The sequence below is a fragment of the Lissotriton helveticus genome, chromosome 8 (assembly GCF_964261635.1).
Source record: "Lissotriton helveticus chromosome 8, aLisHel1.1, whole genome shotgun sequence".
Classification (NCBI taxonomy): Eukaryota; Metazoa; Chordata; class Amphibia; order Caudata; family Salamandridae; genus Lissotriton; species Lissotriton helveticus.
The window spans coordinates 1,339,328,679-1,340,482,111 of record NC_136069.1 but is presented as its reverse complement, the minus strand read 5'-3'; the positions used below and the strand labels follow the sequence as shown (position 1 = coordinate 1,340,482,111).

The 1,153,433-nt window shown below is 44.4% G+C and overlaps 3 protein-coding genes and 1 long non-coding RNA gene across 7 annotated transcripts; 3 read left to right on the top strand and 1 right to left on the bottom strand.

Moving 5' to 3' along the window:
• Window positions 1–8,722: 8,722 nt before the first annotated feature.
• On the top strand, window positions 8,723–253,572 carry LOC144771967 (uncharacterized). 2 transcript variants are annotated; one of them, XR_013599567.1, is made up of 4 exons: window positions 8,723–8,837; window positions 118,486–118,534; window positions 246,395–246,511; window positions 253,407–253,572. It is a non-coding gene; the product is annotated as an uncharacterized LOC144771967 (long non-coding RNA). The 2 variants fall into 2 exon arrangements; XR_013599568.1 differs by lacking the exons at window positions 8,723–8,837; window positions 118,486–118,534 and adding an exon at window positions 162,564–162,637.
• Window positions 253,573–330,407: 76,835 nt separating this feature from the next.
• Window positions 330,408–398,458, top strand: ATP1B1 (ATPase Na+/K+ transporting subunit beta 1). Its single transcript, XM_078658325.1, has 6 exons — window positions 330,408–331,533; window positions 339,779–339,907; window positions 356,975–357,130; window positions 362,616–362,800; window positions 367,954–368,043; window positions 397,159–398,458. The coding sequence occupies exons 1-6, from the start codon at window positions 331,434–331,436 to the stop codon at window positions 397,420–397,422; spliced, it is 924 nt and encodes a 307-aa protein (XP_078514451.1). The 5' UTR covers window positions 330,408–331,433; the 3' UTR covers window positions 397,423–398,458.
• On the bottom strand, window positions 398,268–1,032,648 carry NME7 (NME/NM23 family member 7). 2 transcript variants are annotated; one of them, XM_078658324.1, is made up of 12 exons: window positions 1,032,496–1,032,648; window positions 851,005–851,112; window positions 838,764–838,930; window positions 747,644–747,754; window positions 724,772–724,822; window positions 710,711–710,918; window positions 703,076–703,181; window positions 615,597–615,661; window positions 551,055–551,123; window positions 530,211–530,312; window positions 454,150–454,257; window positions 398,268–398,563 (listed from the first exon to the last, which is right to left on the bottom strand). In XM_078658324.1, the coding sequence occupies exons 1-12, from the start codon at window positions 1,032,496–1,032,498 to the stop codon at window positions 398,531–398,533; spliced, it is 1,131 nt and encodes a 376-aa protein (XP_078514450.1). In that variant the 5' UTR covers window positions 1,032,499–1,032,648; the 3' UTR covers window positions 398,268–398,530. The 2 variants fall into 2 exon arrangements, with proteins under 2 accessions (XP_078514450.1, XP_078514449.1); XM_078658323.1 differs by lacking the exon at window positions 1,032,496–1,032,648 and adding an exon at window positions 927,710–927,958.
• A 984-nt stretch (window positions 1,032,649–1,033,632) lies between these two features.
• BLZF1 (basic leucine zipper nuclear factor 1) lies at window positions 1,033,633–1,113,750 on the top strand. Of its 2 annotated transcripts, none has more exons than XM_078658322.1 (7): window positions 1,033,633–1,033,772; window positions 1,080,922–1,081,002; window positions 1,082,074–1,082,510; window positions 1,085,479–1,085,678; window positions 1,087,228–1,087,356; window positions 1,102,980–1,103,199; window positions 1,113,393–1,113,750. In XM_078658322.1, the coding sequence occupies exons 2-7, from the start codon at window positions 1,080,975–1,080,977 to the stop codon at window positions 1,113,576–1,113,578; spliced, it is 1,200 nt and encodes a 399-aa protein (XP_078514448.1). In that variant the 5' UTR covers window positions 1,033,633–1,033,772; window positions 1,080,922–1,080,974; the 3' UTR covers window positions 1,113,579–1,113,750. The 2 variants fall into 2 exon arrangements, with proteins under 2 accessions (XP_078514448.1, XP_078514447.1); XM_078658321.1 differs by having other exon boundaries at window positions 1,033,646–1,033,805.
• Window positions 1,113,751–1,153,433: the final 39,683 nt, after the last annotated feature.

The window sequence follows — 1,153,433 nt, the reverse complement described above, 5'->3', positions numbered from 1 at the left end:
AACAATCAACCAAGGAAATTGGCTTAGCGAGGTCAGTTTCAGATAAAGGGGTCAGTTCCTTACAATGCACCTTAGAGTCAAAAAAAGGCTTAGTTAATAAGTGCATGAACAACGAAGCCCATGCAACTTTGTTTGTTTGGTTACCTCCACAGGCCTACGTGATGGCAACACAAAATGGAGGCACGGACAAAATGGAACACATATTCGGGACAAAGTTTCTGAATACGTAATGAACTCGCTAGTTAACATGAAGAATTCACTCCATATTAGCCGTACTTACTAGATACAGTACAACATCACCAAAATCGTCACGGAACCATAACCTCACAGGACAAGATAGAATTTACAGAACCTCAACTTCTTTGACACTACTTAAGCAGAGTGCCGAGGTATAAAAAATTTTGTATAACTTTTACCTGTGGACCTCTGGTTCTAAAGGAAAGCTGACATCCATGGTAGTGGGATGTCATTTTTACCTTGAGGGGCACCATTCTTGTGAAAACACTATGAGATCTGTTGAAATTACTTTTCTGTAATACATTTGGGAGTAGAGAATTGGATAGTGCGACGATCTATACCACCACTACCTGTGCTGTTCTTTGTGATCCTCAGGGTTCTGAGTGACATCATAGACAACTTAAGCCTCACTCTCATTGTCTATTTAAAGTATCTTGGAACCCCTCAGTGAAAAGCATCCCCCAGATTCACTATAATCTCTTTATAATTCTGCCTTTAGTTTGTGCAAAAACAAATAATACATAGCTGTAGTTGTATAATGTTCTTTCACTGTGTACTGATCATGCATCACTTGATAATGAAAACTCTAAAATAATACAAATTTGGTGGAAATAAAAACCAAGAGGTATATTTACAAGAACTGGCACATCATAGTTTTGCCGCAGTGGTGCCCCAAAAACATTACTGCCGCAGAACACACAGAAAACAACATATGAGCGTCGTATTTACAATACAGCTCTCCATGGCGTTAGGAATAAGCCAGCGTCATAAAAACTGATGCTGTTGTGTGCACTGTGTCGTTAAGAAACTTGACGCTAATGTTGCAAAAGTGACATTCAGCCGTTTTGTGTGTAGAAAATTGACACAAGTTGTCCTAGCAGCACATTTGTGCTCCTAGCGGCAACATTTTTATTTAAAAAAACCCTACTTGAAAAAAAAAACACTTTCCTGAAAGCAGCAATGGAGCAGCCAGGAGTGAGTAGAGCCAAGGAAAACAACCCCAGCTACCCCAGTACCAGCAAGGATAGCAAGCCAGAGTCCCAGGGGAAGAGGAAGTGCAATTTAGCTTCAAAATGTTGTTGGGTGAGAAAAAGGCCACATGGCAGACCATTGAGAACAAGGTGAACAGCGCCAAAGTAAAAAGGACAGTGAGTGACTGTAAAATGCACTGGCATGATTGCAACTGCAGGACAAAGGAGAAACTGGCAACCAATCTCAAGGAAGCATTGCAGACATTGCATTGCATTGGTAGACTAGCTCCTCAGGAGCACCTGGATCCCTTGGAAGAGCAGGTGTCAGCCGTCATCTCCGAGCAGTCAGTGGTAGGAGTTTCGGAACAGGACAGTACTGACTATGACGAACTACAACAGCAACAGAGTAAGTTGCAACAAGGGGCAATGTGCGTAACTAGGTCATGTTGTGCAATGCAGGCAGCTATGCCCCAGCACTCTGTGTCACTGTATGTATGCCAAAGGGTAAGATGCTGGCTCATCTATGGTTAAACATAACATAAATGGATGGCTCATGGGCATTTTGGCAATATTGTGCTGTAGGGCAGCGCGAAAGCCTTCTAGCTGTGCTGCCTTACGTCAAATGAAGAGGGCAGAAATGCACCTATCTACACGATAAGGAGGATTCTTGACCTTTCTGCCAGTGCTGGTGCATAAACAGCAGCCAACTGCAAAAGCAGGCACCCTTGCACCATGGTGCAATGGTACCTGGTTTGGTGCTAGCCAGCCTATTGTGCACCAGCACAGAGGAAAGCACAGGGACGCGTTGTATTGTTGTAAACACACTCATCCCTGCACTTACTTAATGACACAGCTTGGCGCAGAAACATGGTTTGCAGTTCTGCGCCGCACCATATGTTTAGGAAATATGCCTCTCTGTCTCACCTATGCCCATGCACATTAACTTAGCCTGCACATTCATAGCATGGAATGGGTTTCTGAAAGGAGAAACAACATACCTGAGGCGTGTGGAATATGTGGGCCATGGAAAGTATCTAGACATAGGGACATTTCAAGAGCCCTATCCATAGTAGCCTAGATTATATTGCGCCGCTACGTCCTGTCATGCAGGGTCAGAGCACACAGATTTCAGCTGCCATGGTAGGGGCCACCTGAACTCTTCTCATCTACTAAATCTGACTGGGCGTGCAGGTGAATGTAAATGATGGATGCCAGAGGACCATGTGGAATATTTACAATGAAATGGCGCAGCGTGTTGGCGCAAACAGTTCTAGTGCACAGAGCTGCGTCACTACAAAAATGCAGGGATGCTCCATGTTTATAGGAATAGGTGCAAGGTTGCCTGTGTTGCAGGGATGGTTGTTTATGTGCAAGAAGGGACGCTTTACTGCAAATAAACAATAATCTCTGCAATGCAGGCAACCTTGCATCATGATGCAAGGGTGTCTGCATTGGCAAAGGGCTGTTCTTTTTACACCGGGGCAGGGGTGGGCACATGGGGTGGCATGTATTTCTGTAAATACGGTGCATCCCTACCTGAGCATAAACAATCAATAATGGTGTTTTGCTCCTTGTAAGTGTGCTGCATTTCCCATGACACTTAGAAAGAGCACAAACCAGGGAGAAAAAAAAGTATTTCTCCTCGTAGACTCACACTAAAGCCTCCTTCTGAAAGGCGTCAGTCTTTGGCACAGCCACAGATTTACGATTACTTGTAAATCTGGGCAGTGCCAAACAGCAATGGGTGTTGCGTGAGAACACCTACAGCAACAAACTTTGCATGCCCCTTTGGTTCAGAAAACTGTGTCAAAGGGGAGAATATTTGCAAGGTGATGTTAAGCCCTGCTAAGTGGCTTAGTGCCGCCTTATACACATGAAGCAAGGCAATGCACATACGGAGTGTTGAAAAAAGTGATGCTCTGGAGGCGCAATGCCCTTGCAAATATGCTCCCTTGTGTGTCAAAACAAATGATGGTGTGTGGCCCTGGTGGGTTCCTGCTAGTGCAGTGCATAGTAGGTGCTTGCTGTGCTTGTCAAACTGTCACTCTGTCTGACTGGGGAGACTTTGCGTTGCAAGGAGATGAGAAGGGACATGCGTATTGCAAGGTACTCTACAAAATACACATGCACTGCTGCGTATGACTAGGTCACACTTGTGTAGCAGCTGGTTAGGGATGAGAGACAACAGCCCATTGTGGTACTACATTTTACCTGTTATATGGACCTGGGTGAATAAGTGGTGTGTGCCAGGGTGGAATCTGGTCCAAAATTGTCTCACTGTGTCACATGTACGACACTGTTAAGGAGGAGTCAATGGAAATATAGTGTATTTCTAATTTATAGAGTGTCACACTGTAAACAAATTAAAGTAGTTGTCTGACTCAGAAGTGTGTGTTTGTGACTACCTCCTAGTGGTCTGTCCAGATGTGTATGGAAACCACTACCAACACTTTCTTATTTTTTAGGGTTACTTTGTTTTTCTATGTAGAGTTTATGTCTATATATAGAATGTGATGATATGTCATTTTTGTATTTCATTGATTAGGTGTTATTGGCTACGAGTAGATATATTCATTGTGAACTACAAACATAGTGAAGGTAAATTAAAAGTACCTTCATGTAAAATTGCGCAGTATTTATTCCTTCATACCGCTTGTTGTTTTTCCCATTAAGTCTGATGCCCAGGTGTAGAAGGGTTATTTGGGTATACCCCTGTTGTTTTTGAACATGTACAAGTCAGAGCAGCGAACTATCAAGGGATTGGGAGAACTACTTAGTCAACATACATGACAGGAGTCCAGGAGGGTCAGAGGCGGAGGTGAATGGGCTGAGTTGCCTGGGTAGGTACAGGTCACCACTTCTATTACCTGGCCCATATCACTCCATAGCAGCCTGCCAAGTCAGTCCATTGGATATAGTCGAGCATAATGTAGGTGTCATAGTATGATCTGGGTCCAACCACTGTGTGGCAGTAAGTCGGCTGTGGTCATGATGAAATGAGTTGAACGTCAGGGTCGTAATCTTACTAATATGACAGGGTCGCTCCACTCAGAGTAGGCACACAGTGGTAGTGAGAACAATGCTGAGATGCAGTCATCTTAAAGGGAAATACAGTGCAATTTGCAATCCATACCCTTGTGTGACAGGTGTCCTACACATTAAATGGGAACAGAAAGTGAAGTGTATTGAACCTTGATTGGCAACTGGATTACACATGTCAACATCTAAGAGAGATCAGCAATAGCATTTCTCCATCTCATTGCAGAGGATGGACCCTCACCTCCTGGTTAGCATGCTGTCCCAGACATTAGTGATGATGGGGATGACAACCTGCAAACCATCAACCAGGACACCCTCCAAGAATTCCTGGATTCCATCTGGACACCATCTCCGGACGCTGGGAGGGTCAACAGGGTTGTGGGGTCTTCACATCCCCTGCCTACCAACCAACAGGCACCACCTGCCACCCCACCCAGTTCCTTGGACTTCTAGGACCCACAGATTACTTTCCAACATATTGCAGTAGGAGTCCAGCAGGAGATGGTAGAGCAGGTGCGGGCGGGAATGGAGACCCTAGAGGGAGTCCTTGGGTGCCTCAGTCCCAATAGGGACAACACTGCGGCCATCAGAGGCACCTGCACTCCGCTCCGTGGCCTCCAGCAGCCCCTGGCTGACATTGCTGGTGTCATGAGGCAGAGGCATGAACAAATGTTCTGCCAAAGAGGCACCAGCAAGGTGGCCAACCATCTGGGGTCAATAGGAAACATCTTGGAGTCCATGGAGTGGAAGCAGGACTACAAATTTGCTACCATGGCTGCCTACCACCGCAACGCTGCTGGTGTTTTGCAAAACCAGCAGATCCTCCCTGCTGCTTTGCTACTTCATGTGTTGGCACAGATGAATGCTGCTGCTGGCACGGGATCCACATCTTCTGCCCCTGATGTGTGAGTACCACGCTCGGCTGCTGCACCTACAACACCCCCCTCACTGGAGACACTACGTACATCAGCGGAGGAAGATATGGACGGCACTTCAGCTACCACTGTCCTCAATTTGCTTTCCCCCTGTTTATTTTAACAATTTGTGAACTGTTAATGTGACCTTCCCTCCCTAATGGCATTGTGGTCATCCTCCTCACTGAAGCATTCCTCTCCTCCACATGTCCCATGACATGTTACCCATATGAACTCAATCTGGACATCCACTGGCTCAAAACATCTTTTGTAGTTGGTGTCCTATTAACTGTACCTGTGAGCTGTGCCATGATTTGTGCATGATAATAAATGCACTTAGTACTACCTGTGTGTTGTCTGTTTGTTGGAGTCTGGACGATGCTGACTATTGTGAATTCTGAGAGGTGTAGATACCAAATACCTATCAAAGGGGCATGTGCTTTTGGAATCAGGGACACTGATAGACAGTGAGAGAGAAACAAATTTGGTGAACTCTATGTGTGTTTTGACTCTCAAGTGGTTACTCAAGGTTAAGCATGAAGTGCAGCAAGTGTTGTGCAGTGAATGTTAATAGTGAATGAAGTCGCACCACAAGTGCCGGGTCTACCCATGGATACTAGCAAGCAAACAGCATTCGGATGACAAGTAAACACTGCAAGTGTGAGTGTGTAGAGGGCATCAGTGTTTGAGTGTAAAAACCTTCAATTTGGGTGAATGTTTTGACCACCACATTCCTCCGAAGCATGTCGCAAGACATACCCACACAGAGAAATCGTATTTGAATACATGTGTTGCACTGTGTACCATTTCCATCATGATTGCTAAGTGCACTGCTCAACAATGTCTGAAATAGATAATGTAAAGCCATGGCCAACCTGACATACCAATGTCCATAGGTAAAGCATCTACTCATACATCTTGCCAAACACTGCTAGCAAAGACAAATGCAAGTACATAACATTACCTGAGCACACATGCTAACTCCCATACAGTAAATCATGATGTAGACCTGTATGTAGCAAACAATGGCATTTAATGGCAACAGAAACTTTTACATTTCTAAAATTATCTAACCTAAACTAACTAACTAATCCAACCTCATCTACACTACTTTATCCCACATACTATCTAAAACTACCTTAACTTAACCTCGCTTACTCTACACATTTAGCACAATATAATAAACATCAATCCCCTACCACCCTTAAGGCACGTCTTCACACAAGGACCACAGAAACTACACCTAAACACCAACTAACTACACATAGAAACCTAAACAATCATATTTTTTTTCTTTTTTGAAGAAAAAAAATCATTACACATATAAAGCCCAACAAGCCCCCACCCCAAAAATACAAAGTACCCCTACCCACCAAAATTGTTCCCACCTCTCCAAAAGCCCTAAAACCACTACCCCTTCACTATAACTACACCACCTAACCTAAACTAAGCTATAAAACCATTAAAACCAACATTACACCTATGTATAGGGGGGAGGGCAGAAAGGCTTCCTGTGGCTAATGTGGCTAGGGTTTTGCCACTGCCTGCTTCAGTTCATGGAGCAGTGTGATTGCCTGGTCCATCTTGTGCTTAAGCACTGCCACCCTCAATTGTAGGTCTGACAGTTCCTTCTTTATTCCGACCTCAAATGAGCTAGCCTCGTCTGTCGGCTGATGTATAGGGACAGGTGATTGTGATGGTATGCTGCCAGAGGTGCTGGGTGCCGGTGCCTTGTTTTCAGACCATGGAGGACCTGGCCTGGGAGGTTAAACACAGATCTATGACTGGTAGTGATTGGTTGATTGGTTCAGCATTCTGTCTACCATTTGTTCTTTTTGCTGAGAATTGTGTGCAGGCATTTGCGGAATCTGAAAATGTGAAGGGACAGGCATTTTTCTCTGGGCGAAACGGCAACCCTACCTCTACTACCGTAAGTTCTGTGCTGCCTTTTTCCTCTAAAATGTGCCGCGCTCTGTGGAGGGCGCTCTCTCAGGAGCCCCCACACACTCTTAAAAGGTGCCTGACAGGGTCGGACTAAAAAGAAACAAAAAGGTATTTTGTTTCTTTTCAGTGATGGGCATTTGCGGTGTCAGCTCAGAGCCGCAGAGACAAGCTACACAAACATGCTCAGGGGTCCCCATCACGTAGAGAACATTGGGGCCCATCTGCACCATGGAGCATGCGGGGTGTCCGTTACGCCCTTGTGCTGTAAGTAAGCAGGAACTGCAGTAGAAGTGGGATGGCTGGACAATGGGAATTTTGTTAGGATTGGATGAAACATAATCACCAAACACTAGCTAGCGCACATGACAAAATCGGCATCATACCACCATCAATGGAGAAGTGTGGCTCACCTATTAGAGCGGCAGACCCTGAGGCAGAGGTCTGGCCCGGGACCAGGGTTCAATCCCCAACGCGGCAGGGTCTTGGGCTCAATGTCCACGGACTCGATAATTCTCGCCTAGGTGCCTACTCTAATCATGGGTCCTACTCTGCAACTCTGGGCAATAGCTTGCTTAATCTCCACAACGGCCTCGAAAGCGCTAGGATGCCTGGCTTCACCTTGGGGGTGCCCAGTTAGGGGGCATCTCACAGGGAAAGCCAGGAAGGGTTCCACAGCGGTATACAGCGCCAAGATGCCTTTCAGGTGATAGTGCGCTTTACAAGTATACACATTACATTACATTACATCAGAACACAACTGGGTTTTGAAAGAGACTTCAGGAACCAGTAAAGGAATTCTGCCTCTTAACTGCTCTCTAATATAATCTCTGTCTGCTGTGAGGCCTGGATCTGCTTTGTATGAGAGGCTAGTGAAGTGCTCTAAAGGGTCAGTAATCTCACCTCCTGTTACCCTCGGGGGACAGAATGTCAAGAACCACTCACTGGAAATCCAAGTTTTTCCCATTGATTGTTTTCATTTAAGTCATGGTGCACAAGAATGAGCAGTAAATATTTAGACATGTGACCACCTTAATGAATGTACATGCAAGACACTTCAAACTCCTCCAGTGGTATCATCAAACTTTGCTCACCTCTCGTTTTTACGTCACTGAGATTCGTTATTGGATTTATTCCTTAAATCTCTATTCAACTCGTAGAGATGGTGTAATATATAAATACAACACAGGAATTCGTACGGCCTCTTTATTTTCATGTGATCTTGTGATGCCACAACACAACTGTGCCTCCATCCTTGCTAAGCTTCCTTCCACTGTCTCTCTGGAATGTCCAGGCACTCACATCCTACCCTAGCTCATCCCATTACATTCTATAGGAGGTAGGAGACACAGCAGATAAGACAGTCTTGTTTTCAGATTAGTCTTCGTTCTTATCTTTTATGGAGGCCTTTTTATGATCCAATTCCTTCATCTATTGAATCTTTACGTCTATGCTTGTAACTCTCATTGGCATCTTGTACTAAGTAAACTCCAGGCAGGATCAAGTGGTAATTCCATTTATTGAAGTCTACATGTTAAGTCCACGATGAGCAGCAACCAGCTGACTTGGATCCTATTGTTCTATTTTAACTTGTGTTCTTGTTTCTTTTGTTTTCTTTCGGGGTATGGGGGAGTAGATCAGGAAGGACTGAACGTGCACCACAGAAGGGGCACACCACCTAGGAATACTAGGACTGCAGCAGAGATAGCCCCTAGAACTTTGAGAAACCAGGCAGGTAAGATTTGACCAAGCGGCTCTCTCCCAAGGAATCTTGAAGCCACTCAAATGTCTTTGAGACTGCCTGCAGTATTTAAACTCCTGTGCCCAAGATGGCCACCAAATCATATGTTGGACCTGAGAACTTGCGAGAATTCGGGTTCAACATTCTTCATAAGAAAAACTATCTGCCAGGTAGGATTACCTGCTGGAAAGTGCATGGAGGCCTTTACATAAAAATATTCTTGGGGCCTGATTCATGTTATTGAGCGGAATGGGGCAGATATCTGGAAGGGCAAGACCCTGTCATTGTAGTATTACTGGATGAACTGGGAAACATCCTTTACAACGAAACTTTTACAACGCATAGCGCTTGGGAGCGCTCTAGGATAGGGAATAGGTTAATTTACTATCCAATAACCTTCCCTAGTGTCCACGGGGACTGGAGTTGGAATAGTAAATTAAACTATTCACTATCCAGCGCCCAAAAGCATTATGCGTTGTAATGGTATGCGTTGTAAAACTTGCGATGTAAAGGTAGGCGTTGTAAAAGTATGCGCTGTAACGTCATACATCCGGATGAACTACATGAGAGGTTTAGGGGAAGTTTGCAAGGGGTCATGCAGTACATGACATACAGGAGTGAAGGACTGCAAGATACAATTAATGCAAGCTGCCCAATTTATGACACAGAAAAGGTTGATAAATGGTTATCTACAGAAGAACAAGTGACTTGTTGGGAATAGACATTAGTATGCCAGGATCCCTAGTAGGAGAGAGTGGTTGAGCCAGACATCCACTGAACTATGGCTTGGATCTTAGGAGCCTCGCTCAGCTATTTTAGTGAAACAAACCACTAATGTTTTCCCAACCCCCACTCATCACAGTGGACCTGAAATCATTCGTATGACCTGGTCAATTACACCTCTGACTTGTATTGGCACTTTTTGCATTCTTGTGTTGCTTTTTGGAATAAAACTTCAGTTTCCATAAATCAATGTGGACTATTTTTGATTTTAGTATTGCTTCGGTTAAGCTTTAATATTTAAAAGCATATCACAGGTTTTCTCACAGAAACATTTAGACTTAGAAAGAAATTATATTATAAGTTGGTTGGGGAAATTAACCTTCATTACTACTGAAAGGCAGGATATTTGCCTCAATGCCTGCAGGGAACACATTTCACAGTGGTGGTCTCTAAATTGAGTGCCATTTGGCATTCACCTCTGAACTTGCATTGTGATGTGGAGTTGGGGAATAAACATCCAGTTCCACAATGTTTAACTTTGAGTCCTAGTATGGCAGTCATGCTGGAATCCATGAATGATACAAGGAGCTTAAAGGTGGCAAAGGGGCACTGTGGCCTAATTGTCCAGCCGAAACCGGAATCAAACTACACCTAGCTGAAGAGGCCCAATCAGCCTGAAATCAATCTTGTGTTGTTTGCGTTCAGGTTCAGAGAGGACCTGAATTGGCAGTTCGGGCTGGGCCGTTCCTATTGGAGCATGACTGATTTACATCTAAACTGAAGTGGCATATTATGCAAAAGAAAGATGGATTAAAATGCCACCCCAAGCGATTACCAGTGGCTAGACTTAATGCAAGCATTCCTCCCATCACCTTTTGTGTGTTTGATGTAACACCCTACGTGGTCAGGGCACTGCCCAGATATTGGTCTATTGCACACTGTGCCACTGGAACTGGGACCAAGCTACCCCCAATTGAAGATGCCCAATCAGGCCGAAAGTGGTCTTGGGTTGCTTGTGTCCCAGTACAGAGAGTATACTACTTAATTTGTGAAATATTAAGTGCAGAGCCCCAAATCTTGCTGTTTAGTGTCACTGGTGCAGCAGAAGGTTCTGGTCCTGAACATCAAGACTACGTAGACTTGAGTCCCCCTCAAGCATTTTTAATCCATCACCAGACACTTCCTACTCCTCAAATTCACTCTGGCTCATTCTGTTCTGTTCCTGCATTCTCCCTTAATCACGGTTTTTCTGCCTTTCCCTTCCTCCATCTTTCTGCCTTTTGTGTTATTCTCTTTCATTTTCCGGGTCAAAGTCTGATGAGGAAAAATAAGTGGCAGTGCCCAAAACTCAGTGCCTGTCGACCCAACCTGCAACCACTAGCTTAAATTGAGCATTAGGAGAAGACCTGGCTTGACAGTTCAGGTTGGACTAGTCCTATTGGAGCACGGCCAGGGCTGTTTTGCATATGGTTGGGACTAATCTGATATGACATGGTGGGCAAAAGCACAGTGGGTTGGAATGCTCACCCGAGTGATTGGCAGTGGTTAGACTTATTGCAAGCATGCCTCCTGATAGAGATCGCAGGTCACCCGACCAATAATTTTACCATATATGTATCGGGCCCATAAACTTCAATTCACCATATACATTAATCAGGCGACCTTACAAATCTCCACCAGCAACCCTGATTCCTTCCTATTTAGTTCTAGTGTACCCGACTTACCATCCACCGTTACGGGTACCTATGACCACAATGGATCAGGGAGCTAGCTGTGAAAGAAGGCAGGCAAAATACAAAATCCAACTTCATATAACTTTGATATTCATAAAATGACCACGGACAACTGGAAAGTTTAAGAGATTTATCTAGATTTCAGATTCAGTAAGCATCAAGTTTACAGTTAAAAGGCAATCAATAATCAAGATAACGAAAATTATATAACCATATAGAACAAGTGTTAGGGCAACCATTTATAAATTTAATATGATATGAGAACAGGGAATATGCTAAGCAGATTTCAAGAGTGGAATTCAGGAATGGACATTTATAACTGGGCAAACTTATGCATGTACTAGACTTATACTATGGGAACGTACTTCACGAATATGATTCTAAATTTAGGAAATCCTATACATCTATAGGAAGGGTAAAGAAAGTGGAACACACTATAACTCTAGCACATTTACTTTAGATCAGTTCAAGAACCACATCTATAATTCAAACTGTACGGAGATTGGTACTAAAAGGAAGGGTAACATAGGAACATGCTATGAAATATTAGCAGAATCGTATTGAGCTTTTCATTCAGTAGCTTTGCGAAAGCATGGAAAATAAACAAAATGCAAAGGTATGTCTTTATTAAAGCAAAGACAGAAAAATAGAAGGTGCAGTATAGAGTTCTCAGCAATATTTACCTAGAATGGTGTGAAAACCAACCCTGGCCACGGATCAGTCAAGGACAGGAAATACCCCACGGAAGGACAGTCATCAATGGGACAGCAGGTGCAGAATGGACACCCCAGGACAGGACAGGAAAACCAGATTAGGATCAGGACAGGACCACCAAGGCACGACCAGCACCCGCAGTTTGGAAGCAACGCCTGCGCTCCACCCTCTCTGCAGCTATCAGTCAGAACCCCGATTGGGTTAGCGAACTCCCCAGCAAAGTGCTCCGCCAGCACTTAAGGTTTAGTAAAACCTTTGAGTCTATGGTCAAATTCGGACAGAGTGCTCCGCAGCGCTCTGTAAATTCAGTCACCTATTGAGTGCGTTGGGTCAGTGACAGGTCAGCTATTCAGACAAGTCGGACAATTTCTCTAGCTACACCTAGGCTAGTTATACTGTTTTGGGGTCAGTGTACCACCCCCCAATGTTGCAAAGGGTCAGAATCCACAATTTCGATTGGTCCCAAGGTAGGCTAGGTTAACCCACCAATCAGAACAGACTACTGTAAGCCTACATTTACATTCTAGGGATCCGCCTAGCAAGTTTGGGGTTCCCACGAAAAGTTTCACTGAATACAATAGAGAAATACAATTGTTACAATTGAAGAACAAATTCTGCTCCATCCTCCTGGGTCAGAGGTGACTTTCGCAGGAGCATCTTGACTGTGGCTGCCAGCTGGCTGAGTTCCACTGCTCAAGGCTAACTACTCCCTGGCTGCGTGTTCATGCGCAGAAGGGACCTTCAAGATGGTTCTCGTTTCACTCCGACCCCCCCAATTATCGCGGTACATGAAAAGTAAGCGACAACAAATTAAAACATAGAAATAAACGAATGTACCATATGCCATGAGAAATTACTTTACATTTCTTACTTATAAGAATATACTATGCAATTACGGGTTCGCACAACACACAATAACACAAGAGCATCTACACAAGCTTCACCACGTTTTAATCCATAAGCAGCCATCTTAAGGCTATTACGCATGCGCACATTCTCCCACCAAAACTGCAATTACGTCACGTCACGTGGGTGTGACTGACACATGCACAGTAGAAAATACATCAAGCAGCGGCCATATTATGGACAAGGGTTACGAAGTTAGTAAAACACATAAGCAAGCATCACTAAGATACATGTATATAAAAAAATAAGGAAATTAGTAAGACGTACAATTGGATTACAGAGTTATGAGTGATTCGAGGTTCATGACGCAAGCAAGTCGCGATATGCGAAATCTTGCTTCATCAATCCCCTCTTTGATGATATTTACTATCATCACAAACTACGGGAACCAGATGCCAACTTTCTTTCACACCTTATTCATTTCTATTTCTTCCAGCATTCTATTCAATTTCTCTTTCACATCTTTGTTAGGGTGAAAATTTTTCACCCTTTTGTAAATCTGATTATTCAGATCCTCTAATTCAAGCTCATCCACGCTTCGTTTCACACCTTTCTTATTTACAGTGTATCTTTTGGTGTGCTTACGACATTTACAACAGACAAATATGAGGAATAGGATGAAACCTATTATGGCAATTGGCATCAGTACCTTTAACAGCAACCCTCTACCTAATTGGGCAAACCAATGACCTACAGCAGAGAGACCATCAGTGAGTCTTTTCCAGGCACTGTCAACCTCCAGTGGTTTAAGTTATTTTTCCAAATTGGTAATGTTCCTCACATACCTTTGAATGCCTACACTTTTGTCAGGTATGTAAGTGCAACAATGTTGCGTTTTCAACATTCTGCAGACTCCGCCCGCTTTTGCTAATAAGGTGTCAAGCGCAAGTCTGTTCTGTAAAACCATTGATCTGATCGCAACCATTTCGGTATTGACCATCAGGAAACCCCCAGCAGTGTCGGTAGATAACCGATCTACTACTGTAGACAATTTGCAAAGTTTGTTCGAGTTCAGAACCACTCCCACTGCAGGTATTATTGCGCTAAAAATATCTCCTACAATCTCTCCAGCAGTTTCTCTTCTATTGCGCACTAATGGGTTAGTTTCTTCATTGCTTCCAGTGATTTTTCCCACATGGTATATCTTTGGGAAGACAATACCAAAGTAGCAGCTCCCGTACCAATGGTCGGGCAATTTGAAGTAAGAACGCCGCGTATGCCGAGATCTGGATGACCGACACCCTATCACAGGTTCGGCAATTTGTTTGGTATATATCCGGTACTACGCTGAGGAATTTGGGCAGGGACTATCTTCTGTGGAACCCTGAGGTTCGAAAAACAGTTAAAAGGCTGGCCCAAATTTAAAACCTGGTTTCTTAACCTCACGCTGCGAGATACAAGTTTTCTTCTGGAATTACAGGCAGATTCACGCCATCTTTCACTCTCGAGAGCGTACATCTGACCCGCACAGATCATTATTCGGATCCACACGACACTCGGCATCTACCTTTTTCTGAGGTTTTGAACTTATCAAAATTTCTGCCCTGACGAAGTTCCAAAAACCAAGAAAGGAACGAAACGCGTTTGCTGTGCCTATGATGTCAAAAAGAATTTTGGAATAAAGAAGAATTTATACAACTTTGAGAGTGCACCTTCTGCTTTGTTTCTATATTTCTTCTGTTTACGCATCCCAAGGCAGCGGATGTTGGAAGAGTTTGCACCACCATGTATTAGGAACCATACGAATCGTTGTGCATGACCTGGTTAGCTGCTTTGGTCCTTCTGTTTAACAATTTGAAGTAAGCCTTGTTCCCACAAATAAAATAAATTCCAGGAAACACAGGCACTGTCCCATCTTTGAAACCCCAACCCCCAATTACCTTATAAGTATGTTCACATTCACTGGAACCGATGAAAACATTGTTATAATAACTAGTCATTTCCCTCTTAAGACAGAGTTTTCCCTTCTTTTCCAAGTCCAGGAGCATAGCAGCAGTCGCTTCACCATCTGAGGTACTTTCTATATTTTCAGCCCATTTAGGAACTTTATGGTTCTTTTCTTTGGCTTTCTTTTGAAAACTCTCCCTTCTTTTCTCTACCATGTCCAGGAATTCTTTTTCCTTTTCATGTAAAGAACAGGTCAGGTTATTTTTATGTGCATCATCTATATTAATTTTTCCTACAGTTAGAAAATAATCACCCATAGATTTACCTACGTTTCTAGTTGTTTTTACAGGATTTAGGTCTCTTCTAACAGGAAGTCTTGAAAATGTCATATCATAGTTGGAATAGGAATACTGTAAAGGTCCTTTTTTGTAAAATAAGCTAGTCAGTATACTACAGGAAATTCCATAGGTTAAGGGCAAGTGGTGATAGGTCACGCCTTCAGCTACAGAAGTAGGTAGCTTCATGCAGACATAACAGTCGTCTATTTCCATGGTCTCTACATAATGCAATAATAGGTTCGCGAAAACGTTTAAATGAGTCTTGTTCTTAATCTTATTGAAGTGTAATTCATCCTCATCTGGTGCTTCTAAAGTCAACTGTCTTCGTTTCAGGCTCAGAGGTTTGTCCAATGTGTCTACTCTTCGTGGTGCATTCTTAGTATGTGTTTCTACAGTGTCGTCAGGTAAGTTATTATTCGGGTACAAACTTGGGTTTTTACTCATCAGGGAAGGAAGGGTTACAGTTAGTCCTATCCAAAGGATCAGTACTATAGCTACACTACATAAACATACTTGGCAGCATGTTTTACAACAACTGCGTCTAGGCCTTCCATTCACGTTTGAATCAGACATTTGCTCAGAAGAAGTTTTCAACCCCTCTTTGTAACTTTACCCAGGTAGCTTACACTGGGCAACTTCAGGTGAGTTTGTCTTCTTCCTCTGCAGAAGGATCAGCAATCGGTTCTCCGTCACTTTCGTCAGTTATATCAAGATCCTCAAACTCCTCCAATATTAGATAAGTCCATTCAGGATCTTGGTATTTTTCGTTCAGTCTTTTTATGCGATTACTTCTTCTTTTGGAGCTTTCTCCAGCTTGTTCTGCTATTCGAGGACTTTTCCTCCTTTCTGCAAGTTTTTCTTCTACTGTTTTTATTCTCAGTCTCAACCTCTTGATGTACCTTGGTTCGATATGTTTCTTTTTCTTTAGTCTTTTAGCTGGCACTGTGGTTTGGCTTTCTTCTAATGGTCTTTTATTTTCGTTTGTTTGTGGCACTTCTACTCCTGTTTCTTCCCTTCCTATCTGACTAGTCCCAGGTCTTGTATCTATTTCTTCTGCCTGGTTACTAAGCTGGCCTGGTTCAGGTGAATTTTGGTTCTGGCTTTTGAATGTCTCTGTTTCTGTGTCCTGAACACGTTCCTCTAATTCTATCTGACCCTGTTCAAGCACTTCGATCCTTTGATTTTCTTCTGCTCGAACTTTTACACTAGTTCTAGTCTGTCCCTTTTCAATTTCAGGAGTTAATGGAGGTGTGTCGATCACTTGCTCTGTCCCTGTCTGACCTTCCTCTTCGTCCTCAGACTTGATGTGAATCTCAATAATCTGAGGGTCTTCGCCTGTGCCTATCTCTTCCTCTCTATCCCACTCTCTATCTTCGTAGGTTCGCTCTCTTGTTCTGATTGGGTCTTCAGTTGAGTCGATTATGGGTATCCAATCTTCTTGGCTGGTGCTCGGCTGTTCGTCATCAGCTACTTCAGGACCAACGTCTGCAGACCCCTCAGCTGGACAACCTTCAGCTCCAGGTTCTTTGTCTGGAATTACCTTTTTTGTGTGGCTGGCATGGATCCACTTGGGAACTCCTGCACACTTCACCGCTGTTGTGGTCACCAGTATTATTTGGCGCTTTTCTCCCCACCTCGGTGCAAGGCAACTTGAGCGAGTATGTTTCTTGATTCTAACCCAGTCACCAGGAACCAGTTTGTGGACTGGGGTTGTTGGGTTGGCGATGGCGTCTTCCCCAATCTGGCGAGAGATAGAACGCACTTGGTCACCTAGTTGCTTGCAGTACTCAAGTACCAAATCATCAGTAATGTTTAACAGTTTGTATCCTGGTACCCACGCTTGTCTCATCACTCTTTCCATTAGGATTTCGTGGGGGCTCAGGCCTATTTTTCAGTCTGGAATACTTCTGAGTCCCATCAGAACAAGAGGCAAGGCATTTATCCAGTTCAAGCCAGTAGAGTCACACATCTTTACTAACCTCGATTTTATAGTGCCATTTATTTGCTCTACTACTCCAGAAGCCTCTGGACGATATGCACAGTGCAGCTTTTGTGTGATCTTGAATGCTTTACAGAGCTGATCGATTACCTCATTCTGAAAATGTTTGCCTCTATCTGATTCAATAGTGACTGGAACCCTGAACCTAGGTATTAATTCTCGTAGTAACAATTTGGCTACTGTTAGGGCGTCACTTTGTCTTGGCAGGGTAGGCTTCCACCCATTTGGAAAATAGGCAGACAATGACAAGGACATATCTTTTTCCCTCACAACGAGGCATGGTGATGAAGTCAATTTGTATTCTCACAAAGGGACCCCCTAATTTCCCAATCTTGCCCAATTCAACTACTGTTCTTTTCCCAGCGTTGAATTGTTGACAGGATAAGCACCTCTGGCAGAGTGACTCTGCTACTTTCCTGAACTTTGGATTAAACCAGGTTTGTTGGAAAACCAGGACCATGGCATCCCTACCCATGTGTGAATCTCCATGTATCAATCTGGCCATTGGAGAAAGCAGATGTCTAGGCAACACAGGCATACCATTTGGGCTCACAATGACACCATCCTCATTCCTTGGTCGACAACCAAGTTTCCTCCACCTTTCTTTCTCTTTCGAAGGCACAGCATGCTGCCAATCTCTCACCTCATCCCAGGTAGGCACTTCTTCAAACATCATAAGTTGGCAGCTGTTTCCGGTTCCTCCCAGTTTAATATTTACGGACATGCGTTCCCTAGCGCACTGTCTTGCCACTTCATCAGCAAAATTATTCCCCAAAGATACAGCGTCAAGGCCCTTTTTATGGGCAGCACATTTGACCACTGCCAATTCTTTTGGTAATTGGATTGCCTCCAGTAAATCTTGTACAACCCTTCCATTTCGAATGGGAGTACCTGATGAAGTCAGAAATTCTCTTTGTAGCCATAATTGGCCGAAGTCATGCACAACCCCATAACAGTACTGACTTTCAGTATACACTGTTATTCTTTGATTTTTCCCAATTTTACAGGCTCGTATCAATGCAATTAATTCGGCTACTTGTGCAGACTTTACTCCAAATAAACAGGATGCTTCTTTAATGCTGTTTAAAGTGACTACAGCATAAGCAGCACTTAGGCCTACAAGTTCGTGTCTCATACATGAGCCATCCACAAATAACTCCAAGTCTTCCACAGACAAAGGTGTGTCTTTAATATGTGGGCGGGGTTTGGTGCTGAATTCCGTCAGGTCAATGCAGTCATGCTCGTCCTCTCCCTCGGCTTCCATGATCATGGTGTCAGGGAGCAGGGTGGCTGGGTTCAGGATATTACACCGAGTGATGACTACATTTGCAGCACCCACAAGAATCCTCTCATATTTAGTCAGCCGACTAGGGGTGAGGTACTGCGTTTTAGTTCTGGTCAGTAAAATTACAACTGCATGTGGAACATATACAGTTACAGGATGTCCCATGACAATGGATTCACTTTGTTCTAAACTCGTGCAAGTTGCAGCTACTGCTTTCAGACATCCTGGTAATCCAGCAGCCACTGGATCCAGAGTGGCAGAAAAATATGCCACCGGACGTTTAGTCAGCCCATGCTCCTGAGTTAAGACTGACAGTGCACAATTGTCTCGTGTGTCACAGAACAGTGCAAATTCTTTGGAATAGTCAGGCATCCCTAAAGCAGGGGCTGTACACAGACAGTCTCGCAACTTAGTAAAAGCTGTCAAGCTTTCATCATCCCATTCCACTGGGTCCTTTGCTCCTTTCTTTGTCATTTTTATTAAAGGTTTTGCTAGGACTGCAAATCCCACAATCCATTGCCTGCAATATCCTACAACTCCGAGGAACATTCTGACTTCCTTCTGGGTACGGGGCAACTGCATTTTTTGAATTATCCTGACTCTCTCTGAGGTGACCTTTCTAATGCCTTTTTCTATCTGGGGCCCCAGATATTTCACTGACTTTGTACAGAACTGCAATTTGTCAGGGGATACTTTATGTCCTTTTTCACCTAGGTGATTCAGTAAGGCAATGGTGTCAATCACACAATCTCTATGACTTTTAGACGCCACCAAGAGGTCGTCGATATATTGCACTAGGACAGAATTTCCAGGGAAGACTAACGATTCAAGGCACTTTTTTAGAATCTGATTAAAGATTGAGGGACTTTCGGTGTACCCTTGAGGGACCCGATTCCAAACGTACACGTGACTGTTGAAAGCAAATGAGAAAAGAAATTTACTGTCTGGATGCAATGGGATCGAAAAAAATGCGCGACACAAGTCAATCACGGTGAACCACTCAGCATCCCAGGGGATCTGATACAGGATTACTGCTGGGTTCGGGACAATAGGACAGCAAGGAACAACGATCTTGTTTACCTTTCTCAGGTCCTGCACTACCCTGTACTTGCCACTAGGTTTCTTGATTCCAATTATGGGTGAGTTACATGGGCTACTCATCACTTCTTGTATGATGTTCGCTTCTAGCAATCTTTTTATTTCAATGGCAACTCCTGCTCTTACTTCTGCACTCATTTTGTAAGGTTTGGTGTTGGGATAAACTGCATTTTCTGTCATAGCTATTTTGATTGGGTCTACATTGGCCATTAGACCTACATCTTTTCCAGTAAAGTCCCATACTTCTGGTTTCACTGTCTTTTGGAGTTCTTCAGGTAAGTCTTGTATAGTCATTTGTTTAATTTCTGAGTCTGGTCTGATTAACATTAATTTGTATATGCCATCTTCGTCAGGGGTTTGAATTTCGACGCCCTTTGGTGTGCAAAAGATGGTACAGTTCATTTTGCACAACAAATCACGTCCCAGTAAGTTTACTGGACTGGTATCACAAACTACAAATCTATGCATTTCTTTGAAGTTACCTATTCTTATCTCCATGGGCTCAGTAACTGGGGTACTAATCAATTGATTAGACACACCCACTACTTGGATTGCTTCTCCCGAGAGGGGTAGGTTTGGAATGTCTGCTGTTCTCACAGTAGAACGGGTAGCACCAGTGTCCAATAGAAAGGTGACATCATTTCCATCAACCTTTCCTTCAATGTATGGCCCTGACTGGTCTACCGGCAAGGAGGCGCCAAGCACGCACTCCTCGTCCTCCCCTCTCAGGCCCCGTCAGAGTTGATCGTCACAGAAAAAAGTGTCATTCAACAGATACTGTGAAGTTGCTGCATTTCTATTCTCATTTCCACCCCAGATTTCAATGTCATCTCCCTGCGGTTCTTTTCCCTTGTAATTCGGTTTTGGCGCACGGGGCAATTGACTTGCTTTTACCTGATGCTGGGTCTTTCTTGATTTCTCATTCTGCGTCTGTGGAGTTAAATCAGGGGTTTGGGCATTATCATTCTGTAAATATGGACACTCGTCTCTCCAGTGCCCGATTTCTCCGCACTGGTGGCAGGGAAATTTCTTTTTAGCTTCTTCTCTGCTCATTTTCACCTTGGGCTTCCCTCCACCCCCAGAGCCTTGATTTTGGGTATTTTTATTTATCTTATTCAATTGCTTTTCTTGTTGTTCTGCTAGCTTCACTTGTGCCCACATGACCTTCTCCTTGAGTGCCTTTTTCTTATCTGCCATCTCGTCCTCACAGTACTTTGCGTACCGTAGGACCTCATCCATTTTCTTGGACTGCCAACATATTTTATTATCTTTGATCCACTGACAAATTTCGGGTCTTAAACCGTTTACAAACCTGTAAATGAAGTGGGTCATATCCTTCATCTCGATGTTATCTATACCACTGTACGTTTTAAACACTTGTAACAGTCTCTCATAAAAGGAGTGCACAGTTTCGTACCTTTCCTGCGCAGTTCTATCTATCTTGGTCCAATCAGTTTCTTTTGCAGGCACTTTTTGCTTCAAGTGTAACATTACCTGTTCTTATTTTTTCATCACCTCATTAGAAGGAGCTCCTGTTATAGAGTCCCTTGGGTATTCCTCACTAGGCCAACCAATGGCAACCTTGCATTCGGTCCATAAATCCACAGGAACAACTATGTCGAAAAACCCATCCAGGTCTTTCCATAGGCATTTTTGCACCTTTACAAACCTTTCCACTTGCCTGTACCAATCTACTGTTTTTTCTCGCAATTTTGGGAAATCATTGGTAAAGGACACAATATCCTGTCTGGACCAGGGAACGTGTACATATTTTCCACCTGGCACTTCACGCATAGGGTATAACTGCTCTGGTTTGTCAGCTTCTTTTAGAACGAATTCAGGAGTCGCCTGTTTGGATCTAGCCTCATCCTTTTTCTTGGTCCATCTGGCTTTCCATCTTTCTACGTCTCCCCATTTCTGCAACACTGTCAACATTTCTTTGACCTGTGCCTTTTTTCCTGACACATTCAGATTTTCCAAATCTTTGTCCGAAAACTCGGCCCTATAGGGTTTTTGCAAGGGTTTTGATTTCGAGATATCTATTCCCATACTAGCCGCCGTGTCTGTTAGTTTCTCATGAAGCACTCGGGCATTTCGGGTAAGACTTTTAACTATAAACAGCAGCTCTTCTTCAGAATAGGTATTTAATCTATCTAAACCTACGTTTCCTGCCATCAGTTCTTCTATTTCTACTCTCAGTTTGTAGATATCTAAAGGTTTCGTCTGAGGAGTTTGTTTTTCTAATTCTAGACTCCATCTTTCAATTTCTTCAGGAGTCACTAACGTAACGCTCTTAGTACCCGAAGTCGATTCCATTTGAATCTCCCTCGTATTGAAAGGATTATGCCTTTTCTGTAATCTTTTCCCTGTATCCCTAATGGGCAGATCCATTAGCGAGACCTAAGACTCGCATTCACTTGTCTGGTCATCCACGATTAAAGGTTCTGGTCTCGGCTGTGCTATAACTGGGGTAATAACTGGAGTTTTTGGACTTCCTTGTCGGTCCCCATACAACGCAACTACAGGTCCAATAGTTACCGGAATGGTCAATGCTTCAGGACTTGTATTTAACTGGGAAATTTTCTGAATTATTTCAGTTCTCTGTTGGGCTAGAGCTTCTCGCTCTCTTTCCTGTAGTAGTCTATCCAGGCTTATTTCAGGCACTATTTGCGGAGTCAATGTAGGGGCAGTTGGGTGCGTTATACTAGGTCCTTCACCATAATTAGGTCTCGGGAACAAGCTTCCTGTGCTTACGGATTTTGTATCTTCCGTATATGGAGGTCTCGAAAATGGATTTCCTGCATTTGAGGGTCTTGCCTCACCTTCATAAGACGGTCTGGGACTGAAATCTCTCTCACCTGAGTATCTTGACTCCCCACTAAATGGTAGTCTTGAACAAGTATCTCTAGCGCCTATGCATCCTAGGCCTTCAGGGTAAACAGGCTTTTGGCTACTATCTCTTGAGTTTACAACTCTATTCCCTTCCGAACATGGAGGTTGTTGGGAAGTATTCCCTTCACTAGAGGGTCTATTTCTTTCATTATAAGGAGGCGGACTTCTCATAAACAGGTCATCTATCAATTCGTCATCCGACTCCCCAATGGGTACCCAATGTTTGCACTTCTCTGCTTTCTTTCCTCCCTCCGGAGGACCACCCACTGGCATCATTGGGAACAGTCCCTCTACCATCATATTCTGTCTCCACTGTTTCATCCTTTTGTCTCGAGTCTCTTGTTTCAATTTTGGATAAAATTTTGTTAAACCTTTATCCATACGGGGTTTGTCTCTCTCAAAAGCCTCAATTTCCCAAAATTCTAATGCTTCATACTGCGTTAGTCTAGGTCTGGGATGTAAATCATTCTTTCGAGTTCTCAAGTTAAACAAAATCCTGCCATTAAATGTACCCTCTAACGGAAAAGCCAAAATTCCGTCATCCTTGGTGTATTCCACCCAATTTTCCAACCATACACAGGTATGGTACCCTTTGTCAAACATCATGAAAGATGCGGGAGTATTTGGCGGCGGAATGACAACACCTTCTCTGGTTCTAATAGGTTTGTCTTTCTTGAAAAAATTCTTTACCTTTGTTTACAAGGGATAATTTTCTCTTGTTTCCATACATAATGTCGTTTTTAACACCTTTCCACTGGTCGTTCTCAAATGCCATATACCGAGGATCGGGTCTGGTATGCGGTCTATACGAATGCCACATACGATTCCTACGAGTGACTTTTGTTTACAAAATTACTTCCAATCCAAGTGCGTCTTTTATTTTCGTGCAACCAATGAAGTACACGGTTTCAAATAATCTCGACCAATGGGTGCGCGGCCTTTTTCGCGAGACAGTTCTCACGCTTCGGCACTCACCCCTCCTTTACAATTCCAGCTCCGCTACACACCCGCTGCGTCTACCAATCCCAGCGAGGCACGGAGTGATGTCAGAGTAGCTTCGCAACTGACTCCCTCCTTTTCAAGGTAACAGAAACTTTCTTTCTTTCTAAAGTGCTAGTGCTTGGTTATTTAACAACGAATATACATTCGCCACTGTACTCAAGTGTCTAGACAGTAAAGATTTGTTTCACTGCAAGTAAACTACTTCCATTTACCTTTCATACACTACGGATAGATCTCTTCCGCCTACCCTTCACGCAAGCCTTAGGGAACCTGCTACTTCTTTGACTCATCCACTTCTTTTCGGGATATATACCGAGCCTAAAGTTTCACCAGCGAACCCCTGTGCTATCACCCAAGCTCCGACGAGCTTGCTACTTCTTCCGGTGTGACCCTTATATCACAATAGAAGTTTTGCTAGGGACCTCGTTGCTATCATTTATTCAAACAAACAGAAAACCCTAGTTAGTGCTTCCAGTTCTGCCTAACCTGCACTAACTTTCCTGGAGTAAGTGACCTCGAAGCAAGTGGATTCTATTCACCACTCACTATTCAATTCCCCGGGGATTCCAGACAAACATTTAACATTTACTAAGGAGTGGGTTAATACATATATCAGTATATCAATAAGGAAAAAAAAAATGTAAAACATTTCATAATTTTCAAAGCAAAGCATTTCACGTGAGTGATCAGTTCACCTAAAACTTTTACTCTTTAGCAGCAATAATTCTTTCGCCTAGTATCAATGATTTCTAGCCACATCCAACTTATCTAGCTTAACTAGTCCTACCTAACTTTAACTAGTCCCTAACCATAGCTCTGCTACCAGAAAATTACTGATAGAGATCGCAGGTCACCCGACCAATAATTTTACCATATATGTATCGGGCACATAAACTTCAATTCACCATATACATTAATCAGGCGACATTACAAATCTCCACCAGCAACCCTGATTCCTTCCTATTTAGTTCTAGTGTACCCGACTTACCATCCACCGTTACGGGTACCTATGACCACAATGGATCAGGGAGCTAGCTGTGAAAGAAGGCAGGCAAAATACAAAATCCAACTTCATATAACTTTGATATTCATAAAATGACCACGGACAACTGGAAAGTTTAAGAGATTTATCTAGATTTCAGATTCAGTAAGCATCAAGTTTACAGTTAAAAGGCAATCAATAATCAAGATAACGAAAATTATATAACCATATAGAACAAGTGTTAGGGCAACCATTTATAAATTTAATATGATATGAGAACAGGGAATATGCTAAGCAGATTTCAAGAGTGGAATTCAGGAATGGACATTTATAACTCGGCAAACTTATGCATGTACTAGACTTATACTATGGGAACGTACTTCACGAATATGATTCTAAATTTAGGAAATCCTATACATCTATAGGAAGGGTAAAGAAAGTGGAACACACTATAACTCTAGCGCATTTACTTTAGGTCAGTTCAAGAACCACATCTATAATTCAAACTGTACGGAGATTGGTACTAAAAGGAAGGGTAACATAGGAACATGCTATGAAATATTAGCAGAATCGTATTGAGCTTTTCATTCAGTAGCTTTGCGAAAGCATGGAAAATAAACAAAATGCAAAGGTATGTCTTTATTAAAGCAAAGACAGAAAAATAGAAGGTGCAGTATAGAGTTCTCAGCAATATTTACCTAGAATGGTGTGAAAACCAACCCTGGCCACGGATCAGTCAAGGACAGGAAATACCCCACGGAAGGACAGTCATCAATGGGACAGCAGGTGCAGAATGGACACCCCAGGACAGGACAGGAAAACCAGATTAGGATCAGGACAGGACCACCAAGGCACGACCAGCACCCGCAGTTTGGAAGCAACGCCTGCGCTCCACCCTCTCTGCAGCTATCAGTCAGAACCCCGATTGGGTTAGCGAACTCCCCAGCAAAGTGCTCTGCCAGCACTTAAGGTTTAGTAAAACCTTTGAGTCTATGGTCAAATTCGGACAGAGTGCTCCGCAGCGCTCTGTAAATTCAGTCACCTATTGAGTGCGTTGGGTCAGTGACAGTTCAGCTATTCAGACAAGTCGGACAATTTCTCTAGCTACACCTAGGCTAGTTATATTGTTTTGGGGTCAGTGTACCACCCCCCAATGTTGCAAAGGGTCAGAATCCACAATTTCGATTGGTCCCAAGGTAGGCTAGGTTAACACACCAATCAGAACAGACTACTGTAAGCCTACATTTACATTCTAGGGATCCGCCTAGCAAGTTTGGGGTTCCCACGAAAAGTTTCACTGAATACAATAGAGAAATACAATTGTTACAATTGAAGAACAAATTCTGCTCCATCCTCCTGGGTCAGAGGTGACTTTCGCAGGAGCATCTTGACTGTGGCTGCCAGCTGGCTGAGTTCCACTGCTCAAGGCTAACTACTCCCTGGCTGCGTGTTCATGCGCAGAAGGGACCTTCAAGATGGTTCTCGTTTCACTCCGACCCCCCCAATTATCGCGGTACATGAAAAGTAAGCGACAACAAATTAAAACATAGAAATAAACGAATGTACCATATGCCATGAGAAATTACTTTACATTTCTTACTTATAAGAATATACTATGCAATTACGGGTTAGCACAACACACAATAACACGAGAGCATCTACACAAGCTTCACCACGTTTTAATCCATAAGCAGCCATCTTAAGGCTATTACGCATGCGCACATTCTCCCACCAAAACTGCAATTACGTCACGTCACGTGGGTGTGACTGACGCATGCGCAGTAGAAAATACATCAAGCAGCGGCCATATTATGGACAAGGGTTACGAAGTTAGTAAAACACATAAGCAAGCATCACTAAGATACATGTGAATAAAAAAATAAGGAAATTAGTAAGACGTACAATTGGATTACAGAGTTATGAGTGATTCGAGGTTCATGACGCAAGCAAGTCGCGATATGCGAAATCTTGCTTCATCACCTCCCATCACCTTTTGTGAGTTTGTTGGTTCACGGAGCATACATTCAAAATGGCACATGTATACATGAGATTTCTGGCCAGATGGACGATGGCTTCTAGCGGTCGCAAATGGAAAATCAGGCCGTTTGCGACAGCTAAATCGCCTTTTCACATGTACCAACCCTATTTTGAGCGTCAGTAAACTATTACCGACTTGCAAAATAGGGTTTGTGAGTCACTATTAGGAAGGGGCATGCCAAAGGCATCCCTTCCTTATAGTTAGTCGCAGGGGGGTGTAGTGGTAGCCCATTCGCAAATGAGAAGGGGTCCCCAAGGAACTCCTTACCCTAGTTGACTGGTAGCAAAAATGTTTATTACAAGCAGGAAGAGGTCCCACGGACCACTGCTTGCCCTTAAATAATGAAACGAAAACTTGACTTTTATTTCTTTCAACACATCTTGTTTTCCTTTAAGGAAAACGGGCTGCATTTAAAAAGAAAAAAATTGCTTTATTTAAAAAGCAAACACAGACATGGTGGTCTTCTGTCCCTGTGATATTGCCCATGCCCAATGGGTCGCAAAATGTGACCAACCTCATGAATATTGATGAGGCAGGTCAATTACGATCCCACTGCCCAAGATGGCCCCTGCTCCCGCTCCCCGAGTAGTCCCTTTTCTATTGTGGTTTCTGTGGACTCCTCTCAACTCAGTCCTTCCTCACTCTTCACTACGTCACATGAGCACGCGGACCAATCAGAATACGTGCCCCGCCCTTATCAGTCACTTCCTGGTTCCCTTAGAATAGCTCCTGACTATGCAGACTCCGCCATTGAGCTGCTGCTGACTACAATACACTGGTAAGCGAGGAAGCCCCCTCCTGTGCTTGTTATTCGGCCCAATCGCCAGAGGACCCTTTCCTGATTTTTTCCCCCACTTTTGCTTTCATTTAGGCCATTGTGCTGGTTCCAATTCCCCCAAGTCCGAGCCGGAGTGCTACTCAGTTTTATCTGGTGAGTCCGCTTAACATCGCCGCCACTTTCACGTCACGCATGCTTTAGGAACTAAGCTAACCCCCTTATCCATTCTTAGCCCTGTGCACCCGCCAGTTTGCCAACTATCTGGCAAAAAAAAAACAACTAGAGCTCCCCTGGAGTCATTTTTTTTTTTAAACGGCGATTCGCATCATTTGGCTCCAACCTTCCAACACCTCCCGTTAAGCCTCCACGCATTCCAGGTCCCTCGCGCGGCTCACGGTTAACGTTGAAACATCATGGCACTTTAAGGTTAAGCAACATACAGTTAAATTGTGCCACTGTTATGCTCTCACTTCTTTTAGCTTGTGAATGTGACCGCTACATCTATTCATAGAACTGTGACTGTGCAGATTGATTGCCTTGTTTGTCTGTTGTCACTTTTACGACCGGTAGCACGTCAATGAAAGCTAACTTGCCAATTGCTGACATTGTCATGGTTCGCTCCGCCGACAGGTCACGCGGACTGAATTTTGAATAATTGTTCTACCGCCTTGTATACTGCTACTAAGATATGTATATGTAAATGCTATTACTATCTCCTAAAGATGTGTTTTGGGAATTCCTACCTGCAAGTCCAACTCTTCTACCTATTCACACGGCTTCGGCCCCACGTATGTGCACATCATCAGTCTACTACCCTTAGCATTAATTCAATGCACACTCCCTGTTATCACCTTGTGAGACTAACTCTCCCTCACGACTAGTCTCTCCAATGCATCACCCCCCCAACACTGCACAAACTATTATTCAACGTCCAAATAGGCCAACACAGTAGGTCCGGTTAACCATCTTGACTACTATAATTCCTCCTCTGGTTCAGACACTAATTAATTGGTCCTTTGAACCAATTCACACCAGGTATCTCTACAATACTATGCCTTAACCGTCCTTGCTCACTAACACCCCTTCTTACCACTGGTATCGCCAAGAGCCACCTATGTCCTCCGCCATAGGTCAATGCTGCGTTGTCACCTCTTAAATTCAGACTGTTTTGTACGTCTCCTGATCTTCTTATTTTTGTATTTTCCTCCCCATTTCCTTCCCAGGCATATGAGGCTTCCAATTATTAGGCATAGTATCTATGTCCTGATGATGATCCGCGTATTCTAAATGCTGGACCTAAATGCCGTCGACACTTTGAAACATCTTACACATTCGAAACCTTGTGAATTCTTAACTGTAAAGGTGCATAATGAGATTTGTTTGCTTTTGTCATTGCTTATTTCCCCAGTACAACAAACCGAAAAGCTTTGCCTAAGCACCCCGTTTGTCCTTTTTCTCCCCCTGTTTTGTATTACTTTGTATTACCTTCTATGTGTTAAGTAGGGCACAGGCTTGTGTCCCACTGTTTGTATTGTTTTTTGAAATTACTCTCCATTTTATTTAAGTAAATATCCGACCTCTGTCCGGATGGACATGTCCATTTAATATAGTAATGACTGAGTCTATATTTATTGCTTTAATAATCTTCCCTCCTCCAAGGTCCCTGTTCGACTTCTTTGGGTTCCCGTGTTGCCTTAAAATATATTATTTAAAAAGCAAACACAGACATGGTGGTCTGCTGTCCCCAGCAGGCCACCATTCCTGTGATATTGCCCATACCCAATGGGTCGCAAATTGTGACCAGCCTCATGAATATTGATGAGGCAGGTCAATTACGATCCCACTGTTAATCGCTGTCTGAGACACATTAGTACATTTCATTTGGAGAGTCTCTAATTGAGACTCGCAAAATGAACTGGTCGTACATCTGGCCCCTATAGTTTATTGTTATCCTTCTTACATTAACAAGTCGCATGCAGTCGCAGCTCACGTCCCTAACCGGCCTGGAGTTCTAATCCTGGCAAGGCGAATCCAGCAATCACAACTTCAAAGCATGGAAAACTGAGTACACTTAAAGGGGTTAAAAGCTACAAATGTTATTAACTGCACTTAGAAAAGGAAAAAATATGGTACAGGGCGTACTATTTTTAACAAGTTATTCTCAGAGGGTGAATCCAGGCTTATTTATTTATATAAAGTCTGGATTCACACTCTCAGAATAACGTGTGTAAATAAAATAAGTTGCATATATGTTTGAAGCAATAGTCAAAAGCTGATAAAAAAACTAAGAATGACCCAGCCAGTCCAGCAGCTTTATTTTATGAGTATAATGTAACTGTTATGTGTGACTTTTCATCTAAAAATAGAACGCCTACGGATAGTATAACCTAGCCTTCTATTAATAGTAGTTTCCAAGAACAGAGCTTTGAAAGTTTTAACTAGTGTACAAATAAATTCAAAGTTTCCTTGCCTGAGCACATTGTCATTCACAGAAATAACACACAGGCACACAAAGGCTGGCATCACTGTGCCCTTTGTCCTTGGTCCCAGTGGAGTGTATCGAGTACCAGGAATACTACGTTCATTCTTCAATAGTGCTTTTCAGACTTCTGACACACATAGACCAGCAGGGTCTGCATTGCAAGGAGTCATCGCCTGAGAAAAGATGGGTTTCAGGTATCCTGTGCTCAACCTCTTTCATTAAAGAATCGCGTCCCCCAGTTATTTAGGTTTCTGGCTCTTTCTGTTCGTTAGTGTGGCCTCCTCGACACCGGAGGGTATCTGCTACTTAGAGGGTAAGGTAACATGTAATTTTCTGTAAGTTGAGTTCAGTCCTCCTCGTAGCAATGCACCACTTTTTTTGTAAAACTCGCATTGTCTGAGAGTTTCCATGCGTGCACTCCCTTCACTTAGAGCAGCAGAGTTCCTAGGCAGTGTATTCATTTAGTTTGGGTTTAGTTTATGTGACATATAGTCAGTACATGCAGGCTGCATCATTTTCTATTTCCATATATTAACCGCGTCCTTGGGTGTCACCAGCTTCATTATGCTGTGCAAAAAAGAGTTTACAAAATGATGACTCAATATTGTAGTAATAAAAAAGCTAATGTCCCGAAAATCAATTTTTTGTTTTTGCTTCTTTTTGGTGGCACTTCGATTCTATATGCCCATGGATGGTTTCATCACACTGCCCTTTTCAGAGATGTGTGATGACACTGTTGCAGCTGCGATCTTATACACCTGGTGCCTTGATAAAATATCTTTAAGCGCAAACTATGTGCTGAGTAAACTATGCATCTGTAAATTCAAAGGCAAAGACATGCTCAAACTTACAGTCCTAATAATCCTGGGCCCAGGGCTAGAGGTACTGACCCTGAAACTGAGAAACCTGGTTTGAATACTGACCTCGATTCAACATTCAGTGATTCGGGGACCCTCTGTGGATCCTTAGATGCTCGCCAACTACAAACTGATGTACCTGCTACTATTTTCGGCCAAGGTCTTAAAGAAAATCCTCAATAGACACCTCACCGAATATATCAACGACCACCAGCTTCTTGACATCACTCAGTCTGGTTTCAGACCCGACCATAGCAATGAAACTGATCTGATCGCCACCACAGATGACATTTGTATGACTCTGGACGGAGGAGACATAGCGGCCCTCATCACACACATCTGAATCCACGGACACGTACTCTGATGGATCTGTTCTTTGCTGACTGAAATGACTGAGTCAGCCTGGCACCATACATCATACAGCTCAGTTGCCTGTGACCTCATCTGCGAAGTTCCGCAAGGATCCTCCCTTAACCCTACCCTCTTCAACGCATACATGACCCCTCCATCCAGCATCATCTGCTCTCATAAGGGATTGAGAGTGCGCACAGGGTGCTGGTAGCTCATCCCCTCCGGGTCCCATCTCCCGAGGAAATAATTGCTCGCATTTTCCATTATAAAGACAGAGATGGCACCCTGAAAGCAGCCAAGAAGGCTGTCACCATGCACTAGGAAAATCACAATATTGCCATATATCCGGACTATACTACCAAGGAGCAGACCCAGACTAATTTGTACTTGGAGGTTAAGCAAAAACTCAAAGCCAAGAACTTGCAATACATGCTGCTGTACCTGGCCAGGTTGTTTCTGATCGCTGAGGGGAAAACTCACTTCTTTGATCAGCCTAAGGAGCTTTGGTTCTAGCTTGAACTCTGGGACAAGGTGCCTGTGCGACGGTTGGAGGGAGAAAGGGGCCTGGTGGATCTCTGAAGGTTGGGGAGACACAGTAGCTCACTGCATGGATGATCGGGCGCTGTTGGAGTCAGTACACGGAGGACCACTCCTTTTCTGGTGCAGGACTATGACACGAGGAGTGTCATCTTCGAAGGAGAGTCTTAGTCTCTCGAGTGAGAGGAGGGGGGACTGCACAGCTGCCCTAAAAGAGACTGGCCTGATCGCTGAGGAGCCTGGCGAGATTGAGCCCTAACTTGGTATGGCCAAGTGGGCCTCTCTTTACAACTTGGAATCTTGATGGGATCCTGGCCGGTGGCCCTTTGTTTGCTGAGGCGAGTTGTGGGGGCCTTCATGTCTGTATTTTGCTTCTGACGCTTTGGAGACTGTGAATCTGGTGCCCTAGTGAGAATCCAGTGGTTCCCTGGTGGTGGATCAGGAGGGACACCCTTATCTGATGGGGTGCTGGGTCTGCCTCATTGAGTGGATATCATCCTGTTGATTCGACTGGTGAAGAGGACGATTCCACTGGGCTATGGCCCGCAGTGGCAGGGGCCCGCAGTCGTACCCTAGATATTTCCTGGCCTCGGTAGGACATGGAGAGATACTTGCTCCTGCTACAGGATGAATTAACCGTAATTAAAATAATGGAAGTGGAGGCTGTTGTAGTGTTGGGGAAACTGAATATTCTAATTAGGGAACTGTGCTAAGTTGTTGGATTAGCCATGCTTACATGGGCAGACACTGATTTTTTTGTTTACTCTTTGTCTCCCTGGGGTGGGGAATGGAAGGGAATGTTTTTGATATTTTTAAAGTTCATTGTTTCTCCTCTGCTTCTTTGCTGTCTGTTGTTGTTCGCGTGGGTTGCTCTTTTGCCTTCACCCCCCACAGTAATTGTGGGGAGACTAGTGTTGGTGGCACATTAGTAATGCCTGGGACACCTAGACCCCAGATGAGCATACCGGTATGGTGAATAGCTACAACTTTGTCACTTGGAATGTCCTGGGCCTCAGTGGGTGTATGACGAGGCATAGAGCACTTACTTTCCTTAAGCGCAACAGGGTTAAAATGGTATGCTTGCAGACGGCTCATTTCATAGAGGTGGAGGCCCAATAACGTATGAAAAAATGCATGGGTCAGTTGCACTTAGCCACATACTCTGGATACTCAACAACATTTTGGTGTGGGTAGCCATGGGGAACCCTTTTAGACAGCTTTTCTCCGAGGTGGATATCGAAGGACGATATGCATTGGTGGTTGGTGCTCTGGATGGGAGGGAGCTTTGCATACTGAACACTTACACACCAAATTCTGATGATGCCAGTTACTACTATAGAGCAATATGGTGTGGCTGGACCTTTTGCGCAAACCTAGTAGATATTGCCACAGTGACTGCACGTTTGTCCAATTCCGTGGTGCTTCAAGGGAGAGAGCGGCCACCTGCGCTCTCACAATGGCTGAGAAAACCCAGTCTTTACAATATATAGACAGTCCAGAGCAACCAAAGCCAATAGCAATCATATGAAGCATATAGATTCAAATCTTTTTGGTTTCAGGTTGATTTATTCTTTTAATCTATATTCTTCAGTAGACCCCTTTAGCCAACACGTGTTTCGTCAGGTAGATGTGTGAACATCACTTACTTCATCAGGGCTCATTCAATGTATCGTCACAAATATTTCTAAGGGGTAGTGCCTCAGTACCCAAATCTTGTCTCTAGTACGACTGCTCTTAAGCTGATGTATTAACCTGCATGTAGAAGAGTACTCCTTGGACTGGACATGCCTATTATACTGAAGGGAGAGGGTTACCTAGGGGCAGCAGAACGCTACATTGTTCGACAGACCGCCCAAATATGGGAACGTTTGTGAAGAGGGTTGTTATGCGTCCACCCTTTGCCAGGGACTTAAACTTTTGGGACATTCAGCCCTTTCCTCAGATTAGTAGTGGCATGATGATTGCCAGATGGAAAGAGGTTGGATGTCAACTACTTGGTGACTTATACCCTGGGGACACGTTTGTCACTTTTCCGGAGGCGCAGGGCAGTTTTGGGGTTGGCCTTGGGGAGTTTCTGCAATATGCTAAATTAGCCAGAATGGCGAGGGAGGTGTGGATGGATCTTCCGAATACCCCTCCCACGATGCACATTCTTGAAAGTCTCTGGTTGACTGGCACAGGTGCCACCTAATAACACTGACATATAGGGTCCTGAAGTCCGACTACCCTAAACCTGGTTATAAGGTTAGACATGCCTGGAATTCTCACCTGAACGCCCCACTGACAGATGGGGACTGGGCAAGGACATGCAAGCTGGTATCGAAGGTATCAGGGAATGCACGTTTTAAGTTAATACACTTAAATTTTCTCCATTGCACGTATCCAAAGCACATTGGCAAAAACATACCCAATCAGATCGTGGGATTGCCCTCAGTGTGGGGTGAATGGAGCAACGTTTCTGCACATGGCTTGGCCCTGTCCGGACATCTTGGAATATTGGTAGAGGTTGGGGGTGGTGGTGCGGGAAGCAGCAGAGATCCTGTTGCGTAGCATCCTCGTCAACTGTTGCTGGGATCCAATGGGGGGAAAAAGTCAATCCCAATTCCTACAGTTGGCCCTGCTGTTAGCAAAGTGGCGGATTGTCATTGGATGAATGGGCACGCGCCTCTCCAGCACTGAACTGTGGGTACGGAATATGGTGGAATAGTCTCTGGCAGAGGAAAAACATAAAAAACTAACTAGGGGAGGCGAGAAGGTGCATGATTACCTGACAACCAGAGGTAACATCATACAGCACCTCACTGAGGGGCAGTACTGAAGGAAATGTGCAGCGGGGCTGGGGTGTAGGGAAGGCGCTTATATAAACTCTGAACCTTGTATTGGGCAAGTTAACTACCTCGGTGTTGATGGACATGAAAATGAATAAGAATTGCAGTTGTTCATATACTATGTAGACTAGAATGGGAAGGGAGGGTGGAGGGAAGGAATGGGGCGGTTAGATGAACAGATTTTTGTGGTTTACTGTAATGTTTATATAATATGGAATGAACGAAAAACTAACAAAAGACCATAAGAGACTTAATATTGACTGTTTCGGAATACTCATAAATAAAGTAAAAAAAATTACTTTGTTATGCATGGAACAAGGTGTCCATATTGAAATGGAGAAGGAACCCACACACTGGGCCAGGCGCACTGCAGAGGAAGAATTTTTTCAAACAGTGTTTCTAAAAAACTCAAATTTTCTAACGTAACCAGAGTAATATTCATATCACATTCACTGAAGAGGAGTAATCTGCCTATGTGATTTGATTCACAGCAATGCAATCAGGGAAATCTTTTTTGGTAGCCCTAGCTGGGGCAAAGCTGACAGTGTATTTTTTAAAAGAAATATTTTTTGTTGGTCCGCAATTTTCATTTCAGCATGTACAACAAGGTGGTCACTGTTAATAGCATTACATCTTTGGTTGCACATTTACATTCATGTAACATTATTAGCATTGCATTTTTTGTGGTTTTAAACTGGATCCCGAAACAACTCTTAAACCCCCCCACCCATAGTTCCCCTAGCACTTATACATAGCAATCATATTTTCCTAGTTGCACCGAATCAATTTGAGTCTTTGCAGCAATGTCCGTCACTCCTCACATTTCCGACATTCCTATTACAGTTCTAATGCCCATTTAGGTTTCGTTCACAGCACCTTAGCGCGTGGTTGCCTGCTGCTATTCTCACTGCTGATGTACCTGTACCCAGACAATGATCTGTTGGTAAGCGGCTAGTGTGCCATACTGAGAGCCCCCGCTCCGACAGAGGGAGGGGGGGGTTGATTAGGGGGGGAGAAGGGGGGGGGAGCAGGAGGGGGGGAGGGGGAGGGAGGGGGGGGAGGGGGGAAAGTGGGGGATGCAAATGGGTGAGGTCCTGTCTTTACAACTTTAACGACAACACATTTTAGGTTAATAACATTTGTTTACACCAGTTCAGTTACATCACATGTTTCTAAGGCTATAATCATGGCGTTCCAGTCCATTGAGATGTGCATTTTGCGAAGGCCCCTACGCTCTTCTCTCTGCAATTCTATTCCTTCTGCCTTCCCCCATCGCAGCATTTCCCTATGCCAGTCACCAGGGTCGGGCGGTCTGGCCGATTTCCACCTCATCGTTATTGTGCGTTTAGCTAATAGTATGGCCAGATCTGTGAAACGTGTGGTGGTGCTTTTTTTTTTACTGCGGGTTCCAGGCCTAGTACACTATACAGTAGGGGGGGTGGGGGCTTCCGGGTGCTATCACCGCTAGAACCTTGTGTATTGTCTCCCAGTAGTGGCCTAATCTTGGGCATTCCCATATCATGTGCAATAGGCCAGCATCCGCAATCAGGCATCGGGGGCATGCATTTGACACCTCCGGAAACATTGCGTGCAGCTGATGTGGAGTGAGATAAGCTCTATGCACTATCATTAATTGGATACATTTAAATTTAGGGCTTCTAGACACCTTGGCGGGAACTTCAACACCTTCTCCCATTCCTTGTCGCAGAGCGCCCTCCCGATATCCTGCTCCCAGCGCTCTCGGGTGGATTGTAGAGAGACCGTCCTGCCAGCTCGTATACCATGTGTGAGCCATCGCGTTAAGTGACTGCCGTTACCCATTAAATATTGCATAGTGAGTAGGGGGTTTGTGTGTGGCTCATCGCCGTTCCATGCCCAGGTCCTAGTTATATATCGAGACACTTGTGTATGCAGCAAAAACAGCGTTGCAGGGGTCTGATGCGTTCGTGCAAAATCTGTGTGTGTCATGATAGTTCCATCCACCAAGAAGTCCCCTATTTGGAAGACCCCATTGTCGTGCCACGCCCGGAGTCTGTGCTCTGATAGCATGCCCGTCCCAAGGGGAAGTCCCAGTAGGGGTATGGTGGGTGCATAGGAGATCAACGCATTTGTGTATTAGACTGCTTTTTTCCAGCATTTGATTGCTAGGCGCAGCAGGTGTGGCGACAATCTGGGTACTTTAACATTTGGCAGTAATAAGCGGTGTATGAGGCCGCTGTCCTTGTCGGCTGTAGTCATATCTACCTCGTGTAGGTTACGACCCGTCAGCCAGTAGGCCAGCCATTGAAGTTGGCAAGCATAGCTATATGCTGTCATGTCTGGGACCCCCATACCTCCCTGCGTGGTAGGCAATTGTAGTTTGGCGAGGCTTACTCTCCGCATACCTGAACCCCATATCAATTCAGTCAGTAAGGTATTCAGTAGCTTAAACGTGTTCGCCGGCACGAGGAGTGGAAGGTTTGTGAAAAAGTACACATTGCGAGGGAGGACCACCATTTTCGTAATTGTCACTCTTCCAGCCACTGACAATGGTCGGGTGTTCCAAAACTGTATTTGTGTTTTGAGGGTACCGAGTGCTTTTCCCAGATTACTGTCTAATAGGTCCTGCTCGGTGCGATATATTTGTATTCCCAAATATTTAAATGTCGTAGGTGCTATCTGAAATCTGTGCGGATGAAAGTTTATCTGCTCGATTCCCGGAGTGGCGGCAAAATGGTAACCGTACGATTTAGTGTCATTTATGGCAAGGCCCGATAGTCCCCGGAAGGTGTCAAATATTTCGGGTATTGGATCCAGACAGCCCAACATATCACCGATATATAATATTATATCGTCTGCATACGCCGATAACCATATGCAGTATCGAATTTCTTAGTATCCCCTTAGGTTCAGCCAACACACGGAGCTTATCAGCCTTGCCTTGTGCCCCTGGTTATCCGAAACCGGCCGGATATACATTTATTAGTGCGGACACGCGCCGTTGGGTTCATATACAATAGATTCACCCACGCTATATATTCCGAATCTAGCTAGGGCTGCAAACATGTAATTCCATCTCAGGGAGTCGAATGCCTGCTTTAAGTCCAGGGAGATGCATCCCTCCCTTCCATTCCCCGCTGCCTCGTGCAGCATTATCTGGCTCAGTCTTCTGAGATTAAGCGCCGTACTCCGATCAGGCACGAAGCCACACTGGTCCACATGGATTAGCTGAGGGATGTATTGGGTTAGTCTAGCCGCTAAGATCTTGCTTAGCACTTTATAGTCCATGTTCAGTAATGATAGCGGCCTGTAGTTCACGAGGACCAGACCATCTCTGCCAGGCTTTAAAAGGGAGACTACCAGTGCCTGCAGGGTCGTGGGCGGTAATGCATTGGACTTCAGTGATTCTTGATACAGGAGGTGTAAGTGCGGGGTCAGTAAGTCAATAAAAGTCACATAGAACTCGGCTGGTAGGCCATCCGTCCCGGGGTTTTGTTTCGTGGTAGCGCTTTAATGGCTTGTCTAATCTCTGCAATCGTTATAGGATGCGCCTGGTCGTTGGGCTGTGCGCCCGTGAGCTGCGTGATAGGTAAGCCCTCTATGAAGGACTCAAATTGCGCGTCCGGGGGGTGTGGTCCATACAGTTGCGTGTAATAGTCTTTAAAGGTAGTATTAATATCTAGTTGTGTCTGTATTGTCGCCCCAGTCTGATCATTGACCTCCACTATAGGAGTGCACATAGGTACATTATGTATCAGTCGCGCTAGCAGTGGTCCCGACCTATCAGCTTGTGTGTGTTGTCTCGTCGTGTATTCCCTATAATCAACTACCCTTAATTCCTCCAGCAGTTCTGCATGCTGTATATGTGCTTCTTGTAGCTGTGTGAGTTGGTTATTCGTGCCCGCTGCCTCACTCTCTAGTGGTGCTAACCTGTCCCCTACCTCCTTAAGCTTCTCAAGCACAGTCTGTCTTACACCCACTTTTGTGCTCATTGCTACTCCGCGTATGGTCCCCTTAAAGGCGTCCCATTCCATTTTCCTAGAGCTAGCTGTATTTGCATTGTCATGAAAGTACTTAGTGATGGCGTCCGCCAGAGTGGACCAAAAGACCTGATCCTCTAGCATCCCCAGCGATAGTCGCCAGGTCGGTATCGGGGTTGGGATCCTTCCACATTGCAATGTCAGTTCAACCGGGTTGTGGTCAGAAGGCGTCTTCCTCATGTGTTCAGTGGAGTCTACGGATCCCAGTAATGTGTTGGAGCAGTAAAAACGGTCAATCCTGGTGTGCAACTTATGTGGTGGGGAATAAAATGTGTACTCCCTGTGGGTCGCATGTTTGAGTCTCCATGCGTCTGACATGTCCCAGCTCCCTGCCCAGTGCTCCAGCGCTTCTGCCTGCTTTCTGCTATCAGCTGAGCGTAGCGGAGGGTGTGACCTATCTAGATCTAGATCCAAGACCGCATTGCAGTCCCCTCCTATTATCCAATCGTGGTCCGACCAATCCGACAGCACTCCGCTCAATCAGGCACATGCATCAAGCGTTTAGCAAGTCGGTAAAATTGCGAATCGCAAAAATATGGCATTTGCGATCGCAATTTGAAGTGTAGAAATGCATGAACCTTAATTTTGCGAAAATTTGTAAATTTTCGCAAAATTAAGGAATCGCAAACAAATTCTGCGAAAACCATTGCGATTTCCCGTTAGCGATTCGCAAGCAAAGAATCGCAACTAAGGAATCGCAATCCAAATGCATGAAAAATCGCTATTAGCGATTTACTGAAAAATCGCTATTAGCGATTTACTGAAAAATCGCTAAATTGCAATCGCAATTTAAGAAGGGACACAACCAGGTGGTAAAAATGAGTGCAAATCAGAAACAGCTGAAGACCAACAGAAACATATATAAACACACCCACAATGAGGTCCCAGTTTCCAAAATGGCTGCTCTGTACCTGATGGCGAGGAGGATGAGGCTGCAAGCTGCTCAACAGAGAGGGAGGCAAATTAATGAGCGCATCTTCAGAATCCGCATAACTTTGCTTGGTCAGGAGGATGATGAAATATATGATAAGTATAGGCTGAATGGCCAAATGATACATGATTTAATCCATGAATTGGACCCTATCCTGCAACGACAGACTCATAGGACCAATGCAATCCCAACGCATGTTCAGGTATTATGTTGCCTACATCTACTGCCGTCAGGCACTTTTCAGGGAGTCATAGCAGTAGCAGGAGGTGTGTCTCAAAGTGCAATGTCACGAATATTGGCAGATTTCCTTGATGCTATGATGGTACGGATACACAACCACATATGTTTTCCTACCACAGCCCATGAAATAGCTAGGACCAAGCAGGAGTTTTATCAAATTGCTGGCTTCCCCCAAGTACTGGGTTGTATTGATTGCACCCATGTGGCGATATGTCCCCCTGCAGCTCATGAATATATGTATCGCAATAGGAAAAGTTATCATTCCCTGAATATTCAGGGGGTGTGTAACGCAAAGAACATTATAACGGACATTGTGTCCCAATTCCCTGGCAGTGCACATGATTCGTATATCTTCAGGCAAAGTGGCATTCAGACCCGTCTAGCAAGGGGAGAGTTTGGAGAGGGACATTTGCTAGGTCAAGTCAAGTACAAAGATCTTTATTCGGAATAAAAACATCCATAAAAGTGCGACAAATTCAATCAAAACAATACAGAACAGTAATATATCAGCTGGCTAAAAGACAAAAGGCCAGTCAGTCAATTTCACATCAACATACAAAGTATCCCTCCTTATTAAAAGCAACAACCTTTACACAATTTAAAAAGTGATTTCTAAAAACATAGTTAAAAAGGATAAATGTTATCAGCGTCATTAATAGGTCCACATAACTAATGTGCAAAATGCAAAAATGTACAAAATAAAATTACAAAGTGTATAAAGAGCACATGCGCGGATGTTATACATCAATGTGTAAAGTGGCTCGTGAACGGACGGCAGCTTTGAGGAAGCAACTCACTCTGAATATTACTTCATCCGATCCCAGTGATAAAAAAGACCTCAATGCAATTCTATAACTAGACAAATTATGTTTTCTACAATAGGGCATTAAATAATGAGCGGAGAGATTTTTATAAAAACCACAGAAAAACAAAAAGTGCATAAGGCTCTGTTTCATATTAGGGTTACATGGGCAAAACAAGTTTTCTAAATGCTTGTTGTAGCCCAGAGGGAAGTTTAGTAAATTTACTATACTCCCATCTCGAAAGCGAAACAATAACCTCCTATTCCATCTGCCAAAGTGTAAACATAAATACCTATGTGGGGGACCTGGATTTTTAGTGTGAGGTTCAAAATAACCCTTGTATTTCATGATAGTGCACTTTGACAGGTTCTTCCTCTCACGCTCGTCTCTATACAGCTGATATAGTGCCCTATGAATAATGGTTTTATGAGTGCGATTTATTAAACTGGGTGATGTAAACAAAAAACCATGTCCTACGCTATCAAGGCAATCTTTTACAGCTTTTAGCCATGGTATACAATGTGCCCTATCACACTTTAAACAGTCCAAGATTATGTCACGGGTGAGGGTGGCTGCCGGGTTAATCCATATCTTTAGCCAGAAGAGTGCTGGTCTAGATTTTACAAAGTCTTCTATATATGAGATGTTTAGTTCACTGTGACATATATAGTGAGGGGAACAGATAACCCCACCCAGCACCTTCCGGCAGAACCTATTTTCTTCGATTTGGATATGGGTGCAATTTGTATAACCCCAAACCTCGGCGCCATAGGTACCAGTTGGGATGCATTGGGTTTGGTAAATCTTTACTAGTGGTGTAATCACATCAACATAGTTGGGTTGTTTCAAAGAAGTGACACAATTTATGGCTTTACCCAACTTATTCCTAGCGTAAGATACATGTGGTTGCCACGAACCAGTATTCGAAAATAGCAGCCCCAGATAGGGAAAAGTGCAAGTACTTTTCAGAACATTTGACCCTGATTTAATCTCAGAAATTTTATATTTTTTAGGGCCACAACTCATGATTAAAGATTTTTTTAAATTAGTGGTCAGACCAAGGTCTGCCATAAAGTGAACAAAGCCTGAAATTAAAGAGCGAAGTGCCTTTGGTGTGCGGCCCATTAGGACCGCATCGTCAGCGTAAAGGAGAGTTGGTATGGGGACTCCATTTACATGGGGGACATCATGTGTGGAAGTACTCAACCTGCAGCTCAGATTATTTATATAAAGAATAAAAAGGAGGGGGGCCAGCACACACCCCTGTCTGACCCCCCTACCAATCCTGATGTCGTCAGAGACTTCGCCAAATTGGTTAATACGCACTCGTGCTCTTAAATCACTGTGCAAAAAAGCTAAAAAGTGGACCAAATAATCATCTAAACCATAATTAAGAAGGGTGGACCAGAGACGGGAACGGTTAACAAAATCAAATGCAGAACTTAAGTCCATAAAACCAAAATATAGAGGGGATTTTTTAGCAATGTTATATTTTGCCATAATCAGACTCAAGTTCAGGCATTGTTCCACCGTGCCAACATTGCTACGGAAACCAAGCTGGCTGGGGTGTAGAATCTTACTCTCATCCGCCCAGGTTCTGATCCTTTTAAAGATGACCCTCCCCAAAACTTTCAAAGTGTTATCGATTAACGAGATGGGGCGGTAGCACCCGGGATCCAACCTATCTCCCTTTTTAAAAATGGGGACTATTGTACTGCAAGACCATGTTTCTGGAATTTGTTCATTCGTTAGATTATTAAAAACGTTACATAGCAATGGGGCCCAAAAGTCAAGCTCACATTTTAACTGGTCAATTGAGAGCCCATCGGGGCCAGGCGCTTTATTTCCGGCGCTTTCAGATATGGCATCCTCAACCTCAGACACAGAGATGTTAAGGGGGCTTAAAGGGAGGGAGGTTAAAGAGGGGTTATCTGGTGTGGCATAAATTTTAGCAAAATGTTCAACCCACGTAGGACCAGTAATGTTACAGTTAATTGCTGTTAAATTTGAACCTAAAGATCTTCGCTTCTTTACCTCACTCCAAAACCCAGTAGTGTCTTTTAATTCGGCCGAGCGTGCCAAAGAACCCCAGTGGGTCTTAACCAGTTCATTTGTTCTGAACCGTAGGGTAGATTTATATTCTGCTCTGAGTAACCTTATTTGGGAAATATCCCTAGGTTCTGCTTTTAGGGCGGCTCTCAACTGCCTGTTTGCCTTGGAACAAGCAGCATCAAACCATCTGGGTGTTTCCTCAGATTTCCTTAAAACTGGTTTGGAGATCTCACTTTTTATTACAGAGCAGAGTTCAGTAAATGATGTAATTATATTACCCCCATGAACATCAGTAGTAAGACAGTTTTCAATCAGAGCTGGGTGTTTTTTAATGACGTTTGCCAGGATTCCCCTATTATCCACGCCCCTCCAAATTACCCTCAGTTTATCTGTTGAAACCTCCAAGTTTCTTGCACCTATTTCGTTTTGTGTACGCTTACCCCTCGGAAGTAATAGGTGAATTACGATAGGGTAATGGTCGCTATATACTTTGCAGACAACTTCCGCCTTCATTAGAACATTTGCAACAGGAGGTGAAACAAATACATAATCGATTGTAGTACCACTCCCATGACCAATGAAGGTTGGAAAGGGGGCAACGCTACTTTCCCTGCCAGCGTGCTCCATGCAATTTACAAGATCTCTAGTTGCAAGGAGATTTGACAGTTCTGTTCCTCTCCTACATGGGGGATTTCTAGCATGTATATGGGCATTGAAATCCCCTCCTAAACAGATGCCGTCAAATTCCCCATATTTCTCTCCATCCATAATTCTGTCGATAAAATCGAATAAAACAATAAAATTACAATTAGGTTGGGACAAAAAGTCGTTATTGTAAAAATTTATCAGACATAGCCTTGTCTTTTGAGTATATGATAATGCCATGAAGCTTGGTGAGTCGGTTTGGAGTGTGTCGACTTTAACTTCTGCAGCTATTTTGACCCAGGTAGATAAGCCCCCACTAGGGCGGCCTAAAGGGGGGGCCAAAACAATCCTATTATGACAGCTGTACCCCTCAAGTAACAAATCATCGGTGCACCAGGTTCTTTGGAACATTAGTACGTCGTGGCAATTAACCCAATCCTTCCAGGATGTAATCTCCATTTTAGCCTTCAGGCCAGCAATGTTCCAGCTAAGGATTGACACATTTTTATCTGGCTTCGAGCAAAGGCCCTGGTCAATTCCTGGGGAGGGTGTGATTGTAAAAAGCCCCTGTTGTTCACATAATGTTTCAAGTAAAGAAGTTTTAGATGTTAACAATGGTGCCTCAGATGATGTTCCCACTGTGTGATCAAGAACTGGACTCACAGGGACAGGTTCTACAATAGATGGGGACAGTCAATCCAGTGTTCCCTGGTCATAGAGTATTGAGAACCTGTTATGTAGAGGGAATACAGGTGGTGGATGCATCATTTTGTGTGGGGGACGGTAAAAGTAATTTAACGATAGAGGAGTCACCACAGTGGGTGGGCCATGTTGAGCAGAATTTTTGTTCAACAGAAATTTCGCAGTGCCCGGCTTCCTAAAGTTAACTACAATGCAGTCCCCATTAATATTTTTAAACAGAGGACCTACCCAAGTTACTCGGAGTGGGGATATAATTTCTTTAGAAATATCATAACCCAACCCCTTGTACTTAGCTAGCCAGTCGATACATTTATTATGCAATTGGACCCACGATTCTCCTTGCCCTCCCCTAAGGGGTGGAATGCCAGCCAGAACCAAGACGTAGGGACACGCCTCAGGTGGTAAATGTAAGGCAGGGCCTTGATGTTTAAAAGGCCTGGTGTCTTCGTCAGGAGTCTTATTGTAACGTTGGCGTTGGCTGGAATTTATGGACGTCTTCTGCGTTGTAGTGCTTATAGGAGGGTTACTGTTTGGATTAGTTTTTAGGGCACTAGTGACAACAATGGGAGGCAAAGGAGATTTATTCAAGGAAACAGAGGGATTACTTTCCCTTACGCTTGTAGTCGCCACAGATTTTATAGTCGTGGGTAAGTTAGTGGCAACCTTAGGTTCCTCTGCCCTATTTGTAATATGATCGCCGCTAGTTAACGCACGAGTGGTGGATTCCAAGTCTTTTAGCAGGCGTTCACCTCTTAGTTTATCCAAACAAACTGAACCTTTACTCTTGGCATCAACATTTTTGATTAAATTTTCCAGTCTATCAAGTCTTTTAAAAATATTATTAAATTGTTTGATCATTTGACCTTCAAGTTGCTTACATTTTGTATCCGCGATAGTCTCAATTAGATTCCCCTCTGATTTTGGGTTGTAGCCATTTACATTGAGGAGTTCGGTTTGAGTGGAAATAGACACTGAATTAGAACCATCATTGTCTATAACTACAACGTCATCCAGGTGGGGTTGGTCCTGCACGGATACAATGTATTGCTTTTGCTTCTGTTTCTTACCCCTGCTCCACATACTTTGTGATGTCGGTTGATTGGCACTCCTAGGGGGCTGCTTCCTTTTGTTGAATGTCAATTTCGCTGGGCCCCTTTTACGCTTAGCTCCTGTGTTCTTAGTAATCTCAGTGACCTCAATAGTTGATGGTAATGAGGTAGGGTCAGGAGCTACAACTGGGGCAGTATACACAATAGTATTTTCATCTTCATGGACAATGGGCACACTGGCAGCAGAATGGGATGGTTTAACCACGATGACTTCAGGGGTTATGTGCATGTTACAACTTAGATTACCAGTTGCACTTATTGCGCTTGATCTTGATCTGTTAATAGTACTTGAACCCATAGAAAACCTCCTCTCGGTTTCGACAATTTCATTGAATGCAGTATCTATCAATGTCTCGAAAGATGTAATCAGAGATACAGAGGTTTCAGCGCCCTGAGTGGCGAAAACTGTGATGTTACTAATGGCGTTACAATCACCCATTTTAATAACTTGCTGGAATGCTCACCTCTCACAGGGGATGTTAGAGGGGAGGCCCGCCCGACCACTGCTGACCTCAGAGGGCCTCAGAGGGCCCACCCTTTGCCCAGGCTTCGCCACGGGCTCTCCCGCGGGCGCGACTCGCGGGGCGAGAGGGGTGTCAGCCTTTTACTCGCGCCTCCAGGCGCTTGTGTGGCATCACGGGCGCGCTGCTGCCCCAGCGCCTGCTGGGTAGTGAAGTCCGGTCCGGGCTGCCTCCCGGTAAGAGCTCCGCTAATCCGCCGTTGCCCTCACGGCTCCACTGGTGTCTGTGGCAAAGCAGGTACGAGCGTCTGGTGTTCCCCACTATGCTCGCGGGGGTCAGCCTTTTACTCGCGCCTCCGGGCGCTTGTGTGGCATCACGGGCGCGCTGCTGCCCCAGCGCCTGCTGGGTAGTGAAGTCCGGTCCGGGCTGCCTCCCGGTAAGAGCTCCGCTAATCCGCCGTTGCCCTCACGGCTCCACTGGTGTCTGTGGCAAAGCAGGTACGAGCGTCTGGTGTTCCCCACTATGCTCGCGGGGGTCAGCCTTTTACTCGCGCCTCCGGGCGCTTGTGTGGCGTCACGGGCGCGCTGCTGCCCCAGCGCCTGCTGGGTAGTGAAGTCCGGTCCGGGCTGCCTCCCGGTAAGAGCTCCGCTAATCCGCCGTTGCCCTCACGGCTCCACTGGTGTCTGTGGCAAAGCAGGTACGAGCGTCTGGTGTTCCCCACTATGCTCGCGGGGGTCAGCCTTTTACTCGTGCCTCCGGGCGCTTGTGTGGCGTCACGGGCGCGCTGCTGCCCCAGCGCCTGCTGGGTAGTGAAGTCCGGTCCGGGCTGCCTCCCGGTAAGAGCTCCGCTAATCCGCCGTTGCCCTCACGGCTCCACTGGTGTCTGTGGCAAAGCAGGTACGAGCGTCTGGTGTTCCCATTTGCTAGGTAATTATGTGCAATACATCTTTCCATTCCTTGTACTGTGGTTCTGTAATTCTCAAACCTGACTGCATTTTAGTTTTGCCCTCACGTAGGCCAGTAAAGTAGGCCCAAAACAAGTGGCTTTGCCTTCTGAGTTCGTGCATATATTAATTTGGGTTTCTCTGACTCTGAATGAACTGCAGAGAGAGAGTAACCCTTTTCACCTGAAACTGACCTTTTGCAAAACCTGTTTCACTAGCTGATCGTTGTCTGAGTTTTTCAATCACTGTTCAGGACCTCGTTAACTTTTAGTTTTCCTTGCACATATCTTATCTTAAACAATATCTAAATGGTTTCTTTTCTTAAGAGTTTATTTCCTGAAACATGGGTTTTTGCCATGTGTCGTGACTGCCATCTGGTGTTACTTTTTATGTAGGCCTTAGAAGTTAGTCTGTGAGAAAAGCAGTCTGACCTATTGTGAATCATACACATTAACCAAGGATTTCTTCGTGCACTGGAGTTAATTTCAGAAGCTGGCCTTTAACCTGGAATTGACCCTGCCAAGCCAATTTCCCTGCAAGATCGTTATTTGCTTTTCCAATCACCATTCAAGACATTTGTTAACTTTTAAGTTTCTGTACGTCTCTGTTATCCTGCACATTATCTGAAACTACTTTTCTTGACTATTTCTTCATTTCATGGGTTACGCTTTCAATTAAGGGTTTGTGCGGGCCTTCCAGATTATTATTTAGATATGCCTAAATATTAACTTGTGGGTTGGGACACTGTAAAATGAGCTTTACTGTATGATGCTGTGTGATGTCATGTATTTTCTATTGGTTGAATTTTGGTGCAGGGGCGTGCATTTTAAATGTACCTTTTTGTGTATAAATAGGGATGTCTCGCCTTAGTAAAATTGAGCAGTTTCTTGAGTTGTACACCGTGTTGTGTTGCTGGGATTTCTGCTACTAGCTGCAGCTAATAAATGTGATCTCTGACGCCACCTAGAAGTATTCCGTGTCTCTGTATACCAAGGCAAGGGAACCTAGAGGACTTTTGGGCGTGTCACTGACGTCGCTGGGTACTTGAAAACCCGGTTCTTCAGTTGGCGCGGCCAACGCGAACCGACTTCAGTGGTACCGGTCCAAGCCCGAAGATTGCGAGGAGCCATGTGAGGAAATTCTGGAGGAGGGCCCCCACTTCATCGACCCCTGCATGTCGACATGGACCAAAGGACTTTTCTGCAAGGCTTCCCGCTTTCCAACAGCTGCGAAGGACTGCTGCCCTGACCGTCGCCTTGTCTTGGACCCTCCAATTGATGTTTGTAAAGCGAGACGATAGACGGTCTTCTGGTGGCGTGACAGATATTTAGTTAAGTATAAGTGGGTCGGTCCCACGACTTTGTCTGGTTCCTTGGTTTTGATTTGGTTGGTTTTTATTTGGTTGCTGCAGTACCCAAAGCCGAAGGTCTTGTATATTTACGAGTGTATCATTTTTTGATTCCCTTTGAAGTTTGAAACCAGACTAGTGAGCAAGATGCCTGGTCTTGGTAAATTTGGTAATTGGTTTGTTTGTGGTAGTAACAGGGATTCCCGATTGGAGGATTCATGTCCGATACATCCGGTTGGAACTCCGACTTATGAACTGTACTCAAAACACGGAGTGGGCCCTATTACTAATAATGAAGTATGGGTCCGCTACACTAAAAAGGGTGGTGTTTTGCAATGGCCCCCACATGGTAGTTTTGAAACAGAGATTTTAGACAATCTAGAAGTTAAGCTATTTAAGAAGATAGCCCGGCCGGCAATTCCGTGTCTCTGTATACCAAGGCAAGGGAACCTAGAGGACTTTTGGGCGTGTCACTGACGTCGCTGGGTACTTGAAAACCTGGTTCTTCAGTTGGCGCGGCCAACGCGAATCGACTTCAGTGGTACCGGTCCAAGCCCGAAGATTGCGAGGAGCCACGTGAGGAAATTCTGGGGGAGGGCCCCCACTTCATCGACCCCTGAATGTCGACGTGGACCAAAGGACTTTTCTGCAAGGCTTCCCGCTTTCCAACAGCTGCGAAGGACTGCTGCCCTGACCGTCGCCTTGTCTTGGACCCTCCAATTGATGTTTGTAAAGCGAGACGATAGACGGTCTTCTGGTGGCGTGACAGATATTTAGTTAAGTATAAGTGGGTCGCTCCCACGACTTTGTCTGGTTCCTTGGTTTTGATTTGGTTGGTTTTTATTTGGTTGCTGCAGTACCCAAAGCCGAAGGTCTTGTATATTTACGAGTGTATCATTTTTTCATTCCCTTTGAAGTTTGAAACCAGACTAGTGAGCAAGATGCCTGGTCTTGGTAAATTTGGTAATTGGTTTGTTTGTGGTAGTAACAGGGATTCCCGATTGGAGGATTCATGTCCGATACCTCCGGTTGGAACTCCGACTTATGAACTGTACTCAAAACACGGAGTGGGCCCTATTACTAATAATGAAGTATGGGTCCGCTACACTAAAAAGGGTGGTGTTTTGCAATGGCCCCCACATGGTAGTTTTGAAACAGAGATTTTAGACAATCTAGAAGTTAAGCTATTTAAGAAGATAGCCCGGCCGGCAATGTTTGACTCTTTCCGCCTTTGGCGTAAGGAAGCCAAACAGAGAGAAATTAAACAAGCAAAGAGAGATAGGAAAGATAAAAATATGTCAGTACTACAAGCTGCTAGACAGTTTAAGGAAGATGGAGAAGAGCGTGCGAGTGAAGTCTTAGATAGACAGCGTTGCATGGCCATAGATAAATGTTATCCGGCCTTGCCGTCTTCTCCTCCGAAAGTGATGGAAGACCCTGAAAAAGATCCTTTGATCTCTCATTTACTGAGATTGCCTCCTCCTTATGTGCAGGGTGCTACTGCGCCTCTATTACCCCCGGTTGTTCCACCCTTTGTTGTTCAACCTCCTGCTGTTGTTCAGCCACCCGGTGCTCCACAGATGGTTTTGCCTTCTCCTGCGCAACCCATTCTAGGGTCGCCAGACTTGCTATCAGCTTTGCCTCAAACTCCTTTGTCTTCTGCTTCTGCATCTTCGATTTCTACTGTTCTTGTCCCTACACCTTCCTTGCCTCGGAATACTTATTCTCCTGTTCTTATGTCTACTTCTTCTCCTTCCGTTCGAAAACGAATGACAGAAACTGTTTCTAATTTATTGTCACCATTGTTTGGGTCACTGAATATGACCCCTGTTTCGGAACGTAAGCAGAGTCGTAGTCAGCTTCCAAGTTCTGAAGAACGGACAGTGTTGGATTTGTTGGCTCGTAGGTGGATTTTAAATGCTCCGAGGTATAATTTGCCAGCAGTTATGGATGTTTTCTTTCAGTGGGAACCGCCTAAGCAAAGGTATGTTTTTGATGTAATGTGTACTTTTCTGCGTCAGGAATGGGAAGATAATGATTTGGGTCCAATTCCGCAGGATGTGCTCGATGTTCAGTCAGATTTTGCCAAAGGGATGATAGTGGAATCGGATGTTACAGATGCCATAGAGACAATACTTGCTTTCAGATCTAGACTTCCGCCTCAGACATTGTATGAACCTGATTCCTCTGTTAGGAGGAAAGTGAAACAGTACCCTATGAGAGAAGTTCCTCCGGTATGGAAAGAAGCAGTTCAGGCTAATGTAAATTTTGGTATTCAGGCTGCTCCGGCTCATTTTCAGCGAGTATGGGTACATGTCCCTTGGAAGAGAGCAGAGGTCTTGGCTCTTAAGCAGACCTTACCTGACCCTCGTAAGAATCCTGCTGGTTATTACAAGGAGTTGTCCCAGACAGTTGAAGCGTGTATTATGAATTTAGCTGACATCGATATGTTGATGGGTAATGTAGTCCCTCAACCCTTGTGGGCGAAGATTCGACATGAGAATCATGCTGCTGAATTAGGTGATACCTGGGCGAATATTGTTGCTGCAGATGGTAGACAGGAGGGAGGTGCTAAACCTGAACCTCTAGTTTCAGAATTACCAGGTAGAATTATTAATCTGATGAAAACGATGATGCCCGCTTTACGAGTGAATTGGGATAAGTTAGCAGCATGTAAGCAGAAGAAAGACGAGAGTGTATCTGATTTCTTCACTAGGTTTGAAGAGACGTTTATTGATCATAGTGGATAGGATATGAGTACGGAGGGTGGTCAAAGGTTGTTTGTGGATAAATTTGTCTTTAATTTGCTTCCCGAACTTTCTAATAAGTTAAAGGACTTTGAGAGTTCATGGGCTGTCTCTTCGTCGGCCCAGATATTGGCTACTGCACAATATTATGAGAATAGGGATAAAGATGAGAAGGATAAAGTGGAGAAGAAAACTAAAGAGTTAAAAACGAAGGTTCTTTTGCAGCAAGCTTATCCGCCTCGTCAGAATCAGCCTCAGTTTCAGCAACCTCCACAATTTCAGAGATTGTTACAGAAGCCTGAGCCTTATGTTCAGCGATTCTTTCCTGGCCCTAATCAGTGCGCTTATTGCAGAGAGGAAGGTCATTACAAGAATAGTTGCCCGGCTTTGTTACAGCGTGCGCATGGTGTATCTGGTCAGAGAGGTCGTGGTAGTTTTCAGCAAGCTCCTAGGGGTAGGGGACGTGGTGTGTTTCCCCAGAATGAGCGTTCCTCTTCCCTACAGAATTCTGCAAATTATTTTGACAGACAGAATGTTCCGAGTGGTCAGTCTGCCCAGTATTATGTTGAGGATTACTATGTCGAAGGTGAGAGTTCTGGTTATAATATTAACTAGGACAGCCAAGGACAAAGTGAGGGAGTAGCGCCAGTTCCAGTAGACCAGAGTGGACCTTATGTTGAAGTGGTTACATCAGGTGTGGTAGAACCTTTTCTTTTGGATACTGGTGCGATGAAGAGTTCTATTATGCACTCTAAACTTCCTGGCGCACCTTTGTCTGGCTTGACCAATGTTTCAGTAGGATTTTCAGGTGCCCCAGTTCGTAATCCGGTCTCTAGTCCTTTGTCCCTTTCGATTGGCCCTTGTGAATTGGAAGCTCCACTTATTTTAACGACTGGTTGTGGTGAGAATCTGGTTGTGGACTTGCTGAAAAGATTGTATGCGACATTACATTGTTCTCCTTCAGGAGTACAACTTACCCTCGGTAAGAAAGTGATTTCTCCAATGTATTTGTCTAAGGATTGTTTGCCACTGGAATTGCGTTCGCTTCCTGATACACTTTGGGCTACAGGTCCAAATGATGTTGGTCTTTTGCAGATTCCACCTTATGTTGTCACGCTTAAGTCAAATGCTAGGCTACCTCGTATTCCCCAATACAAGATCTCGAGTGATGGTGAGAGAGCTCTTTTAGCGATTGTTTATGATCTGGTTGAGAAGGGTGTAGTTGAGGAAACGAGAGGTAATGTTTGTAACAGTCCTGTTTTGCCTATCCTTAAACGTACTGATGCTTCTCAGCCACCTGTGTACCGGTTTGTGATCGACCTTCGAGAGGTAAATAAGATAGTCGTGCCACAGTTTCCTGTGGTACCTGATATCACTGCTTTGTTGACTTTGATTCCTGCTTCGGCAGCTTGGTTTTCTGTCATCGATTTGAAGAATGCTTTCTTCAGTATTCCTATTGCTGAGGAGAGTAGAGATATTTTTGGCTTCTCATTAGGAGGCCGAAGCTTCCGGTTTAAGAGAGCTCCCCAAGGTTATTGTGAAAGTCCCTCCATCTATAGTCAGGCGTTGAAAACTCAGCTTGACGGTTTTGTGTTACCTGTAGGTGCTACTCTTATTCAGTACGTCGGTGATTTGTTGATTACTGCTGATGATGAAAAGATTTGTAAAGAGGCTACTCTTTCTTTGTTGCGGTATTTGTCTGACCTTCATCATAAAGTGTCACCTTCAAAGTTGCAATATTGTCGCCAAGAAGTGACCTACTTAGGTCATCTCTTGTCGAAGGAGGGAAGGAGATTGACCCCAGAACGAATTCAAGCAACAGTGGATCCCCAATTTTTCACTGTTGGTGAAACCTCTGTTAGCATTGACTCTGAAAGATACTCCGCATCCTCTTCCTTGGTCTGACGAATGTCAGAAAAGTTTTTCTGAACTACGCAATGCATTGTGTTTGGCTCCTGTGTTGGGTACTCCAGACTATAGTAAGCCTTTCACGTTGTACGTGCACGAGAGAGAAGGGTGTGCGTTGTCAGTGTTGACACAACCATTTGGGGACAAGCAGCGTCCATGCGCGTATTTCTCCTCTACGTTAGACCCAGTTGCTAAGGCGTTGCCGAGTTGTTTGAGAACTACAGCTGCAGCGGCTGTTTCTATCCGACAGTCTGCTGGTTTGGTATTGGGCAACACGTTGATTGTGATGGTCCCACATGCAGTGGTACCTTATTAAACAGGACTAAGACACAGCACCTTACTAGTGCACGTCTGTCAGGTTACGAGTTGACATTGTTGGCTAGTCATGTGCACATTAAAAGATGTAATGTGCTAAATCCAGCTACGTTGTTACCGATCTCTACAGAGACGGATCCTCAAGAACAGCATGATTGTTTTCTTCGTACAGAGGAAGAAACGAAAGCTAGAGTTGACCTCAGGGATACGCCCCTTGCGAATGTTGATGGTACCCTATGGGTAGATGGTTCGTGTTTTAAGCTTCCGAATGGTGAAACCACTGCAGCGTATGCTATTACAACTTTACATACAGTTGTTGAGACAGCACGCATACCACAGAATTCTGCGCAAGCAGCAGAATTGATTGCATTGACTAGAGCGTGCGTGTTGTCAGAAGGAAAGCGAGTGAATGTTTACACCGACAGTCAGTACGCGTTTGGAGTTGCCCATAGTTTTGGGCGTTTGTGGAGAGAGCGTGGGTTCCTTACTTCGCACGGAACCAAAATACAGCATGGGCAGTTGGTGAATGAACTTTTGGAATCTCTCACTCTCCCAAAGCAGATTGCAATTATGAAGTGTAGTGCGCATAAGAAAGTTGTGGACGATGTTGGTCGAGGGAATGCGTTTGCGGATGAAGTTGCGAAGGAAACGGCGAAAGATATGATGAGCCGTATGTATGTTGCAGGCCCAGCTAATTGGGTTATGGCTGGTGGAATGTGTGAAGACACAATAGAAAGTGTGAAAAGGATTCAGGCTGAAGCGACTGAGAAAGAAGTGAGTGTTTGGAGAGAAACTACGGGTATGTTGGATTCGACAGGTTGTTGGGTTGAGTTGTCAGAACACCAGCCATGGCTGTTGCCAGATGCGTATGTGCTCCCAGTGGTTACAATGGCTCATGGAATGGCTCACATTAGTTCGAAGGGAATATGCCAGTTGTTGGCTCCAGTTTGGCAGAATGCTGGAATTCCGAAATGTGCAGAGAACGTGGTGAAACATTTTATGATTTATTTGAAGTATAATCCTGGTAAGGGAACTCCAACTCCAGCTGGTCATTTAGTCCTCTGTCGTAATCGTTTGAGGTGATACAGCTAGATTATATACATATGGAGAGATGCAACAATTTGAAGTATGTCCTTGTGGTTGTGGTTGTTTGTGCCTTTTCCAGGTGGATAGAGGCCTACCCCCTAAAGGATAATACTGCCTTGTCTACAGCCAAGGTTTTGCTGAGAGAGTACTTCCCTAGGTATGGTTTGCCGAGAATTGTATGGTCGGACAATGGGAGTGAATTTGTGGGTCAAATCATGAAGAAAGTGTGTGCTGGATTGGGAATAAATCAGAAGTTCCATGCAGCGAATCACCCCCAGTCTGCTGGACTTGTTGAATGTTACAATGGTACCTTGAAGCTGAAATTAGCTAAGGTACAAGCGAGCACTGGTCTTACATGGCCGGATGCCTTGCCGTTGGCTCTTTTGTCAACAAGGACGACTGTGCATTCTCGAGTGGGACTTAGTCCATATGAAATCATGTTTGGTCGTCCTGCAAATGTTTGGGGTGTGCCTCGTCCTAAAGAATACAGCAGTATTGAGTACCCTATGTTGGTGGATTACTTACATGACTTGACTGCTAAATTACGTGTTCTCCACCAACAGGTCTATGACAGTTTGCCGACAGCTGCTACAGATCCAGGACATTCAATCCAACCTGGTCAATACGTCCTCATCAAGAACTTCCAGCGCACCAAGAATTTGGAACCGAGATGGACTGGTCCCTACTTAGTTCTTCTGGTCACTAGAACTGCTGTTAGAGTAGCTGGCAAGAAAAACTGGGTGCATGCCACCCATACGAAAAAAGTCCCTTTGCCTTTACTGTATGATCAGTGGGTGAGGGATGGTATAGCTGATACAGATTGCGAGCGAGTCCCCACATTCGTGCCTTTTAGTGATGCTCATTTGACATGGACATGGTCAGAACGCAGGATGACAATGTGCTGCAAAAAGCTGTTCCTCCACGTTTGAGATTGGACACTACCGAACCTGAACTTTTGTTTACGGACCAAACAGTGCCGACTAAATCACGTTACAACCTCCGATCTCGGAATAAATAAAGAGACTTTGAACATTATTTTTTTTTTACCACACTGAGACCAAAAAGAGACAATTTCTTCAAGTATTTTGCATTTGACTTTTGTTTTTCTTTTTCTGAAATTGCATTATGGTTTTCTGTTAAATTTTTGATTGGTTACCATTTGCCAGTTGCAGGGTCACGTAGGAGTACCAACGGTTCAGTTGCAGTGTCCCTATGACCTGCTAACAATCACAGCTGAAGTACTCTGTCAAGATTGCGTGAGCGACATTAGAAAATGGAGATTGTATTGAAGAATGACGATAAAAAGCAAGAGATGAAAAACCGATATTATAGAATGTTGTTCTCTAATTGTGGTATTGCTTTATCTATTTTAATACTTTTATGTATTCTATTAGCTATTATATTCTGGTTTGTTTCTTCTACACAATTGACGTCAGCACCAAGTTCTCAACCTACTCTTTCTTTTTCTACTGTTTCTCCACATGAGTTTCATACGTTACCTGAACATGAACAGACACGAAGATCAGAATTTGTGAACAATTTGTTTATACAGATGTTGCATCAGCATCAGCTAGTCATAAATTCCACGAATTGTTGGGTGTGTGGTCTTATGACACTTCTACAGATAAGGGAATGCCATATTTGGTTTTGCCTTTTTCGCCTAACGGGTCAGTTTGGGCACTCCAATCAATGTTTATCTATGCGAATGAAGCCTCTCCTGTACGTTCCGTCAAAGACAATGCAAGTAATAATGCCTTGATACAGGGAATAGTTGATATGATTAGAGATATCGATGCGTATAACGCTATCCCTAGAAATGAGGTACGAGCATATGTCGGTTGGAATAAGACGACATATAGTGTTAGCTTGACGGAGAAAGAAAGGCAGCGAAGGTCTCCTCCTATTTGAATTGTACCCCACCGAGGTCATCTTTGTCTGCAAGGTAATGGTCAGAATCCGAGGGCTCCGCTTGGTCAATATTACAGCTGAGCTTCAAGCGGATCGCCTTATGACATTACAGAACCGTTTTGTTTTACATATTATACTTGCAGATAGAGGTGGGGTATGCAAATTGATTAGATCTAGTTGCTGCATTTTCATACCAGATAATGCCCCGACAGTGTACCAAGCCATCTCTAGACTACATAAGATCTCTGAGTCTATTCATGTGGACGAAGGAGACTGGTCGTTGATGGGATGGTTATGGGAGTCGTTGTCCAAATGGGGATGGAAGATTCTGACATTCCTTGGTATGGCGTTAGCTATCCTTTTCTCGTGTTGTTTATGCATCCAGTGTGGTCCCGCCATTTGTAGTCTTTGTGCTATGATCTGTGTGAGAAGACCAGCCCCGAGAGAAGTGAAGGATAATAAGATGATGTTACAGCAACACCTTGATGACCTGATGAGAATAGATATAGACCTAGATTCAGATTGACATGAGTTTAGGTTATTGCCTACGTAATGGCAAAATGAGGGTCTGTGGTTCTGTAATTCTCAAACCTGAGTGCATTTTAGTTTTGCCCTCACGTAGGCCAGGAAAGTAGGCCCAAAACAAGTGGCTTTGCCTTCTGAGTTCGTGCATATATTAATTTGGGTTTCTCTGACTCTGAATGAACTGCAGAGAGAGAGTAACCCTTTTCACCTGAAACTGACCTTTTGCAAAACCTGTTTCACTAGCTGATCGTTGTCTGAGTTTTTCAATCACTGTTCAGGACCTCGTTAACTTTTAGTTTTCCTTGCACATATCTTATCTTAAACAATATCTAAATGGTTTCTTTTCTTAAGACTTTATTTCCTGAAACATGGGTTTTTGCCATGTGTCGTGACTGCCATCTGGTGTTACTTTTTATGTAGGCCTTAGAAGTTAGTCTGTGAGCAAAGCAGTCTGACCTATTGTGAATCATACACATTAACCAAGGATTTCTTCGTGCACTGGAGTTAATTTCAGAAGCTGGCCTTTAACCTGGAATTGACCCTGCCAAGCCAATTTCCCTGCAAGATCGTTATTTGTTTTTCCAATCACCATTCAAGATATTTGTTAACTTTTAAGTTTCTGTACGTCTCTGTTATCCTGCACATTATCTGAAACTACTTTTCTTGACTATTTCTTCATTTCATGGGTTACGCTTTCAATTAAGGGTTTGTGCGGGCCTTCCAGATTATTATTTAGATATGCCTAAATATTAACTTGTGGGTTGGGACACTGTAAAATGAGCTTTACTGTATGATGCTGTGTGATGTCTTGTATTTTCTATTGGTTGAATTTTGGTGCAGGAGCGTGTATTTTAAATGTACCTTTCTGTGTATAAATAGGGATGTCTCGCCTTAGGAAAATTGAGCAGTTTCTTGAGTTGTACACCGTGTTGTGTTGCTGGGATTTCTGCTACTAGCTGCAGCTAATAAATTTGATCTCTGACGCCACCTAGAAGTGTTCCGTGTCTCTGTATACCAAGGCAAGGGAACCTAGAGGACTTTTGGGCGTGTCCCTGACGCCGCTGGGTACTTGAAAACCCGGTTCTTCAGTACAAATGTAAAACTCAAACAACCACTGTCAGCCTTTCTTCCCTCACATGTAGGTGACAGCGCATACGCCTTGCGAAATTACCTGCTGACACCATATCTAAATCCAGCCACAGCCGCACAAAGGAGATACAATGCAACACATATCTCTACAAGGAACGTGATTGAGCGCACATTTGGCCTACTCAAGAGCCGATTCAGACGCCTTCATAAGACCGGAGGCGCAATGAAATACAGTCCCGTCAAATGCTGCAAGATAGTGGCAGCATGTGCCATGCTGCACAACATAGCGACAAAGGGAGGTTTGGAACTGGAGCTGTCTGACAGTGACTCGGAGTATGGAAACCAACAAGTGCCACACCACCCTGCCCAACAAGGCACAGGCGCAGCAGAAGGCCGCAGGCGCAGATTGGAGATTACACAGAATTACTTCTGAGGTGAGTAATGAAGACACAAACACATTAAATGAAATGCAAAGTATACTTTATGTAAATGTATTGTGACCAGGGAACAGAAGCAAACAGCCAAAGTGACTAATGTCACAATACTCATTGGAATTTAAAAAATAATATAAAAAGTGAAATCAAATGTACTTGAGAGTCAGTGATTAGGTCACAGCGTGTCAATGGTTAAATCACCATTTTAAGCAAAATGCCTGGATGGGAGACTAGCGTTTTTTCCCTCGAACACCCAGACGTCTGTCTGCCGCAGCATCTTCTTGCCTTTCGTTGGTAGTGGATGGGGAAGCGCTGCGAGTAGTGCGTCTCACTGCACTTGCAACAGGCACTGTTGTACTGCTCATGCTTGAGGCACACTCACTACTGTCATCCTGTGCAGTCATGTGCACTTGACTACCGGATGCATTCATCATGTCTACTGCATTTGTCACTTGATGTAGTGCTTTGGCAACATCTCCACTCCAGTGACACATTTCCGTCTGCATAGTCACTGATCTACGCGCCAGCAGTGTCGTGGCTGTGGTCAGCCTATTGTTCGTCTATCCTTGGTGTTTGAGTTGCTGCATCAGTCGGCGGTGCTGTCTGTTGCGCGATGCATGCCCCTCCTGCATGACCTTAGTGAGTTCCTGGACACTACTGGCCAGTACTGCAATGTTGCCTGACATCTTAGCAATTTCCTTCTTCACTAACCGATTGTTCTTGCTCTGCAGGCGATGTGAACGGAGCATCTGTCCCTCCAAGCCACCCCAGACTGGATTTGTCGTCTCCACCTGCTGTGGCCTGCGTGCTCTGCGTCTTTTCCTTTGCGATGTACAATTGCCTCTCCGGATCTGTGTTGGTGTGGGTGTTGCAATGACTGTTTGCCGTACACTGACTGCAGGTGCAGCATAGCCCTCATCATCGGAAGCCATGGGACGCAGTGTTGGGACAGGTGACCTATGGGAATGAGGCACACGTGACTGGGTAGTTGGCAGAGCTGGTGTGTCCTCATGTTCTGATGCGCTGCTGTGGTGCATTTCCAGACCATCACTGTCCCCGGCCTCATGAAGTTCTGCATCTGTGAGGTTAAACAGTGCAAAACTGCATCAATGTATGCTTGTGAGGTCATGTCACAGTTCACAATTAATCACTAAACCAAAATAAGCACCAATATTGCCACAATGCTTGTATGATGGATCTAGCTTGATCGCTCGAATTACCGACTTAAACAGTAACTCTCAGGAGATCTCTTTGTCCGGAATCAATCCAACAATTTTTATTAATTATGCATCAATGGTCTCATGTAAATGAGCAATTTTTTTCTTTTTGAAAACGAACAACACAAATATCAGCTCCACATCATGTAATAAAGTACAATTATTTACAATACAAACAGACGATTTGGAACAAGCTACAACCTTTCAATCTAACACTCATACATCACAAGACATAGAAAAACATACAAATACTAGTTTACAATTATACAATAATATTTACAAATTCCTGAATTGTCGAGAAAAGCATTGGAAGCAACAAATACACAATTATTGAGCTTTTTGTTAAATCAACACGATCTTCCTAATGCTGGGTAGAGGGGTCTACGCGTTTCGATAACCCCTTATTGTGGGGAAATCTCGTCAGGACCAAATGCCTGTGGATGGAGAACAAGAATAAATCAACCAAAGGGTAGAAAAACCAGGTCTCCGACACTTCAGTGGGGGGCGGGGGGCTAGTCCTACCTTTTAAGTGCACGGGTATTCTCTTGCTTGGAGAAACTGAAAACAGAAATAGACCATCTTTTAGACTCTCATTAGGGGGAGCTATTACACTCTGCACATACTCACACTCTTACGTGAGATACTCACAAAATGCATGCCGCGTGTTCAGGCGGGATCCAAGTTAGTTCGGAAGTGGTGGAGGCAGTGATCTATGAAATTAGAGGTATTTGTGTAAGACACGGGCGTGTGTGCGCTTGCTCTAAAGACTAATGCTGGGAGGGGGGTCTCTTACTTGTTTGACAGCGTGTGCGTCGGTCAGCTTCTGTTTACCGGGACTGTCTTCTATTAATATTGTTCTGAAACAGAGGGGAATTCGAAGTCACACTTCTGCCTGGGTGGCTCGTAGTTTAAATCTAATGGCGCGCAGTGCGGATGAAACATACCTGAATGTTTGGAAAGAAGCGAATCGGGGGTTCACGCTCTTCGGTCTCTAGCAACAAATGCAAGGGCCGGTCCCATCCAGTCGATGGTGCTGGTCTCGTGTGTGTTAGATGTACCTACTTCCTGGTTCCGAGGATTGTGGGGATTGTGGTTTTTAAGTCGTTGTCATGGAGACGGGGTGCAGTTGAACCAAGCCGGCGCGCAGCCGACCTCATAGTTGACAGCAGAGGCAGCGGACCTCTTCGGGCTCTTTGAAACCTCCGCGGGAGGTATTTACAAGCAATCAGTATTTAAATCAGTATTTATCCCACGGGCCGTTAGTGGCTCAGTATCTATTCATCGCGGGGGGTTTATAAGCGATAAATCTCTGAAAGTTCATTCAGACCGCATATCGCGGTGTGGAATTTCACAATGAGCATAGCCTCATTGCGAGATAACATTTTCCCGCGATGAATAGATACTGAGCCACTAACGGCCCGTGGGACATTACGTGGTCGTAAGCGTGCCGGCCCGTCACCACTCCACCCCGTCCCCGGGACGATGTTGTTTAAATACTGATTGCTTGTAAATACCTCCCGCGGAGGTTTCAAAGAGCCCGAAGAGGTCCGCTGCCTCTGCTGTCAACTATGAGGTCGGCTGCGCGCCGGCTTGGTTCAACTGCACCCCGTCTCCATGACAACGACTTAAAAACCACAATCCCCACAATCCTCGGAACCAGGAAGTAGGTACATCTAACACACACGAGACCAGCACCATCGACTGGATGGGACCGGCCCTTGCATTTGTTGCTAGAGACCGAAGAGCGTGAACCCCCGATTCGCTTCTTTCCAAACATTCAGGTATGTTTCATCCGCACTGCGCGCCATTAGATTTAAACTACGAGCCACCCAGGCAGAAGTGTGACTTCGAATTCCCCTCTGTTTCAGAACAATATTAATAGAAGACAGTCCCGGTAAACAGAAGCTGACCGACGCACACGCTGTCAAACAAGTAAGAGACCCCCCTCCCAGCATTAGTCTTTAGAGCAAGCGCACACACGCCCGTGTCTTACACAAATACCTCTAATTTCATAGATCACTGCCTCCACCACTTCCGAACTAACTTGGATCCCGCCTGAACACGCGGCATGCATTTTGTGAGTATCTCACGTAAGAGTGTGAGTATGTGCAGAGTGTAATAGCTCCCCCTAATGAGAGTCTAAAAGATGGTCTATTTCTGTTTTCAGTTTCTCCAAGCAAGAGAATACCCGTGCACTTAAAAGGTAGGACTAGCCCCCCGCCCCCCACTGAAGTGTCGGAGACCTGGTTTTTCTACCCTTTGGTTGATTTATTCTTGTTCTCCATCCACAGGCATTTGGTCCTGACGAGATTTCCCCACAATAAGGGGTTATCGAAACGCGTAGACCCCTCTACCCAGCATTAGGAAGATCGTGTTGATTTAACAAAAAGCTCAATAATTGTGTATTTGTTGCTTCCAATGCTTTTCTCGACAATTCAGGAATTTGTAAATATTATTGTATAATTGTAAACTAGTATTTGTATGTTTTTCTATGTCTTGTGATGTATGAGTGTTAGATTGAAAGGTTGTAGCTTGTTCCAAATCGTCTGTTTGTATTGTAAATAATTGTACTTTATTACATGATGTGGAGCTGATATTTGTGTTGTTCGTTTTCAAAAAGAAAAAAATTGCTCATTTACATGAGACCATTGATGCATAATTAATAAAAATTGTTGGATTGATTCCGGACAAAGAGATCTCCTGAGAGTTACTGTTTAAGTCGGTAATTCGAGCGATCAAGCTAGATCCATCATACAAGCATTGTGGCAATATTGGTGCTTATTTTGGTTTAGTGATTATATTTGAGGCTTGTCCTTATTGCCAGTGAGCCCAGACCCTGTCTTGGTACCGACAGTTCACAATTAATACATTTCATTTTCTTTTGGACATCTGCTACACTATTTCAAACAGTTTTTGGCATATCTGTGTGTGTGTCATTGTCAGTACTTAGCCTGACTACAACTCCCATGATGCACTTCCCTCAGTAATGTAATAGTATACAGGCTTTACAGTGTGTGCTTATGCTGTGCTCTGCTGACATCCTGACTTATGTACTTGGGGCATTTAAACATGCATTTCTCTTACCTTCAGACGCGTGTGCAGCTCCAGAGGTGTCCAGCTGCGTGACTCCAACAACTGCTTCAGGCTGGATGGTTGACTCCACCAATTCCTCCATGGGAGTGTTTCCTGTGTCTGGTGGTGTGCCCCCTCCTGTCTTCTGTGCCTCCTTCATACGGTCTGCAATGCGCGCCTTGGCACGACTACGTAAATCGTACCATCTCTTTTTAAGTTCCTCTGTTCACACCAATGGCATTTACTTGGTTCTGAATCCGGATCCATACTTTTCGTTTTTCCTGCTCAGGAACCTTCAGTGAGGTTTTCCCAAACAGCTTGTCATTGCTGTGCACTACACCCTCAATTAGAGTCTCTAATTCTTTTTCAGATAATTTAAGTTTTCTCTTCCTTGAACTTTGGCTTTCCTGTGCTTGATTGTCAGCTTCCATTTTGCTGTTCTTTCCAGGTGTACACAGTCTCTCTCCCTCTCACTCTCCTCTGCTCCCAGAGCCAGCTCCCTCCTCCCCCTGAGCCTCAGTAATGAAAATGAGGCTTGGACAGCACATTTCCTGGTTGTGATGTCATCAACATGCATCAATGCGCGACCTCGCAATTTGCGAACTCGCAAATAGCGATTTCGCAATTTGCGAGTTTGCAAAAAAAGGATATTGCAATTTTTTCTGCGAATTTTACCGATTCCTTAATACATCGCTATTTTTATCATGCATTCCGTTTGGGATTCCTTATTTGCGATTCCTTAAAATGAAAGTGTGTCCTCATGTAACGTAACTGGTGCTATGTAAAGCGCTCTGATAACTGATTCGGTTCGGTTCTAGTTCGCGCTATATAAAACTCTCCAAAAAAAAAAAAAGGAATCGCAAAACCATTCAATGATGCATGTACCTGAATGTGTCAAGGAATTTCGACTGGTCAGTGTTAGGGGCGTAGATGCTACCCAGAACTACTAAGGAGCCATCTAATATTCCTCGTATGAATACATATCTAACCTCTTTATCCACTCGCTGGTCTAACAGTTTAAATGGGACTGTGTTTTTGAGCCAAATAGCAGCCCCTCGAGAAAAAGCCAAATAGGTAGTGGCATACAACTGACCTTTCCATTTTCTAAGTAACTTGGAGCCTTCTGCTCCATTTAGATGGGTTTCTTGCAGACAAGCTATAGTGACCTGTCTTCTGTTCAACTGCGCCATTATTCTATGCCGTTTGTACACTGACCCCATCCCACGCACATTCCAGGTGCAGAGCTTGTTTATATTAGGTGTCGTCATAGTGAGGAGGGCATGTAGTGCAAAACATATTCAGTACAACCAGTGCTTTAAATAATGTTAGGGGTATTCCAAGTGCTAGAACCATACTTAACTTCCCAACCAGAAAGTCCTTACTCAAAAACAGATGGGGACCAAACATCTTACATCCAACGCGGATGTTTACTAGATAAACGTAACTGCGCCTCCGCCAGGGGGGGGGTGGTTCCGGTCACACTCACCCGGCAGGTACTACTGTAAGCTTTCACCTTCACCCTATAAATGTCTAATACCCTTACCACGTGTGCCCACTGTTGCATGACATTACATACAGTTACATACGTTACCAAATGACATCTTCATCATAGTCTCTCAAAATTTGTTCGCCATTTGCGCTGTAATCCGTCGGAACAATTGTATACTAGTGTCCGAGTCCGAAACTTCTGTGCGCGTGTCAGACCGGAAGTCCGTGTCTGGCTGCTCTCGGGCATCGTGGGCAGCCAAAGCGGCTGTCGTCAACATCGCTGCCTCCGCAGTTGTCTCTACCGTGATCGGCGTCTGGTCCTGGCGGTTGCTCATCTCAGCAGTTGTGTGTTCCGCTTGGTCCGCAGGCGGATCTGGTCGATGGGGGGAGCGGTCCCTTGATGCTTCCTCCCTTGGGGCCTGCGACGGGGGCGGTGTCAGCGCTATCTCCATCCACTCCGACGCTTCCTCTGGGGTGTCAAAGAAATAAGTCTTGTGGTCATGTATTATTTTCAGTCGCACCGGGAAGAGGAGGGCGTATTTAACGTTGCGGTCTCGCAGTATGCGTTTCACTCCCATGTAGGTCGACCTTGTTTTCTGGACTGCTGGGGTGAAGTCCGGGTATAGTGAGATTGTCCTGTTTTCATATTTCACTGGTCCATTCTCCCTTGCAGCCTTAAGGATCGTGTCCCTATCCTTATAATGGAGGAGACGCGCTATCAGGGGTCGCGGTGGCGCCCCAGGCTTGCGCGGCCGCGGGGGCACTCTGTGCGCACGTTCCACACTGTATAGCGGAGTGAGGCCCGTCGGCGCCACCACCGTCTTAAGGCAGTCTTCCACTAACTGCATCGGATTCGTCCCTTTGCTGCGTTCCGGAAGGCCCAGGATACGTACATTATTACAGCGCGAGCGCCCTTCTGCATCGTCCACTCTGTCCCGTAGGCCCTTAAGTTGGCGTTCGAGCTCCTCCAGCCTTGTGGAATGTGCTGTCTGTTGTGGAATTAGATCATCCAAGGCCAGTTTGTGCTCCGTGACTTTCCCGGCCAGCTTCTTGTGGTCCGCCTTCAGTAGTGTCAGACCCGTTGACGTCGCGTCCATTCTCGTTTCCAGCGCCTCCCTTGATGCCCTGATTTCAGTTAGGATTAAGTCCAGCTTCGCCTCTTGGGAGACCATTCCTGTTGGCGGTATCACTTAGTTATTGGATGAGGCAAGAGGGTCCTTGGAACCTGTAGACTGCGTTGTGGCGCCCGCCATTTGTTCTTGTTGCTTCATTCTGCGCCCCATGGTCTGTCTCTGACACAGAGTCCTGTCTCGCCGAGCAGCTCCTCCTTTCACCGACCAGATCTTTGTCCCGCCTGCCTTACGAGCACCCCCACCGCGTTGCCGCGTGTCCAAGGATAGTTCACGTCCGGCGTAATGTATTTGTACAGGCGCAGGCGCTTCTTCGTGCCCTCGTTCTTCTCCTTTCCGCACAACGCAGGGGGTCGTCCACACCCAGTGGGTGGTCTCCCCCACAGTATAGTGCAGAAATTAGTATCCCCCGCACTCGCTCGTCTATATGCTGCCTCTGTCCGGCCTCGCTCCACCGTCTAGCGTTCTGCAGTTGCTCCTGTCAGGGGTATATGATTGGCCCATGAGGGGGGGGGTCTCTGCCTGTGGGTGGTGGGGGACTCGTTTCCAGCAGTCGGCAGGTACCGCTATGTGCCATGCACTACTGCTTTCTAGGTCAGGTTCTTGCCATCACGGCCGGGACCGTCCTCCCAGACTTCGCACCGCCATCTTGCGTCCTCTGCCCAATATGCACTGTGGCATCGGGCGTTGCCTGCCAAGATCTTCAGGGGCCGTAGAGTAAGGGCTCTCGTCCCCGAACCAGTGCCCGGTGTTCGATGGTGCAGCACCTACTGCGGCCGCTTAACGTGTTCGACCCCCCCAAGCAGGCTCACAGCCCATCGACTTCTCCGTCGGTGCGGTGCATCTAGCCCTCGCTCTCCCGGCGATGCCGGTCGCCGGATCACTCCGCCGGAGCAATCCTTCCAGGACAGGTATTGCCGTCCAATGGTACGCCCCTGCGGGGAGCTGAGGTGTCGCGTACCTCGCGCTGGTAGTTTCCGTTGTTTGCACTCTCCTCCCGGATCTCTCTGCCCAGACGCCGGTCCGTCCGCAGTCCGCCACTTGGCCCCTCCTCCTACTGCAGCTCGCGGCTTGTGTTTTCGGGCAAGGCCTCTTTACATCGGATGTCCGGTCGCGCCGTTCAGGAGCTCAGTCGGTCCACAAAATTAGTCACGTACACTCTGGACATGGTCCGCTTCAGTGGGGTGAAAGTGGGGCATCCGTGGCATTGGGCAATGTTAGGATGTAAATGTATGTAAATGTATTGCGACTTATATAGCGCACGTATCACCCGAAGGTATCAAGGCGCTTGCTTAGGGAACCCGTCCTGGTATTCCCCTGTGAGATACCCCGGCAGGGTATCCACAAGGTGAAAGCCAGGCATCCCGCCGCGAGGGGCCGTAGTGGAGATTAAGCAAGCTATTGCCCAGAGTCGCAGAGTGTGACCCCGTGAGTCGAGTAGGCACCGGAGTGAGAATTGTCAAGTCCATGGAATTTTTGAGCCCGAGACCCGCCGAGGCAGGGAATCGAACCCTGGTCCACGGCCGATCTCAGCTTCCGGGTCTGCCGCCTCTAACCACTGAGCCACGCTTCTCCTGATCAGCTTATGTAGAGGGTTGAAGACGGAGCAATCTCAGCTCACGTCCGCCATGTTCGGCCGGTCAGCTGACAGTAAAAACTCTTTCTGTTATACAAGACAAGGAAAATAAATCAGATATTCCTTCAAGTAATTGAATACAAATTAAGTTATATAACTAAACCCCTGTATCCTAATGCAAGGTTCCAAAAATAGAGTAGAAGTGCAATGCATAGTAAAACAATCAGATTAGTTTTCATTTATTGCAATAATGATTAAAGTAACCAAATTATCCTTGTGTAATTTAAGGAACATAAGGTAATCAGACAAATATCATTGTTTAATCTTGTGCAGTTTGAAGTAATCAGAGAAACCACCTTCTGTAATCTAATCCATGGTAGTGTCAGGTGAAAAAATCAAAGTTGTATCTTTTGTCCTTCATTAAAGGGTAATATAATACAAATAATAATTTTCTGTGGTGTAATGCATAGTAATGTAATTGGCGAAAGCTCTTGTGATTCTATGCAGAGTTAATTAGCAATAAAAAGCAAAATAATTAGTGTAATTTCATCTGAATGCCAGTGAAGGCCAAAGTAATCAGATCACTTATCTTCTATAATTATTGCAGATTAAATTTAACCAAGAGATCACATTATTCAATATAATGACATGGGTGAGTAGTCAGAGCAATCTCCTTCTACAGTGTACTGTATGGTAATGCTGGATAAAGCACTCAGAGAAATCTCCTTGTGACTTTGGATTATTGACTGGGGGTGAAGCAGGGCCCTTTATTCATCCTAGGTTTCCTTCATACATCCTAGTCAATATGTACCTGAAACTGCGCTCTCTCTTTCCCATGCAGTGTTTCCCCTCCCTTAGCAAATCTACTTTTTGTTCTATTTTTGCCAAAAGGAGATATGGATAGTTTATGGAATGGTTGTTAGAGTTATTAGATATTTTCAAGCTTCCTTTTGCATTTATTAACCTAAGGAACAGACAGCATTGGGATTCCTGTCTTATGATATCTTTATAAAAGGCAGAAGATGGATTTGCATTAATTTTAATTGCAGACAATCTAATAAAGTCTAGAAAGGATCCTGGTAATGCACTATTTTATATATTTCTAATGTGTGCTATCAGATCAGATCAGATGAAACTTTATTCGGCTGAAAATACAACCATAAAAGCATATAATAATAAACGTAAAATCATAAAATCGATACAAATTTATTAAAATACAGAGTAGTTTGATACATCCTTAATTAACAGTCATTAGTGAGGAATAAGATGCTTAGAATCCATTTTGATCACAGTTTAAGTAAAGTGCATAGTGCCCCGTGAGCGTACAACAGCACGAAGTAATAAGCTTACAGCCTTGCAAAGTCTGTTTGTCTGAGAGTTAAAGAAAATGGTTGTCTAATGCACAATGCCTTAAGTTTCTAACAGCCAGATTCATCAAGGGAAATTGCGCTCGCAAAGGGCCAGATTCTCAGAATCTAGCCCTTTGCGAGCGCAATTTTTGCATTTGGGATTCATCATCCCAAATGCAAAAATCGCTAATATAGAATTCGCAATTTTGCCAGGATTTGCATTTAAGGAATCTCTATTTGAGATTCCTTAAATGCAATTCATGAAACATTTAAAAATTGCGAATTCGCAATTTTGGGCCGCTATTTACCGCGAAGTCAAACCTCGTGGTAAATAGCGGAGACTTAGAAAAATGCACTTAAGTGCATTTTTCTAAGTTGTATGTTACACACACACATGTCCTTGGGACATGTGTGTGCGTAACACCAGCGTCCAATATCATTTCAGGGGTGCAACAGGGTGCCCTTTGGACACCCCTGCACCCTTGAAATCGCAAACTAAAAATGCGATTCGCTAATGGCGATTCGCACATTGATATGTGTTCCCATTCATTCCTACGGGCCTTTAGGCCCATAGGAATTAATGGGGAGTTATTCCTTATTTGCGATTAGCACTTAGCTAATCGCAAATAAGGAAGCAGTAGGAATCGCAATAAATATTGTGATTTCTACGTGAATCCCGTTTTGCGAGTCTGTAATAGCGATTCCTTAATAATCGCTATTACAGACTCGCAAAACATGCCGATGATGAATCTAGGTGCAAGTCTCATAAGAGAGACCAAGAAACATTTGGTATATAATTTATAAAAATCGCAAAAGAAAAGGAAATTAACCATTAATTGTTTTGAAGTGTTGTTGCGTGGACAGGCTCTCGTGGCTAAATTTGGCTGGTATTCTAAATGAAAACAGAGTAGGTACCTGGCGTAGCAGCTGTAAACCAGAATGAAAGAAAACGCTCCCAATTCCCTCTAGATTCCCATAAATGGATGAATGAATTAACATTCGCATTTTTAGCCAGATAGTTTACAATAGTTGTTTGCTGGGAATCGACCTTAATCCTCGTCACATGGAACTGAGCCAGCAACAATGTAGATACATACTTTTTATCAGCGGTATGGCACAAGGTTGTGACTGTAAATACAGGAGTCATTCCAACCCCATCAAATAGTTCTTTAACATATGCCAACCAGGGAATGGAAGAGCCCTTATCGCATTAAAGGCAATTAGTAATTATAGCCCTTGTTAATGATGCTTCCTTAGTCCGCCAAATAGAGAGCCACAGTAAAGTGGGTCTAGTGGAAATAAAATAATGTATAATTTAAATCCAACTCACTATGACAAATGAGGTGTGGGAATGGCCAAGATTCTCCTACAGAAGTGATTTTCCTCCAGAGACATCTTAAGGATTTAGGGGGCCACAGGACAAACATATTTTGGGGCCCTCTGTTCAGAGCAGCTTTGGATTTGTGATCCAATTTCAGCACTTTAATGCCCTCCTTGGCCAGGTCACTGAGGCAAACTTGTCCACATTCTAAATGTGTTTGCATCTAATATTTAGAGATAGTGACTTGTGTTTTCAATAGTGTAACGCAGCAGCAGCTCACTAATATTGCTGAAAATAGTCTCTCTGACACCCTCCCATTCCTCAAATGTGAGGTCCTGTTTTGATCTAAACCAAACATTTATGGATGTTGCATGAAACATAATCACAACATTTCTCGGAAAAATGTTTGTGATAGATTCTCACACATCACCCACATTAAAAATAAATGAAAGGAAAACTGTATTTAAAGCAATCTGTTTAAGAATTATTCAAGGTAACCAGGACAAGACTCTGCAGAACAGAGCTGGGTCTACCAGCCCCCCCCCTAAAAGGCTGGGGCCCTGGGGCAGAGCCCAATTTGCCCATGCATTAAAAAGTTGCGGTTTTCCTCCAGCTGTATGGGCGTACAGTCAGTAATACGCTAAACCACAGCCCCATAAGAAGCACTTGGGGCACATTGGGCAGCATAAATTTACAACAAAGGAGTGAATGGACACCCGCTACAGGGACGCAGAAGACTAAGAAGAGAGCCCCTTGACCTGGGCAATTTGCCCTACATTGTGAAATATATGGCACCCAAGAACCTGCCGAACTGAAAGTGACAATTAAATAGGAAAATGTTTTTGTACTTAGCTGGGTATCTGAGCCAACTGCGATTTTTAAAATCTGTGTTCGCTTTGGGCCACAAAACATTATAAAAGTTAGTCAATAGGTCAAGACTAGCCATGAAGTTCACAAAAGTGTGAACTAATATGCGTAGGGCCTTGGGAGTGTGGGCCATTAAGAGTGCATCATCTGCATACAACAATGCTGGAAGCGAGGTGCCACTTATCTTTGGGACATCAGAGGCGCTAGATGCCAGTTGGCTGCTCAATTTATTAATGTACAAAGTGAATATTAATGCTGCGAATATGCACCCTTGATGTACTCTGCGCCTTATCTATACTGTACCGTACTATTGCTTTAATATTTGCGTGGAAAATAAGCAGTGTATGTATGAGTGCATCATCAAGTCCCATCTCACACCAAAGTTCCAATAGCCTCTCTCGATTGACGCTGTCAAAGGTCGTGGACAAATCCATGAAACCTAGATATAATGAGTAATGCTTAGCCACTGTGTATTTACAGATCACCAAGTTCAAATTAAGGCACTACTCCACTGTACCAACACCTGTCCGAAAGCCATATTAACATGGATTCAGGATGTTATTATCATTGGCCCACTCTTGAACCCTAATATAGAGGACCCATCCAAATATCTTTGGCGGAATAAGGATCAACTAAATGGGAGAGTGGCAGTGCGGGTATGATCGATCTCCTTTTGTAAATTTGGGACTATGGTAGAACTTGCCCATGAACTTGTTATGGTAGAGTGGCTTAGGCTATTAAAAACATTAGTTACCAAAGTGGCCCATATATACATGTTAGATTTTATGAAATCATTGGGGACAACATCGGGTCCAGAGATTTGCCCCCTGCACCCTGCTGGATAGCTACGACAACTTTGTGGAGAGATACTAGTAAGATGATAAATAGGGCCTTGCCTGTTGGCGGTGTGGAATTAGGGTCAGTGACTGAATAGATTTTTGAAAAATTCTTGGCCCATGCCTTACTATCTATATGACAACAAATATTGGCAGAAGTCTCGTCCAAAGATCGCATGTTAGATACAGCTTTCCAGGAGGATTTATTATCCCTTGAGTGGGCCTTGTGTATTAAAATGTCCCACTGCTGAGTAATGCCTTAATTCATGTGATATTACTAATTTGTACTGCTTTCATAATAGAGTGACAGTGACGTTAACTTCTTAGCTAAGACTCTGTGCAACATGCGACTGGCGAAAGAGCACCATAGGCTCTGCAAGGTTGGTTTATAGAGTTTGCTGAGGGACTTTCTGATCTCATTAAACAGGGTCACAAAAGAGTCAACTATCGCCCCTTGGGCCACGGGCTCTGCTAAACACCCCATTATTATTATTATGGGTTCTTATATAGCGCTCGATTACCCGTAGGCATCTCGGCGCTTGCCTTGGGAACCCGTCCTGGCTTTTTTCCCTGTGAGATATCCGTACTGGGCATCCCCAAGGTGAAAGCCAGGCATCCCGCCGCGGGGGGGGGGGCCGTAGTGGAGATTAAGCAGCTAATACCCAGAGCAGCAGAGTGTGAACCCATGATTCGAGTAGGCACCGAAACGAGAAATATCGAGTCTGTGGATATTTGGGCTCAAGACCCTGCCGTGTCGGGAATTGAACCCTGGTCCCGGGTCTGACCTCTGCTTCAGGGTCTGCCTCCTCTAACCAGTGAGCCACACTTCTCCATTATTAGTTAAATATTTTCTGGTGCTACCTTCTTCAAAAATTGCAAGGGATCAGGCAATCTCAAGCATAATCTTGAATTACTCATGGAAGGTGGTAACCTACTAAGGCCAGCTGCTATCTTAGGAGCATTTGTAACTGGAATGTCTAAAAATATTGCAATGGGATCATGGTCTCCGAAATCCGTGTCTGTAATGGTGCCCGTATAACAAGCAATCACTTAGGTTACGAGAAATTATACTATAATCAATTACAGAGGAACAACTTCTCTCTCTGAAGGTGGGTACCCCTGTGTTATCTGTACCAGCTGTCTCCATTACATTGAAATGATCAGACATATCAAGGTATGCCTCCAACTCCTTGTCCCTTGTGTCCCTCCAACATCCCCATTAACAGTGTTAACAGTTACTTGTGATTGGGAGTTTGGCGCTAAAGTCTCCAGCTAAGCAGACATATAATTGGTGACCCTCGTTTACTTTTTGTTGCACAATAGAGGACATTTTGTCAGATACAACAGGGAACCTTTGATTGGGAACATTGTAAAAATTATTATTGTAAACATTAAAAAGATATAAATTCAAAACCCCCTTAATGGCTATCACTTGAATATTATTTGCTGTTGTTCTTAGAAACCTTGCATGAACCCGAGCAACAAATTAATCCATATAGATAAACTGCCAGAAGGGCGTCCAGAATGGGGTGGAAAATCAGGTTTCGTAAAACACAAAACACCATCAAGTTATAGGGTTAATATCCCCGGTTTCTTCTAATAACATGATGTCATAAGTACTCATAAACAACTGCCATTCAGAAAGGGAAATCTTGGCGTGAATGCCAGCAACTTTCCAATTCGAGATTGTTAATGGGTGAGAATATCCTGGCACAAAGTCAATTATAACTGCATCATTAGGGTGAGGAAATTTTGGGGTAGGGATAGAATGATTTATCTCAGCCTGGGCGATTAAATTAGATAAGACAACACATACCTGGGAGTGAGACCGAGTCAACGGTATGCGCTGATCATGCAAAGTCCATTGCAATTCCTAAGGGGTATCTGTTTCTGCATGGTAAGCCCCGCAATGGCTCACAATGGCGTTCGGGTAGCAAGAGTCGGGTTTCCAAAGAGAATGGCTTGTAAAAGTAGCCCAATGGGAGCGCAGCGATATTTGTTTTTATTTGTCCCTTACTATATTTGAGTCAAGCAGTCTCCCCACAGTGTTAGGTTACCAAACGTTAACAATAATGCAATTGCCCAGTATGTCCTTTAGTACGTTGCTAATCCAGCTTATCCGCCGAACCATCAAGATGTCATTTCCATCTTGCATCTTAAAGTTTTTGTTAGCCCCAAGCCAGTGAGTAGCCTTATTCCATGCTTGCTCCCAGGATTCAGTCTGGCAATTGTTCAGTGGCGGTACTCCCACCCAGCCGCGGCCCGTGGAGGGTGTTTTGGTGGGGCAGAGAGGTGGGGTGAGGGAGGGGCAGGGTGGGGGTGCTAAAAACCGGAGTATAGATAATTGAAGGTAAGTAAACAATTTAATTAATAAAAACGAATTTCGTAGCGCGCCCTGCATCGCAAAATGTGATGCAGGGCGCACTACGAAATTCTTTTTATTTATTAAATTGTTTACTTACCTTCAATTATCCATACTCCGGTATTTAGCACCCCCCACCCTGCCCCTCCCCCGCCCCGCCTCTCCGCCCCACCGAAACTCCCTCCACGGGCCGTGGCTGCTCCCACCATCACCAGAACATTTGGAAAGGCCTCTGGGGGGAGGTAAGAATAGTTGAACTGGGTTTAATTAATGTCCAGGTTGCTAGACTTAGGGCTGTGCTTGGGGGTGCAGGGACAGAATATCGATGCAAAAATATCAACTTGCACAAATATCGAGGCAAAAATATTGTGGGTCAGAAATATCGACAGACAAAATATCGTGGTCAAAAATGTCGATTTTAGGTAAGTAATATCGATGTTTAAAATATTGAAGTGTTTAAATTATAGCGCCAGGAGACTCCGTTAGGAGTGGCAGTTAGCGCTCTATAAATTCCCTTTTCATTTCATTAATATTGTTTGCAAAAATATAGTTGTTAAAAATATCGATTTTTTATTAATGTTATGTATTTTAGTGTATATTTTATATGTATGTGATGTATGTTTTTTGTATAAGAATTGTTTGTATTTTTATTATATGTGTTAAAATTATAGTAGTTATTAAAAAAAGAAATTATTTGAATTTTGCATTTTTAGCTCCATAGCAGGTTGTAGGTTTATAGGGGAATAGGGTGGGAAGTAATTTAATTATATAAAATTAATAGATTATTTTTAGTTGTTATTAATATTTTTTATTTGAATTTTGCGCTTTTAGTTCCATAGCGGGTTGTGGGTTTATAGGGGACTAGGGTGAGAAGTAATTTAATTATATTAAATTTATTGTATACATTTTATTTACTAATATTTGTTTAATTGAGATGTTATAGTGTTAAATGTCTAAAGTAATTTATTATGAATTAATGAATAATTTGTTGTTAATTAATTTGGCAATTAATTATGGTAATTGTGTAATTAGTTTTAAGTGTGTGTTGTGGTGTTTATAGGTGTATATGGTTTGAAGGGTGGGAAGTAATTTATTTTTAATTGATGAATTAATAATTAGTTGTTAATTATTTTTAAAAATTGATTAGTAATTAATTATGGTCATTGCCTAATTAGTTTTAGGTGTGTTGTGGATATTTTAGTGTTAAAACATGTGTATTTAATGAATGTTTATTATTTTGTATTAATAATATTGTTAACATTGATTATTTATTATGTTGATTATGGAAATACATCAAATTAAAACTTTAGAAGTGTTTTTGTATATCGGTGTCGTTTTATAGAATAGAAAATGAAATAAATACATTTATGTTTTAAATAATTTTTTGGCTTGTTAATATTTGCTCCTTTAAATAATTATTGTTTATAAATGTATGCATTAATTTATTTTGTATAATATTTGTGGTGTTTTGTTATATGTAATTTATATTATGATATGTGTTCTTTTTCAATGTTTAATATATTAAATTGTATATTTTTTATATTGTTAAATTATTTTTATGATTTTTTACAAAAGAAATTCTATTGTTTAAATGTTATTAGTACTTGTTACCCCTCTGCTATCCAATACTTTCCCTACTGTTGCACTCACTGGAGAGGGAATAGTACTTGTTACCCCTCCGCTATCCAACATTTTCCCTACTGTTGCACTCACTGGAGTTGGAATAGTAAATTGAATTACTCCACTATCCAACACTCACCCTACTTATGCACTCACTGGAGTGGGAATAGTAATTTTTACCCCTTCGCTATCCAACACTTTCCCTACTATTGCATTCTTTGGAATGGTAAAAGTAATTTTTGCCCCTTTGCTATCCAATAATTTCCCTACTGTTGCACTCACTGAAGTGGGAATATTAATTTTTACCCCTCCGCTATCCAACACTTTCCCTACTGTTGCACCCACTGGAGTTGGAATAGTAAATTTAATTATTTTGCTATCCAAAATTTTCTCTATTGTTGCATTTATTGTATTGCGAAATGTAAGTCTTCGTTTTTTTAAATAAGTCAATGTTTACTTTTATTGTAGAATTTTCTTTATTTTAAATTATTGATATATATATATTTTATTTTTATATAACTTTAAAGTTTACATTTTTTTAAAAGATAGTTAAATATATATAAATATATATATGTATAAATTATTATGTTTATGTGTTTATATTTTTATAAATTAAGTTTAACTGTTATATTTAGTTAAAATGTATATTGAATTTTGTTTAAAATAATCTTAATAATTAATATATTTAATATATGTTATTTTATTTTATATATATATTTTAAATCAGTTTTTAAACATCTATATTTTTTCCTACAATATTTTGTATTCAATATTTTTGTACTTACCTGTTTAAGTATAGGGAATCGATATTTGTGCATTCTATATTTGTTCATCGATATTTTTGTCATTGATATTTTTAACGTCGATATTATGTCAATGAACTATGCGTGGGTGCAATCAAATGACGACGGGTGCAACTTATTGACTCGACTTGCCTGACAGAAGTTAAATTACTCCATTCTGAGATAAAGGCATTTTCTGAGTAGATTCACCAGTTCCCTGCAGGAAGGACAACGGTTACAGGACCAGATGTAGATTGAGCTTGGGTTATGGGCACAATGGAGGAATCGGACAATATTAACAGCTGATTTTCAAAGGCTGACAAATGATCTGTTATTGGCTGTAATTGTCATTTCAAGAACTCAGAGAATAGAAACAATAGTTTATCCAGAGACATATCACTTGCAAATGATGTTTCAGAGTCATTTTCAGTCGATCTTTGAGTTGATTGAGGTTTTATACCAGGTGCGCGATTGGCCGTTTGTTACAATTTAACAACTGGTTCTGCCATCAGAGTGAGACTGGTAGTGTCTACAGTATCAGGACAGCTCTCTGGGTTAGCATGAATGAAAACTGCGGTGTGAACATGTACTGTTCAGCACTGAATTGGTGTTCTACCATTTGCTCTTTTAGTAGCCTCCATATGTGTGCTGCTTTGACCAACCTCAGATAAGCCAACGGCCTGTGCTGAGTCTCCCAGGCCTGCCCCTTGCGTTTTAGAACGTGTGCGCTCCGTTAGAGCTATTTCAGTGCTTACAAACCCTATGGCTCTCTCTAGTTTGTTGTTGATGCATGTAGGTTTATACAGAGTTGTGGCAGTGCCAGTAACTTTCCTCTTCCCTATAATGCTAGAATTTTGAGAAAAGAAAAAGAGAGATTCACATGCGGTATCCAGATGTTATCGGCTCCACAGTGTCCACTTAAGAAGAGTGGCACAGCCCAGCCTTGGTCGGCCAGGGATGGGTTGCAGACGGGCACCCCCCCCCCCCACTTCCCCAGCCAAAGATTATGTGGCGCTGACCCCGCTTGCATCCACAGTGTGATGTTGATTGTTGGAGGGGGGATGTCAGACAGCTCAGCAAAATAGCCTTCACAGCAACTAGAGAATGCCCTTAAGGAGACGTCCAGCACTTCAACAGACCCAGACAGTGGTGCGCTTATGTAGCGCACTGTATTCCTGGAATTGCCTGCAGGTGCAGTCAGAAGCAGTGGTTATGGGATATGTAGTCCCCTGAAGCTACAGTAGCAGCGGCTCACCCAGCTTGTCTCCACAGTGTGATAGCGTTGGAGGGGGATGTAAGACCCCTCGGCAAAATGGCAAAATAACATTCTCAGCAACTAGGAAATGCCCTTAAAGAGACGTCCAGCACTTCAACAGTGGCCCAATTGTACTAGTAACATATTCATCCTGGAATTGAATGACACAACAATGCAGGCTATGCTACAGGACAGGTGTCTCCAACCGGTCGATCACAAGCTACCAGTAGGTCTCAGACACTACTACGACACTTTCTTGTGGGAGAACGCTCACCCTGCATACATTATACTTGACACAGGGATAATGTAGCACTGAGGTTTACAAAGTGACGCATCTGCCTAGAAGTGTAACTTGGTAAATATGGCGCAACATGACGCATTATTTACGCCGCCACTGTGTCACAAAAACTGGCGCAAAGGTGGCGCAAAAGTGAAGCCCGCCTTCAGTGGAACCCAACATTGCTCCCATATATAGCAGCTAAAAAAGCTGCTCCCTGCATGTGGGAGCAATCCTTTCCTCTATTTAACTACCTGCTTGACAGTAGGCAGGAAAATAGATGAAACTCTGCTCTCAGTGGCCGGGAGCAGTTTTCCTGCTCCTGCCCGCTCAGAACGGAGTTACTGTTTGTTCTCGATGGTGGGCACCTCAAGCGATAGGGAGCTGGCCATGGGCAAGTATTGGCAATCGCATCAAGCTGTTATATGATCATAGCTCAATGATTTGGCTGTAAGCAATATCTACTAACAATAATCTAAGCAATAGATGGGTATGTTTAACAATGAGAAGTTTTTCAAGCAATTCAGATAGAAAACAATTGGAGATCTAACAAAGATTTGGTTGGATATTTAAAAAAAAAAATTAAATCCTGGAAATACATGCACATACCATATTATTTGACAATCTTGCTTGCTTCTGTAAAATCATTAAGCGATCTAGATTGCGGGGACAAGTATATCGGCCATATTTTGATTTCTACATTACGCTCTCTAAACTGTAAAGATGGAATAAAACTTCTTACTGATGTGCACAATGCCTAACTGAGGCCGCAGATAATATTCAGATGTTTTTCTAGCTGGCATAAACTTAATTAAATTTGGGTCTCATTCTCACAGATTATTGGGAGTTGAGTCAGAAGACTGGGTTGTCTATGTATTAATTATTGCCAAATTGATGATCGCAAAAAAATGGAAACTGGCCCACATATGAAAAATGGTGGAGGAAAACCACAAAAGCATATGAACGAGTTCCAAATAGCTAAATTACGAGCATCAACTGCTAAATTCCAGCGTATTTGGGGGAAAATGAGGGATCACTTAATTTAATGAGTGACATCATGATATCTATGTTGCTCTTTTTTATACTCCTAAATAAACAAATAAAAGTAAGCAGTTGAGAATGACAATAAAGTAAATTAATGTTAAGCAATGTGGGACTGGAAGACCATTGTAAGTTCACAATAGGTATTTTGCAGCCAAACAGCTGTTTGGTAGGCAAGCAAGACCTCTAAATGCATAAAATACAAATATTAAGAAAACATCAAGACAAATATAATTGGTCAAGGGGATCAAGAGTTACAATTTTTTAAAGAAAAAGAAAAAAGCATTTATAGAAAACAATGGGGACTGCAAAGGTCAATTTTAGTCTAAGAATCAGGATGACTGGGTCCTAAGCACCTTCTTTGGCTTACTGTATGTAATTGTATATGGTATTTCTATACTGCAGGCCCAGCCAAAAGACAGCGGAGTGCTGTACATGGTTTAAGGCAAGTTTAAAGTCGGCGTGTAATAGGAGTGGGAGCTGAGTTCTGTGGTTAATGCATTGCGATGTAGTGTTCTTTAAAGAGGTGAGTCTTCAACTTTTTCCTTAATTGGTGCAGATTTGGGGCGAGCCTGATGGAAACAGAAATAATGTTCCAGATCCTGGCTGCATAGATGTCTTGTTTTTCTCTTTTTTATGCTTCTTAGTCAGTAGTCTGATGGTGTCCTGGCTCCATGTGTGCCAAGAACCACCAGCGCTGGTGAGTTTGTACTCAAGATAAGAGAGGGTGTTTGTTGCTATGGTTTTGTAAATGACACAGCTAGTTTTGAAGATGGTGTGGGCTGGCAAAGATAGTCAATGATGTTTAGTCAGGGTGGGGGTGATAAGATCGTATTTCTTCAGACCTTGGTGTGGGAGGTCATGGAGTAGGGAATTATAACCATTGAGATGCGAGAGTACTGCAGCTCTGAAGTCGCTTTCTAGAAGAAGCAGTTTGACTTTCTTTAGAAGAGAGATGGTACCAGGCTGTCATTGTGGTTTTTGGCAATGTGTTCCTTGATGGAGAGGTTGTATTCAGGGTAAACTCAGGTGATTTGGCATTCGGTGAGAGTTGGAGTTTGAAACCGTCAAGGTTCATGTCATAGAGCCAGGTTTGTCCGGTATCTTGTTTGTTGCTCTTGGCAAATAATAGGAATTCTGTCTTAGCTGGGTTGAGCGTCAAGTAAGCTCTGGACACCCAGGTCAGGTTGATGTGCAATCTGTGCTTGAGATGTTGGATATCTGAAGATGAGGACACTTTCAAGTAGAGTGGTGTATCATCAGCATATTGGTTAATTGTGATTCTGTTAGTTGTGACTAGAGCACTCCATGTAATGGCTGAATATAACAGGGGACAGTATGAAACCCTACGGGACTCCACACATGATTGGGATCTTTTGTGATCTGGAGGTGCCTAACAAACTATGTGTATTGGAAATGTAGGAGAACCAGTGAAGGACGCTGTTGGTGAACCCCATTCATGGCTTGAGGGTACACATGAGGGTAGGATGGTCAACTGTGTCAAAGGGAGCTCAGAGGCCCAGCAATATCAGGAGGCACGGGTCCTCTTCATTTGTGGTCAAGAGGTCGTCATCCACGAGGTGTAAGGTGGAGGTCTCAGTGCTGCAGGGTGCTAGGAAGCCGGACTAATGGTCAGGCAGGAGATGGTTAGCATTGGTGTGATCTTGGAATTGAACATAGAATGCTTCTTTAATGCAATTGACAGAAATGGAGCACAAGTGGAATAAAACCTACATGTTCACCCTGGTCAACAGTTTTTATTTTGAGATGTATTTATGGAAGTCAAAATGCAACAGTGGTTCAAGGCAGGATGCTGTTGCAGAAATGGGCCCTAGAAAGCAATTATGTTCAATTTGGTGTCCCACCAAAGTAGTTAGTTATGCTACAGAAAGCTTCTTTAGAGGAACAAACTTTAAATTTGTTATTGCATAGGTTGCTGTGCAGCAGGAGTTACTTTGCTATCTTTTGCTGCTCTTGCATTGTATTTTAACACTTAGGGCCTGATTTCGATATCGGCGGACGAGTTGCTCTGTCACAATAGGGACGAATATCCCGTCCTCCGAAAATCTAAATCCCATATTATCCTATGGGATTTATATTTTGGCAGATAGGATATCTCTCACCATTGTGACGAAATAACCGATCCGACAATATCTAAATCAGACCCTTAGTCAATATTTTTGAAGCTTGAAATCCTTCAGTGAGGCAAAACCAGATTCTAAGAATGACTAAACCCAAAGAATGACAGATATTGTCTTACAGCAGTACTGCGGAGGTGTCAGACTTGTCACCAAAATTATCATAGCGGGGCAAACCTAAATACACAGTTTCCCAACATTCCAGAAAGCCATATTTTTCCTCCAGGTCACTTCTACAGCTAATAAAATTTTTATAAGCCAGCTTCTAGGATGCTAGGAGAAGAATACCAGTGGTAGCATGCTCATCCAGTTTCTCCTCATCAAAGGCCCTGGAAAAGTCTAGTCCTAAAGTATCAGCTGGTTCTTCTTCAAAGATTTCCTCTTGCCCTTTATTTAGTGGACAAAGAGAGGCTAGGTTGCCTGACTCTTTGAAAATCACTTTGATAACTTCGGTTTCAAGAGAAAGGAGAATGCAAAATCTCAGTCTTACATACAGTCTGTGGTGACATAAAAAAAGAGTCAAACAGCTGGCTTTGTCAATGGTAAAGCTCCCTTAATCTATGCAGGAAAAGGTATGTTTAGACCCTGCTATTGAGAAAACATTCATTTTGCGTGTTTCAGTTATGAACATTATGCAAGTAGGCCTTGCAGGCACACTGTACTGATGATGTATATATTATTAGAGTTAGGTTTACACCTTTCAAATAGGTAATACTCTGCAAGTTCAATGCTGCAGTGTGGCTTACAGTAGTACAGAGCTTGTTGGCGGATATACTGGCATGCTATAAAGTCCCCTGTGTAGCTGGTGTTAGGACATATTGTAGACTTTCTTGCCACTGGTGGAGTCATGGGTTACCACGTGCAGTGAGAGGTTTTTACTACCAGTGCCAAGAGGTCAAATTATGCCAGCATGTCAGTTACAAAAAATGCGGGAACCGTGCAAGAAATGTAGTTTTCTGCTGGGTCTGGTGTACTGAGGCATACTATTCCTCAAACAAGGAGTGATTAGCTGCTTCTGTGTCCATTGCATGTGTCCAGCACCATTATCTGTCCAGTGGGCCACAGGGCTCCCAGAGGCCTGTAAAATCGGTTACCAAGAGAATGTGGATGTCACACAAAACTGACTGACGTAAGCACACCAGATCCTAGACAAGGTAGGTGAAATCAGCATATTTCTGATAGGATAGCTCTATATCAAAAGAGATCTTTAGTTAAATAAATGAATGCCAATCGGGCACTCCGGGTGATAACATCAACTAAGTACAAAGAACTACTCCAGGACTAATCGATCAGCTCCATACATGAATGTATTGAAAAGTAAACGTAATATCAGCAAAATATTATCCAACGTCAATCTTGAAGTTGACCACCACAATCCGGATCTTTCACACTTACTGAAACATTGTCGGCCTCGTCTAGCCAACTACATTAATGAAAGCAGTATCACCACTTTCAGAACTCCACCTAAAACTTCCCCAGTAAATAGTTCATACTTCTCCAGTTCCTAGTATTGTACCTGCAGTATGGGAAAAATATTTTGACTCCTCTTCTGAAAAAAAACCATATCTGGATGCCTTTGTACCTACAAACCACCAGCTCATTTCTCAACTGATCTTGATGGAAAAAGTAGTAACAGGGCCCCTCCAGATATTAAGGAAACTAATAGTTTATCGAACACTGCTCCATGGGCACGCCTCACAATTGGGGGCAGTTATTGATCTAAGGATCTTAGCATGCAGGAGGACCATAACAAAACCACAGTTCTGGTACATTTGAATCTATTAATGGCTTATGCAACCATTGATCACAAACTACCCTGTGCAGTCTTAGTGGAAGACTCGGGCTTCCATATGTCATGTGTGCAGATGATACACATATCCTCCTAAAGGTGGCTGAGGATCAGTCTAATTCAACTCTGATTTTCAGCTCTGTCATGGGTGCAAAATAAACTTTATTGTTGTGTAAAATCAAATAAAATCTCAATGTTAATGCAACCTGTTTGCTTTTGTCCTTGTTACTCTACCAGAGAGGCCACCGTACTCCATTTTCTTACAATGGTTATTTATTTTATTTTATTTTAAAGGTTTTATATAGCACTGGCTAGACCCGGAGGTATCAGAGCGCTTTACATGAGTATTCAGACCATAATTGCACGTTACATTGTTACAAAGGTTACATAGTTATAAAGAGCCTGGCAACATAGTGACAAGTAAGGTCGAGACAAACAAAAAAGACATATACGCAAGGGAAAAAGCAGGTAAGGGGAGAGATTCAGAGGAGGAGGGTGTAAGAGCAGGGGAAGAAGACAGAGAATGGAGGAGGGAAGAGGAGGGGAGGGTGAGATACACAGCATGGAAAAATGTGCACTTCTGGGCTTTCCTGTTACAGTTACATTGTTGATGTTGTAGTTTTGATTTGCTACTATTGAATTAATTAGACTAACACACCTGAAAGCAATGATTGGTAGTTTAAAGGTCCAGAACTTTAATACGTGTCGATGATGATAAAGAATGAAATATTCACCCTATACTCTAATCTGTTTTGGTTCGAACGATTTCGGCCTGCCAGCTGGGCCCAGTGTTAGGTAACAAACCAGGGAATTAAAAGTGACTCTTTGCTGTTACTAAAGTCCCATGTAAATTTAGTACCCAATCCCTGCTTCTTACCACTGCACTGTCTTTGCTGTGTGCTCTTTTCTTCACTTTCTCATACAATATGACCAGCTGCCAATACTTGTATTTCTTCAAGGTTAGATTACTATATTGTGATATATCTCGGCATTATTAATGTTCCAGATCAAATAAACGTTAGTGCATTCAGAATAGTGCAGAGATCACATAATGCCAGCTATCTGGCAACCAGTGGCCAAGCATATTATTTGAAAAGCAATGTGTCTGGCACTCACAACTCTGTATCAAGTCAATCCTGTTTTCTCAGTAAACAGATTGTGGGAATATGTTCCAACTCACAGACTGTTCATTAGCCCCAGGGTGATGGTCTATTCCATCACCTTGAAAAACCTGCATGGGTGACAGATACATTTCATTCCAGGAAGTGTCCCTTTTGTATGGATTTCCTGCACATCCATGAATGCAGCCTGAACTACTATGATTTAGGTGTATTTTTAAGAACTGGCTATACTTATGATATGGAAGCAATGACAAAGCAAATAGGTCTGGGTTTAATGTGCTAACTCTTGCAGGATTAGTACACTTTAGCGAAACACAGAGGAGAGAGAAGACAGCAGTGGACAGAACTTGTGAAGTAGTCCCTCATACAGTTCAATGCAAGTGCTAGAGTGGAGGCAGAAGGATACACCCAAATAGCCACTAGCATTAGGTGAGAGATCACTGTGTCAAAGGGATGAGGCAAGATGTGATTGAGAAAGTCTCTGGCCAATGGCTGAAAGAGACTGACCAAAGAATGCCAATTGTTTAAAGTAGTAAACCCAGTGTTTTCTTGACAGCTCTGTTGTCAAAGTCCACACCTAGAACGAATGCACTGCAGGAACGGCAGCATCACGAAACCTCTATGTGCAATCCAAATATAAAGCAATATACTTGTGAGGTGAGGGATTGAAGAGGCAACATATTTCTCTGATTTGCACAGCCGAGCCACACTCTACACTCATGTATTTTGGGATGGCGTTTATTTGAATTGCACTTGGAGAGACCGCAGCAAAATAAAGTGACATAGTTCTGTTGATATTTCATTACTTTCTAATATTGTCCCATGAACTGGCAACACATACATTAAATATAAATAGATCAGCACAATTAGTATTTTATCATTATTCATGCTATGGTTATAAAATCTTGTGTGTTGACTTTTTGTAGAGCTTTCAACACAGTTAGGTGTATTCCCAAGGCATTTTGGAATGCATAAAGTAGTACTCTTCTAGTACTCTTCTACCTACTGCTACATACCCTTGTGAGTCCCCTAAACATCTACAATCGGAATAAAATGTGGATATTCATGAGATACAGTTAATACAAATAGAAAGCACTCCATCTTCTTTTCAGTTTTACCAGTATGGAGTTGGATGTGTAGGGGACGATTCACAAAGGCAAGAAAGAGTAAGTAAAAGAGTAATCTTCCCACACTCATAATACTTTTGTGATTTGGCCCCAATGTGCTGTTTTATTACAGTTATATTTTGATATATTGTTGTATTGCCACTAGACAAACTATTTGATGTATGATCTATGTCAGTGATTCTTAACCTGTGGTCTGCAGACCCCTAGGGGTATATGACTCGTACTCAGGGAGTCCACCACTGTCCAGAAAATTGAAAAGTATTAGTAGTGCTAGCTTTAGGGTTGTACCCCCACACTGGACCCCAGGAGCAGGAGCACTTCCCTTGATCATACGGGGCTGCAAGCACATGCTGCACAGAGGCTTTTGGGTGACCTGCAATTATCTGGCGATAGAAAATTTCAAGTTACACTGCACTGCAGTGATTAATCTACTTGCTGGAGAGGTCTGAGTTTTATCTAGTTGAAGCTTTGATTCAATTCATCACAAAGAAAGAGGGTAAATTTGCCTGCTGCAAAGCACAATGTTTAACATGCAGATCACAGATTTGTTTTTCATGTAGGTAACCCAGTGGGTTATTGATTTTGCCTTAGAGATCTTTTTATTATTTGCATTAAATACAATCCCTCTAATATGGCACAATAACCAGCACCAAACAGCTGAACTCAAACTTCAATGTAATTGTCTAGAAATGTATTGTTTTTTTTTACTCCTAAATCTTTTTTTATTCTGAGCCTGTTAAAAAGGGGGCCTTTGGGTAGTAATGTTTTTTTGTTTTAATTAAGAAAAGCAACCTCAACCACTGTGTTTCGTTTAACATTTTAACTCTGTGTTGCTCCAGGCCAAGCACTCTTAAAATTCAATTCCTACCAGTATGGATTATATGCAACTCATACACCCTGTAGCTCTCATTTCCTAAACACTGATTTACACACCTGTATGAATCATAGTCTTTGTATATGTGTGTGTGAGCGTACGTGCGAGCGTGCATGCGTGCGTGTGTGTGTGCACGTGCGTTTGTGATGTAAAGCGCTCTGGCACCTTATGTTAGAAGGAGTAGCTCTATAACATATTAAATAAGTATGAGAGAGGGCCTATGAAGAGATGAGTGGCACCGTTGGTGGTTGTTAGTGAGGAAATACATGGAAAAGAAGGTCATTGTGGCAAAGTCAACAAAGATTACTCCACCGGATGCCATCTGCACTCTAGCCGTCCCTGGATTAATAAAGTATATATACATAACAAAGCTAAATTGAAACTTCTAAAATGCTCTGTAAATGTGAAGGAATTTAAAACTGTAGGCTAAAAATGACATTGAAATCCTAAGCTTGACTTACAGAAACATCACATGTACTTCAAACGACTGTATGGATGATTAGTGGCCTCAATTAAAGCACTAGGTTGCTCTGACAAAAAAAGAGGATGCATTAATGGCAAAAAATACAAAGCGATATGGTGAACTATAGCATATAGTTTTGACTTTTTGAAATAAACCCAAATTCTAAAAAGCTCCAACCATCCCATTAAAATGATAATTTACATTTTTGTTTGTGAATTAAATAAAATATTTCATAATTTCTGTATTTGTTTGACGTATACTTCTTTTTGTAGGTCTGTACTTTTTTGAGGTTCACTTCCTAGAAATTGTGTAGGCACGGGTCCCCAGCTTCCACAAGTGATTCAGTGGGGGTCCCTGGAAGACAAAAGGTTAAGAACCACTGGTCTATTTAGAAAGAAATGAGCTTAATAAAATTAACCTCATTCAAAAAAATGCAGTAAAAGGAATACACATAAATCAAACTGTTAATTGAAGGATTACTGCAGGTTTAATTCTAATGAATGAGTGCCACTGTACAGAGTGCATACTTAATAAATGTGAATATAGAAAAACTCCTAATATTGAGTGTCAGAGTGCATTACATCACACACAAACATATATTATACAAAGGATTCATACTCAATAGTTGTGAATGTTGAAAAACGTCCTTGCTATATCACTTGTGGTGTCAGATGTTTTAATTTGTGAACCACATATATGTCTGCACGCTTCACTGAATATACTGTGACAGTCTAGAGACAATGACTGCAAAAAACCACTCATTTCACATTGAGTACAATCAAATTATTTCTAATGGCCTTTGTGCACATTGCACTTTGAATCTGCTTCAGAATACTGCATTATAGGGATAATAGCTTCATCTAGTGAGGCAGAAGTTTTCTTTCTCAGAATATACGTCGTGGGCATGCGCAATATTTGCAAGTCAGCCACACAACAAGTGCCAAAACTAGATACTGGTTTCAGCATGTGCATGAGGTGTTAGAAGAAATGCTCAATTTGAAGTAATACCACTGTGAATGTTTGAATACTTACCTCTTCCAACTAAAGACCTGGTGTTGTTCAGTGTCATGGCAAAGCTTTAAAAAATCTCATACTTGTAAATGACACTATAAAAGTTAAAGAATAAGTTAGTGGGATCATCAGTTAACAGGCATTGCCGGGGCGTGGCTAGCCGCCTAAGATGGCGGTCGTAACTCGGAAGAGATCCAGACCCTTGGGGGGGGAGTAACTCCCCCTGTACCATCATGCCCGGCCACTACCCGACCGGGGACAATGGAATCGAGGTACCGGAGTCCCCAGCATTGAGGAGTCCCTCGGATGTTCTGTGGGACCGCGAGACGCCGGAGTTCTCGACCAGGGCCTACTCACCGTTGAGCTCGGGCGGAGGCTGGGACCTGGTGGAGGCACGGGCCTGCGTGCGGAGCGGACGGCCCCGTGCACTGCTGTGCGAGGCCTGCTTTAAGCCCGGAGACATTGGGATCCCCTTGCCCCTCCACAGCACCGCCTACCGGATCTGCGCATGCCGCTGAGGGGCAGGCACGCCACAAGGTTACCCCCGCGTGGTGGCTGCAGGCGGCCGCACGGTCTGGCGGCGGTGCCGCGCCGGGGGCACCGGAAGAGTAGAAGATGGCGGTGAGCTCAGGAGGCCCATCGAGGGTCGGCGTGGTGAGTGGTAACGCTGCATTGTCCCGCACTGGCTCACACGCCTTGCCCCTGAGTCTGGCAGTTGGCCGGAGTGCGCAGCTGGGTGTGTCCTTTAGAGCTTGAGGGTTGGCCGAGCTAGGACAATATAGACGCATGCCGGGGGTGTGACAACGGACTCCTGTGGATTCTGCCTGGCGAATGCAGGGGGCTTCTCCCTCCTACAGTAGGGGGGAGAAGACGCCCAGCACTTTGCAGTGCTGACCCTCACAGAACTGTGGCGACGTTGTGAGTGTCCCCCGGGGTAGGGCCTACACTACTTACACTGAGAACATTGCGATGACTGGTAAGAAAAGAGTAAGGTCCCACTGCGCTGCGCAGCACAGTACATGTGCAGGAAAGGACGCGCCAGCTGGAATTGACCAGAGGTCTCACCTGACAACCTTTAATGCGCTACTAGCCACCACTATCAGGCCCTCAAACCAGCATTGGCCTACTCAACGCGGCTTCATACAACCTAACCCAGCGAGCAGCTACCCTGTTGGATACTGTGTGGGAAGGGTTATCCTACTGACTGTACTGTGAAAGGTGAATCCCCCCTCCCAGTTACTGGACCTCCCTTTCGGACCGCAGGGTGTCAACGACAACGCATATCCAACATCTACTGAGGTAAAGAAGGGACTTACTTCTATCACTGTCCAGAACATTGCAGACACCCCTCCTGATCATCCACTGGGACGTGCTTGCGCTGCGCTTAGCTGAGAACCCACATCATGGGCAGAGTCCGGGCGAAGACGCTGGAGGGCCAACAAGGAACTGACCCCCCCTCCAACATAACTGAACACTCTAGCCGGCCCTCCTCGCCTTGGGCAACGTCTACTGAGCCTACTGATGGACCATCCGATAAACTAGACCTCATTCTTAAGGAGATCTGAGACTCTAGAGCGGCGCTGAAGTCGCAGATGGGCATACTCACCACAGGATTGACGCTACTTAGGGCGGACCATGGTAAGCTGGCTGACACGGTCAAAGACCACGGACAATCCATCACAGACCTGACCCCCAGAGTTGCAGAAAACTCGTCGCCCTTACAACAGTTACAACAACAGATGACAACCCTCTTAGATCGGGTGGAAGATGCAGAGGGCAGGAACAGGCGTAATAATATACATGTTATTGGCCTACCAGAAAGCAGTGAAGGGGTTAAGGAGGCAGAATTTATGAAAGCATGGTTCAGAGACCATGTGGCGCCTGAGGGACTTTCTCCAAACTTCTGCATCGAACGGGCTCACAGAATTCCGACTGGACCGCCCAGACCTGGTGCACTGCCCTGCCCTCTGATAGTAAAAATCCTAAATTATAGGGAGCGCGACGTCCTACTACAGAAAGCGGGAGAAAAAGTTCTAATCCAATTCGAAAACCACTGTATATCATTGTACCCCGACTATACCATCTTGGTGCAGAGGCAGATATGTCCTATCAAGCCGTAAAGGAAGAACTCCATAAGCACAACACAAATATGCTCTTCTGTATCCTGCCCGACTGAAAGTTATTCACGATAAAAAAACTCACTTCTTTGAAAGCCCAGCCGATGCCGAGGAATGGATGGAAGTTATGTGCATTGGCTCTAGCCAGCTCAGCCACTCGGACTTTACTTCGCAGGACTCAGGCAAACTCCCTAAACGGAGTTCCCATCGATCCCAGAACTCCAACCAGAGTAAAGGCAGCACCGGTCCATTGCGCGAACAACAACGTCGCGACCAGGAGGGGGCCCTTGCGGTTGCCGGAGCATTCCGTGAAGATTCAAACAAAATCCCCACGGATTCGGAGGACACTACTCTGCATTGAGACTCTGAACACAGTGTAACTCTCTTCCCCATGATGACACCCCGGGCAGCGGATGACATAATTGAAAAACTGAACACAGACGATGAGTCTACAATGCCCCGAGAAATGCTCTGTGGTATTCGCTTCTACAGATAGCATGGACTCCATACCTCAGACACTGTCATATCTTTTTTTCGCAATGGTCCATATGAACATTAACACTCTGCTATAATCTGTTTATTAATATAGAGGGCTCAAATTGTTTGGCACAACGATGTATATTGAGCACCTCTGTAAATGCGAATTGAGTTATGTTCTTGTGAGGGCTCCGGAATTCTCTTACAAATGATTGCTTAAGACGGGAATACTGTCCCTGACAAATCTAATTATAACACCCCCCCGGGGCAGGGTTCCGTAGAGCCGCCAAGTTTCAGACCTTCCTATGACCATGACCATGATTAGGGGTTGCTGCCCCCCTACTAGTGTATGCACCGTTATCTGTTATGTACTGCTTGTGCACTTTCGTTGGGTCCAGCATAGTTCAGGCGCTGCACCAAGTTTTGTTAATGTTTAGGGGAAAAGGGACTCCTAGTCGGGTTTGGTCTACCGGCTCCACGTGCGCTGGAGTTCCACACTACACACGGGGACATGCCCAGGACTGCTAACACTCTAGGGTCTTACAACCTAATCAAATGGAACTTACGTGGGTTGGGGGCGATTCAGAAACCGCATCGTATACATGCATATCTCCTCAGGCGTAAGACTTATGTAGCGTTCCTCTGAGAATCCCATTTAACTGAGTCTGAAACACAAAAAAAGTGCCAAAAATGGAGGGGACAGATTTACTCTACTAATTATTCAGCTTTCGCTAGGGGTGCGACCATTTGGATACTCCACGGGATCCCATTTCTTGAGATGGAGCGCCGAGTAGATGACCAAGGGAGATACATCCTGCTGAAAGGCATGCTTGATGGTTCCCTGGTGGGCCTCGGCAGCGTTTATGCCCCTAACTTTGATCAGGGACGCTTCCTGCATAGACTAGAGGCAGCATTAGTGGACTAGGATGATATCCCCTGGGTACTGGGAGGGGATTGGAATGCTGTATTGGGCACTGCCCTAGACAGGTCACACCCACCCCTACGTGGCACAAGCGCTAGCAAATTGGGTGATCAGTTCATGGCATGGGCTGAGGGATGGACACTCTCTGATGCATGGCAATACCTCCACCCTACCCACAAAGAATATTCATTTTATTCTTCAGTATACAGTCTCCATACAGGAATTGATAGATTCTTCTGCTCTAGATCTATTATCACTCAGGCCTGCCAGTCCACATATCTAGCAAAAACCTTCTCTGATCATAACCCTCTAGAGCTCACACTTAACTGGGGTACTGTGCCCACCCCAGTGCCCATCTGGAAGCAACATCCACAATTGCTGGAAGACTTTCCATTTTGTGCAACTCTTTCCAACACTATCACTAACTATTTAGCCGAAAATTGGAACGCAGCCTTCTCTAATTTAATTGAATGGGACACCCTGAAAGTGGTGGTACAGGGGGCGTCAATAGGGCAGTTGGTAGGGGCCAGACAGGAGACACACCAACGTTTACAGAGCATCGAACTGTGATGTATTCTTATAGGTTCTGTATCGATCCCCCTATTCCTGACCCTGTTCTGGTTAACAAGTTAACTAGCAGCCATCCCATGATGCAGAAACCGTTATCTGATTAAGCCACACTACGGCACAGGAACGTGTTATCTGATTAGGTCATAACGCTTGCCATCTAATTAGACAAGCGATATTCCTCCAGCCCCTGATAAGGCATACGGAGTTCTCAAAACAAATCAAACCTATGACAACCTGGGAAAAACCCTGCGGCCATTGTTTTGATTTCATCGAGAACTTCAGCAAAAGAATGTGCTAACGACCAAGTCGTATGACATCCTTATTGACGTATCTATGTCCATCCTTACGTCAATCTCGGCACCTTACAGGTATAAATATTACCGGTATTGCCTTAAGCAAACACACGCGGTGGTGACGAGATCGGAGCAGCCAGACTTGCCGAAGCCCAGAGCAGAGCAGACCCCGCTGGCGCAGCCCCGCCTTCCTGACGCGCTGAGAACGAGACGCTGCTTTCTCCTGCCGAGAAATCCAGCTCCAGCGCTTCCGGGTAGCCCTCGCAGGCAGCCTGGAATATCGAGACCAGAGACGAGAGATACCATCCCTCATTCATCCTAGATTCCAGGTACAGAACTGAATAACCCCTTGCAGAGAATTCTTGAGTCAGTCACTTGGCAAAACAAACTTAACTTAAACTGCTACTTTCTATTCCCGCCCACGTATTAGGCTTAGGTCAGGTACACCGGGGTAGGCGTAGTTAGAAACACCAGTTGAGTACGATTAGTCAAATGTATATGTGTATGTATCTATTTTATCCATTTTAAACCACCTTATGGCTTAGAACCATATACATGTTTTTACAGTATTATTTTATACTTCTGCTTTTATTGTATGCACTTTACTTAACCATAAGTATTGCGATAATATCGATCCATTTCTCTTGTATGAGAAAAGAGACTGATCAATAAATAACATCTTTTATTGAACACGCCCGTCTCTTCCTTTTCTCTACAATCTGGTGAGACTAAGAATGCACGTACTGACTGAGTAAAATAAGTTGTCTTTTGTTTTCACACGACTCTAGAGATACACTCTTGATTAGGGGAGAGCAAAGTTGTCATGTTCTATGGTTGTCAGAAACTAAATCCCTTCTTGTCTATCCAGGGAGGTTCAACTCCTCCTTGGCTATTCGAGAAAGTTTCTAGTGAACTCTGAGCTAGCTGGCAAACCCAAAACTTTAAGTCTAATATCGACAATAGAAGACCTAGTTAACGTCTGGTCTAGGCCTATACTATTGAAGGTATTATTCCAATGCGTAGAGCCTATTGGGATAATAGGAACTACACTACATGGCGCCCAAACGTTTGGAAAGGCGATAAAACTAACGCAAGACATTAGAGTAACTCAGTCGTGCTTTTTCACTCAGACCCCTTTTTTCCCATAATACTCCAAAGACGTCTGGAGTGGGTGAAAGGTCATATCCGCCAAACCTCGCAGGAGGAAACTCCTATGTATGGTTCTTGGTTTAGTCAACGTTGAAGGATACACTGTTCCAAAATATTGTGCATCTAATCTTTGTTTCCCTAAGAAACCTCATCTGCAAACAAACAAAATAACCTTCCTGGCAGTAGAATGTCAGACACTGAAGAAGAAAGAGAGATAGCTAGAGTAGCAGCTGAACTCGTAGCAGCTGATAATACTATGCAAGAAGCAGACCCGGATTTAATACTCATCCCGGTCAACATAAGAAAATCTATAACTTTAAAACTTATAGAAAATGGACTGACACCTAGAGGTGGCACAGTCATATTCGTAATAGAGGCACACGAATATCGGCAGACAGAGGTATTCTATTCATGGATACACTTTCCAGCAGCAAACGCTGTAACAAAGCACTTCCACCATTACAAAACAGAGGAACCTCCTGAAGAATACACTCCTTTCGAGGAGGTGGAAGTACCACTTAAATTTCAAGAGCACCTGCTCTTGTTTAATGGCGCCCTAAAACACAACAATCACATCACCAGGCTCGGTCCATTAGGTAGACCAGGAGCAACGTGGCCGGTCCTAGCCGGATACACACCACATCCAGACATCGAAAGAATGTCTGCAGCAGATCTTCTAATACAACTAAAACAATTAATAAAAGTACATAGACAATTAATCCAATATGTAATGCGGACTTCAACAATCCAACCAGCAATTAAAATTCCACAGCTGACCCCTCATCAGGGGAACACAAATAAAATTACACCACAGAACATACAGTCCTGCCTAGGTAAAGTACCAGCTAAAAGGGAACAAATACCATTCTGGTTAGCACAAAAAATCACCCAAATAGAGGCGTTGTTTCCAGACACCACCCCTGTGGATAAACACAGGATTCTGACTATCTGTCTTCCAATGGGAATCGCACCACACGTGGAGGACTGTGACACTTGGGGTACAGTCTTTGCTTCCATCTACACAAAAACGCATGGTGTTCCATCCATCTCGGTAATACCAGATGTGCTAAAACAAATTCAAGACGAATACGGTCCAGAACCCGCTTTAACTCTTGGTATGAAATTACTGAAAGACTTCAAGCAGGTCTCGGCTATATTACTAGCCAATATAAAGGGAGAAGCAGCAAACGTGGCGATCCGCCAAAGGTTAAAAGAAACAGATATAGCAGACCAACCAGCTGAAATTGCCAGAATTATAGAAAAATCATATGAGGAACTAGGTAGAGATAGTTTAGGTGGAATACCAGTAAAACCCCAACTGATTGAAAGTCCTGAAAAAATATTTATTAAAAATCATCTAAACAGTCAAAAGAAGAACTGGGATGGAAACAAACAATCCAATCCAAAAGAAAAGAGATTCCAGTCCAGAGGAAGGTCTCCTCGGCGGAGAGAAAGATCTCCGGACCAAGGACCCAAGTCTCCCCAAAGTGAGCCCTCTGTGAAAAAATACAACCTTAGAAATAGGGATAATATAAAGAAACCAGATAGATATCAAGATTTTGATACACGTCCCTCTCAATCTTTTCAGACTTCCTCGCAGAAATCGGAAAGAAGAGGACGATCGGAACCCAGGGAAGGGCACGTCAAGTCCAAAGACAAGGAACCTGCTCATCCAAATAAGAAATTACAATTTCCAAAAAAGAAGGTAGCCAGTATTAAAGTAGTTAACAATGCCGAGAATACTGAGGACACAACTGAAAAACGGAGAATGGGCTCAGACAATGCTAGACAGCGCAGCAGAAGTGAGCATAGCTCGCAAAGTCCTTATGAATCATTGGAGACAGTGGACACGAATGAATACCTTCAAGTGGAAACTGCAGACACCAGAGTTAGCAAACCTCACAAAATATATGAAATAACTTTACGTATAGAAGGGGATAAGACTAGAAAAATAGGGGGACTATTTTGGGATAATCTCTCCAAGGGCTATGACATCCTTCTAGCTGAAAAAGACTGGCCACCAGAGTTTGTCAGGGACTGCCCTCATGGCGAAGAAATAATTATGCCTGCCTTCTCAAATCATATCCCAATTCATAAAAAATACACACTTGCCAGAAAGTGGGCAGTAGCTCAAGCTCCTGCTTTATATAAAAATCGCGTAGGATGGGATGAGGACTCTCCTCCTCACAAAATCCAGTAAAAAACACAACCTACTGCACAAAGACAGTACCCAATTAAGCAAGAAGCTAAAAAACAGGTAAAAGAAATCCTAGATCAACTAGAATACCAGGGGGTGATTGAAACTTGCACCTCACAAATGAACAACCCCTTGTTTCCTGTCTCCAAACCAGACAATTCATATCGTCTAGTTTTGGATTACAGACACCTTAACTCATGTTGCAAAACTTTTGCAGTGCAAAACTCGCATAGTGCAGCGCTAATGAATAACATAGTGCGCAAAAAATACAAAACAACATTCGACATCTCTAATGGATTCTTTTGTCAAAATATAGCACCAGAGAGCAGATATTTGTCCGCGTTCTCAATAAATGGCGCTCAAAAACAATTCTGTCGGTTACCCCAAGGGTTCAAGAACAGCCCAGGATTATTCTCAGCAAGAGTAACAGAGTTACTACAAACATATGATGACGAAGCATTATCGTATGTCGACGACATATACCTAACAGATGATGACTTGGATACTCACTTGAAGAGAGTGAACACCATAATACTTGGGTTCGCAGCAGAGGGTTACAAATTCAACTTTAAAAAATCTAGAATTGACCATCTAACAGTCCTGTTCTTAGGATATGAATTATCAAGTGAAGGCAAAAGCCTGGCTGACAATTTCCTAGAGAAATGTGCCGTACTCCAAGCACCTAGAACACTAAAAAACCTACAGTCAATTCTAGGCTTCCTAAATTTCGGAAGAACATACATTGCAAATTACGCAGAAAGGGTCAAACCCCTTTATGATCTAATAAAACCAGATTTTAAAAGAACCAATTGGACTCAAACACACACAGAAATTTTGAGATCCTTACAAACAGACATGTTAATTAAAACAAAATTAGAAACACGTGATAACACACGCAATCTTGTGATTCGAGTCATCCCAGGAAGATGCGGATTCACATACCTGACCTCTAACGAGGGAGAAAAGGTACCAATTGCATTCAAATCACACTTGTACACAGAAGCTGAAAAGAAATTCAGCATTAAAGAAAACATTGTTCATGCAGTTCAAACCGCAATAGCTAGAGAAAAAGATAAAGCCGACGGTAGACACATCACAGTCAGAACAGCAGAATCAGCCTTTGAGGCATTAACAACACCGTGTAATTTACCAACAACAGCATTGAATCCGGAATGGATACAATGGGTGAATTCAATTACAACGGACAAAGTAAAATACTACTTTGATCCAGAATTAAAAGAATTGAAAAATCTAGAATATGAAAGAACATTCCCTCTGCCAATCGACATTCTGCCCTTACGACAGTACGCTTGTGTAATCTATACAGACGGACATGCTCAACCCTCCGTTTGGGGAGAACAAGCATACAACCCCACATGTGAGATTACAAAAGAAGTGTGGCGCGGAGATAAACTAAGACCTCTATTAACAAAAACACACTCAGTAGAAACCAATTCAGAACAACAGACTGAATTAATAGCATTGAAAATGGCGCTAGATAATGCAGATCGCGAATTCCCGACACTTATAGTGTCCGATTCGTATTACTGCGTCAAATCATATAACAGCGATTTGCAGAAATGGATTCAAAACGGTTACAAAGATGACACAGGTGCAACAATAAAGCAAAAACTGCTTTGGGAACAAATAGTTCTTTTACAGAAAGAACTACCAAAGACTCACGTGACACACTCACTGAGTCATCAGCGTGATGGCGTTCACGTTGCAGGGAATTCATTGGCTAAGACAGCCACAGCGGTAGCAACTAAATCGGCTTCCGTAGCTAGAAAAAAGCGTACAATGAAATACATTGACGGTGAAACAGTGCTGGCGGTAAAAACGTCATCAAAAGGCGACTGCTCAGCGCTACCGATCAACTATCCACTCAATTATACATACATAATCGATGCAAACTCCGTCCCTTTTGCTCGAATCCCTGGAGTGGGGGATAGAGTAATTCCAAACATGGACAGGAGAACTTTGTTAATTGCAGACGCACATATGGGCGAGGGTCTCAGACACCTCAAACTAAAAGATTCTCTGGAAGAACTACAATCAGTGTACTGGTGGCCAGGCATGAGCCTGCAGCATCACATTTTTGTAAAAAAATGCCCGGACTGCAACAGAGATCGCAGTGGCGAGAGAAACGGTATACTACCGTGGCGTTTCACTCCAGAAAGGATCAGCAGTAAAAAGCAAAGCGTCCGATTAACATATACAGGCTAGTTTCCACTTATAATGTAGATCCCCAGCACTCGGCTGACGTCTGGACTGTTATACAAAGATTTGCGAGTCTAAATGGCATATACGCTAGGAGCATGCTACGTTTGACCAATGTTTTCACTTTAGCCCTCAAGCTTGTGGGGAAGCACGGCCAAATGAGCATAGCGATGCGGGATTCTTCTCACTTCCTTCCTGAGGGATACGGGATGGTGTAAAGAAAAAACCAAGGCATAAAGCTATCTATAACAGAAAGGATATTAGGTTCGGGAGCTGGGCGGGTCAAACATCTAATAAGTGTCCAACGTAGTCTAAATAACCTGCCAAGAAATTCTCTGAAGGGATTCAGTCCGTACGAATTATTGTTTGGAACTAAGATGTTAGTCTTAGATCTTGACAGTCAGACTTCAGTGGTAAAGGAAAAAAGCTTTGATATCAAATATCGTTTGGCTATTTTGCAGGACTTAAACAAAACAAGAAAAGACCTGAGCAACATAAAGTTGAAACAGCAGCCAACAACCACTGAAGAACCACCACCTGTCCCAGCAAGACCTGTCTGGATTCCAAAAGTTGTGGATCTAGTCAGAGAAAAGATCGCGGTAAAGAAGGAATTTGGGCCTTCTTACAGAAAAGCAGTTCCTGTCTTGTCTATCAACGGGACAAGATCAGTTGTACTACCGCCGCTTGCTGGTAAAAAGGAGAACCGAGTTGTATCCATCGACCTGGTAAAACCACAATCATGTGGCCGATAACAAACAGTAGGCCAAGTGGACTCCCGATAAGTAGTAGAACACGAAGATTTGCTACCAATACAGAGGTCCAAACTAAGAGGCTAATCACATTCGAAACGCCTACAGAAGAACAACAAGGACTATGCAACAATGCATTGGAACTTAAACCTCTGAAAACCCAAATAAAAAGATTTAGTAGAGACACACCAACCTACAATGAAGTAACAAACGAATATGCAAGAAACAGTAATCCTGAAGCAATTGGAACAATTGACAGAACTGCATCCGGCTACTTCATAAACTTCGATGATTCCTCTGAAGACCTAAGTGAATCAAAAACACAGCCATCAACAAAAACCTTTAAAGATAAAGCTAAAGAACTTTTGAAACAGCTGAAAGAAACATATCTGATTTCTCCATGGATTGAATTTTGGGTGGGCTTTGGTGCATTTATCCTCATACTTTGGCTCATCATGGTACTAACTTTGGGACGCTTCATTGAGGGAAAATATGCTAAAATGGACACAGCAAGTCAGAAAATCAACTTGATCCTCAAGCCACACACATCTTCACACGTCGAGAAAAGAGAACTTTCTTGAGTCAACTTCACAGCCAATCCTATACCGGGTGGGGTAGCATGGGACAATACTGACTGCGAAATTTATGGTCCGGTTGAGATCCTGAAATATCCACACCAAATTAAGATCTCGTTGAGTGACTTTGTAAAAACAAGCTCATTTGCTGATGATTGGGACTTTGAAAGTATACATAATATGATGTCTGACTTAGTGATGTCTGCTAAATTTACCAAACATGATTATTTGCAGGGTTTGACTAATTATGATAGTATGTACTGTTACAACCACTATGGTAACCATTTTCTACATAAATCTGCACAACCTAGAAATGTTTTAAATTATAATCAATGGGAACATTGTGCAACCCCTCCAAAAGGAAGCTTAAGAACCTTTTACGACAAATATTCATACTTTTCAGGGTTCAACACAAGTAATGCTGAAACATTTTATTTCAAATTGTCAAATAAGACAGGGACAAAGACCATGCTAACAAACACGAAATTGATATATTCAGACTCATTTTTTGAACAAATGAATACTTTTGGTTTTGATTATTGGGACAAAAATGTTGAAGTTAAAAGTGTTTGGGGTACAAAAGAATGGCAAGTACAAGGTATAGAATCATTGTTTAGAGCCTGCATGATCCCAGAACAAATTATATTTTTAAATGACACTGTTCAACAAACCACCTGTCTTGGCTTAGCCAAAATCAAAGACTTAAATAAACCGTCTATTCCAAAGCCAACAATGGACAGCAATAGCTCTACAGATGAAGAGATAGACGTAAACTATATATTAAACCAAAACAGAACACATCCTGATTGGAAACAGTGGTTGATCTGGCCCACAGATACTAATAACTGTCAAGACAGATTCCTGAACAAAAAACAGGGGTTCACATTGACCAGGCCAGACCCTAGATATTCCCAAAGACAACACCCAGGGATAATAACCACCTACAGTGTGGGCAAATTATGCCTTCAATGGCTACAAACTTCCACACTGACAGAAATTAAGCAACACCTAACTTTACTTACTGATGGTGCTGACTTGCGTGATTTCATTATGGGACCGCGCAAACAGCGTCAAAAACGCTTCATAGCAGCCTCTGTATATGCAGCTTACAATGAGGCCTGGAAGGTAACTCAAATTGAGACAGCAGAAAGCATACGGGAAATTGACCGTATTAATTTGGAAAAATCACTTTCTGTAGTGGACAATGGGTTAATGACTCTGTCCTCCAGAATTTTTTCTTTGGACAGCATTGTGTCTTCAGCAATCGACATAATATCGCAAGACTTACTGTTGTTACAACACGGTCAGTCTCAATTGCGTTCTATTGTACAGCTTGGCTGGACGTTACAAAATCTGCGTTCAGGCTATGTGCCTTGGCGTTTAATCAACACAACGTCACTATTCAATATCTTTAACCTTACTGATAAACAAATCAGTATGGCACAAAAGGGTGCTGATTATACAATCCTGAGCATTGAGAAACTCGAGAGATTACCAGTGACAATGTCAGGATGACCTGTCAGTGAATGGATAATACATGGGATAATTAATATTCCAATATCAACCTTCAGGTTTCAATACTGCCAAAAATATATACAGGCTGGCATGTACGAAAAATTGGGAAAAGGGTACATTAAGACAACATGGAACTTGCCCTATTCACATGCATGTGTCAGTAATAAAGGACAGAAAGTGTTTCTTAGTGGCAATAATTGTGCGATGTCACTAAGCGGTACACTTCTGTGTAATGGAATTAGTTTGCATGGAGCCTGTGAAGGGAACTCAAATAACCTTTCATGTCACCAGCTAGGCGCACCTGCAACAGAGATAGAACCATTCCTTAAAAGACTCTATAACGGGAGTTACATTCTAATTGTGGATCGCAGATGTTGTAGTCTTATGCCCGGGACTCCTTATCTCGTAACTACGACTGCGAAGGTCATGTGCTGTGGACACTCATTGTTCCCCAGCTCCTTTCCAGACAGGGAGGCAAGGGCATGGCCTAACTTGAAAATTACTTCTATTCGAATAGATACTTTAAGCAGAATGAAAACAGTGCTTCTTCAGACGCCGACCAGACTCACGTCATCAAAAGAAACGTATGATCTCCTAGTCGCAAGGACGACTGCAGAGATTCACTCATTGTTATCAACTAATTCACCCATACATTTCGCAGAAATCCTGAATGAAATCTTAAATATTTCTGATACCAGTGGAGTCTCAAAAGTATTTAAGACAGTATTTTCGATGGCATTAACACCATTCAAAGCCATACTGGGTATTTTTCCAGACTTCGTCCATTCGATTTTTGGCGGACTTCCCCTCATTTTAGGACTAATTGCAGGAATCCTATTCTTGGTCCTGATATTTCGTTATGGCAAACCATGTCACAGACAAAACACCTGCGACAAGGGAAGAAACAATCCGAGCCATTGGATACCGGGACCGGATATCAAAAATCCTGGGACTATCCCGGCTTAGAGACCTGAACATGACTTGGTTTCTTTCATTTCGACCAATGTGGCATCGATGTGTTTTACCTGTATTAAGGTGCTTGCTGTGCGGAGAAGAATGCGTGTTGGACACCTGTCTGACGCTACAATCGGATGCGCCTATGGATGCAGAAACATTGTTGGGTCCGATAAAGGCTCATGCTTTGTGCTGCCCTCAACGGCTGCCAATCCTGATGACGGCATTCGTGGAAACTTCACCACTACGATTAAGGGGTAGTGGAGTTCAAGATGAAAGCAGCATCGATCAGGTACGACCTTCTGTCAGCAATACTAATCAAAACGTCAATGGAGACAATCATGCGCACGAATGCATGGTTACACCTTTTTCCGAGTTAGTGGAACTCTCCCAGGAAGCTGTTGACAGCTTTTTCGACAGTCTAAATGATATGATGTTCTCACCAGAGCAGAAATAGAGACTTTTAAGCAAGCTAGCACACGGCGTTCCCAACACCCTGAATTTGGCCTCTAACTTAATAGCAAAATAACATGGACAATTTTCCCTCCAGTTCACGGACAGCGATTTTTTAAGCAGCCCCAAAATATTTTTACGATTTTTAGGGACACTTATCTTCTGCTTAAAGTAAGAACTATTCTTAGAGAACTAGAATTTTCTATTTTTTAGAAACTTTATAGACATTAGCTGCCCGCTGGTATGTTCATAATTATTTTTATTCTGTGATGAAATGGTCTCGAACCTTTTTCTTCTGTATTAAGAGCCATTTCATGTGTAAATTCTCATATACCAATTAGCAATAATGTATACGTGATTACTTTAGCATTATTCTACAGCTTGAGTGCATATAGTACATGTGAATATTTTTTCCGTATATTACATTATTCGAAATGCATTATATGTATTTTGGGGTGGTAAGGTATACACGATACTCTACAGTATGTTTTACTATGCCTAGATTCGTAAACATGGCCATAGTTAGCGTGGAGTGGGTGTGATGTATTCTTATAGGTTCTGTATCGATCCCCCTATTCCTGACCCTGTTCTGGTTAACAAGTTAACTAGCAGCCATCCCATGATGCAGAAACCGTTATCTGATTAAGCCACACTACGGCACAGGAACGTGTTATCTGATTAGGTCATAACGCTTGCCATCTAATTAGACAAGCGATATTCCTCCAGCCCCTGATAAGGCATACGGAGTTCTCAAAACAAATCAAACCTATGACAACCTGGGAAAAACCCTGCGGCCATTGTTTTGATTTCATCGAGAACTTCAGCAAAAGAATGTGCTAACGACCAAGTCGTATGACATCCTTATTGACGTATCTATGTCCATCCTTACATCAATCTCGGCACCTTACAGGTATAAATATTACCGGTATTGCCTTAAGCAAACACACGCGGTGGTGACGAGATCGGAGCAGCCAGACTTGCTGAAGCCCAGAGCAGAGCAGACCCCGCTGGCGCAGCCCCGCCTTCCTGACGCGCTGAGAACGAGACGCTGCTTTCTCCTGCCGAGAAATCCAGCTCCGGCGCTTCCGGGTAGCCCTCGCAGGCAGCCTGGAATATCGAGACCAGAGACGAGAGATACCATCCCTCATTCATCCTAGATTCCAGGTACAGAACTGAATAACCCCTTGCAGAGAATTCTTGAGTCAGTCACTTGGCAAAACAAACTTAACATAAACTGCTACTTTCTATTCCCGCCCACGTATTAGGCTTAGGTCAGGTACACCGGGGTAGGCATAGTTAGAAACACCAGTTGAGTACGATTAGTCAAATGTATATGTGTATGTATCTATTTTATCCATTTTAAACCACCTTATGGCTTAGAAACCATATAAATGTTTTTACAGTATTATTTTATACTTCTGCTTTTATTGTATGCACTTTACTTAACCATAAGTATTGCGATAATATCGATCCATTTCTCTTGTATGAGAAAAGAGACTGATCAATAAATAACATCTTTTATTGAACACGCCCGTCTCTTCCTTTTCTCTACAATCTGGTGAGACTAAGAATGCACGTACTGACTGAGTAAAATAAGTTGTCTTTTGTTTTCACACGACTCTAGAGATACACTCTTGATTAGGGGAGAGCAAAGTTGTCATGTTCTATGGTTGTCAGAAACTAAATCCCTTCTTGTCTATCCAGGGAGGTTCAACTCCTCCTTGCCTATTCGAGAAAGTTTCTAGTGAACTCTGAGCTAGCTGGCAAACCCAAAACTTTAAGTCTAATATCGACAATAGAAGACCTAGTTAACGTCTGGTCTAGGCCTATACTATTGAAGGTATTATTCCAATGCGCAGAGCCTATTGGGATAATAGGAACTACACTACAGAACAACGATTGGATATACTTGAGCGAGAGGCGGTGACAGACTCAGACAAACGAAAGGCATTGCAGTCTGCCCATATAGACCATGCAGAAACACTAGAGACACTGTGAACAATAGACCATAGAGCATTCCTACAACGGAAACACCGGAGGCGGACAGGTCTGGTGCACTGCTAGCCCGCATAGTTAGGGATAGACCAGATCCGCAAATCATAACTAGAATCCGTACACCTACGGGACATATAGTCCATACACAAAGAGAAATAAACACAGCCTTTTATGATCACCTTGGAGCGCTTTACGCACCACCTACTCCTGTGCAGGGCCCCTCTATAGCAGAGTTTTTACAGGATCTCCCCTTTCCGGTAATCTCTGAAGAGGTACGAAAAGACAGAGATGGCCCCATAACTCAACAAGAAATTCGAGCTGCAATTAAGGGTCTGAATCGTAACAAAGCGCCTGGAATTGATGGACTACCAGTTGAATTTTACCATACCTACTTAGAGACCATGGTATCCAACCTAGAATCAGTATATAAAGTTGCCTTTGAGACTGGTCACCTACCACATTCCACTACGCAAGCACTAGTCACATTGATACCCAAACCGGGATGTGATGGCTTAGAGCTGTCAAATTATAGACCTCTTTCCCTGCTAGCCACTGGGAATAAAATGTTAAGCAAGGCCCTTGCTAATCGTATACAGCCATAGCTTAATACACTCATACACAGTGACCAATGCGGGTTCCTACCGAACCGTAGCACATCCCTTAACACCAGACGATTACACTATGTAATGAAGGCCACTCCACATGTTTACCAGTCTGCGGGATGCATAGCACTAGACCTTAGGCAGGCCTTTTATTCCCTCTCTTGGGACTTCATGTTTGCGACTTTGCAACGTTTTGGATTTCCGGACATATATCTCAAATGCGTTCGATTAATATATACATCCCCCACAGCCAGAGCACGCACAGGCCGTTACATCTCAGATCAATATACTATTCATAGGGGTACAAGGCAGGGATGCCCACTATCCTCCCTGTTGTTTGTGCTTGCGCTGGGGCCCCTGGCTATAGCACTTAGAGGTTCGGCGCACCAGCTTGGCATCCCCATTGAAGGTGTAGATCAACTTATATCCATCTATGCAGATGATATACTCTTGTATTTACGGGATCTGAAAGCTGACAATACCCCTCTTCCTGATGTATTTGCCTTTTTTGCCTTTTTTGAACGCCTGTCGGGTCTGGCTATAAACCCGGGGAAATCTACAGCCTACTTCTCTCAGGAAACGCCATACCCAAATAACCTGCAGTTTGGCGACTACGCCCTACCGGTGGCCCCCACCACCCTTAAATATTTAGGCATTCAAATCTACAGGACGCAGGTGGATCAAATTGAAGGTAACATAGTGATAGCTATAACGGCCCTTCGTGCCAGTGTGGTCTTCTGGTCATCTCTGCCGCTATCAGTGATGGGGCGAGTCGCCATCTTGAAGATGGTGATGCTGCCTCGTCTATTATATTATTTTATAAACTTGCCGTGGTTATTCCACAGTCCATTTTTTCCACACTGAATACTATACTGGTGCACCTCATCGTCGGCACAGGCCACAGACGAATAAGCCTGCAGAAGCTCCAACTGGAGACCCGAAGTGGCGGCCTGGGAGTTCCTGATTTCAGGGCCTACTACTACGCCAGTCAGCTCCAGTGGCTATCGACTGGACTGCGGGGAGAAATCTGCAGGAGGTTGGGTTTACGCCACATAGGTTAGACAGGGGCGAGTTGCACTCATTACCATTGCCTAGAGCCAAGATTCCTACAGATAGCCCTCCCCTACTGAAGACTGCCCTACAATGCTGAGGAAGGCATTATCATACACCTCCCCAGCGACCCCTTATGCCATGAACATCCCCTCCTGGGTATCCCCACACCACAAGGCAGACTCACGAAGGCCAGGATACAGGACTGGGCAGACGCAGGAGTAGAGGACATCGGTGCATTCTTCGGGGATGGTACCATACTCGATCTTTTCTGCAGACTACGGGTGCATCACCATGCTTATACTTACTACACGCTACAGTGTCACACTATATTAGGAGTGCCTGGGCCCCACAGCGGAGTGAACACCCACAACATATAACCTGGTACACCTCTTATACTATATGGGAACTGGGGGGCACATGGTCCGTTGGCTATACACAGGACACATGCAGCAATCGCACTCACGTCCCTTAGAGCGCACTAGTCCGAGGACTCTAGTATTGAAATTAATGACAAGGCCTGGAAATATATGCCTGAACACCCCAAAAAAGTGTCGCCTAACGCGAAACTGAAATGTATCCAGACGATGGTCCTTCATAGATCATACCTTACCCCTAAGAGGATTCATCGCATGTTCCAAGACTACTCCCATTGCTGCCCCTGCTGTAAGGGAGATGAGGCGGACTTCCTTCATATGCTATGGTCCTGCCCCTGCCTTCGGAACTAATGGGTGGGAGTCCCCCACTCTCTGAACAAAGTCACACAACTCCTGGTTCCGGACGACGCTTTTAACTGCCTCATAGGCCTCCGCAGATGCTTAGGGGTGCAGAAAGTGCGGTTAAAGTTTTTAGACTTGGCCCTCATTTTAGCAGTAAGAGCCCTCACAATGAGGTGGAAGTCCCCCAGTTGTCCCGCGGTATCCACTTGGCAGGCTGAGATGCTTCAGTGGGGGAAAGCAGAGGGTGCAGCTCTTCGTAGGGAGGAAGAGAGGGCACTGAGAAAGCAGCCCATCTTGATGGACTGGGAGGCTATGCTGATTGAACTAGAATCACTTGACTTATTACCCCCACAGGATACCCCAATCCCATAGCAAACAATGTCGCCCTGCGACTTCTCATCTGTAGGTCCCGAGACCCAGACCCACGCATTATAACCCAAGGATACTACAGTCCATCGACTGTTACATCTATAGTGATCCATCTTGATTACCATGGAAGCTGAAGTAAGACTGACCAGGAGTCAGGGTTGGGCAGGCTAGGGAGGAAGGGGGACACGATTGAACAGGTTCTTCTTGTTAATTAGAAATATGAAGGCTTTATACTGTCAATTTCTGTATTGGGACTCCAACGTTTTAGTACCAACGATGTCATTGGAGATCATTGTCCTTGGTTTTTTATATATCATATAGAGTGAAATATGCAGAATCTGTATGTAACATGTATGCTGTAACTATTACAAATACAAAAGACTGCCTCTGTAGAATACTCATTGCATTGTACAAAGTGGAAAAGTCATCAATAAAGTCTGTTAAAAAAAAAATAAACAGGCATTACCAATGCCACTAGGTCTGGCTTTTAGCTAAATGTGCCTCTATAGTCACTTGTGGGTTTAGGCACTCAATAACACATCATACATGCACTCTGTTATTCATCCTTGCACTCATACTTTCATTTTTTCATTTGTCCACTGACTCACTCTTGCATTTGCCCTCCCATCTCACACTAAAATTGTTCTACCCCAAGGATTTGTCAAATAAGCTTTTGCCTACTACAGAAATGTGTGGGGTCCCATGTAATAAAATGTCTGTAGACTTTAATATAGGATCATAATAATCCAGCCCTAATAGCTTATTGGCTTTAACATAGGTTTCACATGCTAAATAAGTCAGGTCAACTGTCTTTGTTGTACATTTTCATAATACACAAATCAGACCTATAGTATAACTTTTCCCAACTAACCCATCAGGTCTATATCCTTTAATATTGGTTTGTCACCCAAAATGCAAAGCAAGCACTCTTTTTCAATGGAAGCACACACATAAATGTGAAATCTAAGCCACGCTTGTAGAACTGCTTCTGTAAGCTCCTGTCCTGGTAATCACAAAGGGGCACATGCATTATGCATTTTACTGGTTGCAAGCGTCCGGATTCGCAGAACGGGCCATAAGCGGCATTTAAAGCACATTTTGGTATGTATGAATTCCAATTTGCAGTTTGGTAACGTAACTGAATCGCAATTTGGAATTGCAAATGAATACCGTTTCTGTATTAGGAAGGGGCTTGTTTAGGGCGTCCCTTCCTAATACTGATTTGCAGCAGTATGTAAGAATGTTTTGTGACCGAAATGCAGTCGCAAAACATTCACATTTAACCACCTACTTCAAGTAGGTAGTAACCTATTCTCAAATAGATAGGGGTCCCCAAGGGACCCCTTACCATTTAGGAATGATAGTGGAAAGGTTTTTTCAGAGGAGGCAGCGGTCCCACCCGTTTTCCTGTATCGAAAAAAAATGATTGCTTTATTTAAAAGCAATCACTGATATGGTGGTCTGCTGACCCCAGCAAGCCACCATCCCTGTGATTTTAGAGATTCACAATGGGTCGCAAATTGTGACTTAGCTTATAAATATTTATGAGGTAGGTCGATTTGAGATTCATCTGAATCGCTAAATGAAACTCATGCAGTTTCATACATTAGGAATAGTAATTACCTAATTGTGATTCGCAGAAAATAGCAATTAGGTATCCGCTATTTCCACTATTGATGCATGTGGCTCATAATACTTACAAATTAAGGACATGATTTACAAACACTTTGCTTTGTGATTGTGTTACTTTTCTAATGCAAACCCAACACACAATGTTCAGGTGGGATGTACAATCCAATGCAAGTCACTAGTTGTGTTGGGATGTAACCCAAAGTACCACTAAGTTGTGCAATGTACTACCATGCGTTACTTTGTGTCAGGGAACAGTGACCTAACAAAACTTGAGGGGACCCCCTTCAAAGAACATAAAAGGAGGCCACCCTCACCGGCCCACCACCCACTTCTTTTGTTGAAGGGGCCCCCTGGAGCTCCCTCCATACAGCCTGGGGGGTGCGGGGCTTATGTTACGCCACTGTCATGGGAATGTTCCAGGGGTGGTGGCTGGGCATTCTCATACAACTGCACGTGGGTTTTGATGCAAAGCCCTATCTACAAGTAATTATAGATAGGGAGTTGTGCCAAACTCCGGCACTTCCTCAAGGCAGGCATAACAAAGAGAAATATTTTAATTTCTCCTTGTGTTTTCAGCTTCATATTTGTGCAGCATTGTGCTGTACACATACATAGTGGGAAAAGCCTTAAACGTAATTTTTGTGTTAGAAAGGGCCCCTTCCAGTAAAAAAACTATGCTGCAGACAAAGCAAAAACCATTGAGCTAGGGCGTAATTGATGCAAGGATGCCTAAAGTGTGCCAGTGCAGAGAGAGAACAGAACAGTCCCATATCATAGTAGACACTGCACTGTTCTGCTCTCTCCCATTCATGCAACGCAACACAGCAACTTTACTTCCTGCCCTGCCCTGTGTGACTTCTATATATATCTTAGCAGAAGTGTAAATAGTTGCTGATTACTTGAGTTACTAACTAGACCCTACACTGTACCAGAATTGCGACGTAATTTGATTGTATTTTTGCAGATTTGTTAATAACGCATTATTGTTGTTCTTGAAAGTAAACAGATGCGTCTGTGAGTTTCCCACTTCAGAAATGGTGTCTGATGATGTAGTTTAAAGCACAATTGTACTAAAAGAAATTACTAAAAAGACAAAGATTTAAAAGACAATTCAGAAGGGAGGAGCTTTTCATTTTGCAAGCCCATCTGTCTATAGGGGTCCTTTGGGGTGGAAGTTGGGGATAGATGCAGATTGGGGTGTCAACATTGAGAATGATTGGAAAAGGTGGAACTAAATTATGCATTTTACACCGCATATTGTCATAAGAAACTAGCAATATAGCCAATGGGTTTACTGATTATGATATGGGGAAGGTAAATGACATTCTAACCTACAATGTTTTCAAACGGTATAAACTATCTCCCTTCATCCTTACCTACTTTATATAATATGACTGCGAATCTACATGAAATGGATGTACCGGAAAGATGCACCAATCTTGCAATGTAAGCCCTTAGACAACGGAGCTAGCCCTCATGTTAGTGTATCATATAGAATCAAACAGAAGAGTTACCTCTCAGGTTACAGAGGCGGCTAAAGGTTAGACATTATCGTGTCCAGGACAAGGGCACTAGGACCCTGGGACAGCGCAAGGGCGAGGGGACACCGGACACCACATCCGGTCAAGGGGTGGAGGGGAACGGCACTCTGATGCTAGACCTCGAGGCAGGAGGTCATGATTCAAGCATGATGTAAACCAACAAATAAAAGAATACCTGTAAGATGCACATCGTGTCCTGTGTGAGTTCCTGGGTGGTAGGACACGACAACTGGCGACGAAGAGTGGGATGCGGTATCCAGCGCAAGAAGAGGTAGAGGCGAGGCATCATCAGGAGGCCAGCAGCGACGTGGAAAAGATCGTGATTTTAAACAAGGAACCCACCCTGGATCACAGTGCAGCGAAGAAGAAGAAGGAAGTGCTGAAAGAAGACGTGCAGCGACGTGGGAGCCCACCCAAGCGCTGCAGAAAGAGGACCAAGTGAAGCGGTAAGCGCCGAGGCAAAGCGCGAAGACTTGAAAGAATCGGAGCGAGCTCTCGCGAGAGTCTCGGCGGCCATCTTAGAAACAGGCGTGAGAGCCAATAGGAACAGAGAACAGATGGGAGGACATTTTAAAGCCAGGCAGAGTCCCGATTGGATGGGAAACAACGGCGGGCATTTGTAAGTCAGGCGCGGGAGCCAATAGGAAGCGAGGAACAGCGCGGCGGCCATTTTGAGGCCAGGCAAAGCGCGAGAAAGGACGAAAAGTGCAAAAGAAGTGACAACAAAGGGTGATGTAAAGTAAATTAAAGGAAAATAAGCAACAGTAGTAACTTAAAGGGACAAAAGAAGTGGGGAAAAAAAGAATACAAGAACAACAAGTGATGATAAAAGAAAAGTGCAAAAGAAGTGTCAAAAAGGGTAATTTAAAGTGAAGTTAAAGGGAAATAAGTAACAGAAGTGACATAAAAGGACAAAAAAGGAAGAAAATAAGGATGAGGACATCAGAGCAAGAGGTCGGGGATAATGCAGGCCAGCGAATGCATGCAAGTCTATAATAAAAGTCAAGTGCCAAAAAAGGCGCACCCAAAAAAGAGAAATAAAGTGAAAAGAAGAAGACAAAGAAATAAAAGAAAGAGACAAAGAAATAATACAAGTGCATACAAGGAAAAAGAAGGATAAAAAATAAAAAAATAAAAAAAAAGGGCAAAAGAGCAATAAAGCAAAGGAAGATGATGGTGCAATAAGAAAAGAGATTACGAGAGAATAACAAAAGGACAAATAGAGAAAGAGAAAGAAGGAAAGAATATATACACATATAAGAAAGAAGAACAAGAGAGTGGAAGAAGCCAGAGAAGGCCAAATAAAAGACAGAAAAGAGACACAACAAGGAAAAGAAAAGAAAAGGAAAGAAAGCAGAATAACAAAGAGAAATAAAAGGACAAAGATTGCACAAGGACAAAGAAAGAGCAAAGGAGAAGTTACAAGGCAGTAAAGAAAAGAAGAAAGAAGAAAGAGGAGTAAAATAACGAGGAAAGAAGGGACCAAAGAAAAAAGGAAAAAGAAAAGGAGAGCCTAGAAAAGGCTAAAAGAAAAGGAGAATAACAGAAGAAGAAGAAGAAAAAAAAGGACACAAAAGGAACACAAGAGAAAAGGACAAGGAGAGCCTAAAAAAGGCTAAAAGAAAAGGAGAATAACAGAAGAAGAAGAAGAAAAAAAGGACACAAAAGGGACACAAGAGAAAAGGACAAGGAGAGCCCAGAAAAGGCTAAAAGGACAAGGAGAGCCTAGAAAAGGCTAAAAGGACAAGGAGAGCCTAGAAAAGGCTAAAAGAAAAGGAGAATAACAGAAGAAGAAGAAAGAAAAAAAAGGACACAAAAGGGACACAAGAGAAAAGGACAAGGAGAGCCTAGAAAAGGCTAAAAGGACAAGGAGAGCCTAGAAAAGGCTAAAAGAAAAGGAGAATAACAGAAGAAAAAAAAATAAAAAAAGGACACAAAAGGGACACAAGAGAAAAGGACAAGGAGAGCCTAGAAAAGGCTAAAAGGACAAGGAGAATAACAGAAGAAGAAGAAGAAAAAAAGGACACAAAAGGGACACAAGAGAAGAGGACAAGGAGAGCCTAGAAAAGGCTAAAAGGACAAGGAGAGGCTAGAAAAAAAAAGGGGTAAAAAGGAGCAACACGAAAAGACATACCGCAGGAGAAAGAGCAGCAAAAAAAAAAAAGGAAAGGACAAAGACATGCAATGAGCAGAGCGGACAAGCGACACCAAGGAAATAAAGGCAAGAGGCACCTCAGGGCCCGGACTAAAGGTGTTGAATATAGATGACAAGACAACAAGTTCTCCAAAGAGTCACTGGCGGTGACGAAAGTGAAAGGATCGATGATAACGGCTACCCACGAACAACAACGAATAACAAGAAACAGATAGCATTTCAAGGACAAAGAAGGCGGAGGAAGAAGAAATGGCAGCGACAACGGCAGCCACATGGACGGTGGAAGATAGAGGATAAGGAAGCGATGGAGACACTAGATTCATGAAGAAATGTAGAATGACAAGTACTCTTTCTCTCTCTCTCTCTCTCTCTCTCTCTCTCTCTCTCTCTCTCTCTCTCTCTCTCCCTCTCTCGCTTTCTTTCTTTCTTTTAAAAAAAAGAAAATGTTTGTTTTGCAACAAGGGGGGAGATATCGTGTCCAGGACAAGGGCACTAGGACCCTGGGACAGCGCAAGGGCGAGGGGACACCGGACACCACATCCGGTCAAGGGGTGGAGGGGAACGGCACTCTGATGCTAGACCTCGAGGCAGGAGGTCATGATTTAAGCATGATGTAAACCAACAAATAAAAGAATACCTGTAAGATGCACATCGTGTCCTGTGTGAGTTCCTGGGTGGTAGGACACGACAGACATCAGGCGCCTCTGTTAGGTTGCCCCAATGTTATAGGCCGAGGCCACAGATATCACTTGCATTTAATCATAACAACAGCATCATATGCAAGGGGTGGTTAAAGGACAGGTTTGCTCATTGGCCCCCAGGTATCTAATTTTATTGTCACTGTAAAACTAATGTTGTCCTTAAACACAAGCTTAACATTTTTATCTAAATATATTCATTTGTCTCCAAACGCTGCACCACAATATCCCTCTCGACGACTTATTAATGAGGGGAAGACATATCATCTGCCATTTTTAATAAAAAAATAAGTTGGCAAAGCGTGGGAAAGACCACCAAAAGGGTGTTCAGACATCTGTCATTTGCAAATTAAATACAGTTATGAATGTTGCGCCCCTTTAAAGAGATATCGACAGACATGAGCACAAAAAGCTGGATGATGGGGGGGGGCGAAATTCTGGGAGACCTAAATGCCGGTAACAGATGTGTCACCTTCTCAGAAGCGCAAGAAATATTGGGGTTGGCGTTGGGTCAATTCTGTAGTAATAGCACAAACGGTCACAGAAATCTTGCACTCGTTCCCAGAAGCACCAGAAATTATGCAAACGTGCTGGCAATGGAACAATGGGCAATGAGTCAACAATTCACAAAACACTAAGGCAGGAAAAGCAAGCGGAATCCACAGAATCTAAGGGGGAAATGGGCGACAGGCTGCGAAGATCCCGTCACAGAACAAAAAGGAAGGAAAGCATTCTGTTGGGTTAAAGAAAAAAGTCTAGCATTGTTATATTTAAATTGGCACAATTCAATTACTTTCAAACTGCAGCTTATTCAAAATGCTGCCGCAAGGCTACTATCTGGCATTCCCAGATTTCAGTCCACCAAGCAAGCAATAAGAAACTACAACTGGTTAACGGTGAGAAATCGCATTAGATTCAAGACCTTGTGTCTCACCTTTAAAGCTCTCAAGGGTCATGGCCCAGCGTTTCTCAAACAGAAACTCTGCCACTACCATCCGAAAAGATCTCTTCGATCTGAACAAAGACTTCTACTGGTAGTGCCTCGAACCAGGACGGTTAAATGGGGCGACAGATCCTTCATCAATTCCGCAGCCAAACTTTGGAACATGCTTCCAATGGAAATAAAGTTGGCACCCTCGCTACTCCAATTCAGGAAACTGGTAAAAACTTGGTTATTTGACCAATAACTGTTCAGCTCAACATTTCCTAAGGTAGACACTTGCTTAATCAGAGATCGTTGGCTAAGTCATAGCGCCAAGACACCCACGGGTATATGCTGCGCTTTAATAAATTTTTAAAATAAAATAAAAATAAAGAATTACTTGACACTACTCAAAAAAAATAACCTCTATCATGAATCTTCACCCCCACTGCCCCAAGACGCAATGAAAGAAGGGGAGACTAACTACCCATGACCTGCGCGATAATGTGTACAAATACAAACATTCTGGCGTACAGTTGTAGCAAAGAACAAAACCTACCCAAGATGGCGCACAAATGTGCCTATCGAGGTTAATTCCATACATTCCAAAAATTAAAAGAAAGTTGGCTGCACCAGGGTCGGTATTAGTAAAACAATAAAGTAACCAAACATTGGCGATACAAAAGGCCACCGAACACTAGTAGATAGGTAATGTCATTTGCTAAAAAACATGTATTGCACACGTAATAAATGCTTGCCATTTTCATTTTGTCCGTTATAGTCATCTTCTGTTCATGTACGCCACCGTATGCCAATCATACCAAGCTGTTTATGTTGTAAGAAATTGGGTTACTGGTTGAGGGAGGTGAACCCCTACTTGAGCAGCAACCACAATCCTTGTTACTGAGCAGTCAGACTTAACTCAGAGGCAATGTGTAAAGTATTTATGCAGCACTTCATACAGTAATAAAGTGAAACACAACACAGTAAAAATCCCACATCAATTTAGAAAAACAGAGTAAAGTTTAATTAATAATTTAAGACCAAAACGATAAAAATCCAATCAGTAGAACCGGACATATTCAATTTCAAAGATTTAAGTGAAAATAGCGCCAACAAGCACAAAGTGCCAACTGTGGTTATCTGGTCACATCGGTCCAGGACAAAGTCACAAGTTCAGGTTGACCGCAAAGAAGCACAGGCCGGCTACGGGGACCCAGTTAGGCCAGCTGAACAAAATACCATAAGTCCTGATTTTGGAGGAGACGTCACGCAGTGGCCGTTCCTAATAGCTGCAAGGCTGCAATGCGAGGTCCTGCATTGTCGTCAAGGATGCCATCAAAGAGGTGCTTGCGATGCGCTGTCAAAGATGTGTTGCTCACCGGCTGGTTCTGAAGAAGCTGCGGGATTTGCAATGTGGAGTCCTGCGTAATCATCGAGGATGTCTTCGAGGAGGGGCTTGAGATGCGAAGGACTGTGTTTAGGATGCGTCACGCAGAGGTAGTTCCTGGGAGTTTACAGGCGGGGATGTGAATTCCGGCCTTGACGATGTGTCATGCATCAGTCCCGATGCGGAGTTCGGTGAGGCAATGTGCTGGCTCTGATGTGGAGTTCCTGGGAGGCAATAGATAGCAATGAGCCAGTTTTGCTGGTACCACAGTTGAGATGGCAGAGCACCTTCACACCCACTTCCAGGATCCAGGACTGGGGTTGGCACCACTTGGGAGGGTAGTACTCACAGCTGGCAGAGTCAAGGTGCTGTGTTTAAGATAGAGAAAGCCTGTTTGATCTCTGAGGCTTTTGAAATCACTCTGGTGGTCCTGGGTTCAAGAGGCAGGTCCAGTCCTTCTCACTCAGTCAGAAGGTCAGCAGAGCAGCAGAGTGGCAGTCCTTCTTGCAGCAATGCTCTACATCAATCCTTCTTCTGAGTCTTCCACAGGTCCAGATGTGTACTGAAGAGATGGGGTCAGATATATAATATTTATACCAGATGCCTACTTTGAAGTAGGGAATGTTTCTAGAGGCTTTAATCCCCCTGAGGTGTTAGGCATCCCCTTCCTCCCTGCCCTGGACCCACCTTGCTTGGAGTCATACATCAAAGACTAGTGGCAAACCCTTTGTCAGTCGACTCAGGCAGAGATATGCAAGTGTGGTAGGGGACAGCTCTTCCCCCTCCTTAAGTCAGAGTGGCCCATCCTGACAACAGCTAGACTCCCTTTGTCTCACTATCTGGGAGCAATACACAAAGACCAACTGCCAGCTACATCTTGTCATGTGACCCAGGGAGTGGCTTCAGCCACCAAATGGTTATGACAAGAAAATGCAGCCTTTCTAAAAGCGGCAATTTCAGAATTGTGACTAAAAATCCGCCTTCAGCAGTAAAGAGGGCTTTTAATTACAATTCTTTAGACACCAAACTCGAACTGTCCACCTACTCCCAATTGATGTACCATTTTATGCATTTGCCAATAAAGTCATGTTAAGCCATTTCCTCATATGCCACCCTTGCCATGATGTGTCTCTGTTGCCCTGTATTCCATTCATGTCGGTATGTGGTAATGTCCACAATGAGCCATACCATACCATTATGTGCTAATGAACCCATATGCCAGGCCAATATGTGGTTCTCCAACCACATTATATCATCCAGTCATTCCTTGGTGTGCCTTTTTCTCCTCTCATAAAAAGCCATGTCATGTCATGATGTGGCCATCCCCGAATGCAAGGAGGCCATGTTGTGCATCTCTTCCCCACATGTCATTTATGCTGGTATGTGGTATTGTACGGTATGTGACATGTTCCACATGCCAGCCAGCCAGGTCATTTACTCTTCCCCCATAAGCTATTCCAAGATGTTTCCCTACCCCACTCAATATGACAGCTAGACATGCCCTGATGTGCCTATTTTCCCCATTCCCTACCACGCCATAATGGGCGTGTGGTCACCCACTTGCCAGCCACGCCAAAGTGTGCTACGACCATATGAAGCCATGTCACAAACTGCCCATTTCACCAATAGGACGTATCCCTGTTTACCCTTGAAATGTCAGGCAATGCCACCAGGTCAGGATACCAATACCTCAATCAGACATATTCACAATCATGCATACCATCATTCACACATGCACACACACGCACAAACACACAAGCTGCTATTCTCTTACCTGCTCAGTTGGAGCAGCTCTGCTCTCATTCCCAGTGTGGGTGGGTTAGGGCAATGGGGACATGAGGCCTGCCACGTAGAATAGCGCCACAGGGCCTTCCTGTGCTCTGGAGAACGTGCACTTCTTCCTCCCGTCATAGTGCCATGGCCAGAAGCAGGCCTGGAGAAGAAACACAGAATGAAAGGTGTAAACATGATGAGGACAGAATGCACTGACTCTCCTGCACTGGTCTCGCCTACTTTGCTCATTTGATGAGGCTGACAGACAGTAGCCTCGGCCAATGACGTAAAGAAGCGAGAACAGGAGGCGGGATTTCAAGGATTCACAGATACTGCCGAAGCGCAATCTTAGGTCTGCACAAATGAATCTACTAGCGGTCCCAAGATTTAGACGAAAAAGGACAGGAGGGTTATGTTTTTCCATACAAGGACCCCAATTTTGGAATTCTATGCCCATCGCCATCAGACAGGCAGCAGACTACTTGTGTTTCAGGAAAAAGTTGAAAACATGGCTCTTCCCCCAAGCATATACTTAGACACTAACCTTTACTACTGTTGACTTTCCAACTCAGTGTCAAGAGTCATTTGGTGTACACACACTCTATAAATACTCCCTAACATAACATAACATAACATTTCTCTGTGATGAGGGCTAGTTTATAGGACCACCCTCTTTATACAGTGAAACCACCTCCCCTGCCGTTCCTCAGTACTACTAGAATGGAAAGTATAATGTATATAAGTCTGCCCTCCATTCACATATATGTACTGTGCACTTCAAGGCAGTTCTGAAGCTAATGGCTGAACCACTTTCAGGCCTGTTACTGTCAGAGAGGCAGCTGTTAAAAGTGGTGGGGGTCTACCACAGTTCAAAACGCACCTTTTCCAGAGGTATTTGGAAGGCCGGTCATTTTGATCATGTCTGTTTCATAGGACTGGATATGTGGAATGGATAGGACAGGATAATGTTGTAAGAACAATAACTACAGTCCTCAGTGTTAATGATATAGTTAACCATTACACCTACACTTATTTTGTGACCAGGTGCCCCATTGTCCAGGACACTGTTCACTCTACAGAAAATCTGAAAATAAAACAAGATGAAATGTATATAACTATCCAGGACACACATGGACACTGTTGCCACGCACTGCACAATAATGTTTCTACTTGCACATACCCTTGAGTAGAAATATACACTACCGCGTGAAGAGAGCAGAGGGACAGCTGGCTCCAATGCCATCATTCACCATAAGAATAGAATAATAGGTTGAGTATCTATCGCACCACAACAGAGAACCAAAGTAAAGCGTAGAGAACTTCAGTGCTGGAACGCCCTCGGGTAGTCATGCGCTTAAGAAATGTCGATTCATTCATTCATTCATCCTGCCTTCAGCAATAATTTAAAAGTGATCCACTATTATCGCTAATAACAGGACCAAGGAAACAAGCATTTGCAATGCATTAGGTCTCGCATTTGCGAGAGTTTAAGCTATTGGCATTGTAAATAACAATGCCTTTTATTTATCTGTTTTGAAAAACAAAACACATAAATGAAATGCGTTGTCATTTACAATGCCAATAGCTCAGCTCAAACTTTCACAAATTGTGAGACCTATTTGATGTAATCAGAAGCTGAAGCAGAAGTAAGTAAGAACGTCTTTATTCAGTAATCCGCTTTCCGTATCTGCCAGAGGCTTGCCAACATTCTAAGGCAGACTCCAGCGGAACTTTCCAAAGGAGGGAAGGGGGAAAAGGAAAGTACCAAGAGGGAGGAGCGGGGTAGGGGAAAGAGGAAGATTACAACACATCTCCCTACGGCCAGGGATAACAGGTTCCTAAACTGTTTCAATGGAAACAATTTGATTGTCCAGGAAAAGGCGCAATGGGCTACTTTTCACAGCCTCCCAATGGAGAATGGGCAACTCAGAATAATGACCCCAGCTTTGTCCTCATAGAACATAACAAATTGTCTTGATCCATGCAGTTACTGCAGTTAGGCCATTGCAGACATGACATTACATTCTTATATAAATGCACCAGGGCATCAAAGGAGGCACTACTTTCTCGGAGCCTCTCCCTGTTTTCAGGTTAAACAGGGAGGGGCTCAGGGAGGGGCTCAGAGCAGGACATGAAATATCTTACATCAAGCGCCACATTTATATTTTTGCAAATGTGTCAGGATCCATTGATGTTGTGTGGGAACACCCACAGCAACACCCATGGAAAGCCCCTTTCACCCGGAGTAATGCGTGAATGGGGACCTTATTTACAAGTCCATGAAAAGAAACACAATGGGCTTGTAAATATTCCCCATAGTAAGATGGAACATACAACATACCCGCCAAGCAACAGCTTCAGATAGTGTGCCAGTGACATATAACCTACTTGAACGGCAAAGCACCCTGAAATATTTCCCAGCTTTCGCTTTGTTAAAACAGGAATTGTATTACTGGATTTTTCAGATGAATGACTTTGCCTTTAAATGGTCATCTTTTGTCACAGACAGATCCCATGCTGTTTCTTTCTCACCTTTTCAATCTTCATTTTGCCCCCATCCCATTGTGGGATTACACAGGGTCCCGCTCTGAGCCCCTCCCTGTTTAACCTGAAAACAGGGAGAGGCTCCGAGAAAATAGCGCCTCCCTTTGATGCCCTGGTGCATTTATATAAGAATGTAATGTCATGTCTGCAATGGCCTAACTGCAGTAACCTGCCTCATTTTAATCGAACCACACTCGTTCCTACGTAACCGTCAGTCGGTAGGTTCTATTTAGACTAAACTTTAGTCCCACTCCGCGCTATACCTAGATTATTATCGGGAGATGAAATATCTTACATGAAGATTGAAAAGGTGGGAAAGAAACATCAATGGATCCTGACACATTTCCAAAAATATAAATGTGGCGCTTGATGTAAGATATTTCATCTCCCGATAATAATCTAGGTATAGCGCGGAGTGGGACTAAAGTTTAGTCTAAATAGAACCTACCGACTGACGGTTACGAAGGAACGAGTGTGGTTCGATTAAAATGAGGCAATGCACCCTCTAATTGTGAGAATGGGTTCTTAGACAAACTGCAAGGGATAGATCGTTTTTACACTATTACTGACGGTGTAAAGAATGAACAGATGACACTGGTGAAACATGTATACTAATTGTCTGTATTGTTTTAATGTTGTTTCCTTACAGAATGGGCTCCTGGTGACCTTCTAGGAGTTCTTTGAGACGGTGCAAAACCGTGAGTTTTTAACACAAAAACTTCCAAAGAATTTTTTTTTTTCAAAATCTTTTGCACATTTATATCCTCACGGTGTGGACGTGCCTTAGCGAGCACTGACCCCCGGGAATTTCACGTTATGGTCCTGATGAAAGCTGAGCCGAATATGGAATTTAACAGCAGAAACATGTTGACCTCTTTTTAGGGCACAGTGATCAAAATCACCACAGAGTCCCCCACTTGTTTTTAATGTGACCAGCTGACCTATGAATAAAGTTGTTTTGGGGGTACTGCTTGGATCTTTTAAATTAGCACTCATATCACTGAGCACACACTAACTGTTTCACAACAAACCTGCTCCGCTGCAACTGCAGGCGTTGAAGCACACGGGGGGGACATTCGGTCTCCCTTGTGGGAACCCCATGATGAAGCATGTCACTACTAGGGTGAGTGAGGGTTCTTTTTACAAATAGAGTTATTCCTCTTACCAATAGAGTTGTCTTTCTTTCCCCTTCTCCTTATGTTTTTTATGTTTTTCAATTTTCACACAGTACACTAACTGTTAGTCACTCTTTAGTTGTTGTAATATAATTGATAGGGGTAGAAGAGTGACCTCTAAATCCCTTACTCTTTTGTTGTTTGGACACATTTCCAAATTTACAATGTTTTGTAAAGCTGGGAACGCATCAGAATCCTACGCCTCCCCAGGGGTGTTGTAAGGGAGGAGCAAAGAGGAGAAATACCTAGATTTCTCCTTGTTTTTCCTTTTTGTTTGTGTGCTGCATTCTGCAGCACACATAGAAAGAGGAAAACACCTCTTCTGATTGTTTTTGTGCAGGAAGGTGTTCCTTCCTGCACAAAAACAATCATTCCTACAACACAGACACCCTTGCACCAGGGCGCAAGGGTGCCTGGTTTGGCACATGGTAGCAATTTGTGCACCAGCACAGGGGAAAAGGGCACGAATGTGCTGTATCTTATAGATATGGGCAGAAATTATAGATATGGCGCATTCCTGCCCTCGTCTTTCGCCGCACAGCAGTGCAGCAGGAAGGTTTGCTCCACTGCCTTGCATCAAAATATAATAAACAAGTCCCTATGTGTAATGGACCATTTAATATATTATTTTTTAAATGCAGCCCTACTCAGTATGATAATAGACCATTTATGGAGCTTCACATTAGAACGCACAGTGAACATCAGTGGTGCCATAGGAGGTTCAGGGTGGCCAGATCAATGCCAAAATTTGAGGCTCACCTTTGACTTTTAATTAAGTCACCTTTGACTTTAACTAATTACCCCCCTGCAGTTATCAATTGTTCTTCAACAGCTCAATCAAGCCTTTAACCATAAAACAGAAACAAATATAAACATATCCAACTGACCCTGGCACATCTAATATTACTACATTACAGTTGCATAGATAATTGTCTATACAACTGTAATTTATGTTAAATAAATATTTAAAAGAATCTGTTTGAAACAGAGAGTAAACACAAAGACTACAAAAGTAACAAAAATGCAAGAGTTCCTACACAGACTACATAAACATTAAATTCTTGGAGTCACCCTTTCACACTCAAATTTAAGTTGGAAGGTAGGCTACGCCAGATTCGTTCGCTGCAGGAGGCCACATCGCTTCTTAACTTACCAGAGGAGAGGCAGAGCGCCCCGGAGCGGGGGGCTCTGAAGGTCGGCGGGCCGTAGCAGCACGATGGAGCCGCATGGGGGGCTCCATCTCGTCTGCACCCAGACCCAGCGACAATAGCAAAGGAGCACAAAGCTGTTCTTGATACTCTGGTGGAGGGCAGATGAGGTTTGAAGGCATATGAATCAGTAAAATGGGGACATTTTGTTAATGAGCACACTTCGACCTTGCAGAGCTGGGTGCTGGGCGGGGCGAGGCGGAGGGAGGCTCCTGCTGTACATCTCATGTCTCACCATGGGGCTGATAGCCCAGGACAATGATGGACATCTTGAGTTGTTGTTATTATTAGTTAATGTTTTATTAAGGGTAACAAGGTCCTCTCCTCCTCCTTCCGGGGCGTACAGCCCATTGAGATTTGCAAGTAGTATTGATTTTTTGTTCCTGCAGGCAGGTGCATGTTTAGGTGACATTGGGTGGGTACCCACCCTGGGCTTGCCATCTCTTCTCTTGCACCTTTATTTCCACTATAATGTCATCTGACATCAAGATCTTATCCCTTACCGCTAAGGGCCTTAATAATCCGACTAAGTGGCACGCTATTTTGTCTGTTTTAGAAAATTCAGACCCTCAGATAGGCCTCCTCCAGGAGACGCATCTCCTGGCACAAGACACTCACAGATAGCAGTCCAGAGCATTCCCTTTTCAAATGTATTCCCCTCTGCTCTCTAAAACGGCAGGGGTGGCTATACTGGTCTCTGCAACGTTTAGGGAAAAGATCTGTTCTAAGCAGGCCGAGATCAGAGGCAGACTCTAGGCCTACTCCTTCACGCTGGGGCAGCATACCGTGACAGTAGCTACGGCCTATGTCCCTAACGAAGGGCAGGAGGGGTTCATCAGAGAAGTGATTCAAGAACTGTCCAGTACGCCGGCTAAATCTCTGCTCCTGGGGGGCGATTTCAATTTGGCATTTGATAATGATCTGGACAGATCTGCGCAGTGCGTAGGACAGACTGGGGCACTTTCCAGAACAGGGGCACGACTACTGGCCGTGGCCGGTCTCACCGATGTCTGGAGACTGCGTCACCCATGGTCCAGAGAATACACCTTTTATTCCCACTCCCGCAAAACTTATGCCAGGATTGATTATATATTGACAACAGACACTTTCACACAGCAGATACAAGAGGCAGTGATAGTCCCATGCCCCATATCTGACGATTCTGGGGTGCGGTCTCCATGTCCCTGAGCTGTCAATGACCTTCTCGTCATTTCTGGAGACTGTGAGAGACAATGTTGCAGCGCCCCTCGGTGATAAACCAAATCACTAAAACCATAACTGACTATCTTGATATAAATGACTCCTCTGACATCTCAGCAGCCATTCTCTGGGATGCATTGAAGGCAGTGGTTATGGGGAGTTTTTAGGGATAGCAGCAGCGGACAATCAGCTCAGGAGGGAGAAGAGGGAACAATTAACAGGAGAGGTTGTTGAATTAGAATGCATACATCAGAGGACAGGCGCCACTAGAGTATGGAAACAACTTAAAGCGGCCTACTTAGCGGCATTAGATGTCTATAGAGCTGAGTACGCTGCCCTTCGGCTTAAGCATGCCTTTTATGTTGGTGGGGATAGATGCGGAAAGCTCTTAGCCATAGCCAACAGATTGCGAGCGCAAAGGCAGGCATCCCATATTCCCCTTTTGGTAGATCAGCAGGTAGAGGAGCGTACTACAGATCAAGAAATTGCGGATACGTTTAGACAATTACGGCTCTGTACGACGCCCAGACGTTACCGGGGTAAAGCCCAGACCAGTATCTACAGGGCATATCCATGGCCAAACTGCTCCCCCGCCAAGCTGAGCAGCTTGCTACCCCTATAAGATTGGAAGAGGTTATCTCAGCCATCTCAAAATTAAAGCCCCACAAACCACTTGGTGCGGATGGATTCCCCTCTGTTTTCCATAAAACCTTTTGCCGTATTCTGGCCCCATTGCTGGTAAGGGTTTATAACTCGATTGGGCCCTCTGCCCCTATCCCGCCCTCAATACTGGAAGCGCTGATCACAGTTATCCCAAAACCAAGCAAATACAAATGCATGTGTGCATCTTTTCGCCCCATTTGCCATTTAAACGTGGATTTTAACATTTTTACGGGAATACTGGCGCAGAGACTCTCTCCTCATCTCCCCGGGTTGATTGACCCAGACCAATTCGGGTTAGTCCCGGGACGTCAGTGCTCTGACAGTACAAAACAACTCCTTCATCTTGTGGACAGGTCAAACCGTTTCCCTACTGAGCAAATGATATTCTCTGTCGACGCTAAGAAAGCCTTCAACAGGGTTCATTGGCCGTATCTTAAGGCGACGCTATCCCATTTTGGCATACCCTCCCGATTCATAGATTGGATATTTAGTAGTTATACCAACCCAACCACCTCAGTGCGCGTGAATGGGACTGTCTCAAAGCTGTTTTCCATACAACGAGGCACGCAGCAGGGGTGCCCCATGTCTCCTCTTTGATTTGCCCTCTATATAGAGCCGATGGCTCAAAGGGTCCGAGACGACCCCTGCATAACAGGGGTGCAATTTGGAGGGTTGGATCACAAACTTTGTCTTTATGCAGACAACGTGGTAGCTACACTGGAGTGGCCTAGGAAGTCTCTTCCTGCCCTGCTGGTGGAATTAGGTAGGTTTGCTTTAGTATCAGGTTTTAAGATCAATGTGCATGAGTCTCAGTGGTGATGGTGATGCTAAAAATACCTCCCTACTATTAACCCCTTTTTATCCATACCAACTAGGAGCAGGAATAAATTAATCGCTCACTAGCTTGGTATTTTTAGCATCACCATCAAAACTCCCCCAAACACTCCACTACACATTTTTTCATAAAAAGTGCTCCTACGTAGTTCCACAAGTTGCAGCACGCCCCAGACAGTAGCTTTCTGGGAAGGCCCCAATGATGAAGCATGTCACCTAGTGGCAACCCTTGGTGAGTGAGGAGACTCAAGAAGAGAATTTTCTCTTCTTAGTTTTGGGGCGTTGTTTCGCACATTTAGCGAAAGCCCTTCCCTTTGGTTAAGTCAATACTTATTGATCATACCTTTTCATTGGTTTCTACTGATGAGATTAGCATGAACAAGGAGAGTATGAATGGTCAGAGAGGATCATACATAAGGTTCAGTCAGTCACTACACAGGGGAAGTGAAAAAGCAGTACTGGCAAAGCCAAAAGGCCTTGAATGTAAGACCTAGTACCTTTGGAAATGCCTTTTGCTCTTGCTCTACAACATCTGCATTGGGATTCTGTTCAGTCTAAAAATAAAATTGCAATGGTGTGGTTGTGCATCATTTGGTATGGGCATATGGGTACCATTTTTTTATTTACTGATCCAAGAGGGATTTGTAATTGAAAAATGTGAAAATGAAAAAGTGAGAAATGACTTTTATTTCTAAAGCAGAAGAATAAGCATCAATTTGTTGCCTGCCCCTCACCCCCCCCAAAAAAAAACATTCCACCAATTAATAATTCCAGGGAGGAAAAGGGACAACAGAGGAGCATATCTGCGTAGTGGTTGGGGTGGGGCTGGTGAGGTTGAAGTAGCGCACAAGAGTGTGGACAACAAGGAGGGCAGAGGAGGCACACATGGGGGTGAAAACAACACAGGGGCAAATGGAGAAGCACATGGGTGAGAGCAACATAGAGCACAGAGAGGGGGAAGAAGCGCATGGGTGAGGGAAAGTAGCATAAAGCATGTATGAAGAAGGAAACACGAGGGAGAATGCTGGAAAATACACAAACGCTCATCAAGTGCTGAAACAGAAAGAAAAAAAAGTAGTTTCTTAAAAGTGGTCAGTGGAAGGACACAAATAAAGAGCTTATACTCCAGGGAGGGACAAACATGTGATGGACAATGCAAGTCATCAAATAAGAAGCAAGCAAGCAAGCGAGAATGACAACAAAGTCAACCAATGATAGGCAATGGATTGAAGTCCACTGCAAGCTCTTGGTAAGCAATAGGTCTTCTGCAATTAGACAGCTTGGCATTCAGGTAGGGTTGACCTTATAAGGCCACACAAAGGATGAGTGGAAAACAGCCTCAAAGTATTAAATGTGAGGCCTCAGGAGATTGAGGCCTTACAATATGATGTAACACAGGACACCACAAATAAGGTCCATCTACTTAGGGAAAACAGAAGATTTAGACTAAAATGAAAACCTTTGCCCCTATTTTCAGAAAGTTATTATTATTTTATTTGGTGCATTGTGCTAATGCTTCTTTCAGACTGCTGAAGATCCCTTCACAGGGAAAAGGGAAAGGTTGAAGAAAGACAAGTGAGAGCATCAACTACATAGAGTTTATGTAGTAGATAGCAGATTGAGGCTAAAGGAGCTGACCACTCTGAGTGAGGCCAAAGTTCTCCCTGAACCGATGTTTTTTGGGGATCTGAAAGTTATTTTAGATAGAGAGGGCGAAAGGGACAGTGTTCCAAAGAAGTGTATTCAAGTGACTAGAGTTGCACCCATCTTGAAGATTGTATTACTACTGAAATCAAGGAAAGTAGGACCCTTCTGAACATTAACATATTGGGCCATATGTAGGTAACTTGGAAATACCGATTCCTAAATACTGATATTTACCGATTCGGTATTTAGGAATAGGTATTTCATATGTAGGGAATAATTCGGTAAAAAATACAGAGTCGTTAATATTCCTTATTACCGAATTGGTAATACCGATTCGGTAATAAGGAATCACCTACCCATTCATTCCTATGGGCTTGGAGGGTCATAGGAATGAATGCGAAGAAATTCGGTATTACCGAATCGGTATTACCGATTCGGTAATCGTGGGAGGTATTTCAAGGATGCCAGGGTGTCCAAAGGATACCCTCTGGCACCCCTGAAATGTGCATGTGTGCACATGTGGCGCACATACATGCCCTAAAGCATGGGTTGGTGCCACATTGCACACTTCAAAAAGCAAAAATGTGCTTTTTGAAAGGAAATCGCTATTTACCACCAACTACTAGTTGGTGGTAAATAGCGATTCCTTAAGGCTGAGGTGCACTGTTTTCAGTGCTACCTACATTGCATTTAAGGAATCGGTATTACCGATTCCTTAAATGCAAGGCCATAAGGAATCGGTATTAAGGAATCTGTATTTACCGATTCCTTAATACCGAATGCTCCCTACATCTCAAATGCCTAAATACGGGTCGGTAACGGTGAAATTTAACGAATTTCACCCTTACCGACCAGTATTGGCCCCACCTACATATGGCCCATTGTGCTCACACGCACAGCTTGAGTTCAATCTGGAGCTAATCTATCTTGGTCTGTCTGCGGGTATTTAGTTTTTTATTTTTACAGGAAACTTGTGGATAGCAGAAATAAAGAATTGTGTGATGGGCACATCAACATGATGTCGATTATGATATTAGGAAAAGCTGATTCCTAGTGTCAATGATTTCAGGGGGCACTGTGTTTGCAAGTTTATTTTGGTTTTAAAAGCACCTGCAGTATTCCTTGCCTCCAGCAAATTACAGAAACAATAAAAATGTCAAGATAACTCCAGTGAATAATGTTCTTTCCGGAGACCACTTTTATCTAGTTGAAGTTTTGACTGACCATAAAATAGCACCGAGGGTTAATATGTCTGCTGGAAAGAACGTACTGTGCAGATCACAAAGCGCATATCACCTAAATAGGTCAGTGGGTGACTGCTTCGCTAAGAGACATCCTTTTGTTACTTGCAGTTTCTAAGTTAAATTCCTAATATACAACAGTGAATTATTAACTGTCATCAAAGAAAGGAATGCACACTACAAAGTATAGATTAGAGCATAGAATAGTGTTGCAAGAAGGGTTCATTTCGGTAGAAATCGATTCTTATTATTAAAGATTAGCCCCAACTATGGTGTTCTGTTTTAAATTCTGAGTTTGTGCTTCTCCAGATCAAGCACTCTTAACCCCTTGCGTGCTCCCGGCGGGGAGCACTACCTCCCTAGTGCTGCCGTCGGCCAAAGGCCGACGGAGCCCCGCCCACCCTTTAGAACGCCCGCACCGCGGAGGAAAAACCGCTGCGGTTAAGGCATTAAACTGTACTGGCTACCAGTATGGATGGCATGTTACTCGTACACCTTGTAGTCTTCTGTCTTGTGTAACATTTTCTATACGCTGATTTACACACATATGATGGATTGTCTATGTGTAATGTGTTTGTGATACAAAGTGCTCTGACACCCTACACTGGTATGAGTGGCGCTGTAAAACTAATAATTAAATGCTTCTGAAAGAGAGTGGTTATGGAGACTTGATGGGTGCTGTTAAAAATTGGTGGTGAGGGTTTCCGTGGTGAAGGTGGTCACCACCTCCACCATATATGGGGGGCGCCAAAAAACATTGTCGCTCCGGGTGTCACCAGTGTCAAAGCTGGCCCTGCAGCTAAACTAGATCTGTTGATTCTTGGTAGATTTAGGGTCACCAGGGGTACTAAACCAGACATGTATCAGACGTTCAATTTCAATGCAGTTTTAAGTTGCTTCTTCTTTGGTGACAGATATCAACCACATGACTGTAAAAAACAAATGGAAAACGTAGTTCCAAATGCATCACATTCTAAGCAATCGGTTCTGTGTGTTCTTCTTGTCACCCTCCAGAAAAGTGAAATGGACTAAAAAGGTAATTTGAGGATCACAGAGGAACAAAGATGAATTATCTAATACAATTCTTGATAAAAATGAAATAGGTAATTTACCCATATTTTTTTAGATCGTCGTCCTCGTTCTATGTGTGTTTATTGTGACAACACCGCAGGAATGCCGTTCTGCATAGCAATTTATAGGCTAAATTTAAATACAAATAATACTAATGGGATAGTTAGTTTAAAGAACATACATACGATAAAACAAATAAAATGTTTGTCTAATTTATAGAAGACGGCTCTTTTGTTAAAAATTGCAACAGAACAATCAAAACTAATAAAAGGGCTAAACGTTGTGTCAACGGACTAGAGCTTTGCCTCCTGGTCAGTTGGAGAATGTCATGCCAAAATCTATACATTTCGATGCTACATTTATACATTTTTTCTCAATGCCAAGAAATAGAAGCAGGAACATTTGATGAGCAGAAACTATAAATAGGCGCTAATGAACAGGAGCAAGTATCTTCTTGTGGAAGTAATGCGAGAAGACCTGTTGTAAAATGATGACTTCCCTAGTTTAGGCGGTTCTCGCTTTATTGTGCCAAATACAGAACGAGGATACACTTATGATGGTTGAGCTAAAATGTGCAATGCACCACACAGGATAGCAAAATGGCAGTGCATCTGAAATACATGCAATAATGCTAAGACTTTAGTGGAGGTTAAGCAGGTATTCGAACTGAATCACAATTTACTAACGAACAGATGACTGAGTGTCAGTTGCGCAGGGTTGGTATTAGTAAGGTGAGTCACAATCTTCAAGCTCAAAGGATATGGTGATGGCCATCTACCATCAACCAAATAGTATGGAAAACTCCACTTCTATGAACAACAAAACTAGAATATATCCTGAGGTAAATCCCACAAAAATCAATGTCCACAGTAAATCAAAATCTTGTATTCTTCATTTATTTTTCTTATTTACTGCTGTTCTTCACATACGGTCCTAGTCAACACGTGTTTCGTCTTTCGTGGTAACAACCACAGACTTCGTCAGGGCTAATTCTTTCCAAAGAGTTTAATTTAACCAGTCATCAGACTTCAAATGTATTAAAGAGGAAAATTCCAGTCATCACGTCTTTGTGTATCGCGGTAATCAGGATAAAGGTGTGTGGCCTCTCTTAGTAACTTTCCCTCAATCTTATAGTCTCCATTGGACCATTAGGTGCAGCATTTCCCGCACATTCGTGTCAGTCGGCGACACACACCTTTATCCTGATTACCGCGATACACAAAGACGTCCCTTAAAGTAATGCATACAACCACAGAGTCGATATGAAGGGCATACTATTTGTGCCAAAACAGGCACTAGTGATTTCTTGTTGCCTTTGACTGCACATTCGTTAAGGACTCGTGATGACAGCATGAGAAGGGTAGTAGAAAGATGCCTGACACTGTGGCTTGATGCAGATCTGTAGATTACCACCATTGGGCAGACATCTCAGGCAGGTTCAACGCGCTTGCACTGAAAGGAGTGAACCGCCGGTTGCCCCTGCCATGGTATGGCTGTGTTGGTAATGAACAGCACCAGATGTGAGGTACACCAATAAGGCTGCAGGGCAGACTTCTTCTGGTGGACCCGCACATACCCCAATCTCATGGTGGAGGGTGTGGAAAACTTCAGAAGGACACTCAGAACATGACAATGGAAACTGTAGGTACAGCAAATATGTTTTCTTCTGCATTGGAGGACATCATTATCCTTTAATTGCAGAACTAACATAGCAGCTCATATGGGTGTAGTTGAGGGTAACATCATAGGGTGTTGCATTACTATGTCATAGGAGTTTAGTCTGGTTCTTTGGGTCGGTGTGGCTCTGAGTGTCCATAGAGCTAGATTCAATGTCAAGCCTCTAAGTTGGGTTTCAGAACAGATCTTTGCTGTCTTATTTTTAAGTGTATTGTTGTTCCCCTCTACCTTTCCTGCTGTCTCAGTGTGACAGGCACAATGAATGTATTGATTAATCCCAAAAGATTTGCAAATCTCCTTCACCACTTGTGAACTGAAGTGTGTTCCTCGGTCACGCAAGAGGTGACTCAAGATCCTGAAACAAGGAGTAAAGTAAGTAAGCACTTAGCTAAAGTAATGGCATCTGCTCTTGCACAAGGATAATCTTCCACCCACCCTGAAAATATACAAGCAAATTAAGGGCCCATAAGAATAAATGACACATTTAGGCACCTGAATGCTGTCCATCTGAAGATTCACAAACGGCTCCCATGGAATAGAGTGAAGAGTGGGGGTGGGCTTTATCTCTTTCCCAGCCTTATAGGACTGACTGGTGACACAGGGTTGGCAATAATAGGGCATCCAAGGAAATAAAATGCTCTTACCATTGGGTTGCAGGGGTCCCTACCAACATGGACAGCTCCCTGATATAACTAGCCACGGTTGGGGAGTAGAAATGTCAGTGAGACCAAGAGCCCTGAGTTGTCTCTCCACACTTTTACAGGGCACTGCTGTTTGATCCAGTGCTGTTTCTTACTTTCGGAGGTTTGTTTCTGCACTAGAGACAAATCTTTCAGTGACAGTACGGGAAGCAATTTGATATGTACAACATACATAGGTGCATCACTAGCTTTGGCAAGGCAACCTGCTAAGCAGCTAAATCAGCAAATGCCTTTCCATCGGACACTTCGTTATGTGAGTGCTGGAGGGTGAACAGTTGGCAACTTCTACTTTTTGGGGCTACAGTAAGTTATTTTACAAATGTTGTGCACACTAGCCAGTCTTTCTTGGGCTACCAGGAGAAGTCAAATAACCCCCCAGCATCTAAAGAAGCCTAATGTCATGTGTGACTCTTAATGCATACTTTGAGCCGGCGATCATAGTGGAATCTTTTTTCAGTCGAGATATAGGTTCAAGTGAGTACAACAAGTTCAGCAACATGGGCAGATTTCACTTTGTGCAAGCTGTAGATTTTGACAATTTGATATACAATGCTCTCTGCATAATATACAACCAGCACACCTTCATTATTTCTAAGGCATACTCCATCTACAAAATATCTTAGTTCACATTTTGGTAGGGGCCAGTGATTCAATATGGGGTTTGTTTACATGCTTGTTTCTATAAGCTTCACCCTCCTCACAAGTAGCCATCAAAGAGGCCAGATTCGTTTTGGGGCAACAGAAAAGGGTAATATGAGAGGCAGACAACAGAATTTCATATAACCTGACATTTAAGAGGTGTTAGGTTTTAGTGAAAAGGAGAAGAGCAACAATACCACGGGGAACAGCAACAATCAGGTTGTAAAGCAATTCAATATTTTCAAATACCTCAACAAGAGGCTGTTTGCATTATTCAGTGTTCCATTCATCATTTGCTCTTTTTGCTTTTATTGCCTTAAGTGGAAAGGGTATGCCCAGACGTGGGTCCCTTACTCCCTGCACCACTGGATTCAGGCTAGCCTGGCTAATGAGGGGTGATACCCTGAAACCGATCCCAAGATGCTTGTTTCTGGCCGAGGGAGGACCATGCTTGGCAGTTCTAGCTCAAATGTTCCCATGAGGAGAAGGGTTAAGACAGATTTGCATATGACTTGGTCCAAACTGGGGTGGCATGGTGAGCAAAAGAATGATGGATTAAATCCAGATCTTTGTAACTGGGGGTGAATGTTTGCATTGGTCAGCATTCCATCAATCATTTGTTCTTTTTGCTTTCAGCAAGAAGAGAAGCAGCGGCTACCTATAAGAGACGTGGAAGGAGCCCTGCCATGATGGGGAGTAGAACAGAACAGTAGTACACCACACACTTTTCCTCATCTCCCTGATCTTGAACCACACCCCAAGGGAAAGCCCATTTTGTTCATGACAGCACAGTATGAACGTTTTGGCATGATCAGGGAGTCCCAAAGTGGACATCAAGACAAGGGCTTGGTTTGTTTCTGCAAATGCATGTGTGGCTTCCCTAGACCACTGCAAAGATCCAGAACTGTCCTTTCTGACATTATTGCATAACCAAGGATCCGTTGACTAGAGTACCCTGCCATACCCAAACAGACAATTACAAATGGCTTCAATCTACTCTGAGGACAAGTACCGCTCTTCAGCAAAGATTTCATGGCTGCGATAACACACCTGAGGGTGACAGATTGCAATATTTCCCTTGAAGTCCTATGCCCCTTCTTTGCCAATTCAGTGAGTAGCGAGATGAACATAAGTTTGCAGTGATATAAATTAACAGAGGACACCTATAAATCATCAACATACTGCACCAAAGGTTAGCTCCCAGGAAAGGCAAAATTATCCAGATCATTTATTAAAGCTTGTGAACCTCCGTAAATACTTGAAGAAGTTTCAAAATCTAAGATCCACCGAATTAGAACACAAGGAGAAACAGACAATCTTTGTGTATAGATATGGTGAGAAATGAGGAGAATAGATCAAACCACTGGGCACGTGCTAGGATATACGAAAGGATAGTAACAGGGTTAGGAACTACAGGGAAACTAGGCATAACCACATATCTATGAACTGTGTGCTGATCTTGCATGAATCTGTACATTTTGATCTTTCCCTCCTTCTTTATAGGAAGAATGGGAGTTTAATTAGTCAGCAATGGCGTGTTGGGGTTTAGTTGATACTGAGGAACTTGCAGCAGGTGTTTCATCTGATTAGTTTTTATTTTCACAGGGTCCTATAAAAGGATGTACCCCATAACGTGAAGGCCACCTAAGAAAGCAATTCATTTAAATCTGTATGTGTTTCCATGTTATTCTTAACAGTCCTCTCATGCAGCAAAGCCAGCATTACATTCTTTCTGTACTGTGGTTTATCGAGGTCTGGTCAACAGAACACAGTGAAATTGAGTTTACACAAAATGTCAGACCCAATAAATTGACTTGTGGGGTAGGACTTAACAGGAAAGCATGCTTACCTGTAATGGGACCAAGGGTGATGAAAATGGGTCAGAAATAGGGTTGCGAACACACTGGTTTGAAACACCAACTGCATCTATGAAGAAGCCTAAGAGAGGCAATGAAGGGAATTCAGACGTTTTCAGGGTAGAGCTGCTAGGTCTGGTATTAATAAGACAAGTAGAGAGTTAGTATTTATCACACAATAAACATAGTAATCTTTCTGATCTACATGAATCAGAAAGGAGTCAGTATAATATAATTTATCATACCATTGACATATAAACTTTTCTAATCTGAAGGAATCACCATATTGAGGGCACAGTTGGCACCTCTCGCGCTGCCCTTGTATTCACGATAAGAGTTCTGTATGATCCAGTTAAATTCAGCTGGTTCAGAGAGACCAGGCACATTTCAAATAGTATATGGGCAGTTCCTCTTCCTATGCCCCAAATGGAAGAGGAACTGCCCATATACTATCCCTCATTTGTTCCCATCTAGTGTGGTCCTCCTGTCCTCTTCCTTTCACATTCTATTGCATATACTGCAACTTCAAATCCATCGTTTTAGATTCAACATTTTCTCTCTTTCTGCCTTGTAATGATATGCAATGGTTCGCAAAGTTAACAACTCAGCTGGCTTCTTTGTTTGCCATCCAGTCCAGATTGTTATTAAATAACTGTTGGGACATATAAGTCTCCTGCGTGGTAATGGATGTGTACCCCTGCCCTGAATTGTCCAACTGTACTGTTGTCTGGATCACTAATACTGATTTTTATTGTCATAGTCAAACACGGATCATGCATGTGCACCATGACGCAGGCCTGTCTCACGAATTGCACTCTTGTTGGACCAGAACAGCGCTGAAGGAGCTACCCAGATAGCGGCAGAAGGCTACTGCCTTCACTAGTATTTAAGCAGCAAGCATACAGTGTAGTGATTAGTAGGAGTGAACAGGCCCTTGTTAATCTATGTCACTGGAGTGAGGCCAACAGGCTGACTCATCTTGAAGTTCTGCTGCTGTGTGCTTAAATAAAAACTTGGCCTACATCAGTTGGATGTGAGGTGCTGTGCTGCACAGGAGTGGTGATTCTCCACTGGATGTATGTGTACCTGGCTAGGCAACAATGCAGGGGCAGGGCAGTGCTGTACAGCATGTTCATGGTGAATACAAGTGCTGGGTGCATGTGTACCTGTGAGTGGTGCAGTACAGGAAGGATGTAGTGCTAGACAGTTAGTGCATGGGGAATGCATCTGCTGAGTGAATGTGTGCCTGTGAGTGGCGCAGGAGGAGAAATGTTGAACAGTGCGTGCATGTTACGTGTATGTGCTGAATTTATATGTGCTGGCAATACGCACAATACAAAAGGGTACAGCATGGTACAGTACTTGCATAGTGAATGTGTGTCCTGGCTGACTGTGTGCCTGAAAATTGCACACCATGAAAGGGTACATGACAAACCCACTGAAAAAGCCAGGTCTAACAGTACAGTACTGAGCAGTGCATGCAGAGTGAATGTGCGCGCTGAATGTATGAGTGTCTGTGATGCACCAATACATAGAGGTAACAGTACTGGATAGTGTGTGTGCTGTGTATATACACAGAGTGGAAGTGTGCCTCCAATCATTCATTACATAGAAGACCATGGGCTAATTCTTTTGAGGCCAAGGCTTACATGGTGAAACATGGAGTAGAGGTAGATCAATCCCCTGGGCAGATTTGTGCATTGCCGCATTCCTGTGAGTTGGGTGGAACACTTACTGGAGAGGGAAGAAAGAAACACGTTTGCCCAATTCTAAGGGTGCTCTTTGATTCAGTGAGAGATCATAAGAAAAGAGCCTGGACACATCTCAGAAAGGAGATGGAGCCAGTAGCGGCTTGTGTCAGGAAAATGTAGTGAGGCAGAGCGGGACAATAATAAAACAAGGAAACAAACAACAACAAAAAAACATATTGCCATAGACTGCTCTTCTGCTGTGCACATGCTGAGGATCCCATGCTGGTAATACCCATGAGAGCAGTGTTGCAACTGGGCGGAGCGGGCTGGTTTTGCACTCCATCGGGGACTGGCAGCCTTTACCTGCTGTTGTTCTCCACCCACCAATGCAGCTGGGGTTGGAGAAATGCCAGCATGCATGTCAGTTTTGCCATCCTAAGACAGCCAGCCAAACCGACATCCGCACTCACAGCAGTGCCTACCACTCTTCCACCATTCTTTGCATGCCCCATACCCAAGACTCGGCCTCTGATAAAAAATGAGCTGATAATAAAACTGTTACTGTCATTTTATTTTCATTTGCCTCTGCTAGCAGGGGGGTGATGCTCCCCCGTCATAATGGAGGAGCCACCGTTGGATGGAGCTGATAAGGGAATCATACTGAGTAATGCTGGGAGTCAAGAATTAACCTTTTGATGCACATATAACTGTGCTGGCATCCAGATGTGTGAACTCTAGTCAATCCAATGGCCTGTGTTTTGCCACTATTAGCTTCATAGTATCTCCTGTTGTGACAGACAGCTTTTCAAGAGGAAGAGAGAGAGGAGAAGCAGAATCCCAACATAAACGCCACAGACCTAGATGCTTTATAACATTTGGTGTATGGAAAAGGACAAGAAGAAGGGGGAGATTTGTCATCTGCAAAGCAGCCAGTTGGGTTGTGTGAGGAGGGGAAGCTCTGCAAGACTTCTGCCTTTTACCAGGATTGCTGGCCAAGGACTGCTAGTTTCCCTGCTGGTTGAGGGACATCACCCAGTGAAACTAAGAACACCTGCTCTGTCACCCCAAGTGGGACGGGTATGCTCAGACGTGAGTCCCGTGCTCTCCATGCCACTGGAATCAAGCTATCCAGGCTGATGAGGGCTGAAAGCCCGAAACCGGTCCTTGGATGCTTGTTTCCAATCCAAGGAGGACCTGGCTTGGCAATTGCGGGCTGGACTGTTCCCATGGGGCACAGGGTCAAGACTGATTTGCATATTGCTGGGTTCAAACTGGAATGGCATGGTGAGCAAAAAAACGATGGATTTAGGCCCAGATCTCTGGACTGGGGTGAATGTATGACATTGTTCTGCATTCTGTCCATCACCTGTTGTTTTTGCATTTGTCACCCCGAGTGGGACGGGTATGCTCAGACGTGAGTCCCGTGCTCTCCATGCCACTGGAATCAAGCTATCCAGGCTGATGAGGGCTGAAAGCCCGAAACCGGTCCTTGGATGCTTGTTTCCAATCCAAGGAGGACCTGGCTTGGCAATTGCGGGCTGGACTGTTCCCATGGGGCACAGGGTCAAGACTGATTTGCATATTGCTGGGTTCAAACTGGAATGGCATGGTGAGCAAAAAAACGATGGATTTAGGCCCAGATCTCTGTACTGGGGTGAATGTATGACATTGTTCTGCATTCTGTCCATCACCTGTTGTTTTTGCATTTGTCACCCCGAGTGGGACGGGTATGCTCAGACGTGAGTCCCGTGCTCTCCATGCCACTGGAATCAAGCTATCCAGGCTGATGAGGGCTGAAAGCCCGAAACTGGTCCTTGGATGCTTGTTTTCAGTCCAGGGAGGACCTGGCTTGGCAATTCGGGCTGGACTGTTCCCATGGGGCACAGGGTCAAGACTGATTTGCATATTGCTGGGTTCAAACTGGAATGGCATGGTGAGCAAAAAACGATGGATTTAGGCCCAGATCTCTGTACTGGGGTGAATGTATGACATTGTTCTGCATTCTGTCCATCACCTGTTGTTTTTGCATTTGTCACCCCGAGTGGGACGGGTATGCTCAGACGTGAGTCCCGTGCTCTCCATGCCACTGGAATCAAGCTATCCAGGCTGATGAGGGCTGAAAGCCCGAAACCGGTCCTTGGATGCTTGTTTCCAGTCCAGGGAGGACCTGGCTTGGCAATTCGGGCTGGACTGTTCCCATGGGGCACAGGGTCAAGACTGATTTGCATATTGCTGGGTTCATACTGGAATGGCATGGTGAGAAAAAAAATGATGGATTTAGGCCCAGATCTCTGTACTGGGGTGAATGTATGACATTGCTCTGCATTCTGTCCATCACCTGTTGTTTTTGCATTTGTCACCTCGAGTGGGACGGGTATGCTCAGACGTGAGTCCCATGCTCTCCATGCCACTGGAATCAAGCTATCCAGGCTGATGAGGGCTGAAAGCCCGAAACCGGTCCTTGGATGCTTGTTTCCAGTCCAGGGAGGACCTGGCTTGGCAATTCGGGCTGGACTGTTCCCATGGGGCACAGGGTCAAGACTGATTTGCATATTGCTGGGTTCAAACTGGAATGGCATGGTGAGCAAAAAAACGATGGATTTAGGCCCAGATCTCTGTACTGGGGTGAATGTATGACATTGTTCTGCATTCTGTCCATCACCTGTTGCTTTTGCATTTGTCACCCCGAGTGGGACGGGTATGCTCAGACGTGAGTCCCGTGCTCTCCATGCCACTGGAATCAAGCTATCCAGGCTGATGAGGGCTGAAAGCCTGAAACCGGTCCTTGGATGCTTGTTTCCAGTCCAGGGAGGACCTGGCTTGGCAATTCGGGCTGGACTGTTCCCATGGGGCACAGGGTCAAGACTGATTTGCATATTGCTGGGTTCAAACTGGAATGGCATGGTGAGCAAAAAAACGATGGATTTAGGCCCAGATCTCTGTACTGGGGTGAATGTATGACATTGTTCTGCATTCTGTCCATCACCTGTTGTTTTTGCACTGGAGCTTGGAGCACCAGCACCTGCCTGCTTGCCAAGACCAGTGTGCCCTGTGAGGGAGAGGAGAGCATCCGAGGGAGTGAGATCCAGGTGGCAGCCCAGCCAAGAGAACTAACAATGTGAGGTATGAGGAGACCTCTGCTGCATTGATTGAGTCATTGTCCATGTGCAGATTCCAGTGGAGGACCCCGTATGTTAGGAGAAGGCTGCTTTGAAGATATCTGTGAGCAGATTGCCTTGTAGGGGGAATAAAACTTGAGGTGCTGTGGTTGTAGCTACCCCATATACCAGGATGGACCTCCATGCTATGGGCTACTGTATGATAAGGGTCACTGCCGTGGCTGGTAGTGTTATGGCAATCCCGTATGCCAGGAGGAGCTGCCACTATCCAAGCTGTTGTGAAGATCAGGCTGTCGCCTAAAAACTGGGAGCATCGTGAGCAGTAGGTCACCACAAAGCCTCAAGGATTGTGCCTGAGTTGCCCCTGCAAAGTGTGGAGGATGCCCTGGGTGCAATGCCACATCCCTCAGACCCAGTTGGGAACATCAGAATCCAATTCACCCCACACATTCATTGGGGAGCACAGAACTTACTGTGCAGAAGGAGGACTGGAGCACCGCTGACCGCTGCAGGAGGTAGCCGCATACGCTTAGATGAGAGCCCATGTGCAGCTGACTCTCTGGTCCGGATCATTGTGAGTACCCGCTGTCAATATACTCACTGAGAAACTGCAAGCTTTCTCACTTCTGGAGCCGGTAAGACTAGTTTTGGGCCAGTACGGCTCTGAGAGACTTGCTGCTTAGGGCACTGCAGAGCTAAGACTGTTTTGAATACTTTCCTAAGAGTCGGCTCTTGAGGTAAGGCCTACTATTTTTTATTTATTTATATAACACTTATAGAGCGCACAAATACCGATCAGTGTCCTGGCGCTGAAAGTGGTAACTCCCTGAGGCTCAGACTCCCGGGCTAGAGGGTAAAAAGCCATGTTTTAAGGTTTTTCCTGAAGGCTAACAAGTTTGTATTTAGTTTGAGGGTCAAGGGGAGGGAGTTCCATGCCTTTGCTGCTCCCCCCACAAAGCTCCTGCCCCCCCAGCGTGCCTTCTTGATCCGAGTTGTTTTAATCAGTCCCATAGTGGCAGACCTCAGTTGTCTCCCAGGTCTGTACCACTGGAAATGATCCTGAAGAAACACCGGGCCCAGGCCATGCAGTACCTTGAAAACAATGTAGAGGGTTTTGAATAAAATCCTCTTCCGCATCGGGAGCCAATGCAACCTCTCCAATTCCTTAGTGACTGATGAAAACTTGGACAGGCCCCCGATCAGGCGGGCAGCTGCATTTTGTAGGACCTGAAGTTTGTTCAGCACCCCTGTTGAGCCTCTAAAAAGAGGCTATTACAGTAATCAAGGCGCGAGAGAGCGAGTGCCGTCACCACCGTCCTTCTGCTTCCCTCTGGTAGAAATGGAAGAACCTTCCTGATGGTTTTCAGAATCCAATGTATGGAAGAGGTCAGCGCCTTGACAAGGGGTTTGAAGGTCAGTTGGTTGTCTATAATGACTTCAAGATTCTTCACCTTTTGAGCTGGAGGTGGCGGAGGGCCCATATCTGTAGGCCACCATTTGGAGCTCCAAAGATTTGAGTTCGACCCGAAAATGAGCACCTCGGTCTTGGAGGAATTTAATTTTAAGCAGCTTTTTGCCATCCAGGAACTGACTGCAGACATGCAGTCCTGAAACCTAGCTGCCACCCCCAATTCTTTCCCTGGAAGCACCGAGACCACAATCTGGGTGTCATCTGCGTAGGATGTTAACTCAAACCCGAAGGAACGAATCACTGGGGCAAGGGAGGATACATAAATATTAAATAAAGTGGGGCTAAGGGAGGATCCCTGAGGGACCCCCCCGGGAAGTTCGAAAGGTCTTGATTCAAAGTCCCCCATAGCCACCACTTGTATCCGATCTTTCAGGAAGGCCTTCAGAATGTTGAGTGCTTGCCCCTGGATCCCGCAGGCCTCCAATCGGTCCACCAGCATAGCATGGTGACCCGTATCGAAGGCCGCTGACAGATCCAGTAGGATCAGCACTGCTTGGCCCCCATCGTCAAGCACCTTCCGGACCTCCTCTGTGGACTTAATCAGGGCGGTCTCGGTGCTGTGACCTTCCCTAAACCCATGTTGGGCCGGATCTAGACCCTTCGAGTTACGCAGAAAGGAACAGAGTTGGGAGTTCATAATTTTTTCGATCAGTTTTGCCGGCAGAGGCAATCTAGCAATTGGCCTATAACTGTTAGGGTCGGTGACATCCAGCGATGGTTTCTTAAGTAGTGGGCGGATGGATGCCCGCTTCCACACTATGGGAAAATCGCCCTTCTCAAACATCAAATTGAATATACTGGCTAAGTGGACTAGCAAGCATTCCTTGGATGTGACCACCAGTTAATGGAGAATAACCTCGGGAAACTTCGTTTACAACGCGGTTGTTACATCGCGATGCCATTACATCGCGGTTTTTAGAACGCAAGTCGTTACAACGACTTGCGCTGGATGGCGCTCTAGGACAAGGAATAGTATAATTTACTATCCAACACCTTCCCTACTGTATGTAGACTGGAGTTGGAATAGTAAATTATACTACTCCTAAGACCAGCGCCCTCCAACGCAAGTCGTTGTAATGACTTGCATTGTAAAACCTGCGATGCAATGGCATGCGATGTATTAGCATGCGTTGTAATGTCATACAACCATAACCTCTATACATTATGAACATCGGGTGGGACAGGACTTTTCTAGCGAAATACTAGAGCACTGACATCAAGGGGAGATGCGTTATTGTTCATGCATTTTGAAACATTACTTTGAAAGCATTGAGTTAGAAATAAAATATTTATTTTTATTATAAAAATTACATTTCACTGGATATTGATTTATTGACACTACTGTGCGCTTTTCTAGTTATGAGCCGTGTACACTGACCTGTATCCACATAATCCTCCTCCCCGAGGAAACTTTGGACTGCTCGACAATAGGTACCACTGAGAGTCAAGTGCAGAAAGGGTACTTGGCCTAGTTGCGAAGGATCCATGGTAGGTCAGGCCAGGGAACAACAGGAGTAAAAAAGTTTCAACCCACACAGTTGGTTCCAGCAACTCCTGCTTGCACCCAGGCCCTCTGAAACGGGTTCTGACATTTGGCAGCAAGCAGTTGTGGGCATATTGTTTAGGAGTCTGAATACAGAGAGGGCATTGCCCATTTCCAATTTTTGCCATAAATCCAGGTTTTGTTTTCCACACATAAAGGTGACACACATAGACAATGGAAAACACAAGGTTGGGAATTGACCTCAGCACCATGTCCATTAGATCAGATGAAGGATTTATGTAGGGACAGGTAGTAGAGAATTCCCAGGAGTAGGGACAAAGTGGTCCTTGCTAATTTCATTTTGGATGTGTTTGAGATACTGGTTGAAAGGGATGAGGCTGTAGTTTACTCTGGTGAAGGCACCATGGTAGAAACCAAGGAAGAGAGAGCTGTGGAGTCATGCTCTAGGTTCCCCATAGCACACATCTATCCCAGACAAACGCAGAGTGTGTCTCCTAATACAGTTTCCAGAGTTTCACCAGACCACCTTCAGTATCTACAATTCCTCAGGTCAGGTGTTTACACTCCCTCAAATTGCTATGGCACCACTGTCACCACTTACATGAATAAATCCCTTGGGTGGGTTGAGTCTGGCAGAGACCCTGAGCTTGCAGTTGGAACTTCAGAAAGCTAAGGCTGGGCAAGATGAGAAAGCCAGCGAGCTCGAGAGGGAGAAGCTAAGACTAGCTCATGCCAGGTCGTGGCCAAGGTTCTAAAATATCTTGTGCAGGGGTATGTGGAAGTCAGGATATTTTGAAATGGTAAGTGAGCTTTGAAATCACTATCTAAGGCAGTTGCTAGAATGGGGTGTATGCCATTGGAATGAACAGCAATCAGTTGGAGAATGCCTGTGGCAGCCCAGATGGTCTATAGGCGAATGAGATGCTGTGACTGCAAGAGATCCGAGGAGGTTCTGTTTGAGACTTAGTTTCATGGTGTATTATATGACTGGAATGAGTGGCTAAGATGGAAGGAGGCCAAGGATTTTTAGTCCCTTCACCAGTTGCTGGTGAAAGAGCAAATCAAGGAGGAGTGTTCTACCCAACTTAGGCAATACCAGTCTGATCTGACAGAATGGGATGCAACACAGCTTCCAGTGCTAGCTGATAAGCGGTTAGCTAACAAGGTTCAGAAAGAGCTAGAGAAGCACAGCTCTAAGCCAAGGAGGAAAATAACTCTTGACAGGCTGGTTCCAAACCGAAAGGCAAGGGCAGGATAATCTTCAGGGGACTTGTGGAGGGCCCAGGAAACATGGGAGTGGTAATGGTGTATTCGGAAAGTGGCATCATGAGAAGAGAAGGCGAGGAAGTCCTTCCAAGTCCAAGGTGGTGACTTGCTTTAAGTTACACAATGCGGGACATTTAAAAAGAGATTGACAACAAAAAGAACTTGATCCAGATCTGCTAAAACTAAAGCGCCAAGGTGCCTGGCAATGAGTGACACTACCCCTCGTCACTGAGGGGGGCCTCAAGGACATTTGCTGAGCTGAGGTCACGCCCATAGAAGCTGTGACATTCTCAGCCCAGCTTCTCAGGCAGCCATGAGCCTGCACATTAAGCGCATGTCTAGTTCCCAGCTGCCTGACCTGAAAATTAACAGTGTCTGCCAGGCCCACTTTTGCTCAGCCTGACAAACAATGTTCGTGAGGGGCAAAAGGTGAGGGGGCGTGGCCCCTAAGCCCCAATAGACCGGTCATGACTGAAGGTTTGTTAGCTGCTGGGGTCCTACACGGGAAGATTTCTGCAAGGCAGAGGAGGAGTGCCCTACACTTGTGGGACTTAAGAAGGAAGCCCAGGAACAAGTCAGCAAAAAAGTGGTAGGGAAACACTCTGTTGGCTGAAAGGATGGTCTACTTTATAGTGAACCAGTAAATCCTGAGCCAGGAACTAGCAAGAGGCTAGTGGTTCAATTATTGCACTTGAACATCTTGTTGTATCTGGTCCATGAAGTGCCCTTAGCACGACACCTAGGGATTAGAAAAACCCAGGAAAGTTTGGACCATCTCTTCTAGTGGCCAAGGATGAGCAGAGACACAAAGCAGTTCTGTAGACCTGTACCGCTTGCTAGTTCAGTGCTAAGACAGGAGGGGTGTGGTATTCTCAAATTTTTGGAAATTGATTTTTAATTCTCATTAAGTCGGAAGAGGTTCACGGGACAGGGGCAGGGTTGTCTCTCAAGGAAAGAATGGTGTTGAGAAAGGGTGGGGTGGGGCTTTATCATCTGCCTCACTAGAGTAAGGGGAGGTGTCTTCCCTTTCTCTGTGAATCTGGCTTCTAACTATTCAGTCTGCGGTCCTTCCTAGACTTTCTCAAGTAATGGTGAGGCTGAGTTCGCAGAGAACTCACCTGACAGCTAGGATTGGATGCTTTCTCAGTCTAGATCTTTCTACAATAGTGCAGTCTACATCTTATCTAGGTAATAGGGCACTTCTTTCTACTGTCAATTGCTCGCATCACAGGACTCTCTTGCGTATTTACTCCTTGTGCTCCATTCAGCTGCAATCCTGCTGGTTTTACTCTGTTTAAGTGCATCCAAAAGTGCAACACTACCCCATCAGAGGGCATGAGGAAAACACCAAGCAAATCCTCCTCCCTTGGGTCCTTAGTCTCCTTCACTTTATTTGTGGTTCAGTGATTTGAGAGACTAAATAAGGAGGGGGTGGAACAATATGAGCACAAGCACTAATTCTGCCCCTGAGGTAGCTTACCTGATATTCCAGTTTCTCTGTGTTTTTCAGTTTGTAGAACCTTGTCAATTGTAACCTGCATAGTCGCCACTGCTTTGTAGTTTTTTAATGCACTTGCACCACTGTCCGTGATTTTATTAACAACAAAGCGCAACTTGACTGTGCGGTATTCAGAATTGCATTTTGTTAGCTCTGCATTTCGCCGTAGCCTTACCTGCCCCCTACTCCCTGGTCCGCCGCGGGTGATCCCGTGTGTGCGGAGGGAGACTGGGGCTAAAATTCACGCTGACACCGGCGTGAACGCTATCTTGGGAGTATAGGGTTAGCGGTATAGTCGCTCACTCCACTACAGGAAAACAGCTTAAAAGCAAGGTTGGCCCGGTCGCACTGCAGTTAGTAACTGAGGTGCGCCCTGAGGGAACCTTGTCAATTGTAACCTGCATAGTCGCCACTGCTTTGTAGTTTTTTAATGCACTTGCACCACTGTCCCTGATTTTATTAACAAACAAAGCGCAACTTGACTGTGCGGTATTCAGAATTGCATTTTGTTAGCTCTGCATTTTGCCGTAGCCTCACCTGCCCCCTACTCCCTGGTCCACCGCGGGTGATCCCGTTTGTTCGGAGGGAGACTCGGGCTAAAAATCACGCTGACACCGGCGTGGACGCCAGCTTGGGAGTGTAGCGTTAGCGGTATAGTAGCTCGCTCCACTTCAGGAAAACGGCTTAAAAGCAAGGTGGGCCCTCTCGCGCTGCAGTTAGTAACTGAGGTGCACGCTGAGGGAACCTTGTCAATTGTAACCTGCATAGTTGCCACTGCTTTGTAGTTTTTTAATGCACTTGGGGCCCGATGTAGGTAATTCCGATTTACCGACTCTTAAATACCGAATCATACCGATTCGGTATTTGAGAGCCGGTAAATCGGAAGTAGGCAGATGTAGGTAATAAATTACCGATTCTGTACGATTCGGTATTTACCGAATCGGTAAATACCGAATCGCTATTTCCCATTGATTCCTATGGGCCTTGAAGCCCATAGGAATCAATGGGAAATACCGAATCGGTATTTACCGATTCGCTAAATACCGAATCCTGCAAGGGTGCAGGGGGTGTCACTTTGACACCCTGTAGCACACCAATTCCAGGCTTGTGTGTCATGTGGCACACATACATGCCCTAAGGGCATGTCTGTGTGTCACATGGCACAGGTGTACATGCACAGATGTGCATGTACACCTGAATTCGGTATTTTACCACCCAATTGTATTGGGTGATAAAATACCGAATTCTGAAGGCCTGTAGCACTGCAAACAGTGCTACCTACATCTGGGATTTACCGATTCGGTATTTTACAGAATCGGTAAATTTACCGATTCGGTAAATTTACCGATTCTGTAAAATAATGGCCCCTACATCTCAATCACCAAATACCGGTCGGTAACAGCCGAATTCAGCCGTTACCGACCGGTATTTGGTGACCTACATCGGGCCCTTGCACCACTGTCCGTGATTTTATTAACAAACAAAGCGCAACTTGACTGTGCGGTATTCAGAATTGCATTTTGTTAGCTCTGCACTTCGCCATAGCCATACCTGCCCCCTACTCCCTGGTCCGCCGCGGGTGATCCCGTTTGTGCGGAGGGAGATTCGGGCTAAAAATCACACTTACACCGGCGTGGACGTCATCTTGGGAGTGGAGAGTTAGCGGTATAGTCGCTCGCTCCACTTCAGGAAAACACTAAAAAAGCAATGTGGGCCCGGACGCGTGCAGCGTGCGCGCCGCTAGCGCACTAAAGGCGCACCAAAGGCAAGCCCGTGTGCAAGCGTCCGTGTCCGGCCGGAACCCGGGGCCAGAGACCCTGCCCCTCGCTCTAGCTAGCGGATACAGTACAGCTCGGAGGGACTACGCTGCTTAGCAGGTCCTAAAAGGGAAATATGTATACAATCCTTCCCACTTTCCTTTGACCCGCCTAAATGCTCACACTGTGGTTTCCTTCTTACTACAGACCATCAACCCCCCAACCAACCCACAGAGATACAACATTTTCTACTAAACTGTAGATCACTGCCTAGACACACAGTCGAAATCTCCATCCTCCTTGAAGAAGAGTCACCTGAGGTGCTGTTCCTCACTGAGACATGGCTTACTCCTAGTTCCGATCCTGATCTCGTCCAGGCTTTGCCCAGCGGCTATTCCATAGTGAGACTGGATCGCCCCGTAGGGAAGGGGGGGCGGGATAGCCATTATATATAAACACGATCTAACTTGCCGTTTAACGGGCAGCCCCATTCCAGACTGCAAAAATGCGGTTTACTCTATCGAGTTTTCCCCTACCCTCACATTCTCGGACATCTTATTACATGAGCCCCAGGTCCCTTAGGGGATTTTTGGAAATTATTGCCAGACCTGGCCGTGAATGTAGCCAGCTCCTCTGCTAACTTCTCCATACTAGGGGACTTCAACCTCCATTTTGACGATCACCTACAGACATCGGCAATGGAACTCTCTAAGGACTTAGCTGTCTTTCAATTTCTACAGAAAATTAGTGAACCTACTCATACAAAGGACCATCTATTAGACCCTATCTTCTCAAATCTGGATGACCTATTAGGCGGGAAACCCATACCAGTCCCGCGGTCAGACCATTTTCCTTATACCGTTTACATGGGCACCACCTCACAGATTAACCCGTAAAACCCCCCTGTACTCAAAAACTCGCCCTTGGTCCAAACTCTCAACGGAGCAATGGACCACAGTTTTGGAAGAAACCAAACCCGCCCCCACCGTGCATGTGACTATGGCCAATGACAATTTCAACAATTGGCTTAAAAAATCTTTAGATGCTCTTGTCCCGGTGAACAGTATGAAAATTAAAACAGGAAACACAGAAAAACCATGGTATTCACAGGTTTTACGGGGTCTAAAGCAGAACTGCACAAAACTGGAAAGAGCCTGGAGGAAGAGTTTCTCCTCGGACTCAAAGAAAAATTATAGAGAATGTATCCACCTCTACAAAGCCGAAATCAGAACAGCACAGGCAACCTATTACGAAAATAAAATCCTAGCCGCGCACAATTCAACTCGTGAGATCTTTAGTATTGCTATATCCCTCTCAAAGGTTCCACCTTCACCTGCCACCCTTAGTACATCAAGAGCACAATGTGACAAATTAGCAGAATTGTTTCCCACAAAGATCGAAACCATTTTTTCCTCATTTCCCCCTATTAAAAATGATCCCCCAGTCCCCCCACCTGAGAAAAATCAACCTATTCTAGATATAATCCCGGCATTGGAGATGCCAGTATTAGAAAGTCTCCTCTCCAAGGTAAAAAGTGGATCACCCAAAGATCCTGCCCCACTTTGGATACTGAGACAGGTGGCGGGCGTGGTCTCTCCTGTGATCCTTGACCTAATTAGCATCTCACTATCCTCAGGGGTCGTCCCCCCGCATGGAAGGAAGCTATGGTAAAGGCTCTTTTGAAGAAGCCCAGCCTTGATCTCTCCATTCTAGGAAATTACCGCCCCATCTCCTTACTCCCAGGGATTAGCAAAATCACAGAAAAATACGTTAACTCTATTCTGTCCTCTTTTTTGGAGACTCATAATCTTCTCCATCAGACTCAGACAGGCTTCCGTCCACTACAGGGTACAGAGACTGCCTTGCTCTCAGTAGTGGAAGAATCTAGGAAAATAGTAGATTCCGGTGGCAGCGCAGTGGTCCTGCTTCTCGACCTCAGCGCGGCGTTCGATATCGTAAATCACCAGATCCTCATCCATAGGCTTAGCAAATTAGGTATTACTGGAACTGCCCTGGCTTGGCTCCACTCCTTTCTAGATAATAGATCTTTCCAAGTCTTTGAAAATGAGGTGATGTCCAAAAGAACTCCCCTTCGCTGTGGAGTGCCTCAGGGATCATCCCTGAGCCCTACTTCATTTAATGTGTACACCTGCACCCTCGCCGAGGCAATTCTCCCCTTTGGAATACATATAGTCACCTATGCAGATGACACGCAACTGGTGATTGGGCTCAACAGATCGGAGAACTCCCCCCTCCGTCTGCGTTCATGCCTGGAAGAAATTGCGACCTGGATGAACGACTCTTTTCTCAAATTAAATGGGGAAAAGATTGAAATTATGATTCTGGGTAATCGCTCTCCGCTTGAACTGAAAGAAATATGGCCTGCCTCTTTAGGCTTAGCCCCTACCCCCAAAACCCAGTTAAAGAGCCTAGGTGTCTGGATCGGCCAAGACCTTACATTTAAAATCCAGGCACAGAAAATGGCCACTTCATGCTATGGCGTCCTGCAAATGATTCAGAAAATCCTTCCTCTCCTGCCATTTCAGGCCAAGAAAATTATGGTCCAAGCACTTGTCCTGTCCCGGCTGGACTATGCTAACGCGCTCTACCTAGGGGCCCCTGCTGCCCCCTTTACGAAATTACAAACCATCCAGAATAGTGCCGCAAGACTTCTACTGGGCACTCCGAAACATCAGTCAGTCAACCTGCTCTGAAATCTCTGCATTGGCTCCCAGTCCAAGAGAGAGTTAAGTTCAAATCCCTATGTATCGCCCATACATCTCTTTCTATAACTGGTCCACCCATTCTTCACAATATCATTCAGCCCTATGAGCCCAACAGAAGTCTTCGATCCAAAACCCTGAACCTGGCCACTGTCCCCAGGATTAGGAAGACAAGAAGTGGAGGTCGACAATTCTCGCTTAATGCTGCTAAACTGTGGAACTCCCTCCCCCATCATCTGCAAGCAGACCCTAATCATCTCTCCTTTCACAGATTCCTAAGAACACTATTGTTTCCTTAATCTGGCTCGACATCTCATTTTTGCTACTGTAAGCACTGGGATGCCTCCGGGTAGCCATGCGCTATATACATTTTATTCAATTTCAATTTGTTGGTCTCCTTATGCCATTGCAGAAAGACTAGTCATTGTTCAACCCCTGTCTTATTTCTAGAATCTTTCAACTTTTTCAGTAAATTCACTAATCTTTTAAGATCAAAGGCATCCTGTGGAAGAAAGGATTTTGTTCCTTTCTCATTAGTGCGTTCCACCCTCCATTTCAGAAATGTGCACGTACCTTTACCATACTAGTGGTACACAGCCTAGCCAGGAGTCCCTTTCGGTGGGGGTTCGCTATGTTTAGATTTTCATGCCCCATCTCTACTCTCTCATTGACAAATGGTAAGCAAGAATGGAGCTACCATCCAGTGGCGGAAAAAAGGCCTCCGCAGCCCCCGCAATGCGGGGGGGCCCAAGATGCAGGTGCTCCCCTCAGCACAGTACTCTGGCCTGAGAGCTCCTGGATTAAATCCGGAGTGGGGGCCCTTCCATGTACCTTGCGGGGGGCCCTCAACTTTATTACTATAGTGTTACTATCTTTATGCCAACAGCTCATCCCATGGAGGTGGGGTGTGAAGGGAACAGAAAGTAGGGTAAGGAGTTCCTTAGTTATTTCTCTACCTGGTCTCACGGAGTGGAAGCAAAGATATCACATATACTAACACCCAAAGATCACCTTGCATTCGGGCAGCGTTTATTTGTGTGCTAGGAGGAGGTAGAGAAGGAACTAGGGTGGCTAGATCTGAAGGCCTCTCATACACATTCATGCTGAAAGGGCCTGTGCTTCAGGTCCTGGTACCTCTGACTATCTCCCCAATCCCTGCACTGTTTCAAGACCCTACTCCCTGTAAGTCATGGATTGCATACAAACACTCTTTGCTGTAGGACTCCTCCAGTATCGACCTACCCATTCAGTTTAGTTTCCCACTGTGTCCTACACAGAATACACATTCAGTGCACTCCACACATCACAAACAATACTAGTCAATATATTCCAAGCAAAGCAAACAATAGGTAATAGACTTCACAATTTAGTTGAATGTGGTTACGCTGTCTAGCCAAATCACCAGGTCTGGCGCTAGCTCGTTCTCCACCCCATTCTCCCTGTAAAACTGTCTCACTTACTTCTAGCCCCACGGTCGTCATGTGGATCTTGGTCCATCACACAATGCACCAGGTTCAGTAAAAGAATACAGACACTCAGGCAGTGCTAAATTTGTAAAGAAAATGTGTCAGGGCTCTCGTCAGGAGGCCACTGCAGCTTCCACCACACATTACCCCTACAATGCTGCCACTTATAGTAACAACACAACTACTAACCATCACACTCCCACAAGTGTGACGATTCGGACTATTCCCGGCCCCCAGAGCTATAGGAAGGGCATGCGCTGCAGGTAATAGTCAAATGTACTGAATTAATAATTGACTTTTGTTGTGGTCATCTCTCTTTTGCCAGACAGTGCAATCTTTTGCCAGACAGTGCCATCTTATGGCAGACTGTCACAAGCGCCGGTGTTAAGTGCTGGTGCTGAGCACCGGAAACCACCAGCCCAAATTAAGCACTGCACTCAGGACTGATCATAGAAGGATAGGTCAGAAAAGTGTTACGTATGTTTAATGCAAAAAGCCAGCCAGCTTGAAGCCCTAGTCAGATGGAGCATGTCATGCTACATCCACACTTTCCGATGTTACATTTATACATTATTTCTCAATGCAAACGTATGGAAGCAGTAACATGTGATTAAAAGATACTGCAGATAGGTGCTACTGAGAAGGTGCCATGCACGTCTTATGGGAAGAATGCGAGAAGACCTTGACAGTTAGATATAATTGTTTCTATAGTAAAAGGATGAGTTCACTAATTACTATGGTGCTCGCCTCATTGTGGTAATTTCAGAGCGCGGCTACACTTACTAAAGACAGTTAAGCTTGAGCTAAAATCTATCTGCAATTTAACACAGGATAGCATAATGGCAGTGCATTTAAAATGCAGGCAAATGTGCAATGATGCTAAGTTTTGAGTGCACTTTATCAGATATCCAAAGGAAATCCCAATGTATTAACATAAACAATGAGATATGAAACTGTTGAGTTCTCGCAGCCATTTTGCTTACAGATTGAAACAACTGCATTGGAAAAGCATGGCTTCCAAAGCTGTTCACATTTACATCCTGGTGCCTTCTCCTGTCTGTGAGGCTGCGTTAGCTAACAAGCTACTTCTTTTCTGCCAATCGGCAGGTGACTCCTTCACTTTTCCTACAAGGCTGAAATTGTTGACACGGTCCTAATATTGTGCAACACTACTTTAGGATCTATTGCTGGCATAGCTATTATGTAGGATTCACAGTTTATCACCACCTAAACTATTCCAGCATTCACCTCCAGAGGGGTGGTTATGATAAGATTATTTTCAGCAAAGATATTATGCCACAAGTATTGTCCCACACCAAGGTATTTATGCTAGGATTTATTGACACACAGCCAAACTTTCATGGAGAGGCGTATTCTCTGTACATGTTAAATTGAAGAGTTTTACTGCGTCGAATCAAGCTATTAAACCCATCTTTCTGTTTCCACTTCTGCCCCACCCCCCACTCAACCCCCCTCCTCCCCACTCCTATATTGCACATTGAGAACTGTGAGTGATTATTGGTCTGAGCACCGAGAGGACAAGGGTCAGAAGATCAATTTCATTTCTCTATCCTTCTTTTTTTTCTTGTCTCCATCTTCTTTTTCCTCATTATCTTCTCTTATCAATTAATGCTTCTCCTCTCAAGCCTTCCCTTTAAGATCTTTTTCTTTGCTCTCATAATTTTCTGTTATTTCCCTCTCTTTCATCCTCTTTTCTCGCATAGCTTTTCTTGTATTCCTTATTTTTTCTCATGTTTGTGTTTTCATTTCATCCGCCCTAACTTATTCTATAACTTCTATTTGTTTTTCTCTCATTTTACACCACACGTTCCTCTTCTGTTCAATTCCATCTTCTTGAATTTATTCTTAAACTATTCTTTATCCTTTTACATCTCACCATACATTTTTGTTGACTTCTTTAATGTTTTTCTTTCACTCATACTTTTTCCTTTCTAGTTAATCCCTTTCTCTATTCTCCCGTACATTGTTGTATCCATTAGAATGCCTCTGCAGTCTCAACCCTTAACTATCTCATATATTATTCTCTCGTTATAGTAATATATTTGCCTTCATACGTTTTGCTTCGTTTGCATTACTAATTCATCATATCTTCATCTACTCTGCTCATACACCCCATCTATTCAGTTAAATTATTCTTTAATGTATACCTCCAACCTCAGTTGAAGGACAGTGATGACGCTAAGTACATCGGTGGTGTAGCTGGCGGAAGCCAGATTTAGGATTTCGAAGTCATGGATTACCACATAAGAAGTTGGATCCGTAAAGCAATAAAACTTTGTGTGTGGCGGTGGCCAGAAAGCAAACAAAATGTAAAAAACTGTAAAACACCCCTCCAGTAGACACCATACTGATATTAAAAGAGATAGCCAAAACCAATTTGCCTTGCTTGTCAATCATGAACAGACCCTCAACAAAGGTGTCTAATCATGGACAACTATGGACAATTTTGGCCGCTTGACCATGTATGTCCGTCTAACATGGATAGAGCTTTTGATTATGTGATCATGGTTTTTTGAGAGAGTAAATATACCAGGTACACAAATCTTTTGCAAAACCTAACTAAGAATGGACATGTATGGTCATGTCATATAGCTACTGTTAATCTGAATACTGTGTTAAGTTAGCGTAGGCTCATTGAATGTTTAAACGCCATTTTTTCCTTTTGCTGCTTCTGCACATGATACATAACTGTTGATTTAGCTTTCAACCTAGTAGTTTACTTGAGAATAATATGTTATTGCTCTATAATCAGCTTTGCTTAATAAATTGTGTCTGTACAGTGAGTGCTGAAGCTACAAGGATAACACAACACAGATTGTTGTGAGAACTGATCTCCGCACCTCCATAGACATAACATAAGTGCAGCTCCTGCCAAAACCTGGTTTTAGGCGCGTTTTATATTGCAATGTTTGGAGCACATTCACACACTTGATGCTGTTCGCATGCAGAGAGCTGGTGGAGACAGATGTGATCCCTTCATACTAGGATCTTGAGGTATGGGCCCGCCATGCTAAAACCCAAAGAGACCTTCTTATATATTAATATAATATACCAATTAGGGAGGGTGAGAATTATGTGTGGTTAGCACTTATGCATTTCAGCATAATAGCATGCTGTCACCGTTTGCTTTCTATGGACTAGTAACTATGCTGATAACTTTGCTTCTGATAATGTGTTTCCTTGTATTATCTAAGATACTGCGTTTGAGACAACGGCATTAGTAAATAAATATTTCAAATGTGCACGTGTCCTCATTACTCCACGTTCTGGGTTGAAATGATTGTATAACGAAAGAGTGCTCATGTGTTCCACGTAACCTGAGGTAGTGTAAGTTCATGTTCTGGTTTGTCTAAGCATTGGGAGTTTTGTTATGACCAATGAGACACTGTAGCTAGCTCGGTAAGGGTTTTTTTGGGTACTGAGGTGAGTTTTGGGTCACCCTAATTCGCCGAGGTTCCAATCCTCTGTGCACAGTTCTGTGGGAGAACAGAAACCCTGCGACATGGCGCCCTACCGTTGGTGGTCTTATATCATGACACTTGAGTAGTAAATCATTCAATCCTTAACCCCTTCACTGTCGTTTACGGAAAACGGTGGTGTCGGAAAAAACCGACCTATTTTTCACATAGGTCTTTTCAAGCTTGAATCTTTCTAAAAACGGTTTCCTTGAATTACTACCCAGTTGTGCTACAAAGTTTGCTTTGTTTTTCTGTAGTTCCGGTGTAATCATGGCACAAGCTGTGGACATCCCGCAACATAGTCGCATCGCGGTGCGTAACCATTTACAGGCTTTCCAAGTCCCAGTGGATGGCTTGGCTGTGATTTTGGTGGTGTGTGCGGATCCGGCATACCCTTTCGAACTGTTCTATTTGTGGGTAACGTTTCCGGCTATTGACGCAAATTCTGGTGTGTTCCACACTTACACCCCCTCGCCTGTACCGGCTGAATATACACCGTACAGGGCACTGGAAATACCTATTGATCATTGGCAGCATCGCGTTTGGTTTGGTGGCGCCCTGCCCCATTCTTTGTCCGCTGCGAGGTTAGGTCCATTGTCCATTCAGGCACAAATTGGCCTGCGTTGGCTGGGTTTACTCCTCATCCTCAACACGGCAATTGTACCTTAGCGGAGGTTCGTAGACTACATGTTGTTTCGTTTGCCGTGATTCGTGCATTAGTGCAATACATAGGTCGTCATCTCCCGGGTGGTCCCCCGGGGGGCCGGGCTGTTCAAACGGAACATGGCGGTTTAAAGCTTAATCCGGTTATGGTAAATTCGGTTTTTGGTAAGCGCCTCGATGACAAAGATGAGTTCCCTTTCTGGCTTGCCGAAAAATTTGACCAACTGGAGGCTGTGTTTCCGAATTCTACTCCTGCTGATAAACATCGAATGTTGACGATTACTTTGCCTAAGGATTAAACTCCTGAACTCGTTGACTGTGAAAGTTGGGGGAAAACTTTTGCGGCTGTGTATGCGAGGTGTTTCGGCACCCCATCTATGTCTGTACTGCCTACGATCGTTAAACGTGTTCAAGATGATCACGGACCGGAAGCAGCGGTAGAATTGGGTATGCGCCTGTGTGGTTCTTTTGAGATTGTTAGCGATCTCATACTCTCCAATATTAAGGGGGATGCAGTGAACTTTCAGGTGTCTAATGCTTTGGCAGCTCTACCCGATGCCGAAAAACCCCGGCAGTTGGCGAAGATTGTTGTGGCCGCATATAAAACTATTGGTCGCACAAGTAAGGGTCTGAAGTATTTTGCGGTTAAGGACAAGAAACAACCACAAGGACAATCTGCTGAGGCAGATGTCCAGCCCAAGTCCAAAAAACAAAATTGGCCTAAAAAACAGAAACAGGGGAAGCAACAGCAGCAAGCTCAGGATTCTTATCCTGCGCCACAAGTTTCTGCGCCGACAGAGAGAGTTTATGATTTGCGCGATCGCGCGATGATTAAATCACCTGATCGATTTCAGGTTTCTGACCAACGCTCTCCTCGTTCCTTTCAGGACTCATCGGCCCCAAAGACCGGTGGAGGAGGAGGCGGAAGAGGACGTGGTGGCCAACAAGGACGTGGCCAGCCCCGCCAGACAGACGGCACAGGAAAGCAGGAGGACTCAACGCCAAAAAGACCGCAGTTTGCGAAGAAGAAAGTCGCGGCTTTAACAGCGCATCGATATGCCACAGATAGTGAGAACGCGGCTTCGGAATCTGACTTGGGCTCTGACCTTGCTGGACAGCGCGGCGAAGATTACCATAGTGAGAGAGGCCCTGCGTCCACTACTGAAGGTGACAGCGACTGACGTTTATGTTGTGATAGAAACAGCTGACACGAGAGTAGCTCCCCCGATATACTTTTTGAAATTGTCCTGTTAATTGAAGGAGACATACAACGTACTATTAAAGAGGTGTTTTGGGAAAACCTTTCGTCTACGTATGACATTTTGCTTTCGGAGGCTGACTGGCCCCCACCTTTTGTGCTCGCAGCGCCGCGAGGGGAGGAGGTGATCCTCCCCAGTTTCGCGAACACTGTCTCGAAAGAGCATGCGCAACATTTTGCAGAAGAGTGGGCTCTGGCTCTCGCACCGGCTCTGTACCGCAACCAATGTGGTTGGGATAAATTGTCCCCGTGCCACGAGATTCCGTTGTGGTCTCAGCCGCAGCCTCAACCTCAATATCCCATCCGGCGAGAAGCAAAGGCATCCGTCGCAGCGATCCTTGAACAATTGGAATATCAGGGTGTAATTGAAACGTGCGTGTCTCCGATGAATAATCCTCTTTTTACTGTAACCAATCCTGACGGATCTTATTGTTTGGTTTTGGATTACCGGCATTTGAACTCACATTGCCGTAACTGTGCAGTACAGAATACTCACGGCTCTGCCTTAGTGGATAGTCTTGTGCGTAAGCGTTTTAAAACAACGCTTGACATTTCCAACGGTTTTTATGCCCACAGATTGGATAGCTTTAGCTCCCAATGGACCAGTTTTACAAGCGCTGGGGTCCAAAAACAATTCCGGCGTCTCCCAATGGGCTATAAGAATAGTCCAGGTATATTTATAGTCTCTCTTCTGGAGAGAATCGACCCAGAGGCTTGCTCTTATGTGGATGACATATATCTCACAGACGACGAAATTTGGGAGCATCTGTGCCGGGTTAACTCGATTATTTGTAACTTTGCAGATATGGGTTACAAATTTAACTTTGCAAAATCGCTAATTGCTGAGTACACAGTGTTGTTCCTCGGCTATGAGCTGAACAATGAAGGTAGAGGTTTGGCTCCTCACTTCTTGGAGAAATGCGCACAACTGCGCGCTCCAACAACACTGAAAAAATTACAGTCTTTACTGGGTTTTTTAAATTTCGGGAGGACTTACATTCCGGAATATGCCCAGCGTATCAAGCCTTTGTATGCTTTGATACAACCAACTTTTTCCAAATCATGCTGGCTGCCTGAGCACTCAGCCATTTTGCAATCTTTGCAGGCTGATCTGCTAACTTCTAAATTCTTACTGACTCGAGATAACCACACTAACCTGGTGATAAGAATCATTCCGGGGACTGTGGGTTTCACTTATCTCACTTTTAATGAAGGAGACACAGTACCTATTGCTTACAAGTCACACTTGTACACTTCAGCTGAAATGCGGTTTTCCACTGTGGAAAAGGTTTTAACAGCTGTGCAGATGGCGATTCTTAAAGAACGTGCGCTGTCACAAGGAAAACGCATGACTGTACAAACATATGCGCGACTATGTCCATCAATGTGACATTTGCCAGCAGATTAAGCCTTCGACTGCTGCGCGTCCGCCACAGACACAGTTGTACATATCGAATAAACCACTAGGTTGTGTTTATTTAGATCACTGCGGTCCTTTTTCCTCTGATACTGCGTATAAGTACATCTTAGTAGCAGTTGATTCATGCACACGCTTTGTATGGGTCTGGCCCCATCGCAGCGCTGATTCACGGACTGTCATTAGAGATTTGCGTGTCTTTGTGGGAATTTTTGCCTGTGGTACCTTCCATTCGGATCAGGGTCCGGCTTTCGCCTCTAAGGCGTACAAGGATGCCATGAGTTCGATGGGGGTCCAAGTCAAGTTTTCGTCTCCCTACAGACCTGAGGGTAATAGCGTAGTAGAGCGAATGAACCGCGACTTAAAGCAATCTTTGAGAGCCCGAGTTATAGGCACTGGCAGAAACTGGCTAGTCCACTTCAATGGCGTGCAGCGTGCTCTTAATAATCTCCCTAGAAGGTCTCTGGGTGGGCGGACCCCATACAAAATGCTCTTTGGCATCAAGATGTACGTCCCTGACCTTGACGGTCTAGACTGTGTGGTTCGCGCCACTTCCATTGACGCAGATGAACATTGCAATGTTTTACAGGATCTACAAAAGACCAGAGACAGTCTTGCAAAGGAACATTTGCCCTCCACATCGGATGTTGCGTTGCAGATCCCGGTAGTTGGCTGGCTACCCCAAGTTGGTGAACTGGTTCGAGAGAAGATCGACAACAAGAAAGAATTTGGACCTTCCTATCGAGCTACGGTCCCAGTCCTTGGCGTGAAGGGCACAAGAACAGTCATTTTACCCCCTCTTCCAGGTCGTAAGGAGAACAGGTTTATCTCCATTGACAATGTCAGGATACACAGAATGGCCGATTATTCTTAGTATGACACCAGCAGTATCCTGTCCTTCAATGGTGAGAAATTCAGTATTGGCTACTACATCAAACCCTGAGCCTGATGTGGCCATCAAATTACCTGCCCTTTCCAGTCCTTTATTAAGTACTTTGCCTGGCACAGACCATGATGATATCGATTACACTTATCCCACTGACTTATCGATGCCTGACCTGCAAGCCCGTTTGGCCACTGAATCAAGATTTTCGTTTGACTCTGTTTCCTTTGCCTCGAAGAAACCCTCACGATTTGCTGTTTATGCCACATAATTTAAAAAACATTTTTTAATTCCCCCATGGGCATACATTTGGCTGATTCTTTTTTCAGTTTACCTTTTTATGTCAATTGGTTTTGTGTTTTATTTTTTTCGACTCATCAATGGACACTATGTCGAGGAAAGAACATGCATTACACATCTCAATGGAACTTTGGCCCCACTTTCCTCGTCGCATTCTGCACACAGACTGAAAAGAGACTTGACATTTGTTAACATCACTGCCTGGCCAGTCCTTGATGGTATTGTGTGGGATGCAGTTAGATTTCAAATTCATGGCCCTACAGAAGTCGTTAATGTTCCTAATGTCCTTAGAGTAAATATGGGGGATGTAGTGAAACAAAACATACGTTCTGATGATTGGGATGTTCATGCAGTAGGAAGTTTGTTTTCTGATTTGAAATACTATGCTGCCTTTGATGCGGAAGATTTATATTTAGAATCCGCTAATTATGGTGATTTGTTTTGCTTCCAACATTTTGGCAATCACTTCTTACATAAAACATCTTCCAGGAGGAATGCTGTTAATTTTACACAGTGGGAACATTGCCTAGCCCCTAAACAGGGCAGTTCCGATACATTTCTAAAAAAGTACACTTATTTTACTAACTTTAATCAGTCAAGTCCCGAGTCTTTTTATTTTAAGATTTCAAAGAAGCCGATGTCCAAGGTTAGACTAACTGATACTAAATTGTTGTACTCGAAGTCCTTCCTTGATCAGTTAGTTATTGAAGGCTACAAGCTATGGAAGGAAACAATTGACCTTAAATCAGTTTGGGGTTCAAGAGCCTGGCAGGTACAAGGCACTGAGGCTTTGCACCGTGCATGTCTCATCCCAAACCATTTGTTGTTTTTGAATGAAACAATTTCCCAAACAACTTGCTTTGGATTGGCTACTTCTAAAAAATTAAATAACCCAACCATCCCTGATTTAGAGGAATACACTGGCTGGAGTAATTATACTCAGTTTTCCATTAGAGAATTACAGACCCTTTTACTTAATTCTTCCTTTAACATATCCAGTATGGATCCAAAAGGCTGGCTCGTGTGGCACCGTAGTGCTGATTCCTGCCAGCACCGTTTTCTGGGTTTATCAGAGGGTTTTACACAGGTTAGGCCTGATCCCCGTTTTGAAATGGCCCATACCGTCACTACTTATTCAGTGGGCAAGTTATGTCAGAATTGGCTGAAACAATATACTTTGGCTGCAGTTAAACTTCATCTATCGAAACTAAATGAGGATGTAGACTTAAATGATTTCATAAAAGGCCCCGCTAGTGGTAGATCAAAGAGATGGATATATGCTATTTACAATGAAATCTGGAAAACATCACAGGTTGAGGCAGCGACATGCCTTAGAGCAATTGATCAGGCTAATCTTGAGAAAGTGCTTGCAGTAGTTGATAATAGTATTAACATGCTTTCTTCCCGCATTTACACTTTAGATAATATTGTGTCCTCTGTTGTGGATATTGTGCAGGATGAAGTGTCTGTTTTGTACCATGGCCAAAATCAGTTACGTTCAATCATGCAATTTGCATGGACCCTACAAACGTTGAAAGCTGGCAAGGTGCCATGGACCTACATGAACGTTTCATCTCTCTTTGCCCCTTTTAATTTGACTGACAAGCAGCGATTGCTTTCCATGCGTGATGCATCATTTTCTATGTTGCACATTGAGAGGTTAGAATCCTTGCCTTTTTCGGTGGCGGAAACCACTACTGCAACGTGGCTTATCCACGGTTTGATAACGCTGCCCTTTGCTTTGTATAAATGTACTAATTGTATGCGATATGTTGCCATTGGTCGATATGAACCGTGAGGTAGTGGTTTCCTTCATGAAGTGTGGTCCCTTCCATTCACTTATAGATGTTTAAAAGATGGACAGGAGGTTTATCTGAATGGGGAAGAGTGTACAGAGACACCTGATCATTCATTAATGTGTAGACATATACAATTACACGGTTCTTGTAACCAAGACAGGCCTAATTTAGCTTGTGTTTTAAAAGGGACACCTGTTCCAGCAATCGTCCCAACTTTTACCTTATTGGAAAACGGTAGTTATTTACTTTTGAATAATGAAGATTGTTGTGGGTTAATAAAAGGGGTTCCTTATGTGGTAACTGTAACTGAGCGTGTAGTTTGCTGCAGAAATGTACTGTACCCACCCACGCATGAGAATAGGGATGTTTCCATCTGGCCGCGCATCCAAACCTTGACAGCGGAGTTCAACGGCATGAGCAGAATAAGGGCGCTATTGTCCCAAAAAGAAGTGGCCTTGAGTTCGGCTCGAGAAACCTTCGTGCTTCACATAGCTAACACCCGTACCGAGGTTCAGGCCCTTTTAAATACTGATTTACCGTTGCATTTCAGCGAGATGGTTCATTCTATCTTTAACGCGTCCTCCACAACTGGGCAGGCGCACTTTTTTAAAACAGTTAGCAGCGGTCTCGTGACTTCATTTGAAAAAATATTTGGAGTCATTCCTGCTTTCTTTCATTCCATTTTTTCGAGTTTGTTTGGTGGATTCCCGGTTTTACTGGCACTAGCGGCTGGCGTTCTGGTGATTTTTTGCTTCATTAAATATGGATGCCCTTCCTGTGCAAGAAGCCGACCAGCGCCTTCTAGCGCTGTTTCGCAACCGGATGCTTGAATACTATAGCACACTGCCGCTTGCGATTTTGAGCACGGCATATGGATTATCATTTCGATTCTCCTACTTCACCTGTGTCCAGCCTGTGTTTCACTGCCTGAGCTGTGATTTTGATTGGGCCATTGATTTGTGTCTCTGCGGACCGGTTTCTCCTGACGTCGATTTTAATCAGCTGATGGGTCCTATTACTACTCACGAGTTGGTTTGTTCTGGCGAAAGGATTACGGCCTTAGCAGCGATGCATGGACTAATGGGTCCTTGGAACGTACTCGCAGCAGCGCAGGATTTCTTGGCACTGAGCATATCTTGAGAACCCACCGAGTTGTCCTCTGATGGTAATAGAGGCTCCGGTACTGGAGGAACACGTATGTTCTTTTCCACTTTTAAATTGGATGGCTGAACTGTTTTCGGATGAAGACGGTGATTTCATGTTGGAGGCTGTTGCTGCATATTTTGCATATACGGTCATGTCCTAGAAACTTTTCCATGTTTTAAATCCGGCAATTTGACTTTCAGCTTACATAATTTTTGCGATTTTTCTTACACTTTCTTGGTTTCCCAGATCTATTGACTTGAGCAAAAATAAACGAACACTAGATTTTTTCATATTGTTTCATTATACCATATTCTTTTTCCCCAAGGTGTTTAAAGTATATTCATTGCTCATAGTTCTTGAACTCAGCTCTCATGAGATGGCCCTTATGTTATCTTATCTTGTCCGTACTCGGATCATGGGGGGGTGTCATATAGCTACTGTTAATCTGAATACTGTGTTAAGTTAGCGTAGGCTCATTGAATGTCTAAACGCCATTTTTTCCTTTTGCTGCTTCTGCACACGATACATAATTGTTGATTTAGCTTTCAACCTAGTAGTTTACTTGAGAATAATATGTTATTGCTCTATAATCAGCTTTGCTTAATAAATTGTGTCTGTACAGTGAGTGCTGAAGCTACAAGGATAATACAACACAGATTGTTGTGAGAACTGATCTCCGCACCTCCATAGACATAACATAAGTGCAGCTCCTGCCAAAACCTGGTTTTAGGCGCGTTTTATATTGCAATGTTTGGAGCACATTCACACACTTGATGCTGTTCGCATGCAGAGAGCTGGTGGAGACAGATGTGATCCCTTCATACTAGGATCTTGAGGTATGGGCCCGCCCTGCTAAAACCCAAAGAGACATTCTTATATATTAATATAATATACCAATTAGGGAGGGTGAGAATTATGTGTTGTTAGCACTTATTCATTTCAGCATAATAGCATGCTGTCACCGTTTGCTTTCTATGGACTAGTAACTATGCTGATAACTTTGCTTCTGATAATACGTTTCCTTGTATTATCTAAGATACTGCGTTTGAGACAACGGCATTAGTAAATAAATATTTCAAATGTACACGTGTCCTCATTACTCCACGTTCTGGGTTGAAATGACTGTATAATGAAAGAGTGCTCATGTGTTCCACGTAACCTGAGGTATTGTAAGTTCATGTTCTGGTTTGTCTAAGCATTGGGAGTTTTGTTATGACCAATGAGACACTGTAGCTAGCTCGGTAAGGGGTTTTTTGGGTACTGAGGTGAGTTTTGGGTCACCCTAATTCCCCGAGGTTCCAATCCTCTGTGCACAGTTCTGTGGGAGAACAGAAACCCTGTGACAGTCAACTGCACTCTTCTACCAAAACCAAAGACATAGGGTGCATGTGACCCAAATACGCATTATAATAAATGTGAATCACAGATTTACAGGGATTAGCAGCGATGTAATGTAAAGAATATTTTATGCCTTTCCTATTGTTTCTCTGAATCCACTGCAGGACATCCTTTCGGTAAAAGACAAGAATAGAACGTATGTCATATTCTTCTTTGATAAGGTTTAAGACACACAGGCACTGATGTGCCACTCCACAGATGGGATAGTGCCCACTACCAAGTAGAGGATGGCGCTCTGTGCAACAGTCTTTGTTGGTGCCCCCTCAATGACCTCAATGACCTCCTTCTCCATGCATTCCCTCACTACCACCCTCCAACAGTGCCTCTCATCTCTCCATAGCCCCTCTCTCACATGTATTTCATTTGTTTCATAGCACTACTCATGCCAGTGTAGGGTATCAGAGCACTTTACATTACGCACACATTATACAGAGACACCTAATCATGGATGTATGACATTACAACGCATGCTTTTACCACGCATGCCTTTACAACGCAGTTTTTACTACGCATGCTGTTACAGCGCATAGCGCTTAGGGGTGCTGGATAGTGAATAGTTTAATTTACTATTCCAACTCCAGTCCCCGTGGATAGTAGGGAAGGTGTTGGATAGTAAATTAAATCTATTCCCTATCCTAGAGCGCCCCCCAGCGCTATGCGTTGTAATGACATGTGTTGTAATAGTTGCGTCGTAAAGGCACTGCGTGGTAAAAGTTGCGTTGTAAAGGATGTTTCCCACTAATCATACATGCGTAGGTCAGTGTATAGGAAACCTTACACAACGCAATGAAGACTACAAGGTGCAGGAGTCACATCTCATCAATGCTGTTACACAGTATATTTTAGGAGTGCTTGGTCTGAAGAAGTACAAACTTACAATTTTTAAAACATAACACAGAGTTTGGGGGTTGGCTTTACTAACAAAAATTAATTTCCAACAAAACTAGCCCTAGGGGAAAAAACAAAGGGCCTCATTTACTATATTTTGATGACGAGCAGCACGGCAAGCCTTCCTGCTGCACTGCCATGCATCAAAATAAAAGGCAGGAATGCACCGTATCTACAAGATAAGGCGTATTCCGTTTCCATCTCCACAGCGGCGGCGCGCAAACAACAGCCACACGCCAACGCAGATACCCTTGCGTCATGGAGTAAGGGTGCCTGCGTTGCGGTGTTGATTGTTTTTGTGCAGGAATGGACTCCTTTCTGCACAAAACCAATAGATGGCATTTTCCACTTTCTATGTGTTCTGCAAAAATAAAGCCCGCATGGAATGCGGAAAAAACGAGGAAAAATAAAAAAGTATTTCTCCTCCTTGCCCCACTGCTACGCCTCCTCTGGGACCCCGGGTACCTTGTAAATCTGGGAATGTGTCAGGTTCCATGGATGTTGTGTGGGAACACCAACAGCAACGCCCCTTTCACGCAGAGTAATGTGTGAAAGGGGCCCATATTTTACAAGGTCCGAAAAGCCAGGCAGGGTGACTTCACGTGGCCTAGTAAATATGGGTTGGCACAATGTGCCGCCAGTGCATTAAAAAAAATTGACGCGCAAGAGGCTAGTAAATGAGGCCCAAAATGTTCTAATATATACCTTCCAGTTTGCATGCAGTTTTTTTTTATGACAGTTCGCCTTGCTCTCATGCTGTTTTACCCTGTTAAAAAACTATTGCTCCTGTTACATTGTATATGTCAAAATTGCCAGGGTGAGACCTCTGAAGCTGCCACAGTGACTGTTTCTGAGCACCTCGTGTACATACTACAGAACTGCTGCTGTGCCACAGTTTGAAAGTGACAGCTGCACGGTTCTTCGGCCTTTAAACCCTGGTAGGAATGATTTCTTTCCTCAGCTAGCTAGCAAACAGAAACCTGAAATGAGTGTTAAATGGGTGTTCTGGGGCCTTGCCTCGTCTCATCACACAGCCTCCATGGTGCCCTTTATGTCAGATGATCTGTTTTTAGAGTTCCTGTTTCAGTAGTCAAATGCTGCTTGCTGAGCTGAGCAAAAGTGCAAGTGCCGGGAACTTAAACACATCTAAAGGAATCAGGAATGTAGGTGAGCGGGTTCTTTGTAACTATATGCAGTGTGTGTTTGTGGAGGGAGGGTGGTTCCTCTATTGTCAAGCTAAATACTTGTGTTTCTTAGAAGACTCTGCAAGGCTCCCACGTTCAGTGCCCTCTCCTCTCCATTTTACATTCGGGTTCTTTGTATGTGTCTGCCTTGTAGAGAAGCTGCCTGCAAGATGGATTGTTACACATTCTTTGAAATATACGAAGAGTCCGCTTTAGCTGCACCACGAGGAGTGCTACCCTCTTACCTTATGGTATTGGCTATTTCCTGTATCATTCCACCTTCTAGGAAGGGATTCCATTGGAATTCATCCGTGACTATTTTTTATATTCTATATGCATTCTATACAGAAAGTAACTTTTTTGGAGCTACTTAATCCCAACAATGGTACAGTCAATACGGCAGACTTTAACGTGATAAACAACATTCTTTTTCACGTGTGACATGTAAACGTCTGTGCTTAAAAATGCCAAAGCATGTAAACACAGCATTGATAAAATGCTGTTTACATGCACTGCATGAACATTAAAGCCAACTCCTGTTGGCTTTGCCAGTCTGAAAATTGTTCCAGGACTACTGCGTATTAGAGCTACAGGAGCTCTTACAACACTGCAAGCTTGCTGTCAGTTCCATCCGATTCCCTGAGCAGCAGGATTCAGATTTTGAGTTGTAGAATCTCTTAAAGCACCTGCGGGGGCAATGTGAAGGCTTCATTCCACACGCACTGAATGGTTAAGCAGTGCGCATGTTCACTTTGGAAAATTCTGAGTTATCGTCCATTAAGTCAAACACAAGATAGATTTGTGTTCAGCACACATCCTCACATATTTCAAAGTTTTTCTCATATGCAGTAATGAAAAAATAGGAGATACGATAAAATAGAATAATTGCCTAGGATCACACAATTTGGTCAAGTGGCAAAGGCGGTATTGATCCCAGGTGTTTTGGTCTCACATTGTGTAATCAGCCACTAGACTTGATATCCCTTTCTCGCTCTTGTTTGTCAGCAAAGTTTAGTGCTTTGTCTTTCATTCTTGGTGCATGAGGTTAGAGTGTGGGTGGCAGGCAGAAGCCACAAAACAGCTCAGCTCATCTTGGGCGTGAGGGCTCAAGAGGACCTCGAGCTGAACCACAGCCTAGCATCTGGCTTGAGCGTTCAGTGGCTCATCCACCTCCATACCTTACTATGGGTATTCTGTGCTTGAAATAAGCTTAGATGCTGCTGCCAGCGTGATACCAGTTTTGTATGTGAAAATATGCTACCTTGCACTGGTGGTGGCAATCTTGTACCTGTGCTGCGTGTGAGGGGAATTTACACTGTTGCCAAATGCTGCACATGGAATGTGTGCTGCTGCAAATGCTGTCTATGTTCTGTGCATGTGAGGGAAGCTTGCATTGTTTCTGACCAGATCAGTATGTGTTCTGTGAGTCTGATTGAAGCACATATTCCTGCCTAGTGCTGTTCCTGTGTTGTGTGTGGCAATCTTGCTATGCGTATGAGTCAAGCTTGCACTAATGCTAACCTGTGCTGTTCCTTACAATTGTACCATATCTGAAATGCTGCATGTTCATTGTTTCTAAGGGCCAGATGTAGGAGCCATTTACCGACCGGTAACGGCCGATTTCGGCCGTTACCGACCGGTAAATGGGTTTTCGGTATGTAGGGGCACTTTTTTACAGAATCGGTAAATTTATCGAATCGGTAAATTTACTGATTCTGTAAAATACCGAATCTGTATTTTTACCGATTCGGGAAATCTCAGATGTAGGTGGGACTCTTCAGAGTCCCAAAGGCCCTACAAATTCGGTATTTTAACACCCAATCCAATTGGGTGTTAAAATACCGAATTCAGGTGTGCATGCACATGTGTGCATGCACACCGATGCCATGTGACACACAGACATGCCCTTAGGGCATGTCTGTGTGCCACATGGTGCACATGTCAATTTTTGGGGTGCCAGAGGGTGTCAAAGTGACACCCCCTGCTCCCTTGCTAAAATCGGTATTTACCGATTCTGAAATTACAGAATCTGTATTTCCCATTGATTCCTATGGGCTTCACAGCCCATAGGAATCAATAGGAAATACCGAATCGGTATTTACCGAATCGGTAAATACCTATTTTTAACTATTCGGTATTTCCACATCTGGAAATACCTACATCTCCCCCCTTCATATTTACCGACTCTTAAATACCGAATCGGTAAAATTCGGTATTTAAGAGTCGGTAAATATGATTTACCTACATCTGGCCCTAAGTGAGGTGCTAAATGGTGTTTCTCGGTGCCACACTTTTTTGATGTCTTTGAAGGAAACTTGCACTGGCCTTGCAGCACCACATTTGCTCCATGTCTTTGAAGGAAGCGTGCACTGGCTGGAATTGCAGTACCACACATTTGTACATGGTTTTCTGGGAAGATTGTGATGCTCTTGTCCAGTGCTATATGTCTTATGCGTGTGAGCCAAAGACCCCCTGTGCTCCTGCTCCTTGTGCTCTATCTATTTCTCTGTGTTTTAGGTCTGGCCAAAAGACTGTTTTAGCTATTTAAGAAACCTTGTGTTTTTCAAAACTCTTACACAATCTTGATTAGAGAAAATGGGATTTGGATAGGCCCACTTCAGTTATTCCTCAGAGTGTCATTCACATACGAGTTCAGCCGTTCAGAACAGCATACATATACCTGGGCAGTGGACCCGCCCTCTTCAGCCACTGGCTTTGCTGCCAATGTTTGGCTCTGCCTAGTAGATAACCATTGGTCTTTAGTATATCAGGTAGTCTTAGTAACAGTATTTTGCCTGCTTATTCTGTGCTACTCTGCATCCAAATAAGTCCAATCTGAGGAGATATTTCTTTTCATTCATGCCCCAGCAGCTTGCATGTAAATTGTACATTGTGTTTGTATTTACATAGCACTTACAACCCATAACAAGGTACTGTAGTGCTTTCTGCATCGAGTCGTACGCCACTCAGGAGCCCAAGATTAGCAATTAATAGGTTAGTACAATTCTTTGTTTTGTTTTTTTCTTGTGCATTAGTTGTGTTAGGATTATGTTATTGACTTCTTGTGTCTTTCGTAGGGTTTCGGGTAGGGATAGAATGATAGGAGTGGTTTTGAAATGGGGAAGCAGTGAGCTGTTTTGTTAAGTGATGGTCTTGTGCTTGTTAGTTGGGTGGCATGGCTAAAGGAGGGGTGAAAGACTGAGGAGAATTTTGGAGATGTAGTCAGAAGGTTTGTGATGAGTCAGAGGAAGTAGGTATGGGAGGGATGGAAGAGCTTTTATGTAAATAATGTATACATATAGTATACATATATATATATATATATGTATATATATATGTATGTATGTATATATATATATATATATATATATATATATATATATATATATATATATATATATATATATATATATATATTCCAACACAAGTTGCCCTTGTTTGTATTTAGCCACACAGCCAGGGGATAAATGTAGCGATATTTATTCTGGATAAAGCAGCAACCAAACAGCCAGAACAGTGTCCTCACTCTCCATTTCCCAACGCATTTCGCGCTTCTCAGAGCACTTCATCACGGGCTGGTTTCTTTAAAAGGCATTCACACAGTCAATTACCAGCACCTGCAAGTGACGGTTGCCTCAGTGGGCGTGGCAGCAGGAACTGCCTGATGGTCGTCGTAGTGCTGGAACAGTGTTGCTTCCGTGAGTGACTCATGAAGTGCCCAGTGAAGAAATAAAATTGTTACCCCAGTGGGTTTGAAAAACAAAAGTCCTGTGCTCAAAGGTTGCACCTTGTTGCTAAAATCCGCGCTCCTCTGGACCTTTGATGCTGCGCGCACAACAGCGGGTGCAGACGTAAGGGCCGAATACAAGCCCCGAATTTAATTTCCAACAAAAGACGCTGCATTCTGGAATCCTATATTAAAGGTTAATTACACTTGTAACGCTCCACCAATGCATATTGATGCCTTTGCCCTGCAAGTTTGAAACGCGTTGGTGGAGCGTTACAAGTGTAATTAAACTTGAATATCATATTCATATTCCAGAGTGCGTAGTCTTTTGTTGGAAAATAGATATATATATATGTATATATATTCACTGAAAAAAACATAGGTTTCAGGGGCGTTATAGTTGGACATTTCACTCGTAGAAAACCAGGGAAATTCCCCGGTATAGTTAGTTCAGCTAACTATAACTCGCGCCCCCGCAATGCACAGCTAATGACGTCACATATTACATCACTCATGACATGGTCAGTGACATCACTGATGACATCATCCACTGACTGTGTGTTTCTCTAAAGTTTAAATATGTTTAATATATATAGGGAAAGGCGTAATGAGGAATGAGTGGGTGTATAAGTGTCTCAATGGATGATTTAGTAGGTGTGTGACTGACTCTTTAAGTGAGTGATTAAACGTATCTTACTGAATGCATGGGTTCAGTGGCGTCACTAGGGGGGTGCGGGGGGTGCGGACCGCACCGGGTGACACCATGTCATGGGGTGACACCGTTACGCTGCAGCCTCACCTCACCTCTGCTCTGCTTTGCTTTATAATCATGTGCCGGTGCTTTCCGGTGCTTAGCACCGGCACTTAATTATCAGGTCCGGGACTTTGCATCTGCTGCGCACGTCCACATTAATGTTTTTTAAAATGTACCTTTAATGTACGCAGTGCAGCCACAGGCCCGCAATGAGTTTTTCACATATCCCGCCGAGTGTGAGTCAGAGTGTCACGGCGTTTAGTGTTGCGACTCACCACTTAAACCTGCAGCCCTTCCCAAGTCCAAGACAATATTGAAATTAATAATAAATATATATCTCATGGCAGCCGCGGGCCCGCGCTCCCCTTCTTAGTTCAGTCAGTGCAGTGTTGACTGACTGTTTGCCACTTGCCAGGGGGCGGGCCGCGGAACAAACACACACACACAGGTTTATTTCGGCGGGTCGTGCTGGAGGTTCTGATAGGGCAGAGGCTGTGCGCGCGGCCACGCGTGCAGATTCTTTACACTTTGCCACCAGTTGCCACGCCCCAGCATAATCACCGCAGCTCCCCACGAGTCATTGTCGATGTTGTCAGCCCACCCCGGCCCGACCCAACCGAGGACGACGTTAAGGGCAGACCTGGGCAGCCTGTGCAGGCATCAATCAACTGGCAGCCAGTAGTACTACAGTACTAACGGTGACGGTCTAGTAGCAAGCAGGCAGCACCAGGCCGCCGCGGCCTAATCAATCGAGCATAAAGCAGAGGCACAAGACAGTGCAGCCAGTGTGTGCCCCTGCCTGCCGGCCCACCACAAGTAACAGTAAGTGGATTCCTCACAGTTTTTAAAAACAAACGATTTATTTACATAAGTGTATGTGTGCATTCTCACCCTCTCCGCAGCACTTCATGATTATCTGCAGCAACGCCGCTGCACCACGTTACCTGCACATCTCCAAACTTCATACACCTCACCCCACACTTCTCTGGTAAGACAACCTACGTCTAACAAGCGCGGCGTGACCTTGTCAGGAGTTGGAAGCCCTATGTGCATACCACAAAGCAATACAAGAAACACACAGGCAGTCATGTCTGCGCACACACAGGCACAAACATACACGCACACACCGCAATGAAAACCCACACGCAAACATGCTTTCACACATGTGCATGCATGATGCACACATACGCACTCACGGTCACAGGCACATAAGCACACATACACACAGGCACTCACTAATGCACTTACTCTGCCATATTATCAAATTTGCAGGGACCATCAGCAAGACAGGGGCCCCTTTGATTGACTGCACAAAAGGGGTTTCCAGGGACTTCGCAGCCACTAGGGAACTGAATTTACACATCCATGCCAGAGAGGCCTAACTGCGCCAGGTTCGCTGGAAAGCAGGATGGCAGATAAACAAAGCACGAATGCCAGAAACCAGGGGGGGGGGACACATGTTATTAAAGGGGTCTACAAAGTGCAAAGGCCTTAGCATCTTAGTCCAGCTCAAACTGTGGTTTAGTGCAAAATGCTGGACTGCACGTTCGAGGGTGTTAAAGAAACCGTCAAGTGTACAGAAAAAACACAGTTCTCTTTATCGTGTCCTGCATCCTTATAATAAAAATTTCTATTTGTAAAGCGTGAGAATATCAGCCTTTAATGTTTCAAGGTGCTGTGGGTCACCGGAGAGATTAAGTCACATGATGCTGAGCTGCCACAGGGGATCCTGTGGTAAATAAATAAATAATACCTCTCTTTTTGACTAGACATATATCATAACAGATAGCTCAATAAATAAGAGTCAAGATTCGAGGTAGTAGGAGTTTTGCAGGTTTAATACAGCATAAGGACAGGAACAGGACAACCTGCATAGGAATAGGATGACAGGGCCCAGCAGCTGCTGGGGCTGGATCTGGGATGAGCGCGCTGACTTTTAATAACAATACATGAGCATATATACATAACGCAAACACATAGCATTACATTGCAGTAGGCGTAGCAGTGGGTGGAGCAGAAGGCGTGACGCGTAGCAGTCGCGAAAGATAAGGGCGAAAGTAGGTGTAACTGGGCGTATACATAGACATGTGATGCAAACGTAACAGAATATGTCAGAAATGGGGCGGAAACATTGGAGGGGGCTACCTAAGGAGCCGGGACCTCTAACCTGATGGTGCGCGCAAACTAGCAGTGACGTGTTACTAGGAGAAGCTGGGGGCTATGAACTCTGTGCTAGGAGCAGAGACTGAAGTCTGGAGAGTCGGGGCGACATGTACCTAAACAGTATCTAGTATCTGATGTTTAGAGAACATGTTGATATAAACTAGAAGTTAGGAGAGGAAAGGCTAACTTGATTCTAAGACTGGACCATGCATTATTCTACATGTAGTGCGTGATGAAGAATATTAAATGACCATTAAATGCAGTATTTCTCTAAGGTGGAGACGTGAAGGCTAGACAATGACGGAAACTATTGATGCGATTCAGTAGTTTAGGAATGCAGAGGAGGAGGACTGAACTGATAACTGGAATCATAACATATTCTTGGCAGACTCAGAGACTGAGCCAGGCTGGGCCGGGCACTGCGAGGTAGGAAGTAAGTGAAGGGTCGAGGATACAGGTGGGGGCTGTATCGCTCCTCAGCGAAGTTGCAGGAGACAGGAGCTGAATCTGGTGTCCAGGCCCTTTTGAGGCCTAGAAACGGGGACTTTATAATAGAATAATGTGTACACTGAGAAACGTGGCAACGTATCTTTACATAGGCCTGATATTCGTAGTATTCACGAGAACTGGAAACTGGCATATTAGAGGTGGACACAACTGTAATTGCGTCATTAATCGAACATGGGGAATGCATATGCATATTTAATCATGCACACATAACATATGATGGATGACATGTAGGGACACAGAACATGGCAAAATTTACTTTTCCACATTCCCTCCTTGTCACTACGTTTCCATCAGGAAACATCAATATTCATGATACCATCTATCATTTCATACAGTATCATTTGCTCGTCTCGAATTATCCTGGAACGGGATTTAGAACGGGGCTTGGGACTAGGAATACAAGAGGTAGCACAAATGCCGCAAATCGCAGGGCCACATTGTATGCAGAGGCAGCAGCTGAATATGATCGCTACTGCAATACCTAGAAAGGACAATATTTTCCATCCCCATGCGGAAATTATATTCCAGAACCAACCGGACCATGTCCAGGTGCCTGGATCTTGGTGTAACAGATGGGCAATTTTATGGAGTCTGGTTATAGCTGAATAAACAGACGGCGCGTTATTTGGAATGAAAATGCAGCAACTAGATCCGATGACTCTACAGGCCCCGCCCCTATCGGCCAGTATGACGTCAAGGACGAGACGATTCTGTAAAACGACAAATCTCATAGCAGATTGCTCTTCGGTTAAGTTACCTAGAGCAGAGGCAGTCTCATTGACTACTGCTTCGAGGGTTCTGGTTAACCTGCGGATTAGCTTACTATTCTGGATAGGTCCTATAAAGAAAAAGAAACCTCTGTTGAAATCTGTATACTGTTCTAGAGCAGTTTCAGTATAATCGACAATTGGGGACTCCCTTCTATGTCTAATGTGTACTAGATGTGTGTTTCTATGATAATCAGGTGGGGCTAGAAAAACAGGTGGCAGCAGGAAGGCAATGTAACAGGTTCCCTCCCAATCGAGGGGCAGACGAACATATGCGGTTTGACCACAAATAAAATAAGAATGACGTGAAGCTTTGAAGATAGATTTCCCACTGTCACTATACTTGACAATAGTAGTACAATCACTATGTCCTACGTGTATGGAACCCTTATTTCGGACACATAATTCGCCTTTGACTGGTAGTACTGAAATAACAGGTAAGTCTGGAGTGGTATCAGATTGAACATTCAGGACCATAAAATTCGACGAATAATTACCTAAATTATACACTTCATTTTCTAGATCTAAACCTGTTCGGTGGGGAAGACCTTGTTTGTCTGGAAAACATGTACTGTTAAGAAAAGACATATCTGTTGAGGATGACGTTAACGTGGACCATGCTCCACACGAACCATTATGTGAAAATGGATAAGGAAAAAGTGGCAGAACTCCCTTCGGTGTCTGGAAAGGGGGGAGTCGACCACACACCCAACAATTAGTGGCATTGCTGGTCTGGTGTGAGTAATGTAACATGCGGATGAATGAGTTATTTCGCATGGCGAGGCGGTAAGAGAGTTCATGAGGAGGCAGATCACTAAACGTGTGCTCTACTGTAGCATTAGCAGACTTATTTACATGAAGAACTGGGAAATACAAGAAAAATGCATAACTGGTGCAGGAAATCATAATGCTGAGAAATAATATGGAACATAGAAAAACGATACATCGGATTGAGTTTTGACTAACTCTCTCACTATGGGGGTCTATTTTATACATGTCAGAAACAGTCTAACCGTTTCACCTAGGGGAGGACTTAGACAATCAAACTGACTGACTTATTTTACTAGACCGGAGTTTTAGCTTGTACTCCTGTTGCGGAGTTTTCTCTAACAGGGGAGGGGTTGTAGCAATGTCTTTTGCGGGACAGTCCTTGAGAACAATATTTTGGCAATCCTTCAAATCCTGGGAAATGTTCTTTAAGACGGGTTTCAGTCCATTAAAAAGTTTAATATGAGAAAGGTGCACCCAGCCTTTGCGTCCTTCCAACTTCACGGCTGTACGGGTGGTGAGGAGGACCTGTCGGGGCTCTTTCCAACGAGGCTCCAGCGGACTTGATCTGTCAAAGTTGCGGACCATCACCATGGATCCTGGAACGATTTCATGCGGTGCCACCTCGGTATTGTCTGGAAATGCGGCGGCAACCTGCGAACGACATGAGTTGAGGGCAGACATCAAGGAAGCTAGGTAATCTGTCAGCATATTACTTGAAACATCGGTAATACTTCGGGGTCTAGGAGTACCCCACATGTTAGGGGGGCGGCCGAAAACGACCTCGTACGGGGACAGACCTGATCTGGAATGTGCGACCATGCGCATATAAAATAAAGCGACTGGCAGAGCTACTAGCCAGTCCACACCTTTTTCTTTACACACTTTTGCAATACGGATTTTCAGAGTCTGGTTATGTCTCTCTACAAGACCGGCTGCTTCAGGATGGCGTACACAATGAAACTTCCACTGGTACCCTAACAAAAGGGAAACATGCTTCATGAGTTCAGATGAGAATGGCTGGCCGTTATCAGAATATACGACTCTAGGGAGTCCATAACGGGGGAAGAACTCACGAACCAACTGCTTAGCAGTGGTCGCGGCTTTGTAATCTGGGACTGGATATGCTTCTGTCCACCTGGACAAAGCGCATACAACTACAAGGACATACTTGAAACCTCGACATCGCTCCATCTGAATATAATCCATCTGGAGGACTTCAAAAGGGTGGTCAGGGGGCTGGAATCCACCTTGTTCCACCGGGACACTTTTACCTGGATTAAACTGACAACATATCATACAGGTACGGACTTTCTGCTTGGCTGCAGCTCGTAAATGCTTGTTGAACCAAATGTTCTGGATACTGTCTAACATAGCTTTTTCTCCTAAATGTGCTGGACTATGTGCGGTATTAATAATGACTTGAACCATAGAGTCGGGGAGAAACCATGTGGCTCTACCCTTCGTTAACCATCCTTGATCTGTCTGGACCCCTCCTTGTTCGGACCATTTCTTGATTTCTTCGGGAGTAGCATGTAACTGGATATCTATGACATCTTGTGTAGGGTCCTTAACTGTCATGCATGTAGTCGGATCTGGAGTATGTGTCTGTGTCGGATTAACTTGAATGTCTGGAGTCTGTGCTGTAAGCTTGGCTGTGCGATCTGCTAGATCATTACCTTGGGAAATAATGTCAGTAACTTTCGTATGTGCTTTGCACTTCATGATAGCGATAGATGTCGGTAAATGTATGGCATCTAACAGAGCTTGAATAAGGAGACCATGCTGAATCTTGGTTCCATGAGAAGTCATGAAACCTCTCTCCTGCCAAAGCACTCCGAAGTCGTGTACAACTCCAAATGCGTAACGTGAATCTGTGTAAACATTAACTTTCAAGTTCTTGGCGTGTATGCAGGCTTGTGTCAGAGCAACTAGCTCTGCTGCTTGAGCGGACAGGGTGTCAATACGGTGTGTTTCAATAACTTCGGTGTCAGTAGTCACTGCATACGCGGCGACTAGTTCTCCTGTACTAGTTCTTAGGCATGAACCATCCACATAAAGTGTCAGGTCGGGATCTGGTAACGGAATATCTGTCAGATCTTGTCTTGGCTTTGTCGTAATGTTAACTACTTCCACACAGTCATGTGTGGCTGGATTTGAAGTAACTGATGGTAACAATGTAGCAGGATTTAAAATGTTGCAGCGTCTGATTTCTATGTGTGGCTGGAACAGTGTCAATTCATAACCTGTTAAACGTGCAATTGTCAAGTGCTGAGTTTGTGTTCGGTTTAAAAGAACTTCCACGGAATGTGGAACTTGTACTGTCAAGGTATGTCCTAAGACTATGGAATCACTTTGTCTGATAGCTAGTGCTGTGGCTGCAACTGACTTGAGGCACGCAGGCAGAGCCTGGGCTACAGGATCTAATGTGCTCGAAAAATAAGCACAAGGCTTGTATTGTCCTGCTTGATCTTGTGTGAGAACAGATAATGCTGTACCTTCACGTTCAGTGACGAAAAGTGTAAAAGGCTTACTGTAGTTCGGTGTCGCTAGAACTGGAGCTTGGCATAGGGCTTTCTTTAACTCATTGAAACTAAGTGTATGTTCAGATGTCCAAGGGAGGACAGTCGATACGGCTGCCTCCTGTGTCGTTAACTGTATCAGTGGTTTGGCTAGAAATGCATAATGAGGAATCCATTGTCTGCAGTAAGAAGTAAGGCCAATAAAAGCACGTACCTCCTTCTGGGTCTTGGGCTGAGGAAGACTCGCTATTAACTGGATACGGTCTGGTGTCAACTGCCTACCCCTCTTGGACAGTAAGTGTCCTAAGTAGACCACTTGCTGGACACAGAATTGAAGCTTCGAAGGGGACACCTTGTGCCCCATCTCGGCTAGGAAATACAAGACTGTAAGGGATGCTCGCTCGCAAGCACGTTCAGAACGGGCTGTGATCAGTAGATCATCGACATACTGGAGCAGGGCAGTGTCAGTTGGCATGTGAATGTTGTCTAGTTGTCTCTTGAGTGCTTGACTGTAAATACTAGGACTTTCTGTGAAACCTTGAGGAGCGCGTGTGAACATATAGCTCCTTCCATTTAAACAGAATCCGAAAAGGAACTGGCTGTCTGGATGAATAGGAACACTGAAAAATGCGTTCTTGAGGTCTATGACAGTGAAGAACGTGGCTTCAGAATCAATGGCCGTTAATAGGGAAGAGATGTCTGGGACAACTGGGTACTGCGGAATAATACACTTATTAAGCTCTCGTAGGTCAATCACTAATCGATATACTGGGGGTGCATTTGGATCAGTACGTTTCATGACTGGAATGATCGGAGAATTACATACATTGGAGTCAGTTTCTACAACCACTCCTTGAGCAATAAGCTCGTCAATAATTTTGGATAAGGCTGCTACAGCCTCTGGTGGCAATCTGTACTGTCTGATTCGTGGTAACACTACACCTGGCTTGAGAGTCACACGATAGGGTGTGATTTGCATGTAACCTACATCAGTTGGACCTTGCGCCCATAAGTGCTGTGGAACATTAGACAGTCTTGAATCAAAATCTCGTAATACATAGTGACCCTTAAAGTCACGTAGGAACAATCGTATTCCCTCTGGGGAACAGCATATAACTGCACCTAACTCTTTCAGTGTCTTAATGCCTAATAGGTTTTCTGGACATGACTTAGTAAGTAACAGATCAGTAGTGCGGGACAATGGACCTACTTCTAGAGTAACTGGCTTTGAAATCTCATTTACGATAGGTTTTCCTGAAAATCCAAGGGAAACATTTCTTGAGCCTGAGAGCGGAGCCCCTGGAACTTCGGCGTGACTAATTGTGGTCCTACTTGCCCCTGTATCAATCAAAAACTTTCTGTCTTTCCCTAATACTTGACTATGAACATAGGGACCTTCTTGATCTACAGGTATCTCGATGAGAGGCAAGCCTACCTCCCTCTCTAGGCTGTTTCATGAATACTGCTGGTACTCTGGATACTCAGACTGTGCATACTGGTACATCTGCGAGGTAAAATGCTGTGTTGCAGCGATAGGCTGCGGAGCTGTAACTGTCTGTGGTGCATTCTGTGGCTGAGGAATCTGTGAAACTTGTTCTTGTCTAGGCGGACGTGGTCTTTCTTTAGTCTTACCAGTAGCTATGTTGTGTTTCAGAACTGCACACTCATTTATAAAATGACCTGGCTGTTTACAATAATTGCAGTTCCCTTTAACGGGAGCTGCAGGATGACTGGCTTGATTCGGACCCCTCTTCTGACTGTCTTGAGGGACAGATTGTGCAACTAGTACTTTCATTTTCGTATCTTTCATACGTTTTCTTTCGTGTTCCTGTTCTTCTCTGATTCTGTTCTGGTGGTATTGAAGCATCTGCAACATCTGGGACGGGGTATTAGCTTGCCAGGTACTTTCGACTTTCAGAACTCGATTTTTAATTTGTGGGCTTGAATTCTCGACTAATTTAGTAACAAAAAGGTGAGGGTATGACTCACTACTTGTCTTGAGGCCACTGTTGATGCTGAAACATTTTTCAAATCTAGAATAAAAATCACTAATATCTTCGTCTTGTTTCTGTTTACAGGCTGAGATTGCATCCCAGTCTTCTTTTCTAGTTGTCAATAATCTGGGTAAAACTTGTATTAATAATTCTGGTAATTCTTTACATTTATCTCCAAGACCGGTACCTGGTACTCGTGCCTTGTCTTCAGCTTCTAGAACTGCCCAATCGATCTTTTTCTCTCCCACCTCCCATTCTTTTTCCTTGAGCTTTTCATACACCCCTGCGGGCAGCAGAACCTTTAACATTTTAATTATATCTGGATATGTGTATTCTCCCATACGGAGCATGTCTTTTAGTTCTCTATGGAACCCTGCTGGATCTTTGTCATGACAGGGAATTAATTTCTTCATCTCGAGGAGTTCCATCTTTGTAATTGGAGTGTAAACAAACACTCGTTCTAGTTCGCCACCCGTTCCTCTAACTGGGTGGACTTCTCGTAACGGATTCTGTCTTTCCATGTAAAATGGTTTACTTTCTGGGGGTGAGACATGAACAAAATGCGGGTTCAAAAACGTTCTATATTTGTGACGCTGTTCTAGAATGACACTAATTAAATCGGTACCTAGACCTTTCCATCTATACTGGAGTAACTCGTTCAGGACATCATGTAACGGACCTGGATCAGAGTGCTGACCCTCATACAAAGTAATGAGGTGCTGAATCATATACATACCCACCAGTCGTTGCTCGGCTGGGGGCATTTTCAGAAACATTTGTGCCACTATTTCGTCTGGAAAAGTGGTAGAATCAGTAATCCATCGGACTGCTGATCGGGCTAGTTCTTGTTCATGCATGGTACTTAACTCACTGTAACCGATTTGTGATTTCAAAATGTGATCGGTAGCTTGAAATACTTGTTCTAGGGAACCTTGTTCTGGTGCTGGAGAATGAAAAATAGACTTGTGTTCTAGGCGTAAATGGCGATCTGGAAATCTAGATTTTCCTACATACGCTATTCTGGCGGGATTCTCGTCCTCTACCTCTTCAGTATCAGAGTTACTTTCTTTCTCGCTTACTTGTGCTGCTTTACGCTGTTCGTGTAATTTTATTATTTCTCTACGGATTTTCTTGTACATACTTTCCATAGCACCGACGGTCTTGTGCTTACCCTCGGCTATATTATCACTCCACCTTGTCAGGGTTTTCATTTCGGCCGGATCTTTAGACGGGTAATCTTGTTCTCTTATTAGACAATTGATCAGAAACTTTAATATCATGAGCTGGATCTCGGCTTTCCTTTGAGACATGGCCTCGCTAATGCTTTCTGGATCATCCCCTGTACGGATGAAACGATATATTCTGTCTAGATCTTCTTTCATATTCGGTAAGGTGACTAGATACTCGGCCACCTTTCTTACGCGGAATGAATATAAAACCATATTATCCTCGCCTGGGACTGGATCATAGCCGCATTCGGCAAGGGATTTTCTTATTTCTGCTACAGTCTGATGTCTGGGCGTACGCTGGGACGCTTGTGCATGTAATTCGGCTGTCGTTAGACGCTTGTGTGGCGGCGGGGTTTGAGGAGTACCTCCCCCTGCGGCCCCTAAACTAGAGTCGTCTACTGAGGCTCTTCGTCCTGGCAGAGTGGGAAATGGAAATGTAGGCTGGACTTGTATGGCGGGCTGGACCGGGGGTACCGTAACAGGTACTCCGGTGTCTGGAGGAGCGGGAAGTGCCTGATTTACAGGGACTGGCGGAGCGCGAACAGGATTTGCATATTCTGGGACTGTGTCGTCCAAATAGGACGAAATAAAAATATCAGCTGCGGTCTGTTTGTGACGTAGCTTGGTCGGAACTAATGGTGGCGGGAAATTACTGGATGCCTCTGGGGTCGCTTTTGGCAAGCCCTCGGCAAAGAGAGGATACATACCCCTATCAAGGGCATGCCTCTGTCTGTCTGATTGTTCAGTTTTAACTCGTTCACCAATCTCGATTAATTCCCTTTCTTGGGCTCGTTCCAAGGATTCTCTACTTAATTCTGACTTTCTGATTTCTTTTTCGGTTCTTTTATGAGCTTCTTTACGCCATAACTCGATGGCATCTTTCTGTGATTGTCTGGCTTTCTTTTTCCATAATGCTTCTTCTACTCGCATGATGCACTCGGCATCCCATGTACCCGATACGGGCCATCTATACTTTTCTTCTAACTGTTTGGTATACTCTACCCATAAATCTAGATACAATATGGCGCTTATGCCATGCTTCTGATACATAAAATGACCTGGACTGTCCCTCGGCGGAACAGGAACTGCTTCTTCTAACAAACCCTTTCTAGTTTTTAGCTGACGTAATCTCGAAAAGAGAGACATTGTAAACTTGAATCGGAACACAATACAATACACGAGGAACAATAACAATTGGGAGAACAATTCAGGCATACCACGACATTGGAAATACATTGAACAACATCATAACATAACAGTTCGGACAAAATATTACCTGGAATACTGAGAACAGAAACACAAGAAATTCTCGAGAACGGAACAGACTAGAGTTACTGGATGCACTGCTGAAACAGTACGGAACATACCGGTCCCATAAAGGGACGCATCAAGACCCGTATCCACCTAGGTGAACACTTCGTTTGTGAGTCTGTGTACCACCAACCCACGGACCAGAGTCAATTTAGATTGACCCTGTCTAGATACTACCCCAGTAATGGTACTCACCGGGCAGCAAGAACGGAAGGCCTCGGATCGGACTGGACTGCTACGACGACGGACGACGAACTTCGGACTTCAGTTACGGGTGGGCCTCCGGATACCTCGGACCTTGGACTCTCGGCTTGGGCTCTGGTCGGGACTCGCCGCGTTCCTCCACCGTCTCGTTTGGATGCTGGACCGCCTCCTCCGTCTCCTCCGTGGGCCTGAGGGATACTTGAAGCAGAAATATCTGCATGTGCACGGTATGGTTCCGTCACGGCTGCAGAGGGTCAGGGGGTCGGCGTGGCTTCACCGACGCGTGGGGAAAGGGCAAGTCCCTATTCGGGCGCCATTATGTGGTAAATAAATAAATAATACCTCTCTTTTTGACTAGACATATATCATAACAGATAGCTCAATAAATAAGAGTCAAGATTCGAGGTAGTAGGAGTTTTGCAGGTTTAATACAGCATAAGGACAGGAACAGGACAACCTGCATAGGAATAGGATGACAGGGCCCAGCAGCTGCTGGGGCTGGATCTGGGATGAGCGCGCTGACTTTTAATAACAATACATGAGCATATATACATAACGCAAACACATAGCATTACATTGCAGTAGGCGTAGCAGTGGGTGGAGCAGAAGGCGTGACGCGTAGCAGTCGCGAAAGATAAGGGCGAAAGTAGGTGTAACTGGGCGTATACATAGACATGTGATGCAAACGTAACAGAATATGTCAGAAATGGGGCGGAAACATTGGAGGGGGCTACCTAAGGAGCCGGGACCTCTAACCTGATGGTGCGCGCAAACTATCAGTGACGTGTTACTAGGAGAAGCTGGGGGCTATGAACTCTGTGCTAGGAGCAGAGACTGAAGTCTGGAGAGTCGGGGCGACATGTACCTAAACAGTATCTAGTATCTGATGTTTAGAGAACATGTTGATATAAACTAGAAGTTAGGAGAGGAAAGGCTAACTTGATTCTAAGACTGGACCATGCATTATTCTACATGTAGTGCGTGATGAAGAATATTAAATGACCATTAAATGCAGTATTTCTCTAAGGTGGAGACGTGAAGGCTAGACAATGACGGAAACTATTGATGCGATTCAGTAGTTTAGGAATGCAGAGGAGGAGGACTGAACTGATAACTGGAATCATAACATATTCTTGGCAGACTCAGAGACTGAGCCAGGCTGGGCCGGGCACTGCGAGGTAGGAAGTAAGTGAAGGGTCGAGGATACAGGTGGGGGCTGTATCGCTCCTCAGCGAAGTTGCAGGAGACAGGAGCTGAATCTGGTGTCCAGGCCCTTTTGAGGCCTAGAAACGGGGACTTTATAATAGAATAATGTGTACACTGAGAAACGTGGCAACGTATCTTTACATAGGCCTGATATTCGTAGTATTCACGAGAACTGGAAACTGGCATATTAGAGGTGGACACAACTGTAATTGCGTCATTAATCGAACATGGGGAATGCATATGCATATTTAATCATGCACACATAACATATGATGGATGACATGTAGGGACACAGAACATGGCAAAATTTACTTTTCCACAATCCTCCTGTGAATCTCGCGCTCCTTCTTTCTGTCAATAACCAATAGTCGGTGTTCTAGAATGCAAGTTTGATGACGTTGCTTTCTGATGTCTTCTACTGCGTGACCTCTGGTTTTTAGCATGTGTTCAGCTACTTCCGCTAGTTTGTGGGGGCTGGCAGCAGTGGCACAAATTAAGCACTTGTAAGATTAGAAGTTAAGAAGTGATTGTAAACGAACTAACTTTAGTACTAGTAGCTAAACTAAGCCAGCTAACTAGGGATGCCATTGATTATTCCAATAATATGCCATAACCGACAGTGCCAAAACCAACGCTGTTTTTTTTTGGGTAGCGTGATGGAGGCAGTGCATGCCTGCCTTTCACCATGGAACATCGTAATTTCCAAATTCCATTGGATACTTGTGGTTGAGGACGGACTGATGGGTGAGCTAGAGTGGGGGAGGCAGGCTGAGAAAGTTCAAGATAAACTTTATGCGATGTTGTGGAGAAAATTAAAAGTGCATAGCATACTTTTTAACCAGCTCGCACTTGAACTGAAACTAGCTGAAGTTAGCCATAGTCACTGTGGAACCTCGGTGTGCACGTGCTGTGAAGCCCTGTACTGCCACTGTATAAAAGCTGCCACCACATTTATTGCTGTGCTGCGTGAACCTGGCAGGGGCAGCATTACCGGGAATAGCATTCCAGCACCATTTATAATTGCATCGCAATAAGGGGTGTGGTTATGAATTATGCAGCAAGTGTAGTGGCCCCGGGATCCAGGGCTGTGTAAGGCCCACTGAAGCTCAATTATATTGTCATTTTATAACCCAATCAGGGGATAGACTGCCTATTTTCCATCTTTGCATTAAGTCCTGTGGCAATCAAGTTACGCCACAGATCTCAGTTAGTTAATTTATTCTACAATGTATTACACCCTTACTTTTACATTTGTGATGCTTTGCTCTAAAGAAGTGAATTACAAAATGAAAGGGAACCAAAATCCATGGCTATTGGGGGTGTTCAGTGGGTCTGTTATAATAATAGTTTTCATCAACTGTCTTTTCAGTGATTCTGACCCCTAAGAGTCACCAGATATTTTTCATGTCTGAGCTTCATTTCAAGTATTTTGTTCACGCGTTTTGTCTTTGACTTTCCCACATAAGTTTTCAGGATAATGATTTGCATACAAACCTACATAATTTTTTCCGTAGAGGTAGGTTTATTTTGCCTAATTGCCTCAACTATAAAAAGGTTCTAACCTACAATACTGGCAGTTTTTATCAACAAAGCTTCATGGTGGATGGGAGACAGTTCATGCAGTACCTGGATATCTTTAGTGAGTTACTGCTGGCAAAAGGTAACTAGTTATAAGACTATGGAAAGAACTGCTAGAGAACTTGGTAAATGGAAACTATTTTCTCAGATGGCTGGGGATCAAAAATCAAAGAAGCAAAGATGCATTTTTTAGGTGGTATGAATTGCACATATCGACGCAGAAAAAACAATTAAACAAGGTAAAACCTGTTTAATATTAAATAGTTTGATGACTCCTTTTAATATCTCAGGATGAAGGCTAGAGGCAGGGAAGGAGCGATGCATGCCCCAGTGTGAGAGTCGGGTCCTGACTGAGTTCCAGTCTCTGCCCAACAATGCCTGCTTTCTCTGCCTTCCACAATCTAGTCCCTCTCTCTCCACAAGGGCTTGACCTCACTCTCTCCAATCCCTTCATACCTGGACATTCTTTTCTCAGCAATCATTGCTCTCCCTCTTCCTCCCAAACCTCTTGCCTACAAACCTTTTGCTCTCAGCACATTTCCTGCTTTTGCCCTGTCTCCCCTCAGCAGTACCTGCTCGACCACTCTCACTACCCCTTCCTGCTTTGTTCTCAGCATTGCCTTCTTTTATACCCTTCCTCTCCTTGGTCCCTCTCTTCTCAGCACTGCCTTCTTTCTATCTTGTCCCTTCTGATCGCTCTGAAATTTTGCTCTACGTTGTAAAAGAGGGTGTTCCACTATTCCTGGTGAGTGACCACAGCCACAGTCAAATCATGGTGCAGGGTATGTACAAGATGAAAGTTGTATGGCTGTTGTGAGAAATTAGGTTGTTGATTGAAGGGGAGGGTGTGAGTCTTTCTGAAGCAACAGTCACAATCCCGGTCAGGGTGAACCTTAGAAGTAACTAAATTAATCTGTGCTTATGCCTCTGATAGCTTGGCACAAAAACAGTCAGGATTAGCATCGAGGCAATGTGTTAAGTATTTATTCAGCATACACAAACAGTATTACAGTGAAAACACAACATAAGAATAACCCTACACCAACGTAGAACAATAGAGTAAAATGTAATACATTATTTGACACCAAAAGGACAAAAATCTAATTGTTAGAACTGGAGATGTGCAATTTTAAAGATTTATTGTGGGTATTGCACCTAAAAGCACAAAGCCCCACTTGTGGTCATCTGGTCATGCTAGAATGGGGGAAAGTCACAAGTTCAGGCTGACCGCTAAAATACAGGGACCAGGATATACCCCAGTATTCTTCTTTCCCCAAGTCTGCACATAGAGCACAGGAATATTTCATGTATTCCCTTTCAGTGCATTAGTGAATTTAGCAAATTTACACCAAAATTGTGCTTTAAATGCACTTTCTGATTTAATTTTTATTCAAAATTTACTTGGGGCGCTGGAGGGGAGGAACCTTCAATCAAAACCATGTTGAAGGAAGGCTGCTGGCTGAAATTCAACTCCGGTATTACATCTGGCTTTCAGCAGTGCCAGTTGTAGAATTTGGACGGAGCATATACAGTTGTGGGTGGAGCCAGTGGTGGAAGTAGGTGGAGCCAGGGGAAGTGGGTGTGACCTAATAAAAAAATTAGAGCACTTGCACTTAATATTTTACAAACTAAGCACTGTTTATAATGAACCCTGAGCCTAATGAATCGTTGACACTTTTATGCTCAGTAATTCTGATTCTCACTTTAAGTGATGTGCGTCCCACGTGAGTGAGTTCACACGGACATTTGATCTAATAGATTACTGCATCAGTATTGCAATCTGAGGAATGTTTTAGAGCAATTTTCTTACCTGTGTGTAAATGTAAAAATGTGTTGCCAAGTATCACGTTCCCACATTGACTGCAATCTAGCATTTTTTAATGCCAGTATAAATACGTGGCGCCAAAGAAACTTTTGTCTTCAGAATTTCTCTGGTATTCTTAGACCTTGTGTGCGCGAATAAGGGTTTGTGTGTGAAAACAGTTTTGAAATAGGCTTCTTGGTCCAAGACTTTCCATCTGCGTGAAATGATTTTTTCTAATTTGGCAGCCTGGTGAGAGAATTTCTACACGATAACGTCTCTCTTTTGCTTCTGGATCGTGATGTCGATAAAAAATATTTGCGGGCTTTGACTTTCTGAGTTGCGCAGGCCTTGGCAGAATCCAGTATTTCCCGAGGATATCCTCGTTTGATATAGCTCTTTGCATTTTGGTCACTGAAAAATACGCAACTGAAAACATTGATTGATTCGCTACATCATGTTTTGATAATATTGTACAGTCTGATTTGATTCGTCAATCATGCACTGTTTTGTTGTCGCAAAGGTTTAATTGTGAATATATTAAAAAAATGTAATTACTAATCTAATTCACAGAGTCTTTGTTGAATTTATGTTTAAGTGATTAATTATTGTGTTGAAACCTTAGGGGCTATTTGCTGTGCGCTTCGATAGAGCACAGAGTTTTCTTCATACCCATTTGAGTGACAATCTTTAGGAATCTGCCTGCACCATCTCACCCCCTGCCTGCAGGCAGGGGGTGAGATGGTGCAGGCAGGGGGTGAGATGGTGCAGGCAGGGGGTGAGATGGTGCAGGCAGAGGGAGAGATGGTGCAGGCAGAGGGAGAGATGGTGCAGGCAGAGGGAGAGATGGTGCAGGCGGAGGGGGAGATGGCGGAAGGGAGATGGTGCAGGCAGGGGGTGAGATGGTGCAGGCAGAGGGAGAGATGATCCAGGCAGAGGAAGAGATGGTGCAGGCAGAGGGGAGATGGTGTGGACAGAGGGAGAGATGGTGCAGGCAGAGGGGATATGGTGCAGGCAGAGGGAGAGAAGGTGCAGGCAGAGGTAGAGAAGGTGCAGGCGGAGGGGAGATGGTGCGGACAGAGGGAGAGATGGTGCAGGCAAAGGGAGAGATGGTGCAGGCAAAGGGAGAGATGGTGCAGGCAGAGGGAGAGATGGTGCAGGCGGAGGGAGAGATGGTGCAGGGGGAGGGGGAGATGCAGGAAGGGAGATGGTGCAGGCAGAGTGGAGATGGTGCAGGCAGAGGGAGAGATGGTGCAGGCAGAGGGAGAGATGGTGCAGGCAGAGGGAGAGATGGTGCAGGCAGAGGAAGAGATGGTGCAGGTGGAGGGGAGATGGTGCAGGCAGAAGGAGAGATGGTGCAGGCAGAGGAAGAGATGGTGCAGGCGGAGGGGAGATGGTGCAGGCAGAAGGGAGATGGTGCAGGCAGAGGGAGAGATGGTGCAGGCAGAGGAAGAGATGGTGCAGGCGGAGGGGAGATGGTGCGTACAGAGGGAGAGATGGTGCAGGCAAAGGGAGAGATGGTGCAGGCAGAGGGAGAGATGGTGCAGGCGGAGGGAGAGATGGTGCAGGCAGAGGGGAGATGGTGCAGGCAGAGGGGAGATGGTGCAGGCAGAGGAAGAGATGGTGCAGGCAGAGGAAGAGATGGTGCGGACAGAGGGAGAGATGGTGCAGGCAGAGGGGATATGGTGCAGGCAGAGGGGATATGGTGCAGGCAGAGGGGAGATGGTGCAGGCAGAGGAAGAGATGGTGCAGGCGGAGGGGAGATGGTGCGGACAGAGGGAGAGATGGTGCAGGCATAGGGGATATGGTGCAGGCAGAAGGGAGATGGTGCAGGCAGAGGGAGAGATGGTGCAGGCAGAGGAAGAGAAGGTGCAGGCGGAGGGTACATGGTGCGGACAGAGGGAGAGATGGTGCAGGCAAAGGGAGAGATGGTGCAGGCAGAGGGAGAGATGGTGCAGGCGGAGGGAGAGATGGTGCAGGCGTAGGGGGAGATGCAGGAAGGGAGATGGTGCAGGCAGAGAGGAGATGGTGAAGGCAGAGGGAGAGATGGTGCAGGCAGAGGAAGAGATGGTGCAGGCAGAGGGGATATGGTGCAGGCAGAGGGGAGATGGTGCAGGCAGAGGGTGAGATGGTCCATGCTGTAAGTCGTGAGGGGGTGACACCATGAGTTACCCGCACCGGGTGACACCAACCCTAGTGACGCCACTGCATGGGTTAGTGACTAAACTGTGTGAATGTCTGTATCCATCTATCTATTGGTGTGTAGGCGGTTGCATGTGTTTGTGAATAGCTACATGAGTGTCTATATGGGTTATTGATTGGTTGTCTGAGTATCTGTATGAGTGCCTGAGTGTTTGTGTGGGTGGGGTGTGTGTGACTCTGTGCATAGATGTTGAGTGGGTGATTTACTGGGTGCATGGTTTCAAGAGTGCATCTGTGATGGACTGTATGGGTGGGTGAGTATGTGTATGGGTGTGTTACTGAGTGAAAGTATATCTCAGTGGTACATGTGTGAGTAACTACATATGTGAAAGGCAGTATATATGTGTGTTGGAGTATATAAATGTCAATAAGTGAGAGTGTGTGATTGTGAGAGTGGCTGTATGGATGAGTGTGTGCTTGCATCAGTGATAGTATAAGAGCGTAAGAATGTGCTAGTATTTGTATGAGTAAGTGAGCTGGTGTGTGTATAACTGTATAGGTGAGTAAATGGTAGTGTGATTAACTATTTGCATGACTAGCTAGGTGTGTGAGTACCTCTATGGATGAGTGGCGGTGTGTGAGTGTCTATATAGGTGTAGGAGTGCATATGATAGTCTTATACTAAATTACCATAAATATGAGTGACTATACGGATGAGTGAGTGGATGTGTGTATAAACCTAAGAACCAGTGAGAGGGTATGTAGTTATTGGTGTTGGAGTGTCTATGGTTTTGAGAATAGCAGTCTGTAATTAGGAGTGGGTGTATCAAAGGTTATATTATGGTGTGAGAAGATGCATTAAATTATCATATGGATGATGTAATCAGTGATGTCATTTGAGATGTCATCAGTGATGTCATCAGTGGTGTCACTGACCATGTCATGAGTGATGTAATTTGTGACATCATCAGCAGTGAATTGTGGGGTGCGAGTTATAGTTAGCTGAATCTAACTATAACGGGGACATTTCTCTGGTTTTGTACGAGTGAAATGTCCAACTAACCTTAACGCCCCTGAAACCTATGGTTTTTTCAGTGAATCTCTAAGGTTTTTTAAATGCTGATTTCTAACTATAACATGCCTGAAACCTATGGTTTTTTAAGTGAATTACAAAGGTTTTTTAAATGCTCATTTCTAACTATAACATGCCTGAAACCTATGGTTTTTTAAGTGAATTGCAAAGGTTTTTTTAAATGCTAGTTTCTAACTATGCCTACAGAGGTAGGACATGTGAAGAAAGAAGAAGAAACGCACAGAAAGAAGCAAAAGAAATGCAGAAAGAAGCAACAGAAGTTCACAAAGACGAAGAAAAGTGCAGGAAGAAGCTAGACATGTGTTTAAAGAACCAACAGAGGAGCAGAAAGAGGCCTTGTTGCAAAATCATCGTGTGCCCACAGCTTTTTCAGATGGTTACTGGTGTTATCTGACTTTGACTAATCAGGCCTAGAGCCAGTGCTATGCTAAAAGACACTTAGAATACAGTGAAAACACCTACACACACTACGGAACACTATGCGTTGGGGTACCCCTGTGATTAGCATGACCTCCTCTGTAAGGCTCTAGTACATAATAGGGCAGGGGTTAAAACTACCTCTAAGTCAGAGGTGCAGAAATATGCTACTTTAAATAGTAGTAGCGTTTGCAGAGTGGTGGAGAAAGGGTGCTGGGCGTCCAACCAACGCTCAGGAATTCCGCTGCGTAGGACTTACAGGAGGTACTAGGAGGGATTCTTGGCCCCAAACTCCCTCAGGACTAAATTGGACTTCACCCCCCCGTCCCGTAGTCTGTCACAAAGCATGTTTGCAGAGTGGTAGAGAAAGGGGGCCATGGCTTCTGAAGACGTCTTAGCAATTCCACTGTGTGGGACTTACTGGAGGGTAACAAGAGGGTTAATTGACCCCCAAAGACATCCTTGGGGCCAACTTCCCAAACTATTATCTCCAGTCAGTCCCACACAGCAGCATTGGTAAGTACTGGTACCAGGCAATGCCCACTTTGCCCACCACTCTACAAACGCGCTCCCTGGCATGCTCTTGGATGGGGCTTAAAGTCCCCTTCACTGCTGGGGGTCCTTTAAGGGCCAACTAGCCTAACTTTTACCTCCAGTAAGCCCCACGCAGTGGGATTGGTGAGAGGTAGACAAAGCACTATCACCTCGGGTCTAAGAAACGCACTACAAGAGCCTTTACTAGGCAGAGAAGTGTGATCTATGTCCAAACTCTCTCACTACAATTTTTTTTACAGTGAAACCTAAAGGAAAAGAGGTGGGGGAATTTATCCCTTAAGGACTAGAACCCTCACTCACCCAAGGGTGACATGCTTCATCATATGGGTTCCTCCTTACCAGTAGGAAATCTTAGTCCTACTGGGAGCTACAACTTCATCACTGTGAGGAAGGAGCTCAGAGATGTTTTCATTGATGTATAACTATGGAGATAGGATGCTAAAATCCCATATGTGAGGCTTATGGTGTAGCGAGGGTGCAGTGCAAAAGGAGTGATGTGATGAAGAGAAATATATATACTGAATGTTAAAACTGCCTAGAGCGATGCACAAATCTGATTTTATTAACGTGCTCTCCCTGGCAAGATTAAAAAGCAGTGCAAAAAGTAGTATGGATTTACAACTACTATTAAGAAAAGGTCGACATGTTTCAGCCTTATGATCATCATTCTGTATCAGTGGCTTTCTTCAGGACAAAAAAAGAATAGAATGGTGCAATTGCTGCTGCTGGTATATATAGTGGTAGACAAGATACAAAACCAGTATTCCTGCAATGTGGTGTCAGGTAATACTTGGAATATCTGTAAAATAAATGAGAGAGAAGAGAAAACGAACACACAAATCAGTTTACGTGCTCTGCTGATGACATAATCCTTATCATAGTATTGTCAATAGCCATATATATCTACAGTGTATATTGCTTCACTTACCCTCAATAGTAGGATATTATGCCTCACCTCAACCTGGCAGGAAGCTCAGGGAAGGAGGCCCCACTCTGTGGAAAAATAAAACTGTAAGTCACACCTAATAATATTTTAGGTTGACATTACTACTAATGCTCCAGTGGCTTCAAAAACACAATGGCATGACTACCCCTATTAAGGAAAGACATTTCCTGTAGGAAAATTAAAGTCTACTGCAATGTCATGTTAATAGTACTCCTAATTGGTATAACAATTGTTTCTGTTGGCTGTGCTCAAGGATCCCATATTGATGTACAGTTCTTACTAGCTTGCAGTCAAATGTTAATATAGACAACCCTAGGTATTTCAAGACTCTAGTCCACAAAGTGAATGGAAAAGATGTAATAATGTGGGTTAAGAACCACTAGGTTGCCAGGAGAATGGAGAGCTACTATCTAGAAGCAGCTTTTCATGTGACAAACATTAGTATGTATTGGGTAATATTAGATATTGTAAATATACAAGGCCATTTAAAAGGTCAAAAGTTCCTCTCACGACACTCAAGCGAAAATAATGAAAATGAAAATAATCATCCCAAACGATAGTCTACCGCCTTACCTGTCCGACGGTACCTCGCGTCGAACGCAAGCTGCTTCGGGAGGTACCGACCGGACATGAGAGCTCGTTTAAAATAGTGTCTACTCAAACAAACAGCCCGCCTTACTGGAAAGCCCCGGGGTGACTTATGCATTGCCTGCTCGCTCGATCGTGCACCCGCATGCGCAGTGCTCCGGGCTAGTGTCATTGTCAATACTAAAACTGCGCATGCGCGGAGAATGCCAGTTCCCCGTTTAGTAAAGTGTTTAAGGATGCAAGCAAGGGATTTTGTTTATCAGAATAATCACCAGATTTCAGACTTGGATCTTATTTACCAACAATAATCTGTTCAATCAAATTGATATCTGATCCAATTTCAATCTAACTGCCAATTAGGCAGAAAAGCAATTCAAATGAAATAGTCAAAGTAAAATATGAAAAACACGGGAAATCTTATTATGCAAAAATATTTCTTTGATATATTTTTATCATAAATTTATAGGGTACATATCAACATTTCACGTTGATTACAATGCTTTCAAATGAAAAAGAAAATTCTAAAGTCTTCCTATAGTTCATCTGAAAAGAAGTCCAATCTAACAATAAAAAAAAGGAATAATAAAAACAGTAAGTGACACTTATTTTGCTTAAAGTAAAGGTCACTTATATAGTTGATAATAGATGGAGAAATGGACCCAATAGTCGACGTTTTGGTATTCAAATTTATTAATCCGTAAGACCTTCTTCAGGACAACACAATAAGCATGTGGCAGTGACCCTTCATGAATGAATCCAGTTATGACCTCTAAAATCAGTATGGTCTAGACCGACTCTCAGTAGCAGTCCTGTTTTTTTTTTATCTGGTTCTTGTTTTCTCCTAGACTGATCTGTGTGGCATAATTTCTTTTTCAGAGACCAGTCCTTGTTTTTATTTATTGTGAATTTTATCGCTCCCAATTTGTAGACATAAATTGTCGATGTGCGGTGCGGACAGGATGTCCGAACTCGCATGACTTTGAGAGACGTTCGTGTTTCCATCCGGCAGGTCTCAGCGTCTCCGCACCGCACGTCGACAATTTGTGTTTACAAATTGGGAGCGATAAAATTCGCACACCCAGCGCGAATTCGGCCAATTTAAAAAGATATGCTTTTTGGGCTCTGGGGGTCCTTGTGGGACCCCCTGAGCAGGCCTAGGTGGTCAGGGTGTTTCTACCCTGCCCCCTTTTCTTGTTTTTCATGTTTCTTTTTCTCTTTTCGTGTGACTCGGTTGTACCGAGTCACAAGATGGCTGTCTACACTTCCTGGTTTGGAGTGTTGACAGCCAATTAGAATAAAGCTCATGGTTGGGAGGGTGCGCGGATCCACTGCTCCTCTATATATCAAAACTTTTATTTTTTGATGTTCTCAGCAACTACTGAACGGATTTACACCATTTAAAAACAAGCATTGGCATAGCCAATAGGTCTCGCTTTTAGGACCTTATAAGTATTTAGTTATGCAGCACAATATTCTTGGTGCAACAACAGCAACTGTTGCATGGCTAAGGACTTATAGGGTCCCAAAGGCGAGACCTATTGGCTATGCCAATGCTTGTTTTTTATTTATTTTCCGTGTTGCTCTCCCTCCCTCCCTCCCCAACTCACGAGGCAAGACCTACAAAGCGCTAAGACCCAGCCAGTGCTGGCCATGTTGCAGCGTCCGAGAACCAACAAGATAAAACAGAGAAGATTGCTCTGGTCAGGGAAGTGGGATATTGAAGGCAGGCATTTGACCAAGAATGAAAAGAAATGGTTTTAGCCATTTTGAAACATGAGTAAGTCAGGAAGTTCCCTGGAGTGCATGCCATAGTTTCAGAGCTTGAGCTGAGAGTTCCTCTCTTTCCTTGAATTTAAATTTGAAATGTGGAAAGAGAGCGAGAAGCAGATGCCTAGATATTGGGGTACACTGGACTGCCTTTTATCCCTGAGATAGGAAGGTGCTAGCCCAAGCAGACCCTTAGGAGCGAGGCAAGCTGATTCAAACGTTATCCTCTTTGTCCCTGGCAGCCAGAGCATTTGATGGATCTTCTTTGGGAACCAATCAATGTATTGATCCCCAGAACCAACCGAGCTGTAGCATTTTGCATAAGCTGGGTGACAGTAGACCTGTGTCTTCCTGGCAATTGCATAGACCAGATGCAAGGAAAAGCATGACTGGACCACAGAGTAAATGTGGGCATCAAAACTAGTCGCTATATGTAATTGTATCATATATTATGTTTCCACTGCGTGTGTGGCCCCAAAGCACTGTCTGGTACCTGTTGGTAATTGTTCTTGTTATGCATGATTGAGAGAGATTATGTTTACCATGTCATCTGTGTGGTTGTTACAGGTGTAGGTCGGCCATGTCTCTGCTGACTTGGTGCTTCACCGAGGCATTATGTGTGATGCGGTAGAGTATAAAGTTGATAGGTTATGCATGTGGATTCTTTGCATCCTAGATAACTTAAAGATTGCAAGCTTTCTTGCATAGGAAGTGAGGTGTCTACATAAGATATGGGGTGATGGATTTAGAATAATGGGGTTCTGTAGGCATATGTATACAACCTGTACATTTGATAAACGGACCAGTGTCCACTTTGCCTACTTCAGGTCAGACTGTTCTACATTCAAGATTGCATTTCAGACATCCAAGGCAGGTGTTTAAAGGTATGACGGGTAGTTTGAAATCATTGCTGGGGTGTGAGGCCTCTAAACAGGCCATTGGAGGAGCTCACCTCAACTGGAGGTGGTGACCATAGGCCAAGGAACTCAAGGTACCCTACCCATCCCATATTCTTGCAATTCTTTTACCATTGGTGGTGGCACCGGTAGTCATTACACAGGCCCCTGTAGTCTACTTCCTGATCTCGTCTCTTTTGTGAGAGGGTCAACCTTCTGCACCTGGCCAAGGGTAGCAGGCATTTGATTGTGTGATCCATATATCATGGATAGGCTGGCACTAAGTGAGGTAAAGGCACATAAAGGCAGAACTTTGCAGCCTCTGCCTTTCCTCCATGTGCTTCCAGCCTGGACAGGACATAGTTGGTAGTTTTGGTTAGTCATAGATGCAGTTTGATGGCAGGGGCGGTTCCAAATTATGTGCCTCCCCAGAGAATGCCTCTGTTGTTATGCTACTGTAAAAATGGCAGACAGGGGAGGCTGGTTAGATAAAGCAGTCTGGATTTGCTGTGACCAGTGGTAGGAAGAAAGTGGCGAAGGCAAATTACATGAAGAGATCCAGATCCTTTGTGGCTGGTGGCAGGTGAAAGAGCCTGGTTACATAAAGGGACCCATTACTGACAGGGTTGTGCGCATAGCACCAGGCTTCACTGCGCCTTGCACTTGAAGGCCATAAACAAAAAACTTAAACAAGGTAACGGTTCACCTCACTCACCCCTCGGCCAGACCTCAGACTGAAGGCTCAGAGTTCCAGCAAGGTCGACAGGTCCGGTGCAGCCGTGGACACAGTGACGCAAATCAACAACACCTGCACTTCTGCATACCCAACTAACTGGAACATCACTTCCTGTCCAGCTTGGAAACCAAGATTTACAACATCAAACAACACGGCAATCCCCTTAATGACGTATGAGCACATTTTTTTTCCAAATGTAGACGGACCTTTAAGGGGGAAAGTGGCAGAGCGTGTTATCTCTCTCCAGAAATGCGGTTTACAATGATCGGGGAACAGACTGTGCATGGACGAGAGAGGACTGCCGCAAATGATTCACGTGGACGGCTGCTCAGGCCAGCTGACGGCAGCTCAGGTCAGTTGCTGATGATGATAGGAGAATAACCGATGCTCCTCTCTCAGTCTGCAGTACTGCAGAGATGCAATGAGAGCTCATGTCTTGGCACACTGGCAAGTTCAGACCAGGCCCGTGCCATGTGTCTTCTAAGGACGCAGTGAGCCTCAGCAAGCTCGCACTGACCACCGGACACATACAGTTGACCTCCACACACACACACTAGTAGAGCAGCAGTGTCGAAGACGACACAAATGGAGATGTCTAGTGGCATGCCTGTGTGTGGGAACTAGCAGCAGCAATTTCCTTCAGGGGCCCGGGCCGGCAAGAATTAATTACAAGCATAGGCCACGCGGCCGCAAAAGTAACGCGGCCGCACAGCCGTAAAAGCGAAAGGGATTGCGATCGCGGGGACGTACTCTGTGGTGGGGGAGAGGTGGAGCAAGGCATGCTGTAAGGGTGCTGTGAGGAAAGCCAGATGGTGACTGTGCGCGTGCTTGCGCGCTTAACCGCAAGCTTGAGGCCAGCAAAAGCGTGTGGTCGGACTTTTAAAAGCCCATTTACTAAATGTCTCGCCAGAACAGCGCATGCGCTGGCTCAGGCGAGACCTAAGAAGGACGCTTTCTGAAGCAAACACTACTTTTTTGCCAAATTTGGTGTAATTCAGTACAGCAGTTCCAGCTATAGCCGTGTCTAAAGTTTCCTGTGGGAAATTATTTTTTTGACCACTTTCTTTCTAATTTCTCAGGAACTACTGAACTGATTTACACCATTTAACAAAAAGAGTTCTTTCTGAAACAAGAGCTACCTTTTTGCCAAATTTGGTGTAATTCTGTTCAACAGTTCGGTGCCGGGTCTAAAGTTTCCTATAGAAATTAACATGGAGAAAACACATTTTGGGACCCCCCTTTTTTGTTTGCCCCCGCTTGGCGAACTACCCCAGGATCAGGATAGGAGCAGGCCACAAGTTTTGAAAATTTCGCGAAGATTCATCATCCGGCGCCAAAGTTATTGGGAAAACAAAAAACACTTTTCATATGGAAACTAGGTCCTAACTATCTACTGGTGACCGGTAGTCGATAATATATATATATATATATACATATACAATTTTCACGTTTGCTAAAAGATTCGATATTCTTAAACAACAAGAAAAATCAAAGCAGTCGAATCCACGAGAAAGCACGTACACTTCGCAAAGTGAAACAGAGTCAGACCAAAGTGAAAATGAACACAGACCAACGGGAACAAAAAAGTTCTCTTTTTTAGACGAAATGCATCTACTGTACAAAGATCAACAGAATCCAAAAACAAAAGGAAGAGGACGTGGGACAGCACGAACAAGGGGCCGAGGAAGAGGGCAAGCTGGGAACCGAGATCCAGGCGAAAAACAAGAAGAGGCAGAAAAACAAAGATATCAGCTTCGAAATAGAACAGTGATGAGAAAGTTAAAACAATTGTGAAGAACAAAGTGGATTCCAATCTAATAATCAACCTTTCCCTCTACAATTTATCTCAAATAGAACGGACCCTATTGAATAAAGGACTAACTTTCTGTCCTGATAAACATCAAGATGAAGTAGAGACCAGGATAGATATGCATAAATATATCCGTAAATTGAAAGTGAAGACGTTTTTCGCAAAATCATTGCCAAGGTCCGTGCATGGCACAATAGGGGAAGCTTCAAATCAGGCAAATATCAGAGTGGTATGATAAAGGACTACTGAGCCAAGATGAGAAAAACTTTTTAACTATATCCCACCCAGTAACACCAACAATATATTTCTTGCCAAAGATTCACAAGACTCTGTATAAACCACATGCCCATCCCATCATCTCCAGCTGCGGCTCACTCTATGAAAACATGGCCTCATATGTTGATCACTTTCTGGCACCTATCGTTCCAACCCTGAGTTCTTTCATTAAAGACACGGGGGATTTTTTAAGAATTCTAATGGAAACTGAGTGGCAACCAGAATTTTTACTAGCTACAATTGACGTTGTATCACTTTACACGTTAATTAACCATGACATAGGATTAAAAGCCATAACATACTTTCTGAAACAAAGGCCCATAGGAGAGCTACAACATACCAACATGTTACTGGACATGATTAAACTTTGCTTAACAAATAACATCTTCCTCTTCAACAAGCATATGTACTCTCAAAAATGTGGATGTGCCATGGGCGTCCCCTTCTCTCCAAACTATGCTAATCTCACCATGGGATGGTGGGACAAACAAATAGCTTGGAGAGAGGAGAACGAACAATACACGACCGATGTGGTATTATGGTTGCGATTCATCGACGACCTCTTCTTGCTATGGAAGGGTCCAAAACACAAGCTCATAGAGTACATAGCAATTCTGAACCAGAATGAAGTTGGTCTCAAATTCACTTACAACATACAAAAGAAGGAAATTGACTTTTTGGACGCCAAAGTATAAATCAGCAACACAGAAACCACAGTCTTTCGCAAGAAAACTTTGACCGACAGAGTCCTGCATGGCACCAGCTTTCATCCGCAGTCGCTCAAGCAGAGCATTCCTTATGGCGAATTTCTGCGAATTAAACGAAACTGCTCTGAGCAGGGCGAAATGGAGAAAAAGTTCGCAGAAACAAAAACCCATTTCACCAAACGTGGATATAGAAACAGCGACATTATACGGGGAGAACTAAGATCCAGATCAAAAACAAGAGCTGACACCTTAAATGAGAAGAACAAAGAAGGAGGAAAAGCAGAAGACGATGATAAACCTCGACTAATCCTAACATACTCCTTTATTTTTTTTTTTAAATATTTTTATTCAACATTTTCACAGCATTTATTCCCTCCCTCCCCCCCTTGCACAGAACAACTTAAACCATATAAGAATAAAGAAAGATAGAAAAAAAAGAAAAGAAAAAGTCAGAGAGAGAGGTATACCTATTATATACGCAGTTCATCCTGTATATCTGTACAATAAGTATTGAAACCAGATGACAGTATGTAACATGATTGAGAGACATTCAAGAAATCATAGCAATCCCAACATTTAACAAATTACAAATGCGAAGAGGCAAGAAAAAAAAACACCGGTTAAACCAATTATAGCTCTGCTCTTTCATTTCCGCATTTCCAATCTATAATTGGTTTCCAAATACGTAACCCTAATGTTCTCCCCTTTTTCCCTTTTCTAGTATATATCTCATTTTCCAAGTTATAGATAGTAGTAATCTTGCTATCCACTGCTGCATAGTGGGTGGTGCTCTATCCCGCCACGCAGAGGATATACACAATCTTAGCACCGCCATGACAACGAACAGGAGATATTCATACTGCGGTTGTATTGTACCACTCCCTACTCCTAATAGAATCACATCTGTCGTCAGTTTAACCCTGCAATTTAATGATCTAATAAAAAAGGTTTCGATAGCTCCCAGCAAGGGGGTCAGGTTAGGGCATTCTGCAAAAATATGTGCCATATCCCCATCTATACTGTCACAACGTGGACATGTGATCCCCTGTGTACCCCCCCCCCCCCACTGTGCTATTCTTGCTGGCGTATAGTACAACCTATACAGTGTTTTATAGTGTTGAGCTTGTAAAGCTGCCGAGCATAGTATCTCCTGTCCAAGCCATAGTGATTTTACAAAAAAAACCTTTGGTATCCCTATCTTATTCACCCATTTCAATTCAAATTTTTCTATGTCGTCATTTCTATTTTCTATAAGTTCCGCGTAAATCCTTTTAATCGTGCAACCATACCCCTGCTCAAAAATCTTCAGTATTGTATTATCCTCAAAGCCCGCAGTCCTCCTGTTTTGCTAACTAAAAAACTTCTCACTTGTAAATACTTGAAAAAACTCCTAGAACTGACACCAGATTCCTGTTGTATTTCTGAAAATTGCCGCACCCCCGTTGATCCTAACAGGTCTCCCACTTTTTTCACTCCCATTCGGTTCCAATCCTTAAAGGTTAGATCCGCAAAGATTTCTTGCGGTAGTGTAGGGTTATTATCTGATCAGATATACTGATTAAACCTCCCAAGACCAGCGCTTTTTTTAATAGCCTTCCAAACCCGGAATACCGCATCTAGGGCCAGATGTAGGTAAATTCCATTTACTGATTCATAAATACCGACTTATACCGAATCGGTATTCCTGAATCGGTAAATGGTATGCAGGTAAAAAATCTGTAAAAGATAACGACTCGGTATGAGTCGGAAATCCAAATCGGTAATCAAGGATTCGGAAAAATCCAATTCGGTAAATACCGAGTCCGTGATACGCATGCACCCCTGTGGGCCACATGGCCCATAGGAATGAATGGGAGTCACCGATTCGGAGAAATTCGAATCGGAAATTTCCGATTCGGTATTTACCGAATCGGTATTTACCGATTCGGGAGTTTGAAACACGCCATGTGAGCCTGCCAACCAATCAGGGACAGCCTACACACCCCACAACCAAGGCCCTGTGAATCCAACCAATGAGAGTGAAGCACCCCACCCCAGCACCTGGGAGTGGCCACACCCATGCAGGTGGAAACCAACAGAACAAACAAATCTTCTGAGGTGAGAGGAGCACAGCATCCTGAGGCAAGCAGAGTGACAGAATGGAGGTACAGGAAGGCCAAAAGGAAGGTGGTGAGCGAAAAAGGAAGACAAAGTTCAGCCAAGAGGAACTACAGGTGGCTGTGGAAGAGATAGTAGCCCACTACCCAAAAAATTTCGGGAAGCAGTCTCTGCATGTTGCAGAGACTGTGAAAAGGAACACTTGGATTGCAATTCAGGCCAAAGTCAACGCCATAGGTGTCACCCACCGGGAGATTGAGGACATCAAAAAGAGGTGGTACGACCTGCGAATTGTGACGAAGAAAAAGATTGCTGGCCAGAAAAAGGATGCTGGGCTGACTGGAGGTGGCAGGAGCAAAGCACCCAAACTGACACCGATAGAGGAGCTACTGGAAAGCACCATGGAGGCAGAATGCATCCATGGGATAGAAGACCTGGATAGCACAGCGAAAGCAACCAAAAAACAAGGTAAGAGGCATGTTCCCACACCCACCCCCACCAACCCAAACCCCTACTCCACTGTGTACACTCATCACACTGCAGAAGAGCTCATACTCACTGACAGCAATGCATCATGGTAGACGTAGTCATGTATACACAGATGCAAGGTGTGCAGACTATTTTATTAAGAGCCACACACAGATGAACAACAACATTGACCCTATGTCAATTTGTTTCTACAGGAGAGTCGTCACGCAGTTCTGTTCCACCGAGGGAGGAGAGTGCAGCACCAACTAAGAGAGGGGAGAAAGCAAAGAGGAAAAGTTGTGAGAGTGCAGTTGAATGAGGAAACGATCCCACCCAGGAGCCATCAACTCCTGTCCGAGCCACAACACCTGTCCCACTGTCCCCTCTGTTGTTTGGATCTCCTGAGCTCACAAATACACCCATACCAATGTCCAGAGGGTCCTTGCCAGGAGGGGAAAGTAGGCATGCGGAGCCCCCACATAGGATCCTGCAGACCTCTGGATCAGAAGATGAGGAAGATGTCCCCCAAAATAGTGCAACAGTGGCTGACAGGCCAAGAACACAAATTGCAGCAGGCGCTGCGCGCACCAGTGTCCTTGGCAGGAGGGCGCGTGAGGGTGGGGAGGGCAAGGAAGGGGAGAGCGTCTTCTGTGGCCTGGAGGGCACAATGGTAAAAGTACAGCGCCAGCAGGCCAAATCACTGCAAGCCATGCATAGGCAGGTGCGCTGTATGAACACCAAAATGTCCAACATGGACAAGGGCATAAGCCGCCTGGAGCAAATGGCACAAGGGATCACAGACATTTCTACATACTTGGGAGTCCTGTCGGACAAGTTAGACAGGGATCATCTCCAGCGTGCCAAGGAACAACAGTACATGCGCCAACATACTAAGGCCATGAACAGGTTTGCTAACAATACTGCACTCCTCTTCAGACGCTCAATTTCTATGCAGGAAGCATTAGTGCACTGCTGCACAGACTTAACACGGGGCATGGGTAGAGTGACCTCTGCGGTGGAGCAGATGCTGAACTCCAACACAGTCAATGCTGGTGACACGGGTGTGGAGGAGACTGAGGGGTCAACCAGCAGGAGTGGCTCTAGTACACCTGTACAGGAGGTGCGCAGGAGCGGGAGGCACAACCAAGCTGAGTCAGGCATCAGCAGGGAATTGGAAGGTCAGGCACCAAAATCCCGCAATGTAGTGCGAGGACGCAAGCACTAACCTATGCGGAAGATTGACTCAACTGCACACAGTGACAGAAACTGAGAAGGTGCAGCCAGTGACATTTACGTACATTCATGGATCCTCTTCAGTTGTTACAATGATGATGTAGTGCTGATTAAACTACACATGTCATGTAGTAAACCTGTGTATGTGTCATACTTTACCTAGAAATAGCGTTGTGTTATATCTGTCCGTCTCAATCTACCATCTAGTGCTGCTGGTCCTGTTGCCTGGGGCTCTGCACGTTCTTGGTCGTCATCTATGTTCTCATGATGGGTCATTTCCACCTCTGTGCCTTCCTTGGTAGCAAGATTATGCAAGATGGCACAGGTCACTATTATTTTGCAACACAGGATGGGGGTGTACTGTCTCGCACCTCCACTTTTGTGGAGGCACCGGAACCTGCTCTTCAGGAGTCCAAAAGTTCTCTCCACTACATTGCGGGTGGACCTGTGTGCCACATTGTATCGCCTTTCTGGTCTGTTGGTTGGGTTGAGGTACGGTGTCAGCACAAAGGAACGCAGGGCATATGCACTGTCACCTGGGAGAGAACAAGAGGTACATGAGTTACATTCACATTGCACATTTAGATGAGGTCTACCTGAGGGTGTGTACAACTTTTTTACCTAGCAGATATCCATCTCCAAAATCTCGATTCAATAGCCTGGTGTATATTCCGCTGTTCTGGAATATGTATGAGTCGTGCGTGCTGCCAGGGAATTTGGCAACTATGTCTGTGATGATGTTCCCTGCATTGTATATCACCTGCACGTTGATGGAGTGCGTCATCTTACGGTTTCTGTATATGTGTTCGGTGGCTGCAGGTGGGCATAGGGGAATGTGGGTGCCATCAATGCAGCCTATCACATGCGGGAAGTGTGCCAGTACATAGAAGTCTGTTTTAGTTTTGGCAAGTTCCGCAGGTGTGTCAGGGAACTGTATGTAATGTCCCATTCTCTGAGTCATGACATCCAGGAATTTCCTGAAAAAACGGGACAGACAGCTCTGGGATACACATCCTACTGCAGCTATCACACTCTGGTAGCTCCCAGAGGCAAGCAGGTGTATGCTACACAGCACCTGGACATGGGGAGGGATGGCGTGGGCCCTGGGTGTTGGATGATCCAGGTATGGGTGGAGGTCCCTTATTAGGTCCATGATGGTCCTGGGGTGCAGCCTGTACCTCTGGAGTATCTCAGGCTCAGTCAATTGGAACAGAGTGATCCTCTGCCTGTACACCTGCTCCTCCCTTTGCCATACCCTCTGACCTGCAGCCTGTAGCCTTCGCCTCCTCGCAATCACATAGAGTGCCGCCATTTTGGCAACAGTGTTGCATTTTGGGCCCTTTTTATAGCCTGCACCTGGTTACCACCTGCTTTTAGTCCATGGTAATTACCGACTCTTAAATACCGAATCTTGTTGAAATTGGTATTTTTTTCCTTTCCTACATCTCGATGGGCATTTTTTCCGATTTCTTATTTACCGATTCGGTAAATAAGGTGTCGGTGAATACCGATTCAGTAAATATGTTATCGGTAAATACAGATTCGGTATTTTACCGATTCATATTTTCCGATTCGGTACTTTTTTGACACCTACATCCCGTTTTCAAAATACCGGTCGGTAACGGCCGATTTTACCGATTTTGGGCCGTTACCGACCGGTATCCGCCTACCTACATCTGGCCCCTACTGTCTTAAATCTCGTTCTCTTGAAGTAGCTTGGTTCCATAAACTTCAAGAGAGCATTCTGAGCCTCTTCCCCAAAAACCAAACCATATACTGTTAATGTGCCCAAATGTATCTCCGAGTCCGTCTCTGCCCCCCCTATAGGACCTATCATTTGCTGGAGGGCTGCAGCCCAATAATATAATCTCATATCTGGAAGCGACCAACCCCCCCTATCCCTTGGTAATGACATGAATCTTAACGCTCTCCTTGTCTTACCCTGTGACCTAACAAATCGATTAATCATTGACTCTATTGAATTAAACCATATACAGTTAAAGAACAGAGGGATCGTTCTAAATAAATATAAAAACTTTGGAAATGAGTTCATTTTTATGTAATTTACCCTGCCTACTATTGACATGTGTAGGTTATATATCCTATCCAAATCTTTCTTTGCTTTATTTATTATAGGGCTTATGTTAGTTTCTACCAGACTGTCTAAATCTGAAGTAATGACCACCCCTAAGTACATCCCCTTAGTGCTCACCCGTGCGTCTGTGCAAACTGCATGCTCATAATCCTAACATACTCCAAGGAAATCTTCCAAATTCGAAAAATCTTGATGAAGTATTGGAGTGTGCTCAAGAAAGATCCTGATATTAGTTATCTAATTGGAGAGAGACCACTAATCTCTTATAGAAAAGCACCATCCCTCCAAGATACACTAGTCAACAGTCACTTTAAGAATGAGAAACCTGAAACATGGCTGGAAAAACGACAGAAGGGCTTCACAAAATGCATGGTCTGTAAAGCCTGCAAGGTGGGCAAAAATCTTAAGACCATCAAAGACCAAAAAGGAAGAACATTTTAAGTTCAAGATAAAATCACATGTGAATCTCATTTTGTGGTCTACTTGATTGAATGTTGCTGTGGAAAATGATATATCGGCTCAACAATATGTCCCCTTAAAAAGAAGAAACACATTTGAGCGATCCAGAACAATGACCACAGCTATGCCATAGCCAAACATTTACAAATTCACACTAACAAAACTTGGCAAGACATTAAATACTCAGGGCTTGTGATCATCAATGAATACGAAAGAGGAGGAAATCGTATTCAAAAACTAAGATGCCTGGAGTCTAAATTAATAATACACTTTAAGACCAGAACTCCGTGGGGACTCAACGGAGATGAACAGATGCATGTCCATTTGTAAATGTGACATACAAATCAGAAATGAACTATTGAAACACTAATAGTCACACACTGTAACTATACGAACGCTGACGAAGAAAAGAAAAGACATATCTGTCTATTTACAAATAATACCTTCTTTAGACTCTCCCTTTCTCTCACTCTTCTGTTTCTCTCTTAATGCACTATTACTATCATTTTCTTGTATTCTATGCTGCACTAAAGACCACTGTATATATGTGTATATTATAAGAATGGGCAAGTGGAACAAGAACTGAGAAGTGTAATGCAAAAATCATCGCTAGTAATTATTGGTATCCATTGTGTCCCACCACTGAGGGAGTTAGGTGTGAAACATCTCCATGTGACTGGGTTTCTTTCTGGGCACTAAGCCGAGAACCTAGAATGGACACTCAGTCTAATACAATACAGTGAGCGACTATTAATCGATACAACATGCAATACACTGGGCAATCATACCAATGAGTGTCCGGTATACCTGCTCACATTTGTTGGCGCCAAATCAAACAATTTTGGCAGCTAATAATAGCCCTACAGGGGGTAAAGTAATGACCAACTCCCAAAAAGAGGAGTGACACATGGATATGCTATGAAAAGCCGGATTTATGATGAAGTAACTACAAAGCCCATAATGCATCATTACAGGCAACAATGGTGACTCTGTATAAATAAGCAAAACAAACAATGGATTTCTGTTTACTACCGTGATCAGAAACCTTATGGTTCGAAACGCGTAGGTGGAAGAAGATAACAGGTCAAATAAACTGGAATCACGATTCCAAGAGGAGTGCGGTGTCTTTGTATAAAGAAAATTGCTGTTGCAAGATATTGCGAGGCTGTCCTGACCGAGCCATCGGCACCAGCTTTCAGACGCTCCCCCCGCAAAGGACCTTTTGCTGAAAACATATATATACATATATACATATATATTGTCCAACAAAATGCCACAGAAGCTTCGGGGGCGCACACAAAAACCACTGACACCATCCGGTTCATTTATCAGGTAACTTGTTGCTTTATTTAGGATTCCATTTCTGACCTGACGCGTTTCGAGAAGACTCTCATTTTCAAAGGTCATATCTCCCTCACAGGTGGCTCCGTATTACTTAATTACATGCATGCTTATATATTACCCCACGTGGGCTGCGCTGAGTGCACCAACGAAGCTTCTGTGGCATTTTGTTGGACAATATTTGCACGGCTGCCTGGACCGTCCAAAGGATTTGAAGGAGGCTGTGTGATTGGAACTGCTCCTTTCCGGTAAGCAGCAAAGCCACTGGAAGTGATTTAACTTGAGGCTTGTTTGGGACACACTGCGAGCAAAACAATGCCTTTTAAAAATATTATTGTTTCTCATGGACCTACTTAAGGATAATTATGGGTTCCGTGTGGGACTACTACATCCAGCATGCAATGGAGGGAAGGTGCAATCAGCGCAGCCCACGTGGGGTAAAATATAAGCATGCATGTAATTAAGTAATACGGAGCCGCCCGTGAGGGAGATATGACCTTTGAAAAAGAGAGTCTTCTTGAAACGCGTCAGGTCAGAAATGTAATCCTGAATAAAGCAGCAAGTTACCTCATAAGTAAACCGGATGGTGTCAGTGGTTTTTGTGTGCGCCCCCGAAGTGGCATTTTGTTGGACAATATATATATATATATATATTGTTGCAGCAAATGTCCCAATATGAGAGGAGCGGTCAAAAGCTGGTGCTAGCGGCGAGGTTCGGGACACCCTCGCAGAACAATGAATACAGCAAAGTTTCTTCAAAAGAAGACGCCGCACACCACCTCAATTATGTGACTTTTTCGTTTATTTCTTGTAGGTTCCCCACCTACGCGTTTCAGACAGATAAACTGTCCTTGATCACGGTTACAAACACGTGTCCATCATTTGTGTCTACCATTTATACTGACAAAATCCACTTGGCAGTTAGGATGCATTGTGGGTTCAGTAGTTCATTTTTGCATTTGTTTATCTTGCACTGCGCTTTTACCAGCTGGATCGCGGCATTAGAATGGCATTGGTGAACGTTTATTTGTTCTTGTTAGTCAATGCTATAACTGTAACGACCATAGCATTATTTATACTATTATGTATATTTATAATGCGGTTCAAACCGGCTGTTGATCAAAGCATTGAATGACATTATCGAACGTAGGCACTCAGCCTCAAACCGACATGCGAAAATCGAGGGCCTGGGCACTCAGCCATGGAATACTAAACATGGACACTTAGTCCATGATCACTCCCCCATGGTCGCGTGAACCGCATTATAAATATACATAATAGTATAAATAATGCTATGGTCGTTACAGTTATAGCATTGACTAACAAGAACAAATAAACGTTCACCAATGCCATTCTAATGCCGCGATCCAGCTGGTAAAAGCGCAGTGCAAGATAAACAAATGCAAAAATGAACTACTGAACCCACAATACATCCTAACTGCCAAATGGATTTTTTCAGTATAAATGGTAGACACAAATGATGGACACGTGTTTGTAACCGTGATCAAGGACAGTTTATCTGTCTGAAACGCGTAGGTGGGGAACCTACAAGAAATAAACGAAAAAGTCACATAATTGAGGTGGTGTGCGGCGTCTTCTTTTGAAGAAACTTTGCTGTATTCATATATATATATATATATATATATATATATATATATTTATATATATATATATATATATATCGATATATCGATATATACACATGATGCTTGGTAAAGTTTCCTTTGCTTGATTAAACACCCAAATGTACATTGAAGTGGAAATATTTACACAGGCTTTTGCCCACATTTATCATGTGGTACATTGTTTATGGTTTCAAATAACTCAAATTAACTTATATAAACATAAGTATACTCATGGGACTTATTGTACATATTAGTAGCTGGCATAATCCTGTATATATGCACCTACATGTAATACAAACATCAATTTTGGCATGGTCTGATAAACACACCTATCCTGTGGTGTAATATATAATTTACGTCTAATATAAATGTATCTGTTTATAGCAGGAGGCATAGTTCAAAGTACAATGACGTGTTCTTGAATAACGAGAGCTCTTTTCCATTGCGTGAGAAATATAATTTGTCAACCCGAGTATGTCATTGTGGTACATTTAGTCATGTGGAAAAGAGGCAGCTAATCTTCTGAAGTGGAGATGGTTGTCTGTGGATCTAATGTTTGCAGGTAGGGAATTCCATTGTTTGGCTGTTTGAACAGAGAACGATGTTACACCCATGGTTTTTCTTGTATGTAGGAATTGTGGGGTGGGGTGACATTCTTGTGAGTAGGTTCCTTCGTTTTATGTATTTGTTGATTTACCTCCTGATAAAGAGTGGTCCTTTACCATGTATTGTTGGGTGTGTTATACAAAGTAGCTTGAAGGAGGTTCTTCTCGCAACTGGTAACTAGTGTAAAGCCCTCAAGGCAGAAGAGATGTGCGCTGGTGACTTTACATGTAGGTGGAGTCTAGCTGCAGTGTTTGAATTTTTTGTAGTCTTCTCATAGTTGACAAGGTTGAGCCATGATACAGACCATTAGCATAGTCCATTTTTTTGGGACAAAAGAGATGGTAGTTTGAACCTTGTGTGGGAAGATGCATCGCAGTGTTTTCATTGTGATAAAGGTTGATTTGTCTGCCTTATCCACTTCTGGATTCATTGACAGTTTGGCGGCCATGGTAATACCAAGGTTTTTTACATTTGTAAATGTTTTTCGTGATGGTTTGAGAACGTCAGGCCAGGTGCAGAGAGGATTATTGGTTTTCCTGTCACCGCAGGCAAGCATCTTGATTTTGGAGGCATTTAATTTGAGGTGACTCCATGTCATGCATTGGTCTACGGTCCAGAGGCAATTGAAGAACTTTGATATTGTACTGTCCTTTGTGCTTTCCAGTTCAGAAGTATCTTCATGTCTTCTGTTTAGTTATAGCAGGTGATGCCAAACTCATTGATCAGATCTGGGAGTGATTTGAGATAGATGTTGAAAAGCATGGGTGAGATGATTGAGCCCTGAGGGACTCCTGCTTAAATGCTCTATGGTTAAGAAGAGAAGAGTGTGTATGTAAAATAGTCCAGGTTTGGTTTTTATAAGGGGGCGTATGTATGCCTTTTTTAGGTCTTCTGGAAAAACTCCTGCAGTTAAGGAGTTGTTGATGAGTGTTCTTACTTGGATGGTTGCTGAAGTTGATTGTAGGGTGTTTTTGAAGATTTGAGTTAGACATGGGTCAGAGGGGCAGCAGGCTGACTTGCTTGCTTTGACAAGATCCAGAAATTCAGTTGGTGATAGTTCTTTGAAGGAGTGTAGTTGCTGTGTTTTCCTTTAGCTGGAGGGTTTTGTTGGAAACGGGTTGGGGCTGTTGGTTTTATTGGTTTAGTAGGTATTTAACATATATTTGCTTTAGATATGCAATGATAAGCCATTTTGTCACAAACATCTTGGAAAATGGGACTGGAAGAATCTGTGCAATTTCGATTACGGAATTTGGTATTTTAAAGAATTCTTTGTTGGCATAATTTGCATTGTGGTCTCAATTTGAATAGTATAGTTTGTTTTGCTTTTTTGATTGTTAACTTGTATAGTCTGTTGTATTTGTGTTTGTGTAGGCATATCTTGTCTTCAGGGCTATTTGCTTGGAGCCAGTTGTGTTGAAGCTTAGCATTTTGTAATTTGATCTTTTTTAATTCTGTATTCATCTCAGTATAAGCAAATGCAGATGTCATGGAATTAATAGCAATCTTTTTAGCAGTGTCAACTGGCATTAGAAATCAACATCAATAGTATCTTTCATTACATACGTTTCCAACATCACTGGTTTTGTTTTTACCTTAATGCCTAAACCTTTACCTCCCTTATCTGTCCCTCTTCCACAAAGTGAGGCATACACAGTGAAGAGCAAAGAAAATGCCCAAGCTCTACGCTGTCACCAGTAAGCTCTAAGAGGAACTTGTAACTTTCCTTGTAACTTTAGTATTTCCAGCACACTCTTGATAGGTTGATTTTTAAGTCTACTCCCCCTCCTCATTCACCACAGTGGACGGAGAAATCACCAAAGTGTAATTCCACAACTGGCAGGCTCAAGCGCCACCTTCCCCCTTCAGTTTATCTCCTTACTTATAGATGACTCGTCCGGTGAAGCTTATCAGCACCAGACACAGGGGAAGTCACTCGGCAGTTCCTGGGAGTCCAGCGCTGGCAAGACTCCTCAGCTCATCCGCCCTTCCCGCTCACGCCAGCTCTCTCAGGAGGCGCTCGAGCAGGGAAGAGGTGTCTCTACACACGCGTCCAACCGCCGAAGGGATCCCAACGCTCTTCTTCACTCGGGGCTGGGATGCGCACACTTCTGGGCATGCGCGAAGTGTTCACACTACACCGCCTCGCTTCCAGACCCGCCTCCGCTCCCGCCTTCCTCCGCGCTGGCTCCGCTGGCAAGACGCTGCTCCTTCCGGGCCTGCTCGGTCCTAGGCCCCTCCTGCCCAAAGGGAGTGGGAACGCCTGGGGCATGCGCGGTAGCGCTTACTGACTTCAAACCTTGGGCTTAAACACAATGACGCGGCCGGTGCCCCTGGGGTCCTGCAGACGGCGATATCAGCGCCGCTCCATGGAATCCGGCACCCCTCACCTTCAGATCGCCTCTTCAGCCACAACTCGGCGCTGATCCCCCTCGCTGTCACAGGGGCAGAACAGCCCGATCTCTCCTGGCCAATGCTCCCTCAGCGCCCGCTGCTCCTCACAGTTGGCTTCACTCCACAGCAGGTGAGAGATGACACTCTGTGGGGTGATTGAGCTAGGGGACAGTCGCTGTAACCAGGGCAGGTTTTTATGGAGGACTGAATAAAAGGCTGGGGGGGCCACAAGGATTAGCCCTCCTCCGTTTGAGGGAATCACAGTAGAAGTCTTTTCACTGGGCAGAGGACTGCACCCCACAGTGCTGTAGTCTCCTTCTCCTGTCCACCTCCCTATTCTTTCAGAGATTAGACAGGCGCCCAGGGTCTCCCTTAAACAACCACAGCGGGGACAAGACAAGGATCCCAAAGGAGGAGTAGAGAAGTGGATTAATTAGGCTGCTTCCCAGTCCAGGAGATCAACCCGTTCACTAGCCTCTCCCCACCTTCCAAGATAGCCTGTCCTCCAGCTGACTCTCTCAGGTAGACAAAATGGCTGCCCCGCATTCCGCCTTATATAGGCTGACCCTCAGTGGTCCAGAATGGACCAGAAGGTTCTGGAACGCCCTATACTGGTTTATGGGCAAGTTCTGGGTTTGGCAGTTAAGGCAGTTGGTAGCCACCATTTTGTGTGGTTCCAACTTTTCCTATCAGAACAGGCCTCTGGGCCTGAGGTGAAAAACTATGAGGGGGGAAAAGAACACCTATCCCCTTGACCAACACCTATAAAAAGTTAGTGGACAAAAATTATCAAGGGTATGAGGGGCAGCAAAGGGGACAAAATAAATAATAGATTGGAAGGACTACGCAAAAAAACCAGACAGGTCTAACACGCGTCCCCCCCAGCTGAAAGTGGGGAGAACTACCCAACCCCTTGGGAGTCCTCATCACTAAGGCGGAAATACCTGGAGAGACCGTCTGCATTGGCGTGGTCCACTCCAGGCCGATGTTCCACCCGGAAGTCCATTCCCTGTAGGGAGATGGACCACCTCAACAGCTTGGGATTTTCCCCCTTCATTTGCATCAGCCAACGAAGGGGTCGGTGGTCAGTCTGAACCAGGAAGTGCGAGCCAAAGAGGTATGGCCGCAGCTTCTTCAGAGCCCACACCACCGCAAAAGCTTCCCTCTCAATTGCACTCCACTTCTGTTCCCGGGGAAGCAGTCTCCTGGATAAGAAGACTACAGGCTGATCCAGGCCCTCTTCATTTAGTTGCGATAACACTGCCCCAATGCCATGTTCTGATGCATCTGTTTGGACAATGAACTCCTTGGAGAAGTCTGGGGCCCTCAGGACCGGTGCTACACACATTGCCTGCTTCAACTTTTCAAAGGCTTGCTGACAAGCCTTCGTCCAAACTACCCGTCGAGGTTGTTTCTTGGAGGTGAGCTCCGTGAGGGGCGCTACTATAGTGCCATACCCCTTCACAAAGCGACGGTAGTAGCCTGTGAGGCCCAGGAAAGCTCGGACCTCAGTCTGTGTCTTGGGGGGTTCCCAGGCCATGATTGCCTCAATCTTTGCCTGCAGGGGCTGCACTGACCCCCTACCCACCAAGTGTCCAAGGTACACAACCGACCCTTGCCCAATCTGGCATTTACTGGCTTTGATGGTCAATCCAGCTTGTTTCAGGGCCTGGAGAACTGCTTGCAAATGTTGCAAATGGTCCTCCCAACTGATACTGAAGACAGCAATGTCATCCAAGTAAGCAGCAGAGAAACTCTCCATTCCAGAGAGGACCTGGTTCACCAGCCGCTGAAATGTGGCAGGGGCATTTTTGAGCCCAAAGGGCATCACACAAAATTGGAAGTGTCCCTCAGGCGTGGAGAAGGCTGACCTTTCCTTTGCTCCATCTGTCAAGGAGATCTGCCAGTACCCTGAAGTGAGGTCAAAGGTACTTAGGTATTGGGCAGCTCCTAGCCGGTCAATTAACTCATCCGCCCTAGGGATCGGATGAGCATCAGTCTTTGTAACTGAGTTCAGTCCTCGGTAATCCACACAGAACCTCAGTTCTGGTGTGGTGCCTGGTGGGGCGGCTTAGCACCACCGGACTGGACCAAGGGCTGTTGGAAGGTTCTATCACTCCTAGCTCTAGCATCTTGGCAACCTCTCCATGGATGCTAGCCTTCACCTTGTCTGACAGCCTGTAGGTCTTTGACTTCACTGGGGGGCTGTCTCCTGTGTCCACATCATGGGTACACAGGTGGGTTCTTCCCGGGACAAGGGAGAACAACGAAGAGTACTGCTCCAATACCTGGCGGCAATCCTCTCGTTGCTCAGGAGTTAGGGATGGGGAGAGAATCACTCCCTCCACCGACCCATCCTTCTCTTGGGATGAAAAGAGATCAGGGAGAGGCTCGCTTTCTGCTTCCTCTTCCCCATCAGTCACCATCATCAACATGACCTCGGGCCTGTGACCAGCTGTTGTTGGTGGATCTAAAGGCCCTACAATGTCGATGCCCACCCTTTCAAAGGGGGTGCTAACGACTGGAAGTGGTTCCAGGGGAGCCTTTAGCTTCACCCCTGTTTTCCCACTGGCCTGGCAGGATACACATGTCCGACAGTATGTGTTGGACGCCACTTTCATCTGAGGCCAGTAAAAGGGGAGGACAAGCCGTGCAAAGGTCTTGTCCTGGCCTAAGTGTCCTGCCAGTGGTATTGCATGAGCCAATTCCAGCAGAAAGGCTCGGTATTGCTGCGGGACCACCAAGGCCCTTGATGAGCCAGGTAGGGGTACCTTGGGTTCACTGTAGAGGAGTCCATCCTCCCAGTAAATATGGTGGTGTCCCGTAGCATCACCTGCTGCCTGGGCTTCAGCCTGACGCCTCAGTCCCTCAAGGGTAGGGCACTCCCTCTGCCCCTTACAGAATTCCTCTCTGGTAGGTCCTCCCTCCACATGCCACTCAGCAGGGATGGGTAAATCCTCTAGAGAGTCTACTTCCCCCTCCATGGACTCCTGGCCCACCACCGCAGGTGGCCGATCTGTCACATGGGGCGTGGAAGCCGAAGCAGGCTCCTCCTGTCTCCGGGTCTGTCCCTTTTTGGCAGCGGGTTGGGCCATTGTTCCAGGCTCCAACCCAGGCAAACTCCCTCTCCGGGCAGTCGCAGACCGTGTGCTTGCACAGGCCCAGTCAGGTGTACCCAGCATCGCAGAATGCGTCCGGTATTCCACCTCTCTCCAAGTGTTGTGCTCCATGTCATTCCCCAACAAACAATCGACTGGCACGGCAGGGCTTACGGCAACTCGAAGTGAACCTGCAACCCCCTCCCACTCAAAGGGAACCTCAGCCACTGGATAGTGGCCCATTCTGCCGTCAGCCATCGCGGCGGGGTGGAGTACATTGGGAACCACCTGCTCTGGAGACACCAGTTGACTCCTCACCATAGTCATACTGGCTCCTGTATCTCTCAAAGCCTCCCCTCTCTGGCCATTGATGGTGACCCATTGCCCATACTTTGTAGTATTTGGGGGCACCTGGATCTTTGGAACCATCTCCCGCTCTCCCAGGGACACTAAGGTGACACCCGCCCACTCACCCCCCTTATCTAAGGGCAACTCCTCCCCGAGCGCTACACTAGCTACTCCCGGTGACTTTCCTCCGGTGGGAGGGGGTGGTCTCTTTGGGCATCTGACATCTCCCTTATAATGTCCAACACCACCACACTCAAAACAGTGGAGAACCCTTGGCTGCTGGCTTTGGCCAGGATTAGGGTTTCTGGGCGGGTTTGCCTTAGGGGTGAAACCTGCTCCCTTTCCTTGGAAATTATTTTGGGGACCTTTGGAGAACTCCCTCTTTTTATCTCCCCCCTCCTACTTCGGGGGGGCGCCCTGTCCGGCTTTTTGAGAATCCCCTCCAGTCCCCTTTGAGGACACCCGGATACTTGTCCAAGTGTCCGCCTCCTCTGCAAGCTTCCGGGGATTGGTCAGCTTGCTGTCCACCAGGTGTTGGCGCAACTCGGGAAAACATTTCTCGAGGAGGTGTTCTTTCAAAAATAGATTGTACAGCCCCTCATAATCTTTCACCTCGCTGCCCTTGACCCAACCCTCCAAAGCTTTCTTGGCGTAGTCTAAGAAGTCTACCCAATTCTGGGTACTCAGTTTGTGACTTCCCCTGAATTTCTGTCTGTACCTTTCAGGGGTAAGTCCAAACTTCTTCACCAGTGCCACCTTCATCGTAGGGTAGTGGGTTTGCTCATCCTGCTCCAGAGCCAACAAGGTGTCCCTGCCAGCAGGGGGCATGTATTTATACAGCCCACCCCCCCAGTGAGTTTCTAAGATCCAGTGAGCCCTTAAAGAAACTTCGTAGGCGGCCAACCATTTGGCAATGTCATCACCTGTGGTGTAACTGGCGATGACAACTTTGGGTAAATAGGGTCTGGGTTCCCTGGTATTCATCTTATTTTCGCTGCCACCATTATCTGGATTAGGAGACCTTCGTATTAAGGCTTGTAGGTCTAGCTCCTTTATGGTCCGTTCATGGGCTAACCTCCTGTCCTCCCTTTCCATATCCATCCTAGCTAATTCCAACTTCATTCTCCTCTCCTCCCTCCTATCTTCCAGCTCGGCGTCAGTTAAACCCCTCTCTGAGACGCTGCTGCCCGCCCTCGAAGGTGTCCTGGGACCTGTCAGCAGATTCCCCCTTCCAGCTTGGTTCAACATTGCAATCTCAAGGACAGTGTCCCCGTCACTCTCTTCGGTATCTGGTTCTTCCACTAAATGAGCTTCCACCCATGCCCTTATGCTTGTCAGCAACTCGCCTTTCCTGGCACCTTTGTTAAAGAATACCCCTTGTTGCTGACACCATTCTTTGAGTTGGGTCACAGTATAGGATTCTAGCTCTTTAAAATTCAATTCCATCTTTAGTATGGAATAAAATAAACACTCAGGAGAGAACCAAGAAGTGTGACCTGAGGTTAACCTCCACCCACCACCAGAAATAAATTTGGAAAAAAACAAAATTCAAATTAGGAGGGCCGCAAGGAGAAAACTCCTAGTGTAGGTCAGTGTATTGCGTTGAATTACTAATGAGTAGCTGCAACCAAGTCAGAATCCCACCGCTAGGCACCAAATGTTGGAACCTGGGATGTCAGGTCACCTAGGGTAGCCTGGCCTAGGGGTAAGACATGCAATTCTAGAGGCACAAGTGTGAAGGTTGCAGACCACCCAGCAGTAAATCCACGCAATAACACTTAAAAAGGACACTACACCAGTTTGTTATGAAAATAAGTACCTGTTTATAAAAATAATATAATCTGTTCTCTTATACTTTAGAATCCACAGTTCAGTACTTTACAATCAATCAGGTGAAATAACAATCCGCTTAAGTCTTGGGAGAGAAAACTACGACTCAGTATAAGCAAATGCAGATGTCATGGAATTAATAGCAATCTTTTTAGCAGTGTCAACTGGCATTAGAAATCAACATCAATAGTATCTTTCATTACATACGTTTCCAACATCACTGGTTTTGTTTTTACCTTAATGCCTAAACCTTTACCTCCCTTATCTGTCCCTCTTCCACAAAGTGAGGCATACACAGTGAAGAGCAAAGAAAATGCCCAAGCTCTACGCTGTCACCAGTAAGCTCTAAGAGGAACTTGTAACTTTCCTTGTAACTTTAGTATTTCCAGCACACTCTTGATAGGTTGATTTTTAAGTCTACTCCCCCTCCTCATTCACCACAGTGGACGGAGAAATCACCAAAGTGTAATTCCACAACTGGCAGGCTCAAGCGCCACCTTCCCCCTTCAGTTTATCTCCTTACTTATAGATGACTCGTCCGGTGAAGCTTATCAGCACCAGACACAGGGGAAGTCACTCGGCAGTTCCTGGGAGTCCAGCGCTGGCAAGACTCCTCAGCTCATCCGCCCTTCCCGCTCACGCCAGCTCTCTCAGGAGGCGCTCGAGCAGGGAAGAGGTGTCTCTACACACGCGTCCAACCGCCGAAGGGATCCCGACGCTCTTCTTCACTCGGGGCTGGGATGCGCACACTTCTGGGCATGCGCGAAGTGTTCACACTACACCGCTCGCTTCCAGACCCGCCTCCGCTCCCGCCTTCCTCCGCGCTGGCTCCGCTGGCAAGACGCTGCTCCTTCCGGGCCTGCTCGGTCCTAGGCCCCTCCTGCCCAAAGGGAGTGGGAGCGGTAGCGCTTACTGACTTCAAACCTTGGGCTTAAACACAATGACGCGGCCGGTGCCCCCGGGGTCCTGCAGACGGCGATATCAGCGCCGCTCCATGGAATCCGGCACCCCTCACCTTCAGATCGCCTCTTCAGCCACAACTCGGCGCTGATCCCCCTCGCTGTCACAGGGGCAGAACAGCCCGATCTCTCCTGGCCAATGCTCCCTCAGCGCCCGCTGCTCCTCACAGTTGGCTTCACTCCACAGCAGGTGAGAGATGACACTCTGTGGGGTGATTGAGCTAGGGGACAGTCGCTGTAACCAGGGCAGGTTTTTATGGAGGACTGAATAAAAGGCTGGGGGGGGCCACAAGGATTAGCCCTCCTCCGTTTGAGGGAATCACAGTAGAAGTCTTTTCACTGGGCAGAGGACTGCACCCCACAGTGCTGTAGTCTCCTTCTCCTGTCCACCTCCCTATTCTTTCAGAGATTAGACAGGCGCCCAGGGTCTCCCTTAAACAACCACAGCGGGGACAAGACAAGGATCCCAAAGGAGGAGTAGAGAAGTGGATTAATTAGGCTGCTTCCCAGTCCAGGAGATCAACCCGTTCACTAGCCTCTCCCCACCTTCCAAGATAGCCTGTCCTCCAGCTGACTCTCTCAGGTAGACAAAATGGCTGCCCCGCATTCCGCCCTATATAGGCTGACCCTCAGTGGTCCAGAATGGACCAGAAGGTTCTGGAACGCCCTATACTGGTCTATGGGCAAGTTCTGGGTTTGGCAGTTAAGGCAGTTGGTAGCCACCATTTTGTGTGGTTCCAACTTTTCCTATCAGAACAGGCCTCTGGGCCTGAGGTGAAAAACTATGAGGGGGGAAAAGAACACCTATCCCCTTGACCAACACCTATAAAAAGTTAGTGGACAAAAATTATCAAGGGTATGAGGGGCAAAAAGGGGACAAAATAAATAATAGATTGGAAGGACTACGCAAAAAAACCAGACAGGTCTAACACTTCTGTTATGTTTAGATGTCTTCAGAGAAATTAGGAGCTCTCAAAAGCTCTCTGGAGTCATCCATAGGGGGTTTGTACCGAATTGATGGTGAATAGATCTGAGTAGGAGGTAAGCAGATTTTCGAGTTTCTCAAAATTCAGCTTGTTCCATTTGTGGTATGTGGTTGATGGTAGGATGGTTATGTTTGTGGTGGGTTGTGGTGCCTTGTGTTGGAAGGCGACCAGGAAGTGGTTTGACCACGTTACAGGAGTAATTCTTTGGAGTGTGACTAGTTTGGGTTGGCCTAAATGATATCTAATCTGTGTCAATGGATATGTGTGTGATTAGAAATGAGTTGTTGTAGGTGGTTTTAGTCTAGGCTAATGAGGATTGTTCTAGGGGGTGGCATATTAGGTTTCTCAAACCATTTGTTGATGTCACCAAGGATTCATAGGTTTGAGTATATACTAAGATGGTTAGAGATTGTGTTTAGCAGTGTGTCTGGGAATGTTGCATTACTACATGGGGGTCTGTAGAGAAGGAGAAAGTAACATGAAAATGTTGGTGTAGGCTTGCATCTGATAAACAGGGCATCACAACAGTGTAATGAAACATCCTCAGATTTGGTGAGATTTGTTTTTTCTTAAAATATGATGGCTAACCTGCCTGCTCTTTTGCCTATGCGATTTTGTGGAACAGATTTATACCCTGTTGGAACAGCTTTATGCAACACTGACGCAAATGCAAACCAGTGCTAATTGAGTAATGAGAGTACCAGCAGCTCTGCTGCCATTGCTACTAGACCAGGTGTCACCAACCAGTAGCTCGCGAGCTACCAGTAGCTCGCCGATACTCTGTGAGTAGCTCGAGGCACCAACATCTATTTTAATGCCTTTTTATGTACTGCATTAAAAGTAAGCAAGGCCTGTCTTTATTAGTGTCTTCATTTCAGGCATCGTGCAGTGTTTGCCCACCCTCACCTAAACCAGCTGCTCACATAGACTAAATTGAATTTGGCTGGGGCAGGGCAGAGCAGGTAAAGTGATTGCCAAAATTGGACATGAGCAGTATTGGAGTGCCCACCAGGTGCTACACCACGGCCCTTCAGCTGTCTGACACAGCACTTCAGGCCTGCATGTACAGTGTAGCAGGTGTGGCAGCCATGACACCGGTGCCTTAATTTAAAGCCCAGACATTAGGTTAGCTTTGTTGTAGCTGCAATCCACAGCTTTCAGCACCCTGGGTTGAAGAGAACAAGGCCGAGGACTGGCATAGGGTTCCAGACTCGCTTTTATGGCCTACTTGCAAGAGGTACTTTAAAACTTTAAAAAGAAATCTAGGTGAAATGCTGTTTTCTTGTTTCAATGTTGGAATGATGGGTGAAATGCAAGCCGTACTTTGTTTATTTACAACAACAAAAATAAAGTATCCCTGTGAAATACCACTTTAATTACAGCTTGCATCTTCCGGCTTTTTGTGTTCAGCACTTTTAAGGCGTGATGCAATAAGCTTTCTCTCTGGCCTTCCAAGGAAGCTGCAGCTGCTGCCCTCTGATTGACACTGCCATTGAGAGCCACCCAAAACACCCTGGTTTTGACCAGATCATGCCTTGCAAGGCTTTCAAATCCACAGCGCAATGAGGTGTTGACGGTTTTCTTTAAATATTGGCGTGAACCTTGCTTTTTATTATGTCCGTGGCATGTAAAATAATAATAATAAAACATTTTTAAAGCGCATGGCTGCACAGCTGTGTATCCCCGCGCTAACTGCAGAAAATAAACTCACAAAGAATCGAGAAGGGGATAGATGGGGAACATCATAGGGAGTCGAGAAGGGAATAGATGAAGATCATCAAAGGCTTATTGAGGGAAAAGATGGGTTTTCAGTTTGGCTCTGAAAAGAGTTTCTGAAGGTTCCATTCTTAAGTGAACAGGTAGGGCATTCCAGTGTTTCACCGCGAGGTAACGAAAAGAGCGGCCACCAATTTTCGCTCTGTGAACACGGGGGAGTTTGAATAGGGACATTCCTGAGGACCTAAGGTCTCTGGTAGGGCGGTGGATGGTCAAGAGGCCTTTTAGATAGGAGGGGCCCTTGTTGTTGGCTATCTTATGGGCATAGCAGAGGGTCTTGAATTTGATTCTCTCCCTAACGGGGAGCCAGTGCAATTTGGACAGTGCCGCCTTAGCTGATGTTCTTTTGGGAAGACCCAGTACCAAGCGGGCGGCCGCATTTTGCAGGCATTGGAGCTGGTGAAGATGTTTTTGGTTCAAACCTAAAAGGAGAACATTCCCGTAGTCCAGATGCGGTGTAATGAGTGCATGAACGATAGTTTTCCTGGCTTCAGTAGGGATGAGATCGATGATTTTTCTAAGAATTTTTAACGTGCCAATGCATTTGCCTATGATTTTATTGACATGGGATTTTCCTGATAGATCAGAGTCGATCATGATCCCTAGGTTTTTGACCTTCTCAACAGGGCGAGGGCAGTCTCCTAAAGTAGTGGGCCACCACGCTTGAGACCATAGTGAGGTTTTATTCCCTATCACTAGCACCTCTGTTTTGTCTCCATTCAACCGGAGGCAGTTGCTGTCCATCCACATGGCGACAGCAGCCATGCACTCCGAGAAGTTGGAGGCATACTTCTTGGTGTCGGGAGTGAGCTTAAACATGAGCTGGGTGTCATCGGCGTAACTGACAATACAAATACCAATACAAACAGTGGCAAATTGACACTTAGACTTGTAAACGCGACACCATTAGTGCCACACTGAGGTCTATCAAATTAAACTGCGTTCTAAAACATGGACTAATTCTTTTGTGCCACACATTCTGAAAACGTAGTGAATGTTAGGACAAAAAGCTTTCAGGATGCATGTAGTTAAATGTAAAACTGCATGGCCATTCATCTGGACGACTCAATGAACAGACCACCTCAAGGCACTTGAATGACAGAAGTTATGGTTACAGGACAAAACATGTTATGGACCTTTTAAAGATGGCAGGCAAAGTAGGCCATGCTGGAATTAAAAACTCTTCCTGTAGATCTTGGGGCGGAACCTCAGCCAATAGAAGTGTCCTACTAGGCTACTAGAGCCCTCTACATGACACAGCATTATTAGAAACAGGAACATTTTAAAAGTGGGTGCGTTTTATACTCTTTAACATGCGTGTGGAGGAGTGCTGTCCAACAGAGAAAGGAGACGTGAAATTAGAACAGTACTGTACAGGAGCCTGACAAATCATTTTCTCACAATTACTTTGCAATGTGCACCTGCAGGGTACGTAAAGTTACATTTGAATGAATATGGAAGTACTGGAATTCGCCCAGAATCTAACAATTATTGGTTACATGTAAAGCTGCGATTCAAACTATGGTTTACAATTTGCAAAATTAGATTTGAAGACACCAGGCCACTTTTCTTGGTATTGGGAAATGTATCCAAAGAAAGTGTACATGTAACTGATATATCAGCACTTGACTGTTTTCCATCACACTTGAACGAGGACACCCCACCATTTGTAAGTGTGCTTCTCCCCCACAAATTAGCGTTGCACCCAATCTAAAGAACATGAAACACGTTTTTCATATTTATCAGTATTTCGAGATTTAAAATCTAAGAAAATGCTAAAATGCACACATCATGTGAATTGAAAGTGCCTTTGAAAATTGTGTTAGCTGTGTGCATGAACAATGAATGCTTTGGACACTTCTATATGTAACAGTACAATAGAATGGGAGGTCTTTTGGCAGGATGCCTGCAATTGTACCCTGAGGCCTGTGTTTGGCCGAAGCTTCTTTACTTACATAAATAGTGTGTACCTAGGGATATCCTCTACCAGCAAGTGGCCCAGTTGCTCATTTCCTTAAAAAATGGATATGTTCTTAAAACAGGGTTCATGAGTTTCAATCCTCGAAAAATGTGATTGTGACTGGCTTTTCAGAATAAACAAGTGATTAATTCTCAGTTAGAGCCACTCGTACCAGATTTTAAGCTCATTGCACTAATAATCTGACTTGGGTCAAACCATAGCATAAGTGGAGAGTGGGGCAATAGGGATGTTAGAAGGCGGGAGAGTGTTGGAGAAAAAATGTGCTATGCATACATAGCATTTTTTGTTTTATGGCAGGTGGCAGGAGGCAAGCAATGACAATGGATAGAGTGGGGGGAGATAGCAATAACAAGGGGAGGGATGAACGTTTTTTTTTATTTTTTTTAAGTGTTAGGACATTGCCACTGCTGGCAAAGCCATAGTCTTTTTATTTGTTATGGCAAGTGGAAATGGAGTAAACACGATCAACGAATGCTTGCCCCAAGCATTACGATGGACAGCATGAGAGGGTGAGCAACAAGATGGACAGCTGGAGGAGGGCAGGAGGGACAAGCAACAAGGCAGACAGTGGGTAGGGACAAGCAACGACAGAGGGGCAAGCAACAACATGGAGAGTACAGGGAGGGGTCAGACAACAACATGGACGGCGAATGGAGGCAAGCAACAACCCTTTAGGGATAAGCAACAATATGGAGAGGGTAAGGGCACGCAAAAACACAGGTAGCGGGCGTGGGAAGCAACAACATGGACAAATGGAAGGGGCAAGCAACAACATCAACAGCGGTAGAGAGCAACCAACAACACAGAGGGGGACTAAAGTACAAGGGTAAGAGAAAGCAACACTGAAGGGGAGAAAAGCACTTATGTGAGAAGGCCTGCAAAGACACACACTCTTATGGAATACTTCAAAAAAGATACAAATGTAGTTTCAAAAGTGCAAGTAGTGTAAGGATGCAAGTAATTGGGCAATGCTACAGACGTGGGAGAATCCAATGGTAAGCAGTGGGCAGCAGTTGCTTGGCCTGTAGTAGCTCACAATGATTTTCACTGATCAGAAGTAGCTCCAACTACAGAAAAGGTTGGAGACCCCTGTACTAGACCATAACTTTCTTATGCAGTGTGCTATGCATCACTGCTGCAAGCTTCAAAACTATGCCACCATCCTGAAACCGTATTCTGCGTACTCTATTGTTTTTACTGTTTTGAAATGGCAGACCAGTGAAAAGCTTAACTTTTTAATATTTTTATTGAAACACATAGCCTCCAAATTCGGGCCACATTTCTAAACCCCTGTGCGCCACTGGAACATCACTTTTATTGACGTTCCAGCGGCACAAAGTTCAGTGTCATATCTTCAAGGCCAAGTAAGGCCATTCTGCATGGATTTTCATGGCCTTGAAGATACGGTGTGAGGCAACGCAGCGTAAGTCGCTGTAGTGCTTAACACTGCGATGGGGAGGCATGCCATGGGCGTTACGGTGAGTATTCCCACATAAAACCCATAGCATTTGACACATTCACAGATTTACAATGTTCTGTAAACCTGGGAATGCGTCAAAAGCCTATGCCTTAGGGGAGGTGCAACGAAGAGAAGTAACTTTATTTCTCCTCATTGTTTCCTCTTTCTATGTGTGCTGCATTCAGCAGCACACATAGAAGGAGGAAATCGCCTCCAGTGATTGTTTTTGTGCAGGGGTTGGTTGTCGGGGCAGGATGCTGGTCCCTGGGGGGCTGTAATCCGAGGAGTGGGCTTCCTCCATGTGCTCCCCTGCAGCAGTGAGTGAGTGGCCTTTCCTGGCCGCATGCTACTGGTGGAGCTGTTTGGTGTGTGTGTGTTTGAGCTGTTTACACTAGGCCCAAACCCAGCAGGACGAACTGGGGCGAACCAGGAGCTGGGAAGGGCAGTTTTCCTGATTACTCTACTTTCAAAGGGTCTAGGGATTTAGGCTCTAGGCCTGCTCCCCGGGGATCTGTTACCCCAAAGCCTGTTTCTAGGCTATATCTGGGCTGCTCGCTCCAAGTCTCCAGGCTCTTGACTCCTCGTGTGGTTGGCCCCTGTCTTCTCAGCTGAAAGCTGCATCGCCTCCCCCTAGTAATGGAAGCCTGCAGGTTGCAGGAGAGGGGCGCAGGCATGCTTAATTGGTGTTCTCAGGGGCTTTGGATTGTGGTGCTAATTGATTGTACCAAAGAGATTGCCAATCGAGCACCTAGTTTGGCTTGCTGGGCTTCTGTGTGCTTTTGGGGCTATAGATTAGTCCAGATGACCCTGGTCTGTACCCTTGTGGCCTTCATGGCCTTGCAGTGCCCGGTGGCTTGAACTTGGGCTTGGCTGAGCTTATCATGTACCAGCGCTGGGCCTGCAAATGGTCTAGGTGCTGATATGCTGATCTGACTGGTTTGCTAATCCTGATTTAGCTGCAGGGGGCACTTGAGGAACAAGATGGAAAAGTGTGGGAGGGAGGCACGTGCAGGAACACGGGGGGAGAGCGCCCTGACCTCAAGCCAGACCTGACTTAGTTGGGCCACTTCCATAGACCTCGGGGCTTGACCAAAGCAGTGGGGCCTAGCCCACAATGCCCTCTTCCACCACTGCTTCCCTGTTGCCCCCCTTCCTTCCTCGTTACCAGGCCCCTCTCCTCTGCCTCAGCCTCAGGTGGCAGGGTGGGGTTAAGGGTGAGTGTCCAAGAGGCTGTCAGCCCGGCTTTCTCCGCTGTGATTTGACTTGCGGCCCTTACCTTTTTAGGTTGTTCAGTGCTCCTGGCATCTCAGAGCACATCAGAGCTCAGCACTCAGGGCTCGGTGTTCCCCACCTTCACACACTAACCCTCAGGGTAGCAGGAGTGGTGGCAGTGAGACTGCCAGTAGGTACCTTCAAAGCAGCGGCTTCACTGTTCGATGTTTCACAACTGGTCCTCGCCTCCATGCCACCTCGTCTTGCAGTGCCTTGCCTTGCTCCTCCTCTTTATCCGCACTGAGAACTGCTTCGTCTCCATTGGAATAAAGTTTATTGAATCACTGACACAAGGTTGTATATAATTCCACAATCCCAAATTTGAAAACGGACAGAGAGAGAGAGAGATAGAGCACAGAGGGTGCAAAGCACAAGTACTCTATAAGAAATCTTCTGTGTAAAGTGAAGTAGTAGTAAGTGATAGTCAGTTACAAAGTGGAATCAACGCATCTTAAGTACAGTCCAAAATGTCATATTCTTCTAGACTACATTTCTCTGTGTATATGTTTTAATACATTTACAAATGTGTGAGACTTCTGCATATTGGTGCTGTCCATAAAGTCTGTGCAGTATCACAAGCTGTAAAAGAACCTTAGTAGAATTCTGCAAAAGGTCGTTACTGAGCAGCAATCTCGGTAGGTAAAACACATCACATATAAAATACTAAGCGGTGAGATACAAAAGAATAGTAAAGAGCAAAAACTACCATTTGATGCTGTCCATAGTAAGAGATAAAAGCATGCAGGTTGAATATTAAAAATGTAATTTATTGAATCTCAGAGTTGGTGCAGGAGACAACAAGGAGATCTTCAACTGATGCTATGCTGTTTGTTAAATTTTTTTCTTAATTTTAATATTCCACATCTTCTAAATTCAGACTGTATTTACTGTAAGTGGTACAGGAATGGATGTGTGGACATAGAAGGCTTCTTGTTGTTCTTATAAAGATGTTTTTCTTATCACGCAGAACAGTGTGTGTGTGTGTGTGTGTGTGTGTGTGTGTGTGTGTGTGTGTGTATGTGTGTTGTTCAGTTCTCTGTTGTCAGTCATCAAGTGTTACATTGTTACTTCAGCCTCTACTGTTAAACCATTACTGAAATTTTCTTAATCACCACACCCCATTCACAGGCATACAATCTGCCCAGGGTTGGCCCACTTTATGACAACCGATCTTGGTAAATCTCTGAGCATCCATTGCTGGAATGGATGCCCAGTGCGGGCAAGGGATGCTCAGTCGGGGTATGGGATATGGCCAAACCGCCTTTGATTTCCTATGCGCTATCAATTTATCCATACCCTCTAACCGCCCAAAGGCCAACTTGTGAGAGGTGAGCATTTTTTATTTGGCTGAAACTATTTGTATTATTAGGTGCTCACGCATTGGCCAGGCCGTCACTTCCTTTATTATTGGCTTTACTTCTGCAATGGGTTTTGTGCACAGTCCCAGTCATAGTGAATTCAACCACCAATGCCGGTTTGATCCTGACTGGATGGTTTGGGCTATTTCACGCTGTTCAGTCATCATCCAGTGGTCAAGCCGGTCATGAATGGCTGGCGAGTCACTGACCTGATGCGTCTCTTCCTAATATAGGACTGTAGGCAGTACCCCACGCACTTCCCACCACATCTGCTGTTCTTTCAAACAGCAAAAGTCAGAAAAGATTTTCTGCCCAGCTTCCAATCAAGAACACAACTATCTTACCCATCATGCAACAGTTAATCATGGTATACAACGTTTACAACGCAATTTTTACAACGCACTACCATTACAACGAAACTTTTACAACGCAACATCCATTACAACGCATACATTTACAACGCAGTCATTACAACGCATGACACTACAACGCACACCACTACAACGCATACCATTACAACGCAGTCATTACAACGCATACTATTACAACGCAAAACTTACCATCCAACACTTACCCTACTGTTGCACCCCCTGGAGTTAGAATAGTAATTTTAACCCCTACACTATCCAAAACTTTCCCTACTGTTGCACCCCCTAGAGTTAGAATAGTAATTTTAACCCCTACACTATCCAACACTTACCTTATATGCAATGTAATGTAATGCGTTGTAATGGTATGCGTTGTAAATGTAGTATGCGTTGTAGTGGAATGCGTTGTAAAGGTATTTTTTAAGAATTCGTTGTAATAGTATGCGTTGTAATGGTGTGGGTTGTAATGGATGTTGCGGTGTAAAAAATGCGTTGTAAAGGTATGCGTTGTAAAAGTGTGCGTTGTAACGTCATACATCCGTTAATCATTGGACTGTCCTCACACCTGAGATTGTCCAACATCTCTCATCTTCATAAATTCGCTGGTGTCTACCTGTCCCTTTCTCTGTAACCATTGACCTGAAAACTCACACTGTTATTGCACTCCTCTCTGACCTTTCCGTTCTCCATAATCACTATATTATAAAACAAATGTGGGGAGGGTTGCACACCACAGTTGCTTTAGTGGACTGGGCTGCAATATGGAGGTGGCAGATAATTTCAGACCCAAGACGATGTTGTCATTATGAGTGCTTCTATACCTGTTGTCTGATTATTTAGGTCAAATAAATAATGAAACAATAGTGGCACTTTTTATTTCAATACGTTAAATGCCATATCCAAAATATCAAGATTACAGCATTCAGATTGAAATGACACAGAATTCTTTGACAATTAACCATAATTTAAATAACATTTGTCACAATTTTGAATTGTTAGATACATAGGGCACCATGAAACATCTACTACTGAAAAGCCAAAGACTGCTAACCATCGTTTCGTCCAAATAAAATGTTTACATTGTTCCTCCTACGCACAACACACTATGTTCAAAATGTGTAAAGCAGTAAATGAAAATTGTGCACATGGATGTGGACAACCATACATTGTGGGAATGCCTGCTAATGCAATGTTTTTGGGACTCAGTAATAAGCTGTATGCGCATCATATGTATCCAGAATATGGCCATCCTCCATACTAATATAATAAAGAGAGAGCCCAAACCTTTGAGGCGGGTAATCTCAGGAACCACCGCACCAATCACAACACCCAATACAGTGTTGGAAAGGGCAGTTGCAGCAGAAGGACATAGGCTATGCAGACGCCCACCATATACATTTAAAAGGTAAAAGAACCGTGCCAGCAAAGTAGTCCCTTGTGGGCGTGTCTGCGTTGTGCTGTGGGCGTGTGCTGGGGGCGTGACAAACACTGGGGGCGTGTGGTACTTCCGCCCTTGATGCCATGTCTCATAACGTGTGCTAATCCCACCCTGCTCCCTTTAAATACCCCTGCACCCCATAATCATAACCCACCCTTACTCCTTAAAATATCCCAACACCCTTAAACACTAACCCATCTTAACCCTATAAATATACCCTGTACCCCAAAACCCAAACCTATCTCTAAACCCTAAAAATACCCCTGTAAATCAAAACCCAAACCTAGCCCTGAACCCTATAAATACCCCTGTACCTCAAAACCCAAACCTACCCCTGAACCCTAAAAATACCCCTGAACCCCAAAACCTAAAAACATAGCACTGAACCCTAAAAATACCACTGTACCCCAAAACCCAAACCTACCCCTGAACCCTAAAATACCCCTGTACCCCAAAACCCAAACCTAGCCCTGAACCCTTAAAATATCCCTGTACCCCAAAACTCAAACCTACCCCTGAACCCTAAAAATACCCCTGTACCCCAAAACTCAAACCTAGCCCTGAACCCTAAAAATAAAACTGTTCCCCAAAACCCAAACCCACCCCTGAACCCTAAAATACCCTTGTACCCCAAAACCCAAACCTAACCCTGAAACCTAAAAATACCCCTGTACCCCAAAACCCAAACCTAGCCCTGAACCCTTAAAATACCCCTGCACCCCAAAACCCAAACCTACCCCTGAACCCTAAAAATACCCCTATACCCCAAAACCCAAACCTAGCCCGAACCCTAAAAATACCTCTGTATGCCAAAACCCATACCTATCCCTAAACCCTAAAACTACCCCTGTACCCCATAACCCAAAACTATATATGAACCTTTAAAATACCCAAACACCCCAAAACATATACCTCAGTACCCCAAAACCAAAACATATACTCCTATACCCATACTTACCTTATCCAAACATTTTTTTTTTAAAACATGCTTTTACCATTCATGCATTTACAACGAATTTCGTTGTAAATGTATGCTTGGTAAAAGCATATCAAATGTAATGCCATGCGTTATAATGGCATTGCGGAGTCATGGTACTTTCGTAATGAAAGTATGCGGAGTGATGGTATGCGGAAAGAAAGTTGCGGAATAATGGGTGTTTACCCTCCCCGGTAAGTACATTGGTGGCACGGCGGCCCACATCTCCAGCAACATACACATATTTTTTCACCACCCATTTGAAAAATACACAGGTCTCTCTCATTGATGACCAGCACCGACATACACTTTTAGACACACCTCCCGCCACAAGTTCTAGAATTGCGAACTTTAGAGCTGGGGAGCTACGTTCAAATCTCGGCATCAGCTCAACATCCTGTGATTCCAGGCAAATCGCTTTGTCTCCCTGTGTCTACCACAAATGAATGTGTTCTTCTGTAATGTAAATTGTGCTCATGCCATGTTGTCAAGTTCGCGCTATATAATATTGCAAGGAAAAATAAAGTAGGGAAACTCGAGTTCACACACTTCTGAACGCGCACTCTTAAGTGCATCAGCAGTGCACTGTGAATTGGAGTGTTTCACAGGACTGTCACAGATAAGAAATGCTATCTAAACGAAATCCTACAAAACAATATACTACTGGCCGGCAGCAATTCATACCCGGACCACATCGGGACGGGCTGCTATTCTCTGATAAAAGGTGTCTGCTCAATATATAGGGAGAAACTGACCTGAATCGTATGGAACAGACATGAGTTACACTGGGGCTGGGAATGGCCAAAAGGAACATTGCATGCCTATGAGGGGCAGAACAAGTGCCACAATTGTCAGATTTGGAAAAAAGGTATGGACTGGTGTATGCTAGCAGAGAAGGTGGTGTACAAAGGTCGCAGATGTCCCCAGAAATGGACTAAGGTTTGGGGTCGCTCAAATGAATATTGGGGTTATATCTGTGATCAGATCACTACAAGCACTGAGGGAAGGTCAATATCTGATACAGTGGATTTTGACTTACCTATTGTTCATGCTGCGGGTAAGGGAGGTGGGATTGATTCTTAACAACAAATGCGGAACTGTTGATACTGTATCTACATATCTCAATGCATGATTAGACCTAATACGTGTTTTTTCTCCTATAATGTTATATCAAGATCCCACTACCCAAGATTTAATTTGCATTTATCCACGCAACAAATGGGAGACAAGGGAATATTGTTTGGTAATTTAAGCTGAGATGCTACAACTGTTTTACATATGTTGATGCACGACCTGACCTGTTTGGTGATACTACACTGATTTCAACAAAAATCGTTATAAAAAAAAAGACTGCTGAGCATACTACGGACCTACCAACTCAAACAAAATATTCACAGTGTGAGGAAGGGGCATGGCATTGGAGGGGGTGGTCCTCATGCCGAGAAGTACTTACAAGGCACTTTTGCTCCAGCCCCGCCCCAAACCCCCTCCTCTAAATAAAAATAAAAAACTCTTGCTGAGGCTGGTGGCGATGTAATGGGGTTTTTTCACACCTCTTAATAGATGTCTGAAGTTCAAAGCCTAGGAAAACTGTTGTAAACTTATTGTATTACTTTTCTCTTGTCTCTATGATCTTCTACCCTCTCTATGACTTTCTTGTATTCTAGAATGGTTATGTTGGCTTGTAAGTCTCAGGTTCTGCTGTGTCAGTTGAGTACTGGTCAGCAGGCGTTGAGTTCTCATACTGCTGTGCTCTGCAATAAATCTCTTATACTACAACAACTGGTCAGAGATTACTTACAACATTTTGGCAACTTGTTCCTGCTGTCCAGAGAGGGGTGATTATGTGTCTCTGGTTTCCTGGCACATATCCACGAGCAGAAGCACTTCAGCGGTAAGACTGAGCGAAGAAACGAACCCGCCAATGTCTCTCATGAATGCTGCATGAGTACGGAGACATCCGATCGAAATTCCGAGCGGAATTTGAAGTTTTTGGAGGTTTTGGCTGTCGAAAAAGGATCTCAACCGTATCCAAGTAAGTGAAAAATTGCTGCCTAGCAAAGCGCCTGAGTTCCGAGTTCCGACACCATTTTCTAGACCGGGCAAGTTATCAGTGAGCGGATGTGAGCATTACGCTAGCGTGCAGTGCCGCGTTTCAAGCCTCTCTTTCATCCCAGCGGCCATCTTGATTTTTGTTTTGCTATCACGGAAATACTCTGGCATTCACATCGCGTTGTGATCAACGGTTCAACTTATCTTTTCGACATTAGAGCTGTGAGGGATCGAGAAAGCTCTATTTTCTAGCGGATCAACTTATCAAGGTACTTTCATGTATATATGATTTTTCTTTGCCAACTTTGCAACAAATCTTATTCTGTGTCTATTATTTTTATCTAAATTTCTAAGCTTCTCAACAGTTGATCTAAATTGTTAATAGACTCAATTTTGGATCATTTTGAAAGTTAAATATGGCACAGCAAGTTGTGGTTGCCCTTCCTCCTCCATTTTTATCTGAACCAGGGAATCCCAACATCCAATGGGAAGACTGGTTTATAATGTTTGACAATTATTTGGAGGCACTTGATGGCCAAGAATTTTCGTCAAAAAGGAAGAAAGCGATCTTATTGAGTACCTTGGGCAAGGAAGGACAAAGGTTTTTAGATTCTTACCAATTGCTTTACAAGGTAATGGCCAAGCAATTCCTGACGAGTTTAAGGAAGCTGTGTCGAGGTTAGAAGTCCGATTTGCCAAGGAGGAGAACCTTGTTATGAACCGCTACAAATTTTATACCCAAAAACAGAGGCCGGATGAGTCTATAGATGATTTTGTCACACGTCTAAGGGAACTTTCCATAAAATGCAAGTTTGGGGCTATGTGTGACGAACTTATACGTGATCAGCTCATTGTTCAGTGTAGCAATCGTAAGATTCAGGAAAGACTCTGGGCGGCAAAGAATCCCACACTCAAGGTGGCGATAGATCTCGCTCAGGTCATTGAGGAATCAGAAAAGTGTATAAAAGTGATTGAAAATTCTAAAAAGAAGTGTGCGGAGCAAGAAGTCTCAGAAGTCTCAGAAAAAGCATCAGATCACGAATTGGACTACTCGGTGGATGAGTCAGTCGCAGTAGTGAAGAACAACTTCAGGCCTAATGTCAAGAAAAATTTGCCTTCCATCAAGATTTGCACAAGATGTGGTAACACCTCGCACACCTCAGAGGCAAGGTTTTGCTTTGCTGCCAATAAAGAATGCTTAAGATGTGACCGCATTGAACACTTTTCGAAAATGTGCAAAGTGAAAGGGAAACAGAAGATTGCTGTCGTTGAAGATTACAGTAGTGATGTTTTGTCTGTTAGGCACAGATTACTAGTTGTCAATGACACAGATATTGCGAGCATTGGCGACAGAAGGCATAATAGACCAAAGGCTGACTTTAGAATTGATGGACGTGATGTATCACTTATGGTGGACACTGGGTCACGTTACACAATCATTCCACAATCTACGTTTAACATGTTGTGGGGTGAAAAACCTCTTTTACAGAGTGCCATTTCTCCAAAAGGGTTTCAGGGAGAGACTATAGACATTGTGGGATATTTCGAGTCTGACATATTGTTTAAAAATAGATCCACAAATGGTAAAGTTTATGTATCTCTCGATGGTCCTCCTATTTTGGGTTGGGTACACCAATTTGATTTGTACATCATTATTAATCCTAGAGCGCCTGAGCAAGTTATGGTGTTGGAAGATGACTCTATAGAGTCTATTTTAAATGAGTTTGGCTCTGTGTTTAATGGTGACCTTGGTGAGCTCAAGGGATACTCTCATATCATCAAATTGAAAGATGGCTCTGTACCTATTCAACATAAATTGTGGAGGATTCCTTTAGCCATTAGGAGTGATGTTAAGTCTCTATTGGAGGAGATGTTGCAAAATGGGGTAATTGAGCCGGTGGAGGGGTCACATTGGGTTTCTCCGGTGGTCATTTCAGACGGCAAATTGAGATTTTGTGTGGATCTCAGGTCATTAAATAAGTGTGTAATTGCTGATACTTTCCCTCTACCCAACATTGGGGAATTGGTTTCCACTCTTGATGGTGCAAGATATTTTTCCAAGCTAGACCTCAAGAGTGCCTACCATCAGGTAAAATTACATGATAGTTGTAAACATCTCACCGCCTTTATCACCACCGAGGGTGTCTTCCAGTTTACCAGGCTACCATTTGGTCTTATTTCAGCCGCTAGTGTGTTTCAAAGAATGGTGGATGAAATGTTCAAGGGGGTGGAAAAAGTAGTCTACTTCCAAGACGATATTTTGGTGTTTGGAAGTTCTGTTTTTGAGCACAATCAGATACTCAGGAAAGTGTTGAACAGGATTTCTGATGCGGGTCTTACTCTGCGTAAAGAGAAGTGTGTTTTCCTCGTGGAACAAATTGAGTATTTGGGCCATGAGATTTCAGCTTCTGGAATTAAGCGAAAGAAGGATTTGTTATCAGCGATAAAATCGGCTCCTCATCCCACGGATAAGGACCAACTTAGGTCGTTTATGGGACTCATAGAGTATTACTCTAAGTTTGTTAAGCATTTTTCAGAAAAGACAATATGTTTGAGGTCCTTACTTAAGAAGGGGTGTAAGTTTGTGTGGGGATCTGAACAGGAGTCAGCTTTTTGTAAGATAAAAAGTGACATATGTACGGCTGGAATTTTGGCACCGTTTGACACGAGACGTGCTCCCATACTCATGGTTGATGCTAGTGCATCTGAGTTAGGTACGGTACTTCTTCAGAAGCATGAAGGGGGTGAACGTCCAATTGCTTTTGCCTCAATGACCTTGTCTGAATCTGAGGTCAATTATAGTGTGATTGAGAAAGAAGCTTTGGCCGCTGTCTGGGGCGCACACTATTTTCGGACTTATCTTTGGAGAATTTGCTTCATACTAAAGACAGATCACAAGCCCCTGATTCGTATTCTGGCTCCTGCAGGTGTGGTCCGTGGGTCTCCTAGATTAGCCAGGCTAGCAGCCAAATTGCAAGATTTTCATATTGAGATTCAGCATGTACAGGGTTGGAGGAATCTTCAAGCTGATTGTTTTTCGAGGTTACCGAGTAATGTAGATCAAGGGGATTTGAATAGAGATTTGTTGGATGAGAGTGTTGCGTGGGTCCAAGATGTCGTTTCTATTGGTGAGGCTCATTTTCACAAGAACAATGGCTTGCTGCCATGGAAAAGGATTGTGTTTTAAAGGAAGTTATATACATGATCAAACATGGTCCAAAGAGGGAGAGTTGTTTGCAAGTTCCAGTTCGCCCTTATGTTAAAGTGTTGGATGAATTATCGACTTGTGGGAAGGACATTTTGATGCGGAATGATACATTTATTCCTCCATTTGAACTTAGGAGTAAGCTTATTTCCATTGCACACGAGGGACACCTCAGACAGACCATGACTCAACAGAGGCTTAAAGCTAACTTTTGGTGGCCTGTTATAGATGCTCAGGTTTCGACATGGGTTGAGCGGTGTGTGACTTGTAAAGATGGGGAAAAAGGTAGAAGGTTGCTGTTGGGTCGAGCCTGGGGCACATTTTATCATCAAATGTACCATGGCATACTGTGTGTCTAGATTTTATTGGGCCAATGGTAGAACTCAATGTGAATCTGATAAAGCGCGCGAGGCCACCCGACCAATAGTTTTCGCCGTTTCCGGCTTCCGGGCCCATATACTTTCAAATCACCATATACATCGATCAGGTGACTTCACGAGCTCTACCAATTTGTGTGTGTGTTCCCTATTATTATTTTTCAGTGCACCCGACTTACCATCCACCGATGCGGGTACCTAATGACCACAATGAATCAGGGAGCTAGCTGTAAAGGAAAGGCAGCAAAATACAAACCCAACCAATAGCCTTCAAAATACTGTTGAAATGACCACGGACAACTGGAAGTTTTAAAATGTTTATCTAAAGTTCATTATTTTCTTGCATGAGGTACAGTAAAATAAGGCAATCAATAACCAAGATAACGTAAATTATATAGCTATAAAGAAATAATGACAGAGTAATCATTGAAGTACTGATAAAATGTAACGAGAAGATACTATGCTATTCAATAATATTTAAGCATGGACAGTTTTTATGCATGGATAACTATAGGAGGGCCTATAAAGAGTAACACGCTTCACTTAAGGTGAATGGGCCTTTGAACAATCTAGGCAATGAAGTTCTAGACCATATCAGAAAATGACAAACTGCAATGCAAAATATAATTTCTAACAAGTGAGAAGACATAGGAACAAACTTATGGAAAAATGCAATTGACTTTCAATAGTTGCGGAAAGACATGGAAAAATATATCATATGCAATGATGAACTTTATTAAAGCCAAAGTTAGAAATTCAGAAGGTGCAAGATTTAAGAGGTTCGGAGCAATATTTACCTAGAAAGGTGTGATAACCAAACCCTGGCCACGGGTCAGTTAAGGACAGGAAACCCTCAAGGAAGGATACCCCTCAAAGGACAGCAGATGCAGAATGGACACCCCGGATAGGACAGGATACCCTCAGATTAGGAATCAGGACAGGACCTCAGGACAGGACAGCAAACCCTCAGGACAGGACCGCTCAGGACAGGACCGGAACCCACAGTTCGGAAGCAACGCCTGCGCTCCACCCGTTCTGCAGCTATCGATCAAGACCCCGATTGGGTCAGCGAACTCCCAGTTAAGTGCTTCGCCAGCACTTTAAGGTTCAGTAGAACCTTAGACTATGGTCAAATTCGGACAGAGTGCTCCGCAGCTCTCTGTATCTTCAGTCACCTATTGAGTACGATGGGTCAGTGACAGGTCAGCTAAACCAGACAAGTCGGACGGTTCACTAGGTGAACCCAGGGTAGATATACAGTTTGGGGACAGTGTACCACCCCCCAATGTTGCAAAGTGTCAAAATCCCTCAATTTGGATTGGTCCTAAGGTAGGATTTGGGTAGCACACCAATCACAACATAGTAATTCAAGCCTACATTTGCATAGTAGGGTACCGCCTAACTAGATTGGGGTTCCCATGAGAAGTTGTGCAGAAATACAATGGCAATTTTAACAATGTTGCACTGCGAGAACATGTGATTGGTTCAGCCGAGTTTTCAGGTCGTTTCTCAGGAGCATCTTGCTCGTCACTGCCAACTGGCTGTGTTCCATCAGTCAAGGTCTGCTGTGCCTCGGCAAGTCGCGCAGGCGCAGAAGGGACCTCCAAGATGGTTCTCGGTACATACAGAACCCCATTCCCCGCGGTACATGAAAAGTAAGCGAAAACAAATTAATACATAATAATGTCATTATGAAAACACATCACAGGGTTTGTACTTTTAACTCATCATCAAGAAATAAACTTATGCGTTTAAATGTTAGCTACATTGATACGGGTACAAGAGCAGTGGCACGAGCAGTACCACATGATAAGCACAGCTATGAATTACGCATGCGCATAAATTTCCCTCCACTTCTGCAGACGCGTCAGGACACGTGAGTGTGGCTGACGCATGCGCAGTAACTAAAATACAAGCAGCGGCCATTTTAGGTGACTCGAGTAAATTATTTTAGTAAAACACATGTGCAAGCTTCACGATCCTTATCCAAACTAAACATAAATGTTAGTAAAACATACACTTGTTACCGTATTACACATAAACGAGGTTCTTGACTTCGGCAAGCCGCAAAATATGCGAAGCTTTGCTTCATCAATCCCCTCTTTGATGATATTTACTATCATCACAAAAATAGAACCAGATGCCAACTTTCTTTCATACTTTATATAGCTCTATCTCTTCCAGCAATCGTTCTAACTTTTCTCTCTCAGTTTTAGTAGGGTGAGAAGTCTTCACCTTTTTGTATATCTGATCATTCACTTCCTCCAACTCAATTTCATCCACACTCCGTTTCAACCCTCTTGCATTTACCTCGTGCTTCTTGGTGCGCTTGCGGCATTTACAACAGATAAAAATGAGAAATATAATAAGACCTATAATACCAATTGGCATCAGTATCTTGAACAACAAGCTTTTACCTACACTAGCAAGCCAATGACCTACATTTGAGAGACCATCTACCAGTCTCTTCCAGGCACTATCAACCTCGAGTGGTTTGAGTTCCTTTGTCAAATTAGTAATGTTTTTCACATATCTTTTGATCTGTACACTTTTATCCGGAATATAAGTGCAACAATGTTGCGCCTTCAACATCCGGCAGACTCCGCCCTCTTTCGCTAATAAGGTGTCAAGAGCAAGTCGATTCTGTAAAACCATTGATCTGATCGCAACCATTTCGGTATTGACCAGGAGAAATCCATGAGCTGTTTCAGTAGACAGCACATCTACTATAGTAGACAATTTGCAAATTCTGTGAGTGTTCAGAACCACTCCCACTCCAGGTATCAGTGCACTGAAAATACTACCCATAATTTCACCTATACTTTCTCTTTTACTACGCACTAAGCCATTAGTATCTTCATTGCTTCCAGCTTTTCCATTCACATGGTATATTTTCGGGAAAACAATGCCAAAATAGCAGCTTCCATACCAGTGATCCGGCAATTTGAAATAAGCCTTGTCCCCACAAATATAATAAATTCCAGGAAACACAGGCTCTGACCCATTTTTGAAACCCCAACCTCCAATTACCTTGTAATTATGTTCGCATTCACTGGAACCAATGAAAACATTATTATAATAGCTAGTCTTCTCGCGATGAAGACATAGCTTGCCTTTCTTTTCAAAATCCAGCAACAGAGCAGGTCCCGCCCCACCATTTGAGGTGCCTTCCATGTTCTCTGCCCATTTTGGCTTTTTCTGACTTTCGTCATTAGCCTTCTTTTGTATTTTAATTCTTCTTTTCTCTGCCATGTTCAGGAACATCTTTTCCTGTTCACGCAAAGAACAAGTCAAGTTATCTCTGTGTGCATCTGCTATGTCAATGTTACCTATGGTCAAGAAGTAGTCTCCCATATATCTTATGGTGTCGCTTTTAGTATGTACAGGATTCAAGTTCCCACGTATAGGAAGTTCCGAAAATATTACGTCATTATTAGAGTAATAGTATTGTAACGGTCCTCTTTTGTAAAATAAACTAGCTAAAATGCTACAGGAGATTCCATATGTTAATGGCAAGTGATGGTATGTCACGCCTTCAGCCACAGAAGTAGGTAGCTTCATGCAGACATAGCAATCTTCAATTTCCATAGTCTCTACATAGTGTATTAACAAGTTTGCAAAAACATTTAAGTGTGTCCTGTTCTTAATTCCATGATAATGTAGTCCTCCCTCATCTGATGCTTCTAAGTTTTGCTTTGTTTGTCTCAGTGCTCTCTCATGTCTTGCTACACTCTGTGTTGTCAACTCCTCACTGTCCGTATTTACAACTTCAGTAGGGACAATGTTAGTATCTTTACTTACAGCAAAGGGAATGAAAATTGTTAGTCCTATCCAGATGACTATCAGTACTACTATACTACATATACACACCTTGCAGCACGTCTTGAAACGACTGCAACTAGGTCTACCATTCACAGTTGAATCAGACATTTCGGCTCAGAAGAAGTTTCTCGACCCCTCTTTGTGTCTTTACACAGCTAGCTTACTTTGTGCAAATTCACGGTGGTTCGTCTTCTTCTTCAGCAGAGTACTCAGGGACGGGCTCTCCGTCGCTTACGTCAGTTATATCAAGATCTTCAAGTTCTTCCAAAACGAGTGTCCATTCAGGAGACTTGTATTTCTTGTTTTGTCTTTTTAATCGTTCACTCCTTCTTTTGGAAGAGTTTTCTTCTTGCTCTGCTATCCGTGCACTTCTCCTTGCTTCTGCACGTTTCTCTTCCACCGTCTTTATCCTTAGCCTTAATCTCTTTATGAACCTGGGCTCAAGGTTGTTTCTTTTCTTTAGTCTCTTAGTGGGTACTTGGACTTCACCTTCTTCTCTTATCTTCTTATTCTCTTTAGCTTGTTGCAATTCTGCTTCGCTTTCTTCTTCTTCTTCCCTTATCTCGCTAGTTCCAGGGCTAGCATCAAATTCTTCTGCCTGGTTACTAATCTGGCCTAGTTCAGGAATATTTTGTTTTTGGCTTTCGATTGTCTCCGTTTCTGTTTCTGTTTCCTGAACCCGTTCTTCTAACCCTATCTGATCCTGTTCAAGCACTTCGATCTCTTGATTTTCTTCTGCTCGAACTATTATTCTATTTCTAAGCTGTTCCTTATCCACATCAGGAGTTAGTGGAGGTGTATCGAACACCTGTTCTGTCCCTGTCTGACCTTCTCCTTCCTCAGTTTTGATGTGAATCTCAGGTGGCTGAGGTTCTTCGCCTGTGCCTTGCTTTTCCTGACTAGTCCACTCTCTACCTTCACTAAGTCGTTCTCTTGTTCTGATAGGATCTTCGGTCAGATCAATCATCGGTATCCATTCTTCTGGCCATATGCTTGGCAGCTCGTCATCAGCTACTCCTGGCTCAGCTTCCTGGACCTCTTCAGCAGACTGGATTCTTGGCAGTTCGTAGTCAACTACTCCTGGGCCAACGTCTGCTGTTCCTGCAGCCTGACTGGTGCTGGGCTGCTCGTTGTCAGCTACTTCTGGTCTGGCTCCTGCAGAGTCCTCTGCTGGTTGCCCTTCTTCTGCAAATTCTTTGTCTGGTAATACCTTCTGGGTGTGGCCAGCGTGGATCCACTGGGGAACACCTGCGACCTTCACTGCAGTGGTTGTTACCAGGATTACTTGGCGTTTCTTTCCCCACCTTGGTGCCAGACAGTTTGATCGAGTGTGCTTCTTTATTTTGACCCAGTCTCCTGGAACCAAGCCGTGGAGAGGAGTCGTTGGATTGAGGATGCCGTCGTCTCCAATCTGGCGAGAGATAGAACGCACTTGGTCACCCAATCTTCTGCAGTATTCAAGCACCAAATCATCAGTAATACTCAACAGTTTGCTTCCTGGCACCCATGCTTGTCTCATCACTCTTCCCATAATGATTTCATGGGGACTTAGGCCTGTCTTGCGGTCAGGAACACTTCTCAGTCCCATCAGGACCAGGGGCAGAGCCTTCACCCAGGTCATGCCAGTTGCATCAGTCAGCTTTGCTAGTCTGTTTTTGATAGTTCCATTTACTTGTTCCACTATTCCAGAAGCCTCTGGATGATATGCACAGTGTAGTTTCTGCCTTATTCCAAAGGCCTTACAGAGTTCAGCCAGTATTTCATTCTGGAAATGTCCACCCTTATCTGATTCAATAATGAATGGCACCCCGAATCTAGGTATCAGCTCTTTTAGTAAACACTTCGCTACTGTCAGTGCGTCACTTTGGGGAGTAGGGTAAGCTTCTACCCATTTTGAAAATACACAAACAATGACAAGGACATATCGTTTCCCTTCACAACGGGGCATGGTGATGAAATCAATCTGTATCCTTACAAAGGGACCCCCTGATCTCCCAATTTTGCTCAGCTCAACCATTGTCCTCTTGCCTGGGTTCATCTGTTGACATGACAGGCACCTCTGGCAGAGGGACTCTGCTACTTTCCTGAACTTCTTACTATACCAAGTCTGTTGAAATACCAGAATCATGGCATCCCTACCAATGTGTGACCCTTCGTGTATTAATCTTGCCATTGTGCCAAGCAAGTGTCGGGGTAATACAGGCATACCAGTTGGGCCCAAGATGACACCATCCACACGTCTCGGTCTACACCCATCCTCCTTCCATTTCTCTCTTTCTTGCCAAGGAGCCGACTCCTGCCATTCTCTCACTTCATCCCAAGTAGGCACTTCCTCAAACACCTGAAGTTGGCAGCTGGTTCCTGGCCCCCCTCGTTTTGGATTTACGATATACCGATCTCTGGCACACCATTGGGCCACTCGATCAGCATAATCGTTTCCCAGTGATACTTTGTCCATGCTCTTCTTATGAGCACCGCATTTTACCACTGCCAGTTCCTTGGGTAACTGGATGGCCTCTAAAAGGTCATGCACAACCTTTGCATTCCGAATGGGAGTACCTGAGGAAGTCAGGAATTCCCTCTGTAGCCACAATTGGCCAAAGTCATGCACAACTCCATAACAGTACTGACTGTCAGTATACACTGTTATGCGTATATTCTTCCCAATTTTGCAAGCTTTTATCATAGCAATCAATTCGGCTACTTGTGCAGACTTGATGTTATATAGGTAACCTGCTTCTTCGATTTTTGTTAAAGAGACTACTGCATAAGCAGCACTCAGGCCTCCTAGTTCATGTCTTAGACAGGAACCATCTACAAACAGCTCTTTATCATGCTCAGGCAATGGCGTTTCTTTTATGTCTGGGCGTGGTTTTGTGCTGAACTCTGTCAGATCAATGCAATCATGTTCATCATCATCCCCACCTTCCATTTCCAGGGAGTCGGGGAGTAAAGTGGCAGGGTTCAGAATACCGCACCTAACAATGCTTACATTTGCTGCACCCACAAGAATCCTCTCGTATTTAGTCAGCCGACTAGGGGTGAGATACTGCGTTTTAGTTCTGGTCAATAGAATTACCACTCCATGTGAAACATACACAGTCACAGGATGTCCCATGACTATGGACTCACTTTGTTCCAAACTTGCACAGGTAGCAGCTACTGCTTTCAGACAGCCTGGCAACCCAGCAGCTACTGGGTCCAAGGTGGCAGAGAAATAGGCCACAGGCCTTCTGGTCGTGCCATGTTCTTGAGTCAGGACTGACAATGCGCAATTATCGCGAGTGTCACAGAATAGGGCAAACTCTTTGGAATAATCTGGCATTCCCAGCGCAGGGGCTGTATACAGACAGTTTTTCAGTCTTGTGAAGGCCATTAGGCTTTCATCGTCCCATTCTACAATGTCTGGCATTCCTCTCGTGGTCATTTTTATCAAAGGCCTGGCTAAGACTGCAAATCCCAGAATCCACTGCCTGCAGTATCCTAGTACTCCCAGGAACATTCTGACGTCTTTTTGAGTACGGGGCAACTGCATCTTTTGAATTATTCTCACTCTTTCTGATGTGACTTTTCTGACACCCTTTTCTATCTGGTGTCCTAGATATTTCACTGATTTTGCACAGAACTGTAGTTTGTCAGGGGCCACTTTATGCCCTTTCTCACACAGATGATTTAGGAGGGCAATGGTGTCAACTACACAGTCCCTATGACTTTTAGACGCCAGTAGAAGGTCGTCTATGTACTGCACTAAGACAGAGTTCCCAGGTAAGGTCAAAGTCTCTAGACATTTCTTCAAGATCTGATTAAAGATAGAGGGGCTCTCTGTATACCCCTGAGGGACCCTGTTCCAGCAATACACGTGACCTTCGAAGGCAAATGAGAAAAGAAATTTGCTGTCGGGGTGCAGGGGTATCGAAAAGAATGCATGACATAAATCAATCACAGTGAACCACTCAGCATCCCAAGGAATCTGGTACAATATCACTGCTGGGTTCGGGACAATAGGGCAGCAAGGAACTACAATTTTGTTTACCTTTCTCAGGTCTTGCACTACCCTATACTTGCCACTAGGCTTCTTGATGCCCATAATCGGTGAGTTGCATGGGCTGCTCATCACTTCCTGTATGATGTCTCCTTCTAATAATTTTTGTATTTCCAGAGTGACACCTGCTTTCACTTCAGCATTCATTCGGTAGGGCTTAGTGTTAGGATATACTGCATTGTCCTTGATGGCTATCTGTATGGGGTCCACATCTTTCATTAATCCCACATCTTTTCCAGTGAAATCCCACACCTCTGGCTTTACCGCTTCCTGGAGTTCTTGGGGCAAATCCTGCAGGGTCAATCTTTTAATTTCTGAGTCAGGTCTAAGTAACAATAATTTATAAATGCCATCTTCATCCGAGGTCTGTATTTCAACACCTTTTGGTGTGCAAAAGATGGTACAGTTCATTTTGCACAGCAAATCACGACGCAGTAGATTCACTGGACTGGTGTCACATACGACAAACCTATGCATTTGTTTAAAATTTCCAATTGAAATCTGCATTGGTTCGGTAACAGGAGTACTAATCAATTGATTAGATACACCCACTACTGGGATGTTTTCTCCCAAGAGGGGTAGGTTTGGAACGTCCACTGTTCTTACAGTAGAACGGGTAGCACCAGTGTCCAATAGAAAGGTGACATCATTTCCGTCGACCTTTCCTTCAATGTATGGTCCAGACTGGTCTACCGGCAAGGAAGCGCCAAGTACGCACTCCTCGTCCTCCCCTCTCAGGCCCCGTCAGTCCTGATCATTACAAAGGAAGGTATCATTTAGCAGATACTGCGAAGTTGCTGTATTTCTGTTCTCACCGCTTTCCCAAACTTCTATCTCCTCACCCTCTGCTTGCCTTCCCCTGTATACCTGCTTGGGTGCTCGAGGCACCTGAACTGTTTTTACCTGGGTTTGAGTCTTTCTTGGTCTTTCTTTCTGCGTCTGTGGAGTTAAATCAGGAGTTTTTGCATTATCATCTAGTAATTGGGGACACTCGTTTCGCCAGTGTCCAATTTCGCCGCACTGATGGCAGGAAAATTTCTTCATAGCCTCTTCCCTGCTAAATTTGGGCCGGGGCTTTCCTCCACCCCCTCCCCCAGGATTTTTGTTCTCAGCATTCTTAACCATGTTACTCAATTGTTTTTCCTGCTGTTCTGCGAGCTTCACCTGAGCCCACATCACTTTTTCCTTAAGGGCCTTTTTCTTTTCTGCCATCTCGTCCTCGCAGTACTGAGCGTACCGCAGGACCTCATCCATTTTCTTAGTATGCCAACAAATTTTATTATCTTTTATCCACTGACAAATTTCAGGTCTTAAACCATTTACAAACCTGTAAATAAAGTGCGTCATGTCCTTCAAATCGATGTTATCAATACCACTGTAAGTTTTAAATACCTGTAATAACCTCTCATAGAAGGAGTGCACTGTCTCGTCCCTTTCCTGTGTTGTTCTATCTATTTTTGTCCAATCAGTTTCTTTTGCGGGCACCTTTTCTTTCAAATGCTGAATTACCTGCTCATATTTTCGCATGACATCCTTTGATGGCTCCCCTGTTTCCTTATTTCTTGGGTACTCCTCACTGGGCCAGTCTATGGCTATTTTACACTGGGTCCATAAATCTACCGGAACCACAATGTCGAAAAACCCATCCAGGTCTTTCCACAGACATTTCTGTACCTTCACGAACCTCTCCACCTGCCTGTACCAGTCTACTGGTTTCTCTCGTAATTTTGGAAAATCGTTCGTAAAGGACACAATATCCTGTCTAGACCAGGGGACATGCACATATTTCCCTCCAGGTACTTCGCGCATGGGGCATAACTGTTCAGGTTTCTCCACCTCCCTTAAAGCAAATTCAGGAGTCACTTGTCGGGAGCGAGCCTCTTCCCTCTTTTTCGCCCACCTGCTTCTCCATCTTTCCACATCTCCCCATTTCTGTAGTACTCCCAATAATTCTTTAATCTGCAGCTTTTTCCCTGCCACATTCAAGTGCTCTATATCTTTGTCTGAGAAGTCTGCTCTGTACGGTTTCTGTAAGGGCTTGGATTTTGAGATATCTACCCCCATACTAACTGCTGTTTCGGTCAGTTTTTCGTGGAGCACTCTGGTGTTCCTTGTAAAGCTTTTACATATAAACGACAATTCTTCTTCAGAGTAGGTATTTAATCGATCCAACCCCACATTTCCTGCCATTAATTCTTCTATTTCTACCCTCAGCTTGTAGAGGTCTAAAGGTTTCGTTTGCGGAGTCTGTTTCTCTAATTCACGACTCCAACTCTCAATTTCATCTGGAGTTACCAGAGAGACATTCCTAGTGCCTGTTGCGGATTCTAATTTAATCTCTTTCGCATTAAAAGGGTTATGCCTCTGCTGCATTCCCTTTCCGGTCGGTTTGTTTGGCAAGTCCAAGAACGCAACTTCAGACTCGCACTCACTGGACTGATCATCTATGATTATCGGTTCCTGTCTCGGGGGTGCCATGACTGGGGTCATAACTGGAGTAATCGGATTTCCCTGACCATTTCCGTATAACGGGACCACTGGTCCAATAGTTACTGGAATAGTCAATGCCTCAGGACTGGTATTTAACTGGGAGATTTTCTGAATTATTTCTGTCCTTTGTCTAGCTAGAGCCTCTTGCTCCTTTTCCACTAGTATCCTTCTTAAAGTCGTGTCATGTAATATCTGTGGGGTCAAAGGAGGAGTAAAACTCGGGGCAGTAGGATGCGTTTCACTTGGTCCCCCACCATAATTTGGTTTCGGAAATAAAGTTCCAGTGTTAAAGGACCTGCGTTCTTCCCCATATGGAGGTTGAACAAAAGGCAGTCCTGAATTCGATGGTTTCTCTTCGCTTTCATACAAGGGTCTGGGAAACAAAACTTTCGTACGTGAATATTTTTCTTCCTGGCTTGCGGGCACTTTGGGATATATATCCCTTGTTTCCGCCGGTTCGGGTTTCTCAGAATAGGGCAATACTTGACCACCCCCTCCCAGTCCTAGGAATCTGTCTTCTTCCTTGAGGAAGTGGCGTCGGGGAGCATCTCCTACACTGGAAGGTCGGGTTCCCTCGTTATAAGGTGGCGGACTTCTGGTACAGATGTCATCTATCAGTTCATCATCTGATTCCCCCGGGGCCCCCCAATGTTTACACTTTTCAGTACTTTTCTCACCCGCTGCAGGGTTATGACATGCCAGCATCATGGGAAACAGACCCTCAACAATCATGCTCTGCCTCCACTGTTTCATCCTTTTATCCCTGGACTCCTGTTTCAGTCTGGGGTACCACTTGGTCAAACCCTTGTCCATTCGGGGTCTTTCTCTTTCAAAAGCCTCAATCTCCCATTCCTCTAATGCCTCATACTGCGTTAGTCTCGGTCTGGGATGGAGTTCATTCATCCGAGTCCTTAAATTAAATAGGATCCTACCATTGAAAGTACCATCTAACGGAAAAGCCAATACTCCGTCATCTTTTGTGTACTTCACCCAATTCTCCAACCACACACAAGTATTGTACCCTCGGTCAAACATCATGAATGAGGCAGGAGTATTAGGTGGTGGGACAAGAACACCTTCTCTAGATTTAATCGGTTTGTCCGTTTTGAAATAATTTTTCACCTTACTTGCAAGGGACAATTTTCTCTTGGTTCCGTACATAATATCGTATCTATTAGTCTTCCACTGATCCCTTTCAAACCCTAGGTGCCTTGGATCAGGTCGAGTTCCTGTAGTCTGCGAGTGCCACATACGACTTCTACGCTAAACTTTGTTTACAAACTACCTCCAATCAGAACGCGCTTCAGAAATCCGTGCGACCAATGGGTGCGCGACTCTGAATAATCTCCGCCAATGGGTGCGCGGCCCCTTCGTGAGACAGTTCCCACGCTCTGGCTCTCACCCCTCCTTTACAATACCAGCTTCGCTACCCGCCCGCTGCTTCTACCAATCCCAGCGCGGCACAGAGTGACGTCAGAGGCGCTTCGCGACTGACTCCCTCCCTTCACAAGGTAACGGAAACTTTCTTTCTTTCAAAGTGCTCAGCGCTTGGTTATTTTACAACAAATACACATTCGCCACAGTGCTCAAGTGTCTAGACAGAGAAAGAATTGTTTTACTGCAAGTAAACTACTTCCATTTACTTTTCACTCGCTGCGGGCAGATCTCTTCCGCCTACCCTTCACTCTAGCATCGGTGAACCTGTTATTCCCCTAAACTCATCCACTTCTTTCCGGGATATATTCCGAGTTTAAGGTTTCTCAGCGGACCCCTCTGCTTTCACGCTAGCTCCGAGGAACCTGCTACTCTTCCGATGTGACCCTTACTAGGTTACGCCACTATGGGAATTTTGCCAATGAACCCCGTTACTGTCATTTATTCACACATGTATTCAGAAAACCCTAGTTAGTGCTTCCCGGTTATCCTAACCTGCACCTAACTTTCCTCGAGCCTGTGACCTCAGGACAATGGATTCTATTCACCACTTGCCCTTTCAATTCCCCGGGGAGTTCGGACAACAAGAAACAATACGGTTTACAAATGCATGGATTAGTACATATAACAATATAAGAACAAGAATAATAACAATACAAAAATTCATGAGTTTCAGCAGCGTATTCACAAGAGAATGATCAGGTCTCTTAGAACAGCCGCTCTTCTAGCAGCATCAATATACTAGCAGCTTCCGACTCAACTAGTTCAACTAATCCCTGCTTTACTCTCAACTAGTCCCTAACCATCCTCTAGCTACCAGAAAAACTGATAAAGCGCGCGAGGCCACCCGACCAATAGTTTTCGCCGTTTCCGGCTTCCGGGCCCATATACTTTCAAATCACCATATACATCGATCAGGTGACTTCACGAGCTCTACCAATTTGTGTGTGTGTTCCCTATTATTATTTTTCAGTGCACCCGACTTACCATCCACCGATGCGGGTACCTAATGACCACAATGAATCAGGGAGCTAGCTGTAAAGGAAAGGCAGCAAAATACAAACCCAACCAATAGCCTTCAAAATACTGTTGAAATGACCACGGACAACTGGAAGTTTTAAAATGTTTATCTAAAGTTCATTATTTTCTTGCATGAGGTACAGTAAAATAAGGCAATCAATAACCAAGATAACGTAAATTATATAGCTATAAAGAAATAATGACAGAGTAATCATTGAAGTACTGATAAAATGTAACGAGAAGATACTATGCTATTCAATAATATTTAAGCATGGACAGTTTTTATGCATGGATAACTATAGGAGGGCCTATAAAGAGTAACACGCTTCACTTAAGGTGAATGGGCCTTTGAACAATCTAGGCAATGAAGTTCTAGACCATATCAGAAAATGACAAACTGCAATGCAAAATATAATTTCTAACAAGTGAGAAGACATAGGAACAAACTTATGGAAAAATGCAATTGACTTTCAATAGTTGCGGAAAGACATGGAAAAATATATCATATGCAATGATGAACTTTATTAAAGCCAAAGTTAGAAATTCAGAAGGTGCAAGATTTAAGAGGTTCGGAGCAATATTTACCTAGAAAGGTGTGATAACCAAACCCTGGCCACGGGTCAGTTAAGGACAGGAAACCCTCAAGGAAGGATACCCCTCAAAGGACAGCAGATGCAGAATGGACACCCCGGATAGGACAGGATACCCTCAGATTAGGAATCAGGACAGGACCTCAGGACAGGACAGCAAACCCTCAGGACAGGACCGCTCAGGACAGGACCGGAACCCACAGTTCGGAAGCAACGCCTGCGCTCCACCCGTTCTGCAGCTATCGATCAAGACCCCGATTGGGTCAGCGAACTCCCAGTTAAGTGCTTCGCCAGCACTTTAAGGTTCAGTAGAACCTTAGACTATGGTCAAATTCGGACAGAGTGCTCCGCAGCTCTCTGTATCTTCAGTCACCTATTGAGTACGATGGGTCAGTGACAGGTCAGCTAAACCAGACAAGTCGGACGGTTCACTAGGTAAACCCAGGGTAGATATACAGTTTGGGGACAGTGTACCACCCCCCAATGTTGCAAAGTGTCAAAATCCCTCAATTTGGATTGGTCCTAAGGTAGGATTTGGGTAGCACACCAATCACAACATAGTAATTCAAGCCTACATTTGCATAGTAGGGTACCGCCTAACTAGATTGGGGTTCCCATGAGAAGTTGTGCAGAAATACAATGGCAATTTTAACAATGTTGCACTGCGAGAACATGTGATTGGTTCAGCCGAGTTTTCAGGTCGTTTCTCAGGAGCATCTTGCTCGTCACTGCCAACTGGCTGTGTTCCATCAGTCAAGGTCTGCTGTGCCTCGGCAAGTCGCGCAGGCGCAGAAGGGACCTCCAAGATGGTTCTCGGTACATACAGAACCCCATTCCCCGCGGTACATGAAAAGTAAGCGAAAACAAATTAATACATAATAATGTCATTATGAAAACACATCACAGGGTTTGTACTTTTAACTCATCATCAAGAAATAAACTTATGCGTTTAAATGTTAGCTACATTGATACGGGTACAAGAGCAGTGGCACGAGCAGTACCACATGATAAGCACAGCTATGAATTACGCATGCGCATAAATTTCCCTCCACTTCTGCAGACGCGTCAGGACACGTGAGTGTGGCTGACGCATGCGCAGTAACTAAAATACAAGCAGCGGCCATTTTAGGTGACTCGAGTAAATTATTTTAGTAAAACACATGTGCAAGCTTCACGATCCTTATCCAAACTAAACATAAATGTTAGTAAAACATACACTTGTTACCGTATTACACATAAACGAGGTTCTTGACTTCGGCAAGCCGCAAAATATGCGAAGCTTTGCTTCATCAAATCAACGTTCTGCAATTGTTTGTGTTGATGCTTACACCAAATGGGTTGTGGTTGAGTTTGTCAAGGATATCACCACAGAGGCCACAATTAAGTTTTTGAAGTCTATCTTTCAAGTGGAAGGTTTCCCCAGTGTTATTGTCACCGACAATGGGACACAATTGACCTCGCACAATATGCGGTCTTTCATGTCTCACTGTGGTGTGTCCCATCACAGGACTTCTCTGTATAATCTACAAGGCAATGGCCTTTGTGAGAGGATTAATAGATTGGTCAAGGGCACTATACAACTTGCCTTATCTGGAAAGGGGAATGTTTTGGAACTTGTGCAAGAAATGCTGTGTGCGTACTGTACCACAGTCCATGGGGGTATGACCAAGTCTCCGTTTGAACTTATGCGAGGCAGGGTTCCTGGGACAAAATTGGTTCCTTCTTGGATTAAAAATGTATTTGGTAAGACTCAGGAGATGCAGTCTACAATTGTGAGGAACTATATTTCAAAAGGGGATCTTGTAAAAGTCAAACCGGGAGGGGTTTCTAGTGGTCTAACGAAATTTAGGGGTCCTTTCCGTGTCAAGTATGTATTTCCACATTATGTTGTTCTTGCAAATGGGGAAAAATGGAATTTGAGGAGGGTTGCTTTGTACCAGAAAGATGTTCCTCTGTCTTCTCACATCATTCAAGATGATTCCATTGGTGATTTTCATGAAGACAGGGGTAGTGGTTACATGTTGACTTCTCCTCAAGAAGAATGTGTTCATTCTCTTCTCCTTCTGACAGGATTTCTGTTGGTGGTAGTGATGTCTCGGATTCTGGTTTTCCTAGTCTTCGAAGCACCATCACTGATTCTTCTTCTCCTCAAGTACCTTTCTCTCTTCCCAGCCCCAAGATTCCAAGGTACCGTAAATTACCTGTTTATTTAAATGATTACATTGGCAACTAATGTTATTTCTCTGTTTTGTAAGAAGGGAGATGTGTTGTAAACTTATTGTATTACTTTTCTCTTGTCTCTATGATCTTCTTCCCTCTCTATGACTTTCTTGTATTCTAGAATGATTATGTTGGGTTGTAAGACTCAGGTTCTGCTGTGTCAGTTGAGTACTGGTCAGCAGGCGTTGAGTTCTCATACTGCTGTGCTCTGCAATAAATCTCTTATACTACAACAACTGGTCAGAGATTACTTACAACAAAAACGAACTGAAAATCACTATTTATAGTGCTTTTCAACTATCTTGTGTCAAACTGTGGCACCGTGTGAGCTGAAAGGTCTGATTTCATTAAAAGACCAGAGGCTACCATTATTTAATAACCTTTAATTGGTACCCCAACATGCAGCACTTTAAAGAATATCCAATACATCATAAGTAAAACATTCCAACATAGAATGTCACAACATCATATAGCTCCGTGACAACTGTTGCTCTTCCTCTTTTATTCGCTGCTCCTCAAACAGCTAAGTACCGTTTCTTTTCTCTCTAAATATAACAATGCCTTAATATATTTAATTTAACTGGAAGATACTTACGAGGTAAGTTTTGAGCATGCGGTGTATTTCCCTTCCAATTTATGGTTGGATACTAATGCCTTTGAGCTTTTTTATTTTCCATCTAATATCAAATTTGAGCTTCGCTTCAGGAGCTCGCATTGACACTGCAGCAAGCCGCGTCTCACTCGATAAAACATAACCCCACCCTCCCAAAAGTGTCTGCCTAAATACTCGACCGACACCCGAAAAGCTATTAGGTTCCGGCGGGCCTCGGAGAGACACATTCTGCGCAAGACCAAACCAGTGATTACATGCCGGAGGGCCTCTAAGATGGAGCACAGCAAGCCGTGTATGGAAGTGCCCTCCCGCTGACCTCACATTCGAGGCAGCAGAAGGGAAAAGTACTCAAATAGGGACAAAACGTCCCAAATAAGCAGCATATGAAACAAAAGTAGGGCAACAGGGTTGGAACAGTTGTCCTCAAACATAGATTGTTGCTTGGCAATGGGTAGGACGAACCAGCACTCAGCAACCAGCTCGTCAGCTGCACATACATTTTAAATAATTACCGATTATGGGCTAAAGTCATAAGCTTTCTTCGAATAAATAAATAAATAAAATAAATAATAATAAGAGGTCAAAAAGGGAAAAGCATTTTGGAAAATCACATCCTTATTTACCTACTAAGGTTTTTAACAATAAGGGAGAAATATTTATATATTAATATATTTTAAGTCTGTGCTGGTACCCTAACCAGGTACGGATGTCAGAAAGTGACATACAAGACACAATGAATACACCCCTTAATCCAGATATGTTTTAAAAAATAAATTGTAAGGGAATTTAAGTCTACCATAAAGGAGGCGGTAGAGGTTGTACTTGGTAAACGACCAAGGGACAACATAACGGAAGAAGACCCCCTGGTATCTCCTCAGGATAATGCACCTCTGCCTAAAAGGCAAGATAAGGCCACAACAAATCCAAATACCTCTCATATGGGGCAAACACTGTTGGCAGCCTGACCACTGCAAGTGTTCTAGATCATTCATTGGGTAGCCAGAGTGCTACAGGTGACCAGGTTGTCCATAGCAACACAATAAGGAAGAGCAGCCTTCTTGGTGAAAAGAGAATGGGTAGCCATTGGGCACAAAAGGAACACGTAGCCTTCATGGCACAAGAGAATGCAGTCTCGTAACTGATGAGGAATACCCCTTTGACATGTATACAGGTGAACGGGCAGAAGAGGTTGGTGAATATATATTTGACCCATTGGATATTGTTTGATAATGATTTCCTGGATGACGACCTACAACAAACGTCCACCTCAAAGGCCATAAGAGACCCTTCTGGTGTTGAAATGTTTAACCCCACTCATATCACACATCCTAGAGGGTCCAAATGGTGGCCTATGGACCACATCACAACCTTTAATAAGCACTGGATCCGTAATCCACATGACAAAGAAACATGTAATCTAACGTGGGCAGAATGCCCAAGACCATTTCAAGATAACAAGGCTCGAATTACTCCAAACTTAGCTGATGACCTTCTTAGTCAAAACAGGAAGGAACCCTAGAAAGGTTCTTGAACACTGTCCTAAACAGTGTGAAGATAAAGTACTTGATATTTTAGGCCCACTTGCCAAAATATTGGAGTTGGCCGAGGAAGCTTCATATAAAGAAATACCAGTGGATGTTGAACTGCTCTGAGGATGGAGCCAATGAGCTCTATGTTTACCAGGGAATGCCAATGCTGGGTTAATCTCAGAAAGGCAAAGAGCTCTTCTGATGAGAATAAACCCCCAAATTTGGTGACCCAGCCATCAAGGATTCCTAAGGAGACACGATGCAGCAGGGTTTCGCGAAAAAGAAACTCGGCTTGAATTGAAACCCCCGTAATATTTCCTAACAGTGTGCAGTGGAAACTAATGTATGAATTAGATAAATACATGGGAAACCAATTTGCGCATGCGTGCAATGTGAACTAATGCATGATAGAAATGGACCGCATTTTGCATCTTGCAACTTGATTTAAAAATAATAATAAATAATGCTGTTTTTGTTAAGAAAAATATTAACATGGGATAGTGAAAAGGTGGGTGGTAAACAGTGAAAAGTGCATTTCATGTCATTAATACATACCTATGTTTTATTCATCATTGTGAGCTGAATGGGCCTACATTTCCTAAAACTGACATGACAGATGGGGGCTGGAGAAAAGCATGAATAACCCAACAAATAGACAGAAAAGCTGAGCGCTGCAGAAGAGTGCGAAAGGCCAAGGTTGATCAACTACGAAATAAACATTGTTTGCCTGCCAAGAGACAAGACTGGCCGTGGGACCCGAAGTCACTGTATATACTTCTTCCGCGGACACAGCAAAAAAGACTCATGAGAAAGATTACATTTGTTACATGTATCATGAATGAATAAACGAGTATATACAAGTTGAGGATCACGTAATGAGAATGATGTAAAAACAAAAAAGACTGTAGAATTATAAATGTGATCATGGTGGTATGATTGACCACCCTCCAAACCATCCAATGAGAGACTGAGTTCCCGAAAATTGTTTCAACTATTGTGGGTTGGACATGTAGGTTTTAGTGTATAACTGGGGTAACCTGGGGGTGTGGTTGGCAGCTGCTGCAGGTGAGAGAGAGAGAGAAAGAGAGAGAGCGTATTCGAGAGATAGAGGGGTGATTCATCGCAGTCCATCAGTTTGTAGCGAGGTCTAACTGATCCTGTCCCGTCTTTGTTCCCTGGCTCTATCACGGGAACCCCCCGCTACTGCCTTGGCCAAGGTGGTAGTATTTCTAAGTGATCTTTGAGCTAGTATAGTTTCATGTTTTCCTACATTTGCATAATCATTTACAAATGTATTTTTGTCTCTGAAACGTATTTCTCCATCTATCCACTCCTTCACATGCATTTCGTTCATTTTATGAGTATTCACTGTTTTCATTTTTTTGTTCTTGTTTTTCTCTTCCCTGAATTTTTCTGTTTGCCTTGTAAATTGTATGCAATGAGCATTTTTTCCCTCACATTATTTTGCGATAAACTTTATTAATCTTACTGAGAGTCTGTGATTATTTAGCTAACTAGATAGGTAGATAGTACTATTATTACCATCAACTTCTAAACTAATGGTCAATGTGGAGAAGCGTGGCTCAGTGGTTAGAGGCGGCAGACCCGGAAGCTGAGATCAGCCGTGGACCAGGGTTCGATTCCCCGCCTCGGCGGGTCTTGGGCATAAAAATTCCACAGACTCGACAATTCTCGCTCCGGTGCCTACTCGACTCACGGGGTCACACTCTGCGACTCTGGGCAATAGCTTGCTTAATCTCCACTACGGCCCCTCGCGGCGGGATGCCTGGCTTTCACCTTGTGAATACCCTGCCGGGGTATCTCACAGGGGAATACCAGGACGGGTTCCCTAAGCAAGCGCCTTGAGACCCCTGGGTGATTAGTGCGCTATATAAATCGAAACACATTTACATTTACACATTTACATCGACCAGAGGATAGAGAGTTGCCATGCAGGTTCAGTTATGTATTTAGAAATTTCAGATATGAACCTGTAGGAGAAAACAATTGATCACGTCATTAAAACTTGACCCCCAGCACATCAGGAATTTGGGTGAATGTGTATGGGCCATGTATATGTGATGTTATTGAGTATTGATCCCTGATTAGGTGTCGTGCTGGATCAGACACTAACAGCCTTTTTTTGGGAGAAAATATTATCTTTTGCCCAGGGAAGTATGTCTCTACATTCTCCGCTTTTAGCAAAGCTCAGAGCAACATGCGACGCATGTTTAACAATAGAGTTTTCGGCAGGCTCAACAGGAGGGGACTGGCTGTCAGCCATGGTCAACAAAGGTCCCATTTCTACTGAAGCAACAACCAATGGGGTTATGGAAGAGGCTACTGTGGAAGCAACAACTTCTGCCCACAAAGAGGCCGAAATCCCTGCTCACTCAACAACAAGGGCAGATACTAGGGATCTGGTGACAAAGATTGTTCTCAGATTGGTTCTTCACACACAAAGGTAGGGGAAATAGTACATTATTTCGTAGAGGCATGGTCAAACATAACAAAAGATTCATGGGTCTTACAAACCATGCAGGGGTTTAAAATAGACTTTTATAAAACGCCTTACCAACCAAAGAAACCAAGAGAACTTTTTCATAGACCAGGAGCATTCTACGCTAATAGATTCAAAGGTAACATAAATGTTGCTCAAAGGAGCAATCCACAAAATGACCAATTCAAAGGGAGGTTTTGTAAATGCAGGTTTTCTAGTGAAAAAGAAAGACAAGGGCTGGCAACCAGTCATAAATTTGAAAGATTTGCACAAATCTTTGGTTCACAGACACGGCAAGATGGAAGCAATCCACCTCACAAGAGGGAGACTGGCTTGTGAAGTTAGATCTCAAAGATGCTTACTTCACGATATCGATGGACCCACACAGTCAAAAGTTTTTATGTTACAGTTGAAAGGGTACCCTATTACAATTCTGTTGTCTTTCTTTTGGTCTTTCCTAAGCTCTCTGGTGTTCTACCAAGGTTCTACGACCAGTATGGCCTCCCTGAGAAGAAGGGGAGTAAGACTAAAAAATATACTATAGACATACTGGTAATGTTTAAACATCGAGAAGAATTACTGATACATATGAAATAGTCAATGACACTCTTAGAGGAGTTCGGCTTCATTATCAATATAGAAAAATCTATCCTAGTCCCAACGCCAAATTTGGAATTCTTGTTTTTTTAGGTAGATACCATCAAGTCTCAGTTTCTACCTCAGAAGAAGCTAGCAAAATAAAGAAAGAAGTTGCTTATGTTCTTTTGAAAGGTGTGGTGAGTTTCAAACATTTGATCGAGAGTAGTCAGATTACTGACCTCCTCAATACATGCCACCTCCCCGGGGCCCCTACACTACAGGACTGTTCAGAGACTATAGATCTTGGGTCTAAGGAAGAGTCTTTGGTATTCAGATTCAGTCCCATTATCCCAGGAGGCTCAAGAGGACCTCCAGTGGCAGCAGAGCAATCTAGACAGCTTGAATGGGAAAGCAATTTTTTTAAATAAACCAGAGTTTACCATGGAATCAGAGGCTAGCAACCTGGTCTGGGGTACAAAACTGTGAGGGATAGAGACAGGGGAAAATGGTCCAGAGAGAAACTTTCCTTACACATAGGTGTGGCGCAGCGGGCAGGGCAGCTGACTTCGGAGTGCAGGCCTCACGGTTCAATTGAAGGCAGCAGCTCAGCTCAGCACCATGTGACTCTGGGCAATAGCTCACTTGATCTCCCCAAAGGGCCCAAGCGCCTTGAGACTCATAGGAGTGAGTAGTTGCTGCTTCACTAATACCGTATTTAAATTTATTTAGAATTTAACTTAATATATGATCTATTTGTATCTTGTCCGGATAATCGCTTTCTCTCTAGATGACAAATATCATTCAAACAGGCAACTTTACTATGCTTAAATTCATTTAGAAGGGTGTCAGAAGTAAAGCCCTAGAACCTTGTAATAGGTTCTAAACTCCAGATGGGTTTCATTTTGAGATATGGAAAAGAACAAACACAATGTCAGAAAACATATTTTGCCCAACCTTTGAGGGCTGTCAAAAGTTATGTGTGATAAGTTGTATGAAAGTTTATGAACAAACGATGTTAGAATTCAGACCAGATGACGAAGAACAATTACTAATTTCATACGTTAAACCATTCAGGGCAGTAACATAAGCTACAATTTCTAGATGGGTAAGGACAGTGATGTCCGGGCAGGAATAGACTTAAGTAGATTCAGAGCCCACTCATCAAGAGTGGCAATGGCCAGTAAGGTCTTTTGGGCAGTAGGTACACTCGCAGAAATAATTAAAGCAGCAGACTGGTCAAATGCTAGCACTTTTGCTAATTTTTACCTTAGACCAGTAGAACACGTGAGCAATGTGGCACTGAAAAGGTTTAATATGCATAATGGTAGCCTCCAGTTTAATAATGAAATGGCGATTCTCCAATTACCTTGAGGAGAGAACCTTGATTTCATTAAAGACAACAGTGGCTAACATTATCCTTCGCACCATGACCTATTTTTCTATTTGAATAAGTTCTGAACATTTCTATGCTTGGATGTTTACAAATATTTATTACAGTATTATTGAACTTAAACGTTAATAGATTAACGATATTGTTTACAACTTGTAGTGTTTTAACAGTTTTCTATTTCTGTTATGACTAGATTTGCAACATGAAATTTTATTTCCATTCGGTATCACTTGGTATCCATTTTATTTCAGATAACTCTCTGCAATAAGTTCCGGACGAAAATGTATTATGACGTGGTTTTCAGTGCAGCTTGAAGAGGAACAGTCACAGTTGTCATGGAGCTATATGATGTTGCGACATTCTATGTTGGAATGTTTTACTTATGATTTATTGAATATTCCTTAAAGTTCTCCATGTTGGGGCAGCAATAAAAGGTTATTGCATAATGTTAGCCTCCGTTGTCTTTAATGAAATCAAGATTCTCTCCCAAGGTAATTGTAGAATTGCTATTCTCTGAATGCATACAACTGTAGAACTAGGAAAATTATGGACATTTTAGCATAAGTGTGTTAATCACTTCTAAACCACCATAATGTAAAAAAGCCCACCATTTGAACCGCTTAGTCTATTTTTGAATATTTTATTTATTGGATAAAATAAAAAAAGGCATATTGGATTTACAGAGTGGACTTTACTTATTAGCAGAAGGTGGGACAAGAGCACAGCTAACTGCACAGAGAGTACCTATGGAAGCAACATTGTGCAAACCAGGGAATAATAACATGGATGGATCTCTGGCAAGTACAAAGACTTTTTGAGCAAATGCCTTTCTTGAGACGGAAGCCAGCGTAGCTCGGCAAGATGATAAGAGATACATTCAGGGGCAGCTCCTCCATGTGGCCGGAGGAGCGTCGCCCCACTGTTTTCTTGCAGTATGGGAAGCAGAAAAATAAAATAGTATAAATACCATTTTATGTTTTTGCTTCTCGCACTGCGAGGAAGCAGAAGAAGGGTTTGGTTGGGTGCGGGAGCATGGGCGGGCCGGGGAGGAGTGGCTAGCCCCATGTTGTGGGTGCTGGCTGTTGGTCAGCCCCAGGGCCAACCAAACCAGTCATGCACACTTTCCCGTTTTCTCCATGTAGGCTACATTCAGCCTGCATGGAGAAAACAGCCTCCCCATAGACGTCTGTGCGTCAGTGTCCCAGCCAATCACAATGCTGCCATTGCAGCATTATGATTGGTTTAGGGGAGGGGAGGGAGGCTGCATGCGAGGACGACGCGGGACCGGACTGCCAAAGGTAAGGTTTTTTTTTAAATTAAAAATGTATTGTATTTAAAATTAACACCCCCCACCCCTTCCGTGCGACCCCCTCCCTGTGTGACCCACGCACCCCCACCCGTGAGTCATGCCGGCTGCAACTGGAAACATTTCCATCAGGATAAGTGGAGGTTTAAATATGTGAGATGTTCTGAAAACTCTGGACGAGTAATTAGGTATTTAGGCAGACCAAGATGGGTCACTGTCTGCCTGCATTCCAACAAAACGGAAATCAAATCAAGGAGTGCAAATCCAAGGTCAGCCATTGACTTTGGTGGTTGAAAATTTAGGTTGAAAAGTGATATCAGTAAAAATAATTTCAACATGGTTTTAGCAAGGAATATCCAACATCTTAATACTGAAAAATGTGGAACTAATTATCATGAGATTTCCACTCTTTATGAAGTGGGTGGTCAAGTCTCACCCACCTTCAGCGTCAGGTCAGAGTTTTTTTTCCATCAATGTTGCTGGAGTGAAAAAGAAATCTAGATGATTCTAAAGTCAAGTCATATACTTCAGTTTTGTGTTTAGTGATTGATCCCAGGTATTACAGCAAATTCCAGAAATCTAACCAGTTGAAATAGGAGGTTTCAGCGGTAGTCAGGCAGTATCTTTCTCCTGGGATTCTTTTTAGGGTGTATAAACTTCCTAAAGCAAAGGCTGTCATTAGTTGTGATTTCTCTCAAAGACCATACTTTGCCCAACAAAGAAGGGGGAGGGAACGGGACCTTAAGAACAGGAAAGCACTGTATACAACATATAGGAATCACTATGGGTATTCCATGGCAGAATGAAGTCTAGAGAAAGTTGTCAGAGTCTGGTGTCAAACACAGGAAAATACATACTAGTGTAACTGATTTAGAGAAACACAATAAATTCGACAAGCTAGTGAAAAATTATTAAGGATGGATCAAAAGTCTCCGAAACCTTGGGCTTGCTCAACTTGGAGGATAGGAAGATTGAGGCTCTTAAAGCATCACTATTCCACTAAGCCAATTGATCTGGCTTTTTGTGTCCTCTCAGGCAAAAACCTTCTTCTGGTTTTGAAAACTATGTATTTATTAATAAATGTAAGCTTGGATGTGTACTTTTAGAAATGGGCTAATGTGCTGCACTTGTGCCACTTAATTACAAATCTTTAAAGCATTCGATCAATGGAGCTTGTTGTGGTGTCCTGGACAGAAGACCCTGTGAGTTATTTTAATATGATAACAAGAGATACGCTCTACTCACATTTTCCCATATGGAAGTTGTGTCAAACTAAAAAGCACTGAAAGAGGAGACGTGAAGGATAGGGCTGGACTAGGAACTGAAACTGGCCCTGGCAAAGAGCTCTGCCGGCCCGAGGGGGGAGTTGCTAGCGTATCGGAAAGCTTTGTGCTGCTTTTGTTGCTGGGGCCCGATATACCAGCTAAGCTGCAAAACTGGCCCAAAGTAACAAAAATGCCCCCCCCCCCCGGTCTAAAACCGGCCCCCGCCCTGGCGGTCCATCAGGGAAATGCCCAGTGCCCGCTACGGTCAGTCCGGCAGGGTCTCTGGTACATGCATTGAATTAAGATAAATGCCCAATCGACAGCTTCAGCCTGGTGAGTCTTAGGATGAGAAGTTTGCTTATGACTGTGACTCAACAGGAAGGAAATTATTCTGAAGGGGGCGATGCATGAATAATGTAGGCAAGTTCAATTTATCCTATTTGGGGAGCTGTGTAACTGTATTTGTGCAGATTTGTTCTTCAAACTTGCCTCCTTATACATCAAATGCTTTATCAGTATCTTACTGGTGCTCATAGATTAAAGCTCGCTAAAGGCTGATTCGTGTAATATTGCAGGCCTTTGAGCAAAGGTTGGTGATGATCATTAAAAAAGCCAGAAGTAATTGTGCGGTCATTTGTTTACAGGAATTTTGATTTAAGCAATTGGACATACATTCTGAATATGGAGATTTTTTACCAAACCCATTAAAGACAAGGGCTGACCTAGGCGGAAGGTTCTGGCCACCTACACACATATTGAATACTAAAAACACAGGAATTAAGTTGCAGCATGCAGAAGTGTCTGTCTTAAAAATCTGGACGTCGTTCCAACAAAATGTCAGGGGACTCAAGAGTGACATCACACACTGTTTGACCCTAATTGACATCACATACATCATTTTGTCCACTCTTTCACTCAACACCCTCCTATTTTCTGCTAAGTAGCTGATGTAAGTCAAGGAGACGAAATAACAGAAAGTAAACAAGACTTGCAAAGCCCTGTTTACTTTCTTTCCCACCAGTTGCCATCATAACCTCTGAGTCACATCTAGCTAGCACAAAACTGCCACATTACTTCTTCACAAATCAGCTAAGTGGTTTTCAATTGAAACATTGTTCTTTTTCATTTGTTTAAGTCGAAACAGTTGTAGCATAAACACAACCTTGCAAAAACTGAAAAGATTCATACCTCAATTTATGAATTACACCCAAAATGCAATAAACAGGCACATTTTCAAAGTGGTAAGTGAATCCTCCAAAACGGAGACTGAAACATTGTTCCTACATGTTGAATGGCTGATGTTCTTCTGATGTAACACTCACTATTTATAATGTTCGTAGACTGGTTGTACTAGTGCTGTCACACTGTTTCTGAACGCCCTGTGCAGGCAGTGCTGTAGCATGGAATGATACTGAGTTTGTGAACTATGCAGCTTTTCTGTGAAGTGTGGATTCTGCCATAGGGGCCCCACTCGTGAAGTTGTCTAAATAAACTCCTAAATTACTGTTTCTGAACGTGTGGTGGTTGCTGCTACACATTTGCAACGAGTTGGCCAGCAGCCTAGCACAAAGGCCCAGGAGGTGGTAAATTAGTTCATGGATTCACAGTACATCATGGCCTGGGAGAGTCTGTGTTGTTGAACCCCCCTGCTGAACCTTGTAAGATGAGTCGCTCTGCTGACAGTTTTGAGAAATGCACATTTTCCATGTAACGAAGGAAAAGATAGTCTAATGAGAAAAGGACATGTCTCTTGTTGGTAAAGTTGCCTGTGCCTTCAGGTGTGTGCAGAAGGGAACCATGGGCTCTACTTGTTCAGAGCCTGAGCACATGTACTTGCATCTCAGACATGACATCGATCACACTCTGCGGTTAACAACAAGCCTTCTCACCACGCATTACTGGGAAATAAAAGTACTTGAGCAGCAACACCTGTTGGAGAGCATGTCAGGCTATATACCGTCACCAAGCCGCATCAGTGTGGAAAGCGAGTGGCTGACAAATCAGAGAAATAAACCAGGACAACAGCCAGGCGGAATATGGAGGAAAAGACAAAAGGCAATTTACACAGGTAAGTTTACTCTTACGCTTTTGAGCAACTTTACTACTTTTGGCTTACATATTGCCACCCCCTGAAAAATGGGGTGAGGACAAATTTAAGAGTTAACACAGTCAAAAAAAACGTAGGAAGATCTTCCCCACAACTGCAGAGTCTAATTTTAACGTATGGGGAAAAGAAATAGCTAACTTTTAACCAAAAAAAAAGTGAAAACATTTTATGTAAATATATATTTTTTAATATTAAATATTATTGTAAATTAATTGTATGTACTTATTTTAAATGTAGAACAAAAGAAAAAAATGCTACACCACTCTCAACTTAATTTGAATGAAATGTTTTATATATGTATATGTATATGTATATACATATATATATATGACATTAAATTCACATTATTGTTCTGAAGTTTTATTTAAAAATACATTTCCACCTAAAGTAAATGACTTATTTAAAGTAATATAATCATATTTTATTAAAATTAAATCTTACTTTAATTTCTAAATTGAAAAAAGGTTGTTCAAATATTATATACATAAATAATCAATGTTAACTATGTTTACATTTCTTTATAATTCAATTATATTTGCTTATATTTCTAACTATTTTAAATACTTTATTTTAATTTTTAAAAAAATCTAAGGTGCTTTATGTTGAGTCTGTCTCAATTATGGGAGGATGGTGCAGTTCTAGTGGCTGGCCATGTGTGGTGCTGTACTTACTTCAGCTACTGTTTTGGGTCTCTTTTTTGTTGTAGTAACTTTAGTAGTGCAGTCTGTGAACAGCAGGTGGCTTACTCGTTTGTGGGTTGGTGCCTACCACTCCCTGAACCCATCCTTAACTCACCCTTCACTCCTTCTTGCCCCACATTTCTCAACCACTCCCCGAGACCTCCCACATTTACTACTAATTAGTAAATTTACACGTGTGAGGATCTTTCTATAGAAAAGATAGAGGTGGAGGTGGAGACTTACACTCAAAGGTTTGTGTATTACATTTTGTAGTACTTTCATAGTATTAATGTAGTACTGCTAAAAGTGCTTCAAAAAGTGGTTTGTGAATGTGGCCCTACAGGTTCTTCAAAGGATAAGAAAGACTAAGTAAGGTTTAAAATTATTTTGCCAAGAGTCAAAAAAAGAATTCTTCAGCACATGTAAAATACACAAGTAATAATTTGTAACGTTTAGGGAGTATTTAGGTAGCCTTTACAGATACTGTGGAAAAACCACAACTACTCTCCAGAAGAAGGAACGGAAAGGTCAAACATTGTCAAACAAGGTGTTATCTGGAAACATGGTGAGGGTTATACCCTTCCAAGCAGATCTATTCAGTCAAAGGAGGAAAATATGAAAATTATTTCCAAGCATTAGCTGGCCAAGAGTTTAGGTCAGCAAGAAACAAAGCACTGCTATTAACAGCATTAGGTAAGTAGGGTCAACTTGTATTCAATTACCTGCCTCTAGCTCCCTAGGGAAATAATCAACCTATTGTGATGAATATGTAGAAGAAAAGAAAAGGTTAGAGGCAAGACTTGCTTAAGACATCAATGTAGCTATGACCAGACAAAAGCGTTACAATCAACCGCAGAGACTTGAAAAAGTAATCAATGAGTTTGTGGCCAAACCAACGTGAACTTTCTATGAAGTGTCAATTCAGAGCAAAGACGAATAAGCCTATCATATATGATCTAATTGCTGATCTCTGATCTGTTACTGCTCTGAATCGACAAACGTGTACAGAGTAGAAATAAAAGAATGCTGGAGAAGCTATGGGCAGCCAGGAGCCCATATTTGGAAGATGCCATTAACCAGGGCACAAGTCCTAAAAAAAGAAGTGGGGGGATTCTCCAAGTTAGTTGCGGTCACCGGAAGTGACGTCACGACAGGAAGTGACATCACGAAATTTGCCGGTCTCCGTCTGAAATGCGTGAATACATACAAAATACAAGTAGAGGTATAATACTGCAATACGTGGCAGTCACTCAAAACACAAGAACACACTATACACAGGACCCATTTCTCGGAATACACGGTTATTACAGACTCGGGCCACAGGCACTACGGGCATCTGTCGGGGTCCTTGGAAGTGACATGCTCGGCGTGTAGACAGCGCAGCTCCTTGAAGCCTTGGCGCCTCAGCTGTGCTCTGAGAAAGGCTGGCAAGGGGAGGGTGCCAGGTGGAAGGTGATATTTAGTTTGAGCCTCGTTGCATTTGAAAGGCTATCATTCGCACGCAGGTGCAGACTTGGGTTACAGCTCCATCTTTTGGGCAAGGGGGACAGCGTCCACCCAGTAAAAACCCAGTAAAATAAGTGGGGGGATGCCGTCCACCCACGGGGTACCCCGGCTCGAGCCCTGCCATTAACATATCAAAAGTAGTAAAGGAGTTAGACTCATTTATTGTCCTGAATAATGGACAAATTCGAACCGCAAGGGAGTAGCTGTGACACAGAGAGGCAGCAAATGCAAGAGGGAGTGAAGAGAAAGGGATGAGCATTGTAGTGAGTTCATGAAGATGGGCAATGTAGAGATGCAGGGAGAAAAAGCAAGAGAAGTGAAGGAATGAGTATTTACAGGAAGGCAGAGGAGATGGAATGGGTACTGTAAGATGAGGTGCTAAGCGCGAGGAGAGCACTGGACATTGAAGATGGCAGAGTGATGAGAGAATGTCACAGTAGATTTAAAAGGGCTGCTCCTGCATGGTTGAAGCATCATGTCTGTGAGTAATCGTACACATCATCATATCATTGATGTTTCCCATGCTTCAATCTCCCTATTTCCTATCTCCTGTTAGCTCTTATTAAAAGCATCAAAGCCCGTCATAGCGGGCTATACCGGCCAATAAAGGCACACCCCAGTGTTAAAGGCCCGAGTCGAAGGCAAGGGCCTTTAACAAGAAAGTGGACCTTTAATTTTAAAGGGTGATATAGCCCAGCTACATCAGGCTATAAGGCTAAAAGAAAATTATGCCACTTAAGGGCAGAATGTTCTAACAAATAAATCAAAGGCCTCTGAGAGTCCGAAGGGATTGACATTTCCTCTGGCTCCATGAGGTCTTTGTCCACAGAAAGACCTGTGAACGACAAACATTGGAATGTTGGAGCTCCTGTATTTTACCTGCCATTAGAAGTCTAGAGCACTTCATTGTCTTCAATGGAGCTCCCAACATTCCAATGTTCTAATTTAGCCTTATGGCCCGCCATAGTGGGCTATACCGGTCATTAAAGGCCCGCTTCAGCGTTAAAGGCCTGAGCCCAAGGCGAGGGCCTCTCAGGCATTTAACAAGGGAGCAGGCTGTTAAGAAGACTCATCAGACATTGTTTGACTGAAGGAAGCTTCTTTATTTAATTAGCACCAACACCCGCTCCGTGGAGACGGAGCGGACACGCCTGAACAGTCCGCCACCAGCTGTCTTCTGTCAACATTCCAGAGTTGACAGCTGGTGACCTAAGCAACACAAGTACGGTGTCCTGGGGTGGACATTTGCAATCACAACACATCTCCCTCCTCAAGGAGAAACAATAAGGGAATGGGTAGGAGAAGAGAAATGGGGAGAGAAACAAGAGGAGGGAAAGAAAAACATGGTGTGAAGGGTACGTTTTGAAAACTATTCACAAACATAATCTGACAATTTTCTGGTGGTAATAACCTCCTTCCTGTCCTACTGGTGGCATGGCCAATGGCACGTGTAGAAACAGGTGTGGGTGGTAACATTCTGCTACCTCTACCTGTGTCAGAACCATGATGCTCACTATGACTAGTGGACGCTTGGTCAAGCTCACGAGTGAGATGTTCCACTGGTTTGCATGCATGATGCTCACCGTGATCTTCCTCATCTGACCACTCAGTACATATTCTGTTGAAACTCTGTGCTAGTTCATGGGACTTGTCTCCAGGGTCATCGACTGCGTTTTTACACTGGGACATGGCTGAAAAGTGCCAAACTTTGCCATCGCTGAGCAAGGCTGAATTACAATACACCTCACGCACGGTACGTGGCTCTGTGTATCTATCACTGCCTTTGCTGACATGCCCACTTTTCTTAACTTTAACCATGTCCCCCACCTCCAACTTGACTGGTTTGCAGCCGTGTTTTAAATCATACTTTGCCTTGCAACTCGCTTGTGCTGTTTTAAGTTTATCCACAACCAGCTCCTCTGACCACACTACTCTCTTTGTTGCTTTGACCCAACCCACATTGTCCTTGCACAAGGGTGTTCTGCCCCTCATCAGTTCAAAAGGGCTGTGGCCAGTGGTATCACACGGTGTGATTAGATAGGCCCATACCGTTCTGCATGCTTCCTGTTTCCATTTCATATTGCTTCCTTTAGCTAGTTGCAAGATTCCTTTTATCACCCTGTTACACCTCTTGACTGCTCCGTTGCCTGCAGGGTGGTAAACTGATGTATTTTTATTACAAATTTTATTCCTCTGAATGTAGCTCTTAAAGATGTCAGAGGTAAACTGTGGGCTGTTATCACTTACGATAGTTTTGGGGAGTCCCTCCCGTGTAAACACCTTATCAAGAAATTTCACCACACTGACAGAAGTGGGTTGAGACAAAAATTTTATCTCAGGCCACTTAGAGAAATGGTCAATGAGGACCACTATGTACATTTGTTCTCCATTGTCCATCACGGGCCCCATGATGTCTACTCCTACTCGCTCCCAGGGCATGAATGGGCAGGATAATGGCTGTAACGGTGGTCTAAAGGTAACCTGTGTCTTATCAGAGTTCAGACATGAGTAACAGCTCCTGGCAACCCTTTCAATTTCCAGGCTTACACCAGGCCACCAATAACTGTTCTTCACCCTATTTTTTGTCTTGGCAATACCTAGATGCCCTTCGTGGCATATGTCGAGCATTCTCCTTCTTAGGGTCTTAGGAGGTACTACTTTTCCTCCCCTTAACAAAAAACCCTCTTCATGGGAAAGTTCATGTTTCACCTCCCAGAAAGGTTTCAATCTCTCCTGCAAGGTATTCTTTGGGCCCCATCCTTTTTTAACCTTGTCACAAAAAGTCACATCCTTTTCCATTTCAGGGATCCATTCCTCCTCTAACTCCTCTCTCACATTGGCTATGCTCATTTCTTCATACTCGTCATGTTTCTCACATTCGGGAAGAGGCATGCAACTTAAAAAGTCTGTGACTACATTATTTACTCCTGGTACGTACTCTACACTATAGTTATACTCAAGTAATCTCATAGATAGGTGTGCTAGTCTAGGAGACGCATTATACAATCCCTGGGTTGTAAATACCTTAGTCAAAGGTTTGTGATCACTGCGTAGAACAACTTTGCTACTCCAGACAAATTGTCTAAAGTGCTCAAGGGCCCATATATATTGCCAGTACCTTGCGCTCAATGACCGAGAATTTCTCCTCACTCTGGGTCAGGGAACGCGAGGCAAATGCTATTGTACATTCGTTACCTTTATCATCTCTCTGGTTTAGCACAGCCCCCAAGCCTCTGCAGCTCGCATCCGTCGTTATTATATTGAGTAACCTAGGGTCAAAACCTTGCAATGGAACAGTAGTACACAGATCTTTTTTTAAAGTGTCAAAGGTGTTTTGACAGTCATCATCCCATAGATATTTGTTTTTCACTTTTAACACCTGTCTTATTGGGTATGTCTTGTGGGAAAAATTCTTCACAAATTTCGCATAGAACTCAACCATCCCTAGAAACGATCGTAGTTCCTCCTTGTTTTTCGGTTCCGAAGCTCCGTTGATGGCCTCTAAGAGTTCTTTCTTGGGGCTAATACCTTCACCTGTAATTTCATGTTCCAGGCAATTGACTTTCTGGCACGCGAATCTGCACTTTTTGTACTCTGCTGTCAACCCCTTGTCTGCTAGTGTTTCGAGAACTTGAATGACCTTGTCGTCATGCTCTTGCCTGGTCTTCCCCATGACAAGAATGTCATCTTGGAACATCAACAGGTCAGGAATGTTCGCAAAGATGTTCTGCATCAGTCTCTGAAACATGGCGCCCGCCGAACGGTGTCACAAATGTGGTGAGATTCTTGCTCTCTCGGTGAAGGGGAACCTGGTGATAGGCGGATTTCAGGTCTATGGTCGAAAACCACTTCACTCCTTTGGTTCTGGATAGCATTTCGTTAATCCTTGGCAAAGGATATTGCTCTACTACAATGTTTTGATTTAGGTCGCACAAATCTATGCACAGTCTCAAACTGCCATTAGGCCGTTTTGCCATGACCAATGGAGCTACCCATTCAGCGGCTTCGACGCATTCTATTATGCCTTCCTTGAGAAGTTTGTCCAACTGCTCCTTCACTTCTCCCCTTACGGAAAACGGTATGTTGAGCACTTTGTGCACAGTAGGAATAGCGTCCTTCTTAACCAGTATTTTGTGTGCATATCCCTTGAGCACTCCAATCTTCCCATTAAAGACTCTTGGGAACTTCTCCAGAAGGGTTTGCTTTAACTCTCACTATCATCCACCACTAGAACGGGATCTGCTTTGCTGGGATCAAGCTTTATTCCCAGTTCCCCTTGGTCCATCCAGCCCAAAACAGAGGGCCCCACCGCTGACACATATAGTTTGCACATGGATTCCCTTCCTTTGAATGCGAAATTCAACTTTCTGTATCCGCACACCTCGATGGGATCTCCTGTGAATGACCTTATAGTTATGTCGGCTTTATCCAAGTGTTTACCTAATTGGGGAACAAACTTCTCCTTCCATACCTCGTTGTTAACTATTGTGAGTCAGCTACTATGTTGATTCCGACTCCTCCTATAGTCATTTCACATCTTGGTTTCTTAGTTTTTGCTTTCTTCTCAGTATCCCCGCTCGTTATTTACTCGTCGTCAATGTTCAAAATGCACAAATTTTCATCTTCGTCATCAGATGTGCTACAACTATTAGTTTATTCCACAATTGTCACTTTGTTTGCGCTCCATCTGTAACATACTTTTTGAAAGTGACCTACAATTCCGCAATTAGTACACTTCACGCCACGAGCTGGGCACTTTTTGTCATCTGCGAAGTGACTTGAACTACCACATCTGTAGCAGAGTCGTGTATCATTGTATTGTGCTCTTCCCTGTACTGGTTTATTGCTTTTGTAGGTACGGTTTTCTTTGCTTTTTTTCTTATACTCAGTCACTCTATTCACTGTGTCACCTTCTTTCTTTTCTTTGCTTTCTGCTATGACTGCTTTCGCGGACCTTCCTGTAAGTTCCGCCTTTTTCGCTATATCAATTATATTTTGTAGAGGGTACTCACCCTTAGCCCACAGATTGTCCTGAATGTTGCTGTTGGATCCTTGCATTACAACCTGGTCCCTTATGAATTTGTCGCGCAAATCACCAAAACAACAGTTTATAGCCAAATTTCTCAATGCCGACACATAATCGTCAATTGACTCCTCTTTTCCTTGTTTTCTGTGAAAAAACTTGTACCTGTCGACTCCTACACACACTATTGGCTTGTAGTACGTGTTTAAATCATCAATGGCATTCTCAAATACATCTTTTTGTCCTTCTCCTCTAGTTTTTTTGTTTATTTTCATATATACTTTAATTCCCCCAGCTCCTAGGCTATGTAACAATATTTTGTACTTTTTTTCTGCAGTGAATTCCTTATCATCCTCAAAGTTCGAAATGTAATTCATAAAATACTCCCTCCATTCTTCCCACTGTACCTCTGGTTCTCCTTTTCCTGGGAGGAATGCTTGAGGAGGCGTTAGGTTCCACAGATACCCTGAAGCCACTTTTTTGCGTTGCTTATTGTTTTGTTTCTTATGCTTAGTTTGCAATTACTATATTAATTATTCATTTTTCCAGAGGGTGAATGACAGAATGTGCAGCGTATATTTCCTTATGCTGTTATGTATGTTTATTATGTATTTTAAATCTCACAGTGCTATTTTCCAGTATATGTCACCTTTACTTATTATTTTTTTTATACACTTCCTCTGTGCACCTAGTCTGAAGTTGTACGCTGTGTGGGCTTTTATTTTTGTTGCAGGTTGATCCTTCAGCGATTGAAAAGGGTATCTGTTTTTCTTTAACAGCTGTTATTCATTAGCGTGAAGGCTTCGTCAGCTATGTTCCCTTTCTTCCGATTATAGCTGTCCTAAGATGGCCGTCTGCGCGTGACGTGAGCGCGTATTATCCAGTCATCTGTGGCAAGCGCTGTGTAACTGACGCGCGCACAGCTAACAGTTGACAGGTCTGTTCGCAGTTGATCTGGCGGCAGTTTGTCACTGACAGAAACCTTTTTTTTTTCCTTACAAAGTTTCTCGCCCACAATTATTTTCCTCATTAAATTTGCGCAGTCACAGTTTGAAAACGCTCTCTCGTTAATACGCACATGCAGATGGAGGCACTATTCAATACGCCTTCAAATTGACCTTATTATTTTTTTTTTGTATTCAGGCTGTTTACTTCGTTCACTCACCCGTAGTCCGGTGGCGATTTTCTAGAACTTAATTCCACAAGTCGCTTTCCTCACAATTTTTCAATATTTTTCCGTACTTGATGAAGTTTTTATTTAAGTCCCTTATTTTATTTTCCTCACGTGGGTCCTGGTGTTGGTGCCTCGTCGCCAACTTTGTTAAGAAGACTCCGTAGACATCGTTTGACTGAAGGAAGCTTCTTTATTTAATTAGCACCAACACCCGCTTCGTGGAAACGGAGCGGACACGCCTGAACAGTCCGCCACCAGCTGTCCTCTGTCAACATTCCAGAGTTGACAGCTGGTGACATAAGCAACACAAGTACGGTGTCCTGGGGTGGACATTTGCAATCACAACACAGGCCTTTAATGAATGGTATATCCCACTACGAAGGGCTATAAGGCTATTAGAAAATTCCGCCCCCATGGGGCAGAATGTTCTAATTAGTAAAACAAAGGTCTCAGAGCCCGAGGGGGTTGAAATTCACTCCGGCTCCGTGAGGCCTTTGTTCACAGCAACAGCTGTGAAAGGAAAACATTGGAATGTTGAAGCTCCGGCTTCCACCAGCCATTAGGAGCCTGGAGCACCCAATTGTCTCCAATGGTGAGAAAAACATACTAATGTTCTTATATTACTTTTTTTATGTATCATGTTCATTTATGTATCAGACGTTGTTGTAAGAGACGAAGACCTGGTGTATTTTTCATGGAATTATGCTGTGGTTCTCTACTATGCAGCTTTTTTGTGGAGTGGGAATTCTACTCTAGTCACTTTGAGTGGCTGGTTGACCAGAGAAGACCATGCCCGAGCTAATGTGCAAATAAATTCCTCAATGTCTGTTCCTAGTCTTGCGGTAGTAGCTGCTAAGCCATGCCTATTGCCCTGTGTATGCATATGCCCAGTGTATGCAGTGCTGTCAGTGACACACATTTGTACATTTCTTGCAGGTAGTAAGTACTACTTCTGCCGAAGCGTGTTTTCATGGAGCACTAAGTACTTTTTGGGATGGGAATGTCCCCTGTGTGATATGTGAGGGTGTAGCTCGACCCAGAGAGCCCGACTGTGCGTATCTGGCATCTTGACTTTTATTTTGGGCTTTAGTGTTACACTAATCTAGCGTGTGGGCAGAGGCCTAGGCCTGTCTTGACAATGTGAGGTCCAGGACCTGTCATGTGACCTGGAGGGGCACTCATAGGAGGCAGGGGACTACCATCCCTTCTTTTGGGTTTAGCACATAAGGCGATGGTAAAAGCATATGACCTCCCAAAAAAATATATATTAAAAAAAATAGGTCTAAATCCTTCGCCTCGTCAGGGGTAGTAAGCGCTATATAGATGCAATTACAATACAATTACAATACAATACAGTGTTTTGTGATCTCACACTGTCGACTAGCCTGCATGTCTGGGTCAGTGAGAGTGTGGCCCACTGGCCCCTCTCATGTAAAGTTACTATGTTATGTGAAATGTGAGTATGTTAAGTGTATGTGCAGGTGTGGCATGAGTGTAGCATGCATGTAGCATATGTGTAGTTGTTAGACTCTCCGTGTGTATGGTGGGCTGACATCCATTAAATCGTTTTGTAATTTTTTTAAGGGGAGGTAAAGCAGAGATGTGTGACCTGAGGCATCCTGTTGATTCTGTACATCTCACTCGGTAGGAATCCTTCTATTTAACAGTTTTCTTATAAATTGTGGTCGGAGATTACCTTCCACCACACTCTTGCTGTTCACCTCATGCAGGCAGTACTGCTTCTGCCACATTGTTTCTGCATCTTTTGTTCAAGTGGTGGTGGTGCTGTCAAACTGTTGCAAGATGTAACCAAAGTCAGAGTCTACGCCCCTAAAAAAAAACACCATATGAACAGATAAAACATTATGCATCGCACCCTGTTCTTTAAAAATGACCCTGCTAAAAAAAAAATGCATTTCAAAACTAGTACATTTTAAGAGTTCAAAACGCTACGGTGAAGAATGCGAAGGGCCACGGGGAATTCAGGAGCAAAAACTGCCCCGCGAAATACCATTAGCCCAGGACATCAGGTCAGGTATCAGGTCGGCTTTCGCTCCTTATTCTGACTTTTACACCATGCAGTTGGGAATAACAAGTGGAAATGGTCTTTGCAAACAGTTTTACTGAACCGTATTCCCCATACCATGCTTTTTTAAACTCACACAGTTTACTCAGGTTATTGCCTGGGGGAAATTGTGCATCAGATAAATGGCACTGGGTACAATTTGTGCAAAAGCACTTTTGGGAAATCGGGGGCAGACAACCTTTTTGTGCGGTTTTACACTTAGCAGGGCACTCCGAATGAGACCAAAATCTGCAAAAAAACATCTTAAACTCGAATGAATTTCTCTTTCACACGAAAAAATTCTTTCTGTCGAGGATAGACTTCTCTATGAGCAGGAACCGGGTGAAAATGAATGGAAAGAAAACCGAAATAAGGCTTCCTTTGATCAATATTTTATTGTGGCACTACCTTTTCAAGCCTCAGCTCCGTGCAACCTGCTTAACCCTGTCACGTCAGTAAACAAGCATTGGCAAGGCCAAAGGGTCTGGTGTTGACTGCCAGCCTTTTGGCTTTGCCAATGCTTGTTTTGTCTTGTCATGGTTTTTGCAATATTTAGGGAAGCTTCTAGGCACAACACAATCTAAAAATAAAAACAACAATATGTTTGGTCTCGTAAAGCACACATTGCCAAAGTAGTCCTTGGCACTAAAGGGAACTACTTTGTGTGTGGATGTGCTCTGGTGAAATGAAAGAATGCTGTCACTCACAGTGAAGTTAGCCAATGACTGAAGTGGACTGACTCAGTGCCCCATGTTATATACCATAGGGAGCAGAAATAAATGTGAAAGGCACAATAACTGACCAATGGGTGAAGAGAGCTGGCTGAAAGCCCCTATACATCAGTTTATCATGTGTATAATTTTAATAAAATCTAAAGGTCCCGGTTAACTCCCGACCTAAAAGTCTCAGCATCAAAATAGACTTGAAAATGAACATGACTTCTCACATCAGTTCAGTCCCAAGTTGTGTTTTTTCAAAAATGTTATGCCATGAATAGAAGATTCTGAACACTTTCATATCTTCCTGTATAGGCTACTGAAACCAGGGACATAGCTATTAATAGTTCAGCAAGTGTCGTGACCCCAGGGCCCAGAAGAGTGAGGGACCCACAGGACCATATTAGTACCTCTATTTGTTTTACAACCAAAGCAAGATGTGGGTGCCCAGTTTTTTTGCTTGAATTAAGGCCCAGCGCAACAAGATGAGGAGTAAGTTGTTGTTTAAAGGCCTTATAAAAAGCCCCTGTGAGGCCATCAAGGCCAGGGGCTTTGGAACCATCCAGGGCATCAATCACCTGGATGATCTCCTCTAGCATGATCGGTCCACTAAGGGATTGCCTCTGACCATCAATAAGCCAAACCATCGCTACTCCTCCAGGTACAACAGGATCTCTTATGTGTCATCGAACGCACTGGAGGCATAAAGGTGTTCATAATAACGCTGGAACTCATCCATAACATTCGTATCGCCCAATATTGGCACTCCAGAGTCCGCTTGTAATTCAGTAACGTACAAACTTTAATAGATTGTTAGCGGAAACTCATTGGCCAGAAGATAAAAGAATATCATTATTTTATAGAGGTTTTAGGGAAGACCTAAAGGACTCTCTAGCACATATAGTGAACTTACCAGAAGAATACACAGAATTTTGGGATTTGGTAGTCAAATTAGACCCTAGGTTGGGAGAACGAAAATCAGAGAAACCTAGAGGAGACATTAGACATTTACATTTCAAATCTGATAAGAGAAAAATGGAAGATAAGGGTAAAAACTCTAATGTAGAACCTATGCAAATTGGAGATGTACGAAGTCCCTTATCTTTTGATGAAAAGGAACGTAGATGTAAAGGAAACCTTTGTTTATACTGTGGCAAATCAGGGCATTTCGCCAAGGAATGTCCGATTAAACCCACAAAGAAGAAGGTACTAACGGTAGACAAAGATGCTTCAAGAAAGGAGGAAAACTAACTTTCTCGGGGAAAGCTGAGACCGTTTCCTCGAGACATGAGAATTTGAAGGTTTCCCAGTATGCAACCAATGTGATAGATCGTACCCCTGGACATTTCACAATACGGTTAACCTTTATATTAACCGATCAACAAAGACATAGTATACCTGTGCTTTTAGACTCAGGAGCTACTGGCAACTTTTTTGATTTAGAGGTTGCTAGACGGTTACAAATAACTCAAGTTCGCAAGAAAGAACCAGAGCCAGTTAGACCTGTCGATGGGTCAGCCTTGTCTTCTGGCTTGATTAGATTTCACACAGTTCCTATCACTATAGTTGCTGATAATGGGCACACTGAAAAAAAATAAACAGAAAAAATGGCATGCGCCCGCAATCGTCGCCGCAAATAACAAAAGGAAGGCATGGCTGCCATTATTCCAGCCGAAGTGTGCCACGCTGAGTACCTAAAAAACATAAGCGTTGCGGGAGAGAGTGTCCTGCCTGCAGGAGAAAGCCATTTAAGAAAATAGTGCTGCGAGGCTGTAATTAAAACATACAGAATTAAAGCACATGTAACAGGGGTTGTCCTCATGGGAAGTTACAAGAAGAAAAAAGGTGGTAATAAGGAGGGACTACTACGCCTATTGACCAATGAAAATGCACCATTACAGAGGACAGTAACAGGAGCCAATTAAAAAGATGGGTGGAGCTTCATGCCCATAACCTGAAAACAGTATGTCTAGGTGTGACCTAAAAACAGTGCATCCTATGACATTTTTGGCACACAACTCCTCCTAATTTTGGAGCTCTGCTATTTTCACCTACCCCAGCAGCACAGAACTCTAGATTGTCACGCAGAGTTCTGTTGTGTGAATGGTAGTAAATCTGGGCCTCATACATGTACAATATGATTTTCCATCAACTGGGAGCCATGCTCATTGGGCTTCTGAGCTATGCTCTCTCTTGCAAAGGCCAGGTACAAGACAATATTTTGTATCTTCTGAGCTTGTTCCATGTATTTTTGGGGAAATACATACACCGGGGCTTGATTACAAATTGCATTGACCTGGGATATTTAATTTTACTGTTATCATGTGGTAAATCCACACCAACTTCTTGCAATTACGAGTAAACCTCATGGAAGGGTGAATTACCTCTTGGGACTGATTTTTTTCAGTCACAAAACAAGGAGAATTTCCAATTCCATGGGGTTTTAATCTAAACATTTATCACCTACTCTGTGCAGGTGGTAAATGTTTATGAGGACTTGTGGTTGGGTGGGGGCCAAGGTAGGAAGTGGGTAGGGTAGAGAGTATAAGGATTTTTTTCTGACATTGTATACTTTCCGTGTCAAAGAAAATCTGGAAATTAGGCTGCCAAAGCCTCATGGGATTTTTTGGGGTTTTAGTTCGCCCACAGCCAGAAAACTTGAGTGAAGTAAAACATACCCATTCGTCATCAGTTGGAAAGTAATTCCATGCAGTAATTTTGCTACAACTGACTTCAAACCAGGGCATAAATATGTACTCCCATATCCAAAGTGAGTTAAGAATAATGCCTATCCATACTGCCTCAGATAGTAGGAAAGCAGGTCAATTGTTTTTCCTAAACGTGCAAGTTGAAACGTGATCGGTGTTAAACCTTAATGTGGTATCCTGGTAGAAACCGAGGCACCTGGCAGTCATCTTATGGTCAAAGACTATGTCACTGGTTATAAGTATAGGTGCTATTTACCATACCTGAAAAATAATGATACCACAGGGTATATTAATTATTGGGTGTGATAAATAGCACCTTTTACGATTTGTGGGAAATAACATGTGGATTTTTATGTTTATCATATGAAAATCTGCATGATATGGTAAATTCTGTATGCTTTTTCCCTGTCACATTTCGCCAGATTTGACTTCCTAAACTTTTACTTGGGTTGACATAGGCCTAGATGTATCAAGCCTTTTGCGAATCGTAAAGGCCGAAATTCGCAGAATTTCGGCCTTTGCGACTCACAAACGGTCTATTTGCATGTTTTGGCATGCATCAAAAATTCGCAAATTAAGGAAATGCAAAAATGTGCGATTCCTTAATTTGCCATAGCATTTAAGGAATCGCAATTTTGCGATCCCTTAAATGCTATGTATGTAGCATTTTTGAATTGCGAATTTTGGTTAAGAAATCGCAAATTACCACCAACTTGTAGTTGATGGTAATTTGTGAATTCTTTAAAAAAATGCACAATTTGGCATTTTTTAAGGTGGCATGTGACGCACACACATGCCCATTGGGCATGTATGTGCGCAATATGCACACACATGTAGATTTCAGGGGTGCAGCAGGGTGTCTTTGAGACAATTGCGAATCACAAATTGAGAATTATTTCACAATCATTCATATGGGCCTCCTGGCCCATAGGAATGAATGGGAAATTATTCCTTATTTGTGAATTCGCAAAATGCAAATTTGCAAATAAGGAAGACTAAGAAATCGCAAAAAAATAGCGATTTTTTACATACATTCCATTTTGCGATTTCTAAATAGCGATTCCTTAAAAATTGCTATTTAGAAATCGCAAAATTGAATGTTGATACATCTGCCCCCTTAACGTATTCGATAATTATTGGATGAGTTAAATACTTTCTAACTTGTCATTCTGACCTATTTGTAAAAAGGGGTTTACGCAAGGGTCAAAATACCCCAACCGACCTCTAACCAGGACTTAAGAGGATAAAGTTGACAGATGGTAATTTTGTAGACTTTACCACATTCGAAGAAGGATGCTTATCAGCCTAACTGTATAAGGGAAGCTAGATGTGACTTGTCCACTTCTTGCATCCTATTAGCAGGCCAGTAGTGTGTGATGCAAGTTCAGAGATTCATCAGTTTGTCCATGCGTTGACACTAGTGAGTGTACACAGGCCATGTGACGGGACTTTTTGATGTCTGTGTTGCTCTCCTATCCTGATGTAATCATTCTTTTCTGTTAAACCCACTACCTATTGCAGGAACGCTCAGGGCTTCAGGTAGAGTTTATGCTCCATATGTATAGTTTGCTGTATTTTAGAACCATCTGACAGGTCTGTTTAATCACCGAAGAATTGGTGCTTACGTGGTTTGTGCCGCTCATGGTGCACTTTACCTAGTTGGTAGGCTTATTGAAAGCGAATATGACGTTGCTAAATGTCTTCATCAGCTCACTCAGCTCAGTTGTGTTGTGTTGTGTTGTGCTGTGTTGTGTTGTGTTGTGTTATGTTAGTAGAATTTATAGGAACGCTCAATTGCACGGAGGTGTCTTGCTTGGCACTAGCTTTGACACCGTGAAGATGATTCAAGAGGGGGGAACGAAGCTCATTCTGCATTGAACAACCAGGTTTTCAGAGCCTTCCTAAACATTAGTAGATAGGGCATGAATTTCATTTGAGGGAAGAGAATTCCAAGCCTTTGTTGCACCAATTACAAAACTTCTTCCATCCCAGGAAGATCTTTTGAAGCTGGGGACCACTGCACATTTGGCTGCTGTGGACCATAGTGTTCTACCTGGGATGTAGCAGCTTAAACTACTTTTAAGAAAAACTGGACCTTGGTTGTGCAATGCTTTATAGGCGGTACAAAGAGCCTTGAAAGTAATTCTCTGTCTTATTCGCAGCAGTGCAACTTCCTGATCGATTTAGACACTGACTGATATGTTGGGATCTTCAACAATAGTTGTGCTGTGGAGTTTTGATGAATTTGCAGCCTGTATTGATGAAGATTTAGATACAGTCCATTAGTCTATTTTAGTAAGTACTAGCGAGCTGACTAACGTATTTTGGAGATCTGAAGGGATAAAAGGTAGAATCTTTTTGATGGTCCTGAAAGTATGAAATGAAGTGGATGTCACTGATTGACTTGATCAGTAAAAGTGAGTTTGTTATCAATCACTACACCTCTATTCTGGGCCTTAGTGACCGGTGAGGGCAGTACACCTAAATCCTGCAGCCACCAATTAGGGGTCCAAAAGGAAGAATAAGAGCCAAATAGCAAAACCTCTGTTTTTCCGGAGTTTAATTTCAAACAGTTCCTATTCATCCAGGTGCTCACAGCCACTATGCAGTCATGAAATCTGGATCCTGTGTCATTTTTGCCCAAGGCCAAAAAGACGATGATTTGAGTGTCGTCTGCATGAGAAGTGAGAGAGAAGGCATGTAATCTAATTACCTCTGCTAAGGGGGTGACATAGACATTGAACAGAGTAGGGCTAAGTGAAAAACCCCTGGGGGACCCCGCAAGGAAGTGAGAAGGACTGGGAAACGAACTCACCTAATGCCACTGACTGTTCTCTATCCTGAAGAAACAATCTTAGAAAGTTCCGGACTTCCCTGGTAAAGCCAATCGCGTCCAACCGATCTATCGGCAGCCCGTGGTTAACAGTATCAAAGGCTGCTGATAGATCTAAAAAGATGGGAGATGCTCTGTCGTCCTGATCAAGAGCTGTTATGCAGAGTGGGGTTAGACAGCTGTTTGTTCATTCTTTTTTGTACCATTTTGGCTAGCAGAGATAATTGCGATACGGGACGGTACCTATTCAGGTCCAAAGGGTTAAGGGAGAACTTTTTAATTAATGGAAGCAGCAGTGCTTTCTTCCAGATGGTAAGATAGATCCCTGTCCTAAACATTAGTTGAAATATTTCAATTAATTTGGAGGCAATAATATCCAGCCAGTTTAGTCACCTTGGGGAGACAAGGGTCATAAGGGGAGCCAGATTTAGCAGTGTTGATCAGAGTCATTACTACCTCCATGCCGGGAGGGGTAAATTCTCTCAAGAGTGACATGCACTGTGTGTGACATGGAAAGTAGACCAAGTCATTTGAAGAAGGAGTAAGATTGATAGAGGACGAGGGAGCAGACTCTGAGAATCTGTTGAACACCTCTTCTATTTTATGCTGAAAAAAGTCAGTTAGAATGTTATCAGAACAATGAACTTGTGTTGACCAGTTTGTTAGCTGTTTATGTTGTCAGTCTTTTTATAGTCTGGAATAATTCTTTAGCGGAATTATTTTCAGCTTCAATTGTTCGTGTAAAATAGGATTTTTTTTCTTTCTTAATCATGATCTTGCAGTCCAACAAACCTCTTTTGTATTTAGTTTTTCCTAACTCGGAATCTTTCAGCCATCTTTTTTCTTGTCTCCTTCATCTTTGTTTTTGAGTTCATAGATCATCTGAAAGCCAGGGGTCTGAGGGATTGCTCCTCCTGGATTTAGACACTCTGACTGGGGCTAATAGATTAACAGTTTCTTCCAACCAACCTGTATAATTGACTACTGATATATCTATATTCTGTGAATTTTCCAGTATTGACTCCTGTAGGATTAAAAAAAAGGCTCTGGTTGGATTTTATGCCAAGTCCGGGTGTCTGTCAGTCGATGAGACACTTTAGCCCCGAAATCTGATGAGTTGTGATCTAGGCCAAATAAAATGGTGCTGTGGTTTATCCAGGTAAGAGGAAGAATACTAATGCTGCCCAAGTGTTAACTGCTGCTCCTCAGTGGCAGTGGTGCAGCGAGCCAGGGTGTTGAGGGCCCTAAATGCAAGCAATGACAATGGGCTCCCATGAACCTCAGTTGGGTAGTTAAAGACAGCTATATTACAAAGGTGCAATGAGCATCTCACACTCATGGGCCCCAGTGAAACTTCAGATACTTTATCAATCATCAAATCATGCTTATCTGCGAGTGGTGCTAAGCAAACCTACATACCATAGCCTTCATGCATTGTAATTATACCTATAGCTTTCTGACTTGCATCATTCTGAGATGTGTGAGATAAAAGCTTTCAAGTAGCGCCCACACTATCCACTAAATCACATCTAGGCCCTGAGAAGAATTTCGGGTGTTGATTTGTCACCTGAGAACAGTGTCACCATAAAAGCACTGGATATGGAAGCCTTTCAGACTTAGACTGCCCACTGGTAGAAGGTGGGTGTTTATTCCATGCTCTCTCATTCCTCATTGAAACTCTAGCCTGGGCAGGGAGTGAGGTGGTAAATGTTATGGTGGTCAAGTGGCAAAAAATAGGATGGTACAATGAAAAGACTGCAGTACAGCAGATAAAGTTGCGGTGAAGAACAGAAGGAAGAGTTACGATCCAACAGCCTTACTTAGACTTTTGTGTCACATATCACTGACTGCCACGTATGCCAGTGCATAGTGAGCGACAGGGCGGAATAACAGTGCCACATTTCATCATCAGTTGGAGAGACATTTGGAGGTCAGGCCATGAGCAACACCTTTGGACAAAAGCACTGATTTTTTTTTGTTAAACATTTTTATTGGAGTTTCAGATACACAATTACATCAGTCGATTGATCCCCCCCCAACTGAACATACACAGTGCAACAATCCAGCGTCGCAATATACAAGCCTATCAGCGATCTTATACACAGCCATTTAGCCAACAACCCAGGAGAGGGCAGGCGGCGGTCACTACACACTTAAAAACAACCGATCCAAAAAGTCAAACTGCCCCTACCACCTCTCCCCGCCCCTCATTCCCAGTGCAACACCCTCCCCCCTCCAGGCTCTGGTTGCTCAGTATTGCTCCTGGAGCAAATTCAGCAAAACCTAAGTACTACTAGTGTAGGTACTCTCCGACACCTGAGTTCTCCCCTGTGGTTTTCAATAGGGAGACGTGAGCCATTCAGGCTTCCACAGCACCAGAACCAATATGGTCCCCCAACGTGTAATTCCAGCCTCCCTCGTCCAAGGCCTGATATCTTATCATATCGCCTCAGTGTGATGCCGCCTCCCCGCCGACACCAGTATCTTCCGAGTCAGCATTAGCACCCCTGCCTCTTATATATGTTTGGTACAACCCCCAAAAATTCTTTGGGCGGCTCATTGGAGGCAACAATTCACTGTAGAGTTCAGACTGCGTGCAGCAGTAGAGCATGTCGTGTGCCCAGCGTTTAGCTGTGGGTGATGGTCCTCTCATCCAGCAGAGGGCCACCACTCGCTTGGCCATAAGCATTCCTATATCCACTAACCTGCGAACTGCGCCTGGCAGCTTCCTAGAGTGACCTAACAGGGCCAGCGCGGGGTCTGGGACCAGCTCAATCTCAACTATCCTACTCAGTTCTGTGAAGATGCTATCCCAAAATGCTCGTATTCCCGGGCACAACCACGCCAGGTACAGGAAATCTGCCATCGGCACTCGGCATCTCTCACATTCAGCCGTCTGACGGAGGCCGTACTTATGTAGCCTCTCTGGGGTATAGAATACTCTATTGAGAAATTTGAAATGTACCAGTCTGTGCTTACCATTTAAAGATATCCGCTTGGTGTTAACACAGCAGTAGCGCCACATGTCATCGTCTATTGTAATCTGTAAATCCCTTTGCCATGTCAACCGTGCCTTCGTGAACTGGTGTTCCCTATGAGACATCGCAAGTTTGTAAAGATTGGTCAGTAGTTTGCGGGGAGTCTCAGTTTTTACTATATATGCCAGTTCAGGAACTACAGGAGGCTCAGCCAAGTCATCCCCCAGCAGTCCTAGAAGGGCTCCTCGTACTCTGTGGAACTGGAAGCGTAGTAGCAAGGAGTCGCCTCCCCCACCTTCAGCCACCTGATCCCAGGTTTTAACCTGTTCGTCCTGGAATAGATCTCCCGCAAGTGTGATATTTAGCTTGTGTAAGGCATGTATCACACCTTTATCTCCGATGGGGGATAGCCATTGGGCCCATTCCACCGGCATGTTGGGCGAATAAAGCAACACCCCTCCCTGTTACTGCAGGAGGGAGTGCCATGCATGATTTGTGGCTGTGATGGAATCCAAAATCCCAGTTCTACGGTCCGCCGGTGTAAAGATCGTCGCCGGGAGCGGAAGTGGGTCCGCAAATATTCTTTCCATACGAACATGAGGAATGCGCTTGCCCCCATGTACCGAGGTGTGGAAGTGTGACGCTTGAGCTACCCTGTAGTAAAGCTCTAGATCGGGGGCACCCAAACCTCCCATGCTGCATGGCAGCGAGAGGAGCTTCCACTGCGCTCTAGGTTGCCTACCTCCCCACGCCAGTTTAATCATGAGCTGCGTCAGTCTCTTAAAGAAAACCCTAGGCAGCACCATCAGGATGGTGGCAAATAGAAACAGTAATCTAGGGAGTACCACCATCTTCATTATCAAAATTAAATTCGACCTATCAGTGAAAGTGGGAGCCTACACCAGGCCTCCACGTCGTCTTCCAATTTGCTGAAAGCTACCCCATAGTTCTCCCTGAACAGAATCTCAGAGTCGGTGTGAATTCGGACCCCCAAGTATCTGATCAAGTCAGTAGTCCACAGCAGCGGGAACTCCATGTCAAACTCCCGGGTTACCGGGGTAAGAGGGAAGGCCAACGACTTCGTCCAATTCACTTTCAGGCCAGAGAGGGCCCGAAGTGCACCACCTCTCGAAGCATCGAAGATAAATTATTTTCTGGGTCGCGGACATACAGCAAGGTGTCGTCTGCGTACATTGAGACCACAATCCTGTACTCAGGGAAACCTATGCCCTCGCCATCGTGGTATTCTTGTAGGGCACATGCCAATACAGTAGAGAAGACAGAGGGCACCCCTGCCTGGTCCCTCTGCAGATCGGAAGGAGTCTGTGACCAGATCTCCGAGCCGTATTATGGCCCTTGGTTTGTGGTATAGGGAGCCTATCATTTGTAGGAATGGTAAACCCAGTCCCATCCGCATTAAAGGCCACTCCACAGAGTCAAAGGCCTTTTCAATGTCTAAGAACACGGCTATAGCCTTCGTGTCTTGCTTTACGTGCTGCATAGTGCCAAGTACTGTGCGGATGTTATATGTTAGGTTTCTACACGGGATGAAGCCCGCCTGTTCCGGTGCGACCAGCAACGGAGCTAGGAGCGCCAGGCGGTTCGCCAGCACCTTGGTGTAGATTTTTGTGTTGACGTTCAGCAGGGAGAGGGGCCTATACGAGCTGCATTCGTTGGATACCTTGCCCGGCTTAAGAAAAGTAACCAAAAGCGCCTCTCTCATTGATTGCGGCATACTACCTTCCACGCAGATATCATAAAACAAAGTCGACAGGTGCGGGAGCAGTTGACTTTGGAATGCGTTGTAAAAGCCCACCGTAAGCACATCAGCTCCTGGAGCGCTGCCCGACCGCATGCCCGCGAGAGCCTCAACAATTTCATCTTTCTCTATTGGAAGCATCAGGAATTCCCTATGTGTGTTGGTGAGCGTAGGTAGCTCTATATGTTCTAGATAATCGAGGATTTAATCGTCAAGATCCCCGCTCTTAGAGGAGTACAGGTCTGCATAGAAGCCGCTAAACTTCTGGCGGATGTCTGTCTCATCTGTGAGGCCCACGCCTTCCTCCGTCTTAATCTCTGTGACCTGTGGTCTGCCCTTCCTCCCTCTCAGCACCCCCACGAGGACTGAGCTGGGTCTCTCTCCCTCACCATACGCGCGAGCCATCGCATACGTTCCCATGTGTTTGACTTCCCTGTTAGCCTCCTCATGATATTCAGTCAGAAGTGACTTAATCTCCTCGTCAACTGCTGTGTCTTGGGTCCTCCGCTGACGCTCCTCTAATTGTGCTAACTGCCGCTCCAGCTCCGTCAGTCTTTGCCTGATGGACCTGAGTACCCCCGAATGCTTAGACATAGCTATGCCCCTTATGTAAACCTTAAATGCTTCCCACACTGACTGAAAGCTGTCCACTGAACCTATGTTGGTCTCAAAGAACACATCTATCGCCTCCGCTAGTTCCCCTCTGAACTGCGAATCAAGTAGCGAATATGGCGGAAACCGCCATGTAAACGGCTGAATCGTTTTCCTAGGGGTCTCTAGCACTAGCAGTAGTGGCGAATGGTTAGACAAAGTGCATGGTAGGACCCTGCAGTCTCGTATCAGTCCCAGTATAGAGGAGGACGCCAACCAGTAATCTATTCTGGTGTGAATGTCATAGTAGGCAGAGTAGTGTGTGTATCCCCCCTGCACTGCGTGTGTCAACCTCCACACATCATCTAGGTCTAGACTGGTGATCACGCTACACAGTGTTTGTGCAGCTGCCGAAGGCTTACGTGCTGGATCTGCAGATCTGTCCAGCGTCGGGTCTAGTACTAAATTAAAATCCCCACCCCACAGGAACCGGGCTGCATTATAGTCTCAAGCTATCTTTGCCAGGGACAGGAAGAATTCCAGGGAGTCATAGTTTGGGCCATAAACGTTGACTACCACTAAGTCCATCCCCATTCCCGTACATCGCGTTATAACAAAACGGCCCGCCGAGTCTGCACTCAGGAGTACCCATGTAAGTTTCGACTTGGGGTTAACCCAAGTCATCACTCCCCTGGCATGAGACGTGAAGCCTGCTGTGGTGATGTTCCCCTCTAAACCTCTACTATGTAGCATCCTGCTCGTGTGTGGCAAGTGAGTCTCCTGTAGGAGTGCAATGTCAACGTGATGTCGCTATAAGTAGCTCAGCACCGTCCTGAGCTTCCTGTAATCATTAAGACCCCTAAAGTTCCATGTGAGCGCCCTTATCATGGCCGTGGATCTAGCTAACGTTGGTTCAGCCGAACTAGCCATCGCTCTCTATTCCTGACCCAGTGTGTACATGTATACCGTGTGTAGTTGCATTCAAATGTATGTTCAAAAACCAATACAATCCCCACCCATCCCTCAACATCCGACCCAAACACCCAAACTTCGCCACCCCCTCCCACAGCAGACCACCCCCAACCTGACCTTGCAGAATCCCCCGCCACCCACCCTCCCACTGCCCCAAATCCCAAACTGTATGGCCCTCTGGGAGCCATTTGAGTGCATAGCACGCGGGGCCAAGGTTGCTTCATGACCATCTGATAGTGCGTCTGCAAAAAAACCTAAACCCACTCCTCCAAACTCTCGTTGCACCGCATCTCAAGCATCAGTAAGGCTCAAGTTATGCAAGACCGTAGGCAGATTTGATATCAATGTAAATATACCGAACTAGTTGATACCTCCCCACCAACTCCTAGCAGATCGACCAACCTGCGCTAATCAGCTGTGCGTGCCTCTAACGTGATTGTCCACAATTAACTGGCAGTGTGTGCATGTATAGCACCAATCGGCATAACATCCTGGAGGTAATAATCTAAGTCACAGAACCCCCCTACTCACACCCCACCCCAAAACACCCGGAGACCAAACCTGCCTTCAGAGTGACCCCAAGTCCGGATGACCCCGCACACTTCATCCCGTGCCCAGTCTACCTACGCGAACCATAAATGAGGGAATGTCACTCCTGTTCGTCCAACTGGCTGCTCCTCCCCACGCCGTCCGATGGCCTGTTCGCGTCCTTGTGATGTTCCCTCGTCCAGCCTTTCAACGCTTGCTGTAGGGCTTTTGGATCCGTGAATAAGTGGGAATGCCCCTGCCGGTCGGCATGCAGTTTTGCAGGGTACAACATTGTGTAGTCAAGGCCTAGGTCTCTGAGCTGTCTCTTGAATGGGGCAAAGTGCTTGCGGGCCTCCTGCACTCTGGCTGTAAAGTCCGGGTACAGCGAAATCTCTGAGCCCTCGTATTGTAGCGACTTTTTGTCTCTGGCCAGTCGTAACGCTGTGTCTCTGTCCCTATAATTAAGCAATTTGGCAATGATGGGGCGCGGCGGTGCTCCAGGGCGTGGGCGGGGGCCCAGCGAGCGGTGCGCCCGCTCCACCACAAACATTTGTGAGAATACCCCCTCCCCAAGTAGGGTGGTGAGGAGCTTTTCAACAAACATCTCCATGTTGCCCGTCTGGGTCGTTTCTGGAAGGCCTGTGATACGCAGGTTGCAGCGACGCGAGCGGGATTCCAAATCTTCCGTTTTATCTTGCAATGCCTGCATGAGTTCCCCAATTTTCTTAATGTCTGTGTGCAGCTCCGTTTGCGCTTCCTCCATCTCAGTTAGTCTTCTTTCAGACATGTTGAGCCTTTCAGCGTGTTTGTCGATCCGCTCCGCCATTCTGTCCATTCTGTAGGTGAGGGCGTCTATCTTTGAACCTAAGGACGTCATACTGTTCTGGAGGCCTTTTTCCATTGCAAGTAGCATGTTTTTAATGTCTGTTCCCACTGCAGCGTCCTCCCCAGCTTGTGTGCTAACTCTATCATCGCCCGTCGCGTCGTGGGACTTCGAGCGCCTTTGTTCAAAGGACAGCTTGCTCTGTGTCTTATCCCCTCTTTCCATGTTTCCAAGGGTGCTAGGTACTGTTGCTGCCGTGCAGCGCTGAGTGCAATTTCCTCCAGTGAATCCGGACTAGTCTGGGCCTCTCGCGCGCCAACTTTGGTGCCAAGATCCGACTCTGTGCCGCTGGGAACCTGCGTCGCCAAACACAGCAGATTCTCACCAGTCTCGGTGTTAGCACCAGGTGCCTCCGGTCGCACAGGTCCGCTCTTTGAAGTAGCCTTCTGCTCAGTCCTCGCAGCGTCGCTCTCGCACCCCACTCTTGGCCTGTGTCTCATCCTAAAATTTACTGTAGCGCAGGATATGGCACTCCATTTCAGTACAGTGCTCAGACGGTATCCAGGCTGCCACTGCAAAAAAAAAGGGGGGGGAGCACAAACACCCCTTCAGGCCTTCGTAGGGCTGCGCCGCACCACCAACTGCACCCACACAACAGTACAGACTAACAGAGTGCGCCCCAAAATGGTCTCCAATGACGGCTCCCTGGCCGAAGCAATGCTTACGCAGTCTCTGTGCTGTGGAGCTCCTTCACAGTTCAGGCCCGGCGTCAGGCTGCAACCAACACTGGTCGTGGCTTAGTCTCTCCACTCACGGGCCTCCCATGTCTCCCCACCTCTGGTGTGGTCCCTGCTCACCCTAGGGGCCTCCGTACGCAGTATTGGCTGCTCCGCCGTCTAAAACGCGGCAGGGCTCCACTGCACCACGTCCTCAGGTCTCCAGGTGCAGGCACCGGCAGCCCACGCGAAGCCCTCCTCCAGTGCCTCAGCTTTCATAGGCAGCCGTCACCTCTGCATTGTATGAGTAGAAGCGGGGGGGAGCCACCGCAAGGCCACTCACCACTTCGGTCCGGGCGAGCGGCGGCGGCGCGCACTCCCCCAAGCCTCCCGGCCAGCCGCCGAGTCCACTCCCGGTCACCTTCCGCCTTTCGGCCACACGCACTGTGATGCAGCGCAGCCTCAGGCGTCACTCGAGGTCGCGGCTGCGAGGCCTACCACGCCGCCAAACAGCCGCGGCATTTATCGGCAGACTCCGGGATGTAAATTTTGCACGCCAGGCATCCACTGCGGGCTCCGTCCTTTACTGAGAAGAGTCCACCTCGATGCAGGCACCACTTGACCAATCCAACCCAAACAGAAGCCTCTGTGGCCTCCTGCCTCTCCGATGCCCCTCAGGCCTCTCTCTGCCCTCACAAGCGTACATAAAGAAGGAAATCCCTGACAACAGAATTTCCTGACATCTCTATACATTGGGGATTGAGTCATGGCAATGTGTTGAGAGGGAGGAGAGAGTCACAAGTACTTCATGGAGGAAATGTAATCAAAGTAATGAATATTACCAGTAAGTAATCAATGCATTACCAGGTCAACATTTCCTCATCCACGTATTTACATAAGTCAGGATGTACCAATGTAATACGTTAATGACCCAGTCCACAACCAACATCTCGAAATCCCCAAGTGGCTCGAGATGTCTCCAGAAGGCACAAAGCAGCACTGGAGGGGACATTGTGGGGGGTCAAAGGTCGTATGCATGTCAATCAACAGTCCAGAGATCACCAAGCAACTCACTCTCACAAAAGCGGGACTCAAAAAGCAGTAGCGGCCCAAGAAGGCCAACTAGTCCCCAGATAGAAATCACTAAAGCCAGGCAGAGCAGGAGCATACCAACCTCACCACACCACAGGCAGGAATCCAATCCGGACTGAAAGATCATCACGAGGCACCAGACGAGATGAAAGGTGTTCACCAACCAGCCATGGGCAAATAAGGCCGTCAAGAGAAATGGCAAAAAGCCGACTGCCAAGCCAACTAAGCATAGGCACACAAGATGCACCCAACAATGCCCCGAGACAAGGTGTAGCATGAGCCGGACTAGGAAACAAAAGTAGCCCTGGCAAATTTTGCCAGACCAGCCCCCGCCACTGCATATAATATGGGTGAGCTCAGCGAGTGAGCCTGACCACTACAAGAGGTGCCTGGGGGGATCTCCCCCAAGAAATCTTTGAAAAAAGAATGCAAATTTGGTTGTTTTACAACAAAGTTTTCATTATCAAACCTATCCAATTATTGACTGAAGGGATGGAGATTGAAGACAGGGTTGCATGGCTCAATGTATGAACAGTTAAAAAGCTGGATGGTGAGGAGTGGGTGAATAAATTAACCCTTTCACCGCGGTGGAAATTCCGCCGCGGTGCGGATGATTTATAGCCTGGGCGTGGTTCGGACGGCCCCCGGCCGTCCTCCGCACACGCCCACTGTGACTTCGGACGGCCACCGGCCGTCCGACGCACGCAAGGGGTTAATTCAAGATTCGATGACAATGAAAAAAGACGTTTAGTGATGTTGAGTTAATGGTCTCAACGCACTGACCAAGGGTGGGTGACCTGGATTTCATTTGACCTTCCGCATTGAAGCAACCCCCTCTCCAAACACTTCCACCACCAATCCTTATGAAGTTTACAGTGCCTGGATGTATTTAACACTATGCACTGATTTAGCCCCTGAAAAATTACTTACTTATTCTTTTAACATGAAGATTGTGTTTTCTTTCTCTGACTGCAGAGTTAGAGTATTTTGAAAAGTGAATCATCTAACAATCTTTCTAGGGCACCGAGAGTGTGAAAAGAAAGGCTGTAGGATGTCAATTTTGGGGAGAAATACCTGTAAATAAACTGCTCAAATATTTCAAAACATCAGCTGTTAGAAAAGCACAAACAATGTCCATTTGTTTGCAATTCTGATGTAAAGAAAAAATGTATAAAATCAAAACAAATCAAAACACTTTGCTTGATAATGTACAAATAATAAATGTTTGCTGCAACCCGTGTTCCACACATTATCGTTTGTGTTCTGTATAGTTTTCCCAGTAAAACAGCATATCAGTGTGAAATATTTTGGCCATTCAAATGGAAAATGTGCTATCTGTAAATGACAATGTGATTCCATGAAGGAAGTGGCCCGTTTAGGGTCACCCAGGTCACTCACGACCACCTCTCAGCCTTCGATACCAAATGAAGAGTCGGTCAGACAGTAGAGAATACAAACCAAGTATATGTTTATTCAGATACACTTGAGCGGAGCCCCGTCTGCCCAGTCACTTATGGGTGCTGCAGAGAGGACTGACTTCAGCAAACATAGTGATACATGATGTACATTTCAGAACTAAGGAAGACACGCCCATAATGGAATTTTCCAAGCAGGTGCAGCTAACACAAAGAAGTAAAGTAGGATGGGTTTTGATTCTGAGGCCGGGTACACAGTATCTTCTACCCAAGGTTCTGTCTGTGCCTTCCGCTAGACTTGTGGGAGAAGACCTCTATCTAGTAGGAAAGGCATGCGCTAATAAGAATAGTGTATTCATTAGCAGAGCAAGGCCTAACCTTGGTGAAATTAAACTTTCCACAGCCTGCTTCTCAAGGAGACAATAAGCAAAATGGCGGCTAAACATAAAATGGTGCCACGAATGCTACTTTCATAAAACAATTGCACGAACAGAATAATAAAAACATGTTCATTTCATCAACCACACCATGCTTTAGTGATATATGTGTACTCCAAAATGCATCACTAGCTATGTGACACGTTTACCACTCTACTGCTGCCATGGCTCATTCTTATAAAAAAAACTGGAATTTTCACAGTCCTTTTGCTTTAGTGATGTAACATTGATGGCAGCACACCGACTCTGAAAATTGTTCCAGTACCCATGAGGAAGAAAGGAGGTTTATGTCTGGCATAACTGGGTCATGTGGTGCCTGAAGGGGGTTGGATTAACGTCACTTAAGGCCTGGGACATGGAATAGTTGGAGAGGCAATAGGCCTATTATGTAATTAGGCTACATGAGATGAAAGAAAGCGGTTCCACGCTGTCATACGATCGATCTGGACTTCCTCTACATGTTCTAGGTGTGCACAACACTCTCTCAGTACAGGCACGCAGACACAGTCCACCTAACTAGGTGCACATGACACGCAATGTTAGACAACTTGGGGGGCACCTGTTGGCTCTAGTTGTACCGCACCAAAAATAACAGGGCTTCTACTTGGTTTATTGACGTGGCTATCAGTTGACGGGTGGTGGGGCGCGCGCACGGGAGGGGATGGGGAGTGGGTCGCAATGAAAAAATGAAAATAAAATAAAATTAACACTTACTTTGCCGCCGGGTCCCACGTCTCTACTCTTCTCCTGCGTCCGACTCCTGGACAGGAAGCACAGCCAGGCTCCCCTGACCAATCCCAATGCTGCAATGCAGCGTTGTGATTGGTCTTATCGCTGTTACACGGTGCTCAGCCAGGGGCTGGAGGGGTGGCCATGTTTTCCATGCATGCTGCAATGCAGCCTGCATGGAGAACAGGGAAAGTACGCATGACTATTTGGGCGGCCCAAGAGGACCGGCCAAACAGTCATTGTGCACTTAGGAGGGTTCTACCACTTCTCCCCCGCTCTGCAGGCCCGCCCCCTCATGCAAAGTTGCTGCAGCAGGAGGACAAAATGAAATTATAATAACCTACGCTATTAGCATTTTATTTTGCCTTTCTTTGCTCTGCTGCAGAGTAGTGAGGCGACGCTCCTCCGCCTTAGCGGAGGAGCTGCCACTGCTGGCTATGCTGCTAGCTAAACATCAGATAACACGCAAATGGAGATCACCTCACCTCCCCAACCCCAGAGAATTGAATGTTCTCCATGAATGCATGGGCGCAAGCCAAACGCAGGGACTTACAGCGGGAGAATGCTAAAGAGCAACACAAGTATACCATACCAGCTGAGTGGGATGCCCTTCAAGGAGACTTCCAAGATGCTGCATGTGATGGAGACCAGCCCCCTGCATCAGAACCCGGGGCACCCGCTAGCTCTCCCTTGTAATTGCATGGAGTACACAACATGGCAAGTCAGGCACCACACGGTCATTTATCCACACACTGTTGAATAATGCAGGAACCTGCGATGCTATCCCTGACCTTTGCATAGGTGCAGACCAGTTCTATTTATGTTATTAAGGAGTTTTTTTTACCTCATAACGTGCCATAACGTGCCAATACATCTGCACTAATTGTGTTCATGCTGAATACCCAGTAATGTTGAGAAGTTAATCAACAGAACTAATAACATCACAAAGAGTTAAATTGTTATTGATTTATCAGTTACCATATGCTCAACGTCATTAGTGTATATTGTCTATAATGTTTGAGTGGTATGATACAATGTGTTGTACACACGAACAGGCTTAATAAAAGAGAGTTACAAAAATTAGATGAAGGAAAGCAGTCGGGCATTTCCAAAATATCAATGTGCTGTCTAAATATTGCACTAATGTATTTGTTCCTTCTTCCTTAACGCAGAAGGCGGCACTGAAAGCTGAAGTCCACTGCCTGCTGCTATGCTGTCAGGGTGAGTCACCACTGGTGAGTCTCTTTTATGCATGACTGGTCCTAGATTTCCACTAATGGAAGTGGGGAGCAGGGTGCTCTTTGTGAATTTAAATGGAATGACATCGATTTATAAAGAACACAATTACCACAGGGCTTCTAGGTGCTTAAGAAAGACAGATGAAAAAACTCCAAACAGAAGGAAAAATTGCTAGCCATAAATTGAAGAATGAGCCAAGACTTCAACGCTTTCCAAAAACTATTGTGTTCCTGCAAATCACTTATCAATCAATCAATCAATCAATTAGGGGCTTATAAAGTGCCGGCTACTCACCCAGAAAGGGTCGCAAGGAGTTGATGGATGGGGGTGGGGGGGGAGGCGCAGCTCCTGAGGGTCACTGAGTTCCATCGAAGAACCAGATCTTGAGGTCCTTCAGGAACATTGGAAGCGATGTAGTCTGTCGGAGGTGGAGAGAGAGGGAGTGCCATGCTTTGGCTGCGAGGAGGGAGAAGGAGTGTTCTCCTCCTCTGGTTTACTTGATCCAAGGTACCGTCGCGAGGGAGAGCTGGGCCGAGCGGAGAGAGCACTGGGGAGTGTGGAACCTGAGGCGGTGGTTCAGGTTGACGGGTCCGGTGTTTGGAGGGCCTTGTGTGTGAGGGTGAGAACCCTGACATAGGTGTTGGCTGATGTGGCAGTGGCGCGGTAGGTTGAAGACTAGTTTGGCGGCGGCGTTCTGTGTTTTCTGGAGTTTGCGGGTGAGGTTCTTGTTGATCCCGGTATTGAGTGCCTTTCTGTAGTCCAGTCAGCTAATGATGAGGGCGTGTGTCATGGTCTTCCCGTGTTTGGGGGGATCCAGTTGAAGGTATTTTGGAGTAGGTGAAGGGTTTGGTAGCAGGAGGAGGTGATGGTGTTGACCTGGCAGGTCATTTTGGGTTCGGAGTCCAGGATGATTCCGAGATTGCATGTGAAGTCCGTGGGGTTGGTGGGGTCCATGAGGTCGGGGGTCTACCAGGTGTCGTTCCAGGCATTCGGGTGTGGACCCATGATGAGCACCCCAGTTTTATCCGTGTTGAGTTGTAGGCAGCTGTTCTTCATCCATCTGGCGACGGCTTCCATACCGTCTTGAAAGTTGCACCTGGTGATGTTGGGTTTGTTAGATAGGGAGAGGATGAGTTGGGTGTCGTCTGCGTACGATGTGATGTTGAGTCTGAGTGCTCTGACGATGGATGCGAGAGGGGCCATGCAGAAGTTGAGCCGGGTCAGGCTGATGGAGGATCCGTGTGGGACTCCGCGGATGGTTGTAGTGGGTTCTGAGAGAAATGGAGGGAGTCTGTCTCGAGTTCTGCCGGAGAGGAAAGAGAGGATCCAGTCGAGGGCCTTGTTCCGGATTCCTGCTTCGTGGAGCCTGCGGGCCAGGGTGCGGTGAGTGACAATGTCGAAGACCGTGGATAGGTCCAGAAGGATGAGTGCCACAGCCTCTCCTCTGTCAAGTAGGGAGCGGATGTCATCTCTATCCGCGAGAAGTATGGTTTCGGTGATGTGGTTTTTTCTGAAGCCTGATTGGGAGGAGTCGAGGATATTGTTTTCTTCTATGAAGGCTGCAAGTTGGTTGTTGGCGGCTTTTTCAATGACTTTGGCCGGATAAGGAGTAGGGAGATTGGTCAGAAATTCTTGAGGTCGGTGGGGTCCGCTGAAGGTTTTTACAGGAGAGGGTTGATCTCGGCGTGTTTCCAGTCGTCAGGGAAGGAGGCGGTCTCGAAGAAGCGGTTGATGATGGCTAATGGCTCATGGGAGTGAATTCCACAATTTTGCTGTGGCCACGGAAAAAGCCCTGCCCCCATACCTGGTCTTCCTAAATTTGGAAACGACTACACGATTGTAGCTTGGAGATCGAAGATGCCTAGTTAGGATATATCTCTGGAACATCTTTGTCAGACCTCTGACCCCATATTTTGCTCCGCCCTATGAATAATGCATAAAGCATTGCAGGTAATGCTTTTTTTCATCGGTAGCCAATGCAATTTGGAGATCCCTGCTGAGACTGATTGGTATTTAGGAATTTCAAGTATCAGTCTGCTGGCCATGTATTTGGATGGCTGGTACTGTTGTGGTAGGAAAGGTGGACCTGCCCTCAGATACTATATTACTTGGGAAGAGAGGGAGCTATTAAGGAGGTATGGGTGGGAGGCTGGTACTTATGTCACAGCCACACTGCTTCCATACACCCAATGAAAGTATCAATGCTGTCAGCAAATTGCTTCTGTGCAATTGGTACTGTGTTTAGAACAGTAACACTTTAGGCATTAGAGGGCTTTACTTTTAAAATTTTAAGGCAGGAGGCGGTTAAGTGATTTTCCCAGAATGACAACATATTGAGCCGAAGCCAGAGTTTGAACCCAGTTCCTCAATTGAACCTGGTTCTTCAATTTGTAGATCAGACACTCACTCCGCTAGTCCACATCTTTCTCCTTTATGATGGGCATGGGGAAAGGTGTCAGGGCACTGTCTATATTTTGTTCAGAGGAAATTAGCCCTTTTGAGAAAAGCAGAAAGGGTGGCTAGACAGCAGGGTTTAAGTTGCTTGTGAAAAATAAGAGGCAAACGGGGCAGGGGGTCAAGAGGGCACCATGTGTTTTTTTAGGTCAAACCTGGGCAGCGCATGTGCTGCTCTGCGAGGCATGCTGTATTTGAGTATGGACTTGAAGCCCCTCCCACTCTCTGCACATATTTCTCATTGACTTGTGTCCTTGTCTTTCATAAATGCTGGCTTCTGATTAGTTAATAAGCTTGTTAGCCCCTCCTTAGTACCGCCTTGTCTTCATTTGTAACCTCCCATGAGGACTGGCCCTGTTACTTCAGTTGTTACATGGTACGTCTTATTTAGTCTGTGACTGTAAGCACTATTTTCTTTAATGAGTTTCTCCTACTGCAGGCACAACATGCTTTCCTGCAACATTCAGCGTTCAATGCGTGCCTTCACTTTCCAAGCAGTCCGGGACAATGGTGGCCGAGGTCTCGCATTTACAAGAGCTTGAGCTATTGGCATTGTAAATGACAATGCTTTTTATTTATGTGTTAATTGTGATTGTGATTGTGATTGTGAGAGTGATTTCTATAGCGCACGAATGCCCGTGGGCGTCTAGGCGGTTTTAGCTGAGGAAAGTGCATAACATTCCAGTTGTGGGAGAGTTCAGTTACGTTAGTTTGAGAAGAGCCATGTCTTTATAAGCTTTCTGAATCCGAGCAGAGTTGGGCAGCTTTTGATGTTTATTGGGAGTGAGTTCCACAGTTTCGCTGGGCCCAGGACAAAGCTTCTTCCGCCCCAGGTGACTTTTTTTAATTTTGCTGTCTGGAGGAGTTTGCTCTGTGCTGAGCGATGTGTCTTGGTGGATGGTACCAGATGAGATGTTGTTTCAGAAATGCTGGTCCATTTCCATGTAATGCTTTGTGTGCCAAACAAAGACCCTTAAAATCTATTCTTTTCTTCATGGGGAGCCAGTGGAGTTTTTTCAAGCCTTCTGATATGGACTGGAATTTAGGGATGTTCAATATTATTCTGGCGGCGGAGTTTTGTACGCGCTGAAGCTTGGCCATGTGCTGTTGGAGGCCTAAGTATAGGGCATTTCTGTAGTCCAGTCTGGCCAAGGTTAGAACCGTCACTAGTGTTTTTACTGCTTCAGGGGGAATGAAAATGCGTATTTGGGGATAGATTTTAAGATCAGAAATATCATTGATACAACTTTGTTGACCTGGTGTTGGAAGGACATTTTGTCATCAAAGATGATGCCCAAGTTCCTCACTTTTTGAACTGGGATGGGGTGAGCACCCATGCTTGGGGTCCACCAGTTCTGTGACCAGAAAGAGGTGTCTGTTCCCAGTAGGAGGACCTCTGTTTTGGTACCATTAAGCTTTAGACAGTTCGACCCCATCCATTGATTTATGTGGTACATACATTGTTTAAAGCAGTCGGCTGTGTCTTCTGGGCTGCTTGAGATTGATACCACGATTTGGGTATCATCTGCGTAAGGTATTATTGTGAAGCCATATTGCCTGATCATGTTGACTAGCGGAGTCACATAAAGGTTGAACAGGGTGGGGCTCATTGAGGAGCCCTGAGGCACCCCACATGGTAGCGTAAACTGCTCTGAACGGGAGTCGCCGACCTGAACGAATTGGTGTCTGCTGTTCAGATAGGATTTGACTAGTTTTAGAGCAGTGTTCTTGACTCCTGCCTCTTGGATCCGTTTGATTAGTATATCTTGGTTCACGGTGTCAAAAGCCGCCGACAGATCCAACAGGATCAAGGCGATCTTGGCTCCCGTGTCTAGTATTGTCCGGATTTCCTCTGCTGCCATAATCAGGGCAGTTTCTGTGCCGTGCCCTTGTCAGAAACCATTCTGGGAGGGATCGAGTAGGTCCGCCAAGGTGATCTAGGTCGTTAGTTGGGAGTTGAGAATTTTTTCCAATACCTTGGCCGGAAAAGAGATCCTTGCTATCGGTCTATAATTACTATGATCGCTGTGATCCAAATTAATAAAGGCAGAATTTACACCGTTTTCCAAGCGTCTGGACAGACGTCTGGTGTTATGAATTCTTTGTAGCGTATGCTAAGTTGTTAGCTGATTATGTCTGGTGCCATGTCGAATATAATGGGTGGGCAAGGGTCCGAGGGTGCTCCAGATTTTATGGATTTGATTATCTGCAAAATTTGTTCAATACTGGGAGGAGCAAAGGAGTCTAAGACACTGGTGGGACAAGGGATGTTTGTAGCAGGAGTGACTGCCATGCCATCATCCCAATCTGTGAGGGATTCGAAGATGGTAAGCACCTTGTCCTTAAAGTATCCTGCGAGTTGGTTGCAGAATGATACACTAGTATCCTTATTTTGTGGTTCTGGAACTTTAACAAGTTTCTTCAGTGTTGAGAATAGTTCTTTGCTGGAATTGTCTGCTTGTTGGATTTTGTCTGAGAAGTATTTACTTTTCTTATCCATTATCATCTTTTTATAAGTGCTCAGTGACTGGGAATATAATTCTTTTTCGGCTATTGTTTAGTTACTTCTCCAGCGCTGCTTGGCTCTTCTGCAGATCTGCTTCTGTTTGCGCAGGGCATCACAGAACCAGGGTTCAGACTTCTTCGTGTGCTTGCTGGTAACGCTTTTTTCTAGTGCCAGGATGTCCACTGCGGATTTCACCCAGTTGGAGAAACTACCTGTATCTAGGTTTGCATCAGGTTTTAGGTCAGGTTTGGAGGATGCTAGAGTGCATTGCAGCTGTTGGGGCTTATGTTCCTCCAGTTGCGTTTTTAAGTGTCTTATGGGGAATGTGTGAGCTGGGAATGTGATGTGTGGTAGTTATGGTGAACAAGATGGCTCTGTGATCTGACCAAGGTACTGGCATGACCTCTAATATTTTGAGGTGGGGGTTAGATGTAAATAGCCCGTCTAGAGTGTGACCAGCGTCATGTGTGGGATGCATAACTTTCTGCTCCAGCGAGGCGTTGGCCATCATCTCTATTAGTGATACTGTGTTATGGTCTTCTAAGTTTTGGATGTGATAGTTAAAATCGCTTAGTATGCAGTAGTCCTCTGAGTCAGTGCTAGATTCTATTACTGGGCTGATGATTTCTTCAAATTTACTTTTGCTTTTAATGCATGGTAGTCTATATAGTAATGTGCTGTTAAGGGTGTCGTTGGCACTTAGGGTGATTCAGAAAGAAAGCAGCTAATCCCTAAGCCTCCTCCCCTTTCGGATTGTCTGTCATTTTTTATAACAGCAAAACCTTGAGGTATAGCTAAGGCCAGGTCAAGATCTGAAGTGCTGTTTGCACAAGTTTCTGTGACGAACGCCAAATCCACTTTGTGGGCGGACAGAAGTTCAGCAAACTCAACATTATGTTTTACCAGGGAGCAGGTGTTAATGAGCAATCCTATGAATGTCTTGGGGACTGGTGTATGCCCACAGGAGACATTTACATACTTGGAGCAGGCCTTTGTTTTTGTAAAAAGAAATTTGGTGTTGCAGTGAGGGCAGGACTTGGGTTCTTTGGACGGGTCAATCTGATGGCAGGGGGGTTTTAACAGAAAATTGTTAAGTCTCTGAAGAGAGATATTAGAGTATGTCAGTCTTGTCCCTGCTTTTGAGATGTTGCGGACAGGGGTTCTGGCCCTGGGCCCGGTCCAGGCGCGGACGGACGCAGACGGGCTTGCCTTTGGCCCGCCTGCTGCTCGCGTTCGCTGCGCGTCTGCTGCTGCATCCTGCTTTTATGTAAATGCTTCAGAAAAGGGGGTGGTGATGGACAGAGCATCTGAGTTAAACAGAACACTCATACCCAGTCAAAAGATCAGGGCTTGATCCATCACCGTTTTTTAGCTCACTGCACCATCCCAGTTCAGAACCTGGCTACATGCAAATTAGTCTGTCCCTGGCCCAGTGCATCATGGGAACAGGGCAGACCAAACTACCAAGCCAATTCTTTACTGGAAAGGAAACAAGCTTCCGGGGACCGGTTTCTGGCATTGCAGCCGTCTTCGGCCCGGCTTGCTTGAATCCTAATGGTGCAGTGAGCAAGGGACTCACATCTGAGCATACCCTGCCACTCCTATAGTGGCCAAAACGATTCAGAAAAGGGGGTGGTGATGGACAGAGCATCTGAGTTAAACAGAACACTCATACCCAGTAAAAAGATCAGGGCTTGATCCATCACCGTTTTTTAGCTCACTGCACCATCCCAGTTCAGAACCTGGCTACATGCAAATTAGTCTGTCCCTGGCCCAGTGCATCATGGGAACAGGGCAGACCAAACTACCAAGCCAATTCTTTACTGGAAAGGAAACAAGCTTCCGGGGACCGGTTTCTGGCATTGCAGACGTCTTCGGCCCGGCTTGCTTGAATACTAATGGTGCAGTGAGCAAGGGACTCACATCTGAGCATACCCTGCCAATCCTATAGTGGCCAAAACGATTCAGAAAAGGGGGTGGTGATGGACAGAGCATCTGAGTTAAACCGAACACTCATACCCAGTCAAAAGATCAGGGCTTGATCCATCACCGTTTTTTAGCTCACTGCACCATCCCAGTTCAGAACCTGGCTACATGCAAATTAGTCTGTCCCTGGCCCAGTGCATCATGGGAACAGGGCAGACCAAACGACCAAGCCAATTCTTTACTGGAAAGGAAACAAGCTTCCGGGGACCGGTTTCTGGCATTGCAGCCGTCTTCGGCCCGGCTTGCTTGAATCCTAATGGTGCAGTGAGCAAGGGACTCACATCTGAGCATACCCTGCCACTCCTATAGTGGCCAAAACGATTCAGAAAAGGGGGTGGTGATGGACAGAGCATCTGAGTTAAACAGAACACTCATACCCAGTCAGAAGATCAGGGCTTGATCCATCACCGTTTTTTAGCTCACTGCACCATCCCAGTTCAGAACCTGGCTACATGCAAATTAGTCTGTCTCTGGCCCAGTGCATCATGGGAACAGGGCAGACCAAACTACCAAGCCAATTCTTTACTGGAAAGGAAAAGAGCTTCCGGGGACCGGTTTCTGGCATTGCAGCCGTCTTCGGCCCGGCTTGCTTGAATCCTAATGGTGCAGTGAGCAAGGGACTCACATCTGAGCACACCCTGCCACTCCTATAGTGGCCAAAACGATTCAGAAAGGGGGTGGTGATGGACAGAGCATCTGAGTTAAACAGAACACTCATACCCAGTCAAAAGATCAGGGCTTGATCCATCACCGTTTTTTAGCTCACTGCACCATCCCAGTTCAGAACCTGGCTACATGCAAATTAGTCTGTCCCTGGCCCAGTGCATTATGGGAACAGGGCAGACCAAACTACCAAGCCAATTCTTTACTGGAAAGGAAACAAGCTTCCGGGGACTGGTTTCTGGCATTGCAGCCCTCTTCGGCCCGGCTTGCTTGAATCCTAATGGTGCAGTGGGCAAGGGACTCACATCTGAGCATACCCTGCCACTCCTATAGTGGCCAAAACGATTCAGAAAAGGGGGTGGTGATGGACCGAGCATCTGAGTTAAACAGAACACTCATACCCAGTCAAAAGATCAGGGCTTGACCCATCACCGTTTTTAGCTCACTGCACCATCCCAGTTCAGAACCTGGCTACATGCAAATTAGTCTGTCCCTGGCCCAGTGCATCATGGGAACAGGGCAGACCAAACTACCAAGCCAATTCTTTACTGGAAAGGAAACAAGCTTCCGGGGACCGGTTTCTGGCATTGCAGCCGTCTTCGGCCCGGCTTGCTTGAATCCTAATGGTGCAGTGAGCAAGGGACTCACATCTGAGCATACCCTGCCAATCCTATAGTGGCCAAAACGATTCAGAAAAGGGGGTGGTAATGGACAGAGCATCTGAGTTAAACAGAACACTCATACCCAGTCAAAAGATCAGGGCTTGATCCATCACCGTTTTTTAGCTCACTGCACCATCCCAGTTCAGAACCTGGCTACATGCAAATTAGTCTGTCCCTGGCCCAGTGCATCATGGGAACAGGGCAGACCAAACGACCAAGCCAATTCTTTACTGGAAAGGAAACAAGCTTCCGGGGACCGGTTTCTGGCATTGCAGCCGTCTTCGGCCCGGCTTGCTTGAATCCTAATGGTGCAGTGAGCAAGGGACTCACATCTGAGCATACCCTGCCACTCCTATAGTGGCCAAAACGATTCAGAAAAGGGGGTGGTGATGGACAGAGCATCTGAGTTAAACAGAACACTCATACCCAGTCAGAAGATCAGGGCTTGATCCATCACCGTTTTTTAGCTCACTGCACCATCCCAGTTCAGAACCTGGCTACATGCAAATTAGTCTGTCCCTGGCCCAGTGCATCATGGGAACAGGGCAGACCAAACTACCAAGCCAATTCTTTACTGGAAAGGAAACAAGCTTCCGGGGACCGGTTTCTGGCATTGCAGCCGTCTTCGGCCCGGCTTGCTTGAATCCTAATGGTGCAGTGAGCAAGGGACTCACATCTGAGCACACCCTGCCACTCCTATAGTGGCCAAAACGATTCAGAAAGGGGGTGGTGATGGACAGAGCATCTGAGTTAAACAGAACACTCATACCCAGTCAAAAGATCAGGGCTTGATCCATCACCGTTTTTTAGCTCACTGCACCATCCCAGTTCAGAACCTGGCTACATGCAAATTAGTCTGTCCCTGGCCCAGTGCATTATGGGAACAGGGCAGACCAAACTACCAAGCCAATTCTTTACTGGAAAGGAAACAAGCTTCCGGGGACCGGTTTCTGGCATTGCAGCCCTCTTCGGCCCGGCTTGCTTGAATCCTAATGGTGCAGTGAGCAAGGGACTCACATCTGAGCATACCCTGCCACTCCTATAGTGGCCAAAACGATTCAGAAAAGGGGGTGGTGATGGACAGAGCATCTGAGTTAAACAGAACACTCATACCCAGTCAAAAGATCAGGGCTTGACCCATCACCGTTTTTAGCTCACTGCACCATCCCAGTTCAGAACCTGGCTACATGCAAATTAGTCTGTCCCTGGCCCAGTGCATCATGGGAACAGGGCAGACCAAACTACCAAGCCAATTCTTTACTGGAAAGGAAACAAGCTTCCGGGGACCAGTTTCTGGCATTGCAGCCGTCTTCGGCCCGGCTTGCTTGAATCCTAATGGTGCAGTGAGCAAGGGACTCACATCTGAGAAAAGGGGGTGGTGACTGGGTAGGAGTGTTCTGCTTAATTCAGATGCTCTGTCCATCACCACCCCCTTTATAAATCGTTTTGGTCACTATAGGAGTGGAAGGGTATGCTCAGACATGAGTCCCTTGCTCACTGCACTATCAGGATTCAAGCAAGCCGGGCCGAAGACGGCTGTAATGCCAGAAAACGGTCCCCGGAAGCTTGTTTCCTTTCTAGTAAAGAATTGGCTTGGTAGTTTGGTCTGCCCTGTTCCCATGATGCACTGGGCCAGGGACAGACTAATTTGCATGTAGCCAGGTTCTGAACTGGGATGGTGCAGTGAGCTAAAAAACGGTGATGGATCAAGCCCTGATCTTTTGACTGGGTAGGAGTGTTCTGCTTAATTCAGATGCTCTGTCCATCACCACCCCCTTTATGAATCGTTTTGGCCACTATAGGAGTGGAAGGGTATGCTCAGACATGAGTCCCTTGCTCACTGCACTATCAGGATTCAAGCAAGCCGGGCCGAAGACGGCTGTAATGCCAGAAACCGGTCCCCGGAAGCTTGTTTCCTTTCCAGTAAAGAATTGGCTTGGTAGTTTGGTCTGCCCTGTTCCCATGATGCACTGGGCCAGTGACAGACTAATTTGCATGTAGCCAGGTTCTGAACTGGGATGGTGCAGTGAGCTAAAAAACGGTGATGGATCAAGCCCTGATCTTTTGACTGGGTAGGAGTGTTCTGCTTAATTCAGATGCTCTGTCCATCACCACCCCCTTTATGAATCGTTTTGGCCACTATAGGAGTGGAAGGGTATGCTCAGACATGAGTCCCTTGCTCACTGCACTATCAGGATTCAAGCAAGCCGGGCCGAAGACGGCTGTAATGCCAGAAACCGGTCCCCGGAAGCTTGTTTCCTTTCCAGTAAAGAATTGGCTTGGTAGTTTGGTCTGCCCTGTTCCCATGATGCACTGGGCCAGGGACAGACTAATTTGCATGTAGCCAGGTTCTGAACTGGGATGGTGCAGTGAGCTAAAAAACGGTGATGGATCAAGCCTTGATCTTTTGACTGGGTAGGAGTGTTCTGCTTAATTCAGATGCTCTGTCCATCACCACCCCCTTTATGAATCGTTTTGGCCACTATAGGAGTGGAAGGGTATGCTCAGACATGAGTCCCTTGCTCACTGCACTATCAGGATTTAAGCAAGCCGGGCCGAAGACGGCTGTAATGCCAGAAACCGGTCCCCGGAAGCTTGTTTCCTTTCCAGTAAAGAATTGGCTTGGTAGTTTGGTCTGCCCTGTTCCCATGATGCACTGGGCCAGGGACAGACTAATTTGCATGTAGCCAGGTTCTGAACTGGGATGGTGCAGTGAGCTAAAAAACGGTGATGGATCAAGCCCTGATCTTTTGACTGGGTAGGAGTGTTCTGCTTAATTCAGATGCTCTGTCCATCACCACCCCCTTTATGAATCGTTTATGTAAATGCAGCAGGGAATTGGCGCGCAGGCGAGAGGCTGCCCCCTTTGACCCAGAAGTCAGCAGGAGTGCTTCTGGTTCAGCCAACCCTCCACAACAAACGGCACCATCCACTGTGGAACAGGGCGTAGAACCGACATGAACGACACGAATGACGTTGGTAAGTGAGTTAAGGGACTTACATCAGGTTATGGTGCAATTTTTAAAACAGGTTAAAAGGGCATGAAAGTATTGTTAAAGTGAAAAAGGGTGCTGAGAGATCTTTGCAGCGTGCCTGGCAAACCTAATTGTTGCTCAGAGCTGGTGCCGAGTTTCTATCTGTGAGAGTTAGCGTGGAAAAAAGGTGCGGCAATGACCTACCGCTAATTGTCAAAACAGATAAACAAAAGGCATTGTCATTCAGAATGCCAATAGCTTAAACTCTTGTAAATGTGAATCCTATTGCATTGCAAATCCGCGTTTCATTGGTGGCTTGTCAATGGTTGTTAGGGTGCTGGAGGAGGGTGGCAGGACAATAGGTTTAATTTTTCTTTTGAATAGTGGAAACGGGTGATAGAAGAATGGCATGGTGCCAGCTATTATTATGTGCATGTTTTACAAATTGGTACAACCTAGAGTCGTATTGGGTAGTTGAGACACAGGAATAGGATGAAGGAGTCACATTTGTGTAAATGTTTCAGCATCCTTGACTCTTTTTTTAAACTTTGGGTTCAGTGTTTACCGGTGACATCTCAAGTCTTCCTCTCACGGCCTTTTTCTGACAGACACCCTCAGTGGAAAGAATCCGGGTTGTGTATTGTGGGTCATGTGCAACGCTGTGTGTGCCGGTGCCATGTAATCTGAAGTAGGCACATACAAAAATAACTGTCCCGCCCTTCAGCAGGAGAGGTCAGCAGCGATGACACTGTGGTATCAGGCTAGCATGTTGTGTTGACATAATGATGTCACTTCTCGCCTGACATTGCTTCCAGGCATATCTTCCATTCTAATTACCCAAGCTTACTCTAAGCAAGACCTAAAAAAAAGAGGTGACATCAGATATTTCCCCTTGTGTCTGCTGGTTAGGGAAATGCAGACTCGAAGTTGAATGGTTCAGCATTTTCACTTCATGTTTTCCTACCAAAAGCAAACATTGACCAAAACTAAGGGGTGCTTGGGAAACGAATGACAGTCACAACATTGATATGCTTCAAGATAATGAATTCATTTCCTGCCATTTTCAAGGTCGGGTTACAGACAGCTTAAGCTGTTTACCTGAGTTCATGTCACAGCAAAAAAAGAGAAAAAATACTACACCAAGAGTGGCTGGAGCACAGCAGAGCATGCAGGAGCAAAGTAGAAACTGCAAGAACACATCATACACTACTGGCCTATAGCATAGACTGTAAGGCAGAAGCCAGTAGGAGCACAGCAGAGACCGCCGTGCAGCACAGACTGCTGAAACACAGCAGCGACAGTAGGGGCACACATTGTTAGAGCCTAGCAGAGACTGCTGGAGCACAGAAGGACTGCAGGAACACAGCAGAAACTGCTAGGCTACAGCATAGACATTAAGGCAGAAGCCAGATGTAGGAACACAGCAGAGACCTCCGTCCTGCACAGACTGCTGAAACACAGCAGAGACCACATGAGCAGAGCACAGACAGTAGTAGCACAAATCGTTGGAGCATAGCAGAGACTGCTGGAGCACAGAAGGACTGCAGGAGCACAGCGGAAACTGCTAGGCTACAGCATAGACTGTAAGGCAGAAGCCAGATGTAGGAGCACAGCAGAGACCGCCATGCTGCCCAGATTGCTGAAACAGCAGAGACCACATAAGCAGAGCACAGACAGTAGGAGCACAAATTGCTTGAGCATAGCAGAGACTGCTAGAGCACAGAAGGACTGCAGGAGCACAGCAGAATCTACAGGGGCAGCACAAGTTGTTGTGCACATCAGAGGCTGCAGGATCACAGTACAGACTACAGAACAGCACAGACGGCAAGAGAACAGTACAGACTGTTCGAGCACAACTGAGACTACATGAGCACAGCAGACATTGTACAAGAATGGCAAAGGCTTCAGGGCGATAGGAGAATCTTCTGGGTCACAGCAAATGCTACTAAAGAATAACAGCAGCTGCAGGAGAATACAGGACCAGAGCTAAGAATACATCAGCGCAGCACAGATGGCAGGAGCCTAGTGCAGACTCAAGGGAGCACAGAAGAAACTGCAGAACACAGCAGAGATTGCAACGTAGCATAGACTGTGCCAATAAAACCTAGACCATAGGAGCACGATGAATATCGCAGGGACTATAATAGCAATTTCAATTTATAAACTTTATTCGACGATTTAAGTCATAAAAGTGTACATAAAAATCACATTTTTGAATGAAAAAATCCATAAAAACATATTCAATAAATATTTAAAAGATATTAAACTACAATAGACTAATGCCGAATATCATTTTACATTAGATCATAAATCCTAAAAACAATCTGATAAAATCATTTGAGCCAGAGGAGTATTAAACAAAAATCTCATATCAATAGCCCCCGATATTTATGGGTGTAAACAGCTTAATAATCACAATAATAGCACAGACCTCACAAGCTCAGCACTGAGTGCATGAACACGCCAGAGACCGTTGGAGCTCAGCAAGGACTGCAAGCGTACCGCAGAGCTGCATGAGAACAGCACAGGCTGTTACAGCACTACAGAGGCTGTGGGAGAGAGTTTGAGCACATAAGTTACTCCAAGAGCTGGGCACAGACACGAGCACAGCACAGACTGCAGGAGTACAGGAAAGACTACAGGAACAAACACAGAACTGGTGGAGAATAAGAGGGGCTATAGGAGCACAGCACAGTAGAAGGCATCTGCAGTTGGATGGATACCCATGGAGTGTTGTGTGCACTGCCTACCTGGACGTCTCTGTGGCAAGCATAGTGAATAACTCGAAGCCCACAAAACAAATAGAACTCTGCAACAATGACTTGGTGTCATTAGTGAAGTCATCAATGATGTCATTTGAGATGTAATCAGTGATGTCATCAATTATGTAATTTAACATTTCATAAGTGATGTAATATGTGAGGTGTAAGAAGTGCATGGCGGGGGCACAAGTTATAGTTTTTTTCAGTAAACTATAACTGAAGAATTTCAGTGTTTTTTTAAACATTAGTTTTCATTATTTTTGTGGGTGGTATTTCAACATCTAACTAGAATGTAATTTTCACCTTTCTTTTCTTCAGTGAATTTATACAGGTTTTTTAAAACTTTATTTTCTGTTTTATTCCCATTCAAACGTGCAGATTAGTATAGAAACCATATTACATTGGCATAAGCAGGAATCTGAGCACACATGGCTTACAATCATCATATGAGTACAGTACATACAGACAGGACGACAAGAGTCATCTCACCCGCAGCAGAGTGAATATTGAATACAAAGACAATCCCTCTCCCGGTGATATCAGCCACAGGTACTCCAGCAGGTAACACAACCCACATGCGACCCCTCAGGGAAGATCACAAACTATGCAGCCAGAGAGTGTAATTGTGTTTACAAACAGTATGAGCGTAACACTGTCCAACATAAGGAGTTTCTCATTTAGAGTGCACACTCATTCTCGCTACTCTCTCCAGATAATGCCTCCTCCTCAATCCAAGCCAGGTAAGTCTGGTATTTCCCCAAAATGTTCAAAGAGCGACTAAAGATTGGGAGCAGCTCCCAGTAAGTATCTGTCTGCGTATTACAATATGTCATACCCTTGTGCCATCATCTAAATTTGGAGGAGGGTCTTGGATCCAACACATTGCCACTCAATGCTTTGCATGCATTAAGCCTATAGCAACCTTTGTTGAATAGTGCCACACAATCCTTTATCATATCCTAGTAACACCAAAAGCGGCTCTGGCTCCAACTGTTCGCCGACTATCGCACCTAGTTCTCCAAACACTGCTCACCAAAAGCTTTGCATGCCAGGGCAATACAACTCCAAATGTACAAATCAAACTTCTGCTTCAGTGAATATCGGTCAACTGGCACTGTCACGTAGCTGGCACCTATGAAGTTTGGCTGGAGTATAGTAGACCGTGTTAACGTATTTAAATTGCAGAAGTCTATGCCTACTGTTCAAGGAAACGGTCTTCACAACTGAGCAGCAGTATTTCCGTTGATCATCACTGATTGCCATCGCTAGGTCCCTCTGTCATTCCAGTCAGACCGTAGACAACACTGGTCCTCGTGCTTCCTCCGCACATGCATATAGTTTAGATACTATATGAAGTGGGGCAGTCGTGCGAAATAGTAAATACAAAGCTGGCATCTCCAGCTGCTCCAGGACCTCCTAACCCAAGAGACCCCACTTTGAATATCATGCTCTGTGATAGTAAAAGCGTATGGAGGCTGATGACCCATTGTTGCATTGCTGAACCTCGGCCCAAATACACATCTTGCCATCTACAAAAAAATCCCCCATAGTACAGATGCCCAAGTCTTTCAGAGCCATTGCGGCTCTGTGATCCTGAGCAAGCGGGAACCAAAGGCACCAGTCTAGTGGCACCAAGTATGAATATAACAATCTCCCCACTTGCGTCTCCAGGAGTCGAAGTCAGGCACAGAGAGTCGCGTCCGACTAGTCCAAGATGCCATAACGTCACACCAGTCATCTAAAAACGGTCTGGGATAGCGTGTACAGGGTCACAGTGCTTTGTTCTAACCGCACATGAAGTAAGTTACACGGACCGTGAACCTAATAGAGCATGTATTGCAACTGCACAGTCCAATAATACAGTTCCAAGTCTGTGGCGTTGAGCATCCCCATAACTCAAGGTTAATGCTTTCCACCCTTCTCGCGGCTGTTTGCCCGCCCATGCTAGACAGACCATTAAGGCCCAGAATTCATCAAACACAGATCGAGTCAGAAGAAGCGGAATATTCGAGGAGAATAGAAACTGAGGTAGGACTACCATTTTCGTGATGGCTACGCGCCCTGTAAACAACTTTTCAGAAAGGTGCTGCACTGCACTGCTCTGCCATAAATGTCCAGCATGGTCACCTCTGGGCCCATGTGGACCTGTTTTCCTAATTAAAGCACTGAGTCAGTTGACCACTGCAAAGGGTAACCCAAAGGGATTGGTTTTGTGGACGTGGTGAGTGGAAATATAATATATTTTCCCCAATTCACACGGAGCCCAGCATAGCCCCTGAACAATGTCACCTCCCATAGCACCGGTGTTAGATTACTCTCGGGGTCACGTATATAAAGCAAGGTATCATCAGAGTAGGCTGATATAATCAAGTTATGACAAGGAAACATCAGTCCCCTATGTGAGAGATATTCTCGGAGTGCACAAGCCAGAGGCTCAGCAACTAAAGCATACAGTAGAGGAGAAAGGGGGCAACACTGTCTGGTGCCCCTAGTAATATGCATGGGAGAGGTGTCTAAGCCATAAACCCTAATCCGAGCCTTTGCTTCTGATTACAGTACCCTGACCTATTGGAGGAACACATCACCAACACGACGCAGAACCGCATGTATGAACCCCCACTCCACCAAATCAAACACGTTTTCTGTGTCAAGAAGTATCACTGCAGCCCTTGTATCGAGGGTCCAAAGATTGTATCGTTCCGAGGGGCGTCCTGAGATTGAATGACAAGCTCCACCCTGGGACGAAGCTGGCCTGTTCAGGAACCACCACTAGTGGTAGCAAAAGTGCCAAACGATTAGCCAAGATCTTCACTTCGATTTTAGTGTCCAGGGTCATTAGTGGCAATGGACAACATGAATAGCATTGATCTGCTGGTTTGACAGTTTTCAGAAGGACCAGCAGCAACGTTTCTCACATGGTGGGGGGCATGCAGCCATCTTTAGCCATTTCCTCACACAACGTGACCACGGGTGGTATAAGCCAATCCTGGTAAGTTTTATAGAAGGGCACAGTGAGCCCATCTGTGCCCGGCGCCTTCCCCAATGGCATGTCTTTAAGTGCAGCACATATTTCCCCTGGGTGCAACGGGCCATAAGGCACTCCCTGTGCTCAATTATGAGCCATTGCCATCCGTATATGCGTAAGATAGTCTGTGACAGCGTCTTTGTCAAACATGAACTGTGACTTGTATATGTCGGTATAGTAGCTACGGAAACACTCCGGAGTGTTTCAGGCACGGTGAGCAACTGCCTATGTTCATCCTGCACCGCTAAAATTATTGTGCATCATGTGCCACCATGAGATCATGGCGACATCCCTGAATGTAGGGCACTCCTTTAGGTTCTCAGAAAATGAGACTCCAGAAGAGAGTTCGAACAGAATTTTAATCATTCATTATTCGATTTCTTAAAAGTTCATCAGTTAAGTTTTTCACAATGAAAGTGTCCAAAGAAAATTGTTTCCATGCTCCAATGCATTTCGGGCTATGGCAAGCCCTTCATCGGGGAGCCTCTGCAATTAAATCAGACATAGCAGTCGGTATCATGTACTAAAAACCTAAATAACAATAGTGCACTGATTTAAATGAAATCTGAGTGAGAGTGAAAAAATAAATAACAGTGAGAATTACGTGCGCATCGAGTGCTCCACAAAGAGCCTTTAAATCAGATCAAACCGTGTGCGTGAGCGAGGGTCAAAATCATTAAAGTGCGAAAACATACGTTGCAAGCACAATGTGCCATTGAAAACCAGACTCATGAGAGTGCCTGACGACATGCGGTGTGAAAAACCTTAAGGGACGCCTAATGGTATCCGCTGTTACAAAATACGTGAGCGAATATTACAGTGCCTAACGGAGTATGGATATCAACATAGCGTGAACAGACATGCTTACGAAATACAGGTGTGTTTAGTAAAGCGCGTGTGGGGCGGATAACGATGTGGCGGAAGAAAGGCTATGGGTACTCACGGTAAATCCAGATCATTGTGCGTGAACAACACGCTGGTGTCGGTAGCCCAGAGAGTGCAGTGAGATTAGTAAACAGAAAAATCAAAAACGGACTAACAGGCGGTCAGCCAAAAATTCAACAAAAACGTGGTGGCCATTTTAAAGTGGTTCCCAGAAGATAAACGGTGTGGGTGAATTAACTAAACAATAGTTAAAGATGATAATTCACAGTAGTCGCATGTAACGGAACAGTGTTATTTAAATAACGATGATTACACAAAGCATGCAAATTCCAAACGATCATTGAGACCAGCCGGTCTCATGGTTTGCATACAATAGATCCAGGCCATTTCTCTTTGAAGTAAGTGCTTGCTGTTAACCATTCCTTCCCTTTTTCGCACTTGTTCCAAAATTAGAAATTTTAGCTGAGAGACATTATGTCTGTGTTCATTAAAGTGTACAGCCACATTGGATTTGGTGTTCCGAAGTCTAATGTTCGATTAATGCTCATTGATTCGAGTTTTTATCTTTCTCTCAGTCTTCCCAATGTAGCATTTCCCACAGGGACATTTAATTAAATACACAACATTTGTTGAGTCGCATGTAGCGTCTACAGTCAGTTTAATAGGATTGCCTCTCATTGGGTGGTTAACTGTAGTTCCAGGAATTATATTATTGCAGTTTCCACAATTTTTACAAGGTCTAGTTCCTTTAGGAAGTGTTTTCTCTTGGTGTTTGCTAGTCAGGAGTTCCTTAAGGTTGGCACTACGAGTGTATGCGAAGAGAGGTGGTTCCTTAAAAGTCATACCAAAATCTGGTTCAACACTCATGATGGGCCAATGTCTCAAAATTATCCGTTTGTATGTGGAACTCATATTAGAAAATTTAGACACAAGTACCATTCTGTTGCTGATCTTAGGAGGAACCTTCACAAACAATGATTCTCTTGGAGTGTCAATGGCTTTCTTTTTAGCACTTTCAATAAGTGTGGGGGGATACCCCCTAGCTAGAAATCTCTCACCCATTTCATGTAGTCTAACCTGTGTTTGTTCTGGGTTGGAGGTAATCCGTCTGATTCTCAACATTTGTGATGCAGGCAGGTGTGTTTTCAATGAACCTTGGTGATGGCTTGAGAAATGCAATGTATTATTGCGATCAGTTTTTTTACGAAAAAGATCAGTTTCGAAACCATTCTTAGTGATGGTGACTTTAACATCCAAAAACGTGATGGATTGGTTGTCAATCTCCCAAGTAAATTGTATACGTTCGTTAGCTTGATTCAAGCGGGTGAGGGCCTGGGATAAAGATTCTTTTGTATCTTTCCATGCGATGAAAACATCGTCAATGTACCGTGCGTATATTATGGCATTGTTGGTCCAAATAGGGTTGTCGTAGATGTGGGTCTGCTCAAAGTACTTCATGTAAATATTGGCGTAGGTGGGCGCCGCGCAATTACCCATCGAGGTTCCAGACAGCTGTAGGAACCAGTCGTCATCAAGTTGAAAGTAACTCTGATATAGAGTAAACATGGTGAGTTCCATGAGGAAATGTTGCATGTCTGGTGCGAAGTTGCTTTCCAAAATTGATTTCTCCATAGCTTCAATGCCCCCAGCATGGGGGATTGAAGTGTATAAAGAGCGGACATCCGCAGTGCATAGTAAGATCTGTTCATCTCCCATGAGGTTCAATTCTGACAGTTTTCTCAAGAAGTCGGCAGTGTCCTGAATATAACTTTGCATGTTCCTGACGCTCGGTTGCAAATATCGGTCAATGAATTTTCCGACTGGTTCATGGAGTGAACCTTTGGTAGAGACGATAGGCCTGAAAGGAGGGTCCTCCAGGCTCTTGTGTATCTTAGGTATAAGATAAATAGTTGGACTCTTAGGAAATGGTGCAAGTAGGTATTTCTTTGTTCTATCATCTATAGTGCCGTTTTCGTAGGCTTTTTGTACAATGTTGGTCAAGATCTCCTTAAATTGCGTTGTGGGGTTCCCTGGTAACTTCATATAGGTTTGTTCATCTTGTATATGCTCTAACATTTTGCGATGGTATAAGGATGAATTCATTATCACCAAGGCGCCGCCCTTGTCAGCCTTTATGCATTTGATTTCTTTGTTTGTTGAAAGTCTTCTCAAGGTATCCTGATCTTTTCGAGTGATGTTTTTTTGATTCTTCTTCTTGAAGTTTAATTTCAGGATGTCTTGGTTCACCAAACTCTCAAAAAGATCAATACTCTTATGGCTTGTAGGCGCCTCAAAAGTACTAGAAGATCTGAGGCCCATGAGTAAGTCTTGTTTGACCGGAAGTGGTGGTAAAACATGATCAAAGTAATGGCGTAGCTTGAGTTTTCGGGTAAACTTATACGTATTGACTTGAAGTTCAAGAGGGTTGGTTCTGTACGTTGGTACAAAAGATGTGCCTTTAGATAATAGATCCATTTCGTGTTTGCTCAGAGTAACATCAGAAATGTTAATAATCAAGTGTTCTGCTTCACTTGATTATTAACATTTCTGATGTTACTCTGAGCAAACACGAAATGGATCTATTATCTAAAGGCACATCTTTTGTACCAACGTACAGAACCATCCCTCTTGAACTTCAAGTCAATACGTATAAGTTTACCCGAAAACTCAAGCTATGCCATTACTTTGATCATGTTTTACCACCACTTCCGGTCAAACAAGACTTACTCATGGGCCTCAGATCTTCTAGTACTTTTGAGGCGCCTACAAGCCATAAGAGTATTGATCTTTTTGAGAGTTTGGTGAACCAAGACATCCTGAAATTAAACTTCAAGAAGAAGAATCAAAAAAACATCACTCGAAAAGATCAGGATACCTTGAGAAGACTTTCAACAAACAAAGAAATCAAATGCATAAAGGCTGACAAGGGCGGCGCCTTGGTGATAATGAATTCATCCTTATACCATCGCAAAATGTTAGAGCATATACAAGATGAACAAACCTATATGAAGTTACCAGGGAACCCCACAACGCAATTTAAGGAGATCTTGACCAACATTGTACAAAAAGCCTACGAAAACGGCACTATAGATGATAGAACAAAGAAATACCTACTTGCACCATTTCCTAAGAGTCCAACTATTTATCTTATACCTAAGATACACAAGAGCCTGGAGGACCCTCCTTTCAGGCCTATCGTCTCTACCAAAGGTTCACTCCATGAACCAGTCGGAAAATTCATTGACCGATATTTGCAACCGAGCGTCAGGAACATGCAAAGTTATATTCAGGACACTGCCGACTTCTTGAGAAAACTGTCAGAATTGAACCTCATGGGAGATGAACAGATCTTACTATGCACTGCGGATGTCCGCTCTTTATACACTTCAATCCCCCATGCTGGGGGCATTGAAGCTATGGAGAAATCAATTTTGGAAAGCAACTTCGCACCAGACATGCAACATTTCCTCATGGAACTCACCATGTTTACTCTATATCAGAGTTACTTTCAACTTGATGACGACTGGTTCCTACAGCTGTCTGGAACCTCGATGGGTAATTGCGCGGCGCCCACCTACGCCAATATTTACATGAAGTACTTTGAGCAGACCCACATCTACGACAACCCTATTTGGACCAACAATGCCATAATATACGCACGGTACATTGACGATGTTTTCATCGCATGGAAAGATACAAAAGAATCTTTATCCCAGGCCCTCACCAGCTTGAATCAAGCTAACGAACGTATACAATTTACTTGGGAGATTGACAACCAATCCATCACGTTTTTGGATGTTAAAGTCACCATCACTAAGAATGGTTTCGAAACTGATCTTTTTCGTAAAAAAACTGATCGCAATAATACATTGCATTTCTCAAGCCATCACCAAGGTTCATTGAAAACACACCTGCCTGCATCACAAATGTTGAGAATCAGACGGATTACCTCCAACCCAGAACAAACACAGGTTAGACTACATGAAATGGGTGAGAGATTTCTAGCTAGGGGGTATCCCCCCACACTTATTGAAAGTGCTAAAAAGAAAGCCATTGACACTCCAAGAGAATCATTGTTTGTGAAGGTTCCTCTTAAGATCAGCAACAGAATGGTACTTGTGTCTAAATGTTCTAATATGAGTTCCACATACAAACGGATCATTTTGAGACATTGGCCCATCATGAGTGTTGAACCAGATTTTGGTATGACTTTTAAGGAACCACCTCTCTTCGCATACACTCGTAGTGCCAACCTTAAGGAACTCCTGACTAGCAAACACCAAGAGAAAACACTTCCTAAAGGAACTAGACCTTGTAAAAATTGTGGAAACTGCAATAATATAATTCCTGGAACTACAGTTAACCACCCAATGAGAGGCAATCCTATTAAACTGACTGTAGACGCTACATGCGACTCAACAAATGTTGTGTATTTAATTAAATGTCCCTGTGGGAAATGCTACATTGGGAAGACTGAGAGAAAGATAAAAACTCGAATCAATGAGCATAAATCGAACATTAGACTTCGGAACACCAAATCCAATGTGGCTGTACACTTTAATGAACACAGAAATAATGTCTCTCAGCTAAAATTTCTAATTTTGGAACAAGTGCGAAAAAGGGAAGGAATGGATAACAGCAAGCACTTACTTCAAAGAGAAATGGCCTGGATCTATCGTATGCAAACCATGAGACCGGCTGGTCTCAATGATCGTTTGGAATTTGCATGCTTTGTGTAATCATCGTTATTTAAATAACACTGTTCCGTTACATGCGACTACTGTGAATTATCATCTTTAACTATTGTTTAGTTAATTCACCCACACCGTTTATCTTCTGGGAACCACTTTAAAATGGCCACCACGTTTTTGTTGAATTTTTGGCTGACCGCCTGTTAGTCCGTTTTTGATTTTTCTGTTTACTAATCTCACTGCACTCTCTGGGCTACCGACACCAGCGTGTTGTTCACGCACAATGATCTGGATTTACCGTGAGTACCCATAGCCTTTCTTCCGCCACATCGTTATCCGCCCCACACGCGCTTTACTAAACACACCTGTATTTCGTAAGCATGTCTGTTCACGCTATGTTGATATCCATACTCCGTTAGGCACTGTAATATTCGCTCACGTATTTTGTAACAGCGGATACCATTAGGCGTCCCTTAAGGTTTTTCACACCGCATGTCGTCAGGCACTCTCATGAGTCTGGTTTTCAATGGCACATTTTGCTTGCAACGTATGTTTTCGCACTTTAATGATTTTGACCCTCGCTCACGCACACGGTTTGATCTGATTTAAAGGCTCTTTGTGGAGCACTCGATGCGCACGTAATTCTCACTGTTATTTATTTTTTCACTCTCACTCAGATTTCATTTAAATCAGTGCACTATTGTTATTTAGGTTTTTAGTACATGATACCGACTGCTATGTCTGATTTAATTGCAGAGGCTCCCCGATGAAGGGCTTGCCATAGCCCGAAATGCATTGGAGCATGGAAACAATTTTCTTTGGACACTTTCATTGAGAAAAACTTAACTGATGAACTTTTAAGAAATCGAATAATGAATGATTAAAATTCTTTTCGAACTCTCTTCTGGAGTCTCATTTTCTGAGAACCTAAAGGAGTGCCCTACATTCAGGGATGTCGCCATGATCTCATGGTGGCACATGATGCACTATTAAGAGACGTGTTAAGGACGGACACGTTACCTGTCAGGAGCACCCAATCTTTTAAGGAACTTTCCATAAAAAACCTTGTGTAAATCTTAAAAGAAGCTGTGCGCTCCCTACTTTTGTACTTTGAACCGCTAAAATTATATCATCCTCACTCCGGGACCCAGCAATGCTGCCAAAGTCCCCCAGAGTGCTCTCCTTCATCATACCCATCAGCCATTTTAGTTCTGATGGTGCCTAGGACAGAATGGTCTGCCACCACTCTATGTTGTCACTCTATATCTGCTATGTTGGCCTCTAGGCGTTGCAGGCGCCTTCGTTTGGATCTAAGCACTCCAGCATACTTAGGTAACATGACATCCCGTATGCATGCCTTGAAGGCCGCTCAAACCGTAGAGAATTTATCCACTGAATCAAAATTCATGGTGTAGTATTTATCTTTGGCCTGACTTAGCTCCTCCCGAAATGCAGTGCCCAGGCACCAAATTCAGGGGAAACTCCCATGAGAATATAGGTGGGTGTGGTTTATGTAGCTCAAGGTCCAGCAGAACTGGGGAGTGATCGGAATATGTGTGCGGCAGGTGTACTCAGCCAGGTACATGCAGAATCAGCAGATGTGAGACCAACCAATAGCCACTACGAGTATGTATATCATGCACAGATGAGTAATGCGTGTACCCCAAGCCTGTGGGGAAGCTATGTAACCAGACATCCATTAAGCCCTCACGAGCTGCTATCTCAGTAATTGCTTGCACTGCCCCAAAGGCCAACCGGGCGGGCCCTGTGAGCTGTCCCTGTCAGGATCAAAACCAGAATTAAAATCGCCTCCCCATATCTGTGGTAAATTTCCCCACTGTAATAGCCTAGCACTGAGTGTGCGATACAATTTAGGGTCGCCATGATTGGACCAGTAGACACCAACTAACAGGACCACCAGGTCATCATTACGACATCAAGCCACCACATATCTGTCACCTGATCCTCACAAACTTCCTGGAGCTTAACCCCCGAGGCTCTGCAAGCCCATATTAGCATGCCCCTGGCATGCAATGTGAAGCCAGCCACGCAGCAAATACCCTGCATCCTGCACTGTCAAAACACCATTCCCAGGCGCTAAGTGTGTCTCCTGTAAAATTGCGACATCGACTGTATGCCTCTGCAAATAATCCACTGCATTGTGCAGCTTCCTACAATCATTGAGCCCCTGGACATTCCATGTGGCCAGACTCACCAGGGAGGTATCTGAAGGGCTTGTCGAAACAGCCTGCATGTCAACTGCCACTAGCTTTCAGCATCACATCTCATCCCAGTCATATCTTACTCAGAAAACCTAGCCACTGCCAACCCACATAGAATCAGCTGTAAGTAAAAAATCCCCCCTCCCACAATTTACAATCCAGCAACAAACACAGTGAATCAGTACCCTCCCAATACCCACCTATAGCGACCCCCAACACTCTTAGAATAGAACTGAGAGGTGCACACATGGTGATAGATATTGCCCAGCCTGTATCCGGGACTCTAGTAGCCACCAGGAACCAAGTGCAAAGCATGGCATGCACCTATCACAAAATATCAAATATTCCATCTGGAGTGGTGAACCAGTTGCAACATATAGGATATTGAATTGCCAAATACTACCTCGCTGAGTCAATGAAGAGTCCAAATCAGGCGCACCATACGCAATGGATGCCTGCACCCCTTATCATATATCTATCTGGCGCATCTTCGAATGGTGCAAAACAAGATCAGAGGCAATCACCACTTATGTTCAAGCCAAACAGAGAGGCAGAAACAATTCCCAGTAGAGTTCCCAAAAGACACCCATGATCAGATGACTCCCCACAGGTCCGACAGGCACAGCTACACCCCAGAAGGGGATACCACCCCCTACACAGCGAGGACCTGCATTACTCCTCCTCAACCTGCTCATCGTCTGCCTGTGCGTTGCCCTGTGCAGAATTGGATGTATGTTGTCCATTGGCCTCTGTCACTTGAGAAACTATAGCAGTTCTTTGGGGTTGGTGAATATCATCCCTTTAGCATCAATCATCACCCGCAGTCTCTCTAGGTAAAGTATATTGTACTCCAACTGGAGTTTCCGCAGTTGACGCTGGGTCTTCCCGCCTTCTGCACCTGCTGAGTAAAATCTGGATAGAGCAACAGTTCAGAGCCCTCATGGCACAGGACCTTCAATTCACAGGCCGTCCGGAGCACCGCGTCATGATCCCTATAGTTAAAAAGTCGCACAATAATAGGGCATGGCTGGGCCCCCAGGATTGGACTCAAAGCAAGCGATCAATGGTCACGTTCCACCACAAACATTGAAGAGAAAGTCTCTCTCCCCAAGAGATCAGCCAACAATTGCCCACATAGTGTTCCATGTTGTCAATGTGGGTGGATTCCGCTACACCTGCAATGAGGAGATTGTTCCTTTGTGAGTGAGTTTCAAGATCTTCTGTCTTCGTTTGTAGTGCAAGGAGCAACTTGTCCATCTTCTTTTAAGATGTTGACAGTGTGGCTTGCTCTTCTTCTGCCTCCGAGACACAGCGTTCCATCATGTCAAGGCACTCTGCATGCTTATTAAGCCGTTCCAACATACGGTCCATTCAAAAGGTCAGGGCATCTATTTTCCCATCAGTTTTCATGAGGCTGTGTTGCATAGACGTGAGATTCTGTTTCATATCAAAATTAGTCTCAGCACCAGTCTCATCAGCCACAGGATCAGGCGCCGTCGCACCATTGTCCCTGCCTTTAGGGACCTTCTGCATGCCGAATTGCAGCCTGGGCTGATGCTTGAATGCCTTCCCCATGTCCATGTGTAACTGTTGCAGCACCCAAAACCAATTTTGTCGATGCCTCAGTCCCTCAGTAGCTCATTCTGCACACTTCTTTGCAGGGGCAAGGCGTATTGTGACACAATCGAGTCCACTAACTCCAATTGACCCCAACCCTCATGATTGGAGGGGGGTGAATATAGAAATACCAGATAGCCCTGCCACCGTTCTAGCCACCAAGTCAGGGCCCAGGACTGTCTCAGCTATGTAGATGCTCAGCGTCACCACCAGTGGGTGTATGGTTACCAGGAGAGACAGTGGTAGCACCCACCCGGGAGGTGAGCAGCCATGCAAAGGCCAGCTGATGGTGGGATCAACATACACTCATAGGCCACCGATCAACCACCTGTGAGCGTGTAGAAGTGAGATTCCTATCAGTCGCACAGGTGCAGGGACACCTTTTAGTCTACGGGTTCACAAAATAGGGATCAACACTGGAGTGGAAAGAAAATACAAGTTTATTTCACTCATGAGAGACGTCCCATCACTCAGACACAGCAAGTGCCAGAAGGAGGAAACTAACAAGTACAAGTTCATTCATGGCATTTATACTTTTTGGTGCCTTGTGAAACACATTGAAACCACTTCGTCATTGTTACACAATGCTTACACAACCCCTTACACAACCCCTTTCTGACATTTTTACATAATGCGTACATGCTGAACTGTTCAATCCTGATAAACTCCTACCCACGTCATCTTGATAGGCAAGGGAGGTTACAGGCGTTGGTGGGCTAACAGATTAGACGTCTGTACACTTTGGCCCTTCAGCTGGGCAGGACTCCTTACTGTGGCAAGCGAGTATTATCAGTACAACCAGCTTTCCAGTGAACATGTAACTTCTGACTTTATGAAAGTCCCCACAGAAACACACAAATGGGGGCTGGTAGACAAAATGGAAGAGGAGTAGAGACTAACTTAACAGAATACATTTTTTACTATTCAGCACTCCCTCCTTTTAGACACTACTAAACACATGTTGTCTAATTAAATCATATAAAATATATATTCCAGATACATAAAACTTCATGAGTACAGAAAGCATAAAAGAGAACAAATTAACATACTTAGTGATATAATCAACATGACTACCATATTCCTCCACTTCTAAATCGGATACTTTTGACCGTGGGTTACCATTGTCATCTGGATAACATGCTATATTTAGCTATTTATTAAAACCGCCTGTATCAAAGGTAAAAATCTTTCTAACATGTGCTGCCCGTAAACCTTCAAACCAAGCTGTGCAAGAGCCATTGTGGGAGAATGGGAGTGGTATGAGAAGCGCTCCCCCTTTTTCCTAGTGTGCAGGCAACAATCCACAAACCCAACAATCAAATATATTAGCAATACTATGCGTACAACATTTGAATGTTCAGGTGTAGGTGTTGGGCATACAAGTGTATGCATAGGAAATTTCACATGTAGCAACCAAGCTATTACACAAATACTCATAACACTTGATAAACTTGCTGCCAAATAAATTAATGTCCATTTATGTTTAGTCTCTCTCGGCGTAGGGTGTAGAATATCTGGGTGTTCTTCCTCCAAAAATCAACAATGTCTTTAACTGTATTGTCTCTTAAAAACGCTGCACAAAAATATTCATTTTCAAACATGTCCATAGTTTATGTCCAATGCATATATAAGTCAATGGGGAGTTTCAGAAAGAAAGCAAACATTTGAAACAATCAAACAGCATTTTCACCTCAATCAAAGTCCAAGCTAAAAAAACAAATTGTTGAAGACTTGCAGTTCAATAAAACCATAGTAATGAATTGTTTGTAAATATAGCAAGTATTCAAGAAAGATTGTCCACAAGTTCATCCCCTACAGTCTGAAGGATTGTTAAATAGATTGTTTTTTTTTTTCAAGAAATATTTTTGGGCCCACTGGTGGAAAGTTCAGATTCCATTTCCAACCTTGGGCAGAGGAAAGTAAGGTACACAAGGATATTATCAGCAGTTTTCTGCACCACACATATTTTTATTCAAAGATTCTTTTCTCTTCAGCTCTTGAAATTTCTCAGTTGTTTATTTCAGCATTACTTGACTCTTTGTTATCAGCTTGCCATCAGGGAGGCTCATACAGTTTAAACGTTGCATTACAACGTTCATTAAATGTGTCATTCTGTATTTTTTTCCATGCAATTTGACCACTCAGGTGCTGAGAAACTCTGACAGACCACTATCAATCTTTTGCAAGTTTTCAATCCAAGCTTTTCACTTTGATTTTCACTTTGATCAGTTTCAAACGTTTCAGCTATAGGTGAAAATGATTTTTCAATGGACCACTGCAGACATTTTGGATACCCTTTTAGCCAGCTTTTTTCTTCCTCCACTAGTAGGCCCACAGCACTATTTTTTCTGCACCGGACTCATTCACGTCTTTGGCACCGCTTTCATCTGAGTCAGTTTTCACTGTTTGTTTTTCCAGTGCAGTTTGCTTTAGTGCCGCTTCAGACTATGTGTGTTCCGTTACAGCTTGACTGACCCTCTTGTTGTTGGCTTTTGACCACTGCTGGCATCTTTTCTTGAAGAGGAGCTGTTTTATCAGGGGGACACAGGACCATAGTGTGTGAGAGGCATACACCCAATTTGGAAGGCCGCCACATTTCACAACAGTCTTTGTCAGGATCATTTAGAACAGGCCTTTCCATTTCACAGCATCTCTCAGATCAAAGTTTTGGCACCAACCATTATGCAGATCTTGTGTAGCCCCTGCAATCTGGTGAGAAACAACATGCTCCACATGCTCCACATCAGCCAGACCGTCACAGCAATGGCTAGTCTTTTCATCAGTGTTGTTTACAAGTGCATTTGCATGTACATTTTCAATCCACTTCAGTGATGCTGAAACACAGTATTTTGCAATGTGTAACTCTGTGCTGTCTTTCTGTTGCTTTACTGTGCTTGAAACTTCAGGCAGATAGCTACAATCCAATATTTGTCCAACCTGTGGTTCTGCACACATCATCTTTGAGACCTCATTATGATCTTATTTCAGAGAAAACTGGCAATCTATACCTGGGCATCAGTTTTTGCCAGAATACATTTGCTACTATACAGTTGTCATTTTTCTCATATTCTGTTCTGATACAACCTTGATGTTCTGCTTATAAAATATTTTCTGGTACCTCTTTTAGTTCTTTACAAGTGCCAGTATTAAATAAACAGTATCCTTTTCAAATGTACCTGTAAACATTCCATTGAATGTATATGCTAACAGGACACAATATTGTACAACTAAATTAGCATTTTTCTCTCCTATGAGTAAATGACTCCCATTTGAGCAGTTATACTGCATGTTATGGTAAGGGGAATCAATTTCTAATTCTCGGATGATGTAACTACTGAAAGCCATGAAGCAGTGACAACATAATATATAGGGAGCACCGTGTGTGCTGCTCCTAATCTGTCATTGTCACCTTTCAAACCAGGGCAATCTACAAAATGGACATTGTTGGCTCAATCAGACGTTAATCCTTAAAATCTAACCTTGGCTTTACGCATACATTCATGACACCTAGACATTCAGATTCAGTTTCATCACAAACAATTCCATTTGTTGGCTGTAAGCTCAATACATTTGAATTACGACATTTCTTGTGACTGACATTTACCATAACTACTAAATTAAGGCAGCTGGGCATTTCTGTGACATTGGGGTCAAGGGTAATTGGGAAATACGTCACACACCTTTGAACACATTCATGTTTCTGAATAGGCACTGAGAAAGGGCAGCCCTACCTCTCACTGCAACTTGGTGTATTTTCTTTTAAATAAACTTGCACTCCTACTGCCGGGGCGCTACACTTTTTCTCTTTCAACTCTAGGAATGCTTTTGTGCAATTGTTGTCCAATGGAAGCTGAACAAAAACATCCTTGTGTGTCAGCCTGAGTAAAGGCTTTGCCACTAGGGAAAGGTTTGGTAACCACTCACTGCAGGAGTCAACCATTTCCAAAAAACATCCTGACTTCTTTCTGAATTTGAGGTGGATTCGTCTGGTGAATTATCTCCACTCTCTCTTGTTACACCTTTCTAGCACCTTTTCTAATTATGTGTCCCAGATATTCATCTTCTTTTTGACAGTATTCCTGACTATTCTCCTGCAATAGCACTGTGACATGAACATGACAAAAATCAATAACACTAAGCCACTAACACTAAGACTTCAGCACATGGAATGTGAAAAAATATATTGGCTGGATTCAGTACCATAGCACAACCTAGAAAAGTTATACTTCTACTCTCCTGCATTATTCGGTTCTTTTCATTTCGTTTCTGTGAACCTGTGATCAGAAAGTTACATAAATTTCCAATCAATTCCATCAAAAATCCTTTACTCAGTTTATCTTTAATTATTAGTAACATTTCTGCGACTGATGTTGTTCTTGAACACGTCATCTAGTTCTAATTTGAATAAGACATGTTCTGCATGTTTTATTAATCTGACATCTTTTTCTGTGAACTCCCCTACTTCTGTGTTTAGTATTTCTTTCAAATCATAATGTAATTTTTCAACTGTCATTTCTGCTATAACTGTCTCTTGTTGGGCCATTTTAAAATGTACATCCTCATCAGAAATCTGATAATTAACATCATCTACTACGTTCTGGTGTGCACTACACTTAACAATAGCCACTCACTTTGTTAGTGTTTTTAACTAACTCTCCATGCTGTCTCCACAATTGTATGCAGTGTGGTAATAGCATAAGCTGCAGTCGTGGTGCCATTGGGTAGCTTAAAACAAGATCCATCTACATACAATTCACCCTGAGCATCAGGCAGGGGCATGTCAGTCAGGCCCACTTGACCCTTTGTTTATTCTTCAGTGGTAAAAATACAGTCATGTATATCACTAGGCTGTTCAGAGGGCAATGGCAACAAAGTAGCTGGATTCAAGGTCAGGCAGCGTTTAAGTGTAATGTGTGGTGCTAACAAAGTGAGTTTGTACCCGGTAAGACGAGCACTCATCAAAGTTGTGTCTTAGTTTGATTCAATAATACATTAACTGAATGGGGGGAAAAAACGTCAATTTATGATCCAGTACAAGTCTTGCTGATTGTCTGATTGAAATGGCAGTTGCTGCCACGGCCTTCAGGCAACCAGGGATTGCCCTGGCCATATATACTTTTTGCATTTAAAGTCTAACCCTTCTTTTATCATTTTCTACACTCTCTTCTTGTGCTTTTAATTGTAATTCTTTCATTTTCTGTACAATAGTCTGTTCTCCAAATTTCTTCCTATCCTTTTCTTCTTTAATCTGTTTCTGTTTAATTTGTTTTCCCCATAACCCTACGGCATCAAACATACTCTGCCTACTTTTTCTCTTCAAGAGCCGTTCTTCTACATATTGCAGTTTATTTAAATTAAAGGTACCATTTAAGTGGCCACTGTAAACTGGCATCTGCCGTCGTATATTTGTTCCACAATGTGCTAAACAGTATGGAAGAAATATAATATTTAATGTACATTTCATAATTCAGAGTGCCTTCTAGAGGCGCTGGCCGTCTTTCTTCTAGAATACTATTTGTGTTGCAACAACAACATAATGCACGAAGTGTGCTCAAAACAGGCATGTTTACCAAATACTTCTTAACAATAGCGTTAAGAGACTCATACCAAAACCAAAGCTGAGAAGAATTCTCACATTACCTGTCAAAGACATTTGCAAATGACTTTTTACTGACAAAAGACCCAAAAAGACAACCAATTCGATCCTACCTGTTTGCAGTACTCCAACTCCCACCTGCTGATCCTCTGATCAATAGATGACCTCCAAAATGCCAACTAAAGAGCCCCAGTTGAGACACACAGCCGCCACAAAGGTCAGGTCGATAAGCTGAAAACCACCTTGGCCGCAAGAGCAAGTCTCAGTCTGCGGGGCTCCCCTTAGTGTTTCTGTCCTGGCGAAATGACCTCCTTCTGGTCCAGCTGTGTCCTTCAATGGGGCCCCACGTTGCTGGCGCCAACTGTAGAAGTGAGATTCCTATCAGTCGCACTGGTGCAGGGACACACTTCAGTCTACGGGTTCGAAAATGAGGATCAACACTGGAGTGGAAACAAAATACAAGTTTATTTCACTCATGACACAGCAAGTGCCAGAGGGAGGGAACTAACTAGTACAAGTTCAAACATGGCATTTATACTTTTTGGTGCCATGTGAAACACAATGAAACCACTTCGTCATTGTTACACAATGCTTACACAACTCCTTTTGGCATTTTTACATAATGTGTATATGCTGAACTGTTGAAGCCTGATAAACAACTACCCATGTCATCTGTGTAGATAGGCAAGGGAGGTTACAGGCATTGGAGGACTAACAGATTAGACATCTGTACACTTTGGTCCTTCAGCGGGGCAGGACCGCTTACTGTGGCATACAGGTATTATCAGTACAACCAGCTTTCCAGTGAACATGTAACTTCTGACTTTAAGAAATTCCTCGCAGAAACACATAAATGGGGGCTGGTAGACAAAATGGAAGAGGAGTAGAGGCTAACTTATCAGAATACATTTTTTACCATTCAACAAGCGCGCTGCTCAGTGGCAATGAAGGGGACTAGTATTGGCATGTACAGCCCTCAGCAGCCAGGGGTAGCTCCTACACATGGCGGAGGAGCGTCGCCCCACTGGCTCTGAGCAGCAAGTGAAAAATAAACAGATATACCATAATCGTTTTATTTTTCATTTTCCGGCTCTGTGCCAACCTGTGCAGCCCTGGACATGGGAGGGGGATGGAGGAGTGATATGTGCACTTCTAAGTGTGCATGTGTGTTTGGCCGGCTGTTTCAGGCTGGCCAAACACACAAGCAGTCTTAGGTTTCTCCAACACTACTGTATTGAACACTCGGACTGGAGAAAAAGCACAGACTCGCTCAGGCCAATCCTTGTGCTGCTCTCATGGAATGAGAGCAGGGCGGGGTTTGCACATGGAGTCTGATGCTGCCCCAGTGCCTGTTTGGACCAGGAAGCAGCACAGTAGACCACCGAGGCGCGAGGAGCGATGCGGCCGGCAGTTTCAGGTAAGGTTTTTTTATATTAATTATTACCACTCCTGCGCGCCCCCCTGCTGCGATACCCTCCACCCGCTTTACCATCTCTTCATTGCATTGGTCGCGACTGTCAGCAGCATCCCTGGGGGTAAAGAAGTGCACTCAGTTACAGGTACCTGCAGGGGGTAGTGGAACACACCTAGATAGGCTGTCCCCAACACACAGTCACTGCGAGCCAGTGCCCCTGCAGGCAAAGCAATCCACACTGAGCAGCGTAATATCCAGGCAGGTAGCCAACACCCTGCACAACTCCCTATGTGTTGGCAGCAAGCTGAGAAGGACCGGGCTGCTTCAGAGTAATGTGCGGGGAGCCTCCTCACTCCCTCGGGACTCTCCGTGCAAGAGCCCCCTCTGCATTCACTTCAGCTGAAGGTCTGCTCTGTGTCAGCAGGCCAGCCGCTCACCTCCACAACTCCGGCTCTCCATGAGGAAATTTCCACAGTGAATCTAGGAGGCAACAAAGCCCGCAAGCCAAGGCTCCGCCGGCTGCCGCAGTCTATTTCGCCGCTGTCCAGCAATCCCCACTGCACAGGGTGCCACCTCCGGCTGCCAGCGAAGCCTGGCTCCAGACTGCTCACCGTCTCTGCAGCAGCACCGCCCCAATCTATCGCTGAGTCTGCAACAAGGTAGGTCACAGCACCGCCCTGTTGTTCTCCAAAAGTTAAAAAGTCCTTTTCCAGACGCAAATATCATTGTTATCAGTGAGATCAAGAATTAAAGGTGGTTGCAGAGTGATAAATTAGTTTTAGGTGACAGGATCATTATGGATAGACTATCAGCCGGAGGAGCGCTTCGATTAGGCGGCCATTTTCAAGCTCGGGAAGCAACGCCCCCAATTTATACCGTTTTTAAAGTAAGCTAAGCTTTTACTATGATACCAAGCTATAATGTCACTTTAACCTTTGTTTTTATCAGATAGATAGATAGATAGATAGATAGATAGATAGATTTGTCTATCAAAATGTTACTAATTTTAAAATAGGGAGCTTTTAGGCGACTGAGAAAATGGGTAGGCTGAGTAAAAAGGTATTGAAAGGGGATGCTGTAATGCTGATGTCTCTCTCAATAACTATTTTTAGCCCTTTTAATAATTACTAAAACCCATACCTACCTTCACATTTGTAATCCACTGATTTCATACCTGCATTAACAGCTTAATGTTAACCCTGGCGCCCGAAGTAGCGCTACGCGAAGCTACGCAAAGTGCACTTTGCACTACGCGTGCTACGCGTAGTACTATGCGAACTGCGTAGTACCCTGTCCGCGATGATTGTACAGTGCCGGATGCCTGTCCACACTGTGCAATCATTGAAAACAGCTTCTTGCACAGTGCGAAATGTCTTTCACTGCCGCTCGAGTAGATTTTTACTCGAGCGACAGCTTTCTCAACGCGGACTGGTAGTTTCTCATCACGAGCGGTCGCGAGCATACGCGACCACTCGCAATGAGAAACCTGACCTCCCCGCGTTGAGAAGCTCGCCGGGAGGTTTACTTTCCACGCTCGTGATCGGCAGCTTGATGTTGCTGATCGCGAACGAGGAAATAGTCTCGCCGGGATGTCATTTTGCTTTCTCGCGGTCACCAACTTGATGTTGAGGACCGCGAGCAAACAAAAAATGACTGCTGCACTACGCTCCGCTATGCGCGTATGCACTGTGATACGTGCAATTTGCGTAGACGAAGTAGCGCAAACTTCGCAAACTACGCTATAGTGCTTTGCCCAGTGTTACTTAATGTGCATTACTTCAGCCTGCTCCTCAGAAAAGGCTTTAAATTCAACAGCTCCTATTCTAACAAACTGGTGCTCATGAATGCCTCACTTTGTCTTAAATACAAAATGTTAGCACTCTAGTTGTTCATTAGAGAAGTTTGTAGTGACACTGTAGTTGGTTACTAGGGCAATAAATGTCAGACTGCTGCTGGTGTTGGAAGCACGAAGTCCTCTCTGCCTGTCAAAATGTGTTATTGAGTTGGATGAGGAAGATATTTGAGAACTCATGAAAAATGTGTCCTTATTTTAGCTTTCTACAGCACTAACCATAACTTCTATGGCAAAAAAGAGACCCCTCATTGTTTTCATTTACTGCAGTACTATCTGTGGGAAATTCCTTTCAGTTTTACATCTTTGATTCCATCAAGATGATATCTAGGCGTGCTACACTTTTGTCATAAATACAGAATGATGGCACTATAGTTGTTCATTAAAACTGTATGGTGACACTGACAGACCGCTGCTGTAGTTAGAAGTACATGTTTCTCTCAGCACACCAGACTTTTTTTCTATGAAGGTGGGGATAGAACCTGTGTAGTTATAATAGATACAATTATGCCCTACTTTAAATTGAAAACACACGTTTTTGCTAATACCTGTGGAGCTGTTTGACAAGTGTCCACAAAACTTTATTGGGCTCTATAATCATGCCCTTAACTTTAAAGACAAAAACACTGATAGTTTTCTGAACAATGAATGTAAAACACATTAAGGTAATTCAATTCAGCAATTCCGTTCCTGTTTATATTTCACAAAGTTTACTTCCTCTTCCATCCCCTAAGAGCAGTGGTGTTGTAAACCTCCCACTTTAGCAGCTACAGCGGGGTGGAGTTCTTGATGTGCGTCTTCTGTCTGCAACGCAGGAGACAAAAGCTCATAATTAATGAGAAGTTGAGTGAATGGATGGATGAATGTATGGATCGAACAATGTCTGGAGCAATGGAGGGATGACTGAAAGGGAGGGTGGATGGATGAATGAAAGGTTGGATGGATGAGTGACAGAATGAATGTAAGGATGAATGAGTGTAAGGGTGGGCGAATTGATGGAAGGATGAAAGGATGGATGGATGGATGGATGGACAATATTCAGGCTAGATCACGACAGTTTATATTAAGTGCTGGATTTGGAACTTCTTATCCCTAGACTTCCAAGGCCATGCACTGACCCTTATGAGCGCGTCCTGGTCATAACATAGCATAACAGGTGTATTTAAAAAGCGCACGTTCACCCCAGCAACGGGGCATCTTGGCGCTGAAATAACAGATTTATATTGTTACCCAACTCAATGGTACTCATTTTATTGACCTCAAATGGATGAAAGGCTGAGTGGACCCGCCGGGATTTGAACCTGTGACCATGAGGTCAAACACAGGCCCCTGCAGTGGATGCATTAGTCCACTGAGCCACCATCCACTGAGCCACCAGACCCGGCTGGTGGCTCATTAAGGGAGAGGGGACAACATAGCCCACGTTTCGTGGGACAAAAACTTGAATCACCTGTCCCACGATATCCTGCATACAGTCATGGGTGAGTGGTGAACGCATTTATGGCATGGAACTACATTTCCCAGAAAGCCCTGGATTTCACAGCAACAAACATTTGTGTGACCCTGGGAGAACAAAACCAATACCAAGTGTGACTATCACAGACCTCAATTCCCAGGTATACACAGGGTGGTGAGATGATGCCCGTACGCACGACTCCAGAGGATAAGCTTTCATATTGGCTTGTAATCTCTGGAACCACACTTCCGATATTGCATGGGGCGGCACAATGACGTGTATCTGCGTGCCCAAGGGAACAACTCGAATGTACACAAGAGCCCGTCAATATGCAGGGTTCGGGGGCACGACCAGGTATTCAGACAGGCGAGAACTCTTGACAAATATTTGACTACAGAGTCCACCTACCGCTGTGACCCTGTGGAGCCATAAATACACATGGGCAGCATAGATCTAGATACTTATCCACCTTGCATGAGAATGTCTACACACAATTTACACTTCACAAACAGTACATTGTTTTTCTAAAAAAAACAAGTGTTCCCACTGCTTCGTCTGGTGAAATAAGGGGTGTTCACCAATCAATGTAACATTTTGCATGCACACTGTATCTGCCAGGTAATGTACAACGTGTAACTATACACAAGTGGGTGCATTGATAATGAGAATGATAGCTAGTGTATTTTTTCTATATCTCGTGCTAGGTTAAAATTGGGTAGTTTCCTTTGAATGGTTTGTAGTTATGTGCATGTTTTTCTGTTTGTGAGAATGTCACAATTTAACAACATATGTTAGTACTGATAAATCCTCAAACACAGAGAATGAGAGGAAACACACATGTTAACACAAGATATATAGCAACAAACCCACCGTCGAAAACATTTCCAAAATTATGGGTAAAAGTTTTTAAAGTGTTTGTTTCTATTTCTTCTTTTTTCGGTCTTGAGATTATTACAAACATACGTAACCAATGCTTTACGCCCTAAACAAGAGCTTTGTCAGGGCTTCCAAAATCAGGTCCCAGTAGTAAGGCTGTAAATACGTAGCAAGAATCCTACCAAAGTTCCAAGTCCTTTGCTACCCACTGTGTATTTCCACCCTGTGTTTTGAAAGGTTTGCCATGATGTACAGGCCATGCAGGTCTCGGATAGTGCATTCAGATAATAATATTCAAGAGGCAATAATCCCAGCGCATTGTGCACTGTCTTGGTGAAATACTGTTCACCAGCACCACTATTGGTTCAAATGGGTCACCAGGGTCTTCACTTGCCCCAGAACTGGCAGCATCTTACTGAGAATGGCATGCAGAGGGAGTCCAATGGTAAACATTCAGCATCTCCTTAGGTTTTGTGACTGGAGATGCTTTGAACTTTAAAATCAAACTTTGCCTCATAGCAGGACGTAGATGAGTTGGGTGTCGTCTGCGTACGACACAATGTTGAGTCTGAAGGTTCTGATGATGGGGACGAACGGAGCCATGTAGACATTTAAGAGCATCGGGCTGAGGGAGGAAAGGGGGGAGTCTGACCGGCTGCTTTCTGCTGGAGAGGAAGGAGCGGATCCAGTGGAGGACCTTGTCCTGGATCCCCGCGTCGTGGAGTCTGCGTATTAGGGTGCAGTGAGAGACTGTGTCGAATGCCACTGAGAGGTTGAGGAGGATGAGGGCTACTGTTTCTCCTTTGTCCAGTAGGGTGCGGATGTCATCTGTAGCGGCGAGGAGGACGTTGTCCGTACTATGTTTTTTTCTGGAGCCGGATTGGGAGGAGTTGAGGATGTTGTGCTCTTGGATGAATGTGGCGAATTGGCTGTTGATGGCTTTCTCAATTACTTTTGCTGGGAACGGGAGCAGGGAGATGGGTCTGTAGTATTTGAGGTCGGTGGGGTCTTCCAAGGGTATCTTCAGGAGGGGGTTGGCCTTGGCGTGTTTCAAGTCGTTGGATGCCAGGGAGCGGTTGATGGTGTGGGCGGCTCTGTTGAAGATGTGGTGGGCGTAATTTAACAAAAGAGGGAGGTACCCTAATATTGAAAGGTACAGGGTAAGTTCAATCCAAAAGTTAAAAAGTGTCCCAACTAGGAGGCACAAATTTACCCGGGCTATATCACAGAACTTGTTGATAATAGCCTATTGACAACAGAAAATATTATATTATAAGGTACGTCAGCACAACACACTTAACAAAATGCAAAAGCAAAAGAAGTATTAAAAAGTAGTTCCATACAATTATTACAATCAAATGTTTAAAACATTTAATACATAAAAAGCATTTCATAATGACATTCTTAGAAAACAAGGTCGACGCAGCTTTTCGGTGAGTAAGCAGATGTTCACCTTCTTCAGGACAGTTTTCTAAATAATGGAAACAGTTTGTTATTTATGCATTCTTGTGTTGCTGACGAACCAATATAATCACTATTTACAATTAAAACCCTAAAATATTATTTGACATTCAATTGAACAAAGAACATAGTGCTATCTATACATTTGCACAACTTCCTACTTGATCTCATATTTCTTGTTATTATCACACGATTATTTAAACATTTTATAAAAACTGAGTGTGATACAATTATCATAATATTTCAACTATATTTCATTTCATCACACAAGCACTGTTGAAGATTTTATGCTCCCATACCTCTAATCTAAAGCAAGGCTGTGTTTCCTCCTTATCGAGATTAAGCCAATAAAATGAAGGCACGGGTTCTTGGTGATATCCCAAAAGTTAAAACCTATATCACATCAAAAAATACAGTGATAGAGAATTTTACTTAACACTACCTCAAACAATCAAATTCATTCAACTAAAAAAACAATGGATTTGCTTACATACCACTGAGTCAATCCCCAGAAACATATAAGATTTGGTGGAGCCACCGTCTAGTTTGGATAAAACCATGAGCTGTTTGGGAAGAAATACACAAAAAGTTGTTGAATGTATAAATAACAAACTGTTTCCAATATTTAGAAAACTGTCCAGAAGAAGGTGAACATCTGCTTACTCACCGAAACACCACATCGACCTTGTTTTCTAAGAATGTCATTATGAAATGCTTTTTATGTATTAAGTGTTTTTAAACCGTTGATTGTAATAAATGTATGGAACTACTTTTTAATACTTCCTTTGCTTTTGCATTTTGTTAAGTGTGTTGTGCTGACGTACCTTATAATATAATATTTTCTGTTGTCAATAGGCTATTATCAACGAGTTCTGTGATATAGCCCGGGTAAATTTGTGCCTCCTAGTTGGGACACTTTTTGACTTTTGGAAGATGTGGTGGGGGCAGGGTTCCGTGGGGGCCCCTGGAGTTGATTGACTTCATCGTCTTCAGTGTATCTTCGGTGGAGAGGGCTGCCCAGTTGTAGATCGCTGGCTTCAGGGTGTCGGGTGGTTGGGGAGGGTTCAATGTGTTGGTTGTCTTCGTCGAAGTTGTCATACTCACTTTTTTTTTTAATTATTACCCCTCCTCGCTCCCCCCTACTGCGCTCCCACGCTCCCCACCACCCGCTCTACCACCTCTTCATTGTGTCGTGGCCACTGAAAATGCATTGCTTACAGATGAATGGGTGCATTGAGTGTTTAGGAGCAGGAGCATAATGGACACTCCGAAAAAAACCCTGGTATGGGGGGCCCCACACTGTTCACCTCAATAGAGGCCTCTTTGTGCTGGCCAACTGCAAACAAATAAAACACCTATAGCACCAATGCAGTTAGGGGATGGGTAATGGAGGCCTCCTCATGATACCTTGCAGGTGGGCCCTGAGGTATTGTTACACCACTGTTTGAGATAGGTGAAGTGAAGGAGATGCGAGGAAATGCATAAAAGGGAGAGTAAAGAATGACATGATCAGGGCAAGCAGTTCTAAATTATCCTCTGCATTTAGGTAAGAATAGGGTCAGAGTCTGCGTCATCAGTTATATCAAGAATGTTACAAACACCCTCACGTGAAGGTGGCAACTACAGAGAGACCTATTTTATCCCCATGCTGGATGGGGGGGCACAGTGCATCTGACAGAAAGTGAAGTTTAAATGTGGCAGACAGACATTTTGTGAAGAAAACAAGAATATAAAGTCACAGCGGGCACCTAAAGGTAGGGATGAAGACGGATGGGAAAATGAAGGCAACCAGCCAAAACAATTAACAATCGTTAACATTTTTTTTTATAAGTGCGACAATTGCTACTTTTTAATTTTCCTTGTCACTAGATGGTTATGTGCATCTTCTATCAGAGCTACAGCTACTTATTTTACCTTCTCCGGGAATGTGACTTTCAAAGAGATCTGCGAGGCTGCTATGTGGACATTCTGACATGCATTAAGCTGTTCCTGGACATTTTCTGCTGCTGATGGGCATGGTACCCTCAGGTTCCGAGAAGAGACCAAGGGGGTGAATCGTGCTGATGCTGTGCATTGCCTCAGAACTCTTCCATCTGCCAATCGAAGCCTTGTCATCATCATGTTAAATACCACTCGACAGCCAGTTTGGAATGTTGGATCAAATTTACCAGACTGTGAGCCAATGTAAACTCCCCATCAGGCGGCTCTGCGAGTGTGCATGCCACGAAGTGGCACTATGAGCGTGGTGTCCGAATCCACTGCAGACTTCTACTACACATTACCGAAAAGGATAACGATGTATTTACGTGTTTCATGAATCAATACTGAGCCATGCCAAGAGAGCGATTGTGGAGTTTAATATCGCATTTAAATTAAAATACATCGAGAGAGAGCGTGTGTTTGTGTGAGAGAGACAGACAGAGAGACTAGACTGTCTGTCTGTCTGTCTTGGGAGGAAATTATGAAATTTAAGGGCATTGCCACAGATAGAGCAACTGAGACATAACATCTCGGCGTGTGTTTGTTTGTCCTTGAGACTCCTGTCGGTGTGTCTGGAGAGACCCAGGCTCGGTGTGGCGACGGTGCCGGCGGCTGCAGTCAGGCAGCACTGGCTGGACTGGGCTGAATCCAGTTCCCCCTCTATGGCCCTGAGATGGTGCCCTGGAGCCGGGAGAGCTGGTGCCATGGCAGGAAATATAATTAAAAAATCTCTGGCCGGGGGCGGGGCGCCAGAGCTCTTGCATTTACAGCTTTACGTTTCCCCCCCTGGGAGGAACTTGTCCCATGTCGTTGCCGCGGGAGAAAATGCCTCACGGGTTCCTGAAGGACAAACAGGAAAAGGGCACCGAGGCAGCCGTCGAAGGGCGCCTCAACTTCCCTGCCTCTACCTCATCACGGCACTTCGCCATTTTATAAAACCTGGCGCCCGTGCTCGCCTCCTCCCGTTTCACCTTTTTATGCTATGAACAAGAAAAGTTGATTGGGCTGAGTGGGTGGCACTGCTGGCCCTCCCTGGGTCTTTCACAATCGTCGTGGGGGGAGTTATTATCGTCAGCCGCTGTATTTCTATAACAAACCCTGGCTCTGGCGTCGCTGCTGCAGCCGGCCCCTCCCGGAGCGCGGTGGGTTGATTTCACATGTTCTCACCTTGACGTTGGCTGTATTGCGATATTTTGCCACCCTCGCCCCACTTTCACTCCCTATGATTCCTATGTCCCGCCCATGCCCGAGGAACCAAATGGTGCCCGCAGACGCCGGTCAGGTGCGGCGGGAACACGATGTCCTCGCGGCAAGCCTCCTCTGCGCCACCTGCCCCGCCCGCATGACGCGTGCACATCACCCAAGCGAGAGGGGGGAAGATGCGTAGTGTACGCATCCCACCACCCCCTCCTAGGGTACCCGCCTTCGGAAAGGAAGGCAGTAACGCCGGGGAGGCGGGGGCCGTGACCTTTTTACCTTCAACGCATGAGGAGGCAAAAGAAACAGTAGGATGCAGCTGGGAAGTGAAAGGAGTGGGAGGCGAGGGATCCCGGTATTGATGACAGGGGGGGGGGAGGAGTTGCAGGCAGACGCAGTCACCTTGGACGTGCTCAGACTTTACCACCTGCAGTCGCACCTGCTGCCACTGAGGACCAAACAGCTGATTGCTCATGCGTGCAGCAAAAAATCCAGCAAAACGTCTAGGTGGCACGAACTAGCGAAACGACACAATGATGCACGTTATAAAAAACGCCACACGGAGCCGTGACGGTGACAGGAGCACACACAGGGCGTTCTCAACAGGAAAGCCGTGGGGGTTGCGCGCTGTATCCGCCCATAACGCAACCTCTCCCCAGTCAGGCTCCAGTGAATGTGTAATTTGTAACCAGAGGGCAGGAGAAGGGACTGTACACTCTCTCCGGACAGTGTTTGTGTCCACTTTGGCGGCAGTGTGTGCTGTCATGCTTGACAGGGAGGGCCGCGGTATCTTTCCACTGCACGTGACAGGTTGTGTGTGCCTGTTTCTCTGACAGGGGTTGCAGAGAGAGGAAAGGAGGGAAGGCAGCAGCAGTGTGCGCGCGGTGTGTGTGGAGCTGCAGAGGCCAGGGGAGGCGGGAGCAGCAGCTACCGCAGACTTGAGTCACCAGCAGCAGCGGCGGCCGCCTTTGCCTCTACCGGCATCTGCGGCCCGCCCCCCGGCGCCGCCCCCCAGCCCCGCTCATTGGAGCAGCGGCTGCCGGTGGGCGCGGCCCGGCGCCGGCACGGCGAGGATAAAGGCTGAAGGGGGTCGGCTGCGGGGATCTCGCCGGTTCCTACTTCGCCCTCTCTCTGCGGCTGCTGTGCCAGTCAGCGCCCCCTGTGTGCCCCCTACATCCCCACGAGAGCCGGCCTGACCCCCCCTCCCCCACATAGTACAGTGAAATAAAAAAAAAAAAAGGGGGGGCGTTACAAGAGAGGAGGGCCGGATATATCGCGCGCGTAGGCACAGCAGCATCAGCAGGGAACCCGGGACCCGCCGCACAAGGACACCAACATGGCCAAGGGGAAGGCAAAGGAGGGCGATGGCGACTGGAAGAAATTCGTCTGGAATTCGGAAAAAAAGGAGTTTCTGGGCAGGACCGGGGGCAGCTGGTGTAAGTATCTGCTACGCTTTGGGTCCGAGTGGAAAGTGGTGAAACGTCCGGAAGTGTTTTTTTTTGTTGTTGATGTTTGTTATATAAATATAATCAAAAAGCGGTGGCAGTGCTTGAAAGAAAGGGGCGGATGGACGGCTGCCAGGCTCCGCGGATGCCGGGTGTCGCGGAGGCTGCTGGCGCGCCGCAGTCCTGCTGCTTGGCCTCTGGAATTGTTTTTTTTTCTCTCTCAGAGCAGTAGTTTGTGCCCGGCTGGAGGACTGCCGGCCGCAGTGAAGGTCACGGCGAAGGACACGGATACAGTAGCCTCCGATCCACGCACACCCTCTGCGCTCCATCGGCCCCCCCTGGCCCCGTTTCCACTGCCCGGGTCTCTGGAGCCTGGCTCACACATTAAGAATTCCCGGGCTCGCAGCCTCCATCCGCAGTGGCCTTCTGGATTTCATCAGAGAGCTGTTTTCCTAACCAGGGATGAATGTATTTCCGAAAATAATGGGTTAAAATAATGCATCGGAGCCCAAGGTTAGTCAAGGTGACAGCAGGCCCTCAAGGGTACGGAAGGCCTCGGGGCAGCGCGCTGCGGCAGCCACCACGGCGGCCTCCTGGAGGTGAACCCACACATTGTAGGCACCTTTTCTGGGGATGACAGGGGCTTGCAATGCAGATCATCGGATGCAGTGGCGCTGGGAGTGCTCAGTTCCTTCAAGGGCCGTAGCCTAGCAACTGACTGTAACTTGAGCGAGGACTCCCTGTGCCGCGGAGCAGGCCTTTCATGCAAATCCGGGCCTCCTCCACCGCACCTGCAACCCGCACCAAGCCGCCAATGACAGTTCAGAGGCACCTGACACCGAGTGGCTGAGAGATGTCAGAATGTTGCTTCGGACAGCACCACTGCCCAAAGGCATAGGATGCTGAAACCATCATTGTGGCTTCGGGCATTATCTAGCTCCTTGACGCGCACTCCCCGTGATTGCAGATACAATCTAGGGGTGTTATTTAAAACCCCAGGGCACCTTCTGTACAAACCATCCATGTGAGGATGGCATACTGAACCATCCTTTCCTCCATCTGCATAATGAGTTATTGGAACCGCTGGTTGCCCTTGTGTGGAAAGCCTAGCCTTGTAGGCCGCAAAACCCGGTTCACCCTGTGATGGGGTCTGAGGGCGGAACCAGGCCTCTCAGTTTTAAGTCACAACAAACTAAGGGACATTGGAAATAAAGGTAGGGGGTCACAGGTATTGAGCGACGACAGGAAAACCGGGTCACTTCGATGAGAAGTGGGGCGGACGTCGAACTAGGCCTATATGTACAGCAATTTCCCCTCTGCCAATAGTCTAGGCTGCGACGGCTACTAGAAGACTATTATGTTGTGAATGACTTTGGATAGCGCATACACTGAATACCTATCTGCTTCTAAGCTCGGCTGCCACCCTCTCTCCATATTGTCCCCAACAGACAAGAATATGCCAGCTTTGATATTGAAATCCAGGCTGTGGTGTTCACTCAAGGTTTAATTTGATGTATGGGCGTTGTACAGTGCATGTTGTATGGCGCTTCCTTGCATACATCGGTTTTCTTGGCTGATTGAAGTGTCTGTAATTATCATTGAATGAATGTGAGCGGTGCCCCCAAATTTGTGTGATGGGTGTCAGGGGCCATCTTCCAGAATTGGGAAAGATTTGTATTACTTTCCAATGACTTGTTTGTTATTGTCCCCTGGCGGAGTGGGAACGTGCCCACCCTATCTGACCAGTTCCCCATCAAAAGGTCACCCTTAAGTGTTCTATGCCAGGGCGTTTGATGCAAACACACACCACACTGTACTCACAGATTTAACCTTTGCTGTGTACAGCCGAATCGGGGGAAATGGTTCTGGGTGTAGTATGTTGATTTATTGCGGCAGTGTCATGAAAGTTATCCGCTGAAACAAAAAAAATGTGTTGATGGGCATTGCATTTGTATTTTATGTGTTGCTTAACTCTATGGGTACAAAAGACACACAGATGATGGACAGAATGCAGAGCAAATCAAACCCCCCCCAACAGAGCTGGGTTAAATCCATTGTCATGCTCACTGCGCCACCCCAGTTTGGACCCATCCACATGCAAATCAGTCTTGACCCTTTGCCTCATGGGAACAGTCCAGCCTGAAGTGCCAGGCCAGGTCCTGCTTGGACCGTAAACAGGCACCTAGGACTGCTTTTGGGGTTTCACCCCTCATCAGCCAGGCTAGCTTGAATATAGTGACGCAGTGAGCCCGGACCCACGTCTGGCCATGCCTGGCGCACTTAGAGCGAGAAAGCAAAAGACACGCAGAAAATGAATGTTTGATTAATTAAGCATTCCATCCATCATCTGTTCTTTTTGTAATTGTATGGATAGGCAGAGCTTTTTGAGGGGGGGTAATTTGGTCATGTCGGTCTAGAAACCAGAATAATTCAGTTTTTAAATGTTTTAGCAATGTGTTGAATTTAAGAAGATGCAAAGCTCTCTCACCGGACATAGCTCCCTCTTCGCACCCACTGCTTGTAAAACATGGAATACATTCCTTATCAGGAGACTATGCCCCCAGTTATGACTATCTGCAGAATTTTATGACTGAGAAATTGCCTGATGTGGGAATGTTCAACCACGCAGCCAGCAGCCTGTCACTGCGCCCTGAGAGGCCTGGAGGAGGCGGCCTATTGTACCAAAGGGCACTTTGCTTCAAAGTGCTGCTGTTGTGAAAGTTAACTGCCCCATTTTACTTACTCGGATTTTCTGATATGCCCCAGCCTTGAGCATGAAAACATATCGGACCTTATCTGTCTCGTGTCACAGTACAAGTGTAGTAATTCAGGGAACCCCCGCAGCTGATGCCCACGTGACCCAGAGTCTAAGTCCGCATACATAAGGTACAGCTGCAGTTGTAAAGGAGACAGTGCAAGCTAGCACGGCTGTGTGTGCACCCGTACTCTTCAAAAGGAAGCGTGTACTTTTGTTCATACCAGATCTAATGTCTCAGAAATCCTCTTAATGCCCAACGACTCTCCCTCTCTAAACACAGGGCAGCTCGCACCGCACGAAGGAGGACGTGACCTTGGGTGAACTAAGGTCACGGAATTGCAAGGCAGATCTTCGAGCCTTTTGCACACGCAGACAGACATGCAGGGATTTATTCTGTGCATTGTGATAGAAAGCCCTCTTTATGTCCACTTTCTACCTTCCCCCGACCCTTTCATATAGCACCTCTTACCCCCACATCCTCTCACCCCCCCCCCCCATATCATTAACCCCTTGAGCACATTCCTTAATCAGGAAAATTCCACCAGACAGTAATTTTTTGAGTAATGGCCGTTGCATTCTATATATTTTTTTACCCTTAAATGATTACTATGCGATCTCATGATTATGTGAACGCTGCATATATTAATTACCAGAGGATTTGTTTAGTTCCAGGCTTTGAACAGATTAAACGCAGTGGTTTTTAGCCTGTGATCCAGGTAACCCTGGTTGTCCACGATGATTACCCGGGGAGTTTGCGACTGCTTATAAAATGAAATAGCAGATTAATCAAGTGTAGATATACAAAAAAGCTAAATTTAAAGGCGGAAATTCTAAAACATTCTTTAAGGGGGAATTTGAAATTGGAGGCCAGAAATTAAATTAGAATCTTCATCTTGATTCATGGGAGCAGTGCAAAAGCATCAAATTGATTATAACGTGGACGAGTGATGCCCTAAATTGAATTTAGAAAAGCTCCAACCTTCCAATTAAAATTAATAGTCAGTTTTTTTTATATATTTGTGAATTAAAGTTTCAGCATTTATATATTTGTTTGGATGTTTTTTTTTTTGTATTTTGTTTTGTGTATTTTGCGGTTCATACTTTCGAAAGTGCTTAGGCCGGTTCCATTAATGACTCGGTGGGGGTCCTCGGTTTCCAATTATGATTCTGTGGGAAGCCCTGGGTTCTAGCAATGATTAAGCGGGGCTCAAACGAAGTCAAAAGTTAAAGAAACTCTGGAAAGATGAATGAACTCCAGGGGATACTCGAAGCTCCACTCCCATCTCCCAAACCCGTTTATACTGGGTCAAATGTTTTGTGCAAACACTTGCCACATTGGATCAAAGCAATGACGACAGTCTTCCAACCGAGCCCTCTACACAACTTCACATGCTGCCCACGTGTGTGCGGGCATCAGTGACCCACATAGGAGCAGTAAAGCGCTATATACATGCTGCTATACAATGCACATTGTTTGCAATTGGCCTCCTCACTCATGACTTGGTATCCCTCCGAGGTCAGCAATCATGTGAGGTTCTCTCGGAGGCTGTGGCACACAGCGTTTCCTGCTGCGTGTGTGTGCGCTGAGGCCTGGTGCCACCCAAGCCCATGGCCTCCCCGCTTCCTGCTGCTGCTCCTGTTCTGAGGCCGGGTGCCACCCAACCCTGTGCCCTCCCCCCGCCAGTTCTGCGGTTGTCTCCGTACGTATGCGCACGTGTACTTCTCTGCTGACTGCCCCTCGTTACACACTCCGCGGCTGGAGTTCGGGCCGGGCTCGGAGCGGCGGAAGGCCGCAGATCACTGGCACCCTTTTGTGTGGCTGATTGCGACACCTCCTTCGCATCTCACGAGCTGGCTGTGGAAAAGTATTTTTCCAGCTCACGCTGACGTCACTGCCACTTGCTCGGTTACAAACATTAACCCCGTGAGTGCCGCCGCTAACCGCCGGCTTGTGTTTTTTTTCTTTCTTTTTTTCTATTGAAAGGTGACCCGTTGACACCCGGCGTCGACTGCAGCACTTTGTTAAATATTCATGCCGAAGCCGGCGAAGTATGAACGCGGAGGCGCACGACGAATCCGGATTACAGATGCGTTGTGTGCTGAATTTATTGGCGTTATTTCAGTTACCCAGTCTGAAGAGACGGGTAGGAAATTGTAATCTTTCTTTGGCGCGCGCCACAACCTGCCTTCGGTGGCACCTGTTGGTCAGCCCTTCTGCAAGTAATACGCCTCGTGCCCTGAAGCCCAGTTCAAAGCTTGTTATGGAAACACGAGTTCAGCCATTGTTGGCTTCTGCTGCACAGGGCGGGGCAATTGTAACAGAACGTTACCTCACGTAAATAAATACTTGGTCCTGCTTATTGGGCGGACATAGAGTCGGACTGTCCTATAGGGCAAACGGACAGATCAGGTTCTGGGCTGTTTTTGGGCCTGTCTTATGGTCTGGTGGTTTCCCTGATATTATCACACACATTGCCTGCAGCAAACACAAATGCACGAGTCTCCTATACCTTTCAGAACTACCATGATTTGCAAATGTGGGCAACCGTTTCAGCTAATGGGGGCCACTTTTAATTTGGTCCCCAGGCCTATTTTCTGGCCCAGTCAAACCTTGGGCGTAACACGGTAAACCTGAGCAGGTTTAAAAACCTGTAGGGACATACGATCTCAATATATAAACATAGATATAGACATGTTAAAATGGGTTCTGCTTAGAGGGACAAGTGTCCTAGTAGAGGCCTAGCAGAAAGGTGATGTACATGCCATACTGCGTTTTGGCAAATAGCCTATTAAATAGAACCTCGCCTGTTGAATAGAACCAGTCCCTATGAGACATTATCTGTATCTTTTGTTCCAAACGTATACTAAATGTGTCGGAAGCAATTCCTTAGGTGGAGTTTTCAGGTTTCTCCATCTCATGGAGCAGGCTTCGGTTGTTGAGAAGTTAGCTCATGGCTCTTTTTTTTCAGTGCTGCCTGAAAGCCGTGCTTTTCTGAAGAATGTTGGACCCCTGGCAGTGCCAGTGTATCGTGGGATACAACTGTTATATCTGCAACCTGAGATGGCAGAGTTGATAGCTGCCATGGAGAAGAGCACACTGGTGTGGATGTTGCAACTAAACATTTGGCGGTTGCCTTCTGGTGCATCAGGTGTAGACACTGTAGTGGGCATTTGAAAATATTTTATATCTCACATTTTTGCAGGTTTTTATTTGTACGTTTCAAACAAACCTAATGTGATGTCTGGATTCATGGAGTTGTAGTCCATTCTCTTCTTTACAGTTCTTGGATTTAGTCATTTGAAAAATGCTTCCAGTATTTTTCACACCAGAAGTTTTCAGGACGAGTGCCAATAAGTGTTTTTGTTCATCAGATTTGCTCAAGGTCACAGCCAGGGACGGTGTCCTAGCAGGAATTTGCAATGGCTCCATGTATGATCAGTCATTCTGCCTCGTCCTGAGTTGGACTTTATATGTGATATGTGGACTTGTCACTCCTAAAAGCTTTTGCTTGTTTTTGCTTTTCAAGGTGACTCAAAGGACAAGTTTGCAGAATGGCTTCCGCTCAGTAGCCGAGTCCTTAAGCGTGCATGCATGCCTTTCTGTGCCCGTGTATAAGAAAGGAGAACATGCACAGTCTGCTGGAGACAGTGCAGACCTTGTACAATTGCACTGGGTACTCTTTACTTCCTGTAAATAATTACCAAGCCATGACCTGTGATTCTGACTGCATACATTGTGGGGCAGGACAGCAGCGTGATGAAGTGGAAAGCGATTACATGGAGAATGAAAGAAAATATATGAACACAGGCTGGGTTTTGATTACAGATTTGCAAGAAAACGGATTAGATTAATAGTAAGATGGCTTCCAAAGCTAGTCGACTGGCTGGAAACCATTGTGATCCGGCATAAGAAGGCAGTGGCTGGTACACTAGCTTCTCAGTAAGTGGGACCTTGCACAGCAAAGTTTGTGTGCAGACGTGATGGAACAAGTGTAAAAATTACAAGGTAGCAGATGCGTGGAAAGTGGATTCTAGCTCAGAAGCAGTGGCTTGTAGCAAGCAGGTGAGAGAGGATCAATAAGCGATGTCTGTGTCTGGAGACAGTACCATGAAAATACATAATCAAGAGGTGACCGGTGTACAGGCCAGGACGAGTCACTGAATATTGTGCTCTAGTGAGATACTCGCAGTATGATGTTAAGACGGAGACAGAAGTTGGGGGATAAGATTGTGCAGTTTGTATCCTGTCTCTACGTGAAATTATCTAGGCGTGCTAATAATCCTTAAATAAAATTTATTTTTGTGACTTTGATTGCCCCTGGCACAAGTTTCCACCCAGCTACCAACAGTGAAAGTTGTATCTAACTTCCTGCTTTCACTGAGTTACCTCCTACACTTTGCCAAACACCACACCTTTACCCCTCTCTGCCCTTGTACCTAATGCCATTTTTAGGCTATGCAGAGTAGTGCCACTTTTTGTTTGTTCAGCGCTATTTAAAAAAAAAATAAGCACAATTCATAAAGTTACTCAAGTAGGCATTTATGGGATCCGTAGTAACTCACAGGAAATAGTCAGCTACATTTACTCTTCATTTTTAATGAACTCCAATCTCATCTGTTATTGCAGTTTTTTTACCCATGGCTAATGGCAACATACTACACCACAGCAGATCGTTGGCACTTTTGCACTGCAATCAATATTATATGAAAGCCGTCCCTCCGTATGTAGCCTGTCAAGTGGCCCATCATCTCCACGTAACACCGCTCAGCAACCGTTTGAGAGAGGCTGCCCTTGCTGCCAGCGAGCACGGCTGCCATTTTTAAGAAGTCGATGATGTGTCTGTGTAATGCACACATATTTGCCCGTTTCAAGCAGCTGTTTCCTGTTAGATGTAAATCCTCTGTTCCTTCAGTATGGTGAAGGTGATGAGACCCACCATCTCTTCTTGGAGATGGAGACTTGCACGTGTGTAAAGGTGGTCAGAATTCAGACGAGAAATTGGCGTGTGCTTGTACCGTCTGCTGGTGCAAGGGGGCCATATCTGCGTAAAGAAGCCTCATACCAGAGCTGGTCGAATCTCTGAAATGGAATATATCAAAATCATCTTACTAATCAGGTCATGGGGCGAAGGTAAATTAGCATTTTTTTTAAACGTGAAACCTTGTTGTTAGAAATCTGACTGTACTTATTCACCAAACACAGAATTGTAACACTATAAAGGGGATAGAAAGAAATGGTTAAAAAAAAACATAAAACTGTGGCTTTTATTGTCTTTTTGAGCTCTGGAAAATCCATTCGCTACCTTTCATGCCTCCCACCCCCTTGCGAAATGTTAGCAACCAAACCTACGCATACTGTCAAAAGTGAATCGTTTACCACTTTCTAATTCCAATCAGTAGGGCACTTTGTGACGTGTAAGGGTGCCATGGGCCTTTTTTGTTAATTGTCTTTTTCTCTTTTTTTTTTTCTATCCACAGTTAAGATCTTTCTATTCTACATCATCTTCTATGGGTGCTTGGCGGGCATCTTTATTGGGACCATTCAAGTGATGCTGCTAACCATCAGTAAATTTGAGCCCAAGTATCAGGACCGCGTAGCTCCACCAGGTACTTTTGCTATACATTTAATGTAAATGTAATTTGATAGTTGATTTGGTTATGTAACATAATGAGAATATGGGTTTCTCTGGGTTCCAATAACTTACCCCCAGAGACTGGTTTGAATGTGAGTAGAAGTGCTAGAGTTGTTTCTAGGGTGGGCAAAATCAAAATGGCACCCACATCCTCACCATGATTCTTATGCATGTCTTTTAGGTTCTGATCTGTCCTTTTTTTTTTTTTTTTTTTGGGGTAGAGTAGAGCCCTATTTCACTGTGGTTCTGCTGATTTTCCAGATATGTCTTAGGCTCCTATATGCAAAGTCATTCTTATGTACAATCTGTGAGGCGGTAAACTTTTATCTTAGTATCAGTTTTACGTAGTGCACAGTAATAAGAAATGTTCTAATGTGCATTTATTGGAATAATATTGTAGTGTTAGGCCACATTTATTTTCACTTGCATGGCATATATACACAATATACATTAAAATAGTAACAGGTGATTAGAGATTTTTACTCCCATTCCCAAAGAAAACCGGATTAATGATTAAATACAACCAAAATGAATAAATATATGCTTAATGTATATCATACTGTAGGGTACAGATTACTATACAACTATGGTATTTGTGGGTGTGTGTATGTGTATATATATCTTTACGTTATCCTCTGCTCTGTATCCACTTTTCCCATCTTTGCTTTATTTTCTCTTACATCCCCTTTTCTATCTTTCCTCCCTTCTGTCTATTTTATACTCCTTTCTTGCCTTTTACACCATTCTCTTACCACCTCTTTACCCTCTTTTAGCGCTTACTCTCATTTATCCCCATTCCTCCTCTATAACTCCTTCAATCTGTACTCCTTTTTTTTCCGCATAGCATTCCCATTCACCTCAGATTTACTTCTTTTCCCATTAACCCCACTTTCTTTCAATGTTTACTCCTTTGCTCAGCTTTGATTTTCCCCTCTCAAAATCCTCCCTGTTGACTCTTCCTTTCAGGCCCATCTGGACTCCTTTTCCTTCACATAGCCCCATCTCCTTACCACCTTTCCTCATTTCGCTCCAGTCTACACCTCTCATGTCGTCTCCACCTCGTTGTTTCTCCCTCCCCCTCCCTTTTACTTCTCACACCACATTTACTTTATCTCTGCAGCTCTTACAGATTCTCATCGCTTTGAAAAATGAAACGTTGGCTCTGTATGAATAACCTAAAATCAGCAGAAAGAGTCAATTTTTATGGGTTCTTTTTGCAGTGTATGACCACTGTTGTAGTTCCTTGGTTAAAGTGGCAAAAATGATTGATACAGTTCAAATATGGTCCACAGGCAGCATCAGTATTAGCAATAATCCAGGGAAGAGGCTGGTATAATGTGTACTGAGGCACTACCTGTAGTTGCAAAGGACCAAAGTGATGGTTGTTCTATCCAGGATGACTTGAGGTCAACTTGCCTCTTCATTGATTTGTAGGTGAATGTGGCGGGGGCGATTTGATCAGTGAGGGTGCCCTAACGGCACTGCCCATGTCTCTGAAAACACTGTCCGAGTGGGGTGCTGCCATCAATATTACATCAATGAAGTCATTGAGATTGTGAAAATGCCAGGAGTCACACAAATACCAAATGTAGCAATAGAGCCACGCCCGTTCAGCAGGAGAGTGGTAAAGGTGTGGTTTATAGCCAATGGCACATTTACGAGCACACTGTCGCTAATGTATCACTAAAGCACGGTGTGGTAGAGCAGTCATTTACAAACTGCACATCGGAATGGTCACTAAATTGGCAAAAACGTAGTTTTACTGGTAAAACTGTATAGTACACAAAAAATAAATAATGGGATTTTAGTTTAAGCGCATATATTAGCGCATCACCAAGTGTCTTGGTTTGTTTCGATCCTATTAAAATCTTTGTTTCTATCACACTTCAGAAATACAGGAAAAGTGTGCTACATTTTGAAATATTTGTACCGGGTATTTACATTTTGTATATTAGAAACAAATTGACACCCTGCAGTGTCCGTTCGCACGACGGCCTTTTTTACCCCAGAATATTGTGGCATAGTTCACTCTGCAAAACTTTTGTTTGCAGTCAGAACCCTGGCGTGCAAGTTAAAAGAAGTAATTTGTCTGCAGACAGAGCCTGAGATGTCACCTCTGTCCTTGAAAGCACTGCAACTGTCAAGACCCCCCCACCCCCCAAATTTAAAGGCATATTTATTGCGCATCCACCTTCTGAATTCCAGCATTTTAACATTTATTTTGGGGTGCTGCAGCACCCCCATTTCCAGCGGCTAGGTGCCTTTGGGGACTTTTCAGACAAACTTGAACTCTTTAATTCTGATAACGTCGCATGCCCTCCGCAAGGACAGCGTGAAAACTTTGCAATGTTTGGAGAATGTCCTTCTGCGCGCCACTTTTAAATATTCTGTCTCCTACTTCGCCTGGGGCTCAACTGCCATGCAGCTCAAACACGCCATGGTTGTTATGACAACTGTCTTTGCTTGCAGCCCCGTAAAACAAGCTGACAGCCATGTTTTCCTTTACGATAGCAGTGTTGCTTCATTGTATAATATTCGAGCTAGTGAACTACACTTAATGGTTTTTCTCCTTTTGTGAAGTCCCTTAAATTCTCGGAAGAAAACGGCAAAAATATTTTTTTATCTGGATCCTGATGGACTTAGTCCCAATACACAGAACAAGTACGACAGGCCTTCTTTTTGTAGGTGGGGCGCTGGAGATACCACGTGGCCCCGTTTACATAAATGGTTGCTGCCCAGCATATAGCATCATACTGTACAAGGAACACATTACACGATAATGCTTATATGTTCGCTTGGATGGATGTTTGAACCTACGACTTAACATATCCTGCGTCCTAAGGAATGCCTAAATAAAAAACCAAAAAAAAACGTTTTTTAAATTCCAATCCACCCCTTCCGCCCCCCACCCCAAAATAAGACTTCAGAGTGCTACTGCTGGTATTATGCTCAGCCGACAGCATCACTGGTCTCTCGGGTGGATGTATGACATTACAACGCATGCTTTTACATCGCATGCCTTTACAACGTGGTTTTTACAACGCAAACCTTAACAACGCATAGCGCTTTGGGGTGCTGGATAGTGAATAGTTTAATTTACTATTCCAACTCCAGTCCCCGTGGACACTAGGGAAGGTGTTGGATAGTAAATTAAACTTATTCCCTATCCTAGAGCGCCCCCCAGCGCAATGCGTTGTAATGGTTTGCGTTGTAAATGTTGCGTCGTAAAGGCACTGCGTGGTAAAAGTTGCGTTGTAAAGGATGTTTCCCCTCGGGTTTACTTCTATCCCTAACAGTGCATCTGTTTTTCTTTCTGCACCACAGTGGCAAACACTTCGGGACAGATTTGTCAACATTGGATGCAACGCAGCAAGAAATCTTGCTGCGTCCAGTTGAGAGGGCAGGAATTCACCATAATTACTAGCATATGGCTCTTTCCTGGTCTTGCTTTGCTCTGGCGCACTTGTAGTCGCCAACGCAGGAACCCATGCGCCATGGTGCAAGAGTGCCTTCATTACAGAAAAGATAGTTTTTCTACAGGAAGGGATACCTTCCTGCACAAGAACCCTCCTCAGGCCTTTTCTTCTCTGCACACGTAGAAAGAAGAAATAACAAGGAGAAATAAACATTTTGAAGTATTCCCAGGTTTACTAGTCATGGAAAATCTTAAAATGCGCCAAAAACCATGGGTGGATGCATGATAATACCCATGCTTCAACAATGGAATACCTTCCCAACGCTGAGTAACACACGGCGCTGCCTTGCATTACTCCTGCTTTACTCTACCAAGCCGAGCACCGCAAGTTGGCTGTGCATTGGTAAATCTGACCTAAGGGCTTGCATTGCCTCGTGTGACGTAAGGGCAACGCAAGCCATTTAAAAATCTGGCCCTTGGTCTAATGGGTAATGATACTTTGAAGCCCCACATTAACCACCCCTTTCATAACACTCTCACATGTTCGTTCTCAGTCAACCCTGGTCCCTCCCATCCTGTGGGAGACCACATGGCATCTTCCTTCATGCCTGGGCGCATGTTATCCGCCTCTCACCCGCGGCTAGGGTTCAGTAGCGCTGGCGTACCAGGTTGGATGTGGACCAGCTTCAACAATTGTTTTTTTTCACTCCACACTTTTTGTCTCTGACTGACTCTATTAAAGGTGTCCATTTAAGCAGTGCTTAATTTGTGCAGGTTGTGTACATTGACACTCATTAATGACTCATTACAGGTGGATGAGTACATTAGATTACCAAAATATTTGCAAATAAGAATTAGTCGATTGTGTGGGGGGTGGAATGGAGCAGTCAGCCAAGGTTCATCACCTTAAAATCAGACCCCTTCGGTTGCTGGGCCTTGCATTGTTGATGGGGTGTATGACCACGCATATATGGAGATCCTGTTTCCAAGTATGAAGATGAAACCTGTTTATGGAAGGGCTATTCTGCTAGCAGTAGGGACATACTTTCCTAAAGGTGGATGCACAGTTCCTACAGTAGATGGTAGTCATGCCTGCTTTTCAGTCCCAGATATTGGGCTGTAATAAGTCCCGGAGATGCGCAGCTCTTCAAAAGGATTCAGGTCATTAATTGGTAAACATTCAGAGGCACTTGTGTAATGTTGAACTGCAGGCTGCATTAAATATTAGCATAGGCTTGTCTATACTGGTTGTGCCGGGGTCAGATGGGTTCCCAGGTAAAAGTGCCAGACTTGGGGAGAGCGTCATAGGCCTACAGGGCAAAGCTGCCTGGCAGAAGCTGGATTGTTCAGTCACTCCCAGAGTTGATTGAGTGGAAAATGGGGGTAGATGCCCAGGGCTAAGGTGTAAACGGCGTTCTGCTGGTCTTGTTGGCCTTTTGCCCCAGTTTGGCATCTGCCTTAAAAGCGCTGCAAATCCATCTCTGCCTGCCAAGGTGAGGTGAAGCAAAATGTGTGGAGGGCATCATTACCTGACATGGCCAGTGTAGGAGAACGCTGATATCCCATAGTCACACATGCACGGAATTAAGTGCATACATAAATAATGACCAGTTTTGAATGCAGAAACTCACGTTGCAGGTTTATTAGTTATGGTAATGAGTCAGCTTATGGTAGATCTTAAGGAAGACGGCACCAAGAAGACCTAATCTTGCTGGCTGCCTTGATTATCCACTAAGCTCTAGGAAAACAGCATATGTTGCTAACCTTTGGAGTTCACCATACATAGTTCGAAAAAAATGAACCCACACACAGGGTGGAGTGTTACCATGAAGTCCCAAGTTGCTCAGGCTTACAACTGCCCGTGGGAATAATGGGGTCCTGTCACTTTCATCCCGGGGCCCTGTTGTAAGGATTGCTAGGGATCAGTACTTAATTTGTGCCGGTGTTTGGAGGTGCTCGGCACGGACACTTATTTCTGACAGTTCACCACATGGTGGTGCTGTCTGTCTATATTTCAGAAGAGCGCATCAGCATGTCTTTTTAAAACTTCAATATACATCATGTGGCAGCAGTGGCGTTGGACCGTGGCACTTACGCTCAATTCCAAATTAAGCACTGGCTTAGGTATTGCCCCACAACCCCTGCTGGGCTCTTTCTTGTGGTTGCATTTTTCAGCAAAGTCCTTTGGATCACCCTGTAATGCCACCTGCAGAACACTAAACATCACATTTGAGTTCTATCAAGAACATATCGATAAGGGGTCTGTGGTAGGATGGGTTCCACAGTATAAACTAGCCAAAAAAGAGGCAATGGATGGCCCATGTTTAGGGCCCTGCCTGCCCCAAAAGTGATGCAACACGAGAGGAGGGTGACTAGACTAGCCTGCATCCTCACCTGGATATCTGAATTTGCTGCACCAGAAAAAGATGTGTGGACCGGCATAGGGCCTAAGTTATTGTCCACCAAATTGTTGCAACGCGAGCAGCCACATTATCCATGGTGGCTTGAGTGGTTTCTTAACAATAGTCCGAGCAGAGCTAACCCGCTTCCTTTTTATGGCGCTGTACATTACTCTTCAGGTAAATTATCCTAATTTATGTGACATTGATGCACATCCCTGAACGTGTTTCCCATACATGCTTTCTTTTTCAAGCAGAGGGGAATAGAGTAGACTGAGTCATGCTCAGTAAAAGGCAGCCAGGAAAGAGAAAGCTTAAATTATTAAAACCCATACTGCTAATGGCGCGCGCGGTATTGTCCTGCTAGGCCGCAGTAGCTGCGGTTTCCACAGATCCAGGGAGTACAGCGGCTTGAGGTTCTACAGACGATAAATGTGCATCTCTTTAGCGGGTGCTGCAGGAGAGTGTTGTCGGTGCATCTTCGTTTCTGTGTGCATACGTGTGTTGGTAAATATGTGCTACTACCAGATATTTTTAATATGGGAAAAAGTGACGTACCGGCGGTGCAAGGTCTTGTAAATAAGCCCCCTAGTTTGTTTGTTTTAAAGCGAAAATAATAATCCATCCGATCAGCCTGACAAGAAAATCACTATACCTCAAAATGCAGCAGAGAGGAAATGGCGGCGATAAAAGAACAATGCAAAGGACGAGCATGGGAGCTGCTGCTCTTAGCTTCTTATGACAGTGGCTATGGTTGACAGCTACAGGCTTCACGTTGTTTGTATGATCTCTTGGGAGGACGTTGATTTCTTTTCCACAATATCAATAAGTGTAACCATATTGGACATTCTCATTAGATATGAAGCATTTTGTCCTTGGTGAAGCTGCTTTGTTTTTCTTTTTATTCTTCCAAGTTCTTTCCCGCGTGTGGGAAGCTTTAGACAAACAAGCACAGGCAAAGCTAATGGGTCTGGGCTTGTCAAACTGGTGTAATTGCCGTTTTTACAGCACACATGCCGCACAAAGTGAAAAGAAAACATGCCACCTGCCAAACGTGGTGGCCTTACACTTGCAATACAAATCATAAATAAAACCAATATTTTAATAGGACAGTTCAAGTGCTTCCTAGCAGGCAGGTGTACTACAAAAAAAAAACATTGAATCCCTTTTGAGGTTTACTGCCCTTAGCAGGAAAATCTAATTCTTATTTGCACACAAAAAAGTACTACTAATTTTGAATTGGTGTAACCCGAAGACTTTTTTTAAACATACAAGGATGTCTTAAATAATGGGAACAATAATTGTCAAACTACAGTAATCTCTAACTGTACCCGGCACTGAAGAGCACTTCTTTTTAGATAGTAGTGACACTTGCGATCAGGAAAATGGCATCACTCAGTGCAAGAGAACCAATGGCTGAAATGGACTGACCCATTGACAGTTGATGAAGATGATTCACCCAAAGCTCCACAATGCATTCCTAGTCTCAGGTTTTCTTTTTGTCTGCAACTCCTTTTATAGGACCTAGCAATAACCGTTAATTCCTTTATAATAAATAGTGCAATTTAGATCTGTGGATCAGGAAAAGGAAAGTAAAACGAACTGATCATTAAGACCTTTTTTGGTACCACTGGCGCCTTTTCCCATGTGCGCAGCACTCTGGCCCCTTTAGTGCGCCCAAGGTGTGACATTTGCACAACATGAACTTGATTGCAAAGCAGTGGAGCCCTGTAGAGTTAGAAGGGTGCAAAGGAAGATGGGTACTCCGGATTCAGAGTACACATATTTGGCAGAGACGCGTGTAATGGCGCTGGCATACTGGAACAAGAGGGCCTCTGCGAACAGCAGGACTCGTGCATTGGGAACACCTTTACAGAGAGTTCAGGTCTGTTGTTGCATGGGCGTTTCTGTTATGTCCAGTTACTTTATTTGACCTGCCGAGGAGCAGCTCTCCCAATGGAAGATGGAGCTACAATTAAGGCCTCCTTGTGGTCGCATATTAAATAAAACTTGTGCGAGGGGTAAAATGATGCCATTACCTGGAGGTTATTTCTTGCTAAATGTTAAAGCAAGTCATAGACTGCCGGAACCTTGAAGACCATATCGTAACGAGGCCTTTATTTGTGGTTATGGCAAATAGTGTGCCTCCTAATTCATAGAGACTGATGGATTCATTCCAATTTCTGGTAATTGTGGATTTATTATGGTACTTTCCCCGTCATCCTGTGGTACCTAAGGATATATTTGTGAACTCCGAGCTGCTGTGGCTATAAGAATGTTTCAGATTGTGGACATTTTGAATCATCCAAAGTGGTGAGGAAAAACATAGATCTTTTTTAACGGAGGTCCCTTTTGGGCACTTGGATATAAAACTTCAGCATTTTGTGATTTTCTTTGGAAACCAAAACATTCAATTATCTGCCCCAGAGCCTGAATAAGGGAAGCTCTTTTTGCTGTAGCATCCACTCCCTGGCATTTTCAACACCATAGAGTGGGACTAGCCTCTGCAGGTGTCCTTCGCGACTCTGCCACATGAATACCACTATATATGAGATCTGGTAGCTTAGTGTGCATTTGCTTTGCTTGTTCCTGATGCAACACCATGTCGGGCCTTCATTAGAAGGAACTTGTTCTGAAGACCTGCGGGGTCTGTCGGCAGTCTTGAGTTGTAGAAAGTCTTTGGGTTGGTTTGGCATTTGCTGTGAATGCAAGTGCCTGCCTCCTGGAGCCTAAAAGGGAGTCCTCTGTTGCCACTGTTGTTTAAAGCCAGTCAACTGGAGGAGGAAGGAGGGTCACCTTCCTGAAAGAAACCTACGATTTAAGGCAGATGGCCTGGAGGGGGCGGGGGGTGTAGACCGCAGCCTTTTGGTAGCAACTGTCCTGTGACTAAAATGGAGGACTGCAGAGGTTCTTGAAAAGGTCTTCACTTGGGATTAGCAGTGTGGGCTGGGCAGGTGCAACAAGCCTAAGACAGGGCAGAGTCTTTAAAAGTACTCACAAGTCAGTTTGCTACGGGCTGGATGTGGCTGCCACCTTTTGGATGCATGCCGTTGCTCACCTGTGAGATGAGTAGAACCTTCCGAGTGTTACAGGCAGCCATTACAAACTTAATTCTGAACCAAAGGACAAGCTAAAGGTTTCAGTAGACAATAACGTTCTCACTTTGTTTAGAAGCTGGATGGTGCCATCAGAAACCTGTTCATTTTATATGGCCTGATAAGTTACTTTTCCAGGCTGGGATAAGCATGAACTCTTCTGCTTTAAATATGAGCAGCTATGGCTGTCCAGCATTGTACAAAGATAAAATACCAAGTCAGCCCTGCCAGGATTCAAAAGTGGGCACATACAGTCTGTGAGCCCACAAGTTCTCTCTGCTTTCCTTTTCTCGCACAAGTGTGGAAGTAAAACCTTTGCATGTCTATTTTGCTCAGTTTGTTGTTGGTTGATTGGGTCAGGCAGCTGCAGGAATTGTATCTTTATTTGTTTGCTGTGATTTAGTTTAAGAACTCTTCAAGTTGGAGCAAGAACTGCCCATTTCACTCTTTAGGTACCAGGAGCTATACTGATTAGACTGACCCCACATCCCCCATTCCTCTAGCTTGCTTGGCTTTGTTTGTTTTTACAGCAGGACGGTAATCTTTTGTTTCAGATACCCGGGAGCATCTGTTGAAGTTTGTAGTGCGGGATTAATGTCTTGCTTCTTTGAATAAAGGATTGACCCTAGGTTGACCGTCTGTTACCCTCGCATTTTCAGAGGTTATTACTTAAATCTTTGCTCTTCTCTGCAGATCCTGATGTACTGTAGGATAAAGTCTTACTAAACTAGGGGCCATATTTATCAGACTTTCACTCGGCACAATACACCTTTCTGCATGAGAGAGGGAGAACCGTAATGACCCATATCTATCAAGATATGGTGCATTACTGTCCTCTGCTCTGGTGCACAATCAGCAGCCTACCGCCAATACAGGCACCCATGCGCCATGATGCAAGGGTGCCTGTATTGTTGGCAGGATCGTTTTTGTGCAGGAAGGGATAACTTCCTGCACATAACAATCATCAGAGGCATTTTTCTCTTCTATGTGTGCGGAAGAATAAATATATTTATCCTTGTTGCGTCTCACATCGGGAGAACTTGGCATTATGACGCATTCCCAGGTCTATCAGTTATGGTAAATATTTGAAAGCGTCAAAATCCATGGGTGAATGTGTGGGAACACTTGCGTTCCACCCAGGATTTGCGCTGCTTTGCGGCACTCCAGATTTATCAGGCCATGCAAGGTAGCCACAACCATGAGTGACTTGATAAATCCGGCTTGGGTTTTGTGTCGCATAGCCATGATAAATCTGACCCTAGATGTTATGGCCCGCTTCCTGCCTCTGCACCCACTTGGTTGTTTAGGTCCTCTGATCTGTATATGAGTCTTGTGGCGTTAGTGCATAAAGTGTGTTTGGATGCAGTCTGTCCTCCGTTGGCAAGTTACCATAGGGGTTTTGTAGGCTCTATCTCCTGTTTACTCTTCACCACTTGTGAGCCAGCTTTAGAAAGGGCATGGAATCATTAAAAGGCATGTTCTCCAACTCTTATTCTGTATCCTGAACCTTAGTGTTTGGAACATTTTCTCGGAACCTATGTCCATTACTACTAGGTTGGTATTTTTCACTAATGCTCTAATGGCTTGAATCGAAGCCAGTGGTTCTTCATTGATATTAGCCGTGGCCCCAGTAGCTGCCTTGACTTGCATGGACTCCATCAAACTAGTCATAATGGCCCATGAAGACTGACATGCATTCTGATTGTTAAGCAAACACAGTAAAGTCTCCATCTTCCATATGGGGGTCAACTTTCAGTTGTCTGGAGGGGCTAAGGTCAAGAATGCCAGACAGTCTTGGGTCTAGAATGCCAGATATTCTCTTCACCATTGCAGCCTTTCACTGTAGCACCACCTGATGAAGATCTGCATGAGAGATATCTCTTGTGTTTCGTTGACTAGCTGGTGAGAGGATGTCTATTGAGTGGAAGCTATTTTGCCACAGCGATCAGTCTGGGTGGTGCTAGACTTTACACTGGTAGGTTCCTCTGCAGGATGGCTGAAGGCCACATGAAAATTGAAAACTGATCTTCAGAGGAGGTGAGAATGAAGTATTCTTGACTGGGTAAAATGATTCTACAAATCACTAATGTTGGCTATTTTAGGAAAGGGCTGCCGGTTACTTGGTGTGGTGTAATAGCAGATACAGAATTGCTTTGGAAATGGAGAAGATGACACCCAAGTTAGGTGTTACTATAGCAGAGATTAGTCCCATGACTTGGAGCACTCCTTTAACACCAAAAGGGCCAAGCACTTCTATTGAGCATTGTATGGATTAGTCGCGAGTGTTCTCAGTTGTAAATGTGTCTACTTGAGCTCCAACGATGTCACACAAGAATTTGTGCACTAGTGAAGCACTCTTAAAAAAACAAAGCACCTTCAATTTAAAGTTACCAAGATGCAACTGGCTTTTGTTTAAGTTTAGAGGTTGAAGTCCACTGAGAGGCTAACCCTGTTTTCTTGCAATTCAGTTAGTACAGACCACCACTTCTGCTAATTTACCATTTGGGGAAAAAACAGAAGGGCCCTTCCTGCTACCCCTGATTTACATGCCCCCTTGCGCAAATCCAGTACCCAAAAACGACATCTGAGGTTTTCATTTAGATAACTGATGCTAGGTTGTGATTGTGTGTTTCTGATGACCAATTTCTAGTATGATTCAAGGTCATACATCAAAGTACTTGCACCCATAACTCCTTGAAAGACAGACCGTCAACTGCTTTAATGTGTAAAAATTACTTTAAAAAATATGTAGCCAGTTTGAAATGTAACTCTCAAAATCTTTAGTTGAGAAGCTGACCGGGGAGGGAAGTGGAAAGGAAAATAAAGGTAAGTCAACCTCCTAGGAGAAGTGCATGGTCTCAGATATGTTACAGGCTTGAGTTCTTAGGGCCTTATTTAGAGTTTGGCGAGGGGGATACTCTGCCAAAACGCAGTAGATATCCCTTTTGCTGTATTGCAAATATCAAAGCCTGTAATATACTTGTAATATAGTGGACGAGAGATCAGTCATGTTTGTGATAGAGGATCCCATCCGTCAAACTCCAATTAAGGCCCTTTGTATCTAGAGATGATCTTGTGATGATACAAAAGGAAGTTAGACCTGTGGCATCACTGTCTAATATTTCGGTAGTGGGTTCAACATAGTAGTTTAAATTGTTTTATTCATTAAGGGCCAGATTTACTAACATTTTGTGTCATGGTAGCACCATTTTTGTGGCACATCCATGAAGCAAAAGGCTAGCCAAAATTTACAAAGCTATGAAAGGGGCGGTTTGTGCTGCTTAGTGTGACTTAGTAAAAAGAAAAGTACGTCAATGCAGTTGCTTGCAATGTGTTGCGTTACGTTTCATTCTGCGAGGCGTTTCAGGCGTAGAACATGGTAGTTCCCCTGCACCCACTCATTGATTTCATGCAGATCCATGAGTGGATTTACAGACCTTTGTAAATCTGGGATCCCAGATTTACAAAGGTCTTCCAGAGGATGGTGTAACAAGGAGAACTTTTTTTCTTCTCTATTTCCTCTTTCTGTGTGTTGCAAACCGCAGCACACATATAAAGAGGGAAAATGCGTCATAATTGTTTGGGCAGGAAGGTATACCTTCCTGCCCAAAAACCATTCTTGTAACGCAGGTACCCTTGTACCGTGGTGCAAGGATGCCTGCGTTGGCACTAGGCTGCCTGAAGTGTGCCAGCACTATGAGCGAGAGCAGAAGTGTGCTGCATCTTAGTAGATATGATGCATTCGCGTTCGCTCACTTTCACACACTGCAGCATGTTGCCTTGCTATACTGTGTTGCGTGAAAGGTTAGTAAATCTAGCCCTGTGTCGAAAAACTTAAAAAGGTACACTGAATGGGCTTGAAATCTTGTTAGAGCCATATTTACACCATGAAAGGTGGGTATAAGCTTCTACTGTAAAATTGTGGCGGCAAAATTGCAGGTGGTAACTAATAGACCAAGAACGGTATGTGTTCCTCTTCTGTGCGCCTCATGCAAATCTAATAGAAATTCGATTGCCTTTCTAGTGTAAATTGTCAAATGCACTCCAAACATATTATTTGGAAGTTTTCAATATAATTGGAGGGACCTGTATGTAATTGATGTGGGTAGTTTGCTCCAATTTCTTAACACAGAAGTGACTGTATTTCATTGCTTGATAAATGAGCAAAGTTGTATTTCGTTCAGATATGTAATAACTGTTATTACTTTGTGAATCTTGCATTCTTCTCTATACGTGCTCACAGAACAATGCCCCATTGTGCATTCTTTTGCTGGTTAAGTACCAGTTAACTTGCTCAATAACTGCTCCAGTGGACCACATTTGTGCCAACTTTGCATGGCAGTATCCCTTAATGGCAGCTTTTTTTTTTTCCTTCGAGGACTAAGGGCAGATTTCATGTTGCCAATGTTACGTTTTTTTATTTTCTTGTATAATTAGGTGCTAGTAACCTGTTTAAAACAAAAGAATAATTTCATATGCAAATAGAAATTTCCGAATTAGTGAGGGAATACTGTTAATTTTATAGGACATGGTCTTTGCAAACGGTTTTTTGTTTTGATTGGTAGTTATAATTTTTCAATAAACAATCATGATTTTGTAAATGTAAAACTCTTGGTAGGATTTTAGTTTTATTCTCGAAGCCAAAAAAACAGTTACTTACCTTTGCTAATGTTCTTGATCGAATGAGAATCCAGCATATTCCTCTCCTATACAGTTTCCAAGACCGTAAACTGAACCCAGAAACCTTTAGCCAGAACTTTTTAGCCCGCCTCCATCACTGACTTCACGTGGGGGCTCCTCTGCATTGACAACCGTGCCTTGCGCTTCACCTGAAATTGGTATGTCAACTGCCATATAGGGGACATATGTGATGTCTGCTCAGTCCATTTTGTATGCTCCCACCTGACTCAAACGTGCCAAAACAACCAAGAAGGATGAGAGGGCGTACTGAATCTGAATCCGAAAGCACGCTTCCCAAGTAACTTATTTTGATAGTGGATTTGAAGCCTTGCGGATTACTTACTTGACTACTCCTAAACCAATACCCAAAAGCAGGAGTAATGATTGAGGATATTCTTCCCCTTCGGAAAAGAAAAGATTGCAACGCTGCTCTAGCAAACTGAGATAAGAACCACCATGAACACACAATCCTGCTTTGAAACTGAGTAGAGAGCACACCAATTTCCATCTTTAAAAGTAGACTGCGTAGGAACACCTAACCATGTCGAACACCTCACGGAATGAGACCTGAACTATTCACTTTGAAAATTCCTAACCAACTCATAAGACTAGTTCACGGTGAGATTCAACAGCAAGTATCTGTTGCCAAATTATACAACCCGCCTTCACTCTCTGAATTCTTTGGAGGAATATAAACATTTGGAGTCCTTCAAGAATCTAACCTATAGAGCCTCTTTCTCTTTGGAAGGATGAGGCACCGGCTAGGACGCTGGCACTGCTCGCTACCGGCTTGTTGGTAGGAAAAAGGCTTTACTTAAAGAACTATTTTACACCTTTTGAAAAACATACTGAAGAGAAGCAGAGAAAGATTTAATCTTACTCACACTTTTAGGAAACGAGATAGCTACTAGAAATCCACCAAATTTCAGAAGGCAAGAATGCATGGTTTCAAAAGGAGAACCCATTAGAAATCATAACCGCAAATTCAAATCCCAAGAGAAAGGGTCTTTGGAGTTAAAGTATTTAGCAAATCTACCCGTAATTTGAAGGAAGAGAACTGCTCAGGCAAAAACAAACCAGCCAAGATAACAGTTGAATAAATCTCAATATTACCAATTTTAAGTTCTTTTTCCAGGAGGTAAATGGCTAGTTACTAAATCTGTGCGGTCTGAGTATTCAATGGCTCAATAGAATGCTCAGAATACCAAGCTGCAAAAAAAAGTAACATTGGCTAGAACAGAGTGCCCTTGTCAAAGAACTATGAGAAGCTAAAAAACACCCATTACTTTCCAGAGGAAAATATTAAATAGATGGGGAATAATCTCTACGGGTCCAAGCTGAAACATTAAAAACCTTAAGATGTGGCTAAAACAAACTATCTGCCCTGTCTTCCCTTAGAGGTCAAGAGAGAACGCAACTGAGGAGGACAACCAGATTAAAAAAAAAAGACTAGCCCAAACTGGAATGTGAGCCTTGTGTAGAATGTTTTGAATCCTCCAACACCAGGGTCTTCCGGCTACAGTAAATGTTACTGTAACGGGAGGACCCAATTCAGAATGTCACCTCCGAATTCACTCAGTTGATACTGCTTTGATCAAAATAGATGGCATAGTTTGTCATTGGTTGCAAAGAGATCTATTTCCAAAAATCTTAATTATTGGAATATCTTGCAAAACCCTTCCAGAAGATGCCATTTGCCCTCATTGACTGACTATAGCCTGCTCCGAAGGGTTGTGGCCTTGTCAGTTATTTGTATAGGAGCTGCTGACAGACCTATTTCACGGACTACGGTCCATTGCCAGATCTATAGAGTTTCCAAGCATAGACCAAGAACATACCATCCCCTCTCCTTGCTCGGATATCACATGAAATTAATGTTACCCATCAGTACCTGCACATGAATGCTCTGTAGCTGGGGAAGGCAAACCTTTAATGTCAATCTGGTCTCCCTCAACCCCAACATATTGCTATGAATCTCTCATTTATCCCCTGTGAAGCCTTTCCCTTTCAAAGGGGATCCACACTCTTCCACCACAGCAACTGTCTTAACCACCTGAGTCAAGGCCAGACTTGTCCTTAAAGTCCCTGTGGAGATGTGGAGCTGTTTCCATTGATGATGCAAATCCCACTGAAGGCAACCTATTCTCAGGCCTCCCTGAGGCAAAGGTATGACACATGAAACCAAGAGGCTTAAAATGCATAAAGCCTCTCGTGCCAGCTGATCGGGACATTTCCCAAAAATCAATAATGTATCCCGAAGCTGAACACCCTTCTCTTAGGCTGCATAAGATTAATGGACTGAATCTGGGTCAAGGATTGCTTTCCATTTACAGAGAGGCCCACCTTTCACAAGAGCGGTTCTAACCAGCACATTTTCTGCCACCAAGGCTGGAAAAGTCACTGATGAACTGGTCATCCAGATATGGATGAACTTAACTGAAATCCTTCTGAGATAGGCCAGCACCACAGCCATTACCAGTGTGAAGAAATGGAGCAAATCAGAGGCCTAAAGGTAACTCTGACCTAAGTAGATATTTGTCGCACTGGCTCCGCCTTTGACGAGGAAGCCAGAGCCGTCTTGAACATTGCCTGAGAGAACAGTTTCAGTACCAACTTCAGACTGTCCGAATCGAAGACTAGGAAGTCGAGGCCAAAAAGTTATGGAATGCATCTTTTGGCATGAGTTGCATAATTCAGGATTTTGTCCATTTCCTGTATTTCAGATGCAAGACACTTGAGAATCCATAATTGACATGCTGTTTACAAGTCTAGCACAAAATAATTGGCATAATGGGATTGGGGGAGAGCCCTGCTGTCCAAAACATAAATCATTTTAAAAGGGACGAAAAATCATTAGAGTAATCGGCAGCTCCAGATGCGGCTTCTCTTGGAGGCATGTTAAAAAGGAACGGATGTCGCCTGTGTACATGGCGTTTTATATGGCGCTTGACACTTCATCCCTTCTGAAGCAGGAGACTGTTTTTGATGCGAGCGGTGCCCCATCACACCAGTGATGGAGAACCGCATAAAAAAAATGCTGGAACCAGTCTGGTTGGTGGGTCGCGTAAGGGATAGAGTTTATATACATTCAAAAGTCAATTTTAAAAGCAAACATACAAACACTTTTCCATTCAAGTAACTTTTGGGTATGTAAAATGCTTGCTACCCACTCAGTAGTAGAAGGGCTTTCAAATCATGAGACGTGATTTGGGGAGAGAAATTGTCCTTTCTAGGTTTTACTTTGCACCTGTATTTTAAGTCCTGCATTATCAGGGGTAGCGGAGTTGGGTGGGTTTGAGTGAACCTTTAACTGTTAGTGGGTACTTGTCACTACTTAACGTTTTAAGTGATTACTTGATAATGCGCAAACTGTACCTTATTGAAAGTACACCTATGTCAAAACATGCTATTTTTCATTAATAGATGTATTTTCTTCCCATGCTATATACTAGGACTGACGCAGGTACCCAAAGCAATAAAGACAGAAATTTCATATGATTTGAACGAGGCGGGTAGCTACGATGTCTTCGTTAACAGTATATCAAAATTCTTGAAGTTATACAATGAGACCGAACAAACTGATCCAATGGTGTACGAGGATTGCTCTAGTAAGTTGGTGTCATCTTCATGTTTTTGTGATGTGATCCCTTCATGAGAGATTGTGTATGATAGTTTACAAGATACCATCAAAGGGTGGGTGAAATTGTCTTTTTGACTCTAAAACTGTGCTTTTAGAGCCCAATGTTTGCGGGTATCTGTTGTGAATTTGTATTTTTTAAGTCTTACAGTGTACTCGCAGGAGACTGGTTGGAGCAAAAAGTCTTGGCATGGTATTTTCTGAGCGAATAGGCTGCTGTCGTATGCAAAAAGTATAATTTCACAAGTGTAATTAACATTTCTTACCGTCCTGTTACCAACCACTCTTAACAGCGATGCTTCCGTGAGCAGTCTGGATCTCATCCTCACTTGTTTCTCACGGGTAGAAAATATAGAGATGGCTCTAAAATATAAGATTGCAACCCATGTCAAAATGTTAGGTTACAAAAATGTACCTTCTCCATATAGTGGAAAGTCCGAGTATATTAAATGTTCAGATTGGAGAAAATAATGACTTAAAAAGCTCCTCCTTTAACGTGATCCATGTACGACAGGCAGCCTCTTTGTAATGTTATATTTTATGTAGATAAATGATATTGGGTCGATACTATTTGTCAACACTTTCATGAAAAGGTTATTCAGGGGGCGTTTTCTTGAGGTAGGCAAGACTTGTTTATTTTAGTGAGTCCCACTTTTTTTTTTTTAAGTATAGTAAGTGAAGGCAGAATGCCGTGTTCACAATGTACACATTGCACATCTGGGACAAGTATCACTGAGTTTCTCACAGGCTGTATGCAAGCTGCTATCTTGCAACAGCAGGCCTGTGCCTTGTGATATTCTGGGAGCCTTTTTCTTGGGAGTTCATGACTTCCATCTCCTTATCTGTCCCTCTTTTGGTCACAGACCATGAGGTGTGAGAGAAGGGTGTGCATGTTTAATAGGAAGGATGGTGAGCTGCTGAGTGCACTGGGTGGGGGTTGGGTGGAAGTGAGGTGAGGTGGGGGGGGGGTAGGGGGGGATAAGCAGAGGGCGCAGCCAAGGCACTCTTTTCACATCTCACCATGTACAGTGAAAAAATAAAATACCACAAAAATAAAATACCGCAAACCTGGGAAAACAGCGACCTGAAAAGAGGAGGAACAGGCAACACCAAACCTCCTACGAACAAACGGGGCACACAAACTAAAGGCCACAAAGTAGACATACTAATCAATAAGATGGCAAACCTAAAAGAAAAAAACTTAAAAGCCTTTGTGAGTCTGTCACGTCTGCAACAGATCTACAAGGAAACCTTAAAATACTGCGCTCCATAGAACTGACTGTAAAATATTGGGACTAGAGCTATTTGCCACTGTGCTAACCGATCCAAAGCCGGAGACCCATTTCAGATGTGAAGAAGGGATGAGTGTTATTGGAAGCTGATGATTCTGGTTAGCCCAGTAAATACACTACTTATTATAATAATGATAATCTTCTCAATATATCCATAAAAATTATGTTAAATAACTTCTTTGCAGTATGTACCACAAACTGAACGGTCTCCAAGCACTAGGTTACGGGTGGTGAATGTATAATTGCGTATCAGTAAAGTAGATCCGACAATTCCTGCTTGGCGAGCAGTTTGTACAGAGTAGCTTGGTTTAAAAAACAATTGAAAGCAATAAGATTATGCTACAAAAACTGGGGTCTGAACAAAAATCTATTCCTCCAAAGGAAACTGAGACAGATGAGCAAACGCTGGTCAACAGAGTAACGAGTTCTAAATAGAAAATAAGATGGTGGTCTTTCCATGAAGACTGGTGAATCAAAGCCACAGAATTTGTAATGCGTTGCGTAAACTGCGACAAGATTTAATCTAGTCAGTTAAGGCTACATATTCGGGATGCTCTAGAAATAGGATAGTCTTACACATGCTTGTTTCCTCACTTCAATATAGATTTAAACTGGACAGTGACTATTGAAAGAATGATAATCCTGTTTCCTGTACTGATTTGTACAAAAATCAGTACAAATCAGTACAAATCAGTACAAAAATTATTCAAACTCCTTTTCTGCATTGTGGACCACCTCTTTCTGGATAACATAGGAACAAGGGGAAAGGTTGATAGCTTCCAGTTGATGCTTAAGCAGCAGCTCATCCGTCCTCTATGCTCATCCATTCAACGGCAATCTAATTATGGTTTGGATACCAGCATTGATCACAGTTTGGACACAGGTGATTTTCTCCTTAGTTAAATACCATTGCAAAGGCTATTGTTGTGTATCTAATAAAGGGTGTTTATTCCCTGCAGAAAGATACAGTTGCAGTGTTATTCTGTTTATCGAAAAAGGTTTGGTGTTATTGTATTGGTCTCTTTAATATTAACCTGATCAGATGAGAGGGGTATGTATACCTTACACTAAACTCCCAACTAAGGAATTTGTGGTTGGATAGCAATTGAGCCTTCATTGGCTGAAGTCAGCTTTTTGAACAGTTTGTTCAAAATCACAGAAGTTTGTCCTTGGGTTTAGGTATTTAAGTAGTTTCAAATTGTGGCCTTTACAAAGCGTATGTTTTTTTTTTTAAGTGATCATGATTGTTGTGGTAGAGTAAACTACCAGTAGGTCAACTTTTTTTTTTTTTTTACCAGTTGTATTGTTAAGTTGGCTCTTTGAATTCCTCCTAGTGAGCCTTCCAGAAAAGAATGGTATTTCTACGTTTATTCCAGAGGAGAATCTGCATGGAGAATCTACTTAGCAAAATTGTACTCTAAATCTTCTAAAAAAATCATGGGTACTCTACCTGTAGCTTTTGGCTTTTTTCCATCCAGATGGAAATTTAACCTGCATGATTGTGTGAACCTGAAAAGATGGAAAATTTGTCAGTGAACAAGAGGCTTAACAAGAGAATTCTTAATATGAAAACCATGCCAAACTGCCTGGATTCTTTAAGATGCCTTATTTCGATCTCTTTGGTAAAGCAAAATGTTACTTACCCTGTAAGCATTTGTTTGTGGCATGTAATGCTGTAGATTCACATGTTGTGCATACTCCTGCCATCTAGTATTGGGCTTGAACATGTGCATTTGTTCAAAGCATTCTTTTTTGAATCACGAGGTATAGTGACTCCACCTATTTCTGGTAATGTGCATGGGTATCAGTTCCATTGTTAGGTTGTTTTGCCACAGCAGCTAAACGAAGTCTGATAGAGGTATGGGCAAGACCCGACTTCTACAGATTAAGAAAGTAACATATTATCCTGCACTGAGGCTGTGAGCGGGTCAATGTGTTTAGGGAGACAATAGTATACAAACCATTTCCACCTGCCTTTTAACAAATCGGGTGGGTATGTGTAGAGAGGGAGGTCTCAAATTTCTGGTGTCCCATAGACTCAACGCTCCATCTACCCTTTTGTCTGTTTGTCCGCTTTCTCGTCCGACCAGCAGACCATACTGCAAAGACCCAAACCCGAAAGTCTGGTGAGGCTAATAAGGCGTAATCATAGGACCTCTGGAAAAAACCTAGCTACTTTCATTTTAAAGTGTCACACCATTCCAAGAAGGGAAGCCAAAAATCCACATTTATCGAACTCTTCCTATCTATGGTGGCTATGCTTTTTATCGAGACCAACAAATCGTGTAAGCTAGGAGAAAGTGGGGACACCCAAAGCTTGCAGATTTCCCTACGTGCCAGCAATATAATGTAGAAAGTTAACTTTGCTTGACCTTTAGGCCTTATCTCAGGCTCCAGCTGACCAAAAATAACAAGCAAAACGTTTACCTTTACTTGCAGCATAAGCATTTGAGACAGTGCCTTAATTACATCGCTTCAGTAGGTTTGTAAGTTTGTACATTCTAAACATGTGGACGTCATCTGCTTTCATGTTACCACACTTTGGACAGGGAACTTCACTTCTTCTCCCAAACTATGACAACTTCAAGGGTGACCAATATGCCCTATGAATGGAAAAGAGATGATTTCTCCTCAGATGCGCAGGTTTAACAGATTTAAAGAGCATATCCATAGATACTTGCCAGTATTTTTGCAGCGATGGTTCCGTCAAGTATTTTCCCCACAACTCCACTGGCAACGTAAAATCACCGTCCTCTCTTTCCACCAGTAGCCAGTATATGGTCGATAATTCCTTCTTTTGACTAGGTTGCTGCTTCAACTTAAACTCTAGATCATTTTGTACACCTATCGGTGTTGACGGGTCAGAACTCCAACTTTGCATTTGTGCATATTTGAACCTAGATAACCGAAAGTTTTTAAGCTGGCTACAACTCTCCCAAGATATTAGCTCCCCATCTCTAATTACGTGGTCCCATTGATTAAGTCCCCCTTCTTTTAGAGGCTTGGCAAGAATATCTTTTGTCCGCTCAGGGGAGCCGGGGCTATCCCAGATGGGGGCTAAAGAACTGTAATAGGGAATTTTCAACCCAGATGGGGGCTAAAGAACTGTAATAGGGAATTTTCAAGGTTTTCCTCACTTTGTACCAAGTCTCTGCTAGCCCCCTCAAAATCTTCAACCTGACTTTTAAAAAAAAATGTTTGGGTCAGCATATTTGAAGATGAACCCTTCCTGACCTCCCGGCTCCAGATTCGCAACTGTGGACCACAGGCCTCCTACCATAGGAGATTGGAGAGTTGAAGAGACACTTTCTATTTTTTAGCAGAAATGCCCATGAGTAGAAAAGTAGGTCTGGCAAGGCCAATCCTCCTTTCACTATCCTCCTACGCAATTTCTTCCAAGCTATTCTTGGCCCTTTACATGCCCATATAAACGAACCCAAGTTTCCTTGAAGCTTTTTAATCCGTTCTGTATTAAACGGCAGGGGAATTGCATTGAAGAGGAAGGTCAGCCTTGGAAGGATTACCATTTTGATCAAGTTATTTCTTCTGAAAATTGATAATTGAAGATGAGACCAGGAATTCAAAAGCCTTGTAATCTCCTTACGGACTACGTTAAAGTTAAGTTTTGTTATTTTACTAATGTCATGCGATATCCTAACTCCAAGATATCTGACCTCTTCCTTTCCAGATTCCCCTTCGATGTTCCAGGACATTACTTCAGACTTTTCTTCATTCACTTCATAGCCTGATGCCCTCCCAAAGTCTGTTGTTAGGGTCTGTTGTCAGTTGTTGTTTTTGATTAATGTCTCTTAATTTGTAAAGCTTGATGCTAAAGTTCTGATGTAAAATTTTATTAGGATGTACCCAATAAATACTGACCAGTTTTTGTGGAAAATGTTTTACATTTTGGCTTCTTAGTAACACTAGTTATTAAACAACAACCCAGGATAGCATTATGATTATAATTTTATGCCCTACAAAAAATGGTGCAAATTACACATTAGGCAGGAAGAACTAACACCCCCTGATATCATAATGTGTACCTCCCATAGGCGTACAAGTGCTTAGATGGAAATCCAGGCCAAAGCAAATAACCACAGATGTGTTGCTGTATTGGGAGAATAGCCATAGATGGTCTAACTATATTGTACTTGCTCTTTGCAGCTGAACCAAGGACTTACACGGACCGACAAGAACTGAATGACGATAATGGAAAAAAGAAAGCCTGCACCTTCAAGCGTAAATGGTTGGGGAACTGCTCAGGCCTAGATGACCCCACATACGGCTACAAGGATGGCAACCCATGCGTCATTATTAAGCTCAACAGAGTTTTGGGATTTAAGCCTAAGGTATATTGTTCTCCTTTAGTCTTTACCTGTAATCAATGTTAAATTGTTCTTAAAACCAAGTATGACATATTCCACCCTTGTACAAGTCATGTAGGCCATGCACTAGTGACCATTACAGCGGGCACTGTCATTAGGGAAGTGTCTGCCACCTGGGTTAGGGGGACATTAACAAAGAGAAGGGTACTGACCTACATGGTAATGCCCAGTGTAAGAATTAATAAAATTAGAAGAAGCTCTTGAATCTCAAGGCTATTCCAGACCTCTATCCCCGCTAATTATAGTACATTTCTCCTTTCTCTCTCCCTACTGAATAATGCTGCCTGCACTATTGCCAATGCTGATAGTGGCTGGCACAGCTTCTGCTATGCAAACACAGGGAGATGATGGACGGAGTGCGGAAACTTTTCAGACACTGCTATAACTGTCATTCGCGTAGGGCCGGATTTATCAAAGGATCGCGTTGCCAATGCAATCCTTTAAGTCTGATTTACCAAGCCACACAAAGCCACCTTGCTTGGTAAATCTGGAGTAACACAAGGCAGCACAACTCGCTGCCTTTTGGTGTTATGCACTGGGAAGGCATGACCTGGGCAGAGCCTGGGTATTCCTATGCATCCACCCATGTATTTCGGCGCATTTCCTGATTAACCAAAAAAATAAACCAGGGAATGCATCAAAATTGTATGCCTCCCTGGTAGAGGCGCAACGAGGAGGAATAACTTTTTCTCACCGTTTTTTCCTAACTTAGAAAGAGTAAAGCACAAATAAGAGGTGTTTTTGTGCAGGAAGGTGTCCCTTCCTTCAGAAAAACAAGCCTGCGTGCAACAAAGGCAGCCTTATACTATGGTTCAAGGGTGCCTGCGTTGGCGCTAGGCAGCATACAGTGCGCCAGCGCAGAGAGAGAGCAGGAATGCACCATATATTAGTAAATATGGTGCATTCCTGCCCTTTCCATTTGATGCAAGGCAGCAAGTTGTCAAATATTTACAAATGTGGCCCAAGAGCGTTGCATATCGAAGATACAGGTGACAGGTTGGCACAAAAACAAGTACTTTATTAAGGAACAAGTTTCAAGTAAGGAAACCACGCCAGGAGCTACAATATAACCAGCTCAGGCAGGAATAGAACAATCTCGCAAATGACATCACCCATTCTTCGTGACGCAACATTCCACACCAGGCTAGAACAGAACACAGGATACCATAAGTGGCTACAGCCAGAACAAGGGTAAATGGAGCAAACAGGCTCACCATTGAACTTGAGCTGTTATGTGCGTAAAGCTCCCTTCAGCCCACTGTGCTTACCACCCCCTTCCTCTTGGGCTTCTGTTATTGAATAGCAGCTGCAGGGGGGACACTCTGTGCATGACTCATGCTGCAGCTGCCATTCAGTGAGAACAGGAATTGAAGGCGGGAGAGTGCATTTGAGGAGAATGTTGAGGCTCCCCTCAGGCTGCATTGCTTTGGAATGCAGCCAGGTATTTCTAAGCATTTTGGTGGTGTGGAGAGACTGCAATTTGCATGAGTAAGCTCAAGTAATATCTCTTTAACCCGTTGGCTGCGTCGAACGTTCCGCTCCAGTGCTGAACGTTCGAAAAACGGATGGGGCAGCGTCTGCCAACGGACGTGCGCAGCACTAGCAAGGTAGTGCACGCGACGACCGTTGGCGGACGGCAGCAGCCAACGGGTTAAAGCTCGCCCAAAACATGAATTTGCGTTATGACTTAAAGCACAACACCTTATTGGGCATAAAGCAATACATCCCTCCCTCTCATTATATAGTGGCATCCTTAGGGAAGCTTGAGCACCATACAAAGAAAATATAGATGAAATGAATAGAGTACAATTGAATAATCAAATGCACCTTATAACAGTTTATGGAAAGGCTATAAATAGTACATGGGGGTTTTTGGTGTCGACCTTAAATCTGGTATAAGTCCCAGATTTTGGTTCCCAATCTGAAATATTTATTAACTGCATACTATAAAATACTTGTGGCTTGTAGATCGGTGGTGGCTCTGAAGAAGGCGTAGCAGACCTACATAGCTTTACTCTGCCAGACTAGTAGATACTGCTACTGAATGTGTGATGCTGTCATGGAATCTTGTTCATCGCCATTCTGGGTCACGAGAAAGTGCATTACCATGTATAATGATCAGAGTAGCTGTTTACTGCACCCAGCTAGAGATTTTTTTCTCCATCCCGGTTATTTACCGCCTGTAAATCCACTAGATTTTGAAACTGCAAAATGTACTCAATCAAATGTATTGGAGTAGGTCCTGTTTTAGAGCTCTTACTACTTGAAGTAGGGCTGGGCCTGTAGAGCAATCCAATATTAAAATCCATTTGTATAAGAATGACGAATAAATGTGCAAAACCATCTGTAAATCTCTCAGGGTTATTTAATGTACAGAAATCGAGGCAAGTACCTCCACTGCCATCAATTCCCTTATCCTCCTGAAACTGCTGGTTAGCAGCCACGTTGCTGTCAAAAAGCAGGAAGCATAATTCTTCATTTACATTTGGGAAGAGGGTTTGCACAAAAATTAGGGCCAGATGTAGGTGGCAAATACCGGTCGGAAACGGCCGAATTTGGCATCTTGAGATGTAGGGGGCCAGATTTTACAGATTTTGTATATTTACCAAATCGGTAAATTTACAGAATCTGTAAAATACCGAATCGGTATTTTTACCGATTCGGTACCTTCCAGATGTAGGTGGGACTCTTCTGAGTCCCAAAGGCCCTACAAATTCGGTATTTTAACACACAATCCAATTGGGTGTTAAAATACCGAAATCAGGTGTGCATGCACATGTGTGCATGCACACCTAGCCATGTGACAGACAGACATGCCCTTAGGGCATGTCTGTGTGCCACATGGCGCACATGCCTATTTTTGGGGTGCCAGAGTGTGTCAAAGTGACACCCGCCTGCACCCTTGCCAAATTCGGTATTTACCGATTCTGTAATTATAGAATCGGTATTGCTCATTGATTCCTATGGGCTTCAAGGCCCATAGGAATCAATGGGCAATACCGATTCGGTATTTACAGATTCGGTAAATACCGAATCGTAACGATTCGGTATTTACAGAATCTGTAATACCTACATCTCCCCCCTTCATATTTACCGACTCTTAAATACCGAATCGGTAAAATTCGGTATTTAAGAGTCGGTAAATATGAATTACCTACATCTGGCCCCTAATCACTGTCCTGACAGCTACAAATTTAAGTGACTGTTTTCCAATGTTGGGAAAGGAAATCGCTTGGGTGAGTTCTGTGCTGATGCATGGGAGGGTCAGGGATATAAAACATGACCTGAGTGAAGTGTTTTGGTAAAAAATCGACACAAAGGTCTTTTTGCCTTCCTCCTAGTTGGGGATGTGGAGCTTTCTTTGCCTGTGGTGATGTGATGAAAAAATAAAATCCTGATACTGGAAGCATTGGAGATTGAAGCTTGAAGTTAATGAGAAGAAATCTTAAGGCAAAATTGTTGGTAATGCGAGCATGGAAATCTTCTAAAATTTCCAGAAATTATGTCACCATAAAACGTACTTAGGGAACCTGGAAGTTCTGCGCTTTTCTCAGCTGATGAATCTTTGCCACCATTTTAGAATTGAGCTTTACACAACAATGACATTAATAATTGCATTTGACGTTCAGTTATTAAAGAGAGGGATGGTGATGTTTTAAAAATGTATTTTCTCATTTTAGTAGATTTGTCAGTATTAGTTTTTTTTTTAATTCAAATTCGTGGCAAATCGATTACAGAAATGTTCAGAAATAATATTGGTTAGATCAAGCATAGAGAAATAAACAGCGCGTTCAATTCAGAGTATAGTCCCGATTCTAGACTGAAGAACCATAAAGAGTTTCTTCTGGAAAAGAGCAAATCAATTTTGGAGCAAAGTCAAATAATGAAGAGTAAGAACGAACTCCCCATAAACGATAGTTCTGGAGACTCAGCCTAGTTCTCCGCACAATTGCAGTAGCAACCGTCTATGCAGGCGAGAAGGAGAAAATCACAGTTGTAGCTATCATCCGTAAAAAACTGAATATCTCCCAAAGCTTAAGGAAAACAAAGAAATCATGTAAGCAGTTGCTTAAGGCAAGTCAGGCTAGCACTGCAATGTGCCATGGGACGTAGCAGGGTAGGGTTGCATGCAATGAGAGCCTCTCTAGCTAGTAACGCGTACTATATAGAAAGCAGCTAAACATGTTGCAAAAACAGGTGAATGTGTCATCTTCTTCCAGTGGTGTGGGATCTTTGAATGATCCATCGTCTTGATCCTTGATTCCTATGGTAAACGTTCATGTCAGCATAAAGTCAGTTACAAATGGCTACAATGTATTACAAGAAGTTACATCTACGAAGTTTCTCATGAGAACCTTTTACAAGCCTACTCGGTTAGCTGCCTGGTGTACCATTGTATCACAATGAGCTACTCTATGAAATGAAACATTCAAATTCTGATACGTCCTGGTTAGATCACAAAATGTAAGCTGCAGCACGCATTGTCTTTTCATGAATACACTTGTTCGTTATGTATGTGGCAAATAAAACAATCTAAATACAGTGAAGTCATGGTGTGAGGAAAGAAGGAATACATTTTTCAGGAAACTGGACTTTTCACAAAAATTCAAGCCTTAAGAGTTCGATTATATTGTTAAATCACTATTTTATGAAAAGCCTTTATTTTCTTAATGTGATAGAATAAATGACTAGTGCAGCCTAGTAAGTGGAGATGGATGGAAATGAAAGCTTTCTGCAGAAAATAAACATGTTTAAGTCTGCACGTTAAACAGAGGCACTCTGTGCAAGGTAGCCAAAAGTGTGCCGTTACTAGGAAACAACAGGAATGTGCTGTATAATGTTAAATATGGCGCACTCCTGCCCTTTCACACAGCACAGCGGCTTGCTGCATTGCGCAGCGTGCAAGATTGGAAAATCTGCCCCCTTGTCTTGTATGGGTGACACCGAGGAACTTGACTCAGTCAAATTTACATTTTGTTGAATATTTATTGCGTCCAATGTGGCTGTTGAAACAATATGATGAACTTTTAGAGTACAGATGGATTATGGAGAATAGTTGTGAATTTAGTGTGCTAAATGTGCTTTTCGTGTAGTAACAATGTAAATTGTTCTTTCAGCCTCCTACTAATGGCAGTAGCGAAGCTGTTCCATCAGAAGTATGGGCAAGACACAATCAGAACATCATTCCTGTTCACTGTGCTTCAAAGGTAAGCCCCACAACAAGACTTCGGGTTAGGAGCTGCTCTGCAGAATCAGACTGGAAGGACGCGTAGGTCACTGCTTAGTCCAAACATTGCATGTAGGCTAGACTGTTCAAATGACTTTTGTTAAAGTTGTGCTAATTGAGTAATCTAGATTTCAAGTCTTGGGTAGGATGGAAGAGAGGTCCATGATAAAGGTGCCTTTATTTCGCAGTCTTGGTTCTCGCTTCTTCCTCTAGCTAGATTCATTGCAGCATTTTAAGCTGTCCGGACTCCATGCATGAGACTGGGACAACCCAGCATGATTTGTATTACAGTTGCCCAATCGGAAGCCAATCATTGCTCCCACTATGATTTTATTTTGTTTGCCTGTAAGGAGTCTGCATTAACCAGTTTGCTCTTAAAAGGGCAGATTTCTGCCAGATCCACACCATAAGGTCTTTCCTCCTGACTCCAACATTGTGTGGAAGCAAAACTGCTGAACAGATTGGATTTGTGTTTTTAAATATATTTCTATTGGGTTTTCAAGATGATTCATAAATTCATAGTTTCCTCATTTTAACCTGTATACATAGTGTATCATCAGTACAATGTGTCGGTATTCTATACTAATAACCAGAAGCATAAGAAATATTCAGAGTGTGGCGAGGCTTCGATCTAACTGAACATTTTAGGTAAGTCCGAATGGTTAGCTAGGTGCTCAAGGTGATTGAAATGACAACCCTTCTAATGTCCTTTCAATTACCATAGTTAACCAGTAAATCAATAAATAAACAAGAATTGTTCCCTGATGGCAACTTGGGAAGAGTCAAGTCTTATGCTTCAACACATGGGTTGTCGTCTCTAGTCCTGGGATAACATTAATCCTTCGTGTATGCATAATGAGATACCACAGATGGTACAAGTACTTGATTAGAGGGATCTAGCCACGTTAGAGTGGGATACACAGTGGAGGAGCTCCAGTTGTTCATAAGTCCACTGGTCATCAGATGTGAATAATACTGAGTAGGTTGGATCTTAGCTGTGGTTCTCCTCATGGCAAGTGGACCAGAGTTTTCCTAGCATTAAGCTAGAAATAGTTGTATAGGATATATTTTCAATTGCTATCATACATGGTCCCAGACTTGCCTTTCGGCTACCCCACCATCCATATCTTGGTAAATATAGATATATGCATAGGTATGTTAACCCCTTCGATGCTGGCCCGTTTCCGCCGCTGTGCGGTAAACAAACGAACAGGGCGGGGCCGTGACGAACCCCAGCCGTCATCCGCACACGAGCACCATGGAGCGTGACAGCTGGGGTTCGTCACCAGCATGCAAGGGGTTAAGAAATTTAGTCTAATCTGTGGTGTCCACATCTTTTTTTAAAGGGCGAGGTTTGCGGGACTCCATGTCCTTTTCTCAGTCGTAGAGCTCACTTCTACAATGCATATTGCTTGTTTTTTCCTAAGAAAAAAATCTTAATAATCAGAAGTAAAAAAACATGCAGATCATTTGATATATGCGGAAAAAGAATGGTGTTTGCGTCGCTGATTAGGGATCCATGAAAAGCAAAAGGCAGGCCTTCTACACCTAATTCTAAAAGCTATAAATAGGAAGTAACTGCAAGCCCTGAACCTCCCTTGACCTATGGGCCGAAACTAGGCACACCGCACTACTCATCACTTTTTTCTTTTTGTTCCGACTTTCTACAGCAGCCTGCTTCCTTATCAGTGTCCCACTCACTGCAACATTCAACTGCACTGTACTGCAGCTACTGCTCTTTGCACCTCTCTGCAGCATACAACACTATGCAGCAGCCTCCCTTACAAACTCTATCTACCCTCCTATGAGAAACAGAGCATATGAAGAAAACACCCCTATATCACGTACCTGCCTCCTCATACTCCTGTTATTATAGAACATCATGCAGGCTTTAGGGTCCCTACGCTTTAGGTTTCCTTGGCGGTACTGAAAGTTGGTAAGTCCAGGTACGCCTGTGGTAAATGATGGTACCCCCACAGATAATATCCAGTAATCATGGACTGTCATGGATCCCAGAAAAAAGGCATTGCACATTCTCACTGTACTTTTACTCAAGTGTGCCCTTAAAATTCAAGGGCATGGGAAAATCTGGACTATGGCTAATGGAAACCAATGTGCAGGTCCTAAAATTAATAAACACTTGTTTGCGTGCTGCAAGATAACACTTCCTTTGGCAACCCTGTACCGGAATCCTTGAGCTGTGTAACACTGATTTGGTTGCTTGGACTTGTCAGAACCTCTTTCAGAAGGCCACGGTGCATGCAGGGGTTAATGGGCCCAACCGTAGGGGTTGAGGTCTTTTACTCCTGATGTCCTGGGGCCCGACCTACAATGGATCATGAACAACTGGGCCAAGTACCCCTTCTACACTTGACTCTGAGTGGTAGTTATGATTGAGTAGTCCAAGGCCCCCTCAGGGGAGTGAATACAGGTTAGTGAACACAACTCCTAACTCTGAGTGTGCAACAGTGTCAAATTAATGTCCAGTCAAATACTTATCTTTTATATTAAAGTATTTTATTTCTAACTACACATTCAAAAGTAGAATTACGACATACATGAACAATAACACATTCCTCTTGAGGCTGGGCCTTTAATGTTCTGCTGACAAATCCCTTGCCCACCCGCTCTTCGCAGTGTGGTAGGAGTTGTTCTCCTTTCACTGATGGCTGCATTCAAGGAATGATTAGTAATAGGCAAGAGTCTACTCCAACTCTTAGCAAAGTAGTCAAAAGTATCTTGGCACTGCAGTGTCCTTAGCAGCTAGTCAGGGCCATGCACACCGCTTCGAACCTGGTAGAAGAGTCAACTGCATGGGGGAGGGCCTGCAACACTCTTAGGAGATCCCCCTCTTTCCACTAATGGTATCCTCCTCCGGTCACAGGGGAGTCTAGCACATTTCTTGATGTTCAGTGGTGACCCACGGGTCACGCAATTCAGAGTTCTTGGGTGACGGCCTGATGCTCAGCAATCCTTGATCATGGCAACTCCTCCTGGTAAACGGGGTTTGCCGTCACATACCTTCACCCGGGCGAATATGCATCGTCACTTTTGGTAGAAGGATTACATTTTTAAGGCACTTTCCATTTTTGCTGATTTTATACTGCAGCTTGGCCCCTGTGCCGCCGTTCGTTGTGACTCTGCACATTTGCATACAAACCCGTCTTGGTTCCAGAATCACCAACAGGACCCCACATGATTCATTTCCTGTTTGAATCAGACTCCCAGTGGACCACACTTTGAATACATCCCCATTCTCAATTAATCCTTGTCCTGGTAGGTTTCCTTCTACATATCTTAATGGTACTTCCATTTATCCAACACACCATTCTAAATCCCCCATTTTAATTGTACAGGCTGACCCTTTGTACATTTCGTCCTGAGGAAGACCCCCAGTGACTACCAACAATCAGCACATCTTTGGAGTCGAAAAGGTCGACTTGCTAGCCCAAATCCTGACCCTATTCTCTTTGCTCCACGTCAAAAAGGAGATTTAACTTCCCAGAGGATCAGACATTCACCTAGGGATGGATGCCATTTGATTGACCCTTTTAACCAGCAATATTGCACTGTATATATTTTGTTCACTACCAGCACTTTGTTGCACTTTGTCACTTCAGCACTTGCACTGCTTTTTGTTTTAGTGACAGCACCCTTAATGTCATGTACACAATGTTAAGAGTATAAAAAGTGATTCTTTCTCTTTATTACAAAAAACCTTTTGATTCATGATTGGTGTCTGTGTTTTTTCTCCCCCCAAATAAATTCATTTGCATTAATTGTTGTCCCACAACTGTTTATTTACCATTGCTTTGTAGTCAACAATGGCAATGCAATTGTATACCCGACAGAACCGACATTTCGTCTCATTCTCACCACACAGTAGTCCATACCATGGTGGCGCCTTCTGGCAAATGGTGTCACTCTTAGACTTCGCACAGGCCTCACCTTTCTTACCCAGCAATACTTTCACAGCGGCGCCTCCTGGCCTACAGGCGTCGGAACAGGCGCTGTGCAGGATTTACTCGCCTTTTACGGCACTCCAGTCATGGCTATCTTTATGGTGGCACTCTCCTGCCACATGGGGGGTCACCGACTAGAAACTGCACACAAGCAGCGACCGATAGGTGCAGCAGCCATTCCTCACACTTCGCTCAGGGAGTCCACTCTACAGAATTCCCCACTTGACCATGCTCCCTCCTTTCAATGCTTTCCTCTTCCTCACAGGGCACACTGGTCTTGGCAAGCAGGCAGGCGCTGGTGTTCCAGGGCAGATGGTCTTCGACCCTAGGGTGATATGCCCCCACCCAACAGGCATTTGTCCTCAGCCCTGATCAGACATACGTCTTGCAGAGCATCTCCTCACATAGCCTGACTGGCTGTTCGAAGATGCCTAATTTTAAGGGTCTCAACCTCCCCTTCTTCTAGTCCATTTCCAGACGCCAAATGAGATTTAAGATCTGGGAGTTTAAAGTTTTATGTTGGAGTTCTACTCTTCATGTCTTCACCATGCAGACCTAGGCTTCCCAAAATGGAACTGAGTGTCTTCCATATAATGTACCATTACAGGCACACTGGCACTCAGTGTATGCACACATGCTAACCAGTGGTTTTACTTCCATATATTGTCCTACCCTAGGCACACATACATTCAGCACACACATTCACTCTGCGCACACTGCTCAGTACTGTAGCCTTTCTGTATTATGCCATTGTGTGCTACTTGCTAACACATACTCTCTAACAACATGCAAACCATGCATGCATCACACACTTCACCCTTCACGTATTGTACCTTTTGTAAGCAAATCTACACCCAGCACATATTTTTGCTGTGCACACGCTGCATCTCTCATGTACAGTATTCTCTGGTATACATACACACACACTCGCCATGCATGCACTTCACATCATTGTTCTTTTCCTGTATTGCACCCTTCCCAGGCATACACACATTCAGCACAGTCACAACTCCTGTGCGGCAATGCACATTGCATCTAACTGATGTAGGCCAATGGGGTGATTTAAGCACAAAGCAGTGGAACTTAAAAAAGGTGACTGAGCCTAATGCCTCCCTCCAGTGACGGACAGTCAGTACACAGTATGCCACCACCACGCTTGTGCTGCTTAACTCCTGGTGAAGGCAGTATCCTTCCACCACTATCAGGATAGTGTTTTGGGCGCCCCTTCTGGTCCAACAAGACTGCAATCCGTGAAACCGGCCAATGTCCTGGTCCAGACACATGATCTGTGTTTACCTATGGCGACAACAATAGGCACTAGGGATCTAGACAACAGTACATTTGGGCACTCAGGGCAGGGGTACAAGTCCATAACCAGGCAGAGTACTTTTCCGTCCCTAAGACTTCCAGTACACTGATACCTGTAGGGGAGTGGAGATGTCACTACACAGGGGGCATTCCGGTAAGCACCTGCACAGGCACACAATAACTGACTACACACTCGTTTGGTTGCACAGTCGGACCGGAAGCCACGAGCAACCTCCGTCCATTTATTTATAGCCTTCTGGCCACGCCTGGCCAGAAGGTGATACATTTTGTGTGAGTGTTTCCGGGTCTCGGCCGAGACCCGCGAAACACTAGAGCGTTACATCCCTTCCCACCTTGGTATTTGTTTTTCTTCTTTTGTTGAAATTGGCTGATTTTGCTTGTTACAATGTATATGGCCCAGTGCTGTAAATCACTAGGACTCTAGTACGCACAACACAATTATTGTATTTCTCCTTTATATCATTATGTTTATTTCAACAGTATCTCAATACCGCAAATATATTACATTTGCAAAATATTCATCATAAATGTAATTTGTGAAATCAATGAAGGGTTCATAACAATAGCATTCAATAGTAACAAATGCAACAATTTTCAAAACACAGGTTTACAGAAGAAAGAAAAAAACAATGAAAGAAAAAACCCAATGCATTTCGGGGCTATTGCCCCTTCGTCGGGGGTCTGAAAAAAGAAGAGAAAGATACAAACAAGGAGAATATTACTCATTTGTTCCTTGTAGTGTTTAACATTTGAACCTTCGAGGTTTTTTTAAACTGATGCTTACCTAAATAATAAGAACTAGCGCGAAGCCTGTGTGTGAATCTGTATAACTTTTTGGACAATTATCTGAAAAACCAAAGTGTAGACGATCGTATGAATTTTATCTCATGGGTACCTATCGTATAGTATGATTCTAAGGGAATAAAGAATTATGTTACCTGTCGGGCAATCAATAACGCATCTACGAAGGAAAAAAATGCAAATTTAGAAACACATGTAACCTGAAAAAATGGCTCATGCGTTATAGAAACTGAGAATCCAAGGCTCACCTGCATAATGTGCAAGTCTCGCATACGTGACGGAAACCTAAACCAAACAAATAACTGCCATCAATACACAGTTGTGTGCATTATGTTAAACGTTAAAGTTTTAAAACGGTAAACGATGTCCATTACCTGCGAGTCTAGGTATTTGGGATTCAATCTCGCTGCTGTTTCCGTTCACGATACTGATGGAACAGAAAGATTAAGGCTGTTATCGTTTCATTGCGCACTCCAATATATCACAGAATGCTGTCTACGAAATCTTTTAGTCAGCTTACCGTTCGACATCTTAGTGTTGTCCTTTAGAGAAGTTACCCGTCGCCTAACTCACCGACCGGAAACTCAAGTAAATACATGAGTCCTTCATTTATTTTTAACTCTCATGTTTCTCGAGAGTGAACATAGACAACAGACTAGTAGCGAACTACACCGCTTATCGGCTTTCCTATTTACAATAGGAAGCTATATATGTCTTCAACGGGATATTTAACCCATATAACGCTATTCAAAACGATAGAAAAATGCGAAAAAAAGTATGAAAGAACTGGTCGAAAAGAACGGACTTTCCTAAATAATATGTGTGACAAATTATAAAAAATAGGGGATTTTTTACTCTATGCCTAAATTCATTAGTTGTGACTCCTCCATAATGTCCAAAACAGTCTACAAACTATCCTATTTATTTACAATCTATGTATCTATGCTTCCAAGTGAAAAGTGTCAGTCCCTGCACTTAACAGCATCGTGATGCCATTGAATATTTGTGATAGGTTCATGCGAATTCCATGGTCTAAACAGACCATATCCTGTGGTTTTATCCCTGCCTATTTACAATCTATAGATATATTCTACATGGGTAGCATACAATATGACAAACAGTGCCTAGTTCTTTACATCTCATTACTTTAGAGTATATTCAGTTGAAACGCAATGCCTTTATGGACAATCCCATATTATTCAGTGTGTGTTTTACTATGCATGGAGATACCTGCTTACTTGGGCTTTAAAGAAAACATGCCATTTCCATCTTATCATTTAATCCTAGAGGAAACATTGTCTGTAATTTACGGATCCAGAAAGCTTCTCTTTGCAAAAGTATCTTAGCATTGTCCATTCCTAGTTTCTGGGGTACTAGTTTGATAATTTGAAAACGGAGTTGAGCTATATTGTGGTTCTTCTCAAGCCAATGGTGTGCCAACGGTGACGTTAAGTTTTTATTGCGTATGCGACTCTTGTGTTCAGAAAGTCTTAGTTTCATCTTTCTATCGGTTTTACCGATATATAGCAGCCCACACGGGCATTTAATCGAGTAAACTACATGTTCTGAGTCACAATTTGTAGAGTGTCTAAGCGTTATTCTTTCTCCAGTCCGAGGATGCAGTAAAATGTTTCCCGGAATTACATTATTGCAGTTTTTACAGTTAAATCACCTCGAAGTTCCTTTATGGACCAATTTTTGTTGCAATGAAGTTGGTTTATTGAGGAGTTCCTTAAGATTTTGGGCCCTTTTGTATGCGAATAATGGTCGTTCATCAAACAATGTGCCAAAATCTTTTTCTGCCAGTAGAATCTCCCATCTCCTTAAGATTGTCCTTTTTATGTCCCTTGATGCAGTCGAATATTTAGACACAAAGACCATTCTGGTGCTTGAAGTCTTAGGTTTCTTTTTTAGGAGTTCTGCTCTCGGTGTTGCTTTGATTTTTTCTAGGTGTGCTTAACTGTTGATATTGTGTAGTTCAGATTTTGGACGTTTCCAGATGATGAAGATGTCATCTATATAACGCTTGTAGTAAATTAAACCTTAGAACAGACAAACCGAATGAGTTAAAGATATTGTTACTGCAACTACTGGAATTTTGTCTTTTCAATAGTTATTTTGTGTGGCAAGACAAGTATTACAATCAACTAACAGGCACAGCAATGGGTTTTCCAGGGGCATGTATATATGCCAACATCTATATGGCAAAGTTCGAGTTGGATTACATCCTAGAAGATACGACTTGGCAGCAAGGTTTAATTTACTACAAGCGTTATATAGATGACATCTTCATCATCTGGAAACGTCCAAAATCTGAACTACTTAACAATATCAACAGTTTGAATCTAGTGGACCCAAGGATCCAATTCACCTATAATGTAAGCAATACAGCATTACCATTCTTGGATGTTCTTGTAGAAATTAAGGATGATTCTATTCAGACAAAACTATACAAAAAGGAAACGGACAAAAACACGGCGTTACTGTATAGTAGTTTTCACCCAGCGAACTTGATAAACAACTTGCCAGTATCACAGTTCATGAGGATCAAACGAATATCTTCAAACATAGAACAATGTGACAAGAGTCTAGAAGATCAAAAACAGAGCTATCTCGATAGAGGTTACCCGAAAAAACTACTCGAAGCACACCTAGAAAAAATCAAAGCAACACCGAGAGCAGAACTCCTAAAAAAGAAACCTAAGACTTCAAGCACCAGAATGGTCTTTGTGTCTAAATATTCGACTGCATCAAGGGACATAAAAAGGACAATCTTAAGGAGATGGGAGATTCTACTGGCAGAAAAAGATTTTGGCACATTGTTTGATGAACGACCATTATTCGCATACAAAAGGGCCCAAAATCTTAATGAACTCCTCAATAAACCAACTTCATTGCAACAAGAATTGGTCCATAAAGGAACTTCGAGGTGCTTTAACTGTAAAAACTGCAATAATGTAATTCCGGGAAACATTTTACTGCATCCTCGGACTGGAGAAAGAATAATGCTTAGACACTCTACAAATTGTGACTCAGAACATGTAGTTTACTCGATTAAATGCCCGTGTGGGCTGCTATATATCGGTAAAACCGATAGAAAGATGAAACTAAGACTTTCTGAACACAAGAGTCGCATACGCAATAAAAACTTAACGTCACCGTTGGCACACCATTGGCTTGAGAAGAACCACAATATAGCTCAACTCCGTTTTCAAATTATCGAACTAGTACCCCAGAAACTAGGAATGGACAATGCTAAGATACTTTTGCAAAGAGAAGCTTTCTGGATCCGTAAATTACAGACAATGGTTCCTCTAGGATTAAATGATAAGATGGAAATGGCATGTTTTCTTTAAAGCCCAAGTAAGCAGGTATCTCCATGCATAGTAAAACACACACTGAATAATATGGGATTGTCCATAAAGGCATTGCGTTTCAACTGAATATACTCTAAAGTAATGAGATGTAAAGAACTAGGCACTGTTTGTCATATTGTATGCTACCCATGTAGAATATATCTATAGATTGTAAATAGGCAGGGATAAAACCACAGGATATGGTCTGTTTAGACCATGGAATTCGCATGAACCTATCACAAATATTCAATGGCATCATGATGCTGTTAAGTGCAGGGACTGACACTTTTCACTTGGAAGCATAGATACATAGATTGTAAATAAATAGGATAGTTTGTAGACTGTTTTGGACATTATGGAGGAGTCACAACTAATGAATTTAGGCATAGAGTAAAAAATCCCCTATTTTTTATAATTTGTCACACATATTATTTAGGAAAGTCCGTTCTTTTCGACCAGTTCTTTCATACTTTTTTTCGCATTTATCTATCGTTTTGAATAGCGTTATATGGGTTAAATATCCCGTTGTCAACGTTGAAGACATATATAGCTTCCTATTGTAAATAGGAAAGCCGATAAGCGGTGTAGTTCGCTACTAGTCTGTTGTCTATGTTCACTCTCGAGAAACATGAGAGTTAAAAATAAATGAAGGACTCATGTATTTACTTGAGTTTCCGGTCGGTGAGTTAGGCGACTGGTAACTTCTCTAAAGGACAACACTAAGATGTCGAACGGTAAGCTGACTAAAAGATTTCGTAGACAGCATTCTGTGATATATTGGAGTGCGCAATGAAACGATAACAGCCTTAATCTTTCTGTTCCATCAGTATAGTGAACGGAAACAGCAGCGAGATTGAATCCCAAATACCTAGACTCGCAGGTAATGGACATCGTTTACCGTTTTAAAACTTTAACGTTTAACATAATGCACACAACTGTGTATTGATGGCAGTTATTTGTTTGGTTTAGGTTTCCGTCACGTATGCGAGACTTGCACATTATGCAGGTGAGCCTTGGATTCTCAGTTTCTATAACGCATATGAGCCATTTTTTCAGGTTACATGTGTTTCTAAATTTGCATTTTTTTCATTCGTAGATGCGTTATTGATTGCCCGACAGGTAACATAATTCTTTATTCCCTTAGAATCATACTATACGATAGGTACCCATGAGATAAAATTCATACGATCGTCTACACTTTGGTTTTTCAGATAATTGTCCAAAAAGTTATACAGATTCACACACAGGCTTCGCGCTAGTTCTTATTATTTAGGTAAGCATCAGTTTAAAAAACCTCGAAGGTTCAAATGTTAAACACTACAAGGAACAAATGAGTAATATTCTCCTTGTTTGTATCTTTCTCTTCTTTTTTCAGACCCCCGACGAAGGGGCAATAGCCCCGAAATGCATTGGGTTTTTTCTTTCATTGTTTTTTTCTTTCTTCTGTAAACCTGTGTTTTGAAAATTGTTGCATTTGTTACTATTGAATGCTATTGTTATGAACCCTTCATTGATTTCACAAATGACATTTATGATGAATATTTTGCAAATGTAATATATTTGCGGTATTGAGATACTGTTGAAATAAACATAATGATATAAAGGAGAAATACAATAATTGTGTTGTGCGTACTAGAGTCCTAGTGATTTACAGCACTGGGCCATATACATTGTTACTATATCAGTGGGCAGGCACTAATCTGGTACAGCACACTTACCGCTAGAAGCGTTTTAAATAATAGAAATTCGAGTGCAGCACCCTTCCTCATTCATTGATTTTGCTTGTTGACTTAACTGAACAATCTCCTGCTTGGTCTAGGGTTTGGTCAGAGGTTGTGAAAGCTTCGCCCTCTTGGGGGCACAGGATCACAGTCTCTCCTAACTGACATGGGAGAAGTGGTAATACGCTCACCATTCTCAGGCTGGTCTTCAATACTGCCAGATTGATCGACAGATACAGAGAGGGGCTCATCCCATGTCGTTGGTTCTTCAGGTGTGGAAGGAATCCGCTTGAACCATGATATGTTCCTGGTGATTTCCTCCCCACCTTTTTGTGCTGTGATGGCAGTCCCTTGTGTTGTCTTGACTGTCCAGGGCTCAACCTCATAGGGAGTGCGAAATTTTCCCCCTGGCCTGCGTGTTCGTACCAGCACGGTGTCTCCGGGGACTAGTCTCTTGTCCTTTGCTCTCCTCTTCTTACTTGCTCGTTCATTTGTCTTTCTCCGTCTCTCTTGAGTTGTGGCGGGTGTGTATGGTTCAGGCTTCCAGTTCTCTGCTGTAGGTAGTAAATCATGTCGGGGCCCTGCAAACATCAGTGACCACGGGGATCTCTGGGTGGTACTGTGAGGAGTGCTTCTGTACTCCCTCAAACAGTTGTAGTGCGGTCTCTGGATCAGCCCCTTCTACCATTGCTATCCTCAGGGTTTTATTAACAGTTCTCATAAATCTTTCCGCTTCCCCATTTGCTTGAGGCCATTGAGGGGTGATTCGACGATGTTTTATCCCAAGTTTTTGCATGAATTCCTTAAACTCGTTTCCTTGAAACTGTGGGCCATTGTCCGTCTTGACCACCTGGGGGATACCAAACATCGCAAACACTTTGCTGAGGATCGGCTGGACATTTACGAAGCTGGTGGAGGGAGCCACCTCAACTACCAGGTATTTAGTGTAACTGTCTTACTAACAATACGGTTATCCGTCCATCAGGAAAACTCCCAAAGTCCAGACTAATCCATGTCCAGGGTGCTGGAGACTGTTCTTCCGTGATGATGGGTGGAGGGGTATCCGGCAGACTGGTCAATTGGCACGCTCGACAGTTCTTCACGACATGGTCCACTTTCTCATCCATGTCAGGAAACCATACCTTTTCCCTCATTCTGGCCTTCATCCTTCTTGTGCCTTGGTGGCCTTCATGAGCTAAGCTGGTGGCTTGATCTTGGAGTGTATTCGGAATCACTATGCGTGACCCCCAGAGGATGAGACCATTGTTTGCCCTACTAAGTTCATTGTGCACCCTCCAGAATTGAGACAGGCGAGTTCTATCTGCCTCACTCCAGTCACTTACATTGCGTAGGAAATTTTCCCAAGATCCAGTGTCCATCGCTGTCCTTACTCTTGTCACAACCACATCATTGTCGTACTGGGCTACGATATCTTCTGCTGATATTGCTCGCGGACATGACAGTTGGGACACCATATCTACAAATTCTTCGGTCAGTAACTCCTGGTCTTGAGTCTCACCCGTTTCCACTAGTGGGTGCCGAGACAGAAAGTCCGCTGGATTCTTCGCTCCAGGTGGCGGGTGGGGAGCTGTACCTTTTGAACAAAGGTATCAATGGCTGATGGTCCGTGACCATTCTGATTGGCTGTCCAGTGATGTAGAGATGGAAATGATTACAGGCCCACTTCACGGCCAACGCTTCTCTCTCAATCTGCGAGTACCTTGCCTCTGTCGCTGTGAGGGCCTTGCTTGCAAATGCCAGGGGAACCCACACACCAGGCTCCGATTCTTGTGTCAACAGCGCTCCCAGACCTACAGGACTGGCATCCACCAATATTTCTGTCTGCCTCGCGGTATCAAAATAGGCCATCGTGGTGCTGTCTAACAACGCTGCCTTTACCTTGTTAAACGCCTCGGCTTCTGGTTGAGACCATCTCCAGGGAGTTTCCTTTTTTGTTAGATTCTGCAAAGGCTCGGCTATGGTGGCAAGTTGCGGAATGAATCGGGCACAGTATTGCGCCATGCCCATGAAACTCCTCACCTCTGACGCGGTGGTAGGGGCTGGCGCGCCCTTGATGGCATTTGACTTCCGAGGGTCTACCTTGACTCCTGAGTCGAAGACATATCCGAAAAATTCTATGGATTGTTTGAAGAACTGACATTTGTCCTTGTGTAGTGTGACTCCAAACTCAGCTAGTCGTCGTAGCGTAGCTTTTAGTCTCTTATGATGTTCTTCACTGGTCTTGGCGTGGATGAGTATGTCATCACTGACGTTCAGTACCCCACTCAGTCCAGACAGGATCTCTTTGATAGCATTCTGAAAGATCTCAGCGGCAGACGTTATGCTGAAGTTTAGTCTCTTATATCTCCTTAGACCCAAGTGCGTCGAACGTCGTGATATAGAGGCTCTCTTCCGCTAGCTTCAACTGATGGTATCCGGCGTTTAAGTCTAATTTGGAGAACCATTGCGCTCCGTTGAGGTCCGTTAGTATGTCATCCACCGTGGGCGTGAGATGCCGCTCTCTCTTGATCGCTTTATTGGGCATCCTCATGTCGATACATATTCGAATCTTGCCAGGTTGCCAGGGTTTCTCTGCGATTACCATCGGCGATACCCATGGTGTAGGTCCCGTTACTTTTTCTATCACTCCCTGTTCTTCCAGCACCATCAATTCCTTTTCCACTGCTGACCTCAGATGGAACAGAATTCTCCTGTGTCTCAACGCTGTTGGTTGTATTGCCTTGTCAATGTGGAGTTTGACCGGCGGCCTCTTGATGGTTCCTAGACCTTGAAATAAAGTGGGGAACAATTTAAGGATTTCTTCCGTGTGTAGCGCTTTGGCAGCGTTAGCGAAAGCAATCAGCTTAAGATCCTCAGCTGTGTGGCTGCCGACCAACAAGTCCGCCTCCCTGTCTATTACATGAAACGTGGTGGTTAGTTCCTGGTCTTCGGCTTTTACTTGTACAATAATTTTCCATCGCAGAGGTAGCGGCGTCTTGCTGCCATACGTGAGAATCCGAGCTTTCGACGGTACAATTTTCGGTCTTGGTCGCAGCGCTTTGTAGTGTTGAATGCCCATCACATTGATCGTGGCTCCAGTATCTATGACTCCTGTGACTGTCGATCCATCAATCTGGATCTGGCACTTTGGCTGTGGCCTTCGCCTCCTTTTGAGTTCACTCACAAAGGATACGTAGTAACATTCTTCTTTGTCTTCCGTCGACGAGTCATCCAGTCTTTGTGGGTAGCGGGATGGCGTTCTGTTCCCGCTCAACGGGTGTGTGTCCTGTACTTCTTCCAGGGCAAGTTGTCTAACTGCTTTGGACGGTGCTTTCTTCCTTGCAGTTCCTTGTCCTCTGAAGCTTCCTCTTCCACCACCCCTGCAGACGCTGGCAAAGTGGTTGAAACCTGCGCATTTGTCACACGTCTTGCAACGTGTAGGGCAGCCATCTTGGTTGTGTTCTTCATACCCGCATGAGCCACATTGCGCACGTCGCTGTGTTCTTGTCGGCCATCTTCCTCTTACTCCTCGATTTCCGCTCCGCACGGCATCCACGCTTTCAGTTTTCACGGTCACTTCAGTGCTTGTTGAAGGGTTCATGGCAGCTTCCATCGCCGTGGCTCGTGCATCCGCAATTCATGAGACCTGGCTAACATTAAGATCTCGTCTAGCGTTATGCGAGGTTGTCTTAGTATCAGTGTTCTTAGGTGTTTGCTCTTACATCCTTGAATCAACTGAGCTGTGACCTCTTTCGTTTGATCATCGTCCGGACACGTGCTTATAAGTTCTCTTAGCCGTGCATGATAAGCATCCATCGTTTCCCCCTCCCTTTGTCTGGACTGTCTGAACTTGAATCTTTCATAATGGGGGTTCAATTGTGCGTCAAAATGTGCATTTAGCGCCTGAACAGCAGCATTGTAGTCCGTGGCTGCGCCGGTATTCGGTAGGTGCGAGAACAATTTGTAGAGTTAATCACCCCCGAAATGCAGTAGCAAGGATCTTTTTACCTCATTGTCTTTTTCCCTTGTCGCTGTGAAGTAGTTATTTAGCCTACTCAGCCATACTGTCCATCTCGGTGCCGCTGTGCTTGGATCAATTAGCGCACTGAATGGTGGTATCGGGTTAATTTGGGAGTGTGGTGATGGTTGAGCTACTAGAGCCACAGCCTGCAATCCTGCCTGCCCTGCTCCTGGCGCCGGGGCTGCTACTTGTTGAGCCCCACCTGCCGCTGCGCCATCCTGAGCCACCGACATCCTTGCTGCTGTCTGAGATATACTCTATGTATCTTGTGTTCAACTGGTTTGCGATGCGCCGCTACTTTTGGTTGTGCTACACCCTTTATGGAGGCCTTAAGCGTGTGACTACTCATCTGTACTTATTATCACTGTCCCACAAATGTTCAGCTTCCCATGTGTTACAGAATGAGGCTATATGCTTTGTTTCTCTATACTTCTTCCTCTTTCTTTATCTTCTTTTATTCTTTTTTTTCTTTCTTGCATGTACCAGTGCTTTATTAGTATGCCCACTAGACGTCCACCTGCTGGTGTCGACATTCAAACCACTCGCAGGAAATTCCTTTCAACATGCAACGAACACGCTGCTTGATCGGTGCTTCTTCGTGCGACTCCTTGCGCTGGGGCAGGCCTCGCGATCACTGCGCATGGACGCAGAACTCCAACCGCCGGCCGGGCCCAACTCGCAGAAGACTACCGCGTTCACGCCGCACGGTGCCACCGCTCTCCGGCCTCCCTGCAGATCTCCACACGTCGTTTGCTGCCAGCAATGCACAACAGTACCTAGTACTCTCGCCGACCGACCTTCCGCCTCCATGGCTCCCACGCTGAGCCGGACCACCACCGTCACTGCAGCCAGGGAGACCGCAAACTACCGCCAGGGTCACTACGATCGTCGGATCGTTTTCACCGCCCTCAGTCGCCAGTGTAGGGGAGTGGAGATGTCCCTACACAGGGGGCATTCCGGTAAGCACCTGCACAGGCACACAAACACTGACTACACACTCGTTTGGTTGCACAGTCGGACCGGAAGCCACGAGCAACCTCCGTCCATTTATTTATAGCCTTCTGGCCACGCCTGGCCAGAAGGTGATACATTTTGTGTGAGTGTTTCCGGGTCTCGGCCGAGACCCGCGAAACACTAGAGCGTTACAATACCCATTTTTAATTCCTGGGAGATCCCCTCTTTGCCAACCAGAAGCACCCAAGTTGTCACTGTGGTACAGGGTGTAGGGTGATGGAGCCAAGATTACTAGAGAACCTGCTGAGAAACACAGAGGGAGGTCTGTAGTGGGAAATTTGGTAGCAGGCAGGCTTTGACACGTTATGCAATTCCTTGTCGGTCATTTGAGTCACTCATTGACATTTTTACCTACTAGGCTTTCAGAGTTTCCATTGACCTTCAGGATCTGGAGATGGAAGAGTAGAAGGTTGAAAGTTCCTGATTGTGCTTTCTGCATTGCCACCTTGCATCCTTTGTGGTATTCTTCATCTGATTGTGTTTGTGTACTCCGGTGGCTTAAATCTTAAAGTTCACTCGAAAATTGGCTCATTGGTGGGACACATCTCTACGGAATTGTGGGTGCACTCAAAATGTACTCCAACAGACCTGCAAGGAGGTTAACCCTCCTCACCAAGCCATGTGAGACTTTTCCAACAGAGGACCTGATCTGGGTGGGAGGCGGTTCATTTTTAGGGAGGAGGTTACTTGGTCTCTATAAAATCTGTTTAGTCACTCTTCAATGGAGTTCTTCACTTCCCCTTGATCCATGACTCCTTCTCAAATTCATGTACTCCGCAGCGGCCCGTGGTGGGAGTGCTGCTGGGCGCTGGCGGGGGAGGGGCAGGGTGGGGGGTAGTAAAGTATGGATTACGGCGATTAGAGGTAAGTAAACATATAAATAAATTAAACTAATTTTGTTGCGCGTGCTGCATCGCATTTGGCGATGCAACCAAATTAGTTTTAATTATTTATGTTTACTTACCTCTAATCTGCCATAATCTGTAGTTTACTACCCCCACCCTGCCCTCCCCACGTCAGCGGCCAGCAGCACTCCCACCACGGGCCACTACTGTATGTACTCATCCACACCAATTCACCAATCACTTATAAAATAATGAGACCTATTGGCTTTGCCATTGTTTACATTTGTTGATATAACAAAAGTTTTATTCATCAGTGGCTGTTCCCATGAGAAATGTACTACGTAACCTTAAAGTTGTATTCCTCAATGACTGCGTTTGTTCCTTTGAGAAATCTACTACCTAACTTTAGCCAGGGTTCACAAGGTTGTCTCTGGTTATGTGCTTACAGAGACTGCGACATTAGTGGCTTAAATGCCGAATTAGATAAAATGCTTCTTAAATTTGCTTAGACTGACTGCCTGCCTCTCAGATATACAAAGGCCATGTGCAAATAGTGGTCCCTTGAAGGATGTGGCTTCATTGCAGGCGCCTCGGCTGCACTATTGACCCAAGTCAAAGCATAAACAATTTAGCTGGAAAACCATTTGAAATCAACTGGATACTAACCGCACTCATGACATGTTTAAGTAGTTTCATGGTATGTCGAAGTCTGATATTCCCCAGGAGTTGGCCTATTTTTCCCCCCAAAAGTGTGCCAGGGCCAGCATTTTGAAAGCTTATGCCAAGAATGACCTACAATGTATGAGTTTTGGAATTGATGCCAACATACACCCCCGTGTCACAAACAGCCTCCCAAGCCTAACATACACAATCACTCAGTTCTCTCTTGCACTCCTTATCTCAGTCATACATTCAGTCCCGTTCACACAACGCACTGAGCAACAGTGGAAATTATTGCTTACTACTAGGTCCCTCTGCATTGGGATCTCTCTCCCAATGCATCAGCGAGGCAGGAATCCCATGCTGTAACGGGGAGCCAGACAAAGAAGCCGGGCAGAATAAACCAGACCAAGACCTACCTCGAGCCCTCTCCCAGTTTATGATCGGGCTAGCGGGACAGCTCAGTGCAAAGCTGGCACAGGGTTTTAGATCCCGCCCTTACTGCTGTGTGGATCCTGAATGGGCACATGGATGCATCGATAAGTACCTCGACAACTCCGTTGCATCTGATATGATGGCTACCCGAGGCATGAGCAGCATATCTGCTAAATAATATTGTGCCTGCGAGCTGGGGTGTAACTGAAGTATGCCCTCGCAGATGCCAATCCAACCATCCACCTACAGATTGCCTTGATTTTAAACCTCACTAGATGGATTGTGCTTCAGCCCCTTCAGGGCCCTGTCTTGTGTCATTAGCTGTGGAGCCTGGAGAGACTGAGAGGACATTTCTGCACACTGCAAATCTCCGTAAAGATGCTATCACTGAATATATGATTCCGCACCTATCTTCTGAAGCACCTCGCACATGCCTTTGCAAAGGTGTCTGTGAGAGTCTTGCCTATTTTTTTTTGTACAGAAAGATTTCTCTTCCAGTACAAAATACCATGCTTCAAGTTACTTTTAAACATTTCCTACTTGCAAGATGGCGGACGCATCAGCGTCCGAGTGAGCAGCAGTGTAGCGGTCTCGGCACTCTCCGCTCCTTAGATTGAATGCGGACACGTACAGATCCCGCTGCGGATTTTTTCTATCCACCAAGACTCTTTGCGGATTAGCGGATTAGCAGGTCCTGGTAATTGTCCTCTGTGGTTCCCGATGTGCGGTGTTGGTGCTGGCGGTGATGCGACTCGACCTGTGGAGCTGCTTCCAGCGTAACCTACGGTTGGTGTGGCGTAGGTCTCCGGCGGCTGTTGGAGGGATCGCCGAGCGGAGCTGGTTTTGGGAACGGAGAGGGCGGAACAGAGGCCAGCCTTCTCTCCCCTCGAAAACCTGCAGCCTCACTTTTGCTGACGGGCAGCAGCGGCATCAGGGGAGGAGAGAACTGAGGAGCGCTCGAGCGAGGATGGCGCCCAAACCACCAAAGCCAAAAAGGCGTGCAGCAACAGCGGCAACACAAGACTCAGCGCTAAACGGAAGCGCTGCTCTAGCCCTAACGGCAAGTAAGTCTAAAAAAACTATTGCCAAAACAACAGTTGATTCAGATACTGTTTCGAACCCTCCATTGAAAGCTATAGAACCCATTCATGAGATTGCACCATTGGTGCATTCTGGGATATGTAGTGCAGGGGCTGGTGCTGTACCGAAAATTCCCACGATGTTTTCAAAAAAGACCCCTAACACATCTAAAGATAAAGATAAGGATGACAAAGCTGGGAAAAGTGACGATCTACCCCCCGCACATCAGCAAATACAAGTCAATGATGCCGTTCCCACTAATGCTAATGCGCAATTGGGGGGGGGGGGGGGTCCAACAGCGAATTTACAAATTCTGGCACTGTTCGGATTACCGCAGCGGGAGAACCCAGCTTTTTGAATATTCAGCTACAGGGAGAGCTCGAAAGTACCCCTTTGGTGACACAGCAAAACATAATAACCCATAACCCCCCTGCTCTGGCTGAACAATCATACATACAACCAAATGGGGTGACTCCGGAGAAGAGTCTACAAGAGGTTTTGGAGCCTTCCAATCTTTTGGAGGATGTGGATTCTATTGACTCTGCAGGTCAATTTTACTCAATGTCAGACTTATCCACAGCTCTAGAAACTGGAAGCTTGGATGAAGGGGTGGAGAAGGAGTGCGAGTGGACGGACGATGAGAGCAATAAGAGCCTGAATACCTCGATACATGACTCTGAGAGTGATATAGATAAATCTCCTGAAAGACCGGATTGGGAATCTGATGAGAACACTGTACTTGCCATGCAGGGTGCTAGCACTGTATATTCATCTACTCCTCCAGTAAACGGCACTGAGGGATCACCAATTCCTGAAATCACGCTAAATACCCTATATCAAGTGATGTTACAACATCGGGAAGAAACAAGAGCGGAGAATCTACGTACTCAGGGTGCGGTACGTCGACTACAGAATAACTTACGCCGAGTGGGAAAAACCTGTAATGAGGTCTCTGCTAGAGTGGGTGAGGCAGAAGTCCGGATATCAGCAATTGAGGACTCTATGACTCAGCAAAAAACACAGATATCATCATTAGAGGGATTAAGAGAGGAGATCAACTGGAAGCTGGTGGATCTTGAAAATCGTTCACGGAGGAATAACCTACGAATTCTAGGCATTCCTGAAGGGAGTGAGGGGGCGAACATCAGACAATTTGTTATTGAGCTTTTTTCAGAAGCCTTTCCAGAACTCATCCAGTGGAAGTGGGAGATGGAACTTCAAAGAGCTCACAGATTTCCCTTTCAAAAAATAACAAAAATCAATCAAATACTAAGCCCAGAGCAATATTGATCTGTCTGAATAATTTTTTGTCTAGGGAGGCTTTATACGATCTAGCTAGACCAGATAAGAAACGTAGGGGGAAGGGCCTGGACTTCTTTGTCCGCCCAGATTACTGTCACGCTACAGTACAACAGAGATGGCAATTTCGCCAACTGATTCCTGCTTTCCAGGCGAAGGGTGCCCAGGCTTTTCTTCTCAATCCCTCTAAGCTGAAAGTAATATTCAAAGAAAGATCATACTTTCTCACCACAGAGGGAGCTGCGAAAGATCTGTTAAGCTCTTTTTGAGGTCTGGTTTATTTCTTTTTTTTTTTCCCTTTTTTTTTCTCTCTTCTCTTTAGGATGACTTTGCGGGGGGATTCTAGTAGTTGTACTAATGGATGAGTCTTCCGATAATAGACTTTGATAATACTGATGGTATTGACTGTGATTTCTCATATTGGACCGACTTTCTTTTGTTCTTTCATCATTTTTTTCTCACTCATTGTCAATGGTTTAAAGACATATACATATACAATAATTGGTCATCTTATAGGAGAGGGAGTCCCGAGACACAAGTTGCTTCTCACATCATCGATTTGGGGGACCTCACAGTCCCTTTGCCCGATTGTGGGGAGGGTTGGGGTGTTGGGAGGGGGGTGGAGCGGGTGGAGGGGTTGAAGGGAGGGGGATTGCGGGGGGCAAGCATAGTCCGGAAAAGATTTTGAATTGTGGTATTACTGAGAATAATTTGCTTCACGATATGATTTATCAATTGAATATGAAGACTAATATTAAATGGAGGATGAACACAATCAGGAATGGCTCAATCTGTGAACTTGGAGTCACACAAGGGGTGTGGGACAGAAACAATATAGATGGGTTGTCCTGCCAGCCTTATATTCTAGATTAACATCATGCTGAGAACTTAGAATTTGTTCATGGAATATATGTGGCCTCAATAACAGAAGGAAAAGGCTGCTATGTGCTCAAATGATACAGAGTATGCGTATAGATGTATTGTGTTTGCAAGAGACACATCTCCCCTGGACTGATAGACACCTTTTTAAAGATCTTGGCATGCATCTATTAGGATGTACTCGCCAAGGTACTACAACTAAAGGGGTGGCAATACTTATAAGCAGAGGGCTTGGTCATCTTAAGCGTATTAAGGCTGATCAACTTGGTAGATGGTTGATTCTAGAGATTAACATTGACAATAAAGCCTGGACAATCTGCTCAATCTATGCTTCCAACTCAGATGACCCAGATATTCTGAATTTTTTGAGTTTAGAATTAGTTCAATGGCCACCTTCTATAATATTGTGTGGGGACCTTAATATCCATTTAGGAGGGGGGTTGGATATTCGTAGTAACTCATCATACTCTGGCCTTAGGAAAAAGACTTATAAGGCACTAAGAGGCTTAGTTTTAGAATTTGGGCTCTCCGATGTTGGATATGTTACAAATCCCGCCATACCTGGATTTACTTTTTTCTCAGCGCCTCATCAAAAGTTGGTGCGGCTGGATTCTTTTTTTATAACCACTCCACTCATTAATCACACTTTGTATGAAATTTTTCCTCGTATAATTTCGGACCATAACCCAATATTAATAGAGGTGAAAATAGAGGCTGGCACTGCTGCGAAGTCTATATCTTGGTCTTTTGATCGGAAACTATTGGCCGACCCAACTTATATTTAATACATGGGGAAATGGATAAGTGAGTTCTTTGAATTCAATAGAGGAAGTGCATCCTCCCAAATAGTATGGGATACTGTTAAGGCAGGGGTGCGCGGAGAGACATTAGCTTATACGATTAAAAAGCAGAAAGGTATACGGAATAAAATGGAGTCTTAATATAGAGCAGTACAGGAGTGGGAGGAGAAGCTGGCCTTGGCTATTTCTTTAGCTCAAAATACAGAACCTATCAAGACTACTCTTGCTATTCATAAAGCAAGGCTCCTTGAAATATTTGCAACAAAACTGGCAGAACAGGCGGCAATTTTCAGAACCCAGATTTATGAAATGGGAGAGAACTCTGGCAGGATTCTGGCAAAAAAGACCAGGCAAAGAATGGCGTCAAATGGTATTGAAGCCATTCAGGATGAGGCAGGACTAATATATACTAAAGCTGAGGCGATTCTGGAAGTCTTTCGACAATTCTATTCTAAGCTATATGAGCAGGAAGCCCTGGATTATTCTAGTGAATCTTTTTTGAACTTCATCACCTGCGATAATGTCTCTAAATTATCCACTGAGCAGTCTCAGATTTTAGATTCCAATATTACTTGGGAGGAAATAGAGACCGCCCTATTATCTCTCCCAATTGGTAAAGCAATGGGACCTGACTGTATCCCGCGGGAGTTTTTTAGGATGTTCAGAAATCTTTTAAAACCTGATTTATTGACTACTTTTCTGGAAGCCCAGAAAGGGCAGGCCCCACCTTCTTGGGGGCAATCAACAATAATGGCATTTATCAAAAAGGATAAACCCCCCCTTAATCCGGCATCTTACCGCCCGATCTCACTTATCAATGCTGATAGTAAAGTGTTTTCAAAAATTTTAGCGTCACGCATCTCTTCAGTAATCTCTAGCATAGTATCAAGATGGCAACACGGGTTTATTCCCAAACGTGACACTGCCGACCATGTTCGGAGAATTATCGCGTTGCTGGATTGGGCGGAGGGCACGAATACAACTATCGGGGTCACCCTGTTGGATGCCGAGAAGGCATTCGACAGGGTGGCCTGGCACTATCTGTGGGATGTACTGTATTTTAAAGGATTCGGTCCCGTTATGAGATTGGCCTTAAAAGCCTTGTATAAAACACCTACCTCGTGTATTAAAATAGGGGCGGATAAATCCACCTTATTTTCTATCCATTGAGGTACAAGACAAGGCTGTCCGGTATCCCCGCTCCTCTTTGCTATTTATATAGACATCTTCCTTAATGAATTGAATTATACGGAGGACATTATACCAGTAGTGGTGGCAGGTACCCCCCTATAGGGCACTGGCATACGCGGATGACGTGGTGGTTACCACCTCGGACATTGTAAAAGCCATCCCAAAGATAGAAGAATTGGCCAAACAGTTTGGAGCCTTTTCGGGCTACAAATTAAACATGTCTAAAACACACATTTTAGTAGTTGGTCAGAATCATCCCGTTCTTTCTAATATAGTCCCTGTTGCAACCTATCTAGGAGTGAAGATCACATCTCCAGTGTCACTGATCCCAGAACTAAATTTCAATCCTATTCTGGAAAAGGCTAATTCTATGTTGGAGAGAATTGACCACTTGCATTTGTCTTTGCACGGGAGGAATAATGTACTGAAAATGTCAATTCTCCCGAAATTTCTTTACCTTTTCAGGACCATTCCCCTTGAGTTTCCCCTAACTTTTTTTAAACAAGTGGAAAGGATGTCAGGGAAATTTTTGTGGGGATATAAAAACCATCGGAGAGCTCATCGAAAAATGATACTTCCAAAAGTTAGGGGGGGTTGGGGCATTCCACACTTTTTTTCCCTACTATTTGGCTTCAGTATTGCAATTCATAACCCCCTTAATAATTGGCGAACGGGCGCCGATCCTGGATGCGTATTCCCTGTCAATTTATGAATTCGCTCTAGGGGTAGAAGCTCGGGGGTGTCTTTTAAAACATGTTGAGCCAAGCTACCATAAAAAAACAAAATTTAAGATCCTGAAATCAGCATTCCGGGCTTGGAAGTCAATTAGGCGAATTGCTAGTATTCCAAAAATCACGAGATATACCCCCCTTATGTCTCAATCCATTTTCCCATCTGTTTTTAGAGACACAATCATGGATAGTTGGCGTCACCGGGGTATTAGTTACCTGGGTGATGTATGGCTAAATAGCCATATTGTATCTTTTTCAGAGCTCCAAAGAAAGTTAAATCTCTCTAATACTGATTACTTTAAATACCTTCAGGTGCACAGTTTTCTTAATACCCTAACGCCTCAGGAATCTGCTGGGTTACAGCGGATCCCTATGATGGATTCCTTTTTTAATCAAAGAAAAATTGGCTTTTTTTTTACAATTTATTGCTTTCTTTTCTTCCAGATGATTTAGCCTACATGCAATTAAGATGGGGCGAGAAGCTGGGCTCTAATGCTAATAAGATCGAGGAGTCTATATATCTGGCTAATTCTATTCTCTTTTCTGGTAGAAGTCGGGCGCAACACTACATGGCGTTGTATGATCTATATTATACACCAGACAAAATTTCTAAATGGGGAGTCTCAGTCGGTACATCATGTAGTAGATGCGGGCTGCATGCGGCAGATGCTGTCCACATGTTTTTTTTTATGTCCACAACTATCTGCATTTATAGCGGATATTCAAACTTTTTTAGCTCTGATACTTGGTATGCCAGTAGAATTAACACCGGAGCTTGTACTAATTGGAGTCTCCCCTGTTGTAGTACCTGTGGAGAAAAGAAATCGGATTTTTAAGTTCATGGGAATTCTGCGCTCATGTGTTACCCAAGACTGGATTAGCCCAGATCCGCCATCCTTTCACATGTGGAGGGCTCGCCTCTTGGCTATGTATTATGTTGAACATGCCATATATAGAACGAAAGGCAAGAAAAAAAGGATAAGTGGTATGAAAATGTGGGCGCCAGTCGAAAGGTGGATTGAGGGGGAATTGGGGTAATTGATGTTTTGTCTTTTTCGGTTATCCTCTATACGCTATTGTTTGGTTTTATTCTCCTGAGGCCAATGTATGCTTGCAATACTTATTTTTCAAATACATGATATGCAATGTATTACGTTTTTCTATTTATTCTCTGCTGAAAGCCTGTATAAAATCTGACTTGCTGGCAATAAATAAAAAATTCAATAAAAAAAAAAAACATTTCCTACTTTGTATGTGTGCTCTAATGTACACATGCAAAGCTGGACAGTGTTTGAAGAAAACAAAACTCTTCTCCTTTGTGTCGGATTCAAGGAAGTGTCATTTTTTGGTGCTAAGCTATATGTGCAAATGTTAGCAGTCGATATGGCTTTGCATCAATAACCCTGGGTAGCAGAATGGGAACTCCCAACACCCACACAACAGTACACCTCTACATCGAGGAAAGGCAACATACGGGCAAAATGCACCCACACACCCCATATATTCTCTCCATGGAGAAATCCTTTTTCCTGTGGCGAAATCACTTCCTCTACACCCCTTAGGAGTTTTTGGGTGTCTAGCTGCCTTTCCCACCTGAGAAGTAAGTTACTCCAGCCCTTTACTGGGGTAAATCTCCAGCCATTCCTAGGGTGGGAAAGGGTTGGAGAGGAGTTTATGGATGCCACCAAACTCAAGTTTTTGTGGGTGGTAGTTCACAAGCTTTCAAGGCAGACCGTGATTTGATCCTCCCACTCCCAACTTCCTGTGTGGTTTACTCCTGCCAAATTCTACACAGTTGTGGCATACAGTTCCAAAATGGCAAGAAAACTTACATCTGCCAGGTATTCTATTGTGGATACCTGATATAAGTAAATGAAGCCACTTTTGGCAATATTGGGAGGTTTAGGGAGCAGGCTTAGCACCTATGACTTGCCTAAATTCTAAGCCAGTCTCACTATCTTGGAGTTTCTAATAGATGGTAGAAGAGCAGTATGTTGAGAAGACCGACAAAGCTGGTGATGGATTTCTTAGGGGCCTCATACACAAGCCCTTTTGTGATCTCAAACCATGCAATTTATAAAATCACAGGGGTTGCAATAGTAAAAGTGCTCTTTTTTAAATGTACAAAAGCCCTTTTAGGAGTTGGTAAATTCTTCTGACTCGTAAAAGGGCTTTTGCCACCCTGTCCGAATCGCCAATTTGAGGGGGGCGTGAAAGAAGTTCCCCCCCTGTTTGAGTCAGAGAGAAATTTATCATTCGTTTGTGATGGCAATGGCAGTCGCAAACAATTGATCAGAAACCAATACCTCAAAAAGATTGGTATCTAATTAGCAAAGGGGTTGGGGGAGCTCTTTGGACCCATTTCTCTTTTTGATTCATGAAAAAAACTTTCAGGGAGAGTTGGCAGCCGACCACGGGACCACTGCCAACTCAGTGAAACGTTAAAAAATATATATATTATTTAAGCAGTTCCGTTTCCTTTACAGAAAACGGACTGCATTTAAATGAAATAAAAAAATCTTTATTTAAATGCAAACACAGACATAGTGGTCTGCTGACCCTTACAGAGCACCATCCCTGCAATTGCGGCCAATCGCAGTGGTTCCTGCCTAATGTATATTAATTAGGTAGGTCATTCTGCGACCTGCTTTTCAGAACCGACTGATTTGTACATAGATCAGTGTGCAAATTTCTGTTCCAGTAGCAAAAAGTCATTGCACGATTTTGTGACCACTTTTTGCGAATGGAATAATAGTGCATGAGGCCCTGTATATCGATCTTTACTAGGGTAACGATGCAGTAGTGCTTTGAACGATTATACTGCAGTGGTGTTCTATAGAGAGAACATTCCTCAGTGACATTTCCAACTAGCAATCCTGTATTTTTCAGTCAGTGTGAAAGAAGCACTTTGGAACTTTAGTGGATTCTTGTGGTTGCAATCTCAGGTGTGCAGGCATTGGCTGCTAGGAAATGACTTCTATAGGCCATTTTCCGACTCTAATAACTATACGAAAAGGCCCTGTGTATCGCATGTCTCCCAGCGCGCCACATTTACCCCGCTACACACACACTGGGACATATTTACAAGGGAATTTCACCACCGGAGCGTCACTTCTTACGATGCTCTGTTCGCGCAATGCCCTTCTCCATGTTTACAAGGTGGCACTAACACACTTTGTATGGCCTAACACCGCCTTGTAAATATCGTACCCATTGATGCAGTTTTCTGCCTCAAAGGGGCGTGCAAGGGGTGTTGCTGTGGGCGAACCCACGCAACACCATTTGCCTTTTGACACTGACCCAGATTTAAAAGCTATGGTAAATCTGACGCATCGGCAAAAACGAACACCATTGAAAGGGTGGCGTTCGAATGCGCAGTAAGGAGAAATACTTTTATTTCTCCACGTTGTTTGCTCCTTTTATGTGAGCTGAATCCTACAGCACACACAGAAGGAGCAAATCCCAATTAAGGATTGTTTATGTGCAGGAAGGTGTGCCTTCCTGCACATAAACAATCATCCCTGCAACACAGGCACCATGGCGCAAGTGTGTCTGCGTTGGTGCTAGGCAGTTTTTATACTGGCGGCGCTAGTCGAAAAACAGGGGGTGCGTCATTCTGTGAAATTGTGCATCCCTGTGTTTTTATAAATGACGCGCGCTGCTAAATTGCTTGCAGTGCTGTCATTTCTTTGTAAATATGCCTGATGGGTTTGAAATCTGCAAACTATTTGCCAATCCTGCTTGAAAGAATGTGTGGTGTTTGACACTGTAGGCCAAGTTATTAAAGGAATACTTTTAGGAAAATAAATCCTCGCATAAATAGCCATCCTTGTCTTGCTTGAAGAAGTGACCACTAAAACTCCTGCAAAGCATGATTTGAAAACAGTGTAAGTACTTTTTTGTTAAATTCATGCCCGAACAGAACTCCACACGACCAACTAAAAATACAAAACATTGCTACCTTGCAGTGGATCAATTTCCCACTTCTTTTGGGTAGCCCTGTAGTGGAAAGGACAGGGCCATTAGGAGTCTAATGAAAGTGAAATAACACTTTGGAACGAGTTTTGGTTAAGCGTTAGATCCAATTCGAGTTTGTTTTGGCAGGTGTAGAATGCTGGACGTTTTTGTCCATTGAACTGTAAAAAGTTGAGAAAATTGAGGCGAGGGGCTGAGCTGTGAGTGCGTGTTTATTTGTTGCATGTGGATTACCTTAAACGTCCAAGAATGTAATTTAATGTTCTGGAACAGTGGGATGAAAGATGGTACCACTGGAGAGCCTTTGCATATAGAAATACGAGGAGGGTAATGGGTCAAATGCTTGTGTGCTATACAAATCTTCTTGATGGTCATATCCATGCCAGATTTTCAGGCTGTCCATGTGGTATACAATAACAGACCATTAATTTAAAAGGAATCCTTAACCTTGCCAGTGGTTATCTTTAAAACCTGGCCTTAGCACAATTGTATCAGTTTGCCAGTGCGTGTCTAAAGCATTGTAAATTGTGTGAGGCATGCAAGAGGGAGGTGGCGCTTCTAATATTTAGGTATATCATTATGAGAGTGGTCCATGACTAATGAGCTAATAACCTACTAAACCAGCGCCAGTGCCTCTTCTGATGCCTGCGTGTGTGGCAGCATATGTAACCAAGAACAGACCGACAAAGTTCAATGCTCTTACCTGGGATCAATTATTACTTCTCTCCTGAAATGCAAATTCAATATTATGTGTTCCTTTTGTCCCATCATATCATAACTCCCTAAAGAGACATATGGTCCTCATGTAGTCTATTAAGCAATATAATTTGGCTGCAAAAACCACAGAATTTTACTATGTGTATTAAGTTGTGAATTCAAATACTTATTTAAATGCGGCACCCTTTTGAGTTGCCTACAAGTTTATGACCGTGAGTTGACAACTATTAAACGTACTTGACGGAATATTAACAATTGTGTGTTTTTTTCTTTAATCAGAGACCTGAAGATGCTGATAAAATTGGAATTGTGGAATACTTTGGTATGGGGAACTACATCGGATTCCCTCTGCAGTACTACCCATACTATGGAGTGCTTCTACAGCCCAAATATCTTCAACCCCTTTTGGCCGTGCAGTTTACTAATATCACCCGCAACACTGAAGTACGCATTGAATGCAAAGCGTATGGCGACAACATTCGCTACGACGACAAGGACCGCTTTATGGGACGTTTTGATGTGAAATTCGATATAAAGAGCTGATCAGAAGCACAACCCACCTAAAATAAACTACTAGTCTTGAACAAACTGTCATACGTATGGGACCTACACTTAATCTATATGCTTTACACTAGCTTCCTGCATTTACTAGATTAGAATGTAAATTTAAAGTGTAGCAATAGCAACAAATATTTATTCTATTGTAAATTAAAGAGAACTAAATTACTTGAGCCTTGGGACACGCCCAGTTCTACTGTAAATTATGATTCCATGACTGACTTGTAGTAAGCAGTGTTGCCGGCCCCCCAAGTATTGCTGCCTTGTGTATTTTTATGTTTTAGTGTACAGTACCATAGGTGCTTACTCCGGTCATTTTTTTCAAGCCATGTTTTATTGTATCTGTTTTCTACTTAGTTCAAGGATTGCAGTCTAAGGTGTAAATACTCAGTAATGGGAATAAAACTGGCAAGGTACCTTTATTTTTTTTTGTTTTGTTGCTCTTTTAAAGTTTATAGCCCACTAATTGATATTTTAACACTCCACACAGCCCCTTTTCCCGTGTTGTTCGTTTCCTTTCCGGAGGGGGGGCTTTATATTTTACTTTTAGATTCACTAAAATGCAAGTGGTGACGGGTTGCGCTTTTTGCATCACATTTCTGCTCCTAGTCCTTCTGTATGTTCCGAAGTTGTTTGAGGTCTAAGTCAGAATGTCAGTGATAGGGCTAATCGCTTTCCTTTATATATTTTGTTCCTGGAGGCATCACACTCTGGTGCTGTGTCTTTATGAATGTTTTAAACATTTTCATGGTGGAAGAATTTTATATTTATGCAGTTGTACAATTTTTATTTTTTTCTGCAAGAAAGTGTAATGTATGAAAAAACCAAAGTCACTTGTTAAAAATAAATCTTTATTTTGAACTTTACAAAAGCAATGCAGTACCCCATAGGATGGCGTTAAATGTTGTCTAGTGTGCAAACTCAATGTTCAAACATCTGTAATATTTGCCAGGAGTACCGTGCTCTTTCTTGTTTCCAGTCAGGTTAAGACATTGGACAATAAATGAATGAACACAGTTAAGGCCTTTCGTTTGTCTGTTATTCTCCCGACTGAGAAGGAAATGGCAACATACTTCAGTTAAGTCTTAGGTTTTTAATTGTCAAGGATCTTGAAAAAGTACTGGACCTGCAAAAGAAGAAAATGTATATATATTTTTAGAATGGTAGTTCATCTTTCATGGAGGTTAAATTGAAAAATGGCACAACATGGGCATTAAGCAATACACCTGTTTATCTCATTTCGGAGATCCGGAACTCCTTAAAAAAAATTAAGAAATATTCTAAAATAAACCAGTCTAATGTAGGTTCAGGAGGGCCACACCAAGACCAAGTCTTCAAATATTCTCTTTGAGATCCAATAAATTCAATTGGAAATAATTTAAAAAGTCACCATAACAATCTGGCATGGAATCTGCCTTCTGGTCCTGCATTGGACAACCCTGCTTTAAACTATGAAAGGGTAAATATCCATTTTTAATTGAGAAGATTTTTATAATACAAAGAAGCTTAAAATCCTTGTATAAAATCACATCTCTAATTGAGTTGTGACGTCTATTGTCACCTGTAATGTAATTATATGCCTGCTCGACCATAATAAGTATTTACAGTTTAGTTGTGACATTAACATCCCTACCGCCGAAGTCTGAAGCCACGAAGAAAGGCAGAACACATAATATAATTACAGCCCCAGCTTTAATGAAAATAAAAACTGTATTTCCTTCTGATCTGTTTTTCTAAAATGAACAGTAGGCAGCAGAAATGAGATACTTATGGCAACATGTCTATTTTTGCATGCTACAAGTAATTACAGGAAATGCAGAATATATTTAATATGCCTTTACACATTGAACTACAGCTTTTAAAAAGAAAACTGGCATTAAACTGAATTTTACACGTGTTGGAAATGGCTCTTTCTGCAAGGTCACCCCCAAACGTATTGCCTTCCTCCTTCCCTTTTTGCTGAATTTGTTTTGTTGGCTTTAGGACTCTGGGCACATTACCACTGCTAACCAGTGCTAAAGTTCATGTGTTCTACACTTTAAACATGGTAACATTGGCTTATCCCCAATTGGCATATTTAATTTCCTTATAAGTCCCTAGCAAAGTGGAGTAAATGTGCCCAGGGCCTGTAAATCAATGCTACTAGTGGGCCTGTATTACTAGTCGTCACCCACTTAAGTAGCCCTTTAAACAAGTATCAGGCCTGCTACTGCAGAGCCTGTGTGTGCAGTTTAAACTGCAGTGTCGACCTGGCAAGTTAACTCACTTGTCCGTCTCAAACCTTCCTTGTTATTACATATGTCACCCCTAAAATAGTCCCTGTACATCCCATGGGCAGGGTGCAGTGTATTTAAAAAGTAGGGCATGCACTTTTAATGTTTTACATGTCCTGCTAGTGAAATACTCTTACATTAGATGTTCACTGCTGTAAGGCCTATCTCTTTCATAGGATACGTTTGGGATTGCCTTGTTACATTTTATACGTGTAATTTACAATTCGGAATAGATGGGACCCCCAAATTTGGTGTCCCTGGAATCACGATTTTAAAACTCAACGTATGGTGGAGTTGGATTTTAAATTGCAATTCTGAAAAGGACACTTTTAAAAACATTGTTGTCAACAAAAACAATGGTTCCCTTGGGGAAGCTTTAGCCTGTGCTTCCTAGGCAAAGAGGTGTTGTCATGAGTTTGATTTGAATTAGACCATCAGTTTATTGGATACCCATGTATCCAGTACGGCACAATCCTGTGACGAATGTAAACATATACAAAGTATTTGGCACAATTATTCAAATACTTCACATCACAATGTGAAACACAAGAACGTGGGTGCTCTTGGTGATATACGGTGAACATGGAATGTGCTGTGAGATAAAGCATATACTGTTGACTTATAATTGCAGTTTCAAACCCTGATGTAGCCCTGAATTCGGAGCCCACCAAATGGCACTTAGTATTGTAAAGTCAACTTCAATAAGGTGTATACTTGCATTGTCCTGATGAAGACTCAGTTTAAGTTGTACATTTGGGAGCGAAACGTCAACGAGTTTTTCGGTTGACTTTGTAATCAAAAGTACTATTAGTTGGGTCCTGAATACAGGACTGCATCAATTTTTGAAACGGTGCAACTTAGGACATTCTACCAGGAAGCAGGACTGGGGTGCTGCTGCTGGCGGGACTGCCTCTCTGCTGGACTGCTTTGTTGTGCTGGCCTGCTGCCCTCTTGCATGGGAGTGAGAAGTTGATCGGCATCTCTACATCCCAGAACTGAAGTATCTCCAAGGGCTTGTCGGCTTGCCTCCTGTTCTGAAGTCTCAGGGACATCAAAGATTTCTCTTAAGCCCACAAACAGCACCTGGACTTTGCTTGCTGCAAGTCTTGCTCTGCTAAGTGGTGACAACCCAGTCCTGGGCCCTTGGAAGGGAGTATGAAGTGCTGCATCTGCCAGAACCCACCCATCGACACAGATGTGTCAATCGGTACTGACTCATTGTGGGAACCAGATTGATGTATCACACTTTGGAACCAACCCTTCACCTTCAGAACTGCAACTACGGAACCAACGCATCACTGTCACTGTGTAGAAAAGATTGACGCATCACCTGTACAGCATGGAGAAGCCCAACACACATCGCATTTGGGAAACGTCGCACCCCAGATCTGGCTTATCGCTTGTGGAACCGATGCATCACCGGCGTTGCATGGGGAAACCCAAGCCCATCACCCCAACTGTGTGGGGTTCGCCAATGCATTGCTCAGCAGCACCCTACATTTCGGTGCGACCAGGATTAAAGTACTTTTGCTCAGCAGGCCCAGCGTGGGGTACTGTATCCAGCCTCCGCTCCCATCATGGCTGGCTTGAGATCTTGACTTTGTTCCGGTCAAGCGTGATCAATTAACTCTTTAAGCACGTGCTGCTTCTAAGAGCAATTTTTGCATATGATCTTTAAAATGTATTTCTTGACTTCTACTGATTGGACTTTTGTCGTTTTGGTCTTGTTTTATTTATAGAATTATTCTCTAGTTCTCTAAACTTGTGTGGAGTCTTTTTGTGGTGTTTTCGCTGTTACTGTTTGTGTTGCACAAATACTTCACACATTGCCTCTGAAGTTAAGCTTGACTGGTCTGTGCCTAGCTACCAGAGGGTGAGCACAGGATAATTTAGGGTGTTTTGTGACTTTCCCTGACTAGGATTGTGGTTCCTGCTTGGACAGGGTGCATACCTCTGTCAACCCGAAACCCACTTCCTAACAATTTGTTTTTTGCAGTAAGTTACTAACTGCTTTTTAGCATGGTTAATTTTGCACTACAGATTTTACTTTTAGTATTCATGTCTCAACAATATTTCCTTCATATGTATGAGAGAGACCCCATGGAGTTAAGCAGATTGTGGGATAAGTGATCGAGTAAGCATGTATTATAAGGGATAAAATACCCTCCAACATGTTTTAAAAGGATAGCATTCCATGACCTTATATAGGAACAAAGCCTTGGGCCTCACTCCTCTAAATGGTCACAAAACTCCTCATTGACTTGCAATATCATTCTACTGTACACCAGAGGATACTATATCCTACATATCCGAGTGGTGAGGAAGACCTTTCTGGTGGAAACAGAGCTATTCCATAGCAACTGAAACAAAAAATGAGGCTAGTATACTGTACATACCCATAAAGCGCTACCTCAGTAAGATGGAAGAAAAGACTGCAAGCTTTTTTTTTTTTAATATAAAGATATTTTGTGCAGTGCAACATATTAATACTGCTGTAATCTACTGTGGAAAGCTTTATGTGAAAATGGCCAATTTACTCATATTGATAAGCTATAGTAATGCCAAGTAATAACCGAATAATCAAGGCACTGATCACCCACATCCCAACATACTTTATGTGGATTAGAGCAAATTCAAGGTGATTAAGGGATGCAGATCCCCATGCTACCCTGCAGTCCTACCATTTCTTTGATCAAAGACACTGCAAGCCACTGAAACATCCAGTCACTTTGTTCCTACATGACATATCAATCAAGGCTGTTCTGTATTGCCAAAGCCACAAAGTTGCAACACTTGCCCCTTTCCCGGAAGGAAGAGAGGCTCTAAGAAGCAACAAGGCATTGCCATTGAAGCGCGGGACTGAAAATACAATCTTCTGTAACTTTTTTCAGTCTCTCACCTTCCGGTAACTACATGTAAATTAAAATACAGCTTAAAGGAAAATTAATGTTAATCAGTGGCAAATACACTATATTACATTATGAAATCGCTATTAGTTAATGCACCACACCAAATCCTGGTTTGTGCAGTGGAGAATAGTGACTTGTGTATGTTTAGTGCTACAAGGTCCCAGTCTGAACGAAAGCACTGTGAACATGCAAGTCAATAATTTAAACTTTCATTACACACAGTATAAGATAGGCTGCTACGGAATTCACAAAAAGGTTTAAGATAAAGTGTTTCCAAAGTATAGATTTTTTCCAGGCAGTATATGTTGTTTTTTTTTAACAACTGTCTTTTAAAAGCACACATCAGAGCTTAACTTGTAGCTCCCTTACAATACCCCTAAAAAAGAATAAATGTGCGTCATCCGTAAGCTTCCAAGTGATTCCATCAGTTAAAGCCAATACCGGCTTTCAGGCATCCTTTACATTTACACTTCTGTCAAGTAGTCTGGCACCCTGTCAAGAAGGCTTGTTTAGCTCTCTGCCCCTCCCTCGGTTTCACAGTTGAAGCTCCCTGAATGACACTTCAGCTGAAGATTTTCAACTCCAGATGGTTGACTTTTGACAAAAAGTAGGGGAACTGTTTTCTTAAAATTAAAAAAGTAAGGGCACATCTTGCCCTTCAGATTCCCTCACCCCCTACCCTCCTGTTTCGACCTCCACATATGAGGCTTTGTAGTGACTCGGAAAGGATACCAGAGTGCAGTTCTGAAAGAGAAGCAACTGGGACAAGGGTGCAAGTGCACTCAACAAGAGGAGTAACAACAAGCATTTGCAATGCAATCGGTCTCTCCTTTGGGACCTTATAAGTGTTTAGCCATGCAGCAGATTATCCTTGGTCATGTGCCGGTAGGGATTGAAGAGCTAAACAATTACTACACACCGGGTCATGTAGTGTGACTCAGGAATGTTTGCCCCTGCGGTGCGCAGGTATGGTGAACATAACCCAAAGTTATAAGGGGTCTAGGGGGGCCAAAGGCATGCATTAGAACCAAAGTCTGTGGTTAAGTGGCCTATGGCATGCAGACCGATTCACTAGAATCTGTGACTGTAAGGGGTCATAGTCATTGAAAGCCAGCTGCATAGTCATCACCTGAGCAAAGGACTACATGCAGGGCCATTGGAATTATGTGATTCTGTGGTGGTGGTATTTTGTGCATAGTCACAGATTTTGCGCATTTGCTACATAATATATCAGCTGTTGTGTAATCTGCTAATTTGAACAAAAATGACTTTTATGCTAGCTGAAACAGATTAAAATTACGACCAGGTTAAAATGGCAATAAAATACCACATGGAGGCAATAAAGCCATTGCAGAATTTTGGGTGCAAACGGCACGCCATAGGCGTCAATGCGTAAGGGAGAGCGCAGTGGGTTAACAAACCCAGTGCGGATTTGAGTGTGAACTCTGTAGGCCTCTCTTACAAATAGGAATGTTTGTATCCTGTATGAAAGATTCTATTCTAGTTCACATTCAAGGGAATAATAAACTTGTTGCACAGGTTTGGTTTAAAGAGATTGTTCACACAAGTTCTAATACAAGTGAGGTACATCAGTGGGTTAAAAGACTTTACTGCAGAGAATCACTGTTAGACCCAGCTTGTCCAGCGGGTTTATCCCCAGACTTTTTGGCCTTCTGTTTGGATCTTGTTTTTGTTGGGTTTTTGACCCTGGGCACTTTACCACTGCTGATCAGTGCTAAAGTGCATATGCTCTCCCTGTAAATTGTGTTTATGGATTGGTGATCCCATGATTGCATATTTAATGTACTGGTAAGTCCCTAGTACAGTGCACTGTGTCTGCCCAGGGCCTGGAACTCAAATGCTGCTAGTGGGCATGCAGCACTGATTGTGCCTCCCACATGAGCAGCCTGTATAGGTAACTCAGACGTGCCACTGCAGTGTCTGTGCAGTTTGGTGCTGCCATTTCGACCTGGAAAGTGCACCCACTTGCCAGGTACAAAACTTCCCTTTTCTTATATGTGAGTCACCCCTAAGGTTGGCCCAGGGTACCTTTGTGGGCAAGGTGCAGTGTATGTGAAAGGTAGGACATGCCCTGATGTGTGTGTCATGTCCTGATAGTAAAATACTGCCAATTTCATTTTTCACTATTGAAAGGCTATAAGTCCCATAGGATAGAATAGGAGTTTGTTTACATCTTATAAATTTAAATTCGCATTGGAATAAGATTGAAAGTTGGAATTTTGTGCCTGAACTCAGAATATAAGAATGCATATTTTAGTAAAGATGATTTTTATATTGTGTTTGAAAATACCAACTTTTAGAAAGTGGGTATTTTCTTGCTTGGCCATCCTCTGTGCCTCTGCTGGTTTGTGTATTGACTGTGGCTTTGGAGTGACAGGGGCTGTGGATAAGCATTCTCTCTGACAGCCACAGGGGCTGATGTGTGTCCTGCCTTTCCTGAATGAGTCAGGGCTGGGCTGAATAGACTTGGGCTGCATTCAGTGGAGGATTTCTCGCTAGCACCTGAATAGGCATGGTCTGAATTTAGAGTGGTGGGAGGAGATTTCCCTTGCACTTGTATAGGCCCTCTCTGCCTTACAGAATGCTGTCTCCGCCGCCTGCCGGGCAGCTGCACCACAGAGTACAGAACTGATTTTGGCTGGGCAAAGAGCTTCTATGCCACCAAAGAACAAAGGGCTTTGTACTATAAAGAGTGGGCCCAGACCCCTGAAATTCAGACTTCTGCTAATCTAAGGAACCTGCCAGGAAGAAGAACCGGGAAAGCTGGAGGAGTGCTGCCCCTGAACTGTGTGCTGTGGTTCCTTCTGCCTTGGGCAGGGAAAGTACTAGACTGTGCTTTCATCATCCAGCTGTTAGTTTTCTCCAAGGGCTTGAAGTAGGGCTTGCCTCCTGTTGGAAGACTAAGGGATAGAAAAGACTTCACAGATCATTTTTGGACTTCAAGAGGAACCTCTGCATGGAGAAGAGCTGGAGAAACCTGTGGAGGAGTACTGGCCCTTTGCTGTGTGCCGTCTGGGGTTGGCCTGCAGTGGCTGTTTCTGCCAAGGAGAGGAACTGTGTGCATCTGTATCTCCAAAGGTTTGAAGTGGAGCTTGCCCCCTGTTCAAGAGGTCTCAGGAACAGCAAAGACCTCACCATCCTTCTGGGCACCGTCTCTGGTCAGCAGAGTCTGTCGCAGACTCCGTGTCCTGAAGGCACCGCCTTGCTTCGCAACACAAACCTGGTCTCACCGACTCAGTCAACGAGCCGCTGCTTGCACTGCGTTCTGTGGGCACCACACTCCCCACTGCTTTGCTGCACAGGCGTCACCGACTTCATCGCTGCCTGACTCCAACATCAACCGGCTCTGTCGCTGCACCATGACCTGCTAGCACCGCATCAAGCACCGTCTCACCCTGCAACGCAAGCCTTGGTCTCACCGACTCCGTCAATGAGCCGCTGCCTGTACTGAACCTTGAGGACCCTGCACACTGCAACGCTTCAATCACAGATCGCAACCGCAATGGTTGCCCTGACCGACTCTCATCGGCGCATTGGCCACAACAAGAAAGGTACTGTCTCCGAATCTGTTGACGCTTTAGCTGACCTGTACCCACGAGGTTGGCTGGAATTGTTAGACTGTCATGTTCAGTATCGCGGTAGCCCAGAACGGAGCTACAGAGTCAGAGGAACTGTGTTTTCACATAATTCCTGCAATTTAACGGTTATTTTGCACAGTAACTATTTTTACAGTATTGTATGTTGGATTTTTATATCGTTTTTGGACCTGTTGGTTTAGATAAAGTTTTTGCTTATTTTTCTAAACTGGTGTGGTGTCTATTTGTAATGTTTTCACTGTGTTACTGTATGCATACACAAATGCTTTACGCACTGCCTCTGAGATGAGCCTGTCTGCTTGTGCCAAGCTACCAAGGGGACAACCAGGGGTTATTTTAGAAGTGCATCCCCCTTACCAGGAAGAAGGGTCCCTACTTGGACAAAGGTACCTACCTCTTCCCAACTAGAGACCCCCATTTCCAACACTAGCGCGATAGCTTGGATCCAGTAGGCAAAGCAATGCCAGCGTGAGCTCCAACACATCAGCATAGCAATAATTTAAAAAGTATTTTTTTAAAGATTTAATGTTTTAAAAAAGTGAAGTTTCGAAAAGTAAATTAAAAAAAAAACCTTGCCTTGTGTCTATCACTAAAGGGCAGCAATGTCGGCTATATCATATATTGCCCAATAACCCACCTGCACCCAGGGAGTTCTGTATCAATTACTGTAATCTGTCACTAGCTTAACTTCTTGCTATCTCAAAGCAATTCGTTGTTGAACTAGTTTAATAGCGCTATTGGAAGCTTGTTGTTTTGAGTTGTTAAACGGTAAGATATCCCTCCTGTTAAAAATGAATTTGATCAAGGTCTATCAAAGGTACGTTGAATAATGCCCCCCTCTCTGAATGGAAGTGTCCGTATTCAGCTTTTTAGATACAAAGAGGTACGTGCATGGTTTTATACCCTGCTTTCCATTCCAATTATTGAGATTACAGTAGACGCATTAACATTCTTACACAAGTTAGTAACTGCACATATGTATGGTCATTCAGTCAGCAGGGCATCCCGTACACAAACTGATCACAGGCAACTGGTGCAGGACAGATCTCCTGACATGAATGGGGACGTAAATGACTTGATGGTTCCCCCGGAGACTTTAACATGATGCACCTGGTTTGTTGCTGTGCAGGCTCGGCTGTTCCCTGTAGGTTTGACCTTGCATTTGTTTTGGGTTAAATCTCAAGTCAATTCCCCAAGTCAGTTTGCGAGCTGCAGAAAGGGATACTTTCGGGAGGCACTTGGAACTGACAGACAAGATAATGAACTATTAGCATGCTGAGATTGGAGCTATGTAAATATCGAGTCATTGACTTGATGCAATGTATAGTATAGATTTAAACACCGCCTTTGTGTTTTTTTTACCGATATGGTTTGACAAGTTTACGCACCCATACAGCACTGTGTTTATGTTGGGGTGTCAATTTCTTGACCTGTTATCTTACGTCCTAAATATTTTTCTTACATCTTTGTTGTTGTGCGCTAATGTTTAATTTCTCATTAGACAGCCTGTACCTCTTCCTTTGTGTGTTTTAATGCACTAATCGAGGCGCTCTAGGCAGGGCTTTTTAGGTGTTGCTTGATCTTATGTGCTCAATAATGCAAGCATTTGAATGCAATGGCGGCACTTGTGCTTTCGCTGTAAACATCTTAAGCTAAAGCGTGGGTGCCCCGATTGCTTTATAAGCAAAGAAGTACAAAAATACTTTTTTTCTATTTCTCTACTTTTGAAAAATCGAGGCACCCTGCTTTAGATGTTTACAGCCAAAGCATGAGTGCCGCGATTATAACAAAACTAAATAAAGAGGAAAAAAATGGCAGCCACACGTCTTCCCCCCCACCCCCCATCTCTTTATTTACTTTGGTTGAAATTGCTGCACTCGCCCTTTAACTGTAAATATCTTACGCTAAAGCGGAGTGACATGCTTGTTTCAAAAGTAAAGAAATAGAAAAAAGTTATTCTATTTCTTTACCTTTAAAGCAATCGCAGCACCAGCGCTTTAGCTTAACCCCTTCTCTACAGGGGTAATTTCCCCCCATTGGTGCGGGGGTGAGCGCGGCGCTGACGGGGAGACCAGCTCGTCATGAGTCACTATGGAGCTGTGCTCATGACGAGCTGGTCTCGTCACGACCCCGCCCACTGATTAATTAGCCCGCACAGGCGGGGAATTATTCGCGTGTGGGCGGAGCGCAGCTGTTCTGACAAGACCAGCTCCACCGTGACTGATGACGAGCTAGTCTCGTCATGAGCACAGAAGAGGTTAAGATGTTTACAGCTAAAGCGCAAGTGCAGAGATTTTAACCAAAGTAAATAAAGATTTAAAAAATATTTGCAATGCAATAGGTCTTGCATCTAAATTTGAGACCTACAGCATTGGAAAGAAGGGGCCACTATTGTCCCAGCTGCTTCAAAAGATGCATTGCTCGCTGAATGTAAGCAAAGCACGTAGTGCCTGCAGTAAAAGAAACTCAAAGAAAATGGTGCTTACAGACTTAAGAACATGTGCCATGTAACAACCGAAGTAAAAGAGCCAGTTTCCATGAGAGGTTATAGATGAAAACAAGGTGGTACTAAGAAGGGACTAACAAGCCTATTTCCAAATCAGAAGCCAGCATTTATGAAGGACAATGACCAATATGGGTGGGGCTTCTATTCTATACTCCAGTACAAGTCTCACAGAGCAGCACATGCGCGCTGACTCTAGGCTCGACCTAAAAATGGAGGAACTTGAACTGAGACCGCAATAAGGCATTTCAGATAATTTTTTGGCAATCCATGGGTGGGAGTTCATGCGATCTTAGAAAAAATACATCTCCAGATCGTCAGATACTTCTGGAGAAAGGCTGACAAAGCATTGTTTTTTAGAAGATCAGTATTTCAAGAAGGAGCAAGGAGGGTGTCAGAACTCTGTAGCGAATGAACACCACCAGAGATTGTGAGCTTTTGTGGCAGGTTTTTAAGGTGTCCCACACTCGAGAAGAGCATACCATACAGCCGGCTCGAAAATACTCCTGGCTGTAATGGGAGTCACTGTACTCTGGTGCGAGAGGATCTGATATTTTCAGAATATTCCTGGCACTAGACTAGCAGCAATGGGTAATGCCACTTTCAGTGGCACAGTGTGAAATTTATAATGCTGCTTTCAGGGGCACAGTGTGAAATAGAGAATTCTCAGATAGTAGAGTTCCCTCAGTCATGACAAGAGGACTGAGTATGAACTACCAAACTGCAGCCAGATTCTGCCAAGCAGTCTTTAATCATAACCGAATCACAAGAATGAGCTGGTGGGGGGCCCATTTCTATAGAGATTTTTTGTTGTTGTGGGGGTAATAAGGTGGAGTCAAGAAAAGACCGCTTTCGAGTCTCGAATTTTGAGCGAGTCCGGCCAAGACAGAACCAGTAGGGAAAGTAAGAGGATGGATACTGGAAGAGCAGTAGCACTGCTTGTAGAGGTTTAATATTATTATCGATATTTGTTAAGCGCAACGAATCACCCTCGAAAGGGTCTCTGTTTTTACATTTGAGGAGGTGAACAGCCATCCAGGCGTGTATAACATCCAGAATATGAACCATAAGTGAGACGTTTGATGGAGAACACTTCCCGGTAGAGCAGAGTATCATCAGCATACACCCGGTAAGAGATGTTCAAATGATTAAGAAGGGAGCCAATGTAATAGGCCAGGGGCTGAAGTGATCACTGGTCGTGCCTTGTTTACAAGAAAAGTCTTATATATGGTATCCTATATTTTGTTAACCGGATAAGATTATTTAAGTAGAAAGAAAACAAAACTAGCTCAGAACTGTACAATCCAGTACCATGTATTCAATGATGATGCTGATCAAACCAGCCCTGCTCCATTCCTCCTCGCTCACCACTCCTGCCAGCTCTAATTTTCCGGGGAAGCTGGAGAAAGTGACCGAAGCACGATCAGCACCCCCTGCACTAAAAACCTGCTCTAAAAGGGTTCAATCCACTGGGGAATGCCCTTTGGGAAAACGGGCAGCCCAGGCCTGTGATCAACAGTCCAATCAGAGCTGATTGATGTGGAAGGATGAAAAGGCAGACATCACTATTATCACAGATGCCCAAATATTCACCTTTTAGTTGTAGCATGGTAGTTGCATTGATGCACAGCAGTTGAAAACCCTGCGTACACATTCAGTTGTGTTTACTTCTAGTGTAATCTGAATAGCAGAGCATGCGGAATAACCTGCAATGACATTGTCGTAACTTATATACAGGCCTTGAGAAAGGCTTTTACATGGAGACCAGATTATGACAGTGTATAATTCCTTTAGGAAAATCCTGCTTTTTGTAGTCCTCGCATCAAATTCCAGATAGGGAAATCTGATGGTTCAACCTCTGTAATGGATGTGACCTGGTAAAAAGTCCCATCAAGGTCTGTTCTGTTTAAAAAGATTGCTGTATCTATGTTCAAAACACCATAACTGTTACTGTGATGATGCAAATGGCTGTGTACATGCCTTAAACAGTTGCCTGTAGCACAGATGTGGGGAGAAGGAGAAGGTTTGCAGGAAGTATTTATATTGCCTAATTCTAATATGTGCGGTTTGATTTTACTTCACGTTTTTACTCCCATGCTCCTGCAGTTGCACATTTTACTGCTGGACAAAATGTAATAAAAACTACAATATATACCAGTTGATTGGAAAGTACTCTCAGAACAAGGTTGAAATGAAATTCCTTATTTCTTTATAAAATTGATGGAATACATTTGTTCTGAAATTGCAAACTGTTGCTTCAACAGAATGCCACAGGCACAATAATGGCCAAAATGGAAGTTAAGAAAATCCTGCAGGCTGTCTGAGGGACATCCAACAGATTCTTGAAGCATCTTCCCCATTCAGAAGAGCCCCCCCCCCCCCGAAGCCCAGCAGAACCAGGGTTGATCAAGTGTTAGTTCAGGGGAGAAGATTTATTTTCTTGTCCAGTGAACTGAACTGGGAGGACCAGTAGTGGAGTCGCAAGGCAGGAGACTGCGCCACACAACTGAGAAAGGGATTCATGATTTTGGGTGCTGAAGCTTTGAGAGAGTTATGTTACCACAAAGCAAGTACTAAGGAAAGTAAGTTTATCACTTAGCTGAAAAACTGCCAAAATGAAGCCTGAGGATTTTATTATGATTGGAGAGGCAACGCCAACAACGAAAGACCGATTTACCCTTGGAAATACCATACCTGGCTGCTCCAGTGAGGGAACCAGAACAAAAGAGGAGAGAAGACGTCATAGTCTATTGCACTGAAAAAATCCTTCCTGTTATTACCTCCAGCTATTTAACTTCTACTCCAGCACTTTGCTCCACAGCTTGTGGTTTCGATCTCCTGAAGACCAGACTGGCTAAAGGGGACGGAGAAGACGACGAGACTCTGCAGTACTACCCCCTTGTGACCAGAGGGGAAAGGAGGCCCTGAGAAAGAGGAAGATGTAACCCAACTGGAAAAAATCTAGTTTAATAGAACTTGGAATTTCTTCAGGACCGGGAAGCAGAGTTGTGGGAACCAGTATGCAACTGGGAAAAGAGGACTGGAGTCTCAGAAGGCAGTCATGAAGATATAAGGAGTTTTCTTCAAGGTAGCAGCACTACCAAAACTTGCAGGAAAACTTTCACATCATAAGGGACCAGGCCATCTACTGTGCATGAAGGCCTAGGCCTGCCCATCAACATAAATGAGGTCTTGTTAACTGGAGGGACGCATCAAGCATGCATGCACTCGTTAGGCTCACGGTGGACTCTGGCATGGCTTTAGCATGTAGAGAGGTGGTGGCAGCCATGTTTTGTGAATCAGGAGTTGTGACCAGAATCTTTTTTATCTGTGTCGCTAGAGTGAACTCCTACTGGCCCATTCGTGTAAAGTAGCACCTCTAGGCTTTAATATCTCAAGCGTGTGTTACCCATGTACACCCAAGTGGCCTGTATGTTGCACACAGCATGTGTAGGAGTAAACCACAGTAATGGTGCCCTGCACGTTCCATTTTTGAAGCCCATAGTCTGTTTCTGTGCATAGGATGGTGGTATTGTTCCCCAGACAGTAGAAGTGTATTGATGGCATTCTTGACGGTGAAGAGAGGCGATCTACACTCTGAACTGGGGAAAGAATTGAATGGGCTTCTATAGACGTATCAATGCGGTCCAGTTGCTGAGAAGAGCTGCTGATTAGCCTTTCTGTATCACTGCCATTTGATTGATAGTGGGGGTGAAAAATGGGGCTGCGGCTCTTGTTGTTCAGGATGAGATGTGTCTTTAATGTTAGGTGAGTCTCGTTTCTTTCCTGATCACTGTAAGTTTGGCTGTTGATAAGCGAGGCGCAGAAGGCTCAACTCTTTGTGTGCCTGTTGTGGATACATTTGGGTGGAGACTACTCAGCTGTGAGGTGCATTAATATGCAAAGGCTGTGTCTGTAGAACAAAGCGATACAAAAGGGGATGATGGACGGAGCGTTTGAGCAAATCAAACACTCACCCCCAGTCAACTGATCTGGGTTTAATCCATCACTATTCTTTAGCCCACTCAGCCACCCCATTCCTGACCTGGCTATATGCAAATCAGTCTGACCCTGTGCCTCATGGGAACAGTCCAGCCCGAACTGCCAAGCCATGTCTTCCATGGACCGGAAACAAGCATCCTGGGACCGGTTTCGGATTCATAATCCTCATCAGCCAGGCTATCTTGAATCCAGTGGCCAAGTGAGCAAGGGACTCACGTCTGAGCATACCCTGCCACACTTAAGGCGAACAAAGTGATTCAAAAGGGGATGATGGACGGAGCGTTTGAGCAAATCAAACACTCACCCACAGTCAACTGATCTGGGTTTAATCCATCACCATTCTTTAGCCCACTCAGCCACCCCATTTCAGACCTGGCTATATGCAAATCAGTCTGACCCTGTGCCTCATGGGAACAGTCCAGCCCGAACTGCCAAGCCATGTCTTCCATGGACCAGAAACAAGCATCCTGGGACCGGTTTCGGATTCATAATCCTCATCAGCCAGGCTATCTTGAATCCAGTGGCCAAGTGACTAACGTCTGAGCATACCCTGCCACACTTAGGGCGAACAAAGCGATACAAAAGGGGATGTACCACTTTGTTCACCATAAGTTGGCAGGGTATGCTCAGACGTGAGTCCCTTGCTCACTTTGCCACTGGATTCAAGCAAGCCGGGCTGAAGACGGCTGAAATGCCAGAAACCGGTCCTCGGAAGCTTGTTTCCGGTCCAGGGAAGGCATGGCTTGGCAGTTCGGGCTGGACTGTTCCCATGAGGCACAGGGTCAGACTGATTTGCATATGGCCATGTCTGAACTGGGGTGGCAGAGTGGGCTAAAGAACGGTGATGGATTAAACCCAGATCTGTTGACTGGGTGTGAGTGTTTGATTGGTTCAGATGCTCCGTCCATCATCACCCCCTTTTGTACCACTTTGTTGGCCATAAGTTGGCAGGGTATGCTCAGACGTGAGTCCCTTGCTCACTTTGCCACTGGATTCAAGCAAGCCGGGCTGAAGACGGCTGAAATGCCAGAAACTGGTCCTCGGAAGCTTGTTTACGGTCCAGGGAAGGCATGGCTTGGCAGTTAGGGCTGGACTGTTCCCATGAGGCACAGGGTCAGACTGATTTGCATATGGCCATGTCTGAACTGGGGTGGCAGAGTGGGCTAAAGAACTGTGATGGATTAAACCCAGATCTGTTGACTGGGTGTGAGTGTTTGATTGGTTCAGATGCTCCGTCCATCACCACCCCCTTTTGTACCACTTTGTTCGCCATAAGTTGGCAGGGTATGCTCAGACGTGAGTCCCTTGCTCACTTTGCCACTGGATTCAAGCAAGCTGGGCTGAAGACGGCTGAAATGCCAGAAACCGGTCCTCGGAAGCTTGTTTCCGGTCCAGGGAAGGCATGTCTTGGCAGTTCGGGCTGGACTGTTCCCATGAGGCACAGGGTCAGACTGATTTGAATATGGCCATGTCTGAACTGGGGTGGCAGAGTGTGCTAAAGAACGGTGATGGATTAAACCCAGATCTGTTGACTGGGTGTGAGTGTTTGATTGGTTCAGATGCTCCGTCCATCACCACCCCCTTTTGTACCACTGTGTCTGTAGAACAGCCTCGAGAGAACACATGAAAGAGAACCAAACCAGTTCTGAAAATACAAATAGAGCATCCATATCCCTTGTTTGCTTAACCTGTATAGAAGTGTGAGCCACTGTAACACTGGTAGTTCCACAGTTCTCTACGGAGGACAACTGTGCAACCAGAGGTGATGTCTGCCTGATAGCCAGCATCCCAGGGATAAGGAAACATCACCAGTAGTCTGGCCTTGGTGGAAAGAAGTGGAGTCTCTTGCTTGAAGCCAACTTGCTGTTGAGAGAGGGAAGGAGCCTGCCAACCCTGCAGAGCTGTGATTGACTTGAACCAGCAGAGCCGTTTGAACCCTATTTCTGCGTGGGTGTGTGGACTGGGGAGAGTGAACTGTGGGCCCTAGTGCTTATGAGCAGTAGTCTCTCTGTGAAATTAATTCCAAGGGAGATGGGGCAAGGGGCCTTTGCCACTGCCTCTGGGAAAGTTGTGTCCAAGGACAAGCTTAAGAAGTTTGAGTCTGGGGGTAGTGCACCACAGAGAAGTTTGTGCCAGAGGTTGAGTGTATCACTGAGATGTTTCTGCTGAGCCGGAATGTGCACTGAGAAGTTTGGGCCTGAGTTGAGTGAGTCACTGAAACACGTGTGCTGAGGTGGAGTGTGCTGCCATCTAGAAGTTGTGCCTAGGCACACCATACTGCCACCGGCTCCCACTGTCATACTGCTACCTCCCTCTCCCAAACTGCAGGTGGAGTCTGCGGCCAGCACGTCTCCTTACAGAAGTTAGAGTGAAGCATAAATTTGTTCTGTAGGTCATCAGCACCTGCTGGAAAATGGACTCTGAAACTGGCGCTGTGGTGAGAGCTTAATTTGTAAAAGAATGAGCGCCAGTGCTCAAAGCTCTGTTCAGTGCTATTAAGCATTGCTGCACAGAGTCCCAAGGCTACATAGTCTTGAATCCACCACATGCCTCTTTAATCCACTGACAGACACTTCCCTGCATCTCACTTGTGCAGGTTCATGCTTTCTCCGTGTGTGACCTTGGACCATATCAGCAACCACCAACTCAAATTAAGCACTGGGTGAGACTGTACAATAGCAGAGACTTACTTGAGAACTAAGCACTAGACCTGAACTATGGGGTGATCCAGACCTGAGCCTTCATACTTGCCAAGGAACATTCACTTACCGAGACCAACCAAAGGTGGGGGAGCACCAGAGATAGGGGCCAGGTGGGGCAAAATGCAAGGCACTGTTGTGCCATCTTTACAATGCATGCAGTAACTATGAAGGAATGTAATTATTGCCTCAAGATTGCACATGCTCCATTACTCATTGTTATACCCGGTATGTTTGCTCTTGAAACCAATAAATAAAATTAAACAATATATACTACTTCGCTGAACACAAACATGGGTTTAAATGACCCAGAACACTATTTTTGACAGCAAGACATAGCCAGAACCCCATCCTGGACATCAATGTAGGGGCACTCTGACCCAGAAAGCTATTTCTGACAGCACTAGCCAGAACCCCAGCATGGACGTTAATTAGGGGTAACCAGGGGGTATCAACTGCTATGCCTGGACTCTTCTTGGATATTCTAGGCAATGACCTAGTATCCCTGGTCTCAGAGTCCATGAAGCAGGAACAGAAGTTAGACATGACTGTCACGTCCATGTTTTAATTGTTGTTATTATAGTCTTTGCCTGTATAGCAGCCTCTGAGAAGCAAATAGAAGGCAGTTTAGGGTATGAACGTGGGACAAGTGGTCTATAGTGTGACAAGGGAGTGGCAAGGGGTGCATGATTATACTTGCCATTTTGGTGAATTGGCATACATAATTTCCACACTTATCAAGTGGATTAAGAACACTAAACCTGGCAACTAGCTCTTTCTCTTACGTAGCTCTACCATAAGTTTTTTTGTAAACCATTTGGGGGTAGATGTTGAGGAGTCTTTTAACGGGCTGGACTGGGGAACCAAAAGCAGTCCCGTCAAAAATGCTCAAACCGTCCCTGCTTCCTTCGTCTTCGTCTCACACAATCTCTCTTTCTCTCCTTTTCACTCCTCCCTCTCTGATCACTTGCTTTCTACCTCTCTTTCTCTCTCTCTCTCAAGTGAAGCCTCCCCGTGCCTGCTGCAATTAATCTTGGAGAGCTGTGGAAAGTGACAGGCACCAGGAGTGGACCTGTGCTGTCTAAAACGGCCTTCCTGGGTTCCAGCCCACTGGGGAAATGCCCAGTCGCATCAAAGGCCTGTCCGGCCCTGCTCTTTATTTATGTATGACTGAGATTTATATTGTACTTCAGATGGAGAACCTCTTAAAACACAGATCAAGTGTCACTCTTGATATATGAAAAAAAATCTGCATTTGGGCCAAAGGGCACACTGTCATTTTAGAAATAAAAAAACGAGGGTTTGGCCGGTTTGCACTCTTACCTGGGCTGTTTGTAAATATACTTTTGTAGCCTATCTCACCTCTGCTCCTTTCACAAACATAGTAGACGGGAAAGGGAATTATGGGTGTGAAAGGCACGTGAAAACTTCACCAACAAATATTCACTACTCTATTTTAATTACAGTTCAGAAACACGGTCAACATTTCCGAAGCTGTTAATCTAAAAGTGCATTACAGCAAATAACAAAAGGCCAGGTATGAATGCCGGAAATTCACCATGACAACAGGCCGGAAATAGCGGACAGGCTCCATGCAACTGGGCGCCCACGGATCGCTGCGGCCGCTGTTCGGATTACTTGCCAATCGTTCTTGTCATTAATATTGATAACGCTTAGTTTATAGAGTGTCTTTAGGCAATGAGTCGAGCGGACAATTTCTTTATACAATTTTAACTTGCTTAGAATTGATCCCCGTTTTTTAAGCTCGCAGGACGCGCGCATGGACAGCCTGTGATGCCGTATGAATGGAACATGAAGCAGTCCTTGCAGACTTTAAAACCAACGCAAGAAGCATCGATCGACTGCTAATTCGTATGCACATGTTAAAACAAGATGCGTTTTATTGGTAAACAGGTCTTTGAACTGGTGGCCCATATGATTTGAAGCTCTCAGTAAAATGGGCTCTCAAGTGTCCCCTTCTTGAGTGTGTAATGTCTAAGAATTACAGTAGTGTTTCTGAAAATCTGACCAAAATTAAATCATAAATTCTGTTTCATTAATAAAAACTGTGAATAACATTGTATTCTACTTGTCTAGCAAGATATTTTATTGCCTAGCGGAATAATACAGGAATCAATCTAATCGTTTGGCAATAGTTTGAGATGCAGGGACAGGGTTAGCTCAGTCTAGTATCCAACCCCAACCGAGGGGGCAGCGATGGATAAACTGTCACCAGTGTCATATTACGGATTATGGGGGGCACAGACAAGAAACATTTTGGGGGCCCCTGTTTGGTAACACTTTTAATGTAATGATCTATTTTTTGCTAATTCGATGACATGCTGGCTACCAATATTGAATTATAGCTTAAAGGTTAAGATAAAAATACAAATTAGTGAGCTAGAGCGATAGTTCCCTTTCCCAGGGGCCCCTTGGAAGGTGGAGGCTCTGGGACATTGCGCACTTTGCCCTTGCCTTAGCGCCTCTCTGGAGGTTACGCTTAAACTGCAGGCTTGGCTTCTTTAATGTTCAATCATTTTTCACCATTTATGAAGCCGTGCTGCAAAGTTATTCTATATGCATGTTAAATTTGGTGCAAACACCTTTAAGTTGTTTCCCTTTTATTGTGTTCTATGGATAAGCCTATGTTAAAAAATTGATTAAAGACAGAAGGAAATTGTTTTTTTTGTTAACCATGAAAGCCTTGAGCAATGTTTATCATATCGCACTTGTGCATACAAATACGTTTTCTAGGGGATTATTTGTTGGACAAATCTCTCAAGTTGTAGGCAGATCATGATTTTCAAATGCCTTCAAATTTCAATGTACCTTTAATTAAACTGTTGCAATTACATCAACATACCAGGCCTATATGATGGCATGAGTACCTTTTCTTGTAAGTGTTCTCACCTAATAAGTACATTAATGTTTAAAACTTTAAATATAAATATCCCACTATTCTGGGTGAGCACAGGGGTTTCATACATAATATATGAATGTTAAGTAGCATTCTACAAGGCAGAGTACATTGTGGACCCATTGAGAGATCTCCAAGAGCATACAGTGCAAGGCTGCCCAAACTACAGGCTTTTTGCCTGTCTTTTTCTTCGAGGAACATCTAGTGTTGCCAGGCAAGGAAGGGTCCAGGCCCTGAGGGGCACCTCCTAATGATCAGGACTTCGGCCAGCAAAGGCCACAAGGCAGTATTAGATTCAGCTGTTCAGGTGGGCAGATGCCGGGAGGCTTGTTCTACCCCTGTAGCTCACACAGGTCCGCCAACTGACTCTTGGATCATTCTGGGTAGCCTGGGATCAAGGCAAGCAGGCCCAATCTTCCTCCTTCAGACAAAGGCAATCGTTTAAGCAGCAGGGCAGGCCTTCGTCTGAATTTATTATTATTATAATCATCATTTATAGAGCGCAACAGCTACCTCAAACAGAGGTGTCCCGGTGCTTTATTAGGCAAGCAGGAGAGAGGGACTACCAAGATTCTAGCTTTGGCGAAACAGCCAAGTCTTTAATGAATCTGATCCTGATGAATCTTCCATAGGTCTAGAAATGTTCTGATGGGTGGTCCTGAAGGTCCAATATGTGTGCCTGGTGCCAGCCTTTGTGCGGGGGACTCCCTGTCCTACCCCAAAACTGGTTCTAGAAAGGTCTTCCCCTGGTCCTGGCTCCAAACTGTCAGGGGTGACAAAAAGGCAGCGCAGGCCTGATGCCCAATTTCCTGTGAACTCCTTTCTTGCTCGCTCACCTCAGCTCTCCCTGCCAGCCCACCAACCCTCTGCTTCTCACTTATGCTTCTACTGTCGGCCGGCCCTGCAGCGTACCATCACCTGGCTGAAGGGGGGAACACCGCTGCTGGATGGGTCGGGCTGCTTGGTTAGACATCTCAATGACGCCAGGACTGTTTGCTGACCTGCTGCATCAGGATCAGTCGTTGGGTGTGTGGCCACATGTTTGGCTCGCCCCGTCCTCCTTAAAGGTAGCCTAAGGAGGCTATGCCAGCACAGGCAAAATGTGAAGGGGGGCAACAAGAGGTACGAATGACTTCAGGGCCGTTGGCTATTATACGCCCCCCTCCCCCACCGCGTCCTACCTCCACGGGGAGCCTGGGGGCCGTAGATGTGCATCCACGAGATCCAGCGAGGGAACAGCTAGGTACCGAGAGGGTGCAGAGCGTTGCGGGCGGTGTGCCATTGTCGCTCCCACCCCCCTCCTGAGTTCTATGGGGCGTGGTTCACTTCTTGTACAAACTTCTAGGTTCCTCGTAACAGAGGTAATTCCCCAGACTTATTAGTTTGTTTCTTTTAATGCCCTTTTTTTATACATAGTGCTATTTTTAACTTTCACCGCCTTTGGCAGGGTGGGCCTTAGCGCGCCCACACCTGTTAAGGTGACACTCACAAACTGGTCCTGAAGAAAGCCCTGTAAAGTCACACATACCACGGGCAGAAACATGTTGACCTCTCTTTAATAGGGAAACACAAGTATATTCTATTTGGTTAGTTCTCCCTACACATAGTTAATTTTTAATATGTCAGGTTGACCAGCCAATAAATGATTTTTTGGTACAACCCTGGACATTTTTAAATTGACTTAACTTTTTTCACACTTTACCCTCACAAGAACCTGCTCCGCAGTCTCCTGGCGTCGCAGCACACCGGGGAGGTATTCGATCTCTCCCGGTGGACCCGATGATGAAGCATGTCACCACTAGGGTGAGTGAGGGTTTCTTGAAAAAATCTTGTATTTTTTCGTGAAATTGGTCTGTGTATCTGACCACTTACAACTGGCCTCGAATCTTACATGCTACAACGCTTCTCTGAGGGACACTCTTCTTTTGTTTATCTGGCCGTAGATGTGCGGCAGGGTCTTTTTTTTTATCTCAGCCAAACGCATGGAGCCCAGTGAAGCCTAGTGAGCCCAGTGAAGACCTGTGTGCCCTAAGTCAACAGTGTTGTTGCCCTCCCTTTTTTCCCCTGGTCTCCATCAGCATCCTAAATCAGTAGTTCATTGGGAGAAGTTGATTTTCCCTTCTTCCTGGCTGTATAGTCTAAGAAGTAGTATTAAGTGGTTTTTTGTTTGTATGTGCGGAGGAGGGGGCGGTGGCGACAGCGGCAACCTGGGGGCATGCTTATGGAGGATATGTCACTTTTATTCTCTCTGTTTGGAGCTCTCTTTTGATCTTGATGTTGCCAGCAATGGATACTTCCTCTTACGTCTCTCCTCCCATGCTTCCCCATTAGAGAGTCATCCTGGTGTTTCAAAAGGAAGAATCCAAGGGAGGGCCTGCAAAAGGGGAAGACATGAGGGAAAAAGGCAACCTTTGAGCCTGACTTAAGCTCCCAATCAACTGGGAAAGCACCACCTCCTCAAGTCAATAAGGAACTTTGCCTTCAAACACTTTAATACAGGCTCCCTTCCTTCATCAGATCGCGGGTGGGAAATACCCAGTGAGTTAGCCAGTGCTTCCTGTTCAGCGACAGAGGCAGCGTGTTCAGCAACAGGTTGAGCCCAATTAGTCAATCCTTCAGAAGCCCAATTGAAGCCCAGGAGCGAGAACCCACGCAGAGGTCCAAGACTGTCTTCTTCACCTCGCCTTGATATCTCCTTATCCTCTTTTTTATCGGAATGACTTGAGTCCCCGCGGCTAGATCATAGCAAAGGCTTCCTGAATCAAAATACCTTACCATTTCAGAAGGCCTCCTTGACCGGGGAGCTAACCTCTACCATTGGATCCCTGGGAGGGTCCATAAATATCCAGCTGACCCCTTCTTCATCCTTATTGGACTTAATGGTGCTTATGGAAAATACTTTGCACTGTATTTTAGAATCCTTTGTGTCTGTGAGATCAAATCATCTGGACAAATTAAAGCTTCTGAAAGACATATGGTGTGAACACTGTAATTCTAATAGTAAGGTATTAAATGTATGTGAAGCTATAGGTTCCAAAGTCCCTGTCCCGGAGTCGCAGTGGGATAAAAGTCCTAGAACAACAGGAAAATGTGAGGCCCAATCAGCCCTGGAAGGTTCAGTTTAACTCTCTAAACGCCCAATGATTGTGAGGAAAAGACAACACTTTTTTGGCCCCCTCAAATTCTCCTCAAGTTTTCACCTTTCCGAGAGGGCTTAATCCCGGAGTAGATTTGCAGGATCTCTCAATCCAATTGTTGGCAAAAGGAAAACTCTGAATATGAAGGCATGGTCGTGTCAAGATGTATCCTGTATAGACCAGTATTTAAGGCCTCCCATGCCGCCTAGCGGCACTTTAGCACACTTGTAATGAGGTTATAACAAAAACTCAGGTTAAAACTTGACCAGTTATCATTTCCCCACCCTCAAGTGTTTGCTCCATGTCAAGTAAAAAGACTTCAACATTAGTTAGCGCTAAGGTGTCCAAGCCCGCCAGCTCCAATAAGTCTTGTAAAGAATCCTTCATCAGTTCCGAATCCCCAACTAAGTTCGATTTGGAGTCCTCAGAACTACTGCTAGATATTACCCACCGGGGGGAAAAAAAACAAAGAAATTACGGCCCTTGAATCGTAAAAAAATTCTTCATATATTTCATCAAATCCCTTCACTTTCTAGAATATCCATGAAGGATTGTGGTTTCCAGCCTTGGGAGCAAGGAAGTGATGTGTCAAGAGTTTCTTTTAGTTACCCCTGCAGTTAGTACTCAAGGCGGTAAAGGATTTGGCCAAGGAAGGCTACAAGTCTCCAGCCCTCCCCTATAAGGACGCCACCCAACATGCTTGCACCCCAGTCTGAGTTTATCCATTCTCATTTTTAAGTGTTCATGATGGGTTATCTGCCAGCCAATGTGAGCAACTTACACCTTATTCCTATGACGGGCCGCTCTCAAGGCCTGGAAGATCATGGCAAGATAATCAGCCGCCCAAAAGGTTGAAGATGGAGTTAGTAAATGACAGACCAACTGAGCAGACTGAAGCTGCTGTATGGGGGTAGGGTAACAGATTCACTCCCCTGCTGCAACTCTTGGATGTTGGTGGTGAGGATGCCTGGCTCAATTTCGCACAGAGCGAAGGTTCCTCTCTAATCCTGAGAGTCCTGAGTTGGAATATCCGCAGGTTTCAGCGCCTCAGGAATAGTTATGAACTGGAAGGAAGATTGAAACCCTACCATTTGGTGTTCCTTCATGAGTCTTGGTTGAGAGATGAAAAGACCACAGAAGGCTTCATAGTACTGAATAGTAAAGGCCAGAGTCGAGGGAAGGGGAGAGCATCTGCAGGAGTTCTAACCTTACTATCTACGAGGGTGATTAAGAAATCATTGCATGTTATAAATGTGTCCAGGGGTTTACAGCTTTCAGTGGTTGAAATCGGTCTGAGTAATATTATTTGTAGGGGCTTTCTTCTTATAAATGTATATATTCATAAAGAAAAGTACCGGAGAATAAAAGGCTGGTTGGAATCCTTCCAGCAACCCTTTCAGAATTTGGGCGTAAAATTTCCGGAAGCAATCATAATAATGGGCCAGGACATCAATGCCCGTCTTTTTCCTGCCCAGGTGGGCTTACAGTTGGAGGATGCCCTGGATTTTTACAACATCCCTCCAGCTCAATTCCCCCCTGGTGCTATTAAAAAGGAGGCCAATGCTTTGAGTCAATGGTTGGTGAATAATGGATTGATCTCTTTAAATGGCCGTTTTAATAGTGATTAGCCTGCAGCTGAAACGTTCCAGCAGGGCCTGTCAACAGGCCTGATTGATTACAAGTTCACCGCTGTTTGGCACTTTGGTCTTTCTATAGATTTTGAAGTGGCCAAATACAAGGGTAGCCACTATTGGGCTACCTCAGCTGTTCTTAGTCTCTGTGAGCCGGTGGCTGTAGAGAGGGTATTGCCCTTGAAATTATCTTATCTGCAGAGGCTCTCAACTTAATTAGACGCTATTTATCTCTAATGTCTAGCTGCATTCCAATTAAAAGAAAATATCAAGGCTATCTTCGGCTGTTCGAAGAACAGAATTGTGTGGTTCTGTGAAATTGTTCTCAATATGCTGGGCTGCATTCTTATACATGTAAGGGAGTGGGGATCACAAGCTGACCTTCACACAAAGGGGAAAGGCTGTTTTGATTTAGCCTGTCAAGAATTGAAAGATTTGGTGAGACAAGCCTCCAAGAGAGCTAGGAGATACCCAGATACTGTAGTATCCCATGAGCTTGTTTAGCTTAAGTCCCAATATAAGTGGCTGGTTAAGGAGAAAAAGGCATCCTTTTATCATAGTAAGTGGGATGAGATGCAGGAAATTATTCTCTCTGGGGATAAACTAAAGTTCTGGGCAGAGGTCAACGAGTCCAGTAGCCAAACTAATGGGACTCTAGTATCATAAAGACATTTGGGCAATCTATCTGGCAGATTCATATGGCGGCCCTTCTGTTTCATCTAGACCCCAGGGAACTCTTGTTAAAAAGCTCCCCCTCACGTGGTTCTCAATAAAGGAGGTAAGAGCAGTTACTGACAGAATAAAGCTTTCAAGAGCCGCCGGCCCCAACAACATTCCAGCGGTAACAATTAAAGCCACCAGCTATTGGTGGGCAACGGTATTCTCCATCTTGCTTAGCTGGATTGCTTCAATTGGCCTCCATCGTGGAAAGGGTCTGTAGTAACACATATCTTAAAAAAAAAGGGAATGATTCAGATCCTACATATTATAGGTAAATAAGCCTTTTGGATATTTTCATTAAGATATTCTCCAAAACACCCTATGGAGAAAACCTGCCGCCTGGGAGCTCCCTTCGAACCTCCTTAGTGCATTACAATCCTTACACTCCATAAATTGGGCTCAGGTGGAGCCAGATGAATTGGGCTGGCTATCCCAGGGAATCCCCATTAAGAACTGCCTTCAGCAGCGGTCTGTTTTAGCACCCCTGCTTTTTAGTTCATTTTAGCCGACCTCCCTTCTTTTATATCCCAAACAAAGTCTTTCTCCCCTAAAATCAGGAAACAGCATATTGCTTGTCTGCTTTATACAGATGACCTGGTATTGTTAGATTGTACCCCAACTGGTCTGCAGAGGAATTGATATGCCCTCTAATCATATAGTAAGCAAAACCAACTTTATATTAATCTAGAGAAGACCAAGCATTGGTCTTTGGTAAAAGAATAAAAATGTTCAGCTGGTATTTAAACTCCCCGAAGGTGGAGTCAGTTGACCATTATAAATATTTAGGTTTGTCATTTAGAAGAAACTTAAAATGGGACACACACTTGCATTGTATTAAGCAGAAGTCATTGCTGCAGGCCAGCTGTTTATCATTTTTAATTGGAAATATGGAGAGTTGTCTCACATTCATTTATTGAGGGCCTATGAAGGGAAGATACCTCTCCTGGGTTTGTAAGGTCGAGAGGTATTTTCCCTATATTCCTCCTTGGCACCATGGTCCTAGGCATAAGTAGGGAGTTCAATCTCACTTTCCTAGAATTTGTTGGTATTTGCCCGTCCTTTAAAATTCTTTAATAAACTCTTGGAGGACGATGAAGTGATAAAGGTCTCCAAACTTTGTTAGTAAAAGATTCAAGGCAGTGAAAGAAGGTGGGCAAGGGAAGTAAGAAATAGATTAAGTTGTATCAGGAACCTCCATTCTGAATGTGGTACAATTACGTCCTGGTCCTCTTTTCCAGGTAAACAAGTATTGAAAGAGTCTGCAGCAAAGGTGCCCGGGACTCTCGACCTGGCATACCTGAGTCAGAAACCTTCGGTCAGTTTTTGCCATTTCCACGCTAGGCCAAGATTTTGTTTTTCCCTACCTGATGCATGTACCTGATCCCGGCCTGCAGAATGAAATTTTAAGGACAAGAGTGGGATGTAATCCAATCCATTCATCCATTCATCCCACTCTTGTTGGGCCAGGGTCCAGGATAAAAAGACACAGCTCTTACAACCGTGAAAATTGACTTCAGTAATTAGTCATTGTCAACCCATGTAAAACTTAAACTCACATGTCCTGTTTCTTGAATACCACACATCCTGCCCTATGAGTGGTAAGAGCCTACCTTAGTGGTACTTTATAGCTTTTAAAAAGGTTTATTTTACTTGGTCGAAATGGCAGTTACAAACTGCCCTATAGAGGCAGGTTTTAGAGGGTTACTGTAGTGGGTGACACAATGAGTACTGCAGGCCCACTAGTAGATTTTAATTTACAGGCCCTAAGTAGGGTAGTGCCATTTACTAGGGATTTACAATTAAATGATATATGCCAATTATGTGCAAGCCTATAGTAGCATATTTTAGGGAGAGAGCACTAGCACTTTAGCTATGGTTAGCAGGGCTAAAAAGTCCTAATGATAAAAAAAGAACTAATTCAGCAAAGTAAGGGAGCGAAGGCAAAGCGTATGGGGGAATACCGCACCAAGGATGTCAGGTCTAACTGGCACCATCTAACTGGCATTAATAGTATCAATGATAGTTAAAGTTTCATGGATGGATGGCTGTCAGCTTAACAGAAGTCAAAGAAACATGTAAACATGCGCAGACTTCATGTTGGAAAGCAGCATAGCTGTAAAGTATTATTACTGTTTGAATATGTATTTAAGAGATGGCACTGTGCCAACCTTAAATCAAACTATGATATAGGTCTTTGGCTAGAATACAAGATGCCATTTAATAGTATGACATTATGATGGAATCCGCTATGTAAAAAACATTCTAATTCTATATGAATGCATGTTTGAATAACTCATAAAAAAACAACAGCTTCTTGCTAAAAAGTGTGGGTAAAAATGAAAAGAACCTTCACAACCAAACTTCATTTCCAAAAGTCAATAGATGACAGAACAGTACTCCAGGCACCTGAGGAACTGAGACATTATTTCAAACTAATTGCAACATGAGCAGCACGAACACGAGGGAGTATTATTTGCCTTTGGTGATAAGTGTAACGCGTCACACACAAATCTCTAGTACCGTGTCCCCAACTTGCATTGGTCACCACAAACAGATGTTATGAGTACATAGGAGTGGAGTTTCTCTTTGATACAAAACATGAAGTGAATGCAGACATTGTGTGTAGTCTGTTACACCAGCTGCGTGTAAGGCCACCTGGCGGCAAACATTGGCGACCATGTTTTTACGCGCGTCACCACATTCAGAAATAGGTCGGTCCAGCTGGTGAGATTTTGTGCTGAATTCTTTCAGCAGCTGAGTTGATACTATGTTATCTCATTGTACAGGCTGCCAGCAGGGCTAAGTGTGGAGCGTTGAGCTTTTCAGACACACCCTGTCAAGACTCTAGGACACTGCCAGGCAACAATATTGTTTCTGCCTATGGCTACCACCAATTCGATTTATTTCCTCAAAAGTGATCAGTGTGCCACGTTCAATGCCATAACCATAGCGCCATTACTATTTCTATTTATTGTCTCCTGAAGTAGATATTTGAGTTCGCTTCTTATCTGGGTTTACAGCAAACAGAGAATGCCAAACTGAGTCACATTCTGTACCACTGTTACCATATACAAAGTACACATGACAATCCTACACCATACTTATACTTGCAGATTGGCTGATCCCATAGTAAGAGATCTGCATTAATGTGTTTGGAACTCCATCTGCATGAGCAAGGTTTACAGCAGTCTAAATCAGTGGTTCTTAACCCGGGGTCTTATGGACAACTAGGAGTACATGACATCTACCCAATGGGCCAGCAACTTTTTAAAAGATTAAATGATATTAGTGGAATAATAATGTACATACACTCAAAAAATAAATGTTAATTTGAAAATGTAAAAACATTTTTATAAATGTGAAGGAATTTGAAATTGGAAGTAGTAGTATGGACATCTGTTGACCTCAATTAAACACTAGTACACACCAACAAAAAGAGAGCATATATTAGGAGCAAAAAGACAAAGCAATATGCTAGAGCCTAACATATGGCTTTGTCTTTAAGAAATAAATCCAAATTTTGAAATGCTCCAACTGGCTCAATAAAATTTACATTTTGAATGTTGTATATTTTTGTCTGTATATTAAACAGAATATATAATAATTTATGTACGCATTAAATGTATACTTGCTTCTGTAGTTTTGTGTATTGTATTGAGGTTCAAGTCGTAGAAATTGCTTAGGTGGGGGTCCCCAGTGCCCAGTAGTCATTCAGTGGGGGCCCCCAAAAGTAAAATGGGTAAGAACTGCTGCTTTGTGTTCGTTGGTAAAGGGGTAGTACTCAGCTTTATAAACCCAGGAAAAATTGCATCAGAACGGGGGTCCTATCGGTAATTTGTTTATTACCCCCAGATTATAAAATATTGCCTCACATAAAACTGACCAATTGCTGCATTTAAATCATAGAAATTCCTTAGGCGGGGATGCGAGTGCCCAGCAGTCAATCATTGGAGATCCCCAAAAGTCAAATAGTTAAGAACAGCTGCTCGGTGTTCTTTGGTAAAGGAGTAGTACTCATCTTTTTCATCAGAACTGGATTCTGGATTCACAATTACTTTATTAACCAGAGATTATAAAATTCTTACTCACATAATAACTAATCAGTTGCTGCATTTAGCTCCATTTTTAATTCACAAGGATCAAAATAGGTTCTTATCTGGTAGACAATGTTCGTCTAATATGTGGTACCAAGTAGAAGCCTCTTAGTTTTTCAATGCAAGCAAGATCTCAGCAGCAGTTAATCTGCTGGATGCAAAGAGGGCGCTTGACCTGGTCTGTTTGGAATTTTTGTTCACTATTCTATTAAAATTCACATTTTGGGCCTAACTACGATGCCGGTCGGACCGGCTTTTGCAGTCCTGTCGAAGGTGGTCTGATCATTATTGTCTCATCGGAAGTAGTCGGTCCAACCGCCGGATTACGATGCATGCATGGTGTACTTTGACCAACCACTAAATGACCACCGACTCCGGCAGCCTTTCTACGACGGCAGAGATGGTGGTTGAAGAATAACAGCATCCATAGGGCAGTACAGGGCTCTTTAACCTCCGTCTGGATTACGATGTGGGTTTCCGATGATCTGACTGTGGTGGTCCGACCGTCTACTTCGAGTCGTCAGAAACAATAGATTTGTGGTGCATACTCACCCAACTCAAACTTCTCCCAAACAGTCTCCGGCGTGGATCCCTTTTTCCAGGTCTCCTCTACGCCGTGGCAGTTGAACCCCAAAGGCTACAACCCTGTGGGTGGATCACCATACCCCAGCAATGGGGGTACATGGTGCACAAGGCATATTCCCACATATGTCATGCATGTGTGCATATCACAAGATTCCTGTGAATTTGCACGCACTTGCAGTGACATATTTGGAGGTAAGTCCACCGCCGTAGATGAGACCACCATGGTAGGAGCGGTTGCATCGTAATAAGGCAAGGGGAACTTTCTTGGCCTCGGTGGTTGGAATCGGATCACGGTCACATTAGTCGGACAGTAGGTCTGACCGGTATCGTAGTCAGGCCCTTTGTCCCAGCATGTGGCGACTGGTACCCTAAATATTTGGTGGGGCAACTAACCAAACACTGACCAAAGGCATTTGCCAGATTTAGAATACCAGATTGTGCTGCACTGATAGTACAGCGCTGTGACAGAGATGCTAGGGTTTGTCACTTGTAGTGCTATATTTTGAATGTAATACTGTCAGTCTTACTGCAGCAGAACAGTGCAGAGTTGGCTTTAGATTAGGGAAAGCTTTCAGGCCTCAAAAATCAGTCTGTGGGTTATTTGAACAGCAGAATTGCCTTTCTGATCCCTAGAGTGCCAGTGATTAAATTCGACATGGGCTGTTTGGCGGTATGTGTGACGTCACAGTAGCTATATTACATTATAAGCAGACTGTTAAAATAACGAAAGATCCATAGTCCATAGGTATAGTTAAGGATTATTACTTTATTCTTCAGTTCAGATCCATAGTATAAAGATGTATTGTAGAGACCCCACCAGGAGCAGTTAACCACTGCTCAGCCCTTCATACCAACTGACTCCTTCTTACAATTGAACCCTCTCAACATTCCAATGACATCATGTGGGCCAAGCAGTAGAGCAGGGGCAAACACAGACAGTTGTGATGTCATGGGAACCCGGACGTTGACTCTAGAACAACTAAGTGCACAAAGTTGTTTTCAAATCTATTATATCTTTAATCTATAAATGTGTGATACGAATATAGGCCAAATACAAAATCTGCGTTCCTATATATATCTACGTACATATCGTGTAACGTGCATAAAGGTAGAGTATGATTTGTTGCTGAGTATTGTCAAACTATAGGAAAATGTGTTCAAGCTCAGTTCAGTCATTCGGAATAAACAACCTGTGTTCGTAAAAGTGGGTGTTTTGACACAGAAATGCCAATGCCAGTGAAACAGCCATTTACTATGACCACAGCGTTTATATTTTGTCTGCGCAATCATGACGGTGACCACTGAAGAAAAGCAGCAGGATATGGAGTGGCGATTGAGTGATCACTGAAAACGTAGTTCTCAAGAAAGAAGATTGCTTATTTAAAAGACCAACACCTACTGGCGGCAAACGTTTAGCTCCTTTACATGACCACAAGATATTTGTATGTTTTTACGCGTGCAAGTCTTCTGAAGTATTTTCTCAAAGATGGATAACGCACTTTAGTATGCTGCTTACTAACCGATACTACCCACAGATGTTCTGGTTGGCTATTCTACATGACACGAATACCCCGAAGATATGGCAAACAAATTAAATAAGGAAATTATTTAATTTACGATGCCGTATTGATGTTGTGTTCTAAATGAAGACCTATACAACCCAGGTCCCTCTAACCATTATGGTGGGGGTGGGTTGTTGGTGGGTGGGTGTTTAATGGGCTAGTGGGGATTCAAGGTACAAGCAAAATTCTGGGTAAACAGATTTTTGCTGGGGTCTACCAAATATTCTACGCTCTGTTTGGGCTATCTTGTAGCTTTAACAAACCAAAATTACTTTTTGGGGATACATAATGTATGTACAATGCATTATTTTTGGAAGTTATTTTCTCGTGTTTTTTTTAGCACTTGAATGATGTTGTGGAAATGTGACTTTTTTCTAGGGTACTAGAAGTTTCATTCAAAAAGTTCAAACAGTAAGCTTTGAAAAGAGGTTAAATAAAACTCATCTGCTGTCATTAGTATAAAATGTTGTTGGGCTTCCTCATGTACCGTATGGTATCACTTGTGCGCTTTTGGAGAGATATACAAGAAATACACAAAGGAGTATTTTAAATATTTATTGAACCATTTGATTCTTGTAAAAAATATATGCGCCACAATGATCAATAGACAGAAGCAGATAAAAGTGATTAGTAACATAAGGACAGTGACGAGAAAGAATAATTCCAACATTGTGCTAAAAAAGTGTATATATGCTGGTATATAAGTACTGAGTACTATGCGTTCCCGAACCTAGTTGTCTCGGGTGTGTGCGCATCTGCTAAGAATCCTCTAATGGATGATCTAACTCACCTTTACCTGAAGGCAAAGTATGTAGTTCCCCATCTTGGTCACAGGTTGGACAACCCTCCTCGTAGAGGGATAAACAGGAACCAGCTGAGCCGAAACGGTAACACGGTGATGAACTCGCAAGTGACTGCTGAATGCTCCTTTAATTTGAGCAAGGAGGTATGTATTTATAACAATGGCATCCATGTTTCTGTGTCGATGCTGCAGCTGAGCTGATATTGTTTATTGTCACTTTGATAGCAATGTTACCTCTTGGACAAAATAACAAATAACATTTGCGTCAAGGCCTTGTACGAAATGTTCAAGGTGTCGTGATAGTGTATTTATGAAGTGGTTTTGTAAGCAATGTTGTCTCGGAGAATGTGTGTTAAAAGTCACCATGAGAAACGTGTACATGTTAAAATGGCAGCGTTTCTTTCCGGTCCTGACTGAGCAACTTGACACCATGACCAGATGGGAAAAATGCATACACAATTTCAGTGCCAAAACTGGGAGGTATTTTCCTCAAAGAACGTAGGCTGCCCTTCTCCGCCACCAGGTATATTTGAAGAGAAAACTGTGAAACAACCTCCGAAGAACGAACAGTCATGTTGTTTGCGTCAAGAATTTCTGATATCTTTTCCTGAAGTATTTCATGAAAACTACCAGCAATGGATCTCAATAAAAACCACACCTTACTGAATAAAGTATTCAGGTGTGTCCCCAGTAATCCCGAGCTGCTGTCATCAGTCAAAGCTTTACTGTAAACCATACATTATGTTTACATACAAGGCGGGTGATGTGCTCTTCAATGTGGACTTAAGTGTTGCAAATACGCATTAATTTAACTTGCATTTGCTTTACTTAGAGGTGGGAGGCACTGACCAGCATGAGGTCAGCGCCAAAGCTGTTAGGTATGGCTCGTTAGAAACAGTGTTTATATCGAACCACGACTGAGAGTTCTGATGTTGACCGCGAGGCTGAAGGCACTGCTTTTCAGTGGGAAAGAAATAAAAATGTACTTACCCAGTCTGCTGGCTCACTTCCTCCTCTGGTTGTCCTTGTGCTTCAGTCATTTGGTGCTGGTGGTCTCTGCAGCAATCCAGACCCTGCTCTCATGCTGCTGATAATGTTAAGCAGCATGAGAGCAGCTCCAAGATTGGCTGGAGCAGGCTACCTTGACGCTCCTGTAGGCAATAGGGCTCTGTGCCTGCTCTGCGCATGTCAGGCTGGCGGTCTCAAGACAGGCGGCCAAAATGACAGGCACACTCTAAATTGATGGAGTGACCATCACTCCCCTGCTGCCAGTCAGCAGCAGTGGCTTCATCCCCAAACACAGCTGCAGGGGGAAAGGGAAAAATAAAATTAATAAATTAATTTTATTACCATTTTATTTTTCACCTTTGCGGCGCTGGCATCAGGGGTGCATATACTCCTCCACCCTAATGGAGGGCCCGCTGCTGGTCCCATCTTATTAGGCAGCTTTCCTCCCTGTATAAGATCTCTACTACTCAGATCATAGTTAATAATAGATTTACTGGCTTAGTAAGCTCAAAGAGAGGTAGGGCTTCCTAATGTCACCAGTTCTCTTGCCGCTCTTCATCGAACCCCTGGTGATATTTATGGTTTCTCATAATAGTATACAAATAATTGTTTAAGATTTCGTAGGTATAAAATGATGTGGTGATAATGTAGACCTATATTTATATATTGGGAATCTGATCATTTCCTAAACTCTTTAGAAGAAGTTAAAAGTTACTTAAAATAAGAAGGTCATTGCATGATTAAATCAAACATGGAAGTTTTGCTATTCAACGCCACAAAGGATGTATTACCAATCACTTTAAGAGCACAATATAACAGAAATCGGAAACAATATTTAGGAGTCAGGTTTTCGGATGATCCCAGTGCATTTTATGATTTGAATTATAAACCATTATTTGCAAAAGTGTATAATCTATTTCTGCATGCGGAACGCTTGCCATTTTCATCAATTGGCCATTCCTCCTTCAGTTAATGGTCCATTCTCTTATTTGTGTTCTTCTTTTTACCTTTTCTCTGTTTTCTGACCAAAGCTTTGTTGCTGAATGATTTTGTATAATTTCTGAATTTATCTGATCCATTAACAACCAATAAATTAAAAATGTAAAACTATTAAAAGTAAGTAGCTGCTTAGCTCTAACAGATCTGCATGGATATTGTTTAGCTGCATTTTTTATCCAAATTCGACAGTGGGTAACTTGTAGTCCGATCTAAGTAGTCCCACCAATCATAATTCCTTTTTTCTCATAATGATTTAAGACTCATATTCCTGGTTTACATAGTTTCGTTAAATAGGTCAAAGTTCGATACAAAAATCTTACGAAATATAATAAAAAATTGTAACATAGAGAATAACACATTTACAATTCCCTCTGCTCATTATGAAACAACGCAGGTAACACTGCAGGATGTATTGGAGGTAATCAATACAATTTGAGCTCATTGGTGGGAAGAAAAAGTTGTCATTAATATTGGTGATTTAATTGCTGGGGATCGTATAAAAAATTGGATGCATTAGAATTTTCTGCCAAATATCAGTTGGTTCCATTTTTCATATATGCAACTAATAAAACTTTTGAGGTAATATAACCAAATAAAAGATTTATCGGCAGACCAAGCGAGATTAGCGATTGAGTATGACAAACGAAGTAAAAGAAGTACTCTTACTTGCTCTGTGGTTAAAGGTCCCAATGTTCACCAGATGATCTTTTTTAATAGATGGATTTTATATTATATACCTGTATAGTGTAACAAAATCTGTCCACACATTCTAAGACATTATCTTAGATGCCCCAAAAAGCAAGACAGCAGTTGGCAACATATGTTTTGAGACTGCCCATCTCTATTACCCTTTTTTTCAGAGGTTTTCACATTTGTGAGCATGGCTTAGGTCTTGGACTAACTCCAACCCCTAAAATCATAATTGTTGGCATTCTTGATTCTAGAAGTTCAAAGTAAATATTTGTATTTGCTATTATGTTGAGTGGTCATTCAAATATTACCTCTCAATAGAAATCACCTAGGGCACCTGCATTTCAAGATTGGTATGCAAAAATGATAAATGTTCCCCAGCAAGATTATTGGTATCATCGGAGTTTGGACATGCTGGATACACTTTATAAAGTATGGACTCGTTTTTTAAAATGCATTTCTTGATTGTGACACTTTTTACATTAGTTTTGTTTCTTAAACCTTTTCTTCCTTCCAGAATGTGATTCGTAAATGTATTGATTGTCTAGTGCTCTTTACTGTAAAGCTGTAAGTCTGAATAAAATAAAATATTTCAGAAAATGCTATAACTTCACATCTTAAATATTACTGACCGCATAATTTTAAATGCAAAAATGTCTCCATGTGCGGAGATAAACACTGTGACAATCGGGTGCAAAAAACGATTTGCACTTGAAGACACATCAACATTACCTGCCGTGTGCAATGAGGACCTATCGCATCTGTCCTGTACTGGATGTATACAAAGCAGCATTGGAAAGCCAGAGATATATGTACAGATGTTCCTTAGGATCCTCTAGTACATTGCCTCGGGGAAAAAGTGGTGCATATGTAGCTACTGTGCAAATATCTCTGATAGGAGCACATTTGAAGAATACCTGTGGTGGTACCTTAGCTCTGCTAGAATGCACACACGCATTTCATTGAAGAGATTTGCTTTGCTGAGCATAATAATAGGAGATGTATACGGTGGTAATCTACAAATCTAGCAGACAGGTGTTAAGGCATAGGCTAACAGGGCAATTGCCCAGAGTCCACACCTTCCAATGGGTCCTTGGTAAAGTGACAGTAAAAGACTCTCTCTCACTTCTGTGTTTTTCTCAATCTCAACCTTCCTCTCTCTTTGCCTCCATCTACCTCAGATTTAGTCCCTCCCATCTATCCCTGCTTCACCATTTTCTACTTTTATATTTACCTCTTTCTCTACCACACCTACCTCTCATCTATAACGTCTCTCTCCCCATCTTCCAACTACCATTTACCTCTCTATAGTCTTCTGTCTACCTCTCTCTAACTTATGCATACCTCCCTCTGTCTACCTTGCCTCTCTCTGTCTGTATCTCTCAGTCTCCTTCACCTTTCAGTACCTCATATCTCTGGCTTATTGTATCTCATCTGTCTACCTCCTCAATCACTAAATCCTTGCCCTTCTCTCTAACTCATGCTTCTCCTTTAACTACCTCTATGATATCTTTCTATCACCTTCTTCCTCTCTCTGCCCCTACCTCTAACTCACCCCTCAGTATACCACACCCCTCTTCCTCACTCTACATTCCAATGTTCCTATGTTTAGCTCTCTCTACCTCACTCTGAAATCATAATTATCACTCTAACTATTGCTCTCTACCTACCTCACTGTAATTTTATTTCTGGTTACCTCACATTTTCTCTCTTTTGATTATGTATTTCCCTACATCGTCCGTGTCTCTATTTGATTTTATTTTGGTGTTTATTGAGCGCGGACTTGACCGGTTAGGGTATCAGAGCGCTTTACATAGTCAAAGAGTCATACAATAGACATGATATCACAAGAATATACTGTACATTATGGAGGAGGGTGCTGCATAAAAGCGATGAGAGCATACACGGATAGTCAATATTACAGTCGCTGAGGACCCCCCGGTTTCTTGGTGGGGCGAGGTCGAATGAGGAAGGCAATAGTCTCTGAGGTGGTTGTGGGATGGGGTTTAGCCAAGGAATTTACCCAAGAGGAAGGATTTAGCCTCCTTTTTGAAGCGTGCCAGAGAGGGGATTCTTCTAATGGCGGGTGGGAAGGAGTTCCATATTCTTGGTGCAGCCCCAGTGAACGCCCGATTATAGGTTTTTGGTTTCCGAAAGCATGCAGGCTGGTAGTAGGAGGGAACTGGCCGATCGTGAGTTTCTGCTTCCTCCAGATATCACCAGTTTCTGTGCAAGATACACAGGGGAGTACGAGTGTAGGGCCTTGTGCGTGATGCATGCCAGCTTGAGGTGAATTCAGGCCTCGAGATTAAGCCAGTTCTACGCTTTCAGGTGAGGAGTGATGTGATCAAATTTCCTTGTGCCGGTAAGTAGTCTGGCTGCTGCATTGAGACAGGCTTTTAAGGGTGCTAAGGAGATCTTGGGTAAACCTGAGAGGGTGGAACATCCATATTCCAGCCTAGAAATAACTAGTGCTTGGACTGCAAGTTTTAAGTCGGGAGCGTCAAGAAAGAGTTTCAGTTTCCATAGGTAGCTCAGGTGGAATCTGGCAGATTTGGCCATTGAGTTAATGTGGTCTTGCATGTTTAGGTTGTAATCAAGGTAATTCCCAGAGATTTGGCCGAGTCCACAATGGCCGGGGGGCAGTTTAAGGCTGTGATGGCTTTAATCCATGACTGAATCTCCGAGTTGCTTTTAGGCGGGGAAATTAGGAGGAACTCAGTTTTCTTTGCATTGAGTTTGAGTTGGTTGGAGGAGAGCCATTGGACGGTCAGCTTCAGGGCCTCATTCAGGGAGAGAATCTCCTCAAGAGATGAGATTTTTATGTAAATCTGAGTGTCGTCGGCGTACATATGGTAGGAGATATTTGCGGTGTGAAGGACTTCAGCAAAGGGTTCTAGATAGAGGTTGAAAAGGGTGGGGGACAACGTTGATCCTTGAGGGACTCCCACCGTGACCAAGGAGGGAGCGGACAGGTTACCGTTGATTAGGAATCTCTGAGAGCGGTTTTGGAGGAAGGAACTAAACCAGTCAAGGACAGGGCCATCTAATCCCATCCTAAATTTGAGGCTTTCAAGAAGCATCCCGTAGTTGACCGTGACGAAGGCCGAGGATAGATCTAGGAGGATTAGGAGACAGGTTTTGTCTTGGTTAAGGGCTTGAAGGGCATCATCGACGATGTGGAGCATGGTGGTTTCAGTGCTGTGTCCAGGTCGGAAACCAAATTGGCAGTCATCAAGTAGGTGGAAGTTGTTGATGTGGTGACTTAGCTGCAGTTGCACACTCTTCTCCAGCACTTTAGCCAAGAGAGGATTGTTGGAAATGGGTCTGAAATTATCTGGGGAGGCTGGATCCAGCGACGGCTTTTTCAGAATGGGAAGGACTTGGCCTGCTTTCAGAGAGTCAGGGATTGATCCCTGCCGTAGAGAGGCGTTGATTATCGCAGTCCAGCTAGGAATAATGGATTGGGCGGCGGTCGCAAGACAGTTTGAGGGGAGCGGGTCGTTGAAATGGTTGTTAGGGTTTAAGGTGGAAAGGATTTTGGCGACAGAGTCTTCGTAGTAGAAAGAGAAATCGGTCCAGTGTGCTTGATTCTTAGGTAAGGACTGTAGAGGCAGTGGGGGAGGAGGCGGAAAGTCAGGGGACGGTTAAGAGAGTGAGGCAGAACTGAGTTTGTTACCTAAGGTTTTGATTTTGTTTGCGAAAAACGAGGAGAATTCCTCGGATGAGATGAGAGACTTGGGGTTTTCTTTCGATGTTTTGGCCAATTTGTTCGATTGGTGTTTGACCAGCTCAAAGAGTTTGCCTGATCTGTTCTGGGCATTTCCTAGTTCCGCTCTGAAGAACTCTTTTTTTGAGTTGAGGATGTTCTTGTATGTATTTCTGGCATGGCGGAGAAGTTTTAGATGAGCGGCTGAGGGGTGCTGTCTCCAGATTCTTTCGGCTTGTCCGAGGGATCTCCTCTCATTGTTGAGAGAACCAGTGAACCATGGGTTTCTATCTTTGACTTGAGATCTTTTTAGTTTAAGAGGGGCTAGGTCATCCAGAATGTTCGACATAGTTGCATAGTAGTGATCATTGAGGTCACTGACCGATGTGATATGTGGGGGGGTCCAATTTGCAGCGGACCTCAAGTTCCTTGCGGTCCAGGTTCTTAGTGTCTCTGACCCAGCGTTTAGGAAGAAGCGGCTGTGGTGTCCTTATCTTGTGGGTGCCAGGTAGAAGGAAGGCGATGGCATGGTGGTCAGACCTGTCACAGGGGTCTATAGAGATAAGCTTGACGGTTGCCTCCTTAGAGATGATCCAGTCAAGTGTGGCCCCTCTCGAATGAGTTGGAAGTGAACAAGCTTGGGTCAGGGCTTGATCGGTCAGGAGGTCTTTAATGGCGTTCACATGAGGATCTTTGAGATCGTTCCAGTGCAGGTTGAAATCTCCGAGGAAAATGTCTTTGGTGTTGGAGGAACTCTTTGCTGTGAGAATTTCCATGAGGTGGTCAGTGAAGGGGTCGTTCATGCATGGGGGATGGTAAAAGATGTGCAGGTTGCGCAGTTGGGTGGTTTTACAGCAGATTGAGAGTTGCTAGGTATTCGCAGGAATCGGTAGTATCCGCCAGAAGCTCTGTGACAAGGAGGTTAGAGCGATAGATGCAGGCGATGCCACCACCTTTCTTGTTATGTTGTCTGTCTAGCCTAGCAATGATGTAGTTGGGGGGGACTAAGAGGTCTAGGCATGGGGATGAGGAATCATTAGGCCATGATTCTGTTAGAATAGCTAAGTCTGAGTTATTGTTCAGAATGAGAGCAGCAACATCGGCGGCATGCTTTACTGCTGATCGGCAGTTAATTAAGAGACCAGTCAAGGAGGGGAGGGAGGTGGTGTCGGGGCAGACAGGTGTACAAGCGCTAGATTGCTTCTGATCACCCTTCTGTTACGGAGGGGAGCTGATCTGCAGGGGTTGATAGCAACCGTGCGGATGGGATGTTCAGCACTCACGTCTGATAGACAAGGAGTGACTGGGGCTGCTTTATGGTCCTGGAGAATGTAAAGGATTTCCTTATCAGTGAGGTCTAGTGGATTTGTTGCGACGGGGGATGGGTTGTAGGAGAGGGCGAGAGCAAAAGGTTTCCTCCTCTGATAGGTAGCTAGGGTGCTTACGAGGGCAAAAACGCCTCAAGGATGTCGGTAGTGGGTGTTTGGGGCGCTCTGGGATAGGAGGGGAAGTGGAATTCAGCTGAGGCTTGAGGCTAACGAAGGAGAGTTCGGCGAGGTGAGGGAGGTTCGTTAGATCCAGGATGGAGAAGTGGATCCTCTGAATTATTGTGGTGGCTTGAGGTTCTGTGATTTTGCGTGCTTTTAAAGTGCACGACTTTCTTTTCTAAACATGGGTTTTTGCCATGCGTCGTGACTGCCATCTGGTGTTGCCTTTTACGTAGGACTCAGAAGTTAGTCTGCGAGCAAAGCAGTCTGACCTTTTGTGGGTCATGTGTACATTAACTAAGGTTTCCTTCGTGCACTGGAGTTAATTTCAGAAGCTGGCCTTTCACCTGGAATTGACCCTGCCAAGCCAATTTCCCTGCAAGATCGTTATCCACTTTCCCAATCACCATTCAAGACATTTGTTAACTTTTAAGTTTCTTTATGTTTCTGTTATCTTGCACATTATCTGAAACTACTTTTCTTTACTGTTTCTTCATTTCATGGGTTACGCTTTCATTTAAGGGTTTGTCCGGGCCTTACAGATTATTATTTAGATATGCCTAAATATTAACTTGTGGGTTGGGACACTGTAAAATTAGCTTTACTATATGATGCTGTGTGATGTCATGTATTTTCTATTGGTTGAATTTTGGTGCAGGGGCGTGCATTTTAAATGTACCTTTTTGTGTATAAATAGGGATGTCTCGCCTTAGTAAAATTGAGCAGTTTCTTGAGTTGTACATCGTGTTGTATTACTGGGATTTCTGCTACTAGCTGCAGCTAATAAATTTGATCTCTGACGCCACCTGGAAGTATTCCGTGTCTCTGTATAAAAAGGCAAGGGAACCCAGAGGACTTTGGGCGTGTCCCTGGCGCCGCTGGGTACTTGAAATCCCAGTTCTTCAGTTGGCGCGGCCAACGTGGGACGACTTCAGTGGTACCGGTCCAAGCTCGAAGATTGCGAGGAGCCACGTGAGGAAACTCTGGAGGAGGGCCCCCACTTCATCGACCCCTGCATGTCGACGTGGACCGAAGGTCTTTTCTGCGAGGCTTCCCGCTTTCCAACAGCTACGAAGGACTGCTGCCGTGACTGTAGCCTTGTCTTGGACCCTCCAATTGATGTTTGTAAAGCGAGACGATAGACGGTCTTCTGGTGGCGTGACAGATATTTGGTTAAGTATAAGTGGGTCGCTCCCACGACTTTGTCTGGTTCCTTGGTTTTGATTTGGTTGCTGCAGTACCCAAAGCCGAAGGGCTTGTATATTTACGAGTGTATCATTTATTGATTCCCTTTGAAGTTTGAAACCAGACTAGTGAGCAAGATGCCTGGTATTGGTAAATTTGGTAATTGGTTTGTTTGTGGTAGTAACAGGGATTCCCGATTGGAGGATTCATGTCCGATACCTCCGGTTGGAACTCCGACGTATGAGCTCTTTTCTAAACACGGGGTGGGTCCCATTACTTATAATGAAGTATGGGTCCACTACACTAAAAAGGATGGTGTTTTGCAATGGCCCCCACATTGTAGTTTTGAAACAGAGATTTTAGACAATTTAGAAGTTAAGCTATTTAAGAAGAAAGCCCGTCCGGCAATGTTTGACTCTTTCCGCCTTTGGCGTAAGGAAGCCAAACAGAGAGAAATTAAACAAGCAAAGAGAGATAGGAAAGATAAGAATATGTCAGTACTACAAGCTGCTAGACAGTTTAAGGAAGATGGAGAAGAGCGTGCGAGTGAAGTTTTAGATAGACAGCGTTGCATGGCCATAGATAAATGTTATCCGGCCTTGCCGTCTTCTCCTCCGAAAGTGATGGAAGACCCTGAAAAAGATCCTTTGATCTCTCATTTACTGAGATTGCCTCCTCCCTATGTGCAGGGTGCTACTGCGCCTCTATTACCCCAGGTTGTTCCACCCTTTGTTGTTCAACCTCCTGCTGTTGTTCAGCCACCAGGTGCTCCACAGATGGTTTTGCCTCCTCCTGCGCAACCCATTCTAGGGTCGCCAGCTTTGCTACCAGCTTTGCCTCAAACTCCTTTGCCTTCTGCTTCTGCATCTTTGATTTCTACTGTTCTTGTCCCTTGAACCTTCTTTGCCTCAAAATACTTATTCTCCTGTTCTTATGTCTGCTTCTTCTCCTTCTGTTCGAAAACGAATGACAGAAACGGTTTCTAATTTGTTGTCACCATTGTTTGGGTCACTGAATATGACCCCTGTTTCGGAACGTAAAGAGAGTCGTAGTCAGCTTCCTAGTTCTGAAGAACGGACAGTGTTGGATTTGTTGGCTCGTAAATGGATTATCAATGCCTCAAGGTATAGTTTGCCAGCGGCTATGGATGTTTTCTTTCAGTGGGAGCCGCCTAAGCAAAGGTATGTTTTTAATGTGATGTGTATGTTTTTGCATCATGAATGGGAAGATAATGATTTGGGTTTGATCCCGCAGGAACGACTTGATGTTCAGTCGGATTTTGCTAAAGGGATGATAGTAGAATCTGATATTACAGATGCCGTAGAGACGATACTGGCTTTTAGATCTAGCCTTCCGCTTCAGACATTGTACGAACCTGATTCTTCTGTTAGAAGAAAAGCGCGATAGTATCCAATGAGAGAAGTTCCCCCAATTTGGAAGGAAGGGGACCCAAACGCTAATCCAGTTATTCTGCCGCATTTTCAACGAATATGGGTACATGTTCCTTGGAAGAGAGCAGAGGTCTTGGCTCTTAAGCAGACCTTACCTGACCCTCGTAAGAATCCTGCTGGTTATTACAAGGAGTTGTCCCAGACAGTTGAAGCGTGTATTATGAATTTAGCTGACATCGATATGTTGATGGGTAATGTAGTCCCTCAATCTTTGTGGGCGAAGATTCGTCATGAGAATCATGCTGCTGAATTAGGTGATACCTGGGCGAATATTGTTGCCGCAGATGGTAGACAGGAGGGAGGTGTTAAACCTGAACCTCTAGTTTCAGAATTACCAGGTAGAATTAATAATCTGATGAAAACGATGATGCCTGCTTTACGAGTAAATTGGGATAAGTTAGCAGCATGTAAACAGAAGAGAGACGAGAGTGTATCTGATTTCTTCACTAGGTTTGAAGAGACGTTTATTGATCATAGTGGTCAGGATATGAGTACAGAAGGTGGTCAAAGGTTGTTTGTGGATACATTTGTCTTTAATTTGCTTCCCGAATTTTCTAATAAGTTAAAGGACTCTGAGAGTTCATGGGCTGTCTCTTCGTCGGCCCAGATATTGGCTACTGCACAATATTACGAGAATAGGGATAAAGATGAGAAGGATAAAGTGGAGAAGAAAACTAAAGAGTTAAAGACGAAAGTTCTTTTGCAGCAAGCTTATCCGCCTCGTCAGAATCAGCCTCAGTTTCAGCAGCCTCCACAATTTCAGAGATTGTTACAGAAGCCTGAGCCCTATGCTCCGCGATTCTTTCCTGGCCCTAATCAGTGTGCTTATTGCAGAGAGGAAGGTCATTACAAGAATAGTTGCCCGGCTTTGTTACAGCGTGCGAATGGTGTATCTGGTCAGAGAGGTCATGGTAGTTTTCAGCAAGCTCCTAGGGGTAGGGGACGTGGTGTGATCCCTCAGAATGAGTGTTCCTCTTTCCTACAGAATTCTGCAAATTATTTTGACAGACAGAATGTTCCGAGTGGTCAGTCTTCCCAGTATTATGTTGAGGATTACTATGTCGAAGGTGAGAGTTCTGGTTATAATGATAACTAGGACCGCCAAGGACAAAGAGAGGGAGTAGTGTCAGTTCCAGTAGACCAGAGTGGACCTTATGTTGAAGTGATTACATCAGGTGTGGTAGAACCTTTTCTTTTGGATACTGGTGAAATGAAGAGTTCTATTATGCACTCTAAACTTCCTGGCGCACCTTTGTCTGGCTTGACCAATGTTTCAGTAGGATTTTCAGGCGCCCCAGTTCGTAATCCGGTTTCTAGCCCTTTGTCCTTTTCCATTGGCCCTTGTGAATTGGAAGCTCCACTTATTTTAACGACTGGTTGTGGTGAGAATCTGTTGGGTTTGGACTTGCTGAAAAGATTGTATGCGACATTGCATTGTTCTCCTTCAGGAGTACAACTTACCCTTGGTAAGAAAGTGATTTCCCCAATGTATTTGTCTAAGGATTGTTTGCCACTGGAATTGCGTTCGCTTCCTGATACACTTTGGGCTACAGGTCCAAATGATGTTGGTCTTTTGCTGATTCCTCCGTATGTTGTTACTCTTAAGTCGAATGCTAGGCTGCCTCGTATTCCCCAATACAAGATCTCGAGTGATGGCGAGAGAGTTCTTTTGGCGATCATTTATGATTTGGTTGAGAAGGGTGTAGTTGAAGAAACGAGAGGTAATGTGTGTAACAGTCCTGTTTTGCCTATCCTTAAACGTACTGATGCTTCTCAGCCACCTGTGTAACGGTTTGTGATCGACCTTCGAGAGGTAAATAAGATAGTCGTGCCACAGTTTCCTGTGGTACCTGATATCACTGCTTTGTTGACTTTGATTCCTGCTTCGGCAGCTTGGTTTTCTGTCATCGATTTGAAGAATGCTTTCTTCAGTATTCCTATTGCTGAGGAGAGTAGGCATATTTTTGGCTTCTCATTAGGAGGCCGAAGCTTCCGGTTTAAGAGAGCTCCCCAAGGTTATTGTGAAAGTCCCTCCATCTATAGTCAGGCGTTGAAAACTCAGCTTGACGGTTTTGTGTTACCTGTTGGTGCTACTCTTATTCAGTACGTTGATGATTTGTTGGTTACTGCTGATGATGAAAAGATTTGTAAAGAGGCTACTCTTTCTTTGTTGCGGTATTTGTCTGACCTTCATCATAAAGTGTCACCTTCAAAGTTGCAATATTGTCGTCAAGAAGTGACCTACTTAGGTCATCTCTTGTCGAAGGAGGTTGACCCCAGAACGAATTCAAGCGATTGCGCAAATGAATGTACCATCCACACAGAGAGAAGTGCGTGCCTTTTTAGGTATTACATCATATTGTAGACAGTGGATCCCCAATTTTTCCTTGCTAGCGAAACCTCTGTTGGCATTGACTCTGAAAGATACTCCGCATCCTCTTCCTTGGTCTGACGAATGTCAGAAAAGTTTTTCTGAACTACGCGATGCATTGTGTTCGGCTCCTGTGCTGGGTACTCCAGACTATAATAAGCCTTTCACGTTGTTCGTGCACGAGAGAGAAGGTTGTGCGTTGTCAGTGTTGACACAACCATTTGGGGACAAGCAGCGTCCATGCGCGTATTTTTCAGCAACGTTAGACCCAGTTGCTAAGGCGCTGCCGAGTTGTCTGAGAGCTACAGCTGCAGCGGCTGTTTCTATTCGACAGTCTGCTGGTTTGGTATTGGATAATACGTTGATTGTGATGGTCCCACATGCAGTGGATACCTTATTGAACAGGACTAAGACACAGCACCTTACTAGTGCACGTCTGTCAGGTTACGAGTTGACATTGATTGCTAGCCATGTTCACATTAGAAGATGTAATGTGTTAAATCCAGCTACATTATTGCCGATCTTTACAGAGACGGATGTGCAAGAACAGCATGATTGTTTTCTTCGTACAGAGGAAGAAACGAAAGCTAGAGTCGATCTAAGGGATACTCCCCTTACAGATGTTGATGGTACCCTATGGGTAGATGGTTCGTGTTTTAAGCTTCCGAATGGTGAAACGACTGCAGCGTATGCTATTACAACTTTACATACAGTTGTTGAGACAGCACGCATACCACAGAATTCTGCCCAAGCAGCAGAGTTGATTGCACTGACGAGAGCGTGTGTGTTGTCAGAAGGAAAGTGAGTGAATGTTTACACCGATAGCCAGTATGCGTTTGGTGTTGCCCATAGTTTTGGGCGTTTATGGAGAGAGCGTGGGTTCCTTACTTCGCATGGGACAAAAATACAGCATGGGCAGTTGGTGAATGAACTTTTGGAATCTCTCACTCTCCCAAAGCAGATTGCAATTATGAAGTGTAGTGCGCAAAAGAAAGTTGTGGACGATGTTGGTCGAGGGAATGCGTTTGCAGATGAAGTTGCGAAGGAAACGGCGAAAGACATGATGATCCGTATGTATGTTGCAGGCCCAGCTAATTGGGTTATGGCTGGTGGAATGTGTGAAGACACAATAGAAAGTGTGAAAATGATTCAGGCTGAAGCGAATGAGAAAGAAGTGAGTGTTTGGAGAGAGACTACGGGTATGTTGGATTCGACAGGTTGTTGGGTTGAGTTGTCAGAACACCAGCGATGGCTGTTGCCAGATGCGTATGTGCTCCCAGTGGTTACAATGGCTCATGGAATGGCTCACATAAGTTCGAAGGGAATATGCAAGTTGTTGGCTCCAGTTTGGCAGAATGCTGGAATTCCGAAATGTGCAGAGAACGTGGTGAAACATTGTATGATTTGTCTGAAGTATAATCCTGGTAAGGGAACTCCAACTCCAGCTGGTCATTTTGCTCCTCCAACGTATCCGTTAGAAGTGATACAGTTAGACTACATTCACATGGAGAGATGCAATAATTTGAAGTATGTCCTTGTGGTTGTTTGTGCCTTTTCCAGATGGATAGAGGGCTACCCCCTAAAGGATAATACTGCCTTGTCTACAGCCAAATTTTGGTCAAAGAGTACTTCCCTAGGTATGGTTTGCCGAGAATTGTATGGTCGGACAATGGGAGTGAATTTGTGGGTCAAATCATGAAGAAAGTGTGTGCTGGATTGGGAATAAATTAAAAGTTCCATGCAGCGAATCACCCCCAGTCTGCTGGACTTGTTGAATGTTACAATGGTACCTTGAAGCTGAAATTAGCTACGGTACAAGCAAGCACTGGTCTTACATGGCCGGATGCCTTGCCGTTGGCTCTTTTGTCAACAAAGACGACTGTGCATTCTCGAGTGGGACTTAGTCCGTATGAAATTGTGTTTGGTCGTCCTGCGAATGTTTGGGGGTGTGCCTCGTCCTAAAGAATACAGCAGTATTGAGTACCCTATGTTGGTGGATTACTTACATGACTTGACTGCTAAATTACGTGTTCTCCACCAACAGGTCTATGACAGTCTACCGACAGCAACTGCGGATCCAGGACACACAATTCAACCCGGCGATTATATTCTCACGAAGAATTTTCAATGAACAAAGAATTTGGAGCCGAGGAGGACTGGACCGCATTTAGTTTTGTTAGTGACTCGAACTGCTGTTAGAGTAGCTGGCAAGAAGAACTGGGTGCATGCCACCCACTGTAAAAAAGTTCCATTGCCCTTACCAAATGACAAGTGGGTGAGGGGAGGTATAGCCGATTCTGAACGTGAAAAAACTCTTAGATTTGTTCCATTTAGTGATGCTCATTTGACATGGACACGGTCAGAACGCGAGGATGATGATGTTCTGCAAGCTGCTGTGCCTCCTCATCTAAAGATTGACACCACCAATCCGGAACTTTTATTTAAGGATCCAACTGTACCTAATAAAGAACGCTACGATCTAAGACCGCGAAAGACTGTACATATGGACAAATAAAGTTGAAACTGGAATTTTTTAGATAGTGAATTTACACTTTGGCAGATCAAGAAACTTTTTTTTGCTTTTTCCTTTTTCGAATCACCATCCGGACTCAGCTGCAGGGTCACGGTAGGAAGTTCTTTAGGGGTGAGCCACGTATTGACACAAGGTCTGTGGTTCAAGGTCGTTAGTGCGATCTTGGCGCACACTTAAGTGAAGAAGGAAAATTTCCGAGAGCAGCACGTTAGAGGATGGAGTTTCTTGAGACTGAAAAATGTGTTAGGAAAGTGGAGTCTAAAAACTGAATATGTATATTGGTTCGTAGAAAATGTTTTTTAATAATGTGTTTCCTTATGCTTGTGAATATTACGTTAGCTTGTGTGGGTTGGATTTTTTATGTCACACAATTGCCACTTGCATCTACCTCCCAACCTACTCTTTCTTTTTCTACTGTTTCTCCACATGAGTTTCATACGTTACCTGAACATGAACAGACACGAAGATCAGAATTTGTGAATAATTTGTTTATACAGATGTTGCATCAGCATCAGCTAGTTATAAATACCAAGAATTGTTGGGTGTGTGGTCTTATGCCACATACTACAGATAAGGGAATGCCATATTTGGTTTTGCCTTTTTCACCTAATGGGTCAGTTTGGGCACTCCAATCGATGTTTATCTATGTGAACGAAGCCTCTCCAGTGCGTTTTGTTAACGATAACGTGAGCAAGAATGCTTTGATACGGGGAATAGTCGATATGATTAGAGATATCGATGCGTATAACGCTATCCCTAGAGATGAGGTACGAGCATATGTCGGTTAGAATAAGACGACATATAGTGTTAGCTTGACGGAGAAAGAAAGGCAACGAAGGTCTCCCCCTATTTGGATTGTACCCCACCGAGGTCATCTTTGTTTGCAAGGTAATGGTCAGAATCCGAGAGCTCAGCTTGGTAAGAGTGTGTGTGTTCACACATACGTTTATACGTCCCAGAAATCTCCTCCGTTCGTGCCAGCTAAAGGCACGTATTTTGTTTGTCACGATAGAGCATACACATGGTTGCCATCTGATTTTTCCGGCACATGTTACATGGCATTTTTGCTTCCCCCTACATACAGTGCTGTTTCCGATTAACATAAGACAAGATATGGTAGAGGTGTAATCGATGCGAAAGATACTGTCGCACAGGAAGCTGGAGACTTCTTTAAGGTTTTCCTACCCTTTTGGGGTCCTATGGCTAATAGTAGGAATATTCGTCAGCTTACGAGAGTGGTTGAGGCCACTATTAATGAGACTGCAGGTGCCCTTAGCAATATTACAGCTGAGCTTCAAGCGGATCGCCTTATGACATTACAGAACCGTTTTGTTTTAGATATTATACTTGCAGATAGAGGTGGGGTATGCAAATTGATTAGATCTAGCTGCTGCGTTTTCATACCAGATAATGCCCCGACAGTGTACCAAGCCATCTCTAGACTACATAAGATCTCTGAGTCTATTCATGTGGACGAAGGAGACTGGTTGTTGATGGGATGGTTATGGGAATTGCTGTCCAAATGGGGATGGAATATTCTGATGTTCCTTGGTGTGGCGTTAGCTATCCTTTTCTCGTGTTGTTTATGCATCCAATGTGGTCCCGCCATTTGTAGTCTTTGTGCTACGATCTGTGTGAGAAGACCAGTCCCGAGAGAAGTGAAGGATAATAAGATGATGTTACAGCAACACCTTGATGACCTGATGAGAATAGATATAGACCTAGATTCAGATTGACATGAGTTTAGGCTATTGCCTACGTAATGGCAAAAGGAGGGTCTGAGGTTCTGTGATTTTGCGTGCTTTTAAAGTGCACGACTTTCTTTTCTAAACATGGGTTTTTGCCATGCGTCGTGACTGCCATCTGGTGTTGCCTTTTACGTAGGCCTCAGAAGCAGTCTGACCTTTTGTGGGTCATGTGTACATTAACTAAGGTTTCCTTCGTGCACTGGAGTTAATTTCAGAAGCTGGCCTTTCACCTGGAATTGACCCTGCCAAGTCAATTTCCCTGCAAGATCGTTATCCACTTTCCCAATCACCATTCAAGACATTTGCTAACTTTTAAGTTTCTTTACGTTTCTGTTATCTTGCACATTATCTGAAACTACTTTTCTTTACTGTTTCTTCATTAGATGGGTTACGCTTTCAATTAAGGGTTTGTCCGGGCCTTACAGATTATTATTTAGATATGCCTAAATATTAACTTGTGGGTTGGGACACTGTAAAATGAGGTTTACTATATGATGCTGTGTGATGTCATGTATTTTCTATTGGTTGAATTTTGGTGCAGGGGCGTGCATTTTAAATGTACCTTTTTGTGTATAAATAGGGATGTCTCGCCTTAGTAAAATTGAGCAGTTTCTTGAGTTGTACATCGTGTTGCATTACTGGGATTTCTGCTACTAGCTGCAGCTAACAAATTTGATCTCTGACGCCACCTAGAAGTATTCCGTGTCTCTGTATACCAAGGCAAGGGAACCCAGAGGACTTTGGGCGTGTCCCTGGCGCCGCTGGGTACTTGAAATCCCAGTTCTTCAGTCTCTGGAGTGTAGAGTATTGATATTCGTGTAAGGGGGGGGTGCGGTAGAGATGCTTGGAGGGTTAGGATTGACTGTGTTAGGGGTCATAGAGGGGGTGGATTGAGTGTTAGCGGGGCTAGTTTGACCAGCATCAACAAAAGTCGTAGGAGGCGTACTGGTCTTAGGGTCCGAGTGGGGAGCATGAAGGGAGGAGACCAAGGGCCTCGGGTCAATTGCGTTGAGGGGGCTGGTAGGAGGGCTGAGGGGGTTAGGGTGTGCTGTGTTGGAAACCGTGGAGTCAGAGTGGGGAGCATGAAGGGAGGAGATCAAGGGTCTCTGGTCGATTGCGTTGAGGAGGCTGGTAGGAGGACTGAGGGGATTAGGGTGTGTTGTGTTGGAAACCGTGGAGACCGTGTGGGAAGATAGAGGGGAGGAGACCCGAGGTCTCGGTGTGGTAGTGTAAGCAAGGCCGGTAGATGGGCTGGGGGGGTAGGAGGAACTGTGTTGGGGGATCTTAGCAAGGTGGCTTTTGGGAAGTTAGTCATGATGGGCAGGAGGGTCAGAGGATCGTCAGGACGGGTGTTGGTCGCCTTCCCCGTGTCAAGGCCGGTAGATGAGCTGGGGGGGTTAGGAGGAACTGTGTTGGAGCCTCTTAGAGAGGTGGATTGTGGGAGGGTAGTCAGGTTGGGCACGAGGGTCAGAGGATCGTCAGGACGGGTGATGGTCGCCTTCCCGTTGTCATGCACATGGTTTCGGAGGATGGTAAAGAGATCTGCAAATTTATTGAGGTTTTTAGTTGAGGCTTGGGTCAATACAATACCGTTTTTGTAGAGGGTGATGGTGAGGTCAGCTTGCAGGGTGGCCGAGGGCGCTATTGTGATCTTAGTGCCGTAAGGAATGTTCTTTGTGGAGCGTACATTGAGGAGGAGTGAAAAAATATTGCGCCAAGAGGGGATTCTTCGGGAGTAGAAAACGAGGTTGTTGATGACTGTGCCGTTGTCCACACAGAAACGCAGGTCAGAGATCAGTGACTCTGGATGGTTTTTTTCAGGGTGAGGTGTTTGAAGGCTTTTGTAGCTGTTTTGGAGAGTTTAGGGGGATAAACCAGGGTGTATGAATTTGCCACAGAGGCAGTCAGACCAGGACCAACCATGTTGGCAAGGGTTGGGCACATTCGGGGAGACCTGGATAACAAATTGGCTGGGTTGTAGGTGAGGAGGTCCCAAGAAGCAACAGGTTTTTTGTAGATTGTTACAGCCGGTTAGTTCGGGTAGGCCGTTTGAAAAAAGGCCATATAGGAGATATTCGCCATCAGCAATGAGGAAATGATGTAAAGAAAGCAGGCCATGAGAGTGATATATAGGAAGAACACACTCCAAGATGGCCGTGACACTCCCCACTCTTTCATTTCCATGCTCAGCAGTACACAGCAAACCCATTTCTGTTTCCATGTCTGGCAGTACCTGGTGCTTATGGTTGCCAAACCACCACCAAAACAACCCCAAAGTCCAACAAAATGGGTGCCCGCTATGCAATCAGGTGAAACAAGATGCAGGGATAGTCTTGGGGCTGGGAGGAGAGCCTCCGGTTGCAGCCTGCGGGTCTCAAAAGAGGTGAAAAGTCAGGGAGAGTGGAGGTCGGGACGACAGTTGGACCTCTTCACGAGAGGGCGCAGCCACTGTTACTGCGGGCTGCTGCCGCCGTGATTGCCAGGCGATAGGAGTGTCACCAGAAGCCGGGAAAGTCTGAGGGAAGGAAGGGGGGCCTCCGGATGCAGCCTGGGGTATTACAAAGCGGGGAAAATTTCAGGTGGAGTGGAGGTCGTGGACGAGCGTCAGACCTCTGGAAGGACCTCTCTACGAGGTGGCACAGCTACTGCTGCAGCAGTCAGGCTGTCCCATGTAGCGTGCACACCCTTACCATGTTAGAGTCTGGGTAGAGGGAGGAGAGCCTCCGAGTGCAGCCTGCGGAGTTGCAGTGGTCGAGTCACGGATCCCTCTCCTCTGTCCTGGGCGCGATGTCGGCGAGTCCCGGATCCCTCTCCTGTGTCCCGGGCCGTGGGCGGCTCCCACCGCGATGGTTCATCCCAGTGCGGGCATCCGCCTCGGCGAGTCGGGCCCCACAAGGAGAGTCGGTCCGACGATCGATCCAGCTGCAGCGCCCACACAGGAAGCAGGGCCCCGCTGGACCTCGGGTCCGATAGCGCAGCTCGGGGAAGGCATCTCCGGGGTTGGATCTGTGGTCTGGGACTCACTGCAGGAAGCCCGCGATCCCCGTGGAAGCCCAGAGCAGTAGAGCGGCGTCTGTCTCCTCTGTCGTGTGGATCTGGCTACTTCAGAAAGCAGGTAAGGAGAAGTCGCTGAAATTTTCTTTGGTTTGTTGGGCTCGATGGGCTGGGTTTACCTGGGATTTACGCTGATGGCGATCCCTTAACCACGGATTAACCATGTTCTTCTCCTGTATTCTATCTTCACTGATTTCTCTTACCAAGCAGAGCCAGAGTGCTCTGCCTAACCAAGAAGAATATGCATTGAAAGAGGAAGGGAGGGACAATACAGGGAAATGAACTAGGGATTCCCGATGGAAGGGAGGATTTAACAGTCCAGTGCTGTGATTTCCCCGTATGTAGAGACCGATATATTTTTATGAATAATCGGGTCGATTATGACCGTTGCTCACTACCACCTCAGTATACTTTGTTATAATATAGTGCTGTGCAGGCCTGTGTAACACAAATTAGTTATAAAGTAGGGCTTGGCAATGTCCTTTCTGTTTCTGACTTTATCTTGCTTAATGGCAGGGCTTTCCTATTGGCTTTGGCATGATCTTCTGCCTTCTTGCATACTAACTTTGCTCTTTTGCGGGAATAGAGGCCTATGCTTGAGCGACTCCATTTTCTTAGCTGTCGCCATTTTCTGAGCCTCTCTGGGTGAGAGGCTATGTTTTACTTTCTACTTGTTGTTCACCCTTCTTCAACCAGAGAGGACCGGTTCTTGTCGGAGGAATGTGCTCACTCTATGCCGAAGTCATAACAGACGCCTGGCCAGCCGTTGCTGTGTCCTTGGCACGGAGTGGTACGGAATCTGATGGGAAAAGGAGGCGAGGCTTGCTAGAAGCTTCGACTAACGCTCCCATTTTGTACTAAAGGAGGTGTCTGAGCTCTGATCTCTGGTAGTCTGGTAGACTGGTATCCTGGCAGTTTGGTGATACATCACGTTGCAGACGTGCAGCTGTGATCGTGGAGCAGAGTCCTGATTAGACCGGAGAGACGGGCCCTCTCTAGAAGCAAGATGTGTAGAAACTTGGTGAGGTGTTCCACTAATTCTTATATTCTGACTGTCTTTGCCTAACTATCCCTTTTATTTTCAGGCTCTATACATTTATATACATATAAGTTTTATATGTGTCTTACTGATTGCATTTAGCAATTGCTTAGGTGTTATTGTGAAGAAGGCCGATAGTGACATATTAGTTATTTCTTTCTTTTGTCATTCTATCATTGTGTAATAAAGAAACCCCAGAGCATATAATAATTTGTTTGTGTTCCTTGGGATGGGAGGTTGGGACCTTTCTGATCCAAGTGCTGTCGCATCGGATGGATGGTAGGTTTCCCTTCCTGCAGGTAATAGTAGAAGGAGAGTTATTCCGCTCCCATCTAGGGAAGTATAAATTCTAATTATTTTACACGAGTTATTGTTAGGAACTTGCGCTGCGAATTCCGAATCCGCTCGTATGGGAGGTGTGCGTTGTGAGTTGCGAATCCTCTCGGAGGTGGAGAGGTGTGCGTTGTGATTGCTGCTATTCCGAATCCTCTTGTATGGGGAGGTATGCGTTGTGATTTCCGAATCCCCTCGAAGGTGGAGACGTGTGCGTTGTGATTTCCTAATTCTCTCGGAGGTGGAGAGGTGTGCGTTGTGATTTCCGAATCCTCTCGGAGGTGGAGAGGTGTGCGTTGTGATTATTTGCGTGCTCCTCGGCAATGGCCTTATAGCTTTAGTCTGTTGTTGGTGTTTATTCCTTTCTTAGGTAAGTATTGTGAAGTGTGGTGTCTTTATGGGTCCTGAGAAAGGATGTGGTAAGTAATGCCCTGGTGATTAGCAGAATTATCAGGACGTTACACCGTATCCATGTTGCAGCGAGCGTGCCAGTTGTGAAAGTCGATTACGGATATCTGGTAATGAAAGCAACAGTTTCAATCACTGGGTGTATATATTTAATTTAAATATATTGTCCAATAGTCCCCTAAATATCCATTACGTCACCCTTACACTGGGAGGCACAGACTGGTTAGACATTGAATTCCATGGTAAACATTCTTGCTGCAAGACCCATAAAAAACATATATTTCAGTCAGGGGCGTCTCGTGTCAGGGAAAGAGGAAGGGAGGGGACAACGGAGGCAAATAAAAATAAAATAAAGAAGAACTTCCCTGCCGCCCTCCAGGATCACACACTTCTGCTACTGTCCTCTACACTGCAAGCAGGCACAGCTCCCAGACTGCCCTGCGGCCAATCGTGAACCTGCTCTCATACATGAGAGCAGCTTCAGGATCGGCCTGAATGCCGATGATCCGCGCTGCCAGACAGGCTGGGAGCCTGTGCCTGAGCTCTCTAAACTGGCAATGCAGCTGGGGTTGGAGAGAGCTTCACTGTGCATGTGGGGTTGGCCAGTCTGTGATGGCCGGCCAAACCCACATGCACGGTGAAGGCAGTGCTCAACCCCTACCCCCTCCAGCCTGTCATCACCTTGGCCCTGCCACCAAGACTCGGTACAAGAAAATTAAAACAGGTTTTAAACCGGTTTTATTATCATTTTAACAAAATGAATTGATGTCAACAGTCAGAGGTGGTGCTTATATGCAGCTCTGCTCCATCTCTTCCTACATGGAACAAGGCCAATGCAGAGCCACACTGCACCACCTAGTGGCGTGTGGGAGCTCTGCTGTGAAAACGTATGTATCCAGTCTGGGAAATATTCTAAAGGTGAGGACTCTGTGGTTAGACATGTTTATTAGAATTTACAAAGTATGCATCGAATGTAAAATTATAAGTAAGAGAGTGCAGCAAATACAGCAATGAAAATCTACGGCAGACCCAGAAAGCTCTTCAACAGCCGCATACATATGTGTGAAAAACCTCTTTAAAATAATTACATCTGTGCAGATGGTATAAAGGAGCAATTGTAAAATTTGAAATAGGTATTTATGGCTAGGCTCAGATTCACACCTTAACAAAATGTTCACGAACATCTCAGAAAAAATATATGTCTTCAAATAACTGTAATGAATTCTAACAAAAATATTTTCTTTACCTCCAAAAGCCCATCTTCAGGTAGATCTGTACAGTGAACAGCATTTCGAACTTTGCTTTTTCCGTAGCGAGCACGCAGGGTTTTAGGCCGCAGGTGGCGAGCTATTTCCTATAAAATAAATGTATACATATATATAGTAAATTCTTTTATGGGATTGACAAAACTCCTATGCAGTTCACATATTTTTCTATAGAAAAGTGTTCCATGTTTGTTTGAACTGTATTACACTTACAATGTTGGCTCCAGTAGCATAGTGAGCATGGGACCCATGTCTGGACATGCACCTGCCTCTTAGGGCAGAACATCAAACACACAAAAGGGGATGGGAGGAATGCTTGCAGTATATCTAACCACTGGTAATTGTTCAGGGTAGCATCCCAACCCATCATTCTTTTGCTCACCATAGTACTTCTGTGGTCACCCAACCATATGCAAATCAGCCTTGACTGTGCTCCTCTTAGAAACAGTCCAACCCAAACTGCCAGGCCAGGTCCTCACTGAACCAGAAAACAAGCAACCTAGGAACGGTTTTGTTTGATGTACCGCCCTAACTGGCAAGGGTAGGCCCAGATGCGAGTCCTGTGCTCACTGCACCACTTGAATCAAGCTATACCTGGCTGATGAGCCCTTATCAGGATGAAACAGGTGCTTGGTTGCTGGTTGTTAGGTAGTCGAAAACACTTTCAATCGCACACATTAACTACCACACTTAGGAACCGAAATGTTCCCGCACAGAGATTTCCCAGGTAGAAGAGCACATTCCCCAATTTTACATGGCAAGAAACCTGTCTGGTAAAAATCACATGAGGCTTGGGCGGCAAGCGCCCTGGGCTCTGGCCACGCCTGAAAACCCTGCTGCAGCATGAAGGAGCTGATAACCCCGCCTCTTGCCCGCCCACAGAATCTTCTGCCGCCGACTCTGTTCCAGATCCTCGCCCTCTACAGATTCCTGCCCTCATTTACCACCCGATTTGAGCCGGTTGTAAATGAGAACGTTAATCTCCACAAAAATGCAAAATCCGTGGAGAATCTGACCCTGGAAAAAATAGTCTTGGGAATTAACTCGGAATAGAGGATTTAGGTACAGGGAGAGTGCCTGAAAACTGAATTTCCTCACCCACTGTATCCTCGCTCCTGAATACACCTATCTCGTAATTAGGCTCTTTGACAGTGAGAATAAGAAAAACACTACCACCTCTGTATGAAATAATATTGTTAACATACACTGTTTCAATTAAGAGTTTTTAAAAAGTCATGAAGTAGTTCCAAGGAGCGAGTACTCAAACAACACGATTTTGACAGTAAACTAGCTATGTCCCTTTTATGTAAAAAAAAAATCTAAAACAAAGTATTGTGTTTGGAAAGATAAATACATTCACTCACTGAGTTAGAAAAACCCTTCAACTGTCCCCTAACGTGGGCCGATTTCTCAAAATATGCCTTGGACCTGTTGCTTTGTGTTTTCGTTGAAATCTGAATGGCGTGGTACCTTTCAATGAACTTTAAGAGTCCCCATCCCTCCCTATTCCTGTCTCACGCTTACCAGACACTTATGTGTCATCTGTATGAGAATATCTGTGGATCTCTAGGTCATCAGTGCCCAGTGGCACGAATCTCACTCGCCAAGGCTCCAACTTGAGCAGGCTCCATATATAATCCACATTTGTAAAGCGCGAACAATCACCCGTAAGGGTCTCTAGGCGCTGGGGGCCGTCGGGAAGATTAAGCAAGCTATTGCCCAGAGTCACATGGTGCTGGGCTAATCTGGCGCCAGCACCGGGGATCGAACCGTGATCCCCAGATTCCGGAGTCAGTCGCCCTGGCCGCGGCGCCACACCTCTTCCCACAGTCAATATTCTGTCGAGGGTTTGAAGGAATAGTGCTTGGTGAAATATAATGTGACACATACAGTGATAATGAAAAGCCTACGAAAATGCATAAACCCTTTAATTTGGCTAGATTTAATTGGGACTACACGCTATGCCACTTTCATCGGTGTCTTAGAAAGATTTCTCATAGGGTTCCACTGGGACAGTCAGATATGCAGCCCAATAAGTCCCAAACTAGCAACCTAGCAAAACACATGCATTCCAAATTCACTTGCCTTTCGCACAAATGCCTCTCCCCTATTTGCATACTCAGTGTGTTTCTAGTTAAAGCCTCTAGTTTCCCACAGTACTGTGGAGTTGTGCAAGCCAAATTCCAAGAGGTAAATTATTAACATTAGTTGGCAGAGAGAAGCTGTAAGCAAGTCAGGAGGTAACACTTTGTCAGCACCTCTGTGTCAACAGCATTCACACATAGGCAATGATTCATTCATGCACTGTCAACTCTAGGTACAGTTTTTGCTAGTGACACTTCATCAGATAGCAAACACGCTCAGGTTGCACACTGCCAGGAGTCCCACGCAGAAATCCATGACCGTTAGTTCAAGGATTAGAGGCTATGGCAAACAGTACAGCTATTTTACACTTCTGAATTTCAAAGACTTTCTTGTATTCTGCAGGACGACAAATCTAACACTGAAATTGTGAACATACATTGACCAGGTCCAATTGGCCCTGTAAAGACACACTGGGCAGAGTTTAAACATTTAGGCCCTACATGTTTAAACTCTGCCCAGTGTGGCCCTTATTAAACTCAACCGGTGGAGTGTGGAGTGGTGTGGCTCACTGGTTAGAGGCGGCAGACCCGGGAGCAGAGGACGACCTGGGACCAGGGTTCAATTCCCGACGCGGCAGGGTCTTGGACCAGGGTCAACGGACTCGATAATTCTCACCTCGGTGCCTACTCTAACTAGGGATCACACTCGGCAACTCTGGGCATTTGCTTGCCTCATCTCCACAACGGCCCCCCACATACGCCGGGGATGCCTGGCTTCACCTTGGAGATACCCAGTAGGGACCATCTCACAGGGAAAGCCAGGACGGGTTCCCCAGCGGTCTACAGCGCAGAGATACTCCTTCGGGAGTCGATTCTAGCGCTTTAGAAACCCACAATCAATCACAATCAAACCGGAAGAAGATCCCCACACATTCCAACACCTCCGGTTAATAACAGTCTCGTGGGTTGAGAATCTACGGGAGGCCTCTGATGACAACATAGCAAGTATTTAATACTGCCAAGTAAAATACACTTACACATAGTGGATCAACAACAGCTACTGAAGAGATAATACTATGGAATGTAAGACTTTCTATAAATACATTATAAGGAATGCCTGCTTTTCATTTTAACTTAGGAACCATTAAACATGGAAATAAGTCATAGTTACAAAACAATAAACATGTCTTTTAGTGCATTAGTAATTCAACAATGTGTCAACGCCTCCACATTACCATTTGAAAGAACCTTTCAGCTCACTACTTTAAAGTTTTATATTGCAGCCAAATAATTCATCCAGATGCCACATTCCACGGGGGCACAGAGTAGCACTCCAAAATCAGTACTAGTTAGTCTACGTTCTGGCTCTTGAACTGATTGTGGTTATTCAGGCTCAGACTGGGGCAAAGAATAGACCAGGACAACAAACCAAAAGTTACCACCCCATTTGAAAACAGAACATTAAAGAAGTGTCACACATTTGGGGAGCCCCCACTGTGGCTTCTCTAGTAGGCCTCCAATGTTTCTGACATACCCGCCATTGGTAACTTAGGGAAGGTATTTATAGAGCAGGTACCATGGGCCAGTTGTTTCTTTTTCAAATTACAATTGCACCCTCTGCCGTGGTGCACCAGGTAGGACATGATGCCGCTCCTCCATCCCATTGGGCGCAGAGCGACCCTCTTGTGAGTTGTCCCATAGGACCGTGCAAGCTTCAGAGATGTCAGAGATGTTTGTGATGTCAAAAGACATGCCATAAATAATGCTGTTTGCCATGTCATTAGTGATGTAATATGTGAGGTCATAAGCGGTGCATGACAGTGACACAAGTTATAGGTAGCTAAGTGAGCTATAACTGGTGAATTTCAGTGATTGTTTGGTTTTTAAACACAAGCTATTGTGTTATTTCAACACCTTACTATTACGTCACTTTAAACCTTTGTTTTTTTCAGTGAATTTCTAAGGTTGTCTTAAAGTAAGCCAAAATCTTATTAACATACCCAACTAGAATGTTACTTTAACCTTTGTTCTTTCTAATGTCTAGCAATTGTCTTTTACACATGTGTAATTCGAAGGACCTGCTCTCATCAACATCTTGGAAAACAAGTGCTTTTTCTTAAAAAAGTGTTGCAAAAATTGCTTTTTAACACAATTAGTACTAATTGTTAAGAAGAAAGCGTATAAGTAGACCGTGTTTTAGTGAAAAGCCATAGAGTATGATATTATGTTGAGGGGACAATCTGAAGGACAGATGCACCATATGGCTATCGAAAAAGGACTACTCACAAAAAAGGGATGGCCGCACGCTTTTGGACAGCCGGGGCATTTGGAGATACCGGGTTCATTTCCTCACAACAGCAAACAGTAATGCAGGGCGTTTTGTGGGTCTCACAAACAGCATTGTAACTAATACTTTTGCATATTCGTGGAGTGGTTTCTGGGTATGCCCCTTCCTCATGACTGGGTGGTTTCTTGTCCTTTTCAATTGCCTTTTCATGATTTATGATTTCCTCTCTAGTCTTCTGTTTGACATATCTCTGGAATATTTAGATTCTTGCTTACATCCTCTCTCCCACTCTTTCTCCCACTGATAGTGAGGACTGCTGCGACTCAGGCCTATCTCTCCCCTACATACTCGCCAGCTGCTGCCCACACATATTAATGATCGGGGAATTGTGCTGGCATTGGCAAAGCTAATAGCAGTGGGCAGTAATCTCAGAATGGTACTTTCTGTGAGTTCAGGATGGCAGCAAACAAGCACTGGCAAAGCTAAACTGATTGGCTTTACCAATAATTGTTATTGGTGTTAATGCACGTTGCATACGCTCTTAAGATTTTCAATGGAAATACATGATTGCCCAACAATCTATTTTGCTTCTAGCCTTTAAAAGTAGAGAGGGCAGTTTTATATAACGTGAATGCATCATGCATATGGGTATTAGATGGATTTACATACAAGAAGTAGGGTAGGAAGTAACTGTCCGATTACTCAATGCATACGAAGGGAATGGATTAAAGCAGAGACAGCTCAACATTTTCTTTTGAGTTAGGCTGTTCTAGTATTCTAAAGTGCCAATTATCCTACTTCAATATAATACCTAGCCCATTCCTGATCTGTTGAAATGCCACTGGGAACTACATTGTTCCATTATAACTGAACATAACCTTTGCTTAGTCTGTTTGTCTGTCTCCACTTTCTTTACTCACACAAGATGAATGCGTAAATGGGAAATTGTGGCTTAAGGTTGCAAGCCAGGACCGAATTGTGCTTAATGGCAGAAACTGCAAAAGTAAGCACGCTTTGGGTGTGGTATTCTGCTTCGTTACAAAACCTAATTATGAAACCAGTCTGCAGAAAAAAAACACTGTCCATTTCCTGAAAGAAGAAGACAAAAAAATCCATCTTACTGCATGCTGTGTACATTCGGGGGCAGCAGTCCTTTCAAATTTCCCTTTTTCCCTATTACCAAAATGAAAGGATAGAAACACTTGTGTGTATATTAGTTCACAAAGATAAAACACATTTTCAGAGATCAAAACTCACCATTCCGGTAAGAACCTAGGTCATCTACTGCTGTCCATATATAGTCAAGATGAGAAGTAGAATCCTGCATATTCCGTACGGAAGTAAAGCACCAAAAAGTCCCAAATACATCATTATGCTTGAGGCTCAAAACAAACTATATACTGCCACTTGCTATAATGTAGCATTTGCTACACAGAATTCAAGAACAGTTTACTAGCCACTTAAAAGGATTTACATTACTTGTTCTTACATAAATAGGAAGTGCCCTAATTTCACTGCCAGAGATGAGGCTACTGTCGATAGTAGTGTAGGATGAGTGCAGGCCCAGGGGTTTGGACACAGCAGGTGATTGATATGATTTCATTACGTCTTCTTGTCCAAATTCAAGATAGCATTAACTATGGCTGGGTGAGCTTAAAAGGAGGTGTTTATGGTAGACCACGCTCATTCAAATATAGGTTTATGACGCTGTTGGTGAGATCTGATACAACATCTTTCAATGGTTCTAGCAATCAGAATGAAGCAACTTTTGGAAGGTGAACATTATGCTTCTTAGAATATGCAAAGTCTGACAGCCGGCCAGTCAGCATTAAACACCTGAAGTGTGATCAAGCTAAATTCAGTCATTCGCTATGCAAGAGGGCCAGTGTCTGAAATGGGCTGACATACTGTCCCATGCTGTGATTAATGGAAGCAAAATACAAACCACAGTGGACCAGACCAACGGATGAAGACGGCTGACCAAGTGCTGTTCTTTGTCCATATGTTTTTTTAAAAATTTATTACCTTTTTTAATACAGGAGATTGGCGAGATATCTAAAGCAGTCTCTATCGAGGTCTGACCTAACAATTTGGAACAGTACACTTCTAGAGACAACAATTTTAAGCCAGGTATTCTGCTTAAGCCTTGTGACAATAGGCAGTTCATCTTGGTGGACTCCACAATGCCCTCGTCCTTTATGCGGCTCGTGCACCACAAGTGGTTAGCCATGCTCTCCGAGGTGGCGCAGAGGAAATTGGTAGCTTTATAAGGCTTTTAAAGCAATCAATAAATAAAACCAAAGGAACATGGTACATGAGGCATGTAGGTATGTGGTTGGGGCTCCTAAAGATGGGGACTGGCCCTCCTTCCTTGCAGGATCAGCTCTGCGGGAGAAGCTGTGTACCTTCTTAAGATATTTTTTTAAATGATTCACCACACCAAAGACTCACAGAAAATCTTTACTCACTTTGTTACTGAGTTCCTCTGAGTCTAAATCATGCTTTTTTTAATCCTACCACAATCATGCTCTACGTTGCTTTAGGACATTCTGTGGATTTCTATACACAAGTGACATTTCTCACCAGTAAACATTTCAAAAACAGGGAAGCTACGTTTAGTTCAGCCACCCTTTTTATCTGACTGGAGGCAATGGGGTTTAAGCTTCCACTGGCAGTGTGCTTGCACTTATGACAGCTTAATGAGTCATCCGTACTACACCCATAACAAGCTAAAGAACCAACTTAGTGCACTTAACATTCAACAGTTTAATTAAATTAACTCTTGTAGTCTTCAACTGTCTTTTCTGAAGCAGCCGATGCACGTCAGGAACAGATTTTGATGTTGAGTGATTTTATAATGTATGCAATAGATGCAAGCCACAGTTATACACAGTGGCAGAACGTAAAACGATGGCACCTCTCTACAGAATGTGATGAGAGGCTCCTGAGTCTCCCATATCTCAAGGATATTCATTGGTCTTGGGCTCAATGACGCCCCCTTATGGTTTGGGGGTGTAGTGTCTTGAGTATAAAGATGACAGACACTTCATGTATATTTCAGGAGCTTTATTCTGACACTCCTACCTCGTCCCTGTCCCTACTCTAACTAACCTCTTTCCTGCTCATGCTCCTCCTCTTCCTCCAACTCCGTCACTCCTCCCATCCCAACTACTAGATTGTTCACATTATCACATCTCCCCCTTTGTTAACAAAATAACGAAACTGACTTGGTTATAGTTCTTCAATCAGTCTTTTGGGCTTGTGGATGTCTCTTCGAGGTCGGAGACTCACTCCGGTATCTGCAGACGCAGCTTCCATCTGATGATCAGGTCTCTGGACTGTGCCCATCTGACTGGGTCCTCCTGCATCTCGTTGGTCCGTGGCTCCGTCAAGGACCTGTTTCATGGCTGGGGTGCATTTTTGAAAATGGGAAACATTCCGGGTGATCCGTCTGTTCTCAGACTCTGCAGTAATCATGGTACCCTTCTGCTGAGTGATAACTAAAGGTTCATCTTTGAATCTACAGTCCGTTTTCTTTGACTGTTCTTGTTTAACCACCACACAATCTCCTGTATGCAGAGATGGAGATTTTGCTTTTCGTCAAGTGTCTGCATATGATTTCATTTTGCTCTTGCCGGCTTGATCAGCCAATGCCAGTTCTCGATGTGCACGTGCCGGAGACACCGATCGTAGAGCTCCTTCCCATGTCGGGATCCGCGTTCTGATGGGTCGCCCCAGCATGAGTGTGGCCGGACACTTTCCTGTAGTGGCATGTGGTGTTGTTCTGTACGCTCTCAGGACCTCATTGAGAGCCATTTGTAAGTCTCTTTTTGCTAAAGTGGCTTGTTGAAATGTCTTCTTTAAGGTAGCCATGAACCGTTCAATGGTGCCATTGGTTTGGGACCACAAAGGCGTGACCTTGCGATGTCGAAAGTTGAGGTGTTTTGCGTATTCACTAAACTCATGTCCGTTAAAGGGGGGACCATTGTCTGTTTTGAGTTCTTTGGGGACACCTCAGGCGGCAAACACTTCATCTAGTACAGCAATCGTGCTGGAAGCATTGGTAGAGGACACAAACTGGGCTATTGGGAATCTCGAGTATTCGTCCATAATAGCCAACACGTATTTACCTGACTGGAGTGGTCCATAAAAGTCCATGGCAAGTTCTTGCCACACCCCACTGGGTATTTTGGTCATTTGAAGAGGAGCTGGGGGATCCCCTTGCTTCACCAGTTGAAACTGGGGACAGTTCTTTGAGGTGAGCTCCACCATTTGGTCAAGTAGTGGGAACCATACTCGCTCCCGGAGAGCTCTTTTTGTTGCAACAACTCCACGATGACCCTCGTGGGCTAGGTTAATCACACGTTGACGTAGCTGCCTCGGGATGACAATCTGATGATCTCTCAGTAGGAGCCCCTCTGAGGTGGCAGATAACTCTTCACTGATATGCCTGAATGCTTGCATTTCCTGACGGATTTGAGGATCACTCTTTTCCTCCTCACTGTCATGTCTCCAGCGATGTGTGCGCAGTCGGTGCGCTACTTTCTGAAGAATGTTGTCTTGCGCAGTGGCTTCCTGTATCGCTTCCAAGGGGACTGCCGGTGGCCGGGCTAAGCCCACTACAAAGTGTATGTATTCTTCTGCTATTGAAGGAGGTGAGGCCTGGGATGCTTGAGAGTGTCAGGACATGTAATCCGCAGGATTCTCTGCTTTTCCTGGCTTATGTATTATTGTGTAGGTGTATTCCTGCAGGCGTAAACCCCACCTTTCAATGCGAGGTGGCATCTTGGCTTTGGGATTACCAAAGATGGTGACAAGCGGCTGGTGGTCCGTAATCATGGTGAAATGTTTGCCATAGATGAACACATGAAAATGCTCACAGGCCCATACGACCGCGAGACTCTCTTTCTCTGGCTGAGAATAAGCCTTCTCAGTGTCTGATAGGCTGCGGCTGGCATAAGCCACGATGTGTCGTCGATCAGTATCATTATCGTACTGAGCTAGGATTGCACCCAACCCCACTGGACTGGCATCCACCGTTATCTCCGTCTTCCTCTTGGGGTTAAAGTAGGCTAGATTGTCTGCTGATTCCACCGCCTGTTTAATTTCTTGGAACGCCCGCTCATACTGAGGGCTCCACACAAACGGTTGTCCTTGCTTGGTGAGGGCACGGAGTGGGTGGCTAATGGTGGCGTAGTCCTTTATATATCTGGCGCAATAGCTCGCCAGGCCCAGAAACGATCGGATGTCACTCACATCTTGAGGGCTCTTGGTGGTATTGAGCGCTGTCACTTTCTCAGGGTCGGGCTTCATCCAAGCCCCCGAGAACACATGTCCGAAGAACTTAAGAGTGGATTGATGGAACTCACACTTGTCCTTATTGAGAGTTAGATTAGCTTCTAGGAGAGCATGGCATACTCGATCCAAAGCTTTGTCATGTTACTGTGTGTTCGACCCATACACCAGAATATCATCACTATAGTTCAGTGAATTTGGTATGTGTCTGATGGTCTGACGGATGACCTCTTGGAATATTTCCGCCGCAGAGGAGATACCAAAACTCAGCCGTTTGTATCGAAACAAACCCAGATGAGTGGCAAATGTCGTTATGTACCTTGATTTTTCGTGTAATTCCAGCTGATGGTATCCCTTATTTAGATCAAGTTTGGAAAATACCCTGGCTCCATTCAATGCTGATATCATATCACTCAGGTGAGGCCCTGGGTGACGCTCTGTTTCTATGGCTGTATTGGGAAGCCTCATGTCCACACATAAGCGCACCTTCTCAGGGGTGCCCTTCTTTGGAACAATGACAACTGGTGACACCCATGGTGTGGGACCATCCATTTTCTCAATAATGTCGGCCTGTAACAGTTCCTGGATTTCATCCTCTACTGCTTGCTGAAGATGAAAAGGCACTCGCGTGGGGTGTTGAGCCACTGGGCGCACTTGATCATTGATGTGCAGGCGAATCAGACATTTGTTCATTTTTCCGAGCCCAGTGAATAACTTGGGGAACTTACGGACAATGTCCGGATTATCACTGACTCGGTATAAGATCTCAACCAGTCGGAGGCGCTCCGCTGTAGGCAGACTGAGGAGACAATCAGCCTTCGGGCCCTCGATGACGTGAATATACGCCGACACTGAAGTAGATTCATGTTTAAGTGTTGTTGCGAATTTGCCCAGGCATGGAAGTGGTTTTTTCGCCATCCAGGTGAACACCCTGACATGTGCTGGACTCAGGAGGGGTGGTGGCCTCATTTTGTTATATTCGGTCACAGGCATGTAATTCAATGACGCCCCACTGTCTAACACAAACTTGGTTGCATGTGTCCCCACTTTGATGTCTAATGGAGGATATTTCTTTAGCTGGTCCGGGTCGGCCACCATGCAGATATATTCATCCGTGTATACTGACTCCTGAGATGTCGATCTCGATTCTCTCGACGATGACCGTCTCGGCGACCTTCTTGTCCATTGGGATTTGCAATACTCCCTGCTGGAATGTGACGAACCAGAGGATGATATTGCTCTGTCCTGTACGGATTTTGCATGATGTCGCTTGTTATCTGGGCGAAACGACTTTGTTGTCTCACTCCTTCTTTCTTTGCTATATACTCCGCACATCACCTCAAAGTGGTTTTTCCGTCCACATTTTCGGCATTGTTGACCCATTGCTGGACACACATCTGTATGTGGGAAGACATACCCACATCGATAGCATTTCCGTGAGCGCTCTGGCTTTCTGGCATGATCTGATTTCTTGTCTCTCCTACCAGATTCATAGCGTCGGCGACCTTTGTGTTGATGACGGGATGCTGGTCGGGACCTTCTCTGTCGCTCGTTTGATCTTATGCGAGTGCTGTTGTTTTGCATCCAATATGCTTGCTCTCTTCTCTCACTACGCCCTGTCTCCATGCTCTTGGCATGCTCCTCCGCTTGGTCATGCACCCTAGTCATTTCCTCTATTTCGTCGAGAATATGACTTTTCCTTAGCAGCCGCCTTCGGAGTGTCTCTGAGTGACAGCCCTCGATGACTCTTAGTCGGATGGCATCCTCCGTCGAGAACGCGTCAAAGTTGCAATACTGAGATAGATAGTCGGTGTAGTCTGGATATGAATGTGCTCATCATTTCTTCCTTGTCTTGACGGGCTTGATGGAATACATATCTCTCATAGTCCACATTTCTTTTGTGCACAAACTTTCTGTTTAATGCATCTCGCACCTTGTCATAGGTTCCATTATCATCTGTCGGCAACTCTTTGATCACTTTGCAAACCTCTTTACCGACCAGATTGCGTAGTGCAATTAGCTTGTCTCTGTCTCCCGTGACTTTTGATCCTCCAAGATAGTCCTCGAAATACTCCAGCCACTCCTGCCATCTGGGGCCCATGCTTCCGCCAGCCACCAGGGTCAGTGATTCCGGGGGGCACAGATGTGAAACTCCAGGCGTGACAGGGGCAGCCGCCGCTGCACCGCCACCATTCCGGTGCGGTGAGTTCGACATTACTGGACTGATGTATCAATGTCACTTTTTGCACTTGCTAGTGCTTGTTTGCTTGCTGTTTGCCGTCGTCAGTGCTTGCTTGCAGTGACCAATGCTTGTTTTGCAGTTACCAATGTTTGTTTTGCAATTTCCAATGCTTGTTTTGCTTAATGTCTTATACTGCCTGACTTTAAAATGGCCGCTTGTAATCCACACATAGAGGTTGTCCTGATGGTTGCCTGATTCTAAGATGGCCGCCGTTCTTGAGTTCTCGGTTCACACAAGACTTCACTTTCATTCATTCCTTCGAGGCATATTCATTCTCCAGGACTCACCGGCAGCCGGTCCCAGAAATAGCAGGGTCTCTTCAGTGTCTCTTACGCTCCCGAGCTGCCACAGCGTCCAGGTAAGATCGGAGTGGGCTCCCGACTTTCTCTCTTCAGTTGCGATCAACTTCGGCGGCCGAGTGCCAAGTACCACGCATCCGGGGTGAGCTCCCGATTTTTGGCACGAAGCAGCGCTCGTCTTGAGTTGGCTCCGGTGCTCAACGGCGTTCGTCAGGCAGGGCTCCATGCGATTGACCGATCGCGGAGCTGAGGCAAATACCGCTGGCCTCAGTCTTTAGGCGGTGATCTCTTTGGGGGCACACATGTCGCGACTGCGACCAAGTTTCTCGTGCTGCCTGGGTCAGGGACGTTTTCTTGTGCATGCAGGGATGGCAGGTCACTTCATCCCACCCTCGTCGCCAGCTGTAGTGTCTTGAGGATAAAGACGACAGACACTTCATGTATATTTCAGGAGCTTTATTCTAACACTCCTACCTCGTCCCTGTCCCTACTCTAACTAACCTCTTTCCTGCTCATGCTCCTCCTCTTCCTCCAACCCCGTAACTCCTCCCATCCCAACTAATTGACTGTTCACATTATCACAGGGGGGCTGTGCCGCAGGGGCTAATGGGGCCTGGGTTACGCCCCTGGTTTTAATCCAGGCTCCACCCGGTCCTCAGGCGTCCAAAGGAGTGCTCTATCCACTTCTATCCTCGAGTGAGTCGATGGGTGATATATCCACTTTGGTTAAGGTATTGTTAGTGTGGTAATAATCAACAGTTTACCATAGAAACAGGGCAGGCCGGATAAGGGAGTGTAAAAGAAAGACTAGAACTAAATTTATTAAAATATTGCTTGCATCAGCTGTTAAGAAACTGCATTTGCAATGCACTCCTATGTTGTACCAAGGTGTGCTGGTCTTCTCTTATGCTAGTGCTTATGACTCGTTTTCACCTTGGTAGTCATAGGCAAAGAAAGTTAGATTCCTGTTAACTCAGCAAAGAAGCTTCTGCTGTGTATCTTAGTTTCAAGATCGTTCAACTGTTTCTCATAAGAACAAGGGGCACCTGCTTCAGCTCCTTTTATCAGTACTTTCACTTTCTGTCATGTGACTCAGACTCATTGACTATGTGAAACAAACTGTATGAAAGTAAACGCGAGTTTGAGATGTGTTAGCATCACATGCTCGATAACATCGCGAGGGCGAATTAACGAAGGTTTGTTTTGCAATGACTAGCTTCCTTGCTTTTTAAATTTGTTTTTATTATTTTATTAACATTTCAAATAACACAAACACATTCCAGATGGTTTCGTTAGGTTATAAGTGTGCAAACATTGTTACGGTGTAGGAACGGGTCATTGAGTCAAGCATTAACACTCGGTAACAATGCAATGCACAGTGTATGTCAAAGGAAACAACCCTACTGGGATTAAATAGTAACTCCCTTCCCTTCCCCTATTAATGCCCATGGATCCCTACCCTATTAGTTAAAAGATTATAGCGCGCCAGTTGGGCACGGGGGCTTAGGTGAGAGTGATACGCCGTCAGTGCACCTCCCGCCCTGTGGTGGTGTGAACAAAAATTGCTGCTACTTGCTTCCCTCATCAGTTATATCTTGTGGTGCTTGAAAGCCAATGGAGGTTTCCATGTCTTGTTCGCTAAGACAGTCCACTAAATGGTCCCAAACTAGAGTTCTGTTCATTGATTCCCTACCCTTCCGCATTGCGCTCTCCTATCCTGCCCACTGGATCAGTTCTCCCCTCCATTTCTCATTTCTGGGGGCCCTAGTGGCTTTCCAGTGCATGGTGATCTCCCGCTTAGCTAAGACCAGAGCCAAATCTATAAACCTTATGGTAGTCTTGAATCTTGCAGGCCTGGGGAATCCCCCCAAGAGGCATGTCTGGGGTGCACAGGGAATTTATTAACGCATGTCACTATTTCCCTCCAGAAATCCTCCAGTAGGAGACAGGACCACACCATATGGAGCATCTTCACTCCTTGGTCTCCGCATTGAGGGCAGGCTGTGTCAGCAATATGGAAGAAGAAAGTAATTTGACCAGGGATAGATACCCCTGTAGAGATAATAAAAAGTTAATCAGCTTAAATCTGTAATTTCAATATTCCATGTAGGTGCATGCAAGTAGCTTGGCCCAATCTGCTTCTGCAATTTGAAGTGCTAAGTCTTCCCATTTTTCTCAAAGCCCCACTAAGGGTGTTACAATGTCATTACGTAGTGCTTGGTAGAGACACGTCACTGCCCTAAAGCGGCCTGACATGGCACACTGCACCTGGCAAACCCCGTGTTGCAGGGGCTCCTCCGTAAAAGTCCCCGATCTGGTACACCTTGTGGGCGGACCATTCGGCCAGAGCCCTCAATGCTGCACCCTGGGTAATATATTCCAGACTTTATGTTCCCAAACATGTTCCAGTCTTCTAGGAGGGTGAGATTGCGATTTTTATTTAACAAGAGGGACTGATTTGGTGGGTGTGATGGAACCGAGAGGAAGGTAAGGAAATAGTGATGATGTACAGCAATCACACAAGGATGGTCAAGCAAGGGGACCTGAAGTAGGCTTTAGGGCTGGGTTTAGCTGAGAGGTGGTCAATAATTAAATCCTGGAAAAGAGGCAGCCAGTACATTATTAAAGATTCATTAGTAATCTCTTCAATCCCGGAGAGTCAGCTAATAAGAATTCAAAGCACGGGGATGAATAACGGCATGTAGCTCTCCATGCTTTTACACCTATGGGCCTCGAAGAATACCTTATTGCAATCTTTGTGGCCAGTTGAAGATCAACCAGATTGATCTAGCGTCAACAGAAGAGGCCACGGCCAATCATCCCACCCACAATGAATGGTTCTGCACATCAAATAGAGGTTGCCAAGGGTAGTAGCTGCTCCTTCTATAGTGCCCATTGGTCCAGTTGGCATTTCCATTTCTACCCTGCTCTCAGGGACATCACAGGAGTGGCAGGATCCGAAAGCTTCCTTTTTGTAGTTTCCACTCCTTGCCCTCCCATTACCCTTCAGCAGGGGCAGGGTGCAACTGAGGCACTAACTGTGGGAAAAGGAAGAGGTTAACCCTGTAATGTCTTCGAGACTCACAAGGTCTGTAATGTCACTTGTGCTACCATGGCTATATGGTGAACTGAACTCCACGTTGGAGGTAAAAAAGTGTGACACGTTCAAACTAGGCAATAGGGATGAATGATTTCATAAATCCATGAAGCGCAGGACGACATAAAGGCTAAATGGAAATGTATATTCTGGGATCTTAAATGTGAAGTTGCTTATATGCACATTGATTGTGCCCATTGCTGCTGCTGCTTTCCTCCTAATTACATTTTGACTCATATATAAAGGCACATTGTTTGGACGTCGCTTGGGTCGATATGAATAAAAAGCGATCAATGGAAAATTAGTATGCGCTATATCCACCTAGCCACAATATAGCGCCTCATAACAAATTCCAAGTCACCAAACCGCTAAAAGATGGGTCCTCGATGGGACCGAGATTTCACCTGCCATGCCTGCCGCAACCCGAGCATACGCACCCGAGTAAATATTAAGCACCTACGTGTTTCTAAACAACTGTTACCCACTGGAGGGAAGCGGAGCTCTGGTTTGGCGCAGCAAACCTTTTCTATTCCTGTAAACTGTAAAGCCCTCGCACCCCACGCTAGCACGTCAAGTTACTGTGCCGGAGCGCTTGCTGAGTAATAGACACTGCTCAAAATTCTGATCATGTTCCTTTGCAGCAAGGGGAAAAAAATACCCAAGTACAGCATAACCTCCAAAAGACTGGAGTGGTAACAGTGTAGCGTGTAAGCAGGGACCCACAGATATACAGTTATTACGATGACTCACTCTGTACAAGCCGTGATTTAATTCCAATTTAGACACAGTGTGGCTGATGCAAACCCCCCCCTTGTCTGCTGCCACAATGGGAAGGTCGGAGATGCATGAAAGGGAGGGCTCGGGGCAGAGGTCATTCCTGGCACGTGAGGCTTGAGTGGCGTCAGAAGGAGCAGTCTGAGGGGACTCTGGGAGCACGACAAACAATGCGTCGAAATCCGACTCGGCAAATCAAGAAATGTCACCTCATTAAAGAAAAATGATTGAATTATTAATCACTCGAGTCTATTGTGTAAGTAATCCCAACAAACCTTCCTTTCCGGTTAATTAATTACTTCCATGGCTTTCACATCAGAACAGATCCATATTAACCCATTCAGGAAGGAAAGATACAAACACGTGAACCATGTGTGGAAGCTTCAAATTCAAAAGTACATATTTAATGATCAACGTAAAATGTGCACTTATACTATATTATAAGTAGTATACTATATTATAAGTAGAGGTCATCCAATTATGCAGGTCATACATTGTCAGGATACCTGTTCAGATTATACCAGGCAAGCGCCTCTGCATGCGGGTGAAAGCACTATAGCGTTTAAAATGTTTGAACATAGGAAGCGTCCATTTCGCAGAACGTGACTATTTCAACTAAGTCCCTGTACTACATCCCACAATTATGAAACTTCTAACCTAAATCCTCAACAAGCACTGGCAAAGCCAATCGATCTGGCCATAGCAAGCTGGTGCAATAATTATGTTTTTTTTTTATTACAAGCATATATCACGAATCAAACTGAAGAAAACATGCTGCCGACTAAACGTAGTTGCCATATGCCTGCTATAAAAACGTTAAATTAATAACAACAAACCATCACATGTAATTTTAAGAGCACATTACAGGTGCTTCATAGGAGACAAATGTACCTTTTTGGTTTTAATGTACATCACTGGAAAAGATGATTGGCATTGGCGCAAAGAAAATATATAGTTGGCTTTGAATTACAGTAACTTGAAAACATAGAATGATTTAAAAGTTAGAATGATTGTACAAATTTAGGAAAGCTAAAGAGTGGAAAGAAAAAACATTGGCAAAGTAAAATATTGGCCCACTAGTCCTGGAAATGAAGCGTGCTTTTTTTTAAAAGTACATGAGCACATGTGATCGAGCAAAATACTGTTACACTGCAATAGAGCTAATGGCTTAAGGAGGCTGCGTCACTGCCCAATGCGATATGTTTTGGTGAATGGAAGAAAAAAATATGAATGGCAAAGGAACAGACCAATGGATGAGGAAGGCCGGCCCGAGTCGCTATATCAACATATATTTCCATTTATAGGATTTATAAAGTGCATGGCTATCCACTCAGGGTTTACCTGCGCTTCATTGTATGAGGCTGGCTAAACATCTAAAGTCAAACTCAACCAGCATTGGCATAGCCGGTAGGTCTCGCCTTTGAGACCTTATAAGTGTTTAGCCATGCGCCACATTATCCTAGGTGTTGACCCACTAAGGATTGAAGGGCTATACAAATGTTATGTTGCAAAGTATTTAAAAAGTCAGAAAAATGTGGTGAAATAGTGCATTTTTTCAGCTCACATTTCCAAAACTAGGATGCAACAGAAAAAACCTTCTGGAAACCCTGGTGGAAAGAAAATGGCAAACAAGTACTTGGGTGCGGCTGTGTGTGTGTCCGTAAAGCTGTCTCAGACCGGGCTGCCACACACGACAGGGTGGAGGGGGGCGGGTGGGGGGGCTGGAGCCCTTTGAGCCCAATGGGCATTGCGCGACTGGTGAGAGTGGTGGCTGGAGAGGAACTGGCATGACAAGGAGAGGGGACGAAGTTCCGGTGAATATTGGGGAAGATGGAAGGACTGCTGCTGTGCTCGAAGAAAGGTGGTTCTGAGCTAATTGTGTATCAATTCCTTTCCACTCTGCTTTGCCAGTGACTGTGGGTACCAGGAGGTGCCGAGAAAACTGCAGTCAGCTAAGCATACATGATTAAAATCATAAATCAAAATAAATATAAATCCTTTTTGCTTGCTATTTGAATACAAGATAGAACCTACATGAACCAACGATTTTAGGTTGACCACTGGGTTTGTTTACCATTGTCTCTGGCAGACCGCATAGCAATAACAAAGATGGTCCTCCTTCCTAAGTTTTTATACTTATTCTGCAACATCCCGATCCAGCTGACAAAGCATTTCTTCAAAACAGTCCAAACTCAGCTGCTAAGATTGGTTTGGGGAACCAAACAACCGAGAATCAGCTGGCGCACGCTGACACCTACATATGAGAGGGGGAGGGGGGGTTAATGGCACGGACTTCTATGTGTACTATTTATGTGGGCAAGCTCAGTATGAGTATTATTGGTTTAAGCCCCATTACTATATCCCACATGTGGCAGTGGAGGAAGGGGACGCTCATCCTATTCCTTTACGTAGTGTCCTCACACATGTTAATAGACAGACGCCCAGGGCGAAATTAACACAATAGATGTTACGATATCAGCATGGCAAGCAATTGGACGGCGTGCGTATAAACTCCCTCTCTATGCACCAGCATTGCCCATAGCTGGACACGTTGCTTTATCGGTGGCTCAAGACTATGGTTCGGTCACTGTACTTAGGGAGGCAGGTCTTGCACTGATGAGTGATCTATTCCCTGAAGGAAAGTATATTACGGTTGATGATTTAGGTTACATATGGAAACCCACACTTTTGTTTCAGTACACCTGCTATAGATTGAGACGGGCGGTAAAGGACCAATATATTGATTTCCCTGATGAGCCGGCGACACTGCAGGCATTGCAATTGGTGATCACAGCTCCAACAAGGCAGAAGCTGATCACTAAACTCTATAAAGCAGTTCAGGGGGACACAACCCCTGATATGGACAAGAGTATGGCACGCTGAAATACTATAATAGACCCCCCTATCACTGAGAAAGAGTGGGAGCAGATTTGCTTGCTAATAGGGTGCTTGGCGTCAAATAGTAATTTACGAATCATCCATTTGAAATTTCTGCACCAAGTATATGACACTCCCCAAAAATTGCATAGGATGGGCCTTAGAGAGTTGGACCGCTGTAAAAGGTGTGTCAGGGATGGGGCTGACTTTCTTCATCTAGCATGGCAGTGTAGGCAGGTACTCTGCTACTGGGAGAAGGTTATGGCTTTTATACACACAATGACGGAGCTGGAGTTGCAGTGCACGCCACTAGTGTGCCTCTTAGGATACGTCTCCCAAATAAAAGGTGTAATGGGTAGGTTTGTAAGAGTGGCCTTACTATTGGCAAAGAGGCGGATCTTGTTCACATGGGATAGCCTATTGAGTCCTAATGCTGATGGGTGGATTAAAGACATGGTGTACTGTCGAGAACAGCAGGAGCTCTATGCCTAGGAACTGCCTAGTTCTTCCAAACCCAAAGATATCTGGGTCCCCTGCGAGAATACCTGTTGGCCCGCAGCGAAGTTGACTCTGAATAAGTATTACCTGAAGTGGAGTCTTCCAAGGGACTGAATTACCCAGACAACATATTCCTATTGTATTGTTGTGGTGAGAGTGAAGAGAGACATGTACAGGCCTGTTGGACATTGATCTAGAGAACGTACCTACATTTAACTGCTATTTACCATGAGTTTTGGTTATGTTATGTTATATTTGAATGAGCGTTCTTGCATTGTATTCCAGTGGGATATATACGACGTATGACTATGAAACACTCAATAAATTAAAAAAAAGTATACATGAACCAACGAATGTGGAGAATGTTGATTGTCTTCTAAAAATGTTTCAAAACACCAGCTGCCCAGGCTGAACAGAAAATAGCGTTTTCATTAAAACGCGGTATAGCAGGACTGTAACAACTGGACAGAGCCTCTGAAAACCTACATAGGTTCACAGCAAAGAAATGCCTTTATTGCCAAGTCAGTCATTAATCCTGTTAACGTCTGCTGTGATATTTGATTTCCGGGAAGGCCAACTCAGCCTTTCATCCTTCCAAGGTAAATAAACTGGGTACCATTAAATTGGGTAAAAGTAACTTTTATTCTTTGCAGCGCTTTGAAGCAAGAGGTGTGTGGAAACAAAAGCTTCGTAAATACAATGTTAAATTATAAAAATTACTATAATGATCAGAGTTTGCTAGACTTTAGTCAACATTTTCTTCAGAGTGAATAAAAAATGTTGCCTGTCTCGGAATATTGAGACCTGGACTTTGGCAGATCAACTCGCAAGATATGCCTTTGAGTCATAGTTCTGACTCTTTGTCACACTGTTTCAAAACTCCAAACAATGTATTCTTTTAAACTGCTCCTACTTTCCTCTTTTGTCATTGTCTGGGACTCGCGTTTGTTTGCCTGAGTGCATTATAAAAGCTGCTCATTCTCTCACCCGTTAGGGGTTGGGAGCCTGTGATCTCTCACAGGCCACTGGGGGAATCAGGGCTTTTGTTATAGCTGCCATCTAACCCGAAGACATGAGCGTGCAGCCAGTTGTTGCGGTTTCCAACCAGTAATGCTTCACACGTTGGCGCCTGTAGGCTTTTTTATGAGAAGTAAAGTGAAACAATAAGTCCCAGAATGCTTAGTGCTGGTAGCAGAACACAGAGGACTGGATGATAGTCAGTTTTATGAAGGAGATGATTTCGCTGCTATGTTTTGCTGGCAGTTTACTGTCCCTGCGGGATAGTAAGATTGTCACGCCCATTGGTCAGCCACATGCTGGCACACCGGACCGTGTCTAACCTCTACTTACGTTTGAGTTGAAAACACAGCGCAGGCATCATGAGTCACCCTTGATTCTCCCAGTTCTAAAATGTTCCTGCCCCTTTCTTTTGCCCTGCCGAGCTGTCGGAAGCACTCGCCGGTCTATTAATTTTACCATGTATCTGTGCACTCCAGCCCTGACTGATCAAGCGAAACAACTTTCAATGCAATACTGACTAGAAACAATTGGTCCCACAGGACTGAAGAGGTGTATAGTCTTCAGTTGCCACTTGAAAATCTAATGGTGAGAATCGCCTCTGAACCCCCCACCCACTCTGGTGGAAGGGTGATGCATACCCCGCCCCCACAGTTTCTACGCCCACCACGAGCAGGGAGTGTTTACCTGGGCACTCCTCGTAGAAGCGCGACGGAGAGCTGCAGGTCACGAGTGAGGTGCATTAATTGAGCCCGGTCCTTGGTTCCAGGCAATGGCACAGCCCTAGGAACTGCAGACAGTGGTGGGATAATTCAGGAGAGAGCAGGCGGGGCGGTTCCGCTGGGGAGGCGGCGCTGTTCGAACTGAGGTGCTGCAGCAGAGTTCTATGGCTCCTGCTACAATGAAGAAGAAAGGCGCTGCGAGTCAGTTTTCTGTGCCTACAAATGTGTAATTATTTATTGAAAAAAGTATTAATAATAAAAAACAACTGGCAGGGCTGCTCCCTGTCAGGAGTGAGGTGCTTTTGCTGAGCAGTATGTCCAGTCTCTTGTGCCGAGATACCGTACCGGAAGAGATGGCGCTCATTATAATTGACAAGCACGCGCGCCAAAAGTGGGAGGGTTGAGGGGAGTGCGGACAGCACACAAAGCGTTTCCCTTGCGGGAGCGAGCCAGGGGCACCATGTGTTTGTAAGTTAATTACAAACATATGGTGTCAAGCTCGCTCCCGCAAGGGAATCGCCAAACGTGCACACGTTGCCATTGAAGGCAATGGAACGCGTGCACGTTTTTGAGACAAAAAACGAAGCCATAGCTTAAGGTCTTCTTCCTATTCAGCGCATGCGATCTGCATGGCGAGATCTAAAAAGGACCATCCGTAGGAGTTCGTGAACAGCCAACTTTAACGCTGTTTTTTGAGGAAAATAAATATACTTTTTGTTGAAGCAAATCAACCTGTATTAGCTTGGACGAGTATATGTTTTGAAAAAAATGTGCAGTAAAATAAGGTCTCAAAAAATTATCACAAAATGCACACAAAAAGCTCACAAAAAAGAAAGAGGTATGATGTGATTTGAATACTTGTGGTCATACAGCAAGGTGCTTACTATTTAATAAACAGGGATGTGTAATGTTGTGGTTCTTAAGAAGCAACTGGCCCCCAGTAATTCATGTTTGAGCTCTGATGTTGTGGTCCTACATTTATGTTCATTATAGCTGTTCCTGGACAGCACTATCACTGGCACCAATAAAATTGTGACAAGTTTACCACGCATGCTATGCAAGGGGCAAGCAGGCAGCACAGTCTACACTGATCCAACTGAACTGCAGATGAGCAGCAGTATTGTGTTGGTGCTTTTCATCTTGTGCGGCCAAACACCATGCAGCTGCTTCTGCATCGTAACACAGTTTTCGTTAGAAAAAGAACGTGTGCATGAGACTCTTAGATGGAATAAATGTGTTGGTTTTTAGTACATGGTGTGCATGACGAGTTCTTTGAAAGAGATACACCTTGAATCATTTGTGGTCTTGCATGCAGCGATTTGGACATTCAAAAGGGAGGGCAAAGAGTAGCTGTACATGACAGTAATCTGATTGTTGGACCTGGCCCTTTCTACGGGGTCGCCACAGATTTTTGCCTTCCTTCGCTGAACCCGTTTTTGTTGGGTTTTAGAACTCTGTGCACTTGTTCCCTGCTAATCACTGGTTAAACAGGGTAAAATTGGACTAAACCTGGTCGGTATTTTAAATTTACTTACAAGTCCCTAGTAAATGGTACTATAGGTACCCAGGTCCTGTAAATAAAACCCTACTAGTGCGCTGCAGCACTCATTGTGCCACCAGTGGCGTAGCTGGGAGGGGGCAGCCCCCCGCTCTTCACTGCGGCAAACAGAGAAAATGCTCACCAGCACGTCCCTCCCCCACCGGAGAAAATGCGTGCCCCTGCTCTAGATGTAGACTGCTATTTAAACCTGGCAAAATCAACCCTTTGCCAGGCCTAAACCTTCTTTTTTAATACCTATAATTCAAAATAATCCTCTTTACTGGTATAGCCAGATTTTAACTTTCTATTTTGAAAACGCCACTTCTTGAAAGTTGACATTTTTCTGGGTAAACCAAAAGTGCCTTTCTGCCAGTCTCTAGAGACAGATGACTGTGAATGGTTCTTCTGTAGTGTGCTGTGTATTCTTTTCGGACATTGGGGACAAAAGGGCCTTGGGGTGGGGAGTTTTTCTCCTGAACAAGATGTCCTGGGGGCGGTATGCACTCTTTCTGACGTTCAAAGGATACCCTCACAGCCTTGCCCACACCCTTCTTGCTTTCTCAGGCCTGCCTGCCCTGCTGTTCCCAAATGGTGCTCATACCTAAGTTTGCCTGTCCTGTGTTACTCTAGACAGGTTGGAGCCAAACCAAGTAAAGGGGAAAGTTGGACAAAGGGGGCATCCACTCAGGATAAAAGTGGTACCGTCCGAATCTCTCTTCTGAACGAACACTCCTGGACCTGTGGAAGATTCAGAAGACTTCCCTGCTGTCTGAAGAAAGAAGACTGAACCTGCTTGCCACTCACCCAGGATCCCAAGAATTGACTCCAAGGGTTAGTGGCTGACCTCCTGTTTGAGCTACAGGGACACCACAAGCTCCCAGAAGTCTCTACTGCTTCCAAGCTGGCCAGTCCCAACTGGACCTGACCTGGTTCCCCTCTGCTGGCCTCTGTGGGAGTGAGTCCCGACCCACCAAGGGCTGCCCTCAAGGCCCTTGACCCTTGGCAGGAGTCAGAGTGTACTCCTCCCTGTGCAACTAGAGGTTTCACTGGAACCAGCACAGCACAGAAAGATGCAGGACCTTGCACCACAGCACCTTGCTGCTCCTGATAGGCAGTTTCACTGAAACCGATGCAGCATGGCGCAGAGAGGTGCAGGACCACGCATTGTAGCACCTTGCAGACCGACGGCTTTTTTCACTAGCAACTTTAAAAACTCAAAAATCCAGTTCTACCGATTGGCTTTTTTACTATTTGGTGTCATTTTATTAAATAAAATATCCTCTATTTTCTAAATTGGTTTGGGAATTTTCCTGTGGTGTGTTTTCATTTCAATACTGTTTGAGTGCGGCATATATACTTTGTTCATTGCCTCTAAATTAAGCTTGACTGCTTTTGTGCCAAGCTATCACAGGATTAAGCATTGTGGTTCATCCTGACAAGGAGATAAGAGGGGGTGCCGTTTGTGATAGCTTTGTAAATAATGCAGCTGGTTTTGAAGATGGTGTGGGTCAGCAAAGGGAGCCAATGATGTCCTATCAGGATGGGGCATTACCTTCTAGCTCACCTAACCTGCGGTGATCCCGGTATACACAGGTGGTGGAGGCATTACCTTCTAGGAGCTCACCTAACCTAAGATGATTAAAGTCAAGGAAAATATTTGCTCTTCTCATGGCAGTTTATAGAACTCAATCAGGGATCACAGAGCAAGCAGATGTTACTGGCCCCTAACCATGGTGTTTTCTATGGTCTTGTATCCGTTTTGTCCTGGGGCATAACTTAATATGATCCTACAAACTGAATGCCAAGTATATCTCTTCAGCACCTGACCCTCAGTGGTAAAGAGGCAAGCAGTCCAAGGCTTCCCGCAGAGGAAATTTAGAGGCAGGGACTCCGAACTCAACAGGTATGCAACAGATACCATAATTACTAAAGAGTTTAATACAACCCAAAACGCAACAGTAGAGGTAAACATTTCAAATGTTTAATATTCTACACAGAACTAAACACGTTTAATGTAAGCACAGTTGCAGGCTCACTAATTAATGCATAAGCAGCTTCCCTGGTTCTGTGACCTGGTGGCCAGTCCTTACAAATGTCCTAGTACTGAACCTTTAAATGTTATGGTTTTATAATGGCCCTCGTTAGTTCAATGCATGATGCACTTGTGAAAGTTCAACAGGTTACAGGCATTACCAGGATACTTACACTTGGATGCAACAAGCGCATTTCTGGAGTTCTTGAGACAGACATGGTGAGGCCCTATCGTCTTCATATTCTCTCAGTTTAGCAGCATGCTGGTCTGCAGCTCACGGGGCACCTTTGATTTGCCTAGAAGCACGCTGCTGGTGTGCAGGTGGGCTATTTGGAGACCATGCTGAGTTTGACACATTAGCACTTAGCGGTGATCTCCTGGGGTGGGGGCAGATCCTGAGTGGTTTTGGTGTTTCAGATCATGTTTACTCATAAATGTAAGTGTCCCATGTCACAGTCACTCATAGCTCTAAACATACACGTGGATTGTCACAGCAGCAGCCGCATCTCTTGGAAAATGAACCGGTGGCTTGAGTTTAAGTCAGAGAAGCCGGAAGACCCACTCCTAACTTGGATCGGCACTGGTTACACCATCCATGGCTGTCTCCAATTATTTCTGAGGCTGCTCTAACACTCCTGGGCATAGCTGCTGAGCTTTACCTTCTCTGCAAATGTCTCATGTAGGGGCCAAGTCCTCCTAATCTTCTCTTAGCAAGCCAACAGCCACAATGTCAAAGGTAGACCCACACATCCTCCCAGCAATATTGCAGGCTTAGGCGAGATCCCTTTGGCTCTGGGAGACTGGTTGTACAAGACACCAGCCCTGGATCTTAGCACTTCTTTGAGGACTCTGCGGCGTATGCCCTCCATTGCTCAATGAAGAAACTGGAACCAAGTGAGAAGGTTTGGGTCCCACTTTAATAATAATTTTCCAGACAGGGGTAACTCCTCTTCTTTGTGTATTTCAATGTTGTTGAGCAAACACAGTCTTTGTCTTTGGTGTGGCTCTTCTCAGCAAGCAGTGACAAGGGGTGGCTCCAACTGGAGCACCTACAACCGCAGCTCAATCAAGTGTGAAGTTCTGCACCTATCTACAGGCCTTTTGGTCTTCCCCCATTTGGCGTCCCAACTGGGGGAAAACAAAGGGGCAGGCCCTGCCCGAAAGACTCCTTTATAACTGAATAGAATCTGCTGTCTCACTCCCCAAAACCCGGCCCACCATCAGCGCTGATGACAGTGCTCAAAAAGAGATAATCTGAAGGCCCTTCATCAAATTCTGCTGCATTTGTAAAGTAGCTATGTCTCCCATCATCCTACACTTCAATATCTGGGCTGTATGCTTTAACTTCGGAATGCCAGCAATACATTTCCTTGTCTGGCGAGGCTAAGCCACAACCTCCACCCAGTGTTATGTTATTTCCAGGGGCCAACCAAAATGGATTTTATTGGTTTGGCCAAGACTAGCATTTAACATGGAACTCTGTTAACTACACCTTATAAACACACAGTACATGCACACATTCAGACTGCATGTCAGTGGAGAGTCTGGGTTTTATATTAAAGTGGAACTATACACAAGTGGCGCCAGCAGGCACCACACTCTCCCTAAAAAGGAAAAAGGAATGTTAATGACTGCTTAACATATATGTTCCAGGAGACAGACCGAAATCTTGCGTCATGTCAACAGTACGATTGGTGCACCTCTCCAGACCAGAGAGCCAGGCGCTGGGCCCTAACCACTTACAGGACTGCCTACGTCACAGCATTACTGCACGGTGGTCGTGCACACTAGGCCAAAAGAGAAATGTCACGATCCAGGCATCACGCAGTTGTGTTACTCATGGCAGGGGTTGCATGTCTTTGTTACCATGCTGAGGAGGGCTGGACATGCCAATCTCAACACAGGTCTTTTAAGAGTCCCGAATAGTAAGGCACGGTCTTATTTTTCCTGACAAGGTATGTTTCTAAAGGACGAGGAACGCAGAGCAGGCAGGAAAACTAAAGTACTCACTTAACTTAGCCACATCGATGCTGATGACGGAACCGCTCCGTCATCAGCCGCGGTTCCGCCATGGCCCGCCCGACGCGCCTGCGCGGCGCTGATTTCGTGCCTGCGTGGCGCGTTCTATTGAGCGGGCGGGGGCATGACGGAACCGCTCCGTCATCAGCACAGCTCAACCGAGGCTGGTGACGGAGCGGTTCCGTCACCAGCGTGTGAGCGCCGCGCGGCCCCCCCGCCCCCATAGCGCTGCGGCGGAATAGCCGCCGCAGCGAAGGTGTTAAAGAAACAGCGTTAAAAGCAAACGGTCAGGGCAGCATATACAGCGGCGTAACCAGTGTGTCGTTGGCCCTGGTGCAAGGAAGGAAAGTGGCCCTCTGGCTGTTGTTTGAATTGTGAAATGCAGCAATAATCAGGATTTGGTGACACCTCAAGCCACAGTGCCCAGTGCCACTGCAGCTGCTGCACCAATAGAAGCTACGCCCCTGACCTTACATCTTCACCGTGAGCAATCTATGTTTTATAACACTGATTGTAAAGCCCCGTATAACATTTGCATCGTTTTTTTGTTATGGAGGATTGAACACATTTTAAAAGGAATATAAAAACGGTAGAAGATGTGTGGTTAACGGACAAACTGCGCTTTGTTCAGGGCCTACTGCAATATTTTCCAGAAAGAAGTAAATACATGAGGGTTAACTGGAAAAAAATATATACAGATGACGGCTGTTTATCAACTTGAAACCGCATCACGTTCCCCATAAAGTACACAGACTGCTGGATGTTTTTGTGAAAAATGATACTCCTCTCCAAAATAGAGAACATGCTACCTGAAACACAGCAATATTCTAATTTAGCATGAATAAATCTATATAATAACAAACGCCCCTGCCTTGAAAAACGCTTCCTTGTCATAAGCAATCATTTTAAAACATTGCACCATATCAAACTTTGACTCACACACAACTGTTTACACATATTTTTAGAGCCTTTGCTTTGTTGACTGTGACGTCAACAACTAAGCGTGCAACGCTAGTCAGTCTTACTCATCCGCCCAAGTTTGGTTGAGGTGTGTGTAAAAGGGTGAGTGGAGCACCTGTGATAGCAGTCCTAAGCCTCCGGGTCCTCAGTGAGAAAAACATTGCAAAACAGTTTAAATTCTTCAAAGAAGATTGCGAGCATGTTCAGTTCAGAGCAGTAAACCTTGTTTGAGTTTGAGTGCCTGCAACACATTTTCCATGTCGTTTTTATCTCTCATCCACCACACCGAAATAAACCAACCATGAAACCTAAAACTACTCATCACAGTATTCGTCTCTAAAGCGTGATTTTCAGCTGCGTTGTGGTTCACAAACAGTGGAGAGAATATGTGGCTTTTAATGATCGACTTTGGGGCAGAATTGCCTCTTTCTCCATTCTCCCTCCATCCACCATGAATGCTGGAATGACTAATATGATCTTCGGCATACACATCTCAAAGTCTAAAAACTCCACTTTCCTGGCAAGCCATGGATTAAGCAATCAAATGAGAGTGATAAGAAAGCCACCCAATGGTAAGCAATGGGCGGGCTCTAAGCCCACTGTAAGTATTTGTATGGCCCAAAAGGGACGTTCGTCTACAAATAGTCGAAAGCAGTCTGATACGTGAGAACTCATGTGGAAATGGAGTAACATATTGTTGGGCAAGAGGAAATATAATGTAGACATCATTTATATACTTGTATAATATTAAATATTTCTTATGAAATGTTCTTTTTACTGTCTTGCACTTACTGTTATAGGTTGTGGCTTTGTAGAGCTATAAAGGATAGACACCACTATTATATTATCAACATAGCTTAGGAAGAATGGGAGGCAGACAATACTATGGTTTAGACCTGGGTGCCTCCGAATGCAGATACATTTCTAAAGAAGAAGCAACTGACAGAGTTATCTTGGCGCTATTTACCTGCTATGAGATATATTCCATTATTATGCAATCAATGTATGAAACACAGCTTGTATAAAGAGTTCAAGATCGATTATCAAAGCTGTATTTAAAAGGCTACTCTCAGGGGCGTAACACAGGCCCCTGCAGCCCACGCAGTGCGGGGGGGGCCCAAGCTCCAAGGGGCCCCCTCCGTACTGCACTCTGTCCAGAGGGCTCATGATTGAGCCCGGAGGGGGGCCCCTCTATGTACCGTGCAGGGAGGCCCCCTCAGTTTTCATTACGCCAGTGGCTACTCTCTCACATCAGGTACTACCTATACAGATAAAAATAAAGGGTGCGAGCACACTGCCTTACATCCAGGCACTCAGTTCACCCCAATGCATCATGGTAAATGCAGTGCACGATAACACTTACTTCAGTCACAATCTTTAGTTTTACACCCTTGTTGGTGTAGTCAGTGCTGTGTATTTCTAGACACGTGTTTAAGGATAGCTGCCCTTCTTCAGTAGAGAGCAACGCATTATTTTGGGGTTGCTGAAAATGCTGCCAAAAGTCTTCTCATGCCTTGTACCACTCACTGGAAGCAGGGGCATCAACCAGAACTCATCGACTCATTAGCTCAAGGGAGCCTTTTCAAACAAAAAGAGGATGGGAGCACACTGCCTCACATCCCGGCACTCAGTTTGCCCCAATGCATCATGGTAAATGAAGTGCATGATAACACTTACTTCAGTAACAGTCTTTAGTTTTTCAACCTTACTGGTGCAGCCAACTGAAGTGAAGTAGTAAAAGCTCACCGAGTCCCTGCCCTCTAAACCTTCCTTTCCAGATCTAACCTTCTTCTCCCCTCTAGTACTGACTGGTAAGATTGAGAACAGTTTGTTCTAACTGGAGTTCACATTTGTGCAGGAACTTGTACTTCTGATGCTATTCAAAGGAGTGCAGATGACCGTTGCCCTTCATCCATTCTTCGCCAGTGCTATACTCTGATTAAATCTCTTTAGTAGTCATACACAGCGTTCTTTACAATAGCACAGCTTTTTGTACTTGTTTATCTGCACGGGTCACTGGGCTAACATAAGTGAGCAGCCTTATGTAAGGTGTATGTGAAAGATCAAAGCCAAGGTAGGGGGAGCAAAGTACTTTGCCAATGCGGTCTACTACTACTGCCTGTTTGTCAAACTCAGGCCAGCACGGGGCACACACACCCCTCCCCAAAACAAAGCAGCGGGGCCGTGAAAACACCAGATACAGGCGGCAGCCCTGCAGCCGCATTCGAATTAAAGAAACTACGCCACAGACTCTCCTGGACTTATTTACTATTTCTTTTGTCCTGGCCGCCATTTTGCTGCTGCTCTCGGCCGCTTTTCTCTGGACTCTGATCCACCATAGTGTCCATTCCCTCGTCCTTTAACCCTTTTCCCTCGTTTCCCCCTTGACGATCCTCAAAAGTTTCTTCCCTTTTCTGATTTGCCTTTTCTCCAAACCCTTGTATCCCTCCCAAACTCCCTTGGTGCTGTGACTGCATCCCCCCTCCGACCCCACTTAATGAAACTCTGCTTTTCTGGTTTTTTTTGTGTGTGTTTTTATTTGGGTCTTGACCTGAGACAATATACTATGTGTACATATGTATATAGAGATAACTCTAATCACTAGTATATGCAGTAGACCTTTGTACTCTCTACCATTCCTATGTGACTCTTAGAGCATATCCATTCGTATCCCTTCCTTATGGATATAGAGATAACTCTAATCACTAGTATATGCAGTAGACCTTTGTACTCTCTACCATTCCTAGGGACTCTTAGAATATATCCATTCGTATCCCTTCCTTATGTATATAGAGATAACTCTAATCACTAGTATATGCAGTAGACCTTTGTACTCTCTACCATTCCTATGTGACTCTTAGAGTATATCCATTCGTATCCCTTCCTTATGTATATAGAGATAACTCTAATCACTAGTATATGCAGTAGACCTTTGTACTCTCTACCATTCCTATGTGACTCTTAGAGTATTTCCATTTGTATCACCTCCTTGAGTGACTCTACTATTTGTACATATGCAATTTTTTTTTCTGTTTGTATCTCTTCCTTGTGTGACTTTACATCTTGTACATTTGCAATTGTTCTGTTTGTATCCTTTATGTAACGCATGTAATCCTAAGTCCTTATGTTTTGCAACTGGTTCTTATGTAAAGCGATCTGACCCCTTCGGGTAAGGTTTGCGCTATATAAAATCGCATTAAATAAAAATAAATAGTATGCACAAGAGCACAGACCATTCTTGCCACACTTTCAATGTCACATGCAAGGGTGCACACTGGCACAATATTAGTTGAACTTTAAGAGGCATACATTAAAGTTAAAGAGGTATACATTAAACTTTATGGGGCATAAGGCAAGTCTAACCTGAGGCATGGGAAGTCACCTCCATTTGTACCTGGCAGCCAGGCCAGAATCTGCTGCCACTACCAGTAACAGCTGGAAAGAATACCTAAATACAGAGGGCATGACTAGGGGTGGGAGAAAACCCGTCTTGCCTCCAGGATGACCAATAAACTGGCAAAGGCCATGTTAGCTGTCATAAACTAACTAGTGGTGTTGGAAGCAGGATTAAAAGCAAGGGATGTAGAGATCACTAGGCAGGCCGCTATCAAGCTGCACCTTACATGTCTGCAACTGCGAGCACATTCCTTCGCAGCTGCCTCCGCCACCTCTGTCAGTGCCCCCAGAGCCAGTCTCAGTGAGTCAGTTGCATTCATTCCACCGTAGCAGGTCATCCAGGAGTGATTGGATGACCGACCCTGTCTCATACACATCATGCAGTACATCATGGTCTTGGAGACGTGGTCTTAAATCAAAGAAAATTAGGATTTTTGAGCTCATTGGCAGTAGAAAGGTGGGTCATAATTACACAGTTCCACTGCATCCACTGTAGGTTTCTTTTAAAGTGAAGTCTCCAAAGCAACAAAGACAGTTGATTTTCTCTTTTTAAGATGTAACTCTAAGTGTAGGAATGGGATAACGAAACAATTAATAGCAGTTATTCTTGAAAGATAAACTAGAAGGCAAAAATAGTCTTTAAAAGAGTGGAAGAATGGTCAGACTCAGTGGGCACTACTCATCTGTTGGCCAGACTGGACCTCATTGTTTAAATTGATCTTCCCTGCAGCCAAGAATGGTTCTCCGCTGGAATCATGCAGCTGTTCCCTTACATTGCAATATGAGCCAGAAGCCAGTCTTGGGAGGAAGGGGTGAGTCCAGGAGGAACCATAGATATGATAACTTAAAGGCATGAAATGAGCTAGCAGTGAATGGCTGCCATCAAACGAAAGCAGATCCCTGTGATCATGGGGAAGAGTGTGTGGCGCCAAGGGAGATTTTTCAATTAACCAAAGGGCCGACAGCGTCACATAATTGGGCCACCAGGTGACCAAGCCATCCATTACAACTGAGGCCTCACGAGTGTCCAGGTAAGCAACGGCTCCTCCATGATGGCGGAGAAGCGCCACCCCCTGCCAGCAGCTGCAAACACGAAAAGTAAAATGACAATAAACAATTTTATTATAAAAAAAATTCTCCACGAGCCAAGTCTTAGGGACGGAAGGAAGAGGAGTGGGCACTGTTGCAAGTGCACATGCCAGTTTGGCTGTCTGTCTTAGGACAGCCAAACCGACATGCCCACTGAGATATATTCAACCCGAACTGCGTTGCCAGGTGGAGAGAACAGCAGGCACTGGTTCCCAGTCCCCATGGAAGCACAAAGCCAGCCCACTAAGGCCAATTTTGGTGCTTCTCTCATGCTGGTAATAGTATTACCAGCATAAGAGCAGAGACACCAGGCAATCACCGCGCCGCGAGGGCAACGGCACCAGCTCCCTACCGCCAGCGCCGTGAGGGAAACGGCAGGACCCGCCGCCAGGTAGTTCAACCAGGCGAACTACACTCCCCAGAAGCCCCGGGGGAGGCGTCCAATCCTGACGCTCTGCACGCGCCCGGAGGCGCTTTAAGAACTTGGAGCGGCGAACGCTCTTGGGGGCAAGCAGAGACACCAGGCAATCACCGCGCCGCGAGGGCAACGGCACCAGCTCCCTACCGCCAGCGCCGTGAGGGAAACGGCAGGACCCGCCGCCAGGTAGTTCAACCAGGCGAACTACACTCCCCAGAAGCCCCGGGGGAGGCGTCCAATCCTGACGCTCTGCACGCGCCCGGAGGCGCTTTAAGAACTTGGAGCGGCGAACGCTCTTGGGGGCAAGCAGAGACACCAGGCAATCACCGCGCCGCGAGGGCAACGGCACCAGCTCCCTACCGCCAGCGCCGTGAGGGAAACGGCAGGACCCGCCGCCAGGTAGTTCAACCAGGCGAACTACACTCCCCAGAAGCCCCGGGGGAGGCGTCCAATCCTGACGCTCTGCACGCGCCCGGAGGCGCTTTAAGAACTTGGAGCGGCGAACGCTCTTGGGGGCAAGCAGAGACACCAGGCAATCACCGCGCCGCGAGGGCAACGGCACCAGCTCCCTACCGCCAGCGCCGTGAGGGAAACGGCAGGACCCGCCGCCAGGTAGATCAACCAGGCAAACTACACTCCCCAGAAGCCCCGGGGGAGGCGTCCAATCCTGACGCTCTGCACGCGCCCGGAGGCGCTTTAAGAACTTGGAACGCCTCACGCATCGCGGGACGCGCGCGGGCAGCGCCGGGAGAAGCCCGGGACAAGGGCGGGCCCTCTGTGGCCCTCAGAGGCCTGAGGAGTCTGGTCTGGGCCAGAAACGCTGCTCGGACTGGGTAGGCCCCTTTTGTATGTCGATGCTTAGTAGCAACTGAGACATTCTAAATATTGTGCCTATATTTTGTATGGTTCTGTTTTTGCTCTGTTTATCTCTTTTTATAGTGTGTTTTATCCTTTCCAAGCTCAATGTCAAAGGCTAAAGTAGGCACTATGCCTCTGGGACAGATTGCCATCGAGAACTACATGGTAAAAAAGGTCGCCCAGATAAACTGCGATCGACGTGCCTCACTAGGGAAAGGAGATACCACAGTATGTACACAGGATGATCCTCTGGTTGTTGAACAAGATACAGAGGATACTAATAGGGCTAGTTTGTCCAACTCGGAAATGCCCTCTCTGAGGTCTCCCGACCCGCTATCAGCTAGCCCATCAACATGTATGCTGACACTAACACCAATCTCTGTAAATGTTGAGGCAATGGTACACACAGGAGAGAGGGAGCAACCCGATATAAATAGTGAAGTGAGTGAGGGGGTACCCACTAAGAAGAGGCCAGTAAGGCAGTGTAGAAAGACGGCATTACGTCAAGGGGGACAACCAACTAGCAACTCAGCGGTAGCAATCCCTAGCCACACTACCGATAACATCTGGGCTGCAGCTAACAATCCCTTTGTGTTTACGGGAGCTGATTCAGGCCCCCCCAAGCAGAATGCCAGTAATAATATTACTATTGAGCAGTTCACTGCCTTAATCTCTATTATGGAGACTAGCCTGGGAACGAAGATAGAGGAAGCTCTTAAACCACTTGTGGATAAAATTGATTCCCTTGTAAAAGAAGTAGACAGGCTTGGGGGGCTTGTCTCCTCGCAGCAAAAGGCCGCTGGAGATACTAGTACTATACTAAAAGAAATAAGGTCCACCCAAGCTGAACAGGGGAAAAAAGTGCCAGCAGCAGTTAATTCGGCAGGAGCACAGAGTGCTTCAGGGAATAGACCCCAGCGCCCACTACCTGTCAGTTCCCCCCAATCTAAAGCAGGATCCCTGCAGCCATGTGTTGGCTCACTTCCAACTACAGGTAACAAAATAGACCCTAGACCTGACAGAAGAAATCGTTATCTAAATCTTCCCCCGGATTGTGCGCCTTTTGTGGTGGTCTTAACAAATGTCCCTGCAGTTGGCACCCATCCGGCATCTCCACATGGCGAGTCATATGACTCGCTAAAAAACAAGACAGTCTCATGGCTAAATAAGAACTGCGGTTTCCCCGTTGGGTACTCAGATCAGATAACGCTAGTTAGAAGGGTAAACTGGGTGGGGCCCTCTAATAAAGTGGGTAATGGGGATTGTATTGTGGCTAATTTTAGACACCCCCAACATGTGGCAACTGTACTCCTGAGAGCTGCATCGCTGGCTTACAACGAGGGTAGTATCTGTGTTCGCCCACTGGGTTATTTTTATGCTCACCTTTGCACGGCGTCCCCGCAACTGAGTAGGCCAACACCTCGGTTTGATACTCTGACTCCGAACATTGGGAGTAATGGGATGCAATTTACATACAATGTAGTTAATTCTGGCGGGCAAGGCTTTCCAACTAACCCAGGGAACAGACTTGATCTTGGTGGGCAACGCCAGACGGGCTATAACGTCAACACACATAACAGATACGAACTCTTGCCCGGTCTTGACATGTGTGACTGACATAAAGTACCTGTGGGTAAGGATGGATTAAATGTAGCTGATCTAATATGCATTACTGACTCTACCAACCCACAGGAGCCCAATAAATGTGCGAACATTGTGTCTTGGAATGTTGCGGGTCTAGCAACCAAAATGGCAGATGAAAAATGGGTTACTTTTATTAAACAATTTAAGGTTATTTGCCTCCAAGAGACTTGGGATGTGGAGTGTGAAATGTTCTTAGAAGGTTATAAAGCGTTCTCTGTGCCAGCAACTCCATCTAATAGAGGAAGACCAAAGGGAGGTTTGGTGATTTTTGTCTCTGTTTTGATTACCTCGAGTATCCTCACCACTAATGTACAACGTTCATGTGCCCAGGGTATTGTTATGTCTGCCAAAAGTAATAGTGTTGGATTGGTCAATTTTTACAATGCTACTAATACCACCCTAGCATCTAATGATCTAACTGTACTAGATGAATATATTAATGTCTCCATGAGGAAACACAGCCTTAATTTAATGGTCATGGGAGATTTCAATGTGCACCTCTGTGGCGATCCCCTTAGGAAGTGTATACGGGATTTAAACTGCGATAGAGCAGATGGGCTACATTTTGTACATACAGCAGAGGGGGAATTTTGCAATTCCATGATGAATGATTTAGTCTTAACAATGGGCATGGAAATTAGAGATCCCTGTAAAAGCTTTGACACTCCGACTTTTAAAGGGCATGGCAGAGGCACCTTTATTGACCACATGCTATTTTCTGAAGCTTTGTTGCCTTTCCTAGAATCCTTTGATATTAACAAAAGTGAGTTCAGTGATCACAACCCCCTTGTGGTTTGTCTCAGGGGTTTTGGCCTCTCAGATGTCATGCCCTCACGTCTTGAAGGCAATCTGACAACGACCGATGGGAGGCGGCGCTTGAAGTGGTCAACTATTACCCCTGACCTTCTGTATAAAAATATAGAGGAATCCTGTGCAGATGAAATTGTTAATTGTACAGGGTTAGATCCGGAGGGGGTGCTTAATGCCTTTCAAGCTTTGGCGGGGAAAGTGTCAGGGTTACTTACGAAACCTTCAAAGGGAAATGTAGAGAAATGCGGGCCAAGGTGGTTTAACCAAGAGTGCTCGAAAGCTGCCCGTAACCTGAAGGTGGCATTGGCAGATGTACCGCGGAATCAGGAGAAAATCCGCCTCTGCCGCAGAGTATATAAGTCTTCCCTTAAAACACATAAGGACACTCTGCGTGTGGAGGCCTGGAATGAGCTTTTGGACCCCGAGACCCTAAATAGTAGCACGAAATTCTGGCAGTTAGTAAAAAAACCATTCCTGTCAGAATATCCGGGGGATGGGCTGGAGTGCTGTATAATGAAAGAGGATTGGTTTCGTCACTTTGAATCACTGTACTTTTCAGCCGATCTTGGAAATGGTGTGAGCTATCCTAGTGAATCTAAAGGAGTACTCAGGTTTGAGTGCGGCGAAGTGCTTGAAGCCATAGAAGGTTTAACATCAAATAAAGCCCCCGGCCCAGATGGCATCCCCCCTGATCTATTTAAGTCCAGACCACATTTCTGGGCTCCTATCTTGCAGGCGGTTTTTAACGCTGCCACAGTGGTAGGATGTCCAGTGACCTGGGGGGTGTCAACCATTGTCCCGGTTTTCAAAAAGGGAGATAGGGGTAGCCCACTGTGCTACCGTCCAATCTCCTTAATTGATTCAAAGATTAAAGTTATCGGGAGAGTTCTGTTGAGGAGAATCACTAGTTGGGCAACCGCAAATAATGTCATGTCCATATCTCAATATGGATTTTGCGAGGGCAGATCCACGATAACTCAGTGTCTTAATTTGTTCCTCATACTCAGCAAATACACGGTAGCACAGAAGGGTACGATCCACCTCGCCTTCATGGACCTGTCGTCAGCCTTCGACTGTGTCAACAGGGGGAGGCTGTGGCAGCACATGAGGGCGAGGGGAGTCGACATTGGGATTGTCGACTTCCTAGTGGATATGCACCATCAAACTAGTGCCAATGTAAGATATTCATCCAATGGGGACACCACTGATAAGTTTATGATAAATAAAGGAGTACGTCAGGGATGTATTCTTGCCCCTTTTCTTTTTAATTTTTATATTAACGATTTGGATGCAGCTCTACAATCTATACAGGTGGATTGCCCCAGAGTAGGTAGAAGGGGCATCCCCGTGCTGTTATACGCGGATGACGCGGTTTTAATTTCGCGCACAGAGAAGGGGCTCCAGGCACTTTTAACTGCTTTTAATGTTTTTATGTCTGAAAGGGACCTAATGGTCAATAATTCTAAGTCCTATATAATGCAGGTTGGCCAACGCCCAAGAAAGAACTTTGTATTTAAGCTTGATGATAGTCCCATTCCGGTCACAGAGACTTTTTCCTATCTGGGTGTGCTATTTGACTCGAAGTTAAGTTGGGCCCCTCACCTGGTGAAGAAGAAGAATGATATGTTGAGGGTTAATGGAACCATCCTTAATCTTGCGAAAAAGATAGGAAAGAAACCAATATCAGCAATGATTAAGTTATATAATGCTAAGTCTGTAGCCACGGCGGTGTACGGCAGTGAACTGTGGGGCTATGTGTCTAACACTCAATTACAGGTTATCGAAAACACCTTCTTTAAACGGTTACTATGTGTCCCTGCGAGTACCCCGAACCTTGTGGTGCACGAGGAGTTAGGGACACCGTTTTTATGCGATAACCTAGCACTGAAGCCACTGACCTGCTGGGTCTCACTGTGGCTTAACAAGGAGATACCACTCACTCACCAGATTGTACGGGATGTAACATCTCAGGATAGCTGTATGCGCATCCCCTGGCTCAAATACTTGAAATCTTGCTTTGAAATGCTGGGGTGCCCTAAACTGTTTTCCCATCCGAGTGGCATTGTGAAGGGGGACATAACAGCGGTAAAAAGAGCCTATCTCAAGTTTAAAATGGCGGACAGAGAAAGTGTGGAAGTGCTGAAACCAAGTGTTAGAAAGTTTATTATGCTAAAGTCGTGTGGTGGAATGGAGCCCTACTTGGCTTGTGCCTTCAGCTCACATGAAAAGTTTCTGCTGACTAGGTTCAGATTTAACACTTTTCAGCAGCTCTTAATAAGACCCAAATCAGACATTTTTAGTAAACATGTAGCTCCCTGTGGCTGCGACGGGAAGTCTCCCCAGGATTTGCTACATTTTATATTTTTATGTAGGTTTTATGATTATCCCAGACGCTACTTTCTTGTTGATTTGCTGAGATTATTGGATTTTAAACAAATCAGACCTGCCCTCATCTACTTGCAGCTTTTGCACCAGGACTGTGTACTCCATATTTTGTCGTTTTTAAAACTTGCACTGAGAATAAGAACTTGCTTAGACCTATGATCTTTTTTAAGCGATATTGTACTATGTCAGGACCAGCAGGCCATCTTCTGCTAACTAAACAATCATGATGATTTTAATGATATTTGTGTATAATGTTTTTTAATAATGTATTGATGTGCAATTTGATAAAGTAATCAATGTATGTACTTTTTATGGTTTGAAATATTAACCGAAATAAAGTCTTATTTGATTTGATTTGAAGAGCAGTATCTGGATTGGCCATAGGGGACTCTGGGAGCCTGTGCACTATCAGCAGAATATTTGCATTGTCCCCCTTCTGTGCTGCCTCAACACTTTTGTCTGATAGCAGCCGCTACTGGTGATGGTCCTGGCTTTCTGGAACCATTGAAGTGCAAGAGGACTTGTGGAAATCGCAGGAATTACTGTTAGCATGAGCTGACGCCATTTTGTTCACGGCATCCATTTGCATTAGCCATGTGATTCTGCCGTCCTCACTGTTGCCTGCCTTCCTATTCTGCTTGAGTCATCAACTATAGTTAACTCCTTCAGTACTGAGCCAGAGCACTGCACATGCTCAGAAAGGCCTGTAGCTGCTAGAATGCACCTGTTTTAGAATGTAACTGTCAGGCTGTTTCAAATGACTAGGCTGTCCTATGTCCCCTCCCAAGTTGCTGAGTAAGAGGTTTTTGACTGCCCATGTTAGTCAATAGTTATTCTTGTACATGCTTGTACCCCCTCTTTGAGTCTCAATGCTGATTCAGCAACAAACAGGGTATATAAACCCCCTGGTTCCTGTATTCCTTGTACTATCTCATACAGTGCCGAAGGCTGCTGTATCGATGTAGTCCCACTCATGAGTGATTAATAAACATTTTTTTTTATATTTCAGCCTCTGTGCCAAATTCTGTCTTGTTAGTTTGAGGACCAGTGGACTGATAAGGGTGAACCCCTGCAGCCGTGAGCCCCTAAAAAGGCTTATTTTTCCATAGACTTAATTTCACAACCCTTTTAGTAATGCACTTTGATACAGGCTTCTGATTCACAACACTCATTACTTTTATTCTCTAAATTTGTTCATCTTATCTTAAAAATACAGGGGCCGATATTGAGGGTGGCGGGCTCCCCACCCATCCATGAGGGTGCTGAAGACATTACTTCACCCACCCTGGGGGACTACCGCCTACTACATTTACAGATAACAGACAGCCTAGCAGTGATATCTAGGCCTTCAGAGGTACCACCATGACAGTGGTTTCTCCGAGGGTTCTAGTTGACGCATGCAGTCTGTTAAGTGCCCATTTATCAAACTCCCAAGGAAAGAGTTTGTTTCTGAAAAAAAAAAAAACTAATGTACCCCCACACCTTGGGTGCTTCCTTGTGGGGGTAATTTTTTTTTTTCTGGCCGACCCCCAGGTTTTTCCTGGCACAGACGGACAGAAAAACAAATACATCAGACACTCCTCTCTTTATAGGCGGGCGGCCTAATGTCCTTGTTCCGATGGCCATTACTCTGTCAGGTCCTCACAATAAGTATTCAGATGGCGAAGATAGCGGGGGCACCACTGTCTTGAGGAGACAAAGGGTTTAGCAGCGGTATACTTTGTTGTGTTTGCATTTGAGTACCCTGTCGACTAAACTCTAAATCGGTCCCATGGGTTTGGATCCTCAAAAATCAAAGTGCCCTTGCTGCAATCCACCTAGCATGCATGCAAACTATTGAAGCAGACAACAGATTAGAATCTTATGAGATGAACATGAATGGGTGATGCGTTCAGAGATCTTACAAGATTCATTTCGGCATTGAGATGCAGTGTCTATATATTTACTGGCCAGAGGCGGAAGCCGGGGGTTAGGCTGCCTGTAAACTTTTAAAATTATTATACATTCTGTTGCGCCTCATTACTATTTGTGTTCGTAAAATTTTTAATAAGTAACCTAGCTGCCCCTTGTTGGAATTGAACCCTGCTCCCCACGCAGAGCGACTAAGGCTCTGACGCGGTCTGAGACAGGGCCGGCAGACATTTTGGGGGGGAATTGAGGTGAGCAGACTAGTTGTTGGGCTACCTCCTGCCCTCAGTACTTAAGGCGCGTTGTGACACGCCGACACAGACTAGTGTGTCGTGTTTATCTCCCCTGAGGCGGAAGCCGGGGGTTAGGCTGCCTGTAAACGTTTACAATTATTATACAGTCTGTTGCGCCTCATTACTATTTGTGTTCGTAAAATTTTTAATAAGTAACCTAGCTGCCCCTTGTTGGAATTGAACCCTGCTCCCAGCGCAGAGCGACTAATGCTCTGACGCAGTCTGAGATAGGGCCGGCAGACATTTTGTGGGGAATTGAGGTGAGCGGACTAGTTGTTGGGCTACCTTCTGTTCCCCTCCTCCCTATAAATGGAGGCTGATCTCCGACCGCGAAGCGGGCGCGCCGGCGGCGCGCCAAAGGTAAGCCCGTCTGGGCCCGTCCGGGCCAGACCGGGCCTAGGGGCTAGTCCCCTAACATCTTTGGGACCGGAGAGACCTATAATAAGGTACGACAGGGATCAACTCCTGCAAGTAAGAGAGGAGAAAAGTCCCTCCTGTATTCTGCTATCCACTCAACAAAATGACCACAAGTCATGCACTGGGTGCGACTTTGATTTTATCTCTGATATCGGAGCCTCTGACGTAGGTTTTTACTCACTGGCACTACTTAATTGTAGATCACTACATAAGCATGCGCTGGAAATTTCCATGCTCTTGGAGGAACGAGACCTAGAGTTTCTCTTCCTTACTGAGACATGGACCAATGATAGCTCGGACCCGGATATAGTACGAGCCCTGCCTCCAAATTATGCAATTGTGAGACAGGACCGTATAGATGGGCGGGGGGGGAGGGATTGCCATAGTTTATAAAAATTCAGTGGATTGTAGGTGCGAGAAGGTTGCCATAGAAGGATCGGAAAGTATGTCATGTTCTATTACACTGTCCCCAACGTGTACATGCACCGGGCTCCTTGTCTATAGGCCCCCTGGGGCACTTGGGCAATTCTGTGAAGAGTTCGCGAGCTGGGCTATTAATCTCTCTTGCAATGCCTCCAACTTTGCTATGCTTGGAGACTTTAACATACATCTAGATAAAGTTGATACCCCGGCATGCCAAAGTTTGATGTCAGCACTAGAGGTGATCCAATTTAAACAAATTATTCAACGCCCCACATACAAAGTGGGACACACTCTGGATCATTGTTACACCAACATGAGTACGTTGAAGTTTGAAAACTCTACGATGATTCCTTGGTCGGATCATGCCCTCCTGTCAATCAATCAATCATAGCATTTATATAGCGCACTACTCACCCAGAGGGTCTCAAGGCCTTCTCTCTTACTCACCACGAGCAACCAGTCCATGCCAACCTCTCTAAAAAAATAAGTAGAGTTTGGTCTAAATTGCCTAGGGACAAATGGATAGCTGACCTTAGGAAAACTAAGCCCGAGCCCAACAATTATCCCATAGAAGCGAATGTTCGCTTCAATCAGTGGCCGGAGGTATCTTTAGAGCGGGCCCTACCTAAAATCGAACTTTCTCATCGTAAGGGGGCGAATAAAAAAGCCTGGTACACCCCAGAGCTGAGATCCCTTAAACAGATATGTAAGCATAAGGAGAGAAGGTGGAGGAAAGACTACTGTGAAGATAGTAAAAACATCTATTGGTCAGCTTTACGCAATTATAAACGGGCTATTAAAAGTACCCAGTCCAATTATTACCAGTGGAAAATTTCTTCTGCTGCCAGCTCCTACAGGGAAATCTTTAAAATTTTTAAGTCTCTAGTCACACCCCCTACCCCTACCGATAATACAGCTCTAGCTTATCCGCACTGTAGGGAGTTGGCAAACTTTTTCGCTGCAAAGGTAGCAAATATTTACGCATCATTCCAGGTGACTCCTGTAGGTCCTCTCCCCCCCCCCCGCCCAAGACCTGCTCTTGCTCAAGGAATTTTCTCCTCTAGACTGTGTAAAGGTCCAAGTGCTTCTGGTGAACTTGAAATCAGGTTCACCAATTGATGTAGCTCCACCAACCGTCCTTAATCTGGTCTCGGACACAGTGGCTCCGGTGATACAGGATGTGGTCAATACCTCCTTGGCAGCTGGAGTAGTTCCACCTGCGTGGAAACAGGCAAGAGTAAGGGCGTTATTAAAAAAACCCAACCTTAATCCTGATGATTGGGCTAACTATCGCCCTATCTCCTTGCTGCCTACTATCAGTAAGATTGCCGAAAAACACGTTAACTCCCTTTTATCCTCCTTCATCGAAACTAACCATCTATTACATCCCACCCAGACTGGGTTTAGGTGCAAACAGGGCACTGAAACTGCCCTTATTGCAGTAGTGGAGGAAACAAGAAAGATCGTGGATGAAGGGCGGCCATACTACTATTAGACCTCAGTGTGGCCTTTGATACCGTTAACCATACTATTCTTACTCAAAGACTGAGTAATGCAGGTATCACTGGGACCGCACTGAGGCGGCTTCAATCCTTCCTGTCCAATCGGACCTTCTCAGTGTTTGAGGCTGATGCTGTATCTCATTCTCCACCAATGCATCTACAATGCGGTGTGCCCCAGGGTTCATCCCTCAGCCCTACTTTATTTAATATCTATATGAGACCATTGGCTGAGGTGGTGTTACCCTGGGGAGTGCAATTGGTGACCTATGCTGATGATACTCAGCTTATCATCACTCTGTCTGGGCAGGAGTCGTCTCAGAACAACTTATCTTCCTGTCTCAGCAGAGTCCATGAGTGGATGAATGAGTCCTTCTTGAAGCTAAATGGAGCTAAAACAGAGGTCATGATGCTGGGACATAATGCACCTACCTCTGTGGATGAGTGGTGGCCGGACTCCTTGGGCCAACCCCCGCTCCCCAAAGATCAAATTAACAGTTTGGGAGTCTGGCTGGACCCAGCTCTTAACTTTCAGGTTCAAGCTCGGAAGGTAGCAGGGACTGGATATGCCCTGATGAGATCACTTAGAAAAATTATAGGGCTACTCCCATTTGAGGCTAGGAGGATTTTAGTACAGGCATTGATCTTATCATGCCTGGACTACTCCAACGCAGTCTATCTAGGGGCCCCTAAGGGGACACTTAAGATCTTACAGACCATCCAGAACTGCGCAGCCCGAATGTTATTGGACATCCCACGAAGAACCTCAGCCAAATCAGCGCTGAGGCAACTTCACTGGTTACCCGTACAACAAAGGATTGAATTCAAGGCGATGACTATTGTACATAAAGCCCTGTCTAACTCTGGACCGGACCTCCTTCTACCCCTGTTCCGCCCCTATCAAACATGTAGGTCCCTAAGATCCAGTAATAAGAATCTACTGGCAATCCCAAGGATTAGGAGAATCCGTATGGGTGGTAGGCGCTTTGCTTTGCAGGCTGCAAAACTTTGGAACAATCTTCCTGATGCTATCCGCTTGGAGGAGAACCACCTCAGGTTCAGAAAAATATTGAAAACCTTTCTGTTCTGCTAATACATCTGAGATGAATGGACCACTTAAGCGCTGGGATGACTCCGGGTAACCATGCGCTATACAAATGCGTAATCATTTCATTTCACATAAGCATTCTAAAATGTAGGAGCTCTTTGCCTCAGTTCTCAGAACACAACTCTCTAGGCAATGCTTTTCCGATTCCCAAAAGCTCAGAACTGCTCAAGCCAACATTATTTTAAAGGGTTGCTCCTCCTAGTGGCAATGTATAGACCCTCAAGGCCTTTTAGGAACAAGACTCCGACAAAACCTTCCGTCCAGGAAGAATTTAAACTCACAAATGTGATGTCACTAAGCCTGCTGGTCTGCCTTCTGACGTGCTTCAACACTGACACTCAGGCATTCCACATGTAGACATGGAGGACCTACAAGAGGCAAATAGATATTACATGAGGAAGAAATTCTTCATATTGCGATGATCAAATAGTTACTGGTCTCTTTCATCTCCAGATGAAGTTAGGCACTCGCTACAGTGTTCTAGATCAGGTCTGCAATAATCTTCATCACAAGCATATCTATCACTCCAACAAGCAGCTTGTGAGCTACTGGTAGCTCTCCTGTGTACATCCCAGCCTACTAAATTCGATTTTTTTTACTTAGTTGCAATAATATATGTATATGAAAATTGAAAGTGTGCATTTAAAATGAAAATGTGTCTCTTTTCAGAACTTATAAGCTGATATTTGGAGAAAAATAGTTGAATTTCAAAATATATTCACAGCTGATATTTGAGTGATACATCATGCAGCACTGGTGTTAGAAATGGGGTTTCAGGTTGGTTAGGGTATGCACCTAAGCCAGGCAGAACCCACCACTCTAGTCAGGGCAAGTAAGTTGCACTCCAAAGATAACTTGTGCTTACCCTCTGGTAGCTTGGCGCAGAGTAGGCAGGCTTATCATCAGAGGCAATGTGTAAAGCGTTTGTGCAACACACTTACACAGCAACACAATAAATACACCACAAAAGAGACTCCACACAGGATTATATTAAAATATAGTATATTGTACATAACATAGACCAAAACGGCATGAGTCATAGATACTTTGCATACTATGCAAATCCTGAGATAGTACTCATTATTCTGACAATGCAAGAATCAAAATGACATACATCATAACATCAGTGCATATAATGCCAGTTTTGTTAGATGGAAACACATAAATCCCCAAATATCACCTAAGCACATCAGTAACAGTTAGGAAATATATATTTAGGAACACCTGCCCTCCTATTAGCAGGGTTATGGTAATCACTATGGCCTAGCTGCAATGAGTGCATTAGGAAGCAGCCGCACTGTAGAGAAGAGCAGCGAGACTGCAATTGGTCGGTCGCAAACAGGTTTTGAAAGGGCACCTACTCGCGAGCGCGCAGTGCAGCATGGGAAGACCAAGGGCTGCCCACACCCTGGGGGGAATCTGTTGACAATCAGAGAGCCGTGACCCGCTCCTGGAGCCGTGCCACCATGAGCCCAGCAGTGGAGCAAGTAGGGCGGCGTCTGCCCCACGGGTGGCTGGCGGCGTCTCTTCCACTGCTGCTCCAGGGAAAACAATGCTGGTGACTCTCTCCTGCTGGTATGAGGCACTGTGCTCGCTTCACTCTGGACGGTGCGGGGCTGAGGTGAAGCACTGTACTTCACAATGGCCCAAAATAAAGTGCTCAACACACGCTGAACTCCTGGGCACAAGGGAGTGCTCCCCACATGCTGACTGAGAAGGAGAACGTTCACCACATGCTGTCCCTTTGGGAATTTAAAAAATGGTAGGACTCAGATTCCCGTGGCCAGTTCTAGGCTGTTTCATGGAATCCCTAAAGTCCCAAAAAAATAGGGAGGTGACAAGCCCAACAGCCCCTGAAGAGCACTGGGGGGCCCAAAGAGCAGGTAGGCAGGAAAGCACAATCAGGCCAGGTGCAATGTGGCAGTCCCTCCTGCAGCCCGGCAGGCCAACAAAGCAAAGCAGATAGTCCCAGTGGCAGTTTCTCCTGGCAGCACAGCAGTCTTCTGGCAATGTGCAGCATGTCAAACCAGCAGCGCTTGGTTACAAATCTCACACAGTGTCTAAATCATGGGGTCAGAACCCCAGTAATTATACTCAAAATTGTCTTTGATCCATGGGGGACTTCAAAGGAACCCTTAGAAGTGCTCAACAATCCTTTTCAACCCAGCCCTGGCTCCAGGCATCAATATTGGGTAAATCAGCCCTTTGTGTGAGGGCAAGACACAACCTACACAAATGTAAAATGGGAATTACCTCGCCCTCTCCCAGCCCAGGAAGACTATCAGTATGCAGATGAATGCAGAATGATCCCCTGCCACACACAGCCCTTCATATGTGGTAGCTGTCTGGAAATTAGGAACCAAGTGTAGCTGTCACCCTAGCTCAGACGTGTATTGGTGGCAGGCAGCGAACCACAAAGAGTAATAAGCACAGAGAAATGCCCACTTTCTAAAAAGTGTCATTTCTAAAATAGTAATGTAAAATCCAACTACACCAGTAAGAAGGATTTCTCACCACTATTCTAAAGATACCAAAAATGGCAATGCCACTCCTTTCTGATCAGGAATTACCACTTAAAACTATACAAGGGAATTCCCAATGCTAGCATATGACAGGAGTAGGCCTCACAGTAGTGAGAAACAAAATAGGCTGTTTGTCACTACCAGGACATGCAACACTAAACCGCACATGCCCTACCTTTTACATACACAGCACCCTGCCCATAGGGCAACCTAAGGCATACTTTAGGGGTGACCTATGTGTAATAAAAAGGGGATTTATGGTTTGGCAAGTAGTTTTAAAGGCCAATCCAAAGTAGCAGGAACTGTGCACACAGACCCTGCGGTGGCAGGCCTGAGACAGGTTTGAAAGGCTTTGTCGTCTTTGGGTGGCACAAACAGTGCTGCAGGCCCACTAGTATCATTTAATTTACAAGCCCTGGGTATATGGTATACCACTTCACAAGGGACTTACAAGCAGTGGCGGCTCACCAACGGAGTGCTTCGGGACGGCGGGGAGGGGCAGTGTGGGGGGTAGTGGACTCAGACTTACGGCGGAATGGAGTTAAGTAAGTAAATAAAACAATTTACATTGCGTGCGCTGCATCGCGAAATCGGCGATGCAGCGCGCGCAATGTAAATTGTTTTATTTATTTATTTACTTAACTCCGTTCCGCGTAAGTCGGAGTCCACTATCCTCCAATCCTGCCTCTCCCCCGCCCTACCAACCCACAGCGCTCCCTCAGCAAGCCACCACTGCTTACAAGTATATTAAATAAGCCAAATAGGTGTAAACCAATCCTACCAAGTTTTAGAGGAGAGAACACTAGCACTTTAACACTGATTATCAGTGGTAAAGTGCCCAGAGTACTAAAGCCAACAAATAGGATGTCAGAAAAATAAGTGAAGGAAGGCAAACAGTTTGAGGATAACCCTGGAAAAAGGGCCAGGTACAACAATTGGGAAAATGTATTACAAATACTAATTAACCTGGTGCTATGGGCACTGCAGCTAAGGCTGTTATGTATTACCCATGTAGCCGCATTTTACATTGACAAAGCATTTTTGCATTACTACTACCAACTCTGCCTGATGGACTGAGGGGATCATGGCTAGTAATCTTGCTTATGATCACTATATAATCCTGTACGGTAGTGTCACTATTCAAACTGTAATAATACTAGTAGCTCTGGATGATTTTCATTGAACATAAGTAGCTCTTATTACAGAAAAGGTTTGATTCTACTGTCTTAGACCCATCAGGGAAATCACTTAGCAAGGGTCTATCTTTGCCATTCTATTGACTAGATATGTTCTGTAGGGCCCAAATAAGGTACCAATGGTTAGAAAAGATGCTGCAATTTGGGGTCCAAGTTGAATGCGAACTCTGCAAAACTCTTAATACACCGCACATGGAATGGAGCATTACGTGGGCCAAATTCGCAAATATATGTGGAAACCTTTGCCTACAATTTGCATAGATTTACATATTTTTGGGAATTCACAGAGATGCCTTGACACCTATAGGAGTTGCATATTTTAGGGCATGGTCCCAGCCCCCTATAGTTACTCCAGCGCATTGACTCCACAGTAGTAGGTATTGAGCAAATATGCACTTGCCCACAAAACTTTTTTTCTCCCTTCGGAAAATGTTTTCCGTTTGGAAACTGAATGACCCAAGGCTGTTCTTCCCCTACCCCTTATTCTTACTGCCCAAAGGACATCTTAAATTAGCCCATACAGCCATACGGGGACCAATTTATATATTCACAAGGCTGGAACCGCTTCCTTCCCCCACACAAAGTCATTTTTCACCAGGCTGACCCCATGTACGATTATTCTCTCTGGGACAAAAAATGACAGCACAATAACTCTGATGAATAATTTCTTCTCTAATGGTTTTTCGAGCTGAAATATTGTTTTCGCGGCGTCTGAGAAGTCCCTCATGGCGCCATTTTTTTGGTGAAGAGGCTCCTTAAAAAATAGTATGATTGACGATGTCCCCTATACTAAAATATGTACGTGAAAATCTCTTGCTTGCACTTTAAGCTACATTGCTATCATGAACCCATTACATATGAGAGCGTTCTGTAATTTAAATATGCAGTTCTATCTCACTTCGCTTCCTGCACGCGCAATATCTTTTTGTTTATGTACAAATACTCAAGCAAATGGCCCATAACAGCTGTTATTGCTACCAAACTTCGTTAGTCATGTTATTCTGCATGAACGATTTGCATGTTGAAGGGACCGGACAGGATTCGAACCTGTGCGACCTTCACGTCCAAACAGATTTAAACTGTGAGTGAATTAGGCCCAGATGCATCAAACAAAAATCCGCGCGCAAAGGGGCAGATTCTCAGAATCTGCCCCTTTGCGACCGGTATTTTTGCATTTGGGATGCATCATCCTAAATGCAAAAATCGCAAATTGCTAATTCGCTAAATTGCGATTACTTGCATTTAAGAAATCTCAAATTTAGATTCCTTAAATGCAATGCATTAAAGTTTAAAAAATAGCAATTTCGCTAATAGGGCACGCAAATTACCATAAAGTACAACTTCATGGTAATTTGCCAAAACTTTGAAAAATGCACTAAAGTGCATTTTTCAAAGTTTCATGTTGCGCACACACATGCCCTGTGTGTGCGCAACATATGTGCACAGATCAATTTCAGGGGTGCAACAGGGTGTCCTTTGGACACCCCTGCACCCTTGAAATCGCAATCTCAATTTGCGAATCGCTATTTGCGATTCGTAAATTGAGATTGTCTTCACATTCATTCCTATGGGCCTCTAAGCCCATAGGAATGAATAGGGAGGTATTCCTTAATTGCGACTTGCAATTTGCGAGTGGCAATTAAGGAATTTTAAGAAATCTCAATTTTTTTAGCAATTTCTTGATGCATTGCATTGCATTTTGCGATTCCTTATTTGCGATTCCTTATTTTTCGCAAATAAGGAATCGCAAAATGTATGCTTGATGCATCTGGGGGTTAGTCTAATGAGTTATCCTACCTCTTTCCTATATCCTCGGAACAATGAAGCTATACCAAGAGCAGTTTCTATCACATTGATACAGTTTAACTCATGATCAGAGGCGCAACTAGAGCCAAATTTCGGGAGGGTGGCTAAGAATTTTTTTTGGGGGGGGGGGCTGAATCTTTGAGCAACATGCAGAGAGGAGCTGCAGGTGCTCTTAAAAGGGGTGAAACAACAGCAAGGTCTCATTAACATTCAAACGGTCTTTAAAAGACCTGTGAAGTGCTCGGGTGCGGCTGTGTGTGTGCCCGGGAAGTGTCTCATCCCGGGCTGCCACACACGACAGGGGGGGGGGCTGAAGCCCTTTCATTCCAATGGGTGTTGCGCGCCTGCTCATGATGGGTGTATGCACTCCATCCCTAGAAACGGTCCTTCAAAAGTAGCCTTTTTGTTCACACAACTCCCGACTCCTGGAGAGTGAGTCATAACTCAACAACAAGGGACAGAAGGAGAAACTACCCTGTCTGTAAGCAAACACTGAAAATATATTGCGTTAAATTTTTCCAACTAAATTCAAAATTTGATTCTCATTCCGCTAGCTATCAAATTTCCGTGCAAACACTTCAATCTCACTCTACATAGGGGGTACTGCTAGCACAGGTACTTAAAATGAAAAACTATAGAATGCACTAGAATATATGCTTTGTTTAATCGAATGAGTTGTAACTTCCTAGTTATTCAAATGCTATTATCCATTCAAATGTGAGGGCGTTTCAGATGACTTTTGGGTTTCTCCATCTTACCACCCCGATGAAAAATGCAATACGGTTCCCTATCATATTTTCACTTTAAGGATATCGGCTGTTTGAGTAAATGATTCCAATTAGATCGACATATGTAAATTTATCTCATGTGGATATGCTGAAAATACAACATGATCCTGGCTCTCCTGGAGAAACGCTGGTTACCCACTTTTTATAAATCTCTGGCATTTCATGTCTTCATTTCATTAGATTTATATAGGGCTTTTAACAGTACAGAATAAGCAATTACAATGCATCATCATTCTTTTCATTACCGATGATGAAAAAAGGGAAATGGAGGAAAGGAGATGTTCCTTTAGGAGGATACACAGTAAGTTAAAATGTTAGGGACAAGGATTCCAAAAATATGAGTGCGAGCGGGAAAGGAAGAACAAGTGCATATTTAGAGTCCTGCATACCAGAATATCTAAAAAAAAAATGGCAGATGTCTCATCCTTTGTATTAAGAGTGCCCTTGATATCAATGCATTCTTAATACATGGATAGGACAGGTTGAGAAGAACAGAAAGCAACAATATCCATGACACTACAGTGTAAATCCATTTAGAGATAAAGTTTAGCATTTCAGAAACAACTGAGGAAAAGAAGGCTAATAAGTGGGAATTTATAGCATAAAGTAGAAGGGAATGCCATAAATTATAAGCAATGGAAAGGGCAGAGGAAGAAGTGGGAAACAACCACTGGCAAAACCAATAGGCCTGAGGCTTGCACTCGAGGGCTGACAAAAGCAGCCCAAAGCATTTAAAAACGGATTGGTCTGTGCATAAATTGATTGGATGACATTACATATTTAATGTGTGGCGACAGAGAGTACCTTTTAGATGTAAATAAGTCTGTCTTGCATTCCAGTGGAGGCGGAATCATACACCCAAGCAATTAATAGAAAGAAGGTGAGCCTAAAATACTCCTGTGGGCTTATCTTTGATATAATCGGGACTATCTTAAGCCACTGGATACCAGGGCTCCTGAGTCGAAGAAGACAATAGCTGAAGGAGGCTGAACCAAAGCCTCTTACAGTATGTAGAAAATACAGTGTGACACATGACTGGCACAATCTTCATTGAATGACACACCTAAAACAAGAGCAAACCTTGTTGGACCGCATAAGGGAAGAGGATAAGATGTTTGTGTAGCTCAGCACACAGACTAAGAACATCCTCAAAGATATGAGGGGGGCCAAGAGAGTCCAGATCCAGAAAACCCAAAGAGGATAAAGCAGAACTAAGAGAAAATAAAAGACGACTTTAGATGGGAGTGCATCAACGATGCAGTCATATGATGTGATTAGCCTCTTGTTGACAGAGGTTCATACTTCACAATTGAGGAGAGCGAGGAAAAAGATGGATCTAGAGAAAGAGAAACTGAGGCGTTAGGAATGTTGGTGAGGAACTAAAATGAAAGGGTAAGGAGGACGAGAAGGTGAAGAAAGAGACCCCGTACAAAGAAGAGCAATGTTTATTGATACTGATGGCATTCTACTAACCCCAATCACACTAAAAAGCTTCACACTCTGAGACACTTGACCTCTATACCTGAAGCAGGCCTTATGAAAAGCTTGCTGCATCATGCAGGACAGTTATGCAAGCAGATCTATGCTGTGTGGTCCAGCTCAGCAGAGAGAACCTGCTTCACTGCTAACCATGCTCTTAACTCTCATCAACAACCCCAACCAGGAGTCTGCTGCTGCAGTTATGAGCCCAGAAAATCCCAAATGTGGGGGCAAAAAAGTCTGAAGATTGAGAGCACCATAAAGCACAGAGGAGATGGTGTGGCTCCAAAACACTGACTGAAAATACAGAACTACAGCAACACACCCAAGGTATTAAGCTGCCTTACCCACTTAATGATTCTCACTTTCACCCTGAGTACCACCTTTATTTGCCTATTAGTAAACACAATTTTTATTTGCATAAAACTAGTCTGGCAAAGAGGTCTTTGCTGCGAAAAGCTCAGAAGCAAAGAGGTGCAGCTTCACTGATATTGATCACAGGCATCACAAGAGACAAGCACTGTTTACATCAGTAGGAAGCTATAACCATGTCCGTACACCGATCTGCCAAAGTATAACATTCAATGGCCAGCCAACAAGACTGTCAGCCACTGTTTTATGGATAGTCAATGCAGCACAACAGAGATGGAAAAAAGTATATATAAAACTCTACCTTTAAGCATTCGTTTATCTTTGTTTGAATTTGAATGATGAAAAGGAGAGCACATTTGTGGATAGTAAATCAAATTGCTTACTCAATAACTACGGAATGGAAAAAATGATCATGACCTGAACAAAGGCCATAGTTAAACATTTACAGAGCATCTGCATATCATTTCCCTTTGCCCTGACTGGTGATGTTTTAACAATGGCATTCCACCTGTCTTGGGAATACATTAAACAGGCTGCACAGTGCATCGTGAAGGAATCCGTCCCCTTTAGTGATCTCCCTAAAATAGAAATCGAAAAACTGCTTCACGACCAAAAACAATTTCCATTTTGTTCACATCAGACTTTGGATTGTCGTTCTAAATCATTCAGAGGTCAAATTATAATGAGAACCGGAGTTAAGTCACTAAACAGCTCGTTTGGTTCCTAGTACATGCAAATGAATCAGTCTTCTACAGAGGCAAAAAGAGCTAATCTTACTTAAGCTCCGACAGCCACAGTATTGATTTCACTGTGGGTCTATCTAAAAAAAGTGTTGTAGAAACAGCGCTTCTTTAAATGTGTAAGCAGTACTGAAATGCCTGTAAGCTCCTGCTGTAAAAACCATAAGGTCAGTTTCAGTTAAGGATGATTGCAGTATTAGGTGTCTGAATCTTGACCAGAGTCAGGAGGTCTGACTCCATCGGTAGCACTGAAGAGCATCAGTCCTGCCAAGTGTCACGCCTCACGTGTGACACTTACGCATTTCAGTGTGGTGATCCGCATCACCGCACTGAAATGCATTGTCACGCATATATATATCCCCTACAGAAATGTTAAGCAGGAGCGCTACTAGTAACCATGCACCACTGAGCTGTACAGAAACTAACGCTGGAGGGAGGCGTGGCAGTGCGCCCTGCACTCTCACTCTGCTCCCGGGGTCGTCTCGGAGTCTGCAGCTATGGCTGCTAAGTGCTAAAATGTAACATTTAAAAACTAGGATTCACCTCCGGCAGTAGCAGGGCTAATTTGCTACATTCCTAACTTCCGTCACTCAGAGTCAGGAGGTCAGGACGAGTTTTGTAGCACTCGAGTCATGCTGCCGCCAGTGCCCGGAGTTGTTTAGGCAGACTCGCAACGTGGTTAATTCGGCAGGCTCGCACCAAGGTTAATTTAAATTAATACAAAATGTGTGCTCTAGCACCGGAGGGAGCCGACTCGATGCACCAGGGCGCTGGCGGGTGAGTGAACAGCCCTGGGCAGGTCTTGGGCTGGACTCAGTTGTTCGGCACATAAGGCGGCTGGCGCACCAGTCTCTCCACGCAGCTGCTGAACATCAGAAGGCGGAGCGAGTCGTTGAAGCCACAGCAAAGGCAAAGTGAGTGCACTCTCATTATAATATGCTTCGCGCTTGCCGCACCCTGTCTTCCTCCTTTAAGGGATCTGGGCGGTTTTGCTGATGATGATCCCGGTCTTCCTCCTTCACCCTTATCGATCCCCCGGTCCACCTTGACTTCGTGCTTTGAGTCTTGTGCCTAGCAGTCTACTCCTGGGCCGATGTACAATGTCTTAGGCTAAAAGCACAGTCTCGTTCAACTTGCCATCCCAAGGGCCCTTGTTAAGCCACGTGCAGGAGACATTGTACATCTGCCCAGGAGTGGACACTTCGTCCCTGGGCTGCTGCGTCACTCCTTCCCCCGCTCTCACCTCCAGGCCCTGCTGTGAGAACCTTCCCAGCAACGAGCCCGGGGGATGGCCTCAATTGAATCCACCGTGGCCCTTCTCTGGATTTTGAATAGGGGCGGTGGATCGTTCTCTCTACACGCCAGGGATGTGGCCCGCATTGGAACCCTAAGATCCCCCCCCGCCTCTGGCCAGACCCTGCTGCAGAGAGTAACAAGGGCCCGAGATGCGCTGCTATGAGTGTGGCCCCTGACCTATGAGCTTGGCGCTCCGGTGAATCGGGGCTCCGTTTCTTCCTTGAACCCTCAGCATGTCCGGTCGCCCCGCGGAAGACGCTCCTGATTCTGAGAAACGGAGATTCACTCCACACATTGACCACGGCTCGACGTGATTTAAGAGGCTTGCGTGAATGAGGAAGGGCTTTGCTGCGTAGAGACCAAGGGCCAGATGTAGGTAGCCAAATACCGGTCGGTAACGGCCGAATTCGGCCGTTACCGACCGGTATTTGGCTACCGAGATGTAGGGGCAGGTAAACTGGGCAAATCGGTAATTTTACCGATTCTGTAAATATACCGGTCGGTAAATTTACCGACCGGTATTTTTACAGAATCGGTAAAATTGATATGTAGGTGGGACTCTTCTGAGTCCCACAAGGCCTAAGAAATCGGTATTTTACCATCAAATTCAATTTGATGGTGAAATACCGATTCAGGTGTGCATGCACATGTGTGCATGCACACCTGTGCCATATGACAGGCAGACCTGCCCTTAGGGCAGGTATGCCTGCCATATGGCCCCCGAACCTTTTTTGGGGGTGCTAGAGGGTGTCAAAGTGACACCCCCTGCACCCTTGCCAAAAATCGGTATTTACCGATCGGTAAATACCGACCGGTAATGCCCCATTCATTCCTATGGGCTTCAAAGCCCATAGGAATGAATGGAGCATTACCGGTCGGTATTTACCGAATCGGTAAATACCGATTCTTAACGATTCGGTAAATGGAACATCTGGATGTTCCTACATACCCCCACTTCTTATTTACCGATTCTTAATTACCGAATCGGTAAAATTCGGTAATTAAGAATCGGTAAATAAGTTTTACCTACATCTGGCCCCAAGTGTGTGTTTCTGTCCCCTCCTTTACGTTTGCGGTTTATTTCTCAAAACCACCGGGGGGGTTTTAAAACATGTCTGACAGTCCTAAGTTGTTTGCTATGTTGAATGAGAAATTACTGTGCCGGCCTCAGCCTGTGAGGATAATGCAAAATGGTGTTTGACAGCCTGTCTTCTGCTGGTCAGCTTAGAATGTGTGACACCTAGACAGCTCAGAGGCCTCTGTGTGTAACATGTTCATGTTGGGCCCTCGCATATCCTTCCTGTTGGGCCGTGTCCACGTGGACCGAGACCATTTCTGGTGCTTTGCAGCAGTTTTAGAATCTTCTTGGAGTGTTTCTTGTTGCTCAAATGGGTGTAAATGCAGATATTTATATGTTTCCCTCATCTACATTACTTGATTTTGCTCGAAAGAAAGTGTCACTCATAGTAGTTGAAATGTCACTCACAATTGCGCTGAAATTATTTAAATGTCACACATAGCAATCTGAAACCTTGGCATCTATGGAGCATGGCTGAACTGGCCAGCTGGGCAAATGCACACTCACCGCACATGGGGGCTGAATTTATCATTATTGCCTGGGCTGTTTTAAGTTCCCAGTCTGGCACTTCTGAAGAGTGGCGGAGTGATACCCCGTACCTCCTCAGCGCCATCTTTGAAAAAATAAAAATAACACAGTAGGTCAGATTAACAAAGGTGTCTAAGATTACGAGAATCAGTACTACCGGAACACTACCTCACATATTCATAGTTGTCTTTGTGAGTCATCCTCAGTGACAGGAATCCTAAAGAAATCAGAAGTTCCTCATCAGTTTCTGGAAGGAAGGAAAATGTATAATTTAGCCATCATAGTGACTCTTGTACTTCTGGTCACAGAACCACACTCACGCCCAGACTCCTTCCGGCAGTCAGGAATTACCTCTGACTTAGGGCGCGATAGTATACTTGGTCTTGCTGCCCTCACAAGCGCAGTGAAACAGCACGCATCACAACATCCAACAAAACATTGGAATTTTGAATAAACCTAGAGGGTGCTTTGCCAGGGAGTCTCGTTTTGACAAGAATAACAAACTTTAAACTTAATCACCCCAAAGACATGTGCCCTCGCTCCTTGACAGCAGCAGGATGGTAACGAAGTCCAACAAGTAAGCATTGCCAAGCTCCTGCAAGAATAATAAAGTAGAGGCAACATTTCACCTGCAGTTTTGGATTCAATGAGGGTTTATAAGCCACAACGAAGTACATCCTCAATGCAGATCGTGAGGAAAGCCGCTAGTGGGGCAACGAGCATGTATGCTACAAAGACCCCGAGAGATACTACTAGTACGAAGAGAACTCTACAGTGAACATTTGTATTTGGCAAATATAGTGAAAGCTACAGTGTACACTGCTATTGGGAAATCAGAGGGAGCTATCCGAACATAAATGATTGACAAGAACCGTTGCTATAGTGACCAGTGAAGCTATAGAGAACAAAGATCATTGGCCATCATGATGAAAACAACGGTGGAAGCTCAGTGTGTGCAAGTACCTTTAAGAAGAAACAAGAGTGTCCAAAGCAATTTGACTACATTTGGGACATCCGGAGTGAAAATACACTGGCCAGTGTGAATCAGGTTGTATGTGAGTATTACTGTAGGATCTTGAATTATAGGCATTCTCTGATTTACCAGGATAGAGACATTGGATGCATGGTGAGCCATGACATAACTTAAAACCAAGAAGAGAGCGAAATCCTTCACTGCTGGTCAGTGGAGAAAACCGGAATAACCGCCAAGAGTTTCCTCAACTAGGTGCCCAGCAAGCCTCAAAATAAGACACAGATAAAAGGAAGGCATCTCCTGAGTGGGAAGTGAGTGCACACTATGAAAGATTAAGTACCACATCATCCACTGAATTGCAGGTGTAGGAGTTGGGTGTTGAGGTGCATGTTCCTCCCCCTTGGACTCTTTATATTTTCCATCCCCCAGCCTGTACCAAGTCCTGTGCTGCATACTTCCTAGATGGAGTTGTGTGTGGTCAAATGAATGGCCCATAGGAAGTCTGAGCTAATTAACTTGGAACCATCATGTCCTGCAGACAGACCTTGTGGTGGCCTGAAGGGCCATGAAACCATGCAGGCATACTCCCTTGACCTCCCAGGTTTTCCTTAATTTCCGCATCTCAATCCACTTTCAAGTCCATAAACACAACATATGCTCTTGCTAAGTACTGAAAAATCAGAACGAAACCATATAGTTCTGAACTGGAAGAAGAAAGCACATGGGATTCTGGTCTGAAATTACCTTCTCCACTCAACTCAGGCTGTGTGCAATAAAATATGTAATGGTTCAGGTTCAAAAACAAGTTTATTTAGACAATTGTCCATAAAACATTCTAAAAAGTACACAATAATTAAAACCTTTAAATGAACCCCCCTCCTCACCGCCCCATCCCCATTACATTTCATTTTTTTAAATTCTGTTTAACAGATCGTAAGAACCGAGCCATCCAACTGCCATATCTAAATATCGCATCTCAGACAGTAAGTAACTCCACTGCTTTATTCCTATGAAGAGCATCATATTTAAAAAACAAAGGTCTTAAAAACTTGATTCGATTTACAAAATAAAAAGCTCAGTTCATAAGAATATGTGTAATATTTGGCTTTCAGAGGGCAGGGACAAAAAACACTATTATTTTGCACCCCTGTCTTATATGGGTGGGATGAATAGATTGGATTACATCCCACCCGAACCCTTAGGATTTCTTTTCTCAAACCTGGATCTGGAAACTGTGATAAATAAAGGAAAACACAATCCTGGCATAGTGAGGCTAACGAGAAGCTAATAGATGATTTCTTCTTTAAATATAATAAATCACATTGTTGAGACACCATAGCAGCAGATTCTCTCAATACGCGTTTGCCTGGAAAAGTGAGCCAGGATGTGACTGTACCACTATTTAAACGGAGATTCTTCAATATGTAATGGATATTTCAAAACTCCCCCTGAATGATTGGAGATGTCGAATAAGAGCAAGGAGTTCAAGCTTGTAAATCACTGAAGAGGAAGAGTTGGAAAGACAGCTTCACTCGGTAGTCTGTCCACACCAAGTAGAAGCAAGCCTGCCCCATGGACAGTGAGGAAACCTGCCAAAGAGCACAGAAGGGACCAGACCCATTTAAGATGTCTTTTACTCAAGAACCTCTCCTTAAAGGATCAAACAGAATTGAGAAATCCAGAGGGAAAAAGACAGACAGTCTAATTCAAGAAGATAGTATACTGGCATCCAAGGCGGAATAGCTTGAATAATCTGAGCTGCCATGGTTTCCTTCCTGGTACTGAGGAAGATGATTCTACAGCTCTTGGTGTTTGTGTTTTCACTGTCAATTGTACTCTAGTCTAGAGATTCTAAAGCTGAATAGGGAGGATTCCCCTCACTCCCTATCTATGTGCAGATCCCATATACATTTGCAGATGTTTTGGCTGAAGGAGCAACTGTGATGGGGAGGCTATGGGGGAAAAAAGCTGAACCACAATCTTGATGTGAGGTCCCACAGATCCCAAATAATATGACCCATAAAAGTGAGCTGAATTTTAAGAGGAATATTTGGATCATCTTTGGCAGCTTGGCTGAAGCACCAAGGCCTTCTTCAGAGAACTTGCTTATGGTGTGTTCATACAACTTGTAAGATAACATTACCATTAAGGTTCAAATAGGAAGCATATCACAAAATAAAAAAGAGAACATTTAGATTGAGGGAGTAGACGCTATAAACAAAACAAAATATGCCCTATAGGAAACCACTCCAAAAGGCAGCTCAATTGGTTCTGATGGAAACGGTGACAAAATAAGAGAAAATTACAGAAAGTATGTTCCATGAGGCTGACTTGGTTTGGAGCACATCTAGTGACCGGCTCACAAGAGAAAGTTATTTATCAAATACAAAATGGTGGATGAAATCTGATATCAACACTCCACTTTTCAGCCTTTTAACTATAAGCTAATTGTGTTTCGATGGCATTTTCCAAACAAAGTTACAAATCAAATGTTACTTCACATTATAAATAGCAGCAGATAGGTCCTGCTGCAGAAAGGGACAGCCAGTAAAAATATGCAATTTAGAATCACCCCACCCCCGCACTTTAGCACTTTAGAGGTATGGCGATTTGAAAATAAAGACCACTAGCCTGTAAGCAGAAAACTTGCGGCGACTGCTGTCTGGAAGACTACAGCCATTTCAGTGGTTAAAATGAACATGTCACTTAACTTTGGTCATACTCTTTATGTTGGATACTCTATCTAACCACAGCTTCCTTACCATAGAATACACCCAAGCCACCAGACTGGATCCGGATAGTTTCACTAGCAATGCTCCTGCATGCCACTATACCAACACGCAAGTGAAGGAGCAAAGAGGCATAGAAGCGCTACCCCTGCATGCTGTCAGTTTCTTGCTTGCCTTTTTCTCAGATGTAGAGTGTGAACAATGAAAAGTAGCAGTGTGCAGATTTCAAACTTGGATCTTTTTTAGAGGAATCTGTGGTTAAATAGAGCGTCCGTCAGAAAAAGCATTACCGAAGGTAAGTAAAATGCTCTTCTGCTGGATACACCTAACTGCAGACTCCTCTGCATAGAATGGACACCAAAGCCGTACCTCCCCAGCTGGAGGGTGTGTGGAGCGGACTCAGCCCGGAATGTTTTGCAGGACCATGTGGACAAAATGTCCTTCCAACCAGACGTGGCTGCCAAAGCAGGAGTGCTTCGTAAACATAGGTAGTGATGCCCACTTCGCAGCCTGGTAAATGTTATGGACAGGCACTTCACCAGCCAATGCCACAGTAGCGGCTTTCGCACTAGTGGGATGTGTTCTTAGACCTACCAGAGCCTGCTTCTTGACCTGTGCATAGCAGAGCTTAATGCTCCTCTTTCAAGGGGTGATAGGAGGTCAAATAACACCAGTAGAGTGATGGATTGCACAATGTGGTAGGGAGTCATGAAGTTCAGAAAGAAGTCTGCCTGAATACTCAGCACCAACTTGCCTGGAAAAAATGTGGCGTAGGGTGGTTGCACTGAAAGTGTCTAAGGTTCAGTTACGCGATGTGGTGACGTAATCGCATTGGGGAAAGCAGTCTTTAACGCCTTCGCTGCGGCGGCTATTCCGCCGAAGCGTTAAGGGTCGGGGGGCCGCGCCGCACTCACACGCTGGTGACGGAACGGCTCCGTCACCAGCCTCGGGTGAGCTGTGCTGATGACGGAGCGGTTCCGTCATGGCCCCGCCCACTCAATAGAACGCGCCGCACAGGCGCGAAATCAGCGCCGCGCAGGCGCGTCGGTGGGCCATGACGGAACCGCTCTGTCATCAGCACAGCGTCACCGCGGCTGATGACGGAGCCGTTCGGTCATCAGCATCGAAGAGGTTAATGTCAGGAAAAGCAACAAATAACATTGCGTCAGTTCAAATGGCATACATGAGAAAAATCAAGAACAATTAAAGTCCCACTGTGGCATTACAAATGGTTTGGGAGAGAAAATGTGTGTCAAACATTGAATAAATCTAATCACAACAGGTCATTAAAACAAGGATGGTTGATCGAGCAAAACGTTGACAGGCAGAATGGGCTGACTAGCAACCTTTATTAGTGTTCACTGTAAGGCCAGCAAATTTGATGTAGGGGTCAGCGGTGTGGACACCACACCAGGTCCCAAATCTGTCACAGCACCTGGCATAAATGGATTTCATGGAAGGGTGTATGGCGGGAAGGATGACATCCACCACTTTAGGACGCAAATCAAACGCATTCAATTCCCGATGCCCAATCTCCACGCATGTAGGTGTAGATTGGATTGATTCAGGTAGAGGATCCCTTCCTGCTGCTACGATAGGAGGTCATCATAAAGTGGCAGCCTAATTGGAGGACAGATGTTCATGACCAGAGTGGCCAGATACTATATATTCGTGGTCCAATCCGGAGTCATTAGATGACTTGGGTCTGGTCGTTCCTGATCTTTTTGAGAACTTGGGACAAGAGAGGCAGGGGGGAGTAGGAGTACAGCAGTCTGTAGTTCATTCCATCCAGAATGCATCCACTAACAAGTGTTCTTGTCGAAAGTCCAACACACAAAATGATCAACACTGCGCGCTCTCTCGACAGAGATGAAAAGATCTAGGCAAGGTTCTTCCCACTTGTAGAAGATGCTGTGAGCCACCTCGGGTTTATTCACCACTTGTGATCTGCCTGATGCTGTCTCCTTAGTTAGTCTGCTCTGACATTCGCATGGTTCACAATCAAAGAAAATACTCTGGTGCTTCAACTACCTACAGAGATGCCAAGCCTTCTGACCCAGGACCCCATGCCATCCTGTTTGTTGCAGTATATCATGGCAGTAAAGATGGCCATAAGAATCTGCACCAACCCTTGAAGAACTGCAGGAAGGCCTTCAGAGCCGCAACTCCAGCAGATTGACATAGTGTTCAGCCCTCTGCCAGACTCCAGAGTCCCCTTATCTTCTTCTCCGCCAGATGACATGCTTATCCCAGTAAGGACATGTCCATCACCACCATCAGCTTTGGGTGGGGAAGGGATAGGTGCTGCCGCTGGACCAATGGGCTTTCAAGCAGCCGCCATTGCAAATCTTGAGCCATCTCCTCTGAGATAAGGATGGCACGGGTCAGACTGCCTTGATGCTGGGCCCCCTCGAACTTCAAATTCCATTGCAATGCAGGCAAGTGATCCCTGGCATAGCTGATAAGGGGAATGCAGGAGGCTAAGAGGCTAAGAAGCCTCAGAGGTGCTCTCACAGTGATTCCAGCCTAAAACATTGGGCTCATAGCCTTAATGTCCTAGGCGCACTGTGGTGGAGGAAAAGCTCTTAATACACCTGTGTCCTAGATTGCCCCAGTGAATATAAGTTTAAGGAGTAGGGTGGCACTTCGGCTCATTGATAATGAACCCCAAAGATGTCAAGAAGTCTGTTGTTGCCCCGGTTGGCTCATGGCTGAATGTGGTTTGCATGCCTTCATCAGCCAATCCTCGAGGTACAGGCATACTATTATCCCCAACCTCCAAAGATGGGCAGGTACCATGGCCATCCCTTTCGTGAACACTCAAGAAATTCTGGTGAGGCCAAAGTAGAGCTCAGCAAACTGAAAATGTTCTTGGCATGTCTGTTTAACTCCAGGACGGGGATCCGAATATAGGTATCCTGCACGTCCAAGGAAACCATCCATTGCCCAGGTCTAGAGCAGACAGCATCTGGACCAGAGTGAGCAATTTGATTTGTCTTTCCACAGGAAGGCAGTTAGAGGTAAACGTCAGGAATAGGCCTGAGGCACTGTCCTTCATCATAAGGAGGAAAAAGCGAGAGTAACAACCCCCTCCTCTTTCATAATACGGCACCTTCTCAATGGTACCCTTGGAAACCAACAGCCACACCTCCCTGTAGCATTATGGACAGGTGCTCATCTGAAATTCATTATAGTGTCGGAGGACTAGTGGGTGTGGTGGAGAGGAAAGGCAGGGCATAGCCATTTTGAACAATCTATAAGACCCATCTGTCTGATGCAATGGATCGCCATATGCTCCTTCAAGTCCAAACTAAAGTTGTTTGATGCCAGTTGTAGCAGAGGGAGGGGAATTTGAGGACTGATGCCCCTGCTGGCCCGCACGCTGACTGCTAGAGCCACGCCCATGGTTTTGAAAGGACTACAGTGTCGACTGCATCACTGGTTGGGAAGAAGTCTCTGTCTATAAGGCAGACCTCTGGAATAGCCTCCAAAATTCCTGAATGGATGATGTGGAAACGGTTTAGCAGGGGTCAACTGCCCCTAGGAGTGCAGCTTATCTCTGCTAGAGTTTTGCAATGCAGAGACCGCCTTCTTCCCAAAAAGACAGGATCCATCAAAATGCATATCCATGAGGGACACCTGTACATTGATCGCATCCATGCCTGGCATCAAAGAACAGCATGGAAACTGACTTGCCTCCCCAGGCAATCTGTACTATCCAGATCTGCAGGGATAACTCATTTGGCAACGTACTGTCCATCGTAAATTGCTTGTGCAAAAGAGGCCTTAAAGTCTGGGACTGCCAAATAGACCTCACTGGCCATGTCCTAAAGGGCAGGTGTGCACCAGCTCAGTATACAAACTACATTTACAGTTCACAGCGCTAGACTGTGAGTAGAAAACATGAGCTTGCCAAAAGCATCAATCCTCTTGGATTCCCTATCTGGGGGACTGGTCGGAAATGAGTTTGCAATCACCTTCCTTTGCTGAGGCCTGTACAATAAGACCTCCACGGTGGCATGCTTGGTGGATAGGTGGCGTCTGACCATCTGCCTATTCACAGACGGACAAGAAAAGGCTTCAATTAAGTAGCCATTGAAGTTTCAATGAGGGAATCATTACAAGGAAGTAAAGGTTCAGAAGTCACTAGCCCAGGCAACAGCAAAACATCTGTTAGAACATTTGTTTCAGGCTCCGTGGAGGTTAGCAGCAATTCTAGTGCCTAAGCTGCCCTTCAGACCATTTCTTTAAATGATGCACTCTCATTTCTACGGGGGGCCCCAGTCAAGCACCGTCTCAGATGAGGTGTTAAACCCACTGGCATTCTGTAAATCAATGTACACAGTATCATCAGTCTAATGAGGGGGTAAAAACCCATCTCCATCACTCACATCACAATCAACATCTTGGAGTGTCCCTTGTATGGCAAAGGATCAAAGTCAGAACCAAAAAGCTGTTGCTGGGAGGTGTGGCATGGTGAGGTACCAGGTTAAAGTCAGGGTGCATGATGTTCGGTTGCGTGATATTGGTCGGGCTCGAACCGAAGTTAGTTCAGGATCCAAATTGATATCGGCACAGAAACATCTTCCGGTGCGGCTGGCACTACTATTAGCGTAAGTGTAGCAGGTACCAGATCTTGGGGCCAGAGTAGAAATCTATACTGGCATCAGTATGGGCCAAAGGGACAGACAATACCAAGGGTGGGCCTGCCAGCACTAACATGACTGGAAGTACCTGTGGTTCAATGCGAAAGCCCATTAAAAATTTGCAAGGTTGAATGTGGCCCAGGAAATTCTGGGTGCATTGAGGTCAGCTGGGCAACAGGCTCAGTGACCAGAAACTTCGATAGTGTGTGACTTACCACTTGACGCCCTAGCACCTTCTCTTCGGAGACAAAGTGGAGGCATGAGGTTGAGTACTGCTTTGATTTCATATGCTTGCATTTGGACTTTGACTTATCAGACGACTTGAAGCACAAAAGTGAGTGGTGGTGGGATCGGTCTCTGGACCAAGTCTGAGCCTGCAACATCAAGCGTGAGCTGAACCTATGTGAAGGCTGCAACTCATTATTTTCAGCGACATAGAGCTACACCTCCAGATCTCCGATCACTTTTAGGTGCATGAGGGTGCACTTACTGCATGACTTAGAGTTGTGTTTGGAGCCCAAACACCAAAGACATACTTCGTATAGAGTTGTGACCAACATCTGCTTCCTGCAATCGAGTCATGGCTTGAAACCTGTGGTTACTGGAAGAGATATTGTTCCCTAACATACTGTTAGAAATCATTGGAAAATGGGAAAAAACATAAGGGACCGGAGCTCCGGATCTGTGTCAGAAGGCACGGAAAAAAAAGAATTGACATCAACTCTGAGGTGATATGAAGTAGAGCAAAGCTGCAGGACATCACCTAGAAGCACACGGGAGCACTGCAATGGAAATGTTTTCTGTATCCAGTCCGATGTCTGAGGTGAGGAATCTGCAGTTAGAAGCCTCCGTCAGAAAACCTTTTTGTTTGGATCCATCACCTCCCTGGTTAATCTTACCCTCAGATCCACATATCCACATATTTGTAAACTGTCTTCCCAGTTTGGCTGTACGGCGGTTTTATCACATCTTTCTGACAATTCAGCTTTCTTCATAATTGCAATACCTTTTAAAAGTGAGTCTCCACTAAAGCTTTTCTTGCACGTCATGATTTTTCTTGTGCATCAACAATTGATCTCTTATGAGCTTATCATGCAACATGACAAACTTGCAACTCATCACTTCTTTTTGTTAAAGTAGGTATATTGTTCCTCTATTGCCTCATTTCTAGCTTGCTTTCTTTGGAAGAAATTATAACGTGAGATCACGGTGCACACTGATAGTGAGAAATGCTCATTTGGGCCTGAAATAGCTTTAACAAACACCTCAGAGTCACCTTCTCATGAGCTCCTTTTTGCATTTGAATATACATCCCTAGTTCTTCTGGTACAAGTCAATATTTTCTTTTCAGATGATACCATGAAATAATGTTTTTGGTTTGCATAAAAGCAGTACCAGAGATATTTGTGCCCCCTGTTCAGAACAACTCTTAATGTATCACTTATTTTCAGCTAATTCAAACCTTGTCTATGCCTTACAGTGTGTCTGCAAAAATGGTGATGCACACTGGGCAGGAATTTAAAGTGCCATACATCGCACTTATTTGCCAAAGCACAAGGTGTTAGTCATGAGGTTCTCCACAGGTTCCAAGCGGTCTTCCAAGTAGGTGTTGATGGTGTGCAGATATATTTCACTTACTTATTAATTGCACCCTCACTCACAAGTTTTGGACTAAAGTGTGGTCTCAAAATTAACTCTATTTTCTCTTCTGACCATCCATTTTCTCTCACTCATATTTTCTTAGGTAGTGTCTCTCCTATCTGGGCAGATTGTGACTTTAACACTAGAATAATAGACTTGTTATTAGCAGTGGCCTTCCAACAAATAACTACTAATTGGAAAGACTTCACCAAGTTATCGTACCAGGCGTGGTGGTATGCCCTTTGCTACAACCATCGTCTAGATACGACCTTTGTTTATCCACTTCATTTAGCACCAAAACGAAGAGACCTTTGGGACCCAGTTATATTATTCATTGATGCAAGTGCTGGACGCTCTCTCTCTCTCAATCTCCGCTTCAGCAAGAAGTACCTAAACCCCCATGACTTCCCTCAAGTTGATACTTTTAACTTTATCTATTGTATGTCATTCTCCATTTTTTATCTGCTTAATTCCTCATTTTCTACTACAGGTTTTTTATGGCATATTGTTATGCTTTTCTTCTTATTGTTTTTTATGCTTGCCAGTTTTCATTGCTGTACCATATGTTACCTCTTATTAGCAATGTAACCATCTCTTACATATTGTTATCTTACTGATATCAATAAACTTATTTTGAACTTAAAAAAAAAAAGTAGGTGTTGATGAGTCAAACAGTGCACTGTGCTTCCTAGCAACCACTGCACAGAGCCATTCTCAGGTGTTGACATTCTAGTGTGTGAATATCAGTGTGGCTGGGCCATGTTTCACCAAAGTGCTCTTGAATAGTGTGTCTTGAGGAGCCATAGCACAGCATTCTCATGCAGGGCAGCACATGCAGCTGAGAAACAGACACTGCAGTGACAGCGTGATCCAGGTCACTGAAAGGTTTATGTCGGACCACGTCCAGACCTGCTAACTTGAAAACATTTTTTATTATGTGAGAGGAGGATGCCGGTTTGGTGAGAGTGCAGAGACTCAAGCCTGTGAAAGTATGACAAGATGTGGAGGGCCTTTGGAGAAGGGAAGTGGAACACTGGTCAAGAGTCACATGCAGGCCACCTTGAAACAAAATCGAAAACAAATGCTAGACCAGATGTGGAGGGCCTTTGGAGAAGGGGTGTGGCTCTGTGCTGGCAGTGGACAAGAGTCTCATGTAGCCAACCTTCAAAATAATAGTAAACACATGCTGCAGATGTGCTGGGGAGGTTGCAAAGCCCAAGTGGGCTTCTACTATGTGGCGCCTCCTCATACCAGCTGGAATCCCACTCAGTATGGGTTTCCAGCTCACTTTGTCTCCTACCATGTGATATCGGATCCCCACCAGGTGACCATGTGAAGGAACCGGATATCCTGGGACACACAGTGAGACCATGTGAGCTGGCAGGACTGCAAGTTTGTGAGGAACATCTGAGCAATGTCTCCTACCTCAGCAGATTATATAGCGCAGATCCTTCATTAGTGAATCCTTTTCCTCATCAATTATGACTTTCTCGCATTGGCAGGAACCAGTTAACCTTCTGCATGAAATCTCTGCGTAGGTTGGTTGGGGCTGTTCAGGTCACCATCATTACCAATTTGTACTGAACACTCCACACACAATTATTATCCTAGACAGCCTGGGGTAAACGGCCCCTCCTCTGCCACTGACCTCCCCTCTAACTATGCTCAACTGTACAGTCAAATAAACACATTCTAAATTGAACAAAACACACTCAATCAGAAGATAAGAAATGATGCCTTCTAATGGAATGGACTGAGGGAATAGTGAAGATGGAAGTATGAAAAAGATAAACATACTATAGGACTCCCATGGAATAATTACAGGCAATACTTAACACTCTATGTCGGAATACTAATTTATTTAATGTTAAGTATTGGTGTTTAGCTCAGGCATCCATATTGTGCTGTCTACTGTTTGCTACAGGAAATTCTGTCACAGTCAAAAAATCGATGGCGCTAATTCAGCTAAGAGCATCCTGTAAGGTTGGGAGTGGATATGTGTTTATAATCGTCATGTCATTGTATAGGACTTTGTTCAAAGCAGTCTGGGAACATATCTATTTTAAAAGCGAAGAGGGTGCATACTACTCTCAAGACCTTTGGGGGCTGATGTCATTAGCTGAACCTGACTTAACTTTTGTCAGTAAATTGACTAGGTCTTCTTGCAATATATTGGGGAAGCAGGTGATCGTGTTACTATTCATTTCGCCTGATGGGAAGTTGTTGTGTGAGGAGCAGGGGGAATGCTATTTTTAATAGCTTCAATCTTATTTTCAAAGAAGTCATTGAGAAAATCACACACATTTTGAGTAGGTATAACCGAAAGCGTGACTATCTGGGTTGGAGAGTCTGTAACAATCTTAAATATCGCTTTAGGTTGGGGGTGACCCATCTTGCCAGGGACCTCATTGCTTCGTTTCTGGCCAACCGCACGCAGGCGGTGAAACTGGGCACATTCTACTCGCCCACCTTCACCCTTCCGTGCGGGGTGCCCCAGGGCTCCTCGCTAAGCCCCACATTATTTAATATATATGTGGCGGATTTGGCGAGGGTCATAAAAGCACGCGGGCTGCGCTTAACCACCTATGCGGATGACACCCAATTGGTGTTGGCAGTACATAAGGATGGACCAGCCGTTACTGCAAGATTCCAGGAGGGAATGCCGGCCATTAGCTCATGGATGTCTAGTAAGTGCTTGAAATTAAATACGGACAAGACCGAGGTGATGACCTTTGGCAACCTTTCACCGGAATGGTCTTCCATCTGGTGGCCCAGTGAAATGGGTTCACCTCCCACTCCGGTTGCCAAGTTGAGAAACCTCGGTGTCATGTTCGATGACAAGCTGTTATTTAAGCACCATGTGAATGCAGTGGTCGCATCCTCCTTCTATATGCTGAGGAAGATCAAGAAGCTGTTGCCATATCTCCCTCCAGCTGCAGGAAAAACATTGATCACCACCCTCGTTTTTTCTAAGATGGATTATGGCAATGCTCTCTTCCTCAGCACGCAAGAACAGGTTTTAACCAAACTGCAATCAGTTCAAAATGCTGCAGCCAGAATCCTGCTCGGCATCCCCAGTCACCGCCCCACCTCCTCGGCCATACGTTACCTGCATTGGCTAAGAATCAAGAGTCGGATAAAGTTTAAAGCACTCTGTATCGCCTACAAGGCCATCCATGACTCAGGACCCAGGTTCCTTAAGGATGCTTTTCGGATCTACGCTCCTAAAAGATCACTTCGCTCATCCTGCACCTACCTCCTCTCTGTCCCACGTACCAGAACCACTACCTGGGGAGACAGACGTTTATTAGTAGCAACCCCCAGGCTGTGGAATTCTCTCCCTTTGTCCATCAAAACCAGTCCCACTCTCATCATCTTCCGTAAACTTCTGAAAACCTGGTTATTTAATCAATGATCCATCTGGCTGCTCTCTGTCCCAGGAAGTCCGATATGCGCCGAGACACCCCAGGGTAGTTGTGCGCAATAAAAATCCCCAAAACATAAACATAAACATATTGGAAGCGTTCATAATTTTACCTGTAAAAAGCTCACTTTAGTTTGCATTAAGAGAGTTTTGTAAGCTTTGAGTTGTTGAATATATCTTATTTTAAGGTCTAGCAAGTACTTGGACTGCCATTTTTTTTCTGCTCGTCGAAGATTTAGTTTGGCTACTTTCAGATCATCTGAAAACCATTTGTTGGCCTCGTGGCCTCTTGACGATCTGGTTCTATGGAATGGCGCATGGTCTTTGCTGACCTCCCTCAGCCAGCTTGTGATATCATGCTGATTAGCCTCGATGTCCTCCTTAGGTACAGGTAGAGACTTTCTTAATTCTTCACAGAAGGCCGCAAGGTTAGCCCAAGCCCAGAGGGAACTGTGCCTGGCCGTCGAGGTGTGTACATTTGCATACTATCTTGAAGTCTACAAAGGAGTAGGTCTTTGCCCAGACAAATGCCCTTGACAAGTTAATGGCATATGGGCATGGCAGAATAAAAATGTTAATAGTAAAGACCAGTAAACCTGCTTAGAAGAGGGATGTAAGTTGATTACTTTATGATGGGATTAAAAATAAGCAGAACTTGTCCACACACACACATAACACCATGGGCTCCGGGCCTAGGAGGCCAACGTAAGGTCATCCTGCAAGAAGACATCCCAACCAGAAGCATTTAGGTCCAGACACCAAATGAAAAAGATGAAACCTGATAGTTCTACCTCAATTCCATAAGGTTCACATACAAGCAGTCCCATCTGATGGCAAGAACCTTGAAGACATGGCTCCAGAGCATCCAGTCACACCAATCCCTAACACAGAGAGAATTCCAGCCCTCGAGTCTGGCGAAGTAGTCTGCCAAAACATGTATACAATGCTTCAGACAAAAGAGTCATAACTCTTTGGCTAGGAGAACAAGAGTTCAGAAGGGGGTCTGGCTAGAGGGTTCACATAGTGACCCACTGACAAATTACCCATGCGTAGCAGGATACAGAAATTCACAGGAAAGTAAAACTACCGGAGGGCCATAGGCTCATGCAAGGAAGATAGAAAGGTGACTTGTAACTTAAAAAAGGATGCAGATAAAAGAGAAAGAATTAAGATTTAAAGGGGACTATAGAATAATGAGGGAAAAAAGAGCAGAAGAGTGAAAGGTTAAAAAGGTTAAAGATGTGAGGTGGAAAGGCAACATACAAGAAACACAGGCAAAGAGACAGAGAGAAGGCAGAATGAGAAGTAAAAAGGACTAAAAGGAAAATTGTTCGCATAGAAATAAAACAGTTGCTCAAAATAAAAACTGGGGGACTCAGAAAACAGAGTTAAATGACAGAATAAAAAACCTTGTTTAGAAACATAGGGGAAGATGAGAGATAGCGTGAGAAAAAAAGATAAAAAAGTGCTGAGATTAGGAGCACCCGCCACTGTATTCGAAGAGTGCAGCAGGCTCTCTCTGGGCACTACACCTGGGCGAAGGGCTGGTTCTCCTCCTGATTGACTTCCAAAGGCCTTCGACACAGTCTCTTGGTCCATCCTTGTGGCCATACTTAAGCGAGGGGGCTTTGGATCGATCTTTTGCAGACTGTTGAAGCTGTTGTACAGCACCTCCTCTGCACAGGTCCGCGTAAATGGGATGCTCTCCCAGTCCGTTCCGATTCGTAGTGGATTGTGTCAGGGCTGCCCCTTCTCCCCGCTTCTCTTTGATCTCGCCATAGAGACTTGGCACAACTGATGAGATGAGATGTACGGATTCAGGGCTGGCGGTGGGAAGGTGGCACTTTTAGACCGCATTGCTTTATATGCGGACAATGTCCTGCTTTTTCTCAGTGACCCACAAATGATGGGTCCTAGGCGCCTTGAGATCCTGCGATTATATGCTGAGGCATTGTGTTTGCGGGTGCATGGTGGCATATCTATTCAGGTATCGGTAACTGGTGATGCGGCAGGGAGACACAGGTACCCAAACATTCCTACCAACCGGAACTACTTTATGTACCTAGGGATCCACATCTCCTTCCTTCTGGAACTGGCCAGGTCTCTCAATTTTCATTCTCTTACGCTGACGTTGGTATGTGCCCTGCGTAAATCGAGACGCCTACCTCTTAACCCGATGGGACCCATTGCTCTGTTTAAAATGATGTGTCTGCCCCAGTATCTCTATGTCTTAACGAATTACCCATGCGTGGTTCTGCTCCCTTACTTCGAAATTTAACCTCCTTCATTTGGGCAGGTGGACGACAGTGTGACCTTCATGTCAGCCCGCAAATCTCCGTTTGATGGAGGCCTCCATGCTCCTGACCTTTATGGGTATTATCTTGCTGCTCACCTAGTCCCTGTGAACGAATGATTTACCGGGGAATGGGATGATCCTGCCTACCGTCTTGAACTACATCGTATAGGTTTCTAGGGGCTTTTTGATCTCCTCTATGGCACCCCTCTGCGGTCTCGTCCTGTACTCGAGTGAAGGTGCTCTGCTGGAGGGCAGCCCTACGCCTCACTTGCTGGACGCGCTGCCTCACAGACATGACACTACTGTGGCGGGGCACCTGGCTGGACCAGATGGCTGGCCTAGTGGGTTTTCATCACATCGGGAACACATTGATATTACCTACCTGGGCAATGTTTGCAGAGGGGGGCTCATAATGTCCTTTCAAGAACTACAGGACCAATACAGCCTATCACGCGCACAATTCTTTCGCTAGCTACAACTGCGCCATGCTCAACTGACCCACCACCTGGTGGACATGTAGTTCCCTGAATACAGCCCCCTTGAAGCAAAACCCATGCCAGGCCACCTGGGCAAAGGTGCAATTTCTATGATCTAGTGTTCCCTAATGATCAATGCGTCTGATCTCTTCACGTCTCCGTTGTAAATGGGAGGGCTGGGTGTGCGATCTGGAGGAGGACGACGACTGGAGGGAAGCCTGTCTAGCTACAAGGGAACTAGCTAGTGATTGCGGATGATCAAAGTTAACTACCTACATGCAACATATCTGCCCCAACAGCAACTTCAGCTGATGGGCTGGGAGAGACAAGTTGTATATGCACGCTGATTCGCCCTAGGTGTCGATTTCTTTCATATGGCATGGTCCTGCCCGCTCCAGACTCCTTTCTGGAGTGGAGTGAGCCGGGAGATTTCAGAGGTCTGGGCCACCACATTGACTTCGGCCCTTGGGGGGCACTACTGGGTTTGTTAAAGGGAATTGGCGATTCCCGCGCAGAGAGAACATTTATTGGGGTGGCGTCCTTAGTAACCAAGAGTGATATTACTCGGTGCTGGAGGTGTCCTGCGGCCCCCTCCCTTGAGATGTGGCGGAAAGGCGTCATCCGGTGTTTGCGTCAAGAACAACCAATTTATGAGGCCTGTGGCTGCCTTCGAAAACATGACGAAATAGGGGGGATGGTTGGTGTACTTATCATGGACTGCCTAGGTAGATATATATTTAGGCTGGGAAACTGTCAGTGTTCGACGATCTGATCCAAATATGTGACTTAACTTCATAGTAACTATATGTGGATGATGCTATGCACTACTGAATTTAATAAAATTTGGTTATAAAAAAAGTGATTAGATGGACCTCAGTAAGAGGTACAAAAGGAAGGTGGCAGCAGGAAGAGGATAGCGTGAAATGGAAGAAAGAGAGTTCACAGAGGAAAGTAAAAGGGATGAAACGAAGGCAGCATGAGACTTTTAGATTTAAAGGTATAGCAACAAGAACGGAAGACAAACTAGAGAAAAGGTTATTAACAAACAGAAAGGTAAAAATGGGAAAAAGAATAGGCTAAAACCAAGGAGGTCTACAAAAAGGGACAAAGACATTTGGGAAGTGAGAAATACAAAACTGCCCCAAAAAAATGAGTGGCCAAAGGATATGTAATAATAAAGGCTAAGGATTAGGGGAATTAAGCAACAAAGTGGACATTGATAACAAGTTCAAGACAAAGACAACAAAGGGGTGCAAAAAATAGGCAAGGAAATTGAGCGAGACAGGCAACAAGGAGGACAAAAAAACATGGTGAAGAGAGAAGGACCGCAAGGTCGAAAGAAGGAGGCAGATAGGCAACAGGATGGCAAATGGAGCAACACATTGGAAGAAGAGGTGAGCAACAAGGTGGTGAGAGAAACAACATAATCGAGATAGAACATGGGAGTCAAAGTGTAATGGAAATACAAAATGGTATAGAGACAAGTACTACAAAGTATAGAGAGGACAGCACATTGGTGAAGCGGCAACAAGATGGGAAAGAGAAGACAAGGATAGTGAGTCAATAACGTGGCTTACGAGTTGGCACCAAACTGGTTGGAGACAGATGCATCAAGGTGGAGAATGAAGTCAGTAAGGTGGAGTGGGCAGCAACAAGGTAGAGAAAGCAGCAATAAGGTGGAATGGGCAGCAACAAGGTAGAGAGAGTAGCAACAAGGAGGAGAGAGCAGAAACAAGGAGGAGAGAGCAGCAACAAGGTGAGAGAGCAGAAACACAGTGGACAGAACAGCAATAAGGTGGAGAGAACAGCAACAAGGTGGAGAGAGCAGAAACAAGGAGGAGAGAGCAGCAACAAGGTGAGAGAGCAGAAACACAGTGGAGAGAACAGCAACAAGGTGGAGAGAGCAGAAACAAGGAGGAGAGAGCAGAAACAAGGAGGAGAGAGCAGGAACAAGGTGATGGAGCAGAAACACATTGGAGAGAATAGCAACAAGGTGAGAGAGCAGAAACACAGTGGAGAGAACAGCAACAAGATGGAGAGAACAGCAACAAGGAGGAGAGAGCAGAAACACAGTGGAGAGAACAGCAACAAGATGGAGAGAACAGCAACAAGGTGGAGAGAGGAGCAACTAGGTGGAGAGAAGAGAAACAAGGAGGAGAGAGCAGCAACAAGGTGAGAGAGCAGAAACACAGTGGAGAGAACAGCAACAAGGTGGAGGGAGCAGAAACAAGGAGTGAGAGAGCAGCAACAAGGTGAGAGAGCAGAAACACAGTGGAGAGAACAGCAACTAGGTGGAGAGAGAAGAAACAAGGCAAAGAGAGCAGCAACAAGGTTAGGGAGCAGAAACAGTGGCGAGAACAGCAACAAGGTGGAGAGAATAGCAACAAGTTGGAGAGGGCAAAAATATGGGGGAGGGAGGAGAAACACGGTGGAGAGAGCAGAAACAAGGTGGAGAGAGCAGAGCCACGGTGGAGAGAGCAGAGCCACGGTGGAGAGCAGCAACAAGGTGGAGAGAGCAGCAACAAGGTGGAGAGAGCAGCAACAAGGTGGAGAGAGCAGCACAAGGTGGAGAGAGCAGCACAAGGTGGAGAGAGAAGCAACAAGGTGAAGAGAGCAGAAACAAGGTGGCGTGGGCAGCAACAAGGTGGGGAGAGCAGGAACAAGGTGGGAAGAGCAGCAACAAGGTGGAGAGAGCAGCAACAAGGTGGAGAGAGCAGAAACAAGGTGGAGAGAGCAGAAACAAGATGGAGGGAGAAGCACAAGGTGGAGAGAGCAGCAACAAGGTGGAAAGAGCAGCAACAAGGTGGAGAGAGCAGCAACAAGGTGGAGATAGCAGAAACAAGTTGGAGAGAGAAAAACAAGATGGAGAGAGAAGCACAAGGTGGAGAGAGAAGCACAAGGTGGAGAGAGAAGCACAAGGTGGAGAGAGCAGAAACAAGGTGGAGAGAGCAGCAACAAGGTGGAGAGAGCAGCAACAAGGTGGAGAGAGCAGCAACAAGGTGGAGAGAGCAGAAACAGGGCGGCGTGGGCAGCAACAAGGTAGAGACAGCAGAAACAAGGCGGAGAGAGCAGAAACAAGGTGGAGAGAGCAGAAACAAGGTGGAGAGAGCAGAAACAAGGTGGAGGGAGCAGAAACAAGGTGGAGGGAGCAGCAACAAGGTGGAGGGAGCAGCAACAAGGTAGAGGGAGCAGCAACAAGAGGATTAATGCATCTAGGGAAAAAAGATAAGAGAAAGAATAACAAATGTGTGAGAGAAAGCGGCAAAAAAGGGGAAGGGTGGGAACACGAGGGAGAGAGAGTGGCAACAAGAGGGAGAGAAAGGGGGCAAAAAGAATGGAGGGATATAATAAAGGAGACAGTGGAAATGGGAGGACGCACTTACAATAGAGGCGAAAGGCAGGAACACTCAAGGAGAAATTACCACTTAGTGCAGACACGATAAAATTATGTACTTGCTCAGCACATTTTCAGTTGTAAAAATATTCATTATTCGGTTTCAATTAAACCATTAATTTGTTCTCACCTAAAAAGCCAACTTGCTCCTTACTTTCAAAAGTAGGGCGTGAAATATTCCATTTATACATCTCACCAGGAAACACTTTTAAAGAGTACGTCAACACGCTTAATTTAAGAGCATAAAAACACAACAGAACAAAAGTACAATGACGTTAAACATCACTCTAACCTCAAAGATTTGCAAGACGTTTGAAATAATAACCTGACAGAAATCATTTTACACAAATATATGAGCCAGAGCAATACGAGCCAACAGCAAACAATACAAATACGTGGGTGTAATTCTCAAGTACACACTAATGCACAATATCTTGAGGGGGTACACATAAAATGTCTTCAAGGCCTCTGCGGGAGGGTGGATTCACATCTGTAGGGCACTGCATCCAGGACAAAACAGATGGGTTATTTTAAGCCCGAGCAGGCACATTACCGTTTGAAAGAAAACAACTTTTTGTGCCAATGTTCTGCAGTCTCAAGTGCGCTTCCGGTGTTTGCCGGAAGACACCGATTTGAAAAGCCTGATGTTTTCATCTACTTAGCTTACCGGATCAGAAGGCCCGCAGAATTCCCGGAAACATTTGGGGGCGTCGGCACTTCGAATCTCCATCACAACACAAAGACCAGCACAAAGCTCCACCAGAGTCTCCTGCGTGAGGGAAATACAGGGAGGAGAAAATCCAGTAAGTTCGTCATCCATCCTCTGCATACAGTCAAACAGTGCACAGGTCTCTACTGTTGATATTAGAAAATCCTTAAGGAATTGGACCAACTTGTATACAATGGTGTGCTTAGGGTACCCATTATTAACACCAAGTTAAAAGGCACTGAGGTGCACATGCATCAAAATAGACAATAGCGATTCTTTAATTGCGACTTTTAAAGAATCGCTATTGCTTATGCATGTAGGAATCGCAAAAGAAATTGTGATTCCTACACATTCCTTAATTGCGACTCGTAAATTGCGAGTCGCAATTGAGGAATTGATTACCATTTATTCCTATGGGCCTAGGCCCATAGATATGAATGGGAATTGCATGCGCAATTTGCAAGTACCCAATAGGTACTCGCATATTGCGCATGCAATTTCAAGGGTGCAAGGGTGGCAAAAGGACACCCTGTTGCACCCCTGAATTTACAGTTCATCCACATGTTGTGCACACACATGCCCCAAGGGCATGTGTGTGTGTAACATGGGACTTTGAAAAATGCATTTTTCAAAGAAATTGCAAATTTCCTTCGATTTTAGATTGACGGTAATTTGCAATTTATATTTGCGAAATCACAAATTATTTTTGTTTAATGCATTACATTTAAGGATTCGCAATTTGCGATTCCTTAAATGCAATCGCAATTTAAGTAATCACAAATTTTGCGATTCCTTAAATTGCGTTTTTTGCATTTGGGATGACGCATCCCAAATGCAAAAATACTGGTTGCAGAGGGGCAGATACTGCCAATCTGCCCGTTTGCGACCAGTTTTTCTGTTGATGCATGTGGCCCTTCATTCGTTGTAGCCCCCTTGATGAAACACTCAAATCAGAATGCGCTTGCTACCTAGTGCTCACAGCCTTCACTTAAGGGATGAACATCCTTTACAACGAATCTTTTACAACGTGGTACTGTTACCACGCAACTATTACAACGTAAGTCGTTACAACGACTTGCGCTGGGGGGCGCTCCAGGATAGTAAATAATTTAATTTACTATCCAACTCCTTCCCTACTATCCACGGGGACTGGAGTTGGAATAGTAAATTAAAAAATTTACTATCCAGCGCCCCCCAACGCAAGTCGTTGTAACGACTTGCGTTGTAAAAGTTGCGTGGTAACGGTACGCGTTGTAAAAGTACGCGTTGTACCGTCATACATTCACTTTAGGCACAGTGTCAGGGACATGAAGCAGACAGGGATACTTGCAGTGTTTGTTGTTTAGGATGGCCTAGATAATTGGAAGCCAAACAGTGCACAGGTCTCTACTGTTGATATTAGAAAATCCTTAAGGAATTGGACCAACTTGTATACAATGGTGTGCTTAGGGTACCCATTATTAACGCTAAGTTAAAAGTCACTGCGGTGTGATTTGACTGAGCTGAAAATTCCTCTGATATATATGCTAATGTCTGTATTGCCACATTTCTCATTGTCTTAATAAAAACAGTTAAAAAAAAAAAGGCAGGATCTTGAGTCGGACCATAACATCCATTAATTGCCCATGCTGTTCTTATTCACCTTCATGCCTAGCTTAGGCCATAAATGCAAGGCAGGCAATTAACAGTGCCAAGCGTGTTTTTTGCTAAGATCCAAACATTAGATATTGGTCTTTTTCTCCCAGTTCTAAGGTTATAGAGTTTCAGTTACTTGGCCATACAAACGAGAAGCTCATACTTTTTGACGATGATTTGTCCACAGATTTTAGGGATACGAGGAAGCAAACAGCGTCTTCCATGAAAACCCTAAGATAAGGAGACAGGTTTCTTCAATGTTAATGACCATCCAGGTGAAGGCGTGTAGACTAGGGCCTCTCTTTGCTGGGTTCGTGGATGCCCAAAGCACTCAACAAGGAGGCGGGGAGCTAAGTACCTCCCCCCCACCCCCCCACCACCAGGAGAGATTGGCAAATAATGTCAGTAGCCACAGACCTATCAAAGATGAGGCTCAAAATATGCTTCTGCATGCCACTTTTTTCAGTGTACGTGTCCAAAGCCACAGTGTGAAAAGTGATTACCTTACGTTAAAAAGTGTGGTGACATAGCACAAATTCACAAATGTGCTACTGTGTAGAAACATTACTCACTGGAGATGCTAAGTGCTGATCCTCTGCACACAGTTCTCAATTCTCAAAAGTGTGCCTGCAGAATGAGCACTAGGCTGGCAGCGTAAGTGGTACCCAACCTAGTATATTGAATGGTCCCCGAGTACTTAAGCAGTGAAGATGCTGCCTTGCATACAGGACTCCTTTTGGTTATGTGAGGGGTCTGCTCCAACACCTCTGTGAATGAGGGATGGGATTGGCTGTGAGCCCGCCACACCCCGAGCAGCCACACTATGCAAATATTGCGCTCAATCACAGTTTGTGTGTGCAGAATTAATTCTGTGCGGATACATGTATTTTGGGGATTGTGGTCATGCACGAAATGGATCTTATTGAACCGGTCAGGACTCAAATTGAAAAAAAAGCTTTGCAAATATGGCTCTTTGACTGCTTTGAGTCACTTAAACTTGATACACTGCTTTGTTCTAGCCTAACTGCCCTTCCTATACAAACTGCATAAAAGTGGCACATCAAGAAGGAATTACAGGCATTTCCCATAAATGTCATGTTTAGGAAGGTTGTGTTAATAGTATCCATTTTCTTATTTAATGCTTCGTTTTAGTCTGGATTCTTTCTAAAAAAAAAAGTAAAGTATACTAGTAATACTAAAACATAGCACGGCAAGTCAAGTACAGGTTTTCCTCGTATATGCATCCAGCTTGACTCTTGCAACTATTTAAGTGTATGTAGAATTAATGGCAGGTTAAACCCACAAGACTAGCTGATTATGGGCACTGGCCAAACGAGTTTCATTAGAATCCTATGTGCAAGCTGATTTTTCAGTTTTGCCCCCACACTCCATGTACTATGCTTTAATGAAATAGTTAACCTTAAGTACTTCTTTATGAGAGACACTCCTGGGTTTGGTCATGTTGCTGTACTCTGACATGCACCGTGTTGAACACAAGCCATTTTAGGGTTCTCAAGTACAATGGGAGTTTCACAATGTGGCCATATTTAACCGGGTCAGAGGGGTGAGCAGTGGACTTCTGTAGGAGCAAAACTACTGTAGCTTCGAAGAACTCGGGTAAGAAGACACTGAGAAGAAAGAGAGGATGAAGAGGAAGATGAGAAAATATAGAACCCTGGGAGAAAGGGAGAAAGTTGTGTTTGTCAGTTTGAGATTGAAAGGATCAGATCGAAACAAGATGGATGGCTTACTGGAGAAAGGGCATTCATATGGAGGGCGATATTATGAGAGTCGCGAAGCGTGTGAGCGGGCGTAGCATCATGCCCACTTCACGTAACTTCGCGTAGCCCCACTACGCATACTACGCCCAGGGTTAGTAGGAATGCTGCTGATATGAGTGATCTGTGGGAGGGAGCAAGGTGTAAGAGGATGGGGAGAGAGAGAGAGAGAGAGAGAGAGAAAGAGGCCACAGTATTCACGTAAGGTCTGACTGAGCTTCCACAGACAAAACAATTTAGCACCGAAAAATAAAAGACAGATTCCTGCCAGAAGCTTACCCATGACAAAAGCAGCTACGTCTGACTTACAGAAGAGACACAAAAGCAGCAACACCAAAATAATGCTAATGTAAGGGAAAAAACACAATCCAATTACTATGCCAATTTATTTATTTAAAATAAAAATGAAGCACACCAGTTGTAGAGATCAGGAGATAAAAAGCAAATTGAGATGTTTTTAAATCTGTCATTGAAAGTGAAAAACTGAGCGGTTTATTGGTCTGGTTGTGCTTCTCAAAAAGGTCAGTGGGGGCAGCACTGCATTGGATTTTGGCACTGAAACAAAGCAATGCTAAGAATGTGGATGTGTAAATTATTGTCTAAACTTGCAAAATTTGTAGCAAAGGTTCTACATTTGTATCATGGTGGTGCATTAGTTCTCAAACTCCGGGGCATGTTCCTTGGGCACTTATCTACAGTTTGAAGCGAGAAAAAAACATTTTTCTAATTCCAGAAAGGGCCACTGCCATTTGCCCAGTCTCCCATGTTCTTCCTGGTTTTATCCCAGGTAGACGCACCTCTCTGACTTTTAAACCTTTCACACTCCCTCTAGTTAGAGAAGAAGAAACCCCACAGTAGGTACTCTTCTTCTGGATGGCGCTGCACCCCTTTCTCTTGACAAGTCAACAACAGTGCAGCTACTCTAGCCCTCAGCGTAGTTTTTCAGAGTCGGACATTGAAGGGGAGGCAGAAGTCTCTTTCAGGGCCAGCCATAGTGCTGGTGGCACCCAGTATGGTCATCTTTTTGGCGGCGCCTCCTCAATGACTTCCCCACGGATTCCCTCACTACCACTCTCCAACAGTGCTTCTCATCTCCCCATAGCTCCTCTCTCTCAAGAATGTCATCGTTTTATAGCGCTACTCCTATCAGTGTAGGGTGTCAGAGAACTTTACATCACACACATTATTCAGAGACACTAAATCATACTAGGCAGGTCTGGTGGCTCAGTGGACTAATGCGTCCATTGCAGGGGCCTGTGTTCGACCTCATTGTCACAGGTTAAAATCCCGGCTAGTCCACTCAGCCTTTCATCCATTTGAGGTCGATAAAATGAGTACCATTGAGTTGGGTAACAATGAACATCTGTTACTCAGCACCAAGAGACCTCTGGGTGAACATGCGCTTTACAAATACACATGTTATGTTATGTGTGTGAATCTGTCAATACGCAATGTTGCATACGACAATGCACATTACAAGGCATAGGAATCACATATACTAGAAGGCAGTATATTTTAAAAGTGTTTGGCCCAGAGAAGCACAAACTCAGGATATAAAACGTACCACCGAGGTTGAGATTGACTTTTCTAATACGAATGTATTTCTACCCATACTAAGCATTTTAGCAACATTCGAAAAATGAAAGACTGGCGACAAAACATAACGATCTAAACTATACCATGCACATTGCATGCAGCTCTTTGATGACAGATCACATATTAGGATTGTAATTTATGAACTGCAAGTAACAAAAGGATCTCTGTGAAAAAAGCAGAAGCCCAATGAGCTATCCACATAAAATACAGGTCTGTGAGCTGCATGGTACATGTTCTTGGCAGAAGGCATATTAACCCTCAGCGCTACTTTATGATGAGTCAAAACTGACACTAGACAAAATTCTGTTCTCTCTCCAGCAGGAGCATTAATAATCAGAGTTATCTTGACTTTTATATTGTTGCCTCAAAAACTGCTGGACAGAAAGGAACTCTGCAGCAGGTGCTTTTAAACCCATTACTTATTTGTACACACAACACCCCCTACAGGCAGTGCCAGGTGGGCTGCACCGGTCATACTGCTCTAAAGCCAGCCCTGGTTACTCTTTCCAGTAATTTTTCCACTGGCACTCTTCTTGTTATCCTCTCCCATCCAAGTAGCACTCTGAAATGTGAGAGATAGGAACACTGTTTTATAAGGGTGATCCACTAATGACTGTGAGAGTTCTCTAAATGCGATACTAAAGGGGATGATGAATGGAGCGTTTGAGCCAATCAAACACTCACCCCAGTCAACTGATCTGGCTTTAATCCATCATCCTTCTTTAGCTCACTCCACCACCCCAGTTCAGACATGGCCATATGCAAATCAGTCTGACCCTGTGCCTCATGGGAACAGTCCAGCCCTAACTGCCAAGCCATGTATTCCCTGGACCGGAAACACGCATCCTGGGACCGGTTTCTGGCTAATCAGCCATCATCAGCCAGGCTAGCTTGAATCCAGTGGCAAAGTGAGCAAGGGACCCACGTCTGGGCATACCCTGCCAACTTAGGGCGAACAAAGCGTTCTTTAAAATAACAAGAGTTAATCTCCTGCACATCTCTGCCTGCCCTTCTCAACTATTAAAGTGCCATGGTATAACATTCTTTCTCTTTCCAAGATGGCGCAAGGCAATTTCTTTGCCTAAATTTCTTTGCCTCTGCATCTAAGCTCTACCAAAACCCAACCCTTTGTAGTCCTTTTATGATCAAAATGAAATGCACACCTTGCAGGCACCCCACCCATGGAGGCAGGCTCCTGGTTGTCTGTGGGAACAAATATTTGCTAATGTATTAACTAAGGTAGCCACGTTGACAGTTGGTTACTAAACAGAAGGCACGTTTCTTTGTATATGGCCTGTGAAAAAGGACACACGCTCCCTGTCAGGAGGCACACAGACTAGACGGCAGGAACAAGCTTGTCCGCCCTTTGTCTTCGCAGCCAATGAGCAGCGAAAACAGCTTTGACAGATGGCTCTGAAACAGGAAGGGACCGAAGTCTTTTGCCACAGAAGAGTCGCATATTTGACGCATGTTCACCTTCCCTAGACTGGAAAGAGGTGTGAGAGAAACGAATTCTGGGGCCCTGTTGGAAACCCAGCCAGGCAGCTGGGGGCCCCTAGGTTCAAATTGGTCATTTAATGGATAGAGAGGCGACCTTCCTTTCCAAACATTCTTGTAACACAAAAGAAACATCCACATTGCCAAATGATTTCGTCTGCTTATTAGTTATATGACGCAAGAATCGAAAGAAAAAGAATACTCTTGGTAATCACGTGTATGAAAAACAAACACAAGAGGGGCTTATGGTTAATAATCCGTCTCTTGAAAAACGACTATTTTAACTGGACACACAGAGAATTACTTTTCAGGAAATTCAGATTTGTGTCTTTATGTATGTTCTTGGTAGATTTTTAGTGAGAAGAATTATATTCACTTTGAGTTTGTAGTAATAGTAAAATGGCGGATACTGAAGCAAATGAGGTTATTGGCTGCCCTGTTATTTTTTCATGCATTTGTTTAATTGCTAAACTAGTCACTAACACACGGAGTAGAGGGTCCTGAGGATATCATTTCGAAATTAACTCAGTTTAGGACAATTGATTCATACCATATTATGGCGCGGAAAGAACATAAGAAATATAATATTTCCTATTCAGAGAAAATGTCCAGGGAATCGGTCACTGAACATTTTCCCTCAGTGTAAAAATGGTGTTTGCAAGACAGGGGATGAGAGCAACCCACAAAAACACCCCCAACACACATACTGCTTCCCAGTTATCCTTTGTTTCGGTTCTGCAATGCATTGGAGGCCTATGCTAGAAAGGATTGTGAAGCACTGCCGACCTTCCTCTATGCTGCTGTTCCGAATCCTGACGTTGCCCTCCGTGGAAGCCCTCAGCCAAGTCAAGGTGATCCCTAATGGAGCCTTAAGGCTGTAGTGTCCTCACCACAAGACCAGAGGCAGTTACTAAAGAATCGACCTTGATGACTGTTGGTTTCATCAACATCCACTGAGTCTTCAAACTCATCAGAGATGGAGGTCAGGGTCCTGGAGCCACTGACTGCTATGAAGAGAAAGGATCAGATGAGCTGGTGGTGACCACTCCCTGCAACATTCATTTGTATTAATTGAATCAGTTGCTGCCGTGGCCTTTCCAAGTGTAGTGGACATTATTCTAACCGCCAAATGACAAGTCACCATGAGTAACAAAAGGAGTGGCTGGTCCCAAACCTGCTCATCCCATGTGATGTTCATATGTAACAGAATCCAATGTAAAATATGTAAAACTAAAAGAAATGTTGAAACAGAATAAACTTATTTAACAGTTCCACTACAAGGAACTTAAAAACAAATAAATGATAGAAAAACAGTCAGAAACTTCAGACCTAAGCTTATGACGACGAACTGTGTAATTTTAGTCGTTCGTGGAATTGACAAATAATTCCAGGAGTACTCCTGGTTGCAGATTTTCAGACGTAAAGACACGCGGATAACAAAATACACATGCAGATATGTACATTAATACATTTCTGCATACTCATGAAGCGCCAATGCATAATATTTTTTTTGCTACCTTTCTCTTTCCCAACATATGTATTTACTTCTGCATCTGACAGGAGTGGGAAACTGCCTGGCATGACACTGGTTCCTATCAATGCATTTTGCTGTTTTCTACAGGGCTGTGTCGGAAGGGCATGACAGGGTATCCTCTCTGCCTATATATAAATCAGACCCATAGTATGCTCAACAATAAGCCACTAGAAAGAAGGAGGTAGAAAATCAGAATCTGTTGGGTATATATATATATATATATATATATATATATATATATATATATATATATATATATATATATATATGTACACACACACACACACACACACACAGAGTTTAACATTAATGCATTTCATCTACTCTTGGAGTGTTATGATTATGTGTGTCCTACCTAAATAGTAGTAGTCTTTTTCCATACTGAGCACTTTTAAGGTGTTTATTGATGGTACAGTGTTCAAATCGTCATGCGCTCTCTTGTAACTCAGCATGTGGCATCACATTCTGCCTATAGATTTAATGAGTATGTGTTTGTGGTTTCTGTATATAGGTGCAATGTCACCAAGTGGTGACAATATGATGTCAAGGGCACCCAAGAGATAAGGGAAGTGGGCAGCAGCCTGGAAATCTGTCCTAACATTTTGCTGACTAGGGCCTGTTTGACAAACTTCTACTATCAGGGTGTGATGCTAGGATGGCCTCCTTCACACAAGGTAGGAATGAAGCAAGTATGCTCTGTAACCCCTCAGCCACTTCTGCACGCGTGCTCTGAAAGGAGCCTGCTGTCAGAAGATGCGCAACCGCAAGTTGTCATTGTAATAACAATTGAATAATGTACCTTTCTCTGTAACAATTGTTAAAATTGCATGGGCATTTTTCAGCCAGACATTCTTATCAATTTCAAATTAAAACGGTAGCAGTATCACAAGTAATTTAACATGAGCTAGAATATCTTCCGAACTGCCCGTAGCGGGCTCAGGGAGGATGCTATTTGATCAAGGAGCCACCATCGAATGTCACTTCCTAGCATACAACTTTGTTTGATCTCCTCAGGTTTCACAAACAGTGTCACCTTCACCTGTAGATACTTTCCTGCACAGCTTTCTATTTAGGGGAGGGCGGGAAGTGGTGGCTGCCATGGTCTTAGAATACAGTGTTAATTTCGCTGGTGCTTTCATTTAGTGCTATTTTAAAACACAATTTGTTCTGGAACTCTTCAGCACCTTCACGTCCTTTTATTAGTTATAGATTGGTGTTATTTAGCAACGGTTCAGTGCTTAATCTGAGCCAGTGGTTTCCGGAGCTCGGCACCAGCACATAATTGTCAACACCAGCGCTTGTGACAGTCTGCCACAAGGTGGCGCTATCTTGCTAATTAAAAGATGACCACGATAATAGTGAATTATTAATTCAATATACATCAACAATTATTATTATCTACTGCCCAAGCTATTCTTATAGCTTTGAGGGCCTGAAATAGTCCGAATTGCAACACTTTTAGGAGTGTGATGGTTAGTAGTCTTGTTGTCACTGTCATTGGCAGCATAGCAGGGGCAATGTGTGGTGCAAGCTGCAGTGGCCTCCTGGCGAAAGGCCTGGCACTTATGTTTTTTTTTACAAATTAAGCACTGCGATGTATGTTTGTGCTGCTGTCGTCTTGAAAAACCAAACTCTACGTGCGTTAATGTGCTTTTAGTGCTACTTAACGGAGAATGTTTTGAGCTTTGGTGGTGTAAAACTTTGGCCCAGAAGACAGGGCGACTCTGTTTGAGCAGAGGAGCATCACCCCACAGGCCAGAGCTGAAAAATAAAATGGTAATAAAGTTTATTTATTACTATTTTATTTTTCAGCAACCGCCCGTCCTGAACTGAGTGACAGGATGGGGTGTGGCCAGTGCTGCCGCGTGGAGCAGGGAACGGTGCGCTTTGAAATGCGCATGTCTCTTTAGCCAGCCGTCATGGGATGGCCAGCCAGACATGCCATGCATTTTAAACTTTTCTGACCTAGCTGTCTTAGACAGCTGAGTTAGAGAAAGCGCACACCTCCAGTGGTCTTAGGAGCGGTGAGAGAGCACACTCTATCCAATCCTGGCACTGCTCATGCTGTGAGAGCAGCACCAGGTTTGGTTATTGCAGATTCCTTGTCCCGTGTTGGAGCCTGCCTGGAATAGAGACGACCGGTGGGGGACGTCGCGTCGTGAGGTAAGTGTTTTATTTATTTTGTGTCCCTCTTTCACCTCCTTCCACCTCCCTCCACCGACCACACCACCCTCGGTACATGGCAACTGCCACTGAAAGAAGAGCTTAGCCACTCAAAAGTTGGTTGATGCTGCACTACGTGAGTGACTGCTTAGTGATTATGGGTCAGAGAGTAAATTTAGGAATGAGAAAGTACATACAATGTAATCCTGCAAAACCTCAGAATTAGGTTGTTAGACCTGGCACTGTTGGCATGGGTCTCCCTTCCATTTTTTTGCTGTTGCCTCAGGTGTTGTTTCTGGTTATAGATGCTTTGGGCACTGCGCCACTGCTATTCAGCGCAACGGTGCAAGTGCTCACTATGGTAAATTGATGTATGGATTAGTGATTCCATGATTGGTTGGTTTGGTTTACTTGTCAGACCCTAGTACAGTGCACTGAGTGTGCCATGGGCTTGTAAACTAAATACTACTGGTGGGTTTACAGCACTGGCTGTGCGACCCATAGATGCAGCCTGTAAAAGTATGTCTCAGGTCTGCCAATGTAGAGTCTGTGTGCAGTAGTCTGGTACTGCCATGTTGACTGGGCAAGTGCACCCACTTGCCAGTCCCTAAACCTTCCCTTTTCTGCATATTAGTCACATCTATGGTAGGCCCAAGGGAAGGTGCATTGTAGGTAAAAGGTAGGACATCCCCTGATGTATGTGGCATGTCCTAATTGTGAATTACAGCTATTTTCGTTTTTCACTATTTCAAGGCTACCTGTTCCCCATAGGCCAGAATGGGCAGTTTGATTATAACATCTTATAATCCTAACTGACTCGGGGAACTAGGTAGAAATTCTGGTTTAGTATGCCTGAACTCAGAATGATAAAATACATCTTGTAGTGAAGTTTATTTTAACATTCTGTGTTTGAACATACCACTTTTAGAAAGTAGGTATTTTCTTGCCTAACTATCCAAACCTGCCTCTGCTAGGTTGTGTATTCCTTGTCTGGAGTTTGAGTGACAGGGACTAGGGGATTCAAGGAGACAGGGCAAGTCAGCACAGGGCTGAATAGAGAGATCTGCATGTAGATGGGTGGGAGGAGTTGCATATGGGACCTGAATAGGGCTGTGCCTTCCCTCCACAATGCTGTCTCCACCTCCTGTGGTACGTCTGATGTCCCTAGCCTACACGGTGAAAGGAAAGAAGGAGTCTTGTCAACAAAGTGCTCCAGAACTGGTTTGGACTAGGCAAAGGCCTCTCTGTTTTCAAAGAACAAAGGGAAAATGAGTAAAAAAGAGGGGACCCAAACCCCAGAACTTTAGATCACTTTGGGATCAAGAAGAACCTTTGCTGAGGAGAGGAACCAGACGAACTGAGGAGGAGAATATCCCTAAGCTGTTTGCTGTTTGGGGGATTGGCCTGCAGTGGTTGCCTGACTGCCAAAGAAAGGAGAAAGGACTTTGTGCTACTTTCATGAACTTGTAAAGGATCTCCAAGGGCTTGAGATTGAGCTTGCCTCCTGCTGAAGTCTCAGGGACAACAGACTTCACCAACCACCTCCCCAAGAGTTCTTTGGAAGTGCCTGCTGTTGTGTTGGGCCTTCAGAGGGACTGCATGTCACAAGGAGCTGGAAGCGCGACTCCAGAAGAAGAAGCGTGTCGCCGCCGCAGCCGCTGTTGTCTCATCACTGGAGAAGGGTGTCGCCGCTGTCGCTTCGCCTCACAGAAGCGCCTCGCATCGCCGGAGAAGAGTGTCGCCGTCGCATCATCGGAGAAGCGTGTCACCGCCGCAGCCACTGTTGTCGCATCACTGAAGAAGGGTGTCGCCGCTGTCGCATCACATCGCTGAAGCATCTTGCATCACCGGAGAAGAGTGTCGCCGTCGCATCAGACACCGTTGCATCACCGGAGAAATGTGTCGCAGGGCCTGTCGTGGCTCAGAAGAATCGTTGAGTCGCCGCACGGCCATCGGGCATGCACGCATCGTTGTCGCATCAAGAAGACAACGCCATTTTGTTTCATTGCACTGGATCTTCATCGCATCACGGCGCTGCTAGTCGCATCACCACGGAAGCGCAGTAAGAAACCAACGCATCACCTCCCCACGCCGAGAAAAACCGACGCATCCCCTACGCAGCAGCAGGGACCCGACATCACCGTTCTTGCGTGTAAGGAACCGACGCATCACCTTCCTTGCAACACTTTCATTGTATAGCGTTACGGATCCAAAGGTACATTGAACTTAAAGTGTTGCATTTTACATCTAAGGAGAACAAAACTAATTCTACCATTTTTTAAGTACAGTATTGTGGAATTTTGTCGTTTGTGATCTTGTGTTAAGTCTATATAAAAATACTTCTATTTATACTACAACTTGTGTGGTGTCCATCTGTAGTGTTGTCACTGGGTTACTGTATGTATTCACACATGCTTTACACACTGCCTCTGAGATATGCCTGACTGCTCGTGCCAAGCTACCAAGGGGGTGAGCAGGGGTTATTTTTGGAGTGTACCCACTTACCCCGACTAGATGCAAGGGTCCCTATTTGGTCAAAGGTACCTACATCTGCCAACTAGAGACCCGCTCATCTAACAGACGTAATTTAAATAAGATTCATAAATGCAAGTGCACATCACGTTTGCTTCATTAATGAATTGCAGTAACAACTAATAAACATGTTATTTGCGAACAAATGACCCGGGCAACAGAAAGCAAAGTAAAGCCCACGATATCACCTTGCAACAAAGAGCAGGTGGTACATTGGCAGCTCTGCCAAAGCCACATTAGATCGAGAAAAGTTTCACACCTTTAAAAAGCCAGAGGGACTGGTTAATTTCTAACAAATTATAGCATTTAATTCCCTGATCACAGGACTCCTGTGGAGTTGCAGGGGAGCGTTACAAAGTCCCTGCATCAGGGCCATTAGGAAACTCTAAGCTATCAAGACAATTACCGTTTTAAATAGAAATAGATAAAAATGCCAAGCCCTAATTACAAATATCCACGCCGGTTTAACAATTGTTCCACTGAAAGGCACAATAATCAATTATGCATGAAAGTACGAAAAAAATATAGCACTGAGTAAAACGAAAATAAACAGCATATGGATTCAATTTCCAAAAGTCATTATTGTTTTTGAAAAATCAGTTTTAGGAAAGTTTAGTTAAAAAAAATATATGATTGGTGTAGGAATCTTATTCTTCTTTGTTGTTGCCCGCATCGATAAAACTAGGGTAACACTGTTTCTATAAGCTAGTCACTGCTATAGAGGAGTTTAAAATACAGGCCTTCAATATAACTGCAGAGGTAATTCGGGTGTGGTAATATCACCAGGGATTTACTGATACTCTAAAAAGCAGTAATTCTTGGATGTGGAGTTACAGGGAATACTAGTTAGGCCCCATTTGGAATGGGGAATAACATGTGCAAAACAGTTCTACCTCATCAATTTCCGCATATGATTCTGGAATCCCAGGCCTGATTCCAGGTACATATTTCACCAGGTTTGATCTGGAAGCTTTCTCCTTGTTATTAATAGTGACAATAGTGTATGTAGTATTACCGCATGTTCTTCACTCAGTAATCTTCAGTTTAAGTCATTTGCTTCAAAATACCTCTGGTATGGATGTCCGTCGTCCGAGGCATGGTGTTTGTCGGGGGGGGGGGCGGGGGGGATTTTTCTTATCGCTGTGTGTTGTTTTAGCTAGGGAATCCACTAGGGTTTTTAGATGGATCATTCTTGCATGAATATCCATCTGTGATTAAATCTACGGATATGTGTGAGCTAGGACTATGGTGGCATTGGCAAAAGCATCGGAATGTCTAGGTAAAATGTTCTGATGAGTGTGGCGCAACCATAGTGTCGCACAAGCGACCGTACTACCTCCTTCTTTAGATTTTTCCACCAGAAATTCTGCTGGTTAAAGTTCTGCGTTTTCTTGAGTCAAAAATGATGTCTGTCTTTCCACCAAGGATTGAGGAGATAGTGTTGCAGACCTGATGTAGGACTACATAATATTTTGATCCAAATGTATTGTTCTTGTAATGATATTTTACGTCCTTATTAAGGAACTATTTACAAAGTTTGGGTTTACAGAAAAAAACAGATTATGCCATGAATATAACCATTTATGTATGGCATATGAACTGTCAACCTTATTCTTTGGTGGGATAAACTGAAAAGGTTATTTCTAATAGGGTGTGGGAAAGGTAGTCTGCCAATTCCCACAGCATTAAACATATCTTTAACTTTGGAATGCAGCTCTGTTATCTTTTTTTGGGAGTAAAGATAATTTTGTCATATAAACCGTATTATACCAAGTAGGTAGCTTGGGCTTACCATTGTCAATGGCCTGTACATCATAGCATGAGAAACAGTTCTGAGCTTGAAATATAAGAATACGATTTTTCCCAATCAATAAATGAAGTATTGCTAGCCATGGCACACCTTATTTCAAAATCGATTTTATGTTCAGATACAAGCCCAGAGGTTAGGATACAAATAACTACTGACTTTATCAGTTCTGTTTCTTGTTTTAAAAAGGGAAACTTTGTTGATCATAAAAACCCTGATGCCCATGAACTTCTCTGTGTCCTCACAGGGTATCTGCCTGCCACGGAAAGAGGTGGCGTTAAAAATCATCATACCAAAAGTGAAGGATGTTCCGGGTATCGATGGAGAACAGAATCTCTGCAGTTTGGCTTAATAATTCTCACCGACTCTTCCATATCAAGAGGTTCCTCTGTTTCCTGCCTCAGCCATTGATTTCTTCTCTGGACAGTGTAAAACGGTGTCATCCTTACCAAAAGTAATAGCTAAAATGATTATTCCTATACCTCTCTCTTTTAATCGGGCTGAGAGGCCTCTCAGACCTCCAACGGCATTGGCTCAGGTCTTGGAGGTATGAGGGACTGTACTCTCACCGGATGAAAGGTCATAGGGCATAGGTCCTCTCCCCCTTCTCCTTTCACCTTACCTTTGTTCTAACCTGATGGCGAGATTGGCCATTTAATCCATGGTTTCTGATGGATGCACAGTTTGCATTCTGATATTTGTAATACCTTTTTTTAATCCTTTGGAAAACTACAATGACTTGGCATGCACCTGAGCATCTGTCAGCTTAAACATCCTCTGACAAATTCAGCAGTACTTTCAATGTCTTCCATCTACGACTACCATTCTGTAGTTCTTACTACACTCAAGTCACCGTCATGCTATGCACCAAAGGACTTAAATCACAAATGTGGTCCTCCTTGCGCAGATGAAGGGAATCCTGCATCCAGAAATGCTTCAATGCCTACAGGCACTTGGTTCTCTCATCTCTGCAGTATCACTTAAAAATGGGGATTGAGAGAATATCATAGATAGAGCCTGTCCAGTACCTTATCCCTTTAAAAGTAATTACTAAAAACAAAAGACAGGCTGGCTCTGCTTTGTGAAGAGTACGTCTCCCAATGTTCCAGAAGAGGAGGCCTGTTTTAGAGTGAATAGAATGGTCAGTTGCCCCACATGTACACAGAAACAAATATTTTTGGGAAAAGTCCGTAACCCTTCATCAAAATTATTTGGCATGCACCTTCACTGAGGTACCCCTTTGTCAGCACCTTATTAGCATAGGCTCACCCGGAGCTCTTTTTTTTCTGTTCTTTTCTGTATCAGAGTCTTTTATGAGCTATAAAAGATCTAATAAAGTGAACTGTAAACTGGTTTTGGGGCAAGTATTAGTGTGACAGATTTTTTTGGGGACTATACACACCCATATAAGATCAAAGTCTAACAAGGGAGCAGGAAATATTTACTATTAGGATACCCTCCTCAATACCCTAACTTCGTCAACATGTTTCAGACCTTTCCATAGCGTAACTTTATATTTAGGGGCTTTCGTCACGCCTAAAGGACCCCTGTACATTTATTTCTTCCCTAGGTTCAAGACACGAAGGGCCAGATGTAGGTAATCCCAGATTACCGATTCCTAAATACCGAATCATACCGATTCGGTATTTAAGAACTGGAAATCGGGATGTAGGTATTTTTACCGAATCGGGAATATTCGGTAATTATCGAAATGGTATTTACCGATTTGGTAATTGCCATTGATTCCTATAGGCCTTGAGGCCCATAGGAACCTATGGCAATTACCGAATCGGTAAATACCGATTCGGTAAAATTACTGAATTAACAAGGGGGACAGGGTGTCACTTTGACGCCCTGTTGCACCCCTGATTCAGGCTTGTGTGCCATGTGGCACACGTACATGCCCTGAGGGCATGTATGTGTGCCACATGGCACAGGTGTACATGCACAGATGTGCATGTACACAGGAATTCGTTATTTACCATGCAATAGTATTACATGGTAAATAACGAATTCTTAGGGGCCTGTGGCACTGTTTCCAGTGCCACCTACATATAGATTTACCAATTCGGTAAATTTACCGAATCGGTATTTAACAGAATCGGTAAATTTACCAAATCGGTAAATTTACCGATTCTGTAAAATATAGGCCCCATACATCTCAATCACCAAATACCGGTCGGTAACGGCCGAAATCGGCCGTTACCGACCGGTATTTGGTGACCTACATCTGGCCCCAAGTGAAGAAAACAAGGTCAAATAACCGAACTGTACGCCTGGCCTCGTTTGGCCATAAGCTGATTTCCTACAGGAACAAAAAGAGTAACAAACACATGTTACCCTATATAAAATCAAAAGTGGTATCTCTTGAGATGAGAAATGTTCATCTGAAATTCTAAATGATGATGTTCAAGAAGAAATGGCCGCCAAGCTCTAAAAGGGGGCTTACCAAACACAAGCAAAGACTAAAAATGGTTGTCCGACTTTCAATCAAAACGTGGTGCAGATGATATTTTAGAGCACATTTTTTATTAGAATACAGGATGAAATAATGCTGTTTAACAAACAGATCATGTGGCCTCTGTCAATAAATAGCTACTTGACTCTTAAAAAGAAAGTGTACCACAAATACAAAAAATAAGAGTCATAGATGAACATGAGTACTAACAAGTACGATACAAAACGATAGGTTTACCAATATGAGATGTTTTGAAGATAAACAGTAAATTTAGATAACATTACCAAAATTCATTTAAAGATTGATAGTTCTGACATTATTAATAATAGTCTCCTCCTGCTCATCCCCGGATATAGAACCTACAATGTATATCACGTGGTAGGTGTGGTCTTTAACACCCCTGTCACCAGCAGGGTTTGTTTACAGAGAAAGATTATAGCAGTACCTCACACTTTATGCCACGGTTTGCTATTGATAACATTCAATTTCATTAACTGAGGTGTGCTTTTTTCTGTTTTTATTCTCGGAGGAAATTGTGTTATGATCAAAGGAGGCCAGGCTTACAGAAAGGATATTTAACCTTGCTTTTCCCCATAGGTGACTAAAACCTAAGAAATACATCTGTGTAGAAGAAGGGTCCACTAGTCCTGATGAAAGCTGCTACATGTTTGGTTCCACAATAGTAATGGCTGAAACAGGTTGATGGAGTTACAGTAGTGAGGGGGTATCCAATAGTACCATTTTTCATGTTCCATTTTTAGAATTTAATATTAAACGTGACAGATTAGTCACAAAAGAAGCAATCACATGAATACCTTCCCAAATACACATTCAACAGTTCCCTTTTGCAGACCTTTCACAGCTCATAAAAAAGTTCCCATATGGATTACTATTTTCTCTGCCTCTTGATTTTGGCCAATTTACATACTTCCTTGACTTAATATCAACTCGTAAATCCAACTAACATAAATTATGCAACACCATCAATCCTCACCTCTTCAATTCCTACCACAAACCATCTAATCTTACTGCTAGAAATTTTGCTTGTTATTTCTCATCAGAAATACCATTGTTAGGAACACACTCAGTACACCCCTTAAGGCCCCATATCCAACCTCTTGCACCTCGCACACCAACACCTCCCATTCAAGTCAACATGATTTTTTTTCCAGACCTCACCTGTGCAAGACATTCCTATACTTTAATCAGCTAAACTGTTGTGTGCCCAAGTCAACCCTTTCACCTTCCAACTGACTAAACATGCAGTTCACTCATTCAGTGCTTGGTTAGGTCTCTCCACTATTCCTTAGTCTCTAGCTTTTAAAAGAAATGTATTAAATACTTGGTCTTTATGACTTTTTAAAAAAATACAACTGAAATGAGTCATCCTCATCTAACTAACACTGCGTCTCTCAACTTTTTTTCGGGAAAACTCTAGAACCTTTAGTATTGAATAGGCTCCCTCAAATCATCTCTACCAATTCAACCTAACTCTCCCACTATAATCTGGATTCTGCTAACTTCACTCCACTGTCCACTGAGATGTCTTTCATACATGCTTCAAACTTCCTCAGCTCTACTCATCATAATAATCTCTCCTCCATTCTCACCATTCTTAATTTTCCTCCAGCCTTTGACTCTATGACCTAATCTACAATGCTAGGTTATTATGATCTATGTGAATGACTGGCAAGACTAAAAAATGGTTCTGCTTATAACTCTATAACTGTTCCTGTTCCATCACGTGGGCATTCCCACCCATTGGCATGCCCCAAAGATTAGTCCTGAAACTTCTCCATTTACATTACTACACGTAGCAACATCCTCTTTTCCTGTTTTGTTCCTCGTTACTCTTACCATATATATGGTGATGTCACTCCTTTCCACCAGTCATCCAATCAGGAATTTCTAATAGTATTTAATTTGGTGATCTGCTCCGGAATGACTATGCAGAACCCCTCCAAAAACTAAGATATCTCCATCTCTGTTTCATCCACCCCAGGGACCCTTGGTTTTCTTTTCCCCTTTCTCCCATATTCTTTATCTTATTCCCTTACACCAAAGACCCAGGAGTACTATTTCACACCTGGAGCGATTCATCTCATCCACCGCCAGAGTCTTGATATTAACTTGTCAACATTCGAGAGCCTTCCTGAGGCCAAGCCCTTGATTAATTCTTTAGTGATGGGTAAAACTGATAACTGCAGCTGCTTTGTGGTTTAACCTCCAATATGCATTTGTCTCCATAAAAAGTGATCTCTTTGCCACCAGAATAACAGCACAATCTGCCAATTCAGTCATTTACATGGCCAGTTAAGTTGTGTCCCCCCAAACGTACAGGACCAAAACAATTTCTCACTCTTGGTTTTAAAAAGATTCCCAACATTTCTCCGAGCTACCTACATAAATAAATGCCACACTCCTCTACAGCTTTAGCATCAACAAACATTGTGTCTGCTAACTGTAAAGTGTTCCATTCATTACATAGTTTTCAAGTTACTTTAGCTAGTGATTGTGAAATCTCTACCCAACCTAGCTCAAAGTGGTCAACTCCCTTACTGACACTACCTCGCGCTCAAAAGGTCTGTTACTTAACCACCACTCGCATTCCTCCATCAATCCTTACCATGGCTAAACTAACCACCTTTACCCTACCTGTCATGCTCCCCTACCCACCAACATGTAAATGTGGGATATTTGTTGAGTTGTCCATGTCTGCATTCTCATTATTGAACCCCATGAATCATCTATTCTTCTATGTGTAAAGAAGAACCCTGTATTTGACCTTCTGCAACGACTTAATATGTACACCAGTTCTGGTCAAAGACTATTCAATTTCAATAAATAAATGTGGATTTCAGGATCCAATTCTACTTTCAGGATCTGCTATGGATCCTATTTTACGCCCAAGATTCTGGCTCCCTTTTGTTTCCACATATTTTGTTATATGTCAAAAGACACGAAGCACAGCACTTATTAGATTAGTTTGGAGACTGGTGATAAATATGTGAAGTACCGCCACTAGGGTTGTTTCGATGTTTTTTTAGAGTTCACACATCCAGTCTGAAACAGCAGATAGGCAAGAAACTTTCTGCTGCACTCAATAATTCCATCACAAATTAAGGATGCAAATTTTACGCAGGATTTGCAAATCTGGAACTGTCAATCGAACTCTCAAAAGACCATTATCATGAAAATATTTTGGAATAGCTAAAAGAAATTAAAAACGTAAAAACAATTAGTCTGCTTGATGATTTTGGTGGATGTTTGTTGCACAGCTTTTATGTTATCTCTTGCGAATCTCCAGTGAAGCATTGGGTGGTACATCTCTTTAACAAATCTCAAACACCTCATCCTATGGGGACATTATTTCCTAATTTGTCTTTTCCTATCACCTCAATGCAGACAATACCTTCACTATCACCTCAATGCAGACAATCTTCTTTTCCTTTTCTACCTTTACAACACTTCTCACGCAACCTGAACTGTCCTACTGAAATTTAACGCGGATGGTTTTGCAATCGTTGACGCGCTACTCATCTAGCCCTCTCTCGCTCTTCGCCAATGCAAGTCTCTCCCAACCCAGAGCACAGCCATTCGTACCATCTGCCTAGAACCTTGGTGTCCCAGTATAAAAAGACGTTTGTCCTGTTTTCCTCAATAGTTCATCTTGTACCACATTTATACTGGTTCACTTCTCAGTTTATTGACCACTTCTTATGTACTGACATTGTAGCTCTCTAAAACATTTGTGTTTGAAGCGTTCTGGTGGCAGTTACATACTTAAATAAATGACACTTACAGGATATTCGGCAACAACTCCTTTGTACACTTCATAAAACTCTTCAGCGTTTGCAGTCTCCATCTTAAACTGAAAAAACAACACAATAAATGGAATCAAGGAAGGCAGAAGCCATTATATTTTTAATTAGCTAGGAAATGGGCTTTTATCCCATCAATGTTATGTACGCTACAAGTAGGACAGTGTTTTTTCAATATCCTTGTAACAATACAGTGATAACATTTTGCTATACGCCAAGTGCTGCGCTATTACCACTTTACCATTGGGATTGTTCATTTACAATAGTAAACAAATGAAAATACGAGAGGAATAAGTAATTTTAAAAGCATTGGGATTATTCCTTCTGGACGAAGAAAAAACAGTAAGTTGCTCACTTCATGTAGTGGGGTCTATACTCAATGATAAAACTGCTCCATTAACATATGCAAACACTGTCACACACAGTAACAACAAAGTGCACTTAATCTATAGTTTTGGTGAGGACCACAATACATTCTTAACCCTTCAATGCATGTCAGACCCTGTCTCCAATGCCATACGGCCTCACTGCCATGCCCCCTACAACAAGAAGTTAGTATGATTAGACCAGAACTGAACAGCAGCCATTTTTCTGTTCCAAGGGGAATCATGGTGAAAAGAAGGATGCCAATACTCAAGCGCCATATTCCCAAAGAATGTCAGAACTTTGCTTTCATACGGTTACTCCTAAATTTGGACAAACGTCCACCTTTCTTGGAATTCATAGGGAATTCCAGGAATACTAACTAGAAACTCTGTTTGGAAGTACTTCTGCAAAACTGCATCAATCATAAACCTTGGCACATCCTAAATGTAATAAATGAATACATTTGAGTATTCTAACTTTTTTCACGAGCATTTTCCCCCCTAGATCCACCATTTTTGGTGGCAATCCCTGACGCTTCCCACCTTGAAAACTGATTTATTCCCGCCCTTGACAGAAGTAGATCTCAGACAGATTTTCCAAGATTGGAAGCTGCCTACAAAGGTTTTAGGATTACCAACAAGCTTGCACATTTGTAGGTGTTCACCAACCTCTGCTGTGCCACCATCCTCGAACACGCACAAACCCATCCCTTACAGGAAAGGTACTCGCATGCAAAACCGGATCATACTAATGTAAAATTACGGGTGTTTAAATAGATTTAAATGTGCATAAATAGATTTACGAGCAAACATTCATGATTTATGACTAAGTGGAATTTGCACTAGTAAATGCAAAGCTACCCCTCTCATAGAGATGCACAGATAGTTTGATAGATGCTGCCTGGGGCAAACATGTTATAGTGTGAGATACTTGTTCTTTTTCTTCTGTTCAGCCCAACTAATTCCATGCAGAAAGAATAAAAAACAAGAAAACCAGGTAAGAGCAGTGACATCGCTATGAGTAAGTCACAAGTAGAGCAGATATAAAAAAAACATTTGTTTTTAAAAGAGTCTGGCGTAGCTCCTGCAACAAAACACAGTGTAACCACCAAAGACCTGCTGAAGATACCTCCACACACTACTGTCAAATGAAAAGAAATACAAGTGCATCTTGACATCAGCCGTAGTATTAGTACTCTCCCTCTTGTTACATATGCTCTTCTACTATGCACCTTACTCCACTGGCCACAATTTGTCTGCGTAGACAAGGAGGTAGAGCCTTTTCTTATCCCGCGACCAGAACGTGGGATCATCTGCCACACGTCATCAGGAAAATACAGCATGGCCACCTCTTGAGAAAAAAATGAAGTCCTGGTCGTTCCAAAGCTGAATTCATTCTTCCGGGTCTGAGTCATTGCATCAGAATGCCAATTGGCAGTTGTGCACTCTACAAATTGTATTCATTCGTTCGCGAAGGCCAGATCAAAGATTGATATAAAATTGCATCACTGCAGTCTCTAGTTGGCACATAGTGATACCAAGCGAAATAGGACTATAACGTGCCTAGCTAGCCACTTTACAAGGCAACTTTCTCAACCAACACTTGACCTATTACACTATGCAAAGCGGAAGCTATTTTCGGGTATAACCAGCCCTGAACATTAAACCCTCAAAATGGGAAAGTGAAATGGCAGCACCCAAGAGACCCTACGGCAGGTGCTAGAACGTTATAAGGGAAAATAACGTATAAAGTAACCACAATCACTGGTAGCGCTTGTACCTGGCGCTTTCTTGGGATATTGTTTCCTGCTGCTTGCTGAGGCTCGCCGTCCTTGGCTGGGGGCTGGAAATTGACTGCTGCACCGGGCGCTGTTGTGGAGAAGGGCTTGGGTGTGAGGCACAGCGGGGCTGCGAGCGTGTGCAGGGACTCCATTGTCCAGGAGTCCCTGCGTGACCCTGCCAGACCTTCCGGTCCACTCGCCCCGTTGGCCCGCCCACCGCCCACTGGAGGGTATTTTATCTCCTCTTCTTGATTGCTCCCTGGGACGCCACAATCACTGGTAGCGCTTGTACCTGGCGCTTTCTTGGGATATTGTTTCCTGCTGCTTGCTGAGGCTCGCCGCACCAGCTCCGCGGGTGCCGCTTCGCCGTCCTTGGCTGGGGGCTGGACATTGACTGCTGCACCGGGCGCTGTTGTGGAGAAGGGCTTGGGTGTGAGGCACAGCGGGGCTGCGAGCGTGTGCAGGGACTCCATTGTCCAGGAGTCCCTGCGTGACCCTGCCAGACCTTCCGGTCCGCTCTCCCCGTTGGCCCGCCCACCGCCCACTGGAGGGTATTTTATCTCCTCTTCTTGATTGCTCCCTGGGACGCCACAATCACTGGTAGCGCTTGTACCTGGCGCTTTCTTGGGATATTGTTTCCTGCTGCTTGCTGAGGCTCGCCGTCCTTGGCTGGGGGCTGGACATTGACTGCTGCACCGGGCGCTGTTGTGGAGAAGGGCTTGGGTGTGAGGCACAGCGGGGCTGCGAGCGTGTGCAGGGACTCCATTGTCCAGGAGTCCCTGCGTGACCCTGCCAGACCTTCCGGTCCGCTCTCCCCGTTGGCCCGCCCACCGCCCACTGGAGGGTATTTTATCTCCTCTTCTTGATTGCTCCCTGGGACGCCACAATCACTGGTAGCGCTTGTACCTGGCGCTTTCTTGGGATATTGTTTCCTGCTGCTTGCTGAGGCTCGCCGCACCCGCTCCGCGGGTGCCGCTTCGCCGTCCTTGGCTGGGGGCTGGACATTGACTGCTGCACCGGGCGCTGTTGTGGAGAAGGGCTTGGGTGTGAGGCACAGCGGGGCTGCGAGCGTGTGCAGGGACTCCATTGTCCAGGAGTCCCTGCGTGACCCTGCCAGACCTTCCGGTCCGCTCTCCCCGTTGGCCCGCCCACCGCCCATCACAGTTTCTACATCTAGGAACTGGACTCCCGCAGCGCGGGACGCAGCTCGGGGCGAAGACCGGGCAAAGAGCGGGCCGTTTGAGGCCGTTCGAGGACTGAGTGGACTGGACTGGGCCATCCCTCTAGGTCCTAACCCTTGGACTCTCTTGTGGCCATTCACCATGTCATCCCGTGAGTACAAAGAGAGGGCTGCTAAATCCAAATTGAAAAATGGTACCCTAGACGATTTTATTACCAGGACTCATTCAGCCATAGACACAGAGATTCTTAAAATGCAACGTCGAGTTTCCACTGAACTGGATGCTGCAAGGAGGCTCTCACGGGAGTTAGCTGCAGCTAAAAGATCCTCACTAGGTTCCTTAGCCTTCGCAAAGACCCCTGATCGTTTAACTGGCCCGCCTCCTACCCTGATTGAAACAATGGCAGATACTCACCAGCACCTACTATATCCATACTGAAGGAGGATTCACCATTACTATCCTCTAATTCTTTAAAAACGTCTATGGTTGGGTCAATAGGGGAAATGGAGGAGCATAATAGAGGTTCCCCGGTGATGGCGCTAAAAACAAAATCTATAGAGCAGATTGGGGGAACTTCTGACTTTAAACAGCAAGGGCCATATACTAAAAGGAAGCGTAATAACCTAACATCATACGCTAGGAAAAAAGTCAAGATTGCGAAGTCTCAGCTATCTACCAAGCTACCATCTCCGCTCCCAGTGATTAACATACAGCCTTCTGATTTGAAATCAGAAGTTGATGTAGATTCGTTGACGATAACTCACGATAACAATAATCTCGTAATAGAGAATGAAACTAGTGAGACACCATTCTGTGTCATAAATGGGAAAGATGTTGAATTTCTGTCTGTGGTATGGGATACTCTTAAAAAGCTTTTACACCCCTTTGAAGAAAGATTATCACAGATAGGATCCCAGCTATCGAATATGGAAAAAAGCTTTTCAAATTTAGGGAAAAAACCATCCCATAATGAAGATAAGGATCTCATGGCCAGTCTTGAGAAGCTTACAAAAAGCCAGCTGAATCCCTTGATGGAAAAAACTCAAATTATAAATCTAAAATTAGATCAATTGGAGTTTTTAACATCTAAGAACACCGCTTTATTGGAGAGTTTGGTAGAAAATAACAAACAACCCGTTACTACTGGTGGTCGCACTAATAGTAATAATACCAGTTTAGGGGAAAAGGGCCCTAAGAACAACCAGATACATCCACAGCAATCTAAATCTGCAATACCCACAGATCCTAACGGTATCATCCCTTGTATAGTACCAGCACCTTTAATCAAAATCAAGCAGGTGACTACAGCGGGCCCTAAGTCTAGCAACTCTTTTGCGGTGACTACACCGGTTAACACAGCTGCCCCGACCCTGCCTAACACCGAAGGGAAAGAAAATCCAGCGAGTAAACTTCTGGTCCCTAGCAAAACCCCCTTACAAGGCAAACAGATTTATGTAAATATACCCCCGGATTCTGACCCGTATACAGCAATCCTGACAGGTGTTCCATTAATTCCAGAGAATAAATACGAGAAAAATGAGGACCTTTTAAATAAAACAAAATTCTGGCTAAATACCAATAGGCCTCTAACTGAGGACACTGTTACAAAAATCCTAAGTGTGCGGAGGGTCCCCTGGGTTGGGCCTAGTAAAAAAGATCTGGAGGGTGATTGCATCCTGATTAACTTCAGAGACAACTGGGTTAAGGATATCATTTGCAGTAAGGCGAGGTTTGGTAGGGTGGGTGACATTCAGTGTGTGGGTCTTGAATACTTTTATCCCAACCTCTATCAGACTACCCCACACCAAAACCCCTATCATCGAGGTTATAGCACAAATGGTAAACATCACATGGATTGGGCACACAACCTGAACATGAATCAAGGCTCGCAAAACTTTCGTACCCCTTGGCATGAGACAGTCCGCTTCATGGGGCCACCAAGTATGGGCAACTTCACACAAGTCCCTTACAACCCACGAAGACCAAGGTTCCAGGGTGCAGATTATCTTGGCTGGTTCCCAAATAACAACAATAATATCCCACTGAGGAATCGCTTTGACCCTTTAATGGGTATTGATGGGGTAGACTGACTACCATCCGGGAATGAAGGCATTGCACCTACCACCCTGAATATGGGAAAGAATAAAGACTTAGGGACATGCACCAATGATGATTTAGTGCTGGTGACTCTTGAATGCGATAATGTGAATACTGGACCACCGCAGCCAGGGACTGCAGTTACGCCTGTGGGAAACATCTCCATGGGTTATGAGAGGAATAGGTCATTACTGCCTGAACAAAACATCTCCACTACAAGAGATGCCTTGGGAAGCGACCATGGAATACAAGGGCCATCATTATCATTATTATCCTTATTATCTTGGAACATTTCCGGATTAACAAGCAGATTGGAAGATGAGGCATGGTTAGACTTTGTGGAACCTCATGGAATCCTGTGCTTACAGGAGACGTGGTCTAGGACCACTTGCGACATCGAGGGTTTTCAATCATTTGCTGTTTCGGCTGTTCCATCTACATCGGGGAGGGCAAAAGGTGGAATAATGACAGCATTATCAACAAAATTACAGGAGATTAAAACCTCGAAACTGGTGGAGACAAACTGGTACCAAGTGCTGTTATTAGAACATCTCTTCCCAGAACCAGTGCTATTAATCAATTGGTATTATAACATCTTCAATGGACATGACACCTCGATAATCCAAAGTTTGGAGGATGCATTGGGTAAAGCACGCAGCAGGCACCCTTCATCGTCTCTCATTTGGGTTGGCGATTTTAACTGTACGCTGTGCAGTTTTGGAGGATCGAATGTGTGTGGACTAGAGGATCCGAATGCCCAGCCTCTGACCCACTTTAGACATACACCCCAGGGGGATGCCTTGAATAATATTATTATCATGAATGATCTGCGTGTAGTAGACCCCTGGTCTGCCTCAGATACCCTCCATATACCAACTTTTCAGGGTACGAGGGGGGAGATGAGTACAATTGATTTTGTTCTGGTATCCAGCACCTTTTTCAAGTATGTTGATAAGTTGGAGGTGGTGGCGAATCCTGCGAGTGATCATAACCCTTTAATGCTGTTATTGTGGGTGCCAACAAAAGAATTACCGAGGGTTTGGGAACAGCCAATCAAGTATAATAAGAATCAGGGTGTCACATTGAAATGGGGGAAGGTAAACGTGACAAGACTGGAGGAAGATATTGTTGTAAACTGTGAAACGGAAATGGAATCATGTCTAGCCCCAGGATCTAACCCCCATCAGGTTATTGAAAGCTTTGAGAAGTTGTGTGGCCATGTAGCGAAGCACTTAAGAAAACCCAAGGGGAAGGGAGGCCAAAAGGCCTTTAGATGGTTTGACTCTGTGTGTTCTGCTACACACCGATCGTTAAAACTAGCTCTGTGTCAAAAACCAAGAAACAAAGAGCTTGTAAGGACTAGTAGAAAGGCTTATAGGAATGCTATTACAAAAAGAAAGCAGGACTTAAAAGTCAGTGCCTGGGATGATCTTGAAAAGGCTGCAGAACTAAAAGATAGTAGGCTCTTTTGGGAGGTCATAAATCGTCCCCTCTTTAAGAGCAACAATAAAGAATCTATAGTTATGCAGGTTACCGCTGATCAATGGGTTCAACATTTTACTAAGATTTTTAACCCCAATTCCATCTCAATAATGGCAAGTACTGAAGGGTCAGGGGATCTGGTGGCACTTCCCTCGGCTTTGACCCTCAGCTCTTCATTTACACTGATTGAGATTGAGGAAGCCCTAGGGAAAGGAGCATCGCTAAAAGCCCCAGGCCCAGATACTGTCCCCCTGGATCTTTTTAAGTCCAATGTCAGTCTGTGGGCACCCATTTTATTGAATGTTTTCAAGGCTGTTGTGGTTGGGCGTATCCCTGGCACATGGAAGGAGGCAACTTTAGTGCCGATTTTTAAAAAGGGTAATAGGTCTGATCCACGTTGCTACCGCCCGATCTCCTTAATAGATGCCTCATGTAAAATTCTGGGTAGGGTAATCTTGGCGAGATTAGAAAGCTGGGCAGATTCTATAGGTCTCATAGTTGACTCTCAGTATGGTTTTAGACGTGGAAAGGGGACAAACGAGCAGTGCCTTAATTTGGCACTAATTTTAGGCAAGTACATGAAGGCAAAAAATTCCCCCATACATCTTGCGTTCATGGACTTGACGAGTGCTTTTGACACTGTTTGCAGGCATAAGTTGTGGCGGATGATGGATGATATGGGCTTTGAGGAACCTTTAGTCACATTGCTACGCAGGTTACATGCAGTAACAACTGTGTCCATTAGATTTGGTTCCGGAGGGGAATTAACGAAACCAATACCTTCAACTGAAGGCGTGCGTCAAGGATGCATCCTGGCGCCTGTTCTCTTCTTGGTTTACACACATGGATTAGAACAGTACCTACTAAACCAGGGTTGTGACTTCCCAAAAATCAATGGTAAAAGCATTCCCATGCTTTCTTATGCAGACGATACTGTCCTAATGACATTGACAGGAAATAGCATGCAAGTGTGTCTAGATGCTTTTAATACATTCATGCTTGATCTTGACTTAAAGGTGAACTTTGAGAAATCTTTTGTAATGTCTTGTGGCCCAAAAGGGTAAACTATTAGGAAGTTTGTGGTAAACAATCGCATAATTGGAAAAGTAGGAAACTTTAATTACCTTGGTAACTTGTTTGATAGCAAACTAAGTTGGACGCCGGTCATGAAGGTTCGAGCCCAGAACATGACAAGGGCGATAGAGGGTATTTTTCGCTTCTGTAGCAAACTGGGGCAAAAGCATATTATGCACCTCAGAACCCTTTACACTTCTAAATGTTTATCAGTAGCCACTTATGGGGCAGGGGTGTGGGGGACCGAAATGCCATCGGTGATACAGGTGGTGGAAAATAACGTTATAAAAAGGGTCCTATCAGTTCCTAAAAGCTCCTCAAATACCTTCTGCCACAAAGAAATTGGTGTGGTCAGTGTTTCTGATACAATTCGCTTGTCCCCCCTACTGTTATGGGGTAAAATTTGGCAATCTGAAGACCTGCAACTTACTAAAGACATTATTACTGATTGCATGGCTTTAGAAAACTCAAAATAGATTCCCTGGTTGTCTTATGTTTGTAATATGTTGAATAAGATTGGACTTGGCTCCTATTTTGACAATCCGGAAAAAATCGAGGGAAATTATAAGGTGGACATAAAAGCTAAGTATTGGAAATCACTGAACCCACCGTCCATAGTTAATGTTACTGACAATGCTATTGCCTATGCCTGTAAACCCCAACCTCAGTTTTATCTAACATTTACCCTTAATGTGCAATGGCGATTCCTACTAACAAGGTTTAGGCTGGAGATTCTGCATTTTTTGCTTGCATTCCCGAAACAAGGGGGTTGGTGTGAGAGGCTGCCCCCTTGTCCTTGTAATAACAGGGATAGACAAAGCACCCTACATCTGGTCCTTTTTTGCTCCTTATATAAAGAGCCAAGACTCCGGTTTATTAAACCAATCTTGAAGGGGAGGCAACCTTGCACTTATGAGGAAGGGTACGAATATCTGTCATCATTATCCTCTGTAGAAATCTGCTGTTCCATGTTAAATTTTATCAGAATTTCACAAAAGATTAGGAAGACCTATGGGTAGTACTACATGTATAGAACTTTTCTGGTGAAAATCATGTCTTGTATATTCTTTTATGGTCATTATTATGTCTTTTAAATTTTTGGAAAAATTGTGCATTTTAAATTAGAACTTTCAACCCTATGAGGTATGATGAATAGTATGTTCAATACTTTTATGATTCATTTTATGTATCGAATAAAGTTTTGTGAATCGAATCGAGTAAAAGGTGGAGTTTAGAGACAGCCACCACCCACACCAAGGAAGCAGTGCCTTCAGTCAGGTACACATGACGGTAGATAATGCCCGAACTAAATGGGAACACCCTTCAAGACAGTCGTGCGACAGCCAAATGATTTGTAATGAGAAAAGGTCGGTGTTGTTGGCATAGCTGGAGAAAGGGCAGACATGAGTTTAGGGTTGGGTAAGAACAAGACTATAGCAGGTCCCCGCAAGTACCCCACAGGAGAAACAGTCTTTATAAATGATGCTGAAGTGTTAGTGTCAGTTACTGAACTAAACGGCAAAACTGAGATGAAGGCTTCCACTAGGATATTGACCACAGTGGAAATATCTGATTCATAAGGTGCTGAAGTTGATCCAAGATGCTTTTGTTGCATCTGTAATGTCACACACACATGCATGAAGCACCTGGAATGAGGACATGGACTTCCTTGACATGTCTGTCAACTATGGTAGGTGTTAATATCAGTTCCACTTGAAAATGCTAGTCAAGGTTGGACTGTAATGAAGAAAAACTGACCAAGAGCTCTTCAATTCAGTCATACCTATTTTATTGGTATTGTTGTGAGCAGTGGATTAACATTGGTACCACTCTAGTGGAACTACCTTGCTCAAGTGTACCCGAGGGTGCTTACAAATGTAATATTGGCTTCATTCGGTAGGTAATCGTGCACAGTGTTTTACATAGTGGCCCCCTTTTGGCCCTCAGGAAGGCAAAATATGGTGTTTTGTTGGGTTTTTCAATTGCCATCAAGCCCTTCCCACAACATATAGAATGATTCATCACAGGGCCAGCATTTTGTCAGAATAGACATCCACTATGAGTTGTGATTGTAAAGGGTGGTTCTTCAAGAGCATTTATCAGTGTGGGGGCTTTAACAGCTTCTCAAGAAACCCCTGTCAATTGGTCACACCCCATAGGTGTCCCAAATGTAAATAATACTGATGAAGACTATTTTAATCTCACCTACTGTATCCTAGCTAAAATTGTGTGAGGACAGGAAAATGGCAACGATATGGTATCTTCTATTCGAAAAAATTAACCCCTTGGCTGCGGCTAGGGGGGAGGGGGGCCGCGCGGCAGCGCCATGCTCATGACGGAACCACTCCGTCACGAGCCTCGGGCGCGCTGTGCTTGTGACGGAGTGGTTCCGTCACGGCCCGCCCGCTCAATAGAATGCTCAGCGCAGGCGCGAAATCGCTGCAGAGCAGGTGTGGCCGTGACGGAACCACTCCGTCATTAGCACAGCCTGTCCGTGGCTGGCGACGGAGTGGTTCCGTCACCAGCACCCAAAGGGTTAAAAACATCCATTGTTATACCCTTCTTGTGAATACACTCTAGAAAGGGCACAATTTTTGAGGGTCCCTAGGTAGTATGGTGTTAGAGAAAGCAATGTGACTAATTGACTTGCATATTGTAGAGAGCATGTATTGCTGTCTTTCAATTTCCCTCTCACTCCCCCAAAATATTCAGCCATATTATAGCAGGTAAGTTATATAAAACCCTACCAGGTTTAGTTTGTGGCAAGTGAATGGGGATTTTTTGATACCTGGAGGACCTTCAATCCCAAGGTCAGCGCCTATATCTATTATTTAGGCATGTATGAGTTGTTGGTTCGCTTAGATACATTCTTATGTACAGCCGAAATGCACTAGAGGACACAGAGGGTTGAGTACCTGGCAAAACAATACTCCAACCGTAATCAGCTGCTATTGTCTCTTGACTGGACTATGGCCAGACCTTGCTTCCCAAACTGGAAGCTCAATATTGCGGCACGGAATGACCCAGTTTTAAACTAAAATTTGGGTGACACGAGCCGCAACTCCTTTTGGGAGAACACAGGCAGGGTTTCCCCCCCATTAGCGGAGTGGGAAGCATTAAAACTGGTAAGGCACGGTCATTGCATCTCAGCTGTAGTGGGGAACCACACCCAGCTTCCGGCCAAGATTAAAAAAAATAGGAACAACAAATGATGAGGAGGCAATTACCCCCTGTGGGCACACCAGCGCCCTCGGAGAGATTATCAGAAGAAAGAGAAAAACTCTTCAATCTAGTGGAGCGACTCCAGACTTACGATTTTCAAGCCTACATCACCGAAGCGCACATAGAACGTGATAAGACTGGGATATTACTGGCAAGGCTTGACAATCCTGATAGACGGGGTTCCCAGATCCTCCAAAAGCATAATGCAGAATGCAACCATGTCTACATGCAGGCCGAGATTAAATCTGCTTTTTTGACCTACTATGTCAAACACTCTATGGGTGTGCTGATTTGGCCCATACCCAGGCCCTCCATGAATATGCTATCAAAAAACGGGAGGGGGTAGAGGTTAAAGTTAGGTTCACCCTCCTTACTGAATGCAGTTCCAAAACATCCGGAATACCGGAATTAGAAACTTAACCATAGGAAGAACAGGGATTCCACTGAACATGTGTGAAAAAACCCTCTTTCCATAAAGAAAAATTATTTTTTAGAGTCCCCTCACCCACCAGGGTTACCCCTAGGTGGCATGTTTCATCACTGGGGTCCTCTCAATCCGCTGCGGATTGAGGCATGCTGTGACTTGCGAACTACATAGGAGCACTTAGTTTTTAGAAAATATGTGTGGTGCAGTGAGTGGGAAAAATAGGTTAAAAATACCTAGCTAGTGAGCTAATATTTTATTCCTGCTCCTAGTCGGTATGTTTTACAATCAGGGGTTACTACTAGGGAAAGACTTAACTGTAATGAGTATGGTGTTCCTAGTACTGGGTCAACATGCTTCACAAGATGGATATCGTTGACATTAACCAAACTACGACTTCCAATTTATGGCAGCAAGTTAGTGGTCCCGGATCTAAAATTGTACACTTGAAATCGGCAGCTTACTAGAGGCACTGCTGAGGTGGACTACCTGCTGGGGTACGATTAATCCCAGCCCATGTTGCTTTGCTGGCTTAATTACTTGACCGGGACATGCTAAGGGCGCTCGTCGATGGAGACTGGAACAATATCCTAAAGCATACGCCCCATACTTTTTGCAATGGCCAGTTTTGACTCATCCAAGTCTACTACCTCCACAGGGCATATCTAACACCCAAGCAAATCAATCTCATGTTCGCAAAGGCAACATGCCCACGATGGCAAGAAAAGTGGGTGGACTTTTATCATATGGTATGGGGATGCACAGCTCTTGCCCTTTACTGGGACACGGCGATGCGCCTTATAAGTACTGATACAAGGTGAAATATTGTTAAGTTGCTGGAGGCTTGCCTCCCGGGATTGCTTTATGAACCTATGATCACCTCGAGATTCAATGATTTTGTGTCGCACAGCACTAGATATCTCTGTTCTGGAAATCCCCAAGGGTCCCACACTCCAAGGGTGAAGATAACAATTATCCATATGGAATACAAGGGATGGTGTGAAAAAAGCCGAGGCACAGAAAGGGCTGCAGAACTCTGACCATGCGCAGAAAATGGGACCTGATCCTCCAGGACTGTCCCTTCATGTACGATAGTAGTGAGTACTCCAACTCTCGGACGACGATTCCACTGTGGAAGAATAAAACAATGTACCTCGGCCGTAACTATCTGGCACTCAGCCTGGCCCAAAACTGACTTCACACTTCCGTATTATAGGCTCCATTTAATGCCTGACACCCTGTACCACTCCCATCAGACAATATGTGCATCACTTACATCTAAGACATCACCCCAGAGTTAGTTTATACACATCCCCCTACTCCTAATGGCAAGCAATTTCTACCCCAAACATTGCCCTATGTCGAATTTATGTATCTGGGATACTGTTCAATATTGCGGTCTTCACATATGCAAATGTTGTAGTCAATTTTCCTTGCAAAAGCTTGTTTTTTCCCCGCATGTAAACCTGTTGTGGTTGACAATGTACTGATCTATTTAGAAGGCTGCAATCCCACTTTTCTTGTATAAGGTTTGCAGGTAATATTTTCCCCATTGCCATAACCCTAATAAAAATGTAAATGTATTTAAATAAAAAAAGGTCTGGTTTCTTGTAGGACCTCTGTGAACTTGCGAAGATTGTGATTAATAAATGTTCATGATAATATTAGGGATGGGAAACTGTAAACGAGAAGACTTGTCGCCAAAAGGGCATTGGTTACCTTGACTGGGATTATATGCTAATGGTGATAAAGAGAATAGGTACAGAACAATCCTTAGAGCCTCCTCTACTCAACAGATTTCAAGTGGCTGCAGTGAAAATAAATGCAATCTTTATGGTTACACTGAAGCCGCAACTTGCATGATAATAAGCAATCTACTTCTAAGCAAATGATATTCTATATTTATACCAGGAGTCCTCAAGAGGTGATGTCTTAAATTCTGGAAGTAGCAGGTACCTTTAAGATTTGTTGAGGCCCATTGATAATGGTAATAAATCAAACCTGTGTTAGGTATACATTTTCATGTGGCTTGCAATAGCAGGGTTCCTGCTGAAGGAATCCACATGACAACTGTCAGACTCAGTGTGGGAGGCCAACAGGCAGATTGGGGCTATTGGGGCAAGACTGTAGTGGTTCCTCACTTCACTCTCAGAATGAGGAACAAGAGCTCAAAACCTAACAGCCAACCAAAAAACACAATAACTAATTGTCCAGCTTATATTAGTAAAAGGAAAGTATGTTATACTTATAGTAAAATGAAGTAATACACAATTGAAACACGAATAAGAGTAACGTATATAATCCTCATGTAAAGAACAGGCAAAGGTGTTCATTAGATACAGGTGCAGTTCTCTCTGGATGGCCCCACTGCCTAATGGGCTGATCAGTGAACAGTTCATGCCACTATGAGTTCACATCGACAAAATCTACGGCAGATTTACCCGTATGCCCTCAGTCTTGCAGACTCTTCTTGGCTAGAGCCATTTTACTTGTTCAAAGAAGGGGCAGTTCTTGTGGTGCTGGTAGGTACATTTTGGTACATTTTGTGAGCCCGCTCCTGCAGATTGCTGGGCAAGGATCAGCACAGCATGCCTGTACAGCAGGCACATGTCTTCAGCAGTTGCAGCTTCTTAGGCCAGATGGACTTCCAACAGTTTTTCATTTTCAGCAGTTGTGTCCTTCCAGGCCAGAGGAGGGCTTTTGTATAGGCAGCAAGAAGGGTGCCTCTTGAGTGGCATCTCTAACTTAGGGCAGCAGCACCACTAGTCGTTTGGCCCACACAATTTTGCTCTTAAGTTGAAGGTCTTGGTGCAGTTCCACAGTGGAACTGCTCAGAGAGACCAGGAGGCATGGCGTGACACGGGCCAACTCCTAACTTTGCTCCCACTGACAGTCAGTTTCTTCTGGGTATTTCTAAGTGGAGAAGCGTGGCTCAGTGGTTAGAGGCGGCAGATCCGGAAGCTGAGATCGGCCGTGGACCAGGGTTCGATTCCCCGCCTTGGCGGGTCTCGGGCTCACAAATTCCACGGTCTTGATAATCTCGTTCCGGCGCCTACTCGACTCACGGGGTCACACTCTGCGACTCTGGGCAATAGCGTGCTTAATCTCCACTACGGCCCCTCGCGGCAGGATGCCTGGCTTTCACCTTGTGGACACCCTGCCGGGGTATCTCACAGGGGAATACCAGGACGGGTTCCCTAAGAAAGCGCTTAGATACCGTGTCGATGATTTGCGCTATATAAATACATGTACATTTACATGTACATTTACATTTACATTTACATTTAATGCCAGTAGTCCACTCTGCTTCTCCTTCTGGACAGTCTCTCCACTGCAGGGACAGGGATTATCTCCAGCAGGAAGGCAAGCAGACAAGTGGGTACTATATGACCCTCAGCTTCTACAGAAAGAAGTGTACACCTCAAGTGATACCCCCTCACTCCTGGTAGAATGGCTTTGATGAAGATAGCAGATCTTGCTGATCTTTGAGTACTCCCTTCCTTGGGCATTAAGAACCTGCAACTGAACGAAGTGGGAAGGCTTGGATTCCACTTTAATTTTCCAGACAGGATATGTGGATCTACTGCCTGTGATTTCAGAACCAGTTTGGGATGGTTCTCATTCAAATGTCATTTTCCTGGTGTAGATCAGACACAGCCTTTGTGCAAGGTGATAGCTTTCACAGCACGAAGCAGTGATGCTGTCCCCATGCAGGAGTATCCAAAACAAGGGCACAATGAAACGTGAGACCTCTGCACCTGACTTTCATAAACCTTACTTAACCCCTTTGCTGCGGCGGCAATTCCGCCGCAGCGCTAGGGGGGAGGGGTGACCGCTCGGCGCTCGCATGCTCGTGACGGAACCGCTCCGTCACGAGCCTCCGGTGAGCTGTGCTTGTGACGGAGCGGTTCCGTCACGGCCCCGCCCGCTCAATAGAAGGCGCCGCGCAGGCACATAATCAGCGCCACGCAGGCGCGGCAGCCGGGCCGTGACGGAACCGCTCCGCCACCAGCACAGCCCATCCGAGGCTCGTGACGGAGTGGTTCCGTCACGAGCATGTATGAGGCTAAGTAGTAATCAGGTACAGACAAAAGGGCAGCCCCACCTAGAAACCTCCTCACCTTTAACAACAGAAACTGCTGGCTCACCTTTGAACCCTACTGCTTCCCAAATAGCAGTGCTCAGGAAGAGCTAATGAGAAGTCCTTTGCTACAAGGACTCCAGAACACAGAACAGGTTCATGATGTCGGGCCAATAAAAAAGTCAAGATACCAGTTTCACATGCGACAGGTTACTCAGTGCACAGCCGCATACTATGCGGGGGACATCCCTGTCTCAACAACCATTGAAATATGTGTGAGCGCACATCAGATGCATCTGCAGAAAATATTTTAGCACAATGTAATGGTGCATTAGCAAACCTTTTGCATGCGGGTGCTGTCCTGGCTAAAGTAGTTATAATTACTGATTGGGCAAACAGCGTTCTTAAGTGATAACGTAGGTGTTATGTTATATTGATTTGTATAGTGCACCAATCAACTGAGAGGGTATCAAGGCGCTTGGGCAGGTGTGTAGGTGTAAGGTCTCCAACTTTTATATGTTTGAAAATGGGCCAATGTGTGCGTATACACCAGGATATGATTATAAGAATTTGGACCCGATGTTGCAACTTGTATTTTGGAATAGGAGGACGCCCAGAGTGAATACACTGTATAGCCCTGTTGGAGATGGGGGGATTCAGGGCACTGGACTTTACAATGTACTATTCAGCATCATATGTTAAATATTTTGTTAATTTCCTTAGTCAGATCTTGTAGGGGAAAGAGCGATTAGGAATGCACATTCCAGCCTTGTACCTATCCCTAACTAGACCACGTATGACATTCAATGGAGAAGGAAAATATGTCAACTGCAATGATATTAGAGACATAGATTCAGCCAATGCGGAATAAAGTATTGACATTTTTTGTTTCCCAAAACTACATTTAAATTGAAAATGTTACATTTGCTTTCGCTCTTATAGGAATGATTACATCTCGATCTGTACAGCTACAAAAAAGTAACTCTCTACAGCAGTAGAAAATTAACTTTCTCGCTGCTTCTTTTAAAACATTAGAAATTGATAGGAATTTTCTTTTAGATGTGGCCTAATGGTGTGGACTGCTTTGTGATGGGATGGGATAAAACTATAAGTAAACAAGTCATAATTTGCTTATGTCAATTAGAAGGCTTATGTTAGGCTATGTGGAAAATAGTTATATGCATTTTCCATTGCTTTTAAACTTAATACACAGACAAGCATTTCAGGTTATCACTGTACAGGAACAACTTACAGATGCTAAAAATAAAACACAGCATGTCGGGGAGCCTAAAATTCAACTGCCATTTTATGCAAAATAGCAAGCAGCAAAGCAAATGACCAAAGACAATGGTGATTTCAACTGACCAGTGCTCTCGCTAGAAAATGGTCAGTTGGAGCATAGACCTAAAATGAACCCCTTCGCTGCGGGGGGAGGGGAGCGCGCACAGCGCCCGCACGCTCATGACGAGCTGAGCTCGTCATGAGGCATGGCGCTCCTGTGCTCATGACGAGTTCAGCTCGTCACAGGTGCATTACCTGCCGTGGAACGCTCGCACAGCAGGGGAATTATCCCCACATGAGAGCGTTCCACGGCTCATGACGAACTGAGCTCGTCATGAGCACCGGAGCGCCGTGGCTCATGATGAGCTCAGCTCGTCATGAGCATGGGAGGGGTTAATATAAAATTAGACCAGTATATTAATGCTTTTTCGCAGTACAAGTCAATGGAGCTGAAACACGTGAGAGAAACTTGTTATTCTCTGTGAAAACGTATCTAATGAGCAAGTGGGTGGATCAAGTGCCGGCTGGTATTTGAAGGAGGTGAGGGGGTGGGTCGCAGGGGCGGGGGAAGGGTATTAAATTTAAAAAAATCACACTTACCTGTCTGCCGCTGCTGTTCGCCTCCTCTCTGTCCACTTCCCCCCTTCCAGGGCAGAAAGCAGCAAGCACCCGGCTCCCAGCCTCCCGGTTGCCAATCACAACGTTGCAATGCAGCGTTGTAATTGGTCTAAGCGCCATGGATGTAGGATTTTAGAACTATGGTTATCTTTTCATAGCATTTAGGTGACACTTTTACCCCGTATTTTACTTTTTATAATTTGGTGTCAATTACTAATGACATATTGAATTGATTACTTGAGGAAAGTGCATGGGTTCCACCATGAGCATGAAGAACATGGAAGAACATGGAATACCCTATCTGTGATTGGGCTCCATAAGTCACGGTGAAGTGTATTTTCTGCATTGTATACACCTTATATTCGTATGGTGCCACAATAGTTTGTTTCTCTCATCTTAGCCTTGAAAAAGTCAAGAGACAGTGTGCTGACCAGGCGACGAAACACGTGTTGGCTGAGTATTCATCAGAACGAAAAAAGAAATAAAGCAAAGAGAAACTAAAGAAGATTGATTGATTGTTTACTTGGGTTTTTACATACATGTGGACTATAATTCCAGCATGTGCTGGGGACCGTGTTTTTCTTATTGTTCTGTTGGCCTAGGCCACACCATAGGGAGAAAGGTGGCTTTCCTACCTTGCAGCACCGCTAACGATACTGGGACAGGGCTTATCAGCTTGTGGGATATTCCCAGGGGCGCCAATTACCTATAGAAATATGGAAACTCTCAACGAAACATATTATCTGATCACACAACGCTTTAACAATGTAGCTTCAGAAACCAACATGTACCATGTACGGAGGTGAGAATTTGTTTGTGGGGGCACTGTTAAAAGGTTGATGGGAACAAATTAGCAAAATAGATATTCACACCTCTTCTTCAAGAGAGTACATGATAGACCGCATACGTTTGAAGTTAGGAGAAAGGTTATGTTCTGTGACACAAGTCTATGAACAGAAAGGTGGTCACAAAACTGTGATGACTATAAGCAGGAAAGGTACAGTTGCAAGTGTGTGCTAAAGGAAGACGATACCAGTATGAAGTTCTTGAGTGTTGGGAGAAGGTGTGCACTGGGGCTCAAGGAGCAGAGGAGTTGCATGCATGGGCATACTCCAAGAAGACTTGCATGTTGACAGTAAGCAGAGAGGGGTCTACATAGAAATCAGGTGCTGAACATAAAGGTAAACATGTATTCCAACAGAAAATGGCGACTGCAGGTTTTCTTTTTGGACATAGTTTATGCCACCTAGTGGTTGAAAATTAAAAAGTATAAGAAGAACCAAGGGCATTCCACTGTGTCTGTATAATGAAGAAACAGTATTCTAATAATACTTTTCCTTTTTAGGCTGTATGTGAATCAATATAATGCGTAGTATTGTGCAACATAGAATTACCCTTCTGCTAAGCTGGTCCTGTTCGAAAGGTGATCCCTGATCATTTTCCCATTTGCTGAAGATCATATGCTGAAAACTAAGGCCTGGTGGGGACCATTTGGACTGCAGAAGGAACCTTTTCTAGTCAGAAACAATTCAGGGGTCTAATTGACTGCAGGTGCAAGTGAATTTGATCCTTCAATGAAGGCATGAAACGTTCACGGCCGCTTCCTTGCAAGATGTAGGTATTCTCTCTCATTATGTATGCTGCTTAAGGCCAGGTTACAACTGGGTGTGGTTTACAAAAGGGAAGAAAGGCCTGTATAGTTCTTTCTAGCGTACATTCCATTAATTCACAAAGCGTCAGAATGGAAGCCTGTGTCAGCAGAACCTTGAACTTTCAATAATGGAAATTGAGTCTCTACAACAGAATTTTCGCAGTTAGAAATGTGTACCGGGAATGGAAAAGACTGTATTTCCAATGGGTATATAAGAAAAATAGTGGATCATAGCCCAAAAAATGGGGGTGCCACTGGAGTTTCAAAAGTGTGATATTAGGAGGAAAAAGACACATTTAAATGTAAACACCTAGCAATGACAACCACAAGGAGTGGGACACACATGTATTCAACTACTTCTAAAATCCCATCTAGTACTAACTTCTATTTGTAGTCTTGCCTAAATCCCGCTTTTTATACATACAATACATGGGAGTTAGCAAGGTTTCTGTTAAAACTGTCAGAAGACCCCATTGCGCGCATTTTACAGAGCAGGACTATGGCCATGAATTGCAATGCACAGATGAATCTGTAGAAGAACACATTACTAAAAATAAACAACATCTTCTTAGAGAAAAATCACACCAACAAACATCTGACCAACCTGCTACCCACAGGCGATACCCTTTTCCCTCATATCAATCAAGTACAAGTGAAAGATATATATAGATATATAAATTATATATATATATATATATATATATATATATATATATATATATATATATATATGAGGTATGTAAAGCTCCAAATGTCCACAAGCGCTGCAATTCACCGCACAGACGAACAGGAACCAGCGAGACCCAAATTCAGGTGCAAAGTTATTTTATTATTTTCAAACCCAGCACCAGTCTGCCACGACGCGTTTCGGCTAAAGATAGCCTTGTTCACATGACAACGTCACGAGGGCTGGCCACCCATTTATAGTGCATAATCGCCATCACATGTCATAGAAATGGAAAAGTTACTATAATATCATGAAGTAACTTACACATACTTGAAATTACAGCTTGAATGCTGTTAAATTGCACAATGATTCACACATTAAAACGATGTCAAAAATCTTCTGTACATTTGTCTGTAAAATACAAACTAAAACCCTGATTCAATAAACCACAGTAAAGTCTAAAATTTCAAAATTTCATAAATTTCATATGTAAACATTAAAATATAAATATTTACACTTAAAACCATGTCCTAATGATGAAACTGACTCCTGGGTTTATATACAATTAACCACACTGACAATTAAGTCAATGTATAGGGTATACAGTACAGTTGAATAATGTGCAAAATTGCAAGATTTGTGCAAAATATTTCTATATGTACAGACGGCCAAAAAAGTGCTACCATATAAAGTGCAAAATTGTGAATGAATTCATTAAATGTGAATAAAATTAGTTACATTACAGTTGAAAAGGCGTCCAGGGTGCATGATAAAATTAAATGTTCGCTACAGCTACAGATAGGCAATACAACACAAGGTTACATCTCTCAGTGGACAACAAGTATTAAAGATAGGTGTGGCAGTCCTATATATATATATACACAAAAAAAGAAGCAGAGAACTCTGGGTAGTGCCCTTTTTACAGTGGGCAATTAGGCCACAAGATCTAGGGGAGAACTTCTCTGACAGCGATTTATACTAACCCTACTGCTAGAATTTTGGTAAATGGGAACCTCACGGATCAGATAGAGATTAAACGTGGGACTCATCAGGGATGTGCCCTGTGCCCCCGACTTTTTAATATATATATATTGAACCTTTGGCAAAAAAATATAAGAGCTAACCCAAACATAAGACCATTTAAGCACAGATGCTGGGAAAAGAAGGTGGGTCTTTCCGCAGATGACCTGATGATTTATACTAGCGATATGGAGAAATCCCTCCCGGAGATTTTTAAAACCCTACAAGAATTCGGGAAGGTATCAGGTTATTTAGTCAACCAGCAGAAGACTGAAATAATGGAGTGGAATACCCACTGCTCCAGCCCTCTAGTGAAACAAGAGATTACATATTTGGGGATCCAGGTGGTACAGAATCTTAATGATCTGGCTCAGATAGATTTTGCAAAGGTAAAAAAGAAACTACTACTCTAGTGATGTTCTGCAAAACACTCTCCCGCAACTTTTTCTAGGAAGATCAAACTAATTGAAAATGCCCATACTACCTAAATTTACTTTTATCTTCAATACAATTACATTGGAGTTTAATGTGGACTCCATTAAAAAATTGCAAGGAACATTGAGTAGCTTTATTTGGGCAGATAATGGGATAAGGATTGCTTGGAAGAAGCAGCGCCTGAGGAAGATCTATGGGGGAATTGCTAGTCCTGAACTCCTAACATACTGTTGCGCTTTCCAGTTTAAGACTTTTAGATTGCTTATTTGGAAAAATGCTTTCTATACCCAACTCTTTTAGGCCTTAATAATGGAAGAGAGGGATAAGACACATTATTCCTACATACATTTGTCCATCCTAAATATTTTTAAAAGGTGAGAATAAAGATCCTAAGGGTTGCATGCAACATATGGTATCAGATTAGACAGACTTTGGCAATACCTTATTACTGCGATTCAGCTCCGATCTGAGATTCCCAGGGGACACCTATATATCTTTTAGACAAATTGGCAGTTCCGTTAAAGCAAGCAGGGATAGACAAATGGGGTCAATTGCTGCAAGAAAACAAAGTAGCCTTCTGGGACTCACTAGTAAGATTAACAGAAGGACACCTTTCTAAATTTAAATATTACCAGCATTTAAGCTGGGCAAACGATTTGACGAATATAGGTGAAGGCAGTAACGACTTTGAGATGAATTATCAATTAAGATCTCCTCAAAGAAGGAGGTTGCAAAATGACACTGGATGCTGATTGAGACCGAGGAGGAACCCTATTCTATGCTGGGAGAGATCTGGAAGAGGGACCTGCCAAGGCAAGTATCAATGACTACCTTTTTGTCTACTGTAAAGTCTGCATCCTTCACAAAAAAATCATCTCTTCACAGTGCACAAGGCGTACTGGACTCCAAAGGAGCTATCTAAGCTGGGGAGACAAGAGAGGAAGAAATGCCCTAAATGTGGGGAAGAAAGAGCGGATGATGTCCACATGTTTTGGTAGTGCCCTCTGATAGAGTCCTTCTGGCACGTTGTGGGTAAGGTGGTCAGAGAGATTATAAACAAAGGCATTAAGGTACGCCTAGCGATGGTAATATTTGGGATGGAAGAGGGGAAAATTTAGATTTTTCACAGCCTGCTGGGCAGAAAATCTGGATTTTATTAAGGACACGGAGGCTAATATTATGCAAATTCTCCTTTATTACCACAGCTCAGCAGCAATAATAGAATAGAACTTTGTGAACATTCTGAAGAGATGACTACTCCATCTCAGACCAAGTATCTTCCTTCTTGTTAGGCTGCGAAGAAAGATGTTCAACAGGAAAGGAACAGCATTCCAACGAATAAATTTCCAACTTGTAATCCAGAGAGAAGTAGATTCTTATTCTGAAAGAAGAAGAATACATTCCAAATAACATTGATCAAATAAAGGGTGGGTTATACATGAGAATAGAGGCGGGATAATATTAGCCTCCGTGTCCTTAATAAAATCCAGATTTTCTGCCCAGCAGGCTGTGAAAAATCTAAATTTTATGGCATGACACGGAGGCCATATTATGCAAGTTCAAAGTGCATTAAGAACATTATCAATCACATTAGAGATTGGTCTAAAATAACAAGATCTAAACATACTATCGTTAGACCAGTCTGCCGCCTTCAGTATTTCTTGTAAACCACCACCAAGGAAATAGGCTTTGGAAGCAGAAGCGCCTCTAAGGGAATGAGCTCCAAAAATTGAGGTATTGATGCCACTTTCATACATAACTTCTTTCACCCACCTAGCTAGAGTTGGTGAGGAAACTCCTTTATGGGGGGATCTAAAGGAAATTAATAATTGAGTTTCATTACATCTAAGATTAGCAGTCCTCCTTTCATACTCTTTCAGGCATTTAACCACGCAAAGTCTTTCATTCTGAGGAAAGAAGGGATAGAAGATAGAGGAGGATATGGTTTTAGTTCTTCTTTTAAGATAAAAGCAAACACCCTCTGGTTGAAATGATCTGCTAGAAATATCTAGGGCTTTGACGTCTGAGGTTCTTCTGAAGGATACCAGACATAATAAAACAGTAAGTTTGAGAGAGATTCGTTTCAGAGAAAGGGAAGAGTTTTCTCCCCAAGAAGATAAGGTTCTGAGTACCAGAGTAACGTCCCAAAGGGCGGTATATTTAGCAGTTGGAGGATTGATGACTCTCATGCTCCTCATAATTTTCCTAGTGAGTAAGTTCTGTCCGACGGATAGACCATCAATAAGGGAGTGGCCTGCAGAAATTGCTGATCTATAGACATTAACGGTTCTATAAGAAAGTCCTGAAGTAAATAGTTCCGATAGGTAGTTAATGACATGAACTAGATCAATTGAAACGGGATCGTAATTTCGTTGAAGACACCAGCGAACCCATTTGTTCCAAGCCAGTCTATATGCCTTCCTTGTTCCTTGAGCCCATGACTCAGAGATGAGTCTGAAAGCATTAGGCGAAAGCCCAGGGATTTGCCATTGTCTCCTGAAATCCTCCATGCCATCAGGGTTAGAAGACCCTGATCCACAAGGGGGTGGATGTCTCCCTCTGGGCCCAAGAGGATTTCTCTGAACGTGGGTAAGAGAATTGGAAAGTCTATGCTCATTTCCAGGATGACTGGAAACCAGGCTTGGGACCTCCAGAGAGGAGTTATCACGGTTATAACCTCGGTGTAGCGTCGAGCATGAAGAAGAAGTCGAGGAAGCAAGGCAAACGGCGGGAAGGCATAAGGTTTCAGACCTCTCCAGTCTTGTAAAAAGGCATCTACTTTCCGAGCTAGAGGGTCCGGCCTCCAACTGAAGAATTCCTTCAGTTGTGTGTTCAGGCGATCTGCAAAAAGGTCTGTCCTGAAAGGACCCCACATTGAGTGAATAGTCAGAAAAATTTGTCTGTCTAACCTCCAGTTGCTTGAGTCCCTGAAATTCCTGGAGTACCAATCTGCTACACCATTGCTCAAACCCGGAATATGTTCCGCTACTACCGAAATGTCTTTGTTCAAGCAATATTCCCAAAAACTCTTCGCAAGGTCCGTCAGGCCCTTGGAGTGTGGACCTCCTAATTTGTTGATGTAGCGGACTGCTGAAACATTGTCCATTCGTAGAGTCACACAGCATTTCGCTGTTTTGGGTGTAAAGCAACGCATTGCAAATGAACCTGCTAGTAATTCTAAGCAGTTGATATGCAATCTCTTCTCCTGAGTGGTCCAACGACCACCTGTTGAGTACTTCCCACATCTCGCTCCCCAACCTTGTAAACTCGCATCTGATTCTATTATCAGATCCGGTTGTTCCCCGAAAATGGCTCTGCCATTCCACGCTTCCGCATTCCTCAACCACCAGAGGAGTTCTGTTTTCGACTCTTGATCTAGAGAGATCATATGGGAGTACGAGTGGTTTGATCTTAGAGCACTCGCTTTTAGTCTTTGAAGTGCTCGATAGTGGAGTGGTCCTGGGAAAATAGCTTGGATCGTTGAAGACAAGAGTCCCACTATTCTTGCTAGCACTCTCAGAGGAAAGGTTTTCTTCAAAAGAGCTTTCCTCAATTCTTTCCTTACCTTCCTGACTTTTTCGGATGGTAATTTTAGTTCCGCTTTGATAGTATCTACCGTAAAGCCTAGGAATTGGGTTTCTTGACTGGGTATTGTACAGGATTTTTTTAAATTTATGATGAAACCCAGATGTTCCAAGATTCGGATTGCAAGGTTTGTGTGAAGAGAGGCAGTCTCTTTCGATTGGGCCATTATTAAGATGTCGTCTAGGTATATGATCAGTCTTACCCCTCTTTCCCTGAGCCAAGCGGTCACAGGTCGTAGAACCTTGGTAAAGCACCAAGGGGCAGACGATAGTCCGAAGGGGAGACTGCAAAATTGGTAGAGTTTTCCTAACCAAGTGAACTGGAGGAATTTCTGATGGGGTTCCCAAATGGGAATTGTGAGGTAAGCGTCCTTTAAGTCCAACCTGGTGAGCCAGTCCCCTTTCCTTAAGATGTCTCTTAGGAGGTGAATCCCCTCCATTTTGAAATGTTGGTAAACTACCCAACGATTTAAATCTTTTAAGTTTATTACAGGCCTCTGTTCTTTGTTTTTCTTCTCTACTAGAAAAACATTGCTGATAAATCCTTTTATTCTGGTCTCGATTATAGCACCTTTCTCTAAGAGTGCGTGTACTTCCTTGGAGACCAGGTCTCTGTCTTTGGGAGGGAAAGTGATCTCGTGAGGGCAACGTGTTTGGAAGGGGATCCCCAGAAAATCTATTTTGTAACCCTTTACTGTTTGTAAGACCCAGTTGTCTTGAGTTATTAAGTTCCAGTTCCCAGCAAACTGGCGTAATCTCCCTCCCACCTTTGGAGGGGTATCTAAATGGTCTTTGAAGGTTCCTACCTGAAGAAAAGGAACGTTGTCTTCTCTCGCCTCTGAAGGTGCGGCCTCGATTTCTTTGCCTTTGTGGGAAGAATTGGGAGTTGTAGCTGTTATGAAATCTTCCTCCGCGGGTGTTGAAGGGTCTTGTAGGTTGAGCTCCGCGGCCGGGAAAACGACCCCGTGTTCTCCCGGCCCTGGTAAAAACTCTATCGTTGAATACCTTTTTTATTTCCTTTTGTGATTTCTGAATGGAGCTAAAAGCGCTGACATATTTTGCCATTTCTTTGATGAAGTCTTCTCCAAACAGGAGACCTTGAGAATCAGCACCTCCGTCTTTTTTAGCCAGTTCAATGAGTTTAGGGTCTATTTTAAGCAAGACTCCCTTTCTCCTCTCCGTGGAGATGGCGGTATTAGCGTTGCCTACAAGGCATATAGCTCTTTGCACCCATTCTCTGAGCTCCTTGATGTCAATTTGATTATTGCCTACGTAGGCCGATTCCGTCATTTCAAATATTTTAGACAAAGGACCTACAACGTTAAGTAGACGGTCCTGGCATGACTTCAGTCCTTTATCAATGCCCTTCCTTGGGTCCCTGTTGTTCTTGGCTATAAATGCCACCACTTTGGGGTCCAGCTCAGGTGTCATAGCAATTTTATTTGGCAGGGACGGGCGTGGGCACTCGGATCTCAATCTGGATCTTACTTCTTGGGGAATCTCCCTTCTAAGCCAGTAAGACAGGTAATCGACTATGTGCTGTGAGGGGGTCCACTCTGGGGACAGGGGATGCTTTATAAGAAGGGGATCGAACATTTCTTCCCCAAAGGGATCAAGGAGCATACTGTTGGGTGCTGAGGCCTTAGACGCCTCTTCACGGCTTCCAGTTCCCCTGGTGTGGTCGTCTTCCACATCAGTATTGAATCCTGATGAACAGGATAGTTCTATTTCCTCCTCGCAGCTTTCATCGCTGCTATTAATATTGATTGGAAGCTCTGGGCCTCTATTTTGCCCATCTGGGGTGCCCGAGGCACCAGTCTTGTCAGCGCCCCTAGGGCCTGAAGTAATAGAGCTTCTGGGCTTCTTCGCCCCTTTATTAGGTTTAGGCACAGGAATAGCTCTTTTTCCTACCTTTTTTGGACCCCCATTGACCTTACTAGTAGAGGGAGTGGAGGAAAGGCTAGTAATTAAATCTAACTTTTTGTTAATGGCATCGTCAATTGATCCTAAGGCTTTCTCTACAGCCTTATTGACGAGCTCCTCTAGGTTAAGGTCAGTCGATGGGGGTGTGGATATGGTAATTCCCCTTTTTTTTTTTTTTTTGGGTAAATAAACTTCAAACTGTTGTTAATATTATTAGTAAATCGGAAAAGTTACCGATTATAAACGTGAGAAAAGGTGAGGGGAAACGCATGAGAGGGTGAGGAGATCCTTCGCGAAGTCCGTTGAGAAGCGTTGTTAAGGGACACAAAATGGTTGCCACGCATGTTACTACGCGAACGTGGTCTCTGCTAATGGGCATTCCTCTAACGCGCGTGCGCGTCATTGCCCCGTGTTTGTTTACATCGCAAACAAACACGGTGTCCGAAAATTGACTAAACGTTCCCAATGTGGAACCAAGGTGTGGGGCTAGGGCTTAGGAGCATGCGGGCAGACTTGATGTTAGACTAGAAGGTAGGCGTGCGTGCGAGCATCAAATTGCGTGTGTGGGCGAGGTATATTTAAAAAGGCACCGCGTAACGGGAGCTTGTCGGATTAATGGACAAGTTGTCAAAGTGTCAGAATACTAATTCCTCAGCATATCATTGGAATAATGAGGACGAGGACGACGCTCATTCAGTCGTCCTCGTCTGTAGAGAAATATAGAACGATAGGTAGATAAAAATAGAGATGACAAGCCCCTAGTGCAAAGCGAGTAAAGTCTACAATACGTGTATACGTGTAGAAAGACACAGAGTGACTTCCTGGATGACAGTATTATAAAGATATATATAAATAAGTATAAGATCTAGTTACTGCTGACACAACATAAAAATTAAATTATTATAAGTGTTTTAAGCATTATATAAACATTTTAACAAAGCAGCAAGACACCAAGTGTCATAAATAAGCTTATTCTAAGGTTAAGTTACTAAGCTTGAAGCGCAGAGTACTTATCTTTCTGAGCAGCAGCAACAAAGAAGGAAGATACTTGGTCTGAGATGGAGTAGTCATCTCTTCAGAATGTTCACAAAGTTCTATTCTATTATTGCTGCTGAGCTGTGGTAATAAAGGAGAATTTGCATAATATGGCCTCCGTGTCATGCCATAAAATTAAGCTATCAATGAATCAAAAATCTTTATTGTTCATATTAATGTTGTTGGCAAGGAAGGAGATCTGTATAAAATGGGTATTGCCTTCTACCTCAACAAAATTGGAGTGGATATTATCAATTCGGAGAGTAAATTCCCTGCATCGTGAGAGTTCCTCAGAGAAAAAGGCTACGTTTTGGGAGTTGTGGGAGAATTGGGAAATGATAAGAACATAGAAGGGAGAGTAAAAGCGCTAAATGAGAAATCAGTCCTATGATTAAAATATCAATAGCCTAATCGGGGGACGAAAAATTCCCTCCCTGGAAGATTAGCTAAGTGGCTATAAGACTGATTTAGAGTGTAACATCGAAGACACTTGGGATCCACCCTTTTTAAAAGGGGAAAAGGGCCTGGAGTTGCCTGCAGAATCTGCCTAACCGAGTCTTTATATGCCTATTGATGTTATATGAGGACTAAAAACAAAAAAGAAATAACTACACTTATACCGAAGCGGCTGGCAGGGAATAAGGGTGGAGGGGTGGGGGAGGAAAGGTGGGGTAGCGGAAGGGGGGATATATATAAAAAAAAAACACCACTTACCTTTTCCGCCGGCCATCTTTCCTAGCTTCCTCGGAGTCCAGGAAGTCCAGTTTGGCTCCCCTAAGCCAATCACAATGCTGCAATGCAACGTTGTGATCAGTCTGAGTGCCATGGATGGGCTCAGATGGAGACTGGGGGTCTGGGCGTATTCCCCACCAGGCTGTGTAATGTAGCCAGATGGGGACCATGCTAAGTAAGCATGACTGTTTGGCTGGTCCCTGACTGCCGGCAAAGCAGTCATGTGCACAAACCACTACTCCCCATGTGCCTTCAGCCCCACCCCCTCCCTAACCCAGCCCCAAACCTATGAAAAATAAAGTGATAACAACAGCAGTATTATTATTTTATTTTTCAAGCTTAAAGAGCAGTGCAGCGACGCTACTCCGCCTTAGCGGAGGAGCCACCCCTGCACTTATATGATAATTAAAAAAGAAAGAGAAAAATATATGAGAAACATTTGAGCTCTGAAGAAGTTACTAAACATCATAAAACATGTCAGCTGTTTCTGTGATAGGAGTAATGTTGAAAACTAGAATAAAAAGACATTTTTAATCAAAATTAAAGGTGCCTCTAAAATTTTGTGACTTTCCTTTATGAAATCATCAACTGCCTATACTTATACTATGACTACAGATTCTGATGTACTTGTTGTACTTCACTACCTGGGAACTGGCTTCCTTCAGAAGACCGGTGGCACCACAGCAGGCATCTCACAGACTAGAAGCCTCCACCAGTTGTTGTGCTGCATCATCAGCCATCTACAGAGGTTAAGAATAATAACACAGATTGTTGATGGGAACGGGGCGGCTCCTCCACTAAGGAAGAGGAGCGTCGACCCACAGGAAAAATAAAATGATAATAACATCATGTTATTATCATTTTATTTTTCATTACTCCTCTAGCGGCGAGGCGAGCTGGACTGCCAACAGAGCCGGGGGCAGGGGGTGGGGGCGTGGGGGGAAGTGGTGGGCATTCTCTTAAGTGCCCATGATGGTTTGGCATGTTCTCCACCGGGCTGTGTTACACACCCAGTGAAGGCTAGTGACATTTGAAAGTTGTGAGGCGAAAAACAATCCTCATACTTCACTGTGGCCAGCGAGGCATAGTGAGCGAACCCAAACCACCTACATGGGTTCAAGGGGGTTCAACCCCGTGACAATTGTGAAAAATAGTGGGCAAATGGTGTATTTTCAAGCAAATTTGAGAAAGAGGTGACAACCAAGAGACAATGCCCATGATGGCGTGGGGCTCAGATGTATGATGCCAGGTCTGATACCCTGCTCGCTCTGCCTCTTGCGCGTTAAAATGTGTTTGCGTGAATTAATTCAGCAGCTCTGTGCGGACTGCATTCACTGTGGCATTAAATCTAGTGTGTGTAGGTGACATAACATATAACATAGAATGATAGAACAGACATAACATGGCATAGCAAAGCTATGACTCACATACCAAAATACAGCATGACATGATATTTCATAGACTAAATAGTATGACATGGGATGACATACCATGGAGGGGTAAAATGTAACATGTGATAGCATGGCATGACATAATATATCATTGCATGACACAACATAACATGACATAGTATGACAGCCTGGGAAGCAAGACATGACAAATGGTTCCATTGCTGTTTAGCTAGATGTGTGCCATGCATAGCATGACATGACGTTGTATAGGGTAGAATAATTGGATATAATTTAAGATAGCATATAATGGCAAAAGAGTGCACAGCTTGACATAACACAGCATATCACTTGCATGACATGGAATAACCTGGGATGACATGACCTTGCACAGTATGCTATGAAATAGCAGTGTGATCATGGCTTAGGAAAGCTTGGCATGACATACAATAGCATTAGACCATACGGCGTAGCAAAGCATGACATTACGTAACAGCATGAAATGGTTTTATGAATAAGATGCTATATGTGTATCCTGTAAAAATTGTCGTAAATGGTGGATGAAAGATTTCAGAGTAGAACAGACATATTAGTGAATCCATGTGTTTTTTATTTTTATAATTCGGGTAAGGCTTAAGGGCTGTTTTTTGTTTAGATGCCAGCATAGCAGATTATACCATTCATTTACATAAACAAGCCGCCTGACGTCATATTGTAATGAGTCAGGCTGGTGTTAATCAGCGTGGTGGATTGGCCTTTTGACAGGCTGACTGCAACGCAGATAATCTACAGCAAACCCTATCATTAAAGGGGGGTAAGGAATTAGCACAAACCGTGCGATCCTGGGCAAATCCCATCATGTTAAGCGCTCCAAGCTCCTCATTTTTCTGAACCAAAGCGCCTAAACGAGGCATAAAGTTTGTGGTGTGAGCAATATGAATAAATTGCATTTCTATTACAATTGAGACATCCCAGCCATGGAGGGGGGGGGGGGGTCACAGGGAGCCCAGTGTTCAAACTCGGGGGCACATGAGGCGGCCCAGACTGTAAACAGTTGAAAGGGCGAGATTTTGATCGATACCTCATCACTATTGATCCAAACCTCGATCTGGTCGACTGAACCTTGTTGCCTGTCTTGGAGGAAGAAAGTGCCCCTCTCTGCAAGTTAGTTCACCCAATAAAGGACTCTGCTCCCAAAGATCACAAACAACTTCTAGCTTTCAAAAGTTTATTGTAAGGATATGATAAGCTGCAAATACAGGCATCTCAGAATGAGATTCACGAGATACACAGGTCCAATTACATACATGTGCTCTCGGAAAGCCCTCAGACGAGCAACGGAAATCACTAACACAAGTTCTAAGAATAATAAAGCTATCAGCATTGACGCATATCTCTCCTTCATTTAAGTTGGAGGAAAACGCACAGGTTAGGCTGTCCCTACCCTGCTCTAGATGGTATCCCTACTTAACCAAGTCCCAACCTAACAAAGGTGTCAGCAGTGAATGACCCCCAAGGGAAGTCACTCACCCTAAGTCTCTTGGTGAAAACCTATAGTTCTCCAGTCATGACCCCTCTCTGCCTACCCATCCGCTCTCTAAAGGGTCCTCAGGTATCTGCTCTAACTCCACCCAGGGGTGCTGTCCCTAATACAAAACAGTCAACAACATTTGAGACGCCCCTTGCGAGACGCCCCTCACGTGGTGTAGCTTCTGGCTTTTTCCATGATGCTTTGTATTGGGCCTCATACGTTAGAGTTGACCTTGCTTCTCAGACTCTTCTCCGGCCCGCTGATACCCCTTAAACATTCCGGAACCCTCCTCCATGTCTGGGCCGTCTACTGAACAGACCTCTATTCATTCATTTATAATTGGATCCCCCCTTTTCCTTTGCAGACAGATATCTGCAGCCAAGAACCCAACTCTCATAGACTTCCAAAAAAGGCTTGCAACATTTCTCAGCCCAGACATGTACGTGCAAATCGATGTTAAAACATTTCAGGCCTACAATATTTCTCATCATGATTATAGCATTCAACTTCTTCATTAATTAAAGCATGTTAATACTCTTATTCTATTATTCAGTAAACATCTCTATAAATCATGGCCCATTTAATGCAATGACCAAAACATTAATACAATCTGTGTCGTGAAAAGAAACACCTTCCCTTTTAGCTCTGGCCCTGAGGCCTACCACATTCTGCGTTTAACCACATACCATCTTACATTTTAACAGCTACACGACATGGATTCAGAAATAATCACATCTACTAAAATCATATAGTGTCACACATTTCTGTATTAATTCCACTTCTACTTAAATCTCTACATTAGCTATACATTCAGAATATAATTACAGATACTATTAGCACTCATGGCATTTCTCCTCATGATTTGTGCTTACTACAGGTAAGTGTGATGTACTCATACATTTAGGTCAGTTTGCGCTCTCTCAGTTCCCCCCTTTGATGACCTCTCGGGGTCATCACTAACATTTAAACTGCAGTTATTGCTGGCATGATTTGTCTCTGCGCTTCCAGAGCCCTCAGGCTCCTGTACTGATTATCTTGTATGGCAGCCAATCTCTGCAGCTGTTCTCTTTGGGCCCTTTCTGACCTTCTTGCTCTGTACCATTTGAATACCCTCACCAATCCCCACAATATAATCCCACAGATCAATATTATGATGATAGGTTTTAGTATATACCACACAAAGCTTTTGCCTAAGGTGGAAATCCACCCTCCAACTTCACTCATTCCGTGGCCCACCTTTTCCCAGACATTTTCTCTACTCAAGTCTTCGATCTCCTTGTGAATATTAGTTATGTTCCTAATAACTTTCTCAAGGGGCTTCGAATTGTCTGGAATGTAAGTACAACATTCCTGGACCTTCAAAGCCTTACAGACTCCGCCCTCTTTTGCTAGTAGGACATCTAACGCAAGACGGTTCTGAAGAACCATAGCCCTTATCGATTGCATCTCTCCTTCTACCAGCATTAAGGACTGAGCAGTGCTGGCAGACAACCTGTCGACAACTGTTGCCAGTCGTCTAATTTTAACATCATTAAGGATTACTCCCAAAAGAGGGAACATAGCTCCAAAGACATCTCCAACCATTTCTGCATCTCCTATATCTCTCCTTCCCCTCGATGATGTCTTGCCCTCAATGATCACTAAGTCTTGTGCATGATATATTTTGGGGAAGACAATTGCTAAGTAACATGATCCATACCAGTTGTCAGGTAGTCTCACGTAGGCATTTCTTCCACATACAAAATACACATTTGGAATCACTTGCATTCCCTTCAGGAAATCCTTAGTATAGTACTCTATATTGAAAGCATGTTCACAGTCGACTTCTCCCACGTATACATTTTCATAATACGTTTTGGCTCGGTGAAGACATAGCTTTCCTCTCTGCGTCTTATCTAAAGCTATTGGACCACTACTACCCTTTCTCTTGTGTGCCTTCTCTTCCTCGGTCCAATCTGTTTTCCATTGTCCTGATTTTTTCAAAATCTTTTGTCTCCTGTAACGATCATCCACCTGCCCTATGAACTTCTTCTCGACTTCTGACACCTTGCATGTCAGGTTATTTCTACGGGCATGTGAAGTATCTAAGGTAATCCAAGGAATGAAGAACTTGGCCAATCTGTCTTCACTCTTCCAGTAGTCCCATTTGTTCATCTGCTTATAATTTGGGACTTCTGGCAACACTGAATCATAATTGGAGAAATAGTATTCGAAACTATCTCTCTCATAAAATATACTAAGCAATAAGCTACATGTAATGCCATATGTCAGCGGGAGGTGATGGTATCTAATGCCTTCATCTACAGACGCCGGCAACTGCATGCAGACGTAACAATCCTTAACCTCCATGGCATCCACGTATTCATATAAAAGTTTAGCATAAGCATTTGACCTAAAGTCTCCTTGGGACTCATCTACGTGTAACCTGCGGGCTTCTGCAGCTAATAACGCTTTCTCTTGAGTGTTTTCCCTTTTCTCACCAGCAACAGTAGGTGTAAGCGTTTCTACAGAATTCACATCAGTTACCTTTGCCTCTTCCTCATGTCCCTGTACATAAGAAATTGTTACCACTAAAGCTATTAATATTATCACTCCTACTATTAGTGTACCTATTATACATTTAGCTCTGCGGTTCTGGGTGCCGGCCTCCATTTCGTCAGACAATATGGCTCTCTCTTATCTTAGCAAAAAGTTCTTTTCCTCTCGTTCCTTTACAGTCTCCTTTTAATCCTTTTGTCTTTAGAATCCACACAACTGGAAGCTGACAACCTTCTTCGCAAAAGTCCTTTAACAGTTCAATAAAGACAACCCTAGCCCTTCTCCATCAACTCAAGGGAAGTTCCCTAAAATTCTCTGCTTCCTGGGCGCTAGGTAATCTTCTTTTTTCTGTTCACTTTATTTACAAAGTCCTTTAACAGTCTACTATCAAGCCTGTGCCTGCAGCTTCGATAGCAAAGTTCAGTATTTCCAAACGAAGATTGTGCTCTTCATGTGCTGTTATCGTTGTACCAAAGTCGGGGAATTGCAATTCTGAGAGAAACATGTGTTTTAACTTGCTGAGGCGGGGAGGTCTGGGGAGCATGAATGTTAGTGACCCTTCTTGTTCGACTCCGGGTACCAACAGTCGTATTTCCATGGTGACAATGGGCTCAGAACTGGACACCACCACCGCTCGGATCCTCCCTGTCTCCGGTTTCACAGACATTTGTCGCCAGATATGTCCACTCAGGTGTGGAGTATCTTCTGTTAGGCACACGCACTCTTCTTGACCTTCTTCGGTCGGGTGCTTCAGCGCCCTGAGCACCTTCTTCCGGGTCTGAGTCTTCTGATATCGGAGGAAGGGTTACCTCTGGAGTTGACCTCAGGCTAGAGCTCCTTCTTTGCGGCCAATCAGCTTCTCCATGTGCCCTTCTACTCCTTCTCCTTCTTGTCTGTTCTCGCTCTCTGTCAGACCTGTCAGTGTCTGACTCGTACTCCCAGCTACTTTCTCCTTCTGTAGCGTCGTCTGTTTCGCTGTTATACTGACCGTCCTCAGCTTGGTCAGACTCGTTCCCTGCTTCCGCTGGCACCTCTACAGCTTGGCTAGCCCCCTCTATGGCTTCTCGGTCCTCTTCTGGACGTCTATCCGAGAGAGGAGCTGTTTCTTCCCGAGGTGCTGGAACCCTTCGCGTATGTGACGCGTGGATCCAATTGGGCAGGCCTCCCACCTTCACAGCTGTGTTCGTGATCAGGATGATCTGGAAGGGCCCACGCCAACGAATATCCAAGCAGCTTCTTCTCACATGTTTTTTCACCAGGACCCAGTCCCCAGGGTACAGGTCATGGCACGGGCCCTGGCACGATGGAACCTCGGCAGCCTGCACCTGAAGGGACACAGAACGAATGGCGTCAGACAGCCCCTTACAATAGTCCAGGATCATATCATCTGTGATATTTAACAGTGCAGTAGTTGGGACAGATGGCAGCCTCATTGCTCTCCCCATTAACACCTCATGTGGTGATAACCCCGTTCTTCTGTCTGGGGTACTACGAAGGCTCATGAGAACCAATGGCAGGGCGTCAGGCCAACTCAGGGTCGTTGAGGAACAAACTTTGGCTATTCTGGCCTTGATCGTGCCATTGATCTGCTCCACAATTCCTGAGGCTTCTGGTCGGTAACTGCAATGCAACTTCTGATCGATATTCAGAGCTGCACAAATCATTTTCACAAGCTCGCTGTTAAAATGTGTTCCCCTATCTGATTCCAAAAAGGCCGGCACCCCGAAGCGCGGAATGAGTTCCCTAAGCAGTAACTTGGCCACTGTGAGGGTGTCGCACCTACGTGTAGGGTATGCCTCAACCCATCTGGAGAACACACAAACAACCACCAGGACATAGCGGAGGCGGTTGCACCTTGGCATTTCAATGAAATCTATCTGCATTCGATTGAATGGACCTCCAGACCTTCCTATGTGACTCAGTGCAACTGGTGTTCTTTTTCCTACGTTCAGCTGCTGGCAGGTCACACAACGCTGGCACACTGCTTCTGCTGCTATTCTAAACTTAGGATTGTACCAAGTTTGTCTAAACACTCTCAGCATAGCATCTCTCCCTAAGTGTACGGGACCATGTATGAGTCTAGCCATTGGACTCACCATCTCATTGGGCAACACTGCTCTGCCGTCTGCTGAGACCCAAAAATGGGACTCACCCATTACACATCCTGCCTTTTCCCATGTTTCTTTTTCAATATCAGGAGCATTTTCTTGCATGTTTGACAGTTCATCCCAAGTATCAACAGTTTCCAGTATCATGGCTAATTCAGACCTTACATTTATTCCACCCACTTCCACCTCTGTGAAAGAGTACCCTTGTTCCGCGCAATACCGCGCAACTTCATCAGCATATCTATTGCCTTTCGAAACGAAGTCCTCATTTCTGGTATGTGCGGTGCACTTTACAACTGCGATACCTGCTGGGCATTGCAACGCCTCTAACAACAGGCGCACAAACTCTCCATTGCGAATGGGAGAGCCTGAAGAGGTCATGAAGCCTCTTTGAGACCATAACTGCCCGTAATCATGAACTACCCCATAACCATATTGGCTGTCGGTGTATATGGTGACTCGAATTTGATTGCTGGCCAAGCACGCACGTGTCAAGGCAACAATCTCGGCTACCTGAGCGGAGTGTACTCCTTCCAGGCACCCAGCTTCCACAACTCCAGCAATTGTACAAACAGCATAAGCTGCTCTCAACTGCCCAACTTCGTCTCTTACACATGAGCCATCGACAAAGAAAATTTCGTCTGGGTCGGTCAGTGGCTCATCTACGATGTCGGGTCTGGGTTTGGTGCATAGTTCAGTCACATCGAGGCAGTCATGGTCTGTACATTCATCATCATCCTCGATATCATTTGGGAGTGGCATCAAGGTAGCAGGGTTCAAAACAGAGCATCTCTTGAGGGTCACATTCTCTGCAGCAAGAATAACTTGCTCATATCGCGTGAGCCTGCTGTTGGTCAGATGCTGTGTTTTGGTCCTGGTCATCAACAGTTCAACAGAATGGGGCACGCACACCTCTAACGGGTGCCCCATGACGATATTTTCACATCTCTCAATGCTGACACCCGTTGCAGCAACGGATTTGAGACATCCGGGCAACGCTGCGGCTACTGGGTCTAAAGTAGCCGAGAAATAAGCAACTGGTCTACGGGCATTCCCATGGATTTGGACTAACACAGACAACGCGCAACCTTCTCTCTCACAACAGTAAAGAAAAAATGGTTTATTGTAATCAGGCATTCCCAATGCCGGAGCACGACACAGGTCCTCTCGCAGCTGTAGGAATGCCATCAAACAGTCTTTGTCCCATGGTACCGGATCGCTCACCTCCTTGTGCGTCAGTTTTTGCAAGGGCTTTGCTTTCAGTGAAAAGTTCACGATCCACTGTCGGCAATAACCCACCATCCCTAGGAACATCCTGACCTCTCTCTGTGTCTTAGGCGCATTCATTTTCATGATCGCCTCTATCCTGTCTGGTGACACCTTTCGTTTGCCTTTCTCTATTCTGTGTCCCAAGTACTGCACTTCTGTCAGGCAGTACTGCAATTTTCCCGGGGACACCTTGTGCCCATTGGCAGCTAGGTGATTTAACAAAGCAATGGAGTCCTCCCTGCAAGCTTCTTCTGTTTCTGACGCCACGAGGAGGTCGTCTATGTACTGGACCAGAACTGACTTCTGGGGCAGCACTAGACTTTCAAGATTTTTCTTCAAAAGCTGGTTAAAGATCGATGGGCTCTCTGTATACCCCTGAGGGATACGACACCATGTTAGGACGCGATTTTCCAGCTTAAATGCGAAAAGAAAATGGCTTTCTTCGTCCAGAGGGATCGAAAAGAAAGCCTGACAAAGATCGATCACAGTGAACCACTCAGCTTGGAATGGAATCTGAAACAGTATCACTGATGGATTCGGTACCACTGGACAACACGAAACGACTATGTTATTAATCTTTCGAAGGTCCTGTACTATCCGAAATTTCCCATTTGGTTTCTGCAGACCCATAATCGGGGAGTTGCATGGACTACCCACGATTTCTTTCAGTATTCCCTGTTTAATCATGGACTCGATCACGGGTTTTATGCCTGCAATCGTTTCTGGAGTCAATTTATATTGGGGTGTTCTTGGGAACTCAGCATGCGGTTTCACTACAATTTTCACTGGGTCCACCCCTTTTACCAATCCTATCTCTTCCCCAGTGAAATCCCATACTTCTGGTGCCACTGTCTCTCTCAAGTCCCAGGGGAGCTCATCTACTGTTAAAGTAGGATACAGCTCCACGCATATTCTTGAGTTTGCAACTTTGAAGTCTGCATCATCATCATTGGTCAATACCTCCACTCCCTGAGGTGTACAATATATAGTACAATTCAATTTACACAACAGGTCTCTTCCTAGCAGACACACAGGACTTGAATCGCAAACCACAAACTGGTGCTCATCGCTGTACTTCCCTATTTTCACCTGTACCGGTTCTGTCAATTGGCTGGTTATTCTCCTGTTTGCGACCCCCACCACCTGTATGGTCTCTCCAGACATGGGCAGGTCTGGAACTGCAGCTGATCTGATCGTGGATCTAGTGGCTCCTGTGTCCACCAGAAATGTCGTAGGGCACCCTGCTACTTCTGCTTCCACATAGGGTCCCCTCTGGTCCACCTCCAAGGCTGCCCCGAGGGTGCAGTCTTCTCTTTCCACTCTCTGTCCGGTTAATGGGTCCACATAATAGCACTCTTCCCCTTCTACAAACAGGGGCATTTGTCTATAGGTCTTACCCATAGTCCCTACTCGAGGAGGTTGCGGGAACTGGGCTCGGGGAGGAGCCCCCCCCCCTTTGAGCACCTTTCCTTGGTATGGCGTCACCCCTCTTGTAGGCGCGCTCTGGACCTCTTCCTCCTCTATCTCTTGCTCTCCTATCTCTACATTGTAGGGGCACTCGCGTTTCCAATGCCCCACCTCGTTACACTGGTGGCACCTAGTCGTTTTCTTCAAGGCAGCTATATCTATTCTGGGTCTAAAGGTGGAACTCTCCTCATTGCCCTTGTTCTGACTGTACTGCTTCTTTCCTCCTGTACCTGTCCCTTGCTGCTGTTGCTGCTGTCCCCCCTTTCCTGCTGCCTGCATCTGTACCACCATCAACTTTTCTTTTAGTTTCTTAGCCTTGGAGTCTATCTCATCACAGCAGTACCTGGCATATCTCAGTATTTCGTCTAGGGGTTTACTTTGCCAACAAATCGAGTGTTGCTGAATCATTAAACTAATATCCGGTCTCAGTCCCAGGACGAACTTGGACACAAATTGCCCTATGTCTTTTGGATCCATTACATCCAAGCCGCTATACTGTTTAAACGCCTTCAGCAATCTCTCGTAATATTCGTGGACTGTCTCTTTGGGTTCCTGTCTTGTTCGGTCTATTCTGACCCAATCTATGTCTTGCATTGGCACTTTCTCTTTCAGCCAAGTCATCACTCTCTCGAATTTTGCCATCACAATCTCGGACGGCCCATTAGTCTTAGCATCTCTCTCTGGCTCCGTTGTGGGCCACTCAGCGCTAACCTTGCATGCTGTCCACAGATCTCCTGGTACTACAATGTCAAACAGCGTGTTCAGATCTATCCATAGGACCTTTGAGATTTTTACAAATCTCTCCACTTGCTTGTACCACTCCACTGGGTTTTCCCGTAATTTGGGGAAGGAGGTGGTAAAAGCAGCTAAATCTCCCCTACTCCAAGGGACATGTACATAGTTCCCATTTGCGACTTCACGCAAAGGGTAAGCTTCTATTCCCTGCTGTCCTCCTGGTGTCATACCAAGCGTGCTTCTCCTGCCGGTCCCTTTCTTGGACCACCTCTCTTCCCACTTATCTAGTGCCCTCCATGTCCTTATTCCAGCGATCAGTTCCCTTATGTGCGTTTTCAGCCCAATCGTTCTCCTCTCATCTAGGTCTCGATCTGTATAATGTAGCCTGTGGTTACCCTGTAATGCTTTGGTTCTTGACAAGTCCACCATATATTTGCCTGCTAGTTCGACTAACTTCTCATGGACTGCTCTCGCTTTTCGAGTAATGTCCTTTGCCATATACAGTAAGTAAGTAAGTAAGCTTTATTTCGATATAGAAAACATATCATAAAAGCAAAACATCACAGTATAAAACAATAATCGAACAGCAAATTACAATTCATTGTACTTTTAAAAAAGATCACAAGAAAAACATATTAAAAAGGAGGAGACATCATTGGATCATCAGTTTTTTAGAGGTTCTTATACGCCAAGCCCATCCTAGGAATTTTGCCAAACAGATGGCAAAGAATGGACTTGCGTCTGTGAGCAATATTCTCATGGCTTCCAAATGAGAACGGGTTCCTAGGCTCCTGAAAAGAGGCTTTAACCACCTCCGTCTGGGGGCCAAGTAAGCTCGACACTCAAATAAAAAGTGTGCAACAGATTCTGTTTTCAGCTCACAAAATGGACAATCGGGAACAGTTTGCAAGGGTGGTTTCCAGGTAGAAGTGAACTGGCATAAAGGTAGAACCCCAACCCTGAATTTGAAATATAGGGCCCTATCATGGGGACTGTGGATCAGGTCCATGTAGGCTTCTCTGGAGGGTTTACATTTAACCATCAGAAAGTTGGCAACAGTTTTTGGATGGTTAGATTTGCCCAGTCTCTCACTATCGACCCAAGACCAATAGGCCCTCTTTAATTCCTGTTTGGGAGGTGCAGTTTTGTTGTCCCACGCAGAACCTAAACCTAGCAAAATAAGTGCCTTCTTAACCTCTCTAAGCCAGGTGATCTTGTGCCAGCCAGGGAGGGACAAAACATCTTTTAGGGCATCTGCATAGCTGTGGAGTTCAGGAACGTTCCAAATTCTGGACCACAGCAGTAGGGGACGTAGTTTAGCTTGCTCGCAGATAGGGCGAGTACCTGCGTCGAGCAAGAGTGGAATTGTGGGAGTGCTCTGGGGTAACCTCATCAGGTCTTTGTGGAATTTATTTTCTAGGTGGGCCAAAGTGTCCACTTTCTGGGTTCCCCAAAGTTCTGCGCCATACAATGCTGCACTCACAACCCTGGCCCTATAAATGTCAAGAGGTGCCCCAATTGGTTTTGTTGAGGAGGCGCGTTGTTCTTTAAGCAGAGCGCCAACAACCCTCTTGTGGGTTAGAAACACTTTCTGATGGTGAGCCTTCCAATTCATGCTATCACAGAGGCGTATGCCTAAATAGTCAAATTCTTTGACCCGTTCTAATGGAACGGAGTCTAGAGTAGGGGGTTTGGCAGTTTTCTTCGGGGGGTTGAGGACAAGAAATTTGGTCTTACCAATATTTATTGCTAAGCCCTTGGTGTCACAAAAGGCCTTAAAGCTGGTAAGTAGCGCCTGTATGCCTGTGGGTGACTTCGAAATCAGGAGGGTGTCATCAGCAAACAGGAGCGTCGGGATTTTCCTTCCGGCCAGGGATGGTGCATCTGCAGGATGTTGTAAAAGATGCTCCACCACTCCATTTACGTACAATGAAAACATAGTGGGGGCAAGCACACACCCCTGGCGGACGCCCCTGTCTACTGAGATACGCGATGTTTTTTCTCCCAGGGCACCCCATCTGATTTGAGCAAAATTTTTTGCATGGAATTTCACCAATAAGGCCAGAAGGTAGGGAGGTAGACCTAGGCCGTCAAGGACTTTCCACAGTAATGCTCGTGGGACCAGGTCGAAGGCCGTTTTTAAGTCTATAAAGACTAGGTATAAACTGCCTCCTCCTAGGACCACTACCTTCCAATAGAGCATTAAAAGGCGGAAAGTCTGCTCGACGGTGCCTGTCCCTGATCTAAAGCCCGCTTGGAAGTCAGATAATATCTGATTATCGTCCACCCACTCCAGAATCCTGCCCAATACTACTTTCCCCGCCACTTTTTGCGTTGTGTCCAGCAAACTGATGGGGCGGTAATTAGCTGGATCTTCCCTATTACCTTTCTTGAAAATGGGGACGACTTCAGCGCCCCTCCAAGAATCAGGGAAAGATCCCCCCAACGTAACCTCATTAAGGAGTGCAGCAATTAATTTACTCCAAAATGGGGGGTTGTTTTTTATCAGGTCGCCCGGGATCCCGTCCGGGCCCGCCGCTTTGTTGGGAACAATGCAACTAATTGCCTTCGCTACTTCTATCGTAGTGAATGGAGTTTCGTTTGGTGGGAGGACTGTGGAACTGAACCGTAATGGCAAATCTGGCTGAAGGGACCCTGTTTGCACTGAATACAAGTTCGAGAAATGGGCAAACCAGGCAGCACCCGAGATGTTACAGGTCAGTTGGTGATCTATGGGCTTATCTCTTAACCTTAGCAAGTCCCAAAACCCCTTGGCATCTTTCCTTATACTTGCCTCCGTTAAGTCACTCCAAAAATTAAAATCATAAGACCGCTTGGCCTCAATCACAGAGTTCCTATAGAGTTTCCTTGCTGACCTAATGGCTGCTTGGTCTTTTCCTTTTACTGCGGCCACGAGATCACTCTTGGCGTTACGGCAATTCGCTGTGAACCACTTCCCATTTGTTCTCTGGACGCCTTTTACAGCGCTGGTAACGTTGGGTTTAGAAATGGTGAATAGCCCACTTAATGCTGTTACTGTCTCTAGAAACAGAGATAGGAACTTCTTACCATCACTGTACGGAGCACCAAACTTGGATTCAGCCTGTAGTAGGATGGTTTCAGCTTGTGTCATCCTAGCCTCGTCTGCTGCGACTCTTGCCCATTTGAGACGTCTCCCACAGTTCGAGGGGAGGATCTCACATGAAGATTTCCATATCTGATTGGTGGTTTCTTGAGAGCCCTGGAGCCAGGGAACAGAAATGGTTACAGCAAGGGGGTTGTGGTCGCTATCGCAGGTTTCTATAACCTCCATGTCTTGATGGTATGACCAGAGGGTATAGTTGAGCATGACAAAGTCGATTCTGGAGGAGTGGCCCGTCCTATTATATGTATGGGCACCCAAGGGATCTGACCTAGAACGCCCATTTGTTGCTCTCAGGTTATGCTCCATACAGAGAGCGTTTATGTCGATCGCCCTTTGTGACCATTTCGGGATCGGGTCAAGGTTCAAGATGGGGATTCCCCTCCTATTATCCTCCTCGTTAGTGTCCAGGATATCTTCTTTATCTAAAGGCTCAAAACAGCAGTTGAAGTCGCCTGCCAGCAGGACGAGAGAGTCAGCATTGCAGGCAGCCAGATTGTTGCTTAACCCTAGTGAGTTTAAAGATCCTCCATTCCTGCTGTCCCTTAAGTAGATATTAAATAGTTCTAGCTTCCTTCCCCCTTTGTGAGTGAGAGTTAGCCATTGGAGGTCGGGAGATTCAGTAGATCTTTGAAGAACACTGAGGTCCAGAGCTATATTAATCCAGATAAGGAGACCACCGGACGGGCGTCCTTTAGAACCTTGATGGTGAACAGCCGGGACGTGAAAGGTCGAAAACCCCACTCTGTATCTAGGTTCCTGGCACCATGTTTCCTGTAACAAACAAATGTCGTAAGGTGCCAAGAAGGTGTTCCATTCCGGATTGTCAAGGTTACGATCAAGGCCAGCCACATTCCAGCTTAAGAGCTTTAGTGAGGATTCACCGGGTGAAGAGATTTTAGGAACATGGGTAGGTAGAGAAAAAATTCCTTCATCCGGGATAGATGGTGTTTGGGGGATCTTAGGCTGTTGAAGAACAATAGGGACAGCACTATCTGGGAGTTCAACCTCCATTAGATTGAGTTGAGCGGCAGGAGGTGAGGTCAAGCAGTAACTATCGGGCCATGGTTCCATCCTTATATAGTCAGGAGAAGCCGTTTTGGCTAGGTCCAGGACACGTGGCATGCGAGTCAGGGGCCCAATGACATTATTTAGTGAGCTAAGAGTTTGTTTTCCAGATATTTCTATATCCAAGGGAGACGAGGCTTTTTCTAGGTGTGGGGAAGCTGAGGACACAAGAAGTCAATCGACCTCCTCAAGGCCTCCAAATCTGTTTTGGGTTGAAAGGCCATTCCACTGTAAAAAGGTGTCCCTTAGCCTCGTGGGATGAGTCTTTCGTGGATGGTGCTGTGCCAAGGACCAGTTATCCACTTGGGTTCGTACTTGACGTGGAGGATAAAAGTAGGATAGTGGCCTCGGGATGACAAGGGATTCTTCACTAGTTGGCCAAGAACAAATATGGCGGGCCGTTTGCGGGTCATCAAAAGTTACAACTATACAGTCCCCTTGCTTAGATTTCTTTGTGGGACCCACCCAAGGTATTCTGCGGACCATCGTTACCCGGCTTCTCTTGCCATTAGGAGCTGGTCTGTTAACACTAAGCCAGTGGATTGTTTTGTTTGTCAATGACCAATGATTTTCATATTGGTCAATGCCGAGGACGGGAACACCTGTCAACACAACTGCATATTCATTGGCCTCTGGAGGAAGATCTATATAGCCTCCTCTAAAATTTCCTTTTGGGCGAGTTCCCTGGGTTTCAGTGGGGTGGGATCTAGCGGATGGTGCCAGATTTAGATTTGTTTTTTGCAGCTTAGGATTCCGAGCAGGAGCCTGCGGTTTAGAAGCCAGAGGTATGGCGGTCGTGGAAGTTTGGTCCACAGCCACCGTCCTCGGTTTGGGAACAGGCCTTGCAACAGCAGGTGCTGGGGCGGGGTTCTGCTCAATATGTGCGGCAGGAGCTTGCAATTGTGGGTCAAATAGAGACACGCCCTGGTTTTCAAAATTTCTCAGGCCAAGAGTGGCCAGAGCAATAATGCTCTTCTCCATCTCGAGCAGATTGTTTTCTATCCTAGACAATCTTAGGTCGAGTGGTGAGAGAAGTTTTTTAAGTGTTTCCCAGACTTGATCAATAAAATCCTTCTCATTTTGTCCCTGGTCCAGCACCTGGGACCCCTCAACCTCTGGGATAATGGTGGCTAGTCCCTCTCCCATTTTTTGGCATACTGGCTTCGATCTTAGGGAACCCTCAGGTAAATCAGTACATGCCTGAGTATTAGCCATTGTAAAAAAGTGGGAAACTGCCACTTTGGCCTTTTTGCGAGAGTAAACTGAGCGTGATTGGCGTTTTCTTTTGGGTTGTGCGCCACTAGCACAAAAAATAATTGGAGTTACATGGACAGGAGATTTAGGGGACTGAGTGTGGGGAAGTGCAGAGAAACTTAGATCTTCTAAAGAGCGTGTTTGCTCTAGGGGCGGAGTGAGAGAGGGAGTAGTTGGGGGATGATGTAAGTCTACCTGAGTCGTAATGCTGTTTGGGCGGGCAGGGCGAGGAGGGGTAACTGCAGAGGCTATATGGCCTAGGGAAGATTTTTTTGAGTGGGCCATTACCTCGGACATCCTGCGTGCAGCAGCCAGTTCTAAGGATACCCGCGTTTGAAGTTTGGATATTTCTTCATCAATAGCCATGTTAGTGCGAGTGATGAAGTCATCCATAGGGCCACTAACTTGTGGACCGCCGTTGGCGGCCTTGCTACGTGTCATCCTAGTACTCATAATGAGTAGGAGCCCTCACACACCCTGCTAGATAGATTGCCTCTAATGAGCTGGCCTAACCTAACACAATAGTAGAACAACAGGGGGGGTAGGAGTGGCAAGATGGGTGGGCCAGGGCCGTCCGCTGCCGTCCTCGAACGGCCTCAAACGGCCCAGTCTTTGCCCTGTCTTCGCCCGGGCTGCGTCCCGCGCTGCGGGAGTGTTGGGCCTAGATATAGTGGGCGTGATGGGCGGGGGGCGGGCCGGCGGGGAGAGCGGACCGGATGGTCAGTCCGTGGTCTTCGCAGGGACTCCTGGATGTTGGAGTCCCTGCACACTCGCAGCCCACGCCTTACCTCGCGCCCCTGCCTCCGCCTTCAGTGACCAGGTGCTGTGAGTTGGAAACGCACTCCTGTGCGCAGCGGCTCCCGCGAAGCGGGAGCGGCAAGCCGTGAGGGTAGAACTGCCCCTGGATTCCTCAGCAAAACGAAGTAAGCCTCTACCTCTCCGTTTCAGTGTCCCAAGGAGTGGCAGGGAAAATGCGCCTTTAACACTCGCAGGTGGGCGGGGGGCGGGCCGGCGGGGAGAGCGGACCGGATGGTCAGTCCGTGGTCTTCGCAGGGACTCCTGGATGTTGGAGTCCCTGCACACTCGCAGCCCACGCCTTACCTCGCGCCCCTGCCTCCGCCTTCAGTGACCAGGTGCTGTGAGTTGGAAACGCACTCCTGTGCGCAGCGGCTCCCGCGAAGCGGGAGCGGCAAGCCGTGAGGGTAGAACTGCCCCTGGATTCCTCAGCAAAACGAAGTAAGCCTCTACCTCTCCGTTTCAGTGTCCCAAGGAGTGGCAGGGAAAATGCGCCTTTAACACTCGCAGGTGGGCGGGGGGCGGGCCGGCGGGGAGAGCGGACCGGATGGTCAGTCCGTGGTCTTCGCAGGGACTCCTGGATGTTGGAGTCCCTGCACACTCGCAGCCCACGCCTTACCTCGCGCCCCTGCCTCCGCCTTCAGTGACCAGGTGCTGTGAGTTGGAAACGCACTCCTGTGCGCAGCGGCTCCCGCGAAGCGGGAGCGGCAAGCCGTGAGGGTAGAACTGCCCCTGGATTCCTCAGCAAAACGAAGTAAGCCTCTACCTCTCCGTTTCAGTGTCCCAAGGAGTGGCAGGGAAAATGCGCCTTTAACACTCGCAGGTGGGCGGGGGGCGGGCCGGCGGGGAGAGCGGACCGGATGGTCAGTCCGTGGTCTTCGCAGGGACTCCTGGATGTTGGAGTCCCTGCACACTCGCAGCCCACGCCTTACCTCGCGCCCCTGCCTCCGCCTTCAGTGACCAGGTGCTGTGAGTTGGAAACGCACTCCTGTGCGCAGCGGCTCCCGCGAAGCGGGAGCGGCAAGCCGTGAGGGTAGAACTGCCCCTGGATTCCTCAGCAAAACGAAGTAAGCCTCTACCTCTCCGTTTCAGTGTCCCCCATATACAGTATTTCATCCTGTTCATACATTTCCATTCTTTCTAAAGGCAGGGTACCATCTACCATATCATCCAGGTCTGACCTTAAACTGGCGACATCGAGTCTCTTGGCTTTTATCTCAACTCGCAATATGTCTTTCGAAGGGGGCTCACTGGTCTCCCTACCATCCCAACTTCGAGCTCTACGTTTGGGCTCGGGAGAGTTAATGGGTGCCCTCCCTTGCTCCCATCTCTCCAGGTCCCATGCTCGGCCATCCGATCTTGGAAGGTGATGGAACACGGGCCTGTTACCCCCACTCTTTCTCTGCCCACTCTCTTCTTCTTCTCTCCTTTCACCGTGCGCCTCTCTGTTATTTTCCCTCTGGTCGCTACTCTCCCTTTGCCTAGTATCGCTCAGTATCCGATACGATCCTTCCTGGTTCCCCATATTCCCTGGGCTGCGCTCATTTCCGTCATCACAGGGACTATGGTGCGACCTCTCACAACTCCCATTCAGTTCTCTGGTGCCGGGCACACAGTGTGGACACTTAAAGCTGTTTCTGTACTCTTGCGCTCTCCTCTCCCCTTCACTGAGTATTGGGCGCGCCACCCCTCCACTCCCGGTTATGCATGCGTCCCATTCATACACCGAAAAATGACTACTTCCGACCAAGCGGTCACTTCTCTCGACTGTACGTCCACAGTCTATATGTAATTGTCAACACAACTGACGAAATGTCGTCTCTCTGATAGGTTGCTTACACACACAGTAACTTCCGACCAGCGTCCGTTACTCACGCACTCACTCTTACGGTCCCCCTATCTCGGTCTTTCGGGTGATCAATGGTACCTCATGACCCCCTTCACACTAGTTGACGATTACTCTGGGTGTCCGATACACCCGAACCACTTAAGCTCTCCTTGAACTTAAGATTTCCACCGGTTGCGCGCGCTCACAACCTGTTCCACAGTCACTCTACAGACATTCAACTCCGCCAGACATTACAACATAGATACAATACAAAACACCGCAATCTAACACGCATAACCCTTTATACTCACTCTCGACCGATACTGCTGCCTTTTCTGTCTCACGTCATCCGGATCTTCTTCAGCGGGCTGTTCTTCCGATCATCGATCTCTAGGGGCCTTGGGGTAAGCTAACCTGGCCTAGGTCACCGTCCTCAAGAAGGCAACCATCCTCTATAGCTACCAACTGAAAGGGCGAGATTTTGATCGATACCTCATCACTATTGATCCAAACCTCGATCTGGTCGACTGAACCTTGTTGCCTGTCTTGGAGGAAGAAAGTGCCCCTCTCTGCAAGTTAGTTCACCCAATAAAGGACTCTGCTCCCAAAGATCACAAACAACTTCTAGCTTTCAAAAGTTTATTGTAAGGATATGATAAGCTGCAAATACAGGCATCTCAGAATGAGATTCACGAGATACACAGGTCCAATTACATACATGTGCTCTCGGAAAGCCCTCAGACGAGCAACGGAAATCACTAACACAAGTTCTAAGAATAATAAAGCTATCAGCATTGACGCATATCTCTCCTTCATTTAAGTTGGAGGAAAACGCACAGGTTAGGCTGTCCCTACCCTGCTCTAGATGGTATCCCTACTTAACCAAGTCCCAACCTAACAAAGGTGTCAGCAGTGAATGACCCCCAAGGGAAGTCACTCACCCTAAGTCTCTTGGTGAAAACCTATAGTTCTCCAGTCATGACCCCTCTCTGCCTACCCATCCGCTCTCTAAAGGGTCCTCAGGTATCTGCTCTAACTCCACCCAGGGGTGCTGTCCCTAATACAAAACAGTCAACAACATTTGAGACGCCCCTTGCGAGACGCCCCTCACGTGGTGTAGCTTCTGGCTTTTTCCATGATGCTTTGTATTGGGCCTCATACGTTAGAGTTGACCTTGCTTCTCAGACTCTTCTCCGGCCCGCTGATACCCCTTAAACATTCCGGAACCCTCCTCCATGTCTGGGCCGTCTACTGAACAGACCTCTATTCATTCATTTATAATTGGATCCCCCCTTTTCCTTTGCAGACAGATATCTGCAGCCAAGAACCCAACTCTCATAGACTTCCAAAAAAGGCTTGCAACATTTCTCAGCCCAGACATGTACGTGCAAATCGATGTTAAAACATTTCAGGCCTACAATATTTCTCATCATGATTATAGCATTCAACTTCTTCATTAATTAAAGCATGTTAATACTCTTATTCTATTATTCAGTAAACATCTCTATAAATCATGGCCCATTTAATGCAATGACCAAAACATTAATACAATCTGTGTCGTGAAAAGAAACACCTTCCCTTTTAGCTCTGGCCCTGAGGCCTACCACATTCTGCGTTTAACCACATACCATCTTACATTTTAACAGCTACACGACATGGATTCAGAAATAATCACATCTACTAAAATCATATAGTGTCACACATTTCTGTATTAATTCCACTTCTACTTAAATCTCTACATTAGCTATACATTCAGAATATAATTACAGATACTATTAGCACTCATGGCATTTCTCCTCATGATTTGTGCTTACTACAGGTAAGTGTGATGTACTCATACATTTAGGTCAGTTTGCGCTCTCTCACAGTGAACCGAGCTTCCAAATATATCTACTTCGTGTCCGGGTTGGGCACATGGGCCTTTTTACGTAACATGTACACACCAGCTAGGTGTGGAGTCGGGTCACTAGTATTGTGCGCACAGATAAAAAATATGACAGAAGTACAATAATGTAAACACAACGTCCTTCCCTAATGAAATACTTAATTATCCAATTGGGGGTAGCTATGGCTACTTCCATTAATACAATTGGCGTACATTACGAAACTCACAGTCATTCACTTATTATTTCATTTTGGTAAATTGGGCGCAATATATAAAATGTATTTATATATAAAAAGTAGTGAGCCTTTTTGATAGCCACAACATAACTTAAGGCAGTGCTCTTTATAATGAGAGGACGCCATGTTCTTTCTCTTACATGTTTAAAGTGTCTCTTTTTTGTGGAATTAAAGATGCACACCTTTTATCCTCAGGCCCTTAGTCAGCACTTCACACTGCGATAGAGTGTGCGTGCCTGAGCCTATCATTGCCTTCCTTGCTGAATACACCTCTTTACCAGTGGAGCCTGCAATCTAAGCTAAGCTCTTTTTGGGCATGTGCACGTTGACGATTATCTCCACTTATTAAGTATCACTCGTGTGAATTACTGTTATCTGTTTGCTTACTAATGCTCCTATTACACAGGTTCATGTGTAGTTTGGGGCAGTTGCTGCCGGCAAGCAAGGCTTAGGGGGGCCCGAGGGATGGTAATTAACATAAACAAGCATTGGCATAGCCAATAGGTCTCGCCTTTGGGACCTTATAAGTGTTCATCCATGCAACAGTTTATGTTGTTGCACGAAGGATATTGTGCTGGATAACAAAACACTAATAAAGTACCAAAGGCAAGAACTATTGGCTATGCCAATGCTTGTTGTCTTTGGTGTGGCCAAATTTGTTTTATGTAATTAATATAAGATAAGTAATACTCAAATACCAGATTGCAATGACGTGCACTATAAGTACATAAATAAATAAAATAAAATATAGAACTTTTCCTGGAAGTGAGGACCATGCAGGGACGATGCCAGCTCTAAATAGGGGCTGGGGCCCTATGCTGTCTTACATGATACAAATCAGAGCAGCAAGAGACGCGCGATTGACAGGGGAAAACCACAGGGGCGGCAGACAGAATCCAAACGCATATGAAAGCAGGGACCCTCTTTTGTGCTCTCTGTGTGTTGACCCCATAAGTCTTCCAGGCTGCAGGTATTCACACAAGAAACCGGCTCCTTAGCGCCGGCTGGTATCATCTCTGCTGCCATGTCCCAAGGAGCGGAGATGGAGGCTTAAGGGGGTAGTGCGGCAAGGCCCGGATCACTTAAGCCCACGTCACCATCGACAGCCCTGCACTGCCCATACCGGCCCCACTGTCATCTGTCAGCGCACTTTGCGAAAAGAGAATTGGCGCAGGAGGCGGGGAGGGGCTGCAGCTAGTTAGCCATGTGCATAATTAAACAAGCGAACATGAAAGCGGTGAATACCAAACTCTCAGCAGACATATTGGCAGGTGAAGTGGAAACTATCATTCTCTTTATTCAGCAGCTGTATCTGTGCATCACTTCTGAACATTTACAGCTCTATTGAAACAAGAACCCTGCTCTTCCAACTAAAGGTTTGAAACCCTGCTGTGTTGATGATCCCGTGGTCCTTTGTGTGAAGGGGTTCTCTTTTGGAAAAGGGGGCGCAGAGCGGTTGAATTGGGTCAACGAGCCACATGGAGCGATCCCGGACCGAGTGAGACCACGCCAGGGACGGACGTGAAAAGAGAAGGCAGGACAGCTAAGGGTTCCCAGGTGGGAGCAACGCAGAGCTGGGAGAAGAACGAGCAGGCAGCCGCGTTAAGGTCTGTGCATCAGGTCCCATGTTAAAAAGTGAGATAAAACAATGCGTCCACCCTGGATAAATACACCGACGTGTGGCGGGCAGCATAAGTGCATGCGCGCGCTGGCCATGGAAGTGGTGAATAGCGCTTCGTAAACTTTGAGGAACAACGAGATTACTCGGAAGATTTTCTCGGCGGAGGGCTCTGCACCAAATAATAGAACAGGTCTGTTCGTGTTGGGGAGGTGATCTTCCCTGTCCCCCCACAAAATAAACACATACTTCCCTACCTAAACGTTGTTGGAAATAGCGAGCGGAGCCGACTTGACGAGGTTTTACGGAAAAGCGTAATAAATGTTGCCAGACGTTTTTTGGGGGCAGTAGCGGATCAAAATACGTCTGTGTGAATAACTGGTACTACCGTCTTCAATCAGGTCAAATTGGGAGGGAGGGGTCCGTTCTAAAGCTAGTGAAACAAGAGAGCACGAAAGTGAAAGCTAAAGCTAATTTGAACAAGCACGGTGAACGCGCTAATTAGAAACAGAATTGAATAAACAAAAAGAATAATAAAACAAGCAGAAACACGAGAGACGGCCTGCGGCCGTCAAAGTGAAGTGGACACGGCGGGCAGGGGAGGGGGCGGAGCGGGGAGAGCGGCATGAGGGTGTGAAGCAGCAGGGGCCTGAGACGAGGCCGCCTTGCCTTTGATGTGGTAATGCGAGGCAAGCGGCTGGTGGCATTGTGCACGCGCTTTCACGTGCACTGGAAGAAATCGCCTGGGAATCGCCTGATCTCGGTAAGCTCTGTTTAAGCCGCAATAGATCGAGCTCCCGCTCTCAATGCGCATGCGCATTGAGATAGGTCGCTCGACCTAAAAACGTACCTTCCTCCAGATCATTCGCCGCCGCCTCAGCTCCTGGCTGCGTTTTAGCTAGGCAGCCTCCCACACCTCCCCTAAGCCAATCATAACGCTGCAATGGCAGCGTTGGGATTGGTACAGTGCAGCGGACAGTGCTCCAGCCAGGCACCTATGGGAGGCCATTTTCTCTATGTAGGCTGCGTACATGAATCATCACTGCTGCAAGCACTGGGAAGACCTCCACTACAGGTAGCACAGCATAAGCAATGCCGAGAATGACAAGTCAGCAGAAGATCCAGTCCCGCATGCCCGCCATCTAGAGGCACTTATTGGAAGTGATCGCCTTGTACCTGCATGCACAGCTGCCTGTGAAGGAACAGCAGGAAGCTTCAGCTGAGTCACATGCTTTAACATCTGCACTCAATAACACATACAACTCAAACTTGTTGCCTTTTGCATCTCGATCTATATTTAACTTTGGCTCCCCTAGAAAAACAGCTTCTTCTACCTTCCATTCATCCCGTCATGCTCACCCCCCACGCCACGGTGTCATATCCAAAACATTGGTCAACCTCCATTGATGTAAATACTACTCGATGTGCCTGCACCATCAACAGAGATCTACCAGGTGAGTGGCATGCCATGCGTCTGTTGTGGGATCATGCTGCTGAACATTTACAACAACATTTATTGTAAAATACGTAAAAAGCCAATGAATGGTGGAAGGTAAAGGGAGGCTAGAACAAATGTGCCCTTCTAAGATACAGGATGGCCGATCCATGCCAGATTTACAATACTCACTTACAATGAATGTAAATGTAACAAGTCTCAGTAGAGCTTTATACAGTGCTATCCTGAAAATATGACAAGGATGTGGCTCACCTGAACATCCATTGGAAACCCCTGAGCTAGAGAATAGGGCTAGAGATGGAAATATAGGCAAGCTATTAATCAGTCTCTTTAATAAAAAGTAGGATTATCAGTTCACTTCTGGAGTTGGGTGACTGCAGTTACCTCAGGTGTTAAACTAAGGCTTTCCTTCTTTTTCAGCAGATGGATGAGATAAAGAAAGGGATGGGGTACAGCAGGTTGGTGTTTGGTGAGGAGGTTGGAGCGTGGGGAAACAATTTTGTAAATGTTTCACGTCAATTGTTGGAGTGCATAAGGTGGCCCAGCAGTAGCAACCCCAAGAGACGGGTAAGTAATGAACTAAATAAAGAGAAGAGTCTGCTGGCTGGGGATGTAAACTAAACCGCTTAGAGATGTTTACGTTTTTGTGTCCAACAACTCGGCAGATCGAAAAGGAATGGCAGAGCATGGTAAACTAAATGGGCTTGGAGGATGTACACTGCCTTCTTGAACCCCGCCCCCCTAACCCTAGAATACATACGCCAGACATATATAATTTTCTGTCTAATTGTTTATGTTCTTGTAGGTGAAAAACTAGATAATGATTTATTTAAAATTAGATGGCATGATAACCATAATGAGGAGAAGATGAAGCCTTGTAATTAAATAGCCTCCAAAAATATACCCATCACAAGTAAGGGTTCCTTCAAAGAGAGTCCCCAATAACCTGTAAGGAAGCAAATGGACTAATTCGAAAGAGTTAACAATACATCCACCAACTGCAAATGCCCTTGCTACAGATAAGCCAGACAAAAACAAAACAGAGTAAAATATGTAGATGGAGCATACGATTCTGGATCCAATGCCCGAATACCAAGTGGAACATCACTGGAGTATCGCACGAGTGTAACTGGAGGGAACACATAACGTGCAAGGCAAGTGGCAGCAGTGCTATCAGAGTCTTTCTAAAGAAACTTGGCCACAAGAGAAGTTGCCAAGACCAAGAGTTCTTCTTTTGTTGACATTTAAAGACAGTCAGGTTTGACATCACTTCGTTAACCTTCGTAGCTGGAAACAATTCAACCCACCAGTAGGTAAATGTTTTATTTGTATATGATTAATTAAAATCTTTACAAAATTGTAAAAACGTCCATAGTTATTGTTATTTAAACATAATAAAAATAGGATGCATTAAAATTACAGAGTTATTAACAGTTTTATGGTTACCCTCGAGGGATTTAAAAAGTTCATCTAGCATGGTTAAGTCTCTTTCTTATTAGGTCAAAAAACTTCACCACTTGACAGTTCAATTTGATGTCGCTAGTAGAGAAGCACAGTTTGGCTGCCTGTCTGCAGGTCCGGACGGCATGTAGGTTAAAAAAAGGACGTAAGAGATTGAACCTCAAGTCCTTTACGCTAGGACAGATGCAAATCACATGAACTATGTCCTCCTTGCCGGTTTTGCACATGCGACACTGTTGTGAAGGATTGTTTCTCTCCCAAGGTGGAAGATGTGGAAGTATGGGAATTACCCCGAGGCGTAATTTTAAGAATTTTTCTTTAACATTTATTTTCATGCCGATGCTGAAGTACGTTTGTGGCCGCAGTTTTTCATAGCCACCCACCGTTAGCCATCCGTGTGCTCTGTTTGCTAGGTCTTTCTTGTCTTCTATCGCTGAGATGATGCTAGCTGATTTTTTAGCTACTTTTTTAAAAGACAAGAGATCTATTGATGTTTCCCAGGTATCAGTCATGCTAGAATTTTGAGTGATTCATATAGGTAGGTTTTCGGCAGGAGGTTGCGGTGCCGAAGTAGTTCTTCCCATAGGTTTGCACATAAAGATCCAGCATCTGCATTGCGAATTTTATGCCAGTTTGTTGCATACACGCTCCGCCTCTCTAGAGTTTGTTTCAAGATGCCGAATTCTAGTCGAATCTGAGCCGGGGAGACGTATTTGGGAAGATTGAAAATAGCCCTGTATGAGTTGGCATTGAGTGTGTCCAGCAACGCCGCATCCTTACCGTGGTGTGATTCACTCCCATAAGTGAGAGTCGGTTTTAATTTGGCACTCAATATTTCGAGAAGAGGTTTGAGTGTAAGGTCAGGTAGTTTGACCTTCAATGATTTTAGAGCCAAATAGGTCATTGTAGCCTTCCCTCGCAAAGATTTGAGCTGCGCCCTCGAAGTATTATTTGAGTCCAGGATTACTTCAGGTACTTATATGTAGTGACCTGGTCGAGCTTTTCGCCATTCAAGCACCAGCAGGGGTTCTTTTTTTTCCTATAATTCACTGCCATCACCTTTGATTTATTGAAGTTTATTTGTAGTGCATTTTCTACTGAAAAGGCATGGGTTGTGTTCAAAAGATGTTGCAGACCCATTGGAGTCCGACTTATCAACAGCAGGTCATCCGCATATAGCAGGTTTGAGAGGGTGATTTTCCCTAATTTCGGTGCATGGTTGGAACATTTGTCTAGTTGCCCAGGTAGGTCGGCTAGAAAAAGATTAAATAGGATCGGTGCAAGTAGACATCCCTGTTTTAATCCTTTTGTTGTCTTTATGGGTTTTGAAAGGTGTGTTCCAGCCCCAAGTTTGATTTTAATCCAGGTGTTTGAGTGGAGCAGTATTAGGACGTCTAATCGGTATTTAGGTATTCCCAAATTGTCCAGTTTCAGCCAAAGTTTGTTTCGGTCTACGTGGTTGAATGCAGAAGTATAATCAATAAATGAAAAGAATAGAGATGACTTAGTTTCTTTTGCTGCTTCCATCAGCAGTGATAGTGCCATTAGGTTGGTTGTGGTCCCTTGGCCTTTGCAGAAACCCGTTTGGTTGATTGGCATGATGGAATTTTCAGTTGCTCATGATCTTAACTCCTCCAAGATAAGGCCAGCAAAGTATTTTGCCTCCACATCTAGGAGAGCAATAAGGCGGTAGTTGTTTGGAAGCCTCTTGCTACCTTGTTTATGTATCGGGCTGATAATTGAGCCGTGCCAGGACTCAGGAAGGGTCTGTGAAAGTCTGATACTGTTGAACACTGGTGCTAAAGATGCGCTCCAAAATTTGACATCTGATTTGTAGAGCATAGGTGGTAAGCCGTTCGGCCCAGGAGCACCGGTTGGTCTCCCCCTTGATATTTGTCGTTGGATGTCTGATGGGAGAATTGGCTTAGGCCCTAATTCAAATGCTTTTTTTGAGTTTTTTTCCCGTTTTTGGTTTATCGATTTTTGGTGTATTCATGGCGATGTGCTCCCCCGTTTTAGGGGGATTTATGAGGGTATAATTGTTGAGGTTTAGTTTTTTGTTATGCTTTGTAGTTATTAAAGGAGGTTTGTTTATACTCGCTTTGTCTATAGTCCCATCGTTGTTGAAATGCGTCAGGAGGTATTTCGACCATACTTCTTCAGTTATGTGCGAGTTTTGACAAGGGAGGTCAGGATTCTGTATTATTTTAATCATTTGCCAGAATCTGGAACTGTTCTTCTGCTTCCCCTCGTGAACTAGCTTCACCCATAGTTCTTCGTTCCTTCGCTTCTGGTTGCCCCATTTCGTCCGTTTCAGCTTTGTTTTAGCTTCCCGTAGGGCAGTTTGCAAGCTATAATTTGTTGGATCCTTTCGCAACTGTCTTAGAAGTTGATTTACTAATCTTCTTTGTAGTTTCATTTCTGGACATGAGTGAATCCCCCAAAGGGGCAGCTGTTGAGGACGTGGGTTGCTGGGAGCCTTTTTTACCATTTGCTCCCTAATGGTTTTAATGAAAATGTCCCAGACGTCCGGTGCCTTGGATGCATAGCTGGTGGCTTGGGAGAAGAGATTTTTCGCTATGGAACTAATTGAGTCAATGTTCCCGGCGTTACAGCGAAGCCGCCTTAAATGTGGGGCAATATCTGTCTCGAGGCCTATAAAGGTTTTGGTTTCCAGGTGGGAAGTCGTTTTTATTATGGTCTCTTGTGGCAAGTGATCACTGAGGTCGCTCGTGCCTATTCTAAAGGACTTTACCCGACAAAGCATGTTTAGAGATGTGAACGTGTAGTCGAGATGGGAGGATTGTTTATTCGCATGAAAGGTGGCAACTGGTGGATCATCGCCAGGGTAGCGGCCGTTCAGGGCCCTTAAGTTGAGTTCTTCCAAGTGTCGAAGTAAGATTTTAGAATGCTTCGTTGGATTCTTGTTTTTTATATGGCCTTGTGTCGGCAAGCCCCATGCTGCATTCAGGTCCTGGGTAAGGTCGCTAAGTTGCTCTTTATTAATTAGAAGCATATTGAAGTCCCCTGTCAAGATGAATGAGTCAGACACGCTTTCTTCCATTATTTTTTTCACCAGTTTGGCTAGGTCTTTCGCACCTTTTTGTTTGTCTTTGGGGTGGATGTATGTATTAATTATAGTTACAGCTTGAGGCTGCTTCTTTAGCCAAAGTGGGACCTTTGCCACCTGAATAACGCTTGGGGGAGGAATATGTACGTCCATTGCCTCGATTTCACCTATTGTCGATATTGATGCGAAAAGCATCAGACCGTCTGATCTTCGGCCAAAGGTTGAGTTTTTATTTGCTGGAATACAGCAGGACGTGAACCCTTGGAGCTTGAATGCTTTTTCTTCCCAAGTCTCTTGGAGCAGGATAAGGTCAAATGTAGTCAGATATTCTAGAAACTCGGGATCGTTTCTTTTGCTCGCCAACCCGTTGATGTTCCAGGAGCAAATTCTAATATCCATATGTCCTTCTGATGGGTTGGTGAGTTCTTTCCCTTTCTGTCAGTTGTTGAAAGTGGAACTTGCGAATGTGCGTTGAATTGAGTTCCAATTTTGACCAGTTGTACGTGATGAACAGCTGCTAAGCTTTTGATTTTGTTCAGAGTTGTGGTTTTCTAAGTCTCGGGGGCACGTCCCAGGCGAGCTGCTTCTTGCTCCTTTTAGTATTGAGGTAGTACTTTTTTGTGCTGGGGGTCTGGCTAAAGGAAGAAAAGGAGTAGGATAGCGAGGTCTTTCTTCGAGTCTCAGCTCTATCCCCCATAGCTGAAACGTCGCTATTTCTTCCATGATTTTAAGTGCTGTCTCAAGTGAGTGCCAAGTTGTTTTTGTACTTTCTGGGCGATGTGGTTCGGTGTTTGACTGGAACTCTATTTCCAAAAGATCAGATGAACTGATATTTGATAGATTTGTTATTGAATGCATGAGCCTTAGTATGTTTCCCCTATTCAGTATATCACTTCTGCCACGGGATGTGTATTCCGGAATGAAAAGGTTTAATGTTGGACTGTTCAGAAACTGTGGTTTGGTTGAGTCCGGCGGTGGTCTCTTAACACCCTGTTGAGTTGGCTGAGAAGGGTTGCTTACAACTTAATTTGTTGACTCGTTATAAGGTTGCTTGGGCAAGTTGTTATTTTGGAATGGTCCTTGAGACCTGCAGTGCATGCATTTCCAGGGCCGGCTTTAGGGCCGTGCGAGCGGTGGGGCTGCACTAAGCACTGACCTGTGGAGTGGGCGCTGACTGGCGGGTGTTCGGTTGGGGGTGGTGGGGGTGGCGGCATGAGTTTTGCAATAACTTGGGAATGTAGAGATGAGGGGCACTTTTGCCTGGTGGTGGTGAGAGAATCCGAGGAGGTGGTCATGTGGGCGCCATAATTGATTGTCGCACCGGGTACCACCAGCGCTAAACCCGGCCCTGTGTATTTCAATTCAGGAGGGCTGACTCTGATGAGGGCCTAATATCACAGTGTATTTCCAGGAAAGGACCTAACGCTCCACTGCCTATGCTCCCCCACGGACTTTATGCCCATGTCATACTCCCTGCCCGGCCTGGTACTTGCTTTAATTTAGGTGTGTGACACCCTCCAATCTTTATCTCAAAATAACTCGGGGAACTTCCTTCTTGGTAAATGGGGCACTCTGGCTAACACGTAAGACCGACCAGAGGATACAAACATTATAAAATTCTCTGAGGGTTGTAACAAAAACTACATGTCTGTAGTATCTCCCACGCGTGGGCACACCTCCACTCCAGGAGTGTGCAGAAACACATAACTTGGGTTAACACATGGGCAACGTTTCTAGCCAATGCATGTGCTTGTTGGAGTGGGTGACTGACCAATCACGGATCGCTTTTCTCCTCTAAGCATAGATGAGGATCGGTTAAACAAAGGGCCTGAGCTACATGAACAGAGTACACGTTTTGCCATAATGAAAACTAAATTAATAAGCATGCTGAATCGTGCTGCCAGAAATTAAAATCTGTGAACGCTCTGTTTCCCTTAGTATAATGGAGGTAAAGAAATAAGCGCAAACATTGCACAATGCAAAAGCCAGTCTGCAGTGAAAAGATTGGATCGACAGCACATCAATATTTGCGTCACTAGCGTCACGCCGGGCCGGGCCGGTACAGCTGAATTACCAGGGCAATTCGCGCAAGGTCCATTGGGCTAAAAGGGCTTTAAGGTCAAAAACTTAAAATAAACAGAATCACACATAGAATGTGAGAAAAAAACATGTTAGACGTTTGAACATCACATGTTTATTTTTCACAAATAAGGAATGGCTCACAATAACTACAAATGGGTCCTCCTTGTTAGGCACATGGGCAGAACAATGACAGTTTTGTGACACAAAGTCCACTCCATGAAAGTGAAACTGTGAAAGAGTGTGTTTGGTGGACAAACAAGGACAAAGTGGACAACAAACCTAAGATATAGGTAGAAAGTCAGAGCAACCTTAGTGGATGTGGTAGTCACATGGGTGCATTTGAGAGAACAGCAGCATCATGAGTTGATCAGAAATCTAAGAGTTGCAGATGGAAAGGACAGCAATCTGGAAGGTAGAAGAGGGTGTTGGACTCTGAGCAAAGTGAGGATCCTGATGAGAAGACAGAGGGGGATGGAAGCACTGACAAATAGCACAGAAGAGAGAAACTACAAAACAACTGTGCACTGAGGACGGAGAAGCATCATGAGAGACAGAGAGAGAGTTGCTTCCAGAGAGGTGTGTCTCAGGAAAGGGACACTACCCTGAGAGAAAGCAGCACACAAAAGAAATCAGAACAGTACCCTGAGGGGTTTCAGAGAGAGGGGATTGAACCATGAAATATAGCACAGTAGTGGGCACTGGCACACAGGGAGCAGTACCCTAAGGAGGAAACCTGAGCAGTACCCTGAGAAGGGCGCCGCAGGAAGTCTGCATCAACATTTTGAAGGGAAAGTAGTGCACTGAGGGGACTATCAGTATTATGGAGCTGCACATTTCAAGAAAGGTGAACCTAGAGAGGGGATTTTCAGGGATGGGACTGCATCCCAAGACAGAGCGGCACATTGAGAAGAAAGACAGAACAACATATTGAGGTGGGAGCAGACTGACGGGAGAGCAGCTAGAGAGACAGAAGAAACAAGGTGGTAGACTAAGAGAGGGCAGTATCATAAAGAGACAACAGCACTAGGGGTTCACTGGGAAGGGGCTGTGACTGAGAAATAACACTGGAGTGAGAGGGTAGCACCCCCCTTAGAAAGCAGTACTAGACATTAGAGCTCAGAGTAAGAGCAGCACCCGAGAGTTTGTGTGTTTTCGTGAGGGACAGTGGGGAATCCAGAGGAGAGAACGCCGCCTGGTGGGAGGGACTATCCAGGGAGATAGCAGCATGCTCAGAATTACAGGACAGCACCTGGAGAGGAGGCAATGCCATCCTAATGAGGAGGCAGAGATAGCAGTCAGAGAGTGGGCAACATCCTAAAAGAGAGTTGCACCATGAGTGTGACAGGAAAGCCGTTTCTGAAAAAAAGAGAGCAGCAGCCCAAAACACCAAGATTCAGTGAGTAACAGTGAAAGAGAGAGATTAGAAATAACACACTGAGAGGGGTACGCTTCAAGAGAAAGTGAGGGTGGCATACTGGGGAGTTAGGATCAAGTCAGTACACTTAGGAGAGAGGAGGGGACTGGTATACCTTGGAGACATATTAGCTCAACCACAAGAGAGGAGCAGGACCTTGGTAAGCAAATAGGTGGGCAACACCTTGAGGAGAAATACTTTCAATTATAGATAGATTGGATCATTGGAAAAGGTATAGTGGAGGCCATAGGTCTAATCTTTTTATTATAAACATTTCTGACAGAACACAGTAGGACTGACTCGTTTATTGTGAAAATCATATGTTAAAGGCAATAGGCCTCTAAGGATGGGTGGATTAAGGATGGAATGTTATTCCACGAAAGTAAAGTCACTACAGACATGAACTGCTTTACATGGATTCCTACAGATTACTGTAGCAGGCAAGGGTTCTGATGCTGGCTCTCTCCTTTGGCAAACCCTGCAAGTGGATTTACACTTTAATAATCCTTATTAAATCTCGTAGGAGGGGGTGGAATATTGTTTTTGGAATATTTGTAATTTTCGGACTGTATGCCTGAGGGTTGCTTTATGGGAACATGTATGCAAAATTCAGTAGGCCTGAGTAAGTTTTGGTGACAGGCCCGTGATAAAGGCTATACGCCAGATTGGTTCATCCAGAATGTCTATGTCAGATACAATTTATTTGATTTGATTATTTGAAAAGCTACAACAAAGGAAGTAGGCCTTCATTGTGAGATGGGTTTGTTAAAGCAAATAGACATTTAAGAGCGGGCTGTCATTGGGGTGAAATAAAGGCTACAAACAGCTGTTTTGTTAAATAGACTATGGAATCGCTACCCTGACTGGGACAGCAAAATCTCACCTCGCCCCCCTGAAGACAACCTTCAATGCAGCAGCCAGAATGGTCACTGTAATTAAGAAATTCGAACACATCTCTCCCGCTCTCAGAGAACTTAAATGGCTCCCAGTTGAGTTGCGAGTCAGCTTCAGAACAGCCTGCCTCACGCACAAAGCCCTGCACACAGGCATACCGGAATACCTGGCCGCCAAACTCAAAAGTGCTGGCCAGTCCAGAAACCTCAGGAGCTCCAACTCTCTACGACTCATCAAGCTGAAAACTCGTAAGCATATAACCGCAGCCAAATCTTTTGCTGGAAACGCTCCACAAATCTGGACTGCCATCCCTCCCCACATCAGAATAACACCCTTGTTTCCAAAATTCAAGTGCCTACTCAAAGCACTCTTCCTCGACTGCTCCCGAGCAAACCGATAGAACCTAGGCAGCTCCCTAGCCGACGCTCCATCTTACCTTAATTTTTGAGACTGATGACCTTGACTCTGATCAAGAAAACTTTTTGCGTATAAACTGACTAAATGATGAATACGCTCGTTTGTCTTGCACCCCCCTCCCCTCTGCCCCTTCGCTCCTGTGCTTGTTCCCCTCCCTACTCAAACCCTAATGTTCTACCAATCTACTGTACCACCTATTTGCTCATTATTGTATATGTTGCGAAGCGCTCTGATACCCCTGGGTCCAGCCAGCGCTATACAAAACTCCTAAAATAAATAAATAAATTATCTTGGTAAGCATGGTTTTCAGTATTGGTTATCTCTTCTGACAAACACATGGTGTTGAAGATTTTTAATGGGATAATCCGTGCTAGGCCATTTTCAGTGGGGTAGTATATTGTTTTGCCAGATCTATTACTGTATATAATTGGCTTTACACTGTGTTAAAGACCGTAGTAAGGTATTTCAGGTATATTGTAACATGGAATCTCACAGATTGCTTCTTAGACCTATATGTTGGTGTTGGGTACCCCTGCTGTTAAATCCTGGCAGGAGAACTGTTACAATTCCTGCTAGGCCCGTTTAGGATAGGAAGTATATTGTGTTACCTTTTCTAACTTTGGACATATTCTTACTTTTAAAACTTTGTGACTGATGAGTGCTTTCTGGGAAAGCTTATTCTTAATGCATTAGGGTGAGTTTGCTATGGTTAGAAGAAAGTGAGACAAACTGTAGCCGTGGCTGTTTCATTGAAGAATTATTTGGTCTGATCTGTTTAAGAAGGTACAACAAAGACCGTATGCCTGACTTATAGTAAAAAGCATATGGTAAAGTTATTGCAAAGTAATGAGAACTGACTTACTTAATGCAAAATGCTTTTATCAAAGCAGACAATCCTTTAATGTATATTCTTATTGCACTGAGTTGAAGGCTGCAGAGTGGTATTTTGTTACAAGAAATCTCACAGATTACCTTAGTTTCCAAGGGTTTTGATATTGGTTTCCCCCATTAATTATCCGTTGGGGTGGGCACTGTGATAGTGCTGGTTTGTCCTTCCTAAGAGGTGTTTTGTCACCATTCATTTTTATAGGGATTTGTGATTTTGCTGTTTCTTTGACAGATTGCCTGATGGCCGCCATGTTATAGTAGGTCTTGAGTTGGTTTTGGTGATGAGCCAATGATAAAGGTTATAGGCCCGATTGTTTCATTATGAAAAAGTAATGCCCAGTGCCATAGGTTCAGTCTGTTTATTATGAAACACCACAACAGTTGCAAAAGGCCTGACTTATTGTGAGAATCAAATATTAAAGTCAATAAACCTTAATGAACAGATTCTTTAGATTCTTTTTAACTGTGTTAACCCATTTACGGCGGCGGACATTCCGCCGCTGTGTGGGCGTTCTGAAGAGTGGGCGGGGCTGCATTGGCCAACGGTCGTGCCCAGCACCAGGGAGGGAGTGCTCGCTCCGGCCAATGGCATGGAACAGGTTAAAGCCTGTACACAGTTTCTTTGTTACACAGATAACTGTAATAGACAAGTATTTTGGGGTTTGGCAGCTACCCAGACTGTCCTAAAGGGCCGCCAGGGCCAAACTGGCTGTAACAGGCATCGGGTGTTTCCCCGGAAGGCTGGAAGGGTGGGGGGCCGGGTTTGCAGCAGTGGGGGGCGCTTTTGTTCCTGGGGGTTGGTTTTGCAGCAGTGCTGCAATATCAGTCCCCAGTTACAAAAGCAGCAAGCAAGCTGTGTGGGCCAGGCAGCCCTTCTTCGGGGGCTGGTCCAAGAACATTGCCAGGGCTGCTTTGGGTTCCCAGTCCGGCCCTGAGAGCCGCTCACCTTACTTACATTCTTTGAATTAGTTCTGCCTTTGCTTGCTGAGTTTGTGTCTGTTTTATCACATAGGCAATGTGGGAAGCCCCTCCCAATTGCTTGGCATGTTAGATCCGCCTTATTCTATGGCGTGTTAGCCCTGCCCTCCGCTTGGTTTTAGACCACCCCTCCCCGAAGTTTGGCTCCATTTACGCCCCTAGTGAGCAGCGTTACTGGAAACGATGAATAGCATCTAGCAAACACATGACCAGGAGCAGGGCGTGTGGGGACTTTCTTTAAAAAATACAATGGTATCCAGCATCGGTCACCACTAATGTTAAAATGATAACTCACTGTTGAGAATATTTTTATTTTTAAACGTATACATACAGCTAGGAAACACTCACCATTTGCAACGCTGAAATTTCAAAGCCTGCATCCATTATTTCAGTTATAATCTTTCCATGACACTCTGCAAATAAGGGGAAAAAAACAAATACAAAAACATGAATAATCAGAGAACAGGTAAGCAAAAGCGAATCGAACATTTACACAATGCTCACTTTTAATTATAATTTCCTTTAAAACTGAAAAGTCATGGAATGGAATTACACACAGTGTGGTGTCCTAGGTCCGGTATAAAAATGTCAATCAGTTTATACAAGTTTGAATCTTGGCGCAGCCATTGACATTTTCCGGTCTTCTCAACAAGGCATTTCTTTCAGTATGCTTTAGTTTGCTCAGTTTAAATTTAGATGGCATACAGGCCTGTGGTACCCTGCTATTATGCCACAAAGACTTTGAGAGGTTGTGCAGCGCTGAAGGAATGCAGGGGTGTCGGCTCGAAACAAATCTGCAGAGCTTCCTTTAATGAACAGATTAAAATGAAGCTCTTGAACTTTAATTAAGACAAATCCATTTAGCACGTGTCAGGATGAAGAACAGAGGGACTAAAAATACCCGAGGGGAGAAACTGATGACTATGTTGGTTGATCAGGGAGAGGAATGTCACAGTCTGGAAGTAAAAGAATACTACACGATGAAGCTAGCAAGACGTTCAGGACCCACAGCCCTCATGTAGAAAGTTTGAGTAATGGTATTCACATTACCTGCAGCCCCAGGAATTTTGGGAACTAACCAGGAAACACTGTTTCTGCCTCTTATTTACACTAAACTCACCGAGCTGCAAAAGGCTGCAGGAATTATTTTCTGAAATTAATAGGAGGCCTCAGGCGTTACCAACACACCTTCCATTCCTTTTTGGAAGTGTCTGTAATGGTGTGGGAATGAAAGGTACAGGTAATAAGATTACGCTGCTGCCGCCAGACAATTATGTGATCATCATTAAGAGAGGAGCTTAGGCCCAGCTTAGGCCCTGCCCCATGTTGGGAGCCAGGAGTACATGTTTTGATTGGGCAAAACTTGTGTGCTCCCGCAAAAAAGTGCTTGGCCCCCCCCACACTGCTGTGATCATTTTGTTTGTTTATCCAGCTGCTTGAGGCTGAACTTTCAGGGCGCACAAATGACACTGATAGAGCAGGAACATTTAGCCTAAAATAAGTGCCATAATTTACACTAGACATTAACACAAAAAGAATAAAATGCAGGAAAATGTGCCTTTTCTTCAACGTGCAAACTAACATGTAGCATGACTTTTTTTGTAGGAAGCACTCATTTCTATTGAAATGATATCACTAGGTCAGAATAGGCCTTATTTTTCTTTCATCCTTCTATCCTTCAGTTAATTTCTTCTTTAATAAATGATTTTAGGAAAGGCTCTCCTATGCAATATTATTTGATAAATGATTCATACTTGACTTGCTTAAACATGTCATCTCTGTAGAATGTGCTGACTTTCAAATATATTTCTTCTTTTCCTAAGCTACATATTCTCCTTCTATTTAGTTCGTTTCTACCTGCCACATATTCACAATTCTCAATGCTGAATAGTGTATTAAACACTTATGCTTATATGAAAACGTGAATCTTATGACTTAATCCCATAGGTTACAACTAGAATGATTCTGCTGAAGATTAGTTCATTGCTACGCAGTGGAATACTTAATAGCCAATAGTTTAGACTGTAGAGTTCTCGTGGGAACTCAGTGAATCTAACGCACATAAATGTTTAGCAACTAAGTTGACACTTGTAGATAGCCTTTCCGTCATCATACAGGACTGGAATGGATGCAGCATTGTGCTCGCCTTGTCTATTGGTTTATTTATGCGGATGTGCGCTTCTTTTGTGGATGTCTCGTGCGATTCACTCTACGTACAGCTGGTGTTGTTATTCCTTGTTGGTTTCTCGTAAAATCAATAAAATTGGTTATCCAAAAAAAAAGATGACCTAACACCAGCATGGATTGTTACATATGTTTTTGTGTTTATGATATACGTGTTCCTAGTCAGATGTACTAGAGTGCTGCCCAGTCTGGTCCAGGCTATTCTTTTGCGACCAACCCTTTTTCTCCTAGCACCTTTGTCCTATTCGTTGTGAGGTATTGCTGACGGGGATTTCTGTCACCTACTACTTTGTGGGTGACAATTTCTTTAATGGTCATAGCTACTAGTGTGACTATTTTCTTAACATAACTTTCAACAGTTGTTACTGCGATTGTTTGCTGATGCTGTTAGAGAGAAGAGACTCAGACGAGTCTCTAGAACTACTCTTCATGAGGAGTTCAGCTTCAATCTGATAATTTTTCACTGCCCTTTTAAATCTTTCTGTCTTCCAAAATTACTCTCTATGGGTTCTGGTAGGTTAGGATCCGCTCGAATAGAATAGGAACTTAATTTCCTTTATGGAACACGCTGTTATTTTTTTGATTGACTCTACCATGATTTTCTTGATATTGCTGTAAACGAATTGATCTCATTTACTAATTTGAATAAAGAGACAAAGAACAATATACTAAACTCTTATTGATAAATTAAGGTTTTCGAACTGATCAAAAACTTTCATCACTAAATTGATGATGTTTACTGAAATGTTTTAAAGTTATGCTCCATTCTAAAATGGAGTAAAGATCCATTTGCCTGGAGAGGAACATGGTGCGGAGTTGGAATACACTTGTGCAAATTAAAGTTTGAACTAATTAAACTAAAATGTTTCCGCACCAGCAACACTGTAATGCTTTTATAATGTCTTAGATAACTAGATAATTGATGGAGTTTTTCTCTAGCAGCAGCTAAGAGGACAGTCATTAACCTACATCGAAATTTAGGTCTGCTGAGACAGTGTATTCATATGCCAGACCCATTGGCATTGCCAATGCTTGTTCTAAAGATTTTCTACATGAACGGGTACGTACCATATGGAGAAAGAGACAGGAAAACCAGCATGGGTTCTACAACCTTCAGACCAACAACAGAACTCTGATACAAAAAGTAAAGTTCAGCACATTTTTGTAGCAAAATAAAATAATGTGCACTTCCAAGAAACAAAGTTCGGAAAAAGAAAAAAAAGAAATATATATATATATATATCCATCAGAGCAGGAAACCCATTCGGAAAAAACCACACGAAATGGATCGAAAAAACTTCATTTAATTCATTTCCAGCAGCTTGCCAGCAGACTCTTCGTCACAAGGGTCCTTAACAAAATGAAAGCCAGACGCGTTTCGAGAGCTACGGCTCTCTTCTTCAATGGCATAGGTTAGGAAACCAAAGGGACGCCTTCTATAATGCACATGTTCAAACAGATCCCGCCCCACTGGGCGTGTCCTTCCACTGCGGCTGTCTGGGATCTGTAGTGCCAGGTAAATTCCAAGTGGATGCATCTCTTTGTCAAATAAAACCATATCAAAATCCAAGTGGAGTTCAAGTTCACAAGGGACGTAAGCCTGCCCTGCTTTGTAGCTGCTGGTGAAGTGTCCCTGTGGCCCCCTGCAGACTCCCAGATCTTTTCGTTCCGTGGCTAACCCGAGTAAAGATCAGCCTGGACCTGCTTATGCAGTGGGTTTCATTCCACGACCGGGAACGGCCGTTAACACATCCATCAGAGCAGGAAACCCATTCGGAAGAAACCACACGAAATGGGTCAAAAACACTTCATTTAATTCATTTCCAGCAGCTTGCCAGCAGACTCTTCGTCACGAGGGTCCTTAACAAAATGAAAGCCAGACGCGTTTCGAGAGCTACGGCTCTCTTCTTCAATGGCATAGGTTAGGAAACCAAAGGGACGCCTTCTATAATGCACATGTTCAAACAGGTCCCGCCCCACTGGGCGTGTCCTTCCACTGCGGCTGTCTGGGATCTGTAGTGCCAGGTAAATTCCAAGTGGATGCATCTCTTTGTCAAATAAAACCATATCAAAATCCAAGTGGAGTTCAAGTTCACAAGGGACGTAAGCCTGCCCTGCTTTGTAGCTGCTGGTGAAGTGTCACTGGGGCCCCCTGCAGACTCCCAGATCTTTTCGTTCCGTGGCTAACCCGAGTAAAGATCAGCCTGGACCTGCTTATGCAGTGGGTTTCATTCCACGACCGGGAACGGCCGTTAACACATCCATTAGAGCAGGAAGCCCATTCGGAAGAAACCACACGAAATGGATCGAAAAAACTTAATTTAATTCATTTCCAGCAGCTTGCCAGCAGACTCTGCGTCACAAGGGTCCTTAACAAAATGAAAGCCAGACGCGTTTCGAGAGCTACGGCTCTCTTCTTCAATGGCATAGGTTAGGAAACCAAAGGGACGCCTTCTATAATGCACATGTTCAAACAGATCCCGCCCCACTGGGTGTGTCCTTCCACTGCGGCTGTCTGGGATCTGTAGTGCCAGGTAAATTCCAAGTGGATGCATCTCTTTGTCAAATAAAACCATATCAAAATCCAAGTGGAGTTCAAGTTCACAAGGGACGTAATATATTATTCGCCCAACACTCCACCTCTTTGGAAAAATAGACGAAGCAAACCCAATATTTCAGTGCTATTTTTGTAGTTTATTTACAGCCCAGCACTGCCGCCATTACGCGTTTCGGTCCTCATGGGACCTTGATCACATGACACGCTGCATGGCATTTTCCACCTCTTTAAAGTGACAGTGCAACATTACTTGTGATAGACATGGAAAACATACTCCATAACTGTTCATTAACCAGAGAGTATACAACAAATAAAATGCATAAATGCGTATAAGTGTGCAAATAGTGCCATAATTTCATACTAATAAATACATGATGAAAGTTTAGTATTTCATTTGCAATAACTGCCATTATGAGTCACTGGGGTCAGTTTTAAATGATCTTAAAATGACTACCCCTCTACACCAAACATCTTATTTTTGGCTATGTCTGATATGGGAACTCAAAACCTACAATGTCCAACCTTATAAATAATCATATAAATATAATCATAAGGAACATTGATCAAAAGTTTAAAAATGTAGTTTTAAAACAGTCGACAAGCTATAAAAATTAAAACCAATAAATAATTCTCAAATCATTGGTATCAATTTAGCAGCAGATGATCATAATATTGCACATGATTATCAGTATTATAGCACATATTGTACTGCACAGAAATATAGCCCAAGTGGGCAATCAATTGTATCACCATGTCTAAAATCTAAATTGCTTGTATGAATAATAAAAAGTGTCACCACCCCTATTGTTAGAAAATTACCAAAAGAAATACTTAAAATTGTGCAAAATTATCAGAATACATTAATATTTACAGCAGCAGCAAGTAAAAGACTCATAGCAGTAAAATGGATACTGTCTGACTATATAAAACATTCTACAGAAATATCTATAGATATGTATATATATCTTTGCTGGAATAAGACCATTTGGGGTCCTCGTATCCATCTCTAAAATGTACTTGAATTAGCATGCTTGTCACCGAAATGACGGGCAACGGGATATGTAATATCCCCATTGTTTATTGCGCGTATGTGCTGGAGTATCCTTTTGTGTGCCTGCAAACGGGTACTGCCCACGTATCGCAGGCCACAAGGACACTCCAGCACATACACAGCAAACTCCGTCTTGCAGGTTCGTTTTTTACCAATTTTGATCGGTTTGTTACTAAATGGTGTTGTATATTCAGTCTTATTGACACCATATTTGCATGCTTTACACACTCCACATTTGACAAAGCCTTTCGTACTCTGGATCCAAGATGTTGTATGGATTACCTCAGGGCTGCTACTAACCAACATATCAGACATGGAGTTAGCCCTGCGGAAGGTAAGGTTGGGAGATCTAGTCAGTTTGTCTCCCAAGATGGTATCATTACTGATTAATGTCCAATTCCTATTGACTATCTTTCTAATAGCACGATGTTGGTTGCTATATGCTAGAATTAGTCTCATGGGCTGTTCCTTCATAGCGATGGTAGTTGGAACTATCTGACCCCTCAAAGGTTGATCCCTGCCTTGCTGGTTAGCCCTGGCCATTGCTTTGTCAATTACACCTGGAGAGTATACTCTGAATCTGGCTCGACAATCCAACTGAGCATATATATATATTGCCCACAATGCAAAGCCTGTCGATATGGCTCCAACAGGACCCACTTCCAAAGCCCCTTTCAGCAACATCCCACTGCTATCCTTAAATGGCTCAACTGTAAAACCGAGTACGCCATTTATGTGTTGGAGTGTCCGTGTGGACTCCAATATGTGGGCAGCACTAAGCTGCCCGCCCACAAACGAATACTCCAACACATACGTGCAATAACTGGGCATGATCAGAACTATCCGGTTGCCAGGCATTTTCAGGAGAAACATCTAGGCATTCCTGACAAACTCCAATTCTTTTTAATTGATTGTGTCAAGCCATCGAGGAGGGGAGGTGACCGTGAGGCCAAACTCCGCCTCCTCGAGACGAGATACATCTTGGAGCTTAACACCAAGAATCCTAATGGTCTCAATGACAGGGAGGACCTTTATATTTGCCTTTAGGATTTAGGAGTTTGTCCATAAGACCTGTCCGGATAAATGTGATATTCGTTGTTCTAGGTTTGTTGTTTCCAAATTTCTGTATTTGTATATATTGATGAATTTATTCCTCTTTAATTTGTAAATATATTGGTACGAATTTTAACATTAGATAATTTTCAATCATATTGTTTGCACTTTATTGCTATATTTGCACTATCTCTTCATGCACTTTTTTTGTCTGTTAGACACTTATTGTGACTTGCCCACTTGGGCTCTATTCTGATATCTATTGTCATATGGCTTTGGATTAACGCTGCTAACTCATATACTGAGCTATTTGCTTTTGGGCATAACATGATTATGAGATAATACCCATAGTGTACATAGATGATATTAATTGTCATGTAATATACTTCTGTTGGTTTTTCATCATGTTTTTTTGCCCTACAAATATGCTCCTTTATCTAGGAAATCGGTTTACATGATTTCACGGATTGTGCTATTCTCATTGAAAAAAATTAATTGTTTTATTTTTTGCATTCTTTGACTATTTGCACGTGAGTAGCGTTTCACTATATAGTATTTTTTCCATGCCTATGATTCTTTTGATTGCACTGTCACTTTAAAAGCTTTGCTAACTATGTGTAGTTTGTCATGTGATCAAGCCTCCCTGGAGGCGAAACGCGTCATGGCGGCAGCGCTGGCTTCACGTAATTAAAACCACCTTGCACCAGCACTTTTGGGTCGACTCTTTGTTGCTGGACACTGTTGGCAAACTGCTCTTTTGCCAAAGCGACAACTTTCGGAATATATATATATATGCTCAGTTGGATTGTCGAGCCATATATATATATATATATATATATATATATATATATATATATATATATATATATATATATATATATATTGTACTGTATATACACACATACATGGATTTTACCAGACACTGAGGCAGCAGCAAATAAGATTTTTATCAAAAATGGTGAAGAAGATGGCTGAACATGTCGCAGCACATGAACTCTAATTCAACCCCTCATGCCTCAACGTAGGTGGCGATTATACAGTTTCCCATCTAAGAGCAGAGTTCTATCTAGGAAGGCAGCAAGGCTCAGGTTTTGCCATGAAAGTAGGTCAGAATAATAGATTTCGAGCATTTGTGGAGAAAGTGGCAGTATTTAAATAGATTCTGTCTTTCACCAAACACCAATGAAGACCATGTCTAGCAATAGATCATTTTCCCTTAAACCATAAATCACAATGAGTCTTGCATTTTTGCATGGGTGAGCTGTTAGATATTCCCTATTGAAGCAGGTTGGAATAACCCATTGAAGAACTGATGCAGCCCTTGCTGTCTTCAGTCATAATGTTTCCAAAGTCTGAAGGCACAAGGTCTATGATCCTCCAGATGCATGACAAGTGAAACTTGATATTTTTGTCACTTGGTGAACCTAAGCACACCTGAATTGAGTACTTTCCACACGCACACTCAGTTTTAAAAGTTCTTGCTAACAGACTGGTGTAGAGAAGCTGGAGCAGTCTGTCGGAGATCTCATGTTACCAACACAGTACAAAATAAATATAGCTATACATACATAGGGTCCAGAGAGTGGGCTTTTGGTCACCACCATTCAGTCATTGGTTGCTGACATTTTTATGAGTTGCCATTGGCTAGGTGGGCTGTTCTTAAACCCATAGCATAAATTTTACATAGGAATTAAGTGGTCCCATGTAGTAACCTCCCAACTGTTGCCCAGAGCATTCTGCTCACTCTTGCAGTCTGTTTGCCCCACCCCAATGGAGGATAAGGCACAGCCAGCATCCGCTACTTCCTGCTGCCACAAACTACTTACTATCTGCAGCCACTGCAAGTGCTTTTGGTTTTGCGAAATAACGCTAAATCGTATCACAAACAATAACAATGTAAATAGCATTGGCCGGTCACCGGGAATAAAAACAAAAATTCCAATATGCTGGCAGGAAGACATTTTGTTGTGGATTTCTTTTTTTAAAGCAATAAAAGATGGCTGCTGTGCTTGCACACATACAGAAGGCTGCCGCTTTGGAATGCTTTTGCAAAATACATAAGAAAATTAATTCCAGGATAGCCGCCGTGCATGCGCATGAATGCACAGTGGCCAGCTGGGGTAAAACATTGGAAAAGTCAATGTGTCAGAACCCAGCATCAAAGGCGAGACCTATTGGCTTTGCAATGCTTTCTTTAACTTTTACTAGTGGAATAAGTGTCAAGATAAGTGCTTAAGTAAGCAATGGAAGATATGGCCCAAAAGGTCCCTGTTTTCGGTTTCTCGCCCTTCCACTGCAGTCACTTCAATGCAATCCATTCCTTGTGGTCACTGAGGCTACAAGCAGGTAATCAAAGTTGCTCTGACCTCTATTGATTCTGGGGGGCAGTTGTGAATCATCTTCATACACTAATAATGCATCTTGTGAGTGGCAAAGGGCATCAAGAGCCTGCTTGTAAATCATGTAAATGTCCATGATGCAGGGAGAGTGATAAGACCCCTAAGGTACCCTGTAGTTTAGAGGTGCAGCAGGGAGAGTTATTGCGCTGTGTTGACCTCGTTGATAAAGTGGGAGGCCACTGGAAAACATTTGGTAATTCGTCTCAGACAAAGGGCAGCGGCAAATAATACTGTGAGACTCAAAGGGAAGAATGGAATCGTGGCGACTGAACCTTAAGAAATTCTTAAAATATTCTCGGAGTTCTACAGGGAATTGTATCAGTCTGGGCATGATACTCCTATGGCAGCATGGTCGGAATCTGAGGTAAATTCCCTTATAATGCAGGGATTAGAGGACGATATGTTAATTAGTGAAGTTACGGATGCCCTTCAGGGGATGGCTTCAGGTAAGGCAGCAGGTCTGGATGGTATCCCGATGGAAATCTATAAGGTCTTACAGACAGAACTAGCCCCTCTTCTCCTGGACTTGTTCCTGTCTGTACAGCAAAAAGGAATTCCGCCTCAGTCTTGGCAAGAGACTAACATAGTACTCTTCTTGAAGAAAGGGAAAACGGCAGAAGATCGGTCTACATATAGACCTATCACCCTGATAAATGCTGATGAAAAATTATACTCCAAAATCATGGGATTGAGATTAGCTCGAATTATTACCCCGCTGGTTAGCCCGTGGCAGCATAGCTTTATACCAGGGAGAAGGACTACAGACCATATCCTCCAGGCAATTTCATTGTTTGATATAGCGGAAGCCTCAGGGAAGCAGATGTCCCTAAGCCTGCTTGACACATAAAAAGCTTTTGATCAAGTGGAATGGGCATATCTTTGGGGCAACCTTAGAATTAAAGGATTTGGGCCACGTATAATAACAGTCCTAAGAGCTATGTATGTGCAATCCTTTGCAAGAATTCAACTGATGGATAGGGAAACAGAAAGGATCTCGATAGCTCGGGGTACAAGACAGGGCTGCCCTTGTCCCTTATCCTTTTTGCTTTTTACATTGACCCATTTATAAGAGCAATATTACAAGATCTAGTAATCAAACCCTTTGTGGTCAGGGGGTTTAAAACCAAGGTGTTAGCACATGCTGATGATATAGCTGTCATCACCCTTGACCCAATAGGTGCAATAGCAAGGATTGAAGTGCTGGCCTCTGAATTTGGTAGGGAGTCTGGGTATGGTTTGAATACTGAGAAGACCAGGACTGTGTGCACTAAAACCACCACATGTCAGGACCCACGTAAGACTGATGCAGCTACATATCTAGGGATAAATATTTCTGCAGAAGTTGGATTAATATGGGATTTGAATGCAGCTCCTCTTACAGAGAAGATAGGTAGAGATCTAAGAAGAAAAGCTACTACATCTATCTATTAGAGGAAGAAGTAATGTGATCAAAACAAAATGTTTCCTACGGTTTTATACCTATTCCGATGTATTCCGTTGGAAACAGCAAATGCTATTTTAAAGAATTTAAATGGGATTTTTCCTCCATTTATTTGGAATTATGGAAAGATCAGGAGATCCATGACATTCTTGACATTACCACAAGATAGGGGGGTTGGCAGTCCCTAACCTTCTATTTTGCTATTGGGCCATAACACTGCAGCAAATGGGTATACTGCTTAAACCCAAGGCAGAAACAACCCCGGGAGGACAGGATGAAATCCCTCCCACTATTTTTGAGTTGGCTATTGGTGGTGCAGCACCCGGGATTCTAATGAGGCAGTTGGAGGGGAGTTATTATTAAAAAAAAACACGTTTTAAGTCTCTTAGAGCAGCCTGGAACGTTTGGCATAAAGTGTGTAAGTATTTAGAAATCCCTAAACTACAGAGATATTTAGCATTGTGGTGTTCACCAGTCTTCCCTGCCCTATTATATGATTCATTGGATAAAAGTTGGGAACAGGCCGGAATTAATAGTATAAGACACATACTTGATTTAAATGGAGTTATGTCATTTATAGAACTACAAGAGAGATATGGTGTGGATTCTAAATCGTTTTTTAAGTATGTCCAAATCAGGGAGACAATTAGACTCGTTGTTCCACAGATTATCAATAAGGGTAGAATACAGTTGTTAGAGTATATGGTGTATAAACAGCCACGTATCAAAGATCTATATTCCATTTTGACTGGGGCCAGCGTGGATGATATTCCTAGAATCGAAACTGTCGGGGCAGATAAACTAGGGAACCCAGATGTTGATTTAAGTAGATCATAATGATTGACTAAGAAGGTGTTCTTAACTGCCAACTTAAAAGCCCAACACTTTAAAACAGTTTTTAGTTTATATTTTACACCAGAAAAATTATTTGCCATGGGGAAAAGGGAAAAACGATCACTGCCCAAGGTGTGCACAGGGGCCAGCGGACATGGTTCCTATGTTCTCTGAATGTATCAAACTTAATGAATTAAAACAGTGGATTGACACATTTCTTTATAAACCTTTATAACAGGTGGTGCTACTTGGTTGTAATGAGACTGTACAGTAGGAATCAGCACACATATGGTTTTGTTTTATGGTAACTTCAATAATTCGTATATTGATTGCTTCAAAATGGAAGGATGTGGATCCCCTAACATATCAAGCCTGGTATGCCAGATTGTTTTATGTATTTAACTTTGAGATGGGTCTATATCAATGTAAAGGCCGGAGGGCGAAGGAAAGGGGCATCCAAGTTTGGAGTCCGCTTATCGAACAATAGAATATGTGGTCCATTATGTAGTATGTATATGAATATTTGTTTTAGTTATCTTGTCTTCTCTGGATCATTGCATCTACTGCTTTTCTGAGGAGAAATAATAAAATAAAAACTATTTTAATAAAAAAGAACCAGGTATCTAAAAATGACTCCAGTAACACGAAGTTGATTGGTAGAGTGTTCAAGATAATTAACTATAAGACAGTGCTGTTTGGTGTATAATATCAGTAGGCTTTATTATTGGTTTAAGTTGACAATTGTGTAAGCTGAATATAAATCAAAAACATAAAAGAATTGTTACAACATCAAGGATTTGCTGCATTCTAAGTTTCAGAAACAATACATACCACTGATTTACCATACCATAAATTCTTGAAGCTGAGTGGAGCCCATCTGTCAATTAAACTATGACCCACCATAACAAATGTGGTGAATAGATTCAAAAGGGCCAATACCATTGCTAGCAGTTAACAGAAAGCTGTTGACCGTGCCAACAAGTAAAGGGCCAGTCCTGTTATGTGGGTGAAAAGCTGAATTTTCCTTGTCAAGAACATCAGAAGGAATCCACGTGGGCTTGCAACTGATTGGCAACCTCTTTTTCTGAGGGGTTTACTGATTAAGGGTAGGCTGGAAAAGGCTCCATAACTACGGGTGACTAGTGAGTCCAGGCTACAATACAAGAAGGAGCTATATCGCTTCAATTTTACCATCTCTGAAGTAATGCAACTACAGACAAGTGAGGCAGCAATACCTTTGGAATGCTATGCCGAAAGTGAGGGCATCAAGAGATATTTTAAATGTAGGCTTAAAGGGGAAGGCGCGCATGGGAGGGCTGAAGTTGCTAAAGCCCTCATTGACTTTGACTGCACCACATGCACAGTTCACAACCCAAGCCTGTCGGCCCTCCCCCCTCCAAAATAGTGAGGACGTTGAGGCCGGATGACTCACTCTCTAAAGCAGTAAATAAAAGTTTCTTCTGTGGTGGTAAAAAATACCAAAGAAGATATCATAGTAGTTATAAAAGCTTCATCTGTAGATGCTGAAGATGTTGTAGTATGCACAATCAAACAAGAACTCTTCATTCATGAAATCATTTGAAAATGAAAGTTTGATTTTACTTGATCATCTAACAGTCAATCCCTAGCAAACCCATGGACCTCTTAGAACCAGAAACGAAGAGCAACCCTGTTGACAATGGCCCCACCTAGTTCACATCCCAGCAGGGAAACTGAGGTTCACGTCCTGGACATAAAATTACTAAAACATTCTGGGTACCCCTTTCTCGAAGGTTTCAGTAGTGAATAACATTCCATTGTCTCCTTTAGTGAAAAGCATTAAACATGAGGGTTCTCTTATTATGATGGAAGCTGCATCTTCGTCCAATGCACCTCATATTCCAATGCACAGCCCCCACTTGGCGGCAGATGTCAGCTCTCAAAACCTGCCTTTAGGCATGTATGTCAGGGAAGAGATCGCACAGAGGCAATTAATGGAAAAAACCATCTCCGTTATTGGCAGAGCAGCGGAACTACAATAGGACAAACTACATGCTCAAATAATAATTCTGCAAAATGTTACAGATCATACAATAGACATTGATCAGAAATTAAATTATTTAAATTCTCTAATATAGTAGGCCTAGTGCTCGGCCCTCGATAATGAAGTTACATGCTTCTGTGCCAACTGAATAAAAAATAAAAAAATAAAAAGATGTGCTCCTCGTACGTTTGGGCCCACCAACAGAAAGGTCAATTTTTCATGCTCAAAAGGCAGTGGGCATGATAGACATGGTGACCCTCGAACATGATGCACCACTACCAACGGATGAGCACAACTCACAACTTGTTGAACCTGAGTTGTACGCATCCGTGAGTAGTGGTGCATTGTGGTGGAGGATCACCATGTCCATCATGCCCACTGCTTTTTGAGTGTCAGAAACAGACCTTGCTGTTGGTGGGGCCGAACGTATAAGGAGCACCTCTTTTTTTTAATCCAGTAGCTAGCGAGGCCATCACTTCAGGAAGGTCAGCCATTTTTTTGCCGGCAATGGAAACAATAATCTCACTAGTAAGGTTTTACAATCTCACAACTCAGTAAATGTGAAACCAGGTTCCTCTGCCAGCCCTCCTACTCAAAAGTCACCAATGATTTAAAAAAAGAATAAAATGCAGCTGAAGAAACTCAATAAAAAGGCCAAAAAAAGGGCAGCCTTTACAACAAAACTTGTGCAGGGTCATGTTAAGAGTGACGTGCCTGCCCCCTGCACTGCTGGGTTAACGGCACCAAGTTCAACATTGGGGATATGTACATTTATAAGTGCACTTCGAAGTGCCTCCGGGGGGGCCTTAAGCCCAGAGACACCCTTTGCTTTGTATTTCTTAAACTGTGATTTGCAACTAGGAAATCGCAATTTAGGAAATGCAAATAATTTCCTATTATGCCCATAGGCGGGAATGCAATGGCATTTCCTATTTGCGATCCATTAGGGAACAGCAAATTTAGTACATATCCTTTTGCATTTCCTAAACAGCAATTCCTATGGAGTCGCTATTTACGAAATGCAAACGGGAAGCTTTGTACATCTGGGCTTATGTGACCAACGATGGCTCTCCCCGTGAAAAACAGCCACAGGATAACCTTCATTGGCCCCCGGAGCCTGCCAGAAGAGGCCAGGGCCTGCCAGGCATTTGGCAACCTATGATAATGGATCAAAGGGACGTGGGGGAGCCTTTAGAAGTCCCTTCTAGGTTCAATCCAGATCGCCCAGAGGAATCCGCAGTTCAAAGTGTTTTGCTATACCCTGAATATGCATCACGGTGCAAGGAAGACACTGTAAACAGGAGCAACCTATTAAAGCTATTTGCTTATATCCCAAATTTAAGCAACATAGTTTCCAAAGACATCGACTATATTGCCTTCAAGAAAGTGCGGCATGATGAAAGCAACCTTTTTTTAAAAAAAAACAAGATTTGCCTGGTACACGCTGAAAAGCAGACTGGCTCAATGGGGCATAAGGATTGACAAACAGGACAAAGTAAAATATCCTCAACCTTTGCCCTCAAGCAACTTTAGCCTTATAGGAACAATAATGCCTTAATGCCTACTCCTCCAAGCTCACAGTTTTGTGAGGCACTATAAATCAACAGTCCCCTGTCTCTCTTGACATTGATATAATCATGTATAAAAATCTTGAGTCAGGGAGCAAAGTTTGTTGACTTATGAACACTTTGAAATCAGCTGAGGCCATGGTAGACAATGTGATCCCTCATTTGCATTAATATACCTCCTGGCAAGGTGTTATCCCCAATAGCGGTCGCTTCATGGAACATAAGGGAATATAACAACATAATGTCCTCCCAAGCACACCTGGATTATCTCCATACTTTTATTCTAATTGGCTTGTAAGAAACGTGGCAATTATCTTTAACCCTGGCTGGATTATATTATATACCATTCACCTGCACTTAGCTCCACACAATCAATTAAGTTTTACCATCTGTACCCTAGCAGAATTAAACAGAGCTGTCATCATTATTAAACTTGTATCCTCGGCTGGATAGGTAAATCACTCAAACTCTCAATAATTGTCAAATATTTATATTAACCCTAATCAAGAGATAAAAATGACTATAATACAATATTTCATTGAAAGACTGTAAGATTTAAGACAAGACCACCTAAAATATACATGGCTATTAGCTGTTGATTTTAATGACGATCTGCTAAAGCTCAGGTATGATCACAAGTGGCTGGACATAGAAGATAAACGACGGGACATTCCACCCGTAATCCCCCCTCCTCCACGAGATGCTAAAAAGTTTCTATTGAGCTGTCCACAAGCTTACACACGATGGGCTTGCGCTCCCTGAATGGCAGTAGTAGCACGGATCGTCATGCTGGTTACACGCATGCCTCTCGAGAAGGATTGGCGATGCTTGACTACTCATGGGTCACGATCCAAGATTTCTACAGGATTTCGAACTTTAAAATCGATCTCAACTTAATAAGTGATCATGTAATATTCTCATGCTCTTTGCACTTGATGTTTGCTGCTTCAAATAAGGAAACCCGGCGGGTAGAGCGAGCAGCGTTGAAACCAATCAAATTATTAAAATGGAACGTTAGTCTAGCATCTCCAACCATAAAACTCCTTGAATAATTTCTGTCACCTACTTCAAATATGTCCTCTACCCTAACTGAATCCTGGTCAGAGTTCACCAGCTGTCTATTAAAACCTTTAGTAAAACTGCAGCCTCATCAAGGTCCACTCTGCAAAACATGCTTTGCTCCAGTGAATAGCAATGAACATCCCTTAAAAGAGAGCTTTTAACGGATGTGGATAACTACTGCGGAGCCCGAACAACCTTGGCGGATGCCCGATGGAGCTGTCCTATGCAGCTATAGAGGAGTCTGGCAACTCGGCCGTCACCTACCCAGTCGGACATCTGACATTGTTTTACTCGTCTCCTCGTTCAGTCCCCTCCCCTCCCCTTCCTCCCTCTTCTGCAATTGTTTGGATTCTAACTGATGTATCTATGTATCCTGTAACTCACCGATTCAACTGATGTAGATACCTATTGCAGAGCCTAAGCAACCTTGGCCGATGCCCGGTGGGGCTGTCCTATGCAGCTATAGAGGAGTCTGGCCCCTTGACCATCACCTATGGAGAAGCGTGGCTCAATGGTTAGAGCGGCAGACCCTGATGCAGAGGTCTGGCCCGGGACCAGGGTTCAATTCCCGCCTCGGCGGCTCTTGGACTCAATCTCCTCGGACCTGACAATTCTCGCCTCGGTGCCTAGTCTAATCATGGGTCCCACTCTGTGACTCTAGGCAATAGCTTGCTTAATCTCCACAACGGCCCCAGCAGCGCTTGGATCACCTTGGGGGTGCCCAGGAGTGGACATCTCACAGGAAAGCCAGGAAGGGTTCCACAGCGGTATGAATACAGCGCTACGAGACCTCTGGGTAGAAGTGCGCTATATAAATACAAAACACACAAACACACAAACACACACCTACCCAGCCGGTCATCTGGCATTGTCTTCCTCATCTCCCCGTTTGTGTCTCCTTCTCTCCCCCACCTCTTCCCTCTGTTTCTTTGATTCAAACTGTTCTAACTTTGTAACCGGTAACTCGCAGATCCAACTGATATAACTATGTAACCTGTAACTCGCTGATCTTCATGTAAAGCGCTCTGATACCTCCGGGTCTAGCCAGCGCTAAATAAAACTTTGCAAATACAATTTTAAAAAAAATAATTCAATGAATATGGCCAAGAGAGAAGAGATCAAATCAGTGTGCAAGAGCTATAGGAGACACCTTTATGAGAAAAGCCAACATGACTTGGATACCCAAAGGCTTGCGGTCTTCGAAGCAATGAAAGGAAGGGATTTTAAAATATCTGGTTCATGGTCAACAAGGCGATACAGAAGCAAAAACAAGAGGAGCTGTTTAGCATCCCCTTGGCCAACTGGACGGCATACTTATCTACGTTATATGTTGGTCAATCCTCTATCCAGGAGGCTTCTCTGTTGTTGCATTATAATGGAATGTTCAGCCCAGTAGGTGGTCTTTCATTTCAAAATACGGACTAAATTGTCTGGAATACCTTGGCATCAATCCATACTGCAGGTGCTCCTGGTCCCAATGACCTTCTTGCAAGCATCTTTAAGGTAACAATTGACAAATGGACTACCTATTTGACTCCCCTGTTTGACAACTGCTTACGGAATGCAATGGTGCTGAGAGTTGGAGAGGATCCTTCCTAGTACCAATGCACACAAGATAAGCTGGAAAACTTTAGACTCATTGTCCTTTTGGACGTGGAGGAGATATGTTATGTGAAAATCCTCCACAAGCATTTGAAGGTTTGAGCACAACTTAACAAAATAATTCCAGACAGACAGACTGGATTTCAAAAAGGCCATGGCACTGAGATTGATCTACTGTGTATGTCGATTCTATTAAAAAATGCCTAAAAAAGGGGGGCTGGCCAGCTTTACAGTGTATTTGTTAATTTTGCTACAGCCATTGCCAAAGTAGATAGATAGAAACTTGCTGTGCACCACGTTTATTTGGATCCAATTAGGTATCTTTGTACTAATACATTGGTCAAAGTACGAATGTTCAGCAAATAAGCCTACTCAGCTAAGATCTATACCAAACAGGGCCTGATGCAAAGTTGTATTTTAACTCCTTTACTCTTTAACTTGTATGCTACGGACCTGGATGGCCACCTTGGTGGAGTAAACTGATTTACAGTTAAATTCCAAGGGAAGGGGGTCCATAGGCTACAATACGCTGATGAAGCGATACTATTGGACCAGACTGCAATTGGTCTTCAAAGAGCCTTGACATCCCTGGCCGAATATTGCAAGATACCAAACTCAGGAACAATTTATCAAAAACTAGGATCTTAATTTTCAGTAAAAAGAGAATCAAAAAAGGAGCTTGGTTTATAAAAACACAAGAAGATCCAAATAATACCTAGCATCAAGTACCTAGGAGTTTGGATCAACGAATGTGGCTTTCCAACACCACATTTCGAGGCTTTGGCAACATCAGCTCCTACCGGTACTTTCTAGTCCCTACTTCAAAATCTTTCTAGTCCGGACTTGACAGCAATCCGCAAAGTTATCGAAAGCAAATTGATGCCCACATTAGCATATAGAGCATTTGTTTATTTAAATCGTATTACAAGCTTGGTTGAAGACTGCACTGCCACTGGAAAGTCTCTCAAAGTTACTGCTGAAGCAACTAAGGCTTAAATCAGCTCACAAGGACTTACGTTTCATTAGTACCAAGAAGTATGCTGACCTGAAAGCTGTTTTATATCAATCAGTGACTCTTCCAGTGTACTTATCGCTTCCTATTAACTTTCAAAGTAATATCACATCTAATGCACTTGAGATTCGGCTTAATACCACTCAAAGCGTACAAGTACAATCGCCTGATCGGCCCCTCAGATGCATCTTGTAAGGGTTGTGGTTTTAATCAGAATTCACATTTACATGTCCTATATTTGTGCTTCTTTTTATACTCACTTAGACGTTAATATCTTTTTGCTGTAGCTGAATGTCTGAAAAGTGACTTGTGCCAATTGACCGCAAGATTCATTAAGTTTATGGCAATATATTCATCAATGCTCAAAAATGTTACACCTTGAAAGTAAAGTTACAAAATGTAAGACTTACTTCATAAAGCACTGGTACGGCAAGCTTTCCTTATTGAAAGTCTGATAAACCCTATGGTGAATTAGTATTGATACCTCTTGCACTTTAACTATGGTGTATGTAGGACGAAGGCCTTTCCTTTCTGTTGGCTCTGATATTCACTTGCACTTTTATCAGCATTTGTCTTAGTTTGCCCGTGATCTTTCACTGCCGCTGGTATGATTGGGGGTTTTTGGCTATTTTTATATTTTTAATCATGCGATAATGTACGATACAGTCGTTCTATATTTCTGTGCTTTTTTATATTGTCAGAATAAACTTTGACACTTTGTAGCATTTAGTACGTGGCTGAATACTGAGCATGGTGGCAGAGGTTTTCCAAACCAAAAAAGAAAGAAAAAAGGGAACACAAAGAAGAAATGTGGAATTCCAGAGACAAGATAATTAGATTTCAGTCCACACTGATCAGTGCAACAATGGGGAGTGGCCAGAGTGGACGTCAGAGCAGGAAGACGGCAATGCCACTGATAAACGTGCCATGCATGAGCAGGACCAGTCACACAAAGCTCCAAACTAACAACTTTGCAAGGAAGTTTTCAGTCCCAATAGTCAGCGGAAAGATACACACAGGTTGTAAAGAGGGAAGAGCAAGGACTTTGGTGCACCAAAATTCTCAAGAACAGCAGCAATAAGCTTTTTAGCAAAAGCAGATAAATGGCACACTCAATATATATGCACACTTTGCTTTCCTACATGGGAAATTTCAAACTCAGAAAAAACCATACTCCCTCACAACGTATGGAAACCAGGACTTCTTTTCAGTATAGTACTGGATTTTTGGTCTCGTATCTAAAACTACGCCTCTGTTGACGGTGCTTAGCTTGTCAATGTGTACATTGTTATTATGCTATGTAATCGATCTGGAGATGTATACCCTTTGAATTCTTAACTACAATCTCAATACAGCACCTTTGACAGCTATTTAAGCCAAAGGAGATGCCCTTTTATCCTACATAACTCCTACTTTTGCCAGTGCTTAATTTGAGCCGGTGGTTTCCAGTGTTTGGCACCGGCACTTAATTGTCAACAGAGGCACTTAATTGACGACACTGGCACTTATGACAGCTTCCACATGGTGGTGCTGGTTTTATAATTTAGAGATGAGAAGAACAGCAATTGTCTATTAACCCCAACCATGCTGCCGCGCTAGTGCTGCCGTCGGCCAATGGCCGACGCGGCCCCACCCGTTTTGCAGAAGTGCCGCACTTCCGCAAAACGGGCGGCGCAGCCAACGGGTTAATTCAGTATACATTAAAAACAACTAATACCTGCTGGCCAAGATATTTTTATAGCTTTGGTTGCCTGGAATAGTCTGAATTGTCACACTTGTAGCAGTGTGCTTGTTAGTAGTTTGTGTAGGTACTGTCATTGGAAATGCTGGCAGTGGCAATAGGTGGTGCCAGTTTCAGAGGTCTCCTGACTAGAACCCTGAAACACATTTATTTACAAATTAAGCACTGATTGCAATCCTTTTAACACCGTTTATCAAACCCTCTAGGGCCTCTTCTCACTTTGCCAAAGATTCACAGGACACTCAATCTTACACGTCGTTTGCCTGAACACTGTCATGTTCTTGCTGCTGCAGCAGCAGGTACTATGGTTGCTAAGCTGTGGCTGCCTAGCAACCGATGTTTCTTTATTCCAGTCAGGAGTGATCAGCAAGCCCTTGCTTTCAGAGATAAAATTGGCTGTAATTTTCCACTGCCTTGTCACTGGATATGGGCCTTTAAATGATCTACTGAAATCAGAACCAGCTTCTCAGAAATGTCTCTATCCTAAAATCAAAGGAGTGCAAATGCAATGTACCACCAAAAATATGAATATTCAATTTTCTCTTAAAATTACAATACATCCTATTAAGTACATCGCGCCTCTGTTTTACATTTACATACTTATTCTTATAATTACAGGGAATATCCACACACATGGCTAAAAATAAATTACGTGTACTAATGATTTTGTGTATTTTCCGTTTAGTAAAAATATCGACCGCAAGTAAGAGAAATGAAGAAAATAGGCTCTGCTCTAAAGAAGCCCTCGTTTCCAAAGAGCATGTATTTTTCTTTATTATTAATTAGCAATGGCATTAAATCAAAGTGAATAACACACACATTAGTGCCTACATTAAAAGAAAATATGGATTTATGGTAAGTATACATTAGAAACAATAGTCTGAGTAAGTAAGAGAAAAGATTCTCCAATGATGCAAGTGATTTGAAAAACTTTTGGATTATTGGAATAGTAACCATCAATCATTCAAACAGCATTTGTAAAGTGCAATACTGTCCCCCCTAGTGGTTTCTGGGTGCTGTATCTTCATCAAAGAGAGAGCCAGGTCTTGAGTCTCTTTCTGAAGTCTGCGAACGAGGGGGCTGTACGGAGCTGGAGGGGAAGGTCTAAGTTCTGCAGGCTACCAGCTGTGGTCCCATGCGGAAGTGTTCTTCCCAAAGATCAGTACTTCAGTTTTATCAGAGTTGAGTTGGAGGCAGTTATCTCTCATCCATTTGGCTACATTAGTCATGGCATCGCAGACGTTGGTTTTGGCATTGGAGGGATCAGTTGAGTGTCATCTGCGTAGGAGATTTTGTTGAGTCCATGGGATCTGACGACATCGCAAGGATGTCATGTAGATGTTGAACAGGGTGGGACTGATCCTTGTGGTACGCCACATATGATGTCTTTGGGTGTGGAGGTGAAGGGAGGCAGTCGGATGCTCTGTGTGCATCCTGTCAAGAAAGAGGCAAACCACTTGAAGGAGTCTTGCTGTATGCTTATGTTGTAGAGTCTGTTGATGAGGCTATTGTGGGAGACAGTGTTGAACGCCGCAGAGAGGTCAAGGAGGATCAGGCCCACGTATTCTCCCTGTTCGAGGAGTGTTCAGATGTAATCAGCGGCAGCGATCAGTGCGGTCACAGTGCTGCGGGTGGCATGTAATCCTGATTATGAGGTGTCCAGTAGGTGGTTTTGTTCCAGGAATTCAGTGAGCTGCTGATTGATAATCATAACAAAAAAGCAGAACCTGTAGTCCACTCCAGTGCAAAAACAACTAATAGATAAACAAAAAGTAAAATCAAAAGAAAAGGAATGGAATGGAAGAAAGAGCAGAAAGTAGAGAGACCAGAAGCCATGAGGTTTATAGAATAATTCGCTGGGAGAGGAAGTTGATTGGGGCAAATTTCGAAAGAAGGAGTCCAATGTAGACCATAACTTCTGCAAGAGTTTTGGGTTACCCTCTATTAATATTTGTGCAGAATGGGTACTCCCGAGATATGGGACCCAGGCATACCAGGTGTGGAATGAGATGTGGTTTGCAATCTTTCCAGTCCAAAAGGTTAACCTTAATGGTGATAGGCAATAAAAGGTCAAAAAGAGCTAAGTTCAATTCCGAAAGTTAAGTAGGTTAGGAACTGCATGTGGGCCCAAGATTATTCATATAAAATCAAGGTCAATATTAACATTGAACATTTTGCACAGTTGGGATCAAATAGCTTTCCAAAATGAATGGCTAGCACAAATTATGCCCCCCCCCCCCCAAAAAAAAGTCCCATATTGGAAACCATAAAAGTACAGGAATTGGGTGATTAAAGTATACAATGATGTTCAAGGCAAGGTAGCAGAGTCATGGAGAACATATGCATAGTGGTCGAAGGTACCAATGTATACATAGCGAGGTGGGGATGATAAAGAGTGGACTTTCCACAATGATTGATTGGTATTATGTGCAACAATTGCATGAAGAACCGAGCTGTCATCCAAAACATAAGGTGAAACATTCCACTGCAAATAACTCATGAAGCAATGGATGTGATGTTGGCTCCTGACGAAAACGTAGGCCATGAAATATCGCAGAGATTCAGCGAGCGCTGCTATGCCCCGCCATGCTGATGTAGGTGTCCCGGGTGGTAAATTGGCCGCACCCAAAGACAGGCCGACGGTAATAGAGGGGGCGGTAGCATTTCCAAAGTTTGCCCAAACAGGCCATGTTGGAAAGTCCAAAAGAGCTAGAGATCAGGGCAAGCACACCATTTTTCTTCGAGGTGGCCACAGAACAAGTTACATTTAAATTTTGCCCAGTAGGTATGAAATAGCTTCCCAAAATGGGGTTACATATAGGCATATGAAAAACATAAGCTCAGCATCCTCACAATCTCTTTTACAGTGCAGGCAGGTATCTGTATCAGAGAGGTGTACTCTAAAGAGTTTATCTGGGGTCCAATAGAGGAATAGGGATCTGAAAGCTTTGTTTGACTTAGGAAGGGTATATGTTTGTGACGCAGTAGGTAAATGCAGATTTTGTTCCATAGTTGTGCGGATCATGGATCGCAGGCACGGAGCTGGAAGTACTTGGACCATTTAGATTGAATAGGTAATAGGGAAGTCGTTGTGGGGATGCATAGTAATTGGTAAATGTTTGAGGCAGCATAACCAACTGAAGACAATGGCAGAGAAAGGTGATGTGCATCGCAGGTTGCATTGGGTTCAGCTTTGACATTTTTACTTTCAGTTTCAGAAACGTATATAAATATTTGTCAGAGTGAACACTTTTGTGCTGTAAAGTAGCAAAGGAGAGTGGCTGTTTCTTTGAGTATAGGTCACCAACCAAATGAATGCCTTTAGATGACCACATGGAACCACTCAAAGCCGAAAACGGAGTGTCCAATCTATTATTATTCCACAAGAACATGCAAAAGATTTAGTAATATTACTACCCAGATGTTAGCCCAGTTATTAGAGCTTTCTTTGCATTTGAGATAATGCTCTATCGGTATTGAGGTCATCGTAATTGATGCTGTTAGGGTTTAAGGGTGGCGTAATTGCTGTTCCATGAACAGCCATGCTGGGTATAAGGAGGGGTTCATTAACCAACAGGAGCCCTGAGCCGCCAGAAAAGCTGTTTGGTAATCAATTCAATTCAATTCAAAAACTTTATTCGATCATTTGTTGATAATAATCATAAAAGTACATATAAACATGATACAATAAAATACATTTAAAATGCGGTTAATTTATAAATACTCATGTGACAAAGGACATATTTTTTCTCAAGTGTACCGACTTTAAAATAAATACAGCGGTGAAAAAACAAATATCCTGTGAATCAAGCGCAAATAAAAGCCTCATGGCAGATTTAATAGTGGATACATTATATCTTTTAAAAAGTGGTTTCAGATAGGTTTTACAAAGATGAAGATAAAAAGGGCATATCATTAAAAAATGCTCCGGGCTTTGCTTTGAAGTCCCATCGCATGGGCAAGGGGCAATAGTGTGAGTCTTAATATGCGGGCATGCTACAAGCGTATGAACGGTCCCCATCCGCAGTCTTGTCAATACATATTGGTGGGAGCGAATGGTAACCATTTTAAGGTATCCTGCGAAACCCGGTTCCAGCATGTTATACTTGTCATAAAAGATATATGTAGGGTGCTGAGAAATGGTAACATTACGTTTTAGGGTCCTGGCCCTGATAAAGACTTGTTTAAGTTCTTTCTTAGGGATGTCTATAACTCTAGAAGGGTTATCACAGACATGCAGTTTGACAACATCCTTAAATACACGAATAATGTAATTAAGCCAGGGGATACGGGAACACTTGTCCATATGGAGACAATCTAGAATAATCTTTCTTGTAAACCCTGTCTGCTCCTGGAGCCAAATGGATCTCCACACCAAAAGTGGTTTTAGGCTTATTAGATCAGAAAGATATTCCAGGCCAACCTCCTGGTGGATCAGGTTGGTTGAGGCGGAGGGTGGTAAGCAAAGAAGCTTTTTGACAAATTTATTTTCCTCCACCTGAAGCATATTATGATTGCAGTGGCCCCATACCCCTGAGCCATAGAGGGCCAAGGCAACACATTTATGACGATATAAATACAACATGTCGGATATACGCCTGGATCCTAACTTGGAGGCAAACTTGAAAATGCCAAAAGCACACTTGCCCATTTTAGCTCTTACATTTGTCATTTCAGACGCCCATATGCCCCTATCTAATACCTAGATAGCAAAATTTGTCCACCACTTGTATTATTTGATCCGTAACTGTAAAAGGTCTTACATGTTTGACTTTCTTGCCACAGGCCATAATAAAAGTTTTTGAATTGTTAATTTTTTATTTCCTCCCATTGATAAAATCTACAAATTTATCCATGAGTCTCTGCAGCCCGACAGGGGTTCTGGAAAGTAAGACCGTGTCGTCAGCATAAAGCAGAACCGGGATAGGAATGCCGTCAACAGTCGGCGCATCAACACTGATATAACGTAATTCGGACTCGATGGGATTAATAAAAAGGGAGAAAAGAAGGGGGGCAAGGACACATCCCTGCCTGATACCAGAGCCTACAGGGATATTAGGAGAACACTCACCCAGTTGCCCATAACGTATCTTTGCTGATAGCTTCCTATACAATTGTGCCAGAAAATAAATGATTTCCCGTGGGGCGCCCATATCCAGCAGAGTTGACCACAGAAGACCATGGTCAACCAAATCAAAGGCGCTGGAGAGGTCCGCGAAACAAAGGAACAGTGAGCCTTGCTTAGCGCGAGTATATTTGCCTATAATGAGGTCTAGGTTTATGCACTGTTCTATTGTGCCTAACCCCTTGCGGAATCCAAACTGGGAATCCGCAAGGACACTCTTTTCTTCGACCCAGTCCTCCAGACGGCTCAATAACACCCTACTCATGATTTTAAGGGAGGCAGTAAGGAGTGAGATAGGGCGATAATTTTTTGCCTCTCCTCTCTCTCCCTTTTTATAGATAGGGATGATGATGGACTCCCCCCAGGCCTATGGAGCCGAGGTCATTGCTGCTGCATTAAACACCTTGGTCAGTAATGGGCTCCAAAGGGATACCTTGGCTTTATAAAGGTCCACGGGTACCCCGTCGGGGCCCGGTGCCTTCCCCCCCTTACTACACCGAATGGCCATGTCCACCTCGGTTACTGTAATATTAAGGGGTAAGGGGATGTCAGCCACGACATCCCTATCGCTCCTTACATCTAATCCCTCGGGGTTAAAGATGCTAGAAAAATGGGCCACCCACTGTTCCTCGCTCACCTGAGCAGACAGTACCGGGGATTCATCCTTCTGGAGGAATGGACTATTGACCGTGGCCCAGAATAACTTAGTATCCCTAAGATCCACGGCCTTAGTCAGGTTGTCCCAGGCTTCTTCCCTTAATTTCTGTTTCCTGGCCTTCAGGTGAAATGTATAATCCCTCCTTAGGGCCCTAACTGCTTCCCTATCCCTGGGTTTACAATTAAGAGCAGTTTTTAATTTTTGTAGGGATTTAGTACATTCCCTATTGAACCACCCGCAGGTTGTCCCAGTGCCTTTTGGCTTTGTGCCAGTTAGAATTTTAGCAATATTTTTATTGATGGTATCAAAGCTAGCTAATATACCGGCACTATCTATATCAGACTCAAGACAAGACTCTACCTCATCTAGACAAGCTGATACTATGGTACTTAATAGACGTTCCTCATTGTGCCTACCCCATTTGATTCTAGGGCCGTTGGGTCTGTGTGGGATAACGTCTGACACTATACCATGCGACGCCTTTATCTTATCCCCCCACAGGGATAGATACATTGTTAAGCAATTGTGGTCGCTAAGGGCTAGGTCTACTATTTCGGGGGTGGTGCACAAAGCGGTAATACTGGTGGAAACAATGAGGTAATCAATAACCGTCGCACAGTTCCTACCTATAAAGGTTGGTACCGGATTACCCTCTTTGTCTTCCCCCGGTAACTTAATACGTAAGTCCAATTTAACCATGAGGGTATTGAGAGAATCGCCATAGGCCGAGTGTAGAAAATGGGCCTGATCTTCCCCGTCCTCCCCACCATAACCACATACACTCCTGCCAACAATGGGACACATATGAATATTGAAATCACCTCCCCACAAAATTTCAAAAGATACCCTATTTCGACCACACAACTTTTCAACCTCCATATCAAGTTCATCAACTATAACAGTATTTGAATGATTAAAAACGTTGTTATAATGATTAATTACTAGAACATTCCGCCCATCCCTATGTTGTAACCATAACAGCTGCGAATGCAAGCCAACGGTAAGGTGAGTATTCACTCGCACCGGCAGCCCTACAGACAGCAGTATCACCAAACCTCCGCTAGCTCTACCCCTATTAGAGGGCTGGGCTGGGCAGTTATAGGCAACATAGCCATCAAGGCAGACATCTTCAGTTGCCCAAGTCTCCTGGAGACATAAGATATCGAATTGGGTTACAAATTCTAGCCACCCTAAACGTTCCACCTTGTTATTCCACCCGGCAATGTTCCAACTCCCCATCTTAATCCCTCCCACTGGAGATCTTGGGCCTCAATGGGCGGAGGGCCCGTGTAGGGGGGGGGATACGTCCATAGTCAGGGGGTCATCGGGTAGCCGGGGGGTAATACCACTCGCCGGTGAGACCATAGGGGTTGTGATGACATCTTCCAAAGTAAGGGGATCCAGGTTGCGTTGAGGCTGCCCAATACTCTCTTTATAGCAGCTGGTGGTACGAGCAGCATTAGACCCAATAGACAGATTATCCTTGATAAAGCCTCTCTCCACCATACCTCCGTCCACATCCCCCCCAAAGTCTCCCACATGTTCCCTCACCCACCTCCCCAGTATCCTGCTGGCTTCAATCGCACTCCTCCAGGCCGCTAAACAGGTCAAACCTATTGGTGGTCTCCAGAGGCGTAAACGGTTTGAGATGGTCCATGCTCCTATAAGAGGAGGAATTATGTCTTGGGGCCACAATGTTCCACCCATATGGGTCGACTGCCGCTGCAGGGTAGTGACCTATTAGTGGATACACATTGTTATACACGGGTGGGCAGTATGGGTTTGAATACATTTGCCTGGGTAAAGGTGGTGGAGGGGCTGGTGGAAATTGGTAGAGAGGGGGGAACACCACTGGACGTGGATAGAAGTATGTGAGTGGGCGAGGGGTGATATGGTTGCTATCTTGATCAAAGGACCAGTTAAGTATAAAGTGGACAGCATTCTGGTCTCTAAAATTTATGACCACCACGTCGCCCTCTACATCCTTGGGTCTTCCCCCCAGCCAGGGGAGGCGACGAACATGGACAATTTCGCCGTTGATATTATTTGGAATGGGTCTATACATGCTCAACCAATGCGTTATTTTATTCTTTAGTTGTGCAAAACCCTCGCGTCTGGTCTCCTCTAACTCTGGCACCCCGGTAAGGACTACCACGAAAGGCACTGCTTCCGGTGGAAGTTCTAAAAGGGGGACCTTACTATGGTTCCCCCGTGTAGGCCTCCCAACCCCCCTATCCCTCTTCTGATCCCCAGGGGCTTGTCCTATGCTCCTCGTCAGCCCACTAGCAGATACTGCAGGGGGCAGTGTAAGCTTACTTTTTGGCAATACAGAGGTAGCTTTAGGCATAATTTCTCTAGGGGTGTGTGACATGACCATAGTCTGAACAGGGGCAGGGGTTACAACAGGGGTACTTGAAGGGGTTGGTAAGAGGGTACTTTGTGAAACAGGATTAGAGAGAACCTTGGTGGTAACTGACTTGCTACCCATATCCCGTTCTATCTTCCCAAGCCTATCATCCATTTTATTGAGTCTTTCTAAGATAGCAAGAGTGTATGTCCTTATTATGCACTCTATACTATCCAGTAAGGCATGGCTTGGGGATTCCTGTGGTACCACACCCGCAGATGAATTATCAGAGCTGGCCTCCACTAGTTTAGGCGTGGGGCTTATGTGAATAGGTGACATTGCCATAGTTCCCTGTGCCGATGCTAGTACCCGCTCTCCCCCTATATTAATATTAGCTTTAATCCCAAAATCAGCATGATTTAATTTGCGCTTCGGTAAATCGGCCTTTTTCCGCCTTTTTTTATTTGGTGGGGGGCCATAAGTCTTAGTGGGCATAACTTTCTTGGCCCTACTCCTAGCGGGTTTACTTTGCCTCTGGATAGGGGTTATCAGTGCCTCAGTTATAATTGTGGCCTTAGTTACACTGGGATTAGTAAGATTAATAGGGGCATTCACAGTATCCTGGGACCCAGTAACATTTATGGGCGTACGCTCTCTAAATATTAAAGGAACATTATCCTGAGAAAAAATACAGTCATTGTCTGTTAAAGTCAACCTTCGAAGTAGAGATGATCAATACGGGTGAGTCTGGTAGTGTCCTATTTTTCATGCTTTCCACCGAGCGTCGGCGCTCAGCCCGTCGTTCCGCTAGAGTAGGAATACTGGGGGTGTCCATAACAGTTTTCTTGAAATAGTTGTCTAATGACCCATTTATCAAGCTCACTGGCTTATCTGGGCCGACAAGTTCCGGAGTTAGGGCTTCAATAGACATTTTAAGCAGAAAAAAGAATACCCCAGAGGGCTTACTCCGATAATCCTACCCGGGTCGATGTCCGGCCAGAGGTTTTGGCCCAGACCAGCCTTTTCCGGCCTCTGAGGGCCACAGAGGGCCCGCTCTTTGCCCGGTCTTCGCGCGCGTCCCGCGTTCGCGTCAGGAGGCTGGGCTAAATAGGAGGAGGGGGGCGGGAAGAGGCACCAGGTGCGCGTGATGTTGTTGCGCAAGCACCTCTGGTCCTCGCAGTCCTGCTCCCGGTAGGACTCCTCTCAGCAAAGCAGTGACCGAGCACACGGGCTCCCAGGTCAGAGGTCAAGTTACAAATGGTGTAGGTTCTCCAGGGCAGGGAAGTAATCAGCCAACACACGACTGCGAGCGGCGCCCGCGGAGCGGGGGCCGCGAGTCATTTTAACGGTCCCAGGGAGGAGGGGGCGGGAAGAGGCACCAGGTGCGCGTGATGTTGTTGCGCAAGCACCTCTGGTCCTCGCAGTCCCGCTCCCGGTAGGACTCCTCTCAGCAAAGCAGTGACCGAGCACACGGGCTCCCAGGTCAGAGGGCAAGTTACAAATGGTGTAGGTTCTCCAGGGCAGGGAAGTAATCAGCCAACACACGACTGCGAGCGGCATCCGCGGAGCGGGGGCCGCGAGTCGTTTTAACGGTCCCAGGGAGGAGGGGGCGGGAAGAGGCACCAGGTGCGCGTGATGTTGTTGCGCAAGCACCTCTGGTCCTCGCAGTCCCGCTCCCGGTAGGACTCCTCTCAGCAAAGCAGTGACCGAGCACACGGGCTCCCAGGTCAGAGGGCAAGTTACAAATGGTGTAGGTTCTCCAGGGCAGGGAAGTAATCAGCCAACACACGACTGCGAGCGGCATCCGCGGAGCGGGGGCCGCGAGTCGTTTTAACGGTCCCAGGGAGGAGGGGGCGGGAAGAGGCACCAGGTGCGCGTGATGTTGTTGCGCAAGCACCTCTGGTCCTCGCAGTCCCGCTCCCGGTAGGACTCCTCTCAGCAAAGCAGTGACCGAGCACACGGGCTCCCAGGTCAGAGGGCAAGTTACAAATGGTGTAGGTTCTCCAGGGCAGGGAAGTAATCAGCCAACACACGACTGCGAGCGGCTCCCTCGGAGCGGGGGCCGCGAGTCGTTTTAACGGTCCCAGGGAGGAGGGGGCGGGAAGAGGCACCAGGTGCGCGTGATGTTGTTGCGCAAGCACCTCTGGTCCTCGCAGTCCCGCTCCCGGTAGGACTCCTCTCAGCAAAGCAGTGACCGAGCACACGGGCTCCCAGGTCAGAGGGCAAGTTACAAATGGTGTAGGTTCTCCAGGGCAGGGAAGTAATCAGCCAACACACGACTGCGAGCGGCACCCCTTTGGTAATCAAAACAATAAGGTAATCTACAGCAACCATGAGTTTCTTATATGCAATCATCTTATTGTTTCATAAAAATGCATTAGAAATTTTATTCATGGAGGAGAAGAAAACCTGAGAACGTTGTGTAGGGAGCATTTTCGATAAGAAGTTCACCAAAGGTGTTATTATCATTTTAAGAGATTCTATTTTACCCTTCCGAGACATATGCTTGGGAGACCAGGTGGACAATAACTCTTTAATTATGCGGAGGGTTTTTTGCTTGTTGTAAGAAATTGTGTCTGATATATTTCTATTAAATCATAGTCCTAGATATTTTAGGTATTTAGGCTGCCAAGATAGGCCTGAATTACCCACACAAGTAAAAAGACAGTAGAAACGGAGTGGAAGCACCAAAGTCTTATCTTTATTGAAAGAATAGCCGGAATGTGTAGAAAAGACTTGGCTAATGTTTAGGACGGCTGGGATAGCAGCATTTGGATCTCAGACAAAATTTGAAGATCGTCAATATACGTGGCTGTTTTAAAGTACGTATCATTGAACCAAAAACGGAATATCCGAAGAATCACTGAACATACGAAGGAGGTGGTCTATTATTAGTAACAGCAAAAGTGTGGGTAATGCACAACCTTGGTGAGTGCCTTCTTGAAGGCTAAAAGGTTCTGAAGAAGTACCACTGATTTTGATTCTAGCTGTGAGAGTTACATATAACGCCATGATCATTTTAGGAAACATTCCACTAACGTCTGTAGATGCAAAACTGCATCAGATATGACCATACCTCATTATCGAAGGTCTTTTCGGTAACTAGTGAGATAGTGAGATAGAGCGCGAAAAGAGTCACTGGCCATTCGAAAAACTGATTCAAAAGCATGGATTAAATAGGTATATGATGTTCCAAATGTCTGGTGAGGATTGTGGCGTAAATCTTCACTTCCATATTAATCAATGGGATGGGTCTAAAACTGTTAGGGGATGTGATATCTTATTTATTTTGGGATAACAACAATTATAGCTTTAGCTGTTGTACCGAAGACCACACCAGATGATACGTAATGGGTAAGAACCTCTCCAATGGGTTGATTAAAATGTGAGCAAGAGTTTTATAAAAGCTGCTTGGAAATCTGTCGGGATCAGGGGCTTTGCCATTTGGAATGAGTTTGATTGCCTGCAGGATCTCCTTTTTTAGTAATGGGCGATTCCAGCTGATGGCTATCAGACTCCAGCAGATCTTGCAATGGAAGAGAATTTATAAACTCTTGGCAAGATTATTTAGGAGAGAGATTGGAAGGTGTATAGCGTGAAGCATAAAATTCCTTAAAAATCTGTAAACTATTCACCGTTTCAGTTTGCAGCGCTCTGGAAAAGTCTTATTAAAGGCAAAACGGTTTCTTTTAAATTTTAAAAAGGTAGCCAGGAATGTTCCAGCCTTATTGAGATACAATAGTTTTTCCCATTGTTGGGCCTGAACTCATCGGTGAGCATGTTTACTAAGGATTTCGCCGTACTCATACTTAAGAGACTTAAGGACTGTCACTATAGAAGGATGCCTAGGGCGTTTAAATAGCAGATGTTGTCTGTAATTTCACTAGTTAAATATTATAAAGCATTTTTTAGCTCCTTGTTTTTTTTCATCATACGACTGATGATGCTTCCTCTAAAGGTACATTTTAAGGCAACCCGAAGAGTTAGAGGGGAAGAGACAGAGTCTGAATTCTGAGTAATAAAATAATTTAGTTCTTTTTTCAAGCCCTTTACATACTGTGACTGCTCGAGCACCACGGGATTAATTCACTAAGATCGGTCCTTAGCTTGTGATGGGGTAATGTATAAGGAAATTGTGATTGGATCAAAGTCTGAAAAAAGAACTTGATCGTGGAAGACATTAAAGAATGTGATAAAGAAGAATCGACCAATAAATAGTTAATCCATGAGAAAGTGTTATGAAATGGAGAGAAACAGGAGAAGTCACTACCTGTTGGGTTGTGTACTCGCCAAACATCTGACAGACCATGGGAAGCACACGTTACGCATGCTATTGTGGGCCCAGGGTTGTCAATAAGGACATGCAGATTGTCTATCCAAAATAGGGTACCGCATTATAAACGTGTTATCGCCCATCTACCCTCATCATTTTGTTCAACAGAGATTATGGAAAGTCCAAACGAGCTAGCAATTAGGGCAAGTACACCATTTTTCTTTGAGGGGGCCACAGAACAAGTTAAATTTTGCAACCCATCCTTGTCTCATAGATAACACTTTTTTATAGCCAATTTTCCTGCAGAAAGACCAGGTCACCCCCCACCCCCCAAGCTATTTACAATAGTCAATCATTTTTTTTATCTTCACTGGGTGATTCAGCCCTTAGTCATTAACAAGACCCCTCCAGTGCAGACATGTATAGAGGGGGAACTCTCAAAACCCATTAAGATTTTTAGATGTGAAAACAGAATACAGATTGGAGAGCACATGCCAAATTAAGCATCTTGTCAAGCTCATGACATAGAACAACGGTAAATTCAAAAAAAGGCAGCAAATTGAGGAGAGCAGAACAACAAAAACAAAGTAGAAGAGGATGAATTAAAGAATACAGGACCCACCCCATGAAGTGGAAAAGTCCCAAAAAGACGAAGTATTTGAGCAACAGTGGGGGAGACCAAGTGCCCAACAAGATCCTGCGAAGGGGGTTCCTCCACGGCATAACGATGACTTAACAAATCTGAGCAGCTGCAGTTATGTCCTGGAAGAAAATCTTTCAGTACATGGAGGTAAAAAGGAATAAGCATGATAGCATTTACATGGTGTAATCATCTCATGGCAATAACCCATACAGTAATAACCAGATACACTCAATTAAACAAATCAAACACACTGTGAATATCAAGAAACTGGCATAACCATTATCATGAACGTATTGTATACCAGTAAACCATAAAGCCTGCAAAGTGGGACAAGTTAATAAGCCATATTAACCTAGTAACATTACCAAATAGACCTTGGTGAGAACCCTCAGCAAAATATTTACTCAATGTAGACCCTCTTGTGATCGAGCTGAGAGAAGAATAGGCAGCACAAATGAAAAGAAAACAGCCATTAAAGATATCCTTCGAACATCAGGAACAGACGACAATTAGCGTAGATACACAATGATCAGGTAAGTCGGGTTATCTTCCTCCATATGAGGCTCTGATTTATTCCCCCAAAAAGACTCAAAATCAGCCGGTTCTGTAAAACCTAATGACTTTCCTTGAAAGATGATCTTGAACTTCTTTGATGGACCAACAAAGGAGGATTGAATAGATGTATCCCCAAGAGTCTTCCTAAGCACCAAAAAGCCTTTCCTCTGCATTGGACTGTGTCTCTCTCATAGTCTTGCGAGTTTGAGATCTTTGCCCCTTTCCAAGTCAAAGATATAATCTTTCTCATGTCGGCCACTATTAGCTCAGAGTGCTGGGGTTGCAGAGGCTTGAAGGTCAAAGGACTAGGATAAGTAGCATTTTTCGGTTTGAAGGTAGGTATCCAATGGGCCCTTTCTAGTTCAAAGTCATTTGTGAAGGCGATAGTAAATGATGAGGGAGCCACGTTTCCAGGATGGTGATCGGCTTCCTCCTCCCCACCCCAGCAAGAGCGAAAATTCTGAGGTTGCTTCTGGTGCTGTCTTCCAAATCAGTAATTTTGTGTTTCAGTAAATCCATCAATGAGACAGATTTCTGGAGCATTTATCCTGGGCATTAGTGTGATCCTCTGATGTACTGATCCTTTCCTTAGCATTTGTGAGTCTAATATTCAAGTCTTTAAGATCTTTGTGGATTCCAGCTACTTCTACCTGCAAAAGATAAGTGTTTGTCTTGGTACTTTGGGCAATGTCATGCGCCGAGTTGAGTTTTTTCTAATGTGGATGCATCCTCTGATTTTTCTTTCACAGGTTAATATGGAACTGGAGATTTCTGCTTAGATCCTTTAAAGGTTTTTCGACTCTCTCTCTTTGGTGAGTTTAGCATCTGCCACTGCTACAAAACCAGAAAATAGCACTTTAAGTGAAGAGTGGGAAGCCACTAAAAGGAGATAAGTGTCTGCACAGTACAGGGAATTCAAAAATTGTACAGCAAACATAAAACTATATTGGACAGTGCCTAAACACCGATTATTCACCAATAGTTGTGGACACCAGTGGTACAATAATGTGCAACAGGATGTAAAGCATTACAGAGTTCCAAATTGAATGGCTAGCACAAATTATCCAGAAAAAAAGTCAAATTTTGGAAATAATAAAAGTACAGGAATTGGTTGAATAAAGTATCCAATGATGTTCAAAGCAAGATAGCAAAGTAGTGGCGAACATAGTGGTCGAAGGTAGCAATGTACACATAGTGAGGTAATGTGGGGATGATAAAGAATGGACTTTCCACAATGACTGATTGCTATTATGAACAGCAATTGCAGGAAGAGCAGAGCTGTCATCCAAAAAATAAGGTAAAACATTCCACTGCAATTAGCTCATGAAGCAATGGATGTGATGTTGGCCACTGACGACAGGCGTCGGCCGTGAATATTGCTAAGATTCCGCCAAGCGCTGCCATGCACTGCTATGCTGATGTAGGTGCCCCGGATGTTAAATTGGCAGCACCCAAAGACGGGTAATAGAGGGATCAGTAGCGTTTCTAAAGTTTGCCAAAAGAGGTAATTTCCAGCCAGTAAGACCCACGCTGATATGGTTGTCTGATCTTTGGTGGCAGGGGAGGCGCTCCTGTTCTGCCATGGTCCACCATTTTTGTTGAGCCCTCACCGAAGATGAGCAATGTGATTTTCATGTGCTCCACGCCTCATATCACTTCACTGCTACAGTGTTTGCTCAGAACCACAATGCGAGAGCACATCCTGAACTTCCAGAGGATTACAGGTGTTGATAAGGCTGTACAGCTGGCAAACATGGAGGTAAACCCAAAGCATAGGAAGATTGTGCCATGTTGCTCAGCCTCCAAGCCACGCCCGAGAGGTACCAAGTTCTATCAGAAAACATGCAAGGAACCTCAGGAGAAGAAATCCCTAGTCCTGGTCCTCTGAGAGATTTCTTGGGGCTCCTTCCCCAAATAGAAAAAGAAGAGGTCCCCCACTTGTCTTTTGGTAAATGAAGCTTCTGCTAAGAAGCCTTTTGCTTCAGAACATTTTAAATTGCTTATGGAAGGTTTGTACATGTTTAAAGTGCAAGTAGGCCCAGAAACCCACCGAGGCCCAGAGATGGGAACAGTAACATTGACAAGCGTCCAGACCGCAGTCAGATCTTGCAAGTCTGAGTGAATGTCAGTGTGAAAGTGTGAATGAATGACCCAGGCCCTAAGGTAATTTACTAGAATCCAGTCCTACAGGAAGGCTCAGAAACCTGACCATTTATAAATTCCAGAGTCATTAAAAATCTGTAAACTACCATTGCATGTTTATTTCACACTGCAAGGCTCCTGGCTCAAAGGCAAAGACAACTGTAGCCTCCCTCAGATGTTTGCCCCTACGTCAGTTTGAGTGAACACACTTTGGTTTGGACGCAGCTAATAAATTCTGGTTCACACAACGTATTTTAAGTAGCCACAAGCCATGTGGTACGAGTAGTAAACGAAAGTAATGTTCCCACACAACCTTTGAACAAAATGATTGCTGAAGCCCTATTGTGGCCTCCTGGTGAAAGCTTCAGATGATTAGATCATTACATTTTAATGCATCTGCAGAATATTAAGGATATTCTGGACAAAGAATGTCCTTGTGTTCTATTGTAGATGAGATTACATCAGTGTAATAAAAGGATCGCCTGAAGGAAAATGGTGAACTACACTGAAAGAAGAGTGTCCTTGGACAACTACTGTACACAAAACTACTTTCTGATTTGAATCTCTTGAATTTATTTAATGAATGTAAAAGTGCATTAAACACTGCTGGTCATTAGCATAGGAAACTACAGAGAATATATTCTAATAGTAGGTGTTAGCCCTGCCAGCCTTAGGGTGGCAAAACCAACCTTTTGCCTTGCTCCTCCATATTTTCATGATCTCAATTATGTTGGCCTTAGGACTCGGCGCACTTTACTACCAAGACTTTGCATCGCAAGCGCTGCAACTTTCTTTGAACCAGCCAGTGTGCAACGTATCCTTGATGCAATACTTTGCATGGCAAGCTCCACTGGTGGAAAACCTCCTCAGTGATGATATTGCACCCTCGCAACTCCTCAGAACAGACGCTGTGCGACGCAACTCCTCGGCTGCGCAATGCATCCTTGACGAGGGACCTTGCAACACTCAGCAACCAGGAATTAAGGTACTCTTGTTCAGCAGACTTAAATGGGTCCTGTAGCTGGCCTACACTCCATCATGGTTGGTTTGAACTTGTGACTTTGTCCCGTTCCAGAGCAACCAGGTAACCACATTTAGTGCTTTGTGTTTTTTGGCACTCTATTTTCTAAAATCTTGCCTATTTCCGGTTCTACTGATTGGATTTTTGCTTTTTTGGTCTGATTTCATTTATTAAAAAGTTCTCTATTTTTTCAAATTGGTGTGGGATTTTTCTTGTGTTGTGTCTTCACTGTCTTACTGGTTGAAGTCCTGCATAAATACTTTACATATAGCCTCTAAGTGTAGCTTGCCTGTCCTGTGCCAAGCTACCAGAGGACTGAGCACAGGTTACTTTCGGGTTTGCTTATGACTTCACCTTTTACAAGAATTGTGATTTCTGCTTGAGTAGGGTCCCCACCCCCCAAAAAGAAACCGGTAACCCAGTTTCTTACATTAGGCATGTCAGACATACTGAAAAAAATAAAACAGCATTCAGTTTAAAAGATGATTAACCTGCATGTAGATTAATGGATTAAACGAGCAGAAATTGGGTTCATGCTTTACAACACTGACAGTCATAAACAAACAAAATTACTATATATTTGAATATATGTTCAGGATTTAAAACATGATGCTTATGCACAAATATAGTTGTTGTATGCATGCTGAGGACCCTATTCTTTTGGTTAAACCAAAGGTGAGCAATGAAATCTCTTTGACAGAAATATTGAACAATCACCATAAAATGAATGATGTCAATCTGCATTTCAGGATGGGTGAGCAAACAGCGTCCTCAGGCCTCCTATCCTTGCAAAACATGAGCAGGTTAAATATTCCGCATAGCTGGAATGCCGTCTCATGGAATAAAGAGTTAACACACTAGGAAGTTGACAAATTGTAGCACACTCATGTTATATTGCACTACATAGGTGTGATGCAAACAGACTACTATTCTTACGCCTATTTAAGTTACCACACACCATGAATGGTTGATTCGAAGAACCTTCCATTAGCACAGAACCCAGACTTGCGGAGAACTAGTGAGGAAGTAATGCCTCCAGAAATCTAGTACGGGATGACTTCAAAAGTATAATAAAAACAGAATAGTCAAGGGTGAAAAAAGAGAAAAAAGAGAGAAAAAAAAAACAGAGCCAGACTGGGGAACCAAAAGCAGCCCTGGAAAAAATGCTCAAACCATCCACACTCCCTGTAGATTTGTGTCCCTGTTTCCATCTATCCATTCTCTCTCTCCTTCTCTCTTCTATATATATCTTTCCCTCCCCCTCTTGAAGCCTCAGTGTGTCTGCTGCAATTAACCTCAGGGAGGTGGGGAAAGTGACAGGAGCACAAATAGTGCCCCCTGTCCTAAAACCAGTTTCCAGGGGTTCCAGCTCCAGAGGTGCAAAAAGAAGAAGAAAATGATAATAAGACGTTATTATCATTTTATTTTTCGGTGCGGGACTGGGGCCAGGTCGAAGAGGGGTGGGGCTGAGCACAGTGAAGTGTGCATGAATGTTTGGCCGACCTTCTTGGGTCGGCCAAACATTCATGCACACTTACAATGTTCCCTGATGGAGAACGTACCAAGGCACTGGCTGAGCCACCAAACAGGCCGCTCAGACCAATCACAACGCTGCTCATGTAGCGTTGTGATTGGCTAGGAGAGTCTGCTTCTGGTTCTGCTAGTGCAGATGAAGAGGACGGAGGAGAGGCGAGCGAAAAAAAGGTAAGTCTTTTTATTTTAGTTTATTTTAATCCTTTTTTTTTATCCAATCCCCCCTCCCTCCACCTCAACACCCCCGTTCCAAACTGTCCAGCTCACAGAGGAAATGCCATTATGGAACAAAAGGCCTGTCCAGCCCTGAAAAACACTCTCAAAAGAAAAATGCTTAGAATCTTTCAATTCTGAATTTTCAAATTTGTGCACACACCTCCAGCCATAAGGGTACATAAGGATGCATATGAGGACGGCATGTTACAATGGTGAAAGTCTCTAATGTTCTGTGTGGGAGTATTTAACTGACCGTACTGTAGACTACAAATATATGCAATTGATATTAGATCATTGGCATGTTGATAGCTCCAGTGAAGAAAAAAAATGGCTGGTATATGCCTTCTCCAACATTCCAATGTTTGTCTTTCGGCTTCTCCCTTTTTGATTAGGAACATTATACCCTCAGTGAGTGGAGGGTTCTAATAGCCTCACAGACCTTGTGTCTCAGGGTATAGGGCTGGTAAATGTGCTAACTCAGGCTTTGAGACTTTAAGAACCCTGGGCAGCAGCTATAGTCTGAACACGGGATACTCAGCGAGACAAAAATAATAAAAAAGTCTGTTGGGCATTTCCTGCAAAAAACACAGAAAAGCATACCGTACAGCTCTTGTGTGACCAACTCGAGAATAGCTGAAATGGCAGATGACGCCAAGTTAATTTAACCGTTCTAACTGGGATTGGCAAATAATTGCCGCTTTCAAAACAATGATCGACTCACGGCAGTTAAATCCTGCTCCGGGCTGTTCGAGCCTCCTACCAGACAGAACCGCTCTTTGTACAATGACTGCATCTGAACCAGAGGCATGCGAGCCTGTGTGTTGTACAGTGAGGCCTGCTTCACTGGCACGGTTCGAACACCTATATCTCCAACGGTTTTATTACTTTGTGTCAAAATTGTGCATCTGAAAAAGAACACTGAAACAAAGTGGTTGTGAAGTTGTAATTCCCACAGTGCTATCAAGGACGTTGGGAAATATGCTATTTATCACCTACAGCGTCGCACATTGCCTCGAAGCACTGTTCATAGGGTTGTGCAAGATACGATACTGTTCAACTTTAATTCAGATAATGTTTATGTTCGCTCTCTTTATGCAGCAGGCGAGATGATTTCGAATTCGATCACATCTTTCCCACCCCCAGACAATCAGCTGGTTACTGTAACAGCCCGAATACCTTTGAAAATCACCTGTCTGGCCTGTAAAGAAATGTATCTGGCTGCTCCCAGCTGCCTCACAGATCCCATTTAAATTGCTGTTGACTTGAGTCCCATGTAAAACGTTGCTGTTGAACACAAAGCTTTAAAGCAACCAAAAACTCTTCATCAGTTCTTGCATGGTGTTTGTTCCAGTGTTTGGAAAATGCCCCGACTCTTGGAGTTTGACCATATTTGACTATGTTTAAGAAATCTCTGAAAATAGTTATTAACAGAATATTTAGTGCTAAATTTATATTTATTTTATATCTATTTTACTTTTTCTTAGCGGACGTCTTCATTTTTTATTAATCAAATACACTGGAACTTAATAATAATGTTTTATCTAACTGGCTGCTGTGCAGTGGTTTGATGCTGTGCTGCGTTTATTCATTTCAATAGAACCTCTGAAATAAAATGAAGTAAATACATGCTAAAGCCTACAGCTGCAGCCTTGGTTATCACAAACGTAGGCTCATATTTTTCCCACTAGGAAAGGGAAAATGGAGACTTTATATTGTACTTGGATGCTAACATTTCCACTTCTAGGAGCTATTAGATGTGTGCAATTCTCGCCACGGCTCTCACTTGTCTTGGAGTAAATTCAGATTTGAACAACTTGGAGAATACAGTTACACTAAGTGGGCGATAATTCTCTAAAATGGCACGGAAAGCAGAAGTGATACCAAGCATGCTTTGACCATGAATGACATCACAGGGCTAAGCACTGCCCCACCCGTAGTCACCCAGCAATCTCCTACTTGCTGCTGAGGGGTGAACGAGAGTGCACAAAGCAAGAAAAAGAAGGGAGAACTGGGCTCTTAGATACTTTGTAGTTTCTTTCTTGGCACTTCCTTCATGGCTAGGGGTAGCAGTGGGCAAGTCAGAGGCAGAAACTGCTATTGTCCAAGGCTACATTTGTGTCAAGTGCTCTGCAAAGGGATAGCTCCCTGAATATCCTTTAAGAGAGAGGCCTATTCTTCAATAGGAAGGTTTCTGCTCATCTGTACTACCAGGCGCTATACAAGCATGGGTTTATCTACTTGCTAGGTTTATGACTAATTATTTATGCTCAAGCTTGTAGCGAAGCAAGCAGTTGACTCACAATTAAGTTAAATGTTCTAATTCACTTTGTAATAATCACAGTCATTCATAATGAAAGGGCTTCAGGCAAATGTTCGGATATGATGAGAGGTGGGAGGTACTGTCCTCATTCCGGGCTTTCTTTGCTTCTAATCAGCTAGCCATGTGGCGGACATAAGTGAAATAATGGCAAATGTGTCTGATATTGCAATCTAGTCTTGCACAGAGTTGTTTAGCTCTATTAATTCACTTACGCAGTCCTTGAAAACAATTTCTCTTTCCTCTAATTCTTCTTTTCCTTAAATAAAGGAAAACTTTACTTTTGGTAATGTTGGTTTTAATGACTACTAGGTTCCCTTTAGACTTTCTTTACCTTTTAACTAGAGACCCACCACTTTGGGGCCCCAGATTGTTTTACACTAGCGCAGATCCAGAGCCTCCACTTGCGTCACCAATATTATGATATCAAATGATATAAAAGAAACCTCTGTACCCCTTCGTTATCAGTTATTTACAAATAGGGCTCAAGGGATCTGAAGAACGTGGGCGCAGGTAGGTTGGCGCTGAAGAACAGTGCTTCCAAACAATGTCTTAGCGCAAACACCTGTAACTAGAATTTAGCACTTTACAAATGTATGTAAGAAGATCAACTGGCCACTTCAGCAAGGTTCTTCCTAGGGCACCATTCTCACAAAATCAGTAGCTGCTGCTCCTTGCTTATAGATTGTGGAATGATGATTTAAAAAAATGTTTTGCAAGAAAGCAAAAATCTATTGAGGTGTGGTTTGTTTAGTTACTGATATTCCATTGAAAGGCTCCTCTAGGACCAAAACAGTTCTGTCTGTCATGTATTCATCAGTTCTCTTAATATAATGACAGACAACTTGTTTTAGGTTCAACTTCTGAGGCCTCTCCTTAATGTTAGATGTATGGGATGGTGGTTAATTGCGTTTCTTGGAAACAGGCTTGATTTGTTTACAAAGTTTGCACAATCACAGAAAAAGGGTCTTGTGAAATGAGGCATAAGCCCTGCAGTGAGAATTCCTTTGGAAGCCACTCACAGAGGTAGGGGTAAACCTTTGCTCCTTATATACCTAATACCACTGCCACAACCCAGGTAAAAAACTGAGCTCAAATGAAGGCAATCATAAGCATTTACAATAAAATTTCGGTATTTTGTGCAACGACAGAATGGTACATGGAAACAGGCATCCTGCCTTTTGAGACAGATCATCAACTCTCCTTCCAACAACAATGCTTGTTTCCGGTCCAGGGAAGTCCTGGCTTGGCAGTTCAGGCTGGACTGTTCCCATGAGGCACAGGGTCAAGACTGATTTGCATATGGCTGGGTCTAAACTGGGGTGGCGAAGTGAGCTAAAGAACGATGATGGATTCAACCCAGATCTGTGACTGGGGGTGAGTGTCTGAAAACTTCAGTGCTATGTCTATCGTCTCCTTATGTTCGCTACGCTTTAAGGAGACCAGGCAGCCCATAGAATGTAGGCAATCATGTATTTAATTGCGTTTTGTGGTGCAGGGGGGAGGGGCCCCCAGTCTTCTGTACATTAAGGATGGCCCCCTTAGCTTGTCAGCTCAGGCTTGTGGGTATTGCCAGGGGACCTATCGCTACCCGTTTGTATGGGGGCCATCTAAGGTTTGTCTATGCCAATGACTTGAAAGTAACTAAAATGTTTGAAATTGTTAAATGTGTTTAGAGTTGCCACTGTTACAGGATAATTGTGAAACAAATATGTCTGTCATTCTGGGTGGCCCAGATTTTTACACGTGGAGGGCACAGCATGAAATAGTTGGAAGGCTACTGCTTTAGTGGCATCCTGTAGATGGAAAAATACAAGGCAATATTATTCACAGAAATCTTAACCCAACTTTGCAAGATCCCCCACACCATCTTTAGGCTGATCGGGAGTGCACTCCTTTGCCTGGTTACTTTAGCTTTTACTTTGAGAGTACCGTAGGATCCACAACAATTTTGGATTCAGGTTTCGCGTTACATTCTCTTACTGGTTTTTTCTTGACACTGTTTAGTGGCTTCTGTCTCGTCCAATGTTTGAAACATTTCAAGCAGCTAAGCCCTGATGAAGTCATGGTTTTATCAACCTAATCACGAAACACGTGTTGGCTGATCTCTTTGTGATGAATATTTAACACCAATGAGGCTGATCTCTTTGTGATGAACATTTAACATCGATGATGTTGGAAACTATTATGGATTATATCAAAATCTAACCTGGATGTGAAGAGTTGTTGTGACTGTACACTGATGGACTCATATATGGATTAAAGTGGACTTATTACTATCTACTCGTTTTTTTGGGACATTAATGTAAATGTACTGCTGAGTGCTCGGACTTCCCTTGTAGACTGAAGTGCCACTTATTTTGAGGCGCTCATTTGGATTGCCTGGCAACCAACCCTTGTCCTTGGAGCACCGTGAGCGATACTCATCCTTTTACTTTCCCTATACTTATTGCAGAGCGCCTTTTGTTGTAAACCGGTTGCCATATAACTTACAAAGTTTGCACTTCTCTTCAACACCTGCCTCTAACTGGTCTTTTGCACCGAGGTTGTCTATAAGAAAACTGGCCTCTACCGAAGGCTTCTGTTGAGGTGACACATGCAAAGATATGAGCACTGTTTCTATATTAAGAGGCTTAGCGTTTGCTGACAGCCCACAAGAACAAGGAGCCCTTCTACAATCTGTTTAAATTGTTCAAGTATGTTGTCCTCCTCATCATTAAATAGCTTCTTCTAATTTGAGGCCACTTCAAACCACTCGAGAAAATCTGACAAGGACAATGACAGAGGTCTTTTTAATGCAGAAGATATTGACATAAACCTGCTTGTTGAATACAATCATACACAATAATGTACTTTATCATGTTAACGCCACACAACTGTACCTGTCTTAATGACTTAGCTTGTTCCTCATGCTTGTTAACTTTAGCCCTTTCCATCAACTGTCAAACAGTAAGTTAAGTCACTAGATTAGTCACCGCCCTGAATTCAACTTTGATCAAAGTGCCTTTAGGCACCTCCTGTAAATAATTATTTTCCCCTTGCATCTAAAAATTAGACTGTGTCTCAGGGAGCGGTAGGAGATTGAAAATACAACTAGCACCTTGTATTTGCATTACACACTTAAATCTGCCACATTTAACTGGACAGATAATAATGGTCACCTATGATTGTACTATCAGACACTGCTGGGATGAAACTTGCTTCTTCCATATAGCACTGACAGGATTCTTATGGGGTACTTTAGAAATGGCAATAATGGACTTCCACCCTAGGCTGCCTTAAATTAATTGTTATAGTAACGTGTTCAAGTCATCAATTCTCTTAGCCATGGGTGCATGCTACTCCTATATGATGCAAAGTCTCTTCTGTCAATATAAATAGGGCAAGATATTGAGATACCTTTGGTAACGCTCATTCAGGTGGATTTACTCTGTAACTGCAGATTCCTCGCTTCACGACACTTCCCAGGATCTAGACAACGTTTTCTATAGCAGGGCTCCTGCGTGCAGACGTTAGTTTCTTGTCTTTTTCCCTTTCCATGGCCTCAGACTTAGAGTGTAAACAATTGTTGGTAACAGTGTGGTGAGTATTAACTTGAAACGTTTTTAGATGTTAAAAAGAGGCCACTCCACAGAACTGAGTGGTGGAAGGGAGGTGAGGAACCTGTGGTTAGATAGGGCATTCATCTGAAAGAGAGTTACTAAAGAAAAGTAACTTGTTCTTCTGATGGAAACTTCTAATTGCATATTCCTCACCTTAGAATAGATATTATAACAGTGCCTCCCCAAGTGGTGTCTGGGTAGTGGGCTCAGTCTAAAATGTCTTGCAGGACTGAGCAGTCGAAATACCCTTCCTTTTGGACCTGCAGTCAAGCTAGCAGTTCTTCGTGAACATATGCACTAGTGCTCACTTCACAACCTGGAAGATATCAAGGATAGGCACACCATGTGTCAAACCAGTGGCAGCAGCACTGGCATCTCAAACCTACCAGATGCTATTTCATGGCCAGCATGTAGCAGAGCTTAATGAAGAGGATTATCCACTTGCCATGACCCTCTTCTCTACCGCATAGCCTTCCCCTTAGACTCTCCAGAGAACCCCAAAAAGCTGATCATCCACTGGATGGTCCTTGGTACGATCAATGTCAGGGGTCCAGCCAATGGAGCCTTGCATCCTCTTTCGAGAGGTAAAGATGAGCAAAGAACGCTGGGAGAATGATGGCTTGCCTAACGTGAAAAGCAATCACGACTTTTGGTAAGAATGTCATTCCATTTCTCAGCACTAACTTGTCCAGGAAAAGGTGTAAGACGGTTGCACTGAAAGTGCCTGAAGTTCACTCATGTGACATGCTGACGTAAATACAATGAAGAAAATGATTGTTAAGGTCAGGAGACTCCGTGAGCAGCTATGCATTGACTTGAAAGGTATACAAGATAAACATCAAAACCAAGTTAAGGTCCCACTGTGGCATCACAGTGTGGTCAGGGTCAAGTTGCACGATGACTAGTTGCACTGCTGTTATTTATTACACCATTACACTCCCTAATTCGTAGCACAACACCAGTCAGGTTCAAGCCGAAGTCTATTCAGTGTCTGACATTGGTGTGGGCACCGGGTCATCCTCCAGCGCCGATGAGGATCTTATGTCTAGAGGAAACGTCTGTACCTGTGTTGATACAAGCCCAGTAATGAGTCCAAAGGAGGGAGATACCATCCGGGATGGGTCTGCTTGTGTTAGCTGGACTGGAGGCACCTGCTGTTCCATAGGCCTGTATGCACAGGAGAGGGATCCAGAAGCACCCCAGAAGTTTGAAGCATGGTATCCTTGAAGGCCTCCATCTGCTGCAGAGTCGACGGCAGCCTAGGATGCACGGGGCCTGTTAGGACCAGCTGAGGAATCAGTTCAGTGGCAAGAGACCTCAAAGCAGTGTGACTGACATCGTGAAACTGTTGAGTAATCTTTTTGAAGTCAGAGTGGCAGGATAGGGTGGAGTCCCACATTCTTATGCTTACTCTTGGACTTGAACTTCCCAGAAGATTTTGAGCATGAATTTGAGCAGTCACAGAAACAGCCTCAGGAGTGCTCACCTGCTACTTGGAGCATGAGCAGAAAGAGCGTGAAGACCACAACTTCTTGTCTTTAGCTACATACAGCTTTGCCTCCAGGACTCAGATTGTCTTTAGGTGCATGATGGGAATAGTTATAGCCATGACTTGAGTCCAGACAAGAAAGACACATCTTGGGTGCATCCATGACAGACGTGTTTCCTGCAGTTGACAGAAACCTGTCATTTGGTTGAGTCGGGCTCCTAAGGTGAGGAATCTGCGGTTAGAAGTATCCATCATACGCAGGAATAGGGACTACTTGGTTTGGTCAGGGTCATGAATAGTTTTAGCCTCAACATTTTCCACACACTTAGTAAACCTCTCTCTTGTTTCGGAGTAGGACACATCCCAATCACTAATTTCTCATGGCTCTTCTATAGATGGATAGGCCTGCTTTCTTTTTCAACATTCTTTTTTCCTCACTCTTAGGCACAATAGCATCCATTTGCGTAGTCTCAAACAAACTGGTTTTCATGACCAGCCCACATGGTGTTGTGAGAGTCATATGGCCATGTGGTATATATTCCCAGTGCCATAAGCAAAATCCTCACAGATGACAGGGAGGTAGGCAAGATAGACACAAAATCTCCTGTAGTCAATCAAATGCTACAGACACCGAAGCCTACGACCGCTGCTCATAACAGGCATGGACAGAGCTGATGCAGTCAGTTGCAGCTTTCTTTGCATCATAGTTTTCAGCCTTTACGTACCGTATTTAAGCTACCACTTTGTCAAAACTCCAACCAAGGATGAGTCTTACATTTGTTTGTCAAAAATATCAGGCTCCAGAGACACATTTGGCTATAGAATTGAGACTACTCTACGTCTTTCTCTCACTTGTGTCTGTGAGAGTTGATGATTTTGCCAGCTTCCAAGATTAGCAATTCTTATCTTGTGTTTTCAAGTGCAGGTTTAGCTAACAGGCTGTTATGAGAGCCCTGGTACCATGCTCACACAGAACAAGATAATTCCTCACTTGGAGGGTTTCTGTGCTTTCTAAGGGCAAAACAAACCATATCCTCTCTCTCTTCCAAGCGCACCAAGCAGTCAAAGTTATAGTCATATAGTTTTTGCAATTTCAGCCGCTCTGACAAATTCTCAATCACCACTTAATAGCAGTCATCAAAGTCCATTTTGACATCAACTGCTTGCAGTTGTTGCAGTGCCTAAACAGCAAACAAACTTTGCCTATTTTGAGGTCCAAAAATATAAATATACCACATAAAAATGTTAACTTGCATGACCAATGGAGTTGTTGCTTTTACATTGCTCCACACTGTCTTCCAGAACTCCTGTGGTTAGAGAGAAGGGAGTGGCACGAGGACATCATTTATAACCTAAATTGTCATCACGCCGGTTGGCGTCCGCGCAGCACTCTGGGATACATGGGACGCTCCCCAGCACCATAGCAGCGTAATATAGGATTATAATTATTTAATTACAATGGGCGTTGCAGGCAGCACTCAGCGTGTTTTAACAGATAAAGCTCAGGCCTAATTCGTGCATCACTGAATATTACAGGAAGACTTTAAGCCTAGTACTGAGTGTTAATTGCTCAAAATATATTCTTTAGCTGCTCATCGGAGTATCAAACATAGGGTGTTTGGAAAGTGAAGCAGTAGCTATTTCACTTCATCAATGCAACCTGACCATCACCTTCAATAACAGAACACTTTAGACATAACTTCTGGCACCACCTCACACACACGACACGGCTCCAAGCCATCTACTTGGCTGAGAATTAGCCACCACAATCACACATTCACATCAAGTTATATTCACACCTAAACCTACACTAAGCCTTTGCCACCTCAAAAGTACAGTCATTCGAGTGATATTCACCCATCTAGATCCTCTGAACCAACATACCTCCCATCAGGAAGAAGTTTACTTAAGCTGGTCAATGCCACAAAAACACAGAATGTGCCCAGAGTGATGGACAGCCGTACACCCCAGCAGCAAGCGGTAATGTCTGCTGGCACACATATTTATATACACAATGCCCCACAGGGATCTGTAAGAGAACATAGCTAGCCAGTAGCTAAAATAATCAACCACTAAACATTTTAGTCTACTCTAACCTCTCTGGACACTAACCAAAAGGACATGTCTAACACCTCTAAAGAATACAAAACAGAATTAAATACAATATCAACAGAACACTTCAGCCATATATACAAAGATCGGTAGTGGTGTTTCCAAAAAAGGATTTTTGAACAAACCGCACATACACTGTTATTGGTAGAATAGAGTCGGTACTGGACAGTTAATGAAATCTCTCCAAATGTAAGAGACGGAGTGCTACATAGACCAGTGTCCCCCACTACCAAGAAGGAACAATACTCGTCAAACCAAAGGATTAGCGAGTATATACATAGGCAAAAATAAAGGTCAGGAGAGCACAATCCTATGATACAACTATATATACGACCGATACAGTATACAGTTAGGGTAACGTATAGCTGCAAGTAGCGTCAATAACTTCTCATATGTTATAGGACAAAGGGATGAATGAAGATCATGTTTCGTGTCATCTTTTTCTTTATTGATTCTTAAAGGGACTTCCAAATTCATAAAACAACAGCCAACAAGATTCCCAGGACAAAAAAGTACAGCACATTCCAACAGTGCTTTAGGACCATACAGTGAGAATGCGCTACACAAGAGGGCACAGTATAACATAACACTACATAGCATAAGATAGCATACAGAAATGAAACAAAATTCATCATCAAAGATCAACTACATTGATTGGCACTCAATCCCAAAATTAAGTTGTCTATTCATACAAAGTATTATACACAAACCAGAGGACAATACTCTTATTTGCTCTTATTTTCAGCTGTGTGTAGTCCTTTTACTGATATGGGGATTAGATTTAACTAGAAGGACAGACAAATCTGAAAGTCTTCTAAACAGATACATATTCCGGAATCCACTTTTTTTCCAGTGCAAAAGTAAGTTCATATTCTAAATTTGAAGATCTAGTGCAGAAAATTGGAAGGTGGGGGGGACCCACAATTTCTAAATGATAAACATTGGAGAGAAATACATTTTTCTAATGGAGGCGATCATTATGTTGCCTTCCGAACCATCGCTTCTGATGTTGCAGAGAACCACAGCATATGAAAGGATTGCAGATGCAAGATTTTTTAAATAAAATCCATTCAGGAAAAGGTTTTCTTGTGGTTCTTCACCTTTTTATTAAGTTTAGGTATCATCATTGTCACCAACTTGTTGTTCATGTTTACTAGATGAGCATTGAAAGTAATCATTGAATGCATTGCATGCTGATGCTGTACAAAAGAGGAACCATCTGAAAGAGAACAAAGCCCATGGGACTGTTAAGGAACTTCTACAGTCTTTTAGAATGCCACAAATTTGTGCCGGTGCTTGCCGGTGCTTAGCACCGGCACTTAATTATCAGGGCCGGGTCTACATGCGTTTAGTGCCCTTAATTGATTTTATAGTAATTATTATGCTTTATGAGTGGCACCATACGTGTTGCGCTGCTGCTGTTACTGTAGTGTTACGTTCGTTAAGTACTGCTTCAGGACTCACACCCGCTTCTCATTTACTTTGTATTTCAGTATTAGTAATGAAATAATGATCCATTTCATTGATATGAATCTCTTCTTGATGACGCGTTGAATGCAGTGGCTGCGGCTCAGTGTTGCCGGCCCAGTGGGCGGGACACTGAGTTGGGCAGGGCTTTGGTGGAGACGGTCGTCTGCGGGGGTTGGGGCTGTGAGAGGCAGCAGGCAGCGTGCGCAGATATTTTTTTAGATTGAATGCGTGCGCATATGCTGCTTTGCCACCACGCCCCAGCATACCCGCATGGCCTCACCTCGTCATCGTGGACGGCCGCCCTCACTCTGTCTAGTGAGAGGCGAGCGCGATCTGGACAACGTTGGTAGTTCTACTACTTACAGTTACAACAACCAGTCAGGCAGCACAGTACCAGGTGAGGCAAGGCCTGGTGGTAGGCCTAAATACTCATCAGTTAAAATTAAATAAAGGTGTGCAGCCGCAGCCTAAGCAGCACGCACCAGTGAGGGCGGTGAGGGCGAACCTGATCAATTAATGAAGCTGCGCAGCAGCCTGCCTAACAGAGTCGAGTAATGATGTAATCCCGAGTGAGTGAGAGTCCGACTGGTTAATTTATTTTTGATTCGACTGATAATTATATGTTGATTGATTATGGCGTGCCTGCGTGATGATTATTGGATTCGACTGGTGATCACTATATATGTTGATAACAATGGCATGGGCCGGTGGCCGCGGGCCCTTAGTTTGATGTTGCGGCTGGATTTAGTTTTGGTTTCTGTTTTACAAGTCTGTGGGTGACGCCGGTGACCTAACCACAAGACCTAAGGCTGAGTGTATGATGCCAATTTAGGACCATATGCCACATATTACCCATTATGTATTTTTAAATTATTTATTTTGGGGTAGTTATTTAGCTTTTTTCTTCAAATTGCACCTAACAATGGGCACTGGTCGTCATTAGACTATATAGGTTGTTTACCTTTCTTTCATGAAAAAATATTTGATAAAATAATGTGAAATTGGGAGGCATAGACTGACGATCTAAGATGGCACTGCTGGCAGTCGCAAGTTAAGCGCTGCGAGCTCCGAACCACAGACACCGACCTCGAATCCCTCTTCAATCATCCTTTATGGTAAATAACTTGCATGCATCACCCTGCCATGCAGGACCCTTAAAGAAAAGGGGGCGCTGCTGATCCTGAGGGGGCCCAGACTTGGGTGTGCAGTGTGCACTGCCCTCTGAGGGTGGACCGAGAGCAGGAGGGCTGGAAGGTTGCCCAGGCCCTGCAGGTGAGAGGGAAGGAGCTCAGCTGCCCTGGACATACGTCATGCTGTGCTGCCTCCGAGGACACTCGGACCAGCCTGCATAATACGTGTCGCGATTCGGGCTATGGCTGCAATCTGGATGGGGCCCCCCCTCAACCCCGAGGTTGAAGCATTTCCGGGATTTTAGAAAGTGGCTGCAGGCAGCGCTCGGCTCGGCACTCCTGTCCTGCGGCTGCGGTTGGTGGACTGGGCCAAACTGACCACAGGCCTGTACCTAATCCAGGAAGGTGGTGCACCTGCGCTGGATGGTGCGCCGCCTGCTTGTGGAGGACAACCACCTCGGACACGAAGAGGGCGAGGCCCGCCGCCCATCCTTGAGCTGCAACTGGCACGGGCGCTCCAACTCAGCAGAGTTTGTTGGACATGCTTGCTTTCAGTGGCCTCTGATGTCATCAGGGGGATGGCCATGGCCGCCATGGGGATTGCAGCTTTCGGACTCCTAGGACACAGTGTGGGGGGGTTGGGGCTGTGTGCGAAAAGCAGCGTGTGCGTGCGCAGTTTTTTTTCAGATTGCATCGCAAGCAATGCGCGCGTATTTGCTGCTTTGGCAATTAATTTGGCACACCCCAGCATACCAGGCCGCACGACTGGCCTCTCCCTCACCTCTCACGACATCAGCGAGTCACTCATGATAATACTGGCCATTCGGTTCAAGATTGAAAGACCGTTCAGAGGCGTTGGTTCATAAGTGAAGTGAAGTGTAAGTGAAAGTAAGTAAGTCTGTGTGAAAATGAAAATAAGCAAGCAGCAAGAAGAAGCGCAAATGGCGGGCTAGGCCGGACAACGTTGTTGCGTTGTTGGCGTTGAGGAGTAGCCCGGGCGTTGGCTAGCATAGCCGCTGCCAGCAGTGAGTGGAAGTACTACTGTACTGGCAGTGGCCACTGGCCACCTGTCTGACTCTGGCCAGTGCCGCCCACCAGTAACCACACCAGCCACCAGGTGAGGCAGGGCCTGTGTAATGTGTGGCATAAGCAGGCCTTATAAGTTAGCCTAAGGCTGCAGTGGCAGCCTGTGCAGTGCAATACTGCAGTCAGTGTGTGTGCATGTCCCAAAGTCCAGTAACTTAAGTTTTAATTGAAACACACACACACTGTGAATGCACTGTTATTACTGTAAGTAAGGTATACCGGGCAGCCGTAGCCGCCATGTGATGCCAGTGCCCCCATGATCCTGCTGCCCGTGGGTGGCGTGGTGGCCCATGGCAATTGCTTGCCAAACCAATCAACACTACTTTTTGTTTGGGTGCGCACAGTCATTCGTGCCTCCCTTTCACCCTCGTAATCCTCATCAGACAAAACATACAGACTGAGAGGACAGTGAAGGGCAAATGAAGGTGTCAGCAGGCTGAGCAGGGTCCACTCACGGCACCATTATACTGCATACATTCTAACTCAGCGACCATGGTGGGGCTTGGACTTGTGACTGGGCCGGGTGGGCCCAGTCACAAAGGTAAGCAGAGGGTTAACCCCCAGCACAGCCAGTATATTCTTGTTTCAAAAGCACCTGCTGCAGAGTTCCTTCCTGGCCTCCAGTAATATTCAGGCATAAATTAAATGTCAAGATAACTCTGGTGATTAATCGTCTTCATGGAGAGAGACTGCTTGTAAGGTAGTACAGATGCAAGATGGTTACTATACCTGCTGCAAAGAACGTTTACCATGCTGATCTAAAAAGTGCATGTAATCATGTGAAGTAGGTCAGTGACACGTGTTACTGCTTCTATCAGATCCTTTTGTTACTTGCTGTTTGTAAGTTAAAATCCTAACATAGAACAGCAAGCTATTAACTAGTCTGTCATTCAAGAGCAGCCAGCAAGCAAACTGCAAGTTATATATTAGAGCTATATGTTTTTTTTGCACAATCTTTCATTAACCTAATCTTGCAAAAAGGGTTCATTTTGGGTAGAAATCAATTCTTATTGGAGAGAACCTCTAACAATGCTGTTATGTTTTAAATTCTGAATTTGCGCTTTTCCAGACTTAGAACTCTTAAACTATATGTCCTACAATGCAATTATAAATGACATCTGACTCCTATACCTTGTAGTCCTGTCTGATGTAACATTCCCTATATATTGATTTACACACATAGGATTGAATCTATGCAATGTGTGTATGAGCAAACTAGTGCCCTGACACACCTTATATTACATCTGATGTTTAGCAGTGCCAGTTGGCGATGTGGGTGGAGCTAACATAGTAAGTGGGCGGAGCCAGTGGATGAAGTGGGTGTGGCCTCCGACAAACATTTGAGCACCTGCACTTCATATTTTACAAATTAAGCACTGACTATAAGGAAGGTAGCAAACACACCATTAGGGAAACCGTGGCACTCTGAAGACCACAAAAGATTTGTTATTCTGCTCAAAGATATGTCGAGGGTAGAGGAAAGAAAACAACATTTGTCTCATGGACAAATGCTGAAGGATAAACAGTTTCATCAGCTTGTTAGCTCAGTCATGACTGTGGAGCATTTAGTGCTTCTCAGGTTAGTGCATTGTGGAAGCACGGATGGGGGGTCTGACTGAACATAGTTCCATGTCACAAAGCCAGTAAAATGCCAACAGATTGCTCCTAAGACTTTACAAACTAAGCACAGCTGCTGTCTTGTATATCACAAATTATAGAGCAGCAGTAGAGTGCATTCCCCTTCAAAGGGAAGTGGGAGAGAACAGTAAAATTCAGACTTCTGCCCAATGCATTCTGAAAGCAACTTCATGAGTCACATTCCTTCCGCCAAAGCCAGAACAATATGAACCATACTTTAATTGAATGCTTAGTCAGTGCAATGCCTAGTTGCAAAATTGTGTCAGTGTATTTTTTTAATGTTTGGTGTTGCATGCAAGCAACGGCTTTTTGTGTCCTCCAGTTGTTTTACAGCGTCAGCAGTGTTATGCAATTTCAGTAAAAAGTATGAAATAGATTAAAAAAAGGTGGTAGAGCCAGCAAGTGATATACCTCCTTGAATACTATTTGCCCATCTCGTACCTGCCTTAACAATGATGCACTTAACATCTATGCTTAAGGCATATGACATCATATTTTCAAGCTCCTGCCAAGATGCCACTGCCTCAAGAAAGGTGTAGGTGTTATGATGGATCTCTTCCTCCCAGTTTGCATCAGATAGAACTTCAGAGAAGACCTCTAATGTTCTGAAGGCCAGCTATTGTTTGCTTGATGTCTGCTGTTAAAGGACTCACTCACCTACCTGGTAGGTGACATGCTTCATCATTGGGCCCCACTGGAGAGGCCCTCCGGTTTACGAGGATAGAGGCAGGTTCCAAGTGGGTGCTTGGCGTCGAGGGCGTATGTTCACTACCAGCTCCAACCACACTACGCAGACCGACCACTAAAAAGCTAAGTACAGCATAATAACTGTGTCTGAATATGTTTTTCTCCCTCAAGGGTGTGCCAATTACGCCACCACCCCCCTCCCGTGATCCATGATGTGCTTACTCCTCACCATACAAGTGAGATATTTTATTCCTGATGTCTATATTATCTTTAGGCAGGGTCACTGACCAGTCTGGTCCATTGATCCTTCGAACCACAGGCACCGATATTCATATAAGGGCGATTTAGTATGTAGTTTTCACTGCATATCCACCTATAGCCCACCATCTATTGGCGATATGATACATTATCCTGGACCTAGTGTGGTGTTAACAATATTGCTATTTTCGCCACTCATCGTCCTTTCACAACAACTGGAGCACTGTGGACATACTCCTGAGCATAATAAGATCTTAATTGTCTGTTTTGTCTCCTACATGTATGTCTTTGTCTTTTTTCTTCCACAGGTGCCTTATTTTTGAGTCTCCCAAACGGGGAGTACTTTAGGAGGCTGGTCCTCTTTCCACTTGCACTATTTTACACCTTTTTTACTTTCACGCCCCTTGGTTAGGGTGGTCCTTAGCGCGTCCACACCGCCGGGGTTTAGTCCACTTTTGTCCTGGTGAATGTCTGGTAAATTGACACCGTTTCAAGGCAGAAACATGTTGACTGACTATTTATAGTGGAAATAACCAAACAATTTATTTGGCCAAATTTTCCACACCTTAACTTTTAATATGTCCAAGTGATCAAACATTAAATCTTCTTTTTTGATACACTATAGACATTTTTAACATCACTATCACCTTAAATCACTCACTTTCACGTCTACTCACTAAAAAGCTGCTCCGCAGTAGTTCTGGCGTTGTAGCACACTGGGGAGGCACTCGGCCTCTCCAGTGGGGCCCAATGATGAAGCATGTCACCTACCAGGTAGGTGAGTGAGGGCTTTTTATACACACCTGAGTGGGGTCGTGTATTTACTCTATACAGTTGCTCCGTTTGTTACTTTTGACTGACCTTGGACACTCTTACTTTGTTGAAATAAATATAACCGGGGACTAAGAGTGTTTCCACATTCTCTCTACCTCTCTTTTTGTTGACCTGCTGTTAAAGGACTGCAAGTCAATTTGTGGCTTAGGAGCGCTGCCGGAAGCTGGGCCTTTTTCTCCTCAAGGATAGAAAGACCATAGAAGCACTTATCGCTAGAGAAACTTCCAAGGCTGAGTATTACTAGAAAAGCAGAGGACCCAATAAAGCAGATACCTTAAAAGGACAGCTGCAACATGAGAGCATAGTGTATGCTTATGTACATGCAGCCCAAGAGAAACATTAAAGTAAACTAACTGATACTTGTCTCTTGTTATGTTGTGGATAAGGGAAAAGTAGAGATCAGCTCCTAACCAGAGTTTCCAAAAAAGAAGCAGAGTTTCAGCAAAATGACACTGACTGCTAGGAAAAAATGCATCATAGATCATTCCATGTACCACAACAGCCAGAACAGAACTGAAAACTGCAAACATGGTTTCCAGCAGAGATGTTTCTCCTAAAACTAGAATTACCTCCCCATCACAAACTACTCAGAAGAGTTAACTGGAAGATAAGCGGCATCTTTGGTCCTACACCCAGGAGTTGGTGTAGCTACATGCTTGCTGCGATTCAGGAGCAATCTCTAACAGACATGCACCAGACCAAATTACTTCCCACATAGGTCAAACATCAATCTCAAAATGTATATCTACTGTTTAAGCATCCTGTTTTCTCTATGGTTCGCTTCAAAGTCAATTAGAGGTGCCACAATAAACACAATAAGAACATAGCTGTGGTCATCATGCACATCACACACTACCCCATATGACCTACATGGCATAAACTCTTCTATCTGTAACACTCCTGCAGAGAAGTGTACTACCTATCAACAAAGGCCCTTCACTCCCTCATCATGGAGGTATAATGCTATACATGTAACTGCAATATAATACACGGCCATTAACTTCCATTGATTGTGCTTTGTGTCCCAATAGTTACTAGATAAACAGGTATCAGTAGTGGGATCACCAGAGGCCGGTGAAGCAGAACTCTCTGTAAACTTAGGAGTAGGCATTTATAATAGCTTCTGCATTACCTGAGGTAGAGAATGGACCTGTGGTCCTCTACTAGGGCTCTAGATACACAACAGATACCTCACTTCTATGCAACTAGTGATTCTCGGGATAGGCACCCTGAACCATTGGCTGGAACCTCTGTGCTACTGAAACTGGTCAAAAACATGTACAGGGTATATTTGTCATCCTGGTCCTCACATGGGTCATCTAAGTTTGTACAAACCACATTTGAAGAATTTGTCAGACCAACTTTTAATGATTTGAGAGATAATCCTAGGAATGGCAAGCAAAGATAACAGGTTTGGATAAAAATTGTCTAGCATAAACCCAACATTTCTTCCTCGTTTTTTAGGGGGTTGCACGGAGTGACAGACAAAGAAAGGGATAAAGAAACTTGATACCCTCAGTAGTCAAATGATCTATTTTGGGGTAAACTACCATCAAACAAAAGAGAAATAAATTTAAAGAACAAATTACAAATATGTAAAGACAATTACAGTAAAATTAACACAAACACATTGCAACTCGGGCCTGTAACCACAGCACGTTAGCTGAGAGGCTTCTCTTATGATGTTCCAAAATTCACAGTATTGAAATAATGGTAACTACAGGATCAGATTAATCCTGTTCATCCTTCTATCCCATTTTCCAGTAAAAATGTAAGCTCATGTGTCCCTTTCCCAAAAATCATACACATTAGACCAATGCATACATTAACCTTCCAAGCAGACTAACAAAACAGGGTTTACATGACCCCAATAAATTACATTTCACAGAAACAGTAGGATCACAGGAGTACCACTCACTTATAGGGGGCCATTCGCCTATTTATGTTGAAACCAAAAGATAGCCCCACATCGGTAGATGGGTAAGAGCTGACAACAAAGATGATGCCTCTTCTTAAATTAATTAGTCTGAGTAGTGTATCCCCTTCTTAGAAAGAAAGTTTGTCAAATGTATTCTCACTCTTATGGCTCAGTACAGAAAATTGGCATCAGTCTGGGCCACCTTCCTATCCTTTGTTTTCGCAAGCAGCCCCCCATGTTTCCTTGTGATCCAAATGATTGTGTCTCAGCCACTCTTTCCTCTGGCCAAATATCAGGGGCACATCAGCAACAAGAAGTTACTTATCTAACAGCTCTCTTGTTCTTCTTGTCCTTCCCTCTGACCCTTATCCATTTTTTTGCTAGCCATTTCTCCATTTGGAATGTCGCACTGCTTTCTTGCTACATGGAGTCCTAATATTGCGTAGTTGGGGTTTAAATCAGTGGAAGGCAGGAGGCTCTTGGTGGATCCAAAGCAGACCTCTCCAGATTGTGAGAAATGAATGTCATTTACAGACAATTTGGGACAAATTCATACAACACATTCTTCAATTTGTAGTGCTATGTTATATAAACAAAACATCACAGCATGCTGCATTAACCTACAAATAAAACCACCACAATCATATAGTTGAAGTCTTGAGCAAACAGGCTGTTGATCCCATTGGCTGATGTTTACACACCTTACCACCATACAACAGAGAACCAAAACTGTTACTGTCATGTTATTATACTAAAGGCAAAGAGACATAGTTCCATCTTTTTATATTTATTATTATTTAACATAATACACAACAGTACAAGGGCACACATATTTGTCTTACTTTTCCCAATGCACAAAAGAACATAGTATTAAAACTACATGCATGGCATGAAGCAAATGGATATTACCACCACATACATCAACACCCCAGTATGTAGGCTGACTGCTCAAACATGTATAGCCATTAACTTATGAGACTTATAACTGACTGTAGATGTATAAAGGTGGTATACTAGGAAATGCAGGAGGACTCGCAAGTTAATGGCTCATTAGGGCTCAAAACCTGGGGCACTGTCTTTCCAAATGTCCCCAGCTGTTTGTTAAATTAATATAACTCTTTGAGCCAGTTACTAAGTGTTGGCGCAAGGCCTGTTCCCCAACATTTAGGCACTTCCTATTTGGCAACCAGGAGGCTCAAGCCTGTAAATGTCCTTAAACTAGCAGATACATTTTTAACCAGGCCAAGAAAGGTGATGGTTGGGTCCCATGGTATAGGTATATCAGTCATTGTGGTAGCTGACCCAGCAATATCCTCCCAAACTTTGCTTAAAGGAGGCATAACCATACGATGACTAGGAACCCTACGTTCGCAGCAATACATATCCTACACTTAGACTCCTTAGTGAACCCACAATGCGACGACTCAAAGGAGTATGATATATTAAGAGAACATATTTAAAGTGGCTCAAGCAATATCTGCTATTGTCGTTAAGGCTTCTACTTGCGTGCAACAATATTTTCATTCATCATGAGATATTTGTACCTCCAGTTCCAGACTCCATTTCTCCCAGGAGGTTGGAACAATTAAAAGGGCATCCTCTTTGATGGCATTATATAGGTATGCTACTATGTACTTTGTATTTTGAGAGGTTATAGAAGAGTCAAGGTATTTCAACAGTGGTGGCTCTTAGATGAATGTGGGAAATTAATTTTAAAACGCCACATGCAGTCTGCAATACATAAAGATATTCAAAGAGGTATGATTGGATCTATTATTTATGTCCTAAATTTGGATAAATCGCCCATCTAGAAAGATGTTACCTAGGGCCAGATGTACGACCCTATTTTGCACGTGCAAATGTGTTTGTGACCCGGTTGCGCATGCAAAATCTAATAGGGCCATGTACAATCCCTATTTAGCGAGTCGCAATTTTTTTGTGGCTCACTAAATAGGAATTGCGAGTCACTATTAAGAAGGGCATTCCAAGGGCATCCCTTCCTAAAAGCGAGTCAGAGGCCTATGTAAGAATGTTTTGCGGCCGCAATTGCGGTCGCAAATCACTCGAAATTTATCACCCTCTTCAAGAGGGTGGTAAAGCATTCACAAATGGGAAGTGGTCCCCATAGGCTGCATTTAATTTTAAAAAACTGCTTTATTTAAAAGCAGTCTCAGACATGGAGGTCTGCTGAGTCCAGCAGGCCACCATACCTGGGAGGGAGAGCTATTCCTAATGGGATTGTAAATTATGAGTGCCTCATTAATATGCATGAGGCATGAATTTTGCAACCCCATTAGGAATCGCTTTTAGTGTCTCAGCCACTGTTGTACATGGCATTTAGCGACTCGCAAATTGTGACTCGTAATTGAGCGCAATTTGCGAGTCGCTAAATGATATGGCCGTACATCTGGCCCCTAGTGCCGTAGTATTAATTGACCGCAACTGTTATATTGTCTTTTTCTCTTGTGCCAGAGCCTCTTTTGGATGGATAAAAAACACCAGCTCCAGACTGCATATGTTGCTTAGCTTGGCTTCAATTAAAAGTTTAGCCCATGCCCTCGTTGAGTATGCAACTGTCTCGATGAACTGGCAACGGACAAAAAGCCACTGTAAGAGATTGAGTGTGTCCATTGTCTCTTGTAATCATCCCTATGTTGGGCATGGGGTGGAGGGGGCGGAGGGGGTAAAGTGCCAGTTGGGAACAAAATGTGATTATGTACATAAAAAATACCTTCTTGGTCAAATGGCAGAGTCGCTATTTCTCACTTAAGTCTTTGTTGCCTTTTAGCCTAGGCCAAACTAATAATTAAATGTCTAACTGTCCATACAAAATGTTCAGGAAACAATATGGGAATGTTAAGGAGCAAATCCAGCAATTTTGAAAGGATTATTAACTTCATTACGGGTATCCAGTCTGCCACTGAAATTGAGAAAGTAACCTAGCGCTTTACCTGATAATCTGTTTGCAATATTCGAACACCCTAATGCTCGCTAATGATTGTTTGTGCAAAATTGTTTATCCAAATGCCCAGGTATTTAACCAATTCTCTACACCATTTTAAAGGGATATTCTAACTTGTATTCATATGTACTCATGGTGAGATACATTCTTTTCTCCCTTCTTCATTCTGAGTTCTATAATGGAGTCCTCTATTTGAATAGAGCAATTGGAACGTGTTGGCTTGGGGCTAAAGTGCAATGGCAAAGTGGATAGGAAATAACAAACTTCCTTGTCTGGTACCTCAGGAGATTTCAACTGGGTTGGACAGCAGGCCATTCACCCGGCTATGTGCAGAAGCTTTAGTGGAGTAATCTAATCCAGGCAAGGAAAGATTCTGATATACACATTTTTTACAGTATAGTGAAAATATACTTCTATGCCAGTGAGTTAAATGCCTAGGCCATATCTAAAAAAATGCAGATGTATTCAGCTGTGGAATTCGTTTTTTTAGTAGGACAAAAAAAGTACACAAATTCTAAGCGGTAGATCTTCTAGGGATAAATCCTGACGCATCGAAAAGCACCATCTTGGAGAGGATTGGAAGCAGACGATTGGCAATTATTTTAATATCGATGGTTATTAGAGACAAAGGACAGTATGATTTGCATTGATAATTTTTTTACATTGAGCAGTGTAATTTGGTGAGCTTCTCTCATCGACAGGAGAAGACTATGGGCCATATGTACAAAGTTTTTTGAAGTTGCACGTGGCATGATTTGGAGAATCAGTCCACCAAAAAGCTTTTTTCAATGTACAAAAGGCAAATTGCGATTAGGTACCTCGTTACCGAATCACAATTTGCCTTTGCAACCCGCTCACGTTTAAGGCATCCATTCCAAATACCGAAACACCGTGGTATGTATTTATGTTTTGCAAACAAATTACGGTCGCATAACAATAATACTTTAGCACCCATTTGCAAATGGGAAGCAATCATAGACATGCAGGTATGCTGACCCCAGCAGGCCACCATTCCTGTGATGGCTGTGATTCCCGGAGGGTCGCAAATTGAGACCTACCTTTCATTAATATTCATGAGGTAGGTCAATTTGAGACCAAATCAATTAATCAAGGGTTGGTAAAGTGCAACTACTCACCTGTGAGGGTCTCACGGTGATGGGGAATCGCTAGGAATCCCTATTTAAAAATAAAACTGTCATACATTAGGAATTGAAATCTCCAAATTGGGATTTTGTAAGAATTACAATTTGGAAATCGCAAGTTCTAATGTTGATACATCTGACCCTTTGTGTATTACTTGCATCTTCATAAACCTTAAGTAGGCATGGTGCTAAGACATCAGCAAATTCTTCATAAAATTCACTGGGTAGTCCAACACCAGGGCTCAACTTTCTGGCATATTTTGGATAAAGATTATAATTTCCTCTACTGTGATAGGTTGATCTAGGAACTGACGATGCACATCTTTTAACCAAACTAGCAACCTATTCGGAAAACACATACGTTTTAATCGCCAGGTCTCCGAATTCCTTTTCTATTTATCCAGGTAGCCTCCAAGCACTTTTAAGATCCTGTTTTGGTTGGAGATAAGTGAACCTACTGCTGTAAGTGGGTCCCACAATGTGTAAGCACGTTCCATTGAGCCTACATTAAAGGAAAAAAAAATCTTCAAATACCCTCCTAATCTCATCCTCGACCACTGTATCTGCAAGGGAACCTGCGGGTAAGCTCCCACTATGAAGTTTATGGTAGCCACCAGGAATCAAGAAGCCACAAGCAGCACCAGTGCATGATCTTAGATCATTTTAATCAGCTGGTTGTCAGATCTAGTCCAGGTGTAAATGTCTTTTATGATCAATCAACAGTCAATTCTAGACCACAGCACTGGACTGAAGACCTAAATCTACCCTCACAAGTAGTAGGATTTCTTGTGCACTGCACATCTGTTAAACCATGTGTGGAAATGAGTTTGGCCAATGCCACAGCATTTGAAGAGGTTTTGAGGCTAACTAGCTGTACCTGATCTATTGAGTCTGTCATCTGATCAAAGTTACAATGTCCCCCGGTATTATTCTTTAGGGGACAACAATAGGCATGTATTCCAAACCTCTCAGATAAAGCCTTGGTCATTTGCACTGTAATTATTTATAGCTGTAATATATTTGCCCCCCCACCCCAGCAATCAGTACACAATACCATCTACCCTGCAGATCTGTGACTGAGTGCAGAGGGTAAAAATTGTGTACCTTTTTTTAAAGAGGATGGTTAAGTCCGTAGCACAGGATGAGAAATATTAAGTATACTTGAGAGCACCCAGTCTTGCAGCACCTGTGGCATCAATGGCCCTGGTTAAATAGGTTGCTTGGAACAACACCATCTCCACTTTATGTTGGTCCAAGTTCTCTAGCGCCTGGCAAGCCTTGCACAGGTTATGTAGACCTCGTAGGTAAGTCATGAATGTAAATATTTTATCCCGAAGAAAAGAGGAAATGGCCAGGACCATATAAATGAAGTTGCTTGAAATCATATCGTTTCTGGTGTGTAGCACCTAATCTTCTACCCTTTGTAGCAGTTTGTCCAACTAGCAATAAATGGCCATTATGTATATTATGTAGCTCAGACAACTACACCACTGTCCCCTACCCACACTGACTTTCCCAATAAGCCAGTGACACTGATAAATCGTCCCTCCCTCTTGATACAACAAACTATATACATGTTATATAAAATCTAGAATCCTAACAGAACTTAGTATGAAAAAGTAATCACCCCTGGGGTTAACTATGAGTGTTGGCAGCAAAACTTCACCAAAGGCGAAAATGGACGCGGTGGTGGGTATTTTTTTACCAAGAGCATCAAAATTTTTGTTATAGCATGTAGTGCAATGTAGCATATACAGTGATGTCATTTACAGCACAGTGTGGCATATAGCCTCAAGCTTATTAATTTTAGACAGCTTTAACTTACTGACTTGGCCACAACTGTAAACAGAACCTATCTTATAATGTATTCAAATGCTTAACATTGACTACCACAAGTTAAGATACAGATGATCATGACAAAGCCGGGCCCAATAACTTTAATATATTTTCATACTTGTAGACAGCGGGCTGCATAATTCGACTCAATCAGATGCGGATAGGGTGGTGCTGTTTATTATGGTCAGTAGTAGAAGACTTCGGGCCTTATCATGAGTACAGCAGTCCACAGGACGCTGCACAGGCTTCCAATCTGAGTGAAGTGAAGGGACAAGGGAGTGCACTACCAATCCCCCAATATAGTGACATACCCCTGGACCCGGCCCCAAGACTCGTCGGGGTCCTGGGGCAGGTCCAGGGAGATTAAAATAAAACAATAATATAACCGGTTAGAAACCTTTTTTTTTTTAGTTTTATTTGCGGGTGGAGGCAGGGGAGGAGGCGCTCTTCCGCCTTAATGGAGGGGCCGTCCCTGAATATTAATAAGCATACAGTACAAAGCACAAGCTTGATTGTCAGTCACTGCAGCTGAAATATTGAAATGGAAAGCACAGGGATGTGGGGAGTCGGACAAAGAAGGAATCCCCAATGTAGACTGAAGGTGGGTTATAAAAGGGAGTCCATGAAGTTATCAATAAATCCACAAATTTTAATAAGAGAACATTGAGGCGAATGAAAAGGTACGGAACCACTCTGGGCGAAAATGACAGCAGCCTTTTGCCATAAACTACAGCCGATGTTATTACCGAGATGATAAAGTGTGAGTAACAGCTAAGTCTCAAGGAAGTAGTTGTTTTACCGAGAGAATAGACCTCAAGCAAGAGCTTAAGGATTCAGCGTTGAAAGGCACCGACCGCCCACTCACATGCACACATTTGTCCTTCAAAGCCTGCCATGACCATCCTCCCCAGACCCTGTGTGGGAAACCCGCTGTAGGTAGGTTGAGAGACGCATGATATCCTCTGAAGGGCAGCTTTGCAGTGACAAATGCTACATTTAAGACTCCTTTCACTAAGCACAGCCCATTAACAATGCAGGCCCTGGGGTTGGAACTGTAATTATGGGATTCAGCGGGTAGATCCGACTCAACTTGTGGACGCAGGCAAGAAAATTTGGTTAATTGAGAACTGGTTAAACTGGATCTCACCAGTGAAACAAACTGCAACTTCGAAACAAGAAAGGAAAACGCAAAGTTACAAAGCAAGGAATACGCGGATATCTTTATGGAGAATCTACTCTGGAAGTTAGTTGGAACAGGGGAGTTACAATTTGACTGAGGTCCTAACAAACATTATTAAAAATACTGCAACCTCTAGCTGGGGGGTATGATCAGCAAGCACAATCAAGTCCACATGCAAACTAACTGCCAAAAGCACAAATATTTGTGAAACACTCATCTTGCCAGTTACACCCACTTCGGAAATTAGCAGAAGACCGAATTTACAGGTTATTTAAATCTGGTGTTGGTAATAGATCCCTGACGCCAATAATATTTCCACTACTTATAATTGTTGCACTCACTGTGCAGCATCTCTAAGAGGGCAGGAGTACCGCTGGTATTACGTGTCAGAGGAGTGAGTTGGGCACTTCAGTCAAAGGAAGCGAAGAGCCTGGCCTCCTCAACTGTGACACAATAGGCCAGAATTGTAAGTCCCCAGGATCTTGGTGATACTGCACTCCTTTAAAAGCGGTTCTGCAGTATTTGTTCCCAGGAGAAGTTGATCCAAAAGTTGTGTTGGTCATTGACTCCCTAGCTATGCAGCTCCAAATTTCCTCAGCTTCTCTGGCCATGAAACCCAAAATAAAAAACAAGGGCGAGGAACAGCAAAGTTGAACGTGGAGTGGTTCAGGATGGGGTGGAAGCAATATGGAGGGGAGGGGCAGAATCACAGAGGATGGGGACTGAGGAAAGCAACAGGAATGCGGGGAGAAGCAACGCAGAGGGCACAAGAGGGGGAGCCGCACGGGAGAGCAGCGCGGGGGTAAATTAGTAAGAGATAAACAAAAGAGGGCATGGGAGCAGCACATAGGCAAGATAGAGTGCAATACAGAGTGCAGACTGGAAAGAGAAGCAAACTACTGAGACAGCTGGAGAAAACAAACACTCTTGTGGAGTGCTTTAACAAAAAGAAAAAAGCAGAGGCTTAAAAATGAGCAATGGAAGGATACAATTAATGCACCCATGCTCCAGGCTTTGACAAACATACCAAGAGAAAGGAAAGCCTGCTTAAGCTAACAAATAAGAAGTAAGCAAATGAGAGGGACAATGAACCCAACCAATGGTACTCAATGAGAAGACTAAGCCCATTCTAAGCAAATAATACGTCCTGCAACAGAGAGCGCATGCAAGACCTAAAAAAACACAAGCATTTGTAATGCAAGAGGTCTCTCATTTGTTAGAGTTAGATCTATTGGCGTTGTAAATGACAATGTCTTTTGCCCATGTGTTTTGGTTTGGAGTTGAGTAAATGTATGTGGTGTGGAGTGGAATTTTGAGGGTTGGAATGGAATTGTTAGTTCTGGAATTGTGTGGTGTGGAGTGGATTTGTGTACTGGAATTCTGTGGTATGGTGGATAGATAGGGGTGAGAGCTGCACAGAACAGAGAGACAAATACTGTGGTGTGGATTTGTGTAGTGAAATGTTGTGGCATGGTGTACAGTGGAATTATGTGGATAGTAATTATGCAATATTGAGTGTGGAGTGTAAATATGTGGCTTGGTATTTTGCATAGTGGAGTGGTATGTGGGGGAGTTTAATTATGAGGTGTGCTGTTGAATTTTGTGGCATGATGTGGAATTTTGTGGCGTGGTTTGGATGTTTGTGTTGCTGAGTTGAATTATGTGGCTTGTTATTGAATTATGTGGTGTGGAATTGAAATGTGTGGTAAAGTAAAGAATGAAAGTTAATAACAAACACATGGAAACCTGTCACTTTTTATCCAAATGTAGTTTAGCTGAAGGTGTAACGAAGCGCAGCAGCAATCTTGAGATTTGCTGCTCCAAGGTTTGCATTTATTACAGGTGTACAACAAATATTACTGTTGACTTTTAGAGAGAAATACATGGGCTATGGCAGCTGAAAGGACAATACTCCGAAGACCTTTTGCCCCAGTCCTGGGAGCAGTTTACACATCATGACATGGGAGGCATTATCTGACAGATGACAGTTCGAATACTTACAGGAAGGCCTTTAGAGGCTTTAGAAAGCAAAGTAAGACAAAATTCTATTTCACAATTAAATTGGATTTTGAATAGCCAATAACATGTAATTGAATATATTTTTAGCTGCTTCTAACCTAAAATTAATATTACAAGGTTTTATAATGTAATCCAGTGTTTCCTATGAGGAAGCTAACCTTGCCACAGTGAAATGAATTTTAGGAGCAGTTTCACTCTCAGAACACACGTAACATTAATTTCTGCCAGTTCTAAGGGTACAAACCATGCACCCTACCTTATTGGGCATAAGGTCTACATTAGGGGTAACTTATAAATATTTTAAAAGAAAGGTTACAGCCTGTCAAAAAAGGGATATTGACAGGATGAAATGAGAGTTTAAGAACTGCATAGCCAGGCTGCTGTGGCAGGCATGGATAAATGCTTTAAAGTGCTACAATAGTGGGAGGAACAATTAGTGTTGCAGTCCACTGGTAGCATTAATTTACAGGCCGTGGACTCATTTAATAAATATTCTAAGCACTTACAAGTAAATTAAATGTGAAATCTCTGTTGTGGCCACGCCGAGCTTTGCCTTGCCAGACCGGACCAGAGCAGAGAACTGCCGAGTGAGCCGCCGGCGCAGCACAGGTCATCGAGCGTAGAGGAGCACTACGGAGCTGAGGAGCGTGTGTGCCGCGAATCAGGAACGGCACAAAGTAGAGCGGAGGAGTAGCTCCCACTCCCACCCCCACCGTCGAGCTCGACCCTCGAGCCTTATCAGAGTCTGCACTCGCCGGTACCACCAACCGCTGCAGGTTCCCACGCCGTGAACTCCAACTGTGTGTGGCGCGGCGGTTCGGCATGCGCAAAGGGGCAGGACTCGAGTGTACCTGCAATTAGGGCAGAACGCCGCAAAGGAAGACGCAGTACCCTGACGAGATGGTGCCCCTGCTGCTGTATGATAAGGAGGGGCAGACATGGCGCAATTGAGCAGATAAAAGCCAGTCTAGCCCAAGTATTAACACTGAGACGCCCCACTCAGGGGTAGGAGCCGATGAAGGGAGGCAGTCCCAGAGAGTCAACACTAAACAGGGAAAAAGAGCATCCAAAGGAGAACTCATCATAATTTCAGCAAGGCGGGCTGGCGGGCAGTGGCACAACAGAGGTAAAAAGTGAGTGTGAGTGCATGAGTAAAAGCCTTATTACATCTGCAGTATGCTCCAACTACGCCAAATATATATAATTTAGAAAGTAAGAACATACAGGGGAGAGCTGCAGGAGATAAGCCCAGAACACGTGCCACAGCATTACTTAGGTAAAAGGACAATGGGCCCAAAACGCAAGCAAAAACTACGTAAGGAAGCCTTAGAAGACAGCCCGGAGATGAGCGAGATACTGGCAGGGTCAAGGTCATGGGAAGAGAGCCAGGAAATCCAGGTCTCCCCTGAGGACAATATTAAGGGACGACGTAAGAAGAGGAAAGATAAAAGAGTAATTAAACAAGCAACGCAAGCCAAAAAGGGGTGTACCTCAATATCCATTATGAAAAAGAACTCTGAAATCTCTAATCCCATTAAGGACTTTGTAGGTAAACATTATAAATTACAAAAGCTACCGGTAATAAACTTGGAAACTGAAGAGGAGCCCCAGCCCGAGAACGTAAAAAATGTAGAAACGGAGGAGGTGCATCAGGGGGAGAAAAGCAAGATGGGAGTACCAGAAGAAGAAATGGAAGAAAAACTAGAGGACCCCTTCCAAATAAATCTCTCCCTCCAGAGTCAAAATTCAATAATGGCAGCACCTCGGTTCTCATCATCCCCAAAACTCTTTTCCCTGCAAACTTCGGGGAACGAAGGGCAATTGGGAAGCGAAAGCTTGAGCCTAGCTTCGTCTGGGGGGCCTTATCTAATCAAGATTTAAAACTTCGTAAGGGGAAAACAATCCAAACCAGCAGGACTCATTAATGACAGGGAGTCAAGTAAGCCCAGAGAGAAATAGCAACCAGGATTTGGACCTGTCAGCAGCACCCACAACCTCTATATTGGACTTACTACTGATGTTACAGAAAACCCTCCAGGGAATTTTAGAAGTATCAATGTTGAACAATGGTGTATTAAACTCTCAAAAGATATTTCTAAAAAAGATTGAAGAGGAGTTGACAGGAATTAAAGGGCAAATGCCTCTCATGTTAAGACCAGTAGTGACCGCACAAACAACCGATCAAAGTATAGGGTGAGAATCGGCAGAGCCACCAGATAATGTATATATATCTAAGCGCCCAATGCTGGTAAAAAGGAGATGTGAATATGTAAGGGTCTATACTAAAGGCAGGGGAAGCAAAAAGCAGGTCCCGCAAAAAGTGATAAAGGAAAACCGTAAGAAAAAAGATGCCGAGGGAAAGCTAAATGTCTTTGCCCGGTCCTTTGTACCCAAAGGACCCAGGATAACAGAGATCAAAAGAACAGCGCCGATTATACAAAAGAAGTCCCAGAGTAGTAAGGACCCAAAAGAGAAGGTACCAAAAATCAACCCCGTAAATCAGAGAATAATCCCATCTTTAAATGGTCAAATGCAGAACCTCCAGAGACACAGTAACCCGGTTCCAACACCACAGCCACACGAGCTAGTGGCAGGGCCCCAAGAGAGGGAAGGGATCAGACAGCCAAACCTAGCTTCCCCAGAGAAAGGAGGTGGGATGGTGAATAATAAATGGGTATATCTGGAACCGGCGCAAGCAGGCCAAAGGGGTAAGAAACTGAGGAAAATGAACCCTTTAAATAGGTCACAAGTGCTGTCAACATTTTCCAAATGTATAAGCCTGAGTGGGATGGGTACAAAAGATTTGAATATTTAATGAAGTGGCCTGGCGCACTGCTATAGATATTCGGGTAAAGTTTTTAATTGGTTGATGTTGATTTTTGAAAAAAATTTGAAAAAAAGTTTTAGGTGCTCCAACAAGTGGCGTGACCGTCCGTGCACGTCGTGAATATCTGTTCGGTTAGTGCGTTACACTGAGAGTAAACGCATCCTTGAAGATGGGCACACTTTAAGGGTTAGTCAATAGTAGACGGACTCCATTGGGATTAAACAGGAAATTGTTTATTGTTCAAATTTCCATAAAGTTCGGTTGCTTTCAATAAATGAAAAAAAAAATGATTCACAATTTGTTTCAAACTGATGGTTTCAATACCAAGACGGTAGTCCTTGTAACATGTTTTTTACATCATGCTCCGATGCATTTCGGGTAACAGGTACCCTTTTTCTAGGAGCGCTGAAAACACAACGGAAATGCTTTTACCAAAGGGTTCATAAACGTACATATATGCAGTAGGTTGCATGCATATCGATTGTAATCACATCATGCGGGGGTGCTCGATAAGTGGGGTGGGTGCGGTGGTGGGGGGTGATCGTTTATGGGTCGGTAGCCGAAAGGGAGTGTGGAGTGAATACACTTACGTGTCAGGGTAGAAAGGGCTGTATGAGATCCTGAAAAAAGGTAGAGAGAACGAAAGGTTGAGTACACTGGAGGAGAGTCATCGTTAAACGTAGTTAACGTGTCTCTTAGGGTCAGAGCTCCGACTTACTTGGATGTGAGGACGAGCTGGTAAACGCGGAGTTTCGAGGCTGCCAGGCGTAGTGAAGTTTGGTAGACTGGTGAGGCGTGTGGTGTGTGGGGAAGTGATCACGGTGGGTTCATGAACATAGAGAGAGGACTGGTGGTTGGGAATTCCTGTGTCGGCCATGAGGGAAGGGTAAGCAGGTTAGAAAGGTGTGGATGTTCGATATGTACAAAAAATAATAAGATGGTACATACTTAGGTGTAAAGAACAAAGGATTACAGGTGAAACATAAGTACCAACTAAGGTATTTATAAGAAGCTACTAAATTCAACACGGTCATTGAGCCCATAAGGCTTCAGTGCCTGTAGTCTGTAGGTCCAGGCAATCTCGCGCTGGAGGAGTATTTTGTTGTTGTCTTTACCTTCTTGTTTGTTGACGATTTCAAGAACCGAAAATTTGAGTTGAGCCACGCTGTGGTTATGTTCCATAAAGTGCATTGCGATGCTGGATTTTTGGTTCTTGGTTCTGATATTTGATTTATGTTCATTTAGTCGAACCTTGATTTTTCTTGTCGTTTTTCCCACGTAAATCATGCCGCATGGGCATTTCAGTAGGTAAATCAGATTCGTAGAATCGCATGTGGCGTTGACATGTAATTTGATTTTAAATCCTTTCATGGGATGGTTGATATAATTACCCTTTATGACATTATTGCAACTGTTACAGTTATGGCAAGGGCGTGTGCCAGTGCTGGGAATTTGAGAAATTGGTTCTTTGGATAGTATTTCTTTTAAATTTCCAGATCTGGTGTATGCAAAAATTGGTGGTTCTTCAAATAGGTTGCCAAAGTCAGGTTCAGATGACAGTATTCGCCAATGTTTTAGGATGATGTTCTTATATGTTTTGCTTGCAGATGAGTATTTGGAGACAACCACAGTTCTGTTGTCTTGTTTTTTGGTGGATCCCTGTAGGGCTTCTTGACGTGTGATTCCTGACACTTTAGTTATGGCTTCCGAAATGCATTCTTGGGGGTATCCTCGGTTGAGGAACCTCTCAGCTGTTTCATTCATTCTCATTGTGCAGGTTATAGGGTCGGATACTATTCGTTTGACTCTTAACATCTGGCTAAAAGGAAGATTCCTTTTCAATGATTGCTGATGAAAGCTTGTGTAATGAACTGTGTTGTTGCGGTCTGTGGTTTTTCTAAACAGGTCTGTTTGCAATCCATTTTCAGTGATTCTGACCAGTACATCAAGGAAGGTAATTTCTTGTTCATTGATGTTCCATGTGAGGATTATGCGATTGTCTTTGGTGTTTAGATCGGTTAAGGCTGATATCAAATTTTCGCGGGTACTTTTCCAGATGAAAGAAAAGGTCGTCGATGTAACGAAGGTATAGGATCAAGTTGTTCGACCAATTCGGGTTGGCATATATATGGTTCGACTCAAATTCTTCCATATAGATATTAGCGTAGGTCGGTGCTGCGCAGTTGCCCATTGACATTCCCGACATTTGGAGATACCACTGTTGGTCATGTTTAAAGTAGCTGTGGTATAAAGTGAAAATTAGTAATTCCATGAGTAGAGTTTGCATGGAGTCTTTGATATCACTGTTGAGCAAGGCTTTTTCTATAGCTTCAATACCCCCGCCGTGGGGGATAGAGGTATAGAGACTATTTACATCTGCGGTGCATAAAATTACATGATCGTTTGTGGTGATGTTAAGGTCAGAGAGTTTTTTAAGAAATTCCGTCGTATCTTTAATGTGGCCTTTTGAGTTCTGTACAATCGGCTGGAGGTAGCGATCTAATAATTTTCCAATCGGTTCGTGGAGGGATCCTCTCGTGGACACAATCGGTCGAAACGGGGGGTCCGTTGCGTTTTTATGAATTTTGGGAAGCATTGTTATTGATGGGCTTTTGGGATGTTCAACAATGAGGTATCTTTTTGTGCGGTCATTGATGATGCCTTCCTCAAATGCTTTTGTGATTATATTTGAAAGTTCTACTTTGTATTCATTCGTGGGATTTCCTTGTAGTTTAGTGTAAGTTTCAGGATTGTCAATATGCTCTCTGATTTTAGCGTCATACATGCTGGTGTTGAGAACGACGATTGCGCCGCCTTTGTCGGCCTTTAGGCATTTAATGGTTTTGTCACTTGCAATTCGTTTTAAAGTGTCTTTATCCTTCATGGTAATGTTTTGTGTGATTTTTTTATGAAAATTGATCTTGGAAGTATCTTGTTTCACAAGGGTTTCAAAAGTATCGATGCTTTTGTGGCTGCACGGTGGTATAAATGAACTTTGGTTTTCAGACCAAGTAATTGGTCAGGTTTGTTGTCAGTGGTAGGTGGAAGAACTTTTTCAAAAAAATGTCTTAGACGTAAGTTTGCGTGTTAATTTGAAGGTGCTTACGTCCAATTCAAGGAGGTTGGTTGAAGTGGCTGGGATGAATGATGTTCCCCTTTGGAGCAATTTAATTTCGTGTGTAGTCAAGGTGGTATCTGAAATATTGATGACTAGCGATTCTTTTTCCCTTTGTTTCTCTTGGAAACTTGTGGTTGGGCTGTTTCTTGAGTTTTTTCCTGATCTTTTTCCCCGCCGGGGTCGTTTGTTTCTTCCGGGCCTGACTCTAAAAAAGACGTTGATGTGGGGGGGTTTTGGTGCGGTTGACCGACTGTTTGTTGAGAATCACCAGGTGTTTTGGAGGTGGTCGGTATAGGAGTGGTTTGTCTTGGTGGGCGATTGGTGTTATCGCTCCCTGAAGATGATGTATCAGTGTTTGGATTGAATGGTCTGTTGCGGCGACGTTGTGCGTAAACGTCGGCCCAGGTATATACCTCTCCTAATTTGTAGTCGAGAGTATCTCGACGAAATGTTCGAATTTTTTGTTCATTCACTTCTTTAGTGTGTTTGTCCAGTGTTTTTTTTAACTCATCCAAGGTAGTAGATAACTCTTCTGGTGTGATCAATGTCTTCATTTCCTCTTCTATTTCTGTAATTTCTTTGGTCAGTTCTTGCAGGATGATGGACAGTTCTTCAACGATCAGAAGGATAAGATCTAAGCTACATTTGTTCAAAATTGCGTTCCACCGTTCTTGAAACTGTTTGGAGTTTTTGCATTATGAAGGTTTTAATGCAAGACGTAATCCTCGAGGAATGCGTAGGGCTTGGTGGTATTTGACCAATGTATTAGCATGGAGTTTTTGGTTGATTCGTCGTTTTGAAAGGTAAAGTAGTTGTTTCACACATTGTTCCTTCGTTCGGGTTGAGGTGGTTTGAGTGAGATCCTCATTGATAAGTGCATATATGCGTTTTGTTTCCTCGTTTCCAAAGGCCAGGGTGCTGGCTCGGGCTTCAGTTGTTCTGGAAATTTCTTTGTATTGCATGGTGCAATGGTTGAGGGCGTGCTGCCTGCCTCTGGGGCGGTGAGCAAATAATCAATATTTAATGAAGTGGCCTGGCGCACTGCTATAGATATTCAGGTAAAGTTTTTAATTGGTTGATGTTGATTTTTGAAAAACATTTGAAAAAAAGTTTTAGGTGCTCCAACAAGTGGAGACAGGTGGGCTTTATAGAAAGTACAAATGGTAGGGAAATAACAAAAGTACTACTATACTCGGACCTGGTAAAAATGGCAATTATGAAAGCAGCCAGTGAGATATCCCAAGGGGGAGTAAGGGTGATCCCAGAAAAGGATTTAAGGGACGAACTACAACCTGGAAGGAATTTCTTAAAGTGCCATGCAGGTCTGGGGAGGAGACAGGTGAGGTTACAAAAGGATAACAAAGAAGAGGGTAGCCGCCTGAATATAGTGATAAATAACACAGTAAAAGAGGACTCGTGGGGTAGCTGGAGTCAAGGAAGCTATTTAGGAGACCCCTCAGAGAGACATTTGGATGGGATGGGGAAGTCGGCGGTTTAAGTGAGATAGAATAGGAGGTGGGGATGTCGCATAGCCTAAGTCTCTTATCGTGGAATATAAATGGGTTAGGCAATGAGTCAAAACAAGAACATATAAAGAAACAAGTAAAGAAAGATGCAATTGCCTACCTACAAGAGACCTGGGCATGCGGCGAAACGCCTAGCTTCGAGGTAAATCAAGTAAATCGTTTGGCCAAGAGGCAAAGATTTGGCCGCCCCTCGGGGGGAACTATGACGCTCATTTCAACAAAAATATTAAGTAATGTTGTACTGCTAAAAGTGAAATGTAAATGGTTACTGGCTTGCAGGTTACATTTTCTGCCCCTGGATAAAAAATGTGAAATGATAACTGTTATAAATGTGTATATGCAGTGGGACAATGTGGGAGAATATGTAACTGAGATTGGGAACTTCAAAGAGGATATAGGCTCCCTATTAGAAATGTATGCCTCCGATGTATTGCTAATTATGGGGGATTTTAACCATAAGTTGCACCCAATTAAGGCGGACCGCTGGAATACAGAACTATTGGATGCCTATGGAATTAACTATGCTAGCTTTCCAGCATGCGATCCCTCGAAACAGGACCTGGAATTGGCCCTTTTATTTAGGGGAAAAGGGTCTTTTTTGCTTAAATGGCAGATTTAAAACCGACTGCCCGGCAAAGAAGACCTTTAAAAAAGGTTCACAAAATTACCCAATCGATTAAGTTTTCATGTTAGCCTGGAACTTCCCTTTAGTGCAGGAATTTAAGTTACATCAAAGCGAGGGTAGTGACCATAATCCGCTTCAATTGACGGTACAAGGGGGAAAGATGGAACCTAGAGAAAAGGTGATCCCACAATAAGTGGATTACCCAAAACGGGCGACAACAAGACTAACAGATGAGTACCAGGAAAAGTTAAAGTCCTTTCAACTAAAGGTTGAATTAGTAAATATGGAGAGAAAAAACCTGGAATGGTACGAGGAGAAGATAGCCCAATAGTTCAGTGCCTTAGGATAGAATTAAAAAAGGATAAAAGAAAAGGTACAATAAACCGGGCTAGTCGATTGAAATGGTTTTCAATGGATTGCCAAATTAAAAAAAGAGAGATAAGGACAGAAGCTAGAAGGCAAAGGAAAGAGTTCAACCAAGAGAGGCAAAATCATCTCATTAAATTGAAATAGGAGCTCAAAAAGATGGTCGCCGATGCAAAAAGGGGATATAAGGAGAAATGCTGGGAGGATTTGCTAGAGTCAATCGAGGATAAGAAGCTGAGACAATTCTGAAAATTGATAAAATCAGCTTCGTCCCCCCCCAGCTGGAGAAATGAAATGCGCCGTAAGCGAGACAGCCTGGGATAAATATTTAAGGGAACTGTATGGAGCCCGAATACCCCTAGGAGACAGAGAACACCAAGTGTGGCAGGAAATCTCAGAAGAACTTAAAGTAGATTTTACTGAAGAGCGAGTAGAAGATACGATCAAGACGTTGAATATAACCCGGGCCGCAGGGCCGGATAATCTCCCAGCGATAATATTAAAGTTACAAACAAAGTGGTGGGCAAGATTCCCATCTCAGTTGTTTCAAGTAATTTTAACAGAAGGTAAATTGCCATTAAACTGGAAGGGCGCAATAATTAGGCCAATCCACAAAAAAGGCAGTATGGGCGAACCCCAAAATTACAGATTGATAAACCTTTTGGACATAGGGGAAAATGTATTTTCAAAACTTGTCCTAAATAGATTAAATGCCTGGGTGGACGAGTGCTCAATCGTACCCATCGAACAGGGACGATTTAGAGAGCGGCACTCCACAATAGACCACTGTTTTTCCTTATGGGCAATGGCAAAGAAGTCAACGGAACAGAACGGAAAGCTCTGCTGCTGCTTCGTGGACTTCCGTGCCGCCTTTGATTCAGTAGATCGGGTCTGCCTCTGGGAAACACTAGTTAATAAAAATATTCCAAAAGACCTGTTGACTATAATAAAAGAATTACACCGAGGAAATTGGGCTCAAGTAATTAGGGATACTGAGGGGTCCTTAACGCCAAAAATACCCATTGGAAACAGCTTGAGACAGGGCTGCGTATTGGCCCCCCAGTTATTTTCTATATTTCTATTGGATCTACCAGATTGTCTAGAAGTGGAGGGTAGCGCCAGTCCAAGAATGAATGGCAAAAAGGTCCTGTGTCTTTTATACGCGGATGACCTTGTAATAGTAGACCAGACAGAAATAGGCCTACAAAGGAAGCTGAAATCTTTTAGCGATTATTGCGTAAAGACATTTTTAACGGTAAACCTAGACAAGACCAAAATTCTATGCTTTGGAAAAAAAGCGTCTAAATTTAATTGGTTTTCAGGTCATCTTAAATTAGAATCCGTTGATGAATGCCCCTACCGAGGGGTGTGGTTTGACAAAACATTAAATTGGCATACACACCTAGCAGCCCAAAAAGCGAAGGCACAAACTTCAATCGCTGGTTTAAAAATGTTTAATCGTGACTATGGGGATATGTCTCATCGACCACTATTAAAGGCTTTCAGTGCAATGATACCACCGCAAGAACTCTATGGAGCAGAAATCCTTTATTTGAGCGGTAAAGGAGTCTGGGACTTGGAGGAAGGAAAATGCCTGAAAAACCTTCAATCCCTGCCCCCATCAGCAATGGTCCAAGCAATAAGATCAGAATTAGGATCGGGGGGTACAATCACAAGCAGCATTGATCAGATTTTGGAAACGCCTGGAAAACTAAAAAGGACAACAAATCGCACAATGGTGTCGAAAAGAGATACAACAAAGTAACCTAAACTGGGCAAAAATGTGTAGGAAGAAAATGGTACAGGCCTGTGAGAATATAACAGTGGATATATGCAGAGATTCGCTAAAGATAGAATGTACAAAAAAAGATCTAAAGTTTAATGGACAAGAAGTTACTAGAAGATCTGATAGGGAATACCTTGGCAAGAAAAAATCAGTAGAGTTCATGATGAACACATGGGCAAAGGAAAACTGGTTCCCTTATTTGGACATCCTACCAAACCTGTGGTTCAGACAAGAGATCCTAAGGTTGCGCATTGGGATCAACCCATGGTTAATAAATAAAGAAATTAAAACTAAAATGCTGGATCCAAAAGGGTGTTGCAAATGTAGGCTGGGGACAAAAGGGGATTCAGTGCACATTCTTTTGGACTGTATAAACATTTTAGAACTACGTAAACTCTGGCTGCGCCCAATATTTGTAAAATATGGTATAAGAACTCGTGCGCAAGCGATCGATCTCATCACAGAAATGTCTTGTATTGAAATAGCAATTGCTTTAGGGAAGTTCTTAAAGGAAGTACAGAGATTCATAATAAGTTAGAATTAATATTTTATAATTTTATAATGAATGAATTTATATCTTGTCTAGGAGAATTGGTTGGTTTTATCAACCCGATGGGGTAAGGATTTTACTAATGAAGTGATATTTTATGAGCATCTATTTTAAATGTAGCTAGGGTGAGAACATTCTATAAATTGTGGTAGAAGAAGATTTTAACCTGTAACTAGTTTGCGAGTTTACTGTGGAATATTTTAAAACATTATTAATTGCTATATATTTGTTTAAAGATCACGACCTAAATAAACATACTTTTTGACTTGAAAAAAAATGTGAAAATCAGGTGTATGCCAATTTCAGTGCGTTTGAAGGGAGAGCACAGCCATTTACTACTGGTTATCAGGAGAGCAGAGTCCTAAAGCAAAAAACACCCCAATAGAAACAGTTCTAGATAAAACCTGGACAAATACCAAGTAAAAGATTGTCATTTCCAACAACAGGCCTAAGGACCCTATCCTTTTTCGGCACGAGGAGTAACAATCCCCACTGTTATCCGAGTTTGGTATCCTCTCTATGGCACTTGTAGAGAACAACAGGCATAGCTCCTGTAGCAGGATGGACAGATACCTTTCTGAAATTCATTCTGATGCTGGAGGGACATTGTGCAGGGAGAAAAGAAAAGGTACGGCCTAACCTCTTTGAATAACATGCATAAGCCATTTGTCATATGTGCTTGAACACCATCCTGGGAGGAAGTGCCAGATCCTGTCCCCCACTGGGTGGACATGCGCTGTTGAGGGTGAACTAAAAACTGGTGTCCCTACCGGCTTGCACGTTGCCTGGTGGACCTACCTTCGCTGCCCTGAAAACACAGGACTTTCTGTTGCATCACTGGTTGGGAAGGCTACCTCTCTATAAACTATAAACTAGCCATCTGGAGCAGTTCCAAAAAGTCGGATACTGCTGTGGGAATTGTTTGGCAGGGATCAACAGCCCCCGGGAACACACTATAACTCTATTGTCTTTAAAGCGTTTAAAAGTGGAGTCCACCTTCTCACTGAAGAGGCAGAACCCATTAATGTGCATGACCATCAGCAAAATCTGGGCACCATTGGAGAACTCAGTGGAATTCATCCAGGCTGGTCAACAAAGTATAAAACTAGTACCAACACCAACCACACTGTCAAGGGAATCTGTGGTATGCAAACCTGCATGGACATCATATTTGGACACATCTTGACCATCATATTTTGTCTGTCCTACGGACGCCCTAAGTGGTGGGAGACAAATTATGATTTCCTTTACTGTTCGAGGGAAGCACAATGTGGCTCTCTGGAGTGAGGTGCTTTGTGAGAATGTCCAAGTCACAAAGCGCAGTTGTGAAAAATCTGGCCCCCTGCCTGTTCACATGTGGGCAAGGACATGGTCTGACTCTAAACCATGTAGCTAGCAGAGTATCTACGAGGACATCATTAAACAGAGATGCTATGATGCTGCTGACCTCAGCTGCAACATTTCAGCCAAAACATGTGCTTTAGTGTCAAGGGTGAGCAGTTGAAACTCTAGCACCTTGGCAACTCTCTGAACCACCAATGTGAATGAGGCACTCTCTTCCATCGGTGGCTCATGTCAAGCTCGGTCTAGGAGATGCATCAAGCGCGATCTCTCAAATGAGTACTTGACTGAGCTCCTGCCTTTCATAAGTTATCTCCAGCCAAGCCACTTCTCTGACTGAACTCCACAGCCCCTTAAAACGAAAGCACATGTTGTGTGTGTACATGGAGTGAGAACGTGGTTTGCGCGATTACTGCCAGACCCTGTGAGGATGCGTATATTTATTGAAAAAGCGTTCATATATTCAGAGAAGCGTTAAGCTTGTGAGGGCTACTGGATCTGGGAGCTCGGAGACAACAGGTAACAACAAGGCTACGCATAAAATGACCTACCAAGCAGAGTGGCGCAGCGGATGGACACATGTCGCACACACCTCCTCTCCACATTCACCATTGCTCTGTTTACCTGCTCCCCTTCCCTCAGCGCAAACTGAGCATCGCCTAGTCCCCCTCTTCCACTCTAGCTTCCCTCTTCCTCCTCTGCCCTGGGCCTTTTTTCCCAACCTTTTAATTAAGCTCTCTTGCACCTGCTTCATCCTGTACTCCCAAGCCACCCTTCCCTGCACCTCACTTCTCTCCACTCTGCACAGCTCCCCTCCAGCTCTACTCTTTTTCCCTTTTTCAGTTTCAGCCCTTCTCACCCTCCTTTACCATCTCACCTTCCTCTCCTTTCAGCTGAACTCTCCTCTCTTTCCTTTACAGTCTCCCCCCTCCTGCCAAACTCTGCATAACCTTTTCTTGCTCACCTTTCTTCTCCTCCTACAGCTCCAGTTCTTCCTTACCTGTGCTGAATCTCCTTCAGTGGATCTTTGGGACTGGACACAATTGAGAGCTGTAGGGTTGAGGCTGAAGGCACAGCAGGTGTCTGACAGTGAACAGCTTTGTGGCCCAGTGACAAACAAACTACATACTCATTCGGGTCCTAGACCTCTATGCAGAGCGCACAAGATGGCCACGTATGTGGAAGGAGTTATACAGCTGTCGAAATATTGACAAAGCCAAAGGAAATTAAGATGCTGTGCTTACAGCCGGGCGCCTGTTATGTGTGAGGGGAGGTGTGATGGCGAGGTGGAGGACGTGAAAAGAGTAAGAAAATGAAGTTTGAGACAGGCAGGTGAAGGGACTTCAGAAAGAGAGATGAGGGCAGAAAAAGGGTGTATGTATTTAACGCAGTGCTTTCTAAAGTTTAAATTACAATCCCCAGTTTTAGAATTGTTCAGAATCTCACATTGTTAGAATTGAAGCAACCAGATCTGGCGTATTTCAGGTCTACGTGTCTGTTGCTGTGGGACTATAGGACAGTTCGACATTTTTATTAAGCCGGCAAAGTTCATGATAAGCAAATTTCTTAAAATGTTGCAGATGCACAATTATGTACAATCTTTTGGTTCAAGGAGAAAATGTGAACCATTTTCCCCGTGAGGCAATCCCAAACTGGTATCTCATGTGACATTTCAGTGCAGCTATAACTTTGCGTTAAGTTTTCACGTGAGATAACCTGAAATTAATTTCATGTAATTTAACACAATTTTCATCCTAATTTCCGAAATTTCTTGGAAAATAGAGCATTAAAAAAATCTCCGGCAGATATGTTTAGATGTTCTACCAAAAACTAGCACCTAGATGCATCCACATTCTGGTCAGGTGTTACACACTGTGACAAGCACTGTATTCTACATTACATGTTTTAGGCCATGTCCTGAATTAAGTAGGCCACCACTCTTGTCTAGGATTCCTTGGTTCATGTCTTTTGGCCACGTCCCTCCGGAGCGTTGCCCACTTTTGCCATCCCACTCAAGGCACTGATTACCCCCATTTGCCATCTGTGCATTGAATTTGGGTTTCAAAAAGGTATGAATCGTCCTCTAATGATTCTCAGGGAATCACTTTTGTACTTCTAACTGAATTAACACGCATTTGCAATGCAATAGGTCTCGTTCAGATAGACGCAACATTACCAAATGACATTCTTCAGAATGTACCTCGAAATAATTTGGACAATTTGTACCTACATATGTGAAAAATTGGCTAATGGTTATTGATGAGTTTCAGAGATGTCAACTGAATTATTTATCTTGTACAAAAACAATCTACAGCCTTTCTTATGAACTGTTTGGTGTATTTGTTTCAAGCCTTGGCTCGTTTTGTAGTTGCTTCCTCTTTTTGAGACACATCTAGTTTCCTTTCCTGCAGTACATCTGATCTTAAGTTTACAAATAGTTGAACCTAGGCCTCTGTCACATGTAGTACCAAACAGTAAAATCCGAACAGGCTTTCAGAACACCCCAGAAATGGGCAAACAATGTCTTCTGAAGCTCAGTGTGCACATTGTCCACATAGATGTTTATTGTGGGGTTCCAGAAAAGGTGACCGGATTTATTTTACTGTTCTGTTCGGTACCTGATAACGCGAGGCCTAGCTCATTTCAATATACTCAAATAGTTATGTCTACCAGTGTGCTTCAGTACCATGTTCTTGCCTAGTGCTTGCTATAAAGCCATAGCATGTTGGGTGTGCTTTAAAACCAGCAGGCTTGAGCCTACATCACCCACATGTGTGCACCGAGTAATGCAATCAACCATCAGATTGCTTAACTTTAGTAAACTAAGCTCGGTGGTGTTGGTGAATCAATATTTACATTTTTAACATTAATGTATTGATTATGATGACCTCACCAGGAACATCAATTACAGCCCTCTTCCTACCCCATTTGGCCTATTTGGTTTAGGTCCAACGGTTTCAAAACAATGAACTAAATAGCTGAAGTGAGAGGCATCTGATTGGTTCTCTAACTCAAGAGCCCAAACTAAGAAAATAATATTAACGCTGTGTTTGCCAAGGCATCTGTACACTCCTGTGCCAGGTTGAGCACAGTTGGGGTAGCACTTCCTTCAACTTTGTGCCTCGTGCCTATTATGTGAATATATGTCGTCTCCTCCTCATCTTCTTCCTCCTCTTCTTCTGCTGCTTTTTCTTCTTCGCCTTCCTCCTTAAAGTCATTGCTTGAGATCCTTTAGTTTTACATGTAGTATAGAATCCTCGCCATCTTGAATGTTTGCGAAACATGGATGCCAGGAAAGAATTACTGTACTATGGTGGGTGCATTTTTTTGTATGTGAACAAACCTGCTAATACCAGTTGCAACAATGACGCCTTGTTGAGCAGATTCCTCATTTTTCACTATTTATGGCATATGCCAAGATGAGGAACCCAGCATGGTGATTGCACTTTTGAAGAAATGTGTTTCCTCAGCTGCTCCATCCGATTGCAATATAAACTGCACTTTCTATTTTCATTAAATTGAAACCCCTCTTTTTTCATCCCTATCCATCCTCCTGGATTTCAAATAAACGTGCTTTCAACTTTTCCTCTCTGTATTCCCATTATTTCCATTCACCACTGCTTCCTTTTTTTCTCTTTTGTAAGAGGGGCCTATTCTCCACTTTCTGTCCAATTGAGTCTACAACTCTTACCCTTGCCAAACTCCGTTTGTTTGCATGTTTTTCCAGTGTAGCCTCCAGTTTGCCTCTTGTGATTTGTTTCCAACTCCCCTACCATTTGTATGTCTCCGCTACAGACAGCCAAAGTAGTTAGTTTGCCAGAAATGTTGTTTCCGATATACACAGGATGGGTTTTGAGTCATCCCCTTGCTCATGATCGGATGGCTTTGTTGCACATCTCAGTTGTCTCCTCTTGATTGCATGGCTTTCCTCCCTATTCGTATGTTTGTCCCAACCAGGAGCATTTTGGTCTCAGTGTTGCGAGTGGTTGAATTTTATCCTTCCATTGCTGATGTTGATTGCATTTAGGGAACTCCTTTTTCCGTTCCCTGCCCAATGAGCTGTAGCAGTGGCACTACTGCGCCACTACGTCCCACCACTCCTGCCACCCACCTCATGCTCTTTTGGGAGGCCAATGTGACTAAAAGCCTGACCTCGCTTGACACCCAAGGTTGCAGCAGATATTTCAGCTGTATCCTTAGCACTAACACTACAGCAGCATTTTGGCATCATCAGCATCACCATTGGGAAAACTCATAGTAAATAAAAAGAGCGTACATTAACTAGCACACACAAATTTTAGAGCATAAAAACGGTAATCCTCATAAAAAAAACTAAAAGAAACATTGCATTCCTACTTCTGAGCGCTCCTATTGAATACATTTTTAAAACTGCGCCAGGACGCTCCTTCGCTGGAGCATCTGTGCGCATTAAAAATGTGAATAACATAACAACATAACATAACACATAAATTCAACCAAATGCATAGAACAGATGACACTGATCTCCACCAACTGTTTTGGTAAAGTATAATTTAACAAGCTTTTGCAATGCAATAGGTCTCACATTTGCCAGAGTTTAAGCTATTGGCATTGTAATGACAAGGCCTTTTATTTATTTGTTTTCAAGTCCCACACATAAATAAAAAGCATTGTAATTTACAATGCCATTAGCTCAAACTCTAGCAAATGTGAGACCTAATGCTTTGCAAATGCTTGTTGAGAATTGTGACTTACAAATCGACTTTACCATTCAAGAGGGTTTTAAATTACAATTCTTTAGACACCAAAGTCAATATTCCTATTTTCTTCCAATTGAAAGTTAGCACTTATTAACTGTAATAATGAAATCCAATGTTATTCTATGGGAGAAGTAAGCCTTGCAGTAGTGAAAACCGAATGTAAGAGTTTTTCACTACTAGGACATGTGAAACTTAAAAGTACATGTCCACCTTTTTAAAATGTACTGCATCCTATCTTCTGGGCTGTTAAGGGCCTACCCTAGAGGTGACTTATATGTATTAAAAAGGAAGGTTTAGACCAGGCAAAAGGTTTATTTTGCCACATCTAAATGGCAGTTTAAAACTGCACACACAGGCTGCAATGACAGACCTGAGACATGTTTAAAAAGGCTACTTAAGTGGATGGCACAATCAGTGCTGCAGGCCTACTAGTAACATTTAATTTACAGGCTCTGGGTATAAGTAGTACCAACTTACTAGGGACTTACAAGTAAATGTGCTGATTGGATGTAAGCCAATTTTACTATGTTTAAACGAAGAGCACTAGCACTGGTTAGCAGTAGTAAACCATGCAAAGTCCTACAAGGCAACAAAACCGGATCAGAAAACAGGAAGGTAAAGGTAAAAAGTCTGGGGGTGAGACTGCAGAAAAGGCCAAATCTAACATAAGGTATAATGCATTATCAGCACAATGAGACAGAGCAAGCCATCTGCCTCACCATCATCATCATCAACACCATGCTCTGGCATACAGCCAAAGTCAGAACCATAAAGATAATAGAGCCTTAGCTAAGAGCTGCAACATGGTAGAGGCCCAGGGTTGGAGTCAGGCTGCATGGCAAGCAGTTAAGCTTTTGTAATTTCAAGGAGCTACATCGGTCAAGCTTGGGTCCATATCAGTTCGGGGTACGACATGGGTGTTGGCACTGGGTTATCCACTGGCAACAGTGGTTTCTGCATTGGGAACTAGGGTCAATCATGCAGCCTGGGTAAAAGTGTGATCTCTGCTTCCTGCAGTCACAGCACAGCTGGAATCCAGTTGTTTTCGGTGGGAACATTGCTTCTTAGCACACTGAAAAGTTTGTAAGTCGTCAAAAGGAACAAAAAGAAAGGAACCAATGTCAGCATGCAGGGCTGGCATTTATATACAGCTCTGTTCCGTCACTTCTGGGACGGTATGGAGCCTATACGGAGCAGCACAACGCCTGATGCAGTGTGCGGGAGCACTGCAATGAAAAACTCCAGATCCAGTCTGGCACCGGAGAGATATCCTAACTTGAGGAATCGGCCTTTATAAGTATTTATCAGAAACCTGTTCAACTGAATTGTTATCCTGATCTTTGCCAGAAATGTGGTGTTTTATGGTATCTGCACTTCTGACAGAGAAGATAGCCACATTTGCTTTTGAATATTTCTCAACCGTCGCACCGGATCCAGAAACGTTTCAGTAGTACCTCTGCGCACAATTAGGCGGCACCATATGACTCTGGAATATAGACGCCACGCATGTGTGTTCCAATCCTTTCCTTTCTTTTCGCCCCACCAGAAGTGAATCCAGGGCGACCTCACAATTCTCACAGACATGCCTACCTCATAAAATGTGACAAAACCAGTGTGCAAGGGAAATGTCACTTGGCAAAATTACAGGTTCTTAACCCTGTGAGGACAGATGCAAACATATGTCCATGAAAGATCCTCATCAGATTTGACTGTGGTGCCTAGGGTCAAATCATGACTCTGAGGCCTGCAGTCAATGTGTGTTTATGAACCTAAAGACCATACAAGACCACGAGGCAAAACTCAACATCGTCAAGCACTGAAAGCCTCCACGAGACCAGGGTCGGTCAAAAGTTTGGCCCTGGTTCCAATCCAGTCTTTTTAGGGGTTAGTCTTGGTCTCGATCAAAGTAGGCAGGTAAGATAAAGAAGATACACAAAGAAAATCGAAGCCCTTTTCCGTCACTCACATTCTCCTGAGAAGGCATGTTGGCAGGACATTACATCTCGATCTTGCTCCCAACGTGTACTGACATCAAAGCCAATCAATCATATTGAAGAGCTCCACAGGGCCATGCTCCGCTTCTTCAGATCCCTGCTGACTGCCTATGGCATGCCTTAAGGCCCCAGGGCACTCAAAAGACCTCCATCTGGAATATGACAGGGTTTTACCCCTCAGTTCCAGTTGGACCCTCTGGACCTATCATTACGCCCCCTTCAGCTCCAGTTTCAAATCTACCTTCGGTGTCACAGTCCACACCAGTTCCTGGAGCCTCGATGCTGAAGACGGTGTATCTTTTTTCCTCTCAGACTTTGAGTTAATGCTAGTTTGACATAGACTGAGGCCTGCCCGGCCACTCCTATTACCACTCGACATGCCACCTCCACAAAGGAGAACACATTCCCTGCAATCCTTGTTTGGCATGGATCTTGACAATGATTATAAAATGGGTGATAAGAGTGCCTAGCCATACCTCGAAGCAAAGTGGCACGACAATATACAACACGCTAGTGACCTTGGTACCTCCCCTGAGTTGGGCCTCCGGTCACCCACTCGTCCTGCCACTGAAGAGAGCGCTTATGCCATGGTGATGCTTAGGGCAACCCAAGTCCTTGTCTTTCAATTCCCCACCTTGGAGATCAAGACCAATGTTCTAACAGAAGCCCTCCAGCTGGGGCCAACCTCCTCAGAGCCCCTCTTGCCTTTCAGTAAGGAACTTATGGATACCATGTTGGGGGCTTGGGCCAAACCTTACTCTGCCCCCCCCCCCCCCCAGTCAACCATCAGATCACATGCCCCAGGTGACCCTGCCTCGTGCTGTCAGCCAATAACGCCTCAACAAGGTGCCCAGCGGTTTCAGGGTCGAGACTGTGATGCTCACCGCCCCCTGCGATCAAGATCTACAGGTCACCCAGCCAACTGCAGGCCCAATTCCTGAGCCCATTTAGTGGAGCATTACCATGGCAATGCTAGAAAGCCAAAGAGCTTTACATATTTTTAGCTTTGAGCCCAGGGCTTAAGATGTCAGCAATCAGTGAATGTGCGGTATTGGTTTCCATACATTAGCACCATAATGGATTGGCTAAAGCCTTCGTAGAATCTGACAAACCAGGAAAAGATTTTGAAAGGATGCATGAGCAGTAGCCAATGCAGCCTTGCAGCACTCTGAATTTAGGGAATTAGATCCAGTGGCTTTTCATCGGCTTATTTCATGATATGCACTTTCCAACAATGCTATGAGGAGTAAGTAGGAATTTTCAACACCAATCTGTTATATTTACATTCAGAGGAAACACAGGTGAGTGGTTGGTTCATTTAACACATGGAATAGGTGGCAGGGAATAGAGTTGTTAGGTAGGGCAATAGGCTATGTGCAGAGTAGACTAGCCATCATATCACCGGTTGACAATTCAGCCCCAGGACAGGAAAATACCAGGATTTGTATTGACAGAAGTAAACGATAAGGTGTACATTTCCAAGCACTTACAGCTGCCTTTGTTCAACCAACTAGCTCCTTCTTTCTCTGTTTCCACGCGGAGAATAAAGCTAGTAAGCAGAGAGGCAACCTTTAGAAAAGATATGAATAAGATCACGCATCTTAATACTTTTAATTCAATTGCCAAGGGTGTTTTTTTTTATATACTGATCGCTAGGATAAGAGCGCTAAAAAAAAGTTTGCGGTCAATTAAATTATCAGATGCAAAATTGGTTGTTTAAAACAAATAATGGAGGTTAACATTTAGGTGTGTAATCAGTGAAATATTAAAGTTGCAGCTTCAATCCATAAATCTAAGACTTTGGAATTTTACAAAAATGTCGCTAATCCTGGAGCAGCTGGAACAAGATCACACAGTTTGCAAGCTGCAAAGGCTTAATCTCCTACCAGTTATGCAACATACATTTTAGCTCGTCAAAACCTTAAATACACTTTCCTTCTCCGCGAGCTAAAAATATTCTTAAGGAGCTTTATGTAGAAATTAAACCAAACATAAGTGCTAGTCTTCATATTCCAGTTACGCCAGTGTGTAAAAGGTAAAGACAGGGAGGGGTGAGTGGAGGGGGTAGCAGTGGAAATCTAATTTCCTAGAGTGGGCACTGCTTCAAAGAAAACGGATTTGCACAATAAGGTGCTTATCAACACAGGCACTATTTTCTCAAACTAAGAAAACTACTCTAGAAAACAAGCAATGCTTTTGTCATAGGTACTCTCTCGCGGGCAGGCGGATGCTTACTGTCAGACACAGCATGAGGTTTGATGATGCAGCAGGTGCAGTCGGTGTATTTGGCTGTGTTTGGGGGGGCACAGCCTCCACTTGTAGGGAAGAAGAACTCCAGCTCCTGCGAGCAAAAACAAAGAGAAAATTGTGATTATGAGAAAATCTGAAATATCTGATGCTGAGCTTTTAGTATATTCATATTACTCAAGTATCCAGTAGTAATATATGTATTCTGTTTTTCGGCACACAATAATCTGCAAACTATTTGACAAATGATAAAACACAAGCAAACATTTAACAGAAATTACCAGGCTGACGCTCAAAATTCATGCAACAAAGTCCAGATACACCATATGCTACTACTGGGCCCAACAGCACTAGACTGCATCGGCATCAGAACTGCCCCAACCCTGCCCCAACGTAGGAAAGAGCTGAAGACACACTACATCATGGTGCAGTAACATCCCCTGTTTGCTCTTAGGAAGCAGCCACCCTTTCAATCACACGTCAACTGTATATTTCCCTTTGATTCTTGCGCACAACCCTGCTGCCTTTTGGCTATACCGCCTACATACAGACTTTCCACGAAAGAACATCACACACAAACATACAACAGAAGACATTTTACAGAATCCATACAAGCTACAAAACCTTAATCAAGCAACATAGCCACCAACACCACCTCCTTTTTATCCGCCAAACAATGTTCACGTCTGAATAGCATCTCATACTAAGCATGCAAAAATGATGCACTATGCGTGGCTTAACAAGGCAGTCAATACCACGACTGTGTCGTTACCACGAGTTTCATTACAACGCAAGTCATTACAACAACTTGCTTTAGGGAAGCGCTGGATTTTGAAATGGTTTGAATAACTATTCCATCACCAGTCCAACACCGCAATCCCTAAAGCAAGTCGTTGTAATGGCATGCGTTATAATGGAACTCGTGGTAACGTCCCAGTCGTGGTACTGTCTGCGTTGTAAAGGCACAACAAAGTAATGCCTGTGTTGTAATAGACGTTTCCCTTCACGTTTACCGAACAGAAGATGCCTACGTAATTAGAAAACCCCTCAACCCACACCTCTTCGACTCAAAATCATACACTCACAGCTCAATGAACAACACATCATTACCAAAATGAGAGACACGCTATAACAATAAAGGGATTAAAACATCTTCACAAGCTGAATCTGACTAGGAAAAAAATCAAAACCATTTTGAAAGTCATCTTCGGATGGCTAAAAAAAGTTGTACACCATGCAGCACACTATGCAATTAGAAATAAAATGACACCCAGAATTGTTAATATTGGAAGAAGGTATACTTCCCAGCAAAGTTGAAGCTCATGATTTCTTTCTCCAATTACGGTACCATAAGAAGGAGCCTTGTCTGAGGTAACAGGGGTGTTGGTTACAGGGGCGGCTCCTTCACTATGGCGGAAGAGCGTCAGCCCCCCCCAACCCCCAAGCCAGGAATGTAAAAAATAAAAAAACGATAATAAACCCAGGTTTATTTGTGTTTTATTCGGTTTCCCAGTCGAATCTTGGTTGCGCGGCCAGGGGGATGACAGGCACGGATGGGGAGTGGTTGCACTGCTATCACTGCACATTGATGGTTTGACCGGCTGTCTCAGGCTTGCCAAACCGTCATGCACACTGAAGGTCTCTCCAATCCGAGCTGCATTGCTGGGTTGGAGACAGCAAAGCATAGGCTCCCAGTCTCCTGGGAGCACAAATTATCAGTGCTCCAGCCAATCCGTAAACTGCTCTCATGCATGAGAGGAGATTCAGGATTAGCCGCAGGGGAGCCTGTGCCTGCAGTGGAGACACAAGAGAAGCAGAAGTCGGCGATGTGCCGGGCTGCAGGTAAGTTATTTTTTTCCCCATCCTTTTTGATTGTTTGTCGTCCCTGCCCCTGCCCTTCTCTGACACAGGCTGCTACTGGTTGGTTTACGACCTATGGACTCAATTAACAATAATGTATGTGCTTGCAAAATGAACTTTCATCAGCAAAGAGTGGAATAATCTCAGGGAAATCCGTGATCTTGATTCACAAATTTAGACTCATCAGATATTTGATTCAGAGGGTAAATTTAGAGCTGCAGAGCCACGATAAGCTTTATCCAATTTTAAGACTCATTTCCAATGATCATCCATCAAGTATTACACGCACCAACAATTGCAACTACATAAAGTAGGTTCAAAAGGTGTAGTACAGGCTTCTCCAATGAGAAGCTCGTGAGCTACTAGTAGCTTACCAGCTACCTAAAAGTAGCTCTCCATGCATCCTTTACCACACATTGCCTTTCCCATGCATATGCCTTTACCAAGCATGCCTTTACAATGAAAATGTAAGTATATATTAGGTAAGTGAAACCAATATATATTATATGTAAATTCCATAATTGTTTGATGCCAGCCTCGTATTGTTATGACCTAATAATAAACATCTTGTACATTCAATGTTCTGTTTTAACGGGGTGCCAATTACATCTATCAACTAGATCTTTTCACCTCTCAATATTTGACCTGTCTGCAGACATAAATGCCCCCAGTGGCCAACAATTATGGAATTTACACAAAGATTTGGGTTAAAAAAGTTTCAATGCAATGTGTTGTATTTATGTTTTTTATGTCACTACAAGTACCATAATGCCCTGTTTTAGTAGCTACAGGAAATGATGTCAGAGTGACAACACTCAATAAGTGTAGTAAAAAAAAACACAGGGCGTTACCGTGATCAAGATCTCTGGGGAGATCGAAACGCGTTGGTGTGTTTTTCACGTTTTGTAGCGAATTAAATAAACTAATTTAAGTTTGAACACCATCACCGGAGTGCGACCTGTTTTTCCCCCGAATGGAAGAAGCTTGTCAAATATTATATTATATATATATATATATATATATATATATATATATATATATATATATATATATATATATATATATATATATATATATATATATATATATATATATATATATATATATATATATATATATATATATATATATATATATATATATGTATATAATAAGGACAACAGCATAATGCTCTACCCACTGGAGGGTTGCAATTATTAACAGCCTTTTTGAATCACAGGTCCGAGCAGGTGTCCAAAACCAAAGTCATCACGGAAAACGAACGCTATTGGAGACACACCAAATAAAGGAGAAGAGACTTGGAAAAATCAGACTGTGAAACAAAATGACTGAGACAAATGTACAACCACAAGTCCCACAATACATTTCAAAACGGAAGTGATTCCATAAAAGTATGCCATTGGAGGCAAACGAAATGAATTTAGAACACCGGACAGTGGTTTGTTTTTAGAGCGAGGCATACCTTTGAAGAAGTTCCAGGGTGGAACGAACATGTTGGAATTGTGCCACAAGCTGCTGAATTTCCGTCAATAAAAGAAGCAGAAGCAGAGTTTTCAGGTGTGACCAAAGTTTTTTCTTCCTCCGGGAGTTAAACGTTGTTGAAATACATATCGGCGTGGTTCTGCCGAAGGTCAAACACCGCCACAAGAGCGCCTCAGCTCTCCCGCCGTGAACCATCCGGTTGGACTCGGTGATCCGAAAATAGGGGGAGTGGTGCCGCCGAGGACTGGATCTCGGTATTGGTTTTGGAGTCAGTTTCAAATGCAGACTGACCGGGGAAAACTCTCTGCCTACATTGATGGACAAATGTGCAACCAAGTGCCGATAAGGACAACAGCATAATGCTCTACCCACTGGAGGGTTGCAACTATTAACAGCCTTTTTGAATCACAGGTCCGAGCAGGTGTCCAAAACCAAAGTCATCACGGAAAACGAACGCTATTGGAGACAGACCAAATAAAGGAGAAGAGACTTGAAAAAATCAGACTGTGAAACAAAATGACTGAGACAAATGTACAACCACAAGTCCCACAATACATTTCAAAACGGAAGTGATTCCATAAAAGTATGCCATTGGAGGCAAACGAAATGAATTTAGAACACCGGACTGTGGTTTGTTTTTAGAGCGAGGCATACCTTTGAAGAAGTTCCAGGGTGGAACGAAACATGTTGGAATTGTGCCACAAGCTGCTGAATTTCCGTCAATAAAAGAAGCAGAAGCAGAGTTTTCAGGTGTGACCAAAGTTTTTTTCTTCCTCCGGGAGTTAAACGTTGTTGAATATATATATATATATATATATATATATATATATATATATATATATATATATATATATATATATATATATATATATATATATATATATATATATATAATGATTGTCTGGTTATTCTTTAAAACACCAGGCACCCACACTCAAGGTCCGTGTTCACTATTTATTTTTTTGTCACCAATAATGCGTTTGATCACATCGTGAGAGCCATATATATATAAGGATTTAGGGAAGAGGCGTTTTAAGGGTTCAGGGGTAGGTAAAGGTAGTGGGTGGAAAAGGGTGTTTTTAGGATTTATGGGTGTATAAGGGTATTGGATGGTAAGGGTGTTTTTAGGGTTTAGGGGTGCATAAGGATAATGGGTGGTAAAGGAGTTTCTAGGGTTTGCGGTGGGTAATGGTATTGGATGGTAATGGTTTAATAGGGTTTAGGGTAGTGCTTAATTTAAGCAGGTGGTTTCCGGTGCTCGGCACAGTCACTTATTTGCCAACACTGGGACTTATGACAGTCTGCCACATGAAGGTGTGCTGTTTGCTGTTGTGCTCATCTTTAAAAAACACAGTTGTTTATGAATCCTGTATACATCAAAATGACTAATACCGGCCACCCAAGCCATTCTTATAGCTTTGGAGGCCTGGAATAGTCTGAGGCGCAGAATTGAAGGAGTGTAATGTTCGTAGTTGTGTTTGTACTGCCACCGGCAGCAATGGCCGGGGCAATGACTGGTGCAAGTTTCAAAGGTTTCCTGATGACAGCCCTGGCACATATATTTTTACAAATTAAGCACTGGTTTAAGGGTGGGTAAGGGTATTGGGTGGTACGGGTGTTTTTAGGATTATGGAGTGTGTAGCAGTATTGGGTGGTAAGTGTGTTTTAGGTATGGTTAAGGATATTGTGTGGAAAGGATGTTTTTAAAGTTTAGGGGTGGGTAGAGGTATTGGGTGGTAAGAATGTTTAAGGTTTAGGGGTGGGGAAGGGTATTGGGCGGTAAGGGTATAATTAGGATTTAGGGGTGGTTAAGGGTATTGGGTTGTAAAGGTGTTTTTAGATTTTAGAGGTGGATAGGGGTATTAGGTGGTAAGAGAATATTTAGGGATAGTTGAATTTAGGGGAAAGGGTTTGATAAGGGAATATATATTTGATCAACTCCAAAGAAACGTTGCGTACTCCCAAGCTGATTATCAATATTTATTGTTTGCTTACAACAAACCGACAAACCCGTTTCAGCCACTTGGACTTTCTTAATGTCAGTTTCAACCTTTTTCATTACACCTTGTATTACATGAAAATCTCATTGGGCAGCTGCATAGGACTAAAACATAAACGAGAGACTGCAAATTGAGTTGCTTGCACATTCTTGATGATCATGGAAGCCATTTTGAAATATCTTAAAATGTCTTCAAAAAATATATATCTGCATGATGCCAATCTCCTTCTGTAATGGATTATAGTCACCACATACCACTTAAAATAGTTATAATAAACCCATTAATTTTGAAGTATATAATTATACTGCAAAACCTACATATTTGTTGCACCACATATAATTTAAATACATTTGTTTGAAATCAAGCCCTGGATGGGCACACATTAACTGAAAGAAAATGTGCGATAGAAATTAATTTTAACCAATATAGATAGAAAATCGAATTCATCAAATTTTGAATGTTTCATTTTTGTTTCTCTATACATTAAGGCCTAGATGTATCAAGATTCCATTTTGCGAATCTTAAATAGCGATTTTTAGCGAATCGCTATTTAGAATTCGCAAAATGGAATGTATGTAAAAAAATCGCTTTTTTTAGAGAATCCTTATTATTCCTTATTTGCGAATTCGCATTTTGCGAATTCGTAAATAAGGAATAATTTCCCATGCATTCCTATGGTCCAGGAGGCCCATAGGAATGATTGTTAAGTAATTCTCAAATTGCGAATTCGCAATTTGCTAATCGCAATTTGAGAATTATTTCAAGGGTGCAGGGGTGTCTCATGGACACCCTGCTGCACCCCTGAAACTTACATGTGTGTGCATATGGCGCACATACATGCCCTATGGGCATGTATGTGTGTCACATGCCACCTTCAAAATTGTCATATTTTGTTTTTTGAAAGGATATTGCAAATTAACACAAACCTCAAATTGGTGTTAATTTGCGATTCCTTAACCTGAATTCGCAATGTAAAAATGTTTCATACATGGCATTTAAGGAATCGCAAAATAGCGATTCCTTAAATGCTTATGCAAAATAAGGAATCGCAATTATTTGCGATTCCTTATTTTGCTAATTTCTCATACATCCCAAAAGATGCAAAATGTCCGTTTGCGATTCGTTAAGGCCGAAATTCTGCGAATTTCGGCCTTAACGAATCGCAAAAAGCTTGATACATCTAGGCCTATATCTTTTCTGATCTGAGAGTAGAATGATTTTTTCATATAACTCTAAAAAAGTAAGTGAGTGGATGAAGCTACTCTAAGGAATCAACAGCCTGATTCATCAAGCTGATTTGCGCTCGCAAAGGGCCAGATTCTGAGAATCTGGCCCTTTGCGAGTGCGATTTTTGCATTTGGGATTCATCATCCCAAATGCAAAAATCTCTATTACCGAAATCGCATATTTGCGAGGAATTGGATTTAAGGAATCTCTAATAGAGATTCCTTAAATGCAATTCATCAACCAATTAGAAATTTAGAAATCGCAATATTTGGTCGCAATTTACCACCAAGTCTGACTTGGTGGTAAATTGCGAAAATAGTGTAAAAAGCACTTTAGTGCATTTTTTTCTTTTGCATGTTACACACACACATGTCCTTTGGACATGTGTGTGCGCAACACCTGTTCAAATGTGCATTTAAGGGGTGCTACAGGGTGTCCTTTGGACACCCCTGGCACCCTTTAAATCGCTATCTTATTTGCGAGTAGCAAATTGCTAATCGCAAATAAGGAATACTCCCCATTCATTCCTATGGGCCTTTTGGCCCATAGGAATGAATGGGGAGTATTCCTTATTTGCGATTAGCAATTTGCTACTCGCAAATAAGGAATGTGTAGGAATCGCTATTTATTTAGCAATTCCTACATGAATACCGTTTTGCGAGTCCTTAATAGCGATTCGCTATGAATCGCTATTAGGGGCTCGCAAAACGGGTGAATGATGAATCAGGCTGCTAATCATCTTCCAAAGTGGATGGGGTTATCCTCTACCTTCATCTGGGGCTTCAACAGTGAAGACGGACTATGGACACGTATATGTTAATGAAAATTGTAACCTGTCCGAAGTGGACTAATATCTTTGTGCTGCTACATGCTTTGGGAATAACAACATACGTAACATTTAAAAATGTAGAGAATATATTGTAAATATACAGGAACTCTTCTTGCTGACCTTTAAATCTGCACACAATTTCACTCATTTATGATCCCCATGTATTTACCTTAATTAGAAAACATCCGATTTGCAACACAAAATAAAAACCGAGTCTATACTTACACGTGCGGCTGATGCCACACTATCAGATCCATGAGCAGCATTTTTGGTGCCATCTGTGCCAAATTTGGCTCTGATTGAGTTTGGTGCCTCACTTCGAGCAGTACTTGAGTTTGTAGGGCCCAATAACTTCCTCCAAGCACAGACTGACTCGTCTCCTAAAATCTCCATCGCGATAATTGGGCCGCTGATCATGAAATTTGTAAGATCACTGAGAACAGAAAAAATAGTCTCATTTTAATGAGTGAAAGATTTTCACAGACTGAGTAATAATACAGGTCATATTTTATTTCAAAGACCGTGCGAGGAGTTTGCATTATTCAATACCAATTGATTCATTTGTGTGTCAATACCTAGGTTAAAATTAGAAACAGGCATTAACTTCGGAATTCCTAATTTTCTGTTAGAAAGCATCGTCTTTTTGAAAAGTGCATTTAAAGAAGCAGACACTGTTGCACCAATGTGACGTGTTTCATTCACAACCCTCCTGGTGCACAGAATTCCTCAAAATTGTTGGAAATAATAATTTCCTTCAGTTAAGCCATGGAAGAACGTCGGAAATCCACAGTTTACCTTATCGAAAGAAGGAAGAAAAAAGAATGTAAAAGTTACCTTCTTCTAATGCAAGGTTATTTTACTATGGGTAGAGCCTTTGAATTAATATTGTTAATATTGCTATCAATGTGCCAGATCCAGACACACGTTTTTAGAAAATGTAATGTTTCCCGAACCAATAAAATATAATGAAACATGCACAAAAAGGCAAGATTTACTAACTTGTTTAAAATCCACTCAGCGAAAATGCTTAAATCAAGAGTACATTTGCAACACCACTTCACCCAGTGTATATTACATGAAATAAAACTAACAATGGTGCCCCAGTATAAAACAATACTCAGTAAAATTCAACCCTGCTCCTTAAAAAACACTGGAAGGCTGCACTATGCCATCATGGGCAGCAAAGTGTCAAGATGTTCATTTTCCGAAACAACTTCCGGAAGAAACAAAGAAGCTGTTCTTAATTACACTCTGTCATAATGGAAAATGTGTACAGCTCATCAGTACAAAGAGCTTGAAGCTCATTCAAATTTCTGGCAGATGTACTAGACACTAAAAAAGCAACTTTCTACAAAAGGTCTATGTGTGTGTTCCTTTGAGTAACTGTTTTTAAGAGTAAACCAATGATTTGTTTAATGGTTTAAAGAAATAAGTTTCACCCGACTGAACCAACTGTTGTTTTTTTATTCATATCTTGACAACTGGTTGATCAAAGCTTTCTCTTATCCCAAACTAGTTCAGGCCTTTTGTTGATAGGAGATCTACATTTCAAATTGCTTCTTCACCAGAATATACAGAAATCAGTGTTAACTTCTACATAAACAATTCCATCCTTAGGAGTGGTCCTAAACACAAACAAAGGAAATGTCTCTTTCTCAAGAGATAGTTATTTCCATTCATCAGAATTGCCTGTGTTTTGCATACGATTGCCCAGGTTCTGAGGGATACTGGGTTACCCCATTGTTACTAAACTAAGATATGAATAAAAGCATGCTATTCTTGCGGAGGTATGCTGGTACTAAGGGCACAACTTCTAAAAAAGCTTGGGAAGCTAACTTTAGACCAAAAGGACTATTATTTATTGATAGTGCTTTTTGTCAATCTTGAACCTTAGAAAAAAACTGTGACTTGTGCATATAGATACATGAAATTAGCGCCCTGCAAACCTACAACACATATCCAACTGCCTTGCTGAAGATAGAGAAAAAAATTGATGAAGGGCCATCATCTTGAATTTTTCTCTCTTCACCCATTAGTTCACCTTCTTTAAATGTAAAATAGGACAGGACTCATGCTTGTGGCCTGCCTTTTTTAGTAAAGAAATACCACAAATAGATTGCTTTGTCCCATGGAAGTCTGGGCATTGGTTCTAGCTCAACTTTCTCTAGGACTGTCAATGTCTCCTGAACCCGTCAGTCCAATAATGCAGGTTTTGAACCCCTAAGTGAAATCGGAGGTGGAGAGCTAGACAATCTGAAATCCAGGCAGAGGTTGGACATGCGCCCATTCACCAGCGAAATTGTTGGTGGTGGCAGACTGAAGGAATCATTGCTCTGTTGGAGCCTTCCTGAAGGCAGCAAAAAGTCATCAACCACTACCTTTCCCCAGAGAAGTGTTTTGGTCTCTGAAAGAGCTGCTGCAACTTCTGTTGTTTCTGCTCTAGGTGTTGCCTTTACAAGAAAGGAAAGTATGAATGCTATTTACCCCTGCTGAAGGATCTAAATTGAATACAAAGAAATTCCTTTCTCTTTCAAGCCCAACATACTTTAAAGTCTCAGCTTCTGATTTTATCTTTTGAATTTCCTCTTCGAACTGAGATCGCAAAAGAAATGGTGCATTGAATGGTAACTCTAACATCTCTTGTTGTGCTAGTTAGGGTCCATGATTTCAACCTGAGGCAAGAACATGTCACACAGACTTCATAAAAATATCCACAATAGATAGGTGTGCAGAGTTCTTGCTATACCTATCAGGGTATCAGAAGATAATATTCATTCTTTAATAACTTCCATGAAATTCTTTAGTTTTTCTTTTGGGGGGTTAATCCATAATTTGCCTCAATGTATATATGGTTTGATGTTGAATGTTTGGACCCTGATCCGGAGTGCTGGTAATGGCAAGTTGCTGTCCACTTACCTATAGAAGTAGTGCAAGTGGCCTCCTGAGAGGAAGAGAAGGTGGAATGGTGGTATCTCCTGCCACAAGTAAAAGTGCCTGCAGCCGGTAACATTCTTCACCCAGTTTCCACTTAACTTAGCTCTGATTCAAACCCCATTCTTGTCTTTCAGCATTCTATAAAACATATTTTAACAAATCCCAGAATTTTTAATGGAGGAGTAATCGAGAAGACAAACCACACAGACATCGTGGACATCATTCCTCAACATATTCTCTCCACAGATTGGGCAAAAGAGCTGGCACAGTAGTCATATACAACAGGGAGATGAACACCTCCAAGGAAAGGAAGGGAAAATCTCTCTTCACCTTAGAAAGATGTGTCAAGATGAGGTTTTTGAGCCAGAAATCAACAAAAATGTTGGTGTTAACAGCAATATATAGCTTTATATAGCTTTAAATAAAGTTGGATCATATTGAGGATCTTCCTCACAGTGTGGAAAAAAACCAAACTCCCTAACTGACACCGTGCATGGCATGATGGGATAGTGAGGTCTTCCAATGTTCTTAAAGGAGCAGGTTTACATTTTACTATGGACTTTGTTTTGCATTGGGGCACCATTTCCTGATTTATTATATGTAGTATACACTATTTTAAGTGTTGTTCTCAGTCAAATGTAGTGTTGAGTTAACATTTTGGCAAATTGGATAAAAACAACACTAAATATTGCATTTTGGGTATGTTTCCTTTTATTTGAATCGTTTGAGAAAAATTACATTTTCTAAAGATTTGTTCTGGGATCTTCCATGTAGGCAAAGATATTCTACCTTTTATGAATATCAGAGAGTATCACATGGTGAAGAAGTATAATGATACCATTGTTTTCTGAAAGCTTATTATACCCTTAATAGGAACTAGTTGATTGTTCTCTGTTACCCTGAGAGATCGAGATAGCTCAGCAAGTAAATACCTCTTTTCTAACATATCCGGTAATCTGTAGAAAAAGCACTTGATTTTCCGGGCAATGATGCTCCAAAACTGGGCCCTCACAAAATCTCCACTTTGCGATTTGCAGAAGACATGCCCTTAATATCCAAAACCTTGTGTGGCCTGCAGGCAATAGTAGATCGCTTTCTAAGATTTTGTAGTGATGGAGGCCCTGAATTTAACATTAACAAAACCAAGTTCATGGTATTCAACCCCTACAAAACAGGAAGAGCTAACACATTAGTGCAGGGAGCTGCTTTGGAGCAAGAGTGTGTGTACTTAGGGGTTTGGCTGACACACAAGCTGAACTGGTCCATGCATATTGGTAAGAGCACCCTGAAACTTCAGCAGCAAGATTGTGCTGTGATCAAACTGCGTAAGAAAGCAAAGGACTGTTCCCTCGCTCCTGCAGTGTAGATTGACAATCCAAAAGCAAAAACCTCAGCCATGTATGGGTCAGAGCTATGGGGTTATGCAAGGGTCGATGAGCTTAGTAAGGCAGAATATAGGTTCATCAGGAGTCTATTAAAGCTCCCCAAAAGCGCTCCCCGCCTTCCCCAACTCTTAGATGTTAGTATTTATCCGATCAATTTCAGCTTGATGCTCAGACCCATTTTGTACTGGTACAAGCTCTGGTCTACAGACAGGCTGGAATAATACTGACTAAAGGTACATTTAAGATCTGCTGGTTATGAAAGGATTCCCTAGTTTGCTTACATAAAATGTATGTTCTATGAGACCAGCAGGCCCTCGCACTCCCGATGCAGAATAGTCAGTTTCTCGCAATTTGATCAAAGAATATTTCAAGGAGTATCTAAGGTTGCGAGAACTGAAGGAATAACATAACATAACAAAACGTGTATTTGTAAAGCGCACGTTCACCCAGAGATCTCTTGGCGCTGAATAACAGATGTTCATTGTTACCTAACTCAATGGAACTCATTTTATCAACCTCAGATGGATGAAAGGCTGAGTGTACCCGCTGGGATTTGAACCTGTTACCATGAGGTCAAACACAGGCCCCTGCAATGGCCGCATTAGTCCACTGAGCCACCAGACTGGCAGGATGTCTGACAGATTCATTAAGCTTATTCTTGCCTGTGGGTCATTTCATAATGTTATTCCGTCGTGTTTAGCATTGCAACTCTATTTAAAATGGAGGTAGGGGTTCTTGCATGTAAACAGTGACTGTGTGAAATGAGGGGAGAGATATTATAGCTTTAGCAAGAGCCACTTTTGTAATTCAGTAGATGAAACCTTTCATCATTTGGCTTTCTTTTCTCCTGCCTATGCTCAACCACGTTGAGCCTGTATGCAAGCTCCTGGGTTTTAGTCAATACTCAGTCACATTACAAGCCTTACGATCTGACCCCAGAGAAGTGGTTTTGTTGCAGTGGCCAACTATCTGCATGCAGCCTGGCTCATTTGTAACCGCATTTTTTACTTGTTGAATGAGCAACAGGATCCTGCCAGCTATCCATAATTATGCTATGATCTTGTTGCACACTGTATTCTGCACTTGAACACGACCTATTGTATTTCAACAGATCTGGGGCAGATGATGGGAGATCTCACAGATTCTAAGTGGTAACCTACTAGAAGCTTTCTACGGCCTTGGATATACCTTAATATTCTCCCTACTCCTATCAGTTTGTTATATGTTGAAACACTGACTCAAGCCCGCCCCATTAATGAGCACCTGCACTTCACTTACTTGATTCTTGTCTTTACAATGTAGATACTTTTAAAGATTTTTGTATTGAATTAGGATAAGTGATCAGAATCCCAGTGGGGCTAAGCCTCTCTACAGATTGCTTTTATTGATCTGGGAATGTCTTGTGCAACTTTGATTGTTGTCTTTCTTTTATGTGTATTGGCACTTTATATTGTGACTGATGACACTAGTGTCTTTTGGCATATGTATGATGTTTTTATTGTGGATTTATGGATTTTATATCTGAAATAAACTCAAAATCCCCTTTTTTAAATATAAATATATTTATTAACCCTTAAAAAACTTTACCTCTACCCACCCCTGAACACAAAAAACCCTTATCTTCCTTTACTTCCACGCATACCTGATTCTTAAGTACCCCTTATCTCCCTATACCTTTACCTCTACCACTACCTGCCCCTAAACCCTAAACACCATTAACACCTTTACTTCGGCCCATTCCTGAACCTTAAAAAACCTTACCTCTACCTACCCCTAAACCCTAAAAACACCTCTATCCCTTTACCTCTACCCACCACAAAACCTTTAAAAAGCCCTCACCTCCCTGACACCTAAAAAAGCATCCCTCAACAATTAAACCCTCTTCTAATGACATTAAAAATACTTTGTTATCATATGACTAGGCTTTCCTGTTTTCAGTTTCTATTTTTGGTAAATTCTGGTGGGGTTTTTTCAGTGTTTTCAATATCTTAAAAAACTGTTGTTATCAGTGGTTACACATTTTCGCGCCACGAAAAACAACGGAAAAAGTTTTTTTCCGGTGTTTATGGAACGTTTTGCTTTTATTATTGCTTGCTTTCTGCACTGAAAGAACATGGTATATAGACTGTGTACTTATAGTGTATATGAGGTCCAAATAGATGTTTGCAAATTAATCTTATTGTAGTACACCATACAATACTTCTTCAGTGAGTCTTTGGGTCATGTGCGCTCGCTCTTTCCTTCCCATGTAATCTTCTGTGAAAAGGCCTCTCAGCATTCATAGCCCCTTGGGCTGAGAAACATCAGCTAAGGGTCACAGATGGGATGACTCTTTCTTTGATGCCACATAAAGCACGAAATGATAAATATTTGCGTTTTAGTTGCTGTGCATAAGAAAACAGTGCACCAGAATGGACTAAAAAGTCAATAGCATCCCTCATTAACTCTGAAGATGGTAAAGATGCTTTCAGCATACCATCTAACAAGTGGCAAGGATCTCCTACAGGGAATCACTTCAGCTCGGGTATCAATTTTGACAGGTCACACAACTTTTTTATATACGTAGCTGAATCACTGCAAATACAAACAATATCACTCTAATCTTTGTTGAACTTTGGAAAGAACCTTTTTTGCAGAGCATTACAAGTGACACTGAGTTTGATGCTTTCCAAAAGTTCTTTTGTCATGTTTTCACCACTATCCCAGATGCTTGGTGATATATATACTTGTCACTATACCTTGCATTGAAAGTTTAAAGCCTGAGGTGTTGGCAATTCACCTACTATCAATACTGACCCACTAGAAACTATGGTCTGATGTATTAAGGGTTTTTACCCATTCTCTGTGGGTAAATGTGATGACACATATTAGGAAAGAATGTTATGAAACCAGCCATTTTACCTATCAGTGAAAGAATCAAATGCAACCAAAATATCAAATATGAGTTTGATATTTTCTGATTCTCTACAGTTTATAAAATAATTAAACTAGACCTAAAACATGAAACTAAACCCTGCATCTTTAGACCAAAGGCCACAAAACAAAAAAAAGTAAAAGGAAGAAGAAACAATATTTTAGTGGCATCCCTAAAGATCAAAACTCAAGCAGAATAATGTTAGCCAGTCTTCCTTACTGCTAGCTTGTATAACAAAGTTACATTGTATTGACACCTTCAGGAAGAATAAAATAACTCTTTCACTCTCTTTTGCCTTTCTTTGAATGGCATTTAGTTTGTGGTTGTGCAGTTGTTTTTCAGTGTTTATATGTTTTCACTGGTGTGGGCTATTTATCTTTCAGTGGGGTTTTATCAGTTATTATAGGTTTAAACCTAAAACCCCACAGCCTACATATGACATTATGAGTGAGCAGGATTTATTTTCAAATTACTGTTAATCACTTTACCGTTTTTCAGAAAGTGAACTTTTACTTTTACATTGATGAAATTAGTTTTATTCTTTTTATATTATCTATAGTTTTCCTATTCCCGTAGGGCCATGCTTTACATTTGAAAAATAAATAAGTAAAATAGCGGCCTTTACAGGCTGTGGGGTAGCCATCAACCACCTTCTAGTGGACATATTAATGTTATCTCCAAGAAGAGCAGCATCCATAATAAAATAGACCACATAACAGTACATTGTTGATCAGCAGAATTTTATCCTACTGCAATGCTAGCATATATATGTCAGAAAATTAATTATTTTGAGTCAAATATATCAACATCATACTGCCTACTGTATTGTCAAACAGCACCTCGTCCCGTCCCCAAGAAAGCCTGATGAAGAGAACACCGCCTGGAGAGCACCAACTGCCCGATGGAGGGTCAAGGCCCTAGATTTGTGCACATTTCAAATCTATCTAAACCTCTTATGTTTCTCGGGTACATGGAGAATTATTTCAGTGATAAATGGGATGTCATGAGTGTAAATCAGACACATTTTTGCTGCCAGTGCCATATGAGTTTGATTATTCATGGAAATTGTATTTTTCAGTTATAGAAATCCTAATGGACCCTTACCTCCATTTAATAATATGAACGCAAATAAGCACCACCAAATACAAAGCGTGGGCTGAACAGTTATACATTTACATTTACGAAACCTTCTTTATTAGAATATTGGAATGTTGAGAGCTCCATTGAAGACAAAAGCACAGCAGTGCCATATATGAACTGGTTTAGGCCTGCTGCTCTCCACATTTCAATGTCCCAATACACAGCCTCTGCCTTTCTCTTTCCCCTGCCTCTTAAAAACATATTTAAAGCGAAAGGCAGAGGCAATGCAGGAGGACACAGGCAGCCTTCACCCTTGCTTCCTCCTGTAGCTCAGTGGCACGAGGGCTTCAGAAGGAGAGAGAGTTGAATGATGCTCAGCTCCTGGATCTCCCTGGCTTGGCTGAACTGCACGCACTGTTAGCTGTAGAACATTCACAGCAAGAGCTGTGGAACAAAGGCTTCGGAGCCCAAGGGGGATATCAACCCCCTCGAGGTCCAAAAGGCCTTTGTGTTTTTAATTAGAACATTCTAATGGGGCAGAATTTTCTCATAGGTTTATAGACCCCGTATTTGGGCTTTAACTGGCCTTAAAGGTCTGCTCTCGTGGAATGGCCCTCGTCGAAGGAGCAGGCCTTTAATGGTAGGGATAGCCCACAATGGCAGCATATAAAGCTATATTAAGCACTTTGAGGAAGGCAATTATACAGAACAGCTTTCAACAGATGAATGTAAACAATGCTATTTACTCAAACATTGCCACACTAACACCATTTAAACACACAGTTCCTTACAATACACTTTATAGATGAGTTTTCAAAATAAGTTTTCTGAATTAAGACTGAGTTCTTCCAGTAAAACTGCGTAACTTACTCTTACGTAAATTAAACCAACATTGTCAACTGCTGCAAGTCCCTGACTACTCTACATACTTAAGTCTGAGTAACATAAGGATTCTTCGGTTTCCCATTAAGTTGCACTTGTGGGCGTTCCCAGGGTAGCTAAAGGAGTCATTCACACCCATTCAAGTGTATTTTCTTTTTTGTTGCAAACATTTTAAGTGTATTTCCCACACTTATCTATACACCAAAGTTACAACTTGAAGATACAACTGTTAGTAAATAAGACCATCAGTCATTCCAATGTTTACCCAGGTGGCTGAAGGAAGAAATGACATCAGGGAAAAACTATACAAGAGAATAAACGAATTCTAAACCAATTCTAAAATGAGCACTAAAGGGGTACACATTACATAGTCATGAAATATACAAACGTAGGGATATGAAAAAATGTAGTAAATTTCATACACCGAGGACTGTTTCTTAAGACTGTAAGTTATACCTCTGTAGGAAGAGTATCAGAGTATGTTAGTGGATGCCCCAAAAGGCATAAAGTAAGAACAGATTCAGAGGCTAATGTTGTGTTTGCAGGGCACTGGAACCCCTACACTTACTGCAGGACAACCTAAATATGGAGTAGAAACCACTGGATGGATGTCCACTGTAACAATAAACATAGAGTGGAGGAAACTCAGCCAGAGGATCGTACTTTGTATTTTGGGTTTCCTCCAGAAATAAGAGGATGTTCAGTTTTCTACAAACTGCAGATGAGGCCCTTTGGTTGTACTAAGAGAGTGAAAACGTAATCTTGTATTTGCAATTGAGGCCCCGATTTTAGGTCGAGCTGGTGTAAGCAGCGCGAAGCGCTGCGTCCAGCGAAGCCTCTATTGTTATCCACTTGCTGGGAATGTGCACGCGCAGGAGATGGGCACGCGCAGGGCCGTTTGCGATTTCAGTATGTGTGCGCGCATGTACACCCATGCGCCCTGCACATCTCCTGCCCCACTTCCAGAGCAAGTCAGCCTCCTGCAATCAATCACACACAGACACACATGCAGACACACGCGCACACACACACACACCCCGCAACTTTCACACATGTTTCTTTATTTACCCCAAAGCTCCCCGCTTCTATTCCCTCTCTCTGCTCTACCTCCCCCGCCTTCTCACCGGTCCCCGCTCTTTCTCTGTCCGTCGCCTCTTCTCCGACATCAGCAAGCGAAGAAACGGCAAAGAGCGCTCTGCGCCTGCGTGGAAGTGTGTGCGCCTGCCTTACGTCACTCAGCGGCTGTACCGTACAGCAGACATATTTACCACCACAGGGGCAGCCCTAACCACCTGAACCAGGGGCTGAATTAATTTCTGCAACCAAGGGTTCTGATGTGTACAGCAAACATTAACAAATCATAACAATACTAATAATGAAAAAAGCAGAAAAAAAGAGATATTTTGGCCCATGAAAGAAAGTAAATAAAAAGATGTGCGTGTAATTATAGAAAAATACAAAATTTTGGCAAACACATAGAGGTTACATAAACACAAGAGTTCTAAAAACCATGTAAGAACTCCTATACACAAAACAATGTGTCCTCCTTAATTTGTGGCCACAGTAGCGTCAACGGCGTTTCGACCGTTGTCATAAATACATGGTCATCCTCAGGACAATGTGTTAACTGAGCTTTTGAATATCCAATCTATAATACACAAAACACTTTATTCACACATGGGCCAAATGTAGAGACTAACAAACTCACTAAAAGAAGAAGAATCGTGCTCACTCTTTGAGGAGTTCTTACATGGTTTTTAGAACTCTTGTGTTTATGTAACCTCTATGTGTTTGCCACGTGTCTGGTTTTGTATATGTTTCACAATGTTTCTGTTATACCGACAACAAATCTGAGCTTTATATGATCTTTTAAATCTTAATAAATTTTGTATTTTTCTATAATTACACGCACATCTTTTTATTTACTTTCTTTCATGGGCCAAAATATCTCTTTTGTACAGCAGACAGTCACAGGCCGCATCCATTGACCCGTACGGACAACTGCCCTTTTCTATTCTCTACCCCCGCCTTCCTTTCAAGGGTCACCTTCCTGACCATGCTTGTTACATAAACAGCCTGGTTTGCAAAATGTGGACTGTGGCGTAAAGGTCATGTTCCCTGCTGCTGCAGTTCCAGCGTCAAGGCACAGTATGTAAGAAGGGTTGTGAATGAGGGGCGCGTATGGGGTATTGCTATCAATCATGCAGCAGGTGCAGACGCACTATGCACTGGAGGTGTGACGAGCCCATTGCACCCCACGAAGCCTCATTTTCCCTCAATGTAGTTGGCTGCTACTCTGGGTGTGCATCACGAAGCACACACACTCGCAGCCAGGGGTTGCTGTGAGAGGGAACAGGATATGGCGTAACGGCCAAAGCAGCCGGCTTTGAAATTAGGGTGCCAAGTTAAAGTCTCAGCATCGGCTCAACATCCTGTGATTCTGAACAAATCATTTAATCTTTTCCTATCTAAAACAAAAGGTGAGCGTGTGCTTGTGTCATGTAGCTGTTGGTTTTCATGTAAAGAAGCCCTCCTTGGTTCGAGTAATCAACTACACACAGAGTAGTCTGTTGTCTCCTCATTCGACTCCCCCCCCACTCTGCCCACGCTGCTGCAAATGGTTCCCACAAGCCCACTCAGTAAGGGTGTGCCGTGTGTTTTTGGAAAATATTTTTCTTCTTTGTCTCGCTTTATTTTTCTGATTTTAATTTGTATACTGTAAGCAGCTCACCGGGCCGTGAGAGGCGGTGATGAGGGTGGAGCCAGTCAGCCCCTTCACGAAGAACTGAAACCAGACCGAGCTCGGCTGCCAAGCGAAACCGCTCCGCCTCCACGTCCTCGCTTACCCCGGGCTACTAGTGATGTACGCTCTCCAGAAATGCAGCTAGTGCAGAAATCAGTGTGCAGATAGAAACTCACGGATTCAGATGCTCACGGGGCAAGTGCTCTCTAGAAACCAGGTAATTATAGGCACTTTTTGTTTTCCCCATAGTTTATTAGTAGGAAAAGCTTTGGCCATTAGGTCTGACTTGGATTTGAAGTCACGATTAAAATATTAAAAGCGCCTGCTGCAACGAAAGGTATTATGTTTTTTTAGAAAGAATCCATGTACGAGATAAGGAATTGATTGTTGGAAAACTCAGTGCACTTTTGATATGTAAAAAAGTCCCTCATGCCCTGGAAATGAAGCACTAAAGGAGCGGGATAGGTAACAACAGCCCCTGTACGCCTCTCGTCTGTCAAGCCAGGCCCAAAATGCCTTGGTAAAGGCAATAGCTTTGTGTGTGTGAATGAATTGTGAAAGTTTAAGCAGTTTGCATTATGCTTGGTGTAGAATGAGGGTGGGGGCAATGCCGGTCCAGGAGGGTTTATTCCATGCCAGTCTTTAGGGATATCAACATAAGACGGATTTAAATGCAAATAAGTTCAGTTGGACAACATTGCCTTATCATTGGTTAACCTAAAATCTGGCAGGTATCTCGTTTTTACACTGCACTCAATGCAACATACATTCCAGATACCACTCAGTGCCACATAATTACATGCCACATAATTACACTGCACTCAATGCAACATACACTCCAAATACCACTCAGTGCCACATAATTACACGCCACATAATTACACTGCACTCAAAGCGACATACACTCCAAATACCACTCAGTGCCACATAATTACACGCCACATAATTACACTGCACTCAATGCAACATACACTCCAAATACCCATCAGTGCCACATAATTACACGCCACATAATTACACTGCACTTAATGCAACATACACTCCAAATACCACTCAGTCCCACAAAATTACATGCTACATAATTACACTGCTCTCAACGCAACATACACTCCAAATACCACTCAGGGCCACATAATTACACACCACATAATTACACTGCACTCAATGCGACATACACTCCAAATACCACTCAGTCCCACAAAATTACATGCCACATAATTACACTGTACTTAATGCAACATACACTCCAAATACCACTCAGTGCCACATAATTACACGCCACATAATTACACTGCACTCAATGCAACATACACTCCAACTACCACTCAGTGCCACATAATTACACGCCACATAATTACACTGCACTCAATGCAACATACACTCCAAAAAACCACTAAGTGCCACATAATTAAACACCATTTAATTACACTCTACTAAATGCAAGACACACTCCACACAATTTCACTCAGTGACACATAATTATATACTACATAATTACAATGCACTCAATGCAAGATACACTCCAAACAATACCACTCAGTGCCACATAGTTACACGCCACATAATTACACTCTATCTATCGCATCACCACAGCATCACTCAGCACCACCACAGCATCACTCAGGGGCACCACAACATCACTATGCGCTACCACAGCATCACTAAACGCTACAGCATCACTTGTCGCAACCTCAGCGCCACCACAGCATCAATCTGTGCAACCATTCAACAACAACTGGTTCTAATATGTTCTCTCAATGTTTCAAGCTTTATTACAAATGTCACAAAAATATGTTAATATTTCACTTCTGTTCTTGGATTTTCGTCATAATAAAATACACTGAACATAATCTTCACAAACGTTATTTACAAAAGTTTAAGCTATTGCCATTATAAATTACAATAACTTTTATTTAAGTATTAATTATTTAAAAAAAATAAAAACAATTGTTATTTGTAATATCAATACATCTAAGTCACGTAAATGCAACACATATTGCATTTCAAATGCTATAGGTGTTACATTTGCGAACGTTAAAAGTATTGGCATTGTAAATGACAAAACTCTTAATTTCGCGATTTTCAAAACCAACACATAAATAAAAAATGTGTCATTTACAATACCAATAGCTCAAACTTTCCTAATGGGAGACCTATTGCATTGCCAATGCTTGTTGTAGTGGCCACTAATCATTCGACAAAAGCGAAAAGACAGAAACATTCACTGGATGTAAAGTCAGATGATTTATTAAAGTACACAAGTGTGACATAAAAGATCAGTCTTCCTTATGACCATCACTTTTTATTATCATTCAAAAGATGTACTGACATAAAACACACATGCTTACTTGAAAAATGTTTTTGCTTGGTGTTCCACATAGAAATCCACTGCTTCTTTCCTATAAAAAAGAAAATAAATACCTTAACGATGTGCTATTACTGTAGAATTATGTAAAGTAATAATGTACAGCACGACTGAATGCATAGCTACTACAATTGCATGACAGACACTGACTATTTGTAGAAACAACATTGGCTTTCGGGAAAAAGGGAGCACCTTGTTTTTATGTGTCACCTAAAAAGCGCATGTGTTGTGTCTTCGAGACATGCTGTATCTACTCTGTGTGCTTACAGCCCACCCATTGCTTTTAATTTATTGCTCTGTGTGTCCTTCACAAAGGCTTGCTTTCCTGTGGTCAATGTTGATTATATGTCCCTAATTTTGTGTGTCGACTCCGCCCATGGAGCATCCCCCTATTACTTGTAGGCTTGCTCATTTGTGCATGTAGGTTTGTTTAAGCAACAATTTTTTGGGTTGTTTCTGCCCATGTTTTCAAAATATTGGCTTTTGTTTCTGTACGCATTCACCCGACAGGAGTTCATTTGTTGCACTGCTAATAAACAAACGAATTGGCATTCTGCATTTGTCATTTTGTCTCCGTTTTGCTTATTTTGCTAAAGAGCGTCATGTATTTAAATTGGGGGGTTTTGTAGGCACAGAGAGAACCAATGCAGAATCTCTAACCTGGTACCCCAGTTCTAAGTCAGCAGCTCTGGATGTTACACCACATCCTCTCTCCAAAATTGCTGGGCATAGGTGTCAGTGTGTTTGTCTGGGACTAGCCCACTTTCGTTATTTATGTTTTTTATTGCTTGAAGCAAGTTGCCGGTGGCAGAACCTGCTTCCTTGGGGCTGTGTGCAGAAGCGTGTCAGGCACAGAACTGCTTCTGGCTGGTTTGAGTATACGATCGCTATCGACTGGCTTCATTGTTAAACCCCTGCCCATAGATTTTCATGTTGTGCAGCTGCCGAGAGGTCTGCACTCTATTGTCTATCCTTCCCCATCCTCACCCACTGTCCCCTGGGATGCTCAGAAGCATGCGCTCAATGAAAGAAAGGGAGGGGGAGATGCATATGTCAGATCCAATCGAGTTTGCAAAAGCAATGTGTTCTCTTGAATCGGCATTAACACTGCGCACCCTAAATATGTCTCATCTTTCCAACCGGACCTAATTTAGGGGGAGCACCTATGCCGCCATTCAATTTAATTCTGCATTGTGAGGATTAAGCAACATAGGCTCGTATTCAACGCCACCCTTTGGAGCGATTGCCTCCCTGTTGTGACCATCTGAAATATTATGCATTTATTTCCCGTCATAATGTTGATGAGCTATTAGGCCGCTGACACGGGCCCAGGCATTTGCACTGTGCAGTGATCCATGTTTATTAACTTCAAAGGGCATCACCAGTCGGAGCAGTGCCTTCTGTAAACAACACATGCAGCCACCTCTCGGGTGCAACCTACTGCCTGGTCTATGGATGGCTTACCTTTTAGCGCACAAGACTGGTTCAGAAATGTATTGTAAATAGAAAATATGCACAGATTACATATTAAGGAGTGGAGACCCATACCCAAGGCTGCTCAATTTCCATGGCATACGCGAGCAGTAGGTACGCGTGCAATTAATTGCATATATTTATAATTGTAACTGCAAAACTACAAATCCCATAATGCCGTTTGCTGTGGGCTAAAACGCTCTTATTTATCTCCGGTTTCTTATGCCTGCTTCGTAACCCAGTGCGCCGCGGCCAAGTAAAAGGGCCTACTTGAAGTCTAAGCATGCGGGCACGTGCTCTCCAACAAAGACTGCAGTTATTATTTCCTTCAGGGGCCTTGAAGACTTGTCTTTGAGACATACTGGATCAGTGGGCTTACAACATGCCCATTGCTTTAAGTTTGTTGCTTTGCGTGTCCTTCGCAAAGGCTTGCTTCTCTGTGGTCAATGTTGGTTATATGTCCTTTTTGTGTGTCGACCCCTCTCAAGCAGCATGCCCCTATTATCCCACGTGAGTCCTCTGTGTCACTTCTGCCTGAAAAAAATGCTTTTGTGCTACATTTGTTTATTTACCAATCCAACTCATATTGGGACATAAAAAACAATAAAAGCAAAGCCATTGCGAGACCTATTGACTTTGTCAATGCTTGTTGTACTTGGCGACCAAAGGAGTGCATCCACTGGTGGCTTGGGACTCTGCCCTCGTTTCTGCTTCTTTATTACGCTTCTAATTGTGAAAAATAAATTATTAGTCACTATTAGTATAATAAAAAGGCTGATCGACCGAGGGTCAAGCAGCAAGCTGTATGAGTCAGTGAATCTGTCCAATAGCTGGTGCAAGCATATTGAGACACGTGTGCCAGCCACCACAAAGATTGCCCAGGAGTGGCACAGTCAAGGCCTTAGCCTTTGTATGTAGCTGCAGCATAGCCATGGGTGCTTTAAGTGTCAGCCCTGTAGTGCCGTGGGCTACAAATTTATGAGGCTGTCACCTTACCCTCTATAATCTCATCATAGGGTGGGATCAGGAACCTCACTCACTTCAACTTACCATGTAACGAGTTGGGGAAGGTGATGTGAAAAAGCAAGAGGCTAAAAGCTGAAGCAAGTGCAGTGCAAACAGTGCTGAAATTGGAACTGTTTTACTCCAGGAACCCATAAATTGGGGATAAAGGTGTGGCAGAGGAAAGAGGGTGGAATTACAGGGGGAAAAGCTTGAAAAGCAGTCTGATGGTGATGTTATGCATTTATTAATACAATCTGCTGCAAAGACATAAAGAGGCTGCATTTTAAAATATCTTACAGGGTTCAGACACTTACTGCAGCTTTGTGTGCCGAGCAATTTTGAGAGATTATGATAGCAGTAAGATAATTCTGGTGGTTAATGCAGTTCTGGGACAGTTCGGTGTTTTGTCCAGTCACAGTTTTGAATCATAAAGTAGCATGGAGTGTTAATGTGCTTGTTGCAAAGCAAATTGTGTGAAATGCAGATCACAGATTTGTATTTTATGGAAATAGGCAAGTGAGATACCGCTTTTGACATTGAGATCATTCTGTTACTTCAAGTACATAAGTTGCATGCCTTATGGATCATATGTTTCGTTTATTACTCAATCTGTTGTTAATCTAAGTTTGCATAGACGAGTTCCTTTTGGAACTAATAAAAGCTTGTTAGCACAGATATCAATCACTGTGTTTGTTTTATATCCAGACTTTGTGTTTCTCACCCTTTTTCTCTTAACGTATAATGAATATCTACAAGTATAGACATTCCTACAACTTATAACCATAACTGTCATGTAACATTTCCTGTACATTGATTTACACACTTGTATGATTTATTGTGTCTGTATGTTATGTAAAGCGTTCTGACATCCTACACTCGGATGAGCAGCCCTACAAAAGAACTAATACAATGCTTGTGCTGCCACATTAACAGTAATTTTTGGAAAATTGAACCCACGTCAAAATGCTGGCACACTAGAGGTAATTCTTGACACAACGGACACCTGTGGGAAAATGCCGGCGCTGGCATACTACAGGTAATTCTTGGCATATGAGAGGACAACGATGGCTTAAGGAGAACATGAAGGAGGCAGGCAACAATGGGAAAATGCTGGCCCAACACACTAGAGGTAATGTGTTGTACACATGGGTAATCTATGGCATATAGATGAAATCAATCGGTGTCAATAATTGGGTACTGGCATATTATATGTAATTCTGTGTAATTCATGCATAAGGGGGCACCGAAGACAAAATGTGGGTCCTGGCACAATGGAGATAATTATTGCCATATGAGGGATTACTCATTGCACATTTTGAACAAAATAGTGTTAACCTCTGGGGAGCATTAGGTTTCATTTACTTGGCACACCATGAAAGTACTTAAACACTTGAGAGCCATTGTAGACTATATGTTTTTTACAGAAAGGTTTGTGAAAGATATGCATTCAAATGCACTATTTGGCAATTATTATGCCTCACCACTTCAAAAAAAAAAAAAGAAAAAAAATCACCACTTTCAAAGCTCACCAGTTGTCACTGATCCAAGATACAATTATTGTGACAGTTTAGAACTATTCTGCTCCACCCCCAGCCATTAATACAGAAGATCTGCAAGCAGAACGTTTTAGCTGGCAAAGAGATAAAAGTACCTGAATGGTGACTTCTACTCGGAATCAAAGGGTCTCTCCTATTCATACCACCTGCTAGCAAGACTCAAATCGCTTCCTACAGCTGTTTATCTGAGTTGTGGGCAGATAGCATGGAGCGTGCCTTTATAGACACCATAACCAGTTCTTCCACAGAGGCGCACACCCTCATAAGTTCCTGTATCAAACAAGCCTACTACTGATGTGATGTCCCAGCTGATGGCAGATGGAGAGAAAGCAGTATGTTGGGATTGGGAAGGCCATTGATTAGGAGTAAGACAGTCACTATAAAGGTAACTTACTCCTACTATTACATCCTTGCTCTCACTTACCAATGCTTAGACTCCCTAACAAGATACAGGGTGGAGAAGAAGACATCTGTAAGACAACTCCTTTGGGCAACCAAATCCCTCAAGATTGTTTGTCCGACTTGTGAGAAGATGAACAAAGACTGCAAGTGTCTTTAGAAAGCATATTAGGGATCCCATGTAGCCACCCAGAAGACGGCTATATTAAGGAGCATCGGATATGTAGGGTGTAGATTATATTTGTTTTATGTGGTTGATTTTATCCTTTATTTATTGTTGGAGTGTACTTTATGGCATATAAATTATTTTCTCCATATTTATCTCTCAAACCCTTGCACTGATGGAACGAAGGTCACTTTATTTTTTTGTACTGTATGCTGTTGTTTTGTTAATTGAAAACTCCCTGTTCCTTGGACATTGTTTAGGGTTCTCTGATCTCTTGCTGGGGAGGAATCTCTTATTGTGCCTATTTAATTGCAAAAGAAAAAAAATATTTTATTTATATATTGGTGATTTCCTGATTTATGTGGACTTCCGAGATCATAAATAAATAAACTTGACTTAAACGTGACTGAAGACGGCTCTGAAGAAAACTGGCTGGGAGAATGCAAAAGAGCTTTTTTGGCTCTAGTACAATGTGCAAGAGTAAGCGAAAGAAACAAGTAGTGTACATTTTAGATCCATAAAGTTTAGAATCTTGCAGTGGTGGACTTAGAGACGTTTTTCTGTGCATCCATACTAACAGGAATAAGGAAGGAATTATCAGAAGACCAAAGTTTGTGAAGCACGTCTGCTGATGAAGCATAGTGGGTTAGATGGATCTTTGAGGATGGGGAATTGAGCTAACACTTTGGGAACAGGATTGCGATGTATCCAAAGTATTACCTTGTCATAATGGAACATTATGTATAGCTTTGAAGTTCATATTGTCTTCAGTACATGCTGACATGCCGTGTGGTAATGAGGGAAATCAAGGAGCACATTGTCTGGGAGAGCAGAGTATGCTGGTAGGAGACTATGGGGTAAAACACCTTGGGCATACCCTGGGATAGTATTTGTGTTTAGACACAGTAGGCCTCCCGAGCAAGAGAAAATGATGTAGTAAGTCCTCGTGCTACATTTCATGGTCTCATTTGAGAATGAAAATGATTGCCCTCACCTGACCAAGCCAATTACTTAAAATAAGGCATGACATAATTGTCATAGTAAGAAAGAAGACAAAAACCACGCAGTCAACAGTCCAGACCCATGGATCAAAGAATGGTCCAGTGACCATAGAGAAGACATGTCTCACCTGCATTTCTCATTAGGCTTTCTACAAACTTGTAAGGTGGAATGTGCTTCTGGGGTTTTTAATGAACTTGGTCTTTTTGGCTGTCTCTCACTGTGGCAATTGAAGGCACTGAACAGTACCACGAGGAACGAGGCATTAAATTCCCCACAGAGAGAAGTAAAACAGTTATCCAAATCCTCTGCAATTTCCACTTCTTTCTCTGCTAGTTCCAATCTCTCCATCCCATTCACGTTACACCTCTTCTCTTTCCTGTGAGGTCCACAACTTCTGCTAATTACTCTTCCAGTTTGCCATCAGGTTACTCTAGTAATGCCTCTTCCTCTTTCGTTCCACCTTATGCCCCCACATTTTTGATGTGCTATCAACGGCAAAACCAGACCTACACTTCATAAGCTTGGCTTGGGAACAATGCTCGCCAGAAGCAATCCCACCAAGATATCAAAAACGTAAATGCAACTGGCAATGGAAGGTTAGGGGATGTTTTGCAGGAATCTTCACAGAATCAATAAAGACCATAAATACAGTAGCTATACTCTTAACAGACTGCAAATCCCTACTGTTCCATTGTACATCACTGCTACCTTCTTGTGTGTGTTCCCACTTACCTACAAACCACCAACAAACAATGGAGCTTTGACAGATGCACTTCTGGAGAGCAACTTGAAATACCATCTAAATTACACCAGCCTCTGCATCTGTGTGGTATGGACATCTGCTTCAACAAATCTTCCCTACCTCAACCAAGAATCATACACTAACCTATAAGGAGCAAAATCAGAAGGAGCTGCAATCGAACACCAGTGGAAGAAATCTAGAAGCATGCTTGACAAAACTCACATCCCAAGACTCAACAGTTCTATAAAAACCTCCACCAAGAAAGCAAAAAGACATTTGCCATTTACAGTGCCAAGTGCCCCACTTAGGAAATCCACAGGGTAGTCACAGAAATTCAAGGGATTTCTGTAAGACCATCAAAGATCACTCTGTGGCCACAGCTAAGATGTTGGATGTCATCTTGCCAACAGTCTAATTCACAGCTGTCTGAAGCCAAGACTGAGGTTTATAATGTAATGTGGACTTGTAGAGCGTGAAATAATCACATGCAAGGGTATCCAGGTGCTGAGTAGGTGCAGGGAGACGTAGATTTATTCGAACAGCCAGGTCTTCAGTCTCCTACAGAAATTCAGGATTGTGGTGGCTGCTCTAATGTCCTGGGGGAGGGTGTTCCTGGTCTTTGCTGCCAAGTACTAGAACGGCCAGCCTCCAGTTTTGCTCCTACAGATGTGGGTTGTGTGCGAGAGCCAGGGAGGCTGAGTGGAGGTTCTGGGATGGTCGGTGTAAATGGAGACAGTGACTGAGGAATGCGGGCCTGTCTTGTACAGTGGTAGTGGTAGTGATCCCTACAGTGGTGGGGAGCACACAGTGTTGTTTAAATACCCCTCACACACCAACAGGCCCCTTGGTGTCATGCTTCATCATCGGGGTCTTCGCACCCCTCTACGGGATGCGGCGTGCTGCGACTCACGATACGTAGGAGCACTGAAAGTGGACTATGTGTTGATGTGTGTGAAGGAATTAAATGTGAGTGGTGAGGTGAAAGACAGTGATTGTTAAAAGATACCTGGCTCGTAGGAGAAAAAATAATTAAAAGTTTTTATTAAGCCCTCGGCGGGTATCGTTAAAAAAGTGCAGAGTGAGGTTGTTGGTACTATTTAGGGTACATCAACCTCTCAAGTGCGTCGACATGTTTCGGAGTAACAAGGACTCCTTCTTCAGGACGAGATGTGCACTAATATCTCCACCTTACTCACATACGTGTAGATGTCAAAATGTGCTCTACAAAAAAATTGGAATAGGTGAAATGTACCTAATCGTGTTATATGGATGTAGTCTGTTGCGCCCAGTTGGCGTGGTTAATGCAGAACCTGTGGATGAAAAAACACCATGTAATATAACATCACTATTTTGACATAGAAAAACCTATGTAAATACACAGGAGGGTGACGGGGAACCAAAAATAAGGTCCACAGCCCTGTAAAAGAAAAAGACATAGACAAACATATAGACTAGGACACACATGAATTGATATGATCGCCATTGGAATCCCTTGGATTAAAAATGTGGGAAGAAAACATATTATTGAGAAGATATACAGTTCTTACTTTTTGATAAGGGCTAACTGGCCTCATGAGCCAAGGCGTGGTATTGGGGGTTCTTTTGTCTTCTTGCCCAATGTAGCAACCTAATGGATGTCAAAAAAACAGCGTGGATTTAGAATCTAAAAACGCAGTTTTTTAGAAAGCTGGTGCCTCTCTGCTATCAGGTCTCACTCACGGTAACTGCCAAGTCTGGTGGTTTTCCTCCCCTCAACGTGGCTCCGACGGTGTGCCGAGTCATGTTGGACAAATGCTATTTATAGTAGTGGTAATAGGCTTAATTGGTGCGAAATGGGAATCGGAAAATGCCCAAAGAAGGATCTAAACATTGTCATTCAGGTCCGGTCCTGCGCGTGTTTGAGAGGGAGTGGTAGAAGCTCGCGCGCATGCGTAGGCAAGCAGCGCCTTCGTCTGTTGTCTGTTTGTTCGCATGCGCGTAAGGAGATGCTAACTCTACGCGCATGCGCGTGACAAGCCATGTTCCGAAAACGGAACAGGCTAGGAATAATTTGAACGCGGAGCGCTTTTATAGGAGGAATATATTAGAAAAAACGCCCGCAAAGTTAAAGGTTCAAAATTAGGCATAAGATATCCCACTATTTCATGATGTTAATGGGGATATACATTCCTGGATAGTTTTTGGAGAAAAAAAAAAAAAAACGTGATACATCGTTTTTTTACATTTATGTCCATCACAGGGTTCTAACAAATGTAATGTTACGTCATCATGGTTCATTCACCGTAACTGGCTCCATAGAATATAGTAAGAAAAAACGCCCGCAAGGTTAAAGGCTCAAAAATAGGCATAAGATATCCCACTATTCCATGATGTTAATGGGGATAGACATTCCTGGATGGGTTTTGGTTGGAAAAAACGTGACACTACGTTTTTGACATTTTATGACCATCACAGGGTTCTAAAAGATGCAATGTTACGTCATCATGGTTTATTCATCGTAACTGGCTCCATGGAATAGAGTCATTTAATCCGGTGGTGTCTGTGCCCAGGCGGAACACCCACCTCTGCTCCTTCTCAAATAAACCATTGTCTGATGGAAGTTGCTCGATCACAGTCCAGTGTAATTCATTAACACAATGCTGGTGCTCCAAAAAATGTGCTGCCATCTTAGTAGTAGATTTTTTGTATCTTATATTGCTTTTTTGTTCATTTATCCTAGTTTTTACAGCCCGTGTGGTCATGCCCACGTACTCTTTTCTGCATGGGCACGTGATCAGGTAGACCACGTTCCTGCTGTTGCAGTTAGTAAAGGCTCGTTGTTCCCATCTCGTGCCATTTTGGAAGGTAAGGGTCAGACTTTTCTCCGTCAGGTGGCAACTATTGCAGTTCCCACACGGGTAATGTCCATGTAGCCCCTGTAGTCTAGTTTGATGGATCTCAGTGGTGGGGGGTCTTGTGTGCACTAAAATGTCTTTTAGATTCTTCCCCCTTCTGTGAGCAAAGAGAGGTTTTTCAAAGTCAAGAGTGCCACTTGTGAGGATCCGCCAGTGTTTGTTCACCACTTTTGAGACCTGGTTCGAGATAGAACTGTATGTTGTTACACATACTGCCCTGTTGGCTGTGTTCTCCTTGGGGGCTCTATCTTCCAGGAGGGCTTCACGGTTGTTGTTCCGTGCCCTTTTCATTGCCTTTTTTATGATCTTGTCCGGATATTGCCTTTGCTTCAGTTTTTCACTCAGGTCCTGGGCTTGGGATTTGTATTTGGCTATTTCGCTACAATTACGGCGTAGACGTAGGAACTGCCCATATGGTAGATTCTCTCTCAGGTGACGAGGGTGGAAGTTGTCAAACCTGAGAAGGCAGTTCCTCGCCGTGGGTTTGAAATGTGTCTCGGTTTTCAAAACCCTGCCTCATGGTAGATGTTCAAATCTAAAAATACCATTGATTCATCAGACATTTGATGAGTGAATTTCAAAAAGGCATTTTGTGTATTCAGCCAGATCATAAATGTTGTCACAGATAGACTGTCACCCTCCCAGATGACAAAGACGTCATCGATGTAACGTCGCCATGTGCGGATTCTGCTTCGGAAGGGGTTGCTGGGATGGAGGATCTTGGTAGACTCCAGATGGTGTACATACAGCCCCGCCAGACTCGGCGCGAAAGTGCTACCCATGCTGGTTCCGTGACATTGCAGATATAGGGTGCCCTCATATTCAAAGAAGTTCTTAGTTAGTGCTATGGAAATGCATTCCATGACCACTCCTCGGGGCGTTTGGTATTTCCATCTGTTGGAGTGGAGCACCTCCTCGATGATTTGGAGGGTCTCATCATGAGGAAGGCTGGTGTAGAGGCTCTCTACGTCGAGCCTCAGCAGTATCTGTGAGTCTGGGTCAAAAGGTTGACTTTGTAACAACTGAAGGACCGCTTTCGTGTCCCTTAAGTATGTATCTGTAGCCTGTATCAGAGGTCTCAAAAATGCGTCGGCAAATTTGGATAATGGTTCCAGTATGGAAGAAATGCCGGACACAATTGGACGACCCGGTGGTTTTTCCAGGTTTTTATGAACCTTTGGTATAGTATAAAAGTAAGGGGTACGAGGATTCTTTTGTACCAAAAATTCTGATTCCTTCTTAGTGAGCCAATTGTGAGCCAGAGCTTCCTCAATCATTGCTCCTATCTGGATACGGATGGTCTCTGTCGGGTCATCAGAGAGGATCTGATAATTCCTTCTATCTGAAAGGAGTCTTCTACACTCAAGGTCGTATGAAGTGGTCGTTTGAATCACGACCGCCCCGCCTTTGTCTGCTGGCTTTATGATGATTTGTTTTTTTTGTGAAAGCTCCCTTATTGCCTCATTTTCTTGAGGCAATAAGGGAGCTTTCACAAAATAAACAAATCATCATAAAGCCAGCAGACAAAGGCGGGGCGGTCGTGATTCAAACGACCACTTCATACGACCTTGAGTGTAGAAGACTCCTTTCAGATAGAAGGAATTATCAGATCCTCTCTGATGACCCGACAGAGACCATCCGTATCCAGATAGGAGCAATGATTGAGGAAGCTCTGGCTCACAATTGGCTCACTAAGAAGGAATCAGAATTTTTGGTACAAAAGAATCCTCGTACCCCTTACTTTTATACTATACCAAAGGTTCATACAAACCTGGAAAAACCACCGGGTCGTCCAATTGTGTCCGGCATTTCTTCCATACTGGAACCATTATCCAAATTTGCCGACGCATTTTTGAGACCTCTGGTACAGGCTACAGATACATACTTAAGGGACACGAAAGTGGTCCTTCAGTTGTTACAAAGTCAACCTTTTGACACAGACTCACAGATACTGCTGAGTCTCGACGTAGAGAGCCTCTACACCAGCCTTTCTCATGATGAGACCCTCCAAATCATCGAGGAGGTGCTCCACTCCAACAGATGGAAATACCAAACGCCCCGAGGAGTGGTCATGGAATGCATTTCCATAGCACTAACTAAGAACTTCTTTGAATATGAGGGCACCCTATATCTGCAATGTCACGGAACCAGCATGGGTAGCACTTTCGCGCCGAGTCTGGCGGGGCTGTATGTACACCATCTGGAGTCTACCAAGATCCTCCATCCCAGCAACCCCTTCCGAAGCAGAATCCGCACATGGCGACGTTACATCGATGACGTCTTTGTCATCTGGGAGGGTGACAGTCTATCTGTGACAACATTTATGATCTGGCTGAATACACAAAATGCCTTTTTGAAATTCACTCATCAAATGTCTGATGAATCAATGGTATTTTTAGATTTGAACATCTACCATGAGGCAGGGTTTTTGAAAACCGAGACACATTTCAAACCCACGGCGAGGAACTGCCTTCTCAGGTTCGACAGCTTCCACCCTCGTCACCTGAGAGAGAATCTACCATATGGGCAGTTCCTACGTCTACGCCGTAATTGTAGCGAAATAGCCAAATACAAATCCCAAGCCCAGGACCTGAGTGAAAAACTGAAACAAAGGCAATATCCGGACAAGATCATAAAAAAGGCAATGAAAAGGGCAAGGAACAACAACCGTGAAGCCCTCCTGGAAGATAGAGCCCCCAAGGGGAACACAGCCAACAGGGCAGTATGTGTAACAACATACAGTTCTATCTCGAACCAGGTCTCAAAAGTGGTGAACAAACACTGGCGGATCCTCACAAGTGGCACTCTTGACTTTGAAAAACCTCTCTTTGCTCACAGAAGGGGGAAGAATCTAAAAGACATTTTAGTGCACACTAGAGCCCCCACCACTGAGATCCATCAAACTAGACTACAGGGGCTACATGGACATTACCCGTGTGGGAACTGCAATAGTTGCCACCTGACGGAGAAAAGTCTGACCCTTACCTTCCAAAATGGCACGAGATGGGAACAACGAGCCTTTACTAACTGCAACAGCAGGAACGTGGTCTACCTGATCACGTGCCCATGCAGAAAAGAGTACGTGGGCATGACCACACGGTCTGTAAAAACTAGGATAAATGAACACAAAAGCAATATAAGATGCAAAAAATCTACTACTAAGATGGCAGCACATTTTTTGGAGCACCAGCATTGTGTTAATGAATTACACTGGACTGTGATCGAGCAACTTCCATCAGACAATGGTTTATTTGAGAAGGAGCAGAGGTGGGTGTTCCGCCTGGGCACAGACACCACCGGATTAAATGACTCTATTCCATGGAGCCAGTTACGATGAATAAACCATGATGACGTAACATTGCATCTGTTAGAACCCTGTGATGGTCATATAATGTCAAAAACGTAGTGTCACCTTTTTTCCAACCAAAACCCATCCAGGAATGTCTATCCCCATTAACATCATGGAATAGTGGGATATCTTATGCCTATTTTTGAGCCTTTAACCTTGCGGGCGTTTTTTCTTACTATATTCTATGGAGCCAGTTACGGTGAATGAACCATGATGACGTAACATTACATTTGTTAGAACCCTGTGATGGTCATAAATGTCAAATAACGATGAATCACGTTTGTATTTTTTTTTCCAAAAACTATCCAGGAATGTATATCCCCATTAACATCATGAAATAGTGGGATATCTTATGCCTAATTTTGAACCTTTAACTTTGCGGGCGTTTTTTCTAATATATTCCTCTTATAAAAGCGCTCCGCGTTCAAATTATTCCTAGCCTGTTCCGTTTTCGGAACATGGCTTGTCACGCGCATGCGCGTAGAGTTAGCATCTCCTTCCGCGCATGCGAACAAACAGACAACAGACGAAGGCGTTGCTTGCCTACGCATGCGCGCGAGGTTCTACCACTCCCTCTCAAACGCGCGCAGGACCGGACCTGAATGACAATGTTTAGATCCTTCTTTGGGCATTTTCCGATTCCCATTTCGCACCAATTAAGCCTATTACCACTACTATAAATAGCATTTGTCCAACATGACTCGGCATACCGTCGGAGCCGAGTTGAGGGGAGGAAAACCACCAGACTTGGCAGTTACCGTGAGTGAGACCTGATAGCAGAGAGGCACCAGCTTTCTAAAAAACAGCGTTTTTAGATTCTAAATCCACGCTGTTTTTTTGACATCCATTAGGTTGCTACATTGGGCAAGAAGACAAAAGAACCCCCAATACCACGCCTTGGCTCATGAGGCCAGTTAGCCCTTATCAAAAAGTAAGAACTGTATATCTTCTCAATAATATGTTTTCTTCCCACATTTTTAATCCAAGGGATTCCAATGGCGATCATATCAATTCATGTGTGTCCTAGTCTATATGTTTGTCTACGTCTTTTTCTTTTACAGGGTTGTGGACCTTATTTTTGGTTCCCCGTCACCCTCCTGTGTATTTACATAGGTTTTTCTATGTCAAAATAGTGATGTTATATTACATGGTGTTTTTTCATCCACAGGTTCTGCATTAACCACGCCAACTGGGCGCAACAGACTACATCCATATAACACGATTAGGTACATTTCACCTATTACAATTTTTTTGTAGAGCACACTTTGACATCTACACGTATGTGAGTAAGGTGGAGATATTAGTGCACATCTCGTCCTGAAGAAGGAGTCCTTGTTACTCCGAAACATGTCGACGCACTTGAGAGGTTGATGTACCGTAAATAGTACCAACAACCTCACTCTGCACTTTTTTAACGATACCAGCCGAGGGCTTAATAAAAACTTTTTATTATTTTTTCTCCTACGAGCCAGGTATCTTTTAACAATCACTGTCTTTCACCTCACCACTCACATTTAATTCCTTCACACACATCAACACATAGTCCACTTTCAGTGCTCCTACGTAGTCGTGAGTCGCAGCAGGCCGCATCCCGTAGAGGTGTGCGAAGACCCCGATGATGAAGGATGACACCAAGGGGCCTGTTGGTGTGTGAGGGGTATTTAAACAACACTGTGTGCTCCCCACCACTGTAGGGATCACTACCACTATAACAAGTGGATTCCTTTTGTTTAGTAAAATTACCAGGGGAGATAGAATCCACTTCCTCCTCTCCCTCCCTCTTCTTGTTATTTTCCTGTCTTGTACAGTGCCTTGTAGGAGTAGGTGAGTATCTTGAACTGGCAACTTTTTGGGATGGGGAGCCAAAGAAGTTCACGGAGGTGTGGTGAGATGTGGGTGCAGCAGGGAGGCTGAGTACCAGTCTTGCTGCGGCGTTCTGGACGGTTTGCAGCTTGTGTGTGAGGTGGGAGGAGATGCCAAAGTAGAGGGTGTTGCCATAGTCCAGTCTGCTCATGTCCAGGGCTTGGGGAACGGTCTTTCAGGTGCCTTTGGGAAGCCATTTGAAGATCTTCAAAAGAATGCAGAGGATGTTGAAGCAGGTGGAGGTGACACTGTTGATTTGGGGAGTCATGGCAAGGTCAATGTGCAGGATTACGCCCAGGTTTTTTGCCTGGTCACAGGGTGTGGGGGTGGGTCTCAGCTCGGCAGGTCACCAGGTGACGCCCAGGTAGAATTGCTGGAACCAAAGATCAGGGCTTCTGTTTTCTCTGTGTTGAGCTTCAGGCAGTTGGTGCGCTTTCAGGCGGCAATCTCAGTCATGCATCTTTTGAAGTTGTTTTAGGTGCTGTTGGGATCTTCGGAGAGGGACGGGATGAGCTTAGTACATGCTTTTCATCAGGATGATCAGGATCATCAGGATAATAACATCGGCCAACCTCACCAACATTTGCTTGCTTTGAGCGACTGGAAGTCCCATAAGTCCAAGAACTGGTGAAGACTAGAGGATGACACCCAACGATTAACAACCACTGCACATTGTCAACAGCTTCCTATCTCTTTCCATCTTTCTACGAAAACTAATGTTATACTACATTTGATCAATCATCAAGAAGTATCACCTCAAGGCAACAGACAAAGTCAAATGCAAACTAATCACAAATAGGCTGTTTCATGGAAAATTGAAGCAACGTGCAGAAGATGATAACCATGGACTGCATCTCCTAACTTTGCAACAGATCAAGCTTCACCTCACTTCCAGCACCAACATTAGCGCATTTCAGCATCAAGACAGCTGTACCTTATGGATCACTGACTGCCCCGCTTCTCTTCAACATATGTCTCAATGGATGTTGACTATCCATCCTAAGATCTAAGATTTCCGTTTGGCCCCACGAACTTGTATCAAGCTCAAACAAGTTGGCAAAAGTGAGAACCTGGAGGTGAACATGGACTCCATGCTATTCCTTGTTTATCAAGTAAACCAACTAACAAGAAGTACTTTCTACAGCATACATAGCCTGTGATGGATCTTCCTTTACCCATGATTGCCACAGAAACTCCAGGGAACCAGTCCTCTCATTATGTCAAGTCTTGACTATGCAAACGGATGTTACAAGGGAATCTCACTGTCTTTGCTATGATGATTCCAAAGAATCCTGATCTTCATAAAAAGACAACTATTACATGTCTACACAACCACATCTCACAGGCTCTAAAAGCACTTTACTGGCTAACCACCATCAGAAGCTCAACTTTAAAGACGCCGTGGGTGACTCATAGGGCCATAAATGCCAAAGCCACATCTTTCACCCAAATAAAGCTTAAAAGATAAACACAGAAGAGAACACCCCTCTACAGGCTGCAGAGCATCCCTACATATCAGAAGGAGTGCATTAGAGGGGCGTCCTTCTCTGTATAAGTTACTCAACTTGAACTCTTGCAGCGAACATAAGATAATCTGCAGTGCTGATAGAACTAGCAAGAGCTCTTTCTCTGCCCAAATGCCACACTTCATGTGGCTGAGCTACTCTTGCCTGTTAACTGCAGAAATTATCATCTGGTACTCCTGGACTAACCTTCGTAACACATACTAATACTGATTTTACAATGCATATTACTGTAGGTTGATCATTACACCTAGATGGACCTACCAGGAGAAACCTAACAAGAAAAGTATTTTAGGTCTGCACTCATTGACCAAGTAATACCCTTTAATGTGGGTGGACCTATGCTAGTTTAAGAGGAATCAACAAATCTTATACCTTGCTCAGCCCATAGTAATCTCTTCTCTGGTTTCACTCCATGAAAGGCACATCCGAGCAAATATGATTGTGGGTCATATAAAGTCCATTTCTATGGGTAACAACCATCACTTCTAAGAGAAGTTTAAGACTCCATAGATAATACCTATTCGTATGAGTTGCTCCTCTTCCACCAGAATGTATTTCACAGCATATGCTACACTTGATCCTAACTGCCATGGTCAACTGAGAAAAACTAGATGTCACAGACATCTCCACAGAGGGTAAGTATATGCATGCATGGCTGAGCTTTTTCTCATACTCTCACTCACCAACACTCATCCATAGGTGCAGATACAAGACTGTGGTTACAGTAAAAGAAGCATCTGCCATTTATAAACATCACCAAACACTTCCCTCATAGGCGCAACACACTCACACATTTCTTTTCCACCCACACTATATCAACTAATGCTTTAGTGTTACTTATCTTTGCTCCAGATTTACTTAGAGGCACAGCAATAAAAACATGATATGAGCACAAATCTGGCCCTTCCCCACAATATCATACGCCACCTATGTTACCCAGAAGACATACACTAGTCTGCAAATGCACTTGGACACTTCATGAAGGCTTGAAATGCTATGTAAATGCAATCATAATGAAATAAACAGAAGGATATACTCATAGAGGTGGATAACACAGACTGTTCCTAACTTGGGGCCCTAAAGATGTCCATGAAGCAAAGTATCAGGAGTTTTTGGTGGCAGGGCCTGGGATCACTAGCCCACACAAGAAATCTGGGCACACATCCACTAGACCAAGTTGCACCAGAGACACTCTTCAAAAGCCACCTGAATCTCATACAACACCTTCTCGTACACATCATCATATCTACCAGAATAACCCGCACAGCACAGTTACTAGCAGCACATCACTGTTGCTCTTTAGTAATAATTCACATTGGAGAGTTGCCCTGAATGCCTGTTTTGTAGACAACAAGATTGTATAGACAGGGAACTATTGCCTAGAGAGCCCCACCCCATACTAAAATGACAGACTACCAGGCTGCCCCAGATGGCTTTGTCATGTTCGGACACTTGCAGCATACAAGTACTACTTTGAGTTTAAGTGGTTATTTATAAAGCGCGGGCTGTCACTCCGGAAGAAGTAGAAGCCATATTCCTTAAACTCCCCAGTGTTGCCAGACCACTAGGATCACCTGGAAAACCCAGTAATATGAAGAAAGTGGCGTCAGAGACAAGGTGTCACACAGCAAGAGAAATCTCCCAATCCAATCGTTTGTCTACTAGGATGAAATGGGAGGTTAAGTCCCACAGGGTCAGTGGCAGCACAGACCAGATCCTATTTAGGGAGATAACCATACCCATTTTGCATAGGAGGTATGCCACCACCGTGACCCAGATGACCCAATCCCATTTGGCTTGTGACAGAGCAGATGACACAGCAACTGGGGACCTCTCCTCATTTCTATCCTGAATCCTCCAATGCCTAGATCATCTTAACAATAAACCATGGCCCATTTAGTTAATAAAAAGGCTGTTGTAGCTAGAAAGATGTCAGTTGTGTGTTGGAGGGTACAGAGATCCTTTCATACAGGTCTGATATGGTGGAAAGGGGGAAGAGGGGAATCTGATAATAGTAGTGTTTTTAACATTGATGATTAAAGTGTTGTCAGACGTGTGGTAGGCTAATGTGAAGGCCTCAGGAAAAACAGGGAGCTGAAAGCTGCAATTTGTGCAACTTACTATGGGAAAAGGGTAAGCAATGGGAAGAGCAGACAAAACTAGAACTCGAGGCAGCCTGTTCTTCGTAGCTATCAGATGAAGATAGTGTGGAAGAGGTTATGAAAAAGGTCCTTGAAACAGGCACTGATGCCTTAAGGTGGTGAACCAAAGGAAATAAGACTCCAGCAGCAGAAAATCAGGCCGCATAAGCTGTAGCTTGGCAATATACCGGGAAATTATGTGAGCAGAATGACAAGAATGAATATGACGTTCGATTTGTGAGAAAGAATTAATGCTACCACACATTTCAAGTAAGAGGGAATTGGGAACTATTTTTAGATGGAACAATCCTGTGATTCCTGGCGTTTATTTTATTCGTGGAGAGTATGTCTATTTCAAATTGCCCAGGAAAGGGTCTGGTACACTTCTTTCCAAAGATTTATCATATGGAACATTTCGATGATCCTGTGTGGGAACAGAATTCCAGACCCAAGCGAGGAGCTAGTGCTAGTGAAATTGTAGGAGATATTGTTGGAGCAAAGATCCCATCTGTAGGGTTGATACTGAATGATATGAAGATTAGAAACTTGTTTAACTGTAGTTGACAAGTTGTCCACTAGCACTGCAGGAGCTTTATTACTTGTTGATACTGAAATGGTAGCCATAGGATCCATGGTTTTGCAGAATAGACTTGTGTTAGACATACTTCTTGCAAAAGAGGGCGGAGTCTGTTGGATGTTAAAGGTCCAGCAATACATCCCTGACAACAATAAGGACTTGAAAAAATAAATTAAGAAGATCATTGATCTAAAGAAAGATTTGAAAGTGTTGGAAGCAACAGGTGCCTATGAAGCAATTGGAAGTGGATTTGCTTCAGAGGGTAAATGGTTTGAAACCTCTTGTGATAATCGCCCTTTGTGCGATATTCTTAGTAGTGATCTTTGAGCGAAATGAGTGTATAAAAGCATGACAGGGAGTGAACAGGAAGAGAGGGGATGCAGAGTTAGAGGAGAGTCAGTGTAAATACTATGACATGAAACGTCTGGAGGAGTCTAGATGAAAAATGGGGAAACCTACAAGGTTTCAACTGGTCCATCTGATAAGATCTATATCTTGATTGTGATGACTAAATTCGCCATCGGGGGGGGGGACTCGAAATGCACAATTTAAGCTCCAACCTATAAATTCCAGAAGAACAATACTTACATGCATTAGCACAATATATTTACTGTGTGCCTTAACCATATTAATGTAAAGTGGAGTACCAAACATACTGATGGAGTGTATTCACTGTAGAAAGCAGTCATTCATATAGGTGTGTGCTCTAATATTTTGGGATTATAATGTTACAAATTGTAGTTCTTGTTCACATTTACATTTGTGCATTTCGAGTTATACTGCTTTTAATGGCATTTCATTCTTATGTACTTGTGTATTAAGTTATTAACGTTTTGCATTTATTCTATAATTGTAGGTGCACCTATAATCATGTATTTAAAGTGTACACTGAGTGTCTTACTAAGTGAGCTTAGCTAAAGGCCTTAAGCATTTAGCCCCTAATGTTTATCATTCAATGTTAAAGTTTTGCTTGCGCTGCAATGTTCTTTCTTTGCAGGTGCGTTCACATGATTTCATAGTCTGTGATGGGCATATTGTGTCAGAGATAGTGAGGTCTGGGAGGAGAACTTTTGGCAAGAGTGAGAGGTGCTAAAGAACTAAGAGTAGACTCCTTCCTATTCATGTCATATCAGGAGCAGGGAGATATCCAAGGTCATCCTGATGTTCAACTCGTAGGATGGCAAAATCGAGTGAAGTTGACAATTTCTACTGTGAGAAGGCAGGCAACTACTGGAATCAATGATGTGGAATTCTCGAATATTCTGTGGGTTTAATTGGTGTTCTCCCTTTTAGTCTTTAGAGCAGATATCCTTTGTACTCAGAGAGGTACAGACCTCTCAGCTCATATTTCCATTGTATGGGTTTATGCTGTGCATTGCCCCAATTTGGAGAACTTTTACTGAAGTCGCCACTAAGCGGACACCTTCCTGCTATCCCTGATTTAATCAGTTTTCCCTAGTTTCCCAACTTTAGTTGAGGACTAATTTAGGCGACGTTAGATTTATTCATGCATAGACAGGAGGATCAAACCCTGCACACTGACAATCAGATCTTATTTCTTATCTTTTGTATTGCTGCAACCGAATTTCTTGTATGCCTTATGCTACAAAGAATTAATTTTATTTGACGTCTCGGTTTACCTTTGGTGATTCTGTATATTAACAATAAGTTCAAATACATCAGTTTGGCCCCTAATTTGTAATAAAACCTACTTAACATTACTTACTGATTCCTGGTCCTTAATGTGTGGCCAAATGGGCTACACTGTAAATTGGATTATTAGATTGATATTTATTTCCCTTTACCTCTCAAGCAACCAAAACGTTTAATAGCAGAATAAATGGTAAGGCCGGCCCACTGCTCTGGCACTGGTATGCCTCTGGCCCCCTTTGTGGGCCCTGCGAGAAGAGATCTCTACCTGACTATCTTGTTACAAGGCAGAACTCCCAGAATCGTAGCATCACTACAGACTCGCTCATGCGGGTGCTCATGAGTACATCCCTAGAGACAATATTTCTATACTGTACTCCGTAGGTGACAACTTACATTAACTTTCTTTTCCACCACTAAAGGCGCGTTTGCTTTACTGGACACAAATAAGTTACCCTTATCCCACAGATTATAGTATTATATTATGAAAACTAGTATTGATTAGGAATCTTTTAAGTTGTCTGGGCGCCGAGTCACCTTCGTTGTTTCAGATTCCTATCTCCAAATTGAACTCATCATCAAAAGCTTTAGAGATATATTCATTCTTCAGTCCCCTTAGAAAAAGATTTGTGAATCACTAACGTTCCTGAACCCTCACATCAAAGGGGTGCCTCCTAATCAAAGCGTTCATGGCAGATTTTAAGATTCTTACGGAATACATGGCAGTTGGGGCAGAGATGAGTCAGAAGGGGAGATTGCACTAGACCACCAAAGAGAGTCCTTTTCCATGGAAAATAATGGACTTTAAGACCCCTTGTTGAGCACAGTGTTCCTGAACAACACTAAAGTAACAATCACAGACCCTTATCTCTTCCCAACACAGGGGACTCTTTTCAACTTTATTCCATGTTGTTGTTCGCACTATCCTGGTCTATATTTCTGGCCCATTCGTTTGCATTTTCTGTATATTGTGCAAGTAAAAGTCTTGGTTTTTAATACTGAGCAACACTTGACTGGGAAGTGATTATACTGTGTAGTATTGGTTGTGATAAGCTGTTTATTTATCTACAGATGATTGTTATATAGCATGTACAAAACCCTAGATTATCAGAGAGCATTATGAATGAAACCAAGCTAAGCAGAAAATATAAACAATATCAGTAAATAAGCCAGGTGTCCCAATACCACACAATAAAATCTATGCGACATTCCAATAATAATATGCAGTGATATATAATGTCTGATTCTAAATACCCCTGATATGATAGCATAACAAAAATGTACAATGGTATAAGTGAACTGTTCTAAGTGGAGGGTGAGAAAGGTTACAATACCATCCTCCAGGAGTATTGCAGCCTAATATCCCAATAAAAACTTCAATTGCACACCGGAGGCCAGGCACTACAAAGCCGATTGGTGGCAATTGAGCAAAAGGAAAGGTTTGGTTCTCTTCTGAAAGTGGAAAGAAAGGCGGCTAGGGGCAGAATGGGGTTACATATGTTAGGAGCTCGGCCAGAGAAAGACTAGTTCAGGATGCATGCTTTTATTGAAAATAAGGAATACTAGGAAAAGAGTGGCCTAGCTGCAAAGTAGGCGACACCCACTCAACATCTTCAACTTATTGGCCAACAGTGTGATTGATGCTTTTATTTTGCATTTATATGGTACACAGTCTCAGCTGAGACTCTGGTCTGCAGTGGCAACTATGAAATCTTGACAGTTCTCACTAGTTTCGTGGAAGTTGACCCAGGGGCTGCTTCTCCGTTTGAGTGAAGGAGCGTCGCCCCACTGGATAAAATGCCCCTGTGTGCCTCAGAATTAAAAAATAAAATGGTAAAAAAGTTGGTTTATTAGCATTTTATTTTTCAATATTGCCCTGTCCTGACGCAAAGTGTGTATGTCTTTTTAGCTGTTCATATTGCTACTGCCAGCCAGACATGCGTACTTCGAAACCTCTAACCCAGCTGTCATAAGACAGCTGGGTTAGAGAAAGTGCAGGGCTCCAATGTCCTTGGGACCGGCGAGTGAGGCTGCTCCCGCCAATAAGGGCACTGATCTCACCGCATGAAAGCAGAGCTAGGATTGGTTAAGGCACTTCTCAAGAGCTCGCGCTGCAGGAGAAAGGTGTGCAGCGAGGAAGGGGTTGGAGTTGGACGTGTCGCAGGTAAGTGTTTTTTAATTTTTATTTTTACCCATCACTCATTTGCCCACTCTACCACTCCCTATAGATGCCAGCTGCCTCTGAATTAATCATTATCTGCCGTTGAGTCTGGTTTGAATATCTTTGTATGGGATGGGATGGTTTTGAGTGCCAGTACGGACGGCCCTGATACATGACAATTATAAAGCTTTGTCTTCTGTGCATGTTAAAATAGGTAATATGCATAGTTATGTATTTTCCATCACATTTCAGCGATACTTACACACAGTGACCATGTATATATGGTTTTATAAAAGTTGTAAAAGAGATGTCGAAATGACACAGCAGAGTAAATGTTAGATTTGGACTAACCTTGTCAATGCCACCATTTTCATTTTAGTTATAGTCAGATCTGCGCATAAAATCATTTCAATTATTGGTCCCATCTTGGCTGCAGCATCAGGCTTGATAATAGCCAATGTTCTGAAAAAAAATTAATATTTGTTAAAATACTGCACAGTTATTGGATTCCATAATTTTCTGAAACAGGCTCGCTTTAAAGAAATAAGACAAATATGCACTTTAGTAGATCGGCAAAATAAACAGTTGGTCTTGTCGGATTTCCAAACCAAACCCTTGGCCCCAGCATTGTGTCTGTCCGAACTATTACGATTTCCTAACACTACCTAAATTGCTAGCAGAACATCAGTTTTATAAATCAATTTGTGAACTAATACACTGTACCCCTAACCACTCCTGTCATACCAGCAGGCCCAAACTGGCTTTATTCTGCAGCTCCTTTGAGCTCCTGCTAGGGTCCAATCAAGTAAATGTTAATTTTCCCTTATTGATAAGGCATACCCGACTTGACCGTCCCACTGCAAAACCCAGGGGCCGCCCTCGTGGTACTTCCTCCCCCAGTGACTCTGATCTGCTTACAGGGAGGGAGAGGTGTGGCGCCGCGGCCAGGGCGACTGACGCTGGAATCTGGGGATCAGGGTTCGATCCCCGGCTCCGGCGGCAGGTTAGCCCAGCACCATGCGACTCTGGGCAATAGCTTGCTTAATCTTCCCGACGGCCCCCAGCGCCTAGAGACCCTAACGGGTGATTGTGCGCTATACAAATGTGGATTATTATTATTATTATTATTATTATTATTATTATTATTATTATCTGGGTTCTGCCAAATTCTTCAGACATCGTCTTACCAGGGGCCTCTCCGTTAGTGTGCTGGCTGTGCCTGAGTTCTTACTCTTCCCAAGGGGATCAGGGTGAGGGACCCCGAGACAAGCGCCTCTCAAGCCAAATGAGCTGGGACTAGCGCTCACCTAGACCTTCCTGCCTTGCCCTAAATTCCCTTCAGCATGTTTGGCACCATCTTGGGTTTCGTACATGGGTAATAGGATGCCTCCAACTCTTGATGTTCTTTTTAAGCTATAACTCCATCCAAGATCCTCTGGAGCTTGTGTCTCTAAACGCACAGTTGTTTCGTCTTACCAGGGGATTAGATCCCATCCCTCTTGACTCACTTCGTACTCATTTAGTTGAGATGAAAGTACCCTGTAGTGTTAGTTGTCCAAGGACAGAGCTATATGCGTCCTCATCATTGCCACTCCCCTCCTGATGGACTTTAAAAGATGGAATTCATAGGCATCTTTCTTCCCCAGAGGATGTCTGGGAGTTCTTAGGGAAGTAAGACTTACGAATAATTGTAACTTGACTTTGCTCTCAAGAAATCCCAAACCTTTAATGATTTGCCGTTCATACAGATATTATGCAAAGATGTCCCTAAACAGGTTATGTACTGGAGGAAACACCACTAGAAAGTAGACTACCTTAGACATGAATGATAAGAAAGGTAATTGCTCTGGCATACAATAATTGAATGATATAGCATTCCAGACATATTGAAATTCAGTTGGGGAAAACAATATAGGTATAATTTACACTCAAGTTGGGAAGGTACATTAGTGTACCCACAATAAATGTCCAAACAAACAGGTTTTTGAGGAGTCCAACTGAAGATCTTATATAGAGTGTATTTCACAAGAGTGCAACCGTACCATTTTGGGTTTGGCAATAATGATAAATGTCTAAGGAGATTCTTCAATGTGTGACTGGAAACTAACACAGGCTTGGGGATCCTGGAGATAGAACTGGAGGCCACCTCTGTAAGGCCAATGCCGTGATAGGCAGAGGAAAGACAACCAGGACATAGAAATACCCAGCCGGGGTGACAGAACGTCAGGGAAGGTTAGCTAATATGTAGCAGTAACAAGGGACTGAAAAACTGAAAAATGTCTCACAATAATGATGAGCCTCCCCTTTTGTCGGGGCCAGAGAAAGTGAAGGCAATCACGCACAGAGGTACAGTCATCAACTGGACCAAATTAATAGAAATCGTCTACCATTAAAGATCTACTAAGAATCCGGAGACAATCAACTAAGGTACTCAGCAACAAGGACTGTTCAAACACCATAAACCACAGACATATCGAGGGAGACGAGCTTGGGTAAAATATGAAAGACTGTGCTGCTATGGCATTCTCTAATGGAAGAATTGAAAGAATAAACGTTTACTTTACGACAGGACTTCACTGAAGTACTGACAGAGCAAAATCACGCTGTACCAAAAGAGGAACATAGAGTTAGTCAACTAAGTGGCAATGGCAGAAGTGGCCCCTCACAGGGAAATACTGGAGATCAGTATAAAAGAGATAGGAGAAGCAAAACCTAACACTCCTGGATAGAGTTGATGATAGCAAAGACAGATCACGCAGCAATAAGTTGAGAGTTAGAGGAATACCTGAAACGATCCTGGATCATAAGCAGGAAGAGTATGTACAGGGGCTCTTCAGGTCACTGCTGGGAAAACCTAAGAAGGCTAGTGTTGATTAAGGACTCAAGAGTGTTCAAATACATATCAAATTAGAAAGAAGTTGACTAAAGATGTGCTGGCTCACATCCATTTCTTTAAGATTAAGGAAGAGATCCTGAAAGTAACTCGGAAGACTGACCCTACACAATACAAATGCTCCACGGTCTGCTCTTTTTTAGGATAGCCCAGTCCTAACTGACATAAAAGAAAATCACCCAGCATTGCAACCAACCATCTTCGAGCCAAACAAATCCTGTATTCCTGTATAAAAGGGGATTCCCCTTTAAGATGATGCTCCTGCTGAGTGACAGCCAATCACGGTCCCAACTAGAGAGAAGTAGAGTCAAATCCAACGCGGCAGAAACAACAATCTAGGAGAGACAAAAGGAAAGGCAAAGATTAAGAACCAATGAGACGACCCCCCAGGACAGTAATGCTGAGTTGAACCCTCCATGAGAGACTCACATTGGAAAGCTACACCCAGAAAAGCAATTCAGAAGAAATGTGAGTACTGCAAAAGAAGGTGATCGGTCTTTCACATACTCTACACACTGGATCTAGAAAATATTTTGTTGAAAGGGACTTTACGTGACTATTGATTTGGGGATAAAAATGTTGGTTCATCCCTTTCATCATGCTATGTTTGGCATATTAAGATAATTAACAGCCTAGGCCTGCACAGCCTAGTAGCTGACACAACAACTTTTGGTAAGGTCAACTCTATTTGTACATAGTTTATTATTGTTAAATCGTTATTGTTTTTATATAATGAGAGCAACATGATGTGGCATGTCTATGCTAAACTCCTGCTAGTTGCAGTGGTAACCACGTTATCTATGTGACACCAAGTCGAGAGTAAACAATGGGGGGGGGGATGAACACTTAGGAACAATGCCAGTGCCGAAATGACTTTTTAGAAAATCATTTATGGAAAGTGTGTGTAAAGACCTTGTTTTCATAGAGGGCATTAAGATATTTAAGACTAGCACCATCCCTATCGTCAGAAAACAAGCTTGGATAGGAACCCCACACCAAATGTTTGAACACTGAAACACTCAGGGGCTGAACTCCCCAGTGAAGAATAAGGCTCTATTACAATTGCTTCATTTGAAAGGTGCGGATGTTGTCCTACTAAAAGAGACCCATTTTGTGTCCTCTGATTCCAAACATTTTAGATCCTGATACTACCCTATACAAATCCACTCCACAACCTCATACAAGATTAGAGGTGTTGTTAAGCTGGATTGAGCTGGTATCCACTGTCAATGATATAGGAAGCATCTAAAGCTGTGATGAGGGGAAAAGTTAAATAAACACACAGAACTACATTTGTAAGAATAGCTACATTGAGATAACTAGAACTGGAGGCAGCGATAGTCTGAATTGAACAGGAACATAAGAGGACAAGTTTGAGATGAAATGAAATGAAAACAATATTTAATAAAGCGCACTGCTGCCAAGCGGCTTCCTGGCGCTGGGGGACCTGGAACAAAACTCACAGAGGGGGACACAAGGAAACCTAAGAAGGGAAAGCCAAAGAAAAAAGAAAAGTTTTTAAGGCTTTACGGAAATGGCTGAGAATAGGAATGGAACGAAGATGAAGTGGGAGACTATTCCAGAACTGGGGAGCCAAGACGGAAAGACGAGTGCCCCCAGATCTGGATTTGCGAAAGCGGGGAATGTGAAGAAGGGAGAGAGAGGAAGACCGGAGGGTGCGACTGGGAACATAGGGAGAAATGAGGGAAGTGATATAGGCAGGGGCAGAGCGAGAGTGGGAAACGAAAGGCAAAGCAAGCTAGTTTGAAAAGGGATCTGAAGCGGATGGGGAGCCAGTGAAGGGATTTCAAAGCCTGGGTAATGTGAGAGGATTTGGGAAGGGAGAGAATGAGACGGGCAGCTTGGTTTTGGATGGCCTGTAATCGTCGGGATTCGTGGGAAGGGATGCCCACGTACAGGCCATTGCCATAGTCGAGGCGAGAGATGACTAAAGCCAAGACTATGGTTTTAAGCGCGTCGATGGTGAAAAAGCGAGAAATTTTCCGGATAAGACGGAGGGAAAGGAAACATGCAGACACAACAGAGCTGATCTGGCTGTGCATGGTTAAGTCAGAGCTGACTTTAATACCAAGGGTGCGGACAGAGGGAGAGGGCGTGGGGGGGGGGCCAAAAGAAGGGGGCCAATGTGCAGGAGACCAAGGGTTAGAAGGGCCACCCGTGAGGACAAGTTCCGTCTTATCGGGATTGAGCTTAAGATGGTTGGCGCTCATCCACTCAGAAATAAAAATAAGGGTGGAACTGAACTTGGGGATAGAATCTGGAGAAGAAGACAGATCAAAGACAAGCTGAAGGTCATCTGCGTAATTATATACAGAGACCCCCAGTTTGAGAAGAGAAGAAACAAGGGGACAGATGTACAGATTAAAGAGGAGAGGGGAAAGAGAGGAGCCCTGAGGAACACCACAGGTGACCGGACAGGAGGGGGCAGAGAAACCAGAGAGATGAACGGCCTGATGCCTATCCTGAAGAAAGGATGCTAGCCAGGAGAAGGCCGTGCCCCGAATGCCCGCTGCGCAGGCACCGTCGAGAAGAATGGAATGGTCGACCGTGTCAAACGCAGCGGACAAGTCGAGAAGCACCAGGGCTTGGGGAAGGTTAACATCTGCCTTGCCCTTGAGTTCATCCAAGACCGCGAGAACCACCGCTTCTGTAGAATGGCCAGGGCGGAAGCCCGCCTGGTGGGAAGCTAAAAGGCCATTGTCCTCGATGTATGAGGAAAGGCAGGAGGTGACGTGGGTCTCTAGGATCTTGCCCAAGTAGGGAAGAAGGGAAATGGGACGGAAGTTAGCGGGGATGGAAGGATCTAGACCAGGTTTTTTTAGGATAGGGAGAACAACAGCAGATTTAAAGGAAGAGGGGACAGCACCGGAGGCCAATGAGGAGTTGAGAAGAGTGAGGGGAGGACCAGGACAGTTAGTGAAAAGGGTTTTGAGGATACGCGCAGGAGCGCCGTCCAAAGGAGAACCAGATTTAACTTTAGACAGGTAGTTGCGGAACAAGTCAGGGGAGATAGGGGGGAAAGTGTCAAGGGAGGAGGAAGGGGGAGTGCCAGGGCTGGTGAGGATAGGCTGAGGCACATTAGGAATGTTAGTTTTAATTTTCGCAATCTTGTCGATAAAAAAGTTATTGAGTGAAAGACAGAGGGATTGGGAGGGAACCAAGCCGGGGGAAGAACGATCAGAAGTGGCAAGATTGCGGACCAAAGAGAAGATTTCACGGGGTTTATTCACGGAGAGCGATACTCTCTCCGTGAAATAAGAGGTTTTGGCATTAAGGACTGCTTTTTTGTAGTTGGTAAGAAGTTGTCTGTACTGAACGCGCAGAGGAGGGGAATACTGACGTCTCCAGAGGCGTTCCGCCCGCCTGAGATCAAGTTTTAGTGCTTTGAGCTCAGTGGAAAACCATTTGTGCGCATCGTATGGACGAACCGCTTTGATCTTTTTAAGCGGGGCCACACGGTCACACGAAGCAGCAAGCCATGTACTTAAAGCTTTGGCCTGGGATTCAAGGGGAAGACAAGTAAGATCAGGAGCGGAAGAAACCAAAGAGAGTGAAAGGGAATCAAGATCGGTTTGGTTCCAGTTGCGGGCTAGAAGGTTTTTAGGGGGAGAGGGTTTGTCAACCGCACCTAAGTGAACAGAAAAGGAAATAATAAAGTGATCGGACCAGACACAGGGAGAGATGGAGGGAGGTAAGGCAAGGGGACACGACGACCAGATTTGGTCAAGTATATGGCCGTGCACGTGGGTCGGGGCTGTGACGTGAGAGGTAAGGTTCAGACAGTGAAGAGTGGCAGAGAAGTCTTTGGAAGAAAAGTCTTCCTTAGGATCTCCTGGCCAGAAATTAAAATCACCAAGAAGGAGCACGGAGGAGTTGTTGACCACCAGGGTGGCCAGCAACTCCTGGATGGAGGCTACAAAAGAAGGCATCGATTGAGGGGGGCGATAGACAAGCACCACAGTGAGGGGGGAAGGGAGGTTGAGGGAACGGGCCACCAGGTAGTCCACGTTAGAAATAGGGGGGTGAGGAAGGAGCTGAAATTTAAGTGGCGACCGGACAATCATCGCCACCCCCCCGCCGGCCTTGCCATCCGGGCGGTCAGCTCGGAGGGCATAGTAGGTGTCAGGGAGGATGGCTAGAAGATCAGTGAGAGAGTCAGTAGTGAACCAGGTTTCGGTCAAAAATAAGAAGTCTGGAAAATCAGTGGTTAAAAGATTGAAAAGTGCTGTCTGGTGTTTAACTGCGGACCGGGTATTAAGTAGGTAGGCAGAGGCCACCGTGGGGGCCGAAGGGGAGGGAGGAACCGGGGATGGAATAGAGTGGAGAGAAGGGGAGTCGGAGGAGAGATGTGTCAGGTGAAGTAGGGGAGAAGAGAGAATACCAAGTGATTGTAGGTGATGAAGGGGGAGAGGAGCAGGAGAGGGAAAGGCAGATAGTGCAATAAGTTGGGCATCAGTGTAGACCAGGCGAGGGGCAGAGTGTGTGGCCCCTGGTCCCGGCCCGTCGCGGACGGGCGCAGACGGGCTTAACTTAGGCGCAACTTCGGCGCGCCTTCGGCGCGCCCGCTGCGCCCGCCCGCTGCGCCGCCGGAAGACAGGAACAATTATGTGGGGACGACACATGAAGAGGGCGGATCAAGGGGGCGGGACAGGGGGTGGAGGAGCCAAAGCGCTGCAGCGCCGAGGCCAGACCCGCCCAAGATGGTGGAGCCGCCCGTCCCCTCCGAGATTCAGGCGAGGAGGGGGCGATCAGCGGCGGCGGTCTGGTCTCTGGTCGCGTGCAGGGAAGGGGCAGCCAGGAAGGATCCGAGCGCCGGGCTCGGGGCGCAGTGCAGGTGAGTGGGCAAGTTTTAAAAAAAGCAAAAGTTGCTTTAAAAGTCTCGTTGCTCCCGGAGTCGCCTCGGGAGATCAGCAGCAGGTCGAAGCGCCCAGGTGAGTGGGCTCCTTAAGAAGTAAGCCAGGGGGGGAGGAGCCAAAGCGCTGCAGCGCCGAGGCCAGACCCGCCCAAGATGGTGGAGCCGCCCGTCCCCTCCGAGATTCAGGCGAGGAGGGGGCGATCAGCGGCGGCGGTCTGGTCTCTGGTCGCGTGCAGGGAAGGGGCAGCCAGGAAGGATCCGAGCGCCGGGCTCGGGGCGCAGTGCAGGTGAGTGGGCAAGTTTTAAAAAAAGCAAAAGTTGCTTTAAAAGTCTCGTTGCTCCCGGAGTCGCCTCGGGAGATCAGCAGCAGGTCGAAGCGCCCAGGTGAGTGGGCTCCTTAAGAAGTAAGCCAGGGGGGGAGGAGCCAAAGCGCTGCAGCGCCGAGGCCAGACCCGCCCAAGATGGTGGAGCCGCCCGTCCCCTCCGAGATTCAGGCGAGGAGGGGGCGATCAGCGGCGGCGGTCTGGTCTCTGGTCGCGTGCAGGGAAGGGGCAGCCAGGAAGGATCCGAGCGCCGGGCTCGGGGCTCGGGGCGCAGTGCAGGTGAGTGGGCAAGTTTTAAAAAAAGCAAAAGTTGCTTTAAAAGTCTCGTTGCTCCCGGAGTCGCCTCGGGAGATCAGCAGCAGAGATGAAACTTTGTAATCCTTAGACATGCAAGAGGTGAACTGAAAACACTGTTGGTGACACAGATGGCCCATAAACGATTAAGTATTCAACAACTGTACTTCGAGAGGAAGGAGCAAAGCAAATAAGCTTTGAGTATATAAGTGACCACACAAGTTGGCTAAGAATTATATACAAGATATAAAATTAGCTCGAAGAGGCCTTAAACATTCAGATGGGGCTATACAAGGCATCTCTAAGTGTTATTTTATAGTGAGGCATAAGAAGGAACCCCGTGATCCTGTCCTTCAGGAAGGGGGTTCATTTTTCTGACAATCCCCAAAACCTGTTGGAGGAGTTGGAGGAACCAATTTCAGGAAAGGAAATACAATATGCTATTTAATCACTCCCAAACAATAAGTCCCCCAGGTCTGGATGGTTTCCCAAACTCTTTTTACAAGATGTTTGTCAAACTCCTAGTTTCCCCCCCAGCAACATGTTTCACTACCTTCTTGGATAGAAGTATGGTCACCCAAACTTAGATGGATATCAGCCCTTATGCTTATTGTAAAACCGAACAAAGACCTTACTTGTTGTGGATCTTCTAGGCTATTTCCTTACGGAATAGCAATGTTAATATTTATAGTAGGATACTCATCACTAGAATAAGAAATATTTGGCCACAAACAATCTTGCCCTACCATGCGTGATTTATAAAAGATAGGCAGGAGAAAATATAGGATGGTCACTGAATTTAGACAACAAAGCTAATCGGGAGAACACACAATTAGTTCTTCTCTTGCTTGGCATGGAGGAGGCTTTCGACAGGGTAGATTAGGCATTCATTTTGAAGACCCTGTATAAAACAGTTTTAGGATTTAAGTTTCATACTCATACTATCAAATTTTCAAAAAACTTCATCCAAGGTGTCAGTCAGATCCCAAATATCAGAGCAGATAACCTTAACCAGAGGCATAGGACAGAGGTGCCCATTATCAACATCTACATTTGCGCTATCGGTGGAACCCCTGATTCTAAAAGTGCATTCCTATCACATACTCACAGGTCTACCTTTGGCAGGAAACAGTTTAAGGTTGCCCCCTTAACGGATGGCATATTGTGCTTCCTGGCGATCCCTCAGATTCACCTCCAAAACTGATGGAGGAGTTGGAAAAATTCCAGAAGGTGACATGATTTAAGGTTCATTATAGGACATCCATGAGTACTGGAGTGGGATTATGAGTGCATGTCAGGGCGAATGAGTGGATAACTTTAAGGACAAGGATTTGAATGCACTTATCAAATGGGATGGAATGGACTGAGAATAATATTAGCCGACAAAGTGCAACAGGCATAAAACGACATTACCCCGCTCCTAGAGAAGCTCTTTATAAACCTATACTGCTGGAGGAAGCTCGAAGTGTCACGGGTAGGGCACTTAAATAGCATTAAAATGGTTTTTCCGCCTTCTTTATTATATATGGTGAGATTAAAACGCCTAAAATTTCCGCCAGGAATGCTCAAGTCCATCCAGTGGAAATGTAATTTCATTTGGAGCAACAATATCCTTTAAGTGGTAAAACCACACTGTATAAATCTCCATATGAGGGTGATTTGGGTTCCCCTGGTATGAGTAGATATTCAGCCTATGTTTGATTGACGAGATGGATGACAACAAAAAGCATTGGTTGGGGAAGGTGGGTGAGCACAATATCCTTCTCTGTATTAATTGAATTAACACTCTGTGACAGCCACCCAGGGGTGTGAACCAAATCTGATGGGGCCTTCCTAACACCCAGAAAGACTTTCAAGACAAGATAAGAGGTAATTGAGGGCCACCTTCTTCAGGTGCCTAGGTCCCCACTGCACTGTAGGGATGTGGAGATTTGTGTACCAATAATAATGGCCACAAGAGACCACTGTTTTCTTGCCTCATTAGTTTGAAATAAGATAGATTACTAGCGAAGATATTTTTGACAGTGTCAGGCTGGATTTTCATAAGCCTCTAGTTATACTCTTCACAAGAGGAAAGCGAAGGGCTTTTGGTCACCAATGCTGATAAGACCAGCCATGCAACAGTAACTGGGCTCCAATTAAGTGCACGCAATTATCTGGGGAAGACATAAGCAGTCCTTTCAAGGCTTAACTTGAGATGGGTAAATTCAGGTATAGAGAAGAGCAGGGATTAGTAAACAACAAAGTACACCAGTTAAGACAAAATCCATACTTCATTAGTTTCACATGGAGGGAGTACATGCAGCAATCCTCCAGGAGACATATTTACAGGCCACAGATGCAAGATGATTACAACTGCAGTGTTATCCCACCCAGTAACATATTATGGGGTATAATAAAACAAAAGGGGGGAATAATAAAACAAAAGGAACGGCAATTGTGCCTGACAGCAACTGCCATTTTAATTTGAATATACACAAGTTAAAAAAGAAGGTCACTATATAGCATTCAAAAGGTTTACTGGGGAGACCCCCCAAATACTATATACTCAAAATATAGTCACAACTAATACAAGGAGCAATTCTAAACAGAACTGTTCCCGAAGGTATCTAATTTCATGAACAACAACTTAATCTTGGAGGAGACTTCAATAGCATCCTGAGCTCAAGGACAGATCAAACTCTATCCAGCTCCAACTTCCTTAGCGCAGAGAAAGATAGTCTAGACTTAAATGATATAGGGAGACAACACCATGAGGGTGACAGAAGTTACTCTTACCTACATAAAACGCATTGAGGAACATTTTTCCACCAAGTAAACAGAACATCAATAATATATACATCATTGGAGGTTTAGCTGTTATTTGGTCATGCCCTGCACTAATGTCTATAGATATTAACAAAACATAATAATGATTCACAACCCAATCTTCAGACCAGCCATAAGGGACAGGAGGATCGACAGGAGGATCAACAGTTGTAACCACAGTAACCCTCCTAGGATAGGGGAATTATTTAAAAATGGTGAAATGCTGAGCAACGTAGAGCGTATTGAAAGGTCCAAAGGACAAAAAAGGATGACTATAGATCGAACTAATTGGCATACTGGTTAAATTCTAGGGAGGTAAGGAAGGCTGCAAATGTAGAAACGTGTCCCCAACAAAACTAATATTTCATAATAAACAGAAAATGGGAAAGGCAAGGCTCTTTCAAGTACTTAATAAATTAAGCCAAATAGAAAACATAAATATATGTTGGCGTGGAAAGGAAACTAGACAGCAAAATAGCAGAACAAGAATGGAACAACACAAAGCTGCGAAGACAATGATTTGTGCCGAAAATAAGGAACATGCATACGAAATACTCCCCCTAGAGAGACTGAAGCTATGCTCAAGGGTCCAGATCAGTGCTGGCAAGACCATGGCAATATTGGGACCGTGGACCTAATGTGGTGGACGTGTTACCATATTTAGGAGAAATGTGCAGAACTGAAACAAAAAATAGGAGTATAAATACCAATGGACACAACCATACTACTATTTGGGGCTCTAGGTGAGGACCATATGTACCCAATGATAACAACACTGGGTTAACTGATAATCAAATTGTAAATGGCAGCATAGCTGAATGTGGCCCATTTTTGGAAGCATTGCTCCAATTTGGTGAGTGGTGGGTAAAAATTTGGCACACACGCTATGGAGAAGCTCTATGCAATACTAACATGAAAGGTCACACCGGTTTTAAAGAGTAGGTCATTCATTGAAGACTTACATGAAACGTGGAGATGTAAATCTGGGTGAAGTTAACTACATACCAAAGATAATTTAACTCTCTCATCTATGTGATCGATGTAGTGACTTCAGAAGACGATCAGTCAGTCAGCACAGGAAGGTATAACTTAAAAAAACAGAAGGTTTTGTTTTGCTCTCCTTTTTTTATTAAGGTCGATAGAACAGCTGTTAATGAGTTAGTCATGGTCGCATGCTCTGTATAAGTATATCTAAACATAATGTATGATAATGATTGGCATAACATATATCATCTGTTAAAAAAATCAAACAAAGTTGTAAAAAAATAAAGAACAATAAAGTATGAATGCCCGGTAAACAAGACCAAGACGTTTAATAATGTCGCACATCTTAAGCATATTTATGGTACAAGCAAGTCAGATTAATGCAAAGCACAAAACACAATATCAAACACAATACTAAACAAAATTTGAATCCAACTATACAATGACCTGGTAATCCCGTTTGAGTACCAGAGAGCAGTTAAAACAGGGGTTTAAATATTATACAATTATTCAGCCATGTCCCTAGCCATGCACACTACAACCGATGGTAAACATTGTGTAAGTACGCAATACTCTACTTTTAACGAGCCTCGGAAAGTTCTGAGAAGGGAAAAGATACAGATAGAATGGAAACATCATGGACAGAGATTAGAAGCCAGCAATAGATCAAAAACACCTTATGTTTGCGAGGCTTCACGGGTAAGAACACTTCTGCTCAAAGCAGACGACTGAAATCTTCATGCCAAGCAGGACACGTGTTCTCTTCAGATATTTAAAAGAAGTTACTACGCCAAATGTTAGCGAACTGATCAATAATCCAATAAGGAAAAAAACCAGCAGTGCCAGGAGTGCATGCATGCAAGAGAAGGGGCATTCAAGGCAAGGGGACTGTTCCTTGGGGTCTCTGCTTGCTTGCATGGGGATTATGGAGGTATGAGGGTGTGCGCGGCTCAGTGGGGTAGCAGCCCAGACCACGCAGGGCTCACAATGGACCACAGGTTCCCTGGATCCAGATACCAGGGTTGAGCTTACCAGTGTAGCCACAGTCTTCAGCACTTCCAGCAGTCAATGTCTTGGACAGCCCACGACTGCCTCGTAGGAGGGTTTTAAAGGGCTTTGTTCTGAACATTCACAGTTCCTGAAGTCAAATCACTGACAGCCCGCCTCAATCTTGTGCTGAGGGATACAGCAGGCTCAGGCTTCCTTCAGGCTGGCTGGTAGGTTCCGGGGAGGGCAAGGTACGCAGAAGGAAAAAGGTAAGAGCAGCTTCAGAAAGGGGCATAGATTTGGGTTGTAGCTAGGAGAAAGTGGGCAGCATAGAAGCTCCATCCCTTGGGAGTAGCAAGGGCCCATACAATTCTAAGTTCCCAAAATGTTGGGAAGTTGCCAAAAGCAACAGCGCCTATCAATGTCCTGTGCATCTCATAACTTCAAAGGTCCAATAAATCGAGAAGGGGTCAAGTTACTTTCTTGAGGGACACGTTTTGGATACCAGGTTTCAATGTCTTTCTTGAGAGATACGTCTGACACTACAGGAGCACCAGAAAACCATCTCTGGAAGGAAGACATGCGTATTGCTTATTGCTTCAAGACTACACGAAACATAGGAGGATTTGGAAAAAGAAGTAGGGAAGAGCATTGTTCTTTGTGGGCAGTACTCATGCTTCATTTTGCAAACATCTTTCAAAGATCTAAATGTTGGTAAAGCCCTTCATGATAATTCATGCATTCTCATTGTGCTACTGCTACTTGCATGCAATGTTTGTAAATATTCCATAACTATATATATATACACACACACACACATATATATATTAATATTACCTACTGGCAGTTGCTAGTAGGCAGCTATATCAATCAATCAATCAATCAGGTAGGTAGGACAATGTTTCCGTAGGAAAATCGTTTTCTGACTTGCCTATATCTTTGGCGCCATTTGTCGAACCTTCATGAAATCTTCCTCAGAAAAGGTTTCCGGGGATTCTAGTTGTGCAAGAAAAGCAGGGGCTGAGAAACAGGGGCGGTAAAAAAAAAAGTATGTTTCCAATGTTAATTGCCATAGGGATTTTGAACATGAATACAGCCCGAACTGATCGATGGAATTACACCAAATTTGGCAGAAAGGTAGCCTTGGTCCGGAAAGCATGCTTTTTGTTCTCTAAGTAGTTTTAAAGTTATTAACAGGAAACCAAATTTAGATATCTAGGGAAGTGGATCCTTCGAGGTAAAGGCAGTATGCAGCATGGGGTGGGCTGCCTGCTAGGGATTTTGGCCACAGGCCAGGCCCGGCAGCCAACCTATCTACACACCTATGACGCATTTGAAGAACAACATCTGTTAACCAGGTGTTGAGTTTACGGATCCTTGTGAAATAACGATGTGTTAAACTATCCCCTAATGTCCTGCCTTTTCGATACGTAATTGGGGGTGTCATTGGTAGATCTTTTCCAATCGTTGTGTAACTTCTTCACTACCTGCCAGTATTTTCTCATGATTTGATGCACTTTGGGGGGCATTAAGTTAAAACAGGTAATAAATCTCGCTGGTACATTTTCCTTGTTGGATCTGTTATTGGGGTAGAGTAGCTGGTTTCTGGTGATATTTTTAGATTTCAATCTAGCTGCATTCAGTGTTCTGGAAAATATCCTCGCTTGCAAAATCTCCCATTCATTTTCTGCAACTGATCCTCAAACTCTCGTTCCTGGCTACAGATCCTTTTAAGTCTCAATGTTTCCCCATAAGGAATGCTTTATTTCAGATTTCTCTGATGCTGACTATTAAAGTGCAGAGTACTATTCCCAGCTGTCGTTTTACGATGCACTGTGGTACTAATTTTGCAATCCTTCACTTGCAACAGAATATCCAAGAAAGTGATCTCACTAGAACTCATATGTGAGGTATAGTGCAGGTTAAAAACATTTTTATTAATGATTTTAACATCCCCTTCGGCCTTCGATCTGGACCCCTTCCATAATGGATAAAGATCGTCAATATGACGGGTCCAGATCAGAGTATTTTGTACTTCTGCATTCTCGTCTGCCCAGGCCACCTGCTTTTCCCACCAACCTGTAAAATAGCTGCCATTATGCAGTGCTTATGGATAGGTGCAATGAAGGACTACCCTCTGTTGACTATAAATGAGAGAACCCAATAAAGTTGCTCACAGTTCTTAGGACACATAAAGGATGACCATGCGAAGCAGCAAATGCACAGTTAGAATGGGCCTTGAGTTCAACAAAATGCCCCAAAATTTAAACATCCAGGGAACCATTTAGGTTAGGCTGGTACTGAACATTTGTCAACACAGTGCATCCAGAAAATAATTTCAATTAAAACAGTTTGTAGAAGAATCAGTTAGAAAACAAGTGGACTTGTCTCGGGGAATAGAACGGAAGTGGCAACAATGGGTATGCTGGGCTACACAATGCCAACTCAGGCAAGCTGATAGGCCTAGTTGAGCGTTATGTGCACATCTAACAATGAACAGGATTTCATGACGGGCCAAGTATTGTTTTATAAACTCACTGAACTCAACTGAAACAGGAAGACAAAGAAGAAATGCATTGGTATACCGGGAGGAAACAAGCAGGATACGCAACAGGCATCTAAACTGAAACACAGAGAGACTCACATGAAGATAGACAAGAGAAGAACAAGTAAGGTATAAGGTTAGATGGAAAAAGACATTAGGCCCACACCGAGACAAATGGCGGATCACTGCAGGCATAGAAGGGGAGAAGTTCATTTTAATGCAACAGCTGTAGCACAGACAACTAGTCTTGCCGAGTGATTAACATTGATTTTCCTGAGAACACAAAGTTTTGGCTCTAATTCACACTATTTGACGGGGAAGGCTGAGAAAATGCATGTCAGCACCTGCTAAGCAGGTTCTGTCGGCGAGCTTTGTAAGCGTCCAGGAGAGGGTTTTACCCAAATGTCGTAAGACTGAGCAATACAAGGCACTACTATTCAACAGGCAAAAGTGTTTTTAAGGGCGTGGTTGCTCAGGAAATAACAACTGGGATTGCACAGAGCCAAAGGGATGTGCTGAAATCCTTGGCAGAGTCTGCAGAGAACAAATGAAGTTGCTTTTTAGTTCGAGAAATATGATGCAAGGATTTTTTATATGTTACTGTGAAAACTTTCTACGAGGCTAGGTAGCTCTTCGTGCTACTTTGCCTATGTGAAAAAGCGTATATGGTTCCGGAGTTTACATCATTTTCAGTTACAGAACCACTAAAAGCCTCATTATGAGGTATTTGATTTGGAATGGGGATAACAGAGCCAGACTTGCCAACCCCCTCTAACAAATAACATGCATTACAAGGTACTGACCCCAGGATGGGAAATAGCATGCAGACTCTGTATACCATGGCCCATTTGTTCATGTCAAACCAAAGTCCGCCCCAATAACGTGATCTTTGCCAATCCAAATCAGTTCAGAAGTCCCAGCGACTAGGAGAGTCACCCTCAGTTCACTCAAGGGGAAAAAGATCTCAGCAGGCCACAGTTTACTGTGGAAAGTGAAGTAGATGCAGAAATGGACACTCAGGCGAAGTTCATTAATTGTGCTTTATTGTCCAATAGAGGCCCCGGCCCAATTGAGAGTACATACATCAGACTTCTCCACTTCCAACGTTCCTCAGCATCCAACTCCCTCTCCCTACTACAACATACCACCTTACATCATAATGCAACTGCTGACAAGCAAGTGCCTGAAACTAAAGTGTCATGTAAGGGATAATATCAATGACATATATTATGAGATAGTTGCATCACAACACAACCCCTTCCCAATTAAAAAAAACAAGCATTAGGTTTCGCCTATGTGATTAATAATACGTTTTTTGTGTTGTAAATTATAGCTTGGCCAGCAGTTGCGCAAAATGTGTTACTGAAACTTTGTAAAAGTGTTATGACTTGCTTATTGAGAAAAGTAATATGTCAAGTCAAGAGATACTTTATTTCGGCCTGATATGGCCATAAAAGCACAGGTAAAACATATAAAAAGACAATAAAATCAATATGACTTTTTCAACATTAAAATTAGGCGTACACATTAAGATATTTGAGCGCTAAAAAATTGTAGGGTATAATAAATATTCTAAACAAAGACAAGTATCCCAATCATTCTATACAAAATCATATATTAAAAAAAGAGAGATTACTGATCATAATCGGGAAGTAGAGTGAATTAATTGGACTAGCTCTTTCTTCAAAACTGCTCGGCATACACACCACATAGAAAACAGATAGCGGGTCACTGAATCAACAATAGGCGTACTACAATCATATTTTAGAATCCTAAATGCCTGTGAACAATGAGAAGTTCCAAGATTCCTACATAGCTGTCGTAGCCAGCGATGTCTTACTTCCTTATATCCTGGACAAAAAAACAGTACATGTAGGTCAGTCTCCGTACTATTATTACAGGTCAGACACTTTTTTGTGGAGCTGCCCCCCCCCCCACTTATGAGTGACGGCAACGTAAGGAAAGTGCACCATGCCTGAACTGCAAAGAAAGTTTTTGGGCAAGTGACGGCTGTATATCGTCTATGCTGGGTTCTAAACTATATTGCAGTTTGACTTCTAGGAAAGATGATGTAAGTGTACCTATCCTGGGACCCCTCAGTAATAGGTTAAGATTATCATCCTTGAAAATTCTTTATCAATACCTTCCTAGGTGTTGACGGACATCTAGCTTCGGCACTGTCCCATAAATCTCTCATTCCAATGGATATCAAGGAGTTCTTAATGTGGGTAAGCCAAGATATTTTACTTTCTCCATTAAGGTTGGTCACTTCCCTCAGTTCCTCTCTATACATAGATAGTTCTGGAGTGCTCCATAAACGGCGCCAGTATACCAAGGGTCTGAGGGCAACCTCCAATGCAATTGGGCTAACTCCAAGATCTATTCAGAGCGGGGTGAGTGGTGTGTTTTTGGAAAGTCCCACAAGTTGTGTGAGGAATGAGTTCTCGGTCATAACAAGTTGTTCAGCTGACCGATGACCCCATATTTCTGCCCCATATAAGGTCGCTCCTCTCGCTTGTGCCATTATAAATTTCCAGGACCGGCCCCAGCATCTTATGAACACATTTCCTCTGCTGTTTCCCCTGATGTTTGTGCTAACCTTAGACAAACTTTCTGAATTTGAACACCCCACTCCATTTTCTCGTTTAGAGACAATTCCAAGTATTCGCAGGCAGGGACTTTCTCTAAGAGTTCCCCATCTAGTTGTGGATTGGGTCGTTTAGAGTGCCCTGCGTTGAAAACCATGTATTTGTTTTCTGGGTATTAATTTCCAGACCCCTATCCTTGCAAAATTAGTGAAAGAAGTCCAATGCCCTTTGTATGCCCATCAGTGACCTCGACAGCAGGAGGGTATCGTCTGCAAACATCAAGGCAGGTACCTTGCGTCCCGCTAACTTGGGAGCATCTATGTCCCCTCCTGGTAATATGTGCAGTAACAGCATTTTTCACACAACAGGGGATTTGCCGCATTTGCCACACAATCCCTCATCAGATGCATAATCTGTAGATTAAATTAAAAAACGCTTCTAGCCCAAACAGTTCAAAAGTTACTGAAAACGCAGTGTAATGCCCTTTGTATAGGTTGACTGTTCACCTTTCTGTTGCATAATGCTATGCTTGGGTGTTGAACCAATACTAATGAGCTGCGACCAATGCCCAGACAGTGCTAAGTGCTGGAGGTCAGCGCATGTTTAGAGATGGATGCCTCCCGCAGCAGGCACATGCATCCTTGCTGCACCTCTGCATTATATGCTTATAGTGCCCTCCGTCAGACAGCTGAAGAAAGCAAGGCTCAGAGTAATGGCTCGGACATGGCTAACTGTCAGAGCTGCCAATTTTGGAGCTAGTGAACCAGGTTTGAGTCTCAGCATTGGCTGAACATTCTATGATTCTGGGCAAATGACATAATCTCCTCATGCCTACCAAAAACATGTATGTGTCATTGTGTAATGTAACTAGTGCTCAAATAAAGCGCTCCAATACCTTCAAGCCCATTGCTCTGTCTAAAAAACCCTAGTGTGCAATATTGCCAACAGGCATGTGTGCAGCCTTTAGCAAATGTAAGCACTAGCCTTTAATGTATGTGCAATTTTGCTCCTTATAAATAATAACATTGTAATGCACGCTTCAAATCTATGCATAGAGGAAGCAAATAAATCAAGTGTGTGGTTTTCTAACAAATGTATGCAGTTTGCCAGCATGTTTTCAACAACTGTATTTTATTTGAAAGAAGTCAGAGCCCCAAAAGCAAATAAAAGCATAAACGTTAGGGGCCAGATGTAGGTAAATATATTTTACCGACTCATAAATACCGAATTTTACCGATTCGGTATTTATGAATCGGTAAAATATAAGGAGGGAGATGTAGGTAAATCCAGATGTGGATTTACGAATCTGTAAAAGTCGGTATTTACCGATTCGGTAAATACCGACCGGTAATGCCCATTCATTCCTATGGGCTTTGAAGCCCATAGGAATGAATGGGCATTACCGATTCGGTATTTAATGAATCGGTAAATACCGAATTTCACAAGGGTGCAGGGGGTGCCACTTTGACACCCTCTAGCACCCCCAAAACAGGTTCGGGTGCCATGTGGCAGGCATACCTGCCCTAATGGCAGGTCTGCCTGTCATATGGCACAGGTGTGCATGCACACATGTGCATGCACACCGGAATCGGTATTTTACCATCAAATTGAATTTGATGGTAAAATACCGATTCGGTAAGGCTTGTGGGACTCAGAAGAGTCCCACCTACATATCAAATTTACCGAATCGGTAAATATACCGATTCGGTATTTTACAGAATCGGTAAATTTACCGATCGGTAAATTTACCGATTCTGTAAAATAGAGTGCCCTACATCTCAAATTCCAATTACCGGTCGGTAACGGCCAAATTCGGCCGTTACCGACCGGTAATTGGCCACCTACATCTGGCCCTAGAAGCACAGTTCACAAAATGGTGCACCAGTAAAGGCCGGATGTATGTCATTACTAAGCATGCTTTTACAACGCATGCCTTTACCACGCAAGTTTTGCAACGCAAGTCGTTACAACGACTTGCGTTGGGGGGAGCTGGATAGTGAATAGTTTAATTTACTATTCCAACTCCAGTCCCCGTGGATAGAAGGGAAGGAGTTGGATAGTAAATTAAACTATTCCCTATCCTACAGCGCCCCCCAGCGCAAGTCACTGTAACGCTTGCGTTGTAAAAGTTGCGTGGTAAAGGTACTGCATGGTAAAAGTTGCGTTGTAAACGCTGTTCCCCGTAAAGGCCACATGTTTAGGTCTCGCCTAAGCCATCGCGTTAGCAATGCTTTGGCGAGATATAAAGTAGGGACTTTCAAAAATGCTCCCAAAGGCTTTTCCAGGCGGATTGCCTACAGTGCATGTGTGAGGGCGCGTGCACATCGCACACCATTTGGCAGCCTGTGAGCCTCTCTCCGCACTCATGCTGGTTTGCTTGCAGCCAGCATCAGACTTCAAACACTTCAAAGGAATCCTCTCCCCCGCCCCTGTCGTTTCTGATGTTCTTTTTTTTACCATGTGCCAGAGCTGGTAATAAACAGCAGCAGCTGGCAGGCACCGAAAGGGGCAGAGCGGCGCACACAATTAAACGTCGTTTATTCACACAGCATTTGCCATCCGCTGCAGATTACCCTAACATTATATACTTTTAGCTAGAATATGCCAACCAGTTAACACAATATAGTTTTTTTTTTCATTAGAGCGCGAGGGAAACGCTTTAACTTTTGCCAATGCTTTCACTTTTGCCACGCACTTGTTATAATCGTGGTGTTCACCCCTCTGGGAGGATTTAATCCCTTAGCTTACGACCGTGCACGGTTTCAGCCCCCTCAAGATCCTGTCTGTAGAGGATCCCTGTATTATCTGCATGTTTGTGGGACACTTGCAGGGCACCATGTTTCTCAAAAGAAAAGGTGTCCATTCTAGATCCGGAAAGGCTGGATCCATGAAAAGGTGTCAGAAGAGCTTTGGACTATGAAAATAATAATTTGACTGTGTGTACGTAATCTGGGGGTCATCCAAAGCGCGCTAATGCCCTGGGATCAAATGCGCGCTATCTAAAACTACAAAGAATAAAATAAATAACCGTGCTCTTGTGCCTCTCCTTCCTTGCACGCACCAGTGCTCTCTTTGCTTTCAGTGGCTCTCTGTCCTTTCACTGCCTCCCCTCCCCCTTGCTAGTCAGTTCCAGCACCACTCAGTGTCACATAATTACACGCCACATAATTACACTGCACTCAATGCAACATACACTCCAAATACCACTCAGTGCCACTTAATTACACGCCACATAATTACACAGCACTCAATGCAACATACACTCCAGATACCACTCAGTGCCACATAGTTATATGCAACATAATTACACTGCACTCAATGCAACATACACTCCAAATACCACTCAGTGCCACTTAATTACACTCTACTGAATGCAACACACACTCCACACAATACCACTCAGTGCCACATAATTACACGCCACATAATTACACTGCACTGAATGCAACATACACTCCAAATACCACTCAGTGCCACATAATTACACGCCACATAATTACACTGCACTCAATGCAACATACACTCCAAATACCACTCAGGGCCACATAATTACACGCCACATAATTACACTGCCCTCAATGCAACATACACTCCTCATAATACCACTCAGTACCACATAATTATATGCTACATAATTACACTGCGCTCAACGCAACATACACTCCAAATACCAGTCAGTGCCACATATTTACACGCCACATAATTACACTGCACTCAATGCAACATACACTCCAAATACCACTCAGTGCCACATAATTCTATGCTACATATTTACACTGCGCTCAACGTAACATAAACTCCAAATACCACTCAGTGCCACATAATTACATTACACACCACATAATTACACTGCACTCAATGCAACATACACTCCAAATACCACTCAGTGCCACATAATTACATGACACACAATTACACTGCACTCAATGCAACATACACTCCACATACCACTCAGTGCCACATAGTTACATGCCACATAATTACACTGCACTCAATGCAACATACACTCCAAATACCACTCAGTGCCACATAATTACACTCTACTGAATGCAACACACACTCCACACAATACCACTCGGTGCCACATAATTATATGCTACATAATTACACTGCACTCAATGCAACATACACTCCAAATACCACTGTGCCACATAATTACACGCCACATAATTACACTCTACTGAATACAACATACACTCCAGACAATACAACTGAGTGCCACATAATTATATGCTACATAACTACACTGCGCTCAACACAACATACACTCCAAATACCACTCAGTGCCACATAATTACATGCCACATAAATACACTGCACTCAATGCAACATACACTCCAAATACCACTCAGTGCCACATAATTACACTGCACTCAATGGAACATACACTCCAAATACCACTCAGTGCCACATAAGTACATGCCACATAATTACACTGCACTCAATGCAACATACACTCCAAATACCACTCAGTGCCACATAATTACACGCCACATAATTACACTGCACTCAATGCAACATACACTCCAAATACCACTCAGTGCCACATAATTACACGCCACATAATTACACTGCACTCAATGCAACATACACTCCAAATACCACTCAGTGCCACATAATTACACACCACATAATTACACTCTACTGAATGCAACACACACTCCACACAATACCACTCAGTGCCACATAATTATATGCTACATAATTACACTGCACTCAATGCAACATACACTCCAAACAATACCACTCAGTACCACATAATTACACGCAACATAATTACAATGCACATAAATACACTCCACATAATACCACACAGTGCCACGTAAATATATGCTACATAATTACAATGCACTCAATGCAGCATAGACTCCAAATAATACCACTCAGTGACCCATAATTATACGCCACACAATTACATTCTACTGAATACAACATAACCTCCCCATAATACTACTCAGTGCCACATAATTATATGCAACATAATTACACTGCACTCAATGCAACATACATTCCAAACAATACCTTCCAAAACTTTATTCGACAATTAAGTCATAAAAGCGTCACAAAACATACATTTTCCAATAAAACTTTTAAAATACATTTGAATAAATATTTAAAATGTTTAAGACATGATTAAACTCTACAAGACTAATGTCGAATATTCCTTAAAAATAGGGAATAGAAAAGATATTAATAATGAATATTGGCATAGAATTATTCACCCTTAGCCTTGTCTCCTCACAGAGTCAGCCCAATCATCACATTTTTTAAATCATCCCAAAACTACTAACAATTTATTTCCAATCGTATTATCCATGCCCATTTTAAATACTTTGCCATGGCAATAGCAATTGGGATGCTGGGATCAGTACTTAATATTCTCAGTGCCTCATCATGTTTTCGGGAGCCAATTAGTCGACATATTGGTTTTACCCATTTATCCCGTGGGGCAGTATATAAAGGACAGAAAAACATAAAGTGACTTATGGTTTCTTTTTTGTCCCTACATTTGGGGCATTTGTCATCATTCTTTTCTGCCCACCTTGCGGTAAAAGACCTTACAGGGAGAGTGCCTGCCCTGAATTGAAAATATAATTTGCGGTCTAGGGGTTTCTCTATAGCGTCCCAGTATGGTTCTAATGCTGGGTGCGCCTTGAATTCTAGAAATCTTTCGGTCAGGTGAGATGAGGAACTCATGGCATATTTCTCTGAGTTGACAATATTCCAGTATATCACCTTCATTTCATTCTTAGATGGGAATATAGCATTTATTGGGTCATCCCACAGTTCAATCAGACCCATTCTCCCTAACAGAGATCAGACTGCTTTCAGCCAGCTAATCTTATGAAAACGATCCTTCTCTATGATTTCCATAAAGCACCGAGCATAATGTTGCAATTCCTCGGTGGTCCATAATCTGCGCCAATACAATAATGGTCGCAGGGACGCTAGATCTTGGACTGTTTTTTTGCCGAGATCCCAATACAGAGGAATTAATGGGGTACTTTGGGGGACATGTGTAGCTTTTCTTATAAATTCATTTTCTAATGATGTTAATTGTTTTAAGTTTGCAAACCCCCATAGTTCGGCCCCATAGAGAACAGAGCTTAAAACTTTCATCCCATAGATCTCAAAGAGTGTTCTGATAGGCTTGGTATGGGACGATTTAAATCTTTTGAGAAGGATGCCCGCTTGTTGTTTGTGCCTTAATACAGTCACGTCTAGCTGGCTATTCCAGCTCATGTCACTCTGGAGATTGACCCCTAGATAAGTGAAGGCATCAACTTGTTCTAGCGGGCAATTGTCCATATATATTTTCCCCTTAAACCGCTTGGATGCCTTAGGGCGTTTAGGTTCAGTAAGAACCATACATTTTGTTTTGGCGGTGTTTATTTCGAGCCCGCGCAGCCGGCAAAAATCCATGAAGCGCTGGAGTGCCCATTGGAGGCCACTTGGCGTCTTTGACAATAACAGAGTGTCGACGGCGAACATAAGGATCGGGACGCACTCTCCAGCCATCACTGGAGCATCAGTAGGGACCAGGGAAAGGTAGTCTGCCGCCCCGTTCACGAAGAGTGAGAACAGGGTAGGCGCCAAAACGCAACCCTGTCTCACTCCCCGCTCAACGGGGAAGGCTTCCGTAACTTCACCCTGTTTACCCCATCTGACTCTAGCATAGGTGTCCTCATGTAAGCGGACAACCAGGGTCAGCAATTCCGGGGCCATTCCTAGGTCCTCCAGCACTCGCCAGAGGTTTCCACGCGGAATCAGATCAAACGCCGCCCTAAGGTCGACGAATACCGCATATAGTACCCCTTTTTCCAGGACAACCGTTCGCCAATATAAGACGACAAATCGAAAAACCTGATCAATCGTGCTGGTCCTGGGTCGGAACCCTGCTTGTAATGGGCTCAGGATACCCCCACCGTCCATCCAGTCCTGGATCTTTCCCAGAACCAGACGACCCGTTATTTTTTGTATGGAATCGATCAGGCTGATGGGCCTGAAGTTGCCCGCTACGGACTTATCCCCTTTTTTGTAAACGGGCACAATTTCTGCTCCCTTCCATGAGTGGGGGACAGCCATCCCCTGGACAATGGCATTGGATAAGTGAGCGATGTATAAACGCCACCTCTCCTTGTCACTTAGGTATAGATCCGCAGGTATGCAGTCCATACCTGGGGCACGCCCCTCCGGTACTAAATTCAGGGCTCTTTCAACATCCCCTAAACTAAAAACAGTTTCTTCATAAAATTTAAAACCAGGAACCACCCCAGTTGGATTACCTGCTGTTTTGGCATACTGGGGCTTAAAATACTCAATCCAACAATTTTGAGGGACATTATTTTGCGGGCTATTCACACACCCTCCTCCTTCCCATTTATATGTGTCCCAAAATAACTTCTGTTTTTTGGACTGACATGCTCCTTTAAGATCCTGCCATATTTGGTCTTCCCACTGCCTTTTTGCCCCGCAGATCATGTTTCTATAGTTAGATCGGGCCGCTTTTATTCTCATAGGATTCCTAATTTTTAGTGCTAAGCCCATCTCAGTCCTAGCTTCCCTGCATGATTTGTTGTACCACCTCTCCGGTTGACTCCTTACTTTTACTCTGGCGGTACTAGGCTTACAGAAGTTGGATTTAAGATTGGAAAAGAGGTCCGCATGGTCTTCCCCGAATGTGCTATACTTCCTCACGTTATCGCCTGGCCCTACTTTATTCAGCACCTTATCTATACTATCTTTAATGGCGTGTAGTGTTTCTGCTTGATTGATCACAACGCGCCTCTTAAGATGACGCTCGTCGTTAGCCAAAATTGTTTCCGGGGCTGTTAGGTCTTCAGGCATATCTGCCATTCCCTCTTGCCCTAATCTAAATAGTGCTGTCAGAGGGTTATGGTCGCTCTCAACGCGGGTCTTCACCTCCATATCCACAAGAGAGTGCCAAAGCTTCAGGGGACAAGCAAATAATTAATTTTGCTTGACCTTATACCATTATCATAGGTTTTTCCCCCTTCCTATCTGAAGGTGTCCGACCATTAGCAGCTCTCAGTTGGTTACTTAAGCAAAACCCATTCAAATGCAATGCGGCCTTCGTCCATTTAACTACTGGGCTAGCCTCGAGTTTGGGTACGCCCCATCTAGAATCTTCTTCATCTGATAGATTTAGATCTTCCAGGCCCAGGGGTTCAAAAGTTGTGTTAAAATCACCCGCAATTAGCGGCAGTACCCCATCTGGCAGGGATTCGATCAATGATTCTAGCACAGTTAACACTTCCGTTTTTTTTCCACCGGGTACGCCTCTAGCATACACATTAACAAGCATTTACAATGCAATGGTCTCGGCATCATTAAAGGTAGAGCTATTGGCATTGCTCATGACATTTTCTTTTTCTTTAAATCATAAATAAATGGCATTGTCATTTATATTGTCAATACACACCACTCTGCCCTCAACTGCACTCACCTGCACTGCACTCAACTGCACTCACCAGCACTGCACTGCACTCACCTGCACTGCACTCAACTGCACTCACCTGCACTGCACTGCACTCAACTGCACTCACCTGCACTGCACTCACCTGCACTGCACTCACCTGCACTGCACTCACCTGCACTGCACTCACCTGCACTGCACTGCACTCACCTGCACTGCACTGACCTGCACTCACCTGCACTGCACTCACCTGCACTGCACTGCACTCACCTGCACTGCACTGCACTGACCTGCACTCACCTGCACTGCACTCACCTGCACTGCACTCACCTGCACTGCACTGCACTCACCTGCACTGCACTGCACTCACCTGCACTGCACTGCACTCACCTGCACTGCACTCACCTGCACTGCACTGCACTCACCTGCACTGCACTCACCTGCACTGCACTGCACTCACCTGCACTGCACTGCACTCACCTGCACTGCACTGCACTGCACTCACCTGCACTGCACTCACCTGCACTGCACTCGCCTGCACTGCACTGCACTCACCTGCACTGCACTGCACTCACCTGCACTGCACTGCACTCACCTGCACTGCACTGCACTCACCTGCACTGCACTGCACTCACCTGCACTGCACTCACCTGCACTGCACTCACCTGCACTGCACTCACCTGCACTGCACTCACCTGCACTGCACTCACCTGCACTGCACTCCACTCACCTGCACTGCACGCACCTGCACTGCATTCACCTGCACTGCACTCACCTGCACTGCACTCACCTGCACTGCACTGCACTCACCTGCACTGCACTGCACTCAGCTGCACTCCACTGCACTGCACTCACCTACACTGCACTCACCTATACTGCACTGCACTGCACTCACCTGCACTGCACTCACCTGCACTGCACTACACTCACCTGCACTGCACTGCACTCACCTGCACTGCACTCACCTGCACTGCACACACCTGCACTGCACTCACCTGCACTGCACTCACCTGCACTGCACTCACCTGCACTGCACTCACCTGCACTGCACTCCCCTGCACTGCACTCCCCTGCACTGCACTGCACTGCACTGCACTCACCTGCACTGCACTGCACTCACCTGCACTGCACTCACCTGCACTGAACTGCACTCACCTGCACTGCACTCACCTGCACTGCACTCACCTGCACTGCACTCACCTGCACTGCACTCACCTGCACTGCACTGCACTCACCTGCACTGCACTCACCTGCACTGCACTGCACTCACCTGCACTGCACTCACCTGCACTACACTCACCTGCACTGCACTCACCTGCACTCCACTGCACTCCACTGCACTGCACTGCACTCACCTGCACTGCATTCACCTGCACTGCACTGCACTCACCTGCACTGCACTCGCATGCACTCCACTGCACTGCACTGCACTCACCTGCACTGCACTGCACTCGCCTGCACTCCACTGCACTGCACTGCACTCACCTGCACTGCACTGCACTCACCTGCACTGCACTCACCTGCACTGTACTCACCTGCACTGCACTGCACTCACCTGCACTGCACTGCTCTGACCTGCACTGCACTGCACTCACCTGCACTGCACTCCACTGCACTCACCTGCACTCCACTGCACTCACCTGCACTGCACTCACCTGCACTGCACTGCACTCACCTGCACTGCACTGCACTCACCTGCACTGCACTGCACCCACCTGCACTGCACTGACCTGCACTGCACTCCACTCACCTGCACTGCACTGCACTGCACTCACCTGCACTGCACTGCACATACCTGCACTGCACTCTGCACTCTGCACTCACTACTCTGCACTCACTACTCTGCACTCTGCACTCACTACTCTGCACTCTGCACTCACTACTCTGCACTCACTACTCTGCACTCTGCACTCACTACTCTGCACTCACTACTCTGCACTCTGCCCTCACTACTCTGCACTCACTACTCACTACTCTGCACTCACTACTCACTACTCTGCACTCACTACTCACTACTCTGCACTCACTACTCTGCACTCACTACTCACTACTCTGCACTCACTACTCACTACTCACTACTCTGCACTCACTACTCTGCACTCACTACTCACTACTCTGCACTCACTACTCACTACTCTGCACTCACTACTCACTACTCTGCACTCACTACTCACTACTCACTACTCTGCACTCACTACTCTGCACTCACTACTCACTACTCTGCACTCACTACTCACTACTCTGCACTCACTACTCACTACTCTGCACTCACTACTCACTACTCTGCACTCACTACTCTGCGCACTCACTACTCTGCACTCACTACTCTGCACTCACTACTCACTACTCTGCACTCACTACTCACTACTCTGCACTCACTACTCACTACTCAGCACTCACTACTCAGCACTCACTACTCTGCACTCACTACTCTGCACTCACTACTCTGCACTCACTACTCTGCACTCACTACTCTGCACTCACTACTCTGCACTCACTACTCTGCACTCTGCACTCACTACTCTGCACTCACTACTCTGCACTCACTACTCTGCACTCTGCACTCACTACTCTGCACTCACTACTCTGCACTCACTACTCTGCACTCACTACTCTGCACTCACTACTCTGCACTCACTACTCACTACTCTGCACTCACTACTCTGCACTCACTACTCTGCACTCACTACTCTGCACTCACTACTCACTACTCTGCACTCACTACTCTGCACTCACTACTCTGCACTCACTACTCTGCACTCTGCACTCTGCACTCACTACTCTGCACTCTGCACTCACTACTCACTACTCTGCACTCACTACTCACTACTCTGCACTCACTACTCACTACTCTGCACTCACTACTCACTACTCACTACTCTGCACTCACTACTCTGCACTCACTACTCTGCACTCACCACTCTGCACTCACTACTCTGCACTCACTACTCTGCACTCACTACTCTGCATTCACTACTCTGCATTCACTACTCACTAATCTGCACTCACTACTCACTACTCTACACTCACTACTCACTACTCTGCACTCTGCACTCACTACTCTGCACTCACTACTCACTACTCTGCACTCACTACTCACTACTCTGCACTCACTACTCTGCACTCACTACTCTGCACTCACTACTCTGCACTCACTACTCACTACTCTGCACTCACTACTCACTACTCTGCACTCACTACTCTGCATTTTGCACTCACTACTCTGCACTCACTACTCTGCACTCTGCACTCACTACTCTGCACTCACTACTCTGCACTCACTACTCTGCACTCACTACTCACTACTCTGCACTCACTACTCACTACTCTGCACTCACTACTCTGCACTCACTACTCACTACTCTGCACTCACTCCTCACTACTCTGCACTCACTCCTCACTACTCTGCACTCTGCACTCACTACTCTGCACTCACTACTCACTACTCTGCACTCACTACTCTGCACTCACTACTCTGCACTCACTACTCTGCACTCACTACTCTGCACTCACTACTCTGCACTCACTACTCTGCACTCACTACTCTGCACTCACTACTCTGCACTCACTACTCTGCACACTCTCTGCACTCACACTCTGCACTCACACTCTGCACTCACACTCTGCACTCACACTCTGCACTCACTACTCTGCACTCACTACTCTGCACTCACTACTCTGCACTCACTACTCTGCACTCACTACTCTGCACTCACTACTCTGCACTCACTACTCTGCACTCACTACTCTGCACTCTGCACACTCACTCTGCCCTGTGCACACCACTGACATCATGGAATCTTCCACCACACTTTCTAAAACTCTATAGTCCGAAGCATAATAGGCACAGAACCAAAAGAAGGGTAGACATTGCTTAAAATAATCTTATTGTATTTATGAGAAGCAAAAGCGAGACTGTGAAATGTGCTGAATATCAGTTTGTTACGAATCAACAGAGTGGAGTTAGAGAACCAAGAAATAGCAATTTAGAATCCGGGTTAGAAGGAGTAGTAATCACAAGCTGAGGATCAACGGGCGCGAAACAGCGTGGTGGGCGCGCACGAGACGCAGCGTGGGCGTGCACATCAGCTGAAGATCGCCGGAGAAGACCCCGAGTCTGCCTGCTGCCATGACTGACCCGCTGCGGCGGGAAAGAGCCCGGTGAGTGGGGGTAGAGGGGGGCGGCAGAGAGGGAGTGGGCAGAGAGGGAGGGTGTGTGTGTGTGTGCGTGCGTGTGTGTGCGTGCGTGTGTCTGTCTGTCTGTCTATGTGTGTCTTTCGCGTGCCTGCCTGCCTGCCTGGGTATGTGCGCGTCCACAGACCCTGGTCGGCTCGTGCACCGCTCTGTACTCCCTTGCGAGCTTACTCGGCGACAATAGTTCTCGTTGCCGAGACCTAAAAATGTCAATTTTTAGGCTACCCGGGAAACTAAGCCTAACTGCAGTTATATCACAGTGCCTAGCTGGGAGTGGATGGATGCTACAGCTTAAATTCTGTTTAACCCAGACCACCAAACCTCCCATTGGTCGTCCCTTTAACCCTCTTACCGCAGGGACATAAAAATTCAAGTAACCTGGTCTAAATATTGGATCTACAGACCAGGTCTCTTGGAAGAGGCAGATGCCAAATTTATTGATAAAGCTTAGCCAGCATGGTGATACTAAATTAGGTCCTATACCCGCCAAGTTCCACGATATTAACGAAGTCAAGCCAACTTTAGGGCGTGGCCCACCGTCTGTTTCATTCACTACTACAGTGGGACTAGAGTGTGGCAACACATTAGGGCCAGTAAGAGGTAAGGAGCTTGTCCTATGCGTAGTTGTCTGGGTGAGGAGGTTACCCCGTTCTGTGTGTTAGTAACCATACCACTATTTACCTTACCCCTCTTCCCACCTACCACTGGACTAGCATTTACGTTCAGTTGTCCCTTATTTCCAGCTACATTTCCGATGAGCGATCTTGTTATGCTCGTATCATGACCCCCCTCCTGTGTATGATGTCAGTCGCAATCCTCTAGCCCCGATAGGACTGAAAATCTATTATGTAACCTTGCGCCCCTTATGGCCGGGTGACTACCTCCCTCTTTCCGTCCGAAGGCTTCTCTACGTGCATCCGGGTGACTACCTGCCCGTAGGAAGGCTTCTCTACGTGCATCAAAAACTGGTGCATAGAAATAAGTCAGGGGGAGTGTTTGAATCCGGGACCTTGGATCTGCATGTGGCCAATTGATAATGTATTCAGCACACCTCCTGTCCCTGAAATTGATGATGACGCAATCACCCCCTACTGTCTTTATACTTCTGCCCACCCAATTAACCCTTCAAACACATAGGATCTCTGCGCGCATATGGGTTGGCAAGGGCCGATTTGCGTTGAGCCAGAAAATACATTTATTTTTTAATTCTGTATGAAACTCCTACTTTCCCTGCTCTAGTGGTGGAACCCCCGCTAGTATTACCACATAAGGGGCGGACTCAGGAGGAAGTTCTACAGATGGCCAATTGTGTGCTGCATGCTCTGAAGAGTTAGTGGGCAATGGGCGAGCATGCACTGCTGATTTACTAATCTCCACTTGTTTGTTCCTCGCTAACTCAAAGGGTTGCGTATCCCCCTCGATATTAGGTAAAGGGATTGTAGCACTGGGGGGTTCAGGTATTTTTACCACCAAACCATTACTGTCTTTTGGTAAAGCGTTAGAGGTTACACCCCCCACTGATTGTCCTGCTGAATTTGGCTGTATGGAGAGTGCGCCACTCCCCCGGCTCCCCATCTTCTTCTGGGCTGATGCCATCGAAAGTTCCAAACATACCAGTCTAGACTCGATACAGTCCAGTCTCTCGTATATTGGGTGGACTGATTTTTCCAAGATGGTTTCCAGCTTTTTCCAGAACTGGACGCCCGGCTCGTCTGTTGATTCACCCTCGATGTTCGACGAGGGGATTGCCTCTATACTAGCTGGTCTTGCTGGCCTAGGACAGTCTGTGGTACTAGATGCAGCATTCTCCTTAGCCCCCCGTTCTTTTCCTTTTTTCCAAAGTTTGTGCCTGCCCTTGCAGCCCTGGGCGTTTATTTTTTGGTGCCGCAGACTTTGGTTGGGGTGCTATCCCCTTTTTTACGGTACTTGCCGACCTAGTCTTAATACTGGAGGAGGTCGGCTTTTCCGGAAGGATGCTTTGGTTAATCTTAGCTCCTATTACTATAGGCAGTTGCTGTTCAGGGGAAGCAATGTGACCATCCAGCTGGGAGATAAAACTACTGCCATCTTCCACCAAGGAACACAGCGTATCCTCAGTGTCAGCTCCATTTGGCGCTGGTGACTTGACAGTAGCCAAGCTTCCCATTGACAACCTTTTATCAAAGAGGGGGTCCAGTGATAGTCTCTTTTCTGTCAGCTCAATGTCCTTGGCCAATGCTGACGACACCCGTATTAAGAAGCTATCAAGGGTGCCCATAAGTGACCCACCAACAATTTTCCCACTATGCTCGCCTGGAATAGAAGCGGTGGCCATAACAAATCAGTAGGTTTAGTACGACTCTCACTTATGTCTGGCTTTGGTCAAAAATTTTCCTTTGCAGAACAGTTAACAAATAGGTGGATAGGCACGTCCCGTCCTTGCTCGTACTTGAACGGCCTTAAACGGGCTTAAACGGGCCCGCCCTTGGCCCCGGCTTTGCACGCGTGCGTTCCGCGGCGCGGGAGGAGCGTCTGTGATTTAAGCGCCTCCGGGCGCGTCAATGAGCGGAGGGAGGCGGGGCAAGCAGCAATGGATTGTGGAGGTTGTGGTCCCCCCGCTCTGCGGCCGCGGTGTTCCATGAAGCGGCAGAGGGGAGGACCGGTGAGCAGTAGCAGCCTCCGGCACTAGGACCAAGGTTCCACAGGTAAACTCCTGTCCAGCCAGTGATTATGCCCCCAAAGAGTAGCGGTGCGAATGGTCTCCCAACAATACCACTCAGTGCCATATAATGATATGCTACATAATTACACTGCATTCAATGCAACATACACTCCAAATACCACTCAGTGCCACATAATTACACTCTACTGAATACAACATACACTCCCCATATTACCACTCAGTGCCACATAATTACAAGCCACATAATTACACCCTTCTTAATGTAACGTATATACACCCCACATAATACCACTCAGTGCCATATAATTACACACCTCATACTTACACTCTACTCAATGCAACATAAATACACTCCACATATTACCACAGTGCCCCATACTTATATGCTACATAATTACACTGCACTCAATGCAACAGACACTCCAAGTACCACTCAGTGCCACATATTACACGCCACATAATTACACTCAACTGAATGCAACATACACTCCACACAATACCACATAATTATGTTACATAATTACACTGCACTCAATGCAACATACACTCCAAATACCACTCAGTGCCCCATAATTAGACTCTACTGAATGCAACATACACTCCACACAACCACACACACACAACCACACATGTAACCACACACACACAACCACACACACCTAACCACACCCATACACACAACCACACCCATACACACAACCACAACCACACATACAACCACAACCACACATACAACTACACACACAACCACACCGTCAGTGCACACTTTCACCAGGCACAGACACCACCAGACGTCAGTGCACGCTTTCTCCAGGCACAAACACCACCAGCCGTCAGTGCACGTTTCCACCAGCACACACCACCAGACATCAGTGCACGCTTTCACCAGACACACACACACCACCAGCCGTCAGTGCAAGCTTTCACCAGGCACACACTCACCACCAGCCATCAGTGCACGCTTTCACCAGGCACACACTCACCACCAGCCGTCAGTGCATGCTTCCACCAGGCACACACACACCCCCAGCCGTCAGTGCTCGCTTCCACCAGGCACACACACCACCAGCCGGCAGTGCACTCTTCCACCAGGCACACACACCACCAGCCATCAGTGCGCAATTTATACAGGCACACACTCCAACAGCCATCAGTGCGTAATTTCTACAGGCACACACTCCACCAGCCATCAGTGCACACACCAATTGTTAACCCATCCACAATTAACTATTGTAGCAATGGCAGTATGGCACACTTTACTTTTAAATATATTCATCTAAAGCGCATCATGCCACTATTGCTACAAAATAAATACACATTTTTTTGTCCCACAATTTATAGACTTTTGTTGCAATTGGTGTTGCAATATTTATCAATGCCAATAGCTCAAACTTAATTAATGCGAGACCTATTGCATTGCAAATGCTTGTTTTGGTTTTTTTGTATTTACATTTTTTATATAGCGTGAACTCCACCCGCTTGTACAGGGGTGCTTTTACATTAGCCCCAGTTATGTTACACAAACACAAATTTTTGATTGTTGGCCCAGTGACATTAAGTATTTGACAAATAAGACAAGATGTTGGGCCTGCGCTGCGACTTTAACCTGGTTTTCAAGTTTTAAGGTCGTCATCTTTGGATGAGCAACCATGCAACCCTTATGTAAATTAGGCAGTAGCTTTTAGTATATGTGTGATCCTGCTCTTCCATTTGTAAAAACCTTTGCATTTCCTCTTGTTTAAAATGTTAACTGATGCCCGTAGGTTCACCTTTAAAAAAGGTATGTATGTGCACAGAAAATAAATAAAGCATACATTTGTCAATTCCACATGCAAAACGCACGCAAGGATGAATTTTAAAGACTACGATGCCAAAGGCACGCAAAGATTAATTTTAAAGACTACGATGCCAACATGCGAACAAAGGCGTGTTGGCAGAGTAAAGGAATGAAAGGCCTAAATAAATGTGTGCTCACCTGAAAAGCGAATATGTAAATAATTGCTGTGGAGGTAAAAAAACACGTTTCAAATGCGTGCAGTCTGGGAAAGCTAACTAAATGCTGGACTAAGTAATAAAAGTGTAAGATAAATAACAAGGGTAGCTAGTGAAATGTAAGTATTGATGTGAGACACGGTTGGGTTCTGTTGTGTAAAACAGCATATTTTATTTGTATTTCTTTACTGTATCGCTGTTTGTACGTGCTCCTGCTGTTCTGAAGTGCCTGTAATAACAAATACTCATTTGAGCACTTTCAACATGGTCCCTAGTTACGTTACATAAAGACACTTTTTTTTGGTAGGCACCGAAAGATTAAGAGAATTGCCCACATTTACAGGCCGTTATGCTGGCGCTGAAACATAAACCAGTTTCCCTAGTTCCCAAGTTGGCAGAAGGAGAAGGAAGTAATGTGCGACATGACATGGCTTCACTCAAAAATTAGCAAGCCGTGGAAGTTATAAGGCGAAAGAAGTTGAAAACCTAAAACAAATTAAACAGATCTGAATCAAAGAAATAGAGACAGCAGTGCTGTCAGGGCAAGTAAACAAAATGTGTGATACAGTTTAATGCTGCCTAGGAAAGTAATGCCCAAAAAAGTTCAGCACAAAAGCGCATTAACACAGTACTTCGGCCATGGTAACTAATAAGAGCCCCTGTTAAGATATTTTGAACACAAGAGATTTCACAAACACTGTGTAGGCGAAACCTAAAAATACAAGTATTATAAAATGCGGAAATAATATATCTTTAAAACAAATTAGAAAAGCAAAATTAGTTATATATACTCTACGTGCAGTGTTCTTGAGCAAAAAGTTCAATGGTGTCCTACTTTCAGCGTTGCAGTGCAAGTTTTGATTTCAGCCTAAACTACACAGTAAAGGTAATAGCAGCCATACACTCATACTAATTGCACACATAATTTTAGAATTTAACATGTCTATTAATCCTCCTACCTAATCTACTCAACTTTTCATTCCTCTCACTGTGCGACATAGGAGTTTGACTCACAATGTGACGTGGGGATTTGATCCTGACAATGTGACGTAGAGTTACCTTCAGCATTCAATCCTGTATTTTCATTAAACTCCATGCATGCATTTCCCCCCTTATTTCGAGATTCCAGATTATCATTCAACCATTCATCAGATATTTTAGGAATCTGAACCTTGTTAGGTACTTCCACCCTATTTTTCCCCCTTTGTACAAAGAAGTGCAACATTTTGCCATCACTCAACCGGACTGAGTTGCACAACACTTTAACAACCTGCATGGGTTGGAAAAATTCCCCTTCGTTTTTTAATTACTATATACTCCTAACTTCTTAACTCTAACCCAGTCACCTACACGTATGTCCATTTGTTTGCACCTGTACTTTTTCTCGTTTTATTCTTTTCACCCTTTCTGGGCTTTGGCTAAGTTATCTTTCACTGATGAGGGCATCAAACTACTCATTCCTGGAGTTGGAAATCTAACCTACATTGTCGGTCATGAAAGGTGTCCTACACCTCATAATTTCCAAATGAACTGAAACCGGTGGATTTGCAAGGTGTCAGTCACCCTGTAGACCCAAACCATTCTCCACATAGTTTCACCTCTTTAGCCAATTGTATAACATTTTTCAAAAGCCTATTAAAGAGCTCCAATGCGCCATTTCCAGCAGGGTGATATATAGAAGTTGTGTCATGTGCCACACCATTTCTATCTAAATAGGCATTGAATGCTTCAGAAGTGAGTTGGAGACTGTCATCCGTTAAGACTACTTTGGGTAATCCTTCATTTAGAAATGTTTTTATCAAGGAATCTTATCACTGTTTGGGCATCTACTTTAGATACTAACTCTACATCTGGCCATTTCGTAAAATGATCAATTAGTACAATTATGTATTTCGATTCGATTCGAAAAAATCTTTATTTCGATCACATGATCATAAAAGATATACATTGCATCATATATAAAAAATTTAAAAACGCATTAAACAACATTAGTGATCAATAGTTTGTTAAAAAGAATAAAGAAAAAAGATGTATTTCAATACCGTTCCCTCTTGAATTGGACATAAAATATCCAGGCCAACCCTTTCCCACAGCATCTCTGGACTTTTTAAAGGGCACAAGGGCGGGTTCTGCGTGATGAGTTACTTTTCAGAATTACTACATAACACACACTCCCTGACTTTTCTCTATATAGCCACATCCAGACCTGGCCACCAGCACATGTACTTGATCCTACTCTCTGTTTCGGTTATACCTAAATGTCCTTTAATGACATAAATTTAGTATCTTCTCTCTCAGACAATCAGATGGAATTATCCTTCCACAACACAGTATTCTACAATTCTCCTGCTTGAATTCCCAGTAAATTCTTAATTCTTCTTCCACCTCCTTTTTGCTGAGCCACCCTTCCAGAACCCACCCTTTTATTTTCTGCAACTTTCGATCTGCATCCATTGGCTCCTTCTACTCTTCCTCCTTCAAACTATCTGTACCATTCTCAAATTCAGACACATTATTTTCCAAAATCCTTATCTGGTACAACCTTCATAGGTAGAGGCATACTGCTTAAAAAATCAACAATTCTATTGTAACCCCTGGTACATAACACACATTGTAATTATAATCCAACAACCTAATAAATAATCGGGCTAGGCCTGGAGAGGCATTGCACAACCCTTTTTTAGTTAGAATCTTGGTCAGAGGTTTGTGGTCACTGCGAAGGATGACATAAATAAACTCTAAAATGCTCTAAACCCGGACACATGCAAGTGCCTCTCTTTTGATCACAGAATATTTCTCTTCCACAGGGGTCAGGGTGCGTGAAGCAAATACAATGATGTGTCCATTGTTCCCTCCATCAAATTGGGTAAGTAAGGCACCCAATCCCCTGCAGTTTGCGTCGGTAGTAACTACTGATTTTAACTTTGGGTAGAACAAATGTAATCTTTAATCTCTTGAATGCATCGTGACACTCCTTAGACTTTACAAATTCACACCTACTTTCAACAACTGTCCGATAGGAAATGCTATACTAGAAAAATTCTGTGTTACAGCAAACAAATGATGGACGGAATGCTGACAATACAAACATTCTCCCCCAGTCAAAAGATCTGGGTTAAATCCACTGTTCTTTTTCCCACTAAGCCACCCCAGTTTGGACCCAGCCATATGCAAATCAGTCTTGACCCTGTGCCTCATGGGAACAGTCCAGACCGAAATGCCAGGCCAGGTCCTCCCTGGACCGGAAACAAGCACCCTGGGACCGGTTTCAGGGTATGTCACCCTTCTTCAGCCAGGCTAACTTGAATCCAGAGACACAGTGAGCAAGGGACCCACGTCTGGGCATACCCATCCCACTTAGGGCAAAAAGTGTTACAGCAAACAAATGATGGACGGAATGCTGACAATGCAAACATTCTCCCCCAGTCAAAAGATCTGGGTTAAATCCATCGTTCTTTTGCCCACTATGCCACCCCAGGGTCAAGACTGATTTGCATATGGCCAGGTCTAAACTGAGGTTGCATGGTGAGCAAAAGAATGATGGATTTAACCCAGATCTCTTGACTGGGGGTCAATCAATCAATCAATCAAGGGATTTGTAAAGCGCGCTACTTACCCGCTAGGGTCTCAAGGCGCTGGGGGGGAGGGGGGCAGCTGCCGCTAGTGGTCGAAGAGCCAGGTCTTGAGCAGTCTTCTGAAGGCCCGGAGGTCTGCCGGGAGGTCTGCGGTCTGTCGTAGGTGGAGGGGGAGGGCATTCCAGGACTTCGCGGCGCGGTGGGAGAATGATCTGCCCCCGGAAGTGGTTCTGTGGATTCGCGGGACGGCGGCCAGGGACAGGTCGGCGGAGCGGAGTTTCCTGTTGGGTACGTGAAAGGCGAATCTTTTGTTGAGATAGGCAGGGCCGGTCTTGTGGAGTGCTTTGTGTGCGTGGATCATGAGTTTGCATGTGATTCTTTTGTCGACGGGGAGCCAGTGCAGGTCTCTCAGGTGCAGGGTGATGTGGTCCCTGCGCGGGACGTCAAGGATCAGGCGTGCTCAGGCGTTCTGTATTCTTTGGAGTCTGTTGATGAGCTTGGACGGGGCTCCGGCGTAGAGGGCGTTTCCGTAGTCAAGTCGGCTGCTGACGAGAGCGTGGGTGACGGTTTTCCGTGTGTCCATCGGGATCCATCTGTAGATCTTGCGGAGCATGCGGAGGGTGTGGAAGCAGGAGGAGGAGACTGTGTTGACTTGGTTGGTCATGCTGAGCTTGGAGTTGAGGATGACTCCTAGGTTGCGTGCGTGGTTGGTAGGTGCCGGGGGGGTTCCCAGTGATGCTGGCCACCAGGAGTCGTCCCACGCTGAGTGGTTAGGCCCGAGGATGAGGATCTCAGTCTTGTCCGTATTCAGCTTGAGCCTGCTTTCCTCCATCCAATCGGTGACGGCTTTCATGCCCTGGTGTGGGTTGGATTTGGCGGTGAGGGGGTCCTTGGTGAGGGAGAGGATCAGCTGGGTGTTGTCGGCGTAGGAAATTATGTTGAGGTCGTGTAGTCTGGTGATGCGAGCGAGAGGGGCAATGTAGACGTTGAACAGCGTCGGGCTGAGGGAGGATCCCTGGGGGACGCCACAGATGGTTTTTGTGGTTCCGGAAGGGAACGGGGGAGGAGGACTCTCTGGGTTCTGTGGGTGAGGAAGGAGGTGGTCCAGTCCAGGGCCTTGTCTCGGATTCCTGCGTCGTAGAGGCGTGTGCGTAGTGTGTAGTGGCAGATGGTGTCGAAGGTGGCAGAGAGGTCCAGGAGGATGAGGGCAGGTGTCTCGCCGTTGTCGAGTAGGATTCTGATGTCGTCTGTGGCGGCGATGAGGGAGGTCTCGGTGCTATGATTGCTGCGGAAGCTTGACTGGGAGGGGTCCAGGATGCTGTTGTCTTCTAGGTAGCGGTTGAGCTGGGTGTTTACGATCTTTTCCATGACTTTCGCTGGGAACGGAAGCAGGGAGATGGGCCGGAAGTTCTTGAGGTCGCTCAGGTCAGCCTTGGGTTTCTTCAGGAGGGCGTTGATCTCGGCGTGGTTCCAGTTCTCCGGGAAGGTCGCCGTTTCGAAGGAGAGGTTGATGATGTTACGCAGGTGAGGTGCGATGAGGCTGTTGGCTTTGTTGGCGATGTGGTGGGGAGAGGGTCAGACGGGGAGCCTGAGTGGGTGGTGCTCACGGTCTTAGTTATGTCTTCGGTGCTCACGTTGGTCCAAGTGGTCAGAGGGTTGTGGTCGGTGGGGCTTGTGGGGTTCATCGTGGCGGGGTCCGTAGGGTGCGTCCGTTGGTTGAAGCTGTTATGGATGCGGAGGAAGAAGGCCGCGAGGGTGTCGCACAGGGCTTGCGATGGCGGGATGTCGTTGGTGCAGGAGCTAGGAGTGGAGAGTTCTTTCACGATATTGAATAGCTCTTTGCTGTTGTGGGCGTTGTTGTCGAGGCGGTTTTTGAATGCGGCTCTTTTGGTAGTCCTGGTGTGGTGGTGGTGGTTGCGGATGGCGTCTTTGTGGGCTGTGCAGTTGCCGGGAGTTCTATCGTTGAGCCAGATGATCTCGAGTTTCCGGCAGGTGCGCTTGGAGGCTATAAGCTCCGGGGTGAACCAACTGGCTCTCTGGCCGGTGTCTCTGTCGGTGGGTTGTTTCATAGGTGCTATGGCGTTGGCGCAGTCCTCCATCCAGAGCCTGAGGGTGCGGGCCCCCTCCTCGGGGTCGGTGGGGCTGGTTTGGTGGGTTGAGTGAGAGGTGAGTTTCCAGTCGCTCCTTGGTGACTTTGCCCCAGCAACGGCGGGGGATCTGTGGAGTGCGGTGGTGGGCGACGGGTTTCTGGAAGGTGAGCTCGGAGGCGTGGCTGAAGGCGACGTGGGGGCTGGCGGTGAAGATGGCATCGAGCGTGTGGTCGGCAATGTGGGTTGGGTTGTGACGATCTGTTTCAGTCCGAGGGTGGCGAGGTTGTCGACCAGGGTGGAGGAATTGCTGGTGAATTGGAGGTGAATGTTTTGGTTTGTTCTGCATTCCGTCCATCAATTGTGTGTCTTTTGCATACTTGAAAAATTCATAAACAAATTTGGACTAAAATTCCGCCAGTCCTAAGAACGCTCTTACCTCATCTTTGTTGTATGGTGTAGGCGCACCCTTAATTGCATCGACCAGAGAAGTTTTCAGTTCCACTCCCTTGCTACTTATCCCGTGCCCCAGATACATTACAATTGTTTTTGCAAATTTAAGCTTCGCATGCTCTACAGTTAAACCCTCTTCTTGTAATATCTTCAAAACCACCTTGTGTAGCATTGTGTTCTTTCCTTGTCTTAACAATGACCAAGATATCATCTTGGAAGAACATTATATTTTTTTATTTTCAAACAATCTGAAGATAAGTTGTTGGAACATCGCAACTGCCGATGCCAACCCAAATGGTACCCTAACAAACTGAAAGCAACCAAACAGCGTAATAAATGCAGTCAACTAGTGACTTTCAGGATACAAAGACACCTGGTGGTAGGCAGTGGTTGTAAACCACTTAACATTCTTTGTTGCTGATAACATTTTGTTGATCCTTGGCAGGGGGAATTGGTCCACTCGTATATTCTTGCTAATATCTCTAAGTTTTCCACTGGCACATCGTGCCAATCTGAGGACTCAATTGATTCTCTTATTTCCCGCCTTCTGTAACATATCCAGCCCAGTTGATACTTCCTCCCAGATTGCCATGGGAAAGTTTCTGGCCTTGTGAATACAGGAAACAGCATCATCCTTTAAAACAATTCTATGATGTAGTCCCTTGATTTCCCCTATGCTGCCAGAGAATACCATAGCAAATTATCACATTAATTTATTTTCATTTTCCATTTCATTTTGGACCGCTAACACTGGTTTTGAGCTGTTGGGATTAAGGCTATTATCCAAATCACCCTGATCCCACCATCCCAAATCGAATGGACCTGCTTTGGAAACACATAGCTTACACTCAGGTTCACGGTTTTTAAATGCAAACATCAATTTCTTATACCCTTTAAGAATAAATGGTTCCCCAGTGAAACTCTTGGGGAAGATATCAGGTGGCACTATATTGTCACCTAAAACCGGTGTAAATTTCTCATTCCTTTTTTTTTTCATTTACTATAGTGTACGGTGACCCTGAGTCAGCAGTAAAAGTAATGGTCACTCCACCCATAGATATTTTGAACCTAGGTTTTTCTTGTCATTGCGAACCCCCAGCACGTCTGAATCTGGATCAATACTTTGAACAAATGTGTATCATCACAGTTTCTTGCAAGTCAGAATTCGAATCTCCTTATAATTCCTTTACAGATACTTTCCTACTCCCTTTCTTACTACATATTTCCGGAAAATGACCTATGATCCCACAGCCTGAGTATCTTTGGTTACAGGCTGGGCATTTTTTGTCATTGGTTAAATATCCAGCAAATCCGCATTTATAGCACTTAAAGATCCTATTATACTCTAGTTTGTTCTTTTTCTTGAAGTCAGTGTAGTCTGACTTAGCTTATTTTCTGGAGGAGATGTGTTTCCCTGCGTGCACTTTGTTGACCAAATCTTTACTCTCCAGTGTAGAATCACCTTCTGGCTCTTTCTTATGATCCACCAAAACTGCTTTTGCACATCATCCTGAAAATTCTGCTCATTTTACTACATCAATAACCTCCTGCAAGGGGGACTCGCCCTTGGCCCACGAGTTGCCTTGTATATAACTGTTAGCTGCCTGAATGACAATTTGATCCCTGATGAGTTCACCATGCAACACTACATAGCGATAAGTTAAGCCAAATTATTTATTGCAGAAACAAACTCTTCAATAGTTTCGTCTTTAGGTTGTTTCCTATGGTAAAACTTGTATCTGTCTATTCCTTAAATGTAAATTGATACTTGTATAGCCCACTACTCACCCGCAAGGGTCTCAAGGCGCTTGTACGAATACCGCTGTGGAACCCATCCTGGCTTTCCCTGTGAGGTGTCCACTTCTGGCACCCCCAAGGTGGAGGCCAGGCATCCTTAGCGTTGTGGGGGCCGTTGTGGAGATTAAGCAAGCTATTGCCCAGAGTTGCAGAGTGGGACTCCATGAATGGAATAGGCACCGAGGCGAGAATGATCAGGTCCGTGGAATTTTGAGCACAAGACCCGCCGAGGCGGGGAATTGAACCCTGGTCCCGGGCTAGACCTCTGCATCAGGGTCTGCCGCTCTAACCATTGAGCCACACTTCTCCACTTAACAAACAGTATGTGCGCAATACACATGCAAGATCTCCAATACATGGGTAAACTCATCAGGTGTTGGAGAAAGACCTTGAAGAAAACTCCAGGTGACAAACATCTGATGCAGGGCTCGGAAGGCACCTAAGGAAAAACAACAGAAATAAGGCCCTTAAAAGCACCTGTAGTGGAGGCAGATAAAGATCCAGACGAGCACTGGGTGAGGTACAGTGAAAAGTCTTTAAAGATTATGTGAGAGAGTTTCCTTGCAAGTGAGGTCTGGGAAAACAAATCCGAATCCTGGTAAAAAGGCCACAGAGATTGCCTTGAGTTGAATCAATAAAAAGGCCATTCAGACCACTCACGTAGAACCATTTAAAAGACTCCAGAATCTGCATAGGGCGGAGTTTGGTAGAATATCTCCGTATGCACCTCACATGAAGCTTAGTGAAAGACCTTGAACGGCTGCTTCAGTTGTGTTCTGGTAAGGAAGCACTGAAAGGCACCTCAGTTGGAACTCAGTTGACATCCTCGAGGACACCTCATGTGTTTCCTGCTGAAAACGCCAAAGGGGCACCTAGGGTCCGACTCCCCATAGGAGTGGCCCAGGGGCTGCTCTAAGTGAAGTCTTGTGAAACACTCTAAAGCTTGACTAGAGCTGAGCTAAATAAAAACTGCCAAAAAGAGAAATCTAGGTGGAATCTAATGTAATGCTTTAGACAGTGCCTTGAGTGGGTTCCTCATACAAAGACTGGTGAATCTGGCTGGCAGGGCACGTTGGTCACAGAGACTTGGTGGGAACGGTCCCAGAGATCCTTCATATGAGTCCTTCATAAATCTGTGAAGATCCGCTCAGCCGTGGGGCCCTGATATTAAAAAAAACCGCCCAGGGAGACAATGGGAAAGCCACAAAGGCTCCGAAGACTAACCAGTGGTGCACCTTGAGCACAGTGCACAAAAAGCAAGCATGCACAAAGCAGAAATTGGCCCTTGTGTGAGCAAGAATGCATGGGAATTACTTGCGTAATACGGATGAGCATATGCAAATGCAGAAAAAAGAACACAAGAATCCATAACTCCAAATATGCCAAATACATGTATGGCTTTGCCAAATTAAAGGAGAGACAAATCCCCATATTGCTTGACAGTGTATGATGAATGCCAAAACCAAACAAAAAGACAGCTACATTGACACGCATGGAGAAAAGAGCAGGGAATGTGGTATCCTGCCCAACGCCGAATTTCCAGGGGCTGCAGGAGGGGCCCACTGGCACTCATGTTTAGGGGACCAAACAAAAGAGTGAAAAACATTAAAGTGGAATAGGAAGAAGAGAAAGATGGAAAAAACAGTGATGGACAAACTGGTGTGAGAACAAACCTGCAAGAATGAGTTTGGGAGGCAGGGAGCGTCTGGTGGTGAATAAAAAAGGGATGAGGTCTAAATCAACACTAGGCAGCATTGGTATTCGGCGCCCTGACATTCAGGAGTGCCGACCGCGGGCTTCTGAGCAACACGTTGGGTCCCAGCTCCTATTCTTTTACTAATTAAGGAATGAAGCCCTGTTACAACTTTTCACCCATGGACTGACAACAAAAGTGATCTCTGTGAAGCGGCCTGGCAGACTGGACACTCCGTGAGCCCAGATTAAGTACGGGGGTACCACTGATTCATTTGATGTATTTTTATACAGCGCTTCTTTGTCACCTACCAATGCCATACTATCAACAAGCAACGAAGGAGTCTGCGCACAAGCAGTTGATGAAAGGTAGCAAGAGTCCAAGTAATTGTGAGGAACGGACCTCGATCCAGGTCCACATAAACTCGATGGTATGTGTATGTGATAGTAAAGAATATAAGCGTCCTGCCCAGAAAACAAAAAACAAACTGGTGAGGAAGTGCAGCTTGTGTTACATTGGTAACCCTGCCTTGCATGATACCCAAAGTTTCATTCAAATACCTTTCTGGCAAAGTATGTTGAAGCAGTTCCCCATATTACAATCCAATAAGAAATTGGTAGGAGACAGAAAGATGTTGAGAAAGAGGGAGCAAGAGAGTAAGAAATGTGTGGGGAATGAAGGTGCATAAAGAACAGTTATAAAAAAAAATCTTTGTTGCTGTTTTGACAATGAATCTGGGGGCAAATTTGCAAAGCATTTAATCGTTGAAAATGCCTCAATTCGATCTTTGCGACCCTTAAAATATCTTTTCTTATGTGCTAATCCTGTTTTTGGAGTCGTACAACTTTTAACGAAATCTTGCGGGCTCCTCAAATAAGGCGGTAACACATTTCCAAAACAGAAATTCATCTTGAAAACCTTTCTGAATGTAAAAATGTTGAAGAGTTGGCATTAGTCCACTGGAACATTGCAGAACGTAAACTTTTCTTTTTCAACACAGACCTACTTCTCTTGAGGAAAATGGGCTACATTAAAAAAGTATTTTAAAAAACTTTGCTTTAATAAAAAGAAATCACAGACATGGTGGTCTGCTGACCCCAGAAGGCCACCATCCAGAAGATGCCCTCCAATGGAAGTGAGTTACCATTTGTGACCTACAAGATTAATATTCATGAGTTAATTCGACTGGAGACCCATCATGATTTAGAATTTTAAGAATCAACCTATTAGCACATAGGTCAGTTCTTACATATCTTTACTCGTCGCAAAAATAGTGGTCACAATTTGCGTTCAGTATTTTGTGGCCCGTTATTCGTATATCTGGCCCGCGGTGTGATAATCAGACAGAACAATTTCTATAGCGACAACAATCTAACTATTTAAGGAGGTTTGGAAGGGGACAGGACCATGTTGAGTTTTTGTTGTAACAGGATTAGAGCTGGTGCAAAGATAAACGCAAGTTATTTTTAGCGCGCGCGACACACAGGAGGCTAGAACAATATGAATCAGCCCATTCTGCAGACGCACGGCTCAAAGAGGATGACTGGTTACTGATAATGGAGCAGCAGTTACCGTGCTATTTTTGAGCATGCTCCAAGGATAGGGGGTTTCAGCACTGGTGGCGTCACATGAAGTGATCTGTGGGGGTGGTGATTCACTGGCTCCAATACTTGAAGGAGAACAGCAGCACTGCGCCAGAAATAGATGAGCAACAAATCAAGAATACAACTGCTCTGGGGAAACCCTTCCCAAGGTGCATCACTCAAAATATAGAACTGTAACTCGCGCCCCAGCCACGCACAGTTTTCTCATCAATAAATGAATTGCATATGTTGCAGTGATATTATCAATGATGTCATGAGTGAAGTAATATGTGGGGTAATCAGCAGTGCATGGCGAGGGCGTGAATTATATCACCTTAGGGCACAAGTTATAGTTACTTAACAGGTGAATTTCAGTGGTTTTGTACGTTTAAAACGCAATATTGTCACTGATATTTTCACCTAATTATAATGTGCCTCTGTTTTTTTTAGTGAGTTATTTTTAACGTAAAGTAATATTTTATTATGATAAATACAGCCAACCCCACCCCACACATGTCTGAAGGCCATGCATGGCGGGGGAAGTTGGCTACAGGGCATGGCCTGCAGCCACACCCTATATCCAATCCCCTGCAGGCATCCAACCCCGCGCCACGCATGACCTTTGCCCATGCATAGTATTGTATTGGCCGCAGGGCCTGGACTTTTGCCAGGCTCTGCTTTCAACACTCGCGAGCAGCCAACCAAACGCTGAACACAGCCTTTGGCCAGGCCCTGCATCCAACCCCATAGGTGCAGGCCCCCTTTCCTAACCAATTTGGTCTCTGGGGGCCCCATCCCTTATGGTCTTAGGTTTTTGTTTTTTAGGGGGGAGAGGGCGCATAGCTTTCCTTCTGAGCCACTTTGAGCCCTGGGGACCCTATCCCCAGGGCCAAAAGATATTTGTAAAGAAGAGGGGGCCCACTCCCTGAGCAACAAAGGGCCTCGGAGACCCCATCCACCGGGGTCTTTAAATGATGGTTGCGCCATGTGACATGGCCCCGGGATCCCATCCACCGCGAAAAAAACATTTTAAGCAGCTTAGGTTGCATGGACCCCCTCCCCGAACCTCAAAGGGCCCCAGCGACTCCATACCCCGGGGTCTATGGTGCTTGTAAGTGGTTTATCCAGTTCCCAGCTGAGGTATCCACCAAACAATAATAATATTAATAGAACATGTTTTTGAACTAGTAGTTGCGTTTGCAGAGTGGTGGAGAAAGAAGGCTAGGCCTCCGAACAGCTCTCAGGAATCCTGCTATGCCAGACTTACTGGAGGTAACAGGAGGGGTTCTTGGTCTCCTAAGACCCTCAGCATACAAGGGAAATTCATCCTCCAATCAGTAGTGTGCCAGGAGCCACATTTTCAGAATGGTGGAGAAAGGGGGTGTGCTTTCGAAGTTCTCTCAGCAATTGCGCTTTGTGGGACTTACTGGAGGTAACAGTAGAGCTTGTTTGGTCCCTAAGGACCTTCAGCAGCCAAGGGGAATTCATCCTCAACCAGTAGTGCACCAGAAGGCGCATTTCCAGAGTGGTGGATAAAGGAGGCGGGGGCTTCGGCAACTTGCCGGTCATTTGAAATAAAAATAAAATAAGGGCTAAGTGCCTCCTTTTTCTTGGCCATTTTTAGCCCCGGGTCCCGGCCTTTTTTCTTTATTTCTTTTAATTAAAGGGAGGGAGCCTAGCGGCCCCCCTCCAGGACCCATTTCAGCCCCGGGGACCCCAGTCCTCCGGGGCCAGGCCTTTCTTTTGTACATAAAAAAAAAAAAAATGAAAGTGCTTGGCCCCCCTCCCTAGCCAATTTTGACCCAGGAAACCCCATCCCCCAGGGCCTGGCTTTTATTGTGGGTGCCCTGGTCCCACCCACTTAGAAATGTTGGGAACCGTGGGGGTTCCTCAAGGCCCTTGCGGTCCCTGCCGGCTCCCCACCTCCTGCGGTTGCTGGTATTGCTTTGACAGAGAGGGAGCTGCTAACATGCAGGTCGCTCTCTGTCAAAGCAATTGGGCTCTGCTTTAAGCAAGCAAGAGCAAAATGCTCTCACTTGCTCAAAGCTGAGCACAGTTTGCTATGGCTTGGTGGGAGAGGTAAAGCTCCCACCAAGCCATACCAAACAGCTATGCCCCAGGGGTGGCTCCTGCATTTAAATTGAACTTATGTCCCGGCAAGGTGGCGGTGCCGGGACTGTGGGGGGGGACTTGTGCGGTCCCCACCTTACTTGTAATTAAAGCCCCGGGGAGGTGGAGGCCCCCAGGGCTTAGGGGTGGAGGGAGTCCATGCACTCCCCGCATTATTTGTCTGAATAAGGCCTGGGGAGGTCTGAGAGGCCCCCCATCTAAAAATAATAACAAGCCCCGGGGAGGTGGTGGTACCCAGAGCAGCGGGGGAGGATGTATGGGTCTCCCCTGGATTTTTTTGCAAATCCGGGGAGCCCCAGGATGGGGGGCCATGCACCCCCTCTTTATTATAGTGCCCCCGGGACCTGGCACACCCCCGGGAGGGATGACGAGAAACAAAGCGCAGGAACAAGCGCTTTGTTCAAAATTAAAAAATTTTTTTTTTTGCTGGATTCACAGAGCCTGCCGAAAATGAAAAAGAAATATGCTTTTTGATCCTTCGGGTCCCTGTGGGACCTCCCCACCCCAAGAGGTATAGGGCGTCAGGGTATTTCCATTTGCCCTTTTCTTTTTTTAATGCTTTTTCTGGGACTCAGTTGAAGTCGAGTTCCAAGATGGCTGCCAACACTTCCTGGCACCACCACATCTCCGGGGCATGTGTTAGATATGTATAGAGGCACTGCAGTGACTTATTTCATTGGCCAAATTATTGCCTATATTCAGCTCTGGAACACAGTGGATTTTCTGTTATGGTGCCGGATGTCAGGATTTTTTTCGTTTTTTGGGGTACTTTGAGCTGAGCTGTTTATATGACATCCAGACTTGGGTTCTTGTATACTTACTATAGCACAAGAACGGACTTTGCCTCTTTAATCCCAGTTTTTCTAATCCTACATTTATGCCTTGAAAAAGTCTAAGCAAAAGACGAAACACGTGTCGGCTAATCGTGTGCTGGGAATGTTTATTTGGTCACAACATGAATAAAGAATGCTAAACAGCACGAATAATGATCTCTCTGGATCTGTGTTTGCTGATTAATATTGTTGTATCTTTCTTGTTCTCAGTATAGTGGTACACACCCAAGGGTCTCACATACTTGACCATTACTGTTTATAGACGAATATTTGAATTAATGGGGTGCTGAAAGAGCTTCAGTTTTTGTGTTCAGTTGGTTACACATTTGTTTGTGCTGACAACACCTTTAGGTAGTAGGTGTTTGGGGCTGATCTAGCACCCGGTTGCTGCAATAAATCTAAATCTTTTGACTTTTCACGCTGAATGGTGATAGACTATATTGTGCTTAGTGAATGTGCGGATATTTCCCTGCGAGGGAACACTACTACCTGTGTGTTTTTGCTAAATATCATAACTTACCGAGTCCCAAGCATATTGACAAGTCATTGGCATTCTTCATATAGTAGCTGACATCTCTTGGATCCCCCGCCCAATCTCAACCCCCTCCCTTCATTCGGCTATATTGTGTCTTGCTCATGTTCAGGTCGAGCGACCGGGCTTCATAGCATCCCGCCATATTCATTCCATTTCCCCCGTTTTTTTCCCATTTTTGCAGGCCTCCCCTGCTCTCATAGACCACCCTTTCCGCATGCATACACCAGTCTAAATCATTTTTCCATTCAGTCAGAGTCGGGGCAGCTACAGCTCTCCACTTTCGTGCAATATAATGTTTTGCAATTATGAATCCCAGTGTTACCCATAAGCGCTCAGTGTTTGTGAGGTCTAAGTCTCCCCATATATTTAGCAGACACCATCTCGTGATTTATTCCCCTCTACTTTATAAACTTCCCTCATGGTCATCAGTATTGCTAGGCAGTATTTTTGAAGCGGTGAGCACTCCTACCGCAGGTGGAAGAAAGTGCCCTCATATCCAGACTTCCTAGGGCTGTGTGGTGAGGCGAGCATCCCCATTTTCACCTAGGTAGTGCATGCATAATAGGCTCTATGTAGAATCTTGAGCTGTACTAGCCTGAAGCGCAAGCGTATGGCCACCTCCCTGGGAGAGGCCACTGCCTCCATCCATTTTTCGTTGTCTAGGGCACCCAGGTTTCCCTCCCATCGGTTCTGAAGTGTCGACAGGGGTAAAAAAAATTGTTTATGAGTTTGCAGTACACCAGAGAAGTCGCTTTTGCATCTAAGTAATGGTCCAGTAGTCTATCCTCAAGTGGGGAAGCCTCTGGCAGCACCGCACACTTAGGGATAGCCGCCCGTAATGCATGGATTATTTGGAGATATCTAAAGGTTTCAGACTGCGACATCTGATATTCCTTCCGCAGGGCTGAGGTCTTAATGCCCCCCTCCCAAAGATCGCCAACCCTAGAGATCCCAATCGTGTCCCATCTGTCAAAGCGTGCTTGCTGTGTCAATAGACCCAGCCTCTTTGAGTCCCACAGTGGAGTCAATAAAGTGATTCCGTTATGCCAAGCTAGTGCTCTGGTTCCCTCCTGTCAGATGAGAGGACGGTTTCTTGATAGGGTCCACTGTACCGCTTTAAATCAGGCAAGAATGGGATGTTTGAGATTGTTGGTTTGGTGAGTTGTCATGGAATAGGATAAAATAATATAAAGGGTGGAGTGTTGCTATGAGCTAGGTGAGGTTCAACTATATGTTGCCCGCAAACTTGTTTGGGGTGCGTGGATCGTTCTCACTGCGATATGTTGGGGGTTAGGACTGCTTATTATTTATTATTATTATTGTTGATTCTGTTTTGACCTAATTTGTACCCTATTCTATGCAGAGGTCGAAGTGGGTAGAGGAACGACGGAACAATGTTCTCAAGCTTTATTAATTTGATCAAAACAGTTTCCATACTTTCTGTGAAAAAAAAGAACCGTCCCTGAACCGTTGCCTTGTGAAAGTTGAAAGGAGAGAAGGGGCTCTTCTATGTGAAGTGTGAGCATCGTATTTTATGCGCAGTTACCTGTAGATGAAAGGCCAACAAAGTAGTTAGAAAATAGTTTGTTCTTTTTCTCCACTTCTCTGACCCCAACCCCGAATTCACTAACTCCACCCTCATTGTCATCAGGCTCACAGTTCCCATGCTTTTCTTTATGCTCTTAGACCGCTGATTCTACAGAACATTTGAGAGGTATTGGGTGTGCAGTCAGTGTTCTTGTGGTCTATTGAGTGCCTAGTGCTGTTTCCTAGTGGAAGACAGTTGTTGATGGTGCACACTAACATCAAATGGAAGCACGCCCTAGATTTCTACAAGCAACACACTGTAAAAGAAAACATTGTTTTTCAGCAAAATGTTTCTTGGTGTTTCTGTGGTAGCCATGATAGCCTCTTGCTACATTTTGTTTGTCATTTAGTACCCTTGGCAAGGTCCTTCTTAATCCTGACTTCAAAAATGTCATGAAGCAGCCACGACAATGTGACGTCATTGAGGGCGATTGGTGCTTGATATCACATCTGCTACCTTTCCCATCTTGGTGAATTGCCGCCTGCAAGTTTATTCGTTGTATTCAGGACCTTTCAATTCTGAAAATGAGTGAGAGAACGCCCTTCAAAATTGTATTGTTAATTTTTTAGGGCCACATACGTTCTTCCCACAGGCTGTCATCAGAAGATAAAAAGCTATAGAAGAAATCAAAGAGGTCCCGAAAGCTAGCAATAACAAATGTGTACTGTAGTGTGCAAGGTGTCATCATTGTAAAAGTTCTGAATTGTTTTGTTTTTTTAACAAGTATTCTTTCATCTGGCCAACACAGAATTCTTTTTTATTAAAAAGTAAATATTCTGATGGGATTTCATCTTGATCGGGTTATCTTTTTGGAAACATCTCCTAAAATCTACACGGATATACTTCGCTAATGACACTACAGATTTTATATTTCTGAGGTGATCATATATCGCTGTGAGGCGGGGACGCATGAACGATTATATTGTACCCTTTAAGAATCCAAGATCCTGGAGCGATTCTATATTCTTTGCAGAAAACCACAAACCAGAGCTATGCAGAGAAAGGTCGCATACAAGAACAGCAACTTTCCAATGTCACCAAACCCCGTGTTATGCAGTAGCTGGGATTCCCCTTCTCAGAATGATTTTCTTTATTACTTGTAAAGTGATGGGATAACAAAAGGGGCTTCATGGCACAGAGAAACAACGGAATTTAAAGGTGGCAGAAAACGTGATCATAAAAGCCGAAGGACACGAGAGGCCACGTTAACTGAACAGAACGGTCTTAAGAGCTCTTCTAGAGGTCAAGTGGTTATCAATCTCCCTGAAATGCAGAAGCAGTTTATTCCAAGCCTTGGGGCATAGTTTCCTAAAAGAGTGACAGTGGGAATTGAAGAAGTTCCTGGTACACAAGTAATGGGCTGGAGTGTCAAGGTAGAGATAGTTAGCAAGCTCAGAAGTCTTGCGGCCACCCAAAGATCTGTGGAGTCAGATATAAACATTTGAAAGGCCTCTTTTAATTCCGTATTAACCAAAGTGATTCTCTTTGTGTAAATAGGTCAGAAACAGCTGTGAGGGGAAGTTCTGTTACCAAGATATTTTGATTAATAATTGGCTTAAGCCACATTTTTTTTTTACTTCATGTTTATAGGCCACTTTATCTGATATTGCCGAGGACTTCCTTTAAGCAAGTCCAATCAGCCTGGTATGCAGCTTGATGGACGAATTGAATTTGAATTTAAAAAGCTTATATAGCGCATCGTACACCGTTACGGTTTCTTGGCGCTTTTAACGGCTTGCAATAAAAACAGAGAAGGGACATTTAGTGTGGAAAGGCCTGAGCAAACAAAAAAGTTTTCAGACCCTTACGAAAAAGGGAATATTGTTTTAAGGCTCGAAGATGGTCTGGCAGGGAGTTCCAGAATACCGGAGCTAGGAAGGAGAAATTGGAACCTCCCCATTTTTTCCTGGTGAAACGAGGGACTTGCAATAGGGACCGATCAGACGAGCGAAGGTGTCTGACGGGGACATAGTTGGTTAGAAGGGAAGAAATGAAAGCCGGGGCCGTTCCCTGTCGTGCCTGAAAGACCATGCATCCCATCTTAAAAAGGGATCGTTGCCGGACAGGCAGCCAGTGCAGTTCCTTCAGCAAAGGTGTAGAATGATGGAACCGGGGAAGGCCATACACCAGCCGGGCTGCTTGGTTCTGCACAAGCTGGAGTTTGCGTAGGCTGTATGCCGGAATGCCGTTGTAAAGGGCATTGGCATAGTCTAGCCGGGAGATGACCAAGGCAGACATAATGAGTTTAAGTGCCAAAGGGGAAAAGAAACGGGAGACAGTACGAATAGTTCGAAGCATAAGAAAACAAGAAGAAACGACAGCACCAACCTGTGAATGAAGAGTGAGTTGGTTATTAATTTTTATACCCAATGTTTTGACCGTAGAAGAAGGAAGGGGGGGGGAGCCAAGAGTGAGGGGCCAAAAGGAAGAGTTCCAGGGACTGGAGGAGCCACCAGTAAGCACCAACTCGGTTTTATCCGGATTGAGCTTCAAATGATTGTGGCTCATCCAGTCCCTGATAAAAATCATAATAGACTGAAAATTGAAGATAGCGTGAGGGGAAGAAGAGAGATCAAAGACCAGCTGGAGGTCGTCCGCATAGTTGTACACAGCGACCTCCAGCTGCTGAAGTGCAAAGATAAGAGGATAGATATAGAGATTAAACAGTAAAGGAGAAAGAGAGGAACCTTGGGGAACACCACAAGTGATCTTCAGAGGGTCTGCCATGAACTCTCCCAGCCGGACCGCCTGTGTGCGATCCCGCAGGATCAGACATTTTGAGGTTGACAGAGCTTTAGTCATTCTGTAGTTGAGAATTTTATACTGAACCACAGACATTTTTGTACACATGGCACTGGGGTCATTAAGGCTCATTCATAATTTACCCAAATCATAGACGTCCTTAAAAGTGTCATCTACATTCATTGTGAGCAGTGTAATAACGTGGTGAGTTTGTTTTGATCTCACTTTGTGTCAAGTAACTCTAAACTGAACCAGATATTGGTCAGCTTAACTCAGGAGAAGAATGCTACCCAACCAACAAGACAAAGTATCTTCAGAGGCTAAGGCCCTATCTATCAAGTGGTTATCCTCCACATGAGTGGGACTGGTTACCAATTAAACTAGGCCATTGGATTACAGATTGTTTAGTCATTCCTAAAACACCAAGCCCAAACCGATGTAAACATGCATAGCAAAAATGACCAGGACAGTGACTCTGCTAAGTCCCAAAATGGCATGACCATGCAGCTCAAAACTAGCATTTGTAATGTCCTTCTCCGGCGGATAGTACCTTAGTACAATTATAAGGGCCAGTTCAGGAGTTTTTTGGCGAAACTGCACCAACATCTCAGGGCAGGGTTTGTAGGAATTATCCCAAATGAATATAATTGTTCATTACAGATGACCGTTGCAAATAAGTGTTACTCCACCAACACAAGAGCTCTCATTGTTGCAAAGAGTAATAAAATAAAAAAACACTCTGGTACCACGTTGGCAAGGTTGGGACAATATGTGGCCTGTAACCAATATCAGTGAGGAACAAAAGAAATCCACTGTAAATCAAGAAGCGCATTAAAAACTAATCACTGTTTTTTTACCAGCAAGTGATGGTTAACCAAAGCACATAAGACTGCTTATTAGTAAGTGGTGAGGTAACCTTCAGCGGTACTAAGGGAAAAATTGTTGGGTCTTCTTGAAACCTTTCAAAAGGACAAAATTGTGGGTAGTGAGATCCCCCAGGCTTGGTTATAACAAATTGAGCGAAAACCTTGAAGTCTGTCAAATCATGAGATGCATTAGAAAGTTTACAAGTCTGCTGATTGGAACAATATGGTGCTCCCCACCAAAAGGTTGTATGATGGAACAACGTAGGGAAATACATTGCATGCCTTAGCAACGCATTTTTTACCCCGTATCTTCTTACAACGCATTTGCTTTTACAACACATGCCATTACCACTCACTGTTTCTATATGTAAAAACAATGTATTTGTGGGGGAAGACCCCCCACACTCCCCAACTTACCTTAAATGCGTGGTAAAGGCATGCGTTGTAAACACATACACGCATTAAAAACCTGCAAGGTAAAGGCACAACGTGGTAAAAACCTCATTGTAAAGACAGTTTCCATACCAGAACCTGTCATATATGAAATACCAAAATCCTATGGTGACTGAGAAAACTTAACATGGATAGGCAGAGAGAGGCTTGCCATTGATGGTTTTATATTTAAGTCCTACAGCAGGTCAATACAAGATCCCAAACAATTAGACCACCCCCTTAGACCAGAAAACTGTGGCAACGGCAATACCAAGATGGCACGGTCAACGTCAGCAGTCCCACTTACTACTCACATCCAGAGGAAAAAATGAAAAGAAGCATGGGCCACAGAACACAACAATAAGGGGGACAAGAAAACAGAAAAAAACATACAGAGTTGTCACCACTCAACCAGAGCACGCAGATAGAGGTTGTCGGGACCTTCACAAATGCCCCCTCGAATACAGCTGAAAGGTGAAATAGTCAGGTGATATTACTGAATGCAACTATAAAGCGGAATGAGAGGATACCAAAAAGAAAGCAATCTATTCACTACTAGAACATGTAAAATGGACAATGTGGGTGAGGCGGCCTGGCTGAAATAAAAAAATATATATGACAGAAAAATACAGAATAAGGGCACATCATAACATATAATCGCAGCAAAGTTAAGGGCCTTGGTTTTGAAAACAGTAAATTGTGGGTAGAGCCTCAACGGTTATTTTGCAGAGTATATTTCCTACATTACAAAATCTACAGGTTTTTGGTCTTGTGAAGATAACGGACCGATTACCACATGAATTTCACAAAGTACATTTCCTATATAAAAATCTACAGGCTTTTTGTATTGTGTAGATAATCATCGCGTAAGACCTACACGATTCACACTGCATGACATCTCCTCATACAACAGTACCTTTTCATGGCACTACTATTTCTCATTGCTTCTCTTCATTAAATCAGCCATCACATACTGCAGAGGAAGACCTATAGCCTGTTGTGTGGAAGCATCTTCTACTCACCAGTCTTGCTGCTGGCAATGAACAATTGTCATGTACATAACAATTTAGAAAACATATGGGGAGAAACGACGGCTGTAAAACGTTTCAGTCAAAATTCACAAAGCCTAGTTCACAGTCCGCATCTGTACATTTTTGGCCAGTGCAACCCTTGCTGACGAGAAAGCCCAGCAGAATGTCAGACTATCCACAACAGTAAATTTAGATTTTAGGTGGAAACATTGGTGCTCGCTGTGGTGGATCAGGGAATGGCCACAAGGAATGTAGCAAATAACCATAAAGATGCGGTTTTATGGATACCCCTAGACATTTCCAATGGGTGTTTACTGCCAATTTGCACATTGAACTTGAAAGTTAGAAAATACTCAGGGAGGGATTGGCTGTACATGCCCCAGGGCACCCATATTTCCAGGAGTAGATTTGCAACTGTACTGCGCTGCTGACCGAAGACTCTGAGAAGGGGAACAGCATCTTTCAAGTATAAGCGGTTACTTATTAGGAGAGAATTTTTTCTGACAGAATATGGTGCCCGCAGTGGATTAAAAGAGGGGAAATACTTGCCTCCTTGACACTGACTGAAGATCTAAAATTGCAACTGAGAGCATGCTGCAATTTGGTTCCAGCAACAAAGAGACTTGTTGAGTAGTAGAGTCCAGTGAAAGCAGTTGCAGACACACATGTACTTGGGAGTGGGAAAACAAAAGCACAGACAGACTGGTTCTTCTCTACCAAGGGAATGGCACGTATTTCACAAGCTGGCAGTGAGGAGGCAGGAATGCATGAGGTCTGACTGAGGAAGCCCCTTAATACTGGTAGGAGGGGCACATAAGGGGCTCGGTCACCACTGCAAAACCTTCCTGAAGACAGAACCACTTTGCAATGAAGGCAAGACTCTCAGACTCATTGTAATAGATGTTTCAGCCTTCTACTGTCCTCATTGGGTGTTAATTAGGGAAGTTCTGCCACAAAGACACTATGAGAATCCTTCTTAAGACCTGTTCAGTAACTGGAGAAAACATGGGTAGGTAGGTAGAAATAGAACTGTCTGCTTCTAAAAATGATTTTCAGCCGAGGACTATGGAACGCTACATGAGAAAGACATCACCCCTCTTCAAAGGGGAGAAAGTGCTAACTAAGGCTGTTCTTTGAATTCTTACATAAATGTAAAATCTGAAGAAATTTAACGTAGGCTCTGCTGATTGAAGCAAGAATGGAACAATGAAAGTGGACCCGGGTGTGGAGAAGTGGAATGAGTTTCGGGGCAATATCTGTGCACCCCCACAAGAAGAATCGCTGTCAGAGGACAGTAACTAGCCACTACGATGAGACCATTTAATTGTACAGTTGCTATTGATGTATACAAAGAGGAGGGTGCAAAAGAAAAGCCTAGAAATGCAAAGTCGGGCTTAAAAATACACTGCTGTTAAACTGCTGTCATTAACTATAATGTATGCATAAATGCCTATGAGAGATAATGCATCAATGTTATATAATTGAAAATGCTAATAAAAAGTTTTATAAAAAAAAAGAATAGAACAATTTGAGCCCAGGATGTCCGCAGCATAAAGGATGATTGTCACTTTGAGAAGGACCAAGTTGTCAGACCAGTGTTTGGGAAGGACCAAGGTGTCAAACCAGTGTCTGGCAGTGATCATGAAGGAAAGAAGATCAAATAACTAAAAGAATGTGCAGTAGGATCGATTGCTGCTCTAAAAAGGGAAACTAAAATTCTTGAAAATGGAAGACGATCTGCAAACACCCATATATTAAGAAGGCTTCGAGAGCTCCCATGTGAGAATCAAAAACAGAAATTGAGACATTCGTAAAGACTTGGGTACATGCAAATATGTATTCTATGTTTATCAAGTTCAAGTTTAATTCACCTTTATTAGGTTTTGCAATCTTCATAAACATAAGAATTAATATGTTACACTATGTTTACAAACCCATAACATGAGGTAAAAAGAAAAAATACTCTACACATAAAAACATTTCTCAGCATTCATTAAAAACCAGAACATTGCAAAAACCGGGCAAACATCTAATACAAAAAGGAAATTCAGCACCAACTGTTTGAATCATATGTTTACGGAATGGAGAACACGAGAAGCAAAATGTGTTTTAATTTAGAAACTTTTCTAATCTCCAGCCACGTTTAATCCAATAGAGGGAAGCGTAACATCCTGATCTCATTTTCATAATAAATCGATGAGATTAAGGTGCAAATACAAATAGTAGGTAAGGAGTAGTTGCCTTTGAATTAAACCAAAAAGCAAGGGAACCTTTTGTTGGCATATTCTCCAAAACATAGTATCTTTCATTTTTAGAGATAGAGGCACGCTATTCCAATGTACGGCTCCTTGTGACTGAAATGACTAGTTAGTGGGGTTGAATCTTTTCATGGTAAGCTCAAATTTGCCCCATGAGCTGTAGTGCCTGGAGGAAACAGATTTCAAAAATTTGTCACAGAGGAATTTTGGACAGTTGCCTACAACACCTTGAATTATACAGGCAGATCTGAACTGACTCATCATGATAATTGGGAGCCAATGTAATTATTTCAGGTGAAACAAGGTCAAGTTTTTAAGGTTGAATACGATTCTAACAAACGTGTATTGTATTCTCTGGCGATACACCAGTCTTTTCTTCAGCAAACCCAAGCAAACTGGGTTGCTGTAATCCTTTGAAAAGCATTAGCAACTACAATCCGATGCGACAAGGATAGAAAATGGAAGATTCTCTGCAGAGTTTTCAAGTGGAAAAATCAAGATTTGGTAACTTTAGATATCTGAGCTTCCAAAGATGGCTGAGAGTCCAGAATTGTCTCTAAATTCTTGACTGCATTAATCGTTTCAGGGCAGTCAACCAGTTATGGTGGCCAAAGTGAGCTTTCTCATTTACACAGTTTATTGATTTTAGATTTTGAAGGTCTGAGATTCCAATTGTTTTTAGACTAAGTCAAAAGTTAACTAAAGATCAGAACAGTATTAGACGGTGTCACCGTGCAGATTAACTATGAAATTGATTATCATTTGGCATAAGTATGTTCTAATCTGAAATTTTTGAAGCAGTAGGGCTAAGAGGTTAAGGTAGTCTTAACATCTGAACAACAGGGGTGAGATTATAAGTACCTGATGGAAGCCCAACTGAAGTAGATGAAAGTATGAATGCAAGGAGCCCAGTTGAACCATTTGGCTTCTCCCAGGAGGAAAAGAGGAGAGCCGTGTCAAGATATGCCCCCGATGACATATGAAGACAGATGATGGAGTGGAGTTGAATGATTGATGGCGTTGAGAGTGGCAAAGAGATCTAGAAGTATTAGGATTCCTGCGTTAACATCGTCCACCATTATTAAGAGAAGACCCAAAACTGATGTGACAACTGGTTATTTTCCTTAGGCCGGGCACAAACCACCAGTCATTATAAGTAATTGTTGAATGTTTCCACAAAATTGATTCTGCAGTTGGGAAATGGCAGCCTTCCCCAGGCATTTGTGTATGTTAAGCAGTAGAGATATCAGCTTATAATTAGCCAGATTGAGCGGGTCATGTATTTTTTATATATTAGAAAAAATGTTGTGAAATATAATTGCCAACGGTAATACAGATACGTGTGAGCATAGAACTGTAGTTAGTATTGAACCAGCGCATGTGGTTACATCAAACGTTTTCCATATAGTAGTACAATATTGAAGATAATCCAAACTCCTTCCTGTGCCCCCGTCCCATGGAAAAAACTGAACATGACTCCAAAAATACCACTGTAATTCATGGATCATCTGTATATGAAAGCATACTATAAGTAGGTCACAGTTATTATAACTGATTGCTTATCATCACTAGTCCATTGTCAGCCTTTTTTTGTAGACGATTAAGGTTAAAATAGTTGGAAAGCTTTCAATCTCTGTGGATGAGCTTGTAGAGGGACCCTCTCAAGCACAAAGTTCAATAGAGGCCCCCAGAGGGTTGCATAGTCTTTGGTAGAATCCGTTGCAGTCCACGTCAATGTTTCCATTGCCAGGAGGTGCCATAGTTGCGAGTGACATTAAGTAATATCAGGGGGATATCTCCTGTTTCAGGCTGCCGAAGAGCAGTTAAAGCTGCCCCTAAGCAGTTCCAAGCAATCACTATATCGCTTTAGATTTGTACTGTGTATCTTGTGTTCCCACCCTAAAGACTATGCAAGGGAACATTTCCAGGAGAGGGTACGCTAGAATCAAGCCCATTCCCCTGAGCACCTACTTCCAGTGGGTTTGTATCTTGGAGCAAGACCACCAGATGTAAGGAAGGTTCACAACCCTCTCCCCCACATGCCCTCCAGCATAGTTGGCTGACTGCATAGTAATATTTGAACAATTTGATGGGGTGCATTTACCAATTTTATAAGAGTTTGCAGGAGGCCCCTCTCCCAAAGCACTGTCAGAGCTTTTGTTAAGATCTCTCCATACATATGTTGACTGGCGCTCAGTCCGCAAGGTAGCTCCATTTAATTGTGTTGGGGAGGACTGTACATAGAGTATTGTTAGGAAGGATCCAATATAGTGTACAGATAACCCCTCTTGTGCCATTTGACAATCTAAAAAACGGTCTCTCTCAGGGTTAATTCTTCTGTGGCTGCTCGATTTAGCAGCAGGTGTGTGACCCATAGTGTAATCTCTCCATTTTGTCTAGCTTAAAGTTATACTATACACTATATCTACTCTCAGATTTCTCATCTTTTAAAATCCCAGGGGCCTGACTGGATCTAAATATTTCTCGCACAGCTCTCTGGTACCCAGTGGGACACTACCTCTGTCTCAACGTCGGATGAGGAGTCGTGGGGAAGTCACTGGAGCCACATAACGCATGATCAGTTAACAACTGTTTTTAAGTGCGCCTCTTGAGTAGGAACGAGAATAATATCTACAACAAAGCTTTGGAAGTGGAATAAACTGAATTGCCATCGTTTTTATAAGGCCAATGAACTTCCTCAGAAAGTGGAGGAAGGTGCTATCAGTTAGGAATCTTCAGTAGATCGAGTAACCTCTAGAAAGATTGTTATCAAAGTGTTAGACCTGTCAGCCATTTGGTGGTCTTCCCCCCCAACCTTTTGCCTTTCTCCTCCATTTATATGAATCTCGTTTTTTGCTGGTATTAGGACTCTGCACACTTTACTACTGCTAACCAGTGCTAAAGTGCATGTGCTCTCTCCTCTAAAACATGGTACCATTGGCGTATACCCAATTTGCATATATAATTTACTTATAAGTCCCTAGTGAAGTGGTGCTACATGTACCCAGGGCCTGTAAATGAAATGCTACTAGTGAGCCTGCTGCACTAATTAAGCCACCCACTTAGCTAGCTCTTTAAACATGTTTCAGGCCTGCCATTGTAGAGCCTGTGTGTGATGTTTTAGATTGCCCATTCGACCTGGCAAAATAAACATTTTATCAGGCTCAAACCTTCCTTTTTAATACATATGTCACCCCTAGGGTAGGTCTGGACAGCACAGATGACAGATTGCAATGTATTTAAAATGCAGGACATGGACTTTTAAGTTTTACATGCCATGGCAGAGATAACCCCTCAAATTTGTTTTTCACTACTGCAAGGCCTATCTCTCCCAAAGGGTAACATTGGAGTTGCAGTATGACATTTTATGAGAGTCATTTCCAAATTGTAAGGGATACCCTGCCCATGTGTAGTGTCTCTGGCCTCACAATTTGAAAACCTAACTTATGGTGAAATTGGATTTTAAATTCCAACTCTGAAAATGAAAATTGTAGAAAGTTGGCATTTTCTTGCCTTAGCCTTTTAGTGCATGTAGCCTGTCTCAGGTCATATGACTGGGTGCAGCTGACAGTTGAGCTTTGTGTATTCCTCCTAGACAGCCACACACAATAGGGGGCTTAGGTGTGGCTGGATGGCCCATCACACGCAGGGTGGGAGGGGTGAGCTAGGCACAGCCCCGCCTACAACTGAAAAGGCTGTGTCCTGCCTTCACACAAAGGGCTGCAAACCCCCTGTAGTTAGTCTGGGGACAGGACAGGGAAGGCAGGATGCCTGGGTACTTCAAAGGGAAACCTCAAGAAGCTTCACTCCCACTACAAAGGCAAACTGGGTATAAATACTGGATCTCAGAAACCAACTCTTCAGTATACAGCTTGACCTATGGATACTCAGCTAGGAAGAAGGACTCATGTACTGCTGAAGGACTGCACTTTGCTGGTTACTCCTGGTTTGCTATGCTCACCTGCTGACCTTTTACCTGGGTGAGAAGGACTGCACCTCTTGAACCTAGAACCCAGAGTGACTCCAAGGGCTAGTTGGCTGGCCTCCTGACCTGAAGCCTCAAGGAAATAACATGCTTTGAACAACCTTGCATCTGCACCTGGACCCTGCCAAGTGGTGCCACTCCAGTCCTGGACCCTTGGAAGTGGGCTTAAGGTGCTTTGCCAGCCTCTGTGGACCAAGAGGAACTGACACATCTCCTCTGCTGCATGGTGCAACCCTGAGCAGAATCAACGCATCTCTGCTTCTGTGTAGATTGGACCTGTCACAAAGACTTGCATCAGTAATGCAACCTGCATCGCTTTCTGAACTTCCGCTGCACAATGCATCCTCGGCGCAGGCCCTCGCATCACTCATCACTGGCAGCCTCAACAACGATGACAGATTATGCACTGCAGCCTCGCAGCTCCTCGGAAACAACGCATTGCCTCAACTGCATGACAAATCCCAGACTCCGGACTTCGCATCGCAAGCCCTACACAGGATCCTCGACGTCAACGTAACCTGACCTTGTACTGCCGCCTTGCCGCATCTTTGAACCAGTCACATCGCTTTGACTGCGCAACGCATCTTTTAAGCAGATCCAGGCAACACTCTAAACCCAGGATTTAGGGTACTGTGCTCATCAGGCCTAACTGGATCCCTGCAGCCAGCCCATGTTCCATCGCAGTTGGACTAAACTTGTGACTTACTCCTAGTCCGGTAAGATCAGATATCCACAGCTGGAACTTTAGGCCTTTCGGGTTATTTTCGCTAAAACCTTTAAAAATAAATACCTATGGATGAAGTGATTGGATATTTTCGTTCTGGTCTTGTTTGATTTATTACAACCTACTCTATTATTTCAACTATGTTGTGGTCTCCCTTTTTGGTGTGTTTTCACTGTGTTACTGTTTGAATACTTTGCACATTGCATCTAAGTAATGCCTTACTGGTCTGCGCCAAGCTACCAGGGGTTTGAGTACATGTTAGTTTGGGGTTTGCTTGTACCTAACCCAGACACGGATTGTGGTTGCTGCATCACCAGGGCCCGCACCCCAGTCAACCAGTACTGCCATTTCTTTCACAAAGGTAAGTAACTGTTTTTTCTGATGAATACTTCTATCTGCAGATTACTCACCTTCAAATAGATTCCCAAGATATAGGAGGTGGGTCTGAATAGAATTCAAATGAAGAAATCCAGTTTGACAGAGAAAATGAAGAAGCCATCCCTCCTCACCTCAAAATTCAAACAATAATGTTTAGCAAAGGAATGGAGGGAAGCCCATGTCGTCACTTTACAAAGTCTACCACCATGGCTCCTCTAGCAAAGGCAATAGTGGAAGATTTTGCCGTGGTGAAATGGGTTCAGATCACCTTGGGTGCATATTTCTTCGTCAGTGCATTGCAGATCTTGATGCACAGCAAAATCTAACAACAAGGTGTTGTCTTTTGAAATGCCTTGCTTTTTTGTTACAAGGGTATGGAACAAAGAGCTAGTCATCAGACCTGATCCTGTTTGTGAGGCTAATGTAATAACTCATTGAATGTCTGGGATCCAGCTTATGCAGCTGCTCCTCCTTGATAGGATGGTGATCGGTAATAGGTGGATGCTGTGATGGATTGCCCAGATGGAATGGGTACACGACTTGAGGGAGAAAAGCCAACTTAGTTCTCAGTAAAAATCTATTTGGGAAAAGCACATGAAGGGCAACATTACACTCAAGGCCTGAAGCTCACTAAAGCGACAAGCTGAGGTCACAGCAATCAAAACAGAGTCTTAGAAGTGGTAGTTGGAACTGACAACTATGCATGGGCCCAAATTTAGCAACCATAAAGAGTGTCCAAACTAAATTCAAGTCCCATTGTGGAATAACACATGGAACAGGCCAAAACAGATTTGTCAAGCCCATTCAAAATCGGACAACCACTGGTGACTTGAACAAGGAAGGCTGGTTTTGTAACGGGCCTCTGCCACTCACCTGGATTGTTAAGACTCTCCGGAAGCGAAGAGTGTTGGCCTATCCCTTGAGGCCATGCCTCGACCCACTGCTAAATACAGCTAGAACCAGAAATTGCCACAAGGGAAAAAGGGAGGAATTGAAATTTAGAGAGAGAGAGGGATTCTCAGGTCAAGATTTACGTCCGGTTCGTAGGGCTGGAGCCCGAACCTCAGGATGGTGAGAGGAGTGGATTGGATCTACATGTGATTCCACATGGGAGGACTTCTAGTGGTACCCCTAAAACACTAACTCTAGAGTTAACTCTGTAGTGTCTTATATCTAAGCCACATACCCATGCCACCCAACTGGCCTCCCCTGAATGGATGTGTATACTACATGCGTGTGGGTTCTGTACCTTTCATCCTGCTGCTCAAGGGGTAAACTTATTCTGGAACATGCACCTCCACGGTGCTACCTTACAAATGCCAATTATGTACACCACTACTTAAAGGTGGTTGCCGCTCAATGAATCCACATATGATATTAAATTGCTGCTTCCCAATGAATCTGTATGTCAATTCACATTGCAGTGTTGTCTTTCAGTAAAAGTGTGCCCCGCGAGTGAGCTGTCCTCTCTCTTGGGAGAGCCAGCAAGCCAAGCACCGCCTTCTGCGCCCTGGGCGTGATTTTAAGCAGCTGCGACCCCAAAATCACCACTGTTCCCAAGATATCACAGGATTTCGGGAAGGGTGAAAGAAAAAAAGCAGATACAGATGCCTTTACTATCGCTGCAGCAAGCACCCCTGGGCGTTTTGGCCCTTCCAAGGCAATGACTGGGCAGATTATGGACAAACAAATATTGGCCATGGGGGATGACATAGTACCTGAAGTGAACATGGATGGTCCCAAGAAATGGTGGTGGGGTTATGGAAAAGGGACACAAGAGTACAAACCGGGCATGCATGGTGGGTCCTAACAGGTCTGGCAGATATTAAAAAAGCAGACAATCTGCAATATACCCTTTGACCATACCAACCGATAAGACAAGGACAATGTAAACTGAAGAATGCTGGCCAAGAACGATTTAAAAAATTCAAAGTGTCTGCCTGAGAACAATGTCATAAACGTATTCCATCTCACCGCATAGACAGGCTTAGTTGTGGGATGATGAGCAGATAGAATTAAGTTGATTGACTGTTGAAAGCTGCATCCTAGACCCATCCCAGTCCGGATTTAGACGAAACCACTGCACCGAGACAGCCCTCATCGCAGCCACAGACGACATCAGGTGCCAACTAGACAACGGCGAAACATCAGCCCTCATCCTCCTGGACCTGACAGCCGCCTTCGATACAGTCTGCCACCGCATAATAAGAACACGCCTTCAAGAAGCCGGAATCCAGAAGAAGGCCCTGGACTGGACCACGTCCTTCCTCTCCGGCAGAACCCAGAGAGTCCGCCTCCCACCCTTCCGATCCGAAGCCACTGACATCATCTGCGGCGTACCCCAGGGCTTATCCCTTTGCCCGACCCTGTGCAACGTCTACATGGCCCCCCTCGCACAAGTGGCCCGCCAGCACAACTTGAACATCATCTCCTATGCTGACGACACCCAGCTCATCCTCTCCCTCACCAAGGACCCACACACCGCCAAAACCAACCTCCACGAGGGAATGAAGGCCGTCGCCGAGTGGATGAGGAGCAGCCGCCTGAAGCTGAACTCGGTCAAAACGGAAGTCCTCATACTCGGCCCCACCCCCTCCGCCTGGGACGACTCCTGGTGGCCGACCACACTGGGAGCAGCTCCAACACCCACGGACCACGCACGCAACCTAGGATTCATCCTCGACTCCTCCCTCTCCATGTCGAAGCAGGTCAACGCCATCTCCTCCTCCTGCTACAACACCCTCCGCATGCTTCGCAGGTTCTACAAGTGGATCCCGACCGAAACCAGAAGGACGGTGACCCAAGCCCTCATCAGCAGCAGGCTGGACTACGGCAACTCACTCTACGCAGTAATCCCAGCCAAACACCTGCGATGACTACAACGCATCCAAAACACCTCCGCCCGACTGATCCTCAACGTCCTCCGCCGCAGCCACATCACCACCCACCTACGAGACCTGCACTGGCTCCCCGTCAACAAGAGGATCACCTTCAAACTCCTCACCAACGCACACAAAGCACTCCACAACACCGGACCAGCCTACCTGAACAACAGATTCAACTTCTACACCCCCGCCCGCCAGCCTCGCACTTGCCGCCGTCCCGCGCATCCAACGAACAACCTACGGCGGCAGATCCTTCTCCTTCCTTGCCGCCAAGACCTGGAACACCCTCCCCACCCAACTGCGGCAGACCCAAGACCTGCTCACCTTCAGAAAGCTCCTCAAGACCTGGCTCTTCGAGCAGTAGCGGCACCCCCTCCCCTCAGGGCCTTGAGACCCTCACGGGTAAGTAGTGCGCTTTACAAGTTCACTGATTGATTGATTGATTGATTGAAAAAAACTCAGATGACCCCTCTTAATGTCCATGTATGAAGGTGTATTTGTTGGAATGTAGGGGGCAGGACCCGACACCTTGACTGGGAGCGAAGGTCCACTCTGAGCAGGAGACTAACAGGAGTACACAGCAAAAGTACAGGAGTTCTGTATACTCCATCCTTTTCGCCAAGTCTGGGGAAATGACAGTGGCTTGAGCCAGGTCCTAGCAAGTCTTCCTCAGAACCTAAGTAATCCAATGTTTGGAAGTAAACACGTAGTGAAGCAGAAACGTTCAATTCAGCTGAAATGCAATTTCTGAAGCTTCCTGTGATTGATGCTGGATGGCACAGAACTTCAGGCAACAGTGAGTGCCAAGAAGATCCAGCCAAAACGCTCCAGCTGAGAAGTGCTCCACAGAGAAAACATGTCCTGATCCACCTCATGTTCAGCTATACGGTGCCAACTAAGGCTGTCAACTCTGATGCTGAGTGAACCTGTCAGTTGATTGGTTACGAAACACACCCCATGTTAGCGTGTCCAAGTTGAGAGCCGCAGTGCTTTCCAACAGAGGACTGTCCTGAGTTCCAGTTGATTGAAGTGCAATCCCTGCTTGTCTGGTGATCAAAGGCCTCTAAGCTCCAGTTCCCCTTGATGCACGACCTATTGAAAGATGGACGTGTCAGTCACCACCGTGGTCACTGCAGGTGGGGGACAGAACGACCTCCATCAAGACAGATTCTTCTCCATTCCTCACTAGCTGAAGTCTGCTGTAGCATCCTGGAGATAACAATGGACTTTGCCAGATTTTTCGGATGTTATAAATACTGCCTGAGGAGGTCTCTCTAGATGGCCCTCATGTACCAGCATGCATGCATGACCAGGAGGATGTAGGAAGCCAACAGACCAAGTAGACGTGGAGCAATCAAGGATGGAATTGAAGCTGCAGCCCCAATCATCAGAATCATATCCTGAATATCCTAGATCTCTGTGCATGAGGGAAAGCCCAGAGTAAGGTTGTAATCCAGTACTGCTCCTATGAACAGGAGGCTCTGAGAGGGCTCCACAGGAGACTTGGGTACCCAGAGAACCCCAACTTTAATAGCAGTGATGCGGTCATCCTCCGGTAGATCAACATAATCTGCTGCAAATAAGGTTTAAGAAACCAGTCATCAAAGTACTGGAACACAGTGATCCTTGGCCGCCGGAGCTAGGCTGCGACCACCATTATCACCTTGGTGAGTACTCAAAATGCCGAAGTTAATCCAAAAGAAAGAACCATGAGAGGACCCCACCACGAACCACAGGTAGTTCCTGTTCAACCACAAGATCAGTATATGATGATGTCATACGAGTCCTGCAGGTTGAAGGACACCAAACAGTCTCCGCATCCACTGCCAAAATGACCTGAGCGAGCAATAACATCTTCAGCTTTTCCTTGCACAGGTAAAAGATCTATAGTTTCCCCAAAGACCACCATCTTTCTTGGGAACCAGGAAGTACTAAGACTTGCAACCCTGCTAAATATCATGTTCTGGCACCAATTCCACTGCTACCTTCTGCAGCAGGAACTGAGTTTCTTCTGCAGAATCAACAGATGGCTCTCAGGTGTCAGGGAATGGTATTGAGGGTATGGATACTGCTGGAAGAGAAGGACAGGGCACAAGTCGGGTGTACACTTGGGTAGACGGCATACACCCACTATTTTCACACGGTAGATGCAGTACAAATGCCAAGAAGTTGGGCCCCACTGAAATACACTAAACTTGTCTCGGTGTAATTTTCAGACACCAGGACACATTCAGCAGTGCCTGCATGTTGTCTGCTTTCCATTCCCAGCAGCAACGTGCAGGCGGCGCGGGGGCTTTGTTATATTCACGTCCAGCTGGACCAACGATAAAGGCCGAAGTTAATGGGCCATCAGGCCTCCTTTTGTTCCTGTACCCTGGCTGGGTGCCGTCGGGTGCCTCACAATTAGATTCAAATGCAACAGAGTGAAAAAAAGGCACATTGCTTCTTATCACTTCACAACTACCTAAGAGAGGCATGCTTTTGACTGGGAGACTGTTAGATGTATTGCCCTGTTTCAGTATTTACACAAATAAGAATTTAAATACCACTACTTTATTTATTTTATAGCGCTACAAAGCAGGGTGTCAGATCGCTTTACATCACACGTAAACATTATACATTGACAATAAATCATGCAAGTGTGGAAATCAATGTACACGATGTGTTATATAAGACAGTGAGGGTTACATTGTGTCGTAGTCACATGTCCTTCATAGCTCACGGAGCTATATTAGACGGATTACAATTTATGAACTCCAAGTAACAAAATGATCTCTGTGTTAAAAGCAGTAACTCACTTATCTATTGACATAAAATAAAAATCTGTCATCTGCATATTACATGATGTGCTAAGCAGGTGACAGATTATCCCTCTATACTACTTTGATTCAAAACTGGGACTAAACAAAACACAGATCTCTCCAGCAAATGCGTTAACGTCCAATGTTTTCTTACAGTTATTTTTATTCCCTGAGATTTACTGGGCACAAAGATCTCTGCAGCAGGTGCATGAACACTATAAAATATTTCAAAATGCAGACTTTGCAACTAATTAAACAGAACAGATCTACTGCCATGTTTCTCCTTGTTGCCAATTTCTTTGTGGCAGAGTTTTAGAAAAATTAATATACTAGCTGAGGCCCAGATTTTGCGTCGGTGTTGCACCACTTTGTTGGCACAACCCTGATACAAAATCTAAGTTGTTAAATCTCATAAAGTGCTTCAATGTACTCATGATAGACCTGCTAAACATAAGTGTAAGGGCTCAATACCTGAGGTCACTTCCTGTGATGCCATGTGCAATGTCACATGCTTTGATGTCATGTTCTGTGACGTCATCACCATGATGTCACCTGCAGACTGCCTAACTTGGTTAGTTCCCCACACTTCTTTCTTTAGGACTTGTGGCCTGGTCCTCTTTTCCTCAATTTGCAGGCTCCACTGGGCTGAAATTATGGCCTTCTAGGCCTGCAGAAAAGAGGATACTAGTCCTCCCACTGGCATCCCATGCTCCTTCACACATGAATTACTGCAACTTTCCTGGTGGTGCAAGTGAGCAGGAGTAAGAAACGGAGCAAGAGGAAGAAGGCTGAAGTGGATGGCGATGTCCCTTTCCACTGTCCCAGTATTGTCGAACGAGAGAGTTATGATAGTGTTGACCGGCTGGAGTGGATTAGCGTTGAATGAACTTGGGCCTATGAATGGAACACAAGTCTTTTGCTGATGACTACAGCTCTAGTGATCTTGCAATGTCCCTCTTTCTTTGAAACGTTCTAGTAGTGCGTTTGCTCTGTAATCAAAAAGAAGCTTGCCGTCAAAGGGATGTCCGTGAACGTGTTCTGGACATCTGCTGACAACCCTGTTGACTGGAAGTTGTCTTAACATCTTGAAACAGCGCGTGGCTTTGGCGATGCAATCGCTCATATACTGTTCTGGTAAGACGAGGACCACCATCACTGCTATGCCCCAGAGGGCATGGGAGTAGCGCCCTAATAAATAAGCCATATTCAGGGAATACAGCACTAGACTGCCTGTGAGAGTCATTTTTCTCAGTCCCTTCAGTTTTCTTGCCCCACTATCTGGAGGGTGGGAGGAAAGGTTTCAGAGTTAAGTTTTGTGGTAGAGGAGTTCTGAATTACTAAGCTTTTTGGGGAGGGATAAAGAGACATGAAGAGACTAGAGTATAGAGGATCTGCAATGGAGCGCCATGCCTTAATACATCTCACCATTAGACAAGAGGTTGGCTTAGACCATGGCTCTTTGACGGCTTCTACAACAGCGTCATTAAAAGTGAGAAGGTGCGTGGCTGAAATGGAGGAGCCGGGAGAGGCACTCCATTGTTGCTCCTGCATACCGTGCCGACTTTGCCTTCCTCTGAATTAAGTAGGACACAGGGAACTGCCAAGAAGCTCAGGGCAAAACTTCTGCCCAGGATCCGCAAGCTAGATGCAGGTGAGTTACTGGCGCAGCCCATGAGGAGGAGGTGCCACCCGGTCATGAGGCATGCAGAGGCAGGCTGTACATATAGACTGCAGAGGTGAGAGGGGTAGCAAACAGCGTGGCGCCGATACCAGTTCTCCAACATGCAGGCAGCACTTGCATATAGATGAAGCCCTCCTGACCTTAGCAAGTACTGCATAGAATGGGGTGACCAGTGGCAGCTTTGTGCCGACACTTATACTAGAGGGTCCCCCTTATTTTTACGCAACTTCAGACAGTGACTTTTGTTGTGTTCATTGATGGGCGACAGACTCCTCTCTATGTGATGAGCAGATGAGGGTCCACTGCACACACCGGGCATACTACACTTCAGGGTGGGAGGACAGGACCCAGCGGGATTTGATAAGGCCCAGTGTGCAGTGGCTATTAATTTCCATGTCCTCCCAAGAAGAAGAATCCCTCCCACTGTGGCCCTCTCACATATCTGGATAGACTTGAGCAAAGACCCATGACTTTGAAGCACCCAGCATCTGATTCTGCCATGGCACTCCTCAAATCCAACCTCTTGGACAGACTTCGTTCCATTAAGGCTGAACTATGAGACAAACTGAAGCAAGACTTAACTAAAGGCTTTGCAGACCTTCGATCAGAACTGAGAGCACTGTTAGCCAAATTTAAAACTGATGTGGACTTGGTGGGAGGGGGGTCCTGAAGAGAGAGGTGCAGCTGGAAGTTGTCTCAATGGGCAAACCCAACACATCAGCGAGGTGCTCCACTCTGTTGGAAACACTCATGTGTGCCATCGAGAAGATGGAAGACCTCAAAAACAGCTTGGGGAGGGAGAACCTATGGCACCTCTCAGATACAGCGATGCTTCAGATAGTCTCACCTAACACACAAGGTCTGACCTCACCCAACAAACGAGGCATCATATGACAGACCCTCCATGGCTCCAACCCAGATAACATCTGCCTTCAGGAGACTCATCTCCTATGGAAAGACCTGGGGAAGCTCAAATATGCTACATACCCCATAGACTATCACTCTTCTGACACAAAAACAGGGAACTGCAATTTTACTGAGACACAATCTCCCTCTCTTGATCTCTCACACGAAAGCTGACGAGGACAGTAGATCTCTTATATTGATGGGTATACTGGAAGGACGCACCATCACTTTAGCCACAGTATATGTACCTAATGTATCACAGGAATCCTTCCTTTTTAGATTTTCTAAATGAATTGGCAAGAATGGCCAGAGGAGAAATTATCCTCACCTGGAACTTTAACATGGTCTGAGACCCAAGCAAGGACAGGGAGGGAGGGGGAGGAACACATGCAGGAGCCTTCTCTAAATGACTGAAGAAGACTCTAGGGGACTTAGGCCTCCAAGATGCCTGAGGGGAGATGCACAAGAGAGACACTTTTTTCACCTTCTACTCCCATGTCCATCGAACACAATCTTGTATCCATCATATACTACTGAGCAACCCCCTAGTGGGCCTCCTTCGCTTGGTTGAGATTTGACCTCTTACCATGACCCCCCTTCCGATACAAAATGACCTCGAGCTATGTAAGCACCATGGGTACTGGCGGCGTTAGCCCTCTCTGCTAAAAGGCCAGGCAATCAGACAGGAAACCGGACAACAAATTGAAGAATACTTTGAGCTCAACGAAGGGGGAGAGATTCCAATCACTGGAGTGTGCGGTGCTTTCAAGACTATCATTAGTGGCCATTTTATAGCAGACGAATCTGAGCTTTCTAGAGTCCACAGCTGGATGTCCAACAGCTGGAAAGTAAAATTCAAGGACTTGAAAAAGAACGACAACAGCATCCCTCCGGCCGCATCACGTGTGCCCTCATTATGGCTAGGGGCTAATTACACAGGCACTTTACCAAAAAGCCCAAACTTTCATTGCTTCCCCTACAAAAGCCTTCCTACGTTTTTGGAGATAACATGGGCACCCAGTTGGTGTGAACCCTAAGAAGCGAAGGGGTAAAAAGAATATATCAAAGAGGTTTCAATGACACAACAAAGTGCTTTCCACTCAGGTATATCCAGACCAGGGTGTATTTATACGGTGATGCCAAGCGCATGACTGCATTCACACAACTATCCACCTGATGGAGAAAGCCTCCTCATGCGTATCCCTCCAATCTTTCTTTCACTAGAAGCGAAAAAGGCCTTTGACGGGGTGGATTGGGCTTTCGAAAATATCACACTCCAGAATATGGGCCTAGGTTCAACATTTGTAAGAATGGTTTTCTCGAGCTACCTGTGCCCCATGGCCAGGGTCACCCCTTAACAGCTACTTCCCCACGTCTTTTCCCTTGCCAGAGTCACAAGACAGGGGTGCCCACTATCTACATTTCTGTTTGCTCTCTTTATTGAACCCTTAGCATGCTTGATTCAACAATCACCTGCTGTAACAGGGATTATCTGCAGACCGCGTAAGTTTAAAATCTCTCTTTATGTGGACAGGGTACCCCTAATGCTGGGTTTCCCATCCAATTCACTTCCAGATGTTGTAAACTTACTTCAGGCCTATGCGAAAGCAGCGGGCTATAAAACAATTGTTTTTCAAAAATCTGAGCTACTGAATCTGATGCTAGGAATGTAGGAACAGGTCAGAATGACAGCATAATTCCCTTTCTGGTGGGCTAAGTCCTCCATTAAATATTACGGAGTTCTCCTCTGATGGCGGTGATTACGAAAAACCTCCATTCCTGGAAAAATATAATGCTATTTTGGATAGGTAGAATCATTGCAATAAAAATGATTGCTCTGCAATGTCTTCAGTACCTATTTAAGGACCTTCCAATCCGGTTGCACACAGCCAGTCTAAAAGGCATCAAGCGACAGCTCATGTCTTTTACTTGGAAGGACAAGACCCCCAGAACCTCCAGCCGCTACTGACCCAGCCACTAGAGTTACAAGGCCCAGTGTCTTACCCATCCGTTACACCCCATCCATTAGAACTCAGCTTTTACATCAACCCTGGAGGATCAGGGCCTTCATGGATTGAGGGAGGGGGGTATTACATGACCTCTAACATGTAAGACAATAAAGCTCCCAAATCCTTTCTTCAATTCAAAGTGTCTATATTTCCTGAATCAGAGAGGCTCAAAAATGCCCAAATTCAGCATTGGGTTACGCACCCTTCCATCCGAGTTTGCGCTACCAGGGCCAATAACACCCTTCGAAGCGATATTCCCCTAATTCAAAGGCACTCGAGGGACGATATCTGCCATACTCAAACTCCAGCTAGCACATGGCACTCCTCAGACCTGGCGTCACAACAGAGAATGGGAATAAACTCTAGGGCTACATGGAGCACACAAATGATGGGACAAACTGAGCCAAGACATACATTTCTTCTCTATCTCACCTCTGAGAGGGAAATACATTATAAAGACTGGAATGGATGGCCCTACACCCCAACAGACTATACCCGATGTATCATAATGCTTCTTCCAGATGCTGGAGTTGGTATGTAGCCCTAGGCGGGGCACTTTACATATGGTAGGACTGCGGAGTGATTCAACCCTTTTTGGGAAGAGGTTTCTGCGCTGTTACACAAAGACTTGACCTACCTGATCTGGAAGGAATGCTTCTGGACTTTAACCCATAGAACCACAAATGGCACATGTCCCTTTGGTGCGTAGGGGCTGTGAAATTCACGATAGCTCATAATTAGAAAAAAGAGAACTGCTAAGCAATCACTCAATGGTATAGACTGTGGCCCATACTTGCAAGGGATCGACTGTTTAGCAACATGAATAGTACTCACCAACTGTTTGATTTTAAATTGAAACCTCTATATACACAGCTTGGTGGTCGGACCCCAAATTCAGCCCTTCTACTATGTTAGAGAGCTTTGGGCTTATTTGGTTAACGCACTATGGCGAGACTTCACTTCTGTTCTTGGATTCTGCCCGATGAGAGAGGTGTACCACGAGACAATTTATGCTGATTTAGTCAGTGGAGGGACATGGTTACCGGGGGATGGGGGACACTGTTTGGTGGGTTACCTTCTGCATTTGGGATTGTCAGAAGGAAGGGAAGGTAAAGGGGGTCATGGGGACCAAGCCTACATGATGTCTGACAGGTATACTATATTGCTGAGATTACATGCTTTATGTAACTCACAATTTCTGGAAGCCTGTGCTGGTCGAATATATCCTTTTACCCAAAAAGTTAATGAAAAGATTTAAATGAAAAAGTGAGAAGAGGTTCTACAGTAGTAGCAGGCAAACGCCACACATTAGTTAGGATTTTAGAAGAAGAGAGAGGAAACTAAAGCCCTTCAGTTGCATTCTTGAGTACAAGAATATTGGCAAAACAAAAATGAGTTGTCTAGATATTGAAAAACAAAGCAAATTTGTGTTTTTCAAAGGGGAACTTCATTATAGTACAACATATTTATAAAAGTCAAACAAACAGTGGTGGCTAGGGAATCCAAGTGTCGCACAGTTACATGTAGCTTATAGTATTTAAGGACTCCAAGGGAGTTCACAATTGTCCACCTCAAATTATGGTTCACACCCAACTAGAGCCACAAATAATTAAAAACCAAGCAAAAAGCTCTGAGAGGCAAAACGAACAACAAATAAAGTAGTCAAGGCACTATTGCCAAGCACGCATAAATGAGACGGGAGGTTGTCTTTGTGGATTAGATCCTTTATTTCATATGGTTTGTTGAATTTCTCAAAACAGCCAACGCGTTTCGCCCGTATCCGGGCTTCTTCAGGGCTGCAATATATACAAACATGACTTACATTATACAAAGAAAAGTGCAAGTGCATGCATTTTTAAACAAAATTGAAAAAATACAAAGACGGGAAGACATCTAAAAAAGAAGCAAACTAAATCTATCATGGCTTTTTCTCGCTAGGGACGGTCTAGTTATTTTCTATGCCTCCAGTATTTAAAGAAGTGTTAGAGGTGTGTTCTAATTGACGTTATCCAACAGAATCCTATGTAGATGTGATGCCGGAACCAGACACGGGTAAGGCGCATGCGCGGGAATACGGAAATCTTTGGTGCCTTATGAGATACTTGTCCTTGGATTTGTTTGTTTAGTGCCTTATACACATGTGGCTTTTGAAATGTGGGGTCATATTAATTCTTCCCTAGTTCATAGAATAACTGTTTGCACTTATAGTGGTGTTTTGCTGTCACACTCATAATATTGTGTGTGCTGCGGATATACATGTGTTTTAAAAAGTGGGGATATTTAAATTCTTTACTTGTTTCTATGACAAATGCTTGCACTTACAGTGCTGTTTTAATGTCACACTTGTATTATCGAGTGTGCTGCGGTGATACAGAAGTTCCCATTCTCTTGACTTTGAATTTGGGTTTCAACACTATGTATCTTTTGGGTTTTTTCTGTTGGTTCCCCGTGTTCTTCTTATTACCTTTATTGGGTACCTGCTAAGCACTTGATCCTTTATCGTGCTTATTGGTGCACAGGGGTCTGTAAAAGACATGATGTAAAAGTTTTCTATTCTATTATTACGTTTTCAATTGCTATTGTTTCATTTATAAAATTAAAGCATGCTGATTTTACTGCACATTATGCTATGCATTAGTCAGTGGGAAACCCGCGCTGCTACTTCTAGTTTGGAATCTACTACTGCTTTATATTACACTGATTCTATATGCCTGCATGTGGATTTATGGCCTGTAATGGACATCACTGTGCTATCGGTTTTCTGTGGGCGGTTTTATTTATTCTTTTTACTGAGTTTCTTCTCTAACACATCAATTATGTGCCTTTATCATGGGAGTGTTTTTTCTTATCTTGGCTCTCACTTTTATATTTTTATAGGTTCGGCCTAAGATGTGGTTTATGGTGCTACATCATTAGTCTGTTTACGAACTACCCTCGCAAAAACAGTTACAATTAAATTCCCTTTTCTTGCCCGCCTGTCCACCTTATTATGGGCGATACTATTGGGTGGGTTGTTTGGCTTGCTTTTAGCAAAGTTCTCTTTTGGTGACTATTATCTTCTTTTTTTGTTTTTTTCTCTCTTTATGTGTGTCATATTGTTTGTAGCTCTTCACTGAAGTTCTTCAATATCCATATCTCTCTGAAATACTGGTATGCTGACTTTAATCTTCTAACACAGGTAAGCCGGGTATCTCGGATTATGGTTCTCCACTGACTATGATTATGTACGAGGGAGTTTGCCTTCGAGCAAATGTCGGTTTGGTAGCTAACAGACTTTTTTTGTGTATTCTGATTGCTGTTTACTCTCTAAGCACTGATAATAAAGTGGTAACTTTCCTTTCTTGTCTTTTCTTCTTTCCCCCTAGCTTTTAGGTCTTTTTAATGGTTATATAACACTTTTGAAATTGAACACTCATACCGAGGAGTTTTTACTTCTTGGAAGGTAAGTGACATATTACTCGCCATTTGATATAGGATAGAACGGGGTATACAAGTATAAAAGTATTTGTGAACTGTTCCAAAAATGATTGATGCAGAATAGTAACACTCCAGTATCTTTAATTGCCCTGACAATAATGTTGGACCTTGTAAATTTGCTATGTATACATTGCATCTTTGGATCGGTCTTCTTTGAGGAGCTACTTGTTTTGAAATAATTTCAGTATGTCTATTAACTGATGGACATTTTTCTATTTAGCGGAATGCTTTATGATGATTATCCAGAAATGTTATGAGATTTTTTGTGTTCTCTTTTCTTTGTTTCTTCTTTAGCTGTCTAAAATTTTGTTTACATATTTATGCACTTGCACTTTTCTTTGTATATTGTAAGTCATGTTTGTATATATTGCAGCCCTGATTGAGGCCCAGATATGGGCGAAACCCGTTGGCTGTTTTTAGAAATTTAACAAACCATATGAAATAAAGGATCTAATCCACAAAGACAACCTCCCGTCTCATTTGTCCATGCTTGGCAATAGTGCCTTGATTACTTTATTTGTTGTTCTTTTTGCCTCTCAGGTCTTTTTGCTTGATATATAATATATTTATAGTACTTTTTTACAGTAAAGGACTCAAACACGGTAAAACAAAAACCACAACTCGTTAACCCACAATTAACAGTAAATATTCTATATTGATTTAGCACCATAAACCACTTGAGTAAGTACAGAGGCAAACATAACCCATTACAGAATTCTGGTGGCTCCTTTTGTTGGTGAATGTATGGATGTGACATCTAGGACTGGTGTAATTCTTTGGGATTCTCAAAAGACATTGGTATACATGGACAGAAGACCCCCCCCGTCTACTTTCTATTCCACTTAAGCATGATAACAAGGTAGGTAAATATTAGCCCATTGAAAACTTAGTGAGTCTTGAGACAAAACAGGATTTTCCCGGACAAGCTGGAATTTACCTGATGAAAACGGTAAAAGAAACATTAGAATCATTATATAGATTTAATGATGATAGATTGGTTATTTGGTAAGATGGCCAAGATATCCCAAATAGACTTTTATATTTAACAAAAGATAAACTTGAATTGTTTAACTGAGTTCACTGAGCTTGATTTACAAGAAGAGAAAAAAACGAATTACTTTTAAGTTTGGAGCAAAGTTTGGATTTATAAGGAGTTCACAACAGATTCCAGGGGTACTCCAGAAAATATTAAAAAGCCAAGGATTTCCATAAAAAGTAAAATTAAGACTGAATACATTTGATGCAAATGTGCATGTACATGTAGCATTTTATTTTCCTCTCCACATGAGAAAAAATTTCTTCCTGTGAAGAATGTCTTTTGTTTTTGACAAGAGCAAATGCACCTCCATTTTGAGGGTGAAAATTTAATGTCAATGGGTATTTGAACAACCGCAGTCTTACGAGTTTATGGGTGTTCACCAAGTTTGGGAAAGTTGCACAGTGAGAAACTAACAAGTTTTGCGATTTGACACAGTCAGATGCTACCAGAAAATCCGCCTATGTTACTAAATAAAGGTGGTAGACTTTTTAAAAACAAAAATTCCATAGATTTGAATTCTACAAATCAAGTGCAGGATTTTGGATTTGGACATTGCTTATTTTCCACTTCTAGATTTAAGAGTTTGGATGTGCACTCTTTTGGTTTCTGCAGTTGCTGGAATTTCAGTTGCAGAAGGTTTCTACTGGACCCACTATATGACAAGTTGAATCAGAAAAACAAGGGGAGATATATGTTGACTGAACAAAATAATACATTAACAACATCATTAGACACTACAACAGTCCCAATGTGGGATTAATTGAAATGGCAGTGTGTTCAGTGTCTAGATGCCAATACAAATACAAACAACCAAAACAAGAACGAGTATTAAACATATGCAACTGCTCAACTGGATCTTCCACCAAGGAACATAACTCAATGAATATGGATTATTTGATAACCATGCATGTGCTTCCTATTTACCAGAAAAAAACAATATAGCCCTTGCTTACCTTTCGAAAAAAGAGTTACAATGTAATTTTCTCACTGATCCAAGAGAGTTTTTTGTTCCTTCTCTCAGTCGCCAATTAGTTTGTGGTGTTATCATCCTACCTGCACCAAGAGGCCAACTGAGATGCTATTACACTTTACTACACTAAATACCATAGTAACATACATTCAATTAAAACCCATTCATTCGTGAAGAAAAGACATACATTATTTAAAGGAAATATATTAAGCTAACTGCTCAGAATTCACTTTTATAGCATTTTGTTTTTAATTTCTGTGGCACCGAGCTGCTCTTGGTTTGACGATCCAGACTAGGATTCAGTAACATCATTTTATCTTTTCTAAGCATTTTTTTAGAAAATGAATCCCTTTATAAAGTGTTAAAAATATCTACAATGAAGCAGATTTCCATTCAGTTTACAACTCTCGGGTTACACATTAATTAGGATATCTTCCTCCTACCACCAACCCCAGACTTTGGTACACAATCACACGTAAAACAAAATATCTACGTTGTCTCACAAATAAAGGGCTCTGACAGTTTAAATATAAGTGTTTCCTAATCTCTGGTTGACAAATGCCAGAACAAAAAAGTGAATATGGAGTATGGATTATTGCCAAGAATTGTTCATGCCAGGAGGTGAAAAGTGAGAAGGGAGTGGTGGTGCAGAGAAGAGATCATATCTGTCAGTTCAAGGGAACTCGACATGAATAAACATGAGGGTGAAGAAATAATGCCAGTGTTGTGGGCGTTAATGTTAATGACTTCAAATACACAAATGAGAAACACAGCTAAGAGATTTAACTTTCACCAGTCAAACAGTGGGTGGCTTCAGATAAGCTGTCTCGTTCAGTTGTCCAGGACAAACAGGAATCAAATTCTCGTTTCTCTATTAGCCAATACAGACAAGAAAAAAGCAATTATTTTTCGCATTAAATCATAACCGTACTAAATACAGAGTGGTGTAGTGAAGTGGACCCACACAAGGGAGGCATATTATGGGAAGTCGAGTGGATGGAGTTTAGGCATGCCTGTAATGGTAAGAGTTTCTAATTTTGGGTGGCATACTACACTTAATAGCTGCATATTTAATTACAAGCGCAGGAGAAAAAAAAGTCAGCAGCTTATAATCTTTTTCATAATTTTCTTGGCACATATTTTGGAAATAGTTAAGGAATTACAAGGTACAGTCGAACCTGTGTAACTAAGGCTGACACCACACTACATAAGAAGCCCCGCATTTCACCCTAAATGTGCCCTTGAGTATTTGGCGTAACTTGGTGCAGGTTTCTCAAACTGATCAACAGCGATCGAATTAAGCAATTTCACAAACTCCCATGGAAAGGACTCTCTGTACACAACTCTGTAACCACAGAAAGAAAGTCTACAAGTTTTAATGGCACAGCAGCTTTTCGGTCATAGTGCCTGCTTGTTAATTTGTGTTCGTTTTGGAGCTATAAGCAAAAATAGGACTCTCCAGCGTGCATGATCCAACTCAGTTTTTGATTACTCGAATGTACAGATAATTGTACACGAGCATTGGAAAATATATAAAACTGCATAAGAGCAGATCCCACTCATGCACATGGCCGGTCACCCCAACCCCCCTTGTCTCAGGGGAGGAAGTTGACGATTATTCACCACCACCGCCTCTGCCATCGATTAATCGCCCCCACCGCCTCTGCCATCGATTAATCGCCCCCACCGCCTCTGCCATCGATTAATCACCCCCACCGCCTCTGCCATCGATTCATCGCCCCGACCGCCTCTGCCATCGATTAATCGCCTCCACCGTCTCTGCCACCGCCTGGCCAAAGCGAAGGAGTTTGTATTAAAAAAGCAAAGGTGCCGCCAACTAGTGCTCAAGTGCTGTCTTGACATTTCACAAGAGGGACCAGTGTACCTGGCAGCCCCCTCCCGCCCTGGCGCCCTTCAAGGTGAGGGCCACAGGTGAGAGAGGTGCTTCCATCCACCAGCTTCCAGTGCCCTCTTTGCATTGGTGCAGCTGCAACTGAGGCAAATCAGTGAGTGCTGTTACACATTATACCCCAAACCCTTGGGGAAGCTGGGGGGCTTGAGGCTCCAATGCTCCTACCATTGGGCATGTGTGTTAATAATAAACCTAATCTGCAAAACTCTAGATTAGTGCATGTGTGAAACATGTTTGATGTTGGAAAAAGGGTATGGCAGGGTGTAAAGGAGTACAGGTAAGTGAGTACGCCAGGGGGTGTTATAAGATCAATGTTTTACTTTTGAAAGTGTGCTTCAGCCTCTATTCTAGCCCTGTCAATAATAACGCCCCTCCCCTTTACCTTTAATATTTTTTAGGTACTGTGCATGGAAACGATAAGATAATGGATACATTATTTAAGCCAAATGGCGAGAGAGAAAAACAACCGACTCACACGTGTTCTAAAAGGTCAGAAATCTACATCCCTACATCTTTGGTCCCTTGTGGGCATTACTGATGACCAGCATCATGAGCGCGAGCCATACACCACAATTCATGCACTTTCATTTCTTATCTCCGCTGAAAACTCAGCTTTTCTCTCACTTTCCCCCCATGCTCGCCAGGCTGAGTAGGCCCTGCAGGTCCCACAAACAGCAAGTGATGTCTTAAGTGGGATGTGAGAAAGGTAGTCTCAGAATCTGCCTGTACAGGCACTTTCAGACTCTCCTAAGGGCTGCAATGGGTACGTTTAAATGGGAGAATAAAAGCATTACTCAAGAAAAACCCTTAATTTGAACGAAAGCATTTGTTTTCTTCTTTTTTTACAACAGTGTTCTTCAACATCATCAGGAGATGGAAGAAAGGTTGACTAAAACGGGTCACAAAGCTATTCCATCCAGGTGGTTAGCGCCATACATTCAGCGGTTTTACGTAGAGTTTCAGTGGCATCCGACAAATGACATTCAGCTTGGGTGTGATTATGGCCACAGGCATTTAAGTGTATAATTTTTCTCCCAGTGTCTAATTTTTGTAAAAATAAATTATCAGGGCCCGAGTTATTTACAGTAGTTGGCCCACTATACGGCCAACACAGCTAAATAGTGACAATCACTCAATACACGTGTGACTTTTAGACTATTCCGCAGCACCTAAATGGGGCCCAGGCTCATTGTATTCATGTTTTTAAGTATATTATTTCCCCTCTTCTCCCCGACCGTAATCTGTTTTTTTAGAGGGGTCCCCTACTTTCAGCATTATTGTATCCGCTGTGCGTGAGCCCTGCTCAAAAACATACAGATAGCGCCACCTCGTGGTAGACTGTTATAAATAAAACCAATTGAGACCAGGGTTTTTTTTATAGTGAGGGAAATACTGGGCGCACTGCTCACGGTAGTAGAAGTAGTAATAATAGGTAAGGGTGCATGCAGGTGAGGGGACAAAATGTCCTAAACCCCTCCAAGAGTGTGTGCCAAGACACACGCCGTACACGAAAAAACACGAAACCTGTTGCACACCAGTTAAAGAGAGTACAGAAAATGATATCTCAATGGACATTTAAAAGTTCAAGTTTCCACATTTGAAGACAAAGGAGGACGATGGGTAATACGACTCCTCTTTTATTGCTATGGATGGCCAGCCGACACGTGTTTCGTCGCAAAGCAATTACAATACTTTGGCGACTCCTCAGGGCTGGGGAGGATACAAAATATGTTATGTTATGTTATGCACATTTATATTGCGCACAGCTGCCCCAGCTAAGGGGCGTCCTGGCGCATGGCAGGAAATGTGCAACAGTTACCGGAAACACAACACAGAAACAGAAAAGGTGTTTTATTTTATTAAAAAAGAAAAGTTTTCAAAGCTTTGCGGAAAGCCAAAAGATCATCTAAAAGCCGCAGATCCGCTGGAAGGGAGTTCCAGAGCTCAGCCGCTCTGACCCGGAAAGAATGGCCACCAACCCGACACAATCTGTATCGAGGGACCACAGCGAGGGCTTGACCTCCAGATCTCAAAGAGCGGGAAGGAACATACCACGACAGAAGGTCAGCAAGAATAGGCGGACCTACTCCCCTCAAGATCTTAAACGCCAAACACAGCACCTTAAACTGGATGCGTGATTTGATGGGGAGCCAGTGCAGTGATCTCAGGACACCAGAGACAGAGCTCGTTCGGGGTAGGCCGACAATGGCTCTCGCCGCAGCGTTCTGCACGCACTGGAGGCGGGTAGTCTCAGCAACATTGGTCCCTGCCAGGAGAGAGCTTGCATAGTCCAGGCGTGATAACACAGTAGCCTGGACTATCAGCTGCCTGGTGCCACGGTCAAAGAACTTCAAAATGGGACGCAGCGCCCGCAGAATACCAAAACAGCAGGCCGCGATCTTCTTCGAATGGCCCACGAAGCTAAGAGCAGGGTCCATCCAAACTCCCAAATTCTTTAGTTCAGTGACCGGGAGAGGGACCGGCCCCAGTTCAACGGGCCACCACTTGTCCCCCCACAGTTCCGCCCTCCTGCCGACGCAAGATGGAGTTCATGGTAACATTACAATGAACATTACGTTTCTTTGGTGGCTGTTTCTAGTGCAAGTGCAGGGTGAAAGTGGATTTAGTGACAATATACAGTAACATTCTCGTGGAAGCACACAACACCGTCCCCGCCGTCCAGTGTGGATGTCGAAACGTGTAGACGCAAGCAGGATGGTGATTCGCTAGTGGGTACGTCTGTGCCGCGGACTATTGTAGTATCATCGTGATTAAAAGGAATCTAATCGTAGTGACGCAAAAAAGGGGGGAAAAAGGGGGAACACTCGTGAACAACAGACCCTGTTCTGGTGTCGCTTATACGTTAAGCTAGGACGACATGTGTGAGGTAGTAAATCCTGGAGAATCCGTGTATTAAGAACAGATCCTTTGGTCAAATAAAGGTGCGCTTCCTACCTGTAGTGGAAGGGTACTGAACCACAGGTCTATAGCATTACCAAAGAGAAGGAAACAGAAGGGGGAAAGGAAAGTAAAACTACAAGGTCTTGGAAGGTCAACTTCAGGCACTCAGACCACTCTATTTGATAAATACGACAATACCTCATATGTGCCTCATTGAGGGTGTACATAAACGTAAGAGGGATGGTTAGGTTACAGTTATACAGTATAAATTACAAATAAATTACGGTTCCGGACACACACAACAGTATTTGTCATCTTCTGTAGTTGTGGAACCATCACTATGTGAACCGAAATTTATTTGATTAGTGGATTGCACAATTGACACAATTGCATTGTGTAGATCTGATGCATGACCCCACCTTTTTTTATCTGAATGTTATGTGAAACAAGCATGACACTTAGACGAGTCACCAATGCATGCTTTCGTTTCCCTCTTTAATATGATTTCGCTCTCTTTTTAATCTCATGCCTCGTCACCATTCACATCGTAATATGAGACTTCCGTAAACGATTAGGGAACGTGCACCCACTTCCGTCTGAATTAACGTTCTAGTCTTTTCAATACGGGTCCTATCTAGACTATTTAACCACCTCCGGGTCGACATCACGTGTCCGCACCCGGAACCATTCTGCAGGAGCACTCGTCCTGCCGGCTTTTCCCTGCGATTCGGGTAAGAAAGATAAGAATATGATTTCAACTTTTAGAGCTTTCTAGATCTTTAGATCACAATACAAATCTAGTGCTCGACCAACCCTTCAGGTTATCGACATAGTAAAGATAATTAGCGGTCATGACCGATCTACTATTGCAATGCATATGCAAATGTCCCATCGGTATTAAAGAGAGCGGGTAGACCGACGCTCTTGCTCTTTTTTCTTTTCTATTTCTACTTCTCATGCCTGGATCAACCTACTACTTATCCAGGGATCACGCTGATGAGCCTCCACACTTTCCATAATTGAACAAGTGGATGCCTTTACCTTCTCATGCTATCTTTTCACAGAAGTCGACTCAGAGCACCAAATATCCTATTTTTAAGGTGAGATGCCATTTAACTACACTGCAGGAATTGTGAAGTTTTGGAGCACTACTCACCAACGATCCGCGAATTAGATGTAGTTCACTGATCTGTAATCTACCATTTTCCCCCTTTAGCTCTGTAATCGCATTGAACATTCACTGATACTGGACAACTTACCAAGACGATTTGAAACCACTCAACCTGGTCTCGAGCGGGGCCGGGTCGGAATTATCACCGGTGAAGCGGTGAGCTCCACCATTCATAAATAGTTACCCTGAGAGAACCGTGTTTTTATATATATTTATATATATATTTTTTACGATCTCTATTTGAGTGCCTGAAGTTGACCTCCCTTCCAAGACCTTGTAGTTTTACTTTCCTTTCCCCCTTCTGTTTCCTTCTCTTGGGTAATGCTATAGACCTGTGGTTCAGTACCCTTCCACTACAGGTAGGAAGCGCACCTTTATTTGACCAAAGGATCTGTTCTTAATACACGGATTCTCCAGGATTTACTACATCACACATGTCGTCCTAGCTTAACGTATAAGCGACACCAGAACAGGGTCTGTTCTACACGAGTGTTCCCCCTTTTCCCCCCCTTTTTTGCGTCACTACGATTAGATTCCTTTTAATCACGATGATACTACAATAGTCCGCGGCACAGACGTACCCACTAGTGAATCCCCATCCTGCTTGCGTCTACACGTTTCGACATCCACACTGGATAGCGGGGACGGTGTTGTGTGCTTCCATGAGAATGTTACTGTATATTGTCACTAAATCCACTTTCACCCTGCACTTGCACTAGAAACAGCCACCAAAGAAACGTAATGTTCATTGTAATGTTACCATGAACTCCATCTTGTATTTTGTATCCTCCCCAGCCCTGAGGAGTCGCCAAAGTATTGTAATTGCTTTGCGACGAAACACGTGTCGGCTGGCCATCCAAAACAATAAAAGAGGAGTCGTATTACCCATCGTCCTCCTTTGTCTTCAAATGTGGAAACTTGAACTTTTAAATGTCCATTGAGACATCATTTTCTGTACTCTCTTTAACTGGTGTGCAACAGGTTTTGTGTTTTGACTGTCATAAATAGTTCCTATGTGTGGAAGCACTCCATGAGAGTGCATGTGTTTTTGAGCTGTCTGTCTCATGAGCTTCTCTCCCTCCACATCCACACTCAGTATCACTCTCTCACAGGTATGCTTTTGGCCCCAAACCGTGCTCGTGTTGCTCCATCTTGCACATGCGCTTCTGTATCCCACCGATGTTGCTCTCTCACGTTGGTTCATGCTTCTGTCCTATCCCATGTCGCTCTCATTCGTTGCGTGCTTCTTAGTTAGCCCCTTAGCTCTCCTCTATGTTGATCTCCTTTATTCCTGCGCCTGCTCCCCTGCCCCGCATTGCTCTCCACGCCCACTACCCAAATCCTATTAAATGGTAAAAAAAAAAGAAAAGTGTTGCCGTGCATACATGCACATTTTTTTTATTGTTTTTTAAAAAAAACCTTCCTTCATGCTGTGCAGCATCTGTATTGATGCTGTACAGCATGAAGACAAGACATTTGTCTCTAAGGCAAGACCTGTTGCTTTGCCAATTCTTTTTTAGGTGAGTCTTCTTTACCCAAAGAAAATCAATAAAACAACATCTGGTGAAAGAGCATACTTTAAACTAAAATTCAGACTCATCCGACTTTAAAAAGAAAGCAACAACGATCTTGTTGGAGAGGGCATACATTTTCACAGAAAAATTCAGGAAAATAATTTGTGAAAAATAAACAGTGAAAAGCATTTGTACTGAAAGTAAAATGATTATATGACAGACAACAAAAAATGTTACTAGCCACAAAAGCTTCCCAAAAAGGCAAAGGACCATCCCTTGCCCAAACAAGAAGCAACATGAGAAATTAAACAATATTAGAACCGTTTTGAAACTGTCACACAAAAAGACTTAAATGTACATTCAAGATGCTTATGGTGCCACAAAGTTGAACTTTGATATTACCTTTTGTAGTGATTTGATCATTGAGAAATAAATAAAAGACAAAAAACAACCAAAATATAAACGTCATTTTTAAGACAATTGGTAGAAAATGAAACACCTCACGCACGACTATTCCTAAACAACAGATACTCTACCTTTAAATGACAACAACAGAATCGGCTTCTCAAAGATGTTACTATTAGACAGTAGTGGCAGGTGTGCTGGCCGGGGGAGGGGGTATAAGGATATCAGGTGGGAACAAAGACTACTAATAAAAAAAAAAACATACCTGCAACCGTCCCCAAGTGCTCTTCTGCTCCTCTTCACTGCAGGAAGGGAATGCACAGGCTGATCGCACGCATGAGGGCAGCTTCTGGATTGGACTGAGCACCTCCGATTTGCACTCCAGGACAGATTGAGTCTGTGCCTATTCTCTCCCAACCAGCTGCATTGCTGGGCTGGAGACAGCTTTCTCTGCGCATGACAGTTTGGCCGACCGGAGACGGCCGACCAAACAGTCATGTGCAGTGATGGCAGTGCCCTACCACTCTCCTCAGTGCCTCCCACTCCGAGGACCTGCCCCCAAGACTTGGCAGGAAAGGAAAAATAAAACAAGTGTTAATTATCGTTTTATTTTTCCTTTTCTGCCATTTTTGGTGGGGCTACACTCCTTCGCCATTGCGGAGGAGCTGCCGCAGAATTATTAGAGTCATGTGCAGCCAGGACTACGTACGCACGTAAGCAGTAAGCATCAACACTCTTCTTTGCTCAGGTACTCCCTTCTACCCCCCCCCCCCCCCCCCCCCCATCGAATGTCTATTTAACGAGAAGATTCTAGTTGGCGATCTGGCTGATCACGTAAGGGGGATGTCGGGAATAGGAAAGACTAGCATTCACTGAAAAGATAACTTTGACCTTCTAAATCCGAATTGTGAACTAGTCCCAATCAATAAGTAAATTCCATGGCAAGATGAGTACAGAGAAGAGGAGAAAGCCAACAAAGGGCAATGAAAACTAAGCAAACAGACTTCACAAGGCGTCTTGCTTGAGGCGTGAATAAGTGCAGGATGACCCATAAAGAGCTACCACACTATATGTGGTGTGGCAGACATAGCTACTTCTCTTTACAGACATCTGACACGTCCACATGCCTGCAGACCACAGTGGAAGCCACCTTGGCTTTGGTACAAACTGCCCTATATGAAAGAAAGAACAATGCTGAATGCAGGAGTTTATCCATCAGGCAATAGCAGCTTGGAAGCCTTCTTATCTGCATCAAAACCGCCATAGGTAACAAAGAGCAGGCAAAGAAATAAAGCTTTATGGTCATGTCAAAAGAACACCTTATCTGTGTCCACTGGCAGCAAGGATTTTAAGGTCAGGAGTGCTTTTTGCTTCAAAATATTTATACAGATGGGCTGTATATGTCCTCTACCATAACATGCTTGAAGAGAGCCCATCATTGTACTCCTAATCCAAATTGAACTTTGAGCAATCCATTGTCAAAGCGATATATAAACTTTATCAGCAGAAATTGAGTCACAACATCAGATTGGAAACGTGTCCACCATCTCAAGTTTAGAAGGAAGGATGTATTGACTTGAAGTGACTAGTAATGATGCTTCAGAATGTAATGTAATGTAATGGCAGATTGATAGAGCACAATCTGTCACTCGGGGAGCATCATGGCTCTAAACGGAAACCAGGGAAGAAAAATCAAAGCCTGGTGAGCTGCTAACAGTAGGCAAGGGAATCAGTTTTGAATAGTAGCATACAGAAGCGTATTCCAATGCTCCGACAGGCACAGCTGCAAGGGGTGCATCTAAAGTTTGGCATGCGGGTCACCCTGAGTTGTGATGCTAGTAGATCTAAAGTCCTTGGGAACCATCAGGTGTCGTGATCGTTGGATTCCAGAGAGATACCATGAATCCCGAGTCGTGATCTTTCACCAAATAATCCACTGAAAATATAGGTAGGCTTTATTGGTCCCAGTAGGAAGAGCACAACTATTAGACAAATGTGTTGAAACTTGTGGCTGTGACCACATGGCTTGTAAACAACAAAGTACAGTGTAGCTACAAAACTAACTAATGTGTCACCTAAATGTAGCTGAACTGTTGTCTTTGATGACCCCCTGCAACAGCTCTTCTGTGGGGAACTGTCATGCATCCATCAGACTGTAGTGTAGTATTTCGTCTAAGCAACACCAACAACTTCTTCACCTGGCTGGAAGAGGCCGTGTTCTCCTTTTGAGCTAATACCTTATTACTGCAAAATCATGTGCTTCTTTGAGTGCCTTCACTTTGGTGCAACAGCTGACAAGGGCCACCATGTCATAACAAGGTATTTGACTACATCTTAAGCAGACTCTGTTGTGGATGAAGGATCGGACTTCTAAGGGGACTTTGTGTCCTGGGCACCAATCACACTTCTCTAAGACTTAAGAGACTAAATCCAGTCGTAGTAAGTGATCTGCTTCCAGAGGAAAGATGACAGGACAATCCAGTGTGTTAACCCTACCATAGATTACTGATAACCCTTTGTGTTTGGCCACGATGGCTTCCAAAGTGGTCAGTGCTATTGAATGAAATAAAAAACTCATCTCTTTTTTGCACATGACATATGTAGTTACTATTCTGGTTTCCATTTATGCATTTTGCTTCACTTACTGCAGAGAAATCAGGAGTTCAGTGACTACAGATGGCAACATGTAAAATGTGCTTTACAAATGTGCTCAGTCTTTCACCTCTCACTCAAATGTTTACTTGGCAGGCAACTTTTCAAGGACCATACAGACAGTGATGACAGCACAGAAAGGGAAGAAGTTGTATTATGTAAAATGGTGCCCGGTACAGGATAGTGTGCCATAATACAGACCCAAATGCAATATCTCCAGTAAAGGTGTGAACTTACAAAATATCCGCCCTGCAAACTATGGTATAGAAAGGGTCACACAAGCTCATGCAGATTATTTGTAACGCATAAGTAAAGGGGGAGGGGTGAAAAATGTGGCAGCAAACGCCCATTATACTCTGGGGCATTTCATAACAGGGCACAGGCATGCACCAAAAATGTGTATCCCAAGACAGGACAATGTTTTACGTGGTTCGGCTGCTGTAGTAAAGCATTAGAGACCTGAACTTACAACACTGTGGAAGCTGAAAGAGAAAAGGAGCTAAAGGAATGAAAAAAGAAGTAGAGAATGACCCCCTTTTCATGAAAACTCTTACTGTGAGCAAACAAGATTTCAGTCCACAACGAGCTGTGAGAACTGGAATTGCTAAGTGTGAGCACCTATATACAGGGCACTGTATTCGTAAGCATATGTCCTTCTGGCTGCACATGCCTCTAATTTTACCAGCTTTAATAAGATATTTCATCCCCTGTCATAATGTGGTAGGGTAACTAGAGGAGCTGGGAATAAGAGAAAGGCGGGACATAGGAGTAGTAGTAAATTAACCAATCCTGCTAAAGATCCATAGAAATTAGGGGTCAAAATTTAACCTTATACATTACATTCTGAGAAATGTTATTTCAGAAATATTTCCTACCTTTCCTTTGTGCTGCCCATCTTGCGGCAAGTGTATTGATCTCCGTACTCAACTAGTTGAAGCTGACGTGAAAAGACATTGACTTTGTTGCCTACAAACAAATCTTTCTGCTTTAAGTCTTCATATTTGGTTCGTTTCAGAAAAACTCGATGATTCTTCATATCAAACTGTGGAAATTAATTTAGGGAGAAAATCAATGAGAGTGTCATGAAACTCAAGTCGGTATTTTTAATCTAAAGTGCAAATCTAGGCACGCTCATATTAAGCATTAATAAATATTCCCTTCAAATTTGAATTAGTTACTCACTCAGTAACACAGCTTTCCTTAGTGTATGGACCCTAATCCATCATGGGTGGGAAGCCTTTGAAACCAGACATAGGGACTCAGTGGAGCTGATGATAGAAGACATTATAAATCATATCATACATGAGATTTAAAGGAAGACGAAGGTCCCGGTGCCTTGGCACACATTTCACTCTGCCAAGAATCTACATATAGCTATGTTGAAAATGATCCAGGAACAGGTTTTTAAACAAAAGACAAACAGCACCGATTAATGGGCTGGGGCCCGGATTATGGAATGCCTTTAATTCCCTCCTGAGGGCAAGCAAAGCTAAGTTAGCTTCAGGAAACCCCTGAATACAGAAATGGGTGGTTAGCTACCAAAAACCTGCAAGGTCGATGGTAAAAATAGAGGAATACCACAAAGGGGCTAGCAAATCACATCCAGGTGGATTACAAAAAGCTTATTATTCTGTGATCCCATTCAGTGTACCACAAATTGCTAACCCAGAAATTCCTTCATTGTACATCTCAAGGTCCCGAGATATTGCCAACAGAAAACCCCAAAATTCTGATCTCATTTACCTTGGTGCCATTTTAAGCATTTATTTATTTATTTTGAAATTTATAAAGCGCATCATATACCCGTAGGCGTCTTGGCGCTAAGACTCACAGGTGCCTCAATATGCTCAGTATGCAGTTTTAATTATAAGAAGTAATGGGGTGGGAAGTGGAGCTACTGGTCAAACAGCCATGTTTTCAACAGCTTTCTAAATTGTAACAATGTGGGTGTAGATCTAATCACCAATGGAAGCGTGTTCCAAAGTCTGGCTGCAGCGTTGGTAAAGAATCTATCTCCCCAAGTGACAGTCTTGGTTCTTGGTACAACAAGTTGAAGTGAGTTTATTGATCTTAATTGTCGAGTAGGGCGGTAAAAAGTTAGTCCTGTTTAAGAAACTCCGGCCCTAACTGATGGAGGGCTTTAAAAGTAAGACACAAAGTTTTACATTTAATCCTGTTTTTAACCGTCAGCCAGTGATAATTCCTGATTACTTGTTTAATCGGTTTAAATTTGGGGGTCCCAGATAGCAGTCTTGCTGCCGCATTCTGGACCAGTTGTAACTTGGCGAGCACCCGAGCTTGAGCATTCACAAGTAAACCGTTACAGTAATCCAAGGAAGACAGTACCAGTGAACTCACCACCGTTTTTCCTGCATTTTCTGGAAGAAATGCATTCTCACCTTATTTAAATTAAACCTTTTTTCTTTTTGATCAACTTACTCAGTTTCTACTCTAGACATATGCATGTTTAGAAGCACTTATTGACAAGCTGCTTCTGATTTCCTTCACAGTGTTCTACATGTAGGCAATACTCCTATCAATACTCTGGGTTGTGCTTGAGGGTGGTCATAATCTACAGATTTGATCAACTCACGACCAAGTTTTACAAAGTGTATAAAGGCATTCTTGCGCCCCAATCTTCTAAACGTCAAGAGTGAAGCACTTGAATTTGGGCCCTCTACTCAGTCTTCCAGAGAAGCAATATTAACTTACTTAAGCAGGGCAAGGATGAGAGAAAATACTAGTCGCACCGACCCATCCTTGCTTAACATGGACAATAAAATCCTCACAAAGAATGACACTGGCGGCATACATGGGCGAGCTTGTCCTTTCCAAGAAGTCAGGGTTCATATCAGGTAGAGCCATGTCCCATAATCTGCATACCCTTCTCGCTACGCGGCAGAAAATGTATCCAGAGGTTGAGACTGGCTTGGCCGTATAAAAAGCAGAGAAGGCCTTCAAATCACTAGTGACTGGTCTTTCCTTAACAAAGTTATGGAACTAATCTTTTTAGGCAGTAACATTATTGGACAGGTGCAGTTTATACAAAGGTTCTAAGGATAGAAAGAGTTTTTATGAACAACATACTCTCCCATGCTTCCCAATTAGTAGGGGCTCGCGGCAGGGGTGTCCCATTCCAGTTCTTGTTTGCCCTGGAACTGGAGCTTCTTTCCTGGTAGCTCAGGCAGGGGCATTCCCAGCAGGGGATCTCTGTCCCATCCACAAGGGTGCTGCATTCACTTTCTGCAGATGATATATTATTATTTGTTAAAAACCCTAAAGAGAACTTGCCCTTGCTGATTAGGGAAATAGTTACATTTGAAGGATATGCTGGGCTTTTAATTAATTGGGAGAAAAAGGAATTATTCCTACCCACCATTATCACATGTTGGCTGGATGTGGAATATTCTCGCTGCCATAGGGCTTCCACTGGCCACGCAAAGGGTGGCAATGTACTGGGGCCACCCCCTCAACCCGGTCCTTGGGTGCTGGCTCACAGATGCGGTCTACTGCCAGGAACAGGTTGAGTGATATTGGTAGCTGACGCCTACTAGATTGCTTCCCAAGGATGTATGGAGTCCATTTACTGCCTACTTAGTTCTCCGGACAGTCCAGGAGGCATTGAATCCGGCCCTTGGGTCGGGAGCGCAGTCGCCTGAGGCCACATCTTGGTGGCTGACAATGTAAAATGCTAATCTCCAAGGGGATATTTGCATTCTATCATGATAGTGTATCCTGCGTATAAACATCAAGTAACACTGCTCGTGCATCTGTTCAATTTTTGACCAGGTATATTGGATTCTTTCTTGACCTATATGGAAGATTTGGATGGGGGACACACCTAGTGAAGTCTAAAACATTTACTTATCTGGGGATCCTTTTTAGCTCATCGTTTAGTTGGAATGCTCTTTTAACTTTAAGATCACACCACTATAGTAGGACTACCGAGGCCATCTTTAAATTGGCACATAGATTAAGGCACAAAACAATCAAAGAGCTAATAAATATATATATATATATATATATAAAAGAAAATGCATTTCAGCAGGGGGAACCGATGCAGGCTTCTAGGGCTATAGTAAAGCAGAAATTCTCCAAGGTGCAGAAAATTGTTTCACCCACAGATTACTTTCAGTTACCAGAGGCACTGCTAGCTTCTTATGCCATGAGGAACTAGGGCTACCGCATTTGGAGGATAGATTAGGCTCGCTCTGCTATTACTGAGGTTCAAGAGCTGGGGAAATCCGGAGGCGGGCTTCTTCAGAACTTGCACTTCTGACTGTCTGACTCTTGATAAGGTAGAGCGGATCCCTCGGCTCTCCTATTTGAAGAAAACATTTGAGACAATAGGTTTCCGAGATCTGTAGAACAACCCGCAAAAGATAACCCTTAACTGGAATGAAGCAGTTAAACAGCGTTATTTAGATTATTGCACAAAGCTGAGGTTGAATAGGGTCCAGACCAAGGAGATACTCTTTGGTTTCACCCACAAGAAGTTTATAACCTTATTTCAGTCAGTCAGTAAATAACTTTATTTTGGCGACTCGGGCCATAAAAGTACATTATCACAATCATAAAATCACCAGAAGAAATCCTGAAAACAATTAGAATACAGATATACAATTCATTTAAAATTGCTAGTTAAAAGGAAAAAAACTAATAAATAGAACAATTATTATTATGTAAACATCCATAGATTTAACAGAAGAGGACACAATTATATTTCTCCACTTTGTCACTTCAGAAAACCCCTGCGCTTACACCACATTCCATTCAGAAAACGCGAAAAAGAGAAGACAATGGGGGGATGTGTATGGTATTTTAGTATCCTAAAGGCCTGGAAACAATGCCTAAACCCTATATTTCTGCATATTGGGGCTATCCATCGTTTGGGAGGTAGGGAATATGCAGGGCAGATAAAAAACACATGTTTTACAGACTCTACATTGTGTTTACATGCCGGACATTCTTCCTTCTTCTTTGTGTCCCATTTACTGGTGAATTACATGAGTGGAAGTGTCCCCATTCTAAATTAAACATAGAGTTTCCTGGCCAAAGGTGGATGGATCACATCCAAATACTCTTCGTTCCTATATTTGGCTTTTATTTGAAGAAACTCTAATATCAGCCGGCCACCTGTTGATCTTTCTTGAAGAATTGCCAATTTATGGTGTCTGTAGAGCTGCACAAGATCTGACCTAGAGGTTAGTGGGCACAATAGTTCAGGTGTTTTCCAAAGGTCTTGCTTTCCTATCAAGATACTCAAGTCCTTTATATGGATGAGCCAATGGATTTTCTTGTTAATTAAACAGTTCAGGACCTCTCCAAATTCGGCTCTATACCAGGCCAGCTCTGGTGTTGCCCAGAGCCTACTCCAGAATGTAATTGGCCTTAAGGCGATCTCCTCGTCAATGGGTAGCAATCCCAAGTCCAGGCGGAGGGGATCTAGAGGGGTACTGGTAGGTAGGCCGACTATACGTCTCATGAAGTTATGTTCTGTTTTCATGAGATTAGAGGGCCTACAGTGACCCCATAATTCAACCCCGTATAGGGTAGCCCCCCTGGCCTGCGCTTTGTATATTTGAATGATAGGGGCGGCTGGCCTGAATGTAGCAGTTCTATGCATTTTCAGAATCCCCCCACTATCTGTGATAATTTCAGGGTTGCCTTAGCCAGTTGGGTGTCCCACTCCAGGTGTTCTGTTAGTATAATGCCTAAATACTCAAAGGTCCTCACTCTGTCCAATGTTTCACCGTCTAGGGATGGATTTGGACAGGTGTTTTTAGGGGGGTTGAAGATCATAAATTTGGTCTTGGTTAGGTTGATCTCCAAACCCCTCAATTTACAGAAATCAGCAAAACCATCCAGGGTGCGTTGTATGCCCATTGCTCTTTTGGACAACAACAAAGTGTCGTCCATGAACATCAAAGCAGGCACCCTCCCTGAAACTAGCCTTAGTGCATCACTATCGATAACACTGTTTAGGTGCTCGCTAAGCCCATTGATATAAAGGCAAAATAGAGTGGGGGCAAGGACACACCCCTGGCGAACTCCCTTTTTAACGGGGAAGCGCGCAGAGAGTTCCCCATGTTTTCCATATCTTACTTGAGCGTAAGTCCCCATATGTAGCCTCACTAGTACATCCAAGAGGTAAGATGGAATCCCTAGGTTGCACAATACTCACCAGAGTATTTCCCTGGGAACTAAGTCGAAGGCAGACTTCAGGTCGACGAAAATGAGATAGAGGCTGCCACCCTCTATACTCACCGTCTTCCAATAGAGCACGTGTAGTCACAATCGTACAGTGGCGTTAATATATGTCAGTATCACAATTAATGCCACCTTGGTATCCCGTAGGGCCACCCGATCCTTTAAGACCCACCCCTGCCCACAACTTTGTAATAACATTTCATGCATCAACCCCTTCCGGACAGTCAGGCAACAAGAGAATCAGCACATCGAGGTTGGAGTGAAGGAGGAGCTCCCAAAAGGCCCACTAGCCATCGCCCTACCCTCCGTCGAACCCATAATATGTCCCCCATTTGCTCCACACCCCAAGGAACTTTTTCGGGCATCCTCTCGCCTTGTAGGTGACTCTTTCTGCTGTCATGTACATGTCCATTCCCCTCTTCCACTCCCTGAGCTGGGGCGCTAGGGCTGCTTCCCATGTTCGAGCTACATCTCGTTTCTCCACTACCAGGGCTAGCATGGCGAAAATTAACTGTGGGTGACCCAAATCTAAGTCCATACAACAAACTCCGAAGTTCCAGAGGGTCTAAGAGAAGAAAAGGTGAGTACGCGGTGGGCAGAAATTAATTCAACAACAGACCAAAAAACTGACCATAGAGAGGTACGCAATGACAACTCAGTGGATGGTCAAAGGTACCCATCAGTCACCACTCGAGACCGCCCTTCATCATTTGGGATTTCTTTGTGGAACCATCGATGCAAGTTGGTAATGCATAGGCGAAGATAGACTAGGTGGTTAATAGTTCTCCTTTCCTAAATAGCAATAGTATGGTTCAATCACTTAATGAGACTGATAAGTGATATAGGTGTGGTATGACTGAGGGAGTGCAGTGCAAAAAATGAAATGAATGTGAAAAATAATTAGAAAAAGGTGTCTAAAATTAGATCAGGGAGCATATAACAAATTTTATTAGGATGATGCTCGCCTTTCTAAGTTTAAAAACATTTTTTATGTGTAGAGACAGTTTGAAAAATACGCTGTCTGAGATGGAGTTAGGTCGACATGTTTCAGCAATTATCAGACATAATGATCCTTGCTTTCTTCAGGACCTCTTAACACTAAATTGCTACTGCAAAAAGCAAATCAAAAGTGAATATAAATGGACAAATACTTAGAATCACCTGCAGTCTCCAGGCAAACTGTCTTGTCCTCGCTCACAGCTCGTGTCATTCACTGTAGAGTCAGAATAGACAAAGGTCAGACCAAATCTAAGTCCCCCAGAATGCCCAGCAGTATGAATTTGGGTTCAGTGGTAGTGTAGTGTCCAAAATTGTGCTCAGGTCCCCCAACACCCTACTTCAGTAGGTCTTTATGTCGGTGCCACAATAGACATATTTTATGCAGTTTTACATTTCATAAGAACGTCACTTGCAATTAGGAAACTTTAGGAAGAGCTATATATGTGATCATAGCATGCCTCTGTGGTTGATAATTATAATAAGTGCTGATATTTAAAAAAGGAGGACAGAAACCAACGATCTTATTATTGACCTATCTCTCTCCTGGATTCTTCTGTAAAGACACTTGGGAAGATTATCCTCCAAAAACTGGAAGCCTGGGTGGAGGAAGGTTTTTATCAGACGTGCAACTTGGTTTCCATCCTGGTGTGGGTACAGTAGAACAATCATTGAATCTGACCTTGCTTGGAGGAAAATATGTAAAAGCTAGGACAGATTTACTCCACATGCTATCCAAAGCCTTTGATCTTGTGGACAGGAAAAGACTCTGGACCTTGATGGAAGAGGCGGGCATCAAGCTTCCCTTAACACGCCTCCAAAAGCATTTGCTCTACGGTAAAATCGCCCAAGTCAAATATGGACAGAACGGGGAGTGCACCCCTTTTTTGGGTCTAATGGCAGAGTCAGATGGGGCTGCATTCTTGCCCCTTTTTTACATTAATTCGATAGATTCAGTTTTAGCATCAAAGGGGAAGGATCTACCTACGGTTGGTAACCGCCTAGTCCCTGTTTTATTGTTACTTCTAACATCTCATTGTGTCCATTATCTTCCAACAGAGGTCTCTCGTACACGATATGTGTGGCCAGTACAATCTGTGCTCCCATTATGGGTCAGCTCTTAGTGGTACAGTTTTGGGCTGGGCTTCTCCAATTGGGCGCCAATTTAGGGGATCCTCAATCCTAATGATTCTCTTCGCACCTTTTGGTCTTTTGCACCTTAGTGTGGTTATAAGTAATATCGATCTCTCTTTTGCTCTTATATCATGTGCTTGAAATGCTTTCAGTTAATTAGAAGCTGTTGAATCAAGATGGGTAATGTCACCTGGTGGATATTCACTCGTAGGAGGGTTTACATTTTTCAGTAATATAATCAACTTGATTTTCTACTCGCGTAATGGCAAGCTTGGTTCTGCAGTTTGTACCATGTATGCCCCTTTTCAGGTTTCTCTTACAATTTAATATTAGTCATTGGATTACATGCAGGACTTCTCATAACTTAGCCAGAATGACTGTGCATTCGCATTTGTTGGAGATTCAGCTACTACCTTTTTCAAGATCATCCTTCTATTTACTAATGCCACATGGGCGGACATTTCCTGAAGGTTTGTTATTTGCCGTTCTAGTTTAGAAGACTGCCACCTTGCGTTCCAGTGTCCGAAACATTTACTTCACCAATGATAGAATAATTGTTCCAGAGGAATTTCTGTATTGAGTTTCATGTATTCTGTTGTCTTCAATAATTCCTGAGAAGGCCATCTGCAGGGTCTCAGGGGAAAGTGAGGACAAGAGAAAGGCAGTGTCTTCCTCAATGAGGTACAAAATGTTGTTAGTACTGCTTGCTTGATAGGACTCCTCACTCACAGCTTATTATTGGTTATATACTGCTTAGAGCTGTTACATTCTAAAGTTATGCAGCTTCCTACAGTGGCATGGCCAGGTGGCACAAAGAAAATCAAGGGTAGGTTGGCAGGCTCCTCAAATAACTCTAAAGGACAACAATCACAGGGCTTATGTCTGCTGCAGTCGACTACTTTAGGGGCTTTTTGTCCCATAGCTTCTGAATTAGCCTGCTTCTTTTTCTTTATTTGCAGCTGCTGATTATTCCCCTGAAGTGATTTGGGTGTATAATGGCATTAGACTCTTGTTTTCTCCACCCAGTAGTCCTACTGTGAGTATAATTTCATTATATGTTGGTTATGTAGGTTTAGCTCCTTACTGTAGCTGAGCTGGAGTCTCTCCTTTCCCCATTATTCTGGCTTGTTTCACTTCAGAATCTTCCACTGTCATTGGCTCTTTCTTTTCTATGGCTAAAAAGTTGTATTTCCTGTCTTTTATGAAAGTTTGTGCAAAGCCTGCAACCTTGGTGTCCTCATCCTTGTAGCTACTTGGAACAACCAAGTAAACAGTAACCAATAGAGTACAGAGAACAGTGACAGAGCAAGGAGAGTATAAGTAGCAGCAATTGGAATGTTGATAAAAAGGTTAGTTGAAACGGTTGTCAGAACTCAAAGAGTTGGATGGAAGACTATTAATACATTCGTTAGAAATTCTCAATTTGACTAAGCCCTGAGGCTCGTATTTACTGCCGCCCCTTCTTCGCCCTACTAGACAGAACAGAGAACATCAGCAGTTACCCGGTAACATGTCCATAGCATCATATTGTTGGTCATCTTGCTTGTAATGCTTTCCGTCGTGCTGAAGTGAACTGCTGCTTGACTTTGGGTGGGTGGTCAGCTCAACTCGACTCTACTCCAAATCGAGCTGCAGGCCACATCAATCACCTTTCTGCTCGGCTCACGACAACTGCTCTCTCCCAGCTTGACAAGGTGCCCGTCATACTGAACCATAAAGACAATGGGAAGCAGGAAAGACGTAGCAGACGCTACAGTGCAAGTGAGAGAGCAAACATGTTTAGCCACTTCCGTGGTCACTGACTGCAGACATGGCTGCAATGCGATATGTGCATTCAAGCTTAGCCAAATAAGGAAGAGGAGCAAAGTCGCTTTGCCACTGTTCACCCTGTGGAAGTCACTGTATAGAGCACTGTTTACACATTGGCTAGCTCTTTGATGTGTTTGTCTATACTTTCTACTAAAATCAACAGCTGACTCATTGGTCTGAAAGAAAGCTGGTCCTCTAATAAACAAGTAGACAGCAACCATATTCTTGTTCAAACCACTTCCACATCAATCACAGGGTGAGGAGGTGGACCCGGGTAACTGGAACATCTAAAAGGAACCGAGGAGTTATGGAAGCCCCAGACGTAATGCTCCGCCTGGCGCTCCTTCTCACATCCCAACCAGGACTGTCAGCAAAAATGTCTGATTTTAACACTGTAAATTCACCTAATGGAATCTGGCTAATGATTACGTTTTCTGGGCCATATGCAACCAAGAAGCCAGATGATCTCTCAGTACTGGAAGAAGCAATGGAAGGGCCAGTTTAAAAAAAGATGAACAGGATCAACAAACATTTTGCACAGAAAACAATAAAAGCCACAAGGAACATCAGAAAACAATCAGAAACATTTCATGTCTTTGCTGGAAAACAGGAGAGGATGGAAAAAACTTGAAATTGCCATCACCTGTGTCTTTTTGTAGTAGAAAAGACGATCCCTTCCTGATATTGATGAGCAGAAGTTATGAGGAATTCAGCGACTTATTGATGTGTGTTACTTGTAGCCAATCAGAGCTCTTGCTTGTTAATACTTTTTACGCCACACCGGTGAAAATAAATACAAAAATAACCGTTCACGCTTTTAGAGCAGTGTCAATGTTGACATTCCTTGTTGTCACAATAAACTAATATAAATAGCTTGTGAAATCACTGGTCTGCGATTCTGTGTTGCAATCACTTTAACTACAAAAGCACTTGGCCTGCATTCACAAAACAGTTTCATGCAATTCTATGTTAGAGCACGGGTTTAAGCCCAAGTGATCTAGCTCTGGTTAAATACCTTTCTTTCTTTCCCAAAACTAAGAGAGCAAGATGTGGAGGAAGGTCTTTTCTTACAATGTAGCTAGACTCTGGAACACCCTGACCCTGCATCTTCGCTGGGAGTCTCATCTCTCAGAACTGTTCCGCAACCAGCGCTGGGATGCCTTAGGGTAGTTATGCGCTTAATGAATGCTGAATAATAATAATAGCTACATATGAAGAATGTATATAACCTTTACCCTGTAGTTTTTATTTCACATGACATTTACCCTGAGGCTTTTAGCACTAAGGTAGAGGTAAATGGGGGGTAGGGGTTATTTTAGGGCTACAGAGTCGATAGAGGTAATGGGGTAGGGGTGATTTTATGGTTATGGGTAGGCATGGGTCAGAGCTATATTAGGGTTAGGGGGTCGGAAGTGGCAGAGGGGGGTAAGGGGTGATTTTGGGGTTAAGGCATGGGTAGAGGCAAAGAGAGGAGTGGATGATTTTAGGGTTAAGGGGTGGATAGAGGGAAATGGGTTTGTTAGGGTTGAGGGGCATGTAAAGGGAGGTTTTACATCAAAAGTGGTTTGGAGAGGTTCCCTCCCCAAAACGGACCAAAAAGGGGGAAATTGGTGGAGTTGCTTCCCAAGCACAGGCCACATCAAAGGTTGGGCTTGGAGCGGGATACCCCGAAAACAGACAAAAAAGGGGTGGTTTGGAGGAGTTACCCTGCCCTAAAAAAACACAAAGAGGGTAGGTTGGGGGGTGAGGAGGATAATATTTCAGACTTTACAATGAGGGGTAAAGACATGCGTTGTAAAGCCCTGCATGGTATTACAACGCATTGTAAAGGTCAACATGTTGTAATAGTCACGGGGTAATGATGGCATGCGTGTGTTGTAAGAACTAATATTCCATATGAAAGGACAGCATGGATTACACAATGCACTGAGATCCACTGACAGTAACATACTACTTTTTACCATTGTTGCGGCGCACCGGGGGATTGCCCGGTGCCCGCAACGGCCAGTCCGGGCCTGAGAGGGGGGCACCATGACCCACTGGAAGAGTGACCTTTTAACCTCTCATAAGTCCATCCTAAATTCTTGCAGAACAACAGAGTGCAATAAATCCTGAAGGCAACTCCTGAAATGGGGGATGGGGCTTGTTATTTGCACTCCATTGCTAGGAGACAAGGCAAGCTAAACAAGCCTGTGTTTGGAAGCGGACAATCCTCGCAATGGATGGGTCTAAAGTGAGATGAGGGGCTTACATATTTCTCAAGAGAATTTGATACATAAGGGATTTCTTAAGTTCAGAGTGTCTGGCAGTGATTGCAGATGAACTTTATAAGGCCGATTTTCATTTCTTAAGTCAACAGTTTCAGATCAAGGCCTTTGTTTGTTATCTTCAGTTCTGCAAGGCCACCTATAAACCCGGAACATTCTTGTCTTTTATAAAGGTCTCTACTGGTTCAAGTTTACACCGGTAGTGTTATACGAGCTGAATATTACGTAATAATGTTCGACGGGCACACTGTGATTGCAACTGTACCCAATGAAAAGTTGTGTAAACTGCAAGTAACCTAACACAATCAATTGCGTCTGGTCAAGAACATACATTGGCAGATAGTTTGAAAGGAAGGCCAGACCTCTCAGCCACAACAACTGCTGCAGAATCTGCCTCTGTGGTGCAACGGGGGGAGCCAGAGAGTCCCAGACAACTATTTTACACAGAACATTATGCAAGAACCAGAGTTGCAATGGACAATGAAAACAGGGTCAAAGTTCAATCCCCCAACTAGGCAGGTAAACACAGGCAGCCCGTTCTGGCATAGTGTGTGCAAGGAGTAAGATGCGCCCATAATTGGGGACAACAAAAAAATATGAATTAAGGAGAGGAAAAAACAGACATTTTCCGAAATGTATGAATTAAGCAGAGGAAAAACAGACATTTTCCTAAATACTAATAGTTCATAAAAGAACTTACCATTTCAACTGACCCATCTTTTGTATAATAAAGCAGCTGGTAGCGGCGAATTAGAGCAGCATTTGGGTCATACCATTCAGCAATGAAAGCGCATCGGTCTTCCTCACTCTGAAAAACAGTATCATAAATAATGAGCAAAGCGTAATATATGGTAGCCAAGCGGCAACATCAAATTCAGCCCATGAGAAAATGACAGGTTTATATTTATGAAAAGTTTTCTAGCATCAAAACGTGCAGGGCTGTTGACTACATCTGGAGAATAAGCAGACAAGGAGACCCACTAAACACTTAACCGAGTTAGTCTGAGCCTCTAGGTGTCCACCATTTAAAAAAAATGAAAGGAGTGTATCATGATGTAATTGCAAACATTATTAGTCTTTGTGAGGCAAACCTCCCTATTCGGGACCACATAAATGCTGAACTACGCAACAGGCTAGACGTCATCGAGAGTCCTATTATGCAATAAGCCACTTTCGGCTCAGTGCACCTGTTGGGATCTTTTCCTGGCCACAGGATGGTTAGTGGTACTGGGAAGTGTCCACTTGAGTACTCTTGTTTATTAGCTGCTTCTGATTCCCCAACAGGATTGTAGGTGGAAGTCCTACAAGGATGGTTCCAACTGTTCTGAGCACAAGATTACCAACCTTGTCCAAGAGGACAGATCTCTTGGATCTGGTTTGTAAAGGGATACCCTAGCATTCCTATATTTAGGAAAAGACACATGTATCGATTGCCAAAGGTGAGCAAGGTGATTCAAAGATCTTATTCAACTATCCTCTTGCTATAGGTCCAGGTGCTCACTACCAGCCAGTAGCGCAGCTATCCCGGGTGCAGTACAGGTCCACCAGCAGCCACAGTCCTTAGGTGCCACAGGCACATCATCTAAATCAACCAAAGGAGGTGAGGAAGAAGAAACTCAGAGGGTTGGTTCCCCTTCCCAGAGCTTGTAATCATCACGGTAGAAACAACCCTTGTTAAAATCTCAAAATCTCCATCCCTTTTACTAGCAAGGGAACCCGAAAGTTGGTTTTAAATGGTTCTGACCCTCTAGGAGCTACTAGTGGCATGCGTCATCATCTAGTCCTCATTCAGATACCTTGCATATCTGGAGGGTGCTACCTTGAGCTTTAAGGGAGCACTTATGTTGGGCAAGGGGATCCAAGATTTTAATTTCTTGTGGGCTACCTCCAAACTTGTTTTATGTTTAGGTTCTTTGGCAAAGTTAAAAGTGAAAGTGACGCTTCGAAAGTGTAACTGCTCCGGTGTCTACATGTTTCAGCCACCTAATGCTCTCATGAGGATTGTGTGGCTTTTCTAATGACCAATCTCAGATCCTTACTGTCTCACTCTTTTCCATATTATAATCTTAACACCACTAACAGTTTTTCTGGGCATGAATTACACTCACACAGATTGCACTGGTGTAGATCATATGAAAAATGTGTCTTATTATCATCCTTATTGTCTGTCCTGTGCCCAATAGGGCACTAGAGTTGGGTGGGCCTTGTAGTCACACATTCATCAAAGGTCACCATCCTCAATTCCTCCACTCATGTACTCCAGCTGGAGTGTGTGTGAGATGAACACATGCACAGAAAATCAGTTCATGATATTAAGATTATCATTAGCAGGCTACGGTTTATGAGCAAATGCTTGCTACGTTTATAATAAGTACAGTCACATGTGAATGTTTGCTGAGGACTGCTACATAGTATTTAAACCAAAGAACATGAACCTATTTTGACTACTTTTTACTTACTTTTATATTATTTCTTCACCTCCATGGTTGTGACTGTAGAGTTGACCTTGTTTCCTTAAAGTTTGTCCTGAATTTGGACCCTTTGCCTTGAATGTTTACAATCACTGCCCAGAATTTGCCTCCATACTAGTTGGTCACTCTGGTCGTTCGTGACATTCTCTTGGGAAGGTTGAAATAAATGACGGGTCACTATGGAGTGGATTTAATCCTTCCTCCATAACCGCAGCAAACACATCCAGATGAGATCAGTGGAACTGTCCTCATGAATGTTGACATGTGGTATCCCACATGGAGCATCTCTAGTCTGACTACTGTTAAATGTGTATGTGCACCCCTGAGAGCAACAGCTTAAAAAAAAATATTCATTTGTTTTCTGCACAATATAAATGGTGCAGTTGATGCATTATATCTTATGTCCAAATATAGACATGTATGGAACCAGCAAGCCGCACAGAGGGGCCAGAATAACTGGGCAGCACGTTCAAACAACTACCCCATTAACCATATTTAGCAACAATTCCACGTCATGTTGCCACCTAATACGGTTAATGGGGGCAGGGCATTTGGTATGTAAAATAGAGCATACATCAGCACACTCCACATCCTAATGTAATTTCACATCAGACCTGCTTCTCAGCAAATTAATCCTCTCAGTAACCATTCACTCCAGCACATCTCAATGCTACATGGTCATTGAGGGGTCAGCAGTGTGGGGCTTGTACACTAGGCCAGCAGGAGGCATAGATCCACAAATTGTTACCTTCTCCTTAAGCAGTATTCAATGCAAACCCAACATGCAGCGATTAACACAACATTCAGTGGTTGCCCCAGCAACATCATACAACTGAGTCATCACTCCATTCAGAATACACCGGCCACTGGACACAGCAAGTCCAGAATCCTCCAATTTCCCTTGCGATCTGGAACAGGAGTCTAAAGGGAGATGCATTCTGTGCTGTATAGCTGGGGTGAGATACTATGCTCACCTTCTTGTTCAGCATCAAAAGAACTATCAACGCTCAAATCCTGTTTCGACATGAAAGCAGACGTCTGATCTTGCCAACAACATGACATAACTGGACCATGTGTTTAATTGCATGAAGTAGAGTTTCCTCTGAGTAACTGGTGTCAAGGCTTAGCTTCCAGTACTGGAGGAAGTAGTCAACAATCAGCTGCCATTTAACTAGACACCAAAACTAGAAAGCCTCCATTAGCCACATTGAAAGTAACGAACCTGAGAGTTCTCATCAACTCTGAACATTCATTTGCTCCTAGTTTAACACAGTGATTAAGTGCCAAGCTACTGCTTTCTCTAATCTGCGAATTCCTTCCTCTACTCCAAAGTGCCTACTGGTTGGAGCTGTAATGAGCCTTGGGGTGGCACATCTGCCCTACTACAACGTCAACTAATTTGGGTTCCCTGTTATCTCTCCCAGGCTTACTCTCCCTAACTCCCCTAACTCCTTCCCCCCCAAAAGAAATACCTTGAAACCTGACATGATCCCATCCTCCGCTTGGTCATCACTATATCCGTTCCCTTCTTCCCATAAACATTTGGAGAAGAAAAAAAGGATAGCTGTGACTCTGCAACCTTTCATCTTCCCCAAACATCTTTCTGATGCAATAATAAAATACATAGCACCTTACCAGCCAATTTATGTTTGCCACTCTCTGGGTCTTCCCTCTGCCTTCTATATTATCCCAAGTGCCCATATGGTCCCGCCATGTGTCACACAGTATCACAGAGTCAACTGTTGAATAGTTGAAAACAAACTGTGAGCACCAAGGGTGGGTATAGAGTAGGTTTACAGCTCGTGTATGGTGGTGCTGCCCACTAGATGTCCAGGTGGGTGTCTGTCAATCAATCAATCAATAAACGTTTATAAAGAGCGGCAAATCATCTGTGAAGGTCTTGAGGAGCTGGAAATGTTGACTTCTGCCTGGTGGTTTGATCTTTCAAACATCCAGGTCTTTAGTTCTTTCCTGACTTGCTGGAGGGACGGTGCAGTCCTGAGGTGCATTGGGGGGGGTGGGGTTGTTCATGCCTTAACTGACAGGTGCGAGGAGCGTCCTCCACTGCTGGTTCAGCGGATCCATGGACAGTCTGTGAGGGAGAGGGAAGCAGATCGTATGTGTCTGGTTGGTAGGTGGAAGATCAGGCGTTTGTTGCTGTATGGGGTTGGTCACCACCGCTGGAGATCAGCAGCAGCTCATAAGATTTTTTTTGCATTATTGGGGAATGTAGAAGTGGGACTGTGTCTGGCATAACATCGAACTCCCCCTTCCCTCTCCCCCAGACGGTGAAAACATTTTCAAAGTAGGCAGTTCTCCAAATGTCATGCTCTCCATCTCAAGCAGACAGCAAGGTCTGTACTGGCAGCAGCCAGGACAGACCGGTCAGCACATAGAACCCCCCCCGCCTCCCTTGGTTCTCCACAACGCTCATATTCCAACCATCTACTCTGGCCCATCCACCGTCACCACTGCTGAGTCTTCAGAGACCTGTGGGAGTCGGGTGAGACGGCGACCCACCACCACAGCACTAAAAGGGATCTACTGGAGTACCTAAAGTGATCACTTCAGAGAATCAGTCATTACTGTGCGTGTTCCACATATAAAGGAATCGATGAACTAAACAAATCTACCTGCAAGCATTCAGCAATTCCCACATAATGCCATGAAATAGAAGAATTAATGCCCAACAAACCAAGTCATAGAAGTGGCAACAAACAGCACAATGCTAGCTACACCTACAATATCAGAACACATTATTTGAACAACATAAAGCACACAGTTCTTAAAAAAAATAATACCGGCTAATTGCAAACTGGCAACGACTTTTCAATTATGAAAATCGCTTCTAGCTCCCCCCTCACAGTGCAGATGGCACTGCGAGGAGGCACTCCATCTGCAGAAACAACGTATTTTCGTGAAAATAACATTTACAGCATCCAAGGACGTTTAAAGATGATCGGGATGTTCTGATTAAATGACAGTTATGGTGCAGCTCAGACGACAAGCGTAAGACGAGTTAACACATGATGTACTTTGAACATGCTCTTTGCTAACGAGTTCTGCTATAAACCAGCTGATTCCAATTAATTCCTTGTCGCCCATCCACGGTCGCATTACTGTTTTAACCGTGTACATTTGAATTTCAGCATTTCTCTGCCACTGCCTGATACTGACTCACGAGGGGCATTTTCAGATTACAAGAGACCTCTGCAAATGTAAAACTGGGCCTCAGAGAGTGACAAGAAGAACTGGGGGGGGTGTTATGTTTTCATATAATCTCTCTTTCTTGATATTATGACCTCCGAGCGAGTGGGTAGCAAGGTTGCATGAGCCCTAATGCAAACAAGGCCAGTGGGAACCCCGTCCCTCTGTCTGGTAGGAAAAAAACTCAATTGATGTACAGTGCTCTACTCGCATGGGCAGGTCCCGGTGCCACTGCACCTGATGCACCAATGCCAGCTACGCTACCGAGGAGAGAAAATCAATGTGGGAGAGAAATTCCGAAATCGATGGAAGGAGGCTAATATGAGAGAGATTAGGCGAGATATACTGTGCACAAAGGTGTAGCAGCAGGCCGTTACATACCAGTCCGGTTTGCTGTCAAACTGAAACCAACCCTAGTATTACGGAGTACCCAGGTGAACGCGGATTACTTAAAATCTGAGGCGCAGTAACCAATCTGAACACGCAGGGTGAGGTGAAGAGCGGGCGGACAGCCAGCGCAGGAGCTGTTTTTCAAGTGAGGGTTCCTAGCGCCTTGCTGACTCTTACTGTGATCTTCTACAACTCGATGGATGCTGTCTAGGGCCTGAAAGATAGCTGCAAGCCTGCATATTCGTTCAGCTGTCTATTTCCTCATACAACCAATGGCTCTGCTGTCTGAGGTCTCAATAAGTAAAGGCTGTGCTGCCCGAGAAAGAGCTGTGCAGTTTATTGCTATAGGCTGAAAGTGCTACATCATCTAAGTGATAGGTCGCCTGACTGAGGTCAATGCCTGTAAGGTGAGTGTAAAACGAACCTAGCTGTGCTTTCTGAATCCAAAGCATAAATGTTGCGTGACAGCTCTTCTGTGCTAGGCCTCAGTATGGAACAGGTGTGCAGCATGAGAAATGTCTCCGTGTAAACTGCCAGTAACGTGCTCTGTGCCAGTGGAGGAATTATTCTGCTGTGGTTCTGCTGTCTAAAGCCAGGCCTTGTCGATCTGTGTACCTTGTGCGACAGATTTGCTACGTGAGAACCAAGACTTATGTTATGCTCTTAGTCATTATAGTTCTGCAATTTTATGGGGTTGAGGAGGCATAACCCGCTACTAAAGTTTGTTTTTTAACAGTACAATTACTCTACAAACATACACCTACCTAGTAGATATATTACAACTATGCAAAAAAACACTGACTGTTTTTGAGGCCTTGAAATATAGGGAATATACAAACTCAATGACTGTGTATTAGTCCAATGTTACTTTATTCCTGAATCACAAGATATTTTTGTGATTCAAGAATAAAGTAACATTGGACTAATACTCAGTCACTGAGTTTGTATATTCTCTATATTTCAAGATCTCAAAAACAGTCAGTGTTTTTTTGCATAGTTGTAATATATCTTCGTGAGCTAATAAGTTATAAACCGGGTTCAAGAAGCGTCACGGAAATAGCAAGGTCTGCGTTTAGAACCTTCTTGTTTTCTAAGTCTTGCATTATTCCAAGGTTACTAAAATGGATTTCTTTGGGTAGAAATAAACATTCATTAGTAAGTGCAATATAAATGGCTATTAGAATGATGAATCATATAAACAGATATATTCGACTTTTTTATATAGTGTAATCATATCTCTTATAGGCAGTGCTTGAAAAGTAAGAAATCTGCTTCAAAATCATAGTTGACCTCTTAAGCACCTCTGAAATGACACCAAACTGAGAGTCCAACCAATGATATTGGCACTCTGCTACCTCCTAGTCAGACTGAAGCTCGAACAAAAGAAGGGGGGATGGCCCTTTAAGTGAGGTATTTATATTAGGCTTGACCAGAATTAAATATAAGAGATTTCTTGGGGAATACTAAGACAGGAAGCCTTGAATCCACCTCATGCCTCCTTAGTCCACTACCAGACACGCCCCTTATCTCACTCCTGCAGGTTCCTGCTTTCTCTTTTTTGTGACGGTTTTGCCATCTTTCTCTTCACCCGTCTTTCCGATCTGTGTAATTTCCCTCTTTTGTACTCGGTAAAATATAAGATGCAGTAATTGCCGGTGCCCCCCACCGGCAACCTTCTGCTCAAATTAAGCACTGTCAGGGTACGGCGAATTGTGTCAAAGTGTTGGTAGATTGCAACGGTCCACAGCACCTTTCAATGGGGCGCGTCCTGTTGGTTCAGTAATGTCTGTTGGATCTAGAATCTGACTAGACCCCCAATAATCCAGCACTTCCAAAGGTGGAAAGAGTCCTAGAGGAGCGATTTTCCACTTTCCCAACAGTCTGTTAGAAAATCAGGGTCATGCAATACTTTAAAGGTTCACCTTGTCTCAGACTGTTCCGTGGCGTCATCTACCTTTGATGTCGTCAACTGCAAATCAGTTAAGAGAGACTTGACGCGGTAAATCAGCAAAGGGAGATTTGAGCTGGACAAAGTGCAGGCACAGAGATAGGCCTGCCATAGGGGGAAGAAATGTACTTGGGCACATCATGCAAACATAGGGGGAAGGAGAAGAAGGGGTGGGTGGGAGAGAAAACTGGAACACGTGACAGCTGGAGGGAAGAAAAGGCCACAATAAGGAGACCAGGCAGGAGATCAGCATTGAGGCTGGTGGCAGAAAACAAGACATTCAGGAAGGAACCCAACAGTCAATAGGAGGGTCAGCAAGGGTTGCAAGGCTATCCTCGTACAGTTACAGTATCAATTACTCTAAAAAGTCACCCTGCAGAAGTTCAACAAAAACTGCAATGCAACACAGTAATAACAAGTGGGCCACCCACAAACGCGTCACAATCTTTTTTTTTTTTTTATCTTCTATTTTAAACTATTCACCTACAGCATGCGCCTACAAAAGCAGAATTTGGTGGTGTAGATAACTTAGATCTGTGCAAGACTTTGAGCCTCATTCTCAAAAGCACAGCCCGCTAACTACTCTGCAGATTTTAAGTTGGGAACATTTTTGAAACACCACAGTCTGAGTCTCTGAAAGTTAATCAATTGCCTCCCTTGGCAGCGAAAATGGAACAAAACATCAAGAGAACAATGAAGGTTTTGAGAGCAAAAGTACTCAGAGCAGAAAAAAAGAGGTTGCTTGCCTTTGTGAAAACTCTCATACTCTTCGACACGTGTTTTTTCATTCTTAACGTATGCTATGATGAAAGGAAGTCACCTGTCTCTAACTGCATAGACAATCTAATTTTTTCAAGCACTATCATGTTGGGCTCATGATTTTATGAAAAAATTAGGCATAGTGATGTGTCTCTTAACTAACGAGATTCTTTTATTTGTCAAATGCCGCCCCCCAGAGATTGAGGTTGTTAGAACTTGTTCTGGCTGCCATGACGTTTATACTAGGGTTGAGATAGTTTGGAAGTTCTCCTCTGAAATGAACTTGACTGTCAGGTGCTCAACCTATGTTAAGAGTATTTATGGAGCCTTTAAATTGCCTGGGAGGTTCCATCAAATAGGTCTCAAACATAGATTTTAGGACAGTCAGACACGTGGTTAATGCACGCACACAACTGGCTCTTTTACAACTAACTTGAATGACATTTCAAAAATGAAGTCACTCGGGTAACTTTTTTGGGGGCTTTGGCTCTGAAAAATATCTGAAGACCGGTTTTGTAGTATTTAAGGTATGCGTTTGTTCGGTTTGGGCAGTTACCTTTCCAAACAATTAAATTCAACCGTAAAAATACAAAATAAACAGTGTTGTTATTGCAGGTTTTGTGGATTCAAGAACAAAGGCCTCTTTCATTTACTATGCTCCTGTCGTGGACTGAGACAGTAAATAATTCCCATCCTTAGAACATCTATCATTCTACGGGCCAATCTACAGCACGAAGAGGTATGTTAACTTAGAATAAACAACTTTGTTAGCAGATTGGTCAAAATAGGGGGACTTGTCACACAATGATTAGCCCATTGCCCTGTAAAATGGTATTAATGAACTTAGACGTACTGTAGATGGAGGGAATACATTCCAAATAACCAAACGGCAGGGTTTCTTTAATTTGATCTTAACCAGTGCAGTTTATTTTGTAAACAGGGACAAACTAAAGAGCTGTGGCTATATGTATAGACATGCAATAGCGATACAATCGATGGTCGTGTTCAATAAATTGGTTTTTAGTCTTCATTTTTAAGGATAGGTCAAGAATTCCAATTAGAAGGGACGTCGTCCGCCATGATTCAAGATGGCTGTTAATCAATATGGGCGCCTAAAGGGCAAGTCCTTGATTAAAAAGGGCCTCTCCGGCTCTATATTGATGCATTGTTCTCTGTGGAAGCCTCTGCATTGAGTGGAGATTGAAGCCCTCCGCTTCCACATCAGTGGCTGTGATGTCACACGATAAAGTGAAACCAGAGGCGCTGGATAGCCATGGCACTAGTGAGGTCAAAGTCCAGGAGTTTACCGTCATCTGGTGATCAGGTGCCTGTGGGAACTAGAGTGCATGAAGGCAGTAGTTGACTGCCCGAGGTTGTGGAGGGCAGCGTCAGACAGCAGAAGCGCCATCTCTCGTGTAGTCCAATGGGGTAGATTAGGGGCAAAGCATAATCTTGGGAGACTTGGAGTGCCAGTGACTCAGGAGACTCTCTTGTTCTAACTTAGCAGGAGACGCTTGGACCAGGTCCGTGCAGTAGACATCATTGAGGCCTGAGAGGTGGTGGTCGTATGACAAGGGGAGAGGTAGGGGAGTGGCAAAGCAGATGCTGTCAGGCAGAGAGGTGCTCAATACCCTGGAATTAAAAGATCGGAGAGTAGACAAAGGAGTGGGGAACAGTACAGCTGGCTTCTTTATAGTAAACGTGGGGTGCAGTATGGGAGGCATTTTAAGCAGTTATCACGGTCAAGCCTTACCAGTATCATTGGAGAAGATAGAAGAAGACTTAAAAGGTTATTGAGATTGAGGAAGAACTGATACAATTAGAAAAAGAGCAAAACGTTACTCTTATCTGTTAATAGATCACAGGATATTAGTGAAAAAGCCATTTAAGAGCACCACTTGATGATGAAGCAAAGAATCCCTATTTAAACATCCAGAAAAGACTAAATGAAGTGGGAAATAAATCCAGGAAACTGACTGTGTGACTAAGAAGAAGGGCAAAAGGAGATAGAAAGACAACAAATCAGTGGCGTTAATGAATATAATTATTCCCAGCCTACTGCTTTCTAACTTCCAGTAAAACAATTAAACACCATCTTTCAGTGGGAGATTGAAGAGATCTTGCAAGGATGTTCCTGTTCTCTCAACACTAGCAGACTATGAAGACAGGTCCGTCTGAGTTCTGAATATGGGCTCAATATTTGATCTAATTTGTCATTGCAACTAGCAACCCATCTGTAATACTCCTCTAAAATGTGTTCTAGAAACTGCAAGTTTCAGTGCTATGTAGACAAGACCATTGTGATTTCACCTATGGGCGGACCAACCATTATCTCGGACAGGTGGCTGCATTGTCGGCTTCAAAAATAGTTCCCAAGTGGTTTAGAGCCATTTCCCTGGGCATTGCTTCTCTGTGGCTGGTCCCATTCTCCCCATTAACATCTCTAAAGGTAAAGGCATATCCCTCTTTCTAAACCTGTTCCATGACTTTGGCTAGAACTGGAATGTCCCTGCATGGTTTTACAGACATGCGGCCCTACCCACAGTAACTCAATTTTAGTGTTCACTGGTATCCTGATTTTTTTTAGTGTGCCCTGTGCACAGGACAAAGGTCTGCATGCTGAGGTCTCAGTGTGAAAGGTTCTGAGAAACAGACCATGGCTCTATGGTCTGGAGGGGCATAGTGAGTGTGCCTTTCTATGACACGCACTACTGACAGTGTCCCAGAACACAATCATGGTGCGGTGGTAGTAGCATACTGCTTTTCTTTCCTTGAAGAGTGAGATGCCTACTAGCCTTACTGTGGTAAATTTCCACTACCATGATTTGCTCAGACTCTGCATTGACATCTGTGAGTGGTGTGTGTACAGGGAGTATATATGGTGACTGATAATCTGGATCCATGTTGATTGCAAGTGAGATCAATTTTGTATTGCCTCTGATAAAGCTATGCCACAAGATGGACAAGGGGCAAGCTCACCAGACTAGCATAGTGTACTGCTGGCTTTTCTAAGCTTTGGGTTTAGTATCGGGCACTAAGGAGTGGGAGGATGGGGACAGGGCTGTTTCAGTTATATAGCAGTGACCTTTTTTAGCAGAGGCCTGCTGATTTTCTCTTCTTGAGCACCACCCTTTGGCTCGATGGAGTTAATGGGGAGATGGAGGCAGCATTTTCCTTTGTTGTGCAGAGGGAAACATTTAGGCAAGGACTGTCCCTTTGCCTCTCCCAGAGGTGCTTCTCCCAAGACTGATGTCTGTCAGGTACAAGGTACCTACGCAGCTATAGTGGAGTCTGGCTCTGGGTCACCCCATCGGCCGCCACCTACCCATCCGGGCATCGGCCATTGTTTTTCACGGTTCTCCATGCTTTTATCTGTCTCTCTCTTTGACTACTTTGACTGCTTTATTCCCCCTGGAGTACTTTCCCCCTACAGATCTATCTGACTCGGTCTCCTTTCCTCTCCCCTGTTTACCTTTCCCCCACTACCTTCCATTCCCCATATGACGTGTGGCTTGGGTGTGCTACACACTCATTTCTTGTATTATTGTGTAAGCTCATGTTTTTCTCCCAAGCGTTTACTGGTAACTGCAACTATAACTGATGTAACTATGTAACAATGTTCTGATGCAATGTCCTATCTCATGTAAAGCGCTCTGATACCTCCGGGTCTAGCCAGCGCTATATAAAACTTTTCAAATACATAAATAAATAAATAATGTGGTCATGATGATCAAGGGTAATGAGTCAATAGCTCAGTCCTTTATGTCTTATTTGCATATGCAGTTAGTGTAGATGTGACTGTGTCAGTCCCCAGACCTTTTGTGGGGGGGAATAGCAATCCACAGGCTGTCAGTAGAAGACAAAAACCTGCAGGATTCCAACCCGATGATGGAAAAGGTTGGGGAAAAGATTGCCCCGCATTAGAGTGGAAAGGTACCAGAGTAGAATGGTCTACTCACACAATTTTATAAATGTATGGCTGGGAAAATCAAGGCACACTTGTTTCAAATGACTGGGATGGCTGAAAAGAAGGGTGTCTAATTCCAGACTTCAGAATGGCCACTAATGTACTGAGATGCAAATTGATGAATCAGAAAATGGATGGTCATCAAAGAGGCCAATAAATCACAAAATCTGGCAAAAATACTAGAAAATAGCTCAAATAAAATAACTGAAAAGCTAGTGCACCCTGATCATACAGAAGTTATGCGAAATAGAAGTATGAGACTGAATTGCAGAAGACTGTATGGGTTAGTAGAGTATACGAACATGGTGACTCAGTCTACTATGGCGCTTTCACTCAGTCCTGAGGAAACACTTGATTCAGTCCAGTGGTCTCATGTGCTTCCTATTCTTTAAAATAAGTGCTTTGGGTGATTATTCCTGTCCTGTGGCAAGTTAGTGTACATTAAAACAATGGGTAGGAGCGAGTAGAGTCCCACTGGACCCCTTCAAATTGTGAAAAGGTACAAAGCAGGGTTTCAATTTATCACCACTACTACCTGACCTGGTCTTAGAGTGTTGGTGTGCTGGATCAGGAGAAACACTCTTATGAGATGCCTCCGATGGGAGGAGAGAATTTTGCACTGGATGAAAGAATTTCACTGCATGCAGCTGATATTCCTCTCTTTGTCTCGATGATAAATCTTCCTTAAACAGATAAGTATGTATATTTTGTTTGTTTGTTATGTTAATGCACTAATCACCGAGAGGATATCCAGGCACTTGCAGGTGTGTAGGTTTGTGGTCAACAAGATGCTTATACGACGAGCCAGACCTTCAGCTTCTTGAAGAACTCAAGCAGTGATGAGGGGACTCCGTTGTGTTGAAAAAGTTGTTCCATGTATTGAGTGCAATGTAGGAGAATGAGCGATCTCCAGTTTCGCTTTTGAAGACGTGGGGAACATGTGCGAGTGAGAATGAAGCAGAGCATAGGTGTCTGGTGGGTTGGTGAAAGTGTATTTGGCTATTCAGGTATTCTGCTGCTGCGTTGTGTAGGGCTTTGTATGTGTGTGTGAGAACTTTAAATTGGCTTCGCTTGTGAATGGAGAGCCAGTGAAGCTTCCTGAGGTGTGGAGTAATGTGGGTGCGGCATGGGAGATCGAGTATGAGTCATGCATGCAGCAGTGTTCTGGATGGTCTGGAGGCTGGGTAGGAGTTGTTTGGAGATTCCGGTGTAGAGAGTCAGGGCCGGACTGGCTGTAGCAGGCACCGGAGACTTTTCCCCGGTGGGCCGCCAGGGTGGGAGCCGGGTGGGAGCCCTGAGGGCCGTTTTTGTAATTGGGATCAGTTTTGCAGCATAGCTACAATCTCAGCCCCCTGTAACAAAATCGGCTGAAGCCGGCCCCGGCAAACAGCACTGCTGCCCCCCCCTTTCAGCCCCACCCGGGGGGGCTGGCCAAGCAGTTTGCAAGGACCAGTTTCGGTTCCCAGTCCGGCCATGTAGAGAGTGTTGCCGTAGTCCATCCAGCTAATGAGGAGTGTTTGCGTGACAGTCCATCTGGTGTTCTGAGGTAACCATTTGAAGATTTTTCGCAGCATGCATAGGATGTGTAAATAGGAGGTGAACACTGGGGTAACTTGAGCAACCACGTTGAGCTTATCATCTAGAATAATCCCTAGATTTTTTGCATGGTCTGTGGGTGTTGATCATAGCTCTGATGGCCACCAGGTGGAGTCTCATGGGGAGGTCTTGTTGCCGAATATCAGTATTTCCGTCTTGTTGGAGTTGAGTTGCAGGCAGTTGGTTCCCATTATCCAGTCTGCTAGCATGGTCATGCAGTTGGTGAAGTTAGTTCTGGCAGTGGTTGTTTTGTCCATCAGGAAGGGGATTAGCTGGGTGGCATTGGTGTAGGAGATGATGGTGATGTCTTGTGATCGGATGATGTTCGCGAGCAGTGTCATGTTGAAAAGGGTAGGGCTAAGGGACGATCCCGTGGTACTCCACATCACAATTTCTTGGTCTCTGATGTGACGTTTGGCAGCCTGATCCTTTAGGTTCTTCCTGTGTGGAAGGAACAGGTCCATGCAAGAGCGTATCATTGTATGCCAATCTTGTGGAGTCTTCTAATGAGGGTGTTATGGGAGACAGTCTCGGAGGCTGCATAGAGGTCCAACGGGATAAGGGTCGCTGTTTCTCCTCAGTCCAGGATGATTCGAATGTCATTGGTGGCGAGATGAGCGCTGTTTTGGTGCTGTGGTTTTTTCTTAATCCTGATAGAATGTTGTCTAGAAGATGGTCAAGTTTGAGGTCAAATGTGATTTGCTTATTGATGGCCTTCTCAATAACTTTGGGTGAATATGGAAGCAGTGAGATGGGTCAGAAGTTGCTCAGTTGATTTGGTCGGGCTGTGGGCTTCTTGAGGAGGGCGTTGATTTCTGCAAGTGTCCATTCATCTGGGAAAGTGGAAGGCGTGATGAAGGTGTTGATGATGGGGGTGGGGTGGTGCTTATTGGGGGCCTTGAGTAAGTGGTCTGCATGATTGCTGCTGTGTTGTTTCTGGTGAGGGTTATCTATCTGGTCAGGTGGCCTTCTTGGTCAGTGGTGGGTAAGTTAGCAATGAGTTCTCTGGGGTTGGGTTAGTGTGCAAAGTTACTGCAGATGTTTGCGGTTTTGCTGTGGAAGAAGTTGGATAGGTTGTTGCAGAGTTGTCGGGAGGCAGAAACGTTGGTGACAGTGGCTAAGGGCAAGGTGAAATACTTAACGATCAAGAAGATCTCCTTGCAGATGTTGGAGCTTCCTTCGCTGTAGTCCACTTGAGCTTTTTTCTCGGTCTCCCTTATTTGCTGGTAATAGTGTCAGAGTGCAGCCTTGTAGATAGTTCTGTCAGTGGTGTCGTGTCTGGCTCTCCATTTCCTTTCTAGCTGTTTACAGTGTCATTTGCTGTCTCAGAGGTCTTGTGTGTACCAGCTGGCTTTCTTGTATGATCCACTATGCTTGTTGGGTTTGAAGGGTGCGAGGGAGTCCACGCAGTTCTTGACCCAATTGTTGAAGTTGTTGATGTCCTTGTCGAGGTTATCTGTGGGGCTGGGTTGATCCATGCTGAGGGCACTGAGCCAGTCTGCTTCTGTGATTTTGCCCCAGCTGTGACTTGGAATGCTGAAAAGGGGTGTTGACTTGAAGTGTGTTCATTTAGAAGTGGATGATGGAGTGGTCGGTTCAAGTAAGCATTGTGTCGGAGTTGTATTTGATGCTGTCACTTTGGTAAAGATGGGTCCCAGTGTTTGTCCTGTGGTGTGTGTTGGTTCTGAGACTAACTGAGTGAGTCCGATGTTGCTAAAGCTTTTGAGGAGTGCTATGGAGTAGGGGTTGTTTCGGTCTTCCAGGTAAAAGTTGAGGTCAACAAGAAGAAGGTACGCTCTGGAGTCAATGGCGAGTGGAGCGAAGAAGTTGGTGATGAGGTTGGTAAAGGTAGGTCGGGTCTGGGTGATCAGAAGGTGAGGGTTCCTTTCGGGGTGAAGTTTTCGGAGATTTGCAATTTGAAGAGAATGGGGTAGCGTTCTCTGTGGATGTTGTGCATTTGATGGATTCCTTGTAGATAATAATGAGTACTCCTCCTGGCTTGTGAAGGTGGTGCTGTTAAGTGATCTTGTAGCCCACTGGGATGGCCGTGGAGATATCGGGAGCTGATGAGGGGTTGAGTCAGGTCTCTGTGATAAAGAGGATGTTGGGTGCGTCGCTACTAAGCAGATTGTGTTTTTGCTAACTGATCCCATGTTGAGAAGCATGCATGCGAGTGGGTCTTAACGTGCAGTTTTGTTGTGGCATGCGGTGTAGAGTGGGGGGTACAGGTGGTGTTGGAGCATGTGTGCCGTGTGTGTTGAGAGGGGTGTTGAAGGCCCTGTTAGTATTATCCTGTAGGATGCGTGTGGGTGCATGCTGGAGAACCGGCCGTGGCTGCAGGTGAAAGCTCCTACCATAGTATGAAGGGAGGCACTGCAGCAGTTGGGGAAACAGAGCCTGGAGTCTAGTGATCTGAGGAGTGCTGCAAAGTATCGCTGGATGGTTCCTCGACCCGCGTTCCTGGTACTGGGCACAATCGAGGCATGGACGGGCAGAGATGGGCTTGCCTTGAGCGCATCTGCTGCGTGTCCATGGCGCAGATGCCGCTAAGTAGGTCCTGGAGGGAGACTGTTTTGGTGGGAAAACCAGCAATGACACTTCCTGTCCAGATAGATGATGGAACATTCAGAATGCCACTTCCTGTGTAGGTGGCTCTTTCGAGATCCAGTAATGTCACTTCCGGTGCTGATGGGTGACGGAAAATTAAGTCCTCTTGCTTGGCTTCTTCTTTTAGAAATGGTTTTGGCAGGAAAACCAGTCATGTCACTTCCTGCCAGGTGGATGATGGGAAATTTAGTGCTCACTTCCTGTGTAGGTAGATGATGGGAGATCCAGTGATGTCACTTCCTGTGGTGATGGAAATTAAGTCCTGTTGCTTGGCTTCTTCTTTTAAATACTATTTTGGAGGGAAAACCAGTAAGTCACTTCCAGTCCAGATGGATGATGGGAAATTCCGTGATGCCACTTCCGGTGTAGGTGGGTGATGGCCGATCCAGTGATGTCACTTCCTGTCCTTATGAGTGATGGGAAGTAATCTTGCTGGGCTTCTTCTTTTAAAGAAGGTTTTGGCAGGAAAACCAGTAATGTCATTTGCTGTCCTAATGGATGATGGGAAATTCAGTGATGTCACTTCCTGTGAAGGTGGCTGATGGGATATCCAGTGATGTCATTTCTTGTGCTGATGCTTGATGGGAGATATTCTGGGTTTAATATAAACTGGACTTTTTCAGCTTGAAAAGTAGAATTTTATATTTCTGGAATTTCAGGTGACAGAGAAGAATTTATGCAGTTGAACAACATGGTGGTTGTCACAAACTTTAAAGATGATGTGTAACAATGGATACAGTTCCCACTTTCTCTTTTGGGTCGAGCAACACTGAAACAGGTCCTCTCCACATTCTTACATATACTTCAGAAGATGCCATACTGGATTCCAGTTTTGTTTTTCAAAATCGATAGATGAGGCACCACGGTTACTTCTGTGGGATTGTGTCCTGCCTAGAATTTTATTGAGAATGCCCTATAGAGTCTATCGCAGTGGTTTAGCATTGCAAGACAAGCATAGCTGCTACTGTGCCTCACAATGGGCAGTTGAGAATCAGTGGCCTTTTGTGCCACTACAGGAGCCCCTCTTTGAAAATAGAGTGGCACATGCCGGGGAATAGAGATACACACCAGCAGGCAGAGTGTAGCAAACGTTACTGTAACACAACAAAATGATGGTGAGAGCATGGAAAACATCAGTTGGTGGAACAGACTAGAAGAATTTCCTAGTGAAATCGACTCTTATATGACTAGTGACACTTAGTGAGAATTAACATTACATTGAATCACTTGGGATCCTGGTGGTTGAGGAATCTGGAACCAACAGAGGACATGGCATTTGAGAAGTGGCAAAAATATCTGGGTTCCACCCTGCACAACCTAGACACTACACACAATATGTTACACACATATTCAAATGAAAAACTTCAGGAAAGTGCATAATGATTTTAATATGAGAGGAGGTAGTGAAAGTGTAAGTTGCTACCATATTTCATGGCAGTAAATAAGGATTACAACTTTCAGGGTCAGTCTTATGGATATGATGGCCTTGGTTACTGACATGGTCCTTTTTGGTAATCCAAAGCTGCTTTCACTTGCCGCATGGAGATAACAAAGGTCTCTAAGGTATGGAAAAACTTTATATGATATTTGTCTAAGTGTCGCACATAGAGATATACCTCAAAGATCGACCACTGCGAAACTTGCTGCTATACAAGGATGGTGTGAAAAAAATGAATTGCTGCATGGCCTTAGAACAATTTTTGGAGAGAGGGTATCCAAAGAAATTTTAGAAATGTAGGAATCAAGGCTCAGATATTATGGTTTAAATGATCGCAAAGGGGGTTCCTGGTTGCAAAGAGGGGGATTGCCCGCCACTGGAAATCGGCCCACGCCTCCACACAAGCTGAGTGAAAGGGGCGATGGACTGGTGTGTGGACTACAGGAACCCATATACACAGCAAGGGGTTGCCCCCGCAAGCACTGTAGGATTTGGGGGAGATGGTGGGAATATTATAATATCCGTGAGCCTTCTTAGAATAGGCATCAGACACACGCATTTATTCATAATACAGTGTTAAGGTGTGTTTTTCCTTTAAATTTTTTCTATTATCATTTCCTTTTTTCAAATATAAGGGAATACTGAACTGTGTGTTGTGAATGAAAGTGGTACGCACGCACACTTGATTACAAATGATGTAATAAGGAAATGGGGGGAAATAATCGGATTGTAACTATCAGATTCCAACTGCAGTCCAGCAATCGGCCATTTTGGAACTGTGCACAGCCAGCAGAAACGGTTCTCACCATCGACTGATTCATAAAACACACACAGGTTACAACAACCTTTAAAAGCGAGGCGTCAGAAAGCAAACCTCCTGCAGGTGCAATAAAGGAAGCATGTGACTCAAACCGGCTGACACCGGGAAGGGTCAGCAAGGAGGCAGGCAGCCTGTGGGAAGGTTCCAAAGTGCACCTCGCCTTCCATTTACCTTGAACATTCTGAGAACATAATGAACCGAACCTTTTATTGCTCCCTGGAACTTGTACGTCGCTAATACGCTCCTATCTGGAGTGACGAGCAGCGCTGGGGAATGCATTTAGAGGACAGAAAAGTATATGTTCGTCAAACGCTAATGGGCACTTGAGGTGGCACAGAATTGTTAGGGTTCAGTATGCATTTCAGAGTGGCGGCACTACTCTGCAGAGCTAAAATGCTTTTAAAATGCAGATTCCAAATGAACTCTCTCAGCCAGTCTGCGGGGGATCCTGTCAAATATTAACCGCGGCCTCTCACAGTTCAAACCAGATTTTCCTTGCCCTCCTTCCTGCCTCTGCTGGCCTGGACTCTAGGTCGGTCATAAATTCTCAAAGGACAGTCAGGTAGGTGAAAACGCACATTTGATCTTGATGTAAGATATGCATGCAAGAAATTTACATTAACATTCAGGTTATCCTGGAGGGTCTGTTTTTTTAGTACCATTGTATTTATCATCTAATTAGTTATAAAGGTATCGTAAATTGTACAATACATATTGTGCAATGTGTACTGCTGCAGTGTGCAGAACTATATTTCATTTAGGTTAAGCCACCGTGGGCGATTACAAAATTAAAAGCCCTGGGAGCGATTTCTTCAGATTTCAATCAGATGTTCTTTCTTCTAAGCCAATGAACACAGGATATTTAAACTGTATTTGCGAAAGAAACAATTGATGGATGGAATGCTGGGCAATGCAGACATTCACCCCCAGTCATAAGGATCTAGGTTAAATCCATCATTCTTTTGCTCACCACACCACACCACCCTACCCCAGTTTTGGCCCAGCCATATGCAAATCAGTCTTGACCCTGTTCCTTACGGGAACAGTCCAGTCCCGAACTGCCAAGCCAGGTCCTCCCTGGTCCGGAAACAAGCATCCTGGGACCGGTTTCAGGGCATCACCCTTCATCAGCCAGGCTAGCTTGAATCCAGTGGTGTAGTGAGCACGGGACCCACGTCTGGGCATACCCTTCCCACTTAGGGCGACATATGCAAAAGAAACAATTGATCGACGGAATGCTGGACAATGCAAACATTCACCCCAATCACAATGATCTAGGTTTAAATCATCATTCTTTTGCTCACCACACCACCCCAATTTGGACCCAGCAGTATGCAAATCAGCCGGAAGGGGGTGGTGGCAGCGGGGTCCGGTCACAAGAGGGACGACGCAGGTACCAAGCTGGTGCCTAGCAGCGAAGGCGGTGTGCCATTTTGCCACCACCCTCCCGAGACCCATGGTGTAATAAGTGATTACACCCCATTGTAAACTCGGTTCCTCTCAAACACGGGGAGTACCTGATTAATTAAGTTTTATGATATTTTTCACACTCATAACCTCAGGTTAGGGTGGGCCTTAGCACGCCCATACTTCGGGGGTTCACCTTCCTTCAGTCCTGATGAATGCCTGACTAATTTTCACACATAGGCAGAAACATGTTGACCACACACCAGTGGATATAGCTGAACAATTTATTCAGTTATATATCCCATAATTCGTTTTTATCTATGTCAGATTGACCAACAAATACATTTTCCTTTGTTGACACAATCTAGACATTTTTTATCCACTATCACTTACTACAAATTACACAAAAAACAGCTCTGCAGTAATTCTGGCATTGCAGCACACCAGGGAGGCATTCGGCCTCTCCTGGTGGGGCCCAATGATGAAGCCTGTCACCAACTAGGTTAGTGAGTGAGGGCTTTTTAAAGAACCAAGTTGGACTCTACACACTTGCTCTTCGTTATAATAAGGCACACTCTTCTGTTGTTAAGAAGATGTCCTATCATCTCCAGGATTCTGACTGCCAGCAACCCCAGCCCGGAATCTCAGGAATTCAATGAGGAATCTGGAACTAAGTGGGGAGGTTTCAGACCCACTTTTATAGTCATGCTACAGACCGGGAATGTTCATTCCACCATCCAGGTCCTTGATCTGTCAAAAGCAGTTTCCTCTCATACTGTAGCTCTCCTTTGCAAAGCAGATGTAGTATTTGTTTCAGATGATGGTTCCAACAGAAGGTAGTGGTGAGTAGTGTTTCAAACTGGAGCATCCAAAACACAAGCACAGTCATTCATGAAGACCTTGTATTTTATGTATTTATTTGAAAAGTTTTATATGGAGCTGGCTAGACCCGGAGGTATCAGAGCGCTTTACATGAGATAGGACATTGCATCAAAACATTGTTACATAGTTACATCAGTTACAGTTGCAGTTACCAGTAAACGCTTGGGAGAAAAACATGAGCTTACACAATAATACAAGAAATTAGTGTGTAGCATACCCAAGACACACGTCATATGGGGAATGGAAGGTAGTGGGGGAAAGGTAAACCGGGGAGAGGAAAGCAGACAGAGTCAGATAGATCTGTAGGGGGAAAGTACTTCAGGGGGAATAAAGCAGTCAAAGTAGTCAAAGAGAGAGACAGATAAAACCATGGAGAACCGTGAAAAACAATGATCGATGCCCGGATGGGTAGGTGACGGCCGATGGGGTGACCCAGAGCCAGACTCCACTATAGCTGCGTAGGTACCTTGTACCTGACAGACATCAGTCTTGGGTGAAGCACCTCTGGGAGAGGCAAAGGGACAGTCCTAGCCTAAATGATACCCTCTGCACAAAGGAAAATGCCGCCTCCATCTCCCCATACACTCCATCAAGCCAAAGGGTGGTGCTCAAGAAGAGAAAATCAGCAGGCCTCTGCTAAAAAATGGCCACTGCTATATAACTGAAACAGCCCTGTCCCCATCCTCCCACTCCTTAGTGCCCGATGCTAAACGCAAAGCTTAGAAAAGCCAGCAGTACACTATGCTAGTCTGGTGAGCTTACCCCTTGTCCATCTTGTGCCATATCTTTATCAGAGGCAATACAAAATTGATCTCACTTGCATTCAACATGAATCCAGATTATCAGTCACCATATATACTCCCTGTACACACACCCCTCACAGATGTCAACGCAGAGTCTGAGCAAATCATGGAAGTGGAAATTTACCACAGTAAGACTAGTTGGCTTCTCACTGTTCAAGGGCAGAAAAAAGGCCTGCCCTGTACTACAGATCAGAAAAGCGGTATTCTACTACCACCGCACCATGATTGTGTTGGGGCTCTGTCAGTAGTGCGTGTCATAGAAAGGCACATTCACTACGCCCCTCCAGACCATAGAGCTATGGTCTGTTTCTCAGAACCTTTCACACAGAGACTTCAGCATGCAGACCTTTGTCCTGTGCACAGGGCACACAAAAAAAATCAGGATAGCAGTGAACACTAAAATTAAGTTACTGTGGGTTGCCACATGTCTGTAAAACCATGCAGGGACATTCCAGTTCTTGCCGAAGTAATGGAACAGGTTTAGAAAGAGGGATATGCCTTTACCTTTAGAGATGCTAATGGGGAGAATGGGACCAGCCACAGAGAAGCAATGCCCAGGGAAATGGCTCTAAACCACTTGGGAACTATTTTTGAAGCCGACAATGTAGCCACCTGTTCGAGATAATGGTTGGTCTGCCCATGAGTGGAATCACAATGGTCTTGTCTACATAGCACTGAAACTTGCAGTTTTTAAAACACATTTTAGAGGAGTATTACAGATGGGTTGGTACTTGCAATGACAAATTAGATCAAATATTGAGCCCATATTCAGAACTCAGACTGACCTTTCTTCATAGCCTGCTAGTGTTGAGAGAACAGGATCTCTTCAATCTCCCACTGAAATATGGAGTTTATTTTTTTACTGGAAGTTAGATAGCAGTAGGCTGGGAATAATTATATTCTACTAATGGCTCAGTGAGTTAAGCCTTTGCTGTTGATATCTGAGTGTTTGACTTGCAGGTCAATAATTTGATTGGTTTTAATACATATGCAGTGCACGGCTATCGTAAGTTGTCCAGGCTCTGAGCTCCATAACTGATCCAGAGTAGGTCAATTATTGGTTAGCTACTGAAGGACACAGTTTTCCGCTGCTTCCGAAAGGCCACATGGTTACTAAATTAACAAAGAACAGGAAGATGATTGATCCAGAGAATGGTAGTTTCATAGAGGAAGGAGCAACTGCCTGTCCATGTGAGCCAGACAGTAGGAACTTAAGGATAGCAAAGAAGCAAAGTTTTGGAAGTTTTCTGAGCTTAAGACTTGAACATTTGCTTTGAAAGTATAGCAGTCCTTGATCAAAAACTGCTTAATAAACTAGACAGAGGGCTTATAAAACTATTATTTTTTTCAATAGAGAAACGGTAAACACTGGTAAAAATAGTGATGACCACAGATGAAGAGAAAGACCCAGCAATAAATTAGCAGAGCGTTCTGGATTTCTTGTAGGCAAGCAAGGAGATATTAAGAAAGCTGCATAAAGATTTTAGGCCTTGTTTAGAGTTTAGCGGACGGGTACTACATCACAAATGGGACGAATATCTAATTAGGACATAATTTGCTTGTGATAAGGGGGATGGGATATCGATCACGTTTCTGAAGCAGTATCCGTATACTGAACTCTAAATCAGGAGCTGTATTCCCATTTTCCAAAGAAGACGACATAGTTGCCTAAATGGCACTCAAGCATTGCAGGATTGTGGCGGCGGTGGGAGCGGGCGCCCTAATGGCGAAGTGCGACATTAAGTCGGCTTTCAGGCTGCTTCCGGTACATCCGGAGGATTACCAGTTGTTGGGAATCCAATTTGACTGGGACATTTTTGTGGACAAAGCATTACCCATGGGGTGCTCGATCTCGTGTGCTCTGTTTGAGCGGTGCAGTTCCTTTTTGCAGTGGGCTTTTTCCTGGCGGACAGGCTCTGAGACGGTGAGACGGTGACGCACTATCTGGATGACTTCTTTCTGGTGGGACGGCCGGGTTAAGCGGACTGCCAGCGGCAGCTGGACGGTTTTACAGACCTCATGGGTTACCTGGGGGTGCCCCTGGTGCCAGAGAAGACGCACGGTCCCAGTACGGTGCTGTCATTTCTCGGTATAGAGCTCGACTCGGTGGCCATGGAAGCACGCCTGCCAGAGGACAAGAGGACAGCGATGTTGGCTTTGGTGGGCGGCATGTTGGATAAGCGAAAGGTGACCGTGCGGGAGGTTCAGGTGTTGCTGTGGCATTTGAATTTTGCGTGCCGGGTAGTGAGGGCGGGCCGTACTTTCTGCCGTCGGTTGGGTCTGGCGCTGTCCGGTTTGACATTGCCACATCATCATCTGCGGCTGTCGGCGGGAGCAAAGGAGGATTTGCGCATGTGGCAGGCTTTTTTGGAGCGCTTCAATGGTGTGCCCATGGCACCCCCGGAGGATTGGGATGTCACGCTGTCGTTGGATGCGGCGGGGGTTGGCGGTTTCGGGCTCTACTGGGCAGGGAGATGGTGCGTTGAGCAGTGGCCGCAGCATTGGCAAGGTGGGGGCCGGAGCATTGCGTTCTTGGAGTTGTTTCCTCTGGTGGTGGCCGTTTCGGTGTGGGCGCGGGAGCTGGCGCACAAACGGGTGTTGTTCCAAGTAGACAACATGTCAGTGTGCAGGTGGTGAACAGGCAATCGGCCAGGGACCCACAGGTGTTGAAATTGATGAGAGTTTTCATGCTGCGATGTTTGGAGCATGATATCTTATTTCGAGCTCGACATGTGCCCGGGGTGGACAATGGCATTGCGGATGCTTTGTCTCGTTCACAGTGGCAGAGGTTCCATGGGCTAGCCACGGAGGCGGACGAGCGCAAGACGCCGGTGCCAGCGGACTTGTGATTGGTGGGAGACGCCGGGTCCTTCAGCTGGTGAGGGCGTCGGTGGCAGCGTCCACATGGAAGGCTTATCAGCAGGCATGGGAAGAGTTTCAACGGTGTGGAGCGGTACGGCAGGGAGACCGGTGGCGGAGGGAAGAGCAGGTGGTACAATTCATTTTGAGTTTGATGGACAAAGGGCTGTCGAGGGTGATGATTGCGGGTAAGTTGTCGGTGGTGGCTTTCATGGGGAAGTTGTGGTGGGGTTACTCGCCGTCGGCGGGGGAATTGGGGACATGTCTGCTGGAAGGCTGGGCAAGGGAAAAAGGGGCCAGAGTAAGTCAGCGGAGGCCCATTACAGAGGGCCCACTCGCAGAGTTGTTGCTCAAGTTGCCGTCGGTCTGCAGCAATTGGGGGAGACGGCTCTGTTTGCCACAGTGATGTCATGGATGTTTTTTGGGGCCTTTAGGGTCTCTGAATTGGTAGGACCGAAGGGTGGCCCGGGGGTACTTTGGGGGGAAGTGGACATGAGAGAGCAGGAGGTGGCGGTGCGGCTTCGTCGTTCCAAGACTGACCAGCGGGGCGAGGGTACTTGGGTGGTACTGGGTCCGGTGGGGAACAAGGCAGTTTGCCCGGTGGTGTGGGGACGGCGGCTGGCGTCGGGACGGCAGGAGTTGACAGGGGAGGTCTTTGGCTGGGAGGGAGCTGGCAGGGGAACTGCAGCTCAGGTGTTGTGGGTCCTGCGGCACGCCCCACGTGTAATGGGTGAGGACCCTAAGGCGTTCGGGACGCACTCGTTCCGGATTGGGGCGGCGACGGAGGCGGCGCGGCGGGGATGGGAGAAGTCGGACATCAATCGTCTCGGGTGTTGGAAGTCGGATTGTTATCGGACATATGTCAGGATGCGGGGGATAGGGTGGGAGCAATGGAATGGATGTGATTTCCCGCTGCTGACATGTATGTCTTTTCAGGTGCTGTGGCGGGGCCAGTGGCGGCGGCGCTGGAGATTTACATTGTAGGACATTCTTTTGTAAAGAGAGCGGAAAGGGCAGATTGGGCGATGCACCGGAGTCTGAACTTGGAATTGGATGATGGGTTATTTCATTGTCAGTGGCAAGGAAAAGGGGGAATGCGCTGGCATGAGCTGTTACCGGCGTTGAACAAAGTTGTAAAAGGGGGGGGGGGGGTCCGGATGTAGTGATGATACACTTGGGGGGAAATGATCTGGTGGTGTGCAAGGGTTTAGCATTGGTTAAACAGATGAAGAGGGACTTGCTGGAGATACGTCGCAGGTGGGCTGGATGCCATGTGATTTGGTCAGAGTTTGTTCTGAGGCGGGTTTGGAGAGGGGCAGAACGGCCGGCGGCCATTGACAAGACCAGGAGGAAGATTAACAGGGAGATGAAGGTTTTTTGTGAAAAGGAAGGGGTAGGTAGGATAGAACACCCAGAGTTGAGATATGGAGCGGTATATGAGAGGATGGTGTCCACCTGTCTAGATACGGGATGGAACTTTATATTGTGCAGCTAAAGGAGGCATTAGATCAGGCTATTGGGGTGCGCAGGTATCCAAAGGTTCAGGCGTCCTGGGGGGGTCGAAAGTCACTAATACGTCTTTCGAGTGGCGTTTCTTTCTAAGTTATGGGGGGATTGTAGGAGATCTGGCTGGCTTATCAAAGGGGGGGGGGTTTAAGTATAACAAGTTATTGAGTAAGATAGAGAGGCAAAGTTGAAGTTTGGAAATTGTTTCATGTTTTGTTGATTGGGGAACAATTTTAAGGGAGGGGGTGGGGGGTGTTAGGAAACCATATACTTCGTGAGGTTTAGTTTTGTACGGCACAGGCCAAGGGTTTTCGGTTTGGGTAAGGTGCACCTGCTTCCAATAAACCGTCTTTGTCACACCTTAAGTTGAGTCTGTGTCGGTGGTGTTCCCCCCCTCCCCAATGGGCCCCAATGCTCTTGAAAGGAACAAGGTATACAAAATAACACCAATCTTGCATTCTGATGGGAGTATGCAGCAGAGCTACACTGATTTTAGACGTTCATAAAGTAGAGTCCTTACCTTCAGTAATCCTCTTTCGGATGAATGGTTCAGGTTCCATACATTCTTTACGTGAACCCTCTCCAGGTACAAAACAGACATTTTTTAGGTGCCATAGTCAATCTCCAACCCCAGGATACGCCAAACAGTGAGATGAAATGGGGCCCATAGACTTGGATAGTGCCGTTATCCTTTCCTATAAATCCCCGGTGTTGTCTGTTTCGATCTGATTTCCATACCCTACAGAGGTGGAGAAGCTGTTTAAGGAATATAAATGGCAATTACCGCAGGAAGTCAATCAAACTACCCCTGAAAGGGCAGGCAGGAGGGCAATAAGGAATCTGTGGGCACTGAACTATCAGAGAGAGAATTACAGAAAGTAATTACCTTGTTCTAATGCATGTGTGTATGCCCACAGACTTCTTACATGAATCACTACCAAAGCATCAGTCTAAGAAGTGAGTTGAGGACATAGTTGAACTAATTTCCAAAAGGACTGGAGAACAGCCCTACTGAAACAGGATGTGTCTCTTCTATCCAAGTCAAAGCAATAATTATATGAATAAGAATAAACTCGGGACAAAGTGGCACTTCACAAATCTTGTGGACAGGCAATCCTACCTAGCGCGTACCAAGAAACACTCGGGTAGAGCATTACCAGCTCATTTGTAACTGTGCTTATATAGATATTCACTAAAAGATAGTGGTTTGCTTTCATACAGACTATGCTACTACACAGAGCCTATCTTACCCCACACAAACTGGACCAAATGTTCCCACAGACACAACACCACTGCCCACGCTGTGAGCTAGAGGGGGCTGGGCTTGTACACATGACATGGACGTGTCCACACTTACGGAGGTTCTGGGGCAATGTAAGGCAACATATGCGGACAATTACACACACACAGAGATAGGTGACACGGTGGAGGAATGTATACTGGGTCTACATAATAATCTATCCAAACACAAAGTACAGTACAAATTTGTGAACCTGGCGCTTATCCTAGTAAAACAGGCCATCACTATGCGATGGAAATCCAAACAACCGCCCACGGAACACGCCTGGCACAGCGAACTGACCCGGTGGGAAAGCGCACAGGGCGCTGCATTGAGTCGGGAAGAAGCCAAAGGATTACGGAAACTCCCAATAGCGCTAGAATGGGACACTATGCTAGAAACACTTAAGACACTAGACCTGGACTCACACAGTACCCGGAGCGACTCACAGCTGTAAAAAGAGTGGATCCGGGCCTGTAAGTCCGAGATTTGTATAGGGGGAGGATAGATCGGTCTTATATAATGATGTTTCTTCTTCCAAATCATGCTGAGCGAGGAATGTATATAGATGCTCAGCCGAGAAAGACATAAAACGTACATGGACGCCCTTTAAATTGTATAGGACTGCTGGGAGGGGGAGGGTTGATCGGGGGGGTTCCTTTTTGTTCCGGTTTCTTTGATTAACTGATGCACCCTGCGTAACTCAATGCTGTACCTATATGAAAAGAAAAACCCAAATAAAATGTGTTCTAAAAAAAAAGATAATGGTTGGCTTACACACTTGCCTGATTTACCTTTTCTAGCCAATTAATATACTGCTATCAATACGTAAAGTACTAGTCTGGTATAAGCAGTGACTGAATGCACTTCTCAAGTCTATTCCATACAAACACTCTTCATCCTCACTTTGTGGCATTCCCAGAATGCCATAGCAGCACCTTACCCCACACCTGACCAAGCATGTGGGCACCAACCGGCAACATGAGATTCTTTTGGGTCATAGCAGAAAAGGGTCAGGGTTACAGAAAGGATGGTGTTAGTGACAGAGTTTGTGTTAGAATAAAGTAAGGAAAAATCCTTAAGCAAGGTTTACAGAAAGGGATAGTTTATCGGCTAGAGTTAAGGTAAGGGAAAGTTCAGAAACTATGATTAATGTTGGGTATAAGGGAGTGGGTAAAGGAGGGTCAGAGTAGAGAATGGGCGAAGTACATAGTAAAGGTTATGGATAGTCATGGGAATGTCCTAGGGAAATGATAAAGAATAGTTCAGAGCATAAGGTCATTGTTAGGGTTAGAGGTAAGTTTAAGGTAAAGGGGTCTAAATTATGGGTTACTTTCGAACTAATTTCATTTTGCACAAACTATACATATTCTTCCTTGAAGTGTCTCACTAACTTTTTTTTCAACTTTCAACCTATATCCAAGTTAGATGACTCACATAACTAGTTGGCACCCAAAGCTCCAGTCTTGGTACATTTGCACTTCACAAGCGACTGACTTCGCAATAAACCCTATAAAAATTCACTAGGCACATTCGGTTTTGGGCAACATCTAACGAGGCAACACCTTTTTATTTGATTTTGTGTTTCAATATTGAACCCTGTTATGGATTTACTGTTAAAGAACGCGTGCCTACAGCTACTGGTCTTCCAATGTTTGCAGCAGCTTTCTGTTGAAAATCATTATTACATTTATCATAGCATCGAGTTGGAAAATATCCCATCACATGCAATGACTGGATATGTGGCTACATTTCTAACAAAAGACAGGACACTGCGTGCACAAAGTTATATATTGTGAGAACACACAGTCCAAGTAAATAATATACTGACGGCACAATTTTAATGATACAATCTCTCTTCACAAAATGGCTACTGTAGCAAGCGCAGCAAACTGAACTAAGCAAGTTCCTCCAAACGACTCAGAAGCTTACATGGGGTGTATGAAACTTCTTTTAAGCAGAGCGGAGAGTCATAATTTTCTTACAGACGGAATTGTTTATCAGTTTTGGGTAATGTCTGGCTGTTGCGCAAAAGGCTCTGTCTACACTATGGGCCTTTTAAAAATCCTGTCGCTGGAGAAAACAGCACTATGAAACGAGAGCTGCCCCTTAAGCCAAAGGGAATCAGGGCTATTAACACTCCCTCAATCTCAATGGTACCATTCAATTAATTTTTCATTTACCAGCCAGCTTATCTTGTATACAATTAATGCAAAGAAATATTTGAGTCTCCAGACCACCATATATATAAAATTGGTCATTTTACATAAATCAATTTATACCACAATCAATTTTCTTCTAAAAGTGCAGTGTGTCCCAGTGATGAAGAAAACCACAGTCCAATGTTTCACAAGACAAGTGAAGGTGAAATATAAACATAATCTTTGTGTGTGTTTCAAATAAACAACAAGGTTAATATGCAACTGTTAAGCCAATATCCAATTTCTTTGTTTGTTTTATATGTTGACCATGTTTCAACCCTTAATGCAATGCCGGGGTCTCATCAGGACAGAAAGATGCATGGAAGATCTGAAAAGGATAGTGAACATTAAATGGGGAGGCCTAATAGACAATGGAATTGTTAAAGTATTTATTGTGTGAATATCAATCACTATGGTCCAAAACAGGTGAAAGAACGTGACCCTTGACCCTTTACAGGTAGGTCGCTCCCCACGCCTCGGCAGCACCACCTGTTCGCCCGTGTCTCCCAGCTTGTTGCTGCGGTCCTGACGCAAGTTCGAGGCCCTCCTCCATCCGCAGGCTATCACCTGCGCCTCATCCCTGGTGGCCAGTTGTAGGCTGTAGGTTTCTTAGTGTATTTGTATTGCACTTTGTTGTATTGTTATTTTGTTCTCTTTTTTATTCTTCCTGTTCCCTCTTGTGCTATTTCTGTACCCTGTGCCCTTTCCTGCCTTCTCGCCGTTCCTCCCATGGTTCTCCCGCCGCTGCGTCCCCAACCCCCAGCTCGCTACACTTAGCCTTAGTGTAATTGTTTTGCATTTTGTTGTATTTGTTATTTGTTTTTCTTTTTCATTCCTTCTTTTTACCCTCTTGTGCCATTTCTGTGCCCTGTGCCCTTTTTTGCCTTCTGTACCCTCGCCGTTCCTCACTCGGTTTTTCCCTCCGCTGCGCCCCCTGTGGCCCCGGCCCCCTGCTCGCCCATTCGTCAGCTCCCACCTCCCAGAAGCTCCTCCCTCCCACATCCCCTTCTTATGGCGGACGCGCTGAAGACACGCCTAAGGCAAGCCCATCTGCGCCCGTTCGCGCCTGGACCGCGCCCAGCGCCAGAACCGCTGGCCTCCGCAAACGCACCGATGCCCGACACCGCTACGATGCCAGCACCCTCCCCGCACTCAACACCGGACGATCACACACCTGCTTCCTGCCGCCCCGAAGCGCAGCTTCACCAGCATCCGATCCGCCAGGCCACCCACCGTGAAGGAACGCAACCACCTTAGATGCATCCTTCTCAACACCCGCTCCGCCCGCAAACACGCCATTTAACTCTGGGACCTACTCGACTCAACCTCCCCAGACGTCGCCTTCCTGACGGAGACCTGGATGAACCCCTTCTCGGCACCCGACATCGCCATAGCCATCCCAGACGGCTACAAGATCACTTGCAGGGACCGCACCAACGGAACAGGAGGAGGAATCGCCATCGTCCACAGGAACACCCTCAGAGTCTTGACCAACACCGAAACCCTCAGCACCGCTGAACACCTGCACTTCCAGATCTACACCGACCCCAGCACCACCCTCAGAGGAACCCTCATCTATAGACCCCCCCCGGACCCCGGCCACAGTTCAGCGACTCCATCGCCGACTTCGTCAGTACGCAAGCCCTCGCCTCCACAGACTACATCCTCCTCGGGGACCTGAAGTTCCACCTTGAGAACAACAATGACACAAACTCCACCACCTTGATCGACAACCTCGACAACCTCGGACTCGAAGAGCTCGTCACAACACCCAGCCACTCTGCTGACCACACGCTTGACCCCATCTTCTCCACAAGCTCCCACGTCTCCTTCAGCCACACCATCCAACTCCATTGGACCGACCATCGCTGCATCCATTTCACCTTCCGGAAACCCATGACGCACCACCACACACAACAGATCCCTCGCCGCTATTGGAGCAAAGTCAGCAAAGACCAGCTAACCACCACGCTCGCCCAGAGCCCACCCACCGACCCTGACCCCACCGCCCGCAAACTCAGACAGTGGATCGACGACTGCGCCAACACCCTCGCCCTGATCAAGAAACCCTCAAACAGACACACCAGCAAGAAAGCCAACTGGTTCACCCAGGACCTCTAGGCCTCCAAGCAAAGTTGCAGAAAACTTGAGAAGAAATGGCACCGTGAACCGACACCGGACAACTATGCAGCCCACAAGAGCGCCACCCGCAGATACCATCACCTCATCAGATCCGCCAAAAGGGCCTCCTTCAAAGACTGCCTAGACGACAACGCATACAACAGCAAAGAGCTCTTCAACATTGTGAAGGAACTCTCCAACCCCAGCTCCAACACCAACGACATCCCACCCTCACAAGACCTGTGTGAATCCCTCGCCACCTTCTTCCATCGCAAGATCGCAGACATCCACGACAGCTTAAACGTCACAACCGCCACGACAGCCACAGAGGCCTCCGCCCCCACAGCCACCATCCGCACCATTCCCCTGCTCTTCTGGACCAACATAAGCGGCGATACACCATCAAAATCATGAACACCATCCACTCCGGATCTCCGTCAGAGCCGTGCCCACACCACATCTTCAACATAGCCAGCACCACCATCACACCCCATCTCTGGAAAGCCATCAACATCTCCTTCGAGACAGAGACCTTCCCGGAGAGCTGGAAGCATGCCGAAATCAACACCTTACTCAAAAACCCAAGGCTGACCCTAAGGACCTTAAGAACTTCCGACCCATCTCCCTGCTGTCTGACCAGCTACTTTAAGGAGAACAGCATCCTGGACCCATCGCAGTCCGGGTTCCGCAGCAACCACAGCACGAAACTGCCCTCGTCGCCGCGACCGATGACATCAGGGCCCTGCTGGACAACGGCAAAACCGCGGCGCTCACCCTCCTGGACCTGTCAGCCACCTTCAACGCTGTCTGTCACCGCACCCTACACACACGCCTCCACGACGCTGGGATCCGGGACAAGGACCTGGACTGGACCACCTCCTTCCTCTCCGGCAGAACCCAGAGCGTCCGCCTCCCCCCTTTCCGCTCCAAAGCCACCGCGATCATCTGTGGTGTACCCCAGGGCTCAGCCCGACATTGTTCAACATCTACATGGCTCCGCTCGCCCACGACGCCCGACTGCATAACCTCAACATCCTCTCCTACGCCGATGACACCCAGCTGATCCTATCCCTCACCAAGGACCCTCTCACCGTCAAAACCAACCTCCACGAAGGAATGAAAGCCGTCGCAGTCTGAAGCTAAACTCAGACAAAACGGAAGTCCTCATCCTCGGCTCCACCTCCTTGGCCTGAGACGACTCCTGGTGGCCGACCGCACTGGGAGCAGCACCAACACCCACCGACCATGCACACAACCTGGGCTTCATCCTCGACTCTACTCTCTCCATGACAAAAAAGGTCAACGCCGTCTCATTCTCCTGCTTCAACACCCTCCGCATGCTCCCCAAGATCTACAGGTGGATCCCCACCGAAACAAGAAGAACGGTCACCGAGGCCCTTGTCGGCAGCAGGCTGGAGTACGGAAACGTCCTCTACGAAGGAGTCTCGGCCAAACTCCTGAAACGACTACAACGCATTCAGAACGCCTCTGCATGCCTGATACTCGACATCCCTCGCCGCAGCCACATCACACCCCACCTGAGAAACCTGCACTGGCTCCCCGTCAACAAGAGGATCACCCTCAAGCTCCTCACCCACGCACACAAGGCACTACACAACACCGGACCAGCATACCTCAACAGACGACTCACCTTCTACACCTGGAAATGCGAGCTCCGTTCCGCCGACCTCGCCCTCGTCACTGTCCCCGGCATCTGAAGAGCAAACTCCGGGGGCAGATCGTTCTCCCACCTCGCCACCAAGACCTGGAACACACTCCCCATCCTCCTACGGCAGACCCAGGACCTTCTAACCTTCAGAAGACTACTCAAGACCTGGCTATTCGAGCAGTAGCAGCAAAATCCCCCACCCCCACCCCAGCGCCTTGAGACCCTTACGGGTAAGTAGTGCGCTTTACAAATGTTCTGATTGATTGATTGATTGATAGTCAAACCCATGACTTTGATATTTGTATTAACTGTGAGGGTGATCAGAACCTACACAAGAGTATTGTAGTCCGTAAGTAATTATCAATAAGATACTCTTAAGAAAAGTTTAACAAATATGGATTTTAAACCCGCTCTTTTTAGGCAGGAGTACTCGAGTCAAGAATGAAGCTGCAGAGCGAGTGTATGGCAACCGGAGAGCACCACGGTGTAATAACTCTTCGGCGTTAGTTTCCAGTCTGGAACGCGGGCCGAGTGTCCACGTTATTTAGTTCAGAGCCTTGCGGTGGAGGTGAGGCGCGCACATGTGCTCTGGCATGTAAACCGTCAGTGTCCCACAGCGACAGAAGGCTGGACAACTAACCGTTGTAACAGATACTGTCCCCAAGGGGGCCAGACGATTCAGCCTAACAAAGAGGAAAGGATGTAATATTTCTAGAGAAAAAGAATATTATGAAAAAAGTACAATAAAAATTGTAGATTGGAAAATAATAATACAGGCAATTAAAAAATCTGTGAGTGCATGTGCTTAGACGATGCTAACGATAGACGACTCAGCAGCTGATTGCAGTAAAGGTCAGTATCCCAAATGGGGATTGACAAATCAGTCTTTTGTAATGAAAACTCAAAAAATAAAAATTATAAAAATAGAACAAGGCAGAAACGTATGAAAAATCATGCATCGCTAAAAGTATACCAATGAGTGATGCGAGAAGACAGAGCATCCTAAACAGTGCACCTACGGTGTCAAGAGGTTACCCTATTACCAATTAATTCTTCTGGTGGAGGGAGGAAGTGGAAGAAATTGTTGAGCAAAATTTCGATCACACTAAATCAACCATTGCTCCAGAATATTTACAATGTGAACAAACAAAAGACAGTCGTCAAAGAATCTCTCAACAAACAGTATGGTGTCATCTTTTTGTCCAAAAGTCCTAATCCATACTCAAGAAGGTGTTCATGCTGTGCTGAGTCTTTTGTAAAATGATTTCGTCTCTTGCTGATAACAAATACGTGTGCCATTCTTCTATCTAGTTTGGTCCCTTCTCTATTGAATTACATTTCATAATCCATTCGATTCTTTGCAGCATTAGCGAGATGTTACGTCCCCTCTCCGGTAGTTGAGCCACATCAATAACCTGCCATTTGATAATAAGCAGTATGGGTCGTCTCTCTGTAATCCTGCACCAGGGAAGAATTCATCAGTTTCCACTTAATTCTGCTGTGATGTTGGCCAATACCTGCTTTAACTTGTTGAGCTGTGTGGCCTATGCAAATGCAGTTACATGGGATCCAAATACAGTAAGTAGAAATAAAGCATGAAGTACTAATCACTAGTACTAATTAGAAAGTTTTACACCTATAAAGTGGACTGGTCGAAAATAAAATATTGAACTTTAGTCTGTCAGCCAATCCATCCCCACCCATATGGAACTTGGGAAGGGAAAGAAGTTTAGGAGTTTCAAAACTAACTTTAGATAATTTAGAAGAAAATGTAAAGGTCAATCCAGTTGAGTTAAGATTAAAGGCAATGGTGAGCTTAATAAAACTAGATGCCTAATATAAAGTTCTCGCTGTCTTTTTAGGTCTTGCCTACGCAACGCGCATGCGTTGCATAGGAGGGGACCTCATGTAATCGACTTGCTTTTTGGGCCAAAAAAGTGCACGCGTTGCATTGCCATCAATGGCAACGCGTGCACGTGAGGCGATCTACTTGCGGGAGCGCGAGGCGCCAAATGCAGCAATTATCGCTCCCGCAAGTGCAGGCCCCTCTCCTCCCCCCTGCTGCCGCGCCTCCTCCTGCTGCCGCGCGAGCTTGTTCCAATTTGAAGGGATTGGGAATTTAGAACACTGGGTAGGAAGCTTGGAGCAGAGGGAGAGGCGGCAGTGGGTATCTTCTATCGCCTTACTCCAAGCTCCTGCGCCACTTCACCTCAGACAATATGAACCACTCCTGTCGAGAGCAGACAGTCTATGGGGCACGGGAAGATCCCCGGGCAGCCGGCTCTACTGGTTTCCTCAGAGGCCACCTTGCACTCTACACTTCTACAGGTTGACGGAGCGGCTGAGCCTGGGATTCACTGTATGACGCGCAGAATACCCGCATCCCAGTTGGCCACAGCTAACAAGGGCAGGCATTGTCCGGGCAGCCTCCCACCGCATTCCCAGGGCAGGAGGAGCCGCACTTCTGTAGTGACCTTCACGCCCAGGCCCAGATACTGGCTGGCCGGCGGCATGGGGGCGGCTGGGCAACGAGCCCGCTCCCTCCTTTGCGACTAAACCAAAAAACAAGATTCAACATTATTTAATAAAATGTGTGCACTTTCATGGAAAACTTTTTAATTCTGTTAGCAATTTAAAAAAACGAACCAAAAATGATATAAAAGGCGCACATCTTTTTTTCAAAATACTGGAAAAATGCTGATAAACAGACAGAAAGAGTGAGGGACAGCAGGACGGATTGCCTCCCTGCACTGCGATTAGTTAAATGACTTCCCATGCACCGGCATTACGAAGCAAATGAAGAGACAGGCGCAGCCATGCAATGCCGTACAGTCATCGAACACTTGGCACTTTACCGCGGCCTCATGGCGCTCTGCGCTACACCGCCGTCACTCAGCTCAGGGTACCCGCATCTTCCTGCCAGGGAAGTAGTGTCTGTCGTCCCACACGGCCCCTGCTTTTTATCCTTGCTCTATTTGCTTTGGCCTCAATGTCGCTGGATTGAGGAACAAACCGCCTACATCAAGGAAAGTCAACACGGACAATAAAAAATTCCATTCCAACCCACGCCACGCCAAGGTGCCAGAGTTCAGCGTGTGATCGCAAGTGCAGGAACCCACAGACTACCGCTTTATACCTCGCAACGGCGAGATGAGAGGATGCACGCGATAGGGCGACTGAACCCCCCCCGCATCGCCACAAGCACGGCCTCTGCCGGCATGGTGCAACACAAGTTTGGACACTTGTTTCAACCAAACACTAGCACCACAAATCGGGGAAGGCCCCCACCAAACAATGCCCCAACTTCTGGGCATAAACACCTACAGATCTCATCCCACCTGTCCTCTCGAGTACCACAAGTCAAACCTCTGTGTTAACATCACCACCTTCACCCACCTCCACAGTGGATCACCACTAACCACCCAGCCAAGCCACACCACACCACCAACCTCTAGCCCCAGAAACATGTGCACGAGAGTAACTCCGTCTCTACCGGGCCCTGGAAACAACACTGCCTCCCCCAGCTCTAACCTTAAGAAACCTACCCTTGACAATCCCACTAACTTCTGCCGGGTGGCCATCCTGCCATTTGTGGATGGTGTAGTTAGTAAAGTAAGCCGTCCTTAACACGCCACACAACGGCTACGGCAATCCGTATCATGTACAGCACAGTAGACGCTCCTATCCCTTTACCCCACAGCATTTTGTTTAGTACCATTGTTATGATGAGGACAGGAAACTTATCTTTATTCCCCACCCTACAAACAGTAGGCCCCTGAGGATGGCTCAGTGAGTTGCTCGATCGGCGCCGACAAAAGGGGATGTTCTGGCGGTCATGGATCTAATCGTGGTAAGGCACACTCACTCTTACATCCTTCCAATGCGGATAATTCAAGCAACATAACCTAGGTAAAAGTAACATCCACGAGCTGAACCTCGCCAGAGTCAGTACAGTACAGTACACGTAGCACACGTTTACGTTTAGTGCCGTAGCCTAGAATGCAACGCACCCCTTCTCGCAGACTGCACAGCAGTACACCATTGGTTTCCCACTGCACACCGACCGACGCGCGTGCCCTTCCAGTCAGAAACAAGCCTTTGCCCCTCCCAGCTCTAAACTTCACTCACTCTTTGGTGACATCAGGGTTGTGAACACTCCCAGGTTGTCCTTGCTGCGGCTGTAGATCTGGTTCATGTTTGCAGCCCCGGCGCTGTGCAAACTTTTTGTCTCAAAACTGCAAAAAGTGTTTTTATAGGAGAAGCTGCCTGTCAGTCGCTGGGCACTGAACCTCAAAGAATGGATGTTGGAAAGGCTCTGACAGACGTGACTTTCTTTTCAGGTCAGCGTCAACAGTAAACAAGACCATGCCGCCTTACTCTTTCGGGCATATTCCGTAAATACCTTATACGTATGAGCCATAATCTTACATGTATTGGATGGGTGGATACCTCGTGGTTCGACATATTTAAGACATGTACGGGATTCAAATGTGCTTGAAACACAGAAAATATCTCTTTAAAGCGGACTCGCTTTAAATTACGTCTCTACAGTAGTATACGTGCCAAGAAACAATCTGCGCAGCTTTCCTCCAACCAAGGCACAGGCAGCAGCATCGCGCATGCGCACTCAGACACAAAGACACTTTTTAGCTGTCTGCTCAGCGAGCTTTCTAGTCTCAGAAGTCAAAAGTATTTATTGTGCATTAAATAAAACTACAATATAACTTTCGCAGTCATGTGTGAACGCGCACATAAAACAGAAGGGCCACCAGTGTAGCATGCCTTGTTTACGGTGCCTTTAGGGTGAGCGAACTGGTAAGGGCCAACCACATTTGACTTTGCAGGGGTCGTCTGGTTGAGCAATCAGTGACTACTGATCGGTTTTGACTTTCTCAACCAGATTGGGAGAGAACAAGCATTTGCAATGCAATAGGTCTCGCAAATACGCGAGTTTGAGCTATTGGCATTGTAAATGGCCATGCCTTTTAATTATGTTTTACAAATGATCATATAAATTAAAGGCATTGTCATTTACAATGCCAATAGCTCAAATTCACGTAAATGCGAGACCTATTGCATTGCAAATGCTCGTTTACAAATATGTTGTGCATAAAAAAAGCAAGTAAACCCTGCATAAAGAAAAACATAAATGGTTTTCAAAAGAATTAAGAGCCGTAAAGCTAAGTTGAGACAAACAAAGGGTGAATGGCAGAAAGGGGGCTCCGATGCCAATATCAAAGTGCGAAAGGGAAATGGAAAAGAGTTTTACAAAAATTTGTGGTAGAAGTAAAGACATCATTCTATGCAGCAATTGGACTATCAGCCAGATTCATGAAGGTGCCAATCTGCGATTAGCAAATTGCGTCGCAGAATGGCATTCATGTAGAAATGCGATGCAAATATGTGAATCGCAATCGATCGCAATTGCCGATTGCGATCTTGCCACAATCTGTATTTGTATTTGTATTTTCGTATATTTCTAAAGCGCAAACAATCGCTCCGAAAGGAGCATCCTGGCGCTGAATAAACCGTGTGCAAGAATCAGAAAAGATAGGAGACTATATGAAGGACATTACGTGATCGTCAGAGAGAGAATAAATCCACGTTTTGAGTTGCTTTCTAAATTGGTTTTCTTGGGTTAGGGATCTGAGATGGTTGGGAATGGAATTCCACGCTTTGGCAGATAGAAAAGATAAAGACATGCCTCCTTTAGTCTTAAGTTTGAATATTAACGGCTTGATCAGGTTCTGACCTGAGGATCTTAAGGTCCTTATGGGATTATAGTGTGGAAACCGTTTAATAAGGTATATCGGTCCAGTGCAGTTGAATCCACGGAAAGCTATAATTAAGATTTTAAACAGTATTCTTTTGGGGAGTGGTAGCCAATGAAGGGTTTTGAGGGCGGCGAGGCAGATGATCTCCTGGGTAACTTGAGAACAAGTCTAGCCGCTGCGTGCTGCACGCCTTGGAGTTTTCTGAGGGTGTTTTTCTTTTTAACGCCTGCCACCAGACCGTTACAATAATCCAGACGTGCAAGGATTAAAGCCACTGCCACTGCCTTTCTTGACTCTATTGGTAGAAAGTCAAATAACTTTTTCAGTGACTTAATGATATTAAAGCAGCTTCCTGCAACATTCCTGACATGTTGGTCGAAGGATAATTCTGCGTCAAATAAAACGCCAAGATTCCTCGGTGATGCAACTGCTTGCGGTGGCACAGGGATGTCCTCAGGCCACCATTTGCTGGGGCAGAATTGGGGGTTTTTACCCATGGGAAGAATTTCCGTCTAACTGGTGTTGCATTTAAGATGGTTATGATCCATCCAGCAGAAGACATCTCTTAAACACTTCTTCAAATTCAGCTCAGCATCAATAGAGTTTTTCTCCAAGGGAACAATAAGCTGAGTGTCATCGGCATATGATGTTACTAATATGCCGTATGATTCAATTAAAGAGATGAGAGGGACCATATAGATGTTGATCAATAAAGGGCTTAATACTGAGCCCTGAGGTACTCCAGAATGTACCTTCTTCTCTTTGGAAAGAAAAGTGCCCAAGGAGATGGTCTGGGACCTATCTGCCAGGAAGGAGATTATCCAATCCAATGCAACATCTGTAATTCCTATATCCCTGAGTCTGTCAATCAATAGGGAGTGGGAGATGGTATCGAACGCCGCCGTGAGATCTAATAAGATCAGGACGGCGTTCTTCCCTTGATCTTGTAATAGCTTTATTAAATCAGTAAGTTCAATCAGGGCAGATTCCGTAGAGTGGTGTGAACGGAAACCCGATTGCTGAGGGTGAAGGATATGATGTGTGTCTATGTAATTTATTTATTCTTTATGGACCATTTGTTCGGTGATCTTACCCAGAACAGGGAGGAGTGAAATCGGGTGCAAATTAGCAAGGTCTGTAGGAGATTTATTTGCTTTTTTCATGAGAGGTCTCACGATTGCATGTTTCCTTTCGCTGGGCCCAACGCCTGTGCTCAGGGAAGCATTAACAATCCCATTTATGATAGGGTTGACAACCTCAATTAATTGGTGGAGGATTCTAGGGGGACATGAATCCGAAGGGGCACCCGATTTACATGACATGATTGCCTCCCGGGTCTGGAGGAGCGTGACCGGGGTAAAAGTTCTAAGACAGCCCTTCGGGTTCTCTCTACTGTCCGGTGGAATAGCAACCAAGGCTTGGCAGGGAGCTTGGAAATCCTTTTGTATTAATGAGATTTGTTTTTCAAAGAAATCCGCAATCTGATTGCAGAATTCTAAGGAAGGTGGGATTTCTGGTTGTAGGGCTCTAGGATGGGTAAATGACTTGACAATGAAGAATAACGTTTTTTGTTTTTGTTTGGCTGTATTAATAGCATTGATATAAAAGTTCTTCTTGGCTATTTTGATCGCCATGAGGTAAACTTTTCTCTGCCCGGTGTATAGACTTCTTTCTGTCAGATCATAAGTTTTTCGCCAGCTACGTTCTTTTTTTTTTGCACAATAGATGAATTTTTGCTAGCTCAGGTGTGAACCAGGGGGCATTTATCTTCCCTTTTTCCCTTTTCCTTGGGGGCGATTTCGTGGAACTCTGTCCTTAATCTCCTGTCGCATCCACGTATGAAAGCATTTGGAGCCCTGGACAACATCACCAGGCATGATGGGGATAAGTGCGTCAACGATGGGATTGAGCTTAAAGTTAGCCTCTACTCGTGTCCAGTTGACATGGTTACCTAAATTATGAGTCAGTTTGACTAAAGGTTGGGGCTGTACGAGCTTAATGTGAAAGGGCACCAAGAAGTGGTCTGACCAAATCTGCGGGACCGGAGGCTGAGTCTCTAAGAAAGGGAAATTAGTGCATATTCCGTCCAAGGTGTGGCCGGCTTGATGGGTGGGCTGTGTGACTGTTTGTTGAAGGTCGAAAATCTCCAGGGTTTGGATAAAGTTCAGTGCATGTGTATCAGATGTAGATTCCAAATGTAAATTAAAATCACCCAAAAAAGTAAAATGTGGGTAGCGAACTAAGAATTGTCCTAAGGAGTCACTTAGTGAATCTAAAAACGCCAAGGCACTGCCTGGGGGGCGATAAATCAGGCCGCCTGAGAAAGAAGATGAATCATTTAGCTTGATAGAAAAGCCCAGTCCTTCAAACCCTTTTAAGGGAGCTAAAGTAAAGGTGTGACATTTTATATGGCTTTTGAGCACCACCGCTACTCCTCCTCCCTTTCCTTTCAATCTATCCTGTCAGAAGATAGTATAGCCAGGTGGAAGAGCAACTGCTACGTCAGGGTTGCTTGACTCAGTCAGCCATGTCTCGGTTATAAAGAGACAGTCTAATTTTGAGTCTACAATAAGATCATTTAGGTCTTGACTGTGGCAGCCCATGGAGCGCGCATTTATCAGCCCCCCTTTAAAATGTGACTTTGTCGTAATAGTATTATTTGGGGGGGACTGTGTCTTGACTGGAGCCCAGGGTGAAGACCACTGACAGGATCTGCACGAGAATGGTCCTCTGATATTGACCATGTCGATCCTACAAGGACAGCCGATGGGCATAATGAGGTTCATAAGCTCGCTTACCTGGTAAGGACGGGCCGATTGAAATTGACCAGTCCCTCCTGCGCCTGGCGCGAACTTGGCGCGAACTTGGCGCGGACGGGCGCAGACGGGCTTTCCTTTGGCGTGCCTTTGGCGCGCCATCGTCGCGCCCGCTGCACCCGCCCGCTGCGTGGACGGGATCTGTTGTTATTCATATACTGGTGGAGGAGGGTGGGAGGCGTCGCAAGACTGGAGCGCTACCCTTGTTCCTGTGTCCGATCGCGTCAGCTGCCAATCGCTGCGCGTGGACCAGGGTTCTAGGTGCTGCGCGGGCAGGAGTAAGTGTAATTAAAAAGGGGAAAGGTAATCTTCGCTAATTAATCGCAGATTTGGCATTTTTCCATGTAGAAATTGCGACCTCGCAATTAGCTATATCGCATTTTGCGATCTCGCTAACTGCAAGATCGCAAAAACGGGAAGTCGCATTTCGAGCCCACTGATGACATCACAACCAGGAAGTAGGCTTACCCCACCCACAAACAGAACACAGATCCAGAGATTGGGAGCAGGATACTGAAGAGCTGCAAACCTTAGACTGTGCTGCACCCCAGCAGGACAAAATTCACCAAGATGTCTCAGGATGCAGCAGGGAGCAGTGGGAAGGAGAGGAAGCGAAAACTAAAGTTTTCAGAAGCTGAACTGGAGCATCTGATTGAGGGGGATACCAAGGACTATGCACGGCTCTTTGGCAAAGACTCCCGGAGGGTGCCAGAGGCAGACAAGCGCAGGATCTGGCAGAGCATCCGCACTAAAGTCAATTCGGTTGGGGTGACCCAGCGGTCAATTGATGAGCTTAAAAAGCGCTGATACGACCTGAGAGGTCGGTCTAAGGAGCGTATTGCCGAGAGGCTTGGTGAGCGACTGGCCACCGGTGGAGGGGAACCTGTAGCCAAACCGAACACCCCATTGGAGGACCTGATAGAGGACACTATTGCACCAGCAGCCTGCGTGGGGGTCATGCAGCTGGACTCGTCTCGACCCAGCCAACAATCTGAAGGTAAGTGCCATGCGACTGCGACCCTGTCCCCCAACAATGCCCATGACTCCTGAGCTAGCAATATGACATCCCCAACAATGCATCCCATGCACACCTGAAATGCCCCAATGCATTGTGGTAGACGTAGTGAAATCATATACCCCCAGTTAGCTGAACACAGCCAGAGCTGTAAATTCAAAGTAAATCCAAAAGCCAGTCAGGGAAAGCAAGCCTGCATGCATGTATCAACATAGCTTGTGCAAGATACATAACATTAATCATGCACCCTTTCACATTACAGGTGCAGTTGAGCAGCCCAGCACGGATAGCGAGGCCCTGCACATTGCCGAGACCCAGGACGACACTGAGGGTGAGGGCCAGCCCAACCAACGACCCGGCCCATCACAGCCACCAGCAGTTATTCCACCACCCCGTGCGGACAGGGCCACCCCTGCAGCCACAGGTGTGCAGCCCACACCCCAACAAACAGCCACAGCAGTGGTACAGGCCCCACCACCAGCGCCTAGGAGGCAGACGAGGCGCACAGTTGGAGCCAGATCACACACCAGCGCACTGAGGCGCCAGCAGCGTCAGGGCTCAGCAGGGCGCTCCTACTACCTGATCCTGGGCTGCCCATTGAATGCTGCATGCTGGCAGTGCACCGTACACAGGCGCGTCACCTGGCAGCAATTCACACCCAGCTGCAGACGACAAGCGAAAATATTGCCCAGGTGACCGCTGCTGTCAGAGAGAACAGCCAGCTGCTGGTAGCCCAGCAGGACATGACCCGCCACCGCCGCCGCCAACTACTGGCCCGCCTATGGCCCTACACCCGGTCAAACCATGTAGTTGGGAATGCAACATCACAGCTGGCACGCAGGTCACTTGCCATGCAGGGCCAGATGGTGCAGTGTTGCCAGGATGTGGCCAGGTCACTGGATCTGCTTACAGCAGCAGTGCTCGGCAGCCAGTCCACTGCCCATGGAGAAGCAGAGGGGCCTTACGTCGTGAGCGAGGTAGCGTCAACTAACAGCAGCGCATCCTTGCCACCGATGCCTGTACGACGCCGCAGCAACAGGGCAACAGCACCAACTAGGGCCAACACCGTCCCTCAGGACACAGATAGACGACTTGGGGTGTCTCGTCGTAACCAACACTGAAAACTCAGACTCTCTCAGGGAGGCCATGCAGGACACCACTGCACGCCCACAACCCCAGCATGGGAAGGTATGGAGTAATACTCTCTTCATGAGACACCAGTATAAGTAAAGGCCAATTTATTGTGCATGAACAATAAAGATTAATGGTCTGACTTGATTCACACTCATGTCATTATTACATTAGTCATGCATGAGTGCAGTGTTTTGTGAGGGGAATGGGTGCACTAGAAACAGTTAATAGTGATGTGGTTGCGGCGCCTGTGCCCTTCAGCAGGATTTTCCCCGCGAGCATGACGCACATGTGGAGGCGGGCGGTTGTCCCCTTCCGACTCAGTGCCAGATATCTCCACTGGTATCCTGCGCTTGGTAGCAATGTTGTGGAGTATTGCACACACGGCCACGAGGCGGCAGCAGATCTCAGGTGTGTATTTGATGGCCCCACCAGTCTTGTGCAGTATGCGGAAACGGCTCTTCAATAGGCCAAATGTCCTCTCAATGCAATTTCTTGTTCTTATGTGTGCTGCATTGTAACGCCGCTGCTGTGGTGTGGCAGGGTTGAGGTATGGGGTGAGGAGGTACTCCCGTAGACCGTAGGTGCTGTCACCTGAGGGTGAGAAGCACAGGGTGAGTGCCTGTTCTGCGCTGATACATGATCACAGTGTACGATATGGGGGCATGTGTACTTACCCAGTAGGTGTCCTTCGCCAAAGTCTCCCCTGGCCAGTCGTGTGTGAATGCCGCTGTGCCGGAAGATGAAGGAGTCATGTGTGCTGCCCGGATATTGTGCCACTATGTCCGTGATGTAATTTTTGGCGTTGCACACCATCTGGATATTGAGGGAGTGGTGGGACTTGCGGTTGCGCTACAAGTATTCCGTTTGTGCTGGTGGGCAGATGTGGATGTGGGTACAGTCAATGCATCGAATTACATGCGGGAAATGTGCAATGTTGTAGAATTGCAGCTTGGTGTCATTCAAGTCCTGTTGGGTGGTGGGGAATGATATGTAGTGGTGTAGCCGGGTCAGCATTGCATCCAGGAAACTCCTTAGGCAGCGGGACATGGTGGGCTGGGATAGCCCCCCTGCAACAGCAACTATCCCCTGGAAGCTTCCGGAGGCCAGTAGGGGGAAGGCTGCACAATACCTGCACATGTGTGGGCACGGCATTGGTCCTCCTTGTGGGGTGCTGCATCAGGGGGTCCAGGTCCTGTATGAGCTTGATGATCATAGCCCCACTCAGGCGGTACTTTGCATAAATTTGCTCCCTGGTTTGGCCCAGGAGGGAGACCCGCTGGCGGAATATCCGCTCCTGGATCCTTCGTCTGTTCTGTGCTGCTCGCTGTAGCCTTCGCCGCCTCACCAACATGTAGAGTCCAGGCATTGTGAGAATCCTCAGGCTCCAGCTGCATGTCCTTAAATGTGTTTGGTCAGCTCTGCATCTGTTGGTAGTTTGTTAACCGTTTTTTGAATATATTTTTTTTTCTTACTGGTTACCACCTGATTTGTGTTCTTCTTATTTTGCGCGTCGAAAATAGCGATTTCTAGGTATTTCGCAATTAGCGATTTTTCATGAATGTCGATTGCGAATGTTTTGCGACTTCGCAATTTAATTAGCAGATTCCATGGTTTATCGCAATTTCAGATTCGCTAATGCCCATCCTCCAGGATTCTGCGAATTTATTTGCGAAGTCGCTATTTTTTTTTGCGATTTCGCTTTTTTGCACTTTTCTGTATCATGAATTCCTTTTCGTCAAATTGCAATGGCAATTGCGAATTCGCAGCAATTGCGATCGCAATTTGGCTTCATGAAACTAGCTGTAAGAGAACTATTTAGCACCTTGAAATGCCAGATGTGGTTTCTAGACCAGAAGAACACAAAATCCTGTAGTCTCTCAGTACAGGGTCAGGTTTTAACTAGAGTGGGAAACACGTCTTACCTGGGACTGCTACGTAACTCGGGTCTCAGCTGGAAACCTTTAATTACAACAAATGTGGGGATTTAACAAAGGACAATTTCTGGGCTACATGACTTAGCCAGAGCCACTGGACATAAGCCGCCTAAAAGTTTATAAGAAATATAGATGGTCAAATGTATTCTGATGGCCACTTTTGGCTGTGAGATTTGGGGGAATGGAAATATTGATCATGTCCACGTAATTAAAAATAAGTTCCTGAGAAACTTCTTGGTCGTGGGACAGGGAATTCCACCTGAAATTATCCACGAAGAATTGGGATTGTCTGTTATTACATACTTTATTCGTATACACCCGCTTTTAGTCTGGTGTTCTATATGGTATAAGGAGGACCTACATTTGAATAGGCTCATTCTTCAGGATTGTCTGCTATTAGATAATGTAGCTCTGATTCTGTGGTTGAAATACATTAAGAAACCGTTTTATGTCCTAGGGAAACCAGGTTTATTTACCAATCTCAAGGACATAGTGAAAAATGATCTTGCATGGGTTAAGCAAGCCTCCTGCCAGAGGGTGGCATCCGATTGTGAGAATGCTGATTTAACAAAGCAGTCTATGCGTAAGTATGTCATGTTTAAATCGGTCATCGGGATCAAGCCTTACCTCCTCCTGGACATGCCTAATCAGCATCGCAGTTTCTTGACATTTCTGAGGCTGGACATATTCCATCAGCTCCTGCTCTCGAAGGGGATCTGGCTTAAACCATCTAACCTGCCCTTCTGCAGCTGTGATAACACCTCGAGTTGGCACACCATGCATGTAGTACTTATTTCCCTATAGTTTTTTATTCTTCGCCGTAAATATATATGGCCTCTTTTGATTTCTGAATTATTCAGACAGATTAGATCTGCACATCTCTATTTACAGCTTCTAGCTACACCCAAACTGTGCTTTTTTGTTTCCTGTTTTGTGTCTGATGTTCTTCTTGTTAGTATTGTGACAAAGTCTTACTAGGTCAATGCTGGTAATGTTACTTATTGTTTTATTGCAAATTGCTTGCTCTATGTATTTTTTGTAAGTTCCTCTTAAACTTCTAGCTGGGGTACGAATTTTAAACTGATATATGTTTAATGTGTCATATTGCTACTATTTAACGAGATGTCCACTTTTATCAAAAATCAAATAAAGTTTATTACTGATTGATTGATTGACAGAAAGTAATTATTGCCAAGTACGAAGTGTGTGAATAACTATTTTAATATTTTGAGTAAAAAATAACAAACTCCAGACAATCAATTATAAATAGTACTGCTAAAATCAGAAATGAACCCTGTAGAGCTGAAGACACGTCTATCCTGCGGCTTGCTACAGGCAGCTGCTCCGTTCGAGAGGTCACATTTAATTCAATCAAGAAAATGATGGGAAGCATGAACTCTGTTTGGGGATCCCTGTCCTTCAAATATCATTAATACATGTAGCTCGAAATAGGCTCCCATAACACAAATTGTGAACAAATAATTTCACTCAGATGGGATCACCAAAAATTTAAAGAGGGCATACATTACTTCACATTAATAAAAAGTCCTTCTTGAATGGAGCAAACCTGATAAACTATAGTCCAATTTCTAACCTAATATTCTTATTGAAAATGATTGAAAACGGTGCAACATTCAAACTACATCTAGAAAATAATTATAAGATGCATCTCAGGCAGTCGGGCTTCATCCCAAATCATGTAACAGAGCTCATCGTTTGGAGGTGCAATCTTACCCACTGAAATTCATGGATCAGGGAGACTCAACCAGGTTAATGTTGTTGGATTTGTCATCACCCCTCGACCACCATATTATTGTCCAAGGTGGCAGGACTGTTGAAGGAAGCTACTAACTGGTTTGCTACATTCTTAGTCCAAACATTGCAAAAGTCTATATAGGGAGACCAAATTGCAAAGAAGGCCAGTGAAGTGTGGGTACCCACAGGGATCATGCTTGTCTCTGCATGCCAGAAAACAATGAAGGAGTTGTAAACATAATAGCTGCAACAAAGGCCTTAATAGCATTCACATTCCTTGTAACTTGAGTCCAGAACGCAAGTATATCATTCAATTCTCAGGTCATGAATATTAGGGTAGGTCCTACAACTGACAGTGGGCACACACAGGTGGTAGTTTTCGGTGGACCCTGCTTTAATGATCACTTTCAGCAATCTACTGCAGAGAGGAACGACTGGGAATCAAACCCACCTTGCTTGCCATAGCTATGCAAAATGGTTACCAAGCTTAAATAAACAAACAAACCAAGAGGCAGTACGGTACGGGTATGAATAAAAGGTTAATATACAATTCAAGTCACTCTTCAATCCCATCTGTTTTAAATTCACATTAATTTCGGATGAGGAGTAGAAGAACGTTTTATGCAACGAAAAGCAGTGCCAGGATGTGTAATTTGTGCCAGAATTAACCTCTTCTACAGTGAAAGCTATTATTAACGTCTACAAACACAGCACTGTTCCAGTTTCCAGTAAAAAAAAGTGTGGCCAGTGTTCTTCTATATTAAAACTCACAGTCTTAAAATGGAAGACTCCGGCAATAATCTTCCCATGCTATGAATGTATGTGCTAGGTGAGGTTACAGAGAAAGTGTTCAGTAAGCAGCATCTGGCAAGCGTGGACAAATCCATGTTGCCAATCAAGCTCTTGCCTACTCTATGAGACAAAAGCAGCCGTACAAGACATAAAAAGTCACACGTAGCGGATAGAAAACAGGAGACATTTTATATTGGTCATCTTAGATTTGTACTATCACTTCTGATACCATCCATAATGTTAGTGAAGTACACAGCTTGTCATCTTAGACCTAACCCAGTAATAACTTTAAGTTGTCTGCCAGTCCCATGTAATATTAAAAAAATATATAAAAAAATAAACAAGCATTGGAAAAGCCAAAAAGGTTTCGCCTAGGAGAGTAGACCTATTGCACATGTCAATGTTTTAAAGAGGTTGCACAGCAGCGTGAGCTCAAAGTAAATAATAAAGAGCCATAGCACGGTCAGTGTTGAAAGAGCTAAAGTAAGAGCATAGCGCTTTACAGTCACCTAACGCGCTTAAAAATTAAGAAAGTGCATAGACGGCTAAATTTTGATGACTTTATGAGATAGACACCAAGATAGTAACAAGCAATAAAGAACAGCTGGAGGTGGTTATGGGGAAGCTGCCAGCAACAAAGGGAAAAGCAGTGACTGGGTCGGGGGGAGATCTGTGGACAAACGAGGTCAGGGGCAAGCAATGACAGGAGGGAAGTAGTAGGGGGAACAGGGCAAGCAACAACAAATGCGAGCAGGGCCGGGCAGGGAAAGCTTATAATACAATGCACTTTAATGGAGTGCTACACCACAAAATAAAAAATAAGCACCTCTGCAGGTGCGAACGCACAGACATAAAGCGGTACCTGGTCCAGGCTCGACAGCAGAGACACACATGGAGCCCCAAGAGGAAGCCGGAGAAGAGGAGGAGGTGCTATCCAATTAGAAGCAAGGAAACAAGAGTGACATGGATGCCATCCTACGGTAAGAAAATGTAAGTAATGTGCCGGCTCTCTGCCACTTTCAAAAAAATTTCTTTTTAATTACAAGAGATTTCACAAGTACAGTACAAGCACTGCACAGGCAGAACCTAAAAAAAGAGGGGGAAGGGGTGGAAATAAGCCTTTTCATTTAAGGTCTGTTCAATGGTAGTTTACATTTTGTTTCGGTCCACAACAGCAGGAAGCAATGTGTCAGTCCATTTCGCCTTTGGGTCTTTGCACTGTGATGGCATTTTTCTTGATCACTTGTGCAAATCCAACTAAAAAGAAGAGCGCTTCACTACCTGCGTAGTGGGCCAACGCTTTACTTTGACAAAGCTTTCTTCTTTTCATTCTTCATCCTTTTTAGGTACAACATTAATGATGACTTTAGATTTGACTAAAATATGTATAATACATTTGCATAGAAGGGGCTTTCAGTCACCTTTCTTAGTCTATTAGTCTGTTGTTGGGTAATTCAAATTTTGATTCCATCCACTCCAGCATATAGCATGGGGCAGCAGGTCAGCCTACTTCAGCCACTAGTTAACTTCACTTTGAGTGACTTAATGTTGCTCTCTCACAAGGAGCACATAAGCTAGTTTTCTTTAGTGCCAAGGTTTTCATTTTTACTTTATAATTCCTAAAGTGTTGCCTTTGAGTTTGAAGCCTGATGTAATAGAGGATGCTGCTGATGCCCATTCCATCTTTATCCTATGCCTTCTCCTGCCAATGCTGTTGTAAATTCCTTTTGGAGTGTTTTGCTTTTCTGACTGCTGTTATTTCACAGCATACATGATCAGATTGTATCCTTTAAAACTGTTCTGTATTGCTATCCTCTTTTTACTCGCCTTCAGTCTTCCTTTCCTCCCTTATTTCTTTCTTTCATTCTTTCTCTTTCCTTCTTTCTTGCCTTCTTTTTTCTTTCCCTTTCTTATTTCCTTCTTGCTTCTGCTCTCTTTCCTTTCTTTCTCTTGCTTTCTTTCATTCCTACTTTCCTTCTTTTGATCCTTCGCTTTCTCTCTTTGAGTCACTTTTCTTACTTGTTCCTACTTTCTTTAATTCTTTCTCGCTTTTGTTCCTTCTCTTTCTTTCTCCTTCCTTCGTTCTCTTTCCTTCTTTGCAGCTCTGCTTCTTTCCTTCTTTGTCTTCTCCCTTTCTTTCTTTTTTATTCCCTCCTTTCTTTCCTTCTCTCTTAAAATGTATCTTTCCCTGTTCCCTTCTCTTCCCTTCCCGTTTCTTCTGTCCTTCCTTCTTTCTTTCTTTCATTCACTGTCCTTGTTTAGTTATTTCTTTTTTAAAGGCAGACTGATTTACTTCTTTAGGTCTGTGTTAGCCAAGACCTTCTGGTTTTACTAAAATGATGTGTATAACATGGTTACCTGAATGGGTTTCAGCCAGACTTCATCCATTAGTCTCTGCTTGGTGTAATTCACATTTTTCTTCCACACTCTCCAGCATGCAATAAGGGGAAATGTATCAGCCCACTTCAGCCATTGGCTGACTTTACTACGGGTTACGGCATGCCACTCTTTCACAAGGAACGCATCCACACACAAAGTAACTCCCTTCAGTGCTATGTAATTCTATGTTAAGTGTGGTTTTTGGCCCCCAAAAAACTTTTTTGCCTATAGCAAGGGATTTTTATTGATGAAAGCATGGCATATACCCAAACAATAAAGTTTTGCAAACATCATGACAAAGCCTAGTAAGAATTGCCAGACCTATTGGCTTTTCCCAATGCTTATTTAGTTTTATTCATTCATTTATATTCGCATCGTCTTCAAGTTACCGTAATTCAATATCAGCACTATGCAAATAAGAATCCTATTTTCCTGTGATGTGCATTTACTTTTTCTACGTTCTATTAAATGATTTGCTATGGTTACGTTTTTTTAATGTAACATTTTTATTGCAAGCATGTGGCAGCCTTGACTAGCAGGCATATGTTTCCGCTTTTTTGTGGGATATGGTCGCAATAAAGAATTAACCACTGTACTAGATCGCCAAGATTGGACCTATGAATTTATTGAGTGCTTGTTTACAAACTTGTAAGTGTTCAGCAACTTTACTAGGCAGGGAAAAGGACAATGAGTCTCAAACTGCGTGACTTCCTGTGTGCTCGCAGCAAGCAAAGGCTACATCTAAGTGTAATCTTTGCAGAACAATAACACATCCTGCTAAAAGATGCTTTTTTTACTGTAAAGTCGCATTTCCTCTTGGCTACAGTGAACCAAAGAGGAAAGAAATTGCAGATTTATTTAAAGCAAGTTAGCTAAAGAGGAGTTACGGGAAACCTTTGGGCTCAGTCCCCGCAACTTTGACGTTTGTGGGGTGGGGAGGCTACAGATTTGTAGAGAGTCCAGTTTAACACTACCTTTGGATTGGGTATGGCTCAACGGCTAAAGCTCTAAGAACAAAAGGAGAAACAGGGCTTTCTCTAGCTTCTCATCTCCCACCACCAGTTAGACAAAACAGAGGTGCACAGTAGTACTTTGAACTACTATCTCTCGCCAAAAGACAAAGCACTGATTCTGAGAACTGCTGACACGACTTCCCCCGCACAGTGATTTTACAGCATACAAATAAGTCGCTTTAACTGCTCAGACACTGGTACACGTCATTCTCTACTAACATTGAAGCAACGTCATGCACTGAGGCGAAACCATTGCACAAGAGGGGGGTTTCGTTTTTTATGGTATCCAGTGACTTAAAAGTCCACTATCACTGTGACAAGGCAATACAAATGCCAAGGGTGTGTGGGACGCAAGCGAGGAAGTTTGAAAAGTGTGAAAAGGAAATTGTGATACTATTAAATAGAGGCTGCATTTAGAATAGTGGAGTACACGTCTTGAAACAGCCAGAGCAAGTGACTCACCCGGTTCAGACCGCTTCAGTTCAGGTGTTCTTTAAGGATAACAGGCCTATCTAGCCCTCTGGGACTATAAGATGGGCCAGTTTGAAAGAGCCAGTGAATGGGACTTTTTTTTGCCCAGTGGGCCGCGACAACACATACATGGGCCACACACTGAACCATTTAAGGCAGCAGCAGCGGGCTAGACAAGCTAGTCCAAACACCATAAGCTTCACACTCAATCAATCAATCAATCAATCAAAGCATTTATATAGCGCACTACTCACCCGGAGGGTCTCAAGGCGCTGGGGGAGGGGGTCTGCTACTGCTCGAACAGCCAGGTCTTGAGCTGCTTCCTGAAGGCGAGGTGGTCCAGGGTCTTGCGGAGGTGGGTCGGAAGGGAGTTCCAAGTCTTGGCGGCTAGGTAGGCGAAGGATCTTCCTCCTGTGGTGGCTCTTCGGATGCGGGGGACGTCGGCGAGGGCGTGGCTGGTCGATCGAAGCTGGCGTTTGGGAGCGTAGAAGTTGAGGCGGCTGTTGAGGTATCCTGGGCCTTGGTTGTGTAGGGCTTTGTGTGCGTGGGTGAGGAGCCGGAAGGTGATTCTCCTGTTGACCGGGAGCCAGTGTAGGTCTCTCAGGTGTCCGGAGATGTGGCTGCGGCGGGGGATGTCCAGGATGAGTCGTGCTGAGGTGTTCTGGATCCGCTGGAGTCTCTTCTGGAGTTTGGCGGTGGTTCCGGCGTAGAGGGAGTTGCCGTAGTCCAGACGGCTGGTGACGAGGGCCTGGGTGACTGCCTTCCTGGTCTCGGTGGGGATCCATCGGAAGATCTTACGTAGCATGCGCAGGATGTTGAAGCATGACGTGGAGACGGCGTTGACTTGTCTGGTCATGGAGAGGGAGGAGTCCAGGATGAAGCCCAGGTTGCGTGCGTGGTCTGTGGGTTTGGGTGCGCTGCCCAGGGCGGGGGGCCACCAGGAGTCGTCCCAGGCGGAGGGTGATGATCCCAGGATGAGGACTTCCGTCTTGTCCGAGTTTAGCTTCAGGCGGCTGTTCGACATCCATTTGGCTACTTCTGTCATCCCTTCGTGCAGGTTGGCTCCGGCGGTGGTGGGGTCGTTGGTGAGGGAGAGGATCAGCTGGGTGTCGTCGGCGTAGGAGATGATGTTGAGGTTGTGCTGGCGAGCGATGGCTGCGAGGGGGCTCATGTAGACGTTGAAGAGTGTTGGGCTGAGTGAGGAGCCTTGAGGAACGCCGCAGATGACTTCGGTGGCCTCCGATCTGAACGGGGGGAGGCGGACTCTGTGTGTCCTTCCGGCGAGGAAGGAGATGATCCATTTCAGTGCCTTTTCTTCTGGATTCCGACGTTGCTGAGGCGCTGCACTAGGGTACGGTGGCAGACAGTGTCGAAGGCCGCGGAGAGGTCCAGGAGGATGAGGGCCGCTGTTTCTCCGTTGTCGATCAGGGCTCGGATGTCATCGGTAGCTGCGATCAGGGCGGTCTCGGTGCTGTGGTTGGCCCGGAAGCCAGACTGCGAGGGGTCGAGGGAGCCGTTCGTGTCGAGGAAGGCGGCCAGTTGCTTGTTGACGGTCTTCTCGATGACTTTTGCCGGGAACGGGAGCAGCGAGATGGGGCGGTGGTTCTTGAGGTCGGTGGGGTCGGCTGATGGTTTCTTGAGTAGAGCGCTGAGTTCGGCGTGCTTCCAGCTCTCCGGGAAAGTGGCGGTGTCGAAGGAGGTGGTGATGATGTCCCGCAGGTGGGGTGCGATGACCGCGTCGGCCTTGTTGAAGACGTGGTGAGGGCAGGGGTCGGTCGGAGATCCGGAGTGGATGGAGTTCATCGTGCGGATGGTGCCTTCGGTGCTGATCGGGGTCCAGGCGTGGAGGGTGGTGGTGGGGGGCGGTGGTTCGGTCGAGGCGTGCGTCGGTTGAGTGCTGAAGCTGTTGTGTATGTCCGCGATCTTGTTGTGGAAGTAGGAGGCGAGGGAGTTGCAGAGGTCTTGCGAAGGGGTGATGTCGTTGTTTCCGGCGTTGGGGTTGGAGAGCTCTTTCACGATGTTGAAGAGTTCCTTGCTGTTGTGTGCGTTGTTGTCCAGTCGTTCCTTGAATGCGGTTTTCTTGGTGGCGTGGATCAGTTGGTGGTGTTTTCGGGTGGCGAGCTTGAGGGCAGTCATGTTGTCCGGTGTTGGGTCTCTGCGCCAGGTTTTCTCGAGTGCTCTGCAGTTCTTCTTGGAGCTCTTGAGTTCGTCGTTAAACCATGGGGCTTTCTTGCTGCGGGGTCTGCTTGGCGGGGTCTTCAGAGGGGCGAGGTCGTCTGGGCAGTCGCTGATCCATTTCGTGAGGTTGGTGGCCGCTTGGCTGGGGTTCGTTGTGCTGGTGGGAGGGTTCTTGCTCAGGGAAGTAGCGAGCTGGTCTGCAGTGATCTTGTTCCAGCTTCTGCGGGGGACCTGTTGCTGGTGAAGGTGGAACGTGGTCCTACTGAAGCTGAAGTGGACGCAGCTGTGGTCCGTCCAGTGGAGTCCCGTGGCGTGGCTGAAGGCGATGTCCTTGCTGGAAGAGAAGACCGGGTCGAGTGTGTGTCCGGCGTAGTGGGTGGGGGTGGTCACCAGTTGCTTGAGTCCGAGATTGGCGAGGTTGTCCAGCAGGGCGGTGGTGTTGCGGTCGTTGTTGTTCTCCAGGTGGAAGTTGAGGTCCCCGAGGAGGATGTAGTCGGCGGAGGGGAGGGCGTGTGGGCTGATGAAGTCGGCGATGTCTTCGCTGAATTGTGTGCGTGGTCCCGGGGGTCTGTAGATGAGGGTGCCTCTGAGGGTGGTCTTGGGGTTGACGTGGATCTGGAAGTGCAGGTGTTCGGCGGGTGCGAGGGTGTCGTCGGTGTTGGTCGTGATGCGGATGGTGTTCCTGTGGATGATGGCGATGCCTCCTCCGGTCTGGTTGATGCGGTCCCTCCGGATGATCTTATAGCCGTCCGGGATGGCGATGGCGATGTCGGGCGCTGAGGAGGCGTTCATCCAGGTTTCCGTGAGGAAGGTGACGTCTGGGGCTGTGGTGTCGAGCAGGTTCCAGAGCTCGACGGCGTGTCTGTGGACGGAGCGGGTGTTGAGCAGGATGCACTTGAGGTGGTTGCTGCTGGAGGTCAGCTTGGTGGGTGTTGGTGTGGCGTGGGTCCGGTTGCAGGTGAACTTGCAGGAGTGGCAGCTGAAGGGTCCGTGGGTCCGTCTCGGTGTGGCTCGGTAGCAACCCGGGGTTCGGCCGGTGTTGAGTGCGTTGAGTTCGGTGGCGTCGTAGGTCCGTCGGGTCGGCTTCCATCGGTGGGGGCCAGGGGTCCTGGCCCTGGGCGCGGTCCAGGCGCGGACGGGCGCAGACGGGCTTACCTTTGGCGCGCCTTTAGCGCACAATCGGCGCGCCCGCTGCGCGTGTCCACTGCACGTCCGCGCGGTCGCCATTTAAGGCGAAGTGGGAGGGAGGAGCAGCTGGGAGGCGGGAGCGGGGAGGGTACAGAACGAAAGGGGGCGTGGCCGCGACAACTGCAGCGGGAAGCGGGGAGCGGGGCGGGCATGGCGCAGGGGGACAACACCAGGGTGATACGGCAGATTATACAGAAATACAGTAATGAAATACAACAGGCAGGAAAACCAGTAAAGTTACTACAGATTCCTACTGGGGCAAGGAACAGCGAGGAGGGCAGCTAGGCAGGGCAGACAGCGCAACGAGGCAGGGCAGACAGCGCAACGAGGCTGCGAACAGCAGAGGGGGCAAACACACAGCTGGTGGCCGTGCGGCACGGGGGTGTTTTTAGGAATAGATTTTATTCACATTTTCTCTCTGATGGGTTACATTCTTTGTCATGTGTATTTGTTATTTTCTTATTAACAAAAGTGTTGACACCTGTGTGAGTAGGAATGCTTTCGAGCAGATTAGTAGATTCGTAAAATTAATAAAACCTCTGTAGGACACCTCCCCTGTCCTACTTGGTCTTTAATTATTTTATTGTGCCTTCTACTTATACTTCTTTTTCTCCTTCTTTCAGTTCTTTACAGCCACCTTCTCCTGCTTTTTTTGCCTTCAGTGATATGGGCCACCTGGCATTTCAAAAGGCACTCCGTTTTACAAAACAGTTTTGTTGTAAAATACCAGAGATGCTGGCCGAGGTGACCTCTTGTAATACACAAGGAGGTGTTTGGTAATTATGTTGGGGTACATACGAGACCCATCCGGTTCTTTATTTGGGGTTGTTCTGTTAGCGGATGCATTTATTTACTGTGCCATATATAATGTGACTGTGACTCAGTGGAGGCAGGTGAGAGTTAACTGTCTTTGCTTGAATGAGTATTGCTACTGTCGTTATAGAAATGAATAAGAACAGAATTTTTTTTAAATAGCAAGCAAAAACACTGAAATAACGAATGAGCGGCCGTACTATGAATTTAACGGGCACATGCATCATTGGTTTTTGCATTTGCAAACGGTGCGAATCGCAAAAATCGTCCGTTTGCGAATGCAAATCCAATTTTTAAGACGCATCAAGTTTTTTTATTTTTTCGCAATTTAAGAAATCGCATTTTTTTGCGATTTCTTAAATTGCGATTGCATTTAAGAAATCGCAAGTTTGCAATTTCTTAAATGCAATGCATCATCTTAAAAAATTGCGAATTCGCACATTAGAAGTGTTAAATTAACATGAAGTAAACCTTCATGGTAATTTTAGAAAAGTTTCAAAAATGCACAAAAGTGCATTTTTAACACTTTCATTTTACACTCACACATGCCCTTGGGCATGTATGTGTGAAAAATGGACTGTATGTTACATTTCAGGGGTGCAGGGGGGGTCCTTTAGACCCCCCCTGCACCCTAGAAATTGCATTCTCATTTTGCGATTCCTGAATTGCGAATCTCAAAATGAGAATGCCTTCCCATTGATTCCTATGGGCCTCTAGGCCCATAGGAATCAATGTAAAGGGATTCCTTATTTGCGATTCGCAAAATTGGGAATCGCAAATAAGGAAAAATTAGAAATCGCAAAAAAATGCGAATTTTTAATGCATAGGTATTTGCGATTTCTAAATTGCGATTCCTTAATTTTCGCAATTTTGGAATCGCAAATACCAACAATGATGCTTGTGGCCGTATGGCTGTTACCGAGAAAAAATAATGTACAAGTACACAGAAAAAGGTAAACAAAGTTAAAAATGCAAAGCTACACCTTTGTGCTCATAACTTGATTTGTATTCATTTTAAATCCCAAAAAAGACGAAACGAACAAAATGGGGTACCAGCAGCGCTTTAAGTAGGTCGGGTCTCACTGGTGCTGAGCACCGGCAGTTTTTTAAAGGGGGCCTCGAAACGGGTCTCTAGCGGGCTCTGTGTTGTGCCTTGGAGCAGGCGGTCTGTTTTTTTCCGGACTGCAGTGACAGCAGGCACAATGATGTGCGCTGCTCACACTGCTCACTTCTCACTAGTGAAGGTTACGTCATGACCTCATGCCAGGTGAGCATCGTAGGGGAAGGGAAATCCTTTAAAGAGTTATTTTCTCTCTGGATTTCCCTTCTCTTTTTGAAACTCAGGAGCAACAACATTGGCCTTGTGCCACGAGGGCTTTAAGTGGAAGCGTTTTCAATATTATTTACAACAAGCCATAGTTGCTGCTTTTTTATCTTGAGCAACTAACAACCATTGACAAAGCCAATTGTCCTGACCTGTTGTAGGCATGATGTTACTTGTTTATTTATTTATTTTAGTAGTTTTATATAGCGCTGGCTAGACCCGGAGGTATCAGAGTGCTTTACATAAGGATCAGAGCGTTACAGGTTACAAAATTACATCAATTACAGGTTTCAAAGACATAAGAGAAAAACAAAAAACATGAGATGCAGGGGAGGGAAGGAAACTGAATGGGGCGGCGAGTAAAACCGTGTCAGTGGTCCGGCTGGGTAGGTGACGGCCTAGGGTGTATCATTTATCTGGATGCATTGACAGAAACCGCAAAATACAAGTCGGGCGGCACACTATGCTAAGCACAGATTTTTAGCTTACGTGTTAAGCCACACCCTTAATTACATTGGCCACGCCCCTTTGAAAGACCCCCCCCCCCTCTCCTGTTTTTTCATCTCACTTAAAGCCCTGGGTACCAGCTCACAACAATCATCTTTAAATCGGAGCCTTGGTGTTTTCTGATGCTTACTCAACTCGTACATGTGTCCTCGAACTCCCATCTACGGGTATCTGAAATGCAGCTTTCCAAGCAATGACTGACTATTTGTCAGCCTAAAGCCCAGCAATGGACTTTGTGTCCCCACCAGATTCCGGCATGTGCTGAATGTGCTCTTTGGTGAAAAGGTAGTGTATTATGCTCAAACAAATACATACGTGTGGTAATGTCAAAACTCCAGGTAGATTTATCGGACTCCACGTCATAAAGACACTGTATTTCCAATCCGGTTAGTATATATGTGACTTACTTTGTGCAAGGTGGAAAGCGAGTAGGAGAAACGCAAAGAGGGTACACGGTTGAGGAAAGGGGATACAGGTATAGTTGTGACCAAGACAACATGGATTGACCAATGGCAGAGGGGGAAACAACTGAGTGAGGCAACGGAGCAGGACTGAGAGCAGGTTGTTCTCTTAGATAAGTACAATATTTGGGCAGTTATGCTCTGACATGATGCTGATTGAGGAGATGGGTGTTCAGCTTTTTTTTTTTTAAGTAGGGGAGTCATGGGGCCTGTTGGGCCATGGCAGAGACTGACTTCCAGATTTGTGGTGCGAAGAGTCAGTGGCGTGACTCTTACGGCTTAAAGCAGGAGCAATGCAACTTAATTCACCGTAGCTGAACAAACAAGAAAGGGAAAATAGCAAAAAAGCAATGAACAATTAAAATATGTATCGGGTTCAAGCTATCGTAGAAAACTGAGTTCAGAAGAAGCAGGCTCGGATTTATATCGCCAGCAAAAGAAAATGGAACTAGGAACTAGGGAGAGCACACACACAATAGGGCTGGGCAGCATCTAAGGCGTGCATCTCTGCATGCTCAGTAATGGTGTAGAATTATGCGAATTAACAGTCATGAAGCAGTCCTCAGCCTTCCGCTGGGTGGCAGAGAATCCATGTGACTAAGAATAAGGACTTGGAAGGTTATTCCCAGGGTTTACATGCTCACTTTCTGTGTAATTGGACCGGTTTTAAGATCTTCTCCAGTTATGAGCTCTGGGGCGCTAAAGGGACATTGCCATGCTAGTGGCATTTATAGCATGTATGTGTGCTTCTTTACACTCGCTGAGCTAGCCCTTTATAATCCTTAACCAGTTTTTACAAAGGGGTTTTATCAATCTTCTAAATTCATGTGATTTTACAGGGTATTATTAAATAAGAGTGAACAGTTTCACATGGGCTGCTTACTTTCTTGACAGCTGTTAGAAAGATACTATGTGTTCCAGATCACAGACATTTGCTAGGGCAATAATGCTTGAAATTAATAAATAAGAAATACTGTTACTCCTCCCATTCGTCTTCTGTACCAGGCCTGTCAAAGATTAAAGGCCCTGGCTCAGTCTCGGAAGACATCCCTCTTGAAAATGCCGGGACCAACGACCATCATCGCCGGTCCTGCTCCTTGTTGGAGTCGAGGACGATGTGGATGGCATTGTCGATGGGCATTGGTAGAGGAGTGGGCACCAGAGAAGGTTGTGTTCTCGTTGGCGGCACCGCTCTGGATCCAGCATAAATGAGGGCATACCCGCCTGAAGGAATCCAGTAGGGTTCCCTCTCAAACCGTTGGGGCCCAAAGGCGCTACAGAGGGTCCGGGATGAGGTGCAGGGCCTCATAGAATTCTCTAAGATGGGCAAGGGTTGCTCCAGAAAAAAATAAAATCAGGGAAGCGTGGAGCCAATCATTTTTGAGACTTCACAGAGGCGCAGGGCCTTGAGTCTCGTCTGAGAATTTGGACAGACGCAAAGAAGTAAAAGACTTCTTTGCCTTCTTCGATTTATAATTTTTATGTTCCTTACTCAATGATGACTTTGACTGGGACGATGATTGTCGTGTGCGGCTCTGTGAGTGGTCCTGGGACCTTCCAACGCACCCGTGATCTTGATCGTGGCAGGGTTGTTCAATGTCGGATGGTGAGGAGCTTGAGGGAGCACTCCCTCAACATCTTCGGGTGCGTGGCGTTCAATCCTCACAGGCCTTCAAGTCATGGTCCTTCTTCAGTCACCATAGACAGACCAAGTGGGGGTCTATCACAGACATCTGCCTGCAACAGGCACCACATGGTTTGAAACCATCTGGGTTCTTGGGGGACATCCTCCCACACCAGAAAAAAAGTATTTCTCAAATGAGCCGACGACAAAAACGTAAAAAAAGGATATTTAAAAGTGACTGGAGGTAGTTCATCACAGATCTGCGCCATCTGGCGCAGAAATGAAAGAACTGACATCAGTGCGCCAAGGTGACGCCTATATAGGTACCATGTTTGTCACTTTTGGCACAGCCGATGCAGAGCCACACAACATCATCTACTGGCATTTAGGGGTACTGTTAAAAAATGTCAGGCTCTAAAGTGACACCTGGGGATAATTCTGAAGTAAGGAATCAGCGACTAGAAGTCCCGATCAGATAAGGATTGTCACAGCGCAGATCTCTTTAGTCATGATCTGTCAAGGGGGGTAGCCAGCACCAAAACCCTTGCCTACTAAGGTAATCTATGAGATTTCTTGTAACAAAAACATTTCTGTAAGTTTTAATACAGAGTAATAACAATCCACCCTTAAATGCCTATTGACTTTAACATATGCTTTTAATAATCAATATGTTAAGCCTACTGCCATTATAGCAACATTTTATAATAAACAATAACAAATATACTATCTTTATCATTGGCTTGTCACCAGATCCAACTCAAACCCATTGTACTGAGTGAAAAGCTTTCACGTAGCTACCATCCAGCATAGTCAGAAAAGTACAAATGGGTACACAATTACAGTTGGCACAGCAAAAAACTATCTTTCCTACGAAAGCTTAACAAGAAATATTGTAGTGCAGATCTTTTATCTCCACAGTTTGTTTGGTTGGATTGCGAACACCAAAACCCTTGCCTACTAAAGTAAACTGTGAAATCCCATCTACCAAAATTCCTGCCTGCAGGCTTTTGCACAATGTAATAACAATCCATCTTTAATAGCGTTGTGGCTTTAACATATGCTTTTCACAATAAATATGTTAGGCCTAGTGTCTTTATCATAACATTTCATAATAAACAGATCAGCCCTAAAGCCATGATCATTGGTTTGCCAGCCTAACCAACTCAGTCCTGTTGCATCAATAACAAACTTTACCACAAGCCAAAAAGTGCAATACCAACAGTCTTTTTAGTGGAAGCACACAAATTCGTCCTAATCAAATCCTCTACTCAGGGCAACCTACATCTGGTTGGAGCCTAAGTCCCTCTTCTCAGTAGGAATCTGAAAGCTCTTTTTTGTTTATCACATACGGTTAGGCCACAGTTGATTGTCAAGCCCGACTTAAAAAATCCATGCAAGTTAGTCGAGCCAAGAGGTCTCAAACACAAAACTACCTTCCGCAGTCCAAAGTTAATGACTGTCCTCCTCCCATCTGTACTGCTACCAGAGAAAAAGATTAAAGTATACAAAAAAGTGGTAGATGGAATGCTTGAATCAGTCTCAGCCATTAGTAATTACTTGGGCCGTATCCTGGTCCATCGTTTTTTTGCACACCATGCCACCTTGCCACCTTAATTTAGACCCAGCCATATTAACACGGGCGGGCTGAGAACACAAACCGGCCCTTGCAATTAAGTCAGGCTGGCCCGGAGGGGTGGGGGGTTTACTGGTGGGAAACACTGCTACTGCTTTTGTTACAGGGGCTTATATTGCAAGACCCCTGCAAAACCAGCCCTCAGTAACAAAAACTGCTCCAAAACCAGCACCACCCGTCCGGCCGACCGGGAAAACGCTCGGTGCCCACTACGGCCAGTCTGGCACTGCATATGAAAATCAGTTTTGACCCTACTCCAGTGCTAACATCCAGCCTGAACTGCCAGACCAGGTCCTCCGGTTTTGCCCTCATTAGGGCTCATCATCGGGATATATCTTAGTTACAGCTGACCCACGTCTGGGCAATTCAGTGCTTAATTAAAAAAAAAGTAAGTGCCAGGGATGTCATCAGGAGGCCTCTGCAGCTTGCTTCACCCATTTCCCCAACCAGCACTGCTGGTTACAGTACAAACACATCTACAAACATCACACCCCGTCAAGTGTGGCACTTCGGGTTATTCCAGGCCCCCAAAGCTTTAGGAATGGCTTGGGTGACCAGCATTAGGTGTTTTAATTTATATTAAATTAATAAGGAACTGTTGTTGTGCTTGTTTCTAAAAAACACAAACAGTGCCACCATGTGGCAGACTGTCATAAAACCTGGTGTTGGCAATTAAGTGCTGGGTCCGAGCACCGGAAACCACCAGCGTAAATTAAGCACTGCTGGGCATACCTGTCCTCCGTTGGGTGTCACACTAAAGTATGCAAAAAAGTGATAGATGGAATGTATTAATCAATCCCAGTCACTGGAAATTACTCTAGCTTGGCAGTTCAGATTGGTCTGTTCCTATTGGAGCATACAGAAAACTGATTTGGGTATGACTGTGTCCAAAAAGAAGTGGCATGGTGTGCAAAATAACGAACAACTGGAATGTGGCCAGAGTAATTACCAGCATTTGAGATGAATTCAAGCAGTCCATCCATTACTTTTTTGCATACACCAGAGAAAAACAAACACAGTAAATTATCAAGTTATCCAACACACTTTAATAGCATTACAATGTCATGTGCGTGGCACTGAAAGTTGAAGCTCAGGAAGATGGATAAATATAAACAAAATGATCACAGCGGAAGGGAGGGTAAGCACTGTTTTTTGAAAGCACACAACTCGTGCCCTAGCAAAACATATACTCTTAGTTACCAGCATTTCAACTGAGCCAAAGCCCCTCTCCTGGGAGTGCTTCTTAAAGGTCTTTTTTAGGTTGACCACTTAATATCTGGCAACCTAACAATGGGTCTGAGTGCTGAATACTATTGAAGGTGATTGCCCAAAAAGTGTAGGGGAGTGATGGGTGGGAAGTTGGCTAGATAATTTTTTTAAGCAACTCTTATTGATTTTAACAACAGCAAAGTACAACATGACCATCGTTCACATGTTGACACAGTAGAGTGTGCAAGTGTAATCATTAGATATCCAAACCCAGTCCATGATAATTCCACCACCTGCCCCAGATCTTCACATTTTAGTGGTGGCAACCCCTCGCCTCATATATATAACCCATTCCTGCTCGGCGCACCAGTCTATCCCTCTCCTCTCCTCCACTACCAATGTGCCTCCGGGAATTTCTAATTGCAAGCAATATCGCGTTTGGCCACCAGTGTTCCCACACCTATAAGAGTGCGCTCCATCCTTTGTCCCCTCGCCCCCTCCAACAGAGCAAATATGGAGTAAGGTGAATCTGGTAGCCAAGAGCTTCCCCTCGATCCTCAGTCTGGGCTTGTCCTAGACTAGTCCCCTTCTATGTGGAGGAAGTCTGCCTCTTATAAGTAACAACGGGCGCACCGGGCATGGGACTCCATGCCAGCTTGGTGAAGCCGCTGGTGAGTGCAAAGAGTTACGTTGGACCATTCAGAGAGGTGCAGAGATATCCACATGCTCTCACGCCTGTCGTCAAGCAGACACTCTGGATACCGCAATACTGAGTATGGTTTATATTGGATGGGGATACTTGCATAAGAGCAGTCCAGGTTAGTAACTTTATTGGGGTGAGTTAATCTACACTAGATTGCTTGTATCAAAATGATGGACCATTTGGTTATATTATCACCCTATGTCCAAGAAGTCCTTCCTCTGCGTGGTAGAGAGGATTTCACCGAAATAAACATCAGAGAGTGCGTTGGTTATACAAAATAGAAGATAAAAGACCCTGATTTTTCTGGGTCTTGGTGTGGTTTGGTAGTTTGTCATATGCATTTGCTCATGTGCGTGAATGATAGACATGGGTGGAAGTTGGAGATATGCACTTTTGCACTTTGTATACATAGTTGGGGAGATGTATAAATACCAGGAGGAATATGATTTAGCAGCATCTCCTTTTGTTTTATACCATGGAATAATGGGTCGGCTCATATGGTCTAGAAATGGTTTTCTTTTGACTGAGATTTTAAATGGAATTTTTTTTAACATTTACCATTAAATATTGTTTTTAGAGTATGTCACACAATTTGTGTAGTTTTATTTGTATGTCGACGTTTCTTGTTTATGGAAATGTATTATATGTTTATCATGAATATTAGTTTGGGAGGATCATTAAACAATTTTGTCCTGAGGTGGTGTTTAAGGTTTAAGGCCACTAAAACCTGTCAACGAAACACACAAACAAGGCCCACAGTGCATGGACGATTTCAATATGTCACTGAACATATTCATCCACACCCAGTAACACATTACGTGGGAGTGTATCTTCTTATTGAGAAACAGATTGGAGTTTTTCAAATTCTAACACTTTATTGATGTTGTTTTGAACATTTGTCTTTTATGTTACTGTTGTTAACTTGGTACTTTGATTGTTCTATGAAATGATTTCTTTTAATGTATGAATTTTTAATGAAGATATAATTAAATGTTCCATGTGTTTTTTCAAAATTCTAATTAATTTAATTGTTGTCAGTTTATGTGAGTGTATCTACTTTCAAGTGATTAAGCAAGGGTACTTCTTTGTGTTGTTCGGTTGCTTAAACCCTGTCCCCTTGGTCTGAGGGGTTTCTCCATGCTTTCCATGATCACACCAGTCATCACACTACAGCTCTCGCATCTAGGCCTCGTGCAACCCAGGGAAGCTGTCTCAAGCATTAATAATGAGAGATCGATAAATCTAGGAGGTTGCTCCTTTGCCCAGCCTCCCCATCAAGATATTGGCCTCAAGGGGATTGAAGTGTGGAACTTGTGTACCTGGGGTATTAGCTAACAAGGCATGATGCAACTGCGAGTGCTGGTGGAACTGTGTGCGGGAGAGCTGGTATTGCTCCTGCATTTCCTGGAACGTCTGCACGCCATCACCATGCCATACTTCCCCAAGATGAGTGATGCCTATTCTGTCCCACCTCACAAATACCCACAGCCAGGCGGTGTGATGTAATCAAGTCACTTGTCCCAGTGAGTATGCGCTCCCGGACAATAAATTATAGTGCCATCCGTGTACAATCACGGAGGGCCCGAGGGATCGAGGTCCCATGGAGCATGCCCATCGAGGCCAATTCCACCAAATAAGTTGGAGCATTCCACCCCCGTTAAACCAGTCATTAATCGTAACCAGTTGTTCAGCCAAGTAATAGCCATAAAGGTCCGCCATACCCATTCCTCTATCGAATGAGGAGTGTTGACCATTAACAAAGGCCACACGTGGGTGACCACCCACCCAAACAAAAAGGTGGCAACCCTTGAAGCCAGTGCCTAAAACCACCTCGTAGGAATCGGGTGGGGGAATTTTGAAAAAATATATAAAAAGCGCAGCAAGATCATCATTTTAAAAAGGGTAACATGCCCCAGGGCATTCAACAACAAACAGCCCCACCACTGTAAATTTATCCATTCTGGCAACAAGTGGGGTCACGTTAAGACTCCAGGCCAAATCTGGGAGACGGGAAACAGTTGCATAAATATTTATGGACAGATGGCGCATCGGTATATAGGCTCCCCAGGACCAGCTACTCTTGTCCCCACCAGTAGGTACCAATAAGGACTTGGATTCATTGACCTGAAATCCGGAGGCGTTTCCATACAAACATAGGCTTTCCAGATAGCGTGGGCCTGAGTAGTGCAGGTTTCTCAAAAACACCAAGATGTTGTCAGCATAGAGTGCAATACGCTATTCGGATCCCCTATCCCAGGACCATCCCTATATCCGAGCATCGCATTAAGTGAGGTGAGCCAAGGGCTCAACCCCCAGGGCAAATAACAGGGAGGAGAGGAGGCAGCCTTTGCACATGCCTCTATGAATCAGGAAGGGCAACGAGAGGGTCCAGTTAACCCAAACCTGGGCAGTTCGCCAAACTATTAAGATCACTATGATCCAGGTTTGATTTTTTTATTATTTAGATTTTTTATCAGGGGTTGAACCTTACTACATTTGAAGAGAGAGCCACATTCTGACCAACTGAGTAGTGATGCTCTTAATAAAGGAAACTGGTACAGGGTCACCAGTGGAGGAGACAGGCTTCATCTTGTATAGTATGCAAGTACATTTACTGAAATTAGGTAAGTAAAGTAATAACATAATTCTATAGTACAAGACGGAATGTGTGAAGAGAAAGCAGACAGGTGACGAGGTTTAGTATTAATGGTTGCACAGATTGTATTGAGACGGGAATGTGCCCTGCATAGTAAATGGGCATGTACCTCTGTCCTGCGTTCCTGGTATTATGACTTTAGTTTGTCCCTGTTCTCACTCTGCCGTGTGCACAGAGGCCTAATCCTGTCCATGGTAACCTGAGGTCTAGAACTTGAAAGATGATGTAAGTGAGTGGCAAGTTTGGTCAGAAGAAGAATGGAGTTCAAATTAGTTCAAATGGTTGGTCAAGTAGCAACTGACATGTTATAGAGAAAAAGTGGCGGAGCCATTTGTCAGTAATTCATATTCGCCATAAGAAAAGGTGCAACCTATTTAACATTAGGATAACTCCCATATACGACAGCCAAACTACGTTTTAGCAGTGGCAGCTCCTCTGCTAAGGCAGAGGAGCATCACACCACTGCTGCAAAGCAGTGAAAGAAAGAACAAATAAAATGATACCTCAAGGTTATTATCGTTGTATTTGTTCCTGCTGTGCAGCTTTGCTGGGTGGGTGGAGCGACTCTGCTCTTAGAGCGGGGGAGGAGTGGTTTGCCCAACCCAAGTGCGCAATGACTGTTTGGCCGGCCCTACCGGGCCGATCAAATAGTTACGATCACTTTGCAAGTTCTCCATGCAGGCTGCATTAAAGCCTGCGTGGACAACATGCCCAGGCTCCCATTCCAATCCACGGCGTTCAGGCCAATCATAACCCTGCATTGAAGCGTTGTGATTGGCTTAGGGGAGTGAGCCTGGCTGCTTTCTGTTCTGCCCCGCAGCGACTGAGATGATGTGGGAGAGAGCGAGAGGGCGGCAAGGAGGTACTTTTTTTTTTTTTTTTTTTTTTTTTAACATCCATTAGCCCCCCTCCATCCGCCCGCCCCGCCAGGTCCGTGCCTGCCACTACTAATTTTCAGGTGGATTAATTAACTCCAAGTATCAGAAATCCAGAGGAAAGTAAGTAGGCAAGAGCAGGGGTTGTTTCAGGTTTAAGTCACCTGGCAATATCTAGTCACCTGGCAACAATAACAATGCAAATAGCTTTGGAGACAGCCGAAGAGCAGGCCTACAGCATGCAATTCAAGTTCTCGGGTAGCCTATGGGTATCAAAAGATTTTAGAAAACACATTTTCAATAGGAAGGCACGAGAGCGGAGTCTATGAACAGGGTGCCACATCCTCAACAGAGTCTTGGCAAGAAAAGCAACTTTGGTTGCTGAACACAAATGAACATCGGTGCAGAGAGGTCAAGGCCAGAACACATCAGTTGAGAGGTCGTCTAACATGACAGCCACCACCTGCCTAGGTCGGCAAGTGGCAATACGGAAGAAGGTAGGGGCTGTCTGAGCCAAGAGGGAGCAAGTCAGCAACCTATCAAAGCTCAGCAGGATGGTGTCTATATGGAATTGGTCCCAGAACCCCAAAAGGCGTGATATTAGGGTGTTTCTTTAGCATGGGTCAGTTTTGAGGTTGATTGACACCGTTTTGGTACTGAAAGGGTCAAACATTGGGGTGCAAGGTAGAATTTGTGTCAGAAAAGCCAAGAGACCAAGAGGCATTCACTTGTAATTGAATTTTGTATCCTTTCATGGGGTGAGTAATAAAGTCTCCTCTGATGATACTGTGACAGTTGTTGCAGTTCCAACAGGGTGGGGTGCCACTGTATTGTTTTGTATCAATGCTCTTGTTAGGGTGGTTCAACATTTCTCCTAGGTTTTTAGACCTAGTGTAAGCAAACAGTGGTTCTTGTTCAATTACAAGTGAATGCCACATGTGACACAACTAACATTGTCTATATGCTTAAATGTCCCTGCGGGAAAGCATACATTGGCCAAGCCGAACGTAAACTGAAAGTCAAACTTAATGAACAGAAGAGTAACATACGCACAAAAGTGATTAAGTCCACAGTAGCTACCAACTTCATAGAAGCACAACATCACATAAGCCAACTCAAAGCCTGTTTTGGAAATCGTAGAAAGGGCGGAAGGAGCAGACCACAGAAATAACCTATTGAAAAGAGAGAATTACTGGATTTACCATTTGAACACTTTGAAGCCCCATGGTTTGAATGAACGGGTTGAATTTCTATGTTATTTATAATAGATAGATTCCTTTTTCAGAAATTTCAAACCTTATGCCAATTGGACTACTGGCATCTAATAACAAGGCTGATGTACATGACGATGATACAGTGAATCCCCCGTATTCCATATTAGCATTTTATTGTTAAATATAATGCCTACACAACGCAATCGTACAATATGGACAGTGCAATTGTTATGCCCTTGGTACATCGAGTGATTCTTTATATTGAACTCTAGCATGCATGTTTATTGTTTTAGAATATACTTCACATGTACTAACAGAACACTATGACGCTTGTGAACTTTTTTAGATAAGGCAATATCTTTATTGCCAAACTACGTCTGTGTCACTTTAATCATCACGCCCCCCCATTAGCCGCCAGTACGTAAGCACGTAGGATCACGTCTTTTAACCACAACCCACGAGATAGTCGTTACAAGCGACTAGCGCAGACGAGATTATCACCGCGTTGCAGAATCCGGTAAGCACTCACTAATCCGTTAACAAACCCTAAATTTCAGTATAATCACATGTGTAATAAGCATCTGCTAAACACCGCGTCCATGACGCACTAGGTAGATAACTGTTAACAGCGACTTAACGCACATCAGAGACTGCCACATTCTAACCAAAAGATTACCACACGGGGTGCACAGAGCGAACGTAGCAAGATACACATGACTAGTGGAAAATAAGTTAGGATCACATACAATTAACTTCCGCTTGTTTTGTTTACTTTAACCGCACGGTGGTGGATATAAATCGGCGATTCTACGGGTTGATGTAGTAAACATACTGCATTCGATTTATTTCTCAGACATTCCCCTGATGAAGGCTTGTCAAGCCGAAATGCATTGGAAGGGAGGAAAACATGCATGAACGCAAAATATGAATATATTGCATTGTGGGAAATGAAATTTCCATCGACATATGGAGTTATATGGTGTGAATAAAACACATTGAGAGAATGAAGTCAGAAGAGTAAATATAGCCTTATTTTTCGTTGAACTTGGCTGGATACGCAGCATTTTTGATCGGTGCCCAGGGAGACAGCCTAAGGGAACTTGGGACTGCTACTTAATCATGTATTACTTACGCTCCTGAGTGGGGAGTGGTTCCCTGGAGCACGGCCCACTGGTAAAGCAGAAATTTAACAACAGCAGTGCACGACCCATACCTCATTGACCTTACCAGACACGCCATCCCAGAGAGCTTACCCTAGACCAGGAACAATCAACTCTGGTAAACACGGAGGTGAATCAGATGCTATTAAAGGGGGCTATATGAAAGGTAGCAAACACAGGTTAAGGATTTGTGAGCACTAGTAAAGACTAGTAAAGAAAAAAGACAAAGGTTGACGCCCTGTAATAAATTCGAGGGAACTAAATACATTTCTTGTATACTGGCACTTCCAGATGCAGGGTACCATATTCTAAGAGACATCCTACAAGAAAAATACTGGCTTGTGAAATTGGATCTCAAAGACACTTGTTTCACAATCCCTATGGACTGAGAATCACAAAAATATCAAAGGTTTATTTGGAAAAGAATAACTAACCAATTTTGTGGTCTCCCCTTTGGCCTCTCCTCAGCACCTTGGTGTTTCACCAGGATTTCCAGACCAGTGGTTGCCTCCCTGAGGAGGAGAGGAGTACGGCGAGTAATCTACCTAGACGACATACTACTGATGTCCCAGAGTCAAGAAGAATTATTAAGACACATGAAATGGTCGGTGGACCTTTTTGAAGGGTTAGGATGTATTATCAACACAGAAAAATCCATAACTACCCCAACACAAAATCTAGAATTTCTAGGGTTCCTGGTAAACACCATGTCAGTATAAATACGAGGGGTGGTACTAGTTCCTGGAAGGGGCAGAGCAAAGTGCAGCCAGTTATGGTTGCAAATAAGGGTAAGGTGTCTCCAAAAATGAATGAGAGTGTGAGTGGAGAAGTACTCCTGTGTCTGTTGTGCCCTCACACACACTTGCGAGTGTAAGGCATCAGCATTGGGCACTGCTCCTCGTGGGGGTGGTGCTGCAGTCCCTCACGGGCCCTCGTGGAGGGCACTTTGATGGAGATCTTTTAGGAGTTGCCGCAGTTGTGCATGTGGGTGTGTGGGCCAAGTGGTGTGGGTAAGTGCAGATAAAATAACCAATTGGTACCGTAACATATTTATTGAAGAGTCCAGAGGGTTAAGCTAAAATCGGAACGGGGATGGAGATGCTGATTTATGCTGATAGAGAGGGGAAAAGAAACAAATGAATTCCCACTTCTCTCAACCCGTGTAAAAAATGGTGTGGTGCTAGCAACATTACTTTGTCTAATATCCTTTAGAAGGCGTTAGAGAACAGTAACAGATGTTATACCCCAGATGGAGTAATTTTTGAAATATGGAAAAGGGCCAAAACTGTCTTAAAATATTTTTTATCCTTCTTTTATGGATTACCCAAAACTATGCATAGTAAGCTGCATGAAAGTTTATGAACAGAAAATGGTTGATTTTAGACCAAACGGTGAACATCATTTACTAATATCCTTCGTAAAACCCTATAAGACAGTCTCTTCAGCAGAAATTTCAAGATGGTCAAGAATAGTCATGTTAGAAGCAGGGATAGACTTATCCAAGTTTGGCGCACACGTATCCCGTGGCGCAATGGCCAGTAAAGTGTTTTGGGGTGGAGGCTCCCTTTCTGATAATCTAAAAGCTACCTTAAACCTGTAGAACACATAAGCAATGTAGCTTTAAAAAGCTTTAAACATAACCTCTGGTCTTGTAATGAAATGATGATTCTCCAATTAACATACAGACAGAATCTTGATTTCATTAAAGACAACAGAGGCTAACATTATCTCACCCACCACTCACTGGTGGATTTAAAGAAAAAATATGTGCATACATTGTGATTACTAGAAGTTATACATTATTCGATTGTTTCTAAATTTCTTAGTAATTGTCACCTGGTTTCTTTCTTCCTTCCAGACACTTCGTCTCTGTGAGTATTTCCTCCTTATTGAATGTCACTGGAGAGGAAGACGTCAAATAAATAGTTTATATACCTTTTCACTGCTCTAAGAGGACGATACCTGGTTACCAAGACGTTTTATTACGTTCTATGGAATGTTTAGTTTATGATGTAACATGTTCTTTAAAGGGATGCATGTGTGGGCAGCAATAAAATGTATTGCATAATGTTAGCCTCCGTTGTCTTTAATGAAATCAAGATTCTCTCTGTATGTTAATTGGAGAATCGTCAGTCTCACTATCATCTTCCAATAGTGCCCCTTATATCTCCATAGCCCCTCTCTCACATTCATTTAATTTGTTTGATACCACCAGTCATACCAGTGTACGGTGCCACAGCACTCTGCATCACACACACACACACACACACACACACACATTATACAGAGACAATGAATCATATGTGTGTAAATCAGTCTATAGGAAATGTTACATAAACCAATGAGGATTACAAGATGTGGGAATCACGTCATACATACTAGTAAGGAGTATACTTTAAGAATGCTTGGTCAGGAGAAGCAAAAACAAGATTTAACAAGCATTTACAATGCAACGGTTCCGCCTTACAAAAAGTTAGACACGCTTTCAATTTTAGTAGAGGAGACCCCTTGCCTCCCACTGCAGCTGAAGTATTTCAGCGCTGTGAATTAACCCCCTCCTGGGAGAGTTAGGTTTATTTTTTCAGAGAACTTTTAAGGCATCTGCAAAGTGGACTCTGGCCCATGGTCCCAGCCTTTCAAAGGGGGTGGGAGTGAAGGGGAGGTGTGGTGTGAAAGAGTCAGCTCTGTTCTACAGATTTTTGCGCTCATCACTTATATTAATTTTTAACGACAATCTTGTAAATAGTTTATTTGTTAATTTATTTTTAATGTATATTAGACAATTTGCAGACAAAATGTGTTTTACTAGGAAGCCATAGCTGGATGGATTAGTGAAAGTATGAATGGATGAGTGAAGGGGGGAATGGAATGATGAGGGAAAGGATGGTTAGATGAGTGAATGAGTGGAAGGATGGATGAGAGAAAGCGTAAATAAATAGATGTATGTGTGAAACGGTGGATGTATGCGTAAGGGTGGATGGATGAGTGAAAGGATGGATAGATGAGTGAAAGGGTGGATGGGTGAGTGAAAGGATGGATAGATGAGTGAAAGGGTGATGGATAATGAGTGAAGGGTGAATGGATAATTAGTGAAAAGATGGATGGATGCATGAGTGGAATGTTGGATTAGAGTAAATTAATTATTTTATTGGTGGAAGAGTAGATGGATGTGTAAAAAAAAGGTGGATGTATTATTGAAATGGTGGATGGATCAATGAAAGGGAGGCTGATGCATCAGTCAGTGGATGGATGAGAGAAATTATGGATGCATTGATGTATTGATAAGTGAAAGGATGAATGAATAGATAGATGGATGAGTGAAAGCGTCGATGTAAGGATGTATGAGTGTGTGAGGAGCGTAGAAAAGACTGTGTGGATGAGTTGTTAATGGATGAATTAATGAGTGGATGAGCAAATGGATGAGTGGGTGGATGGGTGAAGGGCGGATAGAAGGATGGGTGTTTAATTGAAAGGGGAATGGATAGTTAAATGGAGGATGGATAGATGGATGAGTTATTTGCAGAATGTATGGGCAAATTTGTGCATGGATGAGTGAAAAGAAGAACCCAAAGATGTATTAGTAAAAGAATGCATACTTGAATGAAAGGGAGGATGTATAGCTGGAAGGCTGGATGCATGGATGGATGTGTGCAATGTTGAATGGGTGAATGGATGAGTGACTGGGTGGATGAATGAGTAAGTGAAAGGATGGCTGGTTGAGTGAAAGTGTAAAGTGTTGGATGTAGTATTGAATGGATGGATGTGTGGAAGAGTGGATGGATCAGTGGAAGAGTGGATGGATGAGTGAAAGGATAGTTTTGGTGAAAGTGTACATAGTTGGATGGATGAGTGAATGGATTGATGGGTGGAAGAGAGGATGTATTAGTGAAGATGTATTTTTGTGAACAGATGGATGGATGATGGATGGATGAGTTAAAGAATGTATATAGGAGTGAAAGGGATGGTGGAGAGCAGGAAGATAGGATGGATGGATGAGTGAAATATTGAATGGGTGGACGGATGAGTGACTGGGTGGATGTATTACTAAGTGAAAGGATGGGTGAAAATGTAAATTGTTGGATGGAATATTGAAAGGATAGCTTGTTTGAAAGTGTAAATTGGACCTGAAAAAGAAATAAATAAACATAAGATTAGCACAATAAACAAAATGCCTTACCTCTAACAGCAAAACAGCAGCATATCGGGACCAGTTCGAGCACAGCAGTGCACACAGCTGCACGGAGACACCACGGGCCATATTGGACCTGAAAAAGAAAGAAAGAAACATAAGATTAGCAAAATAAACAAAATGCCTTACCTGCACCAGCAAAACAGCAGCATACATACCAGTCGGAATAACTTCGTGCACAGCAGTGCACACAGCTGCACGGAGACGCCACGGGCCATATTGGACCTGAAAAAGAAAGAAATAAACATAAGATTAGCACAATAAACAAAATGCCTTACCTGCCCCAGCAAAACAGCAGCATACATACCAGTCGGAATAACTTCGTGCACAGCAGTGCACACAGCTGCACGGAGACGCCACGAGCCATATTGGACCTGAAAAAGAAAGAAATAAACATAAGATTAGCACAATAAACAAAATGCCTTACCTCTAACAGCAAAACAGCAGCATATCGGGACCAGTTCGTGCACAGCAGTGCACACAGCTGCACAGAGACGCCACGGGCCATATTGGACCTGAAAAAGAAAGAAATAAACATAAGATTAGCACAATAAACAAAATGCCTTACCTGCACCAGCAAAACAGCAGCATACATACCAGTTGGAATAACTTCGTGCACAGCAGTGCACACAGCTGCACGGAGACGCCACGGGCCATATTGGACCTGAAAAAGAAAGAAATAAACATAAGATTAGCACAATAAACAAAATGCCTTACCTCGAACAGCAAAACAGCAGCATATCGGGACCAGTTCATGCACAGCAGTGCACACAGCTGCACAGAGACGCCACGGGCCATATTGGACCTGAAAAAGAAAGAAATAAACATAAGATTAGCACAATAAACAAAATGCCTTACCTGCACCAGCAAAACAGCAGCATACATACCAGTCGGAATAACTTCATGCACAGCAGTGCACACAGCTGCACGGAGACGCCACGGGCCATATTGGACCTGAAAAAGAAAGAAATAAACATAAGATTAGCACAATAAACAAAATGCCTTACCTCGAACAGCAAAACAGCAGCATATCGGGACCAGTTCGTGCACAGCAGTGCACACAGCTGCACGGAGACGCCACGGGCCATATTGGACCTGAAAAACACAGAAATAAACATACGATTAGCAAAATAAACACATTAGTAAAGAGTCAGCATTAAACACACATTAGCATTAGCAGTTACTAAAAATAAATAATAAAAAAAAGTCTTACCTCTCATACTCGTAATGAACACAACAAAAACAAAATGCCGTGACGAAAAAAGGGGCGGAGGGCGGGTGACGAAAGCCGTGACGAAAAAAGGGGCGGGACTTTAAAAAAGGCACGGGAACGCCCCCGATTCGCGTCCGGACGGGCAAAGAGTGACGGACAACAATGTCTGCCAATGGTTAGCCTCCATTTATGGAGCTAGCCAATGGTAGACTAAGGCGGGACATTGCCACATACTGTAGATCATCAGATTTCGCCTGCGCGAACGCTGCTGCGCAGCGGACGCCAGGCGAAACCTAAAAACGTACCACAGTGGTTGAGTTGAATTTACTAATAAGAATGTATTTCTACCCAAACAAAACTTTTTTGCAACATTAGGATAATGAAAAAGTGGTGGGAAAACATAATATTTTAACATGTATCTTGCAGCTTACATGGAGCTCTTTAGTGATAGTTCATAACTCACTCTGCTATATTAGGATTGTAATTTCTGAACTGTAAGTAACAACAGGATCTCTGGGACAAAAGCAGTAACCCAATGAGCTATCCACATAAAATACAGTTCTGTAACCTGCATGGTACACGTTGTTTGTAGCAAACACATTAACCCTCTTCGATACTTTATGATGAGTAAAACTGCTACTAGACAAAACTCGATCTCTCTCCAGCAGGGACATAAATCACCAAAGTTATCTTCACATTTTTATTGTTGCCTGATAACTGTTGAACACAAATTAAACTCTGAGGCAGATGATTTTAAACCTATATGTTATTAATATTATTTCCAAACACAGACCCCCCCCCCCTCTGAGGTCAGAGCCGGGTACGGCTGCACCGGTTGCACCATCCTAGAGCATGCTTTGAAGCAGAAGGCACTGTTACAAAAAATGACATAACCTATTGTGTAGTGTAACAGGTAGGGGAAGTTGATGATACTTAAACTACTTTGATGAGTGATAATCCCAACATATGCCCCTGGGTAACAGCATGATGGTCTCTATTTGGGTCCCCCATATGAGATGACGGTTGACTGCAGCGTAACGCACCCCAGAGAGTTCTCCCTGTGGTGGCTCTTCTTTACACTGGGTCTTATTTTATGTCTCTCACCTATTCAGTCTGTGCAGGCCAAGACAGTTGATGCTTATAAGGGGTAGTGCCCACTCAAGGTGGTGTCCTCTAAACGGCGTACCGATCAGGGTTTGCCATGGCACGACTAACACTCTAGCAGCCACTGAAGTGCACAACTTCAATTAAAGAAGGGTACAGGGACACGGCCAGTGGAGACCCTGGTGCCTTTGTTGTATGAATAAGAAAACAGAGTGCTGAGAAGACTAAACATTAATCAGGACTGCAGTTGCATATTTGCAAGTCAGCTGTTGCTCCTATGATGGCTTATCGCTAGTAATAACGACCATAGTCAGTGATCACCACAGAAAGAAGCAAAGTACCTTGATTGGGTTGGCTTCCAACAGATTTGCCATGGGGAATGACAGTGACTTCAGCCTTCATCGGATCTCCTACGACAATCTACGGTTAGGTTCTTCTCTTTGTCTGGGTGATGGGTTTTTGCCTGATTCTGAAGAAGATTCCGCCAATGGAGATGCACCAGGGCACAGTTCCCAGCTTTGTGGCGCACACATCTATTGCTTCTGAAGAAGACCCAGCTTCAAAAAATGTTGGTAAAAATTCTGACACTACTAACTATTGAATGTGCTTCCTCTTCTTTGACTCAAAGTTGTTTTCTATTGGAGGGTTACATTTCATCACAATCTTTGTTGCAGGGATCTGCTCTGGAACAGAACTATGCTTGGAATCATAGAACATCAGTATGTAGGGACCGAGTCACCATACCACCTCAGTCTCTATGAGTCAGAGCCTGATTAGCTAGAGTGCCCCACTTACCCTCCTAACATTACCAGAGAGACAAGTGAATTGGCACCCCATAACACAACCCTCTCGATCCTATCAGGGATCATGGTAATAGGACACACCCTTTCGCTCTCTCACTCGTACTTGTCCACAATAAAATAACCAGGAGACATGAAGGAAGTTTAGAATATTTATGCCAACTATCGTGCCCTGAAATGTAGTATACATGACACAATAAGAAAACAAATGCATACTAAAATACTAATAGTATGGTTAATAATCTGTATATAATTAAAAGCCCTGTCATTTTATAAGACAGAGTAACCTAAACCCCCCTACCTTGCTACTGAAGCTAAATGATTATATATCAAAGATACCTTAGCATTCACAGATGGACGTTCTACATCTCAGTAAACGCAGTGCTCTTGTCTCAGAACTTTCTTTCCAATGTGTATGTTTTTGGCTCCTGCTCATTTATATGACAAGACAAGTGTGCACATAAACAACAGCTGCATTCTTGTGTTATATCTACGTGCTAGTGCCTAGCTCAAAGAATATCAAGGGACATTGTTGTTTGACCTTGTCCGTGGTGTTCAGACTAAATCCCAGGAAAAGAACAGTATATCGGGAAACATCATTTACTACGAAGTAATTACCACTAATAACGTTTTCCACGAGTCACTTACCACGAAAACGTCTTTTAAACGCGGGTGCCTTCCACGACCTCCACTACCACGCAAGTACGTTCTGCGTGGGTTTTGGGGGGGGAGACGTGGTATTCCTTCCAGTCGTTCTGCGTGGGCTTGGGGGCTGGGGAGGGGCTGGGGGGGGTACTTGGGGGGGCTGGGGGGGTCTCCCCCCCCAAAAAAAAAACAAAACAAAGGAGCAGGTTACTTCGAAAATAAAAATACGCACTTCAGTACCACTGAAGAAAAAGGAAAGTGCCTCCCCCAAAGACGTGCCGTGTACTTCAAAATAGCAGTCCGCTTTTAATGTTGGTAGACGTGTTTTGACGCTTGTTTCGATGGTGGATGGAAGGAAGGGCTGCTGGTGAAAGACGGGAAGGTGTAAGGTAAGTAAATAATCTTTATTTAAAATATATAAATATTTAAGCGCACAGTAAAATAAAAGAATTTATAAATCTAGGGTAATTTGTTGTTTTTGAATGTTGAAAAAAAACGATCGAATGGGTTAAGCAGTTACTACAAACTCTAGACATATTTTTTTTGCCTATCAATTTCATTATGTTTCATTTGTGCTTAGTGGACGTTTCTACGCGTGTTATAATCCATTGTTGTAAATTCCAGCGTGGTAAAGCCACTTGCGAACTAAAATTCGCGTGGTAATGCCATGCGTGGAACTTGCAATCGTGGTAACATCATATATTCCGCGAAAACATATGCAGGTTCCTTGTGAATGTACAATGTGGCACAAAAGCAAATGTGTTAAGTAATGTGTGCAAATGAAAATAAGGCATACTACGTGCACAGTTAGGCTAACATAGGGAAAGCTACAATGGGCCATGAAGGAAAAACACAACATGTTAATGTCCCAAAGAAAATGCAAATTCCGCCAATGAAATTGATAGCTGCCCTACTTAACTCTTTAAGAGGGCACAAATTTTTTTTGGAGCAAACACTATAGCAAGAAGTGACAGGTGGAGGTTTATGGTCGCTGACTTTATTATATGAGGTCTTTTTTTAATCACAATTTACGTTCAGAATAAGAATTGGGAGATGTATAATGCAGTGATTTTCTCACACCTACAATATATCAAGTATATCATGCAGTGATTTTTTTCACACCTACAATATATAAAACAGCTTTCTTCAGAAACTCATTTTAGCGTTGGTGATTTCTATACAGCAGTCCACACTTAGATCACCTATTGAAAATACTTTCACTTTGACACTGAAAAAGCCAGAGGAGCCTTAATGCCAACAACAGTGGTCACAAGCTGGTGCCCTTCTCTGCTTTCTGCTCAGCGCCTCAAGCTGTGAGCATCCATGATTGAAGTGGGTGAAAAAGGGAAAGACCTAATGGACGACCCATGTCACACCTACAGAACCACAGAACGTGAGCAACCAAGGTGGTGAAAGGATAGTATCCTAGCACTGCTGCTCAGAGATTTCAGCAGACCGACTGCACACAGGACCTTGCAATGGAGCAGGTGAGTCACACTATCCCAGCCGATTAGCTCTGGAGGCAAACAGGACCTGTTCTGATGACCTTCTAAGTCCCTACAAGCGCTCTTATCTAAAGCTCATGCTAGGTGAACGGTGCAATGGGAAGTGGTCTGCGTTGACCCAACAGAGTTACGAAGGTCGTTGATTGGGGCACGCGTATTACCTGCTAAGGAAAGCCACGGGAAAGTTCACTTAAGTGAGCCAAACTATCCTGTATTATGAGAAGCAAAAGATTTCCCTTATTGGCTGGCTAGGCGCAGCCTTCCTGGTAGGCTAGAACTTGTCTGCAATGTGAGGAACCCATACAAAGTGCTGCGCGCTGTATTTACAGCACTGAATACATATTTCACAAATCAAAAAGCCTGCATATGTCACCTGACAAAGTCATTCTTTCAAAAATAAATAATACAAATCACCCAAAAATATACTTTGCAAGAAATTGTTACGAGTCTACAATACACACCCAGAATTAATTCAGGTCAGATTAAGTTATCCAAAAAGTGAACAAACTTGAGGAGGGCACAGAGGGAATGCTTTGGGCTTTTAAACTGCAAAGAAAATGCCAGCACCAGCCAGCCTGTTCAGTAACATGCACCGAAAGGCTGGGGAGGGCCTAGATCCATTTATATAAGGGGAAAACTGGGGGCGTGGGGTGAAGGGGTAGCTGTTGTGCATTCCTTTTAAAACGACTTTATGATTGAAAACATCAATCAAGAAAACATTAGACCGCTTTTTTGGGGGTTTAAGGTATAGCTTGGAATCCATGCATATCATGTAGGAAAATAATTACAAGCTAGAGATGCGATTTTAAAGTAATTCCAACACTTCTTCTCACCCTTTTCCTCTCCTTCATAGGGTCAGACCGGCCTCTAGGGATATCAGGCAGTGTCAGACTTGCTGGTCTGACGTCAGAGTGTGGGCCGCTTTAGGTCGAACCTGGGCAGCGCATGCGCTGCTCTGCGAGGCATGCTGTAATGGAGTATGGACTTGAAGCCCTGCCCTCTCACCCCCATATTTGTCATTGGCTTGTGTCATTGTCCTTCGTAAATGCTGGCTTCTGATTCGTAAATAGGCTTGTTAGTCCCTCCTTAATACCGCCTTGTCTTCATTTGTAACCTCCTATGAGAACTGGCCCTTTTACTTCTGTTGTTACACGGTATGTCTTGTAGTTTATAAGCACTATTTTCTTTAATGAGTTTCCCCTACTGCAGGCAAGACATGCTTTCCTGCAACATTCAGCACGCCATGCGCGCTTTCGCTTTTCAAGCAGCCCGGGAAATTGGCGGCCACTTTTTTTAAATGAAATAGGTCTCGCATTTACAAGAGTTTTAGCTATTGGCATTGTAAACGGCAATGCCTTTTATTTATGTGATAATGATCAAAACAGAGAATTAAAAGGCATTGTCATTTACAATGCCAATAGCTGAAACTCTCGCAAAGGTCTATTGCATTACAAATGCTTGTTTTCTGTGGTTTTCCTTGCTATTGCCACAAACATTTCCTGCAACAAGAACAACAAATTCATGTAGTCTCGCATACCTGGCAAAACACCTATTCGGCACGCCAGTACAAGTACAAAAGTGCTGTGTGCAAATGTAGGCTATTCTCTTCTAGCAGTCTGATTGGCTAATGGGGCTACCTTAAGGTGCTCGTGCATATTTTCTGCCCCAGTCTGAACTGGATTGTGGGAGGTTGTCTCCTGGAAAAGGATCATCCTTGTTTACTTTAATATCCTGATTGGGGATGGGCTGAAAGCACTTGATGTACTTACTTACTACAAATCTGCAACTGTCGATTCTAGTTTGCATTTGTGAAGCAAGAAAAATCTCCGAATTCCTTGCAACATTTTCAATTAATTCATTTTTTCAGCAAATATGGTTTCTTAAACGACTGGTACAGGAGATCAAGGCAATTTGCTTTGGAGTTTTGCCAGAGTAATGTAACCGGAAAACTAACCCGCAGGCTCAGTCAGTTAGTGGTCCAAGGCTAACCATTGCCAACAACTGCAGTAAAACTTTAAAGCCATAAACTGTACCATGTACTTTGCACACCGATTCCAGGACTCGGAGATTAAAAGAGTGTGTTTTCTTCAAGCCATCTCACGTTTACCAGCAGTGATCCATATGACCCAATAAGAAAACATACTTATCTAGGATGTGGCCTAACAGCTAGAGCGAGCGTCCTCTAAACTGGGGTATCGGATTCGAGTCTCGGCAGGGACGCTCAACATCCTGGGATTCTGGGCAAATCACTTCATCTCCGCGTGCCTAAAAAAATGAATGTGGCCGTTTGTGACGCAACTGGTGCTCTTGTAAAGCGCTTTGATAGGGGTCAAGTTCGCGCTATATAAAAGTCAACCAAAAAATCAGCCCTCCTCCTCCTTTTTTTAATGAGAGATGAAAAAGGTCCAAAGTCCGGCGAGTTCATTTTGACGCGCCCCCAAACAATCCAAATATACTGGGTAAATGTCTACAGCTGTGCGTGAACATTCAAGCACAACACATCAGAATTCATAGTTTGAAACGCATACATTAACGAAGACAAATGATGCTGCCTGAAAAACTACATATCAAATGAAAGTGCGGCCTCACTTGTACAACTCTTATGGTAGTTGTTTTTATGCTACACGAGTATTAGTCACTATCAGGTTTAAAACCCATCACAAAAGGCAAAGCTGTAAACGCGAGAGAAGGTTAAAATAGGGGGAGATGACTGAACTTAAAAACAAGCATTGGCAAATCCAATAAATCCCGGCTTGTGGTTTTTTTTTTTTAGATAAAGTGCATTTTAGCAATTAAATTAATGAAGCAAAATAATAGAAAGTCAAGTTGGGCTTGGTAGGGTTGCAACTCATGCACCATGACATACATTACAGAACCTCAGCATGGAACATCCGATCCTACTTTTGGAACAATGAAGAGAGGGCTACTACAACACCATTTTCCGAACGAGATGCTATGTTCCCTACATAATCACAAAGTACAATACATCTAAAAACACTTGGAGTGCATGGCAAGTTGTTCATGAAAGGCCAGCAACCACATCACGGACGTTTTGCTCTGCACATTTGCATGTTAAAATGCATAAATCTGTCTCTTAAATCTTATCCCAAATGAGATACATTTGACATGTTGCCAATTTCGATCTAGTCTTAACTAGCCAACGCCCATCGGTAGGGACATAAATATATTTATATAAGTATTTATTTAGGTATAAATGTACTAGTGTAACGTTTGACAAACAAGGCTGTAAAATCAATAGTGAAAGGAAAAATAGCAAAGAAATAAAAACTGAGACAATCCCGTGACTGACTGCTTTTTAAACCTGCCCTTTGATATTGCTTTATTTATTCAGATTGCTAACCTTTAAAAGCAGGTACTTCACATTAAACAAGGTAAAAGCATTGGCAGCTGTTCATTTTTCCATTTAAGGCATAAGCACTATTTCTGGGCATCATGTCACCGAAGCTCTTAAGTAATTATTTAATCCCATCTGCTTCGATTAGTACACATTAATATTTGAATATGTCTGATCACTTTTTTCTATGTGGAAATTATGTATATTAAATGTTTAAAAGGTGTGTTTGCTCATAACGTCCCTTTAGAATGAAAATACATTTGCACCTGTGCGTCCTTTTAATTTCCGTCTGGAGTTTTTTCCCCAAAAACTTTTAGAAAATAATAACATGTTACAAGTCGTTAGTCACAACCTTTTACATTTATTCATATGTATATTTGCCTTCAGTTAAGTTTAACAGTATTTGTGAGATTTAAGGTACATTGTATTCAAGGGAGAAGTATGGATGTGGACTTTGCATCTGAAATACTTGTTTCCAATATACAGGTTTCTAATAAGCATACTAAAATTAAAAAGGGTTAGTAATAGAATCCCCTCAGATATCGCATGATAGTGGTAGCATTATTTTGCAGCCAACGTACCAACACACATTGTATTGTCAGGCCACATCCAGCACGTACTGAGGGACAGGCAGTTTTCAATGGGAACATAACCTCAAATGAGGTGAGAACGTACACAACAGAAACTGGCAATAAATAAAACAGGTATTACCTCAGCAGGACTTAGAATGTGTTTGATCTGCTTCCATACTTACAACGCATGCAGCTTTGTGACTTGTTCAGTTAAGGGACATAGGTGGCTGGCTTAGGATATCGCTTAAATATCAACATACTTGAATTTATAATTTTCAAATTACGTGATGCGTCTTAGATTGTTATTAATAATAACGTATCCATATAACGTGTCAGAGAGCACCTCTGTCAAACATTGAAAATAAACCATAGGCACACAACTTTAGCATCTAAAGTCAGCTAAATAAATCAATAATCAATCAAAGCACAACTTCTCATAAAGAGAGGTTCAAGAAACTCAGTAGAGTCTCAGAGCAGCGTTGGAAATAAGTTTCATTTGTGGCCTATCGATCCATGCTTCTTTAAAAACAATAACTAAATAATAGAACACTGGCGTGGCCTCGGCAACACCACAGCTCATGAGGCTTAAACACGATTGATGTCAACGGCGATAGGTTTAATTCCTGAGCCATTATACCAGCTGAATGTATCATAAATACGATAAAAAAAGAGAAGTGTGTGGTCTATCATTTTTGCCTCAAGTTTACCCATGTAAGCTATGGACGTTTTGACCCCTATTTCAGTCCATATGACAATCAAGCATATGCACTGAGGACCTGTATCATGGCGTGGCACTAAGAGCGGGGCTCTGTGATCAGACAGGCACAACAAGTGCCTTTAGGAGTACGGCTACTGTCACCGTCACCTTACTGGGCTGTAAAGGACTGACAGTGGTGGCAGAGATTCTGATCTTAGTCAGTAGGGCAGACGTTTTTACCCGTCACCTGCTAGGCAGAACTACAGGTAGCTCCCATGCTTTAAATTGTCTGCCACATCCCTGCAATAGGAAATCCTCATCCATCCCTGAGACGCATGGATGCTGCATGTGTGTTTTTTTCTTTGCATTTGGAAGATGTGTGTTGACTGAATGTGGTGCCTGTGATCATAGCCACACGGGTTCCATTTTGTGACATACAGCATACACGTGTTGTCTAAGATAGAGGGTTATTGAGAGCCCAGCCAGCAGACATGAGCTGAAGGGCTCTTCTCACACAATCCAAATGGTAATGCAGAAAGTGAGGCTAAAAAGTGTTTAGGAGAAAAACGGTGGGTCCAGTAGAAGCTAGGGATTTTCCTCATGCCCTCTCCTGGCTTATTGTTCTCTGAGAGGGCTGCCCAATACAGGTTAATAGGCAGTTAATTGGGACAGTCTGCATATCTTTTATGCCCTTGTTACGGGTTTCTCTTACCTGGTGACTACCATCATGTTCTCTCTTTGAGATATATTTTATAAATATATATATATATATATATATATATATATATATATGGTCGGACAATTTGTTATTCATCACTATGGACATTGCGACGCTCTATACGAGCATAGAGCATACCGATGGTCTTAGAGCAGTGAAGTTCTATTTAAGCAAAAGACCCATGGAAATGTATAAACATAATTGCATGCTACTCAAAATGATTGAGAAATGTCTAGAAAATAATATTTTTCTGTTCAATAACAGTCTGTACAAACAACTCAGAGGCGTGGCAATGGGGGCATGTTTCTCCCCCAGCTACGCGGGGCTCCACGTGGGCTGGTGGGAGGAACATGTCCTCAGGGTTTTGTTTGCTACATCCTGTTCAGAGAATATCCTTAAATATTGGAGATATATTGATGATGTTTTCATCATATGGAAGGGAACAATACAAGAGGCAGAGATTTTTGTCAGGAACATCAATGACAATCAACTAAATTTAAGATTTACAGCTAACATGAGCAGAACAGAGGCAGATTTCCTTGATGTGCATGTGGCAATTGTTAACAACCAGATAACCACCAGTATTTTTAGAAAGGCCACTTCAGGAAATACAATCCTTCATGCTAGGAGTTTCCATCCGAAACACACGGTAGCTAGCATACCTTACGGTGAATTCTTGCGAATTCATCGTACATGCAGTGTAACATCACTTAGAGATCTCCAACAAGAAGAGGCCAAATCAAGACTCATAGCCAGGGGCTATTCACCCCAATTGTTGGACAGTGCTATGAAAAAGGCAAATGCACTGAACCGCCTGACCCTTCTAAATCCAAACAGAAAAGACAATGTTACCATACATGATGATCCAACCAACAATCAAATTAGACTTATCACTGGTTTCAGTAGGCAGGCGAAACAAATAAGTCAAATAGTTAGACGCGAATGGCCTATCATCATGTCTGATTTGGTATTAAAGAGATCATGCCCAAAACCCCCACCATCACCTTCAGGCGCGCATTTTCAATGCGCAATGAGTTGGTCACCAGCAGCCCAGAAACTAAAAAAGGAAAAAATTGGTTGTCTCCTAAACACGGTTTCTTTAAATGCAGTTCATGCAGGGCATGCACCTTTGGGGTGAACACTACATCTTATACCACCCCATTTGATGACATCCCTGTCCCCCTCAGATCCCATTTCACATGTCGTACAGAAAATGCAGTTTATGTACTGCAATGCTCTTGCAATCTTATGTATGTGGGGAGTACCAAACATCCAGCCCATGTTAGAATTTTGCAACACATAAGGGCAATTGTCAACACGGATATAACATACCCCGTGGCTAGACATTTTGCGACCACCCACAACAAGGATTTAACAAATCTTCAATATTTTGTGATTGATGCTGTCGAGCAGGGCAAGAGGGGAGGGGACACAGACAGGAAACTTCGCCAACTTGAGTCTAAATACATCATGAAGCTCAACAGCAAGACTCCAGGGGGTCTTAACATGGGGGAAGATCTCCGTAATTTTCTTTAAATTTCACCATTAAGACTATATGGACTCCAAGCTAGGCGACCATATCTAATAATGCCTTGATTCGCTCTATCCTAATTAACCGTAATATCTGTGCACGTATCCCGACTTTCCAAGGGCACTTTAAGAATTAGGCAATCACAATGTGACCCACAATACAACTTTTTTTGTATGTGGGCCTTTTAATCTTAATGAAATTCTATTTGCTAATCACTATATGCACTTTATTCTTATGTCATGATGTATGGCAGAGATAACCTCTTTTTTGCAAGCCTCTCAAATTAAATTCGTTTTCCGCTATAACTTCTATATAATTTACATATGGAATATACAGCATGCCAACTCCCCAGTCATGTATACGACATGAGTATTATGTTAACATCTCACGAGCCCATTCAGCATTTGAGCATTGTATATCATGTCACCCTCAATTAACAGGCATCTTTGAATGTATTGGTGAATTTCCAAATATTGTAATATTTCATATCTTTTGAAGACCCTTTTTATATATATTTTATACATATTGTTTGTTTACGAAATTTGTCATTTAATGCTGAGTACCTATGGTCGTATTTTTACATAGTATATGTTTACAGCGGTTCAATGAAATCAGCACGTTCGCATTTTTAAGGAAATGGCAGGCATTATGCAGTGATATTTTCTTGTCCTTTTTCAATGTGCTGATATTAAATAAGGTGATACCTCAGCATATTTGCATGTAATGAACTCGTATATGTATATATTTTAGGGGCACAATAGACATAACCATGCAAATTTACAATGGAAATTTATGCCATAGAACTTTATTTTAGTCACACACTCTCGTGTTATGTTACAGTTTTAGAAAACACAACAAATGATTTGGGGCACGGTGTGTTTAAATATGCACTATGTCTTTTTTGAATAAAATGTATGTCAAATGTTGAAGGTATGTATATTTGAAAAGTATATGGTTGACGACATGTAGCCATTGACACAATACGGGGATTCGATAAATTACACCGTTCCAAAATGGCGGATCCATTTCCGATAACTTTTGTGATCTAAAATGTCATGAGTCCTTCAACTATGTTTATGACTGTAAGGGAGAGTTGGCGCGCAATTTGCTGTAACCATTTGCATTTAAAACAGTGGAACGTGTAAAACAAATTGTCAGTGAGCAAGGGCACAGCCGGTGCCCGAAACGCGTTTGACTAGGCTTTGCATCCTGCATGCACTAATAAAAGATATTCACTTTTGAATCCAGTCTGGCTGTGGCGTCATTTGGTGTCCCCGTTTCGTGTCTGCACGGAAAGTGCATTGAGGGACAGGTTGGAGTTCATATATATATATTACCTACTGGCGGTCGCCAGTAGGTATATATAGTTAGGATTTTTTCTCTATGGGATTTTTGAAAATTCTATGTCTAATAACTTTGGCGTTTGTGGACGGAATTGACTGAAATTTTCAGGAAAATGGCACATTTTGTTTCTGAGCAGCCCTTGAAAATTTGGGGGGGGTTCGTCAAGGGGGGGCCGAGAAAAAAGGGGGGTCCCAAAACGTGTTTTTAACATTGAGTTTTCCATAGGGCGGTTGGCCTCACTTTTAGCCCGAACGGCTGAATGGATTTGCACGAAACTTGGCAAAATTGTAGGGACTGGTAGCCCGATGTGCCTTTTGTAGGTCTCAATATATGTGCTACAGTGGATTTTGAGAAATTAACGTTTAAAAAAAGATATATATCTGTAACAGCGGACCGGGCAGCGCTCCAGGACGCGTACTTTTCGCGCAACGGAGCTTTGTGAAGCGAAGCTGATTGGTTCTCCGGCGTCTGTCAACATTCCAAACAGTCCGTAGCGGCCGCCATCTTGTCTCTCGGTAGGATCGAGAGACAAGAGGAGGCGAAAGCGAAGGGGCAAATGACCATAAGGGGGAATAGTAGATCCTCGCTGACCCCCTAGGTTTGATGTGGAGGTTTTAAAAGGGCCCCGCGGGGCAAAAAAAAATAATAATAATAATAAAACGGCTGAATGGATTTGCACGAAACTTGGTAAAATATTAGGGACTGGTAGCCCGATGTGCCTTTGCTAGGTCTCAATATATGTGCTCCAGTGGATTTTGAGAAATTAACGTTCAAAAAAAGATATATATCTGTAACAGCGCTCCGCTTCGCGTAACGGAGGTTTGCGAAGCTGATTGGTCATTCTGTCACTGGGCTATAGTTGGGCTACATCTGGCTGATATTTGGGCTACATTTGTTTTTTTTCGTCTCTGGCGGCCATCTTTGGGCTACATTGGGCTACATTGGGCTTCATTGGGCTTCATTGGGCTACATTGGGCTACATTGGGCTACATTTGGGCTCCAACATATATATAGGCCAATGTAGCCCAATATATATTTTTCAAAGTTAATTTTCGTAAAAACCACTGGAGCATATATCTTGAGACATAGCAAAGGCACATCGGGCTACCAGTCCCTACAATTTTGCCAAGTTTCGTGGAAATCCATTCAGCCGTTCGAGCTAAAAGTGAGTCCAACCGCCCTATGGAAATGAAGGAAATGAATGGGTAATTTGTAATTAGCAAATAGCTCATCGCAAACTAGGAATGGTAAAGAATCGCTATTTATTCCTTAAAGTTCGCTATTTAGGAAATGCAAAAAACTTTGATGATACATATGGCGGTTCATCTCTAACAAGATAAGAAGCATAGGGATAGATTTATGATGACTGGCGCATCACCAGGGATGTGTTAGTCATTCTGTGCCGCTGTTCCGTCACCTATGGTGTGCTGCATTTACAATGCGGCGCATCATGGGGCAAAAACAGCACAGATGCGTGATGTATCTGTGCCGTAAAGGTGGCGCATTGCTGGAGTTGTATCGCAAGTGTGATGAAGCTCCAGCAAGGGTCGGGGGTGCCCCTGTCGCAGGGTTTCTGTTCTCACACAGAACTGTGGACAGAGGATTGGAACCTCTGCGAATTAGGGTGTCCCAAAACTCACCTTAGTAATCAAAAACCCCTTAGCAAGCTAGGTACAGTGTCACATTGGATATAACAAACTCTCAATGTTTAGACAATCCAGAATATGAACTTATAGTACCTCAGGATACGTGGAACTCATGAACAGTCGGTCGTTATATATTTCTTAGAAACCAGAACATGGAGTTAAGAAGAACACATGTGTATTTGAAATGTTTATTTACTAATGCCGTCTTCTCAGGCGTAGTATCTTAGATAATACAAGTACACATATTATCAGTAGCAAAATTACCAGCATAGTTACTAGTACATAAAAAGCGAATGGTGACAGTATGTTAACACGCTGTAAATGAATAAGAGTTAGCAACACTTATAAGCAGCCGCGGGCCGTGGAGGGAGTTACGGTGGGGCAGGGAGGCGGGGAGGGGGAGGGGCAGGGTGGAGAGGGCTCCACCCTGCTTCTCCCCCTCCCCGCCTCCCTGCCTCACCGTAACTCCCTCCACGGCCCGCGGCTGCTTATATCTCACCCTCCCTAATACACATATTATATTATTTGCTAAGAAGGTCTCTTTGTGTTGGTTTAGGGCGTGCCCATACTTTAGTGTCTTAGATTTGAAGGAATCACATCAGCATACACCAGCTCTCTCTTCATGTGAACCGCATCAAGTGTTGTGTATGTGTGTTCGGCAAAGCAATATAAAACCCGCCTCATGCCCAGAATTGGCAGAAGTTGCACTTATGTTATGAGTATGAAGTCGTGGAGATCAGACCTCATAACAATTCTGTATCGTGTTGTTCTTGAAACTTTAGCACTCGCTGTACAGATATAGTTTAACAAGCAAAGCAGATAGTAGAGCAATAACATATTATTCTCATGTAAACCACGATGAACTACTAGGTTGAAAGCTAAAGCAACAACAACTAAGTGTCGTGTGCAGAAGTTGCAAAAAAGGAAAAATGGCGTTTAAACCGGTAATGAGCCCATGCTAACTTAACACGGTGTAAAGATATCCAGGACCTAGATGACACCTCCCCATGATCCGGAAACGAACTGAATAAGATAATAGAAGTGCCATCTCATGAGAGCAGATTGCAAGTTTATATGTGGACGGTCCGCAAGGTAAAGCATTAAAAACTAGGAAAATTTAATGCTAAAGAAAAATAAAACAGCCAAGTACTTTATCGAGTCTTAAGCCAATAGGCAAGGTAAATAATAAAAACTTGACAAATAAGTCAATGAATTGTCAATGAAATGCTAGTACTCAGCATATCAAACATGAAAAAGGTCTATGACATAACTGTGTATGCAAAATAAGCTGCAACAGCCTCCAATAGGAAGTCACCGTCTTCATCCGAAAACAGTTCAGCCATCCAATTTAAAAGCGGAAAAGAACATACGTGCTCTCCCAGCACCGGATCCTCTATCACCATCAGAGGACAGCTCGGTGGGTTTTCAAGAAAGCTCTGTTCCAAGAAAGACTGTGTTGCCGCCAGTAAATTCCAGGGACCAATTAGTCCATGCATCAATGCCACAGCCATAATCCTTTCGCCAGGACAAACCAACTCGTGAGTAATGATAGGAGTCATCAGCTGATTAAAGTCGACGTCAGGAGAAACCGGTCCGCAGAGACACAAATCAATGGCCCAATCGAAATCACAGGTCAGGCAGTGAAATACAGGCTGGACACAGGTGAAGTAGGAGAATCGAAAAGATAATCCATATGCCGTGCTTAATATCGCCAACGGCATTGTGCCATAATATTCTAGCATGCGATTGCGGAACAGTGTCAGCAGCTGCAGGGCGGGAGGTTGCATAGGAGGAACATCCATATTTAAAAATGTAAAAAAGCACAAGAGCGTCCGCTGGTAATGCAAGTAAAAATGGCAATCCACGAAGCAGAGTGGAAAAAATAGAATGAAAGAAAGCAGGGATGACATCAAAGATTTTCTCAAATGAAGTCACGAGACCACTGGTAACAACTTTAAAAAAGTGCGCCAGGGCCTTTGTGGAGGATGCGTTAAAGATAGTCCGAACCATCTTGCTGAAATGGAAAGGCAAATCTGAATTGAAAAGGGTCTGCACCTCTGTACGGGTGTTCGCTATGTGAAGCACGAAAGTTTCACGGGCCGAACTCAAGGCCACCTCTCTCTGAGACAAAAGAGCTCTTATTCTTGCCATGCCGTTGAAATGTGCTCCCAAGGTTGGTATTTATGGCGAGATTGAAAACTCCCTATGTTCATGTGTGGGAGGAAATAGAACATTTCTGCAGCAAATAACCCGTTCACTTACTGTTACGATAAAAGGAATACTTTTAATTAACCCAGAACAATCTTCATTATTGAGCATCAAATAACTACCATTTTCCAACAACTTGAACGTGGGGATGATAGCAGGAACTGGCGTGCCTTGCAACACGCAAGCCATATTTGGTCGGTGTTTGTTGCATGAACCGTGTAACTGTATGTGCTTACACATTAGTGAATGATCTGGCGTCTCAGTGCATTCCTCTCCATTCAGATAAACTTCTTGATCATCTTTGAAACATCTGTATGTGTATGGAAGCGACCAGACCTCATGAAGAAAAGCACTACCTAAAGGTTCATAATGACCTATTGGTATATATTTCATACAATTTGAAAACTTATATAAAGCAAAAGGCAGCGTTATTAAACCGTGGATAAGGCACGTTGCCAAAAAACCTGCAATCCTCTGCTGATGATGTCACTGAGCATGTCATGAATGATGTAATATGTGACATCATCAGCAGTGGATTACGGGTAATAGTATCTCTAGTTTACTCCCCTATAGCTGTTTTTCTTTTAACATAAGTGTCTGTTTCCTTCCCTTATACTTACTGTTTTTGGTTCGCTTCCGGTTCGCGTACCGGCGAGCGAACTGGGAAGCGAACTAAGAGAAATAGAGGTTGGCACAGTTCCAAATATTGTACCAATTTTTTAATAACGGGGAGGTAGTTCTGAAAAGAACTTTTTTTTTTATTGTTTTTGTTGTTTTATATTTTTTTAATTATTTTTCGGAACATTTTTTTACTTTTTTTGAATTTTTCTGAACAGTTTTATATTTTTTTGGGGTTTTCTTGGAGGGGGCAATGAAAACGATTCATTGTAAAGGGCTCAACAGGAGCAACAAAACAAAAAAAAAGTATTTATTATTTTGGGCGTTTCGTACAAACTTGCATATGATAGTCAATAGCTCTGTTGATCAGAGTGATGCTTCTTTCTCCGTAGCAAATGAATCCATCGCAATATACGCAGATGTGTTTTACTTCACCAAATCTCATTTGTATATTTGGCACCATCTCCCTGCCCTCTGGTCCCGTTACTTCCGGTACAACAGATCTTCTGGCCATAATAGGGAGATTATCTAGGTCGTTCCGAAACTGTGCAGCACTGTAGTTGTTAGGATGCCACCTAGTCATATGGCGATGCATTGTGTAGTTTCCGAAACTATATTTTTTCCCGGTTCCTCTGGACAGTCTATCTTGACATATAAGGCAAGTTACGTATCTTGCATTTACTTTTTTCTGACCTTTGGGAATTTAAAAAAATTGCCAAATGAAGTTTTCTTTCCGGTGAGACGTCCTGGGCTCCTCAGGCAAAAACTGCCTCTCTTCGTGCTCGTCGTCCTGTTCCTCTTCTTCCTCTTCTTGTTGAATTATAACTTGAGCAGGTGGTCCACTCTTCCTTGGATGTGGTGGAGGTGGTGGGGAAGCACCAGCTGAAGCTACTAAAGAAGCCATTGCTCAGTGATCACAAAGGGTCTTTCTCTCACAATGATGAAAGTCAGAGTGAGGAAAGAAGGAGGGATTTTCATCATTTGGGAAAAACAAGAGTTCTCAACCAATGAAAAGTGTTCATTTTAGATTATATGACCTAGTCTTACATCATTAGGAAACCAAAAGTGAAATGAACCAATGAAAAGTGTTATTACCAAGTCACATGACCTGCTGTGTTTACGTTACACGCTTTGCAGGGCCTCCCGGTTTGCTTCCAGAAACCTGCGCTTTGCGACTCGCTTCGCGTACCAGTTCGCTAACGTAGCACGTCATATGACGTATCACGCGACAACGCGAAACGTCATGCGGACGGGAGGCGTCACGATGTTGTTTTCTAACGCGGCAGTTGCGGTAAAGAAACGTTTACCGGCTCGCGGTCTATTTCGCGGCATCAAGGTCAGCTAACGGGAAGCTTCCCGATTCGCGAAGCGGGAACGAAGAAAAAAAAATATTTTAAAAAAAAATTCTTCATAAACATATAAAATATATTTTTGGATTTAAAGAAGAATACATTTTACAGCTACAGATATTAGCTGTTAAAAAACCAATGAAATTCACTGAAAAAACCATAGGTTATAGACCATATATAGTTAGGAATTAGCATTTACAAAACCTTGAAAATTCACTGAAAAAACCATAGGTTATAGACCATATATAGTTAGGAATTAGCATTTACAAAACCTTATTTTACTCACACAAAACCATTGAAATTCCATATATAGTTAGTTGCACTAACTATATATCGCGCACCCGCAATCCACTGCTGATGATGTCACATATTACATCATTCATGACATGGTCAGTGACATCACTGATGACATCACTGATGACATCTCAAATGACATCACTGATGACATCACTGATGACATCTCAAATGACATCACTGATGACATCATGACACACCAATACCAGTTACTACATACGCACTCACTGATTCCTACGTCTACACACACATTCACTCATTCACCCATACAATCACTCATACATACAGTCACTCATTATTACAACACTATCATATGCACTCATACACCTAGTCAGTCCTGTGAAGAATCAATCACACTTCGATTTCCTCATCTATACAGTTAAACACAGAACACCATACTTTTCACACATATACTTACACATACTTACTCTCTTATACAATCACTGATACAAGTACACATTGATATGCACAGTCACACACCTCCCAGCCAGCCACACACACACTCAGTCTTCCATACATCCACTCATTCTTCAATATGTAAAACATATTTAAACTTTACAAAAACACACAGACACTAGATGATGTCATCAGTGATGTCATTTGAGATGTCATCAGTGATGTCATCAGTGATGTCATTTGAGATGTCATCAGTGATGTCATCAGTGATGTCACTGACCATGTCATGAATGATGTAATATGTGACATCATCAGCAGTGGATTGCGGGTGCGCGATATATAGTTAGTGCAACTAACTATATATGGAATTTCAATGGTTTTGTGTGAGTAAAATAAGGTTTCGTAAATGCTAATTCCTAACTATATATGGTCTATAACCTATGGTTTTTTCAGTGAATTTTCAAGGTTTTGTAAATGCTAATTCCTAACTATATATGGTCTATAACCTATGGTTTTTTCAGTGAATATATATATATATATATATATATATATATATATATATATATATATATATACACACACACACACACATATCAAGAATATAGTGGACAAAAATATTGTAAAGGTCAGTTTCTCTGGGTAAGTAAACTTTTACTATATATAACTCCACATATAGGTACCTTGATGATAGATGTGGAGTTAAGAATAGTAAATCTAATTACCATCTCGATATTTTGGTCCTCGATATTTTGGCACACTATTCTGTCAGCACGATATTTTTAGCTACGATAGTCTATCAGACAGCCTATGCATCCAAAACGCCCTGACGTATCAATGCAGAAAGAAATCTTTATAACTAAAGTGGTATTAAATGAGGAACAGATAATTTACAAAAAACTAATGTGTATTCCTTATATAATAGTTGAGAAATAATTCTAAATTTAAAAATGAAAGTGTCAAGATTTTATAGATGAGATTTCACTTTAATACCTGCAATGTTTACGGGGAGCCCTGTTACTCTGTTACTTTTATAACCACCCCATTCCCAAAACTTTAGTAAGTCATGCACATACTCTGTTCTTTTCAACTAACCCCTTACCAAAACTACACACTTCCTTGTGCATGCCAGACAACTCATACAGCTTAGTTGCCAACATAAAAAAAAATTCCAGGGACACTTTGCAGCACAGCTATCAATTACTTACCTGAAAATTTACAACACTGAATGCCCCAAAACTCCGCCCAACCCACATAATTAGCATAATTTAACTCCGCCTACTTGAACATTAGATTCTGTGATATGCATAATACACATTCTTTGCAGCAGGCACATTTAACCCTCTGTGCTACTGGCGAGTCAAACCTTGCACTATACCTTTGAACTGACTTTAAAGCGCTGAACCCATATAGTTATATTTTTCTGCATTATTGTTTGATTTTGCTGTTAGTGCTGATCACGTGCATCCTTGCGTGTACCTTTTACATTCCTTGCATGCCTTCAGCTGTCCTCTGTTCCTGCCTATGTGGACATCACAAAGGCATTCTTCGTATGCAGGCCAAAGGCGCCACCTGTCCCTTGCTTTCATGCTCCCATCTGTGTGAACATCGTGAGCATTCTCTGCAAGGCCGCATGCACGCCGTAGCGCCCAGAAGGGAGCTACGCTATTAATGCCGCATATGAAAGGCCAAATCCCATGCCTGTGCTTTGGGAGAATAAATTCGGAATTGGCACTCATTGGAATGACTCATTAACTTAGGAAGCGTTAACAGGAAACAAGCCACAAGTTATACCAGGAAGGGGAGTGGCCTAACATTACAGAACTGTCTAGACCGCTAACCTAAAAATATAGAACTATTCCATCAGCCAAGGGATGCAGAACTATAGAGCACTAACTTGTTTTTGGAGTGGCCACCCATATGTAGAGCTAGAGCGCTACCCAGTTTGTGAAGTAAATACAATTTAGAATGGAAAAATATATCATTACCCTGATTTTGGGTGTGTGGGGTGCATAAATAAAAAAAAAAGGAAAAAAAAAGACTTCAACTCTCTACAAACATTGGATCCTCATAGTCAGATTTCCAGCACAGTCAAGCATTTCTACAGTGACTTAAAACGCGTTACCCACGCGAGATGTGCCACACTTGGCAGGGCTGGAAGCAGAGCCAGCTCCTCCGCAATGGAGGAGGAACGTCGCCCCACTGGCTCAGAGCCAGCAGCAAAAAAATAAAATGATATTTCATTATCATTTTATTTTTAAGCTGCTGGCTCAGACAGCGTGTGCAGGGAGGGGCAAGGCCGAGGCATGGGAGGGGGGAGGAGGAGTGCTACGTGCACTCCCTAAGTGCTCATGTGTGTTTGGCCATCTGTCTCAGGCCAACAAAAACATACATGAGCACTTAGGTCTCTCTAACCCCTCTGCATTGAACAGCTGGGTTAGAAAAACCCCACAAACTCCCTGAGCGGAGCATCTTTCCAGCCGGCTCAGGCCAATCCCCGCACCGCTCTTCAGCACGGGGATTGGACAGGGAGTCTGTGACGTAGTCACAGTGTCTGCTGAGAAAAGGAGGACCCAGCAACAAGGCGCGATGCGGGAGGCGGCTGGCAGCAGGTAAGTTTAACTTTGTGAAACTTTTTTATTATCATTATAGTCCCTCGTCCCCCCCTCCCCTGGTCCCTCTCCATGGGACCCCTCACCTGCTCCCCCATGCCCCCTCCCCGCCACTTCTTGTATGTGACAGCTGCCACTGGCTGGAAATGCAATTGTCGAGACTGTCCCAGGATAGTGAATTATCCGGGTCTGTCTCCATCTTGCCTGGACTGTCCTGGCAAAAACAAGATAGTTGGCAGCTATGCTATAGGCATGCTGTGTCATATCACCTCCAACTAAGCACCATTTTCCTCTTGGAGGTCTCCATGCAACAGAGAGAGCCGGCATTATAGACTAAGGTGGTTGGCATACCGCACCACCTGGCTGCCTAGCCACCCAGTCACCTGATGCCTCTCCATTCAGAGGAGACGACAGGCAACTGAGGGTACATCCAATGCGTCCTGACGGTTACATTGCCCCCTCCCCGTTTCCCACTTCCGCCTCTCTTTCTTTATTTCAGAGTTTTACATAGCGCGAACTTGACCCGAATCGGATATCAGAGCGCCTTACATAGCACCAGTTGCATTACATGAGAACATATTCATTTTTGTTAGGCACGAGGAGATTAAGTGATTCGCCCAGAATTACAGAGGGTACATCCAATGCGTCCTGACGGTTACATTGCCCCCTCCCCGTTTCCCACTTCCGCCTCTCTTTCTTTATTTCAGAGTTTTACATAGCGCGAACTTGACCCGAATCGGATATCAGAGCGCCTTACATAGCACCAGTTGCATTACATGAGAACATATTCATTTTTGTTAGGCACGGGGAGATTAAGTGATTCGCCCAGAATTACAGGATGTTCAGCGTCATTGCAGAGACTCTAACCCAGTTCCCCAGATTCAAGGTCGAACGCCCTAGCTGTTAGGCCAACTCCTCTCCCTCTCCAACTTCCCCTGGGGATCTTCATACAGTAGGAACTGTCTATAAGAGAGCTGTCTGTCAACATTACTCTGAGCACTGTACTTTCCCCTTTCCTTGTCTGTCTCATTCAAGCTGACCATATGTACCTGGGGATCTATGCCCAATAGATTCCTGCCACATGGCGGGATAACAAAATACAGTTTGTAATCACTTATTTGCAACGTTATGAATTAATGCTCATGCTGTAAAAGTCTTGAAACGTGTACAATTCACACACAGTTTTCTGATTATTTCATAGACCTCTCGTGATCAGTTGTGTATGTTTGAAAAGTAAAGGCACACTCTACTTTCTCATTAATTCATGCAAATCTCTTGATTAAGTAAAAGTATACTTCATACATTATTCCTGTGCAGTATATACAAATTCTAGGTTTTAGCTGCTGAAGGCAGGTCATTCAGTGCATGTGGGATAGGGCAGAACTGGAATGCAGCCTGCCTTTGAATGTGGCCTTGTCCTCCAGGAAGGGTGCACTGACGTCACCACTGCACTCACCTCACTAAGGCAAAAGAAGGGGTATTGCATAAGATCTGTGGTAAATATAATGTAGCCACCAAATAACCGTATTAGCATGTAAGGGATTCTGTTATTTCTAATAATTGTCTGTGCTAATGTTTTACCTATTATAATATTAATTACGTTTATAAAAGTATGTCATTTTGGTAGTGATTTAGTTCTGAGAGCCACACTGAAGTGGAAAAGAGGCAGCTGTACAAATTATCCTGCAATTATCTGGCAGGCTTGGCACATTCTTAGTATTGACCAGTTCCCCAATGATGTGGATGTTGTAAGTAGATTAAGTAGTATGGAAGACTGCTAAGATAAGAACACTAAGAAAGGACTACAGGCACCAAGTTAGTAGTCATATTGAAGTAAGTATAAATATACAACAGTGGACAATAGAGATTCTGCGTTGCCCTTGTATGTCTTGCTAGCATGCAGATCTTGTCACTATTCCTCTCGCAGAATCAGTGAGTTCACGGCCAACAGAAGGGTACCAGCCTCACAGGTTCATGCAAGAAAACCATGAGTAAGAAATTGGATCACAAGGGGCTCCTTAAATATGCTAACACCATGTTCTCCTACTGCCTTATTTCTGTGCTTCCCAAACTTTTTAGAACCACAGCCCAATTTGTTAGAACAATAAACTTTTGTAAGCCACCTATTTCAAACGGACATGGAGCGGGCGACTTTCTAATGTGACTAAAGCATCGTGTGGTAGCGCACTGTCATTTACATACAGGCCATTTTCCATTGAAATGGGCACTAAATTTACACGGACGTACAATTTTACTGGTAAAAAAATATTGCGTTCAAATAATACTGTATGAAAATCGGGTTTCAGTGTATATGTATAATTTTTGCATTACCAAGCAAAGTGTCTTGATATGGTTTTTTTTATGTATACGTTTTTATTGCCATTTTCGTAATTGACATAACAATGTTTGCACACTGTGATAGCATATTGAAGATCAACAAATGGTTCCAGCAATAAAACCTCCCTCCCTCCACGCTAGGCTCTGTCGAATTCACATTTTAAAGTAAACACTGCGTAATGAACTGGGCACATCGTGAGCTTTCTGGTGGCCCATTTACACAGTTCTAGATAGCATGAAAGTTCTCTCCTCTTTCCATTCCTCAGTTAGACATCTCGATCACTCCCCCCCCCTTATCAACAACCGTACTCAAGGGGGCAGGGCATCCGGGGGATCTAAAAGCTGGGCAAGCTTTGCCACCCAGGCCTGTAGGTCGTCCACAAGTTTATTGTACCTACGTTCTATGCACGTGGATCTCCTCAGCATTCGCCCATGCAGCCATATCTCTCAGCCAATCCGCCATCCTTGGTGCAACTGGGCACATCCATCTAATGGCTATTCTGTGCTTGTCAAGTACGGGGTCCACAAACAGGAACTTCCTACTCAGTTTCTTCTTTTTGTTAACTAGGATCCTTCTCAACAGACACTGCCCTACATCTCTGGGACGGGACTTTCCAGTGGATGCGTTCAGGGACTTAATATCGCTTCCCAACAGTCATCCAAATTAGGACACCCCGAAAACATGTTAAGGTAGTCCGCTCCTTGCCCGACACATCGGGGGCAGGAGGAGGGTTGCTCTGGGTATATTGAATGTAGTTACTTAGGTTGAGGTAATCATTATATTGAGTGTAGTGTACCACATTATATTGGAGTAACTTAAACCTTGCATTAGGAGAGGTTGCCCTCACTTCTTCATGCATACTCTCCCAGTCCTTGGCTGAAAGTGGTGCTTCCAACACCTCATTTCACCTGGCGTGTATTGGTAAATCTTCCAGAGGCTTATCCTCCCTCAGTGTCCTATAAAAGTGCGAGGTCAGTCTCTGGCCTCTGGCCATGTTCAACAGAATTCCCAAAGTCTGGGACACATGGGGCACCTCCGGGGAAGGACGGCCATACTCTATGGACCATCGCAGCAATCTATGCAAAATATTAATGTCAGGTACATAGGGGGACCTCCACAATACAAGTCTGACTGTCTTTTCCATGTCCTACAAACCTGTCGGACCACATATGGCATGGAAGCCAGAACTCCTGCCCCAATCATTAAGAGCTCAGGCAGCGGAACGCTGTTGCAAGTACCCTTCAGCAATCTACGCCTTCATTTCTCAAGGTCATCCACGCAAAGCACCGCATGTTGCAGCTGAGCTGCCAGATAGTAAAGTTCCAGGCATAATGTAATTCAACACCTCCCTTTCGCCAGGGGCGCTTGAGAATGGCTAAGCTAATCATTTTTCTCCCAGATAGCCACAGAAGTTCTGCATCAGCTTGTCTAATTCCACAAAATATTTTCTATGACTCTCAAATACGGTCCCTTGAAAAACATACAGGCATCGGAACCATACTATAATTTTTACCAATGCCAGCTTCCCCATCAAAGATAAGCGGAGGGCATTCCAGAATTTCACTGTCGGCTTTAACCCTTCCAGCACCCTAGCTCGGTTTGCAGCCTTAAACTCTGTTGCCCCATGGGTAAGTCTTATCCCAAGATACCGGACCCCTTTCGTTTACCACGGAAGTTCCGACCGTGGTAGGTCCTGCGCTTGCTTGTCAGTTAATTCTCCCATAGAGAACAGTTTGGATTTGGAATATTGATGTGTTTGGAATCTTGATGTGTTTTTATCCTATTAAAACTTTTGGTTCCATCACGCTTCGGAATTGCTCCAATCAAATGAGGAAACTAACAGAACGCTTCCCAATGTATCCTGACTCTCTAAAGCAGTTTCCTGGTCACATGATGATGTCTCCAGAAGTGCGACTCTCCCATTTAGCTCAGAAAGCAATTTCTCTGTGTGCTCCACATATCGAGACAAATCTTCCATTTTACCAACCCTTATGGCTATTTTTCCATGTTGCTCAAAGTAGCTCTCAAATCATTTAGGGAGAATAACAAAAGTACTTCCTGGGAATAAGGCCAGCCAGATTTTTTACTTGGGGCATAGTAAACCCAATCAAAACAAAAATGAATCCCTCCGTCATCAGCTGGGACTCAGTACCAAACCCAAACGTACTACCTCTTTGGCACGTCAACCATGCAAGAGCTCAAATCAGTCCAGTCGTGGTCTCTGCAGCCCACATAAACAAGGTTTTACCCCCAGCTAATTCTGTTGCCACATCCAACAGTCTCCCAGAGACAAACATTCCACAGCACTTGTTCACTGCATGGACAAAAGATCAGTGGAGAGGGGATATGTCCCCCTCAGGCCTACTCACAAGCACACATTACTAAGGGGTCACTTGATCCGCCTCAGGTCTATGTGGCCATATATTTCAAGCTGATGCCCAGCCTCGTGGTTCCATCTTGTACACCCATCACCCATTATCTGTGCAAGGGTGAGAAGATTACCCTTAACTATGTTTTCTGGAGCTTTGCTGTACTGCTGTGGGTCAAGACACCACAACTTGTACATCTCTTAGGTTCTGCCACCTGTCAGTTCAATAAGCCGAGCCTTCACCGGATAGTTTGGCTCACCAGGCCTAGGTACAGGAGTGATGATGGAGCTCCTCGCCTGGATACCTCTACTCTGTAACTTTGGTTTTCCTGCTTACTGCAACAATAAACTTGCCTAACATTGTGGTATCATTGTTATGTTTCATGTTTCAGTTGGAAGTTCTCTCATTTTGTAAGTCTTTGATGGGTACCTTTTACAGCTCTGAGACCTTTCAAAAACATACTTCACCTACACATCTGAGGTACAGGCAGAAAGGCACAGCCCGCCTCTCAGCCTAAATGAACTGGGCAGCTGTAAACCTTAGTCCTTTTGCTCATTCAGTTACCAGGTCACCATTTATCATATTGGGTGTGGTGGCTGCCCATTATATATGGGCATGCCCGAAAGTCCAACATTACTGGGAAGGAATCACGATACAGTTGCAACAAGTATGTGGTAAGGAACTGTCACCCCAGCCGAAACTATGCCTCCTTATTATATGGGACGCAACAGACCTGTCTAGTGTAGAACAAACATGGCTAACGTTAGGAATGGTCATCGCTCGCAGGTGGGGGTAAAGGAAATGCCAACAATCGAGGAGTGGAAGCATGATGTGGACCAGCGTATGCTGGCAGAAAAAACGATCTATGTAAATAGGGGATGTCCCGGAAATGGGATCGAAAGTTGGGAAATTGGAATGCATATAGAGGTTATATATGTATCTCTCCCTCAACACAAAGAACTGGACAGGGGAGGGCGGCGGGCGGAGTGGGATGTTGATGTCAATGTTGATGATATGTAAAACGTGAATGACAGGTATTGCAAATAACACCATATGGACCGTTACGGTGGGAAACGATTGAGATTTCAATAAAAAGATTTACAAAAAAACCAAATCTATTTGACAGTGCTTATACTACAGCCTTTTCCTATTCTTCGCTAATTTCCATTAGCACCTTGTTGTGTGATGTACTAAGATTTTATTCTGTAAATCATAATTTTGCATTAATATGCTTAAGTATTTATCTGTATTTGTTATAAACTTGATTTTGGCATTGTATGTTCATTGTTTATCTGTGCCAGTGTTGGATTACTGAACCCCAGCCCATCCCAAGCACTTCCAAAGAGTAAGCCTTCAACCCACCTCATGTTACCGAAGGGGGTGACTAAGGCACTTTTACGAAATATTTGGCTATCTCAGTACGGTCTTTCACCAGAGTGTTATTAGAACTCGACCTTGGTCAAATGAGGCTTTAGCTGCTTCACTACATAAATCAGCCCGATCCAGTTCCAACATTTCCTTACCCCCCTCAACTGTAGAAATGATGAAGAAGCAAGCAATCCTCCTACTTAGATGTAGCCTTGCCTAGGAAGATATATTTATGATAAGAATCATATAATTGGTGTTTACCCATATTAACAATCAAAAAAAACTTTTCACTCCTACATTATTTGAAAGACTTTCATTCGCTACTAGCCTAAGGATGATGCGCTGGTCCTCTTCTGAATCCCAGTGCAGTAAAACTCCTTCAAAAGTGCTTACAATCATCAGCATAATTCTCAGGCTATCATTAGTGCTTTCAGGAAAAAAAACGCATCATTCCTTATCTCTTGAAATAAGTTGCAATTATATCGACGCCCCCCTCCCCCCCCACCACACTCTTTTCAACTGGCATGTCTGTACAGCTCTGATGCAGCTTTGAGGAAGGAAGAGCGTCAGTTTGACAGTTCCCAAGTATTTTTTACCTAAACCCAAGGCAAACTGAGCCAGGAGTCTTTAGCAACTCTATATGTGCTTGCCTACATCCGGCTATTCCATGGAAAAGAGACGGGTTTCCAACTGGACAACCCAGTATGGATCACAGTGTGCATTTATGACAGTGTCCTAATACTATTAGACTTGTTAGCAGCATTAGACAATGCTTTCTTGAACTGTCATCTTCAAAAGAGTAGTTTTGGGGGGCTTTCACTAATTTAGTTCATCATTTTCCTGTATAACTAAACTGGATAAGTTTATTCCAACCTCAGACAGTCTCTTAAGAGGTTCTACAGGTTTAAATCTCTGGCACAATTTTTTTCAAGTGTGGCTTTCCCCAAGTGCATCCCTCATCAGGTCTTTACGATTTGTCTTGTGAACGTACTAGAATAACACTCATATCTTTCTAAGATTACGCAAACTCAACTCTCACCGGCATCAAGAAATAGTCTGCGCTTTCTTGTCATTAAGCTCTGGGTGTGAGAGAATGGGTTAGAGTTAAACCTAACCAAAACAGTGCTTAATCTAGAGGACCACCAATAACTTTAGGCCACGGACCACTGGTCAAAACGAATGACCTTTCACTGTATCATTGTACCATCTATCAGAGACCTAGATACATTCCTGAAGAATTACTTTTCTAGACTGAATTTCTAAATCGTAGGCGAAAATTGTCCCTTTATCTCAGCATTACATTGGGTTTTAGTAATCACCACTGTATAACTTTCTCCCTTACACTAAGGTAACAGTGTCTACGTACGCACTCATGATAACACAGCCGTTAAACATTTCAGCAGCACCAAATGCAAGAAGAGAAAATGCCCCCTTACACCAAGTGAACGCAAAATATGCGAGGCCAACTTCACGACTCAATTTTTTTTTTTAATTGAGCAAAATGGTGGATTTTATAGCATAGTTTTGTTATGAATGGCAGGGCCTATCTACCAGCAATGCATCCAGTGCGGTGGCACCAGGACTCGAAGGTGGGAGTGGGGCCAACTTGGCTTAAACCAGAAGTGGAATTTTAGAGGCTGTCTTTCCAAAATGTTTCAAACGGTAACTAGCCATAATATCGAGAACAAAAATATAGCATGGACTTAATATCGAAGTAAAAATATTGAATGGACAAAATATCGAATGGACACAATATAGTGGTTAAAAATATCGAATTGAAGGTAAGTAATATCGATTGTCAAAATATAGAAGTCAAAATATCGAAGTATATAACATAGGTATTAAAATATATCGAATTTAAAATATAATAGTTTTGTATGTTAGTATATGTGTGAAAAGCGTATAATTTTTTTGTAATGTATTTTTAATTTTTTTAAAGTAATACATTTTATGTTATTAAATTTTTGCTTAATTTAATTCTGTAGCAGGTTGTGGGTTTATAGGGGAATAGGGTGGGAAGAAATTTAATTATACTAAATTAAATATTAATTTTCAGTAATTATTAATAATTTTTTCTTTAATTTTGCTTTTTAGTTCTGTAGCGGGTTGTGGGTTTATAGGGGAATAGGGTGGGAAGTAATTTAATTGTAATTAATTAAATATTTTTTTTATTTATTGACATTCATTTTGAATGTATTGTTAATTAATTTTTAATTGGTAATTAATTGGTAATTCATTTGTATTAATTGATTAATTGATAATTATGGTAATTGTATTAATTTATTTTCTGTAGCGTGTTGTGGATTTATAGGGGAATAGGGTGGGAAGTAATTTAATTGTAATTAATTACATATTAAAATACTTTTTGTGTATTGATAATTAATTTACTGTTAATTAATTATTAATTGGTATTAATTTCTATTAATACGTTTTTGTTATTGAAAATTAATTAGTTGTTATTTAATTATGAATAGGTAGTTAATTTTTAATAACTAATATTTATTTGTATTTCTAATTGATTAATTATTACATAATATTAAATTGATAATTTATTTAATACATTTTTTATTGGTATTGATATTTAATTTATTTTTATTCAAATATTAAATCAATACTTTCCTACTGTTAAACTCACTGGAGTGGGAATAGTAATTTTTACCCTCCCGCTATCCATCACTTTCCCTACTTTTGCACTCACTGGAGTGGGAATAGTAATTTTTATCCTCCCATTATCCAACGCTTTCTCTACTGTTGCACTCACTGGAGTGGGAATAGTAATTTTTACCCCTACGCTATCCAACGCTTTCCCTACTGTTGCACTCACTGGAGTGGGAATAGTAATTTTTACCCTCCCTCTATCCTACACTTTCCCTACTGTTGCACTCACTGGAGTGGGAATAGTAAATTTTACCCCTACGCTATCCAACACTTTCCCTACTGTTGCACTCACTGGAGTGGGAATAGTAAATTTTACCCTCCCGCTATCCTACGGTAAAAATATTGTATATTTCTTATTAATATTATGTTAATATATATGTTAAAAAATACAATTGTATGTTTATTTTTTTTAACTTACATTAATTATTTATTATTTTAATGTTATTTACGTATTTTTGAGTATGTGTTAGTTAATTATATTTATCATTTCATTAATTTTAAATTACTTTTAAGACATTTAAAAAAAATCGATATTTTGACTAACTATATTTTTTACACAATATTTTTGATTCGATATTTTTGTACTTACCTGTTTGTATACAGGAATTCGATATTTTTGCATTTTATATTTTGTCCACTATATTTTGGTAGGTCGATATTTTGGCATTCTATATACTGTCAGTGATCCATTTCAAACACAAAGTCTGCCTGGAGCCTTGTTTTCTCTGTATTCTTTGGGGATGGTTACAGAGTGAGTGATGATACAGGAGAAATGAAGGAGGAGAAAGGGATACAAGTAAATGCGAGGGTGAAAGATGGAAAGGAGAGAAAGAGAGGAAAACCAGACAGAGTGGTACAAGTTGAGGACCAGAGAAAGAAAGAACGAGTCAATGGGGAAAGGGAAGAGAAAAAAGTGGCAGAAATAAGGATATCAGGAGACAAGGGTTGGAGATAGGGAAGAGACAAGGAAATGCATGCAAAATGGTAAACTTGAGGACCAGTGAGTATGGGCACAGCTTTCGTTAGGGAAGCAGGTGGAGTTACACAGAGGTCCAGGGTGTGACTGGTTCACTGTACCCCAATTACATTGTAATTTTAATACCGAACTAGGGGCTCTTTCTCCTTGCTCGCCTTGGGGCCCTTGATACCCAGGCTATGCCACTGACCTGGATCTGAGATCACAAACAATGTGCTGATTGTGTGCAAACTACTCTTTATTGTCGAACACAGACAAGGTGCATGTAAAATTTCAGTGCACCACAGGTGGTACTCTGTCATCTTGGATCACTGGCCTAAAAGTGCAAAGGTTTTGTTGTTGTGCCGCCTCACAGCGTTATGGGCTCCTGAATGACTAAAAAGGCACGGGCAGACCTCTCATTGTAACAGACTAAGTACATTTACGCATCGGAATATGGCAAAATCCAAACCTGTCACCTCCCACCCATTCCTCAACCACAATAACAGCAGAAAGAAATCCCAGGACAGGATGCAGGTAAGAAAGTTCAGTACAGTTCACGAATGCCTCAGTACAAATCTGTCTGGACACCCCACATCTCAAGGTCCTGGCACCACTGGTTGGATCATTGGTAGCTACACTCACACTTGCTCGACTCTTGATGGCAAAGTCTTCCAATCATGATGATTAAACACTAGATTAGCCTTTCATACAAAGTTATTTTGAAGATGATCACTAGAAGCCTGAAAATATGGTAGAAACACGATTAGCATAGTGGGTTTTCAGGGGCTAAAGTAGTGGGTTTGACACATCCATTTTAAGGGTCCATTGCTCTTAAAGTTCACAGTATTAACAGTCTCTGACCTGGACCCAACCAGGCAACATGTAACAAGGTGAGTTCATGGTCGGGAACATAATTGTAATATAGAACAAGTGGTTCTGTGGGTCTGCATCAAAATTACCCATGAGGTTAACATACATGCTGAGCCTAATCATCTAAAATAATCACAATTTATTATTCTTCCAACAAGGTGCTAGACAATGAATCAAAAAAGTGCAGAGGCGCAGTGCTCATAAGTGCAGTGATGAGACAATTAAAATATGATGTAGATATATATATTGTGGGTATCCACTATTAAAATTTTCAATCCAGTGTAAATACAGATCCAAAAATAGCACTTTTGTAAATATAATTCCTACCCATTCCCTTACCAACAGCCGACTAGTATTCCATTTACACCTCTTTGCCGAATGCCCAAGGAAGGGCAGAAACATGTTGGTAAAAACTATGGGGAGGCAAGGATCATAATATCCGAAACCATTCCCCTCTACCTACCTTACAGTAATCTGTTTTATTTACACCCAGGGAACCACACTAATAAAAGGACATTTAGTGGTATACCCAGAGGTATTTTTAGTTAGAAATTGTACCCTCGTTATTCAGAAAAGAGAAGAATATATAAGAACTCCCTCGGGAAAGCCCAACCTGAAGTTGAGTCCGCCCTGGTGGTATTATCCTACCAGGGTGGGGCAAGGTGCCCTATGATGAAGCATTGTACATTACGTGAGTGAGCCCACCTTGCCCAATTCTTGGAATTGCCATTCTCAGTAGGAGACACACAAACCTATTCCTTTTCTGTGCATGAGAAAAATATTGGACCCATACATTCAGGCTTCTGGCATTATTCCCCCAAAGGCTTCTGACGTAAGGTTACCACACCACTTTTGTATTATATCGCAAAAAAACAATCGCATACATTGTTCAGAAGTTAAAAAAAGATACTTATTGGACATCAGGGCATAACTCAGACGATGAGAACTACTAAACAGATGCAGACCCAGTTCAAACTCCATTACTAGGCAGGGGTGACCCCTAATCTATTTTTTTTTTATAATTTCCTTTAAAGTCTTTTCCATCTTGAGATTAGAAGGTGTGGATGTTGTTGAGCAAATAGTTTATGCAAATGCACTTCCATCCTTCCTGTATTCCTGTCTTGTGGCAAATGTGATCTCAGCCATTCCAAACTTTACATTTGAAATTCATAAACACATCTATCCATTAGTAACTAATCCCGAATGTACATTTTCAATATCTGGTTCTAACCTGGATGAAAGAGATTCAGAAAAACTAGAAAACCAAAGTTGTTGGTTCACTGCCTTAATTCTGCTCACACTGCTGGATCAAGATGATTTTCTTGCCAAGGCTGTCTCTTGTACAGTATGCTACGGAAACGTCCGGAGACAGGTAATGGACAAGAGGATACATCAAAGTGAGGTCACATCTCCAGAGAATTATATACCGCCATCAGTAAATATGGCCGGAACCAATTTAAAATCAGCAGGCAATAACTCTTACGTCATAAAGTACCTTAACTAACTTATCTAAGAATGCAGTCAAAAAATTCTAACACAATCTAATTAGAAAAAACCCAGACACACTGATCTCTGAAACCGCCTTTAATCTAAACAAAGGCATTATCATAAATGACTTGATATTTTTTATCAGAAAAACGGCTAAATGGCGCACGGTCATTACGAAGATGCTCAACATAAAAAATATAAGCAATATCCCACATGGTACCAAACTATTGATCATCCTGTCACCAAGACTAAGAGCGGAACTATGCATAACTATCTACAAGAATGGTACTGTGCTTATACAAGCAGCCAACAACGAGTTAGAAAAGTTCAACAACCTGTTTTCAACCTTAAAAGAATGTGTAGATAACACAAGGTCTCAGCAACACCTGACCACACAAGCAGTCACCCTTTCCACCACCAACACTACCACCATAGACGCCATAATACCTAGAGGCCCTCAAAAGCCACAACCTACAATGCTGTCAGGAGACACAACTTTGACAGGAGGCACATTGGACTGGAATTGTACAGAGATAGGAGAAGAATCTCTACCATACGCTAATACCGCCCAGACGTCTTTACATCGGGAAAAATCAGCTCCTCTACCCCAGTATTAATTACTCCCACACATAGGCCATTCAATGGGAACCTCCATCCAGCAATAAAGGATATGGAAGCTAACACCCCTTCCATACTCCCCCTCTACAACAGTACAAATTGCACCCGAAACTCATATCCCCCTAGCTTGATATTAATATCACAGGACAAAGGGAACGCATCTCACATCACACATAGGGGAGGCGCAGACACCCGAAATAATGACAAAGAAAGGAACACTGAAAAAGTCACAGATCTAAAGCACTTGGGACATAAACAAAACTTCAAATATGAAGATGCACACTCCTAATATATCACCTCATACTCAGAGAGAAATCTAATCTCTTCAAATACAAACGGGCAATATGTCACAGGACCTTCGAAACGCACTGCAAATTATGGAAAAAATACTAGAAATCACTGTAAGCACTCACTCCAAAGTTGAGCTCATTCAATAATCAGTGCATGATCTTCAAGGAAAGAGTAAAGAGACAGCCATACCATTATCAAATAGGCATAGTCGACCATACAAAAATCTTAAATATTTATCGGATGATGAAACCAAAACCCTACTCCGGTCATATGAGTCTAAAGCCAGCAGCAGTGGTGAGGAAATTGGATCAGTCCCGATCGATGCAAATAGAACGTCCTGGCCAAAGAACAGAAAACCCAACCTTAGCAACCTAAAACAAGTCCAGCTAACCGCCAGTACTCAAGAGATGAACTCTAGTTGCTCAGGGAAACCACTGCTATGCCTACTGCTCAACTGTCGGTCTGCAGCAAAACATGCCTCAGACATCACTGCCCTCATCATTAGCTAGAAAGCCGACGTGACAATCTTAACAGAAACATGGCTTACAGAATCTTCTTCCCCATTCATGGATCTACTGGTGCCCCCTCATTATAACATTGTGAGCTTAGACAGACTAAAAAGACAGGAGGCGGTATAGCATGCATATAACGATCCGATATCGTGGTCAGCCAAATACAATCTGACCCTCTTGGATCCTGTGAATACCTCGCTCTCAGTATAAGAATTGCAGATAATCAAAGGTGCAACTTGCATACGCTCTACCACCCACCAGGCAATAATGCCACTTTCATAGACCAGTTAATGGAGATCATCACAGCTAGCCCTAACAGTCACACTAATAACATATTCCTAGGCGACTTTAATTTACACTGGGACGACAATAATGACAAACAGGTCAACACACTCAAAGATTCTTTAACAGATCTAAACCTTACTCAAGCCTGCACACAGCCAACACACTCGAAAGGGGCAACCATAGACTGGGTAATCTCGAGAGTCAAGGATATTACAATCCACTCAATTGTTCCTTGCGATTGGTCGGATCACCATGCCATAACCTTCCTGATAGCCACCATAAAAAAGAACAACACCACGCAACCTGTCAAACTTAAAAAGTGGACACGGGACACCAAAGACCCTAGTATTTAGTTACTGGCAGCAAGATGTGAGAAGGATCTAAATCTGCCTAACAACTTGCTGAACGTTAACAAACTCACTGATCACTACACCACGAGAATGACGAATATAGTCAACTCCACCATGCCACTAAAACTGAAAAGAGTCTCAGAGAAAGATAAGAATCCATGGTTTAATGGGACACTGAATGAAGACAGGCGGAAGCTGAGACTAGCAGAAAGAAAATGGAGACAGCACCCATCCTCCCCCCAGCTAAAAGCTCTCAGAAAAATCTGAAACGAGTACAACAAAAGTGCCCTCAATTCCAAAAAGGAATTTTTTAGATCAAAACTGGATAACGCGAAAAATAGACCACTGAAACTCTTCGAGATGTTAACGCAACAATCCAATAAGTTGGCCAAATCTGCCCAAGAAGCAACTAAAACTCAACTGAGCTGCGAGGAATTTCCAACATTCTTCACAGACACGGCCAACATGCTAGAAAGAAAGCTAAGGATGGCAGCCGGCAACCTCTCCAGGCAACTACCACCACAAAACAATGCCACCACGAAAAAGGATCATGATAGGTCAAAAAATAAAGCACAATGGTCAACCTTCGAGTTATATGACGAGAATACCATTGCCAAAACTCTCTTGGATAGCAAACCAAATAGCCACTACAATGACCCCCTCCCCTCTAAATGCCTAAAAAGAATCAACCATATCATCGTCCCAATATGGACTAAAATAATCAATGCCTCACTATCTCAACGGGTCCTACCAGAGTGCCTAAAAACAGGTCAAGTCCTCCCCATCATCAAAAAACCTACAGCGGACCCGGCAGACCCAAATAACATTCGCCCAGTAACCAATATTCCATTACTTGCCAAACTAATTGAAAAATGTGTGCAAAAACAACTGAGCAACCACATCACTAATTTCAATCTGCTGGACGACTGCCAATCGGGATATAGACCAGGCCACAGTACGGATACAGCAATCTTACATATAGTGGACGATGTGCTACAGGCTCTAGATCACAATCAAGCATGTCTACTAGTCCTTCTTGACCTGTCGTCTGCATTTGACACGGTAAATCATGAAAAATTGCTAGCCCACCTTGAAGACAGGATGGGACTATCTGGAAATGTTCTGAAATGGTTTGAATCCTTCCTTCAGAACAGAACACAAAGATTCCTGGTCAACCAGACGCTATCCCCATCATGCCCAAATTCGATTGGAGTCCCTCAAGGATAAACACTATCTCCATCACTATTCAACCTATATGTCGAACCTCTTACAGAAATTCTCTGAGACGCAAACATATCCTATCACAAGTACGCAGATGACACTCAGATCTACATCAAGATCACGTCACTGGAAGACATCAAGACAATGAATGAGGCCTTAAAAGTGTCATTACAACGGTTAACAAGCAATCATCTGAAATTAAATACACAAAAAACTTAATTCCTATTAATATCACCGCCAAAGAACCCCACTAATGTGAAGGAATGGCCCAAACTGATCACAGTGCTAAACTGTACCCCTGCCCTAGTTGACTCGACAAAATCACTGGGAATCACGCTTGATAAGAACCTAGACATGAAAGCCCACATCAATTCAATGGCAAAAAGTGCCCGGTTTCACCTGAACTATATTAGGAAAGTGAGACCATTCATTACTATAGCGGACCTCAAATTGGCAGTCGAGTCCTTAGTTATTTCAAGGATTGAATATGGATGTACAACACTAACAGGTCTATCAAAAATGTCCACAACACCACTAAAAGCCTGTCTCAATGCGGCCGCAAGACTTATCACAGGGTCTAGAAAATACGACCATATCTCCCCACACCTGAAAGCATTCAACTGGCTACCATACAAAGCCAGAATTCACTTAAGCTGGCATGTATAATCCACAAAGCGCTCCGCTACAAAACATCAAGGTACTCAGTCCAGAAAATTGAGCTACCAGGGGGAAGCAGACCAACCAGGAGTGCCAGAGAGCTGTTGTTGAAACCACCCATCTTCCGGAAGAAGAAAACGTATGACAGAGCATTCTCCGGAGCTGCCCCCAGAATCTGGAATTCACTCCCTGCAAACATTTGAAAAATTCCAAACACCGCAACATTCAAGAGGGAAGCAAAGATCTCCCTAATGAGCAAGTTCCTTCCTTAGGCAAGACTGTTCATCATCGGCATCGTGAGAAATAGCCAGACGTCGCATAGTCCGGTCAGTTATGGATACATCCTGCACAAAATAACCACAAAGACACCAAAGCTAACCAAAGACTGTTGCCAGCTAGAGCTGATGTAGGTGTTACCTCTACAGACCAACAACGAATGTACAGATAAAATCACCAGTTAAACTGTGAATACTTATTTAACTGTACAGTACTACTCTGGAGTCTTGATGTAAAACATGAGGAAAGTACACATCAGAACCATTTGTATAGTAATATTGTTACACATTTGTACTCTAAACAGATCCTAAAATTCTTATTGTTGAAACTATTAAGAAAGACATGTACCGGAATCTTATATATATTAATGCTGCTGTACCCGCTGTACTCTAAACTGTACCTCATGGAACTGTGAAGCGCTCCGATACCCTTGGGTCACATTCGCGCTTTATAAAACTCTATAAATAAATAAAAATAAAAATACTTAACCTTCATGCATTCTTTTCAAAGCCACAGAAAGCAACCTATCCTGGTTTCTTTGGTAGAATTAGCACCCGCACATTGTTCTTACAAAACTACAACATGCACGAACCACTTATGATAGTTTTCTGGTCTCTTTGCTGAGACATCGGCTTTGTGCTTTAGTCTCTCATGACAGGTATTCTATACCTCTTGACTGGTGAGTCAAAAAACGCATAGCTTCTCGCAACAGGTGAAATTAGACAGCAAGGTAAAAAGACTCCTCTGTATCACGGAAAGATGCAGTTTTCTTGCAACACAGGTGACAACTGTCTAGATGGGTTGTACCACAAAGGATCCCTTTGTTATATTCACTTTTTCCATGCGAGAAACAATTGGTGCCATTATTTGAAGAGCATAAAACAACTTTTCAGTGGCTGTCCTCAATAAAGATATCCAATACAGACACTCCTCAGAGCTTTGGGAGTGTCCTAAGACAGGGTTGACAATAGTGGCCTTCATGCAGTACCCTCAAAAGGCCCAATGTCTGCTTCTCTTGTCTAATGCACCTGTCTTGCTGATATATTGATATATTCTATACCTACTTTTAGGGCAGAGTACTAGTGCACCATGTGATGGGAGGGGTGGGAGAGATCCATTCACATTTCTATTAAAAACACCAGGCGGTCTGATTGTTGGCTCGCCACAATGCCACAGTGTGTGTCAGCCGCTCAAACCTCAAGATTCATCCAAGACAAACATCTATGGAATCCTGACTTGCCCTTCACGCTACATTCACGGTTGTGGCTGTGAGGCAGACACAGCAAATAAGAGTCCTCTAAATGGCTGACTTGCTGTTACTTTTATATCGAGGCCCTTGATACTAATTTTCATTACAAACCACACACATGATGTTTATGGCGAGGGGGCGTGGCTTGAGCGCCGAGGGAAATGGCGGCGTGAGCCCGGAGCTCCGTGCCTATTCCCTACATTCATCCTGTAAGAGGGGCCGCAGAGCCAAGGTGTGCCCCGGCGCCGCACTGACCCTTCACGGAGACTGGCTGGGCGGCATCTGACCGACTAACGGCTACACGGTGGGCAGAACGACCGCCGATTGCGGCGACCACCTGAGCGGAGTGACCGAGAGCGTCGCAAAAGATGGCGGCCGCGGTGCAGATCTAGGACTCCGGGGGACAAGCGGGGATCCGCGCTGCCGGAGCTGGAGCGCTGAGCGCGATCGCCGGCTCGGGGCCCCGGGCGGCGATCCCCCTGCTGTGGCGGCCGATCCTTCACCCTCGGCAGCTGAGCGCGGAGACCGCGACCGCGGGAGGCGGAGATCCGCCCGAGGAAGCCGGAGCGGGTGGTGCGAGCAGACGGCCCCCACCGCGGCAAAGACGAGCAGTAGACCGGCGCCCCGGCTCTGGGCCCAGGACACGTCAGCAGGTGAGGGGAGGCTACATTGAGCAGCGCACCACGAGAAACGGTGCACAGAACGTATTACTGGGGGCCCCCTCCCCCCCCCCCCTCGCCTTGCTGCGGATGCTGTGGAGGTGTGCAGGGGCATAGCGGGGGAGCCCAAAACCTAGTGGAGGATCCTCGGCGGCGCCGGTCCCCTGTGGCGATATGCACCAAGCGCACTAGCCCAGGGGGGTGGGAGCGGGCAGCCACAGGCCACAGGCCCCGGGGGACGAGCCACGAAGCGGACGATCCTCTGGTGCACGACCTCAGCGCAGAGCCACCCCATAGCGCACAGGAGAGGGCCACGTGGCAGGAGCCCGGAGCACCGCGGACTGCAGGGGAGGTCGGTAGCGGCGAGGCCTACTGCGATGGGGAAGCCAAAAACCAAGGCGGAGGAGGCGGCTACTTCTGGGGCGGCGGAGGGGGGCCCCACCGAGCAGACAGACCTGCAGCGGTTGCAAGATCGAATACTGGAGGCCATAACGGCCACCCGAGAAGCACTCCACAATGATATAGCGCAGGTGGCATCGGGGCTGGGCTTGCTCCGGGCGGACCACGACAAGCTAAAAGACAGGGTCAAGGAGGCCGAGACGGTGATCAAGGAGCTAGCGCCGGCCCATAAGGTGACCGAGAGACAGCTAATGGAGGCCCTGGATCGCATACGCACCCTGGAACGGCGGGCGGAAGACGCTGAAAATAGGAGCCGGCGCGGCAATGTGCGGGTCGTAGGTGTGCCGGAGACGGAGGGAGCAATGGACATGGTTGCCTACATGGAGGAATGGCTAAAAACAGTGGTGGCACCGGAAGGACTTTCGCCATTTTTCACTCTGGAGCGGGCCCACAGGGTCCCCTCGGGTCCTCCCAAGCCCGGGCTTCCGCCCAGACCGATAATAGCCAAGGTGCTCCACCACAGGGACAGAGATCTTCTCCTGCGGAGGGCTCGGGAGGATGGCCCCTTTCAGATTGCGAACAGCAGAGTTACACTTTTTCCGGATTTCACTTTTGAGACACAGAAACAGCGGGCCTCCTTCCTCACAATTAAAAGAGAGCTGCGGACTGAAGGGATTGCCTACTCCTTACTTTTCCCTGCCAGGCTGCGAGTCGTGGTGGACGACAAGGCGGTCTTCTTTAGCACGTCGGCGGAGGCCTGGGACTGGTGGGAGACATACAAAGCTGGCACCGACGGAGCCAAGGCGCGAGAGGAACGGGAGAAGGAGCGAGAACGCTCACCGGCACGGCTGCGGAAATCACAGAGGCTGAGGAGGCGAGGGAGGGGGAAGCTAGGACCGACGGCCTCCCAGACTGCAACGGAACGGCGGGCCGCGTTACAGGAAGTGGAGAAGCAGGCTCGGGCAGAGGGCCCCGACTCCAGAGGGGCCACGGACTCGGACACTCATGCATCGGCCTCGGGCTCAGAATCGGACCTTTCTGGGATTCTTCGGACTGGAGGGCCGCTGGTGACACCGCAGACGGCGGACGAGATCCTGAATGTCTGAAACACTGGCAGGACACGTTGGGTAAAGTTTGGATGCTGGGAAGTGGACCCGTGCCCACGAGTATAGCGGGGACCGGGGCACACCAGAGGGCTCAAAGCGGGGAGGACATGTGGAATTGGGGAGGGGGCAGGGAGTTGGGTGGCGCAGCACCCCTCGGGCCGAGTCCGCGCTCCGTAGGCCCTTAAGGCACCCACGGCTGCGGCTGTGTAGTCGAGACCTGGGTCACTCAGGTGTGGGAGTTTGGATGGGAACTAGTATCATGATATTGGGGCCTATTCTGGGGGTGGGGGGGGGTTCCACAGTTGGGGATTGTTTGTTCTTCTTGCAGGTGTTGACCCTGGGTACACCGTGGGTAGGACTGTTGGGATGTTTTGTTTTGTTCAGGGGGGGCACCACCACCACCGACGGGCGAGAACTGGAGGGAGGATTTCGACCAGATCACTGGGACAATGGCTAATGTACAAAAGTTGAACTGTATTACCTGGAATGTGCGGGGCCTACATACTATGCAGCGCAGACACAAGATACATGCCTATTTAGTACGAAGGGGAGTGCACATCGCGATGCTTCAGGAGACACATCTTACACGGCAGGAGGGGGCGGCGCTACAGAGGAGATGGCGGGGGCAGGTTTACCACACCAGCTATTCGGCCTATGCTAGGGGGGTACTACTATGGATTAGAGCAGGCACACCTTTCCAACTCACGCGCCAGTGGATAGACCAGGAAGGGAGGTATGTGGTGGTGGAAGGGAAGCTGGAAGGTAGGGAGGTTACCCTGGCTAGTATATATGCCCCAAATGTGGACCAGCTGGCCTTCCTCACATCGCTTTCGGGGCGACTGGCTCACTCCCTGGTGGGCCCGATCCTTCTGGGGGGCGACTTTAACTCCATTGCGGACCCCTCTTTGGATGGGTCCCACCCCCCCTTGCACGATTCCCCGGTCCACAGGCTATCTAAGGGCAGAAGGGAGTGGCAGGAAAGTTGGGAACTTGTGGATGTCTGGCGCGGACAGCACCCGACTGACCGGGACTATTCCTTTTTCTCCGGGCTCCACGACTTACATGTCCGGCTGGACACGATACTCTGCTCCAGAGGGGTGTTGCCGCACGTTACGGGGTCTGAGTACCTGACGAGAACGATTTCAGACCATAATCCGCTATTGATCCGGCTAGCGTGGGTGGCAGAACCACCCAGGGTCCCTACCTGGAAACTGCGGCCTGAGACCCTAGAGGACCCCCTCTTCGGAGCGGCCCTAGCGGAGGGGGTGGCTCAATACTTCGCGGAGAATGAAGGAACGGCATCCACTAGGGCGACGGAGTGGGACGCCTTTAAAGTAGTAGTCAGGGGCATCTGCATTAGGGATTATGTGGGCGTGAGGAAGGTGTTGTTGGGCGATTTGGCCAAGGCGGATACCAGGCTGAGGGAGGTGGAGAAGGAGCGGCCAGGGCGCCCTGAGCTCCAGGAGACGCTCTGCACGGCCAGGGAGGCAGTAGCCGTTGAAGTGGAGCGGCTCCGAGCCTTCGACCATAAGCGCTATGTACTGCGCTCCCACGTGGAGGGCGATAAGGCGGGCACCCTCCTAGCATGGCTCTCGAACCCCACTCGAAGATGCTCCCCCATACTCCAACTGAGGAATGCGGCGGGCGCGGTGCAACATACTCAGCTGGGCATAGTCGATGGCTTCCAGACGTATTACGAGGGCCTCTACAAGAGCTCCCCAGGCGACAGGATGGAGCTGGCGGGACCCTTCTTGTCTGGATTGCCCCTCCCACGGCTGGAGGCGGAACAGGCAAAGGATCTGGGCTCGGACGTCGCGCTGGCAGAGATCAAGGCGGCGGTGCGGCGCATGGCACGGAATAAATCGCCGGGTATCGACGGGCTCCCCATAGAGTTCTATAGTAAGTACCTAGACGTTCTGGCACCACGACTACTGACCGTGTATAAAGAGGCCAAGGACGCGGGCCGGCTGCCTCAGTCAATGCGGGAGGCGTTAGTGGTCCCACTGCTGAAGCCTGGCAGAGAGGGTGGCGACCCCGCGTCCTATCGCCCACTTTCCATGCTCACCGCAGATTATAAGATCCTGAGCTCCATACTAGCGGCGAGGCTCCTACCTCACATGACGAGCCTGGTACATGAAGACCAGAACGGTTTTATACCGACGCGCAACACCACCATAAACATCAGGAGGCTTGTCCGCCTCATGGACGGGCTGGTCGGCGGGGCTGGGACGGAGCTGGTCCTCTCGGTCGACATTGAGAAAGCCTTCGACAGCCTGGAGTGGGACTACCTCTATGCTGTGATGGAGCGGTTTGGGCTGGGTCCGGGCTATATTCATTGGACGAAAGTCCTGTATGCGGAGGCATTAGCGAGGGTGAGAGTAGGGGCGACGGTGTCCCTCCGCTACCCGGTAGAACGCGGTACTCGGCAGGGCTGTTCCCTATCGCCGCTTTTGTTTGCGTTGGCCATAGAGCCATTGGCGGCTGAGGCCCGGACGGGGCGGCATTTCCGAGGAGTGCGAGCTAGAGACGGACAGCATTTTATTTCGCTGTATGCCGACGATTTACTGCTATTCCTCCGCGACGGCGATGAGGACCTGCAGGGAGCGGAAGCGTTGCTAGAAAGCTTTGGAGAACTGTCGGGCCTGAGGGTCAACTGGCCCAAGACGTGTCTTTTCCCGCTGCAGGAGGGCGCGGCCCGGCCACGACACCGGTCGGAGGCGGCCTGGGAACCCGCCTGCATCAAGTACCTGGGGGTCCACATTTACCACACGGCGGAGGCCCTGTTTGAGGGCAACCTGGGAAGATGCGTGCGAGGACTGCGGGGCTGTATGGCCTTTTGGGCCACGCTGCCACTATCGGTGGCGGGCCGAATCTCTTTGCTAAAGATGGTTGCCCTGCCGAGACTGTTATATTACTTCCGGACGCTCCCGATTTGGCTACCCAGCTCCTTCTTTCGGCTGCTTAAATCTCTGGTAACAACGTTTATTTGGGGAGCGGGGCGCTGCAGAGTGGCGCTCGCCACGCTTTCTCGCCCAAAGGATGAGGGGGGACTGGCGGTGCCAGACTTTGAACTTTATTATCTTGCAGCCCAACTACAGATCTTCACGCAAGAGGTGGCGAGAGTATATCGGGGCCCGGAGGACGACAGCTTGCGGGGAACACCCAGACACATCCTAGCGTATATTACCCTCCAGCAGAGGCTGGACAGTCGGGATTTATCGCTGGAACAGCGCACGTACCGACAATGCTGGAACAGAGTGCAGAGGAGGGCAGGGGTTCGGCGCCCATACGCACCGGAGATCCCTCTGGGCATGCTCACGGCTTTGCCACATGGGGGCGACTGGTCGCAGCTTCAGGGGTGGGAAGAGGCGGGAGTACAGGTGGTCGGGGACCTCTACGAAAATGGCGCGCTGCTCCCGTTCCAGGAGTTCATGGACCGCTTTGGTGTCCCGAGAGGGGGATTCTTGCTTCATGCGGCGGTGACCAGAGCAATACAGGCCCACTGGGGGGCAGGCCTTGGGGAACCTGGGACGGCGGCAGCATGCCAGTACACTATGATGGCGGCGGGCACGATCAAGGCGGTAACGTGCCTATACAACCGAATGGTTAGAGAGGCTGCTCCCCCCCTTCCAGCCCTAAAAGCCAAGTGGGAGGCGGACCTGGGTAGGGACATACCCGACGCGACGTGGGCACAGCTGATCCGTAGGGCTCGCAACAGCACGAGAAACGCTCGCTTCCAATTAATCCACTATTACACATTACACAGGGCGTACATGACCCCGGGGAGGATCAGGCGGTATTTCGGGGCGGTGACAGCAACTTGTCCCCGGTGCCCGGAGGAAGGGGCGGAATTAGTGCATATGCTATGGGCGTGCCCGGCCCTTCGGGATTACTGGCAGGAAATAGGGGAAGTATTGAATGAGGTGACAGATAGGACCATAGACTATGGACCGGCGGAATGTCTCTTGCATTGGTTCCCCCATACCCCCAAGACCAAACTCACGAGCAAATTCATCGATATGGGGTTGATGGTGGCTAAGAGGGAGATCACTAGGAACTGGAAGGCGAGGGTGGGGCCAACTCCAAGGAGGTGGCGGCAGGAATTTCTAAAATGGGCTGCGGCTGACAGCACACATAGGTACCAGCTGGCGCGCAGGACCCCTACCCAAACTGCAGCAGACACTGCGACCTCATGGGAAGTGATGGTTCAAGCACTCAGGGATAATGAGGCTAACGAAGAGGAGGAGGCCCCCGACGTAGACAGGGTGGCAGAGGCCAGTTGAGCGCCCAGTAGCAGCAGTTATGCAGGGGGGCTCTTACCAGTACCCCAGACATGTCCGTTAGAGAAGCCTTAGTTGGGAGGTGGTGGGGGGGGGGGGGCATGGGGGGGGGGGAGTTGTAGGAATGGCGCAGGGGGTGGGAGTTGGGGGTATTAGCGCACAGTTGGGTAGGACTATAAACGTAAGCATGCCCGTGATCCGTTTGACAGCCACTCCTCTATCTAGAACGTCAGGCATGAAAGAGCAGAGACATCATCGCCGCCCAACCCCCGGGTTGTGGGCATAACGGCTGTGTATTGGTTGACGTGCCGCACTGTATACCTGCTCGCTTTTCTGACGCTGTTTCTATATGTAAAGGCCTGTACAGGTATGCTTACAATAAAAATTATTTAAAAAAAAAAAAAAAAAAAAAAAAATGATGTTTATGGCGAGATCAAGACCCGTTTCAAACATCACACATTCACTGCTGGTGCTCAATCACACCTCCAGTAGAGACCCCTCTTAATTTGATGAGAGGATGCGGGCAATTTCGAGGCTTTTTAAAATATCTACTAACATATATTTTCGAACTGTTTTGAACTTTATAATTTAAGTTGCATATTTTCCATGGTCATTAACAAAGTTTAAAAGTTATTGTCTCTTTCTGTATGTCTGTTCACTTTCATTTTTGCTGCTTTTCAAAATATGTTGTTTATGTAGGTTGTTTTTCTTTTGGTTTCAAACATGTTTATTGAGACGTCCTTGTTTAATTTAACCGATCATTCTAGCGAGTATTTCAACAGAAAAAGCATCTCTCTTTTTACTTACTATCCCCGAACATGAACAATAAACTTAACTTAGCCGATTCATCGAGTCAGCCGCCCCCCCCACCCCCATGGACACACAGAGCTAAACATTAATATCGGATTCTGACCTTGTCATTTGCCTCCACATCAGTCAGTGGGGGCGGTCCTCTTTATGGAGTTTCCATGACCAGTTTATGGACGTGGATATTCACCAAAATGCCACAGGGAGCGGAAGTGACATCACACATTTTTTGATTTCTGATGTAATTACAGGAAGCAAAGATATTATGTTTGACCCTTGCGTCCTCACAGGAAGTGATGTCACAGAGTCTTTGACACATACAGCATTACAGGAAGTGACTTAATTGAAGGTAAAAACAAAAGGAATGAAAAAAGGGTGCTAAAATAGATAAAAATGCATTTCAGTTATCAACCTTGCATTTACTAAGCTGCGGTCTTGAAGTGCCAGGAGTGTAACGAAAAAATGCCCCACGGACAGCCTTCTTATCCACAGGGAACAGCTGTCATAAACCAGATCCAATCATATCATGAAATAAATTCAAAGGCACAGCCTCAGATGCCCAGGCATAGCCATATGGTAACTACACCTATCATTTGCCTAGATAAAACTATATTAGTCCTTAACATAGCCTGAAATGCCCACAGACAGCCTCAAAAGCCCATGAGGCATCTCTGCCTGCCAGGCAAAACCATTATATGCCCAGCGCTGTCTCATAAGACCAGACTCATTAATCAGAAGCTGATCTTGGGCCTTACTATATACATACAGCACAGACCCAGCTCCTGGCACAAATGATGGACTGAACAAATTCAGCTAACACACTTTTTCTAGTCCTTTGCCATTCTCCCATGACAACCGAGAGCGGGCACAGGAAACCAAGGTACCTATTCTGGTAAGTGCAATTTTAGTTTTATGATTGCTTGGTTTCATATGAATAAAGAGTATCAGCCATTGGTCTAGGAGGGCTGGACCAATGCCAGGTTTTCTTAGAAAAAGACTCAATCTGCAAATGTGTTGCTATTTGATGAGTTCGATGTAAATTTATTTTTTGTGGATGTCATAACAATCTACCATAGACTTGGCCATCGTGGATATATGTTGAATACCCTTTCATATGCACTAATTATTTTAGCCATCTAGACAGCACGTGCAAACAACTAACTTGCCTCTTTGCACTTTATTAATAGATGTTACCTTAAAAAACACGTTTACGTGTAAGCCTGTATGCACCAAACTGCATTTTGATTGTGTGAACTAGGTCTACACCATGTCTCACATGTACACACCTAGATCGCTCTTGTCTGTGTGCACTTAGTTCTGGTGCACCTGCATTCGTAAAGCAAAAACACACCTGTGAAGTCGTACTGTGCCCATCACCTATGAGGGTCTATAGGTGCCATTTACAGTTCTGCATTGCAAGTCACATCTCGCATTTCTGCATCTACCCCTCTACCCTGTGTACACTTTGCCTTTTTAACTGTGTTTAATTAGACTGGGATCCTCTACATCCATGTCACCTGTGTTTACCAAGAAATTCCCCAGCTCTGGGCGCATAAGCCTCACCTGTCTATCCAGCTCACTTTCATTTATATGAGTTTAGTCCTCTCACCCACATAGCTTCAAATCCCCAGTGTGCACCAAAGGCCACTATCACCTGTGTGCATAAAGTTCACACTCCCCTCTGCACTCATATCTCAATCTCATATGCAGGACAGGGAGGTTTACCATGCTCACTGTTCCATAGACTTTAAGCTGCAGCATACTGATGAGGCCCAAATAAGCAGAAATTGGTCTAGGGGTTGCTTGTGTTCTCTTCTGGACTGGTAAAATGCAAGATATTTGGAGTTCTACAGCAACTCATTGCTGGCAGCAGAAAAACCTGCCAAAAGTGAGATGGTTGGGCAACTTAGCAGGCAATGGTACTAAAAGTATCAAACAGGTTAGACGACGGTGATAGCATTACTCTCTAAGAGATGGACAGTGGCAGGCTAGAAGATGTTCCCCTTCCCATATGCTTGATTTCACCTGCCTGTCACCCTTAAAGTACAGACAAGCCAGTGCACTGCGGTCAGTGACACTATGACATCACTGGCACCGTAAGCAGTCTTGCAGTGATTGTGATCAGTTGCCCAGCCTGCAGGGGTTCAGGAGTGGCAGGAACCAAAATGCAGGACAATTGGCTTGGCCATGTGGTGGGCCAGAAGATGGAGCCCAGGATGGGGGAACCCACCCCAGTGCCTGCCGGGGCCTCGGTCAGACCTTCTGAACCAGGCCAAGCAAGGGAGGCCGCCACGGACCTGATGGATCCCCATTACGGGTATTTGAAAGAGTAGCAGGTCGGAGGACAGACCCTAGGGCAGGGGTGTCCACCCTGGGGCCTGGCGGGGCCTGGGCGGAGCTCCTGGGCCCGGCCATGCCGGGGAGGCCTCCCTGGGCCTGCGGAGCCAATCAAAGGGGCTTGGCCATGTGATGAGCCGTAAGATGGAGCCCAGGATGGGTGGGACGCCGGTCACAGATTCTGAACCAGGCCAAGCAGGGGAAGCCTCTCCAGGTCCGATGGACCTTCGTCCCGGGCCCTTGGCAGGATGGCAGGCTGGAGGACGGAGCCCAGGGCGGGAGGGCCCGACCTAGAGCCCAGCAGGGGCCCCAGGGCTCGGTTGGAGCTCCTGGACCAGGCTAAGCAGTTGAGGCCTACCCGGGCCCACAGGAGCCCATCCCAGGGGCTTGGCCATGGAGTGGGCCAGAAGACGGAGCCCAGGATGAGAGGGGTACACATCCAAGGGCTCTCCGGGACCTGGTCCCAGCTTCCGAACCAGGCCAAGCAAGGGAAGGGAAACCTCCCCGGGCCCGATGAACCCCCGTCCCAGGTATTTGGCAATGCGGAAGGCCGGAGGACAGAGCCCAGGCAGAGGTGTCCGCTCTGGGGCCTGGTTGGAGCTCTTCAGCCCAGGAGAGCCCACCCCAGAGGCCTGGCCATGCGGTGGGCCGGAAGACGGAGACCAGGATAGGCCCCCCCCCCAACCCGGGGCCCGGGTCAGAGCTTCAGACCGAAGCCAAGCAGAGGAACCCTCCCTGGTTCCGACTGACCCCGTCCAAGGCCCTAGGCCGTGGGGCAGGCCGGAGGACAGAGCCCAGGGTCGGAGCGCACACCCCGGGGCTTGGCGGGCCCTAGTCAGAGTTCCTGGACGCGGCTGCACAGGGAAGGGTTTCCCAAGCCCGCAGGACCCCGTCCAGGGCACTCTGCCACACAGCTGGCCTGATGACGGCAATCAGGATAAAGCGGGCTCCCACCCAAAGGCCTGTCGGGGCCACAGTCCTGGGCCCTCTGGTTGCTGGCTGAGAACCGCCAGGCCACAAGTGGGTCCTGGGTAGCCTGTCCCTAGTAATCCGGCAGGCCGGAGGAGGAAGCCCTTGGGCCCGGTCGAAGTTCCTGTACCCAGCCACACAGGTGAAGGCTCTCTGGGCCTGAAAAATAGATAATCACACTTGCTCTACCATTTTTGTTCCCATTGGATTGTGGACCCTAGCTCAGCCAGCCCACAGGGAAATCTAGCCACACTAGGGCTATCCAGGATGGACTGACTTGTGTGGCTCTCCCCACGTTTTATTACACATAATGCCTTGCAAATCCCAAAATGTGACTATAAAAAACCTCTTTCCTCACATTTCTGTGATGGAAGTTTCTGGAATTGGCATGGAACCACAAACTTCCTTCCACCCGGCATTCCCCCAGGTCTCCCGATACAAATGGCAGGGAAAGCACTTCCCCTGCTCCAGAGGCTAAAAATGTTCTAAAAAAATGATTTTCACTGCTGTATACAGCAGAGGGATTTGCTGGACTTGCGCAGAGGACGTAACGGTTACGTCCTGCGCACATGGCCACCACTGTTGAGGACGTAACCGTTGCATCCTTGGCACAGAATGGGTTCATCACAAACCCCACTCCCGCTATAATCCTGATCATGCACACCATCATATATTCATACTCATAGATACTTCTCAACAACACTCACTTCCCACATGCATTCTTATTGACACAACATGAAGACATTTTCCTTTTCTTCCATAATAGCTGTTTTCATAGCCAAGGGAACTTCAAAAGTGGTCATTTGCATTCCAGTGGAATTATTGCTTTATAACCATCATCTTCAGGGCCTCAACAGATCCTCTACCTTTTTCAACCAACGTGTGAGGAGTGTTCTAAACATGACAAACACAATTCTGTAAGTAAGGGTACCAAAATGGCATATGAAAAAGCTATTTACCCTATTGATTAAAACCATATCCACCGGTCTACATATCACCTACCATCTCCAACATGTAATGCTTACTACATGTTTTCACCACCAGACTCCAGTGCAGAGATTATGAATTGCAAACAGCAAGCTGTGATTCACCATGGTGTGTCAAAGCCATGGGATAAGGCTTCCACCTCTGTGTTTAACAGATATTAATGCATATTCCACAGCCATTCAAAAATTCATCATACCTTCCTTGGCCCACTATGGTCTCATTATCAATCAGAAAAACTCTTATCATATAAGGATGAACATTTGTCGGGTTACCAGTACCGCGCAGTTATAAAAGGTATATAGGTAAATATAGTACATCTTATGCATTAGATCTGAGCTATGTACATGAACAATCAGCAATTTAAATAACAATATATTTACTATGGCAGTGGAAATGTGTACTTTTACTAGTATTTAAACAGGTTTTCTCACAACAGCCAATCTTGGCCCAAGCAGTGTCAGAGTAAATGTATGGTTACTGGGAATTATGCTGTTCATCAATGACCTACCGGATGGTGGTTAGTGCCACCAAGGTAGCATTGTGGGGAGTCAATAAATACTCTTCAAGGAATTGAAAGGAATTTGTTTTGAAGGCTACATGCAGTCTTTTGAAGAGCGTTGATGAACTGCTTGGCCTTCTGAATGGGCTGGGGGCTAAAGTTGGGTGATATGCCAGTGAGGACCATTCTTGACAGTTTTAGAATGCATATCCTTGAAAAAGAAGGCCTTTCCCATTTTATGTCTGTCACACACCCCGTTGCTGGGGCAGCTATGGGCTGTATAAATCAAAATCAAATCAAATCAGAAATCCATAAGCAGATAATTAACAATAGATTCGTTACACTAGTTTCAGCAATTCTATCTTTGCTACAGTGGTAGCAATCACTTATCCCTAAAATGCATGCAGATCACCAGGAGGAACCTCCCATCTAGCAAAGTGCAGACGCCAACATCCTGCCTCTCTCACAGATCTGTGTTTTGTTAGTCAGCAGTGAAGGTGGAGGGGGCACCTCTCTGATGGTGTGGTGGCAAGCATTGCTTGATTTAAGCTTAGCTTTGTCAATACCTTGGTAGCCAATATATGAAATCTGAATCGCGGGCTGGGTCAAGGATGGCGGTATGACAGTAGCCATCTTTTGAAGACGAGCTCGTCCTCGCCACAACAGTCTTGTATCTGATGCCGAGCGAAGCTCTTTTTTCATGCTGAGATGTTGAATTTCCTTCATCATCAATGGTCTTTGTGCATCAGTCCAATGGTTTGAAGACTTGGATCGACTGATATTTCTTGTACCTCTTTGGTGGGGGTAAGTGCCATGGGCAGTGAAGGCGCAGTACCATCTTCATGCGTTCTTCCATTTTGTCTACTTGTTCTTGTTTTGGACTGGTGTGTTGAGAGAGCAAAACCACCAAGATGGCTGCACTTTCTCAGTTCTTCGGTGAGAACTGGTAATCCTGTAAAAATAGAATCACATTTTCAATCCTGAGTAGTGTCTGGGGTGCAGACCCTTGTAAAAGTGATAAGAGCAACTGAACAAGAGCATGTACAGGAAGATATGGAAATGTCGGCACCCCCATAGTATTGCTATTACATATTTCAAGTAGCATTGCTCAGTAGGGTGAGAGCATCACTCACACTGGCACGTGTATTCTTCCACTTAAGTTCTCTTGAAATATGAGAGCTTCTGAACACATATAGACTGACATATATCACGAGTTCCATGGGCTAGGAGGAGGTCCAAGTAGTCCATCAAAGTGATGATGTGGCTTAGGCCCGTCTCGTGAGAGCAGGGTCAAATTCCGACCCCTATGCAAACACAAGTTTGCACAGGGATGGGAACTCCAAGGAGTGGGTAATTACCCCCACACCTGGCCATTTTACCAGGCGAAACCTGCTTAAAATTATAATTGAAACTGTACAGAAGAAAGGCACTGCATGCAGGATTTGATGCTGTAAACACTGGTCCTGCATGATATGCTTTATTCCCAGGGGCAAAAAATAGAAGTTATTTACCGCAGTCTATAAATAATCCAGGCAAGGGTATTTACAGGGTCCAGTAAACACCTCACTCTTTGCCGGCCTGCACAAAACAAGGGTCTCAGCATGCTGCTTCATGCACAGGGATCAATGTACATCGATATAGTCCTCGGTGAGCTCTCTGGTTACTGTGGCAAGTGTGGGGATGAATCACCGTGCAGAGAAAGCAGTGCACTGCTGGTTTATTCTGAGGCGGCTCAGCTGCTCTGAAGCACTGCACTGTCCTCGGGTCACCTTCACTGCTATTGAAGAAAAACACTTAACAGAAGAATTCTGGCGTCTCCTTGAGAGACGCACATCTCTCCCTCTGGAGGGTGAGCTCGCTTGTTTCCAGGCACAGGAGAGTGAAATGGAGACACCAATGGTGGATCCCTTTGGTCGGTGCACGGATCAGGATTTCAATGCTGACTGTGAGCACCCACGGAAGACCGCTATTACTTCTCATTGCATGTGGGAATCCTGCCCCTACTCACCCACTCACTGCAGAGCTCTGTCACTTATACCTCAAATTCTAGGGGGTGAGGTGGAGACACCAATAGTTTTCCTCTTTTGTTGGTGACGTTGCATAGATCAGGATTTCAATGCTGACCGTGAGCTCCCAGGGAAGACCACTATCACATCTCATCGCATTGTGTAAATCCTGCCCCCACTCACTGCACAGCTCTGCAACTTATACTTCAGGCCCTAGGGGGTGAATTGGAGACACCAATAGGGGTCCTCGTTGTGGGTGAATAGATCAGGGAGTCGTCAGTAATGAGGAAAGTCCACTAAGACTTATCGACTTGTGGAAGAGTTGCAACACCTTACCCAACAGGTCAATCTCATAGTTTCGTACCCTAACAAGGGAGGAGAAACGGGTACTGTAGTGCACGTCTATGAGCAACTCGCGTCAGTGGTCACAATCTTGAATTCTGAGAAAGACTTGGCTCTGCTGAAGCCATGTTGAGGACTTGGGAGCGGGGGAGGGTTCTCATTTGCCTTTCCCTGTTGATGGCGCATTTGGGTGAGCACATTTCCAAATACATACTGACCGTTTCTGGTAATCTGGCCTTTCAGACGACAATGTTCAGCAAGGTCGAGGAGACAAGGTCCAGCATTTTCTCAAACATTTAGTACAGCAGAAACCGATTTAAATTCACAAGCATCTTACATTACTGCCCCAAGAGGCAGCTCTCCAGTATTTATATAACAAGCATTGGTGTAGCCAATCTATATCTATCAGTTATAAGGTCTTTGGGACCTTATAAGTGTTTAGCCATACAGCACTTTACCCTGGGTGGTTCGTTTATAGCTTACTCTTTGAATAAGTGCAAGGTTATATCTAGCCCAAATTGAACCGTGTAGAAGCTTGCGGCAATGAGAGCAGTGTCAGGTAGCTTTGCAGTGGACTAATGGCAGCTAAGGGAAGCTTGCAGAAGTGAGGAACATGTGGAAGCTCACATCATTGGGAGCAGTGTCAAGTAGCTTGCGGTGGTGTTGGGGCAGTCTAGGGAAGTTGGCAGAAGTGAGGAACATGTGGAAGCTTGTATAATTGGGAGCAGTGTCGGGTAGCTTTCAGTGGTGTAGGGGCAGCAGAGGGAAGCTTTCACAAATGAGTCCAGTAAACAAAAATACTATATCATTCCCAAAAAGAAAACTAAAAATACAGATTACAGGTAGAGTCCGTGGCAAAGTCCCCCTTGTATTCCTCTGATTAAGTGTTGTCCTCCGCCTCTTGTTTTTCCTAGACAGATGTGGGCACAAAAGAGCTGCCGTCTCCCACCAGGGAGCTCGATTGACACCTCAATGAGATTAGACCACTTGCAGGCAGGCCTCTGCCCCTGCTTTGGGTCTCAGGCAGCACATTACAGAGAATAAAGGCAGCAGCTAGTGTCACATTTCACTTCAGGCCGCACCAGGCTGGAGCAGCAGAGCAAAGAGGGAGGGAGAGAGAGAGTGAGCACCAGGGCAGGCAGCCTCAGGCTTTTTTTCGGGGGCTGTACAGACGCTCAGATGGGGAACATTATAATCAGCACCTCAGTGTAAGAAAACTACCCCAAGTCACCTGACTTGAATTTCATTATGCGGGAGCTGAGGAAAAGGGGGGGGGGGTTGAATGAATAAATATTTTCTTGTTCTATTTCCCAAAAATACCCCCTCAAAAAATTGTGTGTGTAACAAATGCTCCTCCGTCACTTCCTGTGCGAACTAAAGCAGTTTCCCGTTTTTTTAATTTCACTTGCGCTGCGTTGAGTACAAGGTTGGGGCGCTCAGGGAAACAGAAGGGAGGAAGGACTTATGGGTGGATGCATGGAGAGAGGGTACCTCATTGAGGGAAATGGACACAACTACTCACAAAAAGAGCGCGTTGTTTGTGAGAGACGGTGTGGCATAATAGCATGAGCTGAGGACTTTGGAAGTGGGTACAAACCACCAATTTGTGCCATTATCAGAAGTTTGCTACACTTTCCACCTGTGCCCTTTGCACCGGTCTCCACGCTGCACCCAAGCCTTATGCACCCCGATGGCAGCTGTGATCCACCCGCACACTAAACAAATTCCAGCACTCACCTGCTAGGAAGCCTGGCAGGTTTGCGGTTCAACTCTCAATGCTTCTCTGCGTTAAGAGGAGGAAGTGTGCAAGAGTCGGCACGAGTCTCGACGTTGGCTCAACATCCTGTGATTCTGGGCAAATCACCTAATCTCCCCGTGTCTACCAAATATGAATGTGTCCTTGTGTATAGTAACTGGCTTTCATGTAAAGCGCTCCAATACATTGGGGTCGAGTTCGCACTATATAAAAAAAAACTGAAAAAAATATGTAAATGAACACACTAGCAAGCAGCAGGGCAGAAAGAAGGAGGGTCTGCATGCAAAGTGTGACGAACTGACACAGTATGAAAACAATTAAAGAAAACGTCTCCGCCAAGCACAATATTTGTAAACACTAGTGAGTTCACACCAAAGCCTTCAGTAGAACAAAAGGTGCAACATGAAACCAACAGGTAAATTGATATCTACTATACTTCCCTTTCCATGTACCCCGCCCTCCAGCTATTGAGGGTCCTGTAATGTTAAACAAGGAAACAAAAGAGATGTTTTCATTACATTGCTACTGAAGTAAGAGACAAGCAGCGAGGGGACGGGTGGGAGGGGTAGTTGGGAGCAGCGATGGGAGCCAAAACTGAACAATTGCCACCACATAAGCGCATGTGCGGTGGCCGTGAATCGGGTGCCGCACTAAGTGGGAAGTGCTCTGAAAAGCATAAGCATGTGCAAATTAAAAGAACGTCACACAAAGCACGCATGTGCCACAATAAACACTTGAGAACAATGCCTGGTTACACTGAAGTGCGGCAGCCGTGAATCGGGTGCTGCTCTAAGTGGGAAGTGCTCGGTGTCAATGTAAAAAAATAAGTTCAAAAACAATAGCAACAAGTGGAAGAGGATAAGTCCTGGGGGCGATCTATGGGAGTAAATAATGGAGGGAAAAAAGGTGGGACAAGCAGGAATCATTATCCAATTAGAAGCAGCGTTTTTTTAAAAGACACTGACAAAAGCCAATCAGAAGCCAGAGGCAGGCTGTAAGCCCACAGATTGAATACAGCAGGTCGAGAGAGAGTTCATGCGCTGCCTAAGATCGACCTAAAAAAAGGAAATTCTCACCAACATATAGGGTTTTAAGATTTTGTATTTGTATATTTTGACCCGGTGTTTAATGGGGTGTTAGCCAATCTTTAGCCATAAAGTAGGGGTGGGCGGAATTTGCGTAGTCGCGCTATACAAAACTCAGCGAAACAGTAAAAAATCTCCGCAAGCACGCAAAAGTTCTGCGAATATGCCGAATTGCTTGTTCCACCCGTTCGCGATGCTTTTTTCCTGTTTGCGAATGCTGTTTGCGTGCTTGGGGAGAAATATCTTGCAAACACGCATTTTGAAAGCGCGAACAAGCAAAAAATTTTGCAAAGCCGTGGATCGCTGAATTTTTGCAATTCCGTGTTCTCCGCGGAACGCAAAATTACCCAAATTCCGCGAATTCTGCGAGCAGAACAGAATTTACTGCCCAGGCCTACCATAAAGCAGTGATAAACTGAACTGCGCCTACAGATGCGATTAATGTAAAAGAGAGCTATGAAGTTGTACTCGAGTCACCTCAACCGCTCTGATGACCTAATAGTGAACAAAAGAATCACAAGACAAATTAAAGGTCCTCATTTGTTATGGCCAGACAAGCCCCCTTCCGTTTTTACAATGGAAGGGGACTTGTCTGGCCATAACAGACGAGGACCTTTAATTTGTTTTGTGTTTCTTCTGTTCACTAATTGGAAGGTCCTGACCATGCTAGTTAATTGAACTTTCCGGGAATAAACGCTAAAAAACACCACATCGTTTTTACATCTGTACTAGATGAAGTAAATATATTTTACGCAGTCATTCAAAGGAATCACTCGACCACAGATAAACAAGTTCCTGGCAGCACCGACATCTCCAGCAATGTTATGTATCCTCGAATTCATTTGAACTTCTCATTGAGTTCGTAAATGAATGAATTATTTAAGTTTTTGGTTAGTCTTACATGCCGGTTGCAGGGATGAATTAGCTCACTTTCATGTAATTCGCTATTGCAGCCATAGTTTCCATTCTACAATCAGTTCTGCTTGAAACTGGATCAGGTATAAAAAAAAAGTTAAGACATTCTTTCAACCAACTCAAAAGGGTTTTAATTACTAGACTGATTTAAATCTTCAACAACGGAATACATTATATCGTACCAATTTAACTGTGTGTAAATTGTGGTTAGAGATCATTGTCTCAGAAGATCAACAGCTCCCCCTGCTGGTTTTTGGAGCGCTTTCTTATGCAGGATAATTAAATACTTGGCTTGTACATAGCTTCCACTGTATATCAGTGCCAACATGTAATAGCTGTGTGTGATCGAGGTCTTTTCACATATTTAGGTGCATAATCTTCAGCATTAACTTGCCATTTTGATTCAGTGAATTACAATAATGCTTTCAATAGTCTAAGATAGACGAGCATTAGTAGAGGACAGGTGTTGGCTGACAGCCTTTTGGCTTAGTCAATGTTTCTTTTGGTTTCTCGCGAATTTTGGACAACTTTATTGTAGGGGAAGCTGCTGAGAGCTCATGAATCGAAACACAGAGAAAGGGTGGCAAAAGCAAAAATATTATTGTCGTAATAAGCACACATTGCATTGTAGTCCCTGGCACTGAGGAAAACTGCTTTGTGTGGGGATGTCCTCTTTAGGAAAGGCCCAAAATGTCTTCAACAAGAGTGAAATTAGCCAGTGGCTGAAGTGGGCTGACACACTGCCCCATTCTGTATGCTGTAGTGGGTGGAAGGACATTTTTACTGACACAATAACAGATTGCTGGATTAAGAGGCCAGGCTGAAACACTAAAAGTGCATTATGCATATCATTATAATATAATGAAAAGGTCATGGCTAACACTACAACTACAAAAGAAGAGTTTAAACTAAAGAAAATGTAAGGATACCCAATCGATAACATTGATTTACACAGGTTCGGACAGGCCCGCCCAATTTGTTTTACCAGTGGTGCCCAAACCCTGTTCTTTCTTAACATCCTTCGTCTTCACCAGACATTTACGAATTATATTACTGATATAGACTCCAAAACCCGAGCTGCAAAATACATCTATACATAATCTTCACATAAAGTGTGGTAAAGTTCCTACTAAGCCTCTTCATCATCATTATGAGGGATGCAGTGGAATGGCACTGTGGTACCCAGGAGCCGCGTTCCAGGTTGTTTGAGACGATGTATGTAAAGATGTCATTAGAATACCAGAAGGTATAATTATGAATTAATCTTTAAATACTACTTCATGCAGCACTTTAAAGAACATATTCCATGACAAAACATTAACAATCCAGAACTAGAACCTTCCTTAACATGTAAATAGTCCCTTCACTGAATCACCTTCCTCTTTTAAATGCTGCTCCACATACAGAAAAGTATCACATTTCTTATTTACATGATATACTTTTTGGGAGTGATGATAGATGTAGGTTGAAGAATATAGCACGTTAACGGTTTCCAATGTATGGAAATAACATAGGTGTGTAGATTGTCTGTGGTTATCATAACAATTGTAGTTAAGTAAGGGCATGAATTCTTTAAAATAAAATGTAATGTGAATTGAGGAAGAAAATACGGTTTAATTTCTGGTATACTTGAGGGTTACTTGCATTTTAAAATTGTACCAGGTAGACGCTTTGAGAACGTCATCTTAATCCACAGTTAGTTTCCTGCCAGCGCTTGTCTCCTTGAAGCCTGAGTGCAGTGAGCGCAAGCTTGCCGCTCGCTTTGCACTCGTGAACCTCAGGCGGCCCACTTGCAGTGGTAGAGAAGGTTGCACTTACATCTCAGCTGATCTAGGATGTATAACGCGGGTGGCAGGGCACAGGAAATTAGATAAGAGCTGTGGGCAATGGCGGATTTGACAGATTTGTTAAATCTAGCAATATTTGCCATCCATTTTGGATTGGGCTTTGCCCAAGTATATTGATGCATAACACGCTGATGCTTTTCTATGCACTGCGTGTTTCTTTCTAATTGTTCCAATGGGCAAATGAAAACCAATTGCCTTTTGGATTTTTCTTAGTGATTTTTTGGTTGGCTCCTAACCTTTGTGCAGATAGGCGTGGTGTCCTCTATGATCAAGTGGTTCACCATGCCTTTAAGTTGGTTGACCAAATGATAAAACTGATCCCTTAGAATAGTTGATGGTTATCCAGATTTTGAGCACATAACTGATCCTAACCACGCTATCACTAACAAGTTGTTGGTTCCGGATGTGAGTTTCCTTTTAACTTAGCACTTAGCACATATAGTTACATTCTACCATTTGGAGATGTGTTAGGTCTCTTCATCTAAATGAGGCTTTTTAGACCCCCGGTTCGCTGTGTTGTTGTATAGGTGGTAGCTTTCCTGACAGAGAGAGATATTTAGATGATCATTTATCTGGACAACATTTTGAAAATGTTTCAGTGTTTGAATCAACTTTCGGGGGAATTGGATATGGTGAAGGAATGACTAGAGACCCTAAGTTTTATTGTGAACAAAGAGAAGTTAGTCTTGATTCCAACATGCACTTTGGAGTTTTTAGGTGTGAAGAAGGTGAACAAAATAAAGAAGAAAATTCGATATATGCTGAAAAAAGAATTTTTAACCTTAATGGAATTGGCGAAGCTAATAGGCTTGTTATCCTCTTCAATTCTGGCAGTTTTCTCAGATCCATTACATTATTGAGCACTTCAGAGAGTGAAAGTGAGGGCTCTGCCAGCAGGGTTAATTGTATGGAGACAAGACAAGTCTAGATCAAGAAGCAAAAATGGAGTTAAGTTGGTGGTTAGAGAATTTGGACACAGGGAATAGACGAGAGATTTTTGGTTGCCCTCCAGATTTTGTGCTGGGAATCGGATGCAAGTCTATCTGGTTGGGGGTTTTGTTTGGGTGTACAAGAAACTGATGGATTGTGGTCAAGTGTGAAAAGAGAACAACACTAAACTTGTTTAGAGTTTATAGCTGGATTCTATGCACTTATGAGTTTTAAACAAATTTAACAAGGCAGTGCAGTACATTTGAAGATGGACAATGTTTCTGTAGTAGCTTATATAATTTCATCAGGGGGCACAAGGTCCAGTGGACTGTCAGAATTGGCAAAGGAGCTTAGGATATTTTGTTTGAAGCACAAAATGAGTTGGAAGACAGAATATTTGCCTGGTAAGGAGAATGTAACTGTGGATTGGAATTCAAGATTTTTGAAAGATTTCAGCGAGATATTACAGTTGGATGCCGGATCAAGATGCATTAGCAATGAATTCATTTCTACAGAGTTGGAAAGGAGTAAGCACCTATGCATTTCCCCCTATATTATGATTCAGAAGGTTTTTCAGAAAGCGAGGAGAGAGAAATGCCTTCTAGTGCTGGTAAACTTCATTTTAGGTGTCTCAGGCATGGTTTCCAATGCTCTTGGAACTCACGCGAAATACCATTTTATCTACCTGCGAGAGAGGTACTGTTGAGAGACGTAGATGGAGAGGAATATCCTTTAGTTCAGACAAGGGGTTTGAAACTTCTTGTCTGGAAAGTGACATGAGATCTTTAGGTGAGACAGGCCTTTCTTAGAGGAATTATTTGAAAAATGCTGGGTGCCAGGAACTCGACCTTTATATACGGGAATTTGGAAAATATGGGTATGTAGATCAGGGCTCGAAAAATCCACTCACCCGCCTGCATTTCCGAGTCAGATTCAATAAGGAAGAGCTATTTTTAGGACCTACTAGTCCTTTCTGGGGAGTAGGAAGACAAACTGACACTTGAACTCTGCCTTTGAAAACAGAGCAAATGTGACAAGATAACAAGATTTAAAGACATCTTTATTGCTCAGAAAGTGAATGAGCAATATAAATGCTTCTAAATCTTGTTAACTTGTCACATTTGCTCAGCTTTCCAAGTCAGAGGTCAAGTGCATTTCACTTAGGTGGTGTAGATGTTTCAGGTTACTAGACCTGCAGGTCTATTGCAATTGTTACGATTTTTAGAGCCCTGTTGATGCTTGGAAAGGAGTTTAGATCCTGTGAAGGCACTTATAGTAGAAGTGGATAATTTCCTGGTGGAACAAATTGAAAGGGGGTGTTAGTTATAGAATAATAAACTGCTACAGATCAGCAGACACAGTCAGGTTGATGGCAGATATGTCGGTAAGAATGTATTGGTTTGTAGAGTTCTAAAAAGTATCAGATTGAGGAGATCACCTATTGCTAGGTATGAGGTTTTGTCGGATGTCAATATGGTATTATCCTTGTTGACATTATGGCCAAATAATAGCTATATGGAGTTGAAAAGTTTGACTATGAAGTTAGCATCTTAGTTATGATTAATTTCATGTCGCAGAGTTTCATATGTGAAAGCTTTGGAGGTGAGTAACAGAATTTAGGATCCATTTGGAGTAACGTTTGATATTACAAAAAGAACTATGATGGTGTCTGAAACAATTTGTATCTATAATTCGAAGCATGCAAGAAACTTTGTGCAGTGGATTGTATGAAGGAGCACACTTCTTGAATGGAGGAATTTTGACCTGAAGGAGTAAAGCAATTAATGATCGTATTTGCAAAACCATACAAAACTGTGACTACAGCTACTATTGCAAGATGGGTTAAATGGACTATGCAACAAGCAGTTGTTGATTTACAAAGATTTAAAACTCATTCTATGACAGGAGCAATGGCTAGTCAAGCATATTGGAAAGGTGGGAGATTGGAAGAAATTATGACGGTGGCTGATTAGTCAAATGCTTCTATTTTTGCAAAACATAATTGCATAACAATAGAGCATATGGCAAATGTGATGTTAGAGTGCTACCAGCATGCATAATGATAGCCTCCAGTCATGTAATGAAATAATGATTCTCCAAATGAAGCGCCTAGAGAATTTGAATTTCATTAAAGACACTGAGGCTATAATTATCCTTTTTAATAGGAGTAAATATGTATGTATATAATTTGTTAGGAGAAAAAAAGGACAAATGAAAATGTGATTTGATTAGGTTGTTCTTTTGAGAGAATACCTAATAACTTTTCTTGTTTCAGAGAACAATCAATAATAATACAGTTGACGGAGGATAAGTACTCATGTTTGGAAAGATGTACGAGGATGAGAATTTGTATTAGTAAAGAAAGAAGATGAACAAGGTTTCACGTTTAAAAGAGGAAGATGATTCCATGAAGGGACTATTTAAATGTGGAGGAGGGTACTTATTCTGGATTGTTATTGCTTTTTGCTGTAATATATTCTTTAAAGTGATGCATGGAGTAGCATTAAAAGATTAAATCATAATGCTAGCCTCTGTGTCTTTAATGAAATTCAGATACTCTAGGCAATTAATTTGGAGAATCGCTATTCCAGGAGACAGTTAAGTCTTGAAGATGGTAGATGTGAGGTGCTCCTAATAAAGGATTGATTCAACCTATCTATGGATAGTTTTTTCTTTACAGTGGTGATGGATAGGTAGGAGCACCTGGACTCCACTACGACCCGACATGCACCACTGTTTCCCTTTCCTGCACTGATTGGGTAGGAATTACTCTTCTCACTTAGCGTACTCTTCTCAGGAACAGGGCATTGGGGATTAGGGCCAACGCGCCTGGCAAGTGTGTACGCTTAATTCTGTGCAGTTTTAATGGGAATTGACAATTGGCTTTGCAGGGGCTATAAAGTGTACATGTGCAGACTTTATTTTAAAACGAACCAACAGTACCTGATACAAGAAAAGGAGCTCATTGTTCACAATGTATTAGTGACTCGCTGGAGATATTATTGAAACGTTTTCATCTGGGATTGGTTTGCTCTCGGTCACGTGAACTTTTCACTGGAAACTAGACCACTTTCTGTGCTAAACAATGCTGCCTGTAGGAAGCCGTCCTCTTCCTGGGAACATCTAGACCACCAACCCAACTATTTCATACTGCAGTTACTGCGACTGTTCCTTTATCGTCTTGTAATATCAAGTGAAGTAAAGTATTCTAGGTTCTCTATAATTGCTATGTCTGCTTGTGCTTTTGTATAAAGTTGTTCCTTGCAGGTGTACAGAATGCAAATTATTGTGCCTCCTCCATTTATTCTGACCTCGCCAGGAGAACCTACCATTAAGTGGTCATAGTTGAAAAAGACTTTTGCAGATTATGCAAAGATCCAGGTATCAAACCTCACTCCAAAAAGAAAAACATCACTTCTCATGCATGGCCTTGGGTGTGCGTTTCAGGAGATTCTTGAAAATGTACCCGATCTGGATGAGGATGAAGAGAAAGATGATCTGAATTCATCTGATGCATGTATAAAGAAATTAGATCCGCATTTTTTACCTAAAGTCAGTACTGTACTAGAAGGAACCATTTTGGCATGAAAGAGCAGAAATGTGGAAAAAGTGTCAAAGAGTACATAACCAGTCTAAGGAATATAGCCTCGTCCTGTAGATTTGGGCGCTACAGAGGAAGAACGGATAAGAGATCAATTCAGGCTCTGCAGTCGGTCTGACAAAATAAGGCAAGAATTATAGTTAAAGAATGATCCCACGTTAAACAAAGCAATTAGCAATGCTACACATGTGGCACCCTCTTTGGCTTGCGTGGAAGAACTGGAGAGGAATAAGAAGACGGACATCTGCAAAGTGCGGGTAAAAGAGGAGGAAGAGAAAAATACAACTCTGCACTCAACGTTGATGAAATCCAAGGGAGTGTGTTACAGATGTGGAGTTCCTAGGCATATTGCATCACTTAAGAAATGTCCAGCCACTCACATCAGTGTAAGGTGTCAGAGCACTTTATATCACATACACATTACACAGAGACAATGAATCATAAGTGTGTACATCAGTGTATAGGAAATGTTAGATCCGACAGAGGACTGACTACAAGGTGTAGGAGTCACAAGCCTTCCCTACTGGTAGAGAGTATAGTTTACGAGTGCTTGGTCTGGAGAAGCACAAACTCAGAATTTTAAATGTTACACCATGAATTGGGGGTTGGCTTTACTAATGAGAACTGATTTCTACTCAAGTGAACCCTTTTTGCAACATTAGGATAATGAATCATAACACTCTAATCTATACCCTGCAGTTTGCATGCAGCTCTTTGATGATAGTCAATCACTGTTCTATAGTAAGATTTAAAATTATAAACTGCAAGTAACAAAGGGGCTCTCTGACAGAAGCAGTAACGCACTGACCTATTTACGTTGTGTGCACTTTGTGATCTGCATGCTACACATCCTTTGCAGAAGGCATTTTAAACTCCTGCACTACTTTATGATGAGTCAAAAAATCAACTAGAGAAAACTCCATCTCTCTGCAGCAGGGCCATCAATCACTAGAGTTATCTTGACATTTTTATGTTGCCTGAAAATTGCCGGAGGCAAGGAATGCTGCAGCAGGTGCTTTTAAAACTATATTGAAAACATGCACCCCCTCAAAGTCAGCATCTGGTGTGGTGGCACTGATTGCACCGCCCTAGAGCCCACCCTGCTCCTGACAGTGGAATTCAGACAAGACCTTGGACAGAAAAAACTGACTGACTAGGGCGCAAAATTATCTTATCAGGACAGAAATGCAAACAAGGGGGAGAAGCCAGCAAAGCTCCAATCCCACCAACCCTGCACACTGAGGAAACTGCCACCAAAAAAAGAACATTAGTAGAAAGAAACTTCAGGACAACGAAAACCAGGGGTTCAAACGGAGGACCAGTCAACGTCTGTAGCACCAATGGGAGATCTCAGACAGGGGCTCGGGAGCTGGTAACAGGGAGCTGAAGCAAAAAACTCAGCAAAAGAGGCGTTACCAAGGGAGAGACAGATGCTATATCTGAGCCCCTGAAGGCCGGTACAGTGTCCCATTGGACATGGAGGGTGGAGACCGCTAGACCCATCACAAAACCATCGATCAAAAAGTCCAACACCCTGACCGGATCACAGGCAAAAGGGGACAGAGCCTTCACCGTACACCATGAATCAACGTTTTTCCAATGAAGACTGTAAGACTTCAGGGTTGAAGGCTGGAGAGGCAACTGGATGTTCTGAGCCACCTCAAGCGAACAACCCTGAGACAACAAGGTCAACCTCTCAAGTGCCATACCCCAGCCGGAGGCACAGAAGAGAAGACGTGCTGAGAAGAGGAGCAAGCAACGGAAATGGGTGCACGTGAAGCCTTCAATAGAGACACACTGCCAAACTCTGATGAAGGGGAAACCATGGTCTCCGGGAGCATTCCAGAACAACCAGAAAAACCTTTGCCTGAACTACCCAAATCTTCCTGAGGACCTGGGAAATCAAGGGAAATGGGGGCAAAGCAAACAGGAGCCCCTGGGACCCTGGGATGGAGAAAACATCTATAGCCCAGGCTAATCTTGAGGGGATCAGACTGCAAAACCCCCAAGGCAAACAGATCCAGCCAGAGAAGGTCGAACCAGGAGAGAATCTGCTGAAAGAGAATGGGCGACAGACACATGGTTACAGACAAGGGAAATTTCCTGCTCAAAGAATCCGCAGGCCCACTCTCCTTCCCCGAAGATAGACTGCCGAGAGAAAGAGGTGATTCCCCTTGGCCCGAGGGCCAATCTTCTGGGAAAGGAGAAACAAAGACCGGTGCATCCCCCCTCATGCAGGTTGACATGGGCACAAACAACCTGGTTGTCAGACAGAACAAGACAGTACGATGCAGAAGGAGAGGAGCGAACCAAAGAGGTGCCTGCCACACCGCCATCAATGCCTCCAGTTCGAGGATTGGAGATCCTTGAATTAGGACCATCTGCCCTGGGCCTTGGAATGCCCCCAGAACTGCCCCCCACCCTGTGGCGCTGGCATCGGTCGTCAAGACCACCGAGGGAGGAAGACCAAGATTGAAACCCATTAAGAGACTGAGAGGCGACAACCACCACTGGAGAGATTCCCGAATCTCTGGGATCACAGGGACAAGAGGCTTGTATTCCTGAGAAGCAGGATCCCAGCGGTGCAGTAGGTGATGCATGAGGGGACACAAAAGGAGAAAGGTCTAGGGGAGCACTTGCAGAGTGGAGGCTATCTTCCCCTGACAGGGCAGACACCTAAGATTAGATAGATGTTGGAACATTCCATTGTCTTTTGGGAGACAGGAACACCATCCCTAGATCCATCCAGAAGAGGGCACTGATGAACTTCAGAGAGGAGTGTAGGGAGGGCTCTCTGTGGTTGATTAGAAAGCCAAAAGATTTGAAGGCTGACAGACCTGATGTACCTCCTCCATTGCCTCAGAGAAAGAATGAAAAACTATCAGCCGATCATCAAGGTAAGGCTAGATTTGAATACCTCAAGAATGGAGAATACCTACCAGGGGGGCTAAGAGGTTCGTAAAAACCCTTGGCGCCAATGAAAGGCTGAAAGGAAACACCTGGAATTGGTAGTGCCTCAAGCTCACCGTAAAGAGCAGAAACTGCTGATCCGCCAGATAGATTTGAACATGCAGGAAGGCGTCCATCAGGTCGAGGGATGTGAGGAAGCACCCCTGATGCACCAGCTGTAGGATTGACTACAAGGTCAACATGTTGAAGAGATGATGTGGAACGTATAGATTCACCCCTTTGAGATACAGGACCGGGGGTAATCACTGGAGGACCTGTGCGCAAGAAACAAGGTGGAATAATACCCCAGCCCCCTTTCCAGGGTTGGAACCTCGATGATTGCTGCTTTCTCCAAGAAAAGCTGAACACCCCAATAAAGCTGTCCGCTTCATGGGATTTCAGGCAGAGGAGACTCCTTGAACACCTGGGCTGGGCGGGATGAAAAACAGATCAGGTGTCCGGACTGCCCAGCCATCTAAAATTCCCTGCCACCGGTGAAAAAAAAAAAAGAAAAGACAACCACCTGGAGGAGTTGGATATTCATTACTGGAGGAGGCACAAGCCGACTGAGACTGGGACTTGTTACTTCCAGGGGCCCCCTGGCCACGACACCTGCCTCAAAAGGGCAGGCTAGCACCCCTAGCTTGAGGAAAAGGAAGGCGCGACGATAACCAAAACCCCTCCCCCAGGATCTTGAGAGGATGGATATGAGGTGCTCCTAATAAAAGGACCTATTCAACCTATCTCTGGATGGCGTTATCTTTACAGGCACTCCTGGTGGGTCTGACTGCCCACCTAAGATATGAAGAAAACGTGCGCTCAGTCGCCACAAAGAAACACAAGTAATTTTAGTTTTTGTATAATTAACACTCGACACATGAATGAGATTATTTCTCTGGCCTACTAAGCATACTTTTTTTCTTTTTATTCAGAAAGTCTGAGAGGGTCCTCAACCATGAACTAGCTACCTAGCTTACCCAAGTATTCTGATTGGAGAAATACATGATCAAGGTGGTCATGCTGCGTAGTACTTACATGTAACTGAAAATAATGATCAGATTTCTACATACGCTATCAAACATAAAGTAAACATGAAAGGCCGTGGGTGGGACTTTAGAACCACACGATGTACTGCCTTCCTAATTGCTCTGACACATTTCTGCAACATTTCTAAGGGGGTCTATTATCGAATTGAGGCAGTTTTATGAATATTGCGACCTATGCTATCACCCGCCCAGGCGTCCCATCAGCCCTATGCTGCGGAATGACAATAGGTAACCACCCCCACCACTTCTGGTGCAAACTTGAACTCACATTACAAATTCTAGGGTATCCGGCACACAACAAAATCTCACTTCCCTGAGGGTATGACGAAACTGCCTATGTCTCATTTGAATATCTAGGACTATAAACCTATCTTCATTAGACCTTCTTGCACCATTCCAGTCATCAAAAACGTAGTGATTTATATCAATGCGCCCTATTTTGTACTGGACTAGAACACCCTTCACAAGACTTCAAAACTGGCAAATGGTCAAAGGACAGATGCAAGAAGGGTGTATGTCATATACACCACCCATATAGGCTGCCACACGTGCAGCCCACCAACCAAAGGAGTATTGTTCTCTGAGTCTAGGCTGACCTTCTGTACTCTGCTACTCTAGAGCCATCCCCATGCCTGGGGATGGGCAGTTATGCACACTAGAAACAGCCCTCCTTAATGCTTCCGAGTCATGCCAAATGGTGGAAGAGTTAAATATATTTAAAGAAGCCTCTATTAGTAGAAGAGAACGGATTCTGTAAATGCAATGGTAATTTGGAAACAGGGAGGTGGCATTATGGTTGTTTAGCTATCCATAAATGGAGTATTTGTTTAAAAGGTTTTGTTTTTTAAGCACAATGTCCTTTCAAATGAAGATGCTTAAGGGATTTTTATATGTACAATGGTGGTTAGTTACTGATCTCAGTAAATAAAATTAACAAAAACTTTTGCTTTGTGAACTTTGTGAGTTTTACATTCGTATACTTTAACAACCATCTATAAGCCTGTATGCCAGCCCTCAGTGCCCAATATCCAAAGTTAGGGGCTAGGTATTAATCTAACCTAAGTAACCCAGCCTCCAGTACCATCTTGACAAGTGGATGTGATTGTACTCAGGACAATCAAGGTACACAGGGCATGAATGTCTGCTTCACCATGAGCCTATTACCCATGTCCTCAGTATACCTGACCCACACTTAAGCTTAGACTGGGCTTAAGATAAAGCTTTCGGTCATGTCCTGTTCCTGCTACCCATGTCCCAAATAGCTTGCTACCCTACCTGCAAAGTCTACTGGTTATAGCTGTGGCCATGCTAAGTGGAGTCTACAAGTAAGACAGGGCCAAAGCACACATTTTCCCTACCCCACTCTCCACAAGACACAAGCTTGGGCCCAATTAGCGCGGGGTAAATGGCATGGCCAAAAGCTATGCCTATGGTGAAGTCCTCCTACTCCCAAACCCTGCATGACATTGCTAACATTTCTCTACAGAGGGAGCAGCTTCTGGCCAAGCACTGCCCTGCCCAGCCCTCCACCCACAGCCACCTGATAGAACGATATGGCCTTTGGTTTTAGCCTGTTACCAAAATTAAGCCAAAGCCCATGCCAGCAGACGGTAGGCTCAGGCCACACCTTGCCCCCAGCCCTCAGCCCTCCTTCCTGCAGATGCTCTATTGGGGAGGATCAGCCTCAATTAAAATATATTTAATTTATACATTTTATTTATTAAAGAATAATGCAAAAAAACATCCCAACCATCATAATATTTGTATTTAATATGCATTACATTCTGTTAAAATTATTTATAGAGTTAATTTGAATGTTTTAAACAAAATTTTAAACGTTTAATTTAATAATACATTAAATTGTGTTTATTACTACTGTTTTGTCACCTATACGACTGTAGTAGCTTTAGAAGTGTTGTTTATGAATAGCACTGGGCTTACTCTCTTGTAGTAGCCCATCCCTCCCTCAGCTCCTCCTTACTTTCCCCTAAACGCCTCCTCACATTTTGCAGTAAGCTTTCCATAGGTTCCAGCCACTCCCGGTTGCCACCCCACATATACTACTAAACATAGGCTTATGAGGAAGGGGGTCTCCGCTCTTCCACTATGGTGAAGATCTTGGGCACAGAAAAAATAAGAGAGGCAGCGGTCTCAGTGGCGTAGGAACGGGGGTGCGGTGGGTGCGGGCCTCAGTGTCATCACTGAGGGGGGGTGACAAAATGTCAAAAATATGTGTTTTAAACACATATTTTTGCCATTTTGTCAAGCCGGGGGTGGCATGAAATTATCCGCACCAGGTACCACTTGACCTAGCTACTCCACTGGGCGGTCTTCGCCCATAGGTTAGCGACTAGAAAATGCAGTAAGGGAATTAGCCCTTTATTACCCAATTTCATACAATTGCAAGGAATGAATGGATGAATAAATACAGGCTGCCCAGACCAATTCGCTGTCTAGACGTTTATTCTCGTCTATGGAAGGTCGTCAAAAGAGAAAGCTTCACCAAGTAGGAGATATCGCTCGTTACAAAGCTGATTATTCAAATGTAATCTCTTATATTTGCTGAGGTTAAGTGGCACACGTTAAAAGATTCTGGATACATTTGCAAAACTCCCGCGGTAAAACATTCCATTTGCCATCGCAAAAGGAACAAATTGCTGAATTCGCTGGGCCTTTCGTGAGAATTAGTAGAGTAAATTAACTTTCCGTTTACTGACAAGCCGCTAATCCATGACTAAATATAGTTCCATCATCAACTCCTGTTGCTGAGAAACTGCAGTTTAAAGATGGCGCTTAAAATCCGGGACCTTGGCACAGAGACTCTCTTTTTTCCATTAAACTATATCTCAACGGTAACCGCACTCACTGGCCCCTCTCCCCATTCACAGAATTAGAAAACATATTTCCAAAACTCGGTTTAGGCAAGGCACACAACAGTGACCCCCAACCTAGGCCTTGGTTACAATTAATGCAGAGTAAAATGAACACTTTGTTTCAATCGTTATGTTTGTTCTGCATTATTATGGAGTGTTTGGCTTTTCCTCATCAGGTTTTACCGGTCAGGGAGAACCAAACACAATTTTCCTGTCGGTAATTCCGGTCAGAAAAATGACATTAGGCTTTGGCTGCAGTAACAACCAAGTCTTATTCCAATTTTTTTTTTTTTTTATAGTGGGGGAGATACCATGCTCCCTTCCCAGAAGAAAAAAAACACTAGTCCTACTCTCACCACTTCCTTTCCTCACCTCCCCTTCTGGTCCATGCATACATTTACCACCTGCTCATGCAGTTGTAAAGTATGTTCTAAAATTAAATGTGGAAAAATGGGTCTCACATGCCAATTCCCTATTGCATGGGACTTTACTTGTCATTGCACTGTAGTGGGGCAATTTTACTGGGCAGAAACAGTAAAATTGATTACAGTTTTAATGCGGACCCAGTAAGGGGCTCGAAGAAGGAAGCGGAGTGAGTTATAAACAATGGGGCTGAGCAAGAACTACCGTGAGACCGAGATAAATTGGCTATGGTCACTTCCTTTCTTTCTGGTTTTAGAGCTTGGAACTACTCTTTAGTTTTTATTTCTGACCTTCTCTGAAAGTAAACCTGCCAACTTGCGCAGAGCCACTCTGAATCACACAGTATTGGTTCCCTTCACAAGGCCACCTGGTGAAGAGCAGATTTCAGATGGTGACAGGAAAGGACAGCGGTGAGTGGTTTCAAGCTCGTCTTTGGAGGCTCTACGTAGAATCTTCTTGGCAAGCACGAGACCCCAGGACCTAGGCTGGGCATCCGGACTACGTGTTGCTCAGCATGGATTCAGATACCTGGGTGTGTTGTGTCCCCAGACCAGGCGAGGGCATGGAAGGCTAACTTGGAGCCGGTTCTGGTACACCTAAGGGAGGATTTTAAGATCCTGAGTGTTCTCCCTCTGTCCTTGACTGGACGGTTTGCCATTTTTAAGATGATATCCCTACCCTGATTTCTCTACCAGATGCAGAGTTTCCCATACAATATACCACTGCAGTGGTTCTGCAAACTGAACTCCATACTCATGACTTTTCTCTAGGGAGGAGGGACCCCTTGTGTCCGACTCAGTAAATGTTTTCAATCCATTTATTGCAAGGGAATAGCAGCTGCAGATGTTGAATCATATCAACTTGCGTCACATCTTCTGAAAATAAATGACTGATGGTATGACGTACAGGAAGACCCCATGTATGCCTCTGAAAAATGGGCGATGGGAGATACCCCCTTAGTCTCATACCTCTATGGCGGAGGACATGACCATCCCCCTGCGACGAGAACTGTCCTCAGTATATGGCACTTGTCTCACCAACAGATGGGATGATGGGTAAGGCTAATGGAAGAGACGCCGCTCTGGCAGGGCCAACTGCTCTTGTGGTGGCAGCTCAGAAGGTTTCTAGAAGTGGGACCTCATCTGTGTTTCCACCCAAGGGGACATTATGTGTACCACAGTCCTGAAATCGCTCCAAACCCTACTGGAGGAATATGAGCAGTCCTGCCAAGTACCATGCAACAGGCGTTCGACTAACGCATTCTAGTGCTAGTGTCCGCACCAGAATGCATTTGTCACGCTTGTAGAGGTCCCTGATATCCTTCCTCAGTGGTTCATGAGCTGCTTCAACAAGCAGCCTTGTGTTCAACGCTTAATCTGTGCATTGTCACTCTGCCTGTGAAACAATTTAGCCTTCTGGTGGCTGTGGGAGACTCATTGCTATAGCGTCACGGCACAGTGAGACATATTGTTTCAATCATGTGTAACAAAAACAAACTGTGCTCTCTCTGTCAGACCTGCCAGCCTCTCTGAAAATACATTTGTAGCTGCTCATTCGCCACAGGCGGGGCTGCTCAACGTGGACATTAAATGGGGTATGTTTCCTCTGGTCTTGGTGCGTTAGGCCGCAGAGCATGTAACAAGCATTTGCAATGCAATAGGTCTCGCATTTGCAAGAGCTTAAAGTATTGGCATTGTAAATGGCAATGCCTGTTATTTATCGGTTTTGATAATTAACGCATAAATAAAAGGCATTGTCATTTATAATGCCAATCACTCAAACTCCAGTCTACATACCCCACGTTCTTAAAAGGGACTGTGATGCAGGAGACAAGGCAAAAGTGAATATGGAAACAGGAAAAGTAGGATGAATAAAAGGGTGATTCAGGAAGATTTCGAGGAACTACGTTACTTACAAATTCATATTTTGAGAAAAATGGATTGGTTTGTAATGAATTTTGCCCCTGAATGTACATGGAGTCAAAGCTGATGCTGAGATGCCGGATGGTTGTTTGCATACAGCTGGGACGGTATGTGCTCTGCATTGCTTTATGCATCGTGTACAGGTTTCCCGTAGGTGGATGGGTGAATGATGACTGGGCGCTGTAACCTTAAATCATACCGTCATGAGTGCAATAGTCCTTCACGGGGCAGCTGAGGGGTGCAGATAACAAGGTATGTACTCGTGGTTTCTTGATTGCTTATTTAGAGACAATGATTAGGAGGATCAATTAGCTGCTTTCTGTGGCTTCACATAAGGGGGATAGAGTGAGCAAGGCGAATGACTTATCGACGAAGAAAAGAAACAAAGGGTTATGTAGACAGAGGAAGAGGTAATGGAAGAACGGGGATGTTTGACAAATAGGAGAGCTATGGAAAAGGAAGTGTTAGTGATATAAGTGAGACTGAAGAGCATGAATGACTGAGAAATGAATGAGCGAGGCGGAAGCGGAAGAAGGTGCTATGTAGACAAAAGGTTGCACAAGTTCCAGGGCGAGTTAGTTGTATTGGAAAAAAGAGGTGCGCGAGAACTCGATGTATAAGGTACATTGAGGAACGAGTGAAGAACACAGAGGGTGAGATGTATTTCTTTATTTGGTTTGTGACGTATTACAAATTCATAATAAAAGTAAAAGTATAGGCAGCAGTCCTTGATGAGTGCTTGTCCCATCGAGTCTGCCTCATCAATGCTGGTTTTGAAGGTGTTTTTTAGTGGTGCTTGAAGGTAGACGTTTTAGGTTCAATTTTACGGCATTGAAACGGAGGGGCATAGATGGGCTGGGGCAGAGAGAGTGGTGCACATAGATTAATGGAGAAATAGAAAGAATGGGGAAGATGGAGGACTCAGAAAGAAAAACACGAAAGGCGAATAAGTTTTATCTTTCAAATATTGTCAAAGGTGGAAATTAACAAAGTGTCTTTTTGCACATACAATATAAACCACTAGCACTTAACCGAAAGGTGTAACTTATATTGGCAGCTGAGGGAAATAATGCTGATTTAATCTGTGGAGCAAAGGCTTTGCACAGATTTCTGCGGCAGGCATGTTACCCTACGAGCTGCCTGGTCAGCTATAGACTGTAGAGAAGGGGGGAAGCAAACGAGAGCGAGCGAAGGAAAGTTACTGAAAAAAGAGGGGGGGGAGTGGAAAAGCAGAGAGAGGAAAGAACAGATGGGGAGGGGATACGAGGAACTAGGACACAGCAAAAACGGGGGGGGGGTGAAAGAGTGGGTGTTGGACGAGGCGAGCCCAGAATAGAGAAAATTTTGTACGCAGGGAATCCTTGCGCAGGGGCATAGCGTTACAGCTGGTAATTTACTGGCTTGAACACCTAGGAAATGAGAAGTGGAGGCGATATAGCCCACCGAGTAATAGCCGGGCTGGAGCAGTACAGCATGTCAGCGCCCCCAGTGAGACAGTGAGGAGAAAGTGCTCCACAATATACTGTCCTACAGGGATGTATATCAGCGGCGGCCCGGTCTGAGCAGAGGCTGCTGGGTAGGCAGCGATGGGAGCACATTAACTAGGAAAGTGAAAGCGCATTGTGCTCAAACACGAGTCGGCCACGCCCGCACTTAACATGAGTGTGCACATCGGCTGCCTGAAACTGACACCGTGAGGGTGCACATGGCCTGTTCGGGCGCGCACATGGTTTGTCTCCCTTCCGCACCAAACCGACAACAATAGTCTCGCCAAGGCGAAACAGCGCATGCGCTGCGTATGCTTGGCGAGACCTAAAAACTATTGCAATGTGACAAAGTGAGACACCCCTGAGTGAGGATAGCTGCCTGTGACTCTCCCTCCGCTCGGACATAGCTTTGAACTGCTGCTGCAAGATGAGTTTCCGCTCATGAGAAAGCAAGTCGACAAAGGGCTTAGCCTGGAAGACACATTCCCCAGTCACTTGTGGACTGTCAGCAGTCGGGTGAGTCAGGAACTATGTTTATCTGATCTCTTCAACATGTGCTTACCGTAACAATACTAGGCCGCTATAAAGTGTAATGGCCTGGGGAGGTGACTGAGAATTTTTTTTTATGATTTACGTTTTATCTTGATCTTTTGCGGAACATAAATCTTCAGTGCAGCATGCCTAACGTTTCACTCACTATATTGGACTCGTTTCTGTGTTTGTTTGGGAAACTTGTAATTTTAAAAATGAAGGGTGAAACATAAAAAAGAAACTCCGGTATCAACAGCATGGCACTTTTACAGTGTTTATGAAAGCTCTATGACAGACAGTGTCAGGCATTAGAAAATGCGAGATTTCCCTTTCTGATTTAAAAAAAGTTTTACTTCACAGAATACAGAGCAGAGGCTTTTTAAAAGTAGGTTGGGATTTCTGATGCTGAAGGAATAAAGAAGTTATCTTTTTGAGGTGCAGTTCTTCAGCGCACTTAAAAGACCAAAGTCCCCTGCAGATCAGCACTGCTTTTATTCTGCTGTGCAGTTTGGTACAGCACCCTATGGCGTATAGTATATTGAAGGTATATTGAATTATAATAAGCACGCTATTTCAGAATGTATGCAAAGGTATTGTATGCGAGCACACTGTGTATAATTAGCTGCTCTTGCGAGTAAACTCCTTCGCAAGTAGTAAAGGGCAGTGTACATTTAGGCGATCTAAACATTAGCAGCAATAGATATGAAAATATCAGCGGCATCCGAGATCAGAGGGAGGAACTATTTCTAAGGCTTTGTGCACAGAGACAAGTATAATAAGGCAAACTTGGGGTATATAAATACATCATCTGAGAGGTGGAAGCATTTATCTACCTATTTAGTATTGAGGTCAATAAACTATATGGGGTTCACCTGATCATCGAAAATATGCATAAACACATCTGTCTGTTTGAACTGTCTCAAGGTGTACCACACCTGGTACACACATCTAACTTTATACAGTAAACAATATTATACGTCTTAAAATAAATATCTTTCATGCAGGATTAAGAGCACAGCACTGAATACAGCTATGCCAGTGAGAGGCTGAATGATCATTGTGCCAATAGGTTTGCCAATATATGGGGTGGATACATTCTATCAAGAAAGGAGATGGTACTTATTTTGATTTTTTTGGGGACTGCGACACATAGCGTTTGGTTGTGGGACACTCTACCCACATAAGTGAGGCTTTCCATGTACCAAAGGAACACCCTGGGAGTTTGTATACTTGTTATTTGAGAGCTCCAGCACAGTGATTGCACCTCCATCTGAAGCGAAGAGCAGCAGACACTGGGATCCTATCTGCTCTTCACTCACAGCTGTGTGAAAACACCACCCCAACTCCTTGCCTGGGCTTTGGATATCAGGGCTGTCTACAAGACCACATGGACTATCGCTCTGTGCTGCAGTTTCTCTTAAAGGGCGCCTATAGTTTGACAGCAATTAACCGGATGTGAGAGGACAGACCAGTTCATTGGAGATATGTACCATTGCTCCAGAGCCCGGCAGCAGTGTATGCATTTGTGTGAAAACTGGGGGCGGAGCAAGCTGTCGTAATATACAGGATTTTCACTAAACAGGATAATGAGGCTCACAGACATAACGGAGAGGTTCTCAATGGCTCTGAATGCAGGGTGACTTTGGGAGACTTGAGCCGTGAGGTTTCGTGAAGGGGGGATATTGGGAAGAGAGTATCTAAAGGGCTCTCTGAAATGTGCAGGACATAGAGGTGGGTGAGCCAATGAAAGCACACCCAGGATGCCTGGCTCTGGCTCACGTTGAAGTACTCTTGAATCTTTGAACCCAATATCCCTGCTTCTAAGAACATGAACCACACATATTTGCAGAACTGTGTATTTTATAAGAATAGCTGTAAGTTACTGCTTTTCTCACACAGATGAGCTCTGTTTTGTTTATTTGTTGCACTTCTGATGCTCACTGTACCTGGCGCTCACCAGAGGGGTGGAGGGTGCTTTGTAAAAATAATATGTGTTTAAAACCAACTGGCAGTGGGGTTGAATGGTTTCTGTACCCAGTTTTCATGCAACGATAAACATGTCAAGATAACTCTGGTGATTAATGGGGAGCTGCAAGATCAGCATTTTGTCTAGTGACAGTTTTCACAAAAGAACATGAATCACGCAAATTTTCAAAACTTTATTTTATGAGGATTAGCTGGGAGTTACTGCTTTTCACTAAGTTAGTGCACTTCTATTTCTGGTGCTTTACAGAAGTTTTAAGATCTTTTTAGAGTTTCTTCTTGCTCAGATTGGTGTAATTTCCGATATTTATATGTTTCCCTAGTCTTAATTGCGACATTGTGCTCAAAGAAAGTGTCACTCATAGTCGTTGAATGTCACTCATAATTACACTGAAATTATGAAAATGTCACACAATCTGAACCGTTGCCAGCTATGTATCAGCTTCATCGCAGCCAATTCCACAGATACCTTCAGCTTCGCCATGCACTCACCCCATACATAGCCACCCTGTCGGACCTTCCCGAGTTCAGTCCACTGGAGGGTAAACTCCTCATGGGTGACCTAAGTAGCCACAAAGCCACCAGGATTTATCAGTCACTAATCTCCAATTAACCAGAAGTATTTGGTGCCCTCTGGGCAGCTTGGAAGGCAGACGTTGGGGCCTTGGAGAATGAAGACTAGACGAAAGGTTCTAGGCACACCTAGCATGGCTCAAATAGCAGCCAGACTCCGAGTGATTCAGCTCAAATATCTGCATGGAGTATATTAGACAGACCATAAACTGTGGCAGATAGGAGTGATTGCTTCCCTGTCTTGTCTTAGATGTGGTACGGGAGATGGCACATTTACCCACACAGTGTGGAGCTGCGCTGAACTGAATCAATAGTGGAGCAGGGCGACGGCCTGTATGGATAGAGTTTTGTCATAGTAAATAGAGGATAATGTCGAAGGAGGGTCCTAGGGAAAGTTTTAAGACCTGCACAGGATTACATCCCCAATTCAGTACACAAAAATAACAAGCACAATCATGGGGTCTGGAGAGAACACACAAAATTGTTATTTTAGAATGTTGTCTTGCCAGATCTCAATGGACCCGAAACTCGCCCTCCTACACATCTCCGAAGATCGGGGTTGCGATAGATATAAATGATCCCTCTTGGTATTAGACGTGACTAGCTGAACGGGATATAGTACTACAGTGAAAGGCTGTGACTCCCCCTTCAGTGGCCGTGTGGGAGACAGGGATGGACCAATGTATGGGCCTGGAAGTAGCAATTTTCAAAGCAAGGGGCTGCCCCCAGAAACACCCTTAGATGTGGCAGGCCTGGGCAGATTATAGGGGGATAGCATTGGAACCAGCCACCCTCTACACCACCTGAATTATTATAAAGTCCGGTCATTCAAGGATAAAGGTGGGTCGGGAGGGAGTGGGATGAACAATTCTATATTTGATTCTGTTGCTTGTTTCTTTGATAGTCTGCGGGAGGAGCATGGGATGGGTAAAGGTGAGCATGTATTTGTTTTTTGTATTTGCTTTATTACTGAACATTCTATGTTACAATTAGGCCTGTTGGGTCGTGTTGTGCAGCTCAACTTAAAAAACAATAAAATATGGTTTTAACAAAAGGAAGGTTTGGGTCTGGCAAAAGGTATGTACTTAGCTAGGTTGAAATGGCAGTTTAAAAATGCACACATACAGGCTGCAATGGCAGGCCTGAAACATGTTTAAATGCAACTCAGGTGGGTGGCACAATCAGTGCTGTAGACCCAGCAGTAGTACTTCATTTACAGGTCCCGGGCACAGGTAGTGCCACTTTACTAGGGACTTACAAGTAAATTAAATATGTCAATTGGGTATAACCAAATTCAACTTGTTTAAAGGAGAGAGCACAAGCACTTTGGCACTGGTTAGCAGTGGTAAAGTGTGCAGAGTTCTCAGGCCAGCAAAAATAAAGTCAGCAAGAAGGAGGGCTGAAGGCAAACAGTTACAGAGAAAACCACGTCAAGGATTTCAGGCCTGGGGACGTGGCATGAGTGCTGATCATGACAGCCGCGATCTAGTGTCTCTCCGTACGGTCATTGGACATCCGACTTAATCCTGCCACAAATCGATGAGAACCGCGCTTCCGAGTGCCGAGGTCCCATCGGATGCCTGCAGTGATGTGGTGCGTTTTGACGGTGCCGGGCACCTCCCCAGACGCTGACTTGAAGGAAGGCCTACACAGACTGCAGAACTCGGCTGCACAGTGAGTGCTGGGGCAGACGGCGTGGATGAGGAAGCAGCAGACCTTGCCCACAGAAACTCTGGGGGTGCGCGATACGCTGCAGAGAAACTCCTTCTCTCCCCTTCTTTTCCACCGGGGATGCCGCCGCTCTGTTGCCTAGGCCCATCGCCGAAGTGGGGCTCACACCACAGATAGGTGCTCTTTGGCATGAATCACTGTACCGGAGGGGGCGTGCCTGGGCCATGTGATGTCCCGGACATCTTCCATATGTAGGGAGCAACAACCACCAGTAAGGAGGTTGGCAGGCCCAGGGATGATTTCCGATATCGGAGGACTCGCGGCAGGCTTGGGGGGCCTTGCTGCCACAACGCTGTGTGACATTTCTCCCCCACCCGAGCACAAGAAGCAAGACGGAATCTGTCACTGGGGACCTCTTTTCATCAGGCAGGAGATGCAGTCCGGGGGAGGTCGCCAATACCCCATGGCCTGAGTAAATGAACAGTCAGTCTCAGTCTAGCCTCTGCCCCGTTGCCTCCAGTAACACACAAGTGATTTATGCAGCTACTGGGATGGTGGTATCTGCGATCCGTAGCAATCCGGGTGTTCTCTAAGGTATACCTCAGTGTTTGCTGGTGTCCTGGGATGCTCTATTTTATAGTTCAGTTTCTTCCTCACCATCCAATTCACGTACATTTGGGGATAGCGGATCAATGAAGAGTTGCCTAACTCCTATGCTGCATTACCTGGGATAATAATACTGCTGGTGAGACTTGGCTCAATCAAACTTCTCATGGCCTATTACATATTACATCCTCCTGTGTGCGAGTGGTTTGAGAAGATACTTCTGACATATCAGCCTTTGGTAACTGCCTACAGTGTTTCTATCTAGCACTAGACCACTCATTTATTGAGGTGTGAGACCTTGTTAGGGCTACACACAGGAGGTGGGTGTACTGGTGGCGAAAACAGCCGAGCCAGGTTTCGGTGCAGGTTAGACAGTTCACCCCCTCATCTCCGCTCATGAATATTTCTATTTGCCTCTCGGGCTCTGGTGGTGAGCCCCAAGACTCCATAGTCATCAGGGATTCAGGATCCTGACTGCTCGTGTCGCCTCCCACACTAGGTCTCAGTGGGAGTTAGACGGGTCACTTGTGGGGCCAAGAAATACACCATTGGGTTGCTGTGCCAAAGTCCACTTTCGCAATCATGGCTAAAGAAAAGTTTCCATTACTCATATCATTCAATTTCTTTATTGAATCTCGAGGTCAATATTCTGGCTAAAGCACTTGCGAATAAGTCGATACACCTCATCCCTGATTTCGTAAACCCTGATCAGGCAGGGTTTATGCCTCGTCACGCTACTCATCACAACATTCAGTGTTTGTATAACGTACTGGCGCTCACCGACATGTTGGTACAAGCCCTTGGTGAAAAGAATATTTAAAAGGTAACTGGGGTACCACGGCAAGCAGGGGCACATAAATGGGAGGCACTCAAAGCGATTATTTATGGGGAATGCTTGAGCAAGATGGGTGGTCTGCGTAGGCAGATGTAGGTGGAGCTTGGGGACATTGAGAGGCAGTTAGCGGGAGCCCAACGAACGGATGATTGAAGTGCGGATGCAGCATAGGCCATGGTTGATATTAGGAAACGTCTACTGGAAACGTGGGAGAGGCTGGATAAGTTCACATGACGAGAGTACGGGCAGAGAATACACAGGGAGGGCGATAGACCTGGTAAATTATTGGCATGGTTGCTAAAGAGGGAGACGGAGAAGCCCCCCGTTTTGACACTCAGATGCAGTGATGGGACCATAGTTAGCGTGCAGTGCCTCATTAATGAAGTACTGAGATTCCATTTAGGGGACATATATGGGGAAAATAAGGAAGGAAAACTTTGCAAAACAGTCAACTGCTGTGGCGCTGTCCCCACCAGGAACTTGCAGTTCTCAAAGCTTCCTTTGCACTGATGGGAGCAGAAAAAGAGGAGTCCTACTGGTCAGGAATCCTATCGGCATGGCACAATTGTGCTGCTGCTATCTCAATTCAGACATAGTTGTGTATCAGCCACCATATAGGCTGCCATCCAGGTAGGGAGAGATGGCCTGTGATGATAAGCCAGTCATTGTGCAGTCTCTAACGTTTTTCTGCACTCTTGGGCGATCTCTCTATTAGAGCAGCTGTTTTATGGGTATTGTGTTCTTGTTTAAGAAGGTGGTCTCGCAGTATGCTTGAGGGAAGCGGTTTGCAGGTGAGGGTGGGGTGGGGTGGGATCATGCACATTTCTCCTTACTTTTACTTTGCTGCCAGGAGTGCAGCTGTCAATAGCGCAGGAGGTACAATGGCACTGAGGCCCATGGATATGAGGTGCTATCTGCATTCCAGTTATGGCTGATTTTTACTATTCAACAAGGGACTTGGGCAGGTGGTGGAGTATTTTCCATTTACCTGCATCAAGGCCCATCGCACCCCTTGCTATGCCACAGCGTTCGTGCTGGTCAGAACAAACTAACATATGTGAGGCAAGATCATCCATGGGGGAAATGATTTCCCTTTACATTCCTCAATTCAGACACCATCAGAGCTCATTATCTCCTTGTTCGTCTTCCTTGCCACGATAGATACTAGATGAGCAATTATTCCTTTCACAGAACCTTACGAGCAAAGTAAAACATGTTCCAGTTGTCCTCATCCCTTCCAAGATGGCTGTCTTCCTCGCCCTCTGAAACTCAATAGAAAGAGGAAGTCTCATCTTTAAATACTCCTGTTTTTTTTGTTTCTGCGAAACCTTCAAGCAAGTTGCAGTTAAGTGAAATCAATGTCAGGTGAGATCTCGCTTTAGTGGACCCAGAACCGTTTCACTGCAGGCCTGGTATAGCAGACTCATCTCATTCTATGCAACATTAGCACAAGTTCAAGCACTGTTATTGCTGGCTCAAGGCATAAACATGACGATCTCGCTTTAGATTATCAAAATACTCTGCGCTAGCTTTCTGGCTGTATTCAAATCAGTCCTTTTGAGGAAGGGGACACGGCCAGGGGATCTCTTCCTTGGACAAGTTCAGGTCCCCACCAAACTGATGTTGGGTCGCAGCCACAGTCAAAGTCCTAACTATCTATCCAAAATTCAACACGGAATTTCCAATGAGGGGGTCGAATTTCACATTTTCTACATATCTGGAGAGCATCGATTTTGCCAACCTCTGGGTTTTGGAGGCCATGGAGGAGAGTTACAGGATTGTTTTCAATTCTACTACTCCAGAGTATTTTGGGCAAACTCCACTTCCATTAAATCCAATAAAGAGAAATGCTCTTCGGCAAAGAATTCAAGACCTGTATTCCAAAATTGCCAAAAGTCCAGTACCTCACCACCAGAGGGATTAAGGCGTCTGAATCAATACTGTTCTTGGTGCAGAAAGCCTTAGGGGACTTCAGACCAGTGATTGGCTTAAAGAATGTCAACTCACACATTTCCCTCGTACCATTCATGAACGAACAACTGAGGGTTGATGGAGTACCTGAACGATCAAGGGGTTGCAGAGTCCAGTCTCTTTGATTGGTGACACAGGAAATTTGCACTTGGACAGAGTCCAATTTTGAATGTCTAAGAGCAATTTATCTTTCCGCAAAGAGAGAGCTCTATAGTTGAAAAATTGAGCTGGGTCTTTCCGCCAATAAGTACAATATCTTGGAGGAGGGAAGTATTCCTGAAGTTGCAGAAGAGATTTGGATGTCTGACAGTGGACCTCTTTCCCACCAATGACAATGCTCCACTCCCACGCTTTTGCACAATTAATCCTTGTGCAGACGCGTGGACATTGGATTCAATGCACATGGCCAGTGGATCTGGTTTCTCAGATGGATTCAGGGGTGTGGAATTTAATAAAATATCTACTTGACCATAGGGCATAGTACTGTTTGAATACTTGCAATCCCCTTATGTTGCCACGTTTCTGCAGAACTACATACTAAGGCTGAAGATAATGGGTTTATTTATTTATATAAAAAGTTTTATAGTTAGAATGCCTTTTTGAGTCTGTGCAAACCTACTAACTTTCATGTTTTGATGGTTTTCAACAACTCTTCTCTAATCTTTTTCCATACTTAGAAATGTTGGAAATGTACTCCTGACAATGGCAGACGTGATAATTCTTCCAGAATTGTGAAAAAAGTGGTTAGAGATTACCATTGGGATTTGCAAATGAGGACCTACCTCGTTAATATTCATGAGGTAGGTCTATTTGCAACCCATTGGGATTTGCAAATGAAATTGAAATGAGTTTCATACATTTGAAATAACGATTTCCTTATTGGAATTCACAGAAAATCGCAATTAAAAACTCGCTGTTTCAAAATTTTGTACATGTGGCCCTAGGTGAATTGGGGTAATTTTTTAAGCCTGAACTGTTTTAAGGATATTTCCAGACACAATTGTGCTGAGATTTAAACTAAAAATTGTGCCCACGATTATTTCTTTAACTAATAGATCATGGGAGATAGTGCTGCCAGTAGTCTTCCCTACTCCCCAGTCCGAGGAGGAAGCTTCCTTGCAATTACTAGATGTAAGAGTTGTTTTAGCCTTATCTAGAGAGAACTGGTGTTTTCAAAAAGGTGGCTAGCCTTTTTGGAACCTCTGGCCCTGTAGGAAGTGGATTGAAGCCATCAAATTCTACTTTGAGCAGCTGGATTAAACAAACTGCCCTGTTGGAATGTGAGACTCAGGGCGAGAGGTTGGGAACCAGGTTCATTGAAGGTCTACAAGGGACATTTCTACCTCATGGGCATCTTCTAAGAGGGTGTCTATACTGGACATCTGCAATGAAGCCACATTGTCATCACCCCACACAATTATGAATCACTATAGGCTTGCAGTGGCGGGACCGTCGCCCCACTGCTTTCAAGAAGTGCGAGAAGAGGAAACATAACATGATAATAACTTTCAGTTATTATCATGTTATGTTTTCTTTGCGGGCAGGAGGGTGGACGGGGCTGCTCACGGAGCAGGCACGGTTGGAGTGCGCAATGACTGTTTGGTCGGCCCTCTCGGTCCGCCCAAAGCAGCCATGCGCACTTCCTTGTTCTCCATGCAGGCTGCATTACAGCCTGCACAGTGAACATGGCCACCCCTACATCCCCTGGCTGAGTGCTGTGTCACAGCGCTCAGACCAATCACAACGCTGCACTGCAGCACTGTGATTGGCTATGGGGAAGGAACCTGGCTGCTTTTTCCTGTTCCTGGAAGCGGACTCCGGAGAGCAGGAGCACAGAAGACGTGGGACCTGGCCTCGAGTTAAGTTTTTTTTGTGTATATTTTTAAACCCCGCCCGCGCGAAACCCCCTGGGACCCCTACAACCGCAACCCCCTCCCACATGACCCCGCCCCCCACCAGTGAGCCATGTCGGCCGCCCCTGTTGGCTTGCATTGGAGGATAATAAATCTGAAGAGTTTGCTGCAGCCGTATTGAATGCAAGCGTTAACCCATAATTACTATGAGTTCAAGTCTTCCTTGCCACAGTCAACGTTACTATCCCTTCCTATATAAGCTTCAATTATTTTAGAGGCGTGGCAAGGGTCAGGAGGATGTAAGGGTGGGACTTCCTTTTTCTATTGAGTTGAAGAGGAAATTGACCATCTTGGGGAGGGGGTGGGATATACACAGGCACCAGGAAGACTGTGTAGTACCTTCTCCATAGCTTGCTGAAAAACTGAGGCTGCTGATACCAGACCCAAATGTATCCTAACAAATCTAAAAGTACCAAAAGGTATAACAAAGGCTGTGAGATCTTTAGACGACTCATCCAACAAAATTTGATGGTAGGCTGAAGTCAAATCTATGGTGCTGAAAAAGTAAGCACCTCCCACCATTGTTAGAAGGTCCAAAATATTAGGGAGGGGATATTTATCTACCAATACGCACTTGTTGAGCTGCCTGAGATCCTCTCACAACCTCAAAGACCCATCAGTCTTCCTTGCAGCCACCACTGGAGCCAACCAGGAAGTCCCCTCAACTTCTGGTATAATGCCTTGATGTTTAAGCTTCTCCAATTCATCATGCATCTCTTCCTTTACTGCAAAAGGAATATTGCATACCTTACAGGAAACGGGAACAGAACCTGGTGTAAGCTTAATCCTGTGACAGTAACCCTTTAAACAAACTTGGAGAGAGGATGTAGCCTAACGGCTAGGGCGGTCGATCTCTAATCTGGGAATCCGGGTTCGAGTCTGGGCAAGGTTGCTCAACATCCTGTGATTATGGGCAAATCACTTACTCTCCCCGTGCTCAACAAAAAATGAATGTGTCCTTGTGTAATGCAACTGATGCTTATGTAAAGCGCTCTGATACCCGATACCTTTGGGTCAAATTTGCGCTATATAAAACTACAACAAAAAAAAACTTGCAAGGAGATATCATGGCCTACGAGTCTGACAGGTTGTATATACCTAAGAATGATGGGAGGATCACTATTGGAACCAACAAGACCCCTAGGTCTTTTTGATGCCACCAACTCAAAATACTGTCGCCTTTCTTTGAAACATAGATCTTGCCAGAGGTATAACGACCCTCGTATTCCACCAATCCTATAAAATACCCCCGCAATTCAATAGGATCACCTCCATAGGCATAGAGATTGATGTCTGGTTTGCATAGTAAGACCTTTCCCTGTAACTTTTCCTCATAAAATCTGTTGGCAACAATGGTAATTTTTGCACTTGAGTCAAATAAAACTTTAATTTTTCTCCTTTGACCATGATGAAATCCAAGGGCCCCTCCCTTCCAACCCGCAAAACAATTTGTCCACGCGGAAAATCATGAGAATTTTCACCCAAGTCACATTCAACTTCACTCACCCTTTGTTTAAGTCCTTTCATTCTACATGCAGCCGCAAACTGCCCCTTCTTTTTACAAAATGTGGAGACCGAATTAAGAGATGGACATGACTGGTCAATGGCTAGATAACCCACTCTATCACACCTAAAACATTTCCTTTCTCTCCAGCTTTGGGCTCTGGTAGCTTCCTTTCAATTTAGAATTGCTTTTGAATTAGTATTGCCACCTTTAGAATTAACATTACCTTTTGAAGTGTCGTTAGACCCTAAACTTACAGCAGAAACCTCCTTATTTAGGTCCGTCTAGATCACCTCCACGCACTTTAGAGAATGTTCAATCCGTTTCGCGACAAGCAAGACTTCGTCTAAACTAGGTTAATCTTTAAGCAACAGCTCCTCATGTACTGTTTCCATTTTAAAACCTAACATAAACTGGTCTCTGATCCTTTCATCAATTAAAGTACCAAATTTGCAGGTAGAAGCCAAACGTCTCACGTCTGTGACATAGTTTTCAGTTGACTCTCCTTCCCTTTGTAACCTTTTACCAAAATGATACCGTTCTAAAATGGTGCTAACTTTGGGTAAATAATGCACATCAAGTTTATGTTTGCAAATTTCATACTCATTAAGATCCACTACAATACTGTCAGGAACATCAGGAAGATGGTCAAAAACATCTTGGCCATCACATCCAAGACAGTGAAATGGCAGAGCAGGAACTGCTTTAGAGTTCGCAGGAGAGCCTCTGTAGAAGGGTAGTGTTGGAAAACGAGGCAGTATCTGTGAGGCCTGCACAAATAACATGTCACGTTTGTCCTTCACTGGGAACCAAACACCCTACTGTAGTCACCTGGCTCTCGGAGGGTAGCGTTGCAGAGCAGTCTAAGGCTTACTCAAGGGAAATGGTGTGGGCTAGTGATCGCCATTACAGGTGCGCAGAAATAACATTCAATAATTGAATGCCTAGTCTGTACTTTGCTTTATAAAATTAAGAGTACATTTATTAAACACACACACTACTCAATACTTTGCACCAATTTACAAATATACATAAGTTGTTGGAATTACTTTGTGACATTGTATAACATCTCCACCCCTCCCGCAAGGGGGGGGATCTAGTACCACCACTCCCATATATGCACATCATCTTGCCCCCTAATGCATTTAGTTGAACATAACTTTGAGCGTGGGCCCTGCGCACCGGCACCATCCCAGTGGCGACCCACCCCATTATCTCAACAAGCCTTGAAAATGGGTACCCCTGCCTTGGTGACATATAATCCTGACTAAACATTTCAGGACTACAGCAGAGAGCAGTGAGCAGTTGTTGTTCGTGAGCCGTGCGAGCAGGGCGCGGGCGGGACGCCATTGCCGTCGTCTTCACCTTCGCCTTCGCCTTCACCACTCGGAGCCCAGGCTTTGTCCCTGTTCTAGGGTGATCGCGGCTTGGCCCGTCCTGGTGGCAGTACAACGGGGGGAGGTGGAGAAGCGGAAAAGCGGCAGGCAGCAAGCTTTGAGCGAGTCTCCCGGACAACAGGTGCAGGGTTGTAGCGGGGAGGCTCACCGCGGGGCTCAATAGGTGGAATTGGCGGAACCAGCGTGCCGTGAGCGTTCTGCCTCTGGCTGCAGGCTCCCGACTTCTAGCACCCTGCCGGTCCCACCTGATACACCCGACGTACGGGATACAAATTCTCCCTTGCCCACGAGTGAGTGAGGGCGGGGGAGCATCCCCGAGCCTCTCGGAGTGGAGTGGTGCGGAGACAGCGTAACAACGGAGCTGCTGCATGAGCAACCCCCCCCCCCCCACCTGGCCTCAACATTGGTATCGGTGAGTGAACAGAGCCGCAAGGGGTGCTAGGGGCCACGGGTAACTGCATGAAATCATGAATCACGAGAACACCAAACACCAAACCGGTCCTATCGGTTATCCCACATTACAAGCTATTATCAGTCATTGTTAGCTATTATTAGCTCCATTACCACACTCCTACACCGCCACACAGCTACAAGTGCTTCATCTCTTCCTCCCTGCCCTCACCCTCACTCTCTCCCTGACGGCAGCTGTCCCTTATCTATAGGGCAGACAGGCTTGGGAGGCTCAGGTGGGTGAGCGCAACAGGAGCAGCAGGAGCAGAGACGTGTAGCAAAGTTGACCAGTCAACAGTGAGAGGTCACACTCTTCCCACAAGACCCTCTGACATCGGAGAGGCCAACCCAGGATTGCCATCGAATGAGACTGAGTTAAAGAACAGACCTGGGGCTGGTGGGCCACATATTGACAGATCGCAGGTCGTAGCAGGCGTGAGCGCGGAGGTACGCGCTGGGAAAACAACGCCGCTACAAATCAATCCAAAGGCTCCAGGCACATCGCATCTGATGGGAGGTGGCAGTTCGTAAGTGGGTTGAATGCTGGCGTGAGCGCGGAGACCCGCGCTGTGATAACAACGTCGCTCAACTCACAGGTCAGCTGCAATCCCATAAAAGTGAATTTAATCCCGGTGCTAAAGGTCATCATAGCGCTTTCTAAAAAACTATCAACGTGCCATCAAAGTATTTAATCAGGCACCATTTATCTCCTGCCAACCTGCCAGTACCATTTAAGCATCAGCTCTAATCCCAATAGAGTTGGATTATCAACTTAAGTCTGCCAACTAGACTGCCAGCCAGCCACCCAGCCGGATTGCCAGTCAGCCTGTCAGCCAGTCTGCCAGCCAGTCAGCCAGCCACTAGCCATCCAGCCATCCAGCCATCAACCAATTCCCGGTTCCTTTTCTCAAAGACAGGACAACTCAAAACTACATCCCCTCCGGCAGTGTGCCGGTAGTGTGCTTGTGCAGTACTAGCCTTATTTCCAGCAGTAGGAAATATGAGATCAGGGAAAGTAAGGAAGTACGCGACGGCTTACAGGCGGAGGAGATCCAAACAACCCGTCATGGAAGAGGAGTCCAACCTGGGCAGTCAAATACTGCATAGAACGTCTCAGGCGGAGACAGAAACAGTAAAAGTGGCAAAACCATTACTGACCCACGGCAGAGATAGACACATAGATAGCACTACGGACAGGTCACAAGCCATAAAATCCTCGAGCTTGCTGAACTATTTTAAAAAAGTCTCATCATCGAACAGCTCGTCTATCCAGCGACAGCCCCAGTCCCTGGAGTTAATGAGGCTCGGAGCTTCGGCTGAACCAGGGGATCTAAGTGCTTCCTCTTGGCAACCGCAACCGCTACCCTCCCATCCATGGTCATCTGAACCTATAAATTTGACCCTACCCTTAGGAGCCTTTACCTTTGGAGCATCACCCAGCGACCAGTCCACGGTTTGTCTGGGGGATGCAATGTTTAATCAAAGTCCTGATGCTAACCGGCAAGTTCAGTTGCCATTGTGTCAGTTGCCCTCCTTCTCTACATTGGTTACAGAGGGATCAGGCCAAGCACAGACCCAGTTGGTGGGCCCACAGCCCGAACCAAGCCTCACTCTTGATTTAACACAGCTGCCAGAAACCGATTTAACACTTAGCAAACAAAATTTGGTGGCGCTAATGGACCCTGTAAAAGTTTTTTTCTGGGCAACTAACCTACGCACAAATCCATGGGCAAAACACCAATGTATGTACAAACAGCAGTCATTCGCCTGACTCACCTCAAAATACAACTACCTTAAAGGAGCAGTTAGTTGCGCAAACCCCCGAGCATACTCCATCCCCCTCACAAGGAGCAATCATGGTATCACCCCAAAAACACTTAAGATCTCCCGACCCTAGCGAGCAGCTCTTAGCGGATCTATCACTCTTTTTTAAAGACACCCAAACCTCTCCCAACCCAACACCCACTAAAAAAACAGCACAAAACGGAGCACATATCGAATAGCGCCTGGCCACAACTTCTTCAGACAATCAAACAAATAGTCACCGCCCTAAACTACCATTCTGAAAAGCTGGAGGTCCAGGTTGACCTTTTAAACACCCTAGCGCTATTCACGTCAGGGATTGACAGCAAACGTGACAAATTGAATAACCTAATTGTGGGGGCGCAAGCATCCACAAAGCTTGTACAATCGGTTTGTTGTTGCTTACTAATTATCGACTCTCTCTCTTCGCTCCCTGAACTGCTATCTAGTATTATAAAGGAAGTTAAGTGTGTGAAGGGAGGTAATCCATCCATAAAACCCTGATCGCAATACCAAATCCAGTCGGCCATGTCTCATCACTCAGTCAATCCCTGGTCTATCACAAATGAAGAAACTGAGTTATCCGACGGAATAGCCCCCTGCTCAATCCACCACAATGGGCAGGTGAACAGCGGGCAAATACAAACCTTGTCGACAAGTGCAGATCAAATTAAACCAACAACTGAAAATGGCAGGGCTCCAAGTGAGCGCCCAGTAAACGCCGATCCTCCCGTTTGTATTGCTTTGCCCACTTGCGTAATCTGAACTTACGCACACCACTTACTCACATAGAAACTCCAACACTCCACTGGAGGTAAAAATTAGCTTTTAATAATATGGTAGGCAAAGGCAATAAATCACTGAAGCCAATGAATTCTTAAGCACCGAGTGAAAGGCAATAGACTATGAATATACCACACTATATACATAAATATGAAACTGTGAATACAGGTATATAAACAGTTAATGTACAAAGCACCTCACCAGATTAATTTGCAGCACCGGAGACTTCAACATCCCTGGCCAAGCACTGAACACCAAGTCGGGAACCCCGTAGACCGGCAGCTCAGGGAGTAATCTCTTCGGGCACCAAAGTTGTCCCGCGAGTGCGTCCACTCCAAGACTGAGTTCCTGAGCTCCACCCCACAGGCACCGCTTTTTATAGTTTAAATCAATATGTTCGAGAAGCCTCTAGCAGGCGCTCTCGCCCATCTATTTGCAGGTGCTGGCCTCATCTCTGCATCAGACCCACCCAGACAGACCTGGCCAGATTCTGTTTTGGGCAGGGCCGAGGCAAAAGACATTCCTTTCCCATTCTCCGGCCTTGGAGACTTGCACGGCCATCCTCCCTATGTCCTAGAGATAAGTATGGAATGCAGGAAAACACTCTGAAGGTACAACATAACCTCACGAGGCATCCTCACGAGATGCCTCGCACCTGCTTGCACTGGTTTACGTGAAAAACATGTTTATGTTACTGTTGAAATGTAACTCCAGGTCAAGGCAGCACAAAATGGAAGTGCGATGCAACAAAATGGAAGATCAGAGCATTACATGGAATCGAGGTCAACATGTGATTTAGCACGTGTAAAATGGCAAATGCAGTACACCGTTACAGGGCTAAAGGCTAGTTTAGTGCCTTCTAATGGGCTCATTCTGGAAGAACCCCCAGTCCTCCCTCCACCGTGCAGTAAGAGAGAACGTAAACGACAGCGCAAGAACAGAAACAAAATTAGGGCAAGCGTCAATACGGCCCACCGGAAGTTTTTTCCCTTTCTTGAGAAACCAGTAAACAACAAGCCTCAAAGCGAGACGAGCGCGCCATCACCCTCGGCGAAATCTCAAGAAGAAACACCAGGGTCTGACAACCAACAGTGCATGATGAGCGCCCCTGACTCCAGTGCACCAATTACGTAAAAACTCACTGACGAGCCCAGCACAGCAACAGAAATACAAGGGACGAAAACCATCGAAATCAACTATGCAAATCCAATGAGGCATATGTCAAAACAAGGAAAAACTAACCCAGCGTCGGGTTTAACTCCACTTGGAGTGGTCAACGATACACCTAGAATAACTCTTAAAAAAACAATTTACAACAAACATGTAAACTCAGCTAGTCTCATACAACATAAGTCCAAGGCCGCCCAACGGCAGACGCAACAGAAGCACGAATTGGATGTTGGCCATCTCTCCGATGAAACGATCAAGTCTGAGCATGCGAAGGAACGCGACCCTCAGCAACATCAGCTTTTATTGGTCCCAGAATACAAATCTAAGGGCCGTCAAGACATCCTCAATAGATCGAACATATTAAAACTGGTGATGGGCATTCCGGGGCTAGAAGGATTGGCCTCGGAGCACATTGAATCTGTAGAGTTCCTTCCCCCTGGAGGCAGCCAACCATCTGAGGCAATCCTGGTGTCCTTTAAGCCGGCCACCTGGGTGGGAGCCTTTCTGGACCACAAGACCACCCTGCGAAACTGGGGCATTAGAGCTTATCCATACACCACTCCCGGCTACCCTACCACCTTGCTAACTCAATCACCAGCACTCCAACATGTTGTGAGCACCAGACTGTCTGTTAACGCCAGATCATATTCGATCCTACAAAACGCATCAGGTCCACAAGATCAGTGTAAATTTTCACAAACGAAGGTTCCAGTCGGCGATTTCAGTCAAAGCTGGGAGTGGTTGCCCGCGATCTTGTCAAATAAAAGTAGAGAATGAATCCCAGTGGCAGGGCGAGCGGTTAAGATAAATAAACCTTTGGATGGACCAACGCGGCCAGTAGCCTTATCAACTATGGATGATCACCAAGGTCACACGAATTTTGTAACATGCTCCTGGAACATCAGTGGTCTTCACCACAAAATTGAGAATCAAGCAACACTCTCCTTCCTATGTAAGCATACAGCAATAGCCCTGCAGGAAACCTGGGCAGCCGATGGCCACCCTATCATTGGGTTTATTGAACTTTGGAATCCAGCCCTCAGGGTTAGCCCCCATGGCCATGCTAAAGGCGGCTTGTCAACCTATATATCAACCAACTTAAAAGGCACAATTAAACGACTTTCCATCAATGAAGACTGGATTCTAGGGGTTAAAATCGATCGATGTCGAAATCAGCGCTCATTGTTCCTCTTCAATGTATACATTAATCCAAGCTCTCGTACCAAAAAAGCCCATTTGGTTCGCCTTACAGAAATTATGAGCAACATAGCCGCTGAGCATCCAAATTCAGATTGTATCGCCACGGGTGACTTTAACATTAACCTTTTTCAGGGAATAACTGCCGACACCGATGAGCCTTGCTTGTTCAACATCATTGAGGCCATAACCCAAACCAGGCCGCCGAATCAAGCCCATAGCGAATTGGGTCAGCTCTGCGTAACGAGGCTGCATAGTGCGGGCTATCTGGTAATGAACGGGAGGACAGCAGGGGACACTCCACCAAATTGGTCCTGGTTAAACGACAGTAAATATTCCCACTTGGACTACTCTATCTGCAACGCTGACCTTCTACACTACCTAGATACCTTTAGTATTCTCCCACACACTGAAAGCGATCACAGGCCCCAGGTTTTTTCCCTCAACATAAGATCAGGGATGCATAAACTAGCACCCCCAACCTGTCAGGGAATATACTCTGAAAATCTAAAGCGTTTGAAGTGGAGTGATGACACTGGCCCAAAAATTTTACAAGTGTGTAAGGACTTTACAAACGGTAGTAACAACTCAGACGCCTCACCAACTGCTATATGGACGTCGCTCTGCTCCCACCTGACCGGATGTTTTCCAGCTAGAATGCAGGGTCACAGTCGAACTCAGACTTGCAAGTTTGCACCATCTTTAAATACAAAATCACTTAAAAAGACACGAAACAACGCGCTACAAGAAACAACGCGCTACGGCAACTAGTTTAATTCCCTGGCAACATTGAAATCTCAAATAGATCTCACAGAACTCAAAAGGCCTTCAGGTTGGCGATCACCAAGGACAAGCTCACATATGCAAATCAGTTCTGGTGCAAATTAGTGTGGGAGAGTAAGAAGAAAAACGCCAGGAAAGTTTGGGCCCTAATCAATCAATCAACCTCGAGTTCCTCAAATTTTGGAACCTCAAATATACAAGAAGCAGAATGGGCAATCTATCTTACAGATCATTTCAAGTCACAAGTCCATCAAGATCCAGCAGGACAAGAATTGCCTTCAGAATCGGGCCCCGGTCTTGGAATTAAAGGGCGCACTCCCATCGACCCAACACCACTCTCTGACGCGGCCCATCAGGTGACCGAAGACAGGGTTATCACAGCCGTGACAAAGGCTAGACAAGACGGAGCACCAGGCCCTAACGGCCTCCCACAAAACTTGTTCAAATCGGACATAACTTTTTGGTCTGGATTGTTAACTAATCTTTTCAATTATGCATTGAGAACCACAACAATCCCAGACTCGTGGCGGGGTGCAATCATTCATCCGATTTATAAGTCAGGCCCGCGAGATGTCCCTAACAACTATAGACTTATAGCCCTGTTGGACATTGAGGCGAAACACTACGCAGGGCTCCTTCTGGAAGACCTGCGGCAACGGGCAAACGATCACAACATGGTCCCAATGAACCAAACCGGGTTCACTGCCAGCTCGGGGACCATGACCAACTTACTAGGGGTGTCATCCATTGTCGACAAAGCCCTTTTAACATCTAGGTTTGCGTTTTGCTGCTTTGTCGATTTTAAAGCCGCATTTGACAGGGTCCTCAGGGAGGCCCTATGGGAAAAGCTGAGGAAGTGGGGAATCCCTGACAAATTACTGAATGCAATTATCCAACTGCACTCACGCACTTGGGTTCGAGTGAAGTTGGGGTCCGGCACGCATCGCTCGTGAAAAATTTTCACAACGAGAGGGGTTAAGCAGGGATGCGTGCTGGCCCCCCTCCTATTCAACCTGTTCATTGCTGACCTGTCTAGTACCGTGGACGGCGTAAATAGCCACTCGCCAAAAGTAGGAGCTACGGCCTTGAGCAACGTTTTATATGCCGACGATTTAGCCTTGTTTAGCCACACCAGGGTGGGGTTGCAAAGGCTGCTTGACACACTGCTGCAAAACACGATCAAGAACCAATTAGAAGTCAATCTGAAGAAGACTCAAGTTGTCCCATTCGGGAAGAAGCGATATACCGGTGGCAGATGGTCCTTTAACAACAGCCTCGCCATTGGCCAGTCGTACAAATACCTGGGGGTCCATCTGGACTCCAGGGGCAACCTTATAAAGCAGCGCAAATAGATTGTGGTCAAAGCAATTACGCTTGTGGTGTCATTGACTAAGCTTTCAAGAAACCTTTCAGGTCCCACGCTGTCCCCTCTCTTGGAAGTCTTGAAAGCGAAAATCGGCCTCACCCTGTCGTATGGAATAGGGATATTTAAGGGAAAACTGAACAGTGCTCTAAATCAGCACACAATCAAAATGTATAAAAAGGTTTTCCACTTGCCATACTCTGCATCCCCCCCACAGATCAGATTAGAGATTGGGTATTTCTTAACCTATGCCACAAATTACGACAATCCAATCCAGGCACTCTAGAGATCCTAGTTTGGCAAGAAATAACTGAAAAAAATCCAGGAGGATCATTTGGTCGACTTTTTAAGGACTACATCCAACAAATCTCAGCAGAAGGCCTCTGGGCCCTCAATCCTAGTGAGCCTGCATTTAAGCTTGCCATCAAAAAATGTGTAAGATCGCTATCACTCATTACTGACAAAGCACTATTTACAAAACGAAGCCATGCGTGGGCAGTTATCAATTCCTACAATCGACTGACCCCTGCCACTTACTTTTCCAGTCCTTATTCACTGTACTTAAAACGCAGTTTCATTACTATTAGAATGGGTGACTGGAGATTCTTGCAAAATATACCCCCCTGGCGTCGCGTGAAGGATACAAACTGTAGAGGGTGTGGCGAAGTAGCAGAAACGCTACTGCATGTGGTCTGCATCTGTCCCGCCCTCGACCTCCAACGCAGGGCTAAGCTGAGGGGGGAATGGGATCGGCTGGGTGTTCGGACCTGTAGGCAAGCTATTATTGCAGCACTGAGTCCAGATAATACAGACTTAAACATAAGACTGACAAATTTGATCCAGTATGCTTATCGCAATTTTAAACAAAATCAGCCTCCCACCACTCTACCTCTACCTGTCTTAAATTAAACAATGTATTTTAATTAACCTCAAAGTACTGGGCAAACAATGCTAACAATGGTTTAAATAGTAGTCCACGTGCATGGGGTTGTTTTATGTACGGACTCGCAGCCCAGGGGAGCAGTTTTAGCAATTGATTGCTTGTACCGTTTTTATTGTTATGAATAATGTGAACCTGAAATTCTCTTTTAAAGATATTTGTTTTATTTCTAAATAAAGATATTTTTGATCTGACTAAACATTTCATACTGACCATACCGTATCCACCTCTACCTCTTAAGTGGCTAACAGTCTGGGATGTTCTTCACCTAAGCGCAGCAGCAAGAATACATGTTTAAGGATCACTTTAGAATGACAGTACTCATCACATTCGTTGATCATTATAATGCAATGCAATTACAGCCCCTAAAGGCATCACAGATGACATCACAGGATTAAGCATATACAGCCAGACACCCTAGCAGGAATGTCTGGCAACATAACCCCTCATTCCTTATGACTTCACATTACACATGTGACTTACAGTCCCTCCAAGGAAATAACCTGGGTCAATCGACTTGGTAGAAATTACATTAGTATGGCACTTCTTGTGCGATTGCTCCGCTTTACCTCCAGGGAATGCCCTTCTCCAGACATCCCCAATTCAGCCCTTCATCCCTTGGTGCACTCCCTCAATACACTCCCAGCTGTAGAAGAAAAGTTCCAGCCCAGGAGGTGATTCAATACTGGCTGAGCCCTTGAGGGGTTATTTCTATTACGTCCCCAGAGACTTAGTGACTGCACTTTTCCTTGTGATGCTGGGGGAGACTGTGTTGCTCCTGCAGCTCCCCCTGCACCTGAGCACTCACTTGGTGGTGACCCCATACTCCTGGGGCCACCACAAACAGAGAAAAAGGCTGAATTCCCCTGCAAACCGGTCCAGGCCTGCAAGGCATTATGGGGCAATTCTGCCATTTCCACGAATATCAGATGAGCGGCTCTTCCGCTTTGCCAAAGAAAGCTGCTCAGGGTGCCCCACGCTGCGTTCTTCTACTGTTGGGGGGCCCGGTCCCAACTGGACCACCAGGTGAGTGTATGCGGCTCAGGGAGCCAACCCCCGGCTGCTCGCTGGTTTTCGGGGGGCCGGTCCCAAGCAGGCCCCTCGCAACTCCTCCCTTGGTTTCGGGGTCCGGGTCCCACCCATGACCCCCACCTGCTTATTCGTTGGAGGGAGGAAGCCCAGGGAGCCCACCGCCGGCTGCCCCAGCCAGCTCCCTGACTGGCCAGCACCCTCGCGTGCTGCCGCGGGAGCCAGCACTGCAGTTCTGGTCTGCCCTCTCCGGCGGGCAAGTAAGTCAGGAAATAAGTCGCTCCCGGTCCGGAAGCACTGTTGCGTTGCAAAAATATTATTGCCACAATTATTTTCCTTTCGGTCTTTTTATTCATGTTATTCCAATCATTTCCATTTTTCAATTCGGCGGGCAGACACGGAGGCCAGCCCTGGTCCAGCTTGACTCAGGGGAGTGCGACGGCACTCCCCCCTCCTTGCCGCTGCGGGGGAGTGCGACGGCACTCCCCCGCCCTCTCTCAGTAGTTCGGGCCCGGAGATGGGGTCCTGTGTCCTCTAGGCATTTCTCCAAGGGGAGCGCGATGGAGCTCCCTGGCTTGCCTTACTCCACGTCAGGGTCCGGAGTTAGGGCCTGGGCCTCTCCACCGCCTTCATGGGTAGCACGCCGGCACTCCCCGACTTGGGCTTCCACGGGGCTCAGAGATGGGGTCCTGGGCCCCTCTTCCCCCTTCCACATCTTCGGTGCCCGGAGATGGGATCCCGGGCCCCCAGAGACCTCTTCGCGGGGGGGGGGCGACGGCGCCCCCTGCCCCCCCTTGTTGCCGGGGGCCAGGGTGGGCTCCTTCACGCTCCCCAACTTTTGTCTTCATGGGGGGGGCAACAGCACCCCCGCCTCCAGCGGGGCCCGGAGTTGGGATCCAGGGCCCCTTTCACCACCTTCATGGGGAGCGCAACGGAGCTCCCCATCTTAGCTTCTGCTGGGGGCAGCCCCTGGGACCTGAGCCACCCCGGGGGAACATTCAAGACCGGCGGCGGAGCCCCACGCGCTTCGTCTTCGGTCTTCTTGGAGGTCAAAGGTCGCCTACCTTCTGGGGGGCATATCCCAGCCCCCAGGGTACCGATCTGTGCCATTTTTGTCTCCTCTTACTCCTTGTGGCACTCCCCAGCCACTGGGAGCACTCCCTTTCTTCCTCTTGGTCTCCATGGGGGTGAACTCAGCAGAGAGCGGTCTTCACTGGCTCCCTGCACCAGCCTTTCACCTGGCTCTCCTCCTGGGCCTCTCTTCTTCTTGCTCAGAGGCCCAGGCTTCAGCTCACTGGTCTTGGACTCCTCTACTGGCGCTATTCAGGATCCTGGGACAGTCAAGCGGTTCATTCTTCCAACTGCCCATGGCTCCAGGCTCCAGCACCCTCTGCCTCAGCAGACCACACCCCAGAGAGAGCTCCTCTACCTGTGCAAGTTCCTTTTAAGAATTGAGAAGGAGCTGGCAGGAAGTCTCTGTTTGCCCTATCACACAGCGACACATCACTTCTCTGTCCCTGCACCCTCCTTCCTGCCTAGGCCTCTGGGTTTGCTCAAAATGGTGTTGTCCAGTTGTTTCATGCCACATGGTCTTTGAAAGCCCCTTCCCCCCCTCGCTGCCTTCTCTCCAGAGCAGTATGGTGCCTGGCACCAGGTGTCAGCTGCTGATGGATGAACCTGTAGATCCACCCATCTTCTCTTCTTGGAGTGAAGGCACTCGCCCTTGGAATGCTTGTTGTGCAGGGCTGAGCCTCAGAGGCTACAGCTTGGGGGGAAGGTCAATAATTCAGCCTGGCAGGCCCTGATTATGAGCTGACTCAGAGAAATATGACAGCTCGGGATGACCCAAAAGCAGTACAGATATGGCTTTGGACTCTGCAGAATACTTCTTCTCACACAAGTTACAGTGGACTTTAGTGCGTGTCTGGAATTTGTAGGCCTTAGGAAAGTGAACTAGCCCATGGGCTCCACATCCCCAAAGGAAAATAATGGAGTGAAAAACAGTAAAATACACTGACTTTCCCTGGCATGTTTCTTCCCACTGTATAAAGCCTATTCCATTTCACCACCCAGTTCTGCATAAGTCCTGCAACACCATTCCATCTACACCTGGGCTGCGCATGCCCTTACACGTGTGCACACGCATCTACACATGTATCTGCATGTAACCAGCCCGGTGCCCCTTACTCCAGCTGCAGCGCAGCAGCCTAGAAAAGCCAGGGGAACACCAGTAAAATCCACATGCAGTCTCTTTCATCATGAGTTCACTGTCGGTGAGTTCCAAATTATGAGGCTCTCCCACAATAAAAGCTCAACAATTAGGTGCTCAAAAAGCGAAAAATCTGGACAGCTCAGATGGTCAGAACCACCTTCTAACAGGTAGGAACAGAGGTAGAAATGGTAGCAGTGCTCTTTAAGTAATAGAACAATGGCGTTGAGCTGTCCTTTTCTCCCCAGTCGCCCCCGGTGTTGAAAAGTGCCCTGAACTCTTTAATGATGTAACCAGGCCTTGAAGTTTTATGAAAGGAATTTATTAGATACAAGTCAGGAAGGACAGCTCATCCACCCAAAAGGCTCATTTTTTTTTTTCAAAAACCTTTATTCGAGCAAGCAAAGGAGAATACAAGAATGGGCCTACAACCTCACGGGCTGGCCGCTAATAGCAAGGCACAATGAAAGAAGCAGAAAATCACTCCCGTGATCAGGCGAAAATCAGTTACCAAGCATTACTCCAAACATAGTACAGAGCATATTAATTTTCTGTTTTATACATGAAAACAACGAACACTAAAAAGGCGAATGCACAGTAATCAAGGTCAGCCCAAATAACGGAGGGGATGGTACAAGGTCAGGGGGGGGGGGGGGGGGCTGTGAGCAGCGGGGAGATCCGGAAATTCACAGAGCAGTATGAAAAGGTTTCGGGAACGCCAGCCTAGGGAGATAGGGTAACATCAGTAGTGCCAACCACGGGAGGGGTACAGATATCCCCACGATATTCATTCCACTGGCCCCAAATCTTCGTCCACGCCCTGGGTCTGCCCCTGGCCACATATACGGTCTTCTCACGAAACATGGACCAGTCCATGTTATCCTCCCATTTCGAGACCTCAGGGGGTCTGGACGCGCCCCAGAGTTGCGCAATGTCCCGTTTTGCAATCATGTACCCCAAGGTAGCCCATCTGGTCTGGGCCACAGAGTAGTCGGTGGGTTCCCACACATTCAACAGACAGCGTCGTGGCTCCGGCCGCAAGGTAACACCAGTCACAGCAGTCATCACCGCAAGCACATCAGTCCAGTAGGCCGCCACCCCTGGGCACTCCCAAAGAATATGTAAAAAAGTAGCACTCGACCCACAACCACGCTTACATAACCCATCCGGGGAAAAGCCCATTGTTACCAGACGCGGACCAGTGACATATACCCGATGAAGGATTTTAAGTTGAACCAAACGGAGACGGGCAGGGATGGCTACCTCTTTCGGAGAAGAGAGCGCCGATTGCCAATCCTCGTCGTCCAATTCCAACCCATCGCCGACCCAAACCTCCCGCAATCGGATCAATAAGTCCGCTCGAGTATTGATCAGTTTCTTATAGATCAGGGAAATGGTGCTATCAGGCAGGTGGCCATCAAGGACACGATCCTCGAGGGGGGAAGACTCGGGCAGGGTCTCATCAGGAGTCAGGACTGAGGCGAGGGCGTGTCGGACCTGCAGATAGCGAAAAAATTCTCTACCATTCAAACCGTATTCCGCCTGAAGGGCCTGGAATGACTTCACACTACCTTTCGAACAGACATCACCCACCTTACATATCCCAATCATATCCCAGCGGTCAAAGCCCTTAGTAGACCAGAGACATCCCAAACGTTCAGAGGCATAAAGCGGCGTCGCCAGTGTCATTCGATCCTCCCATCCCAAACTCACGTTCGCGGCTCGCCACACGGTGACTGCAATCCTGGACGGGCCCACAAGATGGCGCCCGGCCGATCTAGAATAAAGCGCTCTATTAAAGTCCCCACCCGGCAGCTGCAGTCTATCCATCTCAAAGGCAGGATTACGACCCGGTGAAAACATCACGTGATAAATGGCAGACAACTGGGAAGCCCAATAATATCTCTTGATGTCGGGGAGCGCCATGCCCCCGTCATACCAAGGGATGGTGAGTTTCGCGAGGGCAATACGTGGACGCCCGTCCCAGATCAATCGCCTTTGAAGACTCTCAATCTCCTGGAAATAGGTCTTGGGGATGTCATCATAGAAATTCTGGAGTGCATAAAGGAACCGCGGCAAGGACATCATTTTAAATAGAGCCGCCCTGCCCAGAGGAGACAACGGGAGCGTACGCCAGAGGGCCACGTCCAGTCGCAATCTAAGCAACGGGGGAGGAGATTACGCTCAAATCGGAGTGAGGAGTCCAATGTAATGAAGATCCCTAAATACTTGAAGCCAGACTGGACCACCTGAATAGGAAGTCTGCTCGGCAACGGGGGCAAAACACCCGAAAGAACATATACGCAGGACTTGGCCCAATTAATAACGAGACCTGAGTTGGCACCGAATGAAGTAAGAACATCAAATAAAACAGTCAGAGATTTACGCGGAGAGGTGAGATATAAGAGAATGTCATCCGCGTAAAGTGTGACGCGGTCCTCAAAGTCCGGTGACCAACGGATCCCTTTAAGCGAGGGTTCCCATCGAAGCCATGCAGCCAACGGTTCCAGGGCAAGTGCAAAAAGCAGCGGAGACAAGGGGCAACCCTGACGGGTTCCCCTGCCAAGACCGAAAGGGGCCGAAACTCTACCGTTTACCACCACTTGTGCTAAGGGTTCAGCATACAATAACTTCACCCAACCGATAAACTCAGGCCCGAAACCGAATTTCTCAAGAGCCGCCCAAAGATAAGGCCATTCCACAGTGTCAAAAGCCATCGAGGCATCCAACGATGCCAAAATGGCCGGCTCCGTCAGAAGTCCCGCCCTCGCAATCGCACCGTGGAGACGACGTAGGTTGAGAGCCGTGTTGCGATGCGGGATAAATCCGGATTGATCCGGATGGACCAAGTCAGTAATGACCGTCAGGAGACGGGTCGCCAGGAGCTTAGCCAATACCTTGGGCTCAACATTCAGCAGGGATATGGGTCTATAAGATGAACAAAGGTCCCGCGGTTTACCCTCCTTGGGGATGACAACTATAGTGGCCAGACGCTGATCATAAGGGAGAATACCCCATTCCCGGGACTCCAGAAACATGGCACGAAGATAGGGCGCCACTCTGTCGGGACGTAGCTTGTACAGTTCAATTGGCAACCCGTTCGGGCCCAATGCTTTGCCCGAACGGAGTGAACGGACGGCAGTAGCTATCTCATCCATAGTAAAGGGGGCCTCCAACGCTACACGATCTAAATCGGAAACACAGGGCAAAGCTATATCGCGCAACAGAAGGCGAGAGTCAGCCACATCCCTCACAGACACAGGGGTATAAACCACATGAAAATACTCAGCAAAACATTCAACTATTCCAATCGGGTCCGTCACACTCGCACCACTCGATGACTGAATCAAGGGCACCACACGATTAGCTCTCTCCTTCTTATCCAACCATGCCAGTAACTTACCCGCTTTGTCCCCCACATCATACAAACGACCCTGTTGCTCCCGAAACATCAGTTTAGCAGCATCCGTGACCACAGACTTATAGGCAAATTGTTTCAGACCCAGGGCGTGGAGTTTCGCAGATGTGACACCCGATTCCAAAGCAGCATCCAGTGCAGAAATCTCTCCCTCAAGGTCCACCACCTCCCGATTCCTCGCCTTCTTAGCTTCAACAATAAGGGAGAGGGCCTGCCCACGAATCACCGTCTTAAAGGCCTCCCACAGGGACACCGCAGAGGAGACCGACCCCTCGTTATCCAGAAAATATGCGTCCAAGGACTTAATCAAAAGGCTGCGGGTCTCGGGGGAGGTAAGGTACCATGGGTTGATAGGAGCCACCCGGCCCACTGCCTCCACCCCAATCTCAAAACGGAGCCAGAGAGGAGAGTGGTCAGAGATGCCCCTGGGGAGGTGTACAATCTCACGCACCGCTGGCGACTGAGCCGCAGGCATCAGGAAATAATCCAGTCTAGACAGACTCCCATGGGCCCCAGAGTGGAAAGTGTATTGAAGCTGAGTAGGATGCATAAGCCTCCAGCAATCCACCAAGCCAAATGTGTCCAAAAACCCACCCAACCACTGTTGGGCCACAGGAGTATCCCTAGGGGGGTGGCGATCGTGTAGACCAGAGAACACAGAATTAAAATCACCAGCCATAAAGAGAGTACTATCAGGGAGGTCCAACAACACACGGCCCAAATCGGAAAAGGTAGAAGTCTGCAGGCCGGGGGGCACGTAAACAGTAAATAAGGAGAGGGTACGACCCTCATAGCGACCCACAAGGACAGCATATCGCCCCCGATCATCCAGAATCACATCATCAATAGCTAGGGGGAGGGAAGCCCGAACAAGGATACCCACACCCCTAGAGCCCGAGGTAAACCCCGAATGTGCAGCGAGGCGATAGCCCCACCTATTCATCGCATGACAAATATTGCCCACCAGATGAGTCTCCTGCAGGAAAACAATATCTGGAGATAAACGTCGTATACATTTCAACACCACACTCCGCTTGATACGATCCCCCAGACCGTTAACGTTCCACGAAACAAATCTCAACCCGCTACCCCCCATCCCACCCAGCAACGCCAAAACCCCCCACCAATGAGCATAACACAAGAAACATCATCAAAGACAGGATAGAGTCGCCTTGAGAACAAAACACACAAACAACGAACTTCCCAACCGCCCACCCCCCAACAAACAAGAGAACACCCCCCACCCTGCACCCCTGCAAAAAGCTAAAAAGCCACCCCAACCTGCAGTGTGCCTGTCGCCCAAGAACCCCTATTCTACACAAAGACCCCGGAGGAGGAAAGGCTCCGTTCCACCCGCCACCCCGAGCGAGACCGATAACGAGGAAAAACACACACAACAAATCGCTTAAACAGTAGAGGAACGTAGGCATACAATCCTGGAAAGAGTTACGCAAAACAAAGTCCCAGGCTTAGACGAAGTGTTCAGCTCTCGACACCACCTTCAGCACCGCCCGGGTGGGCAGCGGACTCAGTCTCAGGAGATCGGTCAGGCAGAGAGTCCAGCCAGTCATTCACAGCATCCAGCCGATCAAAGAAAAAAGTTCGGTCATTGTACTCAACTCGCAGCCTGGTCGGAAAAAGCATAGCGTAGCGCAACCCCATGTCCCTAAGACGCTTCTTGGCACCACGAAATCCCATCCGCTGCTTCTGGACCTGTTGGGAAAAGTCCGGCTAAAAGTTCACTGTGGCATTCTCAAAGGCCACCGGGCCCTTCACACGTGATGCTTGCAGGATAGCGTCCCGATCCCTATAGTGGAAAAGTTTCGCAACAATAGGCCTCGGCGGGGCACCCGGCTTACCCTGGCCCCCGGAACACGATGTGCACGCTCCACTGTGAAAAATTTACTCAGTCCAGAAGGAGAGAGGTGGTTTTGGATCAGGTCCTCAACTAGGAGATCAACTGAGTGGGGTTCTGGATTCTCCGGAACACCAACCACGCGAACATTACAGCGACGTGCCCTGTTCTCAAAGTCTTCCAAGCGCCGGGTCATGAAATCGTTCACCCTACGGAGATTGCCAATCTCCGTCTGTATCTCCGAGACGTCTTCCGTGAGGCTGGATGACTTGAGGTCCAATGATTTCACCTTCTCATTGGTTTTTGATAGATCGGCTCGAATTAAGTTCACATCAATGGCCACGGTGTCAATTTTGTGGGCCAGGGTTTCATATTGTTGGCCTATCGTCTCCCTCATGCCAGAAATGGCGCCCATGATGTCCTGCAGGGAAGGCTCCGTTGACGTGTCCACGATGTGGTCAGACGCGCTGGGACCGGGCAGGGCAGCTCCGGGGGACCCCTTCGAGTGGGTATAACGGTCCATGACGTTAGATTGGACCGGACCCCCGCGCAGAGGCGTCTTCGTCGTCTCCCGGTCCCCTCTGCCCGCCATTTTGGAGACTGCGTCACAAGGAGATTCACCAGGTCCGACGGACCGGTCACCAGAAAGTGAGGCCTCGGGACCAAAGGGCCGCAACAAGGGTACCACCTGGAGAGAGCCAGCCAAATAGGAGAGTAGGCCAGCCACAGGTCCGACCGCCGTCTCGTGCCCCGGACCTGGCCCTGGCCAGACTCCCTCGCCGATGTCTCAGTCTGAGGCAGAATCGAAACCGAAACTTAAGAGGGGGACCCTCAAGGCCAATCCCCCTACCGTTGTTGTTCAACTCCAAGACGGCCACTGAGCCCTACCCAGTCCCGGGCGCACCGCAAGGGCGGAGCTCAAAAGTTCGAAGCACCGTAACTCCGGCACCCGGTGTCGAAATAAAATTCCAAAAGGTCCAGGTAGATCAGCCCAACGTCCTCTACACAAATCCTCGTAAAAAGTCAGGATTAGTTCAGGATATTACGCCGGGAGTGGCGGGGGTCCGGGGAGCGCTGTGCTCACGCGGCCATCTCGGATGCCCGCCAAGCTCCTCCCAAAAGGCTCATTGTTGTCATGGAGAGGCAGAGGAGAGGCACATTACCACAGGTTGGTAACAACTAGAACCCTATGGGGTCTCTAGTGATCCCAGGGGTGCACCAGTCTCCAGCAAAAAGAAGCACTACGCTGATAACAGGGCTTTGTTCTAAGGGGAAAAAAATGAGCTGCAGTAAGTCGCTCTGTAATAGGACATCGCTTACATCTTTTGTCATTTATATCCTGGCTGGGAGGTATTAAAAGGGAAGGGACTCCAAATAGAGTTCTAAACCCCCACTCCCTCTTCTACTAATCACACTGTGGATACTTTTACACATTAGTAAGGCCTGACTGACCAGAATAGTGTGTTTGGCAATCATGTATTTGATTGCATTTTTTTAACAGGCAACAGAGCTTAACTGCAATTTTTAAATACGTCTAGACATATTTAAATATTGCCAATTTAATTCAATAATTGTGCGAAATTTTGAGGGGGGGGGGAATGATTTTTTTTCCGGGGGGGGGGGGCAATTAAAAAGTTTGAAGACCACTGAACTAGAACATGTTTTGCTTTATTTTTAAGGTTCTGTGAAAGGAGCAATGGCTCATCTAATCACTAGTGTGGCGAAGAAGGCTCGGGGTAAAGAAGATTACAGGTAAGTATTGGGAATTCACAGCTAGCACAAGATTGTGAGCGCTCTCCCCGGAACTCTGACAATCAACACCATCCCCTTCTCCCCTGTTACCATGAAATGGGTAGGTATTTTAACATCAGCAAACCCATCCCCGTCTCCCCTAGTACCCACTGTCACCATGAAAGAGGTAGGTATTTTACCATCAGCAAACCCAGCTTTGTTTGGAATTCTTTGACCCCTTCAGAGCAGAATACAACCTCGAGGCACTTCAAAATGACCTGACAATCATCTAATCTGGACAGCATAAATCTCCCTTCTTGACTGTCAGCTCCTAAAGAAATGTAGTCTGCATTGTGAGCTAAACACATTACGGCTGCTGTTGGCTCACTCACCATGGTTGGGTTTCTTAAAAGGTGCAGCAGTAGATTTCAGTACTAGGGAACGAAGCCTCAGTTGCGGGTCTCTAGACTGCAGTGACAGGTCTCTGGTGTGTTGTCGGTAACAGAATCAAAACTTCCGCGGCCTCGTTTCTCCTGGCAACACTAGCCCCGCCCTTTGACCTTTAATACCGGAAGAATAACATAATTACGTTTTAGGAACGCCCAGCAACCAAATGAAACATAATCAAGCAGCCGTCATCTTAGAATCAGTCAGAACGATTCCGTTCGAAATGCCGCAAAGGTGGTAGGGAAGCAGTTCATTAAAAAAAACTAGCCTGACCCTACAATGTCCGCCGATGAAACCCAATCCCTCCCACATATTTTTCATGGCTGTACCAAACTGGTCGGCACTCCCTGTATGGCGGCCATCTACAGTGTGTGCATTTTCATTTGGCTACAACAAATTCTACAGAAGAACATGAGTCGAGTGCCACCATTTTCAGATTCTAAAAAAGCTACAAGTATAAACTCACGGGAAACTTAAATAATTGTATGATCTTGTTATTCTAGAACGTTAACGAAGCTATAGTATAATTAAGGCGTTCAGTTCACCACTATCGATGCAAAAGTGAAATTCTACTTCTATATTTGTGGAATATCCCGATTTTTGTTGTTCAAACTGTGGTTGTTCTACAGGCAAACGAGAACTTCCAACAACCCCAACGCCAGAACGTTATGAGGATGGCCATTGAACACATTTAGTATGGGGAAGATGATGATTGATGGCCATCTTTCAATGGTGCCGATTGAATGTCATCAATGAGGGAAAAGACCGAAGAAGGCGCGCAATAACTAAAACAACAGAAGCGTAGTATGTGCGCTGCCCTCCAAATCGATTGCTTCAACTAATTAAAAACAATTAGAGTATAATATCTCACTAATGTAGCTGTGGATGCTCAGCCTTTTTAAAATGTATATTCAGCGTTTTCATTACAGTGATGTTATCAAAAGCGACGTGTTGAAACATCCTCGTAGGTCATTGGGGATTGTGGGACAAGAACAATTATTTTTTGTTTTGACTCATTTTCGGTTTGGGGTAGGTTGGTGTTGTTTCCGGTTTCTCTTCGCAGCTGGTTGGGCTTCTTTTTCGCACTGGAGCGATTGGCGGATGTGAATGGGTTTGGGTAGAACAGCTGGCAGTGGGGCTGAACGGGGAACTAATGAGATCTTCGGAGCGGCGCTGAAGGAACCGTAGCTCCGTAGTCACGCCGCGCAGTATAACGGACCAGGTACTACTACCCGTGATCGTGTCTTAATGTCAGGTCTGTTTACTTGCGATTGTAAGATTTCCTCCTCTAGCTTTGTAACAGCTGTGATGGTGACATCGCCGCCTTCCGCTTTCTTCCCCTTGTATTTCATTTTCGTGAATTTCGAATGGAAACTTGTAGAAATGGCGACATTCACTCTTGAGACTTAACGACCCAGTGCCTTTTTTGGTGTTATTTTGGGGTAGTTACTTCTAGGTGTTTAAAGATGCAGCAACATATTATAAAGTGGTTCCCTGAAATGAACAGGTCTCTTGTTGTAAGTGGGAAGATTCTTTATTCATCCATTATATGTACATTCTGTTGAGAAGCATATGCTGCTGAATTCCCCACCAGGAAGGAGCATTATATCTTCCTGCGTAATATCTCACCTGTTGCCTGTAAATCTCATTATATATCTCGTGCCCAATCCTTGTCTCACTCATTACTTTTGATGATTACCCAAGCTAATGTTGGCGTATATAACCCACCCATCTCAAATGTTAAAACGAAACACTAATCATGCTTTCCCATATCTAGTGGATCTGCCCTGAAGTCCATCAGAGGGAGTAGTTGTAGACAAGGAATTATTTTGTTCCAACGACTCTTCAGTAATATCAGTTGCTTTTTTTGACCCTGGATGACACTACTAAAAGTCACAAATGCTCTGTTTTTCTGTATCGCCTCAGACTGCTGAAGATAGGAACTGCCCTTTTACTTCTAATACATTAAAAAGTTTCTCTTAAATGGAAGGAGAATGAAAAACACAGGTAATAAGATTTCCAGTGCTGTATGTCTCTTGGAAGCCACCTTAGGCAGAAATGACTGAGTATGTTTGTCCAAAATCCCCTCTTCTAGAATTTTTCATAAAGAGTTGTTCACATATTAAAGCTCCAAGTTCGCTAGTCCTCCTAGCTGAAGCGACAGGCACTAAAATGCCACCTTTAATGGCAAGTATTTTAAATGAAAAAAAATCAGTGGTTCAAACTACATACCCTGGAGCGCTTTGAAGACTATTGGCAGGTTCCGCAGAGGAACAGTTGGTCTAGAAATAGCAAAACGTTTCATCTGTCTGACCACCAAATAAAAATCCTTGCTAGCACTAACCTATGGTTCTCCAACCACTTGATGACTGTCTACTGAGCCTTTAAAGTAATATTTTAAAATCAGTGATGGTACAATGTAAATGTAAATGTACAGGAATTTATATAGCGCAAATCACCAAGCGGTTTCTAAGCGCTTGCTTAGGGAACCCGTCCTGGTATTCCCCTGTGAGATAACCCCGGCAGGGTATCCGCAAGATGAAAGCCAGGCATCCCGCCGCGAGGGGGCGTTGTGGAGATTAAGCAAGCTATTGCCCAGAGTCGCAGAGTGTGAACCCGTGAATCGAATAGGCACCGGAGCGAGAATTGTCGAGTCCATGGACATTTTAGGACTCAAGACCCCGCCGAGCCGGGAATTGAACCCTGGTCCCGGGCTGACCTCTGCTTCCAGGTCTGCCTCCTCTAACCAGTGAGCCACACTTCTCCACTATGGCCATCAGGGCATGGAATCGACTGCCTTTATGCCCGCTATTGGGGCAGATGCATGGCCAAAAGTGAAGAAGTTATCCAGTTTTTCCGAGATCACCTGAATAGGTTAGAGACAAAGCTAAAATTAACAGAGTGCCTGGTCACACAGGCTCTGGATGCAGTCACTATGGCTCACCTGCACACTCAGCTCACAGAGTATAATGAAGTTGCAGCTAGGAAATTCAAATTCCACGGCAAATATGCAAGAGTGAGAGCTTATGGAGAGGGCGAGAGATCCGACCGGTCCTTAGCTTCTAAAATTGCCCGACCTTGGACTACTGAGAGTGTGGTGGGGATAGCGGACTGACAGGGGCGACAGAATCAAAATACCACATAGGTACTGAGTGCATTTCCGCAATACTACAAAGACTTTATGCCGCCCTGGGGGCAAGGACCCAGGCAATGGTGGGTGACTATATTCAAGACACATTGCTTGGCTGGCTGAGTGACGTCCATCGCCTTTTTCTGGTACAGCCATTTACTGCGGAGGAACTGAGGTAGGTGGTTGGTGCACTCCTCACTGGGGAATCGCCTTGTTCGGAGGGTTTGTCCGCCAAATTTTATAAACTTTATCTTGTTCTGATGGCCCCCTAAGATGTTAGCGGTCTTTGAGGAGGTGCAGACGAGTGGTCTTCTTCCACCATCTATGCAGGAGGCAATGATTATCTCTTTGTTCAAGCCTGATAAACCAGCGTATAAATGTGACTCCTATCAGCCTCTGTCGCTTAGAAATTGAGACACCAGAATTTTAGCAAAATTGGTGGCTAATCAACGGACGCTTCTCCTCTTAGGGCTCATGAGGTCTGATCAGGCCAAATTTGTTGCGGGATGCTCCACTTCCCATAATATACGCACCCTCTTCGCTATAATGCAAGATATTGACCCAGACCTAGATGCTGCTGCCATATTCTTGGATGCCTCGAAGGCTTTTTTGATTCCCAGGAGTGGGGTTATTTATTCACGGTGCTGGATAGGATGGCCATGCACCAGGGTTTGCTGTGTTGGATACAACTACTGTACACTGAGCCTGTAGCACTGATATGTATCAACAAAGCCTATTCGGTCCTTAAGAAAATAACTAGGGCCCGCAACAGGGATGGACCCTATCGCCACTCCTTTTTTCCCCTGGCACTGGAACAGCAAGCTACTAGACTTAAGGCACCATTACCTCATGTACGCTATGCTATACACAAGCATGCCTGTTTTGATTTCTCTGTAGGCATTTCTGATACCCAGGGCATTTAAGTGAACCAGCCCATGTTTGTCTTCTTGTCCAGGCCTCCTCGCTCCTGGTGCAGAGTGGGCATTTCATCGTTGATTCCTGTGCGGCATCTGCGGTATGCCGCGGGCTAGTTACAGTGTCCGTACTGCTTGCACTTGTACATGTAATTTATACGGAGTGCCTACCCCTGATGAAGCACTCATTGGTCTAAAATGCATTAAAACGAGACTTGTTTGACTTTTCGGTCCTTTTTGGAGGTATGGCAAGGAAACTACATGAAAAATGGGGTCTTGCGGCTATAACACGACCGACGCACAGCCACACTTTAAGTACCATCTTACCTCTCGGGGAGAGCAGCTAAGCCATTACACAGCTATATAGATTGCTATATGCCGACTTGGGTAGGACCTTTGACACTCTGCTATGCAGGTGGATGCAGAACTTGGGCCTAGAGCTCACTGGCGTGGAATGGGGCAAAAGTTTGGAACGTCCTACAGCAGTATCCAGAAATCCCAGGCTAAGTCTTGCATAGAGCAAATCTAACTTCCAAATGACTAAATGTAATGACTCGGAGTATGGATATGCAGTGCCCCAGGTGAGGGAAAGGGCTTGCTGACATCTGTCCCATTTTGAGCTTTTGAACTTCAGTGACGGATACACTAGAGGAAACTACTGTCAGGACAGCATTGTTGGTTCCAAAACATTGGCTTTTAGGCCTTTATTCTTAACCATAGAGTGTAACATGATTCCTAGATTCTTAGACCTAACCTTGACTTTGCCCAAAGGTGCACAGCTACAACTTGGAAATGCCTTTTAGGCCACACGCTCAGACGTGGTTGAAAATAGTTATGCAATGGGTCGAGCTTCATCTGCAAACACTGGTATTTGATAATTGCATGCAACTAAGTAACCGTGAGCATACTCAGCAAAAGGATAGGATAGGATGAGGATTTATAAAGCACACTAAAACCCGAAGTTGCTAAGGTGCTGGGCGGTAGAGAGAAAGAGAGGAGAAAGACGGGCTGCTGACTAAACTGAAAAAAGCCAAGTCTTCAGCTCTATTTTGAACACCGGAAGCGATTCTTCCTGGGAAATCGAGGAAGGTAGTGTAATCCAAAGTTGTGTGACCGCCACCGAGAAGGTCCCACCTGGCTTTGCGGACTCTGGGGATGATCAATTTTCTCTGGGAGGAAGATCTCAAAGCCCTCCCAGGCATGTACCATTTAAACATGGATTTAAGCTGCTGTGAACCTTTAATATGCAGGGCCTTTTAACCATGCACAGGGCTTTGAAAAAGATTTGCTTTCTTAATAGGGAGCCAGTGTAGAGGCGAAGCCCTTCCTTTGCTGAGTGCCGTTTAGGGATAATAAGGATCTGCCTGGCAGCCACGTTTGGGAGGGTTTCTTAGAGAAATTTCGGGACGCTCCCACCTCAGACGATTCTTGAGCAATAGATGAAGACTCTGCATCCCGTAGTCAAATGTGCTGTAATGTGTTGTCATTATTGCTCACGTTAATTTGTGATTTAGTTTCTTCCCATTATTGCATTATATCCTCCTGCTAACCGCTTGTGGATAGCCTTATCTCCCTATACAGTCACCCACTCAAATTCTCTACTTAAAGTTGTTTATCGTAAGTGCATCCCAAAAACTGTATTTGAGGACATTTATACCCTTTTTTTCTACTGTATCTTTCATGGTGTTAATGTATTTGATTTGTCATTGTTAAGCATAGATACTCTATATGCAGATAACATGGTCATGCATGTAAGGGAGCTTCAGAAAAGCCTTGATGTACTTTTCCTAGAAAACACGTGCTTTGGCTTGCTGTTGGGGGTTAATATCAACTGGGTAAAATCTCTATCCGCCCAGGCTTTGTGCCTAAATTTCCATTAAAGTGGTGTGAGGGCTCCCTAAAATACTTGGAGATATGGGTGCATAGAGACCCTGAGGAGGTGATCAGTGAAAACTACGGGGTCGCTATTGCTTGAATAACAGAGCAAATAACTCACTGGATATTCCTACCCTTCTCCCTGGCTGGTCGGGTACGCCGCAGGGAAATGGTTAATTTGCTGTAGATGTTGTTTCTCCTTAAACATATTCCACTGCCACTCAAAAAGGCCCTTTTTAGCTTCTTTTCGATCAGCAATGGATAGAGTGGTATGACCTGTAAGTAGTTTAGGATTAATTGGGAGACCCTTACGCTACCATTCTGTTTGGGTGGGTTTGCGCACCAAATCTCTAGCTCTACTATCTGTGCATGCAGGCGCACTTTGCCCATGGCTTGAACCGGCCAGCCCCATTCTTGCCTCATTTGGTGGTTGAGATGGATAGTATGTCCCTGACTCCTCCATCTTCCTTCTTGGGAGGATTGGTGCCTTTTACTCGAAGAGATGTTGAGTTATTTGGTCAAAGCGTGAGATAAGCTTAGCAAAAAGGTGGGACCAGGCTATGTTTATTCGTCTCCGCTTCCCCAGGAATGTCACCCTTTGCTGCCTAGTAATCTTGAATCTGATGCTCGTAGAAGCTTCTAGACTCTAAGCCTGCTAACCTTGGGAGACCTATATAGAAAGGGTTTGTTTTTCCCACTGGCAGAGTATAGGGAAGACTCGAGATGCACTGCGTTGTACACGATTCTCCACTTTCAGCTATGAAGTAGTTGTTGGCTGTCGTTTACACAGTTCCAGCAGGAGCCAGTTCGTCTAGCACCTCTGCAGATCTCTTGATCACGATGTCCACTAAATATCTAAGAACTCTGCTGTTTAATGCCTCTCCGAGTGGACGGTGGCTCCTGTGAGATAGCACGCATGGATTGGGAGCGGGAACTGATGCAGGAGCTGGGTAATGATCTCTGGACTTAGGTCTGCCCGTAAGACAGGCATGGTGTCCTCTAGTAGCCACTTACACATTATCTATTATAAATTCTTGCAAAAAGCATATTATGCACCAGTCTTTCTTCACAGGTTTGGTCTGCGAGAGGATGCAAATTTTGGCAGATGTGGTCAACTAGAGGCAGGGTTTCTTTACTCAGCCTGGTCATGTGGAGCAGTCTGAGTTTTGGACTGAAGGGATGGATACACTGTTGGAGATGTGGACTGCAGAGTACCGATGGCTCCCACTGTTGCGCTTTTGAGTGACTTGGATACCCCCATGCACGATTTACAGCGCTGGCCCTCTTACAGGCAAAGAGGCAGGTGGCATGCCGATGGGGCAGAGGGCAGCGCCCAAACATAAGCATTGGCTAAGAGATGCTTTATTGTAATAAGAAGCTTGAGCTTTACTCAGACTTACTACCAGATGTCCCTCGACCGTGTAGTATTTGGGCTCTGCGTAGAACATGCCTGATTGCCCATAATGTGGAAGTAGAGAACAAGGTCTCTGGCGCTATAGAGGCAGGTGAAGGGGCTGAGGGTGAGGCACATGATGGCGAATGGCAGTGATGCTTCGTGTAGCATGAGGGCAATACCTGTGGATGCATACAGGTTCGCCGGGGCCCTGATGTGGTTGGTGGCACAGGTGCTCAATGGATAGGCTAGTGGTAGATGTTGCTGGGAAGTGTGCGCTGCACATGATCACGCTGACTCTACTGACTAAGTTTGCTTGTGCCTTTTACAAAGTGGATTTACTTCTCCCCTCCCACCCCCCATGACTTTACATGTAGGATGCAATGTTTAAAACATTTCATACGCATCTCTTCAAGTTATGCTATTATGGGCAGTGTGTTACTGCTCTGCTGTAATGTAAACTTCATAACTTTTTTTCAAAAAGTAATAGCCACCAACTATTTTTAGAACCCATCCAACAAGAACTGCTGTATTGGAAAAAAAATTGTGCTCTACTGGTGACAGAGGTCTAGAGAAACACCATTCTCCAAAATTCCTTTAATGCTTGGAGTAGGACATCTGGAACCCTTAATTATCTCTGCTAAGTGTTCTGGTCCCTGTCTCCTTAGAAACCCACCCTTTCAATATAATACCTACAGAGCCAGCTTCTGAAGAGAGAGATTCCTCAGCAACCTGAGAGGATGGGGAGACAAAGGAATACTCCACGGTGGGCAAAAGGCCCATGGCCATGGAAGATGAAACCAAGAGCAACAGGTCCCAAATCGTTATTACCGCTATCGCCTCTGCTGCTACCCTCTGAACATTTATGAGCGGAGAAGAGATTAGCGAAATAGGTGTAAATGCCTATAGTAGATCAGGAGAGCAAGATAAAGACCGAGCCATCTACTCCACATGCCTCTGGAACCTTGTATCAAGAGAAAAGCCTCAGAAGCTGAGTGTTTTCTTGGGAGGCAGACAGGTGAAGAGTTCTCTGAATTTCTGGTCTATTTTGGCAAAAGAAACTTGAGGACTGAGTGAGAAGAGTCTGTGGTGACGTAAAGACTCGGCTTAATTTGTTTGCCACTACATTCTCCTTCCTAGTGATGTGAATTGCCTTCAAAGAAATACTGCTCTCTGCCCAACCCCCAGTCATCAATGCTACTAGATCCAGCGGTGGACTGCATTCCCACTTGTCTGTTTATAAATGACACTGCTGTCATGTTGTGTGTAAGAATGTTTGCATGAGGTTTGATAATATCCTTCTTGAAGTGTATCGGCACTTGAAAAATTGTGCATAATTCTCTCAAGTTCAAGGACTTCAGTCTATCCACCTTCACTAAGCCTTCTTGCTAACATTGTTGGTCCCCATCATCTGAAGCCGGCATCTGTTGTTATTACCATCTCTGGAGGAGACTGTAAGGGAAACCTCTTTCTCAAGGACCGTGGCTTTAGCCATCATTTTAGCTGCGTCTAGTAAAATCTGTTTAAGGAATCTACTGGGAAGAGGTAATGGGCCGCGGCCAGGGCGATGGACGCTGGGGATCACGGTTCGATCCCTGGCTCCGGCGGCAGGGGTCTGCCCAGCACCATGCGACTCTGGGCAGTAGCTCGCTTAATCTTCCCAACGGCCCCCAGCGCCGAGATACCCCTTCAGGGGTGATTCGTACGCTATACAAGAACAGGATTTACATTTACGTCTCTTTATCGTTTGAAGCCGGTCTCCAGTATTTTGCTATTTGCAACCAGAGTATTCTCATATGAAGTCCTACCCATCGTCCTAGGATTGCACAAGACTCCATGTGTCCCTTCACTTTCAGCCACAATTTTGCTTATGCTCTTGCTTGGAATAACAAAGAGATGAGCAATACTGTTAGTCTTGTCGCTCTTGTACACTCCTCTCATATCCATAATCAATATGAACTGTCCCGAAGTTTTGGGAACTAAAAACATGATTGAATACACTCCATTGCCTCTCTCCTCCCATGCCACAGAAATGAAAGCTCTTTTCACAATTGGGTCTTGGAGTGCTGCCCTAATGCCTCTTCTTGATTAAGTCTCGAAGATTTGGCATAGGAAGGATACCTGCCTCTAGTGGAGTTTCCAAAAACTCTATTTCGGATACTTCCCTCACTACCTAGTGAACCCAGGCATTGGATGTAGGTACCTCTCACACTGCTTGGAATGATCTTACTCTTTCTTGGAATTATATTACTCTTCCTCCCACTGGAACACTGGCTGGTTTCTTCTGAGAGTCCTGGCACACATCTCCTTTGAAACATGTCCCTCTCAATCTCCAAACCAACAAAGTCAGCCTCTGAAGAGGTAGTCACCCCCATGGCATAGTCGGGAATGCTGATTTATGGAGAGAGACCAGGACTTCCCTTTTTGATCTCCTTGATAACTTTGCCTATTTCCGTGCTATTTAAAACTGTTATTGCTGACCAGTCCCTTTTTGTCAGCTGGCGAAAAGAAGTCTTTTATGAGGAACAAATCCCCAAACCAGCTATACCAGCATTCTGGAGAAACAATAAGGAATGTTTCTTCCCTTTGAAGACCCTGTGTAATTTTCCATCGAAATCTGACCCAAATAATCTTCCATCAAAGCCACTGATTTTTGCACTGCGTTTATATTCAATTCTTTGTAGATATAGTTGCTCCTTCCCCCAACGCTTACACTCTTACTATATCAAAAGAATATCAAATAAAACTATACTTGCTACTCCATTGCCTCTAGACTCTTGACCGTCTTTAACAACTTTAAAGATCTTCTTAATGTCTGTGTGATCATTGACTATGTAGGGTCCATGTATATCACAGCACATCGCTAAATGAGCTACTGCGAATGAGTTTTTTGATTCATCAGAGCACAGCAGGAATAAAGTGCAAATTAACCTAGATCACTACTTCACTGTATCTTTGCTTTGCATTTTTTTAGCGCTGTGTGGTCATCCAATTTCAATAGATTAATCCTGGGACTCTACATTGTGGGACAATGATGCAGCAACATCAGCAGTTGAAGTGCATAAAAAAAAGTATGGGATCTGTGATCCTGAGAGAAGTAGGGGCGGGCTCAGGGACATGGCTAAAAAGTGCAACCTATTCTGCAACTATTTTGGTGGACTGTCACCTTCAGATGAATACATATTAAATAATATGCTCCCACCTTAAATGAAAATTAAATGACAGTTAAAGTACTCTGAGCGAAATGCACTCCTATATAATGACAGCTTAGTTGGTTAATGTGATCACTGCAGATGTGTTTGTGTGTAACCAGTCAGTTACAGAACTGGATCCTCATTGGCACAGTGAGAATAGTGACGTACTTAAAGTGCTACGAGACTCCACCCTCAAACTGCAAAAATATGTAAGTAATTATTTTTTAATTGTATTACACCGAGTAAGGTTAGGCTGCCCCAAAAAATTGAAAGCAAGTTAGTGTTTCAAATATAAGAACTCCTTTCAAAACATATTTTTAGTAATAAGGAATGAGATTGTACTTAGTGCTGCCTTTTCATAGGTTTCATTAGGACACACTCCAGATCTCCGCTTTTAACACCCCTACATTACAAGAAGAATACATATTTGCCAACACGAAGCCTCAAGTGACTCCACCAATGAAGCCCTTACACTGGCTCCAAAGCAGCATATAGATTTGCTGATTAGCCAGTTGTACAAATTCACATTTATGTCAGAGAGCAGGTTCCATGGCGAGAGGGCTTCTTTCTTCTTTTGCTCTTTTTCTGTTCCTCGGCTTTGCAGTACAGATCCCTTCCCTTTCAGCCAGAGGCACCTCAAGGCCTTCATTAACCATTCAGGAACGGTTGTCATCCCATTAAAACATTTTTTTTTTTATTAAATGATTGGAACTTTTTCCCAATAAATCTAACTCACTGAGCAACATAATTCGTGCAACAAAGATGTACCGCTCTTCCTCTTTCAAAGCACATACTCTATCCCTCGTCTTTTTACTACTATCTCTTTCCTTTCGCCCTTTTTCCTTTCACTTCTCTTTCACTCGTTCCACCTTTCATCTCTCCTCAGCAAAAGTATCAGCACGCTACTTTACACGCGCGGTGTACTCTCTTTGCTACAATACTTTTACCAAACGGTAACTCATTGTAAAGGCCAGCATTTGTAAAGCGCACAGCTACCTCCGGAGAGGTGTCCCGGCGCTGGGGGCCGTCTGGAAGATTACGCAAGCTATTGCCCAGAGTCACATGGTGCTGGGCTAACCTGCCGCCGGAGCCGAGGATCGAACTGTAAACCCTCTGGTCCGGAGCCAGGCACCCTGGCCGCTGCGCCACACCTCTTCCACACTCATTCTGCACATAGTTACTTGTACTATTGCTTGTTGCTGTAGGGCTCGAAAAATTCACTTGACCGCTCGTATTTGCAAGTTAGATTAATTCAGGACGAGCTATTTTTAGGTTCTACTCGCCCTTTCTGGCAAGTAGAAAGACAAACGGACATTTGACCTCTGCCTCTGAAAGCACAGGGTCAGACTGATTTGCATATAGCCATGTCTGAACTGGGGTGGCAGAGAGGGCTAAAGAACGGTGATGGATTAAACCCAGATCTTTTGACTGGGTGTGAGTGTTTGATTGGTTCAGATGCTCTGTCCATCACCACCCCCTTTTGTACCGCTTTGGCCGCCATAAGTGTGGCAGGGTGTGCTCAGACGTGAGTCCCTTGTTCACTTTGCCACTGGATTCAAGCAAGCCGGGCTGAAGGAGGCTGCAATGCCAGAAACCGGTCCTCGGAAGCTTGTTTCCGGTCCAGGGAAGGCATGGCTTGGCAGTTCGGGCTGGACTTTTCCCATGAGGCACAGGGTCAGACTGATTTGCATATAGCCATGTCTGAACTGGGGTGGCAGAGTGGGCTAAAGAACGGTGATGGATTAAACCCAGATCTTTTGACTGGGTGTGAGTGTTTGATTGGTTCAGATGCTCCGTCCATCACCACCCCCTTTTGTACAGCCTTTGTTGAGCCATAGTAGTTTTCCTCCCCTTCCTTGTATATGCTCATACATTTACTTGGTCTCAGTCCGGCACTCTGTCCACTACAGTGGTTTCCGTCTCCCAGTCTGTGCTGGGTATTACTCTAGTGTCAGATAGTGAGGCAATTGCTTACTATTTGTTCTCGCCCTTTCTTTCTCCCCTCAGTCTTATTTAGTCAAATGTGCACCAGCTCTTGGCATACGCTTTCGAACTATCACCTGCACTATCACTCTGGAGTTTGATTGCACAATAATGAATTGATCAGTAAGCAATTCTGGCTGATGTCTGTCGGGCATTGACTTGCTATGTTCTTGGAATTGTCTGAAAACACCAAAAACATTATAAGAACAAGCAAACCGAAAAAAGCAAAGCACAAAAATTGCTTGATTTTATTTATTTTCTGCTGAAGTTGTAAATAGGCAGGTAGAAAACAATGTGTTTCTCCAATTGATCTTAAGTCAGGGAGGAGAAATTAAGTAAAAGTTGGAAGATGAGATGAAAATGGCAAAATGGCCCATAGGTGTTAAAAAAATAGTATTGGGGAAGCCAACTAGGCATTGGACACGAAGCCTATTGGCTTTGACAGTGGCGATTTTTTTGCGGGGATTTAAATAGCAACATTGAATGTGTGTGTATCTTCAGCAACCACCTTGAGATGGGCTTCTGCATCATAAAATGCATTCAGAGATATCCACTGCAGATAAACTAATCCACAACAGCCATCTTTGAATGTTTTTTATGTTTTTACAATCCCATTCAAATATGGCCATTGTAGATATTCTCACATCCATTGCGACAATCTTTGAATAAGATTTGTTAAAATAAAACGTAGCACATTCAGAAATGCCTGACCAGCATGCACACATGTGAGCGGCCTTTGTGGAATGGTCAGAAAAACATTTTACGATGGCCACCCTCCAATATTGCAGCAGCAGAAATGTAAAATTAAAAACTACGGGGACAAGAGAATGCTCGGTTTAAAAGGAAGTTAAGATTGGGGTGAGAAGAATGGCAGCCGGGAGAGAGGGAGGAACACGAAATGATCCCTCCAGTGCACAACAAAAGATCAATGTCTGGCATCCACAGTGGAAGTACTCATCATTCAATCTAAACACTGACACCAAACTGCTCCTGGGTGGGCCAAGCACAAGACTATTGAGGAAAGCCATCAAATCAGGTACAGGGTAGTGAGACCGAAAACAAATCTATCCAGTCATGCGCAAGGGACTGACCCAAAACCTACTTAGTATATGCAGCACCACTGAAATTATGCAGCAGGGTCACCCCAAACTATGCGGCAAGGTCAACTAAATTATATGGCAAGAAAGTGACAGTAACTGGGCATAATGCAGCACATTTTGTGATAGTATTACCTTTTCAGTTAGCCATTTATAGGTCTCCCCTAAGCAGCGCGCATGCGCTGCTCTAGGAGGGCCTTTAGCCATCGGTCGCCACTTTTCAAGCACTGCACTCTTGCTTGTGGCGGCATCCACCTTGCAGGAGTGAGCAGCGGCGTGCCACAAGCACGAGTGCAGTGCTTGTAAAGTGAAGTCTGCTCGCGCACACGCGCACCACTCCCGGGCTTGTTTACATTTATTGTTTTCATGCACATCTATGCAGTCGGCTTCAACCCACAGAGCTATCTAGCCGGTCCTGTGGCGTCTTCTCCGAATCTTGGCTGGCAGCCAATCTCTCTGTATCACCGGTTTGTTATTAAGCCTCATGGTTTAAAGCGCATTATGGGCAACCGTCTCCTTGAGGGGCCATCAGTCGTTCCCTGGAAGTAATAAATGTCACTTAGGAAATCCATTTATTTTCCCTGAGAGGAGCAGCTCTCTGCGGTTTCGAAGAGTATTGCTTGGTTTTCTGGAGGTTTCTGGCAGGCTCTGTTGCTCACAAGCACCCCGGGTTACTTTACGTTAACTTCCAGGAGTTCTGCATTGAGCTGTGCCTTGGTAAATGATGCGCGCGTCCCATTCTTGGTGGTGCTTACGCTGGGCTGCTTGAGCCTTTAGGGTTTTACATCCAGGCTGCTTGTGTGCTTGGCTAGAGAATGGGTAATGTTTGTTTTGGTTGGAGTGCGTAACACGCAGCTGAATACCTCAAATTGACGACATCCTTTCACTACAGAATAACCATCACAGGGCGATCTTCCAAAACATGACAGAACAGCAATGAGCATACTGGAACCCAAAAGCAAATTGCGTACAGCCCACAGCCTTTCCTCAGCGACCAGCACCAGTGAGAAGATAGTCAACGTTCACTTGAAAAAAATGTAATCTTCAGTAGCATCAGTGGCAGGTGGTCTTTGAGGTTCTCGTGTTTTTACAGCCTTTATGGTACTCGTACTGTGCCAGTGAATGCTCTTGCAGTACTCCTAGTTGGTCAGTAGAGTTTATAGTGCTTTGAATCCCTGGTTTGTACGCTGGGCTGGTTGAGCCTTTAGGGTTTTACATCCAGGCTGCGCATGTGCTTGGCTAGAGAATGTGTAATGTTTGTTTTGGTTGTAGTGCGTAACGCATGGCAGAATACCTCAAATTGACGACATCCTTTCACAACAGAATAACCGTCACAGGGCAATCTTCCAAAACATGACAGAACAGCAATGAGCATAATGCACCCCAAAAGCAAATTGCATGCAACCCACAGACTTTCTTCAGCGACCAGCACCAGTGAGAAGATAGTCAACGTTCACTTGAAAAAAATGTAATCTTCAGTAGCATCAGTGGCAGGTGGCCTTTGAGGTTCTCGTGTTTTTACAGCCTTTATGGTACTCGTACTGTGCCAGTGAAGGCTCTTGCAGTACTCCTAGCTGGTCAGTAGAGTTTATAGTGCTTTGAATCCCTGGTTTGATGGCTGATCCTCACATTTGTGTGGTTGAGTCTATTGCCATTTTGCATCCACTTAGGTGGGGTCTGAGTGGCTTTACAACCTCAAGGTGCTCACACTTGCTACAAAGATTTTTTCTCTAGATCCGAGAATCAACATGGCGGGAATCCTGTTTGTAACTAGATTACTAGTGCGTGCACGTTCAGTGTTATGCACCCAGCCTTAGGTTGAGAACCATACACACGCGTTTCCCTATATTAGCCTCGTGCTGCCTCTTACCGTCTGCTATACTCCTTTGAAATATTGAGGTAATACAACCCATTAATATGTATTTTTGTGTTGTAATAGTACAACGGTGACTTGTTCCTTACATTTTACATTTAATGTGCTATGCTGCGGAGTTCTTTTCTTGGTGTGGTAAGTTGTGTGTTGGAAGTTTGCCGATCCTGGTGTTTAGAAGTGCATGTTTTTTGCAGTCAGCACCCAAAACTACACTTCATAATAACATGTTGACACTAAAAGTGCCTGAAGTGAGTGCTAAATGTCTTTACCACAATCCAGGATCAGAAACACAGGAACTTCACCCGAAATCGATGCGGGCAGGGGAAGACGATTATCTTGTGTCTACAGACTTACGAGGGCAGTGTTGCTTGAGGCAAAGAGACATAACATAAACCTCTGTTTGTGGAGTGTGCATTCTCCATCGAGGACCCTCTTGGCGCTATTCACAGATAACCAATGTTTCATGTTTGCCAACTCAATTAACTAATTACATCTACTGCTGAAGAATGAAAAGGTGGTGTTATCCGATGGGTTTGAACCACGATTTTGAGGTTTAACACAGATCCCGGCAGTGGCTGCAATAAGCCAACTGATATACCTCCAGCGGTAAGCGATTATTTATTATGAGAGACCGACTTTTTGGAAGTGGCTGAATATCATTTCTGTGGTGAATGGGAAGGGGGAAGAACAATTGTTCATGTACCGAGCATGACTTTTGGTGCATTGTGAGAGTGTCACCCATCGAGTTCACTGCAGCGGAGCTGCTGTGCATGTTTGACTGCCCTTAGCTACTGGCATGTTGCAATGTCCCCTTGTCCACGTAGTATAACAGTTAGAAGTTTACGTTTTTGCTCTGACCTTCACTTGTAATTGTGTGCCCATGACATCTGTGCGTACTGCAATATTTATGTGTAGTGTACTGCACAGTTATGTTCGTCACAAGAGGTCTGGTGTATGTTCCTTCCTCTAACTCACTAACTCACTCACTCACTAACTTGCTCTCTCACTAACTCTCTCACTACTAACTCACTTAAAAAAACAAATTCTAACTATCTCTCACGAACTCTCTCTCTCCAAACTAACTCTCTCTCTCTCATGGTCTCTCTCTCTCTCTCTCTCTCAATAACTAGCTCTCTAACTCTCTCTCTCTCTCTCTCTCTCTCACTAAATAACTCTCTCACTAATTAACTCTCTAACTCTCTCACTGAATAACTTTCTCACTAAGTCACTCACTCACTAACTTACTAACCCTCTCACTGTCTCACTAACTTACTAACCAACTCTATCATTAACAAACTAACTAACTCGCTAACTATCTCACTAACTGTTACACAGGTACTATTTCCCAAGCTTCAGCCTCCTGTTATTTATGCCCCCCATAACAAAAAAACATAAGCAAGCATTGGCACTCGCAGAAACAAGTTGCCAGCATTTAAAGAACAAAATTAGATCAAAACATTATTTATAGGTAATACATTTTTTAACATAGTCTTTTACTTGTACGTAATGCTTTCTTGGTCATATATAAGGTAGCAAAAATTCTTTAAACGCCATTCTACAAACTGTTTAGCACATCTTCAAAACATAGGCAAAGCCAATATCTCTGACTAAACACTTATAAGGTCCCAAAGGCGAGACCTATTGGCTATGCCAATGCTTGTTACATATGCTAACACTATCTGAGCAAAGGTTTCATCTCACTAGTACCAGTTTAACAGCCAAATTCAGCAATAAGCAACAGAAAGGTGATCAGTCAACCTTTGCAAATGATCTTCCACTTCGTAGCAACACAGGTAGCCGCATTTTTAGTAACGTTAGATCATCTGAGCTAAAACCTGTAGATGATGAAGAATATGATGGTGTATTGGCAAAATGCGCAAAAATCTATATTTAAACTGAAAACCCTGCAGATGCGAAATTTGCCTAGTTCTAGTGTCACAGGGTATGGAAAAACCAGGTCTTGCCAAAAGACAGCTAAAGCTGTGTGTAGCAGAGACCAAAAAGGAAGAAAGTGTACTGTGTAGGTTTAGAGAGAAGTCTTATCCTCCCTTCGAACAACTCGTTAAAGTTAAGATCCTTGGAAAACATGCTTAACCTGCTTACCTCACTGAAAGTAGATAATTAAAATAAATAGCAGTTCAAAGGAAAACATACATGTAGGTGGTGGAGCAGGTCGGTCACTGAAGGAGCCGTGTCTAGCTCTAGCCACTGGTTGTTGAATGGTTGTATGAAATTCCCTGCAGAAAGGACAATATTGTGGCAGAGGAGAGCCACAATCTGGTACAATTAAAGACAACACTGTCTGCAGTGGGTGCTATGTCTGAAGTCGCCTATATCTTCTCCTTCTTGTGTAGAGTAGCCCATGGGACTGAAGGCTGCTGCAAGAAATGAGTAACCCTTAGTCTGCAGCCCCACTAGAAACATTCTGTACTGGGCGAGACATAGGGATAGATCAAGATACCTGGAAATTACTTGGGCTGAAGTGCTGCCTGATGTCTCTGTAGCATTCAAAATGGATAGGAGGCAACACTAAGGGGCAGCAGAAGCTTGTGTGGGACTAGTTTGATCCAGACTGCCTACCAGACTGAGTCCAGTCCAAGAGATTTTACTTAGGATTTCGGTAAAAGAGCATCCGTAAAATAATATAGTATAAATACAAGTTACTCACCAAGATGCAAAAATCAAAAACGATATGTAGAAGATTCCATATTGTATTAAATGCTGATGTTAAATGTTTCATTTGGCCCAAGTCAAAGAAGTTATTAATCATTGAAGGTATTATGTGCCAAACCTAACATGGACACCGTGTGCAGGAGCTGCCCAAGGCAAGGTGTAACCTAGTCACGTAGTTCAGTCACAAAACTCCTCTACTTGGGAAACCGGATGCTACCAAAGCTGGGAGACTGGATAGAAATAATTGCAGCTTGTCCCATTTTTTCAACCCACGCTGGTTTCAAAAGAGATGTAGTCAAACCCCCACAATAAATGACATCCAGGCCGCATGCGAGCTCCCTGGCAGAGAAGTTATGCTTCTCCTGAGAGCAAGATTATATCAGTGGAGGAGAAAGTCAGGAACTTGGGCAGTATTCTGTCAAAGAGTGATGCTGTGAGACAAGCAACCGACTGCAATGTGAAACGGCTGGAACATCAATCGTAAGAAACCTGCCAGACCCAAAATTATTTAAACACGATTGAAGGAGAGTGCAGCATTTAGGATCTGTTCATTGGAACCCAAGGCAGAATCATTGGGGAATGGAATTGAAACTTCAAATATTGAGGCCTTGAGAGCTCACAAAATGGGAGGAAAAACCTGAAGAACAAAGTGGAGAAAAAATGTAAAGTCAAAATTGTCTCATGAAAGTACACCTTCTTGAGGCAACCACCAAAGGTATCAGAGGTGATAAACAAGGAGAGGGGACAGCACAGTGTTTGTACTCTGGGCATAAGGGATGCATGAGGGAGGGCAGACTGGCCTCTGTAGGGGATACTTTTTTACTGAAATCTGCTAGGAGCACATGGAACCGGCCATCTTTTATGTGGTATCCTCCCAGATCTTTGCCTTTTCCTGTTCAACTTGTTTTTGCTGACCATAGTGCCCTGCACACTTTACTACTGCTAACCAGTGGTTATGTCCTGTGCTCTTCTCTCTAAACATGTTAGAATTTGCATACCGCTAATGGGCTCATTCAGCTTTCTTGTAAGTCCCGAGTATGTGGTACCACATGTGCCCAGGGCCAGTAATATGAACGCCTCAAGTCAGCTGCAGCCCTTATTGTGGCACCGACTGAAGTTGCATTGTAAAACATGTCACCAGGCTGCTACTGCAGCCTCGGTTTGCAGTTTTAAACTGCCATTTCCACCCAGCAAAATAAACCTTATGCCAGGCCTAAACCTTCCTTTTGAATACATACCAGTCACGCCTAAGGTAGGCCCTAAATGCCCATAGGGCAGGTTGCATGGTATTTAAAAAGTAGGGCAAGTATATTTGGTTTTTATGTTATGTTATATTGCATTTGTAGCGCGCACTGTTACTCTAGAGTGTCCTGGCGCGAGGGAGAGCAAAGGTAGGAGCAGGAATCGAATTAGCAAATCATGCTGAACAGGTGTGTTTTTAGATGCTTCTTAAAGAGCTGAAACTCCGAGATGTGTTGGAGATCAGCAGGTAGCGTATTCCAAGCCTCAGCAGCCTTGACAGAGATAGACTTGCCCCCCAGTCGCACTCTGCGGAAGCGGGGAACGACCATCCGGCGTTGTACCGCTGAGCGCAGAGGGCGCTTTGGCACATAGAAGGCGAAATGCTTCCTAAGATAGATGGGGCCCAGACCGTGAAGAGCTCTATGGGCCAGAGTAATCACTTTAAACTGCACCCTCTGGGCTACCGGAAGCCAGTGTAATTCACGTAGATACTGTCACGCACTGGATCTCGCTGGGGCATTGAAGAGAAGCCTGGCTGCGCCGTTCTGAATAATTTGGAGCCTGCGCAGCAAATAACCCGGCAACCCAAGGAACAGCGCATTAGCGTAATCCAGTCTAGACAGGATCAAAGCGCGGGTGACCGTCTCTTTGGCTGCTCTCGGGAGAAAAGGAAACATTTTCCTAAGTGTTTTGAGAGTGCCAAAGCAGACCCCGTCAGTTTTTTTATATGGTTGCTAAATCGAAGGTCCTCGCTAAACCAGATACCCAGATTATTTGCTGGCCCTGCTTCGGACACTGGGCAGGGGAAGCCCGGAGGCCACACACAGGTTCTGAAGTCGTCCGGAAACTGGCCGTAGAGAAGGACCTCCGACTTATCCTCATTACATTTGAGGGAAGCCCGGGCCAGCCATTGAATTACTGAGGCTAGACACGTCTGAGCAGTATCAGTATTCAAGTCAGAGCCACCCCAGGTAAAGAGCAGCTGCGTATAATCTGCGTACGCAATCACTTTAGCGCCCAACTCTTCTGCCAGGTAGGCTAGCAGCGTCAAGTAGATATTAAAAAGGAGGGGGCCGAGGGTTGAACCCTGTGGCACCCTGGTAGCCAAATTCCTGACAGAGGAGGTGCAAGAGGCCATACAGACCTGTTGTGAGCGGGAATCCAGAAAAGATTTAATCCATTTCCAGACCAGGCCAGAAATCCCTACAGCAGAAAGCATGTCCAGGAGCCGCTGGTGGGGCACCGTGTCGAAGGTGGCAGAGAGGTCAAGTAAGATCAGGGCTGCCCTGCCGCCCGCATCTAGACACTCTCTGATGGTCTCAGACATCTCAACCAAGGCAGTCTCCGTACTGTAGGAAGATCTAAACCCTGACTGGGCTGGGTGGAGTGCTCCTGATGTTTCCATGAACGCCTCAAGCTGCCGGAAGACCACTTTCTCACATATTTTAGCGAATGCAGAAAGAAGAGAGATGGGCCGATAGTTAGCCGGCCGCAGAGGGTCCAGTGTCGGTTTCTTCAGGAGGGGGGGGGGGGGAGTAGTTTAGCACGCTTCCATTGAACAGAAACGTAGCCAGACCGAAGGGACAGATTAACCATATCCACTACTGCTGGACAAACTACTTCTGCTACACCAGCTAAGACCCGTGCTGGGCAGGGGTCAGCTAGAGAGCCAGACTTCAGAGACCTCAAGAGGGCCAGCACGTCAGCCTCAGTAGTGGGCAGAACTGAGGAGAACAGGGCAGGTCCTACTGGGAGGTTTGAAGAGGGTTCAGTAGAAGGAGTCTCAGTGTGCCTAGAAGCAGGGCCAACATTCTTGAATCTTAGCAATTTTATCAATGAAAAAAGAGGAGAGCTCCTCGCACAACTCGTTCGATACAGGTAGCGCGCTTTGTTTCCGCACAGGGGAAAGGAAACTCCGGACAATCGCAAAGATCTCCTTGCTATTATTCCGAGCCAACATAATCCTCCCAGCAAAGTAGTCACTCTTCGCCTTTCTAATAGCCGTGTAGTATTCTCTCTGGGCTAGTCGTAGGGTCGCCTTTGCTCTCATACAGTAGTTCTGACACCAGCAGAGCTCCAACCTCTTACAACCCTGTTTCAGATGCCTAAGAATGGAGGAATACTGTGGAAAAGTCAGCCCATAACTCTCCTGATGCCCAGGCTGCTGGCACAGGACGCCTCTTAGTTCCCATCTTGAACAATTACCAAATAAAGAGACGGGCGCTGGAAGCAGGAAAACAAGAACAGAGTTTTATTTCTCATGAGGAGAGCCTGTCATGTCGGTCACTCGCATAGTGTCTTCAGGAGGTGCTCTAACAAATTTCTCTGAGGCTTCGTCTTTTATACACAGGTTTATGGTGCACAAACATCCTTCATTACAATCAAGACATTGTGAGGTATGAAGATGACATCCCCGGTACCCCCCCCCCCCCGCCGCCCCCCCCCCCAGTTCCGGCCCATTTCAACACATGGCTACAGTAGTGGCCTTTACCCCTCATACAATAGGAGGGGGGCTATCACGCCGCTGAGTGTTCTGTCGATTCCTTTGGAATGTGTGCGCCTGATCGAATCTCAGGGGGTGGGGAGGTCATGATCAATAGTAGCTCCCTTTGAAGAGGGGCGAGTGCATACAGTAGTGGGCAATAAACTGTATCCTCAGGCTAAGGGATGACCAGCGGTCCGTGCAGACAATCAGGCTCAGAGGAAGGGGTCATCAAAGGAGGGGTATTCATGGAAGAAAAGGAGGTGTTGGTCAGGCGCGGGGTGTGATTCTCAGAGCCAGGGTCATGCGGAAGGGGAAGGGTTCATGACTTGTGCATGTGAGAGTGGGGGCGGTCGGGGTGCATGGGGGATGCTTGCAGGGTCAGGGAAGGGCGCTGATGATCGATCGCGAACAGGGAGACCATGGTACCTAAAATGGCTGTCGTATATATGTGCGCATGGGTCTATGCTGGCGGGATAACACAGTCAGTGTTTCGCAATATCCGTTCTGCTTACGACAAGAGGTACAGTGAACACAAATGAACGCCGCTTATGTGCATATACATTGCCAATTTCAACAGTCGCCGCTTTTTAACATACGCTAGTTCATTTGTGTTTACCCCAACTGATGGAGTGTACATATAGTCATGTGTGGCCAAATAAAATAGCGTTTGTCAATACTAGCAGATCGCATGTAACCATATACAGTCGATACGATTGGCGGAATGCAGTACATATGAATTTACATTTGTTGGATTATTCATACAAGGCTAGAGATCGGCATAGTACTTAGTCGGGGTCAATCAAGAAAAACATTCTGACGCATTATAGAATCAAGTTCTGACTTTCTCTCCGGTGACATCAACATACAGAAAAAGTGCTCTGATACCTTTGGGTTTTGTCAGCGCTTATAAGAGACTTTTGGAAAACTAAATACATGAGTGACCGATGAAACATTTTTTAAAGCAATAAAAAATTGGCTGAGGGAGGAATTCAGTCCGATACAAGCAATAAGTCAAGGCGTGGGTAGAAAGTTCAAAAAGGGGGGGGGGTCTTTGTCACAATGTCTTTTTAACAGAGTCCGTCTTCTTTTGTTGGCGCTGTTGAGCACCGGCGGTGGAGCTATAGGTCCAGCTCGTATTCATCCTTACGCGTTGCAGGGTGCAATCAGTCCTCTGCTATTAGATCACAGTCCTGTTTCCTAACTGATCTTCTTAGGGGTGCCTCATGCTGGGCACCAGCGTGTCTTTCTTTTTCCGTGGCAAAACCTTATTCTATCTAGATGCTGCTCCTCTTTTCTGAGTCAAAAGTTATGCGAAAAGGGCGATGTTGTTGAATAATCGAGGGAGGAGAGGGTGGAGTGGGATCAGATCTTTGAACACACCAAGGGACCAAAAGGAGCAAAGGACGTCGAGCAGGCAGGCCCATCAGTTGGGCTCGAAAAGGACGGGGACTTCAGGCACGAGTGGGTCAGCGAATCGAGGGCTTCAAGGCAGCCCTTCATTCCTTCATCTGCCGAGTTTGAGAGTGGTGCCTCGTCCCGCGTCTCATTGCTCTGCGACTCAATCTTTGGTCGAGGTCACACGTGCTTCATGATCTGTGGCCAGGCTGTGCGTCACGTCCAGCTCCTCTCCTCCAGTGATTGTATCTTTGAATGAGTACAAAACAAGTTTTAGAAAAACTGGCAGGAGAAGACATTTATACATCTCAATTCCGTCCCCAATCCTACGTAGGTGGGGGATAAGTACATCGATCACAGTCAGAAGTCATCACTTATGGAGTATGTAGGAGGGCATTTCTACTGAATTCGTAAGCCTATTTGGCGCTCAGTCGTGATGTACGTGGGGAGAAATCGGACTAGGTACTGACAATCTTACATTTCCCTTCGGGGTCGGCTAACTCTTGCAAGCAGGGGGTTATCATCATGAGAGGGGGGACAGAGGTGAAACATGCTTTACTTGGGGAGCGATAGTTAACCAAGGTCATCAATTACACTTCGGGGATAGCTGATATGGAGCTGGGGTCAATCGGGGGAAGCGGGGACGCTTTGGACATTCGCACTTGGGGTGGGGCAATCTGGGCATTGGGGATTGTATTTCTAACGAACTGAAAAACAGAAGACCATTAACGTTATAGTCCCCCTATAAAAGGCCAGATTAGGGGACATCAGTCGTCTTACCTGTCCTTTCTTTCATTACCAACTCTGGTTCTATTGTTTTGCAGAAAGGAGAGGTAGTAATATGGCAAGTTACAATCGTTTTAGTTCCTGTCAATTTTGCCGAGCACCTTTGTGTTCGAAGAGACCCAATTAGGTTCGTGCCGGTGGGGCACAACGTTCTTGCACAAGGGAGGAGGGAACAGGGGGACCCTGAGAGAGAGAGAGAGAGAGAGAGAGAGAGTCGCCCGCACTCTAAACGAACCAGTTGGTACACGTATGGCGTGGAGAGCGAGAGAGAGGGGAGAGAGAGAGAGAGAGAGAGAGAGAGAGAGAGAGAGAAACGTGTACAATAATGGTCCATTCAGTTCGCACACAACACAGAACAGCAGGGGTTAAGTAATACGGAAACACAGGCAGAGGGATGACGTAGATCCATACATTACGTACACACAAACTCAGACGGGGGAGACAGTACATGTATTATATACAAAAATCCAAGACAAAACATAGAACAGTTATTGGCCAAAATTATCTTTTCCTGTATGCTGTGCATCCTAAGCTCTTTTTACCTTTTTCTTCTCTTTTATTCGTCGGCTGCCTTCACTGGTGGCTTTGATTGTACACACTTACGCCTTTGGCAATTGGCCAAGAACTAACCTGATCGGGCTAAGGTGTTTCCAGCCTGAGGCAACAGTGGGTGTCAGTTGGGAGAACAATGGGGTAGCTTTGAGTTTCATGTCTATGAGGGTGCGAAGAAGGATGTAGTAGATTTTAAATGTAAACCTCACCTCAAAATATTCCTTAAACTTTCCCTATTTAGTTAATTGTAGGATGCTTATTCATTAGTGCACATCGTTTTAGTTGTACTATTCGGGGTGCCAAGCGAAGTTATATTTTGTAGTTTCCCTTCAGGCTGCCCTCCCAGGCGCTAAGTTCAGGGAGAGAAATAGTCATTGTTTGCATGTCCTGTGTAGGCACCATAATCAAATCCTTTTTTCCATCTCTTCGTCCGCTAGACCACTATTTTTTTTGTACTTTTTACTCGACGTTCCGATGTGACCTGCAGAAAGAGGGAAAAAGAAGGGGGGCGGGGGCAGTATTTAAACAGCATATTAGCGCGCATAAACCCAAAAAAAGGCTTTTACTTACTACATACTCGGCCTATCTCCACGGAAGGCAGTCTCTGTCACCTCGGCATTTAAGCCCAGGTGGACCGCTTAGTGTGGGAGAGATAATTATCGGAAGCCTGTGGATACCATAGGTCACCCAAGTGTGGTATTACGGATCGTGTGCAGGGTGGGGGTCAAGTGGCACTCCTTCGGGGTGACTTAGGGGTATTTTTAAAACAATTTTCCAGATACAGGTAGCATATAAAGTATAGGTTAAATACCAGGATCTTTTTAGCGGTTGCTTTAGGCTGTACAAAAATGCAAACCACATACAACCAAAAACCTGGACCGTTCAAATTTTGCAACATTCCTGAGTACTATATTTTTCAGCCCTTAACTAATGGAACTGAGCCATTCCACCTGTAATTTAGTTACATCGGAAATAGTAGTCATTTATTCGAAACTTTACCAATTTACGCGTGACAACTGCGTTTGCTTTTTCCAAAAATCTTTAATAAGAATGTCTGTGCACACATACGGGCCTACAACCCCGTGGGCCGGCCACGGAGCAGGCTGGAACAGTACATGTGGGGATACTTAGTAGTGGAAAACTTAATGTAGCCGGTGGTCGTTAATTTCATAAAAAGTGCGACAAGTGCAATAAAAATCATATCGAAACTTTAGTGTGAGCGAGTATCATAAGCATTGAAATTCGAACTTTCAATAATCATGATGCGCCAAAACTTAACAACAATTCATTGTCCGAATGTTCAATCGGTACCCATCTCATGTCAATTCATTGTCCTTCATTGTCCGAACACATAATCAGTACCTATCCCATATCAATTCATTGTCCGAACTGACAGTACACATCCTATATCAATCCATTGTCCGAACATATAATCAGTACACATCCTATATCAATCCATATGTTTAAAAACTACATACATATCCCATGACACCAAGGCTGAGCAATCGGGGCACAACAAGGAGTTGAAAGTTTTGTTTGTACCGGCGCCATTTTAGGTGCAGCCAGGCAGATCCAGGCATAGTCAAAATCTCCACCAACTCGTGGTTGGCCCAGAGCCTCTTTCGGCAGTCCAAAAGTTCCGTTAAAGGGCAACAGAAAGGATCGGCAGTATGGACCATCAGTCAAAAAGGGGGAGGGAGGCAACAATTTTTTTTTCTACCGGGTCATACTGGGTTTTCACCGGAACTGATCCGAACTCCAGTCTGCAGAATTTTAGTCATTCAAACTGAGGCTGGCGTCAGCATGGGAGCGCCGACGTCCCGCGGCTACATTTTCATCGTTCCGCGGGCAATCATGGCAGTCATTCCCCATCGGGGGTGTCTGCGGGGGTCGGGGACTCCCGCGGCTCCTATAAAATCTTCAAGGTCGAGGAGAACTTTTATGATGGTGGGACTCGTTTCTTAATCAACAAGCAGCCGGGCCATCTCTTCACCCCGGGCCCGCTCCAGCAGGATCGTCCGCCATTTTACGAGTGGGCGAACCCATGTCGGGTGAGTGGAGCGTTGGGGGTGCCGCTGGGGGCCTCCACCTGGGGAGGTGGGAGAGGCTCGTTCGCGCCGCCTCTCCCTCCCAGCGCAACCCACGCCGTTTTCCTCGGCGCTAATATACATGATGGCCGGACCAGGCGATGAGAGAGGGGGGGGGTCGGAGGCATAGGCAAGACATCCCCCCCCGGTGGCCTACAAGGCGCCGCTTCAGGGCCGACCGGGGAGCTTCTACCAAGCCGTGGCTCGACCAGGAGATGCGAGGGGGGGGGGGTCGGTGGCACGAGCAAGACATCCCCTCCCCCAGTGTTGTCGTAGCCATTATTAAAGAAGTGGGGACGGCCGGACCCCGTCGGCCTCGGCTCTTCTTCGGGCCCACCTTACTCGATGACCTCCGGCCGACGGCTGGCAGCAGGACCCGCCCTACATGTGCCGAAGATCTCGTCTTCCGGATGGGCGTAGCCGCGAACCTGCTGCATTTCGGGAGTTTCCAGAATGGGGGTAGGTATCTGTTGACTTGTATCTGTCTCATGTTACCGTTATTGGGGCGTGGCAGGCGGTGGGACAGACATGTTTGGAGCAGTGAGGGGCGGCGAAGCCTAGTTGCCTCGTGGCCGTCGTGATGTCAAGCTTGGCTTCTCTCACCATTTTCATGTTTCTTATTACGGGCTTATTCCTAACGTTTCTTATTTCTAGCGAAACCATGTATTTTATCGTGAGCTATTTCTAACGTTTTCTTATTTGTAGCGAAAATCAAAAACTCATCAGTGGCCTACTGACTTTACTCGATTCCTTTTTGTTTTACCTAACAATTTTTATATATTTTTTTTTTATTTGCTAGCACGATACAGCGGCTAATCCGCATTTTTCTTTATATTTGTCCTTTTTATTAGGGGTGCCCTCCGGGCTGAGCCGGATGACCTACCTCCAATAAATGGTCCGGGTGGAACTAGTTTACCAATCAGTGGGGAGTAGATAGGCATGACAGATTACAACGGGGGACAAAGGTCCGCATTACCTACCCTTCATTACTTGCAAAGACTAGACAGAATATTTCTATTCCACGTTATTTGCAAACAGAGAATACCTCAAAAGAACTATTCCTTGAACAATAAATGTCCAGACAATCAATCAATCAATGGGGAGAAAAACAGGCATGACGGATTACAACGGGGACAAAAGTCTGCATTACCTATCCTTCACTATCTGCAAAGGGGGCAGAATATTTCTATTCTTCCCTGTTTGTAGACAGGGAATATCTCAAAGAGCAATAATCGATAAAAATCGATAACAAACAATCAGTGGGGAGAAAGATAGGCATGACGGATTACAATGGGGGACAAACGTCTGCATTACCTATCCTTTACTATTTGTAAAGAGAGAGGAACGTTCCTATTCATCGCTGTTTGCAAATAGAAAATGTCTCAAAGAGAACCAATACTTCAAGTACAATCAATCAATCAATCAGATGGATAAAGCCATCCTACCAATCGGACATAAAGATGTCCTATTTAACCTTACCCGGACCGGACCGTGTGGGCAATTCTTCGCCTTCCTTTTTCCAGCGCCCAATCGTTCTCTTTCTCCATGTTTTTACCGCAGCATTCCTGTGGGATTCCAGTCAGGACAGTAGGTCACTTGAGAGAGGTCCGTTCGGAATCGGTGAAGTTCATTCAATCGGCAGCCGGACGAGGGCCCTCTCAAGGCAGGTATACTCCAATCGTTTAGATGTTCACCCTATCGTCTGGACCTCTCTTACCGGACCTTATGTCGCTGATGGACCCCGCGTTGGGACGCCAATTGTGGAAAAGTCAGCCCATAACGCTCCTGATGCCCAGGCTGCTGGCGCAGGACGCCTCTTAGTTCCCATCTTGAACAATTACCAAATAAAGAGACGGGCGCTGGAAGCAGGAAAACAAGAACAGCGTTTTATTTCTCGTGAGGAGAGCCTGTCCTGTCGGACACTCGCATAGTGTCTTCAGGAGGTGCTCTAACAAGTTTCTCTGAGGCTTCGTCTTTTATACACAGGTTTATGGTGCACAAACATCCTTCATTACAATCAAGACATTGTGAGGTATGAAGATGACATCCCCGGTACCCCCCCCCCCCCCCCCCCCCGTTCCGGCCCATTTCAACACATGGCTACAGTAGTGGCCTTTACCCCTCATACAATAGGAGGGGGGCTAGCACGCCGCTGAGTGTTCTGTCGATTCCTTTGGAATGTGTGCGCCTGATCGAATCTCAGGGGGTGGGGAGGTCATGATCAATAGTAGCTCCCTTTGAAGAGGGGCGAGTGCATACAGTAGTGGGCAATAAACTGTATCCTCAGGCTAAGGGATGACCAGCGGTCTGTGCAGACAATCAGGTGCAGAGGAAGGGGTCATCAAAGGAGGGGTATTCATGGAAGAAAAGGAGGTGTTGGTCAGGCGCGGGGTGTGATTCTCAGAGCCAGGGTCATGCGGAAGGGGAAGGGTTCATGACTTGTGCATGTGAGAGTGGGGGCGGTCGGGGTGCATGGGGGATGCTTGCAGGGTCAGGGAAGGGCGCTGATGATCGATCGCGAACAGGGAGACCATGGTACCTAAAATGGCTGTCGTATATATGTGCGCATGGGTCTATGCTGGCGGGATAACACAGTCAGTGTTTCGCAATATCCGTTCTGCTTACGACAAGAGGTACAGTGAACACAAATGAACGCCGCTTATGTGCATATACATTGCCAATTTCAACAAATACCACGGTTGGGAGGGAAGAGAACACCGGCTGTTACTCAGTTTAGCATTTGAGCAAGCTCTAACTCCCTGGCTGATCCAATGGTCAAAATTGGCCACAGCCCCCTCTAGATCTGTTGCAGAAGTAGGGTGGGACTGACGCAGGAACTCCGAAAATGCAGGGAGATTCACTTTCTTGGCTTGTGGTCCGGAGGGAAGTGTAGGACATCTGCCAGACCTGATGTCCTCCCACGAGAACCCGATCAAGAAGTGGTCAGTCCATGTTATAGGCTCAGGATCTAGAACTGATATGGGGAAGTTGGAGCAGACCAGATCAATAAGGTGGCCCCCAACATGGGAAGGGAGTAGCACGTGTTGAGTAAGCTAGGCGAGGTTCAGGGCATCCAAGAGAGCCCTGGCCTCCGGAATGGATGGGGTGTCCAGATGGATATTGAAATCTCCTAACAGGAGGTATTTAGGGTAGCGTAGGGCGCGCAGGACTATGACGTCCTCTAGTTGTTTTAAGAAAAGCTCCTGGAGGGCGATACACCAAAGTCCCCCCTAGCGTAAAATGGTGAGGGCGAAGTCGAGGGCCTCTCCCTCCGCCCAGTCTCTTATGACTTCGCTAGTGAAGAGCCATGAGTCCCTAAACACCACCGCTATCCCGCCCCCCCTATCAGCCCTGACAATTGTGTAGCCTCTAGGGATGGAAAGTTCCACTACCGGGGCACATGACTCATTGAGCCAAGTCTCAGTGATAAACAGAGCTTCTAGGGTGTCATCTGCTAGCAGCTCAAAAATGTCAGCCGCATGCTTGACCATAGAGCGCGCGTTAATGAGCGATGCCTGAATTCTCAAGTTGCCCGAGGTATGGGTAGCGGGAAGGGGCGCTGAAGTCAACAAACAAACGTCACACGCCGGGCATTTCCTGGGGGGGATTATCCAGGACAACCCCATGCCCGCTCGCCTCGCCGCTGGGGCCTCTGACAGCGAGCAGAGCGTCCCGCGAGTAAGTGAGCTTTCTGTTGGTAGTATCGGGCAATTGCCCAGCGTGCCAGGCGTTGGCTGCTGCCGGGGCGCAGACTGGCTTGCCTTTGGCGCGCCCGCTGCGCAACCAGACAGCCATCTGCCAGTAAATAGCTAAGCCCCACCCCCAGCTAGACTGCAGCGAACAGCACTACCAGGATCAGGGTCCTCGCCAAAGATGGCGCCCCGCCCTCCACTCAAACGTCACAGCAGCCACGGTGGACCGGGGCAGGGAAGCACACCACAGCACAGGTAAGAAGTGAAAACACAGCTACGCTATTCCCAGCTAAAATCAGATGATGTTAAAAGATTTTTTAAAAATGCTTACGAAGGAAAAAAAGAGAATGGCAGTATGATGGGCGACAGAAGAGCTAACAGACCCCCAACAAGGCTGGCAGTCTGCCCCCCATGCTCAAGCGGTACCTCGTAAGTGCTGCCACCAACCCACGCGTGCCGCCCCAACCCACGCGTGCCGCCCCAACCCACGCGTGCCGCCCCAACCCACGCGTGCCGCCCCGCAGTGAGCCCTCTTCCTTGTGAAATCTCGAGCCTATCAAGAGAGACGTTTCTTTTGTCAGAAAGCCATGCCACCTACTAGATTTGGATGCATCACACCAGTCCTAAAACAAAGTTTGCGCACCAAGCGAAGACCAGTCGGAGCCCGTCCATCAGAAAGGACATGGACATGACTTTTTCCCTCCAGGGACTATAATTTATGTTGAGTAGCTATGTCAGCACTTGAGCCAGCCAAAAAGCGTGATGCCAGTTCTTTATCACAGAAGGTCTAGTTACAACTCTCATACTACTATACTCTGGGCACCTTCTGCCCACCCCCGAAAACCCTAAAAAAAAGACTGCATTTGGGTTAGTCCGTCTAAAGTAGTCTTTGTGGACTTCATAGGGATATTTCTGGAGTGAGTATACTCATTTGGGGAGAGAGAAACATTTTAAATATGGTATCCTGCCCTTAATCATGATGGGTACACCACACCAGCTGTAAAAACCCAGCGTACTGACTTTTCTCTAGCAGTGTGTGCACCCAGTTTTCAAAGTCAATTGACTACTCTAGGCCATGGCTGCCTCCTCTCCTCCCTGAATGGGGAACAGACTTGACTTTGCCTTGGGACACCAATGCCAAAAGAAACATTTACAAAGTGCTAACAAATGTATAACATGCGTGAATGTGATGTGCTAATACTACTTGGATGCTGTAGTAACTCATCAGCATGTAGGAGCCCACAGTCCTGTACCCTCAGTACCTATCTTTGAAGTTATTATTATTGATTTTCTCCTTGAGCAAAAAAGCAATGTTATGTGCACGCTTGGCCACCATACTCCAGTCCATATCTCTTTTTAAGTCCTTTATTTCAGGTGGTTTTTCATTTCATTTCATCTTGCTACCATCAAACCCAAACTGTAAACCATTTTCATGTGGTAATTTTGGAAATTTTCGATAGACAGCCTCTTACCTGATTTCAACAGACCTTTAAGGAGAGGCAAATCCGTTTCATATGAAAACAGTTACCCGTTTGTTCACAGTCCCTTAGACAACTGTCTGTATCTGTTCTGTCAATTTGTAGCCATTTGCGTCCTGATGTAGATGGGTTTTACTCTATATTTGTAATTGCACTAGTCTAAGCCCTGCTCAGAAAACCTCCTCTCTCAGTCCCTGCATTATATCCTATCTCCCAGTTCACATTTTAAGTATGGATGAGGGCATCAAACTGGATACATACAACCAGTGGTTGTCTTTTTTTCCAATGTGAGGGGCAGCTGCAACAGGGCGCTCCTCTTGAGTGCTCCTGCCAGTGGGACAGTGTTCGCAGAGCACACCATTCACTGTCACCCAAGCCATTAGCTGTTCGTATAGGAGTCCTAGCTGTTTTAAGAATCTTGGGTGAATACTGCCTGGAGGGTAGCGAATAGATAGTTGCATTCCAATATTTCTTTGAAACCCATCAAAACCATTCCAACAAGATTGTCTAAATAACAGGTTAGCGCAAGGGCGTTTTCAAGTATTTATGTATTAATGACTGGTAAATAGAGTTACTGGTGCTTCTGGCGTCTCACAGAGAAGGATGGACTGGTCTAGGAAGAAGTCTGTAATCTTACAACACTGTTTTTTCCAACGATTGCCTCTTCCCGTTGCCGAGTCAGATTTCATCAGGGTGAGCTATTCGTAGAGCCTACTGGCCCATTTTGCCGAGGGAGCTCGAGCTGGCAGAAGAACAGGTGTAGTGTTCATTCAGAAAACGAAAGAGCAATAAAGCTGCCTTTAAATCTTGTTTTAATCCTGTCACATTTGCTGTGCGTTCAGAAACAGAGGTCAAATGTCTTTTTACAAATTGCTGCTTATTTTATCCTAGAAATTGGTGTTTACTTTTCTTTGACTGCAAAGTTAGAGGGTTTTGTAAAAGGAACTGTGTGACAGTCGTGAAACTAAAGGATGTCAGGTTTTCTAACCCAACATTGAAATAGCTTCTAAAGGAACAGTACTAATATTTCAAAATATATCAACAATTAGGAAAGCAAATTTTTTGTAATTCAGAAGTGTGATGGAAACACATTTTAATATTGTCTAATAAAATCAGAACGCTTTACTTAGGGATGTGCAAATGATAAATATTTTCAGAAACTTTATTCCTGCCCCCACCCCAAAGAAAGTGCTGTTAGTAAACTAAGAGGCACGACTGGGGTAATGTGTACCCCATATGTGGGGCAGATTCATTTTCTACATGGAATACAAGTTTAGTATGTTAAGTCAAACACGAGTTTTTTGAGTCAAACAGGAGTTATTTGTACAGAAGACATGGTGATCTTATATTAGAAGGTGCTCCCATATATGATAATGAAGCAAAAAGTGGCTCAGTGAAATAAAATATTTGCCCAGGAATACACAATTTGAGACCAGTTTATGGGTCAAGAGCGTTACAGTTTAGTGGAATAGATTATTCAAGTCACCAGACCTGCAGGACTCCTTACCATTTTATGATTTTTCGAAGCATGTATAAGAGTCCCAATAGTACTGACTTCAGTTATTTGCTGAATTCCCTCCGGTTCTGGGATAATGTACTCAGTAAAGAGACGCCTTTTTGCCTTCGTATGTCTCATGTTGTTGATGATCATTTGAACCAGTATGGGCACTGGTGAAGTGACCTTTCCCAGACTATCGAATTGAAGCATTCTGTAAAGGAAACAATTTGGCCTCACTAACTCTACTTCAAAGATTTTGCATTTAAAATAATGTGTTTTCTTTGTCTGTAGAGTTATGGAGTATGTCTTCCTGTCACAAGGAAGGTTGTACCCCCATAGCTCACGAGACATAAAGCTGTACTAAGTAGACTGTTACTTTCATGATGTGTTTCATTGTCCTCGCTGCCGCTTCATTAAATGTAATGATTATTGGAAATAATGTTTTTTTGTAAAATAAAAATAAAGTTGAAAAAAATGTCTTCCTAGCACAAGGAGCAAAAGCCTCCTCCCGCCATAGTGTCGCCTGCATTTATGTGTTACTTATTTGTGAGTCACATCATCCAAGGGCAGTTTTTGTCAGGGCCCTCGCACCCTTTCTACACTGCAGGTTTGCTGTGTTACACTCCTATTTTTTCCCTTGGCATTGATCTCTTCCTTACTTTGGATTCCTGGGCATGTTGATTCCTGTCCTTCCTCTTGGTTTCTGCTTCTACTGACCTACTGTAGGTGTGACTGTCTGAATCACACTCTGCATAACAATAGAGAGAAACTCATTCGCACTCTTCATTAGATACTAGTGTGATGCATAAACAGTGATACACATTTTTCGACACCTGTAATTAACTTTAATTGTGTTTCCAGTTCATCTGTAGTTTTGCTCCCTCTAATTTGACACTCATTAGCCTCTGTGTTAATTGGTGTTCATGTTTTCCGGTTTCTTCAGGCACTGGGAACATGACATGAAAGAGTCTAAAGGATAAAAATCAAAAGCATATTACCAATAGCGATATATGTATTGGATGTCTTTTTTGTTCAAATGTTTTTCATGTAAAATGTGTTTTTGATATATGTTGTACTGCACATTTATGTCTTATTTAAGTATGTTTGTTAAATTGTTTTGAGAACAAGGATGTATTGATATGACACAACATACGTATTTTCAGATTGAAAGAAATAACTAAGAATAAAAAATAGTGAAAATAAAAAGGTGTAAATAAATACACCGGTTCAAACTGCAATCAATGGGTTTGGCTATTTAGCAAAGACATTCAGCTTTCAAAAACGCGAGGCACAGGCTCATTCCTCTTTTACAAGTTATAACACGGCCCTGCTTGTGCCTTGCCCCCTTGGGCCTAACTCCTCTTTTACTGAAGAAGGCATAAGGGTTTTTAAAAAATATAACCTTTCTTTTACTTTTATTTCACTGATGTCACCGTGAAATATTTTCTGTTTCATAATACATAGGTTTAAAAAAAAAATCTTTCTTTTTTTCGTCTTGTGAGCGGACAACAAAACCTGAAAGAGGAAGATACTACGGAGAAGTGTAATATGCAGATCTATTACAGCAGTACAGCTTCAAAGAAATAAGTTACATTTTCTTTCACATTTCTCAGTGGAAATACTTTCCTTGTATTCCTGTTCCCTCCCCTGATATACTCTATTATTTGGCAACTTGGGCCCTCGCGACTCCTATCAGCAATCCTGACTTCTTCACCCATAGACATACACTTAGCAATGTAGTATTCCCTCCCATCTTCATACCTGGTGAATGTATCCCCATTCCCACATTACAACTGCTAGTACTTATTTGACCACTAGTCCTTCCTAAACCACTGCACCAGATACCACTGCTGCTTGACTTTTACTGGACTACAAAACACAGTTGTAATGTAACAGTAACTTTCCTTTGATACAAATGAACTTCGTTTACAACAACCTTTGTACTTTAGATGCTGTTGATGATACTACTCCTAGTAATGGAGAGCCAAGAACTTGTGCAGGACAGGTCTTTAGTGGATATGAATGGCAGGCTATTGTGGAAAGAGGTCACAGTTGCGAGCTGTAACTGAGTCCACACATTGGCCTAACCGAGCTTTCCACAAAAGTAAAAACAGATTTTTAAGGTATCCTTGGTTCACCATTTAGTAGGTAGGCTTGAGTAGCAAAATAATCCTCTAAAGACGCATGTGAGGTGTTCGTATGTAACAAAATTAACCAACAAAAAGATTCAAAATTGGAGTGCAAAGGATATTAAATAAAATCTACGCATTTGATAGGAAGCAGAGGAAACAGTGTTTCAAGTTCTAAGGGAGCAGCCAAAATGTTAATATGTGGAAATCAGACGGGGAGCAAATATGGACAGTCTGCAAGTGCACACCTGAATCTGAAGGGGTTTGCCAGGACAAACCTGCATTCCTATTTGGAAACATTTCTTCATGGTTCCCATGATTAACCTTTTCAGTGAATACATTTCACTTAGATGAAGAAGCTTCCAGATGAACTGTAGTCTTACAAGGTTGGGCCTTTGTTATAATGGTTTTGCAGGATCCCATCCAAAGAGTTCCTATAGTCACCTGAAAACCACAAGGATGGTTCTGGCTCCAGAAAAATAAACGTTTTCCTAAACAAAATTCCAGATTCCCTCTATGTTGGGTGGGGGAGGCAATAGGCAAATAGATGTTGCAGGTGTCTTCAGGACCTGTTTCAATATACCCATCCCATTTAAGTTTCATTATAGGGGATTAACTCCTTGCTCATCATATTCCACCAGTTAACTGGTATTAAAAGTTGGCAGAATTAATTTGGAGATTTTTTATTCCAGGTATCTCAGAATATGGAAGAAAACTCCACAAAAAGGTTCCTCCGTCCCCACAAACCAGTTCGCTAATATTTTGGGAATGTGTTCAGGGTACTGTCTTCCACAGCCCTTTGACAGAAGATAGTCTGGATGGCTCTCCTTGCATTTGCGCCAGCGGGGAAGCAGAAAATGCTATTCTTCTCGGAAGGGCAGTGATTACCTTCTTCTGTTTTTTGAACTCCTTCCCAGTCTTTAACTGAGGCCCAGTGTACCCAAAATTACTTTCTATAGACCAGCATATAAATGAATGGCTCCCCTTAACGAATCCGTAGCTGTTTTCCTAAGTCCTATTTTCAGTGTTCTATGCCTAGTGCTGCAATTTATATTCTGTGAATCTTGCCTCATAGACTTGGAGGTGTGGGTTTGAGCCTAAATTCATACATTTGTAAAAACAGATAATTAAACAAATAGCATCTTTTTTCTTTTAGCCACTTGACCGTGATGGGGAAGAACAAGTACAGGGCCTTATGAATGGTACGATCTTGGCTTATACACGAAAGCTAGTGGGTCATGAGAGCTCCAGTGAATTCACTGGAAAACCAAGCAGAACCTTGAAATCTGAGGAAAGAGTATCAGATTTCAAAATTGCCATGGGTAAAACTATGGAATGCTTTGGGTGCATCTGAATTGGTAACCCAAAGAAATAGAGCTGGATGCATAAATCTAACTCAGCCACTTTCTTAGCAATATTATTCCTAGATGCGTTCAGCAAGATGCATTTCAAGGTTTCGTTCAACAGCATTCAGGTTTGGTTTGAGTCCTGTCGTTTTTTTGCAGATCACAAATAATTTAGCAGACATGGAATTTAATCTGTTAGTTTGATGAACACAAAACCACTTGAAAAAGTGCTGGTTGTGGCAGAATTACTTTACAACACAGCCACACAACACTGCAGATATGCAGCGGGACAAGTGTAGGCCTGTAATACGACTGACTTCTAATGAGCTAGTATTTGATATCTCCCTGTGTTAGCCTGATGACCTGACAATGTCAAGCCAACCCCTTGTAGGCGGGGTGGAAACCATTTTTTACAAAGCAGATTGTGGCTGAACGCCAATCACAACCGAGGTCTGATCGAGAGGTGTGCTTATAAGCGAATACTGTAGGCAGATGGTCATCACGCAGTGGACGTTGAAATATGACTCATAAGTGAGCCTTCTTCATGACAGATGCATCCATACACATCATACTACCTTTTTCCTTTTGCCGATGTAGAACAACATAGCCAAAAAGCCTTTGCAAAACCAAAATAACAGGAATGCCATAGAAAGGCGAGCCCTATTGGCTTTGCCGGTGCTTGTTATCCTAGCTAGAAAGATGGTTAGAAAGTGATTGACACGTATTTCCAGAGGACGCCTAGAAGAAGAAGAAAACTTCAAATTTGTGATTTGACAGTTTTTCTAGTTATCCATATTTAATGTGTGAACAATACAGAACATAGGGAGAACTCCTTGATTTTAACGCTTTTCTGGCACTTCTCCGGGGAACATTCACACACACAAGAAAAATACTAAATATACACTTAAACCATCCTATGTTTTATTGTACCTATGGGCTCATAATGTAAGATTATAACATCTTGTGCCACACCTTTCGCCCATTCCCATAAACATCCCCCTCACTTGGTTCCTCATGACTTTGCCTTAGGTTTTTGCCTAGGCTAATTGTACTCTATGCTGTTTCTTCAGACAGCATCTTTTTTTTAATTCGCCTATTATTCAGTGGTGGCCGCAGTAGTGGCCCGTCCATTGGGGCTGAGGGGCCACACCCCTCCACTTTTCGTCCCTCATGAACTGTCAGGTTGAACAAAGGTCAGCCTGACACACTGTTCACTTTCAGGGTAGGCAGCCAGGAGCCAGACATGCACATTTAGCGCATGCTTCTGGCTGCCTGAGATGAACTTTGCTGGGCTGAGGAAGTCACAGCCCCTGTGGGATGACCTCCTCAGCTCAGCAAAGGTCTCTGAGGCCATCCCCTCATTGACGAGGGGTAGCGTCACTGATTGCCTTGTACCTGGGCACTTCAGTTTTAAGCCCTGAACCGCCCGGGGTCGAATGTCAATCAGTGACACTTCATCACAGAGTCGGGTGGGGTTAGCAGTCTCACTGATCCTATCTCACTTTGTGAGGATGTTGGGACAGCTGCCTTCCCTCAGCCAATGAGGGATGGCAGCAGTCCTAAGCCTCCTGGCGCCTTCGAGGCAGAGCTGGCTGCTGGTAAGTGTTTGTTTTTCTTTTAAACTGTTTGGTGCGTTCGTGCGTGTCCTGTCCGCCCCCCCTCCTTCCAAAACTCCCAGTATTCCCTATCACCCCAAGACATGTATACTCTACTACAAAAGATTGGTGACATGGTCCATCACCTGGTTGCCAGTCAGTAATTGAACCTTTGACTAAGTATGTTGACTTCTTCAATAAAATCGTTTGTGCCGTAAGGGGGGACTTGGTATAACAATTTACCCAACTTCGTTGTCAATGCTAACAGGAATCAATAGTGATATTAAGGGAAATGCTAGATACTTATACCATGCAGGTGACCACTGATTTTTTTGATTGCATATACACATTGAGCACAGAAGAAAAAACTCACCGAATGAACAAAACCGCTGTCATCCAAAATCTGGCCTACTATTGGCAGCCTTGAAGAGTAAATCAATTTAAAATAACACATACTCCCAACACTTTGTGTTAGCCCAGGGTAAGAAAAACACTGCATGTAATGTGCTGGCCTTTCCAGGGAGAGGCTGTATTGAATTAGGACCTGAATTTGCATTCTGAATTACGTATAATGATAGTGTCTTTAGCCATTCTCGCATAAGAGTCCTGGCTGATCTTTCAAAAGAACACACTAAAACCATCTAATTCCTGTGCTATTCAGCCCCCTCTAAGCAGAGATCACCTCTGTTCTGAAGTGCCACTTGAGATGGAAAGTTGTTTTCTACAAAAAAAGCAAGCCTCATTCCTGTGCCAGCCACCGGATCAAGGGAGCATGCAAAGCATTTGAATCTACAGCATGGCATAAGTCTAACCAAATGTCATACATTAATGTATGCAAAGTCTGATTATGTGGAGTAGACTGGCAGACACACATCAGTTGTATGGATTGTATACACTTAAATGAAATTTGTGCTCTATTCACAAAATTGTATAGTAACCAAACAGAGGAAATATTTTTTGACAAAGCAGCCAACACATGGCAGACCCCTGCAATAACATTGGTTAGATCCTAAGAATAATGAGTAGTTGCGAGGAAAAATAAATCCTTCAGATCGTTCTGTCTGAAAAATGGTTGAACATGGATATTCTTAGTGTTTTGTCAAGAGCTAGAAAACTAATCTTGTTTAGTAATTCTGAAGTCTTGCTGTTACCAAAACCAAACTGTCCACCACCCAGTGGGTGAATTGGTCTGGGTTTGTGGCCTCCTGTCTGTAGTTGGACTCTGTTACTCCTGTTTACACCTTTGTGGAGGCATACTTTAGCCTCCCTCTGCCAATCACAAAATGGAGACATGGATTTTTCGAATCTAATGATCATTAGCTTCCCTCCCACGACCAGACCATCCCGATCATCTAAACATCTGCCATGTCTGAATGAGGTGGCCCACTATCTGCTTTCAGAATGGTCATAAGAAGAAGCAGGATAGTCGTGAGGTTGTGGTAGGGCCTCAACTTGCCCTCCCTTAGGCTTTAGGGTCCTCGGACATCCGCCTAAAAGCCATGCAGGTGCGTCAGACTGCGAGGGAGAGCCTTGAAGACTCCATAAGCCTGAGAGTAGTGAACATAGTTCCCTTTACCCTCACACTTAGGGGTACTACAGTAATCACTAGGAATAACTTTTCTAGGGTGCATCAGTCATTACACTTGTCCCACAAGGGGGACACCTGAGGAGTCCCTTATTCCCACGCATGTCTGTGCCACTGAGAGACTCCCCAACATTTCCCTTTGCAAGAATAGCATATGTCAACCTCTGGTAAGATCCCAAGTATCCTCGCTTTGTTCATTCTCACCAGGACTTGTTCTGCATGTGCCCCTGAAGTGGTATTCCTCTGCTGTGAGATCCATGCGATGGTGCGGTAAGGCTGCCAGACAGAACAGGGAAAGGAGCATAGTTGTGTCTATACCCTAATGGTGATGTCTGCCACCTCCAGCCAAGACTTGGCCGCCCCTGTAAGTAAGGAGTAAAACCACTTGCGGCTGTGGTGAGATACTGGTGACATAGTATCTAGGATTATGCCTTTGTGGACATTGTGCTTCCTCGCAGGTCCAAATGAAAGCCTACAAGTGCTGAAACTGTAGGTAGTGCATTGACTACCAATTCTAAATGATAAGATTGATTGATTTTATTATTTATAAAGCGCATTCAAATGAAGTGAATATGGCCCTTTCAGATAGACGCAGTGTCTGGTCTATTGTGGGATGAAGAACATTGTATTTCATAGACTGTCTATACACCCTCCCGAGCATAGGAACGGATAAGGAAAAAGCTAGAAAATTAATTTACCTACAGTCTTTATTGTAAGAAATGGGGTTATTAGTTGAGATGGGTGGAAACCACACTCTGAACACAAATCTTGTTAGGGTAAACCACAAAAGTCACTGAAGTAACCTGTGCTTAACCCTCTGGTAGCTTGCAGGGACACTTCTGGAAGTGTGTTGTGTCCCTGTAGCTCAAACAGGTGGTCAGCCAACTCCCCCCTGGAGTTATTTTTATATACACCCATATGGCGCACACGATTTTACATACAGTAGTATTTGGTAATAATTTAGTCTTAGAACAACGTTTTTCTCTTAGTCTGGATCTTTACGAGTGCTGCATTTCCTTCCAAAATATTCTTCACAAAAGCCAACATATATCTCGTTATCACGAATTCTTTGGGGCTAAAGATACCAAAAAGATAATAAAAGATTGTCTAATCTCAAACGAACTGTAAATCACTAATATACCACCACCATTGACTTCAAAGTGCAACACTTTTCTCATGTGCACACAGTGCGCATAGTGTGAGCAAATATTCACCATTTTACTTCCACAATTGGTCATTACACTTATAAAAATTATTTAACCAAAGAATGTTTGATTTCTTCAGCATTACGTCCATCATTTGTTGTGACAGCACTTTTCGCCCTAAGTGGGATGGGTAGGCCCACGACGTGGGTACCTTGCTCGCTGTGCGACTGGATTCAAGCTAGCCTGGCAGATGAGGTGTCATATACCCAGAAACCGGTCCCAGGATGCTTGTTTCCGGTCCAGGGAGGACCTGGCTTGGCAGTACGAGCTGGACTATTGCCACGAGGAGCAGAGTCAAGACCGATTTGCATATGGCTGGGTTCAAACTGGGGTTGCATAGTGAACAAAAGAACAATGTACTTATCCCAGCTCTCTTGACCGGGGTAGAATGTTTGATTTCTTCAGCATTCTGTCCATCATTTGTTGCTGCAGCAGTTTTTGCCCTAACTGGGATGGGTATGCCCAGACGTGGGTCCCTTTCTCGCTGTGCCACTGAATTCAAGCCAGCCTGGCTGATATGGGGTGATATACCCTGAAACCGGTCTCAGGATGCTTGTTCGCGGTTCAGAGAGGCCACGGCTTGGCAGTTCGATCTGGACTGTTCCCATGAGGAGCAGGGTCAAGACTGATTTGTATATGGCTGGGTCCAAACTGAGGTGGCGTAGTGAGCAAAAGAACGATGCACATAACCCAGATCTCTTGACTGGGGTAGAATGTTTGATTTCTTCCGCATTCCATCCATCATTTGTTGCTGCATCAACTGAATGACACAGCGCTATTTTGAAAACATTTTTATTTACTGATCCAGTATGTCAGAGGCCACTGGTTGCCAGCGAATGGAAGCTGCAGGAATCTACAGAAATGTACACATATTTCAAAATAAATATTAAAAGGACTGCAAGGAGTAGACGAGAAACAGAGGAGTTGGTAAGAGAAGCAACGGGTGAAGGATTAAATAAAAATAAAAACAAAGTTGTGTAGAAGACAGTGAGTAAAGGCAGGGAAAAGCGGCACACTAAGGAGAGCACAACCCTTGCACTCTCATGGAGTAGAAGGCCTCCTAGGGAACCTACCAAAATCATTTTCAGCATTGCTATACCAATTAGAGCATCTACTCAAGTGTATACCACCAGTGAATGAATGCAAAAATAAATGTGTTTTGGGTTGCACTCATGTTGCTGCTCTCTGTACAGAAAAGGCAGAGACTTTGAAAAGCAACCATGTATGCTTTGACCCTAATTGTCATTGCATTGGGTTCTTCAGTGCAAGTGGTCTAGTTAACAAAAACATATCTGTTTTTAGCAGTGTATATCCATCTTGATTGGAGAAAAAAGCTAGTTGTACATTAAACACCTACGACATAACAGGAATGTAATCCCATTACAGAGTGAATACAAGTAGCTATTCAATACAATTCAAGTGTTACTTTTTGGACTGAGCATGTAGAAATTGTAATTGAAGTTTATCAATATTGCCTCCCCTTGGTTAGGTCTTACATCAACGGTTACACTCTTCAGGTACATTTTTGTTGCATTCTGGGAAATCTACAATCAATCCTTGTTGGTCCTGGCCCTTTCTGCCCAGTCACCCTAGATTTTACCCTTCCTTTGCTGAGCCTGTTTTTGTTGGCTTTTAGGACTCTGTGCACTTCTTCCCTACTAACCTGTGGTAAAGAGCGTGTGCTCGCCCTTGAAAACATAGTAAAGTCAGACCCTCCAGAATTTCGCAGTTTGCTGCGAAATCTGCAATTTTGTAAAAATGCCGCAGTTTTTACATAAGTGCCCGCGAAAATGAAGGAATGCAGGGAAAAGGTTTTTACATTTCGATGATAATTCTTCACTTGTGCAGGTAATCAGGGTTCACGTGAAATTATGAGGCGAAATATTTGTAGATGAGGGCACAAAGTGTACTGGTGGACTTCCATGATGCCATTTACATTTTGGTAGCACAGGATGTATAAATGTAAACAGAACTACCAGAGAAATGCGTATGTGGGGAAAGTTATGGAATAAGTTGGTTTAAGAAATTGGTGACACTTCACAACTTGTTAATGTAGAAAAAAAGGTACATCCAGTGATGAGAAAGCTTAGAGGGAAGATGATACAGAGTTGCCCCATCAACAAAATAACACTAGTTAAGAGTGTGAAATACAGATTTCACTAGTGTACAGGGCGCAAAATATCTAGATATTTTTTTCTACAGTGAAACACATATCTGTATTCAGCCACACTGAGAACTATGTTTATTCAAACAGTACTATACTTTGAAGATTTTTCACGGAAAGCCCGCCAGTTCTGGTAAGGTTTAATTCACCACATATCAAAATAAAATGATGAGATAATACACATTTACTAATTCGACATCCAAAACTGTATTGCTGCACAACCATAAAACGATGGTCCAAGCCATTCACTAGCAAGGTCTAAAGCAGGCTTCTCCAACAAGTAGCTCATGAGCTACCAGTAGCTCTACAGCTACATGTAAGTAGCTTACCTGTGTGCAATGCAACATACTAAATGAGAAGATTTGCTAGGCTGAATTAAAATGCACATACCAAAACTGAAAAGTATGTATTTGAAACGAAAATATGTGTATTTTCATAGCTCATGAGCTGATGTTTTGAGAAATGGTTCTATTTGCTAAATTTATTAATTGATTGATGTGTTCAATAACTCATTGGGCAGAATTATTATTAATATTATCTCTTGGTGCCAGGGGTATTGCAGCTATGTCTGGTATGTATTATACATGTAAAGGCATTCCAAATTGGCAAAGCCTTGTTACATTACTGCTGGAAACCCCTCATGAAGCACTGAGGCCGACAACTAACTGCTGGTAATCATGAATGGGGTGGCCACTAAAATAATCTTGTCTGATGTAGTCAGTATAAAAAACACTAATAATGTTAGCAGCTCGGTATGATTTTCATTGCACGGAAGTAGGTCTGCTTACAGAGAAGGTTAGAGACCCCTGGTCTAACGCAGCCCCCACCATGAATAAGGGTTCGGCCCGCTTTAAGGGGACGTGGGCCGACACTAATGTATGTCTGCAGCAGGTAGTGCGGATGTCGGATGGGTAGCTTGTAGTAAAGCATGGCCACACATGCATGCACATGGGGCTGGCTGGTTGGGCACCGCACAGCTGCCTGCACTTTCATGTCCAGGCGCTCCAGGGAATCCGAACGACGTTGGATCCCTTGCAGTGGACAGAACGGAGCAGAAGAGAGCCATTCCCAGAGGACGGGCCGCCAAGGGGATCGTCAAAGCTTCCGGTTCTGAAGCTAGCGGCTGCAGAGCATTATGAATACCTTATACATTAAGTGTCATGCCCGTGGCTCACTAGGGCACGGAATATGCAAAAAGTGTGACTTTGGTGCATACTGGCAAATGTAAAGGGTAGAAATGAGAACAAGCGTCTTAGATTACAGCTGCAAAAATCATATAAAAATTAATGGACGGGGACACATAATAAACATTATGGAAGACACATAATAAACATTGTGGGTGCCAGCAGCCGATCTCTCATTCCTAAGCAGGGAGATAACACGTACACCATCAATCCATGCATCACAAAACTTCTCCAGCAGTTATAAGAGGAACACAAGAGATTTATGAGCTGTTAACATGGGCCAAGCAAACATTCAACGTCGGCCCATATACTCATGTTATACTTCATGTTATAGCAAAGTTGTACTACAATAAATCACGGAAATAGGCTATTTTATTTTTTTCAAGTATATTTATTTCTTGCTAACTCTGTACGTAAAAGCTCAAATAGAAAGCCCTTTTTAATAAACCTTTCAAATTCAGAAGTTGCTTTAATATATGAAAGTATGGTTTGTCTCAACACATCAAGATCTTTTTTAAATACAGTCACATTGGACATGGAAGGTGAGGGGATAACATGGCTAACTAGAGCATGGACGTCAATTCACTAAAATGCTTGGGGTAGTGGAAGGGACATCACATGAAATGACATCACATCAGGGCCGATTTCAAAGTGGAATACTCTGCTAAAACAGTTTCCATTGTTTTAAAGCTGAAAATGAATGATTATGAGTAAAATATAGTGCCGCAACAATGCAGCTAAAATGTCATATTTGTGCCGTTAAATTTGCTAATCCATGCCGCAATGTCCTGGGGGGTCTGTAAAATTACCTTACACCTGATTGGTACATTTTAATTTACTTGTAAGTTTCTAATATTAGGGTACTGCATGCACCCAGGGCATCTAAATTAAATGCTACTAATGGACTGTAACACACATTATGCCACCAACTAAATTAGCTTTTGTCATGTGTCAGGCCTGCCACTGCAGCCTATAGTCCAGTTTTAAATTACCATTTCAACCTGGTAAAGTAAAACTTTTGGGCCTGGAAAAAGGTTTAATACTTATAAGTCACCCCAATACTATGCTATAAATGCTTAGAGGCCAAGATGCATGGTATTTAAAAAGTAGAACATGTGTGCTTACATTTTACATGTCCAGACATGGAAATACTTTTAAAATCATTTTTCACGGTTGCAAGGCCTATCCCTTCCATATACTAATGCCGGAATGCCTTTTTACGGTTAAGTGCTAACTGCAGATTGGGAGCAAATCGAGATATGCGGTTTACATTCAAATTAATTGTATTTTAAAATCCTCTTTAATGGTGAAGTCGGATTTTAAGTATAAAAAGTTTATATTTTCCTGTAGAAACCAAAGTTGCATTTCTGCCCGTGTGACTGGATGGTTCTCCTGTTATGATTTTGTGTATTGCTTCCAGGCATAGGCCCAAAGAATAGCTGCAAGGGGAGTGGTTCTTCCCGATAGGATGACTGGGGAGGAGCTGTACCCTGCCCTGATTACATTTCAAAGGGCCTTGCCTGCAGTCCACATAAAGGAACCTTGCAATTGACACCCTACATAGTTTGGACCAAACCCAGGGGAAGGGGAAAAAGAGCTGACCAGAACCAAGTCAAGAGCCTGGCTGATATGGGGTAATACCCCGAAATCGAACCAAGGATGCTTGTGTCCGGTCCAGGGAGGACTTGGCTTGGCAGTTCTATCCGGACTGTTCCCATGAGGAGCAGGATCAAGACTGATTTTGTATATGGCTGGGGACAAACTGGGGTGGTGTAGTGAGCAACAGAACAATGGATTTAACCCAGATATCTTGACTGGGACTGAATGTTCGAGTCATTCAGCTTTCCGTCCATCATTTGTTGCTGCAGCGTCATTCAGTTGGGAAACACATAAGCGGGTTGACTCTTACACATGCTCGCCTACTGATCGCCACAGCACCAGTAGCACCATGACTCATCGCATCTCAATGTGTTGCAGGTGCTGCACAGCATTGGCACAGTGAGGAGGTCTCAAAGGTGCAACCTATTGGCTTTGCCAGTTTAAAAATTGCTTCTTTAAAAACGCTTTGGTCAAAATTCTCATTTTGCATACTGTAGTGCTGCATATATACTATTAAACCGGCTAAGGCTAATCCAATAATGCGGTCTTTAATAAATCACTACAAAAAGGGGGAGTTTGGCCCAAATTGGGACAAGGGTCAGGCAGGGCCTGAAATGTATGTACATATAGGGAAACCTAACCCTCGTAATCATTCAATGCGTGTCTTAACTTGACGCTAGGATCAAACAATAATTTACTGATGTATGGTCTTTTTTTTATAAACTAGAAATGGAAAGAGTCCCTTCAACGGCCGTATACTTCAATTATGTAAATGCATCAATAAATATCAAAAAACCGTGACAGAAAAAAGGTTATACTAAACAGAAATCATTCAAAAATTGTATTTATTATTTCTCTTTTTTGTAAATATAAATTCATATAAATATTGTTATAAATCAGACAATTCTATAGAAAACACATCTATTGATTACACAAATTCATAAGAAACACAATAGAATCATAAAAATAAGCAACAAGTAAATATATATACCCCATGGTGCCAGACATACAAACCAACTTGCTCTCGTGCTACCAATCATACTACAGTCAAACCTCATACATTGATGGAAGAAGGAACTGGTTTACAATTAGCTAGATCACCAAGCTATAATTGTTCAAGGGCTCCAGAAAAGAAATAACGGCCCTTGTAGCAGGTCTACGCGGTCTTTTTTTTATTAAATTCTCCGCCTGAAGCACTAATTAGCAGCCAAGTGTTTGTAGCGCGTCTATGGCTTTTGGTTCTCGCTACAAAAACAAATATTTAAAAGCACTTGTTAGCAGGGCTTAAAAGCAGAATGAAAAACCATTTAGATATACCATTATTAACGACGAAACCGTTAGAATGAAAGGAAAGCGTACCTTCCACAAGCGGCAAGTGCACTTAATGCGGCGTTCGGCAGGGATGGGGCTCTATGTAAATCATGAGAACAGACTAAATCAAGCCTTGTTTCATTGTTAAGCAGCATGAACTGATGTATCAAACAAGTGTTGCCTTTTGTTTGTCTGTTGTTTTTGAATATTGCTTTATTCATGTGGTATCTGTATGTCTAAAAATGTTTTTGGGTGAGAAATCGAATGTACTTTGATTACATTGTGTCCTTTTATTATGACTTGTGGTAAGAAAATTTGGGCTTTCTTGAAAAGAAAAATTTAATAAAGATCAGACATCAGTAAATTGTTTGATCCTTGCGTCAAGTTAAGACACGTATTGAATGATTACGAGGGCTAGATTTCCCTATATGTCTTTAATAAATCAGCACCAGCATGCATAAATGAGGTTCACTTACTTTCACACATCAAAGCAGACCTATTGGCTTAGCCAATGCTTGTTTCTTTATCTTGCACAGAGGTACAAAGATACCTACCTACCATATGTGTAGAACAAAGAAGACTGCAGACCTAGAGTTTAACAGTCGCTACTGAGAAAAATTGTGAAAGCCAACCTTAAAGGGGATTTTTAATTGATATTAAATCCGATTGGTTGGACTTGCACCTGTATGAGTATTGAATATATTTGTAACGTTCCTGTACCCATTCTTTCCCTACTGGTTGTCCGTTTGAAACACTTTATGCTTTACATGTATGTATTTTCTTCATAAATTACATTCTAGCTAAGAAAATGTTTATCTATCAGTCTCGTCATACCTCCTTTCCTAAACAGTTTCTTGCTGCTGCTGTGTTGATAATATTTAAAAGTATTGCTCATTTCTTTTACAGTGAGCAGTTGTTGGCGTCTTCCACTCAAGGGAAGAGTTTAGTTAGGCATTAAGATGACCGCTGTTCAAGAAACCACAAAAAGTAAGTATTTTAATGATTAACGCGCTTGTGAATTGGGATATGTCTTATGTTTTCACTCCCTCTTCTACAAAATCATAATCACTGTTTTTAATCAGAATATCTGAATAGATATGGATGCATTGTTTAATAACAGTTATCACACATTATTTAACAAATAAAATTGTAATTATTATAACGTTTAGGTGTTCGCTACAGACATCATTTAGCTGTGTGTTGTTGTAGACATATTGTTGACAATGCTAGTACCCTCAGTGGGCTTTGGGTTGGCTTGTTATTCGTTGGGTTTTTCTTCGGTCTCATTCGCTTGCTTCTTATTCATTGGCTTCCCTTCCTTCTGTTTTGAATGTCCCTTTCCTTGAGCTTCTTCACCATCTTTTTGTTTTTTGAGGTCTTGTAACTTTCCTCTGCTTACATTCTGGGAACTACATTTTTTCTTCAGCTTTCTGTGAGCGCATGTGTGTTTTTTTTTAGCTCTGGTATGCTTTCTCAGTACAATACACGCTCCTGCGCTTTTTCTATTACTCTGTATCGCTCCCTTAATGTGCACACCTATGCAACTTTCTCTTTTGTCACTTTTAGGCACCACACCCTCTTTACTGATTGGCACCTTCTCCACTAACCCAGCATCTTGTCTGCATTTACTTCACATCTACCCCTCCCCCAACACCTCTGTCATTGATCCCCACTCTTCTTGTCTTTAGGGAGTGCTTGGCAGCTGCAAATATGCGAGGCAACTCCTTTCCAACCCCTTCCCCACAAGAAAAGTGCATTTTGTTGTTTGTAATTATGGAATCTTTATTTGTATGTACATGTTGTATGTGAAATAATATATGTTAAAGTAGTTAAAAAATCAAAGTTATTGTATGTTCTGAAAATTGTAAATTATTGCCAGGGTGAGTGAATGCTGGGCATGTCAACTTTACAGGTTGTTCAGTCTGGCTTGTGCCTTGATGTTAAGGTGAATCTTGTATGCTCCTCTGTGGTTTCTATAGGAATGGAAACATCTGAACTGCTACTACTCCGAATGAATAGCTGGTAAATAACAATGTTTTCTTCACATGACTGTTCTAGTGCGGACCTCTGCTCCAATCCGTGGCCCTGGAGATGGAATGGAAACAGAGAACCCTTCTAAAGCTGTAGAGACGAGTTCTCCAGTTCACACTCACCACAGTCCTCGAAGGAAAGCTGCACCACCCCCTTCACCTTCCCTCAGTCCCGGGGTGCTCCAGTTTGGGAAAATCCAAAGTGACAAGTCCGTTGAGATTGAAGCTGTAAGGATCGTAGTTCCCAAAGCTTCTATTATCCATACTGTTCCTGGGAAAAGCACATCTTCAGTGGAATATGCCAAGCATCATAAAGCGGAAACATTTGTCCAGGCAGATGGCGTAACTGATCCAAAGAAAGAATTGGCGGATCTGAAAATCACGCTGGAAAAACTCAAATATTCGGAAAAGCGATTATTACAAGATAAAGAAGGTCTGTGCAACCAACTTCGTATACAAACAGAGGTGAGATATTTTGGAAAGTACCTGTGCACATGCATTCATTCATTCATTCATTCATAGGATTTGAGTACAGAGGAGTTGATCTGACAGGCACTGGAGGCCAATTTTAGTTATACTTTGAACTGCAAACTGTCAAACCCAATACAGAGACCTAGAACCTTTTTTAGGTTGGCTGAGATTTTGGCCTTTATTCGATGAAGCAGGCATAACAGATATGTTTAGGGGGCTTTTATTAATGTTCCAGGGTCCCATGAATCCTGAAAGAAAGCAGGCAGTGCATTGCCTTCTTAAGGTCGTTGGACCACCGGTAGTTAACACTACTTTTCTGTTTGCAGAGCGTGGGAACCTTGAAGTGGTGTTGAGTAGCAGGTTTGGGTGGTAGAGATTAGGAAAATGAATCCTTGCGGACGAGTAGCTCTTAGAGCCACTCGTCAGTACGGTGCTGGTTCTCCACTCTTAAAGTGAGAGCGGTGAGCGCAGCATTAAGGTGGGTGGTGATGGAATGGTCAGAGGGTGATGGGGTAGGTGGCAGAAGGCTACATAATAATTCTTCAGTTCAGGTGGGGTGGGGGGGAGGCTTTTGCCACAGGTTGGTGGGGTGGCTGAAAGATGGCCGTTTCTTTTGTTATTTGTTTTTTTATTTGGGGAGTGTTAATTTGAGGGAGGGCAGGTACCCTCAATGGTGTACAAGTTAGGTGTCAGGAGGCGAGGTTTTTAAAACATTTTTTTGGTATGTTATATATCACACCCCTAATACTCGAAGTCCATAATACTTTATTTCCAAGAAATACATTCTTATAGAAATATACACACAATTCATAGAAAATAGACAATATTTTTAAAATAGCTTAAAACAACACTTCAATAATATAGATTTCACCGCCATGTACTTACAGTTTATAGAATTACAAACATATAAACATTAAAATGTCTCCATACCATGATTCAATATAGTTCGCAGCCCAAGATCTCGCATATATTTACAGCACTTTTAAAACACCCCTATTACTCCTTCTGCCCTGCTTATATGTTGGAAGCCGAGGCAGACGATTAGTTTAAATCATATACAGCCTTTAATTATAGATGTGTAACATATGAATAATGGGGATGTTTTTAACCTGCGGCTTCTGAGTCACATCATAGACAACTCGAGCTTCGCTCCCTGTGTCTGTTTGTTGTCACTAAGAACCTCTCTGTGAAAAAGATCCCCATTTTTCAAATGTACCCTACTATTGCTATTCTAAATATTTTCTACCGAGAGTTCTCAAATGATATCAGATAGGAAACAGAAGAATTGTGTCTGTTTTCACTTGGAACCCCAAACACTCTTCCCTTGTTCAGATCGGAGGGGGTTGATTGACGAGGCCCCTTTCCTCCTTCACTTGGACAACATGGGAGGAGTATTAGGGAACTATCACTTTGTAGGACGGTGGTGTCCTCGAAGGCCAGATCTTCCCTGCCCTACAATAATCCTGAACTGCTCATTCTCATTACCCCTGGAGAGTCTGTCGCCCAAAGGGAATATATCTTAGTTATCCGGTTGGTGGTCATCCGTGTTCTGTCATTCTTTGCCTAGGGGTTCAAGTGCCCTAACAAAATATTGGATTATCACAGATATGTCCCAGTCACCATCAAGTGCTCCAGAACCTAAGCAAAAGGCCCTGCACTAAACCATTGCAGTTACCTAGAGATATAAAGTAGGGGTCGGTCTTCCAGGATTCAAGCTCTGTTTAGAATGTGTTTGGTGATGAGAAGAGCAAGCACGCCGAAGGCTTAAGAAAAGGTGGGGATTTAATAAGGCGGATTCAAATAATTGCATTGCTAGGAGGAGGTGATGTTCGTTATGAGTTTCCCTAGAATGTTTCTGGAGCACTGTGGTGTAATTAGTATTTTTCAGTTTAGAACAGTGCTGATTAATTACGGACTTATTCTCTGTGTTTGATTCATGAATTTCTTCTTTAAAGCAAGTGTAGAGGTGGCCCCTTTTCACTGCTTCCAACTTACGTTATCTCCCGGTGTCCCAATGCTACTTTTATATATTTCAAGTTACAGTAAAAGACTTTTCATTTCCATTTAGATGTTACAAAATGCATTACTCAAGACCGTTCTAAGACTCAAAATCAAGTGTCTCCCAGTAAGGGACCTGTTGGATCTGTGTTAAGACAAACTGAGCGGAGTGCCATTCTTGGATAATACTCTGCATTCTTGTACACGTTTTCAGTATTCCGTAAATTCCATCTCGTGTTTGTGCTCATCATAAATACCCCTGGTCACCAAGAATATAGAAAGGACACTAGCACTGTAAAGATTGAGAATTAGGATGAATACAACACAGAGTAAATCCAAAATGTCTGCGATTTTATCATTGTTATAAATGCTGTCTGGCCCATGCACTGTCCTACAAGCCATAGGTCAGTTTAGTTAACCCCATGGCTGCGGCGGTAATTCCGCCGCAGCGCTAGGGGGGAGGGGGGCCGCGCGGTGCCGCCATGCTAATGACGGAACCACTCCGTCACGAGCCTCGGGCGCGCTGTACATGTGACGGAGTGGGTCCGTCACGGCCCGCCCGCTCAGTAGAACGCGCCGCGCAGGCGCGAAATGCGGCGGCAAGGCCGTGACGGAGCCACTCTGTCACCAGCACAGCGCGTCCGTGGCTGGTGACGCAGTGGTTCCATCACCACCATCGATGAAGTTAAAACACTGAAGCCCAGCTTAAGTTCTGGGGGACCCGGTCCAAGCCAAATTTCTGCATTACGGTTAAAGATAATACTATTATTATAGTTGTTCGTTAACAAAATCGTTGCATTTCCTGAAATCCTGTTATGAATCTGGTGCTCATGGTCCTATATGGGAGAAGGCTGAGCTTAAGGTAGGCTTCTTTTTAACATATAATTTTGTTTGATCTACATAGATAATTGTTTTAAGTTTTGAAAGTGATGACCTATTAAACAAATGTTTACTGCAATTACAGGTGAATCGTGAGTTGAAAAAGCTACTTGTTGCATCTGTGGGTGATGATCTGCAGTATCATTTTGAGCGCATGGCTCGAGAAAGAAATCAGATGATTCTAGAGAACGAGGCCCTCGGGAGGAATATGTCACAGCTCTCGGAACAACTGGAGCGAATGTCCATACAGTGTGACGTCTGGCGCAGCAAGTTTCTGGCCAGCAGGTGAGCTGTACCTCCAATTTTAGGTCAAACCTGGACAGTGCCTGCGCTGCTGTGAGGCATGCAGTATTGGAGTATGGTTTTGAAGCACCGCCCACTCCCCCTCCATATTTTTAATTGGCTTGTGTCATTGTCGTTCGTAAACGCTGGCTTCCGAGTCGTTATTAGGCTTGTTAGTAACTCCTTGGTACCGCCTTGTCTGCATTTGTTACCTCCCATAACGAATGGAACTTTTACTTGTCGTGTTACAGGGTTGGCTTTATCTTTGCTGTTAGCACTATTTTGTTTAATGATTTGCCCCTATACCAGCCACTACTTCGCAGCACACTACCCGCTTTTATTTCATTCACTAATAGTGATCCGCTTTAAGTATAGCGTCCGCTTTTTTTTCTTTATTTTAGCAGCGCGGTCCGCTTTAAGTATAGCAGACGCGCGTGCTTATTTTTTGTTTTTATTTGTTTACTAGCGCCCATGCAGCGGTTTCACATTCATGGAGGCTGCACCCCTTTCTTTAGACAAGCTGCATCTAAAGAAAGGTGCGCAGCCACTATTAAAGTGAAAGTGCAGCATTAGCGATTTTGCACACAAAAAAACATGTTTGTCAACTTCACAAAGAGATGCTATTTTTTGTCAAAGCGCCCCTTGCCGCGATTTTACTTTAATGTAGGCCACGCCCCTTTCTTTTGACGCGGCTTGTCTAAAGAAAGGGGCGTGACCTCCATGAATGTGAAAGCGCCGTATGGGTGGTAGTAATTTGCAGTTCAATAGGTCTCGCATTTGTGAGAGTTTAAGCTATTGCATTGCCAATAGCTCACAAACTCTCGTAAATGCGAGTCCTAATGCATTGCTAATGATTGTTCCTCTCTGTGATGATCAAGTTCACCTCTTCCATTGGATTTAAATTCTATTAGTGCATATTCGCCAAAGTAATAAAGCTCGTTCTGGCAAGTCTTTTTAGTATAAGCAGTAATGCGGCTCGTGACGCTTGAATGTCACTGCAGCTGGCCAATAATGAAGCCTAAGTGGGACAGAAGGTTACCAAAATTCTGTTTTTGAGAGGACCTGCAGAGTTGGACGCTGGAGATGAAGCATCCTGTATGGTGGAAGAAACTGTTTTAATGCTAATTCCTTTCTAAATGGAATCTATGACCAGTTTCCATAGTTTTCAGGTTAAGAATGGCAACTTGTCAGACTAATGCAGTTGCAAAAGGAAATGCTACAAATGACTTTGTTTCCTAGTCTTTTCGTAATTTGACTGTATTGTGTAAGTATTGTTGACACACTCCCTGTTACAAACCATTTAACATGGACTCTGCTCCTCAATATTGACATAATTTACTACTTTCAGGCTAACATGCCCTTCTTATGCTAGATAGTTAACCGGATACGGCGGAGAGCTGAAGTTTGGTGCCTCTTAGCTTCCCTTCCTCACACACTCAAGAAGGGCCGTATGACGCTTACTTGAAAGGATTTACATTTAAAAAAAATGTGTTTTATTAGTAACATTAATTAGTGAGCGGTCAGTGATATGTTCCATTGATTTTATTAACAGAGTGATGGCGGATGAGCTGACCAATGCCAGAACAATTCTACAGCGCCAGACAAGAGATGCGCAGGGGGCAATTCAAGATCTGTTGAGTGAACGTGAGCAATTTAGGAATGAGATGACTGAAACGCACAAGTAAGATTTTGTAATGTTTTACTATTGCCCAGCATATCATATTTTAGTCACTTATGTATGTTTAACTTGTAACACAGCTTCTTAACTTTCTTAAGTGGTGTTTATGATCTTTTCTCATCCTTTATTTCTCGTTTGGAGAATGTATAGGTTATGAAATGTGTAGGTGAATGTGATCTTTTAGGAAGTTATTTGTTGGGATGGCAATTCCCCCTACAAGCCTCAGTAGTGCGTACTCGATTCCCCAAGTTCCCCTTACAGCATATTTGTCGTTTGATTTTTCACCTCCGTGCACATATTATTGTGCGTCCCGTAGGCCTTCTGTGGTCTGGAGGGACAGACCAAGTCTACCCATCTTTTCTGAGAGTGTCTACTGTCTTATCACTGGGCTGAGAAGAACGGGTTGTCGTGACAACAACTTTTATAGTAGAAGGAACACACATTTGTCCCTGTTGCCTTCAGTGGGAGAGTTGCCTACTGGCCTCACCCATTTTAAAAGGTCTTCCAGTCAGACCCCTCACTTCATCCATATGGGACATGGGTTGTCCAGGTACATGTGCTGCATATCATTAAAGCAGAGTGAGTGGGATTGGAGTATGTATTTGTTGCTTTACTATGTGCAGGATCCTGTGTATGGCTGGCAGGACAGCTTGAGGATGAGACTGGCAGAGGGGGTGTTATTTGGTGCTAAACCAGACACCTTGCTAGGCCACTGTGAGTGGAGACGGAGAACAGGACCCTGTTTGAAATACAGCGACAGCCCAGCTCCTTCTAGTCGTATTTTTCACTAGAGTTGTGCTGCAGGCAGTTTTGTGTAGTCACCAGGTAAGGAAGGTCTTTCTCCTTTTGTAACATTATTGTACAGGCTCTGACAGGAAATACCGAGCTCTCCCTCACTGAAGTCAGTTCAGCGGCTGGAGAGATATTGTCTAACTGCTCAGGAGCCAAAATTCTGTCCTCTGCAGCGGTTTAGAGCCTCAAACTGTGGGTAGGTCCTCTCACTTGGGAACATCCATCATTCACCTCCAGTGGTCCCAAGGATCCAGGTGCATGGCCCTTTATGGAAATTGTAATCCGCCAATGAACTCCCACCTTCACACCCCTGGGTGTGCCCTGGATGCCCTTCTGGCTCCCCAGGGATTGATCCTGCATAGGCCCTGTATTGCTGGTGGGATTCTTTGTCCAGCATGACCCTGGTGAAAGGTCACAGAGAAATACGGAGGATCCCATGGCGAGAGTCCGCCCCCACTGGCATTCTTTTTTCCAGTGGCGCGTGGCTGCTCCCTGCAACCACTGAAAGCCTCTCTGGCAGCATTAAGTACAAGGAGGCAATCCCTCTATGCCCTCCATAGGTCACCTAAGAGTTGACTACCTGACTACCCTGGTTAATATTCACTATTTAGTCTTACCATCTTCTAGAACCTGAAGTCATACTTTCGGATGTTACTGTTTGATGTATGTAGAGTTTTAAGTATTTTTTAAAAAATGTAAATGAAAGTACTTGCTGGGCCTCAGTTTATTAACTGTTGCCAGTATGCTAATTGAGTTTTGAATTGGTAGCCTGCACTACTTCCTTATGCAAGACCTGGTTTTCTCGGCCTAATTTCCTCAAGGATCTAATGCTAAAGGGGTATACTTGGTGCTGCGTTTGCGCCCTTTAGTAATGCGTCCCCAGGACAACAGAGGCATAAGGCCCCAATTGGTACAGTTGTAGTAAAGCAACCCTGTCTGTCTTGGAACCAAATTATAATTTCTGAAGTGCCCAGTCTACAAGTTTGGTTGTGTATGTTACCAACCACCTTGTAGGAAGCTGGCTCTGTATATACTATACCAAAAAGAGTCCAGTGAGTCCTCAAAGGTATGGCAGAGGTTAAAGTAAATAATACCTTACTTTCAATTTAGTCGTAGCTAGGTTGAGCAGTTAGGCTTATCAGAGGGTAGTGTGAATGCATTTGGTGTACATATTCTTACAAGGCAGGAACACACACTCACTGACTCCAGGCCAATGTTTGTAGAAAAATATTACTTTAGTTACTTTTATTTCTAGGAACGAAGTTGAACTCGGCTATAGGCAAGTACACTTTTATGCTATACTTTCAAATTACTGGCAATAGGTTTGTATAGCATCAAACAATACTTTACATTTGCATGAAAGGTTTTTCAGTACAGAAAGAGATACTTTGAATGCAGGGTCACACTTAGTAAAATACAGTGAGAGGCCAATGCAATCCTATGGGAAAAAAACAGGTAAGTAAATAGTTTTGAGTTTCGGGCTCCAGGGGTTTTGGTCAACACTAGGCAAGGGTCGGACCAAGTTAGGTACTGTGCCACCAGCTGCTCTGGGGCGCCCGGATGCCGAAGTCACTGAGCCCAATGTTATCCTATGGAGGCTGGGGGCACCTCAAAGAGGCACCGGTTACAGGTAAGTACCTGCGGTTCAGGGACACATGCCCTGGGAGTTAAAATCCGCACTGGACGGGCCACCAAAGAGCACTGAGGCTGCACCACCAGCGGCGCAGGGGCGGCCGGGTGCAGAGGGCAAAGGAGGTGTCCTACGCTGCGTTGAAACCAATGGAGATCCTCAGTTGGGGAAAACAGCTGCAGTCTCTGTTCCAAAGTTTGGCTGGAAGAATCCCACGACTGGCGAGGGAAGTTGGATAGTGGGGGACTGCTGGGACACTGTTGGTTGGGCACTCCTGGGACGGGGGCTGCGGTGCAGGGGTGTCTTTAGGGGTCAGGAGCCCAACGCTAGATCCAAGGTCAGGATCGCCAGAGAGACTTCACTGGGTCGGTGGGCCACCTGGACTTGGTCTGTGGTTGTGTAGACCTGCACACCTGATAAACCGAGTTTACTACAATATTTTGAATTTTATAAGCAAAATTGTCGAGCTGCCTCGCTGGGGGGTACTGCCCGAACCCCTAAAATAAAATCGCACTGTCGAGGCCTGGGAACACCCAGGTCTGCGAGGCGCTCTGCTTGGTCCCTAAGGTTCCACCTGGACTTGGGCCATGAGCGTCGGGTGCAGAGTGGTGCAGGTGTTGTGGATCCGTCTGGAAGCGGAGTCCTTGTGTTGATTTCTTTGCTGGACAAATCTGGTGTCCACAGGAGACTAGAGTCTTTGTCACTGAAGGGGGAGACGGGCGGTAGGGCTTGGGCAAATTCAGTTTTCGTCGTCTTCTCCACTGCTGCACGGCTCTTCGGTTCTCCTTCTTCGTAGGTCGTCAAACCTGAGGAACAAGGTTCGGGGGAGCCCTTAAATACTGATTTTAAGGGCTTTACTGCGGTTAGAGGGCAGTAGCCAAGCCAAGGTCTACTATCCCTTAGGGTGACTACACCCTTTGGGTGCCCCCTCCCTATTCCCTAATTTTCCAATTTAAGATGAGTTTCTAAGAGAGGGGTTCACCTCAGCTCCTGGTGATCCTAGGGGTGTGCCAGGCTAAGGTGGACACTCCTACTCTGCTTACTAATGTTCCTGCCTGTCCTGCCCCCAAAAGTGGGGCTTGGACAGGGGGCGAGCATCTCCACTAGTTGCAGCTGCCCAAATCAGCACATCACAAGGTGAGAGCCTTTGAAGCTCATCGCCAAGTGTTGCTGTTCCTGCCGGGGGGAGGTGTGAAGTACCTCCACCCAGAGCAGGCTTTGTTTCTGACTTCCAAGAGTACAAAGGCTCTTACCTCATAAGGTCAGAAACCTGTCTGGTGGTGGCTGGCTGGCGAGGACCAGTCAGCCAATACACTAGAGGTTGGTCGTTTTTCAGAGGGCATCTCTAAGATGCCCCCTGAGGTCATTTTATAATAAATCCATCACTGGCATCAGTGTGGGTTTATTATGCTGAAAGGTTTGATGCCAAACTTCTCAGTCTTCAGTAAAGCCATTATGGAGCTGTGGGGTTTGTGTTGACAAACATCCAGCCCATGTGCTCAAAATGGCTTCACTGCACTTCTAATGTCCCAGAATGAGTTAAAACACTGCAGGGGCATATTGCTCATGCAGCTCACCTGGAGTATGGTGCACCTGACTTAGGGCTGTGAGGCTTGCTATAGAGATGACTGTCAGTCAGTCAATAATACTTTTATTTGATTTTGTTAAAAATCGTAAAAGATTGTAAAAGCTTGTTATACACAATGATTTAAAAATGGTGGTTTAAGAAGTGCAAAGAATAAAAACATTGTGCCTTCATTACTCAATCCTCACCATGAGTTGATATAAGAGATGACTGATCCATGCCACAGGCAGTGATGGTGGGCATGGCAAACAGCCATGTCGACTCTTCAGTTTGGTCTGCACCAAAACACGCAGCCTGAAATGGCAGTGTGTGGGTGTTAAGGTGAGGGGTCTCTGAGGGTGCACAATACATGCTGCAGCCTTCAGAGGCCCTCTCTGGTTACAAGGCCCTTGATACCAAGGATACATTTTACAAGGGACTTGCATGTGCCCCAGAGGTGTGCCAATTGTGGAAACAAAGGTACAGTTTTGGGAAAGAACACAGGTGCTGGGGCCTGATTAGCAAGGTCCCAGCACAGGCTCAATCAAGTTGGCATCAGGTATCTGGAACAAAGTTAGGGATAACCATGCAAAAAGGTTCACTTCCCTACACAACCCCCACCCCCTCACCTGCCCGAAGGAGGATGAGACTAGCCTTTCACAAGACAGTCTTCATTGTCTAAGAGAAATAATCTGGAAAGCCCATCTACATTGGCATGGGCAATCCATGGTCTGTGTTCCACTGTAAAGTCCATTTCCTGTAGAGAGATGGGCCACCTTAACAGTTTTGGGTTTTCACCTTTAATTTGCATTAGAGATCTGAGATGTCTGTGGTCACTTAGTATTAGGAAGTGAGTCCCAAACAGGTAGGATCTCAGCTTCTTCAGGGTTCAAACTTCAGCTAAGGCCTCCAACGCTGTTCCCTGGGGAGTAGTCTCTTGCTTCTAAAAGCAACAGGTTGTTCTTGGCTTTCATCATTGGTCTGGGATAGGACCACTCCTGTCCTAGCTCAAATGCATCTGGGTGCACAATGAACTTCTTGGAGTAGTCTGGAGCTTTGAGAATACGTGCTGAGCACATTTCCTCTTTCAGGGTGTCAAAAGCCTTTTGGCAACTAACTGTCCAGTTCACTTTCTTTGGAATCTTCTTGGAGGTAATTTCTGTGAGGGGACTCACAATGGAACAACACCCCTTCACAAACCTCCTGTAATACCCAGTCAAGCCCAGGAATGCCCTGACTTGGGTCTGGGTTGTTAGAGCTTCCCAGGTCAGAATTGTCTGGATCTTGTATTTTAAGTGTTGCACTTGGCCTCCACCTACAAGGTGGCCCAAGTACACAACACTACCCTGCCCTATCTGGCACTTGGCTGCCTTCATATTCTGATAGATACATCTGCCGTGTGGATTCCTCACCTTGTGAATATCCCCTTGCGTCAGCAACATTCGGAAATTCTTTTGTAGCTTCGCGCCGACATGGATCCGGACGTCACAGAGGCACGGCATCGCACGCGACCTCGCTGACGTCACCGGCGCCTATAACAGGCCCACGCCGGCGTGATGACATCAGTTCCCTTTTTTCCGCGTCGTCGACGCTAACGGTTTTCAGGGATCGTGTAGTAGCTTCCAGTAACTTTGTTACTATTTCTTCGTAATTGTGTCTTTCTTTCATTTTCTTCGAGATGTCGTCGAAGAAGACGGGATTTAAAGCCTGCGGTGAATGTGGCAAGACCATGTCAATCACCGACCCCCACGAATGCTGTGTATGGTGTTTGAGCTCGGACCACGATGTCGAGGACTGTTCCTGTTGTAAAAAGATGACTCCAAAGGCATTAAGAGAGAGGGAGACAAAGCTCCTTATGGCGAAACTCAAGAATAAAAAAGCTAAGAAGTCGTCAAAATCTCGATCTCGTGGGTCGAGTTCGAGATCGAGGTCTCGTTCGAGGTCACACTCGGAGTCATCGTCAGCTCACGCTTCGAAGTCTTCGAAGAAGAAACACAGAAGGAAGTCCCATGAGTCACGTCATCACTCTGGGAAGGACTCTAGCTCGAAACCAAAGTCACAGATCAAGCTCGTGTGTAAAGAAGTGGAGGTTTCGGAGTCGGAACATGAAGAGGCTGTGCATCCAGTTTCACCCGAGCCTCAGGAACAGGTCCAATCTCCGATTCCATCAAATCCTTCTGGTCAGGAGGATGAAGGTGAGGAGCAGGGGGATGGTGGAGCCGAAGTTCCGGCACCCGATGGTTCATCGACTCCGGCTCCGGCGCCCGAAGAAGAGGTCGACGTCGTATCGACTCCGCCTCCCCGGGAACATCCGAGAGGTCCGTATCCTGAGTTTCCGACTCCAGGTCAGGATCCTTCCCAGTTCCTGAACGCCATGTATGGTGTGTATTCGAGGGCAATGTTCCCGTCTGGTGCACCTGTTGGTCCCACGGGTCCTATGGCCTTTAACCTAGGGGTTCCGCAGGCGTATGCCCCTGCACCCTTCATGCCCTTTATGCCGGCTCTACCGCCGCATTGGCATTTTCCGACACCACCGGTGTCGTCGACGCCGAAGCGCACGACGCCGGCTCCATCGACGCCGATCCCATCGACGCCGATACCCGTGACTCCGAGGCAGGATTCTATCCGACCTCGTGTCGAGAAGCCTCGTCCGACGTCGGGCTCGACGCCGGCAGCGACCCCGTCGGAGTCGATTCCGAATCCTTTGACTTCGATTGTGAAAGAAAGGTCTCGGAGAAAGGCCCAGAGACTTTTAGAAGAGGAAAAGTATGGGTATTCTGACACTGAGGAAGGAGAATTACAGGATTCTGAGGATCCCTTTGATGAGTTAGGTGAAGCCAGTGGTCTTGAACTGTCACCTGAATGGGAGCTGGCTTCTGTATCGAATGCTCCATCTAAGGATGTGGTGCCTTACCACACTGTGATTAGGAAGGCAGCGAGTTTACTAAATATAACTCTGCCTACAGCTGATTATAAACCCAATATTTTAACTGAGGTACTTCATTCACCCTCATCTGTGATCGAGCCTATGTTACCATTCAATGAGGCGTTGTCTGAACCTGTCTATGAGGTCTGGAAAAAACCCTTGACTGCTCCAGCGGTTTCTAGAACGGTAGCAAGAAGATATAGAGCTGCACCGGATGACCCTGCATTTTTAACAACGCATCCTCTCCCTGAGAGTTTGGTAGTGCAGGCTGCCTGTTCTAAAAAATCTGCTGGCGCATTTCCACAGGTTCCTGGAGACAAGGAATCCAGGAAACAGGACCAAAATGCTAAAAAGGTTTTTTCTTCAGCCAGCATGGCATTGAAGTCAACCAATGCTACATGTTTGATGGGGAGATATATCCATGCGTTGATGGACTCTGTCAAACAACTCATTCCAAAGGTTCCTGAGGATGACAGGAAGGATTTTCAAGAAGTAATCTCGGACACCCAAGCGGCTGCGAGACAGGTCATCCAGAGTGGTTTAGACACTGCAGACTCGGTGGCAAGAGTCATGGGTTCCTCTGTGGCTACTAGGAGAGCTGCTTGGCTCAAATCTTCGGAGTTTTCGGCTGATGTCCAGTCTGCTTTAATGGACTTACCCTTTGATGGTTCAGGTCTGTTTGGAAAGAAGGCTGATACTGCCTTGGAACGTTTTAAGGACAGTAGGGCCACTGCAAAATCTTTAGGCCTTCAATCCAGAGGTACTACCGGAAGACGTTTCAGAGGATTTGGCCGATCTTCCTTTCGATCTTACAGATCATTCCAGCAGCAGCAGCCTCAGCAGCAGCAGCAGAACACGCTGTACAAGTCATACAGAGGCAGACAAAGACCCCGTCCTAGAGGTCGTCAAGCTTCCTCCTCCTCCTCCTCCTCTCCTTCCCAACCCCCGGCCAACGCAGCAAAGCAGCCCTAGATCCGCCATTCCGGATCATGTGGGCCCAGTAGGGGGTCGGCTTACTCATTCTGATAGATACATCTGGCCTGTAGAACCTTCCCCAGGTGGACCAGGTGATCTTGCCAGAAGGAGCTAAAGACAGCAATATCCTCAATATATGCTGCACTAAAGGTCTCCAACCCAGCAAGGACTTGATTCACCAACCTTAGGAAGGTGGCAGGGGCATCCTTTAAACCAAAGGGCATAACGGTGAACTGATAATGCCCATTAAGTGTGGGGAATGCTGTTTTCTCTTTGGATCCTGATTTAGGTCAAAGGTGCTAAGAAAGGTGGCTGCCCTAGCTTGTCTATCAGCTCATCAGCCCTGGTTATGGGGTGAGCATATGTCTTAGTGACAGCATTGAGACCTCTATAGTCCACACAGAACCTCATCTCTTTTTTACATCCTAAGACCACTGGGCTGGCACATAGACTTTCAGAGGCTCAATAATCCCTAACTCCACCATATTGCGTACTTCAGCTTTGATGCTCTCCTTAACGTGATCAGATTCCCAATATATCTTTGTTTTGGCAGCAAGCGTTCTCCAGTGATGACATCATGGGTACACCAGTGTGTCTGTCCAGGGGTTAAGGGAAGAGCTTAGCATACTCTTGCAGGACAGGCCTACAGTTGGCCTGCTGTTTGGCAGTGAGGGTTTCTGTGTAGATAACTCCATCAACTGACCCATCTTTTGGACTGAGAGAGGTCAGTGAGAGGTTCACTCTGTCCCCTGATCCTCATCTGTGACCAACAGCATGGACACATCTGCCCTGTCACAGAAACGTTTCTGGTGGTTCACATGCATCACCCTCTTGGGGTGCTTGCTAGTGCCCAGGTCAACAAAGTAGGTGACCTCACTTTTCTTCTCAAGTATAGGGTAAGGGCCTCACCATCTCTTCTGGAGGGCCCTTAGTGCTACATGCTCCAAAACCCACGCCTTTTACACTTCTTGGAATATCACCAGTGTAGCTTTTTGGTCATACCACAGCTTCTGGAGCTGTTGACTGGCTTAAAGATTTTTGGAAACTTTTTCCATGTATTCTGCCATCTTGGAACGGAGGCCTAGTACATAGTCCACCACATCATGTTTAGATTCCTAGAGAGGCCTCTCTTTCAACCTTATTTTACAAGAGCTTAGTGGTCCCCTCACACAATGGCCAAGCAAGAGTTTAAAGGGGTAAAACCCTACTTACTTCTTAGGCACTTCTCTATAAGCGAAAAGCAGGCATGGCAAGGGGAAATCCCATCTCCTTTTGAGTTTTTCAGGCAGTCCTATGATCATGCATTTCAATGTCTTATTGAATCTTTCAACAAAGCCATTGCTTTGTGGTTAATAAGGTGTAGTTACTTTGTAGTTTATACGAATTCCACATGTGATTCAGGTATGGAGACATGAAGTTGGAACCTCAGTCTGACACCACCTCCTTAGAGAACCCTACCCTGGTGAAGACACCAATGAGGGCTTTGGCTACTGCGGGAGCTGTAGCATCCCTAAGGGGATTTGCTTCAGGATACCCAGTAGCATGATCCACTACTACCAGTATGAATGTGTTTCCTGTGGCTGTGGGTGGCTCCAGTGGACCCACTATGTCTACACCAACACTTTCAAAGGGAACCCCAACCACTGGTAGTGGAATTAAGGGAGCCTTTTGGTGTCCACTTGTTTTGCCACTGGCCTGACAGGTGACACAGGAGCTGACACTCCCTCACTTTCTGGGACATCTGGGCCCAGTAGAAGTGACTGACAAGCCTTTCCCTTAATTTAGTCTGGCCAGGATGCCTAGCTAAGGCGATGTCATGGGCCAATGTGAGTAGGATCTCTGCACAGCTGAGGCACTACCACTCTCCTAGGCACCAGGTTTGGGGTCTCTGGCCTCAGTATACAGGAGTCCCTTCTCCCAGTAAGTTCTCTGGGAACCACCGACATCTCCCTTTTCCTGTGCAGGAGCTTGCTTTTGCAGGCTTTCAAGAGTGGGGCAGACCTGCTGTCCAAGGCACAACGCTTCCATAGAGAGCCCCCCTGGGCCCAGGAGCTCAGCCTGGTAAGGTCTCAGTTCCATGGACTCAGTTCTCTCTTGGGTTGACAAGCCCTCTCCCTGAGGAGAGGGGTCCTGAACGTTTTGCTGTTCAGAAGCTGGCCCCCCCATTCTTCTTTTTTTTTTTTTTTTTTTTTTTTTTTGAGAGTTTTATATAGCGCGAACTTGAACCGAACCGAATCAGTTATCAGAGCGCTTTACATAGCACCAGTTACGTTACATGAGGACACACTTTCTTTTTTTTTTTTTTTTTTTTTTTTTAGGCACGGGGAGATTAAGTGATTTGCCCAGAATCACAGGGGTTTTTTGGCGTCGTTACCGAGACTCGAACCAAGTTCCCGAGGTCGAGCGCCTTAGCCGTTAAAAGTTTGAGCCATCCTTTCCGGCTCCAACACTTCTTTTTCACCCTGTGCTTGGCTTTGTGCTCTGGTCTTTGCACACACCATCTCAGGGATGTGCATCATCACGGCTGCATGGGTTTTCAGCTCTATCTCAGCCCATGCCTAGGTCTCCAGGTATTTTCCAAGCAGACCGACAGCTGGAAGCTTTGGAGGGACCACTACCTGTTTCAAGCCAGTAACACCCCACCCCAGTCCAATTTCACCATAGCCATGGATGTGTCTGTAGTGACACTGTCAGCGTTGGTGACTAGATAGGTTGTTACAGTCGGGGTTTATCCTGGGGAAACCAGTGTATTTTTCACCTTAGTGGCACTGGCGTCTGTATCCCTCGGGGCTTCTACTAGAGTCCTATTACCCATGGGGTACTGTAGGTACTTTTTTAAGTTAGAGGGCCAGAAAGCTAAAGTGGCCAACTTTCCCTCCCCCTCAGAGACTAGAACAGCTTTAGCGTGAACCCTGATTTTCTCTGGGCACACTGTTGATCCCATCTGGAGATTTGCCACACCAGTGCTAACTAGAGGTGGACTAGGGGCATTCTTGATAGGACATGCAGAATCTCCAGTTTGGGTGTCCTACCTTCTTACATGTGCGATACCAAACCTTTAGGGGATCAACATTTTTACCCTTGTACCCACCAGTGGGCTGGGAAGTCTTCTGGGGCCCACCCTCCTGAGCAGGTTTTTGGGTGCCTTTAGAAAATCTTGGTTTTTATTTCTGGGTGTCTCCGGAATGAGAAATAATGTTGAAATAATGGGTAAAACGCCAATAAAACGTGTTGGGGGGGGGGGGGGAGAAAAAGTTACCAAGCATGATCATTAGTGCTGACCAACCAGATTGTCACTATATGCCTTCAAATATGTCATTAGTGCCTCTAGTCTGCTGCTATAGGGTGCTTGCGCAATCCACAAGCCTCCTCTCGCATAAGTGGCACAGCCTCTACCTGCCCCCACTTAAGTGTCACCTTGCACCAATGGGCTGTACCTAGTAATGTCTGCACCTTCCAGTACATGGCAATAAGTCTACAAGCAGCTAGTAATGCCAAATCTATGAATCGATTGACAGCTGTTGCGGTCTTTGTGCATTTGAACAGTCCCAGCAAAGAGCCTTCTACCGTGCACACCCCCACATGACCCATCACTTCTGTGATCGCAGCTGATATTGCTGCCCATAGTGTTGAAGCCTCTGGGCATCTCCAAAACTTGTGCACCATGTAAGCTCCTGCTTGCTGGCATTTAGGGCAGGAAGAGGGGGAACCAAATATTTACTGAAGCGCAGCTGGGGTGAAGTATGCCCAGCAGTGAAGGACATTGTGTTGGAAATACTGGAACTTTTAGTTCCTTGACAACCACATGGGATAGACTAATGCTGTCTCCCATTAATTCTGACTGAGTTACCTTCCTATATCCCTCTCCCAACTCGTACGAACTGGAGCTAGGGGGTCATGTGTGGTGGACGCTAAAACGATGAGCAGCCAAGTAATGTGTTTAGGACCACTACCTATTATATATAACTTATGTACTAAAGGGTGCTGTTTCGGGTTCTGTGACCGTGATGTCCCAGAGCCTCGCCAAAGCTGCCAAAAAATTGCCATAAGCCAGGAAATGACTTGCTGGGAGTGTGCTGTAAAAGGGTAAAAGCCCCCCATCCTGGAACAGTGCTCCCTGAGTGTCCACTCCTGCTACCTCCCAGGCCTCTGCTCCCATTCTACTCCGCATATCACTGATGGGAGTATTATTTATTTATTTACTTATTTGCTTGTATAGCGCAGGAATTCGACCCCCGAAGGGGTATCTCCGCGCTTGTGTTCTTACCATAAGCTAGGAGCCAGAGTCCAAAAAATAAATAGGAGGGATACGAGGATTAAATAGTCAGAAACAGATGTGTTTTTAAGAGTTTCCTGAAAGCTCTTAGATTGGAATTTTGTCTCAGGGTGAGGGGTAAGGTGTTCCAGAGAGTGGGACCCCTTTAAGAAAGTGCTCGACCACCCTGCCTTTCCTTCTTAATCCGCGGGGCTTGAAGTAACAGTTGGTTCCTAGAGCGCAGAGAGCGACTTGGCTCGTAAGGTTTAAATTTCTCGGTCAGGTATTTTGGGCCAGTGCCAAATAGGCATTTATGGATTATACAACATATTTTGAATTTAACCTGCTGGCGGATGGGCAGCCAGTGGAGTTTGTTCAGAAGAGGGCGCGAGGGGGATCTAGCAGGAGCATTAAGGACCAGTCTGGCTGCCGTATTCTGGGCTACCTGCATTCTGCCAAGTTGTTCCTCGTTGGCAGAGAGAAGAAGCCCATTGCAGTAATCTAGCCTGCTAATCACAAGCGTTTGAATCAGTGTTTTCCTGAGATCATCTGCTAGGTACGGGAATACACGCCTCAGAAGCCCAATGACCCTAAAGCAAGATCCTGTTACCTGAGTTACGTGATCTTTTAACAGCAGTGGCTGATCAAGGCATACCCCAAGATTTTTAACTACCTGTTTAGGGCAGGGGGCAGGTCCCAAATCCAGAGGCCACCAATCAGGTGACCAGAGGAGGGAAGCTTCTCCAAAAAGCATGACCTCCGTCTTGCCCACATTGCATTGTAGGCAATTAGAGGTCATCCAATCGGCTGCAGCTCTCATACCTGCAGCAAAAGTATGTTTGACTGCTGACGTCAGGGTCTGGAAAGGAAATAAGAGCTGGGTGTCGTCAGCATACGAAATGGGCGTGAACCCATATTTTCTCACAATGTCGGCCAAGGGGGCCATATACACGTTAAAAAGTGTAGGGCTTAGGCATGAGCCCTGAGGGAACCCCCTTGGTGAGTAATAAAACTCAATGGGATTTCAGGCGAGTACATAGTGATACTTGGCATGAGTCGCATACTACGATAAAAGCTCCGGTACTCTTTCCTCAACAGCCCAATAGCATCTGATGGAAGTGTCGCATGTGTCTTGATTCCAATTCATGCAGTTTTATTCCAGCAGTAGAAATTCCCTGTCTCTCTGTCACTCTTGCAGGTTTCTTTTCATCGCTTCGTTATCATTTTTACGACTTTCTCGTTTTTCTTCTGTCCCCCTTTTGTCTTTTTCTCTCGTTTGCTCTGAATCAAAGTTCTTTAAGGAAAAATAAGTACCACTCCCCAAAAATGATTCCTGAGGACCCACCTACAATCGCCATCAGATCAAACAATGCCAGAACCAAGGAAGAAAGGGAATTGGAAGCTGGCGCACTGCAAACAGAGAAGCAGTGAAAAGCGAAGTCGCTGGAGGATGGTCACGTTGAACATATGGCCATGAAAGTCTTTGGCAACCAGATAAAGCTGTGATACTAGATGAAAAAACGCGAAATACTGAAATCTCAATGCCAAAACACAGACATACGGTTTGCTTATTATTACTATATTTTTGTGTAACTGTTCTGCATGTGGCATTGACTCTGACCTGTTGCAATGCAACATTCCTAACCACCTCTTACACAACAAGGTAAAGACTTAACGGTAAACATGTTATGCTAAACAAGGGTACAACAGTCTTCAAATGTTGTTAAGCTGCCTACTAAACCAAATGATGGATTCAACCCAGATCTGTGACCGGGGTGAATGTTTGATCAATTCAACGTTCCGTCCATCATCTGTTGTTTTTGCATTTGTCGCCATAAGTGGGAAGGGTATACCCAGATGTGGGACCCGTCCTCGCTATGCTACCAGATTCAAGCTAGCCTGGCTGATGAGGGGTGTTTTCCCCGAAACCGGTCCCAGGATGCTTGTTTCTGGTCCAGGGAGGACATGGCCCAGCAGTTCGGGCTGGACTGTTCCATGAGGAGCAGGGTGAAGACGGATTTGCATATGGCTGGATCTAAACTGGTATGGCGTGGCGTGCAAAAAAAAAATGATGAATTTAACCCAGATCTCTGACTGGGGGTGAATGTTTGTTTGATTCAGCCTTCCGTCCATCATCTGTTGTTTTTGTACTAAACTACTCTGACATCTATATTTCCAGTTAAGTTAAAGGAAGCCACAGCAGGTTGTGTGGGGATCTTCCTGATACCGATTGGTGGTAATATCTATCATGCAGAGCTTCACTAAGTCTTGTGAAGAGACTTTACCTTATGCATAATACAGTCTTACCAATGCTTGCAAGGTAACTCCCTCAAACATTTAGTTTCAAACTCTGCGCTCTCCACTGGTTGGCACTGAATTTCCAAATCCAGTTCACTTGCCCTAGTGCTAAATTAATGGCTGTCTTAGCATGGATTGGCCCATCTTTCAACCGCAACCATTTAGACAAGCCAATAAGCTAGTATCTCAGAATGGGTGGTTGAGCATCTTCAAGGTTTGCACAGTGATACCAACACTCTCCTCTGACTGCCAACCAGTGTTGCCAGCAACCAATAAGTTCACAAGCTGCATTAACCATGTGCAACTTTCATGCTTTCTCCTAAGTCTCGCTGAGGCTTTTGCGTGTTCCAGTTTTATGATGCTGTACTTTGAATAGCTGCCTTGTTTAGTGACATTCAGAATATAGAGCGATATCATTGTTTGTTTTCTTTGGAAAATGACAGGTTTCATGATTAAACAATGCCCATTCATGCCTTCTTCCATTGTTCAACACAACAGACCCAGGAGACTGGGTATAAACATGAATACACAAAAGAATCCCCTGAAGGATAATATCAGATGTCCGGTGTACTTCTAGATGTAATAGAATCCAGTACAATATATTATTTACATAAAGAAAAGCACAAATAAAGAAATCATTATAAACAAAGGGTCAGAACCATTAAACCAATGAATCGTACTTTACTGCAGTAACACTTGGATCAGTATTTGAAAGTCCTAAAAATGGTGATCTGAGGTGCCACAGGAATCACCCAATATAGTATAGTCCTCCTTATAGAAAGAGAAAGTTGAGACAACTAGTATAGAATTCCTTAAAGTGAAGTTATTGTGGTGATCGTTACGTCAATGTTTCTGTTCCCAAACGCCTGAAAAGTGAATGGGCCCATCCTCTGGAGGAAGTGTAAAATTTTTGACAAATATCTAGGCCCTTGTCAGATAATAAAGCAATGAGTGTACCACAATGAAGGAGGAAGAGTGAGTCTGAAGCAGGTTAATAATACTTAAGAGCATGGCCAGTAAACCAGGCACTGATATAAAAATTAAGCATGGACGTGAAATGTAATATTGCTTTAGATTCGTGGTAACCAGAATGAATTGTGTACTGTATGTGTTTTTTAGAATGCTCTGATTGTGCAGCAGAGCCGGATGATGTCTCAATCAGACTGGTATGTTTGTTCTTCCGCAGACTGTTGGAACATCTGATACTTTCTCTCCAGTGGGGCAGGGAACAAACCTACCATCCTCACACTCAACCTTACAGTACTGCTGATTTAGCATCTGCAAATCATAATCTGGCTAAAGCAGTGAACTCTCACCTACTTGGAAGCATTGACTGCAGCACTGCAAAAGTTCCCCCTCGTACAACAGAATTTTGCAGCTCTCCAGCAGAGAAGATGGCTGAAAAGGTAAAACTCTTGAGTAAACTAACATTCATTATTCTGTTATGTACCTAGTATTTGTGTAATGTATGCCTGTTACTGGTGTAGCCTCACACTGCATGAGAGCTACCCACATGTTGCGCTGGCAAAGATTTCTGAGCTACCTTAAGGAAGGATATCACACTACTCCCAGGTTTGCTGCCCTCAAGAAATGGCAAAGCTCTGGTTCAGCTCCCCACCTGGTGATTTGTTGTTTGTACTGGCTAACATAGACATCATGGTTGAGGACAGGACAATTGGGGAAGACCGGTTTAAAGCAGAGGAACATCTCAAGTGTATTGTATTTGGCTGGGGTTGTCAGTGAGTGAGCTTTTAGTCCTGTAGTGGGTGTGAAGAAATCTAGACTGCATGGTGGAGGTATATTGTGCTTCCATACTGAAATGTTCAAAAGCAGTGCATGCATCTTGCATGTGTTGCATATTTGTTTACCAATCAAAAAGTGCAACCATATAAAGATGGGTGCATCCCTGTGTAGTGCCCTACACAGTGATGCACCCATCTTTATATGGTTGCACTTTTTGATTGATATTACTCAGACGTGAAAGGACAGACACATCACCTGAAGGAGCACCCGACCTTGACGCAAACTTTGCTTATTATTTATATAAACTATCATCGCAATTGGATCAAAACTAGTTGTGCACCCACCGAACTCATTAGTTGTGTCAAGTCTTGCATATTTGTTTACAGCAGAGCCAGTAGTTCAAATAAGCTTGTTTGCCCCAAAGGTGAGCACCCGTTGGGGGTCGAGAAGAATGTGCGGGTGATGGTGGTTGCCTGTAATCCCTTGATATGTTATTTAGGCGGTGATGTTTGTACCATGCACCCGGAGTGCTGGATTGTACATGTGCATCATTGACAATGTTTTCAGGGAATCCAAGTATATAAATGGGTGGAGTTGTAGAGTAAGGAGAATGGCGGTGTTGTTTCCGGAAGTGGAAAGTCAGAGCTTTTGTCAGTAGTTGAAAGGTTCGTGATGGTGCTTGCTTTAAGATACTGGTGTTAAAATAATGGCGAAAGCGTTCTTGGAGTGTATTCTTGGTGCTTGTTTGGAGCCTTGTTTTGAAGACTCTCGGAAAAGCAAGTAATACACGTATGAATGAATGCAAGTGACATTTATTAGGTGCATAGATTTCTCAGAAAGAAGTGTCCTGGCGCTGTGGGCAAACGGACTGAATGGTACAGCACATGATGGCCCAACTTAACAGAACTCTTTACTGATGATACTTAGAAAACAGGTGTTCGAGTTAGTCTTGATGTATTCTTCAAAAGAAAGCTTGAAGTCAAAAAAGATCCCCAGGTTCCTAGCATGTTGGAGAGGCGAGAGTTCCAAGGACCCCTGGGCATCATTCATTGGCCCATAATGCAGGGCTTCCCAAAATGACAACTTCAGTTTTAAATCAATGAATTGTGGTTAATCCAGAGTGCTACCTATCAGGAGCTAATTCCTCAGCCTTAAAATGTGTTTTGTATCATTAGCTTATGACTTGCCACTGAAACCAAACGAGTCAATGAGTCTGGCTAGTGGAGCAACTTCTAAATTAAAGAGCATGGAGCTCAAGGGTTGATCCTTGAGGTACACCTGTAAGAATGAATGTAACACGGAACCTATAGTTTACCATGGAAACTGATTGGCTATCCTGCAAGAATCAAGTAAACCGCTTGTAGAATGTGCCTGTGATACCAGAATTGGTTTATTGATAAAGTAAATAGAGAGATTGTATCAAAAGTCGCCGATATATCTAATAAAATCAGGGCTTCTACTTCTCTGTCGTCCAGAATAAGCCATACGATGTTTGTTGCTTTAACCTTTAAGGTCATCAAATAAAGCCAATTTTGCAGTTCCAAGAATTCGATTGGCAAAAATGGGAGGCCGCTCATTCGCACACTTGGGGCCGAAGATGTGGAATGATCTTCCATTGGCGCTAAAAACAGAGACTAACCTTTTTGCCTTCCGCAAAAAACTGAAAACCTTTTTGTTCTAGTCCGGTCACTGCTCCTTTCTTCTCCTCTTTCAGCAATTGCTTGTTTTCTTCTCTAGTCTGTCCCTGGCGCCGGGAAACCCATTACGGGTAGCTGAGCGCAATATAAATTTAATAATAAATAATAATAAATAACCGAAACAGTTTCCGTGCTCAGACCTTTTCAGAATGCAGATTGAGCAGGGGGGAGGAGGTGATGTCTTTTCAGAAAGCTCATTAATTGTTTGTTACTCCCTGTTCAGTTATCTTTGCAAATAACGGGAACAATGAAATGGAACAGTAGTTAGACATGTAACTCTGGTTAAGTGTAGGCTTTTTCTGTAGTGGGGTGACGGAGGCAGCTTTTCACGAAGTTGGTAGAATACCCAAGGAAAGTGAGGAGAAGCCAAAATGTTGGCAACCTGATCTGCCATTGTGAGGTCAAGAAGACCAAGATGGAGGGTCTAGGTCTCTGTGTGCAGGTCGATTCGGTAATTGTTCTTGCCAAGAACTAGTGGTCACATTGATGATATCGGTTTGTTAGAGAAACCTGATACATTTGTACATAATTTTAGGGAAGGGGCGTCATGGCTTCGGCAAATGGGTATGCCATGCTTTTATACAACCTCGCTGGTGGGGTTTTTAGAGTATGAGATGCACTCGTAAAAGTAGGTAGTGCAGTTTCGACTGAAAATCCAGTGCTAAAAGATTTAAAAGTGGGCGTACCGAGCGCAAATCATAGTCCACTAATAAAACCTCAGTAAATCTTATTTATAATTCAATTTTGTTAAGTATTGTGCTGAAATCCAGCCAAAGAAAGGTGTGTACTAAACCTGGTCACTTGCTTTTAGGGAGCGTAGCGTAGTGTTTTAGATATAGAACGAAGACTTTCCTAAATGATTTTCCACTTGTGAGGAGAAACTATTGTCAAGTGCCGTTAACAATGTGTCTGATCAGTGTTTTGCAGGAATTCAAGACCAGTTCCATGCACTGATCTATGTGTAATACAGAGTGTTTTAATGCACAACTTGAAGCTGTTGTTGTGTATGCAGAGGTTTGTGTGGTATCATTTGGAGGGGTATTCAAAATATGGTTGTTGTGTTTTAGACTTGTTTTTTGTACTCGTAATCTACAAAGTAAGCATGATGGAAAACTTGTGTTGACTGAAATCTACCACTTAGTCTTGTACTAGAGTGAAAAACATTTTGGCCATACATATTTGAATGTTAATGGTACCAAAAATGTTATTAATGTTAAGTGATCTGGAAATAGAAACATGGCGCCAAATTGTAGCAAAGCATACCATTTATGATGTTAAATTCAGGGGCCAGGTGTCCTAATGTTGACCATGAGTAGTGAGTGTTTTGGGGCGACTGAAAACGAGTGCCCCCCCCCCCCCGAAACACACATTGTAATGAGACTGCATTGAGTAATTTCTTGCAGTCTTTTTTTATACATTTTTCCAGATCAAAATTTTTGTCAAACTATAGTGTCATGAGACAACATTGGTCATTTTCTCTCTTTTTTTCGTGATGATGAAAAAAATAGCTGCTAGCCCACTTGAACCAGGGTAACATAGCCCTAAGTAAGTATCTATTAATCTGGGAGATTACGCTTTAGGGGATATTGTATCTAGAATTGTATTGAAGGTGTTTTCACTTGAAATTTTAGGCTTTTTACTCTGTGGTGTAAAATGGGATCTGAATATGATCGTTTGTGCCAGTGCACTTTATAAACCTTCACAAATACTTGTTCCCCAGTCTTGATAACACCCCCTCTGGTGTGTGTCAGCTGCCTTTGCAAAAACGGCAATCATATTCTTGATTAGTCCTCTCAATATAATCGCTATTAATGGTGCAAGATCTATGCTGCTGGATCCGCTGAGCTTTAATCTATGAAAGGCGGACTTAAATCAACGAGATTGTGTGCTGAGCTTGGTGCCCCTGTTGACTTAATGTTGGTCCCATCGTTTCCAGCATTGTCAGACGGCCGCTTGGAAGGTAAATCCTTACATTCTATACTGATGCAAGTAGCTACTTTGTATCACAACACTGAGTTGCTCTATAATTGTGTACCTGGTCACCAGTTTACGTTTTTCAGCCCGGTTCAGTTCTTTCCGCTTCAGTCTTTGTTTCTTGCTGTCCAGGGCTTGACCAGACTTTGGCTGTTTTCTAGTAGTATACAGTGCTGAACTTGGGACAAATCAATGATTTCAGAATGGCCTGAGCCCCTAGATGACTGAGTGGGAACTCCCTTGGCAATACATTTAACATATCTGTACAGTCTATAATGTAAGTGATGGATTTTCTTTGCAAAGGAAAGAGCCTATCCACTTTTCTCATTTTAGTTAAGGATGTAAGATACTGGGAAGTGTCAAATTGTACCACCTGGGGGCTTTGCATTCTGCGTGGTTGCTGTTATGACAAGCTACTTGTTCCACAAGCCAGACACATATGTATTTCTCATACCTAAGAAACTGCAAGATGAGTTTAGTTTATTGCTGATTCAAGGCACAGGAGCAGCACAGCAAATGGTTTATGGCTGTTTATCCTTGTCGTTCCTGCTGTCACCTTCCCAGCTGCTTGGAAATTTACCGTGCCAGCCGGCAGGAGTCAGAAGAAACTTCTGAAGAAGAACACACCAGTCTAAAGGCATTAACCTTAGACTGGATACATTTAAGCTGTCAGTGTTTGCAGATGGTCTTTAGTACCACTGGAAATCCAATGTCAGTCACTGATGGAGCTCTTGCTGTAGCTGATGAGCTTCCAGAGAGTTGTGTGCTTCCAAGTTATCCAAAGGGCTGATTGGGGAGGAGGCGATGAACTCATGATACAACTCCAAACATGCACACCCTTCGAGTGGTTGACAGAGGGCATTGAATATACGAGTGTCAGCCCGATCTCGAATCTTCATATAGGTGCCTTTAAAAGCTATTCTGATCTGTTACAAGAGATTGAGGCAGGGATTTAGTTATGGTGCAACCACGCACTTTCCTAGTTGGTGCAGATCCCTGCTATGAAAATGATTTACTTTTTTACATAATATATAAGATAAGGTAAAAAAATATCTTGTATATCTTTCAGGCCCTCTCCCAACTCTTAACCAGAGAGAAATCTGTCAGCCTCAGGAAATCTATAACTCTTTCATAATTCCCAAAAAGAAACCTGAGAATGGGCTGGGAGCAATGTACTTAACACTCCAGACATGGTGCTCAGGGACCACCACACTGTATCTACTTCTACCAATCATCCCAGCTGAGGCGCATGGTTAAATGACTAAAAAGTGAGATGGGCAAGATCTGATGCTTTATTGTCCAGAATTTAGTCAGACAGCCATCGGGAGAGGTTCTCTGAGAATCCAAAAGCCAACCGGGAAGAAATCTGTATATATCTCGGGACACTCGACCTACACTAGTAGTTTGGGACCAACTGATACACGAAGCGAGTCTGACCTACCACCCTCTTCTTTCATCTAGCACTTCGCCAATGAGGATTTTTCCCCTGGGAGAATTAGGACGTACTTTGAATCTTGGAGAGAACCTTATTTTAGGCTTTTGGATCTCTTCTACAAGAGTTGCTGTTAAATCTCTTTCAGAGGGCCTCGAGGCAAGCACAGATCGAACAGCAGGAGTTGTGGCCTTTTACTCCAGCTGTGCTGAGGCCCGACCTACTATGGATCCTCAGTAACTGGTCTACCCCTTTCAGCACTTGCTGTCAATGGTACTATGTATCAAGCAGTCTTAGGCTCTTTGGGGGAGAAGCGGTAGGTGTGAGGCATACTCTGGTGCAAGACTCAAAGTACAAACCGAAATCGCAATAAGGTGATTATCCAGTCAAATACTTGCCTTTGTGGAAAGAAAGTAGTATTTTAATATATGCACACAATGCATAGTGGCATCTCGCTAAATAAGTCTCTTAAGGCCAGAGTGCTAGCGTTGTCATGTATAGTATCTTAGAGCCCCCCTTTCCCTTTCTAGTGAGCGAGTCTGGCTATTGTCCATTTGCTACTGGAGGCGACTTTTAGATGTGGCCCACTCTACTCTACTCCTCACGCGTCAAAGTTTGGCCTTGGGATTCAACTTTAGCAGAGCTGTGCGCTAAATTTGTGCATGACCCCAAATGGTCTGCCTGCCTCGACATCTGGCAAGTGCAGGAGGATAGGGGCGCGTCTCTGCATGCTCCGGTCTCCAGATGCTGACTTCGTCCTCTCGCGGTCTTTCATTGATGATTTGGTGGGCCTCCACAACCTCCGAATAGATTGCTTCATCGTTGCATATCTTTTTCTGTAGCTCCTCGTAATTGTTAAGTGTTCACAGCAGACTGGGCACAGCAATCCAATGCAGCATCCCTGTCTCCTCCGTGGCCCTCTCCTGGCACTCTGGATTCTCTGATTTCCTCCTCAGAAGGGCAGCAGCGTTTACTTTGCGGTGGCCCACACCTGACATACGAGGGTTCCGGCTGGCTTTACACAAGGACAACGGCCCTTACTTCACTGTGGCCCGCCACTGGACATACAGGGGTCACCTACTGGCTCTGCACCAGGATGAATTCACTTACTTCATAGTAGCTTCCCCCTTGCACACGAGGGTCACAGCCTTTGTCCATACAGAGGTCCCGGTCGGACTGGTTGACTCACACTTCGCTCACTGGGATCACTCAACAGGATCCCAACTGAGCCTCCTTCTCTCCAGGCACTTTCTCCTCCTCAATGGGTCCATTGGTCTTGGCAGACAGAAAGCCGGTGCTCCAGGCTCAGGACAAGTGTTCTTGACTCATGGGTGATTGCCCCTCGTCCAGGAGGGACAAGCAGACTTTGGTGTCTCCAATTCTGATTAATCCACAATACAGGCCAAGGAAATAATTTGGGATTACACATGGCTGTCTGCTTTCACTCCAGTATGCCTTATAAAGGTATAAAGGCCTAAGTATTCCTCTCTTTCATGATTCCCTGGTCTTACGGTGCTTACCTTATCAGACACACCATTCCCCTGACAATAAACCCAGGCCCTACTGACCAGTAAATCTTTCTGGAATCAGAGATCTTAGAATCATAGATCTTAGATGTGCGCAGATGATGTTCTGCTCACCTTTCTCCTGTGTATGTTCCCACCCCAGCCCTCAGGAATGTCAGCAATCCACATCTCCGGTCTGGGGTTGCAGTCCTTGCCTCCACTAGCCTTTACAGGCCTTCTGCTTCCAAAATGGAATCTCAAGGCATTCATGTTATGCACCAAGCACATATACATCCCAGCATGCATACGCAAGTCTCACACACTCGATGGCACTAGTCACATTCACCATGTAGACCAAGGAAGGGTACTCGCAGATCTTGGGAATGTATCATGCCTAGCACAAATACATCCCAGCACACACAAGCGCAAGTAGCACACGCTGTCCGATGCTACACACATTTATCATGTAGGCCAAGGTTGAGTTAAGTACACAGCTGCAGAACTTTATTTGAGTGGGCCACTAGGTACCACTCCAGCGACACATTTAAAAAGACCTGTTCACAATACTGATCACTATTAAACACAAAACAGGTATGCTGCCACCACCACGCTTGTGTCACTTACAAAGAGTCCGGGCTGGTGGCCGCTCCTTTTGCTATAGAGCTGCCACTTTATGGAACACACTTCCTGTGCAGATTCGGGGGCTTAATAACTACTTGGAATTTAGGAAGGCCATTAAGACTTTTCTTTTCCCCATTAACTAGCTGGTGTTACTCTGCTATTTGTCAGTTTTCCTTCTAGCGCCGGGACGCCCCTTTGCTGGGGCAGCTGTTGCGCTCTATAAGACACCTTAATATAACATATCATAACTTAACTCCAGGCAGTGGCCCTATACTGCTATGAGGGTAGCGCTTGGTGCACCCCTCCCAGTCTAACAAGAATGCATTACCATGAGACAGGTTGAGCTCATGGCGCATCTGCATGATCTGTGTTTGCCCATGATCAAAAAACACTACCAGGCATCCAGATATCAATGCTGCTGGGGCACTGAAGGCACAAGTGCACGTCCATCACCATGCAGGTGACTTTTCCATCCCAACAGTCACTATTAGGTCCTTTGAGGATATCAAGATTTCTATTAGGTTGTAGAGATGGAATTCTTCATTACCTAGGACGGAGGCACTGGATATTGCAGCAGCAGCTGATAACAGTAGTGAAAAGGGAACGCTTGCCTTATCAGCGATTCCACCAAATGTTATCCTGTCCGCGCCACCGCCTAGTGTCCAGAATAAAGATGTTTCTAAACACATGCCATACCGACAACAAATTCCCATGCCATGTACATCTGTAAAAGAGAATTAGGCTTAATCCTGGATGATCACCAGTGGCAGGAAATCTACCTTGGAGCAAATAACCATGCTAGGCGTGTCCAAGAGAAATAAGCAGTTTATAAACTCCTTTCTCAATTGCATACACCAGCTCAGCAACGCTACAGCGGTCAGAAAAAACAAAAGCTAAGTGGTGGTGTGGTGAGACAAATACACTTCTGGATATCATCTGGAAAGGCACAACAGGTGATTAAGAAAGCATCATAGACCTATATTTGATGGAAACGAACCCATTTTCGGCTTCTTCTGGTGATTTTTTTCTCAGTTGTGCAAGACTGTAGCAGTCCGAGTGTCAGACCTCCAGTTTGACGGTTCTTCCTCTGGTGAGACACATTTTTTCATTTCATGTTTGCATTCAGTATAATTGTCAGAGGTTTCTGGGACTCTTTACTACTTGAATTTACATTAGGCCCCTTACTAAACATAAAAATAGAACCTCCCATCTTCACTCCTGTGAAAGTTGGCATTATTTCTACTATTCACAAAGTAAGGTATTACCACCATATTCTTGCTAATGCAATAATGGACTTGACTCATGGACCTTCGTTTTTTGATCTACCTTATATTCTCTCTCACTGAAGATCTGGTTCACACCAAACTCAATTGGCGGCGTGCTTATTGAATGGAACTTTTCATATGCCCCATGATCCTTAGTGGATGTTATGCTGTGTATGTATACATACAATATCACAGTTTAGAGACGTCTTCTTGATCGGAGCAGCCTTGATTCTGATCTTCAGTACTGTTTTGTGTTGCCATTTAATGTAGTCGCTCTGCATGGTGTGGGGCTTTTTCCAGGATTCTGAAGTTGGTTTAACAGCGCCAAAGGGGTGGCTGTCTTCCTCGTTTGTTAGGATTCTGGGTACTTGGCTAGAACTGGAACCTTGCACCTACAGGCATCTTGGGAAGTGGTGTGAAGAGTAAATCAAATACACTAAATAACCATTGTTACACACACATAAATGTGAGAGTCCAGTCAAGCTATATTACGTAACAGTTAATCAAGAGCCGTCCTTGCAGACTCAAGTCTCTATCCGTACCTGGTCAAGTGTTGTTGCAGAAAATCCGGTTGAGGCTGCCTAGGAAAATCTACTATGAAAGTGAAACAGTACCCTGTGTAATTCATTACTCTGCCTCTCACAAATGTATGGTCCTGTTGGGTTAGTTCAAGGAATGTCCGTCATCTTGATTTGTAGTGGGTCAGCAGTCTCTTTTAAGCATGATAGGGACGCCAATAGACTTTGGAATAGTGTGGCTTCAGCCCTGGAGGTGCTGGACTCACACGGCCAGTGGTCCTGTGGTGTGCTGTGCAGACCAGTGCTCATGGCATTAGAGAGGGGACGCCAGAGTCGACCCATAGATGCCAAAAGGGGTTAGGATTGGCTCCAACCCCAACACAAGATTTGTAATTAAAGTTTTATGATCCAGGGTATGTTTTCCTCCCAGCATACTCTTAATCTCAACTGTTCTGGTTAAAAAGCTTGTAAAGAGCTGCGTCCTCGCTCCCCTCGTTACTCTGGGCTGTGCCTGTTGCTCCCTATAGCCCATGCCTGGGCGGTGTCCACACTAATCTGCTGGCCCTTGTGTACATATTCTGTAATGTAATATCCCTGAATTATTTCGTCTAAGAAGCTTATGCCATAGCCTTGAAGAGAGGGGGGTAGGAGGGTTGACATCTGTGAGCCATTCAGGAACTGCACGGACAGGGATACATTCCAATTGTAATTTCTTAATTGTGAGTCTCAAAGCCTTTCTTTCCATCTGAATTGTAATGTACTGTTGGGCGTCCGTCCTCGCTCTATTAAGTCAAAAGCTTTTATTAGTGTGCACGTGTACTAAAAATGTGTTTTTTTGTTTCAGATGCTCAGAATATTGCATCCAGTTAATTGTCCAGAAGAATCAACGGCGCTATCATTTTCTGAATCTTTGCCGTCGCCCTTCTTTCCCGCCAAAAAGAATATCGGCCGTTTCCACCCTTACACCAGATATGAAAACATCACCTTCAATTGCTGCAACCACTGTAGTGGGGAACTAATCGCCCTTTAGGGGTCGTGACCGTCTGACCTTGACAGTAGTCCAGTATTAAAAGACCACTGTGATCTTATGGTCGGTCTCGTGTATGTTCCACGTTGACCAATTGTGAGGTCATTTTAGCTAATACAAACCAGTATTTTCGAATTTGCTGTGGTACCAAAAATAAACACTATTTACACACAAACTTCAGACCTATATTGCAGAGTAAACTTCACACTTATAATCTGAATTATAGTTACATGTGAGGGCATGCAGGCACATGCTTGAAACATTCTTAGCGATGCTTATTGGTCAGTTAATGAACTTATGTACATTATATTGTCCTCAACAGTCATGGGCAACTTACAAGTGTCCATGACTTATAGAAATATCAAAGTTGATGCGTGTGATCCACTACATGATTAGTATATATTTTTCAGCATTTGCCTCCATGAATGTATGTTTATATCATTTCATAATTCAAATCTAAGGGTAGAGTCTGCTTATATGTTACAGCATATCTGCCTATTTTTCCAGCATATCTGTCTATATTGAACCACATATCTGCCTATATTTTGCAACATATCTGCCTGTATTTTACAACATATCTGCCTATATTTTCAGCAATTCCTTTTTTAAATGTTGTCAAAACTTCGGAAAGTGTATTTAGCGGCCTATCATTCACATGCTGGTCTCGGCCACTAGACCGTTAATACAAACCTCTCAAACAGCCTTCAGAGGCCTCTTGGTCGCCATGTTACAGGTGTAGCGTGGACCTCAGGCTTTGCCTTTACTCATGGTATGTTAATCACAATCGGAAGGCTGCCTCAGGCCAATTATGGTGTCACCAAGTCACCCTCATAGGGCTGCCCCATGCAGGAGGCTGAACTAGAAGTTTGGTTTGAAGCAAACAGGCGGATTTGATGCAATTCAGGATACGATCCCTTGTAAATACGGTTAGTATATGATTTGTTTTCAGCAGTCGTATATTTACAACTAATTGGCTGCTAATGACATTGACATTCGTTTGAATTGCACACAAAAAATCATACATGTGTTTGCTCTGACATCTTAAATCAATGTTTTAGTTTCGATTGCACATAAGGTCAGTGTCACTCAAGTGACAATAAAAAAAAGTTTCACATAAAATGATCACATACTAAAAACTATAAATGCTCTGTACATACAATATAACCAGGGGAAATAAGTGTAGACAAAATAATTTGTCTTTGTGAATAGACACCACTTCTTAATACATCACCGGTTAGTTATGTATCCATTAAACATGTAGAAGACAGCCAGTGTGTTGTAAATTGTGGCATCAACAAATTATTTTGTCTACAAACATTTCCCATGTATATATTGTATGTGCAGAGCTTTTTAATGTTTTTGATATGTGATGATTTTATGTGAACTATTTGATCCAAAGTGATCAATAGAGTATAATATATTTAAATCAATGTTTTTTTTTCTCTAAATCCGGCGTGGTTGATAGAGATATATATATATATATATATATATATATATATATATATATATATATATATATATATATATATATATATATATATATATATATATATATATACATATACAGTTTTGTTAGAACATTTATGGTGGTTGATTGAATGAGATTGAGAAGTGAGCTTTTTGATATACAGGAACCCAGAGGAACCTTGTTTTCCTGTTCTAATACATCCTTTCAGATGACACGTGTGGGAGTGGAAAACACCTGGTGGAAAATAGTTACCACTGCTATTCGGTAGGAGTTCTTTCTCTAGACGTTTGTGGTGATTTTGAAGGTTCGGAGTGGTTATTATTATTATTATTATTTGGGCGGGCAGGTGGCGGCTGTTATTCAGCACGTTCTGTGACCTGCTGACGAAGTAAAAGTGAGCTGTAATTTCGATATTGCATACGTCTGCATTCCACACCTTGCTCTAAATAAGGACCCGCAATAAAAGATATGACCCGTCATAAGTAACGTTATTTACCTGCGTCACCATGTCTGTAAAGTAGTAAATAGTATTCAATTGGCAGTGTGAGGAAGTAGTACAAACCAGTGCGACTGATAGCTAAATTCATTTATAAAATTATCTCTCCGCTAAGTTACACGAATAAACCATTAGTTAACTCCAGCAATAATGTGTTGTAAAACATATCGTGTTTTCCTATTTAAAGATCTTTTTAAACAGCAATAAATCTCTTCTTTGTTTTATAGCGTGTGCAGTTTCTTGCATTCTTGAGTGAAGTGCGGAGACAACTGTGCTTTATGGTCTGCTTTCGTTTGTACCTTTTGAAAGATGCTGGAATGCATACTTAAACGAACAGAGATGTTTGATGTGTGGTTTTCGCCTCCGAGATTTGATTGACCCTAAGTCATTGTGATTTGTTGTTCTATGCTGAGTGAAAAGCGCATGCGCAGGAAGCTGCTGGCTTCTGTTATCCAAAGCAGTTGGAATTAACCTTCCTGTGAAAGCTTCGGGATGCAGGATCGAGGTCGAGGAATGTGTCTGGCTGCCAAAACGCCGCAGCGCTACTTTTATTTGTACCCTTCTGCTTTTAAATTTAGTGGGGTGTTAAATATCCAAATTGAAGGCAATAATCCGGAAATGTCTTGTAGATATCCCTTATGGCCGCATGTATCTTCCTTAGAAAATACAAGTGGTTGGTATCTGAGCATGGTTTGAGCTTCTGCATGAGGCCACGTTAAACATGCGTATTGGCAAATCCAATGTGTTCCTATTTGGGGGCTGTAGTCTTTACCAAAGCCTTTTGGTAATCGGCAAGATGCTGTGCAGAACGGCCAAAAGTACATTTTATAAGTGTGCGCATGCTTCATTACAAACGCACACTTACAAAATGATGCAGGTGCAATTGTTTTTTTTAAAAAAAAAGTACAGATCCAAAAGGGATTTGAAAATAAAAATAAATGAAAAAGAACAAGAGCCAAAGCAGAGGTGCCCAGCAGCAATTTGCTTACTGGTTCTCTCTCCTTCCACCCCCTCCCCCAAATCTTTTTTTTTTTCTTAAACATGTTGGGCAATGGAGGAGTGGGAGGTGGAAGCAACAGGGAGTGGGAAGTGGGAGGAGAAAAGCAGCACATGAGGGAGAGCTAAGCAAGGTTGAGGGAGAAGCATATGGACTAAAAAGCAACAGTGAATGTGGGGGAGGGAGTTTAATGGGTGGTGAAGCACACAAGACAGTTTGCAACATAAGGCAGACAGCAACACAGCACAAAGGAAGAAATACACAACAGAGAGAGCTGGAAAACACATGCATTCCCAAGGAGAGCTTAGGCAAAAAGAAGAAAAGTAGTTCCCTGACCTTGAGCAGTGGAAGGATAGAAGTCAGCCAATCGGAGAGATAGTGAAGAGATTATGCTCCAGGGGAAGCACAGACTCAGTAAAGCCAACCAGTGGTGAGCAATGGGTGGGCTGTAAAGCCCTGTAAAATGTTGGTACATCCACAATGTCTTTTGCAACCAGACAGTGTGTGCTGCCTGGTAGGCTTGACCTAGCAAGCATTTCGGAAAGCCAATCGGTCTGGCGTTGGCTGCCAGCCTTTTGACTTGTGAATGCTTGTTTTCTTTCGTAATGGTTTTAAAAAAACGTTATTGTTGGGGAATCTGTTGGGCTGTCAACAATCTACAAAAACATTGGCTAAAAGCAAAAAGTAAATATTGCCAGAACAGTCCCTGGAACATCAGTGAACTACTTTGTGTGTGGATGTGCTCCTTATGTAGGGGGTAAATGTCTCACTCACAGCGATGTTAGCTAGTTGTTGAAGTAGGCTAATCTTTAACCCATGGTGGATGCTGTAGTGGGCGGAAGAAAAATACGATTAACACAATAAAAGACCAGTGAATGAAAAGGGCTTGCTGAAAGGCTCTACAAGTAAGTATCTTTTTACATATAATTTTAGTAGAATCAAAAGGTCTTGTTAAACACCACATCTAAAAAAAAAGTGTCAGAATGGCAGGGTCCCTGAATCCAGCAGTACTCTTTGATAAGATAGTCTTTTAGTCATGTTTTCTTTTCAAAAAGACCTGTATACAGTGAAAAAGGACATTTGTGTCCAGTAATATGCTTTCCCAATCGGTTGTTTGATTTCTTTGCTAGTAAGAGGGTAGGCACTCCAAGCAAATACAACTAGATTAAAAAAAAAAGTTCTCCCAATCATGCTGGTGTGTTTTCAAATTAAAAAACCTTGTAACAGTAAACACGTAACTGTCCCTTTAGGTATTACTGACGTTGAATGATAGAAGTAGTATTTTCTTTGTACTTTTTTTTTTTCTTACAGATGTGCAACATTGAGCTCAAGAATTGATATTGTCAAGTTCTCAAATTGGGCAACTTGTCTTTAATCCAAATTGATTTCAACCAGGGTTTGAGGATGGATCTGAATGGTCATCCCAACTTTGCCCACCAATGCCACATTTGAACTGTTACAGCTCTTGAGTGCGTATTCAGATTTCAATGCCTGGAAGCATTATCTCATAATCTCAATAAACCTTTTTTCCACCTACAGGATTGTATTTTATCTTTTGAAGCTGCTTAATGCGTGTAAGCTTGGAGTAGGGTGGTATGTGAAGGTTCCTTTTTGTCTAACTCCGGTAGGGTGCACGTTTAGATATTTGGTAAGGACACTGCAGTCCGTATTCGCAGTCCAGGTCTGTTTAATGATGCTCTCTTCAAAATGCTCTGACTTTCATCATAAAGTTCAATTTCTTATATATTTTTTTGAAATTTTCAAATGAAGGTAAACACACTGTAAACTTTTCAAAAGAACAATAAAACAGGCTTGTGATTTAAAAGATGTGTGCATCACATTTTCTCATCTACCTCGCATGTACTGCTTCTCATTTACTACTTTAAGGTAAACGCCAATAGTTAATCTTAAAGAAATGTGTCTGTCTCCCCCATTTCTCATCTCACAGTCAGTAAACACTATGAGCCCTCCATGAGTTCCTGAAATGTATGTGTACAATGTTTATGGCAATCCAATAGCAATAAACATAACATTAACCTGGAGATAAATCTGGCCCTACTAATTGTTCCCGTCTATTTTCTGCATTACGTAGAGATTGATTATCCACAACAACCGATCAGTTATCACATATGGACTTATTGCACACCATTCCATTTTTCTCCATCCTTATTGCATTGTCCTTATGTGGTCTTGTGCTGCCAGTATTCTGCCGTGGTTGCTTCACTCTGGCTTCTCTTTTGGGGTGCTTGTAGAGGCTGGTGGTCCCATTGTGATCCATCATCTTCTGGTGCAGGTAATGGGTTTCACATGTCTGTCCTTGTTAATAGGATTGCCCTCCTCCTAATTTCTTTGGCCAAAGCCCATTTTAATACATCGCTCTCCCAAGTCAGTACTGCAAGGCTTCCGGTTTGGGACAGTGTATGACTATTCATCGTTTTGCCAAAATCAAGCCCAAAGCTGCAAACTTATGTTGTATTCGCAGCCCCTTCGGTTTCGGCACAACAGCCAGCAAATGACGCTTGATCGCTGTCTCGGTTTATATCTGTTACGAATTTCAGACTCCTTACTTGTCTCCAGTAGACCATCAAGGCCTCACATGTCTTTGTAAAAGTGGCTATCCCCGCTCCACACCTTTGGAACCTGGAGGATCTCAGGGTATATATTTTTCTTTATCTTCAAGGAGGTCAGATATGTTCTTGTATGAAATTGCAATTAATTAGTTCAACTGGCATTGCTAGATATCTTTTTCTCCTGGGCACCTTCATCTGTTAGTGATTTCTGCAGATCTGATTCCCACAACTTCCGAGTTCATATTGCTATTTTGTTTGTATCCTTTTTAATGCTTTATGGTTATGTGAACTAATCTACGGCCCTGCCCCATCTCTACCATCGCTTCTGATTTTGTTGAAATGGGAATTCCACCTACCCTTTTCTGGCTGTCCTATGCACTTTTCTGGCTGTCCTATACACTTTTCTGGCTGTCCTAGCAAGTTTTGCATATTGGAGAGATTGCCTCCTGCCTCACCTCCAATGCCTCCTGTGCATGTATAAAATATATAAACTCTTCCCCTGGGTATAATTCCTCGAGTGTTAGACTTTCACCTTCCCTCCAAAGGGCTATTGAAATGCTTTGGCTCATATGCAAACTGCTGCAGCCACCACCTTTCCGGCAAGAAGGTGAAGAGGAGGTGTCCTAGGACTCCTTATTACTGCTCTTTCCCATGCAGATACAGTCTGGCGAACCACATTAGGGTATTGCTTGGGTATATTCACCCCTTGCATCAGGAGCACGAGCCAAGATTCATCCCAAAGGGTCCGACACTTAAGCCTTTTTCCCAGTTGTTAGCATCCTTTCACCATATTGCAGCATGTTACAGTTGTACAGCTACATAATAAACTCCAGGTCTGTTAATTCAAGGTTACTCTTTTTGCTACAAATTTTTAAGAAGTACAGTTGGACCGTGCTCCTTTTGCTCGTCCACACCAATGAAATCCATAGGCATTCTAGCTCTTTAAATGTTGACCGTGGGATCAGACACAAGGTGTTTCCCAGCGTATATAAAAATCTAGGGAAGAACACTATTTTTAGTCTTGCCTACACAGAGCATGCACTGTGCTGCAAGACATATTGTTGTATTTCAGTGGGTTTACAACCTGCCTCAGCATTCCATTAGTAGTTTTCATTGTCACTCCCATTTGCAATCTTTCAATTGCTTAGCATCCATAGGCTTCCCTTCATTTCTTGTGTTGGCTCCTCCATGGAGCATGGACCAAGTACACATGTTCTTTCTTGTTTTGTTTAGCTGATCACTTTTTTAAATTTCATAAGCATTTCGGTATTATTCCTGAACGGGCAATGTGCTTGCCTATGTTGCGTTCACCCTATATGCGAACTCTGTACTGTACGCCACTCTACACCACTCCACACAATGCTACTCTATGCCATTCCACTCTCACTCTAATCTTCACTCCTCCACTCTTCCCCACTTCATTCTATGCCATTCTATTCCACTTTAGGCAACTCTTCTCTGGCACTCCATTCCTGTATATGTCACTCCACACAATGCTATTCTATGCCACTCCACGCCACACCATTTCACTGTATACCACTCCACGCCACTCCTTTATACGCCACTCTACGTTCCGCCCGTCTACTCTACATCCCTCAACGCCACTCTATTCCACCCCTCTCTTTGCCATCATACTTTATGCCACTCCACTCTATTCTATGCCACTCTACTTTGCCACTCACTCCACACAGTGCCACTCTGCTTCACGCCACTCCTCGCCACTCCTCTCTGTTCCACTCTACTCCAATCTCCTCTACACCATGCCACTAGCTTTTAGCCATGGTGAACAACATCCACCCTGCTGTTCAACATGGCTAAAAGACAATGGTAAGGCCAATAGCTGTCACATAGATGAGGCTTATTGGCTTTGTCAATGTGTGTTGTTATTGTAGTTCTCCCCCTGACCAAGATCTAAGCCCCATGCTATGTGAGTACTCTTTTTCTGTGGTATGTGGGAGGAAACAACCTTTACCATGCTATGTTTGGCACACATTGCCTTTGCCCTACATGCCTTTACAGTTTATGCCTTTAAACACAGGCTAAGTAGTAGCAAGTATGGTGCAAGTTTCGGGTAAATGTGCACATTTGTATGATATTCACTTAGGTAAGAGTAATTAGGAATATTTCACACCCAGGCAAGAAGTAGCAGGCCAACACAACAGAGTAAGTTGCAAAGTGGCAGACCCTCCTGTAGCACGGCAATCAGCAGGGAGCAGGTCAACACAGCAGAGCAAGTAGCAAAGTGGTAGCCCCTCCTATAGCACAGGACATCTTCTTCCAGCCAGAATGTCCTTGGATCCAGTAGAGTTCTGATTTGGTGGTGTCAGAGGTCCAGTGCTTATACCCAAATTGGGCTTTGAAGTGGGGCAGACATCAAAGAGGCCTTAGAAGATCACCAGATCCCTGCCCTGGCTTGCTTCCTGTTTTCAGAAGTCTGAGACACAAAAGACTTTTGCCACTCTGCTGGTGCTGCTGGACTATGCAATCTGTGAGTCCTACCATTGCCTGAGGTGCCCCCTCCAGTCCTGGGAATCAGAAATGGGTTCTGCATCTGATTTCTGCAAAAATCGATACATTGCCTTGACTGCGTGAGAATTTCTGCCGCATCGGCCTTCAACGCTAATGCAGAGGCTGCTTGCTGATGGGAAATCCTCAGCCTGCACGGCTCAATGATGAGGCTCGGCGCAGCTCAACGGCCACACAGTGCATTCAATTCAACGGAGCTCAACAACGACTCGGAGACCCCCTTTCCGTGGGTCGAGAATTACACAGTAGACTGTTGATGTTGACAAAAGCTCCATCCAAGGTATTTTTTCAGCTGGACCTATCTGGGTCCTGTAGCAGGCATGCCGTTGATCGCGGGCAGCTTGAACTGTGGATTTGTACTGGTACCTCGCAACCTCAAGTAACCTTTTGCCAGCTAGTGACTTGTAAGCACTGTTTTTACATCCAATCTTTAAAACTTCATAGGTCAAGTTCTACTTACTGGATTTTTGTTGGTTTGGTCTTGTTTTAATCAGATAAATATTCTCTATTTTTCTAAACTGTGGAGTCTTTTTGTTGTGTTTTCGCTGTGTTACTCTAATGTAAGTGTTGCACAAATACTTTACACATTGCCTCTTAAGTTAAGGCTGACTGCTCTGTGCCAAGCCACCAGAGGGAGAGCACAGGTTAATTTAGGATGTGTATCTGACTTACCCTGTTTAGAGTGGTGGTCCCTACTTCAACAGAGTGCATACCTCTGCCAACTAGAGACCACATTTTTAACATTGGTGATCAGCGGTGAGGATAGGACTTGTAGCTGTGCAGTACCTTACAGTAATTAGGTGTGCACTACTAATTGCATTTAGACCAATTTGAATCATTACCTGCTTAGACAGGAAATCATGGACAAGGTGAAGCCGGAGTCTAAGCGCTCATTTAATGGCATCACTTTTTTCACCAGACCCGACTTTTGCCACACTACTGTTGAGAGAAGGTGGAGGCTTAGGCAATTAATCGCCCCCTTCCAGGCCCTAGGGTCAGAGGCTTATCTACTATACCCCGCCAGGCTCCAGGTGATCGCAAAGGGGCAGGTCAAAATGTTCTCGTCTGAGATTAATGCACAACAGCACATGGAGGAGTTAAAGGGGCAGAAGGGTGGCTAAACTGTCTAGACTGAAGCACAGGGCAAGGGACCTTTGGATACATCGGGGGCCCCTTTTTCTTTTTTTCTCAGGCCAGGGCTTAAGGTGTTGGTGGTGGGTCGGTATAGGGGGCAGGGTGTATCCACAGCGAGGCTTAACGGACAGGAGGTAGAGGGATGCGATCGCTGCAATCCAAAAGCGGTCACTCATAGGTCATGCTTGACCTATGTGCCTGTAAGGATGGGGGAGGGGGGCTCTGGGGGGAAGGATGCTGGGAGGGGCAGGAGTGGGGGGGCTGGAGGAAGGGGAGACTTAAAGGGGGGAACGCTAGGCACATACAGCACAAGTATCACTTTTTTTCGAAGTACGGATGGGTACGGCAGGACAGCTATACGATACATTCTAATGAGCATCCGGATTGCATCAATAAACGTATGTGGTCTCAACGATGGCAATAAAAGGCAGCGGGTGGCAGCGCTCCTTAGGTCAATGCATTTAGATATAGCATATCTACAAGAGAATATAAATAAGTAGAAGGGAGGTCTCCTCTCAGATCCAATCAGGGACGAGGAGAAAGCAACAAGAAAAACAAAGGAATAGTCCCTGGAAAGCCTAGATTTTTAGGCAGAAGAAAGGAATATTTTCTTTTTAGGTGATATGGACAAGGAATGAAGGGGAGTGAGCCGGCAATAAGCCTATAGATGCCATAACCACATGAAAAATAAATCACAATAACTGAGGGAAAAGGTACAAAAACAATTCATAACACAAGTTTTGAGAAATTGTACAATATTTAATTCACGAAATACAAAAAAATAAATATATGGTGCCAGTAAAATACAGTTTAAAAATGTACTAAAATGTACACGGATACACAAATGAATTAAAAAAACATGAACACAAGTTGTCGTCGCAGCGTTTCGGTGTCTAAGATGTAACCTTCATCAGGACAGGGTTCTAGAAGAAGAAACATTCTATTAAACATGGCTGTGTTTCTTTTTTTATATAAAGTGAGGACATGATCCAACATGAAAAATCACATTTTTACACTAATCAATAGCAGCCATTGTTTCAACATACTGGTTTAACAAAGACGGGCACATTTTTTCTCCTCTTTTATTAAGCATGTGGTATGGACTAGTGGAATGGGTGCAAGTTCGCTGTGACTTGTCTACATTATCCATATGGGTGATAGAAAGAACAGGGGGAACTGGGGTGGATCTTGGTACATTGTTATATCTTTACTGTACCATGTCGACCAGTCTTGTTAGTACTGGTTCTTCTGGGGATTTGTAATCCCATGCATGCATCGGGGCCAGAAACCAAGTAGTGGATTTCAACAGGTACCTTAAGATGGAGAGGTATACATCCTCTCTGTATGATTCAGTGTTACTATCGTAACTTCACACCAGGTGGTGGCACATTCCTTTGGATGATGGGATGGTTCTACACAGGTAGAGAATTTTTTAATGAAAACAATTAGTATTTAAATCAAGCAGTTATTGAATTGTTGCTTCAATGTAATCATAAGATGTGGATTTACCTTAACAAGGAGTCTGTTGGTGTATGCTTGAATTAAAAACACCGCTGAAAAGGTTCAATTTATTCTATATCGTATTACCTTAATCAATTGGTAATATTCTGTAATGGGGCTGTTTTCTCCTAAATTTTAGAAAAACCATATAGACATCATGTAATGTGTCTGTTTAATACATGTGTTCATATTGATAGGAGTGCTGTAAATAATCTAGTTACCTCAAGATTAAGAAGCAGAGATGGAGAGTGGAGGTAGCCACCGATGATAAGCGGCTTACTGTTGATGTCTGAAATGAGGAGTGATTGACATACTTTTAGCCTATTGTATTATTTTAAGCATTCCTAAATATGAGGTCCTGGTTGCTAGTAACTTACCAAACCAAGTAGGTTTAGTTGAATTCCTGCTGGTAGGGATATGTTGGTCCCTTTTGTGTTAGGTTATCGCAGCGTTAAATTGATGCGACGCAATCAGGTAGGTTTAATCACCAAACTAGGAAAAAAGATGCATAATGTGCATTTATCCTGTTTCTATGCATACTTCTGATGACAATAGAATCTATGCGTTCAGGTTAATTTAAGCACTTTTTCTGTTTAGAAACTTTCAGTTTTACTTGTATTTAACAAAAATATTTTGTAAAATTCGGTCATTATTTATCTAAGTGTGTCACTGTTTGCTAATTGTATCTTACGTAAGAGAACCTGCCTAGTGGACACTAACTAGATTATGAAGCCCGCTGGAAACGAGCTTTTCCTGATTCTTTATACTGCCTTTTTAAACAATTCATTATTATAATGCCAAGTTGTAGACCAGGCAAGACAGTTAGTAGCCTTATATAGAATAGGAAAAATGAGCAGCATGTTATAATATACAATTAGCAAACAGTGACAAACTTAGATAAATAATGACCGAATTTTACAAAATATTTTTGTTAAATACAAGTAAAACTGAAAGTTTCTAAACAGAAAAAGTGCTTAAATTAACCTGAACGCATAGATTCTATTGTCATCAGAAGTATGCATAGAAACAGGATAAATGCACATTATGCATCTTTTTTCCTAGTTTGGTGATTAAACCTACCTGATTGCGTCGCATCAATTTAACGCTGCGATAACCTAACACAAAAGGGACCAACATATCCCTACCAGCAGGAATTCAACTAAACCTACTTGGTTTGGTAAGTTACTAGCAACCAGGACCTCATATTTAGGAATGCTTAAAATAATACAATAGGCTAAAAGTATGTCAATCACTCCTCATTTCAGACATCAACAGTAAGCCGCTTATCATCGGTGGCTACCTCCACTCTCCATCTCTGCTTCTTAATCTTGAGGTAACTAGATTATTTACAGCACTCTTATCAATATGAACACATGTATTAAACAGAAACATTACATGATGTCTATATGGTTTTTCTAAAATTTAGGAGAAAACAGCCCCATTACAGAATATTACCAATTGATTAAGGTAATACGATATAGAATAAATTGAACCTTTTCAGCGGTGTTTTTAATTCAAGCATACACCAACAGACTCCTTGTTAAGGTAAATCCACATCTTATGATTACATTGAAGCAACAATTCAATAACTGCTTGATTTAAATACTAATTGTTTTCATTAAAAAATTCTCTACCTGTGTAGAACCATCCCATCATCCAAAGGAATGTGCCACCACCTGGTGTGAAGTTACGATAGTAACACTGAATCATACAGAGAGGATGTATACCTCTCCATCTTAAGGTACCTGTTGAAATCCACTACTTGGTTTCTGGCCCCGATGCATGCATGGGATTACAAATCCCCAGAAGAACCAGTACTAACAAGACTGGTCGACATGGTACAGTAAAGATATAACAATGTACCAAGATCCACCCCAGTTCCCCCTGTTCTTTCTATCGCCCATATGGATAATGTAGACAAGTCACAGCGAACTTGCACCCATTCCACTAGTCCATACCACATGCTTAATAAAAGAGGAGAAAAAATGTGCCCGTCTTTGTTAAACCAGTATGTTGAAACAATGGCTGCTATTGATTAGTGTAAAAATGTGATTTTTCATGTTGGATCATGTCCTCACTTTATATAAAAAAAGAAACACAGCCATGTTTAATAGAATGTTTCTTCTTCTAGAACCCTGTCCTGATGAAGGTTACATCTTAGACACCGAAACGCTGCGTCGACAACTTGTGTTCATGTTTTTTTAACTCATTTGTGTATCCGTGTACATTTTAGTACATTTTTAAACTGTATTTTACTGGCACCATATATATTTATTTTTTTGTATTTAGTGAATTAAATATTGTACAATTTCTCAAAACTTGTGTTATGAATTGTTTTTGTACCTTTTCCCTCAGTTATTGTGATTTATTTTTCATGTGGTTATGGCATCTATAGGCTTATTGCCGGCTCACTCCCCTTCATTCCTTGTCCATATCACCTAAAAAGAAAATATCTACAAGAGACACACATAGAGGGGACGAAAGGCTACCTCCTGGAGCAGATGGGACTCTCGGTATTGGCGCATACAAAGCAAGGGACCAGAACTCTGGGGTTGCTGTGCTCGCCAAAAGGGGGGACACAATAGTTAAAAGGAAGAAGGAGGATCAATGGGGGAGGTGGGTATTACTAGAATGCACTACTAAGGGCGAGACATTCACTTTAGCATCAATCTATGGGTCGACTAAAGATGACCCAGATATCTTCGAATTCCTGGACTCAGAACTACCCTTATGGCCAGAACCTATCATTTGTTGTTGGGACTTCAATATTAATGGGCTGACTGGTTTGGGTACAGCGGAGGGCCAGACATATATAGGCCGTAAGAAAAAGACCTGTCGTGCAATAGTCAACTTGGCATATCATAACTCTTTAACAGACCTTTGGGTCCCGGTTCAATCCGGTAGGCTCTGGTAGTACATTCTATTCAGCACCACATAGGATCTCAGTGAGATTGGATTATTTTCTAGTATCAAACTCACTAGTTGCAAGGGCTCGGATAGAGAAACAACCACGAATAATATCAGATCACAATCCTCTAATAATTACGCTTAAAATAGAGAGGGTCGCTAATAAGGAGAACAACTGGACTTTCGAGAGGGCATTATTAAAGGATGAGGAATATGTTAACCACATGAAGGAGTGCATTAGAATATACTGGTAGATCAACAGAGGAAGTACTTCCCTGGTATCGCCTGGGATGCTTTTAAAGCAGGAGTACGAGGCGACACTCTGAGCTATACACTATATAAGAAAAAGAAGGAAAAGGAAAGGGTCGTAAAGATTATAAAAATGTTGGCAGAGACAGAGGAGGAGCTGAATGTAGCTAAACAGCTGAAAACGCCCCTGGAGGAAATTCTTTTTAAAATTGCAGTTGGAAAAACTGAAGCAAGTGAGAGTATTGCAAGCAAAGCAGCAGCCAGTTTTTTGGTCAAAAGGGAAAGGTGCAATGAACTCTGTGAGAGAGTAGGGCACATTTTGGCGAATCGCACAAGGCAGAAAATGGCGGCAGGGGAAATAAAGGCGATTTTAGATGATAAAGGAGATGTAGTTACAGACTCTGGGGCAATACGGGAGGATTTTAGACTCTTTCATGGGGCACTGTATAATCAAAATCAGATCAGCGATGTAGCACCCATTCAGGAATACCTAAAGGACATTCTACACCCGGTTCTCCCTGAGGAAGAGAAGGCAGTTTTGGATCTCCCTATAAGTCTAGATCAGATGACTACCGCATTAAAAAAACCTCCCTTCGGGTAAGGCGCAGGCCCGGACCAGAGACCGGCCGAATTCTATAAAGGCTACAATGTTACAAGTGCAACAAGGAGTTTCCACACCAAGCTCTGGGAGGGGGCAATATAGTAGTTATCTTGAAAAAGGGCAAACCACCATCAGAACCAGGATCTTATAGGCCCATAACACTCATGAACGCTGATGCGAAAATCTTCTCTAAAGTACTGGCTATGAGGTTAGGCAGGGTGATAGAGAGTTTGGTTAGCCCCACGCAGCATGGTTATATACCAGGAAAGAGAACCACACAACATATAAGGCAAATGTTTACCCTATTTGATGCAGCGGAGGTCTCAGGGGACCCTATGGCTGTCCTGCTACTTGATGCAGAAAAGGCATTCGACAGGGTCTCCTGGGACTACCTCTGGATGGCCATGAGATTGAGGGGTATAGGGGATTGATATATAGGGGCTATACATGCTCTATATAGGGATCCTACAGCGGACTCAAAATTAACGAAGGATATACTGCCCCGCTGCAGATCAAGCGAGGGACGAGGCAAGGGTGCCCTTCTTCGCCCCTTCTATTCGCCTTGTATATGGACCCGCTGCTACGCAGACTGGAACATAACAACAGGATCTCCCCTTTAGTTATGCATGGCCAGGAGTTTAAAACCTTTGCTTTCGCAGATGACGTCGCAATTGCTACATCAGCACCAGTCACTGCTATTGAAGAGGCAGAAGCCCAGAGAATCGGGCTAGTCTCGGGGTATGCGCTCAACAGGGCAAAAACTCAGATAATCAAAAATGCTGTCACAAGTTGCGAGGATGATAGGGTGGTAAGGTCGGCTATATATTTAGGGATTAGGATTTGAGCAGATTTAAGCAACTCAGTAGACCAGAATATTGAGCAACTAATCGATAACGTCAAAGGGGACCTTAACAGGATACATAGTCTCCAGCTGTCATTAGTGGGCTGTACGAATTTCATAAAGATGATCATCTTGTCTAAATTCCTCTACTTATTCAGGGCGATTCCACTTTTTTTTTTAGGCCAAATGGTTTAGGGTATTAGAACATATTTTGAACAGATTTATATGGGCCCATGGCAAAACAAGGAGGGCATATCGGTACATTACTCTTCCCAGGGAAAGCGGGGGATGGGGGGGCTCCGGATTTTAGAATGTACTACTGGGCGGCTGCACTTCAGTACATGCAGGGGCTAGCTACTAGGAGGAGCAGAGAGGGATTCGGAAGATAGACCCAGATACATTAATGTATATTCTATGGTGATGGGGATAGAAGCAGGGAATTGCTTTCTTAACTGCATAGATTACAGCTATTATAAAAGAACCAAGTTCAAGACAATGCAAGCGGCATATAAGATATGGGCAGCCTTCTCAAAAAAGTTTGGACTCTGAAGTTTTAACAGCTATACCCGTATGCTCAAGAATGCATCCCTTCCAGGGGAGATATTTAGGGATTCAGTGATGGTGGACTGGGGGCAGCATGGAATCCAGAAACTAGGCGACCTTATGGGCCCCAGCGGAATACTTCAGTTCTCTGAAGTACAAGCAATGTATGGCATTGATAGAAGGAGCTTCTTTAAATATCTGCAGGTACGAAGTTTCATCTCTAACAAACATGGTGGGCCCTTGGGGTTTAGGAACAACAACATTTTGGATATTATTGAAAGCGGGGGAGATTGCACGATTCGCAGATTTTATACAGAGCTTATCGCAGTTAAGCCCGATGATTTAGGGAAGTTTGGCACTAAATGGGCAAAGAAATTGGGTACCGATCAAGATTATTTTCAGGCTTCACTGGATCTGGGACGGACAACACTCTGCTCGGCCACATTACAAGCACAGCATTACAAGACAATATATTCTTTATATCATACACCTGCAAGAATAGCCCAGTGTGGGGGGGGGGGGCACCTCAGGCATTACTTGCCCTCCCTGTGATTCTGCAGAGGCAGATCTAATCCATATCTTTGCTACCTGCCCGCAGTTGTACACACTTCATTGAGCAGTCGATCCGTTTCTTGATAGGTCTGGGGATTAAAACTACCCTCTCATCAGTTTTGATCATCCTCGGGATTAATGTAGATTCTGAGGGTCCCCATGAGGAGTTCTTATTTATGGCTATGTCGGTGCTGCGCATGTGTATTGCTAAGGCATGGTTAGACAAAGTGCCCCCTTCGCTACATCATTGGTTAGCCAGGCTGCTTGCTGCCTATAATCTAGAGAATGGAATCTATGCAAGGAAGGGCAGAAAGGGCAAAACACTTGGGAGGAGAATTTGGAGACCCATTGAGCAGTGGAAAGGGATTTAAAAATGCACTCTAGGAATGGTGTTTTCTCCTCCTCCTCTTATATGCTCTTCCTATTGGTGTTATTTTTTTTTCTTCTTCTTTCTCCATCTTTTTTATTCTCTTCCTATTTGGGTTTTTCTCATCCGTAAATGTTGCAATGTTTAACTGTTCGGGAGGAATGTATATAATGTATGGCAATTTGGTCTGTGCTGTAACACACAAAAAATACAAAATCTTAATTAAAATATTAAAAAAAATAAAAATAGACCAATTTGAATCAATTGTCTCTGATCCCAATTGGCCTTTCTTTCCCTACTCTCTCCTACTGGCATTTTTATTTTTTCAATTCTCCCTAATTGTCATTTTTGCTTTTGATTCCAAATCAGGTTCTCTGATTGGTGGTTCTTTATCTGCACCTGCAAGAATGGGGTTTGAGCTGGCCAGAATTGAGGGTTACACTGTGGCCCAGCTCAAGGACGTCTGCAAGGATTGGGCTTCCTGTAAAGAGCTCCACCAAGAAGGTGGAGCTGCAAAAGTCAACGAGAGCCTGGTCTGGAGCCCATGCTGCATTAAATAAGACCCCCAGAGGAGGGTAAGGATGATGAGAATGATTTGAACCAGGGTCTAAGATTGCCTGTGACTGCTGTCTATGGTGGAGGAGGGCAACTCACTTCCAGGGACGAGGGGCCCCTCCAGAGCAGGAAGCAGTGTATCATCCAAAGGCCTGTTGCTGGCTAAGCTCAAATTGGAGAAGAAGAATACCTTAACGAAGAAAATCCTTGCCCTGGAAATGGGGGAGAAAAAACTGGCTTGTGAGGGGGTAAAAAGCTGATGTTGGCTCAGGAGCTGAGCCTAAGAAAGTTGGACATCAAAGCCACGCAGGTGGAGTCCAGCAGTGATGGTGGCAGCATTCGTCGGTGCCCTCTGACAGGAGGGTTCACATTCGCAAAGGTCTGGTGTCTGATTTTTTGATGGAAGAGGACAAAGACAGATTTTTTGAGGCCTACGAAAATTGCCCTGCACATGCACAAGGTCCCAGAGGGAGATTGGGGAGCTAGATTATGGAGGCATATCCCTAGTGAGGGGAGGGACCCTAGGAGGAGGTAACAGGATGAGCTAATCCTACCCCCCCACCCCCCAATGAAGGAGGCCCTAATCGGAAAGTTTGGTCTGACCCCAGAGAAATATAAATTACCAACGAAGGGAGGTAGAGAAAAGAGATAGGATTCCTTCTCCACAGGCACTGATAAATAAACAAGGAGAATCCTACTACCAGTGTGCACCACAGTGATGGGGAACACTCAGTGTTGTGTAAAATACCCCTCACACACCAACAGGCCCCTTGGTGTCATGCTTCATCATCGGGGTCTTCGCACCCCGCTAAGGGGATGCGGCACGCTACGACCTGCGACTACGCGGGAGCGTTGACAAGTAATGACTATGTGTGGTGTGTGTTGAGTGCACGTGAGGGGATTAATGTGAGTGAAGGGTGTGGTGAAAATTAAAAAGGACCTGGCTAGTGGGTGTAGCGAAAAAACTTTATTCCATACCCCTAGCTGGTGCTGTTAAAAGGTGTGCAAAAGACGAGGTTCAGAGTCTTAATTAGGGACTAGACCTCTGGTGTGCGTCGACATGTTTCGGAACTGGTGTTCCTTCTTCAGGACGGGGCACAACTTCCCAACCCTACTCACGTATTTCTATTAAAAAGTGTGATTCTACTTATTAAAAAGTGATAATGATCTCACGGAGGCTATCAATGTGCCTACAGCGGTATCTTCGGTTCATGCAATTGCATGCCCTGAAAAAAAGGAAAAATTCACCTTTAGTTTGGTTGTCACATAAGACTCGCTCAGACAGGTGCAGTCACCTGGAGCCCCAAACAGTCAAATTGACCTGTAAAAAAGAGAGACATACAAAACACACAACATAAAAGACACACTAGAAGGTTTTTTGTACATGTTTTTCATTTGGACATACTCATTGTCACTGTTGTGAATTGCGTCATGAGCATATCCAGAAACATCAGGGTAGGTAGGTGGATCCACAATCTGTGAGGGTAAAGAAGTGGTTTCAGTACTGTTACTCCTATTACTCACTGTTGGACTCCACACTAGATCTGGATATCAGAGAGTTGTTCTTGTGTTTCATATGCATACTCACAAAATCCGCCTAAATTAGCCTCCTTCTACCACCCTGTGCTGCTCCGCCGTAAATGCGAATGCACGCACCATGGTGGTATATATTGGGGATTCAGGCGGTCTCTCATTCGTTAATTAGCGGAAATCGGATGATGTCCTAAAAAGGTACATCCGTATGCCCGCCTATCATGTCCCTTTGTGCGTTCTCTATGGGGCATGTGTCCTTTCGTTATTGGTTTATTACCGGGTTTCTCAGAAGACCAAATAAGGAGTGTCCGCTTCCCTGCCTATGGCATGCCCAGACTGCAGTTGGTGTCGATCACAGCCCCACTGCGCATGCCTCGTTGTTGAAAAAGTTTCAGAACAGGACGCGCATGCGCTATGGTGCCCTTGGTTTGCTGGTAACAGGCGCATGCGCGAAAGCATCACACTGGTCGTGCGGTAAAGAGGAAATGCTTTCGTTTTTCACCATATCGGGAAGCTGTTTTTACCCCCATTCTTGGTCATCCAATGTTTTCTGAAAGGCGCGCGCATGGGTGTTGCATGTTTTTTAAGCCCTGATGTTCTAGTCAAATGCGCACGTGCAGATGTGTCATTCGCACTAATCTCGTGCGATATATCTGGATGGATGTTGCTTTGTTATATATTTTTACTGTGTGTCAGGGCAGAAAAACATGGAATAAAAGGGCATGTGCCAAAGAGTATTAATATTAATACCGTGTTGGTCCATTAGTGTGCGTATTCCTTTACCATGACTATTTACACCATATCCAGAGCAGAAGACAATATCAGGATTAGGTTGGTTCTTATTCCCCTCAACCTACATCAATTGTGGAATGGAAAGATGTTAAATTATAGTCCAGTAATTTGGCTCCACGGAATGTCATCATTAAGTCCTGTGACATGGGTTCCCAAGCGAAACACCCACCGTTGTTCTTTCTGGAACAGGCCTGTGTCAGATGGTAGACGTTCGATGACCGTCCAGCGTAAATCATTGATACAGTGCTGAAATTCCAAAAAATGTGACGCCATCTTGGTGGTAGTTTTTTTGCAACGTATGTTGCTTTTATGTTCGCCTATCCTTACTTTGACAGGTCGAGTGGTCATGCCTATATATTCCAGACTGCATGGGCACGTTATCATGTATACCACGTTCTTCGTGTTACAGTTAGAGAACTGGCGTTGTTCCCATGATGTGCCATTCCTAAAGGTTAGGGTTTTACTTTTTTGGGTTTGATGACAGCAACTGCAATTGCCGCAGGGGAAATGTCCTTGAACCCCAGTCACATTCTGTCTTCCTGTGGTATTTAGTCGTGGTCTGGTATGTACAAGCATGTCTTTGATGTTCTTGCCCCTGCGGTGTGCAAGCATTGGTTTTTCGAAACCCAGGTCTCCACAGTTCAGTATTCCCCAGTGTTTGTTTATGACTTTTGATACCTGGTTTGATATGGACGTATATGTCGTTACGCAAATCGGTCTTTTGTTAGATCCCTTATCTTTAGGATTGTCTTCTAGAAGTGCCTCCCTGTGGTTGTTCCTTGCACGCTTCATCGCTTTTTCAATGGTTTTGGCAGGGTATTGTCTCTGTATCAGTTTGGTTTTCAAATCTTTTGCCTGTTTGTTGAATTGGTGCAGTTCTGTGCAGTTTCTTCGGAGTCGCAGGAACTGACCATACGGTAGATTCTCCCTAAGGTGTCTGGGATGGAAACTGTCGTATCGTAACAAACAGTTTCTGGAGGTGGGTTTGAAGTGGGTGGTACTTTTCAGCCTTCCTTCCTCCGTGTATATATTCAAATCCAGGAAGACCATTGATGTGTTGGAGACAGTACTAGTGAATTTTAGGTACTCGTTTTGGTTGTTGAGCCAAGTTACGAAGCTGGTGGCACTATTTGTATCCCCATTCCATATGATGAAAATGTCATCTATGTACCGTTTCCAGGTGTCAATCTGGGAACGGTACGGGTTACCTTCATGTAGGATCTTATACTGTTCCAAGTGGTGGACGTATAGTCCAGCTAGACTTGGAGCGAAGGTGCTACCCATACTTGTTCCATGGGTCTGTAGGTATAGGGTATCCTTGTATTTGAAAAAATTGTCTTTCAAAGCCATGGCGATGCATTCTAGGACTAGATTTCTTGGTGTCTGGTATTTCCATGCATTACTGTAGAGGACTTCCTCTATGATCTGTAGTGTCTCTTCATGAGGCAAGCTCGTATATAAGCTCTCCACATCGAGGCTGAGCAGGAGCTGTGTGGATGGATCAAATTCCTTTTGTTCCAGTAGCTGTAATACCGCTTTGGTGTCTTTCAAATACGTATTCGTGGATTGTACCATTGGTCTGAGGAAAGCGTCAGAGAATTTTGACAAGGGCTCCAGAATTGACCCGATCCCGGAAACAATTGGTCTGCCCGGTGGACTTTCGATGTTTTTGTGTATCTTCGGGATACAGTAGAAGTATGGTATTTTTGGAGTTGGCTGTTGAAGGAAATCCGCTTCCTTTTTGCTGAGCCAGTCATGGGCTAGGCCTTCCTCTACCATGCCGCCGATCCGGATCCGAAGTCCTTCCGTTGGGTCTCTTTCCAACATTTTGTAGTTCCGTTCATCAGATAGTAAACGTAGGCACTCCTTGTCATATGCCTCCGAGGTTTGCAATACTATTGCTCCTCCTTTGTCTGCTGGTTTTATAACGAGCTCATTGTTGGTTGACAGTTCTCTGAGGGCTTGTTGTTCATCACCACTTGTGTTATAGAAGACGTTGTTCCCTTTTGTATTCAGTTGGTTGACCTCCGTAGTCACTGCCTTTTCAAAGGTTAGGATTTCCACGGGAATTGTAGAATCTGGTGGGCTGAAGGTAGATTTCAACTTCAATCCTGTGTCTGTTTTGTCTTCTGGTAAGGGCTTGTCTTTGAAAAAGGCCTGTAGTTTCAGTTTCCTGAAAAAGTCCTGTAACTCCTTATTGAGTTTGAAGATATCTGGTTTTTGAGTTGGTACAAAACCCAAGCCTTTGTTTAAAACAGTCTTCTGTGTTGCTGTTAAAGTCATGGGTGTGAGATTCACAACTAAGTCCCTCTCTTGCTGGTTGACGGTTGGTTGGGAAGCGATCCCGTCATGCTCCTGGTTGTCCGGGCGTTGGGCTGTTCCTGATCTTCCCAAGCGACTGTGTTGCCTTTCCGGTTCCTGCCTCGTGTGTTCTGGCGTGCCCCTAAAAAAGGTTGTTGTGGCCCTCCATATTGCTGTTGTTGGTTATAGTAACCATCACTGTATTCTTGATTCCATACTAGTCCAAACTGAAAGGGGTTGAATTGTGGTGGGCCCATGAATTGTGGAAATTGATTTTGTGGTTGGTACCCACGCCATCCCCTTTGTCTAGGGAACTGCTGTCTCCTTTGTCTCCAACCTCCTCTGCGTTGTCTGTTTCCTCGATTTCCGCTTCCCAACCAACCGTCAACCAGCAAGAGAGGGACTTAGTTGTGAATCTCACACCCATGACTTTAACAACAACACAGAAGACTGTTTTAAACAAAGGCTTGGGTTTTGTACCAACTCAAAAACCAGATATCTTCAAACTCAATAAGGAGTTACAGGACTTTTTCAGGAAACTGAAACTACAGGCCTTTTTCAAAGACAAGCCCTTACCAGAAGACAAAACAGACACAGGATTGAAGTTGAAATCTACCTTCAGCCCACCAGATTCTACAATTCCCGTGGAAATCCTAACCTTTGAAAAGGCAGTGACTACGGAGGTCAACCAACTGAATACAAAAGGGAACAACGTCTTCTATAACACAAGTGGTGATGAACAACAAGCCCTCAGAGAACTGTCAACCAACAATGAGCTCGTTATAAAACCAGCAGACAAAGGGGGAGCAATAGTATTGCAAACCTCGGAGGCATATGACAAGGAGTGCCTACGTTTACTATCTGATGAACGGAACTACAAAATGTTGGAAAGAGACCCAACGGAAGGACTTCGGATACGGATCGGCGGCATGGTAGAGGAAGGCCTAGCCCATGACTGGCTCAGCAAAAAGGAAGCGGATTTCCTTCAACAGCCAACTCCAAAAATACCATACTTCTACTGTATCCCGAAGATACACAAAAACATCGAAAGTCCACCGGGCAGACCAATTGTTTCCGGGATCGGGTCAATTCTGGAGCCCTTGTCAAAATTCTCTGACGCTTTCCTCAGACCAATGGTACAATCCACGAATACGTATTTGAAAGACACCAAAGCGGTATTACAGCTACTGGAACAAAAGGAATTTGATCCATCCACACAGCTCCTGCTCAGCCTCGATGTGGAGAGCTTATATACGAGCTTGCCTCATGAAGAGACACTACAGATCATAGAGGAAGTCCTCTACAGTAATGCATGGAAATACCAGACACCAAGAAATCTAGTCCTAGAATGCATCGCCATGGCTTTGAAAGACAATTTTTTCAAATACAAGGATACCCTATACCTACAGACCCATGGAACAAGTATGGGTAGCACCTTCGCTCCAAGTCTAGCTGGACTATACGTCCACCACTTGGAACAGTATAAGATCCTACATGAAGGTAACCCGTACCGTTCCCAGATTGACACCTGGAAACGGTACATAGATGACATTTTCATCATATGGAATGGGGATATAAATAGTGCCACCAGCTTCGTAACTTGGCTCAACAACCAAAACGAGTACCTAAAATTCACTAGTACTGTCTCCAACACATCAATGGTCTTCCTGGATTTGAATATATACACGGAGGAAGGAAGGCTGAAAAGTACCACCCACTTCAAACCCACCTCCAGAAACTGTTTGTTACGATACGACAGTTTCCATCCCAGACACCTTAGGGAGAATCTACCGTATGGTCAGTTCCTGCGACTCCGAAGAAACTGCACAGAACTGCACCAATTCAACAAACAGGCAAAAGATTTGAAAACCAAACTGATACAGAGACAATACCCTGCCAAAACCATTGAAAAAGCGATGAAGCGTGCAAGGAACAACCACAGGGAGGCACTTCTAGAAGACAATCCTAAAGATAAGGGATCTAACAAAAGACCGATTTGCGTAACGACATATACGTCCATATCAAACCAGGTATCAAAAGTCATAAACAAACACTGGGGAATACTGAACTGTGGAGACCTGGGTTCCGAAAAACCAATGCTTGCACACCGCAGGGGCAAGAACATCAAAGACATGCTTGTACATACCAGACCACGACTAAATACCACAGGAAGACAGAATGTGACTGGGGTTCAAGGACATTTCCCCTGCGGCAATTGCAGTTGCTGTCATCAAACCCAAAAAAGTAAAACCCTAACCTTTAGGAATGGCACATCATGGGAACAACGCCAGTTCTCTAACTGTAACACGAAGAACGTGGTATACATGATAACGTGCCCATGCAGTCTGGAATATATAGGCATGACCACTCGACCTGTCAAAGTAAGGATAGGCGAACATAAAAGCAACATACGTTGCAAAAAAACTACCACCAAGATGGCGTCACATTTTTTGGCATTTCAGCACTGTATCAATGATTTACGCTGGACGGTCATCGAACGTCTACCATCTGACACAGGCCTGTTCCAGAAAGAACAACGGTGGGTGTTTCGCTTGGGAACCCATGTCACAGGACTTAATGATGACATTCCGTGGAGCCAAATTACTGGACTATAATTTAACATCTTTCCATTCCACAATTGATGTAGGTTGAGGGGAATAAGAACCAACCTAATCCTGATATTGTCTTCTGCTCTGGATATGGTGTAAATAGTCATGGTAAAGGAATACGCACACTAATGGACCAACACGGTATTAATATTAATACTCTTTGGCACATGCCCTTTTATTCCATGTTTTTCCGCCCTGACACACAGTAAAAATATATAACAAAGCAACATCCATCCAGATATATCGCACGAGATTAGTGCGAATGACACATCTGCACGTGCGCATTTGACTAGAACATCAGGGCTTAAAAAACATGCAACACGCATGCGTGCGCCTTTCAGAAAACATTGGATGACCAAGAATGGGGGTAAAAACAGCTTCCCGATATGGTGAAAAACGAAAGCATTTCCTCTTTACCGCACGACCAGTGTGATGCTTTCGCGCATGCGCCTGTTACCAGCAAACCAAGGGCACCATAGCGCATGCGCGTCCTGTTCTGAAACTTTTTCAACAACGAGGCATGCGCAGTGGGGCTGTGATCGACACCAACTGCAGTCTGGGCATGCCATAGGCAGGGAAGCGGACACTCCTTATTTGGTCTTCTGAGAAACCCGGTAATAAACCAATAACGAAAGGACACATGCCCCATAGAGAACGCACAAAGGGACATGATAGGCGGGCATACGGATGTACCTTTTTAGGACATCATCCGATTTCCGCTAATTAACGAATGAGAGACCGCCTGAATCCCCAATATATACCACCATGGTGCGTGCATTCGCATTTACGGCGGAGCAGCACAGGGTGGTAGAAGGAGGCTAATTTAGGCGGATTTTGTGAGTATGCATATGAAACACAAGAACAACTCTCTGATATCCAGATCTAGTGTGGAGTCCAACAGTGAGTAATAGGAGTAACAGTACTGAAACCACTTCTTTACCCTCACAGATTGTGGATCCACCTACCTACCCTGATGTTTCTGGATATGCTCATGACGCAATTCACAACAGTGACAATGAGTATGTCCAAATGAAAAACATGTACAAAAAACCTTCTAGTGTGTCTTTTATGTTGTGTGTTTTGTATGTCTCTCTTTTTTACAGGTCAATTTGACTGTTTGGGGCTCCAGGTGACTGCACCTGTCTGAGCGAGTCTTATGTGACAACCAAACTAAAGGTGAATTTTTCCTTTTTTTCAGGGCATGCAATTGCATGAACCGAAGATACCGCTGTAGGCACATTGATAGCCTCCGTGAGATCATTATCACTTTTTAATAAGTAGAATCACACTTTTTAATAGAAATACGTGAGTAGGGTTGGGAAGTTGTGCCCCGTCCTGAAGAAGGAACACCAGTTCCGAAACATGTCGACGCACACCAGAGGTCTAGTCCCTAATTAAGACTCTGAACCTCGTCTTTTGCACACCTTTTAACAGCACCAGCTAGGGGTATGGAATAAAGTTTTTTCGCTACACCCACTAGCCAGGTACTTTTTAATTTTCACCACACCCTTCACTCGCATTAATCCCCTCACGTGCACTCAACACACACCACACATAGTCATTACTTGTCAACGCTCCCGCGTAGTCGCAGGTCGTAGCGTGCCGCATCCCCTTAGCGGGGTGCGAAGACCCCGATGATGAAGCATGACACCAAGGGGCCTGTTGGTGTGTGAGGGGTATTTTACACAACACTGAGTGTTCCCCATCACTGTGGTGCACACTGGTAGTAGGATTCTCCTTGTTTATTTCCCAGAGAAATATAGACCGAAATTCAGGGATATTTAGAAGATTTCACAACAGTCCTGGGTGGATATGTGGATTCTTTTTGCAAGGCACTGGATTGTTGGGTGAAGGGTAGTATATTACCATGGGCTGTATCATTTGTTCGCAACAGAGCATTTGTTCAGTCTTTGTTTTCCAGATCTGCGTCAACACCTTTTTTAAAAATTGTTTTTATTAGGTACATGACATATAACAGTATTGTATATATGAATAAATGCATACAATGTTTGTGCTTCTTCGCACAGTTGCCTCCTCTGGTGTCCATACTAATTTGTTAGTTACTTTTGGTTCAAAAGTTAATATTGGCACAACCTATTATCAACTGCTGTCTAGCGTGGGTTCGCCAGGTGGTACGGGAGCCCCTCTGACTTGTGCTATTGTGCGCATAATTGCTTCCCAATATACCATTATCTCTGGGCATTCCCATATCGTATGATAAAATGTGCCTATTGGTGCCAACACCTTGTTGATAGTAAGATCACTGACCCCAGAGATCTTGATAAGGAGGCGGACCTCTGGGTTAGCACCAGGGTCCACAACAAGATATCTACGGGATCACCACAAGGGTGGGGAGGATCCCAACAGAAGTGGGAGGGACAAAAAGAACAAGGAGTTCTCTAAAGGGCCCCAAAGCAGTTCTGAGGGTCAGGGTTTCCACGCCCTGCTGAGAAGAAATGGTTCCCTGCTAGTAAGCTTGCATGGAAGGCTCAAGTGAAGTGCTATGAATGCCAGTAGAAAGGGCACTACAAAGGGGATGCCAAGTGTCCCAAGTGAGATAAATGTAACTGCCCGCCTCAATTTTGTCAATGTAAACCAAATATAATATAAATTCTAAATGATTTTGGGCATGTGCGCGTGCTACCGTTGTGATGAGAGAGATCAGACCCCGGTCACTCCCTGTGTGCTAATAAAAAATTAAAAGAAGGCTATGGATCCCCACAGCCTACAAGCGGAGCACAGCATAATAGACGACGCTGGTCGTCTCAATTGATTGCTCTTAAGAAATTAATGTTCCTCACTCAAAAGCTCAAAAGGCTCTTGTTTATAATCACACCATTGTTCATGTCATATTAATAACATCTTCATTTGAAACGTGATTCATGATTTATATTTCAAAGCAAAGCAACATATTACATTGCACTATGTATTTCAGTGTCAAATTTTTTCATAAATTAAACATGGTAATCAATCACGCGGACAGGGGACTCTTGGCGAACCACCAGCATTACCTTTACCTCGGAGGCGGCTGAATTAGCGCAGGAAGCAGCCTGGTCTCTGTGTGATCAACCCAGCATTTTCATCTTCAGCTAGCGGTACCCGCTGCGCGGGTCCCGCGTCGCGTGTGAGGCGAAAGGGAAACTTTTTTGCATCTTTGGGCGTGGAGCGACCTGAAGCTCCAAGACACTGCAGGGCTGCGAGCAGGCGGGGAGGCGCAGGACTACCTGTCCCAGGAGCGCCCGCCCGCCCTAACCCACACCACCTGGCCAGCTCTCCCTGCAGGCTCCTCCCCCTTCTCACCGACGGAAAAGCGAGCTGCACCGGTCCACTGGTGGGACTCTTGGCGAACCACCAGCATTACCTTTACCTCGGAGGCGGCTGAATTAGCGCAGGAAGCAGCCTGGTCTCTGTCTGATCAACCCAGCATTTTCATCTTCAGCTACCGGTACCCGCTGCGCGGGTCCCGCGTCGCGTGTGAGGCGAAAGGGAAACTTTTTTGCATCTTTGGGCGTGGAGCGACCTGAAGCTCCAAGACACTGCAGGGCTGCGAGCAGGCGGGGAGGCGCAGGACTACCTGTCCCAGGAGCGCCCGCCCGCCCTAACCCACACCACCTGGCCAGCTCTCCCTGCAGGCTCCTCCCCCTTTACGTCAGTCATCTAATAACACCCAGGACAAACCCGCTGCGCGGGAGCGCGCGGGAAGGCGCCGGGAGAAGCCCGGGACAAGGGCGGGACCGTCTGTGGCCGTCCGGGGCCGCAGGAGGCCGGGCTGGGCCCACCCCCCTTAGTTGGTGTATTGGATTCCTGGATATACTTCTGGTTACAATCCCCGGACGAACATAACTTTGTACTTGGATAATGCCGTCTCCTGCAAAGGAGAGTACCCCACTAAAGCCGGGAGGAGGTAAAAGCAGAACCCTTGAGAATTATTTCACGCGAGGGGTGGGGGAGGGGGATAAAGAGTGTAACCTGTCTCGATTAAGGGCTGAAAGGAGACGCTCCATAGACAACTTGAAAAACACCCCCCTTGGAGATCAATCCATTATGCCCAGGGAGGAGCTGTCTTTTACAGACGATGTTCCACTTCTGTTGAGGGGATGTATGAACACGCCTCCAGTTGAAGCTATGAGTATAGCCCCAGTTCCCAGTCCCAGCCCCACTAGGGTGACCATTGATTTAGTTTCCCAAGCACCCCTAGGCCCAAACGCTAGTAAAGTTCAATCCACACCTGCCATTGCGCAAGGAGTACTTGGGCCTCCCCCTAATAAACGTAGAAGAAAGTCGAAGGGTGTGCAGGGAAGGAATAAGCCAAAAAACACGCGCTTGGACTTTGGGAAATCTTCCATCAAACCCCCTGTGCTAGTATCAAAGTTACCGGTTGACCCACACCCCAAATCTACTGCCCAAGATAATTTAGCGCCCGCTTCAACAATAAACGTGGGAACTAATATTGCCAATCTTCCCCTCTCTGTTGTGCCGCTTGGGAACCTGGAATTCTTGCTAAGGTCTCTATTATTACCGATTAGCGAGAGTATAAAAAAGATCGAGATCAGACTAACCATACTGGAGACCACATTAGGTAGTCTGAAAATCCCGGCTGATCATCAGAAAAAGAACTCAGAACCTACTCCCATTACCTCAGCCCCCCATCAGCCCGTAAATAGGGCTGCAAATACAGTCCCCTCACAAGCCGCAAATACGGTGGTCTTGCAAAATAACCCTGTATCAACTAGGCCCCCTAATTTTAACATCCCTATCCCCCCGTCAGGCCCAGCCAATTCGGCACAGCAGGCAGACAGCACCACAATGATTCCCTTAATGAAACTTCCGTCGAGACCACGTAGGCCCAACCTACCCCCTGAGACCAATGACTTTACTGTAGTCTTGGCAGGTGTTCCCCCACTCGAAGTAGGTGAAACTGAGGATTTTTGTGCCCTGAAAAGTAGGGTCATTAAGTGGCTCAACATAAATAGACCCCTCCCGTTACACCTCAATAATGAAATTATAATGGTAAGAAGGGTGCCATGGGTGGGAAGAACCCAAAAATCCATTATTGGGGACTGTATACTTGTGAGTTTTAGGGACACAGACACAGTGTCCTTTATATGTCAAGGGAAAAATAGATCTAGGGAATCCACTATTCAAACCCTTCGGGTGTCTTTCTTCTTCCCTATCACTCCAGTCCCACTGAAGCCGCCACAAATGCAAAACAACTGGGAGAGGGCGGGCAGGAGGGGGAGACACCAGGATTCTAACTACAGACTTTCATTTGGCCGACCAGAACCACCTATTCACATCTATAATCGGTTCAATTGTCTGAATGATTTAGAGGGGGTGGATTGACAGATGGACAATGCCCCCCAGGGTCATAGGGAAAAGAGTGTCCTGGTGGATGTGTTGGGAGGGGGTAGCTCTTATGTTCAGCAAACTGTAATGATTGGTGTTGGGAAACCAGGGCGCATTGAATCCAAGGTTATAGCCACAGAATGTACAGGAGGGGGATATGGGCTGGCTATGCAGGGGCCAACGCAGGAGATTGTTTCAAACCCCCAGGAGGGGTCAGAAGAGAGGGGGGAGGGAATGCGATTAATTTCCTGGAACGTAGCGGGGATAGCGGGTAAATTCACCAATAAGGAATGGGTCGATTTCATTAGGAAATTTCATGTTATATGTCTTCAGGAGACATGGGCCCTGGTGAGCAATTACCATCTACAGGGATACAAGTGCTTTTTTGTTCCTGCCCAAAAATCTAGATCCGGGAGAGCAATGGGCGGGTTGTCCATTTACATAGATTTAGACCTCCCAGGTACCTGGTCTTCTCCAGACTGGAACTCGCATGGGATCCAGGTAGCTCGGTTCCGTGGAAAGGGGCTAAGACTTTCTATTTTTAACATCTATAACACTGTGTTAGCAAACACCCAAACCCAGCTACTAGCTGAATTAGACCAGAGGCTGGAACAAGAAATAACATCCCAAAATAAGGGGCAGTCTTATGGGCTGCTATTAATGGGAGATTTTAACTGCCATCTCTGTCCGGCATTGGTTACGGCAAACTCAGATTGGTCACAATGCCCATTGGAAAAGGGCCCGCATTTCTCTCACACACCCACTGGGTCGGCTCTGGGTCTACTTCGGTTGAAGTATGACTTAGAACACACTATTACCATGATTGACCCACAGTTGGATGGCACACTTCCTCCGACTTTTAAGGGCAGGGGCTGCTCATCCATTATAGATTATAATCTGGCCTCAAGATCCCTGATAAACAAAATAGTTGGGGCAGGGATAGAATGGAGCAGTTTTAGCGACCACAACCCTCTCGTTTTGGTGCTCTTATACAGGGTGGGTGTTGGAACTAGACCCCGTGGTATAATTGAGGAGAGGGTTACAGACCAAGGTAGGCGATTGAAATGGTCCAAAATAGATGGGGCAAAGTTTTTCAAAACCCTGGGTGAAAAGGGCCTACCGGCCATTAACGATTGTCTAGACTTGGAAGTCCAGGGACCAAGGTTACTGGAAGCATTCGAGCAGATTGCTAACCTGAATGATGGCCTACTTAAGTCCAGTGCGCCCCCTCGTAACCCGGTCAATCCGCGGTGGTTTGACAAAGATTGCTCTAAGGCACTAAGGGAGTTGAAATGCTGCCTAAAGCTAAAACCGAGGGACCCCCAAAAAATTAGGGCATGTAGAGAGAAATATAATAAAGAAAATAAAAGGAGGAAACTTGCCCTGCAGGCAGAAGCTTGGGCAGACCTAAGAGAGGCAGGGGAAAGAAAGGATCTGGAGGGCTTCTGGAGAATTATTAACAGACCGACTTTTCAAGAAAAAGATTCTCCGGACATAGGGGCTAACATCCTTCCGGAACAGTGGACCGCACATTTCAGAGGTTTATATAATTATGAGTCCGGTCCCTCTGTAGAGCAACCGGTAGCCTTAAATCAGGTTTCTCCGGTAGTATTTACTCTTAAAGAGATCACTGTAGGGATGGAGGATCTGACTAAAAATAAAGCTCCGGGTCCGGATGGGATCCCCCCTGACCTATTTCTCAGTAACATAGATTTATGGGCCCCTCTGATGACCAGGGTCATAAATACTGCCATCTCTTGTGACCTGCCACCATCTTGGTCAAAAGCAATTATTGTGCCAATTTTTAAAAAGGGCAACAGGGACGACCCTAAGTGCTATCGGCCGATTTCCCTGATTGACGTATCGGCCAAACTTTTGGGTAGGGCAATCCTCAATAGACTGTCCGAGTGGACCGATGAGAATAACACCTTCTCGGACACTCAATACGGGTTTAGGACAGGGAGGTCTACCAGCGACCAATGCCTGAACCTTTATATGCTGACTGCCAAATACACTTTGGCAAGTGATGAACCTATTTACATGGGTTTCATGGATTTGGCAGCAGCATTTGACCACGTCAACAGAGGAAAGCTATGGGACATGATGTCAAGTATGGGGATTGATAGTGGTTTAATCTCCATACTAAGGGAATTACATAGCGATACCACGGCCAGGGTTCGGTTTAACAGGGAGGGAGGTTTGTCTGACCCCTTTCCATGTAAGAGTGGAGTCAGACAAGGTTGCATCCTTGCCCCTTTTTTGTTTTCCCTCTACATTAACAATTTGGAGCAGTTTCTTTTGGGTTTAAAGGCAGACTCCCCCAGGGTGGGGCAGAGGCACATCCCTGTCTTGCTTTACGCGGACGACGCGGTTCTGCTCGCGCGCACCCCACGCAGTCTACAAATCCTGATTGATGGGTTTGTTAATTTTATGAGCACCCTGGATCTATCTGTCAACCTGGGTAAATCTTATGTACTCCTGGCCGGCAAAAAACCTTCCTCTAGATTTATTTATACAATAGGTACCCATATTTTAGAGGAGGTCAAAACGTTTACTTATCTCGGAGTGACTTTTGATGGTGCTTTACAGTTTAACTCCTTGGTGACGGAACGTTGTTGCAAAATGATTGCCTCAAACGGGGCAATAGCAGGATACGGCAGGAGGTTAGGTAGATGGAGCCCGGAACAGGTGGTGAATTTGTATTGCTCCGTATCATGCTCCAAAGTAATCTACGGGGCAGAAGTATGGGGCTTTGTGAACACCACTAGAATTCAACAGGAAGAAAACAAATATTTGAAATCTATCCTGAGGGTACCACCCAGCACCGCTGGATTTATAGCCCACAGGGAGCTAGGGAGGCCATACCTGGATGACCTGTTAAAAATTAGGCCAATTGTGGCTTGGTTAAAAATATGGGCTAACCCAGAGGCGCATCTAAGCAGAGAAATTTTATTGGACTGCTTGGATAGGACCAATTGTATGCGTATCCCTTGGCTCAAATACGTGAAAAATACCCTCGAAGATCTAGGTTTTGGTAACCTCTTCACGAACCCCACAACAATTCTAGCCCAGCATAAGAAACAAGTAGGGGAAATTTTCCTAGAGCGGAAAATCCATTACAGAGCTGAGGCAGAAACACTCAAAAAGACTGTGAGGGCGCATAATCTGGTGAAGAGTGTGGAGGGTATGGAGCCTTTTCTGTATCTCATGCACAATGCACAGGATAGATTTCTTATGTGCCGTTTTAGACTGAATCTACTTCCCTTTATGTTGGCTTCCCCAGCAGGTTTCTCTACATCAATTGAGCAGAAGGGACCCTGCGGCTGCGACAACAGGTCTCCGCAGGACTCCCTTCACTTTGTTTTGCTCTGTCCCTACTTTTCTATGCCCAGGCGCAGTTTTCTTGTAAATATTTTAAAAAATGCCCATCAGGAACATGCTAGGGATGCGCTGGTCTTTTTGCAAAAAGCCTCCGATCCCCTTACCCTGTGTTGTATCATGAATTTTATTAAGGTTGCGGTCCGATTAAGGATGACCAGGGGTTAGGTATGAAAGAATCTGGATCATCTATTGTATGCTTATGGATTTGTATATTGACATTTTTTTTACCTATGCTGATTATGTACAAGGATCTTGATCAATGTTTAATAACCTTTTATTAATGTATATATGTTTGTGCTTTTATGGTGTTTTTTAATCACCGAATAAAGATTCTTAAATGAAAAAAATGACTTACAGATTCCTCAGAAACCACCTAAAAAATAATTAATCTAATGATTAACAATCAGAAGCCTTTTCTGCAAAAGTTCATAATTGCATTTTTGAGACTGTGATCATTTTCTGCTCAAAGGACAGGTCTCCAAAGTTGTGTTTCACATCAGCCAACAGTGGGGCAACCAGCTTTTTATATTTTTATCAGGGGGAGACTGGCTTGTGCCGTGTTGCTGGATATCAGTGGTCTACTTGGTTGGCAATACCAAATTCTTGATTGACTGTGTCTTGAAAGCACAGCGGTAGATAAAGGCTGACATAAAATGTATTCATCTTTCTACTTGTTTCATATGTGGAAAGGTGTGTTCAAGTGTCTGTGATTGGAAATTGACTTAAGTTGAATTTATGAGGCCTCTAATGACAGTATCCTCACGTCTGCAAATAGCCAGCATAGCCCACAGGCTATAAAAGGGAGGGAGGGAAAGGGAGGCAGACAGAGGGAGAGCGAGGGAGGGAAAGGGAGGGAGAGCGAGGGAGGGAGGAAAAGGGAGACAGAGAAAGGGAGACAGACAGAGGGAGGGAGACAGACAGAGGGAGGAATACAGACCGAGGGAGGGAGACAGACAGAGGGAGACAGACAGAGGGAGGGAGACAGACAGAGGGAGGGAGACAGACAGAGGGAGGGAGACAGACAGAGGGAGGGAGACAAACAGAGGGAGGGAGACAAACAGAGGGAGGGAGAGGGTGACAGAGGGAGACAGACAGATGGAGACAGACAGAGGGAGGAGGGAGGCAGAGGGAGGAGGGAGGCAGAGGGAGAGGGAGAAAGAAGGAGGAGGGAGACAGAGAGGAGGGAGACAGAGGAAGGAGGGAGACAGAGGAAGGAGGGAGACAGAGGAAGGAGGGAGATAGAGGAAGGGAGACAAAGAGAGGGAGACAGGGAGACAAAGAGGGAGATTGAGACAAAGAGAGGGAGTCAGACAGAGGGAGACAGAGAGGGAGAGGGAGGGAAACAGAGGGAGACAGACAAAGGGAGACAAAGAGAGGGAGAGGCAGGGAGACAGAGAAAGGGAGAGGGAGACAGGGAAAGGGAGAGGGAGGGAGACAGAGGGTGACGGACAGAGGGAGGGAGGATGGAGGAGTCAGGAGACAGAGGGTGACAGACCCAGGGAGGGAGGTGACAGACAGAGGGAGGTAGGAGGGTGACAGACAGAGGGAGGTAGGAGGGTGACGGACAGAGGGAGGGAGGATGGAGGAGTCAGGAGACAGAGGGTGACAGACCGAGGGAGGGAGGTGACAGACAGAGGGAGGTAGGAGGGTGACAGACAGAGGGAGGTAGGAGGGTGACAGAGGGATGGAGGAGGGGGGCGACAGAGGGAGGAGGGCGACACTGTGAGGAGGGCAACTGAGTGAGGGAGACAGAGTGGGAGAGGTAAGGAGAGAGGGAGGGAGAGGGAAGGAGAGAGAGAGAGGGAGACAGAGGGAGAAGGAAAGAGAGAGAGGGAAAGAGAGAGAGGGAGACAAAGGGAGAGGGAAGGAGAGAGAGAGAGAGAGAGACAGAGGGAGAGGGAAGGAGAGAGAGAGGGAGACAGAGGGAGAAGGAAAGAGAGAGAGAGGGAGACAGAGGGAGAGGGAAAGAGAGAGAGAGGGAGACAGAGGGAAGGAGAGAGAGGGGGAGAAAGGGAGAGGGAAGGAGAGAGAGAGAGAGGGAGACAGAGGGAGAGAGAGAGAGAGGGAGACAGAGGGAGAGAGAGAGAGAGGGAGAGGGAAAGAGAGAGAGAGGGAGACAGAGGGAAGGAGAGAGAGAGAGAAGGAGACAGAGGGAGAGGGAAGGAGAGAGGGAAGGAGAGAGAGAGAGAGAGAGAGAGAGAGGGATACAGAGGGAGAGGGAAGGAGAGAGAGAGAGAGAGAGAGACGGAGACAGAGGGAGAGGGAAGGAGAGAGAGAGAGAGAGACAGAGAGAGGGAGTGAGACAGTCTGAGTGAGACAGAGGGAGAAATAGGGATAGATGGAGGTTGAGGGAGAGAGAGATGTGTGTATGCCGGGTCTGGTGGCTCGGTGGACGAAGGCGTCCGCTGCAGGGACCTGTGTTCAACCTCATGGTCACAGTTTTCTTGGTGCTCTAGCCCCGCCCCCTCCCCCACTGACCCCGCCCCCAACGGTGCGGCCCTCGGACACAAACCACACTGTAAATTTGGCCCCCGAGAGAAAGTTTGTGAGTACCCATGGTTTAGCCCATCGTCAGTAGAGAGCATATAGGTATTTTAGAACATGAAAAAAGTCTTTGGAACATCCTCCTGCCATATTTTATTTCTTTTTTTTTTTTTTGAAAACTTTATTTTTATTGCAGAATTAGATAATGTACGTCCATCTGTTCTGGGTAACCCGCTAGCAAAAATAGATAAACGCTTGCTTTCAGTACAACGTATACATATCACAGCCATTCAGCCCACATCCCGGAGGTCGGGCGGCGTTAGTAATTCAATGACATAATTGGTGTTTCTTGCGGGGGACCTTAATCTCTGCCACTTGTATCATCTAGTATCTGCTTTACTGTAATTCCATGTCCTTCATCCCTTCCAGGTAACTAAACCTATGATCCAGGTGGTATGTATTTTCAGGTTCTGTCAGTGTAGTGCCCAGTCCCAGCGTCAAACCCCTATTCCTCTTCTGTTAACCTCGTTGTAGTGCCCGGTCTTCCTAGCCGCTCCTCATAAGGCATCGCCAGACTAAGTTCTTCATCTTAAGGACCACCCATTGAATTCTAAAATGTCCATCCCTTCTGCAATAGCAGTAGATGTCTGCAATACCCCTATTAAACCCACCCCCCTGAACTGCAGTTAGTGTGGGCCTTCTCTCAGTCACTTAGCACCTAAAAAGGAGGGAACCTGTAGGATCACAATTATCTTCTTGTATTGTACATGGAACAACTCACATACCTCACTTGCTTTAGTCTCCGGCTGGGTATAGGTTGTCACTTAACACTCACTAGTTCTGCCCATGCGCGCGCTTCTTCTAGACTCCTCTCATTAGCTGTACGGGCTGCCTGGCGCAATCTGATCCTGCTCTCACTATGGGCCCACCTATGGAGTTCGTTCGCCCACCGCTTACTAGAGGGACCTTCCTTCGACTTCCAATGCCAGGTTATTTCCCTCTGGGCCAGGATGAGGCCCAAATCAATGAACTTACTAGTGATCTTAGTCGTTTTAGTGTGAGGAAACCAAAGCAACAAACAAGTCGCCATAGTATATTCCACTTGCCGCTCCGTGACCTCATTAAGAAGCGTCCCTACCTCGGACCAATAGGACCCCCGTTTCGGACAACCCCACATCATGTGGTCTAGTTCCACATCAGGCGCTAGGCATCTAGGGCACGCTGCGTCCTGCACGTGGAAATATTTCCGGAACTTCCCCGGAGTGAGGTAAGCTCTATGTATTATAAAAAAGTGTACCTGTTGAAACCGTGCATTCCTACACCCTTTCCAAGTCCTCGTCAGGATACGACCCCAAGCTGTATCCGGAATGGGCTTCCCTACACTCGCTTCCCACTTCTGTTGGAGAGTCGTCAGGGGCTCCAGACCTTCACACAGCATTCGGGAATGTAGGCAGGTAACCGCCTTGACCGTTCCCGCCGCCATTACCACATATTGGCAAGCCATTGTGGTTTGCGGTTCTGACTGCCCCGTCTTCCAATGTTTCCGCATTGCTGTAGTAACAGCCATATGCAAAAGGAAACTTCCGTCAGGAAGGCCAAATTGGTCTTGCAGCGCCCGGTATGGCAACAACTCGCCATCGGCATATAAGTCGCCCACCATTTGTAACCCCAGCTCCTCCCATTCCAGTAGCCAGGACCAGTCCCCCCCCCTGTGGCAGTGCTGTCAGCATGCCAAGAGGGATTTCGGGTGCATATGGGTGTGCCACTCTTGCCCTCTTTTGACTTTTATTCCAGCATAACCTCAGGGTCTTCTCTTCCAGGGTTAAATCCCGGACTACCAGGTGCTGCTGCATAACTATATAGGAGAGGACATGCCTCTGTATCCCCACTCCACGAGCTTGTTCCGGGCCCCTAAATTCCCGTGCTACATTCTATGTAAGGATCTGCAGCTGCACCGCCAGATAATAAAGTTCGAAGTTAGGAACCGCTAGTCCCCCCTCCGATTTCGGCCTAAACAACGTATCCAGTGCCACCCGTCTCCGTCCCGTCCCCCATAAAAAATCAATGGTAAGCGTCCGTAGTTCCCGAAAATACCGAGGTGGCACCCACAGCGGGAGTGTACGGAAGTAATAAAGCAGACGTGGCAATGCCACCATTTTGAGCAGTGCAACTCTCCCTAGTACAGAGAGGGGCAGGGTTGCCCAAAACGCCATATTGCCCCTCAGTGCCCTTATGCAGCGCCCTATATTCCCTTCCAGCATATCTTCCGCCGTGTGGTATGTCCGAACTCCCAAGTAGGTGAAGCACGAACGCTCCCACACCAAATCAGCGGCTAGTTGCGACTGGGGCATATCCGCCCTTAAGGGGAAGACACACGTTTTAGCCCAATTCACACGGAGTCCCGATAGTTTCCCAAAGTCCGATAACATGCTCACCGCACCCTTCAGTGCGACCGTCGTGTCCGCCAGGAACAGCAGTAAATCATCCGCATACAGCGATATGTAGTGCGTAAGTCCACCACTAACCAGGCCATCATACGCTATCCCCGACCTGGCGTTGACCGCTAGAGGTTCTATCGCTAGCGCGAACAGCAGGGGCGAGAGCGAGCACCCCTGTCTCGTGCCTCTCTGCACCGGGTATGCCGGTGATACGACAGAGCCCAGATGCACCCTAGCAGCAGCGGAGGAGTACAAGACCTTCGTCCAGCGACTAAATCGCTCACCTAATCCAAATTTTCCCAGCACCTTATCTAGATACTCCCATTCGAGGCAGTCAAACGCCTTTTCTATGTCCACTGATAACACAGCTGGCGTCGCCTCATCCCCGAGGTCAGTACTCAATACTCCTATAAGGCGACGGATATTATGCGAGGTGTTCCTAGTCGGTATGAACCCCGCCTGATCCTCGTGAACCAAAGCAGTCATGTGGGGCATTAGTCTTGTAGGTAAAATGCGACTCAGTATTTTGTAGTCCAGCGTTAGCATAGACAGCGGTCTATAGGAGGTCACATCATCACCCTCCCTCCCGGGTTTCAACAAGGGGACGACCAGCGCCACCCTCATGGATTCGGGCAGGTGGCCCAGCTCCATCGCCTCATTATATACCTCCTGCAGTTGGGGCGCCAGGAATTCAAGGTACGTCATATAAAATTCTGTGGGGAGACCATCCACCCCCGGAGTCTTGTTCCTGGCCATGTGTTTGATTGCCCCCCCTGATTTCAGCTATAGTGATAGCTTGACCCAGGGTTTTGGCGTCCTCCTCCTCTAGCTGTGGTAGCGGAATCCCCGTCAGGTAGTTCTCAATATCTAGCGTATCCGCCTCCAGGTGACTCTGGTATATTGTTGTGTAGTATCTTAGGAAGCGCGAGATGATCTCAGACTGAGAATAGAGCATACTCCCTGAGTCCGATCGGACACTCAGGACTGGGGACCCCCCTGTCCTTGGGTTCGCCATTCTTGCCAGGAGCGTGCCTACCTTATCCCCCTCAGCATGTACATTTGCCCTAAACTGCTTATAATCGTAACTACGCAACCTTTCTGTCTCAGTGGCCATGAGCTCCCTAGCTGCCAGAAGCCGGTCCTGCAACTCCCTCTGTTCCGGTCTCTGTTTCTCAACCTCCCGCAGTGCCTCCTCTGCTTTCTTTTTTTTTTTTTTTATATATTTTTATTGATTATAACACAAGAGTAAAAATTTACATATCGGGTGTCATTTGGTGGTACATAGTACAGCGGTGAACGGGCGAATGAATTGAGGAAATACAGTACAATTAAAGGCATCTGAAAAATATCAATACCAGCTTAGAGCCGAGGCAAAACAATACGATACAGATAACCATAAGCAAACCTTATCAGAACCCGTCCACCAGGGATACAGGATATGCAGATTGGACATTCGACACCCGGATATGAGAGACAAAAAGATCAGGAGAAGATGCCACATCTCTTGTGAAGAAGGGAAAAGGGAAATAGAAAGGTCATAGAACAAAATAAAGGAAAAAAAAAAAAAACTCAACCCCCCACCCTACACCCCTGCGGATGGCTATGACCTAACCCCACTAGCAGCGTGCCTGTCGCCCCCTAAACTACACCCCAGGGAAGGGAAAAGAT

Excerpts from the sequence above, each read along its gene's own strand:
- ATP1B1 (XM_078658325.1), top strand. The coding sequence starts at position 331,434 with ATGGCCAAGGGGAAGGCAAAGGAGGGCGATGGCGACTGGAAGAAATTC. Across the intron at positions 362,801-367,953 it reads TTTTGGGATTTAAGCCTAAG|CCTCCTACTAATGGCAGTAG; the intron begins GTATATTGTTCT and ends TTGTTCTTTCAG. Across the intron at positions 368,044-397,158 it reads CTGTTCACTGTGCTTCAAAG|AGACCTGAAGATGCTGATAA; the intron begins GTAAGCCCCACA and ends TTCTTTAATCAG.
- NME7 (XM_078658323.1), bottom strand. The coding sequence starts at position 927,742 with ATGGCAAATCTGTTGGAAGCCAACCCAATCAAG. Across the intron at positions 851,113-927,709 it reads TGGAAGCCAACCCAATCAAG|AGTGAGGAAGACCGATGCGC; the intron begins GTACTTTGCTTC and ends ACTGTTTTTCAG. Across the intron at positions 454,258-530,210 it reads TCTGCGGGCCTTCTGATCCG|GAAATAGCTCGCCACCTGCG; the intron begins GTAAGCTAAGTA and ends TTTATTTTATAG.
- BLZF1 (XM_078658322.1), top strand. The coding sequence starts at position 1,080,975 with ATGACCGCTGTTCAAGAAACCACAAAAA. Across the intron at positions 1,081,003-1,082,073 it reads TGTTCAAGAAACCACAAAAA|TGCGGACCTCTGCTCCAATC; the intron begins GTAAGTATTTTA and ends TGACTGTTCTAG. Across the intron at positions 1,103,200-1,113,392 it reads CAGAGAAGATGGCTGAAAAG|ATGCTCAGAATATTGCATCC; the intron begins GTAAAACTCTTG and ends TTTTTGTTTCAG.